Below are 1,088,810 nucleotides of genomic sequence, written 5' to 3' on the forward strand. Positions count from 1 at the left end.
TAAAGAATATTTAAATATACGACTATAAGGCTTAAATAAAGCTTCTTATTTATGCGATTAATTCAAATTACGTCATTCTCGTTTGCTGAAACAACTAAATATTTTTCAGACGACTGTTTATTTCGAATACAACATAACTTCCGTCTGCTTGATATTTAACGTCTTGACCTTAAGTCTGACCAAGTACGCATGTCTGATCACTGCAAGGTCGATCTAAATACAGCTTATATTACCAACATTAAATCACTGCTCGCAATTTTCTGTCAAGCAATCTTTTTTTTTTTTTAATGAAACCTATTTAAAACGATTAGCTTATTAAATACATCATTGTACGCTGACATCATCAGATGAAGGAGTGAGAAAGCTGTGACATCATATCAATACGACCTTGGCCTATGAAACATTTAATGCGCATGCCTGACTCGTCTCACACAGTTACGCACGTGTGGCTATTGTTTTGCGCATGACACTCGCTGCTACATCTGCGGGATAAAATACTGCCGTTGCCACTTGTTGATAACGTAGTATCGAGGTGATCTAGATTTGGATCGCGCTGTGCTGATAGAAAACAAAATGCCGAATTGTCCCAAATGTGAAAAGCCTGTCTACTTTGGTAAGTGTACAGATTTGAAATAACTTTACATGTTGCCATTGTTAATATTGATTTTTTTTGAAGCACATTGACCAATAGCGCCTTCTATACTTTATTTGCAAATACGCCAAACGATAACGTGTTTATAATACAAACAAACATAGTCAAGCTTTTGTAATTTGAGTTGCGCTTGAAGGGGCGTGTTATTAGTTTAATATATTTTCAAAAAGGAATAAATAATGCTACCATATTATTATAAAATCATTTAAAATATTACAATCATTTCTTGCAACTCGTTACTTCACTAAGTTATTAATAAATACGATAATAAAGATAACTAATTATGCTTTATGTCATTAAAATATACTATTGGGAAATCAAAAGAACAAAATGGGGCTCAAGTCACGGATAAAGAGGAAAGAAGTGAGTGGCCCAAAAAAGGAGGTGTCTACTTTGTCCCCTAAATTTGTATTGGCTGTCTTCAACTGTTGTATATTAGCTGTGAATGGGACATTTTTTTATTTTTAATCTGTAATATAATTAATAATTAAATATTTTTTTTTTGTGTGATCCAATCGAGTCCTTTATATCTGAATAAGGTTTATCATTGTTACTGTCGTTGTCTTGGTTTCCCATTTTTATGTTCAGATCTTTAAACGGCATTTCTCCCTTGAGATAACGTGCCCTTAAGGGCTTTCATTATCGAAACGCTTCAACGGAAATGGAAGACGAAGCCCAGTGAAGGAATAAAAAAGAGCAGGTGGAGCAAACGAACCAAAGAAACTACCTGAGGGCAAACCGTTGGTACATCGAGGATTAGATACAAAGATGGACCCAATTATAAACAAACTCAAGCTGCGATATTGTGTAGGTTGCACGCAAAATACGTATTTTAATCATCAATTATATAAAAATTGCACATATGCATATTCGACAGTGGGAAATTTATAATCGTGAATATAAAGCTTTATAATGATCTTATACGTACTCTCATGTAAATTGGGGGCTCATCCAATAATAATTTATGTGTACATTTTATAATAACTGCAGATTTCGCTCTTCGAGCCAGTTCGGGCTTCCAGCAGGGTGGTGATCTCCCCAGCCGAACGATGATCATTTGCCACTTAAAAACTTTCGCAAGTCCAGCGGGACTCAATTCCCAAGCTTTTTAAATTGGAAAACGGCAAACATTTGAACCAACCATGTCGAAAAGCAAGCTGAATCTCAACTGGAAGTTACCGAAAGACCAATTCTACAAATGCAGCAGCTCACTTACCAAAGCATGCGAAAATATGCGCATGTGTTGTGTGAATTTATTTTTAAAATATTTATAAATGTAGCCTGTGATAATTTACATACCGTAAAAAAAAAAGTATTAAGAGTCTAATGGATATAGGCACAAGTGAATATAGATACAATATCCATTTGTCCCAGAAAAGGGTTTCTTTGTTTTGCGAGAAATGTAAAAATGCATCTTTTACAGAATTCATATTTTTAAAGGCTAACATTTATCAAATGCTAACCTTTAAAAACTTACTATTTATTGTTTGTATTTTAAATTGTCCGAGTGGCTGTGCGTTTCGCAACCATATGCCTAGGAAAGAAATGTCCTTGGCTCGATTCCCGTCGCTGACATGAGGAGCTTAGGATCTTCCTCAGCCATAGCCAAGTTAGCCGGTCTTGGGCGTGGACAGCAGGGTTTTTCTCCCCAGTTTATCTGGGGGTTTTCCTCCCGCAAGCAGGCAAACCAGCCTCGTGAACATACGCCTCTACAGACATAGGATACCTCCAGGAATAAGGAGTAACCAACCTATTCCGTAGGATTTCGGTTCCGAATGCCTACACAGTAAAAAGTGATGGTCTATGCGTGAGCGTAAATCAGGATCAGGATTCTAATTTAGAGTTAAGTCTCTTTAGTGCTATGTGAATCTGTTTAAAATAGTTTAGCTTTTTCTGTATGAAGTATAACTTTGTTTCATTGGGTATACATATGTTTTTCTCTACACTTTATGATAAATAGAGATGTTAAGTGAACGTGGTCTCACATCTTCATAAAGAGATAGGTCAAAAATCATTGACCTATCTCTTTATGAAGTTATATCGAACCACTCTGTTTGTTATCAATCCATACTGCTGTGAATTTTTCTTAAAGGAGTATTCTGATATTGATTTAACGAACTTAAAGAAACCAAAATCACGAGAGCCGTCTGAGTTCTGTAGGCCCGAAGCACCTCGGAACCAAACCACGGCTCTTATTTATCCTTAGACAAGTCTATCTTTGAGCAACTAACCTTATTTTAAAGGTTACTTACCCCAGACTTAAGAGTTTATTACAAACGTCATTAAAGGCTTCAGGTTAGACACTTTACAGGATTAATTCCACACTTTAAGTAAACATCGCTGCTAGCAAAATATTACGTGAATATTCCCAGGTCTGTTTGCCAGAAATATTAATTACCAATCAACTGCTTTTGGTGGAGATACTATCGCCAGTCTGCAAAAGCTTGCGATTTAGTTTATAACACCCAAAACTTTCTTTGTTAATTCTCATTTATTCACTTTTTTTTTTTTTGTTAAAAAAGGTACGTACACCTTTTATAATTATCTAAAAATAAAAAGGTTATTTATCTGAATATAAGACTATCCTCTTGTATAATAATACCCCAAAATTCTCAATTGGTTAAGTTTCCTTGCAAACTTAAAGTCTGAAGGAAATCTTTAACGCCTGTTTAGTGGTGAGAGAGATAATGTCCTTTTGAGACCTATTAGAGGGGTAGAGAAAGCCTCCGTAGCTCATTCGGTATAGACGAAGCCCTTTGGTCGGAAAGAACTGGGTTCGATTCCCGTCCATGACGTGAGGAACTTTTATCTGGTCTCTTTCGATTAAAGGTGAGCTAACCGGTCTCATACGGAGGTGGAGGGTTTTTCTACCGGTAACTCGGATTTTTCATCTCCAAATCGGCCCCGTGAACACACACACACACACACACACGGCTACAGTCATAAATACTTACGGCAAGGAAGGCAACGGGAAATCACCTTGCTCATAATCATCTCCCTGGTTTGGAGTGGATGCTTTCCCCACCAGCTGTATGGCTGAGGGAATAGGCTAGGATAAACTGCTTTTCCTAATGATTATTATATGAGCCAAACTGCTACATTTGTTAAAATCCATGTGATAGCGATATTGACTGCAGAATTATACATTCGAAAAGGAAAAAAACAACAGCAACTTTATTTTGGTTTAAAGATGCTCTTTAATCTTTCTAGACATAGAGCAAACATAAGAGCAAACCAATAAAAGTATTTCTCACAACTAATGGGAATAAGTTCAGACCGATAAATAGGCTCAGATATTAATATTCATAGAGAAATAAATGAAATAAAAAATACGACGGTGACAATTTCTGTTTTGTTTTTGTCTTCTTGAAAGTGGATTTTTTTCCCTTCCGAAAACAGACAAATAGAAAACCCCGATTAATAGACAAAAATACATTCTCGAGGGAGATCTCGACGCAGTGGCCTTCTGCGATAAATTCTTCGACTCCATCAATACTAATTATTATATCGAAATATTGAGAAATTTAAAAAATATGTAAGCAAACGATTTAATATCTGACTAGCGCATGAAATACATTTTTAAGGAAAGAGTGAAATCAGTGACGCGTTTACGATTGTTGGGCGTGTTTCAATATAAAACTTTTAATTGTAAAAATCAAATAGAATTTCGCAATGAATTAAAACGAAATAAAAGCTGTTTACGCATGCGATTCTCTGTTTCCAATGTTGAATAGATCATAGCTCGAGCCAGCAATTACACGCAGCTGCTACCTTTTCTGCTCCATTTCGCCATAAGCAGGCTCTACGCTTGGGTTCACACCACAATGCAAACGTGGCCGTGCACTACGTGGCCACGTATTTGCATTCGTTAATACGACTGTGTTGGGAAATTTCTCCATGTGCACAGGCGGGTGTCGAAAAATAGAACTCGTGTGTCAGGACCTTTTGGATCATTCAGAAAGCCGTGATCTGCCGCTATAATTCGGAGTTTTGTACTAGTAGTGGCGTCGTTTAATATGACAAACACAAATAGAGTATTAAAAATGGTAACACGTATTTCCTTCGTAAATAACTTTTACAGCTAACCGATATATTTGCGTATTCTTCCATTCTTTGCGAAGAATTCAGCGATGTTCACGTTAGGATTTTATTTTATTTTTTCTTGTTTTTGGCACATCGTTTACAGCAGTTTGAATGCGGTGCAACACTTAAGTAGTCCTGGCGTCATCCTTAACATGTTTACTGTGTCAAGAACCCTCCAGAACTAATTCAAGGATTCGGGGTAGATGAACAGAAACTGACACACATTCTTCATCCCTTCTTCAATGGGTGGGGGGGGGAGGGGTAAAAGAACAAGGGACAGCAGCTGAAATACGTACTAAACGCAATGGAATTTGAAATACGTTCAAATTTGGTCCCAAATGAATCCCGCATGTCCATCTTTCCCATTCCCAAATGGTCGGCAAAACATAAAACGGACACTTCTTTGACCAGTGGAAGTAGGACTGCCAACAAATTAACACTTGTATAAACACGATATCAGCATCGGTGTTTGTACAATTATAGAAACAATGTTTACATAAAGTCTGCATACCCGCCCGACCTACATCTGACTTGGGTGTCGCGAATGCGTTCCCAAAGAGCGTGGCCTCGATCCAAGTGGCACAACAGCCCAGAGTAATGGAGCCGAAATATTCCATGTTCAGATCTGTGTCAACATAACTGCTATAAAGGCTATAACATGTCTAAAAGGCCTACGGTAACGCTATAAAGAATGCTCATAACGTACTAACGCTTAAAAAAAAAAAAGAAAAGAAAAAAAGGTTGTGCATGTTTTCTTCTCCTGTAGTAATTGCCACCAGGTGTCGTCTTAGTCGCTACTCACAAATCAGGGGATCTGGTGCCAAAGAGGAAAAAAAAAAGATATTTGATTCACCTTTATTGACAACATACTAGTAAATACTCAGGAACAATATTACTGAACAAATTCTGTTTTTTTTTTTTTAAAGGCCAGTTTTATTATGCCCCTGGAACTACCCACCTATAAACGTGTTCAATGCCTTTCAGCACACACACAAACCTGTAGCGAGAGGGGGAAGTCAGATCCTGCAAGCCGGATGTCGTCCCACGAAAACACATTTCCGTACTGAGAAACGTGGAGGTGAGCGATTGAATTCCGTCTGCCTTCATCACTCTCCTTTGAAGGCGCACGTAAAAAAAAAAAAAAAACCCTTTTCACTCGGAGGAAAGTATTTACGTGTAGATCGGGGATTACACGGATGAGCGAGCAGGCTATGATTTGTCCTGGAGGCAAGAAATTCCTTTGCGTGCTGTGTCCGCCTGCTTTTCATTACACGCACGGGAGTGTCTGTCATCGTAACAAGTGGGCAAGGGAGGCGGGGTTGTTGTAGACTATATAAAAATCTCCACTTGGTCCCTCTCACTTCGATGAAAGGGGAAAGGATCCAAGCCACACGTACAAGAGCATAAATGCGATTGATTGAAAGCCATATTTATAAGAAAGATTACGTGTTGTGGACTTCTCTATCAGCGCGCTTAAGTGTCGATGTGAATGCTTCACAGATACAGAAGAGTTGCCCAAACATGGCTTCTGGGTAGTCTTTAGTGTTGCCCATTTAGCTATGCAATAGTGGAATCTTGTAGATTCTTCTTCGTTTTAAGAACTACGCCTTCAACCGATATCTCCACCCTCAAACATCTGTTTTAATGCAGCAGGCTACCTCTAACCTCTGTCGTAATAACATCGATCAGGAATTTATCGTTGTGTCTGTTAGGGTGAAGTGACCTTGAGCCATACCTCGTATCCTCTAACTTTACCTGTCAGAGCGGTACGTAGGTTACCATAACTGTTTGCACCTGTGACTTCGACAGTAAATTGTGCTCGGGTGGGCTAGGAGGAGTAGGTGGGAGTTGAATACTTTACATCGGAATGCGTCGATTAGCCGTGTTTACACAGTTAACTGGTTTTACTAGCAATAATCGTAACCTTGGAATGCTTAGTAAGACCCTTCCAAACTGTGACAAGGCTGTTGTTGACCCATCTCTGATCCAATGCATTTCATGAGATCGTGGATTCAATTAACATCCCGAAAACTCTCCTGATAGCTGTATAGTAATTGGGAAATACCTAGAGGACTGGTGCTGCTCTACAGATTACATATGGTACGAAACGCACCATTTTTTAAAAATATATTTATGCACTTTCAAATATTTCAGTGTTATGGACTAACCTGAGTAAGTGTCGTGTAACATGAATATTTATAAGGAAGGTTCGCAAAGCTCTAAAACTACTGCTGATTACATTTTGATAATTTAGTAACAGGTGGAAACACCGGAGCGAGTTTGAAACGAATCAGGCGACGTGTGAAATATGGCAAAGTTGACATGAAAAGAATGATGAATTATAAAACTAAACTCGTATATAATTCACAAGGGTGTATTCATCGCGTCTTTTTTTTTTTTTTAAGCGCTTTTACTGGGAAATGAAATCAGGAATTAACAATAAAGCAATATGCAGTGGTAGGGGAACGTGACCAAATTTCGTTTTATTTTTATTACAGAGAGAATTTACTGAAATAAATCCCCGAAGATGGATGAAATTGGCGTTGTAAGCATTGGCAAAGGCGAAATTTTGGAGCCAGATTCACTATTAAACTGGGATAAAGTTTAACTCTTCGCCATTCTATCCAAGAACTGAGTTCGCTGTTCAGAGTGGAATTGGAGTCTGAGTTCAAGGCTACAAATAGATAATTTTGCAAGATTTTGTGCCCGAAAGCGAAATTTTGGTTATGCATCCCCTAAAACCGAAAACTTCTTCTTAGTTTTTAATTTTATTTAGAGATCGCTGGGAAAGGAACTGTTCGATGTTGGTCTCTAGCATTCAGGCTAAACGAAATTAGTGGGAAGATCTTTTACGAAACAACCTTAAAGGGCGGATCTGTGTATCTAGCGGGAGAACCACGTGCTAACTATTCTTCAAACCGGAACTCCATTACTCGCCGAAGACAGTTAACGTCAAGGCGAGATGTTATTTCATAAACGATTTCCATATGAATACACATTTCGGGTGATGTCACCCTTCCCTGGCAAATATGAAGTCGTCACAAGTTAACCTCAAAGTGACCTATCGCACCTGCGTTGTTAATCAGCAAACCCTTGAAAAGATACTGCGAGTTTAGCAATTCCTTTGTGCTTACTTGAGTATCAAGAAATAAATACGTTGGCGATATTTCATGAGATGGAGTTGCAAAATCGTGCCGTTGAATTAATATCGATGTCGAAAAGGCAACTGTTATCCATTGTCTGGTTCTTTTGTTTGTTTGTTTTTTTCTCCTTTGTTTCCTATCACAAGACTAACAAAGAATGTTAAAGGATTTTCGTACTATCGTGTGGTTAAAAGATTATGATTTCGTCTTTATCAGGGTCTGTTCGATAACCTTATAGTTCATGTCTCCTCATTTGTTGCTACATGTTGTTTTCTAGTTACAAGGAGATTTCAGATTGTTGTACACTGTATTTAAGGAAGATTTAATCAAGAAACACGCGCTCACACAAACACAGAGGCTCTCAAATATCCTTATTGAATCATCGCTGGAAAGGAATGTTTCCGATACTGTTGCAAAAGATGGCGAATGTTTTTTTTATTGTCTCCTTCATTAAGTTAAACTGTAGACGCACGCTTCGTTCTCTAGACAGGTTGATCGCATTTCGGTTGGTCTCACGTTCTGGACATGAAACACCGTTGTACACAACGGCTATTCTCTTTCATCGCGTGATAGTTTGAAAGACACGTCCCCGCTATCCCGTTCTCACAGGGCGTCTCGTAATGCTCATAATTTTTGCGCAGCGTTTCTTTGCATGACACACAAACACACACCAAACTGTTTATCGAGTGTCGCTTACAGGGTGGAAATACGGCGCGCGTTACTTCACTCCAAACACGTTTGTAGAAAAACCTGATGGGCCTGTTAACGAACATTAACTCAGCACCGATACATCCCAAGGTCTTCAGATAACTTAATACAAGGGCATAACGCATCGGTCACGTGGTGCCTGGTTGTGTGATGATGCTTGTATGTGTCAACCAGAAGGCAGGTTTTTGGTCTCCGGTAGCTTTTCCCGAGTAAATTTTTCTCTTAAAGTTAATCTGTCCTCAAAATATAAATTGGTCGCAGCTTTAGACATTCCTTTCCTCTGAGCTGCGGCAGTGACATAGCGGAAAATACGAGAAGGCTTTCTTGCAAGTACTGTGTTGTCTACGAATATTCCGAAGTAATCTTTAGGGACCTCTTCCTTAGGTTTTTATGTTATTGACATTTCAAACCGAACTTTTAATTTATATTTGGACAATATCAATGCGTTGCGCAAGGTGCAACTTATTACGCCTCTGCTTCCATAATGCTAGATCGCCAGGAGAAAATCCGTTGTAGATGCGGATTTCTAGTCACCCGACTAGATGACCTTTTTCTACGTCGGTTCCTAAGTTAGGTGATCTTTGGCGCAGGAAGTAGATTTTTTCCCCCCTTCCATAAACTGGGGATGGGTTGAATACCCGAAACTAGGAAAAATCTATCTTAGACGGATACCATTTGCGACAACAATACCAGTTAGTTTAGGAATACGAGGTGGCGATAAGTGTCTACAGTGCTCTCTTCCCAAATGGCTAGAAATAGTCGGTAGCCCTAAGCCTCAATGATCAGTGACAAGGGAGTGGAGACCGGCAGCGCTGTCGATTATCTGAAAATTTGTGTGTGGAACAGTGAGGGAGGGGGGGGGGGTGCTTAAGAAGCTCCGCCTGCTCTTTGAAGTTTAAAAATTAGAGGATCTATATTTTTATATAATGCATTATACTTATAAAAGCATTCCTACATCATTTATAAATAATATTCATTGTAGTTGTACAATTAATTATACCGAACAATTATAAACGAATTGTATGTAATGAAAAAAATAGTTAATCCAAATAAATCTTAATTTCAAATCGGCTTTATTTACAGAGATCCTTAACTTTAAACTTGGGAAGGGATTTTGCCTTAAATTATATTTCAATGTTAAAAAAATTGAAAAAAATATAATAGCTCGGATGTAGAAAGTATACGCAGCTTTACAGAAATCCTGCTCTTCCTTTATTTGTACATTGCGAAGATGTAAAATATGCAATCTATTAATGGAAACAGATTTATTATGATATTTATGTGATACCTTTTTTTTGCGCATACTCATCAAATTTCCGAATCTCCCCTTTTTCCTCGGGAGGAGGCTGCTCATTGAGGACCATCTGAATAGTTTTGCCCAGTGGGGAAGAAAAAAAAAAAAAAAAAAAAAAGCCTTTTCAGCTTTATTGCAACCGAGTAATCTGTAAAAACTTTGTAATATTGTAAATTTCAAAATAAGTCTTTATTTCAAGTTTTGTTTTGTTTTCTCTGCACGAAAAAAAAAATCTCCAACTAGTATCGGGATTATTTGACATTAATGGCCGAAGCATCTAAGGCTGTGAGGAAAGTGTATTATTTCAGCTGAAAATATAAGAAAATCCAACAGCATTTAACGCTGAATATTGTAGCTGGTCACTGATTATTACTATTATTACAAGGATCATTAGTCAAAATTTGACCTGCTGTTCCGGTTATCCATCTATCGTCTTTTGTTCATTGGAGGTGCACAACAGAATGCAGTTGAATAATTTGAAGTGTTAATTAAAACAACCAAGCACTTTGAACGTAGCGAAGAAGCTTCCAAAAAAAAAAAAAGTATCGTTTCGAAAAGTATAGTAGTTATACCTAAATGACAATAGAATACTAACACTGGGAAACCTTTCATATAAACGAACCATCCCATGTTTAATGCAATATGTTTCCAGCAAGCGTTCTCGATATCTTTTGTTCAAAGGCGCATTTATGCAACCATAAACATATATGGTTGCACAAAATGGTGTATGTGTATGATCCCTTTTTATCCAGCTATCTCCATGTATTATTGATATATTGATGGTTCTTGCAATGATTATTTTTATAAATAAATGAAAGTTTTATTTTTATAAACAAATGAAAGTTTTGATTTAAATATAAAAATGTGAGGAGACAGCAAATATCTCCTCACACTTTTATTTTAAAAGGTGCTGTTTATTTTTGAAAAGTATTTTAGATTAATATAGTAAAATAAAAGAATGCTGCACATTATTAATATCTTCTCAAAAATTTTATTAATCACATGTAGAACTGTAATAAACTCAAAAGGCAGTAACTGGGGCCTATAAAATAAAATTCAAAACTGTCGTTTCTTGCATTAAAGAAATCACTAACTCGTGTGGCTCCCTCTATTAATCGCTACTGATATTAATAAGTAATAATTTACAAATATTTTTAATTATATTTTACATAATTAATAGAATACGTTCTATATGTTAAAAATATTATATAAATATTCTTGAAGGTGTGCCTTCCTCTTGGACCATTTGCTAACAACAGAGTTATGATTAATTAAATTTGATTTTTGGTAATCTTTTAGTGCAAAACAAGGAGTTTGTATAACAGCTGGCTTTAAATGATGTAATCATCGTAACCCTTCGTTGATTAGATTCACAATAAAAAATAAAAATACTTTGGACAGATTTTGTTAATGTCACGTCAACCAGGCGTTCCTGATTAGTACCATTCGAATGTGAAGGGATTGAACTTAAGGATTCACAGGATTTTGTCTGCAAATAGTTCTCTTTCCTTCCTTTATAGTTTATATTCCGAAAACTCGTATAAACATTCTATTGTAGTCTTCAGTGATATAAAGTTTGCTGCCTTGAATTTAATGACAGAACTCATGTATCTGTGTGACGTTAATGTTTCACAAGAAAATTTAAGTTTCTGTCAATAAATGAGAACTGAGAAATAACCACAAGTGAACGATTTCATAGAAACTGCAAACGTGGTCCTTTCGGCTTGATCAGGAGGCAAGTAAACAGAACAGAAATATACACATAGTTGAAGAAAACAACAGCGGCGTGCAAAAACATCGAGCTAGGGAGCGAGACCTAAGAGAAGATCTTAGACTTTTACCATGAGGTTATTGGGAGCCAAGTCTCATCCAATAACAGACCATCTAACTTACTGTCTGTTATTAATGAGACAGAAATCTTCAGCACCAAAACATCTGAAAACATTGGCGCTATTCCAGCGGATGTGAACCAGTGTTTCCGTTGAATCTAGATAAGTATTTGAAAAGCTTCTCAGTAACAATTTTGTAAGTGAACCGGTATCATCAAAGGATAGAAATTCTTGATGAACAAGCAAAACACAGTTAATCTTAACTCGGTGGTTACTGAAGACCAGCAGTCTTCAGTAATCACCTATCTATCCCCCATTCCAGCTGATCTTAGATTGGTTAATTTGGCTGAAAATAGCCCATTTTTATTTCCTAATTTTGGCAAGTCTGAGTCTTCAGAATTTAACCCGCTCAGACCACAACTCAAGATAGTATACACTCCCTAGAGTAATTGGATATGTACTATATCGCGTCTTTCGTGTGATTTACATAAGACGTAATGGGGGGGGGGGGGCGATCTCCTAACAATATGTCATCAAGCAAAGTATAACTAGCATCCTCTGCCATTTGGAAGTCCATTGTAGAAATGTTCTTGAGAAATGAGGACTTCAGGTTTTGCTAATATGAAAATATTACAGGCAGACAATGGTTATTGAACAGATTTAGCCAGTAGAACCTTAACAGGGATGCAGGTCCCTTCACGTTTAACATTAACTCAGTCATCCAAGAAAAATCAGCGCATCCACAATCCATGTAATAACAGCATGATCATGTCTTTCATATTCGAACAACTCTTAGAAAGCTAGTTACGTAATTCCACTGAGTGAAAAAAAATCTCATCTGTTAGCACTCGTTCATTTATTGTTAGACTTAAAGTTAACTGTCGAATGAGATCTAGGAGAGTAACTACAGTTTTCTTCTCTGTAACTAGTTAGTCTCCTGGAGTTCCTCATTGATGTCCACTGTACGTAATTGAGCTCTCCTTCCTCCGTCTACTATGCATTTGTACAGAGTTTTGCGGTATGGAAGTTTATCCAGTAAGAAACATTACGTATGTTGCTCATTTATCATGGAAAATTGGCTGAGTCATGTACTGAATATACCTGTGAATATCAATTGTTGCACATTTTCCATACAAATGTACTATCTACTTACAATTCTGTGGTGCTCATCTGTATGTTGCCATACTGATACGATAATTGCCACTTGGTTACAAAGAACACAACATCGAAAACTTGCATTGTTATAACAGGCCTCCAATGATCAACAGATCTCACTCTATCTTTGAAAAAAAATGGTGTCGTATTATTATAACTGACATCTACCACAGTTTGATCCATAGTACGCAAACTTGGTTTATTTTTCCAAACTAAACCTTCTCTAATCAGTATAATTCTTCAAAACCGCAAACGAAAGATATTCATATCCAATGTTAATCACCTTTTACTTTCCTTTTACTTTCATTTTATTTGCTAATTAGTGTAATATAGGTGTCATTATTTCGGTGCTACTTTGGGATTGTTATACAAATGAAAACATCTCTTGAAACAAATTAGTCATCTAAAACCTAAATCAATAGCACATTTTTGCTACACACACACACACACACACAATTAAACCTGGTAACTCACTGTTGCCTCAAACAAATTTTAGGAAGTTTTTCTTTTCTTTTCCTAATATAGGAAAAATCAAAATTTCTAGAAATAGAATAACTCTGCCACATCCAACGCCGGATAGCGTTATCCTCTGGGACTGCAGTTGACTGAACTTTTTCCAAATCTATCAGAACAAATGAGAATTAATTTGATTGGATGAATGTCCTTCATGTTTTACCATGCAGGTTATCGAAACCAGATCCGACGGAATAGGGTAGTTAATCCTTATCCCCGTAGTGTTTTATGTCTTTATATTACGTGTGTCTTCTGTTTCGGGGGAAGAAAAGTCCGAGTTTCCGGGAAAAAAAAAAAAAATTCTTCCACCTCCTTATGAGACTGGCTAACTTACCCTTAGCTGAGAAGCCCTGATGCAGGTTGTATCTTTTGATTCGAGATTTGAACCCGGATATTTCCAACCATTGTCACAACCAATTGAGCCACGGAGGCTCTTCAGTGTCTAAAGATTTAACATTTAAACTTGATTTAAAAAAAAAAAAATTGTTATTGCATGAATATTCTGTTGCAATTTGCTACTTACGTTTCTCAATGTATTACTGATTTTTTTTTTTTCTTCATAGCTGAAAGATTAACCTCCTTGGGTAAGGACTGGCATCGAGGATGCCTCAGGTGCGAAAAATGTAACAAAACACTCACTCCGGGTTCTCATGCAGAGGTAAGAATACATATCGCGATTATTATGTTGAAATTATTTTGAATTATTTGTGAATGAATTTATGCTACTGTTAACTTTCTCTGCACTCTCTCAATTACAATTTTATTTATTTGTTTAGCATGAGGGAAAACCATATTGTAATACACCCTGTTATGGAGCTTTGTTTGGCCCTGGTGGTAAGCATTTTAAACAACCCTCTTTTGAATATTTTGTCTTTGACAAAAATATTGTTTAATCCTATCGCGGTAAATAAATTCTTGTGTTTGTGTAAATTACGTAATTTTCTTAATATTTCTGTTCGGCAAGAGGTGCACCTATTTAATTATGTTGTTTACACAGGTTACGGAAGAGGAGGAACAGAAAGTCATGTCTACAAAAAGTGAGCAGACTTCACTCCCTGGACACCGATTGGAGAGTGTGATCTCTAGACCCTGTTGCATGTTATATTTGTAATTGTTACAACTGTTAATAAATGTACGACACTGTTTTCGAAGTGATCACGGCTGCACTAAATTATACACGTGTATAATAAATGTAGACTTGTTGGATTCGTAATAAAATATATTTGATTTTAAGACCTACTTATTTGTTGCAATTTGTTTATTTACTTTTCAATATAAGACAGTCATTACTAACAAGAAATACTTTTTTGTTAGTCATTACTAACAAAAAAGACAATTGAGATGATCGATTCTGATGGTTTTTCTGTTTATATCTTCGAAACGTTTTAAGAATACTTCATTTGCCAATACTAGAATTAAAACCAATATTAATAATTACCAATATTAAAAATGGTGTAGACAATTATACACACATATTCCATAGTACAATTTAACTGTGATCACTGCTCATTTTTAATGTACAATAACACCATAATTTGTTTGCGATTAGTCATTTCTACATCTAGAAAGGGCTGAAGTGATTTAGAATTGTTCTGAAATACTGTATTTTGTGACAAATGCGTTTTTACTGTTGTTCAGAAACTAGTTCATCAAATCCGCATGTCTAAAGCGATCTGACTGAATTAATTTTTTTTTGCAGCATATCAACAGTGTCATTATTATTTCAATTTTTGATTTTCCCTCATACCTCGTGAAAATGCGAGAATGATACAGAACGACATTATAAGTTTATGAGATGTTATTTATTAATGAAAATTACAAAAAAGAACGCGATTTTCATGAAACAGAAAATGAAAATAATGGAACACATACAGGGGATATACACAGAACAAAACTCATCTACCAACTATACTATTCTGGATATAGATAAAAAAAATTGCAGTTTCAGGAATTATGTTTTAAATAATCAGTTAGTTTCAAGAATTCAAACAGCAGCTGATATTCTATAAGCAGATATACCTAAAACTTCTAGGACAGTGCTTTTGGCGTTAATTTTGAAGGTTAAAATTATGTAAATAACACTAGACTGGTGTAGATGCCATTCAAAATTATGGAAATATATATATATATATATATATATATATACAACCTTAACGAAGTAATCATACACAAAACAAAAAAAAAACACATCATTTTAATATATATATATATATATATATCTCTAAATTTTTTTAATATTTCATATTTATTTGCGAAGGTCGCTTTTCTCATTTAGATTTAACAGTATTACACACCAACATTTAGTAAACGTAACAAAGTTATAATAATACAGATATGAAACATAAGCATGAATTCTATTTGACCCGATGAAATTAGAATCAGTTGAATACTCTTTTGGTTCAGCTCATCACTAACAAGTTATAATTCATTACTGTCCACTGAATAAAATAAACACGGATCACCTAATGAAGAGAGCCAATGAATTCACACTGATATAATCACGTGAACATGATAATAGCATCCGCGAAGCTAATTGTTGCCAACGGATCTACATTTCTTGCAATATCTGCTATTTAAAGCAGCGCCCTCTAAGACAATTAGCCATTTATATATAAAAGGAAATATATATATAATATATATATATTTCCTTTTTTCTTTCTTTCTTTCTTTTTTTTTTTTTTTTACAAAGCATAAACATAAAAAAAAGGAAAATATTCACATCGGTACAGAGTTCGCTAAAGATTTTGTTGCACAAATATAAGTCTATTCACATCGTTATGGATTCTCTATAATATAATCTCTTATAAGCGACAATGGACGATTTCGCGTTCTGGTACCTTATGTCGAAGGTACGGCACCTGTCGGCATAATATCGTACACCATGCAGATTCCTTAATTTGATTTAACAGGCAGTAAACATTACTTCAAAGATGTGGGGAATGACATATAATGCTGTGCTTTCATAATTTTACTTCTAAGATATTATCCAGTCGATATTCTTTCCCATGATGCTTTTCGTGTATCACAAGATGACTATTTTCTTTGTAATAAAAAACAACAGGAGCTCTTTGTAAGCAATTATATACAACCAGACCTTATTGTCTATTGCTTATTACTTGGCCTTTTGGCTATACTCATTAATATCTACCAAAAAATAAATACAGAGTTAAAACTATAAATCTGACATATTGCTAAAGAGGAACACTGGGAAGTGGTTCAAAGGGCAAAATCTCTCTCACTCTTTCACCATATAATGTTTATTTAATCTACGAACTTCTAAACCAAACAAAAACAAAAGACCCACAAGTTTGTGCTTCTATTAGTGGAGGAGGGGTGGGATTTCTTTTCTTTTTTTTTTTTACACCTGAGACAGTGGGTACTAAGCTTCGGTGACATGCCACCTAGCGGATATAATGCAAACACAGTGATCTACCAGGACGACACTGATGATGATTTTACCCTCTACATCTTGCACATGCGCAGTGGTTTCTTCTAGGTTGTCTGGAGAAGATCCTGAAGCTGGTAAATGGCAGACTAAGGCAGTTTGACAGTTCGTTGATAAGATTGTGGAAGATAAGAATTTTTCCGGGTAAGAAACAAAGAATAAAAATCTATCCATTTATATATGAAATTAAAAGCAAAGCTGGTTACAACACCGAACTTTAGGTATTATAGACATCAATGTGTTTCTAACGACGAATATTTTATTTTCTTACTAATTAAACTTAGAGGGTGTGATTTTTTTTTTAATTTTTAAAAGCAATTTAAAACATATAAAATTATTTCTGAGTCATCTAATAAATCATTAGCCCCCCCTCCCCAAAATTATTATTAAGAATCTTTTATTTATAGTCGGAATCACATTAAACGTATTATGGCAAAAATTTGACATTTTTATTTCAATCTTAATATATCTTTTCACACACGTTTTACTTGATTTGTTTTCACCAGAAATCAAGTCCAAATTATGTGAAGATACGAGTAATTTGAAACACTTGTCATACGGAATAAGATTTTCACGCTTTCTATCTTTTATTAATAAATAAATAGAAGGAAGAAACGTTTATGAGAAAGGGCTAAAAAAAAAAAGGTAAATAAAAATAGATGTCTCTCTCTGTGTCTACAGGCCTCTGAGGATTTTCTGTGAATATCAGCGCCACCTAGCTACAAAAATAGAGGGGAATACCTACTCTACTCTTGAGCCAGTGCAAATTTCCTTCTGCTTTTAAGTACTCTGCTACTCCCTGGAAGAAATAAAGCATACCGCACCTGATAATTTCTAACATCTCTCCACAATAGCGCCCAAAAGAAAAAAAAAATTGCCGATGGGTGTAATTAAAACAAAATTAATGGCGTTATATTTTTTTTAAACCCCAACATTGTGTACTTTGATGACACAGCGATCTTTCACTCTCAGAGAATACGGTCGGGGATAGAGGCTACATCAGGAGAGCTAATCTATTACTTAACCGCCAATCCTTCCCGCAACAGCACTACTATACTAGCGATCATAGCGACACCTAGAGAGAAGCGGGTTGCACGCAGTTCCGAAGCTCCATTACAGCCATCTTCTGAGCAACTACAATATTGTATCAGAACGTTGAACGTGCCGGCTCGCTTGATGCAGTCACCGCCATCTCGGTCATCGCTCAACCAGCCGCATCCTCGAATAAATCGGTAGTCATCACGAACTGCAAAATAAAAAATAAATAAAATAAATAAATAAAAAGAGGGTTATTCAGAATATGCATTAAAAGACGTTTTATTTCCAATATGTACCTACAGAACGAGAGACAATCGATGCAAACCATCTTGTTTCGTTGGTTGTAGTAATCCATCTAGATGTTTTTTTTTTTCTACCCGCACTCTTGTTTTCTGTGGTTAAAAAAAAAAAAATGCAGTATGATTGTTCTCTTTACATCATACTTATAAAGATCGCCCCAATCGTATTATATTAAAATAGCTCTGGCAATGATAGTATGCGGTAGAGGGCATTGCATTGCATTTGATTTATAAGTGATAATTCTCATCATTATGCATATTGCAGGAGTAAAGATGTGGGGATTTTATGGTAATACAAATAATAAAATATAATTTAAAAAAAAATAATAATAATGGTTGGAAGAATATTGAAGAAAAAGAAGGGAAAAGACTTATGAAGTGGCGCCATCTATTGTCTAAATTATAAAGTTTGTTTGATTGCCTTTCTATTTTACTTAAAATACTACAACTTCGCCTGTATTATTTAATTACAGTTTTTTTCAAACGATAAGAAGTTACAAAATTGAAAAATATGCATTTATGCTTTTTGCTTGCTTAAAAGTATAACAAAATATCAAACCTATTAGAAATTATAGACGGTACTAACTTTTCTCGTATAGTATATTATAGTACATATTAAAAAAAAAAAAAGCTTATTTCGAACTAAGTGATCGAAGCCAAATTAAGTACTGTACTTTGAAAAGCGTAATAAGTGTAATGGCGCTTATTCTTTAAAAGTGGCAATGCAAAGGTATGTGAAGAATTGGGTCGCATTTTCTAAACATCTACACCTACCTTCCTTGCCAATCGATAGTAGGGCTTGTGTGCGACTCGCATATCTCTACTTCAGTTGGGAATATCTATGGACAATATATTTTTTCTTTCTTTCTATTCCATCTATTCGATCAATATTTTTTTTTCGTTGTCTCAGTTCCTGTTTCTTTATATCGATTTTTCCTTTTTTTCTTTTTTTGCTCTTCTAAATTGTTTCTTCGTTCATTTTATGGTGTTCCATTTTCGGTTACTTCCTTTCTCTCGGATAAAACAGGTCAAAATTCGGACCAATTATATGATATGTGCAAAACGGGGGGGGGTGAAATAAAACCAAATTATTTCTTCCATTACGCATCGCATATTGATGTGCGATGCGTAAAACATATCGAATGATATCTGAATCAAACGAACAGTTATAATCAAACTGGATTGCTTTCTATGCAATTGTAAACAAGTCACAATTTCCATTTTTTCGTCGACATTTGGAGGTGGGGAAGGGAGTGACACTGCATCACGATGCTTGTGTAAAATATGGAGAAATCTATTACAGTGTATATATATACTTACCCTTCTGGATTAGTTTCCGACACACGGTGGCTGGAGTGTTCGGATAGTGGCCCAGATTCTTCATTGCACAATCTGTGAGGGCGAACGTAAAATTCTGGAAAGGATCTGCACAGTGCCTATCATAGTGAGAATTGCACTCCCAACACCTGATGGCAGCACCTGCAAAACAAATTAAAATCCTAAATAAGAAATCTACTGTAAGTAACAGATCAGCAATAAATGTGAAACTAATGCAAGTATTGTTCGGTTACTTTAACAATATTAACTCAACAACGTTCGGTCAATCTCAAATGCGGGGGAAACGACTTTTACAGGTAATTACTGCATTCTTATTGATTATTATGCACGGAGACGTGTATCCTCTCTTTTTTTTTTCTTTCTTCATCTTTTCTGTTCATTATTTTTGTGTCAGAGGTATAGAAACAGATCGACAGAAAGAGAGAGAGAGAGAGAGAGTTCACATGGTATAACCTTTTACTAATTCGGCAATCCACTCCCAACATGAGGATTGTTTCTTAGCATTTATTAAACTGCAAAAGAGTGCTTTAATGTTTATCTGTTCGAAATGCGGTCTGCTGAGAGTAATCGATTTTTCATGTCCCCGACAAGGTCATCCGAGTAGCGGCTTGCAGTCAGCAACTTAGCAACAAACCATTATTCAAAAAACAAAAAGAGTTTTCGCTACTAGAGGGGTCCCGTTTTGTAGGTGTTAAAACATTTCTCCGAGTTCAACGAAGGAAGGATTATTGATGAAGTCGGCCGTGAACCAGTGTTGTACCTAATGCACGTTTGCGGGAAACGTGAAGCAAATTTCAATGGATATTTAAGAGCTGAGGATAAACAAAACGGAAGAGTTTTAGTAATTAGCGATGCTGAAATTTCATAAGAAAATAGATAAAGAGCATGAGATCTATTAATATTGTACTCGAGTGTCCACAAGATTTACCCTTAGACTGGAAAAATCTGGATAAAAAACAGCCTTTAAAGTCTTAGTTACCTCGGCTAATTCCAGTGAGGAAAAACAACAGTACTCTGTCGATAATACCAAATTACAAGTAATTATTTCCATTTCGGGAGTATAATTTTTTCATCTGGCTATCACATATGAAAATTCAAGACTTTCATCCCTAAACCAGATAAACACACACACACACACACACACACACACACACACACACACACACACACACACACACACACACACACACACACACACACACACACACACACACACACACACACACACACACACACACACACACACACACACACACACACACACACCAGACGTAATATGCTGGCCTCGTATCGAAAGAAATACATTGGTTACCTTTGGCTGCAATTCCATTCGACCCAACCCAACTCTTCTCAATGAGCCTAAATTAAAATATCAAAATCGTACCTTGTGCGCTCTTAAGACATTGAACAATGTGAAAGAACTTATCTGTGAATAGTGGCGAATTCCCCAAATGACATTCGGTTAAAAACAAGCAGGCTAGTGATTTCTGATGGAGAGAGAGAGAGAGAGAGAGAGAGAGAGTTGAAAACATGGCTGTATTAACGTAGAAAACCCATTTGTAGTATAGCTCCAATTTCCAGATAGACAAAACAATATATATTCTCATTTAAGAAGCTTCATTTGCACTAATGAGAAGAGAATGAGATCATATTATTTAATATGATGTATGACTAAATCATAGACCTTCCTATCCAGATTTCTTTATAAGCAATAGTTACAATGATTGTTACTTCCAGGGAACATGGTTTCTTAAGCTCAATTTTGGTAAGTACTGTGCGGTTATTCTCCTGTTTCTAGTTTGCTATATCTATTAATACTGTACTTCTTCTGTGGTCCGTTTGCTTTGATGGGCGAATCCGAATTTCGGGGGAAAAAATCCTGACACTTTCGTTTGAGACTGGAAAGCTAATCTTCAGTTGAAAAGGCGAACGTTTGTCGTCCTTCACAGGATTTGAACGAAGGTCTTTCTAACCCAATTGCACGGACTGCATTAGTAGACGTTAGTTGAAGGTTTAAATAATTCAATCGAAGCAACTTAACTTCACATAGACTTCGCAATATGTCCTGAAAAGTATTAAAACATTAAGTATAATTAAATCAAAAAGATTCTTGCGCGAAGAGATGATGAGGGAAATCAAATGACATACTTTACTAGACACCATAATGGCTAAAAGAAGAATAAATGAAAACCACGCGAAATCTCCTTAGGATGATTTCCCAGAATCCAACTTGCTCCTCCTCTTCTTACCCTTTCCCTAAGGGCTATACTCCGAAATGAATTGGAATCTGAACTAGTGGCCATCTTAGAATAGGCATTATTACTGCATTTTTCTCTCTCAGATCACAAAGGGAGGTGATCTGTCTCGTGTCATCCGTGAACAGCGAGTGCAACTTAGAGAAATATTCGATTACAAAGATCTCAAAAATAATTCTATGGAGGAAAGGGAAAATAATTATTCTGTACTCTATTTAATTAATAAATACAGGCCTATTTAGTTATTAGACGCTTCTAAATAATATTTTTTTCTAACTGATAGTAAAAAATACATTATTTTTGATTTCGACTTCTAATTCATCTTACCATTCTCCTTTTTTATAAGTGTTAATCTCATCTCACCATCAGAATCCTTTCTCATTCTTAACTTGGTGTCAACGAAGCCTGCTTGGTACATCTAGAAGCCATATTTGATGATATCGAAAATTGCAAATTGCATCCTTTAAAATCTCCACATGAAACACACATACACACACACACACACACACACACACACACACACACACACACACACACACACACACACACACACACACACACACACACACACACACACACACACACACACACACAAAGGTTAAAGTTTAATGCTTTCCCCCTCCCAACTCCTCGTCCTATTCAAACGATCTTCTTTCACCAAAAGGTTGAAAGTATTTTAGATTTTCTCTAAGAAAATCGATCACATCCGCAAGGAAATATTGATTAAACAGCTGTAACGATGCCAACACTTATTGCTCTTCGTTCAGCAAATCTTGTTGCCTTGGAAACAGTTCGTCACGTGATGTGTTGATTCACTGGAATTCACACATTAAGATTATAAATCGAAAGCAGAATGATTGAAGGACTATATAGGACAAAGGAAATTATAGAATTATTTCAAAAAACATTGTTTAAATTTAAATATAACAGAAACATGCGAACACGTATCCAAGACAACACGTGCGGTCACTTGAGAACGAGAGGAAACGGTTAGATACACAGTAACGTACAGTCGTCTGTTATACTGCAAATGTAGAAGTGTATCTGTCAAATTATAATTGTTTGTAATGGTGCAAATGCTATAAATTAAATATCGACATAGCTTTGTTTTGCTTCAATGTATACCAAATGAATTTATTACGTTAGCTATTTTTGGAACTTAAGATTGTCTTTCCAGTTCAAATCAAGAATTTACAAGAATTTACTTTGTTGTTCTTTCCATCTTATCTGATGTGATGAATGACAAACTGCGTTATCGATCGTAAATGTCGGCAACCTCTGTAGTTGTTAGCACATCTACAATTCTGTTTAGCAGAGAATGATTTAAGAGGTTTGTTATCGCACTTCCGTATTGAGATTAAAAAAAAAAAAAAAAGAAGGAAAATCTCTATTAGTGACACGTTTAACAGAGCAATTTACTGAAGCGCGTTGTCATGACAACGGGCAACTATCGCAAAAATTTAATTCTGCCATGGACATAAAACTACACGAATCTTACTCATATCGTGTTGTCTTTTGACTTATTTCTAACCAGATCTCTGAACAGTATATTGTCTGCTGATTGAATTCTGATGTGTCACCGTAAAGATAAGAGTGAAATTGAAGCTATGCCATTTGAGCGATCTAGAACAATATACTGTGTAATGTAATGATATACTTGGTTGGTACAGCCAACGAATCGGTTTTCATTATTTATTCCTCAGAACAAAGGTCATTTAACATTTGTAGCAGAATAAACATTAAACAAAATTATTTTCATTTACGATTAGTGCAATGGATGCAAGTGTAAAAATCTGTTTATCTGATCTCAGGTTTCATAAAAGTAATACTTCTGTATTTGCCTGAAACTAACTTAGCACAAAGAGGAAAACTCCTAAAGAATATTCCCCATCAAAAGAATGCGATAATGCTAGACGGAACCGAAAATGGGATTACTATTGGCAATAATAATGCAAGAGATAAAACAAAAGAGACAACATCACTTCAAGTTATTGTGACAAATCACGCAAAGGACATAAAAGCACTAAACAGGATTAAGAGATCATGGAAACATGACAGAAAGGATTTCTAAACATCGCTAGAGACAAAAAAAGTTAGGGAACAGGAACAATTTCTTGAGCGATTTTTTATTGAAAAATGTCAGATTAAAACAATCTGACATTTTTAATTGAAAATTGAAGTGAAGCACACATTCATTTATTATTACTTTCACAAAATTATCTAGTTGTGCATATGATGACAATACACAGGTTGACAGAGTTATGGCAAACAAGGACCGGTAAAGAGACCAACTTATTAAATGCACCATTTTATATGAGGATATGCTAATTTTTTTTTTTTTTTTTTTTTTTTTTGAGGGAGGATCTCTCTGTGCTTCCCATTTGTTCTAGTGAATTATCAAAGGAGTAGATTCCGTACGTTCAGCTCTGACCGTGTATCACACTCAAAACTGGGAAAAGTACCTGAAATGTAATTAAGTACTCGCTTTTGGAAGCACTTCCTGTTCCCGTCTGTTAAGCCCGACAAAACGACAAGAATATATCTCAAGTATCAATGACAAGTTTTCCAAAATATTTCCAAAAGTTTACATTTGCAATATAAAATTATAAAAAGTCACCTTTTGTGTTTGGGTGTTCATTATTTTTAAATTAACTTAATTGTTTTTATTTTTAACTTTTAAAATTAAATTAATGTTCATCAGAACTACATCAATGATCCCTCTCCCCTCTCTCTCTTCCAAATCCATCGAAACAACTGCTGTATCGTGGAAATCCCCCCCCCCCGCCCATATGTTTTTCAAGGAATACAATGTACAGGCCTTCAAATACAATGCGAACAAATTCTTCGTTTCCCATACACGCTACTAAGGTACTACAGGTTGGCCAACCAATCCCTCGTGTATGAGCTCAACATAAAAAAAAAAAAAACTATTATCCTAATAATAGTTAATTAAAAACAGGATACAAGGTGACTGATTAGAAAGACCCCGGTGTAATTTCTTTCTACAAGAGGAATATTTAATCCTACATAATAGGCAAACCAATCCCTAGACATAATATACTGACAGTTGATGACGTAATCTAACAAACACACACAGTAGACCGAATATATTAAGAACACTGTCACAAAAAAAAAAAAAAATAAAATAAAATAGTCGTTCGCACAAGCTGAAATGCATGAAAAAAACAAAACAAAAAAACTTGCTGCTGGAACTTTTATAAAAACTGTGCAAGTAACTGTGTCTGGTAGCGCTTCTCATCTCACCGGCAGTGCACAATAATGGCGCTGCAGCTATCGATTCTTAGCTGTTCCTCGAACGATTATAACTGTGACGGAGAAAGCTGCTACGGACGTATACAGGAGAACATTTGCGTGGGGAATCTTTCTCTATTCATCGGTGTTGTCACTCAGTCCCAACTGCACGTTACAAGCAAGCAGTGGTTTACCGTGATGTTGTCATGGAAACCATCGGTGTAATTAACGTCACTTTCCAGTTTCTGGCAAAACGTTTCCACTGGACCGCCATTTTTCACTCGTTTTTACTATGCATTGCAATCTTATCTTAATTGTCCTCTCCGAAAGTTCTCCACCCTTTCTGAGCTCATTTCCTTTATTCTGATTCTTCTCTTTCTTTCCTTTTTCTTCGTTTAACCATCCCTATTAGCGGAAGAAAATAATGAGAAAAACGGTGGAAGTGTCTTAGGATTCTATTATGACAATGGAAGAGAATATTTTCGTATCCGTTTGTGTCGTCTTCTTACGGTGCAGGTGACGCATTGTTATGAAAATAATATACAATCAACAGTAGTTTGTCAGTAGGGAAGTCAGAGTAATAGTGGGATGTATTACTGAAAAAAAAAAAAAAAAAAAAAAAAACACCATAATCTTCGTGTGTTTGGGATTTTGAAGGGTCGGGTGTTTTGCATCCTAAGGGTGGGTTTGCATAATAAAATACTTCATGTTTTAATTTGCCCTAATATTATATTTGTTTCAACCTAAAGCACACCACTTAAACAATGCGCGTATTTTTGGCAGTGTTTCTCAATTTTGATCTTTAAGTGTTGTTCTATTTAGTGAATATCCAGTGTTTCTCAAAGTGTGGTACGCGTACCCCCGGGGGTACGTGAAAGGTCTTTAGGGGGTGCGTGGCAATTTTCGGCTATGCATCATTAACGCATGCAATCGTTATATTTCTGAACAAATAGTGCAATTAGAGACAACTTAGATAAAAACGGCACTAATTAATGAATCACATCTCCCTTCCAACAGAAACTGCTGTATAGAGTCAAGCAAAACCATATGTTGCGGGTGCAACATATGGTTTTGCTTCACACTACCTCATCGTGAACGTGTTAAAACTAAGAAATATATAGTGAATGTGTTTCAGATATTATAGAATTCGGTTGAAGAGAATTAACATTTCAACTCAACTGTTGAAATGCTAATTTGTCTTTGGTTTCGCGCGATCTTTTGTTAATACGGAACCAATCATATGCACTTCTTCATAGCTGCTCTACGTATCTCAACGCTTGTAAATTACAAGCGTTGAGATACGTAGAGCATAATTTTTGTTTGAAATAATGGGAAAGAAGATGACGGTATTTGGGTAGATGACTTTGACGATGCACACAAGGAAACTGTTCTCGATGCCTAAAGTAGTGATAGCGAGTAGGAGCTTCTTGGTAAGTCACACCATTTGCAGTTTTTGTTTCTGTAAACTTTAGTTTCCGAAAATCCCCACATATATTTCGTACCACGATTTTTTAGCTTTAATTTTGGGGGGAAAAAGTGCGAGTTATATTCGAGTAAATACGGTAATTTTTTTTTAGCTTTCAAATTCTTATGTATGGATCATTGGATTCATAAAACCCACAAAAGAGAGCAATATAGCAAATACAAGTAGCTGTAAGCAATAAAAAAACGTTGATATTGTATCCGGATCAAATGAAATTGATAAGGGCGTGTCGTCTGACATCTCTAGAGAACCAACTAGGAAGAAGATGAAAAATCTTCGTAAGTATGATATGAATTACTTGAAATGTGGATTTTCATGGACGGGAAATGAAGAGGAACCTATTCCAAATTTTATTCTATTAAAAATAAATCATATTTTTTGTTTACATGAACATATAAATTCAAATAACATAGACATTTACAACGAAATATACTTTATTTATTATTTGATAAGGGGGTACTTGGTAATAATGAAAATTTAAGAAGGGGTACGCGGATATCTGAAGTTTGAGAAAGACTGTTCTAGACCATCGATCACCCATCCTCTATACCTTCACAGTAGCAAATGCCACTGTAAACTATAGCATTACTGCCACATCACACGCGCAGCCTCAGATCGCCAGTATTGGTAATCTACCTCGACTTTTCTTCTCAACATACACAATGAGATTTGTGAAGAGCTGATTACTCATAAACTCGTAACTTTCTGTTTTCCAGGCCAAAGGCATAATATTCACTTGATCTATTTAGTGATAATAACTGATCGACAGTTTCCCCTCTTGCGTTTTCACAATCAATACATAAATAAATAAATCCTGTTACACCTTTTGATTCCCGAAATGTTGGAAGAAGAGTTATTTTTTCTCATTTTTCAGGGGGAAGGAAATAGGAGGGTTACTGATTCTCCACAATTAACCGTCAAAGAAAGCATAACTCATGGTTATCGGTGATTTTAGAGACATCTGGGAAAGGATACAGATAACTGCTGCTATCGCGTGATCACAAACCATAACCTTGTACGGTCTTTTTTTTTTTTTTCTTTTCTTTCTGAGAAAGGTTAGAAAACCCAAGTTTTAGGCAGAAATTTTACTTTCCTATGTCAGAAATTAGATAAATCGGAACCAGCTGAAATAAAGAACTAAAAAAAAAATTCTTCAAGTCCGCGTTTTTTTTTTTTTTTTTTGAAAGGGCAACTTCTTAATCTTACAATAGTCTTTCATAGCACAAGAAACGCTGCCGCAAGGATACACGGGTACCTACTACTATCGTAACATAAATCCCAATATGTATCACAAATCACAATATAAACTGTGCAAAAAAATAAAAAAAAACATCAATGGACGGTAATCTGTAAGAAAGAGACACATTGTCTTGATATGCATTATAATATTTCATAATACCACAACAACAGCCATTCGCTAAAAGGAGATGGATAATCTTTATGCATCATATCACTTACATCATGTAATTAATCAGTTAATTTGCTTGCACACGAAACTATTACTATTTATATTACTGGAGAACTTCCAATAACAAACAAGTAAATATTGATACTGAACCCTAATGCTCAGTGCCAATATTGGTTGTTCGCTACTGATACATGCTTATACTGAAACAATGTGGCCGTCAGGGCCGCCCCTAGGAATTTTGCCGCCCCTTCTTCCTTATTTTTCGTATAGTCGCCCCGTGCAGTAGTGTATTTTGCCGCCCCTTCTCCCTTATTTTTCGTATAGTTTATGCCAACTTTGCCACCCCAAAAAAACTTGTCGCCCCGTGCAAATGCACGTGTTGTACCGTCGGTAGAGCCGGCCCTGGTAGCTGTACAAGGATGACATCGATAACCGTATCATCCAAATAGCATAAACAACTTAATTTGCTTGCATACAAACTTACTTTAATTAAAGTTTAGGGTAAAACTAAATAAAGAAGAGGAATAATTTAGTATAACATCCTTCGAACGAGAGCAAAAATATACATCGATAAAATGTACTGCTATTCTATGCTATCTATATCATTGATTATCAATAACTTCTAAAATAACTGTTATCTGACATTTTCCCCTTAACTCTTGATTATTTTAGCTTGAGCAAGATAATATTGCAATAAAAGAGAAATATTGCATCAAAAAAAAAAAATCAAGTATATCGTAACTATTATACACATGAAAAACTTTATACAAGAGTCCCCAAAAAAGTTAGATGGGTCCAGTGAGGAGCTGCAAGAGAAAACTCAATAAAAGATCTTGCGATCTCAAGAGGTAACACAAAAGCTTGCTGTTGTTGTTGCGAAGGACGTCGTTACTGAAGTTGCGGAATAACGAAAACTGTTCAGCATATCGCGATATTTCCGTATAGTAACGGAACAAGTTACTGGTGCTGTAGTGACGTCCTCAAAAAAGAATGGCCTTATTATAAAATCTGCTGTGAAGTCATACTAAACGGTAATTTTCGATGAATGTAATGGGAGTTTCTGGAACTCGTGGGGTGATTCGGAAGTCAACAAATTTGGGGATTTACAGTTCCGTTCAGATAAAAATGCGCCTCATCTCCCCACAGAATTTTCCAAGACCAAGCATCGTCGACTACCAATCTGACCAGAAAGTCAGAGCAAATGTCAGTCGCTTAATCGTCGTGTAGCACTGCTGTACGCGGCTGATCTTGTAGGGATAAAATGTAATAATTTTGCACGAGACTTTCCATATCGTAGAATAAGACATATAAAATTGTCGCGCTACTCCACGGGTGCTGCTACTACAACCAACATTTTCGCGTGATCTGCCGACAATCGCGGTGGCAACTTCTTCAATTACCCGTGGTGGCACTGATTTCCATCCTCTGCCAGGTCGAACTTCCAAAGATCCTGTTTCTTCAAATTTCGGAATCATCGATCCAACTGCGTTAGCTGAGAGAGGACCTTTCTGGCGGTTCTAAATATACTCAGAAGAGCAGCTGATGCATTGCAATCATTAAGGAAAAAATACTTTACACGACTATCAATAGGAATGCATTTGTGAAGTTTTCTCTTTACTTTATAGTTCTTATGATGCCAGCGAAATAGATACGGGATGAACACCTGTTCTACTGGTTTTATGTAAACACCGTTGAACACCGTTTTATTGCAAATTTTACCTCTCGTAAGCAGGGTGGTGGTCTTACACGAGCTATGAAAATCATCTACCACCTACAGTGATTGTTTCCATATATAAAATCTGTTCCTAATAATGTTAAATACAGTAATAATCTTGATGCCCAACACTATAATTAGTCAAACGTCACTTGCGTGTCGTTGTGGATTCAGAGAATAATGGACGTTGTATATGAGTCGGCCTCCGTAGCGCAGTCAGTATAGCCGAAGCCCTTTGGTTGGGAAGACCTGGGTTCGATTCCCGCCGGTGACGTGGGGAACCTTTATCTGGTCTCTTTCGACTAAAAGTGAGTTAACCGGTCTTATACGGAGACAGGTTTTTTTTTTTTTCACCCGGAAACTCAGATTTTTCGTCCCCCACAACAGGCAAACCGGCCCGTGAACACACGTATCTAAAGACATAGGACTCACCGGGAATGCATAGGGCTAACCACCTTATCCTCGATACGGTGGCGGTTAAATGTAGAAAAATCCTCGACTCCACAAGTAAAAGAGGAGGGAAGGAATAATAATAAGAAGTATATGACTAGAGATGCATTTTATTTGTGCACGGTATACAGGGAAATTCAAAATCAGACTGCTTAACTTTTGGTGAAACGTATATAAATTCTTAGTAAAAATAAAGAAAGTGGCAGTCGAACAAGAACGACAAATCCAGCACTTAAATTCTCCAGCTTCAACTGTTGGAGTTACCATAAGAAAAAGCGAACACGTTTCTGCTGGTATGAAGGAAAAGAAATCCTGGGCCAAAATAATCTCTGTGTAGCGACGCACAAATCTGTTTTCGGTACGCGTTCTGCTACTTTGAAATACGGTTCTTTAAGATAAGAACTAAACCCACGTCTTCCTGGTGCCGTGCGCAGGAAAGACTTTCGCTACCAAATGATTGTCTCCATCGACAGAATGACACATCGCAAATCACCCGAAGTTTAAGCCGAATCTAAATGCTATTACCTTTTGCAAAGTAGTGTATGTTCTTTTTATAGCGATGACCTTTTTCTTAAATGTCTATCTGTTGCTATGGAAACAGCACTACCCCGTAATATGTTCGGTAGACGAATTTCGCTCCACGCAGAGTTACCTATAATTTAATAACTGCAGATATACAGCAGTTGATTACTCGGTAATGATTAATCATTTTTTCTTTTGCAATGAACAATTCTAAGAGTTCTTTAATTGGCCATTTGTTCCTTAACTTTAATTTGCCTATGTTTCATTCGTTTTCTTTTGTTGAGGAAATTTGAATATTTTTTATGCATTTTCTATAAACTTATTTTACAAAGTATGCTGTATTTCCGAAGCATTTTAATTTTTTTTAAAATTTTATTTTCACGAATCTAATAATTTATCCAACTTTCTTGTGTTTATGCATGTTAAGCTAATGAAATCATCAGGTGTTTTTTCCCCCCCAATAGATTTACAATATTCCTATCCGTTTAGAAGAAAATTATAAACACACACACAAATTTAGTTATGAATCGCACTGATCAATTGGTATTCCTGTTCCCAAACCAATCAGCACAGGCAGTCTTTCAATGTTACTGAATCTTCAATAGCCTTTTAATCCATCAACGTCTGCTGTTGTCATTCAACAATGATGAAAACTTTCAAATAAATTCGTAGAATTTTCGTGGATGTGTAAAAGACAAAAATCATAGGCCAACTATAATTATGTCATGAAAACTATACATTATAAACCTTCATAGCAGCAGGACAACTACACGTCTTTTCAGCATAGGTCAAGAAGCCTGACATTTTCTTAGCTGTTTCCGCAACGGTCATCTGATGGATAAGTTTTTTTTTATTTTTTCCTCTTCGAGGATGATGCATGACGGGCTATTATTTTGTCTTTCGGCGATGCACCGCTTTCAAGAAGCCATCTTACGTATGCTCAATGAAAACGATGTGCACAGCATGGGAGAAAAAAAAAGGTGTGTGTGTGTGGGGGGAGTTCCTGCAATATGAAAAATGTGATATTTAGTATCAGTGAAAAGCAGTGTAATCTAATGTGTGCATTCACCGTTTTCAGAGGAAGATCTGTTGTGTTCTAAACGGAGAAAATCTTAGATTCAAACGATATCTTGTAAAACAAACAGTATAGAATGGCTTCGGATAAACAACATTAATAGGATTTTATTAGCCCATACTATATAGAAATCCAGTTGAGTATTCATAGTCGGAAGTGGTCTACAAAACGGATAAAAACAAACATCAATAATCAACAACAACAACAAAAGGATAAATCTGTATTTTCTAATGCACTCTAATTAAATTATAAAATTAAATTATAAATTATTATAATTTAAATTTCAGAACTGTAAGTACACGTTCGTTTGTAGTAGTAGTGTCTGAAATGACAGGAATACTATTTATATTCTGACTAATATTACGTTCACAGGATAATATATACCCTATCCACAGGATAATATGATGACAGAATCATAGTCTGAGTTGCTTTTGCAATAAATCCAAATCAACCAAACAACCAAATCTCGCATGGTAAAAAATGGCTTCAGTTACAGAGTCGTCTATAGTAGTGTATGGAAATGAAATTTTTGGAAATGAAAAAAATAAAAAAGATAGAGGATTTATTATATATATAGTTGGCTGACGCCTGAAAGGAACTATCGTAAAAAATGTATGCACGATAACTATCATGAAAACATAATTTAAAAAAAAACCCAATAATTCAGATAATTTTGTTGATGCTCAGTGGAAAAAAAACTCAAAGACATTTTGAAGTCATGAAGCAGACGAAAAAAAAAAACATAAAAATAATAAAAACAACGATGCAAATGCTACATTCTCCTGAGACCACATCGATTTTCATTGATCTTGGTGTCATAAGTCAGACATGGCCGTGGATCGATCGTTATTGACACTCCTTCCTCAGGCGCAAGTAGCCATCATATAGATGTACAGATCGTCTACCACTCGTTTAGATTTTTTTTTAATGATTTACTGGGAATAAATTGAACAAGAATACTATTTCTCTAGGTAGACTTATTATGTTTTTACGTTGCTTAAATGCTGTGAGCATGAATTTCTAGTGAATGATAAGAAAAATTTTAAAAAAGAAGAAGCATGAAGTTAAAATGTTCTTATTATAATGGAAGAAACTTTTTATTGGCACTAAAACCGGTTATGTTTTCCCATGAAACATGATTTTTTTGAATAAATCCTTTTATTCGTAATAACTCCGATACGTTTGGATTTTAATCTCCGCTAGTGTAACAGGACATTCGTAAAATTTAATAGCTCAGTCTGACTATACCGGATTACGTTATAAACGAAAAGCGATATGCGTGACCTTCATACAGCTACTAAAATGGCAATAAGATTCAGGATTAGACGGCAAACTTGTATGAACCAGACGGCTTTGATATATTGCCCTAACACGATTTAATTCGTTCATAGCATGGAACACGCAGAGTAATAAAATATTCTAAAATTGATAATATATAAGAAAAACTAAAAGCAGTACAATAGCTGTTTAATAATATGTAAATTTGATTTCAACATACCTTCATATCCAAACTTAAAACTAAATCGCAAAACAACAACACGAAGAAGCAGAATACGCTAAGTATAATGAATATTTACGAAATATTAACTGTATTACAGTAGCGCCCTCTTGAATTGTTTATTATGAATATTATTATTGCATATTTATAAAATCAACGTTCTGAAGCTGAATAATTTTGAATGACTGCATTCTTGTGACAGTACTGCGAAAGTGTGTTGTGATCACATAAATATGCAAACTTAGGATATTTTCGAAAAAATAAGGAAAAAATAATGTCTTTATAAACGTTATTGGAAGCATGCTCTTAAGAAATATGTAAATTTTATTTCAACATACCTTCATATCCCAACGTAAAACTAAATCGCAAAACAACAACACGAAGAAGCATAAGACACTAGTGCGTACTGAATATTTACGAAATATTAACTGTATTATATTAGCGCCCTCTTGAATTGTTTATTGTGAATATTATTATTTCATATTTATAAAATCAACTTTCAGAAGTTAAATAATTTTGTATGACTGTGATATCACGTAAATATGCAAACTTAGGATATTTTTGAAACAATAATATCTTTATTAACATTCGTGGAAGTATGTTCTCAAGAATAAGTAAGTATAAAAGTTCTATTAATGAATTATTTTATAAGCATTCAAGATTAATAATAGATTCGTTTTTCAATAATACGCTGCAGTAATTGAACAGCTTCAAGTTTTAGTGTTTTTTTCTCAAAAACACTAAATCTTTCCTGAATGTTAATTATAAACCGGGTATTGCAGCATGACTTATTCGCTCACATCAGCTTTCAATAGAGGATGTCTGGTTACGTTAATGATAATGTGAATTCCTATCCAAATAGCGCAATATTAATCATGAAAATCAATATTTAATCATATCTACTTGTGTGGTGTGTATTCACAGAATTCGTTTGTGAAACGATGGAACTAACTCTTTCATGTTATTATTATTATTTTTTTTAGCAATGTCAGCACTCGTATTAATCAAAAGATTCAACATTGTTGGGATTTTCTCGAACTAATGTTAGACTTAAAAATTTAAAGAAAAAAAAGAACAGCCTTAATGCGTTCTTAATGTTCTTCTTATGCATTTGTGACAAAAAGAAGAAAAAACTTAGACATGAAGCATTGGATATCGTCTTCGTTATCAATTCGTTTAGTTCAGTCTACCGATTTTAAGGAAATAATCTAATGGTCATTTCATACTCAAAAAACAACCCATTCTTTCCTGTATATATTAGCGAATATGTATCACGCAGATACTCTTTATGTATATATAAGGTAACTAGAAGTCCCGGATTTTTTAAATAGTTGATGTGAATTTTGCTCAAAAATTTTTAGACATCTCCACATAATTTAAGCGCACTTTGTGTTTGCAATTTCAACGTTTATTTCAGTAGTGCCATGATGTGGATTTATCGGTAAGTTTTTATGTTTACTTATTAAAGCCGGCCTTTACAATCATCGGATAAACAGCCTAATAAATATTTGACTATTGTAAAAGTGGGCCTTAACTCTTTCACTGCGGATGACGCCAGTTGATGGCTTCTTTGTATTCTCTTTTGTGTGGGTGCCATCAAATGGCGTATTTTTTTTATTTTGAAAATATGAATTTTTTATTCAGACAGCACTATTTAAAAGTGAAGTTTTTGGTATTCGCACAATGTTAAAGTTTCATACTCCACACACCACGACGCCATCTTATTTTAGTTACGCAGCGAAAGGGTCAATGATTTTATAGAACTTTCTATTTTATTATTGCAATTATGTTTTTCCTTTTATTTTCCCATTCCAATAATTTAAAATGATATTTTAAATAATTGATAAATAAATAATATTTTAAATAAATAAAATAAAAAATGATATTTTAAATAAATAAAATAAAAAATGATATTTTAAATAAATAAAATAAAAAAATGATATTTTAAATAAATAAAATAAAAAATGATATTTTAAATAAATAATCAAGTAAATGTTAATAATTTTAATTTTAATATTTTTTTCTAATTTTATTCATTCCAGAAATGGCTTCTAAGTAAAAAGCTTGTAAATTTAATGAACTTTCGAATGAATTTCCATTTATTAAAAAAGTCAAATTGGACTCAACTTCGTTCAGTGTACGATCTGTAATTCAGAAATTTCAATTTCTTCTGATGGAAGGAATGATATTACAAGACACTCAATCAGACAGACCTAAGTCAGCTAGATCAGCTGCAGGTTCAAATATTCTTAAATTTGTTCGCACAAAATCTTTGATGAAGAAAGAAAGCTTGCATTATCTGAAGCCGTCTTTTCTTTTCATTTTGTGTATCACACTCATTCGTTTAGATCAATGGACTGTACGTCTAAAATTATAAAATCGTTGTTCGAACAAAAATTTTCTCGGAATTCACAAAGATGTCAAATTGTTTTCTTATCTCATAAGATATTTTGACCAGCGACATGGAATTCAAATCCGAGTTATTGATTTAGTTTCCCTTCGCGCAGAAAAATCAGAAATGATTTCAAATTCTATTTTGAAAATATTATAAACGAACGTTTCACGAAAAAATCAATAGGATATTGCACAGACTAGCTCCAATTTTGGTGGTCTGGAATGCAAAGGGAAAAAAAATATTGTCATTTAATTGGTCCATTGAAACGACCGGTTATTGGAGTTGCGCTGCTCATGTTATCCACAACGCCCTTCAAACAGGTGCCGAAATGATTCCAATGGACATTGAAAGTATAACCCTGAAAATTTATTATTATTTCTACATTTACACAGTTTGAGTAGAAACACTGAACAATTTTGCATAAATGCTGAAATTGAAAATCATCGACTGTTGGGTGTTAAAAGAACAAGGTGGTTATCATTACTACCAGCAGTCGAAAGAATATTGAAATTATTTGTGCTACTGAAGACATTTTCTTTCTTGAGAAAAGAGTATCCCCTTTTTTAAAACATTCTTCCCAAACGAACATGCTGAACTTTGGCCGCTTCAAGCAATACGAAGGAGTAAAACGAATGTTATATTCATTTTTAATGGAAATTTCAGAAGAAATTGGCGATTTAGTTTTTAAGTACAAAGAAAGGACTGCCTGTGAATTCATTCCTCCCATTGTAAAATCTTTCATAAATAAACTTTCTTGTTATGGTGGTCTACAAGAAGAATGGCTTGTGAAATAATTTTTGGGTTTCTATTCCAACTGCGTTTTGTATTTGGTAAAATGGACAAACCAGTTCAATCGGCTATATAATTTTAAATGGATCACGTTGAAAAATATGGTAGAATGGAAGGACGTGGAGGAGAGCTTAATTTTTGCAAGAAAATATTTTGACGGAGAGTTATCTGATGACGATTTATTCGTCGAAATATCGTAGTTAAAAAGATTTGTAACAGCTAAAAAATTCAACAATGGTTGAGTAACAAAACTGAAGCTGACTCGAAATGGACTGAGATGTTTTCCCATTTTCAGAGTAATCGTGTTTTTTTCAAATCTTTAAAATTAATAATTGGATTATATCTGTGCTTGCCGGGGACAAATGCAGCAACAGAGCGTTTATTTTTCATAATAAACAATATGTGGACACCTGAAAAAAACCTAACTAAAGGTCGCCACTCTGAAGATCCGATTGGCTATATTGTCTGTAGAAGCGTTGAGACCTCAACGCTTCTACAGACATACGATACACTGGGAGACATAGGGCTAACTGGCTTATCCTTGTATACGGGTGCGGTTATGCACTTGGCAACCATATGCCTTGGAAAGGAGTATCCTGGTTCGATTTCCGTCGCCGACGTGAGGAGCTTAGAATCTTTCTCAGACATAGCCAAGTTAGCCGGTCTTGGGCGTGGACTTCAGGGTTTTTCTCCCCAGATTATCTGGAGGTTTTCATCCCGCAAGCAGGCAAACCGGCCTTGAGACCTCAACGCTTCTACAGACATACGATACACTGGGAGACATAGGGCTAACTGGCTTATCCTTGTGTACGGGTGCGGTTAAATGAATAGCAAACCCTCGACACCGCAAGATAAAAGAGAAAAAAGGAAGAAGAAGAAGTTAATTGTTTGAAATAAAATATATTATGCGTAAAAGTTTTTTTTTTTAGTTGTCAAAGTTGTCTTGTCGTGGATTGACTTCGTAAAAATCTGGTCACTCTATATATACACCCTCTACGAAACTCTTCTTTACTTCTGTACAAATGAAAAATAGCTAACAGAAATTAAGCACCATTTCAGTTTAACTTTATCGTCCGCAATGATCGGCTGAGCTACATAGTTCATTTTCAGTCTTAACTGTAAATCAATATTTCAGAGTCATCGTTAAGCCTAAATTCCTAAAGCTTAATAATGTCTAAACGAATTCGTTTTCACGAAGATGCCTAACAAATTACAGTTAAGATAATAGGCTTATCGATCACAACGTGCTTGAAAGAATAACTCATCGTGTAACGTATGCTGCAGTATTCCTTCGCAGCATTTCTGTTCTCTGTCAAGAAGTGAACAATATTGTCTGAACACCAAATTGCGAGAAAACAAGATGTTTCATATTGTTCAAACTTTATGAGAAACATCTGGCTTTCATTTATATAATTTCATATAAATATAATTGTAAAGTTCCCCTGACAGAATCAGAATATCTAGTTGTGTTAAAATTACAAGTAATTGGAAGGGTCTGGATAAGGAAAAATCTTATCTCCAAAATACAGGAAAACATTTTAAATTTCCGACAAAATCTTATTTCCTTCATTTAAAATGCTTATCGTAAAGAATTCACTTTTTACGCATGATTATTTTTGAATGATCATCTTGGAATTGCCTCTGATGACGACAGGAAGGTTTTTAAAAGCTTACTGGTGTTCATTTCCTCATCTCATCAGTACATTTCTTCAATCAATTTTAAAAGAACTATCTTTTTACATTTATTTCCATTTCTTACACAGCGTATGAATCAACAATTTTAAATAGAAAGCTGATACCAAATAACAGAAGATGTCTTCATTGTTACCATTTTTTTACTGATAGAATGGATAAATCACTTTTCCAATAATGACAAATTATTTTTTAAGAAAAATATGATGATCTTTTTTATTTAATAAACAACACAGTTAACATAAGGATTAAAATATTTAGCATTTGGTAGATCATATTTGCCAAAAAATAAAATATGCTAGTTTAATCCTTTATCCAAATGTAAGCAACCAATATTTGCTTACCTTTGGATAACATGGCACCTTAATGCAAGCATTAAGCACCTCTGAAAGGGGGTGTGTTTTGAATTATAAGATACTAAGGCAATTGATGTGAAACCTCAGTTTCTGTGGGCTAGTCGTGATGATACTTCAGCGCAATACTTGGATACAGAATTAAACAAGAATATCATTTCTTTGCAAGTATAATTTACTTTCTGACCAAGTGAATAAACGTTAAGCAACTATCTCTGCAGTTAGTGGGTAGTATTTGGGAATTACTGACGAAACAATGACGGCTACGGGTATATTGTATCTATTAATTATGTGTGTTCTGCTGGCTGGTTTCTTAGTCCTGTGGAGTGAAAAATTCGAATTTTCTGGAAGGAAGCTCTTCCACTTCTAACTTCAGTGAGATGGTCTCATAACATTTGAAGTCCTTATAAAGGTTCTTCCCAGACATTAGATACTAGGTTTTTCAAACTGATACTGACTGAGTTACGAAGGCTCTGCAGCTGGTAAGAACTAGAGTTTATATGATATCAAAACAAAAAAGCGATACATTTTTATTTTCAAGAAGATATGTATTTAATAGAAAAATCTTTCTTTTGTTATACAAGAGAAAATTTAAAATTATGGCGTATAGCATACTGCAGAAGCACATTGCAATATAACATGCAAATCAATCATACAAGGTCCTTCTTATTGCACTCAGTTGTGAAAAGATCTTTTGGTTGGTTGGTTGCCAAGACACACATTGGTTCGGAACTTAGTTCATCATGACAGGCAGTTAGATTTAACATGTTATTAGAAAAACGCCAATCTTTAAGAATAAGATTACATCGACTGTCGGATTTGATCTACTAGCCACAATTTAACCACTGCTGTTCAATAATAGATTTCAGTAATACATTTCAAATTGTATTACCGTTGAATTATGAAATAACAGATGGAGTGGACTGAAAAAAGTAAATACAGTATGGCTTGGAAAAAAAGTATTTCGAAATGTGACAGCCCTGTGAACAGCAGCAATTATTGTAGGACGGCGAAGCTGTGATGGTGTAGTTTAACCTTCAGGGAATCACCAATTCCAAAACAATAACTTTTATTGACTTTTATATATCAAGGAAAGGTTTTCGCTGTTGGGTATACCATTTCTACTCATACAAGAGGAGGCGAAGGTGGGGGAAAATAGTGTGTTTTCTAATGATAATCCGTCCACAGATGTTCTAAAACCTATAACAATAGCAAGATGGGTGGGTAGGTTAAGAATCTAATAATACAGAACCTTTATTCTTAAAAAAAAAGAAAATTGAAGATGGAACTTTTTCAAGCCTCCAAGAAGCAAATTGGTGGCAACAAATTCATGTTCTCTCTATCGACATAAACATCCATGTACAATGGAATTCAACATAGCCTAAGACGTGTAGTTTGGAGAACGAAGACTATTCTCTTAGCAAACCAGGCTCTTTCTAGTGCGCAACTACTTCGACGATAAGTTTCATAAAGAAGAATGAGAAAAGAAGAAAAAAAAAAAGATGGCATTTGCTAATGAAAAATGTAAAGTTCAGAGAGACCGGATTCGTTTGGTCTGAAATAAATACCCTTTCGAAAATAAATGATTCCCCACAGACAGAGCGCATGGAGGGAAGACAATATTTCGTTTGTCAGTTCTTTCAGGATTGTATAGCAAAAGAAATTAAGATAAAGAGGTCATCTCTTCAAAGAATGGAAAAAGAAGCGTGATTTTTTTTCTTCATTTATGTACTAAAGGAATATGATCTTAAAATACACCCTCTTTATTCTGGTATACATACATACATATATATGGATTGATAGCCTTATACCGGGAGACAAAATTCATCTTCCACCTAAAGACATTCACATACACATCCATGTCCATGGCGGATTCGAACCTGTGGTCTGTTTCATAAATGTAAATGTTATTAGAGCTTCCGTAGCTCCGTTGGTTTTGACTCAGCCGTCTGAAATTATGTTGATTCAAATCCCGTCTATGAAGCAAAGAACCATTATCAGAGGTTTTCAAAACGGACGAAAAACCCGGAAAGTCGTGTTTTTCCTCCTACAAAACCTGCCCCCGTGAACGCTCATATCTACACACATAGGATAATGTCGGACAAGGAAGTCAACGGGAAACCATCTTGTTCTATAATAATTCCCAAGAAATAATCCCCTCTCATTGTTTTACACCACCAACCATCGGAATACTTATCAAAGTACTTTTTAATTAATCTTTTAAAAGTCACAATTTTGGTAATTTCAACCGAACTTTTTCAAAACATCTATGCAGTCGTAAACGACTCCATAATATTGATAATCGAACTATTAACATTTCACTTTAAAATCAAACTATATAATAAAAAATATTCCCTTAATCCATTCTCATTAAAATACGTAATCAAATGGGGAATGGAATAATACTTTTACAAAAAGTCTTCCTTTTGAAAACAGTATTGAAGACATTCTTTTTCTCATCATATTCCCTGAAATAAATTCTAAAATATTCTCCTGTTTCCCTGATATGAAACAATAACGAAGATAAAATCCTCGCTGTATCCATTTGCTTCGTGGTCAATATTATCGTTGGAGTAAGCGAAGGTACTGAAAAATTGCTTGAGAATATTTTTCTTTTCAACTTTCGATTCCCGACTCATTTTCTAAGCAGCAGTCCCTTCTCACATTTTCATTTGCATTACCATGTCATCTGGTGTTGTGGAGGCTTGTTACTTGGCGTAGAATATGTCAGCGCAAACTGATGTCTTTCATTAATTCTGACGGAAACGCTACGTTGTATGGTCGAAAACACAAGAAACAGTTAGTAACACTGCTGATAAAGTAGAACGTATCTTAGAAATCCCAGCATCGCAATTTGGCATGGGAGGCCAATAGCTACAAAGTAAGTGCTTTATAAAGTGCATCTCAGACTTCTTTGCATAATAAGATGGAAACACGTGTCTATGAATAATAACAAGGTACTCTTTACTTCGTTGAAATGGTTGCCGTTTTATCTGACATTATACCTCTTAAAAGATTTAAATTAAGCTGCTTTGAAATGATGATTGTAGGCGGGAGGAGGGAGAATTATTAAATGTTTTAAATCTCGCAAACAGAGCCGAAATATTCACCAATACATACGACAAAAGATAATTTTTCCCACTTAGATTTTTAGCTTTTAAAATTTTCCAAATAAATTTCAGAAACCTTATTAGAAATTCTAAAATATTCACTAATGAAACGTCAGTCACTGTAGAACATTTTCATTATGCTCAATGTAAGTTTTCAATTTTGTAAAGCAATAAGTCCGGTTTTTAGAACAATTTTCCATGAGAAGGATTGAATAACTTTTCTAGTACAGTATTCAAAATATGGCTACAAATCCTATAGATAGATAATATAGATGACTAAGGTGACCCTCTCACTTCTATTTCGGACAGCCAGAAGTAAAACCGTAATAAGTTGTATTCTGGTCCAGATGAAAGGAACTTTTTCTAGACCTTTTTTGTAGTCGATTATGAGCATTAGTAGATCGTTGGCGCAAACAGCAGGTTTTATTTTTTCGAAATGCGCGTTTCTAATCCTCAAATAAAAAATATATAAAAAAATCGGGCATCTAACTCATTATTTCAGACAATAATATACCATTTAGTTTTTAGTTATAAGAAATGGTTTAATAATTTACCTTAATCTCCTCCCAATATTGTGAAATCCTCAACTAGCAGTGATTATTTTGGAATAAAGTTCAGTTGCCAACTCCTTTTCTCTGGGGAATAAAAAGGCTTTAAAGGATATACAATGTTAACAAAATTTTGTCTGGCACTGCATATAAAAACTAGACTTAGAAAAAAAAATATTTAGAATAAAAATTCTCAGAATTTTTCTGCATCTGAATTTAGTTTAAACTATTTTTTTTTAATTCGGTAAAATCTGTAGTTCTGTTATTAAACAGCCGTGAAAAATTAATCAAGTTAATCCCCATAAACAAAATACAGAAAATAGATGTCATGCCCTAGACCATCGCTTCCCAAATTGTGAGCCGCGGCCCTCTTGGGGGGGGGGCTGTTAGTTTTGTTGAGGAGGCCGTGAAATAATGAAAACAAATTTAAAATGTTTTAAGACTAAGTAGATATATATTTTTTATCTTAAAAGAAAAGTATTTAATTCTTATTATTTCTTTTTTGTTATTTTTTATATTTTAACGGAAAAAATCACAGATTGGTGTTGGTTCACAAATTTTGCTTCCTGCATATTTCGGAGCTTAATGAATATTAATAAATATATGCTTATTCATATAAGTTTCATTTGTTTGGGGTGCAGGGCGACTGCTCTGATAGCACAGATCACATGCATCAGAACTATAAATAAACGCCGGGGATTCACTTATTCACGTAATTCACTAATTTCTGTTAGTTTGTGGTGTGCCGGTATCGGTACATGGCGCTATTATTTGATCTATTCTACGTTAAAAATTTAACCTTGAGATGGATAAGTGGCTGATAAAAAAAAAAAAAAAACAATCCGGCGAACAATCAGCAGAAACAGACTCAAAAAAATTTACCAGCACAGTCCGCATCGTCTTCAGCACCAGACTGTAAGAGACAAAAAAAATGTCGTATATAAAAAAACTTGAAAATACGATCCTTCTTATTTGAAATATGGGCTTGTACCATCATATAATGATCCAAACAAACCTATGTGTGTAATCTGCTGGAAACAGTTATCAAATGATTGCATGCGACCTGGAAAATTTTGTCGCCATATAGATGCTGTTCATGGGAATATAATAGTAAGACAATTGAGTTTTTTTCAAAGAAAGGTTGAAGAATTAAAACGACAAACACTAAATGTTTTTCAAAACATACTAAATTGAATGACAAATTAGTAAAAGTATCTTTTGAAATCGCTTTGTTAATTGCAAAAACAAAGAAACATCATACAATTGGTGAAGACCTCGTCTTACCAGCAGCAATAAAAATTTGCGAAACGATCCATGGTTCCGAAATATCAGAACCTTTAAAAAACATTCCTGTGTCTAATAACACAATTAAAAGAAAAATAGATTGCATTGCCGATAATATCATGTCTATATTAATTTCAAGAATCAAAGAAATATATTTGCCATTCAACTTGATGAATCTACGGATAATACAAATGACGCTAATTTAAGAGTTTTTGTAAGATACCTTTTATTATTTAATATATGTTTTGTTATAATAATATATGCCTGTACTGCGAATTTTTATTTTTTTTTTTCGATGGAGGCCGTGCAATATTTTAGTTTCTCCAAAGGGGCCTTTACATCCATAAGTTCGGGAAGCACTGCGTCCTAGACTATCAAATGTTATCAGAGAGTTGATAGGAATGTCGCAAAATTCTTAAGAATTATATAAAATATTAAGATATGTAAGCAACTTCTGTACCTAAGTCAGTAGCCAGGATTCCTCTGTTTAGACCTAAGTTTGAATTCTATCCGCAATGTGAATTACTTATTTTTATTTTTTTTTATTATGAAAATAGGAAATTTTAATATGGGAATATTTACAATGGAAATAGGATAATCGCCTTACCATATCTTTAATTCTGTTTGTATGAGACCAGGAAGACGAAGATGAAATCGATGTCGCAGGGAATGTATATTTACAACTTTAAAAATAGATAAATAAAGAAAGAAATCTTATACTGCCTTTTATTCACCAAAGAGAATAAGCTGAACTCTTTTAGCCAGTAATGGAAAGCGATAAGAACCCAATTCTCCATCCTTAATCATTACTGATTTCAGAGCCACAGACCATTTCAAGATTTCGGGAAAGTGACCGGCAGCAGCCATATTTCTTCTTAATCCTGATGGTATTATTGTTTGCAGTAGTGTGAATTCCACTGATGTTAAAATTTCGAGTTTTCTACGAAACTTACCCTGGCATCAGTTGGAAAAAACAAAGCATAGGAAACGTTCCTCTATGCGAGGACTACAGTCAAACTTATAACGGTTTTTCTTCAGTTTTTATTTAGTTCCTTAACACCATAGTAACACATTAATGGGATGTAATAATATGTGCATCTTTTGCCGATATGTACAGTAACGATTGAAAAGAGACGTTTTTGTAAATTAAAGATACCAAGAAATTATATACTTGGTTTAATCCATTATCCAAGTATAAGCTAACAAAGTTTGCGTCTGAAGTATCTTTCAGGACTGGGGCAACTCGTGGCAAAGGTGATATGACTTCATATCACTTGTCTTGGTAATATAACCAAGTGAAAAACTTTCGGCAAGGCGTTTTTGTTTTAAAATTAAAATAATCTTTCTACTAAATGACATAAAAAAATTCCAGTTTTCTAAGAGTATTCTAAAAGCCATTAACTTGAACTTAATAAACTTCAATACTTAGATGAGGTTAACGACAGTCTGCGCCTTGTAAGTTACATAATAGCCGACTCTGCGTGTGGTCAGAATAAGATGGCTCGTTTTGTGAGCTAAAGAACAAGGGTGTGGCTAATAGCGAAACGTGGGCGACTGATAGACGATTAGTTGATCATCGTGGTCGCTAATGTGAAGAATAGGGAATTCAAAGTTACCAAGAGAATTGAGCAAAACAAATTGTTTCACAACGTTCAATAGATTTGGAATTTCGACAGGCTTATTGGTGATGTTTGGATTCAAGAAACATTTATAACTGATATTTTATCTTACTGCCTATTTTCTCTTTCTCTGCTTCTCCGATTTCATTTTTCAATCATGTATTTTTGGGACTATTTTATTATGTATTATATATCTAATGATAATAATGAATGTTGATCCACTGACATGATCTTTGAGAATCTTACGGCTTTTGGAGTTGTCGATATTTCATGCATTATTAAGTTCAACATATTTCTCCTGTTCCTACAGATCCGTCATCACTCTTGAATTACCAATACCAGATGTCCTCACTTGTCCAGCTATCAACATAAATCAAAATGAGTCTCTTTTGATCAATATAAAGTACCTTGCGTGACAGACAACCATTTGATTCTGTATGGTAGAACTGATAGGTTTTCCTTACTCGTTCGACTACGCTGTTAACTCCTTAATGATTGGCTTTGCAAAGTGATTAAGAACCACATCAAAAGGAGGTTTCCTGATCTATTTCCATAATCACCATGAATACAAACAGCAAATAAACAATAATGTCTCTTTTTAAAAAGAAAGAAAAAAAGATTGCGGTTGAATTTCAAGCACCTTAGTTAAAATATTTATTCATTGTCCAGTGAACAATGTAGACACAGTGACCAGATATAAATTATAGATTCGCACCATGTAATAAACATAATCTATAAAAGATAAAACACTAACTTAACTGACCACACTAAGATTCGAATTTATATAATGGATAAATAATATAGACACTTGTGTATGTATTGAGGTATTATCAAAAATAGATTGCAGACTTCATAATTCTTTGTGGTTTTTGGAGATTTTGTTACTATCAAATTCCACTGTTCCACTGTGCGTTGGTTCAGTATGCTTTCAGCTCTTTTAAATGTTATGAAGGCTTCGCTAGTAACAATATGGTGATGAATTTTAGTCCTATCACGTTCTAATGGTTAAATCGACTCAAAGGAGTAAGAAATAATGGATTTCTTTTATCCTATATTCCATATTTCTTTCATCGTATTTCTCAATATGTAGAATGGACATTTTCAATGAAAGAAATTATTCAAATTCAGGGAACAAATTCAAGAAACATCTGTCGTCATTAATTCTTTTCAGAATGAATAAACGATTAAGAAATTTTACCTCTCTCTGTCTCTCTCTCTCTCAATCAAAGAAACGCATTCAATATTATTCTTCGATTATAGAGAGAGAGAGAGAGAGAGAGAGAGAGAGAGAGAGAGAGAGAGAGAGAGAGAGAGAGAGAGAGAGAGAGAGAGAGCTTTTTATCAATCGAAAATACTTGAAAGTACACCAACTAGTAGTATTAGTCTCTTTCAAAGAAGGTTAATTTGCCGCACGCCAGGTTTTTTCAAACAAACAAACTTTTAAACAAGATAAACAGAACTTCTGAAGAATTAAAAAGTGTTTTGCACCAAATAAAAAACCTAGAGAAAGAAATAAAAAAGAATACACAAGTAAGAACTATTGAAGATCGAAATTCTGCCACGTCAGTAGAAGGATAACTTCAATAACTGTTATTATTTTATTCGGAAATCACAAACGAATTAAGACTTGCGATGTTGGTATGAATATTTTAATATATGAATATAAACTGTCGCGGAGTTTGCTTAAAATATTGCTTAAATTTTCTATAGTTTGGAAAAGTATAAAATCATTTCTGAAATATTTCTTATAACGAAATATCAGTTAAATTGAAATTAAAATAAATAAATTATATTTGCATAAAAATAGTTACATTTTTTAATATTGGGTACTATTATAAATCGGATAAAAATGGGATGTTTCCGACAAAATTCTTAAATGAAGAATTTCCTGTATTAAAAGTAGTAAAGTATTCAAACTATTAAATTTAAAATTAACTTGCAAAAACTGAATTCAGATATGTCTCACGGATAAAAATATTAATTTCAGAACTGGGCTCCAAAGAGCTCCAAAGAACTAGGTATTCCAAAGGTGTATCATTATCTCATCTATCAATTCTGCTGAGAAATCAACAAAATCGGATGAATATTTTTATCAAAAACCCGCATTTTCTCTATGATTTTCTGAAGTCTCCATAGATGGTTTTAATTTGTTCTTCAAATTAGTTTGGTTAATAAAGATGGTTTCAACTTTTCAGCTAATCATCTCCAAACCATGCTAGGAGCGAATGTCTCGCTCCACCTTCCACGTGTTTCTATTATTTATACTAAAACAGTTCCTGCAAGTTTCACTTGTTAACTTACAGTTTACAATTGCTAGCCTTCGATTTATATTTGTTTATACCCTAAAGAAGCCGCACGTTATTGGTAGTGAAATTAGCCAGTTAATTATATTTTGTTTTTATCATAACGCCATAACAAAAACCCACGTTTACAAAAATCAGTAGTACTCTATTTTAAGCAGTGTCCAACACTGTGGATCTTCTTGTTTATTCCTGTGGATCTATTTGTTATAATTCGCAGGGAATCTTTCGTCCTCCGAAGCAGTTGAAATTCATTCATTATGGAGATACTAAACGAGGCATTCTATTGTATTCTTAGCTTATATGGCAGTAAATAGCTTTGAAACGTCATTAATGTTCCATACCACTAGGATTTACATGAGATGCAAAGAAGTCAGTCTCGTAACTTTATGATTGGAGCATCAGAGCTTGCATTTCTAAACTATTTACTTTTATTTCGAAAGATGTTTGATCTATTTATTTTTCAGCAATTAGCATGATTGTTTCTTTCGATTTTTCCAAAAGTACATTTTGAAGGAATTTCCTATTATTAAATGTTTTTGCATTACTAATATTCGCGCAAGATAGTTTCCATATTAATTTTCTGATCTTCTTAACAAATTCGCTTAGATGCTATCGGTGTACCCTTTTTCTTATCTCATAATTTTTTCTTGAGATATTTCCAATCAGTTATCTTTCTTTCTTTCCATGCAATTACTGCATTGTCAAAAGTAATGTTCAATCCCTTGCTTCCTTTTCCTCGTGCTTTACAGAGGACAATAATTCGTGTTCTTTGCTTCATCGTTTTTACTGTACAACGAGAGCAGAACGCTTATCTCCCATTAATCAATTGCACAATCGAATATTTAATTTCCTGCCGTTGCTAGCAACCCTTTTTCTTAATCTGTCATCAACTATTTCCAACTCATTCTTCATAAAAGGCTAAATCGTGATCATAGATTAATTCTCAGTTGCATCCACTGCACGCGCCAGAGAAATAACAAATTACTCTTACGTTTAATTTTATAAAATATGTGAGATTTCATTTTCTACTTCTAAGTTAGATTATACTTAAAGATGATACGAACAAGTTGAGTGAATCTCTGCAAGTAATTTCTTTATTGACATTTTATCATAATAAAACGAAAACATGCAAAATTACTTCCTTTCTTTTGGTAAATAATTTTACGATATTTTAAACTGCAAAATACAAATACATTTCTAATCATGTTATTATTTTATTTGTTATATTGGTACTGCGTTTCACGAAGTAATTAATCCCATACTTAGTTTGGAACTTAAATGCAACTATAATCAAGTTAAAATTAAACTTACCTAAATTAAAGATAGAAGATTGGATAAATTAAATATTTATCCAATACCTTCGATGATAAATTGCAAAATGCAAAATGATTAGAAATAGCAAAACAATTTAACGCAGCTATCCAAAACCTATTCAGTATCAATTGACACTTTAAAAATGTATATTTAAACACTTAGGCCGAAAGCTGAAGAAGCCCAATAGGCGCTCCCCGAAAACTTATTCGGGGAGGGCCTATTGGGAGATGCAAATCAAATATTAAAGAATAATAATTTTCTAAAAATCAATAAATATCTTAAGAATGCGGTTGGTGAACTTGATTGAAAAATATTATCAGTACAGCAAAAGAAATATGCTGAAATTTACCGATAATTTTATTTTAAATATTATCAGTTTTGGTTTAATTTTAAATATTTGTGTGCTTTGCATGCTTTTGTATTTTATATGTATGTTTTAATGTTTTATTTGTATCTTAGAAAAAGTATATGAAATTATTCAATTTAATTGAATGAAATATATATTACGATATATATTTGCGTTGATTACTTTGTGATGAAGGATGGGGCATCCAGTTTTTTTTTTTTTTTTCATTACAAAAGGGACGCCGTTAAAAACCTATGCTTAAATAGCTAAAATGAGAAATGCAACTCTTGTATAATGTAAGGATAAGCCTCCCTAGCTCAAATTAGAAGAACAACGATACATTGTGCTCTTTGATTCGAAACGACCCAAGTTCGATTATCGTCGCGACCAGGAGGAATCTTTAAATCTTTTTTTTTTTTTTCAGTTCAAGGTGATTTAACTGATCTCATACGGAGAGATAGAAGTGAATTTTGCCGAAGTCATTGGTTGTAAAGATCAGTGTTCGAATGATGTTTAGAATGTGAACCTTCATTAGATGATAAAAGATATTAGATTTAAAAGATAAATTGCCTGTTCCCAGAGGGAGGTGGCAGGTTTTTCACTACCAGAAACTCAAGTTTTCCATCCAGCAAAAATACTGTAGGTAAAGTGGCAAAGAAAACCACCTTATCCTAAAACGATGATTAAAATCCAATTTGGCTAGGTCATGAGCTTAAGAGCCTGTATCCATCCCTGATTATCATCATCATCATCTTCCTGTATATCTCTAATTGCTGATTTATAATTTTCATCTTTTAACCACTAACTGTTGAATGGTAACTCACTTATTAAGATATACATTGCTCTGCACAACGCTATGCCTACACTATACAGATTTTAGTGTTTAATAGTACCTTATTATATTCCCATGATTTCTTCTTGCAAAGTAAAAATTTTGTCTTGACAACTTCTGTTTGGGAATTTTAAATATTTGGGAATTTTAAATACAGTTTACAGTTCACCAATTTTTCTAGGTCTACAGCAGTTTTTGCCTTTTCTCAAGCATTCTTGCTTAAATATTTTCTAGAACACTCCAACTTTGTGAAAACGTTCTCTGAATTATGCGATGTTTCGTAGCAAAACTATTTTCCTACCATATTCTGGCATTTCAGATCCAAGTACGTACACAAGTTGCCTCACCTCACACATTTCAGATTTCTAGTGACGTTTTTTACCTCAAGTATTGATATGTATTCTTGATGGCATTCTTCCTAATTATTTTTATCGCTATTCTGTCGACTGTTAACTGATTTAATCATTTTTAAAAGTAATTACTGCAGTCATTTAGAGCAGTGCTTCCCAAACTTCTGGATGTCAGGGCCCCCTTTGCAAAAATTAAAATATTTCACGGCCCCCCTCGAAACAAAATCGTAATAGAGAGATATATTATTATAATATTTATTGTATTTATATTCAATACAAAACATACACAGCGAATATTGCAAAAATCAAATGCATATATTACATTTTTTGCCTCTTACCGTTTGGTTCTGAAGACGATGCGGGCTCTTCTGTTAAAATATGAAATACTGTCCCTTTTTTGAATCTGTTTCTGCTTCTTCTGATTGTTCGCTGGAATTTGTTTTATTTTTTATCAGCCACTTATCCATCTCAGGGTTAACTTTTTTAACGTAGAATAGATCAAATAATATCACCACTTACCGATACTGGCACACCACAGACTGATAACATGAAATTAGTGAATATTACCTGAATAAGGGAATCCCGGGACCAGGAACATTTTTCTTTTTTGTGACTTTTCTCCCTTTACGGTAATTAAGCCTAACGCGAAACAGACAGCAAAGGCAGGTTATTAAAACGTGCATATGATTGGTGCGGTATTAACAAAATACCGCGCAACCGAAAGATAAAAGCATAGCTGACAATTGAGTTGAAATGCTAACTCTCTTCAACCGAATTCCATACGTGAAACTGCCATAACATTCGTTATATATATATATATATTACTTAGTTTTAACACTTTTACGAATTTTAACACGTTCGGTTGAATTTTATTGCTGCTTGCGAAATCGAACTCACACCCATCTAATTAATAACAATAGTTTTTAGTTAGATACTGTGTTTGCCCATGCAACATATGGTTTTGTTTCAGTCTATACAGCATAGTTTCTGTATGAGGGGACATGTGATTCATTAATTAGTGTGTTTTTATCCCAGTTGTCTCTAATTGCACTACTTCTTGAGAAATATATTACACAGACTGCTCATACCTTATTCACGGGCATAATAAAAGTACTTGTTTTTATTGCCTCTGCAGTATAGTGGCTTTTAGGGAGGGCGTGTTGTTTACCACTGCAAGCAAGTTACTATATCCCCACATGAACTTGTTTAAGCTTTTTTTCATGTGTGAAGTATATGCGAAACTTTTATTGGTAACAGAAAACTAGCTCGGATGACAGTGATAATATAAAACGAGTTTTGATATGTATACAAAGTCAATATCAACAGTCCCTGATTACGAACGCGTGACGAAAGGGACAGGAAGTTTGGAGCTTCCCTGGAGAGCATTCGAAGTAAATACAACTAACCACTGCTTTGAAATGAAACATATGAATAAGCAATATTTACTAATATTCATTAAGTGCCGAAATACGCAGGAAGCAAAGTTTGTGAACCAACACCAATGTGTGAATTTTTCCATTAAAATATAAAAAATAACAAAAAAGAAATAAATAATAAAAGTTAAAGACATTTCTTTTAAAATAAAAAAATCTACTTAGTCTTAAAACATTTTAAATTTGTTTTCATTATTTCACGGCCCCCAAGGGGACCGCGGCCCACAGTTTGGGAAGCGCTGATCTAGAGGATGCTAAAGTAATTACATTGTCTTTTTCTATTAATTATCGTTATCTTCAGTTTTATATCATCTTTACCATCTTTCATTCTTTTTAATATTTCTTCTTTTTAAAGACTACTTTTTTTTATCTTCCTGTGTTCATTACGAAATACTTATTCTATCCTTTGTACACAATTATTTCTTCACATTCTTTCTCTGGCTGACGTAATCAAGGCTTTTGGTTTCAGATTTTGAGACCTCAATTTCAATGGTTTGGTTTTTGTTTCCAACTTTGCTCTCTTTTTTTTCCATAATAATAGTTGCATAGTTGAACAACCATTCATATCATATTATAAATAATATGAGAGAATAATTCCTCTTAACTTTTGATTTCTCTTTAGAGAAACAGTTTCTTTTTTCATTCATATTTCATATCAAAATTATATCAAACTTAGAGAACATCCTTCTAAATGACTCATCTTTTAAGCTATGCCAGTTCAAAAATTGTTAATGACGAATTTATTCTAGGATATTAGGTAAGAATATGTTTGAACCTTCTGTTTGTCACTAACCACAGTTATCCTCGCAACAAGTTAGGTCTTACTTCCTGAACTGAACAGAAGTTATTAAAATTACTCAGGCTTAAAAACAAATTAAGAATGTTAAACAAACGTGACAAGGAATTAAAAGCAATAACAGACAATGCTTGTTGAATTATTTTACAAATTTCAACCCATAAGAAAGAAATCTGCAATTACCTCAAAATGAACTTATTTAAAAAAAAAAAAAAAAATTATACTGAATGCTAATTTAACACATTTTATTAAAATAATCAAGGAATTTCTTTCACTTTTCTTTTTTCATTGCCACTTAATTTTATTTTCTTTTTCATTGTCTAATTATTTAATGACCGCGCGGTTAGCCTAGTGGCTTTGCGCTTCGCAACCATATGCCTGGGGAAGGAGTGTCCCAGGTTCGATCCCCGTTGTAGACGTGAGGAATTTGAGGATCTTCCTCAGGCATAGCCAAGTTAGCCGGTCTTGGGCGCGGTCAGTAGGGTTTTTTCCGCCAGTTTATCTGGCGTTTTTCATCCCGCAAACAGGCAAACCGGCACCGTGAACATACACCTCTACAGTCAAAAATATATCCCCCCCCAGCGGCAGACCAGGCGACAGGTCGGTTGGGAGTAGTACTAACAAGTAGTCGCATCTAAGTAACACGCGGACCCTGCATAGGAAGCGGGAATAAAGCGAAATAGAAGAAGAATTGTGTAATTATTTAATAATAATAAATACCTCATCACAAATTAAAAAAGGTGGCGTTGTGATAAGCGGTTACACAAAAACCAAGATGGTATACGAAAAATAGAGTAGAATTAAATCGCATGTTTATTTCTCCTATTTTTGTTTTTATTATAAATTGTCTTTCCCTAGCGAATTTATGTTTTCCTGATCGAAAAGTGCCGTTTCTCATTTTGAATGCATTTATTCGTTTAGCAACTTCCTTCTAGGAGTATTTGTTTACTTTTATGATTCTTCATACAAAGTAAGAGATTATTATAGAAAACTTAACTTTCAAAATTTTATTTAAAAGAAACACTACGTACGATGGTAAGTCAATCAATATCAGCGATGTATTTATTATAATCGGCAGAACAACAATATAAAATGTATTTTATTTCTGAACATATTCTCCTTGATTTTGAATTCACTTGGTCTGACAGTAGAGGCATTTACATCGCTTACTTCGCTCATCGATCGCTGCCAAAATGAAGACATTTCGAAGAAAAATTCGTGAAGAAAATGTGCAGTTGGTTTGCAGCGTCATCGATAGCTTACTCTTCTTTTAAAGTATAAGTGATAGAAATGATAAAGTAGATAATAAATAAATAAATAATAATAATAATAATAAAATAAAAGAAATGATAAATTTCTGATAGTAATTTTTCCTCGTTTAAAAAGTCCATTGTTGAATTGAAAATTTGTTGCCCATAAGTCAATAATAAGCCAGTGGGTCAATAATGCTAAGCGTATTTTATTTTGTGGAATTTTCCAGATGTTTAAAAATATGGGTGTTTATATGAAATTTCATTTTAAAATTTCCAAAACAATTAGTGAAATATATGATTTACTAAAATTACGGCGATGCTGCCATGGGCGTGCATCTTTGAAAGCCTTTATCAATTTAAAGAAAGGAAATCTTAAAAAAGTCAAAAAATAAAGAAATGTGGAATGATCCATGATTAACTATATGCGAGATCGAATGAAGACGTTGAATACCACATAATGATGCGATCCAATTTTAACCATCTAGTCCAATTTTTTTGGCTCAGAAGGGAACACAGAAAACATAGCAACCTCCATATTCGCCGTATTTGACTTAAGTATAGCAGAGCAGAGGTTCGATCTGCTATACTTAAGTAAATTTTGAAAGACCATTGATTTCATGATGTTGAGTTCATTTAAAGAAATTCGCTGGATTCTTTTGGATATCGTAAAAAAAGAGATTCAAAATTGAAAACGTTTGAATAAATGTTTTCAATAGTGGCACAAACATTTGGAACGATGGTTTAAGATTTTATAAGTTACTTGAGAAAATTTTAAGAAAGCCATTTTTTAGATCACTTATTATTCTGAACTGCTTTCGCGGTGTCTTATAAGAAATTCAGTGCTTACTGGAGCTATTAGTGTCTCTCTAAGGATCAGCGTTAAAGATAATCTTAATTTTCCTCACTTGAGGAGCAATTTTTTTTTAATCAAAATTGCCACGCCACAATATACCCACATCTTTTATTTTATTTTATTTTTTGGCCGAATTTCTAGACTAATTTCAAAGGAATGATTTGGAAAGGAGCCAAAAAGTTCAAAGAACGAGTTTTTATAGAAAAATAATTTTACAAACAAGTTCTGTTGACTTCATTATGGATTATTACTCTTTCGATGAACTAAGTATTGATTCCCAGTACTGCTAATATTGATTATTCGGAAGAAAAGTATTCTAGTGTTATATTTGATAAATTATTATCGTTTTATTCCTTATTATTGTCTCGAAGTTTCAAAAACTGTAAAGAATTGAATAATTGTGGCAAGAAACGAAAAATAAATTGGAAAACGGGTTTAGATAATTCAAATCTGAGTCCTACAATTAAAAATCGGAATCGTTTCTGGATTTCATATTTAAGACATTCATTCCTTGTGGGTATCTGTTACATGTTTACGAACACATTTGCTAAGAAATAATGGCTATAATTCAGAAATTTTAATAGGAAATAAAGAAGTCACTGTTATTTGATGAAAGAAATTCCTCTTTTGGACAAGCTCCATTTTAGACTATTTAAAACATTCAATAAATTACAAACTACATGCAACTTGATCGAATAGTTTTTAATTCGGATAAATAGGAGATGAATAGACGAGAAGATTGAGTGAATTCATCATTATAAGTAGCTAAAAGATAATAAAATTCGCTTAAAAAAAACTCACATAAGATTTTAGCGCTGTCAAAGAATTTTATATAATAATGAATGTAACAGAAGGCTGTAGTCAGCGGCTATTATAATGGAACAATGGCTGTTTGAAATTACAGGCTATGTTCTATTGTAGTAGATGCATGTTGCATCGAATGAAAATGCTGAATTGCTCGTTTATGTTAATTTTTACCATGAAAAGAAAAGCAAAAGTTCACGTAGAATAATTTCTAGAAAGGCTAAAGGTAACCAATTATTAGCTACGTTTAGAAAAGTTACCATTAGCTTTCTCTATTATAATAAAAAAAAAAACCTGTCGGAACTCTGGTAACGAGATAATATTGTGTATTTAACAATGTTAACAAAAGCATTAAAATATGCATGGATAATGAATATTATTTTTATTTTTATGATGTTAACAACGTTGTTAGTCAACGTTGTTAACGAATTTTTATGTAGTAAAGCTCGGCGAAAAAAATTTAAGTTTACCAGGATAGTTCCATGCAAAAAAAAAAAAAAAAAAAAAAAAAAAAAAATCGTATTTTTAAATTTTGTATTTAAATAACTATTTAATTATTTATTTATTATTTTTTAGCTTAAAAATATCACAGGAAAATTAATACAGATGGATGAAATTTGCTTCTGAAAGAACAATTCTATATAACAAACTATTATTTGTTTATTAGTCTACATGTAAAAGGAGGGATCGATTCCTTGATCTACAAGCAATTAGCTGACTTTGCTTGATATTTTCTTAATGAATTAAAATTAATTTAAAAAAAAAAGAGGAGAAAATGGCAGTTCTTTTGATGCCTTTATGAATGGAATTCGAATGTGTTATAATATATCTTCGGATTCTTTTATTTTAGGACAGTTACTATAGAAACCTTAGCAATCATTGGTATGACTGTTTCTATAGTTTCCACAGTAACAGGATAGAATGTGTTTCAGGGATTATCTTAACGTGCAGTGGGTAAGCGACAGCAAAAAGTATAATGATAGTTTCAGATATCTGCTATGTGACCCGAATCGCTTTTAGCAAAATTTGGACGGTAAACTGCAGTAGCAAGTCTCTTTATCGAGAGACTGTTTAACGAGTGTTGGCGGCAGTCTGTAATGCTGTACTTTTTGACACATTAAAAAAAACTTAGCTTTTTCCGTGTAGTGCATCATTAGCTGGAGGATTTCCGTTGCAGACAAATTCGATGTTTTAACAGTTTTGAAACTGTTGTGAGTTATAAATATTAAGAGTAAATTAAGGTGAAATAAACTGACCTAAAGTAGATGTATTCGTCTCTGATTTTAATTTTTATGGATTTTAATGCATTCCTATCATTTTTGAAGAAAAACACGCAAACGAAAATTACGAAAACGAAAATATATAAAGTGAAAACAGACATTTCCCGAGGTAGTGCAGTATACAGCATTCAACTATTAAAAATGCAACTATAGTTGCCAGGTATTATATTCATCGTGCCATAGGGCATCTGAGGCAAACAAGCAATTTTAACGTAAATGTTATAAGACTTAGAAGGATGCACCAGGGCGAGTTCTCTTGTTACGTCCTCTTGTTCTACTTTTACCAAGAACTGTATGATTTGTAGGATCCATAAATACATGAACCATAGACGTATTAAAATATACAAAGTATATTAAATAAAATATACTTGCGAAGGTTCATTCTATATTTATACAATCAACTGCCTAAAAGTATTTTTTCCGTGTAACGCTCCTCGACAAACATAGCTGTTGTATTCCATCTGCACGTTCCAGCTCACTTGAGAACAAATCGTTAAGTCTCTGGGGGTTGCAAATAATTTGATTTCCTCTGCACGGGAGATCTTAAAAAAGAATCTACTTCCGTATCTCCTTTCTCCATGTAATCGTAAAGAGATGTGGAATTTTCCATGATTTTTCTTTCCCCACTGACTTTTCGAAAAACAACCACACTGCTTGTGTTTATAATGCCAAATATGAAGTTTTGTTGGGTTGGTTTTCATACTGCTTATTCAGTATATTTTATTTATTTCTTAGATATTGTGTTTCACGACATCTGCTAAGGAACTCTTCCATTGTTTTTTGTATTGTTGAAGTTAGTTGGTCTTCAATTTCTTTTTTTTTTTTTTTTTTCATATATATAAATTTCGGTTCAAAATTCATATCTCATTTGAAAGTTCGTTCAAGTTTTGTATTTCGCATGGAATTATCATACTCTGGGCTTATTTAATGATGGTTTTTGTGTTTCATTTCTTCATTTTATATTGTGATGAATTAAGTTTCTTTCATGGAATATCAAATTCCAACTTTTCCTGCTTAGCATTTGCTCAAAGCTTCTCCTCATGTTCTTGAAATATATACATGTATAAAAATTGTATTTCAGTATAAATATGCGCATATATTTTCAACAAAATCTTATAAGAAAAGATTCGATTGCAATACTTAGTACTGTATAAACTATTATAACTATTCAGAGAAAATTGGAGAGAAAGAATGTCGATTTCCTGTAGTAACTTCAGTCCATATGAGTGTGAGGTTTCCGTAATGATAATGTAATAGTGTATTTTACTTTTTAAATATATTTAAGTAAGTTTTAAATACGTTGCAATAATATCTATAATGAACCGTTTCAGAGAAATCACTGCTCCCTGCCAGACTATTTTCTTAATATAACAACAAAGTTTTATTATAGATTTCTATTCACCTGTTTTGAGCTCTCTTCTGTAACGTTGTGTCCTTCATAATCGAGTCGTGAATTAAAAATAAATAAATACAATAAAAAAAAAAGAATTTCTTCCTGTAAACTCAATGAATGAATAAATGCAGCGAAATAATAATCGGAAAAAATATTTTTGTAAAATCCTGAAACGTGGCATTATGAGGGCGCTGCAGTAGCAGCATAAGAAAAAGTGATTTTTTTGAGATAATTACGTCTGCTTTCAGAATGTGTATCAGAACAATTCGTTGCTTTTCCGATTGATTAAAAAAGCGGCCCACTTTTTAAAATTTTTGTAGTTGTGATGACTCTGCTGCGATTTATGGGTTTATCAAGAAAAGAAAGTCTTTGTCGCATTCTTTTTTATTGGCGCCGACTCGTATCACATCACAATTGCCTTTCTCTTCGTTTTCTAGTTGATGTCTAATTTTATTTATATCATCATTGACAAAACTACTTGTAACAAAAGAGAAATGTTTGTGATTTGATTTGAATAAATTTGATATGATTTCTGTATTCCAATGTTTAATGTTGTTGACATGATTTTTTTTCTCTCTCTCTCTCTCCTTCTCTCTCTTTTTTTTTTTTGAAGAAAAAAAATACTTGAAGCGAAATATACCAAAATTAAATAAAATCTGATACATTTTGAATAATAAGCAATATTTATTAATAATTAATTTTTTTTGAAAATGTGCATATATTTCAGGTATTTTAATATTCTATTTGTCTACTGGAACTGCATTGGCCAAATCTATACACTAAAACATTAAAAAAGTGAATCACAATATTAAAGTCGTATACAAGAAAGAATGCCAATTAATGAGACCTCATCAATAGCGATTAATTCAAAATTTCAAGTTATATTTTATTAAAAGCGCACGGTTATCTATTAATATCATTTAGTGTATTTATTAGCTTGAGAATACTGCAGTTACACGATATACACAAAAAGAATATCACCTCTTTCTGCAGAGGCCTAACAACTAAATGGATGACTCATGTTTCACCACATATCGATTTACAAACACTCATACATTGTTGGCTTTAGCTCAGGAAATTGAGAAAGGTTAGTCACTATAATTGTAATTAAACGATTAGATTTGTGGTCTAAACTTACATATCTTACACAATGTCTTCATCAGCGGGATAGTGATAATATTCATAATACTTTCTTCGCACTTATGCACTTTGTTGATTTTGAGCTTTGAAAATTATTTTGCTACTGGATATATACTGCAGCACGATATACAAAAAAAAAAAAAAAAAAAAAATATATATATATATATATATATATATATATATATATATATATATATATATATATATATATATATATATATATATATATATATATATATATATATATATATATATATATATATATATATAACTTATATATGCAGCAAACGTTGACGACTCTGAATGTTTTTAGTATAATATTTTTTGAAGTACATTTGTCTTTTGAATCTTTGCCTTTCTTTGTTCGTTTTTTTTTCTTTTTTTTTTATTAGGAATGTGCTTCCTTGTATTTAAAATTTCTTTTTCCGTTATGTACTTTGTAATAATTGTCTTTGCATTTTACCAGAAAGCGGAGAAAAAAGAAACAGATTAATGCTTACACGTATGTGTAGCGCCTTATATAATTTAATTAAGACAGACTGCTTCTAGCCAGTTTCATTCGAATCGATCGACAAGTATTTCAGTGAAGCTACAGCTTTTTTTCCGGCTTTTTTAACTAAAGACAGAATGGAAAGGATGGCTTTTGTTTCATAAACCAAACCTGTGTCGATTTAAAAGATTTATCAAATGTATAAGAAAGCATATAGATGAACTATTCTTAATGTTATATTTTCAAATTCTATGACAAAGGAAGAATCTGTTCCCTCATTCCAAAGTAAAACTACCGTAAATGCTACATTCGCTAAGCTCTCAGAAATATCGAGGTGAGTTATTAGAAAGGGTTTAGCTACACTGCAAACCAATCGAAATCTTGCGCTGCTGAGCTGTTGGTTTGATAGTATCTTAACATTGATGGGGAAAGGAGACAAGGATCATTGAAACCAAGAATTCTCAGCTGATTATTTAATGTGAGCAGACACGCATAAGTAATGTTTTCATCTAAATCTTTTAGATAAGTGCTACTGAACAAATTAGAATTATTTAAAAGCTCAGATTTATTTCACATTTGACTTTTAACATTGGATTTTGAGAATATTTATTAACACAGCATAAATTGTTCCAAAGTGTATACTTTGAGAAAATGTAGGCAATCAAAGGAGAGAACAGCATGATAACTGAATCAAAAAATTAGCGAGTACTGAATTTTTTCCTAGAAATATGTTTAGACAAATTCTAGTAGCTCCATAGCCCAGTCGATAGATGATGTCCTTTGGATTCAAAGACCTTGGTTCAAATCTCTTTTAAGACTCGATCCTTTGCAGGGCATTTCTTCTGAAGGTGACTTAGCCGGTAGATGGCAGAGTTTTTCTCCCCGAAAAGTCAGGTATTTCATCTCGCAAACCAAACTGACCCGAGAGTACACATAACTGACTAATATATCAGTAATTAATTAATCAGAGCATTATTCCTATGAAGTCAAGTCACTTGTCTTTAACAGACCATTGAGCCTAACGCGAACGAAGAAGATGAAGATAAATTATAGTGAAATTTAAGAGTTTAAATTATTTGTTTTAAATATTGAAATCCTATTCATGCCTCTCATGAATAGTATCACACAAAAGTGACAGAGTTTTCCTCCCGGAAATTCAGATTTTTCATCCCGCAAAATGTACAAACCTCTTTTGTACATTTTGCACTGACCTCATACGAGGGTGATCTGAAACGTTCTCGGCCTAACAATGAAAAAACGAATTTATAATTTCAAAATTATTTTTATTTTTTAACATAATCTGCTTTAAGACTAATACATTTCTTACAGCGCCATTATCCCGTCCCTGTAGTGGTTCTCAGTAAGATCTGTAAAATACCCCTCTACAGCCAATCACCTCTTGATTCGAAGAGAAACGCTGACCAGCGAGGAACAGTTTTAGTTTTGGGAAGAGATAGAAATCAGAGGGAGCCAAATCTTGGAAATAGGATGGATGTTCCAACAATTTATAGTGCATATCCCTTAATTTTCCCATTGCCAAAGCACCTTTTTGAGCATGTGCATTGTCCTGATGCAAGATGATTTTTTCTTCTGCAGACCGGGTCTTTTCTCATTAATTTTTTCGTCTAATCTGGTTAAAAGATCGGAATAATATTCCCCGGTTATTGTTTTACCCTTTTCAAGATAATTAATAAACAAAATGCCTCTAGCATCCCAAAACACCGATTCCATGATCTTTCTTGTTGATGGAACCGACTTTGTCTTCTTTGGCGCTGAACAACCGGCTTATGTCCACTGTTTTGACTGCTGTTTGGATTCTAGTGTGTAATGGTGAATCCAAGTCTCATCCATAGTAATAAATCGACGACGCACAAAATCAGTTTTATTCTTGTTAAAATGCATGAGAAAATTTCCCAAGCACTGTTGGGAGATTTTCATGAGAGTGAGTTTTTGATCTGCTGTGAGCAAGCGTGGTACCCATTTTGCGCAAAGCGTTTTCATTTGCAATTCTTCATGCAAAATATATCCTACACGCTCTTTTGAAATGCCTATAGTCTCAGCCATTTCACGCACTTTGACTCGCCGGTCATCCAATACCATATTGTGCACTTGATCAATAATTTCTGGTGTTGTACACTTTTTATACTTGCTTCACGTGGATCATCTTTAAGGCTGATACGGCCACGTTTAAACTGGCAGCCCATTTCTTAATTGTCGAAAACGATGGAGAAGAGTGCCCATAAACTTTTATGAACTTCGAATGAATTTCTTTTAGCACTAAACCTTCTTTTGGAAAGAATTTTATAACTGCATGATACTCAATTTTATCCATTTCAAGGGATACAGACAACACTTTTGCTTCAGACAGCTGTATAAAACAAACTACTTGATAGAATGACTTGCAATTGCACATGGATGCTCATGACAGATGTACCAACTTAAAAAAACTTGCAGATAGTATTGCCATCTATGGTTGAGGCCGAGAACTTTTCAGACCACCCTCATATTTCATCATATTCATCTTTTCCTCACCCAAGCATCATCAAATTCCTGATATATACCCTTTGGGTATAGGATATTATGATAGTACTACATGAAAAATTTACATCGTTATTAATTTTCCAATTAAGAATGAAGTAAAAAGAAATTTTTCTGTTGATATTTCTTTCATTTAGAGTAGGAAACACAGAAAAGATTACTAAGATTCAAAAGCAGTTTTCCTCTAAATTAATCTGTTATCTGACAGGACTCCAGGATTGTCAGATCTTATTTATTTCACATGGATGCTTATGACAGATGTACCAACTTAGAAAAAAATTCTTGTCGATAGTTTTGCTATCTATGGTCGAGGCCAAGAACCTTTCAAACCACCCTCGTACACTTAATTGTTTCGCGGGAAAGGCAAAACAATTAATTATCTTGTTCGAACGAAATTATCAGAATGATAAACAGCATGACATTTTTGTAAACAAGGTAAAGGTTTTAACAAATATCGCAAACTTCATCATGGTAAGTACTTTAAGTCAATGATATTGGAATGAAACCGATTCTCTAAAGATTCTTATAAAATTTGCTTATTTAATTTTTAAACAAATTAAATGCATTCAAAGAGTTATTGAAAGCTAATTAATGCAATACACAAACATCGTTAACTAATAATATGGTTGTAGACTACCAAGAAATTAAGAATGAAGTAAAAAGAAATTTTTCTGTTGATATTTCTTTCATTTAGAGTAGGAAACACAGAAAAGATTACTAAGATCCAAAGGATTACAATCTAATGTATTTAGGATCAGCAACACAAGACTTTGCCAAAAAGCTATTATCTATTTTTGGCACTATTTCTGTTACTTTTCTATTCTTCTTCTTCTGCCAGCTGTTGTACTTTATTGTATCTGAAATAATGTAGAAGAAAAATAGAGAACAATACATGTTGAATGCTAAACATTAACAACACCCCAATCTGGCAAACTATCAAAAAAGTTTTTTTTTATTCTCTTTTTACTTCATTCGTAGACAGACAGATATTCCAAATATAGCATATAAATGGCGACATGGAGAATTCTATTCTTAATGGTTAGAGGTAGGTAGATGTAGTTTAAAAATGATTCCTCAAAATAAACCTTTATGTGATATTTTACCTTATATGGAAAGTTTAACCAATTGCACCACATCAAAAGCTATTTTGCCATTGCTAGTTCAGTGACTCCAGCCTTTAAAAATAATATGAGATCAAACCAATAGACGTGGTCGTATAATGGTGAAAATAATCCATATGTGTACTGAAATACTCAGAGTACAGATTACGTGCTCTGTAAAGTTCTATAAATATGGTTTGGAGAGAGAGAGAGAGAGAGAGAGAGAGAGAGAGAGAGACCACAATAGAAGGAGAGAATGATCAATATTTTACACAATTATTCATGAAACATCGGTTGATTATTATCACTTCCTATTTTGTAATAGGAAGTGTAAGGTTTTCTGTTTTATTTCAAAATTTCATCGTATAAACTTGTAATTGCCTTAGGAAGAGGAAGCAAAAATATTTTCATTTAAAAATAAATAAGCTATAAAATACTTAATCTTCTCAATCAAATTAACTTTAAAACGTTTTAATATACATTTGGGACAGAATTGTTACAGCATTTTTATACACAAAACTGGGGATAGCTTCTTCCAAACATTAAAACATATTTCATGAAATAAAATATAAAACCTTCACGGATTACCAGTGAAAAATAAGTTTTATTTTGAGTAAAAACCGAAAACCTACTCAGATATTTTGAAATTAATTTATTATATTTGGTAACATGCATGCAATTCGTTTAGTGGAAAATAGCATAAAATACTACAAGAACAAATACATAAAATACTAATACTATTACATAAAATATCGATGCTAATAGCATAAAAAAATCTTTCTGCTGCATTGAGAAATTTTATTGCCCTTTTTGCGATTTTCCATATTTTTTTTTTGTAATAATAATAATTTTCTGTAACCAACTAACGATTGCAGGAGGCGCTTGCGAAATTACATTACGAAAGGTGAGGCGTTTGTTAATGAATTCAGTAAATTTTGACTGTTTTTATCGTTCACGTGTGGTTATTTTTGTTTATTAACTTCGCAAAATGAATAATTGTAGTAGATGATAAAGCATGTAGCATTCTCAAGATGAAACAAACAGTGTTTTCATTTTCTGAACATTTTGTGCTTGGATATTTAACGCCGAGCTAACTGATATTCCGTTAAGCCTATTTTCTGGTTACTCTTCTGTTTACTTTCGACAAGAGGAAAGGTAAGTGAATTAATGTTTGTTGAAATTATAAAAAAATTGCATTGCGTATATCGTATTTCAGTATAGTCATTCAAAAAATATAAACTGATGTCTTTTAGATAATCAGTGTTGAAGCATATCTAAAGTACACGCAGTTAAACATATAAATAATTTTATTTTATGATATAATTTATTTAAAGAGTTATTCCTCAAAATATGAAACAGTTTACGAAAATTTTCAGAATAAAAATTAATGAAGTTAAATTCAAGGATTTGTATGAAAATGAAATTTTCATTTTATTCTGAGTCATATTAATTTCTTCTAGTTCATTCCGAACAGTACTCTTATATAAAAAACTGCTCTGTGGAATCCGATTTTCCTTTAAATTGATCGATAATTTAAAGGAAAATGTTATTTGTATTTATTAGGAAATATGAATTACTACATATATAGTTTATAATGTGTCCTTCAGCTCTAGCGGTTGAAGGATTCTTTTCATAGTTCACAAAAAAAATCACATTTAAAAAATGAGAAAACTTTGACCATTTGAAGCATTAGAAACAGCAGTAAATTATAACAATAATGTATATAAGTTCTAAATGGGATTCAGATATCGGTTCCAAGAACTGATTTCAAGTGAAAAGTAAATGGTAATCCTTGGAAACATTTATAAGGGTCATGTGAGTAAAGGAGTGAAGTGTAGATTTTTCAGCTTGAGGAGTGGTGAGTGTGAAATATGTTACGGAGGAGATAGCTCCACAGACGGGAGGAATATCTTACATGAGGAGGTAGAAAGTCAGTCAACGCTGAATGCGTACAATCCGACGTATGACAGGTATTTGTTTGTGGAAAGTAAAGTTTTCTACGATAAATCTTGTCGCTCTATGGAAGCCTGAAACAATCCTATCAGTAATTTAGTATTAGGATGTGCTTCTAAAATCAGAGCAGTAGTGCGTGCTGTATTTGTTGGAAGTTTTTTCACTTGATTAGATTATAAATTATATATTTAGTTTAATCCTTTATCCAAGTGTAAGCAAACAAAGTTTGCATCTGAAGTATCTTCAGGACTGGGGCAACTCTTGGTAAAGGTGGTATAAGTTCTCCTCACTTGCCTTAGTATCTCCCATAATGCAAATAATTATGACCCTTTACTTAATGCATAGCATTATACATGTCCTTGCGAATTTATAATGCTATGCATTAAGGGAAGGGCCGTTACCCATACCGGTTTCGACCTTTATTGAGGTCTCATCAGTTGGAGCCAGATCCAGAGGTGGTGATACCAACTTGCATTTACAGTAAATATGCTATATTTACAGTAGACAAGATATGCAAATGCGAAGGTAAATATCTTTAGAATGTTTTTAAATAAGCAAAAGTAAAAACATTTAATGTAATGGTGCTATAGCACTAGGCCTTCCGAAGAAAGGCTGTTTTTTTTGTTCGATCCTAGTTACCCACTTGAGGAATTTTGTCACTGATTATCTTTGGCCCGTTCCCGAGTTAGTTTGAGTTTTTCTCCTAGAAACTTGGGGTTTAAACTCCGCATCTCAAAAGAATCAACTGTAAACCTCAAATGATGGCAGACAATAATATGAGTGTTAGGATTTAGGAGCACGAGGTTATTGATAACCTGGGCTCAATATCAGTAAACACTTGAAAAATGGAGTCGGGTTCATTTGTGTGAAAAAAGTTAGTTAAGGCCAGTGGAGCTCGCCTACGCCCTTTGTGGAAAGGATTTTTGTAGTTTTAAATTATTAATATATCACAAGTTCTAAAATGATAGATTTTATTGAATACCCTCCTATATGTATGAAAAACATAAATACGGAAGATATTATTTTCAGTGACTATATTAAATAAAGTCTCTTAAAAATTGTCTTTCAGCACGATGCACATCTCTGTTATATATATCAACAGGTCCAAATACTAGTGTATTTCAAAATTATGCCAACGGCAAATTATTATTATGACTGATTGCATGTAAAAGTGCATCTTTCGGTCTCGCGCGCGAGTTTAAATAGCTGAGTAGAACATTTGCATTGTCGAGATATCGTCACTACAGATGCCTTAGAGCACACCATCTTTTATGTATCCACCATTAATGACAATATTTATTGTGAAGATGCCTTCATTAGAATGAACAGATGATTCAAGCCATTACCAAAAGTTTAACAGCTTGTTGGAGAGAGTGCACAGCATCGTTTACGACCATCTCGAGTGCAGGAGAGTTTGAGCGCGCAGGTGCTAAAGTAGCACACGGTGTGTTCATGATTTTATCCTTCTGATAAATAAGTTATTTGCAGGTAAGGAAATTATCTAAGAACTCATAAAAAGTGCATTTTATAGCAGAATTCTTGTGTAGTGAATTATTATGTGATTCATTATCCGTTGAGCCCTGAACTGTTTAGGCATACGTAATATAAACATGTATTATTGTTTTTACTCATTTTCTTTAAAACATGGTCTGTTTGAAATAAAAATTGATTTAAAGTCGACATTTTTCTCTACATATTAAAATACCAAATTCCATTAACTTCTATCCAACCATAGTGGAATTATTACTGTCATTTAGAAGTGGTTTGCTAAGTTTTATCAGTATGTTACTGTTGTAATCAAAGTGAGAATTGGGTGTGCAAATTTCAGTGTATATCATAAATAAAAATTTCATCAAACTCCATATGATCGAGTCCCTATTGTTTGCACGCCGGGTTGACTAATTGAATAGCTCTTCTTCGATCCAACCAATGGTGATAAATTTGAATCCTGTTGCGGGTATGAATGTTTGTGAATGTTTAAATGCGATGAATTTCATACCCTTTATCATTGCCTCGCCTATTGCTAAATTAAAATGGCTCGAAAAAAAGATCCATGTTTGGTTTCTAGAGCAGAGTTCTCCCATTCTGTAGCGGAAGAGCGGAAAGTCTACGGGACAGTATACTCTTTGATTAGAAAAGAACTGCGTTCGAATCTCGTCATGATGGAAGAAATAGTTATGTGGGTATTTTTCAAATAAAGGTGAGTTCGCCGATTGTACATAGATATAATTTTTGTTTTCTACGGAAACTCGGTTTTTCATTCTGGATATACTCAAATCAGTTAGAGAATATGCGCAGTTAGCAGACAGAAAGTACTATTAGTAAGTTAGTGGATAGTGACATACTGTAGATGGAGGACTAAGTGATGTACAGAGTGTGGAGCCCCTTCCGCGATGAATCCTTAGACACATTGAAGATGTCACATAACAATAATAATTATCCAATCCTCAACCCATCCATGGTTTATCTGGTAGATTTATAATCATTCCTAGTTGAAATATTTGCATAAAAATACAACTAGAAACTAATATAAACGAAGCATAATAACTATAATAGAGTGTAGTTATTTTGTTTCGTAGTTTGAAGTATTCTTCAGATTTTATCCTTGCAAATGGTCCGATTAAAACGAAACTCGTGATTGGAAAATTTTTATTAGGTTTCTGAATAATGAATAATGAATTTCAATGAAATCATCTAGAGCAGCGTTTTCCATATTTTTCCTACAACGGGACAATTCACAAATCCTGAAAATTTCACGGAACACCTTGGTTATTTTGTAATGTATTAATAATTGATTATGGCATAATCATAAAGAGTATTAGTACACTTATACATACGGTGTGACACGTTGACAAATATAAAATTACATTTAAATCAGTTATCAATCACTGGACTAATGAAATCTTGTAGCATATTGTAGTTTCCTCAGGCCAACATCATTAAATTAATTTGTGCTGATTTTCATTGACATATACCACTGTGGTCACCAAAAATGTATAATATTATTATAAGTACTTACGAGTGAATGCAGACTTTTTCTCCTGTGTTGTTAGTTTTCCCCTCCTTTTGTACATCCTGGAGATCGCTTTGTAGGTTGGAGGAGGTGGATGAATCACTATCTGTTGCGTCACAAACACCTTCAGTAATAGATTTCTTAACACCAAAATTAAACAAAGTCCCTTGTCTCTTATTCATATTAAAATTTAAATCTGTAGGCCAATTACTTTAAAAAAAAATCACTGTACTACTGTTTCGAAACAAGCACTTTCACCCTACAATACGGACTTGCGAAGAAAGTATTCGGTATTACTAGATTTGAGAACCGGATACAGACTACCTTGATCTTCAATTTCAGCGAAAAAATTTTCTTTATACTTCCTTGCTGATTGGTCACTAACATTTGCAACACAGATGTTATTTCGTTCAGTTTTGAGAACAGAGGATACGCCACCCATTGTTGTAATCGGCTTGCAGGCAATTTTTATGACCGGTCATAAACAGCGGTGTTCCCTTTCCCGAATTACTTCCAGGTTTAAAAATACACGGCTTAGTCACTGATATCACGGAACACTTATTCACTTTCCGCGGAACACAATTTGGGAAACCCTGTTCTAGAGAGTTAAAAAAAGCACTTCTAGGAACTTCAAAAGTTTTATGATCAAATTAGAAAATTACATATTTAGTTCCCTTCTAAATTCTTCACATCAGGGAATCTGAAGAAATCAATTTTTAACCTTTGAAACCTAAAAACTGTAAAGTTGATAAGTTTTCAGTTTATTATGTTTACGTATGTCGGTATTTAGTCTAAACACCAAGCCAGGGATACTTTTTATTTCGAACTTAGCAAGAGCATACGTTAGAAAACCAAAGCATGTCTCCACATTCCTTCTCCTATTGTGTTCTGTTATCTATTGCTGGTATCATTGTTTATCATATCTATGATTTGCTTCTCTGCTATTATGGCATATCTTCTCTATTTTACCAGTGATATAAAGTCGAACATGTATGGAGTTTTCTCTGTTTGGCCTAGATTATTAAGTTCAGTCGGAATGCGTATCATATATGAATGAAGACGATATTTTTAAATTGGATTCTACCAATGTCATCAGGGGCCGTATATATCTCCATATGAAACTCGAGATACATCACATCGACATTGTACAAGCAACCAATTACCCGGGGGAAAATTCTTAGCCTTATTGTCATGTGAGAAACAGGCCACTAATGAAATGAAATGAATGTTTTCTTTATTTTATGAAAATCACACATTAGAAATGGGGTTTAGTCCTGTAAAAAAAAGTGCTGCGGTATAGCGAATCATTGTAAATTCCAGAGTACCCTATTTGCGTAAAAGTAAGAAAATAAAGCCATACTGTTTTATATGAATACCTGAAACTCATAATCAGGGATTTCTAAACTTTGTGTTAATATGATTTCTTCCCACCCACCCCATATGTGATACTCTAGATGTTTATCACATATGGGGGAGGAAAAATTTTTTTTATTTATTTCGTTTAAAGCAACAGATGGTAATAGCTCATTGCTAATTTAGCATGTGTCATAATTCTTGTGTAGTAGCTTTCTTGCGATTCCCAGGTTATTATGATCTAATAAATATCTTTGCATTATATAAAAGTATTTTAGTTCGTTGTTTTAGTGTTGTTTTGATAAATATCATAATGGCATTTTCATTTTAATCTTCGAGATGGTACAGCCATCTTGAAGTTCATAGTTCAGAGAGAGAGAGAGAGAGAGTTCGTGTGTGTGCGTGCGTGTGTTTTAATGCGTTATTTTTGCTGTGATCAGTAAAGCAAAAAATGTTAAATGAGTAATAATGCTTTTCATTTATATTAAAAATTCCAACAGATAATCAAAGAGAGAGAGAGAGAGAGATTAATTTGCTCCAACAAGAGAATCCATTAAGAGAATTTAATATCTAAATCCACTTACCCTCTTTCCTTTCTACATTGAAAAATTTTGAATCTATTTATTTGAACTTTTTTTTAATTAGTAGCATTATTGGCACTTAATTAGTTATTTCTTATTTTATTTTCTGGTAACCGAACAGTTTTCAGATTGGAATATTTTTTATTTGGACTAATTAACAGGAAAATCAATAAATTAATAAGTTCCATTAGTTAAATAATAATTTAAACGATATTTGGTTTAAACGATACAAAAAATATATAATACCGGTACTTGTTTCATATTTGCATTAGGCTATCAATAAAATTATAGATTCATTTTTAGAAAGTAAATTTTGTATATTTAGAAATGACTAGGGATGTTTGTTGATGTGTACATGGTGTCCACAAAAGAGATGCGCAAAACAGATCTATCTTACTTTATCATTTTGGAAGATGAAAAGATTAAATTTATACCAAAATTAGTCACATAACATCTTTTAACAGTATTTTACTAACAAAGTAGATAGCTCTAAAATACTTATGGAAATATCTGTTCATCGTCTTGGTTCCTCTCTTGAACTCTGTTATAGTTTTGTTTTTGTTTGTTTCTTTCATTATAACAATATCTTTTCCAAAATAAACCTCGTGTTTACTTCTGATTCAGATTAGAAAACTAATCAGTCATTTTATATTGGCTTATGTGTATAGGTTCATAGTGAATACTGGTCTTGTCTGGTTGGTCGAGTAGTTAGCGTATCTCCTGTGTGCCAAACAGTTGTGGGTTCGGATCCCACCGTATAATAAATCGATATTTTGTGAATACCTTTAGGTCGTAGATCAATTTCTTTTCCGCGTGTGAAACCAGCATCCTACTTATTGGACGCATAAATTGATTTCAATTAAAGCACAATGTTTGATTTATAGAATGAGATTTTCGGATTATGCAATCCTTTAGACCACCCACTGTATCAATACTAATACATTACAGGCTGTCAGTGGTTCTATGTCAGGATTCACAAAAAATATATTTACAGTGTATATAAAGCGCTCCTTAATTTTTAGTTGGATTTGTATGTTTCTTTTAACAAAGTGCTGCCTCATAGTTAATGCTTCTGGTTCCACTTTGAATCTATCAAGTATTGTTTATGTGTGTGTTTACTGCGAGTTTGGCTTTGGGAATTTATGCAAGCGAATATCGCTCTTTGTTATCGATTAACTTGTGGGAAAAAGGTAGCGGTTTACTTAATCCAGCTTAATCTAGCGTTTTTTTTTAATTAATGACGAGTTGAAATGATGTTATAGCGCGATATAGTTTTGCAGGTGAATTTAATTTTGAAATAATTAAAGTATTTTATTAATGATATATTTTTCATTGATTTTCAATATTATATTTTAATTAATTTCTATTTATATTTTCAGTGTTATATAAATGCTATAAAATTGCCTTATCGGTATTTTTTCCATGCTTTTATTCGTTTTCGCTTTTGAAATTTTACGTAACGACTGGTACTTTACAGGCTAAAATATTTCTTTTCTTTTTTTTTTTTTTTAAACTCAATTCGAAAGAATATTTATGGCGAAACTAGATTCAAATACAGAACCATAGTAACTCATATTGCCGTCATGAAAATATTTCTTTATGTCTGTCTATTTGTCTTATATGAAACACTTTTATCATGTAGAAATATCCAAATGAGGTCTCTTTTGCAAGCTTTAGTATCAGGTAACTTCTGTTATGCTTAGCCTGTAGAAGTTGAATTTCTGGAGTGTGTAAGTACCGTTTTTTCCCTTAAGAAATCGGGATTTTAATCCTGCAATTCAGCTGTATGGACCTTCCAACTCATATATGAGTACGACACACAAATACAAGATTGCTAATATAAGGTTCATTATCTCAGTTCATGATCGGTTGCTTGCGTATTAAAAAAAAAGGGGGCTAAAAAGTGCCGCTTACTCCCTTTATTGCGGACTGACAAGGTGCTAGTGGATTATGATCACTATACAAGCGGAAATCTATTTCTTTGGATACTGGCTATCAGTAGTTTTACCTCGGAATTAAATAAATTAGTGACCTTATAATAAGTCAAATAAAACGTGAACTAAAGAATGTCTCTGAAAATTCTGCGGAATACACTTTGCCATCCAGTTTAAAAAGTGATGGTGAAAACTCTATTTAGTATAAAGTAATGTGTCAGATATGACACATTTCTCTATACTACTAATAGAAAGCACGTAACTCTAATCTACACAGTATGCCCGTTAAGTAATGAGACAACGATTTTGCTATCAAAATAAAGAACTATATTTGGAATTGTCAATTACACAGATTCAAAATGATCTCTCTCTCTCTCTCTCTCTCTTCGACTCCACACAACGTTTACATCTATCGTACAGGTGTTCGAAGGCACGTTGGAAGTTCTGAACGGGAATATCCTTCAGTGTTGGATGTCCTCAATGTCACTGAAGCGCTATCCTTTCAAGACACATTTCATCTTTAGGAAGAGGAAAAAGTCTGCGGGAGCTAATTATGGCGAATGAGGGCCAGAAACTCATTAACAGGCAGCACATAGTGGGGGGGGGGTGCGTTGTCGTGCAACAGAAACCAATTGTTGAACAGTTCTTTCCTGAGATATTGCATGCAGGCGTACAGACGTCGCATTACTCCTAAATTATACCGATAATAATTCGTATGCTATGGGCAACAAAGTCCCTAGCTTTCATACATTTTCATTTGTCCGTGCAGAAACTGGCCATCCACAGCGTGGTTCGTCATCCAGGAACTCCCTCCTCCTCTTCTTTAACTGGATTGGATTTAATAAATAAATAAATAAAATAATATGCGCTTACTATGTATTACTTTGAATCACAAGTGCGCGCATACACCCCTCCCCTCCACACACACACAATATGTTCTCCATCTTTTGTTTTCCTTCATATAACGGATTATCTATGTAATGAAATAAAAATCAGTTGAGTGGTAGCTGGCACTGCTGATTGTCTAACATGCTATTTGGAACCAACACTTCAATCACACACACACACACACACACACAGTCGCAGTCCAAGAGGAAATAGAAAGAACATTCAGATATTTAATGTGTGATGGAGATTGACTTTTTCTTTCATGATGAAGTTTGGGGATCATTATCATCATTAAGAGAAACAGGAAAAAATGTATTTTGAAATGTTGTGGCAATTTGTGGTCTTTCCTTATCTACAGCAACACAATCTTCCAGAAGAGCCTGGACGGTTATGACATTTTTATTTATTATGAAGTAACTTTGAACCTACAGTTTTGCTTTCATCAGGTAGAATGCTTTCCTGAAATTTTAGAAACTTTCAGGATTTGGGATGAAATTTAAGTTGTGGAAAGTATCTAAACGCAAATTCAAGAAAGGACTGTTGGAGATAAATTACCTTCAAAACCTTGAGAGAGATTCTCCTGTGACATATATTGTTTTTTGTCGTAAATTAAATTAAATTAAACTAAATAAAAATATAATTTTTATTTTGTTGTTTTCTGATATGAAACCCGGGTTTTCGGGAAAAATAACTACGTTAATCTCCACCATAGTTGAAGGTAAGAGGGTTATTTCCGGTTAAGCGATAAACAGGATTGAATAAGCCTGGAAATGTTTTATATTTGATACTTGACAAGATATGAATCCAAAGGAAAGTGAGGTTGTATTGGCTATCCATCAAAATGTTTAGTTATTGGTGATACAACGCAGTAGCATGAAATTCTCGCTGCAGGAAGATCGTTTTACACGAATTTTGGTTTGCTGATTACCACCACATACTTATTTTAGTACTCTTATTTTTATTTTCAGTCCTCTATAATCTTTGAGACTTTAGTCTCGCCGTTTTAGTCTCTGTGATGTTGAGAAGAGGGAATAACTCAAATGTTGGAAATTAACGGGCCTTATTACAACCAACCTTGTATAATTTGAAAGATGCAGAATGATCAGCATGTATATAGAACGATTGATTTATTCTCTGCCAGATAATTTTGAATGAGCATTTTTGCGATATACTGGCGGTGCTTATGAAGTGTTGTTTATGAAAGCCAAATATCTTCCTGGAATTGACATTTTCTATTTAGGTTTATGATAAATTTGTGGAAAATTGCAGCCTGGTTGGCCGAGTGGTTAACGTATCTCATCTTCAACCAATATATATATATATATATATTCTTGGAAAGAAGTCAACGGACACCATGGACACCATAGTGTGAGGAAGAAGCAGCCATGATGCCCATCTTAATAAAATCTAGGACCGTCTTCCGCTGTGATGACTGCAGTAATCCTACCGGGCATACTTTCCACAATGATACGATAACGAACAGTGGGAATTTTGAACCATTCTTCCTGTAATGAGGTCCTGGACTGTTGTTGGGCGGAGGTATCTTGACTTCACTGGACGCTCCAGGTCATCCCACAGCTGTTCAGTGGTGTAGAGATTAGAGCTCTGTGCAGGCCAGTCAATTGGGGTGACGTTCATGTCCACAAAACACGCAGTTACAGCAGCAGCAGTCTTATAACATAGTGCATCGTTTTGCTGAAAGAAATAATGGTCAGTTCCGTAGAAACATCACACTGCATTCTCCAGAATGTTCAAGATACCTCTCGGAATTCAGTGTTCGTGGCGCCACAAACAGAGGTCCGAGGCCAAACACCAGTAAAAACATCCCTACACAAGCACACCGTTACCTCTGAATTTCATAGTTGGGGTTACGCACTCTGGTAAGAGATATTCACCGGGAATCCATCACACCCGTCTATCTGCTAGGTAGAGGATGTAGCGTGATTCTTCCAAGCTTCCACGTCCCACTGTACACGCTCTGTACACCACTGACGACAACGAACTGAGACTTGGACATTGCGGTCTTACCATGGATTTCCTACCATGGAAATCCATGTTGTGAACCTCGGTTCTGAATGTTTTTGTGCAGATTCGTGTTCCAGTCGATGCCCAGAAATCCGCATTCAACTTGGCCGACGAATGGTTGTTTTTATTGATGAGTATGGTGAGTTGTCCACTGTGGGTAGCACTTTTAGTTGACTCCATCCACTTCCATCTCAGTATGGTATCACTGATTGCTGACCTAGGATAGCCCAATTTGTCAACAATTTGCCAAACTGATAGACCCGCAACATGGCATCCTATCACAAAGCAAACTCCATGTTCCCTTCTAGCAGCCATTTCATCCGGACACAGTTGCACTGACTTGGGAGTATCATATTCCTCCAATTTATATTTCTTTCCAAGCATACAATCCTTTTTCTTATTGCTAATCTCATGCGGAGATCGCTTAGTTTTCCTCTCAGCAAATCATTGGTTTTCATCCTGGCAAACCAGTGAAATACATGAAATTAATTAACAGAACATACATTGGTCTTACAGTTTTGTTTTTGTAGTATTTTCAGCTTAACGAAACCAATCTTATCATATAATTTCTTATGATGAATAACGTTAATATATCTTAGTTTTCACTATAATGTTTTTGTTTCTTTCGGTATCGTAGAAATCATTGATTTGCAATTCAATATCACCTTTTATTTTTATTAAAGCATTACTGGAATGTGCATTTTTCTTTATAGTTTAATGGTCCAATTCGTAAATATGCCATAGCAACTGTATCACTAAGTGAAGAGTCAAAGGTTGAATTTCGCCAGTTAATGGAGAACCGTTTTCTTGAATAAAAAAAAATGCACTGATCAGATGGAAGGTAAGAGGTCACAGGGATTAAAATGGATATTATTCTGTAGGTGATATAAACTGGCTTGCAAAATTATTTCGGGATCTTTTGTCTGAAATGGAAGAAAATTGCAGAAAGGTGTTACTCGTCACGAGACTAATCTAAAGAAACCCTCCCCCCATCCTTCTTATAATAATCTATATAAATTGCATAGCACTATTCTGAATCAAAAATGTCATAACATTATATTTGGGGGAAATTATTTAAATGTAACTTAAAATAGATTGAAATTATCGCTACGAAGAAGTCACGAGAAATTTTGAAAATGTATTCTACCAATGAGTATTGATTAAAACTAAAATGAAACGGATCCTAGCGGTCTTACAGTATTGTTCCTTAGTGACTTAGAATAATGCTGATACAAACTAACAGCACTTTCTATAATGTAACCTCAGCCGTCTTTTATTAAATCTAGTTTTCCTTCTTTTACCAAGAAAGTAGGGTATTCTTCGTACCGTTCGCCTCTAGCTAATGCACATAAAAGGCTTTTGAATGGCGACACCGAATTGGGGCGCCATGGCGATCCGACAACGCTGACTAATGCTCTTTCATTCAGTAGAAAAATCGCATGTTCAAGTTTCTGAAACAACAGAGAAGCAGCAATAAGAAGAATTAGCAAGGCATTTTAAGGACGATTTGTGTCGCAACGAAAGCCTCTTGTTTTCTTAATTTAGGAGATTTCTCTTATCTCTTGGGAGCGGATGGAGAAATTATGCCTTCGTTAAGGCACGTCGGTTGTTGTTGTTGTTGCTCGTCGAGTTTTAGTGCTTTTATAGGTTTTTGCGTTGCTTTTGTAACCGTGAAAGATTAATTAGTTCCACGGTGTATATTAATTAATTTGCCTAGTGCGTGTTTTACGATTTTGTTAAAAAATCCTTAAAGAAGCACTTAAAGAAGCTATAACTTTATGTTTTGAGTAGGTAGAAGGATAGAGTAAAATCGCTTTGAAAGTCGCCATTTAGCCTCTTAATGTTGTTATTTCGGGGGACGTGCCACTGTTCACTGTGCCACCTGTGAACAGTGGCATATCAAGGCCATTGTTCACAGGTAATACTCAGTAGATTCGCAATTTCAGGAAAACGTTTTAAAAAAAAGTTTTTCGAAAAACAAAACTCAAACCTTTTCGGATGCTCTCTTTAATCGTTGATTACTTTTTGCGATTTTTTTCTCGAATTATTCGAATTTCAGGCTTAGAGAAGAAATGAAGAATCTTGTGAACAGGTTTGAAGGGATGAGCCAAGAGAATAGTATTAAATAAGTTTAAATCCCAAGAGAATAGTTCGTTTATCGATCCGTTCTTAACGCTGCTATCTTTAATGGCAAAGAAGACTATCACATCTTACAGATAAGTTATGACATTAAAGAAGTTTAAATCCCGGCATTCAGATATTAGAAATGCTAGATTATAACCGTACGTTATCGAAAAAAAAAGCGTTTACTAATTATACTAGCTTTTTTTAAAGTTCATAACAAACTGTAGCGTTTGGTTGAAGTTTTTTCCTGTGGTGTCGCACTTTCATTAGTTTTATTATTATTATCTCAATTAGGCAATTGCCCTTAATTTAGGTTTGTAAACCTGCTTTAATACAATGCTGAAACATTCGATACTATTTTAATCAAAAATACTTGAAATCCAAGTTCTTAAAATGTCCTTCATACCTTGTTTATTTAAAATCCCTCAAATAAATTTGTCTTTTTAACTACACAAATCTGCTGAACTATCCTAGGCGACAAGAACGTCTACCAAAAGCATATTTTTTAGCATGTAAACGTTGCCATTATTTCTATATAAGTTATATCCTGTGCAAGAAGAGATGAAAAAAGCGGATTAGTTCGATGTTTTTATTTCGTGCCGTTCTAAAAGGCTTGAAGCTGATGACTAATCTCATGCAAGCATTTTATGGATCGATAGAGTTTACTTCTACCCTTCATAGAATGGGTAGCATGTATATCTGCAGTAGTACTCAGTGATAGATGAAGACGCCACTTTGATATGGTGTTGTTTACAACCTGTATTTCTTATTTGCCCCTTTCACTATTACTAACAAAACTCACAAAAAGGTGATATTTTCGATACATTGATAAAATGTATATTATATTATTTTTTTGACTTCGGATTGAGTCTTGCACTTGGTAACCACATTAAACAAATGTTGCAAGATAATTTTCGAACAGTCGTTCTATATATATATAGAACTATTGTCCAAGTAACTCCTGTGACACCGGTATATTATTATCTGTTAATTACTACGCTCTCACCGGTTTTTCTTTTTTTGGTGGATGAGATCATGTACCTCATCTTCATTTGAAACGGTGTAATGAAGGTTCCTCGTGTCTAGATGGGGATTCAAATGGACAAAAAAAATTACCATTTCTGTCTACCATTTGCCCTTTTGACCCGAATGGTGGAATGGTAAACCGAAAGGCCAAAAGGTCAAATGGTAGACCGAATGGATAGCACTTTTTGGATAGCACAAACAGTATGAGTTCGAATCTCACTGTAGGGATGAAAAAAGTTTCATTTTTGGTTTTCAGAGTACAGTTTTTGGATTATACAATCCTCATCCCACCTCTGTTAAAAATGCACTGCGGGTTTACCATCTTTACAGGTGGGATTCACATGAAAATATGCATTCCGGACAAAATATCCAGTTTATATTTTAGATTTTGTAGGGCTTTTATACTCTCCCATCCCCCACAGCATAATCCGCAGCCTAGTGAAACGTTTCTTAGAGTGACTTTCTTAGATTGTTTCGCTTGCTTCACTTTTTTATGTTTACGATGGACCATCACAGAAAATAAATCATCTCGAATTATACTGATAACTTCACTGAACAGCCGTTACTGTCCAGTTAGCAAACCACAGGCTTGTTTTTTGTATCATCAATACAGTCTTTTGGAATCATATCTCATTATTCATACAGTAATCAGAGTGTACTTCGTACACCACTTTCCTTAAGCACATGCCCGACATTTTTGGCTGCATAATTACAGTTACACTATTTAAAATAAATGTAAAGAGTTCATTATTACCCAATACTATTTCTGGAACTTAAGAAAAAAATCAATTGTTGTTCATCTGATAAAAACCTCGGTTTCATTCAGTCTTTTGTTTAAATTAAGAGTGTTCTTTTAGATTCTGAGCCAATTTGAAGACATATTTTATGTAAAGCACACCCATAAGCAAAGGTAGGTATTCTTTAAAATCCTGATGATTCCAAAATGCAACTCTTTCTCTGTAATAAATTTACTAAACAAGTTATAAAAGAACACAAACGATTTGCTTCGATTTGCTTCTCGGCTTCTTTAAATGGTGAGCATGTTGATATTTTATGTCCTGCATAAATGTTAGACCACACTATTTGCTGAACAATTGAAGTTTCAATCTCTACTACTTTCGTTTGCGTTATAATACAATTCTTTTAGTCATCATAATAGTCATTATTATAACTATTGTGATGTGTAGAATGTCCAAGATCTGCTTGGGCCAGGCTTTTGATGAAAGACCATTAGACCCAATGTAGAATCATAACTTGTTTCTTGTTACCTTGATTAGATTTTTTCCTGCAATTTCTGATTATCCTTTGAATGCTCTTATGAAATTGTAATCATTGTAGATCATTTCTGTACACTACCATAGCACTTGATAATTTTTCTTTGTTGTGCCGCTAGCCCTGATTTACGCTTTGTTTTCCTCTCCGCATACAGAATTTTTTTCTGTCCATCTATTTTTGTATATCTCTTTTAGGATTCTATACCATTTTTATTACAACGGTTTTTGGAAGGATAAGTTGGTGTTTGAATTATTGGTTTCTTTTCTTCGCACTGCTGAAAATGTTATGTGCCCCGTCTCGTAGGGTTTTTATAGTACCTTTGTGATGGATCATAGACGGGAGGTGGAATGGAGATATCTTTCTGTGTACGTTGACTTTCTGTAGATTGAACAGCTAAGTTTATTCTGTCTTCGGAGGTCCTCAAGAGGGTGTCTTCTAAAAAAGGCAGTAATCTGTTGTTTCTAATTCGACAGTGAATATTATGCAGGGATAAAAAAGTTAAGATGAATGGAAAGTTCTATAATTGTTTTTGCTGAACCGACCATCTGATGAATATATCATTCACTAGAGAAAGTGGCGAGCCCATTGCTAGACTTTGTTTTTGCTCGGAGAATTTGTCTTGGAAATGGAAGAACGTGAAAATAATTTTTGTAGTAGTCCTATATGCAAGGTATATTGGCGAACAGGTTGTAATGTCCAGGCTTACTACTAGTTCAAAGGGAATTATTATCATCATCATCATCATCATCATCATCATCATCATCATCATACCCTCCATGGAGTCAGCAAACTCATCTTGGGAGGATCATTTACCTGACAACATATTTATCATATTTAACTAAAAAATACTTAACACTCCCATCATTCACAACATATACAGTAGTGTGCTACATTCATTCACAATTCTCCATGTAAAAAAAGTATATTCAATGAAGTACAGTGTTCTTTATACGTAAGTGTCCATCTTGTCTATAAGTACTACCAGTTATTAGTTGGTCTGCAATTGTGGGGAAGGTTGGGAGATAAGGGTACTCAAGCGATTTGGTCACAAGTACTACAACCCTACCTGACTGCACATCTTTGTTTAATCACATGATCTAGTCCTTACATTCATCCTCTAAGCGTGAGAAGCAGTTTTTGTTTGGAATTACGGCCAAAGCAACTAAGGCAATAGAGGCTCTAATAAATGTTCTTCGTCTCTAGACGGCATTCGAAATTAGGTCTTTCTTTTCAACCAGAGAGCGTCGTCGTTGCCGAGTGAGTCACTGCGTCTCTGTAAAACTGTGTTCTATTGTGTGTTATTATTCAGTGAGTGCTAAATCGAGTGCTTTACTGCTTTTCGTTTTTAGACGATGAGTGCACTTACATCCACTTCACTTATGGTTCTTGTAATGGCAACAAAAGTTGCTATTACAAGACGTACATCCGACATCTGCGGGAAACTAAATCATTGATACTGTTTCTGAATGCGATATTAATCACCAAGTTCAGATTATTTTGACTCGCGTTGTGCTTCGAATAGCTCTGGATGGCGAAAAGTCAAAATTCGCGTGCCATGGAATTCCAAAATGACTAAGTAAGTCGGAGGTGGACATTCTTTACTAAGTAAAGAATATCTACTTCCGTATATATCATTTGCAACAAGTACAACACTTTAAAGAGGGAGATTATGAGCAATTAGAGAACTTTTGTCGTTATGTTGCCCACATATTGTGATGTACGCAGGTGGCATGTTTTGCACTGGTGATGCAACTTTTATTCTAGTTGGAATGTATAGCTCTCCTAAAAGGCATTTATAGGACTGTGAAAAAATCCTCATGCAGCGGTTAGAATGATTTTGCAGTACCGATGTTTAGTAAATACAGTATGTAGTGTGCATTTGTTGAGAATTCATTGATTGAACGTTCAACATTTGCCTCAGTGGGGACATCATACATAAACTTTAAAACAAACTGCTGCGCGCCTGTTTAGAGACAGGTTCTTTATGGCACGACAATATTTGCATTATTTCCATTGCGATGAATCTCCGTTGTATTTCCGATAGAGTTTGGTATCTGAACTATCACTGCCCCAACTGTTAGATTTATCAAAGAGGTCCTTATCCTTCTTGTTCGGTTATATTTCCAACCTCTGCCTTTAGGCAATACGCCTTGGAGTACACACTAAAATTTAATGATTATGATGACCTGCATCCGCGAATTTTGAATACTGTAGATTATTAGATACAGCCATATGTTATTAGCCATATGTACCACATTTTTGGTAACTATTATGAGATTTTTATTTGATGATATTTTCTTAAAAGAATTTGTTTCCAACTTATGATTAAGTTTAACGTCTAATTATAAAATAAGCGTTTAACACATCTGGTTTGTTTTTACAATTTCCTTCATATGGCAGTTCTAAGACATTTAAAAGCGCTCTCCATGTTGATATAATATTTTTGTGTGTGTGTCTAGTTAAAATCACTAATGAATCCCTGAAGTTTTGGCACTTTCGTACTGGTCCATCCTCTGTATCTAACATACTTTAATATTGCTATTAATATCTAACATATTTAATGCTTCTTTGAGGGTCTGTTACTTAAATCATTCATTGCATTTATAGTTTTTATTATCGATAACTTGAAATTTATTTCGTATCCGAACGTGGAACTGAATTTCGGTGAAAATTATCTCTAGAAGGAAATTTAGAATTGTGAGGCTACATTTGCACTCTGATCAGCGCATTTAATTACTTGCAGTTTTCCACTAGCATTCATTGCTTATGTTTCTTCTTTTTTTTAAAAAAAATCACTGCTAATTATCCGAACAGATTATAATCTGATTTCGACCTTTCATTGAAAACTACTTCTCAATCAGCTGTCCATTGCATGTCATTAGGATTTCGAACGTGTAATTAATATTTTTCAGCTCTGCATCTCCAATTAAGATATGGCGACGAAGTTTTTTGCTACGAATGTAATCAATGAGTCGCATTCATGCCTGTATGCAACTCGTTGAATTCTGAAAAGTAATTCTTCATATTTTTTACGTAATCAGACAGAGGCAACTAAACAATGCTAATTCTGATGAAACAGAAGCAGTCATTGCTTTTCTGAAAATGTTTTAGTCATGAATTGATTTTCATCGAAAAATATAAGTATAAGTATTATACTTATATTAAAATATAAAAATATAAGTATAAGTATTATATAAATATAAGTATTTTTTTGCTACGAATGTAATCAATGAGTCGCATTCATGCCTGTATGCAACTCGTTGAATTCTGAAAAGTAATTCTTCATATTTTTTACGTAATCAGACAGAGGCAACTAAACAATGCTAATTCTGATGAAACAGAAGCAGTCATTGCTTTTCTGAAAATGTTTTAGTCATGAATTGATTTTCATCGAAAAATATAAAGATTCTCTAGCTTTAAATTAGTTCAAAACCGCATATTGCATTGACAGGTCATGCGCACAGTTTACTAGGATGTTAAATGTACTGCGTTCAGAATCCATACTCACTAGTATCGCTATTAACTCCAAACGCTACGTTAAAGCACTTCAAAAACTGAAGAGAGAGCGAGAAAGAGAGAGGAATCCACTGATGTTCTTTTTTTTCTTTTTTTTTTTTGAATAACTGGATATTACAATTTTTTGGGAACGCCTGGTTAGGAACTGTCTTCCGGACAATACAGACATATGAAACTTAGGAGAAGCTAGCTCTGCTGGTTTGCAGTTGGATTATGAATGGATATCGAATAGCTACTGCTAAGTTTACTCGAAGGTGGAGGAATGATGGATGCCAGATTGGTGGCCATTAAAATACCCGTCGAAAAGACATAAATTGGAAGCAGACCGTCTGTGAGACAGTGATAGGCGTGAGTCTGTGAGAAAGAGAAGTCTTCTAGAGACGAATTACTCCCATCTGGACATCAATACTTTTTTATTGGGGTGAGGGGGGATTGGTAAACACTTTTTTTTTTTGAAATGTGAGAAGTATTCTAAGATTAGATAGATTTTGGATTTGTACAAAGTTAGTAACTGGATACGTAAGAGTGACTTCAGCTGTCAGGAATACTCAAATCAACTTTTTGGATGCTGTACACATAATACGACTTTGGGACTAGAGATGAATGACAATCCAAGAAGAGAGACCTCGTATCTGAATATTACTAATAAATTGCAATATTTTTTTGGAAAGAATTGTTATTTTTCCCAGTGAAGAAATAGCATAGCTATGTTTACTGCATCGATTATAGATGAGTGTAATCAAGGAGTTGCATACAGGCATGTATGCGACTCATTGATTACATTTGTAGCAAACTTCGTCGCCATATCTTAATTGGAGATGCAGAGCTGAAGAATATCTCAAAGCTTGGAACGTTGGAACACTGCAAGGTTTGTCAAATGGATTAGAGTCAGATAAACATTGACAGAAGGGTTAGGAGAATGAATAAAGCTGGGATATGCTTATATTCATAGAAAAATCCAAAGACAGGAAGATGTTCATCAAGGTTCATCAAGATATGAACGAACACCTATTCCTAAACTCGCTTTCATAATCGAAGCCAGTTTAGTAATAGTATCTATAAAATAGTATAGAAATAGGCGGAAACAAAATGTATCAGAAAGTTATTGGATTGAGCTCGTGAAAGAAGAATTCTCGGTTAACTGCATTGCTTTCTGGACATCATTAAAGAATTTGGATGGGTATACTCATATTTGGATTGGTATGGACTTGTATACAAATCGAAATATGATACAGCTGATGAATTTTAATTTTGGATATGTATAGAGTTTGTAGGCTATTAGTAGGAGTAAATGACCTAGAAAATGCCAGCTTTAACAGCACTCCAAGAAAACGAATCTTGCTAGCAGATCTAGGTATTAGTAAAGGTGAATGGAGGTGATGTGAAATCTTTATTTCGATAATCTGTATTTTGGTAGCATCGAAACACCAAAGAAACACCATCTCTCACTGGACCTTTATTTAAACCATCTCTCATGAGAGATGGTTTAAATAAAGGAGAAAGAGTGTGGGAGAAATACGAAGCCCTTGAACATTCTGTCATTGTTAGGAAAATCTGAAGAAAGGAAACCGTCCATCATGGCACAGTAAACGACCGTTAAGTAAATTGGCTCCAGTTACAAGGGGTTGAAGGTAGCCCATAAGATAGTTTGTCAAGAATGACTCTAAGTGCCCCGACCAAATGTCTTTGATGAATATCGTATATTGTGGATCAGTTATACAAGTCTCTCCAAACCTTTTCACGGGATAGCTGATCTACTGTGAGTGATGAATCCATTGTGGTAGTCGCTTATGTAGTGGATCTTCAAGTAGTGGGCTGGTGATGATCTTTTATTTTTAAGAGAAGTGATGCAAGAGTGATGGGACAATAGTTTGATGGCTGCATTTTATCGTCATTTTTAGAATGAGCTGAATATCGGCATGATTACACGCTAAACGATACATACCAGCTGGTATTAAGACGGAATAAAATGTAAGTTGGCGAAACAAGTTTTGAGCACAATTGAGGGAATGCCATTAAAACTAGAAAACTTGCTGATATCTAAGATATTCAAGACTTTTGATGTCCTTTTGGTGAGAGACCAGTTCTTTCACTCTTGAACAAGTTATATAGTCTGTGTTACGAAGTGGAGAAATTATTTGCAATTTACTTGGAAGAAGACTGTTTAAGATGAAGTCAAGAGATTTAGGATTGCATTGATATCTCGATACAGTATAGACGTAATTGGGCGACGTGAGTTAAATCATTGCCCATATCAAATACTTCGGTATCGCTACTGGTTAGATTACTGGGATGGAAAATGGAAGCCATTTGTAACTATAAACTTCAAACTTTTAAAGGAAGATGTCTTCAGTCTTTGAGTAAGTAGAAGACAGAAGATTAAAATTCAGGCTAAAATTTCCGTCATTGTTAGGAAAATCTGAAGAATGGAAACTGTCCATCATGGCAAGTAAACGATCGTAAAGGACATTGGCTATCCGTTTACAAAAGGGTGAAGGTAGTCCATAAGATAGTTTGCCGGCATAAGATAGTTAGACCGCAGAAGTAATTTTCTCTGATTTTTCCAAGCACTGAAACGTATGACAGTCACAACCTCTTATAACCACTTGATTATAACAGCGTAGAAACAGCAAATTAATTGCCATATAATTGTTCCGTATAGTTCCTATACTTACATAAACCATAAGAAGTGGAACCACCATATACGGAACAATTACGGAACTTAAGGTTACGCAATCTCAATTCTTGACCTACCATTATTGTTCTAGTTTTGTGAGCATGTTTAGACTACAGAACAGTAATTTCTCTGATTTTTCCGAAACTCTGAAACGCACGACAGTCACAAATGTGGCCAGGCAACTCTGTGCTACACTCAGAATCTCAAATTGTTAGCATCAGTGATTTACTGAGCCACTATTTAATATTGAGCTCTCATATGTATCCAGAATCTCAAAATTGGAGCTGTTGAGAATCGTGTGCTAAGTGTGATTATTAGGAATATCGAAGTTAAACTTTGAGTCATGCATTTTATTTACCATTGCGTCCGTAGCTCTGTTGGAAGAACTACCATTTTCCAACTAAATTCGGATCCCATTAAGGATACGTTTTAAAGGTTTTTAGACCGGAGATCACGTCTTTCTTAGAAAGAGGGATGGTTTTTTTTTCCTTCTGCAAAACAGCAAAACCGGCGAGAGTAAATAACTGACTTAAATCACTCTCCTCGGATAAATAAAATATTTTTTGGTAATCCAAAGCAACAAACCATTGAGCTGAAAAATTCAGCTGAATAGTTTGTTGAAAAATTCCAATTCAATCAAATACAAACTCAGTTGAAAAATTCAGCTGCGTTTGTATTTGATTAAATAATAATTTTCTCTACCTGTCACATGTCAGCTGTTGATCTAAGCTGACGAAATGAAATGACTTTCAGTTACAGACTGAATATTTTCTTTTTAGTTTGGCATAAAGCAAAATATGTGATTTTTTTTTTTGATACACTCATAGTATTTGGGAAATATCCAAGAGTGAACAGTTTATATACAAAGTCATCGCTTAATTCCATTAAAGCAGAGCGAATCATAAATCGAAGTATTTACAACATTTTGTGAGTGCACGAAATTATGGAGTTATTATTTTGTAATATATTCAAATTGTTAATTTACTTATTTAATTTATATTGTCATAACTTCAGATTTTGAAATCACAGGACTAACGTGCTGCTGATTTATGATCTATTTCTACGAAAAAGTATAATAAAAAGACAATTATTTATTGCAATGTGAAAGAGATTTTTCATTCTAGCCCATTTTATTTCTTTACTAGTAGTATGGCACAACATAAGGTTATTATATTCTTTTCATTAGAATCTTTATAAACAGGAATAAAATAAATAAATAGAAAAAAAAACAATCTTAGAATTTACTCCAACCTTCTTTAAGACAACTTTTCGTATTTCCTGCATAGGGAATAACACAATAATATTCACTATATATTTGCGGCGCATAACGCATAAAAGAGTAGCATTTGTCATGATAATTCTTATAAACTTGAAAAGATAAAATCTTAAACTAACCTTAGACTCCAGTGACTGTCATTTACTGTGCCTTGAGTGCTTTTAATTTCGATACTAGTGTTTCCAAGTATCGAAACATCATTTTGAGTAGTTTAGCCATATTTCTGCTAATGTAGTTTTTCCAGTAAAAAGAGTAAAAATACTGTCGTAATACAAGTAACCACTTCATATCTTATTAAACGGATGAAATGGAATGCTATCGAATGATAAAGGTGTTTTCATATCGATCTTTTTAAATCTCCTTGAACTATTTTTGTTCTCTAAAACTCCGGCACCACGAGGGTCATATGTAAATGTCAAAGGGTAAGAGTTTTGCAGTATTCATATTTATTAACTTCTTTATTGGCTACGGTCTATTTTTAATGGTTATCCGCAAACGAAAAACTGTTAGTAGGCTAGTCGCAGTATTCTAATACCAGAAAGCGTCGGAAATTTAGCAACAAAAACGAAATTAATTAAAATATAATCAGATACACTGTATGTTGTTTATACATTTTAGGATCAACGAAGGGGAATCATTCTAATAAACAAAATATGAGGAAACGAGTGAAGAAAAAAACAATTATTAGTTAATTTAAGAGTTGAACTGTGGTCGAACGGTTGATGATTGCTGCATGTATCCTGAGATTCAGAAGAAAATGGTCGATTTATAATATCCGATGAATGAAACTATCTCAGATTTCGAAATAGTATTCTGTTGTGGGAACGATTTGGGATTTATACAAAAGTAATAGTTGTTCAACAGCAATTCAAATATGGAAATATCGGAGTGAAGACAAAATCTCATTGTCTGGCTTACAAGTTAACTCTAAATATGATAAGCTTATGTCATGAATTGTCAGGTTAAAGCTGTCGCAAGGAGAAATAATGATCTTATTTTGATAGCTTAGTATTATTGGTAAATACAGTGATAAAAATTCTTTCTGACTAGAAACATGATGGGATTCAGCTTTAGTAACACTGAAACAAAGAAAGCAATCTTCACTACATTGGAGAATTCTATTGATATCGATATTTTAGATGGTCCTGAAATTTTATCCATTGTTGGTGAAATGTAAAGAAAAGTGTGTTATTATGAACAGTCGCGATTAGCATTCTTGTATAAGGAAATCATTTATTATCACTACAATTAAATCTACAGCGTTTTTGCATATTTACTACAGATATAAGTTTGTTTTGAATACTTTTGCTATTCAAATGGGCCAAATGAACTCCGAACTTTAATGTTATCCAAAAATGACAATTTTATTAAATTCTAGAAACTGATATTATAGTAATCAGAGCTAAAATGAATACAAACAATCAACCAGTCCACACATTTCCTTGTTGATTCATACTTCACAGAACGGGTGCTTATAATTGTTTACATACAATACAGTTTAAAATTGTTTTCCAGTTAAAATTAGCACGTTTCTTTTCAAACTCACACACGAGTGTTTGCAAATCTAATATTATACCAATACTGTGTGTAAAGTAGGAGTGGGAACAGGAACAAAACTCGCTGACATTCATTTTTAAGATATGTCGATGATAATTTTTGTGAGAAAAAAAGCGAAGTTAGAAAGCTTTTTTCAAAGAATGAATCTAGTGAGGATGAAAGAAGAGAAGGAAAAGCCGGTTCGATGCTTTCGAAGCTGCGAAATGATGCAGCGTTCTGTATAGATATGAACAGAACCAAATTAAGAATTAAATGAGGAGAGTTACTAGGTACTGTTTTCTTTCATGTGCAACAAGATTGCTTATTACTACGTTATCTTTATCCCCAGGAAATTCATCAGTTTTCTTTAGTTTGCGATACGGAAGCAATGCTGCTCATATCTCTCCGGATAGTTCTACAGCTGCCCCAGAGGTCTGCAAATTCGAAAAACCATACAGGACATGCTTTCATTTTTGTGCTCCATTAATGGCCCTGTATACTTACAGTACTCAAGAATTATCATGTTAGTGGACAGACCTTTCAGTAGGATTGTCTGCCAAACAATAATGATTGCTCTTGTCGACATCAATTCGGCTTTCTAATGAGATAAATGAATTTAGACTATGCTTGAAAAAAATACCTCAATCACCATTATGAAACAGGTATATTTTCTTGTGGGATCAAGCATTAAGTATTGCTAAACTCACTGTGATGGCCAATACGCATACTCTCTTTCATTTGTAAATAACATAGCGCCCATATTTTCACATGTACGGTTCGTTTGCTGTTGTTGCTTTCCTGTTTTTGCTTTTCAGTGAAGAGTAATTTTCATGCATTCCGACGTTGAGTATTCACTTTCATTTAACTATCTTTGGATGATTAGGGATATGCTACTTTTTTCATCTACCTAATTACTGTCACATGGTCACAATTCCAATGCTTTTCTATCATTGAAGCATCTGCAAAACGCGCAGATGCTTCAAATCACCGAATGATATCGTTCAATTGAGCATCTTACGGCCATAATTACATCTTCACAAAGACTATCTTACATATCTTTTCCTGAAAAAAAAGTTTTAAAAAAGCTTATGAAATCCCTTCCATATAGGCCGTATACTTTGTAGATTTAGTTTTGTTACAACAGCGCTTGGTAAAGCTGTTCATCCGACACTCGAGAAATAGCCTACTTAGTGTACAATGAGAGTACTACCGCAGGATAGGGATTTGCATGTTTCTCACTCACGCGATTGCATAATACCGTAAGAGTCAGAGTAGAATGAGTATTGAATATAAAGGGTTCTCTTTTATGTGTTTTTAACGTATGGTCAATGTTATGATGTTAAATATTGCAATATTTAAAAAAAGATTGTAACTTTTGTTTCATTATATTTCCTTAATCATGTAAGATTTTGTCTGGCTAAATAGCTTAATCGTCCGGCACTATCGCTACATACGTTAATGAAGAAATTAAATATGAAGATTCTGGATGCAGCTTTTTTATAGCAACAAATTATGGATATGAAATTTGTAACCTAAAGACGTCTGATGGGAAAAGGATAGCTGCTTGAAATGTGATGTAAAAGGAAAATGTCATACACTGAAAGGCGGACAAAAATATAGCTCCTAGCGAGGATCAGTAGAACTTTATGACCCCTCAAGAGCAGTAACAGAAGAAAGCTAAAACGTTTTGGACATATACATGGAAAGGGATCTTCTCGAATCTGTAATAGAAGATAAACTAAACGTGGCAACGCTTAGTGAGATGAATGGTGTGTTAGTAAGGAGTGATAGGTCTTCAGGAAGTTGAAGCTTCAAGAAAAGCTCAGCATAGAGCCACTTTTGGCGAGAAATCGTTTAGCACATCGGTATGGAGCGACTATACAGCGTCTGCCTAGGTGTATTGAAATTGAGTATTATGCAAAATAGTTTAGTTATTACCGTTATTGTCAGTTATCCACGTTCCACTACAATGCAGTTCAATTGCCTGTGCGCACTACTGTGACTACCTCTGATTTATGTTACATTCAGTTTCTAATACGACTGAATAGCACAGTATATATACAAGAGAAGTAAATCCAAATGTTTGCACTTATTCGGTAACCAGCCCTGTAGTAGAGGTAATTAGGCAGCAATGTGTCTATTAGTTGAGGTGTTCTACATGAATTATACACGAATTACTGATAAACACTTAAAGTTAATATGAAGTAGTGTGCTGTAGCCCTTAATCACACTTTCGAAACATCAGTATGGTTAAATTACAGCATCGTTACTTTTGATTTTATTCTTAGCTTTAATTCGTCCTTCGATACGGAATTAATTTTCGATGGTCACTTTCCACAAGAAGTCGATTTTTCCTTCCCTTGGTCTTAAGACCTTTAAACTCGCCCTTAATGGGCATTTGTCAGAGGAAATTTTTCATTTTGAATATTTAGTAGCCTTTTTTCTCTTTCTGTCCAGGACCATTTAATCAGATTATCATTTAGTTTTTTTTTTTTGCAATATAAATCACATTATCAAAAATAATATGGTCTGTATATCATTTTGTGACACTCCTGGCTTTCATAAAATTTTAAAGTTTTAGGACAGTATATATATATTTCTTTTCTCGAGGCGAAAGATGCAATCGATTAGATATTCCGTTCGTTTTTATTTTCATTTTGAAACACTGTTGGGAATGTCGAATCCTCTTTACAGTATTATTATTGGAGAACTTTAAAAAATAGATTAACATCATGCTATCCATCGCTTCATTATCTGACGATTCGAATGCAACGACATTAGTAGCGATGTATGGTATAAGTTCACAGAACATCTTATGTGTAGCTACCCAACTTAGCTCAGCTCGATCCCACCTTTTTTTGTAGTATTGCCTGTTTTCACAAAAAAGAACTTCTGTATACACAGCGATAAAAAAAAATCTTCCTAGTTGGAGATGCCAACTAGACCCCATTGGGTAATATGTAACCTTCATCGTACCACTACCACTCAGCTTACTGGAAGATGAAGTGGTGAAAATGCCATAATTTGGTCTCCAGAATAAAGCTTTCGGTTTTTGTTTCCTCACTCTTCTCTATGTACTATGAATAATACCCTTCAAGGGCATGCCAACAGTGCCGTAACGAGGGCGTAGCGAAAGAGGCGCCCGTCACGGGCGCAAAACGTAAAAAATAAAAATAAATAAATGGATATAAAAGTCCGCTATTTTACATTGTATTTTTAAATTTCGGCAATACGCCCCTTTAGACTCACAAATTCTGCAACACACTGCAACTCATTTTGTAGGGGTTAATAGTAAGTATTTAACATATTGCATTTAGTAAAATTTAACTTGTTACATTTAAATTTTTCAAACTTTTTGTCATTTTTGGGTTAGGGGGCGCAAGTTAGACACTTGCCACAGTCGCTTCATACCCTCGTTACTATACTGCATGCTAGACAAAGTTAGACCCAAAACGTCCTGCATTTCGAAGGTACAGTGGTAAAACGATGTCACAGGCTGACCTTCACAATGGCTCGAACCTGTTAGTAATGAGTCAGTAGACTCTCCCGTAAGCTGGAGATAATCCCTCTGTTACATATTCTGTCAGGTCTTTCTCCTCTATCTTTAGTGCTGTAAGCATCTAAATATATAAGGAAGAATGTATCAAATGATGGGGGGGGGGGAACCTGATAATTAAGAAGAATAAGAAATAAAAGGAGAGATGACCTAAATTAGAATCGTCATATACTGAAGCGATAGAAGAGGAAAGCCCGAGTGGTATGTGTGAGGTACTGCTGAGGCCACAGCATAGCAAGACTGGGTCGCTGTCTATACGAGCATCATATCCAGGAGTCTCTCACCTCTCACTACATCCCTACTCTCTTTTCAGCTATTTCCTAATCAAAAATAAGACGTACAACACACAATGATAGTGTCACTGCGATTAAAAAACCTCCCTCAAACACTGACTTAAGCAAAAACGACAAATCAAACAAAATATACAAAACATGCTAAAATTCCGTACAAAAAATCACTTTCACATCCACTTGGCATAAAAATCAACATAAATGATATGCACTATGATTTATAGGCATTTAGACCAAACATCCTGTTTCTTGACAGAAACTAAAATTTTATCTACCAACCATCGTTCACCTTCACTGTTCAAATTACACTCTGCTGCATGATTTTTCCACAAGGGCCTGTGCCTTTATGAGATCCGACATTGCTTTCCAGAGAATGCTAAATTTACAATACTCTGCTTTGGACTCCCTCTAACTTGAAGTTTCCTTGTCCTATTCCGTAACATTCGTCTGCTGTATTTACCGCTCTTCGAAACCAGCTCTGATATTATTATTATTATTATTATTATTATTTCTCAATCATAGATTTCGTAGCTTCCCAACACAGCAAAAAAAAAAAAAAAAAACAATACATAATAACCAACTGGTGTCATCCTCAGATAAGCTTACATATAAGCTTCGAGGATGAAAGCAAAGAAATTAGTTCTCATCCAAGATGTATCATATGTAACCAAATGCATGTAATGTACGTATCACATGAAAACCAATGTATGTAATGTATGTATTATATGTAAACCAATGTACATAATGTAAATATCGTATGTAAACAAATGTATGTAACGTATATAATAACTGTAACAAATGTATGCAATGTAAAAAAAAATTCTTTTAAATGTAAATCATGAGTTTACACTGTATGTTTGTGAGAATAAGGAAACATAATATTTAGATTGCATATGTGTAAATACTGTTGTATAATCACACCTTTTCAAACTTGAAAAAAAAATAGTAAACTACAACATGTAATATTATACAACTTATGTAACTCTGAACAATATAAATGTAAATTATTATTACGATTGTTATATAAAAAAAACTGTTATCATCATTACTATTTAAATCTCATTATATATAGCACAAAGTGCTGAACCTTGTAAAATAATATACTGAATAGATGATCATTGTACATATGTAAATATTTGAAAGAACAATAAAAAAATATTATTATTACGTAACACCTCCAGGGAGTCCAAAGACTCATCGAGGGAGGGCACCTACTCTAAAACTCTCTGTCTCCGCCAACTGCAACGAACCGCAACTACAATCATCATCTACATCAACGCCATCTACCGCCCATCATCACCACTGGTATTTTCACAGACAATCACACCATGCCCACGGCGGAAATTCGAACCCGCAGCCTTTTGGCTGGATAGCAGATACGCTGACCACTTGGCCAACCAGGCCGGCAATCTCCATCTTGTTATTCCTGAAGTTTGCCTTTCTGCATTCCAGTTAACTGAACAGTTAAGTCGTCGTCCTACGTGACCTTACTATCCACAACTCCAATCGGTTTCTCTTTTCCAGTTTCATTTACCAAGATGAACGAGATGCGGAAGTATTTGCTATGAGCAATGACTTAACGCAAATCGTACATCTAACGAGCGGAATATCAAATAACTCTCTCCACTCATGCAACTCCTGCAACACTCTCGATCTTTTCTTAACCACTTCTCCATCTAGATATACTGTAGAGGTCAGTTCTCTTCTCGCTCGGTGACTCAGACTAAAATGTTATGCAAATTTTCTCTTTCACAGTGCGCCCTCCCTCCAGTCACTCCCAACTTTGTGAACTGTTGCACTCCAAGGTCACTAAAGTGGGACGACCTCCAGAACTTTTACGCTTCCTTTTCCTGTCAGACTACTTCTTCCACTCTTCTGATCTAAACACCTGTTCTCTGCGAGTCTATGAAATTATTCTCACCTGCATTAAGGTCTTCGTTCCCCCTTTTATAAAAAACCCCTGTCCACTTTCCTAGCCATGGTTTAACAAAAGGATTTTGTATCAAAGCATGCGCCAAAACATTTGAAGAAAAAAAATTATATACCGCAGGTAGCTTGCAACAAGGAATCATAATCACCTATGCTGAGGCACGCAATGAATGGAAACCACCATCAGGAAATCTAATTCCGACTTTATAAAGGTCAATAGAAGAAAACTTGCCCCCTGTCCAAATGAAAATCTTGTCTTCTTTTCCATTGCAAAGGACGTCGAGCACAACTTCTGCTCATCTACTCTTCCACCTCTCTCTCTCTCTCTCTCTCTCTCTCACACACACATTCAGATGCCCACAGTTACAGTACCTAAACATGAAACTGCCCTCCTGACGCCACTCTTCTCTCCCAACTTCTATGAGTAACATAGATAATGACGATAAATCACCTCCCACCATACTGCAAACAAAAAAGCATATGCCTCTTGTAGTTTTTTGGCAAAAACACATAAGAAAAATAGCGAATAACTTTGAGAGCAAAAAACGTCTTCCAGTCTGATGGCGCATCTTCATTTGCACTCAAATCTTGTGCTCCAAAATTAATATACTTCATATTCTAAATTATTTTATACTCAGCTGTCATTTATCCTAATGTGTGGAAGCAAGCATATATTTGGCCTCTTACGAAAAGGGAAACTCTGCGGTCAAAGTATCAATCAATCACCTTCATCTCAATTCTCGTCTCTCCAGAATAATAGAGAAAGTCTGCAAATTCAGCAGTCAAATATATGTCCACCAGTTAATCCCTGACTATAGGAAATCACTACTGGAAATTATCCACTACTAGACATGTACCAGAAATGTCTGTCATCGCTCTTAACACTGTCACCGCATGTAATTGTGTGTGGCATCGAGACCTTTTAAGTAAGTTGTCATCCTTCGGTCTACCTTTCTCACTCTGCAAATGGGAAGCCACCTTCCTCTCTTCACTGTATATCATGGTAATGGCTCCCTTTATTCGGGCTCTCCACCAACACGAGTAGGAGAAAGAAGATAGGCAGTAGAGCAGAGCCATGAACACTTCATACATCCTACTCATTCACCCAAGTGCCGTAAACATGGATGTTCATGGCACCTTTCAGTAGGGCCTAGATGAAAACTAGACACTCTTCAGTTCAAGATGGTCGTTTCCACCCATCCAATTACTAACTCTGTACAGATCCCAAATTCGGCTATCTTTAGAACATTGTTTACATGTTTGGAGTGGTGTAATTTAACACTTCCCTAAAATTACTTGATGTCTAGAGGAGAGCAGTTTGGTTAATAAATATCACTCCCTCACTTCAACCACTACCTTACAGATGTGCATTGTTTCAGCATTGTCTTTTCTACAGATGGTTCCATGGACACTGAACTTACATCCATCATTCTTCCATTTTCGTTGAGCCTATTAATCATAATAATAATTGACTTATTATGAATCATCATCATAATTATTCGTTTGGCTTCATAATGTTTTTTTGTGTGTGTTAAAACATGCTATAGTCCAGCTCGTTGTAAAATTAACGCTTCACTTTTTTTTTGAAGACAAAATAGTTGTATAAACCTTTGTAAAAGTTGTAAAATACACGTAAGAACAGATACCACAAGCCACTGTTATTGTCACGGGGAAGCATTCGCTTAACAACTTTGCAAGAATTCCATTATTATTGTGTTATAAACAGGCGCAAAAACATCGAATCTGTGCAATCTATTTACTATACTGAGGCGACAACTTCAAAGCTTTATAGACATCATAAAATAATAAATTTCCTCATAGATTTGTAAATATATATCCTTGCGGTGTACTACAGAGCAATGTTATATGGTAAGTTTTATTATTTATTTATTTATATTATGGAGAAATGTGAGAATAACTGCAAAACCAGATACCCTTTGACATTTGCATGTGGTCCTGTAGAGGACTGGATTTTTGAGGATAAAAATAGTTCAAGGTGATTTTCAAAGATCGATATGTGCATTATATCAGTGAATCTTATTTTGTGTGCTACGGTTATTAATTATATCTTAATTCTGAAGTGAAAATAAAGTTCTTCCTCTACCAAACTACTACTACAGAAATGTAGGTATGTAGATTAATATCATTGCAATGCATAATAATAATATCATTAGTAAAAGTCTAAGTGACCAACACCTGTTGAATGTTCGGTTCAAATAAATTTCAATGGAAAATTTTTGGTGTATTCTACAAGCCCACTTCATTGCATTATTCCTTGTACAATATAAGATGATTACAATTCACAAGATTATATATACACTGTATATATATTTGCAACAATAAAAAATCCTTAGATGCGTTGGAAGAATTCAGAACTAATTACGCTGTGCACAAAATATTTTGGAAAATTTTGTGTTCACGCTATTCATACCTGTCGCACTGCAGCATTTAACAGTGAAGTATTTCTTTCTACTTTTTACCATTGAAGGATGGTTGCAGTGAATTCTAAAACGTTTTTTGTTATCAGTTTAAGTACACTCAAAGGAGAGTCAACTAACGAGCTATTAGCTCCGCCAAGAAAACTGAAAAATCAGAATATGTACATATAAACCCGAAGGACCAGAGTTTAATTAGACTCCTCTATGTGTATAATACAGTTTAACGCTAAAGATGTTCTTATTTTTTCTTTATTATTTTTTTTTTTGAGAATTCAGTTCAGTATGTTGTTATGTGCTTAGGCGATGTGTGCTGAGCATACTATAGTTATTAACTTTTTTTTTGCGTCATCGAATCATCTTAAATTGCATTAATTATGGGGGAAATGCAATAATTCGCGTCTGATTCTTTCATTCCTTAATCTAACAGTTTAGTGAACTGGTAAATGCTCCAGATGTGTAAATTAACTCGGATATGTGCTTAGTTTCGTGATGAAATAGGTACATATTTTATCTTATGAATTTATCCCACCACTAATAATAGCAATGTTTCGTTTTCAGATATATAGATTGTATTTTCATGCTCTATTCAGTTTTCTGCTATGTTTATCTTATTCTTCATATAAAATCTGCTTGAGAAGAATCTTTCTTAAGAAATTTACTATAATATCATATTATTTGCAACTTAAATACTGTCTTTTTTTTTCTAAGATATTCTCCATATATTTTCTTACCTTTAATTATACCTGGATTCTCGCACAACAGATCTCTTTTAGGACAACAGTTAGCCTTAGTGGATTCACATTTAGACTATTCAGAATAATTTGAACACCTGAGAAATTCTTGCTTTTGGAGTGATATTCTAAAATCTCCATGAATTCTATATAGAATTTATGACGGAATTTGGATCCAGGAGACGACGGTAATGTTAATTGACGGTCTGCTTTTGCTCCTGTTGTTTCCACTGTTTAGTTAAACTGCTGTCCACATTCCTCGATTTTCTTCCAGATCTATAAAATCTCTGCGATGTAACCTACGTATGTACACTGCATCCACCTTCACTTCTATTTCATCTTCTCCCCCCCCTCCATCCCTTATGTTCTCTGGAATAGCATTCCTCCTCCTACTTTTCCAAAGCTGCTTTTTTTGAACATCAGTAAGCTCCTTATCTGTTCCATTCCCTAACTCACAACAGTACCTCTGCGGTTCTAAAAGTTTCTTAAATGGAAGATTGATAATAAATTCTTCTCCTTTTAATCCAGTATATCTGTAAATTATAATTCAATAACAACTAAAGTTTCTAAAGTTTTTTAAGTGTTAAGGGTGCTGGAAAGGGTACATGCTGGGTATATTAAATAAATCAAAATAAAAATGAATTATCTGAATTCAGTCGTCACTGATATTTGGCCGAAAAGCTTATTACGATTGCTAGAACAAGACATTAATCTTGTCTTCATAGTCTGCTTGTGCGTCAGTTGTCTGTTATTGAAGAGGAAAACTCTGATACCTTCGTATAAGAACGGGAGCTCTCGGGTTTAGTGTGAAAAAAATATAAATGTTCCTCGCGTCCTAGACGATATACAAATCAAGGTTTTTCTAAAAAAAAAAAGAAAGAAGCATGACACATGCCGTTAGGATTACATTGCGGAAGTTCTACGAAGGATGCAGGCTTTTTTTTTTCCATTCCATTTCTGTTTTTTTTTTTTACTTTAAATAAGTGTTTCAAATCATCATCAGCACTTGCACTTTATAGGCTCTTACAGCTAAGTATCCTTGGCTTCTGAAATCGTAATAGTATGTATAGTTTTAGACCTAAATGGGTGATAGCCTAGAAAATTCCTCTGCTTAGTTTTTGTTTATGTTTTTTGCCCCTTAAATTGATTCATGTAAAAGTGAAGTTTTATTAACATTACTGAAGAAGGTGTCTGCTAATCATAACCCAAAAGAATTTCCATGTTCCTGAAACAAGTTCAATTTGTAGAAATATAGAAGATGAATATTTTGAAGAATTGTATTACATATCTTATATAATAAGATATTATATAATATATAATAGTATTGGGTTATAATATATAATAATCTTGGGTTATAATAAGTCTAAGATTATAATATATAATAATCTTAGTCTTGGGGCATAATATAGTTGTGTTTGGTTTTGCTCTGTATTATAGAGATAAACTTGCATTTTGTCTTCGGTTGCATTTCATGAACAGGATGTCTCACAGGAGTAGTCTTTTATATATCACACACTGAATGATAGATCATACAATCATAAATTTAATACATTCAGTACAGTTTCACTCCTACTCTTTCGTCTTTTTTTTCGTTTTTTTCCTTTGATAGTATAGTTTCAATAGAACGTTAGTTCCGAAGTAATTTTCAAACGCATTGTTACATATTTCTATGATGTGTTCCCTACAGTGAATCCTCCTTAACTGATAAATTCTTTTTTTAAAAAAAATCGAAATTTTTAAATCAAAATAAAATTAAACATGCAGACAGGAAGGATCTCTTTCATAATGTGTTTATACACTGAAACGTATAGAACTTCAGTGCATTGTTAGGCAAGTCGAAAAAATTTTCTCTGCATTCATGTCGTTGGGATATTGTGTTCAAGAGATATCGCAGGTGTTACAGTTGCTGATCATGAATTATACTTGTCATATCCTAATGGTGATTAGAATAATGACTAGTATTAAGATGTTTAATTATTATTTTAGCCATTGATAAGACCGTTAGTTTAAATTCAGGGAGGGAAACAATCCTTGGATACTTACTCCTGAATAATTAATTTGATATAACTAAGACGCTTGCAATTGGGCATCTTACCGACTTCTTTAAAAAGAGAGAACTTCAAACTCCTAACGGAACTTTTCCATATTAACCTGAAAAGAATTTTTGAATAGCTGAAGAGTTTCATATTCATTAATTTTTCTACCTTTTCCCAGCAAATAACTGTTAAGTCGCCCGCTTGTTTTCAGCAGGGACCGAAAAGCAATAACGAGATGTGTATTTAATGGCGTTGTGCAATGTGGCCTCCGTATATAGCGTGGTCACTCTCAGGGCAATTTCCTGTCTATTAACAATTAGGTGTGCTGCCGAACAAAGTTGATTAAATATCCCTCGCATAGTGACGTGTGGGTGTTTCTACTATGGCGTTTGGATGAATAATCCAGCGATATATACGAGGATTTATAGTGCGTCCAAAGAGATTGCACTTCACTGATTCTGATTCGCAGTAGTCTTTACGGAATAATGAGGATTGGACGAGATTTCTAATTGGATTCCATAAAGGACTTCAGAAAGAAAGAAGTGAGAGATATCTTATTTCAATTTAAACAAGTAAAAATACCTAATTTAAATTAATTCCTGAATTTATTGTAGAATTCTTAACGACATTCATTCGTTGGTGAGCAACATTGCGCCAGATCCAATAAGAATAGTCGCAATGTCGTCTGTGATCATGTGGTTGACCTTGCTTTGACCTTCTCGTTTCTGTCCTTTGAGAATGCTACCAGAATAAAAATGGAAGTTCGGAACACTTCAACATTTCATCTGATTGTTATTATTTATCGAGTTTTCAGCAGCAATTAAGCTAAATGATAGTAGAGTATCGAAATTGCTTTTAGATAGGCTTTACATGAAGGAAGAGCTGAGTGGAAACTAAAGGGAAATTCATGTACAAATTAGTGCAGGTTAACGGTACTAAAATCTCACTAATTGCTATCCTAAAATCAGCAAATAACATAATCTATATTCGAAATATAATCTATATTCATACGTGTATGCAGACTAACTGATCACTAAAAGTTGTGATTGTTCATTTGCAAACGATTAATTGCGTTAATCGTCAGTTAAATATTATAGTAGTTGGTGAGTATAGAAAATGAGCGTGAGCTTACAAATTTCTAGGCTCACTTCGTATTTTAATATTTGTTTTTGTTTCAAGAACCAGCACTTTAAATGTAATCCTCTTACACCACTGTTCCCATCATTATATGAATGCATGTAGTGTTACCATCGAGAATAAATAATACAGCGGCAAGTTTCTGTCATGACGCCACATCGTACTTCCCACCCATCCCCCTCGAACATAGATGAAGTGAATGCGAAATCACTAAAAAGTTAAGTTAATGGATATATCATAATTGAAGCTAGAAGAGTAATTATACTTATTATCATACATTATTTTTCTGTACAAATATACATATTTGAATGTTTCAAATTTCTTGTGAATTAAAAATAATGAGCTCCATTTTGTAATTTCCTTTTTGGAGACGTTATTGGATCGAATAAAACGTAACAGAGAAACAATAAATTAAAAATTAATAGCTCTCTTTATGATTTACATATAAAATGTTCCTGCTTGCGCCATTTAGCATTATAACAGTATTGCTATAGGTAAGCGTAAAATATGCGGACAAATAAAATTTTACTAAAATTTTTATATAAATCACTTTGTGAAAGTATTATCAGAATTGTTCTGCTATCGAGAGTAAATGATATTTTTTTGTTTGCTTTTTTGGAAAATAATAAGTTGTTGCGCGATATGTTGACTGCAGTCGCAGTAAATGCAACTTGAAACAAGCTATAAATGAGTTATAAATAATCATTTGCAATGTTTATTCGTGCTGTTTTAGTGTAATTTCTTAAATGTAATCCTCATTGATAAAGAGTCAGTCAGCACGATACTCGTATACGTTCCCAAGCACCAAATGGGCGAATGAAAGATATCGAAAGGCAATAAAGGAAATAACTTTATAGAAATAATTAAATAAACTTAATTATCGTAATACTTACATCCTGTTATCATGGAAGAAAGCGCAACTGTAACCCCAAAGAGAAGGATCAAATCGTACTTGGCAGCCATGTTAGTTACCGGTCTATGAAGTCAGCCAGTCTGATGGTCCCACAAGAAACAGAATCACAACACCTGTCCCTTAATACGATCACTTGACCGATGCAACAGTGTGTCCACTGGGGTTCTTGAAGTTTAAGCTTTTTTATTTATTTATTTTTTCTTTTACTTCTGATCTTACTAGCTAGAGTGCCGTTCCTCAGTCTCAGCGCACCACCTCATACAGGATGCTGCTCCAGCAGAAACCAGCCGACATGGAGCATGCTCAAATCAACGTCGAGTGGTACTGACGCCTTGCGCTGCCGCTGCGTGCGTTTGATACTTTGGGTGCCCGGATGCGTATCGATCTTTCCGACCCAGAGTAGGATGGGTGAGGGGAAAGAAATGTTATGCGGATCACAAGATTTAGTCCATTTAGTCTTCTTGGAGGAAAATATTGTCATATTGCTGAAGTGGTAAGCAGACTGTATTTAGGACTCAAGGAAGCAATTCGTTTAGCTCTCCTGCGTCTGATTCGCAGCTGAATCATGCTCTTATCGTTTAGAAATAGATCATACGGGAATTAAAAACAATGAGCAAAAGCAAATTCTTCTGATGAATTCTAAACAAAAGGAGAGAAAAATTTTCGTTTAACAACAATTTTTTTTTTCTTTTCTTTTCTTTTCTTTTCCTCCCTTTTTTTTAACATAGGATATATAAGACGAATGCATAGATTTAGCCAACGAATTCTCATCTTATAATGAGAATTCATTGCCGAACTTTACATGCATTCGATTATGTCCGAAGCTTGCGTTTTAAATTTTTGGGAAATTTGGAAATTTCTCCAAACATTTAACTGAAAAAATAATAATTTTATGTTTCGCCGAGATTTTGAAAATATGGATATATAAAATAAACTGAAGTTTTTTTTTATATTTTATATTTTTTTTAAATGCCATATATGTTATGAAACCTTTTGTTAGATATACTACCCCATAATATTCAAAGGATGTGTACTCTTTCTCCCCTCTCCTTTCATTCCAAATTTGTCATGTACTTATCTCCTTTTTATGTTTTCTGTTTATCCTGCTGATTTTATATCGCTCCTTTTTTACACACTATCGGCAAGATTTTATCATATCGCATCGTGATTCCTGTCACAGAGCTTTGGTTGTTGAAGATAACTTTTTTTGTTGTTGTTGTATTGTTTGTTTTGTTCTCTTTCAGTTTTTTTGCATCTTATTTATCCTCTGCTTCTTTTGGTTTCCACCCTTTTTGTTGCTTCTTTTAAATTTCTCTCCGTATCTCAGCGTGTGAGGTAATTTGCCACGTGACACACACTCCATTTCGGATCTTCGAAGTTTGTGTTATATATTTGGAATTGGGACATACTGCGTCTCAGTGCTCATCTCTTTCTACCAGAGGTTGAATTGATTCACTCTGAAAGATTTACAGATCTAGAGAGTCAGTAGGGGACTGGGTTGAAAGCATAAAGCGGTCCAAAGGCTAACGAAAAATCTATGCAGCAAAATTGCTACTCTTTAGTAGTTATTCTAGCTGTATATTTAATTGGTTGCTGAGCGAAGTCTGGTCAGTTGGGATATACACTATTCTTTGACTTTGTTTGCTTCTGCAATTTTAATTCCCTCAGTTACTTTGAATCAGGTGGCAAACTGGCAGCATCCACTTGTAACGAAAAGAATTGGGAATACAGTCGTTTATCTAGAAATTTCTCGTACATCTGGCTTTGCTTGTGAAAAAAAAATTATATTCGATTTTATTCTCTGAAAGAAATCACAATTTCTTTCACACGACTCGAGTTGATGTGCCTGGAACTCGGATTAGAACTACTTTGGATTGAAATTGAATAATGATGGCTACTATCTATTTTGAATAGAGAAATTTATTTTCAAAACTTGCTTTATTATTATTCGCAGATTTTGTGTATGTGAGTGTGCGTGTGCGTGCGTCGTGCATCGTGAGTGACTATGTTTGCTATGGTTGTAAGCTATTTGGTGTGGTGTTGAGAAAGTGAAAGAGAGAGATTTAGAACGTGTTATTAATCTTAGACTTTGAAGTCCGCACTACATGATGTCTAAATTTTCAACACACATTGAAGTGTTCCTTTTTTATTTGAAGACCGCTCCTTTATGTATGCAATTTGAAACTTAGCCGTTATAGAAAAAAGCCAGTCGCATTTAAATTCCCAAACCATTTTTATTTTGAATAAGTTTTCAGCAACAATTTTCAAATACGTTAAAGGTTTAACAAGACTGTAGAAATATTGGTGTGTATACCAAAGTATTATAAATTATCCAATTATATAGTTGGGGATCTCCCGTATCCTGGTCACTCTTTATAGAGCCATCTAGAATGTGGGAGAGGCTTTTTTTTTTTTTTTTTGTCTCGCCATTAGCGTGCGGCCAGACAGATGTGTTTCCTCTGTACACCAAAGTCAGGACCGTTGATTTATTACCCTCGGCATAATGGACATCTCCAATGTCTCTCCCTCATCAGCCCACCCCTGAAGTGTTTAGCTCCGCAAACACCACAGTACAGGAAGTCTTGAAGAGCGAAGTATCAGCTGTTTTTGAGCTTCTGCGTCACCAAGCGAGGAGAGCGGATTATCCACCCTACGGGTTCTTAAATGCAACTTGTCAACCTATTCACACAGTAAGTGCAGGAATTGACAGCTTTACGTAGTTTTATCGAAACGAAACGCGCATTTAAAGACAATGATGGATTATGAAAATGGCGTTATGTTACAGGAAGTGAGGGTAGAAGGAAGTGCAATTAGTGATAAAAGCAACTTAATATTCTAATAAATTAAATTATTAGAGGTAATGAAAGAAAATTGAGAACACTTCCTTCGGGATGGACGGAAGAGAACACTTCCTTCGGAATGGGCGTTAAGCAAAAAAGCATCTGCTGTTTCAAGAAAGCACGACAGTAATTTTTTGAGAGTGAGTTTCGAAGTAAATCGATAGGGAAAGACAAGAACTCTTCCAGCGTTGGTTACTGAAATCACTGCCATCTTATTTTTGCTATGAGGGGTAGCTTAATGGAACAAGATATCATAGTTTCTGATAGTCCATAGCGTTCTTTTTTATTTAAAGAAATTCTTTCATATGATCTTGTAATAACTTAGGGTCTTTTATATTATCAAGAGTCCTAATCATATACTTGACTGCTTTCTGGATCAATCCTTCGTGAAGGGGAGTTTAGATAAACTCCACTTATTCTCCTACTTGAGGATTTCTAATAGCTTTTCATGAAACTCCATACTTATTTATTTAAAATGATAATTAAGAGTCATTTGAACGCAACAAAATATCTGTCATTTGCGTATTTCTTTGTACTTGATTAATTGTTGCGGATGTTTTGTTCAGGAGGGGAGAGTACGAATAATTGTTTTCTTGAAAGGTTCGGCTTTTGTCATTCTTAGTTAATAATAGATCAGATCAGTAAACGGAATATTGGACAAACAATGTTTTATAATTATTTAATTATTCTTTTTATTAATTTTATTTTTCAGTTTGTGTTGTCTGGTTTTGTGCTCAATGGCACACCCATTTGAGCAAACTTTGTGTTTTATTTACAAATATAGTTACATAAAATCGAATTGTAAAATTTATTTTGTTTTATTTTACTTAACACAAAAAAGAGTAAACAAGAAAGAAAACAAGAGAGGCGAGAAGCTTCCCGAAGAATGGATCATGTATAAGAGGTCACTGAATTTAAAAAAAAGTAATGATCTATTTCATCAGCATAGCGTTAAATGCTCTGAATTTAAATGAATTAATAATCCTACTAACCCTCACGGCATATCATGAAAAAAGCGCGCAAGAAGAGAGAGAGAGAGAGAGAGAGAGAGAGATTTGTTCCAACAGATTAATCTTAAATAATGTTTACAGAATCGCGAGAAATATACTATTAGTAACATAACATCTGATGGTAATAAACATTCTCTGAGTTATTTTATTTTTACATATCGACTCTATTTTTTGTTCCCCATTTTGAAATTAGAACTTCTTGTATTACAAATGAATTATGTCAACTGAACGGCGATATCCTTGTAGCATCTGACGTGTCGATCTTCCTTCGCGAGGTCAAAGTGAGCATTCACATATGGGGACCCGGAAGAGAGAGAGAGAGAGAGAGAGAGAAACACACACACACACACACACACACACACACACACACACACACACACACACACACACACACACACACACACACACACACACACACACACACACACACACACACACACACACACACACACACACACAATGGGTGGAATCGGTAGTAAATATCTTGGTATCTACGTAGCTCTAAGGTCACAGTTGCAAGTTTTTTTTTTTTGTTTTGTAAACATACTAAACAACTTAATCCTAATCCTATAGTCAGAGGCATAGCTATGGGGGGGGGTTCGCCCTGGGCACTTTGAAGCTTTTTGGACTATTGCAGTTAATTCTAAAATACAGTCTCGAGAAGTCATTTCCAAATATTGTAATACTACTGCGAATTTTCCTCACAATTGCTGTAAGTGTTGCTAGTTCTGAGAGGAGTTTTTCTAAATAAAATTGATTAAGAATTACTTACAGACATTCGCCAATGTCATCGACGATTTTGCTAATAGAAAAGCAAGAAAAATAACATTTCAAAATGTTGAAATTAAAGTTTTACTTCAAAAATAAACATAGTGTGTTAATTTATTTCCCTATACGTCGTTTTGACTTTTTGTAGTGTTTTTGGTGTGTATTGAGAGGGGCAGCAAACTCAGGGATCGCCCCGGGCGACTAAAGCTCTAGCTTACACCGCTGCCTATAGTAATAAAAAAGCAAAAAGACGATAAATGATCCTCACCTCCTCAAAAATGACTTTTTTGTGTCTTTTTATCAGCGTTTTTCGTATTTTGAACATGTAGTGAAGCTTTAACCTTGTATATGATAGGTTTCTCAAAATGATTTTCCTTTAATTTCGCATAATTTTTCTTTCTCCCCTTTCAAAACTGTTTTGAAGATGTGGGCAGTGGTTACACATCATATACTAACGCCAGCTGCCATTCCGCCATCTCTTCGAATGCTTGCGTCATTAATCAGTAGAGTCTGTCAACGAGAAGACATCTCTCATCGTTAGCGAAGGGCTCCTTTAGCCAACTGGGAGAAAAGCTACTGTCTCTTAGACAAGAAGCCGAAGAGGTAAAGAAGAATAAGAGCACGATTAACTGATAACTACGAGTTTAATCCATCATGTACTGAGGTTAACAACGTTGTGCATGCAGGCACAAAGTCGCACGAACTTCGTAAGCTTCTGCTAGAATGTTATACGGTTCAAAGGAAACGTTTTGTTAATAATTACTCTGAGCAACGTCTCCTTTAATAACTGTGCATGCGTAATGTGCTTTATTCTTGCTAACAATAGCAACATTTACAGGTAGCACGTTTAGATGACTTGATTAAGTTTCTTTCTTCGCCGATTCAAAATATGTCGCATGATGAGTTAACAGATGACTTAACAAAGTACTCGAAAGTTATGATTAGTGAATTCGCTGCATACCCTCCTTAAACTACAAAAATCCTTTAATTGAACTGTTTTGGAGGATCACAGAGGATATTCCAGGAAAATCAAAATGCATTTTCATGGATTCTCTTAATGGAAGATTTATCGACATTTATTGAAATTATTGGAGCTTGTTGCATTTTGAAAGCCCAGTGATAGGGCATATCGTCTTTTAGTAACGGTCCACGTATTAATTTACGAACAAAATTTGAATCAAATAAATTGCCTCTTGAGCAGAGTAAACGTGTTAAAATGATGCCATCAAATTCGAAGACTTAATGGAAATGCAGCGTAGTGAAAAGGAAGAAAAATCTCATGCACCGTCAGATATTTTCAAGACATTCGATGCGGAAATAGCAGTAGAAAATGTGTTAAAATGCTGCAGTGGAAGATACAGCGAGGAGTGAGGAGAATGTTGCAAGGGTGCTAGCAGAAAACATTTGAGCAATCACTAAAGAAGCTTGCGATGTGCCAGCGAATCTAAGAACGAAACAATGATATTAAGAAATTGTTTATTCTCGATTATTACAGATTGATCGAATTATCCAGATTAGCATGATCCAGACTAGCATGTAGAATTTGTTGCAAATGCATGCTGGACTAAGGTGGCCGATTTTTGTTCTCTGGTGAGATCAGGCCTGTCATTAAATTGAATCAAACATATAGTTTTATGTCGGATTATTGCTGATTCCGTCTTGTTTTGATTCATTTTTCTTCGATCAGACAACAGTGAAAACTATGTAACCTATCGGATATCGTGGTATACGATATCCGAATATCGATGATGTACGGAGAATTGTAGTGGTAATGAAAATTTTATTCAGCAAGTGGACGACCGTCTTGAATTACCGTTGCAGTACGTAGGCATTACTTATGAACCAAGAACACCTTAAGAGCGTTGGATTTTTTTATTGATATGTACATAATTCTCACAGATGCTTTACTTGTCAAGTTCTGGCATCAGTGACCATAAAACCAGTTCTTTCCTTCCTTACATGCCTCAAGTCGTTCCACAATAGCTGTCTTTGTAAAAATTGTCTTTCATGGAAACATGTTAAAGCATGATAAGTTTTTCTTGTTAAAATATTGTATTATGTTTATTTGATCACAAAGGTTTTCAACATCTCGAGGCATTTCAGTTAGTTTGATTAGTCATGAAGAGGAACAATGGTTTTTTGTCGCAAAAGGTCTTATTCATTTCGGAACAGAAGAATGCCACTGTACGATATGCCCGACTTGTAAAAACGTACAAGACATAAATATTAAGCGATGCACAAATTAGGTCATTAATCACGAAAAGTTAAGCAAGATCACTAGTATGTTTCTGAAGTCGATCATAAATTGAAAATTCGTTAATTAAAGTATAAATATTTTCTGAAAAGCTAGGTTTCATGTCGCTTCTGATATCATATAATAATAATAATAATAATAATAATAATAATAATAATAATAATAATAATAATAATAATAATAATAATAATAAATATCAAAGTTTATTACATAAGGGAACTACCTCATATCTCCAACCAGAGACCAAATTTAAAAGACATACCTGGTTATATATTTTTAGAAGATGGGAGTGATAAATTATTTGGAGCCAGATTTCATTGAGACAAGAACATGCGGTAAGAAAATAGTATTGATAATGAAGTATAAATAAAACTACTAAACAAGGAAATTGATGAATCAAATAGCTATAGATGATGAAAATTGTAAAAGAAAAATATGAAAACGAAAAAATTGTCTTTTAGTATAAACGAAAATTTAATGAGTCATTTAACAGTCTCTTGTTGGAGATGCGGGATAGTTTCATTACCTAATAAACTCTGCTTTTTTTGCTGTTAATTTAAAAGGTTTCTTAATGTCCGAATTATGTGTCATGTCAGAATTACATAAATCAAATAGAACTTTCAAACTACCACAAACATGCCTTGGATTCAGGATCACGGTATGCTAGAGATGCTTAATATATAAGCTTCAAGCATCAGAAATGTATGTGGGTACCAAATCTATATTTTTATGTCTGATTAAATCATTTTATCTATTCATTTATTTTGTTTCGAATAAAATCTCTCACCGTTTACAGAACGCCACAATGCTTTTGTAGTAATCTAGTTTTCTTATTTAACAGAATAAATTCTTAAAGTCTATCTAAAGTTTCTGCAATTGCTACCAGATATTACTTGTATTTTATTAGCTGATAGTTTAGAATATTTTGAGAAATTTCTACTATTATGATATGGTAAATGATTACAATATATCGAAACTGAAGCCCTGAACATTAATACTGAAGTTACTTGTATACAAAGTTTTTTCTTTTTTTTTAAATAATAATCTGATTCACAGTGATCTAGTTGAAAGATACTTCGAAATTTGTTAAAGAAAATATTGGTTAATAGGTTTTGACCTTGTGAAAGACTCATAATTCACTTGAATGCTTTCTGTGGTGTAATTTCACTGCGCTATCATCACATACTATTTGCATTCATTCATTTCCTTTTGCCGCTGTCTTACCGATTTTTACAAAACTTAATTTAAAGGTTTTTGTTTCGTTCTCAGAGAAAATGCATCTCAATAAGAACCCACAACCTTTCACTGCATGTCCACGTAAGCTGTTATTACAGTCAAACTGCGATATATTTACACATAGAAACTGCCTACGTTATTATCTCTGTTCTTAATAATAATAAACAAGTTATAAAGTTTCTTTACGATAAAAGTTCTGCACGGGATTCGAACCCAGGTCTTTTCAAACCACAGGGCATCGTCGATACCGTCTGAGCTACATAGGCTCTTCTTACTAACATCTGATTTAATTTTACGGCTTACAAACTCTGTAAGAATATAAAAATATTTACAGTAGTTTATCTTACTTTTATTATTGAAATAATGCCACGAAAAATATTTATAAAAATTTTTATCACTCGTGTGTGTTTGACAAAGGATCAAAGAGATTTTCTCTAATCAGTGAATGAAAGAATGAAATGTTAGCTGATGTTTCTATCACTAGCCTTTCGACTTTCTGGTTTCTTTCAACACAATAAAGGCAAATAATCGGTGATTTCTTTGGATGTCTCTCTCTAAATTTTCTGGCGGAAGAAGCTCAAATAAAGAACATATTGAACAAACACGTGATTTGATTCTAAAACAAAGATTAAGTAAATTTGAATAACCTGAAATCAGTTTCATTTAGCTAAGATGATGAATAAAATCGAAGCCTTATACGAATGGAGTCTTTTTTTTTTTCTTTTTTCTAACCATCGTCGATAGGATTTACGTTAACAAGTTATTTTTTTGTAATTATGATCAGATGATAGTGATATTTAAGAAAGTTTTAAAAATGAGCCCTAAAATGATATGAGATTGGTAAAACGATGTTGAAAGTGGAAACCAAATAGATAAGTAACAGTATATCAAAAGATAGATATAACACCACAAAAACATGAAACAAATTTTGTAAGGCTATGGAATTAAAATTTATAAAATTTAAAAATATGTGCTAAACAGAAACACAAAAAAGTTGTAACGAAAACTAGCCAGCATTATGACAGTGTGCTGGCGGTTTCCGTAAATCCATAAATGGTTTTACAGATGATACCTTTCGATATATCGTTAATTATTCATTTAATGTGGAGCCTCCGTAGCTCAGTCGGTAGGGACGATGCCTTTCGATTGGAAAGACCTGGGTTCAAATAGGATGCGAAGAACTTTTATCAGGTATTTTCAACAGAAGGTGAAGCCAGTTTCATACGGATATGGCATTGTCTTTTTTTCTAGGAAGCTCGGGTTTTTCATCCTTCATAACAGACAAACCGACCACAAGAGCACATGCACTATGCAGACATATTAGACTACGGGAATAAGGATTAACTAACTTATTCCGTCGGATTTGATTTCAAATACCAGCATAGTACTGCATGGGTATACGCACAAGCGTAAAATAGATCAGATGTATTTGGTTTTCACTTAACAACTTACATGGCCCAAAGAATTAAATGCATCTGAGTAAGAACAAGGATAGGTTTACGAAGACATTCCTTTCGGAATATTCATAAACACTCTATAAAAATTGAGTATAGTAGTGGAATATATAAGCGTTTGTCTGTTTTAAAGAAAATAAAATACGACACAGCGTTAACTTTGAGGAAACTGTTTTAAAATTAGCAATGGCCTCGCGATCCTGAAATGTTGCTTCTTTATATTAAGCCTGTTTGCTTGTTTTTATTATTTTAAATTTTATTATTACTTGTTTATTATTTTTTTAAATAAATTCCTTTAAAATGTTCCTGGTTCTTTAATTTGTATACTATAAAACTGTCAACGAAACGAAGATTTAGATGAAAAGAGGTGAATTGTTTCTAAATTAAAAGCCGCATTTCTTTAGTGTACAAAATCATTTTTATTTATATAGAGATACTTCTTGATGTAATGCAATGCTTAAGTGTTTAAATTTCAGTAAATTCTGATTTTTGTCATTTATGTAATTTATTAAAAGTAAATCAAAAAGCATTTTCCTCACATATATAACTTACTATTTATTGTCGAATTATCGCTATGTACATCACTATTTTTATGTACATAGTGAATCGACAGCAAAGATCTCAATGTTGCAAGGTTTCTTTATAATGGACGACCATCTATTTCTAAGACTATTTTGTTTATTCCACTCTAAAGATGATATTTTCAATAACTTGCTTTGCGTAGGGATAGGGAGAGAGAAGATAACAGCGTGTTGAAATCCAATTCAATTTCAGTTCTACTTCACTGCTTTACTTCATGCCCCAATGCACCTTTTACATTTTGCCTATTTTCAGAATTCGAGTGAGTATGCGTGCTGTGTGCTTCTTTTGTTGACGCAGGATAACATTCTTGCCTCCTGAATGATTGATAAAAGAAACAAACAGTTTGTGTTTGATTTTCCTGTTGTATGTAGATTTGTTTACCTTTTTCATCATTATATATCCTATTTCTAGATTTCATCATTTAGCATGTAGTATTTAGAAAAACCTTTTCGGATATTAAGTTCTGCATATTCCATCTAAAGTTATTCTACTCTGTTCATATCATCTATCCTATATAAAGAAATTATTTCAGCAGCCCTGAAGAGTATTGAAATGATTCGTGTCGATCACTACATTCCATAAAACATTCTTGTATTATGATGCATTTATTATCATAGCAATTGAAACATTTTTTGCCACTTTACTTTCGATTGAAACTAAATCTTGGATAACTGGACAAATTACAGTAGTCATCAATACCAGACTTCATTAAATTTCAAGTCGGATTGAAGTTATCACTTCAGATCCTTTTGAAGTCCAATGTAAACTAAAATCGATTCAGCTCGAGTAAAAATCCCTAAAACCAAATTTGAATAAAATCTGTCCAGCTAGAGTGGAATTATTATTGCATACGGAGAGACAGACCAAATCTAGGCGTCACATATTTTGCAAAATGCCCATTAAATGATATTCTCAGTATATGTTGCTTCAAGGTGTACTACCGACCTTATGTAAATTAACTACAGAGATCAACCAATGACTGATTCACAAAATCGGCGCATTACCCTACATCGTACATTACGAAAAGATGGAGATTAGAAAGATGGAGATTAAACATGAGAGATTAGAAATGTTACTGATATAATATGTTATTTAAGATTTTAATTCTTGGATATCATTAATCCTTATCCATTCGCCCATGTATGTATTAGTCAGAAGAGTATTCCTCTAAACCTCTCTGTAAACGTTTAATAACTTTTGCAATATGGTAAACAAAAACGTCAAATTTCCCAACAGTTAAGTCCCTGTTCCTCGATTTTGTCCGAAGATTCTAACCTTTAAACAAACGTGCACTGCATTATTTATTGTTTGAGGCCATGTAGTTGCATTCAAAAGAAACATTTCATCGTCGAATGCACAAGAAACGAGACTTGCCTTTATCAGGTAAATAAATGATCCCACTTCTCACTAACACACTACCTCCATTAAATAGGCTAATTACACTTTGTACTTAAGACTATTTTAAAGACATTTTAGTATCTCTGAAGAGATCGTGAGAGTTTGGCCGAAATCCAGAAGCATTAATGTCCTTGATCGATAATGAAATGCCACTGAAGGAAAAGAGGTGGTTTCATGACAAGGCATCATCAGCAACGGAAGAGCTAAGATTTATGCCTAAGACTTTATGGATATCATTGATTCTATTGTGGAAATGACTGCCCAAGTTCGTAGGCGCTTTCTCTTAATGGTTTAAACTTCCAGCGGACAGAATACAGATTTTATCCACTTTAATTTTCTAAATCTGTTTTTTAATGTGCTTATTATTTTAAATACATTATTAATTTTCTAGGCCAACGAACCTTTCTTCGTCCTCATCACCTTACTTTTTTCTCCACTGATCACTTTGGTTATATTTGTCATATTTTTAAATTTCGAAATCAAGATCACACCGTGATCACATATTTCTCTCTAATGTGACAAATAGAATACTTATCAAACCACATTTGATAAGTATTCTCTTTCTAAATTCTGGAACATACTTTGATGTGGGAGAAGAAGGGATTTGTTCGTTACACAGAAAAGAATTGAAATGATTGGGCATACTCTCTATTTTAACAGTTAAATAAGAAGTTTTCAGTATTTGATTGCCAAATATTATTAAGGCATTCCTGGAGCAGAAATCAGTTAAGATTGCATAGAAACTAACCTGGTTCGCCGAGTGAATAGCATCTACGTTCTGCGCACTGGATAAAGATTTCGAATACCACCGAGATGTGGATTGTGAATGTCTTTAGGTGGTTGATGAATTTAATCTCCTTGTGTCAGATCATAATCCTGCTTCTTGGAAGTCTGAAATGACTAGAAAAAAAAATATTGCATTTTATCTATAGAGCAAAGTTCCAGGACTATCTGACCACCGGCCTGCGGAGGATTCCAATGTGATATAATAAGTCTACATTTCATGAGTGGGACTATCATAAAAACATGAACAAAAAAATTACATCTACAATATCTACATTTTTGCAGAAATAAGTTTTGTTATTGTATTAAATAATTTCAATAATTTAAAATTTACGATGACAGCGGTGATACTGAAGAATTCAAATTATCATCTCATTAAATTCATAACGTTTTCAAGATATCTTGATAAAAAAAATTTTTTTCTGGTTTCTATATCTTATAGCACGGTTTTTATAATGGGTTTTGGGAATATAAATATGTAATTCTTGTTGTTATTATTATTTTCCATTGAACTTAACATCTGGAGGAAGATGGCTTACGCAGAAATAAAAACAACGATTTTACAGCGCACGCGCGCGTGTGTGTGTGTGTGCGTGCGTGCGTGCCTGTTAAATGCTTGTGTTTTTAAGACAGGAGGATTGTCTGTCTTACGAAATGAAAAAAAAAACCTAACATTCTATTAAAAAAAAAATTCTCTTGCCTTCTTATGAAACCAACTGCTATTCGGTTGGTTACCGAATAGCAGTTGGTTTCATAAGAAGGCAAGATCATCATTACCGGTTAAGTTATTGGTGCTTGTTATATCTTATCATCATTAATTGTGAAAACAGAAAATGTCTTCTCTTCTTGAGTATTCTGCAATTGAGCAGATTCTTCTCTTAGTAGCAAAAACTTTCCTTCCACTCTCTTCTGTTCTGAGCCTTCCCTTTCAAGATTTCAAGGTTTCACAGAAAACGTACGTCACATAAATTGAAGAGGAAAAAAGTCATTGTTTTGACATTTAAAATTATGTTACTGATTTTTCTATATATCTGAGGATCCAATCATGTTAATGTAACTGGAATTGAACTAGATAAAAAAGACAAGAATCATTACCTAAATATAATCAATTTAATTTCCATCTCGTATACCACACTAATCTACGTTGTTGATAATGGCCAAGAAGGTATTCATAATGAGGAGGACACAATGCGTGGACGAAGTTCTGATGTATGAGGCACCATTGCATTTATCTTCATCACAGTAGCATTCCTCCCAGTAGACCCCATTTTCTCTGTATCCCCAATTACAACCCCAAGATTTTCCATGCTCAGACATCGAGGCACACCTGCGTATTACAGTTCTCCATCGTCCATTCCCTAAAACGGAAAAAAGAAAGAAAAATAATGTCTATCTACTGTATATACATTATATGCACAGTATAGTCTCAAACGTATTCAGATACCAGTAGCAGCGAGCAATATACCTGCATTTTTTTATTTTTTTTTAAATAATTGGCTGAATTGAAGTTAATTATACATTTATAATATAACTCTTCATAAAGCTGTTAGCAATAGTTTTATGCAACTTTATTCTCTTACTATGATGGCCTGTCATATACAAAACACTCTCTCCCCGTACCAGGGCAGGCTAGCCATAATTTAATCATCATCATCTCTTTACAGTGCATGTGGGCCCACACTGTATCAAACGATCTTATAAATAAATAAAAATGAATAAATACTCGAATGCCCTTTTTTATTCACCAAAGGAAGAAGACTGATTTCTTTTTTATCCTAACTTTGTTGAAGACAGATGGGCAACCAATCTTTATGCTTAACGGTCGTTGATAGTGGGTCCAAGCTATCACTGAAAGGAGAGAGTACGATAGACAACTGTTGACATCTAGTGCTCCTAAACCATAACACTCGTTTTATTATTTGCAACAGTGTGAGTTTTGTTGTCGTTTTTTTAGGTGCATAGTACAAAAATCCTATGTGCCGAGCCAGTGATCGACTAACTTTGGAATCGAGTTGGAAATCCAGTTACAAACCATGATAATGTCAGACATGATAAATACTTGGGAAATATCAAGAGCGAACACATATGTTTCTCCAAATAGCCATGGCCTATGCTCTGATGAACTTCCAGGTAGTGAAGCAGTTAGTTGCTGTTGACCTTTTCATTAGTTTTAAAAGTAGTAAGGTGAGACGATAGTTTCATGGCTGATATTTATTTTCTTTTATGGGGACAGGCCGTTGAAAACTTGCTTCCTTACCTTTAGTTAGATGCCAGATGAATATGACAGCTTATACAGGCGATGCAGGAAGAATGGTGTTAATTCTGGAGCAGAACTGGAGGGATACCATTTGGACAAGGAGACTTATTAGTGCCAAGACTAATGAGGATTTTTCTGATGTCTTTCTGGTTACAGTGAGCAGTTCTTGGATTATTGCAGGAGGTATATGCCTTGGTTGTCTGTACAAGAGTTGGAAGAAAACACTGATGACAAGTGATTTGGATTATCTTTGGGTGATTCTACCATGTTACCAGTAGTATGTGAGAGAAGTAGAAATAAGGAAGGGCAGAAGTTACACCCAGTAGCCTTATTGAGCATGATAAGACTGAACTGCCAGTTGAGCAGGAGGAAGGCTTATTGCATTTGGCCCTACGAAGTCTACTTTGAATTTATTGATAATTTTCCTACACTTGTCAGAGACAGTAGTTTAGGCTGAGTGGCAAGCCGAACATTTTTTTTTATTTGAGCCATTGAATATCAAATTTTTATCATGTACTGATAGAGCACATTTTTTAGAGAATACTGCACTTTGCAGTAGAGTGAATCCTCATTCCACTAAGGATTATTTCAGTTATGCAATCAGAGCAGGTGTTCGGATCAGTAGAGCGAAAACAGCGATAAGATTATGGAAAATGGGCGAAGAAGTCTCGGAGGTTTCCCCCACTTGGCGTTGTTCTAGTAGCATAGGGTAAGAAGCTGAGATGAGACGGAAGGAAGATCTGTAGAAAAGGATACGTGGATAAGATTTTGATCGGAATGCCCAAAAGAGAGCAGACATATTTGGTGTATTTGGAGGGACAGCTGGTTAAGAAAAGGTCCAGTATGCGTTGGAAGTTTTCGAGATAAGTAGGCAAAGAGTGCAGCATCATTTTCTGAATTAGGAGAACGGGAAAGGCAACAAATGAAATACGGAAAGCTTATGCCGGAGCAGATCGAAAAGTGGAATTCCAGCTTTGATAACATTTGGCAAGGAATGCCGATTTCACAAAAGTGCATGTTTCTCCCTTTTTATAGAAGGCATCGTGCAAGATGCGGCTACTAGGATAGGTGAGATAAACAGTAATCATGGAGAAGGCCACTTAAGATTCGGCTAAAAGTAGAAGATCGAGTTTCTGTTCCTTCGAAGTACGGTGACTTAGCAAAGCGTTTCATATCTTGTGAACGCATTTCATGCCAGTGACAGTGTGGAAAATGGTTTGTGAAAAAAGGTTGTTCCTGTCAGTATTGTGGAGAAAGGGATGGAGGTTATAGTCAATTCGAAATTTGCTCTCAACTCAAACGCAATTCTTTTTTCATGATGATAATGATGTATTGAAGTGAATTAGTCTGGAATGGTGCTAGTGATTCGAGGAACATTTAGCAGACCATTGATCTCTACCAGACAGCTACTGGTAGAGATCAGTAGCTGTCTCTACCAGTAGAGACAGCTACTGATCATTGCAGCATCATTAGGCTCAATTCTATACCTAAATCTTATGGGCACTCCTCGAAAAGAATCCATTAGTAAGTATTGTAGTTATCTTGAGAATTTGTGGCGCTATATCGATGTATCTGAATTCCATGTTCCAGTTATGTGACAGTTTTAATCACGGTGAAAATTTTCCTTTCCTATACCAATCATTCTCTAATTTTTATTACGTGTGTGTGTATGATAAATATTAGTCAAGCTCTGACTGACTTTACTGACTTATTGCTCTTTACATCTATAAGGTATACATGAAGCCACGAGTTTAGTATGCCATCTTCTTCGATCCAGCGCTGCTTCTCTTGCTCTCTCCCAGCTCGACCATTCTAGTTTGTTTCGTTCTTTGATTACCATCCGGCGCCATGTCATTTTGGGTCTTCCCCTCTGCCTTTTACCATCAGGCGCCCATGTCAATGCTATTCCTGCGTGTTCTGATGTTGGCATTCTCAATACATGACCTATCCATGTCTATCTGCGTTTCTGTAACTCTATTGTAATGGGTTTGGTTTTTGATTTTGTTGTAAATTTCAATATTTGAGATTTTATTTGGCCAGTAAATTTTGAGAATTCTGCGAAGACATTTTATTTGGAAGGCATCGATTTTATTTTCTTGTTATTTGTTTAATTTCCATGATTCACTTCCATAAAGTAATGCAGATTTAACAGTTGAGTTAAAAATTTGCATCTTTAAGTTTGTTTTTATTTTGGATGATTTCCAAATTTTCTGTAAACTTTTAAATGCATAGCAAGATTTTTTATTCTTATTGCAATGTCTTCGTTGGTACCACCTTCCATGTTGACAGTTGCTCCGAGGTAATTGAAAGTGTTTGTCACTTCTACTTGATTTCCATTTATAAAGATTGGGTCATTCTTTTTACTGTTGATTTTTAATATTTTAGTTTTCTTCTCAATGATGTGTAAGCCTATTTGTTTAGCAGTTTCCTCTAACTTTGCTGTCTTAATTTTCATGTCTTCAAATATAGATGATAGTAATGTCGTCAGCATAGTCCAAATCTTCTAATGTGGTGTCAATGTTCCATCTTATTTCAGTTTTCAGGTTATGCCGCATTATCCAATCTATGACAATGATGAAAAGTGTTCCAGACATGACACAACCTTGCTTAACACCAGCTTTGATGTAAAAACTTTCGGAAGCTGTTCCATTTAATAGAATTTGTCCTTTGCTTCCATCACACAAAACTTTTATAATATTTATTATTTTGTCAGGAAATCCATAAAGTTTCAGGATTTCCATAGACATTCTCTGTCTATGCTGTCGAAAGCTTTGGCAAAATCAGTAAAATTGAGATACATAGTTGAATTTAGTTCAACACTCTGTTCAATTATATTTATAAGAATAAAAATTTGATTCATTGTGCTTCTTCCATTTCTAAAGCCTGCTTGTTCTGTTCTCGGAATTTTCTCAATGCTATTTTTTATTCTGTTTATTATGATTCTAGTGAAGATCTTTGATGGTACTGACAGTAGGCTGATTCTTCTCCAATTGGTGCATTCTGTAAGATCACCTTTTTTTTTTTTGGAATTTTGACGATTTGTGATTCTTTCCAGGTACTTGGAACCTTCTCAGACCCCATATGATATTAAACAGCTTATACAGTATAGTTGCTGATGTTTTTAGGTCAGCTTTGAGCAGTTCAGCACTAATGTTATCATTTCCACTTTTTTTTCTATTCTTTCGGATCTTGATTGCTTCCACGATTTCTTTCACTGTGATCTCTCTCATGTTTACATGAAATTCAAATTGATTTGGTATCTCTTCGAAAGGGGATTCGATATTTGGATTTATAGAGTCGTGTGAAGTCAAGCTCTAGACACGATTAAATATCTTTTACTGGAATAATTTTAAATATTTAGCTTTTCTTTGTAGAAATATGTCGCATCTATATTTTCACCATTAGCTACAATGTTCTACTTGTTCCCCATTTAAGGTGTAATTTTTAATTAGAAAAATTACATGACTTGTACGTATCCTAAATTTACTGTGCAGCAGATGGTTTCGATCAAAATTACACATACTTAATCCTATCTCAAGAGAATAACTGGAAAAAAAAGTGATCTCTTAAATGCTCCCGTCTACATTATTACATTTTGACAAATTAAACAAACTTTGTGTTTGAGATTATAACAAAAATTCATTAGAAATTGTAGTTTCTCAGGTGATTGAAGGTAAAGTTTCTACATGTTTTGTGTAAGCCATCGTACAGAAATCAGTTTATCTATCGCATCACCATTTAGAATATTCGGAAATTCAGCGAAACATATAGTTACTTTAAATAATGTTCACTAATATTATTTCAGTACAAAAAAAGATTTCAGGTTTGCACCAAATAACACATAACCTCTCATGTAGTTTTACTTACAGACAAATATACGAGGACTCTGCTGTATGCTTTTAAAACAAAAACTTCCTGGTGTAACTGCATCTTCTCCTGTACACTCTACTGGTGCATAGCGAACATCATCAAATTTCTGGTATGCTCCACAGATATCGCGACCTTTCGGATCTTCTTCGGAACTACACTGATAACAGCGAATGGCTACACCTGGATAAACAAAGATAATGCACATGAAAATTTTGATTCTCTGTAATTCATCAGTTTTATTATATTTTATAATAGAATTATGTATATACGCACTGCATGCATGAGAGCATAACTCAGAAGTACCGTGTTATTTATGTAGGTATCGATAATTTGTTAGCTTCAGTCAGCTTTATATGCTTAAAGACCACTTGCATTTTAAAAAAGTATATATTCCAGAGTTGCAGCATCTTAAATGTTTATGGATGAAAGAAGTTAATGCCTGTGTAACCTTGGGGTAACATTTCTGGTTCCATAATGCTAGACTCTTTAAAAGAAAAGACTTTTATAGGTTTGATTCGAGTGACTGACAAGAGAAATTTTTTTAGGCTTTTTCATAGCCGATTCCCGAGTTGCCTACCTTTGGCGCAGGCAAGTGGTTTTCTTTCATGGAAACTATATTTAACTCTGTAAACTCAGAAAATCAACTAAAAAAATAAAAAATGAGCTACCGATGATTGCGTATGTACTTCAACATGTTGTACATTTGAGAACTCCAGACATCGTAAAGAATACCTCTTTCGACTAGAGTGAGCAAGAGATACTATAGCACCTAAACCTTCGTGAATGGACAGTTTCCAGATCTACGGATTGGGAGACTTGCTCCTATTGAATGACTACTTAGATCATCAAATTTGCATCCCTCTAGATTTTACTGCATTTATTTTATTTTATTATTTATTTATTTATTTTTAAATACCAAAGACCAAGATGTAACTGAGCTCGGTGCCAGAGATGCAAAACATCGAACTGTCTGGATATTTTTCAGTCCACCATAGATGCAAAGATCCTGATTTCTTTCTACAGCTGTGTGGATTCCACCTATGCTACTAGTTTTTGAAATATATCATTTTAATATCGGCAGTCAATTCTGCCGAACTCGTTGTATTGGGAGGATCAAATAAGAATGAGTGTGCTTTACATGCTAGTAGTTTCCACTCAGTTCAGCACATGTGCATATAAGACTATCATGCAAATTTTCTGATTAGCTGCATTTCAGTTGACTTTTAACATTTTATGAAATCTGTTGGTCAATAAGATTTTAAATTGAGTTAAAAATGTTCCTTTTTTATTTTTGTTATTTTATTTCTTCAAAGCAGGCTAACCGGCCAGAAGAACACACGTAATATACAGACACAGGACGCTACAAGAATAAGGATTAACCACCCTATTCCGTCGGATTTAGTTTCGAACGCCTTCACGGCGAAGTGTGGGTCTACGCGTATGCACAAATCAGGAAGTTCAATTTTCATAACTTATTTAACGTTAAAATGAATTGCAATTTAAATATACTTTACTGCTGCTTAGATTCTTAAACTTAAAAATGTAAAAAATATATTTTACATGAATTCAAACCATTTGACCGTTTGGAATTCTAAATTAGGGCTGAGAGGGATGAAATCGATCTTACTACTCTGAAATCTCTTTTGCCAGCAAGCGAATAGCTGGACAAAAGAATATTTTTATTTAATAAGAAATAATTTTCTTAAAAAAATTTTCCCCCAACTAAATAACTAAAATACCGAAGAAAAATTAATGTAACAAAATTAACTAATGTAGCGAATGTAAACTATTCTAATATAATAAATTAATTAATGTAACAAACAAAAATTAATGTAACAGATTATATATATTTTAAAAAATCAGTGTTGTTTTTACTGTTCTTCCTATTCTTATTATTTATTGACCTTCTTAAAAATGATTCTCACACGAAAGAAATCTAAAAACAACGATACAGCACCACCAATCACTATGTAACTCATATCACTTATTGGGACATAATCATAAAATATAGGGAGGATCTTGGGAAGTGCATTTTTTTTTGCATGGCAAGTAGGAGTTTACAACATTTATCGTGCTCTGGCTATAAACCAATATAGGGTATTGTCAATGTGCAATAAACATACTATAATGTATATATAACTTCTTAGATGTTTAGACGTTTATAAGTTACATTATGCCTTAAAACAATAAATAATGAAATGATAACTAATAAATAAAATTCATATTTATGAATTTAGGGACACAAAACACACGTGTTGAAAAGATTATTTTACTGATTAATAATAAAATAATAACTTGAGGTTCGATTCCTGTATTGAGGTCATCATCAGAAGGATACATGTGTATAAGAACCAATCTACATGCCGTTGCACTCTATACAGGTAAATTACATCTACGTCGTTAACTAATCTTTTTTCATAGCCTGCCCTCTAGTGATTAAAAAAATAAATAAAAAAACTACAATAAACTCTGCTAAAGTCCTCACGTACCAGGATTCTTCTGGAATTATACAGTTCATATTGTTATATTACGATTATCTTCTGGATTTGTACAGTAAGGTTGCTATTGAATGTTCAGAAAAAAAAAAACAACAACATTGGAATGTGGAGGACCCATCTGCAACCTTCATAGCAACCACAAAGAAAAATCTCAATACACGAAGACTTGGTGAAGTTTTTTTTTTTTTCCTGAACATTCAATAGCAACCTTACTGTACAAATCCAGAAGATAATCGTAATATAACAATATGAACTGTATAATTCAAGAAGAATCCTAGTACGTGAGGATTTTAGCAGAGCTTATTGTAGTTTTTTTTTAATCACTAGAGGGCAGTCTAAGAAAAAAGATTAGTTAACAACGTAGATGTAATTTACGTTGTTAATATATAGAGTGCAACAGCATGTAGCTTGGTTCTTATACACATGTATCCTTCTGATGATGACCTCAATACAGGGGTCGAAACGTCAAGTTATTATTTTATTATTAATCAGTAAAATAATCTTTTCAGCACGTGTGTTTTGTGTCCCTAAATTCATAAATATGAATGCTGATCACCGTGTAACCTTAAAAGTAATAAATAAAATGTTTATTAATTATTATTGTCACAAATGATTGTTTTTTAAATATTGTACTTCTTTAGTTAGAAAATGTTCTGTAATTTACGCTTATCATTGAGAAATAAAATCAGATAAATATAAGAATTTGATCAAGATATTTATCCTGCTACAGAAATGAGAAAATATTAGTCAAAAATGCTGCTGCTGATGATATGTTTAATTGCAACTTTATGATTTTCTAAGCTGAGTGAAGCTGTTCTGGCGTTAAACATATCAGAAATTTTGAAACTTAATTTGAAACGTAAAATAAATAATAATTATAATAATGATAATGATAATAATAAAAGTGGCAGGGATTTCCTGAGACATTTAAGATGGACTCCGAAATCTCCGAGGGATAAACAAAACTATTTTGATATTCAGAAACTGTATATTATAATTTCGATTGTTGATTTTTTTTTTTTTTTGTTGAAATATCATTATCGAATTACTGGTAAGTTTCGATAACCCTCATGACTGCTGCAAAGGCTCGAAAAGTGGGCGATAGATGGTGTGTGAGTGGCACATCGTGTAGTGTGTAAAGTAGTGTAGAAGTAGGATTGTGTGGTGTGGAGTGCCCTGTAGCGACGAGACCTTCGACTCCATGGAGATGTCACATGATGTTGTTGATGATGATGATGATAATGCCGATTGCAAATAAATAACATGAAATACATCGTGTGCAATAAATAAATCTATCGTCTTTTATCTTTTTTTTAATTAATAGATCCTCGGAACACCAAATCCGGAACGGACCTTAAGAACGGACATGCAAGAAAAGCAGAATTTTGTCTTTTTTATATTTTATTTTATCTTTTTTTAATGATTTTGCATTCCTTTTAGACTGTGGTGCCATCTTTCTGCCATATGTGATACTATATGAACAGATAGCAAGCTCACGTACACTGTGGAATTTCGTATACCGTACATATATTACTTTATTTCAACATGATAACCGATTCAGTTTCGAAATTAATTTAGTAACGGAAGGAATTGATTAAGAAAAATAAAATTTAGACTGTAATTAATATATATTTCTTGATTGATTAAAAGTGTAATTAAAAATCTAAATTAAACATAATTCAAAATAAAATCAAAATGAAGTAGAGATATCTTGTTTTTGCTGCTAATCGTTTTTTAAATACCTCAGGGTATTGTTATTAGGGTTTCTATTCCATTCATTTGTGCGTCTATAAATATGTTGCCCAAGCTCGACGGATTTTGGTGAAATTATGTTTCGAAATCGTTTTAGAATTTTTTTTTTTATTCACGTCAAATTTGTTTACAGTTAGACATCGTTTAATATTTAAATCAGGATCAACAATGCGAAATTGAAAATTACAAATATTATATACAACCTGAAAACGCCGTTTTGCTGTTGATGCGTTGAATATCGCTGTACTGCAAGCTGCCCATATATAATAACTTGTGTAGTTTGCACAGAATCCTCAGATATTAGCTTGTCCAAGCACCAGATTAACTCCAAGTTTCGTAGTTATCGTAGCATATTCGAATATGCTACGAAATTCGTAGCTATTTGCTTTTTGGGGATTAATATTTAGATAATAGACACGTCTATGCATCTGTATGAACCGACCAGAAGCAGGATCGTTGTTACGTATGAAACGCTTTCTTGTGATTCCCACTAATTTTGCTTGTTTTTAATATTCCTTATTAGTTCTGAGAGTTGGACATTTATTCTAACTGCCATTTGAAATCTGCACCTTCAACATTATTTTAAATTAAAATGCCAGCAAAGGTTGGTCGATTGGTAGAGCCTCTGCTACTAATGGCTCACGCAAAAAGTTAAGCAAGTTTGAGCGGAGTTAGTAGTTGGAAGGGGTTCAATCGTTCGATGCTGTTGGCACACTCTCTCTCGATGAGTCTTTGGACTCCCTGGAGGTGTCACATAATAGTAATAATAATGATAATGTGGGGGAAACAGTTACTTGTAGCGGTTTGCTTAATTCCTCCTCTTTTTTCCCCTGCAACGGATCACAAAGGTGATTGTCATTGAAATGCGAAATATTCATCCATCTCGTCATTGTCATCACTATTATCATAATTTCCTGGTATGTAACTCAAAGGAATGGGTAGACGAAACTCTGAAGTCCAACAGTTGCTTCATTATTATTAGCCTTGTACCTATCTACAGTTTTCCAAATTGTTCTGTTGCTTTATGTTTTTATGTCTCCAGTATGGCCGACTATTACATTCATGATCAAATCTTACGCTGTAGTCTGCACTTGTGTCTTCCTGCCGATTTTGATGTCAACCTCTGTTTTTCCTGTTGTTTCATTACCCATTCTATTTAAGTTACCATACAATCTCAGGCCAATTCTTTACATATTCATGACTGCTATGAATGTCCAAGTTCTTTTCCAATGGCGCCATTTTTAATACAGTTTGTCTATATAGAATATGGAGAAATCGTTCCATTATTTTTCTCAGAACTTAACTGAATCCACTCTTCGATAAACCGATTTATTTCTGTCGAACTCTTGAATAAATATTATCATAAAGTTGATTAAAATGCTTTTTGTTTTTCAACGAGATAGCATCCTCTACAGACTACACTATATTGGAAAGTCTCTCTTATTGCATAAAATTTATTTAACTGTCTTCTTTATGACTTATTCCATAACTTATTTTCATATTTCATTTGGTTTGAATAAAAATTATACTTTAAATAGCTGAAACGTTTCACTTATTCTACTGATTCATCATTAATTCTGATTTCATACCAGATTTATTACAGCAGTTATTTTATTTAGTTGAAGTAACTCGAAGATTTATTGTGGGTTTATATCGCTTATCTAGAGTAATAAATATGTAAATAAATAACTGAGCATAAACGCTCATGTTCTGATACAGATGACAGTGGAAATGGCGTATAATATTCTTATATCGCATTTTAATACCTACATATGCAACTTACGTTTTCGCGTTAAGTTCTCCCGTTTTCGCGCTTAATATATCCCTTTTTACGATACACACAACTTAAATAACTGATCCTAATTAAAATCCAAAAATTTGTGAACTATATTTGTCCTGAATAAAAATCTGCACCTGACAAATTTCCCTTTTTTTTCCCTTTTTTTTTATCCTACACTTGCTTTGTTCTTTTTCAACAACTTTTCCTGGAATACTTGATATGGAAATTCCTCCATAATTTTCACATACGCTTTTTTTTTATTTCCTCTTTTAAACAGAGTATTTTGGTTCACCAAGTTCTTGGAAAGAAAAGATAGATCTCAATACCTTAAGCCAGAGGTTGGCAAACTACGATCCGCGGGCCTGATCTGTCGCCTAGTGTTGTGGCCTAGTGCTGCCACCGATGCTTCTCGCATTCACGGTGCTAGCCTAACAGTGTTTTCAGTGTCATGTGTTTATTAATCGCATGTATCACGAGTTTACGTCGGTGATGGTACATATTTGTGTTTATATTCAATTTTAGTTGCGCGGAAAAGATATCTTCTAACATAAATAGTAAAATCTTGTTAAGGATCAGCTTTTACGAGATTTTATGTATTTATCTTCGAAGATATCTTTTCCATACTACTGAATTTGAATATAAACACAAATATGCGCCATCACCGACGTAAACTCGTGACACATGCGATTAAGAAACACATAGCACTCAAAATTTTGATGATTGGAAACGCTAACTTTGAATCCTAATTAAGTGTAATTATGCCGCATAAAAATAATTCCATTCTTCTCACTATTTCCTAAAAATCTGTTGGTACACATTTATAGAATGCATTTTGTTGATAATAAAATTTTGTTTTCTATCTTATATATAAATACATGATATTCTCGTTTTACATGTTCGCCATTGATGTATAAAATGTTTCTGCCCTCAGAAAAAGTTTGCCGATCCCTGCCTTAAGCAACGTTTTTATTCCTTTTTACTGTTTTCTTTAATCTCGTTGTGAGATTCCTGATTCTCACACAGATGCAATTATATTTAAAACATTCCCATCAAGAAAACAGAAAAATATTTGTAGCATATTGAAAACTTATTTTAAAAACGAACGAAAATGGATGAGTTTCGTCGAAATTACAATAGAAACAACCAAGTCATAAGACTGGTAGATTTTTCTGTGTGTTCTCTAGCTAGTTAGTTTGTTTTACGGCTGTAAAAAAAGCCAAGCTTCTAGGAAGAAAAAGTCTGTCATCTCCGTACTCTATTCGCTAGCTGAGAAACCATTATAATGGTTCTTCGCATCATAATAGTACTGAACCTAAGTATTTTTCTTCGAAAGCAAATGTCGCATCGTCTCGTGAAGACGCGACATTGCGCTGTGAAGGCGCCAATGAAAATGAAAAGCTCTTTGAACCTTTCCAGTCTCTCTCTCTCTCTCCGCGGATTAGCAGAATAATGCACGAGTGCGTAAACATTGTTATACTTTCACAATGCCGAATTTCGCTTGTTATGCAACTCTGGCTCTTTCAGGAAAACAAGAACGTATTAAAGCGAAAAGGGCACATCTCCGCTTTCACTGACCTGCCATGTCTGTAGAAATCACAAAAGGGGAAAAATGATAGACCGGTTTTGAAATTGTGTAATATTTTGCATTCTTTCATCTTTTCTTGGGTAACTTCAGGGTTTTAAGTTCGATGCAAAAATATTATCAAAATATATAATTCAGAATTTTATCCAAAAGTTGACTAAACTTTATTACAAAATTGTGAGGTTTACACTGTGTTCTTCTTTCTCATCCGTCAGATGGCGGGTTGAATCCCTTATGAACACATTTTGTCATCTGGTTCTATCTCTGGCTATGTCTGTCATCTCTCTGAAGATCGATAAGTGTGACATTTCCTTCAAAGACTGTAGCCAAGTTCTTTTTGATCTGCATCTTGATCGTCTTCCTCCAATGATTTCATTCAAAACTATATTTGGTAATCTTTGAAAGGACATACTCTGGAAGTGTCCAAACTATCTTAATGTTTTGACCAACGAGTCTTATTTATTTTTCTTAAACATTTCATTTCGAATGCTCTGATTTTCTGTATTTCTTGCTAATTGAGTGTCCATGTCTCGGCTCCGTACGTTGCTGTAGGTATAATAATGGCTTTATAGAGTTTTAGTTTGAGGCTTTTTGAAAAGCTGTTATTTTTCCATACTTTAATTTATTCATATCATACCAACCTTTGTTAAGTCTGTATTTTACTGTTTCTGTGTTATCGAGGTTGTGAGTAATGAGATTGCTAAGATATGTAAATTGCTTTACATATCTTAGCAGTCTTGTTCCAGTATATGATTTTCTAAATTAACTGATAAATTTCCCTCATCTCTTATTTTCATTGTGTTAGGTTTGCTTAATTGATTTTCATTCAAAAATGTTTGCACTCTTTAGTTAAGATTTTTATTTTTATTTTTTCCTAATTGTTCTTTAGATTCTGCAATAATAATAATAGTGTCTATGCGTGCCATTTATTTGTAGACCTGGTTCTTCTGCTATGGATTTGCATATTTCTGTTGTAATTGAGGTGTGGGATTCTCCCAATTTTCCTCATCCATCCCTTAGGACCGGCTAAGCCCTCCAATGAGGGATTTTAAGTATGTATTTTTGACTGTAGATCCATGCGTGTGTTCACGGGCCGGTTTGCCTGTTCTGAGCGACCAAAAAAGCCGAGTTTCCAGATGAAAAAACCCTCTATCTCTGTATGAGGCCAGCTAAGAAAGAGACCAGATAAAAGGTCCCCCATGTCCTCTATACCGACTGAGCTACGTATGCTCTTTGCATATTTTTTTGGAAATAGATGATAAATAAATTTAACATGACTGGGCACCCCTACATGATGACTCCTTTTTCTACTTTGAATTTGTCTGTTTTTATTTTATTAAATTTGACAATTGCTTTGGTATCTTTATAATAATTCGTAATAAACGTTTTCAGTCTTGAATCTTAATGTCATAGATTTTAAGATGTTTATCATTTTGTTCTTATCAATGTAATCAAATGCTTGTTTCAAGCCAATAAAACTGTAATATATAATTTAGGCTATTAACTGTAAAAATATGGTCTATAGTAGACCTTCCATGTCTGAAGCATGCCTTGATCTTTTGCTATTGTATCATTCACTAAAGTCCGGATTCTATTTTGAATAATGCGTGTGAAAATTTTGTATCTATGACTTAGCAATGTTATGGGTCTATAATTTTCGCACCTCCGTTTATCCCCCTTTTTGAAAATTGGAATTTTTGTCTATCTTTCAGTCATCTGGAATTTAACCAGTATTAAAATAGTATTTTGTTAAAAGTTCAAGTAGGAAATTGATGGCTGCTATACCGCGATATTTCCGTAGTAACCAGGTGACTCATTTGGTTTATTGCATTAAAAATTTCTTCTTTTATTATGAATAGTGATTTTTCTCTTTCTGAGACAGAAAGAGAAAAAGCACTATTCGTTTGTGTTTTTCTAGTCTTCTTCCTTCCAGAAAAGTATCTGGTAATATTCTTTCCAATTTTTTAATCTCTTGAATTGTTCCGGTTTCAATATTGTTTTTATCTTTCATTTTAGTGGTCTATTTTGGGGTGTTTTTATTAATTCTTTTATAATTTTATATACAGTCTTACTATCATTCTTTTTATTGGCTTCACACATTTTTGCTTTTTCTTCGAACCAAGCGTTCTTTAGCAGATCTTTTGTTTTTCAGTCTTTTATAATGTTGGTTATTTTCCTTTGGGTTTTCACTGTTCAGATATTTTTGAACTTCTTTTTTCTTCTAGTTTCCTAAATTTCCGTGGTTAACCACTCGTTATTTGCTCTAATTGTTGTACCAAATGTTTTTTCTTCCAACATTTACCATAATTGCTCTGCCCATTTTTCATGTATTTTCTACGTTGTCAAAGGTTATTTTCTTTAACTCTGTTTCTATTATGTTTCTGTAATTGTTTTGTATAGTTATATCTTTCAGTTTTGTTATGCTAATAATGTTGTTTAGTGTCTTTGGTTTGCTATTTTTAAATTTCAACTTAATTTTTGCAGCTAGTAATTCATGATCAGAATCAAAATCTGCTTTCTTTAGTGCTCTCACATTTTGGATAGAGGATTTCCAGTTATTTTTGATCAGAATGTAATCAATACAATTTTTAATCATACCATTTGGAGATGTCTGTCGTGTATTTGCTGATGGTCTATAAAAAATTTCATTTTAATTTAATTGTTATAATTCTTGGACCATGTGGTTCAAGAATTATAACATGCTTATAATTCTTGAATTACTGATTAATATTGCGACTCCCTCTCTGTGGATATTATCTTATCTTCCTGAGTAAAATAGTTTTCCATTCTTCAAATTTACCACACCTTCTCCTGACTAGTGTGTTTCGGTAATACCTATTATATCCCACTTAATCTTCTCTGGCTCTTTCTCCATCAATTTGGTCTTTCCTGGTTTAAGAAGAGTAGTCCTTATATTCAATGTTAGGAGGTGGATTATTTTTTGAGCTGACCACATAGCATATTTCTCAACTGTTACCTGTGATCTAAAAAAAAGGGCTGCGTCTACTGCCCCGGACCCGTTAGCATTATCTTAGCTCTGTAATGATTCTCTATTCATAAGAGGTCTTGGCAATTTTAATACAGCCAGTGTGCCACTACTCTGGTGTATTTGTCTTCTCACTTTAGGTGGGAATGTTGGGAGAGAAGGCAGATTCCTACTGCACGAGAAGAACGAAGTAAGATAGGAAAAGTTCATCCCTAGCCCTCGAATACTCTAATAGCATTGGGGGAAAAGAGTAACAATAAAAGAAAGAAAGAAGGATAGAGAAATAACAGATGCATATTATGTGAAGTAAGGCATGATCCAGCTTCAGGTACCTATGGGTCGCCACTCCAGTACTCACTAAAGTGTACAGTTAGCACAGCGTACCTTTGAGGGTACGCTGTGTTAACTAATTGAAATCATTAAGTAGTTCCGTACTATAATGATTTTTTAAAAAATAGTATTTATTAGATAGACACACTAATTATTGTTTATAAAATGATCTGGGTCATTAAAATATTTAGTATTAATAAGTTAAGTTGGTCGACTTATTAACTTATGGATGTGAAACTTGGAACCTAAAGAAGTCTGACAGGAAAAGGATTCTCCAACCAACAGGCTACGGTATGAATCCTGCTGTGGGCATAGCTGTTCGTGATTGATTTCAGGTGAAAGATGAATTTAATCTCCCAATGTAAGACAATCTTGAATAAGTTCCATGTTTAGTTTCTAGAGCAGGATTGTAAAAAACGAATGAAAATCAAAAATAAAATTAAAATTAAAGCAAAAATAATAATAAAAAAAATCCTTAGCTGCCCACAATACTAATGTGTAGTCTTTCATGGATTTTTATGGGTTTCGTGTACATTCTTTCATGGATGGGAGACACATAAAAAAAGAATTATTACCTATATGAAATGAATGGAGAAAGAAAATTTAATTTCTATATTCGTATTTTAAATATGGACTTTTTTCCCTCTGTACATGTATTTAGTTTATATACTTAGTAGATAGTGATATTGAAATACTGTCATCATATTAGTCCGGAGCATTTGTCTTTTCTTTCTTTCTTTTATCTTTTCTTTTTCTTTCTTTCCTTTTTTTGTTGAATAAAAATGTACGTATACGTGTATCAGATCTGGACATTCATTAATTCACCCTCTATATGAAATCATTTCCATGTCTTCGTGATAATATATCGGTACATGAATTCATGTTAGTGCTTGCTCAATCCAACAAAGGTATGTTAACTCTTTTAACCGTTTGTGTTGTTTAGTTGGTTAGTGGCTTGGTAGTTTGCATTATCGATGAAGGAAATGAAGCTATACGTCAATGTTGTACATGTCCTGAGGATGATTTGTTTTTATGGCAAGACGACCAAAATTTCCATACTAAAACTTAAGTCAGATTGTTAACTCAATTTTACTTTACTGACGTCCGGAAAAGTATTTGATCGGTGATATGTCTGTCCAGTGACTAGCTATTGTCATAATGATGGAAAAGTTGGAATCTTTTGGCTTAGGTTTCTGAGCCACAAGATTCCAACTTTTGACTTTATTTGACTGTTTGATCCTTTTTATATTGCATAATAGTGCATCCACATGTAGTAACTAAACTGATCGTGTGGTCTGGGTTCAGCGTGAGTTGTAGTTGTCTTGCAAATAATAATTTTTTCTAGAACAATCGAAAGATGCCACGTATCGATCTATTTATCTTTTCTTCATGTTAGGCTGAATGATCTGTCAGAGCTAAGTAACATGATGACTTCCCCTCCCCCCCGAAACAACACAGAATCAGAACAGTATACAAACATTTAAACAAAGTTCCCACTTTCCTGAGACAAATCAAGGATTACCAGATCCTCTCTCTCTCTCTCTCCTTCCCAGGTGTCTACACCATCCCCTCTAGTGTGGAAATCAGTATTTCGCACACTATCTTGGTCAGAAAAAAAGAACATAAAATCACATCCAGACTGGACAACTAAAACTCGGACTAGCACTACATGTCTTGGAGGAAGACCATTTCATCAAATAGAAGAAAGCCACGCAAAGTCACAAATCCCAGTTTAAATCAGATAGACTGTTACTAGAAGGGGGCACAAGTTCTACAGAACCCAGTTAACGATAAGAGAACACTGATGGTGTCGGCATTACTAATAGAAATTACCACGAAGACAGTCACTGTCTCTCTCCAAGCATGTGACAGTTCTGGAGGTCACTTCATTCCCTGTCTTCACTGACTGCGTATTGGTTAAAATATTCTTATAATGCTATCTTGAACTAGTGAAACGTCGGCTCGTAAATAATTAAGCTTAGTCAGTAAATTATTATCCAATTAAGATTTCTTCATTGTGTCCCTCTCCCATTTCTGCGTAACCTATAGGAACACGAACAACAGCTGCTCAAAACCCTTTTATAGTTGAACTACCGATCCACCAAATCTGCTCCTTCCAGTAATTTTTGTTTCATCTACCTCAGTTCTGTAGAGTAGCCTTCCACATGAATTATTCCCTAAATTACAACCTCCAGCTGTTTAAGAAGAATATCAACAGATTACTTTGCTCTTGATCCCAGTTCACACTCGGTATTTATTTTCTACAGGTCTTGCGGCCTCTCGTGTGTGGTATGATATAAAAATATGATAAATTCATGCGCTATTTATTATTATGTTATCATTATTTAATTTATTAAAAATGATACGCATGTTTGCAATAAAGATTTTATTTTAGTAGAAAGCAACGAGCAAATTTTTTTCACGGGCGTACTTATTTTTCAAAACTACTAAATTTTGTAAAATATAAATCAAATAAAAATACTTCGCATATTTATTTATATACTAAATGTTGTATTACCTTAGATACTCAGGACGGATTTTTTTCTACTTTAACTAATTATATATATATATATATATATATATATATATATATAAATTAAGAAAAATACAATATATATATATATATATATATTGTATTTTTTTTTAGCTACTTAATTTTTTTAGCTACTACGTAATAACACGAATTAAACAGAACGTCTTTTTAATTTCGTAAACTTACCTTTCAGCAGAAGTAATGAAAACACACAGAAATGTAAATATCCATAGTCTTGCCACTTGGCCATGTCTAACATCCCAACAATAATAAACATTCTGCTATAACCCAAGCTTTTTCGCAGCTCTAACAGGTGGAAATTAGATGTCTAATCTACAGGTCGACCAATAAAATTCAAAAGCTACTAAATAGTTAAATACCAAGCGCCGTTGTTATGGTAACCGCTCCACAAGTCGTGAGTGATGCCACCTGTTAAAGTAGTGTCATGTGTTTGTCAGGATGATCCAATATTATAACATTGTGTCCTTATAACATAATGAAAAACGTACGTAAAAAGTTTTTTTACTGCATTCATATTTTTCTTCCTTCTTCCACATTAAGACTTTATGGATTATTATAGCCATGATTCTCTTTTAATTTGTCAGGTTTTTAAGGTGACATGCCAATACCCCCGAAATCTGTTACGTTTGCAAATCAAATACGTTTTGATTCATGGAACTCCTGTTGACCCTGTTAGCTTAAAATCGCGTGAAAACGGTTCACAAAATTCCTCTTGTCACAGATAAAATTTGAATACCTATCCCTGTTTTAACAGTAGCTCATGACGGAAACCACTGCACCAGGAAAATAATATCGCACATGTTTTCATGTATATGTAAGGTATATGCATCTTACCCATTCTGATAGTATTACGTATATACCTGCACTGTAGTTCATAAATTGAATAATTAAATAAATATATAATTCAAAATGCGAAAACAAATATACACTTTGAAATTTAGTTAAGAAATTTATTTGAATTTGTAACTTTTGTTAATTTATAAACTGTAATCTGTAGTACAAAACATATTTTTAATCTCCCCCCCCGCTTGAACCGTTTGTTAAATATATGTGGTGAAACGTTTCATTTTGATTTTGACATCAAATCGGTCTCCGGCACCCGTTCACAGATCAGAAAAGAATTTAATTTTCTTACTAGGATCTGACGTGGTAAAAATCATATTCAGATTTCACAGCTTTGTTCTCACTTTATGCAATTCTTAGTTAGCTCACGATATTAAGATAATTGAGGCCATAAGGAACAACTTAAGAGTTTGCCGACTGCAGGTTAATCAAGAATATGAGATGATTTATGAAGGGAGAAAACATCTTTAAAGTTATGTTGAGCTTACGACTTATTATGCTTACGAATTACATCTTATATATCTAAAATTAAATAAATAACTAGTATTTAACTAAAAGTTGTTTTCCTCCTTTAGGGTAATAATCGTAGAATCCTTATCTTTTGATATGCATGTTCTGTAAAAATATTACTACTTATGAATGTATTTAGCTACTATGTACTACTGTTTTCGAAAATTAATCTCGACATTTATTCATTTTGTTTGTTTGGTTTCACCACAAAATTAAGGTTTAAATAAATGTTTCAAAAATTAATATCATTAGCATGATATTATTTTTTTATTTAAACATTTTCATAACAATTCCATACAAGAGACGTCTCAATACCCATAATACAGCAGAGTCATATGCGAGCAGGTGGTTCGAAAGAGGTAAGGAACTTATTCATGGCTCGAAGAACTGGGGTTGTATTCATTTAGGAAGGGGGAGAATGTTCCAAAGAATAGAGGAAGACGGAATGAAGAAAGAAAACGAACGAGGAGCTGGTTCTATAAGTTTGGAGCTAAACTTTGTACTGGTGTTGACTAGCAGTTGTCCATTTTCGCACGCTTAGAGGATACTGGAAAAATGGTGGCAGCCGATTCGATGGAGTAGCACCATGGAAATACATATAGAAAATACATAATGCAGAAACACAGCATCTGTAGGGAAGCAACTGGATTCAGTGAGAGACTGTGTGTGTGTGGGGGGGGGGGTATCTATTAAGCGCATAGCTCTCTTTTGGATATGGTCAAGCATTCCGAGGAAAGTTTTTGGTGCGCCACCCTGAATACGAGAACAATATTCTAATGTCGGATGAATTTGATTTGGAATTTATAAAGTGCTAGGAGTTGAGCAAATGAGAAGTTGTGTTTAAATGTAAAAGTCAAGAAGAGAAACTGATCTTGATTGGCGAAGAATATTATCAAAGTGAGTAACAGTGAAGCATTGTCTTTCTACCAATAAATAAGACAGGATTGTGTTTTTGAAACCTTAAAATTCACTAGATTATGTTCACTCCCCTTGAGAATTGCAGCGAGATCTGTTTTACGGCATTGACCATAGACGATCTTGAAGTTTAAGCTATTTGACTAGTACGTGGCTTGGTGCGTGAAAAAGAGGAGTGAAATGTGTTATCGTCAGCAAAAATAAATAGGACTGGATGTTCGTGAGAAAATGTCATTGACGTATAGAAGGAAGAATGTAGGCGATATGTACGGAGCACTGTCGAAGTCATCCTAGGACTTATAATCTGCACTCTCCCTGTGTGGCAGTCATGTCTACGAGTCCTCATCCTGCTGCACCCCCCCCCTTCTCAATAAATTTTACCAATATTCCATTATCACGAAAGATAGCAAAACAAAATATAGTGTCATTACAGTTAAAAAAAAATCTCTCACAAAACCGATAAAAATTTGCAAAAATATCAAAAATGCAACAAAAATTTGAAAACACTGTCATATCAACACTAATCTAACACCGATGGTTCACAAATTTGCCATAATACGTGATAATCCTCCTCATTCTTCTAACACCATAGATGTATCATAATTAGCTCTCCCTCCAAACACAACGTAGATATTCGCCCCCCTCACTTCCTCCTCCTCCTCCTCTTGGCAACTCCGAGTCTCGCTGAGCATCACTACGTAACACGTGTCAAAATCATCTTGAAATCCAAAGCAGATTTCGTAAGGGCCAAATGCACTAAACTTGCCTCCCGCTCAAATGGCAGGCGAGCATTTTTGATTCCAAGGTTGGGCAACTCTGCCCTCTTCCCTACACGTTTCACCTTGGTCTTCCTGATGGCATAATCGTAGCATCTATTTAAACTAAAACAAACATCTTCCATCAGTCTTTTCACACAATTATTGTTTAGACTACTAAGGCAAATCTTCTCTCACTGTTCCATAAACTACTCGCAATATACACAGAGGTTGAAAGAGATGATAATCGTGGCAGGAACAAATGATTTGAAAGAGACAAAATGGAAATGATAGAGGTTGTGAGGGAATTACTTGAGGTAGCAAAAGAGAAGAGTGAGAGAGTTAGGACAGTGAGTATTTTACCGCGGTATGACAGCGAAGTGTTTAGAAGGAGAGCCATAATTGCTAATGACTTTATGCGTGGATTATGCATGGAGAGTGGTGTGGAATTTGTGGAATGAGTTCGATGGGCGAAAGGACTTATATAAGATGGATGGGTTACATTTGAATGGAGTTGGTGTACGGAGGCTTGAAAAAAGTGTTGATGAATGATGTGGAAGTGGATGTACAGACTCAGGGAAACTAGATTTATTAAGAGGCGGGGGGAGTGGATATGCAGACTTTAGGGAGGCACTTGAGTGTATGAATGAGTATAATATGTCCGAGAGAGTATGAAGGACGACAAATCAGAATGGGACAGTTAGTATAAGGCATCAAAGTAGGGATGGGACTAACGGGCTTCTGCAATTCATGTACACTAATGCCAGGAGTATTAGGAACAAGAAGGAAGAGTTTTTGGCCTTATTTCGCACTTCCAGACCACAGGTTGTTGGTATTAGTGAAACATGTCTGACAGAAGATGATAAAGCTAGTGGGATTGAATGCAACGAGTATAGCGTGTTCAGGAGTGACAGGGTGAATAAAAAGGGGGGACGAGTGTTATTGATGATAGCTGATGAGTTGCAGCCAAGGAGTATAGAAGTTGAACTGCAGGATAGAGAAAAGAGCACATTTGAGGCTGTTTGGTGTGAGATAGAATCTAGCAGAACAAAATATACAATTGGGTGCTGCTATAGACCAGGTGATGGAATCGATGGTGGGGGATAGTATGCATAGGCAAATAGAAGAAATGAGTGGAAGAAGGGTAATTATTATGGGTGATTTCAATTATGGTAACATTGACACATGGGATTCCTTCCATGTGTCAATGGAAGGAATTGGATTTTATGCAGTTATTAAGGGACAACTATTTGCGGCAGCATGTAGTGGAAAATACCAGGGGGCAGAGAGTGCTTGACCTAGTAATTGCAACTGAGAATGTGGCTGTAACGAACACGACCATGTTGCCACCAATTGGTGAGAGTGACCATAAGGTCATGACTTGGGAGGTGGCTAAAGGAGTGGAATTTACAATTAAGACAGGGTACATGTGGAATTACAAGGTTGGTAAGTATGACAAGCTTAGGTGTGTGCTTGATTCAGTGCCATGGCATGTAAAACTGCAAGGGCTGGATGTTGATAGTGCATGGGAGGTGGTTAAGAAGTGTTTGCAGGAGGCAATGGTTGACTGTATACCAAGAGTCCGAATAATAAATCAAGTAGGGGTTAAATGGATGAATAACACTATTAAGCTTGAGCTGCAAAAAAAGAAACAATTGTGGAGGGAATTTAAGGAGAAATGTGACTAGCAGGCGCAGATACAGTATAAAGCTCAGGCCAGGATGATAACAAGGGTGGTAAGAAAAGCAAAAGCGGATTACGAAAGGAAATTGGCCATGCAGGCTAAAGAGAATCCCAAACAGTTTTTTCAATATGTTGCAAGTAAAAGGAAAAATGTTCATGGTAGAATGATCTTAAAAAATGCTGAGGGTAGGGAGGTAACCGAATCAGTCGATATAGTGGAATTACTGAGCGAGCACTTTGCAAGAGTATATCATCCAGGTGGTGACATTGCAGGAATGGAAGAACCAACAGCTTATACTGGAATTGTGATGAATGAAGTAGAGGTAACTAGTCTATTACAGAACCTCAATGTCAATACATCTGTGGGATTGGATGGTATACCAGCTCGTGTCGTACGTGAAGCGGCTAAAGAATTGTTAGTGCCCTTGACCATTTTGTTTAATTTGAGCCTCGGGTCGGGGTCAGTCCCAAGGGGGAAAGAGGGGAAAATAGTTCCGCTGCATAAAGGTGGTTCCAAGGCTGCTGTTGAAAATTACCGGCCAATCAGCATAACAGGAATCATTATCAAGGTCCTGGAGAAAATAGTCAAGAGGAAAATACAAGATTGGATAGAAGAAAATGGGATACTGTATCGGGGACAGAATGGTTTTGTGAAGGGTAGGTCATGCCTCAGTAACTTGCTCACGTATTATAACACAGTGACGGCTGAACTTGATAAGGGTAATGGGTTTACAGTGATTCTACTGGACCTTGCTAAGGCCTTTGACAGGATACCACATGGAATTCTAATCAGCAAATTACAGCATATGGGGATGGATATAGGGTTGGTGAGATGGATAGGAGGGTGATTGACAGAGAGATATCAGAGAGTGGTTTATTCAGGAGTAGAATCCACAAGACGGCCTGTGACTAGTGGTGTGCCACAAGGATCTGTTCTTGGACCACTGCTGTTTAATTTGTTCATTAATGATATAGGAAAGGATCTGAGAGGAACAGTTCATTTGTTTGCGGGTGATGCAAAGTTGGGTAGGGCAATAGTGAATGCAGATGACGTCAAAATTTTGCAAGATGATTTGGATAGATTGGAGGTCTGGGCTAAGGTGAATGGATGTCAATTTAATGTGGCAAAATGTAAGGTTATACATTTTGGGGTGAAAAGATTAGCAACAGATTACTACATTGGTGGAACTGTACTCCAGGAAATTGATGAAGCACGAGATTTAGGAGTGTTGGTAGATAAGGAGTTGAAGTTTAGGGGGCACATTGCAAAAGTGGCCAAATCAGCTCATCAAATCACTTGGTTGCTGAAGAATATGTTGACAAGCAGAGACAAGCAGGTTATTGTTCCTCTGTATCGAGCCTTGATAAGACCCCATCTCGACTACTGTGCCCAGATTTGGTCACCTAGGTTTCTTCTTGATCGGGAGGAGGTGGAGAGGATCTAGAGGCGAGTGACCAAGATGATAGTAGGTCTCTGGAATGAATCTTATGAGAACAGGTTGAGGATTTGTGGGTTGCAAAAATTGGTTGATAGGCGGAGGAGGGGAGATATGATTGAAATATTCAAATTACTGAAGGGTTTCTATAAAATTAATTCAGAAGATATTTTTGAGAACAGGGCTGGTTGTGGGAGGACTAGGGGACATCCATGGAAACTGAGCAAAAGTGTGGTTAGTAAAGGTGTTAGAGCTGGGTTCTTTACCTGTAGAGTGGTGAATGAGTGGAATGTGCTCCCAGAGTCTGTGGTGGATGCTGTGACAGTGAATGAGTTTAAGGCGAGGTATGATAGATACTGTATGAATGTAGAATAGCTGTGATGAATATGATTTGGGGCCTCCCTCGATGAGTCTAATGATTCCCTGGAGTTGCCCGTAATAATAATAATAATCGTAGCATCTATTTAAACTAAAACAAACATCTTCCATCAGTCTTTTCACACAATTATTGTTTAGACTACTAAGGCAAATCTTCTCTCACTGTTCCATAAACTACTCGCGATATACACCTCTGATCTTTTGCCAGAAGAACATGAGAAAAATACTCAATAGCTTTGATACTAATAAGCCCCCCTACGTTCATATAATCTCTCTCCAGGTGTATACTAAGAACTTTTGCTCCAGGTCTAATCCTATTCTCTATTACCTTTACAAGCTTTCATATCAAGCTTCAATCCAGTCTATCTCTAAAAAATGGAGATAAAAGTCAACCATCAAACTATCGCCATATTGCTCTCCCTTCGGTATTCTCGAAAATAATGGAAAAGATCATTAATAGAGTCTTAACATTAATACAGTGATACCTCGGCTAACGAAGATAATTCCTTCCGGAATCACATTCGTTAGCCGAAATCTTCGTTAGCCGAAACGTGATTTCGGTAGGTTTCTATAGAAGATGGTTTAATTCGTTCTGGATGCTACCTACTATTTAAAGATAAGTTTTATAAAATAGTAAAAAGCATACTATAAAAGGGCAAAAACTCACCAAAGGCTGAGATGAACAGCTACCCAATTAGATGAAGGAAAATGGAAAGTAGAATGAAAACTGACGATCTTTACACTATTATATACACTTTATTAAACTGAAAATATGTACACTACGTTTTTACTATTCTTCTTCCAAATTTTCAAAGTTTATTCAAGGTAAGTCTCCTCTTCTTCAGTAGCTGGTCTCTGTCTCTTTGCTAAAGGAGAAGTCTAAAATCCGTCCAAAGTTGATTGAACTTCTCTTTTTTTCAGAATGTTTTTAAAGTGATTCAGATACTTGTCTTCAACCAAGACACAAAGTCTGTTCATTTCAGCTTTGTTGGAATGCCACTTTGTAGCCAAAGACTGAAACTCTTCCCAGTAGTGCAGCATTCTTCCCTTTTTATTGCTGTCTTCCTCCTCTGATGAGCACTCTTTTTCTTCCTTGTCTCTTTCTTGATTCAGTTGGTTTTTCAACTCTTCAGGATCTTCTGTTGTCAGATCTTTTGAGTGTTCTTCAACTAATTCTTCTACATATCTTCTTCATTTACCTCCAAATGTAATGCTTTGCCCAAGGAGACTATCTTATCTACAATGGCAGCATTTTCAGCAGCAAGTTCCCCAGCAGCATATTCAGCATCTTGAACACTGGAAACAGCACTTCTTATCTTGCAGCAGTCTGGCCATAACTTTTTCCAGGCAGCATTAAGTGTCCTAACTGATGGAAAAGATAAGCTCCTGGAATGGCCCGACCGTTCATGTTTGCTGCTTTATTTTAGTGCGCACATCCACTAAAACATTCGTTAGCCGAATCTATATTCGTTAGCCGAGTCCGAAAAACAGCAAAAAAAAAAAAAAAAAAAAAAAAAAAAAAATCTTCGTTAGCAGGGTCCCCGTTAGCCGAGGTATCACTGTATTAACATTAACCTCTTTATGAGACGAGCTAGCTCAACGTCAGATGAAAAGCCCCTATTAAGTTCTTTGCCTCCTAAATTGCGTCGAATTCAGGTCTTTCCAACCAAAGGACATCCTCGATAATGACTGAACTAAGAGGCTCCTGTGTTTAATGAATGTTTCATGTTATCGTTCCAAGCATACAAGAAGTATCGGAAAAAGTCGAAGTTATCTAAAAATTATGGTTCTTAAAAGTTTTTAGTCTGTAATGCGAGAGTCGCTCAGTTTATCGATTTGATTTTTTTTCTCCCCTTGTAGAAACTAAAAATAAGATTCTCCTTCATAGTATTAAGGTATTTTAATAGGTTCAAGGATATTTTAATTCGAAATTTGGTTTTGCACCATCGAAATTTTAGGTGCAGTTGTCTGTCTCTGATCTTCAAACAGAATATCCATTAAAGTAGTTCATGAAAGTGAATCAAACAGATTTTTATTTTATTCCCTCAGAACGATCTGATTTGTTTAGCTTGAGATGCTAAGTTATAAATATTGTTTATAAATGTTGTTGTGAATTAGAAATATTGCTAATGTTTCTAATCTGTATTAAAGATTTTCTAGAATTAATAATTGTACTACTTAATTTTAATAATAAACAGATTTTTTTTTCTATTTTATTTATCATTATATATTATAAATGACAATTTATCCGTGTATCACTAGCCTAGCGCCGAGCTAGTGATACAGGAATCTATTGTTGTACAGTAGCCCTCGGTTTTGTGACCACTAACTTTACAATCTCCCCTCCCCCCATCTTATGACGTATAAATTTTCTAATTCTTATTTTGAAATACCGAGCCATAGAAGCGAGGATATCAGGATGAATCAGAATTCTTCAACGGCAGTTTTGCGACTGATCTAGACAACCTCATACAGCTCAGAATAAAATATTTTAACTAGTATGGATGATTTCTAATAACTGAACTGAAAAAAAAAAAAAACTTGCTTTCAGTCGCTCTCTGCACAGATCATTTCAAAGCTGCAGCCTGGCATATCATCTTCGCTGGACATTAAAAATATATAAATAAATAAGATGCAGTTAATACGGAAGTTAGCCCAACGATCTAAGAGTTTTTGAGAAAATTCAGATTTTGGATGCTATAAAGACCACCGAATATTTTGTATCTGAAGGAACTTCTGCCCACAGCTAATTGAAGACACCTTGAAAGTTTTGAAGTTTCTTTGGAAAGGGCAACAACAATTATGGTTGAGATTGCAAATTGGTTGGCTCTAGAAGTCTCTACTGAAGATGTAAATAAATTGTTGAACTCGCATGAAAAGGAATCTGCCAGAGGAACTTATGAAAATGGCAAACTAAGAAAGTTTTGAGAAAAAAATTGAAGAATCTAATCTAATTCTACCTTATATGACAAAGAAATGCAGCTAATTTGAAATAAATGACTCTGGTATATAAAAAAAAAGAGTGTAAATTGATGATCAAAATATTAAACTGAACTCGAAGGTCTTATCCAGGGTCTGGAATGTCTCATGTTACAGGGAGTTTATCAAGAAAAGAAAGGCATCATAGTTTAGCTTTTTATTTTAAGAAGCTTTAGAGTAAAATTTTCTCTTTTGCGTAATTAAAAGAATGCGTTCATTTATCATTTCATTATTTAAGTGCCATATTTTTAGTTTGGTGGCCATTTCCACGAAATGGCCACCAAACTAAAGTATATTGACAATATACAGTTCGAACTGTTGTTGTTGTTAGCGTATGGGAGTATCCAGGATATCAGTATTCGTATTTGGATCTGAGATGAGTTATAGGTCAGAAGTTACCACTTATTAGCCTGGTGCCATTGAACACTTCTAGAAGTATTCAATGTCTGTAAATCTGCGTGTTCACGTGGACGGTTTGTCTGTTCTGAAGGATAAGAAACTCGAACTTCCGGGAGGAAAAGAAACTTTCACCTTCTTAAGAGATCGACTAACTCATCTTTAGTCGAAAAACACCTAATAAAGGTTCCTCACGTCATAGACAGCAATCGAACGCAGGTCTTTTCGACCAAAGGACTTCGTCTATACTTTCGACTGAGCCACAGTACGAACTTAATAAGAGCGTAACCGCAGTTCCTGACACTGAGCCTATAGGAAGTTTAGATAATATTTACGATATAACGACGGATTTTCAGAAATCAGTTAGGTCATAAAAAATTTACTGTATTCTTTACAAACATAAGCTGAGCGCCATTATTCAAAAAATATAATTTTTAAAAGTAAGCAAAATTTATATATTTATGGAAAATTATTTATTTATATAGCTATCGAAAGTTTGGAAAATTCGTATTCTTAACAACCATAATGACGCATAATTTCCTTTGCCGGCATAAGTTAAATTATACCATTAGCGGGCATAACGGAATTTTGCAAGCCGTCTTGAAAGAGTAGCATATGCTGTCAGGTAGCGTTATATATTCAGATGAGAATAAGGCATTGTCGTGTTTAAAATGTCTTGTTGTCTTGCTGTAGAATGACTCTTGCCAAGGCAATAATCAATTACTGAACGTCAGCTTAAAAAGAATAATCAGTCAAATTTCAGTTGTTATCAAAAATTTTAGATTTTTAGTCAAATTATTAGAATATACTAAAAAATGTATGTTGTTAAAATGGCTAACCAGCTTTCCTGCTTGTGGAATCCTGATTCCATTCAGAACTCCGAATGGAACCAGGATAAGAGATTTCTCTTCTTTTCTATTTTTAATACATAACTAGCTGTTCTGGTAGATGAAAACATCCTTCGATTTTTTTTTGTGATATTTATATAGTAACTGAATGAAGTCCATTAGAATTCTTTTGTTTGTTAAGATACTTTTATGTCTGCTCTTCTTTATACAGCTCCAGTAATATTTATTTCTTTCTGCATAGTGTTTTGTGCATAGTGTTAATTTGGACAAAGTGTTTTGTAACGATTCCTGAAAGTGCCCATCCATAAGTACATCTTTTCGAGCATTTCTTGTTTGCGAATACTAAAATTCTGTACTCTTTGCCGTTGACAGCAAGTAGAAAATGAAAACCTTATTCATTAGTAAAATATCTGCATAAATCAACGCTTCTTTGGGATGGAGTCCTGCATTATTACCCTTTCTCTTTGATTCGCTTGATATAATGAATTCTTAATTGATGAGTGCGTCGGAACTTATTATTTATTCAAATCCGTGATTCTGCAATTGACCTAACTTTTCTTCATAAATTTCTGTTATCGGCTATTCCTCTCTCTCTCTCTGTCCTTTCTAATTACTTCAGAGCAGCATCATGTGCAAATACATGGGTTAACATCCTCAAAATGATTTGTCTCAAGCGGCCATTACATTTTCTCTCTTCTCCTTAATAATTGTCAGCTTGATGACATTTTCCGGATTACGTTGATGCAATCTAGATTGTTAGTCATTATAATTTCTGTAATCACAATTCTGTCTTAATACTTGTTGTGACAGACAAAAAAAAAAAAAAAAAAAAAACCTCAATGCCACTGCAATCGGAATTACAAATAACTGGAATGATTCGCAGTGTGCTATGAAGATCAAGATAATTTGAACAATAAGGTTTAATCAGTTCCGTGACTACTATGAGACCAGTCACACACCTCTCAAGATGTACCTGTCTTCTTGACTTATTAACTCGGGTGAAAAAATTTCCTTATGACTACAAATGATGATTTTTTCATATCCGCAGACAAGATGTTTCAACAATACGATGTGACGCAATGCGGATAAGACATCGTGCAGAATACATAAAGCAGATAAAACTACTTTGCGCATGATGTACATAAATGAAATAGGTACCAGATTTCATTTTCGAAGTGCCGATCCAGTCTTTTTGAATAATAGTGTGTTATGGGCTAAATTTGTGGAATCAGTGTACACAGTAAGTTTTTTTCTCTATTACTATGACAGCTTTTAGAGATTCAGGTGAAGATAAGACGATTCTCTTGTGAAAATATACTGAAAAAGAAGTTGATGTTGAAACACAGTCCAAGAAAGTATTAGCAAAATTTTCAAAGAAACTACAACTATTGGTTTGTTGGTTTGATCAAAACAGATAGTTTATTATATTGTGTTGAGAAAGACATTCTGACAAAGTCTAATGCAAATAGCAAAGCGATTAATGAGGCGTATGGAGATAGGTAAGAGAGACCTTTTAAGAGTGTAATAAAACTCTACAAGTGTAATGTTAATTACACTATGCTGGGATTCGCAACTCTGCCAATTCTGTTGGGATCCTTCCTTCGCATGAATATTTGTAAAAGTCTTTGGGATTTTTAATGCTCGGTGTGAGACTATTATCCTGCTTATTGGAAGCGTGAGCTTACAAAAATACCATGTTTATCATTATTTATTCTTCTGTCAAAAACTGTAAAATGTCAAAAAATATAATATTTTTTGACAGTTTTGAATGCTTACAATGATTGAGAAAACACTGAGCAAGTTGAAACTGTTATGTGCGAATTGGTTTTCATGAATTTTTGTTGCTTCATCTAGTTTTAATATCGCATATTCAGTTGTGATTGTAAATGGATCTTCAAGTGCTTGTTCGGTGGCCAAAATAATTTTTGTTTATTGATCTCAAAAATATTTACATATATACAATAATCGTCTTGAGTGACATTCCACCATGTTATTTTACAAAGTACAGCAAGATTATGGTTAATTTTCCACATTAGATTTCTATAAAAAATAATTTTATTATTAAAATTATGATTATATTTACAACACGTATTGTTCTGATTTTTAACAAATTCATACAATTTTCCTTTTTTTTGCAGGGGGGGGGTATAATGTCTTAATAATAGTTACTGTAGTTGGTAATTTATAGTTACAGTTGAATAAGATTAATTTTAATAGTATTTACACAATAACAGTAAATTATATATATTTACAATTTTTGCTTTAATGTATTTAAGCACTGTAACTACAGCACTTAAATGTAATAAATGGACTTTTTTTTGTGTTGATCTCGGTTGAGATATAATGTCTCATCTTGCATTCTCTAAGATGAGACATTATATTAAGCTTATCTGAGGATGGCACCAGTTAGCTATTGTTTATTGGTTTGATTGCTGTGTTGGAAGTAGGCTGATGTTTGATAGGTCTGATATTCACTACAGCCGTAGGATGTGAAATTCATTCACATGCACACGCACTGACGCATGCCGTTTTTTTTAAATACGAATTCTGTTTATTCATAAAGAATTCGGAACACCATAGGGAATGCGTGTATAACACAGCTATCTTCATTTTTTTGTTTTACTTGATTTGTGTTAGACGTTATTCAGATTGTATAAGGCAAAGATCTAAATCTCCTATATTCATTTATATAATGTAATATAATCTTTAAACATATTCTCTTAATATGTTTTAATTGGTAAACCGATTATTGTATGTATATTGTATTCCTTTCCTTTGATTTACTTGCTGTTTCTACATATTGATGAAGTACTGTAAATTTCAGTACGAAATACCGTATGTACTTACATTCAAGTTTATTACTGTGGTTATCGTGTAATTTTGTCGTTTTAAATGTAATATATGTATCAATGCATCCATTGTTTCAATATTAGACGAAAAATACGATATAGAAATAAGCTGAAGATGTTTTCTCCTCTTTTTTTTTTAATAATTAATTTGGTAAATACGTGTCAGAATCAGTGTCAGAAAAGATCTCTAAATGATTTTTTATGTTTCGTAAAATTATTTTGTCGAGCAACACTTGTTATGCAGTAAGAGATGATCTCTCTGAATAATGGTTATGACATCAAGTTTGACACATAAAAAATCTGTTTCGGTAATAGGATCTTCTAACCGAATTATTACCTATTTAATATGTTCTTTAAATAAGTTAATATAAACAATTCTGTTCCAAAAAGTGTTTGTTATTTGTTTTGTCACTGTTCTACATTTATTAAATGAAAGAGGACAGTATATAAAATTATTTTATTTAACTCTAATCAGTACTTTACAGGCACTTGAAAAAACATTTTGGTTACTAAGGACCACTGAAACATTCACCTTAGTAATCAAACCACATTTCACCCAAACAGTCCGACTTGTTACACAATAAAAAATTGTTCATGTCAAGAAATATTAACATGCATGCTAAAAGAAATACTCTTTTCAAAAGAAGTAAACAATATTAGCGACAACTAGATACAGTTAACATTTGTGCTGTTTATTTGGTTTACAAAATTAGTAAATATTTCACATGATCAATAATTGCACACTACACAGAAAAAAAAAGTTAATAATTTGTCATATTTAATCATTTGAAAATAGTTTATTAAAGCTATCAGTGAGCTAGGTTCAGATTTGAGTGATGGCACTGAAAGCAGATTGGGATTTAAAATATAACGAGATCTTAATTCCTTTGTTGGAAACTTTAGAATGTTTTTAAAGGAGATATTAAGAGTGTTATGAACAGCTTAGACCTAACAGTATAACTATCGTACACTTATATGTGTAGGAATTGAAGCAATAAAATGTAAATATATGGCAAATAATATAACTAGAGTAAGTAGAAGTTTATGCTTGTAGCTACAGTAATTAATATTACACCTCTGTAATATTACTCTGGGAATTCTTGAAAGCTGTCATTGTTAAAAAAACGAAATTCCCTCATACAATTTTGGCATACTTTATTGGATTGCTTCAAATTAGCGTAGAATCGAGTAAGGCACAAGAAGTCAGTGTGTTCATTGTGCATTTCTAAGCCGATTTATTATCTCTTCAGCGGGAGAGTTGGCAATATCTGCGTTTCTCGTCAAGTAAGAGGCAGTGAAATTTGTCATCTGAAACCGGTTACAGCAGCCTCTTTTCTGTTTTCGTAAAAAATGTTTGAATTATTGTATTACTTTATATTTCAGTTTAATTAGGTCTGTGCAGGTTACAGCAGGTGTTGGATATTATTTGAGTATTGCTAACTCTGATGTTGCTTATTATTAATACTGTTTGAAAGAAACAATAATATAGCGCTACTTTCAAATGTCACCGGAATCTTACTAAGAAATAAAGCCAATATGAGTGGATTTCTACAGATGTCTCTCTTTTTTTATTAACTTTCAAAGAAAACGCTTATTACAATTCATTAGAAAACGAGTCAACAGAGGTTCAGACTGAAATCAGTGTTTATGGATGAAAGTCATCGTGTCTCGAACTAAAATCTAGGATTCATCTTATTTTATGTTGTATTGATCTGTTTTGACGGACTTTCATCACCCAGCATTATTATCCACCAGTCAATATAATACTGAAATACAAGTTTAGAGGTGAGTTGATTTTTTTTTTTTTTTTGAGAAATAGATACAAATAGGAAAGAAGTCACCCAGAGATCATAATATTCTTCAGCTGTGATTTCTGAAATATTATTATTATTATTATTATTGTTGTTATTATTATTATTATACGAGCACCTCCATGAAGTCCGAAGACTCATCGCGGGAGACCCAATCTATCCAAACAATCTATCATATCTCTCCTTGAACTCATTAACAGAAAAAGCACCCACAACAGACTCTGACAACTCATTCCACTCATTCACCACTCTCCAAGCAAAAAATCTAGTCCTCATACCCCTACTGACTACACCTTTATTCAACTTCTAGGGATGACCTCTTGTTCTAGTCCTTCTAGCCAAATGCTGAAACATTTCCTCTGCATCTATCCTATCCTTGAGTTTTCATTCTTGAAGAAGTCACAACCTTGAAAAGTATAGCTGAGGGCATTTCTTTAGAAACAGGTACTCATCTAAAGTATGGAATATTGACTAACGATGTTGTATTCACTTTGTCTAATATGAATCCGTAATGGTTAAATAGAAATGCTTCAAGGAATACTTAAAAAATACATATCAAAATATCACATTGCTAGTGAGATAGATTAAGAAGCTTCTTTATCACATGGACATTTTTTAAATATGAAAATTAATTCAAAATTCAAATATGTGACCATAGAAAAAGTTATGGCATTAGTCAGATCTTTCGACATTACAAACGAATTCACAGCACCAGCTAGTATCAGGTCAACTGATTCTAGAATTGTTCGTTGCTGTGTAGCCCAGAAGAGCAAGTTTGGAGATTCTAAGTTTCTGTTATTCGTAGCGATTATTTACATTGAACACAATAGCACAGCTGCCTGTAGTAGCGCAACTATCATACCGTAGAACATCGCAATACAAGTGGATCTGAGAGCTGAATAGGTCTCAAGCATTCAAAGGGCCTGAGAATTTCACTCAGAGAGCCTCTAAAAGTCTCAGGGGACTCATGATGAGACCACTTTATCCCTCATCTTTGATTACCTGTTCTATTTGTTGAGATTTAAAATAAAGATTAATTTTATTTTTACGAATATTCTCTATAACTGGGGAGTAAATATATATGACAAATCTTTGTTCATAATTTTCGTAATTCGTATTGTGTTAGTACGATAATCTACTTAATACTCCATTCCTTAGTATTACACATTCTATATACCAAACATATAAATACATTTACATTAAATTCGAGCATATATAAAAAAAACAATGACAATTCCCTTTTTTCTTTCTAATATAAAAAAGCAGAAAGTGCAGATGTGAGACTTGAAAGATAAAGATTCTGACTTGTAATAAGTATTCTACTATAAGAAATTACATAAAAGTTTAAATTTTATTTTAAAAAAAAGAATATTATTAAGACCGGGATTTAAGTCATTTTATAGAATATATCAAAATTGCATTTACTACTTCACAGAATGGTCAATAGGCGGTGATGATATACCCCCATAGTCACTACAAAATGGACGGAGCAAGTCTTTTTATAAGCTGCCTTTTATATATATACATAAATAAATATATATATAAAATGCCTCTTTGCAAATGGGACTTTATAAACACACTTGTTGCTGGCGCGTGACTATGTTTATAATTCCTGATAGTCACTGTGGACAAGGATTCCTGATATTCTGTTTTTCTCCAACGATTAGGCTTTGAAAAAAACAAGTAGGTACTTTATCTTCTGAAAAAACAGTACGTAACTCCAATCGAGAGGAACAATAGTAATGCGGATAAATGAAATTCACTGGTACCATTGCAGCCATCTTTACTATTGCATGTACAATATTCTATGAACACATTGAAGGTCCCAGTCCTCATTAAACAGTAGTTTTCATCTCCTGTGCCTTCTCCTGGAGAACCCAGAAATGCACACGAACGAATAAAACGCCATTTCCCGTAAACTGAAAATCAAAAGAGGAAAAAAAAAATTAGAACATTTTAAGTCGAAAATGTAATAATTAATTAAAGCCAGTGAAAATTTGATAACTATAAGATTCACATAATCCAGGTAATAAATGTCTGTATGTTTTAAGTATTAAAACAATACCACCTGAAATATATAATAATTTTAGTATATATGTTTGTGAGTTATATTTAAAAACTAGATTTACCTGTAGCAGTACAATCTTTGTCTGGGAAATGAGTTGTATCCGAGGCCATGAAGGGAGTATATTACATCTGCAAATTGAGTGTGTTCTCTGGTTGTTTTCATGTTTTGTAGAATGAAATACCTGATATTCTCGTTAGGAAAACATTCTGTTATCTGCGTATCGAATCAGCTAACTCGCCTTCATCTGAATGATAGCCGTTATAAAGATTCCTTATTCTAGATAGCATTCGAAAGCAGGCATTTCCAAATGATGGGCAAATGTCGCATAGTTATTAAGACTATGCTACAGAGGCATTACCTTTGCAATGAAATTTAATGTTAACTTCCATACTTATTAAAAGAAAATTCCAAAGAGCATTTTATAGTCAAAACTTCGAAAAAAATAGTTTTTTTTCCCAGTAAGTGATTATGAACGGTGTCATGCTCACGAGGCAGTAGGTATATGTGGGTGAAGTGGGATCAGAAACGTATGACACTCCGTTACCAGAGAGGTATATCTAGAATGATGTCACGTTGCCGAGTCAAAATAAATATTTTCTTATTTATTTTTGAAGTTTTCAGTTTTTAAAAGTTTCAAATTTTTCAAGGTTAAGATGTTAGTAATTTAACTTTTGAAATGTTATTTTCTAAAAATATTAAAACAAACATGTAAACAATTAAGAAGTTGCTAAATACAAATATTCTGATTACATTGTTTTCGGTAATAACTGAAGTTATGTATTTGTGTGTATTTGCATTTTTTTATTCTTGTTAAATTTGAGACGTGATATAAGAGAAGTGTTATGTATGTTTCACTGACTAGAAATCTAAAAGTTGCAAAAGCTAATATTACTTTTTTCTGGGAAAAAAGGATGATTTTTTAAGGATGATTTCGAACAGTACAAATTATCCGCATCTTCAAAGAAGGAGACACGTTTGATCATATGGATAACTTGCAATATTCAAGTTTTTCATAGCCAGCAAGGTTGCCGATATCATTTGCTAATTGTTCTCTTTATTTTTGACTTTAGGAAATTATTTTAGAAGCAGACAACAATTAGCAGTCGTGAATTCGATTCGTGTAGTTCAAATGGATGTTATTCGATTTGATGAATTCTCAGTCGAATTTTGTGACCTAAACCAAACTGATTGAAAATCTGATCTTTTCTTCGTAGTACTTTACCTTTTTGCCTGATTTTTCGACACATAGTGGGAATAACTCCTGGTAGATGATCTAGGTGATAGATGCTGCAATCCGTAATTGGGAGAGATGTATTGTCGAATGGGTCCGCACATTTGGGATCTGCATCGGATCTGCATACCCAACATTTGATAGCTACACCTGAAAAAAAAAGCAAAGTTTAAAATTTCATATTCAAGATGTTATTATTAAAGATTTCATTATTAAAAAGAGTATACTTAAGCATTCTCTATTCTAAAGATTTTTTAAGGATTTCGAAAATATTCCTTTCTTTATTCCGACATGTTATGGGCACATACAATGAAAAGTGCGGCATACAAAGCGCTTGCTTTGCTAGGATAATTTGACTGTCTGCATTCTTTCATCATCAGCAGAACTGAATTAAATGTATAAGTAGAACAAATAAGTGTCAGCATCGTAAGGTCATTCTAAAAGTGATGGTTCACGTATTCACCGTCTGCGGCGTGATATACAGCGATCTTTTCATGTGACTTCTCTCGAGTCGTAGTGCGTGCATTTCTGGAGGGTTACTGACCTATACTGTGCACTTCAACCACGAAAGGCAGCTGCAAACTACAAAACCAGTGTGCGAACTGTTTTGTGTTCAAGTTAAACCTTGCACGTTCTTTGAGATCTCTTCATTTATGGCAAAGCTGCTAAGATCTCATTTGGGTCACGCATTGGGCACTTGACGACGTACTTTGGTAGTACGTGACCCTCGCAAATGCATATAGTATAACACATACACACACATGAATAAATAAATATAAAAATAAATAAATAAAATGAAACCCGATGTTCAAACTGCAATATTAAATAATGGGATTTCATTGTTTAAAGCAGAGTAGTTGTCGAAATTTTATGCTAAATTATGGATTTTACATTGTGATTGTTATTAGTGTTACTCTCCCACTGAACAGCTATCTGAATGGCTTTAGATGCCCTTCAGAGATAAAGGAAGCATAAACAACTTAGTGTATTATAATGATTTTGCACAGCTTTTTTTTTTTTTTCAAGTGTTGTAAATTTCGTGTATAATACCGGAAGTGGACTAAGAATTTCATTTACGAAAAATTCATTAATGATGATAGGCATATGTGTACCTACCAATGCGCATAGTTCTGGAATCTAGATGCATTAGTTTTGTTTATAAATATCACACACACACACACACACACACACACACACACACACACACACACACACACACACACACACACACACACACACACACACACACACACACACACACACACACACACACACACACACACACACACACCTAACAGGGAGATTGTTATGAAGAACGGTGTAATGCTTCTATCCGAAAGGTGGGGTTAAGGATTTTTTTTAATTTATTTTATATATACTGTATATTTGTATTTTTGATTTATATTTTACCCGGTCAGGAAATCCTGCTCTCTAGAGACCAAACAGAACTTTTTCAAGCCACTTCAGGACTCCAATAAGCGGGACGGTGGTCTGGACATCTCCCACCCATTTAAAAATCTACATAAAAATTTATGTAACTGTTCAGTATATAAATCTTTAATAGCAGTATATAATAACATTGAATAGAAGCAAACAGCGGGTGAAGGTAAATTACTGTTGGTTGTAATAAATACCAAAATATACAGATTAAATGGATTCGGTAAGTAATACCGGCTTTATCGTATGAATTAATTGTCATATGATCATTTAGATTTCTAAACAACTCATTAAAATGGCTTATTGATTCATTTGATATAATCTGAAATATCAGATGCGTCTGATATTTTGTAGTTCCAACTGCTTCCTAATCTTAATTACAGTTTACGTCTTAATGGGATTCCAAACCTGTTTCAGCCTGAAGCTACACTTACAAATTATCGTTGACCTTACTGTCCGAATCTTGTTTTTATTTTTATATATTTTACATATGTCATTGTGTTTACGTAGGTATTTTTGTATCAAATGATACAAATTTATTATCATAATATTATTTATGACAAGAAAGGTGTGTTTATAATAATACAAGTTAGAACTAGAAAATGAAAATCATGCCAAAAGCGTTTCTTAGGGAAAAATAATAATGATACAGAAAAGAAAAAAAATATATCAAAATATTTTATTGCTAAAATCTCCACGAAAGAAAAAATAACAATAGTAATATGAACAGTAGCAAACAGTTAAAGGCTTTCTACACACACAAAGACTTTTGCAAAAAGTTTGTTATCTAGTTCAGTTTCTCTAAACTACTTATGAACAGAAGACAGTCTAGCAAAAGGCAGTAGTTTTTGTAGCAGGTTTCACTAAAATCTATGAAATTATTCGCTGATGCAAGTGTACTAACGAAATGGGTATCATTGATTACTTGGTCTTATCTGAGTGCCACTTTATGCTCCTTGAAAGGGCTGGACGATCAGATCGTAAACTCAATGGAGTCAGCAAGGTTGACTGTTGTGACATTTGGAGTTACCAAGTAAATTGGCTGATTTGCACAAACACATCTTCGTGGTACACTTTGAACAGTTGCATTTTTGGAATCCTTGTCAACCAACTAAAGAAAGTTTTTTTACCACTTCACGTGCACTTATTTCTTTCTTTCCGACTTTTTCGATGATTAAAAAATTTTCTTTGCACAAGGTAAATAAATTGATTAGGTTAGGTTCCTAACCTAACCTAACCTAGCCTTCCGATTCACTGTGCCTTCATTTTTATGAAAAAAAAAAAAAAACGTAAAATATATTAGCACAAAAACAAACTGATTCTAGATTGTAGCCGCTCACACCCGTCTGTACTCGGGCTTTTACCAATTGGTGTTGGTAAATGCTGGCATTTACATTTACCGAAATGGTTTGGTAAAAGCCCGAAATGGAAGCGTTTACAAGCATTTTTCGGACTTTTACCACCTCACTATGGGAAATGCTAGGATTTACCACTTTTACAGTAACACACACACACACACACACACACACACACACACACACACACACACACGCACACACATATATATATACTCACACCAGCCATGCGACATACGTGTTCTTTCTTCTTATGAACGTGGAATCAGTGACGTGTAGTAAAGTCACTACTTTCGCTATATTTCGTTGTGGTCTACATAGATCGCCATTACCCAGTCATATAGAGTTTTTTTTTTTCAGTTTCCTAGCAACCATTTATAAGTTTGTATCAATTATTATTCATTCTTTTCCGTATTCCCTCTTATACGAACTTCGTTATACCGCTCGCCGAACCCAAAATAAGTTTTGTTGTCTCGGAAACTACAGTATGTCATTCCTTTGACATTGGATCCTTAACAAAGTCCACGTTTTGTGCCATGAAATTGGAGATCTTATATGAGATGGATTCCAGAGAATAAAACACATGTAAAACGTGATGCGTTTATAGTACAACAGTCTAAATAATGATTTCATACTGCAGCCTTTTTTTTTTAACACACGGTATTTTAATATGCAAATTTTGTTAAAATTGCTAGTGCTAAATATTCCAAACTAAATATTCATTATATATAAAGAGAAACAATACAATAAAATAGTGCAATTTATTTCCTTTGTTTCCAATTTTATTTCTTTATATTATTCGCCAAATTTTAACATGGATTTTATAATAAATTTTTCTGCAAATTAAACAAATTTTACTTGACAATTTAATAAAAAAAAAATGCTAGAATAATTGAACAGCGAGATTTTTAATATAACTTCTTTTTTATTGCCAAAAATTCAAACGTAGTTGACTTCTGGGTTAAATTCCGAAAAGTCAAACTGCATTATTTCGTACTTAAAATAATAATAATAATAATAATAATAATAATAATAATAATAATAATAATAATAATAATAATAATAGTAATAATAATAAACGATTGTATTTGAAAGAATGCAACATTTTTGTTCATTTCTATAATATATGCACTATGGAGAAAATACAATTATATTTAAAAAATGCACAAGAATTTCCATGCTCCACGAAAGTCTGTCCTTATTTCTTTTCTATTGGACATAATTTAATCTAGATTTAGCTTTGTTTTATACTCCTATTATTTGAGTTCAACTCTCTATGAAAACGTTTTCTCTTTAGCTACTTAAAACGATACCGCAGGAGTATCAGATTATTTGAATTTTATGCAGTATATATTTAATACATTTTTCATTGACTCATACGCATTAATTATGTATATAATATTTCAACTATATTTGGCAAATGGGTGCAATGTTTTCCTGGAAGTTTAATCGCCCTCTGCTATTAATATTGCAGTATTTAATCTAGTTAAAGCAAGCACCGCCCATGACGACAGGCATAACAGCACGAGTCGTTATAATATTCATGTCCAGGAAATTATTGAAAGCAAAAAAAATGAACGCTTACTTCTCTCCCAGGTTAATCTAATTTCGTCTGATATGAACAAATCACACTAATCACAATTTATAACAATTCAGGAAATAATATTTTCAATGATTGGTTGCATTAGTAATTTCGAAGTAAACAAAGTGATTAAACAAAATATCAAATAAAAATCAGCATAACTTTTTGATTTGATTAATTTTGATGATTTAACTTTATTTAAAAAAAAAAAAAAAAAATCAGCTAACGCCTTTTTATTCCCGTATATACGGGAGTAGGCGAGGCCATTTAGCCCTATCTAACTTTTGGAGACTGAGTGGGCAGTTCAATCTCCACTGGTACCCAATCAGAGACAGATGGCCCAAGGCTATCACTAATTAAGCGGTACGCAGTGAAGAGAGACGGCTCAAATGTGCCGCCATCTCGTGGTCTCTAACCCTAACACAATATATTTAATGACTGAAATAATGTGGGTTCTACGGTCGATTTTCTTGAGTTTACAGGACGAAAAACCCGAGTTTCCGGGAGGAAAAACCTGCTTGCCCGTGCCAGAGATCGACTAACTCGGGAACCGGTCGAAAAAAGGCTTAGAAAAGTTTCCTCTAGTCGCCGACTAGACTCGAAACCAAGACTTCCTTCATGCGGCCTAGCGCGGTGGTGTGCAAACGCCACATCCACTGAGCTACACAGGCTCTACTTTATTTATTTATTTATTTATTTTTTTTTTTAAATACACGTTTTTGGATTTCGTAAGCGGAATAAAAAGTTAGCGGGTATAAATCTAATCACTTAGCATATATATATATATTCAAATTAAAATTGGCGCAACTTTTTTATAAGTTTTTCCAGTTTCACAAGTCTTGGTTATATTAACTTTGATTTTGAAAAAAATGCATATTATTATTATTATTACATTAACTCTCCAGGAGTCAAAAACTTATCGAGGGGAGAGAAAGGTTTATACCACTTGTTTTAATAATAAAGAATAAAAATCTAAAAGGTATAATGTATATATATATATATATATATATATATATAACTAATATAATAGAGATTAATAAAACCTAATGTGCCCCACACAATATGGCATGATGTCCCATACCTTTTCAGCCTTTTGTGGGTGGGTTTGAGTTTATATATATATATATATATATATATATATATATATATATATATATATATATATATATATATATATAATTGCTGAATATTAGATAAATACAGTATTACCATTTAGGTAATAAACAGCATAGTTCATTCAATATTTCAGGTAAACGAATGTCAATTAATTTATTCGTTTTAATATACACGCTACGCTGCATGGTAAATTTCCTCCCTACTTTTTCATTTTGGTATTGCCCAGCTAATACATCCATATCCTCTCACTGGTTCGCCGATGTTCGGTCTACGTGATAACTAGAACTTGTATAACCGTATTCAGTTTTTTTTTCCTTTTTTTTTTTTCCCTTCTTCAATCCCTCAGTCCCTTTTCCCACTGCGACTGATTCCTGCAACCTACGCCCTACAACAAAGCCATACCACCGGAAGTTAAACAGCTCGTCGGTTATGGAACAACACCTGCACTTCGGTAAATGCCCTTTCCGTTTCGTGGCACGTACGCCGAGCGTATTGTGAATCTAGAGATAAGGTGAGGACGTATGACGGGAGGCAATGTTACGATGATTCTACTGAGAAAATTTGAGACTTAAGACAGCTTTAAACTTTTTCCCGCATTGCTAAAATGGAAACAAGATTGCAGCTGCTGCTCTTTCTTTCTCTTCGTTCATCCTCTTTTTTTTTTTTTTCAGAAAAAAAACGGGGGGGGGAACCTTTTGTATACATCTAAGAATTACAAGATTTGGATATTCAAATCCAATGTTACGTTGGTTCTTTCTTTTCAATCTTCGGTTATTATGTAATAGGTCTGACATTTTTTTAAAATTCACATTAAGTAGAGGTCTGGGATTTTTTTTTAATAATACATTTATTAATTCATTAACATGCTTATGCATTGGCACAAATAAGATATCATATTTTAACAGTAAGTACAGCGTTTGGTCGTTTTGTTTTGTCATTTATTACTAGATAAAACCAGTGACAATGCCAATACAAAACAGTTTTTAAGACTGTATACGACCGAGGATAGAATTCTAATCGTCTTTCACCTCCTTTTGCGTCTATCAAATATTTTGTCTCTGCAGTGAATTATCAATTCTCCTTTTAAATACCATTGATTTCATCGGTATGGCGATTTGAATTTTTCTCTTCTTCTCTCTCTAGTTCATCTCTCATTTATTTTCTCGTTTAACTTTTTTTTTCTTCCAGTTTACGATATTGCTTCCACCTTTCGCTAATTCCAACCTGTCCCAGAATAAATACTCTTCGCAATCCTGAACATTTCTTTTTTGTTTTCTGTTTAAATCTATTTTCATCAGAAGATTCGGGAATTTTAATGTTCAAAAATTACTTGTTGAATCAAGAATTTCATGAAAAAAATATGTCAAATTAGCTATAATACATGCTTACTGTATGAAATCTGAATATCCCATAGTTATTATGAATAATGTTTTCCAACATATGCACTATGAAAATAACTCCTAAAAGATCGTTCACGGCTTGTTATGAAGCTCAGAGTCGGCGTCACTCTGTCTATACAGGTGTTCCAGATCAGAAGAAAGCAAGGAATGTGAATCAGCTAACTGCTGAAATGAACTTCTTTAGTGGATTCGAAAAACAAACCCGTTGTATGGTTCACTTTGCAAAGAGTAAAGACTTTAGGAGGACATGTCACCTTAAATAATCGCAGGTATATTGGACGATAGTGCTATTCTTTCCAAAACAAATTTGGTATAATGATGACAGACTACCTACAAGAGAAAGGAATTCATCTTTCTCATTCTTGCTTTTTTTTTTTTTTTACTGACATGATTACTTAACTTGAAGCTTGCAAAACAAGCATACGTTGAATGCATTAAGGAGGAAAGTGTTATTAGTCTGTTCATGTCAAGTGGGCACTAATAATATGTGACGATTCTGTGGAGGCAATGACTTACTAGTATGTGTTGTCCCACCTTATTTTACGCCTGGGTCAGAGCTCTGTATACTGGCCCTTGCAATGCACCGATATGATTCTCTTCACACTACATGTTTACAATTATTGCTCTCTAACATGGAATGTTTTCATGTTGATAAGTGTGAGGATCGGTACTATAAAGCTCTCATTATGTAGGGGATACAGTTGCCTAGAATGTGAGCGTAGGAATTGACAGAGTAGACCTAATCAATGCACAAGAAGTAACCTTTCATCGTTCCATTTTTATTTTTGCATTTTTATTACTCAATGAATTGTAACGATGGCGTTTTGCTCACATTTCGGTTAAAAGCGTTCTTCAGGCATCCTTCCAGATCAGATATCTTCATCAGACCGGAAGAGTGTGTAGCATACTTGTCATTTCTCAAGCCTGACAGTGGCTCCAGGTTCTGTATTTCTTGTAGACTGCAACTCTTCTGTTAAAATGCATAGTAATATGTAACTCTCTGTAGGTCATGGATTGTTTGGTTGTCCGTATTCAAAGACATGTCCTCTAAGATTTGAGGATAAAACGAGATAACAGCCTTCCTGAGGAGCAATGATTCCTGTCAGTTAGTATTTTAAACGTGTTTGTATCTTGAGATCAGCGCCATCTAGACTTCGATTTTTTCCAAACGTTCCCAGCTATAGGCCTGAGAATGCTTAATTGCATTTTCTACAATTAATGAATGATATCATTTCCTTCCCAAACACTGTTAATTTTTGTTAACAGCGTTTCAAATGAGGCTGAAATGATTTCTCAGAGAGCCATCAGTCTATTTTCTAGAGCACAAAATTTACATATTGTCTACTCAAACCCGTTTTGCTGAAGAGGCATCCTATGAGTTTTGGTAGGATAGCGTAAGCTAGTTATCCTGTTTCTTAAAATAAAATCTTGCCATTCATCCTAAATAAAAATGCCATTAAACTTCTGTAGTATTTACGTCAGATCAAATTATAAAGTTTAAGTTACTACTATTTGCTTAATGATAGTATTTTTAAAACTTATTTGAAGTGAAAACTTACTTGGAAATTATAACCATGTATGTCTACTTTGCGAGATTAAATACATTGCTATCTGCTTATGAGCCTGGCTAACTCAGCTTCAGTAGAAAAACGCTCATCTAGGACTTTAGAGAAACCTTGATAGAATTCTCCTTGTAGATGGAATTTAAACCCAAGTTTTTCTAGCCGATGAGTATATATATTTCGTGCGGTTCTTGCGACTGTACTACGGTAAGGCTTTTGAAAGGTAGAAAAAAATTACTGATTCCCAATTTCTAATAAATGACTTCTTTGTTCAATACTGGGAACTGTACTCTATCACTACGATTTTTTTCTACGTACATATTTATTCTACGCCATGTACTATATACTATATAGAGGGTACATATAGTATATATACTAAATGAACCACTATATAGAGGGTTCATTTATTTATACTCTTTAAAATACTCATTTTAGCAGAGATAAACCGTAAGCTAGAAAAAAGTTTTTATTTTATTCTACAGCTTCTAATTTGAAGTGTTATACAGTTACATACTGCCAGTCCAATACTGCAACGTTGTAGTATTGGACTGGTAGTATCCCAGTATTCTCCGGGGTATGGAGCATTGTAGTGTTGAAATATGTAAGCGTCACTGTCGAAGTACTTCTACAACATCAGGAGCATTGTAGTGTTGAAATATGTAAGCGTCACTGTCGAAGTACTTCTACAACATCAGAAGCATGAAGTTGTCCAGAATATCCAGGTAGCCATCAGACGCCATAGTTTTGGACACGTTCACCAATGGACCAAGCCCCATCCAACTGAAACACCCCATACCATTACCGAGCTTCCACCAAACTGGATAGTTGGAATGATGCAATCCTGCCGGAACCGTTTCCCGGTATTCTCCAGATACAAACTCGACCATCAGAGTGAAACATTTGGAAGTGTAATTCGTCGCTCCACAGAACCTTTTCCAATCATTTACTGTCCAGGAACGGTGTGAAAGACACCAGTCTAAACGTCATTTGGCGTTGAGGGGGGGGGGGGGGAAGGATGTGTGGCTTGTTTGCAGCAGCTCTGCCGTAGTAACCTAAGACATGCACCTCTCTGCGGACAGTTCTAGTACTGACAGATGTTCGTGCAACATTTTCAGGTTAACTGCCAGGTCCTCCGCTGATGTCGTGCGAGATGCTCGAACATTCCAAGACACAGCGTGTTGATCTCATTCAGCCAGTGTAGGTGGTCTCCAGGACGTTTTCCTGCTGTGGTAGCACCAACAACTTTCTATCTACGAATGATATAAGCAACGGCGGATTTATGTATACTTAGATGGGTAGCTATCTAAATGCAAAAATTGGAGATGTATAACATTGCTGAGTGTTATAAGTAAACTATTAGCAAGGATAATACTAGAAAGAATCAAAATAGAAATAGAAAAACAACTAAGACTAGAACAGGCAGGATTTAGAACCAATAGATCATGCACCGACCACATTGCCACTTGACGATTAATCGTGGAACAATCATTGGAATAGCAGGCAAGCTTATACTTAAATTTTATCGATTTTGAACAAGCTTTCGACAGTATAAACAGATCTTCCCTATGGAAATTACTTGGAAATTATGGACTCCCAGAAAAAATAATAAGAATAATTTAAAAAATGTATGAAGATTTTGAAATTAAAGTAATACATGGAAATGCCAATGCCCTCTCAGAACCGTTTAAAACAAAGACAGGAGTAAGGCAAGGTTGTATACTCTCCCCTACTATGTTTTTAATTGTCATAGACTGGATGATAAGAAAAGTATCTCACGGAAATACAGGATTACAATGGTTACTTCAAAACCAACTCCACGATCTAGATTTTGCATATTTTACTTTCACAGAAGCACCAACATATAGAACAAAAAACAACAACAACACTTGTAGAAACAGTCAAAAAAGTTGGTCTTAGGATAAATAAAAATAAAACAATGTTGATGAAAATAAATGCAAAGCAAAATAAACAACAATAGAAGAAATACCGCTTAAAGAAGTAGAACAATTTATATATCTTGGTTCAATAGTATCAATAAAAGGAGGAACTACTGAAGATATAAATAGAAGGAAAGAGCTGGCTTATTCAACTTTCAACCAACTTAGAAATATTTGGAAAAAAACAAGAATTTGTCTATAAAAACTAAAATGAGAATATTTAACTCAAATTTAAAGGCAATACTAATGTATGGATCAGAAACGTGGATGTTAAACAAAAAGATAGTTAACAATGTCCAGGTCTTCCTGAACAAGTGTTTAAGAATGATACTGGGAATATATTGGCCAAAACAAATATCAAACGAAGAACTATGGCTGAGAACAAACCAGAAACCCATATTGCAACAGATACGTGAAAGGAAATGGAGATGGTTGGGGCATGTGTTGAGGAAAGAAGATGAAATAATAGTAAAACAGACTCTAGATTGGAACCCACAGAGTAAACGAAGACGAGGAAGGCCAAGAGAAACATGGAAAAGAACAATACTGAAAGAAATAACAAATATTTAAAAACTGGAACCAAATAAAAGCAGAAGCAAAAAACAGAGTCGGGTGGAAAAATGGTGGTGGAAGACCTATGCTCCCAGGTGAAGTGAAGAGGATTAAGTAAGTAGTAAGTAGACGGGTACCAATGTCAAGGACAGAAAGATCACTAATGTGAACACTCAACTACCATCCCACGTTGGAAGTCTTTCAGTTCATCTTGACATCGAGCACAGTGCTAAATATGCAGGCACATCCCGCCTTTTACGAGGGTGGTCTGAAACGTTCTCGGCCTCGACCATAGATGGCAACACTTTCGGCAAGTTCTTGTACTCTAAGTTGGTACATCTGTCTTAAGCATCAATGTGAAATTGCGAGTCATTCTATCAAAAAATTGTTCACAATTTTAATTTTATCCTTGAAATGGATAAAGAAGCTTTAACACCAAAAGAAATTCAAGAAGTTCATAAAAGTTTATGGGCACTCTTCTCTTTCGTTTTCGACAATTAAGAAATGGGCTGCCGAGTTTAAATGTGGCCGTACCAGCCTTGAAGATGATCCACGTGAAGGACGTCCAAAAAGAAGTCATTGATCAACTGTACGATATGGTATTGGATGACCGGAGAGTCAAAGTGAATGAAATTGTTGAGGCTATTGGGATTTCAAAAGAGTGTAGGATATATTTTGCATGAAGAATTGCAAATGAAAAAGCTTTGCGCAAAATGGGTGCCACACTTATTCACAGATCAAAAACCCACTCTCATGAAAATCTCTGAGCAGTGTTTGGAGCGTTTTAACAAGAATAAAACATTTTGTGCGTCGATTTATTGCTATGGATGAGACTTGGATTCATCATTACACACCAGAATCCAAACAGCAGTCAAAACAGTGGACAGAAGCCGGTTGTTCAGCGCCAAAGAAGACAAAGTCGGTTCCATCAGCAGGAAAGGTCATGGCATCGGTGTTTTGGGATACTAAAGGCATTTTTTTATTAATTATCTTGAAAAGGGTAAAACAATAACCGGGGAATATTATTCCGATCTTTTAACCAGACTGGACGAAAAAATTCGTGAGAAAAGAACCGGTTTGTAGAAGAAAAAAATCATGTTTCATCAGGACAATGCACCTGCCCACAAAGGTGTTTGGCAATAGTAAAATTAAGAGATCTGCACTATGAATTGTTGGAACATCCACCCTATTCCCCATATTTGGCTCCCCCTGACTTCTATCTCTTCCTCACTGGTCAGCGTTTTTCTTCGAATCAAGGGGTGATCGCGGCTGTAGAGGGGTATTTTGCAGATCTTACTGAGAACCACTACAGGGAGGGGATAATGGCGCTGGAATAAATGTATTAGTCTTAAGGAAGATTATGCTGAGAAATAAAAATAATTTTGAAATTATAAATTATTTTTTTCATTGTTAGGCCGAGAACTTTTCAGACCACCCTCGTATTACCAGACTTACGCAGACACTCCTTGAATATTTTTGCATGTGGTATGATCCTAGATTTGCATGGCATGTAAGGTGTCCAAATACGTTTTTCGCTTCCATCATTCTTAAGCCAGTCCATTCCACGATGTCATTGAACCACTCTCTAGTTGGTCTTCCACGTCTTCTCTTCCCCTCAACTTTCCCTTGTAATATAGTTCTTGTCAAGTGTCCCGAAGAACCTCTCAGAAGATGTCCCGCAAATCTGGTCTTTCTTGGCATATTCTTTAGCAGTGTTCTTTCCATCCCAACTCGTCTTAAAACTTCTTGATTTGATATTCTTTCTGTATTGCTAATCTTTTCCATCTTTCTATAACACCACATTTCCAATGCATTAATTCTTTCCATATCTCTCTTTCTGAGTGTCCATGACTCACTTCCATAACTTGCAATACTCAAAACTGTTGCTTTCACCATTCCAACTCTAACACCTATTTTAATATTATTGTTTATTAAAATTCTCTTAATTTCCATAAATGCAGATTTAGCTTTGCCTATTATATTTCTGAGGTCCAACCCTGAAGTTCCTTTCTCTGACATCCACCTACCTAAATATTGAAATCTATCCACATCTTCTAAAATCTTTCCTCCACATCTTATCTTTACATTATCTCCTATTTTTCTGCCCATTATCCTTATCTTAGTCTTCTTTGTGTTAATCCTTAGTCCGTACTCTTTAGAAGAGTTTTCAATTCTTTGAACAATTTGTTGTAATCCATTTTCACTTTCTGCCATCACCACTACATCATCCGCATATCTTAAATTATTAATGATTCTTCCATTTATTTTTATTCCTTCTTCTACATCTTCAAGTGCCTCTCTAAGCATTTGTTCACTATAAAGGTTAAACAATAATGGTGATAACTTGCATCCTTTTCTTACTCCTCTCTCCACCGGGAATTCTCCTGTTTCCTCTCCATTTACACATACTGACTTTTTTTGACCAATATAATCTCTTCAAAATTTCCAAGTCATAAGAATCAATATCAATATTTTCTAGAATGTCAAAAAGCCTTTTATGTTTCACTGTATCAAATGCCCTTTCAAAATCCAGAAAGCCCCAAAACAACTTTCCACCATAGTTTAGTGTTTTCTCTCCAATAATTCTTAAACAAGTTATAGCCTCTCTAGTTCCTCTGTTGGTTCGGAATCCAAATTGTTCCTCATTCATTTCTTTTTTCTATTTTATTCTTAATTCTCTCTAAAATTATTTGTGCCAGAATTTTTGCTGTGTGAGTTATAAGACTTATTTTTCAGAATCACTTCTTTTCACGTAATATACAGGAATACCAGTTGATCACCTTAGATGTACAATATATGAAATGCTCATTGTAATCAGTTCGAAAAATCCTGACATTTTAACAGAATTAATTAGAACTAAATCTTTACTGTGAGCAAAATTAACAAAGAAAAAAAAGGTCAACATATGGCATGTGATATCAATTATACAGCACCTCACTCCTCTTGCAGTTGAATGAGAATGATCTACATCGGGATTGTGCAAAGGCAACTAAAACGATTCTCTCACTTGCTGCTTTCAATAAACTGTGCAAGTTAAAGCTAAGTGCTCTAGTAATATGATACATTTTGTTTTCTCTCATGGAACTGTTTCTTTTTTTTAGTATTTTAAGGTGAAAGGAAATAACAGGAAGTAACCTAAGTGTAAAAAAAAAAAAAAATGACTCATCTTCGTGAAAGAAAGATAATATTATGTTTAACAGCATTTAATTGTGAGCTTAAGGGAGTGGAATGAACGCTTAAATTATGTCCCACATTAGGGTGAGGTCTTGAACATATGGTGTTTTGCGATGGAGGAAGAGTATCTGTAGAAAGCGTTCTTGTTTTTGAATATTTCGGATTATAAACGCTCATTTTTAACATATTTTGTATTCCAAAAAATAATTAATCAAAATCTAGAAAATGTTGAATAATTTTGAATTTTTTAATCCTGAATTATGTGAAACGAATGAAAAGATGTGCCATTACTTAACGTTATTTTATTTAATCTTTTTTTTTTTTTAATATTTTGACATCAGGAGGGAGAGAATAGTTTTGAAACGCTATCACTTCAGGACAAAGGAAGAAATGCGGGGGGGGGGTGTCTGAAGAAAGTGATAACCTGTAAAATAAATTCCAGTCTTTTCTGCATTCACCCAATCGAAATATGAGAATTTTGGCGTATAAATAAGTTTAAATATTTAATATTGGATTAGTTTTCACATTTTCATAATTCTATAATATTCTAATATAGCCTATAACAACTTTATGTCCAGTTTTGACTTTCAGGTTCAAGAATGACTGTATGGTTCTAACACTCGAAATGGCAGGAAGCATACGGTTGAAATGGTTTCTGCTGCTGGGAAGTACAATTGATAGTTATACACGTCAGCGTCCCCAATCAAGGATGGCTTTCCTTTAAACTGGTTCTTTAGTCTTTTAACTTCTAACTCGTTTTAAAGTCAACCCCCCCCTTCTCCCCGCGAAAGATACTAAAATGTATGTTAGGTGTTTACAGCCGTTGGTGGACGGGATATACATAAAATGCGACTCCTATTTTGAACGAATATAATTTCTTTAATAATTTTGCTCAAAAAAAAAAAAAAAAAAGAATTGAATGTGTTGTCACGCCATGCTATTCAACAAATTTTCAGCACAAAGATGACTTATGCAAGGGATAATTTTCCTGTTCAGTTATATTAATCGCTGGTGGACCTTTTTTGTCTGCAAACTGATAATTTTTTCTTTCTTTTCGTTGTTCGAATGCTTAAATAAAGATTGGTTTGACGTTTCGTAGGCTAATTAGAAACAGAACAATGGCATACCACAGTATATTCTTAAAGATTAAGCTTCTTACCCAGTTGGGTCTACCAACATTCTAATAATTTACCCCTTCTATTTTTCACGTTTCAAATATGTTTCAAAAAAGGATTTTATCAAAAAAGATATTAGCTGTTTCACGATCTCACTGCCAGTCTTATGTTCAATGATCCGCGTGGTTAGCCTAGTGGCTTTGCACTTCGCAACCATATGCCTGGGGAAGGAGTGTCCTAGGTTCGATTCCCGTCGATGATGCGAGGAGCTTCAGGATCTTCCTCAGCCATAGCCAAGTTAGCCGATCTTGGGCGTGGACAGCAGGTTTTTTTCCGCCAGTTTATCTGGGGGTTTTTTCATCCCGCAAGCAGCAAACCGGCCCCGTGAACACACACACACACACGGATTAGTCAGGAATACTGACCCAGCCATAGACTTGATTCGTCAGCTATGCCGGTTCCGAGCCCGGATAAAATTTGGGGGAACTGAGATGGTGTGGTACATCCCCGTAAAAGGGACTCACGACCGTTCTATCATCATACGATAATTAATTAATTATGAAGGGTAAAAATGAATTACACAACTCAAAAGAAAATGAGGGGAGAATTTAAAATATTTAACGGAATTAAAAATATTTAAAGTATATATTTAATACGCATTTACTGATTAAATATAAAAAGCAAACGTGCCAGAATAATGCAATTATGAAAGTTATTATAAGAATAATGAGAAGAATAATGATAAAAATAATGAGATGGACGACAGCAAATGTGGAAATAATCGAGGCGTTGAGCAATAGCATATTTGTATGATGACGTTATTCATTATCAAATCAGCTGAACCTAGAGTCTTTTTTTAGATTTTTTTTTTTTTTTTCAGAATGTAAGCTATTAAAGTCGTTATTCTAGATACAAATTTTATTGAAATTTGTATCTAGAATCCTTACAAAAATTTATCGGATCATTTGAAGCAAAGTAGCAAAAGATGTAGAAATCATATGTTGCAATACCGCCGGTCTGGCTGGGCGACATTTAATAAAATTTGAGATTTAATATGTCAAATCTGATAGTAATAGCTCAGCACTGGCTGGATATAATTGAAAAATAACATTTGATATTTAGGACTAAATATCAAATATTATTGGATATTAGGACTAAATATCAAATAATATCAAATAACGCCACTAAAATGGGTTGAATCGTTTCGATTTTGGTTTTAATCAATTTGTAGTGATTGACAAAATTATTGTGATTGTCTCTGGAAATACCAGTGGTGGTGGTCGGCGGTAGATGGCGTTAGTGTAGTTGCGGTCAGTTGGTGGATTGAGTGGTGGAGACAGAGCTGTAGAGCAGGTGCCCTTCCTCGATGAGTATTTAGACTCCCTGGAGTTGTCAAAATAATAATAATAATAACAATAAAATTAGACAAATTTATATATCTAGACTACGCAAATCAACTCGGTTTCTGTTGTAATTATTATTCACATGGCCTGGGAAAATCATAACAGTTAATCATCCAATTATAGTTACGAAACCCAAGGATACTTGGAAGGTCATGGACGCTTAAGTTAGAACAACTAATAACGATGAATACACTTTAACGTGTAATCCACGTTAGTTCCAGGAGGATTCGAAATCACCGTCGACCTGTTAACAATCATATCTATTATTAACAATTATGTTGATGCTGTGGTCAAACGAAGACAGGCACAATTCTAGACTACCCAACAGTTTGAACTCAAGGAGAGGAGAAAAACTCAGGGAACTGGAGATGGAGCTTCTTTCTCACTCAGCATAATGTGCTTCATGTGTGTTGCCAATGTTAAGGTATCTCCAAGGGATGGAATTGCTTGTAGAGAAATGGATCAAGACCATAGAAGATGTCAAAATCCCTATTATTATTATTATTATTATTATTTTAGGAATTAAGACTGGGAAACGTTTTCAAGCACCTATATTAAAGAAACTATGTGCAAGTATTACTGTGATTGGTATAAACTTATCCAAATGATCCCAACTTATCTAAAAGCTCTTGAATTTAAAAGCACAAAAGTGGTACTATTCTCTGGAAATTTCGTACATTTAAAGAATATGCTGATCTTAATATTTCGTGAGATGTTTGTATTGCGAATGGACAAGTCTATTCGCAATACATGCTCTATTGTAAAAAATAACTAACTAAATTGATGAAATAATAATAAAAATACAATAAAATAAATAGGGATATGCACTGTTAGTTACTTGTAGTATTTGTGTATATAAAGTGTCTGTTATAAACTTTCGAATGTAAGTACAGCGGAAAACAGGTTTCGCGAGCAAAGACTACCCGACGAGTATATTTTAGTAAAGTTTGATAAGTTATCCATATTTTCAACTGAATAAATTAAAAATACGAATAAATTATTCGCATTTTTAGATAAATTATCTGCACTTTAAGAAACATTTGTACTTAAAAATTAACGTTTCTGATGCGATCGTGATAGCATACATTTCAGACTTTGCTATATATTAATAACATTTATCAAGTATGAAACCCTCTGGACCCCCACATATTCTCACATGCACACTTTCCGAATTTACAATTCCACCAACAGGGAACATAGATTACTAAACTTTGGGTACGCATTGTCCAAACGTATCTGTAATCATCCTACAGTCACTCATTTGGAAGGAACACCATTTTTCTTTAGTTAACAAGACTTGGATTCGAATCTCATGCAGGCATTATAGATTATTCCCGTCCGAAGGCCAGTTAACCAGTTTAATATAATGGTGGCGGAGTTTTAACATTCCTGAAAACTCAGGTTCTTCCCTTCCGAAAGGCACACTAACCAACCGGACATACAATATCCTCAAGTGCGGATACTGTTATGAGAATTCGCTGAACATTTTTAGAACTTCAAGCTGAGTTTCTTTGCTTCCTCAACATTAACGAACTTATTCCTAAAATTACTAAGTCTAAGAATTGAAGAAAAAAGTCATGTAATATTCATTTAGGTTACTGCGAATTATATTTATGAGTATTTAACTTCAAATCTACTGATGAAGCACTAGTACGGTAGTATACTAATTGTTCATCAAATTATTAAATTATGTCAAAGGCTACCCTTCTGGTTGTATTTGACCTTTGATGCTGTCAGTTATAATCAGTTATAATGAAGGGAGAAAAACATCATTTTAAAAATGAAAGGCAACATGATAATGCAACGGCGCAGTAAATTTCTGATAGTTGTCATATCTTTTGATTGCCAGACCAAGAAATTAGGAAATATTTCCGCCTACAGCAGCAATTTGTGCTTTTTTTGAATACGTGAATAGAAAGGAGTATTCCAGAAATTGTGGAAAGTGTGTTCCATCTGAACTCTGTAGACAATAATTAAAAAAAAGACAGAAAATTATTTAATTAAATAAAACTGAAAAGATAAAAATATAGCACTCTCCATTCATTCTACTCCTTTGACAAATCATGTAATTCCCAGCCATCCCTTACATCAAGATCACCCTTCAGTAGAACAAAGATAACCTGGTCACCTTCAGTGACGCGAAAATACAATCCTCCGCTAACTCTCCCTTATCCTCATTAATACACATCACCAGACAGGATGAACTCCTTGGACTGACATTTACCTCACCTCTCCTGGCACAAACACATCACATCAATACTCTCCTCAGTCTAAAATTAGCGTCTTTTCCACTCAAGAGGCTATTTTACACTGATCCAGCTACTAACCTCATATAAATCCCAAATCTGCCAATCCTTAGAATACTATTCACACATTTGGGATGGTTCACCGAAAACTTCCTTTAAAATTCTTGATACTGTCCAGATGATAGCAATTCGGCTCATACATGGCCCACCCTCACTGGCTCACTTCAACCGCTATCTCATGAACGCAAAGTTTCAGCTCTGTGTCTCTTCTACATGCACTTCAATGGTCACTGCTCCAGTGATTTGGCCAACATTATTCGGCCTGTTAAAACGAGACCATCAGCTGTCCAACATCCTTTTTTTTTTTTTTAGTAAACTGCAAACACATCGAACCTGCTTCTTCTCTTCGTCATTTATTCCATCTACCCTTGTCCTCTCGAAGAGCCTTTCTCATAATGTCTTTCCCAACAATTTCAACACCCAGTTCTTTAAGAAAAATGTCAATAGATTTATTCTTTTTCAATCCTTATCTGTACCCCTCATGCGTAGGATGAGTTATGTTATGAGTTATGTATATATAAGCTTCATTTACTTTTATTGCATCAGTGCATATATGAAATGAAGTATATACTTTCTGCATCAAATTTGTCTTCAGTCATCTTATTAGCAGTATGGTGAATGAGATCAATATGCTTATATTTCATTCTTTGGATTTTTTCTTACATTTGTTTGGAGTATAATAATGGAAGCCAAGTGAAAAACTGGAGTTATTGGCTTGAGCCATGGAACATATGTTGTATTTTTATCATGAACTGCAGAGGCACGATTTTTAGTGAACCAGGATTTTTGAACAGAGGTCAGCGGGGGGGGGGTTGCAGTGGAGTGGGTAATGAATGCCTTCTTTCCATTAGGGATTATTTCGGTAATTTGTTCAGAGTAGATGCCCTGATCAGGAAAGCAAAAACGGCAGTCCGACTACATAAAAGAGACAGAGAAATCTCAGAGGTTGTCGCAATTGGCAACGTTGTAATGCCATAAAGTACGAAGCTGAGGGAGGAGATGAGGAGATTGATCTTTAGAAAATGAGACAATAAGATTATGGTCAGAGTTTCCAAGAGGAAAGCAAACATCTACAGTGTATTTGGAGGGAGATCTGATTAAGAAAGGGTCCAGCGTATTGGAAGAATGATAACTAAGTTACAAAGTGGTATGAGGAAAATATTTTCAAATCTTCTTCGTCCATTCGGAGTTGATAGGTTTAGGCAAAGGTGTATAGTTTTCTTAAAAGAAGTTTCTTAGAGAAGAAATAACTGCTAGATTCCCTAGAAGCCACAGCTTCTTTCTGCAAAGGCTGTGAGTTCGAATACCGAGTAAGTCATCTTTGAAAGAGTTGTCTGGGCAAGTTTGTTTACAGTTTCTTGAGTTTACAAAACTCATCTTAAAAAAAGGAACTAGCTCTTCATTTTCATATATTGATGTAGAAGAAACAGATTTCCTGTAATGATATTGATGTAAGGTCTAATAATGCCTCTACTGAAATTAATTAAGAATATATTCATAGAATTGCACCTTTAGCGGTATTGGCAAGACAGCTGATTTTTAAAGTGGCACCCAAAAAAATGCTCCATCATAACATCGTAACTCGTGCATTTCGATATGTAGTTAAATGCTTTATTATTATTATAAACTAGTTCTTATGGATAGCTCTTATTCTTCAGTTCTTTGCCCCTCCTCATTATCTAATCACTGATCAGGCGACCATTATTAATAAAAAAAAGTTCCATTGAGCTTTCAAATATATTAAATCTCCAAGTGTACGTTATTCACCTTATATAAACGTTATTCACCACATACACTGATGCAATGCTGTGATGTGCAGTTTCCGTGAAAATCTTTATTCGTGGCTGAAATATGGAATTTGACTATATGTTATACAATATTGTCATCTTTGTAAGTTGAAAGAAGTTTTAATTAACAACCATTTAAAAACCACTTGCCTTCTTTGCGACGAAAAGACCTATGTTCAAATTCAGTTTAGGATAGATGGATTCTTTATATAAAAGGACTTTCAACTATCGATTAAAAACTCGGTTTTTTAATCTTGGGAAACAGACAAATCAATTTGAGAACACATGATATGTGTTCTCAAATTGTATTATGGGCGAGTAGTAATATAGGCGAGTGTATTATAAACATAATATACTCGCCTCATTGGCGACATCCATCAAAAAATCGCAAATAAAAAAAATATATTATTAAAATTAAAATTCATTCTCGAATGCTAGGATCATTTCAGACAGTTCTTTTTTCGCTGTTTATTTTTCTTTAAACAGACAAATTGATTTGTAAAGAGGCATAAAGAGATTCGATAAATGTTATGGAGGGATGAAATTTTAAATATGGTAATATATGTATTTTCAAAAGTGCATTAAAATATTACCTGCTATGCTGAACTTCGTAATCAAAATAACACAAAACTATATTAAATATCTATATTGTTATAAACTAATTCGGAACTAATAATTGAACTGAGATTATGCTTATATATTGTATACAGTTATACAGTTTATTTGTTGTCATATGTAACATACGATTCGGTATCATTTTGGCATAAAAAGAGCCCAGTTGAAAAAACTAAATTTGAGATATATTTTAGCAGAAGTCTCAAAATATCCAATTTCATTAAACTTGAATCAAGTCAGAATTGGGTTATTACTATCATTTCGAAACGTTTTGCTTAATTTTGACATAGAAAATCATCGTATTTAAACCAAAATTGAAATATTGGTTTTGATAAAAATTCCAAATATTAAATTTCAGTAGAATTTGTCCTGCCAGAATGGAGTTAGTATATGACTACTGACAGATGGTCAGAATGAACATAACTCGTACATTGTTTTTCTTTGTGTGTGTGTGTGTGTGTGTGTGTGTGTGTGTGTGTGTGTGTGTGTGTGTGTGTGTGTGTGTGTGTGTGTGTGTGTGTGTGTGTGTGTGTGTGTGTGTGTGTGTGTGTGTGTGTGTGTGTGTGTGTGTGTGTGTGTGTGTGTGTGTGAGAGAGAGAGAGAGAGAGAGAGAGAGAGAGAGAGAGAGAGAGAGAGAGAGAGAGAGAGAGAGAGAGAGAGGGGGAACGTGCATTCCATCGACCGGGTAAAAAAATGCAAATCCAGCTATTTTGGTTATTAATAATATTAATGTATGTTAAAACCTGTTTAACATACAATTTGTAATTATCATTTGAAGAAACAAATAGATCATTTTAGAGCAGAACATCTTCAAACTCTACAACATAATTAAGCTCAACCACAAATACGTTAATCTAAAAGAGAAATTTAATTTGTATCCCAATCGACTCTCACATTGTAATAACAAACTCATTCACTATAATAAATTGCTCAAAAATCTGCTAAAATAAATTCCACACTAATAAACTATTCTTGTGGCCTCAATGAGTTTGCTATATTGAGATTCCACTGTGTAATACAGCGAAATAGTAGTATACAAATTAAAAAGAAAAAAAAATATATATGGCCCTTCTGAAAAGAATTCACTTAATTCATTAATTATATGTGTTTTCTGGCTTCCACTATTGTAACAATGAATGTCGCCATTGATTTCTAGTATACTATCTGAATTTGGCATACTGCATACTGATCATGTGACAACCTTCTGAGACTAAAAGAATGCAAGTTTTTTTGTTTGTTCTTTTTGTTGTTGCTGCTGCTGCTTTGATTTACAACTAATCAGTTTTGTTTGTCGAGCTGCTGACTGTATATGGAGGGAGGCCTAAATATTATTCATAGCCTTCTATTCAATTGAAGTATAGTTCCAGTACGTAATGTAGCACAATGAATACATAGAATATGTTTTAGATTGAACAAATATTAATATTTGTTATTCACATTCCTTTAATGATGCTTTGGAATGAATACACTGAAAGCTACTGCCTGTTTTTCCAGAAACTCTCAGGTATTTCATAACCAGGCACACCGGACAGGAAAAAACATGCAGTTTACACATAAGAATATATACACGGGCATAAAACTAACCACCTTATCCTAAAATTTTACAAATAACAATTTGGGTAGATCGTGGGCCTTATGGGGTCTGTTAGTACCATGGATTATTATTAATAGCAGCCGCATTTCGCGCACACAAAAAAAGTTACCTTTAAAAGGTGTATTTTCCGGCCTTTAAAACTAAGCAGTATCTTCATTTTAAAATTTTAAAATGAAGTACTTCATTTTAAAAGTAAGCATTCGATAAGACACGTTTATTATAATTATATCATGTAGCGTTAAGTGGACACACGCGCCAGAGAAACAAGAACAAAAGATGAAAGGAGGTTAATATGAGCATCACTAGCACTAAGACCTAGATTATAATAAATGTCACTTTGATATCGATGCTAGACCATCAGGGATTAGGAACGAGTCCATTTTTACTCATTATCATGATTGATTCGCTTGCTGAAAAAAATTAAAAAAAAAAGAATGATAAAACACTCTGGGAATTGCTGTCTACAGCTGATCTCATCATCGCGACAGCAACAATAAAAGAACTGTTATGTAAGAGATTTTTAACACCTAGAAAAGCAAAAAGTAAGCTTAAGGATTAATATTTTGGGAACAAAGACTACCACGGAAGAGGAGATTAGAGGAAGGTATTTACGATGAAATAACGAAGGGAGATGGAGAGATAAAGCTAGTGAAGCAGTCCAGGAAGAGATAGGAAAGTTTGGAGTAACATGGGTTACGAAGTAAAATGAATAGTACACTAGCTGATTCTATGATTCATTACCACGGAAGAGGAGATTAGAGGAAGGTATTTACGATGAAATAACGAAGGGAGATGGAGAGATAAAGCTAGTGAAGCAGTCCAGGAAGAGATAGGAAAGTTTGGAGTAACATGGGTTACGAAGTAAAATGAACAGTACACTAGCTGATTCTATGATTCATACAATGGTAATAAACTTCATATTTCATTCTATTCAATGGAAACATTTTCAATATATTTTTCACTTAGTTCGGAGCTTTTTGTAATGGTGCAAATCTCTTTTGAGGATTCTCTAGCTTTCCCTCGCGAAAGAAGGAAGAAAATTTTCCTATAGCAAAATATATTGATATTTGTGTTCTTCGTTACGAAGGAATGCCAGGGAGCTCAAAAAAAGAAAAAAAAAAAAGAAATCATGAAAAACTAAAAAATGTGATTTAGTCACATTATACAGAAAAAAAAAAAAAAATTGCGAAAATGTTGTATCTTGATCTGGAGGAAACCGGACTCTATAGGAATAAGGATCATCATCCTTTCAGAAACTGACATTTTCCGGTCGCATTCGATATTTTCCTTTCTCGTCCTTCACTTATGTATCGGAGTATCTTTTCGGGTAATTTCGAAATGTCCATTCTTTCGATATGTCCAATCCATTTCTTTTCATATTTGTATATTTTATTGTTATTGAGTATATTTTTAGTTTTTATATATTTCTGTGATTATATATATATATATATATATATATATATATATATATATATATATATATATATATATATATATATATATATTTCTAACATTCCCAGAGTATACAGGGTGTTCGGGATAAATTTGACATATTTATAATTAATTATATTTTTCCGTAAGTTACATGTATTAACACACACACTTCTCTTCATTTAAAAGTTTGGACCCTTCTTCATTCATATACAAGATGTCAGAAAGGATGGATAGCTGGAACCCACCTGAATCATGGAAGAGAATAACTTGTATCATGATGATTCGTGCCCGCCATCAAAATAAGGATATTACGACTGCTGCCCAATGCTCCCTGAATACAGTAAAAACAATCAGGCATGAACTAGAGACTTGCAATGGTGACTACGAGGATGTAGCAAGAAGAAAGATCCCTAGCAGACGATCTGATTGCGTTCGTACAGCAGAATTCCTCGCAAATCTGCAGGAACAGGTGTTGAAGAACCCTGGCATTGGAATTCGGGCTTTGTTCGTGGAGTTGCTAACTGTAGTCAAGCCCTGGATAACAAGGGTAGCCAATGGTAGGCCGTATGTATGGCAGCAGGATTCGGCCCCTTGCCACACCTCTGGGAAAAGTCAAAAATGGTTGTCTGAAAATTTCTACGACTTCACCAGTCCAAATGTTTGGCCTCCAAACTCCCCAGACCTTAACCCCATGGATTATTTTGTATGGGGCGCAGTTGAAAAAGACACCAATCGCACTTCCAGTAATACAAAAGCCCAGTTAATGGATAAAATTAAAACAGTTTTTGCGGCCCTTCCCAGGGAGACAGCATCAGCTTGTTCGAGGTTCCGAAGCAGAATTGAAGCTGTGATCGATGCTAATGGTGGTTATTTTGAGTAAATTTTGTTGATAGTATTGTAATTAACTCTGCCTGTAATGTTTTTTTGTCAATTCATTAAATTTAATAGATACAAAGAAGATTTTCTTTTTCCTTACGAAACTGTCAAATTTATCCCGAACACCCTGTATAACATACTGTTTTGTGTAAGAATTTCATTTCTCTAGTTTCGTTTTGTGATTTCTGTGTTCCATATTGTACTTCCATACAGTAGAGAAGATCTTTCCAGAACTTCATTATACTCTTATTCTCCTATGCCTTTGAACTTTGTTAGGTTTGAAAGGATAATTGATCATATAATGTCAGCTTCTTTTATATATGTTATAGAGCAGGGTTTCTCAAACTCTGTTCCAAGGAACACTAGTGTTCCGCAAGAAGTTCTGGAATTTCTCATTATACTCTTATTCTCCTATGCCTTTGAACTTTGTTAGGTTTGAAAGGATAATTGATCATATAATGTCAACTTCTTTTATATATGTTATAGAGCAGGGTTTCTCAAACTCTGTTCCAAGGAACACTAGTGTTCCGCGGAAGGTGGATAGATGTTCCGCGAGAAGTTCTGGAATTTGTCATTTTAGTTTTCTAAGCATTTTTCATGAATAAATATTTTATAGTAGAAATATTCTGAGGAGAATAATATTCGTGAATATGTCGAAAGCTCAGAACCCAGAACGCCTAATAACATCTGTGTATCGGATTATAACAATTGATGGCATATCCTCTGTTCTCAAAACTGAAGAAAATGACATCTGTGTAGCAAATATCAGTGACTAAGCGGCATATTTTTAAATATAGAAATATTCATGAATTATCGTTAATTTTCACACATCGAAATCTTTCAACAATCGGGAAAGAGAACACCACCGTTTATGATCGATCATAAAAATTGCCTGCAAGCCGATTACAACAATGGGCGGCGTGTTCTCAAAACAACGAAATAACATCTGTGTTGCAAATGTCAGTGACCAATCAGCAAGGAAGTATAAAGAAAATTTTTCACTGAAATTGAAGATCAAGGTAGTCTGTATCCGGTTCTCAAATCTAGTAATACTGAATACTTTCTTCGCAAGTTCGTATTGCAGTGTGTAAGTGCTTGTTCTGAAACCAGAGTGCCGTGATTTTTTTAAAAGTACTAGGAATACAGATTTAAATTCTAATATGAATAAGAGACAAGGCACTTTGTTTAATTTTGGTATTAAGAAATCTCTTATTGAAGGTGTTTGTGACGGAATCGATAGTGAGTCATCCATCCACCTCAAGCCTACAAAGATCTCCAGGATGTACAAAGGAGGGGAAAACTACCAGTATACAGGAGAAAAAGTCTCCATTCACTCGTAAGTACTTATAATATTAAAAATGTTTAGTGATCAGAATGGGATATGTCAATGAAAATCAGCACAAATTAATTTAATGATGGTTTAATAGATGTTTAATTAATTATCAATTATTAATTAATGATAAAAACCAGTTAAATTACTAATTTAATTATTAATTACTACATTACAAAATAATCAAGGTGTTCCGTGAAAATTTCAGGATTTTGAAGTGTTCAGTCGTAGAAAAAGTTTGAGAAACTCTATTATAGAGCATCCGGGGTATTTGAAGCAGTTAAGAAAAAAGCAATCTGGAAAAGGGATTGGATGACATCTCACAAATGTCATGGGAATAAGCTATCGAACAATAAGATATCTGTAAATAAAAGAAATATTGATGTACCATTAAAATCAGATTCTTAACTGTTTAAATCAGATATATGTCAATGTCACAAGCTCCTTTCAGCTCAAGATATTAAACCAAATGTTAAAAGAGACTCACTGGATTGTAATTAATCGAAATACATAAATAATAATATAACGATCGATCACTAAAAATATTCAACCATAAACTGTATTTTTTATGTTAATGGAACGCAATCCGATACGTTCCATAAATATATAAAAAAAATCTACATTGAACTTGATACGAAACGTAATTTTTTAATTCAAGGTTTGCGTGTATTTTAAAGTACAAGAGTGAGTGGGGAATGACATTGTTATTTACTGAACTGCGACACCAAAATCCCTTCAGGCATGTTGAGGAAACGCCGTTGAACAATTACATATCCTTGGCATATAAGCAGTGACAGAACATTCAATTAGTAATATCTTTTATGTTTGTTTATTATTTATTTTAGCGTCAGCGCTATTAATATAAGAGTTATTTATTTTAATGTCACCCAAGTTCGCCTCGATAGACGCAAGTCATCATGAAGTGGCAGAATCGGAGACCGTTATCAAATTCCCTTCGTTTTTGCAGTCAATTGTAGTTAATTGTACACCTGAACAACCCCTAACGGCGACCTATCGTACCAGAAGAAGAAGCGGTACACGTTCGCCTTACCTGAATGTTTACGAAAAGTATGACGCCACGCCCCGAAGTGTTATTTGCTTTTTTATTATTATTATTTCGTCTTTACTTTCCTTTTAAAACACACATATATAATAATTTGCCTTACTTTTAACGTCAATTACAAAATAATTTAGTTTTCGTTTCACTACAGTCGATCATTAGGCTTAACCACAGCATGCTGGGCCACTTTGGTCGGTGACACACCTGAGTCACAAATCGAGTAACCTGCTCATATCGGAAAGCGATACATTTTGTAGCTTTGTTTGTGTGTTATCATCGTTTCACGTGAATCAGTCATCCCGTTTTAAACAACAATAAAAACAGTCGATAGTAAAACTTACCTGATTGAATAAGAAAAACTAGACAGAAACAAACCACCGTGAATGAAGACAATAAGCAAGGCGTCATTGTAACGTTCAAGTGGCTAACATCTCAACGAAGCCACACTCACAGTAAACAGGTAGCCATGGAGGTTGCTTGCGTTCTTGCGCCTGCACGTGACTTCTATTGTCAACCAATGAAATCGGTCTGGCGTCACGCGGCTATTTGAAGTTGAATCAAACAGGAAGTTTTGTTTTAGTGATGCATTCAAATAACGAAAAACCGGTTCTACGATGGCAGAAGCATCACGCGAATGATATTGTACGAACTACAATAGTTGTTGTCAAGGGCAACGAATTACATCGAACGGATGTATTAATATTTAATTGTACTAGTTTGAAAACAACTCTTAGCACTCTAAAATTTACTGAGAACTCTGTCAGTAGGAGAATATTTGTTTTCTAAGTTCCAGTCTAGGTTTGAATTCCTGTGGGAGTACACTAAGATTCTCAGTTGCAGATAAGTTGCGAGCCCTTAAGGGATACGAGGTTAACTTTGACGTTAAGCTGTAGAAATTCTCTACTTCTTCCCTCTCCTGAGTGGTCAAAACACCTATAGCCTTTTCTCCGGAAAACTTGATTTATTGAATGTTAGATAATTCTTTTAGAAAACTTAAAAGTATGCAGTTAAAGAACACAATGCCGATAAGCTAAACTTAGATTTAGCTTATCGGCATTGTGGAAGGGGGGGGGGGGAGAATGGGTTATTTCTCCTTAAACCAGATTTCTTGACCTGTGTTTACACAAAAATATGCACTCACCGAATCTCGAGGTAAGGGAGAAATAGTGCTCGCTTTGCATTCTGTCTTGGATTCGCGTAGACTTTAATTTTTTTCTCTTGGTTAGTTAGATCTGGATTCTACTCGATCATGAAGTAGACAAACAACTCTGATAACCCAATGATTCTGATTTAATGGGGGCGGGGGGGGGAGATTCTAACGGATAAATAGAAACGAATGTTGGATTCTGTTATTTTGAATTGTAGCTGAAGCAATCTACGAATATGACACCAGTGTGTTATATTTATTATGTCAGTTATTTGCCTGCGTTATTCTTACCGTGATGAAAAAAACTGAATTTCCAGAAGATAAAAATTTTCCATCTCCGTTTAAGACCAGCTAACTCACCTCCATTTTAAAACAACCATTATAAAACTTCTTCGTGTATATTTCCTCCTGGAAATTTCCAGACATTATCTGTGTAATTTTTTTCATGCGAGACTTGATTAAAAAAAAAAAAAAATAGATATTACAAAATCAGCTCTAATAACACTTATCATATTAACGTTCGAGAAAAAAATTTTTTTTTGAAAATTCCTTGATTATATTTAAAACAAAACAGAGATTTCACCATTTTCTTCTTGGTTGTACTGTGTAAATTGGACTTCTCACTGGCACTCGCCAAACCTAAAGAGATTGAAATATTTTATAATATACTGACTTGATCAAGGTAATAGTAATTAGACCAATTCATAGTGATTCATTCTCTTGCCATACGACAATGGCACATTATTATTATTATTGTGAAAATGATATAAATGATGAGGATTGCAAATATGCATTGCAGGTTTGTTTTCGTGCAAATCAGAATATTTTATTACATTTCAAACATGAACATTTCCTTAAGTGGCCTATATGGTTTTGTCCATTTTTTATTTATTTTTCTATATAAATTAAAATCTGTTTGTTTACCTACTCATCTGCTGCTTCATTTACCTGGAAAGGAACTTCATAATCTATAAGGATATATAAATAGATTTGTTTCAGCCGTATTTCCCACCCAAACAATACTATCCCGGATAAACGAAGATGGTATCAACCCTAGAATATACAGGGTGTTCGGGATAAATTTGACATATTTATAATTAATTATATTTTTCCGTAAGTTACATGTATTAACACACACTTCTCTTCATTTAAAAGTTTGGACCCTTCTTCATTCATATACAAGATGTCAGAAAGGATGGATAGCTGGAACCCACCTGAATCATGGAAGAGAATAACTTGTATCATGATGATTCGTGCCCGCCATCAAAATAAGGATATTACGACTGCTGCCCAATGCTCCCTGAATACAGTAAAAACAATCAGGCATGAACTAGAGACTTGCAATGGTGACTACGAGGATGTAGCAAGAAGAAAGATCCCTAGCAGACGATCTGATTGCGTTCGTACAGCAGAATTCCTCGCAAATCTGCAGGAACAGGTGTTGAAGAACCCTGGCATTGGAATTCGGGCTTTGTTCGTGGAGTTGCTAACTGTAGTCAAGCCCTGGATAACAAGGGTAGCCAATGGTAGGCCGTATGTATGGCAGCAGGATTCGGCCCCTTGCCACACCTCTGGGAAAAGTCAAAAATGGTTGTCTGAAAATTTCTACGACTTCACCAGTCCAAATGTTTGGCCTCCAAACTCCCCAGACCTTAACCCCATGGATTATTTTGTATGGGGCGCAGTTGAAAAAGACACCAATCGCACTTCCAGTAATACAAAAGCCCAGTTAATGGATAAAATTAAAACAGTTTTTGCGGCCCTTCCCAGGGAGACAGCATCAGCTTGTTCGAGGTTCCGAAGCAGAATTGAAGCTGTGATCGATGCTAATGGTGGTTATTTTGAGTAAATCTTGTTGATAGTATTGTAATTAACTCTGCCTGTAATGTTTTTTTGTCAATTCATTAAATTTAATAGATACAAAGAAGATTTTTTTTTTCCTTACGAAACTGTCAAATTTATCCCGAACACCCTGTACATAATTCATCATTATCGTCATCATCATCATCAGTGGCTTTAACAGGCACTTAAGCGCCATATCCTTCCAAGTATCTTTGGACTTCCCAACTGTAATATGAGGATAAGGTGGTTACCGCTATGACTCTAAGTGTGCTATGTCTGTAGATGCGTCTGTCCATGGAGCGGTTTGCCTGTTCTGGGGGAAGATAAACCCAAGTTTTCGGGCGAAAAACCTCCCTACCTCCGTATGAAGAGGTAGGGAGGTTTAACTAACTAATTAACTCACCTTTCGTTGAAAGAGGCCAGATAAAAGTTCCTCACGTCACTGAAGGGAATCGAACCCAGGTCTTTCCCACCAAAGGGCTTCGTCTATACCAGTATTGGCAAACTTTTTTACCCAGGGTCATCTTTTTTTTTTTTAAATATTGACGTTGTTGATGTGCCACTTGCCTTTTATATACATGCATTATAAATTTAACTACATAATCATACATGGTGACTTATACATATCATATTAAGCTATTTATTTAATAAGGCATTGATATAAAATCTATGAATTCATATTATACAATTAATTTAATAAACTGAAATTACAAACTTTCATTACATTTAATGACTTTTCTGTTGCTGAGTACTGGTAGAAAGTTGTTTTATAGAAGGGCTATAGTGTGTATATTTTAATGCTACACAGGCAACGCTCAAATCATTGCTCAACCTATTTCTCCCTTTCGATTTGATATTATTTAAGGAAGAAAATAGTTTCACAAGAGTATGTGGATGACAAAATATTTAGAATAGCTTTAGAAAAGATTTTCAGAGCATGAAAGTTTTCGGGAAGGCTATTCCATACGCTTAGAATTTCACAGTCTAAATTTTTACACGAGGTATCATGCAGATGTTCCCGCTCAAGTTCTTCTAATTCAGGGGTCGCCAAAGTCATTTGCTCGTCGACCCCTTCAAGCGTTTCTTGACTTTTTATCGACCCCCTATATTTTACTATTACGTAATTATAATAGGACAAGCAAAAAAAGACGCTTATGTGAGATTTTAGATTGTTTATTTTATAGTTACAGTGTTTATTGTATGTATAATATAGTATATATTATTATATTACTATTACTACTACTATTACTATCACTAGTAATATCACTGGTATTACTAGTGATATTAATAAACTACTGGTATTACTACCAGCGCTGCTCAACTCTTCAACATAGAGAAGTTTAGTTCGTGAATGAATAACGATTGAATTATAATATGTATGTTGATGAATTTTAGAATTTTCATTAACGCTCACTTGTATGTCGATGCGCAAAAATGAGACTGGGATCGAATACTTGTAAGTATCAGTAAATAAGAACCACGCACGTGTTGCAATCTCGCTCCCACTGCGCCGGCCGGCAGGAACCACCACCAACATCCGTTTATTGGTAAATATGTCATTTTGGCCTACTTGATTGGCCTCAGTAACTATTTTCATGACCTTATTCCATCTTACAGATCCTATTCATGGACCTGTAAGATGGAGGTACTGATCTCATGATTCACTCTTAATTGCGTTGTCATTACCTCCATGTCTTTTGTCATGGAGGTAATCCAAGTTAACCAAATTAAATATTATCCATACAATGATGTCTTATATTTTTCTGTCGACCCCCAATCGACCCCTTAGCCCGAATCGACCCCTAACAATGTCATATCTACTCCAGGGGGTAGATATCGACCCCTTTAGCGACCACTGTTCTAATTCATTTCTAAGAGCAATAAACTTTCTTTTCCAGATAGGATTGCACTGGAAGTCGGCTAGTTGCATTTCTAGATCTTTTAAATCCAACCACTCAAAGCCATCTAATTTAAGATCCATGAATTCTGTTTCATCAGGATACTTTATGAATCGGATGTTTGTTCCAACATTCGAAATTGCTCAAATCTAGAAGAAAACTGCTTAGTTACTGACTTAAAACTTTGATAGATTGGTGGATATGTTGTTCACGATTTTTGCGGCTGGTTTCATTAAAACAATTTTTCACTCTTGGAAAATACTTGAAATTATTACTTTCTAAATCACATTGAGATATTTTGAGTTTATTCTCAAAGGCCTTGATCGTGCCAAACATAACATCGACAGATTTTCCGAAACCTTGCAATTGTATATTAAGTTCATTCAGGTGCAATGAAAAATCTGTGAAAAACATCAGCTTACTGAGCCAAGCAGAATCGTTCAACTGAGAAAATTTGTGCTCCATGCCCTTCGTATTTAAATATAATTTCATTTCATTTAAACATTCAACAAACCGTTCAAGTACTTGGCCACGACACTCAAACCATCGAATATTATTGTAAATTAATAGATCATTGTACACTGATTCAACTTCGCTTAAAAGTGAATTAAATTCTCGTTTGTTTAAAGCCCTGGCAGCAATAAAATTAGTTACCTTTGTCACAATTCTCATCACATCATCCAAACCCTTTAAGCCTAATTCCGCACACAGTGTCTTCTGATGTATAATACAATGGAAGCAAACCGGGATGACCAACATATTCTGTAAATTGTTTGATAAAACCAACATTACGGCCAACCATATTAGGCACGCCATCAGTTGTAATCGAAAATATTTTCGATAAATATATCTGTTTCTCACGGAACACTTGAACAACACAGTTGCATGTCATGTTTTGATGTAAATTTTCTAACTTTATCAATTCCTCGTGCATAAAATCACCGTGAACATACCTTGCAATAATAGCCAAACGAACTGATGACGTAATATCTGTAGTTTCGTTGAGACAAATGGAAAAACAATGGCATGAGTTCATGTCTTGTTGTATTTGATTTTCTATACCATTCATTGATAGAACTCTGTCTTTAATAGTATTCCTACTTAATGGTAACTCTTTCATGCGCTTTACAATAGCTTCCTTATTATGAAAGTCCTCAAATAAAAATGGTGCACACTTTACGAAAGCTTCTTTAATATAATCACCATCACTAAGTGGTTTCTCATGTTCAACAATAGTATGTGAAATACTGTAACTTGCGGCTACTAAATTTGAAGGTCCTGAAATAAATTTAATTAAAGTTCCTGATTGTGATTCTGCCAGTTTTAGATGTTGCGATATGTATTCTTTGCGTTCTTCAAAAGTTTTTTCTAGGAGCCATTTGTGCTTAGTTTCAAAATGTCTTCTTGCATTCCAAGTTCTACTCCCAGATAGCTCACCACACAATTTACAGAGAACTTTATCGCCTCTATCAATAACACCATATTGTTCAGTCCAGGCATCTTGGAAATTTCTTCCACTTCCTTTCTGTGATAATTTTAGTTTTTTATTAGTGCTAGCTGTCATTGTAAAAGGGTTCACAAATTAAAAAGGAGCACAATTATATACAGCGGTAATCAAACAGTAATAATTAATAAGAAATAACAATTACTGGAAATGAATTATACACCAGCAACTCAAATTACTTAAGTGGCAGACCATGCAAGACTACCACTACTTCTTTCAGCAGGGTTGCCAGATTTATTACCGGTACGTTCGTAGCAACCTTGTTGCGTTTTACTCTCTATCATGCTGCTAAATAGCAGCTATTTAGTAGGTTTTGTTGCGACGTCATCGTAAGTTGTTAATATTTGCATTATTTAACAAAATTTACTGAATTTATTGCAACTATAAAAATGTTTTCATTATTTACTCAGATAAATTCAATATTTAATGCTGCGAATTATATTTTCTGTTAAAGTGGTTTTTAATATGTTTATATTTAAAACCACTTTAACAAAAACTTGTATTACTCAGTCAAGAGACTTGGAATGCATGCATGAACGAATTTCACACAGAAGTCAAATGAAAACTTTAAGTTTATAATATATAAAGCACGTATTCAATAAGTTTGTATCATATAATATTAATAATAAGTTTTTATAAGTTTTTATAATATCATATGACTATGCAGAAATTATAATGATTAAGAAAGAAAACAAACTTAAAACGCTCGTTGTTTATAGGCTAGTCAAAATAAAATAGAAATAAGCTAACTACAAAATAAAATAGGAATAGGCTAACTACAAAATATATTTCTTTCAATGAACCGAAACCTACTTTTGCCTTAACTGAGAGCGATCTTACACGATTTATCGCAGTTTTTTCATCAGAATACCAATATCTTTCAACATCCAAGGTGTGTCACCTGAAACCTTCAAGTGTGTCAGTGCTCACACGCGTGTCATAGGTTCGCCATCACTGGTCTATACTGACTGAGCCACGGAGGCTCTGAATATACATAACTAACAGACCTAATACGCTGGCCTCATGGCCTTGGTCGCTTCAGCAGGAATTTCAGTTGAACTGAACCAAAGCTGTCACTCTCCGCTTTCGCAGATGTCGAGAGAGAGAGAGAGAGAGAGAGAGAGAGAGAAATTTCTGAAAATTAATTTAAAATGGATTTAAAAAAAAGAAATTTCTGAAAATTAATTTCAAATGGATTTAAAAAAAAGAGAGAAACTTATAAGCAAAAGCAGAACTGTTGCTTTTATACTGTGGTTTAACTAATTCAGTTGGATTTATTATTATGTGACACCTCCAGGGAATCCAAAGCAAAGACTCATCGGGGGAGGGCATTTACTCTACAAGTCTCTGTCTCCACCACTCAATCCACCAACTACAACTAACCGTAACTACACCAATGCGATCTACCGACCACCATCACCACTAGTATTTCCACAAAGAATCACAAACATTCATGCCCACGGCGTGATTCGAACCCGCAGCCGTTTGGCTGGAGAGCGGATACGCTAACCACTCAGCCAACCAAGCTGGCATTTGCAGTGTAGTTTGGGAAAAAAAAAATGAATAAAATAAAATACAAAAGGGAATTATTCAGTTCCATGAGATGAAGTATTCCTGTGATTACAATTTCATAAAAAATATCTAAATAAGAATATCTTACAAAACATACTTGTAAAAAAAAAAAAAAAAAACTCCATTATCTGGCAATGAAGGATTTTGACATTATCTGAGTATCTTAGCTGATCTCAGTGATTCTGACTTCAGAGAAAAGCTGTTTAGTAACCAGTTCACTTCATATATGCAATGGAATCAGTAGAGCAAGTGAACAGCTTTTATGTCTATTTTTGGCTGAACATAACTAGTCCAGTGACTAGAGTAGCATCTTAATTAATACACACCCGTACTGATGGCATTTTCTATTCACTGTTGTGAAGTGAACTTGTTATTAAACACCTTTTCCCCGAAAAGGTCACTGAGACCGGCAATTATCCAAATGATATAAAAAACATAATTTGTACATTGTGCATATTACTGACTTTTTATGTCTGATTTTAGTGACTTTCGGCTTACTGACTTCGCCAACCTTACCAACTTGATCTTACAATTGTGCCGGTATTTAAGAATCATTGATTAGAAATTTCACTAACTTAGTGAAAGCCTGAAATGTCATTTCAAAGACCACTGTAGTGTCCATACTTGAACAAGAACTTGTTAAAGTATGGCAGCCTTATCGATTATCCAGTGGTACATTGTCTAGATAGGTATTGATACTAAATTATTAGAATAGCATTGGGTTATCGGCAGAACTGTACTAGAGTGAAGCTTTCTCGTAATGATAAGAAAAGATTTATCGGATTCAGATTATTGAAATTTTTCAGTTTGAGTTGTAAGAAAAAGAAAACAAACAAATGTGTGCTTTATACCAAACAACCAGATTATGCAATAATGACATAGCTCAAAAATAAATAAATAAATAATACATGCGTGACTTTTTCTAGAATTCCGCATACTTCCTTAATTAACATCTACTGTCCAAGTTTAATTAATCAGCTACTTATATTTAAGTGGGTCATATAAATAAGCCAATGGAAATTCAGTGAATCTAACGGTATAATGCGTATCTACTTACTTCACCTAGCTGCTACCAGAAAACAATATGCGGTAACAGCTCCGAGCCAACTTCGAATTCTGCACCACAATCTCAGACTACTTACATTTCCCTATACATTTGCTAAACACAAGCAAATTCAAATTCTTTCTCAAATTATTTTTTTCGAAAGGGATCTGTGACGAAATGCCGTGAAAACTCATTTGTTGAAACAGGTAGTGCGTGCAGTTTTTCACGTGCAGCAAGTTCAAACAATACAATCAGCTACTGATTTTCTAAATCTGGAAAGAAAGGAATGATTCTATGTACTCGATCGTCTTATCACTCACTAATCATAACCAGAGCATCTGTAGTTCAGTCGGTATTAACGATGGTCTTTGATTCCGTTTTGCAGAATGGAAAAGTCGGGTTTTTCATCCGTAAAAAGGCAAACCGGCCAGAAGAACACTCACACAATTGTCCCATATAACACCAACCTTGCAGCCTTAGTTTTGCCCGTAATTTCAGAACAACCACAACCTGATCATAAACGTGGTTATGATAAAAACACCATACTAACTTATACCTTATAGACTTTTTACTTTGGAAATTTCAATTGAATATTTATTCATGCTTTGTTTGCAACAGTAAATAATTCATTTTTATCAGTTCTATTATTAATTCCTTTTTTTTTTTCTCAAATTTACTTTTCCACCACTAGCTACGATGTCCATATTTCTGTTATCTATCTACTGTAGCACTGATTATAGGGCTCAGGTAGTTCTTGAACTACCTGAACAAATCAAATCTTAATGAAATATTAAATAAATCCGCAAACTTGTGAAATGCCAGGAGTTGCACGCGATGTAATCTTTATTGGTATAGAAATATGTAAAGAAACTAAATGTAGGTATACAGCTAAAAAGCGGATGCTAAATCTGAGCAGTACGATTCGTTTTTATTATTGTTCTTGTCTTCTTTTTCTTCTTATTATTATAAGAAACCTTCAGAAAGTCAGAGAATTCTCGAGGGAGGCTACATATCACTCACACCAACTGTTACACTACCTGCACTCACCACTTCCAAAAGAAGCCATTCCAATCACGCACCACTCTATGAGAGAAAAATCTAGCTCTCACTCCATTCTCAACTTCCACAAATGTCCTCTCGTTCTTTCCCCACCCTCTATAAAATTAAAATTTTCTCTACTAGTATCCTACATGACCCTTTCAGAAATGTGTAGAAAAAATGGTATCTATCGTATCATTACTCTTTTTCCTGTTTGCGAGTGTCTACAATCCACGAATCAATCTGTACTCATAATCTATATCCGTAGTCCCGATATCGTTCTTTACACTCTCCACTGTATATGCATCACCTCGAAAACCAGGAAACTAGATCTGTGCACAGATCTACTCTATGAGGTTGTATTAAACCTGGTAAAGAGTCAAAAATGATTTCCTTATCCTTATATGTCAATGTTTGTTTCAGCATTAATGTTATTCTCTGAGTTATATTCGTAATATTTGCAATATGTCTCCTGAACTTAAACTTCATATATACTAAAACTTCAAAATCCTCACTCTGCTCAGTTTCTTCTAGCATAACCCACCCAATATACAAGGGCTGTTCGATAAGTCCGTGAAAAGTGTAAGAGATGGCGCCACCAGTACGTATCGAGGTTATTTTTAGTCAGATAGATCTATTACTCTGTGTTTGGCGTTCATTTGAATCGATCAAGTAACGTGATTTGTGAAAAATGGATGAGAAAGAATTTCGTGTAGTGATTAAACATTACTTTTTGAAAGGCAAAACGGCTCAGGAAACCAAAGCTAAGCTTGATAAACTTAGCTTTGGTTTCTGCATCTTCGATGAGTCTGATCGAAGGTGAGTCTGCACCTTCAATTAGAACGGCTTGTAAGTGGTTTAGTAACTTTCGAAGTGGCCATATAAGCACAAGTGACGCTGAACGTTCTGGACGCCCTCTTGAAGTCACTACTCCTGAAATTATTGAAAAAATCCATGATATTGTTGATGGATGATAGAAAAGTGAAGGTGCGTGAAATTGCTAAGGCTGTGGGCATCTCAAATGACCGCATAGACAATATTTTACATGAACATTTACATATGAGAAAACTATCCTGCAAGATGCGTGCCGCGTTTGCTCACACTGGATCTAAACTCTTCTGCAATTGTGACCGCAAAATTGTTTGATTTACGCTACGAAGTCCTTTCGCACCCCCCCCCCCCCATTCTCCAGATTTGGTTCCTTAGGACCACTGTCTGTTTCCAAACATGGTAAAATGCCTGGCAGGAAAGAGATTTTCATCAAACGATGAGGTGATTGCGAAACAACTGCCTATTTTGAAGAATTGGACAAATCATACTATATGGAGGGGGGGGGGATGAAAAAACTCGAACATCGTTGGGCTAAGTGTATAGACCTCAAAGAAGACTATGTTGAAAAATAAAAAATGTTTGTCCCAAAAAAATTCTGTTTTCTTCATTTTTGCACGGACTTATCGAACAACTCTCGTAATACGCCATTGGATATCTGAACATACCAGAATGCACAGTTCCATCTTATGCAAATCACTCTACAGGTCACGCATTCTGGTTGCCGTGCCTATCTTTGCATCATCATCATCAGCAGCAAGTAAGTGTACGTTTCCTGTCAAATTCTTCCCAGTATCATTAAAGATTGAATAACAATGGACCAAGGACTGATCCCTAGGATACACCACTGATCACCTTAAATCTTGCAGACTCACATCTCTCATATATATCACTTTTGATATGTCAGTCAGCTATCCTTTTATCCAAGCTAATAGTTTATAATCCAATTCCATATCCTCCAACTCATTCAACAGCTTTCCATACTGTATCATGTCAACATTTAATGTGCTAAAGATAGTAATCGATAGAATTCGACAGTTGCAATTGGTATTAACTTCTTCCCTTCCTTAAAAATGACAAATGTTATTAAGAACGTCTTTGCGGTTCTTTCTTTCTTTCTTTTTTTTTCCCCGGATTTGCAGTGGTCATTTAATTTTCTTGATTTCTAAATTTCAATCATTAAAACACAATATATGTTAATTATCCATTTTTCACCAAGCACAGAAGGCACCGGAATTTCTTCAAATCCAAAGATTGCATATGACAATTTGATATGACCAGTTGCTGTTGAATGCACTATTTGGTGTAAAACTAAATGATGATTCCAGCAACAGAACAGAAAGATTTTCAGGCCTATCAGTACTTCCAGTCCAGGAGATCTACAGGTGTATAAATAACAGTTTATGCCTAAACTAGTAATATTTACATAAACTAAACACGAGCAGCCTGAATTCATTACTTCGAAATTCAGGCTATAAATTATAGTATAGAAAACAACCGGCTTGATGTACTGTTGTATACCGTAAATTAGCAAGACAGAAATCCACCAAAGAATAACAAAATGGAGCAACATCTCCCTATCACATTAAAAATTATAAATATAAATAACTTCAGCTCATTCAAATGTAATGTAAAATTCCACCCGCTGTCTGCAATCTCTTAATCAGCAAGCACTTATTATTATTATTATTATTATTATTATTATTGAGTACTAAATAATAAGCAAGACAAGCAAGACAAAAACAACGATCCTAACTGATAAGAAACTCGCAACACCAATCTATATAACGGAACACTGGACTCCATACTTCAAAAATCTTCTATACCAGGCAAGGAAGACAAAAACAGAGAAGAACTACAAGTTCCTGTGGACAAAGAATTCCCAGATATTTTTGAGAAAGAATGAAAACACTCGAGTATACATAATTACAAGTGAATCCGACTTACACAGCCTACCAATATAAAACACTAACTCTTTACATCCTTAAGAATAAGATTAGAACTCATTTAAAAACTATATAATGGAGATCTCAAACATAGGCGAACATATCCAGTCAGACAACATAAACTTCAAGGTCTTTGACTCTTTGAAGAAATGGTCAGACAACATTTCCACCAACACCAACTTCACTATCATACACACAAACATAAGAAGTATAAAAAAACACTGGCTTACATTTATAACACAGCTCAATTATACCATGATAAACATAGATGCGCTAATACTGACCGAAGTTGCAATAAACGACACAGAAATTTACGCATACAACATAAATAATTATCAAACCTACAACTTATGCAGACCAAAAAAAAGAGGAGGCGGCATTGTGGCATTTATCAAAGAAAAATACAATGTGACAGAAAAACAAACTCACTTCGAACATGCGGAAACACTAATTTTAGAACTCACAAATAGCCACAATAGTATCAAATGCACAATAAATACAATATACAGACCCCCAGATAATAATCCACTCAATTTTCTTCACCAGTTAGAAACATGGCTAAGCGGCATCGAACCGCGTACAACACACAGGCTCATCCTAATAGGAGACATTAACATAAATACTCTTGACCACGCTTCTTCAACCACTAACACATATTTTGATATACTAAGTCAGTACAACATAAACCCTACCATTAACTCCCCAACAAGAGAAGAAATACTCAATAATTCACTAACACAATCATGCATTGATCATATCAATATACGGGCTCCCATCCATACATCATCAGTAATTAACGTAAAAATTGCCGATCACTACTTTGTCTCAACTTTGTTTTATTACGTTTCCTACCCCTCCTCTCACCACCACAAAAGTTGACAAAACTCGATCATACTAAAGAGCATTGTCGATAACCAAGTAAAAAATACAGACTGGAATTCCCTACTTAAAATAAACGATCCTGTAACATTATACGAGAATTTTCAACTAAAGTTCACAGAAATATACAAAAAAGCGACAAAACCTAAACAAACGAGGCGACAAACAGACAATCCATGGATAAATGACGACATACTAAATACTATTACTGAAAAAGAAAATCTATGGAAAAAACTTAAAAAGTCACCCAGTAACACATATTTACAAACCTTATACAAAAATACAAGAAATAAACTAACAACAAAAATTCGTAGGGCAAAAAGACGCTACTATTTCCAAAAATTCATGGAATATAACGACAACATTAAGCAAACATGGGCTACACTCAACGAATTAGTAACCAGAAAAAAAAAAACTTCAGCACAAGATTTTATTGCAAAAAGCTTCGGTCAGGACACAAACCAAGAGGAACTAGCAGACTCATTCAACCATACTTTCACAAACAACATCACACAACTCAAAAAAGACAAACTACCAACGATCAACAAAAAACTACTAACACAAAGTCAACAACAAAAGATATATTTTCCACCCATAACAAAACAGGAGCTGAAAGAAGCACTCCTAAAACTAAAACCAAAGACCATTCCAGGAATAGACAAAATAAGACTCACAGACCTTATAACACACTTTGAACAAATAAATCCAATACTTTTGAAACTCGTGAACATAATATTCGACACAGCCATTATTCCACAAGAACTAAAAACTGCAGTAATTACTCCAATATACAAACACGGCAAAAGAAACGATACTCAGAACTACAGACCAATAGCTACACTACCAGTCATTTCACAAATTCTAGAAAAAATAACACACACCAGACTACAGAACTATTTACAGAAGTACAACATCATCTCACAAAACCAATACGGCTTTCAGAAAACAAAAAGCACCATTACTTTATTAGAAGACATCGCCGACACAATAAACAAAGCTCTCGACAAAAACAAGTACGCCGTCCTTATACTGCTGGACCTAACCAAAGCATTTGACACACTTGAACATGACATACTACTCACCAAACTATACTCAATAGGTACAAGAGGAACAACACTGCATACATGGTTCAAGAACTACCTCTCAAACAGAACACAAGTAACAAAAATAGGTACATGTCACAGTCGGAGTGTACAAGTAAAACACGGTGTACCTCAAGGTGCCATATTATCACCCACTCTATTCAACATATACATTAACGATGTTCATAACATATCCATAAGAAGTCAAATATTTCAATACGCAGATGACACTGTACTACTAGCAATCCACACAGACATTAACACAGCTCTCTGCAAAGCACAACAAGACCTAAACGAAATCACAACATACTTCCACCAAAACGCAATTCTAATCAACGGCACCAAAACACAGATGTTGATAATACACAACCCAAGAATCATACGCCCCGCATTACTATCGATACATTGTCACACATACCGCTGCATTAACAACAAAAATACCTGCCAATGTTCAGAAATCAAACCTGTAACACACGCAAAATACCTCGGTCTCTATATAGATTCCCACCTTAAATGGACAAAACATATAGACTACCTACACACCAAACTCCGGATCATCGCAGCAAAACTCTTCCAAGTTAAAGACATTATTCCACCCAACACAAAAAAACTTCTATATCACTGTATCTGCGAATCCCTACCCAGATACGGAATAACAGTCTATACAAATACATTAAACATCCACCTAACAAAATTAGAAACACTACACAGGAAAATCATGTCAACAGTAATCTGGACACCTTATACGCAACAACCAATATCCGACAAGCACATGGCGATACACAGAATTCTGAGCATTAAAAACCTGAAACACTACATGGCATTAACAAGGAATTATTTCAACATCATCTATCGAAACAACAGAGATACATATCGTATAACACGACCTACAACAACTCTCTACATCCCTACACCCTTCAACAACTCATACGGTTCTTTTGTGAGATCACATCAGATACCCACGGAACTCAACAACCTACCAAGAAAGTTAAAACACGTAGATAACTACAGAACATTAAAAAACGAACTCTGGAAAATATACCAACAAAGTTAAGAAACCATGAACACTAATATACACATCACAAATCACTAGCATCCAATGCCTACACCCCATACGTAAACTAGCAACAACACAAATAGTGAAGGCTAAATCCCACTCTCTTCATAAAAGCTAACCCAAGCTTCGAAGTAGGTGGGATTAACTTGCCTCACTCATCTACAAGTAATCTTTATAAGCAAATGCAGAAATTTGTATGTATAATCATTCTTTCTCAAACTTAAAAAAAAAAAACTTTAAAAAAAAATAATATAAAAATAAAAAAATAAAATAAAAATAAATCCATAGATTCAGAAAGCCTTGCTGTCTCCGTGCGTAAACACAATTATATTTAATTTTTTTTTTTTTTTAAACTGAACTAAGTTAATTGGACATATTTCCAGAATAATACTTAAGAGATATCAATGTACTGTTTGTATACATTTTATTTTAATCTAATTTGACTTTCGAGTACATGTTCTTAAATTAAATGTTTATATCCTCACAATGTCCACGCAACAGCAGTTCTTTACGTAATTAATCTTCATATTTATTTATTTATTTATTGCCATGCAAACAAAACTGGCATTTGCGCTATGAATTGTTTGAAAGCAAGCAATCATTATGATACATACGCTTGGATTCCCCTTTACTGTGTCATTTTCGCTTTAAGTTTTTTAATTTTTTTTTTTATGGGTGCTCATTTATTTAAACAGGACATTAAATGCAGTTCCTAGAAGAGAACGATCTAGTTAATACGCGATCTCTCTCTCTCTCTCTCTCTCTCTCTCTCTCTCTCTCTCACACACACACACACACACACACACACACACACACACACACACACACACACACACACACACACACACACACACACACACACACACACACACACACACACACACACACACACACACACACACACACACACACACACACACACACACACACACACACACACACACACACACACAGAGAGAGAGAGATTCGCTCCAATCAGTTTTTTTCATAGATAAGAAGAAATATTAACATTAATATTCGCTTTCTGACCTGTATGAAAAACAACGAACCTTAGTTATCACTGTTATTTTAAAATCACAATCGAAATAACATGTTGACCAGTGTAATATGTGTTGATCGCGTTATAGGAACTGATCTTTTAAAATCAAGACATGTTTAACAAAATGTGTGCTGATGAAATGACAACCGGATATTTGAGAATTCAGGATAATCTGATGTATTGATCCATCAGTTGGAAAATATTCTCTTAATTTTATGGTTTAAAAATTTTTACACTATAACTAGAAAAGTTAATATATTTCAATTCCTGAAAAACAACATTATTTTGGGGTCTCTTCTTAAAGAGAATAGTTAGCAAAAGGTTATAATTAGAAATAATAATGAGTGGTTCACGTTTAACCTCTCCTTTTAATTTAGTGTGACCTCTCGTAGCACAGTTGGTAGATCGATGATGCTCTTTAGTTGAAAAGACCTGAACTGGAATGTCTTCTAGGAATTGAAGAAGCTAAATAAGGGCTTTTCAATTAAAAAGATGATTTTCATACGGAGGTAAAACGGTTTTTCCTCCTGGAAGCACAGTTTTTTTTTTGTCTCACAAAACAGGCAAACCGGACACTGACTGGCCTGATAGTCATAGTTGTTTTGGCCATAATTGAAAACTGTGCCAAATATGTGATTCGTGTACATGTGCGACAATTTTCTTCTCTGTACCCTAGGTATAGAGAAGAAAATAATTTGAATGTCCTATAAGTTAAGACCAGATGATCTGAGATGTAAAACATTGTTTTATTTCTGTGATGAACATAGGATATTTGAAGTGCATCTACTTAGAGCTCCACCTAGTGTATTCTTTCTCTGGTCAGTTGTGACCAGAACAATGCCAAAAATTCAATGTCAGAATTTCTTCCAGCAAATGTTTCTGATTCTAGTTGTGATATGATTTCTGCGTCTCCTACAGAAACGCCTTTTTTAATTATCGTTATCCATTTGATTCTCACACGCTGCTTAATTCCACAATGAAGACGAGAATATATTTAAAAGAAAAAGGATTAGAAGAGGAAATATTTTTTCCTCAGTTCTGGATACCTGAAAGGAGCCCTCTGTCAGTAAAAGAAAAATAATAATAAAAGAGATAGTAAACAGATTTTCTCTCTCTCTCTCTCTCTCTCTCACACACACACACACACACACACATGCACACCTCCCCTTTCCAATAATCGAAAGGATTATCTTCCCCGTTTTGCATGAATAAAAACGGAAATGCGTAATCTTCTTATGAACCTGGTCAGTAACGTCTGCGAATGCATTGCGGATCAAGTATTTCTGTATGAATAATATCAGTTAAGTATATTCTGATTGCTAATAAGAATTATTGAACATTGCCGCAAAAGTGCGATTGATCATTATTATTATTCCAAGAACACTTATAGTTTGTAATTTACGTATTCGACAGCAGTATTTGTTTACAGGCGACACGTGTTCACACTATACTGAGATAAATTTCCAGTTTAGTTCAGTATAGTGTCAATTTCATCCTAATTTTCTTTCAAATTAGTGGTCATTTTCAGAGTCAAGATCATATTAGCTGTGTCTTGATTTGACATTCTAGAACTATGAAATTTTTGGTAACGGTAGAGCTAGTCCAGCATGAAGTAGCTCCATAATATGACATTTCTTTCAAAACGTGAATGTTAGAATTACACATGCAATTTGTAACATTGCTCGTATTCTCCAAACACGACCAGACAAGACGCGTAAAATGTGATTCATAACATCGCAAAACTCATCGTTCTGCTATCCAATAACGATTTGTTACGCACCACTTTGAGGTGTTTTAATTGTTGGTGCTGTGTGGTTTGTGTCCTCAAAACAGGTTTGCATGACTATTTCTTGAAGAGTCCCGCAAGACAGCGATTAAACACAAAATTTTTGGGAAAGGGAAGAGAAAAGTGCAGATTTTATAAGAACCGAAGAGCATTATTATTATTATTATTATTATTATTATTACGTGACACCTCCAAGGAGGCCAAGGACTCATCGAGGGGGGGACACTTACTTCTACAGTTCTCTGTCTCCACCACGATTACCAACCATACCGAACCGCCACTATCATCATCATCTACGCCAACGCCATCTACTACCCACCGCCACTACTAGTATTGTTTGTCTGTAAATTACCTGTGTGTGTGTGTGTGTTCTTAAAGCCGATTTGTCTGTATGCGGGATGAAAAACGTGAGTTTTCGGGAACGAAAAAACCCTGCTACCTTCGACGAGACTCGAACTCAGGTCTTTTCCAATCGAAAGGCACAACGTACTGTCGTTCTTCCAATTGCGCTACCCGTAAAAAATTTTTTTACCTTCCATTGAGGAATTGTTCTCCAGTTTTATTGGTCTGTAGCATTTCCGGTATTGTTGCTGAATAATTGCCATTAGTACGAAACTGTATAATTAACTAATATTTACAGAAACGCCATAATCTACTAACATGTTTTCACTTATTTAAATTGTCTGCGTAGACAAATAATTATACACAAATGGCACAATGGCAGCCCCGATAAAGAAAGTTAAAAAAAACAGGGAAAGTGTTTTCAGAAATTCCAATATAAAAACTGAAAAAATAAACAAACTTCGTGTTCTATTCACCTCCTAATTGTTTATTGTATTGCATTTATAATAATATTTATTTTTTTTATCACTTTACAAATTTGCTGTCGCATATTAATCAAATATTTCAGAATATATGAAGGATCGGAATCTTAATTTTACAGTGTATTTATTATTTTATCTAGGAATGGAATTAAAAATAAAATATGTCTGATTATCCATTATACATGCTATGGATGCTACAGTTAATTATATGCTGCATAGTATTATTTGTTATCGTGTATAATAATGATACAGAATTATGGGATAATATTTAGATGATAAAGTCCTTACTGTCCTGAATGTTTTGCTTAACCTATGGTTATGCGATGAATTTTGTTGAATTGTCAGGATGGCCAGCTACAAAAAAAAAAAAAAAAAAAAAACTCAATGAAACAGTAAACCTATTTATTGTCCTAATGGGTTGGTTTCCGTGATCAGAGGGCAGACACTTCACTTCACATTACCACCACTAGTCTTGGGGGGTAATGTGAAGTGAAATCTACTATAGTATGGATATTTGGAAAACTCTCTTGCCTGCTCTGGTGTATATCGGAGTATCAACTATAAAATGGCGACGGTTATAGCACTATCTTTTCATTCCATTAATTCATCGCTGAGTGAAAGCTGGAAAGAGAGCCCAAATAATTAACAAGAGCTCTGGAATGTTGACTGTGAGACAGATTGAGGTATTAATTAGTTAAAAGTACAGCGTAAGCAACGAAGTCAGTATATGGTTAATTGCATCTGTTTTCTCAGCCGGCTTACCTGTTTTGCGGGAGAAAAAAATTCTTCCGATCTCCATATGCAATTGGCCAGCTCACCTTCAATTGAAATCTCTTATAAGATCTCTCACATCCTAGATTAGGTTTTCGAACCAGGATCTTATAAAACGCGATGCAAATATCTCTTCATTTACGGCTCTGCACTACGGAGGCACGAGACTAAAGAGGAATGCCAACTGTATAGTGGCGGTCAAAAATGTACAAGGTTATAAAGAATTTACCAGAGTAATAATATTAATATTCAAGAGAATATTCCCAAGCTGAAAAGGGAATGGAAAGAACAAGAGGAGGTCTCTAAGGACAGAATAGTTAGGAATGGATTTTTTTTTTTTTTTTTTGCTTGCTTGAAGAGTGGAATCTACCATCAGAGAATGTGATGGACAAAGAAGAGACAATGGCCAAACTTAAGATTCACTAGGATAGGCCTATGACGCAATTTCGGACTTTAACAATAATAATGATGATTCCTGAATAAATGCCAATATACAAATAGTGGTGTGTCATGGAATTTTAGTAAAGGGGCAAAGGCGAAAAATAGCATTCCAGGCCAATTGTCACATTAATAAGGCAAATATGCGATATTTGTATTTGGTAGTCGCACGCAGGAGGGAGAGAGGTGTAGGTATGATAAGTAAAATAGTAAAATGGACTGGTTCAGATTATATTAAAGGAAGAAAAATCAGTTGACGATCATTGATGAAAATCACGTAAAATCAGTTCACTAAATGAAGCCACTCTTGAAAGAGACCATAACGATACCTGCGCGAATGTCCATGGTATAACGGGTTTATTTATTTTTAATGACATTACTACAATCAAAGTCAAAGGTTGAAAAACGTATACACACTAATAACATAGCTAGGCCAATGGTTGTATTTGAAACCCTAATCTGGAAACCAAACACGGTTTCATAATATTTCAGGCCTACAGCAAAACACACACACACCGGCCACTGGATTAGAAATTTCGTAGAAATCATTGGTTTCCGTATAGGCATGCTATATCAATACCGATTCTCTCCAACTCCCTGCGCATAGTGAGATATATGGATCTAGAACAGCCTTTATTAAATGCTTCGGTCAATTGCTGCACACAGGAAGTTCTGTTTGTCCGTACAAGCCTTCTCATACGATCTCGGTCCTGACAGACTGTATTAGAACCAGAGTTACGTCTCAAGCTATTTTTCCACTGATTAAATACCCAGGATATCGCACCTTTTGAGAAACCAGTCAACTCTATTGGTTTCAAAATCGTGGCTCCAGCCAGACGGGTACCCACACTAATCCCTTTATCGAACTCCGAAAGATCTTTTGTTTTTTCCATTGCGATCAACACTGTTGACGATTACTGACCAATAGTATTCTTAAATAGTTACCTAGAATGATGACGCTGTTGACCAAGTATTTTGCATATACCCTGCGTAAGTAATGTATACGTATATCTGCATAAAGGTTTCTAATTCTATGAAACAAACACCATGTACTGCTACCTGGTGATTGCTGGAATGTTCATTTCTAGAAGTGCTTGTCTTCAGTTTACACGTTAATAATATGTTTGGTTTTGCAAGGACGTTGTGGATTCGATGTAGCAAGATTTGATTTTTTGTGCGGTATTTTTGGATATTTGCAATTTTTTATTAAATTATGAAAATAAACACAATAACAAGAATCTGATATTTTCCATTTTCCATAATTATTATGTAGTGTTATGTATCAGTGGTACTCAGCTCACAATCGGTAATAGGGAAAAATCAACCCGTATTTTTTAACTGCGGGGAACTAAAATTTCAGAACGCATTCGACAGTATAGTTCAAAAAGCGGTGGACTATATTCGAATCTTATGGAGTGGACAGGAACCTGATATGCCTCTTGAAGAACATCAATGAAAATGCAGAGGCTACTGTGAAAAACTGTTGAGAAATAGGAAGATGGTTCCGGACAACAAGAGGCACAAGACAAGGAAACCTAATATCCCCGAGCATCTTTATTATGATTTTGAAAAGAACAATGGATGTCATACAAGACAATTTAAGGAGAATTTCAATTCGATGTATGAAAATAAACAGTTTACGATTTGTAGATGGCATATTCATTTATCGAAGAAGATGAAGAGGAACAAAAAAGAATAGTGCTGAAGCCGAAGAAGGAAAGGGATACGGGCTGATAATGAACATGAATAAAACAAAAACAATGATATTCGGAGATAAAAGGATGTAAAAGCAAATAGAATTCAACGGACAAGAACTGGAAGAGGTTCATATACCTAGGCAGTAATATGACCATGATCTAGACTCTGAAAAAAAAAAAAAAATCTCGGATAACGAAAGCTAAAATAAACCTACGGGCAATAGATAAGATATGGAAAAGAAAATGTGAGCCTTCCCATAAAACGGAGTCTTCTGGACATGGGTAATTGTCAAAAGACTTTGTGACACGGATATTGGCTTTCGAAAAAACATGTTATAGAACGATTCTACGAATTAGATGGGCACAAAAGGTAACAAATTAAGAGTATCGCAAAGTAAACTGCAAAAAGAATTTCATGCAGAAAATAATTCAAAGGAAAGTAAAGTTTTTTGAACATATCTACAGAATGGATAACAGTAGAAAGATCAAGCTTAATGATTCGTGCAATAGACGGTATAAATAAAAGAGGACGGCCGAGACGAGAGTGGGAGGATCATATAAAAGAGTGGTATGGAAAGAGTTTGCAAGATCTGTCACCTGGCAATGAATAGAGAGAAATAGCAAAGAATGATGAAACAAGCATTAGACACCAATAGGCATTGGACACATATGGACGATGATAATGATGATGAATCGAAGGCCGAAAAAAAAAATCATTCTACAGGACTTCCAGAAGTACGTCCTACAGAATGAGGGAGCGCGCCGAATGTAATATACAGTACTGTAAGTTCACTAAATTTAATATGATTACACTGATGTTACGAAATTCAGTAGCATATAAGATTCACAACATCTATCTTATCTAATGTGGATAACTTTAATTCTGAAAATAAAAAACAAACAAAAAACAACCTTATTTTATATTGCATATTTAGTTTTTTTGGGGGGAAAATATGCTAAACAAGTATATATTATTTTTGTTTAATTTTTAAAATGTATTCAATTTTTTTTAATGAAATCTTTAATAATTAGACTATCACCAGTTCTGTAAACTATAAAATAATTTATTGTCATCAGTATCCAAACCCTTAAGAAATGATAATAATGATGAAGATGATGATACGAACGATCCCCATTTCTGCAAAAATTACGACACACTTTTCTTGAGTTTCTAAGTGTGTCGTAATTTTTGCAGAAATGGGGATCGTTCGTATCATCATCTTCATCATTATTATCATTTGTTAAGGATTTGAATTTCAATTATTGTAATGGTAAGATGATAATAATAAAAGATGAATGATCCCATGAATCGAAAGAAATTGTGTCTTATCGTAAATTTGGTTTGGGAATTTATTTGATTACAGTAAAAGGCTACTGTAATAATAATAATAATAATAATAATAATAATAATAATAATAATAATAATAATAATAATAATAACAGAGAGAGAGTGGACAGTTTTTTATTCAGTCGTTAATTATACTTTAATTATACTTATAATTATACTTATATGCATTTAAGTTAATAGGTCACATTTATTTACCAGGTTGGATGTCATTTCGAATTTTACCTGTTAGTTCGGTAGTTTACATTTTGCTTGGGAATCCCAAAATGGGTGCCACTCAGAACGTTTTCGGATGTGTCGAAATCAAAAAAGAAAAGTTGAATATGCGACAAGGAATGTTACCGACAGTTTTCAATGCTGTGGGAAAGGGGTGGAGGTGGGGGGGTTGAGGTGTATAGGTGAGTGGGAATGACGTCAGCGAATGAAGTTTACACTCGCGTGCTTTTCTTTCTTGTCATTCGCGTTCATGTTTAAACGGCGAAAAATTAGAATGGATAAGTTAGACTAGAAAAACAGAAGGAATGTATGCATATTTATATGAATTTGTGGCTGCTTGTTTGTAAACAAAAGCATGTGTACTCTTTTCAAATTCCCGAAAAATCAGACAAATTTTATACATTTAAAACTTTAAGTGACACAGTAAATATTTTTTTCATCACATACGAATCATCTGAGATAAAATATTAACAAACTAGATAAAACAGACAGAGAAAAGAAAATATGAATGTGAATTTTTAAAACAAAATTGAAAAATATGCAGCTGGAAGAGAATGAAAATATTGAAAATATCTGCAATCATATCAAGGATAGCATAAAATAACAGCAGAAATTCAATCGGAATTCCAAGTAAAATACAGTTTTACTGTATTAAAAAAAAAAAAAAAAAGAGTTAAATGTTATTAAGTAATTGGCTTGATAACCCATCTGATATTCAAGCCATGGGCGTTCACAGAAAATTTTCCGGGGGGGGGGGGGAGACAAAGTAAAATTTTTCCGGGGAGGGCTTAATTATTATTTTTTTTTTCACAAGTAGATCCCAAAGAGGGAAAGTGTCCCGTTTGTCCCCCCCTCCCTCTGGCGACACCCATGATTCAAGCTGCTCAGAGATCAGAGATACAAAGAGAGAAGCACGAACCCCAATAAAGTAATTAGACAACATAGAAGAAAAATTTTACATGAACAAATTGAAGAAATGCAGAAATACTTGACGTTAAATACCCTAGAAAAAATTTTTATGAAATTAGAAATCAAAAAAAATAAAATAAAATAAAATAAATAAACAAAACACGTCAACATATGAAAAAAAGAATAATCAACAGTAGTAATGGACAAGCACTAGATGAACCAGCTATTTAGGGATGTCACCTAGAAGCATTTAAACATTCACTACCCGAAGTAGAGTAAAGTATAAAGCAGTTCAAAGACAACAGGACACTAGGTACAGAGGGAATAGCAGTCAAACTCATCTATGGTGGAAGTGAACTAACTACACATATACTAAAACTGCTAAATTTAATATGGGAAAATGAAGAGATATCTTCAGAGTGAAAAAAAATCACTAATCATTCTAATATATAAAAAAATACAAAAATGAATGTGAAAATTACAGAATATCGTTTCTGTCAGAAGACTATAAAATTTTATCGAATATTATACTAAAAAGAATATTATCTTACTCAAAAGGAAATACAGTATAGGTGAATACGAAACTATCTCATAAGATAATACGTTTAATCAAAATTTGCCCTACTGATAGCCGAAGCATGGTATGGACTAATGGAATTAGATCTGAACATTTGGCTATTAAGAGCAAGGAGATGCGCTTTCGTCCATCCTATTTACGGTAACTTAGCTTTAGGAAAATGTATTCGAGAAACTGTTAAAGACAGCACAAGTGGAACAGTAATATTAGGATATGCAGATGATACATGCCTAGTTGGAAAAAATGCTGAAGATATTAGAATAACATTCAGAAAACTCAAAACTTCTGCTGAAAAAATGGGATTATAATCCCAGGATAAAACTGAATCCCAAGATAATCTATCATTTAAAAGTATGTAGAAACTACATTCCTTGGGGAAATGACCAGTTTACCATTGATAACTCAAATTTTAAAAATGCCACATCGTTCAAATATCTCGTAACATTGATTACTCGAGATAATAAAATTAGTACAGAAATACAAACTATACATGTAAGATGGTACTTGCAGCAAAGAACCTTAGAGGCTAAGGAAGATGAAGAAGAGGAAAACTTCAGTGAAAAATGCAAATTCTTTAGGTTTTTCAAGATTCCACTGGCAGAGCGAACAAACAACACTAGTGTTGATTGCTCTCTCTGTGCCAGATGAAACAAAGCACAAGAAATATGCACAATTTATAGAAATCATATGTGGTTCTATAAATTATGTATTTCTTGGTTGGTTTGTCTGTCTCGCTAGAGGGGTCGCTAGCAGAGGTGTAGTCGGGCCAGAGTGCGCCTGGGTGAATAATAATAATAATAATAATAATAATAATAATAATAATAATAATAATAATAATAATAATAATAATAATAATAATAATAATAATGGCGCACTTCGTGCTCTGGATTTTTGTTTCCAAGGTAGAGCCTTGTCACTATTTCTTTTAGGACTACACCCCTGGTCGCTAGCGTAATTATGAGGCTGACGCGAATTTCTCCTTCGGTTGGAAAAGCTTCAGTTTAAATTCCTTGTAGGATTCTTTATAAGGGCTTTTCAGTTGAAGTAGTTTGATATGGTAGAGGGAAAAAAAAACACCAGATTCCTGAAGGAAAACCTTACTACCTTCGTAAAAGATCAAACCGGCCGGAGAGTACACTCAGGTACTCAGTACACTTCCCTCAAAACCTTTAGTTGTTTCATAATTCTGACGAATTCTATCTCGTTTTAAAAAAAAAAAAATTCTTGGTGTGAAAATCCTACTGCCTGCCAAATTCGTCTGAGTTGGGTTGGAATATCTCATTAAGACAGATGACGCCGTAAAGCAAATTTATTATGTTGATCATTTGTGTTTTTTTTATCAACTGATATGTTTGACGGTGGGGGAGAAATCTACTACTATCACATTCGTATTCATTTGAAAATGAATGTGTCACGTAATAATAATAATAATAATAATAATAATAACATATAGATAAGTACATAATTATATAGTTTTTATTCCGAAAGTTCAGTGTAAATAAGTTATTTTAAAGTACAATCAATAAGTATTACACTTTACAGCAAGAACTAATTTTACTGTAAAATTGAGTATACTTAATCGGATATGATAAGTAGACAAAGAAACACACACACACACACACACACACATGGTAATATTACTACCAGGGAAGCGTTTTCTCTGGTTACAAACTGATGCTTTTTTAGGGAAAAATTCTTTCCTATTGAAATTTCTGATTTCACTAAACCAGCTTAGTAAGGCTGGTATTTTAACGACAGAAATCTTGCAGAGTTTAATTTGAATGGTAAAGGTATTTTTACAACAATTAGTTTACTTCAATTCGCGAGACCACTATTTTCTTAGCTTCGAACTCGGAAATTAACTTCCAGTTAATGCTTAAAGAAATAAATGTGTGCACTCCTACAGATTTAACAAGGCGACGCTCGCCCTAATTCGAGACTTTCTTAACAATCATTCCCATCCCTATCAAAATATAATACTGTATGGATTTTTATTGTCGGTCATGACAAAGCTCAGTGAGATGCTTTCCACGAAAATTTACAAAAACTGTTATGGAATAGCAGTTCGTTCACAAAAGGGCAATTCTTGAATGATGATTTACCGAAAAAGCAATTCATCGAATGGAAATTATGGAAAAAAACAAATAAAATAACAAATCGTTGAATAACAGATCAACGTAAAAAAAAAATAAAAATAAAATAAATAAATAAATAAAAAATAATAATCGAAACATTCACATAAATTTATGGATTGCTTTTCATCATTCACCGTAACTCTAATTTTATTGCAAAATATTGTTATATTGTTTTCGTTAACATTATCTAATATTACCTAAGATGCAGGCCACATGATTATGTAATAATCTCTTTTTAAATTCTTATTTTTGAATTTGTAAGCATATGATAAAATCCCAACAGTGCTGTACCTAGGTGGTGACGATGTTTTTTTGCTATGTTTTTGCCCTGTGGAAAGCCCTTCTGTTTGGAACTACTTGTACTTTACTCTTATCCCCTAGTGATAGATTAAAGGAGTTCTCTCCCTTGACATTAGAAACGTGTCGTTCATATAAATATATTTATTATTATTATTATTATTTATTATATTTATTATACATCCTTCACCACTCGTGCTATACACTCACACATATCGCTACATTAACAACAACAACAACACACAACAGTTGCCAATGCTCCAAAATCATACACGCTTACATGCTATTAATGCCTTTCCATAGACTGTCAGCGTAAATGGGCGAAACATATAGAATATCTACATATGGCACTTAGCATCATTGCAGCAAAACTCTTCCAAGCAAAATGCATGATTCCAACTAATAATAATAATAATAAATCATATACCAAGAATACATGAATCAATACTCACATCCAGCATAACAGTCTGTGCAAACTCTGCAAAACAGCCATCTATCTAAAAAAAAAAAAAAACAATAATAATAATAATAATAATAATAATAAAATACATGGAACTTTTCGGTAGTGCTCTAGAATAATAACCGAGCCCTTTGACAGGCGATAAAAAAATCCTTAGCGTCAGAAATCTGAAACACTATTCTCTAATATTAAGAAATTTCTTCAGTAACACTCATCGTAACAACAGAAAAAAATATCGCATAACACGACTCTTTACATAACTTGGTGCTACAAAACTCACACGGTGCAGCTGTGATGGGGAGTCTCATAATTACACTGCTCAACAATCTACCGTAAAGTTCAAAACGTATAAATCAATGGTCGCCAAAGGGGTCGATATGACATTGTTAGGGGTCGATTGGGGGGTCGACAGAAAAATATAAGACATCATTGTATGGATAATATTTAATTCGGTTAACTTGGATTACCTCCATGACAAAAGACATGGAGGTAATGACAACGCAATTAAGAGTGAATCGTGAGATCAGTACCTCCATCTTACAGGTTCATGAATAGGACCTGTAAGATGGAGTAAGGTCATGAAAATAGTTACTGAGGCCAATCAAGTAGGCCAAAATGACGTATTTACCAATAAACGGATGTTGGTGGTTCCTGCCGGTCGGCGCAGTGGGAGCGAGATTGCAACACGTGCGTGGTTCTTATTTACTGATACTTACAAGTATTCGATCCCAGTCTCATTTTTGTGCATCGACATACAAGTGAGCGTTAATAAAAATTCTAAAATTCACCAACATACATATTATAATTCAATCGTTATTCATTCACGAACTGAACTTCTCTATGTTGAAGAGTTGAGCAGCGTTGGTAGTAATACCAGTGATATTAATACCAGTAGTTTATTAATATCACTAGTAATACCAGTGATATTACTAGTGATAGTAATAGTAGTAGTAATAGTAATATAATAATATATTCTATATTATACATACAATAAACACTGTAACTATAAAATAAACAATCTAAAAACTCACATAAGCGTCTTTTTTTGCTTGTCCTATTATAATTACGTAATAGTAAAATATAGGGGTCGATAAAAAGTCAAGAAACTCTTGGAGGGGTCGATGGGCAAATGACTTTGGCGACCCCTGGTATAAATGTTATAAAACACACGCACAAACTTTGGAAGCTGTATCAACACAGTCAGTGCACGCACATATGCATGAACACATAAAAATAATAGAAACTACAATACCCAACGCCTACACTCAATCCATAAACAAACATTAAACAAGACAAACAGTACTGTTCATGTTAATCCTAATCTCTCTCTTCATAAAAGCCTACACTAGCTTCGAAAACAGTAGGATTACACTGCCTGAACATCAACATCTCACCATCTGTCATAACGATTACTGTTTCTTTAATTATCATTTTTATAAGCTTACATTATAAATTTAGTTTTTCCTTCACTTACTTTACTTCATTACAAAATTTTGCATCGTTTACCTTATTTTCTTTTCTTCTCACTCCTCATTTCGTTTTATATGACTCTATTAATGAATGAATTAATTAATTCCATTAGGTATATGCCCACATAATTGGCTTTTTTTATATATGCAGCATAATGCTCACACCTTTGTAATTATTTTCTTGATTACTGGAGGTCTCATTAGGTGGTATTTAGTAGGATGTCATATACTTATTATACTTATTATTATTATTATTATTATTATTATTCACTTTCAAATCAAATCAGCTAACGCCTTTTATTCCATATAGGGAGTAAATAAGCGAGATAGTTTTAGCCGTAATTTCAATCTCCACCCGTAGCCCATCGGAGATGGCTGGTCCTAATTTTAAGCAGCATCCAATGAAGAGACTGCTAACAAGTGCCGTCATGTCGTGGTCTCTAACCTTAACATAATATTTTATTGTCTGAAAATGTTTGAGTTCTACGGTCGATTTTCTTGAGTTTATGGGAAGAAAACCCAGTTTCTGGGAGAAAAAACACCCACATGCCCGTGCCAGAGATCGACTAACTGGAACAGGTCAGCGAATTGAATCTGACTAAAGTTTTTCTTCAGGCGCCTTAGCGCTATGAATGCAAACGCCACATCCACCGAGTCACACACCCATATCTTAATGAGAATTTTTTAGGAATCCTTTTTCAGGAAACATTGTAATTTTGTTATCATTTCGAAAATCCTCCTTATGGTCGATGTAATAATAGCGAATGTAGAAAAAGAGCTGGAGATACTTTCTAAAAATGCATAGAGTCTGATAACAATTTTATTGAACTCTAAACTACATACAAACAATATCACCAAAGCAGAATCCCTAACTTTCAAAACCATTTGCTGCAATAAAGTATGGTACTGAAGGCTGATAATGGAAAAATAACTGGGCTTTTAAATCCAAATGATCATAGAACTAAGATGGAGACTTATTAAAGGACTTTACTAGCTACAGAAATCTACAAGAGGACCTTTGTAATCAGCAGCAATTGAATTAAAGACTTTGCAGCTCACCTAAGGAGATTAAAGATCGGTTAATCTCAACCGTACTTCTTTTTGATTTACAAAGGAAAACATGCCAAAAGTTAACAAATTGAACATTCCTTAAAATCATAGAATAGTAGACGCTCTATAAATTTTAACCTTGCTAGATTTATCTGAATGTTGACTTCACTTATGTGATAAAAGAAACTTATACATTAGGATTCAACAGATCACGAAAATCCAAAAGAGACCTCTGTTTAAGTAATCTATGCTCAGTATTAACTTAGAATCGTGAAACATGGTTGACAACAATTCTCTCTCTTCTCAAGAGAAGACTCAATCCGTCTAAGACGGGTTGAGTCTTCTCTCGAGCAGGATCTTCCAGTCTTCTCTATTCCAAGTTGACAACAAAGGAAAACATTATATGATAACTTATTAGTGAAAAGAAAAATGAAAAAGATTGTTGTACCATCTTTTAATCAAAATGCTAGACTGTATGAACGAAGGGATAGGGAAACGATAAAACCTGTTTCAAAGATCCAACATTCTAATTTTTATCAAGTAAGAGAACTAAATTTGGCTATGTTTGGAGGGCATATAGCAATTGATTAAAGAAGTGCTTAGGGAAAAAAATTAACAAGTAAAGACCTGCAAGAAGATCCTGAGTACTTTGGATTGCTGCGGTAATGAAAGACAATTGGAAAAACACTTTAACCACATGCATGCAGCCTAATATAGAGACAGATCGAGAAACAGAGTGATGGCAGCATTTGGCCTAAATGATTTATGAAGCTATTGAAGAAGTAGAAGGAGGATTCAAAAGATTTTGTTTTGTTGACAAAGGTATCATCATAAGAAACAATAACGAGCATAGACAGGAAGAACGTCCAGAACAGCTTGTGTAGCTCAGTGGATGTGGCATTTGCACACCACTGCGCTTGACCGCATGAAGGATGACTTGCTTTCGAATCTAGTTGGCGACTAGAGGAAATTTTTCTAAGCCTTTTTTCGACCGGTTCCCGAGTTAGTTGATCACGGGCAAGCAGATTTTTTTCTCCGGAAACTAGGGTTTTTCGTTCCGTAAACTCAAGAAAATCGACCAAAAAACCCACATTATTTCAGATACTAAATATATTGTGTTAGGGACCACGAGATGGCGGCACTTGTTGAGTCGTCTCTCTTCACTGCGCGCTGCTTAATTAATGATAGCCTTGGCCAGCTATCTCTGAGTGGGTACCAGTGGAGATTGAACTGCCCATTCACTGTCCAAAAGTTAGATAGGGCTAAACGGCCTCGCCTACTCCCTATATGGAAATAAAAGGCATTATCTGATTTATATATATATATATATATATATATATATATATATACATATATATCAGCGGTGTCAGTGCCCATTTAGGTTGGGCGTGCTGTCGGATGGCTTTTGCAACCTCTGCCACAAAAATCATCAATTTGACCGTATGAATGCATTTTTATCTATGTATAAAAGTTTTAACAGTGCATACGCATCAGCGCCCAGCAATTAATTGTAGGATAACTTTGAATACCTTGATTTATCAATTAATATAATTTTAAACATGGAAAGCATAAAGTTCGAATGAACAATAGCTATGCTTCACGCACGCCGTTTATGTGAGAAGCAAAAAGGGTTTATGCTTCGTGGAGATTTTAGATTATCATTGGCAAATACTAGATTGAGACACGGATAATTTGAATTTTGATACGATTTTTAAATACAGCCATATAATACACATAGAAATCCGAAAAAGTAATCACTTGGAAAATTATTATTTTGACGGAATGAACCAAAGAAAGGCTGAAATAGCTCGTTTTACTTATTTATACACAAGTTCCAACCTGATTCAACTATAATCAATCATACAACCTGCGAAAACTCTGCAGAAAACGGGGCCCAGGAGATCGTCAAGACTGTTTCCCATTGTAAATATGGGTAAAAAAAGAGTTAGAAATTATTTATAAAAAATTCTTCTCGATATCGATATCCTAAACGCGTTTGTTCACACTTCATGCACGTAAAACAGATGAAACCCAGAAAACTAAAACAGCAACTCATGACGAATGACAACGCTCAGTTAGATTGGTTGACACAATAACCAATCATAGCCACTGATTTCTAGGAGCTATTGTCTCACCACTCACCCTGCCTCACCTTGGCGGTTTAAAACAACTGGAATGCTAAGAATTTTAAACGCTGCACCATCTGTACGTCTGTTTTCAAATGGCTCAAAGGTGTATGTATTTATGACCGCACACCCTTGATATTAACATGAATGTCATGCAATGTTTACGAATTGAAAAGTGTCCTATTCATAGAGCCTTAGTATATTGTGTTTAATTTTAGGAATGACGCGAAGCCAAGAAACAATTAGGAGAGTCTTTAACAGGAATAAATGCAAAAATATAACAGTATTATTGCCATTCTGTGGATGCACTGCACCTAGCACACCCTGAATATTCGCTCCTGATTTTTATACAGGGGGTGTCTCATAAGTTCCTAGATATTTCAATAATTCATAAAAATTAAACAAATTGGTATATTAGAGTGCAGTTTGCACGAAAGTGAATCGCAAAAAAAAAAATCAGCTAACGCCTTTTTATTCCCGTATACGGGGAGTAGGCGAGGCCATTTAGCCCTATCTAACTTTTTTGGAGACTGAGTGGGCAGTTCAATCTCCACTGGTACCAATCAGAGATAGATGGCCCAAGGGTATCACTAATTAAGCGGTACTCAGTGAAGAGAGACGGCTCAAATGTGCCGCCATCTCGTGGTCCCTGATCCTAACACAATATATTTAATGTCTGAAATAATGTGGGTTCTACGGTCGATTTTCTTGAGTTTACAGGACGAATAACCCGAGTTTCCGGGAGGAAAAACCTGCTTGCCCGTGCCAGAGATCGACTAACTCGGGAACCGGTCGAAAAAAGGCTTAGAAAAATTTCCTCTAGTCGCCGACACTCGAAACCAAGTCTTCCTTCGTGCGGCCAAGCGCAGTGGTTGGCAAACGCCACATCCACTGAGCTACACAGGCTCACAAGGAGGGGAATTTTTTTTTTTTTTTTTGGCTGGGAGAAAAATTTATTTCTATTTTTCACCGATAGAGAGCTCTGTACCAATTGCATCATCTGCAAATATGTGCAAATTAAAGTTCTGTAAAACGCAGGGTGCACTGCTGACAGCTCATAATGAATGCGTGAAAATTCCAAAGTCATTGGGGGTGAATAGAATTGTTTTTGTGAAAAGAAAAATTTGTTGCTGTGATGCTTACTTTGGTGGTGTGATGATTATGCACTATGAAGGATGTGGAATAGTGACATTTTTGCTGTGCCTGTGATTCTTGCAGCTTTCTGTGCACTACTTATACCGCTTGCTGATTGTGCCGCTAGGGCATTCATTTGTGATTCCACAACGCTGGTATGGGCTTTGGATAACACTGGCATATTCGAGGGCGAGCTGACAAATTTAAAGTTTCCTCGAAACGTCGTATTAGAGACTGTATTCTGGCAGGAGTGATAGGACCTCGACCTTTCTTCATTCTTTTCTGCGTTCGAAACTTTCGTAAAACTTCTGTTTCCGATTCCCCACTTACGTAAGACATCACTAACAATATCTTATCCACCAAAGTAAGCATCACAGCAACAAATGTTTCTTTTCGAAGTCCAGGAATACTTGGAAAGGTCGTGGGCACTTAAGCGCCTGTTAGGACCACTAATAGAGTAGGTAGATAGATAGATAGATCAAGGATAACATTAAAGTAGCAGCAGAAAACTCAATTCGAATACAAAGTAAAATACAGCGTAAAAATTATTTAATGAACTGGCAGTAAAAAAGAAAAAAAATAGAAGAATTTGGCTTAATAATCCAACTGATATTCACGCTTCTCAGAGATACAAAGAAAGAAGCACAAAAACCAATAATCACCAACACAAAAAAAAATTTTACATGAAAAGATTAGAGAAATCCTGAAATACTTCACGTTAAGAAACCATAGGCAATTTTTCTATTAAATGTTTCTTCTTAGCTGTGGACTTTGCAACAACAACCGTCTGGAGGATAAGGTGGTTGGTCCCATGCTTCCCGGAGTGTTTTATGTCTGTAGATGCATGTTCACGGGGCATGTTTGCCTGTTCTCGGGGACGAAAAACCCGAGTTTCCGGGTGAATATTCCACTACCTCCTTATGAGACAGGATAACTTACCTTTCATCGAAAGAGACCAGATTAAGGTTCTTCGTGTCACAGACGAGAATCGAACCCAGATCTTTCCGACGAAAGGGCTTCGTCTATACTGCTGAGTTACGGTGGTTCAATGTTATCCTTGATATGATTCCAAATGTTTTCAACATTTTAGTTCTCTTCCATCTGCATGTTTTCCAAATTTTGTTTTAATTCGCACACATCTTTTATTTTTCGCATGTCCTGAAAAATATTTACTGTTTATTTGACTTTAAGAATAGCACCAATTAGAGAATGATCATAATCACACTTAGCTCCTCTGAAACTCCGTATGTTTAGTCTGTTTGACGAAACATACATGCATATGCATGAGGAGATTTCCATTCCTCATAAACATAATGTCGCTTATTAAATTTCTAGATGCGGCGACATTAATCAATCTTTCACCAGTAATAGTTGTCTAGTGAGAGTTTAGCTATCAACATTTTTATATATTTCCTTTTTTTTTTAATTTTTGCATTGAAATCTCCTAATAGGATGATTATATCTGGTAGTAGACCATCTTTGATTTCCCCCCTCTGAGCTTCTGTGGTTGCGTGTACATTAATTAACGTTATTTTGAACTATTTTGCTTGCACTATTAGCTTGCTTATTCTTTCATTAAAAGCTTCAAATTCAATAAGAGATTACCATACTTTTTTTTCTAATGTAACTTGTTCCAAGTTCGTGTTTTTTTTTATCAGAGTTGTATCCACCATAAAGTAGCAAAAAGGCTGTCTTCAAATTGCCCTCACTGTTCAAGGTGTCTCTTATCTTGCTACGATATCCATATCCATTTTATTTGTTTAATTCATGAGTATGTTCTTGAAATGCTCTGACGCTATACCAGATTCTCGCGTTCCAGGTGCCTATTTGAAACCATTATTCTAAGGCTTGGTTCGATATCCATTTAAATCTGTCCAATGAAGATTACTTGGTATGTTTCCCGACAACTCCATTTTTATGAGATAGAGTTGTCGCCCCATTCTCAATCCCCAACGTGAAGCCTGTGGGTGACTTTCTTTCTCTTACCTCTCCGATGTGGCCTGTCTGACTTCGGAAGTCCTGCTATTAGCATTGCAACTACCGGTAAGCACATAGGACTAGGAATGTGAAGCTCTCCCACCATTAACAAGGTGGAGACATCATCAAGGAGGAGGATAGGGAATCTATTTAACAATAATTCCTCGATGAGTCTAAGGACTCCTTGGAGCTGCCTAATAATAATAAAATATTTTAGCCATTTAGAACACAAATTTTTAGTGGAGATGGCAAAGTAAATATGGAAATAGGCAATAGAATGAGCAGAGCTGGTATGCAAGGAAGTAAAGTAATAAAGTTAAGAGAAAAGGAGCTGTAGAGAAGACAGTGTTCATACTAATTTTAGTTTATAGACCTAAGGGCTGGAATTGATATAAAATACGATCAAAAATTAGAAACTATAGGTTTGAGAATTCTGAGAATAATTAGGGGGAGTTAATTTATCAATGGCACTATCATATTAAAAATGAAGGTTTCTGGAAAGAACTTGACATTGTTTGCATTCTTGAATGTATGAACACAGCTAATCCCAGGTTGTGATTTCAATTAAAAAATGTGAAAGGAAAGGATACTAAAACAGGTGTTTGACCAGGATGACAACAAAAAGACAGAAAAGCGAGATCTGTGTGTGTGTTGATGTACTTTCTACAGAAGACCAAAATATAAAATATGGCAATATTGGATTCCAGATAACATACCAGTTGCGAGAAAGTTGTCAATAGGAGGCTAGTAATAATGTGAGCGTTTCATGTCTTACTTTAATAGCGTCCTGTATACGCGTTAAGGGATCATCGATGATGTTTCATGTAACCCCTCATTATTAGACAGTCCTGTTGAATAGCAAAGCGTATTGGAAATAGAGATACTCAACATTATTTTTAAATAATTAGTTTATCAATTAACTGGAAGGCTAATCAATATAATTATTTAAAAATTACAAATTAAATTTTATTTTTGTTATATATGCTAAGATAGCACAAGCGAAATAATGATAACAAAATTTGAATTGACTAGATATTAGAATATAATATCTAGTCACTTCATGAACTTGCGACAATCTCATGGTCCGCTTTGCTTTCTTCTGTAATAATCTGATGATGAATCATTCTAAACGGTCAGCACACCACCAGTAATATTGTTGGCTTTTCATATACTGCAGGTTTCTTCTTTTTAGTTTTTCATAGATTTTATATTCCATAAATTATTTATTTATGGAATATAAATTTTTATTCCATAAATTATTTTTACTCTTCCGTGTTTGTAATTAATTCGTCCTTTCTTGCATTTCTTAGTTTTTCCCTTTCCAGATTGGGTTTAATCTTATTGTTTTCAAGGCTGTCATACATTTTATACTGAAACAAAATCCTTCAAGTAATTAAATGTTTACGATTCTTCAAGGCTATATTTTTGTAATAACCAGGTATATTTTCTTGTTACTATCGTTCAAAAATAAATCTCAACTTGTAATTTTAAAATAATTAGATTTATTAGCGTTCTGGACTGGTCACCTTTGAGGAAGTTCCATTATTCAATAGTGGAATACAGTTGTGTTTCTTACTTTCTAAAGAAATATGATGTCGAAAAAATCAGTCTCTTGTTTATTATGTGTTTATGAAAAACTCGCGATATAATTTGCATCCATTCAACATTAAATAATGTTGCTAAGGGATTTCATAATTTTCTGACAGTTGTAATTAGCAATTAAAATGTTACATTATTATTATTATTATTATTATTACTTCGTACTTCGAAGTAGTTTATTGACTCATTGTGGGAGGGCACTCCACTCCACATAGTCTTCCATCTTTAATTTCTTAAACCTATCCACATACAACACACTATATTATTCTCTAATAGTGGTTTTTCTGTAGATTGCGTGTTTTCTCTTGGCTAATTTGCCTGTATGTTGGATGAAAAATCCGAGTTTCTGCGAGAAAAAATCCTGATTGTAGCTCAGTGGAAGTGGCGTTAGCATCTTCTGTACTAAACCCCCGCAGATAGACTTAAATTCAAGACTGTCTTCTTCCGCCAACTTGAGGAGGTTTCTCTAAGCCTCTCTTTTATCGCTTCCCAAATTAGTCGATCTCTGGTACGGGCAAGTGGGTTTTTCTTCCCTTTAACTCAAGAAAATCGACCGTATAATCCACACTATTTCAGACAATAACATATCTTGTTAGAATAACATATCGTTTTGGGTACGAAGAGATGGCAAATTTTTTTTGTGTCTCTTCATCGGTTGGTGCTTATAATTAATAATGGCCACAGGCTAGCTATCACTGATTGACTACTTGTAGAGATTGAGCTGCTCACTCAAATTCCAAAGCTAGATAGGAATAAAATGCCTCGCCTACTCCCCAGAAGAGAATAAAAGGCATCAGCTGATTTTTTGAACCTCTGTATGAGTTTGGCTGATTCACCTTCATTTGAAGATTTCCATATGAATGATTTCTCTTGTCACAACGCGAACAAGCTGAATCATTTTCGCTCGAAGGGCGCAATCAGGACCTTTCTTAGGGTGCCGTATCTAGCAAGCATTATTTTATCACCCATAATCGAACAAAATAAGTAAAATTAAATGCAAAAAGTGGTATTTTTTTTTATTGTTGAGATAGAATTTTGCCGTCCCCCCCTCCAAACTGGCTGCTCCTAGTAGTTTACCATCGCCGTGTGAGCGATGTCTGTTGATGAGTTCAATGATAGATTGCGTGGATAGTTTGGGACTTCCATGATTAATCGTCGGACTCCATGGAGGAGGTCCCAACGATGCTTCGTTATTCTGCCAGTTGATCTACGGAGGCGCTAACAACTACTTCCTCTCAGTTTTCAAAATGAAATAATGATAATAATCGATCACGTTTGTTTCTTATATAGTCTGACAAAATTCTGAATTAAAGAATCGATATAGTCTTCAATTAAATCTCTGCTTTTTGATATTGAATATGTGCTATATGAGAAATAAAGACTGCTTTATTTCTCATTGATTCGATTGGACTTGACAATCTCTAGTACTCTTATAACACGAATTTTGAAGTTTAGAGGGTTTGCATAGGTGGCGCACTAACACTGGTCGCAAATACAGCGTATATTTTGCCACGTTGAAATTGTAAGTGTTTCAGTTTTTAATAATGCCGGTTTTCTTATATAAAATATTTATGTTTGTATGATACGAAGTTTTATTTTACTTTTTATTTAATGTTTTCGGCGGTTTTGAAATCGTCATTGTGAAATTTTGTCGACAAAGAAAGTGATGTGTTTTGGACAGTCAAATTTCTGAAGTGGGTTGCATGTGACAGAAATCCGATATTTACCTCTTAAGTTAAATTTATCATCACATTGTACCAGTCGATTTTTTTTAAAATATAATATCGTTATTGCGTTTATCTCTTTATTTGGAACTGCAAAAAGTTTATAAATCTGTGCCACAAAAATAACCGACGTTATGATTTCATTTTGAAGACTGATAATAGACATACGTAATAAACAGAAGTTAAGTGTGTTCAGGAGTGACAGGGAGAATAAAATGGGGGGGGGGAAGAGTGTTATTGATGATAGCTGATGAGCTGCAGCCAAGGAGAATAGAGTTGAACTGTAGGATAGAGAAAAGAGCACATTTGAGGCTATTTGGTGTGAGATTGAGACTAGCAGAACAAAATATACAGTTTGGTGCTGCTGTAGACCAGGTGATGAAATAGATGGTGGAGATAGTATGCATAAGTAAATAGAAGAAATGAGTGGAAGGAGGGTAATTATTATGGGAGATTTCAACTATGGTAACATTCATTGCAAGGAGGAGAGGTTACATGGGAGGAAGGAATTGGATTTTATGCGGTTATTAGGGGATGACTATCTGTGACAGCATGTAATGGAAAATACTAGGGGTCAGAGTGCTTGACCTAGTAATTGCAACCGAGAATTTGGCTGTAACGAATATGACCACGTTGCCACCAGTTGGCGAGAGTGATCATAGGGTCTTGACTTTGGGGGTAGCTAAAGGTGTGGAATTTACAATTAAGACAGGGTACATGTGGAATTATCAGGCTGGTAAGTATGACAAGCTTAGGAGTTTGATTGGTTCAGTGCCATGGCATGTAAAACTGCAAGGGCTGGATGTCGATAGAGCATGGGAAGTGGTCAAAGAGCATTTACAGGAGGTTATGGCTGATTGTATACCGGGTCTGAATTGTAAAACAAGTAGGGGTTAAATGGATGAATAACACCATTAATCTAGCTGCAAAAAAAGAAACAACTGTGGAGGGAATTTAAGGAGAAAGTGACCCGCAGGCACATGAACGGTATAAAGCTCAGGCCAGGAGGGTAAGGAGTGGGGTAAGAAAAGCAAAAGAAGATTATGGAAGAACATCAGCCATGCAGGCTAAAGAGAATCCCAAACAGTTATTTTGATATGTTGCAAGTAGAAGAAAAAATGTATACAGCAGAATGATTTTAAAGAATGCCAATGGTAGGGAGGTAACCGAATCAGTTGCTATAGTGGAATTACTGAGTGAGCACTTTGAAAGACTTCATTCACCACAATTCCCATATAAGCTATTGGTTCATCCAGGTGTATACATTGCAGGAATGAATGAATGAACCAATAGCTTATATGGGAATTGTGGCGAATGAAGTGGAGGTGAATAGTCTATTATAAAACCTCAATGTCAATACATCTGTGGGATTGGATGGTATACCACCTTGTATCGTACGTGAAGCGGCTAAAGAATTGTCCATGCCCTTGACCATTTTGTTTAATTTGAGTCCCGGGTCTGGGTTAGTCCTGAGGGGTTGGAAAGAAGGGAAAATAGTATCCAGTTCAGCCATCACTGCATAAAGGAGGTTCCAAGACTGCTGTTGTAAATTGCCGACCGTTCAGCATATCAGGAATTTTGTCAAGGTCTTGGAGAAAATAGTCGAGGAAAATACAGGATTGGATAGATGAAAATGGAATACTGTATGGGGGAGAGCATGGTTTTGTGAAGGGTAGATCATGCCTCAGTGACTTGCTCACATTTTATAACACAGTGATGGCTGAACTGGATAAGGATAATGGATTTACAGTGATTCTACTGGACCTTGCTAAGGCCTTTGGCAGGATACCACATGGAATTCTAATCAGTAAACTGCAGCATATGGGGATGGATATAGGATTGGTGAGATGGATAGGAGGGTGGTTAATGGAGAGATATCAGAAAGTGGTTTATTCAGGAGTAGAGTCCAAAAGATGGCCTGTGACTAGTGGTGTGCCACAGGGTTCTGTTCTTGGACCACTACTGTTCAATTTGTTCATTAACGATATAGGAAAGGATCTGAGAGGAAGTGTACATTTGTTTGCTGATGATGCAAACTTGGGCAGAGCAATAGTGAGTGCACAGGGTCAAAATTTTGCAGGATGATTTGGATAGTTTGGAGGACTGGGCTAAGGAGAATGGATGTCAATTTAATGTGGGAAAATGTAAGGTTATGCATTTTGACGTGAAAAGATTAGCAGCAGTATATCATATTGGTGGAATTGTACTCCAGGAGATTGACGAGGCCAGGGATTTGGGAGTGTTGATGGATAGGGAGTTGAAATTTAGGGGGCTCATCGCAAAAGTGGCTAAATCAGCTCATCAAATCACTTGGTTGCTGAAAAATACTTTAACAAGCAGAGACAAACAGGTTATTGTTCCTCTGTATCGAGCCTTGATAAGATCCCATCTAGACTACTGTGCTCAGATTTGGGTGCCAGGGTTTCTTCTTGATGGGGAGGAGGTGGAGAGGATCCAGAGACGACTGACCAAGATGATAGCAGGTCTATGGAATGAACCTTATGAGAACAGGTTGAAGATTTGTGGGTTGCACAAATTGGTTGACAGGCAGAAAAGGGGTGATATGATTGAGACATTCAGATTACTGAAGGGTTTCTGTGAGATTAATTCAGAAGATATTTTTGAGAATAGGACTGGTGATGGGAGGACTAGGTGACATACATGGAAGCTGGGCAGGAGTGGTTAGCAAGGGTGTTATAGCTAGTTTTTTTTACTTGGAGAGTGGTGAATGAGTGGAATAAGCTGCCAGAGTCTGTTGTGGGTGCCATGACTGTGAATGAGTTCAAGGCGAGGTATGATACTGTGTGAATGTCGAATAGTTGTTCTTGACATGATTTTATGGACTCCTTGGAGTTGCCCGTAATAATAATAAGTTTCATTGTATTACTAACAAAAGTTGACGTTGCATTTTTTTTCCCGCTTTGGAAATGTCATATTTCCGGAGTCCATATATCATATGTACTTTACATGAGTCAGAATTATTATTGATAGTAGCATTCATGGATGTCTGTTCAATCTCATAGACATACCTTTCTGATGAGTATGTAGATTTTTCGACTAAGGCAACCCTTTCAACAGATATCCTGGAGTTAACAATATTCCATATTCTTGTGGCCTTGCTTTTGTATGTCAAACATCTAGAAGTTTGGAAATTAGACAAAAAGAGCATGTTGGAGATTTTAATAACAGAGAGGCTCAGGCCTTGCTTTTCACTTCTTTCACACTCACCATAATAATATTGAATTGGGGCAATCGCTCCATGTCTTGCATAGAAGACAACTTCAGAACCCGCAACATCGAAGTGCTTACGATGGTTATCCACTCACAAGGCACACCCATCGGAAACCAAGGAATGATTTTTCATATTTGGAAGTTATTTATTAGATCTTTCCACACATTAGATTTTAACTTTTCTGCCAACTATCATGCATACCTACTGAACAATGACTGATCCATGCCAGCTTCGCTGCACCATGTGTTTCTGTTTTTTATTTTTGTGTAATGGTTCCTACATGTTCAGTTTTAGTCATGTAATGGTTCATGTTTATCTCTTATTATATTTTTAGCACTCGTATTCAAATTCTTCCAAGAATGATTTCCTTTTCTCCTACTGTAGATAGAAAAATCTGTCCTGTAAAACCACCTGTCACCGTCATTCTTTTAACTCTGGTTCTTTAATATTATTATTATTATTACGGGCAACTCCAAGGAGTCCTTAGACTCATCGAGGGAGGCCCTAACATCATGTCAAGAACAACTATTCGACATTCACACAGTATCTATCATACCTCGCCTTGAACTCATTCACAGTCATGGCACCCACAACAGACTCTGGTAGCTTATTCCACTCATTCACTGCTCTCCAATTAAAAAAAATCTAGCTCTAACACTTTCTAACCACACTCTAGCTCAGCTTCCATGTATGGCCCCTAGTCCTCCCACCACCAGTCCTATTCTCAAAAATATCTTCTGAAATAATCTTATAGAAACCCTTCAGTAATTTGAATGTCTCAATCATATCGCCCCTTTTCCGCCTATCAACCAATTTGTGTAACCCACAAATCTTCAACCTGTTCTTATAAGGTTCATTTCATTGACCTGCTGTCATCTTGGTCACTCGTCTCTGGATCCTCTTCCCCGTCAAGAAGAAACCCTGGCACCCAAATCTGAGCACAGTAGTCTAGATGGGATCTTATCAAGGCTCGATACAGAGGAACAATAACCTGTTTGTCTCTGCTTGTTAAAGTATTTTTCAGCAACCAAGTGATTTGATGAGCTGATTTAGCCACTTTTGCGATGAGCCCCCTAAACTTCAACTCCCTATCCACCAACACTCCCAAATCCCTGGCCTCATCATTCTCCAGGAGTACGGTTCCACCAATGTGATATACTGCTGCTAATCTTTTTACCCCAAAATGCATAACCTTACACTTGGCCACATTAAATTGACATCCATTCTCCTTAGCTCGGTCCTCCAAACTATCCAAATCAGCTTGCAAAATTTTGACATCCTGTGCACTCACTATTGCCCTACCCAACTTTGCATCATCAGCAAACAAACGAACACTTCCTCTCAGCTCCTTTCCTATATATATCAATCATTTCCGATATCTATCAATCACGCTTTTATTTGTGCAGTCACTTATTATCCACTTCCATCTGCCTGAATTTATTAATAAGCTGCAAGCAGTATTTCACAGACACTCAGTTTGTGAGCGTCTGTGAAAATACTAGTGGTGGTTTTGATGAATGGTAGATGGCATTGGTGTAGGTGGTGGATTTGAGTGGTAATAATCTTCTTCCTTTCCAGGCTTATAGGCCAAGTGGCCTGTTCCGGACTCAATTCCATCTTTTTAAGGGTCTTCCTCTGCATCGAGTACCTTTTGGGTGGTAATTTAGAATTTTTTTAGGTATTCTGTTTCTATTCATTCTTAGTATGTGTTCTTTCCATTTTTCTCTATAGCAAATAACTGTTTCATTTAGGGAGGTTGTAATTCCAAGTTTTTTTCTGATTTCGCTGCTTTTCATTTTGTCCATTATTGTGACTCCTTCAGTTCTGCGTAGAAATTTCATTTTGGATGATTCAATTCTTCTTTCATCTGCTTTTTTTTATTCCATATCTCACTGCCATAAAGTAAGGTTAGTTTAGCTACTGTATCGTAGATTCTTATTCGTTTGTGTTTTTGTACATAATTGGGTTTAAAAATTTTATTTATAATGCCTGCTATTTTTAAAAAGTTTGATATCTTTGGTTCTATATCAGCTTCATTTTCATATGACATTGTGCAACCTAAATATTTTAATGTATTTACATGTTCCATTATTTTGTTGTTTATTACTATTTTGCCTCTTATTGGATTAGCACCTATGGAGGCCATGACTTTTGTTTTGTGTTGATATTTCCACACCATTTGTTTTTATCAGATTATTTAGACTCCATAATGATTTTTGTAGTTCATCTTCATTATTTCCAAGGATTATTTGGTCATCAGCAAAAAGAAGAGTAGCTAATCTGGTGTTATGGTTTATCTTGAATCTTCCTTCATTAGTTATCTTCCATTCTTTTATGATTTTATCTATGTATATATTAAATAAAATTGGTGAGAGAGGGCAACCCTGACGTACTCCTTGATTTATTGGTTTCCAGCTTGATGTTGAATTATTGTACTTCACAGATATTTTATTATCTTGGTATATATTATAAGGCTCTAAAGAGTTGGTTTGGTATTTCATATTCTTCTAGGATTTCCCATAGTTTTTCTCTGATAATTTTATCAAATGCTTTGGTGTAATCTATAAAAGCTATGTGTGTTTCTGTGTTCATTTCTCTGTGTTTTTCAATGAATAATTTTAATGTAAATGCAGAGTCTATGCAAGACCTGCCTTTTCTGAATCCATTTTGTTCTTCTATTAATTTTGGGTCTACTATACGTTTAAGTTTATATGCTAAGATTTTTGCATATACTTTATAACAGGTACTAAGTAAGCTGATTCCATGATAATTGTTACAATCAGATTTGTGTCATTTTTTGTAGATGGGAATAACTATTGCTTTGGTCCAATCTTGTGGACCTTTTCCTTCTTTCCAGATCATATTATAAAAGTTAAGTAACCTGAGTGAGAATTCAAGCCCTGCATATTTGATAAGTTCCAAGTTTATATTGTCTTCTCCTGGAGCCTTTCCTGTTTTGCTTTGGGTTAATGCTTCTGTTAATTCTTCTAGAGTGATGTTTTCCAAGTTATCAGAGATGTTTACAAAGGGTAGTTTTATGTTTTGAATGTTTTCATCATACCAAAGATCTTGGTAGTAATTTTGCCATGTTTCTATTTTAATGGTATTAATATCTGCTTTTTCTCTAGTTTCAATGCTTAGATCTTTGAGGATTTTAAATGCATTAGGTCTTTTGAGCGTACAGTCTCTCTCTAATTTTGTTACAAAATTGTTCCATCTGTTTCTATTTATTCTCCTGCATGCTGCTTTTGCTATTGCTTTTTTTCTGCTGTATTCGATTTTTGATTCTATTGTTTTTAGGTTGAGCCAGTTTTTATATGCTTTTTTCTTTTCTTCAATAATGCATTTAATTTCATCATCCCAGTCCCTAAGGCCTCTTTTTCTTTTCCACTTTTTCTTTGTTCCTAAACTTTCTTTTGTGGCTTTTGTCATTATGGTTTTTAGGTTTTGACCATTCTTCTATGTTCTGATTTTGTTTTATATTTGTCATCCAGTTCTTTATTCTTTTTTGGTGCAAGTCTTTAATACTACTGTCGTCCAGAAGTCTAACTTTGACAGTTTCAAAATTTCTGTTTTCCTTATGCTTTTTTGTTGTTTTCCATCTTGGTTCCCATTTTACTTTTCCAATTAAAAGGTAATGATCTGATTCTATTTCAGATCCTCTGTATACTCTTGTATCTATTATCATTTCTGACATTTTGATATTGCTGATTATGTAATCAATAATGTTTCTTGTGGTTCTTGCTTCCCAGGTGTATCTGTGGATGTCTTTATGTTTGAAGAAGGTGTTCATTATTTTAAGGTTATTGCTTATAGTAAAATCTTTTAATCTATTTCCATTTCTATTATAGTTCTCCGATAGGTCCTATGTTTGGTTTATATGGTTTATTGCCAATTCTTGCGTTGAGATATCCTATTACCAAAATGTGATCCTTAGGATTGGTCTTATTTAATATGTTCTGCAGTTGGATGTAAGTTTTCTGATCCTCCTCTTTTCCTTCTTCAGGTGCATAAGTTCCAATTACTGTTATATAGCCTCTATTTTAATTCTCATTTCTATTATTCTATTGCTCCAAAAGTTGTAATGGATTATATTGTTTCTAAGAGATTTATGTAGAAAGATCATTACACCAGATTTAGCTTTCTCTTCTGCTTTTACCCCGCTGTATATATATAGATATAATTTTCAGTTTTGTCTGTTCCTCTCTGCTTTTTTTTAGATTCTGTAATTACTGCTATTTTTACATTTCTTTCTTCTAGTGCTTGGTCCAGTTCTATGATTTTGTGCTGGATACTTCTCACATTCCAGGTGGCTATATTCCAATAGGTGTATTTCTGCTTTTTTTTTTTTTTTGTTTTTGGTAATTTTCTTCTCGAATCCTTATTCCAAGCCAGTTCGTTACCAAAAAAATTTGTCCGTTTACTATCTTCATGAATCTTTTTTAGTGGGTTACTGGCCATCTGCAGTCTAGCTTGGTGATGGGGCTGCCATCTTGAGGCCTTCAAGCTTGCCTTAAGTGGTAGGAGAGATTTTTAAAGAGAAGACATAGAGATAGAGTAGAGATAGAAACAGAATGACCCATTGCCCTCGATTACTCTAATAGCATTAGGATCGCAAGTTACAAGAGTTGGACGAGGAATGCCATATAGGAAAGATTAAAGAGCAAGGGGGCCTACCTCAAAGAAGAGGGAAGAGAGCGAATAGACCCAGCTAGGGGACCATGGGAAAGCCACTTCCCTTGCTATCAAGATGATAGCCCCCCCCCCCGTGGCCCTGTTGGTCCACGAGTCCTTATTCAACATATTCGGATCACCCTGCCATATCTGGTGGGCTCCCCCTATCCGTCACCCAGGGGACTCGCTCTCTAGAGGTTACAGGGTCTTCTGAGAGAGTGGTAATAATAATAATAATAATAATAATAATTACATAACATATATTGTGTGTGTAACATGTTCTGAGAAATGGATTGTAGAATTATTTCTCTCTGTGTATATATACTGTATATATACACACACACATGAATATGCAAATTGTAAGATATTTTGGAGAGAATCTCATTTTCCCCCACAAAGTGGATATACAAATATATATAAGATATGTGTTATATATAAGATAAGTGTGATATATATGATAACTATTTTTGAATACTTGATTTTATAAGGCCATAGGTTTTTCCTAACCAGAAAAATTACATACAGAGAATTCTTTATATAAATATGTATATAGGCCAATTGGAAAGAGAAATCAGGGGAGATCTCAAAAAAGGATATTGGATGAATAATGAGACTGGAACAGCCAATATGTCTATACCCGTAATTAGTGTTATGATGATGATTATTATATAACACCTCCAGGGAGTCCAAAGACACATCGACGGAGAGCACCTGCTCTACGGCTCTCCATCTCCAACACTCCACTAACCGCAACTACCTTCATCGTGTACACCAGTGCCATCTACAACCGACCACCACTATTTTTTACAGACAATCACAAACATCCATGCCCACACCTGGTTTCGAACTTGCAGCATTTTGGCTGGAGAGCGGATGCGCTAACCACTCGACCAACCAAGCCAGCTGGTTGAAATATGTATTCCATTACATATTTATATACAGACAAAAAAAAATTCTTGAGGACAATTCTGATTTTTCAGAATGAATTTTTGGATAACAGAAGCCAAATTTAAAGAACATGTATGGCTAATTATTTTTTTTGCTCTTTCAATTTGATGCTCTTTGCATTGAAATAGTGCTCTTTTCTGTATCCCCTTATTTGTTTCAGGCTTAATTGTAAATTTGATTTTATGTAAACACAAACCTTTATAAATTACATAACAGGAGACTTCAGGAAGACAAACTTCAAAAATCTTATCAGAGTATTGTTATTGTCAGTTTGATTAATTCAGATATTATGCATAATTCCCAGGATTATGAATAATCACCTAATATCATCATCATCAAATTCCTGCCATACACCCTCAAGGGGTATGCAGGATATGATAGTACTACATGAAAAATTTACATCATTACTAACTTCCTATCTACAATTTTTCTCCAAATTAGTCTGTTACTTGTCAAGACTCCAACATTATCAGGTCTTATATTTCTATCGTCTAAGGAACTTTGTACAGTATCAATCCACCTATATCTTGGTCTACCTCTGGGTCGTTTTCCTGCCAACCTGGCAGAGAACACTTGTTTTGCTAATCTTTCCTCACCCATTCTGTTTAAGTGACCATACCAGCTGAGATTAGCTCTGCTAATGCATTCCTGGATGCCGACAATGTCAAGTTCTTTCCTAATATCCTCGTTTTTAATATGATATTGCCATTGATGCCATCTATTCACGCCTCTAATCTTTCTCAGGACTCTCATATCTGTGGTCTCTAGTCTTTGGTCAAGTGTTTTACTTCTTACCCAGCTCTCAGATCCATAAGTTAAAACTGGTTTGAATACTGTCTTGTATACAGCTAATTTAGTGTTGCAACTAATTTCTCTCTTATTGCATATGAATTTATTCAATTGACTTCCTGCCATACCAGCTTTGTTGATTCTGTTGTCTATTTCCATTTTTAATTTACCATCTTCACTAAAAATCATGCCTAAGTAGCTGAAATGTTTTACTTATTTCACAGGTTCTCCATTCACAACAGTTGACATTTTCAATGAATCTGCCCATTTTCATTGTCTTTGTCTTTTTATTGTTGGCTTTCATACCATATCTATTACAACAGTTATTCAATTTAGTCAAAGAATCTTGCAGACTTGTAGCAGATTTATTTAGAAGTATAACATCGTCTGCATAAAGCAAAGATCTGACATTCACACCTCCAATTTTGATATCATGTTTAATACCACTTTCCTTCATAATGTGATCCATATAGATAATGAATACCATTGGGGATAATGTACATCCTTGTCTCACACCAGATTTAACATTAAACCATCTTCCTTTACTTCTAACTGCTGACTTACAACTCAAATAAACACTAGGTATTGCTTGATATATTGTCTCATTGACACTATATAACTAGCGTATTGAATAGCTTCTCTCTTGACACCTTGTCATATGCCATTTCCAGATCAACAAAACTTAAATACAGATCTTTGTTATATTCCCATGCTTTCTCAACTATTTGTCGTAAAGTGAAGATCTGATCCTGACAGCCGCTATTTGTCCTGAATCCAGCTTTTTCTTCACTAAGCTTTTCTTTCACAATTCTTCTCAACCGTTTCTCAAGTATACTTGCATAGATCTTACCAAGAACACTCAGTAGGGAAATACCTCTGTAATTCTCACATTCAGTTTTATTTCCCTTTTTATATATGAGTACTGTGAGAGCTCTACTCCAATCATCGGGAATTTGTCCCTCTGTCCAGGCTTTCTGAACTATGCAGTGCAGCCTCTGTAAGACTTTTATACCACCATACTTCGGTTTCTTTTTTGGACATATGATGTAAATTCCACATAAAGATTGTTGAACAGTTTTGTTGGGTTTGTTTACCTAGTTTCACATACAGTACACTTCATTATGAAGCAAAAAAATACAATTAGTTAAGCAACTAGCAAATCACAGTAACAGGCACTGTTACTATCTTGAAGTTATTATTATTATTATTTCGGCCGACTCCAGGGAGTCCTTAGGCTCATCGAGGGAGGCCCTAAACATCATGTCCACACAACTATACGACATTCTCACAGTATCTATCATACCTTGCCTTGAACTCGCTCACTGTCATAGCACCCACAACAGACTCTGGCAGCTTATTCCACTCATTTACCACTCTAAAAGTAAAGAACCCAGCTCTAACACCCCTGCTAACCACACTCTTGCCCAGCTTCCATAGGTGTCCCCTAGTTCTCCCACCACCAGTTTTGATCTCAAAAATATTCTCTGAATTAATCGTATAGAAACCCTTTAGCAATTTGAACGTCTCAATCATATCTCTCCTTTTCCCCCTAGCAACTAATTTCTGCAACCCACAAATCTTCAACCTGTTCTCATATGGTTCATTCCATAGATCCGCCATCATTTTTCACTCGCCTCTGGATCCTCTCCACCTTCTCCTCATCAAGAAGTAACCTAGGTGACCAAATCTGGGCTCAGTAGTCGAGATGAGGTCTTATCAAGGCTCAGTACAGGGGTAGAATAACTTGTTTGTCTCTGCTCGTCAAGGTATTTTTCAACAACCAAGTGAGTTGATGAGCTGATTTAGCTACTTTTGCAATGTGCTCCCTAAACTTCATCTCTCTATCCACCAACACTCCCAAGTCTCTGGCCGCATCAATCTCCTGGAGTATAGTTCCACCACTGTGGTATACTGCTGCTAATCTTTTCATCCCAAAATGCATTATCTGCATTTTGTCACATTAAATTGACATCCATTCTCCTTAGCCCAGAACTCCAATTTATCCAAGTCGTCCTGCAAGATTTTGACATCTTCTGCATTCGCTATCGCCCTAACCCAACTTTGCATCATCAGCGAACAAATGAATTGTTCCTCTTAGATCCTTCCCTATATTGTTAATGAACAAATTAAACAGCAGTGGTCCAAGAACAAAACCCTGCGGCACACCACTAGTCACACGCCGTCTTTTGGAAACTACTCTTTGATATCTCTCCATCAACCACCCACCTATCCATCTCACCAACTGTATATCCATTCCCATATGTTGCAATTTACGGATTAGAATTCCATGTGGTATCCTGTCAAACGCCTTTGCCAGGTCCAGCAGTATCACTGTAAACCCATTACCCTTATCCAGTTCAGCCGTCACCTTGTTATAAAACTTGAGCAAGTTTTATAACAAGGTGATTACATGACACCAAAGATTACTGAGGCATGATCTACCCTTCACTAAGCCATGCTGTCCCCTGTACAGTATCTCATTTTCATCAATCCATTCCTGTATTTTTCCCTTGACTACTTTCTCCAAAACCTTGACAACGACTCTTGGCATCTTTCTGGTGGAAAGATGGTAAGATAGTTCCATTATATAAAGATGTCTCCAAGACAGAAGTAGCTAATTAGAGACATATTAGTATCTGGAGTCGTGGTTGAAGGTAAAGTTCAGGAATGAGTTAATAGGAATATGATACTTTATAGGGGACAGCATGGTTTTGTAAAAGATAGGTGTCCTATATTAGTAATTTATTCACAGTTTATAGTAACGTAGCATCAAAACAGAAGACAAGATAAAAGAAATTATACCATGATATTGCTGGATTTTGCAAAGGCATTTGACAGAATACTTTGTGAAAAACTATTACATAAGTTGGAGAGAATGAGAATTGATATGAGGCTGGTAGCATGGATAGGGGTGGCAACAGATATGAGGGTCTATGGTAGAGTGGAATTAGGGTGAGTGAGGGTGACTAGTGAAATGCCCTAGCGCTTCTATTCTGCTGCTGCTACTCTTTAAATTTCTATATAAATGAGATAATGGAAGATCTAAGGGAAAGGATATTCAGTTGTTGATGATGCAAAACAACCTATCATGCTTAGTGAAAACTTGACATGCCGGTCCCAAGCCCGGATAAATGGGGAGGGTTGAACACAGGGCTAGCAAACCAGTCTCATAAAAAAATCTTTGCTATGCAAACTGAAGCCTTCCAAAATGTGATACCGGATGAAGAAAATAGAACACGAACTGCCACGAACACGAGACACCTCGGTGAAAGCCCTTCTGGGGAAGCAGAGGTGCAGAAGAAAGTGGGAAGACATTCCATGTCTCGAGAGTACTAGAAAAATACAGACTAGAAATAATCTGATTAAGCGAAACGAGATGGATAGGGACTGGAAAAAATCAAATTAAACTGGTCACTACTCAATCTACTCTGGGAACCGAAATACGAATGACCACACAAATGGAGTTGCACCAATGATGACAAAGAAAGCTCATGGTGCACTAATGGAGTGGAACCCAATATCCGAAAGAATACTAAATGCTAGATTTAAAGCCGGCAAGAAGAACATCACAATAACTGCTATATATGCACCAACAAATGATGCAATCCAGGAAGAAAAGGATAATTTTTATAACATGCTACAGAGAAGTATAGAAACAACAAAAACGATATGCAACTTATAATTGGAGACTTTAATGCTAAGGTTGGAAATGATAATACTAATAAAGAAACTGTTATGGGAAAGTATGCAGAAGGAGAAATAAATGAAAATGGAGAGTTACTTATAGACTTTTGTATGTTCAATCAGCTTGTAATAGGAGTTATTAAAAAAAAATACACAAGTTGACATGGATATCACCAGATAGAAAGACAAAGAACCAAATAGACCATGTACTTATATCAAGGAATTGGAGGAAATCGCTCCTGGATGTCAGAGTTAAAAAGAGGAGCCGAGGCATATTCAGATCACTTTCTCCTAACAGCTACCATGAAAGTAAAAATATTTAAAAATAAACAAAGTGCACAATAGGGAGAAGTTTAGAATTGAAAAACTCAAAAACAAAGAGATTAGAAGCAGAGGATGCTGCATATATCAATGATACTAGAAAGTTGTATGATATTACAAGGAAATTAAGTGTAAAAGAAACAAATGGATAGTTCCTATATATACAATAAAGAAGGAAAATTATTATTAAGGGGTGCTTAAGGGTCAAAGCTGTATAACTGAGAGGAGACCTCCACATAGCCTTTAAAGGAATGCGGAGAACCGACCAGGGCTTCTGACCTAATGTCCAATCCTCACCTCATGGCACACCCTGTTGGGTATCTACCTGGATACTGAATGAACGAGGATGGCTGGCAATTTGGGATTTAGCCAACCAAATTGTATTCCTATTGGTTAAACCAAAATACAAAATGATGGTACAACATGACAAAATTTCATGCTGGCTGGGGCGTAGCCCGGTTAAACAAGGCCCCCGTTGTTTTCGCCAGGGAACCAGGGCGAACAGTGAAAAGTCAGCTACTGGAACAAATCTGAAAACGCACCCCAACTCAACATCACCAGAGTTAAAGATCGGTACTATCAACATAAGAAGCCTGAATGGCAAAGAAATGGAGCTAGCGGAGGAATTAGATAAGTATCAGAACGACATAATAGGGGTGACTGAAACAAAAAAGACAAAAACCGGTGAGATCTTTCTGAGCAATAAATACAAAATGTTATATTCAAGGCAATGACAATCAAGGAAAAGGAGGAGTAGCCATAGTATTCAACACAAAATACGAGGCTAATCTTCTTGAATGGCAGGCAGTGTCAAGTAGAGTGATTTGGGCAAATATCAGAATGGGGAACTGGACAATGAGACTTATTTGTGCCTATGGTCCCACAGAAGGTTCTACTAAGGTAGAAGTGGAGGAATTTTTTGAGGCTTTAGAGAAAGCAACTGACACAATGAAAAAGAAAAAGTTGGTCGTTGTTGGAAATTTAAATAGCAAAGTAGGAAATGATTGTTAGACATACGAAAATGTTTTGGTAAAATTTGGAGAAAAGAGCAAAGCTAATAATAATGGCAAATACCTGTTGGATTTCTGCTCAGGACATGGACTGGTTATTACTAACACCATGTTCCAACATAAAAATGTGCACAAATTCACATGGAGAGAAGAGGCAAGGAATAAGAAAAGTCTCATTGACTATGTTATTGTTGATGGTGATGTTTTCTCCCTGGTGCAGGACACCAGAGTGTACAGTGGATTTGAAATTGGAAGTGATCACTATCTAGTCTTGAGCAGGATAAAATTGAATTTCATATTGAAAAGAATGACATGTAAATAAGTTTTAAAGTGAATAAAAGTTGTGCAGCTCTCAGATGTGAACTGTAGACTAAAATACACAAAGATTATTGAAGAAAAAATGAAAGAGTTTCAGAACAGGAACCAAACCTTGGAGATTCAGTGGCAAGCCTTGAAGAAAACCCTGATTGATTCAGCTAGAGAGGCATGTGGTGAAGTTGTTTGCAATGATAGAAAAATTAGAACTCCATGGTGGACACAGTAAGTTAAAGAGGCAGTGAAGGAAAAGAAGAAAGCACATCGAAAGTTCCTGTCAAATAAGTCAGCTTTTGCTCTTAGAGAATACAGAGACAAATGTAAGAAAGCTGAACAGTGTGTAAAACTAGCTAAACAAAAGTCATGGGAGGACTTTGGCAAGAACATAGAAAATAAATATCACGAAGATTGCAAAATATTCTGGAGGTTGTTAAAGAAACTTAGGAATGGAGGAAAGAGTGTTGTAAAAGGAGTTAGAGATGATAAAGGTGATAAGAAAATGGGAAAAAAAATATCCTTGAAGTATGGAGTAATTACTTCGAGAAATTGCTAAATGAAACAAGCAGTGATAGCACTGTGATAAAAAAAAAAAAAAAACAATGACCAGGCATGCAATCAGGAATACATATCCATACTTGAAGTAGAAAAAGCCATCAAAGGCTTGAAATGTGGATAGGCAGCAGGAGTAGATGATATTCGACCATAAATGCTGAAGTATGGTGGTATAAAAGACTTACAGTGGCTGTACTGCATAATTCAGAATGCCTGGACAGAGGGACAAATTCCCGATGATTGGAGTAGAGCTGTCATGGTACCCATATATAAAAAGGGAAATAAAACTGAATGTGAGAATTACAGAGGTATATCCCTATTGAATGTTCCTGGTAAGATATATGCAAGTATACTTGAGAAACGGTTGAGAAGAATTGTGGAAGAAAAGCTTGGTGAAGAACAAGCTGGATTCAATTCAAATAGAGGCTGTCAGGATCAGATCTTCACTTTACGACAAGTAGTGGAGAAATCAATCGAATATAACAAAGATATGTATTTAAGTTTTGTCGATTTGGAAAAGTATATGACAAGGTGCCAAGGGAGAAGCTATTCCATACGTTACAGTTATATGGTGTCAATGGGGCATTATGTGAAGCAATACTTAGTCTTTATTTGAGTTGTAAGTCAGCAGTTAGAATTGAAGGAAGTACAGGAAGATGGTTTAATGTTAAATCTGGTGTGAGACAAGGATGTACATTATCCCCTCTGTTATTCATTATCTACATGGATCACATTATGAAGGAAAATGGTATTAAACATGATATCAAACTTGGAGATGTTAATGTCAGCTCTTTGCTTTATGCGGAAGATGTTATACTTCTAAATAAATCCGCTACTAGTCTGCAAGATTCTCTGACTAAATTGAATAACTGTTGTAATAGATATGGTATGAAGGTCAGCAATAAAAAGACAAAGACAATGAAAATAGGCAGATTCATTGAAAATGTCAACTGTGTTGTGAATGGAGAACCTGTGGACCAAGTAAAACATTTCAGCTACTTGGCCACGATTTTTAGTGAAGATGGTAAATTAAATATGGAAATACACAACAGAATCAACAAAGCTGGTATGGTGGGAAGTCAATTGAATAAATTCATATGCAATAAGAAAGAAATTAGTCGGAACACTAAATTAGCTATATACACGACAGTGTTCGAACCAGTTTTACCTTATGGATCTGAGAGCTGGGTCAGAAGTAAAACACTTGACCAAAGACTAGAGACCGCAGATATGAGAGTCCTGAGAAAGATTAGAGGCATGAACAGATGGCATTAAAGGCAATATCATATTAAAAACGAGGATAGTAGGAAAGAACTTGACATTGCCAGCATCCAGGAATGCATGTGCAGAGCTAATCTCAGGTGGTATGGTCACTTAAACAGAATGGGCGAGGAAAGATTAGCAAAACGAGCGTTCTCTGGTAGGTTGGCAGGAAAATGACCCAGAGGAAGACCAAGATATAGGTGGATTGAAACGGTACAATGTGCCTTAGGTGATAGAAATATAAGATCTGATAATGATAATATTGGAGTCTTGACAAGTAACAGACTGATTTGGAGGAAAATTGTAGATAGGAAGTTAGTAATGATGTAAATTTTTCATGTGGTACTATCATATCCTGTACACCCCTTTGAGTTTACATGTCAGGAATTTGACGATGATGATGAACTATTATTAAATGAAAATAAATAGATGGGTGGAATTCTTCTCAGAGAAATTTCAAGAAATGACTGATGGTGACCAGAGCCTAGAATTAAATGAACAGAATGCATCATTAGATATAAATTTGAACGAAATAACAAAAATAGAAATTACAAAAGCAATAACTCAGATCAAAACAGGTAAAGCACCTGGAGCAGACAACATGCCAGGCGATATACTAAAAGCAAATCCAAATTTTATAGCAGAGATACTAAATGAGATATGGCAGAAAGAAGAGTGACCTAATGAATGGAATACTGGATTACGGGTTAAATTACCCAAAAAAGGGAACTTATCTGAATGCAAAAATTGGAGAGGTACAATATTGTTGAGTGTTATAAGTAAAATACTAACAAGGATAATTCTAGAAAGAATCAAAATAGAAAAACAACTAAGACCAGAACAGGCAGGATTTAGAGGCAATAGATCATGCACCGACCACATTGCTACTTTACGAATTATCATAGAACAATCATTGGAATGGCAGGCAAGCTTATATTTAAATTTTATCGATTTTGAACAAGCTTTCGACAGTATAAACATATCTTCCATATGGAAATTACTTAGAAATTATGGACTCCCAGAAAAAATAATAAGAATAATTTAAAAAATGTATGAAGATTTTGAAATTAAAGTAATACATGGAAATGCCCTCTCAGAACCGTTTAAAACAAAGACAGGAGTAAGGCAAGGTTGTATACTCTCCCCTACTATGTTTTTAAGTGTCATAGACTGGGTGATGAGAAAAGTCATCATCATCAAATTCCTGCCATGTACCCTCAAGGGGTGTATAGGATATGATTGTACTACATGAAAAAAATTACATCATCACTAACTTCCTATCTACAATTTTCCTCCAAATCAGTCTGTTACTTGTCAAGACTCCAACATTACCAGATCTTATATTTATATCGTCTAAGACACTTTGTACAGTATCACTCCACCTATATCTTGGTCTTCCTCTGGGTCATTTTCCTGCCAACCTGGCAGAGAACACTTGTTTTGCTAATCTTTCTTCACCCATTCTGTTTAAGTGACCATACCATCTGAGATTAGCTCTGCTAACGCATTCTTGGATGCTGACAATGTCAAGTTCTTTCCTAATATCCTCATTTTTAATATGATATTGCCATTGATGCCATCTTTTCATGCCTATAATCTTTTTCGGGACTCTCATATCTGCAGTCTCTAGTCTTTGGTAAAGTGTTTTACTTCTGACTCAGCTCTCAGATCCATAAGTTAAAACTGGTTTGAACACTGTGTTGTATACAGCTAATTTAGTGTTCCGACTAATTTCTCTCTTATTCTATATGAATTTATTCAATTGACTTCCCACCATACCAGCTTGGCTGATTCTGTTGTCTATATAGAGGGAATTCGTCCCTCTGTCCAAGCTTTCTGAATTATGCAGTGCAGCCACTGTAAGACTCTTATACCACCATACTTCAGTATTTCTGGTCGAATATCGTCTACTCCTGCTGCCTTTCCACATTTCTAGCCTTTGATGGTTTTTTCTACTTTAAGTATGGATATGTATTCCTGACTGCATGCCTGGTCAGTGTTTTTTATCACTTTGCTGTCATCACTGCTTGTTTCATTTAGCAAATTTTCAAAGTAATTACTCCATACCTCAAGGATATCTTTTTCTCCTGGTTTCATTTCACCTTTATCATCTCTAACTCATTTTACAGCACTCTTTCCTCCATTCCTAAGCTTCTTCAACAATCTCCAGAATATTTTGCCACCTTCTTGATATTTATTTTCTATGTTCTTGACAAAGTCCTCCTGTGGCTTTTGTTTAGCTAGTTTTACACAATGTTTAGCATTCTTGCATTTGTCTCTGTATTCTCTAAGAGCACAAGCTGACTTATTTGCCAGGGATGAGAAAAGTATCTTATGGAAATACAGGATTACAATGGTTACTTCAAAACCAACTCCATGGTCTAGATTTTGCAGATTTTACTTTCACAGAAGCACCAACATATAGAACAAAAAACAACAACACTTGTAGAAACAGTCAAAAAAGTTGATCTTAGGATAAATAAAAATAAAACAATGTTGATGAAAATAAATGCAAAGCAAAATAAACAAATAGAAGAAATACCGCTTAAAGAAGTAGAACAATTTATATATCTTGGTTCAATAGTATCAATAAAAGGAGGAACTACTGAAGATATAAATAGAAGGAAAGAGCTGGCTTATTCAACTTTCAACCAACTTAGAAATATTTGGAAAAACAAGAATTTGTCTATAAAAACTAAAATGAGAATATTTAACTCAAATTTAAAGGCAATACTAATGTATGGATCAGAAACGTGGATGTTAAACAAAAAGATAGTTAACAATGTCCAGGTCTTCCTGAACAAGTGTTTAAGAATGATACTGGGAATATATTGGCCAAAACGAATATCAAATGAAGAACTATGGCAGAGAACAAACCAGAAACCCATGTTGCAACAGATATGTGAAAGGAAGTGGAGATGGTTGGGGCATGTGTTGAAGAAAGAAGATAAAATAATAGTAAAAAAGGCTCTAGATTGGAACCCACAGGATAAAAGAAGACAAGGAAGGCCAAGAGAAACATGGAAAAGAACAATACTGAAAGAAATAACGAATATTAATAAAAACTGGAACCAAATAAAAGTGGCAAAAAACAGAGTCCGGTAAAAAATGGTGGTGGAAGACCTATGCTCCCAGGTGGAGTGAAAAGGATTAAGAGATGATGCAAAACTGGAGAGGGCAATAGTTGATAAAGAAAATGTAGGTATCACACAGGATGATTTAAATAAATTGGTAATGTGAGCAAAGGATAATGGTTGTCTATTTACATGTGTTAACGCTTAAGTGCTGGTAGAAACTATGGTCAGTCTGGCTTTGCAGACCATGCTTTGGATATAGCTCACCGAGTGAATTGGAAAAGACCATCATGTACATTGGAAAAAAGTTAAAAGAAAAAGACTGTTTTTAGAATCTGCTGCTGCTTAGCCTAATTTGAAAAAAAAAAAAAAAAGTTGTATAAAACTTCCCAGAATATGGAAATACTAATAATTTGAGATCCCAGTTTGCATCCTAGGCTGCTGACAGGTGTCCGTAGAGGGTGTCCAACCTAGTTAGGACTCTAGTCGGTAGTCCATGTGTTTCACTTAGTTTTGTGGTGATTGTGTGTTACAAGTCTCATATTGTACTTGATGATGTCTGTAACCGAGATAAAATATTGGAAGAATTAAATACTGTTTTTAATTCTTTCCTAGTGCTGTTTCATTCCATTAAATTTCTAACATGAAGTTGTCAATTTAATATTGAGGAATGCAAGGGAATGCACTTCAGGATGAAAAAATTAAATTACTTTATATTATATTGATGGTACTGGATTACAGGAAATTGATGAGGCTAGGAATATGGGGATGATAGTGGATATACATTTGAAGTTTGAAGGACATCATTGAAGAATAATACATTGACAAGTAAAAGTAGGGTTTATAAGACTGATTTGGCTGATTCTTGACTACTACCTGGTCTCCCCATAAATGTTGTTACAACTTGAACGGTGCATAAACCTTTAATCTATGAGTAAATGATTTACTGCTATCAGCACTCACTGTTTGAAATGTCCCCCCCCCTTTGCCTTCTCACACACAATTGAAATTGCAAGGCTGCATATCAATGCAGAACACACAACATTCAATGGAAATGCTGCCACTTCTCACTCCAAATCCATCTTCAGACTGGTGATACTGAGGTATTGTTTCATCCAGGCTACTCTCAAGCTCTGACCACAATTTGAAGTCCAACGGATTCAAATAGGAACTTCATATGACCAATCATATGTAGTCGGGCACATTTGCCTCTAACTACTGTTGTGTAGTCCTCGCCTTGTGTACAAGAGTGAGTCCTGTTGGAAATTCCACTGCCAACTGTGAAACAAGATGTTGTTCATGGGCCTTATCACAGGTACCAGCACGGTGTCTTGATACACTTTGATGGGGGGTTTTGACCCCTTTCTTGCAGAAATGCAACTTGGATTATCTCCCTCTCCCCAATCTGTCACCACCACCAAACCATCACTGATGCAGGGTGATGACCTCTTTGAAGGTCATCACCCTGCATCAGTGATGAGGTTATTACCTGGAAATGCTAACTCTGTGTCAGATAAACAACTCTTCAGTGGTGAAAATTTTCTCATTAGTAAAGATGATATCTGTGTTTGTTCGCATACTGCCAGAATAGTGCCTTTGATTTTATCACCCTCTGTTGCATAAGTTGTGGTGTTAGGTTCCAACCTCCTGAAGTGCTATTACGGCTGCACAGTTCTTATAATCTTCCCATGTTAAACTGTACAGCTAGACAATTGTACGGTTTAACTCTCTCTCTACTGATAAACAAGCGAATATTGGTTGCGCAGTGCCACTAATGGAACCAGGCTTATGCAATTCTGTGGGAAGCGTACAGGTGTGTGCAAAAGTTGTAACAGTATTTATGGTGAGACTGTGTATACACAGATTTGATCACCTAGGCTGATTCTGAGACAAGAACCAAGCTGATGGGTAAAGTTTGTTGTTAGGTGGAAAAATGGTGATATAACAGACATTCCACAGACCTGTGGAATGTCTGTTATGTCTGTCATTCTACTCCTCATGTACTCAAAGAAAATTTTGAGTACATGAGGAGTAGAAGGAGAACATAGGGTCACCTCTGGAAGTTGTGTAACAACTATGTTCTTTGCTTAGAGAGTGGTGAATGAATGGAATGGATTGGCAGAGGTGGTTGTGTGCACCTGAATGGTGAATAAATTTAAGGAGAATGTCCAGTTTGCAAATAATGTAAAATTATGGAACAATAATTAATAAAAGTGGTTATGGAGGACAGTTTGAGCACAAGATAAAGCTGCAAGTGGTGTAATGTGACAAAGTATAAGGTCATATTCTTTGGATGCTAAAATATTACCTACTGTGTACTCTATTGATGGAACTGGAATACAAAAAAAATGAATGAGACCACTGATGGAGGAGCAATAATGGACAGGGATTTGAATTTTAGAGGGTAATTTATTGCAAAATAGTTTCGAGGATCACTTGGATCCTCGAAACATCCTTCTTTCTACTTGAAGGTGTAGAAAGAAGGATGTTATCTTTGACACATCCACATCTGGACTGTTGTGCACAGATTTGGTCACTCAGGTTTCTCTGGGATGTGAAGGGATTGGAAAGTAGGTGACCAAAATGGTGATTGTGAAGTATTCCCTGTGAGTATAGATTGAAGATTTGTGAGCTACAAAGTTCATTGTTAGCTGGGAAAATGGTGATATGATAGACATAAGTTACTAAAAGGATTTTATAGAGTAGACGACAGGACAGAATAAGGGATAATTCCCACAAGTTGTGTAAGAATGTGGTTAATTTTTTTTATTTTTTTTCTCCTTGGAGAATGGAATGAGGTTTCTAAGATATCTGTAGGTTTCCGCTGGTATTGTAAATAATGGTTAGTCTGGGCTTCCTGCATTAAGTCTTTAGATTCCATGGATTCTAAATTCAAAATGCTACATTATATAGGTAAATGGCACATTGTACACACGTAAATCAGCAGTTAGAATTTAAGCATGTACATGAAAATGGTTTGATGTAAAATTAGGTGTAAGACAAGAATACATGTTATCCCTAATGTTATTCATCTATATGAATCACATTATGAAAGAAAATGGTATTAAACCTCAGTTTGGTTAAAAACAAAACAGTTGATCAAAGACTAGAGTTTACAGATATGAGCTGTGAGAAAAATTAGTGGAAATGAACAGTGGCAGAATCATGTTAAGATATTAGAGAGACCTTTACATGTTAGCATTCAATAATGTGAGAGAGCAAAGTAAATCTAAGGTAATATACGATCACTTAAACAGAATGAGAGATCAAAGGTTGGCAGGTGTTTGATGCCATGAAAAAAAAACAGAAGATGACCAAGATCTAGGTTGATTTTTGCAGTTAATAGTGCCTTTAAAAACTCGGATGTAAGATTGAAGACCTGACAGAGAATAGATTAATTGATAGGAAATTTGTTGATAGAAATCTAGTAAAAATGAAAACGTAATTATATAATATCTTAATTATGAACTTAATTAATCATTTGTGGTTAACCATATAATATATAATAATGTTTTTGATATATAAAAATATTCATATATAAACATAAAATCTTCATTCCTTTGTAACTAAATAATTTAAAAGTTCCAGTATAGTGTATAATTTTCATTGTCATTAAAATTAAATTAGTATATTTTACTATAGGAAAAAAGAGAGAGAATGAAAGTCAAAGAAATAGACCGCACTGCCAATATTGCTTGGTCTCCTGCGACACATCATCCCATCTATTTAGTTGCTGGTACTGCTGCTCAGCAGTTAGATGCTACATTCAGGTAATGTTTTTTTTTTCCCCAACATCTATTTGTGTGCGTGTGTGTGTGTGTGTGTGTTATGTGCCATCCAGTCGTTTTCGACTTTTGGTGATCCTGTGAACAAAGGCTTTCCATCCCACTCAGCCTCTTGTCCTTTCTTTCAGTAATTGTAAGTTTAAGTTGGTAAGTTCTTTTATGTTGTCTGTCCAATTTTTTTGTGGTCATCCTCTTCTCATTCCCTCAAACTTCCCCAACATAACTGCCTTTTCCAAATATGCTTTGGAACGAATAAGCTCCAGGGCCCTTAAAGTAAGGATCATAAATGTGAGGCTATTGCTAGATTGTCACAACATTTTTTAAAATTTTATTTATTTATCCTGGTGAAGTTAAAGCCATCAGGCCTTCTCTTCCACACCACAGAAACATTAAATACAGATAAAAGTAGAAAATTACAAATTAATATAATACTTCTAACATATTAAAAGATAATTCAATTTAAGATAACGTTAGGTTATATGAGTGATGAAAAAACAGTAGGTCTATTCAGCTTGTTACCTAAATGCAGAAAAGAAAAAAATGGAAATACAATAATCATCATCAAATTCCTGACATGTACCCTCAAGGGGTGTACAGGATATGATAGTACTACATGAAAAATTTACATCATTACTAACTTCCTATCTACAATTTTCCTCCAAATCAGTCTGTTACATGTCAAGACTCCAACATTACCAGATCTTATATTTATATCCTCTAAGGCACTTTGTACCCTATCCATCCTTGCAGACACCCTCACCACATGCCTCTCTGGCTGAGTCAATCAGGGTTTTCTTCAAGTCTTGCCACTGAATCTCAAAAAACAATTTCCTATATCATTAATGTACTCTGGTTTCCAAAAACTAAGGACGAACTACATTTTTACCTCTATATGAAAAAATTTTGAGACTACAGCAAATGTGGACATCAATTTATTACCAGCATGCTAAGAAATTGTATTACACCAAAAATGTGTTATAAATTTCATACAAATTAAATTGAAATACGTTTTTTTGGCAAAAGTTACAAATTTCCTAAGGACAAAGTTATGGAATTAATGTACAGTGCTGACAGAAAACTATGCAGAGAGACATTTCAGTATGAAATATGTCCACTCTGAACTACAATGCAGTCCTCATGAACTCCTGAGGCAACCTGGCCCACTTCTTCAGAGCAAGGATAATGGCTTGTTTATTTTCTGCAGGGAAATTTTGAGCAGCATTACATCCCAAACGTGTTCTATAGGGTTGAGATCTGGGATATCATGCTGGGCACTTGATTCAGTTTATATCCTCAGTCTCCAAAAGTATCTCCACTGCTTGTGTGATGTGGTGTGGCATTGTCATCCATAAAAATGAATTCTTTGCCTACAGCATTACGGAACAACCGAACATGACATTGAAGAACTTCGTTGCAATATTGTTCACCAGTCATAATTCTTTTTTCCAGCACTTGTAGCTCAGTGCATCCATTAAACATAATGTCTCCCCATACCATGACCTTGCACTGCTGCATTTATCCCTTTCAAGAACACTCATAATGGTAAGCAGTATCACTTTCATGCCAGATCAGATGTTGTCTAGAATCGGAGGAAAGACTAAAACAACTCATCTCTGAAGATTACATTAGCCCATTGGTGTCTTGTCCAATTTTTAGGATACAAAACCACTGAAAATGTACTCTATGATGAGCTGTGGATAAAGGGATGCACACTTCACAGGCCTTTGGGTGTATAGGCCTACTTGTTGCTGATGTCTTGCTACAGTTTGTCAAGATATCCACATACCTGTGCTTGAATGGAGCTGACATGCAAGCTGACCTGCTATGATGGTGTCAATTATGTTTTGCTGTTATAACCAGAAATCTGTCTTATTCTCCATGGTTGATTGAGGGCAACCTTTTAGCAAACTTCTGGAATGCATTCCATTAGATTGAAATGCTGTCCTGAGCATGGATACAATGCTATGTGAGATTCCAAACTCTGTGGCCTCCTTCAAGCTTTCCACTGATTCCTCCCTGCATAAAATCATCTAGTAATGTCTTTGAGACATTACAAGACATCCAAGTTTGCTACTTTATTCCTTCATGAAAAGAGCTTCTTTCAAACACAGTTCACTTAGCATAGTCTTTTGCCTTTATTCTGTTGAGTGCTACCATACGACTCCTTTGTATGTGATTCGAAAATTTGAATGTGTACCTTCCTTCCACTCAAAATCGTTAATTATACAAATTGCCACAAGGTGATTCATATGAATTTGCAGTTTTAATCTTCAGAAATAGTGTTCATCCTTAGGTTTTGGACATCAGCTTACAAATTAGCAACAGAGGATTATGTACTGATCCCCGTGGCACACCATTAGTCACCTGCCTTCTCCTGGACTCAGCTCTTTCATAAATCATTCTTTGCTATTTGCCCATCAGCAATCCTCTAACCCAAATCACCAGCTTCATATCTGTCCCCATTTACTCTAATTTATGCAACTGCACTCCATGTGGAATCCTGTCAAATGCCTTCAAACTCCTGTTGAGTAGCCATTTCCTTTATCCAACCCATTTGTCACTTTTATTATTTAAAAAAAAAAAAAAAAGTAAGCCAATTATTAAGGCAAAACCTCATTGTCCCTTATGAAGTATCATATACTTTTGCACTCATTCCTGAATTCTTTCTTTTCTCCAATATCTTAACCACCTAAGATACTGATTGGCTTGTGAATCAATGTGTCTGTTTTGCCCTCTTTCCATTCCAGTAGCATCTTCCTGGTACTGAAGCTTAAATTAAACAGTTTGGTCACTCAGTTTTGTTCTTTGGAGAACTCTACATAAGTGCTCTGTCTTTTTCATTACAATTTGACCATTCTCTTCATTTTCCATGGTTTTATGCTTAGTCACTCATGCTGCATGCAACATCAACCTTTTCATTTATTAAGGTTGCATTTTTGCATTTTCACTCATTTTGTCTTTTAACTAACTGCTATTATTCTTCTTACTCTCCTCACACTTTTGGCATTTGCTTTCGAAAGATTTAAGATAAACCCACTCACCAGTTCTTTTTTCTTAAGTCTGTCATTCTACAAGGTGCATACATTTCATACATGGTCACAGTTAAACTCTCATGGATATAATAATGCAGAAAGAATGAGTCAAGTATCATTAAATACTTAAGAACACTTCCCTGGAAGCTCATTTCAAGGTTCACAGAATTCCTTTACCCTTCATGTTTTTCTGATCTCACATTGCTTGATGCCTTTGTTTGGGAGTATGTTGAAGAAATGGGTATTCCACCATGACCTGCCTTCAAACCTTGATGAACTAAGGGATAAAATTACATGATATGTCCAGCAGATGTCCCAACCCTTGTTCTCCAAGATGACAGAGAACCTTCGTATGCACTATGAAACCAGACTTGAAATTCAAGATGTCCATTTCAAGCATGTTATCTACCATTGTTAATGCTTTATTCGACCAAGATTCCGCCGATAGTTGTGGATATCTTGAGGTATAAACATTTATTTCTTTAAGAACTTTTATTGCTAAAAGACCATAAGATATAATGATAAAATATACAAAGAGCCAACAAGTTTCACTAGCCACTGTCTAGCATTTTCAAGGCTGTACCGGTGTGAGAACAAATGCATCAAGTTACATGTAAAACATACACTTTAGTAACTGCTAGGCGTTGCATTTGATAATTCGTGTTTGATGGTGTGCATGTGTTCGAATGCTTAAGTCAGAATCCGGTACATGACCACGTGTTGTGTAGTTTTTTGCATATTGTAGTTCTGTTAAACTGAGAGAAATGATGAGATTTTTCCATATATCTTTAAGAATAGTACCTTGATTTCTATTTAAATTATTGCCTGTGCATAGCACCACAGCTGCTTCTTTGAAAGTTCTGTGTCTGTAGTCATTCTCGATGTAAGGCATAGAACTGTTTTTCCAATCTATAACGTGATTTGATGTTGAGAAATGAACTAAACCAGATGTGATGATTCTATTGTGATTGACATCCCCCACATGTTCCTTCTGTCTTATTTCAAACTTCTAGAAGTCTGACCAATGTAAGAAAGGCCACACATGCATGGAATTTCATATACTCCAGGAAATTTGAAGAAAGGTACCTCATCCTCCACATAATTTGGGTGATCTTAATCACCCAAATTATGTGGAGGATGTCAATCACAATAGAATCATCACATCTGGTTTAGCTCATAATTTATATTTACTCATAGTAAATAAACCCCATTTACTCCATAACATATATAATTATTCAGTACTTTTTTTTTGCGGCATACTGTATATTTGTATATAGGAATATGTATAAATAAATAGATATCAAATTAAAATTGTACAAATATTTATGCTCCAACTTCACTCAGATGACAAAAAATTTATGCAAAACTAGATGAATCTTTAAATTACAGTAAAGAATTTTATCTAATTATTGTGGGCAGCTTATATGAAAATAAGTGAAAACAATAACGTAAATTCAATAAAAAAAAGTTTAGATTGGGAAGAGAAAGATTTGTGGAATTCATTGAAGAGAACTGATCATTATTTATAAACTTATCATCATCAGACCTTCATGGATCCCAAAGACTCATTGTGGGTCTTTGCTGCTTCTTCCCTTCCCACTGTGCTTATTTCTGCATCATGTTACATTTGTGAGGAGGAAATACCTTTATGAATTTCTCATTTGATATCTCAACTATATCAAATGTCCTGAGTGGTTATTTTTGCCATTTTCACCAGTGAATATCATCCATAATCATTCTTTCTTCTACTAGCCATATATGAAAAGAACTTGTATTTCTTATGGCCTTGTTAGTTGACTGATGTTCACACTGCCTTTTTGCTGACCTAAACAAGTCACCTTTCTTGCCCTCTTTGTAATCCTTATGCAACTGATTGTCACTCATCTTTGTTACCTTTTGATTCCATATTGTATGCCTAACATCTTCAGTCATCAATTTTACACTTAGCTTATTTAGCCTCCTTACCTTCTGAATACATTCAGATCTGGGTGTTTGTCATAATTACTAGCCTTATAGTTCCATGTATATATATCCCTTTCTCACATGGCTGGCCACCACCCAAGTGATCACTTCATGGTTACTTTTACCAATTGGAGGAAGATTTAGCATCTCATTTATATCTTCTCATGAGATGATCAAAAAGATCCTTAGGAACTCACTGTTGCATACAGGTTAAGGTAACTGTTTCTCAAAAACTAGAAATTTATTCTCTTTGCCCCCTGATGTTTATATCACTATAATTAAAATTTATATCATCATCATCATCATCAAATTCCTGCCATGTACCCTCAATGGGTGTACAGGATATGATAGTACTGCATGAAACATTTACATCATTACTAACTTCCTATCTACAATTTTCCTCCAAATCAGTCTGTTACTTGTCAAGACTCCAACATTACCAGATCTTATATTTCTATCGTCTACGGCACTATGTACTATATCAATCCACCTATATCTTGGTCTTCCTCTGGGTCGTTTTCCTGCCAACCTGGCAGAGAACACTTGTTTTGCTAATCTTTCCTCGCCCATTCTGTTTAAGTGACCATACCACCTGAGATTAGCTCTGTTAACACATTCCTGGATACTGACAATGTCAAGTTCTTTCCTAATATCCTCATTTTTAATATGATATTGCCGTTGATGCAATCTGTTCACACCTCTAATCTTTCTCAGGACTCTCATATCTGCGGTCTCTAGTCTTTGGTCAAGTGTTTTACTTCTGACCCAGCTCTCAGATCCATAAGTTAAAACTGGTTTGAACACTGTCTTGTATACAGCTAGTTTAGTGTTCCGACTAATTTCTCTCTTATTCCATATGAATTTATTCAATTGACTTCCTACTATACCAGCTTTATTGATTCTGTTGTCTATTTCCATATTTAATTTACCATCTTTACTAAAAATCGTGCCTAAGTAGGTGAAATGTTTTACTTGTTCCACAGGTTCTCCGTTCACAATGCAGTTGACATTTTCAACGATTCTGCCTATTTTCATTGTCTTTGTCTTTTTATTGCTGACCTTCATACCATATCTATTACAACAGTTATTCAATTTAGTCAAGAAATCTTGCAGACTCATAGCGGATTTATTTAGAAGTATAACATCGTCCGCATAAAGCAAAGAACTTACATTCACACTTCCAATTTTGATATCATGTTTAATACCACTTTCCTTCATAATGTGATCCATATAGATAATGAATAATAGAGGGGATAATGTACATCCTTGTCTCACACGAGATTTAACATTAAACCATCTTCCTGTACTTCAATTCTAACTGCTGACTTACAACTCAAATAAAGACTAAGTATTGCTTGATATAATGCCCCATTGACACTATATAACTGTAGTGTATTGAATAGCTTCTCTCTTGGCACCCTGTCATATGCCTTTTCCAGATTGACATAACCTAAATACAGATCTTTGTTATATTCCCATGCTTTCTCAACTATTTGTCGTAAAGTGAAGATCTCATCCTGACAGCCTCTATTTGACCTGAATCCAGCTTGTTCTTCCCCAAGCTTTTCTTCCACAATTCTTCTCAACCATTTCTCAAGTATACTTGCATATTAAAACAATAAGGGATTTTTATCCCTTTAACTTATACTTGCATATATTTTACCAGGAACACTCAATAGGGATATACCTCTGTAATTCTCACATTCAGTTTTATTTCCCTTTATATATATAAGTACTATGAGAGCTCTACTCCAATCATCGGGAATTCTTCCCTCTGTCCAGGCTTTCTGAACTGTGCAGTGCAGCTACTGTAAGACTTTTATTCCTCCATACTTCAGCATTTCTGGTCGAATATCATCTACTCCTGCTGCCTTTCCACATTTTAAGCCTTAGATGGTTTTTCTACTTCAAGTATGGATATGTATTCCTGACTGCATGCCTGGTCAGTGTTTTTTTTTTATCACTGTGCTATCACCTCTTGTTTCATTTAGCAATTTCTCGAAGTAATTACTCTGAACTCCAAGGATATCTTTTTCTCCAGTTTCATGTCAGCTTTATCATCTCTAACTCCTTTTACAACACTCTTTCCTCCATTTCTAAGATTCTTCAACAACCTCCAAAATATTTTGCCATCTCATTGATATTTATTTTCTATGTTCTTGCCAAAGTCCTCCCATGACTTTTGTTTAGCTAGTTTTACACACTGTTTAGCTTTCTTACATTTGTCTCTGTATTCTCTAAGAGCACAAGCTGACTTATTTGCCAGGAACTTTAGATATGCTTTCTTCTTTTCCTTCACTGCCTCTTTAACTTCCTGTGTCCACCATGGAGTTCTAATTTTTCTATCCTTGCAGACAACTTCACCACATGCCTCTAGCTGAATCAATCAGGATTTTCTTCAAGGCTTGCCACTGAATCTCCAAGGTTTTGGTTCCTGTTCTCAAACTCTTTCATTTTTCCTTCAATAATTTTTGTGTATTTTAGTCTACAGTTCATATCTGAAAGCTGCTCAACTTTTATTCGCTTTAAAACTTTCTTACATGTCATTCTTTTCAATATGAAATTCAATTTTATCCTGCTCAAGACTAGATAGTGATCACTTCCAATTTCAAATCCTCTGTACACTCTGGTGTCCTGCACCAGGGAGAAAACATCACTATGAACAATAACATAGTCAATAAGACTTTTCTTATTCCTTGCCTCTTCTCTCCATGTGAATTTGTGCACATTTTTATGTTGGAACATGGTGTTAGTAATAACCAGTCCATGTCCTGAGCAGAAATCCAACAGGTATTTGCCATTATTATTAGCTTTGCTCTTTTCTCCAAATTTTCCTAAAACATTTTTGTATGGCTGACAATCACTTCCTACTCTGCTATTTAGAACCCCAACAAGGACCAACTTTTCCTTTTTCATTGTGTCAGTTGCTTTTTCTAAAGCCTCAAAAAATTCCTCCACTTCTACCTTAGTAGAACCTCTTGTTGGACCATAGGCACAAATAAGTCTCATTGTCCAATTCCCCATTCTGGTATTTGCCCAAATCACTCTGCTTGACACTGCCTGCCATTCAAGAAGATGAGCCTCGTATTTTGTGTTGAATACTATGGCTAATCCTTTTCCTTGATTGTCATTGCCTGAATATAACATTTTTTATTTATTGCTCAGAAAGATCTCACCAGTTTTTGTCTTTTTTGTTTCAGTCACCCCTATTATGTCATTCTGATACTTATCTAATTCCTCCGCTAGCTCCATTTCTTTGCCATTCAGGCTTCTTATGTTGATAGTTCTGATCTTTAACTCTGGTGATGTTGTTGGGGGTGTGTTTTCAGATTTGTTCTAGTAGCTGACTTTTCGCTGTTCACCCTGATTCCCTGGCCAAAAGAACAGGGGCCTAGTTTAACCGGGTGATGCCCCATCCAGCATGAAATTCTGTCATGTTCTAACATCATTTTATATTTTGGTTTAAGCCAATAAGAATACAATTTGGTTGGCTAAATCTGAAATTGCCATCCAATCCTCATTTGTTCAGTATCCAGGTAGATACCCAACAGGGCGCACCACTAGAAGGTGAGGATTGGACATTAGGTCAGAAGTCCTAGTTGGTTCTCTGCATTTCTTTAACGGCTATGTGGAAGTCTCCTCTCAGTTATACAGCTTTGACCCTTAAGCACCCCAATATTGATCTTATTAAGCTCAATATTTACTTGTTAATATTATCCTCTGACTATTGGTGGGGATCTTTGCTAATGGTTGTGGCAAGATATTCCCATCCCAGAGGAGAATATCCATCTTTTGTTCATATGAATTAGTCAAGAACTATAGTAAAGGTAGTATCAAGAATTGATACCCTGTCTGATCTTATTATGTTAAGATTATTATTCTTTAAAGTACAAAGGGCTTTTAATTCATAAATTGGAATATTAAATGTTGCCGATGACTTGAGAGTAGTGACTTAAAAACGTAATTTTATTTTTTCTGGAAAGATGTGAAATGTTACATTGCTGTGCAGAGTTCAATGAGGGAAGCACTTTGGAACGGTGGCAAATTTATAACCCTGGACTAAGATATTAAGGTCATCATTATCCTCTGTTAAAGCTTCAGGGTCTAGAATACTTGAAAGTTCAGTTCTAAAGTAGTAATTTCAAGAATTACATAAGGTTTTTTTTTTTTACTTTCTCAGTTGATTATTAACAAGGGAATGATTAGCTTTAATATAAATGTGCTTCTAAGGATTTAATAGTTTCTTTAATCATAGCAAAAATAGATCACATCGGTATTCCTGCACTTTAGAAAAAAAATTCAAGCCAGTAGTTTGATGCCATCTGTATGATATAACATAAATATAAGTGATAGGACGTAAATATAACTTTCCTAGTTTGGGCTTCTTGGCTGCAACTTCATCCAGTTATTTTAATATAATTAAACTGTCAACAAACATATTTGTGTATTGCAATACAATGAAAAATTCAAATACAGCACAATCAAAACTAATAGTGTAATAGTTTATAACCAGGCACCTCACAATAGATTTTACTGTAGTTATGTGTGTTTACATATCTCAGTGTATGTTTTATCTTCCACTGATGCCGCTTAGTCTTGATTAGCCATCCAATTGGATGAAAACTTATCAAATATTTTCTACTTGGTATCCATGTTTTGTTCAGTGTGTATGCATGTCATGGCTGCTTCATTGATTAATGTAAAGAAAGAGTCAAGTAATCTATTGATTTACTTTATTCAATTATATACTGTGTAAGAAGAAATTTATTATTATGGTGATTTGCAGAGCAAGCAGTGGTGCTCCCATTGAATGTAAATAAAACAGATATTAGTAGTTATAAGTTTCATCTAGGTAAGTCCAAAATAACACAAGATGAAAAAAAAATCGAATCTTGATTTGATATTGCATGCCATTTTCATTTTCTTAATTGTGTTATATACATAAGATAACTGCTGAATTTTTTTTTTTAGCAGTTTCAAATGCCTAATTTTCTTTTAAAAGTTGTGTTATTAAAGTAGATATATTTAAGTATTTTTCTTTTCTTTTTGCTAATGAACATAAAATTGTAATTGATTTCTAGAATTGCCAACCTGATTGACCAAGTAGTCACACTACTTATTTGCTCTGTGATGAACAAGCTGTTATTTCAATATCTGCCATAGGTATTATTGTTTGTTGATGTGCTTAGGCAGAAGATGAATATCACCACTAATCCACTTGTTGTTTATTGAAGGCCTGAAATGGCTTGTAAAAGTTCCATGTTTCTACAGTTCTCTAAAGCACAGTTTTCAATTATATAAAAAGTAAATTAAAAAAATGATAACAAAATAAAAATTAAATGTCTTAACCCACCCATGGTACTAATATCTATAAACTTACCAATCTTTCATGATTGGGAGTCACATTCAAAAAAAGTTAATTTACTTTTTTAACATATTTCAGTGGGTATTGTGGAGTTTTTTTTTTTTTTTAAGCATTGGTTCTTAAAATTACATTTTACCTAGTTCTTATATATACTGTATAAACTTATTTAGTTATCACAGATTACCAGCACATTACTTCATATGAGGATATGTTAATTTTCTAACGTCTTATGAAGATTTCATATTTATTTCTCACAGTACAACTGCAGCAGTTGAGATCTATGCTCTCAATCTTACTGAACCAGGATTGGATATGGGTCTTAAAGGAGTTGTGGTATCTGATTTCAGGTATTAATATTTATTCTACAATTTAGCTTTCTCTAATTGTTTAATTAAATACGAAAAATCATTTATATATATATACAGTAGCGAACAAATTGATCCGAAAAAGATAAATTTTTGTCAAGTTTTTGTTTCGGTTTTAGTTCACTATTTTGGCTGTGTGCTGCGTATTTTAACTCTCCACGATGTTTATTAACCGTTAACATACGAAGACGTCTGTGACAAGTCGTTTGTTTATTGCACCATAATTGATTTTGACCTATCGTAGCCGTTACGAAGTTCGCATCAATTTCAAACGATTTAGGGTGTTAGGCAGTGATTATATATGCATATAAACTCTATTCGCTAGTTAGTTTGTGTTGCAATTTATTATCATCCTTAATATGTCTGCAAATATTTATATATTAGCCGAAAGCGGAGAGGACAGTTTGGATAAAAACAGCGAGACAAATTTATGTCATCAAAGTGTTGGCATTTTTGACTTGTCAAGTGACAATAGCGACAGTAGCAGTGGAAGTTCGGTTCGAGGCAATCTTCATAAATGTTTGTTACTGATATCGTGTAGTAGCGATGATTCTGATGTAACAGAAAATGAATGGAATTGGCAAGAAAAGGAAAATATTCCTATTATAAAACCATTTACGGAAATTCCCGGTGTCAATGCAATTGCTTTGCTAAGATTTTAGTGCAATTCTGACACCTTTTTCTGTTTTGAAACAAATACTTTGTGGTGATTTCATTGACATGATAGTTACAGAAACTAATAGATATGCGGCTCAAACAATAAATGAGGAAATTACTAAAAAGATTGAAGAATGGTATCCAATAACAAGTGACAAATTGCAGGCATATTTTGCATTATGTATAATTATGTCACAGGTAAAAAAATGTAATATAGATATGTATTGGTCAAAGAGGGCTGTTGTCGAGACACCCATATATTCAAAAATTCATCATCATCATCAAATTCCTGCAATGTACCCTCAACGGGTGTACAGGATATGACAGCACTACATGAAAAAATTACATCATTACTAACTTCCTATCTACAATTTTCCTCCAAATCAGTCTGTTACTTGTCAAGACTCCAACATTATCAGATCTTATATTTCTATCGTCTAAGGCACTTTGTACCATATCAATCCACCTATATCTTGGTCTTCCTCTGGGTCGTTTTCCTGCCAACCTGGCAGAGAACACTTGTTTTGCTAATCTTTCCTCTCCCATTCTATTTAAGTGACCATACCACCTGAGATTAGCTCTGCTAACGCATTCCTGGATACTGACAATGTCAAGTTCTTTCCTAATATCCTCATTTTTAATATGATATTGCCATTGATGCCATCTGTTCACGCCTCTAATCTTTCTCAGGACTCTCATATCTGCGGTCTCTAGTCTTTGGTCAAGTGTTTTACTTCTGACCCAGCTCTCAGATCCATAAGTTAAAACTGGTTTGAACACTGTCTTGTATACAGCTAATTTAGTGTTCCGACTAATTTCTCTCTAATTCCATATGAATTTATTCAATTGACTTCCCACCATACCAGCTTTGCTGATTCTATTGTCTATTTCTATATTTAATTTACCATCTTCAGTAAAATTCGTGCCTAAGTAGCTGAAATGTTTTACTTGTTCCACAGGTTCTCCATTCACAACACAGTTGACATTTTCAATGATTCTGCCTATTTTCATTGTCTTTGCCTTTTTATTGCTGACCTTCATACCATATCTATTACAACAGCTATTCAATTTAGTCAGAGAATCTTGTAGACTTGTAGCGGATTTATTTAGAAGTATAACATCATCCACATAAAGCAAAGAGCAGACATTAACATCTCCAATTTTAATATCATGTTTAATACCACTTTCCTTCATGATGTGATCCATATAGATAATGAATAACAGAGGGGATAATGTACATCCTTGTCTCACACCAGATTTAACATTAAACCATCTTCCTGTACTTCAATTCTAACTGCTGACTTACAACTCAAATAAAGACTAAGTATTGCTTGATATAATGCCCCATTGACACTATATAACTGCAGCGTATTGAATAGCTTCTCTCTTGGCACCTTGTCATATGCCTTTTCCAAATCGACAAAACTTAAATACAGATCTTTGTTATATTCCTATGATTTCTCGACTATTTGTCGTAAAGTGAAGATCTGATCCTGACAGCCTCTATTTGGCCTGAATCCAGCTTGTTCTTCACCAAGCTTTTCTTCCACAATTCTTCTCAACCGTTTCTCAAGTATACTTGCATAGATCTTGCCAGGAACACTCAGTAGGGAAATACCTCTGTAATTCTCACATTCAGTTTTATTTCCCTTTTTATATATGGGTACTATGAGAGCTCTACTCCAATCATCGGGAATTCGTCCCTCTGTCCAGGCTTTCTGAACTATGCAGTGCAGCCACTGTAAGACTCTTATACTACCATACTTCAGCATTTCTGGTCGAATATCATCTACTCCTGCTGCCTTTCCACATTTCAAGCCTTTGACTTTTTCTACTTCAAGTATGGATATGTATTCCTGACTGCATGCCTGGTCAGTGTTTTTTATCACTGTGCTGTCATCACTGCTTGTTTCATTTAGCAGTTTTTCAAAGTAATTACTCCATACTTCAAGGATATCTTTTTCTCCTGTTTTCATGTCACCTTTATCATCTCTAACTCCTTTTACAGCACTCTTTCCTCCATTCCTAAGCTTCTTCAACAATCTCCAGAATATTTTGCCACCTTCTTGATATTTATTTTCTATATTCTTGCCAAAGTCCTCCCATGACTTTTGTTTAGCTAGTTTTATATACTGTTTAGCTTTCTTACATTTGTCTGTGTATTCTGTAAGAGTAAAAGCTGACTTATTTGCCAGGAACTTTTGATATGCTTTCTTCTTTTCCTTCACTGCCTCTTTAACTTCCTGTGTCCACCAGGGAGTTCTGATTTTTTTATCCTTGCACACAACCTCACCACATGCCTCTCTGGCAGAATCAATCAATGTTTTCTTCAGAGTATGCCACTGAATCTCCAAGGTTTGATTCCTGTTCTCAAACTCTTTCATTTTCCTTTCAATAATCTTTCTGTATTTTAGTCTACAGTTCACATCTGAGAGCTGCTCAACTTTTATTCGCTTTAAAACTTTCTTACATGTTATTCTTTTCAATATGAAATTCAATTTTATCCTGCTCAAGACTAAATAGTGATCACTTCCAATTTCAAATCCTCTGTACACTCTGGTGTCCTGCACCAGGGAGAAAACATCACCGTCAACAATAACATAGTCAATGAGACTTTTCTTATTCCTAGCCTCTTCTCTCCATGTGAATTTGTGCACATTTTTATGTTGGAACATGGTGTTAGTAATAACCAGTCCATGTCCTGAGCAGAAATTCAACAGATATTTGCATTATTATTAGCTTTGGTCTTTTCTCCAAATTTTCCCAAAATATTTTTGTATGTCTCACAATCATTTCCTACTCTGCTATTTAGATCCCCAACAAGGACCAACTTTTCCTTTTTCGTTGTGTCAGTTGCTTTTTCTAAAGCCTCAAAAAAATTCCTTCACTTCTACCTTAGTAGAACCTTCTGTGGGACCATAGGCACAAATAAGTCTCATTGTCCAGTTCCCCATTCTCATATTTGCCCACATTACTCTACTTGAGACTGACTGCCATTCAAGAAGATTAGCCTCGTATTTTGTGTTGAATACTATGGCTACTCCTTCTTTTCCTTGATTGTCATTGCCTGAATATAACATTTTGTATTTATTGCTCAGAAAGATCTCACCATTTTTGTTCTTTTTTGTTTCAGTCACCCCTATTATGTCGATCTGGTACTTATCTAATTCCTCAGCTAGCTCCATTTCTTTGCCATTCAGGCTTCTTATGTTGATAGTACCGATCTTTAACTCTGGTGATGTTGAGTTGGGGTTTGTTTTCAGATTTGTTCCAGTAGCTGACTTTTCGCTGTTCGCCCTGGTTCCCTGGCGAAAACAACGGGGGCCTTGTTTAACCGGGCTACGCCCCAGCCGGCATGAAATTTTGTCATGTTGTACCATCATTTTTTTATTTTGGTTTAACCAATAAGAATACAATTTGGTCGGCTAAATCCCAAATTGCCAGCCTATCCTCGTTCGTTCAGTATCAAAGTAGATACCCAACAGGGTGCACCACGAGAAGGTGATTTATTTACCTTTGTAAATGCTTCTCGGCTATATCTCATTTTCTCCATTTCGTGGATAATGAAACAATAAAGAAAGACGACAAAATATGTAAAGTGCGAAATATAGTCGACTACCTGAATAATAAGTTTCAGCAATTATATACACCAGAGAAAAATGTAGTAATTGACAAATCCCTTATGAAATATATAGGTTGACTAAATTGTGTACAGTTCATTGCTAGTAAATGAGTAGTAAATGAGTACAATTTGGGATAAAATTTTACAAGCTATATGAATCGGACTCTGGATATTGTTCAAAGTTCAAAATTTTTAAAGGAAAGGATAAAATTCCGGGAAGCGATAAACCTGCATCTCAAAATGTCGTCATGGAGTTGGCCGAACCTATTTTAGGAAAAGGATATACGTTATTCTTAGATAGTTGGTATTCATCACCAGAATTATTTTATTTCTTAAGAAAAAATAGTACAAATGTTGTGGGGGCAGTTAGAAAAAATCGCAAGAATATGCCTAAGAAATTGATGACACATAAAATAAAAAAAAGCGGAATCAAAAACTTCATCTTGTCGAGGGATTTTGTCATTACGTTGCCGCGATAAGAAGGATGTGTACATGATGATAAGCGCAAAGCATTCAAAAGAAGAAATGGTAGATACTGGAAAAGTAAGGAGAAGTAAGAGGGGGCGATGAAGAAAAAATAATAAAACCTAAATGTGTTCTCGAATACAATTGTGGAATGGGCGGTGTCGATAGACAAGACCAACTACTTGCTTGTTTTCCAATTATGCGAAAATGCATCAAAGGTTACAAGAAAATATTTTTCTATTTGATGGATATTGCTATTTACAATGCTTATGTTTTATATTCCATGTTTCCCAATACATCAAAACTAACAATAGTCAACTTCCGTTTGAACGTAGCAGAAGATATGTTGTCAAATATATTTTTACCTAATTATAGTACCCGTGGACGTTTATCGCAAAAGGACTGCCCAATTAGACTGTAGGCAAAAAATTGGGCATATTTCCCTGAACATATACCCCTTACTGATAAAAAGCAACATCCAGCAAAGAGATGCCATGTATGTGCTAAGCATAATGTAAGAAGTGAAACTATATGGCAATGTAAAAAATGTTTGATACCGTTACATTTAGCTAAGTGCTTTGAAAAGTATCTTACCTTGCAAAATTATTAATATTCTTTATAATATGGTAACAATTAACGAATTAAATAAATAGTAGTTTTATCTGTTCCAACTTTAAAAATAATTTATATGTCATAGGGTTAATAGTGTTGTGCATTTTAATAGTTTAAAACAAGTTGACATTTGTAGTGTTTTATTCATTTTGTGTAGCTATAAAATGGATACATCTCCAAGGAAGCATTCAAAAATCCGTACTCTTTCTCAGCATACATCTCTGACTCAAAGACAAATTACCATTGAGTGTTGTGTTGATTTGGGTACTCTTAATGCAATTTTAAGCAAGTTTAGAGAAACAAGTACCTTTTCTCCTGACAAAAGAAAATTATGGGCACAAAAGGAAAACTACACTTACTAGGGAAAAGCAAAATGAATCAACATTGTCTGCTGTTGACTTAAATACAGATTTGTCAGCTAGTGGGATTAATGTTTCCCACATGACAGATGAGAGCCATTTCATCTGAGAATATGAGGTCAGAGCCATTTCTTTGTCCAAGTATCCTATGTTCACAAATCAGCAGCTGAGAAGACTTCTCTCACCCACCTTCAACAAGCTCTGAACACCCAACTAAAAAGATGTTCTGGGGTTGTTTTACACATACAGACCAGGATCACTTGTCTATTGATGGTATGATGGAAAGTGACCAATACATAAAAATATTGGAGAAAAAAGTGGTTCCGCAGATCTAGAAAGACAAAGAACTCCTCTTCCGAAACAGTCTTGTTCCATGACACTTCAAAAAAGTGAAAAAGAGTTCCTCAAAAATTATATCCAATTGCTTTAGTGGCCAGGTAACTCTCCTGACATTAACTCAAAAGAAAATTTGTGAGATATAGTGAAAAAGAGAATTGGAAAATTAAATTGTGATACAAAGGATAACTTAATACAATCCATTATAAAGGTATGGTTTTGAGATGCAGAAATATGAAATATGTGTTCTATATTGGTAGAGTCCATGCCTAAGCAAATTAATGAACAGAGGAGCAGATGTAAATTATTAGGTAAAGTTGGAGTTTAATTTTTATATTTATTTTCTTGCAAAGTTAAAATTTTTCTTTAAAATGTGAGTGTTTGGATTAATTTCTTTGCTACTGTACAATATGCTAGCCACTATTTTTGTGTCCTTGGGACCTGCAGAAATTCAGATAATTTGATTGAATAAGAACTAGATAGAGTAGTGTCTGCTAATAATATTCTTTATTAGCCTAGGCAGTGCTTATGTAATTAATGAATGCTTTGGATCCTTTAATTTTCCATTACCATTGAGTAAAATATAATCATTTTCAATTAGTCAAAGTTGTATTTTTTTTTTTTTTTTTTTTTTTTTTTTAAAGGGAGGTGTGGGAATAGTTTCTGGGTAAGTAAACTGCACATTTCTTTGAATGATTATACATGATATTTGAATTCATAATATTCTGTGTTATGCTCTGTACACTCTGGTGTCCTGCACCAGGGAGAAAACATCACTATCAACAATAACATAGTCAATGAGACTTTTCTTATTCCTAGCCTCTTCTCTCCATGTGAATTTGTGCACATTTTTATGTTGGAACATGGTGTTAGTAATAACCAGTCCATGTCCTGAGCAGAAATCCAACAGATATTTGCCATTATTATTAGCTTTGCTCTTTTCTCCAAATTTTCCCAAAATATTTTTGTATGTCTCACAATCATTTCCTACTCTACTATTTAGATCCCCAACAAGGACCAACTTTTCCTTTTTCATTGTGTCAGTTGCTTTTTCTAAAGCCTCAAAAAATTCCTCCACTTCTACCTTAGTAGAACCTTCTGTGGGACCATAGGCACAAATAAGTCTCATTGTCCAGTTCCCCATTCTGATATTTGCCCACATCACTCTACTTCACACTGCCTGCCATTCAAGAAGATTAACCTCGTATTTTGTGTTGAATACTATGGCTACTCCTTCTTTTCCTTGATTGTCATTGCCTTGAATATAACATTTTACATTTATTGCTCAGAAAGATCTCACCTGTTTTTGTCTTTTTTGTTTCAGTCACCCCTATTATGTCGATCTGGTACTTATCTAATTCTTCAGCTAGCTCCGTTTCTTTGCCATTCAGACTTCTTATGTTGATAGCACTGATCTTTAACTCTGGTGATGTTGAGTTTGGGTGTGCTTTCAGATTTGTTCCAGTAGCTGACTTTTCGCTGTTCACCCTGGTTCCCTGATGAAAACAACAAGGGCCTTATTTAACTGGGCAATGCCCCAGCCGGCATGACATTTTGTCATGTTGTACCATTATTTTCTATATTGGTTTAACCAATTGAAATACAATTTGGTCGATTAAATCCCAAATTGCCAGCCCATCCTCGTTCGTTCAGTATCTTGGTAGATACCCAACAGGGTGCACAACGAGAAGGTGAGGATTGGACATTAGGTCAGAAGCCCTGGTCGGTTTTCCACATTCCTTTAAAGGCTATGTGGATGTCTCCTCTCAGTTATACAGCTTTGACCCTTAAGCACCCCCAGTAATAACTTGAATGAATTAAAGGTAAAATATTTCATACTGAAAGTAACAGTACATTATCAGTGTAGAACAAACAGTTAAAGGAATGCAATACAAAGTACAGAACAGTCAGTGGATTACCAATTAAATTGTTGCCACATGCCAGAAGATTCATATTAATAAAATATTATTAAATAATTCTTAAAAACTGTTTCATTGATGGTTGCATAAGATTAGAATCTCCCAAGCTTTTGGGAGAGAGAGACAATCATTTCGATTCAAATTCGTCTGATGTAAAAGGGCTTCGCAACTTTCTTTAAAAAGGTGTTCATATTTAAACATGCATCTGCCTGTCTTCTCTATGGAGAAGACAAGCTTTATCCCACTGGATATTATTCTTAGTGTCAATGCTATGTATCTTGTACAGAAGGGAGGTTACTTTTCTCTCATAGTCAGTCTTATCCATGATCACTACAGCTTTTCCTTTATCAGCTTTTGAAATAGATATTTCACTATTTTTTCTTAATGAAGTTAGCACATGGATTTCACCACTCGATAAATTATATAGCGGTGACTTGCTTTTAAAAAGTGAGGCAGCAACTTCAAATCGTAGTTTATTAGCATCTTTGCTAGAAAGTCTTGACAGATTACGTTTCATATTATGCAAAAAATCAAGATAAGGGATGCGTTTAGGTATTACGTCAAAATCAAGGCATTGGATAAGACTGACTGTGAAGAAAAATAACTAGCCTTCTACAAGATACCTACACCTATCAAGAAATCAATCATAATCCTACAAATTCGCAAATTAAACAATTTTGCTGGATGAAGTTATCAGTTGGGATCAAAACACCGTGGATAAACTGCACACTCATTTTGGAAGAACTCCTCACTTATATGACCTCCCAAAAATCCATAAAGAAAGTTATCCAGTAAGATCCATCATGAATTGTATTGACTCTCCCACTTTATTAAGTTGCTAAGCTTTTGTCACGTTCATTAACTGCCCTTACTGGACATTCTAGATCATTGATCAAAAATTCTACACATTTTCTTGAACAAATAAAGGATGTTCAAATCAAAAACTTGTTAGTCAGTTTTGGTATTGCTTCCCTTTTTACCAATATTCCATTAGTTGACACTATCAACTTACTATATGATGATTACCCTCCAGATATTGCAAAGATTTTTGAATTTGTTATACATTCAGGATATTTCAGCTGGAAAAAACAAGATCTACAAACAAGTTGAAGGTACTATCATGGGTAGCCCTCTGTCTCCACCTTTGGCAAACTATTTTTTGAAACATCTGGAAGACACCTTGTTTTCATCCATTCATCCCCAACCCTCTCTTTGGTTTCGTTATGTCGATGATGTCTTTGCTATTTGGACACATACTGAAGAGGAACTTACAGCATTCCTACAACAGATAAATAGCCTTCACCCACGCATTCATTTTACCATGGAAAAAGAAAAGTCTGGTAGTTTACCATTCTTGGACATTCTCTGGTACTTTTTCGATAAGCGTCTGTCGAAATCATACCTTTACTGGCAGATACATTCATCAAAAGTCTGCTCATCACACCTCTCAAAAAATTGGCATTATCAAATCTTTAATTAATAGAGCCCGTAAAGTGTGCTCCTCCTCATTAAGCCTACAACAAGAACTTTTCATTATAAAAAAGTTAATGGAATCTAATGGTTACAACCCTAATCAAATCCAGCAGATAATTGACTTCTAGGACACAGGAAGTTAAAAGGCAGTGAAGGAAAAGAAGAAAGCATATCAAAAGTTCCTGTCAAATAAGTCAGCTTGTGCTCTTAGAGAATATAGAGACAAATGCAAGAATGCTAAACACTGTGTAAAACTAGCTAAACAAAAGCCATGGGAGGACTTCGGCAAGAATATAGAAAATAAATATCAAGAAGGTGGCAACATATTCTGGAGGTTGTTAAAGAAGCTTAGGAATGGAGGAAAGAGTGCTGTAAAAGGAGTTAGAGATGATAAAGGTGACATGAAAGAGGTAGAAAAAGATATCCTTGCAGTATGGAGTAATTACTTTGAAAAACTGCTAAATGAAACAAGCAGTGATGACAGCACAGTGATAAAAAACACTGACCAGGCATGCAGTCAGGAATACATATCCAATACTTGAACTAGAAAAAGCTATCAAAGGCTTGAAATGTGGAAAGGCAGCAGGAGTAGATGATATTCGACCAGAAATGCTGAAGTATGGTGGTATAAGAGTCTTACAGTAGCTGCACTGCATAGTTCAGAATGCCTGGACAGAGGGACGAATTCCTGATGATTGGAGTAGAGCTCTCATAGTACCCATGTATAAAAAGGGAAATAAAACTGAATGTGAGAATTACAGAGGTATTTCCCTACTGAGTGTTCCTGGTAAGATATATGCAAGTATACTTGAGAAACAGTTGAGAAGAATTGTGGAAGAAAAGCTTGGTGAAGAACAAGCTGGATTCAGGCCAAATAGAAGCTGTCAGGATCAGATCTTCAGTTTGCGACAAATAGTCGAGAAAGCATGGGAATATAACAAAGATCTGTATTTAAGTTTTGTCGATTTGGAAAAGGCATATGACAAGATGCCAAGAGAGAAGCTATTCAATAAGCTGCAGTTATATGGTGTCAATGGGGCATTATATCAAGCAATACTTAGTCTTTATTTGAGTTGTAAGTCAGCAGTTAGACTTACAACTCAAATCCGCATAAAGCTCTCTGCTTTATGCGGATGATGTTATACTTCTAAATAAATCCGCTACAAGTCTGCAAGATTCTCTTACTAAATTGAATAGCTGTTGTAATAGATATGGTATGAAGGTCAGCAATAAAAAGACGAAGACAATGAAAATAGGCAGAATCATTGAAAATGTCAACTGTTGTGAACGGAGAACCTGTGGAACAAGTAAAACATTTCAGCTACTTAGGTACGATTTTTAGTGAAGATGGTAAATTAAATATGGAAATAAACAGAATCAATAAAGCTGGTATAGTAGGAAGTCAATTGAATAAATTCATATGGAATAAGAGAGAAATTAGTCGGAACACTAAATTAGCTGTATACAAGACAGTGTTCAAACCAGTTTTAACTTATGGATCTGAGAGCTGGGTCAGAAGTAAAACACTTGACCAAAGACTAGAGACTGCAGATATGAGAGTCCTGAGAAAGATTATAGGCATCAACAGATGGCATCAATGGCAATATCATATTAAAAACGAGGATATTAGGAAAGAACTTGACATTGTCAGCATCCAGGAATGCGAAATCTCAGGTGGTATGGTCACATAAACAGAATGGGCGAAGAAAGATTAACAAAACAAGTGTTCTCTGCCAGGTTGGCAGGAAAACGACCCAGAAGAAGACCAAGATATAGGTGGATTGATATCTATCATCTAAGGTACAAAGTGCCTTAGATGATAGAAATATAAGATCTGATAATGTTGGAGTCTTGACAAGTAACAGACTGATTTGGAGGAAAATTGTAGATAGGAAGTTAGTAATGATGTAATTTTTTTCATTTAGTACTATCATATCCAGTACATGGCAGGAATTTGATGATGATGATGTTCCAGCACCTCAAGATTCTTCAACAGACTGCAGAGTTCTAACTCCTTATGTTTCAGTCATCTCAGAACCTATTGGCAGAATTTTGAAGAAGTATCATCTTATTCCCACATATTTTCCTATTAACAACATTTGTCACTTGTTGCCATCTACAAAAGACAAACTGGCACCTCTATCATTAGCTGGTGTTTACCAGATACCATGTGAATGTAATTTATCATACTTTGGACAAATAGGTCATTCTGTGGAAAAAAGAATGAAGGAACATTAGTATTATATTGAATACATGAAACCTCATAAGTCTGGTCTAGCACAACATAGCATTGACACTAAACATAATATCCAGTGGGATAAAGCTTGTCTTCTCCACAGATGCATGTTTAAATATGAATGCCTTTTTAAAGAAAGTTGCGAAGAGCTTTAACATCGGACGAATTTGAATCGAAATGACTATCTTTCTCTCTCTCTCTCCCCCAAAAGTTTTGGAGATTCTCATCTTATGCAACCATTAATGAAATAATTTTTAAGAATTATTTAATAATATTTTATTAATATTAATCTGTCACGTGGCAACAATTTAATTGGTAATCCACTGACTGTTCTGTACTTTGTATTCCATTCTTTTAACTCTTTGTTCTACACTGATGATGTACTGTTACTTTCAGTACGAAATATTTGTACCTTTAATTCATTTAAATTATTACTGTTTGTTGTATACGTGTTAAGTTAATTTTAATTATACCTCTAAAGAATAGTATATGATAACCAAAGAAGTGTTTTGCAAAGTTAATTTTTTTGAAAGATTGTGTATTATCTCTTCATGCACATTATCTCTTCATGCACATTATGGAATTCTGATAGTTGGTCTAGCAAGCAAGGAGTGGGTTTAATGAAACCTCTTTACTCTTTACTTTGGGTACATAAACAACTAGCAAGATATTCATAACTTGCAGAGAAGATACACCAAATAAAAATATACAGTCCAGAAATTTTTGTGTCAGGTAACAAATCACTTTAGTGTGAACTCCATGGGGAATGACTGATATCAGTGATGATGAATTGAAGGCCACTATTGGATCAGATTCAAGCCAGGCATGCCTGGTTACTTGTAGAAATGATATGATGGTATGAATGATGCTACTAATATTCATTCGCATTGACTTGATGGGTGTACACATATAATCTTGTGGAATTGTGTAGAACCATCTGCATAAATTCACAATCAATCAATCATCAACTTCTATGCGGCATTCCCATGGCTGGACTATTTCGGCCTTCCAACCCAAACATGTGCACCAAGCTTATTACCAAAGTAATCCTCACCGGCATGAATACGTACATTCCACACAACACTCTGAACTGCCACTTCCCTAATGAAACCTTAGTTCTCCAAAAGATGTGCCAATGCTGTTGAGATGAAACACCAGACATACTACAACTGGCTGAAATCAAGAACCTCATCCTCCCTCAAAAGCTTACACCGAAGCCCTTAATAGATGCAAAAAAACAATCAATGCTTCCAAAACAGAGTTTGAAAGAACAAAAAGCAGGAAACTAGCAGCCTGTCCAAACGGCAGCCGAGCCTTTTGGTCTCTTGCCAAAGCAATTGGCTGCAACTTCTGTCCAACACTATTCCCACCCCTATCACTCCCTGATGGCTCTACTGTCTCATCACCCACAGAAAAAGCCAATCTTCTGGCCTCGTACTTTGCTTCAAATGCATGCATAACTGACGATGGTAAATGTCCTCCAACCATTCCAGACACCCAACATACAATGCCCCCTATATCCTTTTGCCAGGATGAAATCAGAAAAATACTGTCCCAGTTAGACACAAAAAAGTCTCCTGGCCCCAATGGCATTCCCCCAATTGTTCTGAAAAATTGTGCTCCAGAACTGACCCCTATCCTATGTCACCAAAATATACTCTCCTACTCCACTGGAAATTGGCCTATATTCAGCCCATTCCCAAGAAGGGTAACAAGTCACTGCCATCCAATTACTGCCCTGTCTCGCTTACCTCAGTCCTGTCAAAGGTAATGGAAAAAATCATCAATTCCCACCTCCTACACTATCTTGAAGACACTCGCCAAATAAATGACTGTCAGTATGGATTCCGCCACTGCCGATCAACAGGAGATCTACTCACATACTTCACCCATCTCTGGGCAAATGCTATGGAGAGGTTTGGCGAATCTCAAGTGGTTGCACTAGATATCTCCAAAGCCTTTGACCAGATCTGGCACAAAGACCTACTAGGCAAACTACCATCATTCAGTCTGACCCAGGACTTCTGTAGGTGGATTGCCAGTTTTCTGTCTGGATGCACACTGTGTGTGATGGTGGATGGCTCCCTGTCCTCGCACCACTCAATTAATGCTGGGATCCCACAGGGTTCTGTCCTCTCATCAACCCTGTTCCTGTTGTACATCAATGACCTACTGCAATTGACCTCTAACCCAATACACAGTTTTGCAGATGACAGCACACTACTACACTCCTCGCTTGCAGGAGTGTAGTGTGCTGTCAGAACATTAACCACCACCACCACCCTCAACTCCGATCTCCAAGCCATCCTACAGTGGGGGTTCGGATAACTTCATAAATTTCAACACCAACAAAACCCAGTTCTGTACTATTTCCCATAAAAAAAGAACAACTTTTTCCCAGTATCCTTTTTGACGAGACCCAAATTTCCAGACAGCCTGAGATCTCGCTCCTCGGAATCGCCCTCGCATCAAACCTCTCCTGGCACAAACATATCTCAAACATTGCATCCTCACCCTCAAAAAAACTAGGATTTCTCTTCCGCTCAAGACGTTACTTCACCCCTGAACAGCTACTAACATTATTCAAGTCACAAATCCGCCCAACTATTGAATACTGCTCCCACATATGGGGTGGGGCCCCCCTAAAAGCTCTCTCAAAATGCTCGACTCAATACAGAGGAGGACAATTAGACTTATCAATGATTCATCCCTTACCAACCCCCCCCCTCCACTTTCACTCAGACGTTTGGTCTCTGCAGTAAGTATATTCTACGAATATTTCCATGGGAAATGCTGATCCGAAATAACATCAATAATTCCCCTGCTTAGTACTAAGCTCATTTGAACATGTTCAGCTGCTGCACAACATTCCTTCACAGTACACCTAGAAACAAGCAGAATAAATTATTTTCCTCTTCCTTCATTCCTGCAACTGCTGCACTGTGGAACAGTCACCCACCTGCTGTGTTTCCCAATGAATACAATTTAAAGTCATTCAAATGAAATGTAAACAAATTCCTCCTTTCCCAACCCACCATCCATACACAGTACTAATGTACTATAGGTTGACCAATCAACCTCCTGTGTATGGGCCCAACATGTAAAAAAAAAAACTTCTGAGCATGTTTACTTGGTACTGCTTTTGCATCACAATAATAAACCGCTTTTGGAATAGTTATTGACATAATGAAAAATAATTAATGTACATTAAAATGAAATGATTGTATCATAGGTTATCATCTAGTGAGTCTACACAAGGCTCATAATTTATGCAAGATATCACTATGGATCTGACAGAGTATACTTCTAGTATTGTTCATCATTAGCTTCTGTTCTATGACCAACAACCACAGAGGATTTTTACTTGGTGCAGTTGCAGCAGATTTATAATCCACTGCTTCATAATGATCTGCTTAACTGCAGATCATTGCATTTTTCTAAGACATTACAAAGGCTCACATTTTGTGTAACCTGGGACAAACTCACATTGATGTTTGGGAAATGTTATCCCACTTACCGTATTTCCCAAATATCTTGCCATCTGTGAAATTTTGAAATTTGAGAAGCATTGAAAATGGAGTTGAATGTTTTTTTAGCTTATAAAAATTGGAATTTTTATGGAAGTGGTATTATTTATAAACTTATTAAAATATTCGTAGTGAAGTGTTTGGTTTTCTTCATTTTATATGAATTTCTTAATTTTATTTTAAACAATGCATAAACATTTTTGATCACTGGATGAAAAGTTCGACTTCATTCAATAATGATGTAGTCATTGAGGTTTTTCTTATTTCTCATGTCTACTGTACTTGTGATTTGAGCACATCTCTGTATTGGAACATTACATTTTTTTAGTATTCTGGTCTTTGTCCTGAACAGAAATCTAGCAGGTGCTTTCTTTCCAGATTTTCCCAAAAATATTTCTGTATGTTTGGGTTTCATTTTCCAACTTATCCTTAAGATATTTTCAGGTGCAAACTTTGTTTGCTCACACTTGGATAAAGGATTAAACCAAATTTATTATCAACTTTTTGTAACATAATGAAAAAAAAGCTTTGTTAGCTGTCCTCTTTAATCACTTGAAAACTTCCTCCAATTGTTCCTCTGTGGGCCAATAGTTACAAATAGTTTCATTGTCCAATTCATCATATCGAAATTTGCTCATATCATTGCGTGATATTGCCTGCCAATCACTGACTTTTTAACTATTTGACCTGGTTATTACTTAAAAAACAATTGGGCTTTGTTTAACTTGCAGTACCCCACATGGCATGACATTTCAAGATGCATTATTACTGTGTTTTTGGTATAAGCTGATTCAAATTAGTTTCATCTGCAAAATCTGAAATTTCCTTCCTATCGTCTTTTGTTCATTATCCTGTTTGATATCTATTAATGGAAACTTCATGATCATTGTTTATTCAAGTATGAATAGGGACACACACACACACACACACATATGCTTATAATAACACATGAAGATAGTTTATTAAATGATAATAAGCTAAGTTGCTCTGTTATGTGCCATCTCTGGTAAATGACAGATGGTTTATGAGTCATCTTCAAAATAATTTTACTTCTGTATTGCCCAAACTGTTTTCTTGACTTTTCTTTTTCCTTTCTGTTCATTAGTTGGTCTGTAGAAAGCATGAGCATTGGGCAAAGCCAAAGTGGATGTCTGAGTTGGTTTCCCAACCACCTCAGCAGACTTTTCTTGAATGGTTTCTATTAGATTTTTTGTTGGCTTTCTTCAAGCATGTTGTCCCAAATCTATTGATATTAACTGCTCATTGAATAGTGATGTTTCATGTCTGGGAACCATATGCAAAATGTGGCTAGACTGATGGGTTTGTATACAAATTCTGGTATTTGTTGATGAGTTTGGATTTCCAGATAATAGTTAGGCATTTATGAAATTGAAGATCTTTGTGCTTTCTTTTCACTAAATCAGAGTATCAGTGTAAGATCCAAAATCTTAATTTTTTTGAGTTTCCTCATTTATCTTGATATTCTGTTTTTTAGGACTTTAGTTTTATTGTTGTTGACTACCAACCCAGTAAATTCTGCATTTTTATAAATTATTTAAGTGGTTTTGGGTAGTCTGAATTTCATCAGTTAGCACATATTCTACAAAGCAACAACTGCCTATGTGGATTTTTCCTGCCGAATCCTCAAGAATTATTCCATACTCATTTTCTGTGAATCTGAGAACAGTCAAAGGTAATAATAAGAGATAGTGCTAAAGAACTCCAGTGGAAAAAAAGAAAGCTATAGGTCATCTCTATTAACCATTACTCTTGCATGGTAATTCTGGTACTGAGAATTTTGAACATCCTTTGTCTGTTGATGGAATTTAAGGCTTTTTTGAGGTTTTAACATTAAAGGCAGCTTTTTATCTTTTGCTCTTTTTGCAGCCTTCTAAGGTAGTGGATGTGTTTCACAGTGCTTTTGTTCTTCAAGAACTTTGATTTTTGAGCAAAATAGATGTTACATGGTCCTGTTCCATTTAGAAACATCGATATAATTTTTAATATTAAGAATTAGTGTTATTCCTCTGTAATTTTCTTGATTGTTCAGATTGCCTTTTTTGAGTATTGTTTATTAGGTTTTCTTCCCATTTTGATAGAATGTTATATGTAGCTACAGCTGTATTTTGCAGATATTTAGTAGTTGTTTCCAAAGCTGCTCTTTTCTGCCATGTTTAATAGTCTCTGCAATTATACCATCCAGTCTAGGTGCTTTCTCTTTTTTTCTTTAGGTTTTAGTGCAGTTTCAAATTCTTGCATTGTAAAATTGTCACACATAATGAGAAGTTCTGTTTGGATTATTATTTCTGAGAAAGCATTTGTAGTTAAGTTTACTGGTGAATTATTCAACAGTTTTTCAAAGTAGTTCTTCCACACTAAGAGTTCTTCATTTTTCATCATTTGTGGTTTTTACCTTTGACTCTTAGTCTTCAGTCTTTCTTTCTTTGGTGCATAAGGCATTAGTTATGAGGTATATTTCTCTGATTTTAAGCATATCCTGATATAGTTGTTATTTTCTGCATATACATGACCAGATTCTTAATACTGTCATTCTTGAAGAAAGCCAACAAAAACCTAGAAACCATTCGGAAAAGTCTGTTGAGATGGTTGGGACACCAACTCATACATCTACTTTGGCTATACCCAGTGCTCGTTGTCATTTTGAAAGGCCATATATACTTTATCATTTAGTTTATATAGCTGATTATGTAGACTGTGCATCCTCTTAAGCAATAAATTGCAATGTTGATATGCCTTGTTGTAATTTGCAGATTTCATAAAGTAGCTTGGGGTTGTCATGGAATGACAAATGGAGATATGACTAGTGGCATAATTGTAGGAGGAGCAGATGGTGGCAATCTTCTAGTCTATGACCCTAGCAAACTTCTTGAAGGAGGAGATAATGCATTACTCCACCATAAAACTAAACACAGTGGCCCTGTCCATTCTCTTGATTTTAACCAATTTCAGGTATTGTAGATGTCTTTTATATATGTAAGAGTTAATGTTTATGATCACTCTTGCTGACAGTTTACTTTTAAAATTTAAAAAAAAAAAATTCAAAACAAGCCTTATAAACTTAAGAAGCTATAATATAAGCTTGTCCAGAACAGGTTTTACAAATTGACATGCCCGCTGTGGGGTACACACCCACACCCTGTTTGTTAGAGAGTGGGTGTGCTATCTGCCTGATTAAACCAGGCTGGTTTGTTTTATCTTAAATAAAAAATATCTAGATTTCTTAAGCAGTTTTCTTTGAAAAGCGATCCCGGAAATGACAATATAACAATAAACATCTAAAGGGAGCTGTAATTTTGGAAGGTCCATTGTTAGGAGAACACTCAAAAAAAAGATAGAAAAAAAAAACTTTAAATAACTAAAAACCGAAGAATGCCACCTAGTTTCGTCTTCTTAGAAGACTTCATCAGATACATAACATGAAAAGAGAAATACAAAAAAATACATTACAAGACAACAACACCTATCAATTAAGTTGCAAATGAATTGCTGACATCTGAAGACATTCTAGATACAGTATTGTTGAGCAAGATTTCTTGTATGCCAAAGTTGAATAGTTAAGGAGTAACAATCAGAGAAGTTATAGCTTATTAAGGTGGACCAGATTAAGGACAATTTCTTTTGATTTAATAATTCTTCTCTCAAGCTCATCATAGCATCTAAAAATGTTTTCTGATTTGTTCCATATCACTGGGTGAGTGATAGAATCTTCATTGCCATGAATAACAGAATTAAGAATATGATTAGATAGTGGTAGCTCCAGTTTTACCATACGTCTCTCACATGCTTCTCTATGCATAGTTCAGTGGATTTTTTGGTCTGAACAAAATAGGGCACATTGCAGTTACACTATTTTTAGGTGCTATGATGTGCTTGAGAGAAGAATTATTGAATTGATAGAGATTGTCCTCAATGCAGTCCACCTTAATACTAACCTAAGCTGTAACCTCTGATTGTTATTACTCCTCAGCTGTCTGGCTTTGGCATACGTGAGATCATACCCATGTGAACATGCTCAACAATACTTTGATATCCAGAACACTTTAAAATGTCAGCAATTCATTTGCAACTCAATTTATAGCTATTATTCTCTTGTAATGTGTATTTTTTTTGTATTTCTCTTCTTTTCATGTTATGTATCTGATGAAGTTTTCTCAGATGAAACTGGTTATGTGTTCATATACTAAGTTTTTTTTTTTTTTTAATTCTTCACCTTTTTTAGTTGTTTGTTTCTCTCCTATAATGCCATATAACTAAGTAAATCCGTTGCATCATTATATCTATATATATTTGCAAGGTAAAGTTGTCAAATGAAGTGTTATGATATAGAGAAACTTATCAGTATACTGGAACATGGCTCCATATATGCATGTGTTAGTGTATAAATGCTTAAGATCATAATGACCAGCAGTTGAATGAATATGATAGTATTACAAATAACAAAGAAATTATAAAATTGTGCTTACAATAATGTTTGATTGACCACTTCATGGGGGGGGGGGGAATTGATATTTATGTTTTTCAACGAAGATGATATATGTTATTTGATAACATCAGTCTCCGTGACATATGTAACAGCATTAACTTCACTCTTGGATGATATAACCTTGCAAAGTTATAACTTGTACCTCTTTAACCCTCCTACCTTTTCCTACCTTGGGTATACAATTTAATATAGCTTCTTCTAGATGCCCCTTAACTCTCCCAAGCACACTACAAACATTCTTCTTCCCTTGCAGGGTTTTATGTCATGACCCAGCTTCGAGCTTCCTCCTAATCTTGTCATAATCACCTATCTTGTAATTCCACATACCCTTTCTTGACAGAATATTCCTCATTTTTTACAATCTTCCAAGTCAAGATTGTTACTTTCTGCAATCAGAGGCAATGTGGCCTCTTTAGTTAAGATAGCTCTTCTGATCCTATGATCAAGTCTAGTACTCTTGCACCCTGATCCCCCCCCCCCATCACATGTTGCCTCAAGTAATTATCTCTTAGTAGGTGTATGAATTTCATTTCTTGCCAGCCATGTGATCCCTTTTCTTTACACCCTAGATCTCCATAGTTGAAGTCCCCCATAATAATTACTTGACCTGCACTCATTGTACTAGTGTGCTGATGCATATCATCCCTGGAATCCCCCCCCCTTAGACTAATAGCAGCAACCAATCATATATTTCGAATTTTATTCCATGATGTTATTGGTATTGATCTCACACCAGATTGCTTCAAATGAACCTTCTTGCATATCTCCAATTCTTTTTGGCTTCAATCCATCTGGCATCATCAGCAGTATCCTCCCTATCAATCTTCCCTGAAAATACTAAACCCCTTCACATTCTTTCCCTGTAAGTACATCATCTGCTGTTAACCAAGTCTCACTAATGGCTATAACTTCTAGTGAGGTTGCACTAACCAATGCCAAAAACTCCTCCCTCTTATTCCTGATACTTTTGGTATTAGCATATAGAAACTGCAGCATCCCTTTAGGGCCCAACTGCCTTTACTGCCTGAATTGACTATCCTATTTGATATTTTGGGAAAACTAGATTCTGCACTTGTTGGTCATTCCACACTCACTCACCTCAAGGGGTACCTTCATACATTCACCTGCATCCACGCTAATTGCTTAAGTTTTGCTGAATTTGCACTTCAGCATACTCAGTGAACAATATTCTCTTGACTCTCAACACCAAAACAATTTAGATGCAGTCTGTCAGCTTTATACATATTATTCCATTGAACACAGGTGATAGGTCCATAAACTCTACATCATTCCTTCTGTACAAGTTGTGTATTGATTTGTTTGCTATCATTGGTCTCCTCCTCTGAAAGATTCATGTCTGTGGTCTCTTGCAGAAGATTCTGCTAATGAAGAAGTGGAGGCATTCTTTAAATAATTAGAGAAGGCAGCTGATATAAAGAAAAAATTTTGTCCTTGTTAGAGATTTAAACAGAATAGTAGGAATTGAATACCAGGCACATAGAAATGTGTTGGAAAATTGGAGAAAAGAGCAAAGGCAATCATAATAGTAAGTAGCTGCTTGATTTCTATGCAGGACATGGATTAATCATTACTATTGCCATGTTTCAACATAAAGATGTATGCAAATCCACACGGAGAGAAGACAAAAATAAGAAATCAATAACTATGCTAATGTTGATACCGATATCTTCATTCTGGTTGTTCAGGACACACATACTTACAGGAGATTTTAAATAGAAAATGATCATCTTATTTTGAGCAGAATTAAATTGAATATCATAGTGAAAAGAAAAAAATATGTGAGAAAGTTTTTTAAAGAATTAAAGTTGAGCTGCTTTCAAAGGTGAACTGTAGACTTCAGAATATAAATGTTATTGGGGCTAAAATTGAAGCTTAAAAACAATAATCAAACCTTGGACACTCACTGGCAAATTCTGAAGATTGATTCAGCTAGAGAGGCATATGGTGAAGTTCTAAAAGAATAGAAAAATTAGAACCCCATGATGGACTCCAGAAGTTTAACAGGCAGCCATTGGGAAAAGAAGAAATTGTATTGAAAGTTTTTGGCAAGTAAGTTGGCATGTGCTCTGGGAGAATACAGAGAAAAATATTAGAGAGCAAAAGTAACTAAACAAAAGTCTTGAGTAGATTTCAGTAAAAATATAGAAAATAAATACCAGGAGGGTGGCAAAATGTTTAGGTAGTTACTTAAAAATGGAGAAAAGAGCACTGTAAAAGGAATCTGAGATGATGAAGATGAAATGAAAACTGAATATAGATATCCTAGATGTTTGGGATAATTCTTTTGAAAGACTGTTAAATGAAACAGGAAGTCTAAACTCACATTAGAAAAATAAACATCATTGAATTTCCTTTCTGGCTGTTCGTATCCAATGGAACCCAGATATAATCGCTTTCTACTTTTGTCTACCAAAAAACTAGCCTTTACAGGATTCTATACAGGCAAAACCTCGCTTACCGAGAATTCAATATGCGTGATAATCAGTTAGCGCAAGTGAGCGGAATGACACTATTTCATGCTTTGAGTGATTAATCAGTTAACCTGATTTTTTTTGCGTTATGCAACATTTTTTGTCTGCAGTGAGTGGCAGCACTTTTCAATGTAGTGGGCATTGGCTGACGACACTCGGCAGTTGACTCAAAGCTATCATCGCAAGTGCTCGTGCAATCTCTATTCTCATACTCGATCACTTTTCCTTCATTTTGTTTTAATTTAGATACCTATATGGCTTTATTATATTCACTCCTGATATGGAAAACAGAAAGACTGATAAAAAAAAAAAAAGCTGCAGTAATAAAGGAGCTGTGTTTTTCAGAAAGTCTTGCCTCACTGTGCAAATGATTTCATTGGATTAATAGCCCAGCTGATAATATTATTAAAGAAATCACTATAATTGGAAAAGAACTTGGATTTAATGAACTGGATAATGAAGATGTGAGAAACTTGCTATGTTCCCATTCAGAACAGTTAAGTTGAGAATGATCTCCTTCAACTAGAACAGCATGCATATGAAGAAGATTAGGAGTGCAAACAAGAAGAGAATGTTACAACTAAGAAGCTAAGTGCAGAAGAACTTGAGCTAGTTTCATACTCTTTGAGCATGCTAAGGAAATTTTGTTTAATGCTGAACCTGATATGGAATGAAGCCTTGAAGTCTGCCAAAATCTTGATAAAGCATTCGCCAGCTATTGCAAATTTCATGACAAGATGAAAAAGTTGAGCACTATTCAAACATCATTACTTAATATTTTTTTGTAAAAAAGTAGCTTAATCAAATGTTTAGACATTAAATAAAAATTTAAGCAAGTGATTTTTTTTATCATCATCATCATCATAGGTATCAAGGATTTAGGCCTAGTATAGCCTGTTCCGGCCTTAGAAGTCATCGTTGAATCGTTTAAGAGGACGTCCTGGTTTTCTTTTTCCTAATGGCTTGTACTTTAAGGCTTGTTTTGGTAATCTTTCTGTTTTCATTCTTTGAATGTGTTCCATCCATCTATGTTTATATTTTTTAATTTTTTTCAATTACTGGTTCTTGGTTTAATACTTTCATAATATCTTCGTTTCTTTTGTGATCAAATAGGGTATACTTTGCAGTTTTTCTCATAAACTTCATTTCTGCTGTTGTTAATCTTTGTTTGTCTTTTTGTTTTATTATCCAGATTTCGCTTCCATACATTAAGACCGGTAGGGCTAATGTATTGTATACTTTTAGCCTGGTTTGTTTTTGAACTAGGTTTGGTTTAAATATAGAGTTAATTACTCCTGTTATTTTTAAATATTTTGTAATTTTTATGTTTATATCTTTTTCATTTTCATAAGTGATCATACATCCTAGGTAGTTAAATGAATTCACCTGTTCTAAGATCTTGTTATCTAATACTATTTTAGTTCTTGCTGGATCTTGTCCTTTAAAGGCCATAGTTTTTGATTTTTCCGTTGATATTATCATACCATAATCTTTGGATATCTCATTTAGATTTAAAATAGCTTTCTGTAAGTTATCTTCAGAATTTGTAATTATTATTTGGTCGTCTGCAAAGAGGAGAGTGTTTAAGTTAACTGTAGGTGAAAGTTTAATTCTTTGATGTAAATTTTTACTCCATTTTATTATTATTTCATTTAAGTAGATATTAAAAAGTTGCTGAGAGGGGACATCCCTGTCGGACCCCTTGGTTTATCTCTCTTGTATATGATAGCTCATGATTTAATCTTATTTGTATTTGATTATTTTCATATATACTTGTGACAGCTTTTAGGATATTATTTGGTATTTGTCTTTCTTTTAATATGTTAAATAATATGTTTCTTTTAACTTTGTCAAATGCTTTTTCAAAGTCAATAAATGCAATATGTGTTTCTAAATTATGTTCTCTTCTTTTCTCTATTATTAATTTTAGGCAAAAGGCTGGGTCTATACATGATCATCCTTTTCTAAATCCATTTTGTACCTCTAGAATAAAGTTTTCGGAATATTTCATTAGTTTGTTATTTAAGATTCTGCTGTATATTTTGTAACATGAATTTAGTATACTGATACCTCTATAGTCTTTAGGGTAATCTCTATTACCTTTCTTAAAGATAGGAATCACAATTGCTTTTTTCCATTCTATTGGGGGGATACCAGTTGAGTAAATTTTATTTAAAAATAATAAGAGTCGTCCTTTGAATCTTGTTCCTGCGTATTTATATAGTTCTGAACCTAGCTTATCTTCTCCAGGTGATTTTCCGTTTCTTGTTTCTTTCAGGCTGATTTCTAATTCTTCTTCAGTTATTTCCTTTTAATTTTCGTTCATTGTTTGCCAGTTGTCTTTTTTAAAATATTTGTCTGTCCACAGTTCTGTGTAGTAATTTAGAAATTCTTCTAATTTCAATTCAGTGTTTAATTTTATGTTTTCTTTGGTATCTGCATTTAGGTGTTTCAAAATCTTATATACATTGGGTCTTATTTTATATAAATCATGTTCTAAATTAGTAACACATTTATTCCATGATTCTCTGTCTTTTTCTGACTTCTCTTTTAGCTATGGCTCTTATTCTTTTATATTCTATTTCATCTTTTAATCTTTTACTGCTTAACCATTTGTGATAGGCTTCTTTTTTCTTTTATTGAATTTTTTGGTCTTTCCTAAGCTTTCATTTGCTGCTGCATTTAGTATCGTTTTTATATTAAGCCATTCTATTTCTTCATTTTGTTTTATTTTATCTAGATACTGGTTAATTCTTTGTTCATATAGCCATTGTACATTTGTGTCATTCAATAGTCTAGTTTTATAAACAAATGTTTCAATTTTTCTTTCTGTTCTTGTTACTTGTAGCCATTTAGGTGGTAATCTTAATTTTATTTTAACAAGGAAGTGGTCACTGCTTATTTCATATCCTCTGTGAACTCTAACATCTAGTGAAAATTTTGATGTCTTTTCATTTAATATGAAGTAATCTAATATTGATTTCCATCCTCTTGCTGCCCAAGTATATTTATGTATGTCTTTATGTTTATAGAAGGAATTCATTATTTTTAGGTTATTATAAACTACAAAGTCAATCAATTTTTTACCATTTCTGTTTAGAGTGTGTTCTCCATGTATTCCTATATTATTATTAATTTAGTGTTTCCAATTCTTGCATTTAAGTCTCCTGCTAAAATTATGTAATCATTTTTATTTATTTTATTATATATGTTTTGTAGCTGATTATAAAAATCAATATTATTCTGTTCTCTTCCTTCTTCTGAGGCATATAAACCAATTATTGTTAAATAGCCTCTATCTATTTTTATTCTAGCTTCTATTATTCTTTCATTCCATAATTTATAATGTTTTAACTGTTTAGAAAGGGAGTTATGAATCCAAATCATGACTCCTGCTTGTGCTCTTTGGTCTCTGTCAACTCCACTGTATATCACATTAAAATTTTCAGTTCTCATAGTTCCTTTTAATTTCTTTTTTGTTTCAGTGATTACTGCTATTTTAAAACTTCTTTCATTTAATAACTGGTCTAATTCTATTTCTTTATATGCTATTCCTCTTACATTCCAGTTTGCTATGTGTATTATATTTTGTCGTTTCCATTTTCGTTTTCCCTTTTCCATTCCAGGGTCGTTTCCCATAGATTCAATCCGATTGTCTTATTCTGTCAGCTTACAAGTATGGTTATGTTCTCCATGTCAGGGGACTAGCCTGACGATGGAATAGTTCAGTGGTAGGGCTGCTACCTTAAGGCTTCTGAACTCGCCTTCTTCCGAATTTAAACCCATAGGAGGAATAGGGTATATTGAAGGGGAAAGGGTAGATTATAGAAGAAATATAGTAAGGTTTATAGAGAGGACATAGTTGTAAGGCCAGAAATGAAAAGACCCCATGGCCCTCGAGTACTCTAATAGCACAAGGGTCATAAAGTAAGAAGAGTTGGCTGATAAGGCCTTATAGGAAAGATTAAAGTAAGTGGGTCTTCCTCAAAGTAGAAGAAGGAGAGGATAGATCCAGCTAGGGGTTCATGGGAGTGCCGCTTCCCTTACAATCAAGATGATTGCCCCTTATGGCCCTGTTGGTCCACGAGTCCTTATGCAGTATATTCGAACCACCCCACCATATATATATATATATATACACACACACACGCATGCGTATGTACACACACACACACATGGTGGGCTCCCCTATCCGCCACCCAGGGGACATGCTCTCTAGGGGTTACAGGGTCCCCTGAGAGGATTTTTTTTATTAACTGATAAAATAGATTATACATTTTTTTTTTTTTTTTTTCCCCAAATTTATGGTAACATAGAACAATGATAAGAAATTTGAATTATAAAACAGTACAGTTCATGTGCCAAATTAAATTCACAATAGAAAAATAAACATCGTGGAATTTCCTTTCTGGATGTTCGTATCCAATGGAACCCAGATCAATCGCTTTCTACTTCTGTCTACCCAAAAACCAGCCTTTACAGAATTCTATACAGGCAAAACCTCGCTTAATATGAATTATAATTATTCCTATTGTTTATTGTATTCACTTGACGTGATTTAGCTTAGCGTACATTAATTGATGGATTGATTAATCGTGTTAAGTGATGTTTTCCTGTATTTAGAATACATCAGCATGCCACCCATCTCAGAAATATGGCATCATAAAATCCTTAGTGACCATTTGTTCTTCTGAAAGGTTGCTCAAACAGAATTATGGCAACCATTAAACAAACAGCTTAACTAAATGGATTAACACAACACTCCAAGACAACATTCAAGAGAAGTGTAACTCCACAGAACTCCCATACCTTACATCAAAGGTATCTCTGAATGAGCAGCAAAGATTATAAAAAAAATACTAACTTGTTGTTACCTTCAAACTCATTAACTCCCTCTCCAAAAGCAAAACTCAACAGTAATACTACCTGGAGTGCAGATAGTATTACTGTTGGTAGGCAGTTATACTAAGTTATAACTGAGTATAACTGCCTTCCAATCCCAAAACTTTGGGAAATTGTTATACTCAGTTAAGTTAAATAGATTGTATTATAATAATTAATTATCATTTCACTCCAATAGTTTAGCTTAACAAACATGCAACTACTTATACAGGGGAATTCAAATTTATCACATGTGCTGTACTGTTTTATTGTTCAAATTCGCTATTGTTGTTTTTCGCTATCACTGATGATGTCTCTTACAATATGTGAGATGTAATATTTGTAAACTAAATATTATTTTCTACTGTGGCAGACATGTGAAAATGTTTAATTATATTCTTGTTTTGTCCTTTCTATATGCAGGAGCTAGACAAAATTTGTACATGAAGTATTCATGCCTAAGTTAATTTTCAATAATCCCCAAGTTTAAGTTTGTTTTTCTAGTTTAGTGCTTTAAGAAAATTAAAAAGAAAATTTCTTTGAAGTCCATCAAATCTACTTGTCATTGTCATCATCATAATCAAATTCCTGATATCTACCCTCAAGGGATGTACAGGATATAATAGTACTACATGAAAAACTTGCAACACCACTAACTTCCTATCCACAATTTTCCTAAAAATCAATCTGTTACCTGTCAAGACTCCAACATTACAAGATATGGTTTCTGTCTTCTAAGGCACTTTTTACTGTATCAATCCACCTATGTCTTGGTCTTCCTCTGGGTCTTTTTCCTGCCAATCTGGCAGAGAACACTTGTTTTGCTAATGTTTCCTTTCCCATTACGTTTAAGATTGGCTCTACTAACACATTCCTGGATACTCACAATGTCAAGTTCTTTCCTAATATCCTCATTTTTAATATGATATTGCCATACCATATCATAATATGATCTGGTACTTATCTAATTCCTCAGCTAGCTCCATTTCTTTGCCATTCAGGCTTCTTACGTTGATAGTACCGATCTTTAACTCTGGTGATGTTGAGTTGGGGTTTGTTTTCAGATTTGTTCCAGTAGCTGACTTTTCGCTGTTCGCCCTGGTTCCCTGGCGAAAACAACGGGGGCCTTGTTTAACCGGGCGACGCCCCAGCCGGCATGAAATTTTGTCATGTTGTACCATCATTTTTTATTTTGGTTTAACCAATAAGAATACAATTTGGTCGGCTAAATCCCAAATTGCCAGCCCATCCTCATTCGTTCAGTATCCAAGTAGATACCCAACAGGGTGCACCACGAGAAGGTGAGGATTGGACATTAGGTCAGAAGCCCTGGTCGGTTCTCCGCATTCCTTTAAAGGCTATGTGGAGGTCTCCTCTCAGTTATACAGCTTTGACCCTTAAGCACCCCTTTTAAATAGCAAACTAATGAAATATTCATTAGTTTGCAATTTAAAATAAAGTTTTAGAAGTACAAAATGGATTTAGAAAAGGACGATCATGTATAGACTCAGCCTTTTGCCTAAAATTAATAATAGTGAAAAGTTTAATACTTTCCATCAAAGTATTAAACTTTCTCCTGCTGTGAACTTAAACACTCTCCTTTTTGCCAACGACCAAATAATAATTACAAATTCAAAGACTAGAGACTTCAGATATGAGAGTCCTGAGAAAGATTATAGGCGTGAACAGATGGCATCAATGGCAGTATCATATTAAAAACGAGGATATTAGGAAAGAACTTGACATTGTCAGCATCCAGGAATGCATTAGCAGAGCTAATCTCAGGTGGTATGGTCACTTAAACAGAATGGATGAGGAAAGATTAGCAAAACAAGTGTTCTCTGCCAGGTTGGCAGGAAAATGACTGAGAGGAAGACCAAGATATAGGTGGATTGATATGGTAAAGTGCTTTAGACAATAGAAATATAAGATCTGATAATATTGGAGTGTTGACAAGTAACAGACTGATTTGGAGGAAAATTGTAGATAGGAAATTAATAATGATGTAATTTTTTTCATGTAGTACTATCATATCCTGTACACCCCTTGAGGGTACATGCAGGAATTTGATGATGATGATGATGAATTCTGAAGATAACTTACAGAAAGCTATTTTGGATCTAAATGAGCTACCCAAAGATTATGGTATGATATCGACAGAAAAATTCCCTTAATGCATAACATTATACATATCTGCAAGGAGATGTATTTTGCATTATGGGAGATACCGAGAGAGGAGTGATGTTAGCTTGCTCCACCTTTGCTACGAGTTGCCTGGTGTTATACCACCTTACCCCAGTCCTGAAGATACTTTCAGGCGCAAACTTTGTTTGCTCACACTTGGATAAAGGATTTAACTAAATTTATTATAGTCTTACCAAGTGAAATATAAATTTAAAAAAAAAACTATAGCCTTTAAAGGACAAGATCCAGTAAGAACTAAAATAGTATTTTTTTTTTAAGTTTATTTTTCACTTGGTTCGACTATAATAAATTTAGTTTAATCCTTTATCCAAGTGTGAGCAAACAAAGTTTGCACCTGAAAGTATCTTCAGGACTGGGGTAAGGTGGTACAACACCAGGCAACTCATTGCAAAGGTGGAGCAAGCTAGCATCACTCCTCTCTCAGTATCTCCCATAATGCAAAACACATCTCCTTGCAAATATGTATAATGTTATGCATTAAAGGAAGGGCCACTACCCAGACTAGTTTCGACCTTTATTGAGGTCTCTTCAGTGGGAGCCAGGCCCAAGTGGAGATACCAGGCAGAAGCATTAGCGTGGTCATCTCCAAATGGTGTGCCACCTTTTTATTAAATTACTCTGGATTTAGAGAAAGATGTTGAAAGTGTATTTTTCACTTGGTTAGACTATAATAAATTTGATGTAATCCTTTATCCAAGTGTGAGCAAACAAAGTTTATGCCTTAAAATATCTACAGGACTGGGGTAAGGTGGTACAACTCCTTATCCCAGTCCCCTGTGGCAACTCCTATAGGTAGAGATGACCTTACTAATGCTTCTTCCTGGTATCTCCACTTTGGCCTGGCTCCCACTGAAGAGACCTCAATAAAGGTCGAAACTAGTCTGGATAGTGGCCCTTCCCTTAATGCATAACATTATACATATCCACAAGGAGATGTGTTTTGCATTATGGGAGATACTGAGAGAGGAGCTATGTTAGCTTGCTCCACCTTTGCAACGAGTTGCCCGGTGTTGTGCCACCTTACCTCAGTCCTTAAGATACTTTCAGGCGCAAACTTTGTTTTCTTACACTTGGATAAAGGATTAAACTAAATTTATTATAAACTAAAATAGTAATAGATAACAAGATCTTAGAACAGGTGAATTCATTTAACTACCTAGGATGTATGATCACATATGAAAAAGATATAAACGTAAAAATTGCAAAATATTTAAAAATAACAGCTGTAATTAACTCTATATTTAAACCAGACCTAGTTCAAAAACAAACCAGACGAAAAGTATACAGTACATTAGCCCTACCAGTCTTATTGTATGGAAGTGAAATCTGGACAATAAAACAGAAAGACAAAGATTAATAACAGCAGAAATGAAGTTTATGAGAAAAACTGCAAAGTATACTCTATTTGATCACAAAAGAAACGTAGAAATATGAAAGAATTAAACCAAGAATCAGTAATAGAAAAAATTAAAAAATATAAACATAAATGGATGGAGCACGTTCAAAGAATGAAAATAGAAAGATTACCAAAACAAGCCTTAAAGTACAAGCCACTAGGTAAACGTAAACCAGGACGTCCTCTTAAACGATTCAACTTCTAAGGCCGGATAGGCTTAAATCCTTGATATGCATGATGATGATGATGATTTTTTGCTAATGAATTTGATATCATTGGAACATGGGATTTTAATGATACTTTCGTGAGTATCACTGTGGTGTCATATGTCAATTAATTTTCTATTCCAGTTTCTCGAGATTGGCAAATATCGTGTTATTTATTTTCTATTTTAAATACTTTTTAATTGCAAGCATCATAGTTCAAAGATTTCATATTTTCTTCTAGTCCAACTTACTGGCGTCTGGTGCAAGTGATTCTGAAATATTTATCTGGGATTTAAATAATCCTAATACTCCTATGACACCTGGTGTAAAATCACAGGTAATCATGTAGCAATTTACTTTGATATTTTCTTTTATTACATTTAAGTGATGATAATATTGTATACATTTTTATTTTATTATACTTATGTTGTTGAAGGATGACTGCAGTATTCATTTAAATTATGTGTTAAGTACAGTTAAATATTTAATTGACTAAGGTTATTTATAGTACAAATATTTCGGTACATGTATTGCGAACCATTTTCAGTGTTGTATGTTGCAGTGAAAATTTCAAAAATAGTGTGAATATACATGGAGACCAATTACTTTTCTGCATTTGCAAAATATCCAGATAAAAAACAAACAAACAGAGAATTATTAGGATCAAATGAGATGTGATGTCTGTGTGTTTTAAAAAAAAAACATATATATTAAGTATAATTCTTGATAATGATTTACCAGAGCTTTAACATGGAGATTCCACCCTAAGGTTGAGAATAGAGTTATGTAGAAGGACTTAGTTTCTTTAAAAAAAAGAGATTCATATTTACAGAAACATCTTTGTCTGTTTAGAACAATTGGGGGGGAAAAAATCTACTTTTGATCCAAAACTTTCCCTGTGGCTTTGCTATATGGATATTTTTTTCTTTGAAATAAATCATCAATCACTAGAAGTCCTCTTACAGAAATTTACTAACTCATCATAGAGACAAATCACTGGAACTCAAATCAAATGGGACTCTATCTTTCTTAGGTGTCTTATTTAAAAGAGAATTAGATGATTCCTTATCAACATTAACTCAGACCTACTTTTTCAGGTTGGTGTATCCATTACACTTCTGCACACCATTCCTCACAGAAGTATGTTATTATTAAATGCCTCCTTTTAAAAGCTCATATCATCTGTCCATCTGAATTGTTTCAGAAAGAAATTTCTACATTCAGAAAAACTGCTATTCTTAATGGGTGGCACTCCAAAACAGTAAAGATTATCGACCGTTTTTCTGACCTCTATTAGAAGAGATGATTCACATAGAATCTCCATCCCTTACTTTAAAGGTATATCAGAATGTATCTCTCGTATCTTAAAGAAGTTCAATATTGCTATCCTATTAATTCCATTCCACTCTGATACCCTTTCCGAAAGATAAAATTTAACTTCTGCTGCATCCTGGAGTGTATTCAGTCACATGCAACAGTTGGTTATTCTTTTATTCTGTTTTGGACAAACTGGCTGTTCTGTTTCTGAACACATCTCCGAACATCATTGTTACATTTCCTCCAAAGAAATATAACACATCTGGTCTAGCTGAACATAGTTTTTACCACCACAGGATCCTTTGGGATGATACTAAATTATGACATAGATGCCCCCCCCCTCCCCCCAAAAAAGTCACTGTGCCCAGATCAGAGTTCAAATAGAATTCAGTGTACAACCTTTACGTGAAGCAAACTGTAATTTGCCTTTCTTCTTTTATTATCAGCTTAATTTAAAATTTACAGTATCATCATCATTGTCTTAACAGCCCTTTGAGAGTCCTAGCCTTCCACAGAAGCTTCTGCCACTCTTCTCTATTTTTTTTTTTTTGCCTTAGTCATCCAGTTACATTCATCAGTAGTTTAGGCATGTTCTGTCACAATTTCCTCCCATCTAGTTCTTGGTTTTCCTCAAGATCTATTACCCCCTGGGTTAGAGAGAAAGACTTCCTTTACTGGTCTTAGGTCCTCCATTCTTATTAAATGTCCAGCCCATTGCAAGCGACCAATTTTTATGAATGTAATGATATCTGGTTCCCTAAACAAATTATGCAGTTTGTTATATCTTATTCTCCATTCCTTATTTACTTTAACTGGTCCATATATAGTTTGTAGTATTTTCCTTTCAAAAATACTTAATCTTCTTATATCCTGTTTGTTCATGTTTCTGTTGCATACACTAATACGGGCCGAATTTAAAAAAAATCAGCTAGCGGCTTTTTATTCCTATATAGGGAATAAAAATAGGCTAGGCCGTTTAGCCATATCTAACTTTTGGAGACTGATGGGCAGTTCAATCTCCACTGGCAGCCAATCGGAGATAGCTAGCCCAAGGCTATCACTAATTAAGTGGCACGCAGTGAAGAGAGACGCTCATCAAGTGCTGCCATCTTGTGGTCCATAACACAATATATTTTTTTTAATGTCTGAAATAACGTGGGTTCTACGGTCAATTTTCTTGAGTTTACGGGAGAAAAAACCCGCTTGCCTCTGCCAGAGATTGACTAACTCGGGAACCGGTCGAAAAAAGGCTTAGAAAAATTTCCTCTAGTCAACGACTAGATTCAAAACAAAGTCTTCCTTCGTGTGTTCAAGCGCCATGGTGTGCATATGCCAAATCCACTGAGCTACACAGGCTCTATAGGCCGAAATAAGGTTTTATAAATCCTAATTTTACTTTGGAGAGTTAATAGTCTTGATTTCATGTCTTAAAAGTCCATGATCTGTTATAGCATCTGTTTGCTACAGATATTCTTTTTCTAATCTCAAGGCTTGTATTATTATCATGACTGATCATGGAACTTAAATATATAAAGTTTTCCACATGTTCAAATTTAAAATTTCCAATTGTTATATCACCTAATAAATTCATGTTATTATTATTGGGACTTGAAACCATGTATTTAGTCTTTTTTTCATTAATCTTTAGGCCCATTCTTTTTCAGGGAGATGAGTGCCTCTACCAAGGCCTTCTGTGTTCTAGCAATAATATCAATGTCATCAGCGTATTCCAATACCTGGACTGATTTATAATAAATTGTATTTGATCTTTGTATTCTGAGTCCATTAAAGCCTTCTCTAACACTGTTAAACAACAGACAAGCTAACATCTCCTTGCCTTATACCATTTGTTATTTCAAATTCTTCTGAAAAATCAGATTGAATTTTAATATGACATATAGTTTATTTCATTGTCATTTGAACTAATCGAATTAGTTTAATTGGAATGTTCAATTCCATCATTGCCTTTTAAATGATAAGTAGTTAGGTTGTATTCATATTTTTTGCAATATTTGTGTGAATATTTGCTCTGTTATTGACCTGTTACATGTAGTAACTTATTTGCATATTCAGATGCAATTTTAGACTCCTTGAGTTTGTCACAGTCAAATTTTTGTACTTTAATGCCTTGAACTGTTCTAGCATTAGAAATCCTGGCTTATATTCGAGATAATACTAAATAATAATTAGAGTCAATGTTAGCACCTCTGTGTGTTCTTACGTTCATCAGGTCAGAGACTTGTCTCTTGTCAATTAGGACTTGGTCTATCTGGTGAACTTCAGGTAGCTAGATGTATATCTTTATGTTTGAACAAAGTGGATCCTATTATCATCTTTCTAGAGGCAGAAGTTAATGTCATCCGTTATCATTAGTTATAGCATGTAGTCCATTCATACCTATAATAGGATAGTATTCGTTTTCTTTTCCTATTTGTGCATTTGCATCTCCAACGATGATTTTTATATCATTTCTTGACATTTATCATATAACTTGTCCAGAGCATCATAAAAACTTTTTAATTTTCATCTTTTTCTTCAGTAGGTGCCTGTATATTAATGACACTATAGCTTAAAAATTAAGTTCATCCAGGAGCAACATCAAGACTTTTTGTCTATACAATGATAAAACATTCTAAGTTCCAATAGTCATATCCTTAATTCATTTAACAGGTCTTTGTCCTTTAATCAGTCAATCTTTTACTTCTTTGGATTTCTTAACAAGGTTTTATTTATGGGATGGAGTTGTCAGCACCAATTCCTAACCCCAATTACTTTCCATTTTCAGTAATTGAAATGTTTTACTAGCCATTTTTAAAATTTGAAAACAAAATTTGATCTAAATACATTATGCTAAAAATTTACATGAAATAAAATGGCAAGTGCTACCCACCACACTCACTGAACATGACCGTAGGGGTGCTATGGAAGATAAAAACTGTAAAAAAATAAAACTGTAAAAACTGCCATTCTTCTGCCAAATGCGAGTTCCTGGCATTGACTGGAACACGAATCTGCACAAAAACATCCAAAATTGAGGCTCACAACATGGGTTTCCATGGTAGAACTGCAAATGCAAGCCCCACATTATCCAAACCAACATGCAGCATTGTCTTCAATGGTGTGTAAAGAGCATGTACAGCAGGACATGGAAGCTCAAAAAACTGTGTTATGAAGTGATGAAATACACTGCACTCTCTACCAACCAGATGGTGGGTGACAGATGCCTGGTGGATGTCTCTTACCAGATTGCATCACCCTAACTATGAAATTCATAGGTGGCAGTTATGGTCCTGTTTTTTTTTTTTTTATTATTATTTATTTTTATGTTGGTCCCGTATACGAGAGGTTGGCTGGTCAACCTATAGTATTTTAGTACCGTATATGGGTAGTTTGGCCTCAGACCTCTGTGGTGCCACGAACACTGAACTCCGAGACATATCGGAACATTCTGGACAATGCAATGCTTTTATGGAACTGACCCTTGTCTCTTTCAGCAAGACACCCCCCACAATAGTCCAGGACCTCATTACATGTCTATAGGAAGAATGGTCCAAAATTCCCATTGATTGCTATTGTGCACTTGGGGAAAGTATGCCCCCCCCTCATAGGATTGCTGCAATCATCGCAGCGAAGGAAATCCTACATCTTATTAAGGTGTTCACACCACTGTTTGTTCCTCACACTATGGCATCCTTTCCAAGCAGTGTATATGCCTTTAAAAATATTTAGAAAAGGAAAAAGTGAAAAAGAGAATATTGAAATCCTTAATTAGTTAGAAGAGAACATGAAATTTTCAGCCTTTGCGAATCTGGAGTGAAAGTGATGGAACTTTCCTTCAATTCTATTGTCTCATTCCATGATAAAGACAAAATGAAAACTTCATATTATGTTATACATTCTAAACTATTTCCAGGAATGTAACCCCAATTCATGGCACTAAGTTTATGGGAAATTAATGCTTAATTTATGATATTTCACTTAATGTTTCCAGGAATCATTTAGGAATTATTAAACTGTTGCAGATTTTGCCTAAATGCAGTAGATAAAATCTGCAACAGTTTAGAGCTTCCAGGTAGTATGTAGTATGGCCTTTCTTAAGTTAACCAGAATCTTCTGTTGCTAAATGCTTATCAAATTTGGTAGCCTTAGTTTCACTGTTTATGTAAACTTGGACAGATTTGTTTGGAGTTGCCGATATGTATATATGAGGGCTAACCAGATGCTTATGTTTTTTTATTATGATAAGATGCAGCAATATAATAGATCTGGATAGTTCCTGTTCTTACCATCTTGTAAGGGCAAAGTGTTTGTTGCTTGGTTCTTAAATATACAAAGGGAACATCAGAAGGTTTTTATGCTTGGCAAACCAGATATGGAATTCCCCTTATCATCTAAGCAGACCCACAAATTTTGTATATCAAATTTCTTGGTCTTGTTAGAGAATAACTATGCTTTCCAAACTTTTCATGTTGGTGACACTTTTTAGACAAACATAATTTCGCGGCACAGTAATTCAGTCTGATGTGCCTCTCATGGGTCACGTGGCCAGATCAGATGTAGTTTAAGTATATGCTTTACAATTATATTTTGTATAACTTTTACAAGGTTTATTTAAAAATCTCTTCCTGTTCATCCGATACCGGGTTAATAAAAATTCACTATTTATAGTAAGTGATTAATCACTTACTCCTTTTAAAACTGATCCCATCATTACTATAACAAGCAGCTCCTTTTGATATTTGATAAGATCAAATATCATATAACTCCTTTAAAGGTTACATGATATATTTAGACTATACTCTTGTCTTGAGGGCACGACACAGTCTATTAGCAAACCAGAGATTAAACTTGTTTCACGACACAACCTATCTCATGAAAACCTTTCATTTTTATTAAAAATATATAATACAGTATGATCGAATAAAAAAACACATCAAGTGAGCTGAAATGATTCTCTCTTCTTAATTTTTCAATGTATTTAATATAGGGAAAACAGATTTCATAGCTTGCTTGTTGAGTTTTTTCGATCATACTGTATTTTTATATATAATATATTTATTTTCAAAATTAATATCATTGTTATAAGAAATAGAAAGAAAAGAAAGAAATATATAATAATAGCATTTTAATGAGATATATGAGCTTCATGGGATGAACACAGCTTTTCAATATTTGGTGGAATAGTAGATAAAGATACTTGCATTTCATCATCAAGCATTCTTAAGCTTCCACGTTTCAATGTCTTCAAGTTTGCCATCGTTGAAACGGATACTTTACACATGTATGTAGTGGAAAACTGCAAAAGAATTTTTAATGCTTCTTTACCTATGTTTGGATGCATTTTTGAAACACGAATCCAAAAGTTGTCTAAATCACCCTCTTCATACATCATTAACAGATTTCGATCATTTTTTATTTCAGCTAATTCTTCTTCTTCAATAAGTGACAAGTTAATCATTGCAGTTGAAAAAAAAATGGATTTCTGATCCAATCATAGTTTTGTATTTCAATATTTGAGAAGTAGTGATGAATTTTCTCTCTGAGCATTGTTAAATGGTCAACAGTTAGAGAGCTGATATCACATTTTAGTTCACAGTCTGCAGTTTTGGAAAACATTTCAAAATTTCCTTCTTTCACTTTCCTTTTCCAAATTTCTATCTTTTCTCTCATAGCACAAATTTTATCCACCACTGTTAAGATATTTTCTCCTTTTCCTTGCATACTGGTTTTTATTTTATTCAAGTGTTCATTTTTTTTTTGTTTTGTTTTGAATTAGATCGCAGAATTCGTTTTGTTGGTTTTCCTCAAAATGTTTAAGCATCATTTCCTTCAATTCATATACACGACAAAGCACTCGACCTCTTAACAGCCAACGAACTTCTGAGTGTACTATAAGTTTTTTAAAGTTTGTCCCCATATCTTCACAAATTTGAGCAAATAATCTTGATTTAAGGGGTCTACTTTTAATGTAGGAGTGCTTAAGGGTCAAAGCTGTATAACTGAGAGGAGACCTCCACATAGCCTTTAAAGGAATGCGGAGAACCGACCAGGGCTTCAGACCTAATGTCCAATCCTCACCTTCTCGTGGCGCACCCTGATGGGTATCTACTTTTTTTTGGATACTGAACGAACGAGGATGGGCTGACAATTTGGGATTTAGCCAACCAAATTGTATTCTTATTGGTTAAACCAAAATAAAAAATGATGGTACGACATGACAAAATTTCATGCCGGCTGGGGCGTCGCCCGGTTAAACAACGGCACTGTTCTTTTCACCAGGGAACCAGCAAAAAGTCAGCTACTGGAACATATCTGAAAACAAACCCCAACTCAACATCACCAGAGTTAAAGATCAATACTATCAACATAAGAAGCCTGAATGGCAAAGAAATGGAGCTAGCTGAGGAATTAGATAAGTACCAGATCGACATAATAGGGGTGACTGAAACAAAAAAGACAAAAACTAGTGAGATCTTTCTGAGCAATAAATACTTCTGGTTCCCATCTGCCATACGGCCGCTGGAGGGTAGCTATATGCTACCATTCTAGGGAGAGATGATTATGAGCAAGGTGGTTTCCCGTTGCCTTCCTTGCCGTAAGTATTTATGACTGTAACCTGTGTGTTCACGGGGCCGGTTTGCCTGCTTGCGGGATGAAAAACCCCAGATAAACTGGCAGAAAAAACCCTGCTGCCCACGCCCAAGACCGGCTAACTTGGCTATGGCTGAGGAAGATCCTTAAGCTCCTCACGTCGTGAACGGGAATCGAACCTAGGACACTCCTTCCCCAGGCATATGGTTGCAAAGCGCAAAGCCACCAGGCTAACCGCGCGGACTGCAATAAATACAAAATGTTATATTCAGGCAATGACAATCAAGGAAAAGAAGGAGTAGCCATAGTATTCAACACAAAATACGAGGATCATCTTCTTAAATGGCAGGCAGTCTCAAGTAGAGTAATGTGGGCAAATATGAGAATGGGGAACTGGACAATGAGACTTATTTGTGCCTGTGGTCCCACAGAAGGTTCTACTAAGGTAGAAGTGGAGGAATTTTTTGAGGCTTTAGAAAAAGCAACTGACACAATGAAAAAGCAAAAGTTGGTCCTTGTTGATGATCTAAATAGCAGAGTAGGAAGTGATTGCCAGCCATACAAAAATGTTTTGGGAAAATTTGGAGAAAAGAGCAAAGCTAATAATAATGGCAAATATCTGTTGGATTTCTGCTCAGGACATGGACTGGTTATTACTAACACCATGTTCCAACATAAAAATGTGCATAAAAATTCACAAGAAGAGAAGAGGCAAGGAATAAGAAAAGTCTCATTGACTATGTTATTGTTGATAGTGATGTTTTCTCCCTGGTGCAGGACACCAGAGTGTACAGAGGATTTGAAATTGGAAGTGATCACTATTTAGTCTTGAGCAGGATAAAATTGAATTTCATATTGAAAAGAATAACATGTAAGAAAGTTTTAAAGCGAATAAAAGTTGAGCAGCTTTCAGATATAAACTGTAGACTAAAATACACAAAGATTATTGAAGGAAAAATGAAAGAGTTTGAGAACAGGAACCAAACCTTGGAGATTCAGTGGCAAGCCTTGAAAAAAGCTCTGATTGATTCAGTTAGAGAGGCATGTGGTGAAGTTGTATGCAAGGATAGAAAAATTAGAACTCCATGGTGGACACAGGAAGTTAAAGAGGCAGTGAAGGAAAAGAGGAAAGCATATCAAAAGTTCCTGTCAAATAAGTCAGCTTGTGCTCTTAGAGAATACAGAGACAAATGCAAGAATGCTAAACACTGTGTAAAACTAGCTAAACAAAAGTCATGGGAGGACTTTGGCAAGAACATAGAAAATAAATATCAAGAAGATGGCAAAATATTCTGGAGGTAGTTGAAGAAGCTTAGGAATGGAGGAAAGAGTGCTATAAAAGAAGTTAGAGATGATAAAGGTGACATGAAAACAGGAGAAAAAGATATCCTTGAAGTATGGAGTAATTACTTTAGGATATCTGCTTTCCGACCGTAATGACTTGGATGGATTGTAAACTTAGTATGTGGTGTGGAAGCAGATTTGTCTCCTGAATTTTTAGTAAGAGGGTTTCTCTTATGTAGTAGCAATTAGTGAGGTGACGGTTCAGACTTAGAAATGACACCGTTGTTAACTGAACACATTGTAAGCATAAATTGCAAATTAATGCTCATAGTACATGCTTCAAACGACTAATAAATGGAAACAGATTAATGTTTATAGCATATGCTTTAAGCAACTTAAGCAATAAATCTAGCATTACAGGTACAAGTAGTGAGTTTATGCATAATTGATAACTCAGCTTGTTTGCTTAGCTCCTTTGACACTAAAATACTTTATCTTACATCATTTAATGTGGATGGTATTTCTGTTAAAACCAGATTAGTGTGTTTGAGGGAGAGAAATTATTCCTTTTACTGAACATACCTCTATTGATGAACAGTTTCTGGAAAGTCCTTGTACACAGCAGAGCGGATTCACTACTTTCCAGTATTAGAAAGTTTCTTCTCTCAAAACCTTATAAACTGTTAATAGCTCAAGAACCTCTTATGGATTCTTGAATCATGATTGGACTTAAATCTAAGGTATGCATAAAACTTCATGCTGGAGTTTTGCACCTTTTTTTTTTATTTTTCCCATTCACATGTGTTACATTTCAGCTAGGCTCTCATTTATAATGTTAGTCTTGCTACTAAGTTACTCTTCATACCAGGAGTCACACATGGTTTGCAATTTTCCTAGACTTTTAACTCATTCTAACCTATCACACTGCCAGTTCAGTTTACTCCACTCCATTTTCTCACTGACTATTCTTCCATTCCCTTTCTATTTATTCCCCTTTTCTCTTTCTGAGAAGCTTCTTGTATATCTTCTGGATCATATAATATATGTATTTTATGTACATACTATTACAACTAAGCTCATTTGTATGATGATACATATTTTTATTAGGTTAGTCACATTCTCTAGACCATGCTCATCCCCCTTCTTGTTTATTGTAAGAATTCTGGCATAGTATGACTTGCACACAACTGAATTCTTACAGCAATTAATAGATTGTGAAAAGTCCACCGCGGACATAGATATTTTGTAAATGTCTTTAGGTGGTAGGTGAATTTCATTGGCTGGTGTGAGACCACTATCCTGCTTGTTGGTTTCTAGCTGAGCTGAGGATTATACACATACAAGCCACTGAATTAGAAACTTATTTAATACCAAGTTGCACCTGCTAATACCAATCCTCTTCATTTCCCTCTGCATAGTTTGGTGAGATATGGGGTCAGGAACAGCTTTCATGAAATACTTCAATCAGTTGCTGCACACAGGAAGTTCTGTCATACAAATCTTCTCAGATGACAGTAATCTTATTCCTGGCAGAGATTTAGGCCCTTTAGTCACATTTTAGAGAAGAATGTGGGTTATTTTTCCACTGATTAAATACCCTGGATATCACAGATTTTGAGGAAACTCTCAGTTCTGCTGTTTTCAAAATTGGATCTCCAGCCAGATGGGCACCCACAATAAGCATTTATTGAATGCAGAAAGATCCTCTGCTTTTTCTTTTTGTGATCAACACTTTGAAGATTACTGACCAGTGTGGGATCAGTTTGCCTGTTTTGAGGCGGGGGGTGGGAGTCATTTTTTGGGGGATGCCAGCAGCTCTTCCTAGGTCCACAAAAAAGCATCTGTTTTCCAAGAGTGATTGGATCAGGAGGACAAGGCGGTAGTCTCTAGTTATTCTGTATATTTTATTTCTGAGTGTGAGATGGTTTATGGTATCATATGCTGCAGTTAGGTCTACAAAGACTGCTCCTGTGGCTAGTTTTTGCTCATAACCATTTTCTATTTATTGAGTGAGGTTGAGAATTTTTGATGTACAGGATTTGCCTAGTCTAAAACCAGCCTGCTCAGCAATAAGATGGGGTTTGTATAGGGGTTGTAGCCTATTCAAAATTAATTGTTCATAGAGTTCAAAGAGGTTGCTGAGTAGTGATATAGGTTGTAATTTTTTGCTTCAGTTGGAGTTTTCCCTGGTTTCAGAAAGGCCACCACTTTAGCATACCTCCAGATAGTTGGTATCCTTAGGGTTCTGAGGCAAGTGTTGTATAGGTTTAATAACCACTCTTTAGTCCTGGGTCCAAAATGCTTAATTTGTTCATTACAGATATCAAGGCCTGCAGATTTTCTAGGTTTTGATAGGTTTATGGTAGCATTGAGTTCAGTGATGGTGAAGTCTAAGTTAATCATGTTTTGTTCCTCACTTGGTGTTCTAAGTATCTTATTTTTTGGCCGCTTTTTAGGGAATTTTCATTCAGCAGCAGCTGGTGAGCAATTTGAGTAGCTGTTACCTGTGGATGCTCATGTGGCTTAGTGAAATCCTTCCTAATTCTGTTGATAAAGTTCCATGCCTTTCTATTACTATGGGTTATATCAAGGGCTTCTATTTCTTTTTTCCATGAGGAACTCTTTCTCTGCCATTTTGGAGCATAATTTTTCTCCTGCATGGATAGTCTCCTCTGAGAAGGGGTTGGTGTTGTAAAGTTTTAATTAGCATACTGGGCTTGTATGTCACTGGAAAAGCCTGGAATGTAGTTTGTAATTTGTAATGTAGTATATTTAAAAAGAGAAACTGGGAGAACAAGCTGGATTTAGGCCAAATAAAGATTTTCAGAATCAGATTTTCACTTTATGACAAATAGTTGAAAAATTATGGAAACATGACAAGAATCTCTACTTAAGTTTTGTAGATCTTGAAAAGGCATACAACAAGGTGGCTGGAGAAAAGCTTTTCAAAATGCTACAGTTATAAGACATAACTGGAACATTATACAAAACAATACATAGTCTACATTTAAATTGTAAGTTAGCAGCTAGAATTGAAGGAAAATGCAAGAAGATGGTTTGTAAAATCAGGGGTAAGGCAAAGGATACACATTATCTCCACTCTTATTCATCTATGTGGATCACGTTATGAATGAAAGTGGCATTAGTCATGATATTAGAATTGGAGATGTCGAACTTTGATCTTTGCTTTATGTAGATGATGTGGTACTTTTGCTGTACTCCTTGCACATCTAGTGCAAGCCTCCAGGATTCTCTGACTAAATTGAATAACAGCTGTAACAAATTTGGTGAATATCAGCAATAAAAATACCATCACTGTAAAAATAGACAGGAACATATAAAACTTCAGCTGTATTCTGAATGGAAATCCTATAGAACGAGTAAATTATTTCAGCTATTTAGACGCACTTAAATTAAATTTGTAAACAGACAACAGAATAAGCAAAGCTGGTATGGTGGGGGAGCCATTTAATGAATTTATATGGAATAGGAGAGAAATTAGCCAAACACTAAACTAGCAATGTACAAACGATGTTCAAACCAGTTTTAAATTATGGATATATGAGATTTGGGTTAGAAATAAAGCTCTTGATCAAAGATTAGACCACAGATATGAGAGTTCTTAGAAAAATTAGGTGCGTGAACAGGTGGCATGAATGGCAGAATCATTAAAAATGAAGACATTAGGAAGGAACTTGACATTATTTGCATTCAATAATATGTGAGCAGGGCTAATCTAAGTTGTATGGTCACTTAAATAGAATGGGAGAGGAAAGTTAGCAAAACAGGTGTCTGATGCCAAGATGGCATGAAAAAGAACCAGAGAATAACAAAGGTCTAGGTGGATTGATTCAGTCAGAAGTGCCTTAGAAGAATGAAATGTTAGGTATGACAGGATTGGAGTACTTGTCACCAGTCCTGTCATATCTAACATTTCATTAGTTTATTAATTATTATTACTAATGTAAACTTAATCATGTACAGTCATGGTCACTTGATCACCACTTTGAGGATAGATATCAGGATAGATTATGATGAGATTGAGAAGTGACATCAGTTTATCAGAGAATTTTTTTTAATCCTCATGTATGCAGATGTATGCTATTTCTGTCACATAATCAAAATTCTAATTTCTTCTTCTAATCATACATGTTACTTTCCTGTGTATATGAAATACTATTTACAGATGGTTTAATAATTATGTTTCTGCAATTTTTTTTTTTTTTTTTCATAAAGAATTTCATGATAGTTTTAATACACATCATAATTGTACTTTAAATTTCAGCCTGCAGAAGAAGTGTCGTGTGTGTCATGGAACTGTCAGGTACAACATATTTTAGCATCTACTTTTCCAGCAAGATGTGTTGTCTGGGACTTACGCAAAAATGAACCTATTATTAAGGTTTCAGATACAACTTCACGGGTAAAATTATTAATCCTTTAAGTTAATTTTTCTCTTTTGCAATTGTTTTAGTTGAATATTTAAATATTTATTAACTAAACAAATGCATAATCTTCATTTCTTTAGTTACTGGGGCAGGGGGGGGGGGTAATCTGAAAACCGACCAGCTTGGTGCTTGCTTGAGTGTTATTTACTGAATTCACGATGTGAAATATTTCATTTCTACTAGTGATACTTTATTCAAAAAACAGTCGAACATTGATTGCTTTTGTGGTTCTTTGCATTCAACTGAAGAATATGGTGTCATATGTTGATCAGATAAATTAGATGCTTTAGTGAAGTGACAGATATTTTTCAGTAATCTGTAGTTTTATATTAGCTGTTTGTGCATTCGGTTATTCAGCTGCCGCTGCATCACCAAATGCACAAAAAATATATTCAAATGCACAAAAAAGGCACCAATATATTTAAGCCAGTATTCTCAAAGCATTTGTTAGAAACAAGTGCTTTGTTAGTAGGCAACTGAAGTCCTAGCAAGCACTTTCTGGGAATAATGATATAGCTAACTTTTGGGTTGAAGGTGTTAACATTTATACAGTATTTTCTGAACAGTATTCAGAAAATACTGTTCGATGCTACAGAGATATTATGCAGAGAAAAGAAGAAATATGTATAAACAATGTATTTTTTTAAAATAGTACACATGTAAGATTTTATTTTAAATCAGTTGTCAACAGTAAAAATCTTTGAATTTTTTTGTGTTTTGTGGTCTTTGAAATGCATTTTGGTATTGAACTGGGAGGCTCATTTAATCATGTTAAATTATTGTTACATCAAATAATGCCTGTTAATTGATCTATTTAAACTCTCTTTTTCACCTGTACGGTAAGTGTCTGGAACACATTATGTTGAAACATGTTATATCAATGCTCTGCCCAGTGCACTTTCGAGTTAGTACTTAATGTTTTTGGTATGCATTAAATGCACTATTTGAAGTATTGCTGTATATAAAAACTTCATCAAGTTTCAATATTTGATGCTGTTCTTGTAAAAAATAACTCATCCATTTGAAGAAGTCAGTGTGGTGGTGGTGTTGGTCATGACTGTGTGCCTAGGTGGTGAAGAACTCCATTTCTAGTTATTTTTCTAGCAGCTAAACTACTGTGTGCAGTATGAGTTCTTGAAGAAGCACTCACTTTTTATTGACCACTGTCTTTCACAGTATTGGTATTGCAGAACACCACTAGTTGTGATATTGTATATTGATAGCAATTCCCATCCTATGTGCAAGCCATTTTTTTCCGAAAAAGCATGCCAAGAGTGGTTCAAGAAAATTGAACAGCTTATTGTAAGTGGCTCGAGGCAACAACTCCATCTTCATTCACAGTCTACACTGAAGCATGCAACACTTGAGAAGATCGAATGTAGGAAACTTGCCAGAAAGCATGACTAGTGGAAGTCATACTTTTTGGTTTCTTGCGAAAGCTACATGGAAGCAAGCCCATATATATGGGTACATGCTTGCTTCCATGCTGTAGTGTGGATGCAAGCTGAAATATAGCTTTTGCAAGAGACAAGAAAGCATGACTTCAACTAGTATGTGGCAAGTTTCCTACATTCAGCATTTTCAAATTCCCTCAGCCCTGTTAATGAGTTCCTATGTTAGAGTAAAGACATGGTTCTCAGAATGTCTCATCCTGAATTTTCACTGTCTTGACCTCCTTTGATGTAATATGTCTTCTTAAATGAATGATTTGGGCAAATAATTATTTTTAAAAATTTGTGAATTTAAAAGAAATTTATTCATACAGTGAATTCCATTATAATACCAAACACCATTATAATGAGCTCACTCTACAATAAATTAGTGAAAAATCCCAATCAGATGTAATATAAAGGCTTTTAAATGGATTACTCTTCCATCTTGCATAAGCATTTTGTCATTTTTCATTAGCCTCCGTCATTCTCGTATGCTGACCCCATAAAAAGTCTTTACTCTGACATAGAGCTCTTCATGAACTGCTTGTTTCAGCTCTTTCATTTGGAAAATGGCTTCTTCAGAGTACATGCTTCCAAAAACCAAAGGTTGGTAGTAACATTGTAAACTATTTGTATATTATGCTCTTGTGACTTGATCACAATGCTGCTCACTGTGGTGGAACTAGATACTGGCTGTCTGCTCAGAAAGGAGCTTTATGTGCCTTAAACCTTTTGCACCACCTCTATAACAAGCTGCTTCACCCACTCCCAAACACGTCCATTTCTTCAAATTTGCTCAACTGTTTGATATTTATGAAGAGGTAATGTGACTCTTTTACGTGAAATTCTGCATCCTTCATATAGTTTGCCATGTGGTTAGTCCACTCTCCAACCATCAGGTTATGGGTTTGAATCCCAACATGAGCATAGTTGCTTTCTGATGCATCTTTAGGTAGTAGGTCAGTTTTATTGTCTGGTGTGAGATCACCACCACCCTAGTTATTAAAAAATTAAAGCCAATAGAGGTCTCATTCAAGGAAGTGGATTATCATCAATACTCTTCAATATACACCCTCTGTCCAAAAAGAAACCGAACTTTTCGAAAATAGAAGAAACTAGTGACCCTACCTGTTGTATCTTTTTGTTGTCGAAAGCGGCAACTTTCATTAGTGTTGTGTCAACTGTTTATGACATTTGTTTCATTAGTGACAGTGTATTTTGACGAATTGGAAAATGAATTTCAAACAGAGAGCTGCGATTGACTTTTGTGTTAAACTTGATAAAAGTTTTACTGAAACGCATCAAATGCTTCAAAAAGCATATGGTGATGAATGCTTATCCCGTACTAAAGTTTACAAGTGGTTTAAGTGATTTCAAAGTGGTCTTGAGATGCTTGATGACAACGAAATGCTGGGCCTTCCAAAAACTGGACTGAATGAAGTTAACATCCAAAAAGTGCCTGATTTCATCAAAGAAAACCCGAAATCGTCCGTGAGATTGATTGAAGATGAATTCCAAAATCAACTGTGCACAACATTTTGACCGAGAGTTTGTGCCTTCTAAATTGAATTTGCTATTTGTTCTTCACAATTTGACCGATGACAAAAAATGTATCGAATTGAACACTGCAAGGACCTCATTAAAACTGCTCTTAAGGACTCAAACTTCCTTGAAATGATCATTACTGGTGACAAAACGTGGTGTTTTGAGTATGAGCCCGAAACAAAGCGCCAGAGTGCTGAGACCACCAGAAGAGGGGCATCCAAAAAAAGTCTTTTGGAGAAGTCAAAAGTAAAGACAATGCTGATTTGTTTCTACAATTCCAAAGGCATTATTCACCAAGAATTCGTTCCGCCTGGTCAAACGGTCATGGTGAGTTTTATCTCGAAGTTTTGAAGTGATTGATAGCGAATATTCGTCGCGTATGGCATGAATATTGTGACGACCGATCGTTTGTCAAACACACTGTCACTCTTGGCACTATAACTGGCTTCTAATGAAACAAATGTCATAAACAGTTGACACAACACTAATGAAGGTTGCTGCTTTCGACAACAAAAGATACAACAGGTAGTGCCACTAGTTTCTTCTATTTTCGAAAATTCGGTTTCTTTTTGGACAGAGGGTATTCTTCTTCCTTTTTCCCTCTCTTACCTTGTGGTATCAAGGGGTTTTTCTATTCATTTAACTGCAACCGTACACAAGGATAAGGTGATTAGCCCTATGCCTCTCAGTGTATCCATGTCCAAGACCGGCTAACTTGACTATGTCTGAGAAAGATTCTAAGCTCCTCACGTAAGCACCCAGGACATGCCTTTCCCAGGCATATGGTTGTGAAGGGCATAGTCACTCGGCTAACCATGTGGAATATGGAAAAAAATTTCAAGAGTGGAGACAAAATAATCATAGGAAATAAAAAACTAACCAGCCTTTTGTATGCTGATGAACAAGTTATTTTTGCTGAAGATGAATTACAGAAAAATCTACACGTATTGAACAAAACAATAGAACAGTGTGACATAAAAATCTCAATAAATAAAACGAAATCGATAGTATTTCAAGTTAAAGAAATTAAGATGCACTGTAGTCATCCACAACAAAGTAGTGGAACAAGTGAACTAATTCGGATTCTAGGAAATTACATAAGTCCCAATGGAGAAATTGGCATTGTATATAAAAAGAAAAATTCCTAGAGTATTGGAACTTTAAACAGACATTTCAGTAAACAGATGTCTAGAACAACCTAAATAAAACTATATGAAACAATAGCTGAACCAATTCTGAAATATGACAGTGAAACATGGACTTGGGAAGAGCAAGATAAAAGACAAGTGGAAGCTGCAGAAATGAAGTCCCTAAGATCACTTGCAGGATACAAAAGAATAGATAAGATAAAAAATGAAGAAATAAGAAAACAATTATTCATAATTAACATAACAGAAGACATAATAAACTATAGAAAGAACTAGAAAAAAATGTAGAAAGAATGAATAAGGACAGATGGCCAAATATTGCCTGGAAATATAAACCAAAGGGACACTAATCAAGAGGAGGACTCAGTAAGAGATGGGCAGAAGATTTTTTTAAACCCTTGAAATGTTACAGGCAAATAATTGCCTAATATTGGAAGCCAAGAAGATGACAAAACAGTTTGAACTGATAGTAATTGTGTACCAAATTGCTTTGAAGTTAATGATCTTATGTAATGAGCTAATTCCCATTTTGGTTTCATTTGGAACATTTATAATGAAAAAATTAAGCAAAACGAAATTATATCTACAATGCATCTGCCAAAAAAATCATTTCATCATCAATTAAGCTCTAATGCTTATTTTATTTTTATTTTTTTTCCAAAAGTACATACTATTTTTGACTACTTATAATTTATATCTCATATTCCTGTTGGAATACTTACTGGGGGTGGTTTGAAAAGTTCTTGGCCTAACAATGAAAAAAACGAATTTATAATTTCAAAATTATTTTTATTTTTCAATATAATCTCCCTTAAGACTAATACATTTATTTTAGTGCCATTATCTCATCCCTATAATGGTTTGGTTTGTCAGTAAGATCGATTTGCAAAATACCCCTGCAATCACCTCTTGATTCGAAGAAAAACACTGAACAGCGAGGAAGAGTTTTAGTTTTGGGAAGAGATAGAAATCAGCGGGAGACAAATCTGGGGAATAGGGTGGATCTTCCAACAATTCATAGTGCAGATCCTTTAATTTTCCCATTGCCAAAACACCTTTGTGGGCAGGCACATTGTCCTGATGAAAGATGATTTTTTCCTTCTGCAAGCTGGGTCTTTTCTCACTAATTTTTTCATCTAGTCTGATTAAAAGATCGGAATAATATTCCCCAGTTATTGTTTTACCCTTTTCAAGATAATTAATTAAAAAAATGCTTTCAGCATTTCAAAACACCGATACTATGACCTTTCCTGCTGATGGAACCGACTTTGTCTCTTTGGCCCTGAACAACTGGCTTCTATTCACTGTTTGGATTCTGGTGTGTAATGCTGAATGCAAGTCTCATCCATAGTAATAAATAGACGCACAAAATCAGTTTTATTCTTGTTAAAATGCTCCAAGCACTGTTCAGAGATTTTCATGCGAGTACGTTTTTGATCTGCTATGAGTAAGCACGACACCCATCTTGCACAAAGCTTTTTCATTTGCAATTCTTAATGCAAAATATATTTTACACGTTCTTTTGAAATGCCTATAGCCTCAGCAATTTCACTCACTTTGAATCTCCGGTCATCCAATACCATATTGTGCACTTGATCAATGATTTCTAGTGTTGTTACATTTTTTGGATGTCCTTCATGTGGATCATCTTCAAGGGTGCTACGGCCATGTTTAAACTTGGCAGCCCATTTCTTAATTGTCAGAAACAAAGGAGAAGAGTGCTCATAAACTTTTATGAACTTGAAATGAATTTCTTTTGCTGTTAAACCTTCTTTTACAAAAAAACTTCATAACTGCATGATACTCAATTTTATCCATTTCAAGGGATACAGACAACACTTTTGCTTCAGACAGCTATATAAAACAAACTACTTGATATGACTTGCAATTTCATATGGATGCTTATGACAGATGTACCAACTTAGAAAAAAAATCTCTTGCCGATAGTGTTGCCATCTATGGTCGAGGCCGAGAACTTTTCAGACCACCCTCGTACATATAAATAAACTTGCAGAGCTCTGTTTATCAATATATCCTCTATTTTTAAAGAACAATGATACCTCAGTTATTTGGTATTCAAACAGGACTGTCAAACAACAATAAAAAAATTCTCCAAAATTGCCTACCAAAAATCAGCTCTAGGTTGCAGGAATGAATGGCATCAAAATTGCCAATCCTGATGATTTCCTTATTTGTTTATAACAATCAGTTGTATATATTGAATATTAAAAATTCATTAATATTTCTTAAATTATATGCATATATATTATTAATATTTTTGGGAAAAAAATTGTTAAATAATTTGATTTTGATAGATTTTTCGAAATGTTAAATACTTTAACATTAATTAATCCTGTATTACTTTTGTTGGTTTGAAAACATGAAATTATAATGTTTGTAAATTACAATTTATTTAGCAATAAAGTTTTTCATTAAAGATTAGATGCAAAATGGTTGCCTGGCATCCTGAAGTAGCCACTCAGTTATGCCTTGCTTCTGAAGATGATCATAGTCCTGTTATCCAATTATGGGATCTAAGATTTGCAACTTCTCCTTTGAAAACATTAGAACATCATCAAAGGTACAGTATTGAATATTTTTTGCTTATAAGAATGTTTTGTGTAATAAAATTTCTTGCGTGATATTAACATTACTGCTTCACTATTGCATTCCATAAGGGAATGAAATTTATATACTGGAAACTTTATATTGGATGACTCATGATATTTTGTATATATGTATGTCAGTTTTTTTCAACTGGTTTAATGTGTTTAATACATAAATTTATAATAAAGTTATCACTACTTATATGTATTCTCAAGGGTTGTGAATAATGCACAATGAAGATGACATTATTACAGAAGTTTACACATTTAATGAATATTAAATCAAACAAGAAATTTTTTTCTGGTTTAATCCTTTATCCAAGTTTATGCAAACAAAGATAGCTCGTGAAGTATCTTCATGACTAGGTTGTATATAAAGTCTGATGAGCTCACAACATTTGCTTTAGTATCTTGTAATGCAAAGCACACTTCCTTCAACGTTGCACAATGCTGTGCATTAAGGTGGGTGGAGATGTAACTACACTGACCAGTTTTGACCCTTTATTGAAGTCTCATCACAGTTGTATTAATGCAGAAGTCATATATTTTCTGATTACAATTAACAAAAAGGTGTACCACCTTATTACTACTTGTGGATCTGGATAGTGGCCCTCCCATAATGCATTATGCATGTCCAAAAGGAAGTGTGCTTTGCATTTTGGGATACTAGAGCTAGAGCAGATGACAGAAGTCCATCCATCCACCTACTCATCCCTGATCCGTCCTTTTCAATGGATATATATTTTTATGTCTCTAGGTGTGTGTGTGTGTGTGTGTGTTCATAAGGACAATTTATTTGCTTTGAGGGATGAAAAACCCAAGTTTCTGGGGAGAAAACCTCCATGCCCATATGAGACTAGCTAATGATGTGAAGTCACCAGCCTCTATATAAAAGTGACCTTATACTTCACATGCAAACTTCGTTTACTTACACTTGGATTAAAGATTAAACAAGAATATAATTTCTGAGCATGTTTAATTTAATTTTTATAACAAAAGGAAAAGCTTTCTGCAACTTTATCTAGCCTTCCTATTTTGTTGAAGTGGACATTCCAATTTAGATAGCTTTGGTCACATATTCTAGAATGTTAAATCAGGTTCCTTTCAGTATCTTCATTTGTAATATGATTCTGCTATTGATGGCATCTATATACTGTATCTTGAACTAGTGGTGAGATATCACTATGAATGACAAACAGTGCCTTCTTGTGTGATCTCTCCATATGAATTGTATTCACATTTTTTTATTGTAATATGGTGTTACTAATGGGTAATCCATACTGAATAGATATCCAATCAGTACATAATAATGTTAACTATTATTATCTGTATCTTTTTTTTCTCGAAATTTCCTAGAACATTTCTGGCGTTTGTGATTCATTTATTAATATACTGTTTGGGTCTCCAAAAGTAACCATCTTTTCTTTTTTTCTTTGTCAGCATCCTTTCTATTTACTTAACACATTATGCCTGGGTTGAGATGAAACTACTTGGACTCTCGTTGACCTTGCAGGGAGACAAAGACAGAAGATGTGAGTTCTTCCTCATTCTTTGTTGCATGTTGGCTGGCATGCCACATATTGTGATGGGTTCTTCAATTGAAATCAAAAACTTCATGGGGTTGTGGGGGGAGGGAATGTATGGTTTCAGGATACATTCAAAACCAATAATAAGCCACCTGTATAATTCTGTAATAATTGAGAATCCTATATTTGTTTGGTATGTTTAAATTACTAAAAGGTGTAAATATGTGAACCTGCTGGAACCATATGAGAATGACTGGTTAATATAAGAGAGGGGAAAGAGCATGCGTGAATTTAAACTTTCATTAGAAGCAAATTAATAACTAATAATTTACTGTTGTGGCATTTGTGTGTCCAGTAAGTTACTGGAATGGAGCAAATTACATATGATACTATAATCTCTAGACACGCATGTTCTCATTTCTGAAAAGTTTTAAAAGAAATAAAAGAGAGAGAGAAAAGGATCTGTTTGCAAAATATACTTACAATTATTAAGTAATAATAAACCACCTGTATACATTAGTATACAGGTGGTTTATTATTAGTCGTATAGCTATAGGGAGTGGCTTATCCATTGACTTAATGTGATTCATTTGGGCGTGGCACGAGTACATGTATGTTGATAAAGCACTAAGTGAATAAAATTATCCTTTAAAAATTGTTATGCCTTGTTTTTTATTATTCTGTAATAATTATGATGAGCATATGCTTTTCTTTCCTTAGTAATATATACAGGGTTTGAAAATTTTTGTGTTGGATCACCAATCAAACAAATATCTCACTCATGTGTTAACCTACATGTACTCTATCATGGTCGCCTATTTTATCAGTCACATGAATTTATACCTAGATCTAGTCAACACATCTTTTGTTAATGCTGTGGCTGATTTTTATCCTGTATATCAAACTAACAGTATTGAAGAAAACATGTTAACTACTTATGTGCTAGTGTGTTTATCTGTATAAGTGATACAAGACGATTTATTATTATTAATAATATCATTTTTACTTCGTTTTTGCTTGCTTTTGTGGGAGATGGAAAGCAAACTGTTTCTTCTTTGCCTTTATTAGCATACATTGAAAACATTCAGCATCATAAAAACTCTGAATATAAAACACTTAGGTCTACACCGTATAACTATATTAGTGCATTTCTGAATAATTGGCTCCAAAACATTGTTACATTGACAGGACTAGTGATGTCATATGACACAACAACAACAACTCAGAAAACAATTGAAAAATATGTAGGTTAGAATCAATATTAATAATTATCATCATGAAACCTCCATGTAAGTCAGACTCGTCGCTAAAGGTCCCACTGTCGCATGCATGCACACACACAGTTTATCATGCAATGCCTAAAATACATTCACTGTTTCTGTACTCATCACCCTCTCGAGCAGTGGAATGGAATGGAATGCACTCACTTACTGCTCTTCAGTGGTGAGCAAGTTATTTTGAGAAAATAAATACTTCTTTTTCAAGTTTTAATGTCCACTGTTAATGGGCATTCTGCATATTCCATCACTAGGTAAGAAAGCCAATTACTTTTGTCCTCTGCATATCTATTTTAGGTTGCATTTCAGATTTTTCAAGCCCTGAATATATACATAAATTTGTTTTTATAAATACATTTTATTTTAAAAACTTACAATTATTACATCATTTTACAAGTTGTAAATGATGTTATGTCAGTAATATTTTGTTATAGTCCTTTTCTTATAAAGCATAAGATTCATTTTTATTCACAGGAATAAATGGATTTGTGCTCGCTACACCTATTCTTTTAGAATAATGGAATAAAAAGTCCTGTATAGTGAAAAACATCCCCTTCCCTAGCAGACACCATACTGCAGATGCCAGAAAAACAAGTAGCTTTATTGTATCACTAGAGTGATAGAGAAATATCAGTGTATTTAAGTTTCATTAAGGAAATACCGTGAGTAGACATATTACTAACTATTAACTATTATAATAACAGAATTAACTCACATAAATTATTCTTTATTCGTAGAATTTTCACCTGAGTATCACGGGCATCATCAGTACAGGTACAAGGCTAATTAAACAATAACTGTTATATTCACAAAGTGCCACCTAAGTAGCTAAGGTTAAATTTCCTAAATTTATTTAATTATTATTATTATTATTTATTTATTTAATTATTCAATTATAATAATTTAAATTTTTTTTTATTTTTATATGTGTGTGTGTATACAATTATATGTTAGTACTTTATAAAACAGCAAATCTTTCCTATCTCCCACAAGGGGGAAAGACGTAGGCCATTGGATCTGTTTAGGTTAGGGGAGTAAAGTAATGTTTCACATGTTTCTTTGTATAGCCGTTCCATTAGGAACCGACTTTTGTGAATGACTTTTGTCTTGTTCCACTTAACTCTATGTCTGGTGTTGATGGCATGTTCTGCAATTCCAGACTGTTCGGGTTCAAGGTACTAGATGTACAACTGGTTTTCTTTTAACCGGACCTGAGCAGATTTTCTTGTTTGTCCGAAATATGATAATCCACACGAGCTGGGAATCTGGTAGACACCTGGATAGCTGAGATGTGGGAGCTTGTCCTTTGGAGACATTAGGAATATGGAGCTTTTTCTGATGGGTCACAAAGCCACACAGATATTTAGTGGTTTTAGCACCTTAGCTATGCGTTCACTAACCCCGTGTACATAGGGGATAGGTATATGGGTAGGTTCTTCTGTACTTGAAGAGGATGCTGGAGCACAACTACTTAAAGTTCTTTTTATGAAGGACTTCTTATAGTCATTGGATATGAAGGAGGAATTAATATACTGTAATTCTTTTTGTAAAAGTTCCTCTGAAGAACAAAAGGAGTTGGCTCTATGAACTAGTGTTTTTATAATACCTGCCTTTTGACTGGGATGGTGATGTGATTCAGCCTGAATGTACTGGCCTGTATGAGTCTCTTTCCTATAGACTGTGAATTGTAGATAACCATCTGGTTGGCGAAGAATCAAGAGGTCTATAAAGGCTAACTGCTTATTTACTTCTACTTCTAGGGTTAACTGGATCCTTGGATGAAGTGCATTAATTTTTGAGAGAAACTGTTGTAGTTCTTCTGAGGTGCCCTTCCATATGGCAAAAATGTCCACATATCTGAACCAAATGTTAAGTCTGGGTGTAATGTCAAGGATACGCTGTTCGAAATGCTCCATGAAGTAGTTGGCAATAGCAGGAGATATTGGATTACCCTTTGCTGTAAGTCCACAGAATTATTTATATATGTAGCAGTTCTTCTAGTTGAAGAAGTGAGTAAATTTGAAAGAAATTTTGATATTTTGAAAGTGGGACAACCTATACAGTCTACAACCGGTCTTAATGGAATTCCTGGCTTATGCACTTTTGGAAGACCATATAATCTCAGCGGGCACCTGAAGGAGGTCTTTAGGGTTTTCTTTTTATCTTCATTCCATATCGATATTTTTTCTATAAGGGCATTTTTATTTGACTAATTTTATTAGTCAAATAAAAAAGCTTATTCTATAAGCTTTTTTATTTGACTACCGGTAGGATCTGAAGTGAGGGGACTATAAGTCGAAGAGTCGCGCAGTAACAGTGATATTTTTCTCTCGTATTCTCTTCTTTCCTTTTGTCAGCTTTCGTAATAATTAGGTTCTTGTTATTTTTTTAGCAATTTCAGTGCTTTTTGTCCAGCATACGATAGGTTTGGCCGCGGAGGCTTGACGTAACACTGTTAGCACACACTGTTAGCTGTTTTTGGTAAGGATCGAATACCTGTGTCTATACTATGGAAAAGAGTCTATTATGGGTACTTTATTCGGAGCAACGTTCTGTTTCGTTCTGTCAAAAGGGCATAATTTTGCAGTTGCTCCGAATAAAGTACCCATCCATATAAAAAAAAAAAAAAAAAAAAAATTATTATAATTGAATAATTATTATTTAATAATTAAAGAACTAAATAATTAAATTTATATAATTAAAAATAAATAAATAATAATTAAATAAATTTAGGAAATTTAACCTTAGCTACTTAGTTGGCGCTTTGTGAATATAACAGTTATTGTTTAATTAGCCTTGTACCTGTACTGATGATTCCTGTGATACTCAGGTGAAAATTCTACGAATAAAGAATAATTTACGTGAGTTAATTCCATTATTATAATAGTTAGTAATCAGTGTATTTAATGATATAGTATAGAGAAAACTGGGATGATAAACAACTTCTTTCCTACAGACACTCGACTACTAGATACAAACAAGCATAATGAAGTTTATCTAATAACCTACTTCAAAGTTGCAGAAAATACATGGTCACAAATGTATGTTTATAATGCAGTCAGTTGGGTACTGAAAACAACACATTTATGTAAAACAAGTTTTTGTTGCAAAGCAAATAAAGATTTATATAACTTGAAATTAGAATAGCATTTGAGATTTTCTATATCATTAAGACCAGTGCTTTTATTGTGAAACAGTAGGTGCCAGTGTACAAACTACTAACAGGAAAATTTAAAACTAAAACGATACCACATCTGTGTGTCACTGTTAATAAAGGTGCTGGTATGCTGTACCATTGTGTGCCATCACAAAAAAAAAAAAAAAAATTGTGACAATTCACAAATACTAATTTTATAAATAAAATTTAACCAAAAATGTTCCACGTACCATGCGCGCGCGCACACACACACACACATACTCCCTTGCCAAAACTCTGAGCATTCCCTATAGTATTTATATGAATTTGTTCCCAGATGATTATAAATGGGATATAGCTTTGATATAGTTTTCCACCAGATGTCAGGTCAGTGTAATAATGATTGATCAAATTATTGTCTCTTTGGCTTACTGGTTGAAATGTAATAGAGCCAGCTTGTCTTTGTATAATATATGTGTATGCTCCGGATGACCTTAATATGAAGGATCGAAACATCAGGAAATTAACCTCCATAGTTTACTTAAACAAATGAAGGAATTTACTGATGATGATGAATAAAACCTATCCGTTAACTAGCTCTGGAATGTGATGAAAAGCTGTGATTTCTCCAAACACACGTGCGCACACACACACACACACACACACAGCATTTTCACTCTTGAGATGTTGTAGGAGAACAATCAGATGAAAGAAGAATCAAGATTCGTCCGAAGTTAACTAATAGCTCTGGCAAAGAACCAGAATGCATACTAAATGGGAATGAGATAAGTCGTTTTTATTTCAATGTCTGATTTGGATTGATCAATCTTTTTAAGTCGTTTTTTGATTTAAAAAAAAAAACTTAAAAACAGAAGATATAGATGGAAATTAAATATTTCATTTTTGCCATGCTTAAATATAATAATCTTCTTCCTCTTTGAGTGCCATCTCCTATCGGAGATCACTGACTACTTCAGCAAATTTTGAGTGATCCTCAGCCACTCTGAACAGTCCCTCAGAGCTCATGCCAGTCCACTGTCTGATGTCTGCCAGCCAAGATTTTCTTCATTTTCCCTCTTCTTCCATTTATCTTCCCTTTTATAATCAATTGAAGTATCTTATATATGTCATTATGAAGTAAGTGACCAAAATATGCAGTTTTCTTTCTGTTTATGGTATCTAAAAGTACATGTGATTTTCCCATCTGTTCCAGTACTTCTTGATTGAACGTTTTTGCTGTCCATGAGATTTTTAACATTTGTCTGTATAACCACATCTCAAAGGCTTTTTTATTGACGTTGTCTTCAAGGTCCAAGTTTCCGCACTATACAGCAGTACAGACCATACATAGCATTTAACCATGAATACTCTAAGCTCTAAATTTAAACTGCAGTTACACAGTGTTGATTTCATCAGGAGAAAATTTTTTTCTCATCATCATCATCAATTTTTTTTAAATTTTTTTCTTGCCATTTCAATTCTAACTTTTGTTTCCATTTCTGGATTGCATTCTCCATTTAACAAGCATCCGAGATATTTCAACTTTGTCACTCTTTCTATTTGTTTCCTGTTTAAAGAAAGTGCTGAATTAAGAATTGGTAATTATAATTGGTAATAAAGCTTATGACCATGAATTTAATTTTGGTGATATTTATTCTTAATTCCATTTTTTCACTCTCTTCGTTCAGTAGTTCCAGAAGATTCTGAATATTGTCAGCCAGGAGAGCTGTGCCATCAGCATATAGGATGTTACTGATGATTTCACCATTTACATTAATCCCTTCCTCTCTTCCTTTCAAGATTTTTTTAAATATGGCTTCTAAGTATATATTAAAAAGAGGCGATAGCACACATGTAAATGTAAGAATAATTTTTGTAAATCATCCTGACAATGTGTCAAAGTCAGAGAAAGTAGTAGTATATTACAATGTTTATAATATAATCTAAATTGCATGCTATAAATTTAAATATTTATTACAAATTTAAGATTTATTCAAACAACAATTGATGTGAAAAAGAAAGGAGCTATAGTATATTCAACATGAAATTAAATTTACTGAACAGTAGGCGATTTCATGAAGCAAGACAAAGGGAAAAATTGGAAAATGCACTTTATTTCTATTAATGATCCCTGAGGATCTCGCGTGTTTTACTTCAAGTGGGAAATTAACTCTCTTGACTATAATCATGACCCTCCTGCTTCTACCAGGTGCATCTTTACAAAGTTTTTGATATACACACACACACACACACAGTGTCTTGCCAAAATTATCCAGACACCATTTGTCTGGCAGGCCATACATGATGGATGCAGTCAATAGCATGTTGCGCCACCCTTTGCAGCAATAACCGCTGCAACATGTCGCGGAAGGCTTTCTACAAATTGCTGACACTGTTCTGGTGGGATATCTCGCCATTCAGCCTTCAAACGCTCCAACAACTGATGGTGGTTGGCAACAAATGGCTTGCATAGGCATATGCAGCACTCCAGAGTGTTTCGCATCATTTCAATCAGGACTCTTGGTTGGCCAAGAAACAGGTTAATGCCAACCTTCGTTTTGTATGTGCAACATGTCATGGCACATTGACCTGCTGGAAGAAGCAATTGGTTACATTCCCATAGAGCTCCACCATTGCTCCAGGAAGATGGTTAGCCAGCATCTCCTGGTACCCAGAGACATTAAGTTTCGCACTCACATGCCACATATGGGCCTCAAACCTGCAGAACAGAACATTGCCCCTACCATGACTACACCACTACCATGTGTAGTCATGGTATGGGCAATCCTTCACTGTGGGCACAAGGCAGTCTTGGTCACATCTCTTATGAGGCACCTCAAGACCCACAAACCTCCATCCAATTTGTGGAGAGTAATGCGACTAATCACTCCACATTGTCCAAGATTCTCCACAATTGTCATAATCACTTTCACCCACTGGTCCAGTGCTTATGCTCTTGACACCAATGCAGATGCCACCGAGCATTTGTCTCCAAAGGCTTCCTCTTCGCAGCCTGCCCAAAAAACCCCCACTTTATGAAGACCATGCTGCACTGTTCCTTTTGATGGGTCACACTGGGAAGTTGAAGAATCCACTGATATAGCCTGAAGTCCTATGAGTCTTTGTGACCTCTTGGACAATGGCTCATTTGTTGTGGTACGAAAAGATCGTGGATGCTCGGCCTGACCACTGCTCATGAATGGATTTGCCACTTATGCAACATCCAGTGATCATGCCTCATTTAAAATCACATAACTGACATGCCTTGGGCATACTGGTCAGCTTTGTTCTGCAAAACTACTGCCTTGGGTGTCTGTTACCTTCCTTTCATAGCAGATTCCATGCAGTGCTTTATAGGAGGCCAGTACATTATAGATATAATGTACTGGCCTCCCATAATGATTGTGGTAAATCTGGTCTTTCTGATCATGCCCTGAATACTCTACATAGAATAGACTGGAAAAGCATCTGTTGTTTATATGACACCAAACATTGGTATGAGCATAAATTTAAAGAGGCATATGATATTCTTATCAGCCATTCTAATCTTGCAATAATGACGATGGTCTAAAAATCCCTAGAATATGAATAGCACATATTCTACCCACACAACCTTTTGGTCTGAGAGTTAATTATAATTATGACTGTAGTAATCTGGGATCTTAGCTTTAATATAACAAACACTTATGTTAAATTATTGATTAGGCCATTTTAATTTTTCTGTATTTAAAGTATTTATATGAATTTGTTCTCTGATGTACGGTTTTTCTCTCACTAGAGGTCAGGCCAGCAGAATAATGATTGATCAAATCATTGTCACTTTGGCATGCTTTTTGAAATGTAATATAGCTTGCCTTTGTGTGTGTGTGTGTGTGTGTATACACACTCCAGATAATGATCTTAATATGAAGATTGAAATGTTGGGAAATTAAAGCAATTATTCCTAACACATTGAAGTTGATGATGGTAGTGTCCTCTCACTTTTATTTTCTCCCCACACTGGTCTATTATTGCCATATTTGATATGGCTGGAAGTTCATGTTTAGTATTAAATATTATTGCAAATCTCACTGTTTTTGTTCCTGATTCTTATTGCTTTTAAAAATATTTTTTTATTTCTTATATATGATACCTCTGATAGCCTCACCTCTTTTCACATTGATTCTTGTCTTTAAGTGTTTTGAATTGGAGAATGTTCCACTGTCTTACTTTTTGCTATTTGCTGTGGTGTTCTGAAAACTGCAGAAGCCTTATATTATCTTGTTATAACATGGTTATATAAGACTTCTGCAGTTTTCAATAACTGTATCTATACTGTATCTACAGTTTTCAAGAACTGTATAGATACAGTATATGTAGCATGTTCTATACTAGAGCATACTACAGTTATCTCTGTAGTATGCTCTAGTATAGAATACAGTTCTGTTATCCTAATCTCAAATTGCCAGCCATGATTTATTCATGTAGTATTCATTTGTATACTTAATAAGTTGCATGAGTGGAAATTGAGAATTGTCTTTGGGTCAGAAGTTTGAGTTCTTCACGTTATGTATAGGCTATGTGGAGGTTTCTTACTATTAATTATCTAGCTTTGACCTCAAAGTGACTAGAGTGAGTGTGTGTATTGAGAGGATTGTGCATTTGTATGCCTTTATTTATTTACTTATTGTGTTTTATTTCTAAAGAGGCGTACTGTCTATTGCTTGGTGTCCACAAGATCCAGACCTCTTGCTTTCTTGTGGGAAGGACAACAGAATTCTTTGTTGGAATCCTAATTCAAATGTCCCTGGTGGAGAAGTGAGTATCTTTTCTTCATTGGGGGTAGGAATTTTTTTTTTTTTTTACATTGAATTTTTCAAGTTTTAAAATGACATGGTTTACTTTATGCTCTTACAGGGATATATGCCAGTTTAAACTCATACAGCTTTTAATTAAGTCAATATACGTGTGTACCATTGCAAAAATACGGGTGTGTAAAAGTAAAACATGAAACTTAAATTTTTTCATATACTGGTAGTTGCCTGTTATTATCACTTTCACATTATAAAATGAAATGCAGGTCTGAATCTGGTGGGTTCCTTCTGCTTTGAGAGCACAGTTTCTACTCTTTTAAACCATGGTATGTTTTAACTCGTATATATACACCCTTTTTTACCCAAGATTTTTATCATGCATTTCCTGCCTAGGATGTAGATCTAGTTTCAGATCCAGTCTTTTCAGAAAGAAATTTTCATAAAGGTTGTTTAAAACAGTATGAAGTTCGCTAGTCTTAAGTGAAATTCCACTTGGCATTTTTTTCAACCCTTTAAAACAGGATGTTGGGTTAGAAGATACCCACATTTGCACACACAAATATTTAGTAAATAGCACTGAGCAGTATAAATAACAGGTCACAAGATCATCTCCACAGCATAGTCAGTGGTGACAATACCATCTGGTTTGAAGGAGTAATTCTTTCTATCTGCTTATCCGCTAATGCCTTTTTATTCCCTTATGGGATGAGCGAGGTCATTTTAGTCCCATCTAACTTTTGGAGGCTGAGGTGCAGTGCAATATCCATTGGTAGCCAATCAAAGATAGCTGGCCCAAGACTATCAAATTCCTTTTATGATGTAAGGAATCTCATAAGGCTTTTTCATCTGAAGATAAATGAACTCTTATACAGAGGCTGTATGATATTTTTTTTTTTCTTCCTGCAAAATTTAACTGGACAAAGAATATGTACTTTGACAGAGATGAGAATTTACTGCCCTCTTATAACATTAACTTCCCAACTGGCTGAAGTGGGTGAAATATTCAGATACCTTAGGATATCTCATGGATCAAAACCTCATCAGCATTCTGCTTTTCATCATGTAATTGCACTGCCCTAGTGTTAATCCCTTAACATCAATTGTAGAACCATTAGTGGATTAACTCTAACGCGGCAATGTTTGTGTTAATCCACTTATAAATGGTACTTGGAATTTACTGTTCTTCGATATTCAAACTTTTTTGTGGCCCAATTTATTTATCCAGTTCCCGAAGATAAAAACGAATTTCACATGTGTGGAACTTAATCACTTCTGAAATGACCACAGATCAACCTTTGGAATCACTTTATTTCGTAATAGCAAATTTGCTGTCTTGTATTCTTGAAATCAGTGCAGTGGAACAAGACAATTTATGTTCTTTCATTTTACTGACAATATTGCAGAAATTATTTTTGCAAAATTATCAAAAGCTTGCATCAAAAATCATTAACTATTTTAATTTTTTTCTAATAAAAATTTATTAAAATAATATGAACTTTTGTTTTCTTTCCTTGCAAAATATCATTATATGGATCATGATGCTTAATTTTTTAGAAATGATTTTTATGTTTTTATGACCAAGAAATAATCTTAAATTACATTACTCACTTTCTGATTGTGAGACTTTTAATATAAAAAATTATATCCAATGATATTTCAGCTGCCTTCAACAAAAAACAATGTCTGTTGCAATAGCAACAGACTTTTTTCTTTCTTTAGTTTTTTGTCAGATGCACATTCCTATAATATCCAGTGCTTAACCAGTGTTGACATAATGAAAATAGCTGTAAGATATCCAATACTGACAGATTCAAAATTTATGCTCATTTCCAATTTAAAAAATAAAAACCTTCGTTAACTAATGACATGATTTCTCTAATGGGAAAAAAAGAAGAAAATGGAAAAATAAAGACACCCCAGAAGGGAAAATACAATATAGAACCCTGAATGACAAATTGAGAAGGGAAGCAGAAAGAAGTAGAGATGATTGGCTTAAAAAACAATGCAAAGAAATGGAAAATTATGAGAGAGTGGGAAGATATGATCTTTTGTATGAAAAAACAAGAAGCATAAATCCCAAGAGAAATGGAATTAGAACTAGACGCATAGAAAATAAGAATGGAGAAATCATAACTGAAGAAGATAAAATCCCAGTGAGATGGAAGGAATATATTGAAGATCTATATGACAAGAAAAATAGACCAAATGTGAGTTGCCATTAGAAGATAAATGAAGATGATCTAGGCCCAGAGATTTTGAAGACAGAAGTAGAAATGGTCATTAAAGAACTAAAATGTGGAAAGGCAGAAGGAATAGATGAAATACCTGCAGAATTCCTGAAACAACTTCAGAAGAAAGGAACTGAAGAAATTACCAAAATAATAAATTTAATTTATAACAAAGGAGAATTGCCAAAAGATTTTATGACCTCAATATTTATATATATACCAAAGAAAAGTAATGCAGTGAACTGGAAGAATTTTAGAACAATTAGCCTCATTTCTCATACATCAAAAATACTTATGAGAATCTTGACACGAAGAGTTGCATCTAAGGTGGAAGAATTTCTTGGAGAAGATCATTTTGGTTTCAGGAAGGGTAGGGGAACAAGAGATGCGATTGGACTGTTAAGAATAGTAAGCGAAAGAAGTCTGGAAGTGAATAAAGAAGTTAATATCTGTTATGTAGATTTTGAAAAAGCTTTTGACTTTGTAAAATGGGATAAGATGGTGGAAGTAATGGAAAAGATTGGTATAGATTGGAAAGACAGAAGGCTAATTATTTCACTATATATGTGACAAACTGCCATGGTGAGAGACATATATGATACAACAGAACCAGGTATCATTGGACGAGGAGTAAGACAAGGCTGTTTTCACCAATTTTGTTTAACATGTATTCCAAAGCAATGTTAAAAGAAGCACTGGAGAATTCGGAAGAAGGAATAAAGATTGGAGGTAGACAAATATTTGCAATAAGATAACGCAGATGACAAGGCATTATCAAATACTGAAACAGGACTATAACATCTGTTGAACAGATACTGGAATCCTGTATAAATTATGGAATAAAAATTAATAAGAAAAACAAAGGTAATGAAAATAGCAAGGAAAGAGGCAAATATGGATATCAGAATAAATGGGGAAAAATTGAATCAAGTAAAGACATTTAAATATCTAGGAAATGTGATTAGCAGTGATGGAATATGTAAAAGTGACATGAAAGCAAGAATAGCATTGGGAAGAGATGCCTTTAATAGAAAATAGAATTTATTCAGAATAAAATGGATAGAAATTTAAAGAAAAGACTAATAAAATGTTATGTGTGGAGTGTTGCCCTCTATGCAGCTGAAACATGGACATTAAAGAAAGAAGAAATTAAGATTTTGGAAAGCTTTGAGATGTGGATTTACTGAAGGATGGAAAAAATCAATTGGACAATAGACAGATAAAATAACTAATGAAGAGATCTTAAAAAGACTAGAAGAAGAAAGAAGTCTGTTAAGGAGGATAAAAAGAAGAAAAGGAAACTGGATCGGACATGTTGAGAGGGAATGGAATCATCAGCGATGCCATCGAAGAAAAAAAGACCCAGAGGAAGAGTAAGGAAAACAATGCTAGATGCATGCCAATATCATCAGTGACAGCTAGTAAAAAACATTCAAAAGGCATGCAATCAGGAATACATATCCACACTTGAAGTAGAAAAGGCCATCAAAAGACTAAAATGTGAAAAGGCAGCTGGAGTAGATGATATTCGACCAGAAATACTTGAGTATGGAGTTATAAAAGTCTTACAGTGGCTGCACTGTATAGTTCATAAGGCCTGGACAGAGGGATGAAATCCAGATGATTGGAATAGAGCTCTCATAGTACCCATATATAAAAAGGGAAATAAAACAATGTGAAAATTACAGAGGTGTCCCCCTACCAGGTATCCTGGTAAGATTTATGCAAGTATTTTTGACAAACAGTTGAAAAGATTTGTGGAAGAGAAGCTTGGTGAAGAACAAGCTGGATTCATGCCAAATAGTGGCTGTCAGGACCAGATTTTCACTTCTCAACATATAGTTGAGAAATCATGGGAATATAACAAAGATCTGCATTTAAGTTTTGTAAATCTGGAAAAGGCATATAACAAAATACCAAGAGAAAAGCTATTCAAAACACTACAGTTGTGTGGTATCACTGGGGCATTATTTGAGTTGTAAGTCAGCAGCTAGAATTGAAGGGAATTCAGGAAGATGGTTTTATGTTAAATGTAGTGTCAGACAAGGATGTAAGAGGGTGGTATAAAAAGTTCTTGGCCTCGACCATAGATGGTAACAGTATTGGCAAGATTTTTTTTCTAAGTTGGTACATCTGTCATAAGCATCCATGTGAAATTGCAAGTCATTATCAAGTAATTTGTTTTATACAGCTGTTTTATACTTGTCGGAAGCAAAAGTGTTGTCTATATCCCTTGAAATGGATAAAATTGAGTATCATGCAGTTATATAAAATTTTTTGTAAAAGAAGGTTTAACTGCAAAAGAAATTCATTTCAAGTTCATTTGGGCACTCTTCTCCTTTGTTTTCGACAATTAAGAAATGGGCTGCCTAGTTTAAACTTGGCTATACCAGCCTTGAAGATGATCCACGTGAATGATGTCCAAAACACTGTAACAACACCAGAAATCTTTGATCAAATGCACGATATGGTATTGGATGACTGGCGAGTCAAAGTGCATGAAATTGCTGAGACTATAGGCATTTCAAAAGAACATGTAAAATATATTTTGCGCGAAGCATTGCATATGAAAAAGCTTTACACAAGATGGGTGCTGTGCATGCTCATAGCAGATTAAAAAATGCACTTGCATGAAAATCTCTGAACAGTGCTTGGAGCATTTTAACAAGAAGAAAACTGATTTTGTGCATAGATTTATTACTATGGATGAGACTTGGATTCACCATTACACACCAGAATCGAAACAGCAGTCAAAACAGTGGACAGAAGCCAGTTGTTCAGCACCAAAGAAGACAAGGTCTGTTCCATCAACAGGAAGGGTCATGGCATCGGTGTTTTGGGATGCAAAGGCATTTTGTTTATTAATTATCTTGAAAAGAGTAAAACAATATACCAGGAATATTATTCCGATCTTTTAGACTAGAAAAAAAATTCATGAGAAAAGACCCGGTTTGCAGAAGGAAAAAAATCGTCTTTCATCAGGACAATGCACCTGTCCACAAAGGTGTTTTGGCTATGGGAAAATTAAAGGATCTGCACTATGAATTGTTGGAACATCCACCCTATTCCCCAGATTTGGCTCCTGCTGATTTCTATCTCTTCCCAAAACTAAAACTCTTCCTCGCTGTTCAGTGTTTTTCTTTGAATCAAGAGGTGATTGCAACTCTAGAGGGGTATTTTGCAGATTTTACTGAGAACTAAACCACTACACGGATGGGATAAATGCGCTGGAGCATTGCTGGAATAAATCTATTAGTCTTAAGGGAGATTATGTTGAAAAATAAATATAATTTTAAAATTATAAATTATTTTTTTTCGTTGTTAGGCTGAGAACTTTTCGGAACACCCTCGTACATTATTCCCTCTGTTATTCATGATCTATATGGATCACATTATGAAGGAAAGTGGTATTAAACCTGATATCAAAATTGGAGATGTTAGTCTCAGCTCTTTACTTTATGTGGATGATGTTATACTTCTAAATAAATCCAATACAAGTCTGCAAGATTTCCTTAATTGAATAACTGTTGTAATAGATATGGTATGAAGATCAGCAGTAACAAGACAATGACAATGAAAATAGGCAGAAGCATTGAAAATATCAACTGCATTTTGAATGGTGAAACTATAGGACAAGTAAAGCATTTCAGCTACTTATGAATGATTTTTAGTGAAGGTGATAAATTAAATATAGAAATAGCCAACAGAATCATCAAACCTAGTGTGATAAGAAGTCAACTGAATAAATTTTATGTGAAATAAGAGAGAAATTAGTCAAAATACTAAATTAGCCGTATACAAGACCGTATTCAAACCAATTTTGACTTATGGATCTGAGAGCATGGTTAGAGATGAAACACTTGACCAAAGATTAGAGACTACAGATATGAGAGTCCCGAGAAAGATTAGGAGCATGGACAGATGGTATCAATGGCAATATCATATTAAAAACAAGGATATTAGGAAAGAACTTGACATTGTCACCATCCAGGAATGGGTTAGAGAACTAATCTCAGGTGGTATGGCCACTTAAACAGAATGAGCATGGAAAGATTAGTGAAACAAGTGTTCTCTGCAAGGTTGGCAGGAAAATGACCCAGAGGAAGACCAAGATATAGGTGGATTGATACAGTACAAAGTGCCTTAGACGATAGAATTATAAGATCTGATAATGTTGGAGTCTTGACAAGTAACAGATTGATTTGGAGTATTTAGTTATCATGTAGATAGGAAGTTAGTAATGATGTAAATTTTTCATGTAGTACTATCATATCCTGTACATCCCTTGAGGGTACATAGCAGGAATTTGGTGATGATGAATATTTTGCAGAATCTGCAAAATGAAACTGAGTTTTATTTTGTATTCTGATATATTCTGTGTTAATACCCAAAATGAAATTTGGGTATTAGCAGATAATAGTTTACCTTACTTCTGGACTATGAAAGAATTACAAACATTTTTTGGCACTTGTTATTTTCTTAAAATTTTTTTTGTGATATTGAAAATTGCATTCTTTTGGTGTTGGTTGGCCATGGAATCATATAGATGGCAATAACTTTCTCTGCTTGGGTGTTGTTGCAGCACAGAATTGGTTTGCTGTCTTCACATAAAATGTGAAGTATGCAGTTACGTATTTTTTTTTTTACAAGGGAATGTGGATAGGCATTTAAGGTTAAATTCAGCTAGAAAGCATGTAGAATTATGAAAATGTGCTATAGAAAGTGCAAAATTTATTTCTGTATTTCTTACAAGGTGACATGGAAAGGTATTTAGGGGAAAATGCTAGATAGTATATGAAAAGCAAATTCATGCTTTTATTATAGATTTAATTTAATCCTTTATCCAAGTGTGAGCAAACAAAGTTTGTGCCTGAAAGTATCTTCAGGACTGGGGTAAGGTGGTACAACACCAGGCAACTTGTTGCAAAGGCAGAGCAAGCTCACAACACTCCTATCTCAGTATCTCCCATAATGCAAAACACATCTCCTTGCGGATATGTATAATGTTATGCATTAAGGGGGAGGGCCACTATCCAGACTAGTTTCGACCTTTATTGAGGTCTCTTTCGGTGGGAGCCAGGCCCAGATGTGGAGATACCAGGCAGAAGCATTAACAAGGTCATCTCTACTTATAGGAGTTGCCAAACGGTGTGCCACCTTTTTATTAAATTACTCTGGATTTAGAGAAAGATGTTGAAAGTTTATTTTTCACTTGGTTAGGTGTTGTGAGTTTGCTCACAACACCTAACCAAGACAACTTGGACAACTCATCACTGTTGTTTGGATAGCATGTAAAAGTTTTTCATTGTGTGATTAAAACAAAGGATGCAGTTACATTGAAAAGCATTACGACTTTCAAGAATGCTCTGTGGCATTCTTGAAAGCATGTGGGAATATTTTCCTTCTAAAAAAAATAAACTTAAGCATTATGATTCCAGCATTAGCATCATTGTGAGAATATGATGCCTACTTTGTAGTCATTGGAAAGTGTTAACTATTAAACTTAAAATTATTGCAAGTCATACACGTAGGTTATTGTGGTTAAGTAATTCTATAGGTAGTTTTCAGTATTGAGGTCACATTAATGTGGTCTTAATTATTGAAAGTCAAAATATTTATTATGATATGATGCTAAAATAATTGAATTATAGGAATTTTACTTTTAGGTAGTCTGTGAGTTATCCACTAGTAACCAGTGGAGTTTTGATGTGTCCTGGTGTCCTAGGAATCCTGCTGTTATTGCTAGTTCATCTTTTGATGGACATGTTAGTCTTTATTCACTAATGGGGGGACAGCAGCAAGTTCAGTGTAGTCCAAAGGTAAGAACATTTTGTTTGAAGTATTTTTTTGGTTATGAAGTTTGCATTTGGATGTTAGATAAGTTTGTATTTATTTTATTTAGTTAATTTTTATTTTTTTAAGATTGCAGAATCATTTCCTGGTGCAGATACCTTTACGCAACCTCCTGTATCTCAACAGACTCAAAGACATGTGTCTATATCTCTGCAGAAGCCTCCAAAATGGTTACGTAAGCCTGTTGGAACATCCTTTGGAGTAAGTGAATACATTCAGTTTTTAATTAAAAATACCATATATAAGTTAACAGCTGCTTCATTTCAAGGAAAATGAATCAGCTGACGAATCCCCACTGTCTAAGTATGTTGTGAGATCAGCCATTGAAACTTTTTTTTTATTTAATTTAATTTTTTTTTTATTTTTAAGGCTCTTTCCAGTTAATTTAAATGCTAATTGATAACTCTTATTTTTACACGCCATTGACTTCCCTGATTGCCAACATTTTATCTCAAAATTTGCTACGGTTAGTGGGGGGGAAAAAAGTTTGTATCCCATAGTGCAAAGCACGCTTTCTTCTGGCCATGTATTTTACTATGCATTAAGGGAAAGGCCATTGTCCAGACCAGTTTCGACCTTTGTTGAGGTCTCTTAAATGGAGCCAGACCCAGTATTTTGGATCATAATTGAATTTTACTCGCATTGTATTTTTTAAGAATACAATTAAACGAGGATAACCTACATTATTGAACTAAAGAAATGTGGAAAAAGTGTTAAATACAGTTAACTCATTATACCAAACTTGTAGGGATCACAGAAATAGTTGTATAGATTGCTTGCTAATAGTAATTTTTGAGCAAAGCATTGTTCCTTTTGGGCTTTGGTCAGAACTTTTCAGTTTGTTATAGTGTTTACTCTAGTGAAAGGCTATTAAAAACTATATGCAGTTATGATTGTTTATACAAAAAATTAGAAAGTATTGTTTATCATCTGTGTGAACCATTTCTACAGAACAATGCAAACAGAATGTCCTTTATGCTTGTTATGAAATAATCTTAATGTTCTGAATCCGTAGCATGTATCACGCGCCTGCTATGTGCGCGTTTGTTTTTGAAGTTTTACATGCTTTGGAAGTGATATGATAAAATGACATCTCCTAAGGAATACATGACATATCATCATTAGTGTCTGTCTCTTGACAGGTCCAATGGTATATCTCAGCAAATTCTCTTCCTCCAATTTCCTCTGTCTCTTTCTTCCTCCTTCGTTTTGGTCGCTTTCCTTTAATTTTCCCTTCTATCATTCTTTTCAGTAGGCTGTCTCCTCTTAATACATATCCTATCCAATTATACTTTCTTTATCTTATGGTCTTTAGTAAATTCCTTTCTTCAACTGTTTGTAATACTTCTTCATTGGTAATTTTTTCAGTCCACTTTATTTTCTCCATTCTGTTCCATAACCACATTTCAAATGCCTCCAACATTTTAGCTTCTTTCTTTCCAATTATCCATGTTTCTGACCCATATAAGATTATACTCCAAATATAACACTTAATAAGTCTTTTGTTTAAATTTTTATTCATTTTATTAATAAACAAATTTTTCTTGCTATAAAATACATATTTTCCTTCGTTAATTCTTTTTTTTATTTCCATGTCACATTTTCTTGTATTATACTACCAAGGTATTTGTATTGTCTCACTCGCTCTACACTTTCTCCATTCATCATCACCTTGATACTTCCTGATTTCCTGGAGACTCTCATCACTTTTGTTTTCTTTGTGTTAATTTTCATACCATATTTCTTGCATATACGTTCACATTTTTGCATTAGGTGCTGTAGTTCATCTTCAATATTAGCTAATATTGCTTGATCATCTGTGCATCTAATATTTTTATTGTTCTTCCTCCAATACTGATTCCTTTTTTCTCTTCATCAAATGCTTCTGTTATCATTTCTTCTGCAAATATATTGAAGGGCGTCGGTGACAGGTAGCATTCCTGTCTTACACCTCTGCCAATCACACAGTTTTTAGTTTTTCCTACTTTTGTCTTTATTATGGCAGTCTGGTTCATATATAATTCAGCTGTTAACCTTCAGTCTCTCCAATCTAAACCTGTTTTGCATAACACTTCTCAGATTTTCCCCATTTCACCATGTCAGATGATTTTTCAAGGTTCGACAAAACATATATAAACTGCTTTATATACTTCTATATTTCTTTTGCATATGGTCCTCATTACTCCAATTCCATCTCTAGTTCCTCTATCTTTTCTAAATCCAAACTGATCATCCCCCAGAAAATACTCCACTCTATAATCCAATCGTTGATTTAATGTTCTTAGCAGTACTTTAGAGGCATGCAAGAGTTTGCTTATAGTTCTGTAGTCGCTGCACTTAGTAGGATTGCTTTTCTTTTCAATTGGTATAAGAATACTCTCTGTGAAATCTTTAGGCCATTCTTCTGTTTTGTAAATGAGGTTGCATAATTTCCATGTTTCTAATAATAAATTAAGTTTAATCCTTTATCCAAGTGTGTGCAAACAAAGTTTGCGCCTGAAAGTATCTTCAGGACTGGGGTAAAGTGGTACAACACTGGGCGACTCCTTGAAAAGGTGGAGCAAGCTACCAACACTCCTATCTCAGTATCTCCCATAATGCATGATAACTAATAATTACACTAAGAATTGACAGCGTACACTATAAATATAAATTAAATAAACTTTAATATATACTTTCCGATATTTCGGCAAACGTCACGTTGCCATCTTCTTGGGAACTTATTACAAAGAAAAGTGCACACAAGTACTACATAACAGCAAATGAGAACCGAAGCTAGGAAGTTAACATTTTCCTAAAGTCCTGGTGGGCTATATTGGTAGTTCTTGGCCTTTGGGCTGAAGTTCTTCTGATAAATGTTTCCCAAATTTGGGGCGGTCTCATGCATCCAAATTTGTTGAGGTTTGGCATGTTCCTAAGGGCTGAGGCTGATTCCATGAATAGTCTTTCATATTTGAACTTTCTGCAGTGTATTACTGTGGCTTTCTTCCATCTTATTCTGTGGCGAGTATCCAGAGCGTGGTCTGCAAGCCCAGAGTGGGTGTACTTGTGAAATCGCATGTAATCCTTGTGTTCTGAGATTCTGATATTTGCTGTCCTGCCTGTTTGGTCAAACTAGGACAGTTTACAACTGCAAGGGACCTGGTATACACTAGGTAGGTCTAGGGGAAGTGGTTGGTCTTTAGTGGAGCAGATAAGGGATGCCAATTTTCTATGTGGCCTGTAACAGGTGGTCAAGTCATGTTTTTTTAAGATTTTGTTGATTTTTTTCAAGGTGCCTCGGATATAGGGAATGGTGATGGATCTAGAGTAATCTTTTTTGTGAAGGGGGGGTGGTGGGTTGTGGATAACTGGGTTAAGTATTTTTTGGATTCTTTTGGGGGGGGTAGCCATTGGCTGAGAAAGTGTCACGGATGTGATTTAGTTCAGTAGTTAGGGCTTGATCATTAGAACAGATTATTTTTGCCGTGTTGAATAGTGTCTTAATAACTCCATATTGTTGTGAGGGGGGGGGGTGATGGGATTGTTGGTGAATGTATCTGCCTGTATGAGTGGGTTTTCTATAAACTGAGAAAACCAAGGTTCCATCAGGTTGGCGGGTGACTAGTGTGTCTAGGAAGGGGAGGTTTTCTAAAACACTGCCAGGATAATCAAGTCATCCCTAACTGTGTTAAATTTAAACACCACTTCGTCTCACAGAAAGCTCTCCGTATCTACAACCGGGCGAGCCAGGCTTTACTTCAGGAGCAAATTACCGCTACACGCGGTTCCCTAGCCGACATAAACAGAGCTATATTAGCACTAGAAAATGAGCTTTCACATACGCTTAATCACGAGCTTTGGTCAGTCCTACATGACGTCTCATGTACGGCGGCTAATAAAGAACGAATACGGAGCCGACATATCAACAAGTTTGATAAATTAATAAAGAACTCGGCGTCCAAACCTAAACTACAAACCAACACTGTAGTTAACCTTTCTTCAGTTAACCTGAAGCCTGAAGCACTCAATGCTCTCTCTCACGTGGTCACAACTTCGCCATTGCTCCTAAGAAATTACCGGCTGAGGAATTAATGATACAAATTGAACGCAGGATTCGGCACCTCCCAAACCACATCGCCAATGATATCAGATTGGATGTAGCCTGTGTTCTCACAAAAGCAAAGCCTCTGAAATCCAACTTATCCATTAGTGAATACAAGTCACTACAAGAATTGAAGAGAAACAAAGAAATAGTGATCACCAAAGCGGATAAGGGGAAGGCCACTGTGGTACTCAATCTTAATGACTACACAGGTAAGCTCAAGGCTTTACTATTAGATCGATCCACTTACCTCCCTATTGAACATAATCCCACCAACTCTCAAATTAGAAAACTCCATAGGCTCCTTAAAAAGGTCACTTCTTGGCCTGTGGAGATTACCAACAGACTGAAACCCTATAACTCTAGACCCCCCCCCCCCCCCCCCCCCCCCCGCATATATGGGCTCCCAAAAATACATAAAGATAATGTGCCATTACGTCCATAGTGGATGGCATTGATTCCCCCACTTACAAACTAGCCAAGCATTTAGCCAAAGCGCTCTCACACTATACTGGCAACACACAATCACACATAAAAAAATCAAAGCCAGTATAGAAAACCTTACACTCCAACATAATGACATAATGGTCAGTTTTGACGTCTCCTCCTTATTCGCGAATGTCCCCCTCAAAGAAACCTTAGAGCTAATCCAAGCTAAATTTCCTCCCGATATATCAGCCCTATTTCAGTTTACAATGAACTCAGGCTATTTCGTTTGGCAGGAAAAATTCTACAAACAAATAGAGGGGACAGCCATGGGTTCACCACTTTCCCCACTCTTGGCTAACTTCTTTATGGAGACTTTTGAAGAGAAAGCCTTAAACTCAGCCCCACAAAAACCTACCATATGGCTTCGCTACATTGATGATGTGTTCGCTATTTGGCCACATGGCCCAGATTCACTCCTCTCCTTCCTAACACACTTAAACAACCAACACCCTAGAATCAAATTCACCCTGGAAAAAGAGGTAAACAATAACCTCCCCTTCCTAGACACACTAGTCACCTGCCAACCTGATGGAACCTTGGTTTTCTCAGTTTATAGAAAACCCACCCATACAGGCAGATACATTCACCAACAATCCCATCATTCCCCCCCCCCCCTCACAACAATATGGAGTTATTAAGACATTATTCAACAGGGCAGAAATAATCTGTTCTAATGATCAAGCCCTAACTACTGAACTAAATCACATCTGTGACACTTTCTCAGCCAATGGCTACCCCCCCCCCAAAAAAAAAAAAAGAATCCAAAAAATACTTAACCCAGTTATCCACAACCCACCACCCCCTCCCCTTCACAAAAAAGATTACTCTAGATCCATCACCATTCCTTACATCCGAGGCACCTTGGAAAAAATCAACAAAATCTTTAAAAAACATGACTTGACCTGTTACAGACCACATAGAAAATTGGCATCCCTTATCTGCTCCACTAAAGACCAACCACTTCCCCTAGACCTACCTGGTGTATACTAGGTCCCTTGCAGTTGTAAACTGTCATAGTTTGGCCAAACAGGCAGGACAGCAAATATCAGAATCTCAGAACACAAGGATTACATCCGATTTCACAATTACAGCCACTCTGGGCTTGCAGACCACGCTCTGGATACTCGCCACAGAATAAGATGGAAGAAAGCCACAGTAATACACCGCAGCAAGTTCAAATATGAAAGACTATTCATGGAATCAGCTTCAGCCCTTAGGAACATGCCAAATCTCAACAAATTTGGATGCATGAGACTGCCCCAAATTTGGGAAACATTTATCAGAAAAACTTCAGTCCAAAGGCCAAGAACTATCAATATAGCCCACCAGGGGGCACCATCAGGGCTTTAGGAAAACGTTAACTTCCTAGCTTCGGTTCTCATTTGCTGTTATGTAGTACTTGTGTGCACTTGTCTTTGTAATAAGTTCCCAAGAAGATGGCAACGTTACGTTTGCCGAAATATTGGAAAGTATATATTAAAGTTTATTTAATTTATATTTCTAGTGTACGCTGTCAATTCCTTAATTATTAGTTATCATGTATAACCAGCATATAAGCCTCTCAACAAGAATAACTCCCATAATGCAAAACACATCTCCTTGCGGATATGTATAATGTTATGCATTAAGGGAAGGGCCACTACCCAGACTAGTTTAGACCTTTATTGAGGTCTCTTCGGTGGGAGCCAGGCTCAAGTTGAGATACCAAGGCAGAAGCATTAGCAATGTTATCTCCTCCTATAGGAGCTGCCAAAGTGTGCCACCTTTTTATTAAATTACTCTGGATGTAGAGAAAGATGTTGAAAGTTTATTTTTCACTTGGTCAGACTATAATAAATTTAGTTTAATCCTTTATCCAAGTGTGTGCAAACAAAGTTTGTGCCTGAAAGTATCTTCACGACTGGGGTAAAGTTCAGGCACAAACTTTGTTTGCGCACACTTCCATGTTTCTGTTATACCTTTGTCCTCCAGTTGTTTTAGGATTTCACTAGGTATTCTATCCACTCCTTCCATCTTTCCACTTTTTAATTCCTTAATTGCTGTTTCTACTTCTCTCTTTAGTATTTCAGGACCTCTTTCTTCTGTTAAGATTTCATTTTGCTCTTCTAATTCTATTTTTGTTGGTCTTTCATTTTTTGCATGAAATTCTTCGATGTATTCCGTTCATCTTTCGCCTTGTATTTCAATATCATAAATTAATTTTCTTTGCTTATCTTCTAATTGGCAAATTTCTTATGCTTTTTTTAATATTTGTAAGTTCTTTTGCTTTTTCAAACATTTTATAATATTGCTCCCTTTTATCCATTTCTTCAATTACTTTACTTTGTGGTTTTAACCATTCCTCTCTTGCTTTATCAATTGCTCTTCTCAGTTCATTATTTAATACTTTGTATTTTCCTCTTCCCTGTTCAGTGTTTGCATTTTTCCATCTTCTTTTCTCTTCCACAAAATCTGTCTCTTCAACAGCTGTTTCATATATCAAGTTTTTCATAATAAAATTAGTTTAATCCTTTATCCAAGTGTGAGCAAACAAAGTTTGCACCTGAAAGTATCTTCAGGACTGGGGTAAGGTGGTACAACACCAGGGAAACTCGTTGCAAAGGTGGAGCAAGCTACCAACAGTCCTATCTCAGTATCTCCCATAATGCAAAACACATCTCCTTGCGGATATGTCTAATGTTATGCATTAAGGGAAGGGCCACTACCCAGACTAGTTTCGACCTTTATTGAGGTCTCTTCAGTGGGAGCCAGGCCCAAGTGGAGATACCAGGCAGAAGCATTAGCAAGGTCATCTCTACTTATAGGAGTTGCCAAACGGCGTGCCACCTTTTTATTAAATTACTCTGGATTTAGAGAAAGATGTTGAAAGTTTATTTTTCACTTGGTTAGAGTATAATAAAATTAGTTTAATTCTTTATCCAAGTGTGAGCAAACAATGTTTGCACCTGAAAGTATCTTCAGGACTGGGGTAAGGTGGTACAACACCAGGGCAACTCGTTGCAAAGGTGGAGCAAGCTACCAACACTCCTATCTCAGTATCTCCCATAATGCAAAACACATCTCCTTCGGATATGCCTAATGTTATGCATTAAGGGAAGGGCCACTACCCAGACTAGTTTCGACCTTTATTGAGGTCTCTTCAGTGGGAGCCAGGCCCAAGTGGAGATACCAGGCAGAAGCATTAGCAGGTCATCTCTACCTATAGGAATTGCCAAATGGTGTGCCACCCTTTTTTAATAAATTACTCTGGATTTAGAGAAAGATGTTGAAAGTTTATTTTTCACTTGGTCAGACTATAATAAATTTAGCTTAATCCTTTATCCAAGTGTGTGGTATCTCCACTTGGGCCTGGCTCCCACTGAAGAGACCTCAATAAAGGTCGAAACTAGTCTGGGTAGTGGCCCTTCCCTTAATGCAATACATTAGACATATCCGCAAGGAGATGTGATTTGCATTATGGGAGATACTGAGATAGGAGTGTTGGTAGCTTGCTCCACCTTTGCAACGAGTTGTCCTGGTGTTGTACTACCTTACCCCAGTTCTGAAGATACTTTCAGGCGCAAACTTTGTTTGCTCACACTTGGATAAAGGATTAAACTAATTTTATTATACTCTAACCAAGTGAAAAATAAACTTTCAACATCAATAGTCTCTTCGGATATATCTTCTTTGTTTCTTATTTTATTCTCCAGTTCTCTGAATTTCTTACCCCCATCACCATTGAGTTTTTCTGGGTTCCACCTTTTCTTGTTTTTGCCTTTTGTTTATTTTCTTAAATTGTATTCTTAATTCCATAACAAGTAAATTATGGTCTGAGTCAATATCAGCTCCTGGATACATTGATATCCTTTTTACACTGTTTCTATACCTGTTTTGGATTAACATATAATCAATCTAGTATCTTGCAATAACTTCTAGCATTTTCCATGTATATCTTCTTCTCTTTAGAAGTTTGAACCAAGTATTTCCAATAATTAGTTTGTGTCTTTTACAAAACTATAAGTCTTTCACCTTTCTCATTCCTTTTTCCAAGCCATATCTTCATTATTCCCTTCTCCACCTTTTCACCTACCACTGCATTCCAGTCTACCATCTAGATGGTACACATTTTAGTTCTTCTTCCATTATCTTTTCTGTTTGATTATATATCTCTTCTACTTCATTTTCATCATGGTCACTTGTGGGCATATATATCTGTATAATCATTATGTCCACAGGTTTTGCTTTAGGTTTAATCATAATCATCCTGTCACTTTTATGTATTGTTTTTTCTACTGGATTTTTAACCTTTTTATTCAACACAAATGCTACGACATTTTTTCCTCATGTTCTACAGGATTATAAAATTCTGTAACCATCACTTTCAAAATCTATTATATCTTCCCATCTAACTTCACTTATACCAGCCACATCCAATTTATTCATCTCGATTTCTTTCAAGTTCTCTAATTTACCAGCTCTCAACATTGTTCTTATGTTCCAAGTTGCCACTTGTATAGTTTCTATCTTATTCTGTCCTGGACGTCTTATTTTATTTGTATTTTCCTCAGTACTTGGGATCACATCCTCATTGTCCATATGGGGGTTTCATAGGTAAACGACCTGAGAAGCCTCCATTTCTTCTCCTGCCAGGCATGACATCGTTTGCTGATAGATCCTGTTTTTGTCAGTTGTGGAGGCTAAATTTGCTGAGTTCACCATATTTCTGAAATAATACTGAGGTGGTTTTCTGTTGCCTTACTCAAGAAACCATTATGGTATGGTCTCACCTCTGGGAGAGCAGCAGACTCCCACTGCTTAGAATAGGCTATTCCTCTCACTGCTAAAGGTAGAAAATAAAGTAAATAGAAAAGATTCATCCTAGCCTTCGAATTACTCTAATAACACTGGGGAAAAGGAGCAAGAAGAGAAAAAGTATAAAGAAAGAAGATATGGACGCGTCTACAGATAATATAAGACATATTACGTGAAGTAAGACATGGTCCAGCATCAGGTACCTCAGGTTCGCCACTCACGTACTTACTCACTAGAGTGAGCCCTTGAGGCTACATGACACATACAAGGACGTTTTTTTTGCCTTCCTTCTTAAACTAGATTAAATTTCTGGTCATTACACCAGATTTGGAAATGCTTTGATAGTAATGAAAATTAACGAGAAGCAATTATACAAGGGTGGTCTGAAAAGTTCTCAGCCTAACAATGAAAAAACGAATTTATAAATTCAAAATTATTTTTATTTTTCAACATAATTTCCCTTAAGACTAATACATTTATTCCAGCGATGCTCCAGTGCCATTATTCCGTCCCTGTAGTGGTTTGGTTCTCAGTAAAATCTGCAAAATACAACTCTAGAGTTGCAATCACCTCTTGATTCGAAGTAAAACACTGAACAGCGAGTAAGAGTTTTAGTTTTGGGAAGAGATAGAAATCTGAGGGAGACAAATCTGGGGAATAGGGTGGATGTTCCAACAATTCATAGTGCAGGTCCTTTAATTTTCCCATTGCCAAAACCTTTGTGGGCAGGTGCATTGTCCTGATAAAAGACGATTTTTTTCCTTCTGCAAACCGGATCTTTTCTCACGAATTTTTTTTTTCTAGTCTAAAAGATCGGAATAATATTCCTGGTATATTGTTTTACTCTTTTCAAGATAATTAATAAACAAAATGCCTTTGCATCCCAAAACACTGATGTCATGATCTTTCCTGCTGATGGAACCGACTTTGTCTTCTTTGGCACTGAACAACCGGCTTCTGTCCGCTGTTTTGATCTGCTGTTTGGATTCTGGTATGTAATGGTGAATCCAAGTCTCATCCATAGTAATAAATCGACACACAGAATCATATTAATCATATAGTTATATTAAAAACAGTTTTATTCTTGTTAAAACACTGCAAGCACTGTTCAGAGATTTTCATGCGAGTACGTTTTTGATCTGCTGTGAGCAAGCACAGCACCCATCTTGCACAAAGCCTTTTCATATGCAATACTTTATGCAAAATATATTCTACATGTTCTTTTGAGATGCCTATAGTCAGGGCAGTTTCATGCACTTTTGACTCGCCGGTCATCCAATATCATATCGTGCACTTGATCAATGTTTTCTAGTGTTGATACACTTTTTTGGACGTCCTTTTTTGGATCATCTTCAAGGCTGGTACAGCCATGTTTAAACTTGGAAGCCCATTTCTTAATTGTCGAAAATGAAGGAGAAGAGTGTCAATAAACTTTTTATGAACTTTCGAATGAATTTCTTTTGGCATTAAAGCTTCTTTAATAAAGAATTTTATCCATTTCAAGGGATACGGACAATACTTTTGCTTCAGACAGCTGTATATATTGGCACTGAACAACCGGCTTCTGTCTGCTGTTTGGATTCTGGTATGTATTTTTTGCACTTTTTTGGACGTCCTTTACGTGGATCATCTTCAAGGCTGGTACAGCCATGTTTAAACTAGGAAGCCCATTTCTTAATTGTCGAAAATGAAGGAGAAGAGTGTCAATAAACTTTTATGAACTTTCGAATGAATTTCTTTTGGCATTAAAGCTTCTTTAATAAAGAATTTTATCCATTTCAAGGGATACAGACAACACTTTTGCTTCAGACAGCTGTATAAAACAAACTACTTGATGGAATGACTTGCAATTTCACATGAATGCTTATGACAGATGTACCAACGTAGAAAAAAAAAAAAAAAATCTTGCCAATAGTGTTGCCATCAATGGTCGAAGCTGAGAACTTTTCAGACCACCCTCGTAGATATCTTATTTATCAAAGTATTTTATCCCAAAAAATTGCTACCTTTTTTTGAAAAATGATGTCTCATCCTGGTTATTGTGTTTCCTGTACTGACATGAAATGGACTAATCAGGTACTATTGCCCTTTCTATGTAATGTGGTACACTTGAATTCCTCTACCATCTGACATGAGAAAATAGATCTGATGGGATCATTCTAATGACCTACTTCTAGAAAGAAAAATCTTGAAAAGTTTTCAAGGTCACTTAGCTCTATTATGATATAATTACAGTTTATTTATTTTTGAATAAATATCTCATTTCCATGGCATTCAGAAGTTACTAATTGCCTTTTTACCATCTGCAACATTGGCAAAAAAGGCAATTAGTAACTTCTGAATGATTAATCAGGTTTGACTCCTAGGCTTTTAATTAATTAAAACTGATTGTTTCTCTGATATGTTTCATTGTCTGATAGCATCTCCAGGAAGATACTTAAATAATGCATTGTTAATGTTCTACCTAGTACTTACTTGTCTTCCTGCCACTGATTATGAAGACCTGTAATTTTCAGATTGAAATATTTATCAATTACAGTTTATTACTTTAATTGCTTCATTATCCTTGTGTGTACATGTAGTTAGTCTTATTGTTATGGTACAAGTATCTCTCAATCATTAGGTGAAAGAGTATTGTAAAAGGAGTAAGAAATGATAAAGTTGATATGAAAACTGAAAATAAGGATATTCTAGGGGTGCCTGGAATAATTGTTTTTCTTTGAAAGATTTCCAAAGGAAACAAATTACAACAGTGGTAAAAAATATTCAAGGGAAATGCAATCAGGAGTACCAGTACTTATAATAAAAGCCATCAGAAACCTGAAATGTGGAAAGGCAGCTTTGATTTGAATGAGTACATGATATTCAACCAGAAATGTTCAAATATAGAGGTTATAAAAGTTATACAATGGCCACACAGTAAAATTCAGAAGACTTGATCAGAGGATCGAATTCTGAATGATTGGAGTAGAGCCCATAATATCTATCTATATAAAAAAAAATAAAACTGAATGCGATAATTACAAGAAATTTCCTTACTGAGTGTTCCTTGTAAGATTTATGCATGCATACTTTAAAAAAAGGCTAGGGAAAATTGTGGAAGGGAAACTTGGAGGAGAACAAGATGATTTCAGGCCAAAGAGTAGTTGTCAGGATGAGATTTTGACTTTAAGACAAATGGTTGAGAAATCATGGGAATATCACAAGGATCTGCGCATTTAATTTTTTATATCTAGAGAAGGCATTTCACAAGGCGCCTTGGATAAGCTGTTTGAAATGCTGCAATTATATTATGGTGTGAATGTGAGATTATATTGAGTGATGCAGTTTCTGCTTGAGTTTTAAGTCATCAGTTAGGATTGAAGGAGGTAAGGAGGTACAGGAAAATGGTTTGATGTTAAATCAGGTGTGAGACAAGAGTACTCATTATTTCCGCTGTTATTCATAATCTATATGGATCACATTATAAAGGAAAGTGGCATTAAACCTAATATCAAAATTTAAGATGTTAATCTCAGTTCTACTTTGTGCTAATGATGTTATTCTCCTAAATAAATCTAGTACATGTCAGGATTCTCTGTCTAAATTAAATAACTGCTGTAATAAGTTTGGTATGAAAATCAACAATAAAAAGGCACATATAATAAGAATTGGCAAAAACATTGAGAACATCAACTCCATTCTCAATGGAGAACGTATAGAACGAATAAAATATTTCAGCTGTTTAGGCACAATTTTTAGTGAAGATGGCAAATTAAATATGGAAATAGACAATGAAATTAGCAATATTGGCATAGTAGGAAATCACCTGAATAATTTTATATTAAATGTAAGAAATCAGTGAAACACTAAATAGCCTGTTGTATATATTCAGCCAAATTTTAACTTATGGATCTGAGAGCAGGATTAGAAATAAAACACTTGATCAAAAACTGTATCCAAAGATATGAAAGTTTTGAGAGTGATTGCAGAATGAATGAGTGAACAGATTGCACAAATGGCACAGTTATATTAAAAACAAGGATATTATGAAGAAATCTGACATTATTTAGTACTCAGGAATGTATTATCTCTGATGGTATGGTTATGTAACAGAATGGGAGAGGAAAGATTAGAAAACCAAGTTTTGTCAGAAAGACAGGAAAAGACTCAGGGGAAAGTCAAGATCTATATAGTAAGAAATACCTAAGATAATTTCAAGTCTTGACCATATTGGATTCCTGACAGATAACAGATTAGTGTGGAGCATCATAATGTCCTGTATCTCTCCCTGAGGGTTCATATTAAGAATATAATAATAATAAATATTCTTCGTCCGCGCGGTTAGCCTAGTGGCTATGCGCTTCGCAACCATATGCCTGGGGAAGGAGTGTCCTAGGTTCGATTCCCGTCGGTGACGTGAGGAGCTGAAGGATCTTCCTCAGCCATAGCCGAGTTAGCCAGTCTTGGGCGTGGACAGCAGGGTTTTTTCCCCAGTTTATTTTGGAGTTTTTCATCCCGCAAAGCAGGCAAACTGGCCTTGAAAACTCAACACTACAGGCCATAGGATACACCGGGGCATAAGGCTGACCACCTTATCCTGTAAACGGAGTGAGGTCCGATGATCAATGGACCCTCGACACCGCAAGGTAAAAGAGGGTATAAGGAAGATGACATGATGATAAATATTCTTCTGTTGGTAGTACTTTATAGTGAGCGTCAGAATAGTCTTTGTACCTGGTAAACTCATGTGTCTACTTTTCTTTAGGAGAAAGCATAAGGGAAGTTAACTTGCTGCAGATGGAGTGAAAGAAGAATTACAAGCTCTCAGTGTAGCGCTACCAATCTTCTCAAGAACTTGGACTATAAGAAACAAACTATGGATTTTTCCAGGAGATAGTGGAGTGGTGTTAGTTTTTTTTTTTTTTTTTTTTTTTTTTCTCCTTTGAAGTGGATTCCATTGATATTAAAACAGAATTTGATTTGAATGATTTTAATAATTTGCAAAAGCAGCCCTGGAAAATTTAAAACTAAATGAATACAATAATAGTGGAAGCAGACAGGCAGTGCCATGGTGATCCTGAATGCAGGTGACTGTAATAATAAATGAAAAGAATTGTTGTCTTGTAAGGTTCTTTGCTATATGCCTAGTAAAGAACCCTGCACTAGCAGTAAAAAAATAATTCCTTAAATCTACTAGATAACATTACAAGTTGGCCAGCAGAAACTAGTTTCGAATTAAAGATTTTTTTATTGGTACACACCAAAACTATACAAGCTATCTAAGGGGTCACAAACTTGGTGCCTCATTTGTGTCCCATTTTGATGCCATAAATTGTCCCACCTATAAACTGTGACTAAAAACTTTGCACCAAAATTCACCAAACATATCAATAAGACACCTTATTGCATGCAAAACTCCACACACTTTAAAACAGCTATATAGAACCTTCATTTGGAGAAAAATTATCACTTAGTGTGCTTTGATGTGTTGTCCCTTTTCATGAATGTTCCAGTAGACAATATGCTAATTCTCCTTTCCAAAATTTAAGTACTGTCTTAAATTGGCATATTTTAAGTTGAACAACCAGCTCATTAAATACTGAAGGTGTAGCAAGTACTCCTGACTTTCACTCCCCATTGTTAACTTATATATGCAATTGTTTGAATCTTTGGCACTTAATTTAGTCCTTCTCCTCCCTCTCAAGCCGAAAGTTTGGTTGAGGTATATAGGTGATATCTTTGACTATAAGGCCCACAGGTCTTTCTAACTTTTCATGTAGCTCAAAAAATATACACTACTAAATTAATTTTACTGTGGAAGAGGAAATAGAAGAGACTAGCTTTCATGAATAATTTAGTTATATGGCAAGAAGATATAGCCCTCATGTTCAGTCTCCTGTAAGCTCTCTCTCTCTCACACACACGCGCGCACACACACACACACATGGGCAGATATGATATACAAACCTCTGAGAAGTTCTGATAAACACCTGGAACAAAAGTGATATTAAAGCAACTGATATAATCACAAGGAAGAACATATCTTAAAACTCTCATGTTTTATCAAATTGTAATAATTTGTTCTTTTTTTTTTTTTTTTAAGATACATAAGATGACATGTATCACAAATCCTTCATGGCGATTATCACAACTTTTCGGCACACCCTTGTACCTACATGTCGCCATTCTGCCCACTTGGAATTTTCAAAAGTAGCCTCCAGGGTAGGACAAATTTCACCCTCAGGACCAGTACTGCACCTGCAACAATCTCTACTTATTATTCCAGCAAAATAAATAGAACAGAAACCCACCAACCTCTTTAAAAAGACCCCCTTTTCCCCACAAGCTAAACTATACATTAATTATATCAATGGTACAACAGATGATAAACCTCCCTCCTAAACAACATAGAATCAGAACAGTATACAAACCTCTGAACAAAGTTTTTACTTTTTTCAGACAAATCAAGAATTGTCAGATCCCCTTTCTTTCCAAGTTGTCTACAGTATTCCCTGTCAACATGTAACTTAGTAGCAGCAGGACAGACTGATAACTTCAGAAAAAAATACATTAGTAAGGACAACCAAAAAGCTGACTAGCAAAACATGCATTGGAGGAAGACCATAGAAGTAGACAACAGAATCAGCAAAGCTGGTATGGTGGGAAGTCAGTTGAATAAATTCATATGGAATAAGAGAGAAATTAGTCAGAACACTAAATTAGCTGTATACAAGACAGTGTTCAAACCAGTTTTAACTTATGGATCTGAGAGCTGGATCAGAAGTAAAACACTTGACCAAAGACTACAGATATGAGAGTCCTAAGAAAGATTATAGGCGTGAACAAATGGCATCAATGGCAATATCATATTAAAAACAAGGATATTAGGAAAGAACTTGACATTGTCAGCATCCAGGAATGCCTTAGCAGAGGTAATCTCAGGTGGTATGGTCACTTAAACAGAATGGGCGAAGGAAGATTAGCAAAACAAGTGTTCTCTGCCAGGTTGGCAGCAAAACGACCCAGAGGAAGACCAAGATATAGGTGGATTGATATGGTACAATGTGCCTTAGACGATAGAAATATAAGATCTGATAATGTTGGAGTCTTGACAAGTAACATACTGATTTGGGGGAAAATTGTAGATAGGAAGTTAGTAATGGTGTAATTTTTTTCATGTAGTACTATCATATCCTGTACCCCCTTGAGGGTACATGGCAGGAATTTGATGATTATGATGATGATGATGAGATTTCTCTGCTTTGAAAAGTAGCATGTTTCCTTTTGACTTGTTTGCAATTTATCTAGCTTCCTGCATTCTCCTGGGCATGGTAGATCAATTGTCTTTTTCAGGTGTTGACCAGGTTGATATTTATTTACTTGCAAGAACACAATGATTACATCAGATATGAAAACGCATGTCTTGTTATTATTAAAGTGGCACCTCCATCATTTTCCTAAGCCTTGGGAGACCAGAACTATCAACACAATATCTATCGTACCTCTCCTTGAAACCATTAGCAAACAAAGTATTCACAATCAACTCGGGCAATTCGTTCCATTCATTCACCACTCCAATTGAAAAATCTCATCCCCATGCCCTTGGTAACCATACTCTTACCCAACTTCCAGGGATGACCACTTGTTCTGCCCCCCCCCCCCCCCCAGCCAAGTGTTGAAACATTTCCCCTGCATGAATCCTTTAAAATCCTTTAAGTAACTTAAATGATTCTATCATATACCCCTCCCCCTCCCTTTTTTACCATCATCCACTTTTTGCAATCCATAAGCTCTCAGTCTATCCTCATAGGAAGCATTGCACAGATTACTCACCTCTTGATCCTCTCCACCACTTCATAATCCCTAAGGAACCCACATGACCAGACCCTGGGGTTTCTTGGGGTAATCCAGATGTTGTTGTTGTATCAATACTTTATAAGAAGGTATAATAACTCCCTTATCTCTGCTTGTTAGTGTGTTCTTCAATAACCAAGTAATTCTGTGAGTTACCTGGGCTACTTCAGCAGTATGTCCTGTAAACTGTAACACTATATACTACTGCTTCACCCAAATCCCTGGCTTTATCAATTTCCAGGCGTATAATTCCATTCCTGAATTCTCTTTTTGACCAACTTTTCCGTTAATTTTACCACCACTCCTGAGATTCTGATTGGTATATAATTTGCTGCCTCAGACTTAGATCTTCCTTTATGCAAAAAAATTATCTTCCTTCTACTCTTTCGAGACTTTGACAGAGCTGAGACTTAGCGAGCTTCTCTAGATGTGAACTAACAGCATTGAGCTGTTAGTTAACAGTATGTTGAGTAAGTAGCTGTTTTAAAATTTTTGTCTTTCTTGTGTTTACCCATTTTGTGAAATGATTTCTTGCTAGGGGTGCTTAAGGGTCAAAGCTGTATAACTGAGAGGAGACCTCCACATAGCCTTTAAAGGAATGCGGAGAACTGACCAGGGCTTCTGACCTAATGTCCAATCCTCACCTTCTCGTGGTGCACCCTGGTGGGTATCTACTTGGATACTGAACGAACGAGGATGGGCTGGCAATTTGAGATTTAGCCGACCAAATTGTATTCTTACTGGTTATACCAAAATAAAAAAATGATGGTACAACATGACAAAATTTCATGCCGGCTGGGGCATTGCCCAGTTACATAAGGCCCTCGTTGTTTTCACCAGGGAACCAGGGTGAACAGCGAAAAGTCAGCTACTGGAACAAATCTGAAAGCACACCCAAACTCAACATCACCAGAGTTAAAGATCAGTACTATCAACATAAGAAGTCTGAATGGCAAAGAAACGGAGCTAGCTGAAGAATTAGATAAGTACCAGATCGACATAATAGGGGTGACTGAAACAAAAAAGACAAAAACAGGTGAGATCTTTCTGAGCAATAAATATAAAATGTTATATTCAAGGCAATGACAATCAAGGAAAAGCAGTAGCCATAGTATTCAACACAAAATACGAGGTTAATCTTCTTGAATGGCAGGCAGTGTGAAGTAGAGTGATGTGGGCAAATATCAGAATGGGGAATTGGACAATGAGATTTATTTGTGCCATGGTCCCACAGAAGCTTCTACTAAGGTAGAAATGGAGGAATTTTTTTATGCTTTAGAAAAAGCAACTGACACAATGAAAAAGGAAAAGTTGGTCCTTCTTGGGGATAAAATCTAAATAGCAGAGTAGGAAAAGATTGTCAGACATACAAGAATATTTTGGGAAAATTTGGAAAAAAGAGCAAAGCTAATAATAATGCAAATATATGTTGGATTTCTGCTCAGGACATGGACTGGTTATTACTAACACCATGTTCCAACATAAAAATGTGCACAAATTCACATGGAGAGAAGAGGCAAGAAAAGTCTCATTGACTATGTTATTGTTGATAGTGATGTTTTCTCCCTGGTGCAGGACACCAGAGTGTACAGAGGATTTGAAATTGTAAGTGATCACGATTTAGTCTTGAGCAGGATAAAATTGAATTTCGTATTGAAAAGAATAACACGTAAGAAAGTTTTAAAGCGAATAAAAGTTGAGCAGCTCTCAGATGTGAACTGTAGACTAAAATACACAAAGATTATTGAAGAAAAAATGAAACAGTTTGAGAACAGGAATCAAACCTTGGAGATTCAGTGGCATGAAGAAAACATTGATTGATTCTGCCAGAGAGGCATGTGGTGAGGTTGTCTGCAAGGATAAAAAAATCAGAACTCCCTGGTGGACACAGGAAGTTAAAGAGGCAGTGAAGGAAAAGAAGAAAGCATATCAAAAGTTCCTGTCAAATAAGTCAGTTGGTGCTCTTAGAGAATACAGAGACAAATGGAAGAATGCTAAACACTGTGTAAAACTAGCTAAACAAAAGTCATGGGAGAACTTTGGCAAGAATATAGAAAATAAATATCAAGAAGGTGGCAAAATATTCTCGAGGTTGTTGAAGAAGTTTAGGAGTGGAGGAATGAGTGCTGTAAAAGGAGTTAGAGATAATAAAGGTCACATGAAAACGGGAGAAAAAGATATCCTTGAAGTATGGAGTAATTACTTTGAAAAACTGCTAAATGAAACAAGCAGTGATGACAGCAGCGTGATAAAAAAACACTGACCAGGCATGCAGTCAGGAATACATATCCATACTTGAACTAGAAAAAGCCATCAAGGGCTTGAAATGTGGAAAGGCAGCAGGAGTAGATGATATTCGACCAGAAATGCTGAAGTATGGTGGTATAAGAATCTTACAGTGGCTGCACTGCATAGTTCAGAAAGCCTGGACAGAGCGACGAATTCCCGATGATTGGAGTAGAGCTCTCATAGTACCCATATATAAAAAAGGGAAATAAAACTGAATGTGAGAATTACAGAGGCATTTCCCTAGTGAATGTTCCTGGCAAGATCTATGCAAGTATACTTGAGAAACGGTTGAGAAGAATTGTGGAAGAAAAGCTGGGTGAAGAACAAGCTGGATTCAGGCCAAATAGAGGCTGTCAGGATCAGATCTTCACTTTACGACAAATAGTCGAGAAAGCATGGGAATATAACAAAGATCTGTATTTAAGTTTTGTCAATTTGGAAAAGGCATATGACAAGGTGCCAAGAGAGAAGCTATTCGATACGCTGCAGTTATATGGTGTCAATGGGGCATTATATCAAGCAATACTTAGTCTTTATTTGAGTTGTAAGTCAGCAGTTAGAATTGAAGGAAGTATAGGAAGATGGTTTAATGTTAAATCTGGTGTGAGACAAGGATGTACATTATCCCCTCTGTTATACATTATCTATATGGATCACATTATGAAGGAAAGTGGTATTAAACATGTTATCAAAATTGGAGATGTTAATGTCAGCTCTTTGCTTTATGTGGATGTTATACTTCTAAATAAATCCGCTGCAAGTCTGCAAGATTCTCTGAACTAAATTGAATAGCTGTTGTAATAAATATGGTATGAAAGTCAGCAATAAAAAGACAAAGACAATGAAAATAGGCAGAATCATTGAAAATGTCAACTGTGTTGTGAATGGAGAACCTGTGGAACAAGTAAAACATTTCAGCTACTTAGGCATGATTTTTAGTGAAGATGGTAAATTAAATATAGAAATAGACAACAGAATCAGCAAAGCTGGTATGGTGGGAAGTCAATTGAATAAATTCATATGGAATAAGAGAGAAATTAGTCAGAACACTAAATTAGCTGTATACAAGACAGTGTTCAAACCAGTTTTAACTTAAGGATCTGAGAGCTGGGTCAGAAGTAAAACACTTGACCAAAGACTAGAGACCGCAGATATGAGAGTCCCGAGAAAGATTATAGGCATGAACAGATGGCATCAATGGCAATATCATATTAAAAACGAGGATATTAGGAAAGAACTTGACATTGTCAGCATCCAGGAATGCATTAGCAGAGCTAATCTCAGGTGGTATGGTGACTTAAACAGAATGGGCAAGGAAAGATTAGCAAAAGAAGTGTTCTCTGCCAGGTTGGCAGGAAAACGACCCAGAGGAAGACCAAGATATAGGTGGATTGATACGGTACAAAGTGCCTTATACGATAGAAATATAAGATCTGATAATGTTAGAGTCTTGACAAGTAACAGACTGATTTAGAGGAAAATTGTAGATAGGAAGTTAGTAATGATGTAGTTTTTTTCATGTAGTACTATCATATCCTGTACACCCCTTGAGGGTACATGGCAGGAATTTGATGATGATGATTTCTTGCTAGGATTATAAATAAAGAGTAAATGAAAATTAATTTAGGACAAACATTGACTCTTCAAGACTCGAATATATGCAGTTAGTTTATAATGTAATTGTTCTCATGAAACTAATATTGAATAAACCTAATTAAAAAAAAATAATGTTTATTTCTTTTCTAAGCTGAGTGCAGTAAATGGTTTTCAATCGTTTTCCATTTTTTTGTCAGTTATAGCCACATTTTTTTATTATTGCTGATAATTAAAAAAATCCCATGTTTCAGTATGGAAGTTTCTCCTTCATTTTTTCCTCCAGTTAATGACAAAATTTTAACTGGTAGATGACTGGAAATAGAAAAATTATATTGCGTTCTTTAGTTTTATATGTATGTTTACAGTTAGAATTATCCAAAGAACACTGTTGTCTTGTACTCAGTAGCTTGTCAATCATAGTTTTGAGATATGCATATAGGAACATAGGGACTTAGTCAATGGATTGTACCTATTATGGCTGGTAAGGTGGATTAAGAAATATAAGAGTTTGGTTGGATATATCTGAGGGCTCTTAACACTGCAATAACCTTGAATTTCATTAATTTCAGCAAGTAATTAATGTTTTCTACATAACACTACACAAAAGATAAATCTAAATCTTTGTTAACCGTGTACACTAGCCTGACTGGTGAAAAAAACAAAATAAATAATAGTAATAAATAAATAAAAAATTATACACAAATATAAATTAACAACATAAAATATATATATTATCTTTAGCGGTACCTGTGGCATAATTAAAATTAATAACACGTATAAAACCAACAGTAATGACTTTAATGAATTAAAGGTACAAATATTTTGTACTGAAAATAACAGTACATCATCAGTGTAGAACAAACAGTTAGAGGAATGGAATACAAAGTACAGAACAGTCGGTGGATTACCAATGAAAATCATTGCTTCATGCCAGAAAATTAATATTAATAAATTATTATTAAATAATTCTTGAAAACTATTTCATTGATGGTTGCATAAGATAAGACTCTCCAAAACTTTTGGGAGAGACAGAGTCATTTCGATTCAAATTCAACCGATGTAAAAGGACTTCGCAACTTTCTTTGAAAAGGCATTCATATTTAAACTTGCATCTGTGGAGAAGACAAGCTTTATGCCACTGGATATTATGTTTTGTGTCAATGCTATGTTGTGCTAGACCAGACTTATGAGGTTTCATGTATTCAATGTAATACTGATGTTCCTTCATTCTTTTTTCCACAGAATGTCCTGTTTGTCCAAAGTATGATAAAATGCATTTAACAGTATCTGGTAAACACCAGCTAATGAAAGAGGTGCCAATTTGTCTTTTGTAGATGGCAACAAGTGAGAAATTTTTTTGATAGGAAAATATATGGGAATAAGATGATACTTCTTCAAAATTCTGTCAATAGGTTCTGAGGTGCCTGAAATATAAGGGATTGGAACACTGCAGTCTGTTGAGGAATCCTGAGGTGTTGGAACATAGGAATCAATTATTTGTTGGATTCGATTAGGATTGTAACCATTAGATTCTATTAACTTTTTTATAGTGAAAAGTTCTTGTTGTAAGCTTAAGGGGAAGGAGCACACTTTGTGTTCTATTAATTAAAGATTTGATAACACTGATTTTTTGAGAGGTGTGATGAGCAGACTTTTGATGAATATATCTGCCAGTAAAGGTAGGTTTTCGATAGACACTTGTTGACAAAGTACCAGAGGATGTCCAAGAATGGTAGACTTCCAGCCTTTTCTTTTTCCATAGTGAACTGAATGCGTGCGTGAAGGCTATTTATCTGTTGTAGGAATGTGCTAAGTTCATCTTCAGCATGTGGCCAAATAGCAAAGACATCATCGACATAACGAAACCAAAGAGAGGATTGGGAATGAATGGATGAAAACGTTTAAGGTGTCTTCCAGATGTTTCAAAAAATAGTTTGTCAAAGGTGGAGACAGAGAGCTACCCATGACAGTACCTTCAACTTGTTTGTAGATCTTATTTTTCCAGCTGAAATATCCTGAATGTATAACAAATTCAAAAATCTTTGCAATATCTGGAAGGTAATCATCATATAGTAAGTTGATAGTGTCAGCTAATTGAATATTATCTTTTGTAAACGCTTTTTATCCTTTTCCATTAAATATTATTTTTTACTTTACAGTTTGGAGGAAAGTTAGTTTCCTTTGTTCATCAGCCTCCTCTTGCAAGTCAGCCAGGGCAGCCAGTATCTCAATATGTATTTGTTAGTCAAGTTATCACAGAGCCTGATCTTCTGAATAGAACTTCAAAGTTAGAATCTGCCTTGAATACTGGAAATTTGTCAGAATTTTGCCAGAATAAAGTGGAGCACTGTACTGACAAACAGCAGAAGATGACCTGGAGTTTCCTTTATGTTAGTAATAATATATATATGTACCTATCTGTCACACACACATATATATATTCCTACCATTCTTTGGTTACTAAATTATAATAATAGCAAATAATGTGTTTTCCCTTTTACTTATTAATGACACTATTTCATGATTTTAATTGCTGTATACAGTAATCCCTCGATTAGTGCATCATTTTTTTTCAATACTCAAATTCGATTAGTGCACCTATATATATATATATATATATCTTAAAAATGTTACAGATTTTAAAAATTTTCTATCTATACATTTTTATGGCTAACTATTTTAAAAAATCACTCACCAGAATGAAATAATTTCGTTACCGATTTAAAACATTTTACAAGGTTATTTTTAATGGCATATTACACTATTTCCATATACACTATGTATACTATGTTCCAAATTTATGTCGTTTGCTGTAGTACGCTCACAGATTCGAGACCCCTTCGACACCTCTGTGCATGTCACAAAAAGGAGAATCCATTCTGATAATAGAGCAATCAATCAATCTTTTGGGATGAGTTGTTTATTATTACACATTGGAAAATTAACTTCTCTTTTATGATCATTGTAGTTTTTAAAGTGGTAACTATCTTGCTTGTATAACAGTTGGGAAATTTTATCTATAAAACACGTGTTGTGTTATCTATAAAACACGTTCACATGTTGGCGACCAATTCGTACGTCCTTCATTTCTTTCTCTCCTTCCGTGATAACGTCCGAGAGTTAATTAAATCTCATTCTGAAGAATTGAGTGATTCCGACCTGCTAAATTTAGATGCACAGTGGAAAGATCGCTAAGAATACGAAGAAAATGTAACCACTGATAGTCAGCCAAAAGAGATTTCACAGAAACAATTTGAAAATATTTTTCGTACAGTCGAAGTTTTAAGCAGCAATGTTTAGAGACTGACCCTGATGAAGAGAGAAGCAGTAAAATTGCAGAAGAGTAGAAGATGCAATAGGGCCATACCATCGGTTGTGTGAAAAAAAAAAAAAAGAAAGAAACAAAATGCCCGCCAAACTACGTTAGCTCAATTCTTTGTTAAGAAGTAGAATAATAAATTTATATTCTGAATATGTTTTATTGTCTTCAGCATCATGGTTTTCCTTTAACTAGACCCTGAAACGTACCCTAATTCTTTTATAAAAAAATTAAGATTCAAAAAAGAAATTTGAGGAACCAATTATACATTTTCCCGATTAATGTGCCCCTGTTTTAAAGAACACATTAAGCGCACTAATCGAGGGATTGCTATATATATATATATATATTAATGATTGCTCAAATTTAATTACTGCATTCATCTCAGTCAGTATCATTAATGCCTTTTGATTAGAAAGACCTGAGTTCAAATTCCATCTAGGATGCAAAGAACCTTTATGAACTCTTTTCATTTTAATGGCAAGTTAGCCAGTCTCATATGAAGGTGGTAAATTTTTTCTCTCAGAAACTAGGTTGTTCATCCTGTTGAACAGATTAACCTGCCTTAGTTGATTTGGTTATAACTCCAAATAGCCTGTAGCTACATAAATATATTTCTGTATTATATTTTTGTAGTGGTGTGATACCCAGCAAGATGATCGTAAATTGTGATAGGATTTGACAAACCTCGAACTGTTTGAGATTCTAGTAATTATATATTTTTGCTACCTCTACACATTGCGCTATTACTTATTGGACTACAAAAATGAATTTAAATTTGAATCAGTTTTGGTAATTTGCACTCTCGATATTCACATTAGTTTTAATTTCTTTCCTTTTAGAAACATTGTGTATGGTGCATACATGGGCTGCTAATTGTTGTACATGGATAATCTTTGTCTGTTGAGTATTTCTCTGTAAAGTGGGAGTGGGGAAATTTGACCCTCTTTGTTGATTTATTATCATGATATATATCAATTACTATTTTGCCAATAACTCTCCATAGTCTAAATAATATGGCATTTGGTTATTTGTTACCTGATAGTAGTTTTAGTTATTTATCTCATATTATATGTTTATGTATTCTCCCCACTCCCTCTTGTGGTTCTAAAGATTTGCTCTGTTTTCTGTCTACTATGACTTCTTGCAAAAATACAATTTATTGCTGCTTGGATGCTTTAGCAAGTTACTGCTGGGTTTTTGATCTAAGAAAACCTTTTTTTGATATGGCTCCAACCCACAAAAGGTTGTAAACCTATAGTGCATTTAGTGCTGTAGGTGAACTGAGGTTTTTTTTTAGACTTAACTCTGCTGGTTTGATCACAATGTGTGACTAGAACTGGACAGACTTCCTCACATGGTATTTGAGGGCACTATGGAGGGTACAAGACCCTGCAAAGACCAAGATTAACATGGCATAACACTCTTAGAACTGCATTGGACTTTCATGAAAATTTCACTATTATGAAAATTTATTTCATTAATTTTATATCATGTGTATTCTTATTTTTTACATAATCTAGAAACCCTACTCTATGGAACTTTTTCAAGCCATTTGAGACTTACAATAAGCAGGATGTGGTTTTCACACCAGGTCAATTGAAGGTTGTAAAATAAAACTAATGCACAAGTACTGCAAGATTTGAATGTCCCTGACTCAACTCCGCTGGTTTGATCACAATTTGTGAACTGGACAGACTTCCTCACATGGTATTTGAGGGCACTATGGAGAGTACAAGACCCAACAAAGACCAAGAGTAATATGGCATAACACTCTTAGAACTGCATTGGACTTTCAGAGCTGTTGGCATTTGAAAGAGCTTGCTTTTTCAAATTTCACAGAGAATGATGGAAGGCTCTTATCCATGTGGGACTCAACCCATCTTGAGGACAAAAGAGAAGAAGACGAAGAAATTCACTCCCAATTAAAGACATTCATGGACTTGAATGTTTGTGATGTAGGGATTTGAACCTACAGCCTGTTGGTTGGAGAGCAGATATGCTAACTACTCATTCTGGCTGTTAGTTGTTTGCAAATGAATTATATAATGCTTTAATATAATTTCCTTAGAAAGCCATTTTCATGGAAATGCTTATAAAGTTGTGTTTTATGTGAGAAATTTTAAAAAAGTACCTTTTAGGAGGCTATAAAATCTGTTATTCCTAAACTTTTGTTGATGTATATGTCTTTTTCTAAAATATCATATATAGGAATATTGAAAGTTCTAATCTATTTTTAATTTAGTTTTTTTTTTTTTTTTTTTTTTTTTTTTCATTTTGAAAACCAAAAGCATTTGTTTTATATATATGTTACTCCCACACACAAAAGGCAATAGGGGTTACGAGCAGAGTAATTTGTTGATATTATTCTTGAAGGTTATTCATGTGAAAATGAGTATGCAGTTATTATAAAATTCTTGATGCTGTTCAGAAAACAGCATCAAGATGATGAATGTTAATCAACCCAACCACCCTTTTCTGAACAGCATCAAGAATTTTTAGAAAGGTCTCAGGTGCATTGCCCCAAACATGAGAGCAGTATTTCAAGATTGGTTGAATTTGGAATTTATGCCAGAGTCATAACTAGTCTTGAGCAAAAAAAAAAAAAAAAAAAAAAAAAAAAAGGTTGCCTGGTTTTTTGGAATCTGAGAATACTATAGAAGTGATATGGCTATGTCAGGAAAGGTTTAGCAAAACAATGTTTTGAAACATTGAAGGTGACTATCAGATCCTTTACCTTAGACAGATCATAAAGAAATATAAGAATTTAGACTCTGTATGGTAAAGTGTTTCATAGACTACTCAAGTTTTTGACTGTGTTCAGCATGTGAAACTGGGAAGTAATGAAAAAAAAATGAGGGTTTTCCTCAGCACACTATCAGGTTGATTGCTAACTTGTACAGTGAGTAAGAAGCCATGGTAAGAACAGGTATTGGATTGACTGATTAGCTTCAGGTTGGAAAAGGAGTTAGGCAAGGATTTCTACTTTCTCTTTACTTGTTTAGTATATGCTGAGTACATCATGCATATAGCTTTGGATGAGCTTAAGACAGGAATTAGGATAGGAGGTAGATTGATCAGTAATCATCAGGTATGTTAATGATAAGGAAAAACTAGGACAAATTCTTGACAATTTTAACAAAATCAGTAAGAGCAGAGGACAGGAAAGTTCCTGATAAACAAGTTTACCTTAATGGAGAAAGAATTGAGTAAGTCAGCAAGTTCGAGTACCTGGACTTCATTGTTAACATGAATTGATGTCAGAAGAAGGTTAGTGTTAATAATTGGTGGATTTTTATATAGATAAGGATATTCATAGATATTATATCTTATTATTAATCCTACCATAGAGATGATCTCTGTTTCTAACAATTATTTTTTTTATTCTGAGTGTACCTATATGTTATTATATGCACAAAGGTTCACTCCAATTGGTGCAATGATCTTAACTCTTTCTTTCAGAATCCAAATAATCACTGACTCAAGACCAAAATACAAAATAAACACATTTAATATAACAAAAACAATATATATACACTGAAACAAATATTACATAACTAACTACAAATCAGTTGGATCCAAGGCCTTTTAAAAATAAACTTGCACTTAAGACTAAACTAAACACTTTGTTTGCACAATCACAAAATGTTCATAGCCAGTTTCTTTCTCTGTCAAGGCCCTTTTCAATAGATATATGATTCTATTCTTGATTTATACAGGATCCTTTCTCATCACTTATGTAACACACATTAATTCTTCCTGACTTAATTCTTTCTCTTTTCTTCAGTAGAAATAATAGTCAGATCCGGCATCCTTAATATAGATGAAACTTCCTAATCAGTTTTCTCGAACATTCCTTTAGAACGTAAATAGCAAATTCTTCTTTTATTTACTAAATGCTTATTGATAGTCTTAACTCTTCCAATAAAAAAAAACTTACAGTTCTACGATTCCCTTTTCGGAATCTACTATTAATCTTTCAATTAGTGTTTCCTCCAATATTCCGTTTAAAACGCATATAGCAATATTTTCCTTTTATTCGTCAATACTTATTCCACTTTGAAACTTAATAGTTCCACGATTCCTTTTTCGGAATATACTATTAATTTTCTTCCGACTGTCACTTAAAAAACTTTAGTTCCTTCCCAACCTAAATGTCTGCTGGCCTGTGTTCTAAATTCCTTCTGAACGCTATCTTGTTTACTCTCTCGTTGCTTCGATACCGAACTTGTCAGCTGTCAATCACACATCAAACTTCTCGGCGAGCATGTGTACTTCGTTGCAAGCGAGAAACTAAGTACTGTATAATGGCTGACACTTTGTCTCCGTTAGCGATAAGAGAATGTCCTCATAAAACACAACTTTTGATAATTTTAAATTACAATAAAATTTGTTTAAAGTAACACAATTATTTAAATCCAGTAAGTACATAAATTTTTAACTGCTTTACATATCACTTTTAACAAAACAATTTCCATAACACGCACATCGCAAGTGCCGACAATGTGTGTTATGAAAAGAAAACTAATAAACATTTTAACATAAATAATTCGTAAAAATATTCAGAATTTTAATTATGATTATTTTTACATTAGTATATTATATATATAATATAATATAATATATATATATATATTATATATTATTATATCGATGTTCGGAAGATGTCAGAAGAAGGTTAGGAATGGCTAAAACAACAGTCAGAGATTTGTCTAAAATCTGCAAGAATGGATCGATCTCCATGGGAACAAAGTTGGATTGTGGATGTAGCTGTTTTTCCAACAGAGACTTATGAATGTTAGACTTGGAACCTAAAGAAGTCAGATAGGAAAAGAATATCTGCTTTTGAGATGTGGTGTTACAGAAGGCTGTTCAGGATGTCATATACTGAAAGGCAGACAAATGGATGGGTGCTAGAAAGGATCAGTAGAACTTTAAGACTCCTTAAGGATATTGAAAGAAGAAAGTTAAAATATTTTGGATACATTGAAAGTGTAAAATAATGTTGATTATTTTATTTTTTGATTATTAATTTATTGTTAATAATTTTTCTTCAATTATATCTACATGCCTTTTTGTATTATTTAACTTTTTTTTTGTCTTTATCCTTCCTATGTCTACTTTACTTCTACTCTGTTAATTCTCTCTCTTAAGTACTCTTTACCTTGTTCTAATTTAAGCCAATTAATCAATTAATTCCCTGCTTGTAATCCTTTATACTTCCTACATGTGTTAGCGCTGTTAGTGAAGGGCCTCTGAAATAGGCAATTCGTCTTAACTGTCATTTGCAATGTCTTAACTACCCTGCTGGCCATGATGTGTATACACGTCAAGGTTACCATGGATGCGAAGTGCATCTTAAAATTGTAATAGCCTTGATATTACTTTGAAATATACGGTGGATATGAAGTGTATGAGGAGTGATATATTTTATCCATATTGACGGTGACGTGCATAATGACATTGAAAATTTTCAAATGCAATTGAACAAACACTTATCATGTAATTGGAAATTTGGACAAATGTTAGGACAATGTTTTTAATTAGATGCTGTGTTTGGCAGTACAACAAATAGTTTTGCTTGAGTCTATGCAGCATAGTTTGTGTGGGAGGTGACATGTTTTGTTAGGATTTTATCCCAGTTATCTTTAATTTGCACTACTTGTTGACATATATATGACACAGACTGCAAATGTCTGTACCTTATTCAGTGATATAATAAAACTCCTTTTTCTTGCCTCTGCAGTATAGTGGCTGTTAGTGATTTATATTTTGAAAACAAATCCCTTCTATCTATTCATATATATATATATTTTTTTTTAATTATGCCCATCAAAAATGCACATATGAAAGTCTAGAGTTTATAGGATCATGTGTTCTTCACTCTACCCCAGATACTTATAACACAAGTGCACATATAATGTCACAGGGGTAAACTATTCATATTCCATTTTACAATATAGAATACACTTTTATGCACACACACATTTTCTTTTTCTTCCTTATATTTGCTATTCTTTAGATTGTTTAGTAAATCAAGTATAATAACTAACAATCAAATATATCATTCTCTTTAATTACTGTTTTTAATATATTCTGAAAAGAACATTCTTTTCACCTATTTCCCTCTCCTCAATGCAGATTTAGTTATATTCTAAGAAACGGTTATGAAAAGTCTGACATGCAGGAATGAAATTGCTGGTAAATTCACTCGCTTTGACAGATGGTTGGGTTTGGTGCAAGTAAGCTATGATTGTCCCTACCTGAACGTATTAACTTCTGTTTTTGTTGCTTAGAGTTCTTCAGCTATCAATAATATCCCGCTTACCATCCTATTACCTCTCTCTTCTCGAAACATACAATATCCCTTACATAATGTCCCTGTAACTACATCAATCTCTGTCAACCAGGTCTCACTAATGCTGATAACCTTTAGTAAAATCAAGCTGACCACTTCCAAAACTTCTCTCTTTTATTTCTGATCCTTCTGGCATTTGTATACATGCATTTTAACATCCCTTGCATTACAAGCCCTCTCAGATTCGAAACTTTGAAAAGTTCACCCAGCTATTCACAGTGTCATTTCAGCACCCTCCCTTGTTTATTCCAGGGGTGGCTATTCTCACACTCATTTGTACTAGAGGTGGCCAGACACATGCTTAATTGCATTTCCCTTTAATTCTCGACGAGGGTGGTCTGAAAAGTTCTCGGCCTCAACCATAGATGGCAACACTATCGGCAAGATTTTTTTTTTTTTAAGTTGGTACATCTGTCATAGGCATCCATGTGAAATTGCAAGTCATTCTCCCAAGTAGTTTGTTTTATACGGCTGTCTGAAGCAAGAGTGTTGTCCATATCCCTTGAAATGGATAAAATTGAGTATCGTGTGGTTATAAAATTCTTCGTAAAAGAAGGTTTAGTGCCAAAAGAAATTCATTCGAAGTATATAAAAGTTTATGGGCACTCTTCTCCTTCATTTTCGACAATTAAGAAATGGGCTGCCTAGTTTAAACGTGGCCATACCAGCCTCGAAGATGATTCACGTAAAGAACGTCCATAAAGTGTAACACAACACCAGAAATCATTTGATGAAGTGCACGATAAATATTGGATGACCGGTGATTCAAAGTGCATGAAATTGCTGAGACTATAGGCATTTCAAAAGAACGTGTTGGATATATTTTGCATAAAGAATTGGAAATAAAAAACTTTGCTCAAGATGGGTGCCGCACTTGCTCACAGCAGATCAAAAATGCACTCGCATGAAAATCTCTAAACAGTACTTGGAGTGTTTTAACAAAAATAAAATTGATTTTGTGTATCGATTTGTTACTATGGATGAGACTTGGATTCACCATTACACACCAGAATCCAAACAGTAGAAGCCGCTTATAAGGTGTCAAAGAAGACAAAGTCAGTTCCATCAGCAGGAAAGGTCATGGGATCAGTGTTTTGAGATACTAAAGGCATTATGTTTATTAATTATCTTGAAAAAAGTAAAACAATAACCGGGGAATATTATTCCGATCTGTTAACCAGACTAGATGAAAATATTTGTGAGAAAAGACCCGGTTTGCAGAATTAAAAAATCATCTTTCATCAGGACAATGCACCTGCCTACAAAGGTGTTTTGGGAATGGGAAAATTAAGGGATCTGCACTATGAATTGTTGGACCATTCACCCTGTTCCCAGGATTTGGCTTCTTCTGACTTCTATCTCTTCGCACAACTAAAACTCTTCTTTGCTGGTCAGCACTTTTCTTCAAATCAAGAGGTGATTGCAGCTGTAGATGGGTATTTTGCAGATCTTACTGAGAACCAAACCGCTACAGGGATGGAATAATGGCATTGAAGATTCGCTGGAATAAATGTATTAGTTGAAGGGAGATTATGTTGAAAAATAAAACTAATTTAGAAATTATAAATTCATTTTTTCATTGATAGGCCAAGAACTTTTCAGACCACCCTTGTATTTTCCCTAATTTTGCAGATCCAGCATCTTTCTGAATAACACTTTCTCCAAATCTCCAACTCCATAATCATTCAAATGTTATCAAATTCAAATATTGTGAGATCTTTTTCAGTCTTCTAGTACAGCATCATCATCATCAAATTCCTGCCATGTAACCTCAAGGGGTGTACAGGATATGATAGTACTACATGAAAAATTTACATCATTACTAACTTCCTTTCTACAATTTCCTCCAAATCAGACTGTTACTTGTCAAGACTCCAACATTACCGGATCTTATATTTCTGTCGTCTAAGGCACTTTGTACCGTATCAATCCACCTATATCTTGGTCTTCCTCTGGGTCGTTTTGTTGCCAACCTGGCAGAGAACACTTGTTTTGCTAACCTTTCTTCATCCACTCTGTTTAAGTGACCATACCACCTGAGATTAGGTCTGCTAACGCATTCCTGGATGCTGACAATGTCAAGTTCTTTCCTAATATCCTCATTTTTAATATGATATTGCTGTTGATGCCATCTGTTCACGCCTCTAATCTTTCTCAGCACTCTCATATCTGCGGTCTCTAGTCTTTGGTCAAGTGTTTTACTTCTGACCCAGCTCTCAGATCCATAAGTTAAAACTGGTTTGAACACTGTCTTGTATACAGCTAATTTAGTGTTCCGACTAATTTCTCTCTAATTCCATATGAATTTATTCAATTGACTTCCCACCATACCAGCTTTGCTGATTCTATTGTCTATTTCTATATTTAATTTACCATCTTCAGTAAAAATCGTACCTAAGTAGCTGAAATGTTTTACTTGTTCCACAGGTTCTCCATTCACAACACAGTTGACATTTTCAATGATTCTGCCTATTTTCATTGTCTTTGCCTTTTTATTGCTGACCTTCATACCATATCTATTACAACAGCTATTCAATTTATTCAGAGAATCTTGTAGACTTGTAGCAGATTTATTGATAAGTATAACATCGTCCACATAAAGCAAAGAGCTGACATTAACATCTCCAATTTTAATATCATTTTTAATCTCGCTTTCCTTCATAATGTGATCCATATAGATAATGAATAACAGAGGCAATAATGTACATCCTTGTCTCACACCAGATTTAACATTAAACCATCTTCCTGTACTTCAATTCTAACTGCTGCCTTATAACTCAAAAATAAGACTAAGTATTGCTTGATATAATTCCCCATTGACACCATCTAACTGTAGCGTATTGAATAGCTTCTCTCTTGGCACCTTGTCATATGTCCTTTTCAAATCGACGAAACTTAAATACAGATCTTTGTTATATTCCCATGATTTCTCCACTACTTGTCGTAAAGTGAAGATCTGATCCTGACAGCCTCTATTTGACCTGAATCCAGATTGTTCTTCACCAAGCTTTTCTTCCACAATTCTTCTCAACCATTTCTCAAGTATACTTGCATATATCTTACCAGGAACACTCACTAGGGTTATACCTTTGTAATTCTCACATTCAGTTTTATTTCCCTTTTTATATATGGGTACAATGAGAGCTCTACTCCAATCATCAAGAATTCGTCTCTCTGTCCAGGCATTCTGAACTATGCAGTGCAGCCACTGTAAGACTTTTATACCACCATGCTTTCAGCATTTCTGGTCGAATATCATCTACTCCTGCTGCCTTTCCACATTTTATGCCTTTGGTGGCCTTTTCTACTTCAAGTATGGATATGTATTCCTGACTGCATGCCTGGTCAGTGTTTTTTATCACTGTGCTGTCATCACTGCTTGTTTCATTTAGCAGTTTTTCAAAGTAATTACTCCATACTTCAAGGATATCTTTTTCTCCTGTTTTCATGTCACCTTTATCATCTATAACTCCTTTTACAGCACTCTTTATTCCATTCTTAAGCTTCTTCAACAACCTCCAGAATATTTTGCCACCTTCTTGATATTTATTTTCTATGTTCTAGCCAAATTCTTCCCATGACTTTTGTTTAGCTAGTTTTACACAATGTTTAGCTTTCTTACATTTGTCTCTGTATTCTCTAAGAGCACAAGCTGACTTATTTGCCAAGAACTTTTGATGTGCTTTCTTCTTTTCCTTCACTCCTCTTTAACTTCCTGTGTCCACCATGGAGTTCTAAATTTTTTTTCCTTCCTTGCAGACAACTTCACCACATGCCTCTCTAGCTGAATCAATCAGGGTTTTCTTCCAGGCTTGCCACTGAATCTCCAAGGTTTAGTTCCTGTTCTCAAACTCTTTCATTTTTCCTTCAATAATCTTTGTGTATTTTAGTCTACAGTTCACATCTGAAAGCTGCCCAACTTTTATTCGCTTTAGAACTTTCTTACATGTCAATCTTTTCAATATGAAATTTAATTTTATCCTGCTCAAGACTAGATAGTGATCACTTCCAATTTCAAATCCTCTGTACACTCTGGTGTCCTGCACCAGGTAGAAAACATCACCATCAACAATAGCATGGTCAATGAGACCTTTCTTATTCCTTGTCTCTTCTCTCCATGTGAATTTTTGCACATATTTAAGTTGGAACATGGTGTTAGTAATAACCAGTCCATGTCCTGAGCAGAAATCCAACAGGTATTTGCCATTATTATTAGGTTTGCTCTTTTCTCCAAATTTTCCCAAAACATTTTTGTATGTCTGACAATCACTTCCTACTCTGCTATTTAGATCCCCAACAAGGACCAACTTTTCCTTTTTTATTGTCAGTAGCTTTCTCTAGAGCCTCAAAAAATTTATCCACTTCTACCTTTGTAGAGCCTTCTGTGGGACCATAGGCACAAATAAGTCTCATTGTCCAGTTCCCTATTCTGATATTTTCCCAAATCACTCTACTTGACACGCCTGCCATTCAAGAAGATGAGCCTCGTATTATGTGTCGAATGCTATGGCTACTCCTTCTTTTCCTTGATTGTCATTGCCTGAATATAACATTTTATATGTATTGCTCAGAAAGATCTCACCAGTTTTGGTATTGTTTGTTTCAGTCACCCCTATTATGTCGATCTGGTACCTATCTAATTCCTCAGCTAGCTCCATTTCTTTGCCATTCAGGCTTCTTACGTTGATAGTACTGATCTTTAACTCTGGTGATGTTGAGTTGGTGTGTATTTTCAGATTTGTTCCTGTAGCTGACTTTTCGCTGTTCACCCTGGTTCCCTGGCAAAAACAAAGGGACCTTGTTTTAACCAGGCGATGCCCCAGCTGGCATGAAATTTTGTCATGTTGTACCATCGTTTTGTATTTTGATTTAACCAATTGGAATACAATTTGGTAGATTAAATCCCAAATTGCCAGCCCATCCTCGTTCGTTCAGTATCCAAGTAGATACCCAACAGGGTGCACCACGAGAAGGTGAGGATTGGACATTAGGAATGGACAGCTTTAACTCTTAATCACCCCGTCTTCTAGTACAGGGTAGCCATAAATTAACTTTCCCTCCTTGGAGGTATCTGTAGCTAAAACTAATACACGGAATGAGACCATATTTTATATTGAGACTCTTGAAGGCATGGGGAGATGAATTCCACGAAAAAAGATTTAGTACCAAAAGTCAGTGATAGGGGAAATTTTTGGTGCTGGTGGAGCCGAAAGCAGTGAAATATTTGCTGTAAACACTGGTAAAAATGATTATGCAAATTTAACTGTGCATACATGACAGCAGGCCACCAATTCCACTTAAAAAGAGATTGGGAATGTGCAGGGAGTTATTTGAATGACTGGCGAATTGTGCTCAGTATGCGTCCTACCTTGCCTCAGCATACTTTACTTGTTAAGTGTTTTTACCTTAAACAGTGCAATGCCGTAGCGACCGTTCGGGAATTTAGAAGGCCTCATAACCTGCGTACAGGTCCTTTGTCAGCTGTAGCACTGAGAGCTATGATTAAGAAGTTTGAAGAAATTGGATCATTAGGAGTTAGATCTGGCAGATGATGGAATGCAGTGCAAGAAGAGACCATAACAGACATTGCTACTGCCGTGTTCGACACAGGGACCAGTCTAAATGTTGTTATTCCATTTTATCTGCCTTTAATGTAATTATCTACTTGTTTTCAGCTTCGCCAGTGCCAAAATTTCCCCTATTGGCGACTTTTGGTACTAAATCTTTTTTTTTGCATGGAAACCATCTCCCCATTCCTTCAAAAGTCTTAAAATAAAATTTGGTCTCATTCCATTTATTGGTTTTAGCTACGGATGCCTTCAAAGAAGGAAAGTTATTTTATGGCCACCCTGTATTAAGTGATGATTGAGAAGCATAATTTTACAGATGGGTAAATGATTGATTGAAAAGTGTAATTTTATGGCTAATTAAGTGATTCATAGATAGGTATACTGTTCTTGTGAAAAATTATTATACAGTAATTATTGAAACTCCATGCTTTTCTCTCAGAAAATACTTATTTTGTAATTAAAATACTTTTTTTCATCCTTTTGATAATGGCTGAAATATCATAAACTTGGAGAGTGATGACAAAAGGCCGAGTTTAAGTGACCTAGATCCTCATAGCGAGTTGATCAGGTATCACAATGCTTAAAACCAGGAAGCGAAATGTTGTCTGACTCCTTGGCATTTTTACTTTTGCATTTGTGATCTAGGTTAATTAATGATAAGCTGTCAGCAATTCTGATTTTACTTTTCTTTGATGTTTGACTTAAAAATAGAAGTTGAATTACTTTTGTTAAGAAGATATTAGTTCACATTATTATATGTGTTGTTCAGTATTATGTCACATTTATTGTAATTCTATTCTGTTATATATCCTCAAGGGAGAGAAGATACTATAAATAACAATTAACCTTACATTATTATTAGCTTTTTGTCAACAATTTTTTTCTGTTAACTAATATGTTATTTATCAGGACTCCTTATTATCAGATCTAATGCATAATTAAGTGCATTGAGCCACTTCAATCTTGATCTTCCTCCATCTTTTTTTCCAACCTGACATCAGACATCTATTTGCTAACTTTTACTCTCACATTTTGTTTAAGTGACCACTCCATCCTAGATTAGCATTGCTCATACATTCTTGAATGCTAAAAATGTCAGATTTCTTCCTAATATCTTTATTTTTCTTAATTAAAACTCTTATCTCTAGTCTCAAGTTTTATTTCTCATTTCTTAGAAATGAGTTAAAATTCTTTTTTTTTTTTGTTATTCCATATAAATTCATTTAGTTGGCTCCCCACCATACAAGCTTTGCTTATTCTGTTATTTCCAGATTTACTTTGCCATATTCACTAAAAATTGTGTCTAAATAGCTGAAGTATCTTATTATTTCTACAGATTCTTCCATTGAGAATGCAGTTGATGGTTTCTATATTCCTTCTCATTTTCATATTTTGTCTTTTTTTATTGCTGAATGTCACAAATTTGTCACAGCAGTTATTCAATTTCAATTTTGTTAAAAGAATTCTGAAGACTTCTGCTAGATTTGTTAAAGAATCGGCATCATTTTCTTAATAAACAGTCATGTTTAATATAATAATCTGTGGTATTTCAGGCCCTTAAAACTCACAACATGCCCAAATGGCTTTTACAACAGTAATTTTAAGGTAAGCTGGTTAGTCTTATGCCTACATATATATTCTTGTGTGCAGATTGTGTTTGTTCTCTTGGGCCACCTTGAATTGTTGTCTGTGGAACAAATCTGCTATCTCCATATGACTAACTCATCTTCAGGCCTGAAAGGCTCTCTGTCTGCCTCAAAAGCTTCTTTTTTTTTTAAATGGGATTTGAATCCAGGTCTTTTCAAACCAAATGGCTTTGTCAAAAAATGAACAATAGAAGCTCAAAATCAAAATCATTTTCTTGTACCTTTTTTTCAATTCTAACAGCTAATTTAATTATGGCTGTATAATCAGTCTATAAAACTTCCATATTTCATGAATTTCATTGCTCAGAGTGAGCAATGAAATTTCGCACTGAGACCACTGCCCTGATTATTGGAGACATCCGGTGGCTTGAAATAAGTGTCATGTTTGGTTTGATTTCTAAAGTAGGGTTTCAATGTTATATTAAAAAAATAAAAATAAAACATATATATATATATATATAATCAATAAAAATAGCAAAAAAATTCCGTACTCCCCATGGCAGTAAGATACTATAGGTTTACAACGTTTCTTGGGTATCATAAATATTTCAACATTTCTTGTTGAAAACATCTACTCTTGGAGAGTGATGACAAAAGGCCGAGTTTAAGTGACCTAGATCCTCTTAGTGAGTTGATCAGGTATCACAATGCTTAAAAACCAGGAAGCGAAATGTTGTCTGACTCCTTGGCATTTTTACTTTTGCATTTGTCATCCTTAGCCTTACACACTGCTGAGGGTTTTAATGGTATTTTTTCCAAGTATTGATATGTACTCTTCATTATTTACTTTCTTAAATATTACCTACTACTGCTTATCTCATTTAATAATCTTTCAAAGTAGTTACTCCAGACATCCAGAATGTTTTCAATTTTATGTCACTTGCCTTCATTTGCAGCATAGATATTCTTTGCCATCAGGATGAGTGGATGAAAAGAGTTGTTTCCAAATGTAGTATGATAATCAGATTCCACGAGTTAAATAATTTAGTCCGAGTGATTTCTGCCACATTGTACGTGCTCCAGTATACTGTCAGCAAGGTTATCGTGAAGTGGAAATATGATGGAACCACCAAATCCCTTCCCTGAACTGGTAGACTCAAGAAATTGACAAAATGGAACTCCAAGCATGTTGTCACAGTAAATCATCAATCAGCCTTAGCAATCATTGCAAATGATTTCCACATAAGTTGTGGAATGGATGTGTGTGAAAGAACTATTCACTGGGAAGTGTTTGCCCTTGGGTTTCATGGTCATTCTGCAGCTTACAAGCCCTTGATTATACTTGCCAATGCCTGCCATCATCTGGAATGGTGTAAACAACACCTCATTGGACTGTGAATCAGTGGAAGAGAGTCCTGTGGAGCAATGAGTTGCAGTACATGATCTTGCAGTCTGATGGACAACGGTGAAATTTGATGGTGGTAGCTTAATGATCTGGGGCTGTTTTGGACTGTGCCCAGACATTTTGGACAATTCTTTTCTTCCTACACTGTGGCAGCAGTCTGTAATAGGTCCTTTCCTATATCAGCACAATAATGTGCCTGCTCACAAAGCTAGAGCTCTAGCTCCATTGTTTAAAGACATGGAGATGGATGAACTAAATTGGACAGTCCAAAGCCCTGACGTCAACTCTGTTGAACATCTTTGGGATGAGCTGGAGTATGCCAGACCTACTCATCCAACTAACACATCAGCAGTTTACCAGAACTAAATGGAGCACCTACCCCGAAGGGTAATTGTTGTAACAGTAGTGAAAGGAGGCTTGACCTCTTATTGATTGCAATGCTGTACCGACAGAAAATATAAACAGTTGCTGTCCGGGCACTTTTAGCAACATAGTGTGTGTATACACACACATACATCTCTTAGCAAGCAATTAAAATATTTTTTTTTATTAACATGTATCTTTGTAAGTATTGAAAAATCTTTCATCCTAGTTTGTTACTGTCTCTGGAGTTGTTTCTTGGTTTCAGCCTTTTTTTTTTTACGATAATGCATATTTTTGTAGATATTTTCTTCCAAAGCCAAGAATCATTTTGATTCTGCTCAGAACTCAATGATGATCATTTATTTCAAGTTTCCTTTATTTATTATGTGCTCTCTACATGGGAATACATTATGATTCTGATTTTTCATTTCAATCATTTCCTTGTGGACTGTAGGTGACTTTGTAGGCATTGACCACAAAGTACTCCTGGTGAGATTTTTACAGGGTAGTTCACCATTGCTTTCCCCAGCCCCACAATTTTATCCTGGCTGGGACGTATTCATGACTGTAATCCATGTGTGTATGTCCACAGGGCTGGTTTGCCTGTTCTGGGGGATGAAAAACTCGAGTTTCCAGGTGAAAAAAAACCCCTACCTCCATAGACCAGCTAACTCACCTTTCATCGAAAGAGACCAGATAAAGGTTTCTTGCGTCACTGACTGGAATCGAATCCATGTCTTTCTGACCAAATGGCTTCGTCTATACTGACTAAGATATGGAGGCGCTTAGGAATACATGCTGTCTTTATATTTGAACATTGTTAGCAATGACTGGCCCATATGCTGAACAGGAATTCACTAAAAATCATTATTATTAGCTTTTCTTTCTTCAAGTATTTTAATCCTAACACTATAGGTTTGATATTCTTTTGTTACGCCTCTGTTCAGATTCCTAACATGAACCTAGCATTTTCTTTGTCTGTTGACCTCTTTCTAACTGACTCAGAAAATTCCTCCACTTCTTCCTTAGTAGGACCATTATCATTCATTTTTCCATTTTGAAATTGTCTGCTAATTATATCAGTGGTTCTCGCTGATATGATCTCATTAATTATATCAATGGTTCTTAACCTTTTCAAAGTCACGGAACACTTTTGATTATAAGAAAAATTTGGGGAACACCAAAAGCATTTGGATCATAAAACTAACAATAAAAAATGCATGGACTTGCCTTTTATAAAAATGGAATTTATTTTAATGTTCTGGAGATATACTTTGAGCTTGTCGGCTTTTGCAGATTTCAGTAATATCTGGTCTGTATGTGATATAGCTACCCTCATCTCTTTGTCTATATTAGTAAGTCTTTCATGCTTTTTAGTTTTTATATTGGTTAATATTGAGACACCGAGCTCACACAAAGATGATGAAAACTGTAACAAAATTTTCAGTGCCCTTGTGGAGAGAGCTGGTGTTCGGACAAACATCCAAAATTCCTCAAGAGTTATTTCAGAGAGTTTAATTTTTAGAGTATGATCCATTGACTAGGTAATTAGTAGTTCTTCTTCTTTGTGACGAAAATTCACAAGTTGATGTATTAACTGTGCCAAATGGATTTCGTATCCAGTCATAATTGTGTGTATTTAAGGAAGGAAAGTAACTTGAAATCTTTACTTCCAATATTATTAAATGTTCTGTTATAACAAATAATTCCCTCAACATTTTTATTATGGAGCGGATAAAACATATCTACTGTATTTTTATTTATTTATTTTATTTTATTTTATTTTTTTTTTTGATATGCGGTTTTTCCAAAGGAATGCTTTTTTTCTGAAAAGCAGACAATTTGTCAGTGGGTGATAAAATATTTTCATTTTTCCCTTGGATACTTGTAGTAATGCTATTTAAGTAATTAAAAATATTGGCTAAATATGCCATTTTAGCACACCAAATATCATTTTGAAGACATTTTACAAAAGCATCTGTACCTTCATTTTGAAAAAAGGCCAATAATTCATTCTTAAGTTCCAAAATTCAGAATAGCACTTTATTCCTGAATAACCTTCTTATTTCAGTGTGCAAAAACAAAGATCATTACTTGGCTTCCATAGAATATACAAAGTTTTTTTAAAAAGTCATGCTTTTAAAGGTCTTGACTTGATATAATTTACCATATTTACAACTTGGTCTAGTACAGCTTTTAATATTGCTGGTAATGTTTTTGAAACTAGGGATTGTATATGATGCAAGTTGCACCTTATTGAAAATTTTAAGTCTTTTCAAAATATTTTATTTGTTTAACTTGCATGTCCAACAATCTCTTGAAATAATCTTTAGTTTTTGAAGCAAGATTGGTGTGCTTCATAGTAAAATGGCGTTTCAACTTAGCATGAACCATTGCGCTATTGAATAATTTTTCCTGCATACAAGACACTGGGTAATAGGACATTCTTCCTTGACTGGTCTATATAAAACCGCTACCAAATATTGTCTGTTAATTTTTCTTATTTTACTATGTATAATGCTGTCTTCTGTATGAGACATATTTGCAGCAACATCATTAATACTACTTGTCCCATCATTAAAATTGCCTCAGAATCACGTTTTCATTTAATAATAAATTTATCCATTGTGTGCTACTATGATGTTAGACAACCCACAAACCAAATACACATTATAAATGGAGTGTGATATTACGATGTTGGACAACACACAAACCAAATATACATTAAAAATGGACTGTGCGCTATTACGATGTTAGACAACACCCAAACCAAATACACATTAAAAATGGACTGTGTGATATTATGATGTTACACAACACACAAACCGAACACACATCACTGAATGACTGTAAAAGAGACGATCCTTCCTGCAAACACATGACCTCTAAACGATATTCTAGTGGTTTAGAAGTCGACATGCATAGCAGTCTTCAGTTATTAGGATCAGAGTAGCCAATTACAATCAAAACTGTGTCACGTGACATCTTTCACCGGTGGAACACTTGTAACCAGTTCACAGAAAAAATGTTACAGAGAACACTTGTTAAGAACCACTGAATTATATCAATGTAATTGATATAATTCAGTGGTTCTTTTCTAGTTCTACTTTTCTTTTGATATTTCTTATGCTGATAATGTTCTTCAGTTCTTCTGGGGATAAAGTATTTTGCTTAATATTAAATGCCAACTCAAAAAAGCATTTATAAATGTCAAAATACCATTTAGTCTTAAGCAGGATAAAATTGAATTTCCTATCGAAAAGAAGAACATGTAAGAAAGTTTTAAAACAAATTAAAGTTGAGCAGCTCTCAAATGTGAACTGTAGACTAAAATACACAAAACATCATTGAAGAAGAAGAAAGAGTTTAAGAACAGGAACCAAACTTTGGAGATTCAGTGGCAAACCCTGAAGAAAACATTGATTGATTCAGTCAGACAGGCATGTGGTGAGGTTGTCTGCAAGGATAGAAAAATTAGACCTCCATGGTGGACACTAGAAGTTAAAAAGGTAGTCAAGGGGAAAGAAGAAGGTCTATGGAAAGTTCCTGACAAGTAAGTCAGATTGTGCTCTTAGAGAATACAGGGTCAAATGTAAGAAGGCTAAAGACTGTAAAACTAGCTAAACATTAGTCATGAGAAGAATTTGGTAAGAATATAGAAAATAAATATCAGGAAAGCTGCAAGATATTCTGGAGATAGTCAAAAAGCTCTGAAACGGAGGAAAGAGTGCTGTAAAAGGAATTAGAGATGATAAAAGCATGAAAACAGGAGAAAAAGATATCCTTGATATATGGAGTAATTACTTTGAAAAATTGCTAAATAAAACAATCAGAGACAGCACAGTGGTAATAAAACACTGACCAAGCATGCAATCAGGGATACACATCCATATGTATGTGTGAAAAAGCCATCGAAAGCCTGAAATGTGGAAAGACAGCTCGAGTAGATGATATTCGACCAGAAATGCTCAAGTATGGAGATATAAAAATCTTGCAGTGGCTGCACTGCATGGTTCAGAAGACCTGGACAGAGGGATGAATTTCAGGTGATTGGAATAGAGATCTCATAGTACTCATATATATATATATATATATATATATAAAGGGAAATAAACTGAATGTGAGAATTTATACAAGTATACTTGAGAAACGGTTGAGAAGGATTGTGGAAGAACAAGCTGGATTCAGGCCAGTTAGGCTGTCAGGATCAGATTTTCACTTTACGACAAATAGTTGAGAAATCATGGGAATATAACAAAGATCTGTATTTAAGTTTTATAGATGTGGAAAAGGCATATAGCAAGGTGCCGAGAGAAAAGCTATTCCAATCGCTACAGTTATATGGTGCCAATGGAGCATAATACTCAAGCAATACGTCTTTATTTGAGTTCTAAGTCAGCAGTTAGAATTGAAGGAAGTAATGGAAGATGCTTTAATGTTAAATATGGTGTCAGACAAGGATGTACATTATCTATATGGATCACATTATGAAGGAAAGGTGGGATTAAACTTGATATCAAAATTGGACAGCACTTTGCTTTATGTGAATGATGTTATACTTCTCAATAAATCCACTGCAAGATTCCCTGACTAAATTCAATAACTATTGTGATGGATATGGTATGAAGGTCAGCAACAACAACACAAAGACAATGAAAATACGCAGAAGATTAAAAATATCAACTGCATTGTGAATGGAGAACCTGTGTAACAAGTAAAACATTTTAGCTACTTAGGCACTATTTTTGTGATGATGGTAAATTAAATATGGAAATAGACAACAGAATCAACAAAGCTGGTATGATAAGAAGTCAACTGAATAAATTTTATATGGAATAAGAGAGAAATTAGTCAAAACACTACATTAGCTGTTTACAAGATGGTGTTCAAATAATTCTTAACTTATGGATCTGAGAGCTGGGTTAGAAGTAAAACAACTTCTAGTACCAGCCTTGAAGATGATACACATATAGGACATCCAAAAAGTGTAACACAACACCAGAAATCATTGATCAAGTGCACGATATGGTATTGGATGACCGGTGAGTCAAAGTGCATGAAATTGCTGAGACTATAGGCATTTCAAAAGAACATGTAAGATGTATTTTGCATGAAGCTTTTGCACAAGATGGGTACTGTGCATGTTCACAGCAGATTAAAAAATGCACTTGCATGAAAATCTCTGAACAGTGCTTGGAGCATTTTAACGAGAATAAAATTGATTTTGCGCGTTAATTTGTTACTATGGATGAGACTTGGATTCACCATTACACTCCAGAATCCAAATAGCAGTCAAAACAGTGGACAGAAGCCAGTTGTTCAGTGCCAAAGAAGACAAAGTCGGTTCCATCAGCAGGAAAGGTCATGGCATTGGTGTTTTGGGATGCTAAAGGCATTTTGTTTATTAATTATCTTGAAAAGGGTAAAACTGGGGAATATTATTCAGATCTTTTAATCAGACTAGATTGTGAGAAAAGACCCGGTTTTTAGAATAAAAAAAATCATCTTTCATCAGGATAATGCACCTGCCCTCAAAGTTGTTTTGGTAATGGGAAAATAAAGGAATCTGCACTATGAATTGTTGGACCATCCACCCTATTCCCAAGAAATTATAAATTCGTTTTTTTTCATTGTTAGGCCAAGAACCCACCCTTCTAGTTTCCCTGATTTTGCAGATCCAGCATCTTGCTGAATAACACTTTCTGCAAACATCCAACTCCGAAATTATTCAAATGTCATGAAATTCAAATATTGTGAGATTTTCTTTTTCAGTCTTCTAGTATTAAGTGATGATTGAGAATTATACTTTTACAGTTGGGTAAATGATTGATCGAAAAGTGTAATTTTATGCTATTTAAGTGATTCGTAGAAAGGTATACTGTTCTTGTGAAAAATTATTATGCAGTAATTATTGAAACTCCATGCTTTGCTCTCAGAAAATACTTATTTTGTAATTAAAGGACTTTTTTCATATGTTTGATAATGGTTGAAATATCATAAACTTGGAGAGTGATGACAAAAGGCCGAGTTTAAGTGATCTAGATCCTCATAGCGAGTTGATCAGGTATCACAATGCTTAAAACCAGGAAGCGAAATGTTGTCTGACTCCTTGGCATTTATACTTTCACATTTGTGATCCAGCTTAATTAATGATAAGCTGTCAGCAATGCTAATTTTACTTTTCTTTGCTGTTTGACTTAAAAATAGAAGTTGAGTTACTTTTGTTAAGAAGATATTAGTTCACATTAATATGTGTTGTTCTGTATTATGTCACATTTATTGTAATTCTATTCTGTTATGTATCCTCAAGGGAGAGAAGATACTATAAATAACAATTAACCTTACATTATTATTAGCTTTTTGTCAACAATTTTTTTCTGTTAACTAATATGTTATTTATCAGGACTCCTTATTATCAGATCTAATGCATAATTAAGTGCGTTGAGCCACTTCAGTCTTGGTCTTCCTCCATCTTTTTTTCCCACCTGACATCAGACATCTGTTTGCTAACTTTTATTCTCACATTTTGTTTAAGTGACCACTCTGTCTTAGATTAGCATTACTCATACATTCTTGAATACTAAAAATGTCAGAATTCTTCCTAATATCTTCATTTTTTCTTAAAACTCGTTTCTCTGTTCTCTAGTCATAAATTTTATTTCTCATTTCTTAGAAATGAGTTAAAATTCTTTTTTTCTGTTATTCCATATAAATTCCTTTAGTTGGTGCCCCATCATACAAGCTTTGCTTATTCTGTTATTTTCAGATTTACTTTGCCACCTTCACTAAAAATTGTCTAAATAGCTGAAGTATCTTATTATTTCTACAGATTCTTCCATTGAGAATGCAGTTGATAGTCTCTATATTCCTTCTCATTTTCAAATTTTGTCATTTTTTTTATTGCTGAATGTCACAAATTTGTCACAGCAGTTATTCGGTTTTGTTAAAAGAATTCTGTAGACTTCAGCTAGATTTGTTAAAGAATCTGCATCATTTTCTTAATAAGCAGTCATGTTTAATATAATAATCTGTGGTATTTCAAGCCCTTAAAACTCACATCATGCCCAAATGGCTTTCACAACAGTAATTTTAAGATAAGCCGGTTAGTCTTATGCCTACATATATATTCTTGTGTGTAAATTGTGTTTGTTCTCCTGGGCCACCTTGAATGGTTTCTGGTGGAACAAATCTGCTATCTCCATATGACTAACTCATCTTCTTCAGGTCTTAAAGGCTTTCTGGCTGCCTCAAATGTTTTTTTTTTTTTTTTTTTTTTCCATTTTAAATGGGATTTGAATCCAGGTCTTTTCAACCAATTGGCTTTGTCAGAAAATGAGCTATGGAAGCTCCCAATCATTTTCCTGTACCTTTTTCAATTCTAACAACTGATTTAATTATGGCTGTATAATCAAGCTATGAAACTTTTATACCTCCATATTTCATGAATTTCATTGCTCATAGTGAGCAATGAAATTATTTTCCATATTATATAAAAATAATAATAATATAACATATATGTATATATATAATCAATAAAAATAGCAAAAAAAATCCCTTACTCCACCCATGGCAGTAAGATACTATAGGTTTACAACGTTTCTTGGGTATCATAAATATTTCAACATTTCTTGTTGAAAACATCTACTCTTGGAGAGTGATGACAAAAGGCCGAGTTTAAGTGACCTAGATCCTCTTAGTGAGTTGATCAGGTATCACAATGCTTAAAAACCAGGAAGCGAAATGTTGTCTGACTCCTTGGCATTTTTACTTTTGCATTTGTCATCCTTAGCCTTACACACTGCTGAGGGTTTTAATGGTATTTTTTTCTAAGTATTGATATGTACTCTTCATTATTTACTTTCTTAAATATTATCTACTACTGCTTATCTCATTTAATAATCTTTCAAAGTAGTTACTCCAGACATCCAGAATGTCTTCAATTTTATGTCACTTGCCTTCATTTGCAGCGTAGATATTCTTTGCCATCAGGATGAGTGGATGAAAAGAGTTGTTTCCAAATGTAGTATGATAATCAGATTCCACGAGTTAAATAATTTAGTCCGAGTGATTTCTGTCACATTGTACATGCTCCAGTATACTGTCAGCAAGGTTATTGTGAAGTGGAAATATGATGGAACCACCAAATCCCTTCCCTGAACTGATAGACCCAAGAAATTGACAAATTGGAACTCCAAGCTGTCACAGTAAATCATCAGTCAGCCTTAGCAATCATTGCAAATGATTTCCACATAAGTTGTGGAATGGTTGTGTGTGAGAGAACTATTCACTGGGAAGTGTTTGCCCTTGGGTTTCATGGTCATTCTGCAGCTCACAAGCCCTTGATTATACCTGCCAGTGCCTGGAATGGTGTAAACAACACCTAATTGATTGTGAATCAGTGGAAGAGAGTCCTTGACCAAAGACTAGCGACTGCAAATATGAGAGTCCTGAGAAAGATTAGGAGTGAACAGATGGAATGAATGGCATTATATTAAAAATGAGGATATTAGGGAAGAATTTGACATTTTTGGGATCCAGGAATGTGTTTGCAGATCTAATTTGATGTAGTATGGTTAATCAGAATGGGAGAGGAAAGATTAGCAAAACAAGTGTTCTTTGTCAGGTTGGCAGAAAAAAGACCAAGATATAGATGGATTGATACCGTAAAAAATGCCTTAGAAGACAGAAATATAAGATCTGATCATGTTGGAGTCTTGACAGGTAACAGATTGATTTGGAGGAAAATTGTAGATACGAAGTTAGTAATGATGTAAGTTTTTCATGTAGTACTATCATATCCTGTACACCCCTTTAGAGTACATGAAAAATTGATTTTTTCATATCTGAGACCAAGTTAAAATCTGAAAAACTTAAATAAAAATTTTATCTCTAAGTTTTGGAGATTGAGGGGTAGTCAGTCTCCACCGTAGCCAGTGTGCGATAGCTGGCCCAAAGACTATTACTAATTTTCAATAGCTTTTGGTGAAGAGAACATGACAAATACCACAATTCCGTGGCTCATTGTGATATATTATTGTCTGAAATTGTTTATTATATACAGCCAGTTTTTTTTTTTTTTTTAGTTTGATAGAAAAACCCATGCTCTTTCTCTAGGAGAAATTGCTTGGAAAAGTTCCTCTAGAATCAAACCTAACCATTTTTTGGAGGTAGTCTAGCAAATGGATGCAAATACCATTTCCACAGACCTTGCTGAGAAACTTGGTATATTTAAATGTACTAGTTTGTTCAAGATTTGGAGGTAGCCTAATCATGTCATTATAATTTCTTGAAATCAAGTAGTGTTCAGAATAATTTGATAATCCGGTACAAGTATTGATTGTTAATAGCTTCTTGTTAAACATTTTGTTTCCAGTTGTTCTAGTATTTGCATATCTGATAATTTTCTGCTTTAAATGAGAGAGCACCTGGATTTTTCACGTTCTTCTCAATTTAGCACAAGTATTGCTTCTGATTTTCCAATTTTTTCATAAAGAAGACTGACATTAGACCCAAACTATTCAATTTACTTATTCCCAGTTTGATGTAAGCCAGAACTTGCCAAACTACTTGTATGGTACAGTAAAACAAGTAAGTCTTTGGAGGGGAGGGGGTATTATTTGGAAATTATTTTGACTCTTCACTCTCCTTTCAACATTTTCAAAAAAAAAAAAAAAAAAAACTTGTAGGCTCTTTCAATGGTGGTGGTAGTCAAGTTTGCAGAAGTGCAAACCCAACTTTAATATTCGAAATTTAACAAAATATGTGACCTGCAATTTATTACATTGGCGATAACAAAAGATTTACTAATTGTTAGTTGGGGAAGGAGATAATATAAGCATTATGTCACAGAGGTGGACATTATGACAGTTAACTAGCTGAGGTGGTGGAAGGTACTGGTTGTCCTTTCAAATACTTATTGTGAGAAAGACAAATTGGATGGTAATGGCTGTTTTTCTTCTTTTCATCTCTCTCTCTATATATATGCATACACACACACACAAGTCCGCGCGGTTGGCCTAGTGGCTTTGTGCTTCGCAACCATATACCTGGGGAAGGAGTGTCCTAGGTTTGATTCCCGTTGCTGACGTGAGGAGCTTAAGGATCTTCCTCAGCCATAGCCAAGTTAGCCGGTCTTGGGCGTTGACAGCAGGGTTTTTCCGGCAGTTTATCTGGGGTTTTTCATCCCACAAGCAGGGAAACCGGCCCCTTGAACACACAGGGATAGATACAGCCAAGAATACTTACAGGCATAGGGGTGACCACCCTATCCTCGTACTTCGGTTACGAAATCCAAGCATGCTTGGAAGGTTGTGGGCCTTAAAGGTCTGTTAAAGCCATTGGGATAGATAGACACACACACGCATATACTACTTTGGTGCACTTCTTAGTGTTGAGCGGAGGATGAAGATTCTCATTCTATGTCTATGAAGAATCTTTTCAGTTTTGTTGGAGCAGATCTGTAATCAGACCATTCCAAAGATGTATACATATCACAGTGGACATCTCATGTTGCATCTAGTATAGCCATAAATACTGTTACAACTTGAACAGTGCATCAACTTTTAATCCATCAGTAAATCATTTACAGCTTTCAGCACATATAAACCGCACATATATAATATGCGTACAGGAGCACTCAATGTTCAAAACGTCCCTTTTTTTGCCTTCACGCATGCTCGAAGTCTCTGCTGCCACATATTGATGGTAGCACACACAACATCCAAGACCGTGGGAATATGTGTGTAGGGTGTCATGCACGTTCGTCTTGAATTACTGTTGTGCAGGAGCTGAGTCCTGTTGGAGGGTCTACTGCCTACCGTGAAACAAGGTGTTGTTCAGGCATAGGTTCCAGCATGGTGTATTGATATGCTTAGGCAGAGGTTTTGATGCCATTTTCACAGAAATGCAACTTGGATACCCTTGATACGTCACCCCCACCTAAGCATCACTGATTCAGGGTGATGACCTCTCTTAATCCCAGGTACTATGGCATGTGCTGTGCAACCATCCAGGGCATATACCTAATTGTTTTGACGGTTAAGCAACTCTTCAATGGTGAAAATTTTCTCATCTGTGAAGAGGATAGCTCTGTGTCTGTTGTTCACATACTGCCAGAGAAGTGCTTTTTGATTTTATCACCCTCGCTGCATAAGTTATGGTGTTAGGAAGTATCCAGTAGAATGATGGTAGGCTCTTACTCACAGGTCATCAGCTAAAGTATGGATATAATTCTCTGTGAAATGTTCATCTCTCTCGTGGCACCACTTTCTGTGTTCTCACAGGATCACAGCAAGATACAGCCCTTACAAGCTGGTGTGTCCTAAGCATGGTCAACCAGTTCTTTAGTGTATAGCTAGACAACTCTCTCTCTCTCTCTCTACTGATAAGCACGCGAATGTTGGCTGTGTGCACAGCAACTCTAACAGAACCAGGCTCGTGCAAATCTGTGTGTAGTGCAGGATGTGTGGAAGTGAACAGCATTTATGACAAGACTGTGTTTTTGTGTTGAAGGGCAGGAGCCTGGGATTGGTTGGGTGAATGTCAGCTTTGGAAAACGTTTTGGTAAGATTTGCCAATTTCTCCTATGGTAGCCATGTGAGTGAATGACTGCAGTGGATTCCTTGATTAGACTTGCAAGGAAGATGTCCTCAAAATAGGGAATGGCAGCTTTGTCTCAGTTAATGCAGTGATTTGTCATAGATGCATGACATGCAATCCTAGATTTTTCCTCCTCTGTGTTCATGTCACTGACTTTTTTTTTTTTTCCAAAAATTCTATTTGTCTAATGTATATAAGGCAAACCCACAGAGACATGGAATACTCTTAACACTTGTATTTGTAGAAGGGATTGCTGTCTTTTGATGATCTAAGGAGACCATAGACTTTGGATATTATGACTCTTGAGTCATAATATCCAAGAAATGGTGAAAAGAAAAGGCATGAAGGTAGTGTTAAGATTAAAACTTCAAAAAAAAAAAAAAAAAAAAGGTAGTTTACCTGCAGTCTGTAATTTTAATATGAATTGGATTCTTGATCTCCAGGTTGTTTGTACTAGATATTTCATTTTTTCATACTATAAAGATGTCACCAAATTTCACGTTTTGTGATAGTGTAAGTGAGGAATTGGTTTTCAAAGTTTTCCATAAAAAGTCAACAGAATGGAAACAGAGGGGACATTTAAAGAATTGGGACAAAAGGCAGTGCTCAAGTAATGTAGTGACATCTGATGAGAATTCCTCAGTAAGGTTCTATACTTCATTGATAGGAGTATTGGTGTAAACAGGGGCTATATCCAAACCTGCAAGGATGTCAGATGATGAGATGGAAAATCTGATAGTTTCTGTACAACATGGTCATAATTCAGTACCCAGTGTCAGAGTGCCTAATGGGATTAATAATCCAAAAACCACTGAGTTATTCCCTAGCATGCTGAACTGATTAAATGACTTGAAACAGAAACCTAAGTCTCTCCTGTCTCTAAATCCAAGATTATATGATTTCCCTGAATTCACAAGACTGGCATTCCAATGCCATTCCTCTCTAATCCATCGTTGATGGAATAAGTTCACTTTTTTTTTATCCAACTGTCTCTGTATTATTAACAAACTGTATAATACACATCTCTAAAGAAAATGAGCAGTGTCTATATTAAGAGATAACAACTACAAGAAGAACTTTGGTCTTATCTCTACTAGTTCATCCTTAAAGGATATTTCAAAAACACTGCCCAAAAGATATTCTTTTCTGATATGCCATCTTGCCAAAATCCTAGACACTCAATTTCCATTCCATTCATCAGAAATCTCTCCATCAACAAACATCTGTGTCAAATTATCACCCCTTACAGACATCCAAACCAGGCTTCTCTTAACTGAAACCCAACTTAACTGAAATTGTAGCTACATCAACCACATTCACCTTCAGTGCCCAAATCATACTCTTCATGATTAATTTTATCATACAAGTGGTACCGATTAATTTTATCATACAAGTGGTACCTGTGGCTTTGTTCATTCTGACATTGCCTGTCAGAGAATGCCAAATTTAGAATTCCCTGATTTTGACCTCCTCTGGCTGAAGGTTTCCTTGACCTACTTAGTAACATTCATTTGCAGTATTTACCAGTCTCCAAACTTTGAATCCACTCAAATCTCTTCATGTTCCTCTCCATGAACTCGATCATCTTCATTCTGGCTAGCCAAACAGTGAAATCATCTTCCTAGATGACTTCACTGTTTGGCTAGCCAGAATGTCCACATTTCCACCTTACTCCCCTTCTCCAACAATACCAATCAAGCTGGATGTGATGCAGAAGTTTTTGCTATAAGCAGTGATCTAACCCAAATCATACACCTATCCACCCAAATTCTCGATAATTCTCTCCACTCCCCAATTCTGGGAGACTGGAAACTTGCAAGTTTACAGTCTCACAAAGCTCCCCTCTGACCATACCCAACCTCTTATCCTTTGGCACTATAGAGGTACCAAATGGGATGACTTCTGGAACTACTACTCTTCCTTTCTATGCCATGACTATTGCTTCTGCTGTTTTGATCCAAGTCACTTACACTGATCAAGTCACAGAAATTATCCACACTGGTATGAAGGCCTTCGTGCCTCATTCCACTAAAAATTTCCATCCACTTTGCAAGCCATGGCTCAACAGAAGATATATGACAGCAGTTGAAGGGAAAAATGGTTTACTGCAGATGACTTGCATCAAGAACCCAGTTTCATACTCTACTCAACCTATGCAGAAGCATGTAATAAATGTAAAACAACTATCAGCAAATTTAATTTCATAGGACTAATAGACTTTATAAGGACAAGAAGACTTGTCCAAATGGAAGCCATGCATTCTGGTCCTTTCCAAAAGCCATCAGTCACAACTTCTGTTCACCTGCACTTCTATCTCTCTTTCTCATCAGATTGCACCACTCTTACAGCACCCAAAGCTGACATCCTAACATTATTCTTTTCATCTAACTCCTACATAGATGATGATGGAAATTACCTCTTTCCATGCCAGCAACCAAACACCATATGCCTTGTGTGGTCTTTTTGGCAAAAAGACAAGAAGAATATTAGATGACTTGGACACTACAAAGTCTTGTGGAACCATCGGCATCTCTCCTATCACATTCAAACATTGTGCTCCAGAGCTAACACCTGTCCTCTTCAGTCTTCTATATTCAGCTGGCACCTATCCCATCACATGGAAGCAAGGAGAGAGAATGATTTTGACTTTGTGTTCGTCCGGTTCCAATACACTTTTGATGGATCTGGTATACTCATCTGCGGTTTACATGTATAAGGCACTAGAGAAGAATAGAGATCTGCAAGTTGTCCAACTGTGTCATGCAGACTGCTGATGTTATACAAAAGAACATGCAAGTAGATTATTATGTTTGTACACAAATGTTAAGAGTATCAGAAACAGAGGGGTAGAGTTTGTTGCCTTAGTCAGCGAGGATCGTTATGAGTCTCAGAACATGGAAGATTCTGCAGGAATGGAAAGAGTGTATGGTAATTCTGTTGCATAAGGGTGGTGAAAAGACCGGTGTATCCAACTAATGACTAATTAGTATATCAGGAGTGTGGTGGTGGTGATTTTGGAAAAATTGGTTAGGGCTTGCATTCAGAAATGGGTTGACAGTGAGTCTACTTTGCAATGAGCAACATGGGTTTACTAAGGGAGCTCACATTCTATAACAATGTTAACATTGTTACAAGGGGGAATGGATACACCATGATACTTTTGAATTTTGCTAAGGCTTTTAACAGAATACAGAATAACAGCATGATAGACTATTGCATAAATTGGAGAATATGGGTTTGGATTATAGAATATTAGCATTGATAAGAGGATGGCTAACTGACAGATATCAAAAAGGTGGTATATGGGGGATGTGAGTCTGCAAGATTTAAGGTAACCACATTGATCAGTGTTTGGTCCACTGTTATCCAATCTATACACATTAATGATACTGGGAAGGATACAGCTATTTGCTGATGATGCAAAAATAGGTAGGGTAATCAGAAATGCTGCTGATATGTAGTACTTGCAGAATGATTTGAATATGCTGGAATTGTGGGCATGGGAAAATGGATGTCAGTAAATGTAAAATCATGCACTTCAGCATGATTAGATATCCAGTGTTGTGTTATATTGGTGGGATTATGCTTGAAGAAACTGATGAGGCTAGGGATCTCAGAGTGTTAGTAGATAAGGAGTTGAAGTTCAGGGGCCAGATAGCAAAGATTGCAAATACAACTCAAAAGATAATTACAATGCTGATATGAACTTTGACATATAAATATAAGGATGTCATTTTGCCTCTTTACGAGGCGTTGATAAGACCTCACTTGGACTATTGTGCACAGGTCTGGTCTCCTGGTTTCTGTTATGATTCTGATATACCGGAGAGAGTGCAAAGGAGAGTGTTAAAGATGATATCAGAATTATGGAATACTGATTATGAAGACAGATTGATAATTTGTAGACTTCAGACACTAGCAAACAGGAGGAAGAGGGGTAATATGATCGAGACTTACAAACTTCTGAAAGCATCATACAGGATTTCAAATGATGGAATTTTTTAATTTATTGAGGGTGGGGAAAGGACAAGAGGACATCCTTGGAAGCTGAGAATGAATGTCTCTAAGAAGGAGATGAGGACTAGATTTTCTCTCATTGGTTGGTGCATGATTGGAATGGATTACCATTGGATGTTGTGAGTGCAAGCAGTTGTGAATGAATGAATGAATTCAAAAATAAGAGTGATAGTTGGTGCGTGTAGAATGTGGCCTCCCTCGATGAGTTCCTGACTACCTGGAGGTCTCTCTTAATAATAATATCCAGCCCATTCCATAAAAGGGAGACAAAAGCTTATTGTCAGACTATTACCAGTTGCAATCATCTCAGTCCTCTCCAAAATGATGGATAACAGTATCAATAATCAACTTCTTCACTATCTAAAAGTTCACCAGTTAATTAGCAACAACCAGCATGAATTCTTCTAATCAAGATCCACAGCTGATATCTCTTAGCCTACGTCAACCACAACTGGTCACATGCCATGGAAAGGTTTGGAGAAACATGAGCTGTTGCCCTTGACATTTTAGAGCTTTCAACATGTTTAGCACCGAGTTATGCTTTGCAAATTGCCTTCTTTCAGTCTACCTGTTGTCCTCTAACTATATAGTTAGAGGACGACAGGTAGACTGAAAGGAAACTGAAACTCCCTCTCTCTCTCTCTGCTCATTCATCTCCATTCATCCTACTCTTTTGACAAGCCACGTTGTTCTCAGACATCCCTAACATCAAGATCATCTCCAGTTACCACCTTAAACACTGATCACCTTTAATGCTGCCAAAACACACCACTACCTTTTCTCTCTTAGAAGGGATTTTAGCTCTCTCCTTGCACTGACATTTACTTCCCGTCTCTCCTGGTACAAATGCGTCACATCAATAGTTTATTCAGCTCCTAAAAAACTAGGCATTCTTTTCCGGTCAAGAAGCTGTTCTACATGCAGCTACTAATCCTAGATATAAATCCCAAATCCACTCATCAGTAGAATACTGTTTACACATTTGGAGTGGTGTACCTAAAATTCTTGGTGTCAAGAGGAGAGCTGTTTGGCTCATAGAATGTTTTAGTTGTGCATCTCTTCTCCAGGTATTTCTAGGGACTGCTGCTCCAGTGAATCTTCCCTTTACTGTTGGGCCTGTTAAAACACAATCAGCAGCTACCCAACATTGCTTACAACTGGAAACATATTGAACCTGCAAAGCTACTTCTCTTCTTCATTTATTTCATCTAGCTATGTCTTCTGGAACCCCCCCCCCCCCCCAGTGTGTTTTCCAACAACTTCAACCTCCAGCTCTTTAAGTAAAATGTCAACAGATTTTTTTTTTTCTCGATCTATATCTGCACCACACACATTCTACAGATGTGTTATAGGTTCTTGCACTTCTCATATGCAGGATAAATATTAATAAAAAATAAAAATAGAAGTTTTGAAATAAGAAAAAAAAGTAACTTGTCAGTGATGTATAATACAGAAAAAAATGAAAAATCTGGGATTACACATCATGTATCCATGAAAAATCACACCATTAATTGAGACACAGCCATAGTTCCCTATTTAGCCATAGTTAAAGAAAATGTTCTTATACATTTAATTGAGAAATCCATTGCAGCCTTTCACTCACATGCCTTCCTCAATATAAACTCAGATCTCTCAAAATACTGAACCTCTCCTTTTTCTCCAACATCAACCCTAAACTCTACAAAGAGACAGCCGATGTGCTCTGAAATTATTTGGTGCATTTTGTAGTTGTAAATTATTACAACTCTTATTATTACTCTTCTTTGACAAACTTTTTTCTGGCCAGACATATCATACCCTCCTCAGTTAAGTAATATCTGTTTTTCCTCAGCCTGATAGTTCTCAGAATGTGGCATTGTGCTTTATAGATGACCTCTCTCTCTCTACAACACACCCAATTCTCCATTTAAATGGTAGATTGGTTCCAGAAAAAAAACGTGTAAAAAAAAAAAAAAAAAAAATATAGTGCATATGAAAAAATAGAATGGTTCCAGATGTGAAAACCCAATATGAACAGTAAGTTATTTTCAAGCAAACTATGAAAATCATTGAATAAAACTCCATTTAATTTTAATGGAATGTTTTTTTTTATTATAAATACTTATTTAAAGTATATACATAAGTATCTTTCTTAAAGAAAATAGTGGGTCACTAATAAAACAGAAATTCGAAAAGGCTCAAATACATCACCCAAATGGTTATTAGTTAAATTTTATTCGCCGTCACTTTCTGACAGTAGCCGCATTCTTTTGTGTGAGATGAATTAAATCGCTTCCATTGCTTGAAACATTTTGGCCTTCCTATTCATGCTGCAATGGTGAAACATTTTCTTCAATAAAAGGAACTAAATTAGCACAGTAATACAGCTCTTAGGAGCTTGGTTTCACATTATGGGGAAATATCAAGAATAGTGATTGGAGCTTGCTCCACCCTTGCCATGAGTTGCCTCAGTGTTGCACTCCCTAAAGGGTCAGTTGTAACACTGCCCAGGTATTTGCTTACACTTGGACTCGCCGAACTTTATATATTTACTATATTCGGCATGAAACTCTTTGAGGTTCTTATTTGGCTATGAAACAATATGGGATGTAATGTCCCTTAACTTAAATAAGTTTATATGTCGCCGAATTGAATCCTTTGGCTCTTCATATAATTAATAATTTATTAGGACACCTTCTTGGAAATTCTCATAGTAGGGTATATGTAAGTTCTGTTTGCTAGAAACTTGGTAATTCTAGGTCTACCTACTCACTGATGAGACCTCAATAAAGGTTGAAACTGGTCTGGGTAGTGACCTCTCTCACTCATAATGTAGAACAGTAATACAGCTCCTAGGAGCTGGGTTTCACATTATGGGGAAATATCAAGAATAGTGATCAGATCTTGCTCCACCCTTGCCATGAGTTGCCTCAGTGTTGCACTCCCTAAAGGGTCAGTTGTAACACTATCTAGGTATTTGCTTACACTTGGACTCGCCGAACTTTATATATTTACTATATTCGTTATGAAACTCTTTGAGTTTCTTATTTGGCTATGAAACAATATGGGATGTAATGTCCCTTAACTTAAATAAGTTTATATGTCACTGAATTGAAGCCTTTGACTCTTCATATAATTAATAAATGAGCACTAATTTTTAATAATTCTGAAGGTTGAATTTTTTTTACTATGAACTCTGTAATTAATCATTGAGATCCTGTTTTAACTAGATCTTTGTATAATTCTTTATATCGCACCATACATGACTTCAGTTCATGTTTAAACTGTTCAGCTCGTTCAGTATTTGGATATAAGAAAATGACTTCGCAATTTAATAGCCCATTTGAATCCTTTAATTAATCCTGCTGTGAGTGGAATCTCATCATCACTTTTTTCTTTTTCATCAAGATTCTCAATGACAGCTTTTATTATTTCATCATCACTAACAGCCTTGTCAACCATCAACTCTTCAACATCTGCAGATGAAAAATCATCAAATCCTTCTCTGCCAACTTCATGTGCTAATCTGGTGATATTGGGATGTTCATTTGTATGCAAAGGCACGGAGTTTCTTTTTCACCCATTCTGGCCAAGTAGCTTTCCAGCATGCATTTAAAGTTAATGGTTTCAATTATGATAACACCAACTTAACAAGTTTGATGCAATCCAAAATAGAAAATTTCTTCCGCACATCAATAACTGTCAGTAAATTATCTTTATCTAATTTATTCAAAATGTATTGAAATGTTCTTATGTAGTAAGTTTTGAAAGTAGTGATCACACCATGGTCTAGTGGTTGTATTAAGGATGTTGTATTAGGTGGCAGAAAACAAAATTCCACATTTGGGTGTTCTAAAACAGGATGACCAGATGCTTGTCTGTCCAGATTGTTTTGCATCAAATAGCATTTAACTTCTGGAACAAAACAATGATGGACCCATTCATTAAAAACTTCTTTTGTAACCCAACCTTTTTTGTTTGCCTTCCAGTGCACTGGTAACATGTTAAAATCCACACCTTTCATTGCCTGTGGTCTTCTTAGGGATTGATTAATTATTAATGGTTTTAATATATGATCTCCTGAAGCATTGCTGCAAAATAATAGTCACACAAAATAAAAATCACAAATACGTGTTGGTGGCTTTAAAGCCACCAACACGTTTTTGTGATTTTGCTATATAAGTTCTACTTGGAATTTTTTAACAAAAAAGACCAGTCTCATCTGTGTTCTAAACTTGATCAGGAGTGTAGCCACTATTTTCAATAATTTTAGACAGAAAAAATTATTTTTCTGCAAGCCAACCTGTGCTTGCAGAAAAATCACAATTGTTGTTTGATGTTGTTGGCTCCTTTTCCTGAATCTGTTTGTACAACTGTAATGTTTTCTTTTTGATGACATTTCAGTCTGAAGGTATTCCTTTCTGTGAGCAATCTTTTATCCACTAGGGCTTTTTGCATCTTCACTTTTATAATGTCTCTTGTATATGATGACCACTTAGCACCTAATTTTGTTCCATAAAGAACAGATTTTCTAATGGCCTCTTCATTTTTCTTAATCGTTCTCATGGTAGCTTCATTCAGTCCAAAATATTTCCCTAAGATTGTTGAACCTTCTCCAGCTGCTAAATGATCTAAAATGTGGATCTTGGTTTCTAAATAAATAGCTTTTCTTTTCTTCTTCTGTCTAACTGAATTATCTTACATTGTGATTGAAAGGGTAATGTTACAAAAATATCTGAAAGTAATAATTGATTTTACTAATTTGATATGATGCGTACAAAACTTCAAAATTTAATATATACCTGCATAACTCTATTGCACGAACAAAACTTTTATGAACAAAACACAATACATATAAACATTTCAAATTGTAAACAAGAAATGATTGTTTAGCAAACAGTTTAACTCCTTCCAAACAGCTTTATATAGGCAGGTCTCCCATAATGGACCAAATTAACTTTGAGGAATCAGCATAGCACCCTTCTGCTCCCAAGAACTAGCAGCAGGTGAATATAATGGATCATCTGTCGGCTTAACTTCAGGGAATCGTAATTACAAAAATAGATTTTTTTTTGTTGTTGTCACAATTGGCTACATTCTGTAGCGTAGAGTGATATTTAAAAGATCAAGGAGGTTCCCCAAAATTCCAGTTTAAGTACCGTTCTAGGACGTACTGTTCTTGATAATGATAATTATAATGGAAATACCCTTTCCATTATAAGAAATGGAAAATAAGCGGCATTTGAACTGTGTAAAATCAAAATATGGCATGTAAAAATAGAATTGCTTCTTTTTTCTAAACTGTGTTATTTCAAAATCATGTAAAAAAAAAAGGCTGTGTAAAAAGAGAATTAGCTGTATTACACAGGTATTTTCATTAGTGCTGTTTCATGGGTACTAACTGGCAACCATAATTTCTCTAAGTATATGAAAACATGATCAGCTGCTGGTCACCATCAATCCATGTGCATTTCATCTTGAAACTTACCTAGTCAACTTCTCATCCTTCTCTTTTATTCCATTTACTCCCTGTTCTTAGGAATAGGTTCACTGTTTTTCTCTTATAGCTACAACCCCCAGTTGTTCAATAAATACATCAACAGGTGTTTTTCATCTTTAACTACTCCATACATTATATGGCATTGTGCTATGTTTTTTGGACGCAGATGCCTGGCATTGATATATAATATTTAACATCAAAAATTTAGCTTTTTAATACACATAAAATTATTTGTAAATCATTTTTTATATTAGATGAATTTTTTCTGATATATTTGATGTCTTTGTTTTCATCTGTAAGAGAATAACAGTAAGCAAGAAGTTTACAGTAAGGAATTAATTTTGTGTATGTGTGTTTATATCTCCACATGCGGTCTCAAGACCTATAACATGACAGTGCCATGTGGACAAGTGATTGGAAAGAGAAGAAAGAAATTTGTTAATGTTTCTTGAAGAGCTGGAGGTTATACTCATTAGGGAAAATGGTGTGTGTAAGACTGTTCCATAGGACAAAGGTAAATGGAATGTAAGAAGAGGATGAAAAGCTGGTTTGATGAGTTTTACAATGAATAGTACGTGGATGTTGAGTAGCAGCAGCATGTTTGTACATAAATAGAGGAAAGGAGAGGAATCGTGGTGTCCAGAAGATATCCAAGAGTATAAAGAAGGCATAATGCAGAGACAGAGCATCTATGAAAAAGTGATTAGAGAGAGAGTGAAAGAGACAGTAGAAGAGAGAGGGGGGGGGGTCATTTATTAAGCATATAGCTCTTTTAGATACAATCAAACACTGAGGGAGGATTTTGATGCACTGTTATAGATGTGAGAGCAGTATTCTAAGATTGGCTAGATTTGGGATTTATAAAGCGTAGGGAGTTGAGCATAAGAGAAGCCATATTTAGAATGAAAAAGAATACCAAGCTTTTTTAAAGAACATAGTGTACTGTCATAAATCCATTCCATCAATAGCTGAAGATGCAGTAGATGTGTACTGTCATAAATCCATTCCATCAATAGCTGAAAATGCAGTGGATGTGTACTGTCATAAATCCATTCCATCAATAGCTGAAGATGCAATGGATGTGGTAGGCTTATGCAATCATGGGAAGGGTGTCGCAGTCAACCTAAGAAGAGAAAACTACTCCACCTTTATTACGAGTCGCCCTAGCCTGAACCAGGTGTTGGCTTACACCTTGGATCTGCCAAAACTTTTATAGTTTCTATGTATTCACCATGAAACTCTTAGATTTCCTATCTTAGAGTTTCTATATTTGGCTTTGAAATAATGTTGGATTCAATATCCACTTAATTTTGTATAATTTTGCATCGCTGAAGTGAAGCCTTTTTGGCTCTTTATCTCAGTAAATGTTGGTGCTCCTTTTGGCAACTCGCATGGTAAAGAATAACTTCTTCATCACTTCAACCTCAATATTTACATCTGGGTCTACCTACTCACTGATGAGACCTCAACAAAGGTCGAAACTGGTCTGGGTAGTGACCCTCCCTCCATAATGTATAGCATCATACATGTCCATAAGGAGATTTACTTTGCATTATGGAAAATACTAAGGATAGTGATTAGAACTTACTCCACCTTTACTACGAGTCACCCTAGCCTGAATCAGGTGTTGGCTTACTCCTTGGATCTGCCAAAACTTTTATAGTTTCTGTATATTCGGCATGAAACTCTTAGATTTCTATCTTAGAATTTCTATATTTGGCTTTGAAATAATGTTGGATTCAATATCCACTTAATTTTGTATAATGAAGCATGATTTTCATAGTATTAAAATTTACTAAATTATCTTCATCCTTCTTGAGAATGACTAGTAGATGAGCATTTAAGACAGTGGCATAATAAGATCTTGAAGCTTGTGTTCATCTGATTATACTATGTTTTGTGATTGATTAAGAGGATTGATGTGTACTGTCATCAGTTAAGCTATGAATAGGATTAGTATCTCCATTGAAATACTCTAGCATAGGTGGAAAAATCAGATGAGGGGGAACTATCCACTGTGACAAGCAATGAATGTTCGTAGAGGAAGCTAATAATCCAATCACAAAGGATAGGATAGAGATTATAACAGCTTGGAAAGAAGGCCATGATGCTGGACTCTATCAATGCCTTTGAAATATCAAGAGTGGCCACATGAGATTCTCCACATTTTTCCATTGTCTTAGTTGGAAGGTTGTTAAAATTAGCAAGGAGATTGGCTGTAGAACAACAATTTCAGAGGCCATATTGATCATCACTGATTAACTAATGGATCTCTAGGTGGTGAAGAACTGATTACTGACAACCTTCTATCACTTTTGAGAGTATAAGCTGAAGGCAATGGAATGAAAGTTCAGTTACTTAGTGTCATCTTCCTTTTTAGGAACAGGTTGAATAAAAGATTGCTTCCTTGCTGTCAAAAAAGATGCCATATAGGTAGGATAATTTATAAAGGCAATACAAGATAGTGTTCATTCTGGAGTAAAAGTTTTTACTCCAGTTCTTACAACTGGAGAGAGCCATCTAAGCCAGATAACTTATTAGTATTGAGGCTACTCAGTATTTTTCTGATGTTCTGTCTAAAGATCAGAGGAGGAATAGTGAGGAATGATTTGTTGGAATAGTGAGGATTTGCTTTAATCATCATCTAAACTAGAGTCAGATTATGAGACTGATGCCAAGAGGTCTGTCTGCCTGATCTTTGAGATGTTCCATCAGGATGAATGAGAGGTGAAAACATGGGACAGAAGTTTCACCACAGTCAACTGCCTTTTGAGCCAGAGGAATCAAACTTAGTGTATTTAGCTCTTACTTTATTCTCCCTCCATTGAGTGCATTCTGCATTTTGATGCTTTGGAACATTTGTTTGAAAACCAGAAATGGAGGGAAAATAAAGGCATTCATTCCAGCAAGAATAATTTCAGTTATTAGATTAGATCAGAGCAGATCAGGTTGGGATTTGGCTGGGAGAACAACAATCTTTGGAAAAAAGGCACATGGACAAGGTTATGGTCAGAGTTGCTAAGAGGGGAGGTTACATCAAGGGGTGTGTTTGGAGGGAGAGTTAGGGAAAAATAGCCTAGGGAATTTGGGAGAATGATGAAGATTGCATTACTGGTATTCTTGTAGGTAGGTAAGTGAACAGTTGTATTAAATCATTACTGACAGCAAACAGTTCAGCTTCTCTTGCAGCTGAGTCAGTGAAGTTAGAGAAAGGGATTCTGTCAGAATTGAGGATTCTCTAAGAAATGAAGTAGCAGCAAATGAACAAAATGAGGCATGGAAATTTTGAATCAAAGTAAATCATATAAAGGAGATTCTGGGTATTGATATCTTCCTACCTTCCTTCCTTGTAGAAGGCAATGTGCATGATGTACTGTTGAAAATCAGGGAAGGCAGGTTAATTCTGGAAATGAATCAATGATTTATTTACAGTAAAACCAATCAGCAAATATACAATGATTGCATTATCCTTTAAATGGGTTGCATGACCATTTAGTATAACTGTAGTCTTAGAGATTGCCATTTGAGATTCTGTGATGAAAAACCCATGTTTTTCATCACAGAATGAATGTTTATACAATAACAAGATGCTGCTATGTGGAAGTGCCTTTTTTATGGAATTTTGCTGTTTTGCAGATTTTTTTTTGGTACATTTAATTGTTTTTTTGCATTTTTTTATTTAAATGTTTTGTTGGTTTTTTGTAGGAAATTTTTAACTGATCAATGCCAATGTTTATTTATCATTGCAAAAAGGAAATCAGGAAGATAAATGAGAATTTGTATGATAAAAAGGCATAATTCAAATATTACTTTATGTAGTGAACAAAAGTAGCATTTGAAAATAAATTGTTTATAAGTGTGATAAGAAAATTATAAATCAAATAAAAGTAAATGGCTAAATGGATTGCAAACAAAAAACAAAAAACATTTTTTATCTTTTTAAATTAATCTTCAAAGCATTCTTCATAATATTCTATAATTTTTTTAGGCTACTTTTGATTCTTCGCCCAGAAGTAAAATGCTATCTTTATTGGGCTATGATCCACAATCTGTTTTATCCAAGGTATGTTTTGTTTCTTCTGTAAAATTCATTAATTATTTATCCATTGTCTTAATAAGCAAATAATATGAATAAAATAAACAGTTTGTTTTTAGGAGTAGTTTCAAGATTAATGTTTTTATTTCTTTATTAATTTTATTTTTTGGTTTTTGGAGAAGAAAAATGGAGTTTTATTTTTATGTATTTATTTTTTTTTTCAATTTAAGCCAGTTAAGTAACATGTATTTTGTCCAACAATTTTTTTTTTCTATTATTGAAGTGCATTACATTAAGGCTGCTGACATTCCATCTTTATTAGTGCATTTTTTAAATGAAGCATGTTCTGAGATAAGAATGGTTAGTATTGTAGTTTAATACTCTTGTGGATCACATTAATTCTTTGAACCTACAGACTGGAAAACTGGATTGAGGGAGAGGTAAAACAGCACGTCTGAGGAAGTGAAGGGCTACTTGTTCTCATTCATATTAATCATATCTGTATGCAGCTAGTGTTAATCATTACTCACTTGGTGCACACCTCTAAGTCTACTGGATTTTATCTTACAAAAACACTGACATTGTTCTGATGTATACTATGTGAAAGTGAAAATAATTTAGCATCATTTCAATACTATTAACATGCTGATATAGCAAGTTCTAACCATGACTTAGGCAGAAAGAAAAAGTACAAAATATGAGACAATGACATGGAATTTCAAAAAAAAAAAAAAAAAAGGATTTATATCTGTATGGGCTAAGGAATTCTTGTAGGGTCTGATACAGAGGATATTGTAGACAATGCATGTACCGTTGAGTTTTTAAGACCAAATACAGTGATTTTGAGACTTCTGAGATGTTTGGTATACTGTGCTGGTGATTTAGAAGTCTCAAAATCACTGTATTTGGTCTTAAAAACTCAACGGTACATGCATTGTCTACAATATCCTCTGTATCAGACCCTACAAGAATTCCTTAGCCCATACAGATATAAATCCTTTTTTTTTTTTTTTCAATCAGCTCTGGTTTTTATTATTATTATTTTTCATTGTTTTGGGATTAATCCACATGGAATCTCAACATACAACAACCTACAAAACATGCATGAAGATAAAGCAGTACATCAGAGACAAACTGATTTAGTGTCCAAAAATTTATTTTACGCAAAAACAAAAAGTGGATATGGACATGTATACAGGAAAATCACTTGGAGGTGGAACAGGGTACTTCGTAGCTTGGTTGTGCAAACCATTTAAAGGAGACAGTGTAGTCATTGCATATTTACTGATTGGTTTTACTGTAAATGTGGCAGAGTACTTAGCCATAAATTCTGGAAATAAATCATTGATAATTAACCTGCCTTCCTTGAATAACTGTTCTCATTGCATGCTATCCCTCTAAGGATATATATCCTCTTCTGTCAACCATATCTTGCTAATGCCAGTAATTTTTGCTCTATTTGTGTTTACTAATGGTAAGAAATTCTTGATACTCTGGCATTAGTTAACATACATGATAGCCAGCCACCAACCTGATGAAAATTTACACAGCTCTTAGAACGTGGTCATTCAAATAAATAGCCGAGTTGATTCTTGAACTAAAGGAACACATCACAAAAAAATTTTATTTAAGGAAATTAATTGCATAAAGAATGAGCAGTGACTGTTTTAAGCTGGCCAGTTTATGCTGCCATCAAAGAGTGGTCAAGCACATTACATTAATAATGTTTTCATATGATATAATTTTTATGGTAATCCCATGCACGAGAGGTTTAACATATAGTGGAGAAAGAAGAAACTTGCTAACATTGGATTTGAATATGTGCATATTGTATTCCTTTAAAAATGCTGAGGAACAACTGTCCAGAAGACACCATCAGAATTAATAAATTAAGAAGTGGAAATGTTTGTTCTGTGAGTTTGGAGTTGAACCATGAAGAAATGTTGAATAGCTGCTGCACATGTTTCAACACATTTAGGAGTGACTTGGGAATTATCTATGCTGAATATCTGTACAAAAGAGAATGGAGTGGATGAATCAGTGAGCGATGGGTTATTAATACCTAATTGCTGTCTTCTGTACTGAAAAAAGCAATTATAGAGCTCTTAGGGCATATGGCAGGCATGAAAACAGTATTTGATGATTGACTAGATTTTTAATTTGTATAAAGTCGGAGTCAAATAATAACTTTAGCAAAAGAGATGCCCTGATTTTTTGGATGCTGACATGGCAATATTGTAATGTGTTTCGGTCAAGAGGAAGAGATAGGAGGTTAGAGTTAACATAAGAAGAGATAACTCATCTCATCTTGTCTTGAGATTTGGGTATTGTCAAATGTAAGACTGGAAGAAAAGAGTTGTACCAGAAATAAAACAGGATTGGGTTTTACTAACATTTAATTAACAAGGGTATTGTTACCCTTTTAAGGAATGGTTTGGAGATTAAAACTTAGGATTGTGAAAACTGATATAGTGGGCATTTTGGTGATATGTGTAAGTAAGGTTTGTTGAATGAGAAAAAAGAAATGCAGTATACTATTATCGACAGAACTGGATTTGCAGTCAACTTCATAAATAAACAAAGCAGATTAAACTCAGAATTTTGATAATTTAAACTGAATGTTACTTTAACATGATTCACTGTCTTTTTTTGTGTTTGTAGCATTTTTGCATGTTAATGAGAAAAGTTATAGTCAACTTGAGATGGTCAATATGTAATAGTTGCAAAGTTTGAGGATCAAGATTCATAACTCATTGTGTATCCATACAGAAAGCTGGCATGTGAGACTTGGAACCTAAAGAAGTCAGATAAGAAAAGGAAGATAGCTGCTTTTGTGTTAGAAGTAAGAAGACAAACCATATATCTATCTTACTTTTTTTTTTTTTTTTTTTTTTTTTTTGCAAAGCTCAATCAAATGCTTTCAAGACATCAATAGAAACCATTTCACATTCCCCAAATATTCCATAGCATTTGTTCAAAGGTGTCATAAGGAAAAAAGTAGGTCTCCTATTGATCACCAGTGGCATAATCTTTCTGTGATCATTTATTAGTTGAGTGGAAATCCCTGATTACTTAAGATTGAATTGGGTCAAATCAGACAGTTTTGATGGCAAAAAGTTGTTTCCACTTCTTAGAAGTGGGTTGAATATGGGTTAATTTCTAGGCTACAAGATATCACCACTGGAGTAGAAGGGGTATAAAAACTCTGGATCATGAATCTACAGAACAATTAGATAAATTCCATCTGGTTAGCCAGGAGAGTTTTTAGCAACCAGAAAGCAACTGCTATTTGCCAATTTGTGATGTAAGTTTAGAGGGATTGCTAGAAAAAGATTAAGAGCATTTGAAAAGTGAGTAGAATTATCTAATTACCTGACATCTGGTTGGTATGTAAAGTTCTAACCATGACTGAGGCAGAAAGAAAAGGTAAAATATGAGACAATGACATGGAATTTAAAAAAAAAAAAAAAAAAAAAGGTTTGTTGCTTCATGGGCTAAGGAATTTTGTGAGAGAACATTGGTGATAGCATTTGCCTGAGCATCATGAAATAATTTGGAATGGTGGGCAGCATTGGGAGTTCATAGAGAATGCAAATGAATTTGATAGAAAGTAGAGAGAGATTATTAGCCAAAGACTATCAAAAAGTAGGGATTTTAAGTTGCTAAGACTTGGACGTATGCACAACTAACCACCTTTGAAACAAAAGAGTCAGTGTATAACTGGTAAAACTGAGATGAGCGGTGTTTAAAAAAAACCAAAATTCTCATTTCTATTAAAAGATTGTGTTTTTGCATACTGCAGATGGATATGATCGTTGTGTCTAAGACTGCACATATTATATTTTGTCTTTGCTTGACTTTTCACAGTGGTTGTTTGAGTTGAAATTGAGGGGGGAAGGGACATATACAGTAATGGATTCTTTGCTAAGCTCATTCGTAAGATAATTTTCACTCAAATCAAATTGTGGCTTTAGCAGCATCCTCATATATCTCCAACCAGACTTCCTTGAGATTACTCCTAGCAAGTGGTAACAAGATTTTTTCCTTTGGCTGACTTTGAAAGTCTTCTAAAGCATTACCATTAGATTCAGTCAAGTATAATATCTAGTGGCTAATCTTCAGAATAACTTTTAAAGTTTGATCCTGAAAAAGGAGAAATATTTGATCTCTCTATGATGTCTGACATAATTCTGCAAACATCACTCAGATTATATACTGGAAAAAAGTAAACCATTAATCATGCCCTTAATTAATTGCCTTGATGCTAATCCAACCAGCTACACTGCATTATTATAAAAGTAAAGTGTGAACTTTTCAACTTGGAGTGGTAATTTGAGGTTCAAGACAATGAAAGAGTAAAATAAAACGCTGAATTGAAGTGAGCCAAAAGCAAATATTAATGTATTTTATTATTTTACAGATTCAAATAGAATGGGTAAATTTATTTTCCACACAAAGTTAATTTTTAATTAAAATTTAATGTAATCTTGGTTTTGGTATTTAAAGTATGCATCATCTGGTTAAGACTGATATAGATATAGGTTAAGATCATAGTTGCTGAACAAATTAATGATCAAATTGAGACTGTTTTATAGGTCTCCGCTGCATTAAAACAAGTAAAGAAATCGGAAGAGCCTGCAAATGATGTAGAAGATCTAGTTACAAAGGTATCTTCATTAAGCACTATGGTAAGTTCAAAAAGTTTCCCAAGAGAATGCTCAGGAAAATATTTTTAGAGACAATGTTGTTGTTTAGTTTGGACTACAAGGGTGTGCTGAAAAGTTGTGATAATCACTATGAAGGAATTGGGGGTAGAACCATATAAATTACACATTATTCTACATATTCCCCATGAAGTGTTATACACTTGTTACCACGCTGCTGCATGTCTGGAAAGATAAGTCCTTCCCTTCTTGCACAAACCAGTCCTCAGCTGCAGATATGACTTCATCATCTGTGGTAAATTTTGTTCCTTTCAGGTGTTTCTTTAAATTTGGGAATAGGAAATAGATGGGCCCGGGTCTGGCGAATAGGGTGGGTGAGGCAGATATTGAAGGCTGAAGTTGTGTATTGTCTGTTTCATTTCATGAGCAGTGTGAGCAGATGTGTTGTCAAAAGCAACATGCCTCTGCTCAGTTTCCTGTGGCATTTTTTCTTCAGTACCTCTTTCAATTCCTTCAGAACTGTTGAATAAACTGATGTAACAGTTTCACCTTTTTTGAGACACTGGGTAAGGATTACACCATTTCCCAAAAGACAATGGCAAGAACCTTCCCTACTGACTTTTGGGTTTGAAACTTCTTTGGCCATGAGAACCTTTGTGTCTCCACTGCATTGACTGTTGTTTGGTCTCTTTGTCATAGAAATGAAGCCATGTCACAATACAAGACGAAAATTTTGCACTTGATTTCTCAAAATGCGACTCAAATCCCTTGAGATGACAGCACACATTCTCTCTTTTGGTGGGCATTCAAACATTTGAGGATCCATTTCACTGAGAGCTTCTGCAGTCCAAATGTTGGTCGATAATGATCCCAGCTCATTCCCTGTATATCCCCAGAGTCTTTGCAATGCTTTTGGCTGGTGTTTGTCTATCATCAAGGATCATCGCATGCATTGCATCAATGTTTTCAGGTGTGAAGGCTGTGGAAGGTCTTCCTGACCTGGGGCATCTGTTGTTTCATGATTCCCAGTTTTAAATGCCCACCCATCTGGCAACTGTTGGATATGCTGGAGCAATCCCCTAAAGTCTCACACAAAGTTTGGTGAATCTCATGCAGACTTTTCTTGCAGCATGAAAAACTTGATGATGACCCACACCTCTGTGTCTTTAAATTTCTTCAGAACTGCTGACATGTCTTCTTATATATCCTAAAAGAAAAAAGAACAAATTATTACAATTTGATGAAACATGGGTGTTAAAGGGTTAAGATATATTCTTTCTTGTGGTTATATCAGTTGCTTTAATATAATTTTTGTTCTAGGTGTTTATCAGAACTTTTCAGCTTTCCCCCCTCATAAAGTGAAGTAAAAAAAATGAAAGTAGATTTAGTTAATAAATATTTGTGGTATGCTTTAAAAAAATATCAGGTGAAAAAAGATAGTAACATAGAGGTATTTATAATACTTGAAATTCACAATAAAATGTAAATGCTGTAAAGTCATAGTTGAAGTAGTTCTCTGTGGTTTCCAAAAGCAAGGTTAAACTTAAACATTTTTTTTCTTGAGGATGTTCAATAATAGGAAGTTGAAATTATACACCAAGCAATAAGGGAACTATTGCTTCCCTTACTTCATGCACTACTTCTCCATAAAGTCTCCAAATTTATTGATGCACTTGTCCCAACGATAGATCAGTATCAATACCAGTACTGAAGAAGTTGTAAAATCGTATATAGAAGGATTTTTATACAAAAATACCTTATATACCGATTTTATTGGAAAACGAAAATCCATACTAAATACTTGTGGTTAATTAGCAAATTTTTTAATGTTAGTAATATGGAAATAATTTTAAGTGAATTGTTAAATAATGTAACTGCCAAATTACTGTAAAGAACAAAGAAAGTTATGTGTAAATTAAATTGTGACTAAGGAAAGTTCCAGACAAAGAAATATTCCAGATGGATTAACTTATGACCCCATGCAATTACTATCGCGAAGGTCGAGTATGTGAGGGGTTTCTCACCTTAATGCAACGACGAAAAAAAGGTGGCTGGTGCAGACCCACGAAATACCCAAGGGACTAAAAATGTAGCAGAAACGTTAAATGAGCAAGAAAAAGGGGGGGAGGCATCGGCCGAAAAGAGTTACGAAGCTACGGCAATGTAAGTGACAAGGTTACGATGGATGTAGGTTATGCAGTTACGACAGGTTACGGCAACGGGAGCTCCTTTTTCCTGCAGGTAATTGAGAAGGCTCTTTCTCGTTGGTGGCTTAGGCATGCGCTTTTGATTTTGTCGTCGCCTTTACCCAGACGCTGTTCCGGCTCTCATTTCCAATCCTAGATGCAAGGAATTCCAGTGTGTCTTGCTGATTCAAGGTCGCAGATCCATGTCCTGCCAACAGACATCCGGAAGTGATAGAAAGCTCGATGATGCAGTAACGACGGTCAGTTCCGAAATTCCTTCCTCTAAGTTTTCTAAAGGTCTCCGTTGATGAAACATCTTCGATATCGTAGAAGGTGCCCAGTAATGAGCTATAACGGAAGGTAGAAGAAGATAACGATCTAAAGGATCTAACATTGCGGACTAGATGATTAAAAAGTAAGGCCTTGTATGGGAAATTTCTAGATTTGAGATTTGTGGAAGAAATTGCTATTGTATTGAAATTTTGTTAGAGTTAAGGACAGTAATAAGGACACTAGGTCGCGAGTTAAATTTTGTGAAATAGCCTGCTGAGTTATGTGTGTTAAGTTAGAGTTAGCATACGTGAAGATTTAGAGTGCGTGATATGAATTAATGTCTGAGTTAAAATATGATACAGCATGCACAAGTCTGTTTTAGTGTATGAATAATTTATAGGAATAATTAGTGCATTAGTCAAATTGTTCAAAGAAGAAATTGTTAAGCTAGGTTGATTAATTTGAATTCAAGCTATTATTACTGAAAAGTATAGAGCCTGATGGAGTTATTTTTTTTAATGTTTAGCGTTAACTTTTTTGTACTTTCAATTAGAATGAATAAATTGTTTTGTTTGTCAAACAATTTGCCTGATTCCTGCATACCAATGCACTACTCATAAAAATCGAACCTGTATGATCTAAGGGGATAGGGGATAGTTTACCACGACGGTAGAATTGAGTTTTACGTTACTTGATAGAGTATTGAGAGTTAGAAGTATTTCCGCACTAAGCGAAGTGTTTTTTTTTTCTTTAGGAAGGATATTTAAATCTTATCTGAGACACCTGATGGCGCAGTCGAAATAAAAAAATAAATTTTCAGAAGTCAAAATTGAAGAAATGCGCTTGCTGTTATAACAAAGGAATTTGGCTCTAACCCGAGGCAAGTTCCCAAGTTATAAAAATATGAGCACGTGAATAGCATAGATACAACCTTGAGAAAGGGGGAAGGGTCAAAAGGTTACAAGTAAGGATTAAGAATAAGTAACTAGATCAAGCAACGGATCATGTACTAGGAGTTGCGACTGTTAAGGTTGAAGAAAAGTTAATTTAAAGTTAAGATAAAAGAAATAAAAATTAGGAATGAAAAATTGTAATAAAATTTTACAATGGCGCAGACAACAAGGATTTAATAAAAGATTCAAATATAATCAAAAATTTTTACAAAATCCATGCTCACACCCAGTAACCAACATTGTACCACCTGTTGAACTTCCTTATCTATAGTGAAATGTCTTCCAGAAAGGTGGTTCTTGAATGGGCTGAACAAATGGAAGTCTGAAGGCACTAAGTCTGGACTATAGGGGAAATGTGGCAGAGTTTCCCAATGATTACAGCATAGCCACCCACAAATGGTGTGTGTTTGGGTAGCATTGTCATGCATCAAATCCACTGTGACCTGAATTTTCAGGCAGTGGGAACAGTTTTGAATTTTTTTGAGCACTTGCCTTTGTCGCTATATCGCAAGAGATTCTCTAGACATCTACCTGTGTGTGTTGCCTTGTGCTCAACTGACAATTGTCGGGGCACCCACCTGGGGGGGGGGGGGGCACACCTTTTGAAAGCCAAGGACATTGTGAACAATTTTGTAAACATTGGACTTACTCAAGTTCACCACTTGTGCAATTACATGCAGTTTCTCACCAGTCTTCAAGAACAAACCCTTACTGCGTGAATTGTTTTCTGTCTTGCTTGATGAAGTCCTGCCCACCCAATGTCAATCTTCAATGTCGCTGCGGCCTGCTTTAAATTTATTGTACAAAAATACACCTGCTTCTTTGACATCACCTTTTCACCATACACATAACTTCATGGACTGTTTTGGACCATACTCGCATGGTAGCTACAATTTTGCAACTGGAATTAAGTGAGGCGACAGCAGCACCACACTGCATTGGTGGTCTTTTTGAACATTATTAATGGGTTTGTCTGTCCATGTTTTATCTTATTCCCTTTCACCATTATTAAGAAAAAAAGTGTTATCTACTTTTTTTGGAAACCCCTCCTATTATACATACTTAATAATATTTCTCATTATTATGTGACATGTCCATGAAGTCTAAAGTCTCATTGCAGGAGACATTCTACACACAATCCACTCTCTACAGTAGTTAATCCTTCATCTATACATTACTCAATCCATCATCTGCCTAATTTATTTTTCTTCTATCAATTGCATGTGTCCTATGAGAAGAAAAAAAAACACTTCCACCTGTTTCACACATTGGCTAACTATCCTTCAACTGAAAAAGTGAATATAGAGATTTCTTCTTCGTATGATGAGAATTGAACTCTGGTCTTTTCCAATTGAAGGATGCATTGTGCCATCATTCTTCTCTAATATAAGTTGAAAAATAATGTCTCCTTATAATGAAACAAACCCATGTTGTAAAGTGCACTAAATAGCACTTGTTTATTGACTTTTTTTGTATTTGGTTTCAACCAGAGAGCAAGGAAGTCTCAAATGTTCTTCTGATTTCACTATTCTAACATTAGAGGTTTTTGAATTACAGCATTTGTAAATTTGAGCAAATGAATCATTGTGGGTGAAACTTGAATTTCTAATGGCAGAAAATGTTTTCTGCTAAATTGATATTTATTAACAAATGAAAATTGTTTATATAGATGAATTTAGACATTAGTACTGTGGAGTATTTGATGACTTTCGTTCAGCATACACATAACTTCATGCAAACATGCCTATGGTCCACCACATTTTTTTGTTTTGATAAATTTGATTACTTATTTTGAGTAATCTTAAGTTTGAAAATGTGCTGTTTAATGGTTAAAATCAGATAACTGCAAAGAGACCGTCATTTAGCCTTTTAACGAATGTGGAGAACTGAAACTCCGCTATTTATTCAGGAAACCAGGGCAAACAACAAAAAGTCAGCTAGTTGAACAAAGTATCAGCAGATTTCAAGATAGCCACCATAAATATAAGTATTGATGGAAAGAAAGTGGAACTGTCAGAAGAATGACCATGTTGACATAATTTATATTATATTGGTAGACAAAGAAGACAAAAACGGGTGAGGTCCTTCTGAATAACAATTACAAGATGTTATATTCAGCTATAGTCTTCAACACAAAATACAGAAATAATCTTCTTGAATGACAGGCTATATTGAATAGAATATTGTGAGCAGAAATTAGAATGGGGCATTGCACAGTGAGACTTATTTGTGCCTATTGTCCAAGAAATTTCTACTAAGGATGAAATGGAATAGTTTTTTGAGTCATTAGAGAAGGCAGTTGATTTTAAAAGGTGCAGGGGAGAGGAGTGGTCCTTGTTCAAGGTTTAAACAGCAAATTACAAAATGAATACTAGACATGAAAATGTGCTGGGAATTTGGACAAAAAAGGGAAAAGCTAATAATAATAGTAAGTTCCTGCTGGATTTCTGTTTAGGTCATGGATTGGTCATCATAAACACCATGTTCTAACATAAAGATGTGCACAAATTTACATGAAGAAAAAATACAAATAATAAGAAAAGTCTCATTGACTATGTTATTATAGGTAGCAGTATCTTCATGTTGGTTCAGGACACAAATGTACAGGGATAGTTGAGGATCTATATTTAAGTTTTGTAAATCTGGAAAAGTATATGACAAGGTTTCAAGAGAAAAAGCTTTTCTCTTGAAACCTTGTCATATACTTTTCCAGGTAGACGGCTATTAATTTCTGAAGTCATTGGCCTCTATATACAAGTTGCTTATTCATGAAAATACTTCATGTGCAAACTTTGTTTGCTTATACTTGGATAAACAATAAACCAAGAATATAATTTTTGACATCTTTAATTTAAGCACAACTATATGGTGTTAATGTAACATTCCATCGAATGGTTCTATATTGGGTTGTAAATCAGCAAATAGAATTGAAGAAGGTAAAGGCAAATAGTTTGTAAAATCATGTGTAAGACAAAGGTACACACTATTTTCACTGTTGTTCATCATCTGTATGGATCATATAAAGGAAAATGGCATTAGACCTGGTATCTAAATTAGAGATGTTAATCTCAGCTCTTTAGTTTATACAGACGATGTTATACTTCTAAATCCAGTAGAAAACTGCAAGTCCTTAAGTAAATTAAATAACTGTTGTAAGAAATATGGCATGAAAATTAGAAAATTGGAAATTAGAGAACTGAAAATTGGAAAGAACATAGAAAACTTCAACTGCATTCTGAATTGAGACACTATAAATGAAGTAGAATGTTTCAGCTATATAGGCACAACTTTTTAGTGAAGATGGCAGATTAAATATGAACAATGAAATTATTAACAGATAATAGAATTAACAAACCTGGAGTAGCGAGGAGTCAATTGAATTAATTTATATGAAATAAGAGCAAAATTAGTTAAAACACTAAAGTTGCAGTATTCAACTCAGTGTTGAAGAGTTTTAACTCATGGTTCTGAGCTTGATTAGAAGTAAAACAGTTGATCAAAGAGAGGAGACCTCAAATATGATAAGGACTCTGGGGGGTGGAAAAAAATAGAGGAGCAAACAGATGGTATCAGTGGCAGATCACGTGAAAAATGAAAATATTAGGAAGGAACCCAATGTTAACATTCAGGAATGCATGATTAGAGCTAATCTCAAGTGGTATGGATATTTAAATAGAATGGGAAAAGAAAGATTAGCAAAGCAAGTGTTTGATGCCAAGGTTGCAGGAAAAAGACTCAGAAGAAGACTAAGGTGCAGTTAGAAGTGCTTTTGAAGATTGAAATATAACAGTTAACAATATTGGAGTCCTTGCAGACTAATTCGGAGGAAAATTGTCGAAAATTAGTAATAATGCAAATTTTTCATGTAGTACCATTGCCATCATAATATCCTGTTCATCTTTTAGGATATATATCAGGAATTTGATATTTTAAAAACAAATTGCAGAGATTCCATTCCTCTGTTTATGGTAATATAATGCAGTTTTCTTTTAATATTCTGTTGTGAAATTTATTGTTATAATTAAATTCACTTGTCTTTGTCTCCCCAAAGAGAATAAAATTTATTTTCATAAATGATTTTATAAAATTTTGAAGTTATTAAAATGATTTATGTTATCAGATATAATTAAACTATGACGATGTTTCGTAATGGCAGAGATAATGCACATTTAGTTATAAATTAAATTAAAGATGCTAAGAAATTATATTCTTGGTTTATTCAAATGTAAGCACACAAAGTTTGATAACAAACAAAGCTTGATAGTGAAAATACTTCATATGCAAACTTTGTTTGCTTACACTTGGATAAAGGATAAACCAAAAATATAATTTCTTGACAGTTTAATTTAATTTATAACCAAGTGGAAAAACTTTCAACAACTAGCTCTGATCCCGAGTATTTAAATAATAAGGTGTGACACCTTTTCACTACTTTTATATGGGAAATATGACTTCTGCATTACTTCAACCTTAGTATCACTTCTGGGAAATAGCCCTTCCTATAATGCGTATCATTGTACACACCCAAAAGCATATGTGCTTTGCATTATGTGATACTAAGGCATTTAATGTGAAGTCATTAGCCTCTATATACAGATAGCTTAGTCGTGAAGATATTTCATGTGCAAACTTTGTTTTTTTACCCTAAATAAAGGATAAGCCAAGAATATAATTTCTTGGTATCTTTAATTTAATTGAAACTTTTTTTTTTTAACTTGAAAATTCATTTTACACTTGTTTCATCCTACCTGTACAAGGAGATCACAGTTTAACTGGCAGTTTGAACTTAGTGAACACTAACTTCACAGACATTTAGGAAGCAGTGTAACTTGTAACAACAGCGGTGTAGTTGTTTTTGTTTTGTTGTTCTGGTTGGAATTAGAATCTTGGTTTCTTTTATAATGATGAGAGTAAATATTAAAGAAACAAATCAGGCCTATAGATTTGTCTGAAAGAGTTTGGTTTCAAATGGTGAATGACCACCAAATGAAAATCTAAAAGAAGGCTTCTAATATTGTTTTAAATTAATGAACAGTAGTACAATTTGGAAAAAGTAAATTCCTGTAGTAATTGGGTCTGCTGTTATATTCTTCATCCTGAGTTTGTTTCAGTCATTAGATGAGATTGAAGACAGGAAATTACATATTCTTCTAGAAATTATGTATTATAGAATATTGTAGACAAGGACAGAAAAAATAACTGATGTCAGTACGAAAGAATTGTAAAAAATTGTCGAGCCGGAGAAAGGAAGTGTTTGCTCCTCATGGATAATATTATTATTATTATTCCTGATACCTCCAAGGAGTCCGAAGACTCATCGCTGGAGGACACCTACAACTGTCTCTACACCTAACAAGATGGGTTAATAAGATGGGTAATTCTGATAAAATGTTTACACTGAAGTCTAGTGAGATAGGACAAGAATATATATATATTATTTTATTTTTTTCACTTTAAGGAAGGTGAAGTGTTTCAGAAAACTTAATTTTTTTTTTTTATCAGTGAGATGATTCTTGTTTTGGAACTGATTGTATTGAATATAATGGAAAGCAAAGTTGTTAAAAAAAAAAGATTAGCAGAGATTTTCTTCTTTCATTAGAAGACCTTACCACATATATATTTTTTTTATATGTATGAGATTAAACTTAAATTTGTATGAATGTTGGAGAAAGTGTATCTGTTACGAAATCTTTTTTGAACAAATTTTATGTAAGGAATTAATGTTATAAATTTGTATATTAATTAAACAATGTGTTTTTATATTATAATTCTTGCCTTATTTATGAGACTAAGATAAGTGAATGTGGTAAATGAGATTTATTTTAACTTGAGGAAACTAATATTCTTTTAAAGTACATAAATGTGGAGACTGAAATTTAACTGAAAATGCTATCAACTTTTTTAGCTGCAGCAAAACACGCACATATATATTTTAAATGCTGCTCTTCATTTTACTATATTTAAGTATATAATATAGTTCATTTCACACAAGCAATGGTAAGTGATAATTACTAATCTCAGATACCAGAAGGGAATTGATATTAGCAGTGACCAATTGCCATTGAATTTGTGTATAGCATACAGTGGGTTTCCCAATTATCCACAGCATTTGCTGATGTTCCAGTATAAAGGAATGAGAACCAGATACATCATTTGAAGTCCAGAAAGTGACTGCTTTCTGGGCTTCAAATGATGTACCTGGCTGTAAAGATGTAATACATTTAAGCCTATTTATTTCAGTTATATTAGCATACTTTCAGGCTGTAAAGATGTAATGTATTCAGCATTCAATTTCATTTATTTCAATTATCTTAGCCTACCTACTTTTAAGGCGTAGATAATCAAAAATTATTTAAGCTTTGAAATCAAAACTCGACATTCAAGCCTATTTCATTCAATTATCTAATTAGTAGGCTCAGATTATTGAAATAAATAGGCTTGAATGCTAAATGAAGAAATAAAAAATTCAATTAACACTCCTCGAATGGGTTAAAAAATTGTCGAAAATTAATTTATCCAGCTGACTCCTGGACTCTGTGATCATACGTTTAGTTAACTGATCGAGTTGGTTTTCTAATGCAGCTGGATAATTGAGAGTTTACTGTATTTCTGAAGGAAATTTCTATTGTACAAGCAACATCAATCATTTTTGTGTCCTTTCCTTGAACTCTCACTACATACATGCTCTGATCAAAAATATCTGGACACCTCTTCGTAGTAGTGGATATGGTTATATACCACAGTCATGGTTAATACAGATATTAAAAGAAGCACATTGTCTTGTAATCTTCATAAACAGACATTAACATTAAAATGGGCCATACTGAAGAGCCTCAGCAACTTTCAACGTGGTGTAGACATTAGACATTGAATGCTACCTTTTTAACAACTCAAGAAATTTCTACTTGCAGCCGCTAATCAACTGTAAAGGATGCTATTGTGAAGTGAAAATGCCTAGGAGCAACAACACAATTGCAACCTGGTAAGCTATGTAAAATCAGAATGGAAGTGCTTGGCACAAAAAAATTGTCTATCTTCAGTTGAAACACTTGTTATTGAGTTCTGAAATGCTTCTGCAAGCAATGCTAGCATCACAACATTCATCAGGAGCTGAAGAACATAGGTTTCCTTGGCTACATACTGCACACATACTTACATCATCAAGGGCATTGCAGGTGGATTGGTGTTAAGTTCACTGTCATTGGACTCTGTAGCAGTGAACATATTCTGTGTAGTTGCAGAGTGATGAATCATGCTTCACCATCTGATCTGACAGTCCGTTGGATTAGTCCAGGTTTGGTGGATGTCAGGAGAATGCTACCTGCCCAAATTGTTGTGCCAAGTTTAATGGAGAATGCATCATGGTATGGATCTGTTTTTCATGGTTTGGACTGGGTCCCCTAGTTCTGGTGATAAGAGAATCTTAATGCTGCAGCCTATACTGATATTGTAGACAATTCTGTGCTTCCAACTTGATGGCAGTAGTTCAATGAGGGCCTTTTAGTGTATCAGCATGACAGTGGTCCCCTTCCACAAAGTGAAGTCGCTGCAGGAACATATTCCTGATTTTAATCCCATTGAATGCTGCAATGAATTGAACGCCAATTGCAAGCCAGGCCAAATCACCAACATCAGTGACTGATCTACTGATCACACTAATACTCTTCTAGAAGAATGGAAGGGAATTGCTGCAGCATTGTTCCAAAATCTAATGGAAAGTCTTCCCAGAAGATTGAAGGCTATTATAGTAGCAAAGGGTGGGCCAACTCCATATTAATCCCTTTTATATTAGAATGAGAGTTGAGATGAGCAAGTCTCTGTCAGGAAGTGAATTGCTGCAGTTGCTTTTCTGTCTCTGTCTGTGGGTTGGTGGGGTGGGTGTGGGGTATAAACTGGAATTGAATGTGGTATGTATTACCACAATGAGAAGTAAATTAGCTTAACTAAATTAAGCTAAATTAAATTAATAACACATTTAAAAGTAACCAGATAGATTGCTTGAATACAGTGACTGTTATCTAAATGTCAGTGCTTGTATACTAGAGACTTAGTTATATGTAATTCATTCCACTATGTATTATCCATCTTCTTCTTTCACTCTGCCTTATCCCATGTTAAACGGGGTTGGCGCACCAATCTTTAACCTTCCTCTTCCAAGCTCTCCGGTCCAGAGCATCCTTCGGACTCCATATCCTTTCTCCCTAAGATCCTCTGTCATCTTATCCCTCCACCTGAGCTTGGACCTGCCTCTTTTCCTCCTACTCCACTCGTTTACCAACATACTCCTCACCCTTCCTCTCAACATGTCCAAACCACCTCAGCCTACTTTCTTGTATCTTCTTGCCAATTGGTCCCACCTTAATCGTCCCTCTGATGTAGTCATTCCTTATCCTGTCCTTCTTTGTCACACCACTCATCCATCTCAACATCCGCATCTCCGCTATCTCCATCTTCCTCTCCTGTGCCTTGGTTATAGGCCACATCTCCGCACCATGGAGCATCGCTAGCCTCACCACCATCTCATAGAGCTTTCCTCTTACAACTCACTCTCTTGTCGCACAGGACCCCACTCATCTTCCTCCAATTCATCCAACCGCATGTTATTCGGTGCTGTATTTCCTCATCCAGGTCACCATTCCTCTCAACAACTGACCCAAGGTACTTGAATTTCTTCCCTGAAATTAGCCTTTCACCCTGGAGTTGTATGACGATATCCTCGTCACACCCCGTTGACATATATTCAGTCTTCACCCGGTTAATTCTCATGCCGCTCTTCTTCAATGCCTTTCTCCACTCTTCCAGGGTATTTTCAAGCTTCTCTCGGGATGATTCACATAGAACAATGTCATCGGCAAACAGCATGCTCCACGGTGCCTCCTTCTTGACATCCTCCACTAGTACATCCATGACCAGGTCAAAGAGGTAGGGGCTCAGAGCTGACCCTTGGTGTAGCCCTACGACAATAGGGAACTCTTCTGTCATGCCGACACTAGACCTGACCTGAGTTTCTGTTCCCTCATACATCTCCTTCACCAACCTCACGTACTTCTTCGACACCCCTTCTTCCTCATACACCTCCATACCTCCTGCCTGGCCACTCTGTCGTATGCCTTTTCCAGGTCTATAAACACCATGTGCAGATCCACTTGCATCTCTCTATATTTCTCCATCAATCGCCTTAGTGCAAATATTGCATCCATTGTCCCTCTTCCTGGCATAAATCCAAACTGCTCCTCACCAATTTTCATTTCCTGCTGTAACCTTGCTTCAATTACTCTTTCCCATATTTTTAATGTGTGTGACATCAGCTTGATTCCACTATAGTTGCCACAGTCTTGAACATCTCCTCTTCCTTTGTAGATTGGGACGAGAATACTTTTCCTCCATTCCTCTGGTATCTTTTCCTGTTGGGCTATTTTGCACATCAGATCCCATAACATATCCATGCCCTCACTGCCCAAACTTTTCCACACTTCCCCAGGTATCTGGTCTGCTCCCACAGCCTTTCCATTCTTCATTTTTATGTATTATCCATAAGTACTATTTTTTAGTTCGAACTTATGCCTAATTTTTCATCAGATGCATAAGCATCATAGTTTTGAACCCTCAGAGTTCTCTGTACTATAATAAGATATTTGATAGCAATAATATCTGTAGAACTTGGTAATTGTTGTGTGTCTCAGTAGAATCATAATCAACAAAAGCTAACTTTGGGAATAGAAATACAGTATTAAATTGCATGTTCCAAAGTTAAAGTCTGTAAAATCTTTTCAATCATACCCTTGTCATAGTGTATCATTAGCAAATCCATTGATATGTGATAGTTTTCTTGCTTTACCATGATCCACGTGCAATACGTAAGTGCATTGAATCAAGATTTCTAAATGCAAATCCAAATATCTTATGCACAGATTGTTTAGAATGATATAATAGAATTTTAGCACTGTATGGGATAACCCATTTGTACCAGTTAGATTTGAATGCATGTTTACGGGTACTAGCATTTCATTATTTATAGATACACAATGATCTCATTTACAAAAGGTTAGGAATACATAGTAGATTATGTAAACTGGGAACCTTGATCTAGAAACTCCAGATGTTACTTTTTTTAAAGCTACATCAGGCCTCTAAATAAGCAGTGTAATGGTCTCACTAATGGTGGTGTGATTCCTGCTCCAGTTTTTATCTTGTTTCCATATTGATTGCTATATTTATATAGCATCACTACATAATAAAAAATACAGATAAATCATGTTTATTGATAACCAGTTTTGAAATTTTACAAGTAAACCTTAACAGTTGTAAATTATGACTGTGAACCAAAGTTCGCATGTTAAGCTACATGTAAACATAGTCAACTTCACATCATGCTACACCAGTATTTTATAATGCAGAGTACACTCCATTTTGGGTGTGTTCAATCCCATGCATTATTGGAAGGATCACTATCCAGACTGGTTTAGACCTTTATTTGAGTTTCTTTATCAGAGAACTCCACCTGTTAAAGGTATTGAGAAGTAAATCAATAGCAAAGTCCATGTCTTGTACATTATTGGAGCTGATCGTCATTTCTGTTGAGTTCGAGCTTGCTTCAGTTAACTTTTTCCTCCTCTCCTCCCCTACCATTGATTTCCTGCAAAACCTGGAGAATAGAATGGAATAGAACACTATCGAACTCGGCATAATTGAAGATCAGACCATTTTCAGTATCAAAGCATCAGTAGGAACTAAATAAATTCAGGTGACTGTGCCTATTTGATTATTTATTTGTAAAAGTTAATCATATATAGTCTAAGTACCCAATCAGTGAGATAATTTTTCTTTTTAAGATTGGAATTTTTATGCCTGTTTTTCATGATTATTTTCACTCTTCTGATCTATTCACATGCGCTGATCAAACGACTAAAATTATTCTCACTAGGATTTGTGGTACTTTATTCACCACTCCTTTCAAACCTTCCTAATCTCTATCCAAGAAAACTCCAACTTCTCACTCAGAAGTTGTGTTATGAGCACAATGACTTGCATTGTGCTCATAACAATTGTAAAAACACATTAACAAAGTTCATATGAATCAAATGCAAAGAAAGCGTGCCTGTTGCCTAAATGGTGGTCAGGGCTGTTTGGTTGCTCGGTTGCTTTGGAATGTCTGTTCTTCCACGTTTCCATCTCCTTTACATCTTATGGCTCAGTGACGATATCAAGTAAGGCAAACCCATAATGTTAATCTTTTTTCCAACTCTTCTTCAGATGATCAAAGTGAATCTCCTTCCACTATATTTCAAATTGCTCAACACTATGATCCTCTGATCTTTTGCCAAAAAGAACATCAGAAGAATACTCAGTAGTTTTGATAATAATGAGTCCTCAGGTCCAGGTGGTTTCTTTTAGTTGTACTAAAAGCTTGTGCTCCTGGATTAACCCCCCACCTGTCACCTTTACAAGTTGTTATACTCGTGTGTCATCTTCCCAGCAGCAAGCTTTTACCCAGCCTGTTTGTAAAAAGGGAGCTAAAACTTAGCCATCAAAACTGTCTTCCTTTGCTCTTGCCTGAATACTCAAGAACATTAGCAACCAACTATTTCACCATCTGCAAACTAACCAATTAATTAGGGATTACCAATATGGATTCTGCCATTCTCACTGAATGGCAGATCTCTTAACTGACTTATGTACCAAGTTGTCTAAGAATGTGGTTAGTAAGGATGTGAGAACTTGACTTTTTGCTTGTAGATTGCTGGTTGAATGGAATGGATTGCCAGAGGTGGTTGTGAGTGCTCTGACAATGAGGTTAAGATTTTTTTTTATCGCACAAAGACATCAAAGGTCATACTGTGCCAGGACATATGGTAATTGGTTAGTAGGACAATCACAAACATCCATGCTCTTGGTGGGATTCGAACCCACAGCCTCTTGGCTGGAGAGCAGATACACTAACCACTTGGCCAATCAGGTTGGCAGAGGTTAAGAAGAGGTATGATAGGTAATGTGTGAATAATAGTTAATGGTTTCCCTCAGTGAGTATTTTGATTCCTTGGAGATGCCTGAGTAGTATAGTAATAATAATTTGACTTAGTAGAAACCTAATTATCTCATACAGAGGTAAGAGATTTTTTTCACCTGGAAACTCTGGTTTTTTGTCTCCCCAGAACAGGCAAACCAGCCCTGTGAATATATGCATCTACAAACATAGGACACACTCTGGAGGCATACAGCTTACCACCCTATCCTCAACATCGTAAAAGGCAAAAGAGGAGGATTAAGAAAGAAAGAAATCTAATTAAAGCCACATTGGTTAATCCTGTCTGCATGGCTTGCTACAACTTTCAATATGCATATGTATTCTTTGGTTGATTTTAAAACCAAAGTTTTTTTGGGAGGGAAGAATCCTACCTTCATATGAGATTAATTAACTCACTTTCATTTGAAATGTCTCATATCCTAGGATTGAAACCTTGGTCTTTTCAATCAAAGGTATGTATTATTGTTATTGATTGTGCTACATAGGCTCAAAATATATTAATCCTACACAGCATATAAGAAAGTTATAAATATTAATAAATGTTGCATTATTAATTCACATCTCTCTACAGTTGAAACATTTAAAAGCAGAATCTCAGCATAAAATGATCAGAATAGTGACTTTATGACTCACCTTTATGGCTGACAAAATATTCTCAGCAACATATTATAAATTACTCAACTGGATCGTGATTGCATTAAAACCAAAGCCTTCTTCCTTTGGGAAAGAAGATCAAAGCAACAAATCGGGCAACTCAGTATTCCTGCGATCAGAGTAAGCTGGTAATAACCATACAGCATTAAAGTTATGCTAATCTTGTTTGTTACTACAAGGTTTTTTTTATTATTATTATTTTAATGATCACACTACTTTGCCTATATCGTTTTGTGTTCAAGAATTTCAACTTTGATTATTTAAAGCTGATTTTAATGATCACACTACTTTGCCTATATCGTTTTGTGTTCAAGAATTTCAACTTTGATTATTTAAAGCTGATTTTTACTTCCTATATAAATATAAAGGGAGAACAAATGCATTCTTGTTCTAGGGTGATGAAGATATCATTACAGATGGCAGTGCAGTTTTTGATGTCATAGCTGTTAAAGGAAAAGAGCAAGAAAAAGAAGAAATACCATTTGTCATTCAAACTGATGAAAGTAAGTGCTTTTTTAAATAATTATAGTTAATATCTGGTTATTGCAATAAATAATTTATAAAATATATTATTCTCTATATCATTGAAACTGAAGGAAATGGATAATCATTCTGCTCAGCCTACTTAACCTAGTCATTATTGACTATGTCCTTTGGTTGGAAGGACCTCAAGTTGAATCCTTTCTATCCTGTGGAGAACCTTTTTTATAAGGAATTTTTTCAGCTGCACGATGAGTTGAAAAAAAAAATCCTGCAAAACATGTCACTATCCAGAATAGCATGCTGCAGTTTACAGTCATAATACACTGGCATTACAGCCTTATTTGCTTCTCAGCTTAACTAGATCTTGATAGGCATTAGAACAGTAATTCTTAACTTCTGTTGGTTTCTATAACACACTGTGGGAAAAAAAAGAAGAAAAAAAAAAGCCCAGTGGTTAGGATAACCTGGATTTGACTCATCCAGGATGTTAGGAATACTATAAAAAACTTTTCACCTAAAATGAGTTTACAGTTTTCTCAGAAATTCTGGTTTTTATCCCCACAAACAAGCCACAGAATATCTAATTTGATACACATGAAATATCACTGTTAAAACAGCATTTGATGCTCGTTTGAGATTGTCTGGGCAATGCTGCAATTTCATGGTTCATTCTCATCCTCATTTCCCTTTTTCCCTTTTTACCTTGCAGTGTTGAGGGTTTATTAATCATTATTAATCATCGGACCTCAACCGTTCACAGGATAAGGTGGTCAGTCCTATGCCCCGGTGTATCCTATGTCCTGTTGTGTTGGGTTCTCAGGGCCAGTTTGCCTGCTTTGCGGGATGAAAAAGCCCAGCTAAACTTCAGGGGGGGGGGGGCTACTGCCCGCACCCAAGACTGGCTAACTTGGCTATGGCTGAGGAAGATCCTTCAACTCCTCATGTCTCCAACGGGAATTGAACCTAGGATACTTCTTCCCCAGGCATATGGTTTTAAAGCGCACATCCACTAGGGCTAACTGTGTGGAATTTGATGGTTCAGCTGTGCTGTATTATTGTGTCATTTATTGAATTTTGTATAGTTATTTAAAAAAGTAGTAAAACATTAATTAATTGACAGCAAAAAAAATCACAAGAAGATCAGTTTAGAAAGTGGTGTTACAACAGAAGTTGGGGAATGGCTGCATATGGGCATGCTAGCTGCATCAACTAAATTAGGTCATATTGAATTAAGTTTTGATCATTAAGTATTTTATATGCTGGCAGTTCCTTTCTTTCTTTCATCTGTTATTCAGAGTATTCTCTTTGACTATCTTTTCAGAAAAGATAGCTAAATTACTAATGAAACATGGCCTTTGCTCCACATTCAAATTCATGTTAAATTAGCATGATCTCATCTGCTTGCCTAAGGATAAACTTCACCCTCTATCACACCCTGGATTTTGGAGTGTATGATATTCCTTGTGACTGTGACTTGACCTACTATGGGCCAACAGGAAAATCTGTTAACATCCACCTGGAAGAACATAAAAAATACATTCGCTACCATTATTATGGCAAGTCAGGACTGGCAGACCACACTTTGGACACCCTTTTACACAGGGTTAGATGGAAGCAAACTGTGCGATTTAGAAGTCGTTACAGATCCGAAAGATTATTGTTTGAGTCAGCCATGGCTATGAAGAATTCTCTGAACCTGAACAAATATGGTTACATTAATTTGGCAAAAATTTGGTATTCACTGTCGCATATACATGCTGTGTTATGCTCTCATGATGCTGATTTGAAATTCAGCGACGTATTCACTGTCGCATATACATGCTGTGGTATGCTTTCATGATGCTGATTTGAAATTCAGCGAAATATAAACAAGTTGACGAAACATCTTTTCTATAAAATAGTTTTTTTTTTTTTTTTTGTGTTGTTAATATTGTAAAATAAGTTATGAATAACCATCAACACCTAAGTTTATCTGTTAGATAGACTAATCTGGAAGAAAATTGTTGATAAGAAGATAGTAGTGTTGTGAACTTTTCGTGTAATACCATCATAACATCTTGTCCATCCCTTGAAATATATATATCAGGAATTTGATGATAATAGTGATTTAAAAAATTTTTGAAGGTTATTGTTTTATAAAGATTCATTAGAAGCATGCAGGTGGTGTACCTTAGCTATCTTTCCAAGGTGCATTCTTGACCCTCCCTCTCCCCCCCCCCCCCCTCCGAAAAAAAATACATGATGGATACAGAAAAAGAGATGTATGCATGGAGTAATTGGATCTATCCTATTTAAATGAACACTGATAGCTTATTGCAGCCTAAGTATTATTTATTTATACTGCCTTAACTGCTTTCACTATAGCAATGATTATTCCCAAAAATATGTAATAAACTACTTTATAGTCCTGAGATCAAAGTCCCATATGTGGAATTCTATAATAAAAGAAATTCACTAATGCAAACATCAACTATAGCAAACTGTTTGTGAAATCCCAACAAGTTTGCTATAGTGACAGATGATTTTTAAAGATACTTTATCAAATATGTCTATATATTTTGAAATTTAATATTGATGAATAAATATATTCCAATTTTATATAGAAATGTTTAGTCTGATTGACTGAGAGGATACCATTGCTGCTTTCCAACAAATAACTTGTTGAATGGAATCTCACTCCGGGCATGATGTTTGTGAATGTAAATTTTATGTGTAAGATGAATTTCATTGGCCAGCATGAAACTGCCACACTGTTTATTGGAGACTTGAAGCTGCTTGAAAAAGTTTAAGTTTGTCTTTGTAGTAGGGTTTCTGGATGATATAAAATACTTTTTATATCATCCAGATTAAATTTATTTTTAGATTATTATTATTATTAAGATCTCCAGGGAGTCAGGAACTCATTGGAGGAGGCCACATACTACCTGCCAACACACAACATCCTATGCCTATTCATTCCATTCATACACCATTCTATGAGAGAAAATTCTAGTTCTCACTTATTTCTTGACAGCATTCATTTTCAACTTCCAAGGATGCCCTTGTGTCCTTTCTTTATCCTCCATAAAATGAAAAATTCCATCTACTGAAATCCTGTATGACTTTTCAGAAATTTATAAGTCTCAATCATATCACTCCCTCTTTCTCCTGTTTGCTAGTGTCTGCAAACAGGAGAAATTCTACAAATTCTCAATCATGTTTCATAATCACTATTCTACAATAGTAATATGATTTTTCTCTCTCCACTGTATCAGAATCACCATGGAAACCTGGAGACCAGATTTGTGCACAACAGTCCAAGTGAGGTCTTATCAAGGCCTTGTGAAGAGGCAAAATTCTTTCTTTATCTTTACATGTCAAGGTTCATTTCAGCATTGCAATTATCCTCTGAGTTCTATTTGTTATATAATTTGAATTTCAACTTTTTACTAAAACTTTTTACTTTTTTTTTATTTACTAAAACTCCAACATCCCTAACCTGATCAGTTTCTTCTAGCATAATCCTTCCAATATAATACGACATTAGATATCTCATTACACTAAAGTGCATGACTTTCCATTTACTAACATTGATTTGACAAATATTTTTACATGCCCACAATTTCAGCCCGTTGAAATCATTCTGTAAGTACTGCATATCAGGTGCATTTCTGATAACCCTGCCTATCTTTGAATCATCAGCAAATAGGCTGATGGCATATCAAATCCATCCGAATGTCATTAATGTATAGATTGAATAACAATGAGCCAAGGGCTGATCCTTGTGGCACACAACTGGTTACCTTAAATTTTGCAGACTCGCATTTACCACTTTTTAATATTTCAGTCAGCCATCCTCTTATCCATGCTGATATTTTATAATGGAATCCCATTTTCTCCAATTTATGCAAAAGTTTTCCATGCTGTAACAAAATTTCAAAGTATCATGGTGTATCCATCCCCTTGTGTAACTCTATGGTATTACTAGTTTTAATTATTAAAAATAAGAGTTAAAACTAAGGAGATGAGGAAAATAATAATTAGAACCTCTTAAATCACTCACAGTATTAATGTACTATACCGTTACATCCTTTAATGGGAATATCATCTCATCTTCTCTTTAGTATATTAGATGAAATAGCCTATCATAGTCAGATAACTCAGCTTCATAGAAAGGATATTTAATACCATAATAGGAGAGGGTTAATCCTGTGAGCATTGTCTGCTGTGTTTGTCAACTACATATGTTCTCCAGCCCAGTTGAACCATATCAACAGATTCCTACATTCTTCTTAACCTTGTATCTACATACGTATTGTATTACTGTATATGTAAAAAATATACAGTCCCTCTCCCCAATTCGTAGATTTGCTTTCTGCGGTTTTAGTTACCTGCGGTCAATCCCGGTCTGAAAATATTAAATGGAAAATTCCAGCAATAAACAATGTTTTAAATTGTATGCTGTTCTGAGTAGTGTGGTGAAATCTCGCACCATCCTGCCTGGGACATGAATCATCCCTTTGTCCAGTGTATCCATTCTGTATCACATATACTACTCGCCCGTTAGTCACTTATTTGTCTCACTTATCAGATCAATTGGTGTGGTATCACAGTGCTTGTGTTCAAGTAACCCTGAGTTTACTTAAAAATGGCCCCAAGGTGCAAGAGTAGTGATGCTGGCAATTCAGATATGCCAAACAGAAGCTATAAAGTGTTACCTTTAAGTGAAAAGGTGAAAGTTCTCGACTTCATAAGGAAAGGAAAAAAAAAAAAGAATTGTATGCAGAGGTTGCTAAGATTCCATTCACATAACTTTTAGTATATTATTATAATTGTTCTATTTTATTATTAGTTATTGTTGTCAATCTCTTACTGTGCCTAATTTATAAATTAAACTTTATCAGAGGTATGTATATATGTGTAGGAAAAAACATAGGATTCCATACTATCCGCAGTTTCAGGTATCCAGTGAGGGGAGGTCTTGAAAAATATCCCCTGCTGATAAGGGGGGGGGACTACTGTATTTCATAAAATTTTCAAAAATAAGCTATTTTAGGTCAAATTATGGAAAAGTCAATAAATATATCCTTACTACTAGAATGTCTGCGCGGTTAGCCTAGTGGCTTTGCGTTTCGCAACCATATGCCTGGGGAAGGAGTGTCCTAGGTTCGATTCCCGTCCACGACGTGAGGAGCTTAAGGATCTTCCTTAGCCATAGCCAAGTTAGCCGGTCTTGGGCGTGGGCAGCAGGGTTTTTTCTGCCAGTTTATCTGGGGTTTTTCATCCCGCAAGCAGGCAAACCGGCCCCGTGAACACACAGGTTACAGTCATAAATACTTACGGCAAGGAAGGCAACGGGAAACCACCTTGCTCATAATCATCTCTCCCTAGAATGGTAGCATATAACTACCCTCCCGCAGCCGTATGGCAGATGGGAACCAGAAGAAGAATTACTAGAATTATGATTAATATCAAGGCACTGCTCAGAAAAGTAGAGAAGCATCAAATAAATACCTTGATCAACATAAAAATGCTAATGATAAGTGAAATGGAGCATGAAATGATTGGTGATGTAATTTTGAATTGATGGATAGCATGATATACCTGTATTTAAAAATTACTAAAATATGATTTTTTTATTTATTTTCTATTTATTTCTGTAATAACTATATAGAAATTTATTATGCTAAAACTATTTCAGTTGAGACAGATGGTTTGCTGAGTCAAGCTTTGCTTACTGGCAATGTGGAATCAGCTGTTGAACTTTGTCTGAGGGATAGTCGTTGGGCTGATGCCCTTGTTTTGGCTCAAGCTGGGGGCCAGACACTTTTACAAAAAACTCAGAAGAAGTATTTTCAAGCTGTTGCTACTAGCTCAGCTAAGGTAAGGTGTATGAAATATTTTCAACTGCTTTAATATAGTTACATAAGCTGACATACTTAGAAAAATTATGGAATAAATTTATTAGCTATAAAATTTTCACCTAAGTATCATAGGCATCTCAGCATAATAAAAATTATGTTCCATTGTTATTGTACTGAGGATGCGTATGATACTTAAGCACCCTCAGTACAATAGACATCCTCAGCAAAAAAATATTACAGCTAATCAATTTATTTTGCATAAGTTTAAGTTTCAGTCTTTAACTTTCTAATTATTTTCAAGTAATATAGAAAATACATTTTACTGTTTATTTTCATATGGCTTTCTATAACATAAGATATCTATAAAATACAGTTGTTAGGATGTATATTAAGAAGAGATGTGGAATGCAAGAAACAGTTAACAGCAAGCATAAATGTATGTTTCAGTAAGGAAATACCGTGAGTAGACATTACTTAAAACTTATTACTTTTGCTATCTGGAATGTCTCTTCTAATGAATTACAATAGTTTCTCTCAAAATTAAATGCACTTCATCCAAGGATGCCAGTTAATTCTTTGCTAACCAGATGGTAACCTACACTTCTCAGTCTATAGGAAGGATTTTCATATAGGCTATTATATCCATGCTGAATCTCATCACCATCCCAGTCAAAAGGCGGGAATTATTAAAACACTGGTTCATCTGGCCCATTCCTTTTTGTTCTTCAAAGGAACTATTACAGAAAGAATTGCAATATATTATTTCCTCTTTGCTATCTAATGGATATAAGAATTCTTCCATCAAAAGAGCTTTAAGTAGTTTTGATATATCTTCCTCTTCAAATACAGAAGAAATAACGTGTATTCCTATCACTTATGTGCAAGGCATTAGTGAATGCATAGTGAAAGTTTTAAAACCCCTAAATATTTTTGTTCCCTTTCGCCACATCAGAAAAATCACCTCCTTTCTCACTTCTCCAAAGGACAAGCTTCCACATCTAAGTCATCCAGATGGCTACCAAATTCCTTGCTCTTATGGGTTATCTTATTTTGGACAAACAGATTTGCTTTTATTTGGACAGAAGAACACAAGTTGTATATTCAATACCTTGAACCTGAACAGTCTGGACTTGCAGAGCATGCCATCAACACTAGACATAGATTGCACTGGAACAAGACAAGAGTCCTTTACAAAAGTCAGTTCCTCATGGAACGGCTTTATAAAGAAACATGTGAAACTTTGCTTCACTCTCCCGACTTAAACAGAGGAAAAGTACTAATTTCCCTTTGTGGGAATTAGTACTTTTTAAATCAGCTAATCTTTCCTAACTTTTTAATTATATATATATATATATACACGAGTGTGTGTGTTTGTCTTATTTATTTATTTTTAAATAAGTTAAGAAACTTAATGGCCTTTTTTAGTTATCTTACATGACTACTTAGGTGGTGCCCTTTGGAATTGTGAGTTATTGGTTAATTAGCTTTTTACATGTGCTGAAGATGCCTGTGATACTCAGACAAAAATTCTACTAATAAATAATATTTTACGTGAGTTAATTCTGTTATTATAATTTTTAAGTAACAGTAAATTAACTGTAGATAGCTTTCAATATCGAGACCACATGTTTTAAGATAAATAACGTGTTTAATAAAATACAACCATACAAGTTACATGAGTCATTAGGAATGTTATTAGATGTTCACAATTTGTATGTGTAAATAAATAAATGCAATAAAAGATAAGAATGGAACTACAATAAGGAACCAAGAACAAATCCTAACCAGGCTAGAAGAATTTTATAAAGAACTCTATAGTGATCCTTCAATAGATAAATCAAATATAAATAACTCTTTTCCATCACATATGGAATTCATCCCCCCATTCACTTCAGATGAAATAAAACAAGCTTTAAAACAATTGAAAAATGCAAAATGTCCTGGTTAAGACCTAATTCACATAGAATTAATTAAATGGGGAGAAAACAATATAATTCACCTTGTCACAAACTTATTAAATCTGTGCCTAGAAAAGGGGAAGATACCAGAAAATTGGGAAAATGCTACTCATCATCATCATCATCAAATTTCTGCCATGTACCCTCAAGGGGTGTACAGGATATGATAGTACAACATGAAAAAAATTACATCATTATTAATTTCCTATCTACAATTTTCCTCCAAATCAGTCTGCTACTTGTCAAGACTCCAACATTATCAGATCTTATATTTCTATCGTATAAGGCACTTTGTACCGTATCAATCCACCTATATCTTGGTCTTCCTCTGGGTCATTTTGCTGCCAACCTGGCAGAGAACACTTGTTTTGCTAATCTTTCTTCGTCCATTCTGTTTAAGTGACCATACCACCTGAGATTAGCTCTGCTAGCGCATTCCTGGATGTTGACAATGTCAAATTCTTTCCTAATATCCTCGTTTTTAATATGATATTGCCATTGATGCCATCTGTTCACGCCTATAATCTTTCTCAGGACTCTCATACCTGTGGTCTCTAGTCTTTGGTCAAGTGTTTTACTTGTGACCCAGCTCTCAGATCCATAAGTTAAAACTGGTTTGTACACTGTCTTGTATACAGCTAATTTAGTGTTCCGACTAATTTATCTCTTATTCCATATGAATTTATTCAATTGACTTCCCCCATACCAGCTTTGCTGATTATGTTGTCCATTTCTATATTTAATTTACCATCTTCAGTAAAAATCATGCCTAAATAGCTGAAATGTTTTACTTGTTCCACAGGTTCTCCATTCAAAACGCAGTTGACATTTTTAATGATTCTGCCTATTTTCACTGTCTGTCTTTTTATTGCTGACCTTCATACCATATCTATTACAACAGCTATTCAATTTAGTCAGAGAATCTTGCAGACTTGTAGCGGATTTATTTAGAAGTATAATATCATCCGCATAAAGCAAAGAGCTGACATTAACATCTCCAAGTTTGATATCATGTTTAATACCACTTTCCTTCATAATGTGATCCATATAGATAATGAATAACAGAGGGGATAATGTACATCCTTGTCTCACACCAGATTTAACATTAAACCATCTTCCTGTACTTCCTTCAATTCTAACTGCTGACTTATAACTCAAATAAAGACTAAGTATTGCTTGATATAATGCCCCATCAACACCATATAACTGTAGCGTATTGAATAGCTTCTCTCTTGGCACCTTGTCATATGCCTTTTACAAATTGACAAAACTTAAATACAGATCTTTGTTATATTCCCATGCTTTCTCGACTATTTGTCGTAAAGTGAAGATCTGATCCTGACAGCCTCTATTTGACCTGAATCCAGATTGTTCTTCACCAAGCTTTTCTTCCACAATTCTTCTCAACCGTTTCTCAAGTATACTTGCATATATCTTACCAGGAACACTCACTAGGGTTATACCTCTGTATAACCCTAGTGAGTGTTCAGTTTTATTTCCCTTTTTATATATGGGTACTATGAGAGCTCTACTCCAATCATCAAGAATTCGTCTCTCTGTCCAGGCTTTCTGAACTATGCAGTGCAGCCACTGTAAGACTCTGATACCACCATACTTCAGCATTTCTGGTCGAATATTATCTACTCCTGCTGCCTTTCCACATTTCAAGCCTTTGATGGCTTTTTCTACTTCAAGTATGGATATGTATTCCTGACTGCATACCTGGTCAGTTTTTTTTACCACTGTGCTATCATCACTGCTTGTTTCATTTTCAAAGTAATTACTCCATAATTCAAGGATATTTTTTCCTCCCGTTTTCATGTCACCTTTATCATCTCTAACTCCTTTTACAGCAATCTTTCCTCCATTCCTAAGCTTCTTCAACAACCTCCAGAATATTTTGCCACCTTCTTGATATTTATTTTCTATATTCTTGCCAAAGTACTCCCATGACTTTTGTTTAGCTAGTTTTACATACTGTTTGGCTTTCTTACATTTGTCTGTGTATTCTGTAAGAGTAAAAGCTGACTTATTTGACAGGAACTTTTGATATGCTTTCGTCTTTTCCTTCACTGCCTCTTTAACTTCCTGTGTCCACCAGGGAGTTCTGATTTTTTTATCCTTACAGACAACCTTACCACATGCCTCTCTGGCAGAATCAATCAACGTTTTCTTCAGAGTTTGCTACTGAATCTCCAAGGTTTGATTCCTGTTCTCAAACTCTTTCATTTTTTCTTCAATAATCTTTGTGTATTTTAGTCTACGGTTCACATCTTAGAGCTGCTCAACTTTTATTCGCTGTAAAACTTGCTTACATGTTATTCTTTTCAATATGAAATTCAATTTTATCCTGTTCAAGACTAAATAGTGATCACTTCCAATTTCAAATCCTCTGTACACTCTGGTGTCCTGCACCAGGGAGAAAATATCACTGTCAACAATAACATAGTCAATGAGACTTTTCTTATTCCTTGCCTCTTCTCTTCATGTGAATTTGTGCACATTTTTATGTTGGAACATGGTGTTAGTAATAACCAGTCCATGTCCTGAGCAGAAATCCAACAGATATTTGCCATTATTATTAACTTTGCTCTTTTCTCCAAATTTTCCACAAAATATTTTTGTATGTCTGACAATCATTTCCTACTCTGCTATTTAGATCCCCAACAAGGACCAACTTTTCCTTTTTCATTGTGTCAGTTGCTTTTTCTAAAGCCTCAAAAAATTCCTCCACTTCTACCTTAGTAGAACCTTCTGTGGGACCATAGGCACAAATAAGTCTTATTGTCCAGTTCCCCATTCTCATATTTGCCTATGTTACTCTACTTGAGACTGACTGCCATTCAAGAAGATTAGCCTCGTATTTTGTGTTGAATACTATGGCTACTCCTTCTTTTCCTTGATTGTCATTGCCTGAATATAACATTTTGTATTTATTGCTCAGAAAGATCTCGCCAGTTTTTGTCTTTTTTGTTTCAGTCACCCCTATTATGTCGATCTGGTACTTATCTAATTCCTCAGCTAGCTCCATTTCTTTGCCATTCAGGCTTCTTATGTTGATAGTACCGATCTTTAACTCTGGTGATGTTGAGTTGGGGTTTGTTTTCAGATTTGTTCCTGTAGCTGACTTTTCGCTGTTCGCCCTGGTTCCCTGGCAAAAACAATGGGGGGCCCTTGCTTAACCAGGCGACGCCCCAGCCGGCATGAAATTTTGTCATGTCATACCATCAATTTTTTTTTATTTTGGTGTAACCAATAAGAATAGGTCGGCTAAATCCCAAATTGCCAGCCCATCCTCGTTCGTTCAGTATCCAAGTAGATACCCAACAGGGTGCACCACGAGAAGGTGAGGATTGGACATTAGGTCAGAAGCCCTGGTCGGTTCTCTGCATTCCTTTAAAGACTATGTGGAGGTCTCCTCAGTTATACAGCTTTGACCCTTAACCCCCCCCCCCCCCCCGAAAATGCTACTCTGATACTGTTATTTAAAACAGGGGACAAAGAAGAAGTAAAGAACTATAGACCAATTAGTATTCTCTCTAATCTGTACAAAATTCTCACAAAAGTAATAACAAACAGGTTAACACCTCTTCTAGACTCAAATCAACCAGTAGAACAAGCAGGATTCTGTAAAGGCTTTAACCCAATTGATCATATTCATGCAGTAAAACAAATAATGGAAAAAGCAGAAGAAAACTAATTGCCTCTCTGTTTAGCCTTCATTGATTATGAAAGAGCATTTGATTCCATCAAAACTAATGCAATAATCAAAGCACTCCAGAATCAGAGAGTTCCTGGAGAATATATGGACCTCCTCCAGGCAATATACCTCACTGCAACAGCAACAATCCAACTTCACACGGGTAGCAATAAAATATCCATTGGAAAAAGGTGTCCTACAAGGAGATTCTCTATTACCCAAAATCTTTACAGCAGTCCTTCAAGAAATATTTAATAATATAAACTGGACAAACCTTGCTATAAAAATTAATAACAGAAACTTAACACACCTATGATATGCAGATGATATCATAATTTTTGCAAACACTCCAGAAGATCTTAATATAATGATAGAAGACTTATATCATGAAAGCAGAAAAGTCGGTCAAAGATAACAAAGAAAAAACTAAAATCATGTTTAATCATTTTGTAACACCAAAAAACATAATAATAGAACACAATTTCTTGGAAATAGTCTCTTCATACACATACTTAGGTCATCTCATTGATCTAAACTGTGGACTCCAAAAGGAAATAAATAAGAGAGTTCAAGTCTGGAATGCATTCAGAAAATTGAAAAGCATTTTTCAAAACAATGATGTCCCACTTGAAGTAGAAAAAGCCATCAAAGGCTTGAAATGTGGAAAGGCAGCAGGAGTAGATGATATTCGACCAGAAATGCTGAAGTATGGTGGTATAAGAGTCTTACAGTGGCTGCACTGCATAGTTCAGAAAGCCTGGACAGAGGGACGAATTCCTGATGATTGGAGTAGATCTCTCATAGTACCCATATATAAAAAGGGAAATAAAACTGAATGTGAGAATTACAGAGGTATTTCCCTACTGAGTGTTCCTGGCAAGATCTATGCAAGTATACTTGAGAAACGGTTGAGAAGAATTGTGGAAGAAAAGCTTGGTGAAGAACAAGCTGGATTCAGGCCAAATAGAGGCTGTCAGGATCAGATCTTCACTTTACGACAAATAGTCGAGAAAGCATGGGAATATAACAAAGATCTGTATTTAAGTTTTGTCGATTTGGAAAAGGCATATGACAAGGTGCCAAGAGAGAAGCTATTCAATACGCTGCAGTTATATGGTGTCAATGGGGCATTATATCAAGCAATACTTAGTCTTTATTTGAGTTGTGAGTCAGCAGTTAGAATTGAAGGAAGTACAGGAAGATGGTTTAATGTTAAATCTGGTGTGAGACAAGGATGTACATTATCCCCTCTGTTATTCATTATCTATATGGATCACATTATGAAGGAATGTGGTATTAAACCTGATATCAAAATTGGAGATGTTAATGTCAGCTCTTTGCTTTATGCGGATGATGTTATACTTCTAAATAAATCCGCTACAAGTCTGCAAGATTCTCTGACTAAATTGAATAGCTGTTGTAATAGATATGGTATGAAGGTCAGCAATAAAAAGACAAAGACAATGAAAATAGGCAGAATCATTGAAAATGTCAACTGTGTTGTGAATGGAGAACCTGTGGAACAAGTAAAACATTTCAGCTACTTAGGCACAATTTTTACTGAGATGGTAAACTAAATATAGAAATAGACAACAGAATCAGCAAAGCTGGTATCGTGGGAAGTAAATTGAATAAATTCATATGGAATAAGAAAGAAATTAGTCGGAACACTAAATTAGCTGTATACAAGACTGTGTTCAAACCAATTTTAACTTATGGATCTGAGAGCTGGGTCAGAAGTAAAACACTTGACCAAAGACTAGAGACCGCAGATATGAGAGTCCTGAGAAAGATTATAGGCGTGAACAGATGGCATCAATGGCAATATCATATTAAAAATGAGGATATTAGGAAAGAACTTGACATTGTTAGCATCCAGGAATGCGTTAGCAGAGCTAATCTCAGATGGTATGGTCACTTAAATAGAATGGGAGAGGAAAGATTAGCAAAACAAGTGTTCTCTGCCAGGTTGGCAGGAAAACGACCCAGAGGAAGACCAAGATATAGGTGGATTGATACGGTACAAAGTGCCTTAGACGATAGAAATATAAGATCTGATAATGTTGGAGTCTTGACAAGTAACAGACTGATTTGGAGGAAAATTGTAGATAGGAAGTTAGTAATGATGTAATTTTTTCATGTAGTACTGTCATATCCTGTACACCCCTTGAGGGTACATGGCAGGAATTTGATGATGATGATGACATTTAACCAGTGTATACTTCCAGTCATCTCATATGGTTGTGAAACTTGTCACTAACAAAAGCACTGGCAAATAAATTAACAACTCAGTGGAGAGGTTGATGCTAAGCATCACATTAAAAGATAAGAAGCGAAGCACCTGGATAAGAAGCCAGACTCGCATCACTGACATCATTCTTCACCACAAGCGACTAAAATGGAAATGGGCCGGTCATCTATCCAGAAGAGAAGGTGAGTGATGGACCACCTTACTAACGAACTGGATTCCTAAAGAAGGGAAAGGAGACAGAGGACGTCCTAAAAGAAGGTGGAGTGATGAATCATTAAATTTTGTTGGGGAAAAATTGGTCAACCATTGCCAAGAACAGAGAAAGGTGGAAAGAACTGGAGGAGGCCTTCATCCAGCAGTGGACAGAGAATGACTGTAAAGAAGAAATAAATAACCAGAATAAAAATGTTAATTACTGTATATGTGTTGGAACAATGCTAGTTGCTGCTGTCACATTCTGTAGCATCATATGTATCGTATACTAGGCTAGGTCCATGGCAGTTGGATTTTTAATGAAAGCAGATCAAACTTGGTGTAGGATTAAGCCTTGATTTTTGTTACGTTATGTGAGGATTTGCAGCACTTCGGAGTCCTCCTTGAACGTTCTTGTGAAACAATTATCAATATAATGCATTTTTGTTTGTTGTCACACTATTTTGCCTTCGGTAGTTGTATGGAATGCCAAACCTGATTTATGTCATTTTCTTTTTTTCAACATCTCTTACGTGTTCAGATGTGCGAATCTCTCCTGACCTTCCCGTTTGTCCTACATAGCAAATGCAATAAGAACAATGAATCTTATAAATGCCTGGTTTTTTCATGGAATGATGGGGAGGTTTTGTTGTATGTAAAAATCTGATTTTATGTAATAGTAAGGCACTTTAATGTTTTACTCACAGAGCAACTTTGCCACTTTGTAACATTCTTGATGTGAGGTAGGTGATTGCATTCTTAAAATATTGTTTAAGTACAGGAGTTGTAGGAAGTGTATCAAGAATTTTGTTGATCATTTTGGGTTCATAACCATTGAGGGTGAGATTATGCCTCAGGCAGTGTAGTTTTTCATTCTTCCTATTAATTGATGTACTGAACATCTTGTATGCTCTATCGTAATGTTTTAATCATGCCTTGCTTTTGTAATGGATTATGGTGTGAAGCAGCATGTAAAAATCTTCCAATTGCTGCAGATTTCTGTACACTGAAAAGGCTAATCTTTTTTTCATTGTTTATTTCAACAAGGATATCAAGGAATAGTAATTTTTTGTTATCTTTCCAGTGCGGGATTGAATTTTATATTGGGATGCAAGCTGTTCAGATAGTCTTTGAAATGAAATGAAACCGAGAAATGAAAACCATTTTAAGAAACCAAGTTTTTGGTTTCTTATAATGGTTTTAATGTCATTCATTTCAAAATTTTCCATAAAGAGGTTGGCCAAGGTTGGAGATAGTAGGGAACTCATGGCAAGTCTTGTTTTATATTTCTGATTTGTCCTAAAATATGAAAAAAATTGTTTTTCCATACAGTGTTTGAATAGTCTTATTGTGTCTGGTGGGAAAAGATTTACAAGAAGATCCACTGTGTCATCCCTAGGTACATTGGTGAAAAGATTGATGGATATCAGAAGGCTCTGTATTTAAGTCTTTTACCTTTTTAATAAAATGTAAGCTATTCTTGACAGGTACTTTGCCAAGTTTAAGGTCAGAGAATCTCTCTCTACAATTGGCTGTAACAGAATATCTTTTTTTTTTTTTGTGTGTATACTTTTGGTGCTCTATAAATTCTTGGGACTAGTGGATGTTTAGATTATAAATATTTTTTAAATTCTTCTGGCCAATTTGGTAACTGATCATTTCATCAGTTTTATTATGCATATGCCATGTGGGATCCCAGTCTAAGGATAAGTAGGTGTTAGAATTTCTGTTGCATATTATTTGTTTGTCTTCCCTATTACTATGTTTCTGGTGATAATAGTTTTGAGTGACAAAGCTAAAATTTGAATGCAGATGAGGTCTGCAGAGTCTCTTAGGAGATGTTTTTCTTGTTGAAGCAAGTTAAATTTTTTTAATCATCAAATTGAACATCCATTGTCAATTTTGCAACTGAGTAAATTGGTTAATTTTTTAACCAATTTACTGAAAATTTGAAATATATTATTAGGACATCATTAGATTATTTGCACCACAATAAAACTTTGCTAAATGAAACAAGTAGTGATGACAGCACAGTGGTAAAAAACACTGACCAGGCATGCAGTCAGGAATACATATCCATACTTGAAGTAGAAAAAGCCATCAAAGGCTTGAAATGTGGAAAGGCAGCAGGAGTAGATGATATTCGACCAGAAATGCTGAAGTATGGTGGTATATGTCTTACAGTGGCTGCACTGCATAGTTCAGAAGGCCTGGACAGAGGGACGAATTCCCGATGATTGGAGTAGAGCTCTCATAATATCCAATATATAAAAAGGGAAATAAAACTGAATGCGAGAATTACAGAAGTATTTCCCTACTGAGTGTTCCTGGCAAGATCTATGCAAGTATACTTGAGAAACGGTTGAGAAGAATTGTGGAAGAAAAGCTTGGTGAAGAACAAGCTGGATTCAGGCCAAATAGAGGCTGTCAGGATCAGATCTTCACTTTACGACAAATAGTCGAGAAAGCATGGGAATATAACAAAGATCTGTATTTAAGTTTTGTCGATTTGGAAAACGCATATGACAAGGTGCCAAGAGAGAGAAGTTATTCAATATGCTGCAGTTATATGGTAACAATGGGGCATTATATCAAGCAATACTTAGTCTTTATTTGAGTTGTAAGTCAGCAGTTAGAATTGAAGGAAGTACAGGAAGATGATTTAATGTTAAATCTGGTGTGAGACAAGGATGTACATTATCCCCTCTGTTATTCATTATCTATATGGATCACATTATGAAGGAAAATGGTATTAAACATGATATCAAAATTGGAGATGTTAATGTCAGCTCTTTGCTTTATGCGGATGATGTTATAGTTCTAAATAAATCCGCTACAAGTCTGCAAGATTCTCTGACTAAATTGAATAGCTGTTGTAATAGATGTGGTATGAAGGTCAGCAATAAAAAGACAAAGACAATGAAAATAGGCAGAATCATTGAATATGTCAACTGCGTTGTGAATGGAGAACCTGTGGAACAAGTAAAACATTTCGGCTATTTAGGCACGATTTTTACTGAAGATGGTAAATTAAATATGGAAATAGACAACAGAATCAGCTAAGCTGGTATGGTGGGAAGTCAATTGAATAAATTCATATGGAATAAGAGATAAATTAGTCGGAACACTAAATTAGCTGTATACAAGACAGTGTTCAAACCAGTTTTAACTTATGGATCTGAGAGCTGGGTCAGAAGTAAAACACTTTACCAAAGACTAGAGACCACAGGTATGAGAGTCCTGAGAAAGATTATAGACGTGAACAGATGGCATCAATGGCAATATCATATTTAAAATGAGGATATTAGGAAAGAACTTGACATTATCAGCATCCAGGAATGCGTTAGCAGAGCTAATCTCAGGTGGTATGGTCACTTAAACAAAATGGGCGAGGAAAGATTAGCAAAACAAGTGTTCTCTGCCAGGTTGGCAGCAAAACGACCCAGAGAAAGACCAAGATATAGGTGGATTGATACAGTACAAAGTGCCTTAGACGATAGAAATATAAGATCTGATAATGTTGGCGTCTTGACAAGTAGCAGACTGATTTGGAGGAAAATTGTAGATAGGAAATTAATAATGATGTAATTTTTTTTCATGTAGTACTATCATATCCTGTACACCCCTTGAGGGTACATAGCTGGAAATTGATGATGATGATGATAAAACTTTGCCTTGCTTGCACATGTATGCAGTATATAGTGTCCATGGGAGGGAAGTTGTTTTTCATTATGCATGGTCATTTTCATTCCATTTATCTCTAATTATGCTAATTGTTGCTAAATATACTCAACACTGTAATTATCTTTGTATTGTATGTACTGTACAGTGGTGTAATTAAGCTCCCTACTTCTTACATTTACAGTATGGTGTCTTCTGGGGAGGGGGATATTTTCATTCCATTCTTCTGAAAAAAGAGGCCCTAATGAGAAAAGTCTAGACATGACGTCATTTTCAACATTGTAAAATAATATTATAATCATGAGTTTTTAAAACTAAATGTCTGCATAAAAATTAAAATATTTATGTATATATTACTATGTAAAGAAAAGTGTATAACAATCATTAAATTTTCTTTTATTTACTAAATAAAAGAAAATTCTACTTAGAAAATGAAGTATAAGTGAAAATAGAAATAAATGTACAATTACGAGCACAACAATTTGTTCACGATGGTTTGCTCACTTAGTGCTCCAGCAAGGATCATGTGATTAATATTATGAGTTCATTGGATAAGTGCCCTCACTGTAGCTATTAACTAAGCTACCAATATAGGTGCTGTTTATTATTAGTTATTTATATTTTGCAAACACATCTCTTTACCTCTCATAAATTCACACATATCTAGAGATTATAAGATGTAATTCATTTCATCCCACAGTAACTTGTTGAGTATTCACATAATACCATAACTATAAATTATTAATAATTAATTAACTTGGAAGTGAAACTTGGATTCTGAAACAAAGACTGGAAGCAGCACAGATGAAGTTTCTGAGACCTCTCCTGGGACTCACTAGATAAAAAGAAAAACACAGAAATAAGAGAATGATTAGATACAAAAAAACATCATACAAGAAATAGAAGAATATCAGCAAAATTGGCTGCACCACATAGAAAGGATGAATAACAATAGGATTCCCAAACTAGCATATAAACTTACAGGAAGAAGAGACTGTGGACATCCAAGATTAAGATGGAAAGATCAACTTCATCTGCAGAGTAGGAACAGGACATAAAAAAACCTATACCTGAATTGCTCAGACAACGATGAATTTGCCTCTAATGGATAATTCTATTCATAACTGTTCTTTCCACATATTATATTTGCCAGTTATTTGTGCATCACTCATGTCTTATTGATGTCAGTTCATCTATTTACACCTTTTAGCAATTTAAATATACCAACCAAGTATATATAAAATTTTCCTTAATTAATGATATTGCTAATATATCCTGAAACATTCTTCCTTTCTAAAATGCAGTTTTTGTTTCATTTGAAGAAATTGGTATGATATATGGTGCATCTGCTGATATGCAAATAGGAGGAACGAGAAAACCCTCTTGTCTTGCTGCAAGGTTAAGGAGAGTCCAAGAAGTTTTGAACTGACATGAATGTGGGCAGTTACTACGATAAAAAGGCAAAGAAAGCATAATGAATTATAATAACTTTCTTTGTGGTAACTGAGGGTTTTTGAGATAATTTACAATGAAAAGCAAACAGACACAGAAATGTCATTACAATAGTAGACATTCATGAAAAAAAATAAAAAAAATTCAATAATTATTAATGAAATTTCTATTTTGATATATTTGATCTCTGTGGGTGGTTAAAGTATTTTTTGTCTAGTTTTAACTGCAACTGCCTTACAGAATTTTTTTTTTTTTTAAAAAAGGAGTTTCTGGAAATAAAAACCTGCAATCTATATGAGGCTTGCTAACTCACTTTCAGTTGAAATATCTTGTAAATTCTGCATGCTAGAGTTGTGTTTTATTTCTCACCAAAGATTCTTTCCTTGTAAAATAGGCAAACTGACCAAAGAATTAATGTAATTGACAAACCAAGCATGGTGAGGCAGCTGATCCTGCCTGCTTGCCATTATCAGATAAATCGCCATTAAGGAAACCTTAAATAGGATAGTATTATGAAATATAATTAATTACAGTAAAACCTCCTTATACAAATGCCTCCAATTATGAACAGATTGTTTTACTAATGCACCGACGCTCACATGAGCTGGTATCATCTCCACAGTTGTTGATCGGTTTGTGTCAGTGTATTTGGTCTATTCAAGTGCTGTGAATCCACTGTGTTTAGTGTGTATAGTAATTTTGATAAATTTACTCTCTAATTCAAAGTGGTTTTTTTTTTTTAGTTGTGTTATGGTGTTTATTTAATAATTAGTTAACTCTTAAAAGTGCAGTGCTGAAAATAAACAGAAAAAGAGAGCACCCAAACCAACTATTAAAATCTCTTTCTGTTTATTATATTATTTTCAATATAAACAGAAAAAAAGAGTTCTGTTTTTATTGAAAGAACTGTTTATATTATAAAGAACTTATAGCTAAATGAGAAAATGGAACTCCTATTTCTGAACTTTTGAAAGATTATAACATGGCAAAATTGACAAGCTGTACTATTATTATTAAAAAATGCAATTAAAAAGGTGGCAAAAAGAGCGAAACCTTTGTATCCTAAAAGAGCTCAGACTGTTGAGGAAATGGAGAAACCTTTGTTAGTGGGATTAACAATAAACAAGTGGCAGGTGACAGTATTTTGGAAGCAATAATTTGCAAAAAAGCTAAGCAACTACATAGTGACCTTAAGCAGACAATGATGATTTTAAAGCTAGTAGGGGATAGTTTGAGCATTTTAGAAAAGGAACTGAGATCCATAGTGTAATAAGGCAAGTAGATGCTGCTAATCAATTTGTGGATGAATTTAAAACTTATGTAGGGACTGAGGGATTTATTCCTCAGCAAGCATTTAATTATGATGAGACAGGACTTTTCTGGAAAAAAAAAAGATGCCTAAGCACACTTATATCACACACAAGAAGAGAGATTACTGCTAGGACACAAACCGATGAAGGAACAGTTAACTCTCATTCAGTTTTTTTATAGAGTGTTTGCCCCCACTGTAAAAAAAAACTACCTTGAAAAAAAAACAATCTACCTTTGAAAGCACTTCTTGTGCTGGATAATGCTCCTGCTCATCCCCAAACTTGGAGGATGATTTGGATGAGCACAACTTTATAAAAGTTAAATTTCTACCTCCTAATACCATTTCTCTTATCCAACCCATGGATCAGCAGGTCATTTCCAATTTCAAAAAACTTTATACAAATGCTTTGTTTCAAAGGTGCTTCAAAGTGACAACTGACCCTCAGAGACTTTTGGAAAAAGCACTTTAACATCTTGCATTGTTTGAGGCTTATAAATAAAGCATGGGAGGAAGTTTCTTTGAAAACTATGAACTCAGACCGGAAAAAATAGTGGCCCGAGTGTGTGACAGGCACAGATTTTGAAGGTTTTCCTGCAGAGCCAGCAGAATCTGTGGTTGATGAAATTGTGTCTGGGGCAGATCCATGGGATTAGAAGTGGACAATACTGATGTAGAAGAGTTGGTGGAAGATCATCAAAGAGAGCCTACCACTGAGGAGCTGAAAGAACTGCAAAGGGAGCAGCATGAGGAAGTTGTTAAGGAACTTTTTTTAGAGGAGGAGGGATCCAGTAAGGAAACCATTTCCACTGCTGAAATTAAAGAACTGTGCTTCTATCGGGAAAAAATCCAAACCACTGTAGAAAAGTGGCACCCTAATGTATCTATGGTTAATAACAGTGTTAACACGTTTAATGATAATATCATTGCACATTTTAGAAAAATTTTAAAAACAAGACAAATGTAGACAACTCTAGATAAGTTTGTAATCAAAGCTAAAGAATCACTATCTAGTCCACCCATAAAAAGACAGAAAAGAGCAGTGGTACCTGAGGGACAGTTATCCGACATTTTTAATGAGGGTGATTCACCTTCAAAACAATTTCCTCTCTCCTCCCTATATATCTTCAGTAAAGGCAAGGTTCATGTTATATTCTTATTTTATTTTAATTATGATAATAGGTGGGAATTTTTCATGTGGAACGGATTAATTTATTTTACATTAATTACTATGGTAAAAATAGTTTTGCATTACAAACTTTTCGTTATATGAACAACCTTCTGGAACGAATTAAGTTCGTAAAATGAGGTTTTACTGTATTGTATTTGCTAGTTGATTCTAGGGCAGTTGCTACATTTATGGATGTTTAATACATTATAAAAAAATTTTTCTGATTGCTGTGAATGCTTTCTTATATTGGATGTGTACTGTGTTTTGTCATCTTGTGGCAGATGATTATTTAAGTATTAGTATATATGTGGATCTTGACCTGAATTTACTTTTCTAATTTAAAATTATTTTCATTCATTTACATAAATATTGTACTTGATGTATGTGTATATAATATCATGTGTATATATATATATATATATATTATCACTGTTCTTTTTTTTAGCTCATCTCAGCTGTAGTAACATCTGACTGGGCCAGAGTGGTAAAATCTTGTGACATAAATTGCTGGAGAGGAGCTTTAGCAGCAGTATTAACCTATGCAAAGCCAGCAGAGTTTGCATCGCTCTGTGGTATGTATTCTAGTAATCATTTTTGCATTCATTATAAAGAATAGGTGATGATATCCAACCTTGCCATTATTTGACTTTACATCTGAAGAATTAAAATATTGTTCCAGCATCAGTTATTAAGATTTGTCTATTAACTGGACATAAATGCTGTTAATGTCAATTATTAAATGGACTTTTATCCATTATCTGAACATTAAATTTCTCATTCTAATAACTGATTATTTTAAACAACAAAAACCTTGCAGAACAGGTGTCAGATGTCATAACTCACTGTAGTCTTAAACATGACATATATGAGATGTTAGGTAAAATGTTGACTTATAAAATTATTCTGAAAATAGTTTCAAAATAATTTGTTTCATTTCTATGAAGAGGGTGTTAAAAATGAAAGAGAGAGGTAGAGAATTTTAATAAAAATCATATATATTTATTGTAATGCATACTGATTTTATATATATATATATATATATATATATATATATATATATTTAGGATTAAATGATTGCGAAACCGAGATAAGAAATAAAAACAAATTTTAATGGCACGACTAGTTTCGTCTTTAACAGACTTCTTCAGGTGCAAAAAATAAAAGAAATAACCAACAAGAACCATAAAGGAAATAACTCTAAACAGCACAAAAAGGTTAGCGTATACATTTCAACATTAATGTGTTGATATTTGTGTATTTAAAAACATTCTCTCTCTGACTTCATTGTTGGGCTTATGCGTGCACTCACAATCTCGTGAATGCCAATATTGGATACCAGCATAACGACAGTCAGATAAGTTATAACTTAGGTTGCTGTTGAGATGTATGGGATTATGCCATAATGAAGATACCACAAGTGTTAAAGGTAACGTTTCTCTTCCTTACATCAGCTCTGTCTCTCCCAAATTGGCTAAGGTTCTTAGGAAATACAATATACAGACTTTATTCAGACCTCTACTGAAACTCTGCTCCTTACTGAGACGACCTAAATCTAGACATAACTTCAAGTATCCCAGCATCTACCAGATTTGGTGTGCAATTGTGATAAACCATACTTTGACCAGACAGAGAAATCCATTGAGTTACGCATCGAAGAACATCAGAGAGACATAAGTTACAGGAGAACGCAAGCCAGTTCTCTGTCTAGCCATGTTCTGTTTTCTGCAAATTCTAATGAAGAGAACCACACCCTCCAGTACTATGGAACAAGTCTACTAATATTTTCCATTGTTATGATGAACTAGAAAGAAAGATAATAGTAGAATCTAAAGAAATCATCTTTAATCTTATACATCTCAACAGCAACCTAAGTTATAACCTATCTGACTGTCATTGTGCCTATTCAATATTGGCATACATGAGATTGTGAGCACACACGTACACCCAACAATGAAATCAGAGAGAGAATGTTTTTAAATACACAAATGGCAATGCGTTAATGTTGAAATGTATACGCTAACCTTTTTGTACTGTTTAGAGTTATTTTCTTTACAGTTCTTGTTGGTTATTTCTTTTATTTTTTGCACCTGAAGAAGTCTGTTTGTTAAAGATGAAACTAGTCGTGCCATTAAAATTTGTTTTTATTTCTTATCTTGGTTTCCCAGTCATCTAACATATACATATTATATATATGTGTGTGTTATGTAATAATAATAATAATATATCGAACAAATATTCAGTATGTGCTAGGTGTGCAGTACACCTAGCACATCCATGGAATACAATATCACTGATATTATATTTTTGCATTTATTCCCATTAAAGACACCCCTAATTGTTTCCTGGTTTAGCATGATTCCTAAAATTAAACACAATGTACTAATACTTCATGAAGAGGACACATTTCGGTATGTAAACATTGCATCACATTTGTGTTAATAGCCTGGTTGTGCAGTCACAAATATATATACACCTTTGAACAGACTTACAGAAGGCATGGCGGGTCAAATTCTTAGCGTTCCAGTGGGTTTAAACTGCCCAGAAGGTCAGGCAGGATGAGTGCAGAGAAATAGCACCTAGAAATCAGTGGCTGTGATTTGTTATTATGTCAACCAATTCAATTGAATGTTGTCATTTATCATGAGTTGTTGCTTTTGTTTTTTGAGTTTCATCTGTTTTACATGCATTAAGTCTGAACAAACATATTTAGGACACCGATATACAGAAGTCATTTTCCATAAATATTTTATAACATTTTTTGCCCATATTTACAATGAAAAACAGTGTTGACGATTTGCTGAATATCCTGTTTTCTGACAGAGCTTTGTATTGTATGCTTGATTATAGTTGAAGGAGGTTTGAACTTGAGTATAATAAGTTAAATGAGTTATCTCAGTTTTTCTTTGGTTCATTCCGGAAAAATAATAATTTCGAAGTGATTACTTTTTCCAAGATATCTGCGCATTATATGGCTGTATTTAAAAATCATATCAAAATTCAAATTATCCGTGTCTTGCTCAAGTATTTGCCAATGATAATCTAATCTCACCACAAAGCGTAAACCCTTTATGCTTTCCATATTTAAAATTATATTAATTGATAAATTAAAGTATTCAAAGTTAATCTACAATTAATTGCATCGTACCAATTAAGATGAGCACTGATGTGCTTAAAACTATCATACACCAATAACAGTGCAATCATACGGTCAAATTTACGTGAATTTTGTAGCACGGGTTGCATAAGTCACACAACAGCACACACCCAACCTAAATGGGCATGCGATGTCACTGATATATGTATAAATATTTATATATTTATTTTTGACAAGCATAATATTTCAGATGTCTTTCCCAGTTTTCTCATTTTGATACAAACAAAATGGCAGGGAAATCTGTATTATTTAACGAAGTATGCCATTTTATTATTTTTTCATCATCATCATCATCAAATTCCTGCCATGTACCCTCAAGGGGGTGTACAGGATATGATAGTACTACATGAAAAAAAAATTACATCATTATTAATTTCCTATCTACAATTTTCCTCCAAATCAGTCTGCTACTTGTCAAGACTCCAACATTATCAGATCTTATATTTCTATCGTCTAAGGCACTTTGTACTGTATCAATCCACCTATATCTTGGTCTTCCTCTGGGTCGTTTTGCTGCCAACCTGGCAGAGAACACTTGTTTTGCTAATCTTTCCTCGCCCATTCTGTTTAAGTGACCATACCACCTGAGATTATCTCTGCTAACGCATTCCTGGATGTTGACAATGTCAAGTTCTTTCCTAATATCCTCGTTTTTAATATGATATTGCCATTGATGCCATCTGTTCACGCCTATCATCTTTCCCAGGACTCTCATATCTGCGGTTTCTAGTCTTTGGACAAATGTTTTACTTGTGACCCAGCTCTCAGATCCATAAGTTAAAACTGGTTTGAACACTGTCTTGTATACAGCTAATTTAGTGTTCTGACTAATTTATCTCTTATTCCATATGAATTTATTCATTTGACTTCCCACCATACCAGCTTTGCTGATTCTGTTGTCTATTTCCATATTTAATTTACCATCTTCACTAAAAATCATGCCTAAGTAGCTGAAATGTTTTACTTGTTCCACATGTTCTCCATTCACAACACAGTTGACATTTTCAATGATTCTGCCTATTTTCATTGTCTTTGTCTTTTTATTGCTGACGTTCATACCATATCTATTACAACAGCTATTCAATTTAGTCAGAGAATCTTGCAGACTTGTAGCGGATTTATTTAGAAGTATAACATCATCCGCATAAAGCAAAGAGCTGACATTAACATCTCCAATTTTGATATCATATTTAATACCACTTCATAATGTGATCCATATAGATAATGAATAACAGAGGGGATAATATACATCCATGTCTCACGCCAGATTTAACATTAAACCATCTTCCTGTACTTCAATTTTGACTGCTGACTTACAACTCAAATAAAGACTAAGTATTGCTTGATATAATGCCCCATTGACACCATATAACTGCAGCGTATTGAATAGCTTCTCTCTTGGCACCTTGTCATATGCGTTTTCCAAATCGACAAAACTTAAATACAGATCTTTGTTATATTCCCATGCTATCTCGACTATTTGTCGTAAAGTGAAGATCTGATCCTGAGAGCCTCTATTTGGCCTGAATCCAGCTTGTTCTTCACCAAGCTTTTCTTCCACAATTTTTCTCAACTGCTTCTCGAGTATACTTGCCTAGATCTTGCCAGGAACACTCAGCAGGGAAATACCTCTGTAATTCTCACATGCAGTTTTATTTCCCTTTTTATATATGGGTAATATGAGAGCTCTACTCCAATCATCGGGAATTCGTCCCTCTGTCCAGGCTTTCTGAACTATGCAGTGCAGCCACTGTAAGACATACCACCATACTTCAGCATTTCTGGTTGAATATCATCTACTCCTGCTGCCTTTCCACATTTCAAGCCTTTGATGCTTTTTCTACCTCAAGTATGGATATGTTTCCTGACTGCATGCCTGGTCAGTGTTTTTTACCACTGTACTGTCGTCACTGCTTATTTCATTTAGCAGTTTTTCAGAGTAATTACTCCATACTTCAAGGATATCTTTTTTCTACCGTTTTCATGTCACCTTTATCATCTCTAACTCCTTTTACAGCACTCTTTCCTCCATTCCTAAGCTTCTTCAACAACCTCCACAATATTTTGCTACCTTTTTGATATTTATTTTCTATATTCTTGCCAAAGTCTTCACATGACTTTTGTTTAGCTAGTTTTACACAGTGTTTAGCATTCTTGCATTTATCTCTGTATTCTCTAAGAGCACAAGCTGAGTTATTTGCCAGGAACTTTTGATATGCTTTCGTCTTTTCCTTCACTGCCTCTTTAACTTCCTGTGTCCACCAGGGAGTTCTGATTTTTTTTACCCTTACAGACAACCTCACCACATGCCTCTCTGGCAGAATCAATCAATGTTTTCTTCAGAGTTTGCCATCTGAATCTGTATCTCCAAGGTTTGATTCCTGTTCTCAAACTCTTTCATTTTTTCTTCAATAATCTTTGTGTATTTTAGTCTACAGTTCACATCTTAGAGATGCTCAACTTTTATTCGCTTTAAAACTTTCTTACATGTCATTCTTTTCAATATTAAATTCAATTTTATCCTGCTCAAGACTAAATAGTGATCACTTCCAATTTCAAATCCTCTGTACATTCTGGTGTCCTGCACCAGGGAGAAAACATCACTATCAACAATAACATAGTCAATGATACTTTTCTTATTCCTTGCTTCTTCTCTCCTGTGAATTTGTGCACATTTTTATGTTGGAACATGGTGTTAGTAATAACCAGTCCATGTCCTGAGCAGAAATCCAACAGATATTTGCCATTATTATTAGCTTTGCTCTTTTCTCCAAATTTTCCCAAAATATTTTTGTATGTCTGACAATCATTTCCTACTCTGCTATTTAGATCATCAACAAGGACCAACTTTTCCTTTTTCATTGTGTGAGTTGCCTTTTCTAAAGCCTCAAAAAATTCCTCCACTTCTACCTTAGTAGAACCTTCTGTGGGACCATAGGCACAAATAAGTCTCATTGTCCAGTTCCCCATTCTCATATTTGCCTATGTTACTCTACTTGAGACTGACTGCCATTCAAGAAGATTAGCCTCGTATTTTGTGTTGAATACTATGGCTACTCCTTCTTTTCCTTGATTATCATTGCCTGAATATAACATTTTGTATTTATTATTTTTTTTAAATATTCATGTATTATAAATTCAAAATAATGTTCTCTACATTTATATATTTCTTCTTCTTTCTCATCCGTCAGATGATGGATTGAGTCCTCTATGAACAAATGGCTGCTATATGGTTCTATCTTTGGCTATTTCTGTTATTTCTCTGAAGCTCGATAATTGTGACCTATACTTCAAAGATTAGCCAAGTTCTTTTTTATCTGTCTCTTGATCGTCTTCCTCTATCGATTCTGTTCAAAATTATATTTGATAATCTTTGAAAGCACGTTCTCTGGAGGTGTCAAAACCATCTTAATTACTGTTTAAGGATTATATCTGTGATATCTTCTCTATAGTTTAATTCCTGTTTGACTTGCTGATTTGCTTTGTGTTCTGACCAGCAAGTCTTATTTATTTTTCTTAAGCATTTCATTTCAAATGCTTTAAATTTCTCTATTTCTTGCTGATTTGAGTATCAGAGTCTTGACTTCATATGTTGCTGTAGGTATAATGATGGCTTTATAGAGTTAGTTTGAGGCTTTTTGAGATGCTGTTATTTTTTTTTTATATTTTGTTTAATTTATTCATATTAGACCATTTCTTTATTAAGTCCGTATTGTACTGTTTCTATGTTATCAAGATTGTTAATAATGACAGTGCCAAGATATGTAAATTGCTTTACTTTATAAATTATACGAATTTCTAAATTCATTGAAAATTTTTCATGTCTTCCTATTTTCATTGTTTTATTTTTACTAAGATTGATTTTCATTCCAAAGGTTTTGCACTCTTCATTTAAATTTTTCATTGTTTTCCCAATTGTTCTTTAGATTCTGCAAAAATAATAATAATATCATCTGCATATTTAATGTGGTTGATATTTGTGGCATTTATTTGTAGAACTGGTTCTTCAGCTATGGATTTGGATATTTCTTCGAGATAAATAAATTTGGTGAGAGTGGGCAACCCTGAATGACTCCTTTTTCTACTGTGAATTTGTCTGTTTTTATTTCATTAAATTTGACAGTTGCTTTGGTATCTTTATAATAATTAGTAATAAAGATTTGCAGTTATGAATCTAATCTCATAGATTTTAAGATGTTTATCATCTTGTTTCAATGGAATTAAATGCTTGTTTGAAGTCACTAAAACTGCAGGTAAGTTGTATGCCCAGTACTTTTCAGCCAGGCTATAAAAAAAATAGTCTATAGCAGACTATATATGTAAAAAAAAAAAAAAAAGTGTAGCAGACTTTCCAGGTCTGAAGCATGCTTGATCTTCTATTATCTCATTCATTAAAGTCTGGATTCTATTTGAATAATGCATGTGAAGATTTTGTAGCTATGACTTAGCAATGTTATGAGTATAATTTTCACTTTATCTCCCTTTTTTGAAAATTGGTATTATGATGCCTGTTTTTTTCCAGTCACCTAGAATTTCACCAGTATATAATATTTGGTTAAAAGTTCAAGTAGGAAACTGATGGCTGCTATACCAGCATATTTCCATAGTTCAGTAGGAAGTTCTTTATAACCAAATGACTTAGAGTTCGTTTGGTTTATTTCATTCAAAATTTCTTCTTTTATTATGAATGGTGCTTTTTCCTCTTTGTCTCTTCATTTGCAATTTTCCATTCTTCTTCCCTCAGGAAAAGTATCTGGTAATATTCTTTCCAAATTTTTTTGATCTCTTCAATTCTTCCAATTTCAATGTTATTTTTATCTTTTATTTTTAGTGGTCTGTTTTGGGGCATTTTTGTTAATTATTTTATAATTTTATATACAGTCTTGCTGTCATTCTTTTTATTAGCTTCATCACACATTTTTGCTTTTTCTCCTAACCAAACATTTTTAGCAAATCTGCACATTCTGTTTTTCAGTCTTTTATAATGTTGCTTATTTTTCTCTGTATTTTCTCTGTTCAGAATATTTTTCAAGCTCTTTTTTCTTCTAAAGCTTCCAAAATTTCTATAGTTATCCACTCATTATTTGCTTTAATTGCAGTACCAAGTGTTATACTATAACTAGTATCTACTCATTTTCCATGTATTTTCTACATTGTTATAGGTTATTTTCTTTTCTCTGTTCCTGTAGTTGTTTTGTATTGTTGTGTCAGAAATAACCGGCCCACTATCAGTCAGCCATTTATTTCGGACCCAACATGAGAAGAAATTGACTTACGATAAAAACATGCTTATACTCTCAAGAGCAGGGGTAAAGAAATAATAAATGAATTGTAATCAAAGAGGGTATATCAATTTAATTAGTAAGATTCTTATAAAATAGTCCAAATTGTACTCTAAAATCATGCCCAGTGTGGGCAAATTATGTTAAAGAAATCAGAATCATATGTCAACCAATCAACAGAAGGTCAAATCACTACGTAAGAGTCCATAGTGACACAGCAGAAAAACCGTATAGCCATCCGGTAACCTCAACCGTAACAGTTTCATCAAGAGAGGCGTGGAGAAAAGAATGTGACATCATCAATACCTGACAAATCAGGGATAGTTAAGTAGGTGACGAAAGTAATGAGAGAGGGCACTTGCGGATGAAATATAAGGAACTGCGCGCACTTTAAACAGTCTCTTGTGTTCCTGTTCGAAGGCTGAGGAAGCTTTTCTCCGGTATCCAGCAACATTCCACGTTGCTGTGGGATCCGATATGCACAAGATATCCGACTGAACATCAGCAGACAAAGCCATTGGTAAATCTGCTACCAATGTGAGGACGGCGAAGGAGATCCTTTGAGGAGAAAAGAAAGCAACAGACAGCGGAGCAACAAGAGACTCTTGCCACATCCGAAGAAAACCCGGGACTAAAGTTAAGGAACCAACTTCACTAAGGAAATAGCCGGTAAGGTGCAGAACTTTTATTTTATATATAACAAGTCATGTAGAAAGAGAGGAGACAAAAGGAGAGAGAACTTTGAGCATAGCCCTGCTCGAGCCATCTAAGTGATCCGTTTGGACTAATCATCTGTGATAAGACTTTCCTATGTTAGTTTAATCTCTTGTGTAAGAGAGACATTATAGCAGAACAGTTATTAAATGATTCAGTATATGTGATAGTGTGTGAAGACCCTGTTCCTTACAGAGAGCCTACAACTTATATAAGTTTTACAGGAAGGAGTTTAGTCCTCTGACTAAAACAGTGACTGTTAATTGAGTGAATATATCATGTACATTTTGCTAAGGTGATAATATTTAAGAATTGCATAACCACAAGAGCATCACTTAATCTTAATGTGAGATACAAGAATAAGGACAATTAACTAATCTCTTGACCTAAAATTAGATGAGCCTGTGTGATAAGAGATATATAAGAGAGATTTTAACATTTAGGATATTTGAGTGATTTATTACAGTAGTATGAAAATCTATGCATGAGTTTATCCCTATAATAACTTATATAAGCCTACAACTTATATAAGTTTTACAGGAAGGAGTTTAGTCCTCTGACTAAAACAGTGACTGTTAATTGAGTGAATATATCATGTACATTTTGCTAAGGTGATAATATTTAAGAATTGTATAACCATGAGAGCATCACTTAATCTTAATGCGAGATACAAGAATAAGGACTATTAACTAATGCTCTTGACCTAGAATTAGATGAGCCTGTATGATAAGAGATATATAAGAGAGATTTTAACATTTAGGATATTTGAGTGATTTATTACAGTAGTATGAAAATCTATGCATGAGTTTATCCTTATATTATTGAGATATGATTTTAGTGTAAATACCTTCTGTTCAAATAAATGTATTCTTTTAAACTAAAACTTATGAGTTCTTGTGTCTGAGACTGAACTACCGCTTAGAAAAGTTTGGACCTGTGTAAGTAGGGGATATTGTATAAAGAACGGGAAAAGGGGGGGCACGACTGCGTACCACGTGATCTCTAACCTCAATTAAATTGTTGATATAATTAGTAGCTTAAGTCTTAGTATCAGAAACTGGTTTCTGGCTGGTGCAGTCGATCCTAAAATAATTTGTCAGGAACTAATTTCAGGTACATGTAACTTCTTAAGATATGAAACTAAATTAGGGTATTATAAGAAAACAAAAATAACCAAAAGAACAAAAGAAAAAACCAGAAAGGAGAACTTAGGGATGTAACAGTATAGTTATATCTTTCAGTTTTGTTATGTTAACCCTTTCTGACCTGAATTTTTTTTTTCCAAGTGAAAAAATTTTTCTTTTTATTTATTTTGTCTTTAGGTCTAAAAAAGCAAGGAATCATTATATTCTGGTAGCAAATATTCAACTTTTGAGCTTATACTCTATAATCCAATATATGCATATTATTCTACTAAGTCATAAAAACCGATATTGGTAAGATTCATAAATATAATACATACCTGTTATTATATTAAAGAAATGGAACTATGCGTACGATACCAATTGGAATCATTTGCCATGTAATATGGGCTACGAAAGCCAAGACAGTTAGTGATTCCAATTGGAATCACTAGGGCAGAATAATAATGTTTCTTAGGGTCTTGTTTGCTGTTTTTAAATTTGAACTTTTTCTTATTGCCATAGGTTTACTCTATAGCAATTATAGAATTTTTATATTTATTATTATTATTATTATTATTATTATTATTATTCATGACACCTCCAAGGAGTCTGAAGACTCATTGCTGGAGGACACCTACAACTGTCTCAACCACTACACCGAACCTCTACTACAAATCAACACCATCTACCACCCATCTTTTATATGAGTTAAAAAAAAAAATTCACCTAGAACTGTGTAAATGCACTCTTTCAGTTTTAGAAAATTTGGTGCATAATCATCCAACCAGCCATGATAATTATCAGGTGTGAGAATTAAATTCCTGGAATGGTCTTGTACTATCACATGTACAGTGAGTCAAGCAAAACTATGTAACTATACATTAGTCATATCAAAACAACCTGTGGTAGAATTTGCACATACTTTTTTGTTGTTTTCAGCAGAAAAATGAGTGAATAGATTTGAAACCAGAGAATAACTTGAAACTGATCTTTCTTCACAATTGGTTGTTTTTGATAAACTTATTATTGGTGATGATGAAAGTTTTTTTTTTTCAGTACAACCCTGAAACAAAATGCCAAAGTATGCAGTGGAAAAGATCACCACAAGAAAAGGAAAGGTATGGTCAAGAATATTTGGTTCACGAATGCCGTGAATGTTTTTTTAAATCGTAAGGACATAGAAGTGTAGCTAAATGTAAACAAGGTTATGTGAGAAGGACCATCCCTTGTTGTCCAAATGGACAACAGTGGATGGTTCAGTTGCACATGATGCAATAACTGTCCTCGAGTTTCTTTCTAAGAAATCAATCACAAAATTGGACCATCCTCTGTATTCACCAGACTTAGTCCTTTGTGACTTTCAGTTATTCTCAAAAAAAATCCTTAAAAAGATGCAGGCTTTCTGGCATTTCTGAGATATAGCATTTGTCTAAGTGCATTAATGCATTACTGCACAAAGATTGCTTTTGAAGGTGATAATAGCTATTACTCTACAGGTAAGCAAATAGTTCTTGCATTTTCATTCTGAGAATGTAATTGTCACATCTTGTATTTACATCAACCAAAACATGGGTGCAAAATGTCCATCACCATTGGAATGGACATTTTGCAGTAACCATTGTAATAACATGGATACGAAGTGTTCTATATGGCCATTTGGGTGATTTGGGAAAGGATCAGAAAAATGTTTCGCTCAAAGTAGGTAGCTGTTTTATTTAAACATGATTTGCTTTTATATACAACAGTTGTGTGCATACAAAATACTTCAATTTAACAAATTCAGTCTAAAAGACGTTGCAGCTGATGGATAACTTGAGTAGAGTTGTCTGCATTTCAGTAATTAGCAGCCAAATGCTCATGATCTTGAGTTTTTTCAAAATTTTTAATGTTTGTGTACTTTTTTTATTTTAATATTTACAAACTTTTGTGAGTGGGATTTTCTTATTGCCATAGGTTTACTCTATAGCAATTATAGAATTGTTATTTGTCAGATTAAATTAATTTCAGATTTAATATTTAGTCCTTTAAGGCACCACTGTCAGCAGCAGTGTCCACCTACATCTTCATCTTGATATCAAATAATTTGCTAACCTTTACTCTCCCATTCTGTTTAAGTAACCATACTACTTAGGTTAGCTCTGCTCATATATCTTGAATGCTAATGATGTTAGGTTTCTTTCTAATATCTCCATTTTAATATGGTTTTGTCACTAATGTCATGTTCACTCTCCAAATTTAAAATTTTTCTCCTGGACCCAAGTTTTTAATCCAGCAATTCAGAAAAATCAGCTATAGAACTTCCACTCTTTGAATGCAATACAAGTCAGATATGTGATAGTGAAATGATGTGTGTGCCATACATTTCTTATACTTTTAAAATCATTGGTAACCATGAGTTCAGCTGAAATTGACTGAGGATGGAGACCAGCTACACACCAATTTCCAGAAGTTTGTTAGGGATAAAGGCTCTCTCTCTCTCACTTCCTAGAATAAAATGCATTGATCACAGGATTACTGTCTTTGTTGCAGTTGATGTTTTCCATTTGCTTGACTTTTTTTTTTTTTTAACTGATGATTTTCATTTCAAATTTATTACTGTTATTATTCAGTTTTGTTAAAGAGCCCTGAAACATTTTACTGGATTTATTCCCTGTATACTCATCTGCATAAGTATAGAGCTGAGTATAATATCTCCAGGATTAACACCACTGTCTTTCGTAATGTGATTCATATGGATATGAAGAATATCAATGGAGATAGCATGCATGTCTTACATCTGATTTTATTTAAACTGTCTATCTGTATATTCAATTATAACTGCTAGCCTACAACTTAAATATAGGCTGTATATTGTTGTTGTGAAGAAATGTCTGATATTGTACCCTTGGGAGTGTGCAGGATATTATGATAGTTGTACACGAAAAATTTACATCATTACTAACTTCTGATTCACAATTTTCTTCCGGTCTAATCTGCTATCTGTCAAGACTACAGTATTATCAGATCTAAATCTCTGTCTTCTAAGGCAGTTTTTACTGCGTATTTTTTCCTTCCAACCTGGCAAAATAGACTTCTTTTGCTAATCTTTATCCTCTCCAATTCTGTTTAAGTGAGCTTACCACCTTAGATTAGTTCTGCTGATATATTCCTGAATGCTAACAAGTTCTTTTCTAATATCCTAATTTTTAATATGATACTGCCATTAATGCCATCTGTTCACTCCACTAATCTTTCTTAGAACTCTCATATCTGTGGTCTCCAGTCTTTAATCAAGTGTTTTATTTCTAAACCAGCTCTCAGATCCATAAATTAAAACTAGTTCGGTTTGAATACTGTCTTGTATACAGCTAGTTTGGCATTTTGATGTTTCTCTCTTATTCCATATAAATTCATTCAGTTGACTTCCTACTATACCAGCTTTGCTAATTCTGTTCTGTTTCCATATTTAACCATATTCACTAAAAATTATGTCCAAATAGCTGAAATGTTTTACATATTCTGTAGGTTCTCCATTTGTGATGCAGTTCATGTTTTCAGTGTTTCTGCCTATTTGCATTATCTTTGTATTTTTATTGCTTATTTTTATACCAGATCTATTATAATAATTATTCAGTTTGGTCAGGGAACCTTGCAGATGTAGTGGATTTATTTAGGAGTATAACACCATCTGCATAAAGTAAAGAGCTGAGGTTAACATTTCCAATTTTGATATCAGATTTAATACCACTATCTTTCATAATTTGATCCATATAGATAGTGGTGAAGATTTTGGAAAAGTTGGTTAGGGCTCACATTCAGAAATGGGTTGACAGAGAATCTATTTTGCAATGAACAGCATGGGTTTACTAAGGGAAGGTCAAGTTTTAGCAACTTTTTCGCATTCTCGAATAATGTTACCACTGAGTTAGACAAGGGGAATGGATACACTATAGTACTAATGGATTTTGCTAAGGCTTTTGACAGAATACAGCATGGAAAACTGTTGCATAAATTGTAGAATATGAGATTGGATTATGGACTATTGGCATAGGTAAGAGGATGATCGACTGACATATCAAAAAGTCGTGTATAGGTGGATGTGAATCTGCAAGATTCAGGGTAACCAGTGGTGTGCCTCAAGTATCAGTCCTTGTTGTTATTAGTGTACAGATTGCTATTCAATCTGTACATTAATGACATTTGAAATGATTTGACATGTGATATACAACTATTTGCTGATGATGCAAAGATAGGTAGGATAATGAGTAGTGCTACTGATATGCAGTACTCGTAGAATGATTTGAATAGGCTGGAATTGTGAGCTTGTGTAAATGGTGTTGGTTCAATGTTAATAAATGTAAGGTCATGCACTTTGGCGGGATTATGCTCGAAGAAACTGATGAGGCTAAGGATCTTGGAGTTTAGTAGATAGGAAGTTGAAGTCCAAGGGTCATATAGCAAAAAAATTGTAAATACGACTCCGAGAATAATATCAATGCTGAAATGAACCTTAACATATAAAGATAGTCATTTTGCCTGTTTACAAGGATCTTGATAAAGCCTCGCTTCCACTTTTGTGCACAGATGTGGTCTCCTGGTTTCTGTGGTAATTCTGATACAGTGGAGAGAGAGAAAGCGTGCAAAGGAGTGTGTCAAAAATGATATCAGGATTGTGGAATACAGATTATGAAAACAGATTGAGAATTTGTAGGCTGCAGACTCAAGCAAACAGGAGGAAGAGGGGTGATATGATTGAGATTTACAAACTTCTAAAAGGTTATACAGAATTTCAGTAAATGCAATTTTTCCTTTTTTTTTTTTTTTTTTTTTTATGGAGGGTGGGGAAAGGACGTGAGGGCATCTGTTAAAGTTGAAAATGAATACCTTCAAGAAAGGAGTTAGAACTAGATTTCCTTCTCATAGAGTAGTGCATGATTGGAATGGATTGCCAATAGATGTTGTGTGTTCAGATAGCTTAGATGAATATCAGTATTAAAAATGTGCACGCTTGTTGCACACCTGATTTAATATCAGACCTTCTTCCTGTATCTCCTTTAATTCTTACTGCTGTCTTACAGCTCAAATAGACACTATGTATTGCTTGATATAATGTCCCATTTACACCATATAATTGTAGCATTATGAACAACTTTCCTCTTGGCACCTTGTCATATGTCTTTTCCAGATCTATGAAACTTAAATACAGATATATATTCCCAAGATTTCTCAACTGTTTGTCTTAAAGTGAAAATCAGATCCTGACACCCCCTTTTTTTTTGCCTGGATCCAGTTTGTTCTTCACCAAGCTTTCCTTCCACAATTTTTCTTAGCTGTTTCTCCAGTATACTTGCATAAATCTGATCAGGGACCCTCAGTAGGAAAATACCACTGTAATTTTCGTATTCACTTTTATTTCCCTTTTTATAGATGGATACTATGAGATCTTTGCTTCAATCATCTGGAATTTGACCCTCTGACCAGGCCTCCAGAATTATGCAGTGCAGCCACTGTAAAACTTTTATACCTCCATATTTGAGCATTTCTAGTCAAATTTCATCTACTCCAGCTGCCTTTCCACATTTCAAGTTTTTGATGACTTTATTTACCAAGTATGGATATGTATTCCTGACTGCATTCCTGTTGGGAGTTTTCTACCAGTGTGCTGGCACTGCTTGTTTCAGTTAGCAATTTTTTTAAGTAATTACTCCAAACATCTAGAATATCTTTATCTACAGTTTTCATGTCATCTTTATGGTTTCTAATTCCTTTTAAAGTACTCTTTCCTCAATTTCTAAGTTTTTTTTTTCAGTAATCTCCAGAATCTGTTGCAACCTTCATGCTATTTATTTTCTGTTCATATTAAAGACTTCCCGTGACTTTTGTTTAGCTGGTTTTGCATGGTGCTTTGCACAGACAACCTCGCCACATGCCTCTCTGGCTCAATCAGTCAATGTTTTCTTTAGAGTTTGCCACTGAATCTCCAATGTTTTGTTCTTGTTTTCAAACTCATTAATTTTTCTTGAATGATGTTTTTGTTGAGTCTATAGTTTACCTCTGAAAACGAATCTTTTGATTTGTTTTAAATCTTCCTGATACACTTTTCTTTTCACTGTGAAATCAATATTATTCTGCTCAAAACTAAATAGTGATAACTTCCTATTTCAAATCTTCTGTATACTCTTGTGTACTGAACCAGTGGGGAAAACATTGCTCTCAACAATATCATACTCAATGAAACTTTTATTTCTTGCATATTTTCTCAATGTGAATTTGTGCACATCATGTCCTGAACAGAAATCCAGGAGGCACTTACTATTATTTTTAGCCTTGCCCTTTTCCCCTCAACATTTCTATATGTTTGGTAATCATTTCCTATGTTGCTATTTAGATCTGCATCAAGGACCAACTTTTCCTTTTTCATTGTCAGCTGTAATACCTCAATAATTCCTCTATTTCCTTCTTAGTAGAATCTTCTGTGGGATGATAGGTACATATAAGTATCATTGTCCAGTTCCCCATTCTGATATTCAAGTAGATTATCCTCATATTTAGTGTTGAATACTATAGCTATTCCTTCTTTTCCCTGATTGTTATTGCCTGTATTTGTTAGAAAGATCTTGCCTATTTTTGTCTTCTTTGTTTCAGTCATGCCTATTATGTCAATTTGGTACTTATGCAGTTCTTATGCTAGTTCCATTTCTTTTCCATTGATGCTTCTTACATTGATAGTACCAATCTTGAACTCTGCTGCTGTTGATTTGGGATATGGCAAGCTTTTGACTTTTCACTGTTCTCTTGCTTTACTACTGAAAACAGTGAGAAGTTGGGGCTCTTCTTTAACTTGATTCCCAACTGGCACAATGTCTCATGTTGTTGCACCTTTTGTGATTTAAGGTATAACAGAATATAATTTGTTTGTTATTCAGGTGGATATCTAATATTGAGATGCACCACAAAGATGGTGAGCATTAGACATTAAGTTGCAATCCTTGAGTGTTTCTCGAACAATAATTTACAGGCTATGTGGTGATCACTTCACTTTTTTTTTTTTAGCCCCTGACTTAAATGATCGTAAAGAACTGAATTGAATGATAGATGAATTACTTTCATTTTCTTTTATTTGCATACACTGAGTAGCCACTCAGCATAGATGATGAACAACAGTGAAGATAGCATGCACGGTTATCTTACACCTGATTTTACACCAAACTATCATCCTCTGTTTTTTTCAATTCTAACAAAAAAATTTGATATGAAAATATCAGATCTTAATCACTTTCTATTATAATTTGATCCATATAAACAGTGAATAAAGTGTGCCCCATTGTCTTGCACCTGATGTTATATCAAACTATGTTCAAGTACTTCATTCAGATGTAATTGCAAAAAAAAAAACTCATTACTACAATTTAAGTAAGAACTATATATTGCATTGTATAATGTCCCATTTACACCTTGTAGTGTTTGAGCAGCTGTTCCCTTAAGGATTTACCACTATTCTGTCAGCTTATCTCATTTAACAGATTTTCATAATTACTCCTAACATCCAGAATATTTTCATATTTATGCCACCTTTATCTCTTATTCTTTACAGTTCTAAGCAGTTTTTCAATGGCCTCTAGAACATTTTGCCACGTTTGATGTTTATCTTCCATGTTCTTACCAGTTTTCTCATAACTTGTATAATCATTATACTTATGCACAGTTTTTAGGTGCCATAAAAATATACGAACATACATTCTTCATTACATGCTGTGCTATAATAAACAAAGCAATATATATAATAGACCATGACATCATAGCTCAGTCTGAAAGTGAATAATCTTGTAATATAAATGTCTGCAGGTCACTCATTTTTTAGTGTTAAATATAAATAATGGGGGGGGGGGGGGAAGGTGCCAGTTTAAATCCATGCAGTAGGGATATAAACTTCAGGTATTAGATTAAATTTACCCCTTCAGGGTACATATCAGGAAATTGATGATGATCCAAATTCATCAAATCCAAATGATCGGAATTCAAAAACTGGTTGCTAGATTTTTTAGATTTTTACTTTATGACAAGTATTTGAGAAATCATGGAAATATTATAGAATCTCTGTTTAAGTATTGTTAATTTCAAAATGATGGAGAAGAACTTAATCCATACTAAATCTGTATGGGCTGAGACCATATTCACTGTGATGTGTACATAGGTTATAAACTGGCAGTCAGGATTAAAGGTTATAGAGGTGGATGGTTTGATGTTAAATCAAACCATATAAATGAATCTGCTAAAAATATCAACTTTAAATTTTTTTTTTAAATTTGATATTTTTATCTAAACATTTCTGCAATATTTTTTTCCTTGTATTTTTTTGTTAAGTTTATATATTAAAATTCAGTATAGCCATTATGACAAACTTCCAAAAAGCCTTGAAATAGTATCTCATACACAAATGCTGTTCTAAGGAAATTCGTGACAGCAGATTCACTGTAACAGGCTATTCATGAGTTTGCTATAGTAAAAATTTATTGCATGTATAAAATTTAATTCATATATTTGAGAATGTGTTGAAAATAATTACTCTCTTCTTATGATACCGTTTGTCAATCATTCTGTAGAAAGCTTGGGGGCTAGATTAGAAGTTGAAAAGAATGGTTCTCTTGTTCAGAATGCAGTACTTTGTTATATTTGTGCTGGTAATTTGGAGCGATTAGCCCAATGTTGGGTGAAGATGCAAGAAGCTTCTGATAAGACTACATCCCTTCAGGTATTTAAAAATAAAAATCCTAACAAGCTTTTAAATTTAACCTTAACCCTGATAATTTATGCTGATAAGATACCTTTAGTTTAAATATATATAGGACTCTATTGACACTTATGGAAATGTTACATGTATGCTAGTTTTCAAAAAAATAGTTGGACATCCCATCTGAAAGTTATAAATGTTTGCAAAGCACAAACAGGTATGAAGTGTGCAAGGTGCTGGACAGTTTTTTTTTTTACTGAAAAAACTTTTTATTGTTGATACCTTTTATTTTAAATAAACAGATTAATTTCTCTTCATTTAAAGAGAAATATACTTGAGAATAATTCATTTCATGAGTATCAATTATATATAAACCAGTTTAGCATAAATAGTAAATGAAGCAACATTGCGGATGACGTGTTATAATGAAGCATCACCAGTCCTAGCAGGAGTTAGTAATAAAGATACAAACAGTTTAGATTAATATTGATGCGAAATGTTAAGTAATGATAGTATTGCCTGTAGCACAAGGTCATTGACAGACCTTTCTGAGGCTGTAACCAAAATTAATGCCATTCATCCAAGGATAGTTTAATTTAAACTGCAAATAACAAAATGTCTCACACAGAAATCTTCCTTTTATTATGATAGGTTTATGATAATTTTATCAACAATCTCATAAATAAATAAAGTGAATTACTCAGTAAAAGCTTCTATAGAAGCTCTCTTAATTTAATTTTTGTGTTTATCAGATATTTAGCACTTGTGGTTTATCTCAAAACTTTTCTGAGACAAACTGGTTGCTGAGTTTCTGAATTCAGAAACTGGTTACTAGATTTTTTAGATTTTTACTTTATGGCAAGTATTTGAGAAATCATGGAAATATCATAGAATCTCTGTTTAAGTATTTTTAATTTCAAAATGATGGTCGTCGTTGTTGTCCGGTAGCATCCTCTAGCAAGAGGATTGCAGCAGATGAGCAGCTCTTCTCCATTTCTCTCTGTCTGTTGCCTCCATCATTCTTAAACCAGTCCATTCAACGATGTCATTGAACCACTCTCTAGTTGGTCTTCCACGTCTTCTTTTCCCCTCAACTTTCCCTTGTAATATAGTTCATGTCAGGTGTCCCGAAGAACCTCTCAGAAGATGTCCTGCAAATCTGGTCTTTCTTTGCATAATATTCTTGAGCAGTGTTCTTTCCATCCCAACTCTTCTTAAAACTTCTTGATTTGATATTCTCTCTGTATAGCTAATCTTTTCCATCTTTCTATTACACCACATTTCCAATGCATTAATTCTTTCCATATCTCTCTTTCTGAGTGTCCACGACTCGCATCCATAACTTGCAGTACTCTAAACTGTTGCTTTAACTATTTCAATTCTCTTCTAACACCTATTTTAATATTCTTGTTTATTAAAATTCTCTTCATTTCCATAAATGCCAATTTAACTTTGCCTATTCTATTTCTAATGTCCAACTCTGAAGTTCCTCTCTCTGTGATCCAGCTACCAAATATTGAAATCTTTCCACTTCTAAAATCTTTCCTCCACATCTTATCTTTACATTATCTCCTATTTTTCTGCCCATTATCATTATCTTGGTCTTCTTTGTGTTAATCCTTAGTCTGTACTCTTTACAAGAGTTTTCAATTCTTTGAACAATTTGTTGTAATCCATTTTCACTTTCTGCCATCACCACTACATCATCTGCATATCTTAAGTTATTAATGATTCTTCCATTTACTTTTATTCACGTTCAAAATGATGGAGAAAAACTTAATCCACACTAAATCTGTATGGGTTGAGACCATATTCACTGTGATATGTATATAGGTTATAAAATGGTAGTCGGAATTGAAAGTTATAGAGGTGGATGGTTTGATGTTAAATCCAACATATAAATAAACTGCTACTCTCAAGAATCTTTACCAAAATTTGGTGTCAATATCTTAAATTTAAAAATTAAAAAAAAAGGAAACAAAACATCAATTGAATCATGAGTATTGAACCTACAAACAAACAAAAAAACCTGCACAATTTTAGCTATTTGGGCACTGTTTTTTTTTTAGTGATATTGTCACATTTTGTGATTACCTTATAATCACTTCTCCCCACCCCAATTTCAGACATTATTATCATTTTTTTAGTTGTTTTTGTCTAATAAGTAAAAATAAGCATTTTTACTAAAAATGTAGATGTTTCATTTAGAACCTAGTAGGATACCTCAGTATTCTGAACACAGGCATACTCTTAGCTCTGATCCAAGGTTGCATTTCACTGCGTTGACTGTGTACTCATCGTGGAAATCATTTTCTTCATTTGGATTTCCATTAATAACTGTTACGTTTACTAGTATATAATATTGATAAAGAGAAAAATTGTTGCATAAATTATGCCAAAGTCCAGTTAGTTATTGTTTTTGAGATCTGAAACAAAGCTTGCTTCAAGCTCATATCTTGGCATTATTTCTTCATCTGGAAAATCAGACGGTTGAGTGAATTTTAAAACTGATTATAACTATATGTATGTTTATTTTATTTATTTATTTTTAACAGCACTTTTTCATGAAATGTTGTGTTAGTTGCAATGGGAAAGAAAGGGGGAGGAAAAGTTGGAGACCATTGAACTACACTTAAGGAAAACATTAATTAAATAATTTGGCATATTTTCCTTGTGTATTTTAAATTGGTTAGCTCTCACTCTGTCTATCTATCTACTTGTGTGTGTGTGTGTGAATTTTATGGCAATGAGGAAAAAAAAAATTCTGTGACTCAGTAACACTGTGTCTTTAGAATGTGTTGACTGATGAATGATCACTTAATCTTCTCACTGAGCCATTAATATTAAACAAAGTTATTTACATTACTGATTTGTTTCAATTGCATTTCAATTTGTTCATGACATAGATTATTTTGTAATGATAGCATGATGATATCTGAGGACTGAATGCTAAATAACCTTTCAAATAGCATAAATCTGAACTAGTATTTATATTATAGTTAGTAAAAAACCTTCTAATGTTAAATCTTCCATATTTTATCTAGTGTAACATTAAAAGTTTGCATCTGAAGTATCTTCATAGCTAGTTTCTTGCAAAGTGAGAATAGTTAACTTTACTACAAGTTACTTTAGAGATATCCTATAATGCAGAATGTACTATACATTAGATGTAAAGCAGTGCAACTCCTATTAGATTCATGGATCTCTCCAAGTAAATGATAAATTCAGAAGCCTTCTTGCATTCATCATGTAGGCCTGTGTTTTGGTTTAAAAGTGTCATTTACTGCTTTTATATAATATTGAAATATTGCTTTTCTTAAAGTGATGTCAGATTAGTTAGTTTTTTTTTTTTTTTATCTTCCCTATCTCAGAATCTCTTTATCCTATTCTGTCAAATCATTATTATTATCTTGATCACTGTTCACTCAACAACTTGGAATTTTTCAGCTTTTTTTTTTAATTATGAAACTCTTCCAGTCTGATGTTTCTGTGGAAAAAGTCATCTTCCTTTTAGATTATATAACTATAAAAACATATACCTTCTGTGTTTCACTTGAACTGATCCAACAAATGAGGCCCAAATCATTTACAATCACTGAGAAATGAACAAGAATCATCCAATTACTTACAAATACCACTTTTCTGTTTTATAGTTCAACAGAATGGCTGTATTTCTTTATTGGAAAGACTTAGATTCAGATCCTATCTATCATTTATCAGACTTTTCATCTGAAGACTGTTTTTTTTTTTTCTATCAGGAAATTCAGTCTCCCAATGAAGAAACAGTCGAATGGTTGAAAACATAACGCATTCATCCTGGTTTTCTGTGTGTGTGTGTGTGTGCAGTGCTGCAATGCTTCAATCAGTAGTGACGACTTCCTTTGGCTGAAAGGACCTATGTTTTGACTAAAGGTGACTTAGCCATCATAGTTTTAATCCTCCTGGAATATATATTTTTTTCATTCTGCATAGCATGCAGAGTATGAAAACCTCTTGTTATGCAGGAATACTCTGCATAGCAAGAGGTTTTATACAGTTTGCAGACATAATACACCTGCCTCATTCATAGTAAATGTAATACAGATACCATAGCTGGAAACTCAGCTCATCAACTCATTGGTTGCTAAATTTTTCCTTAGTCATATTGACTGAAAAGAGGATTCAGTAAATGGGTGACATCTTAATGTGCTGCTTTATGTTATATATGTTATAAGTACGAAAAAATAATTTAAAAAATTTGCTATAGTACTTAAGGTCTGTTGCTTCCTATCAAATATTCCTCCCAACATTTTATATTCACCGAGTAGTTTTTCACTTACATGGATCAGGTACCCTATTTGCTTTCTTCCTTCTCACTTTGGTATATTTATTTGCATGCTTGTGTCATATATATATATGTATTGAACATATGTCTTCATAGACTAATTTATCTATTGGCAGAAGGAAAAATCCTGTCATCATTTTGCAATAAGATCTAATTAAATTGTTTCCATTATGTGTAAATTATGAGAGAGAGAGAGAGAGATGTGTACCTTAATGGAGAAAGAATTAAGGAAGTAAGCAAGTTCAGATACCTGGGATCCATTATTAATGTGAAGAATTGATGTTCAGAAGACATCAGAAGAAGGCTAAAACAAAACAGTCAGAAAATCTGGAAGGATGGATCTATCTCCAAAAGAACAAAGTTGAGAATTTTAGATATAGCTATTTTTTCAATGCTGACTTATGATGTGAGGCTTAGAACTTAAAGAAGTCTGATAGGAAAAGGATAATTGCTTTTGAGATGGAATGTTACAGCTGTTGAGAATATCATATACTGAAAGGTTATTGAATGGATGGTGCTAGAAAAGATCTGCAGAACCTTATGGCTCCATAAAGATATTGACAGAAGAAAAATCTAAAATACTTCGAATACATTGAAAGGATGGAAGAGGACTTCTCAAAACAGTAATAGAAGGTAAAATTCCTGGAACAAGAGGAAGGGATTAGACCTTCAGTGAGATGAAAAATTCATCTTCTCATCCTCAATGAGATCAGAAAGAAAGGACGCCCAATGGCACCCTTTCTTTCTCAATTTACAGACAACCCATCCTCATAGGTAGATAGAGACAAACTTTCTCATCATTCTCCCTCTCAAGAATATGGTGTCATCTAACTTCTTGTCAACAGAGTCTCCAACTTCAGTGAGAAGTGGTCGTCACCTATACAGTATTTAGACGAAGGTTTGATTTCAGTTGATCATCTTTATTTTTGGGTGCTGCTGAAATTGTTGCCAAAATGGGAGAAAGGTTAGCTACATGGTAGAAGTTGTACTCAATGATCTTGCTAAGTATGCCATTGCTATTTGATTAGGGAGCAAGTTTTCACTAGTATTATGCTGAATTTTTTGCTGGGATCATCTTGGCACATTTTTATTGGAAAGCCCAATCGGCTAGCATATGAAGATTTGGGGAGAATGGGGATATAATTCTGGTTAGAATGAGAATATTGGTTCCAACCCGAATTGATTTAGTTCTTTAGTCAGAGCAGGTGTTTGTAGAAACAGTAACCATTCCTTGGAACAGAAGAAGTAAAAACCATGGAAGATATTCCATTTATCATAGAACTGATGAGGTCTGAATTACCAAGATAGGTAATTCATATCTGTGAGAATTGTCTTCAGTTGGTGGGCAGTTTTTGTTTGCCTACTGACTAGATAAGATCATGGTTAAAAGCAAACACCTGAGCATCTATTCTTAATTGAAATGGGCAACTAGTTTGCATTGTGATCATTAAAGTCTCGCAGAGGATGGCCTCAATGTTGGACCTCAGAAAAATCAAGCTCATCAGTAAATATTTAAAATAGTGCTTTTCAGAATTGGAATAGTGATAAAAACAGCAAATAAATGCAGCCTAATAGAGGAAATTTTGAGTCGGAAAAGATAAAAATAGGTAATTTCTGGGGTTGTCATATCAGATCTCATAAATGCAGAAAGACCACCATTGTGATGGAAATACCATCATTTGGATAGCTAAGATAGATTGTAGTTCCATAAAAAAATAGACCAGATCTGCTGTTTCTAAAGAGGTTTATTACAACAGATCTGTTAACTCTTTTAGGTCTCTTTAAAGTTATAATTATCAGTATCCTTTGGATATTGTTGCATACTTGACACTAAATTTTTGACCATAAACAGCTCCATGTCCTTTGATTTTAAGCAGGATTAACCATATTTTGTATGTGTTGTCCTTCAGTTGATTGATCAAACTACTTGTCACCAAAGGAGAAGTTTGATATGTTGTGGAATGCTTATTATCATAAATGTTCTTTAAAATGGCATTAATGACTTTTTAGTAACTCTAGTGAAAGTTAACTGTATAATGAAAAATTATTGTTTTTGCTTATTTTTATTATTTTTATACTATTTAGCTTATTTTTGTTTAGGAGTAGCCGAAAAAATAGACTAAATAGCCGTAAAAGTAATATTTACTTAGATGAGTAACATGGAAACTTTTCCAGAAATAATATCTACATTAATTAATGATATTATATTAATTGAAAATATGCATTTTGTGACTAAATGTGTAAACATTGCTTGGAATTTGTGCAAAGATTTTATTCTAAGCATTAATGTATTTTTTTCAGAGTCTGGTAGAACAAGTGATGATTTTACGGCGAGCAGTAGAACAACTAGCTGGTCAAACACCTGCAATACAAACAGGTACACTTTCAGCTCTTCTTGGACAGTATGCTGCCCTACTAGCTGCCCAGGGCAGCCTTTCCAGTGCTATTACTTATCTTGTTGATGCAGGAGAGGTAATGTTGATTATCATGGTGTTTTTAAATTCTTATTAGTTTTATGATATAAAATGGAATGCGTGTTATATATAGTCGATTTTTAACTAAGAATGTGTGTTTCTAACTAATGTGTGGAAATTAATTGCAGTATCTGTGCTGATATCTCCATTCAACTCTTTTATCAGTTTTGAATTTTTCATTTAAAATCATGGCTCTTTGCTGAAATGTTCTTTTGTCTGTGTACTATAAATCCATTACACATAAGCATTGTTTTCATTATGTAGTTTGTGTTATGCCTTGATGTTTCTTTTCATTTTTGTAAACTGTCAGCACATTGGATCTTTTATTTTATTTTTTAATATTATGTTGAATTTGAGTGTGTTAGTGCCTTATGTTGTCTATATTTTCATATATTAATTTTATTAACAGTTACACTTCTATTTGCATATAACTGGTGACATTGTGTTTTGCCATAATATTTATATAGTGATCTTTGAATTTTCTAGTTGCATTGGGAAATAAGTTTGCTGGTCAAGTTAACTTGAGAATACAGCTAATTGAATGTAAAATTCCATGAATGAACTGAGATTAATACCTTCAAGGATTAGTTAAGTGATTGGGGGGGGGGGGTGAAGGTAGTTGAATCTCATATATTTGAGTGATCACTGTACCCAGCATGACTTAATCCATTGCAAATTTTATAGGTTATTATATATATCCTGCTCACAAAAGGTTTAAAACTTATTCTAAGTGCCATTCTAGGTGAGTTAAGATTTAGTTAAACCACCGGAAATTATTTTCTAAAGACATTGTACTTTTTTTTTTTTTCAAGCCACTTTGGGCCTCCAATAAGCACAGATGTAGTCTTATACTCCTTGATGAAATTCATCTGCCATCTAAGCATATTTATAAATATTCATTCCTCAGTGGGATTCAAACCTGCTAATCTATTGGTTGCTGGCGAGAAGTACTACCAACTTAGCTAACCAGACTTGCATAGAGAATATTTCAATCTCTATTATTAGCTCTTTTTTTAATAAATACATGACTCCCACCATGAAAGATTGTAAACCCATAGTGCATTAGTATATCATGGGTGGTTTTTTTTTAAATGATATATGAACTCAAACAGTGAACTTTTTCATGCCACTTCACATCTTCAGTAAGTGGGGAATAGTGGTTTTACACTCATTCATGAAATTAATTCCATCACAAACATCCACGCTCTGCAATTCATAGCTGTAAGTTGGAAAATGGATACACTAGCTACGTAGTCATCCAGACAGCCATATACTCTAAATATTTACGCCTCTATGCTTGCTTGAAAACCTAAAGTTTATTAATCTGTTGCATGTAGATTATTGATAAAATCTCTCTCTCTCCCTTTGCTGTGCATGCGTCTTTTGACAGATTGTCATAGTGCTTCTTTGATTTCATTTTTTGGATGATATTAAAATGGTAAGCACCTCCTAGATTTCTGTTCAAAATATAGACTAATCATTACTAACACCATGTTCCAGCATAAAGAAGTGATCAAATTCATAGTCAGGGAAGACACAAGACATACGTCTCACTGACTATTTTACTGTTGAAAGCAGTATATTTGAAATAGGAAGTAATCACCATTTAGTTTTGAGCAGGATAAAATTAAATATCATATTGAAAAGTGTAAGAAAATTTTTAAAAGAATTGAAGTTGAGCCATCTTCAGGGGTGAATTGTAGACTCAAATACATGAATATTATGCAAGAAGAAATGAAAGTTTAAAAACAAGAACCAGACCATGGAGATTCAGTGGCAGATCCTCAGGGAAGCACTGATTGATTCAGCCAGAGAAATGTGATGCAGATCTTAAGTTTGTGGCAAGTAAGTAAACATTTCTGTGACACAATACAGAGAAAAAAAAATTAAAAAAAAAAGCAATGTGAAAAAGTGGCTAAAGAAAATTCAAGGTATGACTTGGAACAACTTAAAAAAATAAATATCAGCACATGGGAAAAATATTCTAGAGGCTATTCAACTACTGTAAAAGGAATCAAATGACATGCACACTTAAGATAACAATGTTTTAGATGGCTGGATTAATTATTACTTTCAAAGATTTATGAATGACACAAGCGGTGACAACACAATGGGAGAAAATCAATCAAGAGGAATGTACTTAGGAGTACATATCAGTACTTGATGCAGGAAAAAAAAAAAAACCTGAAATGTGGAATTGAGTAGATGGTATTTGACCAGAAATGCTCAAATATGGAGGTATGAAAAGTTTTATAGTTGCTACACTGCATAATTCAGAAGATCTGAATTATGGAAGAGAAATGTGGAGAACAAGCTGAATTTAGTGTTAAGTCAGAATCAGATTTTCACAAGGCAATTAATTCATAAATCATAGGAATATAACAAGGATCTATATTTAAGTTTTGTAGATCTGGAAGAGGCAGAAGGTGCCATGAGAAAGCTGTCCGTAGTGCTGCAGTTGTATAAATAAGACATTATATTAGTAATACATAGTCAGTATGTAAGTTGTAAGTCGGCAGTTAGAATTGGAAGGAAAATGGTTTGATGTTAAGTCAGGTGTAGACAAGGGTGCACACTATTTCCACTTTTATTCATCTATATGGATCACATTATGAAGGAAAGTGGCATTAAATCTGATATTAATCTCAGCTCTTTACTTTATGCAGATTATGCTATACTCCTAAACAAATCATTATACATCTGCAGGGTTGCCTAACTAAATTGATATGATTGATTATGCTATACTCCTAAACAAATCACTATACATCTGCAGGGTTCCCTAACTAAATTGATAGGATTGATATGAAAATAATTAGTAAAATGACAGACTATGAAAACAGGCAGGAAAATTGAAAACACCAAGTGCATCCTGAAATCGAGCACCTATAGAACAAGTAAAGCATTTCAGCTGTTTTTAATGAAATGAGAAATTAAATATGAGACAATAGACTTACAAGCTGTATGGTAGGAAGCAATTGAATAAATTTATATAGAATAAAAGAAAAATTAGTCAAAACACTAAAGGTGGCTGTGTACAAGACAGTGTTCAAATCAATTTTAATGTAGGAGACTGAGAGCTGGGTCAGAAATAAACACTTCATCAAAGACTGGAGACTATAGATGTGAGTGTTCTGAGAAAAACTAGTGGAATGAGCAGGTGACTCAGTGGTAGAATTAGATTTAAAATGAGGATATTATGGATGAACATGTTAGCTTTCAAAAATATGTAAGCAGAACTATGTGAGGTTGTATAATCACTTAAACAGAATGGGAGAGAAAAGGTTAGCAAAACAATCTTATTTTTTCCAGGATGGCAGTAAGCTGACTCAGAAGAAGACTAAGATCTAGGTGGATTGATATAGTATGAAATGACTTAGATCAAAATTAGATTAGAATAACATTCCTTAGAAGATATGGCAATATCAGAGTCTTGACAGATAACCAATTAATTTGGAGGAAAATTGTGGACAGGAAGTTGGCCATTATGTAAACTTTTTATATAGTGCTGTCATCAGGGCTCCAGAAATCCACTTTGTCCACTTTCCACAGGCAAGTTATCAATATTGACAAAAACTAGTAAGTATAATGTGAGGGCAAGCAGATTGAAGGGAAGAGAGAAAGTTAGAATGAAATATTGTAATAATACTTCATTCCCTTACTCCATATTAGACCTTGGTTTTGCAGACTGTATTATAGAGTTGATGCCAGTTGTGTGTTACAATATTAGGGTTTAATTTGTTTTTTATGTGTATGGAGAGTTGAAGCAAGATCACATTATCAGTCTTTTAGCAAGACCCCGAAACTATTATTTGTCATTTGGGAAATGAAGATAAAATTTGAGTTCTTGATGTATGCTGCATAATATGACATGAACCTGGTGGAATGAATGAAAGTGAAAAAAAGAATATGTGAACAACCAGTTTCCTCCCTCCCTCCCCCTCTCTACAGCAGTTTTCTAAGAAGGAAAAACAGAAGGGTGTTTCTCAGTGTTCCATCTGCATTGAAGCTCATTCTGCACTAAAAAAAATCCATGAACTTCAGATACAGGTTTTTCACTGATTAGCGAAAAATCACGAGAGCTAAATTAGTAAATGACAGTGTGATATATGTCTCTCAAAGCAACAGTTGAAACTTTTAGGATCTAGTTCATAGAATAAAATTTACTAGCCAAAGGTACGAGGATATCCATTTTTGAGACATGAAGAATGGAAGCAGGATTCTCTTTTTAATTGCCCTGAATCATTGTGCAGATTTGAAGGAACTTACAGATATGTTTCTCATAGAATGTAAATTTGCCAACAAAAATACAGCAAACCACATTCTTTGTTAGATGATTTGAAGGTCATCATACTGAGTGCACGAATCTTGGAATAGTTTTACAAAGAATTGTCATTTTCTTTTGTCAGCTGATGAAGCCAGAGAATGACTGAACAAAAAGAAGCAGCTTCATTCCTGAGAAGCAATGTTGGGTACATTCCTTTTACTACAGTGTATTTTTTCCTGCTGTTGATTTACTGTAATTTTCAGTGTGAAAATTAACATTGATTGTATTACATTATGAATGGATATTAATATATTAATATTTAAATATATTATTTATTCTGTATATTTAGATTATTCTTTGAATATATTAACAGAAGATATTCATGACAAATAACGGTTACCCATTCCACACAGCATGCATGTATCTTAAGAAGAACCTGAATCTCAGATGCTTCTTAACCACTCCTTCTACCTCCATAAGCTGCAAAATCTCACGTGTCTGTACTGTAAATTTTCCATATTGCAATTCATCTCTCACTATTGCAAACTCCGTTTCACCACAGGAATAGTCTACTATAGTGAATTTTTTTTTAGCAGAGCATTGTACCTATGGAACTTCAGTTGGGACTTTTTACTTGTTTGTTATGGTGTTTACTGTACGGAGAGATGACTGTGTCTTGTGTGTTTCTATTGTGTCTTGTCTATCTTAGTCATGAGGCTGACGATCATAGGCCAGCAATCACTTGGTTACCTGCCACTGAGTCTTCTCAAATCTTCAATCTCTTTGGAACCCAGGTGATGATCATATCTGCACATAAAGTTCAGATGTTGTCTTATCAAAGCTTTGGGAAGTGACAGAATAACTTTACTTTTCAAGTTAATGTTCTCTTCAATATTGCATTTAACTATGCAATGTCTTAACCATTATTAATGTGATCTGTAAACTTTAATTCTCTCTGTAGCTTTATTGACTGACTACTTGTCACTGATTCCCATTAATATAATAACTCAGTTTGCAATGTCCTCAAGTGAAAAAAAATGCTTACCTTGCACTTTGAGACATTAAAGTGATATTCATTAACATTTTCCTATAAAATTAGTCTGTTGAAGTCAGCCTGCAGGATACTCTATCAGCTGTGATCCTTATTACTCTTCCAAACTCATCATCATCCTCAGCAAGTAACTGAATATCACCTTCTAGACATCCCCAATATCATTAATCATCAATTTCCTAATATGTACTTTCAAAGTGCATTTAGACCACTGTGACAGCACTAATTAAGTTTACGTTATTATTAATCTCCTATCAACAATTTTTTTCCAAATTAGTCAGTTACTTGTAAGCACTCTAAGATTGTTGTATCTGACATTTTGATCTTCTAAGGCAGGGATTCTCAACCTATGGTACACATACCACTGGTAGTACGTGAGCCACTGCTGGGTGGTATGAAAACAGATTTGCTTACTGGTACATCTAATATCTTGAATTAAATATAGTGGTACGCCACTGGAAAAGGTTGAGAACCCCTGTTCTAAGGAATTTCTGACTGAATCAATTCATCTAGACCTTCATCCTCTAGATCTCTTTTCTACTATTTTGGCATGAACACCTGCTTTGCTAACCTTTTTTCTACCATTCTGTTTAAGTGACCTTACCACATAAGATTAGCCTTGCTCACACATTCTTGAATGCAAATACTGATTTGCTGTCTTGTATATTGCTAGTTTAGCGTTTTGGCTAATTTCTTTCTTATTCCATATATCAACTAACTCCCACCACGCCAACTTTGCTGTATACTTCCAAATTTAATTTGCCATATTCACTAAAAACTATAACTTAAATATTTTACTTGTTTTATAGGTTCACCATTGAGAATGCAGTTGAAGTTTTTTATGTTCCTGCTCATTTTCATAGTTTTGGTCTTTTTATTGCTGATTTTTATGCCAAATTTGTTGCAGTTATTATTCAATTTAGTTAGAGAATTTTGGAGACTTGCACTGGATGTGTTTAGGTGTACATCATCTGCATATAGCAAAGAGTTAAGTTTGATTTCTCAGATTCTAACATCAGGTTTAAATTAATGCCACTTTCTTTCATAATATGATCCATATAGATGATGAATAAGAGGAGAGGTAATGTGCATCCTTTGTCTTATACTGGATTTTCCATCAAACCATCTTCCTCTATTTCCTTAAATTCTAACTCCTGATTTAAAACTGAAATATTCACTATGCATTTGCTCTGTATAATGTTCCATTTATCCCATATGTATTTGTAGTGTTTTGAAAAGCTTTTCTCTGGGCAGCTAGTTGTATTCCTTTTCCAGAATCCTTCTTGTACCTTCATGGTTTCTCAGCTATTTGTCGTAAAATGAAAATCTGATCTTGACAACCTCTATTTGGTCTGAATCCAGCTTGTTTTTCTTCAAGTTTCTCTTCCACAATTTTTCTCAACCTCTTTTCAAGTATGCTTGCATTAATCTTATCTAGAAAATATCATTAATATACAATTTGCTGTTTTAAGGATACTTGTGACATAAGACTGAATGATAAATGCACGTAAACACAAGAAAGATATTTAATTAACCAGATATTTCGGTCTAGAAATAGCAGACCATCCTTGGTGATATTACAAGAACAGTTATAAAAAATACAAGCTAGAATATTAACAATAGATCGTTTAAAATAGAACAAGCCGTGTGATGTTATATCACTAAGTATGAAACGAATATTTTGAAGTAGAGACATGATTAAAAAAATAAAATAAAATAAATGAGTAATCTTGATTAGACTTTCCCAGATTTTTGATATAGATATACAGTCATTACGACTCGGTTTGGGACGATGAAGCAAGGCCTCCACGCTTTCCTTGAACAAACGTTCAAACCTATAACGGGATCTATGTAAGAGGCGAGTCCTGGACCAAAGGATGTTGTGGTCAGTTTCAATCCCATGCTGAGCCAATCCAGACTTTTCAAGTTTGTTGTGAAAAATGGAGGATTGATGTTCTTAGATTCTTTTTTCAAGAGAACGTCCAGGTTGTCCAAAATAGGATAGATCACAGTTGATAAACTCCAGGAAGAGATAAAGTTGAGCATTTGTCTTTAGGAGATGGAAAATGAGAAGATAATTTGTAAATAGGTGAATAAGTAGCTGTTAAATCATATTTCTTTAAAATTCTTGCGATAGGTTCTGAAATACCAGAGATATAAGGAATTGGCACTCGACGTATTGAAACTTTGTTGTTTTGTGGAGGATTATAAGAATTGAGAAGATGTTGAGTACTTTTTTCAAAAAAGCCATTGAGTTTCATGTGTTGTTGGATAGTAAAAAGTTCTTTCTGTAGATAATCAAAGGTAGAACAATTAGTTTTTGCTCTTCTGATGAGGCATTTTATAAAACCAGGGTGAACAGAAAGTCAGCTACTGGAACAAATCTGAAAACACACCCCAATTCAACATCACCAGAGTTAAAGATGGGTACTATCAACATAAGAAACCTGAATGGCAAAGAAATGGTGCTAGCTGAGGAATTAGATAAGTACCAGATCGACATAATAGGGGTGACTGAAACAAAAAAGACAAAAACTGGTGAGATCTTTCTGAGCAATAAATACAAAATGTTATATTCATTTACAGTGCATTGACAATCATGGAAAAGAAGTAGCCATAGTATTCAACACAAAATATGGGGCTAATCATCTTGAATGGCAGGCATTCTCGAGTAGAGTAATGTGGGCAAATATGAGAATGAGGAACTGAACAATGAGACTTATTTGTGCCTATGGTCCCACAGAAGGTTCTACTAAGGTAAAAGTGGGGGAATTTTTTGAGGCTATAGAAAAAGCAACTGACACAATGAAAAGGGAAAAGTTGGTCCTTGTTGATGATCTAAATAGCAGAGTAGGAAATGAATGTCAGACATACAAAAATATTTTGGGAAAATTTGGAGAAAAGAGCAAAGCTAATAATAATGGCAAATATCTGTTGGATTTATGCTCAACACATGGATTGGTTATTACTAACACCATGTTCCAATATAAAAAATGTGCACAAATTCACTTGGAGAGAAGAGGCAAGGAATAAGAAAGTCTGACTATGTTATTGTTGATTGTGTTATTTTCTCCCTTGTGTAGGAGACCAGAGTGTACAGAGGATTTGCAATTGGAAGTGATCACTAATTAGTCTTGAGCAGGATAAAATTGAATTTCATATTGAAAATGTAAGAAAGTTTTAAAGCAAATAAAAGTTGAGCATCTCTCAGATGTGAACTGTAGACTAAAATACACAAAGATTGTTGAAGAAAAAATGAAAGAGTTTGAGAACAGCAACCAAACCTTGTAAATTCAGCAGCAAGCCTTGAAGAATACCGTGATTGATTCAGCCAGAGAGGCATGTGGTGAAGTCGTCTGCAAGGATAGAAAAATTAGAACTCCACACAGGAAGTTAAAGAGGCAGGAAAAGAAGAAAGCATATCAAAAGTTCCTGGAAAATAAGTCAGCTTGTGCTCTTAGAGAATACAGAGACAAATGTAAGAAAGCTAAACAGTGTGTAAAACTAGCGAAACAAAAGTCATGGGAGGACTTTGGCAAGAGCATAGAAAATAAATATCAAGAAGGTGGCAAAATATTCTGGAGGTTGTTGAAGAAGCTTAGGAATGGAGGAAAAAATGCTGTAAAAGGAGTTAGAGATGATAAAGGTGACATGAAAACGGGAGAAAAAAGATATCCTTGAAGTATGGAGTAATTACTTTGAAAAACTGTGATGACAGCACGGTGATAAAAAAAACACTGACCAGGCATGCAGTCAGGAATACATATCCATGCTTGAAGTAGAAAAAGCCATCAAAGGCTTGAAATGTGGAAAGGCAGCAGGAGTAGATGATATTCGACCAGAAATGCCGAAGTATGGTGGTATAAAAGTCTTACACTGGCTGCACTGCATAGTTCAGAATGCCTGAACAGAAGGACGAATTCCCGATGATTGGAGTAGAGGTCTCATAGTACCCATATATAAAAAAGGGAAATAAAACAGAGTGTTCCTGGCAAAATCTATGCAAGTATACTTGAGAAACGGTTGAGAAGAATTGTAGAAGAAAATCTTGGTGAAGAACAAGCTGGATTCAGGCCAAATAGAGGCTGTCAGGATCGGATCTTCATTTTACGACAAATAGTCAAGAAAGCATGGGAATATAACAAAGATCTGTATTTAAGTTTTGTCGATCTGGAAAAGGCATATGACAAGGTACCAAGAGAGAAGCTATTCATTACGCTACAGTTATATGGTGTCAATGGGGCATTATATCAAGCAATACTTAGTCTTTATTTGAGTTGTAAGTCAGCAGTTAGTATTGAAGGAAGTACAGGAAGATGGTTTAATGTTAAATCTGGTGTGAAAGTGGTATTAAACATGTTATCGAAATTGGAGATGTTAATGTCAGCTCTTTGCTTTATGCAGATGATGTTATACTTCTAAATAAATCTGCTACAAGTCTGCAAGATTCTCTGACTAAATTGAATAACTGTTGTAATAGATATGGTATGAAGGTCAGCATTAAAAAGTCAAAAACAATGAAAATAGGCATAATCATTGAAAATGTCAACTGTGTGATTAGAGAACCTGTGGAACAAAACATTTCATCTACTTAGGCACGATTTTTAGTGAAGATGGTAAATTAAATATAGAAATAGACAACAGAATCAACAAAGCTGATATGGTAGGAAGTCAATTGAATAAATTCATATGGAATAAGAGAGAAATTAGTTGGAACACTAAACTGTATACAAAACAGTGTTCAAACCAGTTTTAACTTATGGATCTGAGAGCTGGGTCAGAAGTAAAACATTTGTCCAAAGACTAGAGACCGCAGATATGAGAGTCCTGAGAAAGATTATAGGTGTGAACAGATGGCATCAATGGCAATATCATATTTAAAATGAGGATATTAGGAAAGAACTTGACATTATCAGCATCCAGGAATGCGTTAGCAGAGCTAATCTCAGGTGGTATGGTCACTTAAACAGAATGGGCGAGGAAAGGTTAGCAAAACAAGTGTTCTCTGCCAGGTTGGCAGAAAAACGACTCAGAGGAAGACCAAGATATAGGTGGATGGATATGGTACATAGTGCCGTAGACGATAGAAATACAAAGATCCGATAATGTTGGAGGCTTGACAAGTAACATACTGATTTGGAGGAAAATTTTAGATAGCAAGTTAGTAATGATGTAAATTTTTCATGTAGTACTATCATATTCTGTACACCCCTTGACGGTAGGGTACATGGCAGGAAATTGATGATGATGATGACGACTTAAAAAAGTGTCTTACTGGCATCCCAAAAACACACACACACACACAAAAAAAAAAAGCTCGAACCCTTTGGTTCTCATCTCTCCTGCCCTCCGATATGCAGTTCCAAAAATCTATAAACCCAATTTCCCGCAAGGCCTATATAAGCTTTGACATAACCTCACTTTACCAATGTTCCCTTGAATGACACTTAACCCACTTAAAAAGGAAAAGGCGATCAACAATAGTTTACCCTTCCTAGATAGCTTGGTGACACACCTTCAGAATGGTAACCTTTCCTTCACTGAATACAAAAAACCCACTCGCACAGGCAAATACATTCATAAACTTTCCCACCACCACCACTGTTGACAGTATGGCATCATTAAAACTCCTACCAATAGAGTTCACAATATCTATTCCAATGAAACCTCTTTCAACAGAAATCAACCATATACACACCACCTGCTTATTCAATTGCTATAGTTCATATAGAATTTTTTTTTTAAATATTAATCCTCCTGGGTACATCCAAAAAAATAGAACCTCCCGAGTACTTCTAATCCACTGAAAACTTGCTACCCTTATCTGTTTCTCTAAAGATCAGCTCCCTCCTCTCTTAATGCTGGAATATATAAAGTACTATGTTCCTGCATTAAAATAGGCATACTCTGGACAGACAGGAAGATCAGCCACCATCTAGATGAACATAAAACATACATTTGCAATCGTGACTATGGTCAAGCTGGTCTGGATACCAACTCACAGGATCATCTGGAAAAATGTGCTTCATCACAATAAATTTAAAAAAGAAAGTCTGTTTTTGGAATATGCAGGAGCACTCAGAAATTAACCAGATTTAAATAATTATTGATGCAAGAAACTTTTCAAAATTTGGGAAACATTAATTCTCAGAGATCTCAATTTACAATCTAGGCTGCTTACAAATGCCCAGAGAGGGTACCTTACCTAGATAGAACGTTAGGGTCAGATCCATGTGTATCATTTAGTACACTGTTGCCTTTATGTGTATGTTACAAGGGTGCTTTTGTACTCCCTGAAAATATTGGAAGCATTAAAATAGTTTTTAATCCTTTCTTAGTGCTGTTAACACTCTATTAAACATCTAACATGATGTCCTCCCAGCACTTAAGCCCATACAGATTCTAATCTTTCATATCTTCTGGTTTACGTACAGTCTTCACTCCTGGAAGATTGCTTTTATTGTGTTTGTCTAGCATGCTCCTAATCATAGGATTATCAAAAATTACTGTTAACATTTTTTTGTGTTTCTGCTTTCTTGTACATTCCTCTTCTTAATGAGTTTCTTTATTATCTTTGCTGCTATTTACAAAGTGCTTTTCTAGCTCTCTCCTTTTGAGAGCTAGAAAAGCATCGAATACTTATTTTTATCTTTCATGTGACCTTTCCACAGATACTTTTAGCTCATTGCCATCTTGATTGTCATCACCTCTATTCATGTTGTATCTCAATGAAATACATCTCATTCCCCCCACCATCTGAAATTTAAGCTTTCATTTAAATTTGCCTCTCATTTATTTAAAATTTATATTTTTAAATTTAATTTTCAATTTTTTTCTCTACATATTGGATTGACCTAATTCTAAATATTTATTGTAATTTTTCCCTTATAATATTATTTAGCTTTCACTTGCTATCCTTAGAGATAGAATCTACAGAGCTTTAGGTCATCCTTCTCCAAACTTTCCATTTCCTTGCATAGATGTTAAAGGATCTTTGCCAGTTCAAGCATCCCAGCAGCAGCAGCAGCCAATTGTTCATCAATCAAAACCACATCTTATTTCTTCAGTTGCACCTCAGCAGCAGCAACAGCCATTATCACAGGTAAATATTTTAGGGAGCCTACACTGGCAAAATCAGTCTCCATATAAGCTGAAAAGAATTACTTCATAAACAAATGAAATTCAATTTTTTTTATTATTATAATTTTTTGTGACCAATTACATGTGCATCTTGTATATATATATATATAATTTGCTCAGTTAAATAAGTAGATTTGTAATTCCAGTAAAAAAATATTTTTTTCTATTGGTATCTTATGTCAGTTAGGTACAACTAAATGTGTATTTCCTACAGATGGAAACAACTTAGAGCAAAGAGAGAGAGAAAGAGAACAAAGCATTTGAAGTGTGTGTGTGTGTGTGTGTGTGTGTGTGTGTGTGTGTGTGTGTGTGTGTGTGTGTGTGTGTGTGTGTGAGGATTTAGATGATGAACCATTAAAAGTGTGTTTTAATGGTTCATCATCTACTCATTTACTCTTATCCTTAAATTCTACCTTCGGTATTTTCTTCTTATGCCAAAGATCTCTAGAAATTTATTATTTATTTTTGATTGCACCACTAAAGTTCTTCTAATGACATAAGAAGATATTCATATCCCCAGTAGATTCTAATTAATCAGTTGCTGCCATTGCTTACGTTTGGAATCGCCGAAATTTATATAGTTTCTATATTCGGCATGAAACTCTTTGAGTTTCTTATTCGGCTAAGAAACAATATTTGATGTAATATCCTTTTAACTTAAGTTATGTCGCCGAATTGAAGCCTTTGGCTCTTCATATAATTAGTAATAAACAGACATATTTAATGATTAATTGAATAATTGTTCACAATACATAAAATCAGGGAAGATCGCCCTCAAAAACCTCAGTTTCAATCATGCAATCAATTATATCATTCAAGGAATCCTCTCATAATAGCTCACTTAATTCTCAACAATCTAATTTTACGTCACAAACAACAAGTAATAACTTTTACATACAAATATTATGGATGCATACAATTAAAAATTCCAATTTCAATTATGCACCTAATATAACTTTCAAAGTAATCTCTCATAACCACTTAGTTAAATATTAATAATCACATCAGCAGAATTCTTAATTCCGAGCTTAATCAATCTTATGACATAAATAACAGGTAAACACATTAATATAGAATTATCGTGAATACATATAGTTATCAATTCAATCACTTAGCTCAAATTGCCTTTTGGGAAATTAACTGCGTTCAGTTTCACATCCATTTACAGTTACACACATCCACTAGCATTATTCACACATAAGTTATCATTGCCTTATTCTAAATATCTTATCAGTTCACTAGGAGATTCTCTTACATCACAAAAATTAAACGAATAGACAGACACACATGGGTTTCTTCTTGTCTTGTGTATACTTTCCTTTTTCTGCTTGATTCGGCATTTCAAGTTTCCCTCTCCATTCCGTGTTTTGGAATTCTTCCTTCAGAATCACAGAACACAGAGTCGTCTTGTCAACTGGCAGGATACAAGGAGAGATTTTCCGTGAAGAACTACGGAGGTCTGGGGCATGCGCAGACTTGATAGAGCGGCAGAGCTTTAGGACCAACTCAACTAGGTTTCTCCTTATTTTGATCACCTCCGGATATGTGAACTGGAGCGGCTCTCGGTGGACGGACCTCGTCTTCCTCCCTCTGACTAACGACCCCTCTCGATCTCGAACTCACGTGATCACGATTGCCCAAGATGAAAAAAAGAGTGTGCAGTCTCTTAGAAGCCATGCCTTATATCCACCTGTACCCCCTGAACCTTGGGTTAAGTTTTTGGAACCCCTTATGTTCCCACGCAAAGCTTGCATGTAGTTACAAGAACCCCGGACAACATTTCGTGATTCATGATTCTCGAACTTTCGTCGACTTCCTTATTTCCTTTTCATGTCCTTAATCCGATTTTGTGGCCCTCGGAACTTCCTTTTGATTTATGCTTCCCCTTTCTGTACTGACCTTGAAGGTCACCTGAGATTGAACTGGTAAACAACTATTAAAGAATCTACCGATTTCAAGGTGTTGCCTTTGGCTTCAACAATTCTACTTCTTTTGCTTAAACAATGAGCGAGTTAATTCAGTTTGGGCTTATCATACTCTTTATAATATTTTAACATAACGAAAATAGAAATATTTGTACATGGTTTTTATTTTTAGGATATGTTCCTTCTGTAAAAAATCGATGTATTAGAAAAAAATACAATTTGTGCAACATCGAATTTTTACAGTAGTCCATAAATTGGACGAGAATAAAATGTTCCAATCTATTGTAAACTATGTTTACTTTGTATAGCAGTATATAAGACATTTCAAAATATGTTTAATAGTAGCTGATCCTAAATAGAATTTACTGCTTGTAAACTGATAACAATTTAGCATATATATGTTGTTTAAATGTTATTCTTTGTATAGATGAACTTAATGAGGAATATACATAAAATGCAGTTTGGTTTTTAAAACTGTTATAGTTACCATCACAAGTTTCACCCTATGGCTGTGTTCCATCAGCACCAGTGTCTGGTTACAATTTTCCTGTTCCAAGCATTCCTCAGTATCAGACCCCAGTGGTACAACCGCCACCACCACCACCACCTACACCAGGTCAACCAGCAACTCCTGCTGCCATAGTTCCCCCTGTTGCTCCACCTCCAACTGACCATATTCCTATAGGTGGGCCTGGAAAAGGTAGCAAACAAATAATTAAATTTGATATATATAAAATATAAATTAAAAGGTAGCAAACAAATAATTAAATTTGATATATATAAAATATAAATTAAAAATCTTTCAAAAATATTTCTTTATTGAAATTTTTTTGATTTTTTTTCCCCCTTGAATTTTTATTAATTTTATTAAATACTAGAAAAGAAACATTTTTGTTATCACTGTAACTGGCATGTTGAACAAGCATGCAAATTTTGTAAAAATTGCCTATTGATGTGCTTATATCATTAATTTACTGCTTAATTAATAGCAGATATAGGTACAGTTGGATGAGACTACAAGTCATGATTTAGATTTGTTTGTTTTAAGCAATCCCAAGTCCTTCCTGTTACTGACTGTGCCCTAGAGGCATCTATAGTACATTCAAATAGTGTAGTGTTGGAAAAACCCAACTTCAAATCTCATCAAGGGCCTAGATCTTTTTAGCTGAAGATTAGTCAGTCACAGAAATTCCTTCTTCATTTATCAGAATTCTAATGTGAGCCAGCTAATACCTTATTCTTGATATTAATTCTAAGTAGTCACAAAGATGTTACAGCATTTGTTTTTCAGGTGCAAAGAACCAGGTTCACATTTCTTCTAGGATATGAAGAATGGCTTTTCAATTAAAGGTGAATTTCTAGTCTCATATGGAGGTTGCTTGGTTTTCCTGCTGGAAACTGGTTTTTAATTGTGCAAAACAGGCACACTAGCTGGCAAACCTGCAGTTAAGAGATATAATGCACTAGTTTCATACCTAAACAAACTAGTAATAGTTTTAATTAGGATGATGCTTAAAATGTAAATGTTGTTTGTGTTTTGATGTCCTTTAATTCTGTAATATAGGGATCAGCTTTAGTAAGCATAAATTTGTTTCTGACATACTCATATATTTTAATTTGGAAACATTATTTCCTTGATTCCAGTATTTTACAATTTTCGTTTTTCTTTGTAGATGAAAATTCACTTGGGTTGTAGAGCATCATTACAGCGTTTGTTCAAATGAAAGCCTCGTATGGAGTGGTAGATCGTTCTCCAAAACAGACAGATCGGCTGAAGAATGCATACAGTTGCCAGTAGCAGCAGACTATGCATCGGGATTAAAACTAAGTTTTTTGGCTGTGACAGGCCACTGAACTTAATATACTACAAGAAGGGGAAAGAATACTAACTCTGCAACCCTTAATTGGCAAGAACATTGAAACATTATGCACTAATAAATTTCAGCAAACAAAAAATGAATCATATGGTGTTGAATTTGAAAAATGATCATTGAAGATAATGCTTAATGGTGGATGATAGTGAACTGATTTCTGGATTGGTTATTATAAGAGATTGTTGGGGAACATGAACACAAATGGATAGTCTTATTGTGATCTACCCCTGCTAGATTTTTCATTTCACTAAAACAAAACATAGGGTGCTTAAGGATCAAAGCTGTATAACTGAGAGGAGACCTCCACATAGCCTTTAAAGGAATGCGAAGAACCGACCAGGGCTTCTGGCCTAATGTCCAATCCTCACCTTCTCATGGTGCACCCTGTTGGGTATCTACCTGGATACTGAACAAACGAGGATGGGCTGGCAATTTGGGATTTAGCTGACCAAATTGTATTCTTATTGGTTAAACCAAAATTTCAAATGATGGTACAACATAGCTTGGGCGTTGCCCAGTTAAACAAGGCCCCCATTGTTTTCTCCAGGGAACCAGGGCAAACAGCGAAAAGTCAGCTACTGGAACAATTCTGAAAACACATCCCATCTCAACATCACCAGAGTTAAGGATCAGTACTATCAAACTAAATGGCAAAGAAATGGAGCTAGCTGAGGAATTAGATAAGTACCAGATCGACATAATAGGGGTGACTGAAATAAAAAAGACAAAAACTAGTGATCTTGTTGAGCAATAAATACAAAATGTTATATTCAGGCAATGACAATCAAGGAAAAGAAGGGGTAGCCATAATCTCATTATGGACTGTAGCCATAATGAGACTTATTTGTGCCTATGGTCTCACAGAAGGCTTTACTAAGGTAGAAGTGGGGGGATTTTTTGAGGCTCTTGAGAAAGCTACTGACACAATGAAAAAGGAAAAGTTGGTCCTTGTTGAGGATCTAAATAGCAGAGTAGGAAGTGATTGTCAAACATACAAAAATATTTTGGGAAAATTTGGAGAAAAGAGCAAAGCTAATAATAATGGCAAATACCTGTTGGATTTCTGCTCAGGACATGGACTGGTTATTACTAACACCATTTTCCAACATAAAAATGTGCACAAATTCACATGGAGAGAAGAGGCAAGGAATAAGAAAAGTTTCATTGACTATGTTATTGTTGATTGTGTTATTTTCTCCCTTGTGCAGGACACCAGAGTGTACAGAGGATTTGAAATTGGAAGCGATCACTATTTAGTTTTGAGCAGGATAAAATTGAATTTCATATTGAAAATAATGACATGTAAGAAATTTTTAAAGTGAATAAAAGTTGGGCAGCTCTCAGATGTGAACTGTAGACTAAAATACACAAAGATTATTGAAGAAAAAATGAAAGACTTGGAGAACAAGAACCAAACCTTAGAGATTCACTGGCAAACCTTGAAGAAAACCCTGATTGATTCAGCCAGAGAGGCATGTGGTGAGGTTGTCTGCAAGGATAGAAAAATCAGAACTCCATGGTGGACACAAGAAGTTAAAGAGGCAGTGAAAGAAAAGAAGAAAGCATATCAAAAGTTCCTGGCAAATAAGTCAGCTTGTGCTCTTAGAGAATACAGAGACAAATGTAAGAAAGCTAAACACTGTGTAAAACTAGCCAAACAAAAGTCATGGAAGGACTTTGGCAAGAACATAGAAAATAAATATCAAGAAGGTGGTAAGATATTCTGGAGGTTGTTGAAGAAGCTTAAAAATGGAGGAAAGAGTGCTGTAAAAGGAGTTAGAGAGATAATAAAGGTGACATGAAAACTGGCGGAAAAGATATTCTTGAAGTATGGAGTAATTACTTCGAAAAAATGCTAAATGAAACAGGCAGTGATAGCACAGTGGTAAAAAACACTCAGCAGGCATACAGCCAGGAATACATATCCATAGTTGAAATAGGAAAAGCCATCAAAGATTTGAAATATGGAAAGGCAGCAGGAGTAGATGATATTCGACCAGAAATGCTGAAGTATGGTGGTATAAAAGTCTTACAGTGTCTGCACTGCATAGTTCAGAAGGCTTGGACAGAGGGACGAATTCCTGATGACTGGAATAGCGCTCTAATAGTACCAATATATAAAAAGGGAAATAAAACTGAATGTGAGAATTACACAGGTATTTCCCTACTCAGTGTTCCTGGCAAGATCTATGCAAGTATACTTGAGAAACGGTTGAGAAGAATTGTGGAAGAAAAGCTTGGTGAAGAACAAGCTGATTCAGGCCAAACAGTGGCTGTCAGGATCAGATCTTCACTTTACGACAAATAGTTGAGAAAGCATGGGAATATAACAAATATCTGTATTTAAGTTTTGTCGATCTGGAAAAGGCATACGACAAGGTGCCAAGAGAGAAGCTATTGAATACGCTACAGTTATATGGTGTCAGTGGGTCATCATATCAAGCAATACTTAGTCTTTATTTGAGTTTAAGTCAGCGGTTAGAATTGAAGGAAGTACAGGAAGATGGTTTAATGTTAAATCTGGTGTGAGACAAGAATGTACATTATCCCCTCTGTTATTCATTATCTATATGGATCACATTATGAAGGAAAGTAGTATTAAACATGATTATCAGAATTGGAGATTTTAATGTCAGCTCTTTGCTTTATGCGGAAGATGTTATACTTCTAAATAAATCTGCTACAAGTTTGCAAGGTTCCCTGACTAAATTGAATAACTGTTGTAATAGATATTGTATGAAGATCAGCAATAAAAAGACAAAGACAATGAAAATAGGTAGAATCGTTGAAAATGTCAATTGTGTTTTGAACAGAGAACCTGTGGAACAAGTAAAACATTTCACCTACTTAGGCACGAATTTTAGTGAAGATCGTAAATTAAATATAGAAATAGACAACAGAATCAACAAAGCTTGTATGGTAGGAAATCAATTGAATAAAATCATATGGAATAAGAGAGAAATTAGTTGGAACACTAAATTATCTGTATACAAGACAGTGTTCAAACCAATTTTAACTTATGAATCTGAGAGCTGGATCAGAAGTAAAACACTTGACCAAAGACTAGAGACTGCAGATATGAGAGTCCTGAGAAAGATTAGAGGCATGAACAGATGGCAGCTATGGCAATATCATATTAAAAACGAGGATATTAGGAAAGAACTTGACATTGTCAGCATCCAGGAATGTGTTAGCAGTGCTAATCTCAGGTAGTATGGTCATTTAAACAGAATGGGCGAGGAAAGATTAGCAAAACATGTGTTTTCTGCCAAGTTGACAGGAAAATGACCCGGTTGAAGATCAAGATATAGGTTGATTGATTCGGTACAAAGTGCTTTAGACAATAGAAATATAAGATCTGATAATTTTGGAGTCTTGACAAGTAACAGACTGATTTGGAGGAAAATTGGAGATAGGAAGTTAGTAGTGATGTAAATTGTTTTTGTAGTACTATCATATCCTGTACACCCTCTTGAGGGTACATGTAAGGAATTTGATGATAATATAAGCTCTTCTTTTCTTTCAAAAGGATTTGTACAGAGTTGAATGCAATTGCATCTATATATTGGTTTTGCAGGAATGTGTGTATTCATTGATGTATGGTTTAAAAAGGAAATTTTATTCTGAATAAAAGTTGTCATCTATTCGCATCATATCCACACATAGTCTATATGTCTGTGAATTGCATGTATTTCTTAGCCAGTTGTTTTACAGGACAAAAAAAAAAACAAAACAATAAACCCAAGTTGCTGGGAGTGTTGGTGGTGGGGGGGGGGACTACTACTTCAGTATAGTGATTGGCTAACCTGCCTTAATTTTGAAAAGCCTTATAAAGGTTCTTTATATTAGGTGGGATTTGAACTCAGGTCTATACTTTTCAACCAAAGCGCACTGTTTTTCGCTAGATTAGTATTTTTTGTTAAACCTTAAACTTCAAAACTGTTTCATGAGTTTCAAATACTGCGTTTTAAATTTAATGTTACAAGAGCTTGAAGGATGATGACTTCTGGCCGAGAATCTGAGTGGCCTGTCTCCTTACTGTTTATCTTCAGTTAAGTTGAGCATGGTCACAGTGGTTATATCTCATTTTGAAGCGAATTATTTTAGTACTGACTTCAAGCATCATACATTTTATCACTTAGAGATATACAGAAAAAAAGGGGGGGGGGAGCGTTTTAGCATTGAAGATTCGTCAATTGTCATGTATTGTGATAAGTAGGAAAATAATTTAGAAACAATGAGCTTTGGAATCTTGTTTTTATTTTAATATTTAGTATATAAAATTTTAAAAAGTATATGCTTCACATAAAATCTTTAAGCATTAAAAATGATTTGAGAATTACTAATAATATTAATATATCAAAAATAATTAATTTATAAGAATATAAAGTTTTATACAAACAGTAGTGCATTCCAAGACAGAAGATTCAACATGCTCTTGGTTTCTCTCTCACCACACCCATCCTTATATGGTGCTCCCTAGTTTATCATCAAGAGAATAGTTCTCTTTCTGCTATATGCATCAATAAATAACCATACCTAATTTCAAATGTTGAACATAAGGTATGAAGTGGTTTAAAATAAATTTTTAATGTAAAAACTTCATACATGTGACCTTTAATAAAAGACGATGAAAAAAAAAAAATTTTTGACATCAAATTAGAAATCAAATTCTTTCTTAGGAATATTTTCAGTGCTGTATTATTTGCTCGTAGGTAACTGCCTGTGCTACTCTGCTTTTCTTTCACTAGTGTGTAATTATAAACATTTTACATGTAATAATAAGTATTAAATTATCATAAATTTCTTGATATGTATCCTCGAGGAGCATACAGGCTACTATGACAGTACTGCGTGATTAGGTTTACATTATTACAAAATCTCCTATCAACAATATTCCTCCAAATTAGTCTGTTATTTGTCTTGGTCTTCCTCTTGTTCTTTTACCTGCCATCTTGTCATTAAGCATCTGTTGTGCTAACCTTTCCTCTCCCATTCTGTTTAAGTGAATATACCATCTTAGATTAGTCCTGCTCACACACTCCTAAATGCCGGCAACGTCAAGTTCTCCATTGATGCCATCAGACTGTTAATCTTTCTGAGAACTCTCATATATGTGGTCTCTAATCTTTGATCATGTGCTTTATTTCTAACCCAACTCTCAGATCCATAACTTAAAATTGGTCTGAGCACTGTCTTTTACTGCTAGTTCAGTGTTTGGGCTAATTTCTCTCTTATTCCATATAAATATGTTCATCTGGTCCCCATCACAATTCTGTTGTATTCTTCCAAATTTAATGTGCCATCTTCACTAAATCTGTTACTAAATAGCTGAAATGTTTTACTTTTATCAAACTTAGCTCTCTACTTTATGCAAAGAGCTAAGTTTGATCAGGGTTAATGCCACTCTCTTTCATAATGCATCTGTAGATGATGAATAAGAATGGAGATAGTGTGCACTGTTGCTTTATACCTGATTTTACATCAGACCCATTTTCCTCTATTTCCTTCATTTCTGACTGTTGACTTTCAATTAAATATTGACTATGTATTGCTCTGTATAATGTTCCATTCTCCCCATATAATTGTAGTGTTTTGAAAAGCTTTAATCTGGACACCTTGTCATGGGCTTTTTCCAGATTTACAAAACTTAAGTACAGATCCTCGTATATTCTCATGACTTCTTGACTGTTTGTCATAAAGTGAAAATCTCTATATGACCTGATCTCAGCTTGTTGTTCTCTAAGTTTCTCTTCCACAATATTTCTCAGCCTCTTGAAGTATGCTTACATAAATCTTACCCGGAATACTTAATAGAGAAATTCCTCAGTAATTTTCACATTCAGCTTTATTTCCTTTTTATAGATGGGAACTATGAAAGTTCTGCTGAATTCATCTGGAATTTTTGACCTTCTGACCATGCCATCTTAAATTATGTAATACATCGACTATAAAACTTTTTATATCTCTATATTTGATTATTTCTGGAAAAAAAAAAATAAAAAGTTTGAAGATAGAAAAATTGCCAGGAATAGATGGAATAACTTCTGAACTACTGAGTCAGTGTGTGTGTGTATGGGGGGAAACCTGCCATAGATGATCTGTTCAAAATATTTAGAGATATATCGCAGCCAAATGATTGACTCACCTCTATTATGATTCCTTTTCCTTAAAAAGGGAATAGTGCAAAATGTAGCAATTATAGAACTATCAGTCATCCGAGCAAAATTTTTATAAAATCTTACTCTCTAAGATTGAGAAGAAAATGGAAAGTATACTTTCAGAGCATGAAGCAGGATTCTGTTAAAACAAGAGTACAATAGATCATTTATTTACATCTCAATGGAGAAAAATATATCTGTCAGTTCAGATTGGGAGGATGTGAAAGTGTCTCCGGACTTTGAGTAATCTTTTCTAGTCACTGTGGACTGCATATGAGGTGTTCTCAAATAAGCTCTAATGTCTTGAAACATATAGTGACAAATGGTAATAACTAGTTTTGCAACATATGCTAGTGGCTTCGTCTGAGTTAGGAAGAACAGAAAAATACACTAGCGGTAAACATGAACCATTACATAACTAAAACCGAATATATAGGAACTGTTACACAGAAGTAAAAAAAATCAAACGCACGGAAGCTAGTACAGGTCATTCATTGTTCAGTAGGTATGTATGGTAGTTGGCAGAAAAATTAGTCTGATGTGTGGAAAGATCTAATAAGTGACTTCCAGATATCACATAAAATCATTCCTTGGTTTCTGTTGAGTGTACCTTGTAAGTGGATAACCATCGTAGCCTGTTCGATGTTGCAGACACTGAATTTGTATTCTATGTAAGGCATGGAGCTGTCCCATTCGGTATTGTGGAGAGTATGGGCCTGAGCTGTCTTCTCTGTTATTAACATCTTCAGTATGCTCTTTGTGTCTAATTTCCAAACTTCTAGATGTTTGCCATATATAATAAAGGCCACGGAAAACACAACATGGAATATTCTAAATTCCAGGATGTTTGTTGAAAGGGTTGTGGTCCTTAGGTGAATGTAACAGAGCTTTTATAATCATAATGGGCTTGAAAGCCACTCTTATATCAGGAGATTGGCAATTTTAAGAGAAAGTTTGAACAATATAAGGGATGGAAATTGAGACTGTGTAAGCAAATGTCAGGGATCCGTTGTGGAGGAGTAGAAAATAGTAATTCTTTGTACCATTTTCTTAGAATATCCATTGCTCACTAATAGTTGGAGATGGGAATGTAATTCTTCTTTGAGTATTTCTTCATCTCCTTAATAGAGATTGCTCTTTTTTTTCAGCATATGTATAATACCTCATTTTTGCTATATATGGTACAATGAAGAGGAACAAAGGTAACAACCTGTATGAGTAGTCCAGTGGTATACATTGAGAGAGGCCTCCTTCTGCTTCTTTCAAAATTAAAACATATAGGAAAGGTAATTTTTCTTCATTTTCAAGTTCTAAAGTGAAATTTTATTTCACTTTAGAACTTGAAAGTCATATAACTCAGCCATGCTGTTTCCAGATTATAAATATGTCATCTACCAAAGTGATGTTTTGGATTTGTAGATAGCAGGAAATTTTTTTCAAAGTTATCCATGAATGAATAAGTCAATACATGGAGAAGATAGAGGGCTTCCCACTGCAAAGCCAGATAGCTGTTTCGAGATTTCCCATTCCATTGGAAATAATTTCAGTCAAAGTAATTTCTAAATAGTTGGGAAATGTCTGGGGGGAACAGGTCATTTACAAGTGCCATAACTTTGTCTACAGGAACATTTGTGAACAAAGATACAATATCTAGACGAATGTCTAGATATTGTCTAGAGAATGTCTGTACACCCCTTGAAGAAATTTCTGTCCGTTGGTAAGACAGAAATTTCTCTTAGTTTTTCTACAAAGTGTTGCGAGTTTCTGATGGAATCTATGCATCTGATGTGCTTCTGTAGAAGATTACCCAATTGTTTTGATAACAAATAAGTAGATAAGCTAATACCATCTGTGATAGGCTAAAGAGGAACATTAGTCCTGTGTACTTTGGGCGTTCCATATAATCGTGGAGTTAAGGGGTGCATAAATTTTTCAATCTTTTTTTAAGATCCATAGGTCACATTGTCATGTGTAAAAGGTTATTGGTTTCTTCATGGTTTGTCCAAGTAGGGTCATAATCTAATGGATTGGAAATAGAGGTATCAGAGAGTAAAAATAAAATTCTAGACATTCCTGTACACCCCTTGAGGGTACATGTCAGGAATTTGATGATGATGACATATAATTAGTTGTATTTATGATAATAGTTGAATTGCCTTTATCAGCCTTAAGTACTATGATATCTTTGTTCTTCTTTAAATTTGAAAGACCTCTTTTTCTAAGGAATTGGTGTTCTTTTTAGGAGGATGAGAAGAGAGAGAGAGAAGGATTACAGTCTTCAATCTAATGTTATTTGCAACTGGTCGAGGTAGTTAGTAAAGGGCCCTTTCAATGTTGCAAATAATACGTGGGGGGGTTGAAAAGTTCTGATGAACACCTAGAACAAAACTGATATAACCACAAGAAAGAACATATCTTAAAACCCTTTAACCCCCCTATGTTTCATCGAATTGTAATAATATGCTCTTTTTCTTTTAGGATATATAAGAAGACATGTCAGAGGTTTTGAAGAAATTCGAAGACACGTGCAAGCTGTCATCAAGTTTTTTTGCTGCAGGAAAAGTCTGACTGATTTTTATTAAACTTTGTGTGTGAGTTTAGGGGACTGTGCCCAGCATATCCAACAGTTGCCAGATGGGTGGCCAAGTTTAAAACTGGGCATCGTGAGACAACAGATGCCCCAGGTCAGGAAGACCTTCCACAACCATCACACCTGAAAACATTTTTGCAGTGCATGCCATGATCCTTGATGATGGACAAATACCAGCCAAAAGCATTGCAAAGACTGGGGATATCCAGGGAATGAGGTCATTATCCACCTACATCTGGACGTGCAGAAGCTCTCAGCGAAGTGGGTCCAAAAATGTTTGAATGCCCACCAAAACAGACAATGTTCTGAACATTTTCAGGATGAAAATTTTCTCTTACATAGCATTAAATTATTTAATTTGTCTGTTTTTGGAACTTAGAAAAATGTTGTTATAAGTAGTATTGATCATATTATCTAAACAAGACCATAGGTCAGCATCTATGCAATTTTTTTATAATGTTGAGCCCATACATAAGAGGTTGGTTGATCAACCTATAGTACAATCCACTACCATATATGGTAGTGGATTGGGAAAGGAGGAACTTGTTTACATTTGATTTGAAAGACTGTATATTCCTTGGGAAACAAAACAGGGGAAGACTGTTCCACAATACAGCAGTTGCAGGGATGAAGGAAGAGAAAAAGAAACATATTCTGTTTGTTTCAAGGTGCACTGTGAAGGGATGTTAAGTAGCAGTGCATGTGTTCCAACGAGCTTAGTACTAAGTGGAGGAATTATTGATGCTATTTCAGATGAGAATTTCCCATGGAAATATTTGTAGAATATACAGATTGCAGAAACTAAATGTCTTGCGAAAGTGAGGGGAGTGAGCTGGTAAGAGATGGGTTATTATTAAGTCTATTGCTTTCCTCTGTATTGAGTCAAGTATTTTGAGAGAGCTTTTAGGGCTCCACCCGCATATGTGAGAGTAGTTAGTATATAATGCAAATGAAGACACTGCTAATCAACTTAGTTGAGTGCATACCTTGTGGATTGTATTCTCTCGCGTAACATGGAACAACACTTTTCAATAGATCTATTTAGCTCTTCTAGAATAGAAACGTTCTTTTAAAAGAAACTTCAGAATTATATTATTGTTCCTACATCTTTTTAGAAATATAAGTTGATTCTAAAGTCAGGCTTTCTTTCATTTTAGTTCTAGTTTATGCACCTTTCTTTTTACTTCCCCCATCAAGTCTGTTCACAATGAGTATGTAGATTTTTCCACCAAAATATGAAAGTGACAAATGATAACTAACACTGGATTTAATATAGAATGCTGTAGAATTGTATCAAAAGCCTACATCTCCAGTACTTCAGTGTTGCATCACTATTGGTGGTTCTCTTCTCCTCTGACTAAATGTTCTAGGAAATTCTTTGAAGTTTTTATATAAATGCCAATGTAGACGCACAGAGTCTACAGCGCTATTGCATGTGCTCTTGTGGAATAGAATAGCAAACCATGGCTTTAGGATTTAAATCTGTGATGCACCCTTTCTATTTAAAGTATGGATCATTTTGTTGCCAAAATAAAAGGATCTGGCTCTGATACACTCCTCTCCTTCTTAACACACTTAAACAACCAACACCCCAGAATCAAGTTCACTCTGGAAAAAGAGGAAAACAACAGCCTCCCTTTCCTAGACACACTAGTCACCTGCCAGCCTGATGCAACCTTGGTTTTCTCAGTTTATAGAAAACTCACCCATACAGGCAGGTACATTCACCAACAATCCCATCCCCTCACAACAATATGGAGTGGTGAAAACACTATACAACAGGGCTAAACTTATCTGTTCTAACCACATGGCCCTAAACACTGAACTAAATCACATCCTTAACACTTTCTCAGCCAATGGCTACCCCCCCCCCCCTCCACAACAAGGATTACTCTAAATCCATCACCATTCCCTACATTCGAGACACCTTGGAAAAAATTACCAAAATCTTAAAAAACATGACTTGACCTCCTGTTACAGACCATACAGAAAATTGGCATCCCTTATCTGCTCCACTAAAGACCAACCACTTTCCCTAGACCTACCTGGTGTATCCCTTGCAGCTATAAACTGTCTTACTTTGAGCAAACAGACAGGACAGCGAATATCAGGATTTCTGAACATGAGGACTACATCTGTTTTCACAGGTACAGCCATTCTGGTCTTGCAGACCATGCTCTGGATACACCAAAGAATACGGTGGAAGAAAGCTACAGTAATACACCGTAGCAAATACAAATTCGAAAGACTATTTATGGAGTCGACCTCAGCTCTACGAAACTCTTAAACCTCAACAAATTTGGTTGTATGAGACTGTCCCAAATTTGGAAGGCTTACATCAGCAGAACTTCAGCCCAATGGCCAAGAACACCTACTTAGCCTGCTAGAGGGCACCATCATGACTTATAGGAGAACAATAGCTTCATCACTTCATTCTCAGTTACTGTGTTGTAGTGCCTACGTGCAGTGCCTTTTTTTTTTTTTTTTGTAAATTCCTTTTGAAGATGGCAAATCAGAAAACTTCGAAAATATTTATTAAAGTGTAATTTAATTTATATTCATATCTGCATTGTCAATTCCTTAAGTGATTTAGTAATGCATAACCAACATATAAGCCTGTCTACTAGAATTAAAAGAAACATATTTTTTAACATATTAAAAGAAAGACAAATACCAAATAATATCCTGAAAGCTATCACAAGTATATATGAAAATAATCAAATGCAAATAAGATTAAATCACGAGCAATCATATACGAGAGATATAAACCAAGGGGCCCAACAGGGATGTCCCCTCTCAGTGACTCTTTTTAATATCTACTTAAATGAAATAAAAATTTACATCAAGGAATTAAACTTTCTCCTACAGTGAACTTAAACATTCTCCTTTTTGCCGACGACCAAATAATACTTACAAATTCTGAAGATAACTTACAGAAAGCTATTTTAGATCTAAATGAGATAGCCAAAGATTATGGTATAATATCAACAGAAAAATCAAAAACTATGGCCTTTAAAGGACAAGATCCAGCAAGATCTAAAATAGTAATAAATAACAAGATCTTAGAACAGGTGAATTCATTTAACTACCTAGGATGTATGATCACATATGAAAATGAAAAAATGTAATTCTGGAGAACTGCAGCTGAAAGTACCATTGATAAGTTATTATAAACGTTACATGTATAGAGATTTATTTTGTTGTCTGTAAGAAAAAACTGTAAGCATTCTGAAAAGTGATTTTTAACTACAATTATGAACAATTAACAGAACCTTAATTTATAACAGTAAGTGAACATTTGAAGACAGACATATATGATTAGTTTATAAAATAATTCTCATTAAAGTAATTATCTTGAATAAAGTTCTTTGAAAAGAAAAACAAAAAAGTCTGTCAGTTAAATGTTATCTGCTGTAAAATCTCATTTCTTTGGGTTGTGGTCTATTGTATTTAGCGAGGAAGAGATAAAAAGGAAATGGGGCATGCAGTGAGAGGTGACTGCCCACACAGAGAGAACTCAGTCTCCTGTCCATATGTGACCTCAACAGTTCCCTCTGTAGTCACAGTATTTGGTCTCCCTCCAGTCATGAACTATCAAACTATGTGGTTGCAGGAGTTGATGCTAGCTGATCGGGAATCTTCCAGATTTGTTACTAACTGGTTCGGTCCCATGTACTAACCAGCAGCCAGCTTGTGAAACCATTTTACTGTTGTGCATTTGCAGCAGTAAAATGGGGGGGTCTACACCCTCTAGGTGAGATTAGTATGTTATTGAGAATATCACTCTCACTGCATGTGGGAAGAGTGGGGAGGATAGAAACCAGAACCCTTGCACTAGTGTCTAATAAGCAAGGTGGCAGTATTTTATCGAATGATGAAAGATCTCTATCATCTAGAGGTCTAGTCCAACTAGGGAAGATATACTTTCATGGTAGCAATGCTTGCCAGGTTTGCTAGAACCCCATTTGTGGAAACAGGCTATACTGCGAGAAGGTGGAGATGAATAGGCAAAAGATAATTAGTTATCACTTCACTGTTAGTAAGTTCAAAGTTATGTACTTTGGCACTGCGAGATATCCAACAGCATATCATGTTGGTGGTATTATGCTTGAGGTAACTGACAAGGCCAGAAATCTTGGAGTTATTGTGGATAGAAAGTTAGTGCAACCTTAGTGCCACTCACTTCTAGTGAGCTGGATGTTTCTTTCCCACATAGGTCACATAGAAAAAAATTGCAAATACAGCACAAAGGTAATTGGTATGTTGAAACAAACATTGACATGTAAGGATAAGGAAGTCATTTTGCCACTTTACAAGACCTCGATACTACTGCACCTGTATTGTACGCTCACAGTTCATAGAGCCGGGTTTGGCAGATTGTCAAGAATAGTCATTTCATGATGAAGGAAAGAAAGAAATAAAGGATGCACGAATTAGTAGTCACCAACATGCGAAATCACGTGCTTTATACATAAAATTTTCCAACTGTTATATAAGCAAAATAGTTACCGCTTTAAAAACTACAATGTTCATAAAAGAAAAGTTAATTTTTCGATGTGTAATAATAAACAACTCGTCCCACAAGACGAATTGATTACCCTATTATCAGAATGGATTCTCCTTCTTCTGATATGCGCACAAGTGTCGAAAGGTCTCTCATCTGTGAGCGTACAGTACTCCTGGGTTCCAAAGGAATAAAGAAGCTGCAAAGAGGAGTTACAAAGATGTTAGGATTATGGAATGTAGATTATGAGGATAGATTTAGAGTATGTTAATTGTCAACATTGCTGGGTGGGGTGGGAGGGGGAAAGATGGGATGATACGATAGAGGTCTATAAATTTTTGAGAGTGCATTATAGAATATTAGTTGATAATATTTTTCATTATGTGGAAGGTGAGGAGAGGACAAAGGAGCATTCCTGGAAGTTTGTGTGGAGTTAAGATAGGGATAAGAACTAGATTTTTTCCTCACAGAACCATGAGCGTGTCGAACAATTTGCCTGCTGAAGTGGTGAGTATATCTAGTCTGAATGAGTTTTAAAAAAAGGTGTGACGTCTGGTGTGGATGATGTATGGCTTCCTTCAATGAGTCTGACTCCCTGGAGATCTTAATAATAATATTAGTTCTGCAGATTTAAATATATGTTATGCATTAATAGAAAGTACACCCTTATTCTTAGGTCATAATTTATCTCAGCGATATCCTAAACATCTTCATGATCCAAGTGTATATTCTGAGCCTGCATATCCCCCATCCTACTATCAATCTGCTGCATTTCCAACATCACAGAGTCAGCTGGGATATGGACAGCAGCAATTTTCTCAACCACAGAGTTATTTTACAACAGAACAAAGGTAAGTATTTAGGTTATTATTTATTAATTTGTGTGTATAAAAAACATTTTCCTTAATCATATTTTTTAAAAAAAAAACAGGGAAAAAACATCTATTCTGTAGATCTTTCATTCAACAAAAATGAAACTAGTCAGGAACTTTTTTTTTTAAAAGATGGAGAATGTGACCTCATAAAATGGTTAGTTTCTACTCTGTTGAATAGATTTCTGATGAAATTTATTATTTGGAATTTACTAAATTTTCAACAACATAATCAGTTTTAGTATAAATTGGGGAATAAAAAAAGTACATCAAAACGAATACCCTGTTTATAAGATATTACCAATAGTTATAATGGTTCTGTTTTCAATAGTGAGTTGAAATGTTGCACATGGGCTTTTAAAATCATTCATAGCAGATTTATAATAAGTAATACGTACTATAATAAGTAAGAAAAAAACAGTTTTGATTATTGGGACTTTTTTTCAGGCTAGCCTTATAAACTTAACACATCTCTAGATAGATTTAAATCCAAAGGCTGTAGCTGGTCTTTGGAGAAGCAGATGAGGGTTGCTAGCTTTTTGTGTGGTTTATAAGTAGTCACAAGATTGTGCTTTTTTAAGGTCATGGTCACTGTTTCTGAGACACCACAAATATAAGGGATGGTGGCCAAGATCTTAAAAAAACACAATCTTGTGACTACTTATAAACTACACAGCTAGCAATCCTTATTACCCCCCCCCCCCAAACCATCTACAATCTCTGGATTTACTTGGAATGTACCAGGTACCCTGCAACTTCAACCATTCATACTATTGCCAAACAATCAGGAAAGCCAATATCCGTATATCCGAGCACCAAGATTACATCTGTTTCCACCACCATGGCCACTCAGGATTAGCAGACCATGCCATGGATACCCGGCACAGGATCCATTGGAAAAAAAGCCACCTTACTTCACTGAAGCAAATTTAAATTTGAGAGGCTTTTCCTCGAATGTGCTGCAGTTCTTACTGACTAATCAACCTAAACAAATATGGTTGTATCAAACTGCTTCTTCTATGGGAAACCCTCATCGGCAGACAGCTCAACAGCCAAGAACACCCAACCAGAGCCATTAGGTAGCATAGTTATACGACTTTAGGTCAACTGTATCTTTCCTGTTCCATTTTGTTACTAAGTGTGCTCTTGCACATGTTTAATGCAAGTGTATTAACCCATGAAGTTGTCAATTTAACTTTGCCTAAACATAGGCAGTAATTAAATAATTTTAGTTACTTCTAGTGTATGTTGTTAATTTCCTTAAGCAACACGATGCCAAGGTTTGTTTTTAGATATAGGATGGCTGTAAGTCGTATTTTTCTGTCCTATTTTGCAGGATGAAAAACCCTGTCATCTGCATGAGACTGACTAACTCACCTTTAATTGAAGCCTTGATAAAGGTTCTTCTCAACCTAGATGGGATTCTAGCCCAAGTCTTTCCAGCCAAAGAGTGTCATTGAAAACTGAATGGGCTGCTGAGGCTCTGTTGTTAGTATTTTTGCTTCAGAATATATATAGCTGCTTTTGGATTGGTAATTGTTATGACAAAGATTTTTAGGAAATGTTTTCAGAGCTTGTGTGCTTATATTATTGGTTCAAACTCTCTAGCCCTCACAAGAAGATAGCTTTAAGCTCATTAGAAGCAAGTGGTACAAAAGTACACAGTTACCATGAGCTGCTCATCCAACTTCTGCCCGTGCCAAAATGTTAGTAGTATTTCCTTTAAAAAAATGTATGTCCTGTTATATTTTCACTTTATCACTGTAGATACAAACTACAAGATAATCCAGTAATAGTTCCTTTACTAAAAGTAGAGGAATCAATGAATTATCTTAAGTTGAGTATGGATAAATAATTTTAAATATGCCATCTATGTGATAACTTGACATGGGATATCTTGTATATGAAGAAAATTAGAAACTTTGAATCAGTAATGTAAACATCCCCGTTCTGAAAATGTGTTAGTACAACTGCAATGTTGCGAATTTAGTATTCATAAATCTGTCATGGTACTTCTCATTTAATCACTTATAAAAGAGTATTCAGTTCAGTTTCACTATATTTATTCTGTATACCATGCACCCCCATCCCTTCTCTCCCCCCCCTCCACTTGAAATACCTGCATTGACTATTTATTATCTTGTAGTCTGCATCAGAGTTCAGTACAACAAGATGAGATAATTTGCATTTGACAGTCAATGTGTTAAAAGGTTTGGTTATCCTCCCAGTAATATATGTTTAATTCCTAAGCAACCCTTAGGTCAGCCAAGATATATAAAAGGTTGAGAAGTGATACCCCAAGGAGACTAAGGTTATACAATACCAGGCTACTTGTTGCAAAGGTGGAGCAAGCCTTAAGCACTTTGTCCCCATCCAACAGTTAGTTTTATATCTTATTGCCTATATCAGATATTAAGCTGATAACATATACTCTACTCTTATCCTAGCAAAAAGGCTGAGAGGCAAAAAGATCTTGTCGGTCAAGATGTTAAACTGATTTTTAGAAGGTGGGAATGAGTTGCCCTGGTGTTGCACTACTTCTAGGATCAGCTCTGTCCATCACGGAAAAATGAAAAACATATATAAACTGAAACAAAAGTTCCAGGAAAAAATACATATCCTTATTACATATAATAAAGTAAAAACAAAAACATAAAGTTAATATCAAACATGAATTTGAATAATATTTAAATACAACGCTTGGGGGGGGGGGGGACCTCAAGCTATCAAAAGAGAAATTAGGAAATATTTTATTTAATGCCACAGGTGTGCTTGGCATAAAACATAAAAGAATTTATTTGGAAAGGTTTTAAATTTTTGTGTGTGAATCCCTCCTGCAAGACCTATAGTTCATTAGTACTATGAATTAGGCTAAGGGTTAGATAATCCACCTAAAGTCATCAGTTAGATGGATTGTCTCACACCAGGTAATCTCTTTTCTTTCTGTATCAACTTCACTGCTGTCACTGCTTATTTCATTTAGCAATCTTTCAGAGTAATTATTCCAGGCATCTAGGATATCTTTATGTTCGGTTTTCATGTTATCTTTATTAATTTTGATTTCTTTTTTTACAGAACTCTTCTCTATTTTTAAGCTTTTTCAGAATATTTTGCCATCTTCCTGATATTTATTTTCTGTGTTCTTACCAAAGTCTTAAGGAAGTTTTGTTTAGTTTTATTTAGCTAAGTTTTACCAAGTGCTTGCTTTATTACATTTTTCTCTGTATTCTCAGAGCACAGGCTCATTTACTTGCCAGGAATTTTTGATATGCTTTCATCTTTTCCTTAATTGTCTGTTTAACTTTAAGTCCACCATGGGATTCTGATTTTTTTTTTTGTCCTTATAGAGAATCTTACCACATGCCTCTCTTTGACTAAATCAATCAGTGTGTTCTTTGAGGTCTGCCACTGAATCTCCAAGATTTGGTTCTATTTTTCAAACTCTTTCACTCAGAAGAATTATTGATTGACCATATTAATTACTTGGAACTCCTCTGTGACATAATCACATAATGAATTTATATAATAGGGGATAGAGAGGATATTTAATTGAAGTTTATAACTTAGTTCAGAGTATACATAAGCAACAGAAGTTTGCTGTAGTTGACCGAATCATGTTGGAAATAATAAAGGTAGAACAAATATGTAAAGTTCCTTTTTTTTTTTTTTTTTTTTTTTTTTTTTTTTTTTTTTTTTTTTACTCTTAGGAATTATTAGAAAGCATCAAGAATGAAATTTCCAAAAAAAATTGACTTTGATATGTTCAGAGAATTAAACGGTAGTAAATGGAAGATATTTAATGGAAGGAAACCAATGCAAAATGGGGGTGACTTCTTATATACATAGGTTAATGTTTAAATTTATCTGTAGCAGTAAATTTCATAATAAACTTAGTGTCAAGTGGATAAATAAAAGAAAACATATAAAAAGAGTATTGATCTGATAAAACAATTATTGAGTATGATAGATTTTTGTTAATTATTTGCTGTTAATTGAAGATCACATAGCAAAAATAGTTTGGAACACCAAGATTAATCCAGAAAGCTTTTATAGATATATAAATAGGAGATAAGGAAAATAGAAATTGAATCATAACCATTTCATCTGGTTATTAAACATAACCAGATGAAGGGGAAAAAATAAAATAAAATACTACTTGAAGGACGAAATTTATGAAATAGCATAATACCGGAGGAGAGAAGTCTTAAACCACTTGGCATTGAAAATGTTGAAGGTAGGGATGACATCTTTCCCTTTGTAGTAAATAGATATATGTCAGAGTTAGTTAATCCTCTTTTGATCATTTTCACTGAGTCACTGAGATTGGCAATAGTTCCTGCTGATTGGTTTCACGGATCATTCCAAATCTTATGATGGGTGAGTCATGACATAATGTGGAAAATCATAGATAAGTGAAAATCTTTTTAGTGATATGAATGAAGTGATGGAAAACTTAATTAGGGGGAAATAAACCAAGGTAATGGCTGTAAAATGATTTATTTTGATTTTAATGAAGCCTTTGATAGTTTTCCACATCAACCCTGGGTGTGATGGATAAGAAATTGGTTGACTGATGAATGACAGAAAGTAGTGTTTAGAGGAGAGTCTTCAAATAGCACATGTTGTTAAGAGTGCAGTACTACAGGTTCAGTGTTGCAACCCTTGTTTAGCATATTCATAAATGATTCCAGTTTGAATATTAAGAATAAAATTTCTTTCTTTTCCAGTGATATAAAAAGTTGTTGGAGTAGTCAGTTCGAATGACTTAAGTTCTTTACAATGTGATCTTAAAATACTGGAAGAGTAAGTGGGAAATTAGGGTTTAAATTTTAATGTTAATAAATGCCAGCATATAAGTTGAATGGGCAGTCTTTAGAAATAATTGAACACAAAAACTGTGGACGATAAGGAATTTTAGTTCTGAAATTGTATTGGTAAGCTACAGTCTCAGCAGATTGGAGGATTAATTAAATGGTACTTCACTTGTTGGAGAAAGGAAGCAATAATACAATTATGTAAGTCTTTAGTCAGGCCAGTATTGGATTGTGTCTCCCAGCTTTACTCACCAAGGTTTTTAATAGATATTAAAAACTGATGCAACCCTTCTACATACTCAGAGAAGATTGAATATGATAGTTGTATCATGTTGTGAGACTTATTGGTCTAATGAATTTATCTAACTGGAGATAGTATATTTAATTGTTGATAAGTTAGTTCAGGGGTTTACATAACATAGCAGAAGTTTTGCTGCAGTTGATTGAATCATGTTGGAAATAATAAAAAGTGAGGAAGAGAAGAGATAGAACAAATATACAATGTTCCTTTTTCACTATTAGGATGTAAAATATTTGGAATGGCTTTCATCAGCAGTCATAGAAATGGTAATTGATGTAACTTTAAGACAGAATTAATTATTATGGCTGATTTGGTTATTGAACATTATGATATTGTTGTGTCTGTGTATAAATATGAATGAAAAAAAAAGTAAATGAAAAATAAAAGGTGAGAGAAGGAGAAGATGATAAGCTGAACAGATATACATAGCAATCCTATGTGCTGTGAAATTTATGGTACACAAATGTTTTATTAATTGGTATATAGTTCACCTATTTTTTTTTAAGCATTGAGTTAGTCTTTGACTGTGGTTGTAAGGTTGGTTTCTCTGAGTGCTCAGATTTTCCTCTCACAAACATAAAACCAACCTTGAATACATTTGTTTTAATTATGTGTCTATTGTAGTATAAATATGAATTTGGATAATTCATATTCATGAGTCTTTTGTTGGAAAGCCAATAATTATGTTCCATTTACACTCTTGACTATATTACATTTCCCAATAATGTATTGTTTGAATTTCTAGCAGACATGCACTCCTATCTAGATAATAGTCACTGTTTATATATAATTATATCCAGTTCCTTTTGGATTGTTTGCTTTCTTTGAATGTTTACTCTTTGTTTAAAACATTAAAACATATGATGCTATATGAGATGTCTAATGAAATATTTGTATGCTGTTATGAATAGTTTATATTCTCTTGTTTTGTTTAACATGTTCCAGTATGGAGAATCCAAAGAAATCAGTGTAACTTGTTAAGACTACAAAAATAGTTTGTTACAGTGGATAATTTGCTGTAGTAATGATATATATATATATATATATATATATTCTTTTAGAATATATTGTGCCTGTGGGACTTTGATTAGGACTCCTTTTTAGTAGTTTATGATTAAAGAACAACTCAGTAGTGGAAAATGAAAAGGAATAATAGTGCACACAGTAGTCCAATGTGCAATTTTTTAAACAGTGCAGTAAGCCGACAAGAACTGCATTATTTCCTTAATGTTCTAGAACTGCTAGTTGACACAAACTAGCAAACTATTTGTCATAAACTAATCTTAGGAGGAAAGACTTGACTTTGTAGGTTACAAATCTCCTTAGAGTAACCTACAAAGAGTGAGTTATATGGGACTTGATCAAAGAGTTTGTAAAGTTATTATTATAAGTTGAATTTTATGGATATTTTTGACATATTCCCAGGAATTGCATACTGGAGAACATTGTTTTAAAATGAAGGGTCAGTATGCATTAAACTTAAATATTCTTTAATGGAAGAGTAGTCAGTTGTTGGTATAAACTTTGATAAAGTATTACAAAAAATGATCCCTACTTTTTTCAAAAGGGTTCTCAGCTCACCTTCCCTCATCCTCAGTAATACACACATCACTAGACAGGATGAACTCTCTTCCCTTGGACTGATGTTTACCTCCAAGCTCTCTTGGCACAAACACATCACATCAATTGCTTTCTCAGCTTCTAAAAAACTAGGCATTCTAACAAACCACCCAAGCTACTTAACCTTATATAAATCCAAAATCTGCCCATCCTTAGAATACCATTTGAAATCAGATAATGGTGATAGTAGAATTCCTTGGGAAAAAGTTGATGTCTAGCTTAGAGTCCCTGCAGTTGGAAACATAAAGCTCACATTTGGGATGGTGCACCTAAAACCTTCTTAAAAATTCTTGATGCTGTACAGAGGGGAGCAATTCAGCTCATAGATGACCCCCTCCCTCACAAGCTCACTTCAAACTCTATCTTACAGACACAGTGTTTCAGCTCTGTTTCTTCTACAGGTACTTCCATAGTCACTGCGCCAGGTGAATTAGCAAACATCATTTCCCCACTTACTGTTAGACCTGTTAAAACAAGAGAAGCAGCTGTCCAACATCCCTTTATAGCACAACTACAAACTCATCAAACTTTCCTCATAATGCTTCTCCTCCTCTTCATTTATTTCTTTTGACCTCTGCACTTTGGAATAGCCTTCCCCAACTATTTCAACCTACAGTTCTTTAAGAAAAATGTCAATAGATTTCTTCTGTGTTTACCAACTATTTCAACCTACAGTTCTTTAAGAAAAATGTCAATAGATTTCTTCTTTCTCAATCATTATCTGCACATGACACTGATGTGCCCTGTGAATATCATTTATACTAAATTAATTTTATAAAAAAATTAGTATAAACAGTAAATTATATTTTAATTTGTGCATTAAATTGGATTTAATAATTAGGATCTGATCTGCTCTATAATTTAGTTTCCTGCACCCCATTAGATTTACATTGGCCAGTTGTAAAGATTTTTTTTTTTTTTCTGTTCAAATTTTATAATTTTTTTAGAGAACTGTTTCTGTATTGTGTTACAACTAGTAACATTGTATTAGGTATTAAATCTAATATAATGTTGGCTGTACCTAAACAAATAAATTTTTTTTTGTTGTTGTTTTTGTATTTATAGTGGACCCTCTCCCACTTATACTATTGCTAACACAGCATCATCAGGCTATTCTGCTGGCACATATAATAATAATCTAGGTAAGAATATAAATATAGCAATATTCAATTCATCTATTAATTGAATGCAAATTTGTTTAAAAAAAAAAGTGTAACACCAATGCACAAAAAGGTAGCAATAATATCAGACTATCAATAAATGCATCAGCCAGCTAAAATGATTAATTCTGTTGCATTGCCATATATTTATGTGTGAGAACTTTTGCCAACAAGCTAATCTAAAACCAGAAGTAATATATCCAACAGTTTTCTTCACTATTTACAAGTATTATGAATTGTGTATCATCCTTGGAACTCCAGTTTTATTTAGCATTGCAAATATACAACTTGAAATACACTGCTTGGAAAGAAGTCAACAGGTGCCATAGTGCTAGAAACAAACAGTCATGGTGTCCACCTTAATAACATATAGTGCCTCCTTTTGCTGCAGTGACCGAAGTAATGTTATGGGGCATACTTTCAACAAGCATATAATTGTGATCAATGGGAATTTTGGACCATTCTTCCTGTAGATGTTTAATAAAGTCCTGGATTGTTGTGGACGGATGTCCCTTGACCTCACCCGACGCTCCAGTTCATCCTAAAGATTTTCAATAGGGTTGAGATTAGGGCTCTGTGGAGGCCCAGTCAAGTGTGGTGACTTTCATGTCCACAAACCACACAGTTGCAGCAGCTTTCTGACTTGCTGAAAGAGATAATGGTCATTTCTGTAGAAACGCCACAAAGTAGGAAGCATTACATTGCATTATGAGGAACGTTCAGATACCTCTTGGAGTTCAGTGTTCATGGCACCACAAACAGAGGTCTGAGAAGAAACCAGGAAAAACAAGACATATCATCACACTTCCACCTCCAAATTTCATAGTTGGAGTTATCCACTCTGGTAAGAGATGTTCACCAAGCATCTGCCACACCCACACCTCCATCTGCTTGGTAGTGGATGTAGTATGATTCATCATTCCATAACACTGCTTTCCAAACTTCCACTTGGAGTTCAGTGTACATGCTCTTTGTACCACTGAAGACGATGCTGCATGTTGGTTCAGTAATGTGGGACTTGCATATTGCAATTCTGAATGCTTTGTGCAGATTCGTGTTCCAGTGATGCCTGGAACTCCGCATTCAAGTTGGCCAACAAATGGCGATTTTTACATATTATCCTTCATAACACAACACAACATGGAAAATAGGAGTTATTATACCAATTCATAAAAAAAGGAGACAAAAGAATATGTAAAAATTACAGACCCATAACACTCTTAAGTCATAGCTATAAACTATTCATCTGAATTATTCAAAAGAGAACACAGGTGCTTATAGAAAAAATCATAGAAGAAAATCGAGCAGGATTCAGGCCACATAGATCCGTTATAGACCACATCTTCACCATTAATAATATAGCAGAAAAATATTGTCTCCTTTTTTTATGAATTAGTATAATAACTCCTGTTTTCCAGTCAGTTGGGATTACTGACTGACTGATAGTCAGTCAATCAGTATAGAGTATAATTGGGAATACTCCAGTATAAAGAATTTGGTTAAATCTTCATAAAACTGCAGTGTTATGAAGGATAACATGTAAAAATCGCCATTTGTTGGCCAACTTGAATACGGAGTTCTGGGCATCACTGGAACACGAATCTGCACAAAGTATTCAGAATTGCAATGTGCAAGCCCCACATTACTGAACCAACATGCAGCATCGTCTTCAGTGGTGCAAAGATCATGTACACTGAACTCCAAGTGGAAGTTTGGAAAGCAGTGTTATGGAATGATGAATCATGCTACAATACAACCTGCCCATATACTGTTGTTTTATAGATTTCAAGCAAGCCTTTGATTCGGTTAATAGAAACAAATTGATCACCATTTTAAAGAATGTAAGAATGGATTCAGATATTTTAGCATTTATTACAAATTATTATGGAGAGACTAAAGCTTTTGTTAAAACGGACAATATTAAAACTAAGGATTTCAAAGTTGAGAAAGGTGTAATGCAGGGTTGCTTTCTTTCACCTCAACTCTTTATCATCTTCCTAGAAGAAGTCTGTAAAACCATAGCTGATGAACCCGGTGTAAAAATCAATGGCACTAACATTAATCACATCAAATATGCTGATGATATCATCCTTCTTCTTCTTTAGTATTCTGCAATTGAGCAGGTTCTTCTTTTAGTAGCAGAAACTTTCCTTCCACTCTCTTCTGTTCTGAGCCTTCTCTTTCAAGGTTGTGTACCTGTCTTCATTGAGCATATCATCTAGCATTGTTTTCCTTACTCTTCCTCTGGGTCTTTTTCCATCTATTTTTCCTTCGATGGCATCTCTGATGATTCCATTCCCTCTCAGAATATGTCCAATCCAGTTTCCCTTGCTTCTTTTTATCCTCCTTAACAAACTTCTTTCTTCTTCTACTCTTTTTAAGACCTCTTCATTAGTTATTTTATCTGTCCATTTGATTTTTTCCATCCTTCTCCAAATCCACATATCGAAGCTTTCCAAAATCTTAATTTCTTTTTTCTTCAATGTCCAACTTTCAGATGCATAGAGGGCAACACTCCACACAGCATTTTATTAGTTTTTTTCTTTAGGTTTCTATCCATTTTACTTCTGAATAAATTCCATTTTCTATTAAAAGCATTTCTTCCCATCGCTATTCTTGCTTTTATGTCACTTTTACATCTTCCATCGCTGCTAATAACACTTCCTAGATATTTAAATGTCTTTACTTGATTCAATTTTTCCCCATTTATTCTGATATCCATATTTGCCTCTTTCCTAGCTATTTTCATCTCCTTGGTTTTTCTGATGTTAATTTTCATTCCATAATTGATACATGATTCCAGTAATCTGTTCAACAAATGTTGTAGTCCTGTTTCAGTGTTTGATAGTAATGCCTTGTCATCTGCGTATCTTATTGCAAATATCTGTCTACCTCCAATCTTTATTCCTTCTTCCGAATTCTCTAGTGCTTCTTTTAGCATTGCTTCGGAATACATGTCGAACAAAATTGGTGACAGAGAACAGCCTTCATTTACTCCTTGTACAATAATACCTGGTTCTGTTGTACCATATATGTCTCTCACCATGGCAGTTTGCCCCATATATAGTGAGATAATTAGCCTTCTGTCTTTCCAATCTATACCAATCTTTTCCATTACTTCCACCATCTTATCCCATTTTACATAGTCAAAAGCTTTCTCAAAATCTATATAACAGATGTTGACTTCTTTATTCACTTCTAGACTTCTTTCACTTACTATTCTTAACAGTCCAATCGCATCTCTTGTTCCCTACCCTTCCTGAAACCAAACTGATCTTCTCTAAGAAATTCTTCCACTTTAGATGCAATTCTCCATGTTAAGATTCTCATAAGTATTTTTGATGTATGAGAAATGAGGCTTATTGTTCTAAAATCCTTGCAGTTCACTGCATTACTTTTCTTTGGTATAGGTATAAATATTAAGGTCATAAAATCTTTTGGTAGTTCTCGTTTGTTATAAATTAGATTTATTATTTTGGTTATTTCTTCAGTTCCTTTCTTCTGAAGTTGTTTCAGGAATTCTGCAGGTATTTCATCTATTCCTTCTGCCTTTCCACATTTTAGTTCTTTAATGGCCATTTCTACTTCTGTCTTCAAAATCTCTGGGCCTAGATCATCTTCATTTACCTTCTTTATATCTTCTAATGGCAATTCATTTGGTCTGTTTTCCTTGTGATATAGATCTTCAATGTATTCCTTCCATATCATTAGGATTTTACCTTCTTCAGTTATGATTTCTCCATTCTTATTTTCTATGCCTCTAGCTTGAATTCCATTTCTCTTGTGATTCATGCTTCTTGCTTTTTCATATAAAAGATCATACCTTCCCACTTTCTCATAATTTTCCATTTCTTCACATTGTTTTTTAAGCCAATCTACTGTACTTCTTTCTGCTTCCCTTCTCAAAGGGAAATTTCCAAGGTTTTTTTTTTTTTTAAATTCTTTTACCTCTTACATATCCAATTTCTTCTTCTGCAATCTTCTTTATTTTCTCTTTAACTGGTTCCCATTTCTTTTCTGGATCTTCAGTTTTGACAAAACTTGTTTCCTCTAATTCTTTCTCCAATCTATTTCCAAATTCCTTGGTATTTTTTAATTTCTCTAAGTTCCATTTTTTCCTTTTCATAGCTTCTTTTATTTTCTTTAGTTTTACATTTATTTCTATGAATAGTAGGTTGTGGTCAGAGTAAATATCAGCTCCAGGATATGTGCATGCATTTTTTACACTATTCTTGTATCTTTGCTTTACTATAATGTAATCAATTTGATATCATCCTAGCAGATTTTAAACCACAGTTAGAAAAAACTATTAATATCTTAAATTTATTTATTTATTTATGCATATGGCTTTGTGAAACTGGCATGAAATGTACAGTCACAATGTCCAGAAACAAATGATGAAAAACTTAACATGTAAAAGTTCATTACATAAAAGGCACAATTACAACTACAGGTCAATGTCCAGTCTGGAAAGCCAATCCAAGACCTCATCCGTCACCTTGTGGATGTCCTGTGGGCCACTACCATGAAATTGGTGCCTTGGGCAATCGTACACAATATGAGTAATCGCCTGAGTCACGGGGGGGGGGGACAATCACAATAAGGGTGGTCTAACAGCCCCCATTTATGTAGTAGGTAGCCAAATCTGCCCTGGTTAGTTCTGATCATGTTGATTGATGACCAAAATCTTCCTAGGAAGTGCAAAACCAGGCTGCAGAGCACAGGGATCTTCTACCAGGAAGCCATTTGTTGGGAGATTGTTGGACCTGAATTCTCTCCACATGTCAGGTGTTGATGGCAGGGTAGCTGAAGAGAGTTCGTCCATGGACCAGAGAGGCTTTCTAGATTTTAGGCGAAGTCCTGGTGGATTTATGAGAGTCTGGTGTAGGGGCAGGAGAGGGTTGCTCATTGCTTTATTAAATTCTTTAATCGAGGCTTGTCTTCTCCGTATATTTGGTGGAGCAATGTTAGATAGGACAGGCAGCCAGGAGGGAGGAGTGCTTCTCACTGTCCCGCTAATTGTGCACATGGTAGAGTTTAGCTGGGTGTCTATAATGTTAGTGTGTGCACTTCTTTACCAGACAGGGGCACAATATTCTGCTGCAGAGAATGCAAGGGCTAGTGCAGATGACCTTAGGACCCCTGCACCACAACCCCAGGCTGTTTCAGCAAGCCTCGAAATAATATTGTTTCTTGTTTTAATTTTATTGGATAGGTTGGTGATGTGCCTTTTATAGGTTAGGCTTCTGTCCAGGCTCACTCCAAGGTATTTCAGATGAGGCTCGTGTTGTACCATTTTTCCACAGAAAGGAAGGTTGAGGTGTCGATTCGACTCAGTATTGTTCAAGTGAAATACTGTAGACATAGTTTTTGTTGGATTTGGCTTCAAGTACCACTGCTTGAAGTACTCTTCCAGGATGTACAGGTTCTGTGTTCAAGGTTGATTCCAGGTTGGCAAAGGAGGTAGATTGATGTAGGATTGATAGGTCATTAGTGTACATATACTTGCTTGAGCTGGTATGTGGTAGATCATACACGTAGATGTTAAAAAGTAAAGGGGATAACACAGAGCCTTGTGTGGAGACTGTTGTGAAGGAATCTGAGCCTGCTCTTTTTTCCGCCAATATGAACCCAGATCTTTCTGTTAGAGAGAGAATGGATTCAAAAAGCTGGTAATTTTTTTTTGCACTTTATTATATTACCTAGCTTTAGGAGAAGGCTCCTGATCCAGACTGTGTCATAAGCTGATGTTAGGTCAATGAAAGTGGCTCTGGATTTCACTTTCTTCTGGAAGCCTGCTTCAATCTGTGTTGTCAGGGCCAGGACCTGGTCACAGCAACTTCTTCCTGGCCGGAACCCGGCTTGTTCAATCAGGAGTGCTCTTTCAATGAGTGGTGAAATTCTTTTAAAGAGAATTCTTTCAAAGAGCTTAAAGGTGGAACAAACAAAGGTCGTAGATTTTTCACAGAATTTGGATCTTTCCCTGGTTTGGGCACGGCAATTATTTTGGCTTCCCAGCACAGATTTGGTAGTTTACCAGACATGATAATTTCTGAGAAAAAGGCGGCCAGCCATGTTTGGCCTTGTTGACCAAGATGTTTTAGAAACTTAGGGAGGATACCATCTACTCCTGCAGCCTTACCATTCTTGGTGAGTTTTAAGGCTACCTGTACCTCTTCCCGAGATACTGAGTGTACAAGTTCAGGAAGCTTGGGTCCCGTCTTCAGGATTTGTCTGATGGAAGATTGCACAGCAATTTTCCTGATAGAGCTGGGACGTATCTTGGAGGTTTTCAATAAACGATTAGCCATTTGATCAGGAGTTATCTGTTGTTTTGTGTGTTGTTGGTTCTGCCCCACCTAATTTTCTTGGAAGTGACCAGCTTTTCAGGCTAGGTGTGGTGAAATCGAGTTCATGATCCATCTTTCCTTTCTGTTTTTATCCAGGGTTGCTATGAGCTCCTTAGCAACAGTTGGGTCTTCAGTTTCCTCATATGTGGCTAAACGTTCTTCAGTTTCTCTACTCCAGCATAGGATATGTTGTTTTCTATAGCCTCTAGGAATAGATGCTTTGGCTGCAGTTTTGATTAGTTTAATAAATCTAGGATAGCAATTAGGAGTGGGTGGAATTGTTCTGATGGTTTGCTCGATTTGTTTCTGAAATGCATTCCAGTTGGATGTGCGAAGGTTCCATCTAACAATTGGAGTTCCACTGATGACTAGGATTGGTGTGCTTGTCTCTATTAATGTAGGACAGTGCTGACTATTAGGGAATCTGTTGAGGATGGTTCTGGTTGTTGGCAGAGGGTGGTATTCAGGGTCTTTAGTGACTATGCATAGATTTGGGGTGTAGGTTCTGTTCTATCTGGCTGAGTGGAGAGTGCCCTCCTGCTTGGCATCGTAAATCAAATACAAGTTATAGGAAACTAAATAAACTACGGAAAAATAAAAAAACCCAACAAGTCTAAAACTAAAATTATATAAAACAATTATCATCCCCCTCGGTTACCTGTACTTTAGAAGCCTGGAGATTAACTCAACAACCAATCAAGAAACTTCAAGCATTTGAAATGAAATGCCTCAGAAAAATTGAACAACACCCACTGGATGCAACACAAGACCGATGATCAAGTCAGAATAGATTTAAACTTTCCAGATGATATAATAGATACAACCATTAAGCGTCAGTTGAGATGGTTTGGTCACATTCAGAGAATGGCCCCTCATTGATTGCCATATTTAGCTCTGAATGGATATGTAGGAGGTAAAAGACCTAGAGACAGACCAAGAAGTACTTGGATAAAGTTGCTGAAAGAACATTCCCATCTACCCAGCTATAGAGTCATGACTGAGGTGGCCAAAGATCATGATAAGTGGAGAACCTTTCTTCTTAGTGGACTCAACCCGTTACCAAGTGGATGAGATGATGAACACTGTCGTCATGTTCAGTGAGTGTGGTGGATCATCCACTGCAGATAGCACTAGCAGTTGACTCCCTACGCTTCCATCTCAGTAAAGTATTACTGATTGTTGAATTGGGCCATCCAGATCAACAGTTTGCCAAACAAATCTGCAGCATGGCATCCTATCACAATTCCTCCCTCTGTCAGTTCCCTTCTCGTAAGCATTTTACTAAGACACAGTTGCACTGACTCGGGAGCATCATGTTCCTCCAATTTACACCAGCTAAAAATACATTGTTGTGTTTTTCAATTTCAAAAACCTTATAATGTTTAGGTAAATCATAATCAAGGATCTTCTTTAACCCAAATGTCCTAACACTGATCTCCTTGATGCTGCAGTGTGGATAACCTGGTGAATTTTAATGACATCAAAACACAATCCCCTCTCACTTCCTCAGAAGGAAGACCATGTCTCACTTTTGACAATATTCTGAACTCCAAACTGGGATCCATTTTTTCTTCTTGGGCTTTAACTTTCACTGGCACAGGCCCATTAGGTGCATATAGCCTCTTCAGCTTCCAGTAAAAGAAAAAAACTTGGTATTCTTTTTTATTCCAAACAGTACTTCTCTCCTACTTAACTCCTGACATTGAAATCTGCTTGACCACATATGGGGGAACAGTGCACCTAAGACTTCTCTCAGAATGCTTGATGTATTCAGAAGAGAGCAGTTTACTCAGTTAATGACTCCTCTCTCACTAGCTCCCACCATTCACTTTCCCATAGATGCCCTATTGCTGCATTATCTTTTCTGTAGATATTTCCATGGGTGCTGCTTCACTGAACTTTGCCATCCTTCTGTTTTCCTTTGATCAGGTATAAACATGATATACATTTCAGCTCCAAATTTATTAAACTAACTTCTCCTCCATCCTATGTCTTTGCTCTTTAGAATCCTCCCAATGATTACAACACTCAGGTTTTAAAGAAACACACTAACAAATACCTTTCTTCTTTGTAACCATTTGCCTGCTCATGGTAATGCTATGCCATAGGTCTTGAAACCTCTTGTGTGTGAGGTGAATGTGAGTCAATTGTGTTCGTGCACGTGTGTTGATGCATCCATATTCAACCAATTAGACTGTTCTAAAAAATTAGTAGAAGAAACAGATGCCAATGACAAAACCATATTAAGGAACTTGGCATTGTTAATATTTAAGAATATTTATGTTGCTCTAATTGTTCACTCAGCACTGAATTAAATGTGCAGTAAGCTTCTCTAGTCATCGGACCTGGATCTTACCAGATAGCAAAATGTGATGTATTATTGATCCAAGAAGAGAGAGAGAGAATTTCCAGCATCATTTTACATTTATTCTTCCTCTAATTAATAAAGACTAATGGTAAATAAAATAACTAGGTGGGGAAAAAAAATTAAAATGCAATTCCTTGCAATATACTTATCAAAACATACATTAGAACATTTTCTAATGCTCTAATGCAAATCCTTCAGGGGAATAGGAAATATATGATAGATATTTGAGAATTATATTAATATTTGAATTTTATAATGAGAAATACTATTTGGAATAGATATGAAAAGAGTGAAGCAGGCTGAATGATCATAATAAATGCAATCCTGCCATATTGCTTGGTTATTTGCTGCTTTTAAAGAAAATTGGTTGTAGATTTTAGTTTCATTTACTTAGTGTTGGTAAAATACTACCAGATATGTTAGTGAAATGTGTTAATCAAATGTTCAGTATTTTGCAAAAAAAAAAAAAAAACATACATTTGAAATGGATTAAATGACTATAAACCGAGAGATAAAAAATAGAAACACTATTTTAATTTAAATAAACCACACAACTAGTTTTGTCTTCTTAGAAGACTTCTTTGGGTGCTACCTGTGAGAGAAAATCTTTACAATAATGTATTAAGGTTTGAAGCCATTCTGTGTATCTCTTCATTGTTGTGCATGCACACGCATTTAAGGTCTCGTGAACACCAAAGTTGGATTGCAGCGCAATGACAATCTAAGAGGTTATAGCTGAGGTTAGTGTTGAGATATACTGAATGGGGGATGATTTCTTTAGATGCTACAAGTCTTCTTTCCAATTCATCATAGCATTGAAAGATATTTTCAGATTTGTCTCATGTGACTGGAGAGTTTTCATCATTAGCATGAGCAGAATTCAGGATGCGGTTCAACAGAGCACTTGCGCTGGCTCTTCCATGTGATGTTGCTTTTATGTTCCTCTAGGCATAATTCTATGGATTTTTCAGTCTGGCCAAAATAAGGCATGTTGCAGTTACACCAAATACAGTAAATTACTAGATATTTCAGGTTATGTTTTTGCTTGAGTGTACTGAGCAAGAAAACGGAGTTTAAGTAGAGGAGTGAAAGAAGTTGATGTTATATTTTGAGAACTTTGGCTAATTTTGACAAAACAGAACATATATGGTAGGGATATGCAGCCATTTTCAATATTTCTATCTTCAATATGGCAAGGAGGTGGATTAAATAGTAGCTTATTAACTGTTTTTTTGAATAACCATTTTGATGAAAGGCTGTAAGAAGAAATTGAAGTTCTTTGTTAATATCTTCTTCTTCACAAAGGAGGAAGCAAGCATCTTTTCCTAGTGTAGAAATAATGCCAAGTTATTATGGGACTGTGCATGGAGATTGGTGCAGGTGGCTTTCCTGTAAATAGAGATTTTTAATTTCTCAGATATACACGAGTGACTTTGACATCTAGGAATGAAAGAGAGCCATCAATCTCTTAATTCTGCAGTAAATTGGATTTTTTGATGTTGACTGTTGAGATGGTCTAGGAAATTCTTTAAAGACTCAGGTTCATGACTCCAGATTAGGAAGATGTCATCTGTATATCTTTTCCACAATCTAGGTTTCAATGGGAATGAAGAGATAGCTTTTTCTTCAAAAGGTTCCAAATAGAAATTTGCCAATATGGGCGATAAAGGATTGCCCATGGTTAAACCAAAGTTCTATTTGTTAATATAACTTAATTTAGTAGTTAATAAGGTAAGAATGAAATAATTACTTAAATGCAGTGGTTTCCAAACTGTGCATCACTGGAGTATAAAATTTTCAAGCATTTTACTTAAATTTTAAGTGAGTACTTTCCATTTAACTAATTAATTGGAGTTCTTAAGTATTTCTTTTGGCATAGGGGGTGCTGTGAACCAAGAAAGTTTGGGAACCTCTGTATAAGTGAAAAGAAAATTGAATAAATAAAGAATAGTGAGTGATTACAGAGTTCTTACTATTCATTTGGAAAGCTTACCAATTATTAATTAATAACATGGTTCAAAAGCATTATAGGGTATTCATTTGCTATTATTTTATCTTGTTTGGAAAATGTTTTCAGTTGCTTTATAATCAGAATTTGTAAATTATTGAACAACTTTTCATTTAATAAGCTGCCTTAATTTATGATAGCAAGTAAAATAGTTTAAATAGTAATTAAAGATTATGTAATTTTGTAGACTAAGCTCATTGACTGCATATTTCTTTGTTCGGTATGCTTTTCTTATTTCAGTATCTTCAGCTGCTGGAACGATGCCATTGCCACCATCAGCTCCATTAATTCCACTACCTGTTGGCTATGAAGAACTGAAACCAGGATGGAATGATCCTCCTTTACTGAAAACATCTAAAGTGAGATATTGTTGATTCACTTTTCTTTTGGATTCATTTTATGAACCCAAAAGTTTATTTTGGGTTCATAAACAAAGATTTATTTGATTGCCTATTAAAATGTATTGATTTTTGCAGTGATAAGAGCATTTAGGCTCAGCCAGTTCCTTGTTTTTGAATCATATGCATCATTTTATCCCCCACCCTTTCTATTCTTCATTCTAATTAATCTTTGTGAAGACTTTCATATCTCACAATAGGACCCACGTATATTCTTTTATATTTTTGTATTCAATATCTTCAAAACTTCATTATTTCTCTCTTCTGTTTGTACACATCTCAAAAGCATTAATCCTTATAGTTTCTTGTTCATTGCTTGTATTCTGCTAGACCATGCATATCATTTAAGTTACTCTTAGCTAGTTTTTTTTTGGCTAATTTCTCTTCATGTTACTCTTCTTTTTTTCATTCTGTTAAAAGTTAATTTTGTAATTTCTTTTACTTTCCTAATCTCTTTCTCTTTTATCTTTCATTTTTTGTTATTAATGTCCTAAATAAGTATAGGATTTCACTTGTATAATTTAATTTCTCTTTTTATTTTTTTTGATTTTTAACTTTTGCCTAGGTTTACTATTATAAATGTTTGTAATTAAATTTTATAACTACAAATTTATTAATAAAATTTCTGGGTTTAATAGTTATTGGTATTTTAAGTAGATTATGCATCAATTAGTTTTACACAATTAGAGACCAATGGCATCTTCAGGGTAATAAAGTACTACATATTAAAAACAACTGGGATAAACTAAACAATCTAAATGAGCCATTGGTCAGCTCTCTCTTTGGATAGTTTTGAGATAAGTGTTTGAAAAGTTGAATTCCAGCAAGTTGAGAGATCTCATTAAGGACTTTCAGATGTCATTTAAGATGAGACCTTGGTTTCTGTTGAGGGAGCCATTTGAGTGAATGACCTTGATTTGATTGAAAAGGAAGTTGTCCTCTAGATAGTACATGGTGGCTGTATTCCAATCAGTGATGTGATTTGTGGTAGATGAATTATGTGCATGCTCTGAATTTTGGTATTTTCTGTTGCTGGCTGAAAGAACTTCTGCGTTTTTCCTTGATGAATATTGCATGAACATCATTCAGAAGATACAGTTTTCTAATATTCCTTTCTGCCAAGATGCATTAAGCATAGAAAGAGACTGTTTTCATTCCGTACATAAGAAACTTTTTCATCAAAATCACTGCTCTACTCAGGAATCATAATATCAGGGTAGCTTATGAACATTCAGTTGACCATATTTCCGTTGAAATAGGCTTAGTTTATATTTACTCCCAAGTATGATTTTATATTCATAACATTTTTTTTTTTTCTTTCCCCCTAATCATTATATAATTAATCTGGTTTCTGATTTTACCAGCTAGATTTTCCTGGGTATATAGTTTCTTCTTTTGGTTATTGAAAGAGGGTATCTGTTATTATTAAATCACTTTGCTGTCTTGGTTGGCCAACTGGTTAATATATCCACTCTCTAACAAACAGGTTGTAGTTTCAAATCCTCCTGAAATGAAAATGGACTTTTGTGAATGTCTTTAGGTGGAGGTTGAAGTGCTTGAAAAGTGTCATCCATGTTTGGCCTCTCGAGGAGGATTTTCAGATTATGAAAAAAAAAAAATATTAAAAAAATAATCCCACACATTGTTCAAAACCGAATAAGAAACTCAAAGATTGGAATCAAAGAGTTTCATGCCGAATATAGTAAACTGTAAAAGTATCGGCGACTACTAGCGTAAGCTAAAGCACGTAGTACAAACTAGGGCAACTCGTAGCAAAGGTAGATAAAGCTCTGATCTCTATTCTTAGTATTTCCCATAATGTAAAATCCATCTCCTAGGAGATGTATGATGTTATACATTATGGTGGGAGGTCACTGCCCACCCCGGTCGACCTTTATTGAGGTCTCATCAGTAAGTAGGTAGACCAAATTAATACCATGGGTATTGCGAAAAGAACATATACTTTGCTATGCAAGTTGTCAAAAAGGTGCACCCATTAAATTACTTAAATATAAAGAGCCAATAGGCTTCACTTCGGCGATGTAACATTATTTAAATTAAGGGGATATTAATTCCCAAATTGTTTCAAAATCGAATAAGAAACTCAAAGATCGGAATTAGAGTTTCATGCCGAATATAGTAAACTATAAAAGTATCGGAGACTACTAGCGTAAGCTAAAGCACATAGTACAAACTAGGGCAACTCGTAGCAAAGGTGGATAAAGCTCTGATCACTATTCTTAGTATTTCCCATAATGTAAAACTCATCTCCTAGGAGATGTATGATGTTATACATTATGGTGGGAGGTTACTACCCAGACCGGTTTCGACCTTTATTGAGGTCTCATTAGCGAGTAGATAGACCTAATTAATACCAAGGTTATAGCGAAAAGAACTTATATACTTTGCCATACGAGTTGTCAAAAAGGTGCACCCATTAAATTTGCATTCATTCCAGTGTGTGTACTTCCAATATTTTGATATTAGGATTTTATGAATAAGTTTTGATCTTTAGCATTTTGTTTTTTGTATTCCAAGGATAATGGAATACAAAAACATCGCTCAAAATATCCAGAATGGGAAATTTTTCCAGCATGTTTTGCTAAATAAATTGTTTTAAGGAGAGTACAAAAAATTTCAAAAAGCTTTATCTTTACAAATGATGGTGATCCCTTTTTTCTATTTTTTGCCTCAAAAATTACTATGGGTTGTGCCCAAGCTGAATAATTGAGAGGAAACCTCCATATAGCCTTTTAAGAAATGCAGAGAACTAACCATTGCTTCTGACCTAATCTCCAGTCCTCACCTTCTCATTGTGCATCCTATTGGCTATCTACCTGGATAGTGAATGAATGAGGATGGACTGGCAAGTTCAGATTTACTGGAACATATCCCAACTTCATCACCAGTCGAGTTCAAGATTGTCAGCATCAATGGAAATGAAGTGTAACCAGAAAAGAATTGGATAAGTACCAGATTGACATGATAGGTGTTACTGAAACAAACATGAAAAAACAGGTGAAATCTTTCTAAGAAACAAATACTTTCTTTCTTAATCTTTCTCTCTTTTACCTTTACGGTGTTAAGAGTCCCTTATAACTGCAACTGTTATATGAGGATAAGGTGGTTGGCCCTGTGCCTCTCGGCATATTCTTTGTCTATAAAAGCGTTGAGTTCTCAAGGTTGATTTGCTTGCTTGTGGGATGAAAAACCCTGCAGTCCATGCCCAAGACCATCTAACCTGACTGGTTGAGAAAGATCCTAAGCTCCTCACATCAGCGACAGGAATCAAACCCTGGACACTCCTTTCCCAGGCATATAGTTGTGAAGCGCATAGCCACTTGGCTAACCCATGCACACTTAAGAAACAAATACAACATGTAATATTCAGGCAGTCACTGTCAGGGAAAAGGAGTAACTATAGTATTCAACACTAAATACGAGGCTAATCTTCTTGAAGGGCAAGTCATGTCTATCATAGTGATGTGAGCAAATATTATTTGTGGTAATGGTCCCACACAGAAGGTTCTGCTAAAGGAAAAATTAGAGGAAATTTTTGAAGCACTATAGAATGCAGCTGACACAATGAAAAAGGAAAAGTTAGTCCTTGTTGGGGATCTAAACAGCAGAGAAGGAAATGATTACCAGACATATAGAAATGGTAAGAATGGTAAGTGCCTGATGTATTTCTGTTCAGGACATGGACTAGTTATTATTAACTTAATATTCCAGCGTGAAAATATGCACAAATTCACATGGAAAGAGGGGTAAGATATAAGAAAAGTCTCATGACTTTATTATTGTTGATAATGATGTTTTTCCACTTGTATACAGAGTATTTGGAATATTATTTGAACACCATTTAGTTTTGAACAGAATAAAATTGAATTTCATATTGAAAAAAATAGTGTGTATATGAAAGTTTTAAAATGAATCAGGTAAGCAGCTTCCAGGGGTGAACTGTAGACTAAAGTACAGAAGTAAAAATGAAAGAGTTTGAAAACAAGATCCAAATCTAGGAAATTCATTGGCAAATCTTGAAGAAATGATTGATGGTTGATTCAGCCAAAGAGGCATGTGAGGTTGTTTGCAAGGATCAAAAAATCTGAACTCCATGGTGGACTGAGGAGGTTAAAGAGACACTCAAGGAAAAGAGGAATGCATATCAAAAATTCCTGGCAAGTAAATCAGATAGTGCACTGAGAGAATACTGAGAAAAATGTAAGAATGCAAAGCACTGTAAAACTAGCTAAACAGAAGTCGTGGTAAGACTTTGGCAAGAATATAAAAAAATATCATGGAGGTGGCAAAATATTCTGGAGGTTATTGAAATAGCACAGAAATTGGAAAAAAGAGTACTGTAAAAGGAATCAAAGATAATAAAGATGACATGAAACTGAAGATAAAGATATTCTGGATGTCTGGAGTTTAAAAGACTGCTAAATGAAACATACAGTGGCAGCATGGTGGTAAAAACCTCCCAGTAGGAATGCAATCAGGAACATATATCACTACTTCAGAATCAAAATTCAGCTATCAGAAACCTGAAATGTGGAAAGGCAAGTACAGCAATCCCTCAGTTAGTGCACCTAATGCATTCCTTAAAACAAGTGCATTAATTGAAAACGCACTAATCGAATATAATAACCTATGGGAAAAAGTATAATTCGTTCTTCAGATTTCTTTTTTGAACCTTAATTTTTTTATAAAAGAATTAGTGTATGTCTCAGGGTCTAGTTAAAGGAAAAACATGAAGCTGAAGACAATAAAACATATTCAGAATATAAATTTATTCTACTTAACAAAGAATTGAGCTAACGTAGTTTGGCAGGCGTTTTGTTTCTTTTTTTCATACAACCGACGGTATGGCCCTATTGCCTCTTCTACTCTTCTGCAAATTTTACTGCTTCTCTCTTCATCAGGGTCAGTCTCTAAACATTGCTGCTTAAAAACTTCGATTGTACAAAAACTATTTTCAAATTGTTTCTGTGAAATCTCTTTGGCTGACTATCAGTGGTTAAATTTTCTTCATGTTCTTTGGGATCTTTCCGCTGTGCATCTAAATTTAGCAGGTTGGAATCACTCAATTCTTCAGAATGAGATTTAATTAACTCTTGGACGTTATCATTGAAGGGAAGAAAGAAATGAAGGATGTTCGAATTGGTCGCCAACATGCGAAATCACGTGCCTTATAGATAAAATTTTCCAAATGTTATACAAGCAAAATAGTTACCACTTTAAAAACTACAATGATCATAAAAGAGAAGTTAATTTTCTGACAAGTAATAATAAACAACTCATCCCAAAAGACAGATTGATTACCCTATTATCGGAATGGATCCTCCTTTTTGTGACATGCATAGAAGTGTCGAAGGGTCTCGAATCTGTGGGTGTGCTATAGCAGACGACATAAATTTTGGCGGTAAAAATTTGGAACATAGCGTACATGGAAGCAGTGTAGTATGCCATTAAAAATAACTTTGTAAAAGGTTTTAAATTGGTAGCTAAATTATTTCATTCTGGTAAGTGATTTTTTTAAATAGTTAGCCATAAAAATGTATAGATATTAAATTTTTAAAATCTGTAACATTTATTTTTAAGATGTATATGGGCGCACTAATCGAATTTTAGAGGCACACTTGAATTTGGGTATCGAAAAAAAAATTATGCACTAATTGGGGGTGCATTAAACGAAAGATTACTGTATAATAGGTGATATTCAACCAGAAATGCTCAAATATGGATGTATAAAAGTTTTACAGTGACTATGCTGCATGATTCAGAATGCCTGATCAAAGGATGGAATTCCAGATAATTGGAGTAGATCTCTCATAGCACCCTTCTATAAAAAGGGATATAAAACAATGTGAGAATTTCAGAGGAATTTCCCTAGTGTTGCTATTAAGATTTATGCAAGTATACATGAGAAGTGCCTAAGAAGAAAAATTGTGGAAAGGAATTTTGGATAGGAACAAGCTGGGTTCAGGCCAAATTGAGGGTCTCAGGATCAGAATTTCACTTTCAGACAAATTGTTGAGAAATTATGGGAATATAACAAGGATCTGTATTTAAGTTTTGTAGATCTGGAAAAGGTATATAGCAATGTACCAAAAAAAAAGCTGTTCAAAATGTTAGTGATATGGTGTAAATGGAAGACATTATGTCAATCAGTACTTAAGTTTTATTTCAGGAGTTAGAATTGAAAGAAGTATACAGGAAGGTGGTTTAATGTTAAATCAGGTGTAAGACAATGTATGTTATCTTCATTCACTCTATATGGATCACATTATGAAGGAAAGCTGGATTAAATCTAATATTAAATTTGGAGGTGTTGACCTCAGCTCTTTACTTTATGCAGATGATGTTATATTTCTAAGCAAATCCAGTACAAGTCTGCAGGAATCTTTGACTATGAAAATAGGCACTAACATTGAAACATCAACAGACAGCACCTGATGGGAGAACCTAAGGAATTAATAAAACATTTCATATATTCCAGTACAATTTTAATTGAAGATGGGAAGTCAATTATATACATAGACAACAGAATTAGCAAAACTGGTATTGTAGTAATTTTGTTGAATAAATTTCTGTGGAATAAGAGAGAAAAATGAGTCAAAACCCCAAACTGGAACTGGCTGTATACGAGACAGTATTCAAACTAGTTTTAACTTATGGATCTGATAGCTGGGTTAGAAATAACTCTCAAAGACTGGAGACTACAAATATGAGAGTTCTGAGAAAAATTAGGGGGATTTAGCAGGTGGCATCATTGGCTGAATCATATTTAGGAAGGAACTTGACATTAGTATTCATGAGTGTGTAAGCAGAGCTAACCTCAGATGATATGGTTATTTAAACAGTAAAAAGACTCAGAGGAAGACCAAGATCTAGATGGATTGACACAGTAACACATGCCTTAGAAGATAAAGACGTAAGATCTAGTAATATTGGATGCTTGACAGATAACAGATTAATTTTGAAGAAAATTGTTAATAGGAAATTAGTAATGGTGTAACTTTTTTTGTGTTGTACTGTCATAATATTCTGTACACACTCCTGAGGTTACGTGTCAGGAATTTCATGATGACAAAAAAATTCCTACTACTTTCTCTCTCCTTCCCCATCCCTAATTTATATTTTTTTTACTCTCTTCTATATTCTTTTTATTCCTGGGATGCCAGGAATCATCCCTGATTCCTGGCATCCCAACTTAGTAACTTGAAATTGAATTAATTCATGGGTTGTTGAAACTTCTTGACATCACTCAGATGCAAATATGAAAAGGCCCAAAGAATGACCAACTATATCTCTATTTATAGATTGTGAGGTAGTTAGAGCTTCATTAGAATTTAGACTAAAGATAGAGCAAATTAGAGACAGCAAATTAAACAACAGCTTGAAGAAATATTGCCAATATAAAACCAGCACTCCTGTTTCTTTTCTACTGGCATAGTTTCCTGTATTTCTGTCTATATGTAGGTAAATAGATAATAACTGTTGAACCACCTAAAAACCCAGAGACAAGACTTCAACAATGGCTTGTGCTTTGCCTTGAGAATAATGTTGGTATTCCCACAGCCAAAGTGGTGTCCGCTTGGAATACTTGGAAAAACCTCAACAGACTTCGAACTACAGGATGCTGCAAACAAATCCTCATCAAATGGGGTTACCTCACTGGACCAGATAATTGTGAGCGTGGGACAACCCAGTCCATGGAACACCTTCTTTCTTGTCCACTTCTTCAATCACCTTGCACAGAAAGAGCAGTTGATTGCGCAAGATACTGGAGAAACATCTGACCATATTTATTGTATATAACTTATGTATAATTTCTTTTTTCTTCATAAGTTACTTATTATTCTCTGTATAATTCATCTACCAAATATAAGCTGTTCTCATTTGTTGTAAATAATGCTGTACCGTTTACTTACTACTGTACCACTTGTGTTTGGATATGAAATAAATAAATAGATAATCATATTTGGAAGAATTTATTGACTATAAAAGCTGAGGGAGAATGAAAATAGAATACAATGTACTATTTATTCTTTAAATCATATGACTTATTTCATCATCAGTGAGTGCAAAATATGCATAGAAGGAAAAAAAATCAGAGAAATACACTAAACATTACAAGAATATAACTGTCATATTCTTGTATGTGATGAAGTCTTCTAGGAAGACAGAACTTATCATGCAATTTAAAGAATAAGTAGTATTATATTATTATACTATTATGCTTATTTTTTTTCCTCCTTTGGCTTTTATAGTCATAACAAATACTTCCAAATGTCCTATAGCTGGGAAAGTCTTCTTTATCAAGCATGTGTGTGCATGCAAAAATGCTTTCATGAATGACACATTTTATAAAATCTATTTTATAACAGTATTACATATTACTATAAAAATACCAAGCTCTCTTCAGTTAAATGTAAGTAATTGATTAATACATTGAATAAGTAATACAAATGAAAACGTAATACATGCAGTAAGTATTTAGAACACTTATATATCCATCCTACAATTATTTTCTAGGTGGTAATATAGAGATTGATAGTAAAATAAAATACTTAGTAGAAGAAAGAAAATGGAAATAGATTAGAAAGAACTGTACACTATGTGTAACCAAGAGCCGTAGCCATATAGATCTATGAAAATACAATGTAGGTGATACAGTCAATAAAAAAATAAATAACTGTATCTACGAAGGTACACGAATGAATACATACAGAAAAGAATTGAGAAATAATATATAACAATTAGAGCAATTTTCTATAATATACATTTAAAATAAAAGTCAACATTATTTAGTCCCAAATGTAGGTGCAATATTTTAAGAGGTTCATTTTAAAAGAACTGGAGACTTATGTTAAAAAATTTCCTTCTCTTAGGCTTCAGTTTCTTATGATTCTTCTGCTCCAATTACTACACCTATCCTTGGACCAGGAGTTCCTGAAGTAACTCAGCCAGTTCCACCAGCACCTGCTAGCACGGGCTATTTTGTTCCTAGTTATTCAACACCACTACAGCCTAGTTCTGTACAGACACCTTTGCCTCAACAACCGCTTCAGGTAATCATAATAATGGAGTATTTTGTTAAGAGGGTTTATAAAGTACTATTATAACTATAGAAACTTGTATGACTAAATTAATGGACTGCTGTGAGAGCATTTTTTAAGATTTATGGCAGAAAATGTGTCTGCAGCCAGTGTCCTATTTTTGATATTGAAATGGCTCACATCAGGATTGAATAAATAAGAAATATCTGTGCCACAAAACTATTTGCTTCTGACTGAATTTTATATGTTCGTTTTTCTTTCTTTTTTCTTCTTCTTCCATATTTTCATTTCTCACATTTCAATGATGACTTGGAATTATTATCCTCCTTATCAAATTTTTTTTTTTTTTCTGATATGATAAAAAGGAAACTGGTACCATGCTGAGAAGCTAAGAGATTATAATATTCTTTTTCTAATCCATATTGCATTCAGCTGCCCTCTCTGCCTATACTGCAGTTGTAAAAGAATCATCACCAAGTCCAAGTCAGACTTTGAAAGGGCCAAATGCTACAAACTCGTGTTCTGTGTAAATGGTAGTCACTCCTTCTGGTCCCTTGCCAAGATCATTGGGTGCAACTTCTGCCCACCCATGTTTCCACCTTTCTCACATCCAGATGGTACTGTAGTCACCAAAAGACAAGGCCAACTTACTTCACTTTTCTCTTCCAATTCCTGCATTGATGATCTGGGCAAAGTACCATCAACTTCACAAAGAACGGCTCCCTTCATGTCTCCCATAGTCTTCCGATGAAAAGAAATCCGAATGATCCTTAACGACCTGAATCCAAACAAGGTATCTTTGTATCCCACCTATTGTGTTAAAAAATTGTGCTCCAGAACTAATACCTATCTTGTCTCTTCAATCTATCCTATTCAACTGCATCTACCTGACAACATGGAAATAGGTCCACATCCAGCCCATCCCAAAGAAAGGTGATTAAAATTAAGCAACAAACTACCATCCAAATGCTCTCACAGTAGTGAGGGCATTTGGACAGTAGTTTTTCACTCCTAATCTAAAATTATGGAGAAGGTCATAAACAATGAACTCTTGAACCACCTAGAGACATGCCAATTAATTAGTGACTAGCAGTATGGATTCTGCAACTAGTGATCATTCACAGCTGATTTTCTTGCTTTCACCACCCATCTATGGACTCAAGCAATGGAGAAATTTGAAGAAACTCGTGGTTGTCCTCAGCATTTCAAAGGCATTTGATTGGGTTTAGCACAGGGCCTACTCACCAAACTGCCACCCTGTGGTCTGCCTTCCCCCACTCTGCAACTGGATTGCCAACTTTCTCACTGGTCACTCACTACATGTCATGGCAGAAGGCTTACTCTCCTCAACATCACTACTTTGTTCAATCATTGTTTAACTTTGAACTATTTCATTTGGCAAAAAACAGTATACAAACAACTTACCGGATTAGCCAGTAGCCCCCCTCTCTCCTTCTTGTGCTGACTTATTCATGGAAGACTTAGAAGATAAAATCTTATCCTAAATTATCCCAAAACCAAAAACTTGGTACAGATATGTTGATGACATCTTTATCATTTGGAATCATATGAAAGAAGAACTAATGGATTACCTCAGCCAAATCAATAGTTTCCACCATACCATCAAATTCACATTAGAAATAGAAAAATATGAAAAACTTCCATTCCTAGACATCCTAATAAAGAAACAATAACAGTATCAACCTGTCTATGTATAGAAAACCTACGAATACTGGACATACCTCCATTTCAACTCGTCACATCATATATTCCAGAAACTTAGCATTATCCACATGCTCAAGAAAAGAGCTATACATTGCACAACAGACCAAGATGACTTGCAAAAAGAATTAACTATCCCAGAAACTTAGCATTATCCATATGCTCAAGAAAAGAGCTATACATTGCACAACAGACCGAGATGACTTACAAAAAGAATTAACTACAATATCCAGAGAGCTATCCTTAAATGGTTATCCAAAAAAGACTCTGCAACAAGATTCTCTTTTCAAATGTACCACAAAGACAACGTGATGACACCCAATACATCTGTACTATAACTATTCCATTTGTCAGCAGCATTTCCAGAAAATTGGCTATCCTTCTAAAACCACATAATATTAGAGTAGCATTCAAGCCGGTCAATACTATTCGGAAATTTTTAAGATCACCGAAGGACCATCATCCTTTCCACAAGTACTCTGGAGTATATGATATACCTTGCTCCTGTGGTGTTAGTTACGGTGGTCAGATCTCTAGAAGCTTCGAAACGACAGAAGGAACACATAGGGTATGTCAGAAACAACAGACAAGACATTTCAGGCCTTTCTTGCCATTTTGCATCTACCAACCATATCATTGAGTGGGATACGAGTCGTATGCCCTATATAGAAGAGAACTACCATTCCAGAACCTTCAAGGAAGCTGCTGCGGTTGCCCGTTCAACAGGAAACCTAAATAAGAATCAAGGCCTAATCCTACCAGAAATTTGGAAAGCTTTAATTAGATTACTAAATGTCAAAGAAATGAACTTTCACGCCAATTACATCATGTCTCGTAACAAATAAATCTTGTTCCCGAGACACACGCATTGTCTCACACAATACTAATTTTGTATGAATTAGAACTGTCAGTTAAAAACCTAGTCTGTTACCTTCATATATGCTTACCAATTGTATTCCCTGAAGATGCTGATAGCAGAATCGGTGAAACATGTAGGACGATAAATTAAAAGTCACTTGACTAACATTCAAAAAAAGTGTAGTTATTATACATAGTAGTCAAGAAAGAAAATCACATCATGAATTTAGTACATGTCTGCAGAACTCCCTGACTAAATTGAATAACTGTTGTAATAAATTTGGTATAAAAAGACAGACAGTGAAAATGGATTGAAAACATCAACTGCATCCTGAATGGCAAACCTATAGAACAAGTAAAACATTTTAGCTGTTTTAGGAGCAATTTTGAGTGAGGATAGCAAATTAAATATAAAAATAGACAACAGAATTAGCAAAGCTGGTATGGTGGGAAGTCAACTGAATAAACTTTCACGGAATAAGTGAAAAATTAGTCAAAACACAAAACTTACTGTCTGAGACAGTGTTCAAATGAATTTTTTCTGAGAGCTGGGTTAGAAATAAAACACTTGATCAAAGACTAGAGACCACTGATTTAAGAATGTGGAGAAAGAGTAGGGGAGAACAGATAAAATCAATGGCAGTATCATATTAAAAATTAGGATATTAGGAAAGAATTTGAATTACCTGGCATTCAGGAATGTGTTAACAGAGCTAATCTTGGGTGGTATTGGCACTTAAACAGAATGGAAGAGGAAAGCAAATGAAGTGTTCTTCACTAGGATGGCAGGGAAAAAGACCCAAAGGAAGACCAAGATCTAGGTGGATTGATACAGTGATAAAATGCCTTAGAAGATAGAAATATAATCTGATAATATTGACGTCTTAACAAATTAATTTGGAGGAAAATTGTCAACAGGAAGTTAGTGGTGATGTAATTTTTTCATGTAGTATTTTCATATCCTGTACACCCCTGAGGACGTATTCAGGAATTTAACAATTATGATGAATTCACAAGGTACTAAGAAAATTATTAATATTTATTTATTTGCTGATATTTCACTGCTGTTCTACCCAGCATCTTCAGAGTACAAAACAGTTTCTCACAGTATGCGAACATTAACAATTAGCTTAAAGTGGGAACAGTTTAAAACTGTAAACTAATTAAAGAATTAAATTGACAAATTAGGACTAACAATTAAAGTCCTAATTTGCACTACCTATTGTTGGATAAAGAGAGTTAACGGTTCTAATTTGATCTTAATACAACTCTTTCAGATTTTGATAAATTGATACAGCCGTATGAGGTTTGGGAATGTTTTAAAGCTACTGCTTATTCCGAAAACAACTTTTCTCTGATTTATAATGATTTGTGTGTAACATTTTTGTTTGTTGCCATCTGATCCTGTGTGAAGAGGCATCCAAGGCATGGTCTGCTAGTCCCCATTTGCCACAGCAATGATGCTGAATATGTTTTTTATGTTCTCTGAGGCAGATGTCAACAGATCTTCCTGTTGTCCATAGTAAGCCAGGTCACAAGTACAGAGCACTTCATATACTCCTGGAAGTGATAAAGGAGAGAGTTTTTCTCCTTAGATGAACAGATGAGGGCTGCCAACTTGATATATGTTTTAAATGTGGTGAGGGATTGGTATTTGTCACAGTATGTGAATGTCAACAATAAGTTAAAAGTAGGAACAGTTTAAAACTGTAACAGACAACATAGAGAACTAAAATCCTAATTGGTGGTACCTCTTGTTGAATAAACAAAGAGTTAACAAATTCTATTTATTAATCACTCTGGATATCTTTTTCAGATGTGCCCTGAATATGTAAATATGTAGGATAGTAACAGTTTTAATGTGATCTAGTATATTGAGTGATGGAATGGATTTGAGTGAGGCATTTTTTTTTTTTTTTGAGATTATAGCCATTGGATAAAAATGTTTGGCAAAAGTAGGTAAATTCAGTATTAAGAGCGTTATAATCAGAAAAGATAGCACTGTGAGTTAGTGCTTTTAGGATACCATATTGTTGAGCTGGATGATATTGTGATTATTTGCAAATACCTTGCATTATATATAGTTTTTTTTCTATAAATTGGACGGGATGTGACTAATGCATCTGGGAAGGGCAGACAATTTTTAGATTTCCTTTTCCATTGTGATGTTGATTCGAGGTTGTTGGTTATTTAAATGTACTAATGTGTCTAGATCATGTGGTCAAATACCAAACACATCATCAGCATAGTGCAGCCAGCTTACTAGTTTGAGAGTGGCTCTATTGAGTACTTGGTTCTCTAAGCATTCTATGTGGAGATTGGTAAAAGGGAGAGCCCATGGCTGGTTCCATCTATATCTAGTTGTTTATATATTTTTCCTCTTTACAGCACATAGAGGTTATTTCATGTAGAAAGGGAAAATATATAAACAACTAGATGTAGCTGGAACAGCCAACTGGAGGTGGTGTTGGTGCATTAGCAAATCAAGAGTCTCTGTTAATGTTACATTAATATCGAAACTAATCATTATGCCTGAATTTTTAAAATATGGATTTTTAATGCACTTTTTAGGTGAACAATTTTTTACAGATTGAGGATGTATTACCTGTGAAGGAGGTTTGTAATTAAGCCAAATGTTTAGTAAATTTGTATTTGTATGTAGGATTGTTTATACTATCCTCTTTTGGACATCAGGGTATATGTAAAGTCATTCAGAATATATGAAGCATCTAAAATTCACAAACAAGATACACCCCTCCGTCCAGTTGTTGATAGTTATTATTTTCGGACGTAGGGGTGTATCTTGTGTTGTGATTCAGAAATCATGTGGAACTTTTTCAGGCCACCTTAAGTCTCTAATAAGTGGGCTGTGCTCTCACTCAGGCAATGAAATTCATCTCTCATCCAAAGGCAACCACAAACGTCCGTGCCTAGGGTGGAATTCGAACCTATAGCCTGTTAGTTGGAGAGCAGTTATGTTAACCATTTGGCCAAACCAGGTCGCCTCTGAGTTTTACTACTTTTATGCTGTGCATTGCTTTCTTACATTTTTCTCTGTATTTTCTCAGTGCACATGCTGATGTACCTGCCAGGAAATTTCGATATATTCTTTCTTTTCCATGATGCCTCTTTTACTTGAGTCTACCATGGAGCTCTGGCTTTTCTGTCATTGCATACAACTTCACCACATGTATCTCTGGTGAATCAATCCATGTCTTATACTATCCTGAGTCCTGAGTCTACAGTTCACCTCTGAAAGCTACTCTACTTTGATCCTTTTTAAAGCTTTCTTGCATTTTCTTTTCAGTGTGGTATTCAACTTCATCCCCTATTTCAGATCCTCTTTATACTGTTGTGTCCTGAACTGTTGTCAGCAGTAACATAATCAATGAGATTTCTTATTTCTTGTCATCTCTGCATATGAATTCTGCACATCTTTATGTTGGAGCATACTGTTAGTGATGGTTAGTCTTTGTTCTAAACAGCAACTCAGTAGGTACTTGCCATTATTATTAGTTCCCAATACATTTTTGTATGTCTGGTATCTATTTCCTACTTTGCGGTTTAGATCTCAAACAAGTACAAGCTTTTCCTTTTTCCTTATGCCAGTTTCCTTCTCTAGTGACTAAAAAAAGTCTTCCATTCTTTCTTTAGTAGAACCTTCTGTAGCCATGAGCACAAATGTCTCATTTTGAACATTTAAGTCCAGTATACACCCTCTGTCCAAAAAGAAACTGAACTTTTGATAGAAAATAAAACACAGGCCAATTATAATTATAAAAATCATTTATCTCAATCAATATACTCTCCCTCAGCTTTGATAGTATTTGGCATGGTCAATTAATTCGTTAAATGAGTTTTTAATATCAGTTTTTGGGATACTGTTGAGGGGTGTGGTTACTGCCACTCAAACGTTTTCATTGGTGTCGTATCGCTTTCCTTTTATCGGCAAATGAAATCGGGGGAAGAGAAAGAAGCCACGGGGTGTTAAATCAGGTGAATACGGTGAGTGATCCAACACACAAACTTGGTTTTTGTTCAAAAACTGTCTCACAATGTTCGAACGATGAGATGGTGTATTATTATGCAAAACTGACCAGCTGCATGCATCATGATATTCATGTCATATATGACGAATTCTCGCTATCAATTGCTTCAAAACTTCGGGATAAAACTCGCCATTGACCATTTGGCCAGGCGGAATGAATTCTTTGTGGATAATGCCCTTGGAATCATAGAAACAAATCACCAGTGTCTTTACTTTTGACTTCTCCAAGTGACTTTTTTTCAGATGCCCTTCTTCTGGTGGTTTCCACTCAGCACTCTGGTGCTTTGTTTCGGGCTCATACTCAAAATACTACGTTTTGCAGTAACGATCGTTTCAAGGAAGTTTGAGTCCCCCTTGAATGAGGTCCTTGCAGTTTTCAATTTTATACATTTTTTGGTTGTCGGTCAACTTGTGGGGAACAAATCGCGAATTCAATTTACAAAGGCCCAAACTCTCAGTCAAAATGTTGTGCACAGTTTATTTTGGAATCCCCAATTCGTCTTCAATCAATTTCACAGACAATTTTAGGTTTTCTTTGATGAAATCACGCACTTTTTGGATGTTAATTTCGCTCAGTTCAGTTTTTGGATGTTAATTTCGCTCAGTTCAGTTTTTGGACAGGCCGGCTTTTCGTCGTCCTCAAGTGTCTCACGACCACTTAAAAATCGCTTAAACCACTCATAAACTTGAGTACGTAATAAGCATTCGTCACCGTATGCTTTTTGAAGCATTTGATGCATTTCGGTAAAACTTTTACCAAGTTTAACACAAAAGTCAATCGCACCTCTCTGTTTGAAACTCATTTTCTGACCATTCGTCAAAACACACTGTCACTCTTGGCACTATAACTCGGCTTCTAATGAAACAAATGTCACAAATTGTTGACACGAAACTAATGCTGCTTTTGACAACAAAATGATACAACAGGTGACTCCACTAGTTTCTTCTATTTTCGAAAAGTTCGGTTTCTTTTTGGACAGATGGTGTAAATTCCACATAAAGATTGTTTGTTAAACAGTTTTGTTGAGTTTGTTTACTAGTTTCACATACAGTACACTTCATTATGAAGCAAAAAAATATGAGTTAAGCAACTAGCAAATCACAGTAACAGGCACTGTTACTATCTTGAAGTTATTATTATTATTATTTCGGGCAACTCCAGGGAGTCCTTAGACTCATCGAGGGAGGCCCTAAACATCATGTCCACACAACTATATGATATACTCACAGTATCTATCATACCTTGCCTTGAACTCACTCACCATCATAGCACCCACAACAGACTCTTGCAGCTTATTCCACTCATTTACCACTCTTAAAGTAAAGAACCCAGCTCTAACACCCCTGCTAACCACACTCTTGCCCAGCTTCCATAGGTGTCCCCTAGTTCTCCCACCACTAGTCCTGATCTCAAAAATATCCTCTGAATTAATCCTATAGAATCCCTTTAGCAATTTAAATGTCTCAATCATATCTCTCCTTTTCCGCCTATCAACTAGTTTCTGCAACCCACAAATCTTCAACCTGTTCTCATATGGTTCATTCCATAGACCTGCTATCATCTTAGTCACCCGCCTCTGGATCCTCTCCACCTCCTCCCCATCAAGAAGGAACTGAGGTGACCAAATCTGGGCACAGTAGTCGAGATGAGGTCTTATCAAGGCTCAGTACAGAGGTACAATAACTTGCTTGTCTCTGCTCGTCAAAGTATTTTTCAACAACCAAGTGAGTTGATGAGCTGATTTAGCTACTTTTGCAGTGTGCCCCCTAAACTTCATCTCCCTATCCACCAACACTCCCAAGTCCCTGGCCTCATCAATCTCCTGGAGTACAGTTCCACCAATGTGGTATACTGCTGCTAATCTTTTCACCCTAAAATGCATAACCTTACATTTTGTCACATTAAATTGACATCCATTCTCCTTAGTCCAGAACTCCAATCTATCCAAGTCATCCTGCAAGATTTTGACATCTTCTGCATTCACTATCGCCCTACCTAACTTTGCATCATCAGTGAACAAATGAACTGCTCCACTTAGATCCTTCCCTATATTGTTAATGAACAGATTAAACAGCAGTGGTCCAAGAACAGAACCCTGCAGCACACCACTAGTCACAGGCCGTCTTTTGGACTCTACTCCTGAATAAACTACTCTTTGATATCTCTCCATCAACCACCCACCTATCCATCTCACCAACCCTATATCCATTCCAATATGTTGTAGTTTACGGATTAGAATTCCATGTGGTATCCTGTCAAAAGCCTTTGCCAGGTCCAGCAGTATCACTGTAAACCCATTACCCTTATCCAGATCAGCTGTCACCTTGTTATAAAACTTGAACAAGTTACTGAGGCATGATCTACCCTTCACAAAGCCATGCTGTCCCCTGTACAGTATCTCATTTTCATCAATCCATTCCTGTATTTTTCCGTTGACTACTTTCTCCAAGACCTTGACAACGACTCCTAATATGCTGATCGGTCGGTAATTTGCTACCATAGTCTTGGATCCTCCTTTATGCAGTGAAACTATTTCCCCCTCTTTCCACACTTTTAGGACCAATCCAGACCTGAGACTCAGATTAAACAACATGGTCACGGGCACTGATAATTCCTTAGCCGCTTCACGCAAGATCCGTGCCGTTATACCATCCAATCCCACAGATGTATTCACATTAAGGTTCTGTAATAGACTATTCACCTCCAATTCATTCATCACAATTCCCGTATAAACTAATGGTTCCTTCATTTTTTCAATGTCACCACCTGGATGATATACTTTTGCAAAGTGCGCGCTCAGTAACTCCACTATATCGACTGATTCAGTGACCTCCTTACCATCGTCATTCCTTAAAATCATTCTGCAGTGTACTTTTTTGCTTGCAGGATATTGAAAGAACTGTTTAGGATTCTCTTTAGCTTGCATAGCTAGTTTCCTTTCATAATTCGCTTTTGGTTTTCTTACCACACTCGTTATCCTTCTGGCCTGTGCTTTATACCGTTCATGTGCCTGCAGGTCACCTTTCGCTTTAAATTCCCTCCACAGTTGTTTCTTTTTTTGCAGCTCAAGCTTAATGGTGTTATTCATCCATTTAACCCCTACTTGTTTTACTATTTGGACCCTAGGTATACAATCAGCCATAACCTCCTGTAAATGCTCCTTGACCACTTCCCATGCTCTATCGATGTCCAGCTCTTGCAGTTGTACATGCCATGGCACTGATCCAAGCAGTCTCCTAAGCTCGTCATACTCGCCAGCATGGTAATTCCACATATACCCTGTCTTAATTGAAAATTCCACACCTTTAGCCACCTCCCAGGTCAAGAGCTTATGATCACTCTCACCAATAGGTGGCAGTATGGTCATATTCATTACATTCATATTATAGTCAAATTCTGAGATGCTATTACCAGGTCAAGCACTCTCACACCCCCTAGTATTTTCAATTATATGCTGTCTCAGATAGTTATCCCTTAATAATTGAATAAAATCCATTTCCTTCCTCACATGTGTCCTCCCCTCGTTCCAATCAATGTTACCATAGTTGAAATTCCCCATAATAATTACCCTCCTTCCACTCATTTCATCAATTTGTTTATGCATACTATCTCCACCATCTATTCCATCACCTGGTCTATAGCAGCACCCAACTGTATATTTTATTCTGCCAGTCTTAATCTCACACCAAATAGCCTCAAATGAGCTTCTTTCACTATCCTGCGATACAACTTCATTTCTCCTTGGCTGCAGTTCATCAGCTATCATCAATAACACCCCCCCCCCCATGTCCCTCCTAAACACACTATAACCTACACATTCTATCCCACTAACTATATCATCTTCTGTCAGTCATGTTTCACTAATGCCAATAACCTGTGGCCAGGAAGAGCCAATGAAGGCCAAAAGTTCTTCCTTCTTGTTCCTAATACTCCTGGCATTAGTATACATGAAATGCAGTGATCTCTTTGTCCCACCCCTATCTTGATGCGTTATTCTAAATGTCCCATTCCCATTTTTTGTCCTTAGTGCTGGATCGGGTACATTATATACATTCTTACACTCAACTGTCTCACTGATGTCTGCATATCCACCCCCCCCCCCCCCTTCTAAGTTACCACAATTGATGTGAAACCAGTAGAAGTTTATACTTTCAAAAAAAAAAAATGTTCAACAACTATCTCCATGTGGAATTTATACCAGACGTAAATGTCAGAAGCAAAATAAGTCTCCTTTTCTAATTTCCCATTTTAATGTTTTATGCGATCACTTTAATTGTAACTTTCTCCTATATAGAAGGTTATCTTTGTGTTTAGTGTTGAATACATAGCTACTCCTTCCATTTCCTGATAATTATTGCCTAAATATAAATCTTGTCATTTAGATCTCAAACCATCTTATATCCTTCAGTTTTAACTTCCACCATCAACATAAGCGATTATATTGCTCTCTATGAGGTCATTTACACCATATAATTTTTGTGTTTTGAACAGTTTTTCACTTAGCGACCTATGCCTTGCCTTCTCAAGACCCACCAAATTTAAGGATTCCTATATTGTATTCCCCGTAATTTTCCAGCTGTTTTCTTAGGTGAAATCTGATATTCATCTACAGTAGTTTAGCCTAAATGCAGCCTTTTCATCTTCATCCATTTTGTCTTCAAAAATCTCTCTCTCTGTCACTTCCTCTATATGCTCAAAATTAATTTTTGGTTCATTTTATAGATGGTACAGTGAGAGCTCAACAGCAGGAGTATTTGGATTTGATCTTCTGACCAACTGTTTTGAATTATGCAACATACTCATTATAGATTTTGTTGCATAATTCAAAACAGTGGTCAGAAGATTGAATCTAAACATCTGCTGTTGAACTCTCACTGTACCATCTATAATATGAACCAAATTTTAATTTGGAACTTATAGAGGAAGACAGATTTTTGAAGACAAAATGGATGAAGATGACAAAGTTGCATTTAGGATAAAGAGAAGCAGTCAGTACTAGATGAATATCAGATTTCACCTAAGAAAACAGCTGGAAAATTATTGCAATATAATATAGGGATCCTTAAGTTTAGTAGATCTTGAAGGCATGGTGTAGGTTGCTAAGTGAAAAACTGTTCAAACACCAATTTATCAGGAAAAGGAAGAAGTAGCTACAAAAAATTTAGTTACTAATTTTCTCTAAAAGTCACAGCCAATCATCTTCGCTTCTGTCCTTTTATCTCCTTTAAGGTTCAGAACTGTATTTTCCTTTCTATATGAAAGGACTTAAAAAAAAAACAAAAATGAATAGTCATGATAAACTTAAGCTGTCATATCTCCCTTCCCCCCTCATTTCTCTCACACCAGTGGTTTTTTTTTTTTTTCTCGCCCATGCATACTCCACAATGTGTCACACTTCTAACCTTTATCCCTTAAGCAGGTGCAATTGTAATATAGTACTGTCCTTAGCTTATTTTCACAGCTCACAGCATGAATTTAGTGTAATTAAATGCTTGAAAAGTTTACATACATGTGAAAATGCTTTTTAATTATTATTTTTAAAAAAATACAAGTATCTTGTACTTATGTGGTTGAACAAGTAATGTCCAACCATATAAGTGAGAGCTGTTGTTGGAAGACTGCCAAGAAGAGTCAATTCATGTTGAAGGGGGAAAAGAAATTAGGCAATGTACGAATTTATTACCAACACGCGAAATCACGTGCTTTATATGTAACATTTTCCAACTGTTATACAAGCAAAATATTTACCACTTTAAAAACTACAATGATTATAAAAGAGAAGTTTTTCCACCCTGTAATAGTAAATACTCATCCCACAATACAGAATGATTACCCTATTATCAAAATGGATTCTCCTTCTTTTGACATGCACAGAAGTGTCGAAGGGTCTCTTATCTGTGGGCATACTATACTATGTACTTGCTTGTTTTTGTGAATTTGTGTTTACTATTAAATTATTGTTTATAGATAATTTGTATAAATTCACTCTTCATTATGAACAATAAACAGAAGAAAACCCAAACTGAGCTGTGTTGTGGCATACATTTTAAACCACATTAAAGGAAAGCCTATTTCTGTATAATTACATGTATAGTGAGAATTAACAATATTTAGATAAAGTAGACTTATACCTTGGATAAGTAACATTTTTGTGTTACTAGTAGATTTAAGCTGTTTTTCTGAAGCCCTGTTTATATCATATGTAGATTACTTCATGTTATTTTTCCCCATTTTAGCCACAGGTAAATATTCCTGAACCACCAAAAGAGAAAGGACCTATTCCTCCAGAACATCAAATTCTTCAAGATATCTTTGAGGATCTAAGACAGCAGTGTCAGCAAGTAGCAACAAATCCAGTAAGTTATTTGTTCATACTGTATATCTCATTCATATATATAGCAAGTATGGAGTTACATGTACACCACTGATTTTCCAGCAGCAGATGATCTGGCACCTCCTTTAACATTCCAACTGGCCATGACGTCTATAGATGTCCAGCTAAATATGGATATGATTCTGACACCCATCGAATAACATGAATGAGAAGTGCAATTTGGTCTCACTATTTCATCACCTCAGCCGGTTGGGAGATTAATCCAGATAAAATTTTGAGGGCACACTTATAATTCCTGCAGCCACCATAGATAGCATTGCTTGCATGCACACTCACTTAATTATTTACATCTGCACTTGATGGTGATTCTAAGTAAGTTTTAGCTTATTTTGATTACATTTAACCTTGGGTAGGTTTTCTAAGCAAGGGTCAGTTCACAGTGGTGGTGGTGTCAAGCATAAGCACAATTCCATATTCACTTGCACCATATCATTTATACTAGTGCATTTCATTTAATAAATTAATTTACATTTAATGGTCTGCCAAAATGGCTAATCCAGCAAGACTCGGGAACCAAAAGTGCCAGAAAATCAGTGCTGTACCTGTATTTAATATTGTAATTTCATTTCTGAAGTTGGAAGCGAATCAAAAAAGAGCATGGCATCTTTCTGTTCTTTAATTATTAATTAAATGTATGCTCTTTTATTAAATGCAGTGGTTATAACTAATTTCTTATAGAAATGACTTGTTATAATTTATTCCTTACTGTAAATTTTAACTTTGATATTCTGGTCCTATTTCTTTAGAACTTTTTTTTTTTAAAATAGAATACTATTCAGTAAAATGTTAGTGCAGGAGGATTTATAGTGAGCCATGAATAGATGACAAGAAATTGCCATTGTATTCTAGTTGAATGTGGTTTAAGAAACAAAGAATTAGTGATGTCACTTAGAGGATTTTTTTTATGCAACTCTCATTCATGAAGTTTTTGTTGTAAACCTATAGTTTAGTGATGAGCCTCAACTGGCAAGACATTTGTTGCGGCATCATTTTCTTTCTGTTTAAGCCAATACAGAATGCAGTTTGTTTGGCTAAATTTCAGAATGCATCTCTGTATTGTTCATTCAGTATCCAGATGGAGACCTACTAAATGGGACACATCATGTGAAGTTTATGATCAGACATTAGGTCAGTCAGAAGTCCTGAGCAATTCTTTATATTCCCTTATATGTAGCTTTGATCCTTGTGCAACCCACAGCTCTTTCTTTCTTAACCCGACGTTAGTAAGTTGGCGGTGTCGCAGTTATTTCTTTCTATATCTTTGAGGTCTGTGACACCCCATCTTACTAATGCCAAGTTAAAACAACAAAAAGTGTGTATATATATATTTTTTTGCTGGCATATGACTAGGCTTTTGTAAAATATGGCTCATAAATTATTTTTTCTAAATAAATTCTAATATTGCCTTTTTTGGAATAGCAACTATTATTTTTAAACATTCACAGATTTAATTAACTATACATAAGTGTCACTGTGGCGTTTGCACACCACGGCGCTTGACCGCACAAAAGAAGACTTTGTTTCAAATCTAGTCGTCGACTAGAGGAAATTTTTCTAAACCTTTTTTCGACTGGTTCCCGAGTTAGTCGATCTCTCGCACGGACAAGCGGGTTTTTTTCTCCCAGAAACTCGGGTTTTTCGTCCCATAAACTCAAGAAAATCGACTGTAGAACCCACATTATTTCAGACATTAAATATATTGTGTTAGGATTAGGGACCACGAGATGGCAGCAGTTGTTGAGCTGTCTCTCTTCACTGCGTGCTGCTTAATTAGTGATAGCCTTGGGCCAGCTATCTCTGATTGGCTGCCAGTGGAGATTGAACTGCCCACTCAGTCTCCAAAAGTTAGATAGGGCTAAACAGCCTTGCCTACTCCTTATATGGGAATAAAAAGGTGTTAGCTGATTTTTTTTTTTTTTTTTACATAAGTGTCTAGTATTTTCAAATGCTGATAATTTTGATAATTTTCTGTTCTTCACGTTTAGCAAGTGATATGCATTTTAATGTAAAAGGTGGAGCGGTAAAAACTAGTAATATGCATTGTGAGCAAATATTAGAAACTTCCCCATATTAAATGGAACCAGATAGTAGCAGGCACCATCATTAAATAAGCTCTACAGTGACTTTAAACATGGGATGTTAGTGGGAACTAAGAATATTGGAAATTGTCCTACTAGAAGGACCTGGCATTATTAGTATATTCACGATACCAACATATCTTGGTATCAAAGAATATGGTGCAGGAAATATTGAATCAGTGACTGGAAATGTTGATGCAAAAGGCAGATAAACAAGATCAAAAAGTTCAACAGAATGTTTCAGATGTTACAGCAAAGTAAAGGATTAATTGATGTTTCTTTACTCACTTTATCCTGATGAAGGATTGACAGGGATTGTAAAGTCATTCTAAGGGCTGTAAGGAAGTGTATCTGAGTGTACTATACATAAGCATCTAGTATTTTCAAATGCTGATGTTCCTTCTCTCACCTTTGCTGCTCCTTGAGATTAGCCTATGAACATGAATGTTGGACATCAGAGGACTGGAGAAAGGTGACACAAAGTGATAAATCCTGATTTCTGTTATCTCATATGGCCAGAAAGACCACTAAATAACAGAAATCAGTAGAATTCAGAGCTATTAACTAATTATGCACAATCACAACAATTTTGATAATTTCCTTTAATTTGGTTTGGTGGAATAAGATGTTTATGATGATCCAACAGTGTGATCAAATGGTGCTATGGAATTTGTCATATCTGCCCATCTTCCTTTTGAACCAGAATATCAGAAGTGTTTTCTGGAACACTGGAGTCAGTGTATCAAAGCTGTTTTGAAGTTCCATGATAATCTAACATGCTATTACATTGGTATACTCTAATACACTTGCAACTCAGTGTACACTGCCCACAGAATTGTGTGAGCTCAGTTCCATTAGCAGCACTGTGTGCAGCCAACATTTGCATGTTTATCACTAGAGTAGAGAGAGTTGTCTATATGGGTTAACATTCAGTGGGGGAGATTATGAGAACTATGTAGCTGTAATAGCACTTTACAAGGTTGGAATGCAGCCATCTGTTATTTTCAACATGCTAAAATTACTCAGGATCAGCAGGATATTTGTGTAATGAACTATTAGCCATTATAACAACATGGAAGATATATCTGACTGCCAAAGAATAGGTTGACACATTGCATTAGGATGCAACAGCTTGTGAGTGCTGTGAAATGCAGAAAGTGATCTCACAAGAGATGAATGTTTTGCAGAGAGCGATGTCATGTGTACTAACTGATGACCTGGTTATGAGAGCTTGTTGTCGTTCTACTGGACACTTCCTAACACCACAACTTATGTGGCAGAGGGTGATAAAATCAAAGGCACTTCTAAGCAGTATGCAAACAAGACACAAAACTAACCTCTTCACAGATGAGACAACTTTCACCACTGAAGAGTTGTTTAACCACCAAAACGATTGGGTATAACCCCCAGGATTTAGGGAGGTCATCATTCCACATCAGTGATGGTTTGTGTGGGTGGGTGGGGGGTAACCAAGTTGCATTTCTGCAAGAAAGGGGTCAAAAACTCTGCCAAAGTGTATCAAGACACCATGCTGGAACTTGCAGTACAGCCCAGAACAATTTGTTTCGTAGTAGGCAGTGGACCTTCCAACAGGACTCAGCCCCTGCACACAAGGCAAGGACCACACAACAGTGGTTGGAGGCGAATGTGCCTGACCGCGTCACCATCTGATTGGCAGTCTGGAAGTCCCGATCTGAATCCATTGGACTTCAAATTGTGGTCAGCTTGAGAGGGTAACCTGCAACAAATGACACTGAGCATCTCCAGCCAGAACGTAGATTTGAAGCGAGCAGTGGCAGCATTTCCATTGGAAGTTGTGCACTGCCATTGATGTGGCCTCACAGACTTTGGGCGTGTGGGGGAAAAAAGGGGGACATTTAAAACGTTGAGTGCTGCTATATGCCCACTATATATGTGATTTGTATGTTCTGAAAGCTGTAAATGATTTACTGATAGATCAGGGGTGGCCAACTACGCATCTTTTTGGAGCCAAAATAATTCTGGTAAGACTTAGAAGAGCCACAACCTTTGACCGATGCAATGGTATGGGAGCAAGTGAGTGTATGCATAGCGAGGCTGTAACGAGCTTGTAAGCTTGTTTCTTTTTTCCTGGTAGATTGTGAAGAGCTGCGTGCCACGTTGTGGCCACCCCTGTGATAGATTAAAGGTTTATATGCTATTCAAGTTGTAACGGATCATGAGCAGAATGAAACTGAATTTCTTGAGCTGTTGCAAGACCTCTTCCTCGAGCAGCACGTGGCAAAAGGAACTTAAGGTCAAAAAGTGTTAGATCTAATTATAGTGTCAGAGGGGATTTCAGTTAAAGATATGACTATTTTACCTCTGGTTGATGACTGATCATGCTGTACTGACCTGGGAAGTGGCTTAGTACATGAATGCTCCATTCAGAAAAGGTTACATGCTGAGCCACTTCCCAGGTCAGTACAGCATGATCAATCATGCAGTGTGAATGAATTCAAAAAATAGGTATGACATCTGTTGTAGGTGATATGGACCTGAACAAGTCAGTGACACCCTCAAGGTTTCTGGTGGTAATAATAATGATATAAGCACTGAATTCACAGTATCTCTGTTAGCCAATAGGAACAAGTATGTGATATATATACATTATATTGTTTCCTTCCTTCCTCCCCCCCCCCCCACACACACACGTGGTTGCAGAACCTATAACACACCAGTGCTATGTATGGACAGCAATTAGTGAAGTAGAAACTTTGGCCAAACAGGCAGGACAGCGAATATCAGGATTTCTGAACACGAGGACTATATCCGTTTTCACAAGTACAGCCATTCTGGTCTTGCAGACCATGCTCTGGATACACGCTGGAAGAAAGCTACAGTAATACACCGTAGCAAATACAAATCCGTAAGACTATTTATGGAATCAGTCTCAGGCTTAAGAAACTCTCCAAACCTCAACAAATTTGGTTGTATGCAACTGCCCCAAATTTGGGAAGCTTACATCAGCAGACCTTCAGCCCAACGGTCAAGAACACTTACTTAGCCCACTAGAGGGCACCATCAGGACTTTTAGAACAATAGCTTCATTACTTCATTCTCAGTTACTGTTTTGTAGTGCCTACGTGCACGTGACGTTGCCGAAATATCTGAAATATTTATTAAAGTATAATTTAATTTATATTCCTATCTGTGTTGTTCAATTCCTTAAGTGATTTAGTAATGAAGTAGAAACTTATTAATATTTTTCTTGAATGGCTGAAGGTTGTTCCAGAGAACAGATGAAATGAAAGAGGGGAAAGAGAGCAAGTTTGATAGTCTTTCATCTGGACAATGAGCAGCCACTGCTCACGTTTTTACTGACTTAGAAAAGAGCATAGTTAAGAATATCAGTTCAGCAGAAGTATCCACAGAAGTACCTGTAAAAAAAAAAAAAAAAAAAAAAAAAAAAAAAAAAACATAAGGTAAATAGGTGAAGGTGAGGTGGAACAGATCACTGATTGACTGAACTGTCCTCTTCTGGACTGCACCAAGAAGTTTAGGAAGATTTCTGATGTTCTGATCGATATGAAAAAAAGTATTTTAAGGTTGGGTGGATGTGGGATTTGTATTGGGCTAATAGTTGGGTGGGTGGATAATAAGATCTTGAACAGTAAAGGATACCAAAGAAGGCCTAAGGAAACTTGATATGATATGTTCATGTCAGGAAAGTTTAGGGAAAATGTTGATCCAAGAAGAGAGCGAGATCTTGTCTCGTGATGTGCCCATTATCAAATGTGAGAGAAGGGGAAGGAGAGTTGATTTCTTTTGCAAGGAAGAAGGCAAAATTTTAGTAACATACAAAAGTGATGGGGGTTATCCTTATCTTGTTGAAGAATGATATGAAGATCTTGAGGCATGGTGATTATGTGCTGTAAGTTTATCAAATAAGTGGGCAGAGTTAAGTGGACCATCACCAGCAGAACTCTGCATGGGTTTATTGGTCAGTGAGAGACAGTGATTTATGTATAGGGGAAAAGAGAGTGAGAAGTGGAACAGATCCTTAGGACACTGCTTTGGTAGAGAAGTCTGAAGAGACAAAGATGTGGTGATTGACCAGAAAGAAAACTGCTACCTTCTTTCAGAGAGCAGAAAGTAAGCCTGTTAATGGAGATGTCAAAAGTAACAACATAGGTTTCTCCAAACATCTTCAAAAGTGGGTATTTAGGCCAGAAGACTTTCATGGGTCTAAAGACATAAAATTCTTTAATAGTTGGTCTCCATGTAGTGAAGTTCACTGTTAATAAATTAGAGGTGTGGATAGTTTTTTTTTTTTTAGAATGGACTGAATATTGGCTTTGCTATGGAGTGTAGAGATATAACTTTTAGTTTCTGAAGCACAATTTTCAAGTACAGTTGGGCAGATACTATTCAGGACCAAAAGAGGTTTAGGTATCTGTTATTTATTCTTGTGACATCTTTTTTTGCTGAAAGTCCATAAAAGACAAATAGTGCATCATTTATGTTGAATTATATTGCATTGCACTTAGAAACTGTTTCTTTTGGAAAATTACTTCCATACCTTCAAAATGCAAAATTACAAATTTTGTGTTTTGAAGTTATGGAAGCAATTCATACGTTGAAATTTAAATAAGTCCTCCATGTTAATTTATTTTATTTTATTTAACAGTACTGATTCGCAACTTTATGAAAACAAAAGCTGCTGATGTTTCACTGGATTTCAAACCTCCATCCTTTGAACAAAAAATTGTGCAATGGAACACAGTGCATTAAAATCAATACTTGTTTAAACAGCTCACCCAGCTGTAATAACAGACAAAAAAAACTATCATCCTATCAGTATTTTACAGGGTTGGATTTAAAGCGGTCTACACCATTGGCCTGAGGGTTGTCTTAAAATAATTCTTTTTTTGATAAATTACCGTATTTGCCGGCATATAAGACGCACCCCCTTTTTTGTACACATTTTTTAGGAAAAAAAACTTGATCACTGAATATTATAATGAATTTGCAATATTTCAAATATAAAGTAATAAGTAGGTCTACTTTCAATAAACACCTAATCTAACTAGGAAAGAGTACCCACCTTTTAATCTTCTTCGTCAAAACCCAGAAATTCATGTCCAGAGCTAAATAAGAGACACTTGAAACTGCTTCTAAATCAGAATCTGAGTTCTCATACAATGGTACAGAGCACAATTTGTTGTATAAATTATCCTCGGTGTATCCAGTGCATTACTAATGCCACACTTCTTAAATGATTTAACCACTGTCTCAGTTTTCACAGCATCCCATGAAGCTTTGACCCACTCACAAACTTGTGAAATGCTAGGCTTCTTCCTGATGGTGTAACCTAATCTGAAGACTGTATCCAGCAGTCTTCTGGATTCCACTTCTCCTTCATAAATCCCTTAAATGGTTTATTAATACAGACATCTAAAGGTTGAAGCTGACTAGTTAGGCCTCCTGGGATTACAGCTAACTGAGTTTTCAATTCCATGGGTTTATTTTTAACATCTGTTCTGTGAGAACGAAACTGATCCCATACTAGCAGGGCGAGCCTCTTCAACAGTCCGCCAGAGCACCTAGACCAAATGTTATCCATCCATAACTGGAATACTATAATGTATTCCAGTAACTGGAATACTCTCACACACCGCAAGGAAGCAAGAAAGAAATGGCATAACTTGGAACAGAGAAAATTTCCAGAAATGAAAGTAATAAACTGAGTATCGGCGTATAAGATGCACCCTGTTTTTCAGACCTATTTTCAAAGAAAAAAGTGCATCTTATATGCCGGCAAATACGGTAATTACTTTTATGTATTATAATATTCATCCATTTAATCATGTTTTGAGAAGTGTCTGTGTGTTCTGCCAATTTTGACTTTCTATAATGCATGTTTCTTTTGTTTGGCCATGTTAAGAAGTTACAGACACAAGGCACTTCATATACTTGGTGATGTGTCAAAGGATGAAGTTGTCCTTTGTAGAATGGATAATCGTTAGTTTGTATGGTTTAAAAATATGTGAATGTTATATTTTATTAGTACTTTGGCTGTCTTTTGAGGTGTGTAAGAGATGGAATAATTTTGTAGAGCTGTTGTATATCAAAGAAGTGGGAATGAATATACTATGTTACCTTTTTTTTACTGAGGTTGGCTATTGGCTTAAAAAAATGCAACATTTTTAAGCACATCATTTGGAACAGATAGCTTTGGCTTTATGGTATATTAAGGGTTTGGTTTATGGTTTATTTGGCACAAAAAAACTACAAAGGTCATACTGTGCCATACTAAGGTTACAACTATACATAAACAATTAAAGAAAATTGTAAACAATATGCCTGTACAAAAATTAGGTTCCACAAAGCAGCATCTACATAGAAACAGAATTGCTGCAGAGGGTACAGCAACACACAAGGTTACAGGTTACAGCAGTACAAAATTGTCAACAATACAAGTTAAATAAACAAAATGCATGTACAAGACAACAAACCAAGGAATACAGTATCTACATATAGTTAAAATTATAACATGTTTTTACAGCCATGCATGTATAAAAATAAAATTTGGCAATGTGGTATCTACATATAAACAAAATTACAAGATGGTTACACAAATATACAAGGTGTCCTACAGCAATACATAATTAGTCAAAAAAAAATAGTAAATAATATGTATGCACAAAAGTTAAGTTGGGCAATGCAGTACCTATATATAAAAAAATTACTGCAGCATTTAAGGCAATAAATAATTAGACAACAATACAAGTTAATAAACAAAATGCAAGTACAACACCAAACCAACGAATGCAGTATCTACATAGAAGAATACTATTAATAAGATTACAACAAATGTTATTACACTAATACATAGTTAAAAAGGAATTATTATAATATGTATGCATAAAAATTAAGTTTAGCAGTGTGGTATTTACATATTAACAAAATTACGAGGTAACACAAGACTATAGAAATACATGATTGGTCAAAAATTAAACTAATGAATAATATATACATTAGTACTCAACTCCTGCACATATACATCACAAACATTACATATTTTGTAATATATACATACAAAGGTTAAGTGAAGCAATACAGTATTTACATATAAACAAAATTACAGTCAAATGTGTTTGTATAAATTAATTCTTGGTAAAAATTTAAAAACATCGTGCAATCTGTCCAAGTCTGTCAGAATTCTGCATGAGTGTATATGGTCGGGCCAGGTATGCAAAAATTTCATTCCTCTCTCGTGGAAAGTGCTGGCACTTTACCGGTATATAGTAAATAGTGAGATGTGTATTGCATTTTTCACACATGAGAGGATCATTAGCTCTCATTAAATAAGAATGTGTAAGATGACTGTGACCTATGCAGAGCCTAGTGAGAACAACTTCCTCTCTTCTCTTTATTCGTTGACTAGAATGCCAATGCTTAATTTCAGGTTTAATGTCATATAATTTGTTTGTTATGCTTCCTGCCATGATGACTGCCATTGAGCAATTAGCTTTGATCGTATAAACTGTCTGTAGTCTGTATATGGTACTGTCAAACAGTACATGGAGAAAGTTTGAACTGATTTAGCATCTGCAGCCTCATTTCCCTTAATTCCAATGTGGCTGAGAATCTAGCACAGCTGAACATCAAAATTAAGGATTTTCATTTTGTAAAAAGGTGTAACACCTCATAAAGTACTGGATGTGGATTATACATATTATTATTATTGTTCCGGGCAACTCCAATGAGTTGACAGACTCATCGAGGGAGGCCCTAACATCATGTCAAGAACAACTATTCGACATTGATACAGTATCTATCATACCTTGTCTTGAACTCATTCACAGTCGTAGCACCCACAACATACTCTGGAAGCTTATTCCACTCATTCACCACTCTCCAAGTAAGAAACCTAGCTCTAACACCCTTGTCAACCACGCTCTTGCCCGGCTTCCATTCATGGCCCCTAGTCCTCCCACCACCAGTCATATTTTCAAAAATATCTTCTGGATCAATCTTGTAGAAATCCTTCAGTAATTTGAATGTCTCAATCATATCACCCCTTTTCCACCTATCAACCAATTTCTGCAGCCCACAAATCTTCAACCTGTTCTCATAAGGTTTCATTCCATAGTCCTGCTATCATCTTGGTCACTTGTATCTGGATCCTCTCCACTTCCTCCCCATCACGAAGAAACCCTGGTGCCCATAACTGGGCACAGTAGTCCAGGTGGGGTCTTATCAAGGCTCGATACAGAGGAACAACAACTTGTTTGTCTCTGCATGTTAAAGTATTTTTCAGAAGCCAAGTGATTTGATGAGCTGATTTAGTCACTTTTGCAATGTGCCCCCTAAACTTCAATTCCCTATCCGCCAACACTCCCAAATCCCTGGCCTCATCAATCTCCTGGAGTACGGTTCCACCAATGCGATATACTGCTGCTATTCTTTTCACCCCAAAGTGCATAACCTTACACTTTGCCACATTAAATTGACATCTATTTTTCCTAGCCCAGTCCTCCAAACTATCCAAATCATCCTGTAACATTTTGACATCCTGTGCACTCACAATTGCTCTACCCAACTTTGCATCATCAGCAAACAAGTGAACACTTCCTCTCAAATCCTTTCCTATATCATTGATGAACAAATTGAAAAGGAGTGGTCCAAGAACAGAGCCCTGCTGCACACCACTAGTCACAAGCCGTCTTTTAGACTCCACTCCTGCATAAACCACTCTCTGGTATCTCTCCTTCAACCACCCTCCTATCCATCTCACCAACCCTATATCTATCCCCATGTGGTATCCTGTCAAAGGCCTTGGCAAGGTCCAGTAGTATCACTGTAAACCCATTACCCCTATCCAGTTCAGCCGTCACTGTGTTATAGAACGTGAGCAAGTTACTGAGGCATAATCTACCCTTCACAAAACCATGTTGTCCCCCATACAATATCCTATTTTCATCTATCCAATCCTATATTCTTTTCTTGACTAATTTCTCTAAGACCTTGACAATGATTCCTGATATGCTAATCAGTCGGTAATTTACAACAGCAGTCTTGGAACCACCTTTATGCAGTGGAACTATTTTCCCCTCTTTCCACCCCCTTGGGACTAACCCAGACCCGAGACTCAAATTAAACAAAATGGTCAAGGGTACTGACAATTCTTTAGCTGCTTCTCGTACGACATGAGCTGGTATACCATCCAATCCCACGGATGTATTGACATTGAGGTTATGCAATAGACTACTCACCTCCACTTTATTCACCACAATTCCTGTATAATCTACTGGTTTATTCGTTTCTGCAATGTCACTACCTGGATGATATATACTTGCAAAGTGCTCACTCAGTGACTCAACTATATCAACTGATTCAGTTACCTCCCTACCATCGGCATTCTTTAAAATCATTCTGCCATGTACATTTTTCCTTTTACTTGCTACATATCTAAAAAACTGTTTAGGATTCTCTTTAGCCTGCATGGCCAATGTTCTTTCGTAATCATTTTTTGCTTTTCTTACCACACTTGTTACCCTTCTGGCCTGGGCTTTATACCGTTCATGTGCCTGCCGGTCACCTTTCTCCTTAAATTCCCTCCATAGTTGTTTCTTTTTTTGCAGCTCAAGCTTAATGGTGTTATTCATCCATTTAACCGCTACTTGATTTATTATTCGGACTCTAGGTATACAGTCAGCCATTGCTTCATGCAAATACTTCTTAACTACATAGGAGAGGAGATAGCCTGTAAAGAGCTCAGTGAGTCTGTATAAATTATATACTTTTGGTAGCAGTTTTCTTTTGTATGAACAAGTGCAAGCTGAATGGCATATAACTCTGCTGTATAATTACTGCAATCAGGCAGGATCTGGTTGGAGATAATAATGTCAGGAAACACAGCAGCACAGCCAACAGAGGTATTAGATCTTGAAGCATCAGTATAGATAGGCAAGAAATCAGAGTGTGCTGCTCTGTGTGCATTAAACAATTGGAGGTAGACAGATTTCTGTAGGAAATCTGTCTACCTCCAATTGTTTAATGGAGTATGAGATTTTTGTAGCTGACAAAGTGAGAGATTGCAGGATGGTGTGCAAACCTGCCATGGAGGGATGCTGTTATGTTTAGCGTAGGCAATGTTGTCAATTATACCAAGAGCTTGCATAGTCTCTTTAACATGCATACCAAAAGGATGTATGGCAGTTTGAAGTGTGTGGTATGGAGCTTCCCAATGCAGAGAAAAGAGACTAGTCCATGTAGGATGATCTGGGAGAGACTTTATCTTTACGGCATAATTAAGAGACAACTGTTTCCGTCGAAGTGATAGAGCTGGTTCATTTGCTTCAACATAAAGACTCTGAGTAGGTGATGTGTGAAAGGCACCAGTAGCTATCCGTATACCTGATGATGGATGGAATCCAGCCATCGCAGATTACTCTGTGTTGCAGAACCATAGACTTGAGACCCATAATCCAGCTTTGAACGTATAAGTGCATAATAAAGATGAAGCAATGAAGCTCGATCAGCACCCCACTCAGTAATGGATAGAGTGCGAAAAAGGTTCAACGCACTCTTGCACTTTTCTCTTGGTTGACGAATGTGTGCTAGAAATGTAAGTTTACTGTCAAAGGTCAGTCCCAAGAACTTGGCTTCTGTAGTTACTGGAATAATAGTGCATCCCGTTCTTAATTTAGGATCTGGATGAAGAGTGCGTTTTCAACAGAGGTGTATGCAGACACTTTTCTGTTGAAAACCTAAACCCATTACTAAGAGCCCACAGAGAAACATGATCAATTGCTTGCTGAAGTTGTCTTTCAGTTACTCTCATGTTATGGGAGGGGCAGTAAATTGTGAAGTCATCAACATATGGAGCATTATCTACAGTGGGAGGAAGCTGTTGGTGATTGAGTTAATTTTAACAGCGAAAAGTGTCACACTTAAGACAGTGCCCTGGGGAACACCCTGTTCTTGATGATATGATCGAGATAGCATGTTTCCCACTCTGACTTGGAAAATTCGCCAGGAAAGAAAGTTTTTAATAAATACAGGAAGCTGTCCTTTAAGACTCAGTTTATACAAGTCTTTTAATATGCCATATCTCCAGGTTGTGTCATAAGCTTTTTCCATGTCAAAAAAAAACTGAAACAGGGTGTTCTTGCTTCAGAAATGCATCTTTTATACAAGTTTCTAAATGAACCAAATGGTCTAAAGTTGAGCGATGTCTACAGAACCCATTGTGTATTGGAGAGAAGATTGTTGCTTTCTAAATAGCAGAGAAATCTGGCATTAATCATTTTCTCTAGTATCTTACAAAGACAGCTGGTCAGAGCAATGGGTTGATAATTATTTACTCGTGTTGGATCTTTCCCTGGTTTTAGGATAGCAATGACAATTGACTTATGCCAAGAATTTGGAAACTCTTCCTCTGCAGGTATTCTGTTGTATAGTAAGAGAAGGAAACCCATAGAAGATGATGGTAGATGTTTTATCATTTTATAATGAATATCATCAGGCCCTACTGCACTAAGGTGAGATAGTAGGAGAGCTTTTTTTAGTTCCTCCTTAATAAATGGTTGATTGTATGGCTCAAGAACATTGGTAGAAAATTTTAGCCTTTGTTTTTCTTGCTGTTCTTTCAGAATTAAAAATTCAGGATGATATGAAGCTGTCGCTGAGATTCTGACAAAATTTTCTCCCAGTGTCTGCAGTGGCTTTGGGATCAGCAATAACACTTCCATTATAGTCTAAGGATCTTACAAAAAATGTGTTCTATATCTGCCTTTCATTTTCTGGATTTTATCCCATACAATTTTTGGACTGGTCATCTGATTAATTGATGTAGTATATTGGATCCATGATTGTTTTTGACTCTGATGCCTCACATAGCATGCTTTGGCTCGAGCGCGCTTGAAAGCTATAAGGTTTGATGTGGTGGGATATCTACAAAATATATTCCATGCTCTGTGTTGGTGTTTTTTGGCTGTCTGACATTCTGGATTCCACCAAGGCTTTGGATAGAGTGGAAACTGAAATGATGTTTTTGGGATGGAGGCTGTTGCTACCTGGACAATGCATTCTGTTATATATTTTACCACTTCATTGATAGGCGTTTGACTGATGGCATCAGCATTAAATTTTGCAAGATGAAAGTGTTCCAGTCAGCCTGGTCCATTTTCCATATAGGTATCCATGTGGGTGAACATGGTTCCTGTGAAGACATTATGCAGAGAACAGGAAAGTGATCACGTCTATATATTTGGAATATTAGATTTTTCTCTCAGAGGGTGGTGCTTGATTAGAATGGATTGCCATTGGATGTTGTGAGTGCAAGCAGTGTGAATGAATTCAAGAATAAGTATGATAGCTGGTGAGTCTCTGACTTCCTGGAGATCTCTCTTAATAATAATAATATATGTTCTCTTCAACGTCCCACGTGAGCAGTGGAAGAATGGAAGGGGAGCAGATTGTAAGATCGATTGCAGAATATGAACGGGTAGGCATATGGAAAAAAGTATTGAGTTTATTATTTAAAAGGGAGAGGTTATTATTATCAAGAATTCTTTCAATGATTCGACCTCGTCTATTAGTGTTGGCACTACCCCATATAGTATTGTGACCATTAAAGTCGCCCATCAAAAGTATGGGTTCAGGAAGTTGCGAGATAAGGTTATCAAGATCAATTTCATTTAACTCAGCACTTGGTGGTAAATAAATTGAACATACTATAATAAGAAATCCCACGGTGAAGCGAATCGCTACTGCTTCCAGAGAAGTATTAAGTTGGACTTGATGGACAGGAATATGACCGCCCAATAGGATAGCTACTCCTCCATGAGCAGGACCTCCTCCAGTTCTATCCTTGCATACAACAGTGAAATCCCTAAAGGTAGGGTCCTCATTGGGTCTTAAGTCAGAAACAGAAAGGTTTGTGTTTCTGCAACAAAATCTTGATATCATAGATATTCTGGTGAAATCCTTGACAGTTCATTGTACAAATTGTCCTGTTGTTTTGATTTTGTAGACTTGTCTGGTTTTCATGAGGTTGAGGACTTACCTTTGTTATATTTATCAATTGTTTTGGGGAAGTATGAATGGCCAGTGTTCATCTCTTCCTCTGGTAGAGCATTCAATATGTCTGATGTGTTAGTCAGTTGGTAAGTTTAGTTTACTTTCACTGGGTACTGAAATGTCCATTTTTTCTGTGGGTGTATCTGGTAGTTTATCTTTAAGTGATCTCTATTATATTATAACGGCTATTATAGCCTGTTTTTGTTTAGGAGTGTCCCTTATTTTAAATACATTGGTTATTATTACTCAAAAAAGGGGTATGTATATTTTAGGGCATTATGGGTGAGTATAGAAGGCAATTATAGCAGAATAAAAGAGGTGGAAAAATTTTGTATTCCAGGATGTCTTCCAATTTCATGATCCTGCTTAAGGTTGTTTATGGGGGGGGGGGGGGTTGATGTGGGAAAATAAATTTGGAAACCCTGGTTATGTATTAATAATACATATATAAATATATAGTGTTTAGGGGTGCATTTTGTGGGGGGGAAGGAGAGAAAGGAAAAAGTTTACTTATGTGGAGAGTGGGGCAGGGGAGGGGGTTAACGGAGTGCGGACCGTTTCGATCGACTGACCATCATTGGAACTTTTTTGGAATGAGTGTAGGGCTATGTCAAGACTGTAAGTTGAATCTGTCAAAATAAGGGCATTTGTTGTCGCTAAATGGCCGGAGGTATGGCTTAATTTGTAAGTTCTGGATCGTCCAACATTCGGAACGTCCACCGCCCCTACCTAATTTTCCGAATGTTGGACAATCCAGAACTTACAAATTAAGCCATACCTCCGGCCATTTAGCGACAACAAATGCCCTTATTTTGACAGATTCAACTTACAGTCTTGACATAGCCCTACACTCATTTCGAAAAAGTTCCGATGATGGTCAGTCCACTGAAACGGTCCGCACCCCGTTAACCCCCTCCCCTGCCCCAGTTTCCACATAAGTAAACCCTTCTCCTTCTCTCCTTCCCCCCCCCCCCACAAAATGCGCCCCTAAACACAATAATATATATATATATATATATATATATTATTAATACATAACCCGGGTTTTCAAATTTATTTTCCGTCAAAACACACCCCCACGCTCCCTTCCTCCTCCTCCCCCCCTCTTTATAAACAACCTTAAGCAGGATCATGAAATTGGAAGACATCCTGGAATCAAAACAAGGTATGTACAAAATTTTTCCACCTCTTTTATTCTGCTATAATTGCCTTCTATACTCACTCATAATGCCCTAAAATATATATACCCCTTTTTTGAGTAATAATAGCCAATGTATTTAAAATAAGGGACACTCCTAAACAAAAACAGGCTATAATAGCCGTTATTATAATAATATAAATTTTATTTTATTGTTAAATGAAATGTTTTATTTAAAAACTTGATTGAACTAATACTTTGTGTCATTAACTGCCATCATAGATATCCAATATATCTATGATGGTGGTTACCGACACAAAGGATTAGTACAATTGTCAACAGATTTAAATAGGCATTTAAAGGAATGATTGAATTCTTTATTTTCAGCAAACAAGAAGAAAGCTGGATGATATTGCTAGGAAACTTGAAAATTTATATGACAAATTAAGAGATAATGAGGTAAGTGATAAGTTGAAAATATAAGTTGAACAACTTATATTTTTGTTTCTGTTCATTTGATTCTTTAGCCAGATATATGTGGCATGTGTAGTGAAAAACAGTTTAACAACTAAGTTTACACTTAGTTGGGGTTACTGTTAGGTTACTGTATTCTTTCGTTTTTTTTGCATTTATATTTTTTAGTCTTGACAAAGCTAGACAGTATGCTGCGAGACTAGTCGGCGTTCTTGTACATATGTGTATTAAACCGATGGTCTTATAATCAGAATAAGTTTTTGCATTTATTAAAGTAGTTTAGTTTGACTTGTTCCTGATCTTTCATCTTAACAGTGAATGAGTGCATGCAGTTTTGCATGAACAGTGACACACTCATCAGTTGAAAGGCAATTCTAACATCTCCAAACAGGTTCAGACCAGGATAAAAAAAAATCAAGGGAATGGAAATATGGTTTATCTTCATTCAGTGCACATTCTAGACTTGGCACTAATTACAGGCACAAATTACTTTTCATTAACATCAGTCTTTCTTTTCCTAGTCCTACCTTAGATTTTTGTAATGCTATTGAACTTCTTGGGGTGGTATGGGAAAGGAAGATGGCCCAGACATTTCAAGTAGGTGTGTGTATATATATATATTATATATTGTGTTTAACAATGGTTGCTCATAAAAGTTTTTAAGTGTGTTTTACACAACACATAAACATCATGCACAAGTTATTCCAGGACTGGATGGACAGATGGAATATGATATTTGAAATCCTTACAAAAATTTGTCACTAATGCAAATGGTCAATTCGATTGTGTGAGTGTAAAAAGGACAAAACAGTGAAATTATATGTTGTAATAACTGTGCCCTGGCTGAATGTAATTTAATAAAATGGATGTCTGCAAGATTCTCTGTATATGGTTCAGTTTTAGTTGGATAATTTTTCTTGTCATAATCAAGTGACTTGATATACATATAGTTTGAAGGTTAAATAGTTTAACACAGTGGGAAGGATATATGTGTATTCCCCAGTATATATATGCACACACCAGCTTGTTTGGCCGAGTGATTATTGTATCTACCATCCAGGCAATAGGCTTCAGATCTCGCCACAGGCATGGATATTTGTGATTGTCTTATTAATTCAAGTATACATACCTCTAAATAATAAACTCTCCCAGGATGGAATGGGGAGAAGTTAACCCAACCTTCCCACATATTGGAGAGGCCTTCGCCTTACAGTGCAGCTTCTGTGGGTTGATCATCATATATATATATATATAACCAATATTTTGTCTGTTCAGTAAATGGAAGTGCTACAATAAGTCATTGAACCTTCAAAGTAATATTAATAAATCTATATACCAACCCAGCCTGGTTGGCCGAGTGGATAGCGTATCTGCTCTCCAGCCAAAGGGCTGCGGGTTTGAATCCCGTCGTGGGCCTGGATGTTTGTGATTGTCTGTGGAAATACCAGTGGTGGTAGATGGCGTTAGTGTAGTTGTGGTCAGTTGTGATTGAATGGTGGAGACGGAGTTGTAGACCTGGTGCCCTCCCTCGATGAGTCCTTGGACTCCCTGGAGGTGTCAAATAATAATAATAATATTGGTTAGATGCAATATAATGAAATTTGTATGTAGAATATCTATTAAAAGTTAGTTTTGATTAATTTTAGTGGCAAAATCAGGTAACACAAAATTATAAAATCTCATGTGACTCCTCATACAAACTGTTTAATTCAAAGGTTTGCATGCTTTTTCATTTTATTTCAGAATGAACTTTTTAATGAGGATACAGACTGCACCCTCATTACCATCAAGTTTTTTCAGCTAATCCAAAGTTTGCAATAGTGAAGCTACTCAAAAAAAGCAGTAAATCCTTTTCACTTGACTTATGATGATTTGATAAAGCCTTTAATCTAAAAGGGATCCATTTTCCTGCTAATTGCATATAGTTTTGAGTTCTTTTCAGTTTATTTCAAAAGTAATGTAATTTTTCATTTAAAGTTTATAATATATATTGACTGGGGTGGCTATACTATTTTCTATGCTATGCTAGATTTTTCATTTTTTTATTGGATTTGGACTTTTCAAAAGTTGATCTCAGATTTATGATTTACAAGTTGTCACTTAGAATAAGTACAGTTGATGCTGAACTGACTTTAAATAGGCCCATAGGCAGTATAGTGGTACTTTTTTTAAAAAAAACATTTCTCTGTATGCTTTTCATTTCATTTCTTTTACTTTTTATTAAGAGTTAATTTGATATCCTGCATCTTAACAGGCAAAAGTCTTATTCTGCATGAATGTATCTCTGCTGTAAATACTAGGCCAGTGCTATAGTAAATGTCAAGCATGTAGCCAACACCTTTTTGTAAAATAACTATTTCTAATGATAGCAAAGATTTATTACTATATCAGCATTTCTCTTTTCATTTTACAAACACTTCACACACACACACGCGCACACACACACACAAAAAGCCAAAAGTGTGTGTGTGTGTACGAGGGAAGCAATGAATATTGTCATTGTAAGTAATGATAAAAAGAATATCATTACTCCTTCATGTCATAAAATGCATTATTGTAATAAGTTTTATTTCTCAAGTAATTATTCATTTATAAATAGCAGGCTCAGAAAGAAATGAAAACAGTTAACTATTGAATTGATATCACATAAGTTGTGAAAATGCTGACAGCAATCATATTTGCACTTTCACGGTCATATTTGGTTAAATAACCAATTAAGCCATCAGCAAAGAACTTTATATACTGTACCCTCCCTGTTTCAAGAACATGATTATCATGTTAGCCACTGTTCTTCCCCCAGCATCATCCATATATTATTATCTGTATGTGTATCAATGTTTATGTTTTACAGTACATGAGATTTTTTCTGAGGTGTCCCAGGTGCATGATTTTTTTCTTTTTTTTTTTATGGGGGAGAAGGTTGGTTTGAGGGGGGGGGGGGGGGGTTCTGTTGATTTTACGCCGAGGGAAGCCATTGTCCATTGAAGCTCCCAATGATGGTACCGGCTCTATTCATTCTTCTTTTTTCTATACTTCCCACATTATTCACTCTTCTTCTCCTGAGTTTTTTTACTCTCCTCTCTTCCATACCACCATCACTGGGATGCCTTGCTGCAATGTGCGGGGGGGGGGGGGGGTCCTGGTAGTCATGAATTACTTTGATCCCCGCTTTGGCAAGATGAGCACTCCTGGGTGGCAGGCCACGATCAATCAAAGACATTCAATGACAAAGCGTCCACTGTAGAAAATTATTCCCATGGGTGCTAAAAAAGTGAAGTCATCTGCATTTATTTTCATGGTAAGAAAATGTTTAAAATATAATAAATTTATTTCACATGGAAAAAAAAAAGTTTTTTTACAAATTACACTGTTTCATATATCATTTAAGTGTTAAGTTTTAAGAATTGATATATGTTGCTCTCTTTTTCTCTCTCTCCCCTTAGTTGTCCAGTGGTATTATGTTGGGACTGCATCAGATTATTCAAGCAATTCAGCAGGGTGACTACCCAGGTGCACTGACAGTCCATAGTCAACTGGTTTCTAGTGCTAACTTTTCAGAGACTAGTAGTTTCATGCCAGGTATCAAAGTTCTCTTACAAACAGCTCTTCAACTTGGAGTTTACCTTCAGTGAAAAATTATGTACAATTATTTGTGCAAACACAACAGTTGTTGAGGTCCATAATTTTCAGGGTTTATGAGAGTCAAATCAGTAAGTCAGAAAACATTTTTCTTTTTTGGTTTAATGAGCATGATGTTCTTGATTAAAGTCTCATTTTTTGCTGAAATTAAAAAAAAAAGCTATATATATTTATAAAAGAGATACATAATAATATGCGTTTTCAGAAGTGTTTTAACAACTCTGAAAATATACTCCATTCTTTTTGACTGTCTGTCTTTAGAAAGGTGGGGGGCTATTCTCTGAACCTGCTAGCTGGATAGAGGATTCAACATTCCTTTTGTTTATTCTAATTTTTTTAAAAAAAGTGTATTACCTATTGACAGTTGTGAAGGATTCCCTGTGAAAAATAAACCTGAATGTAAATAAAATTGGTTTATGTGAAATGGGCAGTGTATAATATGTTCATTATCTTCTTTAAAATAAAAGTTTCTATTTATTTGTTATGTCAAACTATCCAGAAAATAAGTGTTTCAAAGACCAGGGCTACTCAGCTATTTGAAATGCTTCATCCATCTCAATTAATACTAGCTAGAAATTATAGATATTGCCTTATAAATGTCTTATATTAATATGCAATAATTTTCATTCAACATTTCCATAAACGATAAGTGTGAGATGTTTGGTTACTGATCTAGATTTTTGTGATTCAAGAGATGAAGAGATATAAGTTAAATTTGCATTTTATACCAGAATATAATAGTTCCTAGTTTGTTACAAAATTGAGGCTCAGCTTTACCATGCTGCTCTTATTTGCAAAGTTTGAAAATTATGAAAAATAATAATGGAACTTGTTTTTAACTTAGTAGAGAAACTGAAAGATAAGTAGTCTTCATTTAATTGCTTTATTTCAATGAACAACTGTTTATTGAAGTTCAGTTGTTTAAGCACTAATTCATGATCTCTGTCACTAACTTCAGACAATTCACGTTTTCACAGAATGTCCTTTCCATATTTTGTTCAGCACATCTTAATTTGTCACATGTTGTTTGCTCTGAGGGTAATCATAGAAAGCAGACCCATGAAAAGTTCACGGTACCTGTTTCTTTCTCTTATCCATGTAATTCTTTCTCCTTAGAGCTCACGTTAACTGCAGCATTCTCTTACTTACCATCTCTGAAACCAGCAGCATATTTTTATTGCATATATGATGATAAAAGTGTTCAGGAAGTATCTAAGAATTAAAAGCGAGGTTTCTAATTATTGTCTCTTGCTAGTCAGCACTGGATCACTTGTGCATACAATTTTAAATTTATTTTTTGTAACTAAATCCGATGAATATTTTCACCTACATGCACATACCAATACTGCGGTGTGTGGCATGTTTGTACTTTGAGTTTAAACATGTGGCTAAAAGTGGACTTCTCATTGTTTAACATTTATTTCTTTCAAACTTAAATTTCTTACAGTCCTAAACTTGCCACTAAGCTCAGTCTTTCCAATGCTGATTAGAGACCCTAACAAATAATTTTGCAGTAGTAGCATAGTATGACATATGGATTTATTATATGCCAGGTGTATCATCTGAGTAGCCCTGCTCTGGGTAATACAGTAATTATGTATTTTTAAGAAAAACTTTTTCCCAGCTTCTAGTATACTAAGAGTGCTGGTTTTATTTATTGTATTTTATTATTGTAAAATATAAAACTGTCTTCCATTGTTATGCTTTATTATATTTCCTCTAGAAATTAAAAGGCTGTTTGCATCTTTATCCTGAATGTCTTTTAGGAAACCTTGAAAGAATGTATTTTGCTAATGAACTTTTATTTTGGTGCTTTGTTACTGAAAATACAACAAATGCAGGATAATTTTATAGCACTGTATATACTAAATGTAAACTGAGTAAGATGTGATTGCACAAATAAAATTGTAAAGATTATTTGAAGGCCTTTCTTTCCTTTAAATTTTATTACAAAAAACATTGAATATAGAAAATCAATTTCAGTAATGATCTCTAACATATATAGACACTGCTTGGAAAGAAGTCAATGGACACCATAATGTGAGAAACAGACAGCCATGGCACCCACCTTAATAAGATGTAAGATCTCCTTTTGCTGTGATGACTGCATCTGTCCTATGGAGTATATTTTTCACAAGTGTATGATAGCGATCAGTGGGAATTTTTGGACCATCAAACATCATGCAGATGTTCAGTAGAGTTGAGCTCTGTGGAGGCCAGTGAAGTGTGTGGACATTTATGTCCACAAACCATGCAGTTACAGCAGCAGTCTTATAACACAGTGCATTGTCTTACTGAAAGAGACAATCATGATATCACAAACAGAGGCCCAAGGCCAGATCAGGACCATACCATCACACTGCCACCTCCAAATTTCATAGTTAGGGTTATGCATTCTGGTAAGAGATGTTCACCAGACATCTGCCACACCCATGTTTGCTCAGTAGAGGGTGTAGTGTGATTTGTCAGTCTGTATCACAAGCTTCCCACTGTACTTTGCCACTGAAGATGATAGTGCATGCTGGTTCGGGTAATGTGGGGGCTTGCATATTGCAGCCCTACCATGGAAACCCATGTTTTGAGCCTCGGTTCTGAATGTATGAATGTATTTGTGCAGATTCATGTTCAAGTTGATGCGTGAAACTCTGCATTCAATGTGTTGGCCAACGGATAGTGGTTTTTACATATTATCCTTCGTAGCATACCCTGTGGTCACATTTGGTAAGTATGGTGGGTTTTCTACTGTGGGTAGCACTTTGTAATATTATTTTTTATTATACTAAATTCTAAATATATTCGATATTATTTCTTAGTTATCTTATTAATTTTTTGTCTTATTTAACTTATTCAACAGTCGTAACTCCGAGTTGTAATTGTTGCTCGAGCTAGTCTTTTCACCTTTAATCCTTCAGTCTACAATTTCATTCCCCCCTTCTCAAGGTCGTAACTATGCTACTTTCACATGTGTGTAGTATAGATTTGGGAATTGCCTCTGACTGGAGCCAATTCCTTTGTCTAACTAACTGGCTTTCTCTCACACTGATCTTTAAAAATTTATTTGTATTAACGACTGTGCCATTAAACATCGCGCAAGGAATTGTTTGTCTTTCCTATATATGTAAGAGAAATGCTCAGCAGAAGAACACAGTTATCTCTAATATTCAGCTCTAAATCAAGCAACAACATATGAAACTTAAATTTAGTCAGTCGTGGCCACTTTTGCTTTAAGGACACACACAGGTTCTATCTTTTTATGAGAAGTGCATTGGTAAGTCGAAATCAGGCAAGTTATTTAACAAACAAAACAATTTATTCATACGGAGACATGGTAATTACAAAATGAAAGAGAAAAGATTTCACACATATCAAATTTATCAGGCTGTTATCAATTCTGCGAAGTAACAAAGCAATGCACATGTCTGGTTCTCAACTTACTTAAATCAGTACTTCTAGCCTTTAGCTTAGAGACAATGACAAATATTTATGTTCACATATACGTCAGACATGTGGTTAGTTTCATACACACTTTAAAACAATTTAACTTAGATCAATATCAGAATTATGCATTACTAAGCTTCACAGTTAATCTCCCTTCAAACATTAATTCTTAACTCTTAACAATAACCTTTTAACATTAACAAATGCTCGTCACTTTGCAAATAACTATTTCACAATAATTTAGAAGTGCGGTTTTCTGACTTCATAACCTTTACAATATGCTAACAACTATATAATCAGCAATCTCTGCTCTAAGGTTCACAATACATAGCAGTTCTACATTATTCTTGCTTGATACATTTATCAGCTAGTTCAGCAGTCACGATCCTAGAGATCACGAATACAACCTTCTTCTTTCCTGTTAGAATTGCAAACAGACCTTATCCCACGGCACTTGGAGATCGCTTAAGGAACTTCGCGACGGGACTTTCTGGAACAGGCCGATGCCGCTGTTACATATCTCCTATCATCGTCGATATACTGCTAGCGGGATATCCTTCCCCCATCCTTGGAATGGCTGGATATAGGAACCTTCTTCAAAGCGACACCAGAACAAGTCAGGAACAGAGAGACCAGAGCTAAGCCAAGCTAAAACAAGTCAAGAGCAGAGCGCCTGTCCTCTTTTATTCTCCCTTGAAGGACTAAGAACTTCTTTAGATCAAGTTCCCTGGATGTTCTACCAGGGGCACCTTCCCCCCCTTGCAAAATCAGAGTCATGGCAGGAAAACCCCATAATTCACTGACCTTCGTGCCTCCAAATAGCCTCAGGTCTACATTCTAATTCTGTCTGGGCTATCTCTTTGTTTGTACAATTTTGGCAGTCAAATAACTTAGCAATTTATTCTAATATTTTTATAGATTACATAAAACACTCATGAAAAATTGTTAATTTAACTACAAGTATTTTGCATTGACTTTCTTTCTCAAATAAATCGGTATATAAGACTTTTATAAAAAAAATTCTTTCTATACAAGATTTTACAACTTTCAGTTGACTCCCTGCACTTCCATATCAATACGGTATTACTGATTGTTGACCTGAGATTGCCGAATTTGTCAACAATTTGCCGAACAGAGGCCTGCGACATGGTATCCTATCACAATCCCTCTGTCAGTTCCCTTTTTGCAGCCATTTCACTCAGACACAGTTGCACTGATTCAGGAGCATCATGTTCCTCCAGTTTATACCAGCTACAAACATGTGACTCATTACATGGCACAATGCACCTAGCCCATGGGGGGGTATCCATTAACTTCTTTCCAAGCAGTGTGTGTATATAGATATATTTTGCACACACACATTGAAGAACTGGGAATGGTTTAATATTTGCTGTTTCATAGAAAAGGACAAAATTTATTGACTTAGCACTTCAAATTGAATGGAGAAAGTACGGTCAGGGTCTCAACTCATACAACGGAGTTGAGTTCTGATGATTCTGTTAAGTCAAAAATCACTATATAAATGATAAGAATGTGAATATGTTAACATGCCTGAATAAATGTGTAGGTTTTTTATATTTTTAAGTAATTTTGCTCTTGGTTTATAGTGAAATACAGTGTACAAATTATAATAATATGAGTATAGAGTGCTTCTATGTGTTACTAGAAGCATAATCAGGTGGAAACAGATGGAACAAGAGCAATTCTTCAAAGCTGCTGCTTTATTAATTGGGAGACTAGGTAACCAACAAATTCTTGAAATTCAGGAATTGCGACAAAGCATTCTAAGGATGGTGTGATGACAGCAGGAGTGTGAACTTTTTTAAAAATTTATACATCACATCAGATTTAGTCTGTATACAAGTTTTCTTTTCCACGTGAATTTCTGTGCCAATTTTTTTCACTGGAAACATTTTTTGGGGTACTCAACTTCCTCTCTCTTTTTTTTTTTTAATCTTCTTCTACAGCAGGGTGCTTAAGAGTCAAAGCTGTATAAATGGGAGGAGACCTTCATGTAGCCTTTTGAGGAATGGAACCAACAAGGAGCTTTTGACCTAATGTCCATTCTTCACCTTCTCATGGTGCACCTTGTTAGGTATCTACTTGGATACTGAATGAATGAGGATGGGCTGGCAATTGGAATTTAGCTAACCAAATTATAGTCTTATTGGCATAAACTATAATGTAAAATGGTGATACAACATGACAGAATTTCATGCTAGCTGGGGCACTGCCTGGTTAAACTAGGACTCCCATTGTTTTTATCAAGGAACCAGGGTAAACATTTCAAAGTCAGCTACTGAATCATATTCCAAAACACATCCCAGCTCAACATCAGCAGTTTAAGGTTGGTGTTATCAATGCAAAAGATATGGAACTAACAGAAGAATTGGATAAGCCAGATTATCATAGGTATTACTGAATCAAAGAAGACAAAAACAGATGATCTTTATCCATGTGTTAAGGCTCGAGTGCTGGGAAAAACTCATAAAAGTTTAATGCAATGAAACACCACTAGGAAACAATTAAAAATAGTATTTAATGCTTCCAATATTTGATCTCATTTACAAAGACATCATCAGGGAGAAAAAATGAGACTTGACACACACACACACACACACATGCACTACAAAACTAACTGAAACATGTGGATGAAAGACTAGAGCCCCTAGGTAGGTGTCCTTTATGGACAACTGTCAGTGGCCTGGGATCTCAAAGAATTAGTGTTTCCCATATTTGGGGAAGTTAATGCAACTATATTTATTTAAATTAGGCTGATTTTTTAAGAGCAGGAAATTCTAAAAACAGTCTTTCTCTTCTAAATTTACTGTGATGGAGCATGTCTTTTTTTCCAATTGATTCTGTGAGTTATCCAAAGCATAATCTTACAAGACCAGATTGACCATAGTCATGACTGCAGATGTGTGTTTTTCTATTCAGATGGTAGCTGATCTTCCTGTCTGTCAAATCTTGCAGGAACAAGGAACTCTATATATACCTAAAACTGAGGGGTGGGGGATGTCTTTAGTGGAGTGGATAAGGGCAGCTAGTTTTAAATGGGACTCGAAAGTGGTGCAAATATTGTATTTCTTTAAGATTCTGAATATTTTTTCTGATGGGCCTCCAGATGCATGGTGGGTAGACCATTAAAATCTTTCTGGAGAGGAAGTCATGGATTGGGGGAATGATTTTTTTTTTTTTTTTTTTTTTTTTTTTTTTTTTTTTTTTTTTTTTTTTTGGTATTGTGAGAACTGTAACCAATAGATTGAAAAGTGTGGTATATATGAAGTTCTGTAGCAAGAGAGGTCTCATTGGAACAAAGATTATAAGCTCTATGGGTTAGTGTTTTTAAGACATTGTTGAGGAAAGGGTAGGGGATGATGGGAAAGTTTGTGAATGTATCTGCCTCTGTGAGTGGGTTTCCTATATACTGAAAAGGACAGGTTACCATTAGGTAGGTGGGTGTTGTCTAGAAAAGCCAGACTATTATTAGTTTCCTTTTCCATTGTAAATTGAATTCTATGGTGACATAGAGGAGACCAAATAGAAAAGACATCTACATATCTCAAAAGATAGAAGGTTTGAGAGGGGCTTGTTTTTCAAAACCTTCCATTTAAAAAAAAAAAAAAAAAAAAAAGCAGGAGGGGGGGGTAAGATCCCACAGAAGCTCTATCTATTTATAAGTTTTGTCTTTGTTTTAGATTTTGAGGGGCTAAGTCAGAAGCTTGCTTTTCATTTCGATAAATGAAAAACAAGCTCCTGACTTAGCCTCTCTTAAACCTTCTGTTTGGTTGAGATATGTAGATGATATCATTTTCTATTTGGTCTCATGGCTCAAACACATTAGAAACTTGTTTGTCACCTCGATAGCCTTCACCCTAGAATCCAATTTACAATGGAAAAAGAAACTAATAATAGTCTGGCCTTCCTTAAATACCTTGGTCATCCACCTACCTTAATGATAACCTGTCATGTTCAGTATATAGGAAACCAACTCACACAGGCAGATGCATTCACAAAATTTCCACCCACTCCCTCTTATAAACCATATGCATTTATGTTGTTTGTTCAGGTGGTTAAGAAGGGGTATTTCAGGTTTGAGGACTGTGAAGCCAGCTAATGAACATATAATATTAAAACAGAATTAATAATGGGGGGTATTAAAGAACACTCTCCCCTGCCCCAGTTTTCCCATAAAAACCCTTCCCCAAAGAAGTGCCCTTAAGTATAATATATATATATATATATATATATATATATATATATATAATTTTAAAACAAAACCCGGGTTTTCAAATTATTCTTCCTGCCTTGCGTCAAACGTCCCCCCCCCCTTTTTTTTTTATTTTTATCTTAACAGCCTAACAGCAGAAGTATGGAGAATGAAGACATCCTAGCATCTAAGCAAGGTATGTGCAAAATTTTCTTCCTCAATTATTCTACATATATTTACCTTTAAAATACACTTATAATGCCCTAAAAATTTCTTGAGTAAAAAAGTCAATGTACTTAAAATAAGGGACACTCCTAAACAAAAACAGGCTATAATAGCCGTAAAAATAATAATTAATAACTATTACTAAAAACAAAGAAAGATAACACACACCAATTACCGTATTTGCCGGCATATAAGACGCACTTTTTTCTTTGAAAATAGGTCTGAAAAACAGGATGCGTCTTATACGTCGATACTCAGTTTTTTATTACTTTCATTTCTGGAAATTTTCTCTGTTCTGAGTTACGCGATTTCTTTCTCGCTTCCTTGCAGTGTGTGAGAGCATTCCAGTTACGTCGAGTTCAGTGGATGCGCATGCACTGTCATCAAAGATCACAGCTGTGTTCCTGTTCGTTTAAACTTTCCAATTGTTGTTGTGAACGGTGACAAATTTCTGCCGTTAAATTTTCTCTAAATTTCTTGTCAAATTATGGCTGAAAACTGTCCGCATTGCTACAATATTGCATACAAGCTACGTGTGATTGTGTATGCTAAAGAACATGGAAACAGGGCTGCAGAGAGGCATTTCAGGCCATCCCCAACTGAGAAAATGATAAGAACTTGGATAAAGTTTTTTTTCTCCAAAAAATGTGTACAATAAAGGGGGTTCGTCTCGTACGCTGCCAGATACGGTAGTTAAACATGATCCAGCTAAACACTGGAAAACTGCTTCCCTTTTTCCCTTGTTTGTTAAGCTCAATGGCCTATCACTGCCAGATAACTTGGCTTGTTCGAAACCTAATTAATGCTATATAATAGAGCAGTTAATCCTGAATGCATGGTGTATAATCTATCAATTGCCAATGTTCTCTGGATGAAAAACTCAATTTTTGGGGGGGGGGGGGACCTTCCATGTCTCTCTCAATTAGACACGCTAACTTGCCTTCAATTAAAATGCCCTGATAATGGTTCTTCGTGTCCTAGACAAGATTAGAATCCAGCTCTTTCCAACCAAAGACACAAAAAAATAAATTCTTGTTTAATCCTTTATCTAAGTGTAAACAAACAAAGTTCACCCATGAAGTATCTTCACAACTAGGCTACTTGTATATAGAGGCTAATGACTTCACATTAATTGCCTTAGTATCCCATAATGCAAAACATGCATTCTTTTGAATGTGTATAGTACTACTATGCATTTATGGGAGGAGTCACTACCCAGACCGACTTCGGCCTTTATTGAGCTCTCATCAGTGTGAGTCAGATCCAGAAGAGATGCCAAGACTGAAATAATGTAAACTGCAATAAAGGTCAAAAGCAGTCTGGGTAGTGGCCTTTCCCATAATGCATAGCATTGTACACATCCAAAAGGATGCATGCTTTGCATTATGGGATACTAAGGCAATTAATTCATAGTCATTAGCCTCTATATACAAGTAGCCTATTTGTGAAGATACACCATGTGCAAACTTTGTTAGCATACACTTGGATAAGGAATATAAACAAGAATATAATTTCTTGGCATCTTTAATTTAATTTTATCATGGCCCCCTTTGCTCATGTTCTACATTCTGACAAAATAACTGTTGCCTATAAAGAGAGAATACTATTTTGGGTTGGTCATTGCCCTGCCTTACTGTCAACTTTTTTAATATCACTCTCACACATGACAGGCCAAAAAGCCTATTGCAAATAAATGCCATGTGTGGGTTAAGAAGATTTATGAGCAACATGTTCTAGAAATTACTAGAACTATTACTATCTCTGCAGTAGCCAAATCTTAAATATCTTCTTCAAATAAACAATAGTACAACTACTTAACAGACAACACAAATATGATTTAGTAGCAAAACTGAAAATCAAGGTGTATTTTCATTTCTTGATAAAGTTATATCTTCCCTTTAACCATCTGTTCTTCACTGTCTCTACCACTTAATGCAAAAACTAGGTGTCGTTAGTACCCATTAAAAGAAGATAATCAGCAAGACATTCTTCCTATCGCTTATGTTTCTGGTATTTCTGAACCTATTGATAGAATTTTGAAGACGTATCACCTTAATCCCATAGTTTCCTATTCTGTTACCATCTATAAAAGACAAACTGTTGCCTCTATCTTTAATTGGTGTTTACTAGATCCCTTGTGAATATCTGCCAAAGTATGTCAAATACTTTGGGCAGATAGGCTGTTCTGTGTGTGTGGGGGGGGGGGGAATAAATGAACATCAGTACTACATTCAGTGCATGCATGAAACCTCAAAAGTCTGGTCTAGCACAACATAATATTGGCTCTAAATATAGTATCATGTGGGATGAAGCTTGCCTTCTCCATAGATTTTGGATATGAACACTTTTCAAAGACGGTTGTGGAGTTTTTTGTTTTTTTTTTAATATCGGCCTAACTTGAATCGGAATGACTGTTTCTCTCTGCAAAGTTTGTAAGATTCTCATTTTATGTATTTTATTTTTAACACAAAAATAGTTTTAATATTATTTATTAATATTCATTTCCAGCATGCAGCATTTTTAATTGATAAACTGGTTGTTGTATGTACCTTGTATTCCAGTTCTTTGATTTGATTGTTTCCACACATAGATGTACTGTTATTTTCAGTACAAAATATTTGGACTTTCATTAAAGTTTATTATTGTGGTTATTGTTTCGTTATTATAAAGCTCCAAATGATCTAATGGTGAAACTTTTAGTGAGGAGAAAAATTCCTACTTACATGTATGTCCTGAACTATACTCTTCAGGGAATTTCCAGATGAAGTTGGGAAGATACTAAAGATGGGGTGCTTAAGGGTCAAAAATGTATAACTGAAAGGAGACCTCCACATAGCCTTTAAAGGAATGCAGAGAACTGACCAGGGCTTCTGAACTAATGTCCAATCCTCACCTTCTTGTGGTGCACCACGAGAAGGTGAGGATTGGACATCTACCTTCTCGTGTTGGGTATCTACCTGGATACTGAACGAACAAGGATGGGCTGGCAATTTGGGATTTATTCTTGTGTAGAGGCTTAAGTGCTGTGAGGACATTATGTTGGAGGTTTAATGAATTTTTTACAACACTCAAAAAGAATTAAAATAGAATTTAATACTTCCTATATTTCGAAAAACGAGCCATAGACTCAGCCCCACTCAAACCTTCTATCTGGCTAAGATATGTAGATGATGTGGTCTCTATTTGGCCTCATGGCCCAGACACGTTAGACTCCTTCCTCGGTCATCTCAATAGCCTACATCCAAGAATCCAGTTTACTATGGAAAAGGAAAATAACAATTGTTTACCCTTCTTAGACACCTTAGTCACGCGCCTGCCTAATGATACACTTGCCTTCACTGTATACAGAAAACCCACACATGGCATCATTAAAACCCTTACCAACAGAGCCCACAATCTTTGTTCCAGTGGAACCGCCCTCACTACTGAGCTTAACCACATACACAGAACTTTCCTCTCCAATGGCTACAGCGAACACGGCATCAAAAAAATAATCAATTCCTCCCCCATTCCCCATCCCTCTCGTCAACAAGAATTTAAAAATGCCATCACCATACCCTACATCCGTGGCACTTCGGAAAAAATAGCCAAGATACTAAAAAAGTATAACCTACACACAGCATATAAGCCTTACCGCAAACTGGCTACCCTTATCCGTTCTACGAAAGATCAGCTCCCTCCTCTCTCTCTGCCTGGAGTTTACAAAGTACCCTGTTCCTGTAAGCTTGCGTACTTTGGACAGACAGGCAGATCAGCATCCATCCGCCTGGAGGAACACAAGTCGTACATCGTTAAACACAACTATGGCCATTCAGTCTTGGCTGACCATGTTTTGGACACCACCCACAGAGTATCATGGAAGAAAACCACCATGCTCCACCACAGCAAATTCAAGAAAGAGAGACTTTTCTTAGAAGCAGCAGCAGCTCTCAGAAACCAACCAAATCTTAACAAATACGGTTGCATTAAGCTTCCGAAGATTTGGGAAACAGTCATCACCAGAGGTCCCACCTTACATTCCAGGCCACCTACTACTGCCCTTAGAGGGCGCTCCACCTGGATAGGACTTTATTGTCACCCACGTGGTTGGGCTTAGTATTGTAAGTTTTTGTGTGCATGTTACATTAATTGTCTTTGTAATCCCCGTAGATGTCCTAGTGACGAGGACGAAATATAGGAAGTATTAAATTCTATTTTAATTCTTTTTGAGTGTTGTAAAAAATCCATTAAACCTCCAACATAATAATTTGGGATTTAGCTGACCAAATTGTATTCTTATTGGCTTAAACCAAAATACAAAATGATGGTACAACATGACAAAATTTCATGCCGGCTGGGATGTCGCCCGGTTAAACAAGGCCCCTGTTGTTTTCACCAGGGAACCAGGATGAACAGCGAAAAGTCAGCTACTGGAACAAATCTGAAAACACACCCCAACTCAACATCACCAGAGTTAAAGATCAGTACTATCAACATAAGAAGCCTGAATGGCAAACAAATGGAGATAGCTGAGGAATTAGATAAGTACCAGATCAACATAATAGGGGTGACTGAAACAAAAAAGACAAAAACTGCTGAGATCTTTCTGAGCAATAAATACAAAATGTTATATTCAGGCAATAACAATCAAGGAAATTAGGAGTAGCCATAGTATTCAACACTAAATACGAGACTAATCTTCTTGAATAACAGGTAGTCTCAAGCAGAGTGATGTGGGCAAATATCAGAATGGGGAACTGGACAATGAGAATTATTTATTTGTGCCTATGGCCCCACAGACGGTTCCAGTGGAAGTGGAGTAATTTTTTTGAGTCTTTAGAGAAAGCAACTGACACAATGAAAAAGGAAAAGTTGGTCCTTGTTGAGGATCTAAATAGCAGAGTAGGAATTGATTGTCACACATACAAAAATATTTCAGAAAATTTGGAGAAAAGAGCAAAGCTAATAACATTGGCAAATACCTGTTGGATTCCTGCTCAGGACATGGAATAGTTATTACTAACACAATATTCCAACACAAATGTGCACAAATTCACATGGAGAGAAGAGACAAGGAATAGGAAAAGTCTCATTGACCATGTTATTGTTGATAGTGATATTTTCTTCCTGGTGCAGGACACCAGAATGTACAGAGGATTTGACATTCGAAGTGATCACTATTTAGTCTTTAGCAGGATAAAATTGAATTTCATATTGAAAAGAATAACATCTAAGAAAGTTTTAAAGCAAATAAAAGTTGACCAGCTCTCAGATGTGAACTGTAGACAAAAATACACAAAGATTATTGAAGAAAAAATGAAAGAGTTTGAGAACAGGAACCAAACCTTGGATATTCAGTGGCAAGCCTTGAAGAAAACCCTGATTGATTCAGCCAGAGAGACTTGTGGTGAGGTAGTCTGCAAGGATAGAAAAATCAGAACTCCATGGTGGACACAAGAAGTTAAAGAGGCAGTGAAGGAAAAGAAGAAAGCATATCAAAAGTTCCTGGCAAATAAGTCAGCTTGTGCTCTTAGAGAATACAAAGACAAATGTAAGAAAACTAAACACTGTGTAAAACTAGCCAAACAAAAGTCATGGGAGGACTTTGGCAAGATATAGAATAAATATGCAAAATATTCTGGAGGTTATTCAAGAAGTTTAGAAATGGAGGAAAGAGTGCTGTAAAAGGAGTTAGAAATGATAAAGGTGACATGAAAATGGAAGAAAAATATATCCTTGAAATATGGAGTAATTACTTCGAAAAATTGTTAAATGAAACAAGTGGTGAAAAACACCCAACAGGCATACAGTCAGGAATACATATCCATACTTGAAGTAGAAGAGGCCATCATAGGCTTGAAATGTGGAAAGGCAGCAGGAGTAGATGATATTTGACTAGAAATGCTGACGAATGGTGGTATAAAAGTCTTACAGTGGCTGCACTGCATAGTTCAGAAGGCCTGGACAGAGGGACGAATTCCCGATGATTGGAGTAGAGCTCTTATGGTACCCATATATAAAAAGGGATATAAAACTGAATGTGAGAATTACAGAGGTATTTCCCTACTGAATGTTCCTGGTAAGATCTATGCAAGTATACTTGAGAAACGGTTGAGAAGAAAAGCTTGGTGAAGAACAAGCTGGATTCAGGCCAAATAGAGGCTGTTAGGATCAGATCTTCACTTTACGACAAATAGTTGAGAAATCATGGGAATATAACAAAGATCTCTATTTAAGTTTTGTAGATCTGGAAAAGGCAATGACAAGATGCCAAGAGAGAAGCTATTCAATAAGCTGCAGTTATATGGTGTCAATGGGGCATTATATCAAGCAATACTTAGTCTTTATTTGAGTTGTAAGTCAGCAGTTAGAACTGAAGGAAGTACAGGAAGATGGTTTAATGTTAAATCTGGTGTGAGACAAGGATGTACATTATCCCCTCTATTATTCATTATCTATATGGATCACATCATGAAGGAAAGTGGTATTAAACATGATATTAAAATTGGAGATGTTAATGTCTGCTCTTTGCTTTATGCGGACGATGTTATACTTCTAAATAAATCTGCTACAAATCTGCAAGATTCCTTGACTAAATTGAATAACTGTTGTAATAGATATGGTATGAAGGTCAGCAAGACAAAGACAATGAAAATAGGCAGAATCGTTGAAAATGTCAACTCTATTGTGAACGGAGAACCTGTGGAACAAGTAAAACATTTCAGCTACTTAGGCACGATTTTTACTGAAGATGGTAAATTAAATATAGAAATAGACAACAGAATCAGCAAAGCTGGTATGGTAGGAAGTCAATTGAATAAATTCATATGGAATAAGAGGGAAATTAGCTATATACAAGACAGTGTTCAAATCAGTTTTAACTTATGGATCTGAGAGCTGGGTCAGAAGTAAAACACTTGACCAAGGACTAGAGACTGCAGATATGAGAGTCCTGAGAAAGATTAGAGGTGTGAACAGATAGCATCAGTGGCAATATTATATTAAAAATGAGGATATTAGGAAAGAACTTAACATTGTCAGCATCCAGGAATGCATTAGCAGAGCTAATCTCAGATGGTATGGTCACTTAAACAGAATGGGTGAGGAAAGATTATCAAAACGAGTGTTATTTGCCAGGTTGGCAGGAAAATGACCCAAAGATAGACCAAGATATAGGTGGATTGATATGGTACAAAGTGCCTTAGACGATAGAAATATAAGATCTGATAATGTTGGAGTCTTGACAAGTAACAGACCGATTTAGAGGAAAATTGTAGATAGGAAGTTAGTAATGATGTAAATTTTTCATATAGTACTGTCATATCCTGTACACCCCTTGAGGGTACATGGCAGGAATTTGATGATGATGATGAAGAAACAGAATCTGGTCAAGGTTTGGCTGCATCTGAAGACTGCCACATGCAGGATCATTATTATTATACCAGTCATGTGAAATGCAACAAACAACATGGTGAAATTGCTAAATTAAAACAGATATTTGAGACTGTTATTTTTTTTTTATTAGGCACTTCGCAGAATGGTTTAGCAAAGCATAACAAAACCCCAGTCATCTGATATGTCCTGAGTAACAAATTTGCTGGACTGAACTAATTAGTGAGTTTTAACTATCATGGTATGATCAATTCTCTTGAAGGGAATCTTAATGGGCATGTCTGATACACTGTAACTTGAGAGCCAGTACTTGCTCCAATTGTGAGGATTCAGCAGACATGCCACTAGACAACACACAAGATAGTAATGAATTGTGGGGAAGGGGGATTTTGTGACCAGTTAACAAATAATCCTGCTGCATCTTACTCTGTAGAGGAAGTCAATAAGTACAGTTAAACACCTCTCCTGTTTGGTGGGAGACATGTTTATGAGTCTTTGACTTCCAAAACTTATATTTCTCTGTAATTAACTTTCTAATATTGCTAACCAAATGCACCCTAAATAAATGAATATTGTGAACCTCCTACTATGAATCAGAAAATCTTATAAATATAAAAGAAGACTAAATAAAATCCATACAAAAAAAAAAAAAAAAATCTTTCACATCCACTTCAATTTTGATAGTGAGACATTATATGACTACCATTTAACAAGCTGATTACATATCAGCCTTTTGCACTTGCTACTGGGCAAAAGCCTCTCCCAGTTTTCTCTACTCTTCTCTTTTGAAGACCATCCTGATCCAGTTTTTTCCCACTATTCATATCTCTTCCCCAAATAGCTTACTCTTTCTCTGGGAATTCAAAGTGCATAAGGGCTATCCATCTTTTGTTCTGGTTGCATGGCCAACACTGGTCCACATGGTTCAACTAACATCAGCAATTTTTGTGATTCATATGTTTTATATATGTTTTTTAATTTTCAAAATGCTTGCTTTTTTTTTTTGTCAATGACCAAGTTTGGTACCATTTACAATATCTAATATGGACTGGGCAATGAAATTCATCTACCTAGAGACATTGCCTACAGTTTGATTCAAACTGGTTGGAGAGCAGAAGTGCTATCCCACTTGGTCAGCCAGAATGAAAAACTAGGGCATATGTCACATCTAGCATCCCTCTGAGAAAGCCATACCCAGAATCATCTCTTTATGATCTCCAGAAGGTTGAATAATCCTCATCAGTCTCCCCATATCCAGGACTTTTTCTTAACCAGTTCAGCTTCCACATCTCTTCACTTTGTAACACAGACATTACCCTCTCTACATTTATTTATTATTTTTTTTAAATTACTGCTTCTGCTCTTCCAATCTAAACATAGCCCTGATGGAAATAACTTGAATGAAGGCTTCCCATTCCACTGAAAATCCCTGACCATTGAAATTTTTTTTCCTTTTCAATAATGTGTGCCAAGTCCAAGATAAAATTTTAATGTACAGTAGACTCTAGACTATCTGGAGCCTGGATTTTATCACAGAGAATTATAATAATACAGTAAGTCTCCATGATAAAATGAGGAATACGTACTGTAATTTACTTTGCCAAGGTGTTGCAAGCGGGCGTCTGCTACAATCCTCCTACGTGCCGTGTGCATAACACAAGTTGAAACATGCAAAATGCGGATTTCCCCACTTCGTCAGTTGTTTATCAGATGTCCACAGGTGCAGAATACGTTTGCCACTGTTCTGGTTACGTTAGTAAATTGTTAGTAAAGAGATTCGAAACATATCACTTGTAAAGGCTTGGAAAATTCTTTTGGACCATGAAGGTGGACATTTCAACCTTGAACCCGTGTGTATGAAACCGATAAACTTGTTTCGTTGCTCAAAAATGTACTGAGCTGTGACGATGTCATTGCAGAGGACATCACAGAATGAATGTCAAATGAAGAAGTTGATGAAATAACTGACAATGATATTACTATTATTACGGGCAACTCCAGGGAGTCATTAGACTCATCGAGGGAGGCCCCAAATCATATTCATCACAACTATTCGACATTCATACAGTATCTATCATACCTCGCCTTAAACTCATTCACTGTCACAGCATCCACCACAGACTCAGGGAGCGCATTCCACTCATTCACTACTCTAAAAGTAAAGAACCCAGCTCTAACACCTTTACTAACCACACTTTTGCCCAGTTTCCATGGATGCCCCCTAGTCCTCCCACAACCAGCCCTGTTCTCAAAAATATCTTCTGAATTAATTTTATAGAAACCCTTCAGTAATTTGAATGTCTCAATCATATCTCCCCTCCTCCACCTATCAACCAATTTTTGCAACCCACAAATCCTCAACCTGTTCTCATAAGGTTCATTCCACAGACCTGCTATCATCTTGGTCACTCGCCTCTGGATCCTCTCCACCTCCTCCCCATCAAGAAGAAACCTAGGTGACCAAATCTGGGCACAGTAGTCGAGATGGGGTCTTATCAACGCTCGATACAGAGGAACAATAACCTGCTTGTCAACGTATTCTTCAGCAACCAAGTGATTTCATGAGCTGATTTGGCCACTTTTGCAATGTGTCCCCTAAATTTCAATTCTTTATCCACCAACACTCCTAAATCTCGTGCCTCATCAATTGCCTGGAGCACAGTTCCATCAATGCAGTAGACTGCCGCCAATCTTTTCACCCCAAAATGCATAACCTTACATTTTGCCACATTAAATTGACATACATTCTCCTTAGCCCAGACCTCCAATCTATCCAAATCATCCTGCAAAATTTTGACGTCATCTGCATTCACTATTGCCCTACCCAACTTCGCATCATCCGCAAACAAATGAACTGTTGCTCTCAGATCCTTTCCTATATCATTAATGAACAAATTAAACAGCAGTGGTCCACACCACTAGTCACAGGCCGTCTTGTGGACTCTACTCCTGAGTAAACCACTCTCTAATATCTCTCCGTCAACCACCCTCCTATCCATCTCACCAACCCTATGTCCATCCCCATATGCTGCAATTTACTGATTAGAATTCCATGTGGTATCCTCTCAAAGGCCTTAGCAAGGTCCAGTAGAATCACTGTAAACCCATTACCCTTATCCAGTTCAGCCATCACTATGTTATAATACGTGAGCAAGTTACTGAGGCATGACCTACCCTTCACAAAACCATGCTGTCCCCGATACAGTATCCCATTTTCTTCTATCCAATCTTGTATTTTCCTCTTGACTATTTTCTCTAAGACCTTGATAACGATTCCTGTTATGCTGATTGGCCGGTAATTTTCAACAGCAGCCTTGGAACCACCTTTGTGCAGCGGAACTATTTTCCCCTCTTTTACTCCCTTGGGACTGACCCAGACCCGAGGCTCAAATTAAACAAAATGGTCAAGGGCACTGACAATTCTTTAGCTGCTTCACATACGACACGAGCTGGTATACTATCCAATCCCACAGATGTATTGACATTCAGGTTCTGTAATAGACTAGTTACCTCTACTTCATTCATCACAATTCCAGTATAAGCTGTTGGTTCTTCCATTCCTGTTCAAAGTCACCAGGTGGTGACTTTGCAGTCACCAGGTGGTGACTGCAAAGTCACCACCTGGATGATATACTCTTGCAAAGTGCTCGCTCAGTAATTCCACAATATCGACTGATTCGCTTACCTCCCTACCCTCAGCATTTTTTAAGATCATTCTACCATGAGCATTTTCCCTTTTACTTGCAACATATTGAAAAAAACTGTTTGGGATTCTCTTTAGCCTGCATGGCCAATTTTCTTTCGTAATCCGCTTTTGCTTTTCTTACCACCCTTGTTACCATCCTGGCCTGAGCTTTATACTGTTCCTGCGTCTGATGGTCACCTTTCTCCTTAAATTCCCTCCACAATTGTTTCTTTTTTTGCAGCTCAAGCTTAATAGTGTTATTCATCCATTTAATCCCTACTTGATTTATTATTCGGACTCTTGGTATACAGTCAACCATTGCCTCCTGCAAACAGTTCTTAACCACCTCCCATGCACTATCAACATCCAGCCCCTTGCAGTTTTACATGCCATGGCACTGAGCCAAGCACACACCTAAGCTTGTCATACTTTCCAGCCCGGTAATTCCACATGTACCCTGTCTTAATTGTAAATTCCACTCCTTTAGCCACCTCCCAAGTCATGACCTTATGGTCATGTTCGTTACAGTCACATTCTCAGTTGCAATTACTAGGTCCAGCACTCTCTTCCCCCTGGTATTTTCCACTACATTTTGCCGCAGATAGTTGTCCCTTAATAACCGCATAAAATCCAATTCCTTCCTCCCATGTGCCCTCTCCTCTTTCCAGTCAATGTTACCATAATTGAAATCACCCATAATAATTACCCTCCTTCCACTCGCCTATGCATACTATTCCATCACCTGGTCTATAGCTGCACCCAATTGTATATTTTGTTCTGCTAGATTCTATCTCACACCAAACAGCCTCAAATGTGCTCTTTTCTCTATCCTGCAGTTCAACTTCTATACTCCTTGGCTGCAGCTCATCAGCTATCATCAATAACACTCCTCCCCCCTTTTTATTTACCCTGTCACTCCTGAACACGCTATACCTGTCGCATTAGCTTTATCATCTTCTGTCAGCCATGTTTCACTAATACCAACAACCTGTGGCCTGGAAGTGCCAACCAAGGCCAAAAACTCTTCCTTCTTGTTCCTAATACTCCTGGCATTAGTGTACATGAATTGCAGAAGCCCATTTGTCCCATCCCTACTTTGATGCCTTATACTAACTATCCCATTCTGATTTGTTGTCCTTCGTACTCGCTCGGGCATAATATATGGAACAGTCCATAATATTATGGAAATGGTGACACAGGGGGAAGAAGAAGAGGAGGCATCCTTAGATACAGGAAAAATCTCATCACACATTCGGAAGGGTTCAAGACAATTGAGGCAGCGCTACAGTACATGTAGCGCTGCCTCAATTGTATGTAATACTACGCTAGATGATATCAGCTGGCGTGACGCCAGCTGATATCATCTGCTTGCATAAGTGGAGGGACATTGTGTCGCGGAAGAGGGCTAAAAGGGTGAAGCAGTCATCTATCAAGGACTTTTTCAAAAACTAAAAACTAAGTTTTCACTCTTTCATCTTAGGCCTACGTTTTCACATTTGTGTGAAAAGGTAGACCTAGAACTCCGGCCTGCCCTTCCGCCACATTAGGTCGGATAGTCGAGAGTGTACTGTATGTCAAGTAGCAAGTCCAATCTCCATTGCATTAAACCTACATTTCAGCTTACAGTCTGTGAAAAAAATAAATAAATCAAACTTGAAAGGGACCAAATGCAAAAAATTTGCCTCCTTGTTCAAATAACAGGAGGAAGCAATGGCATCTTTTTTTCACCCAAGACTTTTCTAAAGGTCTTTAGGTGTAACTTACATTTTCCCATGCTTTTACCTCTTACACCTAGATGATAGTACCAATGGAACAAAGCTAAAGCTGACTTTCAGGCATCAAGATTCTCGAATTCATTTAGAAGACTAAGGCAGATGACCATACCAAGAACAGCTCACTACACCTCTTCTGACCTTTTGCTTCTTGACCATTAAAATCACTTCCAGAAGAAGAATCCTTAATAGCTTGTTCTTCCATTTTTCTTACATACATATGAAAACATGGTCTGGTATTGGTCAACACTGATACACAGAAATGCTTCAAGTTTAATGAACTTGTCCTCCTCTTTTATTCCATATACTTCTCTTTGAAACACGATGGAAATCTTTATAATAATAAATATAAAATAATATTTTATAATGAATTCTTCCACTTACATCTCGATTTTCAGACAAATGAAGGAAATCTGTTGATGTATTACCTGGATAGCTGAATGGGATGACCTTCAGCTATCCAAGTAATAACACACCAAGGGATTCCTTTTTTTTCTCCTTGGCCACTTGTCCACACATAGTAGCACTTTGTGTTGGATACTGAAATCACTTGATGTAAGACTGATATGTATAAAAAAAAGTAAGTCTTGCAACTTCTTCTGACCAATGTTCACATTACACACTTTGAAAATATTTATTAAATTCTTTGCAAGATTTTGCTTTTTGATATTTAATTAATCAATTTTTTAAACAAATTAATACTGGTTGTTGCTTATATCTATTATTATTAACAGCTAATTTATCAGACTATTAATCTTTTCATAGCTTTTTTTTATTTATAGTATATTTCAATGATAGTCTAATACCCACTCAACCAACTCCAGTTTTATAATGCAATTTACTTTTCAAAATAAAAGTAACAATAATGCAAAGTATTACCTATGTGTTAAATTGATTTAAGTGTTTTCACGATACTTTTGAATGCTCTTATCATACCCTCAAGATTAGTTTTCTTTGAACTTCTACTCTTGAGACGTTAAATTATCACTTGTCTGAGGTCAAATGATTACTATTAAAAGGGACTCTAGGTAATTAATATGGTCAATTACTAATTCTAATGAAATCCAAGATCCTATCCCCTCTAGTAAATCCTTCCAGCATCCTTCCAGCAGCTTGTTTCATCCCAAAAAACAGCCAAGCCATTTAAATAAGGAACATATATGAGTAACACTGACCTCATAGCCTTAGCTGTTTTATAAGTATTATGATGTTGCTCCAAAAATTTACCAACTAGTATATTATCATAATTATTTTTTTTCCACAAATAACAATGTATACTGAAATATTAATTCTAAGACTAATTAATACTTTCCTACATTTTGGCAACGTTACATTGCCATCATCAGGGATCACAAAATGTATGTGCATGCAGGCACTAACACTGGGAAAATGGGACTGAAGCACAGCAACCGAAGTCAGGCCTAGAGTCCTAAACAGTGCCATGAGGCAATTTAGCCCCAAGTGGGCTAAATTGCCTCATGGGATCATCAGCCCATCTCATCTATCATACCAGAATTAGTATATTATCAACCATTCCACTCTCACAGTCACTATCTCCCATATTAAAACTTCCCATTAATAATACTTTAAGTCAGGGCTGTCCAACCTTAGGTAATCTGAGGGCCGCATTAAAAAAAAAAAAAAAAAATTTATCCGAGGGCTGCATCCAATGCATATCTAGTAATTTAGTGAGCAGCAGCGCATGCACGTTAGAACAAAATAGTGTAAGAACGCTTCTTTGGCACCTGTAATATTTGAAAAACACGTGGGTATATAGTGATGTAAAAATAACCAACATCAAGATTATCAATTAATGACAGAATTAAAATATCTAATATGCATTCGGTTCAAGTTATTTTATTTTTTCGCTTGTGAAAATCAAAATCCACAAGCAGGCCGCATGCAGCCCTCAGACTGTGTTTTGGACTGCCCTGCTTTAAGTAATAAATCCATAACATTAGCACTGCTTTCTCCACTATGGTGTAACATATTTCTGTCTTCAACTGTACAGGTTCCATACTTGTTATGCACTAGGCTATCTTCCTGCCCAAACAGAAATTGTATCAGTATAAAGAATTAATCCTGAAAATTTGAGGTTTAATGTCTACCGGTAATAATAAATTGTGAACTGATTGAGCTTCGTGCATTAGGATATAACAGCATGTTACCATTCATAATGCTGACAGTTAATGCCAACATTTTTTTTTTCATGTTCTAATCTTTTAGAATTTTAGAGATTTCATGGCTTTGCTCAGGTATATTTCTAGTTATTAACAGACTGATCTCATAAATTAATAAAGGTACAGTTATGTGTTACAGTGCATGAGTCTACTTGCTCATTCAATGTTGGCTGCATTGACCTAATCTGTCAGATCTTGGTATTAATGAAATTAACATTTTTAAACCTTGATTTACCACCATTTAATTTCAATGCCAAAAAGACTCCTGTAGCCATAAATTTTAAATAGTCCCAGTTTTAAATCACATTCCCACTAGCATAACTCTATTTGTCATTTTCCATATATATAAAGAGAGAGCTTTATTTAGATCACTTCTTGTTCCAAGCAAACATATGTAATTATGATCTAAACCAGTATTTCTCAACCTGTGGTCTGCAGGCAGACTTAAATTAATTAAATAAATATATATTTTTTAATTATCCAAACAAAACAAATTAAAATTGAATAAGTAAGTAAAAATTATTGAAAAAAAAAAAAAAAAAACTTAGTGGTCCGTAGAATTGTTTTAGGAATTTTACCTTGGGCTTAGAAAGGTTGAGAAACGCTGATCTAAACTATATAAAATATTCCCTACTTCTCTTACCAGATAATGGCCATAGATTTTAATACCAACACTTAGGCAGAATCTGTTAGGAAAACACCCAGTCAAGCAAGGTATCCTGTTTATTAAAATCTTCCTCCCATCAGTCTGATTCATTCATTAATAAAAGCCAGCTATTTCCACTCTCAAATGTTTTTTATGTGCTACCACAGTGATTTTGTCTATCTGATCATATTGAGAAAGCAGATTTTATTGGTCAGTTAACTGAGGTCTGTGGGTTATCTGGCAGGTCAAATAATCAAGAGAATGTTTTGTTCTTTTTACAGTTGGTAATCCTGCCTAGTATTTTTCACTCATTTAATTAGAAAATATTTACTAGAAATACTGAAAATGACAAATGATTATTCTTATAAAAACAGTAAGAATATAATAGCATGCCCAGTTTTTTTTTTTTTTTTAAATTACATAATGAAATATGGTAGCACTGAGAAAAGCAGTTAGTTGGTTGTCAGACCATGTTTGTGATACTCAAGCATTGACTTTTTTTTTGTATAGAGATCATGGAAGAGCTCAGCTACTGTCTGCTCAAGAATGGTTTAATATCAATCGGAAAGCTTGAGAATTATTTTTGTTCATACAAAGAGGGCAATGTCCCTCAAAGTATACAGTGTTTATTTTTGGGACATGAAAAAATATGCATTACCATAATCCAATGTTTTATGATTGTTCAGTTAAAGGACAACACTGGCCACATGTTGCACTCCTCTCTACTGCATATCTCTATCCTCACTTACTGTTGTTGCTGATTTGAAAATTGTCCTGTTCATGGTATGCTGCATCATATTGTAATTCTCGTTGCAAGCCACCTGCAGTGAGCTGACTATTTCTTCAGCTGCTTTCGTATACCTTTTGGTTAACCAAAACTTGTAAAGTTGAAGATTTGTTTGATTGAGTTGTGTGTGTGTGTGTGTATATATATATAGCAAGGGTACTGGGAGAGTAGAGAGGATTATCAATAATACAAGTAAATGTATGGTTTGTATTAATTCATTACTTCATTAGCAAAAACCACTATATCTTGTCCAGCTTGAGCAGTTTTGTTGAAAAGGGAAGCCAGTTGAAGTTGTGGACATTAAAGTCACCTAGGAAGATAATTGACTATTTGGATAGCAAGGTTGCAGAAAGCTGGGCTTTGTGGATAGGAATTTGAAGAGGTCAGTGCGGTTTTAGAATTTTGAGAGCACAGATGAATGTTACTGAATAGGGAAAGTAAACCTTAGCCAGAAGAGATCAAAGCAGGGGATTCTAAATTAAGCATTCATTCTCTAGCAGGCAATGTTACATTCCACAAAGGCACAGTTGCCAACTTTATGGCAAAAAGAATCATGAAGTGTGTAATTTGGATGTTTAAGATGTACTGTAGTTTTACAGTACATCTCAAGAGCAAAGGTCTCTGGGTGTCTAAGTGATGATGCATATCATATATGTTAATATTTATGAGACAAATATGGGTTAAACTGGAAGTGAAAGTGATTTATTTTTGTAGGGATTGTGGCTTTTTTATATATTCTTGGTTTTATTTTTTTATTGAGATTTTATTCTTTATTACTGTGTCAATGTCATTGTATGTTTCATTTTTGATTCAGAGTTAGATGAAAGGATAGAGTTAGGGGCATATGATGAGAGGAGATACTTTTCCATCCTTGCTGTAACTGCTTAACTGATGTACCCTTGAAATGGAGGTTTTGAGTCCTTAAGTAATGTTTGGTATGCCTTCAAAAGGACATCATGATGCATGAAGTTGGGAGAAACAGAAACATATCCACAAGGAGATGTGCTTTGCATTAAGAGAGATACTAAGATAAGGAGTGATGAGATCTTGGTCCACCTTTGCTACGAATTGCCTCAGTCCTGAAGTTACTTCAGGTGCAAACTTTCTTTGTTTACACTTGGCTAAAGGATTAAACTAAATTTATTATAGTCTAACCAAATGGGAAAAAACTTCCAAGACAAAGATTATAAATGGTTGTCAGAAGAAGCTATTCAAATAGCAGAGGAAAAATGAAATTTCAGAGAAACAAAGAAAGGGTGTTAGACAATTGAGTGCAGATTTCTAGAGACAGGCTAAGAAAGATAAGGAAAAACATCTAAACAAAAGGAAATTGAAGAAAGCAATATTGCAAGTAGAACAATAGATCTTTTTAGAAAATACATGATGTTACAGGGAAGTTCATCCCTAGTTTACAAGTTTAAAAATAATTCAGGAAAATGTCTGATGGAAGAAGAAGCAGTGAAAAAAAGATGGAAAGAGTGTGTAGAGGATTTATACAAGAAAGATAAAAGAAATAATATTGAAGGAGAATTTGTTGAGGAACCCATGATAATGAAAAGTGAAGTGATATCACCATGAAACATCTGCCAAAAGAAAAAGCTCCTGAAGCTGATGGTATGTCAGTGGAATTATGAAGAGCAGCTAGCAATAAAGCAGTGAATATACTGACTGAAATATGTCAACAGGTTTGGAAAAAAATATCAGTATTCATCCCAATTGCAAAAAAAAAAAAAAAAAAAATCAACTCCCAGAGATTGTGAGAATTATAGAACCATAACTTTAATTTCACATGCAAGTAAATTATTAAAACACTTAAGGAATTGAACAACGTAGTTAAGGATATAAATTAAATTATACTTAAATAAATATTTTCCGATATTTTGGCAATGTCACATTGCCATCTTCTAAAGGAACTTACAAAAAAAAAAAGCACGTGCACGTAGGCACTACAAAGACAGTAACTGGGAATGAAGAGATGAAGCTATTGTTCTCCTAAAAGATGGCAATGTGACATTGCCGAAATATCGGAAAATATTTATTAAAGTATAATTTAATTTATATCCTTAACTACGTTGTTCAATTCCTTAAGTGTTTTAATAATGCATAACCAACGTATAAGCCTCTCAACGAGAAACATGCAAGTAAAGTTATGTTGAAAGTGATCCAACAAAGGCTGGTAGGAGTCGAGCCACAGGTGAATAGAGAAATGCCACAAGAACAGGCGGGCTTCAGGAGAGGTAGAGGAACTAGAGATGGACTATGGAAAGAACAAGAGAATTTCAGAAGGAAGTATTCACATGTTTTATCAATTATAAGAAAGCTTTTGATTGCATGGATCACAGCAGACTGTGAGGGTGCAATTCTAGCTCGCCTCCTCGTGGTGCACCCTGAGTCATGCTAAAGAGCTAGAGCAACTGGCAACCACACCATTGTGCAATCTCCTGACCATCATACTTACACATGGATATTCAAAACCATCATGATGGTTCTTCCCAGAACCAAATGACAAGGAATATTGGACACAGTATCCGTATTTGCCAGTTAAATATTGAGGGTATTAGTGCACCAAAGTGTCAATGTCTTTCTAAACTCCTACGAGATGAAAACATCGATCTACTTCTTATTCAAGAATCACATGTTGAATCTGAAGACAAAGTTAAATCTAGAGAAACAATTCCTGGTTACAATATTCTTGGAATAACTTATCGTTATTGCTACAATAATGATAAGTTATAACATAACATATGTCCGAAATGATATTGAGAATGCTGTGCTGATGACCTCTTCTATTGATGATGAAATCCATAAAATCGCTGCTAGAATAGCAGACATTACAATCGGAAATGTGTATAAACCACCTAAAACTGCTTGGCCAAATGATGTTTTACAGATAAACCCCCATCCAATGGTGTAGAAAACTCTGGAGACTTCAACAGTCACAACACTTCTTGGAAATATGACTGGAATGATCAAAATGGGGAAACATTAACAAAATGGGCAGACCTACATCGTCTCCACTTTATTTTTGATTCCAAGAAAAAGGCACCTTTAGATCAAGAGTTTGGAATAAGGATATAACCCTGATTTGACATTTGTCTCCACTGATAAGTTAAAATCAACCTTTACAGGTTTCCAGACGTATTCTCGATGTTTTTCCAAATAGTCAACACCATCCCATCTTAATGGAATTAGGCACCCAATTCCAGTGATAACATTATTTCCTAGACCAAGATGGAATTTTCAAAAAGCTGACTGTGAAAATTTTACTGTGGACCTAGATGCACATCTTAGAAGAATTCCTCTAAACCCATAAAAATTATACACGGGTCACTGGAGTAGTCATAGCGCTGGCAAAAAGATACATCCCTCGAGGCTATCGAAAAGAATATGTGCCCAGATGGACTAACAAAGGCGAATCCCTGTATTGGGAATTCCTTTAGAATAAGGATCCTGAAATAGGAGAACTGCTTCATAGTCTCAATGCTGCTACACTCTAGCAGAAAAGCCTGGTCGCTACTCAAGAAGCTCTGCCCAAGCCCCTTTGTACCAAAGAAATCTTCATCTGTTGATCCAAATCAGATAACTGCTCACATTGTTTCGCTTTCTAGAACCCTGATAGATAAAGAACATACTAGAGAGGTAAAACATGAACTGAAAGCTATGAAGGCTGGAACTCAAAAGAACCCACAATTCTCCTTGCCTTTTTCTTGTGAGGAAATATCCTTGGCGCTTCAAAACAGGGAAGGCTCCAGGATTCGATAATATACATTGTGGACCTTATGCTAGATTGTGGTTGGCCAAATTCTTTAGCGACATACTTGAAAGTGGTATCATCCCCAGGGAATTTAAAAGGACAAAAATCGTAGCTGTGCTAAAGCCTGTTAGCCAGCAGACAGAAGTGAAAGCTATCACCCCATAGTCCTTTTAATTACAATCTACAAACTGCTGGAGAGACTGATTCTGAATAGGATCAGTGGGAAAATTGTGGAATGTGTTCCAGTAGAACAAGTAGGGGTCAGAAGAGATTGTAGCTGCACAGATCAGGTCCTTAGCTTAACAACTTACATTGAAGCAGGGTTTCAAAGATGCTTGAAGATTACTGCAGTCTTTGTTAACTTGACAGCAGCCTACAATACTGTCTGGAGGGAGGGACTCACATAAATTCCTTAAGGTCATCCCATGTGAAACACTGGAGCACCTCGTAAATAAATTATTGTGATCGACATTTCAGGCTAGTAAATAGGGGAAGTATCAGTAAACAGAGAGTGCTTAAAAATGGGCTACCACATGGCTCAGTGCTAGCACCACTGCTTTTTAGTCTTTACATCGGAGACAGTTAGTAGAAAGTTTGCTTATGCAGGTGATTTAGCTTTGGTGATCAGTGACAAATCCATAGAAAGAACTGAAGAAATATTAATGAATGATATGTTGACCTTATGGGAGTTCTATAAAAAAAATGGAGATTAACACCAAATCCTGATAAAACTGAATGTTCGTGTTTTCACCTTAATAATAAACTTGCAAATCAAAAACCCAGAGATATATGTTGATGGGACATTAATCTCGTTTAATCCGACACCTAAATACTTGGGATAACCTTGTCATATAAAAACATACGATTAATATCGCTGCTAAAGTATGTACTAGAAATAATATAGTCCAGAAGCTCTGCGGTACTACATGGGGGCTCAAGCACAACAACCCTATGGAGCACTGCTTTGGGAATGGTTTACAGTGCAGCAGAGTATGGTGCCCCTGTTTGGCTTAATAGCCACCATGTCAATAAATTAGATGTTCAACTTAATTTCCCAATGCGTTTAATAATGGGTTGTATCAGAAGCACACCCTTACAATAGCTCCCCATTCTGATCCATATTTCTCCTCCAGAATTGTGCTGACAGGAAGCTTTACTTCGTGAATATAAAAAAATCTTAAATAACCAAAACCTCCCAATACATGAATTGATTCCAGATGCTTTATCTGATAGATTCAAATCCAGAAGACCTGCCATTAGGACCACCTGTAATCTTCTCAGTCAGAATGATGAATAAGTGGGATGCACTGTGGACTCGAGCAGTATCACCTGAAGTCTGTAGCTACATAAATATTCTTCAGAAACCATCTGGATTTGACTTGCCCAGGAAAATATGGAAACCTGCTAATAGGATCCATACAGGTCACTGTGTATGCAGAGACTTACTATCAAAGTGGGGAAAGATACCAAATCCCCACTACCCTTGTGGAGCCGAGACCCAAACCATCCATCATATAATTCAGGAATTTGTGAGTTAACGGCATATCCAGGTGAACTAAAGGACATTTTTGACCTATCCCCAGAGGCAATCAATCAATTGGATTAAAAATCTAAATGTAAAAATATGACTAAATTTTTGTTTGATGCTTGTCATATATTTAATGCCTGTTTATGTTTTACTTTATATTTATAATTTTACATATTTGTATCTTATCCATATTCATATGTATTTCATGTTATTCCCTTTTAACCATGTGTATATGCCATACAATAAATAAGCAAACTGTGGATTGGAATGAGATCAATGGAAATACCTGAGCATCTAATCCACTTGATAAGAGAGCTATGTGACAACCAAGAAGCTTCAGTAAAAACAGTGCCTTATCCCTTCCACTCAAACACAGTGTTTGAGTGGAAGGGATAAGGCAGGGTTGTATACTGTCACCCTATCTTTATATATATAAAGATTGGTGAAATTATATTTTATATATGTTATAATATATACAAAAACATTGGAATTAAGATTGGTGACAGAAAAATAATTTAAGATATGCAGACTATACAACCGTCATAGCAGAAACTAAGGAAGATCTGGAGAATTATGGAGCCATTGATTCTCTTGGTTAAGACGGAAAGTAACAAAAGTGGGCTTACTTTAAACATCGACAAAACAAAATTGATGGCTTCTGACAACTGAAATGAATTTATATTAGAGGGAAATAAAATAAAAATTGTTGAAAGTTATCATTTACTGAGATCCAGAATCAGAAATTATGGTAAATATGAAGATGAAATTAAAATCACTAGTCATGGGGGGGGGGGAGAGCTGTGCTAAACCTCACAGAAATTATGAAAGAGGTGTGAATAAGGCCATAAAAGAATTGATAAAGCAATGGTATTTCCAGTATGGATGTGAAAGATACCATTAAGGATTTGTTTATTCTGGAATTCCTCCTATATCTAGATTTCAATCTCTTTTAAACACTTTTTATAATAAGCTGTTCCTTTGATCTTTTGAGTTCATTAGTGAGAACTGAATATATCGAATTAATGATGTTCATTTTGATAATCAACATTGTCTTGTCAGATGTCATCTCATTCCAGGAGGTTGACTACCATGAGCTTCCACCATTTACTCTCAATAATTAGTTTCCTTTCTAAACACTAATAGCGTTCACTTCTTCAGTAGCAACAGAAATTTAGGCAGAACATATATTACCAAACAGTCAGTGAAATATTAGACTCAAGTTTATTGAACTATTGGGTCATTTCAATTCATGACATTCTTGGATCTGAATTTAACACCAAAAATATATAAATGATAAAAATAATATTCATTAGTACTATATGTTAGCAATTAAAATTAACTGAGGAGGGATATTTGAAATAATTGCAAATGATATCTGATATACATATATTTTGAAGCTTAATAAAAAAAAAAACCTGCAGAAATGAAGTCTATCCTATTTCTGTGTAAAATTAGTTTATATAACATTCTGCATATATCAAATTTAACTTCCTACATCAATTTGGCCTTTAATAACAACTACTCCATTGCCAATTATTTTAGTTCTTCCATCTTCTGTTAACTTCACAATAAGCTCTCCACCCCGTCTGGAACACTGTCGAGCTAAAGAAAAGTAATTAAACATGTCATTATTTAGAAAGTCCAACATTCACTGTTGCTTTCAAAATTACTATATGTGCATATAATTATCCATGTGAAGTAAAATATACAATGAATCTGGATAAACAACAAATGAAAGATACTTTTCTGATGTCAAATTTTAGTGTTCTTTGAGGCAGAGTATTTAGATTAAGAAATCTGAATTTCACACGAGAGATCTGAAATGATATTACTTAACAAACACTATATAGGGTGGTTCAAAATTCCACGTACAAACTTTAATGTAGAGAACATCAAAATCAACCCTATTCACATAGGAAAGCATGACAGGAAATGCCACCCAAAAGTGAGAGGTGGTGCTATTAGCCAGCACTCCAGGTGAGCTTCCTCAAGCTTTTGACATCATACGAAGAACATCCGTCATTTTATGAATACTGAGATGGCAGACATGCACCTCGTTTACGGGTTAGCTGACGGTAATGGACAAGCCGCTGTATGAATGTATCGCGAAAGGTACCCAAACAGACGTGTACCTCATCACCAAATGTTTGTGCATTTGCATCAGAATTTGTGTGACTATGAATCATTCAGGGATTGCAGGCAATCACGATCGATGCGAAATCCCACCATGGAAGACGAGGTGTTGCATGCGATGGACAATAATCCAGAGACACGCACATGTGCTGTTGCCTCTGCTATAGGAGTTTCTTGATCCAATGTATTGTGCATTTTGCACTCTGAGTCATTGCATCCATTTCATCTGTAATGGGTCTAGTTACTGATGGCTGAAGATTATCCTCGATGTGTGGAATTCGTGCAGTGGTTTCTGCAGAAAAGTGCTGTAGACCTGGATTTTCCAACTTGTGTTTTGTTCACGGATGAAGCTTCATTTACCCATGAAGGGGGTCTTCAATCACCACAATGCCCATGAGAACCCACATGCTGCACAACACTTTGCCATTAATGTATGGGCAGGTATTGTTGCTGACTGTTTAGTTGGCACATACCTGTTACCACCCCGACTGGACTCCGAGAAGTATCGAACCTTTCTGGACGAAGTTCTGCTGGATTTACTGAACATTGTTCCAACACGACAGAGCTCCAGCCCATTTTGGCATTTCTGCGCGTTAGTATTTGGGCAGGTCCTTTGGGGCTCGATGGACTCGCATGGCCTCCACACTCCCCTGATTTATCAAGCATTGATTTCTTTCTGTGGGGGGCCCTTAAAGCTGTGGTGTATGAAACGACTGTTGCTTCTGACATGGACCACGTGGCAAGAATCGTCATCGCTGCTGCTAATATCCGGAAAACTCCAGGTATTTTCGAAAATGTACGGCAATCAATGCGTCGTCGGTGTCAGGCATGCAGCACTGCTAATGGTTGTAACTGTGAGCACCTAATGTGAAACCATCAGGTGCTCAAAGTTACTTATTATGTAACCAACTACAATTGAACTGTTCAGTTACACCCAATAAAGTGTTTTTACACTACTTACTACCTTCCAGTGGCATTTCCGGTCATGATGTGAATATGGTTGATTTTGATGTTCTCTACCCCCCCCCCCCCTAAAGTTTGTACATGGAATCAATGAGAATAATTTAATATTTCCAATATTAAAAGTTATTCTAATTCATTTATGGGCTAAAGTTTTAAGGATGAATACTTCCCAGATTTGCAGTAGTTTTCTACAACTAAATTTGTTCAGATGTGGATAGTTCCTTATGATTGAGGCAGATTATTCTAGGAAAATTCTTTCATATTTAAATTTGCACCTGTGGACTAAGGCCTTTTTCCATCCTATTTTGTGGTGGGTATCCAAGACATGGTGAGCAAGCTCTAAGTGGCCATAGTAGTACATCCAAGTGTAGTCTGTGTGTTTAGCAATTCTGATGTTAGCTGTCCTGCCTGTCTGGTCATAAGACAGTTTACAACTACATGGTACTTTGGCTGGTCTTTTGGAGAATGGATATCAATTTTTTTATATAGTCTGTAAGTGGTTACAAAGTTGTCTCGTTAAGGATTTTTGTTGATTTTTCAAGTGGTGAATGTGTTCAAATTCAGTGGTGAGGGTATTATTATTGGAGCTAATCAATTTTGCCCTGTTTTACAGGATTTTAATAATCCCGTACTATGGGGTGGGGGTCTGCAAACCAAGAAGGTAAGGATTGATCAAGTTGGCATGTAACTAAGGTGTCTATATTAATATGCTAGAGGCTCAGAGCAATGTGGGCAAATGGAGAATACATCATCCATGTGGTGAAGTCAAACTATAGGTCTGTGTGGGACAGAGGTTAAGGCTTTTTCTTCACAGGTTTCAATGAAGTAAGCTGCCATGGGAGGGAGAAGGAAATTGGAGACCTCTACAGCTGCACCCTCTATTTGTTTATAGAATTTTGCTTGCCAAATGAAACAGCCAGAATTCATAGTGAACTTGAAGGCTAAATTGTGCCTGAATAATGTCTAAGGTGAATTTATGAATTCACAATACCTCCTTAGTCAATGGCTACAATCCCACCAAATCCAAAAAATATTCAAACTCTGAAACCACATTCTTCCTCCCTTCCAGAGACTACACCAAATCTATTACCATCCCCTATATACAAGGAACATCTGAAAAAGTAACAAAAATCCAACCCACTTAGACCATATAACTAAAAAATTGACATCCCTTATTTGCTCTTGTAAGGATCAGCTGCAGTCCCTAGTAGAGATCTCAAAATGCAGTTGTAAACTGTCCCTATCGCCAAACAGGCAGCCCATACCCACAGTGTCTTTCCTCTTGTCTGCTTTTGTAATAATAAGATGACTGATTACATCTTGGTGATTGTAGAGCTTTAATTTCTGCTAAGGAAATGTTTGAAGGAGGAGCTTTGCTTTCAGTAATATACAAGAGCCTTCCAGGTTTGTTGGCTTCCTCACTGGAGAGAGTGAATATTATGTGCCATGTTATACAGGAAATTTAAGCAAGGTATTTTCTTTTGAACTATAGCAAATTCATGTTCTTTTGATTTTTGTATGGTTTCAACTCATGAATGGTTGTATAAGCCTATATTACATTAGTACTGTAAGTGGACTAAGGATTTTTTTATTCTATATCTGGAAACCCTGCTCTAGGAAAACATCCATGCCCATGGTGGGATTTGAACCTGAAGAGCAGATATGCAACCAGACTGGCATAAAATAAGAATTTCATTTTCAGTTAGAGGGTGTCCTGAACATGAACTTTATTTAGGTACCAGAACAGTGAATTTGTGAATTGCAATTTTGTATGTTTTCAAAATTTTGTGTGTTATCAAATACAAATAAGATTAAATCACGAGCTATCATATACAAGAGAGATAAACCAAGGGGTCCGACAGGGATGTCCCCTCTCAGTAACTCTTTTTAATATCTACTTAAATGAAATAATAATAAAATGGAGTAAAAATTTACACCAAGGAATTAAACTTTCACCTACAGTTAACTTAAACACTCTCCTCTTTGCAGATGACCAAATAATAATTACAAATTCTGAAGATAACTTGCAGAAAGCTATTTTAAATCTAAATGAGATATCCAAAGATTATGGTATGATAATATCAACAGAAAAATCAAAAACTATGGCCTTTAAAGGACAAGATCCAGCAAGAACTAAAATAGTAATAAATAACAAGATCTTAGAACAGATGAATTCATTTAACTATCTAGGATGTATGATCACATGTGAAAATGAAAAAGATATAAACGTAAAAATTGCAAAATATTTAAAAATAACAGGTGTAATTAACTCTATATTTAACATGTTCATTGCCGATCACGCATTATCGCATGGACGTCGCTAACTAAATAAAAAAAATTTGGCCACCACACGAAATTCCAATTTTCAGCTTGGTAATGAAAGTGTTAAACCAAACCTAGTTCAAAAACAAACCAGGCTAAAAGTATACAATGCATTAGCCTTATCGGTCTTAATGTATGGAAGCAAAATCTGGAGAATAAAACAAAAAGACAAAGATTAACAACAGCAGAAATGAAGTTTATGAGAAAAACTGCAAAGTATACCCTATTTGATCACAAAAGAAACGAAGATATTATGAAAGAATTAAACCAAGAACCAGTAATAGAAAAAATTAAAAAATATAAACATAAATGGATGGAACACGTTCAAAGAATGAAAACAGAAAGAATACCAAAACAAGCCTTAAAGTACAAGCCATTAGGAAAAAGAAAACCAGGACATCCTCTTAAACGATGACTTCTAAGGCTGGAACAGGCCATGCTCGGCCTAAATCCTTGATACGTATGATGAATTTTGTATGTTGCAAGTCATGCTTTGCAGCTTGAATTTGATTACAGACAAGTGATAGTTTTCCTGATGAGGTTTCCTTCAGTTTTATAAAGTTAGGAATAACATCTTTAATAGCCATATATTTCAACTTGAAAATTATTATTATTACATCACACCTCCAGGGAGTCCAAAGACTCATCGAATTACAGATCATCAGTGGCATCAAGCACTTGGAATACAAACTATGGATTATTTTAGTAAGGGCTGTGTGATGTTATACATCGAACAATGCAAATTGATAACAGATAATAGCATTTTTTTTTTTTTTTTAAAAAAAAAAAAAAGATGTTAACAATGTATGATTTAGAATAAGACTCATGTCTTTGATAGTGAGAGGCAATCATTCCAATTTTAGGTTTAGACAGTGGAGTAAACATGTTTCAGACCATAGGATATTGTAGTTGGTAGCAAGTCCATGTTGTATGAAGACAGATTTTTTATTAACAATATAAGAATTGGGGTTCTTATATTCTTCTCTCCACTGAATGTTAACTTCTCAATATTAACAATCATCTCTGGCTCTTCCTGATGTCTACCAAGTTGCATGTGTTTGTCTGACGTATGAAAGGCGAGTCGCATGCAAGACATCAGGAAGAGTCGGAGATGATTGTTAATATTGAGAAGATCTGAATTGCAAGGAATGAAAATAGCCAGTAGATTATACTGCCTGGCTTTGCTGAATATGCTATCTCTATTATGCACAGAGTTATCCAACATAAGAGCAGATTTTTGGACATGTGTCAAAGGCATCTTCAGTCCAAAAATGGAATAGTTGTATATAGTATATAATGCCATTCTGTTTCTGGACTGAAGATGCCTTTGACACATTGCAAAAATGTTTTATCATTAAAGATTGTTATTTAATATGAATTTTCGATTTGTTTTATTTTTTAATAATATGCCTACTTTAAAATAGAATCAGTAATGCTCTGGATTATTTTTCCATGGCAGTCTGTTTCTTTCCCCCCAGCATGAAAGAAAGAATTATTTGAATACCATTAAAACCTTTCTAATTGAATGCCAGGTTACAAGTACATACTGCTTCGAAAATCTTTTCATCTGTTTTTTATGGATGGTATGTCTCAGTAAGTTTTATAAAGCATTATCCCAATCAGAAAGTAAGGCCTCAGCACCTGCGAAACCTAATGAGACTTTGAAACAAGGCTTGTCTCATCTATAGTGAGGAGGATAAAAATGCTATGAATGTATCTACAACAATGCAACTGTTATATCATCTGCATGAGCTCCAATTTAAGTTGCTTCATCACTTAAATTGAAAAGCCTTAAGCTCTTGCTAACATGTTCTTGTAAATTGATTACTATGATTAAAACTCAGGAATCATAGAAGTAGTCTTACAGTGAATTTTCTTTGATAACATTTGGCCTATAGAGATTTGATTTGAGACTTCAGTAGTTTATTAAAATAACAATGAATAAAAGTTAACTGTACAAGTAATGTCAGTGGCTGGAAGGTGCAGGGTACTATATTTTCAAAACTACTGAAACAAGTCACTAGAATTGTGGTTTTCACAGAAACTTTAATCTTATTCTGTGATGATTCTGAAGAATAATTATGATTGTCACCAGGGCTTCAGAAATAACACTTAAACTAGCCACAAAAATTTTACTCACCATAGTATGTATTTTAGTAAAAAGTGTGTACATCCTACTGTCTCAATTTCAGCAACAAAGAACATCTTTGATAGAATTAAAAACAGCTATATTCAAATTATGTGCAATAATTTAAGATCTGGCATGTTTCTGTTTTCCTCCAGCATATCTTTGATAGAATTAAAAACAGCTATATTCAAATTATGTGCAATAATCTAAGATCTGGCATGTTTCTGTTTTCCTCCAGCATATTACAATATTACTTCTGTTCCAATTGCCTGCTAACCAATTACCAATCTTCTAACGAGAAACGTTTGTTCATTTCACTCAAATGCCTCACTAATAGAGAACCAAATTTTCCATTTAACTGACCCCAATTCTACATTTCATGTCATTTTGAGATTGGTCTACTATCCAAGTTTTTGAAGTGAGTAAATGATTTACTGAATTTAGCTTTATAATAGGCTGTATTAAAAAAAAGTGTTCAAGTATTTTAAAAGCCATCTTTCTTTGGAAAGCAGGTGTGTTATGTTACCCAGGTGATCTCTGACAAAGTCTATGCCACAGCATTTTTTGTGAAAATTGTGACGTCCCATGAAACCTAAATGTCTCAAAAGACTAGAAAATCTTGTAATGATCCAGAGTTTCTGTCAGTAGTTCCAAGATATTTTTTATACATGACTTCTCATCACTTGCCTTATTTTATTTATTTCGTGTGCCAACTACAGAAAATGTAAGATCATGCATATAAATGATTTAATAGCATACATTGAGACAAAAATGCAACTTGCATAAAATATCGAATTTCATTCATCCAGTGATTAATATAAGTTTTAAAAGAGGTAAACCGTGAGTAGACATAACTATACATAATAAATAACGGAAAAACTCACGTAGAAATATTATTTAATAGTATAATTTTCGCCTGTATGTCACAGGCATCTTCAGTACAATTGAGCACAAAATTAAACACTAACTGACAATTCCAAAAAGCACCACCTAAGATAACTAAAAAGGTCAATAACTTTCCTAAAAAAAAAAAAAAAATTTAATACAATAAAAAGTTAGGAAAGATTAGCTGATTTGTAAAGTACTATCTCCCATAAAGGGGATAGACGTAAGCCGTCGGATCTGTTTAAGTTAGGAGAATGAAGTAGAGTTTCACATGTTTCTTTATAAAGGCATTCCATGAGAAACTGACTTTTGTGAAGAACTCTTGTCTTTCTCCAATGAACTCTGTGTCTAGTGGAGATGGCATGTTCTGCAAGTCCAGACTTTTCAGGTTTAAAGTATTCAATATAAGATTGGTGTTCTTCTAGCCGAATGGAGGCAGATCTTCCCGTTTGTCCGAAATAACATAATCCACAAGAGCATGGAATCTGGTAGACACCTGGATGATTAAGATGTGGAAGCTTGTCCTTTGGAGAAGCGAGAAAGGTGGAGATTTTTCTAAACGGTCGAAAGGCAACAAAAATATTCAGTGGTTTTAAAATTTTTGCTATACGTTCACTGATGCCTTGTATATAAGGGATGGTAATGCGCGTTATTTCCTCTGTGTTTGAAGAGGGAGACATATTAAATCTACTCAAAGTTCTTTTAATGAAGCAATTCTTATAGCCATTAGATAGAAAGGAAGAAGTTATATATCGTATTTCTTTCTGTAGAACAAAAGGAGTGGGCCCGATGAACCAGTGTTTTAATAGTTCCTGCCTTTTGACTGGGATGGTGATGAGATTCCGCATGGATATAATGGCCTGTATGAGTCTTCTTTCTATAAACTGAGAAATGTAGGTTACCATCTGGTTGGCGAAGAATTAGAAGATCTAAAAAGGCTAACTGCTTATTTGATTCTACTTCTAGGGTAAAATGCGTTTAACTTATTGAGAAATTGTTGAAGTTCATCAGAAGAGCCATTCCATACAGCAAAAATGTCATCGACATATCTGAACCAATGAGTAGGTCTGGGAGAAATATTGTCAAAGATACGTTGTTCAAAATGTTCCATAAAGAAATTGGAGATAGCAGGAGAGAGAGGATTACCCATTGCTGTTCCTTCAATTTGTTGATACAACTTATTTTTAAAAGAAAAATAACCAGAATTTATTACAAAATCAAATAAGTTTACAATGTCTGAAGGAAATTCCTGTTGTAGTAATTCAATACTTTCCAAAAGAGGCACATTTGTAAATAAAGAAACAACATCTAAACTGATCATGATATCAGAAACGTCCAAATGAAGATCTGAAATTTTATTTTTGAAATCCAAAGTATTTTTTATGTAAGTATCAGTTCTTCTAGTTGAAGAGGAGAGTAAATTAGATAAAAATTTTGAGATTTTGTAAGTGGGGCAACCTATACAATCTACGACTGGTCTTAACGGAATGCCTGGTTTATGAACTTTTGGAAGAAGGTTTTAAGTTTTTTCTTTTGATCTTCATTCCATGTAGATACATTATCTATAAGAGAATTAAGTCTCTTCAATTGACTCCGGGTAGGATCCGATGTAAGAGGCCTATAAGTTGAATAGTCACGAAGTAAAAGAGACATTTTTCTCTCATATTCCTTCCTATCTTGAATCACTACAGCCTTCCCCTTATCAGCTTTCGTAATTATTAAATTATTGTTATTCTTCAGTGATTTCAATGCTTTAAATTCAGAATAAGAAAGATTAGGACGAGGAGGTTTGGCATGAAAAAGAATTTGTGCACATTCAAAACGTAATCTGTTGGCTGTTTTTTGGGATAAGGATCGAATACCCCTGTCTCTGTTATGAAAAAAATCCATAATAGGCACCTTATTCGGCGTAACAGCGAAATCATATCCTTTTGATAAAACAAAACGTTCACAGTCTGTTAGTGGACGTCCGGAAACATTTATGACTACTTTATCTATATCAATAGTATTATTACTGGATCTAGGTAAGCTGACTAGTGATTCAAATTTACGTTTTAGCTTGCCATCTTAAATAGAGAAATTATGGATATAAAAATTGCTCTGGAATCTATTTTAACTGTTGAAACTTTTACTACTGTAATGCGCATATCTTCGAGTTCTTACTTAAAGGTTTTCAATGATTCTCGTGACAAGCTAAAACGTAAATTTGAATCACTATGCTGCCTTCTCTATGTGTCACTTATAATTAAAGATCCTATCTAGTATGACACCTAGATAAGTTGGATTTCATTAATTATCACTTGCCTTAGTATCCCATAATGCAAAACATATCCTTACGGGTATGTATAAATACTGTGCATTATGAGAAGACCAAGTGATGAGAAGTCATTAGCTTCTATATATGAATTGCCCCAGTCCTGATTATATTTCAGGTACAAACTTTGTTTGCTTACACTTGGACAAAGGATTATATAATTTCTTGGTATCTTTAATTTAGAGTATAACCAAGTCTCTAATATAGTATAAACAACTCTCTCTAATCCAGAGTATTTTAATAATAAGGTGTGACACCTTTTGGTTACTCGTATATGAAAATATGACTTCGGTATTACTTCAACCTTAATATCAAATACCGAGCCCCACAAGACAAAACAGTATTAAACAACCCAAACAGACAGGTCCGGGAAGCTCTTGAAAAACACAGAAACCATCAATGGGAAACCAAATTGGCTAACATCAATACTGAAGAGCGATCTGCACCAAAAAGCAACTCATACCCCTATACAAGCCAAGAAAGGGACCGTTCACAAAGATGAAGAGAAAGCTGAAGCACTAGTAGATAACCTTGAATCTCAGTGCAATCCATCTTATACAAATCTAAATATCAACTTTATATACAAGATTCACCTTCATGTTAGGACAACCTTATGATAGAACACTGTTAACTCTGAACATATCACTCCTACAAATCTGGCAGAAATGATAAATATCGCCCATCTACACAGTAAAAAAGGACCAGATGGCATAAGTAACAGAATAGTAAAACTACTCCCAAGAAAGGCCATAGTCCATCTTGTCAACATTACAAATGCCATTTTTAGATTCCAGCATTTCTCTACTACATGGAAAACAGCCACCACCATCATGCCATTGAAGAAGCCAGGAAAAAATCCTCACCTTCCCGAAAGATACAGACCCATAAGCCTGTTGTCCAGCCTCGGAAAGGTGACAGAGAAAGTGATCCTCTCAAGATTTCAAGCAGAAACAGATAAGTTAGGAATTTTGCCTAATGAACAGTTTGGACTCCATAATTCCCATAGTACAGCTCAACAAGTATACTGGCTGGTAGAAATCATTACTAAAGGCTATAACTGGAAACTCAATACAGCTGCCATCTTCATCAACGCAGAGCATCAAGGCCTTCTCTACAAACTGATGAAATTTAACTTTCCAATCAAGTTAATAAAAATAATCCACTCTTACCTGAAAGATATATGCAGGTCAGGGTCAGCGAAACGGTTTCGACCAAACGCAGGGTCTCGGCAGGTGTACCTCAGGGATCTCTTCTGGCCTCTCTCGTTCTCAATCTACGTAGCAGACATCCCTCTGAACCCAAGAACAACATTCACTGCATTATATGCAGATGATACTGCTCTGATGGCAAGATCTCTGAGCCCAAGACTTCAAACCAGCATACACATTTTAGAAAAGTTGATGGCAGACTGGAGGATCCAAGTTAACCCCCAGAAAAGCTCAGCCATAAACTCCATTAACTTAAGAAAATTACAATAAAATCCACACTATTTCACACAATTACATATGTTAGAGGAAACAATTGCTGCCAAAAGATGGCAGCATTTGTTCAGTCTCCTCACTGGATGCTGCTTAAAATTAGTGATAGCCTTGGGTCAGCTATTTGTGGAGGCTGAACTACCCACTCTGTCTCCAAAAGTTATATATGGTTTAAAGAGCTTCGTCTACTCCTCATAAAAGAATAAAAGACATTAATGGATTTGATTTCAAAACCATGATACATTTTTGGATTATTTACGTGTTTGGTCTTCACAAGCTAATAAAGCTTTGCTTGCCAGAGACAATGTCACAATGAAACAACATATCGTGAATGAAATGTGCATGCACACAATTTTTTTTTTTCTCAGAAAATGGGCTTGATTTGATTGTGAACACAAATTACAGAAGCATCAAAGACATATTGAGGTTGAGTGCTGTCAATTACACATATCCTCTAGCCACTTTGCTTGTTTAGCAGGAGGTAAAAAAATAGCCTTGTCACCTCTGTAAGAGCAATTAACTCACCTTTAGTTGAAAATTCCTCACATTCTGGCTGGAATTCTAACTCGGGTCTTTTCCATCGAAAGGATAAATGGTGCATTGTCCTTGTAACTACAATCTCACTGGGATGAAAAAGTAAACTAACTTAGTGTATCTAGTGGTCAAGGTATTAAAGTGCCTAAGGAAGTTATAAATTAGAAAAGAAATTTAAAATAAAAATATGGAGAATAGCTTAGCTTCAGTATAACAGAAAATTAAATGAAGATAAAATATACTATTGATCAACTATGAAAATAGCTTTGTTTTTAAAATATGAATAATTCCTTTCTACTTACCAAACATTTCAGTTTTTCCAATTACGTCAGACCAATATGGACCTAAAACTGTGTGTGCTGAACCTAGAGGAATATTTTTTTTCAATATGAATCATCAAATAAACTTTTAATGTATTGTTTTATAGCATGACTGTGCAAGTAAAGAAAGGCATTGGTTGGGTAAGTGGATAATATCACCTCTCTCTCTCCAACTAATAGGCTGTAGGGTCGAATGGCTGTGAATTCTGTAGGTGGCAGATGAATTTATTATTATTACGTGACCCTGCCAGGGAGTCCAGACTCATCAAGGGAGGGCACCTACTCTACAAGTCTGTCTCCACCAACTACAATGAGCTGCAACTACCATCTACCACCAGTACTTTTCACAGACAATCACAAACATCCATGCCCATAGTGGGATTCAAACCCGCAGCCTTTTGGCTAGAGAGTGGATACGGTAATCACTTGACCAACCAGGCTGCCAAAAAATAAAAACTCTGCCTGAACAGGGACTCGAACCCTTAGATTTAACCATCTAATACGAGAATCCTGTTTATTGGAGGCCAGAAGTGGTTTAATGTTTCACATTTGGTTGCTGGAACAGAAGTCCGAGATTATCTAACTCTTAGTTCCTTCACAACATTAAATGTACTATAAGTTACCAAACTTTCACTGCTGCAATACACAAATGATAATAAATAAATAAAATATGGTATACAATGTTAACTTTTCAGTTTACAATATAAAAATTGACAAACCCACTGAATAAGTGTGATGTAACAAATTAGTAACTAAACTGCAATACATGGGTTTTGACAAGGGACTGGTGGGTTGGTAGGTGATTGGATACCAGCAGGCTGTGTATAGGGGAGTGGTATTTTAAAAGAGAAAGTATTACTAACAAAACTCACCTTCAGTTGAAAAGTTCTTATGAGCGTTCCTTGGGAATCATTATTATAAAGGGACCATAAAACTTATATGGTCCCTTTATTATATTATTTAATTTGTATGTCAATGATATTGGGAGATTTAGAGATGGTAAAATGCTAAAATTATAAGGAGTGGAATAGAGCAGAGTTGTACCTCACAGGAAGATCTGAATGTACCATGAATGGCCCAGTTTAATGTCTTGAAATTTGGTAGACAAGGATGGGGGGGGATGCACAGTATATAATTAATAGGGAAATTTTGAAGGTAGTGGAAGAGATTTCAGAATGGTGGTGCACAGACTTCAGGAATCACACCGAAGTCTGTGCTAAAATTGTAAGAACATCAGAACAGATTATGGCAATGATGAAGAGGACCTTGACTGCAGAAGAAATAGATCATAGTTCCTTGACAAAGCTGCATATAGACTACTGTGCACAGATTGCATTGTCTGATGAGATATGAGAACAAACTGCAGAGCCTGGTAGAGAAAGGGATGACTGAGACATAAGTTGATTAACGGTTGTTACCAGAAGGAAACAAGAATACAAAAATCCTATCATGGAAGCTCAATAGGGAGGGTATGAGCAAGTGAGTGAGGAGCAGTTTTTTTTGAATGGAGAATAGCTGCAGAGTGGAAATGCAATACTTTTAAACTATCTTCATAAACCTGATAATTTAACTGAGACAGTATATCCATAAAATATCTTAGACTTAAGAAGTGGAACCGAATGACTATAAAAGAATAAGAATAAGTTACAAATGAATTAAAAAAAAAAAAAACTGAAATGATTAAAATATATAGGTTAAGAATACATGGGAAAAGGATGAATAAATACTACTCATAATTACAATGTGGGAATTATTTCAACATTCAATCAATTTGATAGAATGGAGATATATGATAGCAGATATTTTTATTACCAGGGATTGATCTATTTCTATTCACTATAGCAATTTTCGACAACATAATTTAGACGTTTTTTGAAAAAATTATGTGATGTTTGTGCAAAATATTGTAAAAGAATTGGTATACTGTTGCTTTATAAACATTTTATATCCAATCCAAAATTAACAATTGTATCAAAGTGATTGAAGGTTATTATACTAAAATAATCAAAGGCCCTGACTAACCCCATAAAAGCTACAATACAATCTACAATGGGAAATTCAACTTTTATTTACTTTTTTATTAGCCCTAGTTCAGATGAAATTATCTTATTAAACAAAGGCCTAAATTTTGTGGTATTCCCAAGATACATCCTATGTAAATATATCATTATCGAATCCTGGGCAAAACTGAAAATGAACTTCAATAAACTAATGTTATTAGCAGTAAATTAAAAAATAACCTCTTCACCTACAAAATCTACAGAAAGCTCTAACATCCTTAAAAAGAAATCCAGATATTATGATCACTAAAGCTGATAATGGTAACATGGTGCTTATCATAAAGTTATTGTAATAAAATTGAAGAAATCTTGGAACCACAACATGTATCACAAAATATCCAATGATCCCAATTTCATGAGATAGATGGCAATTTGCCCTACACATATCTTTGGACAAGTGAAAATCATTAAAGGTTATACTATACATTCAGTAATTTCATACAACGATACCACCTCTATTAAAGTATATAGCAAAATTACTAAAACCCCTAATAAATACATCAAAATTTATGATCAAAAACACCAATCTTCTTCTTCATATATCAAACTTAATTCTATCTAGATACAACAGCACTGTACATCATTGTTGACATCTGCAGAACGCTGGACATCATTCACACACTACTTTGAGAAGATTCTTCTTTAAGCTCATACACTAAGTTAATTCCTAATGATCCAATTAGCCCACCCCCAATACCAAATGTATTAGCAGGTTTGCAAATAACTTTTCGTGGGTGGGAGCAACATAAAATATTATCTGTATATTCAAACCGTTGAACTCCCAATGGGCAAAATATCAGTAGCCAATTAGTCAAACTATTTTTGGCACATATGGAATCTAGCATAATAAACCCTTCCGTGCTCCCTGTATTACTTTTTATGGTCGACATATAAATGATCGATGTCTATGTATTGAAGACTCAATATGCATCTCCTTTCTACAAATCTTACTAACTAATTTCAGTAACAGACTTTAAGTCAGAGTTTAAATCAGAACGTAACAAATTGATAAAATTCCTTAAGCTCAGTATATCTTCACAAGTGCTAAGTGATACCTGGACAAAGTGTGTCGTGAGTTAACCCCAGTATTTATATATTTTAAAAGTGGCTTAGGACTAGGACTTTGAAAAGAAAACTATTAAAATACAAGAAACAAGCAGTTCAAAGCAAAAAATACAATAGGAAATATAACAGTTTTTTTTGGAATTCAGGTTTACTTGGTGTAGAGATGAAAGTAAACAGAAACCTCAATGTGTTATGAAGTGTTGTCGAATGAGTGCATGAGACCTGCGAAACTCCGATGACATTTAGATGTGAAAAATAACCCAATTGAATTTTTTCAGCAACACTTAGGGACATTAAATCATGGGAAAGAAATTAATAGCAAGGCACTGGAAGCATCCTATCTCTAAGTTTGCAATAGCGAAAACAGGGAAACCTTATTCTATCAGGGAAAATTTACTGCTTCCAGCTATAAAAGATGAGGTAAAAACTATCTTTGGCAACAATAGTAGAATTTCGGTTAATCGAAAGAGTTAAGAGCCTTTATTATGCGTTACAAATAGACGAGACTACTGATGTTGCAAATGATTCACAGTTAATATGCTATGTAAGATACGCGCATGATAACAACATTCATGACGATATTCTGTTTTGTAGAAGTTTGTCATCCCGAACTATTGGAGAAGAAATATTTCACACTCTCAATAATTACATGATACACAAAGGGATCCAGTGGGAAAAATGTATAGGCTTCTATTCGGATGGAGCTCACACCCTTACAGGCAGGCATGGTGGGGTTGTTTCTAAAGTCAAGGAAGTATTCCTGATATGAATTGGGTACATTGGGAAGCATTAGCCTCCAAAGGAATGCCACCAGAATTTCAAACTGTGCTATACAACACTGTAAAGCTAGTTAATTTTATTAAGACTCGACATTAAATAACAGGTTATTTTTAGTACTCTGTGATGAAATGGGTCGTGAATATATACAACTTGCTTCTTTCTGAAATTCACTGGCTTTCCAGGGGCAAAGTCTAACGAGGTTAGTTCAATTAAGGCACACGGTTTTATTGTTTGTAAATGAATGTAATTCTGATTTTGCATCACTCCTTGTTGACGAAGCATGGTTATCAACACTATCCTATCTTTCAGACATTTTTTCAAAATTAAATGAACTAAATCTCTTCTTTCAGGGAAATTCTTCAACTGTTCTTGATGCTTACGACAAAATAAAGGCATTCAAGAAAAAACTGGTGTTATGGATTAGTTATTTAAAAAGACAGACAATTTGCACCTTTTCCAACATTGAAATCCTTTTTAGTGGAAAATTATATTTTTGTTGATTCTGAGTTTCTGGAAAGTGTTTGTGACCGCCTCAAAACTCTGAACCAGAATTTTGAAACACATTTTCTGAATAACTTTTATAAGAAATTTCTGTAGGTTTGCGACCTATTTCAGGCTTACAGTCACGAGAACGACCTTTTGTTATATAAAAAAAGAACAGTTAATTGAGTTTTCAAGTGACAGTGGGCTTAAACTGCAATTCCTTGATCTTGGTTTGGCTCGATTCTGGATCTTGCCTTTACTGAGAAGTGAATTTTCCGAATTATCTGAAGAAGCATTGAAAATTCATGCAGTTTTCTACAACCTATTTTTGCATAAAATAGTTAAATTACTTTATATTCATAAACATAGACTAAATTACTTTTTACTACCAGTGGCAAAATGGCTACTCTTATGAAACCCACTAAAATGCACACATACATACATACATACTACAATATAGCCTACAGATTCCCTTTCCAAGTGGATTATAACATCATTTATTTAGATTTCTGTGATAACACCTGCAAGAACACTTTTGCAATTGAAATATCCCTATTTCTGATTACCTAACCTAAGCAACAGAAATAAAAACCAAAATAATAAAATATCAGTTAATGATAAAACAGAAATTGCAGCCCTGTTTTCAAATAAAACCACATCCCCAGATTAAGAAAGCCACCATCTGAGACTTTCAAAACAATGAAATTAAGTGACAGATTTCAGAAACCATAGCCATAAGAACTAATAGTAACTATATAAACATCCATCATCCCTATGTAAGTTCAGAAAATTGGAAGCTCCACAACATTAAAATTACTTCCAAGTTTCAGTCGATAAAAAATGACAAGCAATTCAATGCAGCCCATTTTAGTGAACTCTGCCACCTTCTTCACTTTTCATCTCTCATTTCCTTCCCTTAGAAGAGCACCCTTTGTAATTCCAAAGACAATGTCAAAATGGCTTATACACTGTAATTATGAGATGCTATTTTCATTTATTCAACCTGTTCTGGTATTTCAAATTATTAAACAATATATTTTTTACCCTTGACAGTTTATCATCATCATCATCATCAAATTCCTGCCATGTACCCTCAAGGGGTGTACAGGATATGACAGTACTACATGAAAAAATTACATCATTACTAACTTCCTATCTACAATTTTCCTCCAAATAAGTCTGTTACTTGTCAAGACTCCAACATTATCAGATCTTATATTTCTATCGTCTAAGGCACTTTGTACCGTATCAATCCACCTATATCTTGGTCTTCCTCTGGGTCGTTTTCCTGCCAACCTGGCAGAGAACACTTGTTTTGCTAATCTTTCCTCTCCCATTCTATTTAAGTGACCATACCATCTGAGATTAGCTCTGCTAACGCATTCCTGGATGTTGACAATGTCAAGTTCTTTCCTAATATCCTCATTTTTAATATGATATTGCCATTGATGCCATCTGTTCACGCCTCTAATCTTTCTTAGGACTCTCATATCTGCGGTCTCTAGTCTTTGGTCAAGTGTTTTACTTCTGACCCAGCTCTCAGATCCATAAGTTAAAATTGGTTTAAACACAGTCTTGTATACAGCTAATTTAGTGTTCCGACTAATTTCTTTCTTATTCCATATGAATTTATTCAATTGACTTCCCACGATACCAGCTTTGCTGATTCTGTTGTCTATTTCTATATTTAGTTTACCATCTTCAGTAAAAATTGTGCCTAAGTAGCTGAAATGTTTTACTTGTTCCACAGGTTCTCCATTCACAACACAGTTGACATTTTCAATGATTCTGCCTATTTTCATTGTCTTTTTATTGCTGACCTTCATACCATATCTATTACAACAGCTATTCAATTTAGTCAGAGAATCTTGCAGACTTGCAGCGGATTTATTTAGAAGTATAACATCATCCGCATAAAGCAAAGAGCTGACATTAACATCTCCAATTTTGATATCAGGTTTAATACCATATTCCTTCATAATGTGATCCATATAGATAATGAATAACAGAGGGGATAATGTACATCCTTGTCTCACACCAGATTTAACATTAAACCATCTTCCTGTACTTCCTTCAATTCTAACTGCTGACTCACAACTCAAATAAAGACTAAGTATTGCTTGATATAATGCCCCATTGACACCATATAACTGCAGCGTATTGAATAGCTTCTCTCTTGGCACCTTGTCATATGCCTTTTCCAAATCGACAAAACTTAAATACAGATCTTTGTTATATTCCCATGCTTTCTCGACTATTTGTCGTAAAGTGAAGATCTGATCCTGACAGCCTCTATTTGGCCTGAATCCAGTTTGTTCTTCACCAAGCTTTTCTTCCACAATTCTTCTCAACCGTTTCTCAAGTATACTTGCATAGATCTTGCCAGGAACACTCAGTAGGGAAATACCTCTGTAATTCTCACATTCAGTTTTATTTCCCTTTTTATATATGGGTACTATGAGAGCTCTACTCCAATCATCGGGAATTCGTCCCTCTGTCCAGGCTTTCTGAACTATGCAGTGCAGCCACTGTAAGACTCTTATACCACCATACTTCAGCATTTCTGGTCGAATATCATCTACTCCTGCTGCCTTTCCACATTTCAAGCATTTGATGGCTTTTTCTACTTCAAGTATGGATATGTATTCCTGACTGCATGCCTGGTCAGTGTTTTTTATCACTGTGCTGTCATCACTGCTTGTTTCATTTAGCAGTTTTTCAAAGTAATTACTCCATACTTCAAGGATATCTTTTTCTCCTGTTTTCATTTCACCTTTATCATCTCTAATTCCTTTTACAGCACTCTTTCCTCCATTCCTAAGCTTCTTCAACAACCTCCAGAATATTTTGCCACCTTCTTGATATTTATTTTCTATATTCTTGCCAAAGTCCTCCCATGACTTTTGTTTAGCTAGTTTTACACACTGTTTAGCTTTCTTACATTTGTCTCTATATTCTGTAAGAGTAAAAGCTGACTTATTTGCCAGGAACTTTTGATATGCTTTCTTCTTTTCCTTCACTGCCTCTTTAACTTCCTGTGTCCACCAGGGAGTTCTGATTTTTTTATCTTTGCACACAACCTCACCACATGCCTCTCTGGCAGAATCAATCAATGTTTCCTTCAGAGTTTGCCACTGAATCTCCAAGGTTTGATTCCTGTTCTCAAACTCTTTCATTTTCTTTTCAATAATATTTCTGTATTTTAGTCTACAGTTTACATTTGAGAGCTGCTCAACTTTTATTCGCTTTAAAACTTTCTTACATGTTATTCTTTTCAATATGAAATTCAATTTTATCCTGCTCAAGACTAAATAGTGATCACTTCCAATTTCAAATCCTCTGTACACTCTGGTGTCCTGCACCAGGGAGAAAACATCACTATCAACAATAACATAGTCAATGAGACTTTTCTTATTCCTAGCCTCTTCTCTCCATGTGAATTTGTGCACATTTTTATGTTGGAACATGGTGTTAGTAATAACCAGTCCATGTCCTGAGCAGAAATCCAACAGATATTTGCCATTATTATTAGCTTTGCTCTTTTCTCCAAATTTTCCCAAAATATTTTTGTATGTCTCACAATCATTTCCTACTCTACTATTTAGATCCCCAACAAGGACCAACTTTTCCTTTTTCATTGTGTCAGTTGCTTTTTCTAAAGCCTCAAAAAATTCCTCCACTTCTACCTTAGTAGAACCTTCTGTGGGACCATAGGCACAAATAAGTCTCATTGTCCAGTTCCCCATTCTCATATTTGCCCACATTACTCTACTTGAGACTGACTGCCATTCAAGAAGATTAGCCTCGTATTTTGTGTTGAATACTATGGCTACTCCTTCTTTTCCTTGATTGTTATTGCCTGAATATAACATTTTGTATTTATTGCTCAGAAAGATCTCACCAGTTTTGGTCTTTTTTGTTTCAGTCACCCCTATTATGTCGATCTGGTACTTATCTAATTCCTCAGCTAGCTCCATTTCTTTGCCATTCAGGCTTCTTACGTTGATAGTACCGATCTTTAACTCTGGTGATGTTGAGTTGGGGTTTGTTTTCAGATTTGTTCCAGTAGCTGACTTTTCGCTGTTCGCCCTGGTTCCCTGGCGAAAACAACGGGGGCCTTGTTTAACCGGGCGACGCCCCAGCCGGCATGAAATTTTGTCATATTGTACCATCATTTTTTATTTTGGACAGTTTATCATTTGTAATTAATTCTTTTATGGTCATTTGGTTCCCTTCTTAAGTCTTTCAAATATTTTATCAAAATTTTATTTATTTTTTTATGCTGAACCCATACACAAGAGATTGATTAATCTATCAATACTATGTTAATACAATGTATAGTGGATTGGGAAAGGAGAAACTTGTTTACATTTGATTTAAAAGCGTTTATACTGTATTCCTTAGAAAACACATCAGGGAGAAGACTGTTCTGCAATACAGCAATAGCAGGGATGAAGGAAGACAAAAAGAAATTTGTTCTGTGGGTTTCAAAGTGTACTTGGGCAGGGATGTTGGGTGGCAGCTGCACATGTTCCAGCTGTAGGGGAGTTATTGATGCTATTTCAGATGAATGTTTGCTATGGAAATATTCATAGAATACACAAATTGCAGAAGCTAAATGTCTGTGCAAAAGTGGAGGAGTGAGTTGGTAGGAGATGGATCATTAATCAATCTAATTGCTCTCTTTTTTTTTTTTTTTTTTTGAGTCAAGCATTTTGAGGAAGTTCTTAAAACCCCCACTCCAAATATGATATCAGCATTTGATTGCTGGGCAGATTTATGATTTGTATAAGATTAATAGCTGTTCAGAGGTGAAGTAACATCTTAAGAAAAAGAGAACTCCTAGTTTTTTAGAAGATTAGGATGCAATGGCTGTGATGGGTTTATGCCAGGAAAGGCTTCATGTCAATGTAAATCCAAGAAGAGAAAGATCTCATCTTGTCTGGAAATTTGTGTTATCAAAAATAATACTGGGAAAAAATGGTTCTTTTTTGTGAGAAATAAGACAGAAGTGGGTTTTACCAGCATTGAAATTGACAAGGTTATCTGAGTCCCATTGGAAGATGGATTGGAGATCAGAAATGAGGGCAGTGGTGGTTGATATGTGGGTTGAGGTGAGTTGTGTAGAGTAAAGTTTATCAAATGAAAGGAAGGAGTGCAATGTTACTCATTTGCAAAAATGTATTGGGTTGGTGGTGAACTGAAGTAGGTTATTGATATATAGAAGGAAGCAGGATGGTGAGAGAACAGAACCTTGTGGAACCGTAGCATTAGTTGAATGGTGAGAGGATAAGTAACCATCTACTATCACACATGGTGTGTGCGTGCATGTGTGTCCAGAGGCATATATTTACTGTTACCAAATGAAAATTACTAAAAACAGCTAAATCTTAAAAAAGATTTAAAAAGGAATTAAAAATAAAAATTTGAAGCTAAAATTTTAGAAGTACTAGCTGATACTTTTCATTTACTTACTTTATTCAAGATGAAATGATACTTGCATTTAAGTGGCTAAAGACATCTTCCAAGTGGTCTTCTGCACTTAATTCACCCATAGTTTCACTTAGATTTTCAGCTTTATTATATGTGGCCATCATTCCAATATTACTCAGTGTGCTGGTAAAGGATAGCCTGTACAGCACTCATTATGCCTGAGGCCATACTTGACTGACAAAATAGCTGTCAGCATTGGCAATTCCATCTTGTTTAATTTAGTTTTAACTATATTCATGGAACTAAAAATTCATTCAATTTCCACATTAGAATTTGGCAGTATTAATAAATTTATTGCGCACTGAGCAATTTCTTTAAATGGATTCATTCCAGATGCATCTTTGTATTCTTATACTTCAAGCCCAGAAGAACATTTCTCAGTCACACTCATGACTTCAAAAAGTGAGTTTTTAATTCCAACCACTAGCTGAGAATTCTGTCTACTGCAGCATTATTTCTAAGATGGGAGTAACAGGTTCTTTTATATGTTTTAGGGTATTGTCAACAGAAAAAAAAGAGATCATTCTTAAAATATTCAAGTTTTCAGGCAGCCTTTGCTTAAGCTGTTTGAAGAGACCAAGAAAAAACTGTCTTGCTTTATTTTTAAGATTGTGCTAATCATTTTGTGTTATTTTCTTGTGTATCATCAACTCAGAAATTTTTCTCTCAAATCTGTAACCAAGATTTGGTCTGGGATTTAAATAGTCATCAATCTCTGACTCTAGAAGGTCAATTGGATGATGGTAGCACTAATATATTAGCTACAGAGCGAATCAAACAAGAAAGGTCTTCAAATAATCTCATCTTATCCGTACTGTTAGATTCGAAAATTTTGTTAACTTGTTGAACTAGAATAGGATGCAAAAATAAAAGGTACAACAGATTCCTTTCATCTTTGTACATCTCCCACAAAATTTGAGCTTTGTAACATTTCTCAGTTACACTCACAACTTTCAAGCAAGTTTTTAATTCCAACCACTGGATTACAACAGAATTCTGTTGACAGTTTGATACAGCTCTTTGTATGCTGCTTTTCTTGAAGAAGAATGCGAAAACCACTTATAAGTTTCGGCAACTAAAAATTCTAATTTTCTTGGGAGAGATTCTGCAAAAGTGTGAGACATTGCCAGTTGCAATGAATGGCATACACATCTAATTAAAATTAAGGAGGGAATATATGCCTTCAGCTGTTCATAAACACCATTATTGACACTAACCATAACATTCACATTGTCTATACCAATTGCAATGAGATTTTTAATGTCCAGTTTCTTGGTCAAGAGCTCTTTTTTCAGTGTAGCCACAATACCACTAGCATCACACTTTTCTAGAACCATCATGCTCAGAAATATATGCATAATTTTGTTGAATTTCTTGCTTTAATAAATGATGGCAATTCCTAAAATCTTATTCACTGTGATATCATTCGATTCATCTATTAGCAAGCTGAAATTTCCATGTCTAATATCCAATACATGAGGAGTACAAAGAGCAAGCAAGGAAGGTGACTCACTTAGTAAGAGTAGCAAAAGTGCAGTATTAGCAGCAGTTAACAAATCACACTAAAAGAAATCCTAGGAAGGTTTTTTTCGATATGTGGCCAGAAGAAGGAAGAATAATTATGGGATGATGATGTTGGTTGGTGATAAACACTGAGGAGGATATAGTAGAGATGTTAAATGAGCAGTGAAAGTATTCCATCACTGCAACTGTAACATAATACAGAACTTGAAAGCAGTAGGAATAGGGGAGGAACCATTTATGGTGAGTAAGCATTAGGTTATGTGAGGAATTGAGTAACTTGATACCATCAAGGCCATGGGACTTGATGGTATATCACTGCATGTCTTGAGGAAATGTTCCAGGGAGTTATCAGCTTTAATGCACATTTTTAACATGAGTCTTGATTAGCCCAGATCCCAAAGATGGCAAAAATGTTCTGCTTCATAAAGCAAGTGATAAGACTAAGGCTTCGAATTATAGGCCAAGGTGTTGGAGAAGAATTCAGAACTGGGCAGACAGCAGCAGAATTTTCTTTAATGGACAGCATGAATTTGCTAAAGGAAGATCATGTTTTAGCAATCTACTTATTTATTATAAGGTGATGAATACATTGGACAAGGGAAATGCATATACAGTAATATATTTAGATTTTGCAAAGGCTTTTGATAGATTACCGCATGACAAATTAGTAGTTAAATTGGAACAGATGAGGATGGATAGTAGATTAGTACGTTGGATTGGAGATTGGCTGTCTGATAGGTAACAACAGGTTGTGTATGGGGGAGTGATATCCCAGAAGAGGATAGTCACTAGTGGTGTGTACAGTTTATAAATTCTTAGAAGTTTTCACACATACAAAGCCCACAAACACACTGACCTATGCTGGTGTTCACCACAAACCAAAAATTGGCAACACTTCTAAATTCTACAAAATATCACACACAAAGAAATACTAGAACACAAAATGTGGTTTATACAAATTTCCTTGTCAATAAGATTATGATGTCACCTACACAGGTTCTACTATCAGATCTTTATGGGCAAGACTACAAGAACACTTCCGCGACTGCAACATCCCAATTCCAGAACATTTAAACAATAAAAAAAGAAAAACAGAATGCAAAATACAGGAAAAACATAAATAGCAGTCCAACTCTTGAACAGAAACATACCCCACAAATTGACAAAGCCATAATAATAGATATAAGGAAATAAAATGATACCATAAAATGTGACAAAAATTCAATAAACGTCCACTGGCCCTATATAATCTCTGAGAGTTGGAAGCTCATAACATAAAAATTAGGTCACAACTCCAACCAATAGGAAATAATACAGATACACCAAGCCAGCATGATATAGCCTCCACTTTCCCCACAAGCTCCGAAAACAACTCGCTATCAAAACAGCTCACACTGAGTTACTCCCACCCCTGATCTTATCCCATCATATTCTTCTCCTTCCCCAAAAATTTTATTTTTTCACCCCCTCCCAAAGTATTCTCTGCCCTCTTTTAATAATAATAAAAAAAAAAAAAAAACGGATTTTCCAAAAAGTTCACATACCTCTTGCCTCACTAATAATTCTCCCACATTTCCAATCCCCTTTAACAGCAGATGAATGTATATCACCATACACCAGGACACCACTGAATAAAAAGACAGCCAGCAAAATGCTGCAAAGGTATGCCCGAATTATTCCTCCTATGTATTCTTCATATATCTGTCTATATAAAACATCAGTAATGCCCTAAAATTTGAGTAAAAAGCCAATGACATTATAAAAGGGACACTCCTAAACAAAAATAATAAATACTATCTGCTAAAGTGTAATCACTATTGCCAATTACTACACAAAATAGCAATTATCTTTTCTGAAGTGCTTTACCAATGACCATTGATAAAAAGCTCAATTTCCTATGTACTAAAATTCCAAGATCCCCACAGCCTGATTAGTTTTTTTCTAGCATAATCCCACCAATATCTCATAAAACCAAAGTGCATAACTTGACATTTACTGATATCCGTTTTCCCATGCCCATAATTCCAATCTATTCAAATCATTCTGAAGTACTGTATTACAAGTAAGCAAGTATTAGCTGCATTCCTGATTACCCTACCTATCTTTGCATCATGAGCAAATAGCTGTGTCACCTGTTAAATCCTTCCCAATGTCAGTAATGTACAGATTATATTATTATTAATATCTCCAGGGAGTCCAAAGACTCATCGAGGGAGGGCACCTACTCTACAGCTTTCTGTCTCCACCAACGAACCACAACTACACCAATGCCATCTACTGTCCATCACAGACAATCACAAACATCCATGCCCACAGCCTTTTGGCTGGAGAGTGCATACGCATGCACTAACTGCTCAGCCAACCAGGCCGGTGGACCAAGGACTGATCCTTATGGCACACCACTAGTCATCTTAAATCATGCAGACTCACATCCCCCAAATACCGCTTCTTGATATCTATCATTTGGTCATCCTCTTATCCACAATATCTTATTTTATAATCAAATCCTATATTTTCCTATTTATGCAACAGTTTTCTATGCTGTATCCTGTCAAAAGCCATATCAAAATACAAGTGTATCATGGTGTATCCATTTCCCTTGTCTCAACAGTAACATTATTATACAAATGTGATGTTCTTTTAGTAAACCCATGCTCTCTATTTCCACTTCTGTATGTGAGCACTTACCAACTTTTTCAGAATCTTCACCACCAGTCCAGAGATATAAGTCGATAGACATATTCAGTCTTTGCACTATCCTTGTGTAATGCGATTACCAAACATTTTTTCCACTCCTAAGGAATATTTATTGTGCTGAGACTCAAATTATTCTTCGAATATTAGGGAAAAATTTTAATAATGCATCATTTGAATACTTTAACTGCTTTCCATACACTGCTATCTTTAGTATCCCGCAACTGATACCATGGGACAGAACTCAGCATACTCCTCAGATGGTCATAATTTCCTGCTTTGTAGTTCAGCATGTAACTGCTTCTGAATGGAGCATCCATAAACTTAGCCATCTCCCAAGTCAGTACAGTATGATCACTGTCACCAACTGGAGACAGAACAGTCACATCCTTAAGAGAAATCCCCATTGACACTATAATCAGATCTAAAACTCTCTTGACCTTGAGTTCCTTTTTTTCACAAGCTGCTTCAGAAAATTGTCTTGTAACAACTCAATAAATTCAGCTTCATTCTTCCCATGAGATTTTACTGCTACCAAATCAACATTCAAATAATTAAATTCACCCAGAGTGATTATTTATTTCACACTCATCATGTGAACTCACTTTTTGGGTAATGCATTTTGTTGTCACTAGCAACCAATCCACTAGGTCTGTAACAGTACCCCACCATGTATTTGATCTTGTTAGACTCCACCTCACACCAGATACACTGCTCAAAACAATTAGGGGATATTTTAGTTTGTCAGATAATTATAAATTTCTGCAAATAATTTTAACTATTGGGTACTTTATACATGAATAAATATTTCTTACTTATGGATAGGGTGTAATTGATGAGATATTGTTTAATTAATCAATATTTATTATAAATTTAACGAATTATACATTGTAGAATGAAATAATTTTAACAAGAATAGCCAAAAATGCTTTTGTTAATTTTTAATAGGGCATATGGTCTTTATTAACAGCCAAAACAGTGATACATCTTGATTACATGGACCGAATAAGATGATCAAACAGTTCTTGTGGGATATTTCCCCACTCTCCTGTGAGAGCAATTTCAAGCTCTTGAAGCGATCATGGCACCAGTCGAGCAGAAATGTGCCTACCTAAAGCATCCCAGGCATGTTTGATTGGATTACAATCCGGTGAACAGGCAGGCCAGTCCATTCGTTGAATACCTTCTTCCTCAAATCACTCTTGTGCATTTGCACGGTGTGGATGAGAATTGTCATCCATAAAAATGAATTCTTGGCCAATTGCAGCAGCAGCAGCATATGGATGAACTATAGGTTCCAAAATCTCATCGCAATACTTTAGGCAGTTAAGGAACCGTTTCTGATAAAATAGAGATCAGTATGGCCACCTATACTTTTTCCAGCCCATACCATCAAACTCTGACCTTGATGTTGGGGTCTTTCACAAACAAACTGTGGATTATTTCTTGTTCCACTTTCATGCCATATCAAGATACATTAGTTATCTGGTTGGAGACTGAACCTGGACTCATCACTAAAAAGTACATGAGCCCAATCCACATTTGTCCAAGTGCAGTATTCCTGTGCCCAAATTCTTCGGGCTCTTTATGATTTGCAGTAAGTGGAATGCGAACCATTGATCTTTGAACATATTTGACTTCGAACATTTCCTGTCTCCAGAAAGTGATTCCAAAGTTGCGAAATTACGCTTTGAGATACATGACACGTTTGAATGACAATCTGCTGCATTTGTCCAGCTTCTAATCAACCGATGACTCTCCAAGCTATGGATTCTGGATTATCATGTTGCTCTGCCATCCCCCACATGGTAATACGGATAAGACACGTTTCGACAAGTCTTAACATGATTTTGTATGCAGTTGCATGTTCTAAACTGTTGTATATTAAGAATATTTTAAAATAAATGTGTTACATTTGTAAGTTAATTTTATAATTTTATAATTTACAAGAAAACCAAAGTATCCCCTAATTGTTTTCAGCAGTATAGTTTCAAATGTACTGAGAGATGAAAAATTGTTACTATTATTGCACTTATATCTTTCACCTTAATTCTGAAGGTGATTTTTAATTTTCACCTTCTAAAAGTGAGTTGTGCAGTTTTCTTTTTTTTATAAATGTAACATGGCATTTCCCTTGATATGGAAATATTAGCTGTTATTTGTTAAGAAATAAACTGAATGAATATACTAATAATGTAACATCTTGGGAGGAAAGCCCAGTAGAAACATTTTTGTTAATAGAGATGCCAGTCTACATACAAAAACTGACATGGTGGTTTCACAACCACAAAAATAAAGAAACATAACACTGCACAACTTACTTCATAAGACCAAACATACTTAATCTGGAAATGTACTGCTGTTTGGTTCTTAGTACCTGCATTTGTGGTAGTGATTTTTTTTTAAAGATTTGCCCTCAGACAGCTAACCTGACCATTAAAGTCAGTGAAATGGACAAATCATCACCTCAACATTAACAAAAAATACCCCCAAAAAGTCATGAAAAAATGAAAATCAGGCACCAAGAACCAAACACCTCTGGTCCTCAGTCCTCGGGAACTAATGTAACATAGACCAACCTCCCTCACCTGAAAAACACAACCTGCTACTTCAAAAATACACTGCCTACTGCCTTGCTAGCCAGCTCAAAAAAATACACTCACCCACATGCCTCATCCCACCTACTGTTAAAATGTGTTTTTCTCTACTCTACATTTATCTTATATCTTTGCTTTATTTTATTACTATCTTCTTTTACTTTCTTTATACTTTCGTTATATATATAATATACTAATATACTTCCCCAAGAATGCCTTACTTTAACTCCACCTAAGAATGCTTCCTTTTCAGACACTGGCAAATTTATTTTATATTGCTGCACCAGCCAGAGTCCTATAACATGAGCTTGTTCAAAATTCAGGGAATATTCCTAGGTTAATTGGCATTTATTCTAATACACACTAAATAGATACTAGTTCTAATTTCAGTCGTGGCCAATGATCTATTTTACTATAACACTCTCATTAAATTCCCTCCCGCTATGGTTCTAAATTTTTGCAAGTGGTAATTTGAATTCTCGAATCAAGCACATACAACAAAACATGTTTATTGGAACAAATTATACTTTACAGCTATAATTGGAATATGATACTAAGCTTTTCAAAATCTCTTGCTAAGTTAGTTACTCAATACTAATTTAACAGAACACTCGTAGATTAACTTGGTAATCTCACACAAACTATAAAACATTAAATCTAGCTAATTATGTTACTCAAAAATCAAACTCTTATTTCATGCTACATTAAAATACATTTCTCAACCCGTTATTATTCTGATATAAATCATCCACAAAATTTCAAATTCACATATAATCTCAGTCACATGCAGCTAAATTTTCACTCCTGACATTCCTTTGTTTAGCAGAATTGCTCTATCTCATAAAAGACAAAATCCTTATTATAGTCCACTATGAATTGTCCACTTAATATGATCTAACATTAAATTCTGTCTCATTCAAACATACAGTAAAGGTCTTTACGTTACCCAATCTTTTTCTTCCGAAGGTCTGTTAACGGCCACGTGCATTTCGGGTCCTCCTTCGATTGGTTGCTTCTGCAATAGGCTTACGACTACGCCGTCCGTTTTTCTTCCCGGACTCGAACTTCTCACTGCCTCGATGCAGCACATTCTCTGCTCCTACTTGAGTGGGACATCCCTCTCGCTTGTCCCTACTCCGCCTGCTAGTCAGGAATCCTCGAAGTCAAGTCGGGAACAACCAAAAAAAAGCCTCGCATTATCGCACGCATTCACTTATATTTCGTCCCTTCTTTCCCATACAACCCTTCGTCTTCATGCCCCTAAGGTGATTCTCCAAATCCTAGCTGCCGTTAGGTGCTGTATTCCAGGAATCCCGCTTGCATCATATTCCTCGTACGTTGTAGCTGGCGGCATTACGGCCGATACCTGCATATGTAACTCGACCTTTGCACTCGTACTTTTAACTTCTTATTAAGTTTAAGACAGCTTAATTGGGACAAGATTATGCTACTATTTCCTTATTAAAATTTCATTAATCCTATAATCCTTCAGTTTAACTTTCAACAAGATTTTTCTAGTGCGTTTTACATGTTATTACATAAATTCCTTTACAACAAAATTCAGAACTGTGTGCTGTCAACCAGGTATTATCTGAGTTAGCCAAATTCTTATGTTAGATTGTGGATGAATAATTTCTAAAAAAATCATCCATTCAGGATCTAACACTGCCCTGTCCCCCTCAATAATACCTACCCACTCTGACTGCCACGTCAATACAACACACACACACACACACACACCCTTCCCCACTTCAAAAAACACACACATTGTGCACACTACCTCAAAAAAAAAAAAAAACATTACCCTCCACAAAACAATGATATGCATTCTCCCTCATTCTATTCTTGTGTGTGGCAGAGTGTCAGTCACCTGAATGCCATCACTTCTTGTGATGCACCCAACATACTGCACACTGGATCACATGATTTTGCTTATGTCACAGCTATCATCATATAGTTATACCCTCTCTCATAGTGAACTTACTGCTAATTAAATCATTCATATCTACTAGAATTTTCATCTCTTTTACTTTTCAATTATGTTCATTATATTTTTGATTTTTGGTCCAGAAAAGCTTGAAGTAATAACCTGGTCATCAATAGCATATTTTATGATTGAATCACCATACCAAATAATATTCATCTTTTTATAATCAACTTTATCTACATTATTTATGTTACGCATATTGCACTTTATTCCGTGCGTTGTTGTTTTTCATTTTGCTGCTTAACTTTCTTGCCTTTCCCATGTTCCTTTAAATGCTTCTTAAAAGAAAAAAAAAAAAAAGACAGATAAAAATCATCAATTTCCTGATATGTAACCCCCCCCCCCATCAAGGAATGTTCGTAATATTATGACATCACTACATGATTATATTTACATTACAATGGTGCTTCGTAGTTCGTATTTAATTCGTTCCAGAATCCCATTCAAAGTTGGAATCGTTCGAAGTCCAAATCAAGATTTTACATAAGAAATAATGAAAAGTGAAATAATGTGTTCCCATATCCAAAAAATTTCAATTTTTTATTTTATCTATTTTAGTTTTTTTAATGTTAATAACTTAGAAAAAATTAAACAAAATAATCTTATATTTATTTTATTAATTTTAATTATGACAACATAAAAATAACAGTGAAGAATATTTTTTTAATTTAAAAATCACATAGATGAAAATAATGCTCACATTGTTAAGCATCTTCTTTCTGCTTCTTAGCTGGAGTTGAGAATGCTGATTCAAGTTCTCTTTTTTCTGCAGAGAAGAATCTATCTAATGTTGTTTGGTGCTGACGATTTTCTTTGATATTTTTAAAATAACCCATCACGTTGTCATCGAATAAGTTGATATTCCTGGTCATTACTGTCTTATAGGGTACCATTTTTCCACAATAGCACGTGTTCTAACCCAAACAGAGAACAATTCTTGAAGGTCAGCATTGGAAATGCATCCTTCTCTTCCATAAAAATTTATTTTTCCACTTTTTTTTGTTGTTGATCCTTCTGTGCTGAGCTCGGTTTTATGATCATCTATTAACTCCTCTACATCCTCATCACGCACCTCTAATCCCATAGCTTTACCCAAAGACACAATTTCATTTACAACAGACTCTTCTTCAAAGCTTACTGCTTCACTGACTGAAATACAATCTGGCCAGAGCTTTTTCTATGCAGAAATCATTGTTTTAATAGAAACTTCTTTCCATGCCTTAAGCAATGAAGAATATTGTAATGCTCTTTCCAAAATTCTTTAAGAGTCAGTTCTGTGGCATTGGTTATTTCAAAGCACTTTTGAAACTTAACCTTAATATACAGTTTTTTGAAGTTTGAAATCACTTGCTGGTCCATGGGGTGTATGATAGAAGTGGTACTGGGCAGCAAAAACTTTATCTTGTGAAACTGAATTCACCAACTAAATCCTCCTCTAAATTTGGGGGATGAGCAGGAGCACTGTCCGTCACTAGAAGAGCTTTTAATGGTAGATTTTTGTCAGTAAGATAAGCTTTTACAATGGGTGCAAATTCTTGATAAATCCACTCAGTGTAAAACTTTCTGTAAATGTAACCCATGCTTTTGTGTTGGCCCTCCACTATGACATTGTTCGTTTTAAAAACACGTGGATTTTCAGAATGGTAAACGAGCAAAGGCTTTACCTTACAGTCTCCACTAGCATTACCACAAAGCAGCAAAGTAATTCTATCTTTCATAGGTTTATATCCCAGTGCTGTCTTTTCTTCTTTTGTGATATAGGTCCTTTTGGACATTTTTTTCCAAAAAAGACCTGTTTGATTGCAATTAAAAACCTGTTGAGATACAAATCCCTCACTATCCACGTACTCCTTAAAGATTTTTACAAATTTGTCTGCTTCTTCTACATTGGCACTCACAGCCTCTCCGTGCATGACAACACTATAGATCCCAGTTCGTTTTTTGAATTCATTGAACCAGCCTCTAAACTCCCCATTTTCAGTACTGGTCTCAGGTGTGCGTTTCTTAAGTTCACTATGCAGATGTTTGGCTTTCTCAGAAATAATTCTCTCAGTAATAACGTCACCATATAATCGCTTCTCGTTTATCCACACTAAAAGGAGTTTTTCCATCTCTTCAATAACATGTGATTTCCTGGAGGTCAATGTTGTCACACCTTTAGCCACATTTTCTGCTTTTATTGCTTCCTTATTCTTAAGAATGCTACTTATCGTTGACTCTGACATTTTAACATCGTCGCCAGATCCGTCAAACATGGACCGCTTTCGTGTTTCATGATAATTTCTTTTTTCATCTCAATTGTCAATACTACAACTTTTCTTTTAGGTTTTGTTCTTTCTACATTCTTGGATGCCATGGGCAATAAAAAAAATGCCAAAAACAGTTAAAATTCTCTACACAAATGTATCGTGCAATGACTAAGCTGTGTAAAGAAAGGGACAATGCACAGCGGACTGAGACAGACACGGGGAAGTGAGTGAGGGAAATTAGTGGGGGAGAGGCATGCCCAATGGCGTGCCGAAACTGTCTAATGCTATATGACTCTGAGTTCCTGGACTATAGTTCGAATTGCGAATCAAATTTCTTGCTTTCTCAAGCATTTAAACTCTGGAACGTTCGAAGTTAGAAGTGTTTGAAGTATGAGGCACCAATTTCTCCTCCCAGTTATATGGCTTTGACTCTTAAGTGACCCCACCCAATTTTACAAGAGTACTAAATACAACAACCACTCACAATGTAACTACAAACCCAATATAATTATTATGAATGAGGATTCTGTTAAGTGCAGCTAGTAGAATTAAGGTTTATTTTTTTTCAATCTATACTGACAAAAAAATGCTACATGTATAAATAAATTTAAAGTGATTGAAAATCTACAGAAATTTTGTTTGGCTCATGTATTTTCTCCCATGTTATAAGTGGATGTAGAGAACTATTTATAAGCATGGTCATTTTTGACAACCTCTTAAATTTAAGAGGTTGTCATATAATAATAAATTTTCAAAAATAAAATAAAAAATTTTCCAAAAAGCAATTGGAGATACATTTCTTACCTGTTACAGGATCTTCAATAATTCCAACCCATGGAGCAAAATAGCGAGAGATGAAGTCATATTGTATCCCTTCATCACTGATACAGCCATTTTCTTTACATCCTCTCAGTGTGACAATTACTCCAAGAACACCAACATCCATCTTCTTTGAAGCTGATGTCAGCTCTTCAGCTGAAGGATTTAGGTTTTCCAAATCATCTCTGAAATTATTTAAATTCGACATTAACAACTTTCTTCTTTCTCTTCAACTTTCTGTCCATCCACTGTACTTATGTATTGTGGATACAGTACTTTAGGGTGAACACTTTCACACATGGAATTACCATAAAAATTAAATAACATGTGCATGAAAATTATCTGAAGATTGTTTCCATACTTAAAAAAAAGGCCTTTTTTGGTTGTATGCAAATCCCACCCACAAAAGATTGAGGACAATGACCACTAGCACAGTGAGAAGGCTATTTTTTAATTAATTTATTTTTTTAAAACTATGATCCCATGAGAGGCTGGTCAGCCTACAGTACTATGATGGAGAGAAAGTTCAGGAGATAGAAGAAACTTATGTATCTGATTTGAAGGCCAGTGGATCATATTCCCTTGAAAAAACAAAAGGAAAAACTGCTCTTGGGGTAGATAAAAGGAGGAAATGAGGAGGAAGGGAAATTTGTTCTGTGAGTTTAGAGATGAACTGTGAAGCATTGATGTTTCATGCATTTCAACAAATTTAGCAGCGAATAGAAGAATTGTTGATGGCAGTTTAGGTGAACAGTGGTCATAAACAATATTCCCTCTAATTTTTGCTGGACCATGTGCATATGAAAAACATTTTGTGAGCATGTTTCCATCAGATTCAATGTATGCAGTAGCCTGCGCATGTTGTTCTTTGTCTAGAGTTCTTTCCTACTTGAATTTCTACAGTGACATTTTGAGGGTTTAACACACTAAAACCGCTAATGTAATATTTCTCATATTAATGTTGGCCTCTTTTCATCCAGCTATAACCTGGAAAATTGCAAGTACTAAATTAATTTGCTTGAATCTGCTTAGCTACAAAAATCCATCACCATTTGCACGAGTTAAAATGACTGTGCTATGGCAGTAGACACTCTAAACAAATATGCTTCTGCAATGTGCTGATGTCAGCATCAGTTTGCCCACATGCCACAGGCTAAAAATAACTCATTAGAATGTATTAAGTTGGCATGGGTTAGAATAATATTGGAGTGGAGACATTGCAGAAATTACTAAATAAAATAAGTGCCAGGTATGGAATATAATGCCAGCTGGGTTGGCCGAGTGGTTAGCATATCTGCTCTCCAGTCAAGAGGCTGCGGGTTCGAATCCTGCATAGGTATGGATGTTTGTGATTGTCCTCCACCTTCAATACATTCCTTCACCCAAGTACAGATACACTCTCCCAATATGGACTGGGTCACCATGAGAGTAGTAGACCCAAACCTCTCTCAATGGGAGAGGCCTTCACCCTGCAACAGGTAGAAAAATAGGCTGTTCATCATCATCATGGCATATAATATAATATGGCATATATAATTTCATTCTTACAGTATGTTCAAAAATTATTGGCTGTAAATTAGAAATTCTGAAAGCAAAAATTTTGTGCATGCTCCCTTTTTTGACCATTGTGTGCATGTACACATGCAGCTTAGAGGAAACTTGGAATTTGTAGAAGATGAAAGGAATTTAAACTAAAACCTGTGTTAAAGTAAATGAATTTCATGAGAAATGAATCATTAACCCTTTTAATTGTTGTTTTCTATACTGAATCAAGCATTTTTAGTGGGCTCATATTGGCACCATCCCAAATGTAAGAATACCATTCTCACATTTGTATTTGTATTCTAGATTTGTATTAAGTTAATAAGTTAATGGTTGTTTGGAGATAAAGCAATGTCTTGAATGAATGAGAAATCCTTATTTTTTTTTTTTTTTTTTGGATGCTAGGAGAAAGAGGGGGAAAACAATAACTGTGACATGCTTACACCAAGAGACAGAGAGAGAAAGATTTGATGTTAGAGCAACCCCAAGAAGAGATGTCTATGTTGTCAAATTTAATACTGAGGGAAAAAGGTTCCTATCCTTCACTCCTAAAGAAAGTAGAAGCATATTTTGCTAGTTCGTAATATGCCAAACTTTTCCATATTTGTCTCAAGATGAGTGATATAAGTAATCCTCTGACACACACACACACACACACACACACACACACACACACACACACACACACACACACACACACACACAGAGATCAATGGTGGCAGAATCCATGCTGTAAATAGAGCTAATTTCCAGACTGTAGGATTCATAGCAGAAGAATAACAGAAAATAAAAGAACAACATAAGAACAGGATTCTATGTCTAATGGTTAGATAATCCAAAAAAACCTAGAGAACACATGCAGAAATTTTAGAAGCCACTTTAGGCTTCTATAAGTCATGTGATGAAATACATCGGCCATCCAACAACATTCACAAAACATCCATGTTTGTAGTGGAATTCAAATCCACAATTATTTGGTTGGAGCATGAGTGCTATCCACTCAGTTACTCAGAATAGCAAGACTGAAATGACAATCTCTAGGAGAAAAATTTCTGTTTTTATTGATGACATTATTTGTATAGTTATAAATCCATTCCCATTGCCTGCTGATAACAATACCTTTATGCTGGTTCAGGACAGAAATGTACAAAGGATAGGATTTGAAATTGGAAGTGATCGCCATTTAGTTTTGAGCAGGATAAAACTGAATATCATATTGAAAGGAGGAAGTGCATGTAAGAAAGTTTTAAAACAAATTAAAGTTGAGCAGCTTTCAGAGTTGAACTATACACTAAAGCACACAAACATTATTCAGGAAAAAATGAGAGTGAAAACAAGAACCAAACCTTGGAGATTCAGTGGCAAACTCTGAAGAAAACATTGATTCAGGTAGAGAGGCATGTGGTGAAGTTGTCTGCAAGGAGAGAAAAATCAGAACTTCATATGGTGAACACAAGAGGTTAAAGAAACAGTCAAGAAAAAGGAGAACACTTATCGAAAGTTCTAGCAAGTTAACATGTGGCCTGAGATAATACAGAGAAAAATGTAAGAAAGCAAAGAACTGTGAAAAACTAGCTAAACAGAAGTCATGGGAAGACTTTGGTAAGAACACAGAAAATAGATATTGGGAAGGTGGCAAAATATTCTGAAGTCTAAAGTTCAGAAATGAAAGAAAGATTACTGTAAAAGGAATCAAAGATAATACAGATGACATGAAAACTGAAGATAAAGATATTCTAGATATCTGGAATGATTACTTTGAAAGACTCCTAAATGAACAAACAGTGAAAGCATGGTCATAGAACACCCAATAGGAATGCAATCAGGAACATATCAATACTTGAAGTTCAGTCATCAAAAAACTGAAATGTGAAAAGGCAAGTAGAATTGTTAATTCTACTTGCCTTAGAGCAGAAATGCTCAAATGTGGAGGTATAAAAGTGTTGCAGTGCATAATTCAGAAGTCTACCCATAGTATCCAAATATAAAAAGGAAAATGAAACTCTACATAAGAATTACAGAGGAATTTCTCTACTGACTGTTCCTGATAAGATTTATGCAAGTATACTTGAGAAAAGACTAAGAAAAATTGTGGAAGGGAAGCACAGAGAAGAACAGGCTGGATTCAGGCCATATAGAGGTTGCCAGGATCAGATTTTCACTTTAAGGAGATACAAGAAAATAGTATTAAATCAAGTGAGAGTCAAGAGCGCATATTATCCAGTGTTATTAATCATCTAGATGGATCACAATTATGAGGTAAAGTGATATTAAACCCGATATCAAAATTGGAGGTGTTACTCTCAGCTTTCTTTACTTAATACAAAGTCTGCAGGATTCCCTGACTAAATTTAATAACTGCTGTAATATATTAGTATGAAAATCAGCAATAAAAAGAAAAAGAATGTAAGTAGGCAGAAATACCGAAAACAAACTACATACTGAATGGAGAACCTATAGACAAGTAAAACATTTTGACCAATTTGGACACAATTTTTAGTGCAGATAGCAAATTAAATAAGGAAATACACAACAGAATAAACAAGGATGGTATGGTGGGTAGCAAGCTGAATGAATTTATGTGGAATAAGAGAAAAATTAGTCAAAACACCAAACTAGCTGTAAACGAAACAGTATTCAAATTAATTTTAATTTATGGATCCAAGAGCTAGGTTAGAAATAAAACATTTTATGAAAGACCAGACACCACAGATATGAGTGTTAAAACTTGAATGAAAGAGAATTTATAATGATATTACTTTTCATTCAGATTTAACAAGTATCTAAATTCTCGATGTAATACTTGTATAGTAATAAAAAGAAATTGAATGTAAATGAAATGATAATAACATCATTGATTTGAAATTTGCTAAATACTGTATTGTCAAATGTCTTATGTGGGGAAAAAAAGGGGGGGAAGCAATTTAGGAAATGGGTGAAGTATGTGTTTGTATGTGAACATTAGGCTAAAATCCCAGACAAGATAAGAAGATTAAATCATGACCTGAGGCCATCACGACGGACGTAAAGGTCTACGTGGCGTGGAGGGCTCTCCCATGAATGAGAGCGAGAAGCGTCAGAATGTAGTGCAGAGGAATTGAGGTGCCGTATGAAGGTCATCGAGGAGGTATATAGTTTTTTGCAACACGAAAACGAGGCTTTTGCCCTTTATCTGTTCCAGTCGTTCCTGGAGAAAGAAAGTTCCAGTGAGGTCAGGGTGAGATGAATGGAAGGGGCTATGCAGCCAAGTAGAATGCCAATGTACGTATAGGTCTCGGCATAGCAGAAGGTCAGTGTAGGCTGAGAAGGAAATGCAGAACCTCGTGGACCAACATCGGCAGCAGTGCTTCATGAACATCGTAGGCAACGAATCATGATTGTATTCGCATATCTACCTTCCAGAAGCAAGAACTTAAGGAACGTATTAGCCAGGTAACCTCATCGAAAAAGGGACCAAATGAAGGAAATGCAAGCCATATAATTCCAATTGATGATCGTGAGTATAAGCCAGGGAGAGCCCGACACCTCGGTAAAGTAAGAACTTTTCAATTTTTGTATACAAGGAAAGTTAGATTGTGACAGAAAAAGGGACTAATTAGAATTGCAATTTATGAAGTGTTGTAGGACTTCAGGAGTTGAATCATGAATAGGGAATGATTGATCTGAGTCAGAAAACTTGGAAAAGTGCAGTGTGAAAATATTTTAGTTTGTCATTGTTGGTAGTTCTTGAACAAATAATTGTGTGAAAATAATCTAGGAGTGTTAAATAATTAGGACATCCCATTTTAATAGTATTTGATAATATTTCATGTTGTAAGGGAACTAAAATGTCCATGTTACGTCGGGTTATCTTATTTACCTTTCATACCAACATTAGTTAAGTTAGTGTTGTCTATACAAATAATTGTAACTTGCTTTATTAGTAATGAATAAATTTTTTTCTTGTCAACCAAATAACTTGCCTGATCACTAATCTCAATGCATCACTCATAAAGAGAACCTATGAATAAATATATTGGGGATAGTCACAAATGCAATGCGAGATAAGAATATATTAGATTATTGTGGTTAGAAAAAGAGAAGTCAAGGATACAGGATCGTGTGCCATACCAGGTGTTTGCTCTTAGATAAAGAAATTTCTCTTATCTATAGAATTTTGGTGGTGCAGCTTAAACAAATAAATTTTCTGAAATATGAAACAGGGTTAACACTGGTATTCTAACAAAGGAATTGGCTCTGGCCAGAGGCATTTCCGTTGTCTATAGAGTTTTGCACACGTGGGTAATAAAGCATAAGCCAAGATTTAAGGAAAGGATATAAGATCATAGAGGGGTAAACACAATCAAAAAAATAAATATATACTCGTTATATATCATAAAGATATGTAAATTTTATAATGGGGCAGCCGATAGGATTTGATTCACTCGTTAAATCAATCAGTGAGGTGAATTAAAGTGAGTAGGTTTTGAAATTGGGATCAGGCAGTTAAAGTATAATTTTGTAAAATCTTGGAAGGGAATTTTGTAGTGTAAGCTAATATACAAGTATGACTCAACCATCTAGTTATGGAATAGATCAGCTCTTCCCAAGCTGTGGGCCGCTGCCCCCTTGGGGGCTGTAGGTTTTGTTGAGGGGGGGGCGTGAAATAATGAAAACAAATTTAAAATGTTTTAAGACCAAGTAGATTTTTTTTATTTTAAAAGAAACGTATTTAACTTTTATTATTTATTATTTCTTTTTTGTTATTTTTTATATTTTAATGGAAAAATTCACACATTGGTGTTGGTTCACAAACCTTGCTTCCTGCGTATTTCGGCGCTTAATGAATATTAGTAAATATTGCTTATTCATATGTTTCATTTCAAAGCAGTGGTTAATTGTATTTACTTCAAATGCTCTCTAGGGAAGCTCCAAATCTTCCTGTCCCTTTCATCACGCGTTCGTAATCAGGGACTGTTGATATTGACTTTATATACATATCAAAACTCGTTTTATATTATCACTGTCATCCGAGCTAGTTTTCTGTTACCAATAAAAGTTTCGCATATACTTCACACATGAAAAAAAGCTTAAACAAGTTCATGTGGGGAGATAGTAACTTGCTTGCAGCGGTAAACAACACCCTCCCTAACAGCCACTATAATGCAGAGGCAATAAAAACAAGTAATTTTATTATGCCAGTGAATAAGGTATGAGGAGTCTGTGTAATATATTTCTCAACAAATAGTGCAATTAGAGACAACTGGGATAAAAACACACTAATTAATGAATCACATATCCCCTCATACAGAAACTATGCTGTATAGACTGAAACAAAACCATATGTTGCATGGGCAAACACAGTATCTAACTAAAAACTATTGTTATTAATTAGATGTGTGCGAGTTCGATTTCCCAAGGCAGCAATAAAATTCAACCGAACGTGTTAAAATTCGTAAAAGTGTTAAAACTAAGTAATATATATATATATATAATGAATGTTATGGCAGTTTCACATATGGAATTTGGTTGAAGAGAGTTAGCATTTCAACTCAATTGTCAGCTATGCTTTTATCTTTCGGTTGCACGATCTTTTGTTAATACCGCACCAATCATATGCACGTTTTAATAACCTGCCTTTGTTGTCTGTTTTGCATTACGCTTAATTACCGTAAAGGGAGAAAAGTCACAAAAGAGAAAAATGTTCCTGGTCCGGGGATCCCTTATTCAGGTAATATTCACTAATTTCATGTTATCAGTCTGTGGTGTGCCAGTATCGGTAAGTGGTGATATTATTTGATCTATTCTACGTTAAAAAAATTAATCCTGAGATGGATAAGTGGCTGATAAAAAATAAAAAAAAAATCCCGCGAACAATCAGAAGAAGCACTGAAAAAAAAAAAAGGACAATATTTCATATTTTACCAGAACAGCCCGCATCGTCTTCAGAACCAAACGGTAAGAGGCAAAAAATGTAATACATGCATTTGATTTTTGCAATATTCGCTGTGTATGTTTTCTATTGAATATAAATACAATAAATATTATTATAATATATCTCTCTATTACAATTTTTTTTCGAGGGGGGAGCCGTGAAATATTTTAATTTCTGCAAAGGGGGCCCTGACATTCAGAAGTTTGGGAAGCACTGGAATAGATGATAGTGAATTCTTCCGGACTATTAATCCACAGCAAGTTTTCCCTCAATTTTCTGGAGAGGAGACAGATGATGTTTTGGCTTTCTTTGGCTACGTCAAAGGGTTAAGGACAGGTGGACTGATTTCCCACTCCTCATCTTGCTGCAAAGCAAGCTTATAGGAAAGGCAAAAAACTTCCTATATTCCTCTCCTATTTTGAAGGAAACTTTGAAGTATTCAAAATTTAAGGAAGTGCTAATCTCCCAGTTTTCTAGATTAAGAAATTTAGGGCCCAACTTATGGAAACTACAGAGAAGCACTCGGAAAGATAAAGAAAGCGTTAATGGAATTTTATGATTGATTACTAACCACTGCTAACAGTCTGAGTGTCTCGAACGAGGACAAACCTCACCTCGACTGGGCAGTATTCCATCAGTTCAGACTAGGAGTAAAGCAAGAATTAAAGGAGACCATTTTCAAGAAAAGGATATCTAACATCAAGGAATGTTACATCGCTGTGAGAGAGAAAGAACAGATGCTCGGAGATTCGTCCCACATCTGCGGCCAGCTATATCAACATGATTAAGGAGGCAAATAATTCCGTTAGTGATACTAAGACAGAAAAGGAGCCTAACACTTGTAAGGGAAAAACTAAGGATCAAGGGAATAGTGAGGGGGATAGAATAGGATCAGTCAGCATCAATTGGTTGACTGAAAGCAAAGCTGACATGAATGAGATTTGAACAATGGTCAAGCAAGAAGTAGAGTGTCTGCAGTAGCCCTTCACGGAATGCCTTGATGCTGTTCTGAGGCAACTGGCAGCAGTATCCATGAGAACTTTGGAATTATCATTCCCTCAGACTGAGAGGACTGTTGAAATGATATGTCTAGAAGTTGAAAGACTACAACCGATGTTAGACCATTTAGATGCTGTGATGCAGAAACTGGCAGCAGTAACAGCACAAAATCCCGAAGTGTCTCTACTGCAATCAAAAAGTCAGTGAATGAGAGGAAAGTAGGGAACCACCTTGGTGTTTCAATTGCAACAAGATTGGGCATTTTGCCTGCAATTGCTTTAGCAGTAAGAGACGTCCCAACAGAGGGAATAGTAAGGATTCAGGGTTCAATCAGCCTTCTCATATGTATGCTAACAAAGCATGGAGGAAAGGACAACGAAAGCATGAGCAACACTCAATAATGATAGTTAAGGGTCAGATACGTGGAACGCATTGTGACCCGTTGCTAGACACAGATTCCCAGACCTCTGTCATATCGGGAGATTACTTTCGAAGGATAGAATCCCATGTATGGAGAGGAATTTTGTATTTTAGGAGACATTAGATTATCTGGGATATCAACATCCATGGTTTATGCGAACAAGTCAGTTCGTTTAAAAATATACTTACCTGAATTTAACATGTGTTTGGCATGAGTTGTTGGTCCTACCCAAGATTTCTCTTCCACACGTTCAAATAATCTTTGGAAACGATTTTCTAGTGAAGCACAAGTTTTCATGTGACTACTTGCGAAATGAAATAGTCCTCTTGGGAAGAAAAAGAGTAACAAGAAGGAATCAAGAATTACAGTGTAATGACAGAGATGAGAACTCTCACGATGAAGGAAAGCAGTGTGGAGATGATGTCGTGCAGATTGATGGAGTTAGTGAAGGTTCAATGAGCAATCAAATTAGTTCAGAGAAGGCCTCCTCCCCCAAAATGAACAATTACTCTGAAATTCATCACATATCTAACATCAGATTATCAAATGAACAAAATGATATAGAAGGGAGCCTAGAGGAGAATCGTCCGAGAGCAATTGGGTTAATTTCACTGAGCAGTTGGTTTAAAATCACTGAAGTGCCTAGAAAATTCTATAGCCAACCAAGGTGGAATAGCCACAGAAAATATGAAGTACAACACTGCCTCGACAGCAGTAAATTCAAGTGTGGTCGGATAGACATACAAAGTGATGTAAAATTTGTGATAAGTAAGAAAAAAGGGATGGGAGAATTCACACAGAACAAACAATCATAGGAAGAATTTAAGGCAGAAAACTGACGGGGTGAAGTATGCCCACAAGCGGAAGAAATGTAGCAATCAAGAAAAGGAAGGCCATCTGGACCTGGATGAACAGATTACAAGTTACAACAGATATAAAATTCATGCTGACCCAGATCATAGTGATAAGTGACCCTTGGAAGGTGAAAAAGGGGAAGGTTGCGAGACTAGTGATGGAACAAGAAGCTTCATTCAAACTAGATACAATTTGAGGCCCTGACAAAGATTGGTCAAGTCCCCTTCAAAAGGTATGCAGGAATGATAAAAAGATAAAAAAATCTTTTGTTATAAAAAAATTTTTTTTTTTTTTGAAACGGGAAACCTTTGTTAAATCTTCAATGAAAGAGAATTTATAATGATATTACCTTTCATTCAGATTAAACAAGTATCTAAATTCTCAATGTAATACTTGTATATTAATAAAAAGAAATTGGATGTAAATGAAATGATAATAACATCATTGATTTGAAATTTGCTGAATATTATATTGTCAAATGTCTTATGTGAAAAAAAAAAAAAAAAAAAAAAGAGGGGGAAAGCAATTTAGGAATGGGTGAAGTATGTATTAGTATGCGAATATTAGGCTAAAATCCCAGACAAGATAAGAAGATTAAATCATGACCTGAGGCCATCACGGACGCAAAGGTCTACGTTGTGAGGGGGGCACTCCCGTGGACGAGAGCAAGAAGGGTCGGAACAGAGTGCAGAGGAATCGAGGTGTCGTGTGAAGGTCATCGAGGGGTATATAGTTTTTTGTGACACGAAAACGAGGCTTTTGCTTTTTGCCCTTTATCTGTTCCAGTCGTTCCTGGAGAAAAGAAGTTCCAGTGAGGTCGGGGTGAGATGAATGGAAGCGGCTATGCAGCCAAGTAGAATGCCAACATACTGTTGTGTCTTGAATAAACTAAGAAATGCTTTAACACGTATTATTCAGGACACAACTTTAATTTAACTTAGGCAGAGAATGTGGAATGTTGGCAATAGAATAAAAAGATAATATTATGAATACAAATCAATTTAAGAACAAGGAATTGTATAAAATTGTATAAAATGTTTGTAAGATATAATCTGTAACGCGTGTGGGCAAGATATGGACATCAAAGACACTAGCTGTTAAATCTACTTAAGAGCCCCATTTCATGTACTAAAGTAGCAAAGCTAGTGAGCCAGAGTTCAAGGGTCACTGTTAACCGTCCTGTGCTATGCATACAAAAAGGGGAGAAGAAAGTTACTGGAAAGAGAAACTAAAGCGCTTTCCAAGAAGAGCAAAACAAGTGCACATGCAATGAAATAGAGGGAGCTGAATCGAATGACGAAATCCACGTGACCGCGTTAGCGGGCATCGTGATGGACGAGAAATACCGAGAAGAGAGAGAAAACAAAAAGGCCATGCAAATCCCATTCAAGGCATTTTTTGGGTTCCTGGTTCCTGACCTCTCTCGGATATGGGTCCAGTCCATTCCGTCGGAGAAGTTCCTGGCTGGCCATGGAAGGCATTGGTTCATCTGTCGCAGTGTTTGGAATGGGCCAAGCTATTTCCTTGGACCAGGATAGCTGTGCATTGTCGTGCGACAGAGGACCCAAGCAGATGCCGTCCGTTTCAGGCAATGTTCCCGTGCCATATCCTTTCTTTCCCATTGAGATTCCATTTGTATGGCTGATCAAAGGTAATCAAATAGTAAGCAGAGCGAGGAGGCCTTGATGACCAGACAAGGCAAGAAGGAAGACATCGCATTCAATCAGGGACAGTAAAGTAGACTTTTGTTTTTATGAATTCCAGTCATAAAAGAATGTGATCCCCTAAGAGAACTTGTAAAATGGACTAAAATTATGGAACTTTAAGAATTATCTAAGATTTGGCTCAGGCCCATTTAATTAAGAATTGTCTGCCCAACAAGGCCAGGTTTATCTCTGTATGAGCTAATAGTAATGTGTAAAGTAATATAACTAATGACCACGTGTGTGTAGAAGGAGTAGCAGTTGCATAAGAAATAATGTTAAATTGCTCATAGTAGTGGTCTAAGCAAGTTAATTTGTGTGTTTAGTAGAATTAGTACTGAACCTATGACTTTAGTTGAGAATATTTCAGATATTATGTTAGTAATGCTTACTTGTATAATTTCTCAAGTTTATTAAAATGTTTAATAAATTTAGTTTAATCCTTTATCCAAGTGTGAGCAAACAAAGTTTGCGCCTGAAAGTATCTTCAGGACTGGGTTAAGGTGGTACACACCAGGGCAACTCGTTGCAAAGGTGGAGCAAGCTACCAACACTCCTATCCTAGTATCTCCTATAATGCAAAACACATCTCCTTGCGGATATGTCTATTGTTATGCATTAAGGGAAGGGCCACTACCCAGACCGGTTTCGACCTTTATTGAGGTCTCTTCAGTGGGAGCCAGGCCCAAGTCGAGATATCAGGCAGAAGCATTAGCAGGTCATCTCCACCTATAGGAATTGCCAATTGGTGTGCCACCCTTTTTTAATAAGTTACTCTGGATTTAGAGAAAGATGTTGAAAGTTTATTTTCCACTTGGTTAGAGTATAATAAATTTAGTTTAATCCTTTATCCAAGTGTGAGCAAACAAAGTTTGCACCTGAAAGTATCTTCAGGACTGGGTTAAGGTGGTACACACCAGGGCAACTCGTTGCAAAGGTGGAGCAAGCTACCAACACTCCTATCCTAGTATCTCCCTGGTGTGTACCACCTTAACCCAGTCCTGAAGATACTTTCAGGCGCAAACTTTGTTTGCTCACACTTGGATAAAGGATTAAACTAAATTTATTATACTCTAACCAAGTGGAAAATAAACTTTCAATATTAAAATGTTTCTTTTAAGTACCTGCCTGACCTGTTTTTTATCTTATGAATTCAAACAACCGCTCATAAAACATTGACAAACTTAGCGGGATGAACCCACGTGTATGCATGAATAAAGCGAGCCACGAATGTATGAAAGAGATTAGTGAACAGAGGTATAAAGTTTAATTTAGTCTAATCATCATTTATCATTCTGAGAGAGCCATCCCGGGTAAGAGTCCCATCTATACTAGGTATAAGCTGGCGCAGTTATAATATAAATTTTGTTAATGCTTATCGGGTGAACTCTATCAAAATGTTGTGTGATTAAACTATAGGGAGGCCAACAGGACTGCTTATTAATAAGGGGAAAATAATTTAGTAGAGAATAAACGGCATACAGAGCATATAAGGAAAGAAAGTAAATGAAATAAACCTAAAATAAAATAAGAATAAATAATAAAAGAGAGAAAGAGAAGGAAATATAACAATACGTATAGGTCTCAGCATAGCAGAAGGTCAGTGTAGGCTGAGAAGGAAATGCAGAACCTTGTGGACCAACATCGGCAGCAGTGCTTCATGAACATCGTATCAATAGGCAACGAATCATGATCGTATTTGCATATCTACCTTCCAGAAGCAAGAACTTAAGGAACGTATTAGCCAGGTAACCTCGTCGAAAAAGGGACCAAATGAAAAAAATGCGAGCCATATAATTCCAATTGATGATCGTGAGTATAAGCCAGGGAGAGCCCGACACCTCGGTAAAGTAAGAACTTTTCAATTTTTGTATACAAGGAAAGTTAGATTGTGACAGAAAAAGGAACTAATTAGAATTGCGATTTATGAAGTGTTGTAGGACTTCAGGAGTTGAATCATGAATAGGGAATGATTGATCTGAGTCAGAAAACTTGGAAAAGTGCAGTGTGAAAATATTTTAGTTTGTTATTGCTGGTAGTTCTTGAACAAATAATTGTGTGAAAATAATCTAGGAGTGTTAAATAATTAGGACATCCCATTTTAATAGTATTTGATAATATTTCATGTTGTAAGGGAACTAAAATGTCCATGTTACGTCGGGTTATCTTATTTACCTTTCATACCAACATTAGTTAAGTTAGTGTTGTCTATACAAATAATTGTAACTTGCTTTATTAGTAATGAATAAATTTTTTTCTTGTCAACCAAATAACTTGCCTGATCACTAATCTCAATGCATCACTCATAAAGAGAACCTATGAATAAATATATTGGGGATAGTCACAACTGCAATGCGAGATAAGAATATATTAGATTATTGTGGTTAGAAAAAGAGAAGTCAAGGATACAGGATCGTGTGCCATACCAGGTGTTTGCTCTTAGATAAAGAAATTTCTCTTATCTATAGTTTGGTGACGCAGCTTAAACAAATAAATTTTCTGAAATTTGAAACAGGGATAACACTGGTATTCTAACAAAGGAAGTGGCTCTAGTCAGAGGCATTTCCTTTGTCTATAGAGTTTTGCACACGTGGGTAATAAAGCATAAGCCAAGATTTAAGGAAAGGATATAAGATCATAGAGGAGTAAACATAATCAAAAAAATAAATATATACTCGTTATATATCATAAAGATATATAAATTTTACATGAGCCCTGAGAAAGATTAGGAAACTCAACAAATGGAATTAATGGCAGTATCATATTAAAAATGAATATATTAGGAAGAAACTTAAAATTGTTAGTATTCAGAAATGTGTTACCCAAACTAATTTCAGGTAGTATGGCCACTTAACAGAATGGAAGATGAAGAAAGGTTAGCAAAACATGTTTTTGTTATAGCTAGAATGGCAAGAAACCGGAGGAAGAAAAAGGTCTGGGTGGATCAATACAATAATGAGTGCGTTATAAGACAAAAATATATGATCTGATAATATTGGAGTCTTGACAAATAAGAGATTAATTTAGAGGAAAATTTCCGATAGGAAGTTACTAACCAGTGGTGGCTCATACATAAGCACAACGACACTGCAGCATCCCCAAAGAAAAAATGGAAAAATTAAATTCTCTGTGTTTATAAATAATAACAATGCTTACAACATCATATAAATGCAATACAACATGTTAAAAGGTTACAGCTTATGTTTTGACATTGATTGAATAGTTAATAATTGGAATTATTCAATTAACGCTTTAGATTATGAAACAAATGCACTGTGATCTAATGCCGATATTTGTTTGTGCTTGTCATTGCACGTTACAAGTGATTCCGGTTTGGGCAGTGTATCATATGCTTGCGTGCGTTATTTCTGTGAGATATGAAACGTTTATTATTGGTGCGTGTTTGTGGTGAACTACTTTTTGTAAATCTTATTTTATTTTGTTAAAATAATATAATTATTTATTTATTATAGATACAAGGCTAAATTATGACGAGTGTGACTGTTGAAAATATGAAAAGAATTGCATTTTTTCAATTATCATTACACGAAACAAATGCACTGCAATCAAACGCCGATATTCGTTTCTGTTTGTCATTGCTATTGATACAAAACTTTTTTTACTGGTGTTTGTTTGTGGTGAGGATGAAATATTTTTAATATGTAAATTTATTTATGGGGTGCTTAAGGGTCAAAGCTGTATAACTGAGAGGAGACCTCCACATAGCCTTTAAAGGAATGTGCAGAACCGACCAGGGCTTCTGACCCAATGTCCAATCCTCACCTTCTCGTGGTGCACCCTGTTGGGTATTTACTTGGATACTAAACGAATGAGGATGGGCTGGCAATTTGGGATTTAGCTGACCAAATTGTATTCTTATTGGTTAAACCAAAATAAAAAATGATGGTACAACATGACAAAATTGCATGCCGGCTGGGGTGTCACCCGGTTAAACAAGGCCCCTGTTGTTTTCGCCAGGGAACCAGGGCGAACAGCAAAAAGTCAGTTACTGGAACAAATCTGAAAACAAATCCCCAACTCAACATCACCAGAGTTAAAGATCGGTACTATCAACGTAAGAAGTCTGAATGGCAAAGAAATGGAGTTAGCTGAGGAATTAGATAAGAACCAGATCGACATAATAGGGGTGACTGAAACAAAAAAGACCAAAACTGGTGAGATCTTTCTGAGCAATAAATACAAAATGTTATATTCAGGCAATGAATCAAGGAAAAGAAGGAGTAGCCATAGTATTCAACACAAAATACGAGGCTAATCTTCTTCAATGGCAGTCAGTCTCAAGTAGAGTAATGTGGGCAAATATGAGAATGGGGAACTGGACAATGAGACTTATTTATGCCTATAGTCCCACAGAAGGTTCTACTAAGGTAGAAGTGGAGGAATTTTTCGAGGCTTTAGAAAAAGCAACTGACACAATGAAAAAGGAAAAGTTGGACCTTGTTGAGGATCTAAATAGCAGAGTAGGAAATGATTGTGAGACATACAAAAATATTTTGGGAAAGTTTGGAGAAAAGAGCAAAGATAATAATAATGGCAAATATCTGTTGGATTTCTGCTCAGGACATGGACTGGTTATTACTAACACCATGTTCCGACATAAAAATGTGCACAAATTCACATGGAGAGAAGAGGCTAGGAATAAGAAAAGTCTCATTGACTATGTTATTGTTGATAGTGATGTTTTCTCCCTGGTGCAGGACACCAGAGTGTACAGAGGATTTGAAATTGGAAGTGATCACTAATTAGTCTTGAGCAGGATAAAATTGAATTTCATATTGAAAAGAATAACATGTAAGAAAGTTTTAAAGTGAATAAAAGTTGAGCAGCTCTCAGATGTGAACCGTAGACTAAAATACACAAAGATTATTGAAGAAAAAATTAAAGAGTTTGAGAACAGGAATCAAACCTTGGAGATTCAGTGGCAAACTCTGATTGATTCTGCCAGAGAGGCATGTGGTGAGGTTGTCTGCAAGGATAAAAAAATCAGAACTCCCTGGTAGACACAGGAAGTTAAAGAGGCAGTGAAGGAAAAGAAGAAAGCATATCAAAAGTTTCTGTCAAATAAGTCAGCTTGTGCTCTTAGAGAATATACAGTCAAATGCAAGAATGCTAAGCACTGTGTAAAACTAGCTAAACAAAAGTCATGGGAGGACTTTGGCAAGAATATAGAAAATAAATATCAGGAAGGTGGTAAAATATTCTGGAGGTTGTTGAAGAAGCTTAGGAATGGAGGAAAGAGTGCTGTAAAAGGAGTTAGAGATGATAAAGGTGAAATGAAAATGGGAGAAAAAGATATCCTTGAAGTATGGAGTAATTACTTTGAAAAACTGCTAAATGAAACAAGCAGTGATGACAGCATGGTGAAAAAAGAACACTGACCAGGCATGCAGTCAGGAATACATATTTCTACTTCAAGTATGGATATGTATTCCATCAAAGGCTTGAAATGTCGAAAGGCAGCAGGAGTAGATGATATTCAACCAGAAATGCTGAAGTAGGTTGGTATAAGAGTCTTACAGTGGCTGCACTGCATAGTTCAGAAAGCCTGGACAAAGGGACGAATTCCCGATGATTGGAGTAGAGCTCTCATAATATACCAATATATAAAAAGTGAAATAAAACTGAATGCGAGAATTACAGAAGTATTTCCCTACTGAGTGTTCCTGGCAAGATCTATGCAAGTATACTTGAGAAACGGTTGAAAAGAATTGTGGAAGAAAAGCTTGGTGAAGAACAAGTTGGATTCAGGCCAAATAGAGGCTGTCAGGATCAGATCTTCACTTTACGACAAATAGTCGAGAAAGCATGGGAATATAACAAAGATCTGTATTTAAGTTTTGTCGATTTGGAAAACGCATATGACAAGGTGCCAAGAGAGAAGCTATTCAATATGCTGCAGTTATATGGTAACAATGGGGCATTATATCAAGCAATACTTAGTCTTTATTTGAGTTGTAAGTCAGCAGTTAGAATTGAAGGAAGTACAGGAAGATGATTTAATGTTAAATCTGGTGCGAGACAGGGATGTACATTATCCCCTCTGTTATTCATTATCTATATGAATCACATTATGAAAGAAAGTGGTATTAAACATATCAAAATTAGAGATGTTAATGTCAGCTCTTTGCTTTATGTGGATGATGTTATACTTCTAAATAAATCCGCTACAAGTCTGCAAGATTCTCTGACTAAATTGAATAGCTGTTGTAATAGATATGGTATGAAGGTCAGCAATAAAAAGACAAAGACAATGAAAATAGGCAGAATCATTGAAAATGTCAACTGTATTGTGAATGGAGCACCTGTGGAACAAGTAAAACATTTCAGCTACTTAGGCACGATTTTTAGTGAAGATGGTAAATTAAATATAGAAATAGACAACAGAATCAGCAAAGCTGGTATGGTGGGAAGTCAATTGAATAAATTCATATGGAATAAGAGAGAAATTAGTCGGAACACTAAATTAGCTGTATACAAGACAGTGTTCAAACCAGGTTTAACTTATGGATCTGAGAGCTGGGTCAGAAGTAAAACACTTGACCAAAGACTAGACACCACAAATATGAGAGTCCTGAGAAAGATTATAGTCATGAACAGATGGCATCAATGGCGGTATCATATTAAAAACGAGGATATTAGGAAAGAACTTGACATTGTCAGCATCCAGGAATGCGTTAGCAATGCTAATCTCAGGTGGTATGTTCGCTTGAACAGAATGGGCGATGAAATATTAGAAAAACAAGTGTTCTCCGCCAGGTTGGCAGGAAAACGATGCAGAGGAAGACCAAGATATAAGTGGATTGATTCAGTACAAAGTGCCTTAGACGATAGAAATATAACATCTGATAATGTTGGAGTCTTGACAAGTAGCAGACTGATTTGGAGGAAAATTGTAGATAGGAAATTAATAATGATATAATTTTTTTCATGTAGTACTATCATATCCTGTACATGGCAGGAATTTGATGATGATGATGAGATAAAAAAAATTATAAATTAAAAGTGGAAATACATGAATTGCTATTTTTTAACTTCTTTACATTCCTGTTATCTTTAGGTTCTGTACACTGCAGTGTATTGAATAGCTTCTCTCTTGGCACCTTGTCATATGCCTTTTCCAGATCAACAAAACTTAAATACAGATCTTTGTTATATTCCCATGCTTTCTCGACTATTTGTCGTAAAGTGAAGATCTGATCCTGACAGCCTCTATTTGGCCTGAATCCAGCTTGTTCTTCACCAAGCTTTTCTTCCACAATTCTTCTCAACCGTTTCTGAAGTACACTTGCATAGATCTTGCCAGGAACACTCAGTAGGGAAATACCTCTGTAATTCTCACATGCAGTTTTATTTCCCTTTTTATATATGGATACTATGAGAGCTGTACTCCAATCATTGGGAATTCGTCCCTCTGTCCAGGCTTTCTGAACTATGCAGTGCAGCCACTATAAGACTCTTATACCACCATACTTCAGCATTTCTGGTCGAATATCATCTACTCCTGCTACCTTTCCACATTTCAAGCCTTTGATGGCTTTGTCTACTTCAAGTATGGATATTTATTCCTGACTGCATGTGTGGTCAGTGTTTTTTACCACTGTGCTGTCATCACTACTTGTTTCATTTAGCAGTTTTTCAAAGTAATTACTCCATACTTCGAGGATATCTTTTTCTCCCGTTTTCATGTCACCTTTATCATCTCTAATTCCTTTTACAGCACTCTTTCCTCCATTCTAAGCTTCTTCAACAACCTCCAGAATATTTTGCCACCTTCTTGATATTTATTTTCTATATTTTTGCCAAAGTCCTCCCATGACTTTTGTTTAGCTAGTTTTACACAGTGTTTAGCATTCTTGCATTTGTCTCTCTATTCTCTAAGAGCACAAGCAGACTTATTTGACAGGAACTTTTGGTATGCTTTCTTCTTTTCCTTCACTGCCTCTTTAACTTCCTGTGTCCACCAGGGAGTTCTGATTTTTTTATCTTTACAGACAACCTCACCACATGCCTCTCTGGCAGAATCAATCAATGTTTTCTTCAGAGTTTGCCACTAAATCTCCAAGGTTTGATTCCTGTTCTCAAACTCTTTCATTTTTTCTTCAGTAATCTTTGTGTATTTTAGTCTACGGTTCACATCTTAGAGCTGCTCAACTTTTATTCGCTGTAAAACTTGCTTACATGTTATTCTTTTCAATATGAAATTCAATTTTATCCTGCTCAAGACTAGATAGTGATCACTTCCAATTTCAAATCCTCTGTACTCTCTGGTGTCCTGCACCAGGGAGAAAACATCACTATCAACAATAACATAGTCAATGAGACTTTTCTTATTCCTTCCCTCTTCTCTCCATGTGAATTTGTGCACATTTTTATGTTGGAACATGGTGTTAGTAATAACCAGTCCATGTCCTGAGCAGAAATCCAACAGATATTTGCCATTATTATTATCTTTGCTCTTTTCTCCAAACTTTCCCAAAATATTTTTGTATGTCTCACAATCATTTCCTACTCTGCTATTTAGATCCCCAACAAGGACCAACTTTTCATTTTTCATTGTGTCAGTTGCTTTTTCTAAAGCCTCAAAAAATTCCTCCATTTCTACCTTAGTAGAACCTTCTGTGGGACCATAGGCACAAATAAGTCTCATTGTCCAGTTCCCCATTCTCATATTTGCCCACATTACTCTACTTGAGACTGCCTGCCATTCAAGAAGATTAGCCTCGTATTTTGTGTTGAATACTATGGCTACTCCTTCTTTTCCTTGATTGTCATTGCCTGAATATAACATTTTGTATTTACTGCTCAGAAAGATCTCACCAGTTTTGGTCTTTTTTGTTTCAGTCACCGCTATTATGTCGATCTGGTACTTATCTAATTTCTCAGCTAGCTCCATTTCTTTGCCATTCAGGCTTCTTACGTTGATAGTACTGATCTTTAACTCTGGTGATGTTGAGTTGGGGTTTATTTTCAGATTTGTTCCAGTAGCTGACTTTTCGCTGTTCGCCCTGGTTCCCTGACGAAAACAACGGGGGCCTTGTTTAACTGGGCGACGCCCCAGCCGGCATTTAATTTTGTCATGTTGTACCATCATTTTTTATTTTGGTTTAACCAATAAGAATACAATTTGGTCGGCTAAATCCCAAATTGCCAGCCCATCCTCATCCGTTCAGTATCCAAGTAGATACCCAACAGGGTATCTACTTGGATACCCTGTTGGGTATCTTGTTGGGTGCACCACGAGAAGGTGAGGATTGGACATGAGATCAGAAACCCTGGTCGGTTCTCCGCATTCCTTTAAAGGCTATGTGGAGGTCTCCTCTCAGTTATACAGCTTTGACCCTTAAGCACCCCTTTTTTTATCTTTATTTTTTTTTATCTTTATTTTAAAAATTGTAATTTTTATATAACTTTTAAATTTAAATATTATTCTTTCTTTCCCTCAACCGGGGTCAATCTAATGTAACTGGTTAACCAAGCAATTATGTTGTAGCTTAGTGACGTAAGCAACAGCAGTGAATGTGATATAGCTTGTATTTTAGTTCATATACACGGGGGGTGCTTAAGGGGCAAAGCTGTATAACTGAGAGGAGACCTCCACATAGCCTTTAAAGGAATGCGGAGAACCGACCAGGGCTTCTGACCTAATGTCCAATCCTCACCTTCTCGTGGTGCACCCTGTTGGGTATCTAATTTGATACTGAACGAACGAGGATGGGCTGGCAATTTGGGATTTAGCCGACCAAATTGTATTCTTATTGGTTACACCAAAATAAAAAATGATGGTACAATATGACAAATACACGTATTCCTGATGGCCTTGAAGCGTAGAGGTCAAAACATCAAGGGACTTATTTTAAGTAAAGTAATTGCTCTAATGTGTCTTTTTCTCTCATTACTTCTGCACAATGAACACCTAGCATTCAAGGCAATCATGCTATTTTTATGAAGATCATGGCATGGAATGAAAAAAAAAAAAAGATTAATAATGATTTGTGTTTTTATACATGTAGTCGAAATGAAAATAATAAATTCAGAATTTTTAAAAAGAAAAATTATACATTTTTAGTAAATAGACAGATCAAAGGTTTGTAAATTTACAAAATTTTTTTGGTAGGCAGAAAAGAGGAGGTAAGATAGAAATTTAAGTTGCTCAGGCAGTTTTATCTAGTAAAAAATTTCTTCTCTGAGTAACTGTGGTTATCAAGACAGTGAAACAAGGCAAGAGATGATTGTGAATGTTAGTGAATGAGTTTAATAGTATGATGTGCAAAGTGTTAGAAAAAACCAAACAAAGGGCTTTTCTAAACCACTTAAGACCTTCACTAAGCAAGGTGATGAAATTCATCTATCCCTAAAGACATCCACAAACATCCATGTCACAGTAGTCCAAACAATGCTATCCATTCAAAACCATAAGACTGGCAACTTGGTCATTACATTTATTTTATATACATATATTAATTTAAAGGCAAACAGTGCAGGAAGATAACATAATGGAGGGATAAAAAAATAATAATAATAAAGACAAACATTATTCTTACCTAGTGCATGAATCCTGAAGTCGTATCAGTAGCTTTCTCGAGGCATAGCAGATATCTTGAAATGGTAGATTACCTATTGTAGCCTTAAAATAAAATAACATAACATTAATAATTCATTTAGCCTATTCATGTAAGTTCAAAATCAACATAAAAAATAAAAAAAATTTGTGTGCCTAAGTACATAGTGTTATATGAAAGTCCAAAAATTGACTATTCTTTCTATGCCCGTGATTTGTGCTTTACTGGTTATTTCAACATTAAACCTCCATCTAACATCAGAAAGGTTTAAAAATTGATATTTCTTTATTTCAACATTGAATCACCCCACAAGAAAATCTATTTCTGCAATGTCAGATATTTGCAGTTTTACCAATTATCTGAACAGCAAACACATCCCAACATCTGATTATTCCAAAGGATCAAAAGCCATGTTACATAACATATCACCCTATATACTATCTTATGTCTCATAGCATATGACAATACCTTAGCTGATAATAATGCAGATCAGAGTATAAATAATGGCTTCACAGATATATAATAGAAGACTAAATAGAATTTATTACTTTTATATATTTTGCTCAATATATCATGAGCTCCATTCAGAAAGAAGGCAGAAGAATTGGCTTCAACATTTAAATTATGAATGCATCAGGCAACATGTATACACTTCCATGTGTCTCAGTTGCAGCTGTATAAGTAGGAACAAACATTATTAGAGTTCAAGAGAAGTATAGTTGTATAAAAAAAATATAAATAATTTTTTTACAAACAATTAATAGCAATCACTTCCCAAAACTTAGAAATAGACTACGCTCTGTTTTTTAAGGTTAGGATGGTGGCATAGGGTGTCATATGATCCACAAATAGACAACGAAATTTGAACCTGCTGCAGCGGAGCATCTTGATTCAGTTCCAGTGAACTCTGCATCTAATGTTGATGGTATGAGAAGCAAGACCTTCTGATTCCAGAAATCTTATATAATCTTGATATTCTTGGATTCTAATCATAGCAGGCCAGTCTGCCCAAAGTGGCAAAGATGACAAAAACAGGATATTTGACAAAAGGTATTTTGAAAGGATACAGGCGAAAATAATTTCTTATCTTACCACCTATCAAATAAGTGGTAAGAAAGAAGACAGCTTCCAGGCTGGGTTGAAGGTGGTATATATATTGAAATAGATTATATTTGAGAAAAGTCCTTGCTATTTGTTCAGAAATTCCCTTAAAGTAGGGAATGTAGATCCTTTTAACAGCAGATTGCAATCTGAGAGAAGGATGATAATTATCAATTATTTGCTGTATCGAAGTTTTGCTGTATCCATTAAGTAATAGAGTAAATTTTATTTTATTTACTTCTTCTAATAGAAGAGACTCAGAAGAACAAATTGTGCATGCTCAGTACTAATCATACTCAGTACTTGATAATAGGTATTATCAAAGGCTTTTGATAATAACCATTTTTTATGAAGGATGATGTTAAGATGCATGGATATATTTGCCAGTAAAGGATGGCTTCCTGTAAACTGAAAATTCAATATTACCAGCAGAGTTATGATGCATTAGAGTATCCAGAAAGGAAAGACCGTTGTTAGATTCACATTCAATACTGAACTTAATGCAAGCATATAAGGAGTTCATTTTGTCCATAAATTGAAGCAGTTCTGTTTCAGATTGCAAAGATATCATCCATAAAATGTAGCCAGGTGGGAAGTTGAGAAGAAATGGTGTTAGAAATCCTATCGTCTAAATGCTCAATACAAGTAATCAGCTAAAGTAGGTGATATAGGACTGTCCATCACAGTATTCTTGATTTGTTGAAACAATTTATTATGCCAAGTAAAATAACCAGCATTGATAGTAAACTTAAAAAGTTTAAAAGTCAAAAATAGTTTGATTTCAAAGAAAAAAATTAACCACGCTACCGGCCAAGACATCTATAGACGTCAAGGTTATCACGGATGTGAAGTGTATATTAAAATTGTAATACCATTGATATTACACTGAAATATATGATGGATACAAAGCATATGAGGATGCATATTTGATCCATAATGGCCGGTAAGGTGGTTAAAGATCATCTTCAAGTGTGAAGTGATAATTTCTTTTGATGTAGTTTCTCTGTTTTCAAGAAACTCTACAGCTGTTACAAGAAGATTTCCCTGATGACACTGTCAGGATATTTAATTTGTCACAAATGCTGGTTATTTTACTTGGTGCAATAAATTGTTTCAACAAATCGAGGGTAGTGTGATGAGCAATCCTATATCACCTGCTTTAGCTGATTACTTTGTGGGGCATTTAAAGAATCAGATTTCTAACACTATTTCTTGACCTCATATTTGGTTACATTTTGCAGATGAAATCTTTGCAATCTGGTCTCACTCTGAAACAGAACTAGCAATAACATAATGGAGCATGTTATTTCTTGAATTGTGTGAAGCCCTATGCAACTGTTCTAACATTAATCGAACAGATTGTACGTCTATCTCTAAATTTTGGAAAGTGATTGCTATTGTTTGTATTTTTTTTTAATACAACTACACTGACATCTCTAAAACTAATAATGTTTGCTCCTATGTGTACAGCTGCAACAGACATGTGGAATTATATGTACGTTGTATGACTCATTCTTGTGTTCATAATTTAAATGTTGTATCCAATTCTTTGGCCTTCTCCCTGAATAAAGCTCATGATATACTGAGTGAAATACATAGGGATAATGAATTATGTTTAGTTTTCTCTTACACGTGTGAAACCATTACTTAAATATTATACTATGTCTAGCAATGCATATCTGAAGGATGGGATCTTTAAATATGCAATAACAGTTGCAAACAAGTTATTGATAAATATATATGAACAATATATATGCACAATAAAGTTTATTAATAAAGCATATAAAGAAATACTTTTATCTGAATCTTACAGATAATCTTCAGTGCCATTTCAAAAAAAGTAGAATAACAACAATGAATTTTAAAATAAATATGAACCATATGTAATAAACAATAAGGCTGATAAAAATATACAATTAAAAAATTTTACCATTTATAATTAATAAGAATCAAGCTTTCCCAAATTTTTGGAAACTTTTCATTCTGATTCAATTTAGGGCTATAAGTAGCCCTGTGTAAAAGATAGGTTTCAACAGAAGATTGTGTGATCAGTGTTCACTCCATTCTAAGCTAGACCAGACATTTGGGGGGGGGGAGTTACAGATAATGTAGGATTGATTGTTCTTGTAGTCCTCCCCCCCTTTCAACATAAAATCAAATTATGAAAGAAAACTCACAAAGATCCTAGCAAAAACCTTTGAGATGAAAAGAGGAGACTGTTTATCCATTGTGGAAGGTTCCAACCAATAACAGAATAATAAAGAGGCACTTATTTAACCTTGGTACCAGTCTTTTTTCCTTCTCTTACTAACTCTGTGTGAAACAGTAGAGGCCAAAATTTGTTATCTTGTGCCATTCTGAAATGGTAATAATTTTGATGCAAGTATTAAACAAACTCATTGGATCAAAATATCACTGGATATTCAGAAATGCCATTCACAGATATTTAAAACTACATAATACAAAAAAATATATATTGTTTTATATAGGGTTAAATGAGTTCAAATTATCTTTTAAAGCCACTTTAGAGATAGTAGAAAAACACTGCTTAGCAATGACAAGTATCAGTTTTTAAATGTATAAGCATTGCAAGTTACGAAGATTCCATATGTCCGTACCTCTAGCACCAAGGCAAATATATCCAGCTTGTGTATCAGCTCTGCAAAATCCTACACTATATCCACATTCACTGATGCAATGTTCTTGATAGCATAAACATTTCTTAACATTCTGCAACACAAAGAGGTATAGTATGGTCAAAGAGTTTGTCCCATTCTTGTAATCCAGCATTCTGGATAGATGCTCAATGAGGAAGCATTGCTTCCTAGTTGTGGTAAGAAAGGGATTTCATCCTGTTCAAATCTTAATGACTGCAGGATATCTTGTAGCAGCTGTAAACCACAATCACTTCAGCATATTCAGATGGGCCCCTGTAATTACTATTATGACACAGACACCTCCATGGAGTCTGAAGACTCATCATAAGAGACTGAAACTATACACCCAACATCTATTCTACCCTACCTGAACTGAATGACAAACAAAGCACTCACAATTGACTCTGGTAACTCATTTTGACTCATTCACCACTCTTCAAAACATCGTCTTCTTCACACCTTGCTATTACTCAATATCTAGGGACGACTCTTGATGTGCATCCCCCCCCCCCTTGCCAAAGTACTGAAATATATCCTCTGCATCAATCATATTAAACACTTTTAGTAACTTAAATGTTTTTATCACATCTCTTTTCTGCCTATCAACTAGCTTTTGCAACCCACAATGCCTCAATCCATTGTCATAGGAAATATTCCACAGACCATTCACCATCTTGATTACCTGCCTCTGGATCTTCTGCATCACTTTCTCATCCTCAAGAAACCTGGGTGACCAGATTTCAGCACAATAATCCAGATTATCAAAGCCTTATAAAAAGAAACGATAATATCTTTATTTCTGCTTGTTAGTGTGGTCTTCATACTTCGGGTACATTAGTAATATACCCTCTCAACTTCAGAGGGTATATTACTGGTCCATCAATGTGGTACACAGCTCGTAATATTTTTATTCCAAAATGCATAACTTGACACTTTTCCACATTAATCTGGCATCCATTATCTTTTGTCCATACTATCAGCCTATTTAAATAATCCAGCAAGTTCTCTGCATTACCTTAACTATTCAAGAGGATTCTGCTCTTCCATACCTCCCAACCTTAATTGTTCCAATTTGTGAAACAGAGTTCCACATAGCATCCAATCAAATGCCTTAGCCAAAAATCCAGAAGCATCATCGTGTAAGAGGGTGCTTCCATAAGTTACCAGTCTAACTTTTAGAGGTGACAGAAAGAAAACTGTCACTTTTCAACATAATCTTCCTTTACTTCAACACACTTTTCACATCTTTGAATATTTCTATGCCCTTGAAAAAATAATCTGTACTTTTCTGTAAAATGGCCTAAAACAGCATCTTTCACCTTGTTGTCGTCTACAAATCTGCTTCCTCGAAGGTCTTTCTTCACTTTTGAGAAGGGGTAATAGTCACTGGGTGATAGATCTGGGTTGTCGGGTGGGTGTTCATTCCTTGCCCCCCCTCCCTCCTTTATGGCATCATGAAGTTTGTGCAGGAGTGAAGCATACTATCCTGAATCCACAGTGATATTCTTTTCCTTGAAGTCAATCAAGAGAATTCTAGGCGAAGCATGCTGAGAAAAGGCATGCTTCGCCTGGTTGGCACCACTCCGTGAATTTCCTTTTGGAAAGAGGATCACAACATGGTTTCATTCCTGGTGATAATGGATTCCAGAACTTCTGATTCCCTTGGCAAAGCTCTAAAAACTTGTGAGAACAGATCACATGATGCTCCTTCTGAATTGAAGAGAGAAGTCTGAGCATTCACCTTGCACTGACCTTTGTCATGTGAAGCTTCTTGTGAATGATGTGAAAGACAGTTGTTATAGAAAGCCCCAACCTTCCGAGATTTCTTTGAGCTTCGGCCGCCTGTCATTGAATGGAAAATGGTGGAATAAGAGTATCATATTCTTATTCCATCATTCCTGAATTCTGTCCTTGATCTCCAACCAACTTTTTCAATACTTTATAATGATCCTACCAAAAGTCATCTAAACAAGTTACTAGATGAAACAACTTCCATAGATGAAGAAACCATCAAAAGGCTCAAAACATACCATGAAAGACCTCCCAGAATATATGGTTCACCAAAATTACATAAAAGTAACTGTCAGACCTATCATGGATTCTATAGGTAGTCCCACAAGTAAAATATCGAGATTCCTGTCTAATCTTCTCCTTCCCCTCACTGGCCACTCAACCTCTTTGATAAAAAATTCCATATAAGGATAAAAGACATTAAACTGGTAGATACAGACATGTTAATAAGCTTTGACATTATTTCTCTCTTCACTAATATACTTCATAAAGAAACAATGGAATTGTTAACTCAAAAATTTCCAGCTGACATAGCAGAATTATTCAAGTTCGCAATCACATCAGTTACTTCACATGGAAAGATAAAATATATATAAACAACAGGAAAGAACAGCAATGGGCTAACCCTTATCACCCAACTTTTTTCTTGGACACCTAGAAGATAGAATTTTCACTCTTGATCCAAAAACAACAATGCCGTTAAGCTATGTAGATGACATCTGTGCAATTTGGAGTCAGATCACATGTAACCTGAACTCTACTCATTTTTACAAAAAATCAACATCCTACATCCTCATATCAAGTTCATGCTAGAAAAGGAAACGTTAACAGGTATTTCCTTTACTGATGTACACAAACAAGATGGATCTATTTCTACTTCTGTCTTCTGAAACCAACTTTTTCAGGTAGTTACATTCATAATATATCAGCTCACATCCATCTCAAAAATGTGGCATAATAAAATGTTTAGTATCCAGAGCACAAAAGATTTGTGCGCTCTGGATACTAAACATTTTATTATGCCACATTTTTGAGATGGATATGAGCTGATATATTATGGATGTAATGACCTGAAAAATTGAGGATAACAATTTCCCACACTTTTGGAATAGTGAGAGTTATTTCAATTAAGATCTATAAATAATGCATCTCTGAACATGATAGACCTAATCTTAATTGAAATGACTGTCTCACCATTCCAAAAGTGTGGGAAATTGTTATCCTCAGTTGTATTCAATAATTTATCTGCTACATTTTAATTTAAGTAATTATAATTTCAGTCCATTAGTTTTTAATTCATGAACATGCGACTGCATACATAAAGGGATTCTAATTTAAGCATGTGGACTACTGTTTTTTGAATTATTATTATTATTATTATTGTTCCGGGAAACTCCAAGGAGTCGACAGACTCATCGAGGGAGGCCCTAACATCATGTCAAGAACAACTATTCAACATTCACACAGTATCTATCATACCTTGCCTTGAACTCATTCACGGTCGTAGCACCCACAACAGACTCTGGAAGCTTATTCCACTCATTTACCACTCTCCAAGTAAAGAACCTAGCTCTAACACCCTTGTCAACCACGCTCTTGCCCAGCTTCCATGCATGGCCCCTATTCCTCCCACCACCAGTCATATTTTCAAAAATATCTTCTGGATCAATCTTATAAAAACCCTTCAGTAATTTGAATGTCTCAATCATATCACCCCTCCTTCGCCTATCGTCCAATTTCTGCAACCCACAAATCTTCAACCTGCTATCATCTTGGTCACTCGTCTCTGGACCCTCTCCACTTCTTCCCCATCACGAAGAAACCCTGGTGCCCATAACTGGGCACAGAAGTCCAGATGGAGTCTTATCAAGGCTCGATACAGAGGAACAACAACTTGTTCGTCTCTGCATGTTAAAGTATTTTTCAGAAGCCAAGTGATTTGGTGAGCTGTTTTAGTTACTTTTGCAATGTGCCCCCTAAACTTCAACTCCCTATCCACCAACACTCCCAAATCCCTGGCCTCATCAATCTCCTGGAGTATGGTTCCACCAATGCGATATACTGCTGCTATTCTTTTCACCCCAAAGTGCATAACCTTACACTTTGCCACATTAAATTGACATCCATTTTTCCTAGCCCAGTCCTCCAAACTATCCAAATCATCCTGTAAAATTTTGACATCATGTGCACTCAACAATTGCTCTACCCAACTTTGCATCATCAGCAAACAAGTGAACACTTCCTCTCAGATCCTTTCCAATATCATTGATGAACAAATTGAAAAGCAGTGGTCCAAGAACAGAGCCCTGTGGCACTCCACTAGTCACAAGACGTCTTTTAGACTCCACTCCTGAATAAACCACTCTTTGATATCTCTCCTTCAACCACCCTCCTATCCATCTCACCAACCCTATATCTATACCCATCTGCTCCAGTTTACTGATTAGGGTTCCATGTGGTATCCTATCAAAGGCCTTGGCAAGGTCCAGTAGTATCACTGTAAACCCATTACCCCTATCCAGTTCAGCCGTCACTGTGTTATAAAACGTAAGCAAGTTACTGAGGCATGATCTACCCTTCACAAAACCATGTTGTCCTCCATACAATATCCCATTTTCATCTATCCAATCCTGTATTCTTTTCTTGACTAATTTCTCTAAGACCTTGACAACGATTCCTGATATGCTAATCGGTCAGTAATTTACAACAGCAGTCATGGAACCTCCTTTATGCAGTGGAACTATTTTATTTCAAATTAAACAGAATGGTCAAGGGTACTGACAATTCTTTAGCTGCTTCTCATACAACACGAGCTGGTATACCATCCAATCCCACAGATGTATTGGCATTGAGGTTATGCAATAGACTACTCACCTCCACTTCATTAACCACAATTCCCGTATAATCTACTGGTTTATTCATTTCTGCAATGTCACCACCTGGATAATATACTCTTGCAAAGTGCTCACTCAGTAACTCAACTATCTCAACTGATTCAGTTACCTCCCTACCATCGGCATTCTTTAAAATCAATCTGCCATGTACATTTTTCCTTTTACTTGCTACATATCTAAAAAACTGTTTAGGATTCTCTTTAGCCTGCATGGCCAATGTTCTTTCGTAATCCTTTTTTGCTTTTCTTACCACACTCGTCACCTTTCTGGCCTGCGCTTTATACCGTTCATGTGCCTGCCAGTCACACTTCTCCTTAAATTCCCTTCATAGTTGTTTCTTTTTTTGCAACTCAAGCTTAATGATGTTATTCATCCATTTAACCCCTACTTGATTTATTATTCGGACTCTAGGTATACAGTCAGCCATTGCTTCATGCAAGCACTTCTTAACTACCTCCCATGCACTATCAACTTCTAGTCCTTGCAGTTGTACATGCCATGGCACTGAACCAATCAAACTCCTAAGCTTGTCACACTTTCCAGCCCGATAATTCCACATCTAAAGGTGAAAATTCTACACCTTTAGCCACCTCCCAAGTTAAGACCCTATGATCCCTCTCACCGATTGGTGGCAATGTGGTCATATTTGTTACAGCCAAATCCTCAGATGTAATTACTAGGTCAAGCACTCTCTGACCCCTAGTATTTTCCATTACATGCTGTCACAGATAGTTATCCCTTAATAACCGCATAAAATCCAGTTCCTTCCTTCCGTGTGTCCTCTTCTCACTCCAATCAATGCGACCATAGTTGAAATCTCCCATAATAATCACCCTCCTTCCACCCATTTCTTCTATTTGCTTGTGCATACTGTCACCACCATCTTTTCCATCACCTGGTCTATAGCAGCACCCAATTGTATATTTAGTTCTGCTAGCCACAATCTCACACCAAATGGCCTCAAATGTGCTCTTTTCTCTATCCTGCAATTCAACTTCTATTCTCCTTGGCTGGAGCTCATCAGCTATCATCAACAATACTCCTCCCCCCCATTTTATTCTCTCTGTCATTCCTGAACACACTATACCCATCACATTCAATCCCACTAGTTATATCATCTATAGTCAGCCATGTTTCACTAATACCTATAACCTGTGGTCTGGAAGTGCCAACCATGGCCAAAAACTCTTCCTTCTTGTTCCTAATACTCCTAGTATTAGTGTACATGAATTTAAGACCCCCATTAGCCCCAACCCTACCTTGATGGCTTATATTAACTATCCCACTCAGATTTGTTGTCCTTATTTGCTCTGGCATATTATATTCATTCTTACATTCGACTGCCTCCATAAGGACTGTATATCTACTCCCCCCCCCCCTTAACAAATCTAGTTTCCCTGAATTTGCACATCCACTACATTCAGCAACACTTTCTCAAGTCTTCTTACACCGTAACCATTCAAATGCAAGCCATCCATCTTATATAGATCCTTTCGCCCATCAAACTCACTCCACAAATTCCACACCACTCGTCATACATGACCCACGCATAAATTCATTCGCAATTATGGCCCTCCTTTTAAACATTTCACTGTCATACCGTGGCAAAAGACTAATCATTCTAACTCTCTCACTCTTTTCTTTTGCTACCTCAAACAATTCATTCAGGTCTTCTATCATTTCCATTTTATCTCCTTTCAAATCATTTGTACCTGCCACAACAATCATTTCTTTCACCCTTTCCTTTTGCTCTCTAATAGACTCAGTTATGTCCTTTATGGTAGCACCAGGTTGGTACGATTTTGTCAAATCCTCTACTAACACACCTCGTACTAACGAGTCTCCATACAGCACTCTATCCTTCATTTTGTTCATGTTCACATTCGTACGTCTATTTTTCCTGTCATACCTTTTATTGTTGGTTGGTTCATTCAGTCTACTTTTGTTCATGCACTCTAGCTGCTGTTTTGCTCTTTCTATCGCACTATTCAACAACGCGATCTCACTCAATGCATCTATCTCATCTTTTTTATTCTCTGAGAAACCATTTATACTATCATTCACACTCTCACAATTTTCATGTACAACCTTGCCGTTTCTTGTCATATCCCTATTTCCTTCATTCTGAAGGTTGACAAAAATATCACACTCACGATCCGAAATACACTTCAATTCCTCATTCTCCCTACATTTTCTACACACATTCAATCCTTTATTATCATCTAACCACACTCCGACCGCACTCCGCAAAGCGTACATTTCACAGCTAGTACACTGACTCATTTCTTTTATACTACCGTTCTTTGATAAGGATGGCGAACCTTCATTACTGGCCGCCATTTTCCTTCGCACAGGTGCCATACTTATTTGCAACGTGTTTTGTCAAATTATACGTTATAACACACCAAAAACAGACGCACTAAAATACGCAAGGCAAACAAAACAAAACTACACAATATTAAGTAATTTGTATCGATAACTGAAAATGATACTTATCTTATCTGGAGCTTGCACGAACACTACACATTACGAATTCATCTAGCAGCGACTTCCCGACATAGATTACATTATAAAACACTTTAGTACACTAACCACGCTAATAAAGCTCCAATAATATACCAAAATTACACACTTAAATCCATTACATTGAATCCAAAACATCAATAAATCAACAAAAATCACAAATCTCTCAGGAGCTCTCTGATAGCACGTCCGTTCACCAGCTAGCCTCGACACCCTAATCCCTTACTATTGAATTCATTACTATTGTTGTTCATTAGTTGTACTACTGATGACATCTTATGATACATAAGATGAAATATTTATATAAGAAAAAAGTTATTTACTGTAGCATACGTATTATTCTATAGTTAACTTTCCTTTTACTTGCCACAAAGTGAAAGAACTCAGAGATTTTCTTAGGTCTGCTTAGCTAATTTCTTCTCATAATCTCCTATCTTAACATGCTGGTCACATTTCTTATGTAACCATCAAAGAAATAGTTTTTAAGAATTAATAATTATTTTATTAATATTAATTTCTAGCATGCGGCAACAGTTTTTAATTGGTAATCCACCGACTTATGTACTTTGTATTCCATTCCTTTGAACTGCTTGTTATCTACACTGATGATGTACTGTTAATTTCAGTACAAAATATTTGTACCTTTATTTCATTCAAGTTAATTACTATGATTATCATGTAATTTATTATTTATAGTTATGCCATAGGTACCTTTAAAGATTAGTCTTTCTCCTGTCGTTACTTCAATATCACAGTTCTCCAGGGCTTCATTTACAATATATTCGAGAAAGAAGTTAAATAACACTGGAGATAATTTGCATCACTGTCTCACTTCATGCTCCATTGGAAAGGGGAGGCTATAATTCCCCTTGATTTCAACCATCATTTCAAAACCGTCATATACAGGTAACCCTCATATAATGTGGTACTTATACAATGCAGTTTCGAATTGTAGTAACCCTTTATCTTTTCATATATTTTTCACGACCGCATGACTTAAAAATCAAATTTTATCTTCATTATATTTGTGTCTGTCCGTATCACGCATGTAGTTATAAGTAGGGACTTTATATTAGGGGAAATATCCTTTAGCACATATGTACGTCAATTGTTTACCATATAAAGTGTTTATGGTTGAAAATTGTCTGTTTTTTGGCTGGGAGAGCGCATTAAAAATCATAAGTATGTTAATCTCAAGCTGAGCATTTTATTTTCTGGTGAGTTATATACATAATTAATATGCAATGCTTTTTTATAGTAATGGCCACTTAGAGGGCTTTTGCAGTATGGTTGAAAACAAAATTAGTGAATTAATTGATGGAGAAATAGATTTAAATTAGGAGGAACTGGTACAATTAATAGATGACATCGAACCAAATGGTGGGAAAAGTTCTGCCGAAGATTCTGATTGTGATAAATCCATTACAGATTTCAGTTTAAAGAAATTAGCAAAACGATTGGACTTGGCAAGAAAGTTATTTACGGATAATGATATCTGAATGGAACGCTCCAGAAAATTCACTAGACAATTAGATATTTGTTTAGCTCCATATTATGAACTGAATAAAAAAAATTGCAGCATAGTGGTAAGCAAGATCTTATTACTGACTTCTTGATAACTAAACCAGCTGAAGTATGCAATGAGAATTACAGTAATCCCTAGATTAATGCGCCCCCGATTAGTGCGTCATTTTTTTTCGATACCCAAATTCAATTAGTGCGCCTATATACATCTTAAAAAATTTTTATCTATACATTTTTATGGCTAACTATTTTAAAAAATCACTCACCAGAATGAAATAATTTAGTAACCGATTAAAAACATTTTTTACTGAGTTATTTTACATAGTATACTATGTTCCAAATTTTTACCGACCAAATTTATGTCGTCTGCTATAGTATACCCACAGATTCGAGACCTTTCGACACTTCTATGCATGTCACAAAAAGGAGAATCCAATTCCGATAATAGGGTAATCAATCCGTTTTCTGGGATGAGTTGTTTATTATTTCACGTCAGAAAATTAACTTATTTTTTATGATCATTGTAGTTTTTAACGTGGTAACTATTTTGCTTGTATAACAGTTGGGAAATTTTATCTATAAAGCACATGATTTTGCGTGTTGGTGACCAATTCGTACGTCCTTCATTTCTTTCTCCCCTTCAATGATAATGTCCAAGAGTTAATTAAATCTCATTCTGAAGAATTGAGTGATTCCGCACTGCTAAATTTAGATGCACAGCGGGAAGATCCCGAAGAATATGAAGAAAATTTAACCACTGATAGTCAGCCAAAAGAGATTTCACAGAAACAATTTGAAAATATTTTTCATACAATCGAAGTTTTTAAGCAGCAATGCTTGGATGTTGACCCTGCTGAAGAGAGAAGCAGTAAAATTTGCAGAAGAGAAGAGAAGAGGCAATGGGGCCATACCGTCGGTTGTATGAAAAAAAAGAAACAAAATGCCCGCCAAACTGCGTTAGCTCAATTCTTTGTTAAGAAGTAGAATAATAAAATTTATATTCTGAATATGTTTTATTGTCTTGCAGCTTCATGGCTTTCCTTTAACTAAGCCCTGAGACATACCTTAATTCTTTTATAAAAAAAATTAAGGTTCAAAAAAGAAATTTGAGGAACGAATTATGCTTTTTCCCATAGGTTATCATATTCGATTAGTGCGTTTTCGATTAATGCGCTTGTTTTAAAGAATTGGCACTAATCGAGGGATTGCTGTACACAAATGTTGTCCAAGAGATTTCAAGTGATGACGATGTCCGGCCACTCGTAAATAAAGAACATCTACGAAATGTTAGTTTTGAAGACAATGACGACAATTAAAATATGCACTTTATTTTATTTTGCCTAAAACATTTATGCATTATGTGCAATGAAGTTTATGTACAATTTGTAATTTTTATAATTTTATACTATGTATTTGTTTCCTAGTTTATGTTTTCTTAACTTTATGAATTATCTGAATTAAATAAAAATATTTTTTTGTTTATATATATAAACAACAATATGTCATTGTTGTTTATATATAAAAAAAAAAAAAAAACGATTTCAGAATATAATTCTGCTCTTTTTATGTGATCTGAGTCTCGCATAACGTGATTTATATATCGCGGCATTTCTGTAGAACCTAACATCCTCATTATAAGAGGGTTACCTGTATTTAGTCATCTTATTTTCCTGTCTATTCTGTAATGTTGCAGAATTTTCCAAAGAGAATCATGCCAAATAGAATCAAAGACTTTCTGTAGGTCAATAAAATTATGGCACATTATGTTTTATATATTTTTCTCCAATAATATGGAGCATAAATATATGATCAATTGTACTCCTGTACTTTCTAAATCCAGCTTGAAGTCTGAAAAATTGTATTCCATTTTTGCTTCAATAGGTGAGAGTAAGATGTTCAAAAATTCTTTTGCTTGATGAAGCTAACTGTCCCAAATATTATTGCACTTTTTGCTGTTTCCTTTTTTTGGAATAAGGATAACTGTGTACCAGTCTTTTGGCCAGATCTCAGTGCTCTACACCTGCTAGCAAATTTTGTGGAGGGCACTAACAATAGGTTCTCTCCCCTTCTTTAAGTAGTTCTGTTGGAATATAGCCAATTCTTGCTATTTTTCCTGATTTTGATCTTAAGATGGCTCTTTCTACTTCTTCTCTAAGGATAGGATAATTAGTGTTCTCTGTTATCACTGGGACAATACCCTCTAAATTTTGTTGGTCAAAGCTATCATTACTCTTGAATAATCTTATCATCTTTTCAATATTTTTTCATGATCAGTAATATTTGTTCAATCCTAATCCCCAATTATCCAGTTTTTACACACACACAAAGCTGTAACATTTCTTCATCATCATCAAATTCCTGACATGTACCCTCAAGGGAAGTACAGGATATGATAGTACTACATGAAAAATTTACATCATTACTAACTTCCTATCTACAATTTTCCTCCAAATCAGTCTGTTACTTGTCAAGACTCCAACATTATCAGATCTTATATTTCTATCGTCTAAGGCACTTTGTACCATATCAATCCACTTATGTCTTGGTCTTCCTCTAGGTCATTTTCCAGCCAACCTGGCAGAGAACACTTGTATTGCTAATCTTTCATCGCCCATTCTGTTCAAGTGACCATACCACCTGAGATTAGCTCTGCTAACGCATTCCAGGATGCTGACAATGTCAAGTTCTTTCCTAATATCCTCGCTTTTAATATGATATTGCCATTGATGCCATTTGCTCACGCCTCTAATCTTTCTCAGGACTCTCATATCTGCAGTCTCTAATCTTTGATCAAGTGTTTCACTTCTGACCCAGCTGTCAGATCCATAAGTTAAAACTGTCTTGTATACAGCTAATTTAGTGTTCCGACTAATTTCTCTCTTATTCCATATGAATTTATTCAATTGACTTCCTACCATACCAGCTTTGTTGATTCTGTTGTCTATTTCCATATTTAATTTACCATCTTCACTAAAAATCGTGCCTAAGTAGCTAAAATGTTTTACTTGTTACAACAATGGTTCCCCTTTCAAAATACAGTTGACTTGACATGTTCAACGATTCTACCTATTTTCATTGTCTTTGTCTTTTTATTGCTGACCTTCATACCATATCTATTACAACAGTTATTGAATTTAGTAAGGGAATCTTGCAAACTTGTAGCAGATTTATTTAGAAGTATAACATTGTCCGCACAAAGCAAAGAGCTGACATTAACCTCTCCAATTCTGATATCATGTTTAATACCACTTTCCTTCATAATGTGATCCATATAGATAATGAATAACAGAGGGGATAATGAACATCCTTGTCTCACACCAGATTTAACATTAAACCATCTTCCTATACTTCCTTCAATTCTAACTTCTGACTTACAACTCAAATAAAGACTAAGTATTGCTTGACATAATGCTCCATTGACACCATATAACTGTAGTGTATTCAATAGCTTCTCTCTCAGCACCTTGTCATATGCCTTTTCCAGATCGAAAAAACTTAAATACAGATCTTTGTTATATTCCCATGCTTTCTCAACTATTTGTCGTAAAGTGAAAATCTGATCCTGACAGCCTGTATTTGGACTGAATCCAGCTTCTTCTTCACCAAGCTTTTCTTCCACAATTCTTCTCAACCGTTTTTCAAGTATACTTGCATAGATCCCGGCAAGATCTATGTAATCATTAGGGAAATACCTCTGTAATTCTCACATTCAGTTTTATTTCCCTTTTTATATATGGGTACTATTAGAGCTCTACTCCAATCATTGGGAATTCATCCCTCTGTCCAGGCTTTCTGAACTATGCAGTGCAGCCACTGTAAGACTTTTATACCACCATATTTCAGCATTTCTGGTCGAATATCATCTACTCCTGCTGCCTTTCCACATTTTAACCTTTGATGACTTTTTCTACTTCAAGTATGGATATATATATTACTGACTGTATGCCTGTTTAGTGTTTTTTACCACTGTGCTATCACTGCTTGTTTCATTTAGCAATTTTTCGATGTAATCACTCCATACTTCAAAGATATCTTTTTGTCCCGTTTTCATGTCACCTTTATCATCTCTAACTCCTTTTACAGCACTCTTTCCTGCATTTCTAAGCTTCTTCAACAACCTCTAGAATATCTCTTCTTGATATTTATTTTCTATGTTCTTGCCAAAGTCCTTCCATGACTTTTGTTTAGCTAGTTTTACACAGCATTTCACTTTCTTACATTTGTCTCTGTATTCTCTAAGAGGAAAAGCTGACTTATTTGCCAGGAACTTTTGATATGCTTTCTTCTTTTCCTTCACTACCTCTTTAACTTCCTGTGTCCACCATGGAGTTCTAATTTTTCTATCCTTGCAGACAACCTCACCACATGCCTCTCGGGCTGAATCAATCAGTGTTTTCTTCAAGGCTTGCCACTGAATCTCCAAGGTTTGTTTCCTATTCTCAAACTCTTTCATTTTTTTCTTCAATAATATTTGTGTATTTTAGTCTACAGTTCACATCTGAGAGCTGCTCAACTTTTCGCTTTAAAACTTTCTTACCACATTATTCTTTTCAATATGAAATTCAATTTTATCCTGCTCAAGGATAAAGTGATCACTTCCAATTTCATATCCTCTGTACACTCTGGTGTCCTGCACTAGGGAGAAAACATCACTATCATCAATAACATAGTCAATGAGACTTTTCTTATTCCTTGCCTCTTCTCTCCATGTGAATTTGTGCACATTTTTATGTTGGAACATGGTATTAGTAATAATCAGTTCATGTCCTGAGCAGAAATCCAACAGGTATTTGCCATTATTATTAGCTTTGCTCTTTTCTCCAAATTTTCCCAAAATATTTTTGTACGTCTGACAATCATTTCTTACTCTGCTATTTAGATCCCCATCAAGGACCAACTTTTCCTTTTTCATTGTGTCAGTTGCTTTTTCTAAAGCATCACAAAATTCCTCCACTTCTACCTTAGTAGAACCTTCTGTGGGACCATAGGCACAAAAAAGTCTCACTGTCCAATTTTCCATTCTGATATTAGCCTACATCACTCTACTTGAGACTGCCTGCCATTCAAGAAGATTAGCCTCGTATTTTGTGTTGAATACTATGGCTTCTTCTTCTTTTCCTTGATTGTTATTTCCTGAATATAACATTTTGCATTTATTACTCAGAAAGATCTCACCAGTTTTTGTCTTTTTTGTTTCAGTCACCCCTATTATGTCGATCTGGTACTTATCTAATTCCTCAGCTAGCTCCATTTCTTTGCAATTCAGGCTTCTTATGTTGGTAGTACCGATCATTAACTCTGGTGATGTTGAGTTGAGGTGTGCTTTCAGATTTGATCCAGTAGCTAACTTTTCACTGTTCGCTCAGGCGAAAACAACAGGGGCCTTGTTTAACTGGGCGACGTCCCAGCCAGCATGAAATTTTGTCATGTTGTACCATCATTTTGTATATTGGTTTAAGCCAATAAGAATACAATTTGGTCGGCTAAATCCCAAATTGCCAGCCCATCCTCGTTCGTTCAGTATCAAAGAAGATACCCAACATGGTGCACCACGAGAAGGTGAGGATTGGACATTAGGTCAGAAGCCCTGGTTGTTCTCCGCATTCCTTTAAAGGCTATGTGAAGTCTCCTCTCAGTTATACAGTTTTGACCCTTAAGCTCCCCGTAATATTTCTTGGGTAAGGTAAGCCAAGGGTTATTAATATTGAATTTTCTTCCTAGGATATGTTCCGCTGGTTGAATGACTGTCCTTGAAAACTGCTGGTAAGAGATATCAGGATCAAGAGAGTCACAGCCGAGATAAAGAGCAGAAGCGAGTTCATTTTAAATAAATTCTTTAGTGGTATTTGATTTGTGTAAGGTTAAAATTATTTTTTTTTTCTCGTGGTTCTAAATCCAAATTTTAACGTAAATTATGGTTGTTTCTAATGTCAACACCTAGAAAATATCTTGAATTTTTAATGGAACTTGTGCCATTATCACAATTATTATACACACATATTCACAAGAATATAGTAATTTATTGCTGAAAACATTTCAATAAGAAACTAACTAGTCATCATCAGCTGAGCTACATGCCAGATATCACTTTGATAACTAATATTTAAGGAATTGACAGCGTATACTAGAAATATAGATTAAATAAACTTTAATTTATAATTTCCGATATTTCAGCGAACGTCACGTTGCCATCTTCTTGGGAACTTATTACTAAGACACGTGCACACAAGTACTAATAACAGCAAATGAGACTAAAGCTAGGAAGCTAGCGTTTTCCTAAAGTCCTGATGGTGCCCCTTGGCAGGCTATATTGGTAGTTCTTGGCCTTTGGGCTGAAGTTCTTCTGATAAACGTTTCCCAAATTTGGGGCAGTCTCATGCATCCAAATTTGTTGAGGTTTGGCATGTTCCTAAGGGCTGATTCCATGAATAGTCTTTCATACTTGAACTTGCTGCAGTGTATTACTGTGGCTTTCTTCCATCTTATTCTGTGGCAAGTATCCAGAGCGTGGTCTGCAAGCCCAGAGTGGCTGTACTGGTGAAATCGGATGTAATCCTTGTGTTCTGAGATTCTGATATTTGCTGTCCTGCCTGTTTGGCCAAAGTAGGACAGTTTACAGCTGCAAGGGACCTGGTATACACCATGTAGGTCTAGGGGAAGTGGTTGGTCTTTGGTGGATAAGGGATGCCAGTTTTCTATGTGGTCTGTAACAAGTGGTGAAGTCATGTTTTTTTAAGATTTTATTGATTTTTTCCGAGGTGCCTCGGATGTAGGGAATGGTGATGGATTTAGAGTAATCTTTATTGTGAAGGGGAGGGGGGTGGTGGGTTGTGGATAACTGGGTTAAGTATTTTTTGGAGGGGGTAGCCTTTGGCTGAGAAAGTGTCACAGATGTGATTTAGTTCAGTGGTTAGGGCTTGATCATTAGAACAGATTATTTTTGCCCTGTTGAATAATGTTTTAATAACTCCATATTGTTGTGAGGGGGGGGGGATTGTTGGTGAATGTATCTGCCTGTATGGGTGGGTTTTCTATAAACTGAGAAAACCAAGGTTCCATCAGGTTGGCAGGTGACTAGTGTGTCTAGGAAGGGGAGGTTATTGTTTTCCTCTTTTTCCAGGGTGAATCTGATTCTAGGGTGTTGGTTGTTTAAGTGTGTTAGGAAGGAGAGGAGTGAATCCGGGCCATGTGGCCAAATAGCGAAGACATCATCAATGTAGTGAAGCCATATGGTAGGTTTTTGTGGGGCTGAGTTTAAGGCTTTCTCTTCAAACGTCTCCATGAAGAAGTTGGCCAAGGGTGGGGAAAGTGGTGAACCCATGGCTGTCCCCTCTATCTGTTTGTAGAATTTTTCCTGCCAAATGAAATAGCCTGAGTTCATTGTAAACTGAAATAGGGCTGAGATATTGGGAGGAAATTTAGCTTGGATTAGCTCTAAGGTTTCTTTGAGGGGGACATTCGTGAATAGGGAGGAGACATCAAAACTGACCATTATGTCATTTTGTTGGAGTGTAAGGTTTTCTATACTGGCTTTGAAGTGGGCTGAGTTTTTTATGTGTGATGGTGTATTGCCAGTATAGTGTGAGAGCACTTTGGCTAAATGCTTGGCTAGTTTGTAAGTGGGGGAATCAATGCCATCCACTATGGGACGTAATGGCACATTTTCTTTGTGTATTTTTGGGAGCCCATATATGCTGCGGGGGGGGGGGGTCTAGAGTTATAGGGTTTTAGTCTGTTGGTAATGACATAATGGTCAGTTTTGATGTCTCCTCCCTATCCACGAATGTCCCCCTCAAAGAAACCTTAGAGCTAATCCAAGCTAAATTTCCTCCCAATATCTCAGCCCTATTTCAGTTTACAATGAACTCAGGCTATTTCGTTTGGCAGGAAAAATTCTACAAACAGATAGAGGGGACAGCCATGGGTTCACCACTTTCCCCACCCTTGGCCAACTTCTTCATGGAGACGTTTGAAGAGAAAGCCTTAAACTCAGCCCCACAAAAACCTACCATATGGCTTCGCTACATTGATGATGTCTTCGCTATTTGGCCACATGGCCCGGATTCACTCCTCTCCTTCCTAACACACTTAAACAACCAACACCCTAGAATCAAATTCACCCTGGAAAAAGAGGAAAACAATAACCTCCCCTTCCTAGACACACTAGTCACCCGCCAACCTGATGGAACCTTGGTTTTCTCAGTTTATAGAAAACCCACCCATACAGGCAGATACATTCACCAACAATCCCCCCCTCACAACAATATGGAGTTATTAAAACATTATTCAACAGGGCAAAAATAATCTGTTCTAATGATCAAGCCCTAACCACTGAACTAAATCACATCTGTGACACTTTCTCAGCCAACGGCTACCCCCTCCAAAAAATACTTAACCCAGTTATCCACAACCCACCACCCCCCTCCCCTTCACAATAAAGATTACTCTAAATCCATCACCATTCCCTACATCCGAGGCACCTTGGAAAAAATCAATAAAATCTTAAAAAAACATGACTTCACCACTTGTTACAGACCACATAGAAAACTGGCATCCCTTATCCGCTCCACCAAAGACCAACCACTTCCCCTAGACCTACCTGGTATATACCAGGTCCCTTGCAGCTGTAAACTGTCCTACTTTGGCCAAATAGGCAGGACAGCAAATATCAGAATCTCAGAACACAAGGATTACATCCGATTTCACCAGTACAGCCACTCTGGGCTTGCAGACCACGCTCTGGATACTCGCCACAGAATAAGATGGAAGAAAGCCACAGTAATACACCGCAGCAAGTTCAAGTATGAAAGACTATTCATGGAATCAGCCTCGGCCCTTAGGAACATGCCAAACCTCAACAAATTTGGATGCATGAGACTGCCCCAAATTTGGGAAACGTTTATCAGAAGAACTTCAGCCCAAAGGCCAAGAACTACCAATATAGCCTGCCAGGGGGCACCATCAGGACTTTAGGAAAACGCTAGCTTCCTAGCTTTAGTCTCATTTGCTGTTATTAGTACTTGTGTGCACGTGTCTTAGTAGTAAGTTCCCAAGAAGATGGCAACGTGACGTTCGCTGAAATATCGGAAAGTATAAATTAAAGTTTATTTAATCTATATTTCTAGTATACGCTGTCAATTCCTTAAATATTAGTTATCATGTTTAACCAGCGTATAAGCCTCTCAACAAGAATACAGATATCACTTTGTGGGTAGTTACAATAAATAAGATTACAATTAAAGTCTAAATTTAAAATTAAGTGATTTGAAATAAAATTTAATTATATAATAATGAAATAACACAGCATTGTATTAAATTAACCCGAAAAATCTAGCCTTGCTCAGCATGGAGTAGACACTGACTACAATATCCTATGGTCCAATACTTGTCTTTTACATCGGTGCAGCTTTGGGTTTGAGTGGCAATTTAAAGAGAATGCTGAAGCACTTCTACACCACTCAAATTTAAATCAGAATGACTGTCTCTAGTGCCAAGATTTGGGAGTGTCTCATCCTCATAAATGGCAAGCAATAATGTTCCCCCCCCCATTTTAATTATTAAAACAAAATGTAATGCAATGCTGTGTCATTTCATTATATATTTAAGTTAAATTTTATTTCAAATCACTTAATTTTAAATTTAGGGTTTAATTGTAATCTTACTTATTGTAGCCATCCACTAAGTAGTATCTGGCAAGTGGCTCAGCTCTATAAATAGAATTAACATTCTTTGTGTATAGATTCACCTTATGATCGTGCTGATGCACTGATGACGACCAGTTAGTTTCTGGTTGAAATATCTGCAGTAATAAAATTATTATATTCTTGTGAATACATGTGTATGATGAGTTTATACAGGTTTTATTATTAGTTTTTATAAGCATATAATAAATTAGATTCTGAGTTCTTCCATCTGGGGAAATCCAGGTCCATTTTCGTGACTTTTTATGTGAAAAAAGTTTATTAGTTATGGTGAGATCATTCTGCAAAGCAAATTCTATCAGTTTCATACTCCTGTCATCTGTTTCTCCTAATCCAAAAGGGCCAACAAAGGAGAGAAAATTCCTTCCTATATCTATTCTAATTTTTGCATTCCAATCTCCTTGTACTATTAGAAAGTTTTTGTTAGATGTTTCACAGATCAGGTTATTGATTTGGTCATAAAAGTGATCCATATCATCATCATGAGGTTGTTGGTGCATATACTTGTATGATAGATATATTTAATGGTTTACCCTTAATCTTACTATTGCAAATCTACTGTTAACAGTTTTAAAGTCTATGACACAGTGCTTAATATTCTTTTGGATAAACAAAGCAACTCCTTCTTGCCCAACTTCTGGCAAGTTGAGTAAAGAAAGAGATTTCCTTCCTCTGTTGTTAATTCTCCAGATTCTGGCCATCTTGTCTCACATAGCATGCTAATTCTTGTTGCAGAATCTTGAGATGACCATGTTGATGATCTAACATTCCATGTTCTGATCATAAATCTATTTCTCAGATGAAATTCACATTTAAATGTTTTTATATTCATGGAAAGGTCATTTTCACCAGTAGCACATTTTTAGTGTCTCCAGAAGATAACATGGTCCTTATTCATCTGAGCCAGCATGACATCTGGGAGAGAAGGCAGATTCCTGCTGCATATGACAAAAAGAAATAGTAAAATAGGAAAGATTCACCTCTAGCCTTCAGATACTCTAATAGCACTGGGGGAAAGGAGCAAGAAGAAAGAAAGAAAGAGTAGGGACCAGTCTACAGATAATTTAACAGATGTATATTACATGAAGTAGGGCATGGTCCAGCATCAGGTACCTTGGGTTTGCCACTCTCGTATTCACTAAAGTGAGCCCGGGGGGGGAGCCTTCTCTAGATACCTCAAATTCCACTGGTCTGCAATCCATAGGTCTACATTGTACATTATTCCTTCTAAACAACTTATGCATCAATTCATTTGCAATCACTGCCCTCTTGCTCAACTTGCCTCAGTTATAGCATAGCACAATCTTCACCTCCAGTTCTTCTCTTTTGCTTCTTTCAATAACTCATTCATGTCTCCTCCCTTACAATATTTTCAACCTTTTAAGTCATCATTAGTGCCAGCCAAAACAATCAGTTCTTTCACCTTACCTTTTTTTTCCATCCTGACAGCTTCACTAATATCATTAATTTTCACACCAGGGAAACAAGATTTAGTCATGCTTTCATTAAGCACTCCTCTTATCATAGAATTACCATAAATATTTTCCCCCTTACCTGCTTTTTCTCTTCCTTAGTGATACATTGCTTCTTACCTTGCACATTGTGCTTTTTTTCTCTTCTACAAATCTCTTGATGTTTCTACAATCTTTCAACTTTGTACTGTGAAGAATTCCAAGTAAGTGTTTCCTTTCTTTCATGAAGTCCTCTTTGTTTTCCTGATTGACCTTCCGCCACTACACTTTCAACATCATCACCAACAATAACATTTCCCAGGCTTCTGCCAGTATTCTTTACTCCTCTATCATGAGTTTTACTCTCTCTACACAACTGGCAAAAAAGGCACTGGGTACTAAGAAAAATCCTCACCAATCATATGAAATTTGACTTTCTGATTGGGCCTTCCGAATTTATGCTGCATATAAAACTTTTATACCACCATATTTGAGCACTTATGGTTGAGTACTGCCAACTCAGAATTCTCAAAAGCATTTCTCTTGAATATTTTTTTAGTACTGTTTTGCACTGCTTATCTCATTTAACAATCTTTCAAAGTAATTATTCCAAACAGCCAGTATTATCTTCATCAGTTTTTATGTCACCATTATCATTTCAGATTCTTTTACAGTACTCTTTCCTCCATTACTAAACATAGCATCATCAGTAGCATCTGTAACATTTGGAAACCTTATAATATTTATCATCTGTATTTGTACTGAAATCTGCCATGGTTTTTGTTTAGCTACGTTTACACAAAGTTTAGCTTTCTTGCTTTCATTTGTTTTCCTAACAATATTTGTAAATTTCAGTCTATGAGAATGTCTGAAAATAAGATCAAACCTCAGAAACTCAGTGGCAAATTCTGTAGAAAATTGACTGGTTCAACCAGATAGACATGAGGTGAAGTTGCTTGCATAGAAAAATCAGCATGGTTGAGTCAGAATTAAAGATGAAGTCCTGGAAAAAAAGAAAGAATATTGAATGTTCCCAGTAAATAAGCAACATGTGCTCTGGAGAATGTAAAAAAAAAAAAAAAAAAAATCATGGGAAGACTGGTAAGAACATAGAAGATAAATATCAGGAAGGTGGCAGAATTTCTGGAGGCTGCAAAAAGCTAAGAAATTAAGAAAAAATACTGTAAAAGGAATCAGAAACGATAAAGGTAGCATAAAAACTGAGGATATTCCAGAAGTCTGGAGTAATTACTTTGAAAGATTGCTAAATGAAACATGATATGGCCAACTGGTCGTAGAAAATATTCAAGAGGAATGCAGTTAACATTAAGATATCAATATCAAGGTAGAAAAAGCTATCAAAACTTGAAATGTGAAAGACAGCTAGAGTAGATATTTAACTAAGCTTAGCACCATCGAACTAGAGGTCCAATGGAGCCAAGTCTGTGTGATGAGGGAGAATGTTCCATAACATCTAATCTCTTTGACATCCATCAAAGTGAATGAACTCTTGTGCAGCCTTGTGTTGTCATATTGCAAAAGCAATGGCTATTTTCCTTGGTTTTAATAAAAATTTGTTGCTTCAACTTTTTCAAGGTCTTCATATAACTATAACTATGTGAATTAACTGCCTTCCTTTTCGCCATATGAATGACACCTATGATGTTCCAAAAGAGAGAATGCAGTTTCAAAGGGAAAGGTCAGTTTTGAATCTGAATTTTCATTCTGGAGTCATACTAATGGATCTAACTTTCTTTCTCAGTCATGTTTTTGTGATGAAATACATTGCTTCTCTTTGGTAATATTGAATGTATCAGTGACAAACTACCAGTCTTCTCTGTCATTTTTAGCAATTAATGAAGGATCAATGTGCACACAATTTTTTGTAGCCCAATTCTGTAACAATCTGGTTTATGCATGCTCATCTAATGTTCAGTTTCAGTGCTAGTGATTTCTGACTTATTTCCCCATTTTCTCAGTTTTTCTGCTTATGGAAATCATAAGTTGCAGTTTCTTTCTGCCTCCCTTCTCTCCCATCATTCATGAGGTAGGGAGAACTCTGCCACTGCTTTTTTTCTATTTCTTTATGTCTAACAATGCACAGTATTCACAACTACACTATAAAGCCTTGTTAAGTGATGATGAATTTCAATAACACTCACATTTTCATGGATCAAAAATTTAATTACTCTGCACTATACATGCTTTGTCAAACATCTAAAAGCTTGTCCATTACATGTGATAACACAAGAAATACTACTTCAGTCATATACCACTTTATACTAAACTAGGGGTTCCACCCCCTGGCACCCAACCCCATGTTCCGGACTGGTAGGCCAGTTCTCCTTGAAGTCTGATGACTCAAAAGGGGGGTTCCACCCCGGCACCTATTGCGCCTACCCCCCCCCGGAGTTCCAGATAGGCACGCCGGTTCTCCTTGAATTCTGATGACTCGAAAGCCCCCCCCCCGAGTTCCGGACCGGTAGGCCAGTTCTCCTTGAATTCTGACTCGAATTTCGAAGACTCAAAGGGAGGGGGAGTTCCCCCCCAACACATATGGTGCCCCCCGGGATATAGTTCCGGACTGGTAGGCCGGCTCTCCCTGAGTTTCAAAACATTTCAAATAACTTGAAAAAAATGTGACACAAAAAGGCTTATCATTTTATATATATATAGGGTAGATTGTAGTGGAAAGATGAAGGAAAACAAGATTAGCACACTTCAGGACCTTATCCTTACTCCAAGCACTGTGCATGTGCAGGCATTACTTTTGGAATGCTCCTTTATGCATAAATTCAAAGTGCTAAATAATACACTATATATAACATTATTTTTAAATCTCACACTTTTACAACTGGAATATTTTTTTTTATTATGACTATATGAAATACCAGACCACAGAAATGAGCTGACTAGGATGTGTATACTTCAACAGTGTTAATAGACTATAGCATTCAACCAAGAATAAAATATTTTAACTAGTATGCATGATATTTAATAACCGAATCAGCATAGTTTATTTCTTATCCAATAACTAAGCTTTATGTACAAAATAGCGTATCTTATATTTGCATTTTAAAAAACTGTCACTAGGTCAAGATTGCTTCAGAGATACAGAGAGAATTTGTGCATGGTCTATGGCTGGAGTAAACTGTTGTAGTTTACATTGCTCTTCATTTATTTTTAGTTTAATTTAAAATGATTTAGAGTAGTACAGTAAATATCCTCAAAAATGTCCAGAAGCAGGAAAAGTATCAGAATACAAAATCCTTAAAGAAGCAGGAAACAACTTTTGAAGAGAAACATGAAATTAAGCCTTCATGAATCAGAAATGAAAGTGATGGAACTTACCTCCATATGTTTCAGTTGTCTCATTTTAAGACAAGCACCATCTTCAAAGAATAAACAAAAAGTTTATATTATGTTATTATAATTCAAACTGTACTTCCATAAATGTAACACCAACTTCATGACAAAGCTATGGAAAGTTAGGGTTTGATGTATGATGAGTTACTTAACAATAGTCTCCAGAAACCAAATAAGTCATAAAAGCAGGGATCTGTACTAGACCCATTCCTGGGTTCTAAGAAGTGGTGATTGCATAATAGTATCAAGTCCTTGACTTCATGATATATAACATATAGACTCTTCCACTCAAATACCACCCTTGCCTTCTTGTGATAAAACCCATTATCACAAACTGGTTCTGGTGACCGAGCATTGGCAGTATAACTGAAACATCTGCACAAGAGGAAATGCTTATGTATATAATGCAAGTCTGGATATACTGAGGTAGCAGCCCTACCACCAGAATAGGAACTGTGTAGGCTAACAATCCATAAGTCTCCAAAAATTTAAATATTGTTTTCAAGTTGGATAAATGCAGAAATAGGATGGAATCCTTGGTATCGACTGAAGCTTGGAAAATTAGTACACGAATTGGCCAGTGGAATATTAAAACACTCAATCAAACAGGAAAACTAGCACAACTAAGAAAGGAGATGGGAAAATATAAGACTGAATTAGAGGTTAGCAAACAAAAAAAAAAAAAAAAAAAAAAATGGAGAGAGTACTGGTAGAATAAATTTTCCCAATGAGAATGTGTTTATTTATTCAAGGATGCTTAATATAAGTGACATACATCAACATGGAGCCTGAATCCTCATGAGCAAAAGATTTAGTCAAGCAATAATTGGATGGGAATCAATTTCAGAATGAATAACAACAGTAAATCTTAAAACTAAATTCAGAAGGCTAAGAATTGTTCAGTGCTATGTCCAAACTGAGAATGCATCCTTTGAAGAAAAACAAAAGTTTTACAGTCTACTTCATAAGACCTTGATGATGACACATAGTAACGAGAGCATACTTCTCATGGGTGACTTCAATGCTAAAGCTGATACAAATAATGAGGAGCTGGAGAATGTAATGGGTAAGCATGGTTTGGGAAAGAGAAATGGTGAACTGTTAGTGGAACTGTCTGGCAAATATAACTTAGTAATAGGTGGCACAATTTTCCAGCATAAGAGAATACATTTGGTGACACCCAGTAACCTGGGTGTCATCAGATGGCAAAACAGAGAATCAAATAAATCATACTGTCGTCAGTCAAAGATGCAGGAAAATGTTATTAGATGTCCGAAATAAAAGAAGTGCTTATAGGAACTCAGATCACCACATAATTCAATCTATACAATTATATATTCAAAAAAATCACTAGGGGAGAAAACAATTAATAGACAAAAATTTGATATTTCTAAACAAAATACTGAAATCTGTAATGAGTTTAAAATAAAGTTAAGAGAAAATATAGATAGTAATTTTGATGGAGGAGGGCACATGAGGAATAATGATAGAGAAGCTAAATGGAAAAAAGTAAAAAAAAAAAAAAAAAAGTCCTTAATGATAAAGTGGATCATCTGTTAGAATATGCTAAAAGAAAATAAAGAAAGAAGAATTGTTATCAGGGAAACTTGGAAACTAGTGGATAAAAGGAAAAAAATACAGCTGAAATTATGTACAAGAAATACTCACCAAAACGAAAATAACCTTAAAGATAAATATAATATTTTAAATAAAAAGTTAAGAGAAGTGCTAGAAAAGATAAATGGCAATGGCTTGAAGAACTGGCATTGAGGACACAAACTGAAGACAATAGAGAGTTACACATTATTATAAGACTTTCTGGAGAAGCCATGAAAAAGAATGTCGCAGCGAAGATCTCAATGGAAAAATTCTAGCATCAACAGAAGAACAACTGAAAACACAGAGATAACATTTTAGTTGAATCTTAAACAGGCAGTGATAGACTACAAACAGAAATTCAAAAAAAAAAAAAAAAGAGTAGGTGAAAAATTGATACAGTCCACCATCTAAATTAGAGATAAAAAGCTATTAAAGAAATGAAAATGGGCAAGTGGCAAGACATGACGACTATATCACTGAAGAGGTTCTAAAAACTGACATTACAGCTATCACAGATATGCTCTACTCACTATCCCAAGTTATTTGGGAAAAGAGACATTCCCTAGTGATTGAAATCCAGGAATAAGAGTAAAAATAAAAAAAGAAAGGCAATTTAGGAAATTGTAATAATTGGAGGGACCTGCTATGTGTTATTAGCAAAATTTTCTGCAAAATTGTTCTTAAAAAAATCTTTAATATTTTAGGATGAGGGCATGAGAAGAGAGCAGTCTGGTTTTAGGCCAAATAGATCATGTATAGACCACATTAACACCTTAAAAATAATAATAATCGAACAGTCGAGTGAATTTAACTCTCGTTTATATTTGCTGTTTATAGACTATGAAAAACCTTTGATTCCATTGCTAGAATTTTATGTGGAATGCACTTCAAAACAGGAATGCCACAGAAGATAATAAACCTCATAAAGAAAGGATATAATAAATTCCAATGGCAGGTGAGGCATGATGGATATTTGTCACAGCCTTTTCAAACTTTATCTGGAGTATGACAAGGATATCTACTATCTCCCTTATTATTAATACTGAATCAACAAAGCTAGTACGGTATGGTATAAGAGAGAAATTAGTCAAAACAATAAATTAGCTGCATGCAAGACAGTGTTCAAACCAATTTTAACTTATGGATCTGAGAGCTGGGGGTAGAAGTAAAACACTTGACCAAAGACTGGAGACCACAGATTTGAGAGTCCTGAGAAAGATTAGGGGTGCAAACAGATGGCATCACTGGTAATATCATATTAAAAACAAGGAAATCAGGAAAGAACTTGATATTGTTAGCATCCAGGAATGCATTAGCTGAGATAATCTTAGGTGGTATGGCCACTTAAATAGAATGGGAGAGGAAAGATTAGGTGGATTGATATGGTAAAAAAGTGCCTTAAAAGATAGAAATATAAGATCCTACAATGCTGGAGTCTTGACAGGTAACAGATTGATTTGGAGGAAAATAGATAGGAAGTTAGTAATGATGTAAATTTTTCACGTAGTACTATCATATCCTGTACACTCCTTGAGGGTACATATCACGAATTGGATGATGATGATATCATAGATCATGTTCTACAACAGACAGCAATGAAACATACCAAAGGAATATCAAGGAAAATAAACAAATAAAACTTTGGGTGATTTAGATTATGCAGATAATGTATGTCTAATTGCTCACAGACATGCTGATATCCATAATAAACTAAAGAAGAATCACTGAAAGTTGGTTTGAAAATAAATGCAAACAAAACAAAAGAAATGAGATTCAATGTGAACAATATAGTACCAATTCTTGTAGATAAGATTATAAATTGGTTAGACATAGCTTCTAATATTTTATGAAATAACACCATAAACTAGATTATTAATTATAAAAACTTTAATTAAAAACTACCTATATATCAGCAATGTTACATTGCCATCTTTAGGGATCACAAAACAATGATAAGTGCCTGCCACATATCATTGTTTTGTTGCCTTTCTTCTGTTGCCTTTCTTCAGTCCTATTCGCTTAGTGTGAGTGCCTGAGTGCACATATCACTGTTTTGTGATCCCTGAAGATGGCAATGCAACACTGCCAAAATATAAGTAATTATTAATTAGAGTTTTTATAATTAATAATCTAGTTTACATTATCATTTCCTAAAAAATTAGAACAAGGTACCAAGTACAACTGAAAATGGAAAAATTGAAACTGTTTCAAATTTTACATATCTCAGCCTTGTTTTATTTGCAGATGAAGGAGTAACTAGAGACGATATAAGGATTCACAAGGCAAGAATTGCATATACAAAACATGGCTGGTTTCAAAGAAAATACAAAGAGAGAGAGAGAAATGAACATTCACAAACCAATGTCTGCAGAGCATATTTTGAATTTGGTGGCCAGAAATAATTACTAATGATAAGAAAAGAACACATTAGCAAAAAAAAAAAATCAACCTTGAAATCAAAAAATCCGTCATGCAATCCTAGAATGAAATCCGAAAGGGGGGAAAATTCCTGGTGGTCCTAAAAATATGTAAGATTAACTTTAATGGAATGTGAGAAGAAGATGACCCATTACTAACATATTGTTTCTTGCATCTGGAGAAGGTGCTTTTTAAAAATTTTACCTCCTTTCAAAAGAAAGTAATTGAGTACCTTTTTTTCATATGACTTTACTGCCTTCTGTGATATATATATATATATATATATACTGCTTGTAAAGAAGTAAATGCCCACTCCCATGGGTAAGATGCATCATGCCATGTAATGAGTTAAGTGTTTGTAGCTGGTACAAACTGGACGAATATAATGCTCCCAAGTCAGTGCAACTGTGTCCGAATGAAATGGCTGTGAGAAGAAAACTAACAGAGTTTGAAAGAGGGATTGTGATAGGATGCCATGTTGCAGGCATATTTGTTCAGCAAACTGTTGACAAACTGGACCATCCCAGGTAACTAATCAGTAATACCATACTGAGATAGAAGTGCGAGGTCAACTTCAAGTACTACCTGCAGTGGATGACCCATCTTACTCACCAAATGCGACTGTAGGGTCCTACAAAGGATAATATGTAAAAAGCCACCATTCATCAGCCAAAACATTGAATGCAGCATTCCAGATATTGATTGGAACAGGAATCAACACAAAAACATTCAGAGCTGAGGCTCACAACATGAGTTTTTATGCATATGACTCCAATATGCAAACCACACATTACCTGAACCAACATGCAGCATTATCTCCAGTGGGCAAAGAGCGTGTACAGTAGGATGTGGAAACTAGGAAAGCTGTGTTATGGAGTAACAGATCCCACTACACACCTCTACCAAGCAGATACAGGTGTGGGTATGGTGGATGCCTGGTGAACGTCTCTTACCAGACTGTGTAACCCCAAATTCAGAGATGCCGGTGTGATTGTATCATATTATTTTTCCTGGATTGGCCTGGACCTCTGTTTGTGGTGCCACAAACATTGAACTCTGAGAGGTATCTGGACAATGTAATGCATCCTACTTTGTGGTGTTTCTACAGAACTGACTATTGTCTCTTTCAGCAAGGCAATGCACCATATCATAAGACTGCTGCTGTAACTGCATGGCTTGTGGACATAAATGTTGCCACTCTTGACTTCCACAGAGTCCTGACCTTAACCCTATTAAACATCTGTAAGATGAACTGGAGCATTGGGTGAGATCAAGGGACAACGGCCCCACAACAGTCTAGGACCTATTCTGTGGTGGGTGTCCAATGCACGGTCAGCAAGTCCCGAGTGGCTGTATTTGTTGAACTTGATGTAGTCCTTGTATCTGGATATCCTAATATAAGCTGTCCTGCCTGTTTGGCTGTAGTAGGACAGTTTGCAACTGCAAGGGACCTGGTATACTCCAAGTAGGTCTAAGGGAAGTAGGTAAGAGATGCCATTCTCCTTAAACCCATTAACAAACAAAGCGCTCACAACTGACTCTGACAACAACCCATTCACAACTCTCCAAGCAAAAAATCCAGTCCTCGTATCCCTACTAACCACATCTTTATTCAACCTCCAGGGATGACCCCTTGTTCTCATCCCTCTAACCAAGTGTTCCAACACTTCCCCTACATCAATCCTATAAAACTTTAAGCAACTTAAATGTTTCTATCATACCCACCTCTTTTTCTCCTATCAACCAACTTCTGCAATCCATATACCCTCACTCTATCCTCATAGGGAACATTCCACAGACCACTCACCATCTCAGTCACTCGACTCTGAATCTTCTCCACTACTTCCTCATCCCCAAGAAACTCAGGAGACTAGATCTGAGCACAGTTATCCAGGTGTGGATGTATCAAGGTCTTATAAGGAGGAATAACAACTTCTTATCTCTGCTTGTTAATGTGTTCTTCAATAGCCAACTAATCTTATGGGATACCTTAGCAAAATGTCCTCTAAACTTTAACTCTCTGTTTACTACCACTCCTAAATTTCTAGCTTCATTTATTTCCTGGAGTACAATTCTATCAATGTGGTACACATCTTGGAATCTGTTTATCCCAAAACGCATAACTTTATTTAATCACCAGATTAAACTGATATCCATTATCTACTGCCTACAGTAACAGCCAATTTAAATCATCCTGCAAACTCTCCATCACTTGATTAACTATTACTCTACCTAATTTTGCATCATCAGCAAACAACTAAATATTTCCTTTCAGGTTATTTCCTACATCATTTATATACAAAATAAACAGTAGTGGTCCCGGCACTGAATCTTGCAGCACATCACTAGTCACTCACTGTTTTCACCTTGATTCTGCTCCTTCATGTGCCACTTTTTGATATCTGTCCAACAGCCACTCTCTTATCCACATAACCACCATGGTCATATCATCTTCATTTGTTCTAATTTGTAACAGAGTTCCACATGGCATTATTCTGTCAAATGCATTTGCAAAATCCAGCAGAATTATCGTGTAGCCATTTCCTTTATCCAGCTCAGCTCTATTATAACTCTATAATGACTGAATAATATATGCACGTAAACACAAGAAAGATATTTAAATAACCAAATATTTCGGTCTGGAAATAGCAGACCATCTTCAGTGGCACTACAAGAACAGTTTTTTAAAAAAAAATACAAGGTGGAATACTAACAATAGATCATTTAAAAATAGAACAAGCCACGTGATGTTATATCACTAAGTATTAAAGGGAATATTTTTAAGCAGAGACATGATTGAAATAAAGATATTAATTAATAATATTAAATAACATAAAATTAATATGAATTAATGAGTTATCCTGATTAGACTTTCCCAGATTTTTGATATAGATATACAGTCATTCCGATTCAGGTTAGGACGATGGAGTAAAGCCTCTACACTTTCTTTGAATAAATGTTCAAATTTATAATGGGATCTATGTAAGGGGTGAGTTTTTGACCAAAGGATGTTGTGGTTAGTTTCGATCCCATGCTGAGCCAATCCAGATTTTTCAGGTTTGTTGTGATGAATGGAGGATTGATGTTCTTGGATTCTTTTTTTCAAGAGAACGTCCAGTTTGTCCAAAATAGGAGAGATCACAGTTACAGGGAATTTGATAAACTCCAGGAAGAGATATAGTTGAGCGTTTGTCTTTAGGAGAAGGAAAATGGGAAGATAATTTGTTAATAGGTGAATAAGTAGCTGTTAACTCATATTTCTTCAGAATTATTGAGATAGGTTCTGAAATCCTGGAGATGTAAGGAATTGGAACTCGACATATTGAATCTTCGTTGTTTTGTGGTGGATTATAAGAATCAAAGATGTTGGGTACTCTTTTCGGAAAAGCCATCGAGTTTCATGTGTTGTTGGATAGTAGAAAGTTCTTTCTGTAGAAAATTAGAAGTAGAACAATTAGTTTTGGCTCTTCTGATAAGACATTTTTTGATTCCTGTTTTTTGACAAGGATGATGGGCTGATTCTTTAAGAATATAACGACCTGTGAACATTGGTTTCCTGTAAACTGTAGTTGTAAGAGTATTTGAAGGTGACCGGATGAGGAGAACGTCTAAAAAAGATAACTGGTTGTTTTCTTCCATTTCCATAGTAAACTTTATACGATGATGTAAGGAATTGATGCTGTTTAAAAAAGAAGGTAAGGAGTCTTTGTTGTGCGGCCATACAGTAAAGATGTCATCTATATATCTTACCCAAAAGGATTGTTGAGGGAAAATAGATGAGAAGAGGACTTTTTCTAGATGTTCTAAATAAAAGTTGGCTAAAGCAGGAGAGAGAGGACTACCTATGGCCGTTCCTTCTACTTGGCTGTAAAATTGGATAGTCAATATATCTGGACGTCCTCTAGCTGATAGTGAAACCCTCATCCTGTCAAAAGGACATGATTTTTCTATTGTTCCTAATAAGATACCATATCTAGATTTCCTAGTTAACATTGAACGGAATCTCAGTCATCTAACTAGTGATAAAGCTAATGCTCTTCGCCTAGAAGTCGCTTCTTCTCTACTTAAGGCCAATCTTCCTCCTTCCAACATATCTCTTTTTGAAATGAAATCTTTACAGTCCTTGAGAAAAAACAATCACCTCATTATCACCAAAGCTGACAAGGGGAAAGCAACAGTAGATATGGACTCAGCAAATTACAGAAGAAAACTTTCTCTTTTGCTTTGAGATCGCTCCACATATCAAGAACGTGATTATAATCCAACCAACAGACAACTAAAGAAATTAAATTCTTTCTTAGATGAAGTCATCAGTTTAGATAGAGACAATTGAAAGACTTAAAACTCATTTTGCAAGACCTCCTAGATTTTATGGTCTTCCTAAAATACATAAGATTGACTTTCCTCTTCATCCAATAGTAGATTGTATTGATTCTCCTACTTACCGTATAGCCAAATATCTAGCTAAATTATTGAAATCTCACATAGGCAACTCTAATTCCTTTCGAAAAAACTCCTCAGATTTCTTAGAAAAATTAAAAAATGTCTCATTGCAACCTACAGATCTTATGGTGAGCAGATCTTATATAGAATCTGTATATACAAATGTACCTCTCAAGGAGACTTTAAAATTACTTGCTGACATCTTTCCAGAAGACATTATAAAACTATTTAATTTCGTAATACACTCTGAATATTTCTTATGTCAAAACAAATTTTACAGCCAAGTAGAAGGAACGGCCATGGGTAGTCCTCTCTCTCCTGCTTTAGCCAACTTTTATTTAGAACATCTAGAAAAAGTCCTCTTCTCATCTATTTTCCCTCAACCATCCTTTTGGGTAAGATATATAGATGACATCTTTACTGTATGGCTGCACAACAAAGACTCCTTACCTTCTTTTTTTAAACAGTATCAATTCCTTACATCATCGTATAAAGTTTACTATGGAAATGGAAGAAAACAACCAGTTATCTTTTTTAGACGTTCTCCTCATCCGGTCACCTTCAAATACTCTTACAACTACAGTTTACAGGAAACCAACTTTCACAGGTCGTTATATTCTTAAAGAATCAGCCCATCATCCTTGTGAAAAAAAAAGGAATCATAAAATGTCTTATCAGAAGAGCCAAAACTAATTGTTCTACTTCTAATTTTCTACAGAAAGAACTTTCTACTATCCAACAACACATGAAACTCAATGGCTTTTCCAAAAAGAGTACACAACATCTTCTCGATTCTTATAATCCACCACAAAACAAGAAGATTCAATACGTCGAGTTCCAATTCCTTACATCTCCCGGATTTCAGAACCTATCTCAAGAATTCTGAAGAAATATGAGTTAACAGCTACTTATTCACCTATTAACAAATTATCTTCCCATTTTCCTTCTCCTAAAGACAAACGCTCAACTATATCTCTTCCTGGAGTTTATCAAATTCCCTGTAACTGTGATCTCTCCTATTTTGGACAAACTGGACGTTCTCTTGAAAAAAAGAATCCAAGAACATCAATCCTCCATTCATCACAACAAACCTGAAAAATTTGGATTCGCTCAGCACAGGATTGAAACTAACCACAACATCCTTTGGTCAAAAACTCACCTCTTACATAGATCCCATTATAAATTTAAACGTTTATTCAAAGAAAGTGTAGAAGCTTTACTCCATCATCCTAACCTGAATCAGAATGACTGTATATCTATATCAAAAATCTGGGAAAGTCTAATCAGGATAACTCATTAATTCATATTAATTTTATGTTATTTAATATTATTAATTAATATCTTTATTTCAATCATGTCTCTGCTTAAAAATATTCCCTTTAATACTTAGTGATATAACATCACACGGCTTGTTCTATTTTTAAATGATTTATTGTTAGTATTCCACCTTGTATTTTTTTTTAAAAACTGTTCTTGTAGTGCCACTGAAGATGGTCTGCTATTTCCAGACCAAAATATTTGGTTAATTAAATATCTTTGTTGTGTTTACGTGCATATATTATTCAGTCTTTATGTCACAAGTATCCTTAAAACATCATAACTCTATTATAAAAATTTAATAAATTACTAAATCATATCATTCACAGAACCATGTTGCCACTCTCATACAGTATCATATCTTTATCCACCCATTCTTGAATTCTCTTTTGCCCAATTTTTCCAGTACTTTTACTACAATGTTCCTGAGATACTGATTGGTCTATAGTTTTGCTACTATAGTCTTAGAATCTCCCTTATGCAAGGGAATTATTTTGTCCTCTTTCCACTCCCTTGGATTCTACCAGAGCTGAGACTTAAATTAAAGAGCCTAGTCAGAGGCACTTCAAGTTCTCTTGCACATTCTTGCAAAACCCATGTTAATATACCATCTAATCCCACACTGCATTTACACTGAGATTCTGCAATATCCTAAGAATCTCCAATTCATCCACTTCTGTTCCCACATTAGTGTCACATAGGTTAAAGTAACCTCATTAGGATGATATACCCTTGCAAAGTAACTCTTTTATCCACTTCTTCTCCTTGTGACCATCATTACTCATTAAGGTTAATCTTCCATGGTCATTTTTCCTCTTACTTACTATATAAAAAAAGAACTCTTTGGGATTTCCTTTGGATTGTTCAGCTAGATTCTTTTTGTAATCTGATTTTGTCTTTCTTGCCATGTTGGTCACCTTTCAAGCCTTGTATTGTATTAACCTCCACAGCATTTTCTTCTTCTTCTAGCTCACACTTAATGATATTACTCATCCATCTAACACCTACCTGATTAACCCTCCTTACCTTAGGTATACAATTTAATATTGCTTACTCTAGATGACCCTTGACTATCTCCCACGTACTACTAACATCCTTACCCTGCAATGTTTTATGCAGTGATGCAGATTTAAGTTTCCTCTTAAGATTACCATAAACACCTGGCTTGTAGTTCCACATATACCCCTTCTTGACAGAATATTCCTCATGTTTTACAATCTCCCAATTCAAGAATGCATGGTCACTTTTGCCAATTGGAGGCAATCTTGGTTATGGAAAAAAGTAAGCCAACTACACCCAATATTTCCAGGTGGTCATCCTCCCAACTATGGACCAGGCCAAATGCTACTTAACTTTGGTCATCTGATGAGAACTGGTGCATTCAGCATTGTATGATAGTTGTCTATACAGTCCTATAAATCTGTCTAAATGCATAGAACTATGATAATTGTTTGAAGTTCAGTTTCCAACATTCCTCTTAATGTTTTTTTTTATACTTAATGATTAATAAAAGGTTTAAAACTGATCAATCTATTATATATAATTTAATCCAGTTACAAAATTAAAAACAAACAATATAACATACTCATACCTTGATTAAAATGTCTACATGGTCTGACTTCTGAAAATAAAGAAACAGGAATAATTAACTGAAGAAATGAAATGAAAGATAAATTCTAAAAAAGAAGGTATTCTTTATATCAATGAAGCCACTGAATCATAAATTATCTAAAATAAAATTAAATGAATGAAAGTCTCTTGCTTTTATCATCATCTTCATGAATTTTCTGATATGTACCCTTAATGGGTGTTCAGGCTGTTATGACAGCACTATATGATTAGGAAAAACATTTACTTTATACATGAAAGAGAAAACTAAATAGAATTATTATTTCTATATATTTCACTCAATATACCATGAGCTTCATTCAGGGAGAAAGCATAAAAAGTGGTTACAACATTTAAATAATGAACACAAGAATGAGTCATACAACATACGTATAGTTCCATGTGTCCAACAGTCACAGCTGTACAAGTAGGAGCAAACACTATTTGAGTTCCAGAGAAGTGAGTATAGTTGTAGTAAAAAAATAAATAAATTACAAACAATTAATAGCAATCACTTATCAAAACATGAAAGCAGAAAAGTCTGTCTAAAAATAAACAAAGAATAAACTAAAATCATGTTTAATCATTTTGTAACACCAAAAAACATAACAAAACAATTTCTTGAAAAGAGTCTCTTCATATACATACTGAGGTCATCTCATTGATCTAAACTGTGGACTACAAAAGAAAATAAATAGGAGTATTCAACTTGCCTGGAGTGCATTCAGAAAATTGAAAAGCATTTTTCAAAACAATAATGTCCCACGCTGTTTAAAAAGGAAGACATTTAACCAGTGTATACTTCTAGTCATCACATGTGGTTGTGAAACTTGGTCTCTAACAAATATACTAGCAACAACTCAAAGAAAAATGGAGAGGTTGATGCTAGGCATCACATTAAAAGATAAAAAGCAAAACACCTGGATAAAAAGCCAGACTCATATCACTGACATCATTCTTCACCTAAGTGACTAAAATGGAATTGGTTCAGACATCTATCCAGAAGAGAAGATGAGCGATGGACCATCATACTAACGAACTGAGTTCCAAATGAAGGGAAACAAGGCCGAGGATGTCCTAAAAGAAGGGAGAGTGATGAATTGTCAAATTTTGTTGGGGAAAATTGGTTAACCGTTGCCAAGAACAGAGAAAGGTGGAAAGAACTGGAGGAGGCCTTTGTCCAGCAGTGGACAGAAAATGGCTGAAAAGAAAAACAAATTGTGCATGCTCAGTGCACAAAGGCTTTTGATAATATCTGTTTTTTGTAAAGTATGATGATAATGATGGGAAGATACATGGATATATCTGCCTGTAAAGGATGGTTCCCTGTAGTATCCAAAAAAAAGAGAAACTGTTGTTGGATTCATATTTAATAGTGAACTTAATGCAAATGTATAAGGAGTTAATTTAGTCCAGAAAGTGAAGCAGTTCTGTTTCAGGGTGAGACCAGATTGCAAAGATATCCATCTACAAAATGCAGCCTAATCTCACTCTGAAACAGAACTATTTCACTTTCTAGACAAAGTCAAGATCTTATATATTTGCATTAAGTTCACTATTGAATGCAAATCTAACAACAGCCTTTCCTTTTTTTGGATACTCTAATACAAAAAGTAATATCAAATTTTCAGTTTACAGGAAACCATCCTTTACAGGCAGATATATTCATGCATCTTCCCATCATTATCATTGTACTTCACAAAAAATATGAGTCTCTTCTATTAGAAGAATTAAATACAACAAAACTCACTCTATTACTTAATGGTACAGCAGAACCTTGATACAGAAATAACTGATACTTATCATCCCTTTTCCAGTTTATCCTACCCTACCCTAAAAGGATTTATGAACAAATAGCAAGGACTCTTCGTAGATATAATTTGTACCACCTTCAAACCAGCCTAAAAATTTGTCTTCTTTCTAACCACCTATCAAAGATCTATTATCACCTTTTTCCTTTCCAAATACCCTGTTCTTGTCATCTATTCTACTTTGGACAGATGGGCCATTTTGTTATGATGAGAATCCACGAATATCAATATTATATAAGACTGCTGTTCCATAGATTCCCCCAGGTTTCAAGTTTCAGCATGATTGCGCTCCACCACACTTTAATCAAGATGTTACTGCATTTTTAAATGAGACATTTCCTGGACACTAGATCAGAAGAGGAGGTCCAAATGCCTGGCCACCTAGATCTCCAGATATGACTCCATTGGACTTTTTTGCATGGGGATTTATTAAAGATTGTGTGTACCAGAGAAAAGTTTGAGATGTGGACGACTTGAAACAGCATATCATTGCAACAGCTGCTCTGATAACACTTCAGATGCTGAAAAACACTTGGCAAGAGCTCGAGTATCATTTTGACACTGTCAAGCTACAAAAGGTGTCCACATAGAACTTTACTAACCTTCATAAAAATTTGGTGAATTACTCTGTATAATAACAAAATATTATTTTAATAAACCTTGTAGATGCTGAGATATATGTGTGTATTTTTGGATGCCTCTAGCCTAAACACCCCATATTTATGAAATTTATAATAGTGACACTGGATGGATCAGCGCATTTATAACTACATGAAATATACTGTGTGTAATATATTGCTAAGTAGGTTTTTTAATCCTAAAAATCTAGATTTTGACCATGCAGCTCAAAAAACTGAGCATAGAACTTACATAATAATTTCATTATCTTTAGCATCATCATCAAATTCCAGACTACTAATCACTTCAATCCACCTAGATGTTGGTCTTCCTCTAGGTCTTTGTTTTTTTCTATCATGCTAGCATCAAATACATTTTGCTTTCCCATTCTGTTAAAGTGAAAATACCACCTGAGATTAACTCTGTTCAGACATCATTCCTGAACGTTAACAATGTCAAATGAAGTGTGCCTTGCTTTATGGAACAACTGATGTGAAGTCATCAGTTTCTATATACAGGTAACTAGTTGCGAAGAACTTCATATGCAAAACTTTACTTACACTTGGATAAAGGAGATTAAAGAATATAATCTCTTTTAGGAACATATAAATTCAAAAACTTTCTACATCTATCTCTAATTTGGAGTATTTTAACCCTCTCATGCATAAGGGCTTCATATGAGGACACATAAAAATGATGTCCTCAGATGAGGACATCATTTTTAAGATATATAGGGCACAAATGTAGCAAAATTAATGAATTCATGGTAATACTATAAGATTAAATGGTACTGTATCATCATTATATTTTTTTATAAATGAATATAAAAATTCATGCATGAGAGGGTTAATAACAAGGTGATACTTTTTACTATTTGTATATGGGAAATATGATTTCTGCATTAATTCAACCTTGTTATCTTCCTCAGTCTGGCTCGTTCCATTGATGAGACTTCAATAAAGGTCAAAATTGGCCTAGGTAGTGACTTTTCCATAAGGAATTAGCATTATGCACATCCAAAAGGAAGAGTGCTTTGTATTAGGGAATATTAAGGCAATTAAGGTGAAATCATCAGCCTCTACATACAAGTAGCCTAGTTGGGAGCATGAAAACTGTTTGCTTACATTTGGATAAAGGATTAAACAAGAATATAATTTCTTGTTAAGTCTACTTTCTCATATTCCATATAAATGTATTCATTTGACTTTCTACCATAGCTTTGCTACTTCTGCTGCCTATTTCCATATTTAACTTCCTATTGTCTTTAAAAAATCGTGCCTACATTTTTTTTATATGTTGCTCCCACCCACAAAACGTTATTTGCAAACCTATAGTACATTTTGTACCATGGGTGGGCTAGGAATTTTTATTTTCTATAGTCCGGAAACTTACTCTAGAGACCAAAACATGGAATTTTCAAGCCAATCAGGCCTCCAATAAGCAGGCAGAGGTCTCACACTGGGCAATGACATTCACCTCCCCTCCACCTAAAGACAATCAAACATCCATGCCCACAGCAGGATTTGAACCCACAGCCTGTTGGTTAGAGAGTAAGTATGCTAACCACTCAGACAATCAGGCCAGCAAATTGCTAAAATGTTAATTTGTTCTGTAGATTCTCCATTCTGGATGCTATTGATGTTTTGCATGTTAGTGACAGTTTTTATAGTCATTGTCATTTTACTACTGATTTTCATACCATTCTTATTACAGCAGTTATTCAATTTAGTTAGGAAATCCTGCACTGTATTTGTTTAGAGGTAGTGGCCTTTCGCTGCTTAGAGGACCACTAGGTGCTTGCTACTGGTAAAGAGCACCAGAAAAGATGTGCTATTTTGTGTAATAATTGGTGATATTGCTTGCATTTTAGTTTACTATTGTTTATTTTTGATAGCTTAGTGAGTCTCTGCATGATTGTTGGCCTTGTGGATTTGTTACTGAATTTTTTTTCTATTGAATTTTTTTTTTATCTTCTCTTGAACAGAACACAATGGAAGTACTCACAAGGTCTATGTGATCAAATGCTGATCTTTGCAGCACAAAGATTAAATGCTGTTAACAATGTAGATTTTTTTGAAAATGGTTTGATGTCATATGAGTGCAACAGGTATGCATGGCGAAATATGTGTTTATGGAGAGACTGTATAGGAGACTAGAGAAGATGAGGATTTGTAGAAAGTGCTATATTTTGTTAGACTACGAGTTAGCAAATGGAAAACGGACTGAAGGAAGTTAAGTGAAAATACAAGAAATGGCAATGGAACAAAAGCTGGTGAGACTGAGAGAGTGAAAGAACACAAGAATGAAGAAACAAAAGTGGATATGGAAGGAAAGGAAGTAGAAATGAGGAAATAGAAGAAATGCACAGCAGAATGAGATATAATGGGACTACATTAGCAATAGAGAGAGTGAAATTGCCAGAATCTAGTGTGCTATGCAAATGTGCAAGTGAAATGGCAGTGCCTCTGATAAGTTGTTTAATGTGAGACTCAATTCTGGCAAAGGTTCCAAGGGAGTGTGGAAAGAAGATAAGATAGTTCCATTACATAAAGGTGGCTCCAAGAACAGAAGCAGCAAATTACAGACCAATTAGTATCTCTGGAGTGGTGATTAAAGTATTGGAAAAGTTGGTTAAAAGTAAAAGTCAGGAATGGATAGATAAGAATTCTTGTAGAAAGGCTTATATATTGGTTGCACATTATTACTAAATAACTTAAGGAATTCACAACATAAACTGGAATATAAATTAAAATAAACTTTAATATATACTTCCTATATTTCGGCAATGTGTCACATTGCCATCTTCATGGGAACATAAGATTAAGACATACACGCAAACACTAAAAACAGTAAATGAGGTCAAAGCGAGGAACTATTGGTTTTCCTAAAGTCCTGATGGTGCCCCCTAGTGGGCTATATTAAATATTCTTGGCTGTTGGGCTGAATTTTTCTCATGATGTATGTCTCCCAAATTTGGGGCAGTCTCATGCATCCAAATATGTTGAGATTTGGCATGTTTCTTAGGGCTGAGGCTGATTCTATGAATAGTCTTTCAAATTTATACTTGCTGCGGTGTATTACTGTGGCATGTATCCAGAGCATGGTCTGCAAGCCCAGAGCGGGTGTACTGGTGAAACCGGATGTAGTCTTTGTGTTCCGAAATTCTGATATTCGCTGTCCTGCCTGTTTGGCCAAAATAGGACAGCTTACAGCTGCAAGGGACTTGGTATACACCAGGTAGGTCTAGAGGAAGTGGTTGGTCTTTAGTGGAGGTCTTTAGCAGATAAGGGATGCCAATTTTCTATATGGTCTGTAACAAGAGGTCAAGTCATGTTTTTTCAAGATTTTGGTAATTTTTTCCGAAGTGCCCCGGATGTAGGGAATGGTGATGGATTTAGACTAATTTTTTTTTGTGAAGAGAAAAAGGGGAGTTGTGGTTTACTGGTTTTAGTATTTTTGGGGGGTTGTAGCCATTGGATGAGAAAGTATTAAGGATGTGATTTAGTTCAGTAGTTAGAGCATTGTCATTTGAACAGATTAGTTTAACCCTGTTGCATAGTGTCTTAATAACTCCATATTGTTGGAGTTATAAAGATCCTGAAAAAACATGACTTAACCTCTTGTTACAGACCATATAGAAAATTGGCATCCCTTATCCACTCCACTAAAGACCAACCACTTCCCCTAGACCTACCTGGTGTATACCAAGTCCCTTGCAGCTGTAAGCTGTCCTACTTTGCTCAAACACGCAGGACAGCGAATATAAGAATTTCGGAACACAAAGACGACATTCAGTTTCACCAGTACACCTGCTCTGGGCTTGCAGATCATGCTCTGGATACATGCCACAGTAATACACTGCAGCAAGTATAAATTTGAAAGACTATTCATAGAATCAGCCTCAGCCCTAAGAAACATGCCAAACCTCAACAAATTGGGGAGATGTACATCATGAGAACCTCAGCCCAACGGCCAAGAATACCTAATACACTCCACTAGGGGCACCATCAGGACTTTAGGAAAAACCAGTAGTTTCCTCGCTTCGACTTCATTTGCTGTTTTTAGTGCCTGCGTGCACGTCTTAATCTTATGTTCCCATGAGGATAGATAGGAATATGATGCTCTATAGGGGGGCAGCATGGCTTTGTAAAACATATGTCCTGCCACAGTAATTTATTCACATGTCATAATAAGGTGACAGTAGAACTGGATAAAGGAAATGGCTACACCATGATTCTGCTTAAGACTTTGCAAAGGCATTTGACAGAATACCACTTGGAAAACTATTACATAAGTTTGAGCAATGGGAATGGATATGAGGCTGGAGGCTGATAGACAGACATCAGAGCATGGGGTATGGTGGAGTAGAAATCACAATGAACGAGGGTGACTAGTAGAGTGTCCCAGGGCGCTATACTAGGACCACTATTCTTTAATTTGTACTTTAATGATACAGCAGAAGATTTGAAAGGGGGATATTCAGTTGTTTGTAGATGATGCAAAACTACAGAGGACAATAGTTGATAAAGGTGATGTAGTCATCTTACAGGACGACTTAAATAAATTGGCAGTGTGGGCAAAGGACAATGGTTATCAATTCAATGTTGTAAAATCTAAGGTAATGCATTTCAGGATGAAAAGATTACACACTTCATATCATATTGATGATACTAGTTTACAGGAAATTAATGAAGCTAGGGATCTGGAGGTGATAGTAGATAGAGATTTGAAATTCAAAAGACATATTGTCAAGAATTAGCAAAACAGCTCAGAGGATTATTGGATGCTGAAGAACACATTGAAAAGTATTGACAGGGAGATTATTATTCCTCTTCATAAGGCTATGATGTGGCCATAATGTTGAGTACTGTGCACAGATTTGGTAACCTGGGTTTCTTGGGGATCGGGAGGTGGTGAAGAGGACTCAGAGATGAATGACCAATCTAGCAAAAGGTCTGTGGAATGTTCCCTATAAGGATAGATTGAGAGTGTTTGGGTTTCAGAGTTTAGCTGACAGGCAGAGGAAATGGGAATTGTGGAATGTTCCTTATAAGGATAGATTGAGAGTGTTTAGGTTTCAGAGTTTAGCTGACAGGCAGAGGAGAGGGGAATATGATAAAACTTATAAGTTACTAAAGGAATTCTATAAGAATGAAACAGAAGAAATTTTTCAATACATGGGAAGCAGGGGAAAAACAAGGGGCTACACTTGGAAATTGTAAGTAAGGGTTAGCAAGGGTGTGCTGACTAGGTTCTTTACTTGGAGTAAATGAATCAATTGGATTGTCAGAGGTGGTTATGAGTACCCCATCCCAACAGTGAATTGGTTTAAGGAGATGTATGATATTTATTGTGTTAATGGATAGAGTGGGTCTCCTGCTATGAGCTTTTGACTCCATGGCATAATCATATAAATAATAATAATAATAACAATGCAAGATTTGAAGAAAGAATTATTCAAAATGAAAAATGAAATGAAAAATATGTGGAGTAATATTAAATTTATTGGAAACAAATGAAAGAGTGCAAAAGAAAAGAATGAAAGAAAAAAGAGGCCATGATTAATTTGAGAACAGCAGTGTATGAAGATTATATTGTTAAAGGATTAATTAATGAAGATTCAATAATGTCTGCTATCAGAGAGGGAGAATGAGCAAGATAATTCATGCTTTGGATATGAGGAGGAAGGAAGGAAGAAAGAGAATTCATGGTGGTTGTGGGAGCAAATGATTTAAGCGAACATAAGGAGAATGTAAGAGTGGATATCAGGAGGTTATTGAGCAAGGTGAAAGATAACATTATAGTAGGAAAGGTTGTCAGTATGTTGCCGAGGTATGATAACAATCAGTTGAGATGAAGAGCCAGAATCATGAATGGTATGCTGGAGTGGATGTGTGGCATGTATTTGAGGGAAGAATAGAATTATACAGATGTGATGGATTGCATTTGAATGGCCTTGGAGTGAGTGAATTGGAGAAACTGCTGCTAAATTTAAGTGCAGTGTGTAATGCAAGCAAGAGATCAAGTAAGAGGAGAAGCAAAAGATCAGGAGAGCGGAACTGAAGAGACTAAAGTGCTTGGCAATGGAAACAATAGCAGTATACAAGATGAAAAGAGAATGGGAATGCAAGAGGAACAGAGAAATGTGGGGGAGCCTGGGTGGATAGGAAGACATGGCATAGAAAGAGAGTGGATGTTGGTAGTAGTTGTGAATGATATAGGGATGATCAGCATAGGAATGAAATAAATTGAGATGCGAGTATGGTTGTTGAGACTGAGCAGATATACGGGTAAGTGGTAATACAGGTGATTGGGCAAAGGCAGGTGAGGAGGGGAAATCACAACCAACAAGTGGCTTGGGTAGAACTGATTATAGACCTAAAAAGTGAACCACTATGTCTATTTACAAATGCCATGAACATCAGAAATAAGGAAGATGAAATTTTTTCACTGATTGAGTTTATTCACCTCCCCCTCAAATCATTGGAATAAGTGAAACATGGTTGAATGAAGATGATACTCGGACAGAAATAGAAATGGAAGGGTACAGGGTTTTTCACATCCCTCCACATTCACTGGCCTATAGCAACATCCAACAATATCTCTTTCTGTCACCCTCCACTTCACACCACACTGCCTCAAAACCAGTGCCACTATTTCCTTCTTTCATGTCTACCTTTTATGTAGACATGATTTCCCTGCTATCATCAGGCACCTCTCACCAACTTATGCATATCAGTCATACTACCCTTCTTCTCATACTACCAAGCTCTGCAGACCACATTCCCTTAATCTGTTTTCATCTTCAACATTCAAAAGTCCCAAGATAGTCTTAGTCACTCTCTTCTACACTCTTACTCCTTACTGTCCCAGATACCTAGGTGATGAGATCTGTGCATAAAAATCCAAACACGGTCTGATTACTGCCTTCAACTGTGAAACTGTCACCTTCTCATTCCTACTTATCAAGGTCCTTCACATTATAGCAGGAATTTTCTGGGTAACCTTTAAATCTTTTGTAATGTGTCTTTAGCTCTTGATCCACCAAGATCTCCAGAAATCCTGCCTGCTCCAATCCCTAGAGGAAAGTCCCTCCAATATAATAAAACTTGTTCTACTTTCTGTGTCCAAACATTACGAAGTGATATCTGCATTTCATGTCCAATGTATTGACCTATTCAAATCTTCCTGTGCAATATCACATTAGAGCTTTACTCTTCATGGTTGAGTGTCATCAGCAAAAAACTGAATATCTCCAATCAAATCTTGAATTACATTGGCGCTATTTAAATTTACCAACATTCCAAAACCATGTGATATCCTACTTGCTACCTTTTTCTTTGGTAACAATGTGCCCAATACACAACTTGTAGAAAGTTTTTTCACTTAGTTACAAAGTAAATTAGCTTAACAAGAAATTATATTCTAGTGTAATCCTTTATCCGAGTGTAAGCCAACAAAGTTTGCATGTAAGTTTCTTCATGACGAGGCTACTTGTATATAGACTATTGATTTCACATCGGTTGCCTTAGCATCCAATAATGGATGCTAAGTACACTTCCTTTTAGATATGTATGTTGCTCAACATTATGAGAAGGGTCACACCTAAAGCAATTTCAACGTTTATTGAGGTATTGAAAGTGCATGGGTACCTCTCTCCAAAAACAATGAGTGATCTACAAATCACTCTAAATATCACTCAGTGACTCAAAAGGATCACTACTAAACTAATCAATTTCATCACTCCTGACCTGATACACTCCATGGCAGGATACTCAGTGGCTCCACTCAGTGACTGGCAAAAACCTACAGCTGAGTGGAACCACTCTATTCCCAAGAAGCAGTTCCAAAGACAAACATTATTAAACACCATGAAGGTTATTTTCTTGATCATAAATTAGTAAATAATAATATTTTTTGGTTTACCGATCAAGTGTTGATCGGTAAACTAAAATCGGTTGCAATTCCGTTTGTAAGTGGCATCTCCAACAAGCTCGCCAATCTCCTCAAACAACACAAAATAAGAGTAACATTCAAACCAATAGAATCTATTAGTAAACTACTAAGATCTCCAAAAGACAACCATCCTTTCTATAAATATGCTGGAGTTTATAATATTCCATGCTCATGTGGCTCTAGTTACATCGGACAGACTTCGAGAAACCTCGAAATCAGGCAAAAGGAGCACACTGGCTATGTCAAAAACAACAGACAGGACATTTCTGGCCTATCGTCTCATTTCTCTACAACTAACCATGTCATCGAGTGGGACAAAAGCTGTTCCCCTTACATAGAGGAAGATTACCATTCAAGAATTTTCAAAGAGGCAGCCACAGTCGCCCGTTCTACTGTCAACCTTAACAGAAATCAAGGCCTAATACTCCCAGAGATATGGAAAACCCTAATCAGAACAACCTTAAAAACGGAAGAAATGAACTTTAATACAAACTACAGAAAGTTCCTCAGCAACAGCTAGCTGATCTTGTACACACGATATGTGTTTCACTCACGTTCGATACTATTTTATTTGTAATTATTCTAGTCAGTTTTTTACAGTTATTCTTGTCACTTTGCAGTTACGCATAATTGTGAGATTGTTTAAACCTCTATGTAAGCCCTGAAGATGCCAACAGATAAGTGTGGCAAAACTAGTTGGTTCAGTTAATAAAATTGATCAACACTTGATCGGTAAACCAAAAAATATTATTATTTTATTTATTTATTATTAAAAACCATCAGCAGGAGCCAGATCCAGGAAGACCAAGACTGAAATTAATTCATTAGTCATATTTTCCATATATAAATAGTAAAAGAACATATTACCTTTTACAATTTGTATACGGAAAATATGCAAAAATTAAATTAAATTTAAAAAAATTATCTCTGATCTAGAGTATCATTAATACATTCAGATCAGGGATATCATCATTCTCTCACTGTCATCCTAACTATATGATGGGACAAGAGAAAACACTGTACACCTCGGAAATTTTGTGCTTGTATTTTAGCAGGCGCACTATGCATTGTGACAGTTGTTTACTGTCCAAATCTGAGTAGAGGTTGGGGATGGAACAATGTGTTTGCTTTTGGATTTATTAGAAAACAATAATGAAGGAGAATGCTATATTTGGTTGGTAAATTTGAATTACTCAAAGGTGTAAATATATGAACCGTCGTTAATAAGCCATGTAAGAATGGGAAATGTAAAGGAAAGAATAGATGTAAGTAGATATACTTTCATTACTGGCAAATAAATTATTCATAATTAACATTTATGATATTATATGTGTGTTTTATAAGTTACTGGTAGAGAAAATAGATGTGATCCCATAAATTCTAGCAAGCATGAGTGAATTTATGATGGCATAAATAAAAAAATAAATTTATGAGGAGAGGGAAAGAGAACAGGGAGACTCAAGGTGGACAAGAGAACAAAGCATGAGAAAGGTCAATGCTCAAAGCAAAGATAAGGAATGGGATAGCCTGGGATGTATGAGTAAACAGCTAAATTTGAAGAAAGTTCGGGGATGGGGTAAGAAGAAAAAGAAATGGCTTGCGGAAGGCAGGGAGATGTCACATCCAATAAGTGATATCAGTGAAGCTTGTTATAGAACCAGAAATGAGCTGTTATGTTTGTATATGAGTGCCAGAAGTGCCAGAAACGAAGGAAATGAAATTTTATATCGATTAAGTTTGTTCATCCAAAAATTGTTGAAATAAGTGAGACATGGTTGGATGAGGATGGCATCCTAAAAAGGAATAGAGATGGAAGGGTATTATGTTTTTCGTGAAGACAGAAAGGGTAAAAAGGAAAGTGGTATGCTATTGATGATAAAAAAGGGAGTTATATGACCATATAAGGTAAAGATGCAAGGAGAAAATAGTGGCAGCACTTTTGAGGCAGTACAGTATAAGAAAGAGACGAATAGAATAAAATTCTTAGTCAAATGTTACTATAGACCTGGTAATGCGGAGGACAGTGATCATGAAATGTGTAAGCAAATTAGCCAAGCAAACAGGAAAAGGGTGATCATTACGGGATTTTAATTATGGCAATATAGACTGAGATGATGAGATAGCAAATCCAAATAAAGAAAATGAATTGAGTTTTTGAGGGATAACTAACTCAGGCAGTATGTACAAAAGGATTGGGAATCTTGGATTTGATCGTCTCATCAGAGGATGTCATTATAATTGAGGTGTCAAATCTCCCTCTAGTTGTTAGAGTGACCATGAAGTGATTATCTAGGTGGTTGCAAGTCATGTGAAGACTTGACTTGTAAATAACTGTCGAGTTGCCTTTGTCTGCCTTTAGGATGATTATATCTTTGTTCTTCTTTAGGTTTGAGAGGGCTCGTTTCTCAAGGGGAGTTATATTGAGTTTTAGTGGTTTTGACATCAACTTCTATTTAGCGATCATTGCCTACAAAGAGCATTCTGTCTTTATTATTATTATTATTATTGTTCTGGGCAATCTCTCGATGAGTCGACAGACTCATCGAGAGAGGCCCTAACATCATGTCAAGAACAACTATTCAACATTCACACAGTATCTATCATACCTTGCCTTGAACTCATTCACAGTCGTAGCACACACAACAGACTCTGGAAGCTTATTCCACTCATTCACTACTCTCCAAGTAAAAAACCTAGCTCTAACACCCTTGTCAACTACGCTCTTGCCCAGCTTCCATTCATGGCCCCTAGTCCTCCCACCGTCAGTCATATTTTCAAAAATATCTTCTGGATCAATCTTATAGAAACCCTTCAGTAATTTGAATGTCTCAATCATATCACCCCTCCTTCGCCTATCGACCAATTTCTGCAACCCACAAATCTTCAACCTATTCTCATAAGGTTCATTCCACAGACCTGCTATCATCTTGGTCACTCGTCTCTGGATCCTCTCCACTTCTTCCCCATCATGAAGAAACCCTGGTGCCCATAACTGGGCACAGTAGTCCAGATAGGGTCTTATCAAAGCTCGATACAGAGGAACAACAACTTGTTTGTCTCTGCATGTTAAAGTATTTTTCAGAAGCCAAGTGATTTGGTGAGCTGTTTTAGTCACTTTTGCAATGTGCCCCCAAAACTTCAATTCCCTATCCACCAACACTCCCAAATCCCTGGCCTCATCAATCTCCTGGAGTACGGTTCCACCAATGCAATATACTGCTGCTATTCTTTTCACCCCAAAGTGCATAACCTTACACTTTGGCACATTAAATTGACATCCATTTTTCCTAGCCCAGTCCTCCAAACTATCCAAATCATCCTGTAAAATTTTGACATCCTGTGCACTCATAATTGCTCTACCCAACTTTGCATCATCAGCAAACAAGTGAACACTTCCTCTCAAATCCTTTCCTATATCATTGATGAAGAAATTGAAAAGCAGTGGTCCAAGAACAGAGCCCTGTGGCACTCCACTCTTACTCTCTAAAATATTCTTATTGGTCATTTTTGCAATCGATGGTATTTTTCTCCACACACATAATTCAAAGGAATCAATTTGCTTTCTTTCTTCTTAATAATTCAGGCTTTCACATCCATATATCACCACTGGAAATACCATTGCTTTGATAAATCTAACTTGTGTGGCCTTACTCGCATCTCTATATTTCATAATTTTTGTTTATCATAGCTTTCTTTCTCATGACTATCCTTTTAATTTCATCTTCACATTTACCATCATTTCTGATTCTGGACCTCAGTAAATCATAACTTTCAATGATTTCTATTTTATTTCCCTCTCTTATAAATTCATTTCGATTGCCAGAAGCCATCACTTTTGTTTTGTTGATGTTTAAATTAAACTCACTTTTGTTACTTTCCCTCTTAACTAATAAAATCAACCTCTCCAGATCTTCCTTAGTTTCTGCTATGAGGGTTGTACCATCTGCATATCTTAAAGTATTTATTTTTCTGCCACCAATCTTAATTCCAGCTGGATCTTTGTCTAAGTTAGCCATTCACTATAAATATTAAAAAGATAGGGCGACGGTATACGACCCTGCCTCACCCCTTTTTTCACTTGAAGAATGCTGTCTATTTCTCCAAAGACTGTTTTTTTTTTACTGAAGCTTCACAGAAAAAGAATGAGAAAGAAGGACAATGGAGGCAATGTAAGATGAGCAGTAATAATCAATTCCATGAGGAGTACAAAGAACAAGAAAGGGGGATGACTCAGTTGGTAAGGATAGCAAAAGTGCAGTTAACTAATGAAGCAAAAAATAATAATAATAATAATAATACAATCCTATGAAGTTCTTTCGATATGTAGCCAGGAAAAAAAAAGATAATGGCAGGATGACAATGGTTGAAGAGAATGGTATAAGGATAACTGCTGCAGATGATATAGTTGAGATATTTCATCTTTGTGAATGTGACATCATGGAGAGTCTGAGAGTGGTGGATGAGGAGAAAGAGAGACTGACTGTAAGTGAGCAAGAGGTATATGTGGAGTTAAGTAAACTAGATGTTAATAAGACTGTGGGACTTGATATATCACCACATATTTTGAGGGAATGTGCCAGGGAGTTGACATCTGCTTTGGCATATTTTCTTAATATGAGTCTCACATTGGGTGAAGTTCCAAAGGAGTGGAAGGAAGGCAAGATTGCTTTAAGGGAGGTGACAGAATTCAGGCATCAAATTATAGACTAATCTGTGCACCAGGTGTTGTGGTTAAGGTGTTGCCTAGTTCAGTGAGAACCAGGATCCAGAATTGGGTTGACAACAGTGGTATCGTTGATGGTTAACACAGATTTTCTAATGGGAGGTCATGCTTTAGTAATCTACTTACTTATTACAATAAGTACAAGGATGCATTGGATGGGGGGGGGAGATGGATACACAGTAGCATACTTAAGATGCTACAAAGGCTTTTGACAGATCACTACATAAGATGATAGCCAAACTAGAACAGATAGGGTTGGATATTTGATTAGTGCATTGGATTGAAAATTGGCTACCTGATAGATATCAGCAAGTTGTAGGAGGGGGGGGGGGGTACAATATCTCAGAAGAGGAAAGTTACTAGTGATGTGCCTAAGGGGTCTGTTTTAGGGCCACTGCTGTTTAACCTGTATGTTAATGATACTGGGGAAAATTTGAATGAGAATATTCTGTTGTTTGTAGATGATGCAAAGTTGGGGAGAAGAGCAGATGTGGCCTTACGAGAAGACGAACAAACTGAGTGAATACATTCAATAAAAGGCATTGGGGGGGATAACCAGTTCAATGTTGTAAAATGTGGTTTTAAAATTTGGAAAACAGAGATGTGATGTAGAGTTTACGCTGGGTGGGGGATCTATTGTTGGAAGTGGAGGAAATAAGAGATTTTGGGGTGATGGTGGATAAGGATCTAAAATTTAGAGGACACACACTGCCAAAATTGTGAGAACAACCCAATGAATTCTGACACTAACTTGTAGAAGTAAGGAGATTATGGTTTCATTGTATAAGACCTTGATTAGTCCACATATGAACTAATGCACATAACCTGTTTATAAAAAAGGATGAATGGATATTGGAAAGGGTCCAGAGGCAATAGCCTAAGGTAGTTTCTGATGTCTGGAATGCTAAAAGGTTGATAAGATATGATAAAAGGTTGATAAGATATAATTTACAGAATTTAATGGATAAGTGGAAGAGGAGTGATAAGTTAGCAAGGGGTAATAATAAGACTAACATTAAAGAAATTTTTCACAAAATGGTGAGAGAGGTCATCCCTGGAAACTCTATAAGGAGGATATGAGCAAAGGAGGAAAAAGTAGGTTTTTTGCATGGATAATTGTAAATGATTGGAATGCACCGCCTGCAGAGAATTTGAATATATTTAAAGTAAAGTATGATGAGCTGTGTGACAAAGACTTCACACAATGAGTCTTTGACTCCATGTGAAGCTTGGGATAAAAATAATAAAATATTAAGAACATTGACCAGCAGAGATAAAAGGATGGTGGTTCTGTTGCAGAAAGTTCTGATCAGACCACATCTGGATTATTGTGTATTCAGATCTGGTCAATGGGGCTTGAAGGAGATGAAATAACTTGGAAGAGGGTGCAGAAGCAGATAATGAAAATGATATCAGAACAGTAGATTGTTGTTAATTAGGACAGACTGAAGGCTTGCAAACTACAGTATTTGGTGGATAAAAGGTGAAGGGAAGGTGATATGTTTGAAACATTGAAGCTGTTGAAAAGTATTTACCAGATTGCTATTGAAGAGATTTTTTGTACAATAAAAACAGGGACAATGGCCATCCTGAAAGTTGCAAAAGTTACATAAGAAGAAAAGTTTTTTTTGCACGTAGAGTATAGACTGCATCGCCTACAGGGATAGTGAAAGTGCAAACAATGGATGAGTTTAAGGAGTGTATGACAAGCTTTGTGTTGTCTAAGGTGGACCTCCTATTATGACACCATGGAGAAATACAAGAGTATACAGGAGATGTGATATGAGAAATGGTCATCATTAAATTTTGATACTATCAGACCAGAAAAATGCAATCCTGAAAAAAGTATTCATACTGAAAGGTCTTAGCAAGTTCGTTATCATTTGTCTCAGAGAATAGAAAGAAACAAGAATGCTGAGGTATAGGTACATGTGTAAATGCAGATAAACGTAGGAATAAAAGGTAGGATTAAAGGTACATATCAAGAAGGTGGAAATCCTTAGAAATGGAGGAAAGAATACTATGAAAAAGTAGTAGTGGCAAACCTTTTTATGTGTGCATGCCAAAAATTTGGCATACATACATAAACAGCGTGGTTAGCCTAGTGGCTTATTTGTGCTTCGCAACCATATGCTTGGGGAAGAAGTGTCCTAGGTTCAATTCCCGTCACCGACGTGAGGAGCTAAAGGATCTTCCTCAGCCATAACCAAGTTAGCCGGTCTTGGACACGGGCAGCAGGGTTTTTCCCCCCAGTTTATCTGGAGGTTTTCATCCCACAAGCAGGCAAACCGGCCCCGTGAACACACAGGGATACAGCCAGGAATACTTAGAGGCATAGGGGGTGACCATCCTATCCTCGTACTTCGGTTACGAAATCCAAGCATGCTTGGAAGGTTGTGGGCCTTAAAGGCCTGTTAAAGCCGTAGGGATAGTATAGATGCCAAAAATGTACAAATAATATTTATTGAGTTGCTGACATGCTGGGTAGTTTTTAATAGGGGGAATATTAATTGCAGAATTTTATTAAAACAAGTTTAAAAATTAACATAAAACTTCATAAAAATGAACTCATAATTTGAAATACACATTGTCATATACAAATCAATATCAATCTATCAATTTATTAATGAGATTTTTGCTGTTGTACATTAGATGCCAAATACTTTATATCAGGTTCATATTTTGTCACTTTTAGTAATACACACATGCCGAACTAGATTCATCAGTTAATCTATTTCTTAAACTGTCTTTTATAAAATTCATTTCGGAAAATAAAGACTCACAAGCATATGTAGACAAAAAAATTTATAATATAGCTGTCACTGGTGTTTTTAAACCACCAAAGGTTTCAGGAATGGCATTCGAAGTTCTCATTATTACCTCTTCTGCATTCTTTTTAATTCAGCCCAATAATCGATCATTTCCAATTATTTCCAAGTAATTTTTCAAATCGACAAACTTTTGTTTCCATATAGAACTGGATTGAAAATCAATTAATTGCATTTCTATATCTTCCAAATTCAGCCACTCGAAAATCTCCAAATTGAGTTAATCTGCTGATGTTGTGTCTGGATGCAAAATAAATTTTGATGTCTCTACAAATTGCCTGAACTGCGTAAATCTTGAAGAAAATTCGTTGATTATCGCCTGAATAACTGTAGAAAACTCTTTTGTCAATTTAACTTGATCGGTTTTTTCATGAGATTCTAGATCTGCAAAGAATTTTTTGTATTTGGAAAATATTGGAAATAACATCATGATTGAAAATTTGTAATTTAGCTTCAAATGCTTTGATTAAATCAAAGATGGCAATAACTGACTTGTTAACACCTTGCAGCTTAACATTTAATTCATTTAAATGTAAACACAAATCAGTAAAAAAACATTAATTTCGAAAGCCATTCAACGTCCATTAATTGATTGTATTTTTCAATGATTTTCTTATTATGTAAAAAAGTCTGACTTCATCTAAACACTCAACAAATGTTTGAACAACTTTCCCACAACTTAACCATTGGATGTTGTTGTACATAAGTAAACCACTGTACACTGAGTTTACCTCACTTAATAATTCTACAAAATATATTTCGTTTATTTAAAGCACATGCTTTAAATAAACGTCCAATACATTTGGTAAATAAATTGACAAAACCATTTTCCTCTCCAGTCATACTGCAAGTACCATCAGTAGTTACTGATACAATTTTGGAGAGATCTATATCTCTTTCAGCAAGTGCAATTACAACTACATTGCAAATATTTCTTCCTTTTGTTGTTGATCCTAATGATGTTAAACTGATCAATTCTTCTTTGATATTATTCCCAACACAATGACGAATAAAAATTACTAAACAAGCTGATCCAGTTATGTCAGTACTCTCATCAAGACAAAGAAAAATTAAACCAGAAGATTTTTATAATCATTTTTTGCTGATGAGTTATATTTTTAGCCATTTCCAAGATTCTATCTTTCACCATGTTTCTATCCAAAGGCATATATCTTTTGAATAATTTTTTCCCTTGTTTTCAAAATCTTCAAAGAAAACTAGTACGCATTTTTACCATGCTTCTTTTATATATTCCCCATCACTAAAAGGTTTCTCGTGTTTGACAATTACATTTGAGGCAAAAAAACTAGCGGCAGTTATATTTGAATGACTGCCGATAAATTTCATTAGGGTTGTTGACTGAATATTTCTATTTTTAATGCCCGAGCAATAAATTCTTTTTGTTCATACCTGCTTTTCTCAAGGAGTGATTTATGGTTTGTCTCATAATGCTATTTTACTGATGATGGAAGGGGGGGGTCAGAAAATCTGATCTTATCCCACAATATCCTTCTCCTTCCCTAAAAATTTCTATGTTCACCCCCATCCCAAAGTATTCTCTTCCCACCCTTAATTTTTTAAAAAATATAAGAAAACCCAGGTTTTTCAAAAAAAAATTCACATACCTCTTTCCTCACCAATAATTCTCCCACTTCTCTCAAACCCCATTTTTCTAACCCCCCCCTCTTCCGTTCAGTCATACTTCCTTCCTTCAACAATAAATGTATATCGCCATACGCCAGGATGCCACTGAAAAAGAAGACAGCCAGCAACATCCCACAAAGGTATATGCTGTTTTTCTTCCTATATATTCTTCATATATCTGTCCATATAAAACACCAGTAATGCCCTAAAATTTGAGTAAAAAGTCTATGACATCATAAAAAAGGGGTACTCCTAAACAAAAATAGGCTAAAATAACCATAAAAATAATATTTATTTAGAGGAGTAACATGATAATTTCCCGAAATAATACCTGTGTAATATATTTCTCAACAAATAGTGCAATTAGAGAATACTGGAATAAAAACAGCTAACTAATGAATCGTATGTCCTCTCTTACAGAAACTATGCTGTATAGACTCAAGAAAAACCGTATGTTGCACAGGAAACACAGTTTCTAACTAAAAACTATTGTCCAATTTTTCAATCACATGAAATAAGTGTTTATTTTATTGCATTTGAAATTCTTGATGTCATTATGACAGATTACAAAGGCTAACTTCAAATAAAATTCTACCATGAATTGAAACATGCCATATAATATGTGTGAATTTTCCTACCAGTTGAAAAGCAAACAAGCAGCAATAAAATTCAACCAAGGGTTGAAACTTTGTGAGAGTTGAGCCCGCCGGTAATGAGAAGTTCCGTTGGAACGATAAATGACACCCCCATCATGAACGTGTTAAAACTAAGAAATATATAGTGAATATTCTTATGACAGTTTCAGACGTTATGGAATTCAGTTGAAGAGAATTAGCATTTCAACTCAACAACTGTCAGTTGTCTTTGGGTCGCGTGATCATTTGTTAATACTGCACCAATCATATGCACAGCTTCATAGCTGATCTATCTCTACTGGCATACCACTGTTGTCTGTTTTCACTTCTCATTAGTCATTCATAAAGGATTGTTCATTATGTATCTCAAGGCTTGTAAATTACTGGTAATTTCTGCTTGGAATAATAGGAAAGAAGATGATGCCGTTTGGGTTTCCGAAAATCCCCGCATATATCTCGCACCACAGATTTTTAGCTTTAATTATGGAAAAAAAGTGAGAATTATATTTGAATAAATATGGTATTATCACATAGACATGCCAAATATTTATATATGCAAAGTATGTAATTTAATAAATAAATGCATGAATCTCTCAATTCTAAACACTAGTTCCAACACTAATTAATATTTTGAATTTAAAAATGCAACACTTTAACACAGCAATTATAAGTTATTGAAAAAGTTAAACTTAGTTTCTTTTACTACAATTGAGTTTTTGAAAGTTTTAGTTAGGCTAGTAAGACTTTTGTTGCTGTTTTCTGTCCATTAGCTTATTAATTCTGGGATGAATTGAAGTGATAGCCAAATGGAGATGGTCAGATGGCAGTTCCTCCGTTTCTTTATAAGCACAGTCATGACAGAAAATGCAGCTTCACAAAGATATGTGGTGGAAAAACAAAGAAGAAATCTCACTGATATTTCATGTAAATTTGGATATTCATTTTTCATTCTTATCCAGAATTTCGAATTACTCATAAAATTAAAAGTACTTTCCAGTCCTTTGTCCAATGATAATTCAATAAGTTGAAGGGTTTCTTAATGGGAAAGGGCTGTCTGTTTGTGTTCAACAAAAGGATTCATATATTTTGCCTCCAGGGATCTTCATGTTCGGGGTAAAACTTTTCAAATGACAACAACATCTTCAAGTGGCTGTAATAATATCTGAAACTGAATTCTGTGAATAGAAATCATCTGCTTCCATAATATAATCTGAGTATGACTGAAACATTTTTATTTCTTTCTGTAATCGTATTAAATCAAAGTTCGAGTTTATTTTTGAATGATTCAATCTTGTTCCAAGCATTAAATTTTGTTGTATCTAGACCTTGAAGTTTTAAATTTAATTTGTTTATGTAAGAAAATATATTTCTGAGATATGCCAGCCTGGCTACCCATTTCTCATCCTGGAAATAATGGGGCAGGTCACTTTTCTTGTCAATTAGAAACAGCTCAACTTCCTTTCGGAGTTATATAACCTCCCAAGAACTTCACTGCAGGACAGCCAACAAACTTCCGAATGTTGAAAGATTTCGATGTCTGAAAATTCCCCGATCACTCATGAATACTTCTATGTTTAAAAATACGTGGCTTCATCACCGACATTTCCTACATAGATGTTATTTAGGCATTCTGGGTGTGAGCTTTTTGATACAGTCACAAATATTATTCTCCTCAGAATATTTCCACTATAAAATATTTATTCACGAAAAATGCTTAGAAAACTGAAATGACAAATTTCAGGAGAACCTCTTGTGGCCTGATATAATCAATTCCAGGACCCGGTGGTTGAGAAACCCTGATCTACAATGAGTCAACTGACACAAAGAAAAATTGAGTTTGTTCAAGCCCACCGTAGGAAGAAGGCCTGGCAGATATGACAGATACAACCACCACGTTACTCTTAATATCATATGTTTAGAAGCCACGTGTTTTGACAAAGTTGCAGCTGGTGACTTTTCATATGCCAAAAATATTAAAGATAATAAAGTTAATTAATAAGCTTTTAAATAATGAAAAGTTTTGGCGACTAAACACAGTTGTTTTCTATCAGGTGAGTCATGTCATTTGTCCCTAAGCCATTGGCTAGAGGTTCTTAACATCAGCTGTAGTTTTCAGCTGCTGGGCCTTGTTCCTACAATAGGCTTTGTGTTTGTTGGTTAGTTTCTTTTGTCTAAAACAAAATTTAACTTGTACGTACTGTAACAATTTTTTTTAAAAAAATTGAATAATTTATGAGTATAAAAGGATATCACCTGTAAATCGTGGACATTCCAGCAAAATTCTTGGATGTGCCACCTCTGGCATATTTTATAGGTTTGCCATCTAGACTATAAAAGGTCTCAGAAAGTGCAGCTGGATAATTATTTTTAAAACTGTTAAAAGAGATAAGCAGTGACTGAAGAGTAAGAGAAAATATCTAGAGAAACATAGTCATTAGTATATTTCAATAATGGAGATAGAAATGCTGTCAAAAATCTAAAAAGTGGAAAGGCAGCTAGCATACATGATATTCTATTAGAATTGTTCAAATATAGTGGTTATACACTGGCTACAGTAGGCCTAGTCAGAAATTGAATTCCAGATAACTGAGTAGAGCTCATTTTAATATTCATCTTTATAGATAGATAGATATGAGGAAATAAAAAAAGGAAAGAAAAGTCTCATTTATTATGTAATTGTTGACAGTGATAGCTAAAACTAAATGCGAGAATTACAGAGGACTATATTCCAGGTAAAATGTATGTAAGCATACTTCACAAGATGCTAAGAAAAATAAAAATCATGGACAAGAGAAACTTGTGCAAGGATAAGCTGCACACAGGACAAAGGATTCTAACCATCAGATTTTAAGACAGTCAATCATAGAAATACAGAAACGATAGATCTGAATTTAATGTTAGTAAATCTCAAAAAGACATAAGAAAAGGTACCAAGAAAGTAGCTCTTCAAAATTCTACAATTATATGGCATAAATGGGGCACTGAGCCTCCATAGCTCAGTCGGTACAGACAAAGTCCTTTGGTCAGAAAGACCTGGATTCAATTCCCATCCATGACATGAACCTTTATCTAGTCTTTCTGACTAAAGGTGAGTTAGCCAGTCTCATACGGAGATAGGGTTTTTTCACTCGGAAACTTGGGTTTTTCATTCCTAAGAAAAGGTAAATCGGTCCTGTGAATACACACAAATCTACAGTCATGAATACTTGCCCTTAGAGGATGCATGACCAGCTGGCTGCATTAATTCATCATAAACCCCACATTACGAGACTCGACCCATCCTAAAGGACAGATCAGAAGGGAAGGGAAATGAGGCATCATAGTATATATAATACTTAAAAGGTATAAGACAAGAGCACCTGATGCTAAAAATTTAATGGATTGAAAACAGCAGAAAGAAACTAATGTTTAATACTTCCAATATTTTCTCTCTCACAGAGACACTGTCAGGGAGTACAAACTAAATTGTAACATACACAAACACACACAAGCAACACAAAATAAAATAAAACTAAGTAGACGCTATCTAGAGTCCCAACTAGGAAGTATACAATCTATAAGAGCTTAGAAGCCTACATTGCAACTTAGGAATTAATATTTCCCATATTTTGGGGAATTTAACGCATTCATATTTATTTAAACTTGGTCTTTTTTTTAAGGGCTGCTGCAGATTCTGATATACCCTAGACATAGGGAATGGTAATGCATTACTATAATCTTTCTGAAGAAGGAAAAGAATTAGATAAAGGATTAAGTATTTTGTTGATTATGTTGGTTAAGTTAAGTAGTAAGAGAAGCTGCATTGGAACAACAATGGCTCTACTGGTTAGAGTATCTGGAGCTAAGTTACAGACATGATGGACCTGCCTCCTGTAATAAGACTTGGTGGAGATGCTGAATAGTAATAATAATAATTATTAATGCTGAAGCAACTAAAGCTATAAGGAAAATATCTTATATCTGTAAATTGTAAACTGAATTTTCCAGGAAAAAAGCCTTATAAAAAGACTTTCTTCACATCCTACTTGGGACTCAAACCCATCTCTTTCCAGCCAAAAGGGCATCATCACTGATACCAAATGAGCTATGAAGGCTCCATTACACTAGCAGTATAACAGACATTCTTCAAACCAATTTTAACTTATAAATCTGACAGTCAGATTAGAAATAAAGCAGTTGCTCAAAGACTAGAATAAAATAACTGAAAATATGAGAATTTGGAGAGGAGTAAACAAACTTCATTGATGCCAGAATGATATTTCAAAAAAAAATTAGCTCTATTTACACATTCTTAATGTGTAAATAGAGCTAATCTATAGTGGTAATGTGAGAGGAAGGGTTAGCAAATAGGTGTTTGATGCAAAGATGGCAAAACACCTCAAAAAATCTATCTAGATCTACCAAGATCTATGTAGACACTGGCATTAGAACATTGAAATATATTCTAATGGCCTTAAAACACTGAAATATAACATCCGACAACACAGAAGACCTGAAATATAACAGTTTAATTTGGAAGAAAACTGTTAAATAAGAGGATACTAAAGTATTAATGTAAAATCAGCTATGGAGTACATAATAATATCCTGCACATCCCTTGTGGGTACATATTAAGAAATGCTGATGAAGAAATTTATTTAATAAAATTAATTTACTTTTTATTTAGAAAAAAAAAAATACATTTTTATTCAATTGTGAAGGGTCAGTCATGCCTTACTAATTTACTAACTTTTTATAATAGAGTGACAGCTGAGTTGGATAAAGGAAATGGTTACACAATAATTCTGCTGGATTTTGCAAAAGCATTTGACAGAATACCATGGAACTTGTTATGCAAATTAGAACAAATGGGGATGGGTATGACACTGGTTATATGCTGGACAGGTATTCAAAAGTGATATATGGATGTGCAGAATCAAGGCAAAAACAGGTGACTAGTGGTGTGCCACAAGGTTCAGTGCTGGGACTACTGCTGTTTAATTTGTACATAAATGATGCAGGAAATAATCTGAAAGGAAATATTCATTTGTTTGCTGATGATGCGAAATTAGGTAGAGTAATAGTTAATCAAGTGATGTGGAGAGCTTGCAGGATAATTTAAATAAGCTGTCAGTATGGGTAAAAGATAATGGGTTATCAGTTTAATGTGGAGAAATGTAATGTTATCCATTTTGGGATAAATAGATTACAAGCTATGTACCACACTGATGGAATTGCACTCCAGGAAATAGATGAAGCTAGAGATTTAGGAGTGATGGTAAACAGAGAGTTAAAATTTAGAGGACATATTGCTAAGGTTGCTCATAAGATTACTTGGATACTGAAACACACACCAACAAGTAGATATAAGAAAGTTGCTATTCTTTTTTATAAAGGCCTTCATACGACCACATCTGGATTACTGTGCTCAGGTCTGATGTCCTGGGCTTCTTGGGGATTTTGGAAGTGGTGAAGAGTATTCAGAGGTGAGTGATCTATGGAATGTTGCCTGTGAAGACAGTGAATTGCTGGGGGATAGGAGATAGGGAAAATGTTTCAAAACCTGGCTAGATGATGCAGAACAAGAAGTCATCCCTGGAAGTTGAGTGAAGGTATGGTTAATAGGGATGTGAGGACTAGATTTTTCACTTGAAAAGAGGTCAATGAATGAAATGTGTTGCCAGTGTCAGCAGTGAGGACTTTGTTTAATGGGTTCAAGCCAAGGCATGATATTGTGTGGATAGTTTGGGTCTCCCATGATGAGGCTTCGCACTCCATGGAGGTGCTCGTACAATAATAATAATAATATTCATCGTTTTTCACAGAATTGGCAAATTGCCCTGACTGAACTGCATTGTATCATATCGGTAAACATAGTCTTGATATATATTTTTATTTATTATTTTTTTTTTTATTAATGAAAGATAACATACCAATTTTTCTGGATTATTCTGAGGAAAATCCAACAAAATTCTTCCATTTTCATCTCTTGAAGCATACAAAGTTCCACTCAGTGTTTCAAATGACACAGTATGTGACTTGTTTCCTAGATGAACAATTATATACCAAAAAAATTTTAAAGAGCTAAAATTCTCTTTGGAACTTCTTATATGAAGTATGGCTATTAAATAATGAGACAAGGTGCGCTGTGAATCGTGTACTCATAGCAGTGGGATATGCTTGCACCATGAATGATCTTGAAGGTTCTAGAAGCAGTTGAGATAAGCATTGTTGGCTGTTGCTTGTAGTTAGTCTGTAGGCAGTTATAAAAGAAACACATGTGAAGTCGCTTTGCCGGAATAATGTCTAACATTAAACTCGAGCAGCACATTTGAATGGGTACCAGAGGGTCAGACAGTTAACCAACATTATTACCTTTGAGATTCTGCCCAAGCTGAGAGAATGAGTGAAGAAGAAGAGACCTGATTTGTGTAAGAACAATGTTTGGATTCTCCATCAGGACAATGCTCCAGCCCACAGTGAATTATCTGTAAAGCAGTACTTAGCTCCATGCGACTTTTACCTTTTTCCAAAGTTGAAATCCGCATTGAAGGGCACCCATTTTCAGTCAGTGGATGAGGTAAAGGAGAAAACGGCAGCACTACTGAAGCAGATAACACCTGATGACTTGCAGCACTGCTTCCAACAATGAAAAATTCGTATGTAACGGTGTATAGATAGAGGAGGGGAGTATGTTAAAGCAGATAACAATTAAGTTGTACAATTCTAACAATAAACCATTTTTCCAACCAGTCTTATTATTTAATAGCCACACCTCATATTCTTAAGTAGACCACATACATAATTCTATACTGAATATTTTTTTTTACTTCTTTAACTACCATTAATTACTGAAACTAGAGTACTTAGTAAGTATTGTGATACTAACACTGAATAAAATAATTTGTAACCTTAATCAAAATATTTTTCACATCAATAAATGTTTTTTTAAATCATATTCTCTGTAATCAGACATAAACAAAATTTCTGTATGTCATATAGTGAGAGCAATATAAAAGAATATGAAAATTAAATAAACAGTAATATTTATAAAAATGTTTACTCATCATCAAATTCCTGATATGAACTCTCAGGAGATATATAGAATATCATAACAGTACTACATGAAAAGTTTGCATCGTTACTAACTTATTGACAATTTCCCTCCAAATTAATCTATTACTGGCCAGGATTCCAATACTATTAGATCTTATATTTTCATCTTCTAAGACACTTCTTACTATATCAATCCTAGATCCTCCTTTGGGTATAACTTACACCATATAATTGTAGCATTTTGAACAGCTTTTCTCTTGGTGTGCTTCATCATATGCCATTTCCAGATCTATGAACCTTAAAATAGATTCTTGTTATATTCCTTTGATTTCTCTGCTGTTTGTCTTAAAGTGAAAATCTGATCCTGACAATCTCTTTGGCCAGAAACAGATTTATTTTGCATATTTGTGGTAAAAATATCACTTACTCCATCTACCTCTCCATGTTTCAGGTTTATGAGGACTTTGTTCAAGAACAGATATATACTCCTTACTACATTCCTCTTGAATGTTTTCTACCAATATGCTATCACTACTTGTTTCATTTAATAATCTTTCCAAGTAATTACTCCAGGCATCTAGAATATCTTTATCTTCAGTTTTCATGTCACCTTTGTTGTCTCTGATTCCTCCTTCCCTTATTTCTAAGTTTTTTTTTATTAGTTTCTAGAATATTTTGCTACTTTCCTGATATTTATTTTCTATATTCTTATCAGAGTCTTCCCATGACTATTTAGCTAGTTTACATACTGCTTCACTTTCATTTTTCTATGTATTCTCACAGAGCTCATGCTGACTTACTTGCAATGAACTTTCGACACTTCTTTTACTTGACTGTCTCTTTAACTTGAGTAGTCCATGAAATCCTGATTCTCTATCCCTGCAGATAATTTCATCACATGCTTCTCTGAATGAATTAATCATTTTTTTTTTCAGCATCTATCACAGAATTTCCAAAGTTTAGTTCTTGTTTTCAAACTCTTACCAACTGCATTATGAATAGAAAACCTATAGAACAAGTAGAACATTTCATAACAAGTAGAACTACTTGGGCACAATTTTTAGTGAAGATGATAAATTAAATATGGCAATAGATAACAGAATCAACAAAGCTGATATGGTAGGAAGTCAACTAAATAAATTTATATGGAATAAGAGAGAAATTAGTGTCAAATAATTTAGTGTCAAAACACTAAATTAGCTGTATACAAGACAGTGTTCAAACCAATTTTACTTATGGATCTGAGAGCTGGGTTAGAAGTAAAACACTTCACCAAACTAGAGACTGCAGATATGAGAGTCCTGAGAAAGATTAGGATTGTGAACAGATGCCATCAATGGCAATATCATATTAAAAACTAGGATATTAGGAAAGAACCTGACATTGTTAGCATCCAGGAATATGTTAGCAGAGCTAATCTCAGGTGGTATAGTCACTTAAACCGAATGGAAGAGGAAAGATTAGAAAACAAGTGTTCTCTGCCAGGTTGGCAAGGAAAAGACCCACAGGAAGACCAAGATATAGGTGAACTTTTTTAAATAATGAAACCTGTGGTGCGATCATAATTAAAAGAAACACACGTATTAACCACAGTGAAAATTATTTAATTGTAAATATTTCATCTAGTATCTTAGGACATCATCAGTGCAGTAGTTTAAAACAATAATAGGAATCACATACAGTTAGGGTGCATGATTACAATAGAATCTCATTAAATGCGTAACGTGTTACAAAAAAAAAAAAAAAAATTAATTATTTAACACAATTTTGTATGACAATTTCCCATATTTTAGGAATAGTAAGAACGTCGTTGCAGTTTAAGTTTGGTCTGTGTAGTAGGGCTTCAGAACTTTCTTTGTATAAACATTCATGTTTATATAAAGATCTATGTAAAAGTTTAGACTTTTCCCAATGGATCCTATGGTTTGGATTTTCAAATCTGTGTTGAGAGAGGTCAGATTTTTGCAGTTTAAAAAGACGAATGTTGTCTTGATGTTTCGAGATGCGTTTCTGAACAGACCTACCTGTCTGTCCAAAGTAAGACAATTTGCATGAGTATGGAATTTCATAAATGCCAGGCAACATCAAAGGTGAGAGTTTGTCCTTAGGAGAAGGTAACAAGTTGTAAATTTGGTTGATAGGTTTGTAAGAAGTGGCACAATTATATTTCTTCATAATTTTAGAAAGACGTTCGGAGATGCCTTTGACATAAGGTATGGGAATCCTATGGACTTCTTCCTGTCTGGTTTGATGTGTGGAGAAGTGACTGATGATTTTTTTGAGTTGTTTTCGGATTATATCCATTTAGGATGGCTGTATTTTTGATTACTTCTAATTCCTGGTTTAAAGATTCTTCAGATGAGCAGAATTTGTGTGCTCTGGAAACTAGCGATTTAATAATGCCAGATTTCTGAGATGGATGAGGAGCAGAAGAATTGTGAATGTAGGCTTGCTAAAGACAGATGTGGCGATGGAACCGTCTTCTTTTGTTTGGATGTGTAAATCCAAAACAGAGATACCCTGTGGAGATTCTTTTTCTAACGTAAAGTTGATGCGATGATGAAGAAGGTTAATTTTATCTAGAAACAGTTGTAATTCATGTTCGAGATGATCCCAGACTGCAAATTCTACTGAGTTTCACACAAAAATTAAAGACATTCAACTATCAAAAACTAACTTGTGAATCAGCTTTGGCATTGTCTCCCTCTTCACAAACATTCCCCATATAGAAACAATAGAATTACTAACTCAAAAATTTCCATCTGATATAGTTGAATTGTTCAAGTTTGTTATTGCATCAGGTTACTTCACCTGGAAAGATCAAATTTACAAGCAAGAAGAAGGAACAGCAATGGGATCTCCTTTATCACCAAACCTAGCAAACTTGTTTCTAGAACACCTTGAAGAAAAAAATTCACTTTTGAACCCAAACCAAAAATTTGGTTAAGATATGTCGACGACGTATTTGCAGTCTGGGATTATAAAATGTCTAGATAAAATTAACCTTCTTCATCATCGCATCAACTTTGCGTTAGAAAAAGAATCTCCACAGGGTATCTCCTTTTTGGATTTACACATCCAAAGAAAAGAAGACGGTTCCATCGCCACGTCTGTCTTTCGCAAGCCTACATTCTTAGGTTGCTACATTCACAATTCTTCTGCTCATCATCCATCTCAGAAATCTGGCATTATTAAATCACTAGTTTTCAGAGCATACAAATTCTGCTCCTGTGAAGAATCTTTAAACCAGGAATTAGAAGTAATCAAATATACAGCCATCCTAAATGGATATAATCCAAAAACAACTCAAAAAATCATCTGTCACTTCTCCACACATCAAACCAGACAGGAAGAAGTCCATAGGATTCCCATACCTTACGTCAAAGGCATCTCTGAACGTCTTTCTAAAATTATGAAGAAATACAATTTTGCCAGTTCTTACAAACCTATCAACCAAATTTACAACTTGTTACCATCTCCTAAGGACAAACTCTCACCTTTCATGTTGCCTGGTGTTTATGAAATTCCATGCTCATGCAAATTGTCTTACTTTGGACAGACAGGTAGGTCTGTTCAGAAACGCATCTTGGAATATCAAGACCACATTTGTCTTTTTAAACCGCAAAAATCTGGCCTCTCTCAACACGGAATTGAAAATCCAAATCATAGGGCCCATTGGGAAAAGTCTCAACTTTTACATAGATCTTTATATAAACATGAACATTTATACGAAGAAAGTTCTGAAGCCCTACTACACAGACCAAACTTAAACCGCAACGACATTCTTACTATTCCTAAAGTATGGGAAATTGTCATACAAAATTGTGCTAAATAATTTTTTTTTTTTGTAACACATTACGCACGTTTAATGAGATTCTATTGTAATCATGCACTCTAACTGTATTTTATTCCTATTATTGTTTTAAACTAACTGTACTGATGATGCCCTAAGATACTTAGGATGAAATATTTACAATTAAATAATTTTCACTGTAGTTAATGTGTGTTTCTTTTAATTACAGGTGAACTGATATGGTAAAAAGTGCCTTAGAAGACAGAAATATAAGATCTGATAATGTAGGAGTCTTGACAAATAACAGATTGATTTGGCGGAAAATTGTAGATAGGAATTGGAAGTTTTTTTCACTTGGCTATGCTGCCAATTATATATCTGGTTTAATCCTTTATCCAAGTGTAAGCAAACAAAGTTTGCACACACTTGGATAAAGGATATAGGAAGTTTGATACAAATTTTTCAATTAGTAGTATCATATCCTGTACACCCCTTGAGGGTACATCTCAAGAATTTGATGATGATAATATTTGTGTATATGAGTCTACAATTCTAAAATATTTATTAGCAATAGAATCTTAATTTTCAGTCATGTCTTAAAACCACCATGAATGTAATTCAAAAAACAAAAATGCACATTACAAATATGATGTAATGTGCATTTTTGTTTTTACAAACATGTGCACTCACAATCTGTATACGATTAAAGTTCAAAGTAAAAAACAATTTATATTAATTTGTTTTATCTGTGGAAACACATCAACACCCATCCATCCACACACAATTAAAAAAAATAAAATTATTAACTACAATGGTTGGGTATTCAGTAAAATAGCTTCCCAAAGTGTGAAAATTGAAGGCAGCTATTCTTATTTAAATAAGACTGATGAATCAAAAATTCTAAACTAGCTTTTTACAATCTTTTCATTAAAAACTGGCATTTGTGTAGAACTCTAATCTTTATACAACAGATGTTGTAACTGAAAGTTATCAGAATGATTTCCATGAGCCAATTGATCTGGCTCAAAAAAAAGAAAAGAAAAAAAAAAAGCAATTCTACAATTCTAGTGCTCTTCTAAATTCAGAACTACAGATCTAACAGTCTGCCATTAACATGAAAGATTGCAAGAGCAACAAACCCAATATACTGTTGGAGGGGATGGATAAAGAGAAAATATGATCTTTTGAGTATAGAAACTGCTAATTTGCAAACTGGATGGATCTAGACCTGCAGTTTAGTGTATATAAGAAGATTGAATAGCTTTCAGATAAACAGTTTAAAGAAACAGAAAAGAAAAATCTAACAATGTCCTCATGAGAGAATGAGGATGGAGGTTGTGGGAAAGAAAGGAGGTTGAAATCATGCAGCTGCAGCACTGCCCAATTAACACAAGGCCTCTACTATTTTCATCGGTGAACCAAGATGAAGAGTGAAAAAGGCAGCTTTTTTTATTATTTAGTTAAACAAATAATTTCTGCTTTAATTGATTTTCTTGGATGCAAGCATATTTTCTGTCTTTAAATATCTTGTATTAGCTACTTACATCATCATAATCATTAACATGACCAATTTTTTTACAATGAAGAGGAGGACGAAAAAATTTTGCCAATGAAAAGGAGGACAAAAAGATGAAAAACAGCTAACTGTTTTTCATCTTCAGAATAATTAGAAGTTTTAAAAAAATAGGTTACTTTACTACTGGAAGCTGATGCATCTAATGATTGCTTATGTTTGTTGGTGTTCAAGTGTTTCGTTATAGCTGCTCTGCCTCCAACTGCAATACAAAATTCTCCTCTGCAAATATTGCAGAAAACAATGTTGTCTCTCTTTGATATGTGGAAATTCCTTTTTCAATTGATCATTGAAATGGCATTTCCTCTTTCTTGATTTTTCCATCCCTTAAATGAAATTAAAAATAAAATATAGAGCCACACGAACAATGCAAGCACATTATGAATAAATAAAATTAATAATTAAAACTAAAACTTTAATAACAAAAGCGATAAAGCTTTACTAAATATATATTTAAATTAATTTACACTTGTGTTGAAAACAGGGTTGTATAAAATTGAATTAATGAATTAATAAAACGTGATTTGTACTTACCTGAGTATAATATTCACTGAGAAAGAAATAAGTTCGTATTTCCGTTAGAAATAAATACGAAGTATAATATAGGGATAAAGTAAACAAAGTGAAGTGCGCAATGGTGCGACACAAGGGCGAGACACGTGAAGTTCTCCTATGCCCTGCGCATGCGTTTCATAATCGCGTCTTTCCGAACTGTACCGTCACATGACGCATAACAGTTCGGCGCGGCATCTCTGAATACAGAGATTAACAGATTAGTTTTAAAATATCGAAAAGGAGGATAGGTAGGAGGACACTTTTCGAGAAAGGACAGAACCTACAAAAGGAGGACGACTGGACACCTTATCATCATCAAATTCCTAGCCATGTACCCTCAAGGGGTGTACAGGATATGATAGTACTACATGAAAAAAATTACATCATTATTAATTTCCTATCTACAATTTTCCTCCAAATCAGTCTGCTACTTGTCAAGACTCCAACATTATCAGATCTTATATTTCTATCGTCTAAGGCACTTTGTACTGTATCAATCCACCTATATCTTGGTCTTCCTCTGGGTCGTTTTGCTGCCAACCTGGCAGAGAACACTTGTTTTGCTAATCTTTCCTCGCCCATTCTGTTTAAGTGACCATACCACCTGAGATTATCTCTGCTAACGCATTCCTGGATGTTGACAATGTCAAGTTCTTTCCTAATATCCTTGTTTTTAATATGATATTGCCATTGATGCCATCTGTTCACGCCTATAATCTTTCTCAGGATTCTCATATCTGTGGTGTCTAGTCTTTGGTCAAGTATTTTACTTCTGACCCAGCTCTCAGATCCATAAGTTAAAACTGGTTTGAACACTGTCTTGTATATAGCTAATTTAGTGTTGCAACTAATTTCTCTCTTATTCCATATGAATTTATTCAATTGACTTCCTACCATGCCAGCTTTGTTGATTCATTTGTGCATTTCCATATTTAAATTACCACCTTCAGTAAAAACGTGCCTAAGTAGCTGAAATGTTTTACTTCTTCCACAGGTTCTCTGTTCAAAACACAGTTGACATTTTCAATGATTCTACCTATTTTCAATATCTTTGTTTTTTTATTGCTGACCTTCAAACCATACCTATTACAACAGTTATTCAATTTAGTCACGGAATCTTACAAACTTGTAGCGAATTTATTTAGAAGTATAATATTGTCCGCAAAAACCAAAGAGCTGACATTAACATCTACAATTTTGATATCATGCTTAATACACCTTTTCCTTCATAATGTGATCCATATAGATAATAAATAACAGAGGGGATAATGTACATCCTTGTCTCACACCAGATTTAACATTAAACCATCTTCCTGTACTTCCTTCAATTCTAAATGCTGACTTACAATTCAAATAAAGACTAAGATATTGCTTGATATAATGTCCCACTGACACCATATAACTGTAGCATATTGAATAGCTTCTCTCTTGGCACTTTGTTATATGCCTTTTCCAGGTCGACAAAACTTAAATACAGATCTTTGTTATATTACCATGCTTTCTCAACTATTTGTCGTAAAGTGAAGATCTGATCCTGACAGCCTCTATTTGGCCTGAATCCAGCTTGTTCTTCACCAAGCTTCTTTCACAATTCTTCTCAACCGTTTCTCAAGTATACTTGCATAGATCTTGCCAGGAATACTCAGTAGGGAAATACCCCTGTAATTCTCACATTCAGTTTTATTTCCCTTTTTATATATGGGTACTATTAGAGCTCTACTTCAATCATCGGGAATTCGTCCCTCTGTCCAGGCCTTCTGAACTAATGCAGTGCAGCCACTGTAAGACTTTTATACCACCATACTTCAGCATTTCTGGTCGAATATTCTGTTAGCCCCGAGGGGGTGGAAAGAGGCGAAAATAGTTCCACTGCATAAAGGAGGTTCCAAGACTACTGTTGTAAATTACTGACCGATTAGCATATCGGGAATCGTTGTCAAGGTCTTTGAGAAATTAGTTAAGAGAAAAATACAGGATTGGATAGATGAAAATGGGATACTGTATGGGGGACAACATGGTTTTGTGAAGGGTAGATCATGCCTCAGTAACTTCCTCATGTTTTATAATACAGTGACGGCTGAACTGGATAAGGGTAATGGGTTTACAGTGATTCTACTGGACCTTGCCAAGGTCTTTGACAGGATACCACATGGAATTCTAATCAGTAAACTGCAGCATATGGGGATGGATATAGGGTTGGTGAGATGGATAGGAGTGTGGTTGATGGAGAGATATCAAAGAGTGGTTTATTCAGGAGTAGAGTCCAAAAGACGGCTTGTGACTAGTGGTGTGCCGCAAGGTTCTGTTCTTGGACCACTACTTTTCAATTGGTTCATTAACGATATAGGAAAGGATCTGAGAGGAAGTGTTCACTTGTTTGCTGATGATGCAAAGTTGGGTAGGGCAATAGTGAGTGCAGAGGATGTCAAAATTTTGCAAGATGATCTGGATAGTTTGGAGGACTGAGCTAAGGAAAATGGATGTCGATTTAATGTGAGCAAAGTGTAAGGTTATGCATTTTGGGGTGAAAAGATTAGCAGCAGTATATCACATTGGTGCAATCGTACTCCAGGAGATTGATGAGACCAGGGATTTAGGAGTGTTGGTGGACAGGAGGTTGAAGTTTAGGGGGCACATCGCAAAAGTGGCTAAATCAGCTCATCAAATCACTTGGTTGCTGAAAAATACTTGAACAAGCAGAGACAAACAAGTTATTGTTCCTTTGTATCAAGCCTTGATAAGACCCCATCTAGACTACTGTGCCTAGATATGGGTGCAGGGTTTCTTCTTGATGGGGAGGTGGAGAGGATCCAGAGACAAGTGACCAAGATGATAGCAGGTCTATGGAATGAACCTTATGAGAACAGGTTGAAGATTTGTGGGTTGCAAAAATTGGTTGATAGGCAGAAAAGGAGTGATATGATTGAGACATTCAAATTACTGAAGGGTTTCTATAAGATTAATTCAGAAGATATTTTTGAGAATAGGACTGGTGATGGGAGGACTAGGGGCCATACATGGAAGCTAGGCAAGAATGTGGTCAGCAAGGGTGTTAGAGCTAGGTTTTTTTCTTGGAGAGTGGTGAATGGGTGGAATAAGCTGCCAAAGTCTGTTGTGGGTGCTATGACTGTGAATGAGTTCAAAGCAAGGTATGATAGATACTGTGTGAATGTCGAATAGTTATTTTTGACATGATGTTAGGGCCTCCCTCGATGAATCTGTCGACTCCTTGAAGTTGCCCGAAATAATAATAATAATAATAATATAATAATATCATCTACTCCTGCTGCCTTTCCACATTTAAAGCCTTCAATGGTTTTTTCTACTTCAAGTATGGATATGTATTCCTGACTGTATGCCTGTTGAGTGTTTTTTACTGCTGTGCTATCACTGCTTGTTTCATTTAGCAATTTTTAAGGTAATTATACTTCAAGGATATCTTTTTCTCCCATTTTCATGTCACCTTTATCATCTCTAACTCCTTTTACAGCACTCTTTCCTCCATTTCTAAGCTTCTTCAACAAACTCCGGAATATCTTACCACCTTCTTGATATTTATTTTCTATGTTCTTGCAGTCCTCCCATGACTTTTGTTTAGCTAGTTTTTACACAGTGTTTAGCTTTCTTACATTTGTCTCTGTATTCTCTAAGAGCACAAGCTGGCTTATTTGTCAGGTTCGTTTGATATGCTTTCTTCTTTTCCTTCACTGCCTATTTAACTTCCTGTGTCTACCATGGAGTTCTGATTTTTCTATCCTTGCATACAACCTCACCACATGCCTCTCTGGCTGAATCAATCAGGGTTTTCTTCAAGGCTTGCCACTGAATCTCCAAGGTTTGGTGCCTGTTCTCAAACTCTTTCATTTTTTCTTCAATAATCTTTGTGTATTTTAGCCTACAGCTCACATCTGAGAGCTGCTCAACTTTTATTCGCTTTAAAACTTTCTTACATGTTATTCTTTTTCAATATGAAATTCAATTTTATCCTGCTGAAGACTAAATAGTGATCACTTCCAATTTCAAATCCTCTGTACACTCTAGTGTCCTGCACCAGGGAGAAAATATTACTATCAACAATAACATCATCAGTGTATATAGTCAGTCAATAACAAAGTGTATGGATCAGATAGCTGGATTAGAAATGAACTGTTCATTGAAGAGTGTAAACCACAGATATGCGAGTTCTGGGAGAAATTACTGTTATTCTTTTAGTTTTATATATATATATATATATATATATACACACAGATTTTTTTCTTTTTTGTGAATCCAGTTCAACAAAAGCCTCTGTAGTGCAGCTGAAGAAAAGACTAGAAAAGACCCAGATTAATTCTTGTCATGACGAGAGTAATCTTTATTAAGGTGTTTTCAACACTGAAGGTGAATTAGCCAATTTGATATGGAGGCAACAAAAATGTCTTAATCCATATAAATTCTGTTTGTTTGTTTTTCTCTCAGCAAAACAGATAAATTGACCAAAGAACAATCACAGTTAGCACAAAAAATTCTATGTAGTGGAGAGTGGAGATATAGTGCAGATGGTAGACTGTGTCATGTAAATGATACATCACATAGTGTGAACAATGAACTGCAGGGTGACTTTATAATGAGTGCTCAAACTTCTTAGAGGTGTTTTGTGATACTAATGATGATAATAATAATGAAAGGTTCTCAACGTATAGCACATTCAGTAATCCTTAGGATTAGGTAATCCAGGAGCACCACTCTAGAGGCAAAACATGAAACCTTTTCAGCCACTCTGAGGCCTACAATAAACAGTGTAGTGGTCTCACAAGTTGGCATTTACAAACACACTATACCCATGGTGAAATCTAAACAAACAACCCATTGGTCAGACAGTAAAGACACTATCCACTAGCTCAACCAGCATGACTAAATACTAGGCCACCTAACAGAATAGAAGATGAAAGATTATTAAAACAATTAGTTGAAACAAACATGCAAAGAAAAAAGACTCAAAAGATGATAAAATACGGGTGCAGGAGTACTTGAGAAGATCGAAATGTAACAGCAGTATTTAAAAGTCAAAGCTGGACAAACTGAGAGGAAGCTTCTACGTGTTTTTTTAAGGAATACAGAGAACTGACCAGGACTTCTGACCTAAAGTCCAATCCTCACCTTCTCATGGTGCACCTGGATACTGAATGAACGAGATTGGAATGGCAATTTGGGATTTTGCCAACCAAACCGTAACCTTACTGGCTTAAAACATAATGCAAAATGATGGTAAAACATGGAGAATTTCATGCTGACTGTTGCACTGCCCAGTTAAACAAAGCAAGATCCCTCTGTTTTCATCAGGGAATGAAACAGTAAAAAGTTAGCTACTGAAACAAAACCCACAGTATATCCCAACCTAACATCAGAGTTCAAGATTGGCACCATCAATATAAAAAGCATCAATTGAAAAGAAACTGGACTAACAGAAGAACTGTATGAGTACCAGATCAACATAATAGGTATTACTAAAAAAAAAAAAAACAGACAAAAATAGGTGAAATATTTCAAAGCAACAAATGCAAGATGCTATATTCGGGCAATAATGATCAGGGATAGGAAGGAGTAGCTATAGCATTCAACACTAAATACAAGGATAATCTTCCTGAAGGCAGACAATATCAAGTAGAATGATGTGAACAAATATCAGAATGAGGGAACTGGATAACCTCTGGTCTCACAGAGAGTTCTACCAAAGAAGAAGTGGAGGAATTTTTTGAGGCACTAGAAAAGGCAACTGACACAATGAAAAGAAAAAGTTGGTCCTTGTTGGAGATCTAAACAGCAGAGTAGGAAATGATTACAAGACATACACAAACATTTTGGGAAATTTTGGAGAAAACAGCAAGCGAATAATGTTAAATACCTGCTGAATTTCTGTTCAGGATACAGACTTATTACTAACACCATATTCTATTTTAAAATTTGCACAAATTCACACGGAGAGAAGATGAAAGAAATAAGAAGTCTCATTGACTATGCTGTTGTTGAGAGCAATGTTTTCCCCACTAGTTCTGGACATAAGAGTATACAGAGACGATTGGAAACTATTACTATTTAGTTTTGAGTAGGATGCCAGCCTGGTTGGCCAAGTGGTTAGCATATCTGCTCTCCAGCCAAAAGGCTGCAGGTTGAAATCCTGCTGCGGGCATGGATGTTTGTAATTGTGAAAATACTAATGATGGTGGTGGTGGTAGGCAGTACATGACGTTGGTGTAGATGATGCAGTTTGCTTTAGTTGATGGAGACTGAGAGTGTAAAGTAGTTGCTCTCCATTGATGAGTCTTTGGACTCCTTGAAAGTGTCACATAATTATTATTACGTGCCACCTACAGGAAGTCCCAAGACTCATCAAGAGAGGGCACCTTCTCTATGCTGTCTCCACCACTCAATCCACCAACTACAATGAATTGCAACTACACCAATGCCATCTACCACCCTCCACCAGCACAAGTGTTTTCACAGACAATCACAAACATCCATGCCCACAGAAGGATTCGAACCTGCAGCCTTTTGTCTAGAGAGCAGATATACTAACCACTTGGCCAACCAGGCCAGCAAAAATATTAGCAGAGCGTGGTTTCGATTCAACGGACCTCTGGGTTATGGGCCCAGCACGCTTCTACTGTGCCACTCTGCTACAAAAATTGAATAAATTTACCCGTCATGAAAGCTGCCTTGAATTATCAGTCAGGCTTTCCAAGAGGAGGTACTCCACTGTGAACCCATGAGTTAGACCAGTATCCAAACTTTTTATCACTAATAATAATAAAACTGAATTTAAGTAATAATAATTATTAATACTTAATATTAATTATTAATTACTTAATAATAATTAAACTGAATTTCTTATTTTTGATGAGTTTGTAAGTCAGTTATAAAACTAATCTAAGCTGAGCAGATTTCAGATGTAAACTGTAGACTCAAATAAATAAAAAAATTATATAGCAAAAAATGAAAGAGTTTGAAAACAAGAACCAAACCTTGGAGATTTGGTGGCAAACCCTGAAAAAAAAAAAAAAATTGACCGATTCAGCCAGATAGAAATCTGGTGAGGTTATCAGCAAGGATAGAAAAATCAAAATTCCATAGTGGAATCAGGAAATTAAAGAGGCAGTCAAAGAAAAGAAGAAAGCTTATCAAAAGTTCCTAGCAAGTCAGGTGGTGCTCTGAGAGAATACAGAGAAAAATGTAACAAAGCAAAACACTATGCTTTGCTAAACCAACTAAACAAAAGTAATGGAAAGACTTTGGTAAGAACCTAGAAAATAATTGGCTAACTGATAGATGTCAGCAAGTTATGTATGGGGGCGATATCCTAGAAGATGAAAGTTACTAGTGGTGTGCCTCAGGACTCTGTTTTAGGGCCATTGCTGTTTAACCTGTTGGGAAAGATAATACTGGGGAAGACTTGAATGAGGATATTCAGTTGTTTGCAAATGATGCAAAGCTAGGATGAACTATAAGGAGTAGAGCAGATGTTTTGTCCTTACAAGAAGACTTGAATAGGCTGAGTGAATGGGCACAGTTGTGAGGATACCAGTTCAATTGTATGAAATGTAACATTTTAAAATTTGGAAAACGAAGATAGGATGTAGAATTTACTCTTTGTGGGGATATATTGCTGGAGGTGGAGGAAATAAGATGTCTTGGGATGATGGTGGATAAGGATCTAAAATTTAGAGGACACACTGCCAAAATTGTGAGGACAATACAGTAATCCCTCGGTTAATGCATCATTTTTTTTGATACCCAAATTCGATTAGTGCACCTATATACATCTTAAAAATAAATGTTACAGATTTTAAAAATTTTCTATTTATACATTTTTATGGTTAACTATTTTCAAAAATCACTCACTAGAATGAAATAATTTAGTTACCAATTTAAAACATTTTACAAAGTTATTTTTAATGGCCTACTACACTACTTCCATGTATACTATGTTCCAAATTTTTACTGCCAAAATTTATGTCGTCTCCAATAGTACGCCCACAGATTCAAGAACCTTCGACACTTCTGTGCATATCACAAAAAGGAGAATCCATTCTGATAATAGGGTAATCAATCCTAAATAAACAACTCATCCCGTTTTCTGGGATGAGTTCTTTATTATTACATGTCGGAAAATTAACTTCTCTTTTATGATCATTGTAGTTTATAAAGTGGTAACTATTTTCTTGTATAACAGTTGGGAAATTTTATCTATAAAGCACGTGATTTTGCGTGTTGGCAACCAATTTGTATGTCCTTCATTTCTTTCTCCCCTTCAATGACCACATCCAAGAGTTAATTAAATCTCATTCTGAAGAATTGAGTGATTCTGACCTGCTAAATTTACATGCAGAGCGGGAAGATCCCAAAGAATATGAAGAAAATTTAACCACTGATAGTCAGTCAAAAGAGATTTCACAGAAACAATTTGAAAATATTTTTCGTACAATCGAAGTTTTAAGCAGCAATGCTTAAGGCTGACTCTGATAAAGAGGGAAGCAATAAAATTTGCAGAAGAATAGAAGAGGCAATAGGGCCATACCGTCGGTTGTATGAAAAAAAAGAAACAAAACGCCTGCCAAACTACGTTAGCTCAATTCTTTGTTAAGAAGTAGAATAATAAAATTTATATTCTGAATATGTTTTATTGTCTTGCAGCTTCATGGTTTTCCTTTTACTAGACCCTGAGACATACCTTAATTCTTTTATAAAAAAATTAAGGTTCAAAAAAGAAATTTGAGGAATAAATTATGCTTTTTCCCCATAGGTTATTATATTTGATTAGTGCGTTTTCGATTAATGCGCCTGTTTTAAAGAACTCATTAGGCGCACTAATCGAGGGATTGCTGTACAGTTAATTCTGCAGTTACAGTTAATGATGCAGAAAACACTGACTTGTAGAATTAAGGAGATTCTGTTTCCATTGTATAAGGCCTTGATTAGGCCACATATGAAGTACTATGCACATACACTGCTCAAAACAATTAGGGGATATTTTAGTTTCTGTCAGATAATTATAAATTTCTGCAAATAATTATAACAATTGGGTACTTAATACATGAATGAATACTTCTTACTTATGGAGAGGGTGTAATTGATGAGATATTGTTTAAATAATCAATATTTATTGCAAATTTAACAAATTATACATTTTAGCATGAAATAATTTTAACAAAAATAACAAGGATAGCCAAAAAATGCTTTTGTTAATTTTAATAGGGCGTATGGTCTCCATTAACAGCGGTACATCTTGATTGCATGGACCGAATAAGATGATCAAACAGTTCTTGCTAGATATTTCCCCACTCAGCTCTTGAAGCAATCATGGTGGCACCAGTCGAGCAGAAACATGCCTACCTAAAGCATCCCAGGCATGTTCGATTGGATTACAATCCAGTGAACATGCAGGCCAGTCCATTCATTCAATACTTTCTTCCTCAAACCACTCTTGTACCAAATTTGCACGGTGTGGATGAGCATTGTCATCAATAAAAATTAATTCTTGGCCAATTGCAGCAGCATGCAGATGAACTAAGATTCCAAAATCTCATCACGATACCTTTGGGCTGTTAAGGAACCGTTTCCGATAAAATAGAGATCAGTATGCCCCCCTATACTTATTCCAGCCCAAAGGATTATTTCTTGTTCCACTTTCGCGCAATATCAAGATACATCGGCTATCTGGTTGCAGACTGAACCTGGACTCCTCACTAAAAAATATATGAGCCTAATCTCCTCATTTGTCCAATTGCGGTGTTCCTGTGTCAAAATTCTTCAGGCTCTTTTGTGATTTGCAGTAAGTGGAATGCAAACAATTGGTCTTTGAGCATATACGTTTATATCATAAAGATGATTTTGTACTGTCTGTGTTGATACCAGCCTCCCTGTTGCTGCGGAAAATTCGCTTCAAAGTTGTGTTGCGTTAAATGTTCGATTTCTTCTGGCAAGTAATGACAAATACTAATCTGTTGGAGTTGTTGATGATGGGTGACCTTGACTTCGGCAAACATTTCCTGTCTCCAGAAAGCGATTCCAAAGTCATGAAATTATGCTTTGAGATACACGACATGCCTGAGCAACAACTTGCTGTGTTTCTCCATCTTCTAATTGAAGATGGAGAAACACATGGATTCCAACCCATGGATTCCAGGATATCATGTTGCTCTGCCATTTTTAACAAACTAATGGGTGGTAGGTGACACAAGTTTACAATTGAAATGATAATTATGTGCTATCGCAGTGAGCGCAACAAGCCACGCTTTTAAGACCATATGATAATATAGCTAAGACACGTTTCAACAAGTCTTAACATGATTTTGTATGCAGCTGCATGTTTTACACTGTTGTATATTAAGAATATTTTAAAATAAATGTGTTACATTTGTAAATTATTTTCATAACTTTATAATTTAGAAGAAAACCAAAATATCCCCTAATTGTTTGAGCAGTATATTTGGTCATCTGGTTTACAAAAGATGACAGGATGTTGGTAAAGGTCCAGAAGCAATTGACTAAAGTAGTTTAATCTCTGAAAGGTTGAGAAGATGCAATTTACAGTTTAGTGGATAGGAGGAAGAAGGGTGATATGATAGAGACATACAAATTGATATGGCATTATTATATGATTAATGTTAAAAAGGCTTTTCATCAAATGGTGGGAGATGGGGGAAGGTCATCCCTCGAAACTGTACAAGGAGAATGTGAGAAGCAGATTTTTTGCATGGAGAGTTGTGAATGATTGGAATGCACTGTCTGAGAGTGTGGTGTATGCAGAGAATTTGAATATGTTTAAGTATGGTATGATCAGTTGTGTGGATGTCAAAGGACCTCCTAGATGAGACTTTGACTCCATGGGATCATAGGATAATAATAATATCAGGAAAGTGACAAAATATTCTGGAAGCTACTGAAAAAGTTTAGAAACAGAAGAAAGAGTACTAAAAGGAATCAAAGATAATAGAGATGATATGAAATCTGAAGATAAAGATAGTCTCAATGACTGAAGCAATCACTCTGAAATGTTACTAAACAAAACAAGCAGTGAAAGCACAGTGGTAGAAAACACATAACAGGATCAGCAATATATATCAATACTTAAAGTAGGAAAAAAAACACATCAAAAACTTGAAATGTCGAAAGGCAGCTGGAGTAGATGATATTCAGTCAGAAATGCTCAAATATGGGGGGTATAAAAGATTTACAGTGGCTACAATGCATAATTCAGAAGGCCTGGTCAGAGGATCTAATTCCAGATGAATTGAGTAGAGCTCAGAGTACTCATCTATAAAAAGGGAAATTAAACTGTATGTGAGAATTACAGAGTAATTTTCCTACTTAGTGTTCCTGGTAAGATTTATAAGTATACCGGCCCAGTAGTCCAAGTGGTTAGCATACCCGCTCTTCAAAGAACAGGCTGCAGGTTCAAATCCTGCAGTGAGCATGGATGTTTGCAATTGTCTTTAGGTCTCACATGAATTTCATCACCTGATGTGAGACCACCACTCCTCTCATTGAAGACCTGAAGTGGCTTGAAAAAGCCTTTAGAGCTGGGGATCTGGACTGTAAAAAATAAATTAAAAAATATATATATAAAAATTGATAAATAGAGAAAAAATCCTTAGCCTATCTATGGTACCAAATGTACTATAGGTTTGTAAATAACCTTTCCTAGGTGAGAGCAACATTTTATATATATATATATATATATATATATATATATATTATATTGCTAGAGCAGTGTTTCTCAGATGGTGAGCCACAAGAGAACCAATGGTGTGCTGCCAAATTTTGATAGTAAAAACTATTTTCAATCATATTACAGACACTTTTACCTATGTACATATTTGTATTAACACTTTTGCCAGTCAAATATTTATGTCAAACTGATTTTTTTTTTTTGCCGCAAATGCTGAACTAAAGTGCTACCAATCAACCACCAGTAATATGAGAATGATTACATCATCAAATTTATGGTTAATTACATGAGAATTAAGTATTAAGAACACAGGTGTGATGCAAGAGAAATTTGCAAAGTGTGCTACAGCATGAAAAGGTTTGAGAACCCCATGTACAGAGAAAACACTAAGAAAAATTGTGGAAGAGAAGCACGGAGAAGAACAGGCTGGGTTCGTCCTGTTCTTCCTGATATTTATTATTATTATTATCCTATGACTGTGTAGCTCAGTGGCACTTGCGTCCTCTGCACTTGGTCGCTTGAAGTCAGACTTAAGTTCAAGTCTAGTCACCGACTGGAGGAACTTTTTCTAAGACTTTCTTCGACCGATTCCCAAGTTAGTCGATCTCTGGCACGGGCAAGCGGGTTTTTCCTCTTGGAAACTCGGGTTTTTTATCCCGTAAACTCAAGAAAATCGGCTGTAGTACCCACATTATTTCAGAGAGTAACATATCTTGTTAGGGTTAGATACCAAGAGATGGCAGCTTGTTTGCCTACCTCTTCATTGGTAGCTGCTATAATTAGTGATAGACATGGCCAAGCTATCTCTGATTGGCTACCGATGGAGATTGAACTACCCACTCAGTCTCCAAAAAGGTATAAAGGCCTTGCCTACTCCCTATAAGGGAATAAAAGGTGTTAGCTAATATCTGATTTTATCCTATGACCCCAAGGAATCAAACACTCATCTAGTCAGGATCATATTTTCATTTTAAGACAAATAGTTGAAAATCATAGGAATATAACAAGGATCAGTATTTAAGTTTAGTAGATAAAGCAATAAAATTTTGTAAATGAAGTTTTGTTAAAGCATATGACAAGGCATATGAAAAAAAAAGCTATTGAAAAACAACAATTATATGGTGTAAATGGGACATATCAAGCAATCCAAAGTCTATATTTGAGTTGTAAGTCAGCAGTTAGAAATGAAGGAGGTACAGGAAGATGGTTTGATGTTAAATCAGGTGTGAGACAAGTGTGCACATTATCTTCACTGTTATTCATCATCTATATGGATCACATTATGAAGGAAAGTGGAATTAAACCTGATATTAAAATTGGAAATCTCAGCTCTACTTTATGCAGATGATTTTAAACTTTTTGTACAACACTAATTTTATAGTTTTAAATAAATCTAGAGAGGTGATTAAGGGTCAAAGCCGAAAACTGGAGTGAGACCTCCACTTAGCCTTTAAGCAATGTGGAGAACTGACTGGGGCTTCCAACCTAATGTCCAATCCTCACCTTTTCAAGATGAACTCTGTTAGATATCTACCTGGATACTGAACAAAAAAAGATGGGTTGGCAATTTGGGAATTAGCCAACCAAACGGTATTCTTATTGGCTTTAGCCACAATGTAAAATAATGATAAACATGACAGAATTTCATGCTGGCTAGGGAGTCACCTAGATAAACAAGGTCCCTATTGTTTTCATCAGGGAACCAGGGCAAAGAGCAAAAAGTCAGCTGCTGGAACAGATCATGGAAAACACATTCCAACTCAACATTAATTAACAGAGCTCAAGATTGGTACTATCAACATAAGAAAGATCAATGGAAAGGAAATAGAACTAGCAGAAGAATTGGATAAGTACTACCAGATCGACATAATAGGCATGACAGAAACAAGGAAGACAAAAAATAGGTGAGAAGCAAGATCTTTTTAAGCAAAAATACAAAATGTTATATTCAGGCAATGACAATCAGGGAAAATAAGGAGTAGCAATAGTATTCAACACTAATTAATAATTAGTGTTGAAACTTGGATAAAGGATAAATTAATCCTTTATCCAAGCGTAAGCAAACAAAGTTTGCGCCTGAAGTATCTTCACGACTGAGGCAACTTGTGGTAAAGCTGGACCAAGCTCTCATCACTCCTTGTCTTAGTATCTCCCAAAGGTGTCTCACCTTATTATTAAATTACTCTGGATTTCGAGAAAGTTGTTGGAAGTTTTTTTTTTTTTTTTTTTGCCACAGAAGGTTCTACCAAAGAAGAAATAGAAGAATTTTTTGAAGCATTAGAGAGGGCAACTGGCTCAATGAAAACAGAAAACTTGGTCCTTGTTGGAGATCTAAACAGCAGAGTAGGAAATGATTACCAGAGATATAGAAATGTTTTGGAAAAATTTGGAGGAAAGTGCAAAGCTAATAACAATGGCAAAAGCCTGCTAGAGTTCTGTTCAGGACATGGATTAGTTATTACTGACACCATGTTCTTACATAATGCACACAAATTCACATGGAGACAAGATGCAAGAAATAAGAAATGTCTTATTGACTATGTTATCGTTGATAGTGATGTTTTCCCACTGGTTCAGGAACAAGAGTATACAGAGGATTTGATATAGAAGATGATCACTATTTAGTTTTGAGCAGGATAAAATTGAATTTCATATTGAAAAGAAGGGTGTGTAAAAAGTGTTGAAAGAATCAAGATTGAGCAGCTTTCAGAGGTGCACTGTGGACTCAAATACACAAACATCATCACTGAAGAAAAAATAAAAGAATTTGCAAACAAGAACCAAACCTTGGAGAGTCAGTGGCAAATCCTGAAGAAAATATTGATTGATTCAGCCAGAGAAGCATCTGCTGAGTTTGTCTGTAATGATGGAAAAATCTGAACTCAATAGTGGACCTTGGGAGGCAGTCAAGGAAAGAAACTTTTTTTTTTTTTTAACTTTCTGAGTCCACCATTGAGTTTTCATTTTTCTATCCTTACAGACAACTCAGCACATGCCTCTCTGGCTGAATCAATCAATGTTTTCTTTAGGATCTGCCAATGACTCTCCAGGGTTTGGTTCTTATTTGCAAATTCCTTCATTTTTTCTTCAATGATGTTTGTGTATTTGAATCTACAGTTCACCTCCGAAAGCTGCTCACACTTGATTCGTTTTAACACTTTTTATACACCCTTCTTTTCAATATGAAATTCAATTTTATTCTACTCAAAACTAAATAGATTTTTTTCTGTATTCTCTAAGAGCACAAGCTCTTATTGGAATACAGATAAAAATGTAAGAAAGCAAAGCACTGTATAAAATTAGTTACACAAAAGTTAAGGGAAGATTTTGGTAACAACATAGAAAATAAATATCAATAAGATATGAAAATATTCTGAAGGCTATTGAAAAAGCTTAGAAATGGAAGAAAGAGTACTGTAAAAAGAATCAAAGATGATAAAGGTGGCATGAAACTGAAAATAAAGATATTCAGTATGTCTGCAGTAAATACTCTGAAAGACTTCTAAATGAAACAAGCAGTGTCAGCACAATGGTAGAACTCCCAACAGGAATGCAGTCAGGAATACATATTTATACTTGAAGTAGAAAAGGATCTACCAAAAAACTTCATTTGCGCTACTTTGGGAAAGGATCCAGCACATCAGGTACGAATTGAACGTTATTGACCTTAAATGCCAAAACAATTTTGATGATATTTCAAACAGTTTAGATTACTTAACCTGGAACATTATAGACCACATGATACAAAATAGTTATGAAAAAACTTTTCAGTCTAGCAAAGTTACTCAAATAAAAAAATTTGAAGAACTTTATAAGAAGAAATACAATTGTAATAACTGTCTCCCAGATGATAGAGTGATTTTTAACATGTCAGATTACTGCCTTTCTAAACAAGAATCTGAAATTCTAAAGAAAGGTTTCAACTTTTCAATTGCTCCCAGACACATAACAAAAATGGACTTCATTTGTGGTATTGAAAAAGGTCTTTATCCTCTCCTAGTGCAATAGCTAATGTTATTAGATTCCAAAGCACTATCATCATTGCCTCAGCAAAACCACCTAAACTAAATACAACTCCCTACGATAGAAAGGCCATTCGCAACTTGCAAAGGAACAAAGATATAATAATTAATAAGGCAGACAAAGGGAACTCCACAGGCATTTTAAACTCCAGAGATTATATTAGTAAGATCAATAATTTACTATCGGACTGTTCCACGTACAAAATACTTAACAAAGATCCAACTATGACTAACCATAATGAGACAAGCCTTCTAATTCGGAATATGAATAGTTGGCCTGAAGAGTTAAAAAGAAAACTGAAATCTTCACATCCGATAACACCTCGCCTCTATGGTGCTCCCAAAGTGCATAAAGAAGTTCCACTACATCCGATCGTTGATGGCAGATTCTCCCCACATGTCTATTAGCAAAACACCTTGCCAACCTACTTAAAGGAAAAATCAGACAAACAGAGTCTTATTTGAAGAACTCTCAACACTTTGTTGAGAAACTCAAGAACATTAGGCTTTCAAAAACAGACATAATGGCCAGTTTGGATGTGGTCTCCTTATTCACGAACATTCCAGTTGAGGAGGTCATTAACATTATAAAGGATCTCTTTCCTAGAGATATCACACAACTCTTCAATCACTTCCTGAAGGCCAATTTCCTTAAAGTCAACAACATCATTTATCAACAATTGAAGGGTCTGACCATGGGCAGTTCCCTGTCACCACCATGTGCGGATTTGTTCATGAAAAAACTAGAGAATGAAATTCTAGCCAACATTGTTCCAAAACCATCAATCAGGTGGAGATACATTGATGATGTTTTTATCATTTGAAAAGAAAAAATAGAAAGCTGACATGTGTTTTTAAATAAAATCAACTCGCTTCATAACAAAATCAAATTTACTTTGGAATTGGAAAACAATCAACAACTACCTTTTTTAGACATTCTAGTCAAAAGACAAGAGAATGATAATTTTAAACTTACTATATATAAAAAGCCAACAGATATTGGACGGTATCTGCATTTACTTCCAATCATCATCATACACAAAAATACAGTATCATCCATATGTTATGGAATAGAGCTCAAAACATAGTCACAGATGAAGAAGATGCACATACAGAACTTTCTCAAATATCGCAAATGCTTTCTCAAAATGGTTATCCTTTGAACATAATCAACAAATTGCTTTATAAAAATAACCTACAACAACATAGAATAGCTACTCAGTATGTTTCATCCGTTCTCATCCCCTATGTCAGTTCAGTCTCCACCAAAATAGCTAGAATTTTAAAGCCTTACAACATCAGAGTTGTGTTCAAACTACTACAACCATTAGACAATTTTTAAGATTACCTAAAGATAGCATTCCATTTTTCAAATATGCAGTTGTTTATAGAATACCATGCACTTGTGGACTTTCCTACATTGGCCAAACTTCAAAAAGCCTGGAAATTAGACAGAAGGAACATGTTGGAGATGTTAATCACAACAGAGCAGATACCTCAGGCTTGGCACATCACTTCTCAACTTCTAACCACATGATAGATTGGGAAAACAGCTCAATGTCATATATACAGGATGATTACAGATCCAGAATATTCAAAGAAGCTGCAGTGGTCCTACAAACAGGAAACAACCTCAACCGAAATCAAGGAGCAGTTTTAAAAGATATATGGAAAAATCTGATTAATTCATTAAGTTTAGCGGAACTACAGTACGCTAAAAACTATGTAACGCGTGTTCACAATAATAACTGAAGCATCTCGCTACATGCACACATTGTCACGCAAGCTGTTAAATTTGCTGTATTAACTGTTGTAAACGGTTCTGTATTAGTTCGTTTTTTGCATTTATTATTTTTTTGTTCACCTTTTTAGTCTTGACAAAGCTAGACAGTAGGCTAGCGAAACTAGTATGCGTTCTTGTACATAGTTGTATTAAACAGATGGTCTTATATAAGAATAAGTTTTGTGTTTATGAAATAGTATAAAAAGTTATCAAAAACCTGAAATATGGAAAGGCAGTTGGAGTAGATGAAATTTGGCCAGAAATGCTCAAATATGGAGGTATAAATGTTTTACAGTGGCTGCACTGCATAATTCAGAAGGCCTGGTCAGAAGGTCAAATTCTAGAGAATCGAAGCAAGACTCTCACAGTACCCATCTATAAAAAGGAAATAAAACTGAATGTGAAAATTACGGAGGTGTTTCCCTACCAAGTGTTCCTGGAGATTTATTTGACATTCCGACACATGACATTCTGAACAATTAGAAATATTTTAAAATAACATCAGTTTATTCTATAACTATTTAAGAAATATTGTGAATTCTACATTCAATTTTCTTAAGCATAAGGAAAGATACACTTCAGTTTCTGTGAAAAAGAATTTGTTGCCAGCTGCATAACAGTTGTCACCTTTGTTAGTCCTTACTGTTTTGTCTAGTAGTTTACTAGTTTTTGGAAGATTTTTCACTTGGTTACACTATAAATTAAAGATACAAAGAAATTATATTCTTTGTTTAATCCTTTATCCAAGTGTAAGCAAACAAAGTTTGCACTTGAAGTAATTTCAGGCCTGGACAACTCATATATAGAAGTTAGTGACTTCACATTACTTGCCTCAGTATCCCATAATGCAAAGCACATATCCTTATGAACATGTATAATGCTATGCATTATGGGAAGGGTCACTACCCAGACTGGTTTCGACTTTGTCACACCTTATTAAAACACTCTGGATTAGAGATAGATATTGAAAGTTTTTTCACTTGGTTATACTATAAATTAAAGATTCTAAGAAATTATATTCTTGGTTTAATCCTTTATCCAAGTGTAAGTAAATAAAGTTTGTGCCTAAAATTATTCAATTATTAAATTAAATATTAAAAATATTATGAAATTATGCACCATTTTTACACTTTATCCAAGTGTAAACAAACAAAGTTTGCACCTTTCCCATAATGCATAGCATTATACATGTCCATAAGGATATGTGCTTTGCATTATGGGATATTAAGGCAAGTGATGTGAAGTCACTAGCTCCTATATATATCAGTTGCCCAGTCCTGAAATTACTTCAGATGCAAACTTTGTTTGCTTACACTTGGATAAAGGATTAAACAAGAATATAATTTCTTGGTATCATTAATTTACAGTTTACTAGTTTAAGTTTTAAAAGAGGTAAACCGTGAGTAGACATATCGGTACACAATAAATAATGGAAAAAACTCACGTAGAAAGATTATTTATTAGTATAATTTTCGCCTGTGTGTCACAGGCATCCTCAGTACATTAAGCTCAAAATTAAACACTAACTGACAATTCCAAAAAGCGCCACCTAAGTAGCTGGTGTAAGATAACTAAAAGGTCAATAACTTTCCTAAAAAAAAAAAAAAAAAAAAAAAAAAAAAAAAAATTAATATAATAAAAAGTTAGGAAAGATTAGCTGATTTGTAAAGTACTATCTCCCATAAAGGGGACAGACGTAAGCCGTCGGATCTGTTTAAGTTAGGAGAATGAAGTAGAGTTTCACATGTTTCTTTATAAAGGTGTTCCATGAGAAACTGACTTTTGTGAAGAACTCTTGTCTTTCTCCAATGAACTCTGTGTCTAGTGAAGATGGCATGTTCAGAAAGTCAAGACTTTTCAGGTTTAAAGTATTCGATATAAGATTGGTGTTCTTCTAGCCGAATAGAGGCAGATCTTCCCGTTTGTCCGAAATAAGATAATCCACAAGAGCACGGAATCTGGTAGACACCTGGATGATTAAGATGTGGAAGCTTGTCCTTAGGAGAAGTGAGAAAGGTGGAGATTTCTCTAAATGGTCGAAAGGCAACAAAAATATTCAGTGGTTTTAAAACTTTTGCTATACGTTCACTGATGCCTTGTACATAAGGGATAGTAATGCGTGTTATTTCCTCTGTGTTTGAAGAGGAAGACATATTAAAACTATTCAAAGTTCTTTCAATGAAGCAATTCTTATGACCATTAGATAGAAAGGAAGAAGTTATGTATTGTAGTTCTTTCTGTAAAAGATCGTCTGTAGAACAAAAGGAGTGGGCCCGATGAACCAGTGTTTTAATAGTTCCTGCCTTTTGACTGGGATGGTGATGAGATTCCGCATGGATATAATGGCCTGTATGAGTCTTCTTTCTATAAACTGAGAAATATAGGTTACCATCTGGTTGGCGAAGAATTAGAAGATCTAAAAAGGCTAACTGCTTATTTGATTCTATTTCTAGGATAAACTTGATCCTAGGATGAAATGTGTTTAACTTAGTGAGAAATTGTGAGGCATTCCGTTGAGACCAGTCGTAGATTGTATAGGGTGCCCCACTTACAAAATCTCAAAATTTTTATCTAATTTACTCTCCTCTTCAACTAGAAGAACTGATACTTATATAAAAAATACTTTGGATTTCAAAAATAAAATTTCAGATCTTCATTTGGACGTCTCTGATATCATGATCAGTTTAGATGTTGTTTCTTTATTTACAAATGTGCCTTTTTCGGAAAGTATTGAATTACTACAACAGGAATTTCCTTCGGACATTGTAAACGTATTTGATTTTGTAATAAATTCTGGTTATTTTTCCTTTAAAAATAAGTTGTATCAACAAATTGAAGGAACAGCAATGGGTAATCCTCTTTCTCCTGCTATCTCCAATTTCTTTATGGAACATTTTGAACAACGTATCTTTGACAATATTTCTCCCAGACCTACGCATTGGTTCAGATATGTCGATGATATTTTTGCTGTATGGAATGGCTCTTCTGATGAACTTCAACAATTTCTCACTAAGTTAAACGCATTTCATCCTAGGATCAAGTTTACCCTAGAAATAGAATCAAATAAGCAGTTAGCCTTTTTAGATCTTCTAATTCTTCACCAACCAGATGGTAACCTACATTTCTCAGTTTATAGAAAGAAGACTCATACAGGCCATTATATCCATGCGGAATCTCATCACCATCCCAGTCAAAAGGCAGGAACTATTAAAACACTGGTTCATCAGGCCCACTCCTTTTGTTCTACAGACGATCTTTTACAGAAAGAACTACAATACATAACTTCTTCCTTTCTATCTAATGGTTATAAGAATTGCTTCATTGAAAGAACTTTGAATAGTTTTAATATGTCTTCCTCTTCAAACACAGAGGAAATAACGCGCATTACTATCCCTTATGTACAAGGCATCAGTGAACGTATAGCAAAAGTTTTAAAACCACTGAATATTTTTGTTGCCTTTCGACAGTTTAGAAAAATCTCCACCTTTCTCACTTCTCTTAAGGACAAGCTTCCACATCTTAATCATCCAGATGTCTACCAGATTCCGTGCTCTTGTGGATTATCTTATTTCGGACAAACGGGAAGATCTGCCTCTATTCGGCTAGAAGAACACCAATCTTATATTGAATACTTTAAACCTGAAAAGTCTGGACTTTCTGAACATGCCATCTTCACTAGACACAGAGTTCATTGGAGAAAGACAAGAGTTCTTCACAAAAGTCAGTTTCCCATGGAACGCCTTTATAAAGAAACATGTGAAACTCTACTTCATTCTCCTAACTTAAACAGATCCGACGGCTTACGTCTGTCCCCTTTATGGGAGATAGTACTTTACAAATCAGCTAATCTTTCCTAACTTTTTATTATATTAATTTTTTTTTTTTTTTTTTTTTTTAGGAAAGTTATTGACCTTTTAGTTATCCTACACCAGCTACTTAGGTGGCGCTTTTTTGGAATTGTCAGTTAGTGTTTAATTTTGAGCTTAATGTACTGAGGATGCCTGTGACACACAGGCGAAAATTATACTAATAAATAATCTTTCTACGTGAGTTTTTTCCGTTATTTATTGTGTACCAGTTTACTAGTTTGTATGTTTACACTTGAAGAAATCCTGTGCAATTAGAATGAAATGTCATGTCAATTAAAATAAATGTTATCATCTTATTGTGGTGTTCTGATTTATAAACTCTTAGTCATATATCATGAACCAGCAAAGTCCACACACACCCTCTGTCCAAAAAAGAAACCCGAACTTTTGATAGAATATGAAACACAGGCCAATTATAAGGTCAATTAATTCGTTAAATGAGTTTTTTATATCAGTTTTTGGGATACTGTTGAGGGTTGTGGTTACTGTCGCTTGAACGTTTTCAATGGTGTCGTATCGCCTTCCTTTCATTGGCAAATGAAGTAGGGGGGAAGAGAAAGAAGTCACGGTGCTAAATCAGGTGAATACGGCGAGTGATCCAACACAAACTTGGTTTTTGTTCAAAAACTGTCTCACAATGTTCGAATGATGAGATGGTGCATTATCGTGCAAAAGTGACCAGCTGCCTGCATCACAATAATCATGTCATACGTGACGAATTCTCGCTATCAATCACTTCAAAACTTCGAGATAAAACTCACCATTGACCGTTTGGCCAGGCAGAACGAATTCTTTGTGGATAATGCCCTTGGAATCGTAGAAACAAATCAACATTGTCTTTACTTTTGACTTCTCCAAGCGACCTTTTTTTTGGATGCCCCTCTTCTGGTGGTCTCCACTCAACACTCTTTCAGGCTCTTACTCAAAACACCATGTTTCATCACCAGTAACAATCGTTTCAAGGAAGTTTGAGTCCTTGCAGTGTTCAATTCAATACATTTTTTGGTCATCGGTCAACTTGTGGGGAACAAATCGCGAATTCAATTTACGAAGACCCAAACTCTCGGTCAAAATGTTGTGCACAGTTGATTTTGAAATCCCCAATTCATCTTCAATCAATCCCATGGACGATTTCGAGTTTTCTTTGATGAAATCACGCACTTTTTGGATGTTAACTTTGCTCAGTCCAGTTTTTGGAAGGCGCGGCTTTTCGTTATCCTCAAGCCTCTCATGACCACTTTGAAATCACTTAAACCACTCGTAAACTTGAGTATGGGATAAGCATTCATCACTGTATGCTTTTTGAAGCATTTGATGCATTTCGGTAAAACCTTTACCAAGTTTAACACAAAAGTCAATTGCAGCTCTCTGTTTGAAACTCGTTTTTGTTCGTCAAAACACACTGTCACTCTTGGCACTATAACTTGTCTTCTAATGAAACAAATGTCATAAACAGTTCACACAACACTAATGAAGGCTGCTGCTTTCGACAACAAAAAGATACAACAGGTGATGCTACTAGTTTCTTCTATTTTCGAAAAGTTCGGTTTCTTTTTGGACAGAGGATGTATATATTAAAAGCATTCAACACTCGTGAATTTTTACCCATTAAAGGTTGTAAACCTACAATACATTAATACTACCGTTGGTAATCTAAGGATCAAATACTTCAGAAAACACTTGCTAGAGACCCAATATAGAATTTTTTCAAGACACTTCACATCTTCAAAAAAACAATGTGAATATCTGAAACTGGAAGAAATTCATCACCCAATGAAAGACATCCATGTCAGTAGTGAGATTTGAATCCTACATTCTACTGGTTGGAGAGCAGAAACACTAACCACTTGGCCAGCAAGCAGATACTGGTAATAATAATGAAAAAAAATATGAAACATTTTCATTTTTAATAAATAAAACAATTCCTTAAAAAATACTCACCACAGCATTTGAAAAGAACTAAAGCAGTTGCTAATGTAGCATGGCCACATAAGGAAACTTCTTTAACTGGAGTAAACCAGCGTAAGAGAAACCTAGAGGCTGCAAATATAACTAGAATTTTTTTAATAAATTAAAACTAATAAATTAATAAACTAAAACACATTGCTGTGTTATTCCCTAAGTGGGCATTCAGAAAAATGAGGAAAAGATGCATTAAGGAAATGAGTTTACAGAAAGGAGACATGTGCAAGTATATTAATTAAGTGAGGTTTTTAATTTTGTATTCTAAGGAATTTGAGAGATAAGCAAGAGTGAATGAATGAACAAACACAAAATAACTGATACAAAGAAAGTTTCCATATGGTCAAGTGAGACTACGGAGCGTTTAGCTCAATGCTATTTTCAGTTTGTTTTGTAAAATATTTCATGTATTTCTCTCAGAATTAAATTAACTGTGAAAGTTAAGTATGAAACTTACTGAGCTTATTTATGCTATTCTTGGTTTGTATTATCTATTGTATATAATTATATGTTTAAAGTAAATATTTAAATTTTTTATAATTAAGCTTCATTCTTTAGAAGACAACACATTGATCCAGTGTCAATGCACCATCCGGAACATTTAAACAACAAAAATAAAATTAAATAGATTGTTATCTTACTCCATGACTGTCTTTAATATAACAAATTTGGATACAGGTGGGGAATAACCATACATGAAGCAAAACAAGCTCACACATAAAAATATAACAAATTGGCACAGTCGACAGGATGTGAGAATGAAGAGAAAAATATAATAGTGGAATATGAGAAACTGAGATAAGTGAAATTCTTTTCTTTCTGTTGGCCTCTGGATTATTGGTGTACTGTATTTCATTCCATCCATTACTAACCTACCATTCAAATGTGGAAAATTTATTTGCTTAATTATATCCTGAAACCAATAGATTCCTTTCTATGTGGAGGGAAAATAATTTATTGGTTTCAGGATATATATAATTAAACAATAATTAAGAAAATTAATTGTCCATATTTGTATGGTATGTTAGCAATTGATGGAATGAGGTACATGTGCACCAATAATCCAGAGACAAGATTCATGCATGCATGAGTGGCAAATTTAATGCTGAAAAGAAAAATGATTGAGCATTAATACAAAAAAATAATTTCCTCAGTGATTTAAAGTATTTCTATAAGTGTGTGCTACAATAATAAAATTAGTTTAATCCTTTATCCAAGTGTGAGCAAACAAAGTTTGCGCCTGAAAGTATCTTCAGGACTGGGGTAAGGTGGTACAACACCAGGACAACTCTTTGCAAAGGTGGAGCAAGCTACCAACACTCCTATCTCAGTATCTCCCATAATGCAAAACACATCTCCTTGCGGATATGTCTAATGTTATGCATTAAGGGAAGGGCCACTACCCAGACTAGTTTCGGGCCTTTATTGAGGTCTCTTCAGTGGGAGCCAGGCCCAAGGCACTTGAGCCTGGTTCAAGAGTTCTGAATTCGGTCCTGGCATCGGTATAATTGAAACGTTGTTACACCCTGATAACCAAGAATGTAAAAATTTCAGTTATCATGGTGTAACAAGAAAATAAAAATATAAAATCCTATGTAAGTAGCTAATACAAGATATTTAAAGACAGAAAATATGCTTGCATCCAAGAAAATTAATTATAGCAGAAATTGTTTGTTTAACGAAATAATAAAAAAAGGATTCTTATTAAAAAAAAAAGGATATGGAAAAAATAGGTTAAGTAAGACAAAGAAGATTAGAGATAAGAATTTGTATGTGAGAAGCTAGTTTAACACTTGAAAAAAGGAGATTAAAATATTCAAGTAAATTCTAAAAAGGGGATTAATTTAGTATAGAGGCTAGCTTAAAACAAATGACGATCGCTCAAGGTCAACTCCCGAAGTGAGACCTCATCACGTGAGAGTAGCGTGCAATGAACCGTAGCATGTTTTGAGCAGAAAAACACGACTTTAATTGGTGAGTGAGATCGACTCCAGTAGGGGGAAGAAAAGAAATTGGTGCTGATAGGGGCCATGCAGATAAAAGGGTTAGGAACCACCCCCCCACACACACACAAGGTTTTTTTTTCTCGGTTTCTTCACGAAATTTTCGTATAGGTAACACGGGTTTTCCTGAGTGACAGCGTAGAAGTTATCTCCCTCCGACGCAACAAGGAAACAAAGTGTGCGGGAATTCGATCCCGTATTCCAATTGCAAGAGATGAGGAACGCCGTATAGTTACAAGAAGGAAGGAATTGTCTATGTGTCTCATCATCCAGTGCGCATATCGAGGGAAAGAAAATCCATACAGAAGTCCGTGCCCACGTGATGAGTTCCATAGCGATAGAAGATCCTGTGTGTGTCCTTAATTCAAGCACGAAAGGTATAGATCGTGAAAACCAGGGTTCGTCCTAGAAAGGTACTGTAAAATCTTGTATAAATTGAAATCGCATATAGTTGCAATCATTGCTAATTACTGGACAGTCGAAGATATACTAGGACTTTAGTACAAATCAGAGTAGAGTGAGAGTAAACTAGTTTATATTATTTGATAAGCATTCATGTGCTAGAGATTTATGTATGCGAAATTTATGTATGGGTATAGCGAAATGATAGTTTAACCTACTCTATATTGCTATAATACCATGGACATTAAGTCCATGGTATTATAGCAATATAGAGCATTCTGACTCGTATAAGGTTAAGTAAAGTGTTAATTTGTTCCAGGATTATGTGTGTATATTTATATGTGTAAAGTCTGTTATGATGCCATGATCGCAAATACCCATATAGGATTTCACCCTAATACTTGTATTTTGCTTGTGTAATTTTGTAAATTTTACTCTTAGTATTGAATTGTGTTTTATATAATAGAAATTGAATTGTACTATGTTTGAGATTTTAAATAAACTTTTGTTCACTAATAATACAGTTGTCTGAAATTGCTGCCTAATACATCACTTGAAAAATGTACGAACCTAATCACGCAGGAAATTAATGTGTCAAGTCACAAGATAGAGGATCATAGAAAAATAGAAAAATATTATACTGAGCTGAAAGGCGCAGTATAATATAAATATTAAGGACACTAAGGGGAGAAAAAGCTTAAATATTTGAATTTTGTAATATCTCGTGCATAGTTAAGTTTTGATTAAGGAAAATATAGAGATTCGCTTGAAAGGAGAAAAGGAAAGTTTAATAATCGTAAATAGGGACACAACATAAATGGTGCAGATGACAGGATCTAGTTTAGCTAATTAAAATCTTAATTATAAGCTATTCACAACGAGTTGGTTTTGGGTGCAGGTCAGACAACTGAGAGGCAAAAGTTTAGTTAACTTTTGTTGAAAATTTTAAAGAGTAAATTAGTGTAAATTGGTTTACAAGTAGTTTAGGCATGGATAACAGCGAATTTTTTTGTTATATTAACCCACAGCAGGTGTTCCCACAATTTTCGGGTGAGGAGACTGATGACGTCCTAAATTTTTTTAGTTACATAGAAGAGCTTAGGAGAATTGGAGGATGGACTGACTTTCAGTTGCTAGTCTTGCTCCGGAGTAAAGTGGTGGGGAAAAGCTAAAGCTTTCCTGTATTCCTCTCCCATTCTGAAGGAAACCCTGGATTACTCCCGATTTAAGACAGTCCTAATTTCCGAGTTCTCAAAACTGGGAACTTTGGGACCTAACTTATGGAAGCTCCAGAGGTGCTCTCAGAAGGAAAAGGAAAGTGTGGCTGAGTTCCATAACAGGTTACTGATGATAGCTAGTACCCTGAGTGTCCTTAGTGAAGAAAAGCCTCACTTGGACTGGGCCATTTTTCAACAATTCAAACAGGGAGCCAGACCTGAGTTAAAGGAGACGGCATTCAATAAAAGATTGTCCAGTTTAAGTGAATGTTACGATGCTGTAAAGGATCGTGAACAATTGCTTGGAGACCTCCGTCCTGCACATGTTCCAGGGTTAATAAACATAATTGAAGAAAAGGGCAATTCTGAAAAGGGGCAAGGAAATAATAAAGAGAGTAGGGAAAGAAGAGAAAGACCTAAGGCAAGAGAGAGACCAGAGGAAGACAATAGGCAGGTAATAAACAAGTTGACAGAATCGTGTACTGATTCAGATAATATCAGGGTTATTGTGAAACAAGAAATAGAAATACTCCAAAAACCCACTATAGATCGGTTAAACGAGGTGATGAGACAACTAGAAACGTTATCTGTAAAGACCCCAGAGCCTAATTATAGCAGAGCTGAGGAAACCACTAAGTTAGTTAAAGAGGAAGTTGAGCATCTGCAAAGACCCCTTCTCGATCGATTGGATTCAGTTATGCAGAGGTTGTCCAAAATCACCCCACAACAAGCAACAGCTAATCCTCAAAATAATGGGAGAGCTAATGACCAAAGAGGCGGTAGAGAGCCCCCAAGATGTTTCAGTTGTAACAAACTGGGACATTTTGCTCAGAACTGTTACAGTAGCAAGAAGTGCTTTAGTAGAGGTTATGATAGAGATTTAGATTCACATACTTATACAAATAGAGTATGGAAAAAGGGACAAGGAAGAAAGGAGCATCTATACAAGATGGAGGTGAAGGCCAGTGCATATGGAAGACACTGCAATGCTTTGCTGGACACTGGGGCTCAATCATCCATCATATCTGAGGATTACTTTAAGATAATAGAGCCTTATGCCAAAGATAATATCACTCATCTTCAAAAACGAGTGAGAGCATCAGGTGTCACAACTTCCACGATTTGTGCTTCTAGGTCTGTAAATCTTAAGTTATACCTGCCTGAGTTCAAATTATATGCTTTGCAGGAGTTTCTGATCCTACCAGGATCCTCTCTTCCACACATCAAGCTGATCCTGGGTAGGGATTTTTCTGTCTAGGTATGACTTTAAATGTGATTATGTGAGGAAGGAATTATACCTATTGGGAAGGAGACATATTACAAGAAAAGGGGGCAAACTCATGAGTTGTGTAAAGAAAGGAGAAATGAGCCTCAAGAAAGGAACCATGAATCCCACGTGAATAAAGTGAAGAAATCATCAAATGAGGAGTCAATAACTGAAAAGAAATCAGAGGTAGTTAAGGTTAAATCAGAGGTAAATAACTGCAAGGCTAGAAGAGAAAGGAGAAACAAAAGAAAAAAACAGAGAAGTCAAATACATCAGTTATAAGTAAATGGATAATGCAAAAAAAAAGAGGGGGGGGGGGAAACAAGGATATGAGAAGACGAACAATTTGTAGAAAAATTTCTTTTAAGAAAAAAAATTTATTTAAAAGGACCTTTGTTACACCCTGATAACCAAGAATGTAAAAATTTCAGTTATCATAGTGTAACAAGAAAATAAAAATATAAAATCCTATGTAAGTAGCGGGGTGCTTAAGGGTCAAAGCTGTATAACTGAGAGGAGACCTCCACATAGCCTTTAAAAGAATGCGGAGAACCGACCAGAGCTTCTGACCTAATGTCCAATCCTCACGTTCTCGTGGTGCACCCTGTTGGGTATCTACTTGGATACTGAACGAATGAGGATGAGCTGGCAATTTGGGATTTAGCCGACCAAATTGTATTCTTATTGGTTAAACCAAAATAAAAAATGATGGTACAACATGACAAAATTTCATGCCGGCTGGGGCGTCGCCGGGTTAAACAAGGCCCCCATTGTTTTCGCCAGGGAACCAGGGCGAACAGCGAAAAGTCAGCTACTGGAACAAATCTGAAAACAAACCCCAACTCAACATCACCAGAGTTAAAGATGGGTACTACAACATAAGAAGCCTGAATGGCAAAGAAATGAGGCTAGCTGAGGAATTAGATAAGTACCAGATCGACATAATAGGGGTGACTGAAACAAAAAAGACCAAAACTGGTGAGATCTTTCTGAGCAATAAATACAAAATGTTATATTCAGGCAATGACAATCAAGGAAAAGAAGGCGTAGCCATAGTATTCAACACAAAATACGAGGCTAATCTTCTTGAATGGCAGTCAGTCTCAAGTAGAGTAATGTGAGCAAATATGAGAATGGGGAACTGGACAATGAGACTTATTTATGCCTATGGTCCCACAGAAGGTTCTACTAAGGTAGAAGTGGAGGAATTTTTTGAGGCTTTAGAAAAAGCAACTGACACAATGAAAAATGAAAAGTTGGTCCTTGTTGGGGATCTAAATAGCAGAGTAAGAAATGATTGCGAGACATACAAAAATATTTTAGGAAAATTTGAAGAAAAGAGCAAAGCTAATACTAATGGCAAATACCTGTTGGATTTCTGCTCAGGACATGGACTGGTTATTACTAACACCATGTTCCAACATAAAAATGTGCACAAATTCACATGGAGAGCAGAGGCTAGGAATAAGAAAAGTCTCATTGACTATGTTATTGTTGATAGTGATGTTTTCTCCCTGGTGCAGGACACCAGAGTGTACAGAGGATTTGAAATTGGAAGTGATCACTATTTAGTCTTGAGCAGGATAAAATTGAATTTCATATTGAAAAGAATAGCATGTAAGAAAGGTTTAAAGCAAATAAAAGTTGAGCAGCTCTCAGATGTGAACTGTAGACTAAAATACACAAAGATTATTGAAGAAAAAATGAGTTTGAGAACAGGAATCAAACCTTGGAGATTCAGTGGCAAACTCTGAAGAAAACATTGATTGATTCTGCCAGAGGCATGTGGTGAGGTTGTCTGTAAGGATAAAAAATAGGATTTTTCCCTAATACTTGTATTTTGCTTGTGTAATTTCGTAAATTTTATTTTTAGTATTGAATTGTGTTTTATATAATAGAAATTGAATTGTACCATGTTTGAGATTTTAAATAAACTTCCATTCACTAATAATACGGTTGTCTGAAATTGCTGCCTAATGCACCACTTGAAAAACGTACGAACCTAATCACGCTGGAAATTAATGTGTTAAGTTATGAGATAGAGGGTCACGACCACTTAATAGTTTCACACTCAGACATATTTTTGTATTTTGCTCCTTGTTTTCGAATTATATATATTAAACTAAATGTCCTGAAAGGCGCAGTATAATATAAATATTAAGGACACTAAGGGGAGAAAAAACTTAAATATTTGAATTTTGTAATATCTCATGCATAGTTAAGTTTTGATTAAAGAAAATATAGAGATTCACTTGAAAGGAGAAAAGGAAAGTTTAATAATCGTAAATAAGGACACAACAATGTCATTCCTGACTTCTAGTTGGAGAGAGAGAGTGACTACATCGTCTCGACTTGGTGAATGAGTAGATGTGCAAAAGCATTGAGAGGAAAGGAATTTATGTGGAATTATAAGGCAGATGATTATAATAATCTTAGAAATCAGCTTGTGGGAGTTCCATGAGTGGAAGAATTGGAAGGGTGGGATATCAAAAATGCATAGGAACTAGTGAAGAAATATTTATTTAACAGCAATGGCAAGTTCTATACCTTGAGTAAAAAATAGAACACAAATGGATGTAAAAGGATAACTAATGATATCAAATGGGAACTGTATATGAAAAGGAAGTTATTATGGGAAAAGTATAAGAGCGATGGAGATCAGTTGCATGGGGGATATAAGACTCGGTCTAAGAAAGTGACATGGGAAGGAAGGCAAAACTTGAATATGAGAAGAGATTTGCCCTGAAATCCAAGGGAAACCCGAAGGAATTCTTTCATTTTGTGGCCAGTAGGAGGAGAAATAATTGTTGAAGAATGACACTGTTAGATGAAAATGGGAATACAGTAACTGATTCAGAAGAAATGGTGGAGTTGTTTAATGATCACTTTATTGAGGTTATTTCATCCAGTGAAAGAGAGTTTAATTACTAGAGGGGTGGAGAGGGTTCCAGGAATAGAGGTATTACATTATTTAAATTAAGGGGATATTAAATCCCACATTGTTTTAAAACCGAATAAGAAACTCAAAGATTGGAATCAGAGAGTTTCTTGCCGAATATAGTAAACTATAAAGTATCGGCGACCACTAGCGTCCGCTAAATGCAAGTGACCCTAATACGTAGTGCAATACCGGAAAGCTCGCAGCAAAGTCGGTAAAGTTCTGATCGCTATTCTTAGGTATTTTCCATAATGTAAAAACACATTTCCTAGGAAATGTATGCTGTTATTACATTATGGTGGGGAGGTCACTAACCAGACCGGTTTCAGCCTTTTTTGAAGCTTCATCAGTGAGTAGCTAGACCAAGTTAATACCAAAGTGTATAGCGAAAAGAACTTATACTCTGCTATACGAGTTTCCAAACAGGTGCAACCATTAAGTTACTTAAATATAAAGAGCTAATAAGCTTCATTTCGGCAACAAAAATTGAATAAGAAACTCAAACTTTGAGTTTCTTATTCGGTTTTAAAACAATGTGGTATTTAATATCCCCTTAATTTAAATAATGTTTTTGTTGCCGAAATGAAGCTTATTAGCTCTTTATATTTAAGTAAGAGGTATTACAAATACTAAGTTCTCTGAATGTCAATAAGACAATGTGACCAGATGGGATATCACCATATGTTTTAAGAGAAAGTGGTAAGGAAATGACAGCTCTGTTGACTTGGGTTTTCATTGAGAGTCAGGCTATGGGAAAGGTTCTTAAGGAGGGTAAGATAGTCTCATTGCATAAAGGTGGTGGTAGAACGGAAGTGTATTTCTCTTAAATTTTGGACAACTTAACATTACCTTCATCTGTCCAATACACAGCATTGGGCTGATGAGGGGATGTTATATGTGAGGGTAAACATGGATTTGTTTAAGTAGTACTTTTAGTAATCTAATTGCCTTTTATAATAAAGTAACAAGAGCGGTTAATGAGGGAAAAGTATATTATTATTATTATTATTATTACGGGCAACTCCAAGGAGCCCTTAGACTTATCAAGGGAAGCCCTAAACATCATGTCAAGAACTATTCAGCATTCGCACAGTATCTATCATACTTTGCTTTGAACTCATTCACAGTCCTGGCACCCACAACTCTGGCAGCTTATTCCTCATTCACCACTCTCTAAGTAAAAAAAACTTGTTCTAACACCCTTGCTCGGTTTCCATGGATGGCACTAATTCTCCCACCACCAGACATGTTCTGAAAAATTTCCTCTGAATTAATCTTGTAAAAACCCCTCAGTAATTTGAATATCTCAATCATATCACCCCTTTTCTGTCTAGCAACCAATTTCTGTAATCCACAGATCTTCAACCTGTTCTCATAAGGTTCATTCCATAGACCTACCATCTTGGTCACTCACCTCTGGATCCTCTCTACCTCCTCCTCATCAAGAAGAAACCCTGGCACCCAGATCTGGGCACAGTAGTCAAGATGGGGGTCTTATCAAAGCTTAATAAAGAGTTGAACAATAACCTGCTTGTTTCTGCTTGATTACTGAATAAAGTATTATTCAGTAATCAAGTGATCTGATGAACTGATTTAGCTGCTTTTGCTATGTCCCCCCCCCCACAAACTTAAACTCCCTATTCACCAACACACCCAAATCTCTGGCTTCATCAATTTCCTGGAGTACAGTTCCACCAATGTGGTATACTGCTGCTAATTTTTTCACCCCAAAATGCATAATCTTACACTTTTGCCACATTAAACTGACATCCATTCTCCTTAACCACCCTACCGACCAAGACGTCTATAGACGTCAAATTTATCATGGATGCGAAGTGCATATTAAAATTTTAATACCATTGATATTACATTGAAATATGTGATGGATACGAAGCATATGCGTATCCGTATTTGATCCATAATGGCTGGTGAGGTGGTTAACCCAGTCTGCCAATCTATCCAAATCATCCTGCAAAATTTTGACATCATGTGTATTTACTATTGCTCTACCCAACTTTGCATCATCAACAAATAAATGAACAGTTCCTCTCAGATTTTTTCCTATATCATTAATGAACAAATTAAATAGCAGTGGTCCAAGAACAGGAAACCTGTAGCATACCACTAGTCACAGGCTTTCTTTTGGACTCTACTCCTGAATAAACTACTCTCTGATATCTCTCCATCAACCACCCTCCTATTCATCTCATCCCAACCCTATATCCATCCCCATGTGCTGCAGTTTACTGATTAGAATTCCATGTGGTATCCTGTCAAAGGCCTTATCAAAGTCCAGCAGTATCACTGTAAACCCATTACCCTTATCCAGTTCAACCATCACTGTATTATAAAACATGAGCAAATTACTGAGGCATGATCTACCCTTCACAAAACCATAATGTCCCCCCATACAGTATCCCATTTCCATCTATCCATTCCTGTATTTTGCTCTTGACTAATTTCTCCAATACCTTGACAACGACTCCTGATATGCTGATTGGTCGGTAATTTGCAACAGCGGTATCGGAGCCTCCTTTATGCAATTGGAACTATTTTCCCCTCTTTCCACCCCTTCGGGACTAACCCAGATCTGAGACTTAAATTAAACAATATGGTCAAAGGCACTGACAATTCCTTTGTCGCTTCACATAAGACTCGAGCTGGTATACCATCCAATCCCACAGATTATTCACATTAAAGTTCTGTAATATATTATTCACATCCATTTCTTGTTGTACCATCATTTTTAATCTAAGCTTGTCATACTTATCAGCTCAGTAATTCCACATATACCCAGTATTAATTGAAAATTCCACACATTTAGCCACCTGGGAGGTGGCTAAATGTGTGGATCAAGACCTTATGATCACCCTCACCAGTTGGTGGCAATGTGGTCATATACGTTATAGTCAAATTCTCAGATGCAATTACTAGATCGAGCACTCTCGAAACCCTAGTATATTCCATTACAAGTTGTCTCAGGTAGTTATCCCTTAGTGACTTATGTTGGGTTCCCATCTGGTTGGGGGCCAAGATTTTGAAAATAGCAGAGCTGAATGGTTTCTCAAAAGGTAAGATTTCCTGGGTATTTAATCAGCGGAAAAATAACTGACATGGCTTGCCTAAGAGGTGTAATTGTGGTCTTAAGATAGAATGAGATCGCCATCATCTGAGAAGGCTTGTATGAACAAACAAAACTTGTTTGAACTTCCTCTGTGCAGCTGTTCCCAACCCATATCTCACCAAAACTATGTGCAGGGAATCGAAGACGATCACAACTGGTAGTAGCATGCCTATACAAAAACCAATGATTTCTGTAAAGATCTGGAAATTTGTCTACAGTGGTGTCAGGAACACTGTGACTGGACACTGAAAAAAAGTTGTGGTCTGATGAGTCATGGTACACCTTGTTATGTTCCGATGATAGGCAGAGTTTGGCAGGAGCCCTATGAAGAAATGAACACAGGTTGCTTTAAACACAACTCAAGGTTCCTGAGATGGTGTCATGCATGTTCTGTGGATACAGAATGGGTTCCCTGATATTGCTGGAAGATCAAGTGTCCTCCAAGCAATATCTGAACATTGTTGTTGTTGATCAAGTCCATCCTGCAATGTTGACTTTTTATCCAGCAGGTGATGGTTGTTTCATGGATGACAATGCTACTGTCCATCGCACAAGAATCATTCGGCAGTGGTTCAGTGAGCATGACCACAACTTCCACGATCTTCTCTGGCCACCACAAAGCCCAGATCTGAACGCCATTGAGAATGTATAGGACATTTTAAAAATCACATCCCAGGAGCAAAGTCCTCTTCCATCAAATTTGAGCCAGTCTGGTGAATGCCTAGTAAGTTGTTGATGTAGATGCAATCCAAAACCTTGTGGAATCTATGCCAAACCACACAGGTGCTGTAATTCAGGCTAAAGAAAGTTCAACCTGGCATTAAATAAAAGTTTCTAATTCAGTAGCTGGTATGAGTAGTTACAAAGTTGACAATAGGGAGTTCTTTCATATGGTAGATCAAGAGGAACAAGTAAGGAAAAGGAAAAATTCCTGGAAGTTATGAATGGAAGGAGTAAGAGGGTGAGGAGTGGTTGTTTTGGATGGAGGGTGGTTGGAATGCACTGCCTGATAGGGTTGCGAGAGCACAAAGTGGATGAAATTAAGATATGATAGACCTGATGTTAAGATGTGCCTCTCACAAAGTCCATAATAATAATAATCTTTAAGGTACCTCTAAACGTGCTGCTCATATCCTAAAGAAATTTCATCTTGCAGTCATGTACAAAATCTATCAACCACATCAGGTGTCTTTCCAAAAGATTCTGGATGAACTGACCACTTCTTACAAAACATATTTCTGAACAATAATCCTATATCAAGTTAAATAAATATCTTAAGTCCAGCCTTGCAAAACATGGAATTAATAATGCCAGCCACAGAATTCTTTGAGATGATGCTTACTTCTACATAGAAGCACCTACAGATTTGAATGCTTTTCATAGTAAGTGTGGAAATTATTATTCATTATCCAAATCTCAAGAACAATTTCAATCTTAGAAGGAGCCATGTGTTGGAGTGCTGTACAGTTTCAATGAAATTGAAAAAGTAAAAATAAATGAAATGAAATTAAATTAAATTATAATAAAACAATAGTGTTAAAAATTACATAAATAAAGTTCCAATTACATGAAGAAAAAAAAAAAAAAAACTGGAAGCATTTCTTCTCACCATCATTTTGCTTTATACTGATTCATTCACCACATAAATTTTATGACTGTTAAAAGAAAGTTAACTACTTCTGAGAATTCCTGTCATGAAAAATTAAAAAACTTAATATCTTCTCACACATCCAAGTTATTTAGTATTGATGCACAAAAATTACCTGAAAAAACAAAAATCTTAAAACATTTTGATATGTTATGACAAGGAATGTAGGTTTAATTTTTTAATAGTATATATCACTTACACTGCTCAAATGTATCTTCTGGCTTGATACAAGTTAAAAATGCTGTTTCAGAGAGGTTCATTTCATGAGCAATTTTTTGTTGCAGCTCATCTGTTAAGGAACTCTAAAAATAAATAAATAAAATTTTTTAAAAATTTAAAAATAAAAAAAAAATATATATATATATACACACTGTATAATATATAATATACACTGTGCTATATTGTACTATAATATATACTGTATATACTGTGTGTATATATATATATATATATATATATATATATATATATATATATATATATATATATATATATATATACAGGGTGTTCGGGATAAATTTGACATATTTATAATTAATTATATTTTTCCGTAAGTTACATGTATTAACACACACTTCTCTTCATTTAAAAGTTTGGACCCTTCTTCATTCATATACAAGATGTCAGAAAGGATGGATAGCTGGAACCCACCTGAATCATGGAAGAGAATAACTTGTATCATGATGATTCGTGCCCGCCATCAAAATAAGGATATTACGACTGCTGCCCAATGCTCCCTGAATACAGTAAAAACAATCAGGCATGAACTAGAGACTTGCAATGGTGACTACGAGGATGTAGCAAGAAGAAAGATCCCTAGCAGACGATCTGATTGCGTTCGTACAGCAGAATTCCTCGCAAATCTGCAGGAACAGGTGTTGAAGAACCCTGGCATTGGAATTCGGGCTTTGTTCGTGGAGTTGCTAACTGTAGTCAAGCCCTGGATAACAAGGGTAGCCAATGGTAGGCCGTATGTATGGCAGCAGGATTCGGCCCCTTGCCACACCTCTGGGAAAAGTCAAAAATGGTTGTCTGAAAATTTCTACAACTTCACCAGTCCAAATGTTTGGCCTCCAAACTCCCCAGACCTTAACCCCATGGATTATTTTGTATGGGGCGCAGTTGAAAAAGACACCAATCGCACTTCCAGTAATACAAAAGCCCAGTTAATGGATAAAATTAAAACAGTTTTTGCGGCCCTTCCCAGGGAGACTGTAGCATCAGCTTGTTCGAGGTTCCGAAGCAGAATTGAAGCTGTGATCGATGCTAATGGTGGTTATTTTGAGTAAATCTTGTTGATAGTATAATTAACTCTGCCTGTAATGTTTTTTTGTCAATTCATTAAATTTAATAGATACAAAGAAGATTTTCTTTTTCCTTACGAAACTGTCAAATTTATCCCGAACACCCTGTATATATATATATTAGCCATTATTAGTATTAATACCAGACCTCCATGGAGTCAAAAGGCTCATCACAGGAGGTACACACAAGCTTATCAAATTGTGCTTTAAACTCATTCAATGTGTCTACATTCACCACATTGTCAGGCAATGCATTCCACTCACCAACCACTCTACATACAAAAAACCTGCTCTTTACACCTTTGCTCACACCCTTCTTATACAGTTTCCAGGGATAGCTCTTGTTCTACCCTCTTTCTTCCATACCATGAAGAATTACTTCCACATTAACCCAGTAACAATCCCTTACCAAATTAGATGTCTCAATCATATCCCTTCTCCTCCTCCAATTCATGAAAATTTGCAAATTGCATTTCCTCAGTCTGTCTTCAGTCTGTCATATCCCATACTCCAGAGACCAGTTAGCACATTTGTGAATCTTCACTGGACTCTTTCTAATATATCCTCATCACCATGAAAACCAGGCGACCACATCTGTGCATAATAATCCATATGAGGCCCAATCAGAATATTATACAATAGAATCAGAACCTAAACATTTTTCAACATCCAAGAACCATAACCTCTTTGTTTCTGTACATTAAGGTCCTCTGCATTATTACCATAATATGATGTAGTAACTTTTCTAATGCAATGTAACCTCTGAACTTGTTCATCACCACTCCCAAATCTCTTTCAAAATTTCTCCATCAAGTGTATAATTTGTCTCATTGTTGCCTACCAAATTTCAGAACCTTATACTTTGCAACACTGAACTGAGAGTTCCATGGCCACAACATCTGCTTAATTGCTCATTATTCTCTCCAGTTTTGTATATCAGCAAACAGTTTTATCTCCAGTACAATACCATCATCATGCATATAAAGGATTTAGGCCTAGCATGGCCTGTTCCGGCCTTTATGGCTTGTTTTGGTAATCTTTCTGTTTTCATTCTTTGAATGTGTTCCATCCATTTATGTTTATATTTTTTAATTTTTTCTATTACTGGTTCTTGGTTTAATTCTTTCATAATTTCTTTATTTCTTTTGTGATCAAATAAGGTATACTTTGCAGTTTTTCTCATAAACTTAATTTCTGCTGTTGTTAATCTTTGTTTGTCTTTTTGTTTTATTGTCCAGATTTCGCTTCCATACATTAAGACTGGTAGAGCTAATGTATGGTTTGTTTTTGAACTAGGTTTGGTTTAAATATAGAGTTAATTACACCTGTTATTTTTAAATATTTTGCAATTTTTACGTTTATATCTTTTTCATTTTCATATGTGATTGTACATCCTAGGTAATTAAATGAATTCACCTGTTCTAAGATCTTGCTATCTATTACTATTTTAGGGATCTTGTCCTTTAAAGGCCATAATTTTTGATTTTTCTGTTGATATTATCATACCATAATCTTTGGATATCTCATTTATATCTAAAATAGTTTTCTGTAGTTTATCTTCAGAATTTGTAATTATTATTTGGTCGTCGGCAAAGAGGAGAGTGTTTAAGTTTACTGTAGAAGAAAGTTTAATTCCTTGATGTAAATTTTTATTCCATTTTATTATTATTTCATTTAAGTAGATATTAAAAAGAGTTGCTGAGAGGGGACATCCCTGTCGGATCCCTTGGTTTATCTCTCTCGTATAGCTATATACAATACCAATATCATTAATATAAGTGAAACAACACTGGTCCAAAACAGACCTCTGTAGCATGTCACTAGAGATGTTCCTCTTTTGGGATATAGGTTTCTTGGAGTATAGTTCCATCAATGTGATGGAACTATACTCCAAGAAATCGATGAAGCCAGGGATTTGGGGGTGTGAGTGGATATGGAGTTAAAGTTAAGAGGGCATATTGCAAAACTGGCTAAAGCAGCTCATGAGATTACTTGATTACTGAGAATACCCTGATGATCAGAGATAAGCAGGTTATCATACCCCTTTATAGAACCTTGGTAAAACCACACCTTGAACTAATGTGTGCAGATTTGGTCACCTGGGTTTCTTAGGGATGAGGAGAAGGTGGAGAGGATCCAGAGGAAAGGAGTTACCAAGATGGTATCAAGTCTATGGAATGAACCTTACGAGGACAAGTTAAAAATTTGTGGCTTCCAGAAATTTGTTGAGAGGTAGAAAAAAGATGACATGATTGAGACAGAAATTACTGAACAGTTGTTACAAGATTAATACAGAAGATTTTTCAGAACAGGTTTTGTAGTGGGAGAACTAGGAGCCATCCTTGGGAACTGAGCAAGAGTGTAGTTAATAGGGGTGTCAGGACCAGATTTTTGGCTTGGAGAGTGATGAACAAGTGGAATAGGCTGCCAGTGTCTGCTGCAGATGCCATGACTGTGAATGAGTTCAAAGCGAAGTATGAGAGATATTGCACAAATGTTGAATAGTGACTGGCATGATAATTAGGGCCTCCCTCGATGCAGCTAAGGACTCCATGGAGTAGCCCGTAATAATAACAACACACACAACTTGGTGATACTTCCTGACAGCCAGTCACCAATATCATCTGCTCCAATTTAGTTATGAACTGTGGCAGTTTATGAAAAGCCTTTGCAAAATCTACGTATACCACTATATATGCATCTCCCTTGACCAATACATTCATAACCTTGTTATAGTACATAAGCTGATAAAACATGATCTCCCTTTAACAAACCCATAACAATCACATTGAATACTGTATTATCAACCTGTTTCTGTATCCTAGCTCTCACTAATCTCTCGAATACCTTAACCACAACTCCAGATGTGCATATCGGCCTATAACTTGTAGCCTTAGCCTTATCACCATATTTGTGAAATGGAATAATTTTACCTTCCTTCCACTCCTTTGAGACTGCCATCAAGTGCTATTGCTTTACTGACATCAAGCCTACTTAACTCCTCAACATAACTCTTACTCACTCACTCACCAGTAAGTCTCCCATTTCCTCTTTTCCCACTTCTACTACACCTGAGCTTCTCATGATTTCACACTGATGAGGATGAAACACCCTGATGAACTGCTCACTGAATACCTCAACTATGTCTTTGCAGTAGTTACCTATCTCCCAGTTTCATCTATTGTCTTGCCATAATCATTCTTCTTTGTACTTGACACATGTCAAAAATCTCCCCAGAATTTATCTTAGCTTGATTTGGTAATTTCTGCTCATGTTACAATTTTGCTATTCATACTAACTTAGTCAGCTCACACTTTATACTCTTTGTGCAACTCATTATTACCATTCATTATTCATCTTGTGTCGCATCCATGTGGTGTCTTACTCTAGATTTCATAGATTTCTTCATTCATCCATTTGGCATCTACCTTATTAATCCTTCTGACCTTCAGAACACATCTGACCAAGTAGAATGCATTTATCTCCTTCTTGCTTAATTCCTCAATCAATGATTTAGTAGCAAGCTGTCTGCTTAACTTTTCATAATCAGTGGCCTTGCAGTTCCACATATACTCTTTCTTCACCAAAGTTTTCATATGGCTAGCCACAGTCCAGGTGACCACCTCATGATGTCTCCAATCAACTGGCAGGTTGTTGAACACCCTCCACACAATCACAATCTATGATGAAATGATCAAATCTATAACTCTCAATCTTCAAATATCACCTAAGATAGTTGTCTCTCAAGAAATTCATTTTCTTTATTCTCAAATGTTATCTCTTCATTCCAATCTATATTATCGCAATTAAAATCACCCATAAATGATCACCTTTCCCTTTTCATTAGCCTAAGTTGCTTATACATTTCTTTATCACCACCCTCCACATTCCTTGGTATTTATTTATTCATTCATGTGGGGTTTCCCTCCCTGCATTCCTCAACTGCCCCTTAGGACTGGATGAGCTCTCCAAATGAGGGATTAAGTACCATATCCTATGACTGTAGCCTGTGTTCACGGGGCCAGTTTGCCTGCTTGAGGGATGAAAAAACCCTCAAGTGCGTGGATCGCAGGGAGAAAAACCCTGCAGTCCACGCCTAAGGCCGGCTAACGGGAATTGAACCTAGGACACTCCTTCCCCAGGCATATAGCCACTAGGCTAACCACGAGGACCCTGGCCCATAGCAACATCTAAATATGTTTTCCTGGCAACTTCCACCTCACACTAGAGTGTCTCAAAACTGCTTTAACAAGTTACAGCAGAAACACTTCCCGTGTTACAGCAGAAACACTGTTATCAGTGACTGATCAATGACAAGTCTGTTTTATGACTAAGGTTTCACACGATACCACGAGATGAGCTCTGCTAACAAATTCCTGGATGCTAACAATTTTTAATAATGATATTGCCACTGATGCCATCTGTTCATGCCTCTAATCATTCTCAGGACTCTTAAATCTGCAATCTCTAGTCTTTGGTCAAGTGTTTTACTTCTGATCCAGCTCTCAGATCCATGAGTTAAAATTGGTTTGAACACTGTCTTGTATACAGCTAATTTAGTGATTTGATTAATACTCTCTTATTCCATATAAATTTATTCAATTGACTTCCTACCATACCAGCTTAGTTGATTCTGTTGTCTATTTCCATATTTAATTTACCATCTTCACTAAAAACCATAGATAAGTAGCTGAAATGTTTTACTTGTTCTATGGGTTCTCCATTCACATTGCAGTTGATATTTTCAACTTCTGCCTATTTTTATTGTCTTTGTCTTGTCATTGCTGATTTTCATACCAAATTTATTACAACAGTTATTCAGTTTAGTAAGGGAGTCTTGCAGTCATGTATTTTATTTATTTAAAAGTATAACATCATCTGCATAAAGTAAAGAGTTGACATTAACATCTCCAATTTTGATATCAGGTTTAATACCAGTTTCCTTCATAATGTGATCCATATAGATAATGAATAACAGAGAGGATAATGTACATCCTTCTCTGACAATAGATTTAACATCAAACTATTTTCCTTCTGACTTACAACACAAAAAAGACTACGTACTGCTTGATATAATTCCACATTGACACCATATAACTGTAGCATTTTGAATAGCTTCTCTCGGCACATTGTCATATGCCTTTTCCAGATCTACAAAACTTAAATACAGATCTTTGTTATATTCCCATGATTTCTCAACTATTTGTTGTAAAGTGAAAATCTGATTCTGACAGCCTCTATTTGGCCTGAATCCATCTTGTTCTTCACCAAGCTTTTCTTCCACAATCCTTCTCTGTTTCTCAAGTATACTTGCATAAATCTTACTAGGAACACTCAGTAGAGAAATATCTCTGTAATTCTCAGATTCAATTTTATTTCCCTTTTTATATATGGATACTATGAGAGCTCTACTCCAGTTGCGTTTCCATATTTCACACCTTTGACGGCTTTTTCTACTTCAAGTATGGATATGTATTCCTGATTGCATCCCTGTTGAGTGTTTTTTACCACTGCTATCACTGCTTGATACATTTAGCAATTTTTTTAAGTGATTACTCCATACTTCAAGGATATCTTTTTCTCCAGTTTTCAAATCATCACCTTTATCATCTCTAATTGCTTTTACAGCACTCTTTCCTCCATTTCTGAGCTTCTTCAACAACCTCCAGAATATCTTGCCACCTTCTTGATATTTATTTTCTATGTTCTTACCTCCCAAAGTCTTCCCATGAGTTTTGTTTAGCTTTCTTAAATTTGTCTCTGTATTCTCTAAGAGCACAAGCTGATTTATTTGCCAGGAACTTTTGACATGCTTTCTTCTTTTCCTTCACTGTCTCTAACTTCCTGTGTACACCATGGAGTTCTGATTTTTCTCTCTTTGCAGTCAACCTCACCACATGCCTCTCTGGCTGAATCAATCAGTGTTTTCTTCAGGGCTTGTCAATGAATATCCAAGGTTTGGTTCCTGTTCTCAAACTTTTTCATTTTTTTCTTGAATAATGTTTGTGTATTTTAGTCTACAGTTCACATCTCAGAGCTGCTCAACTTTTATTCGCTTTAAAACTTTCTTACATGTTCTTCTTTTCAATATGGAATTCAATTTTATTTTGCTCAAGACTAAATGGTGATCACTTCCAATTTCAAATCCTCAGTGCACTCTGGTGTCCTGCACCAGGGAGAAAACATCATTATTGACAATAACATAGTCAATGAGACTTTTCTTATTTCTTGCCTCTTCTCTCCATGTAATTTGTGCACATTTTTATGTTGGAACATGGTGTGTTAATAATAATCAGTCCATGTCCTGAGCAGAAATCCAACAGGTATTTGCCATTAGTATTAGCTTTGTTCTTTTCTCAAAATTTTCCCAAAATATTTTTGTATATCTGATAATCATTTCCTACTCTGCTATTTAGATCCCCAACAAGGACCAACTTTTCCTTTTTTATTGTGTCAGCTGCTTTCTCTAAAGCCTCAAAAAATTCCTCCACTTCTCCACTCCTATAGTCCCACAGAAGGTTCTACTAAGGGACTATAGGCACAAATAAGGCTCATTGTCCAGTTCTGATATTTGCCCACATCACTCTACTTGAGACTGCCTGCCATTCAAGAAGATTAGCCTCTCATTTAGTGTTGAATACTATGGCTACTCCTTCTTTTCCTTGATTGTCATTGCTTGAATACAATATTTTGTATTTATTGCTCAGAAAGAAAAGATCTCACCAGTTTTTGTCTTTTTTTGTTTATGTTGATCTGGTACTTATCCAATTCCTCAGCTAGCTCCATTTCTTTGCCATTCAGGCTTCTTATGTTGATAGTACCGATCTTGAACTCTGGTGATGCTGAGTTAGGGTGTGTTTTAGGATTTGTTTCAGTAGCTGACTTTTTGCTGTTCACCCTGGTTCACTGGCGAAAACAACGGTGGACTTGTTTAACCGTGGGGAGATGCCCCATTCAGCATGAAATTCTGTCATGTTGTAACATCATTTTATATTTTGGTTTAAGCCAATAAGAATACAATTTGGTTGGCTAAATCTGAAATTGCCATCCAATCCTCATTTGTTCAGTATCCAGGTAGATACCTAACAGAGTGTACCATGAGAAGGTGAGGATTGTACATTAGGTCAGAAGCCCTGGTTGGTTCTCCACATTTAAAGGCTATATGGTCTCCTCTCAGTTGTGACCCTTAAGCCACCAATAATATAATATCACAATTTAATGCAATGAATGCATTCAGCAAATCAGTCCTAGCCACTTCAACAGACCACTCATTTCCAGCACTGCTGTCACTTAAAAATAACACATTTCGGTACATTACATTCTTAAAAACAACAAATTTTCATATATTATTCTAGTTTTCAATGATATTTTATTCCAAAATAAACAAACAAAAATCTGCAAATCATGTATTGATCATAAATTGTCAAATCATAAATTGTGACTTATAAGATACATGAGAGGTATACAGAGGCATAGAAATGTAGAAGGAATCAATGCACGTTTTTGGATATATGGAATGCGTCTGAGGAAAGAATGGATTTGTATAAGAAGTAGAGCTTATACTTAAATCTGTTTGGTGTCAGGATTCTGAAGAAATTAATCGGTATGAGACTAACCCAGAAAGTCAGGGAAACTAGATTATAATGGGAAGAATGCCGATACAACTGTGAGTTCATTCGGTTTGGACTTATTAAGCATGTGCAAAATGTCTGCATTAGTAAGACATTAGATAACAGAAATCTGCAACTTGTCCAACCAGCTCATGTAGACTATGTGTCCACTTATGATAGCAGGGTATGACGGCAATACTAGTAACAATTTTTCATGTGATAGTAAGTTTGAAGCTATCTGGTGTGAGGTGGAATCTAACAAGATCAGTGTGAGAGTGTCATCAGAGACTCAGTAGACTGGTTGCTAGTAATCACAAAATGCATTACCAAATAAACATGATGGGTGTGAAATGAGAAATCATCATGGTTATTTATCTGAGAATGGATTATTAGTAGTGAAAATCTCATGAGAAGAATGAAGCTAAATTTATTGAGCCTGATGTGAGATATGACTTCCTCAAACAGCACATGTGACAGAACAAACCCGAGGTCAAAGATTGATAGACCTGATTATATTGTCTTGGGGGGGGGGTTCAGTTAAAGATGTGACTGTTCTGCCTGAAGTTAATGACAGTGATTGTCGTACTGACTTGGGAAGCAGCTAAATTTATGGATATCTCATGAGAAAAGGCTACATGCTGAACTACAAAGCAGGAAATTATGAACAGCTAAAGAGTATGCTTGGTTCTGTCTTATAATACTAGTTGCTAGATGGGAAGGATATCATCAGTGCATGGGAAGCATTTAAACCAGTGATTCCCAAACATTTTTGGTTCACAGTACCGCCAGTATATTCCACAGCACCCAAAGTCAGAACATAGCCTACCTAATAGTTGCAGTGTGCAGCTGCTGCAGTTATTTCAGTGAAAATATTGGAGTATTTTGCAGTGTTCCAGGGCACTACAGTGCACAGTTTGGGAACCACTGATTTAAACAATGCTTAAATTATGCAATACTGGAATGTGTTCCCTGAAGTGAAATAGATGTGCAATCTTATTAGCAGAGGTTCTTAAAAAAAAAAAAAAAAAAAATATGTGGAAGGAATATCATGTGCATAAGGATGATATCAGTTATGAAAATTATAAGGAGCAAGCCAGACTTCACTGAGACTTAGAACTATTGTACAGAAAGCTAAGCATGAGTATAGTATGAAAAGAAAGTTTTAATTTTAATTGCAGCAAAGCAATTTCTATTGCTTTGCTGCAATTAAAATTTGCTGCTTCTTAAAATAGAGTATGAAAGAATAACTCGGCTGAATGCAGATGGTATTTGAGTGAGAGATGCAGAAAAGATTATTCAACTACTGGGTGCTCATTTTGATAAAAGCTATCAACCTGGATTGTGTCCAACATTAAGCTCGCTGCTATCTCTTCACTGACTGAAGAAACTCTTGTGTATCAGGAGGAAGTACAAATTAATTCAATAGGAATTTAAAGAATGTATGATAATCCGATTGCACAAGGATAGTTCAAATTCTGGTGTGTCTAACTTCACCATCAATCCAGAGATATCAGCATCTTTGAATTGATGGTTAGATTCTTGAAAAGTTGGTAAGAGGTTGCATATAGAAACCGACTGACAGAGAATATATACTTTACAATGAACAGCATGGGTTTACTCAGGGAAGATATGTCTTAAGTTAGACAAGGGGAATGGATACACCAAGATACTTTTCGATTTTGCTAAAGCTTTTGACAGGCTTCTAAGGCTGTTGGATAAGATGAAGGATATCAGATTAAATTATAAACCATTAGCTTGGATAAGAGGGTGGATGACTGACATATAACGCCACAGTAGCACAATTGGAAGAATAGCAGAACATTGCACCCTTCAATTGGAAAAGACCTGAGTTCGATTCTCGTCATGACAAGGGGAATCCTTATATGGGCTTTTTCAGTTGAAGGCGAGTTAGCCGATCTCATACGGTGGTGGTAGCAGGGTTTTTTCTCCCGGAAACTCGGATTTTTCATCCTGCATACAGACAAATCGGCCTCCAGAACACACGCAATTTACAGACAAAAAATATTGCTGTTGGTGATGATGGGTGATAGATGGTGTTGATAGTAGTAATATCATAGTTGGAGAATTAAGTAGTAGTGGAGAGGATGAGATGTATTTGGTGAAGAGGAGTGGTGTGCCCTCCTGCAATGAGTCCTTGAACTCCCTGGAGGTGTCACATAACAATAATAATAATATTGAAAAGTGGTACATAGGGAATGCGAGTCTTTAAGATTCAAGACTGAGGAGAGATCCTCAGAGTAGGATGAAGGAAATTGAGCCTTCTGTCTCGTCAATGGAGCGAGCCAACAACAGAGACCACACGCACGGCTGAGATTCAGGACCTCCAAAGAAGACTGATTGCAGGAAGCCCATCTTAGACAACAGAAAGTCTCTCATATTTAGACCTGTTCAGTCTGCACATTCACCTCCCTATGAAGCAATCCATTCCATGGTCCAATTCCATTTAAAAAAAAAAAAAAAAGCTACTTCTCACTCTCCAACTCATCATCTCCTTTCACAACCTCCAGGAAGGGGGCCCCTTATCTTTGTTCATTCCCTTCTATAGTGCACCCACAGATACGAGACCCTTTGACACCTCTGCGCATGTCAAAAGAAGGAGAATCCATTCTGATAATAGGGTAATCAAATCGTATTGTGGGATGAGTTTATTATTACATGTCGGAAAATTAACTTCTCTTTTATGATCATTATAGTTTTTAAAGTGGTAACTATTTTGCTTGTTTAACAGTTGGAAAATTTTATGTATAAAGCAAGTGATTTCGTAGTTGGTGAATAATTCGTACATCGCCTTATTTCTTTCTCCCCCTTCAACATGAATTGACTCTTCTTAGCAGTCTGCCAACGACAGCTCTCGCTTATGTGGTCGGACTATACCATACAAAAAACTCCCCAAGTGTTAATCCTGTAAATACTTATCCCCAGTTTAATGTCACCCTTTTGTCTTCTATCCACCAATCTCGGCAAGTGCACATGTCCTTAGTCTATCCTCATAAACAGGGGCTGAAATAGTTTTGAACCAAAATAAAATGTTCTTCTCAGAACAGTTCAAAAGGAACTTCTTTTTTTTTCTAATGGCACAAATTAATAATCCCAGATTTAATTGTTCCTCTGAAGATACACGCCTGGATCAGAGCAAAAAATTTAACTCTCAGAAAATAATTCTCCATCTGAAAACGTGTGCATGTGTGCACACACACATACACTGTGTATATATATATGTGTGTGTGTGTGTGTGTGTGTGTGTGTGCGCGCGCGCACGTGTGTGTGTGTGAGAGTGTACGTGTGAGAGAGAGAAAGAGCTTGTAGTAATGAAAGCAAGTTATTCAGAGATTTCTAGACAATATGTCACAATATTTTGGATAGCTCTTATTTTACAAGAATGTTTTCCTATTTTTTTTATTAATAAGTGTGTTAAAACACGAGCACATGTGTGCGAGCGCACGTATGTGCACGTGTTTTTCAGATGGAGCATTATTTATTATTTATTCCTGGTAATGAGAGTTGGGCCAAAATGACTTTTGAAACTTGTGTGCATAAAAATGGTTCACAATAGGAAAATGATTAAATCCACAGTATCCAACCATCTGGTAGGAGAAAGAACATGAAGTATGTGAATACAAGAGGAAGATTTTTAATATTATAATAACAATGGTAAGAAAATTAACTCGAAAAATTTCTAAGATACCCACAGGAAATCCCACACAGGGTTATCTGGAAAGGAATAGATGACTGAGAATGAATATTTAGGCTTAGATGATGCTGTAAACTTATACCAAAATTTAATTGAATAAATACAGCACAAAATAAAAATAATTAAACATCATGTGTAATCATTCTGATATTTCATCTATGTCACAGAACATTAATATAATATTAAAATTGCAACAACACATACATACAAAAGTACAATAAATGGAAAGAATTAGACTATTTTAAGCCTAAAGACCTTTGATAGGTCCCCCCATGGGTGCTGTTGGCTAGCCTTAGCTGTCAGGTAGGAGGCCTAAGAATTAAAGTTTCCCAAATTTTGGAAGTTTAACACAGTCATATTTATTTAGATTAGGCTGATTTAGAAATCAGAAGATTTCTTTCAAATTTGCATCTGCCATGATGAAGCATAGTAGGTTTGTTCAACTGATCCTGTAGGTATCCAAGACATGGTCAGCTAGACTTGACTGACCATAGTTGGAGCAGGAGATGTATTTCTTGTGTTCACCAAGGCTGATGTTGGCATATCACAGTTTGACCATAGTATAATAAATTGGAAGAACAATAACCTTGTAAACACCTGGAGCAGAGAGGGGAGAAAGTGAATCCTTAGGAGAATGGAAGTACCAGCTTCAAATAAGGCTTGAAATCAGTGCAGAGATTGTATTTCTTTAAAATCCTGGCTGTTTTTTCTGAAGTGCCTTGGATACATAGGGAATAGTAATAGCATTGCTGTTGATAGCTGATTCACATCAGGCAATTGATGTGAAGTCATCAGCCTCTATATACAAATAGTCCAATCATGCAGATACTTCATGTGTAAACTTTGCTTGCTCGCCTGGATAAAGGATTAAAGAAGGATATAGATTCTTGGCAAGTATAATTTAATTTGTAACCAAGTTAAAAAAAACTTGGTTTTTTTGAAAAAAAATTTCTGTGTGTGTTTTATGTTTATGCATAAAATTTAATTTAGATGTTACTGAAAAATACAATTTCAATAAATAGACTGCATATTAATAAATAATGGTATGTGCATACACCAGTCTGTCATTTATCTGGTTGCGCTGGGAAATCCATTTGATGGTCATTAACCCAGACAGGTTAACTGAGGATTCTATCATTGAGAGATCACTGCAAATACATACAGATAAGAAACATACATAGACATTTTTAATGGCATTTCTAAACAAGAGAAACTATTCAATCTACAATACATACACTAGTACACTCAATGCACAGAATCTCAAAAAGAAAGAAGCAGGAGGGGGGGGAAAACAGCAGATTGTACTTTTTAAAATCTATGAATGGAGACTGTTTTCCAAAGGACAGTAACAGACTTCATGGATCAAATTTCTCCTAGTTCTATGTGGAGAAATTATCAATGCAACTCTGATAAGTCGACCATAGAAATTGAAATAGTAAATGCATGCAACAAAAAATCTCTAGAAGTAATAGGGCAATTACCAGAATAACAGTCATTACATTTTCATTATTATTTTATAATTTATTATTGTAATTATTAATTGATTTTTATTTGATGTTTTATAAATGATAATTATTTTGATTTTAGAATCCTCAATGAAAGATCTGAACCATGTAATTCTGATTATTTTGCTTAATTTTGGATTCTCTGACTGCCCTATTACTTCTGGATTCTGTAAATGAATGAAGTGAAATGATTAGCAATGGGCCATTAATTAATCAAGCTTGCTGCTTTGTTCTGTCCTAAATAATATGTGTACATAATAATATATAATTATTATATATATAATAATTATTATATAATTATAATATATATTATATAAAATAACAGCATTTAAGGGATTCAATATCTTAATTAATGTAGTCCTAAGTAACAGCCACCTGCTAATAAAGCATAAAATAAAATTACAAAATTTACTTTATTTCCAAAATAAAACCAATCATGATTATTTATTATCATCATCCTGACATCTCCATAGAATCCTAGGACTCATCACACCAACCAATTACTCACACAATGCCTATCATACCTGTCCTTAGTCATTCATTAGCAGTGCACTCACAACTACATCTGGCAATCCATTCTACTGATTTACCACCCTCCAAGTAGAAATCCTAATCCTCACGTCCTTGTTAACCATATTCTTAGTAAACTTCCAGTGGGTGCCCTTTGTTCTCTCCTCTCCTATCATGTACTGGAAAGTTTCTTCTGCATCTAACTTAAAAAAACATTAAGTTATATGTTTCTACCATATTTCAACTTTTTCAATTTAATTTTGTTAAACAAACCTATCTGGTCACCCATCTCTGAATCTTCTGCACCCAATTCCTTAACTCTAAGAAACCCATTAAACAAATTCTGGACAGGTCTATCCAAAAGCCTCATATAATCAAAATATTTTTGTCTGTTTTTTTTTAACTTGTTTTATTTTAATGTGAAAAGAATACTAAAGTATTGATAAAACTATTAACATTTAATAAAATTGTAATTTATATAAAAGTATTTGAATTAATTTAAAATTCTTATTAAATAGCAGTTAATTATTTTTAATAAATGGAATTGTTAAAATATGTAGCTACCGTGCTTCCCATCGTGGTTTTAATATCGTTTGATCAGCCAACTTCAAAAGCCTATAATAAAGGAAATGTATATATACCTGGTATATATATACTTCTGAATGTAAAAATTCGTTTGGTAACGGATTTCTAATACGCATATTTAATATAATTTTAATTAATTAAATTAAAACTAATTAAATTATTAATTAAATCTTTAACTTAAATTAACAGGTTATTGAAATAGGTAATTATCATGCTTCACATTTCGTTTTTTCAGCTCAACGGCATACATCTTTCAAGAAATGAAATGTAATCTTCAACAATATAATATACCCGGTATACAAAATTCAACTGATAACATATTTCCACTGAAGTCAGTTGTAATTACACGAAACAATTTTATTTCCTACAAACACCTGAAATACAAGAACCTGCTTTACATGGAGTTGAAGTATTCATCTTTCTTTCTTTTTTTTAACCATTCAAATTAAACAGTACAAGGTAACAGTTTTCACAATTATAGTCAAACTTCTATCTTAAAAAATTAAACATTGCATAACGTACGTTGTTTGCTGCCACAAGACAAACAGCTGCTCCATTTCCAGCAAATGGCACCTTAGAAAACGCATCGACGGTGAACAGGGGAAGAATCATTGTCTAAAAAGTTTGCGGGACCCTACAACCATACGCTTTCAGCCTCAACTAGAGTGCGAAGATTACGTAATTGCTAAAGTAGTAGTTAGCATCGAAAGTCTATCACTAAACGTAACCAATCATTCCAGTTAAGCACGTGACATATCGGAAACTTAACCTTGAACTTTGCTGTGTTTTTTTTTTCTTTCTGTACTATCTCCCTAATATGATTTAATAATAGCTAATAGAAAAAGAAGCACAGATCATCAGGTTTCAACAGTCCATTTCTTACGCCAGTTTTCTTGATGAACTCTGTTAATAAACTATAATTAAAAAATAATAAAATAAAGTGCAGTCCTATGGAAATAGCGTTCACTTTCCATAGTGACAGGCCATCCAAAGAATGACCTTTACGAGAGTTCAAGTTTAGACGCCTAATACAGTTAAGACTTTTACTAAGCCTATCTTCGGCCAGTTTTCGAGTTAGTCGATCTTTGGCAAGCAAACGTACAGTGTGTGTGTGTGTCTCCCTCCCTGGAGACTCAGATTTTAATCACACATATCGAAAACTCGACCACAACCTTTCACTATTAGACAATAATACAAGTGTTAGGGCAACCAACTCTTTCCATGGTGTGGGCTAGAGGTTCGGAGGAAATTCATTTATTTTTTTCTTTCTAAGTTTGATTTCGACAAAAGCCATCAGAGGATTTTTTAAACAAAACACTTAAAAACCAACATATACTTTGTATTACAAAGTAAAAGTTATTTAGATAAACACTAAATTATTTTTATTTCAATAAATAAAATTAAGGACCTGTGTAGCTCACTGGAAGTGACGCTTGCAACTTCTGCGCTAGGCCGCCAGAAGATAGACTTAAGTTCAAGTGTAGTCACCGACTGTAGGAACTTTTTCTAAGCCTATTTTCGACCGGTTTCCGAGTTAGTCGATCTCTGGCACGGGCATGCAGGTTTTTTTCTCCTGGAAACTCGGGTTTTTTCCGTAAAGTCAAGAAAATCGACCATAAAACCAACATTAATTCAGACAGTAACATATTCTGTTAGGGTTAGGTACCAAGGGATGGCAGCACTTGCTGCCAGTCTCTGCATAGGTGAAAGCTTATACTTAGTGATAGTCATGGACCAGCTATCTCTGATAATCTACCAGTGGAGATTGAGCTGCCTACTCAGTCTCCAAAAGCTAGACAGGGTTAAAAGGCCTCGCATACTCCCTATAAGGGAATAAAAAGACATTAGCTTATTATTATTGTTGTTATTATTATTAAATAAAATTTAAAAATATTAATTTTGATTAAAATGGGCATGCATCTCAGTGGAAGTGACATTTGCATCTACAGCGCTAGGACACCAGAAGAAGCACTTAAGCTCCATTTTAGTTGCCGACTAGAGGAAAGTTTTCTAAACCTTCCTTTAGCTGGTTTCTAAGTTAGTCGACCTCTAACACAAGCAAGCAGTTTTTTTTTTTTTTTTTTTTTTCTGGAAACTGGGGATTTTTCGTTCCATGAACTCAAGATAATTGACCACGAGCCCACACTATTTCAAGCAATAAAATATTGTGATAGGGTTAGTGACCACGAGATGTCATCATTTGTTAGCCGTCTCTTCACAGAATACTGCTTAAAATAAGTAATAGTCTTGGGCTAGCTATCTCTGATTACCTATTGGTGAAGTTGAACTTCCTCCTCAGTCTCCAAAATTTAGGTAGGTCTAATACGATCTTGCCTACTCCCTATAAGGGAAGAGAAGGCATTAGCTCATTTTTTTAAAATGAAATATTAAAAATTATTTTTAAAACTGAATTTATTCACGTCAACCATTCATTCAACCTTTAAAAATGCGATTTCCTTTGGTCGATTAAAATTAAAAAAAAAAAAAAAAAACGCTAATGCCTTTGATTTCCTTACAGGGAATAGGAAAGGCCATTTTAGCCCTATCTTACTTTATGGAGGCTGAGGGGGAAGTTCAATTAGAGATGATGTGCTTCCACCAGGACCACCTGGTGAGGACTGGTGGAAGTATCATTTCATTTGGGACCAAAGTATTTCAGTTTTCTTCTGTCAATATCTTTAAGGAGCCCTGAAGTTCGGCCGATCTTTCCTAGCACCCATTCATTTGACCACCTTTCAGTATATAATATCCTCTGTAGCACCTTCTGTAAGAATCGGAAGTTGATCCTTACGAATCATAGACAGGCATCTGACTGTTTATTGTTTTAGCCGTTCATAATCGCAGTGGCATAGCTAGGGGGTACGGAGGGGGAGGCACTTTGAACCTTTTTGAACTTTTGTAGTCAATTCTAAAATACAGTCTCGAGACCTCAGTTCCAAATATTGTAATACTACTGCGAATTTTCCTCACAATTGTTGTGAGTGTTGCTGGTTGTGAGAGGAGTTTTTCTAAATAAAATACATTAAGAATTACCTAGGTTACTATGATATAGACTTCGCCATTGTCATCGACGATTTCGCTAACAGAAAAGCAAGATAAATAGCATTTTAGAATGTTGAAATTTAAAGTTTTACTTCAAAAATAAACATAGTGTTTTAATTTGAGTTAAGGGATATTACATCCCATATTGTTTCTTAGCCGAATAAGAAACTCAAAGAGTTTCATGCCGAATATAGAAACTATATAAAGTTTGGCGATTCGCAGCATAATCAAATACCGTGAGAGTGCAACACCTGACCCATTTGGTAGTGCAATCTGAGGCAACTCATAGTAAGGGTGGATCAAGCTCCGATCACTATTCTTGGTATTTACCCATAATGTGAACTTAGCTCCTAGGAGCTGTATTACTGTTGTACATTATGAGAGAAGGTCACTACCCACACCGGTTTCAACCTTTATTGAGGTCTCATCAGTGAGTAGGTAGACCTGGTTAATACAAAGTTTGTAGCGAACAGAACTTACATCCCTTCTATGAGAATTGCCAAGAAGGCGTCCTAATAAATTACTAATTATATGAAGAGCCAAAGGCTTCAATTAACTTAAATAAGTTCATGTCGCCGAATTGATTGTTAGAGGGATTAATCACATAGAGGGGATTAATCCAATCGAACAGATTGGATTAATCCCGCTATGTGAACACAGAGGGATTAATCCATGTAATTCGGCTTCCAAATAGCCAAGTTACATGAGTGTGACAGGCAATGAAGCATAACAAGCAACGAAAAATGGGAATGAAGTATTCAGCTGAATACTTCATTCCCATTTTTATTTTAATAATTTAACGAAAATATTTTCCACAGAGCACTCCCATTACACTACGACTCTTTATCGAATAAGTAGGAGTGGAGGGTCTACGAAGCTGGATCATTCAGAGAAAGTTTCAGCCTCCCCATTGCGTTACCCTGAGTTGGGTCCAATGTACTATAAATTATCCAGTCTCAAGAACTGCTTTACACTTCAGTGCGGATGATTTTGGGTCAAGACAACTGCCAGTAGAAGAAGAGTGTATAAGACGAAAGGAAAGAACAAAACTGGGAGACCAAATGTGCCATCAGCCACTTCATCTTTCACCATAAATAAAGCAATGGTTTCAGAGTCTACAGTTAACTTTAAATGCACTCACTGTGTCCTTTTCCTGATTACGGATATTTACAACAATGTTTGGGAGTTTGAAACCAAACCTGATGCCAACTCTGATCTTTCTCGCTTTCATTTCCCACAGCAGAATCCAATAAGTAACTGTATTTTAAATTGCATATATATGAAACCTTACAAGTTTATATGGCAACACCCAACAAACTTAAAATGAAGCAATGCAATAATTCCTATTGGAAGTAAATTGCGCTGCTAGTCGTTCGCGTCCTTTGCAGCTAAAAACATTTGGGAAGCAAAACGAAAATATATTATGTCACCACGAACTCAGCTTGTTTCACAAACGTCCCAGCAAATTCAGTCATCGCAAATTATTTGTGTTTGTGTTTCAGTTGCTTTACATTTAGATTTTTTTTACCTCAAATTTTCTTCAACTTGTTTTAAACATCTTATATGAAATATTACCAGCGAAGTGAGAATAAAATAAAACTCCATTAGGTTAGAACGATATTATGTCCATGGATGTTCCTTGTGGCAGGCTGGAAGAAAGGCGGTTATGGGTTTGCTTACTGTTGTGGACTAGCGGCACTGTTTCTAGGGCTTTTTTCAGTCGATTTCTGAATTAGTTGATCGTTGGTTAGGTAAGTAGCTATGAACTCGACTGTCAGTGTTGACTAAATGACAGATCGACTGCCTGCCAGTCTCCAAAAGTTGGTAATAAGAGCTACTCCCCTAGTCCCTGTGGAGAATTAAAAAACAACAACAACAAAAAAAGCAAGTGGTCATTATTGATAATATTAAGAATGCTAAATTATTTAAAGGCCGCGAACCTGCACCATGCCCGAGCTCGATCTACTTTGATATAATAATGAGCAATTTAAATTTAATAGTCATAATTAATGTTTTTAAAAACAATGTGGATGTTCTCAAATAACTGGTAAATCATCTAGGAAATTTGGTTTCCAAACAACTAAGATACATTATCCACTTTAAACTTGTCTATAACTAGCTGAAAAAAATAATTATAAAATAAAAAAGATATTAGTTACATGGCTCTCTACCTTATTTTCAAATTAAAAAAAAAAAACATTCGACTCTTTTAACTTTTCTATTTTCTAACCCGTTTTATGTTTATTTTTATTTTTGTTCACTGTAAATAAATCGTTTGTGGTCAATCGTAGGCTTATTATGTTAGCCGCAAATAGTGAGTAGTGGTAGACTGTGCCGTACATCTTATAATTCTCCAAGATTTGGAGAATCATAGAGAATTTGGAGAAAACTAGAAAATCCCTCCAGAACTCATCCAAGATAATCCGGAAGAAAAATTCTTTCCATAACTGACTGAATTAGGAATTTAAATTATAGTTAAATTGCTGACTGGAACATGAAAGCGACCACTTTTGCATTTTACGTGGCTATATTCTATTCAAAAAACTGTTCTGCTTTTGACATTTCATTTTTCATATCATCCCACAGCAAGCTTTTTTTTTTATTGCTAGTAATATTTTTAGCCTATATTTTATAATTTAATAATTAAAATTATTAATAATTTAAAATTATTATTAATAATTTTAATAATAATTTTAAATATTTTATAATTTAAAATCAATCATTAGTTAAAAAATAATAATTTTCAGCATTCATATTACCACTAATTTTTTAATTAGTGGTAATATGAATAATACGAATAAATTTTTTTAGCCTTAAATATCTTACATACAAGGCCTCATTAGCCCTGAAATGACCTTTATGTTCATAGCTCTAGGCCATCCCCAGAAAAGCGTTCCTATTTCGATTGTATCGCCAACTAGAGGAACTTTTTCTGTCCTTTTCTACGATCATTTCCAGAGTTAGTCGATCTCTGTCATCAGAAAGTCTTTTTCTCCCGGAAACTCTTTTTTTTTTTTTTTTTTTTTATGTACGGTAAACCCATGAAAATGCACTATAGAATCCACACACTATTGCAGACAATAATACGCTGCGTTTGGGATAGGGATCACAAGATGGAACAACTTGCCTGCCATATTCCCTTCACCGAATGCTATTTAAAATAAATGGTAATCTTGGACTCTCTCTCTCTCTCTCTCTCTCTCTGATTGGGTGACGGTAGAGATTGACTTCCCCTTCCCCAGTCTCCAGAAGTTAGATAAGCCTAAAACGGCCTCGTCTACTTCTTATGGGGAATAAAGGGCGTTAGCGGATGTTTTTTTATGTCACGTACACATTAATTCATCTATAAAAACCTTAATGTTTATACACGGGGGAAAAAAAAAAAGTTATTGATCTGTGAAGAAACAATGAAGGTGGAAGGTTTGCTTGTGTATTATAATAAATACGTGATACATAATCATTTATTCAGATGCAGAATGCCGAGCTCATTCGTCTAATACTTTCTACTTATATCCAAGAATAAGCAAAGGCAAAATAATAGATTGGATTCTCCTCTCTCTCGCTACAAGAAACGTGTACAATATCCTAACAAATAGCTTTGCTAAGCATCTCAATCAAAATCATATCACAGGAAAAAGTCCGCTGATTAGACTGCAAATGAAGACAGTTATAATCTGCGTTTGTATCAGATAAACGTGTACGACAGTTAAACTAGCAATTAACGGCTGACAAGACTTGTTGAAAACCCTTTAACATCTCTCAACAGTAAATAAGTAGCAAGTTCATTATACATCTAACAAAATTATTCTATGTGCTGTAAACTGATTATCAAAAGATCATAATATGTGATTTTATTTTTATTTTTACCAGATGTTATCAAATAGGTGTTTATCGATTGAATCTTTTCTTTTCAATTATTATTATTATTATTATTAAAGTTTTATTACGCGATATCTTCAAGGAGTCTAAGAACACATCACGGAAAGACCCTCCACACCACACAACCTGTTTACATCACAGGAATTTTCATATAGTCTTTTCAGCTGATGGTGAACTAGCAGATATCATATATGGTGGTAGAAGGGTTTTTCCTACCAGATGAGGTTCATCGCGCGCGCGCGCGCACACACACACACACACACACAATGTGTGTGTGTGTGTAGTGCGTTGATCCTGTCTATAAACTTACGCTATCCGTCATTTACGCTTCTCAAAGCAATGACTCATATCTAAGAAGTGGTGTGAAAAGTTAAAAATGGAATGCACAAATTATTGTTGCTATTATTATTATTATTATTGTTATTATATGATACTTCCATGGAAACATCGAAACAACAAATCCATACCACACCATTTCATCGTGTGCAGTTGTATATATATATTAAAGATACTAAGAAATTTTATACTTGGTTATTAATCCTTTTTCCAAGGAAGCAAAACAAAGTTTTGCGCGTGAAATATATTCATGTCATGTCTTAGCTACTTGTATATAGAGGCTAATGACTTCATATCACTTGCCTTAGTATCCCATAAAGCAAAGCAAACCCCCTTTCGGACTTGTATAATGGGAAGGGCCACTACCCAGACCAGTTTCGACCTTATGATTTCTGCATCACTTCAAACTTGGTATCTTTCCCGTATATGGCTCCCACTGATGAGACCTCAATAAAGATCGAAACCGGTCTGGGTAGTGGCCCTTTCCATTATGCATCGCATTATACACGTCCGAAAGGGGGGGGGGTGCATTATGGGATACTAAGGCAAGTGATATGAAGTCATTAGCCTCTATAAACAAGTAGCTCAGACGTGAATATATTTCACGCGCAAAACTTTATTTTGGGAACAGGATTAAAAACCAAGTATAAAATTTCTTGGTATCTTTAACGTATAATAAATCCAAGGTAAAAAACTTCCTATATATATATATATAGATATATATATATATATATATATATAAACCAGGTTTAAAATAGCTTGGTATCTTTAACACACACACACACACACACACACACACACACACATAGTTTTATGAAGAATTAAATGACTAGAACCGAGATTTAAGTAAAAAGGTTTTAATATAAACACACTACTAGTTCGGCCTGTAACAGCCTTCTTCAGGTGACATTATAAAAGAAAAAACACTAAACATTGAGGGTTAAAAGACTATGAACAACACAGACAGTCTTTATACATAATTAGCATGAAAACGTTGTAGTTGTATTTGAAGCTGTTCTTTCGTTTGTTGCATTATTGGGAGAGTGAGTGTTTGCTGCATCACGTGAACGCCAGTACATGATTACAGCTGAATGACCATCTGGGAGGTTGTAGCTTATGTGACTGCGATATTCCTTATTTCGGGCAGACAGACAAATCTGTCGAAATGCGTATGGAAGAACACATGAGAGACATTACTTACAAGAGACAGCGAGCGAGTGCATTATCAAGTCATATCCTCTTCTCGGCTAATCCTAATGATGATAACCAAAGTCACAAAGTCTGCTGGGAAAAATCTACTAACATCTTCCGTTGCAGTGACGAAATAGAGAGAAAAATTGTGGAATCTAGAGAAATCATCTTCAATCCTGTTCATCTAAATAACAACTTAAGCTACAACCTCCCAGATAGTCATTCAGCTGTTATCATGTACTGGCGTTCACGTGATGCAGCAAACACGCACTCTCCCAACAATGCAACAAACGAAAGAACAGCTTCAAATACAACTACAACGTTTTCATGCTAATTATGTATAAAGATTGTCTGTGTTGTTCATAGTCTTTTAACCCTCAATGTTTAGTGTTTTTTCTTTTATAATGTCACCTGAAGAAGGCTGTTACAGGCCGAAACTACTAGTGTGTTTATATTAAAACCTTTTTACTTAAATCTCGGTTCTAGTCATTTAATACTTCATAAAACTATGTATGTTAACCGAGTCAATGGTCATTCTGTCATATATATATATATATAAGACAAAAATCGCATATTTTATTCATGAACCATGTTATTATTATGTGTAATAATTCTCGCATAAACATTTCTCTTGAATTGATAAATTCTGATTATGTGTTCAGTCTGCATACAGTACTTCAACTATTTTTTTTTTTTTTTTTGCAGAAAATAAAACGTGTATTTGTGTTGTTCGTTCCTTCTTATATGCAATTCATAAGTTCTATGAACAGCTCCCCCCCTCTCCCCCCTCTCTCTCTCTCGTGTGTCATGAAATGTTACAGAACTGCAAATTTTGCTTTACTAGACAACAGATAGTACAAAAAAAAAAAAAAAAAAAAAAAACGTGTTTTTAAGTGCTTGTGTGTGTTAGCAAGCATGATAAGCGATTGTTGGTATTCGTGTGTGAGTGCGCACGCAGAGTTACAGATAAAAATGGTTCGGATGCAAATAAAATACAACTTCCATCTGCAGTACTCCCATAGAATAATTTATAGCTGCAGACAACTATAAATTATTCTATGCCAGCAAATACACACATAACAGTAACATAGCAATGTTTCCTTTATAGCGACACCATGAATAATGTTTGCAAGTTAAAAACTTTTGCCAGCACTAGCTAGAATGGGAGGCAAGGAACTAATGACGAAAAATAATGCGATGTTATGCATACATCATACTTGGTTTCGCAGAATGGGAGAAGAATGCCACATGAAGTTTATTTGATTTATATTACTTTCGTATAGTATTCACAAGCGGTTTGTTTAAGTTTTATAGGCCTTTGGGTCTTGACCCAATTTGGGTTGTGAAATGAAAGCTATCGTTAAGCGAGGTAGAGAAGGACTGTCATGAATTGAATCCTCCCCCCTCCCGTTTTAAGGATCGATACTAGAAAAGTCTGTCCCCCTTTCTCTGTTTGATAGTATTTTTTTAATATACATTCCGCCTACGAAGATTGAAAATCTATCGTACATTAATACTGTTGATTGGCTAAGAATTAGACAATCAAGAAGCCTTCTCTAGAGAGTAAACATGTAATCTTCAAGCCATTTCCGGCCTCCAATAAGCAGGTGGGATTTCACAGGACGGTGAAAGACATATATCACCTAGACATTCACATATATCTATACCACAGTGAGAATCGAAATCACAGCCTGTTGGTTGGAGAGTGAAAATATTGTCCACTCGGATAACCAGGACAGAAGTTTGATCAATCAATCTATATTACTGAAAACTTCGAAATTAGCTGGTGGGCATAAGCTTAATAACTGGTAATTATAAATTACCAACGGACTCGCTGTTAGCAGCAGCAGCATGGAATGGAATGTATATGCGTTGCTAATAACATTGAATCGCTGGACACGTAAAGATTTAACAATGAACTAACCCAACTGTACTCCCGCGACCATTAACTGTCCCAGTAAATTGCACTTGCTTCTACACAAAAATCAATGTTGGCTCTATTCTTTTAATGTGTTAACTTAAATTTAGAGATATATCAGTATTCTTTTAATGTGTTAACTTAAATTTAGAGATATATCAGTATTCCGAATAAAATAATTTATCATTTTTATTATTTATTTATTTATTTTGCTTTTGACATTCGCACACTTTGAACATCTAGATTCCATGATAATCTCAATCTTATCCCACCCAGGGTACTAAATATAAATTTTCAACTTTTAGCTATAGAAATCACGTTAAAAAAATTACAACGGTCATAAAGTAATGAGTCAGCTTAATTTAAGACTATAGACGGCGCTGGCCTTATAAAAACATTCACCGTTAGGCACTTGTGTGTACTGCTGACACGAAATGTAAACGTAAACTATCTTTCTTTATCTTTTCTGGGATAGACTATTTTAAGTAAATGTTATTTTATCAGTTTTTTTTTACTTTTCTAGTTATTATGGCTTCTAAATTTACTAGAATTTGGTTTAATTTTAACTACTACTACTACTACTACTACTACTAATAATAATAATAGAACCACGTGCAAAATAAATGTTTAAAAGTATCTAAACACAATGGTTATTAGAGGGTTAAAAAAACATTAAGGATCATAACAGTGACAGTCTCATGATCTTTAAAGCCATTTTTTTTAGCGTAAACATTTCCCGACTATAATGGTTTGCGTAATATTCTCTTCACAAAATACCAAACAATAACATTTTTAGTGAAATTACGTTTTATTTTTGTAATATATTTAACATACAGTATATCGTCTCGGTACATTTTAATTAAAAACCTGCATTTCCATTTGTGCGATGCCACTACAAATAAAAAAAAAAAAACTAATGATAAAATAATGGGGAAAATTTTTCATCAAGCTACATATTATAGCTATGTTAAACATCTGTAAGAAAGTTGATTGTGAAATAAACGCTGTTAAGTTTTTAAATCGTCATTTACATCAAACAGCGTTTGCTCATTTTAGGGTTTGTGATTGATTAGAAATGAACATTTTGGAGAAAAAGCCTATTAATGATTAATTAATATACATCATTTTTGCTTGCTTGCTTTAGTAAAATAACTCAAAGAAAAACTGAATTAAGAAAGTCGTTATGTTTCTCTTTTTTTAATTATATGATATAGATTCGATGCATCTCAGCGTTCCGTCCGATGCGGGGAAAAAATTGCTGTGCACTTCACATCAATTAAAAAAAAAGTCTGATAACAAATATTAAATTTAAGTGCACCAATTTATTAAAAAAAAAAGGTTTGCCGCTTCAAAATGATTATAAAATAAGTTGAATTAGATTTATGTTATAATCGCTTAAGTCCTTTATAAATAAACTGGATTACAAAATGCTAGGAAAATTTACGAGAATTGTATGTAGAACAGTTGCTATGAAGAATATGATATTATCATCTGCTCATTGAGTCTCTCGTTGTTCAGCGTTTTCAACATAAAACAACAAAACAACTGTAGGACGTTTTGTTGTTTTATGTTGTCAAAAGTACGTTTCTATGCACATAATATCTACACCAAACTTTTATGCAGATGTGAACATCAGTGTGAGTGTTTTACATTGTGCAATAGTTTGAATCGTCCGAGACTTTTCTGATTTTATAACAGTATAAAAAGTTTATAATCATGCTCTATTCTAACGATGATGAACCTACAGCATGTATGTTTGCACCAGTATATCTATTGCCATGCATCGATATATGTAAATAACTTAAATTGTTTCTGAATTTAATTTATGTTTTCAAAGAGCAATAATACAACAAGAATATTGTTGTTGTGATGGTTACGTGAGACCTCCAAGGAGTTCAAAACTCATCACGGAAGCGTACTCTACTCTATACATACTATCGTTTACACTACTTAATCCTCCATCTACCCACTACGCCAATTACTGCCTTCTAATAGTATTTTTGTCTGTTAATTGGGTGTATTCTCTGACCGATTTTCCCCATATGAAATTTCCCCATACCCTTCCTGGACTATTCTAGAATTAGGTCCGCCTGAAACCATTTTGGTTCTTCCATTGCACTAAACACAGAAGAAAACCATTACAGATTCTATATAGATTTTTTTCTAGGCTTTTTCCAGCCGGTTTCAGAGGTCAGTCTTTGGTTTAAGCCAGTGTTTCTCAACGTGGGACGTACGCCCCACAGGGGGGAAATTTGAATAATTTGGAGGGCAATTAGAAAAATGTTGCATTCGTCACCTCATCACCGATATATTCAAAAAACTCACATTGTCGGCGATAAATTGTCGATGTTGCAACCCAGACTTTCCGAGAAAAAAAGCTGACATCACTAGTACAGTAGTCAACATAAATACAGTATCAAGAAATCTCAGAAAAGCAAAATGATGAGTCTATTAGAAATTTATTTAACATAAAAGGAACAATGGCATGGCTTTCTGATGAGACATAAAACGAAATACCGAAATTCAGCTAGTTTTACAAAAAAATACTGTTGCCTTTCCCATCATCATATTTAGCTGAATGTGGCTTTAGTGTTGTAAATGACTTGCTACTGAAAAAAAGAAATCATCTGCATATCACAAACCATGGGGGTTTGAGATTGAAAATGACTAAATTACTACCTCAAATAAAAACTCTGCAGCAGACATCAAGCTCAAGGATCGCATTAACTTGGATTTTATTTTCCCGAGTTCAGTTCGATTCATGTTTTATCATATACAAAGTGTAATATAAAATTCATATTCATTGAAAAAAGTCAAATTAAAAACAATTTTACCTATGTTCCTTTTTGATTTAAAGTACATATTTATGTTATACTTTTTCAGAACTTGGCTGACTATTAAGCTAGAGGGGGGAGGAGATCGGTCCGTTGAGGTGGGGCATCAAAATCTTTGAGGTGTTGAGGTGGGGCATGATCCAAAAAAACGTTGAGAAACACTGGTTTAGGCAAATGGGTTTTTAGTTCCCAGAAACTCGTACTTCTACATTTCGAAGCTCAGAAAATCGACCTTAACACTCACACAGTTTCAGACAAATATGTGTTTGGGTTTTGGATCACAAGGTAGAAGCAGCTGTCGGCTGTACTCGGACCGAATGCTTAAATCATTGGCATAGTCAGATTACAGCAAGGGATAAAATGCGTTAAATGAATATACTAACAGTGACTGTCATCGGTTTCAAGAAAGTCCTTTGTTCCTTTTGGTCAATAGTAATATTTTATGAACATGCAAACAACCTGTAGCCATCTTCTTCTTCTTTTTGAACCCTTTTTATAGTCACTTCTGGATATAGGGGGTCTCCCAATTCTCTCCATCAGTTTCTATCCTGAACTTGTTGGTGCCAAAGTGTTCTAATTGTTTTTCTTATATCGTCTGACCATCTTCTTTCAAGTCTTCCAGCTGATCTTTAACCTTCATATGGCCGCCACTCCAGTAAAACGTTTGTCCATCTGTTGTCCTTTAGTCTTGCGATGTGTCCTATCCATTTCCATTTCTTTCAAAGTATGCGTTCTCCAATATATAAAAATTTTGTTTTAACTCTTATTTCTTCATTTTTGATTTTATCTCGGTTCTTATGTTTAACAGACATCTTTCCATTCTTCTTTGTGTTTTAAACTACTTTTTTTAATTACTTCTATTATAGAAGTAATTAAAATCAATAGTCTTCTAACAGTGACTATCACCTGTTTGAAAAAAGTCCTTTGTTCCTTTTGGTCAATAGTAATATTTTATGAATATGCCTGTAGCCATAATTGTGATATATAGCCATCCTTTACTTTTATTAATTCTTTTTACATAATTTAATTCTTATTACTTTTATCATCGTTCTTTTTATTTTTCAATAACACTTATTCGTATAATATAGTTGGAAAAAATTATGGTACACACCTTTTCGATTGCTGGAATATGGATTCAACTATGACCGCTGAACTCCACTGTAAGCCGCACAATTTGCAACTCCAGAGATTATCAAGATTAAATCGCTTTATCAAGATCAGTTCACTGCGTGCCTCTCTAGTCCTTCCCCATAAAGTCAAAAGAATCCTTAAGAGTTTGAATATCAACAAGCCCGGAAAGTATCCTCCCTTACTGTACCTTACACAGCTTTATCGCCTTTAAAAGCTTTAATTTCACAGTCGTCTGACAATCGTCTTGTAATATACACATACCGGCCACTGAATTAGAAACTTTTATTTAATACCCTGTTGAACGTATAGGCATGCGATTGTCAATATCGATCCGTTTCAGTTCTCTGCGTATAGTTAGGTGAGATATGGGTCTGGAACAGCCTTCATTAAATGCATTGGTCAATTGCCGCATACAAAATGTTCTGTTAGTACATGCCTTCTGAGACGACGGCGATCTCATTCCTGACAGAATGTCTTAGGACCGCAGTAACACCTCTTAGACAGCGATGTGGATTATTTTTCCACTGATATTTCCACCTGGGATATTTCAATTTTTGAGAAACCAGTCAGTTGTGCTGTTTTGAAAAGCGTTAGTCCAGCCAGATGGGCACCCATCATAAACCTTTTATCGAACTCCGAAAGATCCTTTGTTTTTCCCATTGCGATCAATACCATTGACAATTGCTGACCAGCAGCATTCTTAAATAGTTATCTAGAGCACGTGGTGACGTAAGTAACCAAATATCTGCATAAGTAACGTTTACGTATATCTGCAAAAGGGTTTCTAATTTAGTGGCCGGTATGTGTAGAAGGAAACAATTTATTCAACTGATCTCCAAAAAGAAAAATAAAAGCAGCTAATCAAATATCATCCCATTGCATTCATCTTAATCCACGTTTCTTGATATTCTTTCTTTTGATTAGGTCTGGCACAGAGGCCTACTCACAAAGTTACCATGCTGTGGTAACTTTGTGAGTAGGCCTCTGTGTGTGTTTCACCTTCGCAATTGCTTTTCTACTTTGCTCTTTCGTAATTCAACTACGCATTGGGGTGAATAATTTCCTCTTTTCAGATTTTTTCAGGGTTCTTATGATAAGATTTTGTATCTAGTTAGCGAATATCGTTAATACATTAATGCATAAGATGAAAGTGTATGAAAAAATTTATTAACGATATTCGCTAACTAGATACAAAATCTTATCGATAATTTTAATGATAACACTCCATTTGTCTTTTTCATTGAACAAACCTTTTAGTGCTGAAACGATCTAGGCTTCAAGATATTTATAAGAAAGGTAACTCTTCACTCTCCCTTATCGCCAATGATATTCGGATCTCTCTACAGAAGACAATATTTCTCTTCTTGAACAGACTTACATTTTAAGCCTTTCTGGACATGACCACACCACATTGATAACTTTCCTATCTTGTGCAAAACAGTATCCTCTTCTGTTCATTCCACTACAAATAAAATCGCACAAATTCCACATTCTCCCATTCTTAGAATATTGTTCTCCTATTTGAAGTTATGCTTCAACCTCCCCAAAATGTTTCATGGTAATCCAGAAGAATCTCTCTCTCTCTCTCTCTCTCTCTCTCTCTCTCACACACACACACACACACACACACACACACACACACACACACACACACACACACACACACACACACACACACACACACACACACACATTCAAGAGCCAAAATTTTATGACGCGACTCCCTTGCAACCAACCAGACTGTATGGTTAGTCGGAAACAGGTGGATGGTGGCGGTATCCTAGTATGGGGGCTGTTTCATGTTGACACACTGGGTCCACTCATTCCTACTGGATACACAAACCATGATCGCTAATTCTTACTTGGGAATCGTTTCTAATCAAATATTGCCCTGCAGGCTACAATGTGGCCCGATATCTTGACTCTTCAAGTAAGACAATGCCAGTAAGACAAATAAGAAATCAAAATTAATGTAACTGAACATTTATAATTTTTCTTCTTCTTCTTTCACTACGCATTATTCCCGCTTCCTATGCAGGGTTCGCGTGTTACTTAGATGCGACTACTTGTTAGTACCACTCCCAACCGACCTGTCGCCTAGTCTGCCGCTGGGAGGATATATTCTTCACTGTAGAGGCGTATGTTCACTGGGCCGGTTTGCCTATTTGCAGGATGAAAAACGCCAGATAAACTGGCGGAAAAAACCCTACTGCCCGCGCCCAAGACCGGTTAACTTGGCTATGCCTGAGGATGATCCTCAAGTTCCTCACGTCTTCGACGGGAATCGAACCTGGGACACTCCTTCCCCAGGCATATGGTTGCGAAGCGCAAAGCCACTAGGCTAACTGCGCGGACTAACATTTATAAATTTTATTATATTAAAATACTCATTCATTACATATTTATTAAAACTAATTACATATCTTTAGTCTGTCCTTTTGGTCGACAGTGACAAAAATTTGTTAATTACGATGTGTAACAAAAATGAATGCCGTTACAACCAAAAAAAAAAAAAAGTGAAAGGTACAATACTTTTTTTAAAAAAATTAATTCAAAATCAGTTAAAAAAATTACGAGTTGCAATAGTTGATAACGCAACGAGTGATTTAGGCGGATTTTAGTTCTATATCAATCGATCAATAAATGTGTTAATGAAATTGCCTTTCAAAAAATTGACCATAGAACCCACACTATTTCAGACAATAACATCGTGTTAGGATTAGGGACCACGAGATGGTAGCGCTTGTTTACTAATCCGCTTGAAATTAGTAATAGTCCTTCGACCAGCTATCTGCGATTCGCTATCAGTGGATATTGATTTGTCCACTCGGTGTCCAAAAGTTAGATAGGGCTAAAATGGCCTCGCCTACTCCTTATAAGGGAATAAAAGGTGTTAGCTGATTTTTTGGTGAATTCAAGTAAAAGGCTATTAGGAGAAAAATGTCATAGAAAGTTTTATTTACGTACTGTATTTTTGAAGAATTTTAGGTGCTTACAAAAAAATAATAAAAATCATATAGTGGTCAATACTAAGATATCTTTAATGATATCTGTGTATTGTTATTCAGTTCTTATAGTCAACTAATAGTGTCAAACGAACTGGGTCACCCCAGGTTTCATATTTAATTATATGTTTGCATTCATAAAAAAATAGTAAATCATCAATAAGATTTTTAAACTATGAAATTGAATTTCATGAACTGAAATCATTGTCAAATTTATATTATTATTATTATTATATCTCTCATAAGACCCAGTAACCTCTAGAGAGCATGGCCCTTGGGGGGTGGATAGGGGAGCCTACCAGATATGGCGGGGTGATCCGAATATGTTGAATAAGAACTCGTGAACCAGCAGGGCCACAGGGGGCTATCATCTTGATAGCAAGGGAAATGGCTTTCCCATGGTCTCCTAGCTGGGTCTATTCTCTCTCTTCCCTCTTCTTTGAGGTAGGTCCCCTTGCTCTTTAATCTTTCCTATATGGCATTCCTCGCCCAATTCTTGTAACTCACGACCCTAATGCTTTTAGAGTAATCGAGGGCTATGGGTCATTCTATTTCTATTTCTACTCTGTCTTCTCTTTAAAATTCTCTCCTACCACTTGAAGGCAAGCTTGAAGGCCTCAAAATGGCAGCCCCATCACCAAGCCAGACTGCAGATGGCCAGTAACCTTCTCAGTCAAAATTTTAACCCACTAAAAAGACTCATGAAGATATTAAATGGACAGACTTTTTTGGTAACGAACCAGCTTGGAATAAGGATTTGAAAGAAAATTATCGAAAACAAAAAAAAAGCAGAAATACACCTAATGGAATATAGCCACCTGGAATATGAGAAGTATCCACCAGAAAATCATAGAACTAGACCAAGCACTAGAAGAAATAAATGTAAAAATAGCAGTAATTACATAATCTAAAAAAAAGCAGAGAGGAACAGACGAAACTGAAAATTACATCTATGTATAGAGCGGGATAAAAGCAGAAGAGAGTACAATCTGGTGTAATGATCTTTCTACATAAATCTCTTAGAAACAATATAATACATTACAACTTTATAGCGATAGAGTAATAGAGATGAGAATTAAAATAGACAGGCTATATGACAGTAATTGGAACTTATGCACCTGAAGAAGGAAAAGAAGAGGACTCAGAAACTTTCTACACCCAACTGCAGAACATATTAAATAAGACCAATCCTAAGGATCACATTTTGGTAATAGGAGATCTCAACGCAAGAATTGGCAATAAACCATATAAACCAAACATAGGACCTATCGGAAAACTTAACTGTAATAGAAATGGAAATAGATTAAGAGATTTTACTATAAGCAATAACCTTAAAATAATGAACACCTTCTTCAAACATAAAGACATCCACAGATACACCTGGGAAGCAAGAGACACAAGAAGCATTATTGATTACATAATCAGCAATATCAAAATTTCAGAAATGATAATAGATAGAAGAGTATACAGAGGATCTGAAATAGAATCAGATCATTACATTTTAATTGGAAAAATAAAATGGGAACCAAGATGGAAAACAACAAAAAAGCAGAAGGAAAATAGAAATTTCGAATCCTTCAAAGTTAGACTTTTGGACGACAGTAGTATTAAAGACTTGTACCAAAAAAGAATAAAGAACTGGATGACAAGTATAAAACAAAATCAGAACATAGAAGAATGGTCAAACCTAAAAACCAAAAGCTGCAAAAGAAAGTTTAGGAATAAAGAAAAAGTGGAAAAGAAAAAGAGGCCTTAGGGACTGGAATGATGAAATTAAATGCATTATTGAAGAAAATAAAAAAGCATAAAAAAACTGGCTCAACCTAAAACAATATAATCAAAAATCGAATACAGCAGAAAAAAAGCAATAGCAAAAGCAGCATGCAGGAGAATAAACAGAAACAGATGGAACAATTTTGTAACAAAATTAGAGAGAGACTGTATGCTCAAAAGACCTAATGCATATAAAATCCTCAAAATCCAAGCAATGAAACTAGAGAAAAAGCAGATATTAATACCATTAAAATAGAAACATGGCAAAATTACTACCAAGATCTATGATATGATGAAAACATTCAACACAGAAAACTACCCATTGCAAACATCTCGGATAACTTGGAAAGCATCACTCTAGAAGAATTAACAGAAGCATTAACCCAAAGCAAAACAGGAAAGGCTCCAGGAGAAGACAATATAAACTTGGAACTTATCAAATATGCAGGACTTGAATTCTCACTCAGGTTACTTAACTTTTATATGATCTGGAAAGAAGGAAAATGCCCACAAGATTGGACCAAAGCAATCTGATTGTAACAATTACCGTGGAATCAGCTTACTTAGTACCTGTTATAAAGTATATGCAAAAATCTTAGCATATAAACTTAAACGTATAGTAGACCCAAAATTAATAGAAGAACAAAATGTTTCAGAAAAGACAGGTCTTGCATTGACTCTGCATTTACGTTAAAATTATTAATTGAGAAACATAGAGAAATGAGCATAGAAACACGCATAGCTTTTATAGATTGCACCAAAGCATTTGATAAAATTATTAGAGGAAAAACTATGGGAAATCCTAGAAGAATATGAAATACCAAACCAACTCTTTAGAGCCTTATATAATATATATCAAGATAATAAAATATCTGTGAAGTACAATAATTCAACATCAAGCTGGAAACCAATAAATCGAGGAGCACGTTAGGGTTGCCCTCTCTCACCAGTTTTATTTAATAGATACATAGATAAAAATCATAAAAGAATGGAAGATAACTAATGAAAGAGGATTCAAGATAAACCGTAAGATACACCAGATTAGCTACTCTTCTTTTTGCTGATGACCAAATAATCCTTGGAAACAATGAAGATGAACTACAAAAATCATTATGCAGTCTCAATAATCTGATAAAGACATATGGTATGGAAATATCAACAGACAAAACAAAAGTCATGGCTTTCAAAGGTACTAATCCAATAAGAAGCAAAATAGTAATAAACAACAAAATAATAGAGCAAGTAAATGCATTCAAATATTTAGGTTGCACAATGTCATATGAAATTGAAGCTGATATAGAACCAAAGATATCAAACTTTTTAAAAGTAATAGGCATTATAAATAAAATTTTTAAACCCAATTATGTACAAAAACACACACGAATAAGAAGCTACAATACAGTAGCCAAACCAACCTTACTTTATGGCAGTGAGATATGGACAATAAAAAAGCAGTTGAAAGAAGAATTAAATCATCCGAAATGAAATTTCTGCGCAGAACTGAAGAAGTCACAATAATGGACAAAATGAAAAGCAGCGAAATCAGAAAAAAAACTTGGAATTACAACCTCCCTAAATGAAACAGCTATTTGCTATAGAAAAAAAAATGGAAAGAACACATACTGAGAATGAATAGAAGCAGAATATCTAAACTAATTCTAAATTACTACCCAAAAGGTACTCGATCCAGAGGAAGACCCTTAAAAAGATGGAATTGAATCTGGAACAGGCCACTTGACCTATAAGGCTGGAAAAGAAGAAGAAGATTATTATTACATAACACCTCCAAGGAGTCCAAAGACTCATCGAGGGAGGGCACTTACTCTACAACTCTCTATCCCCACCACTCCACTAGCTGCAACTACCTTCATCATCTACACCAACGCCATCTACCGCCGACCACCACCACTATTTTCACAGATAAACACAAACATCCATGCCCGCGGCGGGATTCGAACCCGCAGCCTTTGGGGGGGGGGGGAGAGTGGATACACTATCCACTCGGCAAACCAGACCGGTTTGTTCAATAACTTTCGTTTAGAATTTGTAGTGGGTGTATATTACTTACTTATTCCTCTTCACTCCATTGGGAGCATTGCGCCTCGACCACGGATCTCCATTTGACCCTGTTTTGTGCTTCTCTCTTTATCTGTGTCCAGGTCTTTCCAGTCTTTCTGGGGTATTCTACTCCTCTCCGCTAGCTCATCTTTAGTCTACTTCTGTTCCTCTTTCCTTGCAGATTCCACTCTAATGCTTGTTTGACTTTGTCATTTTCCAGCTTTCTTAGTACATGTCCTGGTAAAGGACAAAATCAAACAAGCATTAGAGTGGAATCTTTTAGAGTGGAAGATTTTAAAATCAATTTAACATCGAATTATTGACAATTTTTTTAAATTCTCATTCAGTTTTGAAATATATGCTATAGTTTTCTTTCAATGGCAAGTTTATATTCGAATAATATAAACTTGCAATCCATAAACATTTTATGGATTGCAGTGTAAAAGTTGTCAATAAAAAAGTGTAACCCTAGACATAAACAGTATCTAATAACTAAACTGCTTCCAATATAAATCATATACACTTTATGATGCCAACTTATCGCCATTCATAAATTGATTACAGACTCCTTAAGGTGTTTTATTATTTCCTTACGAAAATCCAGTTCTCCATAATAACAGCTTATCAGTATCTATTAGCGTTTATTACATAGCAACACTTATCTGCCGCAATCGCTCCCCTGAGAGCCTTGATTCATTGATAGCTCGAGCTCACTATCAATGATAGCTGAAGGACGGACAGCAGCTGCCCACTGATCTTCAAAAGCCAGTCACAGCTAAAGAAGCTCTGCCTACTCACTAATTAAAATAAATAAAATTTAAAATTTAATGTTATAGGATTTATTTATGAAACATTATTTACTCTTGTAAACCAGAGGGCGCTCTGTTTCAATGAATTTATATTTTTCTATGTTGAATGTTTCAATGATATGTTCAATAAAGAAAAACAGCAAAACAATTAAATGTTTTCTTCATAACAAACATTTTTTACTGACACATTCTGTCTACATAGAATATTTGGCACATTATTCTCTCCATATATTGAAATACATTACATACAAACATGTATACATTGTTCGTTCAGAGCCTTATATTAAGGCAAGCGAAATTTTAGCACATTTTAAGATAGATTACAATTATACGGTCATAATACGTACACAAACATGACAAAATATTGCCACTTACTTCTATTCACTTGTTGAGTCATTGTAAGCATGGACGTCGAAGGGCATTTTGGAACATTCATCTCATGCTTTGAACAATATAGTAGTTCAGAACATCTTTCTGTTTATATTTTTATTAAAAACAGAGATTAAAGATTTCCAGTGAAATATCAGCAGTCAACAGTTCAACAAATTCATTGAAAAAGTACACATATGAGGCAGTTGAAATTTTCCAGAGAAATAGAAAACTACATGATTACAGTAATTATTATATTTTTCCTTAATTAAAGAATTACAATATAGTTTAGATACTCTATAAGAAAAAAATTCTTGTTATCACATTAATCAACACATCGTCAGTTTTTATGAAATAGGCCTAAGAGAATACTCACAGCGACTAACTTAAGTGATTAATATTGCCTTTAAAGTTTTTTTTTTTCGAAACCTTATCATATTACGAATATGACATTCATACACTTATATATATATATATATATATATATATTTATAACAGCTTTATAATAACCTAAACGCTTTGATAAACGAAAGTACCCTTCAATTTACCAAGAACACTTTTGTTATTAAAACATAAAAACTTTTATGAATAAGAGATGCAATACCACACGAATAGCATGTAATTTTTAAGGGAAATTATTCTACTATACAAAATGAAGTTCTAGAAATATTTTGTTTCATTTACTGAATAGTTAAAGTCGATTTTGAGAATTTAGATGAAATATCAGTATAAACAGTTTTTACACAATATGCATATATTGTATGATCTAAATATTTTTAATAACTAATATAGTCAGATTTTAAAATCAATTTAACATCGAATTATTGACAATTTTTTTTTAATTCTCAGTTTCAGTTTTCAAATATATGCTATAGTTTTCTTTCAATGGCAAGTTTATATTCGAATAATATCAGTCTTAAGAGTAAATCTTTTTCTTTTCATAGATATAAATTTATTCTTTCAAATTACGTATATATTCCTTTCAAATACAGTACATGTATATGCTCTATTCAGATATACCTTCCATTTCTAATTTGATATATTTAAGAATGAAATATGTCTCATCCACCTAATCCCCATCTATTCTGCTCACAAAAAACATACTTTTTTTTTATTCCATTAATATATAGTTGGATTAAGTTGGTTAGAATCACGACCTCATCAACTAAGGATATGTGGCCATTGTATCAGTTATTTGTGTTACCTTTGCCCGACATCTCATATGGCGGCTGTAGAGTTTTCCTCCTGGAAACTTTGGCATTTCATCCCACATTACAATCAAGTTGAAACAGAATAACACATAAAATTTAGACACATACTATTAGCCTCATGGCCTTAGCAGTTTCGGTCGTAAATCCGAACAATCGCAACTACAATAAGACTGTTATAGGTTCGATTCTTGTCGCAACTAGAGGAACTTTTTTAAAGCCAGTTCCCAAATATTAATTGATCACTAGAACTGGAGGCAGGCTACCTACAGATTTCCAAGCGTTTGGGTTCAAAGAGCTCTGTCTATTACCACTAGGAGAATAAAAAGGGATTAGAGGGTTTTTTCGTTTTATACTATGTCAGAGATACTGAGATTTTGTAGCTGTGCTTAACTATTGTGTAGAAAATTTCCTGTCGACACACCCTATTGTTTATACTGTCCAGTTAATGAATAACAAAAAATACATTAAAAATTAAATCAAATGAAACGATGCATCATGAAAAAATCAGATAGTATTTTAACGAACTGCAAAGGAGAAAATATAAAATTGGATTAATTAATTTTTTTAAAATTTATTTCTTATTTCTTATTTCTAAAATTTCTTTATTAATTCAAATTTATTTTATTAATTGTTTATTAATTAATTAAAACCTAGGCCTTTTTTTTATCTGTACGTAGTATTCTGAATAGAATAAAAATATAATCACTTCAATAAAATTATTGAGAATTTTTAAACAAAACAATTTGCACTGGTTCATGAAATACATAGTGAATTTTACAAAGAGTCGATAAGTATTTCACCAGTTTTAAATTCTGTTGGAGAGCTAATGAAATTATTTTACTTTTACTGTCAATATATTCGATTTTCTATGAAAAACAAATAATTTATGCTGAGTAGCATTTCCAAACATCACGAGACAATATGCAATTTAAAATAGGAATATACAACTTTGATTTTTATAAAAATTGATCTAAAAACACAACTATAATGAATTGTTTGCAAACATAATATTAATGAATCATTAAATTTACAACTAATTATAGAAACCATAAAAATATCATTTTTATAAAGGAAATAAACTTTGATAATGATTATTTTCAACAAGAGAATACATCTCAATGATATGCACAAAATCATATGAAAAGAATTAGCCTATAATACAAACGTTAATATATACTTGCACAACAAATACGAAATTATAATTGAAATAACAACACCGAAGACTCACAAATGATGACTCTAATCAAAAACGTTTGCCATAGCACAAAGAATATAACATTATGAAATATTTATTTTTATCGCGAAGTAAAAGATTACCAGCAGAGGGCTATACTGCATTCGCTAAACCTAATTATGGCAGTTAGTGAAGTTATTAATGTTTTGCTAATTAGAAATTTTCAATAAAAGTAATATCGTCGATAGTTGTATTTTGAACAATACATAATGATTTAGCCAAAACATGGAATCAAGCAGGGGAATGTTAGAATTTATGGCCAAGGAATTTGTAAGTAACTTTGGAAAATATCATAATATTCTTTTTATATTAACGTTTATCGTTTGGTAAGAACTAAACATTGAATATATTGAATACTGAACTATTATATATACAGTGTAAACTCGTATTTCTTTTTCTTCCGTAAGAAAATATAACATAAATATCAATATTTATTATGTCTGCACCAGTATATATTATTCTGCCATGCCGAAAAAATTTAGTTATAATGTGCAATTGTCAGAATTTTTAAATCGTAAAGTAAATATTATATATCTCTAGATCATGCTTACGTGAATGTGAAGGTTAACACCTCAAACTTCAGTTTCAATTAAGATCTTTCACGAGGAGGGGAATAAACGTGTGGGCTGGGGAGAAAAAGTCACCCCCCCCCCAAAAAAAAAACTGCATTTTATGTGAACTGATTAACTGTGCGTAACAGAGTAGCTCTGATAAAGAAAGTTTGCCCCCCCCCCCATGCAGAAAGTTTCAACACTTTTTTACTTCTTTCCTGTGGTAGTAGCGGTAGTGAATAAATGCATGTTTTGTATGGACAGGAGTTACAGCCTTATATTTTATCCTTTCAGGATGAAAATGCAACTGCTATTTAGCACACACTACATATTTTCGCATGGAATTCGCGAGAGTATCTCCATACTCTCCCATATACGGTACTAACGTACTATAGGTTGACCAACCAACCTCTCGTATATAGGCCCAGCCCAACATATATATATATATATATATATTCCATATCCCATACTGAGTGTTATGACTGTATCGTGAATTGCTGTGTATAATATAAATTAAAAACAGTATAATCACAGCCAATCTTAGACCGAATGACACCCATTCCAGAAGATTCTCTTGATTTCCCTCTCTCCTCAAGTTTTTTTTTTTTTTTTTTTTTTTTTGTCATCCGTAGCCAACTTTATTTTTCAGATCAGTAATGTGCATCAGTCGATTGAAGATACTTTTAAAACGCGGTTTCTATCAAAGTTATGTGAACGGGTCCCAAAGAATGCTTCTACTTATAGTAAACACCAAAAGTTCATGTTGAAATCTTCGTTCTAACAAAGGCAGTCTTGATCATTAATTTCACTTACATGACTGTAGTTTGTTAAATGGTAGGCTTGTTTTGTTTACGTGTGAAATAAATACGACTGCTTCTCTGTCTTGTGTTTTTTACCAAGCAAATTTTTTGCAATATTTTATTCTCTTGCCAACATCTGTCTAATTTGATTTCGATATAGCTCTTTGTAGTCAGCATGTTATGTATCCTGGCATAATACTAGACATGCGAAGATTGATTTAATGGTAATTCACTGTTTTAATAATAAACTGTAAATAGTTTTTGCGATAACTGAAAACCTTCATTCTTTGATTAACTAAGAAAATTATTCAAATAAATATGAAAGTTTTAAGTTTCAATTTTTAGCCTATTTTTGCAAGCAAGACAGTCTTATCAGATCGGATCGCCATTGTTTTTCCTACGCTCAACCTGAAAATAACAATAATAATAATAAAAAAGAACGATCTGTAGAATCATAGCATGTCTAATATCTTAACCCAAAAATTTCATGCCCCGAATTGTGGCAGGGCAATTCCTATCATAATAATATCGGATCCATACCAGTTATTTTTATATTTTTAATGGAATTGAGAATTGAAAATGCGATGCAAGTACAGTATAGTGATAGCATCCAATAAAATTTAATCCCCCCCCCCCAATAAAAAAGTGATATAGGGGTTAGGAAGCACGAAAAATAGACCTCGCGCGATTGTGAGCTTTGTGGATTCCGCTAATAAAAAAATTACCGCATATTTCTAAAAGACAAGTACTGTATTATATAAGTAAGAGTATGTTGATATAAAATTTATGAATTTTTTAAATTTTAAATAAAAATAGTATTAATAAACAAATTGCATCTAATGTGATTAAAGAAGCAATTCTTTTAATAAATTATCAAGGCATATGAAAGCAATTTAAAGTAGAAAGTTGTTCATCGTATTAATACGTGCACGTGCACACACACACACACACACACACACACACACACACACACACACACACACACACACACACACACACACACACACACACACACACACACACACACACACACACACACACACACACACACACACACACACACACACACACACACACACACACACAAAATAAAAAATAAATTAAAGCATTATTGCCGATGTAAGAGATGAATAACATTTGGTAATGAAGCGTAGCGGCCATAACTCCAGAAATTTTAGTCCTATCATTATTATTATTTTTTATCCGTTCTTTTTATCCGGAAAATATGTAATCAGAACCAAAGGAACACTGAAAATGGCGAAAGAACATCCGTGACATTCGTTTCAATGAGATTGATTGTGAAACTGAAATTAAAAAGTTCTTGATCAATAGCGAAGAAAGAGGAACTCCAAAACTCATTTAAGAAGAGCGAAGAATTGTGGCAATTTTATTGGAAAATAAGCTTACTTTTTATTGTAGTTGTTGTTTCTCGTGTACGGATATTAATGTAGCCCGCTTGTACATCCAGGGGAAGGGCATCTAGGAATACGGTGTTTTCTCCGATACTTCCCTAGGTACTAGTTTAAATTATTGCAAAAAAAAAGTTATAATAAACTCTCCATATATGTATGCTGTTCAATTTCAGCTAAGAATTTAAAAAAAAAAAAAAAAATCTTTGCATTGAGTAAGAAAAAAAGACTGCAATACACTCACTTACATGCAAAAATTTTTTCTTCCTCCCCTTCTTCCTTTTTTGTTACTGCTATTGAAGAGAAAAGAGAAATTATCTGGTATCGTTACATATGCAGGAAAAGACAGAATGTGTTGTTATTTGAAATACTTTTTTTTTTCTCTTCAAAGCACAAATTTATATGAAATACTGCATCTGCTTTAATTTATTTTCTTGAAATTTTTTCTAGAATATTCGGTGGACTACAGAAATATATCCTACAAATAAAATAAAATAAAAATTAGCAATATATAGCTTAAAAATATCATCAACGTAATTTCGTATGTATAATTTTTGTTTATATAATTTTCGTATGTATAATTTTTGTTTATATAATTTTCGTATGTATAATTTTCATAATATTAAAAGTAAGAAGACAGTTTTGTCACTGATAAGTTTATCACCAGAATAAGGACGATTTTGTACGAAGGATGTTTTTTTAAAAAAATAATAAATAAATAAAAAAAGAAAGAAAATTAAAAAAAAAAAAAACATTTCTACGTTACTATTGTTACTATGAAACTCATCAAAGGGTTTCAGTTCACAGAAATATTTCCAGGTTGTGAATAGTTATGAAGCCACAAAGGACACATTTTTCTGGTGTTATCTTTCTTTGCTCCAATGATTATCGAGTGATTGGAGAAGAATGCCAATTTCATTAATCATCAAAGGTGTGTAAACAATGATAGCGGACTTTTTATGAGCGTGATCAATCAAGCGCTTTGAAAATGCTTTTAAACTCTTTCAAAAATGGCGTTTTCGCTTAATCACCGGACGACGGTAGCTAATAGACGTCATTCAAGACTTTATAGTATGTAATGGAATACCAGATAAAATATCGCGTGTGATTTTGGGGTTCCATTCAGTGCACGCCGGCTTTAATAGAAGAGCCTAAATTTCCAGTGAGCTCAGATTTTTAATAGCTCTAATAGATAACGTTTGCACTTTTCGAAATAGAATTTTTTTCCCCAAAGGTCACGTGACTCTCGTGTAAAGAATTGATCTAATAAATCTTGTATATAATGATCGCTAATGCACAGTGACAGTCTTTTGAGAATTTTAATAAAAACCACAACTTATTAATGAGGTCAGGACTCTGTATAGGTGCCTTATGAAAGATTTAGCTCTGAATATTTTGGAAAAATAGTTACTAATATAAATATAATAATCGTCTTACGTTTTCTAAGAACTTGCACAGCAGATGACTGTTGATGAAAGAAAATATATTATTATTGCTCCAGTCACTGAGAGAGCAGCAACTGTCTATAAAGTGGCAGTGATTGACGTTGACTTACATAATTACCTACTATTTGCTTTTCTTACCTCGATTATCTATGTATATTGGATTATCTTCTGTAATAGAACCACTAGGAGATAATCGTTAACGTAAGAAGCTCGAGAGTAACTTAATTCGTATTGAATTAACTAACTAAATAAAATATAGACACAAATTCTCTGACAATCGCTTCTTTCAGAAGGATAGGCAACATTTCTCTTTTTCTTTGATTGACACTTTCCATTTCCTTGACATGAATCCAGGTTTTCGAATTATTTCAACTTTTTATTCTTATTTAATTATTTTTCTGCTTTCCTTTAATAAATTTCATCTAAGATATATATACTATGTTCAAATAGTGCTTCCTAATTACACACTAGTGTTTAAGTTGTGTTTATTGGCCATATTAGTCTAAAAAGTCTTTATGGTTGACACTCCAATTTTACTTTACTGCAAAAGATTATCCAAATGAGGATGAGGAAAAACTATTAAAAAATGCATATTTTTTTAAGAATGTGAGAGATAACTTTCTGTGACGTTCATTAAGTACAATCTCATAATTTGATGCATAATTTTACCTATACGTTATGGTCGAATACATTATACTGTATGCATTTTAAGTTTATTAAAAATGCATTAACACATGAATGGAAAGTGCTGAAAAAATCGAGAGTCACACGAAACATCACAGAAATATTTGTTCTTTTTAGCGAATAGTAAGGAATCTTACTATTCGCTAAAAAGTAAGATTCCTCTCTCTCTTGCTTCTCTTGTCAATCTCTCTCTCCCCCTGCTGCGTCACTGTTCTTTGTGATCAAAGGATTTGTTTTCTAAAATCAAAATCACTCTATAATTGATTTCGTGAATGGCAAACTGGAATAATTGCCTTTAAACGGTGGCAGACGCTAATAGATCAATAACAACATTAGACATCGAAAAATACCGGTAACACTTTTTTTCCTTTTTTTTTTTTTTTTTTTTTTTTTTTAAAGAAAGAATAGAAGAAAGTCACTTAAATGTTCGTGAACATATAACTTCGCAGAATAAAAGTAAAGAAAATATAATTAAAAAAATCACATAGAAAGAATTATGAATATCTGGCTTACTAAAAGGGGCTTGCACACTTTTTGCTTGCACAGTTCCCGTAAGAAAATAAACCACAATTTTAGCATGTCAGCATTTGTTTTCTATTTATGAACACATAATTTCTAAGAAATACATGAAATCAGGCATTCAGCGCCATCCACTTTTGCGGACATATTTAATTGGACAATAGCTTAAAGTAAAATATAAGTAATACGTGGAAATTCATATTGCCTTTGAAATAAAATTCTGGAGGTAAGCATGCTAAGAAAAAATAATAATAATAAAATTGTATGTCCCTACAAATATTTTCAGTGTATTTTACTCTGTACAAATAACATTTCTTATTTTTAATGGATACAAGTCAATAACATACACACACTCACACACAAAGTTCTCTAAAAAATGACAGTCCTATGATGATTGCACATTGCACGATGATGCTGTATCCAGCTGCTATTTGCGAAGCGGAGTTTCACACAGCACTAGATCCCACGTGACTGGCCACCTACTGTGAAAACGGGAAAAAAATAATAACTGCCAAGTTTCCTTCATCGGAACAGATGGTCAATCCGCACACTAGCATCGATGAACACATAGAGCCATGGATGTGCCCAAATGATGTTGTAGTTATGGTTACGGCTCGGATGTGGGCTTTTTTTGTTGCCTGTGGGAAAATAAGGATCGCCGCTTTCGGTAGCTTTCGTTAATCCTAAATTTAAAAACAGAAAAGCATGATTAGCATCTTAATCAAATCAATAATTTCTCAATCGCATTATTTAATTAATAATAATGGTGTTACAGTTTTGGCTTAATGAACTGGAAAGAAACTGATGAGGTATTGCATGAAACTGTAGTCTTTAAGACTCAAACAAATTAAAACTAATAAAGATTTAAGTTACTTCAAAAATTCATGTATTATAAACGGGAATTTCCATATTCCATTATTAAAATTGATAATAAAGAATGTATCTAAGCTTTAGACGAGATAAAAATAAAGAATGAAGTTAAAGAAACAAAAACGATGGACATAAGGGAAGAAATGTTAAAATTAAAATGGAAATGGGCAAGGCATATTTCAAGGATGAAAAATGATGAGCTGACAAAAAAAAAAAAAAAAAATCACCCAATAGCAGCTATATATTGAAGAAAGGAAGAATGCCTACACTATCAGTGAGATGATGAAAGGTCTAGTAGTGATGGTTGGAGAATACCGACATAGGAAAGTCTCAGGAAACAAAATAGACCTATAACCAAAAATAGTCATGAAAAGGGCTTAAAACAAAGAAGAAGAAGAAACAGTATATGGGAAAAAATAATATATATATATATATATATATATATATATATATATATATTACTATCATAATTATTGAGCATATATATTGATTAACGCAGAAACTGTCGAAACATTAAGTGTATATTCATTCTCAGATTTTCGTTCCAATAGTACAATATCGTGAAAGCGGTTATTTTTTCGGCTTACTTTTGAAAATATTCCACGAATTACAAGCGAAGTGAATTCTCTTTCATACAGGGTTCAGTCGATTGGATCGATTGAGCTCAATCGGGCCACATGGCGTGAGATCAAGTAAGAAATTTAGAATTTCATAAAATCATAAAATTTTGGAATATTTTGCTGAACAAAAGCAAGAAAAAATTTTATAATAAGTGTCTTTTTTTTTTGTAACAGTATAATCAATAAATATATTGTTTAATAGCATTCGCGACACCTAATTAAATTAGGGTCCTACCAAAAATGATCCCAAATGGACTCGTATTTTGCTACTGCCGGAACTATTTTTTATCGTCAGTTGAGTAGTCCATGTCTGTATGCAGAAAGTAGTATGATATAAATCACGCTATCTAAATGGCAAAGTTCTAATTATTTTTAATAATCGGATTCGTTTTCATAAATGCTATATGGATATTTATATGGTTAAGAATAAACTAAAAATACCAATCTTGTGCATCAGCGATACCTTGTTTTTATATTAATCTTTTTATTATTTTGCACCAACTTTTCAATATTAGTGTGTTTTTTTTCCCTAAATGCTAAGTAACATACACTTTTTAAGAAACAAATTTAGTAGTTGTTAATATTGTTGGCATTTGAACAGTAAACCCACTGCACACCACAATTAGCGAGGTGCTATTTGAATAACTTTGGATAAGAGAGAGCATGGAAACCAGAGGTAGCATGATAGTTGTCCAGGAGATGTCGCCACTTATCAACAGCAGTAGGCAAAACGCATGCGTGGTGATGCAGTCGTATTAATATAGTACGCAGTAATAGTATTCGTAATAAATTAGTGCTTATTGTGATTATCTCAACCTAAAAACTGAGTTCTTTAATAAAAGGAACACAATCATTATTGTCAATGATTTATTTAAAACCCAGTAACATCAGTTACCTAGAAGTTGGTGAAAAAGTTTTAGGGAGACAGAATGTCATTTAGAGTAGTGTTGAACTTTTCAGTATCTGAGGCAAAAAAAAAATGTATTTCATTTTTACGCAATTTTTTTTAATATATCTGTTCATCGTAAAATGGCACATTTTAATTTGACACCTGGGAAACGTTTTACTTATTCGTGCAGCACTAGACTTGTTTTCATTGCTTAAAGCGTATTCGCTGTTCGACTAATCACAATTGATGATATTTTGGCAAAGATTAGCTCGAAATTGGAAGCAAGTCCATGCAAAGTTGCAAAATACATTGAAATGTGTCAAAATGCTATGAAGAAATATATTTTCTTGCAAGATGTCATGCATCGTCTGTTTTTCCAGACTATGCAAAAGAACCAGGACCGATCCGAGAGTATCTGACGCCCCTAGGCAAAGAAAATGTAGGCGCCCCCTATACATTGTCTCTCTCTATATATATATTGTCATACTCACACAAGCACACGTACACCTACCCATGTGGATATTTATAAAAATAATATCATTATGAACATTAAACAAAATTATTAATCAAAACCAATACATTTGTATACATATATGATTACTCCTAATATCTGTATAGCAAGAAAATTATTACATCTGAAATACAAAAATTATGAAAAATTAATCTTTCGGACTTTTGCTTTGGCAGATTTTTGAATTAATTCATCTATATTGATTGTAGATGCAATTTCATGCTCTATAGATATTATTGCTAGACCAGTGAGTCGTTCCTGAGCCATCGTAGTGCTTAGCATCCCTAGGTGATTGCCTAGGGTCGCCTAATGATAAAACTGGCCATGAAAAGAACTCAGCGTGCCTGTCAACTTCTTTTTATGGGCCAATATCGAAAACAGTGTCTGTTATTAGTGTGTGTGTGTGTTGGGGGGGGGGGAGTGGAGTGTAAGGAGATCTTCAGATGTTGAATATCTTGATTCTTTGATGGGAAATTTTTCTATCTTGTAAAACTTGTTATCTTGTAAAAATTGTTCTATCTTGTTCTAAGTATGTAAAACTCGCAGAATACTCCCGCACATAGTCAATCGAAAATCCTTCTTTGAAACTTCCCTACATCTTATGAAGACTGGAGCATTAACTCTTTATTCCTCTTTTCACAAGCACGATAAACTCTGAGTGTTCATTCACATATTATATCAGTTCCTTGTACAACCATTGAAGTGAAATGTCCTTGCAAGATGATGCAAGTAACACTTCGAGGGAGGGTTCATCTTATTAGGTGAACGCAAACGTTCGAAAAGTTTATGGCTTCTTCGCGACATCAGCGGTTTGTAGACTTCTTACTCTGAGACAGTATCTAAAACAGTGTCTATATCAATAATTTGCACACCCTGGATCCATTGAAAAATATTATTTCCCTACTCTTTTCCCACTTCTCATCCACTAAGTTGCAACGTGGTGTCCTCTAGCATGCTCAGTTGTGTTCTGATTAAATCTTCAAAATGTTCTCTTTAACGAGCATTGGCAGAGCAGAGGCGGTGTCCTCGAAGAGGATTGTTCAGTCTTTTGCTCAAATGAGATTCGAGCTATGAGAAGAAGAACCATGGAGTCCGTTGATGGCACCGAAATGAAGATATCACGGGAGTAGTATGTGTCAGTGGTGTTGCATCCTAGATTTCTGCAACTACGGCTGATTTTTCAGAGGTTGCGGTCTTCATTTAGCAGAGGTTGGATTTCGTAGTCTTGATGTTTCTTAGAATGGTAACCAGCCTTTTCAAGGTAACTAGAATAGCAGAGGTAATTGCAATCCAGTACTGTCCTGCTCTCTTTCAGACCACTGACATTGAATCCCTGCCGGTGGGATTTGAATCTCAGCTTCATTTTAAGTGAAATCTTAATGGCCTTGGTAAAGCGGATATCAATTTGATATTGAGGAGATCTAGGTCCAAAAATTGTCAGTGCTTGTCGTAGATCTTGTGAGAAGGATATAATTAAGAAACAAGCGGCATAATGATATAATATAATAAGTAAAGTCCAGTATCTGAGCAGAGCTATTTTCTACAATGGCTTGAATTTGCTTTTTCGACGAGAGAAAAAAAAAAAAAAAAAAAGAGAAAAAAAAGAAAAGAAAAAAGCGTCTTGGTGACGATGAGATCATGTTCAACACAAGTGGGAAACAGAAAATTTTCAGAAAAAACAGAAAAGTTGAATGTGATTTCTCAACTTGCTTATGAATAGTTCTCTTCCAGTACTGGGGTCAGGTCACACTCATCTCTGTCGCCAAGAACAGTCATTTTGTATCATCACCCAAAATAGGGCTCAATTTGAGCATAAAAATTTCTTTTAAGTCATCATTAGCATCCAAGGTTAGGGCACATACGCTGATAACTATAGCTTGTTGATTCTTAGTCAGCTTCAGGCGTAAAATCAGCGATGATTCCGGCTATACTTCAGATAGATAGCTGATGAGTTTATTTTTAAACAGTAAAGTCTAACACGTGAATCCATTTTTCTATTTCTACTATCCTTTTCCAAAAAGTATGCCTTCTCCGTACTACTCTATCGGCTGCCCCTTTTCAAGGTATCGAGTTTCTAAGAGCAGCTCAAAAACTTGATGTTAATTCTCTTCTGTTCATGGGAGAAGAACAAAGCTATCGGTCTCTCAGGTCAGTCAGTAATATGGTTATTCATCCATACGAGTCCGAATATTCCAATTTGCCATGTAAATGTTGTTTTCAACTTTTGAACTATAATCTCGCCGATTAGTGGCAGATTATTTTTTACAGTATCTTTTCTACCCTTCTCCCTATCTATGATAAGCATAGTGGATCCTGAAAAAGAACTACTCAGTCACGGATGCAGCTACCAAAATGCTTAATGGCTCAGTCCTAAAGCCTGACAACTGAATAAAAGAAATCCGCTGCCTGGTGCTGATTCGTGATAAATTTCCAAATTGGTGCACTACAACAGGCACACACACAGCCCTTGACAACTCGAAAATTTAATTCCAGTAGAAGGCAGACCAATAAGATTGGAGATACTTGTTCTGTTGTACTCTCTTCCACCCTTCGGGCTAGTGAAATGTATTTTTTTTCTTCTTCTTCTTCTTTACTGGCCGGTTAGCTATTATGAGTGGTGTGATTTTTCTTCCCAGAAACGCACGTTTTTGCACCTCACAAAACAGTCAAACTGGTAACACACTTTACAGATATAACAACTGGCCTCACAATTATTCCTAATTATTTCGGCCATCGACAACAACATCTATCTTTAGCAGTTGTGGTTTCCTTGGATTGCACTTATCTTGGATTCACCTCTTTTACTCATACTTATATATATATATATATATATATATATATATATATATTGTCATATTGCGAGAGGTTAGTGACCGAACATGGTTCTTTTTCAAGCCATCTTTAGGCCTCTTAATACTAGATACTAAAAATCATCTACAACTTACAGACTCGCAAACATTCATGCCATGTAGAATTCTAAGACATAGTCTGTTAGTTGCAATAACGGAGAAACAATCAGATCGTAAGCCAAACAAGACAGTCGATGACAGAAACAACGTTTCTTTCTTTCTTTTTTTTTTTTTTTTTTTAGATAATTATCTTAATTTTTCTTATTTGTCTTTTTCTTTTTCTAGAATTGACTAATGTGTCCTAGCCTTTTTTATAGTCGTGATAGCTTTACACAACTTTTTATCCTATTTGTTATTAATATTTCTTAAATATCGAATAGTTAATTGTAATTAACAATTAATAATTAATTAATTAATATATGCAATTTTACATAATTCAGTAAAAGGATGTAGTCGGTTGATACAAGCAAGATATCAACTTAAGCAAAATAATAAAAATGTAAATATAAAGTAAAAAATAACTAATTTATTAAAATGTAACTACAAATAAACTCTCTTTCTTTCTTTCTCTTTCTCCTGTATATATATATATATATAGTCGTTCAGTGGGAGAATTTATGTTTTATGATTTTATGATTTATGTTTTGTCATTCTACATATTAACTGACCTTCTTCTTCTTCCTCTTGGGAACTTAATTTCCCACGAGGAAGAATACTGCGATTCGTGATTTCAGCTAAACAACTCCCTGATCCAGTCATAGTGCTCAGCACACCTAAATGGGAAAAACAATATCCCCAATTGTACTTAATGCAAGTGGACGTATTGTAGAGCTGTAAGTCGAAATATTTCTAGTTGACCATTGCCTAACTAGAGTCACCCGATGTAATTTTTTTTATCCAGAAGAACAAATAGTTTATGGCACGTGATTTTATGGCAAACGTGAACGTGATTTAGATTCAATTAATTTCGTCCATGAATATCAATTTCATGCTCTCTATGCTATTATTCGATAAATCGCAAAAGTTAGACATGTTTTCAACTGAGGAAGTTGTCATTTGTGACACCGCTTAATTCCTTTCTTTCTTAATTTCTTTCGTAACCGCATGACAGACTTTCTTGTATATAGCATAGTATAAAAAAGGACTGAATTTGAATGGGCGCTTTTCATGTAACAGACCATTTTAAAGACTTCGTCAAGAACATTTTTCAGCTGTAAGTTTTGAAATGAATAACAAAAATAAGAAGTTGAATCATTCTTGTTGTGATTTTGTTAAGAGAAGGGAAAAAAAAAAAAAAAAAACCTCTTACAGATTCAATGAGACTACCATTTATGCATATTCCCAAAACCAGTAATTCCTAAGATTAATTCAGATTTCTTTGAGTCCTATAACTAATCTATTATGTTATCATTGTGTTTGTATTGTATCTCTTGTATTTGCAGACTTATCTACTTGAACACTAAATGCTGACTCTTTTTTTACGCAATTTTTAACCATGTTTATTTACTTCCGTTTTTATCATCTCTATTGATGATGATTTTTATCATTTCTGAGCAAATTGGAAGTTTCAGTGTCTCGCCTATTGTGTTAGGGTTTTGTTTGTTTAGCATTCAATTTCGAATGTACGTAATTAGCCCCAAGCCTTCTTCTAGGTATTTCAAGAACGTTTTTTTTTTTTATAACCAGTGAAAATTTGAGACTGTTCTACTAGCGTGTCTAATCGTCATTTAAAGCAGACATTGCTTTTGTCATTAAGTAAATCGTAATGCCATATCATCACTACACTGATTAATTTAACCTCAGTTACTTTGAGCTTTAACACTGCTAGAACTTGTTACTTGCTTTGACTTGTAATGACAATGCTGACTTCTAGAGGAACGGTTGGTATGTGTTTCGCCATTGTCCCGCTACATTGTTCATCGAATCCTTTCTTTTTAATAATCTATTCATTCATGTTAATGATGAATGATTAGATTCATTAAGTTGAGCATAGAACAGACAGGAAATAAAATTAAATAATACCTTTTAGTAGTTCAGCGAATTACTAAAAACAAAATAGCACACACACATACATAAAATACATAAAATACAAATACACCCGACCACTCGCTTGTGGAGAGTAATTTTGCTAGCTGGCGAGTAGCTGCAGAGTGGACAAAATAGATTTTTTTTTTTAATTTAATAATTAAAAAAAAATTACTTCTCCAACCAAGTATATATATATATATGCCGCATGTTCGTATGCATTATCCACTAGTGGTTTTAACTATGTTAACAATTTTTTTCTTATTAAATTTAGAAAGAAGACAAATAGCAAAATTTTCGTGTCAGTGCAAAATCCTGAAGAACTTGTTGGCTTTCTATAGTGCTTTACAGTCCTTTACAGTGCATTATGGTGTTTTACACCCTTTCTCCAGCTTTGTCACATTTTTTTATAAAGTGTACATACTACTGTTTTATTTCCCCTCTTGTGACAGATATACCCTTCTCCGCTACTATAATGATGAAGCACTCGGTCGTCAGTAAATCATCCCATATGTCGGGGAGCGGGGGGGGGGGTTACGTAATTTATTATCTACAATCAGGTGTACCCTGTTTTATTTGGTATTATTCAGAATTTTTTTTTAATCTTAAAATTAGAAATAATTACTGCTTTAGTTTTTATTTGTGCCCAATTATGAAATAGATGCACCAGTTTCAAGACTGAAAAAAGACTTTTATTAAGAAAATTAACTATAGTCTAAGATGGTCCGCATTTCAGAGTGTTAGGGCAACATTTCGTGGGTTGCATGCGTGATCGGTTTGTCAACATGAGTTGACAAGTTTACGTATTTCATAATTTTTAGCATTGACAATGAATGGCCAAACTCGACTTGAGGTATGAAATGATGGTTCTGCTTAAAACTCATTCAGTAAATATTATAATATTAAAACACCAGAACATTTAATACCTAAGTGAAAATGTTAGAGGAACTATGCATTCATTAATTCTATTTAACTTTTCTTGCTCTCATTTTCTGCATAACGATAGGCGTTATGCAGAAAATGAGCCACTTTAAAATAGTTGACTCCGAACAAGATTTTTTAAATGTTTATTTTTATTCACACTAGATGGCAACACTAGTGCAAAGTAAAGTGGCATTAGAAAAGAACTAAAAATTTATATTCCTATTTTTTTTTTTTTAACTTTTCTCCTTCAATTTTTATAACACTGAACTGAAAAACAAAGCTAGAATGTAAGTACAAAATTTTTGGTTTTCTCATTTTATTGGGTTTTTTTTAGGATGGTGGGGGGGATTTGATTTTTCAGCACCTTTATTACCGTACTATGTATATACATTTATGCTATCCTATACAGAACAATTTGTTGAGTCTGTAGTAAAATCTACTATTACTTTAAATAATAGCTAACTACTTATATTTATCCAATGCACGATATATAAAATATAAACTACTGTTTCACAATGCCTATTGTAAAATAGTACGGAGTGCATGAGGATATCTTGAGCTGTTATTAAAAATATTCGCATGATATTTATCTAGTTCTGTTTAGTTGTTGCTGAAAATAAATTTTAAATGGTGGACGAGTTTCGTTGCAGTGTGCGTGACTACCATCTCCCTTTTTAGAGGCTGAAATAGTGTGAAAAAGTTTCATGTTTGGTCTGTAGAGTTAGGGAACCGAATTATCTAATCCTTAGCCCACCTACTTCGCGTTCATCTTATGCTTATTTTAAAAATAGAACGAATCACGTGATGGTATAAAATGTTCTACCTTATACTACTATGATTATTTTATTTTATTTTTTATACCTTCTCGTTGAAATCAGTGCTACACAGGGCTACGAGTGCTTCGTCAGTGAATGAATTTAAGGAGACGTATTGCGTGAATAATGGTTAGCGTGTCATTGGAAGGTATCCCGCGATAAGTCTTATGACTTCATGAAGACACCGTTATAATATCAGTAGTATCCACTATTACTACCGATAATCGTAATAATAATAATAGTGTGGCCCACATGTAAGGCCCAGAAAAGGCTTACGTCCAAAAAAATCTTTGCTATCCAACTCCAGACCTGGATTATAGAGAAGTCATTCTCAGGTAAGTTCGCCACTCCTCCAGTGTGACCAGCAAGCACACCAAAAATGTAGCTTGAAATCAGCCTGAGAAAGTCAAGAGCTTAGTAAATCCATATAACGTTGCTGACACCATACATCTCTAAAGGATACAGTTCCGGATGTATCATATGGTATTCTTCTTCTTCTTCTTGAAGTTGACGCGCCTAGTCTTGTGTTTCAGCATAGAATGCAGCTTTCTTATGATGCAGGGCAGTGAGTAGTCCCCCAGAACTCACTACCTGTACGTCAGTAAGGATTGACTCATCTCCCCCTCTTTACAGGTTAGGCTTCATCAGTGCTGCGTTAGTCCAATGGTGAGGTCAACTGCTGTTATCCAACCTTTGGTTTTTAACCTGTTCTTATCCCTCACTATTGCATTGTGCCTCCTGATACATACTCCATGTATGCCATAACAACACTGCGCAACATGAGCCAAAGCTTCTATACTTTGACTGCTTGTTTTACAGTTCTTATCATCACTTCTTCTCTGAACTGTATGAGGTCGGGTCGGCAAATCAATGATTCTTATCTTGATTAAATTTGTATATTCAAATCCAGGTAGGGGGAAGTTCCATCCCTGATTCATTGATGTTGGGAGGAAACATGTTTAAATTCTTATAATGCAGGTCCATCGACAGAATGCTGCAACATTAAAGCCTATCGTAATCGGTATCAAGTACCCACCCAGTGGTACGCTGATAGCCATACGTGAAGTCCTAGAGGCAGCAAGGCCTAATTCTGAAGTGGGGAAGGAAAATTTCTTTAATAAAGATAGCGCAGGGCCTCTGTGGTTTACAGTGGCATGGAAAACTGTCTTCCTCGTGGCACATCATGAAGAAGACATTCGTACTAGTACCGTGGATAGGTTAAGGGTCAGATAATCTGGAAACCTTACTCTAGAAACTAAACATGGAACTTTCCATGTTTTTTTCCTTTTTTTTTAAGGAATCACTGTTAAAATTATATCTTAAATTGTCCGAATTAATAAAGAATGATTTCGTTATGTTAAAGCGGCCTTTTCTTGAAGAAATGCTTTAAATTCACGGAACAATCATTGCTCTATATGTTACATTGAAGGACTAAAGAGACATGAAAATCATATTACCATTACCAGAATTACTAACTTCTGCTATATTTATCACATATATCTGTAGTTTAAATTGTAGATATTATTATCTAAACTTTTAATAATTATCGATTATAATATCCATGTTAAACATATTTCGAAATAGTAAGCGAAATCAATTATTAGGTTCTGTCCAGAAAATTTTGGAATTCTTTTGAATAATGTTCAAATATTTAAGTATGCTTAAGTTTTCGGTTGTGTTTCTAATCAGAGAAATTCAAAATTTTAAATTTTTTCTAAGCGCTGCTCTGATTTCTTTGTGATATGACACAACATCATTCTTGATATGTCTCCCTTCAAAAGTGTCGTGTTTTCAAGTGCTCAAGTTCGACATTATTCAAGATGCTCCTTATCACTTATTTAACGTGGATATCTGTTTTCCTTTCTCTAGACAGACCTCCCCCCCCTCCCTCAAGCTGAGGATGCTTCTTTGCAAAATTAAAAAAAAAAGCAGCTTTTTGTTTAGAATGCTTTATGATCAGAGAATTTTCCTTTCCTAATTATAATAAAGAAATTCCTTTTTATGATTCAAATTGCACACTGATCCAGATCCCTTCTCCCCAGTCTTATACTTTACATCTGGCTATCATATATTTCCTCCAGGTGTTTATATTCGCTTTCTGGTGATGAATAACAGAACGGTCGCGGGGGATTATCCCACTAGATCTAGGCGATCCTTTCCTAAACAGTAGAAACTCAGGCCACAATGTACTATGTTCTGTCAATAAAGTGTGTTTGCTCTTGCTCTAAGGTAAGATTTTTTTGGGGGAGATGGGGATTGAAAATCTTACCAACTGCCCAAGAAATTTAGACCAAGAGGAAATACATATAATTATGAATAGGGGGGAAAAAAGAAGGTATATCATAAAAATTTTCGAAGATGCTGAGAGTTTATGATATTGAGCTCTCCTGGGCATATTTATATACACTTGACATTGCTTTATGGCACGGAGGAACAGTGCTAGAGATTTTTTTTATTCATATCTATTGTCGTTCTCCAGAATTCAGAGAACGACAATATCCTTGATTTGGAAAGATCTGTGTTTGAATTCTGTCCGCGACCAGCTACCTCACTTTCAGGTGAAAGTCCTTTAAAAAGTGTTTTGCACCTAAAGGCGAGTTAGCTGATCTCATAAAAGTAGCCCGGTTTTATCCTCCTCTTTCCACCCCGGAAATCCGGTTTTTCATCATGTAAGACAGGCAGACAGCCTTGCCAGAGAGGGAGATGAGATGATGGTCTGTTATTTAAGAAATAAAGGAAATTTAATCAAATTTAACTCTTCATAGTTTGGTGATAAACTCTTCTTCTCTTCTTCCTCGCGTTATCCCGCTTGGTACAGGGTCCGCTATTTACATGGTGCGACTTGCTTAAAGTCGCAAAAGTCGACTCCAACTTTAAAAGCTTAAAGTTGGAATCGCTTAGACGACCTGTCTTTGGGAGAAAATGTCTGTATATGTATGTGTGTTCACGAGGCCGATTTAACTGTAGTAGTCGTAGTTTCTCACCAAACTGGTGAGAAACTACGACTACTATTTGAGATCAAACTTAGTACCATCCTCAATTTCCAGTCAGTGGAGGGGTAGATAGCATCTCCGTTTCGTAACCAGTAGTCTGTAATGATGTTTGTGAAAGTCTTTCTGTGGTACATAATTTTTATAAGTTATCTCTTTATAATGAAAAGTGAATGCATTATGATGAAGTAGTTAGTTAAAAAAATCTAAATGAATTCCTACTCAGATATTTAAGTAAATAATTATCTAAGCAATTCTCATTCGGTAAATTTCAATGCGGTGATGTGTTTAGCGACATCTTTTCTTGTAGGCTTTCTTATTTTTCGTTCTCCTAACAAGAGCTAGGCATAGTTTTTTTTTTAATCCTCGCTAATTCAAATTAAAGGTTTCTCATTGTATTATGATGAGTCGCGTACTTATAATTCTCATAATATCCATTCGAAATATGTTACTACTAGATCTGTTTGGATGGCTTAGCAATTCATCATGCTGTTTTTTTTCTTGATTCATTTTCATCATGATTGTGCAAGTCTACTTGTTGTAGATATTTCATTCACTGCTAGGATACCTGAAGAACTTTAATTCACTCTCTACATTAGTAATTACGCTACAGTTCTGAAATATTTCTTACCTACGCATGGTCGGCAGTTCTTCGAAATAGATTGGTCGCGCGCAGACAAAATTCCAATTTCCACTTTAGATTAAAGGAATAGGTTAGGTGAAACGACAGAAGTTGTGTACACAGTGGGAAGATCAAAGGCACATTTGGCAAGTAAAAATCTTGGCAGATCAATATGAAGCTACGGATCGATATTTAATATTTTGCCGACTACTGTTTAAATTTTCACTGCATTATTTCAAAAAAAGATACAAAGACATGCATGCAGGTACTAGTCGAGACTGTCAACAACAGAAATCCAATTGATTTTGCAGAAGATATCTACATGTGACGAAATAACTGAAGTTATCAAAAATATCCACCTGTAATTATATAAGGTGGAATAGTTCTCAAGATGAAAATAAAACTAAAATAAAAAAATCGTGTCACATTGCTACGCTATATGAAAGGATAATTGTTATAGATAGATAACTGCCTAAACAGTGAATATTATCAAGTCTTTGCTATATAATTTTCGAAAAAAAACTGAGTAGTCGGTTACTCTACTTGGTTTTTCATTTAAAAAAAAAAATAATTTAAATGTGAAGTTTAAAATTTAAAATACCAGATTTTTATTTCTTTAGCTTTAATAATAATTTATATTGCTAAAAAAGACAACAAAATTAAATTTAATAAAGATGAAAAATCATAAGTTTCGAGATTAATGCATATGTTAAAACATCAAGAGAGTTCTGCAATTAATGATTAAAAGGGAGATGGGAGGAAATATTAAAATCTATGTTGTAGCATATTTTGAGGAGAATAAAACGCTAGCGATCAAAACCATCTACGTGCATGATTGACCGAACAAAACGAAATTCAGAAGTAGTCGCATATCGCTAGTATTGTTGCGAAATCAGACCATCTGTTTCTCTGATTGCTAGATGAAACAGTTTTCCCTTACTGCTAGATGAAACAGTTTTCCCTTGTTATTGTGTAAAGTACTATTCATCTTTACCAGTTTCTTAAATCTGAAGCGATCTAGGCAATATCTATTCTCTGCGATTAAATACTTCTGAAATTACGAAGTACCTTTCACACTACCTAATATTGCGTTGTTTTTGCGGTCCTGCAGATTATTCTTGTTTTTATTTATTTATTTTAATCTGTGGAACATATTCCACTGTTTGCCACTACATATCGCGTGGAATCCCATTATGTCATTATGCAAAAGCAAAAACAAAAACAAAATTGTTTGTTCCTCTAATCTATAATTCAGAAAACAAAAATGGCTTACAGTTGATAGATGATGATGAGGCTAATTCGTGAAGGAATAGAAATTATTTTGATGTCTTACCTCAGTACTCGGATGGTTTGAAGTATCAAAATTTATTCTGAACCTTCTTAGCTAAGTCGTAAGAACATGTAACATTCGATTGGAACGATCTAAGTTCCACTTTTATATAAGAAGAAGAAACTTTGTAAGAGTTTTTCATTTGAAGATCGGTTAGCTGTCTCTTATGGAGATGTTAGGGTTTCCCCCCCTCCCCACAGTAACTCGGGTTTTTAATCCTATAAAACAGACAAATCGACCTGAGAATATTCGCAGTTAAGTGACCTAATAATTGCTTTATAGCCTTAGCTGCTTTAACGTAATCGAAACAAAATTTATTTGAAATTTTTCTGAGAAAAATTATGACATTCTTTCTTACTGACGGAACTGCATGGTGAAATAATCAATGTTGATTAATGCAGAGACACATACTGTAAATTGAGAATACAGTTCCCTATTTGTGATTGCATCATTCGTTGTTTTTTCGGAACAGGGGACATTTGAGGTCTATGGTCTACGCTTTATAAGTCGCTGTCAATATATTCTGGTATATTGAATAACGAAAAGTATCCAGGAGCTATTTTTACGTAGGAACTTGGATGGTCTGCACATTTTTGAAGAATGATATTAATCTCTTGACAATGGTGTTCCAGGATTGTAGTCTTTCTTTTACATGTATTTTTTGTAGTTGATTTGAGCAGAAATGAAATATCATCTTTAAGGTTGATTTATGTTTTTGCTACGGACTGTCCATTTTGCACTGAAGAAGCTTCCTAATTAGCAGTTGCATATACTGCCTTACTTTGTGCTATTATCTTGATGTAGTCGGGGAAGATGTTTCATCGTTGGCTAATTTTTTCAACTTTCATTATGATATTTAATATAATAAAAGATTATAAGTGCCTGTAACATACCGGTGAAAGGTTGAATTATAAAAATATAAAAAAATAAAAAAAAAGAAGAAGAGAAGAAGGATGTCTGCTCTTATCGTTATAAGGATATCTGGGAAAAAGCGGAAGGACTTTATGCCTGGTATAATTAATAGTTCTATTATCCCCCTAGCAGGAGGCTTTTACTAGTCCTAAACTTCTCGTAATTTGTTTATATGTGTGCGCATGCGCACTCATGCAGTTTGGTAGCCAACTTAGCAATTGACTTTCGCGTCATCTGTTTATTGTTGCCTCTAAAATTGGCGAACAGCTCCGGGGGCTATTCTGTATGGCCAATAGTGTCTACGTCGTCTTATCCACGCAGCTAATAAAACTTGACGGGGAATTAGGCAGCAGTCAGCCGGCGGTTACCAATCAACACATGTAGTTCTGTGTCTCCCCACCTTTAGTAACTTCTATTTTCTGTCGCAGCTCCAGGCAAGCGTGTTGTACCAGTTCTATTTACTTAACATCCCTGGGAAGTTGCACGTGGGCGGGGATGGTCTAAAGAGAAAGGGAGATGAAGAATATCTGCTCCTGCTGGGCGCCGGAACTCGCGACATACGGCCCGGAAACAGAGCGCACCTGTGCATGTCCTTAGGTAAACAAATAGTCGAGTGGTTTGTACTGACATTTTTGCCGCATGGCCCTTTTCGACTTCCTATTTATGTCTTTCTTACTTAAAAGTTCATATCGAGTGCACCGTTAACTACAGGATGGGTGGTTCGCTGAAGCGGGAGACAGATGTTAAAATGAAAAAGTGGTTAGCAAGTTCCATGCATTCCATGTGCTTCGAAGTTCTATTCTTGTTCTTTTTTATGATTACTCTCAGAATTTTGGTGTCCCTCTTAGTTTCTAGGAAGTACGTGATGGGCATAGTCAGAAATTCTGAACAGTGTGGGAATGAGCGAAGAATATAGCACATCGAGCATCGTTTCTCCTGGAACTCTGCTTACAGTTTTTATTTCGATTCTTTGCATTAGTTTAAGAAGGCCCCAAATACAATTCATTTTCATAGTTGTCTTGAATGTATGAAATAAATATTAGCCATGCACAGATTTTGCATCTTTCACATTTTTTGACGCCTCTATAACATTGACAATGGAACAGTAAGCTTTTATGGTTTTATTTACTCATTCTTTTAAGTACTTAAGGAGCCATGGACATATCCAAAGAATTGTTTACAACTGATACGCATAACTCAGCTGATTGATCTTAAAAGATCAATCTTATCTCATCTTCTGTTCAGATTAATCGATATTTTTCTCTAGATTAGCTTTCCCCGAAATATATGGTCCACGGCTCGGTACCGTTTATTGGAAAAAATTAACACGTCATCAGAAAATATACAAATTCAAATCTCATGTGAGATGCCGATAAGAAAAAAATCGAAACTATAAAAAAGAAATAAAATTAAAGGACAGAAATATGTAACTGTTGTTTAGTTATTTTAATAGCATGCACACAAAAATACACAATAACATGTGTCCATTCCCTAACCGATATCAGATGCCAGTAAAAATATAACGTTTTTACGTATTATTAGTATATTTATACTAATTTAAATAATCAAACTTCATACGTACATGTACTCATATGTATACGTGATGGGCCGCAAAAATATTATACGGAAAAAATCGAGCAGCACCAATGTAAAATTTTGGAGACACTGACGCTAATAATTAATATATATGGACAGACACATTTTAATTTGTCCTCTCCTTAAGGAGGAGGGGGGGGGAATATTTTTATTTAATCAAGTTATCATGCTTTTTTCCCTATATATTATTTATTCATTTTTTATGTAACTCCCATCCACGCAATGTTGTAAACCTATACTTTAGTACCGTGGTTAGACTGAGGATGTTTACTATGTTTATTAATTTTTATTTATATATTTAATTAATTTTTATTTATTTTTAACATTAGCAAGACGATTCAAAATGATAATAAAAATTACATCCAGGATGCAGTTTAATGAAATTTGGTATTTGGGAGCTTTATGTGAAATATTATGAAATTTTAATAATAAAATTTATCGAAATCAATTTAATTTTGTTCCGATAGGGCCATTTTAATGGAAAAATTATACATGCAATACGATGTTTATGGCTGTCTACGAGCTTGGCTTGTATTGTATTGCGAACAATTTTATTTTACAGAATTTTTACGTTACAAATGATCCACTTAAAACCAAAAATAAATATGTGGATATATTCTAGTTTACATCCCATATGTCAACTTTTATTAAATTCTATCCAAATAGAAACAAATTATTGCGATATTTCATTTTATTATGTTTTGTTTCTTTGTTTGAGATGGGTCAACATATTTTTGTACTTGTTCCAAATTTTTGAATTTCAATAAAATCCATTCACCCAGAGTTCAGGAATATAAACCTTAGTTCGTTGTCACGTAGATGAACTAGTTAATTCTCCATGTATTAATCATCTTCTTATTACATTTTTAAATTATATAATATACAAGGGCTGATTCCAAACTAAAGTCATACTCGTATTGCTCACTTGTCATTTATCTTCTTGCTGTGATCTAATCAGGTTTTGACATTGTTGTTATCCTCTTTCTCCCACATTTCTACACATGAACTTTAAAGGAGCAACACGTATGCATTAAATTTTGTGTGTAAGTTGATAAAAACAGATGTACAGACATCCATAATAGTCGAGCAGGCATTGGAAAATTATTCTTGATCCAGTCGATATCGAGTACAAACGACGTGACAGTTAAAAATTGAGAATTTGAAGTCTCCACGCGGTATTAAAATTCATTCCGCTATTTCAGGACAGAAGATGATCCCCAAATAAGTTCATTCGAAGACCAGGAGCGTGTTGATTATATTTTTCGATCAAGAAAGAGTTATTTGGTACCCACCAAGTTTTGTTTCCAGATGAAGAGTCTTCTGAAAGGAACGAGATTGGAAGTCATCGATTCAGTTGAAGAATATGCGACTCGAGAACTGAATACCATTCCAAGGAACAGCGTATATATGCTGAGAATCACGTTGAAGATAGCAGAAAACAAACAGATAATTTCACTCCTGTTCCATTTTATCGTCATAGTTCGAGGCGTGTTGGATCTTTCCTTATATATATAAATGAAGCCAATTCTCCTAATATATCTGGGTGTTTTTTTCCGGATCAGAATGGTAAGAACTTTTGATAATTAACATAATAAGGTGAGATTGTCATTCCTTTGTCTTCTGGTCCATGTAACAAAGATAGTTACGGAAGTTGTTGATTTTATATAGAGGATTCCTCTTTTATCTAGACGGGTATTGATCCATCATGCACTCAGATACTTATATATGGAACGTTCATACTCATGGTCTTCTATATCTGTCTTCTTTCGTTTTTTTTATTTCGGCTCATTCCAGATTCATCAGTGGTCTGCTTTCACCTGCTGTGGAATGTTAAAACAGAACACACACACGACAGATGAGTCGTCTTAAATGTATTTATAAGTCACGATGTACTTAAACTTTTTTATCATTAAGGAATGCGACTGTCTTTCATTTTTAGTTTAATATTTTTTGTATTTATTGACGATAATGATCTTTTTTTTTACGATCTCTGCAAAAAAAAAAGCAAGAAACACACAAGAGAAAATGACAGCAGGAGACAACAAAATATAGTCAAAGAGAGTTTCACAAGCGCTACTTCTAATCTCACGTCAGACCACTGTCGGCAATAACTGTCAAACTAAGGTGTAAGGTGTGAAGGGAATACTTAACAAGGCCTTTAAGTTCGGCCTGGAGTTTTAAAAAAGAAAAAAAAACGTGACTTTGAAACTCAGTAATAGTGTCACTTTCCGGATAAAACCTTAGAATACGGCGAAAGAGTTAATCATAGGGTGATGTAACACACACACACACACACACACACACACACACACACACACACACACACACACACACAACGGGGAGAACGAGAGAGAGCATTAGTCACTGTTCAAAGGCGGAATCTAGAGACAAAAGTTTAAAAGGTTAGATCCCATTTTTTCTACAGTAGCTTTTATACTATTACTGCACATACGTTTTGTAGTGAAATAAAAACAAGTCTATATATATATAGGCTCTAGATATATACAGCAGAACCTACCTACCTATCTACCGCTCCTATAAGATTACAAACGTGATTTGAATCCTTCCAAGGAAATGTCACCTTGAGACGCTGATGCTACGTGAGCATTTAGTTTGAATTTTTATGTACTGTACTAGAGACGAACACTGTGAACAATACGTCTATCTGCCCTCCCTCACTGGTGGCCAATTCCTGCGCATTGGCCCTGTTTACATAGTCATTTTTTTCTATTCGATATTCTAGTCATGGCAGGAAGAGATAGGAGGTTTTTGAAACCTGTCCGGAGTCTAATTACATGATGCGTAGGTGAAAGTACGAAGCCAAGACTATAACATAGTATCACTAACGCTCCTGAGATCATAGAAAATGTTTACTTTTTTTTTTTAGCGATCTTTTATATTTCGCATTACTAGCATACACACGTCACTTGTACATGTGTTTAGGTTGGAGATGGATTTTATTGCCCTGTGTGCGACCACTGCTTATTGGAGGCCTGAAATGGCCTGAAAAGAATTCCATATTCGACCAGAGAAGGGTTTCCAGATCTGATAAAAACAAATAAAAACACAAATATAAGGTGAAATAATCACTGTTTTTAAATGGGTTTTCCGCATTAGTAGTTGATTACATTACTTCCCTGATTTGGGGGGAAGACCTAATAATTTTTTTTTTCTTTTATCCACACACGAAAGGTTACAAGACCTATAGCATATCAGTGCCGTGTATGAGCAAATAGTCATATGGTAATATGGTCATAATCAAATAATATCAATAAGAATGATTAATAATTGATTAAAAGTAGTCGAATGAATAATTCCATTAATAATAATTAATGGAAAATTAAAATATTGGTCCCGAAAGACCTGTCGTTACTAAGTAACCTGGCTTCTTATCTTATAATATAAATTAAATAAGATAGTTGTTCTTCCTCTATCGGTTCTAGGATATGGACGATATATTTTCATCCAAACCCCCACGGTAATGATCACTGGGTCATTGAACTAGCGAATAACGCCATTGCAACCACATTTGGTGTTACATACTGATTGTTATGATGATTGATAGCAAGAATTCTAAACAGAATTTGTAACCCTACATTTTACATCTGCACTGTTGCTGATGGTCTCCTGCTTCCTAATTTAAAGGAGACTGTCGCCATCATCGTTCGTCCATTAGATTTTCACCTTGGATTAGGCTTGATTAATCTCTACCGCAGGCTGAGTTCATCGTATATACTGGTTTAAAGCAGGCTGTCGTTCTCAGAACATGTTCTAAAGCTACATGAATCCAAATAATTTCCCCAACATATTCCAGCATAGAATCGAGTCCAAAATAGAAATTTTGAGCTTAATTTTGAAACACGGTATTTGGTGAGGAATAACCGGAAGTCGAGCAGTCTATGAACTAGTCCATCATGGTGATTACAGAGTTAGTTTGTTGATTTTTTAGAATTAGAGAATTAGTTTCATTATTAACATTATTATTATGATATATACGTGTGTAATAATGTGTAAACTCCCAACATCCGAATTAAATTTTGAAGGTTGATGAGCGGCATTTCCTTTAAAATTTATTGAATGATAATGAAATAATTGTAAAATAGTGTTAATCTCTCTCCATTGTCTGCTGAATCGGTCCATGCTTGTGGCTCTCTGATTAGCTTAAATGATAAAGATACTGAATTTCTGGTATCAGATATTCAATATCTTTATCAAACCTTAATGTAATCGGTTCAGAACCAAGTTTGGCTTGTTTGTTTTTAAGTCCAATATTCATTTATAGTCTTTGGCATCAGGAACGTTTACAATTTGATATTAATTAATTATGCTACGGCGCACAAAATTAATTCATTACCTTAATTAATCTGTTGTATTAATTATGCCACGCTAACGTCAAAAGTTTTAAAATCGAAAATTTACGTTTATTGAAAACAAGTTTTTAACTTAATAGCGATATTTACAGAGTAAAGTTCAGGACACAGTTCTGCTTTCCCATACACAGATATTTTAGCTTGTTTTCATGTTTTTGTCACTACTATCATCATCACCATAATTCCTCAGTATCATTGCATTCATTGTGCTGAGTGTTGTATGTAAGCCTTAGTAAGTGTCTTCCTATCGCCTACTTTCATACGGATTTTCGCACGAAAAACGTTTTGAAAACAGCTGCAGGAGAATTTCGAATCTGATTCCCAACTCGTAAGCACATTTACCATCCTCAGGACAAATTTGAAGAGTACTGTTTTAGTCTCCCGAAGAGGCACTAGACTAATATTCAGTGAGAAATATTATTGCTGTAGCGCAACCAGTGGTACATTTGGAAAAATCTATGTGGAAGACGTTTCCTTGAAATGTATTCTTAAAGAATGAAAATTTAAATGCAACTTCCCACGTTTACTTTGCATGAAATTTGAAGGAGATTACGACAGAAATCCGGTTTTAAAACTCTGCACCAATTTCAAGAGAATTTTCCAGAAGATGAGTGACGAAGCAACATTCACAAGTTGTCAGCTCGTGTAAATCTATAGGCATAGTGTGTACTAGGACACTGAGAATATACACTACTTGATGAAAATCGTATAATTGCGATTCTGAATCAACCTGGTGTTTGTGGAACTTTTGTTTTGTTCGGCATAGTTAACCCTTATCTCTTTGAAGGTACCGTTACTCGTCATCACATCAATAACAACTATTTCAAAAGATAATCTGTCAGGTAAGAAGGATCATCGCTCTTTGTATCTTTCTGTCCTTCCATATCCTTTATTCATAAATCCTGTTCCAATTCGTTTCTTTTTTTCTAAATTTTATCGATTTTCTCTCTCTCTCTCTCTCTCTCTCCATTTCTTTCAGTGTGAGACCTGATCTTGGTCTTTTCTTCTCAATCTTCGTTTTATACAATCTTGTTGATATTCCTCTTTTTCTTGATACTTTTTGCATGTTAAAACACTTTAAGTGGGAATTTAGAAGCAGCAGCACTAGAAGTTTCAGCCATTCCTAATTTCCATATTTATTTACTCTGTAAACAAAATAAATAAAACTGGTTTTAAACCTAAAACAAAAATAGAAACATCTGAATCGAATGGACAATAGCAGAGTGTCAAAAATACTATACAGGTATAAAATAAATGCAAAAAGAAGAATTGGGAGATCAAGAAAGCGATGGCATGAGATCGGAACAGGCGACCTGGCTTAAAATCCATGATAGGAAGAAGCAGATTTCTAGTTCTGTCTTTTCATGTTTTTGCCAGCATTGTTCTTAAAACTAACCTGTATTTCATCAATCTCTGTTTCTTAGTGTCAGTCTCTATTTCATAAGACAAAGGAGGTAAAACTAAACTTTTGTTGATCAAAATTTACTTCGGTGAGACTTCATTGTTCCAAAATAAACCACTTATACTAGTAAAGAAGTCTTGGCCCAAAATCCCTGTCCTCATGTAAAGTTCCATCGCTAGAAAGCTCGAATAGACTCGTAGGTCCCCAAGCTCAATAGTAGATGTCTTCTTCCTTTTGAGAGTAGTTTTAAAACGTCTTGTTAAAGCAATTGCAGCTATTCTGGCCAGGCTACAAAAGTGTTTCATGATGGAAGGTAATCGATTACAATACTTATACGTGTAAAATAATTTTATTTATGCCAATGTAAAGATATATCTACGGAAAAGATTAAAGTAACTGTTAAATAGGTAAATAAAATGAAAATAATGAAAACGTTTTAATTTTAATTTTTTGTCTTACCCTGAAATTATTTCTATGATTTACACTTACCGTAATTAAAAACTAAGTTTTCAATTCGATAATATCAAAAATGTATCGAAATTGGTTATTCAAGAATTTTCTCATCATCTTTAACTAGTTGGTTTCAGGTCATTTTATTTTGAATTTTATTTTTGCAGCTGCTCGTTCTTTCCCCTGACACATAAGAAATTCATGTTTTGTCCATTGCGTGTCGATAGCTGATGCAAAATATTTTCACTATTAGCGAATAGATAAAGACGATTGTTATATTTTAATATGAAGTCTTCTCCCTCCCTCTTAATCCACTACTGTTACAGACACGATATTTACCCAAGAACATACATTGGCTAATAGAAAATTTATGGAAAATGGAGTTCCTCTCTGGAGCTCTGCAGATGATATTATGCTGCTTGTCAATATCAACACTTGGACACACACACACACACACACACACACACACACACACACACACACACACACACACACACACACACACACACACACACACACACACACACACACACACACACACACACACACACACACACACACACACACACACACACACACACACACACAGAGAGAGAGAGAGAGAGAGAGAGAGAGAGAGAGAGAGCATGAATATCAATCGCCGAGAGGAGATGAAAGATAAATAGATGAACTGAATGGTTTGTTTCACTGTCCATTCTCCAGACTGTTTTCTTCCATTGCTTGCTTTCATATTCCTGTCTGACAACTAGTCGAGGGCATTCTTCGCTTTTTTCTTCCGTAAGAGAAGGGAAGAAGGTCCACTCGATGATTTGTTGAGGGGATAGATTTTTTTGTATCTTTTTTTTTTTTTTTTTTTTTTTACATACCTGTTCAGTTACAATTCCTTTGAGTATATTTTATAAACAACTGTATTTGTTTCTTATGTAATATATGATATATGCACGTATATATATTTTTTCATTCTGAACTCTATTGACTTTTCACAAAAGGAAAGTTTTTAACAATTATGTTTTTCCATCCTGATTTGTGTGAGAAATTCGGACTGTAGATTTGCATGGGTAAAGCCAATCTATATGAAAATGAAAAGTATCCTCTTTTTTTTTTTCCCCTTTGGAGTAACTATCAAAAAAAAAAAAAAAGAAGAGAGAAATGAAAATGTTGCAAGAAACAGTTGAAAAAAAAATGAAAATAAGAAGTGAGATAAGACGTCCAAAAGACTAGTATAAAAATAAGTACAATCCTTTCTTGGGATGTTGCATCAAGACAAGTACAGAATTCAGTAAAGATGCAGAATACATTGGATACTCCGAAGACTTATTGGAGAGCCCATTGTTCATGAAAAGATAAATAATGGGTAATGACGATGACAAACACTTTTAGAACAGAGTATGATATTAAGTGGGAAGGAGAAGAAACTTCATCGAAGGTAATCTTTGATTATTAAATGTTAAAATGAACAACAGATTTGGTTTACATACAAGATTTGGTGACACTGGTCCTACCATAGGCATTTGCAGAGTGGGAAATGTATGATGAACATGCCTGAGATCACTGCGAACATAAATTTGCAAGAAACGAAAAGTAGATGATAGTGATGCTATCACTGGATCCCAAAGGAAAGATTTTGTCACATACAAATTGATTTATACATGTTCTGTTTCAAGTATATATGGATTTCACGGTTTCTATTGACTTACATTAATAACATGCCGAAATAAAGATCTAATGCATTTGATAACATGCTATACACTCCGTAATATCAGAAAAGAATGAATGTGAATGATTTCTCCTGAGTTAAAATATTTACTATACGTACATCAGTAGAGCCTCCCGACACTTCTCTTGGGAAAATGTTATGTGCGGGAAAGTACACGACAAGGCACCCAATAGCTGCATCATCTACTTGGCGGAAGAAATGAGAGAGAGAGAGAGGGTCATTTCTAGCACGCAAATCCTCTTTCTATAATACAGCGTTATTCGTTGTACTCCTGAAAGTACACGCAGGCACCTGCACTTGAATACACGTGGAGCGCGCAATTCTGAAGGAGGCACGCGAGGAATCAAACACTTGTTCGGAAACTTGCAGCGGGGAAGGAAGAGTTATGTTTGGTCATCTGTAAAAGAGTTTTAAGTGCAGCAGCAAGCCACGGCGTTAGCTTGGTGGCGGGAAAAGATGAATTATGTTCGAACAAACCTTTCTCACTAACGTGTGCGTTTCCAACATCAGGGTCCACCTTTGCTTTGTAGGCTTTTAACACCGAACAGTTCGTGACTCTCTCTTTATTTATTTAGCGAGCTGGAGAAATGGTGCCATCAGACCTACAAGTGCTTTATGATAACCAGTAATAGGCATACGGGAAGTACTTGGAAACGACTGAAATATAGTCTTAAAAATATTTACTTCCGTCTATGAGTAAAGAGAAATCTTTGGTTATGTCCTTTCAGAGAACTTCTTAGTATCGAGCTTCGTCTTCATACTAGTTTATTCCTAACGTTTTTCATTCTATACTTTTTAGTTTTTTGTTTTAGTAAGCATGTTTCTCCTATTGACACACATAAATCGTTATCTTTTCAATCTTCCTCTTGGCGCAGTTGGAAAAGTGACGCAAAATGTGCTCTTTCGTTGGTAAGACTTGAATTCTAATAAATACTGGTTTATGAAATATTTTCAAATAAAGGTGAATTAGCTGGTCGCATTCAGAGATAGCAAAGTTTCTTCCTCTAGTGAAAACCCGGTTTGAGATAACAGGGTTTTTTTTCTCCCTCAAAACCAGAAGAAAAACTGACCGGTATTTCTGTTTGCTTTGAGGAAGGAACAAAAGAAAATAAAGATTACATTTTTGATTATTCTTGTGTGTGATCTTCTACGAGAGATACACCAAAATAATAATAATGATAATTAATGATAATAAAAATAAATAAAACTAAAATAAAATAAGTGACGAACAAGAAAATGAATGATCCATGGAACCTTTTCATTCAGGAGCGGTGATGGTCAAATCTTATTTGAAACTAAAGAAATAAAAAAAAAGAATTTGAGAAATGAAAATATTAAGAAAATTAAAGAAAGAAATCAATGTGGATTGTATACATTTCGAATCTTTTCAGAGATGAGGAGAAAGAGATATAATCCATCCATCAGTGGCTTTAACAGGCACTTAAGCGCCCATACCCTTCCAAGTATCCTTTGACTTCCCAACCGTAATACGAGGATAAGGCGGTTACCCCTATGCCTCTAACTATTCTTGTCTGTAAATTGCGTGTGTTCTACTGGCCAGTTTGTCTGTTTTGAGGGTCGGAAAACTCGGGTTTCCAGGAGAGAAATCCCCCCCCCCTCTGTTTATGAGACTGGCTAACTCATCTTTCGTCGAAAGAACCAGATAAAGGTTCCTAACGTCACTGACGGGAATTGAACCCAGGTCTTTCTAACCAAAGAGCTTCGTCTATACTGACTGAGCTACAGTGGCTCACAGAGAGATGTAATAGCAGAGTTTAATAATCGTGAAGACGGTATTGTATTTCATTTGCTCTGTAGCTCTTAGAATTTTTTCTAAAAGAACAAATACTAAGAGTTATAGAGCAAATGAAGACATGAAAGGCACCATGTCAAGAAGATATTCATAGTGGATATGTTCCTGATGAACTCAGGAATTATAAACATTCTGAAAAAAGGCTCGGGTAGTTGATTACTACTACGATGGAATAAAATCGAAAACATCAAATGAAATAAGAGACGTACAAAGTACCTTTATGAAAAAATAGAGGTTTATGAATGTACTTTATATCCGAATGATCCTAGAAAGAAACTTGGAAATGGGAAGCTCTTTGCTTTATTTCATAGATTATAAGAAAACATTTAATAGTGTTCATCGCAAAAAGTATATATATATATATATATATATATTGAAACCAAGCTACAAACATCAACAATGATCTATCAAAAACTTTTCCAATGCGAAAAGGAGTTAGGCAAGATTGTGCCCTTTCTCCTCTTCTGTTCAGTCTCTATAGTCAAGAAATTTTTGAAAGAATGAAAGAACTGGTGGGAGTATAAATAGGAGGAAGAAAATATAAATATTAGCCGTATGCAAATAATGCTTTTTTTTTCTGAGTGGAAGACTTACAAAAAATAATACAGCAGAAAAATACACAAAGTTAAAAAAATACTGCTTTACATTAAATTAAAAAAAAAAAACTAAACGTATTATAGCATGCAGAGAAAATATATCTGAAATTTAAAAATCAAAGTAGAAACCCAAATTATAGAACAAGTAGAATACTATACTTATTTAGAACATTTAATTACAGCGAATGGAAATGCAAAAGAGAGATTGGGAAAAAGAATAGAAATTATAAAATAGGCTTTAACAGAATAATAATAATATAAAAAAAAACATTATAACACCAAGAGAAATAATTAAGTACATTAAGAGTGATGTGATTAAAAAATTTATTTGATCTACTTTTCTTTATGAAGCAGAAATATGCAAGGAAAAGACAGTGGAAGAATTGCCGCTTTCGAAATGTGGACGTAAGAAGAACTCATTGGTCAAAAAGAAGAGAAATGAAGAGAGTTTGGAGATGAGTACTAAAACGGACTGATAATGAATATACAAAAAAATAAAAATTATCTTATATGGATCATATAAGGAGGCATAAGTCTTCAAAAGAAAGATTTAGTAGAGGAAAAAATTGAATGAAAACAAAGGAAAGGATGATAGCGATACACCGTTCAAAAACATAAAGGACCGTCTGGGCCTGATGTAGAGACCAAAAGAGCAGTTCGCGATCTCCTTCATAGCCAACATCCTGGATGGAGATGATACTTGATAAGATAGGACAATTTACACCACAACTTCGTTAATGCTAGTTTAACTGTTCAGTTGTGTTGTAAACATGATTTACAGGGTGTTCGGGATAAATTTGACAGTTTCGTAAGGAAAAAGAAAATCTTCTTTGTATCTATTAAATTTAATGAATTGACAAAAAAACATTACAGGCAGAGTTAACTACAATACTATCAACAAGATTTACTCAAAATAACCACCATTAGCATCGATCACAGCTTCAATTCTGCTTCGGAACCTCGAACAAGCTGATGGTACAGTCTCCCTGGGAAGGGCCGCAAAAACTGTTTTAATTTTATCCATTAACTGGGCTTTTGTATTACTGGAAGTGCGATTGGTGTCTTTTTCAACTGCGCCCCATACAAAATAATCCATGGGGTTAAGGTCTGGGGAGTTTGGAGGCCAAACATTTGGACTGGTGAAGTCGTAGAAATTTTCAGACAACCATTTTTGACTTTTCCCAGAGGTGTGGCAAGGGGCCGAATCCTGCTGCCATACATACGGCCTACCATTGGCTACCCTTGTTATCCAGGGCTTGACTACAGTTAGCAACTCCACGAACAAAGCCCGAATTCCAATGCCAGGGTTCTTCAACACCTGTTCCTGCAGATTTGCGAGGAATTCTGCTGTACGAACGCAATCAGATCGTCTGCTAGGGATCTTTCTTCTTGCTACATCCGCGTAGTCACCATTGCAAGTCTCTAGTTGATGCCTGATTGTTTTTACTGTATTCAGGGAGCATTGGGCAGCAGTCGTAATATCCTTATTTTGATGGCGGGCACGAATCATCATGATACAAGTTATTCTCTTCCATGATTCAGGTGGGTTCCAGCTATCCATCCTTTCTGACATCTTGTATATGAATGAAGAAGGGTCCAAACTTTTAAATGAAGAGAAGTGTGTGTTAATACATGTAACTTACGGAAAAATATAATTAATTATAAATATGTCAAATTTATCCCGAACACCCTGTATCTATCTCCGCTGCTTCGTCTTCTCTGTGTAGACTAATATACAAGTAACAATGCAGTCCGGTTCTTTTTTTTTTTTTTTCAGATCTTTTTTACATTGAGAAAAAATCAGATGTTTCAGTGAAGTGCTTTAGCAGAGAAGGCTATCAGTTCAGAACAATGAATTGATTATTAAGCTCCAATTTTTCGACTGGAATAAATTAATAAAGACTCAATTTTGAATTGCGTTTATTCCCTTCAGTGGTTAAAATATTTCACAAGAGAAAGAGAGAGGAATGTAGCACTTGAAAATCTTCCTCGGGAGTAGATACAGAAAGGATCATAGTCTTATACGTAGAATAGATCAATCCAACATCAGAGAACAAAATTCTAAGCTTTTGTAGGAAAAAAAAAAACTACTCATTTCGATTGCGAATGTGAATCAAATTACTGATACCAGCTGAATAAAAACCGGAGATTTATACACAAAACTATAAGTGCACTCCATTCCAGAACTTCACTTTTGATGTCCACCACTAAGATATTTTCCTTAAAAGGTATTCGAATCCTGTATGATCAGGATGTATAGGGGAAGTGAAGTTGAAAATTTTAAACTTAACAAAAACGTTTTTTTTTGACAGGCGAGAACCATGGCGCACTAAGACTAAGGATTAAAAAAATTAAATGGATCAAAAGATGTTGATATTATAATATTATATGTAAAAATGAAAACCAAGGAAAAGGAAAACGAAACGATAAAAAAAAAAAAAACACTGTAATATATTTTAAAGTTACTCGATGTTGCAAGCCCCACCCCCAAACACAAAGCACATTAATATGTGACGGTCATTTGTTAACTGTTGTTCAAGCTTCAGAATGCACATACTACTAATTAAGTGTATTCATCAGATTAATTGACAATTAATCTGATAAATACAATTAATACACCCTTCTTGTAGCAGAACACTCCAAGTCAATGAAAGAGTCAAATAGTTCCAAACTGCTTTCCAAGAGAATCTGACGTGTTCATTGGGATAGAGGTTAAAAACTTTTTTTTTTTTTTTTTTTTTTTTGTAGAATGCATAAGTGCAAAAGCTACAATGCCAGATTTCGTAAACCATATATCGAAATTAAAGGAAAAACTACAAAGCGAATATACTTACAAATTGGCAGCAAACTTATCTTCAAAAAACATTCATCAAAATAATACAGAATAGAGTATACTCTATATAATTATACACAGTACAGCGCTCCGTTGCTTTTGTATAGCGTTATTCTATTAGAGATCTGGTGTTTTAATATTTTCCAACATGTTATGTCCGCACTAAGAATATAAGCGGCATATAATTCGCAATTTGAAGTAGAACCTTATAACATTGTTGTGCTTAGGTTTTGCCACCTCTCATGATTGACTGATAAAAAAAAATAATCACATTTGATTGTTCTCGCAAGCTTTATGCGAGACAAAAAATTTTCTTTAGAAAAGTACAACACAAATCGCTTTGCAAGAGGAGGGAATGTAAAGAGTACGAAATAAAAAAAAAAATCGAATAGGGTCGGTAAGTTTGAATGATTTTTTCAGTAAATTTTATGTGGAAGACACGTGTATCCTGTAACTCAGCATCAGAACAACAACAACAATAAAAAAAAAAAACATTAAAATTTATTGCGAAAATATATTAGTTAAAAGCTAATAATTAGCTGCTGTCAGTTTTGTATTCATAAATAATACCACGCGAAGTTGCGTAGCTCTCAATTTTGCTTGCATCTGGAATCATCAGAAATGTCTTCAATATCAGTTTCGTATGGATTGGACTTAAGATGTTTTTATTATTATTATTTATTTTTTAATGATTGTGAAGGTCACTTAAAACCCTGTGATAATTTAAAAGCACGTCATTTATTTTTAGAATCCCCTTGTTAATTTTACATACGGGACTTTCTTATTTCGGACAGAATTCTGTTGTAAAGATCAGATGATGGATGAGAACGGCTACATTTGCTAGTTTCTACCGAACTCTAATGTAAGGAGGTTAAAATCAAATACCGATAAAATTTTGAGGACGTTTCTCAGGCTTTTTCTTATACATAATTCTGTTTAAGAATATTCATTTCCGTATGAAGATGAATATTTTTAAACAGAACGGTAAGTTTTACAAAGAAAGTTTCTCCATTAGCATATTGTTGCTGTATCGTAAACTACTTAGAATTCATTGTTCCAGTAATTATTAATATGTTTCTTCAGAGAAATTCCTGTCCACATGGTAATAATCACAAGCGTTTCTCAACAGAGAAATATATGGAGACTTTAGAAACTTTCCAGCCAATACTGCTGACTTCCAGAGATGCTAGATCACGAGACATGATTTCTATTCAAAAGTAAAGAGGAAGTCTTGAGAAGGAGAAGATTAAGAGAACACAAATCATGAATTGTGTTCTCTTTTTATAAAGAGCGCTTACATAAAATCTTCTATGACTACAATAAGGCCAAGTCTTCGCTGACAGTACTGTTTTGCTATGGTGCAGAAGTATTAATACCAGAAAAAAATTACAGTTTAGTTTCTGTCTTCATTATTCTTCTGCTTTATAGAATGCAGACTGTTCTAGAATATCAAAGCTGCACACGTTTTTTTTTTTTTTTTTTCTTTTTACTCGGCATCAAATATCACTATATGCAATCCAATACGACCAGGGTTGTTTTTCCATATCAAATTGTGGTATTTTTATGATAATCCCATCCAAGAAAAGGTGTAAACTTAGAGGAAGTGCATTTGGTAGGGCGGGTAAGGGTTAGTAACTTGGAAAGTCTACTCTTAGAGATCAAACATGGAACTTTTCGAGCCACTTCAGCCCTCCAATAAGCCGAGTGATGGACTCTAACTGGGCAGATGAAAATAATTACCTTCTAAAACTTTCACAAACATCCATTCCTTAGTGGATTTTGAACCTAAAGTTCATTGGTAGGAGAAAGAAGATACTATCTACTCATTCAACAAAGTCACCAAAACTTCTTTTTTTTATATATATATAACGATAGAAACCTGGAGAAATATCTGTTGTAGTATTTATTCAGATTTATTACACACGAAAAATAATCGCAAAAAATAATTGCGGAAAGCAGCGTGTATTAATAATTAGAAATATTCAATAACTTTATTTAATTTACTTTAATGTTAGATATTCTATATATTTACACGTCGCTACAGCAAAACTGTCAATGGCAAGTTACATACACAGGTAATATTAGATTCTGTTACCTACAATAAAATGTGTGTGTGTGCGCGCGCCGCACGCACGCACGCACGCACACACACACACACACACACACACACACACACACACACACACACACACACACACACACACACACACACACACACACACACACAGAGCTTCTTTTTTTTTTTTTAAAGAAAGATAATAGAAGGAATCTATCTTGATCGACTCTCAGTGATTAAGCAGGGCTGCATTATGGTGCAGCTCGTGAGTTTACAAGATCCATAATTAACTGACGATATTCAACGACAACTGTCACAAAGGGGAGGTGGAGAGGTTGCGAAAGTTTATGAGAACTTTGAGAATGTCAGGTGTCTTTTGCAGGAAGCGAAAAAAGAAAGAAACGGTTCCTAACAAGGAGAAGGAGGTGTTCTTAATTAAAACAGTACTGGCGCGTGCCCACACAGCGGGAACATCTCGTAACTTGTGTACCGATCCAGACGCTCGCTCTTTCGTCACTGTTGGAAGATATAAAACGCCGTTGTTGATTCACGTCTCTAATGAAAGCCACCGAGAACAGCAGCTGAGCACACACGAAGAGCGCGAGCTTCTATATCCGAACGCCTGGTCAAAAGCGATAATTACACGAGAGCGGTAAACTGCGGCCGTTGCTGTCGTTGCACATCACACGGGGCCCGTGCGCTTTGTCTACGCTCTCTGCTGCACCTGTTCCCTCTATAATAGATGCCGCTCGGCAAAGTGCTAATTTGCGAGACTCCGCTGCTTCAGTGACGGCTAGGCGCACGTTACGCGGCGCGTGGCGCAAGCGCCCACTCAAAGATGAACACACGCCAAGGCACAGAGCAGTTCTCCAGCTGTTGGAAATCAGTCGATAGCGTCCCCGGCTACAAGCCATCTGGTTTCTGCAAGAGGGGGTTTTATACATTATGCTGATTGTCCCCAATAGCAGGTGGTGCATGCATTTGTGTGGGCGACATCCCCCCCCCCCCAGCGTTTCCCTTAAAATATAGCATAAAGATCCTACAACTACGGTTCGAGTCCGCTCTTGGTTCGATAACTAACAACACTCAGGTCAACTTACTTGTATTCTTGCAGCTCCAAACGCACGCATTATTTCACTTAGCGCTTCTACACAAAAAAACTGTTTATCATATATTCATGAACAGTAGGTGGTGCCTGCCAGTATGCTTATGCCTCGCTTTACATTCGTCTGCAATGGAAATAAGCAGAAATCAAGTATTTTTCAGCAGAAATTTCCAAGTCTACAAATGATATCGCCAATATCATAACATTTGGCAACGCATCACTCGTATGAAATTCAACGGAATTCAGAAGAGCAGTTGTTTGAAATGCAAATCCGTTATGAACAACACGAAATCTAAGAGATAAGAAATCAGTTTTAAAGGACTACTGGTCTGATTGATAATTACCAAATCTAAGCGAAACAGAGACTTTACAAAATCAAAGAGAGAGAACTTTTTGATGTATACTAAGACTTTTTTTAAAAAATAAATCAAGTTTTATAAACTAAAATTAACAAATTTAATTTATCCTTCAAAATAATTTTTCTAATTAACTCTAACCATATTCGAGATATAAAATAATTTACTTATTTAGTCTTGGAGAATTAACGGACTAGATTTTTTCCATCTCCCAAAGTCCAACTTATGCAACACATACAGTAGTAACATTTATGATTAGCAGCAAATCCGTACACACACACACACACACACACACACACACACACACACACACACACACACAGTATTTACACTAGAAATGTGTATGAATGGACTTGCGGCTTTCATGTTGCATATGTTCTGTATACTCAGCCCACAGCAATCATAAAATAACAAAAAAATACAAACATTATTAACTTAGAAAGGAAATATATTAAACATTAGTCTTTAAAACTTACATTGGCCTGTGAGCGCGCGCGCGCTGGACCGATGAAACATTACGGTTCGAATCCCACTATGAATGTTTGTGATTGTCTTCCACACATGAATATATATTCATGTGTGAAAGACAAAGAGATGCGGGGAGAGAACATGGGGGGGGGGGCATTCATGGAAGTTAAGGTTGTTATCGGTCAAAAAAGGGTTAAGAGCTAGGTTTTTTCTCCCAGAGAGCAGTGAGTGAGTGAGTGGAATACTTGGCCCTTACGGATAGTGAGTGCATCTAGTGTAAATGCATTTAAGGGAACGTATGATAGCTGGGTTGGGTAATTTTACAGCCTCCCTCGATGAGTCTTTGACTCCCTCGAGGTCTCAGATAATAATAATAATAATAATAATAATATACACTCTCCCAAGATATTCAATTTTTGAAATATGTTCCAAGTTTATTCCTTTTTAATATATCTTAATTTCATTTTTATTTGATAAACAAGACTGCGATACTTTCTGTATTTTTATATTCTGTCTGCTTATATATATAATATGCTAATATAATGCAGTTTTTTTAAACACTGAATGTGTACTTTTTCACTGTATGCAATACTCTGTAGCTTAGGAGTGACTTTTGGTCATATAAAGATATCTAGATATTCAATGTCCATTGATCTATTCATTTTTCATATATTCCGCTCTTCGTGTCAGTACCGACAAAAGAAAATCCGAGGAATATTCTGGATTGTTCCTCGGATGTTTTTTTTTTCCCCAAAAAATTTGTGACTGGCACAGATATCTTGATATTTTACGATGTGTAGGTGCCTACAAAACACACATTATATAAAAACATGCGCTTTAATCATCAAATATATAATATTCGTCAATGACTACCTGTTTCCTTCTATATTATTAATCAATTCACGAAGGAAGTTATTTATAATTAATTATAATAAATGCATCTTAAAGTACAGCATACGCGCGCGCGCAATAACCTGTAGTCATGAAACTGACCTTTCAGTTTACGCTCTCTTACCAATGTTTTTTTTATTTTTATTTTTTTAATTAAGGTTGAGTTATAATTCAATTGTTCAACCCTATCAAGTCTTCTCAGTACGCCTACGTGCAAAAATGCTTGCGACGTAGTTAAAGGTGGGAGGAGGATATGTTGATTATAGAAAGAAAAAGGAATACGTATTAACGTTAATATTGTAAACAGCTTGAAACAAAATATGTTTTTGAAACATATTTTGTTCGCAAGCAAAATATGTTTGCTTGCAAACAATTTGAAGAGAGTTTCAAACATATTTTGAAACTCTCTTCCAATTTATAGCATATTTCTTGAAGAAAAAAATAGGTTATTGCATTTATCGTACGTATCTCTGATAAAAACTTAACTATACAGAGAACACAAAGTCATCAATTCCTAAATCGTCCTATTGAAGTGTCAAAATGGAAATAGCAGACTGTGGTTTCTGATTCCAGATGCTATTAAAATCTGACCAATCTTAGCGATCTAGTATATGCTTACTAGCATACAGCACAGACAGACTAAATTATTTATTTTATCTAGCCTGGCAATATTAAAAGGTTTGATTCACAACATGATGTGCTTGTAAATGTTCATGTAGAGATATGTAAAAAAGTAATGGTTCAAATAAGCAGCCAACTTAGAAACGTGGTCTTGAAGGAAATCTTGAAGTTTTATCGACAAAACACATGTCCACAACAAAGATTATCGACATTTCGCTAAAGCAGAACGGAGAAAGTGAAATTAATCCGTCAGAATGTTGCAAAACATTGTGTACCGCTACGTATGAGGATCCGATTGTCGTGCATCGCTCTTCACTCGTATTATCCATTCCTTATGCGTTGCATTCAGTCTGAAATTCTCGGTTGGTAACTTCAAATGCCACCATAAACCTCCCAGCACTATCAGCATAATAACGTAATCCGAGCAATCTTTGATCGAAGATCACGATGTTCAACACTTGATTACATGCCTTTCAAAGTTATGCTTGGAAATGGAGTGAAGTGTGAATTGTATGATGAGAGCAGGCATGGACAACCTTTCCTAGTTCGGGAGCTAAATTATCATTCTATCTCCGAGTCAAGGGCCGCACCAAATTATTAAATAAAATAAATTAATATTAAATGAATTAAAACAAATTGCTACTTCATATTTCATTTATTTATAATATAATGCTTTGGTATAAAGCTCTATAAATTTTATAATATAATGAACGATAACAATTTAATGGGAAGATTGGCCTTGTACTTCAACTACGAGACTATCAATATTGACGTTAATATTACGTAAGGATAATCGCATAGAATTTTCGAGGTTTTCATCCGTTATTCTTGCCCGAATTTTTGATTTATTGTATTTCATCCTCGAAAAAAACACACAGATTTTGTTGGTGGATAATGCAGTGAAAATTTGTTAAATTTTTCGGATGGATCTGTAGTTCTATTGCTCTTTCATGTACTATTCCAATAAATCCCTTCTGTGCACCAACCATTGCAGGGACTCCATCAGTGCATATGCCAGATAGTGAACTCCATTTAAGCCCAAATCTCTCGAAGACTGTGTTGACTGTTTCAAATATATCTTCACTGGTAGTTTCCTTTTAACGGCTGAAGCGCCAATAATTCTTTTGTGATGTTGAAATCCGCATCAATTCCTCGAATAAATATTACTAGTTGTGCTGTATCGGAGGCATTGGTGCTGTCATCCAAAGCAATTGAAAATGCTTCCAATCTAGCAATCTTCTCTTTTAAACTTTTTTTGATATCATCAGCCATAATTTCTATCCGTCGGACAACAGTACGTCTTGACAAACGAATATTCTCGAAGTCTTTTTTCTTTTCAGGACATATTATACTTGCAACATCCAGCAGACATTCTTTGATAAATTCTCCTTCACCAAATGACTTAGAATGCTTAGCGATTTTTTCGCCTTACCACAAAGCTGGCTTTGACAATGCTGTGGTGCTACGTTCTTGGCTTGTTGAACATTTGCTACTAGATATCCAAGTTCTTCTTCAACTTCTGTATTTCATCTTTTCGTAGTTGTCCATCAATTTTTGGGTGATCCGCATGTCTCGAAGTAAAGTGTCTCTTCAAGTTGTATTCTTTGTTGACGGATACGGATTCGTTGCACGGCAAACATACAGGCAAACCTTTATTCAGAATAAAATAATAATCCTCCGTCCAGTGTCTTGAAATTGACGATTCTCTGCATCTACTTTTCTTTTTTTGCAATAACCCCTGACATTGTCCCAAATTTATAAACGATATTCAGAACTGTCAAACAAACCTGTCTTCTACACCGCAGGCACTGAACAGAACACGACATCAACGTAGGCACCGAACAGAACATAACATCAATGCAGGCACTGAAGAAAGCACAACACCAACGCAAGTACCGAGATGACACGTTGTAACACGTTCGCACACGCCGCTAGTCAAAGTGATAAAGAGACCTTGGTTGGAGAAAACATGGTATATTTTGCGCAAGTCATATGACATCAGCTTAATGTGAGTTAGTAGAACACACCATGAATCAGACAAACTTCACTGAAATAGATTATGGCCGGATCAAAAGAAGTAGAGGACCGGGGGTTGCCCATATGTGGATTAGAGGAAGCAAACCATGTTCTCACTTCACTTCTCAAACGAAGCAAGCAGTGATAGAATTAGGAACATCTGATGCTCCTTTTCAATCATGTAAATAAAAAAAAAGAGTCGAAAGTTGCACGCTCTGTTAGGAAACGAATGCCAGTTCCTTTTTGGAGTGGTGAATTTATGAAGTGGTGAGAACAACGAGCTCTGAAGTTATTTGTTGCTGTTTAGGATTACGCCGAAACAACTATGCTATCCTGCAAGATACTGCGTTGCAAACCTTTTTTTTTTTTTTTAGTGAGTGGGGGGAGGAAAAAAAATCAGTTTCTTAGGGGGGGGGGGGGAACTCTTCGCTCTCTCATATGATTAGTAAACACACTGTTACTGAAACACTTTTATAAAGGGTCCTCGCTTTCTAAGGAAAAGGGAAAAAAATTTTCCTTTTTCTTAGTTTTCATTTTTTTACATATAATATTATAATATCAACATCTTTTGATCCGTTTAATTTTCTTTAGTCCTTAGTTAAGTATATTTTTGTTTCCTTTTTCTAGACTTATTAATACGTTGCTTATCTTATTTATATCAGTCAATGTACGTACATTAACTGACAAAAAAAAAAAAAATGAAATGAGGGACATATATTTTGGGATATTTCTGATAATTTCGTAAACGATGATATGTTAAATCTGTCTAAAATTAGCATTATACATCAGTGAGATTTAAATTTACATGGAATTATTTAATTGTATGATATTATTAATATAGTACATCATTTGAACATTCAAAGGGGCCTTTTGACAGAGAGCTGGTGGGTAGAATAGCAGTTGTAGAAACAGATCCGATTTCGTGAAAAATATCTTTAAAAATATACATACAGAAGGAAGAAAGCGTAAAAGCTAGAATAAAAACTTTTCACGCAAACCAATTTCGTTCTTTCCGTTTGAAAATATGTGCTATCGACAAACAGCTTAAAGATTTATCATTAAAAATGGGGCTGCTCGAATACCACGTTTTTCTTTCCTTTCTTCCTTCCTACCTTCCTTTTCCACCCCACCCCCTTTTGGTCCAAAATTATTTTAATCCAATCAAAGTTATTCATGTCTAAAATGTTTTTGTTCATGGATTATAACTGAATCTGGTTTTATTGCTTTCAATGCATGCATTCTATTAGCCAGCCTGCTTTACAAATTAACGTTCGGTTTGAAATAGCCGTTACAGATGGGACATCGTTTAAGTTTTGGCACATCTGGCTTTCCTCCCATCTCGTATCCTGGAGAGTTTACCTTCAGTAAGCTCGAAATAAAATAGGAGCTAAGAAACGGTGTGGCGTATGAAAAATTACGGCATAATAGAAATAATGAACGTTCTGTTGTGAGTTTGTACCTCGGTGAGCCGCTTTTCAATCACCTTTTCATTTCTCGCTGCATCGTTAACTTCGTACGGAGAACGGGGGATAATTAAATTAAAAAAATAGCGATGCGTTCGTCTAACGTCATCACTTTACCCTTTTCGTGTATGCGGCAATACAGTCGCGTTCTCTCACTCCTTCATTCAGTTCTCTTAGTCCTCCCCCCCCTTCACCTTCCCTCCCTTATTCTTTCTATCACTTCACCAGCGTTCCTTGTTGTTTTCGTTTCCTTGTTTTTATTCCATCTTGTCTGTCTGTCTGTTTGCTTTGTTTCTTCTTTACTTAGTTGTCTTTTCTGTCTGCAACGTATTTTTTTTTAAATCCGTTTTTTAACGAGTCTGATTTTCATGCACTTTTTATTCTTCTCTTTTCTTTCTCTATTCATGTACTGTTGATCTCCATAATTTTTTTGGTATTTGGCTTTTAAGAAAAACTGAACGAAAAATAATAATAAGTTACATTAAGAGCAGAACAACGTGCAATTCAACACATTGGAATTGGTTTTCCGGCATCATTCTTAACAATGCTTTCTTACTGTTAATTGTGATAATATAAAGGGACTGTACATAATAAATATATTTCAAAATAGTATACTATACTTGTATATGTTTTTGTATTGTATAATAAATCAATCACGGAATTTTTTTATTTATCCACTACAGCAACTGTCATGATCATTGCTTAACTGGTGATTGTACTTCTTTTCGAACACAGACGTCGTGCGGGTAAGCTAACCATTTTTGAGTATTTATACTATATTCTTTTATTATCTTCCGGAAGATTTAACTGATTAAACATTGACAATTTTATCAGAATTTATTTCGAGAAACACTTTTAAAATATATTTAAGCCAGATGAAAACATATTATGCTAAGTATTCTTAAATGTATATTATCAAAATTTTCAATATTCGCGATTTAAATTATTTAAATCAAAAATTACGATTCTCAGATCAACTATGAAAATAGTTCGTTTTTGACAAATTCAGTACTGTTGGTTGACCTCGCATATTATTTCTCTTGGATTATACAATTAGAAAAAATGGAAATTCATGAATAATGCACGAATGCTTTCTGAATAGTGAAACAGCTTTTATTTTTCGTCCTGCATTTTAAACCTCCAGAGTAAATTATAGAATACATTTGTCTTTTAATTTTATAATAAAACTGTTGCGGCATCTGTAAATCTTCACATCCGACAAAGTAATGCAGTTGTACTTCAGAATTAAAGTAGAATACTTCACACAAATTTAAAACAAACAGCACGTGCTCCTCCGTGCCCTGTGTGTTTTACTAAATAAACGTTAAAAACTATGGTTTTCACGTTTCTTCTACAAGACCCCAACCAACCTTTGTTGCTAATAACAACCAGACGTTCTTCGCGCGCATTTTGGTGCGTTCGCCATATTGTGGCGATCAGAGCGACAGCTGGACAAAGTATTGTTGTGGGATATTACTGAGCTGTGCGCGCGATTCTAAAGAGACCAGTTGGGGAGAGGAGGAGGAGGAGGAGGAGGGAGACGCAGAGAAAGAGCGAGAGCTTCCACGTGTGTGTGTGTGTGTGGTGAATGCGGAAGTGAAACCTTCTATATCGGAGACGGCGGCGATCGATGGGGTTGTGCTCTACTGAATAATCACCCCTCTTCCCCTTTTCCCAACCGTTGATCTTCCTGCGAGTTATCCCGTGTCATCATGCTTGAAAAGAAGGGGAGGAGATCGTAATACGCAGTTCGAAATGTTAAGTCTGTCTGTACTCGTCTAGATCATCCAAGTGGGTTTAAGGTTGTTTTGATGAGTTGAGAAGGTCGGATTTAGTCTTTACACTAAATCTACGGGTGTGACAGGCATTGCAAATAGCACCTGCAAGATGCAGCCGACAAGTGATATTGGAGGCTGATTAGAAATATAGGTTGAGGTCAAATATCCAAATTTGCAGGTCCTTTGATTCGTAAAGAGCAGAGTTCAGATAAAGAGGCGAGAAAAAGAACAAAATTTGGAAAGTACAATAAAAGTTTTTGATAGATATTGTTTTGCTGATTTTTCCTTTTTTTTCAGATATTCCATAGAGTCTGCTAATATCTAAAAAAAAACTTTATACGTTAAGAAATATGGCCAGTAGAACTTCGATAATCTCTAAAGACACGTAATTATTAATCACTGCAAGAGATATCTGAATTATGTATTGTTAATTGATTGATTCTTTTTTTTTTTTTTTTACTTTGAGGAGTAAATGCTGATTGAAAGATATATTTTAAGAAATATCGTTTCCAGAGACACTTTTCTGACAGTATATTTTCTTCTACCTCCTGCTGAACTTGTGCATCTTAATGTCCTATTTTAACAGAAATGTTACAAACACATTTAATTAAAACTTTAATATATTTTAATATTCATGAACATTCATTTATTTAATCTGTTTAATATTCATTAATAAAGTTTTACAAGATTATTAAGAACACACTTCGATTTAGAGCGTATAATTTCCTAAATTGTACATAGGAAGCAGAATACATACCTTCTTGTTCTTGAATCAGAATGATAACAACGCATTCTGAGCTACAATCGAATTCGCTCCCAAACGAACAAATAGTCTTGAAAATTGCACATTATAGTCATTATACTCCTCCCCCACCTCTGAACCTTAAAATATTTAGCAGTAATTATGTTAGTAAAAAGAATTTTACTGAAAATAACTTTGAAATTTCTCTTGGACGAACAGGTTAGACCATTAAACATGCGAGCCATAGCGCTTGTTATGTATTTGAAAATTACGTATATTGATGCATTTTTAACAATGTGTAAGCTCCTGATTAGCGTTCTATCTGGCTGTTCTATTTTAAATCCATTCTAGCTATATTATGTGAGTACTTATATACTCTGGCTGGACGGATTTTTATGAAATTTAGGATTTGAAATATCCCCTAACGCAGTTGGTAGCACGACATCCTTTATTTGGAGAGACATTGGTTCGAATCCTGTCCAGGACCTGAGAACATTTCTAGGGACTTTTCAGCTGAAGGTGAATTAGCTTGTCTGACGCGAAGGTGGAAGAGCTTTTCCCTTCCAAAAGTTCGGGTTTTTCCTCCTGAGAAATGCGTAAAAGAAGATGGAATGGTATGAGAAATCTTTATAAATTTGTCATCATTTTAATTTTTGGTGTAAAGTGAACTTTTTTTTTCACTCTAAATTATACAAGAACGATACAAAATTAAATGCTGTAGTATTGAACCGACTTTTGAAACGTTTATTGTTTGTCTAAAAAATTAATGCTTGAAATTGTTCACATAACGAACGTTTCACTCTGTAAAAGTTACGATATAATAAGTGGTGTTGTGACTATCTCCAGACAGTAAGGCATCCGTATTCGAAGACTAGAAAGAGAATCATAGGTACCTAGCATGTCTTTCTTTTGATCCTTATGGATCTTGTGATACTTTAATTTTATAGATTCATTTTCACTCCTGTTAAAGTATGACTATTTATTTTGTAAGTTTATAAAATGTATAAAATAAATTGATGCAAGTTTACAAAATAATATTTTGTAAACTTGCAAGATTACCTAGATTGGCAATTTTGCAAGTACACCAGTCAGGAAATAAAGGGGGGGGGGGAATTGAATTTTATGGAATAATAGCTTACAGAGAAGCCGGACCTTAGCCGCGAATTGTCTCAATATGGCGCTACTTAAAAGGCTATTCCAAAGATTACTGTATTTTTCACTTTTTTCTTGAAATACATTTGAAAGAAGTTAATTCATAATAATAACGCATTCTGAGCTACAATCGAATTCGCTTTTTATTATAAACGACTTCGATGTCCAATCAGTAATCAACTTATCAGCTACCTATATTAGGACACGAATACAGCGGATATTTTGAGTTTTGTTCTAACTTCATAGGACGTTCAAGAGCTTACAACATTGGGATTAGGTAGTGAAATTCAAAAATAGCATTAACAAAAGGCAGAATTTGTCTTCGACAAAATAATTTTTAAAAATTTTTAGATTAATTTTTTTTTTTTTTTTTGTGGTGGCAGCGGCACGAACTGTTGTTAGATAATGATTAATATGATATACTTCGATTTTCTCACTAATAATATTTATTTACATTTTTAATTTGTATTGAAATTTAAGAACTCTGTAGATAGGTTTCGGTTTTGTTATTTAACAGAAAATTCAGAGTATATTTCTTGGGAAAGGGGGGACAACTGCCCAACATTGAATCATCTGCTACTTTTAGGAGAAACTCATTAAAAATGTATGCAAGATTCATATACCATGATAATAATACCATTTCCAGAAATATTTAAATAACAACATTAATTTCCGTTATTTTTTTTTTCAACTACATTTGGTTAAGAAATACAACTGATTGTTTTATTCATCTTAGCTAAATATATCATAATGAAACAATAAATAATAAGGTAATAGAAAAATGAGTCATTTTTTACATTTTTTTACTATAAAAGAATTCGCGGTAATCCTAGTTTGAAAGGTCAGATTACAAGACTGTTCTACTGTTAGGCAAATTTAAATGTATTGCGCCATTCATATGTTATAGTGGAAATTGCGAAACTTGGATGGGCGCAAAGTTTTCACTCAAACTTGCAAGTTTCACTGTTGTTTAGAAACAACTCAGGCTATAAGGCTAATGTATTAAGTCTGTTAATTGCATGTGTTCTGGCCCATTGGTATGTTTTGCCGGATGAAAGCTTCAGGGATACATATATAAAAGTTCCACCTGTGTGTGAGACAGCTAACTCACCTACAAATTGAAAAGTCCTTTTAGATGTTCTTTGTACCCAAGACAGAATTCGAACCTAGGTCTTTCCATTGACAGACATCATAATTTATGTAGTAAGTAGGTATTTCTTTTAATCACGGAAACGAAAGTATTGATTCAGTATGATCAAAAAAAAAACTAATGCTACCTCTTCCTGACAGGCGAAATTGAATTTATCTGAATTAATAAAATATAACGGTTATATAATATAATACTAATGTATAGATCAATATTGTTTTCTTGTTTTAAACCACAAGGTATTTCACCTACCATTTAGATTAAATGAAATTAAAATTTTGGAGATGTTGAGAAATATGGTAGTGTGAATCGGGTGGCTAAGATGAATGCGTTCTCTGTTGTATAATTTTTACCATATTCAAGCAATACGTGCTAAGATGAAGTCAAAAGTCAACAGGACGATGACCATTAATAGATGCTACAACTTTATGCGTAGATATCTTCTGTATTATATTACCCAACGTCATCCCAGTGAATGACACTCCTTCAGATGATCTAAGAAAATATGCTTTTCATTCGAATTCCACCAAATTTTGAATTTTTGTCCATTAATTGCATTATCTGATTGGCTTTTAAGTCCACAGATTTTTATTTCAGGAAGTAATATGCTGTGTTAATAATGTGAATAAAGTAACTGCGGAAATTTAGACATGTCTGTAGAGTTTTAAGATACAAAATTCAGAATATAAATATGTATATAATACACTTCTTGCCAAAATATTACGTTTTACTTATTACAAATTTTTTTTTTTTATAAATATAATAAAATAAAACTACTCCGTTGGTAAAACCTTGCCAATCGTCGGTAGTTTGGACATCACTTGCTGGCTTTGAAACTGTTGTGCGTCTTAAAATCTCTAATGTTTAGTTATATTTGAAGACGAATCCATTGTTTAATACCAGGCTAACGGGCACCCATCTTTCCTCCTCGTTATTTACATTGCTCAGCACAGTAAGCTACATATTTGTTATTTCAATTTCTACACTAAACTTTTCTCTGCTAATAAACATAATCTTTTGCCATGCTTTTCTACTTTATTTATTTTTTCTTCTTCTTCTAGAAGATGCCTTCTTAAAGCATAATCTTAAAATTTAAGAATAGTCAAAAAAAAAAAAAAAAAGGTAGAAAGAAGAGCTTGAATTTTATGCTTAATGACCTTTCTTGCGGAATTCAAGATGCTGCAAAAGGTACACATCTAATGGAGTGTAGCGAAAAATCTGATATGTTCGGATTCCATTAGGAAATTAAGGCTTGATATCAGAGATATGCATACGCGGATAATGGCTAGAAAGGGCGTGTGTGTGTGTGTGTGTGTGTGTGTGTGTGTGTGTGTGTGTGTGTGTGTGTGTGTGTGTGTGTGTGTGTGTGTGTGTGTGTGTGTGTGTGTGTGTGTGTGTGTGTGTGTGTGTGTGTGTGTGTGTGGAGGAGTAGCTGCGTCAAGAAAGAATTGCGTGGGTGAGGTAAATAAAGGGGGGAGATGTAGCCACAGATAGTTTTTCCAAACAAGGAAAACGACTCTGTGCTACACGGATCGCATTACCAGACAGTGTTGTTTGGTGAGGGGGGTGACCCTAATAGAATATGAGATTGTGCTTTTTTATTCATAAAACTTATAGTGAGTATTGAAACAGAAACTAAGAAACTACAACTAATTATTGCCATGTAATTTAATATGAGTGTGATTATTCTATTTCATAAAGGATAGACGCATTTCAGTAATATTCTTTCATTGTTTCTTCCAGAAACATGCTTTTTTTTAAAAAAAAAAAGAAAGAAAAAGAAATAATAATAATTACCTTTGGGCATGATTATTGAATATAAAAATAATAGTTTCACTAAATTAATTGTTATAACAGCACACATGTTGAATGTCGTGCGTTATGGAACCAGAGCATAGATGCTGCCATCTAGAGTGTCACAACATAATAAATAAAGTAATAGGAAACATTACGTTTCAATATACTGTATGAAATTAATATAGACATCCTTTGGTTAAGTAGGCATTGCACCTACCCTAGTGGTATTTTTGATTTCAGGAAACCGATAAGTATTATTGACAGTGCCGACCCTTATTTCTAACCTCGGATTATGGATAGGTTTACGTTCTTGTTAACGTCATGTAATCACTGACATCTGAACGCTTGCCACTCCTCGTGGCCTGTTTCTATGGCGACTAACTCTAATCACCCTTTCTGTTGTTAACCTCGATTTTCGTGTCTGCGTTGCGTATCGCTGTAGACCCGCCTCGTTTATTTCGCACCCACCCACACAAAGACTTAGCACGGACAGCAAATACGTAATTACCCCACTGTTTATACCCGTTAGGTTATTGTACGAAAACTGTAGCTATTCAAACTACTGCAGTATCCTTTGTACACAGAGGCGATACTGACATTCACCAGATTGGTGATAAAATGGTGCATTGTTTGCGCAGACGATAATAATCACACGAAAATCTGCTATTGAATAAGTCACTTTGACAATTAGCTGACTGATTGCACCGAAACCCGTGTATGAACTACATATACTCTATTAGCGAACAGTTTCTCACTAGCAAATTTACATACAATGATTACTATACATAGATTTAAGAAATTGCAGTGACTTCGGGAATTGATTTCACAGTGAAGAAAAAAAAAGTTTAAACAATTGGTAAAAGTAAGATGCTTGCAACGAATGAATCGGATTGTTAATAATATGCTAACTAGCTGGCATTTCACTCACTGCTGAAAGTATATTCTGCAAACCCATTTTATTATTGGAATGCGGAGCCTTCCTAATGACAAAAAAAAGTTGGACCTTCTGCTGTTTCAATTAGAGCTGGAGCCTGTTATTAACACCAACGACGAGTTGTTTGTGGCAGCTTGATTACTAGCCATTCCTCAGATGTGTGTCACCTAGTTGTTTACATTTCGACCTTCACTTCTAGCTTATTCCTCCTGAGCACATTCCTCAGCGGTCCCAATTTACAGTCAGAGTTCTGGGCCAAGTTCAACTAAGAACGTTTCTTAGGAAGAATTCATTTCACAGATTCTTCGTTAACAAACGATTGCGTTATCAGTTCAATAGCCGATTAATATAGTAACAAACACAATTACTTTGACGAAATTAGCGACAACATAAATAAATCGACCTTAAGAGTTCTGCTGCCTAAGGTGATATCTGATTCAGTGTTATCCGTTGGATTTTTTCCATTGCAAACGGAAACACTATACGAGTTCTACGATAAATTAGTAAGATATCTAATGATTTTATTATGGAGGCCTTTGCAACAGATCTGTATCAACAGTTGGATGCTTCTACACACTCTTGAATTCTGAAGTAAATTACATTAATAAAAATATTAATCTTAAAAAAGCGAATAAATGTTTGTCACCGCCTGCCCTCAAAATGCAAAATTCTGAATATTTCTCCCTCTCCCTTGTATCATGTTGCGGTGTTTGATATGAAACGAAGTAAATAATAAACAAATGTAGTAAAAAAAAAAAAAAAACGTCAGCCAAACTTTGAGAAAGCAGAAGGTTAACTGCGGTTTTAGAAGTGACTACTTTCTGACATTATTTTTTAAATTATATGAGAGATTTTTTTTGTTGCTGTTAAGGTTCTTCTCGAATTCAGAAGAATTTTCATTCTCAACGGTAAAAACAGCCATAATGTCAGCCAAGTAGCCATTTCTGAATTTACCATATCTCCTGCTTTCTCAGTACCCGGCGTACGTTTTCTTTTTTCTTTTAAGAAGGAATAATGTCGATATCTTTAGAATTATTAATAGGTAGAAAAGGGAGCGGGGGGAAATCTAAGCATCATGAGAAGCACGTTCTAAATTTAGCAATAGAGGTGTTTGGAAAGAAATTTCTCTCTCTCTCTCTCTCTCTCTCTCTCCAACCTTCAACTTTCCTTCATAGGTGGGGATAAAGGGATAAAGCAACATCGTAGCTATTATATTGCGGTAAAGGAAGAAGAACGTTTTTTTTTAAAAAACGATGTTTTTTTTAAGGCGTTTTTGTTGTTCATTAATTGTATTTAACTCTTCAGATTTGGCAGACTATCATTTGAGTAAAATACTGCATGACTTTCCATGGAGTAGTTATGTAGTAGAATACTTCATTACTATAAGAAGCACTGTTGACGTATGAAGCTTGTACTACATAAAGTATGGCAGTAGCAACAGTATAAATTCTCTCTCTCTCTCTCTCTCCATTTAGTATTTTTCAGTGCATTTTAACATCATGCTGCTGACTAATACACTGGCCTTGCCGCATCTTTACGTCCCAAGTATTGAAAACTGAAAGTAAGCGAATGTATGCCGTTATGACAACGATATACACCGTGAATTGAGCACAAGAGAATGTGTGCCAATAAGTAGGGCGTAGGCACCTGTCAGTCGAGGGCAGAAAAAGGTGTGTGACCTGCTTGCGGAACACGGCAGGGGGCAGCGTCGTTCTGTCGACTGAGTATGACTGTTGGCAAAGATTAAAGACTTACAGCGTGTCCACGCACTTGCAGACAGTTCAAGTTGAAGGACAAAGTACAGTGTAAACTCGCACAATTCGAGCGAGACGTACACGTGATTGTGCCTTGCACCTGGATCCAGTCAATCAATATTCAAGCAACGACTTTTCTAGCTTCATACACAACGCCAAAGTTTTATCATCACTCTCAATGGTTTTACTCAGTGAATGAGTCATTCTTATTCCAAGAATGGGTTTTCTTTTCTTCAGAATAATAAGATAACAAGGTCCCAGTGCTCTCTCTCATTAAATAACAGAGAACGTGGATGTTATATCAATGCTACCAGAAGGCGATGCTATCTCCAACTCTAATATGAACTTCAAGTGTATTGCTGAATCTGCAGAGCGAGGATCATCGGTTCCTTCGGAACAAAGAAACAATATTTGGATGCTGTTAACTAATACTAAACTAAAATATGAACACAAACGCTCACTATCAAAAACCACACCTGCGCCATAATGAAAACACAGCACTATATATATATATATCGGAACATAAAAACTCCAAAGGAGAAATATTTTCTTTGAGACTTTTTTTTTTGCGCCCCTTCTTTATAATTCTTCCCTTTTATTCCTTAAGATATACGGGTAAACAATACAGAAAGAACGTGAGTGAATAGATGGTTGGCCACCAGTGTCTTGATCAAGCTTCTCGTCCCCATTCACTTAGCAACTGCAGGCCTACAACTAACAATTCCTGCTGTTAATGGCTGTCTTGCTGCCTTAATGATTGATTACTCCATCATCGATGACTCGGCCGTTCTCCGTAGCGCATGAGGGAAGAGATTTGATCGGAAAGCTTTTAATATGGGGAACTTAACGGCTTTGTTCTTTACTCTTGCCATCGGCTGCCGCTGCTGTTGTGTAACTTTGTTCGACTTTTAGTAAATCTTGCTAGTCCCGGATGCTTGGGAACAAAGTAGCGATCCTGATGAGAGTAAGGAGATAGCTATTACTTAGTTTCGGAGCACGCTCTGTTTAGTATCATCCCCGAAGAATGAAAGTTTGGCGATTCCTAAACGATAATAATGAGTTGATTGGTGGTATTGTTAATAACTAATGTTATCAGTTTATCACTTCAGCGAAAATAAAAGTTTCACTGTGCTTATTGGTTGCCCTGAATGTTTTAAATTTGGGGCGTCTTTACTGCCAAAAATTAAAAATTTCTAGTCATGCCCTTGTAATTAAATCGCAATGCCTTATATTGTGCGCAATTGGATAATGACGTTCACGAATATATCTAAATCATATAAATTCCTTCCAGCTTCCCCATTCACATGCTGTTGTTGCAAGTGTGAGATTATCAATAAGTATTCGAAGTTTCTCCATTTGATTAATTATTCTCACCAGGTTTTTCAATGAGGTAGCAAAATTCAGGTTCGTGTCTCGAGACCAAGAATATAATTCCGTAAATCCATTTATTTAGAGAAACTACTGCAGTAGTCAAGGATAAGCGGTTGTCTGCTGGATTCCATCAGTATTTCTCCTATAATCATTTAGCATTTGGAAATATGTCAGTGCACAAGTGCTGCAGCTCTTGAACTACATTTCATTTCGTTCTGATGAGGAAATGAGGTCACATTTTCGTTGTTCTGATACGGAAATGACCCACTATAAATTAAGTGTATTCAGTGTCATTTGATTGAGGTTCCCTCAGCAAAGCTACTAATAATTGTTATTCTGCTACTAAACTACGGAATGTATTCGGTTCTTCTAATGCATCTTTGGTGATACAGAACGTATTCCAATTAACTTCTATGCCGTTAGAATAAATTACACCAAAAACTTCCACATGTTTAATAAATATATTATTATTTTCAACTCTAAAACTCAGTGAGTTATGGTCCTCTGTATATTCATATCATATTCTTGGTGTGATAGTTAAGATCTTTTATAACACGACGATAACTTTCCGAGTTCGGTTAGTATTTGATGGAATAGAGAATTCTACAGGCTGCTCTGAGATAATGTCATGTGTTATGCTATTATCTCAGGGATGCATAATAGTTTTGAGATTTCGCTGATTTGCAGTTATTAAAAACTGAAAGAAATTCGTAAAAAAGATTCTGAAAAAAATATGGCAACCCTTTTCATAACATATAATCAATTTATTATACGAATGTTTGTAATATCTCTTCAGATATGTTTAGCATGGATTCGGAATTTTATAGGAGGAGAAATCCGACTGTGATTTAATCCAGTTTCTTAACGATATACATTTGGAAATTCAAACCATAAATATAATTTACATGTTGATACACCACTTGGCTTAATGGAGCTGCAGTGCTTTTTTTTTTTTTTTTTATGCTGTTCAACTAGACGGCGCCGAAAGCCACCGATAGAGCTGAGCAGTGACAGTCCGCTCAGCCGTCAAATGTCCACGCTCACATCCCAAGACCATTCTAGTCGCCAGACAAACACAGCAGGCGTAAAAGCAGCTTGGATCGAAGAAGCAGACAGAGTGGTTGGTTGCTCTGAAAATAGAAGCAAAAGTTGTTTCCACGTATAGCAGGTGCAAGAAATTTGAACTTATAGGTTTCGAGAGTAAGCTCGTGGTGAGGCGAACATCCATGAAATGGGTGATAGCAATCATCTTTCAAATTAGTTTAGTTCTCATTTTCAAGTGTGTAATTAATGAATAGAAGAACCTAGAAAAGTAAATATTTAATAGACCTGTGGACATTAATAATCATTAAAGATTATAAGCAATTGGTTTTATTTAACTTTTTTTTTTTTTTTGTAAAATGATCATTTAGCTCTTATTTGCATTTATGCAAAGCCAGTAATGTAAAGAAACGTTGGCTGTTAAAACATGAGGTCAGATGTTTTAATTAAGCTGTTTAAGCGATTATGTTCCTGTTTTTCTTATTTTATATAGGTATTTAACGATGTGTCTGCAGTTATTAACTCCTGTTATTTAGTTTTCCATTGAAAAACTGGAAATAAACACGCTTGCATAAAAACTTGGTCTTATAAAAGTTTCCGTAATGTTAAAATATAGTCACATTCTATCACTTTGATTACACGTGCACGCTACTACAAAATACGCTAATTTTTTTTTTTATTATTATTAAAAAATATGTTAACTGTTGCATACTTGTGCATTCGTTGCAATTCACTCTTGGCTTTATATACTTTTTATGAGTCACGTGACCGTACATTAATCGATTGTTGTGACGTTAGCTGTGGAGTTTATACTTAAGCAGCGCCATAAAGTTTTCGGGTTCTGTGCACTACGCCTAATTGCCCTTTGTCTTACAAACGCTCTTGTTCTTGAGGGAAAAAAAAATGCTGTTGTACGAAGAACGCCTTTCTACTCTTTCTTCATTTTTATTAACTGCGTGTAAATTTTAATCATCTGTGAACTCTTTTGCTGGGAACAAAAGCCATTAATAACAGCCACTGCGGGAGCTGTTGTTCTTTGAAGAAAGAAAATTAACGGATTAAGAAGAGGAAGATGAAGAAAAAACGAAAAAAAAAGTAAAAAAAGAAAAACGAAAGACTCATGGAAGCAAAATGACAAGAAATATTATGAAAGAAGAATAAATTACAAAAAATACCCCATTTTGTCCATGTACCTCATAATGCTCTCCTTGATGCCAGAAAATTTAATATCCCACTTAGAGTCGCCTTTTGATGAAAAATGTATTGCAATCATATCTTTGCGACATTAATTATACAATTTGTCTTGCTAGGCAAATCTGTCAAGGAGTTAAAAAAATGAAGCAGAAAAATAACGTAACAAATGGTGTATAGTTTGAAATCCATTTGTTGACAAACTGAAATAAACAAAATTTTTCTCAAAATTATTCTTTATGTTAATGTTTTTGTCAACGGTGAAAAAATAATAATAGGTTTAAAAATAATAATAATTAAAAACAAATTCTTTAGGACGAATCGAACCTATCAGTTTGCAATATAAAATTTTATCACTGTGTCATATTGGTCGTTCGATTAATTATACACCTACAGTTATACAACCAGTTCCAGTATATCATGTAAGTTTGGAAAATATAGTGGAATGATTTTAAATTATCACGGTCGCACAATTCAGAATTAATTTCTACTGTTAATGGACTATCAAACAGTGTTTTCTCAAGTATATCCGATAAATAGCAATATGTACATCTATTTCCTGATTCCTATTTCGATTTAGACCCGTTTTCTGCCTATCACTAAATATCCAGCTTGTAGAGTTACATAACGTGTGTTGGAAATGATATTCTATGAATTAATGAAGTGAGTATTATGTTTATTCACAGTTAAATAACCAGAATTTGCTTCCACTACGATGTCTAAAACTAACATCCACAGTCTATTAAAGATAGAAGATAACGCATTCTTAAATGCCTTTCACTCGTGAGGTTTAAAAATTGGTGTCTAGCTTTAGGGGATTTTATTAATCTCTGTTTATAATCTTTAAATCCGAGACATACAGGACAGGAGAAAAAAATTGTATTAGTCTTTAAATAAATAGCTTGCTTTTTTTCTTCTTTTTTTCTTTTTTTTTTTTTTGTCTCTGTGGGTGTGTTTCTAGCCATTTTTAATTACATTTCTTGCTGAATGCACTGCATCTTTCTTGCTATTGTACTTAGATATGAAAGCCTTGTTTCCACAAATCACATTCCATTCTACTAATAGAGCACTTAAAGTAATTAACCTAATTACTTTTAGCTAATTTGGATAATTATTATTGTTCATTCACTAGCATATTCCGACAGCTCAAACCTTAAACAAATGTCGGAACAAATATTGCATTAAGTACAGAAAGAGAGAGTTAGCTTATACTACATGATCAAATTATTAGGAATACTTATTTTATTTGTCATGTCCTATTTATTTACTGTAGTAACAAAGTATTAAGCATCCTTGGGATTCAAGTATGTGTGTGTGTGTGTGTGTGTGTATGTGTGTGTGTAGCTTCCTTTTTTTTTATTTTAATTGTATGCATCATAGAAAATATTGAGAATGTTATTGTATCTCCGTATTAAACATTGCAATTTGGAGTCAAGTATTTACATTCATAAATATTTGAAACCAAGATTACAATTAGTAAAATGGTTTCTTTTTTAAAATAAAAGTGGCTTCTCTAAATTTACTTTAAATTCAGAATCAGCTGAGTCTTTTCAGACACTCATAGTTTGAATTTAATTTTTATTAGATGATGGTTGATTCCACCATCTTCATCACTTGTATAGTGCTTCTTGTTTTTTGCGGTTATGTTAACGAATAAAGCAAGTAAGAAATAATTGTAGCATGGATCTCTACATATTCTAATACAAACTTACCTACTCATAAATGCATTTAGACAGGAATTAAAGGATTTTTAAAATAAAAAGACAAGCCTTATAAACTCAAAGACGAGCTGTGCAAACTCGTTCAGAGCAGGCTTTTACAAACGTCCATACCCACGGTGGGATTTGAACACACGACCTATTGGTTAAAGAGCGAGTATAGTATCCACTTGGCCAACCAGGTCAATGGTTTTGATTAATTATTTTGATGAACTGATGTGATTTAACATGACATATGCACATACAGCAAGAAATAGTGTGCAGAACTATTGCGTCGTCAGAAGGATAAATGAGGCGACGTTTACGTTTTCGATACGTTTGTGGCTAATATATTCCTAAATAGGACTGCTTTTCCTCAGGTCCCTAAATGATTATAATCGGGGTGACTGTTTTGATGCATTTTGGTGTAATAGAGGGTTTAAGTGTCAAATCAGAGCTATATTCTGGGTATGAAACAGGTGACAAAACTTGTCACCTGTTTCATTCCCAGATTGGTTGGATTTATTGTCTTTTTAAGGTTTAGTTAATGCTATTCGCAATTACCAAATCAATAATTTTCTACTTTTGTTGCAAAATATCCACTCGGCAAATATATCAGTGTGTTTTATCAGAAAGTAGGTAGCACCCTGTTTACTTATCCTTATTTCAGATAGTGTATATCCGTTTCCAACCGAAACCTCCACGGCCATCCTCTCCAAATGGAACAAAAGTTGTCGCCTCATTTATGGTCACATCTTTTCATTTGACCTGTGCTATCACCAGATCTAACTCGTAAACTGTCACTTTTCATTCCTCAAGCTCCCCTTCCTTCCTTCTTTTTAAATGTGATGTTTATCCCTTTTCATTCATGTTTAAAATCTCTCACAATAAATATTCGACTTGTACTCATGTTCATTTACCTCTGCTGAATAACCATTTTCATTTTAAATCTTTGCTCTTGCCCTGATCACCACCATCTTTGTCGGACTGAGTTATGCTATCATTTCCAGTCTCCTAAAGCTCTCATATATTACTCTGAGAAATACTGTCCCCGAATATATCCTTATTAGTCACAAAGTCCTCTTCCTTTAGTCAAGAACAAGCATAACAATCTATCTTCAAGCTTGCAGGTCCCCACAAACACCATTGCAGTCTATCCAACTTCAGTTAGCAAACTGGGCAAAGAAGTATATGAAGTACTAGTGTTTAATAATTGAAGTATATTTTCGTGTTTTTCCCAAGTTAAAAGATGAAATTGGTAATGTTTGAAATTAATCAGAGAAACTAAGCCATGACATATGTTCCACTACCGGTTTGTTTGTTTTGCGAGGGTAATACCGCCGGAGAGATTCCGAGAGAAAAAGGGCAAATCTGCCACTTCCGAATGAAACACACACACACACACACACATGTATAATGCCAAATGTAAAATACCTTTACCTTATATAACTCTTTGTTTTTTTTCTTCCTGTCAGACTCCTTCCTAGGATTCACAAATCTCCATTATACTCATTATAACCACAGTTCTCTTTCTCAAAATTATTCACGGTTATCATATCTTGGAAGTACACCACAGTTCTCCCACGCTTACTCTCCCCCCCCCCCATCTACTAGCGAAACTTTCCTTCATATGGCTAATAGAAAAATTAGCCATATGAAGGAAACTTCATATGGCTAATTTTCAGCCTTTAGATGGCTGAAATTTTTCATCATCTAAAGCATTCACACCAATACTACGTCACCCCCCCTCTAGCTTCTTATACATTCTCGGTTATGTCCTTAATCTCTCTCTCTCTCTCTCTCTCTGAACTATAATAGGCTTTAATCATTCTTTATCCTTTGCATTTCCGTAATATCGAATATCCATATATTATTTCCCCCATTCTTCATATACCAACCTTCTCTTTACTGTGAGCTTCTTCACTCAAAATTAACCATTTCTCTATTTCTCTTTGTCATTTCGTGATATTCCACTCTTCTATTCCAGAACTCGGACCTCTGATTAATCTGCAGGCATGATTGGTCGAGTGGTTAGCGTATCCGCTCTCCAGCAAAGAGGCTGCGGATTCGAATCTCACCAAGTGTATGGATGTTTGTGATTGTCCTACTAACCAATTACCATATGTACTGCTGTGAGCTGTGTCCTGGCGCAGTATGACCTTTGATGTCTTTGCGCCATAAAAGTCAAATTTAAAAAAATCTGTATAATCTAGTTCACTCATTTCCGCAGCACAATCGGAAGAATAACAATGTCCTGCATTTGGGATGAGAGAAAAGCTATTTGATTAATATTTAATATTAAGCAAATTAATTTAAATTAATATTTAATTAATGCGCCTCATTCTCTCCTCCCTGAAAAATAGACAAGCGGTTTCGGAATACACTAAATTTAAAGACATAAAGCAATCGCCGATTATAATAATATGCCTACTGACATCCTCGAGAGTTAAACCATCTTTCTCTCGACAACTGCTAGGCCGTAATTGTATTTAATCGCAGTTTTAGATTAGATGCCCCACGTCTAACCTAAAAGATATACCTTAAGCTCCTCCCACCTATCTTTGTCATCAGGATTAGGATGCATAGAAAACGCATTCATTATTAAAATACTCTACCTGCGATCCTGTTCGCGAAATCTTACATACAAAGACGTTAATTAGTTTTTCATAATTGCGATGGAGTTAGGATGTTCGAGTACAACTAGTAAGAAAATGCATTTAAAAATAAAATTGGCATTTTCCCCATTTTTAAATTAAATTACAAATGAATTTTTACTTTCGTTCACTTTTGAATATTATATTCTTTTACATTTTTGCACATGTTTAAAAAATTATCAGGATCTAATTTTATCTAAAATGTATAAATCACCATAATGCGAAATAGGAGGCACTAAAAATAAATAGAAAAAACGTAAAGCATTGCTACATACCCATTAAAACAAAACTAATGAAGCTATAATCCTTACTAGGTTTGAAAGAATTCAAATGATTACTGTCTTCACTTTCCAGCCTGGTCTGACACTGAAAGGTATCTTTAGAAGTTACGATCCATGTCTTCTTTCTGTATTGTGTAACTGAGATTCAGTTTTCTATCTGATCGCTCGCTGCATAGATTGTGGCATGATTTTAAAGATTATAATTTTGAAACTTGCCTGTCTTTATAATAAATAAAGATATCAAGTTTTTGATACTCTTTTCTATGTTCTGATCTTAATTATTATTATTATTATTTAACACCTCCAGGGAGTCCAAGACTCATAGAGGCAGGGCACCTACTCTACAACTCTCTGTCTCCACCACTCAACTTTCCACCCGTCATCCACCAACGCCATTTACTGTTCACCACATTTTCAGAGACAATCACAAAGATCCATGCCCATGGCGGGATTCGAACCCGCAGTCTTTTGGCTGGAGAGCGGATACGCTAATGTTCGCTATGGTATATATTATATTAACCATATTAACTAGAAACGTATTAATGCTGAAATGGGCAATCTAAAATACTAATACATTTATAGCAAGTTTATAATTCGAAGTTTCAAAAGTTAGGAGAAAAAGTGGAAAAGAAATTGCGGGTAACTCGAAATCTCAAGATTTAATTGTTGGGAGATTAAATCTTTTTATTTTATCACACACAATTTTGCAAATGCTGCTGTCTGAGATATGTATAACCCAATCGCTGCATACTGGGAAATGCAGAGGGCAAATCTTTTCCTATTTCTCCAGACCATTCTATTTTTTATTTTTATTTTTTAAGATGTAAAAATATTCTCATAGAATCCTATGATTAGTGGTTTCTACACTTCTGTAAAATAGACACATATAAGCTGTTTCTGATTTGCTGGGACCTAAAGATGTTATCTTCAATATAAACTAAAGTTTTCACGTTAATACTTTGAGTCTGAGAGGAGTACATGATATCGTTAATAGGTGAAATAGGTAACAAAGAGGTGCATTGTTATTCATTAGTGTTAACTTGCCCGGAACCATTTCTGAATAATTTGCACAACAGGTCTTCTGCGCTTAAAGTAACATTTTTAATGAAGGTTATCGATTCAAAACGACGTTTGGTAATTGTTCAAATCCCAGCGCGTTGAGATTCAAATAATAAAGAGTTCTTGATTAAAGATAGACCGTTCTTGATTAAAACATTTCACCATATACTATATTTAACGCCATGAACAGAGCAAAATGCATTTCCTTTAAACAGCTACGGCAAACAAATGTTTACTGTTCTCCGACACAAACGGGTGTCAAGTGCGAAGATCGAATCCAGGTTTAATTCATTCCTTTCCTAAGAACACAAGCATTATGGGCTGCCGCTCTAAATCGGAGAACAGTACACGAATAACAGCATGAGTGCACGTGACTCAGCGTCGATTCATCCTGGCGTCAGCTGCTTTCGAACGTGCCGAGTGGAGTGGGCGATCGAAACTCGAGCTGCGGCGGATGGAAGCATACTTGCTCGGAGAGAGAGAGAAAGAGAGAGAGTATGGAAAGCTTCCAGATGTCTTCAGAATTAGCGTCGGAACCCACCGCCGAAGCGGTGCGTTGTACGTGTGGATGACAGCAACTGCAGATGGGATGTGTCTTCTAAACGCTCTAGATTCGGAGAGAGCGACGAATAGAGCAGAATGAGAGATGACGGAGGGGATGGGGCTAGTAAAAGGAGGGTGGGGAAAGAGCGTGCCCCGGGGATGGAAAATAGTGTACGCGTCATATACCAGCTGGGTTTGGCAGTGCCTTCAGAGAAGCCGCGAGTTTAGAGAAAGCACTCAGCACCTTCACACATCTGGTCTCTGCTTTAATCAAAGCACCTCACAAGCCTCACCGAGAGCTCCCTTGTTTCACCAGAAAGGCCGGTTCGGGCCTGCTGGCAATGCACGTGCATGAGACGGTCCTCCTCCTTCTATATCTGCTCCTCCTGCTGGGTTGATTAACGCCAGTTGTAGAAAGCCGGAAGGCAATGGGGGAGGGGATATACTTAAAAGATGTGCAAGAGTAAGAAACCAAGCACATCACAATAGTCGATTCTTTGCCTGTATATTCTTCTTTTTTTTTTATGTGTGTGTGTGTGTGTGTGTGTGTGTGTGTGTGTGTGTGTGTGTGTGTGTGTGTGTGTGTGTGTGTGTGTGTGTGTGTTTAATTGGTATCGCGGCTGGGAATTAAGCCCACACATGGATCGCATGCCTCCTTCCTTTCCATTTCTAGTGTGGCTTAAGAAGGAAGAATAACGAACTGGGAATATTTGCCACCAGGAGGATCAAACATCTCTAAATCCCCGCGGTACCTGCAATTTTTATTCGCAGTCAAGAATGAAAGATCACCACTGCATCCGACTTTTGATGGAAGAATTCGAGGTTACATAACCTGATAAAAGTCTCTTTGAACAGATTCTTTGTCGTGTAGAAATCAGTAATCAGCCATTTTTATCAATTAAAGGAAAGGAGAGAGAGAGAGAGAGACGAAATAACAAGTGCTTCTTTTTTTTCTAACTGAATAAAGAATCCAGTCATTGCAGATAGCTCTGTTAGTTTTCTAACTCTCAGTTTTTGGTGCCCGAATTATCACGTAATATAAGCACCGTCTCCTATTCCTGAACAGAATTCAAATGTTAATACGCTCGAGAGTATTGACAAGGATTATTAAGGCACAGTGTAAGATGCTCTTAAGAGCATCTTGCACTGTGATATTTATTTACATTTATTTATTTTTCCTTTGTTTCTTAGGGTTGTTTACTAGCTTTCGTGCAGGAATTGAACCTGGAGTGCATGCGTACACGCAAACCCATAACTGTAGGATCATTTGCTGAAGGGGATAAAAATGATAGCCGAAGCGTAAACCCTTCTCACATCTGTCAACTGTTTAGTAGCGAAAAATAGGTCGATATTTTCTCAGTCGTTTGTTTTTATCATACACAAATGCCGATACGGTTTCGCTCTTTTGTATTGCGTATCGGCAAATAATCCAAGAGTGGTTTAGGAAGCAGCTGATAAATGACCTTGTATACTTCAAAAGGTTATTTATAGATACAAAGAAATATTCAGACCCGATAGTGATGTCAGTTTATAGCTCCTGAAATTTACGTAGCTTCTTGTAGAGCACCTATCACACAATTGCTCTAAAGACACACAGTCAAATGATCTGAAATACTTCCCATGCTTGTAAGAGTGACCATGTAGCACATCATATCAGCTAGTTATTTAGGGAAATAATGGATGTAGATTTTTAAGCTGTTTACACCAGCGCTATTTTCATGAGCTTTTCAAAGTAGTGAGAACTCGAATTAACGTGGCCATCTGTTGGTGTGGCAGTGACCAAGAGTATTGATATTGTCCATGTCTCAAAGTCGTTAACTTTTTCTCTGTGGCTTCTTCCTCAATTTCGTTAGAGTCATTATTTTTGTAATTTTCTTTCGTAGGAAACGCTTTATTTCCCCAATTACAAGTTCGCCTCCCTTACAGTAAAGTATCACTTAGAAAAACCACATGGACCGCACTTAAGAAAAAAAATAATAATAAATAAAAAGGAACGACCTCCTTCTTCGAAAACAACATCGAAATCCCACGCCTCTCTTGCTTCGGTATCTCCAGATGTCCCCAGCACACACCGCGTCCTGGTACAGTGTTTTCTCTATGCCTATAGCCATGACTGAACTGCCAGATTCTTACCAGTTACCCCCTCTTCCGTTCTTTCTTCGTCCATAGAATAAACCCTCTAATTTGTCTTTCTTTCCCAACTTTATTAACAGTTGGGTTGGTTACATTTATAGCCTTACAATTACTGGGATTTGGCAAGTACCTCGTCACGACTTCAGTTTCGCGTCCACCTCCGAATAGCTCTGACTCAAGCATAATCTTGAACCCAGCCACCTGTGATTAAGTGGGGGGGGGGAGAAAAGCATCTTGAATGCATATAAATGTTGGTTATTTTTGTCCCTGCTGGTGATAAAACTCTGGAGAGGGCACCTACCTACTTACTCGGCATTTGCACCACAAAGAGACAGAAGGCTAAAAAAAAAACTGGATAATTTGTTAATAAAGACGAGGTTACGAAAGATATTCAAGACAGATTTCAAGCTTTTGAAGTTAATAAATAGCTTATTAAGATTAGTGGAGGTAATTATCGGACGTAACGGCTCAATTTGTGTGTTAATTATATTTTTATTCTAACAGTCACCTAACATTATTAACTCATCATTTTATATCTGTAAATAAATGCATCCGAAGTTCCAAATAAAAATACCCCATGTAATGATAGTTTACGACTAGCTGCAGAAATCGTTTCGTGCAAGTTTTTTATTGAAAGAACTTGCATAATACTTATTGCTAAGATTGGAGAATATAATATTGTGTTAACAGATAAAAATTCGTTTATGTTGTGCAAGTCATGTAAAACTCATCCTGTCATGACAAGTGGGTTATTCACAAGCTGTGAACACCATGTTTCATTGTGCCGCAGATTTCAAAACAGGACATAAGAACAGAGGCCCAAGCAGTTATATTAGACAATGTTAATTTTTATGTCTGTCTCGTTCATGTAAGGTTGGAAACCTATAGCTCTATAGAAGGGTTAGATAATTGCAAACGCTTACTATTTGCTGTTTTACGAGACAACAAGAATAAATGCGTTTTTCAAATGAAACATGGTACTTTTTCAAGCCACTTCAAAAAGCAGCGTCAGTATCAAATCGGACGATAAAAATCAAAATGGAACTCACAGGTTTGAGAAAACGAAAATGATATCCACTCAGTTAACCAGCTACTTATAACATATAATCAGTCGGCATGGTCTCTCTCTCTCTCTCTCTCTCTTTCACACATACTGTAAAAGTTGTATTAATAAAGAAAATTTGTAGTGGAAAAATTTCATTGGACGATTTACAATTTTTTTATTTGATAGCATTACGATATGGGCCTTACATTCGTATCGAATTGCATTTGGTATTTCGCTACTTTAAAAAAATATATCATCTGAAGCACTGACTTTTTGCCTGCTATTAGTACGGTTTTTTAAGGTTTTGATTTCTGTAAGTATTAAATCATGTTTCGACCTCTTTTGTTCTCCCTAAAAACATACTCATTATTAAACTACACTTTATCCTTTTGATGAGCTTCAGAACGGCGAGTCAGTGGGTGGAGTGAGTCACTGGAGGTCGACAGTTGATAATCGAAGCGAATAGAGGCTCAACTTCCTGGACTATTTCTTCTTTTAAACTAGTTCGATAGAATATTAATTAAATAACAACAGATCTGCGCATCTGGTTTATTTAAAAACTATTTTTAGTATTTAATTATCATGTTCGATGCAATTAATTTCATAGTTTGTTTTTTATACTTCGTGTTTAAGAGTTTTATGAAAATTTTATAAGCTGCTACGAAATATCTTATTCACAGGCATCGTTCTGAGCGAAGGTGTCACTCAAAGTATCAGGAAGCTCGTTTCAATAATCCTTAGTATCCCTTTCCCCACCCCTAAATTTACATAGTTGAATGTTTGAAATAACCAAGCGGTAGAGATGATTTAAAATTAGGGAAAGCTACCAAACCTACCAAGCAAAAGCTGCTACTACGCATTCTACGCGATAATCAATAGACAACACCTATAGGCCGTTATAGAAAGATAATTATCGGTGAATGACGGCAGCACGTGGAAGGAGAGTTTAAATCATCGTCCCTTTACTCCCTGCTCATTATTTACGTCTATTCAAACACGTTCATTTACAATCCTGACAGGGAAGTCATTAAACAACGAGCACCTTCAACACGACTGAGAACCTGGAATTGGTAACGTAAAAAGGAGGGGAAGATGGCTGGATGGGTATCGGCCAGAGAAGTATAAATTATTTTTAATGACATAGATCGCGGAAATGTGTATTAAAAACCAGAAACAACCACACAGTTATTTCGCTGAAAAGTGTTAATGTGAAGGACTATTTTATGCATATAAAAGTGTTAAAAGGGGTGCTTCTCATATATCGTAAGGACTCCTTACTGGTATGCATCCATCATGAATTCCTCGTTGACACATGCACGTACACACCTACATGCTATGCTTATTTAATTATGCACAAAGAGATAAGTTTCAAGGTCGCGCTACAGTTGTATGTTTGGAGTAGTACAAATATATATATATATATTTGTACTACTCCAATTGTACTAGATCCTCATATATATATATATATGAGGATCTTATTAACAATTTTTCAAAAGTTAAAAGCCTTCCCAACTAGAAAATAAATATTTTGTCTTCCCCCTTGCTCTAAATTACAAACTATAACCTACCTTTGTCGCTAATAGCAAAGCCCCGATTGTTGTGCTAGTGAAATCCCTTGCCATTTCTCACATTTGACGTTGTAATAGATCCCATAAACAGTTCAGTTGACTAACCTTGGACTGTTGGCTACCTGTTCAATTACTGGTTCAAAAAGTTGTTGTTCTTTTCTTGCAGCAATAGAAAGGTGTTTAGGTTAAATCTCTACAATAAAATAAGAAACCTTTCTGGTACAAGCAGAACCACGTTTTTATTTATTTATTTATTTATTTATTTAAGACAATTACAGTCAAATTAACTGCCGGAGAGATTTTCCCATATTCAGACATAGAGCTCTTTCCCTTTGAACAGCGAAGTCAGTTGTATCTAATTTTGTCAAGTGGAATTTGGTACAAATTTCTCGATCTTTACTTCATATACACTAACTAGCAGGATTCAGTTTGCTCATTAGTCATGTCAGTTTTTATGGAATATAAGTATCGAATGTTTGGATTATCTGTCGTTTTTCAGTTTTCGTTTCCATTAAGCCATTTTTGATTCATCTTATTTTTGCTACCTTTTGATATTTAACAAACGTGTTTAAGTGACCAACAGATTTTTGATTTTTCGAAATCCAGTTGGGTAATTGTAAACCTGCATAATCGAGATTTAAATATATTATTTTTTACCTCTGAATAAATTTTTATATCAGATTATGATTACAATAAATATAATTCTGTGTAAATAGTTAAATTTACACAGAAATTGAATTTCAAACTATATCATCTGATGAGTTTTTTCTGGGTTATTACTGGCGGTTATTTTATTATTTACATGCATTGTAAATCCTGTAGAATATCTAGCGAACGTGAAATTAAAGGCTAAGATACATTATTCGTGTTATTTATTTATTATTTATTTTTTTACTAAAGTTATAATTCGACGATTAGTGAAATTCGTTACAAATCCATCTTTTAGTACTCAGCTTCACTGCCTTTCCTCCTCACCAATATACGATTAGTGACATCCTCTTTACTGACCGCTCAGTGTTTTATATCGCATATTAAAATCACTCATATATCGTAATACATTAGCTGCATATTTTTCTTTATCTGAGCCAAAATCGTGAAGATAGTTCATTTAAATGATGAACGGATGTTATAATACTCCTATGATAACAATAGGCTCTGTTTTTAGTAGTTCATTGGTCAGATTGTTGTCGCTACTTTCAAACGTATAAAATAATTTTCTTTATAGTTTGAAACGAATGTGATGTTGCTTTTATTACGCTACATCGGCCAAATGTAACGGTTGTTATCATCTGTTGTTACCAAATCGCCTGCCGCCTTGTAACACGATAAGCGCCGAAGTTGGAGAAACCATTCATTGGAATAATAAGGCTGCAGGGACTATTCGTTATCCAACATCAGCTTAAAAAAAAAAAAAATTGCTTCATTTGCATGCTTAATGGATAAATGACATAATCGAGAACGAAATATGCGATATCAGCGATGACAGTGGATAAAAGCCTCTTTTTGCGAAATTGTCTGATGCTTTTTGTTAGTTGTGTATTAGCACGTTACACGCATTGAAGGTCTAGGAAAGTTCTCAAACTTCTGAAGCCACAGGCATCTTTTGAAATTAAGCACTTTTGGATATCACGACACCTAGTTTGAGAAACATTACTATAAATCGATGCATGTGTATTTTATTTATTAAATGAAAATGTTTAAATTAGGATCTCAAAAAACTATATAGAGGCAAAAAAGGGATATAAGGAATACTGAATTTTTTTATGAACTTTCGGCTTGTTAAATGTAATATATCCATAAAAATACGACATTACTATATGATTACGTTATTATTGCTTTATATTATACTGAATATTACATTATGTGTCATTATTGTAACACAAATCATAGATATAGGCCCTCAGATCTGTTACATTCTATTTGTAAACATCAAACACAATAAGTATGATGTTTTTTTTCTTCCTAAGTCACTAGAAGATCTTATTTACTATATCTTAATTTTGAATTCCTTGTTCGTGCATTCACACAGAGTTGTGAAAGTAGTTAATTTAAATAAAATGAGCATTCAGTTGCAAATGCTGACCTTCGTGTGTTGTTATTATTATTATATATATATTTTTTATCTCCCTGTAGTCTCACTGGGAAACAAGCGCAGAGGAATATTGGAAAAGAACGAGAGGGATAGCGTTGCAGGTGTACAGGTGGGAATTGTTAAGGAAGGTGGTAGGGGGAGGGGAAAGAAAAGTGAAGCGTCTTCTCTTGTTCAACCACGTGTGACGTCATTCCTATGCAGTTCATGCAGCCACCTGGCCACTAACTAGCGATTAGCGCGTGCCTCGCTCACAGATTCACCCACAGTGACCCGGAAAAGGGGAGGGGGGGATGAAAGAGGGAGACAGGAATGTTTCATCAGGCAAGGCTCTGAAGGACAACTACCTGTATTGTCACGTGTAGCCCTCACTTTGAAGGACGCTTTACCCCTACTTTTTTTTCCTCCTTGGAAATTACAACGTCCACTGTTTTTAATCCTTTTCTTTCGACCCCCCCCCCCTTTTCCCAATCTCTTTTGCTTCAGGAAGAGGCGTAAATGGCAGATTGGATAAGACGTCTGAAATGATGACGGTGTTTTGATCTTTAATTTTCGATGCTGTTGTTTAGTGAAAGTCCTTTGGCGCCTGTCTGTTTATGCTTATGGCCAAAGGTTGGACAAGTGGAAAATTCCAGAGTTCACCCACCTACAATTCGAAATATTTTTACAAGTTCATCAACTTGTGTGTTTTCCTGTCAATACACGTGAAACACAGATGCATAAACAGATAAGTTTCTCTTCGGATTTCAGGGCTTAGCCGCATAATTCCAACCCTCCCTCAAACTTCAGATCAATGTATCAGTTAATTTTTTTTAATGAAGGTTTGGCCAATAAAATACCTAATATTAGTCAAGTAGGAACCGATATTTAGGCTCACTTTTAATCTTAAACTTCAAAAATATCGTGTATTTCTTTCGCTAGTTTTAATTTAGGTACCCGCTTAAACTGTTTTTAAACTTAGATAACTACTCCGAAAATTAAAGAGTTTAATGCTGGCGATATTGTTGTTGTTTTTATTTACTGGCGAAGTAACTAAGGTTGTGAGGTTAGTGTACCGGTTTATGTTTGTTAATTGCTTGCATCCCCAAACAAATATAATACTGGGAGAGTCGATAGAATATATACATTAATTCTGCTATTGACGGATTGCACTTGCTAGCCAAGTGACGAAGTATCAGTGTCAAAGTTTATGCTGTTAAATAATAAAAACAGATTCTAGTGTAAAGCTTTTCATTTGGAGTAATTTCTGCAAAAATTGATAATTTTGAAAAAAGAATAAATGAAATATTACTTGCTTGAGTGACAGAAGAAATTTCTTTCGCACATGTTTCCTGATATATCATGGTTTTAGCAAAATCCACATTAAGAATAATATTCAGTAGCTCTCTGACGGTTATTTTTAAATATAAATTCCTGTTCTCTCTCTCTCTCTCTCTCTCTCTCTCTCTCTCTCTCTCTCACACACACACACACACACACACACACACACGAAAATACAAAACCAATAACAAGAGTGCCACGTGTGAGCAAATAATTAAGGAGGAAGAAGGAACGTGTTGAAATATCTCTTGAATTTCTGAACGTTTTAATACTTGAGAGAGGGGGGTGGGAACTCTGTGCAGAAGAATTTTGAAGAACAAAAGTAGATGCAATGAAAGAGGAGGAGGAGCTGTATTCAGAACAAAAGTAGATGGAATGAAAGAGGAGGAGGAGCTGTATTCAGAACAAAAGTAGATGGAATGAAAGAGGAGGAGCTGTATTCGTTCAGCATGTGTGAAGTTGAACTGTAGATGTTGACCAGCACTGATCGTGTTTTTACAAGCTTAGAAGGAAGAATGATGGTCCCAGTTGAGTAGAGTTCTGCTTTGGAAATGCCTATAGAAAAGCATGAGGCAGAGACATATCTATGAGAAAGTGGTTGGAAGGAGTCTGTAAAACAGGAATCATCTGTTAAACAGACCGTTTGTTCGAAAAGACTTGGGTTCGAATCTCACCCAAGATGCCAAGAACCTTTATAAAGCTTTTCAACTGGAGATGAATTAGTATTAGTTTAGTTTCTTCACCCGTAATTCCATACAACAATACTCTTTTTCTGGATAGAATCGGGCATTTTAGAGAGGTTTTTAATGTTGGGCGAATTTGGAATTTATATAGTATTAGACGCTGCACAAGTGAGAAGTGATGTCTTGAACCGAAGTGGATAGAAGTTTTTTTAAGGCTGAAGAGGTTATAGAGATATGATATTGTTAGGATAATTTAGTCAGCCCAAGAGGAGAAGTCTGGTCTTGACTGGAGATCTGAATATGATGTGGAGTGCTCCTAACATAACGAAAGCTTCGAGCGTTGCTAAAATATGTGAAATTTCGCAGGTTCTCTGTGTTTCAAATTTCTATTCCATCTGGTTATTCTTAAAAACTTCCCACTGATTGAAAGTACGCTGTGCATACTTATATGTAGAAGTGGCCAATACCTTACTATCTTACTATGTTACAGTGATGTAACATCTGGTACTAATGCACTGGCTGCTCTACAGTTATCACCTGGTGGACATAAGCAGAACCTATTGCTGCCATGGGCTCATTACATTGCATCAATCAAACAAAGGAAGCTATTTTATTAGAAAGAGAGACAGCTTAAAAAAGTTAAGGGAAAACGTTGAGTTTAATCGTATTTAGTTTAGCAGTGTGACGAAATTAGACTAAGTTGGTAATCGAGCGTCAACCTCGACAGTGGCTTAAAATTTAATTTAAATTATATGCTGTAGTTTAATTTGATATAAAATTCATTCTATACTAAATGAAGCCAAGCGTATAGTTGAGCTAAAGCATTGGATAAATAATTACTTTTGTCATGTTGCAAGGAGGAATTGCGTATTTTATGAAGATCCCGTTGTGCGATAGTTCAATCACAAAAGAGAAACTTCAGACAGACAGACAGTGAAGAAAAAAATTCGAATTAATAGTGAAGAGATACCAGACGTCTGCTTTATCAGTCTCTCTATCTCTTTCTCTCTTTATAGCCATTCTCGTTTTAAGCTCCATTTCATCTAGCGATATAAACATGATCAACCAATAAATGCCTTTCGATCAAGACTCAAAATCTATTCTGTATTGTCATAAACATTTTTTTTTTAATAATTGCATCTTAATTCATCGTTTTATCACGAAAGCTTTGAGTAGTGCAAATAGCCTTTCCATACCTAAATTATTCTATGGGACAGATACCTCTAAACATTTTTTTTTTTTTTTTTGGTTTCAACGATAAGCCAATTTAAGTCATTGCCAGAGATTCCTCTAGTATTCATTTGGAAACAGTCTTAGCTGAAGTCATTATTAGTTTTTCATTTAAAAAACTCATTAAAACAAACCGATTTAATGCTGTTTGAATAATACTGGTGTCATGTAAAAAAAAAAATTAATATTCGTTTTCACGCAATGGCCTGCCAGGTAATGAAAGCTTTCGTTAGCGAGATTGTTTACAATAAACGTTCTTAAAGTTTAATTACAAATGGGAATTAGAAAAGTTAACAAACAGGAAAAGGGTATTGGTTTTGTTTGGTAATAGTCCTGTGTCGATAACCGAGAAATGTAATGAATTAGCACATAGAAGCTTCAACTGCAGCACTAAATTGTTTTGTGGTAACTCTTAAAATGGAACAGCATAAATTAGTAAAATTCTAACTTTTAGACACCTTTTGTTATTAACAAGACATCGATTAAGATAAAGAAAGCCTTATTACCACCAGGCATCGTTGCCTTAATCAGAAGTTTGGTTCCTTCAAAGCAACCGTAAGAGACTTCGTCCATTGAACATCGCACGGCATTCAACTGGAATTTGAACTATGCTATTTGGCAAGGCGTCTCAATTTTGCAGAAAGGTCAGGTTACTCAAGATCAAAACGTTCCCTCTCTACAGATATCCTGACCACACAGTTAAGAACACCAGAAACAACCGTCATTCAATTAAGCTTTGGGGTGAAATGACAGCTTGGTGTACAAGTGGATTCCCTTCCTCAGTGGCATTTACCACATGACCCCATTTAATCTTCTTCATTGGCGATGCGAAGATGCACTCACGGCGGTAAACTTCGTCACTTCCTGTTTTCATTTTACCGGTATTGCTACTTGGGAAGTTTAGGGATTACCAGAGAATTAGAAGCGAATATGAAATGAAATACGATCTGGTTTACGTTCTATGATTGAATAACAGAGAAAAAAAAATGCTTCAAGTAGAAGTGAATATATGTTAGTCTGGGAAACAATGGCTACTTTGTTAAAACACTGGACAATACGTGTCTACAAAAATTAACAGGAATGCCGCGGTAGACATTTGTATTTGCTTTCTCTCATTATATTTCTCTTAACTTCTCTTTCAACTGAGCACTTTGTAATTGAGTGTGCAGCTGTTGACAAATTAGCTTATCTCTTGAAATACAACGTTGCTTTGAAATAAATTATAGCTTCCAACGACTGGTTGCACTTAGTACATCTTCTGACCTCTCCTGTCTCCCAGTGCTAGCTGAACATCTACAAAACCCCAGCTGTCATCACAGTTATCAGCAACGCCAGCCTTTACTGTACATGTACGACTGTAACGCCAGACTGTGTCGTTATTTCTGAAACTATCAAACAGTTTACCTAAACTAAATTGTTAAGTATAAAAGATATCATTCGCCGCTTAGAAGAGAAAATTTGGAGAAGGGTAGGAGGAGGTTAAACACCTTCCTAATATCTCTAAAAGTTCCCTGTGGTTTTGGTTACAGGGATTAAAACGTAATATAAAAAATCGTTTATAATAAACTATACTAAATATTTAGTCTTTCTCGTCCCAGTGTTGGGATACTTAGATGGGACAAGAAGGGAAAGAGAGTGACCCTCGGCGACGCAGCCCTCTCGACTGACCTAAGGTCAGTTCTATCACCTCCGACAAGGCACGCCCAAACATGGATATAAAAAAAAAATGTGGGTGGGCGTCCCGACACCTGTGACGACTTCATCGGGAGTTCTCACGCTTTGGCATCAGTACAACGAACACGTGCAAACCCAAGACAAGCCATCTGCACCCTCTTCCTTCCCTCCCTGCTTGGCTCACGAGTCAAATCTGCTCCCCCACCCACCCGCGGAACTGGCTTCTCTAGCCGTCGGGGTTCACGGCCGAGCTCCGGGACAGGCATTGCTGGCGCCGGCAAGACATCGACCGAACAAGCCGGGGTTCGCTGTTGACCTCGCTTCGCGAGTGGCCACACACTGCTCCCCGCCGAGTAAGGCGCCGACGAGGACGTGCCCGGGGGGGTGTCGGGTTACGCCCAGTCGTCAGCGCGCCCAGAGCGCCTCCCGCCGGCAGCCCTTTGCATCGTTACGGGCTGCCAAGGAGCCGGTGCTTCCTTTCTTTCCCCTCTAGTTTTCGACTACATGCCATTGCATTCTCTCCCCCCCCCCTCTTGTTTCTTACTCACGTGCAGCGAGAAATGGCTCGAAACAAGTGGTTGATGTTGTCTGTGCTCCCAGTCAACAGATGTTAGTGGTGCAAGCTGAGAAATCCGTTCCTAGCACAGCGCTCGGACTGTTTAGCCGGGAATAAAACGGGTTGGGGAAGAACTGGGATATTAATGGTAATTCACTCCAGATAGTTCGCTGGCAGTCATGTGTAGAAAAGGAGTTGTATGTGACGCCATGCAGTGTCATATATCCGTACTCCGACAGACGCCAGTCCCACCCAGTATTACTTGTTTTGTTTGTTTCTGGTACTTTCCCCCCTATATGCCTTTTTTACTTTATTTTGGTAACTCTGGCGAGAACATATGTACGACCTCAGTAAGCGCTGGTAAAACACATTCATTTGATTTCTCGTATGCAATAACATAAATAAATAATAACATAAGACAATTCCTTCGCATCCAGTATAGTTCAAGTAATTATTTTTAAGCCAATGAATTAATGACAGAATTTGTCATAGTTGTCGACTATAGAACAACAACAACAAAAGAGTTTACTTAATTTTTTCCAGAGGAAGATTCTTCTATTATAACAATAATCTAAATTAAATTTTTAAACTTTCATACTTCTTCGAACCAATCAGTTACACCGTACACCGCATTAACAGTGGATTATAAAAAGAAGAAAAAAAAAAAGGAAAGAAAGAAACAGAATAGCGACCATCGATATTCATATGGAGAGAGAGAGAGAGAGAGAGAGAGAGAGAGATGTTATGAAGACGCGGCCTAAATTCCTTCCTTTTATGAAATGTGAATGTAGTCATTTTGAAATTATTTGTTTGTTCATACAGAATACGATTATGCACTTCTGCGATTTGGAGTTCTGTACGTAATAGAAAACTCTCTCTCTCTCTCTCTCTCTCTTTCTATAGTTGTGCTACTACTGTTGCCTGAGGACTAGTTGGTAAGAGCTAATAATCATTTCTCGTTCGATGTCCGGCATTTATTACGCGGATTTAGACGTCTCCACATATTAATAGAGAGAAAATCGTCGTTTGGGGGACCATTTGTTCATCTTTTTTTTTTTTTTTTCTGCGAACTGATAACACTGGAGCTTCGGGGGAAGGCAAAAAAAAAAAAAGAGAAAAATGAAACTGGCACCAGATAAAATATTCAGGACATCGAAGTAGGAAGAAGGATTCTTGTTCACATTTTTTCACTACCTGTTCATTAGATCACTTAAGTTCTCAAATGACATACAAAGGATTATGTTTTAAGCTGTTATAATAAATGCTCTACCCCACCTCCGGGCTCCATGCGATGACCCACAGAGTCCCAAGGTCCTGCAGGCGGAGATAAGAACCCAAGGATCACTAATGGCATACAGATGACGTGGTCTGAGTGCTTGTGTCAAGGTGCTCTACCAATCTTTTCCATAGATCCAGTTATTGTGCAGAAGCATCTCTTTCTCGAGGAGGCAAGGAAGTAAGTATTAACGTACACAGATATATATGAAGCCAAGGAGAGGTCATAATAAATCTCTGTCTGGTTGATAGGTATATCAATGGAAAAAAGTGAATAAAGTTGTGTGTTAAACAGATGTTCAGTGAAACCATGTTTCACTTAGTGAAACCATGTTTCACTAAACATATTAGCATAAACATATATAAGCACAAAATGACTTTCTTCTTGTGCTGTAATTAGATACTCTTTCCCCTGAGTGGTGATCCAAAGAATATCCTTGATTACTCTTTTATCATCCCATATTGACTGCCGCTAATTTTGTAATTGCCTTTGTTTATTAATTTTCACCTACCGGCACTTATTTTCTCAGAAAGAAAAATTTTAAAGAAAAATTTCCAATGAAGGTACAAGAACCATGAAATATTGTCCTTCTCCTTCCTCCATACACACACTTTTTTCCCTGTTTTTCTTCTTTAAATAAAACCCTATTAGAAAAACTAGAAGCTGTAAAGTATTATTTTACAGGTTTAAAAAAAGAAAAAAAAAGTGAAGATCAGAAGACTATTTTCACTCTCGCCCTTTAATCTTATCCAATTATCGTTCAAGCCTCCAGATAAACTTGCACGCACCAGTGCATTGCCCTCAGGTGTAATATTATTACTAGAGATACACATGGCGAAAACGTCTGTTTAAACGAACACTTTGAGATCTTTTGGTTTAAGGTATTTGGCTTCATGAATGGAATATGACGTCACAATACAACTGTGCAATTTAAAACTGAGGTGTGGAAAATAATATTTTCATTGCCCAACATAATGATAATAATATAATAATAATAACAGTAAAAGAATTGACTAAATGTCTGTTATATTACGTTAATCTTAATTATATTTAATGCTTAATATTTTTCAGAACTGGAGAGTTTCGTGCCTTTTTTTTTTATTGCAAACACATCACTGTGTTTGCGATGAATATTAGTAAGATAACGTAAAACGTAATATTACGTAAGGGAAGACGCTTTTTCCCTTCCTTCCTCTTGGCTTCCACCATACCCTATTAAACATGGAGAGTAGTGTTGAAAACTACTTTAAGAGGAAAATAGTGTTCCTCTTTTTACTCGTAAAGCAGAGATTAGCAGCAGTAAAACTGCACTGAGTTATGCCAAAAGAATAATGAAGTGATACAAAATCACTGCAGGCTTCCCGTGGCGTCCGTGCACACACACACACACACACACACACACACACACACTTGCCATCACTGAATCCTGAACCTTAGAGGCAAGCGAAATTTGTGTTTCATACTTTTACTTTAACGATCATGTTAAAAAAGCTGCCACAAGGAGGTTCGTGAGATGGACACATCCTAAAACGTATATTTTAATTAGTAATTGACACCGTAATTTTTTGTTTATTGTTGTTCAGGCTCATTATAGCAATGCTGGGAACCACAATAATGCGCGCGATAACTAGTTTAGATATTCTGAAACGCTGTTGATGGTTTTAAGTACAGAAAAATTTGGCATGCATCCATTTCGTGTGTAGTTTCAGATATGTGCAGATATTGATGTGTATATGAGGGCGGTTGTGTCTCCACAATAGAATGAATTTTCAGACTATACTGTTGCAGTATAATTTATATTGCTTCAACATTGGGGAATTTATTTGAGTAATAACCTAATAAATAAATAAAAAATCCAAACGCTTGAAGGCTTCTGTTGTTCATTTTCTCTCTCTCTCTCTTTCCTGGTTTCACTCATAAAAACACAACGATAAATGTAGCTTCTTAAACACCCTCCGGGTATCGAGATTTTTTTCCTTTTTTTTTTTTTTCCCTTCTCCAAACTCTGGAGAACTGGGTGTTTGGTGGTTGCATTCCCTGTGAGGCTTCATTCATCTGCATGTCATTGTTCGGAAGATATTTGAACCTGCCCTCACGCAGAGTCGCTCGCCTGTTCGTTTCACACGGTAGGGTGGCATTAAGCTCACCACTGTCGTGCCTTGCTAATGCACACCTCTAACGCATGCTAGAGCTTACAATTATTTCAGAAGGGGGGGAGTATTATGAAAGGGAAGGTTTTGCTTTTAATCATACTCCGAAATGCTCTACTTTTTTTTTATTTTTTTGACAATGAACAGGGAGGCAGTTTGTGCGCAAAAAAAAGGAAAAAAATGAATTTTTTTTTAAATATATTTCTTCATCGAAACATGAATTTTTTTTTTTTAAAAAAAGGTTCAGATTTCTGATTTCTTTATATACTAGCTAAACCTGCCAGTTTTAGCTGGAATAGAAACCAGCATCCTTCTCCACTAAATTTACTTTTTTTTCCTTTTTTTATACTAGTATTTTTCAATAGAATTTCGAAAATCAGTTTAATCCGTACTTCTTATAATCGTTTCTGCTAAAATTAAAAAAAATTCATGTTCTTCAAAGTCTAAAATGCGAAAATGATTTCATCACACAAAACAAATTACAGGCACTCACAAATGAAAAAAAAAAAAACATGTTAAGATGAATAAATAACATGCTTTTTTCATTTAATATAATATGCTTCATTTAAAAATATTTGTCTACGGTCGGAAGTTTGTCTACAGAATAGACAGAAACTTACACTCTTAGCCGTGAAGAAACTTATTTCATCTATTAACCGCTTGTAGCTAATAGATGAAATCATTTTACACCATATGCAGGATCATTCACAAAGTAAATTAATTTCTTATGATAAGAATATCTAATCATATTGATAAACTTCTTCCTTGTATTAGAATTTTGTTCTTGACTGAACAATACTATTCCAGACTGTTCTACACATATATAGCAAAAACTGGTTTCCTCAATCAAACTTGTTGATATGTGAGGAGTGAGCGCCATCTGCTAGCAATTTACAGATTTTCGGAAATAGATTTTTTTAATAAAATTCTAAGACTATAAATCTTCATACTAATTAAATTTTACTTTAATAAAAATTATATCTAATTTCCAAATTATTATATGAAGGGGTATTAAAAAATCTCTCTACCTAATTTGATGTCAATTTTATTGATCTTTTCTATTTTCCTTCAAAAAAATACCTTAACTGTAACGAATATACGTATTTGAGGAGCCTAACCTCTTCACCTACTTTTTGGAATATTCTACAACATAATCCTTCAAATTGTTGCTCAATCAAATAGTTGTTCTTCTTTCCTTGACCTTCTGATATCGTAAAATTATTCCATAAATCCATGAACTAACAATCATGTACTTTATTAGCCAAATAAATACATTCGAAAGCTTTAGTGTCCTAGTTATTTTTATTATTTTTTCTGTTGTCATATTTTTAAGATTACATTTTGTAAGGTGACACAAATATTAGCCCGGTTACGTAATCGGGTCATTACCAATTATGCTGAAAAAAAAAAAGCTACCGAGTTAAAGTTTATTAAGATGTTATGACATGAACTATTGTAAGTTTTTTAAATTACAGTAGCAATTGAGTATAATTCCATAAAAGTAAAGATTGAATGAACTGTATTTATACTTTACTAATATTCATAAACAGCTATGTCAGTTTGCACATTATTTATCCTCAATACTCGTAAATACGAATTTGTTATGAGGAAATTATTTTTTCCGTTTTAGTTTTTTTCTTTTCTTTGAAATTATTAATGCTGTGCTTAAAAAAGTTGGTCACATTAGAAAAGTTAGTTCGGTTTTGAATCCAAGTTAAATCATAATTGACTCTGATATTAAATCCATATTTTTTAGGTGCAGGTTAGAGTTTACGCATCACAAATTTTGTGCCGTGTATGTTTAATAAGAATCTTCATTCCACTTTCTCTCCCCATCGCATTCCCCCTCCATTCCGGATCTTTGCAAACACAGGTGTTGGTGACGCTATGAGTCATGTGATCATGACATTCGGAGAACTTCACCTCTTCACCTACTTTTCTTCATGCTACGTCATCCGTTCACTAGAAAAGCGAAAATATTTTAATCTTATTGAGTCATTAACTTAATTAATGCGTTGGGTAATGTTTCATTTCTTAATTGATGTGACTGGCTATCTGTCAATAATATTCACAAGTCTCTCTCTTTCCGTTTTCACACTCCGCTTTTCTATAAATAAGTTCTTTATCAACCAGTAGAAGCGTACATGATTCGATGAATTGCTACTTTGTGTTCATTTCAGATTAAATGTCATCCTGTGTTGCTCTTGTATTAATGCTAAATCCTGTGACTGTTCATTTTTAAACTGATTAAAAAATTGGACACTAGAGAAATCTAGCTTAATAATATTCGTATTTTGATTTTGACTACCAAGTTATTATACATTTAATTCCCGGTCAAACTAGAATCAATAATGATATTTTATTTTAATATACTTAATATTTATTATAATAATATTATTATTATTAATATTTAGTATAATAATATTATTATTATTAATATTTAGTATAATAAAATTTATTTTTTTAAGCATGTACGATTAATTTTACTTATTTTTAATTTCTAGTTTTAACCGACTTTTCGTATTTCGATTACTATTTTGTTAGGGACTTTTACAGAAGATGTTTTAATTACAATTGTCATAAATCAGTTTATTCTAATTACAATAACTTCAATACGATTCTGTTCTGACTCATTTCAGTAGTTTTTAATATCGTTAACACAATTGTTTAGTTCATAGCTTTTATGGTTATTTTCAGTAGTATGTTTATACGAAAATTGTTTTTTTTTTTTGATATTTATATAATGCTGTAATGTGTGGATGACATTGTTTTTGGAGAGAGAGAGAGAGAGTAACAAAGAGCTTCTGAATACGACTTCAGTTTCATTGTTGTTTTGGAAAGCGTTGATTCGGGTATTCATTAGAAACACACTAATCAAGGAATTATTCCAATACTGAATAAGGTTGGGAATGAACCGAAGCTTACCTTAAGCCTCCTTCGTGTTCGACCTTCCGACTGGATGGTGCGCGTACATAACTCCACACATTCTGCAAAAGACGGTCTCCGTTGCTCAGGGCTATAGTCCAGGTTATTGAGTCGAGCCAGAGCTTGGATATAGGCGCTGGCAATCTTCAGTATTCCGAGCTTTGACAGTTTCTGGTTGTGAGCGTACGCTGGTACGGCCCGCCGTAGGTTTTCAAATGCGGCACTGATCGTGTGAACGCGAGTTCTCTCGCGAGCGTTCGCCTCGATACGTCGTTGTCGGCTCATGCTCTTGTAGTTGCGGGGGCGACCACCTGTCCTTGATCTTTGAACTGCCATGGCCGCCGATGTGTGTCCACCTTCGTCAACCGCAATCTCTCTCACAACGATAGGAGGGGAGACCTGCACGACTCCTGTGGAGGTGTTTGCCCGGAGCCGTTGCTGCACGAGACTGTTGACAAGCTGAGATTCCACAGAATTAGGCCTAAATGGTTCCAAGTCCCTAACCACTGTCCTTGGGGACGGAGGTCTGTCCAATTTCTGAATGACGGTGTGTCGGAGAGGGGACACAGACACACACCCCCTTTCCTCTTGGTCACTTGCGTCGGCAGATCGCCAGGTTGCGTCCTTGCCTGACTCACTCCCTGTGCTTGGACTCGGGCCAAGATGACAGCCACTGTCTCCACTACTAGGTCGTTCGCCGTCGTGGTCATCGAACAGGCCGTCGCTGTCGCTGCACTCACTGTCCCACCGAAACCGTTTCATTTGTAATACCTCCTTTCTGCGACGCGGTTCCGAAGACTTCCGTTTATTCCTTCGTGAGGCTGTTTCGGCAGCGGACATCACGGGCAAAGGTTGAGCGGCAGGTTGTTGGGGTCGAACGTCAACACCACTGTCGTCACTAAGTCCCTCGGTCTCAGGAGAACATGCAGTCCGCGTTACATTATTTGACCTCTCCACGGTAATCCCGTGCCTTAGAAAGGTGGGAGAGGTGGTCATGTCTTCACGAAGAGTCCTGTTGTTTGATCGTTGGCGACCACAAATTAATAAACAGCAACGAAAAAAAAAAAAAACTTTTCTCCTCGTTCACTTCACCGTAACTTCTGGCACGAACATGTTTACCGAATCGCAGCGCCCCAAGACCCGTCTGACGACTGCGGTACCAGAGAGAAGACTACACACTCACTGAACGCCGTGTGCTCCCACTTGCCTCGCCCTCTCCGCATGGTGCACCACCGCGGATGCGGAGTGTTGCCGGATGTCGCCATGGCAACGGCAGCGCGTGACCAGATGTGCAGCACATTACGCCAGCTGACAACGTGCAGTGAAGGCCAAGCTACGGCAACGCTGTCAGCATCAAGAACCACCCCCGAGTGCCTCGCGCTACTACTACTCCCCACGGCCGCTATCGACCGATTTCCCACCAGAGAGCTCCGCCAAACAACAAAGTTGCCGTAATCAGACTTGTTTGTTTCCCTGCACGCTATCTTGCCCGCTGATTTCTGGCGGATCAACGACGTCGACTACTCTAGACAGTGTACTGTCCTTGTGCAAAGGCTGCTCACTGCATAATTTGCCATGCTGTTGTTTTGTTTTTGGATAGCGAAATACATATCTTACGGATCCTAATGTGTTGACTGGACTCTCTCTCTCTCTCTCTCACTCAGCAAGTACTCAGCTGTAGAAACCAGCGTTTTTTTTTTATCCTCTTATACATATAAACTCCCCCCCCCGCAAATTAGAGAAATTTCCTTAACCGTCAACATTTCATATTTAATATTCTGATTTTAACCAATGCTTCGTTTTTCATGAGGACAGCGATTGAACAGCATTTTGAAAGTAGTACTGCGAATGGAAAAAATATACGTTACTTTATTTGCAGTTGCTTTCATGACGTAACAAAAACTATAATAAAACAAAGATAGATCAGTGTTTTTTTTTTTTTTTAATTTTATTCGAAATATATCACGAATATCGAGAAAACAAGATATTTGATCAACAGCAGAGCTACAAATGCACTGGAGTTCTCTAATTGTTGTTGGAAATGATCGATATTTTTCTTTCTTTTTTTTTTTTCTTTTGCAAAAACAAGATGCGGAAACACCTGCGAAATGCTTTTCTGTAGACGGATGACGATCGCAGGTTTTTATCTATTTATCGGTAGTGCAAATATATTTTCTTGGGAAAAAATCATTTGAAAGTTTTTTTCCGTGTTTTAATTTACGTATACAGAATGGAGGTTCAAATTCTAACCCATTCCTTCTAATCATTATATTTCTGTATAATAGCTGTTATTCTAGAAACCAGGAAGTTGAAAAGTGCACAAGAAGATGCACACATTCTGACTACTTTTTACTGTTCACGTTAGCGCTTAGAAGATGCAATTTGTAAAATAGTTTCTCACTCCTTAGTTCATTCGATGAAACAGAGAGAGACCACCTTTCCCTTCTCGTTTAAAAGTGTTTGACCCAATATTAAAACAGCGCTTTTAGAGCGACAAGTTCACCAATTAAAATATTTAATAAAATTTGCCTGCACCTTATTCTCAACACAGAATTGCCGACCTATTCACAAAACTGTTATGTGTGTGTGTGAAACAGTTTCATGGTGTGTTTTGCTATTTTTTTTTATTAATTTTCATTAAAAGAAGAGAAAGATGTTCAGAGATACAGTTGTTGTTATCTACTATAATTTAGAAAGTTAATTTCTTAAAATCGTATAAACTCGAACATTTTTAGATAAGTATGAAATTCCATATTGAAATCTCGTCTTCTTCTTAGCTACTCGAAAGTAATGCTGATCGAGTCCTCACAGATCCTCTGTTGGATCCTCCTAAGTTCTCCCTCCTGCACTGCAGGGCTTCAATGCGTGGTAACGATGCCTCTGATTTTTTTCTATATGATAATAGCGGATGAACAACCAATGGCCTTGAAAGTACTACCTTAAAGATATTTTTAAATTAACATTATGTACGTTATTTCTTTAAAAAAAAAAGAATACATATGTCTAATAGAATTGCTGATAATTCTTTCTTTTAAGGTTACACGGTGATCAGCACTCATATTTGTAAATTTAGGGACACAAAAACACACGTGTTGAACAGATTATTTTATTAATTACTAATAAAATAAAACTTGACGTTTCGACCCCTGTATCGAGGTCATCATCGGAAGAATACAAGTGTATAAATTACGTTTCACCCATTAATGAGAAGATTTTGACTTTCGTTGTCATTCAAAAGTGTTTATTGTCATGTAATAATGTTATTCTAATTAAATGAGTTGACTAATGTAGAAATTTGAAAAGGCATAAATGTACGTAATTAACATAGTTTCCAACGTAAGTGCTAGTAGTCCATTATTGGTTACCCATGTTGGGAAATTTTTGGTCTCTTTTTCATACACATACTGATTTTACTACAATTTCGAATACTCTCTCTCTTTCTCTCTCTCTCTCTCTCTCCTTTTTAATACACAAACTTTGAACATGTACATTAATTTTTAGAACAATTAGTGATTTTACTACAATTTCGAATACTCTCTCTCTCTCTCTCTCTCTCTCTCTCCTTTTTAATACACAAACTTTGAACATGTACATTAATTTTTAGAACAATTAGTGATTTTTAATTTATTAATTAATAATCTTTTTTCTTTTTCTTTTTTTGCCCAGGCACATTACTTTTTTTTTGAAACAGTGATGTCTAATAGACAATTGTTTCGTTGCTTCTAAGAGTAATTTCCTCGGGATCTGTTAGGATGGAATTAAATGACAACTGCGCATATAAATAAGCATGAAAAATATAAATTTGGTAAATACAAGAATGATTTTTTTAAGTTCATGTCTGAAAACATGCGACTCTTGCATCATATCTTTAGCTCATTATGAGTAATTCAACATATTATCGTGCAGCCTCATTTCATTCATGTTAAATTGCCTGATTAATGTTGACTGTCATGATTGCTTTTTTCTGCGAACTATCTGTATTGCTTGATCATTGTAAATAGTCTACAATGATCAACCATCTTAATAGAGATAAAATAGGCGTATATTTTATATCTGTTAAATTGGTAAATGTTTCATTTCTAGTGGACTTTTGCTCATTGTAAATGTGAATTAAATATGTGATATGCAAGAAGCGTATTGTTTTCAGACCTAAACAGAAAAAAAAAAAAAAGAAAGAAAAGAAAAAGAAAAGAAAGAAAGACAACTCATTTCCTAACAAATTTATATTTTTACTCGTATATAGTTTCCTACAAATAGTATCTTATTCATAGAAACAGCGAAATTGTTGATTTTATAAATACAACTTTTTATGTGGAATAAATTGTGAAAATATTTTAATATATTTTTATAAATAATATTCCTTAATTTTTTTTCTATTGTCATTCCGCGCATATCATTTTTTCTTAGTTATATTAATGCGAGGGCTCTTCCATTAAGTAAGATAAATTAGTGATATTGATTATCTAATGTTGGTAGTTATTGCAACAAGTAGAAGAATGCGCCGAACCTGTACATGCATGTATGACAATAAAACGAAGTTGCGCAAATGGAGAGTCAGACAAACAGATGAGGTGTGATGATTCGCTTTCTACCTGCAAGAGGCCAAAAATTGACCTAAATTCATCCTGACCTTTAACCGTGTATGCTGAACACGATGAGTAGAAAACAAGTTTCTGTATGGTACAGTGTATTCCAAAATAGACGTGTTCGCTTGAATGACGAACCTGTAATTCTCATTAGACGACATCTGTCGCGTTGAATAAACAGAAACTTATTTCCTGCTCATCACATGGTTGCCATACACGCCAAAACTCACTTTTGAATTTGGATTACTGTTGTGTCGTTCACATACAGAGAACGAACCCGTTCCCCTCACATCCATATTTCACAGATTCTAATTGTGCAGCCAGTTTGATTTGACTATCACATGCTCACGTACCGACCTGCTCATTGCAACTGTCATATCTATCAATATGAGATATTCCTTCTAATAATTATACTGTTTTGTATTCCTATGTATCTTACTTTTGGATTAGCCCTCGTTATATTTTTTCTGTTACTGATAACGACTGCAAATTTACCGAGTTTTCAATTAGCGGTAATTCTCTAAAAATGATAAATACAGGTAATTTTTTACATTTTCCAAAAAAAAAAAAAAAAGCCATATTAAAAAATAGTCTGTTAATATTAATAAACAAAAATTTTATCGAAACATGAAATGGGTGACATAAAATACAGAAAAAAATAAGAATTATTCTAATGAAAAATATAATATTCATATTATTAATATAAATTATAAATATAAAAATTTTATTTGAAAACATGAACAGCAATTTTAACACAAGCATACATAACTCGACATAAACTATTTTTTATTTAATATTTTTTTTATTAAAACCTAGAAAACAACTGATCGAGAATGTGGTTCCTAAACGTGACTTTTTTTTTTTTTTTTTTACAAATTAATCCAGCAGTGAAAAAATCTGTCACTGATTCGACACTTGCTGGTCGATTGGTCATTAGAAAATCAAAAGCCATTTTAAAATATTTTCCTCTTATTTTTTCTTCTTAAAAATACGTCACTTCTTTCTAATAACTTGTGTTAGGTCTTTCGTACTCTTCTTTTCTTTCTTTCTTTTTTTTTTTTTAGTTAGATCTTCATTGGACTTGTGTGTGATTTTTTTTTTTTCCCCCTTATCGCCAACTGAAGTTTTTCCTTCAATAGTAGCAGAGCTGATGTCGCGCAGCTTTCTCGGACTCGGAAAAACTAACATCAGTTTCTTCAGTTGAATTTTCGTTATTGTACATTTACCCATTTTATTAAAAATTCCATAATCTTTATCATTTGATTTCTTGCGATCATGAAGATATTGCAGAATATCAGAATAAGATGTTCGTCATTCCTTTCTGTGAGCTATCAGTACATCTTTAAGTTCATTGTTTAAGAATGTGTATTGATATGTTAGTTCATCGAGCATAAATGTTAATGTAAATTTTACGTTTGCAATATACAATTTTTTGTGACATAATGCTTCTAAAGAAACTTTTATCTGTTGCAATGCTAATGTTGTATGAGAGAGGAATTCAGGTTTATTATGTGTAAATATTAATTTACAAATATTACATCTACAAGACTCTTTTTCTCATACTTTTTTAAACATTGAGATTCTTCCAGTATAGTCAGCAAACTATGGAACAATGAGTTTTGGAATCCAATATTAATGAAACTTCGCTATTATGTTAAATATGCTCTGCATGTTTTTGGAGTATATGATCAGTATTTGTTGGCGATCTATGGAATATTTTGACTATCATTCGTGTCTTTGCTATCAGAGATTTCATTGTAGTTTTGTAATTGCAGTTTAATTGAGAATCAACGGATATGGCATTTGCAACATCATTAAATCAGCAAGTTCGTGAATTTTCATTGGTTTTTGCGAGTTGTTGCAGTCATTTGTATCAGATAATTCAACGACAAGGAACTATATTTTACAATGAAATTATTTCAACATGTATTAAAAATGTTTTTCATTTACCGAAATACTTGTAGAAAACACCGATTTAAAAGGTAAACTTTTAAAGGATTTCTGTAAGTCGGTTTACATCGTATTGAAATACGCTCCTGAGCAGGATTTTGTTTTTAACCAATCTGAATATAAATCTTTATTTATTACCTGCTTGATTAATAAAGAATATATCAGAGAATACTTGGTTACTGACTCATGTGGTTAAATCATGATCAATACTAATGGCTACTGCGGCAAGCCCATATTGGACAAATTGACTGTTGAGTTTAGCGCCTCTGATGTCAGTTTTCATGAAAAAAAGGTTATGCTATATAACATAACGTTATATAATATATAATAGTTATAATACAGACCTGCATTATTTAAGATACCTATGTTTAATGGCGATGTACGCATATAATATATGGTTCTACATCTATAAATTCTAGATACAACTTTACATCTAGACGAATACTGCATTTTATTCCTGTATAGTTAACATTCATTGATATCAGGTTAGTGTATTCCTTCTCCAACCAGCAAGCTGTTGGTTCGACTCCCACATGGACACGGATGTTAGTGGATGTCTTTATGGCTGGTAAATGAATTTCATCACCCGGTGTGAAACTGCCGTCATGTTTATTGAAAAAAATTCCACATCTGATCCATATCTAACGTAGGATTTCTTTATTATGTAACCTTTAGCTCACCACCTACGATACTAATACGAGTGTACAGTAGGGATTAACATAAAGTAGCCATAGTTTTGATCACCCTGAGAGTAGATAGGGTGACATTAAGAATGATTGAATCCCAGGTGTGAGATAATTTTTCTGTCCTCCACCTAAATGGCAATAAATTAAAATTGTTGTCTCTAAGAAGCTGTCGCTATGTTGCTGTGCTTTCTCCTACATCTTTGATTGGTGCACTAAATTAGAATGAATATTTTTCTGTATTTAGACTCGTTGCACTACCCGAAGATGTTCATGTGAATTATTCAAGTATTGTTTAGACAAATCTAAACTGAATCGTGAGCTTTTTCGTTTTCGTATTATCAATAGCCTTTTAGTCTTGTAATTTTCCAGTTGGAGAATAATGCTTCTTGATAAACTTATCATGCTGTAACCAACTTTGTAAACGACATTTTCTTGTTATATTTCATTATTACCGAGATCTCAGACATTTTACTTAATTGAGGTTAAGGGAATTACTTCATTTGCGCTTTAAAGCTTTTTAAGATTTGTTTGATAATTATGTAATAATAATAACTGAATATGAAATGCGAGTCTGAAAATTTGTGCTTTTCTAAATTTTATGATTTCTTGTCAACTAACGTCTCCCAACTTTCATTCCCCCTCATTTTTCTAAGGTTACGGTAATGTACAGATTTCTATTGAAGTTTTTAATCATTTCACATCTTCAATTCTAGTTGCGAATGCTTGTTCGGAACCCTTGCGAAACGAAGTTTTTTAGTAATAAACAATTAAATTCTAGTAATAAACAAGAAAACTGCTGAAAAAAAAAGCATTAACTAATATTTAAGGAGAAGATTTATTCACTTTTGATACGTATATAAACTTTAATAACAATGTAATAATCGTGTTATTTTTGCTGGCGGTAACATCAGCTCAATAATGGAAATGGATTCCGTTTCATATAAATATATTCCATAACATTTGAGTGTGATGAAATCAATGGATGTTGTTTTGGTACGCGCAAAGAAAAAATAGAAAGGAAATAAGTAAGTCAAGAAGATTAATGAAACAGTGACTTGTGGTTGAAGCCACGGAGGTAAAGTAGTTTTATTTACAAAAATAACAAAAATATTTTAATACCTGTAATAATCAATGTCACTAACGCAAATCAGACGCTAACGTGAATGAGTGCGGACTTTTATAGAAAAGCGGCAGAAAATGGAACCAAATGTTTCCTACTTTCCATTTACACCGTACCGGATTAAATCCTGTTAGAAGGGCCTATTCTGGGTTCTACAAATGTGTTCCAGAGTCCATTCTGCCTTTTACTATTTGTAAAAGGCAATGTGATAGTAAAAATGTAAATGATCATTACCACGTTCAATTCCCAAGTGGATCTCAAACTGAACGTTCCCATTTATTTTGTAATGCTACGACCCTGAATCGTTCCATTTTGTGCTCTGCTATCTATTCTGCTTCCATTGGATTTCAGGAGACACGCGTCTCTGGAGTAACGGCCTTTCAGAAATCCCTGATGTAGTCCTCCATCGGAAATAGTTTCTCTTATAATCAGCCACTCCAGTAGTCATCCCTTCCCCACTTTTTTTTTTGCTACATATATTCATATACGAATTAATGAAGTATTGATAATGTGATAAGTAATAGACTGGTGTAAGACTAGGTTATTCTGTCTTAATTGTATGTGTGTTCTTCTGGACAGTTTGTTGAAAAACCCCGAATTTCCAGAAGATAAACCTTACTGCCTTAGTATGAGACCTAGTTAACTGACATTTTGAAAAAAAAATCCTTTATAAAGGTTCCTGGCGTCCTAGGCGGGTTCGAACCCAGATCTTTCCTAAGAAAGGGCATTGCCATTACAGACAGTTATGAATGCTCAACCACCTCTCCCCGTTCTCTGGCTGACTTCTGGTATTTCGGTTCATGGGAATTTTCAAATAAAGTTTTACTGAAAGACAGATTTTATTTAATTTTTATTTTTTTAAATAAAATGTTTTGAAAATCTAGATCAGCCTCTTTCTTTCCACAGCTGATCACCCAAAGTTGGGTACCCATTATGTCAGTTAACTGATGAAAGGTTTTTATTTATTATCTTTTTAATCATTTGAAGGTAAATGGAAGATATTTATTACGGAATAGCCCAATGAGACTAAAAATTCTGTACGAGAAGCATGTTTGCTTAAGGCTGTTTCTCAAAACATTTACTTTTTTCCTCATTTAAAAAAAAAAAAACATCGCTTTTGCTTATTTTGTATTTGTGTAATACTGTATTACAAAATAACCAAATAAAGATATCACTTATTATTATTTTATTAAATGCATTTCTGTTTCTTTACTGTTACTGTTTCTATATAAAGGAAAGCCAACTTCAGGTTTTGATGGATTTGGGATCCAGAACAGTAGTGTTTCTGGCAGACATTGTAATTTATAAAAAAATAGATCCAAAAACATTTTTATTTAATTTTAAATATATAATCAAAATATTTATTCCTATTTGTAAACACAAATTAATATAGTTAACAATGCTCTGGGAACCTTTTATAAGACATCAATGGCTAATTATTGGAACATTTCCATTATGTTATCAGACGCAAGATGACAAAATTATCTTGCGACCAGGCAAGAGCCTTTGGCGTCTTCCTAGCATCATGTATTTTGATTGGAGATACTTGAGAGAGCACGCTTGGGATTGTTTCAAGTCTGGTGTTTTCTTTAATGTGCTCAACACAATTATTACTAGACGTCCGCTGATATTTGGTCTTCTGCATTTTAAAAGGATCAGAACTAGAAGTTAAAATTTCAATCCCATACATAGATTCTTTCTTTGTCTTACGAACCATCTGAACAAACTTTGTGTGGTGATTTTTTTTATTTTTTTAATTACTGAAAGTTTTATCTTAAAAAAAAAGTCAACTGAACGTTGTTCGTTTTCATTTTCTATGAGCTAGAATAGTTTGTTTAAAAATTAAAAGCAAAAGACTCTTTACTCAGCTATTACAAGACGCATTACAGTAGCTGTCTCAATTCTCTTCAGTCTGAACTACCTATTTAAAGGGAAAAAATGGAATAATCTCAGGGGCCGTCTCACGTCGAACGGATAACTACAAAACGAAAAATACAAATAGCCTGTTTTCTCGCCATTCGGTGATGCAGCATAAATGAAATACACTTGGACGGAAAAATCCTAAGCAAATCCTCTTCTAATTACGTTAATTAAATATGCTAATTAGTCGGTTAATTAAGTTATTTTGAAAGGACTTACATTTTTTCTTGAAAAAACTTCACTTAAGCGTACCAAACTCTGACGTAGTCCGCATGCGGAATTTCACTTAAATATTCCTAATTAATATCGATGCAGTGACCTCTACATTTGGATGCGAAACATGTGACTTCTATATTACGCTAAATAAGGAGAAATAAAAACAAACAAACAAACGTAATGTGGTTTTCTCAGATTTCTCTTTTTAGAATGCTCAGGCAAGAAACCTGCACCACAAATGTAATATTATAATTCCACACTCGTATATTCCATTTTCTCACAGCAGAAACTAATATAATGCGTGTATTACTAAACGTTTTATTGCTATCTTAAGTATAATATTCTAACAGTGTAATTCTTGTTTCGTCGTCAGAGGGCATTATGATTGATTTTACAACTGAGAAAAGTTAAACAAATTAAGTCACTGCAGTGTTATGTATTACAATTGTATATCATATAGAAAATATTAATGTAAGTAAATTTTATATTTAATATAATTGCTTGCAAAGTGTATGTGAAGTCATAATAATATAAATCAGCTAACGACATATACAAATACACTTTATATTAGCATGAGAAACCACTTATTATTAAAAAATAAGTAGCAGTCAAGGATATGAGTTTTTTTTTTAATAATAAATGTGCACTTTTTTAACCGATTATAAACTAGCGTTGATTTAATCTAATACACTAGTATAAGAGGATGTACACTATTGTACAAAAACGTGCTAGCAAGGCAGAAGGTTTCGTAATGCTGGAAATGTCACATTTGACGCTAGCAATTATATTACGCTCTATAATTCGTCCAGTTGTTACCTATTGAAATCTGGATATTTACGCAAGAGTGGAGAATTTGATTTCAGCGTTTGAGAGAAATTTGAGAGAAAAATCCTTAGAAAAATATGTGGACTAGTGAATGATAATGGTCTCTGGAGAATCAGATATAAATCATGAATTATATCAACTTTATAAAGAATTCACAATATCCAGTATAATCAAGTTCAAAAAAGTTGCAGTGAGCAGGACATGTTTTTCGTATGGAAAATGGCAGTATTCTTATGAGGACAATCAATAATAAAATTATTGGTAAAAGACCAAAAGGGAAACCAAGAATAAGATGGATATACACCATTAATCAAGATTGCAACAAAGTTGTTTGGAGTTTTAAACAGACAGGGTTGGAGGCAACAAATCCAGGATCCCAAGGCTCGATTTGGGCTGTACAACCATAAAAGAAGACAGTGAGAGGTTTATGAACTTCACTTTCCTCAGAAACTAAAGTGAATGGGTGCGGTCAAAGTTACTTAGATCGCATTGTTATCCATTATCTTGTATCTATCTACAGTATATAGCCTAGAACTTACATATGACACTGCCTCTGAAGAATCGATAATTCCATGGATAATGAGAACTTATCTAATAAAATACCATAATTTATTGCGAATAGATGAAGAAATTAAAAAAAAAATTGTTTTCGTTGTTTAAAGACTAAAGTAGATATATTAAAATCAGAGTTTTTCATTCAATAAAACTATTGCATCTGTGCACTAAAAAAATGGCACAAGAGGAAAACCTAGTTAGACTTTTCAATTGTTCATTGTTCCTTTCAATAGGTTCCTTTTATGATCCTTCCAAGAAATTTCTCGATTTTAGCAACAAGAAAGTATTGAATAAAGATCAAGTGCGCAAGAAATTGTAAATCGATATATTATATTAATTCATTTACAGAATTTCACACTTACGAAAAACGATATCTTATTGTTTTTCGTAAGTTAGTTGCTTTGCCTTTGAATAGATGAAATAAGAAAATAATTCAACTGTTAAATATAAATGACACGTCCCAAGTGTGAATATGATAAGAAAAAGCTTCATGCAGATATCTAAAAGAACAGACTTAGATCAGGTCTGTTATCTTTAAAAATGGATTTCTGTGTGCGTGTGTGTGTGTGTGTGTGAGAGAGAGAGAGAGAGAGAGGTGTTGAACACCGCCTCTAAAGTTGTTTGGCATCTTTAGCCCGAAGAACATTACGTATACACATGCAATGAATTGCGAATATGCTGTGTTAAAATAACGAAACGCAACTGTATATTTTTTACACCGACAAATATGTAATATTCATTGCCGTGAACAGTAGCACGGATTCTGACGTCATTGTGTCACAATATACTGTAATTAAATTATAGGTGCTGTCACAAACACTGCTTTCAAGGCCTTTCTAACATTTGCGTAATCACTGCCCTGTGGATTACGGTTGTATTAATTATCGTATTAATCAATGCGGCGTTTGATTTCATTTTAAACCTTAAAATAAAGAATTTCAAAACATGCTTTGCTTCTTTTCCTAGATTTACGTGCTGAATAAAGAAATAAATGAAAACTCTTTTGTCTTCTTTAAACAATTCTTAAAAAAGAAAAATAAATATTTTTATATAACAATGGTAAGACATTTATGGATATTTTCTGGAATTCAGCAACGGAAAAATTAAACAGATCCACTCATATCGTTTTTGTTATTGGTTATTCTCTACATTTACGACGCTTCAGTCCTGTTGCCATTTAGCTCTTTTGCGTTTAATGGTTCGATTTATTCTTCTAGTTTAATGATTTTACATTCCAAGATATTTAGATGTCCATTCATGTTTTTGTGATGCTGTTTATGTGTATTGTATGTAATGTGTATAAAAGAGCCAATCTTGCACATCATAGAACAAGTGAACTTTTTAAAAATTGGCAACCAACAAACAGCATAAAGAAAAAATCAACAGTGCATAAAATCATGGAAAATAAAATTCCCTTGGATTGTCTAAATAAAATAGCCAACTACCCAGCAATTTCTCCAAATCAAGACAGAAAAAATATTGTTATCAACTTTGAAATAGGGGAACATGAGAAAAAACGCCTAGAAAACCCTGAAATCTTGAGATCATTAGCTCTTTCAAAAATAATTGAATATGGACCTGACTCAGTAAACATCTGCATAGATGGCTCCAAAAATCCAAATGGCTCTGGGAGTGGCGTACTCATCTATGGCTCTCAAAATATAGAACTAAAAACAACTAACACTGTTGGATGCAACTCATACCATGCAGAATTAATAGCCATTAACACAGAACTGCAACATTTGGATAAACAAAACCCAAAGGAGTTTATATTTTTCGCAGATTCCTTAGTAGCCCTTAAATCCAAAAATCCAAATGGCTCTGGGAGCGGCGTACTCATCTATGGCTCTCAAAATATAGAACTAAAAACAACTAACACTGTTGGATGCAACTCATACCATGCAGAATTAATAGCCATTAACACAGAACTGCAACATTTGGATAAACAAAACCCAAAGGAGTTTATATTTTTCGCAGATTCCTTAGCAGCCCTTAAAGCTATTAAGAACTGCTACGCTAGCCATCAAGAATTACTTAGAGACATAGCAAAAAACATAAACAAACTACATAAGGATTTCGAAATAATTTTCCAATGGATCCCATCCCATGTGGGATTAAAGGGAAATGAAACTGCAGATGAAGTAGCAAAATGGCTGCAACATCCAGTGATACCATAGATTTCAATCTTTTTAAAACCACTCAAAAAGAAAACATAAAAAGAACGATTCTCCAGAACATGACTCATCACTGGTATTCAGCAGAAAAACCAAGAGCTACCATCAACTCTAAGTTTAATCATTGTGCTACTACCATCATCTCTCGCCTCAAGACTGGCCACACGACCAATCGAGTTTAGCAATGGCATAAAAGTCTTCCCCATCTGCAAAATTTGTAACATCGAGGAAGCATCGCCAATGCATTTATTAAATCGTATGAATATTTCCAAATGTGAACTTTATAACAACCCAGAAAAGGTGCTGTATAAAATACATGAATTCGAACTCTATGATCTAGTGTAATAATAATAATAATAATAATAATAATAATAATAATAATAATAATAATAATAATAATAATAATAAATTCATGCAAAATACTCTCGTAGCATTTGAACCTTAGTTTGCGACACATCTCGTGAGATTAAGTTTTTCCTGACTTAAAGTACACTAAATCTCATAAGGTGTGTCATCAGCGAAAGCTAATCTGTATGTTTGGTCCACTTTAGTATTAGCATTAATTGGAGAAAAAAATGCACAACAGAAATATCGAACTGTAAGGGACGCTCCTCTCGTGGCTGTTAATGCCAGCTCTCTTAATTAATCAAAAACTAATTAAAACGAGCGACATTTTTATTCTAAGTGCGCTGTGGACGTACGGACAAAATACCAGAGGAATAGCTGCATATTTATTTCTCCAACTGCGCTCGGCGTTCTTTCATTGGCATCCTCTAGTGGGCGTGGATGGCAAACCCTTCCGCTTCATTAAGGTAAGCAAAAAGTTGAAGTTGAGTGCCACCTGTAAAGGACAGTAAGTACAATTTATGTGCTTTGCTGAGACGATTAATTCATCAGAGTCTGATTATAAAGAATAAAAAAAAACCGGCGTCCCTATAGCTGCGGCCTCCCTTCTATTAGGCTTACAGGTTGTAACCCTGCAGTCTCGTGAAATGTATTCAAGACATTACTAAGAGTTTTCATCCATAAAGTCCATTGGCTTTCTTGACTAACCGGACGTATTACGTTACAACTCAAACGCTCCAGCAATGTAATTATTCTACGATCTGCTGATTGTTTATTCAGAAGAATATACTAAGCGAGGAGGTGAAGCAAGATTCCACCTTTATCCAGTTATATCGTAAAGACCATTAAATCTCATGCTAGTTAATTTTCCTCTCTGATTTCCGATTAGGTTTAATGTTTCAGCCCGCTAACGAAAAACATGGAAGGACATAAATGATTTCATTAAAAATCAACGCAACGAATCGGAATCATTAAGATCCGGTTTAAAAAATCGTAATAATGTTCGTGATAAAATGAAGGCCCACCTGTGGAAAAACAGGTGCAGTTTTATATACAGTGTTAGGAAGAATTCCATCGAATAGAAACAAGTATTTTCTTCCCATCCACTTATTTAAGCAGATGTGAGAAAGAACATTTGGTATCCCTTGAGCATTTTATGCATTTGTTAGTATTAGGAAACAACTGTTGTCTATAAAGGTATCTCGAAGCAATCAAAACTCCTCATGCATTTTGCTAATTTTTTGAATTAAACACACTACAGACATGGACGGGAACAATTACCATGTAGTTCTTATTATTTTATTGTTTATTATTCATTCTTGCTACATTCATCTGATGTCCGCGGAAGGTAGATACAGCGCGTGACGTGTAAACTTCTTCGGTATATGAGATTATGAATAAATGAACAGTCACTTAGGCTTGAACTGGAAGCTCTTATTGGTAAAATATGTGCGTAAAACAAAATCTCCAGAGTTTTTTTTTAATCGTGTATTCACACAACACTAACTGTTCTAAAAGCAGATTTAAATAAATAAATTGGCACTTTATTTTTAACTCCTTCGTGGCATAATCGGTATCCAAAAGAGCGGTGTTGCTCTGGATAGAGAGACCAAATCTAAATATCGTCTAGTATGGGAGGAAAAATTATAAGGACTGAAAATCAGTCAATTCATACGGTGGTGGTGGTGGTGGTGGCGGTGGCAAAGTTTCTCCTTCTTTCTCCTTCTGCGCAACAGATGAATCGAAAAAGAGAACACATTGATATATATATATATACAGGGTGTTCGGGATAAATTTGACAGTTTCGTAAGGAAAAAGAAAATTTTCTTTGTATCTATTAAATTTAATGAATTGACAAAAAAACATTACAGGCAGAGTTAATTACAATACTATCAACAAGATTTACTCAAAATAACCACCATTAGCATCGATCACAGCTTCAATTCTGCTTCGGAACCTCGAACAAGCTGATGCTACAGTCTCCCTGGGAAGGGCCGCAAAAACTGTTTTAATTTTATCCATTAACTGGGCTTTTGTATTACTGGAAGTGCGATTGGTGTCTTTTTCAACTGCGCCCCATACAAAATAATCCATGGGGTTAAGGTCTGGGGAGTTTGGAGGCCAAACATTTGGACTGGTGAAGTCGTAGAAATTTTCAGACAACCATTTTTGACTTTTCCCAGAGGTGTGGCAAGGGGCCGAATCCTGCTGCCATACATACGGCCTACCATTGGCTACCCTTGTTATCCAGGGCTTGACTACAGTTAGCAACTCCACGAACAAAGCCCGAATTCCAATGCCAGGGTTCTTCAACACCTGTTCCTGCAGATTTGCGAGGAATTCTGCTGTACGAACGCAATCAGATCGTCTGCTAGGGATCTTTCTTCTTGCTACATCCTCGTAGTCACCATTGCAAGTCTCTAGTTCATGCCTGATTGTTTTTACTGTATTCAGGGAGCATTGGGCAGCAGTCGTAATATCCTTATTTTGATGGCGGGCACGAATCATCATGATACAAGTTATTCTCTTCCATGATTCAGGTGGGTTCCAGCTATCCATCCTTTCTGACATCTTGTATATGAATGAAGAAGGGTCCAAACTTTTAAATGAAGAGAAGTGTGTGTTAATACATGTAACTTACGGAAAAATATAATTAATTATAAATATGTCAAATTTATCCCGAACACCCTGTATATATATATATATATATATATATATATATATATATATATATATATATATATATATATATATATATGTTTGGAGTATCTTTCAGAAGGAAAACTCCTACACATACATACACAGATAATACTTTTTTTTAAAAAAAGAATTTCACATAGAAATCGTAAAGTCCTGTTGTAAAGGTATATAGAGAAGAAGAATTTCATCCGTGACCATCAGGATTGTTATATGAATCGACACGTGAGAATCCAAATTCTCAGTTTCGCCATGAAGCTCTGGTTAATGGCGCGAAATAGTAGGAAGCGATTTCTTTAGATCAACATACAGAATAACGATGTCAACTAATTAAGTTTGCATTTAAGTGATGATTCAAGAGAAATAACAATGTGGATGCCATTAGCTGAAATTACAGCAGAAGCATCCAAGATTATGAAGCCAACAAACATATTGCATCTTTATGCGTGCGTGCGTTCGTTCGTGCGTGCGTGTGTGTGTGTGAGAGAGAGAGAGTTTCCCTGTTTTGGTTTTCAATTTAGTATTTGGATTATTTGGATTTATTATTTATTTATTTATTTATTTATTTTTGATGTTGTAGTATAGGTGGGGAGGAGCGAGAGGCAACTTTTGTTTCTGTTTCATGCCTGTTGCGATCTTTATTTTTAAGTCTACCTCTCATGGAATTCACATTTGAGAACCAAAGTTTGGATAATGGGTAGGGATTTTAAGTGAATTTTTTTTTTTCTTTTTCGAAGTTTTTTCTTTCCAGCCATAGAAGAGATGAATAGAAATTTCTGAAATCATCCACGTTATCTGATTAGTCCACAGTAGTAAATGTATTGTAGCTTTTCAATCTTTTCAACGTAATCAAGATTGACATTACAAATAAAAAACAAAGTCCAAGAACGGCATTGGAAAAGGCATTCCAGACGAGAGCAAATTTGCGCCGAGTTATGATGTTGTAGTATTCTGAATTCTTCTTGTGGAGAGTTTTCATTTGCAAGCCACTCAGAAAGTTCTCGGTTAGGATATTCTGGTGAGTAAATTTCCCATCCAGTTTGTTCTATGGAATTGGAAAAGATAAACCATTTGTTATTATGATCCTACGTTACCAAGGAAAATTATTTTAGTAAGTAGTTCAGTTGCAGAAAATCAGATTTAAGAAGCAAAAGGTGAGAGAGTTGGGAACGATTTGGAGAACGGATACAATAAAAAATCTAACAGAATAAGACAAAGAAACTTTGAGCCAAAGCAGATGGAAAATTGAAAAAAAAAAAAAAAAAGAAAGATTCAGGAACTTAAGTGGGCGCGGATATTACTGGTGTGCAAGAATGTGCAAGTACCTTCTTCTGTACCAGAAGGAATTGCAAAGCGAATAATTCGGGAAGTTGAGAGGGACGGAAGGTTGTGATGATTTTAAATAGATTTTTAAGTTTAATCAATTGATATGACTAATTATTTTTGCTTAATTTGCTTTGACTAATTGGCTAAATGAAACATAAGTTAAATATTGTATTCAGTTCGAGAATATTACAATCAATTTGCCCTTGCTCAATGTGAAAATAATATGTTTTTCTTAAAATTAAGAATAAACAATAAGAATTAATAATAAATAATAACAAACTTAATATTGTAATTTAGTAAAAATTTAGTAAAAAAAAAACCATGGAACTTTTCCTAAGTTCAAATAATTGTAAATACGCATATAGATAATTTAAAACGAAATCGAAACGAAATTTTCATAGCTGCAGAACTAATTAGGGTAAATAGAAGACTGTTTCATAAGCAAAGATATTCGTTACTAACTGGAAAAGAAGCCTAAAATCATTTTAAGAACGTAATATTTTCTATTAATTGCTTTCTGATACAACTGCTCGAGAAGGAAGAATGATTTTGAACTTATTTGTCCGTTTTTTATTATTATTATTATTATTGATTTTATCCTTTGGCTGAACTGAAAGGTAGACATATGTGAAAGAATTTATCTTTTGATCTGATCCAGGATAGGGACCGTTACATCCAGGACAACTCTCAGTCTTGGTTGCTGACAAGGCTGCGGTTCAAATCCCGCTATGGGGATGAATATTTGATTGTAGGACGGTGCGAGAATACACTCGTACTTATTGAGATTTATTTGTATAACTTCGCACTGAAAACAGTGCTACATCCTATTGTTCCACAGAGTTTGATTTTCATATAAAAATGATCTACTGTATATGTAATTAAAAATCGAATAGATTTTATGATTTTAACTTTTAGGATTGACTTCAGAGAAATTCGGAATAAAAATCCAATTGGTTCACTAGAAACCAGGAAAGTCAACGATCCCACATACTCGTCATTTCACTCACTAGTAATTCTTTCATCCACTAATTTATTCTTCATGATTGTGTCGGGCAGCATTTAGCGTCTAATTTAAATAAGCTTCATCCTTAGTGTCTGTATGATGATGATGATGATGATGCATATACCACAAAACAGCAGATCAGCTTAATTTTGTTTTGTCTTTTAGGACCAAGTGCAGTCATTGCCTCTACGGTGCACTGTTTACAAGTTCAAATCATGTAATGATCTGAGAGGTACTTCTGTACTTTTTTCCCCAAGTAGGATTAAATCATTCTACTAAGTCTCTCTCTCTCTCTCTCCCCCCCTCTCTTTCTTGAGTGGAAAACGGATGGATGCTATCCGATTACTAGATAACACTGAAAAAAAAAAAAAAACGTAGAGGAAAGATCTTTAGGTGCGAGATTACTTTCACCGCCCAGTATGAGATCACCGTCACGCTTTTTGGAGACCTGAAGTGACTTGGAAAAGTTCCATGTTTTGTCTTTTTGTCTACTTTTAAAGACTCCTGATCATAAAGTATTAGTGAATCAATAAACAAATAAACAAGAGTAAGACGAGAGCGAGAGAGAGTAACGAACATGCTGAAAGGAACTGCTTAGAAATAACAAAATTGTAAGAAAAGCAATTGTGTATGGCAGATTGAGTGATATGCGCCTGTGAAGTGAGCTTATTTACATTTTCTCGTACGCCAGCTTTGTTGGCCAAGTGGGTAGTGCACCCTCTCTCTAACTAACAGGCTTTGGGTTCGAATTCTACCGTAGGTTTAGATGTTTGTCTTTAGGTGGCCGTTGAATGTCATCGCCCAGTGTGAGATCATCACCCGCTTATTGGAAGACTGAAGTGACTTTGGTCTCTGGGTCAGGGTTTCCAGATTATCTAACCCTTAATACACTTACAGTATTAATATTGATATACTACAGGTTTACAACGTTTTGTGGGATGGTGTTCATGTAAAACACGCATGGACACACACACACACACACACACACACACGCGCGCGCGAAAACGCAAAACGGTCTTCTAAGACGCGGTTACCAAAAAGAAAAAAAAAAAGTGTTATCATTATAAAGAACATTATCTGGCTGGCTGGGATGGGATGGGGTAGTGGTTAACCTCCCTGCCTCTAACTTGCAGGCTGCTGGTTCAGCCCTTGAGCATGGATGTTTGGGATTGTCTTTAGGTGCGAGATGAATTGCACTGCCCGGTGTGAGATCACCGTTACGCTTATTGGAGACCTGAAGTGACTTGGAAAAGTTCTATGTTTTGTCTTTTAAAGTGGGGCTTCGGGCTTGTGTAAAAATAATTAAAAAATACAAAAAATAAAATAAAATAAATTCTTAGTTCTCCCACGGTATTAATATACTATAGATTTACAACTTTTCAAGATTGAAAGTCATATAAAAAAAATAAAATTAAAAAAAAAACGTGGTTAACCCTTCAGCTTCAAAATTAATTCCTTCTCTATTACTGTCCGAACTGGATGAGAAATTAAATAAAAGATGTTAAAGGAATATGCTTATTGTTATTGTTACGTGTTTGTCTCTTTGTTACAAATGATGCTATATGTTGAGAGGTTTGAGTTCGGAATTTCTAAAAGGCACAGATATTTCATTCGCTATAAATGAGATCGTAAAGTTTCCGACTGTGTTCTATTTGCTACACTTTGATGACTGTGCAGTATATCAGCTATAACAACACCATGCAGATGTCCTCAACTGATTGCTGCTAAAGTTTCGTAGCGTTCTATTCATTATCCTTTATCCTTCTTTGTTTACATCCCCCTTCTATCGCCTGTTTCAGAAGATAAATTCCCCAATTCCAAAGGCACACAACAATAAAGGAAAAAACAACAACATAAAAAGTACAGCTACAGTCCTCCTACTAGCCGCCTTAGAAGTCAGGTGAAGTCGGGACACCTGCGAGTACGTGCTTGAAGCCTGAGGTTTCAAGACTAGCGGGCGAGTCACAGGTGGGGAGCCAAACTGATAAATGTCGGTTTGAGCACCTGAAGCCGACCGGTCGAGACAACAGCGGCATCATAGCGGGGCTGTGAAAGTCTACCCAGGTGCGACCAGCTGCCCTGCGGCCAGTATTTGGTCCTCCCTGACAAGGCACCTGACCGCGGGTGCGCCCCGTCTCGCGTGGAACCTGCTCTCTCGCGCGCATGCGGAGATAACGCAGGCGTCACACCTGTGCTTTTGTTGCGAGCAAAGAGAATGCGGTCTGGCATGCAATGAGCCCCGTTTGGGTGGCCTTCGGATGTACTCATACCATCTTCTCCCCCCCACCCCCCACACTTCACTCTTCTCCATGCTGACTTCCCTTGTGAGGTGCTATTGCCCGTGGCGGCTGAAGCTACACTGCTAGTTGTTTCCTTGGGAATGAAGCCGGGCAAACAAAAGGTGAGATTCCAGGAAACTGCTGGCTGCAACGCTGGCACGAGAGGAAGTGTATCTCACAGAAGCACACAGCTGGTTTAAGATGGCCTTCATTAGAGACACATGAAACTTGAGACACTTGTCTGTAGTCGCATGACTCCAAACACGAAAACCTTTTTTTTTCTCCTGGCTTTTAATTTTAAGAAGTTTCGTGTTTGCCTTCCGATATTGAACGCTAACGGGCATCGATAATTAGTTTCAAAGGAACTGCTTGTCTGTCTTGGCTATGCTATGAAAAAAAAAAAAAAAAAGAAAAAAGTGAATATAAGTTTGAAGTTATGTACTGCATACTGATATTTGAATAATAAACGAAGAAGCAATAACGAAATTTGCAGGAGAAGGTAACCATGACAACTGATGTCATTCGAAACTTGCTATGTTATCGTGGTATTTAAAGTACGTCAAATTAAATGAGTGTTTGTAGATTTAGTTTGTAATAAATACTGCAATTCAAAAGACAAGTATGCACTATAAATGTTTCTATTTTATATGTGAGCAGTGGCTTTCCTGTTTCGTTTGCTTACACGGATGTTTCTATTATCGATAATCTGTTTCTAAACATGTATTTAATGAATAACTTATATTAACTGTACAATCGCACTATATAATTGTAATAGGTCTTATATTAATAAATCATTTGCACCTGCTTGCTAATAATTTATTTGTTCTAAATGAAAAGCGAACTACTTCAATGACAAAGTTGCTTTTTTGTGTTTCCTTCGAAAGGTCAATTAACAACACTTCTTTCAATGTCACATCCTAAAGCCACAAGAAAATTTTCTGATATCCATCTAAAAATTTCCGCTTTCAAAACATCATCTATTTATTGATGTGCGTCAGTAAAACAAAAATACTTTTCACCTATCTCTCTCTCTCTCTCAACATATCGATATATGCGCAACAGACTGCCACAGCCAAGTAAATTTGGCTTAATAAATTTGGTCTAATAGAGCGGTTAGCCCTGTCTACTCTGCCTGTCAATTGCATGATGAAAATCCCGAGTTTCCGGGAGGAAAACTCTAACCACTTTCGTATGAGAGAGTGGTTAGATTTTCTTAACTCATATTCAATTGAAAAAGAACTTATAAAGGTTCTCATGTCCTAGATGTGTTTAAAACTCGCATCTTTCCAACGTGAGGGATAACGTCCGAGTGAGCTATGGCGGCTCTAAATAATAAAATGAATCAAAGTCTTCACATTAAAAATAATAAAAAAAAATCACTGTCCGGTAAAATTTGAAGAAAAACATATAAACCGATCTGTTTAATTTCTTATATTGAAGATGTCTATTATATTTAACTATTTTTCTTGACCTTTTCCGGAAGTATCTGAAATGTCCTCCGAGTCTATAAATGGATTGGAACCCATGGGTTGAGAAATTCATCCAGTTAATATTTTTTACAACAGTGTGTGTGTGTGGGGGGGAATAAACAAATTGCCTTGATGGACCTGTGTTTCACTCAGGATTTCTCCATGAGTGCAGGTCACAAAGATGCCTCCAACGATCTCCATCTTGAGTCTCTCTCTTCCATGTTATACCCATAGATTTCACTAGTGGATCTTCCCATCTTGTAGGTGGTCTTTCTGCTTTTCTCTTTATTCTTGGTTGCCAGTTGAGTATTCTATATGTCCATCTGTTATCCCTGAGTCTGGCTATGTGACCTGCCCATCTCATCCTGCTTTCATATACTGCAGTTACCACATCTTTTATGCCTGATCTCTTTCTTAGTTCCGTGTTTCTAACATGTTCCATTTTGCTGATGTTACAAATCCTGCGTTCTATTGCACGCTGAGTTATTCTGAGAGTTTCTTTTTCTTTTCTTGTCGTGTTCCATGTTTCTGATCCAAATAAACAAATAAAAAAGAAAAATAGAAAACACCAAATGCGAACATCACTAGTTACTTAGAAGATAAGGTGGGATGAACAGAGAATTGAGTGGATAGCGAATATACAATATCTGTACAGGACTTTTCAAAACGTTCTTTTTATTTCGTATGACTTTCGTGTGAGTGCATTAAAAGCGCTGCCTACGGGCAGTAGTTAACGAAGTTAATGTAACTGTCATCTGTTCCTGTGTAACCTACAAGTCTCCTAAGCAGTGCAGTGACGGTATTTTCCCTATCAGGATCTACTTATTTAACCAGTATGTAGGCGTGTCTCTAAGCTAGACTTTTTTTTGGCCTAACTTTTTAGGGGTGTGGGCAAAAATAGAGGACCAGTTTGGGCGGAGGTCATAAGCTCCCTTCATTCTCCCTCACAGCTCTTGTTTTCTTTCCTATAGCACGCAAACCAGTTCCAAGTATGGGGGTAGCTGTTTGCTTACAGCTGTTTTAATACTTTTTTTTTTATTAACACACTCCGTTTTATGTATAAAAACTAGTATCAAAGGGCGTCAAATTGCAATTACCGATCACTATGTATCTGAAAAGCAATCATAGTCCCCACATATCAGTCACGTGAATGATATTATAATGAAAAACAATAACCCTTTGATTCATTAAAATATTGTTGGCCGTTGCGAATCTTGATTGAGTGTCAAATACTTAAATATCTTATTTTGTTGAAGATGAAGTTCCATTATCATCCTGCTTCGATACAGATATGATTGATCGTTTTCGATCATCTGTTATCCTATAGCAGAGTTATTCATGAATTTCATGTGAAGAGATTTTTCATACTGTAAAGGTCCACCAGTACAGTTATTTCCAAGTCGGATAATCTCAAACAGAAAAGGTCTACATTGGCTGTCCAGGATGCTGATCGCGAAGCATTTTCAACATGGTTCTGTGTCAAGAGGCAGCGCCTTCATATAGCTTCATAAAGTACAAGAAAAATGTAAGTGATGTTGCTGCCGCCGGTTACATTAATGGAATGCATCGGAAATCTAGTGAAATGTACGCTCTTAAAATAGTAATCAGTTGTTGACGTGATTGTAAGACCATCAGAATATTTAAAAGAATAGCCGAATGATAGTATATTGGAACAATTGATCTGTGTATTCTTGATTTCTCCTCCCAATTGCCCGAAGCAAGAGATAGAGTGTGGGTGGAGTTACCTGCTCGCCTTCACGAAATACTGTCCCTCTATAAAATTATGTTTGCACTTTTATTCTGATCTGAAGGTTGTTAATAGTTGGGATACAACTATCGAGATGAAATACGCAATGTTTCCTCCGGTTCATCCACTCCACCCTAAACGAGTGGTCCTTCTTGCTGTTAAAGCTGAAGGTCTTGCAGTTTAATAAGTAGATCGATTAGGAAAACATCACGCGCACGTTTCTCTATACAAGGTTATGAAAACTTTCCCCAGCTTCTTAATTGTATCCACTGAATGCATTTGAATAGATTGATGCTTTCCATATACGCAAATAAATGTAATTATCAGACTCATACCAAGGGCGCAGGCATGCTACATGTCGCATTTCGTACAGAACAGAAATAACTACTGATTGCAGATTCTTGCAAGCACCACTAGATCTACAGGCACGTTTAAACGATGTTGCATCATTTAAGCTACATGGATTAGCTAGGTGTAATGCATTCCTAATCCACATAGATTAGTTTTGTGTAACGTAATCATGTTTACTAATTCCGTTCACTTTTGCACAAATACAGAAAATCAGAAAATACAGAAAATCACGTTGCTTCACAGAGCGCAGGGGAATACTCTTGATGTCGTTATTTTAAACAAACAGTTTAGTGATCGCAAGTTAATCACGTTCACCATGACAACCCCGAGTTCTCTACCAGTCGTACTGCTGCATTGCGAATGTGCAGGAATATGCTGCGATAACTTTTGTAGTGACAGGAGAAAGCTATCTTCCTGCAGCTACCAGAAGACGAGAACCGACACGCTAATTTTCCAAAAGCAATCCATGATGAAAGAAAGAATGAGAGAGAGAAAGAGAGATAATCCTAGTATTGAGCACATAGAAGAAAAAAAAAGAACAAAGAAACAAAAGAAACACAGAAAGGCGGAGGAGTGAGCAAGAGTTCCGAACTAGGCAGATACAAACGAATGGACACACTTACATCGCTCCTTCCCCATTACTAGACTCCCGCTTCAGGAAACAGAAGAACGTCATTCGTTACCCTGACACGTGGTCATAAATAAACATGCACGACCGTCACGGACATGTGCCCTTAAGTCCTCGGAAAGGCATTTTTAAAAGTAACGGAACATCTTCACAGTGTGTTTTACGCATTCGGATGCGCGTGCTTTTCAACCATTCCCTCCTCTCTTGTGATGATTTGCATTGAAATGCAAGTACTTGTCAAGGAAAACCGACACCTTTTAGCAAATAATAATGCCAAAAAAACCGATGACGTCATAGGCGACTAACAACACAACTCGTATTTATGGATTACTTTCTATTCAGCAAAAAATAAAGCTTTCATTTGTATTGAAAGTCTCTGTAGAAAAGAAAAAAAAAGTTTGGGATCTTCTGCATGTCGCTTTTTTGTTGTTGTTATTATCGTTTTATTTTGAAAGGTTTCTGCGATCACGTTCAAATGTTTGCCTGTCAAATAGCAGCAGCAATATCATGCAGAGGACATCAAAATTCAACCACTCTTGACTTCAAGTTCCTAAATAAGCGAATCCAACATCCATTTGAAGTTTTCATGTCGTCTCTTGTGTAAAGCTTTAGCATACTATCCAAAGCAGGTTTCCCCATCTTGGTTCGTACACCATATCGGTGCTGTTCTCATGTCCTGCTTAGGCGGGCGTGATACTCGAAAGCATTACATGTTATCAGACACCTGTCAATACGCACGAGATGTCACTCTGGAAATATGTGACCCCCAGGCAGTCGTGACCTTTGACGCTATAGCAAGCATCACACCAATAGTTCTTAAGCCAAAGTGTACACTTTCTGTAAGCTCCGAATATATTTTGTCTTTAGTACAGCTGGTATCCAGTAACAACAAAGGAAGAAAACCAGACTACTGAATACTATAGCTTGTTAAAATACAGATTTTAACCATCTTTTTTTCATTTGTTTACTTGTATATTTCTTTATTAGATTTCCGTACAATTTTAGTATTCAACTAAATGTCCCTATTTATTTCACGTCATTAATAGACAGTCATCTGTGCGGAACAATAGTTCCATATTATCACTAATTTTGGTCCTCGCTAATACTTACTCTTATTCTATTCGCTTTGTAATTCGCCTTCAATATATGGAATATTAATTTTGATAAAATCAATGTTCAAAGCAATATTTTATTTACAAATCTTTATCGTTTGACGATCATAAAAATCTGCAGAATTATAATTAAAAACTTTTTGAGCTATTTGTAATAACTAAAAAATACGCAATATTAATATGCTTTAACTTGTGAAATTATTATTATTATGATGTGACACCTCCAGGGAGTCCAAAGACTCATCGAGAGAGAATGTGCCAACAGCATCGAACGATTTATCTCCTTTCAACTACTAACCGCTCTCAAACTTGCTTAACTTTTTTAGCAAGTTTGAGAGCGGTTTTGGACTCCTGTGACCATGTTTTCCATAGAACTTGGAATATGGCAGGGTGTATTATCATGTTGATACGTATTTAGTCTGTCGGCGTGACAATACAGAATTGCCCAGACTGCCAATATAATTGGGATTGAATTGGAATATATGATTGAGACTTACAAACTTCTGAAATGGTCATGCAGGATACCATAGATGGAATTTTTCATTTTATGGACGGCATCCATGGAGGTTGAGAATGAATGCAGTCAAGCAGGATGGGGCGAGTGCTAGATTTTTCTCTCATAAAGTGGTATGTTATTTGAATGGATTTTGTTTGGAGGTGTTGAGTTCAGGTTGTGTGAATGAATTTAAAAAAAAAGTATGACAGTTTGTGTAGGTGATATGTGCCCCCCCCCCGCTCGGTGGAACCCTAACTCCCTGGAGGTCTCTCTTAATAATAATAATAACTTTCTTTGTTAATTTTTCCAAGAACTATAACAAGGGGGTTCTTGTTTTACTAGAAAAATTTTGAACACCTTAATATATGGGCGATATACTAATTAATGTTTTCCTGGCGTTTGTCATACATCTATTCGATTTGTAAGTGTTTCGTCATTTGATAACACAGCTGTCCAAAGTCTACTCTTTAATCACAGCCCGCTACCCTTCACTAAAGTCAAATTCGAACATTGTTTTAGGTGAAGTTTGGCTTGTACCAATCCACACGCTCTTCTATAGTAAATTTGGACTGTGGATTTTCAATGCATAATGTTCTGTCACAAACTTTTACAGTTAAGGAGACCTAAAATCTTGGTTGACAGAATTCTCTGACGCCCGACAAACTCTTTCAGGCAGTTTCCTATCCTTTTGGCCAGTTTATGTAGTCTGCTGTCAGCATGGTTTCTTTTTACCATTCGATCTTTTAATGATATCAGCCACAGTTCATCAATAATATAGCAGTTATATGATAAGGATTCGTTGGAAGTTGACTAACTATCAACTGTATCCCTTTGTAGCGTGCATCCCTTAGCTTTATACTTTGCATGCAACATGATTTTTTATTGGTGTACATTATTCGAGGAAAATGGGGGATTGCCTTAAACTTATGTGCTTTGCTAAGAAGTTCTTGACACTCCGGACACTGCCACATGTTGTATTGGCATGTTGTATTGTCGCGAGGCTAGAAACCACGTACCGAAATACGATTTGAGAGAGTTTTCGAAGAACTGCATTTCGAAGGGGTACTAGGGTATGAGTTTATGATCTGGCCTTGGGGAAAAAATCCTTGATCCCCGAGTTTCCTTGTGAAAGGAAACGCTCGACATTGCCTTAACATTTGACCGGACTTACCTCGCTTTCTTCGTTATGAATGTTTACAACAAGCATTTAATACCTTTCTGCGGTCTCACAAGCAAGAGCATTTGATGCACAACACGTCTCTTCTTTAACACATTCATTTACAATACACCGAGAGAAAAATATACCTGCACTGTAGAGCAGCTCACTCACGAAGTGAAGCGAATCAAGCTGCTGTTTTTACCGGCAGTGGAGATGTTTTCAAATATCCTACATGGTTGCCATTTCTATACTGTTAGTACTGTTGTCCCCCCCCCCCCCGCCGCAGAAAATTCTTTGCTGGATTTTTGATCAGCTTTCATACAGTAGCGGATCCAAGAGAGAGACGACAGTGGTAATCAACCACCCCATGAAATCAGAAAACGAACATAATATGCCGAAATATCAAATACATAACAAAAAAACACCGCATGTTTTTGGAATTATAATGCAAATTAAAAATTTGAAATAGCATTACGAGTGAAAATAAGTTGTGAATATTAAATACAACATACAAAAATACAAAAACAATATGCATTTGTCAATCACCTAACTCCATTTCTTCTGTTTTCTTATCCATTTCACTGAATGATCATCAATACTCATTTGGCACATTTTTATCAGCAGGTTTCTTATGGGGAACAATACAAAAAGACTGATGAAACCTAAATAAATGACGTCATATTGCCATATTCGATTTCTCTTGTGATCATCTCTTAAAAATCTAACCCCCTTATGAAATAATGCTAGTCTCTGGATCTAAGTTTTAATTAATTTTTCCATCAAAGGATCGACTGGGTTATAATTCTTTATTTTATACAAAAAACATCGCTTATGAATTGGGAAAACCTTTGTAAATTCCTGCAAGTTCCCTATTTCAAACGTTCACGCGACTTAATACATCGCATTCTGTCATTTCTCTTCTTCCGTTTTTATCATAGTGTACATAAAATACGCACAAAGTAAATAAATTTTTCCCTGTAACAGTAGAATCTTTCGAAGTGATTCCTGCTGTTCTGGTTATGTTTCGATCTCATTTATATTATCCCTTTTCAATATCTTAAAAAAAAAAAATTGGGTAAATCTTAGCTGTCTTAGTTAATTGTAGCTCAGATTTAGCTCCAAAATATATATCATAACTTGATCCTAACTGTTGGTTATAATTTATCATACTTATGAGTTGATATTTCATATCTACCTTCTCCTCAAAATTGAATTTCGAGTTGTTGGAGAACGATTATGCTTCAAGGAAAAACGAAGCTCTAGCGGACATAAGAATAGTATTAAAAATTGTAGTTGGTATATCAGAAAATTTTATAAAATAAAATAGGATTTTATAATAATGAAAGCTTTCTTATAATAACATGTTTTACAATAACAATTTACTATAAAAAGTCATTAAGAAATATTTAAAAATATTAATTTAGTTGATTTTAAGGCATAATTCTATAATCCATGGATTGGAGAAACTTGATTTTTCCCCCTCTACGAACTTGATCTTGCAGCTATGCGGTTTATACTTGAAATCTGAATGCATCCTGAAATAAGATCTCGCACTACATCACTGTTATGAAACAAACATCACTAATGCAAATCTTGAAATCCACCAGTTTTTTATTAATACTAAGTGCAAATCATTACACTTACCATTATTAAAATAACTAAATGCAACGTCCATAAAAAGCAGAACACAAAACGTGGTTTCTGTTTATAGCATCACATCGCTCTATTTGTAATGATACAATTTTTTTTTTATTTGTTATGCATATATGTATATATTTGTTTTGTAAGCTTAACATATTTTTCCAGGTCTTCAAAGAATTTTGAATATGTAATTTTATAACAATACGATTTAAAATTTCTGTTTTTTTTTTTTTTAATTACGTACAGAATTATTAAGTAAATTAAAATATCACGGTCTGCATTCTTTAAGTAACTTATCGAATCTGGGAATTGAAGCGTTAAACTTGTTTGAACATGCTTTTTAAACCGTCGTCTACATCTTGTTGATTTCAAGCTTTTATTAATGTTTTTATTAAAGTTATTTCTTCACCGAATAGTTCTTCGTGCTTTTTAAACATTAAGGTTGTGAATTTGGGTGCATGGCAACAAAAGTACGAATAATGGCGTTATTTACGGTCCAAAGAGCGTACTGCTGATGCTTTGTGCTTAAGTGATGGGGGGAAAAGGGGAATATAGGAAGACTTATGATTCAGAATATAAGTAAACATTACTCACAAGGCAGATCTTCGGTAAAACTTCGAAACAGCCACTCAGAAATAGACGAGATATTTCTTTGTCGTATATGTTATTTTTTTTTATATGTTCTATTTCTTTTATCTCTTTTATTTTTCTTTTATATGCGAAAGAGAAAAGATTATTTGGATAACATTTATAATATCCAAATAATAAATAAATACAGCTTTTCTCGGAAAAATTTGTTATGAATCCTGTTTAAAAGTACTAGGTTGTTAAATTTTTCTCTGATTCTTCTAAGAAAGTGATTTTTCAACCTTTTCAATTCTTGTTCTATTCAAATTAAAAAAAAAATGCAAAGTGTTAGGCGGAGGGGACGTTTTACTCTCTTTTGAAGTATGATCAGAAAATGTTTATATTTAATTTATATTTATTCCTGATTATACAGTATTCTAAATTCAATATCTTCAGTATTCTTATTGCTAATACACTATTATGCAGACACTGCATAGTTTCACTTGAACGGGAAGGTTCAGCTTAACAGCCTCCGTAGCTCAGTTGGTATAGACGAAGCCTTTTGGTCGGAAAGATCTGGGTTCGATCGTGAGGAACCTTTATCTGCTCTCTTTCGACTAAAGGTGAGTTAGCCGGTCTCATACGGATGTAGAGGTTTTTTTCTCCCGGAAACTCCGGTTTTTCGTCCCTCAGAACAGGAAAACCGGCCCGTGAACACATACTTCTACAGACAAAAATACCCCCCCCCCCATCAACGTCAGGCTCTGCGACAAGTCGGTTGTGATCGCGCGCATCGCATCATAAAGGCACCAAAATAGATGGGATAAGGCACAAGAGGAAGAAGGGAAGGTTCAGCTTTCTTGTTTTATAATCTGAAATAAAATTTCTAATTTTGGTATTTTCACGTACCACTCTGTAACATCTATCATCGATGATAGGCGCACCATACATAAAGAATCTGTAAGGACTAAATGACCTTCGCAGATGATGTGAGACTTAAAAATATCAGTCCATTTAGAAATTTGGCTTTTATTCTTTATTCACGCGTTGACAATGTGGTTTTAATAAATACAAATAGTGTACACTGCTTATATTTCATTATAAATACAGTTTCATTTTATTAAATGTCATTAATATATAAACAACATACGCCGTTTATATTTTTGTCAGCAATACATATAGCGGATGTTTTTATTAAACAAAAATACTGCAAGCACTGTTTCGATTATTTCAGTTTATTACTATTGTGAATCGGAATGTGATAGTAAGGGGTGTACTTCATTATGATTTTGTTATTGAATTGTTCGTTCGAAACGATGAGACATCTTTATACATTTTCTCAATGGTTCTTGTATATTTAGTACTTTTTTTGAAGAACAATATCCATTTTGTATTGCTTAGCTAATTATTTTTGCAAAAAAAGAAGAAAAAAAAAAGACAGGAATGTGATAAAAGTCTGCCATTCTCATATAGGGTAATCAAGGCAATATTTGATTTTTTTTTTTTTTAAGACACGGATTGGTAAACCGATTTTAAGATGACACATGGATTGGGAAACCCGAATTAAGTGATTGGCGCTTGTATTGCATACGATACGACGTCCTGATCAAGAGAATGGCCGAAGTAAAACGACCGATGACGGAAATCGGATTTTCAGATTAATTTAACCTGGAACGTATGTATCGACCATTTCGTCCTGCAAATGCTGGAATCTCCGTTGGAAATGAAAACTGAAAAGCAAAAAAATGTGTGCGAAAGAGGAAGGGAATAACGAGAGCGACAGTCGATAAGAAACGCATTCATCCATGATTCAACGGGAAGATTAAATTACACCGTAGAACCGCCACATTTCGATGGGAATGTTCGGCAAATCGGACACAAACAGCATTTCGCACGTCATCTTTGTACGGAAAATATGATCACGTTTAAACAGACTTGTCTTGTATTTCAGCTACACTTTCATTTTCGAATCTGCAGTTGCAGCAACTTTCGGTTTGATGTTATAACCATCCGAAAGAGTGTTGGCGGAAGAAAGTTGAGTTTCTACAATGGGCCCCCCCCCACCCCACCCCAAAGGAAATCAAAAGTTTTGCCTTTCGTCTTCTCCACTTTCATAATATCGCATTCTGATAGCAAAGGCAACATGACAGTCCATCAAATCTACATGCGAAATGAAAAAATTGCATTTCGCACTCTTTCTACACCCGTTTTAAGCCTTTTCACACGTATTAATAGGCGAAATAACAAACCGTTTTTCTGTTTACTGGATGCGAGTTTTGCATTGATTCGTGTAGTTTTTAATTTACATTAACTTTTATTCGATAATGCCTTTTATTTCTTCAGTTAACGTTTTGGGAGACTTAAACATCAAGAAATAACCAAATACGTGTGTGGTGACGAATTCTGGGACGACATTTAACAAGTACTAATCACTACATAATTTTGCACTCAAGATGGCGAAAAATGTAAATGCATGTTAAGTGTCTTCACCGCGCTACATTTTCATTAGTTTATGAAATGTCACTTACCCATAATGAATGCCTTGAAAGTTTTACTGCTAACAATGCCATTGAATTGTTTTCTGTAGGTTATGAGTTAATTAAATAGCCGATGTGGCGTAAAACTATAGACTAATGCACTTATATTTGTGACTGCAATATGGTAAGTAAGCAAATGCACGTATGGATGAGGAAAAATATTAGACCTTAGAAAATAATCTGGGATCGAATGTTCGGACTACTCTTGTCTACTTCTTCATGTATTCTGAGGAATACATGAAGAATACGCAAAATAAGGAATTCCTCATGGAATTCCTTATTTTGCGTTTTATCTTCATTTCAGTTTATATTCAACTTAGTGTAAAGACATCGATAAGCACTGTTGGTATTGGAAAAGGCATTGGATCGAACTTGATCAATTGTTTAATTTCATCTGATACACACCGATATAATTTCCGAATTATGAAAAGGATTATTTTAAGTGCAGCGTTATAGTTTCCGAGGAGAAACAGGAATCAGTTAATTTTCAATCCCGAATAATATCATTAAACAGAATTTAATCAGAAGTACAGAGCCCGTGTGTGTGGTGCGTTGGGAACCGGGGGGGGTGAATTACAACCGAAACAATAAGGCTACAAGATGAATGGATTATATCTGTTAATTGCGTGTATTCTTCTGACCGGTTTACCAGTTTTGTAGGATTAATGTGTGTGTGTGTGTGTGTGTGTGTGTGTGTGTGTGTGTGTGTGTGTGTGTGTGTGTGTGTGTGTGCGTGTGCGTGTGCGTGTGTGCGTGCGTGCGCGCGTCCGTGCGTGCGCGAGCGCGCGCGGGCCCGAGGAGAAAGCCACTGCATAATTTCACTTGGATGTAGATTTTAATTATTTGACAAATTAACAAGCTAGAATGACTACAGTAATTTTCTCAAAGTTGAAACCAAGTATTCACACGCTGAGTTTTTCAAAAAAGACAGACGACCTGTACAAGTATATGTGTCATATAAGCTTTCAGATAATTCGCCTTTATATATAACGACATTTTCCATTACAGTTTCATTAATAAAACATTTGTATAATTGTTTTTTCTATTAAGCTCGTCAGACACATTCGTGGTGGAATTTATCGGGACTTGCTACCTTTTAAAATTTCATCCTGTCTGAGGCGAAAAAAAAAAAAGCCTTCTAAGCCTTTTTTTCAAACAACGTTAGGCGGCCTTAGAAGTGGAAGGATTGGTTTCTCTCTGTAAGCCAAGTTTCTCCACCTGCAAAGAAATAAAACGATCGGAGAACACATGTTGACGGAGGTATAAGTTTTATGAAGACACCTGGAAAGCAACAGGAAACTACAGCCTACGTTTCTAGTCGCTGAACGTTTCTTGCTTACTCTCAGAGGACGACACTTACGCAGAGAGAGACAGATCTCGCATGTTGGTTTGCTTTGATTTTTTTTCCCTCTGCATTGATGACACAAGCTAAAAGTATATCTGAAGCATGAAATAGAAAAATTTGAGCGAACACAAAATTTTGTACGGAAAACCGCATGAAGCAAAACTGGCCAGTTTAAAACTCACATGGCATTCTTTGTGTAGATCATTACGATATGTAATTACTATTTATAAACTTCTTCAGAGTTCACTTAGCAGGTTTTAGCATGGTCTCTGATGAGCAGTAATAGTTCGAAACAGCTGTCATTCAGTGAAACCTGTAATCAAAGCACTAATAAAAGGATAGATAGCGGCTTTTATTAGTACTTTTAGCTCGTGTCACTTAACTACTCAAATATCAAGGCGTGCCTGTTGCAATGGCACGGATTCCGTGGCTTAGAAAGTTTTTGAATCATTTTGGAAGGCTGATGAATTTTTTTTCCTTGTCCTTGTAGCATTGGGTATTTTTTTCCCTTTTATTGGCGAATATCTAAATATTTGAGAGCTTAAGATATATACATAAGGGGCAGTTACTTTAAGTGTTATTCCACCCACGGTGTATATTTCCACGTTATTGTTGTTTGGTTTGGTTTGCCCTAATAATGAATGAAAGCATCTATTATAGAAATACGCTTAGTTCGTTGATTGGTCTGCTTGTCCTAGAAATGCGCGCGTATCCTCTGACGTCAACACTATTATCGAGCGGGCGCAGGCGTTATAACAATAACAGTGTGACACGTATTTAAATATCATTTTAGTCTGCAATTATGTTCAGTCATCTGTAGATCAGGTTGCGCATTGTGGGTAATGCTTACATGAAATTTATCGCAACCGCACACATATTTGGAACCCTTCCCACCTCCTTTTTTTTTGTGGTATTGAATTTATTTATGGTGCACGAGTTAGCAATTAGTATAAGGGGGTTGATAACAACACTACTTATATAGCACTGAAAGAGCATGAAAAGTAACAGTAATGAGACGCACAAGACAGAGGACTCCTTTTACACTCGCTAAAGGCTATCATGGTATTAACTTCAGTATAAAAAGAGAAGACTGACTCGGTGAGGAGCTTAAGCTTATAATTTAGTCTGAAATGTTGTCTGGGTTTAGCTTGATAAAAAAAAAAAAAATAGAACTTTAATATTTAAGTATTTACTTACTGGATTCGGAGTGGCCGAGTGGGTGGGCTTCATATTTACCACCCACAGACTGTTTGGAATCACACATAAAGACACGTAGGCGTTAAGTTGTAAATAATTTCAATAATCCAGTCATCATAATTTCAAATATAGGAGATCATGAGTAGCGTATGTATAAAATATATCTTTAGTGTCTAGAACTGTTTTCAGCTTATCTGACCCCCCCCTCCTTTTTTTTTTTTTTTGCAAAGGTTTATCAACGAAATGTATTGAAAGCAAGGCGTACCTGCAATCATTAGTTTTTCAAAGATTTGCTACACATACACAGGTGTGTGTGTGTGTGTGTGTGTGTGTGTGTGTGTGTGTGTGTGTGTGTGTGTGTGTGTGTGTGTGTGTGTGATATGACGTCATGTTTCCACAGCAACAGTAGAATCCGATTGTTTTTGCCAGATGATACAGAAATCCATGCATATTTCAAATATCTTCCCGAAATATATCGTCTGACTTTCCTTATTTATTAGTTGTTTGCTACTGAGAGTTTGCTGATTGCGAATAAATTAAGTAGTTTATATAACCATAGTTATTTACGTTGGTTGTGCTATTTGAATATGTTTTTCTCGAGTTTCAGCGTTGTAAAGTTTCGTATAAATAAATCGAGTTTCTAGAAGAAGAAAACCGTATGCGATCAACTATAAGTATTTCTTTTTTTTTTTTAGAAGCAACACTAAAATCAAAAAACTACACAAAAATATGTCCAAATTAAATTAAAAAGCACGAAAGACTTGGATTTTAGCCGCTTTGCCAACACGGTACGGAAGTGTGATTTTTTATATATTTTTTATTTCATTTATTTATTTATAATACTCCAACCAGCGAAAAATTGGAAACCTATAGTATATTAGTCCCGTGAGGATAAGGATTTGCTAATCTGGGAATTCTGCTTTATAGACCAAATAAAGCAGAATTCCTAACCTAACCTAAACTTTATATAGCTAGGGACCTTTTTTTTTTTTTTTTGAGGGACCCATGGATACTCCACATAGTTTGCTGAATCATATGTAATATCAATTAAAACATCTGATATGTTTTATTTGATACCGATTAGGTAACAACGAGCCAGGACTAAGTGTGTACATGCGCATGTATTAAACATGAATACGCAATAACCAACTGAACCTTCGTATCTCAATTGGTTACAATGACACCTTTTGGTTACTTATGGTGTTGTTTAGGAATCTCTAGGATAAGGTACGTTTATGAAGGATTCCACTGAAGACGATTTAGCCGACTCATGCAGAACTGACAGGGTTTTATCCTGAAAACTCTGATTTTTCACTTTGCAAAATAGGCAAACTGGTCTGAGATAGGTACAGCAAACTTATTATACTGTCTCATAACTTTAGATGCTTCAGCCTCAATTTCAAACCAAGCTTCGGTAAATAGTGCGCATCGTGCTATGCGGTAAGTCTACTTAGGTTCAAAAAATCTTTCGGCAAGCATATTGCTCAGTTTCATCTGAACAGTTTATTTGTATCCATAGTTACGAGAAACTGACGGTGTTTGAAAGGACATTCACTACCATATTTGAGAAGAGTCCGGCATAACATTGGTTATGCCGGACTCTGTTCTAAAATATGATGTTGACTGTATTTGCTAATTATTTCGGGGAATCTTAAAACTTTCTGTTCGATAAGTTAGTGACTAGTTGCAACTTTCAGAAAATACAGTTCTCGAGGGTTTTGCACAAAACAATGAGATTTCATGCGCATATAAATGGCAATTTCTGCACAACATCCAGCCACATGATAACATACAAATGTGACTTTTGTCCCGCTTATGCTAAAGCACATCGATATCTAGAATGACTACTAACGATGCTATATTTCACAAAGACAAAATTTGAGACATTGAAAACCTACATGTCGTGATGCCAATGTTTGAAACAGCCTTAAGGGAAACATCATACGCTAGTTTTCCTTTATGGAATACAAACAGTTTATGTAGATTCTGTACATAATCTTGAATGTTCTGCATTGTGTCGGCTAACCATACCGACTGTTATACTTATTGAAGGCCTGGTTACTTTTCAAGTAACCAGACCTTCAATATCGTTTACATGTTATCGGCGTGCTATCGGTTTACAACCGTTTACGTGTGGGGTTTTCATATGTTGCTCTGTGTAACATAGTAGATTATCCAATGTAGATAAAATCCAAATTTGATTGATGATGAAAGGCATTCGATTTCTTATCGTTTGCAGATAGAAAACATGTCCAAAACTAAAATTATAAATATCCTTGAATAATTTTATTAAATCCGTTGAAATTGAACTTCTAAAATAATTAAACGAACGATTAATAATACACGTCCTGAAACATGCGCACACAAAATGTACCCGTGCTAATTTAATGATGCTATTTGGGTAAGACGCACTCAGAACTATACAGAAATTGAAAAGTCAGTGAGGAAAAGGGAAAAAAATGGAAATTTTAAAGGATGAGCATTCCTATTTTCCATACTTTTTTTTAGACATCGTGAATGATTGCGGCCATGATTCAAGTCTTATTCTTCTGCGCATTTTCATTAATTTTCGCATTTAGTCACCTGATAATAGCATTTTATTGTTGTAAGAACATTATTAGTGACGAATTTCACCAAGTAAAATTTGAGACATTCGAACTTGATACCGCCGTCGTAGTTCGGAAGTAGACTACTAACTGGAAAGATAAGAAAATGAGGGAGGGAAAGCATTAACGATATAAAGAGGGAGGGAAGAAAGAATTAAGGTTTATTTGACATTTGGGTAAGATGAGCAGTGTACGTAAGATGGAGGGTGCGCGAGATGAATAAATAACCCGCATAATTTCTCTGTTTTCTTCCTCTTTCATAAAAGTCGTTAAATGCGTTATGGAATAACCGAGTAGCAAGCAACATACATACGACGCAGTGAGCATCCTTGAAACCATCCACTTCTCATTACAATGGCCCGTTTTCGATCGTTTTAATACGAGTCATTGGAAAATAGAAAAAAAAAAAAAAAAACATTAAGGCGAAGCTCACATAAAACACGAAGCATTTTCCTAATCCATTGCCAAATAATTTATACCGATCCAGATTAAAAAGGCATTTTAATCAACTTTTGCATCTAACATGCTGCAGATAAGCTTTTCTGATTTCATGAAAAGTGATGTTTTTAAAGTTTTGTAAATCGTGGCTGACTGAATGCGAAATCGATTCGCAGGCTATTATGCAAATTAAGAATTTTTGGCTTGTCGTTCATCATCCGTCATTTCCTCTCTCTCCCTCTCTCTCTCTCTCCCACATGTTATGGACGTACGTATGGCTATCTCAACTCATATGGTTAAGATAAACATTCAGGAGGACGTTTGTATTAAAAAAAAAAAAAAAAAAAAAGAAAAAAAAAAAGAAAGAAAGAAAAAAGTGCTCATCTAAATGTTTTCAGACCATCTGATAAAAATTTAATTCCGAAAATGCCATTTTCACTTTGAGCATATCGTCCATCATTTCAACTGCATTTTGTTCTTTGCTAAAAATTAGTGGGTTCGTTAATAACTGCTTTAAAAAATAATCATTGTGAGTCTTTCTATCGAACAACATTTTAAAGGAAGTGAATGGCGATGACAATTCGATATATTGCGTACCCAAACTTGGAAATAATGAAACAGTAAAGGGAATATTGAGAATAAGAAAAGTAGAAAGATTCACAAAAGGATAGAAATGAATGAAAAAGTGAAATAGCTAATGAATGACCTTGACTGCTTTCTTTGCCATTTCAAGATATAGTATAATTACGCGTTTTGATTAAAATCTTACAAAGACCTACTTTATATGAATATCGCATTCCTGTAATGCACGAATGCCTTTATATGACGTATTGTATGTATGTATGCTATACTTCTTTTATCTTTCAAATGATCTTGCTCTGACTTCAAAACTTTTTTAAGCAAACGACACTCTCATTGATTCGCTTACGATTTTTTTTTTTTTTTTTTTTGGTTCCATGATCAGCATTAATTTCTCATAGCAGTAATTTGTATGCTGTCTTAGCTTCAACCCTCATTAGAAATGTTGCAATCGCTAGATATTGCTAGCAATTGAACATCTAATAATCATGACAACTAGTGACATCTACTGACAACCACTGGAATCAACTCACTAATATTCAAATTCTATTTCGTTTTTATTCCTATACAATAGTGATACCAATTTATGTATAGTAAAGAAACATTGTTCCTCTGTTCGAATGGAGGGAACCGGATATAGGATTATAGGATTTCGAACTAGAAAAGTGGAACATAGCGATTAGTAAGTTAATAACAAAAATTATAGGGATGCGGCCATCAAATCTCGGGCTGCCATTCGGTAGCCATTACTACAATTATAGAAGTGGACGCGTGTGTGTGTGTGTGTGTGTGTGTGTGTGTGTGTGTGTGTGTGTGTGTGTGTGTGTGTGTGTGTGTGTGTGTGTGTGTGTGTGTGTGTGTGTGTGTGTGTGTGTGTGTGTGTGTGTGAGAGAGAGAGAGAGAGAGAGAGAGAGAGAGCTGCTGTTTACAAACAGTCCGCTTGGGAAGAGCATCATATATTTGTTCTGGGAGAGAGAAATCTCGAATCTGTGGGAGAAAATCTAAAAGTGAGTTTCGAGATATCGATGTACTGTTTAGAGCTACGGGTTTGTTTTGATTCGGTTCAGAAGAGAACCTTGCTCAAGTCTTGTTCGTTTGTAGTGAAACGCCAGTGTTATTACAGCAGTTTAAAACGATAGGCAGTTTACCAGCTACCTCTTGTATTTCATACATCAGGTAAAGCGGGGTGTTTTACAGCCGACTGAACTGATAACCTGAACAGTTAGCTACCCGATCGCTATTTTCTATTTATGTGTGGACAGCTGTCGTACAGTATCTTCAGAGATCAATGCAGCAGTTGAGCAGAAAGGGTGTTACTGGGTACAGATGGCTACACGTTATTAAGCAGCAGTACACGAACTTCGTCTTTGTTATGTTTAAGGGAAGTTTGAGTTGAAACAGGTGCCAGTTGAATACTGCAAACATGTATTAAGAATCATCAGCAAAGGCTCACTGTTAACAAGCTGTTTGTGGAGCCTGCAGGCCTCATTGAGTGGCGAAAAGAAAGTTGTTTAGGAATGTATCTGAAGAATCCCTTAAAGTTTCCATCTAATTTGCATATAAGTTATGGATGCGAATCTCACAATGAAGAGAAATTCTTTTCCAGAATAGAATATAGAGTTTTTATCAGCTGAAGTTTCTTACCAGCAATTATTAGTGCTGCTAAAGCGTGTTGGAATGGTGGGAGAAGGCAAGGGAGTCATTAAAATCTTATTTGAGGGTATGGAATAAAGTTGGTTATTTGGAAGGGGTTTCATCAACCCTTAGTCTTTATTTATTTATTTTGTAATAGTTATCTTTTCAACGCTTCCTATACCGGATAATTGTAACCACTCTCACCATTGATGCTTATTAGTATACTGTAGTATACGAAATCCAAGGATGCTTGGAAGGATGTGAGCACTTAAGTGACTTTCACAGCCGCTGATGATGGCTCTGGTTCTATCCCAACATTACTTAAATTCGAAAGCTAAAGCCTATTGCTTTTATTTAGTCTTTGTTTTTTTTTCATGCATTAATGACCGTGTTGGATCTCCTCCTTCCATGATAGACACAACGCATTCAACTTCTTTGATTTTTTTTATTTCTTCCTATCTTCTGAGTTTTATCTTGTGTTCTGTCACTTTTTCACTAGTATAAAAGCTTATTTCTTAGAAGGAAAACAACAAATCTTTGCCACTGAATTGAAATTTTGTCCCACTAAATGGTCCCTAATGGATTCTGTCGCAAATCAATACGGGATCTTGTGGCTTATTTCACTCATTTTAACAAACGCTTTAGAGAAATTTAAGTGAAAGAAAATAAAACACATTGGAAGAGTGTGAAACAGATTTTCCTAGAAATGTAACCAGGATCAGGTTTGGCATGAAGATCTCCGAAATTAATTCCTGTTTTGCGGTCTGTCATCAATATTTTGTAATTCTCTCTGTAGTTACACATTGTTCTCTCTTTCATCAAACTTCGCAACTAATATCAAGATATTTTAGCCTTCCAATTTGTCTGTGGAGATCAGATAAAGTTCTCAACTTTAATCGAATAAATCGACTGCGTCTTTTTTCGCGCAAAGAAAAAAAAACATTTTTCACATTGTTACTTTCAATAATACCCAAATTACGTCACTAATTCTTTTATTAGAATAATTTTAACTTCCGGTAATCTTAATATACAGCATGTTGTCTCCTCATCATTCAGCAAATTCGGTTTTACTCTTTCGCTTACTCTGTTTCTAGCAGTTATTAACTCCGTCCGGTAGAACACTACACATCAGAGATGGTCAATATCTCAGATCTTGCAAATTAGTGGCGCATTTTGAAAAAATCAGACCTATTGAAAGTGCTCTTTCTCATATAACCGTGGTAATAAATACGAAGAAACTAAGCAAACCTTTATATGCTTAAACTATTTCAAATTTATATTCTGCACCGTGATAGTCAGTTAAGAAATCGAGATATAAATTAGACACAAAATGCAATAACGTATCCGTTGTCCTACTGCTAGCTTTAGGTTTCTGCTGATGAGGATCCAAATACAATAGAACGCCTTGTTAATGCTGAGGAGGGTCTATTTAGTCGTGCCTGAAATGCCTAATTAACACTGATGAGAGTCGTTCAAATATACTGGTGCTTGTAAAGTCTACTTAATACTAATGAAGTCCAAATATACACATATCTGACTAAAACGTCTAAGTTAAAGTACCGCATTATATTAAGACATTATAATCGTATCTGAAAAAGGAGAGGTCGAATCTCTTTATCATTTATTCCTTTTTTATTTTATCCTTTCACTACTAGTTCTCTTGTGACAATTTACAGATTCACTTAATAGCTGCTGATGAAATCTACCAACTTTCTGTTCACACGATGTACAAGAATGTCTTTGAGAAAACAAAGGCTGTTACAAAATGAAAACTACTTTATGTGGAATAAATGCGAAATTCGACATTAAGATAAAAAATCCCAAGGATAAACAATACATAAAGGTCTCTAGATATGGAAGTTAATAGCAAGATCACACCAAGTATTCTGTAGATATCTGAAATAGACCAGTTTTCGATTATAGCGATGCCCTGAGCAGGGCATGAATGGATCGTAAATCACTCTTCCCTTTGAGTTACTAGATTAGCGCAAAGGTTAGCCACAAATGTTTCCCTGTTTGCTGTCTTTTCACACAGTTTTTCTGTTTGTTTCCTCTCTGTGAACATAGTGTTCTGATGTGTTTTAAATTGTAGTTATTACAGTTAACTTCCTCTGTTTTTGGTAATGAAAAACTGGAGCGTTTCCAATGGAAATTCCTTCAGTGCACATGACCATCTAATTCAGCAGCTGGTAAAACCCTCAGAAAAAGATCTTTCCGTCATCGAATAGATTGGCAAATCAATGAAAGTGTGTGACTCATAAACCACGTTTTGGCGCTTTAAAGAGCCTGACTGTCTTCTCATTGCTCACGTAAATCTCTCATGTTGCAATTTCGATATTTTGTTCGAAAGCCGTCTGCTAATGCTAGTTCTATAACACAAAGCTGCTATTTGCTCCTTTTTTTTTTTTCAGAACAAGAACTGTACTTCCACCCAAAGAGTAAAAATAATGGCAAAGCTAGTTCGGCAAACAACACACACACACACACACACACACACACGCACACGCACACGCACACGCACACGCACACGCACACGCACACGCACACGCACACGCACAGAGTAAAGTTACTTTAACCTAACACTTTCTAACTTCCACAAACGTTAGAAGAAAACACTGTCGTCGATAACAAGGAAATGGATGCAAGTACGCAAATATGCAAAGGTTGTGGCCTTTAAAAAAGATCGGTGTTTACCCGGAAATAATTTCGATTACCACACAGAAAGATGGCGAATGATGGCTACATGAAAAGAGTTAACAAACTGTGAAAAGGATAATAATAATCAGATTATTTGGAATTTTTAATCGTTTGGGAAAAGTGTCTATACGTTCTAATGTTCATCAATAAAGCGTCCTTCCCAAGTACACGGACAACGTGCTAGAACTTCACTAAGATAAGACCAGGTAGGTCTCATTACTTACTGGTGAGTTCAATACTTCTTGAGTAGCTTAGTTGCATCATCTTACTATCAGCCCCTAGAAAAACTAGAGGCGCAAATAGCCACAAACAATTCCATAAGTGTTTTCATGAAACGTAATCATTCCAAGAATTTTCATGGAAGAGCAATCCGTTGAATTTTCTGAACAAAGCCCACAAAGCTTTGCTAAGGATTGCAGATACACTTTTCGATTGGAATGGACCAAAGCGTACCGAACCTATACCGTGGACTCCATGGTATAGAACAGATTTCCATGGTTCCATTGTATGGAACAATGGGAATCTGTCCTGTGGAACCACGAATTATACCACGAGAATCTTCATGAGCACCTTTGTGACAGCCAGAAGATTAATGTGTAGATTAATGCACGATCAGATTACTGGTGTCTTCTTTAAACCCGGAGAAAAGTAACTGTCCTCATCTGTCTGGACATGATGTATTAATTTTTTGTTTTACTTCTTATACCACAAGGGGAAGTAGAACCTTTAATTATCTTACCTAATAAGATGGTGCTGACCATATTGAAGTTTAGCTGTATGGGGATTTGTAGACCATAGCTCTCCCGACGTGAACTGGATGGAATCGACCTTTTTTCATGGACTTCACGATCACGAGATTTATCCTCTTGGACTTTACATGAAAGAATAAGTGTCAGTCACTTGTCCTGAACATTGACACCGCAAAATACTCGCATCACACATTATAAATAATGTGACATCAGACATGTCGGCGAATAACTTGGAAGAATTTGAATGATTAATATCGAATATTCATTATTCAAATAATGAAAAACGAATAATAATAAATGAATGAATAACTAGCTGTTCTATGCGTCCAAAGCGCAAACACATCAACATGTACTTGTCTTCAAATCTTATTTAATTTGCTTTTTGTTTATATTCCTTAATTTTTCTTTTGGATAAACTCAAGAGGTGGTCAAGAAGCACTGATGTTGCTTCATAGACGTCAGTCATATGCTGTCACATAGCTCTTCCAATATCAGCTTGTCCAGTATTTAATTTGAAACCACCGACTATAAGAAAACAGTCAGCCAGTCGGTCAGGGTCAGTCATTCACTGCCTAACAAATGGGCCACTCTTTGCAGTCCTGATCATAATTTGCTTAATGGCTGCTTTTTTTTTTTTTTTTTTTTGTAATGATCTGGTCAAAATGTTAGAAGAGAATTTAAAATTTGAATAAATCGAAACTAATCTCCATCATAACAGTTTATTACTTAGATTTAATTTACGTTTGGAAGCCTTTCTTAAATGCTATCAAATATTTAAGTAAATATCAGAATTTTCAAACTTCCAGTTACGAAAGATGCTATTAAAGAGCTGATTGTATCTCATTAGAGAGCGTCTCACTAGGATGCCATCACGATAATCAGAAATCTAAAAAAAAAAAAAACAAGTCAGAGCTACTCTTGCGTGTGCTTGACCTCTGCCGAAACAACCAGCATGGATTCGTCTAAAAATAACAGCAGTGTTTAACAGGGGTAGGAAAGAAGAAGGGGAATAAAAAAAAAACTTTTCTAACTTTATTGCCGCGTTTACGAGCATTGCGAACATACACCGGTTAGCGTTCGATGCTCAACTCTTTGCTTGTCTCTATTGTACGGCAGAGAGCGGGCACTGTTTAATCGATCATCACGGTTTTTCTAACGGGAAATTCTATAGAGTGCTAGAACACATCCTATCTTCGTATTAAAATTGTTGTTCAGTACCTTTTCATGTCTTTTTCCCACTCTTTCGTCTAGTGCTTATAGTTTTTAACGCCTGACTAGTAAAAGTCTTCTTTGCCACGCATGAAGAACTGTTACAATACTTAAAAAAAAAGAAAGGAAAAAGAAAAAAAAAATTACAGCTTTCGTATGTGTTTACCTCGTATTTTTTTCCCCTTCTTTCTCTCTCTCTCTTTCTCCTCCACACTTCTAACTTCTCTCTCAACTTTTACTTACCGTTACAAAATTCGTTTATGTCATTTTTTGACACTTTTCCCCTCGCACCGTTTCCCACTTGTTTCAGCAAGGCCAGTCATGAGAACTCCCTCGATGGTGGGTTTTTTGTTTAGCGAGAAGCGATGGAGACAGAAATCGTTATCATCCAGATGTTTTATGTCCTTGTCGACAGGCTGCAGAAACCTGGAATGTTGCCAAGTTCTCTAGCTACCAGTATTGTTTGCGACGATGGCTGTAGATTTTTTTTTTTTTTTTTTTTTTTTTTTTTGCACCCACCTTCACAATGAAGCACTTTGCAACGAACTCCGGGTGACCAGTTTTCTTTCCCCCCCACGTTTATTAATATTCCTAATTTACTAACGCCAAGTTTACATGCTTTCTATGTAAATTTTCTTCATCTCCCTCTTCTCATTTCCCTTTATCCTTACCAGGCTCACATCACTCACATAGTTACCGCACGTATTATAAAATGCATGTATCCTTATATAGATAACCCTATGTATATGTATGAATGAAATAATTCACTAATTTTATAGCTTTCTGAACAGCACTCAAAATGGCATATGAAATAAGTAGAGTAAGCCGTGATTTGATTATTTTACAGCAGTAATAACAAAACATCACGTGTCCCTTTTTTCATTTTTTTTTTTCAGTTAATCCCTGGATCAATTTTGAGAATGCTGTCAGAGGATTACCACTGAACCTGTGAAAAACTCAAGATTATAATTCTGTATACAAAACAAACACGCAGTTGCATACTAATAATAACGGTATATTTTTTGTATGGATGATAAGCTAGCCAAAATAGAGAAATTGAAACCCCCAACGGTCAGCTCTACACCATTCTGGTAGTACGTCAGGTAGTCTTATAACATTTCTTTAAATAATTGGGAGTTCATATTCATCGTTATTTATTTCTATAAAAGTAATACATTCTTTAAAACGTGAAAAAAAAACTAAATTCAAATTAGCTTTTAAAAAACAATTCAGAGAATGAGAAGATAAACATTAGCGAACTTCAAATAACAACAAATGTATATTATTTTATTTTTATTATGTGGTTTCCGCCCACTAAAGGCTTATTTGTAAACCTATAAAGCATTCTTTACGTGAGTGGACTAAAGAATTTTTTTCCTTTTTTATTGGTTTTATATAATTTTTTATTTTTATTCGTTTTTTTCCCCCTAGTCCAGAAATCCTGTTTTAGAGGTCAAACTTGGTACTTTTTCAATCCATTTCAGGCCTTCAATAATCAGGGCGGTGGTCCGCACCGGGCGATGAAATTCATTTCCCACCTAAAGACAATCACAAATATCCGTGCTCACGGCGGGTTCGAATCCCGCCGTCGACCGTGGATATCTTGGGTACATGAAAACGTCCAAGAGTTGTCTTTCATAAAACTGAAAAAAATAGCTAACCAATTTTAATATATATTTTAAAACAGTTCATTTTTACATGAATACTAACTAAACCTCAAAGCTTTGTTTGCTACAGCTGTCAATAAGGAAGAAAACCATGATGATCATGATAGATGGAATTTGAAGAAAAAATAATGAAACTGAAGTTAATAATACTCAATACGCGATTTAGAACAACAAAACCGAAGGTTGAATGCCAGTAAAAGAAAAATAGATCTTCAATTCTTTTTCTTTGACTAGTTTTACAGAATTGATAAGTGATTTCATTTATAAAATACAGAAAGCAGTGGCTGGTAGAATGATTTCCAAAACTCCTACAAGTGAGCCAGATAAAGAAACAAAAAAAGATATAATCTTTTCTAAGTTTATGGACGATAATAAACGGACGACAAAAACAATAATAAAAGTTCGAATAATGTAAATAGCAATGTTTTAAAACACTTGACTGTGTGATTATTATCAGGACTATTCTTATGTAGATGTAAACAGATGTTCAAGTGTCATGCATTAGTATTATCTTTTCATGCTAGATCAATATTTGGGAGCTGTATTAAATGGAACGTGTACATGAACTATAATGGTGTGGTGTCCAAAATATGTATTTTTTTTTTTTACTTCACGCCTCTAATGCAGACATTTTACTTTGGGTTTTGCTAACATTCGTGCTAATGGAAAAACAGACTGATTGAATATCCACGGTTAGTCAGAAGCGATGAGGCTTTCTCCTAATTACTTCACTCATGCAACTTTGTTTTGGAACCTTGAATAATGCATTATTGGCATTAAACTAACTAAATTATTGTTTCTTTCTATGCAGGTTAGGATGTTTTCTCTATGCCAGTTATTACCAATTATTACTAATGTATGGACATACGCACAGACAGACAGACGTAATATATTTGTATCGTAAACATCTGTGTCGTCATGATGAATTTCAGCAGGTGTTTTTTATGGTAAGTTTCAGATTACGTTCAATTTTATCTCCCTATTTAAGTAAGTCACTGAAGAATGATCAGATGTATCTTAAACTTCATGTGGAGGTTAATAGCCGTTATCATACCAAACTTCTATCAAAATTGGTCCAGCAGTTTAATCCTGTAGGGACGGACATGGTTGCTACATCACGTGATCTTTCTAATTTATAAATTAAGAAGGAAAAACAACTGTAGTGGTGTGTGTGTGTGTGTGTGTGTGTGTGTGTGTGTGTGTGTGTGTGTGTGTGTGTGTGTGTGTGTGTGTGTGTGTGTGTGTGTGTGTGTGTGTGTGTGCGTGCGTGCGCGCGTGCGTGCAGAATGCTAAAAGGTTTCCTCAAATTCTAAAAAAAGCGAAGAATAGAAGGAAAGATACAGCCGGGAAGACCTAGAAGGAAATGGATAGAAAACATCAAGTGATTAAAAAACTTGGCTGCAAATAGATTGGACTGGAGAACCATTGTTCATGGTAGCCTAAACCAGCCTTATGTGGATGGGAAGGATGATGATGAAATTAACCGCCCGGTAAGCAAAAATTTACAAATTTGTAAAACAATATGATAACACTCAATTCACCGATCCATCGAGACCGAAAAGCACTCGAGGAGCAGTATCGTTTTAGATATAACTACCGTGTTTCTAATGAATTTCGATCAAAGTTCTATAATGAAGCCAAAAAATTTCGACGTTTCCATCCTTTCTAAACTACACAAATGTAAACTTGCTGGTCAGAATAATCGATGGAACAGTTTTGAGTTTATTAAGCTGCACTTAAATCCACTCCACTCTCTTCGATGCCGTTCGTGCATTCTCTGCAATGAACACGCGATCGTATGCGGTATGCTTCTTGTCTCCCTCCACACATTTTAAAATATTATTGTCGTGTGTTGCTTACTTCTCCTGTTGATTTTTTTCCATCTCATCAACAGTAGCAGCATGAGTTATTCCTTCGTGGTAGAAGAAATGAATCTAAAATAAATAGCTCCACTTTTTCCCATTACAGTAAGTTAATACGAAAATATTACCACAGTTAACAGCATAAAACTTTACGAACAATTCTGAAGAACTAGAAATAATGATTTTTCCGTTGTTTTCAATATTCACAATCTGACAATTATTTCTTTTTGATATTCTTCAGCTAAGCATGCGAAACCTGTACGATGCAATGTCAATTCGTTTCACCGTGTTCTAAATCAATCGACTGTAACTTGAAATTTATAATACCATTTAATGGTCTTTCCATCAGGCAGTAATAGGACAAAAAAGAGGAAAACCATGCTTTTCTTGATCTCGTCTGGGTAAATATCTTGATCATATTTGCTATGGCAAAAAGGAGCATGAGCATCGACAGTGTTGAAAGTAGGTAATTTTTCTGTGAGTAAATATTTTTCTTTTACTGCGATTGATGTGTTCTTTTTGCATATTAGAAGCACTATTTTCTTCTCAGTAGTTAGCAAGTCGTCGTCCCCCCCTCTTCATCTGCGAAGCGCCTTCGCATTAAATACATTTACTGTGAAGACTCTCTGTCCCAGATTGCAGCCTTTTTACATATTGGTTCAGGGAGCGTCCATATGAGTAATAGTACACCGCGAGATAAAGAGAGAGAGAGAGGAGACGATTTTCCACTGGTTGATTTTTCTTTCATTCATTTTCTGCTGTCAGATTGAGTTGTACAAGTGCCTTAAACTATCCTTTGCCCACTGTTTTTCAATCGCATACTCGTATCCTAACAAGAACAATACAATCGTAGTTTTACAAACTAGAAATAGTGGCGACATCTAGGAGGAAACACTGAAAGTGACTATGTGGAAAGAAAGTCTTGAATATTTAAAATATTTGCAAAGGATAAAAATAAAAAAATAAATAAAAATATTGGTGTAGTAAAGATTTTTCATGCCCATTCCTAAAGTAAATAATACAAACAAGTGTGAAAATCATCGAACAATAAGCTTAATATCACATGCTTCGAAAATACTACTAAAAATTATACAAAAAAGACTAACAAAGAAGGCTGAAGAGTATATTGGAAATGACCAGCTTGGATTCAGTAAACAGCAGGGGACAAGAGAAGCAATCCTTGCTCTAAGAACAGTTATCGAAATGAATCGAAAGATATGAGAAGAATCAAAATACTCTGATAGTCTTCCTTGACTTGGAGAAAGACTTCGACAGTATTGACTGGAACGAAATCTTTCACCTCCTAAAAACAATAAAGATAGATTGGAGAAATAGAAGACTCATATTTAATCTTTACAAGCACCAAGAAGCCCTAATAGAAACAGCCAGCAATAAAACAAAAACCGCAATAGCAAGAATACTTAGAGGTGTAAGACAGGGGTGCTCTCTTTCACTCGTACTATTTAATCTCTACATTGAAGATGCTATAAATAAATTGAAAGAACTAATAGAAAGAGGAATTAAGATAAATGGAATTGATATTAACTAGCTACGGTTTGCGGATGATATAGCAATTATAGCTAATAACGAAGACAAACTGAAATCCACCCCGATAAAGATGGAAGAAATTTTCACACAGTACAGCCTATAAATTAATTATAAGAAAACAAAATTATTAATAACAAGTATAGCAAATCCAATGAAAATAAACCTGGAAATAAATAATAACCTAATACAACAGATATCCTATTTTAAATATCTTGGAAGACTTATCACAGAAAATGGAAGAAACCAATCAGATATTAAAGCACGAATAATCTTGGCCAAACAAGCATTCTACAACAGAAGAAACATTTTTACTAGTAAAGGACTTAGCACCCAGTTCAAAAAAAAAAAAAAAGCTAGTGAAAATATTATTATTATTATTATTACTGGCAACTCCAAGGAGTCCTTAGACTCATCGAGGGAGGCCCTAAACATCATGTCAAGAACAACTATTTAACATTCACACAGTATCTATCATATCTTGCCTTGAACTCATTCGCAGTCATGGCACCCACAACAGACTCTGGCAGCTTATTCCACTCGTTTACCACTCTCCATAAAAAACCTAGCTCTAACACCCTTGCTAACCACACTCTTTCCTAGTTTCCATGGATGGCCCCTGGTCCTCCCACCACCAGGCCTGTTCTCAAAAATATCCTCTGAATTAATCTTATAGAAACTCTTCAGTAATTTGAATGTCTCAATCATATCCCCTCCCCTCTTCCGCCTATCAACCAATTTCTGCAACCCACAAATCTTCAACCGGTTCTCATAAGGTTCATTCCATAGACCTGCTATCATCTTGGTCACTCGCCTCTGGATGATCCTCTCCACCTCCTCCCCATCAAGAAGAAATCTTGGCGCCCAAATCTGAGCACAGTAATCAAGATGGGGTCTTATCAAGGCTCGATACAGAAGAACAATAACTTGCTTGTCTTTGCTCGTCAAAATATTCTTCAGTAACCAAATGATTTGATGAGCTGATTTAGCCACTTTTGCAATGTGCCCCCTGAACTTCAACTCCCCATCCACCAACACTCCCAAATCCCTGGTCTCGTCAATCTCCTGGAGTTCAGTTCCACCAATGTGGCATTCTTTAGTAACCATGAGCTGATTTAGCCACTTTTGCAATGTTCCCCCCCCCCTAAACTTCAACTCCCTATCCACCAACACTCCCAAATCCCTGGCCTCGTCAATCTCCTGGAGTACAGTTCCACCAATCTGGTATACTGCTGCTGATCTTTCCACCCTAAAATGCATAACCTTACACTTTGCCACATTAAATTGACATCCATTCTCCTTTGCCCAGTCCTCCAATCTTCAAATCATCCTGCAAAATTTTGACATCATGTGCATTCACTATTGCTCTACCCAACTTTGCATCATCAGCAAACAAATGAACAGTTCCTCTCAGATGCTTTCCTATATCGTTAATGAACAAATTAAATAGCAGTGGTCCAAGAACAGAACCCTGCGGCCCACCACTAGTCACAGGTCGTCTTTTGGACTCTACTCCTGAATAAACTACTCTCTGATATCTCTTCATCAACCACCCTCCTATCCATCTCACCAACCCTATATCCATCCCAATATGCTGCAATTTACTGATTAGAATTCCATGTGGTATCCTGTCAAAGGCCTTACCAAGGTACAGTAGTATCACTGTAAACCCATTACCCTTATCCAGTTCAGCCGTCACTGTGTTATAAAGCGTGAGCAAGTTGCTGAGGCATAATCTACCCTTCACAAAACCATGCTGTCCCCCATACAGTATCCAATTTTTATCTATCCATTCCTGTATTTTTCTCTTTACTACTTTCTCGAAGACCTTAACAACGACTCCTGATATGCTGATCAGTCGGTAATTTGCAACAGCTGTCTTGGAACCTCCTTTATGCAGTGGAACTATTTTCCCCTCTTTCCACCCCTTTGGGACTAACCCAGACCGGAAACTCGAATTAAACAAAATGGTCAAGGGCACTGACAATTCTTTATTCGCTTAACGTAAGACCCGAGCTGGTATACCATTCAATCCCACGGATGTATTCACATTAAAGTTTTGTAATAGACTATTCACCTCCACTTCATTCACCACAATTCCCGTATAAGCTACTGGTTCTTTCATTCCTGAAATATCACCACCTGGATGATATACTCTTGCAAAGTGCTCGCTGAGTAATTCCACTATATCAACTGATTCTGTTACCTCCCTACCATCAGCATTCCTTAAAATCATTCTGCGGTATGCATTTTTTCTTTTACTTGCAGCATATCGAAAAAACTATTTGGGATTCTCTTTAGCTTGCATGGCTAATTCCCTTTCATAATCCGCTTTTGTTTTTCTTACCACACTCGTTACCATTCTGGAAGGGGCGCGCCAGTCATATGTGCAATGTGTGCGACGCACATAGGCTCCAGGATAGTAAAGGCGCCGAAGAAGAGGAAATACTTAAAAAAAAATGTTTTTTGAAAGTGATTTTTTTATTGGGGGGGGCGCCAACTAAAGTTTTGCACACAGGCGCCGGACACTACTTGCGCGCCCCTGCATTCTGGCCTGCTCTTTATACCGTTCGTGTGCCTGCAGGTCACCTTCCTCCTTAAATTCCTCCCACAGTTGTTTATTTTTTTGCAGCTCAAGCTTAATGGTATTATTCATCCATTTAACCCCTACTTGATTTACTCTTCGGACTCTAGGTATACAGTCAGCCATTACCTCCTGCAAACGCTCTCCTTAACCACCTCCAATGCACTATCAACCTGCAGCCCTTGCAGTTTTACATGCCATGGCACTGAACCAAGAAATCACTTAAGCTTGTCATACTTACCAGCCCGGTAATTCCACATGTACCCTGTCTTAATTGAAAATTCTACACATTTAGCTACCTCCCAGATCAAGACCTTATGATCACTCTCACCAATAGGTGGCAACATGGTCATATTCATTATAGTCAAATTCTCAGATGCAGTTACTAGGTCAAGTACTCTCGAACCCCTAATGTTTTCTATTACATGCTGTCTCAGATAGTTATCCCTTAATAATTGAATAAAATCCATTTCCTTCCTCCCATGTGTCCTCTCCCCCTTCCAATCAATGTTACCATAGTTGAAATCCCCCATTATGATTACTCTCCTTCCACTCGTTGCATCTGAGAATATGACTATAATGCCAATAACCCGTGGCCAGGAAGAGCCAACCAAGGCCAAAAATTCTTCTTATTATTCCTAATACTCCTGGCATTAGTATACATGGAATGCAGAATACCGTTAGTCACACTCTTATCATGATGCCTTATACTAACTATCCCATTCTGATTTGTTGTCCTTTGTACTATGTGTATAATATGCTTTGGCATATTATACACATTCTTATACTCATATACATGTGGAGCATTGCATTATATGGTTGTGAGGCATGGACTCTAACAAAACAAGACATCAAAAAGTTGGAGGCATTTGAACTTTGGTGCAAATTAATTTTCATCATCTCTGGAGAAAGATGATGAAAATTAGTTGGACATAAAGAAAAAAAACTAACGAAGTTCTAAATATAGTTCATGAAGAGAGGTCACTAATGAACCACATCAATAAGAGAATAAAAAGCCTAATTGGACACCATCTGAGGCATGGGGGACTGATTATAGAAATGGAGGGGGACTGTAGAAAGAAAGAAAGAGGCCACGAAGCAGACCAAGCTTTTTATCTCTTCATAACTCTTAACGCCGGTTAGCATCATTATGTTATTTATATTTATATATGAAATTATTGGAAATTCATGAAATGTGGTCACAAGACAGGATGTTATGATGTGCTGCCATAACTAACCAGTCTTCGGATTGATGCATCAGAGAAGAAGTAAAGATACAAATTATTGTTTTTCTATTCATTTCAAAGTGGACATAGATCGAGTCGTTTAGGCAGGATTGTTGTTTAATAATAAATAATAAATTGTCAAAATATAAGGGTAAGCTAGAAAGTATATACATTGTTTTATTTTATTTATTTATTTTTATTAGTCCCATTTGCTGAATGAGCACTCGCAACAGTCACTATTGACGTGTCTGCTATTTAAGTGAAACAAGTATTTGATTTGGACTAACAGTTGTCAGCAGAAAAATGAAAAATAATGGCTTTTGAAGGTCAAGTTCTAACTAGAGGTAGAATAATAACAAATTTTAGAATTCTTTTACATATTTAGGATCGTGATTTCATATGAATGTGTACTCAATTCTGTGCTTAAACCTAACCTTATGCAAAAAAAGACTGGATTAAAAGTTGATAATACACTAGCTTTACCCACTTTACTATATGAAAGTGACATTTAGGCAATAAAACGAACAGATACGCAGAGATTAATAACAGCTGAAATAAAATTTATGAGGAAAACAGCAAAATATACCTATCTGATCATAAAATAGATGAAAAAATAATAAAAGAACTAAATACAACTGGAGAGCACGTTGAAAGAATGCAAATGAAAAAATTACCAAAACAAGTTATTCAATATAAACTATCAAGGAAAAAAAACACCAGATTGTCTATTGAAGAGACTTACCGACGGTTCTGAAACCGGAACCGACCCTATTATGCCTAAATATACCGTATGATCATAAGTACACGATCATGATGATTGACTAACAGCTGTCTTGCTGAATCGCTCTTTTGAAAACACGTAACAAAGAAAAAACAGCATGGAGTTGGTTTCTTGATGTACTAGGGAAGATCTGAAGATGTGACAAATGCAGATATCAAAGACAGCACAGTGTGGCCACAACGTTTTGCTGCAACAAAGAATGTGTGATTGAATTCGCATGTTCAGAAAGGTTGTTTCGTTCTTCAATAAGCATTACTGACGAAGAACAATCACGGCGAATATTCTCATCAGCAACTGACGAAGACATTGACAAGAAAGAAATGACCAGAAGTGAAACCACATCGTACTCTGCTCATGGTTTTGCCTGTGAAGACATGTACATTTTCCTGATAGTATAGACAGTTGTAAATGTTCAAACATTTACAACTGTCTGTACTATCAGGAAAATGGTAATAGTAAACATTGCGCATTACATTGAGATAATGTATGAAATTTTGAAGCCAGTGATTCAAAGTAAACAGCCGAAGATTGTTCGTAAGGAATCATACTGTCGCATAATACCGTCAATTCCCATACTCCAATCAAAACCGTGAAAATATTCTAGACATTGGAGTTTGGAGTATTTCGCCATCTCCATACTCTCCAGACTTTGTCTTCGACTATCATCGTTTTTTAGACCATTCAAAAGTGCGTTGAAACATCATTTTTAAAGCGGTCCAGAGACGAAAGAGAAACATGCATAGCTTTCCAAGCAGCCGACCCCTCCCCCGTCCCCCATCCACTTCTTTTTGTTTTCTATAGACTTAGATAGAAAAGTGGGTGCTACTGGACCAAGTATAATTTTAAACCAGCGAACTCTTTTGAGAAATGAACTTGCATGTTTTGTATTGTTACATTGTTAATTTTAATAAATACATTGTAATGTTTTTTGAATTACCGGTAGACTATTAGCGTTGATTTCAATTCAACTAAATATCTAAAAATATTAATTCAAAACAAAATTTGAAGTTAGGTTATTGACTAATAAAATTACAAATCCACAAGCATCGCTTGCTCTTATTCGCTTTAAACCTGCCTCACTTTAGTTCCTTAATTGACTAACGATTAGGTAATGCGGAAACCGTGCTCTAGACGAAAGATGGTAGTTTTGAAGCCACTTCAGACCTTCTTTAAGCAGATGTCGGTGATGTGCCTGTGTAGCTCAGTAGCTCAGTTCTATTCTCTTTCTTTTCACATGTACAACAACAAAACAAACAAACAAAAATTTGGAAGAAAAAAAGGAAGGCCAGAAGAATTCAACAATTGAGAAACAATAGGAAAGGTCTACATTTGCTGCAGTTTGAAGTTCTGCTTCTGCTTTACGACAATGCCCATGACAATTCTTATCACCAACGCTGGTATCATCATTAGTAGAGATAATAATATCTGCATCACCTATGTTGACTCTCTTTTTTTCATGCTGACGGCCACTTTCGATGATTTCATGACTTCTTATTATCAACGCTGGGCAGCAGTTGATCACTAATACTAAGCAAGAGGGTAGAGAGCTTACTCCACAAACTAGGTGTAGATCTAGTATATGACTTGATCTTATCTGACTTCATCGCATGATCTCATGCCGGTTTATCTGTTTTGCGAGAGAAAAAAAAAAAAAAAAAAACCGCTGTTACGTCTATGAGACCAGCTAATCCATCTTTAGTTGGAAAAGTTCTTTTATTATGAAGAAATGTTCCTCGCGTTCATGACTCAGGTCTTTCACAACCATCCAAAGAGCTCCTACCATGACAACCATACGACTGTGAATTTTGAAGATGCTGCAGAGAGAGAGTTTGTAAGACTAAACTCACTTCCCTATGGCCTGTCTGAAGAAACATTTCAGAGGTCGAGGTGTTTCCATTCATTCGGAAAGACTACAGATTCAAATTCTGACAAAGGCAAAGAACGTTTTGTATGCCTTTTAACTGAACTGCGCTAACAGGTTTCAGACATCGGTGCCGAAGTATTTTCTCCAGGAACGTTTCTTTTCCAGATTTCTACAAAGAAAAATCGAATAGCAAACACACAAGCTGACGGACATAATATATTGTATTCTACTCATTGCCTTAATTAGGGTAACTCAATAACCAAACAACACTCTTCCAATTCTCTATTATATCAGCATTAAAAACATAAACGGATGTTAAGTATTCTTCTCTTGATAGCTAACAGGCTGCATGATTACAGGATCTGAGGATGAACTTCAAAACTTTAATGATAATAATGAATACTGATGGAACTGATGTTTCCAGTGGCGCACTCAGGATTTAATGTTGGAGGGGGGGGACCGAGTAATCAAGATTTAATCTTGGGGGGGAGCGCACTCATGCTTTAATCTTGGGGGGGGGGAGGAGAGTTGGGTAGACAATTTGAGAATACACACTGCGCATTGCATACGACCTACGACTGAGCATCTGCAGTGATCGCCAAAACACGATACCCGTGATCTCAGGCCCGGCTCGGGCAAACAAAGTATCGCCCGAGCACTACTTCGTTCGCCTTGCGTTCACAACGGCCGTGATTCCCGAGACCCAGAGGGTATTCCCACCTTATGTGACCGCCAATTCATAAGTAGTATAGAAATAGAAGACACGACACAACATAAATAAATAAAACAAAATAATTTTAATTAGGAAAAGATTTTTGGAAATTTTTTTAGTCTTTTTTCCTTTTTCTTTTGGGGGACCGGGGCCCCTTGTCCCTCCTCCCTGGGTGCGCCAATGGATGTTTTGGTCATCATAATGCTGACTACGTCGAATTTCGATGAGTGGTAGATCTGCAGAGGAACCGTTACTGCTCATGTATATATCTCCCAGTCAAGGGATTCACAGACTGGAAGGAACTATCTAGAAATGAGCAACATGGGTGCAGTTGAGGTATGCAATCCACATTACTTACAGCAAAGGCCAAACCTCGCAGAGTTTCATCGCTGATGTCATTCTAACACTTTGCTTTTTGGATGGGCACCATGTTTGGACTCCATAGCAAAGATCCGGTTTATTTTCCCCCCATTTCTTTCGGCATGCAACATTGAATGGCATTTTCCGAGTTACGTCAGAGATCATGGAATATTTGTACTTTTCAAGGGTGCTAGTGCTTTAAACGGTTATTCCGCAGACCGGTCGATAGATAATATGCTGGACTGAACCTAATTATCGCTTTAGGAGGTTTTCAAATCTGCTAGCCTATAATCTTGCTACTACTACTACTACTGCTCAGCCAATTGTGCTTTGAGAAGTACGAATAGTGGTATGTGCTTAGAAAAACGCTACCCGGGTCACGATTTACAGAGAAGATATTGGGTGAAATTCTCCATTTGTATGGTTTAGTGAAGAATCCATAACTGCATATTCCTTTGCCCAACCAATGTTAATTCAACACCAGCATGCAAAGTCAAGTAAAGAGAAATATACGACATCCGGAAAAAGACAAACCTCCTAAAACCTTCCGGTTCACTTCACAAATATACTTGCTCTTAGTTTCGACTCCACTAATGTTCATTTTCGTCTCCAGTCTCAAAACGAAGCCTTCGTTTCATAACAGTTTTCTGAAACTAAAATTTCAACGTCTCAAGAAGTACTTATCTCAAATATATACTGTTTGATTCTTTGAATCTTAAAAGTAACATTGGTACATACGGTCGCTGTAGTGCAATGTTAGAGAGTTTCCAACTTGGAATATCCTCTTTGGCTAAAAATTTCGTTTAGTCCTAATCTATGGACTTTATTTGTAGCTCTCTTAATAATACCAAACATTCTGAACTGTTTGATTTAATTTCTTTAAATATTGATTTTCTGTATTTCAACTTCCTTAAGTGTTATTGCCTCCCTAAAGATTTTAATATTCACAACTCCAACTGGCTTTCATTTTCCGACTGCAGTGATCCAGCAGGTAGAATATCAAATAACCCTGACCACTCACTAAACACTCTAGATCTCTTCCTCACCAATATGCAATTTATACCCCAATTAGACCTTTCATGGAGTAACACACAACTATTCTAATCCACGTGTTGTCTATCGTTATAAGAATGCCAAGTAGGATGATCTTCTTGACTTCTGTTCTCCAATTTCTTGGTTTTATTTTCGTTTTAATCTTGTGATGCAAACATTTTCACTGAATCCATTGCTAATGCAATCTTATTGGTATGGAAACATTCTCCATTCCACTTTTAATTCTTGTCCATTAGCTAGACCTTGGTTCTCCAAGAAGCGTAAAGAGAATAATCGAACATATCGTAATTGACTATCATCCAAATATCCATCTTCTTTTTCTGTTTTTATCAAAGCCCAAAGTAGATGCACAGAAACTAACAATACATCCGAAACTGATTTTGAAAGAATAAAATAACAGGAAACTTGTCTCATGTGCAAATGATAGTCATGCTTTCTGGTCTCTTCACAATGCTGTTGGCCGTAACGTTTGTCTAACGATACTTCTACCTCGTCTGCATGGATGGTTTTATTGTCTTCTAATTAGTTTTGTTTACAACAAAATTAGTTGACATCCCACAAACATTTTCCTAAACATTACCTAAACTAACTCTTCCTCTAATTCTTAAACGCCTGCAACGATCTACACAGTGGGCCTGCTAAATAACGAGACATTTCATAGGAATTTTCCTATAACAATAAAGAGCAACTACAGGAAAATGAATAATCTATTTTCGAAAAGCTCACAAATTTTCGAAACACCGCTAGTGGGCGTCTAAAGGTTGAGCTCATCCATCACGCTCCTCTGGATGACCTCTAATGAATCAAACCAGCTTGAATTCGTTTTCAACTTCGGAAATGAAAAAAAGTCCGACGAATATGGTGGGTGTTTGAACATTTGTGGTTTGGAAGCAAGAAACTTATGTTTAACGCACAATGGGCAGGCACATTCTCATGCGCCTGCTGTTTGTTCGCTACTGCTCTCTCTGTGTGTGTGTGTGTGTGTGTGTGTGTGTGTGTGTGTGTGTGTGTGTGTGTGTGTGTGTGTGTGTGTGTGTGTGTGTGTGTGTGTGTGTGTGTGTGTGTGTGTGCGTGCGTGCGCGCGCGTGTGCGTGTGTGTGTGTGTGTGCGCGCGCGTGTGCGTGTGTGTGTGTGTGTGTTGATTCAAACAACGCATGACAACGAGATAATACTGAACGTTATCCTTTGGTCCTCCAGAACAAATTCCTCATGAACAAAAAATGTCGAAGAAAATAGTCAGCATTGTTTTGATTCGATACTTCTGAAGTTGAAACTTTTGTTGTCTTGGAGACGGCAGCCGCTATTCCATGTTTTGCAGTTTTGTTTTCTGGTCATATTGGAAGCACCACAATTCACCACTAGTCACGATTCTATCTAAAATCGTGATATTCACCCATTTCGAAAATGGATCGTTGTTTCATTTTCGAATTTTTGACACGATGTCTCATTGTCTAATTTCAATAGCGTATACCCCAGAACTAATGACGTTATTACAAAGCGTGTATGTTCGTTGACAAAGCACACTCTAACGGTTAAAAGTGGTATACTATTTCGTCGAATTCTATTTACAGTAGATCTGTAAAAAATATTGTCTCGTTATATCACAGGCACACTGTCCTCTTACCCATTTCGAGCCATACAAATCTCTCCCTTATTTTTTACCAAAACTAGTTCATAAATCTTGTCTGAATGAAATACCATAAAAAAAGTCATGTTCTTAATTACATTTCTCTTCTTCTGAAAGTTTGTGCTCTGCGATTGACTCCTGTGCTGTGTCGTCTTTTTATTCTCTCTTATTCCAGTGGTATCTCTCTTTCAGCTTGGAAATTAGCTCATTGAATACGGGCTAATTTCCTGATCTTGAGATTTCTCTACACTGCACTTCTTTCTAACGTAATGGAGAAAACTATTAATACTCTCAACTCCTACGCTAATTAGAAATCTGTCATTTAATAAAGGATCTCCAGTATGGTTTCCGCCATTGTCAGTCAACAGGGTTTATCTTCTTTTATATCACCCTACTTTGGACAAATGTCATCAAAATGTTTGGGGAACCTCAAGTATTTGCTCCTAATATCTCTAAGGCATATCGTGTTTGACCTGTTGCTTCTATCATATAATCTGATTTTTGTAACCTAGTTGCCCGTTTTCTTTTTGGAGACATTAAATGATAGTGGATGTATCTTGATCCGCAAGCTTTACAGATCAAGATAAACCTCTGTACTTTCATCTATTTTTCTTCCTTCCATCTATCCCCGATATTCTTCAGATGAATGCCGATTCAGTCCGCAGAATATTGATTTTTCAACTCTAAATTCTGATATCCAAACTATTCTTCAATGGACCGATCACATTTTTTAAATTTCATTGCTGGTAAAACCTAAAATCAAGTCTCTTATTTCTCGAAAAACAAGAACCTTTTCTCTTTCCGTCTTGTTTTTAACAACATTATGTGAACAAGAAGATATTTCTCCTGTTGGAATAACTAATCTTTGATCTTTCTTGGCATGAAATATTAATGTCGACTCCTCAGCATCCAAGGAATTAGGTTTATCTTTTGATTACCTTACCTCTAGTTCTTACCTTATTTCTGAACATATTAACTCTGTAGAAATCACAAATCCATTCAACTTTGAATACTGTTCTCACATTTCAGATGAAACTCATGAGTTCTCTAAAAATACTAGTAAGACCTCACAATTTTGCTATTCGTTTATACACTCTCTCGGCTTCATATTTTATTGCATCCCCCCATCCTATTCATATTTGGACATTTTAAATACTATAGCTAAGTCAGATTTCAAGTTAGCGAATTATTTAATGTTCTCTCGCATTTCAAGCGCCAACTAAACATAACACCATCATAGTCACTGCTATAACATGACTACTCCTTCATATTGCCTTCATAATGAGTGTTATGTACTCATTGCTGGAGTTAGCTGAATTTACTATCACACGAAAAAATTGCGAAAATGCACCACATTAATATTATACATGAGCTGAAAAGTGAGAACAGGAAAGAACTTATTTTCTTTTTTATGAATATTTCTCTTAGATAATCTTTGAAGAAAACTGTAGAAGCCTAAAAGAGGAAGAGGAGAAACTCTTCAATGTGCTTGAAGTCGGACATATTCTTTTTCCTATAATTCTAAAGTCCACTATCTCTGTTCTCCACAATTGGTATCTGAAAATCTTTCTGTTAAATACTGAATTATTAATAGAATGAAAATCCGAACAGATTTCCGCGCATATGTCTTGATGTCTTCGAATAGAGTGATTCTGGTAATATCAAAATTGACCCGATCTTTCCTTCATCGTATACCACGGGGCAAGCAACATACATTTTATCTTAATGAACAAAGTTTTCGCGTTCAAGGTTAATTATAAGACTAATTATACAGATGGTTGCTGATTTAATATGATCTCGAATTTAACTTTGTTAATAAATATAGAAATTAATATGCATCGTTTCAATTCTTATTTAGATTCTTGTCAAGATTAAAAAGCACACATAACTGCAGTCCGCATTGAATATGCGTTGGACGTTGCTTGTCATACGAAATTTTGACACACACCTAAGGATATTGCAATTATCTCATTACTGTTTTCTTGATGGGATGGGAAAGGTTTGATATCTTAGATAAGGAATTGCTGTATTTTCAAAATAGTTTCTTAGAAATGAATAGGTTAGATGATAAATACAGGGTGGACCATCCCATGCACAGGAATGGTTTTGTCAAAAATATCACGTTCTTGTACTGCGAAGATGACCTTCGAGTACACGAGTTCCTGGTAATACTCAGTTAATTATGCGAGTGCCGAAAAGTCGTGTTCAGCAAAAAAAAAACCCAAAACTTTAGCACATTTTAAAGTAACAATGGGGAATTCAATTTAGCAATGGAAGGAAATAGATAAGGCTCCGTGTCTTATCTCTTTACTTACTTATATCACTTAAAATTCATTACTATGCACACAGCATGTCTATTTTAAATTAAGGTCAGTCTCATCGTTATTATGTTGTACTTGCTAAGAGGAATTACTGGCAAAAAAGAGCTTCACTTAATACTTTTCAAAGAACTGACTAAATATATCTTATCCAGTCGTTGTTGCGTCTTGTAATGTTAATGTCACATTGATTCTTTATAACTTTCTGATATGTAATTACCTAACGCAATAAAATACGCTAAGGATTACTCTTATCAGACCATCTGTATACATTTCAGTGAGTTTATTTGGTATTATAAGATATTTTATGAATTTTCCAACTTTTACTTTCAACACAGAAGCGTAATGCATAATATTAGCTACGCAACCTTGCGGCTGCCATTGCAACTGGAAATGTAATGATTGCAATGACAAACTAATACAAGATATGATCTCCAAACATTCTAATGCCATTTTAACTAGTTTAATATATATATATATATATATATATATATATATAGAGAGAGAGAGAGAGAGAGAGAGAGAGAGAATGACAAACAAGTGCCGCCATCTTGTGACCTGAACTCTAACACTCATTATTATTTGCTGTAATAACGACTCTTATCAAACCCATAAATTTCTTTGAGCGGCAATAGCGATGTGATGCGAACATCATTTCCATAAGGCAACACTAAATACTTTTAAATAGTTTAAAATTTAATATTTTATGTAAATATGAAAATACATGTAACAAATTCTATTATGACCATATGATATTTACATACATAATATGTAAATATTTTAGAGAAAATAAATACGTAATAAACAACAAAATAATAAAGTCTATTGTATAAACTTTATTATTGAAATTTATTGACTGGTATGCTTATACAATGCATAATTATAATTGTCAATAAGAAAAATACGCGTTGAAAAAAATATAAGTTATGATAAAATCAAGTTTATTAGGTCTAGCTACTCACTGATGAAGCCTCAAAAAAGGCTGAAACCGGTCTGGGTAGTGACCTCCCTCCATAATGTAATAACAGCATACATTTCCTAGGAAATGTGTTTTTACATTATGGAAAATACCTAAGAATAGCGATCTGAACTTCTCCATCTTTGCAACGAGCTGCCCAGTATTGTACTACGTACTAGGATCACTTGCATTTGCTAACGCTAGTGTCGCCGATACTTTATAGTTTACTATATTCGGCGAGAAACTCTCTGATTCCAATCTCTGAGTTTCTTATTCGGTTTTAAAACTATGTGGGATTTAATATCCCCTTATTTTGAATAAAGTCAGCTCTTATCGAGTACAGTTTATCAGGATGCCGGCCTACCCAAAATTATTAGTGCAATTCAGATTCTTATGTTTTTATAATGCGATGGGGAAAAAAATTCCATTATGGAATAAGGAATATTTGTGTAATTCGAACTGTGATTATTGTGTGTTTGTAATGTTTTTATGTATGTATTTATGACGAAAGTACTGAAAGTAGTAATAGTGCCTTTAAAAATAAATTAGTTATTTTTTAATTACTAAAATAAAGAGCCAAAAGGCTTCAGTTAGCCGATACAAAATTATATAAGCAAAGTGGATTTTATATCCACTTTGCTTATAGGCACCTATGTATTTTAAGTAGTTTGCACTTAGGCAACTCGTGAATGCCAGGGAGTGCAGTTCCGTAAGCTCTCTGGTCAAGTTACCTTACGAAACTTGCATAGTTTCTACATTCGGCTTTGAAATAATGCTAGATATAATCCACTTTGCTTATATAATTAGTTATTTTCTATTTTATCATTCGGCTATATAGCCGAATGATAAAATATCGTCATTCATGATTCAAAAATATAGTCATTCATGAAACATGTCCAATAGCCGTTAAAACATAATCTATGAAATATATTGTGATACATTTTTAAAAATAGACTTAATGACTTAAAAACCGAGATTACTTATAAAGTATTTAATAAGAATAATACAACTAGTTTCGGCTTATAATAGCCTTCATCAGGTATTCTTAAAGGAAGAGAATAGTAATAAACGTTGAAGTATCTAAAAACTGGAAAATACAGATAAAAAATCGCCACACATAATTGATACATAAAAAACGTTGTATTTTTTCAAATTGTTCTAACAGGCGTGCCATTGTTTATTGCAAGTATGCGTGCAGACTCACGTGAACGCCAATATTGAATAACTGCAGCATGGCTGTCTGGGATGTTATAACTCAAATTGTTGTTTAAGTGGACAGGATTCAGAAGGATTTCCCTTGATTCTATAATTTTTCTCTCAAACTCATCATCACAGCGAAAAATATTTTCTGATATATCCCAGCAAACGGAGTGGCTTTGTTGATCATCATTAGGATTATTTGAAAAAAGAACATGACTCGATAACGCAGTTGCATGTGATCTTTTGGAAGAGATGTCTCTTTTATGCTCTTCTATACGTTGCTCAACAGATTTGTTGAGCAACGTATTGCAATCGCACCTTAATTTATATACACCTGGATATTTTAGGTTGTGATGAGGAGGCTTTGGATGGCTGATTAGAGAACGGATTTTAGGAAGTGTGGTGAAGAACGTCTTGATGTTATATTTTTTAAGAACTTTTGCTAATTTGTTAGAGACTGTGCTAATGTATGGGATGGGGATGCTGCCTTTAAAATTAATAGTTACTGTGGTGCACTGTCTAGGAGGATCCAGAAGAAATTTCTTAATCATTTTTTCAGAGTAACCATTTTGTTTAAATATAAGAGAGAGTTGATTTATTTCTTTTTGTAGTTCATCTTGTTCATTCAAGAGAGCTCTGTGTCCTAAGGTAGATATAGTTCCAAGTTTTTGTGGTGAAAAATGATGAGAAAGATTATGCAGATATCTATTAGTATGAGTAGGTTTTCTGTATATAGAGATTTTTAATCTTTCAGAGCAACGTGTAAGCATAACATCCAGGAAAGGCAAGGAGTTATTATTTTCTAGATCAGCAGTAAATTTTATATTAGGATGTTGGATGTTAAGATGATTAAGAAAATCTATGAGAGATGTGTGCCTGTGATTCCAAACAATGAAAAGATGTTAGCTAGAACTGGAGACAAAGGATTGCCCATTGCCAGGCCTTGTTTTTGTTGATAAATGGAGTCCTGATATTTGAAGTAACCAGAATGAATGCAATGTTTTAATAAAGCAAACATTTTTTTGGATAATTTGTCCTTTAGTAATGTAAGTACCTCGTCTGTAGGGACGTTAGTAAACAAATATATAATGTCAAAACTTGCTAGAATGTCATTTTCATCGATGGGAATATCTTTAATATGAGAAACAAAATCTGTGGTGTTTTTGATGAAAGATGAAGATTTATTGGAGAAACACTTGAGGTACTTTGCTAGATATTTTGAAAGTTTATATGTAGGTGAATCAATTCCTTCCACAATTTGGCGAAGAGGGATGTTTTCTTTTGGAATTTTGGGAACTCCATAGATGCGTGGGATAAGAGGATGTAGAGAGCGTAAAGAGAGGCGAACATTATGAGGAAGTTCACTCGCAGTCTTTAACAAGTTGTTTGTACGGTTTTGTAATTCTCTTGTAGGATCTTCCTGAAGAATTGAATATGTCGAACTATCTCCAAGTAATTCAAGCATTTTGTTGTGGTAATCTTTGAAGTAAACAAAATGGTCACTCTGAAAAAACGATTAAGAAATTTCACCACAGTAACTATTAATTTTAAAGGCAGCATCTCCATCCCATACATTAGCACAGTCTCTAACAAATTAGCAAAAGTCCTTAAAAAATATAACATCAAGACGTTCTTCACCACACTTCCTAAAATCCGTTCTCTAATCAGCCATCCAAAGCCTCCTCATCACAACCTAAACTATCCAGGTGTATATAAATTATGGTGCGATTGCAATATCCCTTATTTTGGACAAACTAACAAATCTGTTGACCAACGTATAGAAGAGCATAAAAGAGACATCTCTTACAAAAGATCACATGCAACTGCGTTATCGAGTCATGTTCTTTTTTCAAATAATCCTAATGATGATCAACAAAGCCACTCCGTTTGCTGGGATATATCAGAAAATATTTTTCGCTGTGACGATGAGTTTGAGAGAAAAATTATAGAATCAAGGGAAATCCTTCTGAATCCTGTCCACTTAAACAACAATTTGAGTTATAACATCCCAGACAGCCATGCTGCAGTTATTCAATATTGGCGTTCACGTGAGTCTGCACGCATACTTGCAATAAACAATGGCACGCCTGTTAGAACAACTTGAAAAAATACAACGTTTTTTATGTATCAATTATGTGTGGCGATTTTTTATCTGTATTTTCCAGTTTTTAGATACTTCAATGTTTATTACTATTCTCTTCCTTTAAGAATACCTGATGAAGGCTATTATAAGACGAAACTAGTTGTATTATTCTTATTAAATCTTTATAAGTAATCTCGGTTTTTAAGTCATTAACTCTATTTAAAAAAAAAAAAATATATATATATATATATATTCAGATGTAGATTTAATTCTATTTTCTTTTACGCATGGATATATGAATATTTTTTGATAAAATAAAAGCTATTTTATTTAACTAGTTTGCATAATTTTGTTGTCAAGAATTTGGCATGTTCTACTGTTTTCTAAATAATTAGTTTTATCATTAGAATAGTTTACCTTAATTAATGAAGACGTTTTTTTATTTATAATTTCTAGTGTCAGACTTTCGCTACGATGTTAATTAGCGCTGTAATTAGACCGGTGTCAATCAAATAGAAGCAATTTTTCAAAATCTGTAATTAAATACAATCTGTATTTTTATTAAGCGAATTATGTTCAATCACCTTTTTTGCTTAATTACGAAGTTAATTAACCACTGTCTAAAACAAATACGAGTTGACCCTTCTAAAACGATTTTAGTTACAAAATAGATGTATAATACTTATTAGGTACTGTTATTCATAATTATTTTATAGGAATAGTGACTATGATGATTGCGATAATTATCTCTACCGGTGAAACAGCAAATTCCTATTTACGCTAGACATCAGCAGATAATTGTTGGCTAAAATGATTCGTCAATTTAAATAATTCATTCTAAACTTGACATTATCTTCATATCTTCTGAAATGCTTGTCTGATGCGATCATTTTTGATCTGATCTCAGAATAAAGTTTCGAGAGGAAATGAACAATATTTAGTTCTTTATTATTTTATGAATAGATCATTCCCGATGGTTTTCTCCAATTAAATGCATTCTTTCCTACGCATTCCCCGCCCCCCTTTTTTTTTAATTGTTTTCCATCTAAATGTTTGCAGTCACAACTAACTGTAGCCGATTTCTAAAACGCGTTATTTTAACTAGCAATATCATGGAGTTAATTTTCTTGATATTCATGCAGATAATATGCATATACTGTACTGTAATTTTCTGCATATTTGATTAATAACAAAAAGACTTTGGGAATTGATTATTAGGCGCGAGACATTAGCAAAAGTGCAATTGTAAAAATTAGTTTTTGTATGCCTCTTTACTGGCCGTAAAAATTTTCCTTAATAAAAAGGTCAATAGAAAACTTAATCCTAATTTAATCCCTATTTAAATTAATTCCTATTTAATTTCTGTTATGATTATTAGTTGCAATCGTCGCTCTTAATCCCAACGTATTATTAAAACCATAAGCTATCTGACATTAAAAATTCCTCTTTTTCAAATCCAACTTATTTATTTATTATTATTTTTAAACATGGAATCTTGCTGCCAATCCTTATAATTCTGGATATGCTACGTTGGCATCATTTGGTAGTAGTGATGGCAAATGTGGGAGATGATCCCAAATTTTGTTAATTATCTCTTTTTTTTCCTTTTTTTTTTTGAAGAAAAAATAAGAATTTCGGATTTTTTTTAAAGTAAAACGTGTAAATTTGGGGATTTATTTTTTATAAATCCTTGCCAGTAGATACTTGTTTGACCCTACAGCCTTGGTATTCCTTGACCCTCAGAAGAATGACCGTTTTATGTTTGATTCTAGTCGCTAAGTACAGGAATTCTTTTTAAGCTTTTTTCAGTCGGTTCCTGAGTCAGTCGATCTTTGGTACGGATAAATACAATTTTATTCAGTTGTTAAGTTAAAAATTCAGGTTTTTAAACTATCAACTCAAGAAAATCTATCGTAGGAAACTCTGCTTTAGGTAGTAATATAAAGTATTAGGGTTACAATGAGCAAACAAGCCTGCTGTAGTCTTCTTCTTCTTCCCGGATGCTTTCCAAATCATTGATAGCCTTAGACCAACTATCAGTGACTGCAGAGATTGGCTTTTCCAGCAATCATGAAAACGTTAGCTCTGGCAGAGTAACAGTAGAGGATTTTAAACTGTTACTCTGTTCGAGTATATTGCTGACTCTTTTAAGTTCCAGTTGTGGTTGTGGGATATTCTACAGATATCTGATTGAATCTGGGCGATTTTATTTTAATAAATATTATAAATTCTAAATATTTATAAATTTCAATTTTTTTTCTCTCTTTATTTTTTACCTTGGGTATACTATACGTTAGAGATACCAAGCAATTTTATAAACTTGGCAAAGTAAGCAAACAAGCAAGTAAGTCAAGTTTGGGCCTGAAGTATTTTCAGGTCTGAGGCAACTCGTGGTAAAGGTGGAGTAAGCTCTGATCACTTTCCTTAGTATCACCCATAATGCAAAGCGCATCCCCTTGCGGACATGTATGACACTATGCATTAAGGGAAGGGCCACTACCCAGACCGGTTTCCCTGTTTAAGTGTAGGGTTACCTCCAAAAAAACTCGTGAGATCCCTCGGATCACCCAGCAATGAGCGACCCGCAGGATCAAAAACAGCGTTGTTCCCCTCAATAACAGGCTCACCCTGCCACTGAGAAGAACTCTCAGCGTTGATTCTACCCCGTGGCAGGCTCACCCCCACCACCGAGCAGAGCCACTCATTTGCTCATGTTTCATCGGGGGGGGGGGGGGGGAACAGCCGTGCCTCAGTTAACTTCATGGGCTATAGCATTGCCATTCATCACCCAAGTTTCCAACCTGTTTCGACCTTTATTGCGGTCTCGTCAGTGGAAGCCAGACTCTGAGATGCTAAGGTTGAAGTAATGCAGAACTTATAAATTTTACCTATGCAAGTAAAAATCTCAGGATGAAAGAAAGATGTAGAAAGTTTTTTACCTTGGGTATACTATACGTTAGAGATATCAAGCAATTTTATAAACTTGATTTTGATCCTTTTTTCCCAAGTAAGCAAACAAGCCAGCAAGTAAGTCACGTTTGCGCCTGAAGTATTTTCAGGTCTGAGGCGACTCGTGGTAAAGGTGGAGTAAGAACTGATCACTTTCTCTCCCATAATGCAAAACACATCTCCTTGCGGACGTGCATGACGCTATGCATTAAGAATTGCTATGCATTACTTCAACCTTAGATCTCAGAATCTGGCTCCCACTGACGAGACCTCAATAAAGGTCGAAATCGATCTGGGTAGTGATGACCCTTTCCTTAATGCATAGCGTCATACATGTCTTTCTTTGTATAATCGTTCTAAAAGAGAACAGCATTTGTATAGGTCCAGGCTTCATAGGAATAATTGTAGATTAATTAGTACGGATTATTGCTAAAACTAAGCATGATGCTTTATTCACTCATTTCTATTGGATAAATTTACATCGATACAAACATATTTGGCATTTGTTGTTCAATATTTTAATGAAGAATAGGACAGAGCGAAAAGAGCCAGTTGTTAGCATTTTGGAGCTGGATTACAATGCTAGTGACATCTCGTCAGAATTTTAAAAAAGTAAATTATTGAGAAATCCATCATTAATGCCACACGTGTTGGATTAGCACGTTATGCAGCAACTGTAATGATTTTGAAAAAAAAAATTTTCCCAGACTGAGAGAAGGTTCGCCAAATTAATTTTATCAAATTTGCCATAGCTCCATGTTTGAAGTCTACACAATTACCGCATCTACACAATTACCACAAAACATTGAAGATTTTATCCATTAACGTACAAAGTATACTTCTCACATTGTGAAAAAAAAAAAGAAACAAAATAGAAAAGATGGTGAAATATTTTCTAAACCCGAGATTTAACTGAACCCTCTCAGACCACATGGATAATAGTGCATCACTGCATTTAAATCCTTAAGTTATGTACTGTTCTTCTACACAGTTTTTCGCATGGATTTTGTAGAAAACACAAAAGTACAAAGGCAAAAATATTTACCAACAAATTTTAGATACATCTATCAAAACTGACCTTTTGTTTCGAAAACATGTTTAGCATATTTTGTAGAAAGTTTAGTGTTTGTTTCAAAGCGAGAGCGCTTTTATTCATTGCCTAAGAAATGAATCGCAAAAGGTTTTTAAACAAGTTGCTGGTAACTTGCAAGAAACATTTTGAATGGACTGCTTTTAAAGGAAAACATCAACAACCCATCTCTCCTTTTCTTGCCTTTGAAAAAAACATGCATACTGACCCAGAACGTCAAGAATCTCTTTTGTACTTAAATCACCATCTATGAATTAAGATAAAAAAAAAAAAAGAAAGAAGAAAACCCATTACTACATAACAGTTTGTATGGAGATGTAGTAATGGGGATGAAATTTTTGCAACTTCCATTTAGACTCGGTGGTTCCCGCCTCCCCCCCCGTTATCTGGCTAAGTTGGTTCTTTGTCTCTCATTCTGCAAGCGTAATGGTTTTGAGATTTACTTTTGCAGAATTACACTCGAATGCAGAGTGGGAAAGGATTTCAGTAATTAATGACATAAAAACAAACAAAAAAAGACAGCGATAAAATGTTCCTTTTAAAAAAATGTACCTTAAGCTCATCATTCATTAACAAATCTTCCTTAAGAGCAAGGGGAAAATGCTATGTGTTCCCTTTATATCTATAAAAAGCAGGTTTCATTACATAACCAAAATGTGTTTAATAATCTGAAGAATAAATAAGTTAAAGGGGATGGTTGCTCTTCTTCCTCATCTGAATAGCTAAGCATCTTTTTTATTTCAGTGATTCATCCATGTATTTTATCAGTCCCTATTATCTCTGTGTTGTTTTTTTACTTATGGAGTACTATTTTCATTTATGATTTTTTGATGTCAGCATGAGGTAAATATTATTTGAATTCTTCACGTTTATTTCGTGTTCGTCAACTGTTCCACATGTGCCTTATTATGCATTCGTTCCTGTAGTTGTAAGGATCAAAATAATCGATTTGATATTTAATTAACAGCGTTTGTTTTTGGCAATACTAATTTTTGGCTTATTTTCAATCACTTGCATTGTGCATTGTTTAGCCATAATGATAAGTAAAATTTATTATTTATTGTATATTTGTTTATTTATCATCATCATCGTCGTCGTCATCATCAAATTCCTGCCGTGTACCCTAACTTTCTATCTACAATTTTCCTTCAATCAACCTGTCAAGACTCCAACATTATAAGATCTTATATTTCTACCTTCTTAGGCTTTTTTTACCGTATCAATCCGCCTATACCTTGATCTTCCTCTGGGTCTTTTTCCTGCCAGCTTGACAGAGAACACTTGTTTTGCTAATCTTACTTCTCCCATTCTGTTTAAGTGATCATACCACCTGAGATTAGCTCTGTTAACGCATTCCTGGATGCTGAAAATTTCAAGTTCTTTCCTAATATCTTCGCTTTTAATATGATATTGCCATTGATATCATCTGTTTACGTCCCTAATCTTCCTCAGGACTCTCATATCTACGGTCTCTAATCTTTGGTCAAGTGTTTTACTTCTGACCCAGCTCTCAGATCCATAAGTTAAAATTGGTTTGAACACTGTCTTGTATACAGTTAATTTAGTTTTGACTAATTGCTCTCGTATTTCATATAAATTTATTCAGTTGACTTCTTACCATATCAGCTTTGCTGATTCTGTTGTCTATTTCCATATTTAATTTACCATCTTCACTAAAAATTGTGCCCAAGGAACTGAAATGTTTTACTTGTTTATAGCTTCTCCATTCACAACGCAGTTGATATTTTCAATGTATTTGCCAGTTTTCATTGTCTTTATCTTGTTATTGCTGACCTTCATGCCATTTGTATTACAACAGTTATTCAATTTAGTCAGGGAATCTTGCAGACTTGTAACGGATTTATTTAGATGTATAACATCGTCTGCATAAAGCAAAGATCTGAGATTAACTTCTCCAATTCTTTCCTTCATTATAAGAATATAAATAATGTTGGCGTCATTGGTATGCAGTCGTCTATGCTACACTGATTGAATCATGTAACCCAAGTTTTTCTCATCACCAAGGTAAGCCACAGTAGCTGTAGATTGTTATATGATTACTCCTGCCCATAGAAATGCTTAAAAATCTATAACACGTTAGTAGCGTGGGTGAGCCAGTTTAAATACATCTAGAATTCTATTCTTATAGACCAAACATAGTCATCTTCACCACAGAGGATAGTGGTATTCCGTCGGGAGATGAAAATCATCTACTAACTATAATTTCCGATTAGGATGTTCAAATTTGGCACTTGGTGGGTTTCGTTAGCAAACTAATTGCACATTAGTTCTTCATGTCATTATTTTCATTCAATTCATGTTATTATGACAGATAGAGTTTGACTGATTCAAAGCTTATTAAAAAAAGAATACAAAAGATTGAATAAAATGATTACTATTTGACTGATGTAGTAATATAACAGTGTTTTTTATATAAATACAAAGAATTATATCTTTAATATCCCTCAATGGACAAGTCATTGAAATTGTGATCAAATGAAAAACACAAAACATCATCTTAAATTAATATTTCGATCCAACGTACATTCTAATTTTCTTTTTACTTTATTAAAATAATTCAAAGGCATATTTAAATTCGCGCTGTATAATAATCATTTAGTGAAGAAGTATGAAGATGGATTAAATGCTGCATTGAGTACGTCACGATTTTATTTATTTATTTATTTTTTTTTTTCAAGCTAGTTAAATTTTCATAAGATAGCTAATTCTGTCCTCTACCCTTGTTCTTGTTTAACCAACTTCTATGCTGTAGTAGATTTATTCTGACCGCAGGTCAGGGCCCCGACTTTCACGACTGTTCCTGAGGGATATTTTGCAATTCTTATCACGGATTCAAACTACGCATTGTTCACCACTCATAAAAGGAAGCACTAATATGACTACGTCGTTTGAAACACGACCTGTTAAATTATTTGCTTCTTTTTTTTTTTTTCATTGATTATTGGCTTTAATCTAAAATCAAGACTTTTTATTTGGAGGTATTATCCCAAAGAACTACAACAAATATGATTACGTTTAACACAAAACACTATTGTTGGGAATAGAAATGTTTCTTCCACGTTTAAAATATTCGATAACAAAAAAGTAATTTCACTTGCAAACCTTACACATTTTTTTTGTGTAAGACTTTTTTTTTTTTGAAAATTTTCTTCTCATATAATATTTATTAAATTTTTCTCTTTTGTTTAGCGTTGTTATTGCGTTTCTGCAGTACAACTTGGCCTTTTATTTTGCTTTGTTTCTTTTTCTTTTCTTTTAAATATATATTGATTTTGTTATAAAATTTCTGTTTAAAATACATGTGGATAAATTAGATCGTCGCCTCCCTTTTGATCACGTTTTGCAAACGTTTAAAACCAGATGTTATTAAGGCGATAGAAAAATCACGGCTTAAATGAATTTATTTTGAACTGCATTGTATTTACTGCTTTATTTTTATGAAGTATACCGGGTGCAGTGGCATGATTAGGATGCGGAATTATTACGATGTATAATTTCGGAATGTTTTGCTAACTTTTACTCTTGAGCAATTTGAAAAAAAAAAAAAAAAACGCATCTGAAAAGTGTCTTTTTTCATTTCTGTTCCTCTTTCTGCAGCCCCCCCCCCTTCTGCAGGCACCTGCACAGTCGCATCGTTCAACCGATTTCAATCACATTTGCATATATAGCTTTTTTTCCTTATTTGTTTAATCTCCCTTGGGAATTTCTGCTCAAAATGAAAGGGGATGAATGTAGGGGAGGTTGCTTTTTTTTTTCTGTACAAATCGCATGTTTTAATGATCTCGACGAAATTTGAAATATAGTCGTTACATGTGCTGCTTAAGGTTCCCCTTCCCCGATAATTTCAACACAATCGGACTAAAATGGGGAAAGGAATTGTAAGGAAGAAGCTCCCTCTGCGGTTACTTTTACAGTTCGTATTATTCGATCGATTTTCAACTAAATTTGAAATATTGTTGATTATCGCGTTGCTTGAAATATCTTGAGAATGTCAGCAAAACAAGGCGCCAATAGGGAAGCGGATGTAAGCGAGGAAAATGCCACAAAATCCACTTCTACAAGTGGCATTTCCTAACCGATTTCGACCATTTTTTTGTCAAAATCGCTAATTACTCATATTCTACTTTTCTGTATGATTTAAATCATGGTTAGAAAGGTTGATAACAACTATCTCCTTAGTACAGACAATTATTACTCTTTTACTCTTTAGATCTTTCTGTATATGAATTGACATTCACAGTTATTTATTGTGCATGTTCATCCTTATGATATAGGCAGACAAATGACAGCAAAACACGTCAGTTTTCTTGTTTAAAATGGAATAATACTAAAAGAGTATTCCTTGTATTTTATTGGTGTATATTTCAAAGAGATTACGCTGCTTATGTCAACAGTGAATGGTTTATTATAATTTATAGTTTTAAACTGCGATCAGTGTATATTTATTATTTATTTTTTATCTGACTTCCACTCACGAAAGGTTATAAGCCTATACTCTCTCTCTCTCTCCCTCTCTCTCTGAATATAAAATTCTCGTCCTATATTGTATTTTATTGTTATATGATATAATAATCATTTCTCTTTGAATATTTTTCTCTCTCTTCGTAGTATAAAAGGCACATCCGCTAGATAAGTAGAAATTATTTCATTTCATATTGTGCACACATGTACTTAAAGTTAAATCTCAGAGCTACTGATATCTCTAAAATTAAAACTACTTTACGAGTGTATGTGACTGTTAACAGCATATGCTCTCCAACTTGTTTGCCTGTTTGCGGGAGTAAAAGCCCGAATTATTTTTACTCCTAGCCTCCGTCATTGTCGTAGTTGAAATGTCCTTATAAATTTATAAAAATTAAGTGGATATTAAATCCATCATTATTTCAGAGCCGAATACAGAAACTATATAAATTTCGTATGAAATTTGACCAGAGAGCTTACGGGAATACATTCTCTGGCGTTTAAACACCAGCGAATGTATTCCCGTATATTGTTTCTGTATTCGGCTCCGAAATAATGCTGGATTTAATATACACTTAATTTTTATAAATTTTGCATCGCCGAATTGAAGCCTTTGGCTCTTTATTTTAGTAAATGTCCTTATGAAGTTCTTTACGGTGCAACTCAAGGAAGTCACCTTCAAGTGCATTACGGAACTGGTGGACTGCTGGCAAATTCATAGCAGTGCAATGGCGATCTGTTTTCCTTTTAACACGGTACGTAGATCCCTTTTGCGGATATAGATTTTACTTCAGATATAATCTATTCCACCAGAAAAGTTGATTATATAATTTATTCTGAAGAATCGTTCTTTTTCAAGAAATCCATTCATTAATATCCATCTCTTGTAGTTGAATTAAGAACTTTATATTATTAAAATCATCCGGTGTTACCTCTGCCAAAATATTATTGTTATTATGATTATTATTTTATATATATATATATATAATAAGGAATCTTGATTCTTCCTGGGACAAATTTGAAACAACACATTTTCATCTGTTTATTGTGTCAGTTCTGTGTCGGTTTGCCTATACGCAGATGAAAAACTAGAGTTTCTAAAAGAAAAAAATCTTCTCCCACCTTTGTATGAATTCGGTTAACTTACCTTCAATGGAAAACGTCCATCTAAAGATTTCCCTCATCATGATGAAAATGAAATTTAGGTAATGCATTGCTCCTTCAGTTCATTCTCCCAGCTGCACTGCGATGCACTTTTTAAAATGACATTTTTGTTGTGAAGAAAATGAGAAGTAAAAAGAAATAAGTCATGAAGAAATGCATTTTCTCTATCGGTATAACTATATAAGTATATACAGATGTGTTTAAACACACATACATACACACATATTACTTGTTTATTACATATTTCATTTACTTGTTTTATATACAAAACAAATAAATGAAAATGGTGTCATTTTAATTACCAAATACAATAAAAATAGTCCGATATATGCTGTTGAAGTCTTCGAGATTGTAAAATAAGCAGTACAATAATTAATGTTCTGCAAGTTCTCAGTGAGTGTATACATATAATACACTATTATATTGTGCAACATTCACAGACGACTTAACTGTAATCTAATTAAGCACGTATAGTATTCACGAATAAATGACTCATTATATGAATATAATCAAAAATAAAAGGTACAGTAAAGTGATCATCACAATGAAAAGCTTGTTATGTGAGCTTTGATGTCTGAATTTTCACTTAATAATGATTGCGCCCATGAATTTTAGTATTTTAATCTCTTTATGTTTGTAATTTTGGTACACAATCGAACACTGTGTATCTGCCAAGGTAGGGGAATTTTTTTTTTTTTTTTTTTTTTTTTTCCAAAGCATTTTGAGGTCACGTTTTTATTTACTGGAGAAAATATTTATTTTTATGGTAACTGAAAATCAGCATCCCTTGCGTGGTAAGTGATGCTACTCTTTAAAAAAATAATAAAAAAATAAAATTAAAAAAAAAAAACGATAGAAAAAGTGGAATGTTAAGCGTTTGCATGCTAAAAAAGAAGTTGGTCAATTTTTAACTTTGATTACGTGCATAGTTCAAGTAAAGCAATCGGATGGAATGCAAACTCAGTTAATAATTTCAAAATAAATAAATAAAATAAAATAAAATAAAAAAGAACAGAAAATACTGGTATTTATTGGTCTTCGAACAATAACGATTGGGCCCATACCTCCCGATCGTAAAAATCTCTAGATAGCAACGAGATTTTAATGTTTACTGCAACAAAGCATACATTAACTGAAAGAGTTGCGTGTGGCGGTGGATGTAAAAAAATATCGGGGTTGATTTTTTATGCTGGTGCTATATATTTTTGTGCTCTAGTTTGTTAAAGTACTAGTAACAAAAGAAAAGAATCTATTTGTATAGTGTTTGAATATTTCCATAGGAATATTAAAGAAAGTTTTAAATAAAATCTGGAGTTCGCCAAGGAGATGCTCTATCACCAACCCCATTAAACCTAGCATTAGAAAGAACAAAAGAAATAAAGATCTAAATGAACAAATGAAAATGGAAATGGATGGAAATAACATTCTATTAGCTTCTGCTGATGAGATCATTATCCTTAGAGACCCTGGTCAAGGTGTTATACAAACTACATCTAATTTAATTAAGGCAAGTAAGTCTTTTCATGACTCAAGAAAATACTAAATATATGTGCATTTCAAGGACCTATCAGGAACGCAAATTGATTTTTGATAATTATATCTTTGAGCGAGTAGATAATTTTAAATATCTAGAAGTTAAAATTAGCAACTACAATGAAATAAATCAAGAGGCAGAAGAGAGAATTGAGAAGACCAGTTGTGAATATTTTGCAATACCCCAACTCTTTAAATCCAAAATATTATCAAGCAGTCCAATGAAAACATCTGTTTAAGTCAAATTCCAGTGATAACATCATTTCCTAGACCAAGATGGAATTTCCAAAAAGCTGACTGAGAAAATTTTTCTGTGGGCTTAGATGCACGTCTTAGAAGAATTCCTCCAACCCATAAAAATACACGGTTCACTGGAGTAGTCATAGCTGTGGCAAAAAAATCCATCCCTCAAGGCTACCGAAAAGAATATGTGCCCGGATGGACTAAAGAAAGCGAATCCCTTTATCGGGAATTCCTTGAGAGTAAGCATCCTGAGTTAGGAGAAGTACTCCTTCATAGTCTATCTTAATGCTCGAAGAGAAAAGTGGATCCAATTAACTGAGAACATAGACTTTAAACACTCTAGCAGGAAGGCCTGGTCGCTACTCAAGAAGCTCGGCCCAAGTCCCTTTATACCAAAGAAATCTTCACCTGTCGACTCAAATCAGATAACTGCTCGTATTGTTTCGCTTTCTAGAACCCCTATAGACAAAGAATATACTAGAGAGGTAAAACGTGAATAAAAGGCTATGAAGTAGTTCATTGTAATTCAAAAGAACCTACAATTCTCCTTGCCTTTTTTTTATGAGGAAATATCTTTGGCGCTTCAAAACATCAAAACAAGGAAGGCTCCTGTATTCGATAATATTCATAATGAATTCCTGATACATTGTAGACCTTATGCTATATTGTGTTTGGCCAAATTCTTTAGCAACATACTTGAAAGTGGTTGCCTCCCCAGGGAATTTAAAAGGACAAAAATCATCACTGTGCTAAAACCTGGTAAGCCAGCAGACAGAAGTGAAAGCTTTCGCCCCATAGCCCTTTTAAGTGCAACCTACAAACTGCTGGAGAGACTGATTCTGAATAGGATCAGTGGAAAAATTCTGGAATGTGTTCCAATAGAACAAGCGGGTTTACAAGAGATCATAGCTGCACAGATCAAGTCCTTATCTTAACAACTTACATTGTAGCAGGGTTTCAAAGATGCTTGGAGACTACTGCAGTCTTTGTTGACTTGACAGCGGCCTACGATACTGTCTGGAGGGAGGACTTATATATAAATTCCTTAAGATCATCCCATGTAAAACTGGGGCACCTCATAAACAAATTATTATGTGATAAATGGGGAAGTATCAGTAAACAGAGAGTGCTTAAAAATGGGCTACCACAGGGCTCGGTGCTAGCACCACTGTTTTTTTGTCTTTACATCGCAGACATCCCTGAAACAGTTAGTAGAAAGTTTGCTTATGCAGATGATTTAGCTTTGATAATCAGTGATAAATCTATAGAAAGAACTGAAGAAATATTGATAAATGATATGTAGGCCTTATGGCAGTTCTATAAAAAAATGGAGATTAACACGATTTCCTGATAAAACTGAATGTTCTTGTTTTCACCTTAATAACAGACTTGCAAATCAAAAACCAGGGACATTAATCTCGTTTAATCCGACACCTAAATACTTAGGGATAACCTTGGATAGAACTCTGTCATATAAACAACATATGATTATTATCGCTGCTAAAGTACGTACTAGAAATAATATAGTTCAGAAGCTCTGCGGTACTGCATGGGGCTCAAGTGCCACAACTCTATGGTGCACCGCTTTGGGACTTGTCTACAGCGCAGCTGAGTAGGTGCCACTGTCTGGCTTAATAGCCACTACGTCAACAAATTAGATGTTCGACTTAATCTCACTATGCTTAATAACGGGCTGTATCAGAAGCACACCCTTACAATGGCTCCCAATTCTGAGCCATATTTCTCCTCCAGAATTGCGACGACAGGAAGCTATGCTTCGTGAATATAAAAGAATCTCAAATAACCAAAATCTCCCAATACATGAGTTTATTCCAAATGCTTTATCTGATAGATTAAAATCCAGAAGACCTACCATTAAAACCGCCTGTAATCTTCTCAGTCAGAATGCCAGCTTGATGAATAAGTGGGATGCACTGTGGACTCAATAGTATTACCTGTAGTCCGTAGCTACATAAATATTCTTCAAAAACCATCTGGATTTGACCTGCCCAGGAATATATCGAAGACTGCTAAAGGTCATGGTGTATGCGGAGACTTACTATCAAAATGAAGAAAGATACCGAATCCCCACTGCCCTTGTGGAGCCGAGATCCATTCGTCATATAGTTCAGGAATGTGAGTTAACGGCATATCCAGGTAAACTAAAGGACATTTTTGACCTATCCCCAGAGGTGATCAATTGGATTAAAAATCTAAACGTAAAAATATAGCTAAATTTTTTTCTTGGTGCTTGTCATATATTTAATACCTGTATTTTATCTGGTTGATAATGTTTTACTTCTTATTTATAATTTTACATATATTGTATCTTATCTATATTCATATGTATTTTATTTTATTTCCTTTTAACTATGTGTATATACCATACGATAAATAAATCTGTTTAAGTTATCTACGCCAGATGTTAACGTACAGATGGAACATAGTAAACAAAGTGAGATAATAGAACGTTTGAAAGAAAAGTACCGATAAATATTTTTTGGGTCATTTTTACAATCAAAACACTGGACTGTATGAACGAAGAGATAATGATGAACTGTGAGACCCAACTTAAATTCTATTTTTTGTCATGTGTCACCTGTTATTAAAAATAGAGTATGTCTACTACACGCATTCCCTTAAAATCTATCTAGTTCTTTTTTTTCTTTTCTAATGCTCATCTTATGGATAACTATTGCCCAAAATGCTAATATTCTGCATACATGTTTATAACGCATAATTTTATGGATCACATACTCAGGAAATTTTTTAAAAAATGCACCAATAATCCGAAAACCAAATAATCTCCACCGAATAATTGAGAATTACACTGTACATGTAATATCTTTAATATAGATGCGTTGCACAACACACAATACAAATATTCGAAGTAAATAATAATGGTTAGTTAATTGTTTGATAACGCCTGCACAGTCTTGTGGCCAACATCTTGGAGGTAGTGCTAAGATTACCATGAGACCAGTTGGTTATAGATTCGATTTTAGTTCCCCCCCAAAAAAAAAACAGTATTGAATAACTACAACGATATATGATATGCATTAAACGGGTTTATTAACAAAGAAATATATGTTTACAAATGATGACATGTGTATCCACATCTGTCGGTTGAATCTTGGTCACCAAAATGGGCACCTTGTCTTTCAAGACAGGTTTCGTAGTACATGCGAAGGTTCTCTGTCATCTTGTGAACAAGGGTTGGGAAATCTGCTGGACAGATCGTGTAATTCTATCCCTTAGTTCATCAAGGTTTGAAGATTGGTTATGGTAGAATATCCATTCCTTCAACACCCCCCCCCCCCAAACGAAGGCATCAAACGATGTCAGATCAGGAGAACGTGAAGGATATGGGAATTCTGTGAACCTCTATATTAGCCTCTCGGGAAAGGATTCTGATAAATAGGCTCTAGAACCACATGATGTGTGACAGGTTGCTCCATCCTGTTAGAATGCCTTTACACGATTTGGAATGCTTTTTGCACGAAACATCCTATGCAATTCCTGGGTGAATGGAACCAACACATTCTCGATGTGATGTTCGTTATTCATGGGCATGATTACCCTACCCTCTTCAATTAAGTAAGGCCCAGTTATTCCATGGCGGTAAACCGCACAACATATGGTAACGTCGCTGCGAAGAGGTTTCTCTTTAACAAATTCAGGTCATGTAGGTTCGTCTGTTTACATGACCGCTTAGATGGAAATGAGCTTCGTCCAAGAACCAGACATTATGGAGGAAGAACGGATCTTCACAGACATTGTGAAGCATGCGTGCACAGTATTCCCACCGTGCAACGTAATCCGTTGCTGTTAAACACTGATCCATCTGAATGACGTACGTTTCGAAGACTGTAACACTTGCTCCAGCACACGCCCGTGATTCTCATTTGTGCTAACAGTTCGTGATCTCCCCGAATGCCCTTTGCGGCTGAGCACTTCTAGTACGTCGGAACCTCTCGGTTAGGGCAATGATTACACTATTGCCAGCACGCTTATGGAAACGACGAACAAACTGCTCACAAACACGTGGTAGGCTTGGACCATTTGCTCTACCAACTCCGTCTGAACGAAAATAATGCTTAATCTTTTCTTCCAACGTCAACAGCATTGCTACAGCTAAATGTAATGGCATAAACTTTACCGTGCTCTTCTATTAATGTGCACGCAGTCGAACGGTATATCTCATAGCGTGTGTACTGAAGTGGGTGTGGAAGTTCAGTACTGTTTATTTATTTATTTTATTTTATTTTTTGTTGTTGTTTTGCGCCATCCATACCGTACTATTACAGACAACAAAACGAGCGTTAAAGTTTAGGATCAAAGATCACGGTTGTGATCAGCCGTACTCTCTTCCCGATTACTCCGAAATCATCAGTAGACATGGGTTCAGTTTTCAGCGATGGCTAAGCGTAGTAGCCATTCGCAATAAATAACTAAATAATAATAAGGTAACGCATTTTATTCCCGTATAGGGAGTAGGCGAGGCTGTTTTAGCTCTATCTAGCTTTTGGAGACGGAGGTGGGCAGTTCAATATCCGACGGTAGCTAAATCAGTGATAGCTACCCCAAGACTATCACTAATTTTACATGGCGTCCAGTGAAGAGAGATAATTGACACGTGCCGCCATCTCGTGGTCCTTATCTTAACACTATGTTTACTGACTGAAAATAGTCTGGGTTCTACGGTCGATTTTCTTGAGTTTACGGGACGAAAACCCGAGTTTCTGGGAGAAAAAACCGGTTGCCCGTGCCAGAGATTGAATAACTCAGAAACCGATCGAAAAAAGCTTAGTAAAAGTTCTTGTTGCGACTAGAAGGAAACTTGACGCTGTCTCTTCGGGCGATTTAGTGCCTTGGACTGCACATGCCACTTCTCCTACTAAGCTGCACGCAGCGAAGGCTCTCTCGGGAATGATTATTGTTTTATTTCAGAGAACACTATGTCGAGAGCAATAGCATGTTCAACAATTCCGATCGATTATTCAGGCTCATTGTACTTGATATAAGACATGTTCTTCGCTACGAATATTAAATACCTTTCTTCAGTTCTATTGTTTTCTCTGTCTAGTGTATATTATCATAATTGACGGGAGGTCCAAAGTTGTGACAGTTGCGTCGAATTTGCCAAGCCAATTTCAATAAACTAATTTCTCATTCCCGTCATTCCCCAGCTTATGCAGCTTTCACTACATGTTCTCCTCATTTCCTCTTCACGTTTCCTCATTTCCCCCCATATATTCGCGAAGCCACCAGTGAAATTTCTTTCTTATTTCTGAACTCTGAGTTGGCACTACTCGCCTACTATCATAAGTCACACTCCACCATCTTTATTATCATTATTATTGCATGGGCACCATCATGGAGTCCTAAAATTCATCGTGGGAGACCCCAGCTATCAATTTAATCTCTATCATAACTCGCATTGAAACCATTAACAGACAAAGCCCTCACAACTCACTCAGGCTACCCATTCCATTCATTTCATTCACCACTCTTCAAGTGAAAAATCTAGTAATTGCTTACCCAACTTCCAGACATGACCTCTTGTACTTCCCCCCTTTTGCCAAGTGCCAAAATATTTCCTTTCCATTAATCTTTTAATGCAATCCTTTAATTTAAATGTTTCTATTGTCCCCTTCCCCCCTTTTTTTGCCTATTCAACTTTTGCAACCAACAAACTATCAATCTAACCTCATAAGGAGCATTTCACAGACACCTCTCACCATCTTGGCTCACCTCAGGATCCTCTCCACTATTACCTCATCTCCAAGAAACCCAGTTGACCAGACCTGTGCACAGTAATCCAGATGTGGTCGTATCAAGGCATTATAAAGAGGAATGATAACTCCTTAACTCTGCTTGTTAGCAATATACTCTCTAAACTTAAGTTATATATCTTCAGTAATAGATAGAACTTTCTAACTATAATAGTAGATAGGGAGTCGGATATTGTGGGGTTTTCATATTGCAGTCCTACCATGGAAACCCATGTTGTGAGCCTCGGCTCTGAATGTTTTTGTGCAGATTCGTGTTTCATTCTTTGCCAGTAACTTCGCTTCAGCGTGTCGGCCGATGAGTGGCGATTTCCCATGTTATCTTCGTAGCATCCTGCAGTGACGTTCTGTGAGTCTGGTGGGTCGTCTACTACAGGTAGCATGTAGTTGACTTAGTGCACTTCCATCTCAATATAGTATCATGGATTGTTGACCTTGGATGACTAAATTTGTCAACAATTTGACAAACAGATAGGCATGCAGCATGGCATTCTATAGAACGCCTCTTTGAAACTCCATCTGTGCCCTTCTCACAACCATTTCATTCGGACACAGTTACATTGACTTGAGAGAATAATATTGTTCCAATTTATACATGCTACAAACACGTGACTCGTTACATGGCACTATTCAACTTGCCCATGGTGGTAACCGTTGACTTGTTTCCAAACAGTGTATATCAGTAATATCTCTGAATAATTTGTCTAGCTGTCTAGCTTTGAACAATCAGCGAACAACTGAAGATTTCCTGCAGGCCTTTTCAAATATCAATAACGAATAGATTAAGTACAGTGATTTAAGGGTTGATTCCTTGGACACACCACTGGTCATCTTGAATCTGACAGATTTACATCACCCATATACCACGTTTTGATACCTGTCCATCAGATTCCCACTTATACAAACCAATAATTTATATTCTAATCACATTTTCAAGTTTATGCAAAAACCTTTCATGTGGTATCCTATCAAATGTCTTAATAAAGTCCAACAGTATGAAAATTCCCTTTATCCAACTCTGCCGTAACATTATTATAAAAAATATGAGGAAATTGCTCTGATATAACCTTCCATTTGTAAACCTATGCTGTTCCTTATAAAGTATATCTTGTTTGTCCACCTTCTAAGGTGGTCTCAAAGGTTCTCGGCATCGACCATAGATGGCAACACTATCGGCAAGAGATTTTTTTTCTGAATTGGTACATCTGTCATAAGCATCCATGAGAAATTATAAGTCATTCTATCAAGTAGTTTGTTTTATACAGCTGTCTGAAGCAAAAGCGTTGTCTGTATCCCTTGAAATGGATAAAATTGAATATCGTTTGGTTATAAAATTCTTTCTAAAAGAAGGTTTACGCCAAAAGAAATAAATTCAAAATTCCTAAAAGTTTATGGGCGCTCTTCTCCTTCGTTTTCGATAATTTAGAAATGGGGTTCCGAGTTTGAACGTGGCCGTACCAGCCTTGAAGATGATCCATGTGAAGGACGTCCAAAAAGTGTAACAACACCAGAAATCATTGATCAAGTGCACGATATGGTATTGGATTACCGGTGAGTCAAAGTGTGTGAAATTGTTGAGACTAGGCATTTCAAAAGAGCATGTAGGATATATTTTGCATGAAGAATTGCAAATGAAAAATTTTGCACAAGATGGATGCCATGCTTGCTCACAGCAGATCAAAAGCGCACTTACATGAAAATCTCTGAACAGTGCTTGGAGTGTTTTTACAATAATAAAACTGATTTTGTGCGTCGATTACTATGGATGAGACTTGGATTAACCATTACACCCCAGAACCTAAACAGCAGTCAAAACAGTGGGCAGAAGCTGGTTGTTCAGCCGCCAAAGAAGGCAAAGTCGGTTCCCTCAGCAGGAAAGGTCATGGCATCGGTGTTTTGGAATACTAAAGGCATTTTGTTTATTAATTATCTAGAAGAGAGTAAAACAATAACCGGAGAATATTATTCCGATCCTTTAACCAGACGAAAAATTCTGAGAAAAGACCTGGTCTGCAGAAGGAAAAAAATCATCTTTCATCAAGACAATGCACCTGCCCTCAAAGGTGTTTTGACAATGGGAAAATTAAGGGATCTACACTATGAATTGTTGAAATATCCACTCTATTACCCAGATTTGGCTCCCTCTGACTTCTATCTGTTCCCAAAACTAAAACTCTTCCTCTCTGGTCAGCGTTTTTCTTCGAATCAAGAGGTGATTTCATCTGAAGAGAGGTATTTTGCAGATCTTACTGAGAACCACTAGGGACGGGATAATGGCACTGGAGCATCGAAATAAATTACTAGTCTTAAGGGAGATTATGTTGAAAAATAAAAATAATTTTGAAATTATAAATTCGTTTTTTTATTTTTAGGCCTAAAACCTTTCAGACCATCCTCGTATTTCTCTACGCGAGTTCTTGCGAACTGCTTTAAAATCTTTACAGTTATTCCAGAGATTCTGATTGGCCAATGGCTAAACACTTCACTCTTTGCACCGCTCTTGTGCAATGGGATAATGATACATTCTTTCCCTTGTGGTATCTTTCCTGAGCTGACACTCAAATGATACAACCATGTCAAGGGCCTAGCCAGGTTGGCTGAAGATTCCTTTACACACGTGCTGATGTGCACGTGCCATCTGTCCATTTGACGAATTCTTATCCAGGTTATGCAACAGTACTAGAATCTGCTTGTCGTACACGTCTGTCTCTTCACCCATTTTGCATTACGTTTGATACACCAGCCTGATAGATCTGAAGTGAGCACTCACTATTTGAAATATCTCGTCTGCTTCTGATACTAACATACAGTCTGTATCCAGTAAAGTTATTCTCCGCATTTATTCTTTCTTTGACTTGCAGCATAACGATAAAATTCTTTTGGATTGCCTTTAGTCTGTGCAGCCAGTTTCTTTTCATAGTTTGCCTTATCTTTTCGTACATAACTCGTAACCTTCTTGGTCTGAGCTTTGTATAGTTCATAACTTATTCTCACGATATGTCTTCATCGGAGCCTCGTAGCTCAGTCTGTATAGACGAAGCCCTTTGGTCGGAAAGACCTTAGTTCGATTCCTGTCTATGACCTTAGGAATCTTTATCTCGTCTCTTTCGACTAAAGGTGAGTTAAGCGGTCTCATACGGAGTTAGAGGTTTTGTATCCTGGTAACTCAAGTTTTTCATCCCTCAAAACAGGCAAACTGGTCCCGTGAACACACACACACGGCTCCAGTCATAAATACTTTATTATTATTATTATTACTTGACACCTCCAGGGAGTCCAAAGACTCATCGAGGGAGGGACCATTTACTCTGCGGCTCTCTATCTCCACCGCCCACAACTGTGAACCACAACTACACCAACGTCATCTACCGCCCACCACTACCACTAGTATTTTCACAGACAATCACAAACATCCAAGCACACGGCGGGATTCGAACCTGCAGCCTTTTGGCTAGAGAGCAGATACACTAACCACTCGGCCAACCAGGCCGGCCGCAAGGAACGCGACGGGAAACCACCTTGCGTCATCTCCCTAGTAATCAGCTGCAACCCTCTCAATCAGAGGAAGTCACAGCATTAGGATTAGGATTCTTTCCACATCATCTTCATATAGATCTTTTTAATGAGATTCTACATCAATTTGACTTCTGTTCTATTTGTTCTTGGAACTCTACTGACATATGCAGATACTGCAGTACTTAAGTATCCTTTCAAACATTCTTATGTACTGCTATCCCTCCCATTCAATAACTGATACCATGAAACCAAAGATAGTATTCTCCCTAGTTTGTCATAATTTCCACTTCTGTAGTTCAGTATATAACTTTATTAGCGCCATATTAGCGCCTCCGTAGCGCAATTAAAAGAACAACGGTACTTTGCGCCCTTCAATTGGAAAAGGCCTAAGTTCGAGTCTCGTCATGATGGGAGGAATCTTTATATGGACTTTTTCAATCGAAGGTGAGTTAGCTGATCTCATACGGAGGTAGCAGGTTTTTTTTCCCCCGGAAACTCTGGTTTTTCATCCCGCATACAGACAAATCGGCCCTTCAGAACACGTAATTTACAGACAAAAAATACTAACTGTGGTGGTTGTGGTGGGCAGCAGATGGCGCTGATAGATGACTGGTAGTGGAGGTTTGGTGTAGTGGTGGAGACAGAGAGTGGTACAATGGGTGTCCTCCCGAGATGAGTCTTCGGGCTCCTTGGCAGTGTTACGAATAATAAGAATATAACTTGTCCTGATTGGAACATCCAAATCATTGTCTACTTCCCAGATCTATACCGCATGATCACTGTCACCAACTTGTGGTAAAACAGTCGCATTCTTACCTGAGACACTCTCTGATCTTGTGATCAAATCCAACACTCTTTGTTCTCGAGTTGCTTTTTTTCACATGCTGCTTCAGAAAGTTATTACGTAAGAGCTCAATAAATTTTCCTTCTGCCTTATCATCAATTTCGCTATTACCCAATTAATATTCGGATAATTTAAGTTAGTCATAATAATTACTCGATTATTTGTGGTTTAAATATGTTCGTTGAAACAGATTTTAATGCAAATATATATATTGAAATATTAGCTTTCAAAAATGTTCCTAGAATCCAATAACAACACAGTGAAATCGCATACGAACACAAATGTGTGTAATATAAAAATGGATGGAGTATTTGTTATTTTTTTGAAGGAAAATATTTCAAACACTGTAATCTTTACGAAGAATTTCCATATTTGGATCTCAAGAACTTTATGTATTCAAAATCGTTTCCATGATAATGCCTTTTAAAACTAAGCGACTTATTTAAAAAAATAAAACCGATATCACAAAAGAAATATTACAAGTGTATGACTGATGTAATTTGCAAGAAGGTGGAACAAACTTAGGAGGTACTACATGGAAATATTGACACTGACAATCATGATGATAATTACGATGAAACTGTGCTACAGCTGTTGGAAGTTGTAAATCTAAATCCTGCAAAATTGCATGTCATGCTGTTGTAAGGTTTAACTTAATTTAATTTACACACACTGGGTATTTTCTTACCCTATTCCCACACCATCACATACTGAATCGTTCATGTGAATGGCATCAATAAAAGAATAAAATAAATAAAAATATTAATGTATCAGCATCAAAAAGCATGTTTTCAAAAAATATTTAAAATTAATAAATCCGCTAACTCTCTTTATTACCCAATGAAATTGAGCACTTTTGAAGACCCTTGTGGGCAACTAGACTTTACCCTTAGTAAAGCAGATAATAGCTGGCCCAAGACTGATTTCAATTGGCATTTGGGAGGAGAGTATGGCAGACAACTGCTGCCATCTTGTGGTCCCTGATTGTAACACTACTTTATAGTATAATAACAGTGGGTTCTTGGGCCGTTCTCCAGTATTTCCCTGGTCTATTTTGATCGCCAGTCTACTGACCTCAGATTCCAAAAGCTAGATAGGTTTAAAATCTACACTTTGTGGGAATAAAAGCGTTAGGGGATTTTTTTTTCTGGAACTTAAGAAATCAACCATTATTATTATTATTACGTGACACCATGGAGTCCAAGGACTCATCGAGGGAGGGCATCTAATCTATAACCACCAACTGCCAACAATCCACCAACTACAGCGAACTGCATCATCTACACCAAAGCTATCTACTGCCCACCACCACCACCACTAGTATTTTCACAGACAATCACAAACATTTATGCCCATGGTGGGATTCGAACCCGCAGCCTTTTGTGGAGAGTGGATACGCTAACCACTCGGTCAACCAGGCCAGCACCATAGAACTCACATTATTTCAGGAAATAATATATAGTGTTAGTGTTCATGAGGTGTAATGGTTAGCACTCTGGACTCGGAATCCAGTGATCCGAGTTCATGTCTCGGTGGGACCTGCGTGTTTGATAGCAAAGGTTGGGCGATTGGTAGAGCCTCTGCTACTAATGGCTCAGCAAAAAGTTAAGCAAGTTTGAGCGCTGTTAGTGGTTGGATGGGAATCAATCGTTCGATGCTGTTGGCACACTCTCCCTCGATGAGTCTTTGGACTCCCTGGAGGTGTCACATAATAATAATAATAATGACAGCAGTTATTTTTCGCTCTCTTCGCCCTTAATAATCATGGGCCAGACATCTTTGACTGGCTGGGAAATAAAACTGTTAGTTCATTTATTTTTATTTTCTTTTATAGCTTGAAACATAATTAAGCCTGATAAGAAAAGGATAGTTATTGTTGAAATGTGCTACAGGAAATCCGCAAGCAGTCTCCTATAAAGGCAGAGAAACGAATGGGTCCTAGAAAGGATTGTTAAAAATTTAAAACTCCGAAGACGTGACAGAAGAATGCTGAAATACTTTGCACACATACTATGTGTCTAAAACAGTAATCGCAGTTTCTAGAAAACGGGTAGTAATCCCTCAATACGATGGATGTATGGTGTGTCAGGAGTGGAAAGTCATCAGTAAATTTTAAGAAAAGCTCACAATAGGACGACTTAGAGAGAATTCATGCTCCACATCAATGAGGTATTACTCAGTGACCATACAGCGTCTGCTGACTAATGAAAGTATAGTATGGTCACAGCTCTAGTTAATAAATAAATAAGTTTAAAGGATAAACACATGTAAAAACATATGCATTTAGAAGCATTTAAAAAGCAGAAGTACTTTACCAAATAAATTTAAATAATTTTCCACTTCTCTATCTAGAGACACTTTTCATTTTTAGCGAATTTTGAAAGTTTTTTTATGATACGCAATTTGCATTCCGAGTTGGCAACTACGGATCGTAATGTTGTTATTACTTAGCGAAAGATGGCTGTGTTGAGTAATTTGTTTGGGGAAGGTATTGCTATTTTCAGGTCTGTGTGTAATTGTTATTACGTGTTATTATTATTTTTTTTCATTTCGAATTAAATATCCCACTATTATTCGTTGTGTGAGAATTGTAAACGAAGGAAATTTAGCGTATGAAAATAGTTTCGTTACAATAGCATATGACTGAAATTTTGATTTCATAGCATTGGACTCAACGTGTTACAACAGCCGTCAACGCTTGCGATGGACATAGGAAAATTAACATACAGGAAATATTTGATTAATGATAATATTAAGTGATGACAATTCTTTTGAAATATCTCATTATTTCAAATTTTCCCGATCTTTACGAAACGTTCAGAAGAATTTATGGAATAATTTCAAAATAAACAATTCGAATGAAAGCTTATCCTGATTTGTTTTCTCGCAAGTTTACATTCCAGCCCTCGTATAAATCCATTTTTGATTTGCATGTCTCATTTTTATACGAAATATGCAGCTTCTTCTTCTGTTGAAATAATTTAAATATAATTTATTATATCAATCTCAAAGTTTTCACTGTCTTGCTTTGATGATCTTATGAAGGCGCATTAAAATCAAATTTGGTCTTAAGACCAAAATGTAAAGTGTTTTAGGCATTGTGTTTTGAAAAATGTTTTTATAAAATCTTACGAATTTAATAATGTAAATTTATGTTTCATATTACTGTTTAAAAAATGTTTTAGTTAACAAGGGCATAAAGACTAGACTTTTGTGCTTTGAGAGTGGTAAATCAGTGGAATAGGTTGTCAAAGGAGTTATGAGTGCTTTGTTAATGAATGAGTTTAAGAAGACATATGATGAGCATTGTGTGAATAATGGTAGTGTGAAGATCCTCCCTACAGTGTGCCTATTCTTAAGATTCTATACCAGATCCTGTATAATAATAAGTGATCAAAGATTGTTAATTATTTTTGAGTTTTGGAAAAAAAAAAAATTGTAATCGATTGATTGCATTCTGATGATATAATTTAATTATAGATTAATTGTACTGAAACAACATTTTAAGTAGTGCCCTACCACAAAAGAAGCACTAGTGCATGGATGTAATGATTGTTTTTACTTTTCGATTTATTTTCAAATGTTTCCATAGCAGACGCATGTTGATCCAGTAAGTACTGTTCTAAAACTTTGGTCATAATTGCTCCAAAGAGAAATTTTTTCCTTTGTTGCCAAAATTTAGTCTGCTTTTGTTGGCTGTTGCGCAGGTCTCGTCTATCAACTGCTCTCACTTATGCCTATATTTGCAGTCTACCGGATTCAATGCCACAAATTCTTTTTCCTTATTTCTGTTATTTTGGTATTCATAGATAAATTTAACCTCTTCCTTTAGACCTATATGCTAATGTCTTTAGTCAGTCCATCATTTGCCTTGAATGTGCCATCCAAACCTTGCCTCCCTTATATTTTTGCCTTTTCAGTGATCCCAGTCACTTAATTTTTTTTTTAAGGTTATCTGTAGGCCTTTTGCTTTGAAATTCAGACTACTCGTGCCATATAGACACGAAAGCTAGCACAAAAATTTTAAACACAGGTTTAAAAATTTTGTGCTAGCTCATCCAGTCAGGCAGATATATCACATGTCAAGTCAACTCACAGTTTCACATTAAGTTGTGGACTAGTCAGTTCATAAGCTTCTATTAATGTTATTGCTAACTTTTATCCTATATAACTACCAATGTTGATGTGATTGAATCAATTTTAGGCTGAAGATAAATATCATTTGCCAGGGGTACTCACACCGCCCACTTATTGAAGGACAACTTGCTTGAAAAAATTAAGTTTGAACTCTACAACAGGTTTATGAATTATATAAAAAAATATAAAAAATATAAAAACAAATCAAATTTAATAAAAAAAAAAAAAAAACTTAGCTTACCAAATGGACTATAGTTGTTACATGCACACTACTTTGGTGCATTTATCAGTCTGCGACATGAAGAAGAAATAAACTCAAACAGTTTAGCAATGTTACATAAACATTTATTTACTTATTACTGATCATGATAATTTGCATATTTTCAATCTGTCATTTATAGTCTTCATTTACTCACTTTTTTTTTTAATAAAAAAAGTTAATTTCTTCAATGCCATTATAAATAAATGCTAAAAGTAAGAAATTTTGAAAATCAACATAAAAAATCTGTTAGGACTACACATGCATTTGCAGACAGACAGATAGCCAGTGATGTATAATATGGTGGCAACTGCAAAAGCAGTCAAAAAACATTTAGTCATGTTTTTGAAACTTTGAATTTTATATAACTTTGAAGTTTTTATAACTTTGAATAGATATAAAGATAGTATATATTTTGGGAAAATGAAGAAAAATTGCAAAATTGCAATAATTCTTTATTAACTTCCTTCACATTTCATCATTGGATTACAAAATAAGTTAATTACTTCTGTCCATAGAACATCTGCTTGTTACCATATCATGATTACTTCACAGTAAGTCTGATCTCTTTCTAGATATAAAATAATGCATCTTGTCCTTTGCTATCCAATCCTATTTTATTTGCTTATTGGTTGTATTCCTTGTGAAATCAAGGATAATTGATGAAACAGTGCTTGTAAAGACCAGCATATCCCTGTTGGGGCAGCAAGTAAGGTAAAAAAATAAATAATAAAATAACTATTTACATTTATGTTGCATTTTTTTTTAACCACATATCGTAGAATCGGAATTGCATAAATAAAATTTGTGATTAGACTGAAATGCCTATTCTGATTTTAGTTACTCAGCAAAAAATTCCCACTTGCTATCCTTGATATGGTATATGTACTTACTTTCTCTCCCAACTTCAATCTCTTCAACATCTCACAGCCATTTTTTATCATTTGATGCACTCCTCCTAAAGGAGTGCATCAAATAGAGTTCATTTAGCCACAATTCCAAACAGTAGTCATCTATTCTTATGCATTCTGGTCATCAGTCATTATACATAGGAATTGCTCATCTCTTGCACTTTCTACTGTTGTACCTATAATAAATTTAGTTTAATCCTTTATCCAAGTGTAAGCAAAGAAAGTTTGCACCTGAAGTATCTTCAGGACTGAGGCAACTCATGGTAAAGGTGGACTAAGCTCTCATCACTTTCCTTAGTATCTCCCAAAATGCAAAACACATCTCCTTGCGGACATGTATAACGTTATGCATTAAGGGAAGGGCCACTACCCAGACCAGTTTTGACCTTTATTGAATGTTCAAGTACAGGTCAAACTCCAAAAACTCAGTGTTGTTCCTCTCAGTAACAGGCTCACCCTGCCACTGAGAAGAACTCTCAGCTCTGGCTCTACCCCGTGGCAGGCTCACCCCGCCACCAAGTAGAGTTGCTCATTTGCTCATATGTCATCTGAAGGGTAACAGCAACAGCCATGCCTCAGTTAACTTCATGGGCATTTATCACTTAAGTGATGAATGCCCTAAGGTCTTGTCAGTGGGAGTCCCAGAGGTGGTGATACTAAGGTGGAAGTAATGGAGAAGTCATATTTACCTATATGAGTTGCCAAATGGTGTCTCACCTTATTATTAAATTACCCTAGATTAAGAGAAAGATGTTGGAAGTTTTCCCCCACTTGGTTTGACTACAATAAGTTTAGTTTAATCCTTTATCCAAGTGTAAGCAAACAAAGTTTGCCCCTGAAGTATCTTCAGGACTGAGGCAACTCGTGGTAAAGGTGGACTAAGCTCTCATCACTTTCCTTAGTATCTCCCATAATGCAAAGCACATCTTGCAGACATGTATAATGCTATGCATTAAGGGAAGGGCCACTACTCAGACCACTTTCGACCTTTATTGAGGTCTCATCAGTGGGAGCCAGACCCAGAGGTGGTGATACTAAGGTGGAAGTAATGGAGAAGTCATATTTACCTATACAAGTTGCCAAAAGGTGTCTCACCTTGTACACTTGGATAAAGGATTAAACTAAATTTATTATAGTCTAACCAAATGGGAAAAAACTTCCAGCATCTTTCTCTGAATCCGGAGTAATTTAATAATAACTGTCACTGTGCTAACCTCCTCCTATTCTCTGTCAACTGTAAAACCAGCATAAAATCTTTGCCAGATAGTATTAAGTTAAAATTTTTTAAAATTAGTATTTTGGATATTAACATTGGATTTCTAATCATATTATAAATTATTTATTTTAATTGTTCTCTTAATGATTATTATTTTTTATGTATAGGTCTGTTGGGTATCATTTTCATTGGAATCTATGCTCCCGAAATTCTCTTGCGCTTCTCTCTACTAATATTGATAATTTTCCTCCTCCACCAAAAAAGCCATTATGTTCTTATCTACTTTACTTGAATGATACCCGCCCAAAATTTCAACAAAACAATCCAAGTAAGTACAGCGTATCTATTTGGTAAAAAAAAAGTGATAGATGGTTTTTTTTGGATTTATTTTTGGTTTGCATTTGTTATTTAAAGTACCAGATGCAAAATAATTTCTTTTACAAAAGTGTTTGCAGTGATATTGCAATATATATAATTTTGTCATTCATATTGAGAAAAATTAACACACTGGTGAAATCTTAACACACAGATGTCAGCCAGACATGAAGTGTTAAAAATAATTATTTGAATAATATACTTAACATGAACCCTTCATACACACTGTTATTGCTGGGAATGAAGTAAAAAAAAAAGAAGCAGAACTAAGCTCATAACAAACAAATGCAATGGCACTTAGATCATAGATTATCTGTACAGTACAGATTATCTGTCTAAGCTGCATGACTACTGTAATAAATTTAATATTAAAATCAGTAGTAAAAAGACAAAGGAAATGAAAATAGGTAGAAAAATTGAAAACCACAACTACATCTGGTAAATTTAAATCTGGAAATAGATAACAGAATTAGCAAAGCTGGTATGGTATTGTAGGGGTGCTTAAGGGTCAAAGCTGTATAACTGAGAGGAGACCTCCACATAGCCTTTAAAGGAATGCGGAGAACCGACCAGAGCTTCTGACCCAATGTCCAATCCTCACCTTCTCATGGTGCATCCTTTGGGTATCTACTTGGATACTGAACGAACGAGGATGGGCTGGCAATTTGGGATTTAGCCAACCAAATTATATTCTTATTTGTTAAACTAAAATAAAAAAAATTAAAAAAATGATGGTACAACATGACAAAATTTTATGCCAGCTGGGACGTCGCCCGGTTAAACAAGGCCCCTGTTATTTTCGCCAGGGAACCAGGGCGACCAGCGAAAAGTGAGCTACTGGAACAAATCTGAAAACAAACCTCAACTCAACATCACCAGAGTTAAAGATCGGTACTATCAACATAAGAAGCCTGAATGGCAAAGAAATGGAGCTAGCTGAGGAATTAGATAAGTACCAGATCGACATAATAGGGGTGACTGAAACAAAAAAAAGAAAAAACTGGTAAGATCTTTCTGGGCAATAAATACAAAATGTTATATTCAGGCAATGACAATCAAGGAAAAGAAGGAGTAGCAATAGTATTCAACACAAAATATAAGGCTAATCTTCTTGTATGGCAGTCAGTCTCAAATAGAGTAATGTGGGCAAATATGAGAATGGGGGAACTGGACAATGAGACTTATTTGTACTTATGGTCCCACAGAAGGTTCTACTAAGGTAGAAGTGGAGGAATTTTTTGAGGCTTTAGAAAAAGCAACTGACACAATGAAAAAGGAAAAGTTGGTCCTTGTTGAGGATCTAAATAGCAGAGTAGGAAATGATTGTGAGACATACAAAAATATTTTGTGGAAAATTTGGAGAAAAGAGCAAAGCTAATAGTAATGGCAAATATTTGTTGGATTTCTGCTCAGGACATGGTTATTATTAACACCATGTTCCAACATAAAAATGTGCACAAATTCACATGGAGAGAAGAGGCAAGGAATAAGAAAAGTCTCATTGACTATGTTATTGTTGATAGCAATGTTTTCTCTCTGGTGCAGGACATCAGAGTGTACAGAGCATATGAAATTGGAAGTGATCAATATTTAGTCTTGAGCAGGATAAAATTGAATTTCATATTGAAAAGAATAACATGCAAGAAAGTTTTAAAGTGAATAAAAGTTGAGCAGCTCTCAGATGTGAACTGTAGACTAAAATACACAAACTTTATTGAAAAAAAAAATGAAAGAGTTTGAGAACAGGAATCAAACCTTGGAAATTCAGTGGCAAGCCTTGAAGAAAGCCCTGATTGATTCAGCTAGAGAGGCATGTGGTGAAGTTGTCTGCAAGGATAGAAAAATTAGAACTCCATGGTGGACACAGGAAGTTAAAGTGGCAGTGAAGGAAAAGAAGAAAGCATATCAAAAGTTCCTCGCAAATTAGTCAGCTTGTGCTCTTAGAGAATACAGAGACAAATGCAAGAATGCTAAACACTGTGTAAAACTAGCTAAACGAAAGTCATGGGAGGACTTTGGTAAGAATATAGAAAATGCATATCAAGAAGGTGACAAAATATTCTGGGGGGGTTGTTGAAGAAGCTTAGGAATGGAGGACAGAGTGCTGCAAAAGGAGTTAGAGATGATAAAGGTGATATGAAAACGGGAGAAAAAGATATCCTTGAAGTATGGAGTAATTACTTTGAAAAACTGCTAAATGAAACAAGCAGCAATGACAGCACAGTGCTAAAAAAACACTGACCAGGCATGCAGTCTGGAATACATATCCATACTTGAAGTAGAAAAAGCCATCAGAGGCTTGAAATGTGGAAAGGAAGCAGGAGTAGATGATATTCGACCAGAAATGCTGAAGTATGATGGTATAAAAGTCTTACGGTGGCTGCACTGCATAGTTCAGAAAGCCTTAACAGAGGGACGAATTCCCGATGATTGGAGTAGTGCTCTCATAGTACCCATATATAAAAAGGGAAATAAAACTGAATGTGAGAATTACAGAGGTATTTCCCTACTGAGTGTTCCTGGCAAGATCTATGCAAGTATACTCGAGAAACGGTTGAGAAGAATTGTGGAAGAAAAGCTTGGTGAAGAACAAGGTGGATTCGGGCCAAATAGAGGCTGTCAGGATCAGATCTTCACTTTACGACAAATAGTTGAGAAAGCACGGGAATATAACAAAGATCTGTATTTAAGTTTTGTTGATTTGGAAAAGGCATGTGACAAGGTGCCAAGAGAGAAGCTATTCAATATGCTACAGTTATATGGTGTGAATGGGGCATTATATCAAGCAATATTTAGCCTTTTTTGAGTTGTTAGTTAGCAATTAGAATTGAAGAAAGTACAAGAAGATGGTTTAATGTTAAATCTGGTGTGAGACAAGGATGTACATTATCCCCTCTGTTATTCATTATCTATATGGATCACATTATGAAGGAAAGTGGTATTAAACCTGATATCAAAATTGGAGATGTTAATGTCAGCTCTTTGCTTTATGCCGACAATGTTGTACTTCTAAATAAATCTGCTAGAAGTCTGCAAGATTCTATGACTAATTTGAATAACTGTTGTAATAGATATGGTATGAAGGTCAGCAATAAAAAGACAAAGACAATGAAAATAGGCAGAATCATTGAAAATGTTAACTGTGTTGTGAATGGAGAACCTGTGGAACAAGTAAAACATTTCAGCTACTTAGGCACGATTTTTAGTGAAGATGATAAATTAAATATAGAAATAGGCAATAGAATCAGCAAAGCTGGTATGGTGGTAAGTCAATTGAATAAATTCATATGGAATAAGAGAGAAATTAGTCAGAATACTAAATTAGCTGTATACAAGACAGTGTTCAAACCAGTTTTAACTTGTGGATCTGAGAGGTGGGTCAGAAGTAAAACACTTGACCAAAGACTAGAGACCGCAGATATGAGAGTCGTGAACAGATGGCATCAATGGCAATATCATATTAAAAATGAGGATATTAGGAAAGAACTTGACATTGTCAGCATCCAGGAATGCGTTAGCAGAGCTAATCTCAGGTGGTTTGGTCACTTAAACAGAAGGAGCGAAGAAAGATTAGCAAAAGAAGTGTTCTCTGCCAGGTTGGCAGCAAAACAACCCAGAGGAAGACCAAGATATAGGTGGAGTGATACGGTACAAAGTGCCTTAGACGATAGAAATATAAGATCTGATAATGTTGGAGTCTTGACAAGTAACTGACTGGATTGGAGGAAAATTGTAGATAAGAAGTTAGTAATGATGTAAATTTTTCATGTAGTACTATCATATCCTGTACACCCCTTGAGGGTACATGGCAGGAATTTGATGAAGATGGTATGGTATTAAGTCAACTGAATAATTTTGGAATAAGAGGAATTAGGCAAAACATTAAACATGCAGTATACAACTTTGAGAGCAATTAGGGGAGTAAACAGAGATATTGTTAACAGTATCTTATATTATGGATGATATTTGGAAATGACTTAACATTCTTAGCAGAGCTAATATCATGTTGTATAGTTACTTAAAGATAATGAGAAAGGTTAGCATAAACAGTTGTTGTTGTTTTTCCTCATTATGAGAGGAACCATAGGACGATCAAAATTTAGGTGGACAGAAGATCTGATAATATTAAACTCCTGACAGATAATATATTAATTTGAGGAAAATTGTTAATAGGAAATTAGTGATGTAACATTTTCATATAGTAAGGAAATTACACATACTGGCCACTGAATTAGAAACTTTTATTTAATACTGTTTGAATTTCATATTGAAAAGAAGAACATGTAAGAAAATTTTTAAGTGAATAAAAGTTGAGCTGCTCTCAGATGTGAACAGTAGACTAAAACACACACATTATTGAAGAAAAATGAAAGAGTTTGAGAACAGGAACCAAACCTTGGAGATTCAGTGCAAGCCCTGAAGAAAACACTGATTCAGCCAGAGAGAAATGTGGTGAGGTTGTCTGCAAGAATAGAAAAATCAGAATTCCATGGTGGACACAGGAAGTTAAAGAGGCAGTGTAGAAAAGAAGAAAGCATATCAAAATTCCTGGCAGCTAAGTCAGCTTTTGCTCTTAGAGAATACAGAGATGTTAAACTGTGAATGAAATTATTATGTATATTTTGTTCTTCATTCACATTTAACATAACCTATCATATATTAAGCATGACTTGTTTAAAAATTATTTGTTAATCCCTTGCCTAAGAATTATTATTCGTGCATTATTCCTGAATTTTATCAGCTATTATTTGATTAAATAATTTTAATGTATATTTTGCTATTGGAAGGACTCAGTGATAAATATCATTTATCTTATTCACTTTATTCCTTCAATAATATTATGAGAAATTATATGTATATAATTTAATGTACCTTATACTGTATATATACTGTAACATATATTTTATTATTATTAATTGTAAATGAAATGGAAGAGAAAATTAAGTAACTGTAATATTTTATTTATGTGTTTCATTACTCAATGTAGAAGTATAGCCTTATGTAACCTTAACGCGAATGTTTACGCTTTGTTCGTTGCCATGGAGAGAGAAATAAAATGGAACGCGCGTGGATAGACCGTGAGCTTCGATAACGAGGAGAGAAGAAAAATATATAAGTGGTAATATAAGAGTAAAGAAAGAGAGTTTTTGAAGCGGGAAGAAGGAAGGATATAAGCAAGGGGGTGAAAGTAAATAAAAAGGACTGAAGGGCAGGAATTCAAGACAGTAGTATTTAAAAGTGTGCTAAGACGAAGTAAAAACTTATAGATAGCTGAAAGTAAAGTCAGCAGTGGCATTAATAGGAATTAGGTGCCGTAATTGGATAATTAAAGGACTGGAAGGTTAATGAAGGATTCAGAATAGATCCAGTTAGCTTAGAATTACTACTTATTTCTATATTACCTTTAGGAAGAATTGTACGGAGCTTAGTTTGTTGTGAAGTAGTAAACAAGGATATCAATCTGCCCTATAGTTGCCATCGAGAATTGTGAAGCGCGACAAATAATAATCTAGTTATGACCTTGAAGAATTCTTTTAAATGTGTTCCATGGGTGTAATAAATATAATTTGAAGATGTGCTCACATTAAATCTGACGTGCTGAAGATAAATTCTGGTAAGGACAATCATATTTTAATTGTTTCTGTGTATGAAGATTTGAGTGATAGTTCCATTTCGCTTATTCTAACATTTACTGTGGCATATCGCCGAAGTCAGAAGTTAAAAATAATTTGCCTTGAAATAATATCTGCCGTATTTAATGATATGATAAGTGCCTGCTGAAAGTTAAGTGTGGAGTATAACTGTAAAATATGAGCAAACTTATTAAACAAGAAATTCTGTTGTATTAATCTGAGTAAGGAATCTTGTAATTGAAAAAACTGTGAAACTTGTATGTGAAGATTTTGAACACTGAATTAGCATGAATGATTTGACCTAATGTACTAACTTGGTTGTAATGTCTTATTTTAGAAGTGGAATTCATGTATTTGTCATATAACCTTATATTTAATGTTTTGTTTTGTTAATTTCAATATTGTGTTTGCCTGATTCTTTTTTATTGCACCATTCATAAATAATTCGAATCTAGCGGGAGCCTCAAATGAAAAATATTGAATTCGGCCTGAATGAGTAAGGAGACTGCTAATTTAATTGAAAATTGATTCTACTATTTTATATAGACTAATCTAAATATAGGGTGGCGCAGTATAAATATAAATTTCTCTATATTTGTATTCGTGATCAATTGGCAATTAATAGATTTATTAATAAGAATACGTTACTACAAAATGGCGGATTCGAACATCAAGAGAACAACGTCACAACAGAGACAAATGTAAGAAAGCTAAACACTATGTAAGACTAGCTAAACAAAAGTCATGGGAAGACTTGGTAAGAACATAGAAAGTAAATATCAAGAAGGTGGCAAGATATTCTGGAGGTTGTTGAAAAATCTCAGAAATGGAGGAAAGAGTGCTGTAAAAGGAATTAGAGATGACAAAGGTGATATGAAAACAGGAGAAAAAGATATCCTTGAAGTATGGAGTAATTACTTTGAAAAATTGCTAAATGAAACAAAGAGTGATAGCACAGTGGTAAAAAAACACTCAACAGGCATGCAGTCAGGAATACATATCTATACTTGAAGTAGGAAAAAAAGTATCAAAGGCCTGAAATGTGGAAAGGCAGCAGGAGTAGATGAAATCCAAACAGAAATGCTGAAGTATGGTGGTATAAGAGTGTTACAGTGGCTGCACTGCATAGTTCAGAAGGCCTGGACAGAGGGATGACTTCTAGATGATTGGAGTACAGCTGCAATAGTACTCATATATAAAAAAGGGAAATAAAACTGAATGTGTGAATTATAGAGGTATTTCTCTACTGAGTGTTTCTGGTAAGATTTACGCAAGTATACTTGAGAAACAGTTGAGAAGAATTGTGGAAGAAAAGCTTGAAGAACAAGCTGGATTCAGGCCAAATAGAGGCTGTCAGGATCAGATCTTCACATTACGACAAATAGTCGAGAAAGCATGGGAATATAACAAAGATCTGTATTTAAGTTTTGTTGATTTGGAGAAGGCATATGACAAGGTGCCAAGAAAAAAGCTATTCAATGCGCTACAGTTATATGGTGTCAATGGGGCATTATATCAAGCGATACTTAGTCTTTATTTGAGTTGTAAGTCAGCAGTTAGAATTGAAGGAAGTACAGGAAGATGGTTTAATGTTAAATCTGGTGTGAGACAAGGATGTACATTATCTATATGGATCACATTATGATGGAAAGTGGTATTACATATGATATCAGAATTGGAGATCTTAATAACAACTTTTTATCGTGTCAATCCACCTATGGATTGACACGATAAAAAGTGCCATAGAAGATAGAAATATAAGATCTAATAATGTTGTAGTCATTATAGGTAACACTGATTTGGAGGAAAATTGGAAATAGGAAGTTAGTAGTAATGTAAATTTTTCATGTAGTGCTATCATATCCTGTACACCCCTTGAGGGTACATGGCAGGAATTTGATGATGATGATTTAATACCGTGTTGGACATATAGGCATGTGACTGCCAATACTGAACTATGTACAATTCGGTGCACATAATTCAGTTAGATATGGGTCGAGAACTCCCTCATTAAATGCTTTGGTTAATTGCTCGCAGGAAGTTCTGTTTGTCTGTACAAGCCTTATCAGATGACAATGATCTCGTTCCTGATAAACTGTCTTAGGACTGCAGTTATGACTCTTAGACAAGCAATGTGGGTTATTTTTCTGCTGATTAAACACCTGAGATATCTCATCTTTTGAGAAACCAGTCAGTTCTGTGGTTTTCAGAATGCTGGTTGCAGTCAGATGGGTACACATAATAAGCCCTTTATCGAACCCTGAATGCTCTTTCAACGCTCTGTTGAGCAGCATTCTTAAATAGTTGCTTAAAACACGTGGTGCTGCGCGTGACCAAGTATTTTGCATTTGCACTGTGTTATTGATGCTTATATACATCTGCACAAAGATTTCTAATTCAATAGCTAGTATGTGTATCATAATATCCTGTACATGCTCTAAAAGTAAATATCAGGAATTTGGTAATGATGCTGTATTTGCAATGTGTCACTTGTTATTTTACTGTTTTGCAGAAATTACTGTATATACAGTAATTTCTGCAAAATATCTTTTTTTTTTACTCATACTCTTTTATTGACAAGAAATCACACTGAAAAATCCAGGTGTTAATTATTTTTTTTATTTAAAAAAAAAAAAAAAAGATTTTTTTCAAAACTATTCCCAGAGAATGAGTATCATGACATTACCCACACCAGCAGATATAAGGATGGTGCTGAAAGTTAATGTTGGGAATTGGATAATTTCAGTGCATGGAGTTCCTCTGGTTACTAATAAGGAAGTATTTATAACAATTTGATGAATGCCACCTTTCCTTTCATGGCCAGAGGGTTCCAATTGCTGCTTGTGCAGTAATATAACTACAGATATCCTTTGTATAGAATCACAATAGTGGAAGACTTGTCCTTCTGCAACAATTAAAAATTTATATTTTTATAAAAATTTGTAATTTTTAATCATTGTGGAAATTAAATTCAAAGAAAACAATTTCAAACAATATTATATATTTAAAAAAAAAAGATGAGGCTGCTAAACCTAATTTGTATTAGGTTATGTAGGTATAGTGCAATGATTATCATTGTTAAATAGTCCTACATTCTAGACTCAGTGAGAAACAATTTCTTTTTATATTTGTATAACCATTTTTATTGAAAAAATGAAGATGGTAATTCTTCTCTGGATTGTTATTTAGGATTGTTACAAAAATTTGTTGGGTTATGTAACTGGCAAAACAAAGTTATGTTTATAGTGCTTATGCCAAAAATAACTTTAGATTTATTTATAATAATGAATGTGGTCACTCTTCAGTAATGCTATGGTGAAACATTTTGTAATGATTGTATGCATAATATCCTTCACTTGTTTTGTTTCAGTTCCCATCTAAACTAATAGGCAAGAGAAGCATTTTGATGTTCCTGCCGAAAAAATTCTGAAATGTGAATCCAACATCTTGTCTGGATCTTAGATACATTTTTTGCAGAATGGCTAAGCAGCTGCTAAACTATAGCAGAAAAATAATTGTAGCACAGTCCACAGAAATCTACATCCACTCTAATTATGCCGATTTCTGTAATATTTGGTATGTTAATTATTATTATCATCTGATACCTCTAAGGAGTCAAGGACTCACCTAGGGAGGCCATACATTACCCATATCAGCTATCATATGCTCTCTTAAACTCATTCACACTAGATGCACTCACCATATCAACAGGCAAACTTTTCCACTCACTTCCTACTCTGTGAGAGAAAAATCTAGCTCTTATCTCTTTCTTAATGGTGCACATATTCTCTCCCCACCTTCCATATAATGAAAAATTTCATCAGATAATATCCTATAACACCCATTCAGAAGTTTATAGACCTCTGCAATATCACTCCTCTTTCTCCTGTTTACCAGGGTTTGCAGTCCACAGACTTTCAATCTGTCATCATAATTTGCATTCCATAATACTGATGTAATCTTTGTTTTTTGCACCCTTCCATAGTTTCTTTATCCTCTCTGAACCCAGGAGACAAGTCTGCATGCAGTTAGACCACACATGGATAAGTCCATGTGTGGTCTTATCAAGACCTTGTTAACAGTCAAAAAAAGACTTCCTTTCTTATCCTTACATGTCGGTATTTGTTTCAAAATCACAATTATCTTCTGAGTCGTATTTGCAACTTTTGCCATGTGACCTTTGAACTTCAAATTCCTATATCACTTCGAATTCCACCATTAATCATTATCATTTGTCCACTGTTCCAACTTATTTAAATCATTCTGTAAGTGCTAGATATCAGTAGTATTTCTAATTGTCCTTCATATCTTTGCATTATCAGAAAACAATCTGTCTGATCTTTTCCAATATCAGTAATGGGCATAGAATAGAATGAGCAACAATGGTCTGAGGACTGATCCCTAGGATAAATCACTGGTCACCTTGAATCTGGCAGATTCACACTTACCATACACCACTTTCTGATACCTGTTCATCAATCATCCACTTATCCAAGTCAAGACTTCATATTCCAGTTCCATATTTCCCTATTTATGCAACAGCCTTTCATGTGGTATTCTATTAAATGCCTTGGCAGAGTCCAGTAGTATATCCATTCCCTTTATCCATCTCAGTCATGACATTGTTATGAAATATGAGCAAATTGCTGAATGTGACTTTTAGTAAACCCCTGTAGAATATAGCTTCTCTCTCAATCCATTTCTGTATGCAAGTTCTTACCAACTTCTCTAAAAAAAAATCTCTTTACTGCCACTCCAGAGATACTGATAGTTCAGTATCTCTGGAGTGATCTGATCTATCATACATTCTTTCCATTCCTTTGGTGTCTTTCCTGAGCTGAAACTCAAATTATCCATGCATGTCAAAGATATAACCAATTTATCCCAACATTCCTTTGCATATGTGCTGATATTCCTTCTGTCTGTGTTGACAAATGCTTATCTAGGTTATACAATAGCTCTAAAAAAACCTCTCTCTCTTTATCCAAATAATTTTAGCACTGTGCACAGTGTTACATACATCTGGCTGATATATCTTAGCAAAGTGAGTACTCATTAACTGAGCAATCTCATCAGCTTCTGACACACGGGTGCCATCTGCATTCAGTAAAGTTATTCTTCCACATTCTTTTTCTTGCAGCATAACAATAAAATTTTTTTGGATTGACTGTAGCCTGCACAGCCAATTTCTTTTTGTACTCCAATTTATTCAATATTGTGTTGCTTATCCATTATCTGAACTTCCTTTTTTTTTGTGTTGCAAGTCATGCCAAGTAAATTGGCTTCTTAGAAACCTGCTTATGTTTGATAAGGCTGTTAATGCTATCTGCATTGCTGTAAATCATACGTGTTCTGGTTTGTTTGCCTCTTTTGTGGAGTGAAAACCTGAATCTGGGAAAAACTGCCATCCCTGTTTGAGACCAGCTAACTTTCCTTTACATGAAAAGCTTTCATAAAAGGTCTTCATGTCCTCGACAGGATTCAAACCCAGGTCTTTCCAACTGAAAGGAACCAATGATTGAGCTAGTTCTTATGTTGCTTCTCTGTACTCTAGAATTTTTGACAGCCTTTTCAGTGCTGCATTAAATGATAAACATGCTAGTGCATCTTCCTTTCTCACTCCGTTATATGATTGAAATGATCTAAAAAATCAGAATGGATCTTTATGGAGCACTAAGCATCTTCTATGGTCATTTTCACAAAGAAAACTAATTTTGTCAGAAATTTTAAATCTATCATAGCCGTGTAAAGTGCATTCCTATTATCTCTATCATAGAGATAATAGAGCATCTATTATCTCTATCATAGATGCTCTGAAAATCTAAAAATAAATTGAGTAATTATCTTAAACTTCTTTTTTTTTTTTTTTTCTCAAGGATATGTATGCCTAGTGCTTTTTATGAGATGGTATGCAATGGTAAAGCATACTGGCACCTTTATTAATAGTGACACGTGGCATACTGATGCGAAATCAGCTTAATTTTCAACTTTTCTTACTAGCAGTGGATGCTTACCGGCACCTATTCTTTTATAAAACAAGCATTGTTTATACTTAATAGTGAATGTTTGATCAATGATGGTGGTTTTTAAGGCCACATTGATATGGGACAATTTCTATTTTCAGCAAAGGAAAAGTCTCTGGTATATATATTAGAGAATAATTTGCAGTTATCTGCAAATTATTCATCAATTAATCTGCAGTTAGTTAATATACAAATCAGTTAATCTGCAGTTAGCAAGGTAATTAGAGCACATTAACTGATACCTTTTTTTTATATAGAAGGAAAGATTATTAGTTTTGGTTTAGATTGGATAATTTTCTGATCTCTAAGTATATGATGGAAGTACTTATGACAGAATCAGTCTTGGAAGATGTTTGATGAAATTTTTGATTTAGAAACATTATTAAAAATATATGATTACATTTTACTTTGAATTGGGCATTTTAAATCGGAAATGCACCTTTACATATGAAAATGTGGATTTCCTGAATTTTTCAGTTGAGTAATTTTTGATATTAAGCATATATTAAATCTAAAAGTCATATTTTTAGGTATAATGATTACTAAATAACTTAAGGAATTCACAACGTATAAGAGAATATAAATTAAATTAAACTTTAATATATATTTCCAATATTTCGGTAACGTCATACTGCCATCTTCATAGGAACTTAAGATAAAGAGACGTGCATGCAGGCACTAAAAACAGCAAATGAGGAAGAAGTGAGGAAGCTACTGATTTTCCTAAAGGCCTGATGCTTCTTCCCAGCAGGCTATATTAGGTATACTTGGCCATTGGGCTGAAGTTCTCCTGATGTAAGTCTCCCAAATTTGGGGCAGTCTCGCGCATCCAAATTTGTTGAGGTTTGGCATGTTTCTTAGGGCTGAGACTGATTCCATGAATAGTCTTTCAAATTTGAACTTGCTGCAGTGTATTATTGTTGCTTTCTTCCACCATATTCTATGGTGTGTATCCAGAGCATGGTCTGCAGCCCACAGTGGCTGTACTGGTGAAACTGGATTTGTCCTTGTGTTCTGAAATTCTGATATTCGCTGTCCTGCCTGTTTGGCCAAAGTAGGACAGCTTACAACTGCAAGGGACTTGGTATACGCCAGGTAGGTCTAGGAGAAGTGGTTGGTCATTAGTGGAGCAGATAAGGGATGCTAATTTTCTATATGGTCTGTAACAAGAGGTCAAGTCATGTTTTTTTAGGATTTTGGTAATTTTTTCTGAGGTGCCCCGGATGAAGGGAATGATGATGGATTTAGAGTAATCTTTGTTGTGAAGGTGGGGGGGGGGTTGTGGTTTACTGGTTTTAGTATTGTTTGGATTTTCTGGGGGGGGGGGTGGTAGCCACTGGCTGAGAAAGTGTTAAGGATGTATTTTAGTTCAGTGGTTAGGGCATTGTCATTTGAACAGATTAGTTTAGCCCTGTTGTATAGTATCTTAATAATTCCATGTTGTTGTGAGGGGGGTGGGGAATTGTTGGTGAATGTATCTACCTGTATGGGTGGGTTTTCTATAAACTGAGAAAACCAAGGGAGGCTATTGTTTTCCTCTTTTCCAGGGTGAACTTGATTCTGGGGCATTGGGTGTTTAAGTGTGTTAAGAAGGAGAGGAGAGTATCAGAGCCATGTGGCGACATAGCGAACACATCATCAACGTAGTGAAGCCATATGGTAGTTTTTTGTGGGGCAGAGTTTGAGGCTTTCTCTTCAAAAGTCTCCATAAAGAAGTTGGCCAAGGGTGGGGAAAGTGGTGACAACCCATGGCTGTCCCCCTCTATCTGTTTGTAGAATTTTCCCTGCCAAATGAAATAGCCTGAGTTCATTGTGAACTGAAATAGTGCTGAGATATCGGGAGGAAATTTAGCTTGGATTAGCTCTAAGGTTTCCTTGAGTGGAACATTTGTGAATAAGAAGGAGATGTAAAAGCTGACCATTATGTCAGTATGTTGGAGTGTAAGGTTTTCTGTGCTGGCTTTGAAGTGGGCTGAGTTTTTTTTTTGTGTGATGGTGTGTTGCCAGTATAGTGTGTGAGTGCTTTGGCTAAATGTTTAGCTAATTTGTATGTGGGGGGAATCAATGCCATCCACTATGGGACGTAATGGCATTTTTTGTTTATGTATTTTTGGGAGCCCATTTATACGGGGGGGGAGGGGGTCTAGAGTTAAACAGTTTTAGTTTGTTAGTAACTTCCACAGTCCAAGAAGTGACCTTCTTAAGGAGCCTATGGAGTTTTCTAATTTGCAAGTTGGTGGGGTGGTATTCAATAGGGAGGTGAGTAGCCCAATTTAATAATAAAGCCTTAAACTTACCTGTGTAGTCATTTTGGTTGAGTACCATGGTGGTGTTCTCCTTATCCGCTTTGGTGATTACTATTTCTTTGTTTTTCTTCATTTCCTGTAGAGCCTTATATTCACTATTGGATATGTTGGTTTTTGGTGGTCTTGCTTTGGTGAAAACACAGGCTACATCCAGTCTAATATTGTTAGCGATGTGGTTTGGAAGGTGGCAGATCTCGCTTAAGAAGGTCTCACTTCTTGGCCTGTGGAAGTTACTAACAAACCAAAACCGTTTAACTCTAGACCCCCCCCCTATATATATGGGCTTCCAAAAATACATTATTAAGACACTATACAACAGGGTTAAACTAATCTGTTCAAATGACAATGCCCTAACCACTGAACTAAATGACATCCTTGACACTTTCTTAGCCAATGGCTATCCCCCCCCCCAAAAAAAATTCAGAACAGTAAACCACAACCCCCTCTCCCCCCCCTTCATAACAAAGATTACTCTAAATCCATCACCATTCCCTACATCCGGGGCACCTCAGAAAAAATTACCAAAATCCAAAAAAAAAACATGACTTGACCTCTTGTTACAGACCATATAGAAAATTAGCATCCCTTATCTGCTCCACTAAAGACCAACCACTCCCCTAGACCTGGTGTATACCAGGTCCCTTGCAGCTGTAAGCTGTCCTACTTTGGCCAAACAGGCAGGACAGCCAATATCAGAATTTCAGAACACAAGGACTACATCCAGTTTCACTAGTACAGCCACTGTGGGCTGGCAGACCATGCTCTGGATACACGCCATAGAATACGGTGGAAGAAAGCCACAATAATACACCGCAGCAAGTTCAAATTTGAAAGACTACTCATGGAATCAGTCTCAGCCCTAAGAAACATTCCAAACCTCAACAAATTTGGATGCGTGAGACTGCCCCAAATTTGGGAGACGTACATCAGGAGAACTTCAGCCCAATGGCCAAGTATACCTAATATAGCCTGCTAGGAAGAAGCATCAGGCCTTGAGGAAAAACAGTAGCTTCTTTGCTTCTTCCTCATTTGCTGTTTTTAGTGCCTGCGTGCACATCTCTTTATCTTAAGTTCCCATGAAGATGGCAGTATGACGTTGCCGAAATATTGAAAATATATATTAAAGTTTAATTTAATTTATATTCTCTTATACGTTGTGAATTCCTTAAGTTATTTAGTAATCATGTATAACCAACCTATAAGCCTTTCTACAAGAATTTAGGTATAATATTATTGAAAATTATGATACCAGAAAAACCCATCTAATTTGTATGTATTTTATGATATCTTAAGTATCGTTCTTATTAATGCTATTAAAAATGTGCAGACCTGACATCATTGGAATTAGTGAAACTAATAGCTGAAAAATGGAGAAATTTGGATCCAGCATTAAAACAAGTAAGTATAAAACAAGTCAGTATTGTATTTTCATAGTTATATAAATGTCTGTAAAGTAGTCACTTGTATTTTTTTTTACTAACATAATTGAGTCAAATGCAAATTGGCTCAATTATGGCCAGTGGTGGACCAAGCTAATTTCGCACCACGGGATGCTCCTAAGTTTTTTTTTTATACTTAAGTTCTTTCTAATTGTAAGTATAAATATTTTTTAAAATTATTAATAATTCCATAACTTTAGTATTTCTACTTATCATACTACATAGAAAATAAACAAATAAAAATGATTACAAACAAAAATTATTGATTGTACACTGTAATTTTAATTTAATCAATTATAATTGAGATATTTTTTTCTTGATTTTAAATCTACGAAATCTTTTATTCTTTCACTAATATGTATTTTCTGAGCAAGAGCATTTTCAATAGATAACAAGGCTAAAGAATTTAATCTCTCACTCCCCATTGTCGATTGCAAATATATTTTGATAATTTTTAATTTGCTAAACCTTTCATCTGTTGCTACTGTTATAGGAATTGTCAGCGTTCTCAATGTGACCCACGTATTCAGAACTATATTCTGCGAATTGCTTATTTTAAAAATTGTAAAGTTTCTAACAGCGAATTGATGTTTTCCAGAAGTTAAACTGTTTAAAGATTTAATTTCCTCAATGAGTTTGTTCCCATCCATGTCACTACTATTTTCATCATTAAGAATTTAATGCAAATCCATACAATGGTTTCTTAATTTGTTTAAATCGACTATTTTATTTAGAGCGAAAACCCCAGTTTTATTCATAAGTTTTTATTTGCTGAAATCTTTCTTCAAAAGATGTTAATATTGTGTCTAAAATGATATTGAATATCATTATTCTGAACTTTGTTTTCTCATCAACAGCAACAATGGTGTCTTCAGTTTTGTAATTAATTAAATAAATAAATTAAATAATTTCTTTTTACAAACTATTCTTTGTTCTGCAAATATTGGCTCTGTTTCTAAAAGTTTTGTTAATTCTTCAGCTTGAGTCAAAGCATTTTCCAATCCTTGTACAGTATTGACTAATGTATTCTGTAAACGATTTTAATAAATTTTTAAATCCATATTTTTTGCTTGCATAGATTTGCTTACTATGTTTATCCGATGAAGTATGTCATACCATGTCACTAACATAACTAATGCCAGCCTTAGTTTTGGCACCTTGGGCAGGTGTCTGGTCAACCCGCCCCTTAATCCGGCACTGATTATGGTAAAAGGCTGCAACCCTTTACAGTTAAGAAGTTATCCAACAAATTATGAATTGATATCTAATACCTGTTTTTTTGTAAAGATAAGTAAAAGATAATTTCGTATTTTTGCAATAAGGTAAGTTTCTTTTTTATATAAACTAAAGGAAAATTACGTTGCATAATTCTGTCAAAAAAAAATAATATTTTTTATATCTTCAGATGTGATAATTTTTATAATAAATTTATCTTATGACTTCTCTCTCTCTCTCTCTCTCTCCTTTTCCTGTTGCCTTTACACAGTTATTTGAGGTAAACTTTTTGTGTTGGATTCATGTTATAGCTGATTTAGTTAATAATGCTCTTGTTCTTCACTTAATTTGATTGATTCATCAACTCAGGTGATTTACTTATGTAGTATTATGTTATATTTTTGCATTTCATGCTTTGAATATCATAAACTAATGAAATTGCACAATTTAATAGTTTACAATGAATTAATACATTGTATTCCATGTGTCACTTTCTTGAGAAAGAGAATTAGGTTTATATATCATCATTTTCTTGTTACGAGGGTGGTCTGAAAAGTTCTCTGCCTAACAATGAAAAACGAATTTATAATTTCAAAATTATTTTTATTTTTCAACATAATCTTTCTTACGACTAATACATTTATTCCAGCGATGCTCCAGTGTCATTATCCCATCCCTGTAGTGGTTCTCAGTAAGATCTGCAAAATACTACCCCTCTATAGCTGCAATCACCTCTTGATTCGAAGAAAAACACTGAAGAAGTGAGGAAGAGTTTTTAGTTTTGGGAAGAGATAGAAGTCAGAGGAAGCCAAATCTGGGGAATAGGGTGGATGTTCCAACAATTCATAGTGCAGATCTCTTAATTTTCCCCATTGCTAAAACACCTTTGTGAGCAGGTGCATTTTCCTGATGAAAGATGATTTTTTTCTTCTGCAAACCAGGTCTTTTCTCACGAATTTTTTCGTTTAGTCTGGTTAAAAGATTGGAATAATATTCCCTGGTTATTGTTTTACCCTTTTCAAGATAATTAATAAACAAAATGCCTTTAGCATCCCAAAACACCGATGCCATGACCTTTTCTGCTGATGGAACTAACTTTGCCTTCTTTGGCACTGAACAATCGGATTCCGTCCACTGTTTAGACTACTGTTTTGGGATTCTGGCTTGTAATGGTGAATCCAAGTCTCATCTATAGTAATTAATCTATGCACAAAATCAGTTTTATTCTTGTTAAAACGCTTCAAGTACTGTTCAGAGATTTTCATGAGAGTGCATTTTTGATCTGCTGTGAGCAAGCGCGCACCCATCTTGTGCAAAACTTTCTCATTTGCAATTCTTCATGCGAAATATATCCTACATGTTCTTTTGAAATGCCTGTAGTCTCAGCAATTTCATGCACTTTGACTCACCGGTCGTCCAATACCATATCATTCACTTGATCAATGATTTCTGGTGATATTACACTTTTTGGACATTCTTCATGTGAATCATCTTCAAGGCTGGTACAGCCACGTTTAAACTCGGCAGCCCATTTCTTAATTGTCGAAAACGAAGGAGAAGAGTGCCCATAAATTTTTTTGTACTTCAAATGAATTTCTTTTGGCATTAAGCCTTCTTTTACAAAAAATTTTATAACTGCACGATACTCAATTTTATCCTTTTCAAGGGATACCGACAACACTTTTGCTTCAGACAGCTATATAAAACAAACTATTTGATAGAATGACTTGCAATTTCACATGGATGCTTATGACAGATGTACCAACTTAGAAAAAAAAATCTTGTCGATGGTGTTGCCATCTATGGTCGAGGCCGAAAACCTTTCAGACCACCTTTGTAGGTGGATAAACAAGATATACTTTACAAGGAACAGCATAGGTTTACAAATGGAAGGTTATATCAGAGCAATTTCCTCTGATACTGGTGGACTTTATTAAGGCATTTTATAGGATACCACATAAAAGGCTTTTGCATAAATTGAAAATATGTAATTGGAATATAAATTATTGGCTTCGATAATTTATATACCCATGTATCACTTTTTGATACAGATATCAAAAAGGGGTATATGGGTGATGTGAATCTGCTAGATTCAAGATGACCAGCAGTGTGTCCAAGGGATCAATCCTTAAACCACTGTACTTAATCTATATATTATTGATATTTGAAAAGGGCTAGCAGGAGATCTTCAGTTGTTTGCTGATTGTTCAAAGCTAGACAGCTAGACAAATTATTCAGAGATACTACTGATATACACTGTTTGGAAACAAATCAACGGTTACCACCATGGGCAAGTTGAATAGTGCCATGTAACGAGTCACGTGTTTGTAGCATGTATAAATTGGAAGAATATATGATGATCCCATGTAACTGTGTCCGAATGAAATGGTTGTGAGAAGGGCACAGATGGAGTTTCAAAGAGGCGTTCTATAGAATGCCATGCTGCATGCCTATCTGTTTGTCAAATTGTTGACAAATTTAGTCATCCGAGGTCAACAATCCATGATACTATATTGAGATGGAAGTGCACTAAGTCAACTACATGCTACCTGTAGTAGACGACCCACCAGACTCGCAGAACGTCACTGCAGGATGCTACGAAGATAACATGGGAAATCGCCACTCATCGGCCGACACGCTGAAGCGAAGTTACTGGTAAAGAATGAAACACGAATCTGCACAAAAACATTCAGAGCCGAGGCTCACAACATGGGTTTCCACGGTAGGACTGCAATATGGAAACCCCACATTATCCGACTCCCTATCTACTATTATAGTTAGAAAGTTCTATCTATTACTGAAGATATAGAACTTAAGTTTAGAGAGTATATTGCTAAAGTGACCAGGGTAGTTTACAGGATCACTTGGTTTTGGAATAACACACTAACAAGCAGAGTTAAGGAGTTATCATTCCTCTTTATAATGCCTTGATACGACCACATCTGGATTACTGTGCACAGGTCTGGTCAACTGGGTTTCTTGGAGATGAGGCAGTGGTGCAGACGATCCTGAGGTGAGTGACCAAGATGGTGAGAGGTGTCTGTGAAATGCTCCTTATGAGGTTAGATTGATAGTTTGTTGGTTGCAAAAGTTGAATAGGCAAAAAAAGGGGGGAAGGGGACAATAGAAACATTTAAATTAAAGGATTGCATTAAAAGATTAATGGAAAGGAAATATTTTGGCACTTGGCTAAAGGGGGAAGTACAAGAGGTCATGTCTGGAAGTTGGGTAAGAGTGTAGTTAGCAAGGGTGTTATTACTAGATTTTTCACTTGGAGAGTGGTGAATGAAATGAATGGAATTGGTTGCCTGAGCGAGTCATGACTACTTTGTCTGTTAATGGTTTCAATGAGAAGTACAATAGACATTGTGTCGATAGCTGGGGTCTCCCACGATGAGTTTTAGGACTCCATGAAGGTGCCCATGCAATAATAATGATAATGAGTGTGACTTATGATAGTAGGCGAGTAGTGCCACCTCAGAGTTGATAAACAAGAAAGAAATTTCACTGTCGACTTTGAGAATATATGGGGAAAAGTGAGGGGGAAATGGGAAAACGTAGTGAAAGCTGGGAAATAAAGGGCGTGAGAAATGGGTTTATTAAAATTGCCTTGGCAAATCCAATGCAACTATGTCACAACTTTGGACCTCCTGTCAATTATGATAATATACACTAAGACAAAACAACAAAATTCAAGAAAAGCATTTATTATTCATTGCGAAGAATGTCTTATATCAAATACCATGAACCTGAATATATAATACTCAATTTTATCCATTTCAAGGGATACAGACAACTGTATAAAACAAACTACTTGATAGAATGACTTGCAATTTCACATGGATACTTATGACAGATCTACCAACTTAGAAAAAAAAATCTCTTGCCGATAATGTTGCCATCTATGATTGAGGCCGAGAACTTTTCAGACCACCTTCGTACTGGTGTTCGTAGGGGGGGGGGGGGATGGCATCTAAGAATGGCATGCCTCTTGTTTTCTACACTGAATTGGATTCCTAGATGTTTATTGAAATAATTGAAGAATATATGTATCATGTCTGAGACTTGAGCCTCCATAGCTCAGTCAGTATAGACGAAACCCTTTGTTCAGAAAGACTGGGTTTGATTCCTATCAGTGATGTGAGTAACCTTTTATCTGGTCTCTTTCAATGAAAGGTGAGTTAGCTGGTCTCATATGGAGGTCGAGGGAGTTTTTCATTCTGAAACTTGAGTTTTTCGTCCCCCAGAACAGGAAAACCAGCCCTGTGAACACATGCTTCTACAGACTTAGGACACCTCCAGCAATAAGGAATAACCAACCTATTCTGTAGGATTTCGGTTCCGAATGCCCACACAGTAAAAAGTGTAGGTCTACACTGAGTGTAAATTAGGATAGGGCTGAAACTTATGGCCAAATAGATAATTGATTATATATTCTATGTTTTTCCATGAAGATGAGCAGCCTTCCGAGGGGATGGTGCAGAACATCAGTAGAGTGGAAGTGAAGGAGGCCATGAAGAGGATATCTATCTATCTATTCCCTTCTGCCATACGGCCGACCAGGGGGGGGGGGGGTAGCTATATGCTACCATACTAGGGAGATGATTATGAGCAAGGTGGTTTCCCGTTGCCTTCCTTGCTGTATTTATGACTGTAACCTGTGTGTTCACGGGGCCGGTTTACCTGCTTGCGGGATGAAAAACCCCAGATAAACTGGCGGGGAAAACCCTACTGTCCACACCCAAGACCGGCTAACTTGGCTATGGCTGAGGAAGATCCTTAAGCTCTTCACGTCGTGGACAGGAATCGAACCTAGGACACTCCTTCCCCAGGCATATGGTTGCGAAGCAGAAAGCCACTAGGCCACCCGCGCGGACTATGAAGAGGATGAAGAATGAAAAATTGGTGGGCCCAGACAGGATTCCAGTGGAGGCATGGGAGGCTCTGGGGGAAGAGGGAATTGACCTGCTGTGGGATCTGTTCATGAAAGTTTGCCAACAGGAAAATATACCTGAGGAATGGAGGAAAAGTACTCTTGTCCCTATCTACAAGGGTAAAGGGGATGTACAAGACTATAAGAATTACAGAGGAATAAAGGTGATGTCCCACACAATGAAAATCCTAGAAAGGGTTCTTGATGGAAGACTGAGGAAGGAGGTGGAGATTGCAAAGGAGCAATTTGGCTTCATGCCTGGTCGATCGGCCACAGATGCTATCTTTGGGGTACGACAGATGATGGAAAAGTTTTGAGAGAAGCAACGGGAGCTACATCTGGTATTTATTGATCTGGAGAAAGCGTATGATAGAGTGCCAAGGCAAGAAGTCTGGAGGTGTCTGAGGGAGAAGAAGGTACAGGAGAAATATGTCAAGTTGGTGCAGGAGATGTACAGAAATGTGAAGATAAGTGTTCGCACCTGCCTGGGAGTGACAGTTGGCTTGCATCAAGGGTCTGCATTAAGTCCGTTCCTGTTTAACATTGTAATAGAGGTGGTGATGGAGGAAGTGAGAGAAGATGCGCCTTGGACTACGTTGTATGCAGATGACATCGTGCTGTGTGCAGAATCAAGAGAAGAAGTGGCAGCCAAACTGGAAAGTTGGAGGAAAGTACTAGAAGAGAAAGGTATGAGACTGAGCAGAAGTAAGACCGAGTATATGTGTTGCAAAGTGGATGGCAGCCAGGAGACAGATCTGGAGCTGGAAGGAAATGTCATCAGGTAGGTCAGTGACTTTAGATACTTAGGTTCAATAATGAAAGAGGATGGTGAGGCTGAGAAGGAAGTGGGATGCAGGATGGAGGAACTGGAGAGAGAGAGAGATGGCTGGAGTGCTATGTGATAAGAGGATGCTGATCAATCTAAAAGGCAAAATTTACAGGACAGTAGTGAGATCAACTATGACATGCTTTGGAAATTGTGGCCCTGAGGAAAAATAACATCAGCAGGATGGAGGTAGCAGAGATGAGAATGCTTAGGTAGATGTGCGATGTGACCAGAAAGGATCATCTGAGAAATGACTATGTAAGGGAAAGGGTGAAAGTTACGAATTTAGGAGCAAAGATACAGGAAGCAAGGGTGAGATGGTTTGGTCATGTGATGAGGAGGGAGGAAGAGTATGTGGAAAGAAAGGTCATGCAGATGGATGTGCAGGGGAAGAGGAAGCAGGGACGGCCAAAGAAGAGATGAAGGGAGATGGTGGAGGAGGACTTGAGGATGAAGAACTTGGATGTGACTACGGCCCATGACAGGAAGTTGTGGAGGAGACTCACACAAACAGCAACTCTACTTAAGTGGGGAAAAGCTGCAGAAGAAGAAGAAGATTCTGTTTTTCCAAATGACACGCATTCAAATCTTTCTCAGCTATTTCACTAGCTAACACCTATGAATTAGATTCGTCATAAAAAAATAACAATGCTCTGCCTCCCCTTTTTTTTTTTTTTTTTTTTTTAAATCTGAACATAAACACGCAGATAGATACATCCACAAACAATCATCCTCCCCTTCTCTCTCCATACAGTAGTATGGCATTATCAAACAACTGGCTATAAACTTTTGTTTAGACTTAACAGCCTTAATTGCTGAAGTTTTCAGCCAACAGCTACATTCTGAACCAAATTAACAGAACACCAACCCCACCTTCTATGCATCTCAGATCTGTTACCTTTCCTTATACTGGGATATATCTAAATTGTCAGGATTCTAAAAAAAAAAATATGACCTTATCTTTGAAGCCTTAAAACAAGCAGCTAGTATCTCTTATTTATTCTCCTGAAGATTGCACTTACCTGTCAAGAATACACTGAAAAATACCCAGTCTCTGCTTTTTAAAAAAAACAAAAAATATTATATTAATTATCACAACTGCTAAGTCAGGCCTACAGATCATGCTCTCTGGATGATATTTCGAATCAGATTAAAAAAAAAATATCACTACATCATTGCAAACACTACTGTATTATTTGTCCACACATAACCCAGATATGCTATAGATTTTGCAGTGCAGCCTATATGTAGGGGTTAAGACATAATATATTAAAAAAGAAAAATACAAATGAGAGATTATTCCTGAAGTCTTCAGCTGCACTGAAAAATCATCCCAAATTTAATAAATGTAGATGTATGAAGCTCCATAAGATGTTGAGAACAGTAATAATAAGGCTTCTCCCTCAGCCATAAAAGGTGCCTACTTTAGAACCTCAGGAGTCAAGTCAGCACCACTTCATGCTGCTACTGTACGTTACAATCCTGTTGTACTTCGATAATGTGTGTGTCTGACTGAGATGAAATATTGGAATGTTAAACTGTTGTTCCAGAGTATATTATGTGGGGAGAGAAAACAAAACAAAACCAAAATAAGAAGCTTTTCTTTCTTTTTGAGATATTCATTGGGCTGTTTAAGAACACTTAAAAAGTGGGAAATGAAATGGGATTAAAGAGATGAGAAAATATGAAACTTTCTGTTGCTAGTGCTCTGAAATCAATTCCTTACTGTTCTCAAAGAATTTACTCAGTGCATATTGACCCATTAGGAAGCGTTTTTAATATACCTTTTTAAAAATAAAAAATGAGGCAATTCTTATAATCCCAGAGTTGTACAGGCTCATCGAGTATGATTTTACAGACATCCATGCCCGTTATGGGCACCAGGGTTTCTTCGTGATGGGGAGGAAGTGGAGAGGATCCAGAGACGAGTGACCAAGATGATAGAAGGTCTGTGGAATGAACCTTATGAGAATAGGTTGAAGATTTGTGAGGTGCAGAGATTGGACGATAGACGAAGGAGGGGTGATATGATTGAGACATTCAAATTACTGAAGGGTTTCTATAAGATTGATCCAGAAGATATTTTTGAAAATATGACTGGTGGTGGGAGGACTAGGGGCCATGCATGGAAGCTAGGCAAGAGCATGGTTGACAAGGGAGTTAGAGCTAGGTTTTTTACTTGGAGAGTGGTGAATGAGTGAAATAAGCTTCCAGAGCCTGTTGTGGGTGCTACGACCGTGAATGAGTTCAAGGCAAGGTATGATAGATACTGTGTCAATGTCGAATAGTTGTTCTTGACATGATGTTAGGGCCTCCCTTGATGATTCTGTCGACTCCTTGAAGTTGCCCGGAACAATAATAACAATAATAATAATAATGCTGTCTTACATCAGATTTCAACATGGTAAATAAGCAGTAAACAATCAACTGAAGTTTGAGGCAGATTTTTATACATCATTGCTATTCATATCATTAAAAATACATGATGGGTAAGTATGCAATGTTTTGTATCCTTTTAGCTTTGGTGATATCCTAAATTATATCAATTATCCTTTAATGTGAATGAATTGTTCAATTTTAAGGGATATGAAGAACTCTACAAACAAAAGGTAAAAGAATATGATAAAGAACAGCAGGAATATCTAAATATTTTGACTGAGGAACAGAAAGCAGCACTTCAGCAAACCAAAAAAGAACATAGAACCAAGATTCGTGAAAGACGTTTGCGACATGTTAGTTCTTTTTTAATTTCCTTCTTAAATTTATATTTTCTCTTTAGGAAACTTGAATGCTTTAAGAATCAGATCACTTTTAATTTGAATTATTTACAGCATATGTATCCAGCTATGCTTTCTTCCCACAGGATAAGTTAAACAGTAAAGTCTATATGTATAGTACTGGACACAAAAATGAGAACTGTTGCTGATACTCTATTTCATGAGGAAGATAGCTGGATATGTTAGCTTCTAAACCGTTGAGATTCTGTAATAATGCTAAAAAGTTGCAATTCTTAATACATAGAATTATACAAATTTATTAATCATAATGCTGATTTCAAAATTATTTGCTATAATATTATGTTTACTCTTTTTTAGTTTGCTTATAAGAAAAAAAAATTTTCTCTAAACATATTGATTGACCTTTTTATAGGAAGATATACTGTTATGAAATTAGATTCCGTTGGAGAATTCTCTTTTATATATAAAAGATTTATATCACCATCATCATCAAATTCCTGCCATGTACCCTCAAGGGGTGTACAGGATATAATAATATTCCATGAAAAATTTACATCATTACTAACTTCCTATCTCTACAATTTTCCTCCAAATCAGTCTGGTACTTCTCAACACTCCAACGTTATCAGATCTTATATTTCTATCGTCTAACGCACTTTGTACAGAATCAATCCACCTATATCTTGGTCTTCCTCTCGGTCGTTTTCCTGCCAACCTGGCAGAGAACACTTGTTTTGCTAATCTTTCCTCGCTCATTCTGTTTAAGTGACCATACCACTTTAGATTAGTTCTGCTAATGCATTCCTGGATGTTGACAATGTCAAGTTCTTTCCTAATATCCTCATTTTTAATATGATATTGCCATTGATGCCATCTGTTCATGCCTATAATCTTTCTCAGGACATATCTGTGGTCTCTAGTCTTTGGTCAAGTGTTTTACTTCTGACCCAGCTCTCAGATCCATAAGTTAAAATTGGTTTGAACACTGTCTTGTATACCTTGTATACAGCTAATTTAGTGTTCCGACTAATTTCTCTCTTATTCCATATGAATTTATTCAATTGACTTCCTACCATACCTGCTTTGTTGATTCTGTTGTCTATTTCCATATTTAATTTACCATCTTCACTAAAAATCGTGCCTAAGTAGCTGAAATGTTTTACTTGTTCCACAGGTTCTCTGTTCACAATGCATTTGACATTTTCAATGATTCTGCCTATTTTCATTGCCTTTGTCTTTTTATTGCTCACCTTCATACCATATCTATTACAACAGTTATTCAATTTAGTCAAGGAATCTTGCAGACGTGTAGCAGATTTATTTAGAAGTATAACATCGTCCGCATAAAGCAAAGAGCTGACATCAACATCTCCAATTTTGATATCATGTTTAATACCACTTTCCTTCATAATGTGATCCATATAGATAATGAATAACAGTGGGGATAATGTACATCCTTGTCTCACATCAGATTTAACATTAAACCATCTTCCTGTACTTCCTTCAATTCTAACTGCTGACTTACAACTCGAATAAAGAATAAGTATTGCTTGATATAATGCCCCATTGACACCATATAACTGTAGCGTATTGAATAGCTTCTCTCTTGGCACCTTGTCATATGCCTTTTCCAGATCAACAAAACTTAAATACAGATCTTTGTTATATTCCCATGCTTTCTCAACTATTTGTCGTAAAGTGAAGATCTGATCCTGATAGCCTCTATTTGGCCTGAATCCAGCTTGTTTTTTACCAAGCTTTTCTTCCACAATTCTTCTCAACTGTTTCTCAAGTATACTTGTATAAATCTTGCCAGGAACACTCAGTAGGGAAATACCTCTGTAATTCTCACATTCAGTTTTATTTCCCTTTTTATATGTGGGTACTATGAGAGCTCTACTCCATCTGGAATTCGTCCCTCTGTCGAGGCTTTCTGAACTATGCAGTGCAGCCACTGTTAGACTTTTATACCACTATAATTCAGCATTTCTGGTCAAATATCATCTACTACTGCTGCCTTTCCACATTTCAAGCCTTCCTTTGATGGATTTTTCTACTTCAAGTATAGTTATGTATTCCTGACTGCATGCCTAGTCAGTGTTTTTTATCACCGTGCTGTCATCACTGCTTGTTTCATTTAGCAGTTTTTCATAGTAATTACTCTATACTTCAAGGATATCTTTTCCTCCCATTTTCATGTCACCTTTATCATCTCTAACTCCTTTTACAGCACTCTTTCCTCCATTTCTGAGCTTCTTCAACAACCTCCACCTTCTTGATATTTATTTTCTATGTTCTTGCCAAAGTCCTCCCGTGACTTTTGTTTAGCTAGTTTTACACAGTGTTTAGCTTTCTTACATTTGTCTCTGTGTTCACTCATAGCACAAGCTGATTTATTTTGCCAGGAACTTTTGATATGCTTTCTTCTTTTCCTTCACTGCCTCTCTAACTTCCTGTGTCACCATGGAGTTCTGATTTTTCTATCCTTGCAGCACTCGAGGCTTGCCACTGAATCTCCAAGATTTGGTTGCTGTTCTCAAACTCTTTCATTTTTTCTTCAATAATCTTTGTGCATTCTAGTCTACAGTTCACATCTGTAAGCTGCTCAACTTTTATTCTCTTTAAAACTTTCTTACATTCTTACAATATGAAATTTAATTTTATCCTACTCAAGATTGAATAGTGATCATTTCCAATTTCAAAATACTCTGTACCCTGTGGTGTCCTGCACCAGGAAGAAAACATCACTATCAACAGTAACTTAGTCAATGAGACTTTTCTTATTCCTTGCCTCTTCAGTACATGTGAATTTGTGCACATTTTTATGTTGGAACATGGTGTTAGTAATAACCAGTCCATGTCCTGAGCAGAAATCCAACAGGTATTTCCTATTATTATTAGCTTTGCACTTTTCTCCAAATTTTTCCAAAATATTTTTGTATGTCTGACAATCATTTCCTACTCTGCTATTTACATCCCCAACACGGACAAACTTTTCCTTTTTCATTATGTCAGTTGCTTTTCTAAAGCATCAAAAAATTCCTCCCCTTCTACCTTAGTAGAACCTTCTGTGGGACCATAGGCACAAATAAGTCTCATTGTCCAGTTCCCCATTCTCATATTTGTCCACATCACTCTACTTGACACTGCCTGCCATTCAAGAAGATTAGCCTCATATTTAGTGTTGAATACTATGGCTACTCTTTCTTTTCCTTGATTGTCATTGCCTGAATATAACATTTTGTATTTATTTCTCAGATCTCACCAGTTTTTGTCTTTTTATGTTTCAGTCACCCCTGATATGTCGATCTGGTACTTATCTGATTCCTCATCTAGCTCCATTTCTTTGCCATTCAGGCTGCTTATGTTGATAGTACCAATCTTTAACTCTGGTAATGTTGAGTTGGGGGGTGGGGGGGTTCAGATTTGTTCCAGTAGCTGACTTTTTGCTGTTCGTCGAGGTTCTCTGGCAAAAACAATGGGGGCCTTGTTTAACTGGGCGACGCCCCAGCTGGCATGAAATTTAGTCATGTTGTACCATCAGTTTGTATTTTAGTTTAAGTCAATAAGAATACAATTTGGTCAGCTAAATCCCAAATTGGCAGCCCATTCTCGTTTGTTCAGTACCCATGTAGATACCCAACAGGATGCACCACGAGAAGGTGAGAATGGGACATTAGGTCAGAAGCCCTGGTCGGTTCTCTGCATTCCTTTAAAGGCTATGTGGAGGTCTCCTCTCAGTTATATAGCTTTGACCCTTAAGCACCCCCAAAAAAATGATTTATATTATATATCAGTCCAATACATGAAAGGTAGAACGTGTAAATATTACACACATTCTACCTTTGTGTAAATATTACACCATGTACAGAATGGTGCAAATGTTACATCATTACATCACTTTATGCTCTAAAATTGTTATTGTTACACAGACATCTTCTTGAAACCTTGAAGGGGCATTATACGTTGCCTACACTAACCATCATTTACATGATATCTTTCATACTTTCATAATTTATTTACTGACTAAGCACTTGTGACTGGCTCCATCGATTCACTATTCCTCAAGCAAAAAAAAATCTGTTCATCACAACATTGCCAAGCACACAACTTCTAGGGATTGATCCCTTGTTTTCTGTTGTCTTCTGTCATGTATTATTATTATTTTATTTTATTTATTTATTTTTTTTTTTGGCATTTAATTTATAAAACTTCTTTAGTAACTTATATCATATAACCTGTTTCTTGCCTATCTTTCAGACTTCGTAATAACCTACAAAAACTTCAATCTGCCTTCATAGGAAGCACTAAACAGGCCAATCACTATTTTAGTTACTTGCCTCTGGATGAACACCACCACTTCCTCATCTCCAAGAAGCCTCAAGCAAATTTGTTCATAGTAGTCCAAATGTGGTCATATCAAAGCCTTATAAAGAGGGATAATAAATTCTTTATCCCTTTGATGTTTTGCGATGACCATGTGATTCTTCTAGCTATTTGTTCACCTTTCTTGTCCACCCATTATCACTTCCAAATCCCTCACCTCATCTATTTCTTGATGAAGTGAACGATTTTCATCCATGTAACATATTGACAAAGTTCATAACTTTACATTTTGCCACATTGAGCTGGCAACCTTTATACTTTGTTCACACTGCAAATCTATCTAAATCATCCTGCAGGATCACTACATCACCTTTACTTATCATCTCCCTTCAGTTTAATGTCATCACCATATAATGGGATATTCTGCATTCAAATTATTTCTGATATCAGTACTGTACAAATTAAACAACACTGGGCCAAGTACAGAGTTCTGGGTCTTACCACTGATTACATTTCTTTCTTTTTGATTTCACTGTATTGTATTCTGTTTTCTAATGTTCTATCAGCCATTATCTGTTCACTACTTTCATGTCTGTCTTCACTTGCTCCAGTTTACTTAATAGGGTTCTGTGCAACATACTGTCAAATGTTTGCAACTCAACTAATACTTTGTTAGAGAAAGTGAGTAAATTAAGACAAGGCTGGCATCTTCATAAAGCTATGCTATTCTCCCATACTGTTATATCCTACCATTAATTAACTTTTCCAATACTGTAACCACCATTACCACCACTAGCTTTATCTTGGAGCCTCCTTTATGTAATTGGAACCATCTTGCCCAATCTCTATGCCCTTGAGATGTAAATTAAACAGCCTTGTTAGGGGCACTGCCATTTCTCTTGTACTTTTTCATTACATATAGGCCAATATTACATCTAGTCCAATGGCTGTATTCAGTTGGAGATTTCTTAAAATCCCCAACACCTTCAGTTCATCTATCTCTATTCTTATATCGTATAACTGATATGATAAGGACATCAGTTACTGTATTATCTTCAACTGTTTCTTCTGCTTCTGTTTAACCTCTACCATCTTTAAGTTGTCATTCCTTATTCATGTTTCCTCACTTCTATGAAAACATCTGTGATTTTCTTTGATCTTCTTGGCTTCTTTCCTCTCATAATCTGATTTTTTGCTTTTCACTCTTCCTGCATGTGCTCTGTACTGCTCATAAATTACTAAAGACATTTTTTTAAAATCTACATATCCTTCAACTACATTTTCTTTTTGGCATCATCCTGCTTGATGCACTACTCATCCATTTGACTATATAATTTGTCCTCCTGCTCCTAAGTATGCAGTCTGATAATGTTTTCCTCAAACACTGCTTGACCATTTTCCATGCTTTGCTAGCATATTTCCTGTATTATTCTTGTAACTGCTTGTGTCATGGCACTGCTCTTTAGTTTCCATGTGTATCGCTTCTTATCTAAAATTTTACATAATTAGTGTTATCCTACGTCAAGACTGTATAATCACTTCCCTCAGAGGCACGGTGTTTATGAACAAATCTTCTAATGTTATAATTAGAAACCTAAGTAAAGTTATTGCTTTTAAGTAATCTGTTTATTTGAAGTTGAAATTGCATTATTTTTGTTGTTTATGTGAAATGAGTGAGAGTGTATAATGTATTAACATTTTTTATGTGTCATTTCAGTTCTTTGTGTGCACTATACACTTGTCCTTAAATAGATTCTGTCTTATACAAAATAGACTCCCTAAAATATAAGCATTAAATTTAACACCGTATAATTTTGTTTCTGTTTATCATTTGTCATAAAGTGATATTTTATTCTTGATGTAAGTGAATTATCTTATTTAATTTTATTATTATTATTATTATTATTATTACGGTCACCTCCAAGGAGTCCTTAGACTCATAGAGGAGTTCTTAGACTCATAGCCCAACATCATGTCAAGAACAACTATTCAACATTCACACAGTATCTATCATACTTCACCTTGAACTCATTTACAGTCATGGCACCCACAACAGACTCTGGCAGCTTATTCCACTCAGTCGCCATTCTCCAAGTAAAAAACCTAGCTCTAACACCCTTGCTAACCACACTCTTACCAAGCTTCCATGGATGGCCCCTAGTCCTCCCACTACCAGTCCTATTCTCAAAAATATCTTCTGAATTAATCTTATAGAAACCATTCAGTAATTTGAATGTCTCAATCATATCACCCCTTTTCCACCTATCAACCAATTTCTGCAGCCCACAAATCTTCAACCTGTTCTCATAAGGTTCATTCCATAGTCCTGCTATCATCTTGGTCACTCGTCTCTGGATCCCCCTCCTCCCCATCAAGAAGAAACCCTGGCACCCATATCTGGGCACAGTAGTCTAGAGGGGGGGTCTTATCAAGGTTCGATACAGAGGAACAATAACCTGTTTGTCTCTGCTCGTTAAAGTGTGTTTCAGCAACCAAGTGATTTGATGAGCTGATTTTGCCACTTTTGCAATGTGTCCCCTAAACTTCAACTCCCTATCCACCAACACTCCCAAATCCCTGGCCTCGTCAATCTCCTGGAGTACAGTTTCACCAATGTGATATACTGCTGCTAATCTTTTCACCCCAAAATGCAAAACCTTACATTTTTCCGCATTAAATTGACATCCATTCTCCTTAGCCCAGTCCTACAAACTACCCAATCATCCTGCAAAATTTTGACTTCCTGAGCATTCACTATTGCTCTACCCACTTTGCATCATTCGCAAACAAATGAACAGTTCCTCTCAGATCCTTCCCTATATTGCTAAAGAACAAATTAAACAGTAGTGGTCCAAGAACAGAGCCCTGTGGCACACCACTAGTCACAGGCCGTCTTTTGGATTCTATTCCTGAATAGACCACTCTCTGATATCTCTCCATCAACCCCCCCCCCCATCTATCTCACCAACCCTATATCCATTCTCATATGCTGCAGTTTACTGATTAGAATTCCATGTGGTGTCCTATCAAAGGCTTTAGCAAGGTCCAGTAGTATCACTGTAAGCCTGTTACCCTTATCCAGTTCAGCTGTCACTGTGTTATAGAACGTGAGCAAATTACTGAGGCATGATCTACCTTTCACAAAACCATGCTGTTCCCCCCCCCCACCATACAGTATCCCATTTTCATCTATCCAATCTTGTATTTTCTTCTTGACTATTTTCTCCAAGACCTTGACAACAATTCCTGATATGCTGATCAGCCAGTAATTTTCAACAGCAGTCTTGGAACCTCCTTTATGCAGTGGAACTATTTTCCCCTCTTTCCACCCTCTCGGGACTAACCCAGACCGGAGACTCGAATTAAACGAAATGGTCAAGGGCACTGACAATTCTTTAGTCACTTCTGTACGACATGAGCTGGTATACCATCCAATCCTGCAGATGAATTGACATTGTGGTTTTGTAATAGACTATTCACCTCTCCTTCATTCACCACAATTCCTGTATAAGCTGTTGGTTCTTCCATTTCTGTAATGTCACCACCTGGATGATATACTCTTGTAAAGTGCTCGCTCAGTAATTCTACTATATCAACTGATTCGGTTACCTCCCTACCATCGGCATTCTTTAAAATCAATCTGTTGTATACATTTTTTCTTTTACTTGCAACATATCAAAAAAACTGTTTGGGATTCTCTTTAGCCTGCATGGCTAATGTTCTTTCATAATCCGCTTTTGCTTTTCTTACCACACTTGTTACCCTTCTGGCCTGGGCTTTATACCGTTCATGTGCCTGCAGGTCACCTTTCTTTTTAAATTCCCTCCACGGTTGTTCCTTTTTTTGCAGCTCAAACTTAATGGTGTTATTCATCCATTTGATCCCTACTTGATTTATTATTCGAACTCTAGGTATACAGTCAGCCATTGCCTCCTGCAAACACTTCTTAACTGCCTCCCATGCACTATCAACATCCAGCCCTTGCAGTTTTACATACCATGGCACTGAACCAATCAAACTCTCAAGCTTGTCATACTTACCACTTACCAGCCCGATAATTCCACATTTGATAATTCCCCTGTCTTAATTGTAAATTCCACACCTTTAGCCACCTCCCAAGTCAAGACCCTATGATTACTCTCACTAATTGGTGGCAACGTGGTCATATTCGTTACAGCCAAATTCTCAGATGCAATTACTAGGTCAAGCCTCTAGTATTTTCCATTACATGCTTTCGCAGATAGTTATCCTTTAATAACCGCATAAAATCCAATTCCTTCCTCCTGTGTGTCCTCTCCTCCTTCCAATCAGTGTTACCATAGTTGAAATCTCCTGTAATTATTACCCTCCTTCCACTCATTTCTTCTATTTGCTTATGCATACTATCTCCACCATCTATTCCATCACCTGGTCTATGGATTGCTTAATACTTCAAAAATTTTCAAGGATATCCGTGACCATTCAGTAAGGCTCTTGTGGTGATTTGATTGATGATCCTGTTTTAGAGCATAGAGATATATAACATTCTGACAGTTTGTTGTGTGTGTGTGTGTGTGTGTGTATTTGCTAAATTTCTTGTGTGCATGTGTTTAATACTTATTATTATTTATAGTCACTTCGAGAGCTCAATATGCCCACTTGTAACCACAATCCATTTGCCATATTTTTGAAGGATGAAATGCAGTTCAGAGGTGATAAAGCATTTTCTGTAAGTGGTATAAGTATTTATTAAGAGAAAGAGTTTATTTTTTTAACATATAATTTTATATAAATTCATAGTACTAGATGAAAATTTTGGTTTCCAGCATTATCATTTTCTGTTAATTACATTCAAGTAGCAATGGCCATCTCATTTAAGAGTTCATTATTCCTACTTTGATAACAATGTTTTTTTCCTATGATCTGTTACTTGTCAAATTTCCTTTATCAGCTCTTGTCTGCTCGGTTAGCCTAGTTTCTGTGCGCAGATTATCAGTTATGGAAGCTTATGTGGTAAATTGTGTAGGCCTGCGCGAAACCTTAACATAGATGATCAGCTCTTACATTTATCTTCTAACTACATGAAATATTTTTCTTTTGCTTTGAACATCATACTAATCTTTCTTCTTTTATTTTTCCTCATTTCTTTTTTAGAATTATGTCAGGCATCTTTGAAATAACCAGCATTTTTATACAGCTTTATTCTGCATACTGTCTGCTAGACCAAACTCATTCTTTAGGAAGCCTCCTAAAGCATTAAATTGGTTAAACTACTGAAAAGTCCTGGCCAAAGCCCCATAGGCACAAGAGTAAATGCATTTTACTGTTGTTGTTGATGGGATAAATGCAGCACAGAGTGCTGCATTTATCCCATCAACAACAACAGTTAAACAAGTTTTAAACAACAGTTAAACAAGTTAAACATTTATCCCATCAAAAACAGTTAAACAAGTTTAAATGTTCCAATATTTTGTCATCACAGGAATACAATATTAAAATTGTAATAACACACAATAATAAGCAGAAGAAATTAAACTATTTTCAGCCTAAAGTCCTATGCAGGTCACCTTTATGGGTTCTGTTGGCTAGCCTTAGCTGGTGTACAGGAGAACCAAGAATTACCATATATGTCTGTATAAGACTCCCAAATACTACAGAAAACCCCTCGAAATCATGGGTCATCTTATATGGCGAGTATAAAAAGGGAAGCTTAATTTCTTGGATGAACATTTAGGTATTTACGATACATCGTTATATAAGAAAATAGGCAGTGTTTATAAACAAATCAGATTAATTTTTTGTTACATAAATTTATTTAAAATATTACAATAGATGTAAGTCTTAAAAAACAAATAATAATTATTAACCTCAAATTTTCATGTTAATTTTTTTCATCATCTGTTGAAAATAGTTCTTCAGATTCATTGTTTTTAAACGATCGTCATATGGATCCCAGTTCTAATCCAGTGAATTGATTTCGTTTTCGTCATACGGAAGATGATCTGTTGTGGGACACTGATGACGATGAAAACAAAATCAATTCACCGGATTCGAACTGGGATCCATATGACGATCGTTTAAACAATGAATCTGAAGAACTATTTTCAACAGATGATAAAGAAAATTAACATGAAAATTGAGGTTAATAATTATTATTTGTTTTTTAAGACTTACATCTATTGTAATATTTTAAATAAATTTATGTAACAAAAAATTAATCTGATTTGTTTATAAACACTGCCTATTTTCTTATATAATGATGTATCGTAAATACCTAAGATTAGAGATACCACACTTTTTAAATGATTTTATTACAGTCTCTGCTTTTACTTTATTCCATGCTCTGATCACAAAATTGCACAACATATCAAGTGATGCAGCGTGCATAGATCCACCAATTATAAATGATTTTTCACTAGTCAACATCCAATTATTCCACTCTTCTCGTATGTGATCTTTAAATGGTTTAAAGTCTGCTTGAACAAACATCACTAGATGTTTGTTCAAGCAGGCATCTAGTGATTATAGAAGTTAAACCATCTGGTATAACAGCAATTTTTGTGTTATTTTTTTCTAGAAGACTTTTAGTATTCTCAGTTAAATGACTATGAAACATATCCCATACTAATAATCTGCATTTCTTCGTTATGCCGCCTGGTTGCGTGTTCCACACATTATTTATCCATAATTTCACACTATTTTCATCCATCCATCCTTTTTCGTGAAAATGTACAAAAAAAAACATCTGAAGGAAATTTTATCTTAGGTTTAGTTTTACGTTTGAAGATGATCATTGGTTTTTACTTGGTTCCATCAGCCAAACATGACAACACAACCATAAACCTTGTTTTTCATGACCTGTACTTCGAACTAACACACTTACTACCTTTAGATGCCACTGTTTTTGCTTATCATATCAAAGCTCATAAAGAGTTTCATCCCTATTTCCAATATTTGACAATAGAAATTTATGCTCTTTTCTCAGCTGAATAATAAATTTATGGAAACTGGTAAGTTTGTGGTCAAGATTTGCTGGTAGTTTATGAGCAATTTTCGTTTTTTGTCGTATTACCAGATTTTGTCTGTTCATAAAATGATTACACCATCCTGAAGTAGCTTGAAATTCTATACTTTCATCTGGATTCAGTCTTGACCATTTTAGTGCATATGTTCTAATCATATTTCTTGTAACAAGATAACCATTCTGCCTTTGTTCATATACCCATTCTGCAATGTGATTTTTCAGTTGCAGCCATCCGGTGATCCCCGTTCTCATCGCACATTTTTTCTTTGGCAATTTTTTTAAAATATCTTCTTTCTTCCTCCATTCTCTTACCATCTTCTCAGTTATGTCAAACTTTCTTGCAGCAGCACAGTTATTAGTTTGCTTTACTATTTCAATTACCCTTATTTTAAATCACACTTCATACTTTCTTTGTTTTGTTGCTGGTTCCATGATTTTAAATGATAACAATTTTAATAATCCTAAAATTTAAAAAAAATTCAAAATGAATAAATAATTAAAATTGGGGCTAATCACTTTTAATTAGGGTAATTCGCGTAAATGCTAAATCTATGCTATGCAAAAAAAAATGGATATGCATAGATATAAAAAAAAATAATAATAATAATAAATCCCTTGTCACCCATAACTATATGTTGAGAAGGGAGGAGGAGAGAGAAACTGGTAAGCCATGATCTTGAAACCAGACATGCAGTAGACCACTTCAGGCTTACAATAAGCAAGGTGGGAGTGGTGTGTCACTGGATGATGAATGATGGTCATCTGCCATCTAGAAGTGTGGTTAGCATTTCCTCCAGCTAGGGACAATATATGCAGTAGATATTCTTTGTGAGATTTGCCCAAATCCTGGACAAAGCTTTATGGAAGCAGGCCACATTGCAAAAATGATGTAGTTGGTTTGGCTGTATGAGGCTATATATTGTGAATCATCAGTCCTTTAGTAGTCTCAGTGTCATTTCCTTACTTGTTAATATTGTAGTGTAGCTGTAAAGTCTATGAAAATTTTTTTTTCATAATTCTTTGAGACACATGTAGAAATTTTGTGCATGTTTTATATACAACTTATTAATATGTGGATTGGTATAGTTGTAGAAAGTTTCTATATATAGAGAGGCTGGTGACTTCATGTTAAATTATCAGCCTCTATATACAAGTAGCTTAGTTGTGAAAATATCCCATATGCAAACTTTGTTTGCACTTGGATAAATGATTAACTAAGAATATAATTTCTTAGTAAGCATAATTTAATGGACTGGTATTTCTTTGTTATTTTATATAAATTTATTTAATCTCTCTCTCTCTCTAGCATAACAGTGTTATATTTTTTTTTTCTTTTACCCCTTCCTAATTTAATATAAAATATTAACATTAAAATATACCATTGATGATATAGCATATTAAAATGGATATGAAATGTTATATTTACACATGAAATAAGCATGCTGTGTCATGCTTACTTATTTCATATGCACTTTCTAGTTTTGTTTGCTATACAGTTGCCTCTCATTAAGGACTAAAGGAATAGTAAAATGGAAGTGTGTTATAGTGGGATGAACTTTGCTGTACTGAATGAGTTCGATTTAGTTATATTGTATATTTTCTGTAGTGTTTAAATTTGTTTGCTACTATCTCAAAAGAAGTCAGTACAGTAAATTATTATTTTTGCTTGTATGCTTAGGAATACATGAAAATCATAGGCAAAAAATGGAGAGAACTACCAGAAAACCAAAAAGAAGTAAGTAATTTCTAAAGACTGCTGTTATACTGTAGTATCACTGAATATTATGAAAACAATTCTAACCTCATTTGCAGGGCTTGATAAATTATGCAAAATCCCACTTACTGTTGCAAAAAAAATTACTAGTTGCTGAAGAACTTTTTTTTTTTTTTTAAATAAAATGCATCAGTAATTCAGTAGGAATTCTATGAACTGATCATTTGTGTTTTTCAAAGTTAAAAAATATTTTGTTTAGGAAGTTATTTTTTTATTTAATAAAAAATATTCTATTTTGTTCAGTCTGTAACTACCAGTCAGCTGGCAAAATCTACTCACTACATACAAGTGGATAAGCATATTTTTCAGACCCTGCTCATTTGTGAATATACTGAATTTTATTAATGACTTAGAAAGCAGAGTTTGCAGATATACATTAGTATTCTTATATTTGAACAGACTAATAACTATTAATAATAATATTTTTATACTTTGTGAATTATCTGATACTTTGTTTTGCAAATGGCATTAATTGTCATTAAAGAGGAAAATTCTATATTTTTCTACAATTTTTTTTTTTTTTGCTGGTTTATTTTAATAATATTCTTGACTTGAATTACTATTATAGAACATTGCTGTGAATTATTTTTCTCTCTCTTTTTTTTTTTTTTTTTTCTGTAATGGTTATATAATCTGAAACCCACTCCAGACCTGCTTCTTTCAAGCCAGTCAAATTCATATACTACCTAACGACATCCTTGCTCACAGTGGAATTCAAATCCACAGCTTTTGGTTGGGGAGTGGGCTGAAAAGTTCTAATAAACACTTAGAACAAACCTTATATTAAAGCAACTGATATAACCGCAAGAAAGAACATAACTTAAAACTCTTTACCTACCCCCCCATGTTTCATCAAATTGTAATAATTTGTACTTTTTCTTTTAGGATATATAAAAAAGACATGCCAGAGGTTTTGAAGACACAGAGGTGCATGCCATAATGAAATATGGCATGCACCTCTGTGAACATGGGAAAGACTTTTCTCTGAGGATTGCAATTGATGCAGAAGCATTGTAACAGGTGTATAACACTTCTTGCGGAATATGTAGAATAATGTGCAAGTTACATTTTTCGTGCTGCAAGAAAAGTCCGCAACCGATATTCACCAAACTTTGTCTGAGACTTCAAGGGACTGCCCCAACATATCCAACAGATGCCCCCAGGTCAGGAATACCTTCCACAGTAATCACCCCTGAAAACATTGATGCAGGGATCTTTGATGATAGATGAATACCAGCCAAAAACATTGCAAAGACTCTGGGGATATCCAGGAAATGAATTGGTGTCATTATCCCCGAACATCCAGACATTGAGAAGCTCTCAATAAAGTGGGTCCCCCAAACATTTGAATGCCGCTCGAAAGAGAGAACGTTTGCTGCCATCTTGAGGTATTTTGGATTATTTTGAGAAATCAGGTGCAAATTTTTTGGCTTGTGTTGTGACTGTTGATGAAACATCACTGTTTCATCACTATGACCATAGACCAAACAATAGTCAGTGGAGTGGAGACACAAAGGTTCTCCATAGCCAAAGAAGTTTCAAAACCAAAGATCAGCAGGGAAGGTTCTTGCCATTGTCTTTTTGGATATGGATGCTGTAATCCTTATTAAGTACCTCAAAAACAACAGTTCTGAAGGTACTGAAGGAAAAACGCTGTGGGAAACTGAACAGAGGCACGTTGCTTTTGCAGGACAATGCACCTGCTCAGGAAACCCAACAGACAATACACAACTTGGGCTTTCAGTGTCTGCCTCACCCATCCTATTCACCAGATCTAGTCCCATCTAACTATTTCCTATTCCCAAATTTAAAGAAACACTTGAAAGGAACAAAATTTATCACAGATGAAGTCACATCTGCAGCTTGAGCATTGGTTTGTGCAACAAGGGAAAGACTTTTCTCTGAGGATTGCAATTGATGCAGAAGCGTTGTAACAGGTGTATAACACTTCTTGCAGAATATGTAGAATAATGTGTAAGTTACATTTTTCTACCTCAATTCCTTCATGGTGATTATCACAACTTTTCAGCACACCTAAAGATGTAGTTTGGACAATTGAGGTGAGTCAGCAACAACACCGGAGGCACTGTTAAGAATAACAACTCTGGTTTTTGTGGATGGTGGTTCATGACATTTATATTGCTGTTTTAGTCCACAGATGTTGTTAAAGTAGATATGGAAATTTTTTGCAAGTGTTACTGAGTATTTTGTCAGAAGTTGTGATTTTGGTTTGGTTTTTATTACTTTTTTTTTGGTTGGATTTTTGTCTTTTTATTGCTTTTTTTAATTATTTTTTATGCAAGGTGTTTTCATCTGCAACAAAACTGTATTTGATTAAGTTATCTTTTAAGATAACAGAAAAATTGGATTTTAATTGTTCAGAAATTTGATACAACTATTAACCTACTAGTTTTGCCACATTAACTGGTGGCTTCTTCTGGGTTAGATAAATATACATATAACAGTTTAAAACAAACTGAGCTTGGGTTACGAATCAATACATAACCGAAAGATGAAAAAATAACAAATTCATAGGAACCGTTACACAAATGCGTGGAGTGTCGATGCTAGCACTTGGTCAGTCATTGTTAAGCAGGTGTAACCTCTAATTGGCTGTAAAGTTAAACTCTGATGTGTTCAGAGATCTTATGAGTGATTTCCAGATATCACAAAGGATCATCCCTTCGTTTCTATGGTGCTCGAAAATAACATTCATCATAAGTTATCTTTAATTTTTGGCTAAGAATTAAGTAAAGAGTAGAGGTACATGTGGAAGTGATGAGACTTGTGAACATACTACCACCTGGGAGAGAATCCATTCTCATCTATGCATAATGGCCTTGACTGTTCCCCCTGAAATTGGGAGAAATGGTCTACTTCACTAAGATTTGGAGACTAAATAGCAACATAAATGACATGCACCATGCATGGATGAGACTAGGTGGTATGTTCATGAGTCTTGACATGATCCAGCAGAGTAAGTAGCATAAGTTTCATTCACCAGCTGCTTAGGAAGCCCCTCCCCTCCACCACACACACCATTCATTACTCTCAAATTCAGTCCTGTACCTAGCAGTTGGCCTGCAGAACTGCTTTACTGCTATATCTTCATATTCGTGGGTGGGGGAAGGTTTCCTGCAGTGTACTTGCCATTGAAGAGTATATCAAAATAACATTCATTATGTTCATGAGTCTTGACATGATCCAGCAGAGTAAGTAGCATAAGTTTCATTCACCAGCTGCTTAGGAAGCCCCTCCCCTCCACCACACACACACCATTCATTACTCTAAAATTCAGTCCTGTACCTAGCAGTTGGCCTGCAGAACTGCTTTACTGCTATATCTTCATATTCGTGGGTGGGGGAAGGTTTCCTGCAGTGTACTTGCCATTGAAGAGTAAATCAAAATACACTGTCACTCATAACTATATTTTGAGATGGGAGGGAGAAGTGGACAGAAACAGGTAAGACATGATCTTGAGACTCAGATATCCAGCATTTCTGTTATATGTAGCATGTACCACCATCAATATGTGGCTTCACAGACTTCAGGTGTGCATGAAGGCAAAAGGGGGATATTTCAAACATTGAGTGCTGCTATATGCACATTATATTGGTACATTCACATTATGACAAACTTATCCTGTTAACTATAAATAGGAAAGATAGTAAATAAAAGAGAACAGTAAATTCTGATTAGAAATAAATGTACATTTCTTTAAAACAAATCGGTTTTATTTTGTGTTTGGATTGCATTAGTATGGCCATCAAAACAGGATTTTAAAATGAAGTTAATAGAATATTTTTACATATTTTAACTACTAAAATTCCTGTAGAATACTCAGATATATATCATAATTTAAATAAATCTTTTAATATTTTCTCACTTCTAATTTAATATAGAAACTGCTTATATGTTGGTATTCTGGTAACTATCATTTTTGAGAATGATGCAACAATCGTTAGATGTAAAAGTAATATAAAGGAAATTTTCGTTTTTTTTTTTTTTTTATTTAAAAAATTTTTTTTTTTTTATAAAGACAGTATAGTAGGTTAAGAAAAGCTTTTGTGATAACAAAAGTTAGTCAAAAGCCATATCTTTACAAATACAGATTCCTTAATTTTTTCTACTTAATTTCATAAATGGAGTGCTATTCCAGGTCTCATTATATCTCATGGCTTTAGTTATTGAGTTGGATCCATTTTTGGCTTGGCTGACTAGGTGGTGGTAACGAAGGTGCCAGCCAAAAAAAAAAAAAAAGATGGCATGTCTCCCTAACAGAAGTAGCCCTTCTTATGAGTTAGATTGAGTACCAATATACCCAACCTTGAGTAACGTGGGCATAATTATTAAGTTATTAATAATTATGCCCATGTTACTCAAGGACAGGCAGTGTTAATCTAATGCTTATTCCTTTGATTATGAAGTTAGTTTTTTTTTTTAGCTTTTAACCTATACAGATTAACAGTGTACATTAATTAATATATTGCTATATTTCTATATATAATAAATTAATATGATACTGTGAACATTATGCAGTAAGCAGGATTGTCATTAGGGTATAATCTGCCTGCAAGCACTGTTTTGTCATCCCTTAATTAGATATGTAAAATTAAAAAGAAAGAAAAATGGTGTTTTTATGGTTAAGATACAGTTTTTTTGGTTTTTGCTGCTTCTATACATTGCCTTAGTGGGTTATGACTGTCCAGGCAGTAAGACCCACCAGTGATTACATGAGAGAAGAATCGATGCTATAATGTTTTCAGTTGTATGTCATCATCAAATTCCTGACATGTACCCTCAAGGGTTGTACAGGATATGATAGTACTATATGAAAAATTTACATCATTACTAACTAGGGTCAAAGCTGTATAACTGAGAGGAGACCTCCACATAGCCTTTAAAGGAATGCGGAGAACCGACCAGGGCTTCTGACCTAATGTCCAATCCTCACCTTCTTGTGGTGCACCCTGTTGGGTATCTACGTGGATACTGAACGAACGAGTATGGGCTGGCAATTTGGGATTTAGCCGACCAAATTGTATTCTTATTGGCTTAAACCAATATAGAAAATGATGGTACAGCATGCCAAAATTTCATGCCGGCTGGGGTGTCGCCCGGTTAAACAAGGCCCCCGTTTTTTTCGTCAGGGAAACAGGGTGAACAGCGAAAAGTCAGCTACTGGAACAAATCTGAAAGCACACCCCAACTCAACATCACCAGAGTTAAAGATCGGTACTATCAACATAAGAAGCCTGAATGGCAAAGAAATGTAGCTAGCTGAAGAATTAGATAAGTACCAGATCGACATAATAGGGGGGTGACTGAAACAAAAAAGACAAAAACTGGTGAGATCTTTCTGAGCAATAAATACAAAATGTTATACTCAGGAAATGACAATCAAGGAAAAGGAGTAGCCATAGTATTCAACACTAAATACAAGGCTAATCTTCTTGAATGGCATGCAGTCTCAAGTAGAGTGATGTGGGCAAATATGAGAATGGGGGACAATGAGACTTATTTGTGCCTATAGTTTCACAGAAGGTTCTACTAAGTTAGAAGTGGAGGAATTTTTTGATGCCTCAGAAAAAGAAACTGACACAATGAAAAAGGAAAAGTTGGTCCTTGTTGGGGATCTAAATAGCAGAGTAGGAAATGATTGTCAGACATACAAAAATATTTTGGGAAAATTTGGAGAAAAGAGCAAAGCTAATAATAATGGCAAATACCTGTTGGATTTCTACTCAGGACATGGACTGGTTATTATTAACACCATGTTCCAACATAAAAATGTGCACAAATTCACATGGAGAAAAGAGGCATGGAATAAGAAAAGTCTCATTGACTATGTTATTGTTGATAGTGATGTTTTCTCCCTGGTGCAGGACACCAGAGTGTACAGAGGCAATTGCTTCCAATTTGAAATTGGAAGCAATTTTATCCTTGAGGAGGATAAGATTAAATTTCATATTGAAAAGAATAATATGTAAGAAAGTTTTAAAGCGAATAAAAGTTGAGCAGCTCTCAGATGTGAACTGTAGACCAAAATACACAAAGTTTATTGGAAAAATGAAAGAGTTTTAGAACAGGAATCAAACCTTGGAGATTCAGTGGCAAGCCTTGAAGAAAGCCCTGATTGATTCAGCTAGAGAGGCATGTGGTGAAGTTGTCTGCAAGGATAGAAAAATTAGAACTCCATGGTGGACACAGGAAGTTAAAGAGGCAGTGAAGGAAAAGAAGAAAGCATATCAAAAGTTCCTGGCAAATAAGTCAGCTTGTGCTCTTAGAGAATACAGAGACAAATGTAAGAAAGCTAAACACTGTGTAAAACTAGCTAAACAAAAGTCATGGGAGGACTTTGGCAAGAATATAGAAAATAAATATCAAGAAGGTGGCAAAATATTCTGGGGGGGTTGTTGAAGAAACTTAGGAATGGAGGAAAGAGTGCTGTAAAAGGAGTTAGAGATGATAAAGGTGACATGAAAACAGGAGAAAAAGATATCCTTGAAGTATGGAGTAATTACTTCGAAAAATTGCTAAATGAAACAAGCAGTGATCGCACAGTGATAAAAAAAACACTCAATAGGCAAACAGTCAGGAATACATATCCATACTTGATGTAGAAAAATCCATCAAAGGAAGGCTTGAAATGTGGAAAGGCAGCAGGAGTAGATGATATTCGACCAGAAATGCTGAAGTATGGTGGTATAAAAGTCTTACAGTGGCTGCACTGCATAGTTCAGAAAGCCGGACAGAGGGATGAATTGCCGATGATTGGAGTGGAGCTCTAATAGGACCCATATATAAAAAAGGGAAATAAAACTGAATGTGAGAATTACAGAGGTATTTCCCTACTGAGTGTTCCTGGCAAGATCTATGCAAGTATACTTGAGAAACGGTTGAGAAGAATTGTGGAAGAAAAGCTTGGTGAAGAACAAGCTGGATTCAGGCCAAATAGAGGCTGTCAGGATCAGATCTTCACTTTACGACAAATAGTTGAGAAAGCATGGGAATATAACAAAGATCTGTATTTAAGTTTTGTTGATCTGGAAACGGCATATGACAAGGTGCCAAGAGAGAAGCTATTCAATACGCTACATTTATATGGTGTCAATGGGGCATTATATCAAGCAATACTTATTCTTTATTTGAGTTGTAAGTCAGTTGTTAGAATTGAAGGAAGTACAGGAAGATGGTTTAATATTAAATGTGGTGTGAGACAAGGATGTACATTATCCCCTCTGTTATTCATTATCTATATGGATCACATTATGAAGGAAAGTGGTATTACACATGATATCAGAATTGGAGATGTCAATGTCAGCTCTTTGCTTTATGCGGACAATGTTATACTTCAAAATAAATCTGCTACAAGTTTGCAAGATTCCCTGACTAAATTGAATAACTGTTGTAATAGATATGGTATGAAGGTCAGCATTAAAAAGACAAAGACAACGAAAATAGGTAGAATTGTTTAAAATGTTAACTGTGTTTTGAACGGAAAACCGGTGGAACAAGTAAAACATTTCAGCTACTTAGGCAGGATTTTTAGTGAAGATGGTAAATTAAATATGGAAATAGACAACAGAATCAACAAAGCTGTTATGGTAGGAAGTCAATTGAATAAATGCATGTGGAATAAGAGAGAAATTAGTCGGAACACTTTGTTAACTGTATACAAGACAGTGTTCAAACTAGTTTTAACTTATGGATCTGAGAGCTTGGTCAGAAGTAAAACACTTGACCAAAGACTAGAGATCGCAGATATGAGAGTCCTGAGAAAGATTAGAGTCATAAATAGATGGCATCAATGGCAGTATCATATTAAAAACGAGGATATTAGCAAAGAACTTGATGTTGTCAGCATCCAGGAATGTGTTAGCAGAACTAATCTCAGGTGGTATGGTCACTTAAACAGAATGGGCGAGGAAAGATTAGCAAAACAAGTGTTCTCTGCTAGGTTGGCAGAAAAATACACCCAGAGGAAGACCAAGATATAGGTGGATTGATATGGTAAAAAGTTCCTTAGACGATAGAAAAAGAAGATCTGATAATGTTGGAGTCCTGACAAGTAACAGACTGATTTGGAAGAAAATTGTGGATAGGAAGTTAGTAATGATGTAAATTTTTCATGTAGTACTATCATATCCTGTACACATCTTTGAGGATACATTTCAGTAATTTAATGATGATGACAAACTTCCTATCTACAATTTTCCTCCAAATCAATCTGTTACCTGTCAAGACTAAAACATTATCAGATCTTATATTTCTATTTTCTAAGTCACTTTTTACCATATCAATCCACCTATATCTTGGTCTTCCTCTGGGTCTTTTTCCTGCCAACCTGACAGAGAACACTTGTTTTGCTAATCTCTTCCTCTTCCATTCTGTTATATGTGCTGCTATTTAGCAACAGGCCATATTCCCATAATAAACTGTTCAAATGAAATCTCATGTACCAAAAGGAATTTTTTTCCTTTTTTTTAAATATGTATCAGGTCATCCCAAAAGTAATGTCACTTGTTCAAATGTGTCTCATCTTGTCTAAATATGAATTTTTTAAAGCTTTATAAGTACTAGGCTGAGACGGCCTCATTCTAAGGAATTCCATCTTGCAAGACAATCATACATAAGTTATTGTTTAAATAACCCTTTATTACTATGAAGGTCACTGAAGACGCATCATGCGTTATGAGTTCAAAAAAGGCAAATGCTGTTAACACTGTAAAAAGTATGCAAGAAGTGTAGTATGGCAATAATGTTTTGAAGGTGCAAAACTGCCAGCAGTGGTTCTAAAAATTTCAACAAGGGGACTTTAGCTTGAAAGACTCCCCTTGCTCTGGGCTCCATGTCTCTTTCAAAATAATATGCTGGAAACTGCTATTGCAAGAAATGCCATACAAATGTTGATGATTTAGCAAAAATCTTAATTCATCATCATCGACCATCAATCACCATTTGCAAGAACTTGGAATACTGTCTAAACTCAGCAAGCAGGTTTCTCACAAATTGACGAATAACAATCGAAAGCGTGTCAACATCTACACTGCTCTTCATTCTCGAGAGGTGTTCGATCTCCGGTTTTGAGTTGTGTAGTCACCAGTGATGAAAAGTGGATACTTGACAAGAGTGTTAAGTGCTGAAGGCATTGGGTTCATTCAGGGGAACAAGCTAAACCTCAGCCAAAACAAGATCTTCACCATCAGAAAGTTTTGTAAAGTGTTTGGTAGGATATGGTTGTTATTATACACTTTGAACTCTTGCCACAAAACCAAACAATTGCAGCTAAAGGACGTCATGTGGTTATTAAATAATGAGACTGGTTCCAAAAATGCAGTTTATTATTACCATTGTATAACTTAATTGTTATCCCCTTCAACATACTCCCCTCCTCTATCTATACACCATTGCATACGAATTTTCCATTGTTGGATGCACTGCTGGAAGTCATCAGGTGTTATCTGCTTCAGTAGTGCTGCCGTTTTCTTCTTTACTTCATCCACTGACTGAAAATGGGTGCCCTTCGATGCAGATTTCAACTTTGGAAAAAGGTAAAAGTCCCATGGAGCTACTTCCAGCAAGTAAGGTGGATGGTCCAACACTTGGATCTTCTTATTAGCCAGATACTGCTTTACAGACAGTGCACTGTGCTGGAGCATTGTCTTGATGGAGAATCCAAGCGTTGTTCTTCCACAAATCGGGTCTCTTCTTGTTCCTCACTTGTTCTCTCAGTTTGGCCAGAACCTCAAGGTAATAATGTTGGTTAACTGTCTGACCCTCTGGTACCCATTCAACCATTACCATGCCATTGATATAAAAAGAAATGCCGCATTGCCTTCAGTTCTGGCTTGCTCATCTTGCTTTTTTCATTCTTGGTGACGTGTGAATTTTCCACGACACCAAGTATGACTGTACGACAAATTTTGCTCATGCAAAATTTGTTGTATAGTCTCCTTATCAATATGCACCATGTCTACTGTCATCCGAATGCTTAATCGGCAATCGTTGCAGACAATTTCATTAATTTTTTCAACGTTCCTGCCATGACAGCGACCCCTTGTCGCCTGTCATGGCACGTGACATTGCATTATCACTGTACACCTCTTGCAACAGTTTTAAACACTCAGTTGGCGATTTCTTCAATTTCACAAGGAATTTGAGATTAATGTGCTGCTCGAGTTTAACATTAGACATTATTCTGGCAAAGCGACTTCACACGTGTTTCTTTTATAACTGCCTACAGACTAACTATGAGCGACAGCGAACCATGCTTATCTCAACTGCTTCTAGAACCTTCAAGGTCATTGACGGTACAAGTGCATCTAACTGCTACGAGTACGCGATTTACAGCGTACCTTGTCTTATTATTTAATAGCCACATCTTGTATACTGTGAACAAGTCGATCAATTGAATGGAAATCTGAAAGAATAGAGATGCTCTCTGGTCAATCAAAAGGTTTTTCACCGTGATAATACATGACAACATAGTGCAAGAATCACATGTATTAAGATTGAGGAACTCAGGTTAGAGTTCCTCAATCTTAGCTTGTAATTAGAGGAATTCCTCTAACTACGAGCGAGTTATTTAGTTCACTTATTTTGAAGTTTGCAACATTTCATTAATGAAAAACAATACATTAAAGCACTGAAATTCAGCCTATGTAACTTCCTTGCCTCCAAACCTCCCGAATTCTATAGAAATGGCATTATGAAGCTTTTACAACATTGGAAGAGTGTTATTAATTCAAATGGAGAATATATACTTAATTAAATTAGCAAGTGATTTATCTTTTATATCCTTTCAAAACTTAATGCTAAAAAACGACATTATTTTTGGGATGACCTTATACTTTACATACTGTTAATAACTCATTTATTTAACTGTTACTTTTAATTGTTAATTTTAATTGTAACAATAGCAAACCTGTCAACATTATATCGCTGGCTTTGCCAGCGATATAATGTTGACAGGTTTGCTATTGTACCAGTTTTTGTTTTAAGAGGGCATTCATTTGGAATGAAATTAAAAACATTAGCAGAAATATGCTAATGTGGTAAATTCTTTAAATTGTCATGTCTGTCAGTAAAGATAAATATTTGAAGATAGCATATAAAAAAATGGTCATTATTAAGTTGGAATTGAGACTCTGCATATATGTAAATTGGGTTTGGAAAAGTTGCTGTGTGTCTATGAGAGAGTGAGAAAGATATTCCTTAATTTGACTTTTATGGTTGTTTGCAATAAATTGAAATTGAGGGAGGGCTGGGAGCACCTAGAATGTGTAACGCATTATTTTCTAAGCCACAGATGGCGAGAAAATTCACTCTTCAACAGCTCATGGTCTCAGCCTGTTTCTCCCCTTTATCTTTTAGGCATATTTGATAAGATAGCAGCATTGAAATTATTCATTAGCTGTTATGAAAATAAATTATAAGTTCAGTCCATTATAATACCTGTTGAACAGTGTGCAGAACAACAGTTTTAATGCTGGACTTTAAAAAGATGAAATATTGGCAACTGCTACAATTTCAGCACATTATAATAAGAAAAAAACAAAACAAAAAGTCACCTGTTCTTTATTCCATCCCAGTTCTACATTCCTTGTACTCCCATTCCATTTCCACTAACATGAAATATGTAACAGACTGTTCACTGGGAGTAACTATGCAATAACACAAGTCTGTTAAAAGTGCATAATATTCTCAGAGAGAGAGAGAGAGCAAACTACTGCTTTCTTAGCTGTTTCAGCCATCAGAGAATGTGGAATTTGTGTGTCTACATCACTGTACAGTTGTAATGTGTTGAAAAAAATTAACATACAGTTGAATTCTTGAGTAAAACATCAAGAGGCTGGAATCATAAAATAAATATTATAAAAATAAAGGTTGCCATTGTTGTTGAAACTTAGTTTTCAGTGTTATTTCTCTTGCTTGCTTGTAGCTGCTTGCATATAATAGGATGGAACTGATTGAGGCATCTAGAGCTCTAAATTATTCACTACAAAGTTGATATCAGACAACTTAGAAAAAATAAATTCTTTCAGCAGCACATCTGTAAAGACCTCAATAAGGAACTAGAATATTCTGTAGAATTAAGTGCTTTCACAGGGAATGAACACAATTCATCTTTGTTTGGAATATTCACTGTAATAGGATTCATAATTATAATCCTTAGAAAGCTATTTGGTGTCAGTACAGTGATTATGTTATTGTAATCGGTCGCACTGATTTGATCGTCGGCTGTCGAGAGCTCCTGAAAAGATTAGTAGTATTTTGTGTTAACATTGGCAATTTTACTAGAATTTTAAGTAGTATTGTTTGCTTTTGTTTCTTGGTGTGTCTGTGCAATTTTTGTGTGTTTTCTGTTATTTTAAGTATTATTTTTAAGATAAGATAGCGTACATATGGCACCGATAAAGGAAAAAATGGCGGTCAGGTTGCCATGTTTGTTTAAGAGTTTTGATGTAAACGAATTTGTGCAATGTGCTGTCTGTGAGATGTATGCTTTGCGAAGAGTGGTGGGAGTCTGGTTAGAGGGCGATAGTGGAGTTAATATGTGCAGAAAGTGTAAGGAGAATGAGGATCTCAAGTGTGTTTCGGGTGGCAAGAGTGATATCGTTAATGATAGTCAGAATGTAGAAAATGGCGGTGTGATAGAGAATTGCGTGGTAGTGCCAGATAGGTGTGAGAGCGTCGTTGAAAGTGTAAATGAAGGTAGAAATACAGAACAAATGGATGATTTGATTGATAATGAAAATGGTGAGATAAATGCTAGTAGTGAAATTGCACGTTTGAACGGAGCAACACACCGAGCAAAAAGGCAACTGGAGTGTATGGAAAAATGTGTGCTGAACATACCAACTAATAACCGGCAAAAGTCTGTGACGACAAATAATAGAATGTTCGTAAATGTTAATGAAATGAAGGAGCGAGTGCTGTATGGGGATTCGCTATTAAGAAGTGTGATAGTTGAGAGTTTGACAAAGTCGTACCAGCCGGGTGCGAACATAAAGGACGTCAGCGAATCTATTCAAGTGCAAAAACAGAGGGTGAAAGAGATAATTGTGGCAGGAACAAATGATTTAAAAGAGGACAAAATGGAAATGATAGAGGATGTGAGGGAATTTCTTGAGGTAGCAAAAGAAGAGAGTGAGAGAGTTAGGATGGTGAGTATTTTACCGTGGTATGACAGTGAAGTGTTTAGAAGGAGGGCCATAATTGCCAATGACTTTATGCATGGAGAGTGGTGCGGAATTTGTGGATGTGTGGAATGAGTTTGATGGGCGAAAGGACTTATATAAGATGGATGGGTTACATTTGAATGGAGTTGGTGTACGGAGGCTTGAAAAAGTGTTGATGAATGATGTGGAAGTGGATGTACAGACTCAGGGAAACTAGATTTATTAAGGGGGTGGGGGGGTTAAATATGCAGACTGTAGGGAGGCAGTTGAGTGTATGAATGAGTATATTATGCCCGAGCGAGTACGAAAGACAACAAATCAGAATGGGATAGTTAGTATAAGGCATCAAAGTAGAGATGGGACAAATGGGCTTCTGCAATTCATGTACACTAATGCCAGCAGTATTAGGAACAAGAAGGAAGAGTTTTTGGCCTTGGTTGGCACTTCCAGGCCACAGGTTGTTGGTATTAGTGAAACATGGCTGACAGAAGATGATAAAGCTAGTGGGATTGAATGTGACGGGTATAGCGTGTTCAGGAGTGACAGGTTGAATAAAAAGGGGGGTGAAGTGTTATTGATGATATCTGATGAGTTGCAGCCAAGGAGTATAGAAGTTGAACTGCAGGATAGAGAAAAGAGCACATTTGAGACTGTTTGGTGTGAGATAGAATCTAGCAGAACAAAATATACAATTGGGTGCTGCTATAGACCAGGTGATGGAATAGATGGTGGGGATAGTATGCATAAGCAAATAGAAGAAATGAGTGGAAGGAGGGTAATTATTGTGGGTGATTTCAATTATGGTAACATTGACTGGAAAGAGGAGAGGGCACATGGGAGGAAGGAATTGGATCTTATGCGGTTATTAAGGGACAACTATCTGCAGCAGCATGTAGTGGAAAATACCAGGGGGCAGAGAGTGCTTGACCTAGTAATTGCAACTGAGAATGTGGCTGTAACGAACATGATCATGTTGCCACCAATTGGTGAGAGTGACCATAAGGTCATGACTTGGGAGGTGTCTAAAGGAGTGGGATTTACAATTAAGACAGGGTACATGTGGAATTATCGGGCTGGTAAGTATGACAAGCTTAGGTGTGTGCTTGGCTCAGTGCCATGGCATGTAAAACTGCAAGGGCTGGATGTTGATAGTGCATGGGAGGTGGTTAAGAAGTGTTTGCAGGAGGCAATGGTTGACTGTATACCAAGAGTCCGAATAATAAATCAAGTAGGGGTTAAATGGATGAATAATGCTATTAAGCTTGAGCTGCAAAAAAAAGAAACAATTGTGGAGGGAATTTAAGGAGAAAGGTGACCAGCAGGCGCAGGAACAATATAAAGCTCAGGCGAGGATGGTAACAAGGGTGGTAAGAAAAGCAAAAGCGGATTACAAAAGAAAATTGGCCATGCAAGCTAAAGAGAATCCCAAACAGTTTTTTCAATATGTTGCAAGTAAAAGGAAAAATGTTCATGGTAGAATGATCTTAAAAAATGCTGCGGGTAGGGAGGTAACCAAATCAGTCGATATAGTGGAATTACTGAGCGAGCACTTTGCAAGAGTATATCATCCAGGCGGTGACATTGCAGGAATGGAAGAACCAACAGCTTATACTGGAATTATGATGAATGAAGTAGAGGTAACCAGTCTATTACAGAACCTCAATGGCAATACATCTGTGGGATTGGATGGTATACCAGCTCGTGTCGTACGTGAAGCGGCTAAAGAATTGTCAGTGCCCTTGACCATTTTGTTTAATTTGAGCCTCGGGTCTGGGTCAGTCCCAAGGGGGTGGAAAGAGGGGAAAATAGTTCTGCTGCATAAAGGTGGTTCCAAGGCTGCTGTTGAAAATTACTGGCCAATCAGCATAACAGGAATCATTATCTAGGTCTTGGAGAAAATAGTCTAGAGGAAAATACAAGATTGGATAGAAGAAAATGGGATACTGTATCGTGGGCAGCATGGTTTTGTGAAGGGTAGGTCATGCCTCAGTAACTTGCTCACGTATTATAACACAGTGACAGCTGACAGTGATTCTACTGGCATATTTGACAAAATGTGGTATCCTGTCAAAGGCCTTAGCAAGGTCTTTGACAGGATACCACATGGAATTCTAATCAGTAAATTGCAGCATATGGGAATGGATATAGGGTTGGTGAGATGGATTAGGAGGGTGGTTGACGGAGAGATATCAGAGAGTGGTTTATTCAGGGGTAGAGTCCACAAGATGGCCTGTGACTAGTGGTGTGCCACAAGGATCTGTTCTTGGACCACTGCTGTTTAATTTGTTCATTAATGATATAGGAAAGGATCTGAGAGGAACAGTTCATTTGTTTGTGGATGAAGCAAAGTTGGGTAGGGCAATAGTGAATGCAGATGACGTTAAAATTTTGCAAGGTGATTTGGATAGATTGGAGGCCTGGGCTAAGGAGAATGGATGTCAATTTAATGTGGCAAAATGAAAAGTTATACATTTTGGTGTGAAAAGATTAGTAGCAGTTTACTACATTGGTGGAACTGTACTCCAGGAAATTGATGAGGCATGAGATTTAGGAGTGTTGGTGGATAAGGAGTTGAAGTTTAGGGGGCACATTGCAAAAGTGGCCAATCAGCTCATCAAATCACTTGGTTGCTGAAGAATACGTTGACAAGCAGGTTATTGTTCCTTTGTATCGAGCCTTGATAAGACCCCATCTCTACTACTGTGTGAAAATCTAGGTGACCCAGATTTGGTCACCTAGATTTCTTCTTGATGGGAAGGAGGTGGAGAGGATCCAGAGACGAGTGACCAAGATGATAGCAGGTCTGTGGAATGAACCTTATGAGAACAGGTTGAGGATTTGTGGATGTTGCAAAAATTGGTTGATAGGCCGAGGAGGGGGAGATATGATTGAGACATTCAAATTACTGAAGGGTTTCTATAAAATTAATTCAGAAGATATTTTTGAGAACAGGGCTGGTTGTGGGAGGACTAGGGGACATCCATGGAAACTGGGCAAAAGTGTGGTTAGTAAAGGTGTTAGAGCTGGATTCTTTACTTTTAGAGTGGTGGTGAATGAGTGGAATGGGCTGCCAGAGTCTGTGGTGGATGCTGTGACAGTGAATGAGTTTAAGGCAAGGTATGGTAGATACTGTATGAATGTTGAATATGATTTGGGGCCCCTCCTTCGATGAGTCTAATGACTCCCTGGAGTTGCCCGTAATAATAATAATCATTATCTTGGCTGAATTGCTACTGATGAAAAAAAAATTTTTTTTAAATTTTAAATCATTGTTTAAAAATTAAAAAAATCTCGGTCTGTTAAAACAGATATTCATAGGACACATGCACACCCCCCATATGGGAAGTTGTAAGACCAATAGCACATCAGTGCATTTGTTGTGGATTAAAGAGAGAGGAGAGAGCCTTTTGGTATGTTTCTGGTGGTGGTTTAAGTCAGTATAACAATGTCAGTGCTTCCATCCTTCTCCTCAAGAGAAGGATAGAAGCACTTCTGGAAATTTTTGTGCTTTTACCTCTAAGGTATTCATTGGAGGGATCTTCATTCACAGCTTCCACATATCATCCTTCTTTTAGATTAAGACTCATTGAAGAAAGACTAAAGAGCTACATAAAAGCTGTTTTTATTAGACTGGTTGATGAAACTGCAATTCATCAGCTTGATTTTGAATAAGAATGATCTCAGGCTTTATCAGTTTTGGGAAGTAATCCAAGCATCCATCACTGCTGTAATTATTATTATTACAGTAATTCCTCAGTTACCCAACCATAGCAGGAGAGTTTGCTGTTGGGATAATTGAATAGTTGATAAGTAAAATTACATGGTGCTGTACCAGAATTCACTTGACATACTAAACCATTCAAGAGTTGGTTAAATGAGGGTTCATTCATTTTGAAGGTTGAATAATTGAAAGATTATTGTATTAAAATACAGTAATCTCTATGCATATACAGAAGGGGAATTTTTTTTTTTTTTTTTTCAATTATAATTTGTAATGCATAACTTATAGAAAATGTAGGTTCGTGTTCATGGGGTAAGATGACAGCAGGGGGGGGGGGCTCTTTAAATATTTGTACATTACATCCAATTTAGTCTACACAGTTGAGTTTCCTTTTCTGCATGAATTTATAATACAAGCACCCTTATCCGTGGGCTATCCATTGCAAGTATGAGTGGTCATAAGTTTCATATGTTGTAAATCTACGATACTATATTTTGAATTAGTATTTGAATTTTGCATAATTATCTTTATGTAATATCTGTCAGTATGACACACAGTTTATTTCCATTTAATAAACATACTGCAAAGTAACAAACAATACATTATAGCATTTCTGCATGCAAAACTTTTGAAAGTTTTGCACTGCAGAATGTTATATAATGTCAGATAGTTGCATTTTTCTCTCTGTAAAATCTTAATTCACAAAATTTTTTTTTTCCAGCATTATGTAAAAAAAGCTGAGGAATCCAAAAAACATTATGCTGAGGAACTTACCAAATGGCATGCAAAAATGATAAAAGAAGGACATGGAAATTTATTAGAAAAGTTAAGTTTATTAAAAGAAAGCAGTAAAGCAAGTAAAGAACGAGCAGCTTCAAAGGAAACAAAGTTTGGAAAATAGTTGCAAATATACAAAATTCAGAGAACAGTATATGTCCTGATAAAATGAAAGAAATCCAGAATATCAGTATTCAAATTTTTCTTAACCAGTATGGTTGCTAAATATTTAAACTAACCAATATTAAAGATATTTTCTACCTGAAAATATCTTTAATATTAGTAGTTATCACAAACCTGATACTTTATTTCCATTAATAAAGAATGAAAAAAAAAAAAAAAAAAAACTTAACGTATTCACTGAAATAGCTAAACTAATGTATGCACTAAGAAAGAGTTTCTGAAATTGATAATTTTATAATATCATATAAAACTTGCTTCTTCTTCTTTTATCATGTTGTCTCAAGAAGTGATGTGCTGCTTGAAAGACATGATCCCTTCAGTTTTTCAATACTGAAATGTCACTCTTAAAAACTTCATTTTTCTTAAGGCAAAGATAAATGAAGGCTTGTTATTCAGATTAACTTTTTTTTTGTCTGCGTGTGTATTATGGGAGCAATTTTTGCATTTCATGATCTTTATAATTTTTGTGCAGTTGCTCCAACTTAAGTCTTTGTAATGTATTGGTTTCTTTCTGTCTTTTAGTTGAGGAAAATAAGTTGCATTTATTTTGAAGTAATGCTAAAATAGTAGCTGATGTTTTTTGCAAATATATCTTGGTGTGTAAGCTATATTTCTTAAGCAGGTTTTTGTACAGAATTTATTTTTAAAAAAAGTAATAAATTTCATGTTTTTGTTAATTTTATTGTTCTTTTAAAACAGTTTAACAGAGTATGAAATAAACCTATTTATATGTATTGTTAACAAGAAAAAGTCCTTTAGAAGCTAGGAAAATTTCAAACATCTAGAAAGTGGTTAAAACTTGAATACTAATAACAGTGATGATATTTCTAGTTTAGAAAATAAGCCTATTAGCCTTATTAGCAGATATGTGATAATGATGTCTCAATGTCACATTTGTTTCTACAGTGTGGTTGCAAGAAAGATGCAACATTGTTTCTCTTTAAGTTGGAAAGACTTCAGTTTAAATCTCATTTTGGATATAAGTAACCTTTAAAAAAATGTCATGTTATAATGTGCAGTGTGGCTGTTTTTTATGATGACTGGTGCAAAAGTAATGCCTTCTCTCTTTTTATGATTTTAGCATGAAAGGAAAGCTTTTTATATGTTACAAAATGGACTGGATTAGTTTCTAGTTCTATCACAGTGAGTGGTGCTACAATCGGTCACATGAATGCAGCAGACAAGTAGTTAAAAATGGCAGCTGTTATGGATGCATGTATGTAACAGAGAGGGAATGATTGAATTCCTTACTGCAGAAAATGTAAATATGATAGAAATACATACCCATCTGAAATGTGTGTGGGGATGATGTTGTTGATATGAACTCAGATGTTCTATCATCATCATCAAATTCCTGACATGTACCCTCAAGGGGTGTACAGGATATGATAGTACTACATGAAAAATTTACATCATTACTAACTTCCTATCTACAATTTTTCTCCAAATCAGTATTACTTGTCAAGACGCCAATGAACATTTTCTAAGCTTTTTCAAAGTTGACTTATTCATATAAAGATAGCACATTTTATTTTCTGTAAAACAAAAAAAAATAACCTGCAAGTCTTTGAAATGCAAACTTGTGAGTAGGATTAGGTTTTGTATACTATATTTTGTATTCTCAAATTCACTTTTTCTTTTTTCTGGACATATAAGGACTCAAATACATGCTGTACTGGAATGATCTTAAATTAAAATCATTTCCAGTATAGTATATAGCAGAGACAAATTACAACAGTATGCTTAGCTGCAGGCTGTAGTCTAATTTCCTTTTGCATCTACAAAGTGATCTGTCCATAATGACTCATGACATTTTTTTTAATGCGTATATATATAGGTATCCCTTGCTTAATGCAGTTTTGATTATCGCGCCGAAATTAATTGCGGCAAGAGTTTTGATTAACGTGCCTTTAACCCTGAGGAGCTCGCAGCTGATCTGACAGATACAAGCAAAATGCTTAATATAAATATTCTCACACAATTCAGTGTATAGCTTGGAAGTCATTAGTAGCTGTGCATTCATATGTTATGAGTGATATTATTCTGCACTGTTTTTTGCTGTCAGTTTGGTTTAACACATGTTATGTAATGGTTTGTGATATTTGACAGTAAACTGTATCTGAGAGATACCGCGACCTCTGATGTCAGTATAGTATGGTTTAGTTTTTTTTTTTTTATTCTTTGTTCAGTAATTTTTAGATTGTAACTGAAAATAAACCATCATGTATTACAATAGAGAGCCAAAGACTTATTTATCATACATGTCCTCTAGGAGATGTGCTTTACATTTATGGAAAATACTAAGCAAAAGTGATCTGGAGCTTACCCCACCTTTACTATGGTTGCCCAGGTTATGTTGGTTTTGCTTGCATCTGCTGAAACTTTTAGTTTCTAAATATTCGGCACGAAACTTTTGTAGTTTCTATATTCGGCTATGAAATAATGTTGGATTCAATATCCACTTCATTTGTACCATCATGTATTATATTTGCAATGTTTTTTTTCCTTATGTTTTATTGCTTTTTTGCTGGGTCTGGAGAGTCGTTTTGCTTGTTATCATAGAATTTATGCCAATAAGAAAAAAACTAAAACTGTTCAAATGACTCTTGATAACTTCTTTTGATAAAAAAATGCAGTAAAAAATGTAGGTACAAGCACTTATTAAACATTTACTTTACATTCATTTTTTATCTTTCCTAAAAGAGTACCATATAAAACGAACTATTATTACAGTAATCGATCAGGGACGAATTGTACTTTTTACCATTGATTATTAGATTTGATTAACACGATTTTGATATAAGTGGTAACATCGAGGGATTAATTAACTGCGTTAATCTATGGATACCTGTTCGATATTTTGTTATGTAGAACTTAGTTATTAAATAAAAAATAAACCATGTTGGTTCAGTTATTAGAGATCATTCATGCTAGTTAAAAGTCTGATTATCTATTGTATGGTTTGAGCAACCTACTGTAGAATGATATGCATTCTGATTGCCTGGCTTTAGTGTCGTAATAGTAATAAATTAGGGTGTCCTGTGTATAGCAGAATCTTTGGCATAAAGTGTGTAATGAAGTAGTTTATGCCAAAAGGTTATAATCTGCTATATGATGATACGTAGAACTCTTAATGTTTTATTTTATTTTTTTATTCAAGCGTTTAGTTTCCTTTTTTGTGCATATCTCAATAGATAACTTATTTTACCCCCCCCCCCCCCAATTATTTTTTTTTTAAACCTTGTACGTTTAGTACATTATAACCTTTTACACAATTTCATACAGTATGGTGCAGAAAAAAAAAATAGTACTGAACTTCGGCACCCATTTACTCCATATTTGCACCATACTGTATATCAGGAGAGAATGCTGGTCTTGAAATTCACGCTTGCTCTTGTTATCATTCAGGGAATGAGAGGTGTGATTGAAGTCTGATTAGCAGATGAGGAAGATCCTAAAGCTCCTCATGTAATCGACGGGAATCGAACCTAGGACACTCCTTCCCCAGGCATATGGTTGCGAAGCGCATAGCCACTAGGCTAACCATGTGGGCATTTCATAATAAGAATAGCCTTTATTGTCTCAAGTTTTAACTGTGTTTTTCTCTGCAGTCCATAGAATTACTGGCCATTTAAAACTATATACAGGTAACCCTCGTATAACGTGGATGTTAGGTTCCGCAGAAATGCCGCGTTATATAAATCGCGTTATGCGAGTCTCAGATCACATAGAAAAAGTAGGGTTATGTTCTGAAATCGTTTTTTTTTTTTTAATTATATAAACAACAAATGACATATCCAACAAAAAAATATATTTTTATTTACTCATATTTGTAAATTTAGGGACACAAAAACACACGTGTTGAACAGATTATTTTATTAATTACTAATAAAATAAAACTTGATGTTTCAACCCCTGTATCGAGGTCATCATCGGAAGAATACAAGTGTATAAGGAACCAAGCTACATGCTCATGCCCTGTATACCGGTAAACTAAATCTACATAGTTAATTAATCCTTTTCCCTAGCCTGACCTCTAGTGATAAAAAAATAAATAAATAAAATTAAAAATAAATAAATAAAATAAAATAAAAAAATTTTTAATTAAAAAAAAAATAATAATAAATAAATACAACTACAATAAACTGCAAAAGTCCTCATGTATTAATATTCTTCTGGATAGTTCTGATTGTTATAATATGATTTCGTTCAGTTGCTGTTGAATGTTACAAACACTTCACCAGGTTGTCTTCTTGTAGTGGGATTTTTCTATGGCTAGTTTAGGTTGTTATACAGGTTGTAGATGGGTCCTCTACATTCTTGAAATGGTTAGGCCATCATTTTTGTTGAGATTTGGGTTGTGTTGAGCATTTCACATGACTCTTTAAATTTTCTCTCAAACCATGTTTTGGTGTGGCATAGAAGTTAAAAAGATGGTTAAAAAGAAAGAATATTTTTATTTAATTCAGGTAATTCATGTAAGTTAAGAAAACATAAACTCTGAAACAAATACATAGTATAAAAATTACAAATTGTACTTAAACTTCATTGCACATAATGCATAAATGTTTTAGGCAAAATTAAATAGTGCATATTTTAATCTTTCATAGCATGAGGATTGGTTAATAAACACTGGTTTTGTCATGTAATCACCTGATACATTACTACAAAACAGTAGAGTAATTCTATCTTTGGAAACTTTGAATCCAGGAGCTGATCTTTCATTTTTCAAAATATAGGTGCATTTTTGCACATTTTTCCAATACAATCAGCATTGAACACCTGGTCTGCACTATAAATGTTTATAAACTTTGAGAGTTTTTTGTTTAATAAGATTTCCATCCATAGGAATTTTCTTTTGAGGTGCAATCTTCTATCAAAATCATTAGAAATTTCTTCATTTTTCCATTAGAATATCGCATACATGAGCAACACACTTTGCACTTATTGTTGACTCAGCAATAAACATTTTCTCGGTTTTATGTTCATTTTGTTTGATTGTTCGAATTGTTGATTCATTTAAATTCAAAGTCCCTGCAAAAACTCCTGGTTTTTCTCCATTTTTCAGCCGATCCAAGATTTTGAATTTTTTTCTTCGAGAGAAATTAATTTTGTTTTCAATGTTGGTTTTTCCCTTTCATTGCAGTTTGTAGCCATTACTATAAAAATAATTTTTTACACAAAAAAGCAAGCATTACATATTGTATGTAACTCACCAGAAAATAAAGTGCTCAGCTTGAGACGAACACACTTATGATTTTTAATGCACTTTCCTGGCAGAAACAAGGACAATTTTCAACAATAAACATTTTATATGGTAAACAATTGAGGTACATGTGTGCTAAAGAGTATTTCCCCTAATATAAATTCGCTACTTATAATTACATGTGGAATACGGGCAGACACAAATTTAACAAAGATAAAATTTGATTTTTAAGTCGCACTTTGAAAAACATGAAAAGATAAAGGGTTACTACAATTTGTGGACCGTGTTTTTATCGGAACCGTGTTCAACAAGGGTTACTACAATTTTAGACTGTGTTATACGAGTGTTACCTGTATTTAGAAATTTATGTACATTTAATCATACAAATACAACGTTTATTTTACAAATGATATTCTATCTTTTTCAATTTAGCTACTTGAATACAAATTCTACCCTACAGTTCTTCTTTATGAACTGGTCAATAACATCATAAAAAGTTGGTTGTAACTTAATTTTCCCAAGCAACGCACACACTTGTAAAGGCTGGCTGAAGCTCACTGGCTAGAGCTACTTTGACTGCGTATGGCCCGTGTTTAAGCAACAGGGTGAGATGACATGGAGGGAGCGGAAATGGCTATGTGCATGCATGAAATCGCATCGCAGTGCTGAAGCGAGGACCTGGATTCTCCCACAACTGAGCAAGCAAGGTAGCTTGACTAGCGTCGGCCTTCAATACACAATGCAAAGCTCAATTATTGCCGCACAAGCTTAAAACATCTTCTGTCTACAAAAATAAAAACTTAAATGCTTATAAATGCATGCATTTATTAACAAACAAATATTACTTCTTTCTCAATTAATGAGCTTGCGCAGCAAGCATGGAGAATTCGCCACTGCTGTATATGGAGACCTATCTCTCTGTATATTAGAAGTTTCTGCAACCTTCATATAAAAAAAAAAAAGACGTATGCACTTATGTTCCTGTATTTATTAAAAAAAACGTTTACAGACATCAGGAGAGGATTCATGTCTTTTAACTGATGTAATATTAAGATAGTTGATGATTAAGATCGGCAATTTATTAATTAAAACTAGTAATTTCTTATGCAAATTTGTGTATTTTTGGAGTTAGATATAATGATAGTATAAATTGTAAATATTTTTTAAAGTAAATTATTAATAGTTATTACTCACTTATGAAGGAAAATGGTATTAAACATGATATCAAAATTGGAGATGTTAATGTCAGCTCTTTGCTTTATGCGGACGATGTTATACTTCTAAAGACATCCACTACAAGTCTGCAAGATTCCCTGACTAAATTGAATAACTGTTGTAATAGATATGGTATGAAGGTGAGCAATAAAAAGACAAAGACAATGAAAATAGGCAGAATCGTTGTGAATGGAGAACCTGTGGAACAAGTAAAACATTTCAGCTACTTAGGCACGATTTTTAGTGAAGATGGTAAATTAAATATGGAAATAGACAACAGAATCAACAAAGAATGGTATGGTAGGAAGTCAATTGAATAAATTCATATGGAATAAGAGAGAAATTAGTCGGAACACTAAATTAGCTGTATACAAGGTATACAAGACAGTGTTCAAACCAATTTTAACTTATGGATCTGAGAGCTAGGTCAGAAGTAAAACACTTGACCAAGGACTAGAGACTGAAGATATGTTCTGAAGATACCTTCAGAACATACGCAATTTACAGACAAAAAATACTAGTGGTGGTGGTGGTTGTGGGCAGTAGATGGCATTGATGGAGATGATTCGTAGTAGAGATTCGGTGTAATGGTTGTGACAGCTGTAGGTGTCCTCCCGCAATGAGTTTTCGGACTCCTTGTAGGCATCAGGAATAATAATATGAGAGTCCTGAGAAAGATTAGAGGCATGAAAAGATGGCATCAATGGCAATATCATATTAAAAACAAGGATATTAGGAAAGAACTTGACATTGTCAGCATCCAGGAATGTGTTAGAAGAGCTAATCTCATGTGGTATGGTCACTTAAACAGAATGGGAGAAGTAAGATTAGCAAAACAAGTGTTCTCTGCCAGGTTGGCAGGAAAAAGACCCAGAGGAAGACCAAGATATAGGTAGATTGATATGGTACAAAGTGCCTTAGACGATAGAAATATAAGTTCTGATAATGTTGGAGTCTTGACAAGTCACAGGCTGATTTGGTGGAAAATTGTAGATAGGAAGTTAGTAAAGATGTAGATTTTTCATGTAGTGCTATGATATTCTCTACACCCCTTGAGGGTACATGGCAGGAATTAGATGATGATTACCTTATTTATAAATGTTTCTACATAGTTTTTATTAGTTCTTGCAGATCTGTTCCATCTATTCTAATTCTTGTTTGTCAAGATGCCAGCAGTTCAATAAAAAAACAAGCTCAGTCTGTTTTATGTTAACAGAATTGGAAATAATGATTTGTGCAATAAGCATTGAAGTAAATCTTGTTGTTCTGCTGTTTTGTGCATCAAAAAAAAAAAAAGAAAGTTGGATAAGCCTTAGTAGTTGCAAGCCATTCTGCATATCATGGAAAATAATAAACAATAATTCTTAGTTGTGTGAAAAGATAGCACAGTTTCCTCAACAGAGGTGTATTTTTTCAGATTAACTAGTGCTTGCTTCTCATATGGAAGTGCTAGGCCTTTTGTTGTGGATAAAACAAACTTTACTGATTTTTTATGTTAAAAACTATGCTGTTCCACATTTTCAGTTTCAGAGATAGTGATGTTGTTTTTCATCTAGACAGGACACTCATATAACTATTTTTTTTTTTTACCATTTTACTAATGAGTATCTCGAGTTTGTACATCAAAGTGTCTTGAGTAGAAAAGGATTTTTTCTTGGTCATAATCCATGGATGTGATGTGTTTGTTGGCAAGAATGGCTAAAGGTCATGTGTCAGCTCAAAAAGAGAAATCTGAGCTTGTCTGAAGAGTCAGACGTTATTAAAGGTATGCGAAGGCAAAATGTGAGATTTCCTTCTAGAAAGAAGATGACTGTGTTTTAGTAGCAGTTCTTACCTTTCTACTGAATGATAAGGAGGTCAGTAATTAAAACACTGTGAAATATATAAGCTTGGAATATTTGGCATTGTCATGATTTATCAAATGTTTATAAGGAGGTGTGAAGGGTACTGTCATCAGCAGAACTGTGGATACAATTTGAAGTCAGTGGAAAAGGTGATGCATGTGCACTTTCATAGATCTTTGTTGATATATACAGGGTTTAAATCATTTATATGTTATAGTCAGTAGTCAGGTATAGTTGTTAGCCTGGAAAGACCTAGTTCAAATCCCATCTGGGACAAACTTTATATGGAATTTACATGTGAAGCTTTGACAGTTTCATACAGAGATGGTTTTTCCCTCTCAAATGCCAATATTTTATCCTTCAAAAACAAGCAATATTTACAGGCATTACACTAAAGACAAACTTTTATTGCTATTGAATTAGATGCCAAGTTATAAAGTCGACTCCTTTGTTATTGTCACTTCTTGCAATGTTAAATTTGTTCGTTGAGTCGGAAAACTTTTGGGGTGTAATTAATTTGAAGAGGACCAAAAGATAATATAGCAGATTTTCTATTGGGTAATTTGCATCTGGATTTTCTGTGGAATACAAATATTTGATCAAATCTGAACTGAGAAGCCTTTCATGCTTCTTGCATGGTCCATGTTGTTGGAAATAAGGTCCAAGTACTACTTTGTAGCATAGCAATTAAAAAAAAAAAAGTAATTGCATTAGTGATAGTATTTGCAAAACTTTGTGTACTTGAAAGAGGGATGAGGACAAAAGAGTGAAATATTGTCAAGAAAACATCTTTCCCCAAAAATATTTGCACCAGGAAGAACACGAGCTCCTTGTTGATCCCAAGAAAATATTTCGGCTACTATTGCAATCTGCTAACACCTTTTATTTTTCCTTTATTTATGAGGGAAGGTTGGGTTATTTTAGCCCTGTCTAGCTTTTAGAGGCTGAGTTGATCTCATGAAATTTGTTAAATCATTGGACCAGAAATGGCATCTATATTTCAGTATTTAACTGCAAAGTTGTTAAAAATTTCATGTACAAAACTTGGAGAATTTATATATTTTTTTAACCACAAATTAGGGAAAGCATTAAAAGACGAAGAAATCAAAAATTTTTATTAAAATAGAACTAAAAACCTTAAAATAATCTGTATTGATAGTTTTTGTAAGAGTTCGGGAGATAGTAATGTTAGAATATTTATGAAAACAACAACTAGGTAATCATCTTACATCAGGGCTTTTTATAAGATTGTAATGACATTGCTGAAATCATGCTTTTTCACCTGGACTTTACTCAAAATTTTGATGCAGTGAGTGATTAGCAGAGTAAACAATTACCCACTGGTAAAGAAGCAGTGATATTAGGGAAATGGAGTGCTTATATGATGGATGACTACTATTGGCATCACCAAAGAGATAACTGTTGGAGAGACCAAGTACATTGCTAAATTTATAATTTTTTTTTTAATTTGTTTTCTTGCTTATTATAAAAATCAAATATATAAGGAGTTGTTGTCTAGGTCTTGGAGAAAGTAGTCACGAGAAAAATACAGGAATGGATTGATGAAAATGAGATACTGTACGGGGGACAGCATGGATTTGTAAAGGGTAGATCATGCCTGAGTAACTTGCTCAAGTTTTATAACACAGTGACGGCTGAACTGGATAAGGGAAATGGGTTTACAGTGATACTGCTGGACCTGGCAAAGGCATTTGACAGGATACCACATGGAATTCTAATCTGTAAACTACAACATATGGGAATGGATATAGGGTTGGTGAGATGGATAGGTGGGTGGTTGATGGAGAGATATCAAACAGTGGTTTATTCAGGAGTGGAGTCCAAAAGACGGCCTGTGACTAGTGGGGTGCCGCAGGGTTCTCTTCTTGGACCACTGCTGTTTAATCTGTTCATTAACGATATAGGGAAGGATCTAAGTGGAACAGTTCATTTGTTTGCTGATGATGCAAAGTTGGGGAGGGCGATAGTGAATGCAGAAGATGTCAAAGTCTTGCAGGATGACTTAGATAGATTGGAGGTCTGGGCTAAGGAGAATGGATGTCAATTTAATGTGACAAAATGTAAGGTTATGCATTTTGGGATGAAAAGATTAGCAGCAGTATACCACATGGGTGGAACTGTACTCCAAGAGATTGATGAGGCCAGGGACTTGGGAGTGTTGGTGGATAGGGAGATGAAGTTTAGGGGGCACATTGCGAAAGTAGCTAAATCAGCTCATCAACTCACTTGGTTGTTGAAAAATACCTTGACGAGCAGAGAGGAGGTGGAGAGGATCCAGAGGCGAGTGACTAAGATGATAGCAGGTCTATGGAATGAACCATATGAGAACAGGTTGAAGATTTGTGGGTTGCAGAAACTGGTTGATAGGCGGAAAAGGGGTGATATGATTGAGACATTCAAATTGCTAAAAGGATTCTATAAGATTAATTCAGAGGATATTTTTGAGATCAGGACTGGTGTTGGGAGAACTAGGGGGCACCTATGGAAGCTGGGCAAGAGTATGGTTAGCAGTGGTGTTAGAGCTGGGTTCTTTACTTTTAGAGTGGTAAATGAGTGGAATAAGCTGCCAGAGTCTGTTGTGGGTGCTATGACAGTGAGCGAGTTCAAGGCAAGGTATGATAGATACCGTGAGAATGTCGTATAGTTGTGTGGACATGATGTTTAGGGCCTCCCTCGATGAGTCTAAGGACTCCCTGGAGTAGCCCGAAAATAATAATAAGTGGTTGATTTTTTTTGTGTATTTTACAAAATACAGATATTAGAAATACAGAAATCAGACATGCCAATGCAAATTTTTGTTAGGAAACTAGTCCTGAAATTTTATATACTGTGCACATCCATACCCTTCGTACAGCACTTTGAAAAATGACGATACATGCTGATTTTTGTAATATGTATTAGCCATTTACTTTCTTCGTTACTTAAGTCACCACTGTGCCTATGCCGTTATCGATGTAATAGCTGTGACATAATTTTTGGGGAGGAAGAAAATATATTTTGCTCTTTTGCTGTCCTTTGTTTACAATTCTTTACTGATATTACTGTGCTTTTTTAAATAAATCATTGTCCTTCTTTTGTTGGTTTATTTTAGATGATTCTTATTATATTTAATAAGAATATAATTTTTAAACTAAAAAACATTGGTAATAGACTAATTTTTCAAACCTGTAATCTGATAGCTTGTTCAGAGCTTTGTAATGGGAGAAATGAAAGTTGCTGATGCTAAAACAAATCATTATTAGACAAGAAACAATTCAACACGAAAATATGACTACAATAATGCGTAGAACGTGTCAGCAGTCTTTGTACGGTCTGTAGGTAGCTGCTGGAGAAGTTAAATTATGATATATCAACAGATCTGATTATTTCCCTACAGTATTTAGGATCAAACCTTTCGTTTCAGCAGTTGAGAGAGAGTTATTTGAGTCAGTTACTGCCGTTTCTCTCCCCCCCCCCCCTCACATCTGGAAGATTAAAAATCTATGGTTCACTTACATGGTTCCCTTAACAGAAACCAAGGGTTGATAATAAATGATGTCTGGAAATCACCAATCAGATCTCTTGAGACATATCAGAATTTAACTTCTTTATTTACCTGCAAACTCTACAAAGAGATTACTAGCACATGCGTACTACTGTAGTCATATTAGTGTTGGGTTGTTTCTCTTCTAATGAATGTTTTAACATCATCTGCTTTGTTATTTAAAAAGCCCTGAAGAAACCAGATTGTAATATAGATGTTGCAAAACTAGTATTTTTTTTTCTAGTGTACTGTCAACATTTAATAAAAATTTCCCTAGTATTACCAATAACTCTTATTGCATTTCATCAAACTACCATCAATTTAAAATGAGATTATCATTACCTGCCATCTCCAAGGACTCCTTGTGTGAGGGCATGATACCCCCCACACTGCTCTGTACACTACCTAATTATCCTTTTGCACACTACCACCAAGCTTTTTTTATTTATTAATTTTTTTGGCTGTAAACTTTGTCTTCTTTGTGGCTGAAAAACTGGAGTTTCCAGGAGAAGAACCTTACTGCTACTCTCTGAGTGACAAGAATTGAACTCAGGTCTGTTCCAATTGACGGATGCAATATCCTATCATTCTTCTAGCAGAGTTCTCTTATTTACCAAAAGGTAGGCTATGTGGTCATGGGTTATTGCACAATATAAATTATACAGTTGAAATGAAATCTTTTTAATTTGAATTTTGTATATTCAAAAAAGTAAAGCGCACCTAAATTTTTTGGGGTATGGATGATGCTACATCTAATAATGTATTTAAAAATAGGGCCCCAAAATAGTATTAATGGAAATAATGTAATAAAGATATAGAACTGATAAATGGCATGATTAAAACATAAATAAATGAAAAGAATAAAGAACAATAAATAAAAAATTATACATTCAAAATTTAAGAATTAAAATATGAAAAATCAGTAATAATCAATGACTAGATGTATTACCATTAAGTTTTGAAGTGAGTGATGTGAAATTCTTTTCAGAATCTTACAATATTGAAATAACCATTTTTCCTTGTAATGTTGTTTTTAAATTATTTTGTGGTATAACTATCACTTTCATTTTAATATTATGTATCAAATTCATTATTATTATTTTTTTTTTTTTTGTATGGGTATTATCTTTACGTTTTTCTAAATTCATAATCATTGTGATTTAATTGCATAATAAACTTGTGGGGGAAAAAAATAACACTCGAATATCTGCATGTTTGCTATGAAAATAGAAATCATTGATAGCTTTCTATTTTCTGTCTGTAGAATGAAAATCAGCAGTGAAAGATACATTGATATCCTACATCCTCAAAAGTCAGGCACTATTCAAAGTGACTATTTTATTCATTGAAGCTCTTACAACAAGAGCATGTTATTAAATCCAGATTTCTCTCCAAGTGCTATAATTTCCAATTCAAAGATAAGGTATTAAACTGTTGTATCCTTCGATCTCCAATATTCTTGGAATTTTATTTAGTAAGTGAAAACATTTATCATATACACCTGAAAATTACAGGAAGGAATGCTCTGCGCTATTGAGGATCATAAAATATATATTGCAGATTTGATTTAGAGAATTCTTATAAAATTGGAGATATGTATAATATTAGACCTCTAGAAAAACCATTTCACGATCGAATTCTAGTCGGCTGTTAAAGGAAAAAAGCTTTTTCCAGAGTAAGTCTCTGACGCAGGCAAGTACGTTTATTTTTCTTCCTGGGAACTCAGTTTTTTTCTAATACTGCATTTCAAAAATTCATCCATGTAACTCATACTATTTCACACAGCTGTACGAGTGTCAGTTTAGGATCACGAGATGGGCGCAAATATCTGCCATTTTGTTTCTCTCACGCATCTAAAATCATCGATAGCCAGGGTGATCGCTAAAGCCTATTAAGTTCGTTTAGACTAACAGGATTCTGTCTACTACATTTGGGGAAATAAAAAGTCGTTAGACGATTCGTTATTATAATTTGACATCTCCAGGGAGTCCAAAGACTCATCGAGGGCCAACTACTAACCGCGCTCAAACTTACTTAACTGACATCACACACACACATATATATATATGTGTGTGCATACACACACATCCTAGTTCTCTTCCAGCTTGAAACATGTCTATCGTTATATTTCGATTGTTATTCTCCTCTTCTTGACTAACATTACAGTTTTAGCTCTCACTGAGAATAATAAATGAACGGTTAGAAGTTTTGCATTTTATTTTTAATGCAAATTATTTCATACCCAAGAATTAATTATTGCCAGCTGTCTTTGGAGTGTAGCCATCTTCAGTTATTATTCTGCTATGCTCATTTTGTGAATAGAGAAAGACGGTAATTGGCTCAGTGATGCGACGGAGTCAGATAAGTTCAAGTGACAAGTACGTAAAGGGAGGAGCTTCTTGGTTTACGTATATTTAGGTCAGTGCCATTTCCTAATTTAGAACCGGTATATAGCTCCCACTTGTTTTGTAGATAAATATAGTTTAGTAGCACAAACATGGTGGCACAGATGAAGAAAAAAAAGTTTATATTGAGGACATACATTGTATTAGTAAATATGTAGTATTTATAGAAATATATATATTGAAGTTGGTCAACTGTTGGGAGCGGTTATTGAACCACGGGAAGCTAACGATGTGTTCATTCTCATTATTCTAGAAAATAATAGAATTACATTTTTCCAGTTCGAAAATGAAATTTAATTTAATTTCCAATTCTGACTTAATTTCATTAAATACATTTACCAGTGTATGCGCGTTAATTACATTATAACTTAAAATGCTACACCGAGATATCTACACAGAATTTTTATGTTTTTGCAAAGTGGATACTCGTACTTCCAGTGCGAGGCAGCTAATTATTATTATTATTTGACACCTCCAGGAAGTCCAAAGACTTATCGAGGGAGAGTGTGCAAACAGCATCGAACAATTTATGCAGCTTAACCTGTAACTGCGCGATTTGGTAGCCTGGCGACGAGCATTTGCTATTATCTAAAACAGCGAACCTATTAACCTAGTACATGTAATTAAAATTACGATAGATTTGTTAAAAAAAAAAAAAAAAAAAAAAAAAAAACACGCTTCATAGCAGATTAATAATAATAAAGAATCGAAAGCACAAAACAGATATAAACAGAACTACACGCCAGATAATTGTCACATTTACAAACACGATGCAACTTTTTTTTTTTTTCTCGTCAGTTTGGAAAGACCTGGGTTCCTGTTTAGGTTAGAAACCTTTTAAGAGCTTCCCAGGGAGATTTAGCAGAAGGAGGATGGGTTTTCACTTATGAAACTGGTTTTTCAATCCCCAAAACCGACAAGCTGCCAAAATAATGCGCCCGCTTAATAGACATAATACAAATACCTCAGTTGTTCGGCCGTAATCAGTGATATTGTAATTGAACTACAAATGAAAGAATTGCTACTTTCAAGATCATAACTGTTTATCAGAATGGCTGAGTGCAATTTGAATTAAATTTTAGAAACTATTACGAACACCTCAGTACAGCAGATTTCTTCCGTTCTGTTTATTTACTAGGATTTGTATTTTTATTTGTATTTGTATTTTTTTTCATTAAAAAAATACAAAATGAAAATGATAGCCCGAGTTTCGAATTGCAGACAAAAAAAAACAAAAAAACTTAAAATCGTATCGCATACTTCGTGTATAGATTTCAACAAAATATTATATGCATAGTTATTTATAGGAGTCTTATGAACCAGTGCAAAATTTTCATGAAATTAAGAATAACGAGTTAGCTGCTACACACACATTCCCACGGTCTCAAAGGATAATGCTGTACTTCGCCTCATGTTAATATTACTGCCGGGCTATAGAGAGAATGATGTTACCCGAACACTTGAAGAGGGAGATAAAGTACATAGGATTTTATGAATAATAGATGGGGAACTGTGTGAAAGATTTTTTTTTTTTTCATTAAAAAAATTCTGTTGTCAGTAAAACATAAAACACCGATGTCTTTATCAACTAGGATTTTTTTAAAAAATTCTGGAAGCAACTTTTTAATCTCTCATTAAAAAAAAATATAAAAGATGCAAATGACTGTCACAGACAATAATACAAGTGTTACGGTTTAGGGCCACGAGATGGCGGAAGTTGTTTGTCTTAATTTGAAAAGCTTTGATTCATTGAATTGATAGCTTGGGCTCAGTAAAGGCACTGAAGGATGGAAACTGCCGCCCATCTGCCTTCAAAAAGTTAGTTATGGCTAAATGAGCTCTGCCTCCTCTCTCTCTCTCTCTCTCTCTCTCTCTCTCTCTCTCTCTCTCTCCCTCCCTCCCTCCCTTTAGGGAATGTTTAGAGGATTTATTTTTATTATCATCATTAATTATTATTATTTTTTGCTTAGTGCTATGCCTATTTGAGTCCCTTAATATGTGCAATACCCCCATTATTACACACTTTTTCTTAATTTTATTTATTTTAATATCGCCGAATTTTTATGCAATTGTATGCGTCTCCATTTGAAAATGTAAATTGGTTTTCTGCATACGCCACTAGATAGTCTTAATGACGGAACCCGATGTTACAAGCTTCATAAAAGATGTCAACCAGCTAGCCCATAATCTTGCTGCTACCTGTTGAGGAAAGAGAGGAGTGATCTATGCTACGTTCAACAGGTTAGGTTATAAGAAGTAACATAACCAAGAATCGAAGAGAGGTCCAGCAATCTGTCAGTTACAAAATTTTAAAATAATCGAAAAATGCATGGCCCTAATTTGATACCATTTCCTCAGTCATATTGAATTCTTATTCCTTAATCCAACTATAGCTTGCAGCTACCCACTACCTATCTCAAATGTCCAGACCATGTCCCATGATTTCTTCTGTTGCGGTGGTGTAATTTTCAGGACTAGTTATTGTCTTCACCTCCAATATGCTGTGGGTTTGAATCTTACAGTGGCATGCATGTTTGTGAATGATTTCATTGCTTAGCGGAGGCTTGAAGTGGCTTGTAAATGTTCAATGCTTGGTCTCGAAAGCAAGGCCTCAGATTATCTGACCTTTCGCCCACCCATTGCATTAATATGTTCTATAGATTTTTCAACCGATCTTGGTGGAATTCTCACCGAAAAAAATTCACCTGTGCAATGTAATATTACATGCCACAATAATTCTAGGTCAAAATTTCTTTGCGCCTATTCCATTACATTCATTTGCTATTTCTACATCTGTCTAAATGAGGCTGATCACTCTAGCCTCTTCGATTTTCCATCTCCGACGCTTGATTTCCTGCAGCGTAACTACCCAAGCAATTATGTCATCTTCCTTGATAATTTAATGTTTTTTCACTTCCTTGATTTAATGTCTGCTACTCTAGTTAGCTTCCGTTTTTTAAACGCTCGGAGAAAGATAATATGCCATAATATTTACAGTAACTAAGTACAAACATCTATTTACTCATTAAAATACTGATAATTCTTGACAGTCCACTGTTCTTCCTTCACATGTACTGTCAATTTTCTCTTTATGAAAATTTGGACCATAACCGTGTGTATGTTTTCTCCTAAGCAAATCCTTCAGCTATGTGAACATAGCTAATCCCAGTCTTTTATCCTTTGCATAATGCTAGTGCCAGGTAAGGTGACTTTCGTAGTTTCTGCTTATCTTTTCCATGGTCATTCTTCTGATTCAAACACTTACTCTCTTTGATCAAGTTATCAAAATAGTTATTTTTAGAATGAAGATCTTCATCCTCAGGGTCATAACTTTAAGATTGGTGGTGCCTTTCACAACCGATTTCGTTCCACTCAAATCTTAATTCCTGTTACTCAAACATTAACTTGTCAATAAGTATACTAAAGCTATAATATAAGCTACAAATCGTCAGTAGGCATGAAATAAAGTATCGGTGACGACTAAGTGTGATGGTGGTGGCCGTCTACCTGCCGATTCAGAAAAAAATGGAAGTAATTCAGCTTACTTGCTTTGGGGAATGAGAAGCGTTATAGGATTAATTTGTTTTGTTTTTTAAATAAAAAATAAATTTAGTTTATATAAAATCTTTAAAAAAAAATTATTCTCTCTCACATGGTATTAACAAATCGTGAGAAAACAAGATATTTTTCCCTTGGTACTTAAAATAATTTGCATAGTGAGCTGATAATCTAGTTCCAAATGCCAAGCAACTTTACCACACATTAATCTGACGACAATCTGACATTCCCATTTAAATTTGTCTTGATTTTCAAAATTGGTTTATGAAACACAAAGTAAACACCTCACGTGTTTACTCTGAATTGGCATAGGCCTGTTGCATTTTCTCCTTTCTTTTAACTGCCATGCAAGAAAGTCCTTTTAAGGGGGCGGGGAGGACATCGTATATTTTGCCAGGCCTTTCTGAAAAGGTACTTAAATACTTAATCATAGCTGTCATTAAAGTAATTTTAGGTTTGTTATCCTATATACAGTAAGATTTTCCTTGAATATTTGTCTAAATAATGTATTTCTTTTTTTCTTCCTTATTTCAATTTTCAGGTTATAATAACTCATCGTAGTCCGTTGCTTGCTTTCCACTTTATGGTTGCAAATAGCTTTTGCTACATCCCTGAATTTTTAATTTAATCATATTACAATCACTTCGTGTCAAGAGCTGTAAAATTTAATCATCTAAACGGCAGCAGTCATTAGTGAATATGAAGTCAAATATATTTTCAAAAACTGAAATATTTTCACACAAAGAATTTAAGAACAGGAAAAGAAAAAAAAAAAACTAAAGAAGCAGTATGTTGTTTTAATCTCTCCACTTATCTTTTCTTAAAAAATGTTTCCTTATTCTTGATATTTGGTTTCTTCCTTTGTTTAGTCAAGTGAATTCTCATTCTTTCTTGTATAGTTTTCCATTTTCCTTCTCACTGATCTTCTAAAGAGTTCTGTTTTTATTCATTATGCTTAACTATGACGTTTCATCGCTTTCCTCATCTTCCATTGTTGCTGAAGTTTCAATTTTCAGTTATCACATTTTAGGAATAGGCGGGAGATGTTTCTGGACCCCCCCACCTCAAGAAAATCGTACGAAAGACTAGATTTTAACATTTTAATTGCTAGTACTTGGAAGTTTGTGATGATAATAATGCAGTAATGGTTACATTAGCGCAATTTTGTCATGAGCTGTAAAGCAGTTTTTCCTTCTGACGAACTATCCATACAGCGTCACGTTTATTCACAGTAACTTTTTCCAAGCCTTTTTTTCATTTTTTTCACCGAATGCATAATTAGTCAATTTTATCACGGATGTATGAGATTTTTCTCCTGGGGAAAAAACCCATAAATTAGTAAAAGTGAATGTCGAATACATACAAGTACGTACAAATGCGAAATTTTATGAGAATAATTAAACAAATGGAATAAAAACTTTAAAATACAGAATACCATTTAGCAACAAATGAGTGTTTTAAAGGGATAATTTGTTATGAATAACGGGATAATGATGAGTCCTAGGACTACATGGAGGTGCCCGTGAAATAATAAAGATTTTTTTTTTTTTTTTGTCAATAGAATATTCTTCTTTAACTTCTTTAAAGTTCTTTTCTGTTTGTTTGCATGAAAAGATTATAAATAATAAATCTGCTAAATTCCTTTTACTCCCTAAAATGGCGTTTAGGCATAACTACTTTTTGAAAACTGATGAGCAGCAGGTCTTTCGAAGACAGGAATCTGCCACAATCTGGTGATCCCTAACCATTATTATTATTATTACAGATTTTTTAAATAAATTCCTTCAGTTATCTCATTCTTCTGGAAATGCAAAATGATAATTTGAGAAAGGATAATTTCTCATGACATCATGCTTTTACCGTGACATAAAATAGTCTTTATGCGAGCCCCATTTCGAAATTTGAAAATAGTAGCCCTAAGGACAGATTATAGATTATATTTAGCGCTGAAGGCTTTCTTGGTTGAAGTTCTTCTTGTAAGAGTTGACACAGAAGACGCCAAAATTAAGAATGGATAACCATTCACAAAAACAGTCAACAAAAAACCACAGCTATGAAGGCGCAGTTATTACCTTCCCGTAAAAGAAAGGAAGAAATACAATGGGACATATTAAAACAATCAATTTGTGTTCGCTGTATTTACATGCGATCACATCCATTCTCAGATTGCCAAAACTGCTATACTTACCTCTCAAAAACCAAGAGTGGCCAAGTCATTAGGAACAGCATTTAATAACGAGTGAAACCCTCCTTTGCCTTAAGAATGGCTTGTATTCTCTGTAGCATTGATTCATTCAACTGTCTAAAATTTCTTCTGAATGTTTGTCCATCTACAGTGGCATCATTGTCGCCCAATTGTAGCTGATTGGACAGTGGCACGCTGCTGCGAATTGTTCTTTCCACTTCATTTCAGAGCTGCTCTATTGTGTTGAGGTCTGGGGAAAGCTGGCTGCTGTCATGTTCCTCAAACCACTTCAACAGGCTTTTTGGCAAGGTGCACTGTCTTGCTGGAAGTACCATTTGACAATGGGTAAACTGCAGCCATGATCGGGTGAACAAGATCAGCTACGATGTTAAGATAGGCTGTGGCATTCAGGCGGTGTTCAACTGGTATTAGGAGTACTAACGTGTATCAAGAAAACAATACATTCCTCACACCATTACACCTCAGCCACCATCCTTAGCTGTTGCTTGGCAGGAAGGAATATAAACTGGACTTGTGAGACCAAGCGAAATTTCCCCATCATTAGCTGCCTAGTGTTGATCACGTACCCACCGATACCACATCTTCCTATTCTTAGTTGACAGCATTGGGATCTCAGATGAGCGTCCGTTCCTTTACCCCATCCGTGATAGCGTGCGACGAACTCGAACTGCGAACTCCGAGATGATGTTCTGCACACCACTGTTGTGACGAGCTGTAATTTGGTCGTGGTCCTCCTGTCAGGTTTCGCAATCCATGACGTTCTTCTCTGACACCTCATGTATCAATGACTTGTTTCAGTCCACAGTAATGCCGGTGGCTTCAAGTTGTCTGGTTATTACATCGCTCTTGGTATACCTGTTGTGCGTGAAAAGCCCAGAAGAATAGACGTTTCCGAGATATTGGCACCAACAATCATACCACGCTCAAAGTCGCTAAGTCATGTCTTTTGCCCATCTGATGAATCGAACACAAAAAAAAAGAGTGGGGGGGGGGCTGCAGAACCGTCGGATGCCTGTCTGTCCTGATTCATTTAACAGACTACAGCCACTTAATTCAACGTCTTCGGGAATGGTCTATTTTTTTAAGTGGGGAGGTGTTCCTAATAAAGTGGTCACTTGGTATCTAAAATATATTGTGTATATGGCATTAGTTAGATAAACATTGGCCACAGTGGCGTAGCTAGGGGAAGTTTTCCCCTCGGGCGGCACTTTGAGCCTCTTTGAACTTTTGCAGTTAATTCTAAAATACGGTCTCGAGAACTCAGTTCAAAATACTGTACTATAATACTACTGCGAATTTTTCTCACAATTGCTGTAAGTGTTGCTAGTTGTGAGAGGAGTTTTTCTAAATAAAATAGATTAAGAATTACGTACATTACTATGAAATAGACTTCTCCAATGTCATCGACGATTTTGTTAACAAAAAAGCAAGAAAAATAACATTTTAGAATGTTGAAATTAAAGTTTTATTTCAAAAATAAACAGTATTTTAATTTATTTCCCTATACATTGTTTTGACTTTTTATAGTATTTTTGGTGTGTATTGAGAGGGGCGACAAACTCAGGGATCGTCCCGGGCGGCAAATGCTCTAGCTACGCCACTGATTGGCCGTAATAAGACGACATGAAGATTTAAAATATATGGCGCTAAGATGAGTTCCAATTTCCACACTACAAAACACACACACACACACACACACACACACACACAAAAAAAACCGTTGTTTGGAATGAGACAAAAATGCTCCATGTTTCGTACAACTATATTTAGACTGCTTTAATTGAAAGTTACAACAGAAAATTTTAATTTGGAATCTGAAACACATTATATTCAGCCTATCTGCAGTAGAACGCAAGCATGACTGGTGTTGTTTCATTACTAAGGACTGGCTTTTGGCTCTATATACTCTAGCATAATTTATGGGTACACCTTGCTGGCAATTCACACAGTAAAGTATATATATATATATATATATATATATATATATATATATATATATATATATATATATATATATATTAAGCTCTGTTCGCTAAAATCTTGGTATTTCCAGGTCTACCTGCTCACTGATGAGACCTCAATGGAGGTTTTATTCTTAGTTTTTATAATTGCTTCCTCCACATTTTTACCACTATATTGGTAAGAACTTAATCTAAGGAAGAAGCCAGCTATAGTATCAGCGAAACTAGGAGAATAATAATAAATAATATTTATGTAATAATATACCATACCGACTTTTATAACACTGATTATATTGAATCTGTGACCCTGATGTACATCATATGACAAAGTCAAATAACATACCCAGATTTGTTTATGTAGATAAATCTCAAATCTAAATAAATGTGTTTCTAATTAGAACAGTCTGTGTAAACCAAAATGTTTAAAATCTAGATCTTAAATTGTTATCTGCACATTGTTATCTTTTATAGAATTTATTGACGTGTATCACACCTAATAATGTTTGTGGAAAGTGATGTCGGAATAATACTGATACTGCAACAAGAGGAATGCTGGCAACGAAACTTTGAACCATGAAGTGAAAATACAACAAAAATTCCGATTATTGCCATTCAAATACAGTCTTTGGCCTACTTTTACAAGAAATACGGACCAAGTGCCGACAATGTATATATTTTTCCATGAACAGCTAAACAAATTACTTCAAGTGTTGCCATATTTTATATTAAGTACGACCTATCACTTCATGTGCACAAGCAAAATCAGACTACACAGACAAATCGAAGTAAAAATCTTCACCTCAACGGTGCAAATACATTTTGCACTTTACAGTGCAAATACAATACGATGTTTCACATCATATTGTATTTGCATGGTAAAGTTTCTGAAATTTTGATGACGCTTTTGACCGGTACAATGCAATGTTAGATAACATCATGCTTTTGCCACGAGGCATTTACTGAAATTACAGTATATATAAATTGTACTATTGAATATTCTATATTTATCTCAGATGCATTCTGTGCAACAGTATTACAAATGAATTTCCAACGTTTTATCGTTTATATAGTGCGTTTATACAATTAATATACGGAATATCAAAGTTATTTTCAAAAGTATAACTTAATATTAATTTAAACATTAAAGTAAGTTTTCGCTAGGTGTCAGGTAGAGTTTCCGCTTGTATTGTACGTTTGGCTGTGGTGGTGATTAATTTGTAATGATATTTAAGTTGCTCATCTTACTACCATTTTCTTTCGTTAAGATATGAGTTAGATCATTTAAAAGGGTACTGTTTCCAACATTCTTAAAAAAGTTTTTCATTTAGTGTTTCCAAGTAGGATGTTGCAAGTTTTACATATAAATCAGAACACAAAGTGATGATTTCAAAACGTACGAAATGCTTTAGATATAAAAGATTATAAATCTGGAGGAATAGGTAAGAAATACTCTTATGCACTATTAAACATTTTAATTTTGATAAAATAAGTAGCAAGTTTTCATCTTTCGCAGAGTGAAAAAACAAAGTTTTCCAAACAGATAGACGTTTGGAAAATATAATAACAACAATTTAGAGTCGCTTGCTGCTACTGTTTATGCTATCATGTAATTCTGTCAGTAAACAAATAAAAATAGACAAAGCAGATTATTACAGAGACGACGTGGGAATGACCGAGAATCGAATGACGTTTAAATGAACGTAAGGAGGAAAAGAAAATTAAGCAGCAAAATAAGAAACAACAAAGCATGGAATCAGGTAAATTAGTAAGGAAAATCAGGTAAGTAACGTTGATTGTAAAAAGAAGGATATTATTTGGTATGGTGATCTATCATAAATCATGCTGTTGATGAGTGGGTTAACTTCATTTTTTTTCTCGGAGCAAAAATTAAAAAATAGCATATGCAATTGAAAAACTGAAAAGAAAGGTGAATGTGATCGTAATTGTAAGTGCTAATGACTTAACTAACAATAAGTTTACTATGAGAGAGATATGAAAGGTTGTTGGAAGAAGTGGGAGAAGAGTGAGAAAGTGAAAATAGTAAATATATTACCTCGATATGATAAAAATGAATTAAGAAGAAGGGCTATGATGGCAAATGATTCAATGCGTAGGCTGTTGAGAAGGAATGGGTGTGTGGAGTGTGAGTTTGAGGGAAGATTGGATTTGTATAAGAGGGACGATCTACACTTGAGTGCGTTTGGTATCAGGAATCTCGAAAAACAAGTAACTGGTATGAGACCTAACACAGAGAGTCAAGGAAACTAAATTATAATTGGAGGAATGGTGAGAATGTGTATGTAAGAGCTACATGTTATGTAACTGTGTTAATGACAGGGATGGGTATTATCATGGAAATGAAGAACGATTTCGATATTGTTTGTCAAGTTCAGACCCATCAGACATGCAAAGATGTCTTCATATATAAGGAACTAGTGTAGAACATCTGCAAGTTGACCAACTGTGTCATGCAGACTACAGAAAAGAGTATATGTAAGAACATGCAGGTAGCTTATCATATATGTAAACGAATGCTAGGAGTATGAGAAACAAAGGGAGGGTAGTTTGTTGCCTTGGTCAATATGTCGGGATATCAGATTGCAGGCATTAGTGAGACTTGGCTCTCAGAATCAGACATCTTAACTGGTTTCCAGTGTAAAGGGTACAATATCTTTAGGAAGGATAGACAGGAGGGGGCATGCTACTAATGATATCGGATGACTTGAATCCAGTTAGTGTTAAGATCTATGATTGTAATACTAGTTTAGTATTACAATCATAGATTGTAATACTAAACTAGTGTTACAATGGCAGTGATTAGTATTAAATGGCAGTGAGTTTGAAGCCATCTGGTTGAATCTAACAAGATTAAATACATATCGGGATGTTGTTATAGACCTTGTGGATCGATTGTTAGTGATCATCACCAAATAAAGACGATGGGCGACAAAAAGTAATTATAATGGGGAATTTTAATTATCCAAATATTGATTGGGTAGCAGTAAAATCTCATGAGAAGAATGAAACTGAATTTATTGAGATGTTGCAAGATAACTTCCTCAAGCAGCATGTGACAGAAGGAACTCAAGGTCAAAGAGTGTTAGAAGGTGAAAAGCCAAACGGCTATTTTTCTGGCGACCTTAATTAAAATTAAGGGGATAAAAATCCCTAGTTGTTTTGCAGCCAGTGTTTGTACTACCAAGTGATCACTTACGCTTGGATTCGCCGATAGTTCTGCATGAAACTCATAGATCGTAATTCTCGATCTTAAAGTTTCGCTTACTGGCTGTAAACAACAAGGGATTTTTATCCCCTTAATTTTAAGTGTTAGAAGGTGTTTCAGTTAAGGACGTAACTATTCTGCCTCCTGTTGGTAACAGTGATTATACTCACCTGGGAAAGTTTATGAATGCTCCATTCAGGAAAGGTTAAATGTTGAACTAGAAAGCAGTAAATTATGTCCAACTGAGGAGTATACTGAGTTCAGTATACTCCTCAAAATATGCTCCTTAAAAAATATTTAAATGATGCAATATCAGAATGTGTCCCGAGAGTTCGAAGAATAGATAAGGTAGTCAAATGGATGTGTAATCTTATTAAGCAAGAGATGTGTAAGAAAAGGATGATGTGGAAGGAATAACGTCTGCATAAGGATGATATCCGTTACGAAAATTATAAACAGCAGGCTAGACGAGCCACAACTGTTGTACAGAAAGATAAATCTGAGTATGAAAATAAACTGGCTCTGCAAGATAAAGAGAATCCGAAGAATTCTATTGATATGATGCAAGTAAAAGAATATAAAACAATAACTTTACTGAATGCAGGTGGTGTGAGGATGACAGATGCAGAAGAGGTTCAACTAATGAGTACCCATTTTGCTAAAAGCTGTCAACCAGGTATATGCAATATTGAGTTCACTGCTACCTCTTCACTGGATGAAGAAACTCAGGTGTATGAGGAGGACGTTTTAGAGCTGTTGCACAAACTAAGTAAGAATTCGGCATTGGGGACTGATCATATCAGTACGGGTTCTAAAAGAGTGTTTGGCTGAAATGGCTATTACTTTAACCAGGCTATATAATCTGAGTCTCAGAACAGGGAAGATTCCGCAGGAGTGGAAAGAGCGTGTGGTAATACCATTGCACAAGATGGTGAAGAGACCTGTTTATCCAACTATCGACCAATCAGTATCTCTCCTGAGATACTGATTGGTTTCAGCTCGCATTCAGAAATGGATTGATAGAGAATATCTACTTTGCAATGAACATCATAAGTTTATTAAGGGAATTCCATGTTTTAGAAACTTGCTCACATTCTATAATAATGTTACTACCGAGTTAGACAAGGGGAATGGATATACCATATTACTTTTGAATTTTGTTAAGGCTTTTGACATAGTACAACATGGAAGACTTGCATGAATTGGAGAATATGGGATTGGATTATAAAATATTAGCGTGGATAAGAGGATGACTGACAGATCTCAAAAAGTGGTATACGGGAGAAATGAGTCCGCAAGATTTAAGGTAACCAGTGGTGTACAACAAGGATCTGTCCTTGGTCCACTGTTATTCAATCTTTACATGAATGGCATTGGGAAGGATTTGACAGGCGACATAAGCTAAGCTTATGTCGTCTGTCAAAATAGGAGGGTAATCAAGAATGCCGCTGATATGCAGCACTTGCAGATTGATTTGAATAGGCTGGAATAGTGAGCATGAGAAAATGGTTGTCAGTGGAATGTAAGTGAATATAAAATCATGCACTTTTAGCATGATTAGGTATCCAATATTGTATTATATTGGCGGGATGAGGCTAGAACAAACTGATCAGACTAGGGATCTTGGAGTGTTAGTAGATGGGAAGTTAAAGTTCAGGGGGACATGCAGCAAAGATTGCAAATACAACTCAAAAGATAATTGCAATGCTGAAACGAACTTTGACATGCAAAGATAAGGATGTCGTTTTGCCTTGATAAGACTTCACTTGAACTATTGTGCGCAGGTATGGTCTACTGGTTTCCATTGTGATTCTGATACAGTAGAGAGAGAGTGCTGAGGAGAGTGTCAGGATTGTGGAATACTGATTATGAAGACAGATTGAGAATTTGCCGACCGCAGACACTAGCAAACAGGAGAAAGAGAGGTGGGATGATTGAGACTTACAAACTTCTGAAAGGGTCATACAGGATTTCAGTTGATTGAATTTTTTTATTTTATGGAGGGACCATGGTAAACGACAAGAGGGCATCCGTGGAAGCTGAGAATGAATGCTGCTAAGAAGGGATGAGGACTCGATTTTTCTCTCATAGAGTGGTGCGTTATTGGAATGGATTGCCATTGGATGTGGTACAAGCAGTGTGAATGAATTCAAGAATAAGTATGATAGCTGGTGCGTGTAGTATGTGGCCTCCCTCGATAAGTCCCTGGAGGTCTCTCTCTTAATAATTTATTGTACTTTTGTTCATAGTGTCTGGCGAGAGTGCTTACAATTAATATCTTACATAAATCCTTCTGACCTAAACTACACGAATTTGTTAGTAAACGCGGAATCATAATGGTTCAGATGCCGATCGGCGATAACTATCGGCAACGATCAATGTGCAAAGTTATTATTCCAGTGTTGCTACTCTTGAAACAAATCTTAGCTCCTCCTTAACGCAGTTGGAGAAATAATGGGACAATTGTGCCTATCGACTGGAAAAGGAGTTCGATTCTCGTCGTTACCAGATGCGTCTTTATATGGGTTTTATCAAGCGAAGGTGAGTTAGCCTATCTCATATGTGAGCGGCAGGTTTTAGATTTTTTCATCCACATACAGGCAAATCGGCCAAGAAAACATACCAATTTAGGTGCAGGTCGTGGTGGTGGTTAGCACCTTTTGTGTGTAAATGGAGGATTAAATAATGGAAACAGTGAGTTATTTGGAGCGGGGTCCTGTCACGATGAGTGGACTCCTTGGGGGTATTACGCAATAATAGTTATTATTATGAATAAGAAATCCTTCCTTCTCTTCTTATCCGTCCCTTAGAACGGGTAGAGTTCTCTAATTAGAGGTTTACGACGAATTAATGCAGCGGCTCATCACTCCTCTGCTGCATCCCCCCCTCTAAGGGCAAGTATTCATGTAGAACCGTGTGTGTTCACGGGGCCGGATTGCCTGTTATGAGAGACGAAAATCCCTGAGTTTCCGGGTGAAAAACCTTCTACCTCCGTGAGACCGGCTCTCATCTTTAGTCGGAAGAGACCAATAAGAAATCAGTACGATGAAATATGACTGGTTTATTTTTCTCAACTGTTGTACCCGATTTCATTTTGTGTTTTGTTTTTGTTAACTTTTTAATTGAAATGTAATAATTAAATATTAACTTAAATATTTATTATAATTCACGGACCTGCATACGCGTGGTAATTTCCAAGCCAGAATGTCTGCGGAGTAAAAGCTTCAAAAGACCTCATTGGTTCGATTTTAGTCACTGACAGTACATTTCATCTCATTACGTCTCTGAAACATCAAAAATTCTATTATCAAATTTTCTTAGAAATTTGAAACTGTGAGGCCCATCTGAGCGCGAGGCCTTTGTCTGAGGCTCGACAAACCGACGTCTGAGCCGGCCCTGCTCCTATACTTCAGATGATTACAGAATTAGTCGATCTTTGGATATTGTTGCTATAAGAATTATTATTATTATTATGTGACGCTTCCAAGGAGTCCAAGGACTTATCGTTAGAGGGCACTTCGTTGCACATAACCTACCACTCCCCACTTAATCCTCCATTTACACCATACAGCAGCACTTATCAACATGTACCACACAATGTCATTCACCGTCAATAAATTGCTTGCGTTCTCTAGTCGATTTATCTATATGCGGGATGAAAAACCCGAATTTCCGAGAGGGAAAATTCTCTACCTCTGTATGAAACCGGTTAATTCAAACAATGTTGTTATGTTATTTTATTCTTAAACAATCAGTTTCTTTTAAAAAAAAATGTACGATGTGATTTTTGTATGCTTCACAGTCCGTAACACTTATAATGAGAGGAGACAGCATGAGAAAGGGGAGTGAGGAAAATTCTGTGCCACAAAATGACTATCTTCAGAGAACCACTTCTCTAGATTACTTTTCTAGGAAGTGGAGTACTTTCTCTTTCTCTCTCTTTCTCTTTCTCTGTGTGGAGGGGGGGGGGGATGACTATATGTTAGGAGGTTTAAAAAGGCAAGTACATTTGCAAATGCTAATTGCCTTTGTAAACCTCCGCCAGAAGAACACATGCAATTCACAGGCATTGTGCACAATGGAGACAGGATTAACTATCCTACCAGAGCATCGATTTGGTCTCTAAGAAGCCAAGTTACCGTCATCAGAGGTCATTCAGCTTAACACGTAAGAAGAAGATGAAGACGAGTATACATATTTATACTCTTAAAATCTGAATTAATTACTGTTTCCCAATTTTATTTATCTATTTATTTAAAAAATAACTTTAGCCTCAGACAGCACTCATTTTAACGTGTGTTCGAAAACATTTTACGGACTCATAAAATGAACTGAATCGCTTCAAGTTGTCGACTGCTGACTAGTGCTGCAGAGTTTTGATTTTGTTTTACCGGATGCTTACCCAGCTCTCATTGAGAGCATGTCTGACGATTTTTTTTTTTCAACTATTCAAGTTCCTTATGCCCTCAGAGATAAGTTGCTAAGAGGAGATCACTGGCATGGAATGCCCTCGTTTCTTTCCTTTCTTGGCGTTAGTTATATCAGTGTATGCGTCCTCATGCTGTCGCGGATTCTGTATTCGAGCTTGAAGTACTTTCAAAGAAACCTGTGCTGAATAGATTTTGTTTTTGTTGATGTTTCTGCTTCTCGATCTGTCTTGTGCCTTATTGTGTTTAATATTTTTCTTTCGTAGTGATTCTGTTTGATGGAATTTATAGAGTGAAGTGGAGCCGTAAATAGCGAGTCCATAATGGAGTAAGGATTCGCATTAGTTTTGTAATATGCCGATGCACTCAAGTTGGAACAATTTTAAATTTGGTTTAGGTTTCGATTTCAGAACTCGCACCGTCTAGTGAATGTTGTTCAATGTGATTTTTCCTCTTCACATTTTCATCTCTATAAAGGACTTAGGTATTTGGCAATTGCTAATTTTTTTCAAGTTCATTTTTATTTCATTTTGTTTAATCTAATTTGTTTCTTTATTTTTTGAAGGGCATACTGCATAAACATAGAGCCACATAATAGGTCGTCAACTGTGCTTCTGAGATTGCTCGTTATCATCAGTTGTGTGTCTTGTTTATACCGCTGTGGGAAATACTTTCAAATAGCCATTTTACTATTAGTAACAAATGGAGCAGCTTAATCGAAAACATACAGCAGTATTGAATGAGAAAACTTCATTGTCATTAATGGATAAGATGAGTGAGCACAGAGGCAGAATACTCTTCGTCACATTCCGTGTTTAGACTTTCATGCGTGGCAATGTTTCGTACTCGAGCTACTTGCTTCCTGTGCAACTAGTTTGAAAACTGGTTGGACAGTCTTCCTTCTGTGATACAGAGGCAAGTCTGTGATAAAGGCTTTTTTATTTATTATTATTTTTTTAAACATGACTGTTCTGTCTAGGGTAGTGGCTGCTTTTCTAAAGTTCTTAATATTAGTGATGATTTTTATAACAATTAGCACATAATTCAGCCTTGTTATTAGCATTCTGTTTATTTATTTATTTTCTCCAGTACTGCTAAGCTAAAAATTGAGCGATAGTTTGCAGTGCTGTTCCATTTTCCAGCTTTTTAAATAGAACCCGTATTGTTGGATATTTTTAAGATGTCAGGTATGATTTCTATAGTTTGTGATGTAGTAAATATCAGATTATAAGGTTTAGTATTGCTTTTCATTTGATTCAAGTGGTGTGTGATGCTTTTGGTAGAGTGTTATTAATTTTTTCCATTGAATTTTGTAATTCCTTCGGTGATTATTACATGGCATACATTTAATTTTGGAACATTACATTTGAAACATTATCAGCCGTTTCTCCATATATATCCCATCTTGTCTTCCTTTAAATGTTAAGCTCCGCTATTGCGTTACGACCAAGTACGAGGCTTCATATAGACCTTAGGTGATAGATGATTTTATCGTCATGTATCTAGACCACATTTTACTTATTGGAGACTGAAGTAGTTCGAAAAAGTACTGCGTAGTCGAGAGAGAGAGAGAGAGAGAGAGAGAGAGAGAGAGAGAGAAAAAAATAAAAGGATGGAATACTATAATGCCAGTGTACTATAGGTGTACACTCACAGATGCATGTGTTCTCTGACTGGTTCGTACGATTTTAACAGGAGGGAGAAAAATTCCAACTTCTAAGAGGAGGAGGAGGAATCCTGCTATCCTCATATGAGATCAACTGCCACACCTTCAATAGCAAAGGACTTTTTTTTGAGAATGGAGGGGGGGGGGGCTAAATAATTAAAAGTATATAATCTTTTGCAGGATTTATTTATTTATTGACCAACATGTCGGTTTGTTATATGGTGGACCTATAAAATAAATCTGCTAAAACTATTTTCAAAATTAAATTCTTTCAAAAGAAAATAAAAACAATATCCGTGTATACTAGAGCAAAATAAAAAATTTCATTATAAGCAGAATAATTGTTCTTGGTAAATATTTATGTACTTTCATCAGTTTATTGGGCGTATCTATCTCTAAAACCGCGTCACTAATATTTTTGTAAAGAAATTTTTTTTTATATGATCTTATTTTAAATTTTTCATAAAATTATCAGCGATTAGTCTTCTGTTAATTTTCATTTTATGGTCAATAAATTTGAAATTCTACACTTTCGGCACTTTCGGTTGACTCTTCACTGTAGACCATAATATTTTTATTTGAGAAAATACTCTTTCAACAGGTTCTAAGGTACTTGGTAAGCTCAGAACAAATTCTACTAAATGCAGAATATTCTAAAATTGTTATTTTTTTTTTGTATTGAAATGTATAAATATTTTTAAAAAACACAATAAAAAAAAAGAGATAAATGCTAAACCTAACGGGACGCCAGAACAACAGGCTTAAACTGGAACAGTCCCGGCCAAGTGGGGACGTATGGTCACTCTGCTTGTTCCTCGCGTACTGGAGATTCGAACCCATGTATTTCCAACCAAAGGGTGTCATCGCGACTGATTGCGCTATGGAGTCTCTCGTTTTTCTATATTAACTCTATCAGGAAATTAACGATAGAGTTAATGATGGGAAATTGCATAAAATATATACTCCACTTGTATTCGGCAACCTAATAGAGCCTGACTGGAGAGAAAAGAACTAAATTAATTAAATATGAATTATTATGGATTTAGTTATTAGTATTAATTGTTTTACTGTGTCATTGTTGTTATTATTATTATTATTGATCCATTTAGGGTACTAACGGATATGGACGAGTATAAGAATTGTAAACCTAACAAGAAAAAATGCACTTTTTGAAATGCCAATGCTGGATCAATATGTTATTGGTTATATCACATGACAAATTATTTTCTTTTTCAGTTGGTTTACAATGAAAGCAAGTATGTAAAAAATACTTATTTCAGATATTTGACTCCAGTTCAAAACTTTGTCATTCTGGATTTGAAAAATTATTCTTAGCCTGCTTCAACAGTTACTTGTTATTAATTAATTGATAACAAGTAACTGTTTGGAGCGAGAATAAGTTTTTAACAAATGGTATCTATTCATGACATTAAGTAGATGAGCGAATATATAATTAGGTTCAGCTACCGATGTCGCAGGCAGAGTTTTGAGATTAGCCAGGGACATATGATTTTTCATTATACAGTATACTATTAAAAAATACAGTCAATAACGTTTTGTTTACATTTTTATTTCGTTCATCTACGAAATAAAATAAATTTCATTCAGATTTTTACTTCGTTCATTTACGTATAGTTTTTAACTTGTGACTTTAACATCCTGTTTTCTCATATGTTCTGATCTGTTTGCTGCAATGAGTAATGCAGCTGGTCCAGTTGAATTAAGTGCAAAATAGCAAATAATAGAAATAGTTAAACATTCTGCTTAATATACCAAGTCATAAAGGATCTGAGTCGAGTTCCCACCGCTATATTAAAAATATGCCAGCCAAAAATGGATTTTTTTTTTTTACCCCTGAAATAACTCACTTCTGTCAATCTTATTGTAACATTTAGTATGAGTAAAGAAAGATTCTTGTTAGACAATATACAGGGTGGTCATAAAATAACTTTCCCTCTTCGGAGGCATCTGCAGCTAAAACCAATAAACGGAATGGGACCAAATTTTATATTGAGAGTTTTGAAGGCATGGGGAGATGATTTCCGCGAAAAAAAAAAAGATTTAGTACCAAAAATCGCCGATAGGTGAAATTTTGGCGCTGGCGAGCCGAAAACAAGCAGATAATTACATTAAAGGCAGATAAAATGGAATAATAACATTTCGACAGTGTAAGGGACAGCCGCGTCACTCATTCCAGCTGGATATGTGGCATGTTACAATGAAAAAAAAAAAAAATCAGCTAACGCCTTTTTTATTCCCGTATACGGGAGTAGGCGAGGCCATTTAGCCCTGTCTAACTTTTAGAGACTGAGTGGGCAGTTCAATCTCCACTGGTACCAATCAGAGATAGATGGCCCAAGGCTATCACTAATTAAGCGGTACACAGTGAAGAGAGACGGCTCAAATGTGCCGCCATCTCGTGGTCCCTAACCCTAACACAATATATTTAATGTCTGAAATAATGTGGGTTCTACGGTCGATTTTCTTGAGTTTACCGGACGAAAAACCCGAGTTTCCGGGAGGAAAAACCCGCTTGCCCGTGCCAGAGATCGACTACCTCGGGAACCGGTCGAAAAAAGGCTTAGAAAAATTTCTTCTAGTCGCCGACTAGACTCGAAACCAAGTCTTCCTTCGTGCGGCTAAGCGCCGTGGTGTGCAAACGCTACATCTACTGAGCTACAACAGGCTCCTCTGTGGGTGATGAAACCCCCCAAATTATTTTGGGGTTTTTCATCACCCAACCAGGCGAACACATGCAGTTTACAAACAAAAATACATTACAATCATTAACATTATATTGGTATCATAATATGATGCCGTATACCTGCCAGTGTGAGTCTCACGGTCGTTGCATCATCATTATACGTCAAATATTAAATTTAGTTACCTAGTGCATATGTAATATAGGAACTGTGTAAACGGAGCTATATGCAGCTGAAACGTATTTGATCTTTGGAGAATATTCCTCGGTTTTGTGATGATGACTTCACTTCCTCGAAGTGCTGCTGTTTTTTATCCTTTTTTAAAATAGGTTTGACACATTTTTCTTAAATAACATGCAAAAATATTATCATGTTATTTTGAAAAATTACTTCATAACCGCCATTTGTTTCAATGCACACTAGCGCTCAATTTACAAGAATTGTAGGTATGTTAATTATGAGATTCTAGTCTATGCAACTCTACAGCTTTCGACAGTTTTTTTTCGCTTTTTTTATTAGATACATACTTTACATAGGAATTACGAAAGTAAAATTTTAATTATTGTTTCATTCTAAAAGAAAGGCTAAAAGAAATAATCTTGTGCGCTTAAAAATCAGCAACAAGTTTTTTAAAAATCAAACTACAGTATACAGGAAAGTAATGCGAAATTTTAGGAAAAGAGAGAAAGAGTTTTTTTATTTCTTCTTCCCGTTCTGATTACTTCTAAACTATAGTTTATGTTTGAATTAATTTTAGATTATTGTCAGCATTTTTAAATGTAGTACTTTGATTTATGAAATGCATATAATTTAAAATAAAAATATAAATTAATCTTTTAACACTTTTTCGTTCTCCAAAAGGAAATAGCAGGCGTTTAGTCCTGATTGTTTAGAAATAGATTTTCACCTTTCACTATCTCAGACTGAGTCCACTTCTGCTTCATAACGTTTCTGAGATGTTTTATATGAAGGAGACGAGAACACAGTAAACAACTGCCGCCATCTTATGTTCTTACTCCTAACTCTGTGTACTCCGACAAATTTCAAAAATAGCTTTAAAATCAGCTGAATGATACCTATCAGGAAAAACTACTTATCCCATTATCCTTTGCATAGTAAGTGTAATGAACTATTACGGCTGAGTAACTTCGCTTCTTCCCGCAGTCGATCTTATCTACATAATCTTTTATGTTTGTCAATTGCCTATAGTACATTTTGGCCGCTTTTCCATGTTTTGCAGTAGGAAAAACATGAATATTTCAGGACGAAAATCTTTCCCAACGTTTCTGTACGCATAATCTTATACAGTGGTATCTCGCTAATCCTAATTAATAAAAACCGTGCTCGTTCGGATTAGCGAATTTTCCCCCAAGAGAGAACAATAACTAACGTTTAAGACAAAAATAATCAGATTCTAATGGTACTTAATTAGGATTTAATTCTGTAAATGAACGAAGTAACTGATAGGGAAAAAAAGCTACTGTACTGTAATGTGAAACTTAAAAAATAATACAGTACACAAATTTATTTTGGTAAAAAATTTAGTTTGTATGTAGTTGTATTGTTGAGGATTCTGATTTAATAAACTGCATCGTTCTGTACATAACATAACTTAATTTCCCCTCAGCGGCAGGCCGACTGTGGGTTGTACTAACAAACGTCGTATCTATGTAACACGCGGACCCTGCAATGGAAGCAGGAAAAATGCGCAGAGGAAGAAGTACATAACTTATTTGCGTAAAAAATATCACTTTCTTGTACACAACACACAAAAAAAGTTTCACAAAATAACACACAAAAAAGTTTTTTTATTTCTTTGTAAAAAAGTCACTGATTTTCTTTTGCTTCTTGGAGGCTACACTTTTTTTGATTGCTTCTCAGAGCTGCATTAGCAATAAAATTTTATGGAATGGCTTATAATTCTGCTTAGCCCATTCTATACACATATTAAAACTGACAACTGTCTCTTCATGTTTTACTTTTTTATCTTCGAGTTTTTTATCGTCATCATCGTCTTCTAATGCATTCTGTTGCGTCATATTTATAATTTCAGCATCTGATTTGATTTCGAATTCACTTTCGGTTCTACCTGTAACCCATTCCGTAATATCTGTTTGTGAAATTTCAACATCTGGATTTATATTTTTAACCAAATTGTGCACATTTTGAATTTCCTCTTTTGGTGTATCGTAGTTATCTTTGTAAATTCTAGAAGGCCACAGTTTTTTCATGACGCTCGAATTGCTTCAGGTTCGACGGCTTCCCAAGCAAACGTGAACACACGATAAATCAAAATTGGCCTACAGTATAACCGTTCAATTGACAGTATGAAAAAAAATACTGTACTGTAATAATAATAAAATAAATAATAATAGTTAAAATAATAATTATTAAATGAAAATAATAGTACACAAAAAATAATACGTAATAAATAAAACTTTTTTTCCTTTCAAACCGCAGTTCGGATTACTGCAGAGTTCGGACTAAAGAGGTTCGGATTAGCGAGATACCACAGTATAATCATAATTATATTAGTATTATTATGAAATACGTTGCAAGGACGCAAAGGTTATGAAGCATCAGCGTCAGAACACAAATGTCCTTGATGTCTTCTACAACCAATAATAATAATAATAATATACCAAATTAATAAACACAATGCTCTTCACTGTAAAAGCAATAAGATAACCTTCTTATTCATAACAAAAATATTGTGCCTAAGTAAATAAACAGCTACGTCCAATGAATTGTATTTAGGTACTACTATGAAACAACTATACCAATAAAGTGTTGTATTTAATTACAAACGAAACAGTTTTTTTTTTTTTTTTTCTTTGTTGGCTATGACTTTTGTAACAATTCAAAATAATTGTTAACAAAGAAATGCTACGAAACAAGGTGGCTGTTCTTGAAGATGACTACATCCCTTTCATATCCTTGAGAGGAATGCTGTCTGTCTACTGTAATCCCATAACCCTTGTTTTCCTAGTTAACATATCCTTGTCCTGCTCCAACGTTTTTTTTTTTTTATGGAATCACTCTTACGAAAGTCTGTATAACCTATCGTACTTTTACCGTGGATGGGTTAAAGGTTAGATAAGCCGGGATACCCGACTCTAGAGACCAATATGGAACTTTTTAAAGCCATTTCTGGTCACATTAAGCAGGATGGTGGTCTTATACCGTACATCCCACGAACCTCCCACCTAAATATATTCACAAATATTGACTCCGCAGTGAAATTCGAACCCATGGTCTATTGATCGAAGAGCATATGCATTATCCATTCGGTCACAGATCACTCAGGTCTTTGGATAAAATATTTCAGCTTCTCTTATTAGTGAGTCTCCAATTAATATTAGTTTGTCATATACTTCATTATTTGATTTATTGTCAATGGGTTAGTGATCAGTAACCGATCGCCCTCCTTAAGCAAAACTGTATATGCTGTTATACCTTCTTCAAGAACAGCCACCTTGCTTTGTAGCATTTCTCCGTTTACAATTATTTTGAATTGTTTCCACTTTTTTTTTCTTTATCCTCTGATTTCTTTATACACACACATACACACATTTTTTTAAAATTTACACCAGTTTATCCCTGGCCTACAAAAGTTGCACTTTCTTTATGACGTCATCAAAATTTAGTAATTTTGGATAATAAGTTTTTAATCAATTTCAATTGTAGTTTCGATCCACTAACAATTTCAATATGATAAAAATTATGGATACTACTACTGTGTTGGAATAATAACTTTATTTTCATAAAAAAACAAATTACCCGACCTTTCGACTATCATCTGGAGCATTCACACACACACACACACACACACACACACACACACACACACACACACACACACACGCACACACAAAGAAATAAGCTACATAACAGTTCCCACATATATCCACGTATCACTGATTTGGTGAACCGTTTTAACCATACTGACATGACCTGACCTTTGGTGAAAAAAAAAATAATAAAAAAAATAAATAAATAAAGTTATTACTCTCAACATTCTAGTAGTCTCCATAATTTTACCATAACGAATACTGATAACTGTGTAACTATGAAAAAAAAAAGTCCCAACATTTATTTTGCTGGAGATTTCGCATGCCTCTAATAAATGTTCTGATTCCTGTTAAGTCCGGTCGTGTGCAGAATACTGTTTAAATAAATCTTAAATGTTCTTTGTTCATAGAAAGGAATTCGAACAGCCAAGGAAGTTGTCGTTACTGGCTGCTATGGACGCTATAAAAATAAAATAAAATAAATAAATAAAACATGAAACTAAATGAACGTCATAACTAACCTTGTGACGTAAATATAGTGTATAATGTGATGTCAACAGAGGTTCTACTATTTTCAGAAAGTTAAGGAAAATAATTCGAAATCTGTCCCATATAATTTTTTGAGTCAAACGTTATTATGGTTGATTAGTATGAATTAATGCGGAAGTTAAGAACAGTTTCATAAGGCTTATTCTGAAGTACCTATCATTAGGGTTACTTTCCTGTTTAATCAAAGTGACCGAGTTGCGCCACATTGAGAAATACATTGTTCGCTTGCAATATCAACGTCTCAAAAATAATAATAAGAATAAGAATAAATAATCTTCCAGCCTTGTAATTAAATTACGAAGCGAATGATGTTATGATTTAGACAGGAGGAGAAAATGGTATTATTTAGCAAGGTACGAAGCCACGTGTAAGTGAAGCCAAGAGGAAGTGGGAAATGTCTCTGCAGTCGTATAGCGTGCAGATAATACCATTTTCTACTCCTGTCTAAAACATAACATCATCCGTTTCGTAATTTAATTACAAGGTTGGAAGATTATTTATTATTATTATTTTATTTTATTTATTTATTATTATTATTATTTTTTTTAGACGTTGATATTGGAAGCGAACAATGTATTTCTCAATGTGGCCCAACTTGATCACTTTGATTAAGACAAGAATAGCACAATTCTTGAATACGACTAAAATGGATAGCACAATTCTTGTCCGAGAGCATTGGAATTACTATTATTTCAACAGATAAATATTATATTTACAGCTATTTTGCCTGCTTCCGTTTAGGAGTGCCCCTGTTTAAATGGCAGGGGCACTCCTAAACAGAAGTAGGCAAAATAGCCGTAAATATAATAGTTTGTTAAGAGGAGTAACATGGGAGTTTTCTCAGAAATAATATCCATAACAGATAAATAATTATATTTTCTTTCACATCGATTCTAGGAATGGTTATTAATTAAAAAAAAAGTAGTAATTTTTCTTATATAAGTTAAGTGGATATTAAATCCAACATCATTTCAAAGCCGAATACAGAAATCACGTTCCGATGCTTTGAGTTCCTTAGTACTGAGAGTTTTTGCTACCTTAGGTTTCTGCCTAGTCTCTGACGTTAAACCAATAAGTTTGAAACAGCTGTCAGACTAGTGAAACCTGTCAAAATGGACCAATAGAAGGCAGCATACGGGCGCTTTTAGCGTTCGTGCTTTTCCTATTAGGTTCGGCTAGAGCTGCTCGTAGTATGGCGGCGGTGTATTCCCGCAAGCTTTCTGGTCACTTTTCGCACGAAACTTTTATAGTTTCCGTATTCGGCTTTGAAATGATGTTGGATTTAATATCCACTTAATTTATATAATTTTGCATCGCCGAAATGAAGCCTTTGGCTCTTTATTTTAGTAAATACTTTACGCACCGACCAAGAGTTCGCTTACGGAAAATACACCTCTCCGACGCTTCAAGTTCCCTAGTACTGAGAGTTTTTGTTCTCTTGGGTTTCTTCCGAATCTGGTTCTCGGTGAGGGGAACCCTTCATAGTTAGTGATAATTTTTCACCTTTTACTAAAGATCCGTGAGCTTGGGTGATGAATGGCAATGCTGTAGCCCATGAAGTTTTAACTGAGGCTTGGCTGTTGCTGTCACCCAGGGCCTCAGTATGAGTATATATGAGTATATATATGGGGGTAATGAATGGCAATGCCTGTGAAGTTAACTGAGGCATGGCTGTTGCTGTTACCCCTTATATGAGCAAATGAGCGGCTCTGCTCGGTGGTGGGGGAGCCTGTTATTGTGGAGAAGAACGCTAAGTTTCTGAATTTTGATCCTGTGGATCGCTCATCTGAGGGATCTCACCCCACACTTAAACATAGATACCATGGAGGCGTTTGCCTTTTTTGAGAGACCATTTTGAGTCTCTGGGGAGAGTGCTTTCCGGCGGGGTCGTGTCGGTGGATGCTTTTCCCTGGAATATGAGCGGTTCTTCTCAGTGGTAGGGAGAGCCTGTCACTGAGTGGAACCAACGCTGAGTTGGATGATCTTTCGGTCTCGCAGGGAGTGGTCCGGTTGATCGCCTAATTTTTAGTGAGACCTTTACTTAAACAGTGTCTGACGAAAACCAATAAGTTTGAAACAGCTGTCAGACTAGTGAAACCTATCAAAATGGACCAATAGAAGATAATATACGGGTGCTTTTAGCTCAATAAAGCGGAATCTATAAATACATTCGTGCTTTATTGAGCACGAATGTATTTATAGATTCGGCTAGGTCAGGGGTCTTCAACGCATAGCCCGCGGGCCACTAAGCTATACTGAGGTATTTGTAAGAAGCTTTCCGGATTCACAAGGAACGCTGTGCATTTGACACTTTACATAAAATCCTATAAAAATAAATATTAGATAGACATGCTTCTTCAGCATCTACCAGCGCCAAGCGGTACTTAAGTACTAGTACTAACGTCTCAGGTAGATGGCTGAAGCAGTAGTTCGTTCGAGTGCGCTGTCTAGTGCCTTCCAGATACATCTCGAAGGTTCTCGATACTTCGTTATTTTCATATAAATACAAGAGGATCTCAGTCACAGTCTTAATAGTGTGATATTCGTGTATAAGCGCACGCTGGTTCGTCGTGTCAGCCACAGCCTATTGTGGTTTTATATTACCAGACTTTTTTCATTAGTGTGAGACATATTCAGTAAATAATAACCGTTACATTTTGGATCATTTTTTGGGTTCACCTTCCATCACTATGGCGTCTACGAGTAAAAAGCGTAAATGAAGTGATTCATGTCGGGTTTTTAATGAAAAGTGGACCAATTTGTACTTTTTGTGCCGATCGACGATAAGCCAGTGTGTTTAATTTGTCGTGAGTCAGTGTCAGTATCAAAAGAATACAATATAAATCGACACTATGAGACAAAGCATGTGTCCGATTTCGATCACAGGCAGGGGAAGCTGCCCTTTGTCCACACGAAGGGCGGCTTCGTGTGGACAAAGTAAACTGTCTCCAAATTGATTTAAAATGCCAGCAGGGTACGTTTAAACGGCAGAGGGAAGAGAGCGAAGCTTGCGTCAAAGTAAGTCATGTAATAGCTGAAAAAATTGCTAAAAAATCAAAAGCCTTCTTAGACGGCGAGTTTTCGAAAGAGTGTCTCATCGGTGTGCTGGGGAAATTCAGTGCCCAAATAATAAGGAAGTGTTTAAAAAACCGAGTTTGTCTGGAGTAACTGTAGCACGGCGTGTCGAAGAACTTGCCAATGACATTGAAGGTCATTGGCAAGACAACAATTTACTGTGACAGAAGAACTGCTAGCACTCGTATCTATGAAGAGAACGACGAAAGGCACTGATATTCTTGAAGCCGCCAAGAAAACGCTCCAGCGTTTCGACCTCAGCTTAACCAAACCCGAGGGTATGGTAACTGATGGTGCCCCTGCTATGGTGGGAAAGAACGTAGGGTTTGTTGCGCTGCTATGCAAAGAACCGGAACTAGAAGGAAAAGATTTCGTCCATTACCACTGTTTAATCCACCAGGAGAATTTGTGAGCGAAAACTGTTGGATTTGATAATGTCGTGAAAGTTATTGTGACTGTCGTCAACATTATTACGGCAAGTGGATTGAATCATCGTCAATTCCAAGAGTTTTTGACCCAAGAGTGCGAAGCGAATCACGGCGATGTGGTTTATTATAGTGATGTGCGTTGGTTGAGCAGAGGGAAGGTTCTTAAAAGAGTCTTTGACTTAAGGAGCGAAATACGGCAGTTCATGCAAACCAAGGGGAAGCCGATTGCGGAATTCAACGATCCGAAGTGGATGACAGACTTTGCCTTTGTGACCGACATTTCGTTGCATATGAATGACCTGAATACGCGACTACAATCCTAAGATCAACTGGTGCACACTCTGTTTGATCACATCAAAGCTTTTGTGGCCAAGCTCAAACTTTGGGAGGCACAACTTGCAGAAAAAGACAACTCATTTTCAGCTTCTCGCTGAGTCCAACTGTTCGTCTCTTGATGAATAAGCTACAATCTTTGCCGTGTTGCGAAGTGAGTTCGAAGAGAGATTTGGTGATTTTCGTAACCAACAGTCTTCTTTAGATTTATTTTCAATGCCATTCAGTGTCAATGCTGCCGAAATGCCAGGCTCAGTACAAATGGAAATGCTTGAACTCCAAAACAACTCTTCTTTGAGAGAAAAATTATTCAATATGCCCTTGCTTACATTTTTACAAAGACTACATTTCTGAGGATGTATTCCCTAACCTTCGCCGGCATGCTTTGAAGATGTGCGCTATGTTAGGAAGCACATATTTATGTGAGCAGCTCTTCTCCAAAATGAAGCATGTGAATTCCAAGACAAGAACTCAGATTATGGACCAACATCTCGAGAATACTATGCGCATAGCGACTTCCAACATTGATACCAACATCGACAAGCTGGTCAAGGAAAAGCATTGCCAAGTTTCCCATTGACATTGTAAAAAAATGAATGTTTTCTTCGTTAAATTATCTTTTTTCAAGTATTAATTGTATTTACTTATCACGAACCCGACTGCTACCTACGCTCTTAAAGCTGAGTTTGTTTATATTTGTAGGATTTTTATGTAAAGTATCAAATGCACAGCGTTCCTTGTGAATCTGGAAAGCATCTTACAATTCTAAATACCACAGTATAGCTTAGTGGCCCGCCGGCTTCATCGAAATTTTTAATGCGTCCCGCACTCTCCGAAAGGTTGAAAACCCTTGGCTAGGGCAACTCATAGTATGGCGGCGGTGTATTACCGCAAGCTCTCTGGTCCATTTTCGCACGAAACTTTTATCATTTCTGCACGAAAATTTTATAGTTTCGGTATTCGGCTTTGAAATGATGTTGGATTTAATATCCACATAATTTATATAATTTTGCATAGCCGAAATGAAGCCTTTGGCTCTTTATTTTAGTAAATAAGTAATTTTTCTTTTCACTTGCCTTTACTCCATTCCTTTAATTGCTCTTACTTTATCCATCTTTGTCTTTTTTTATTTTCTTGGCAATGCTGGTCCTGATTAGCTGTTACATCTTGATCTCTTAGTTTTCTTACCCTTTCGTTTAATGTTTCCATTATTTTTATTATTAAGATGAGCAAAACGAACTATGAACTATTTTTAGAAGTTCTTTTCACACATTTAAGACATCAATCAGTGATCATACTCACGAGTATGATCAATGATTGATGCATACCAGAGCGCACAATGCTAGTTTCGTCATGATGGCAGCATAATTCTCAGCTCTTTACGTCAGCCAGATATTATGAAGAGTTTCCAAAAAAGGAAGTTTTTTTTTTAAATTTATATTTTTTAAAATGCAAATATTTGTCAATGTTGATACAAAACTAAATGTTGATAGTTACCTAATATAAGACGTTCGCAGAGTGTTGTTACCATTTTCTGTTATAAGCAGTAATTGTCAAGATAGCGGCATTACACACACACACACACACACACACACACACACACACACACACACACACACACACACACACACACACACACACACACACACACACACACACACACACACACACACACACACACACACACACACACACACACACACACACACACACAAAGAGCGTTATGATATGCAAAATGTGATTGAGTGATTCGTGTGAAACGAGAAATATCACTGCATTCTTGGACTAAACTGCTTGATAATCAAATGTAATAAGAGGTCATATATTTATTATAATGCCTATAGGACAATTGAAAACTTTTTTAAGAAATGGTTTAGTGCGTTCATGAATCATTTGTACAGAGTTGAAAGAAATCACCTACTTATCCGTGAAAGTTTGCAGCACATGGTCCTTCAAAAAAAAAAGTTACATATTATTCCTACAAGGTTGCACGTCCTTCAGCATATCATTGAAGGCAATCAGTCACTCCGTTTCTCTACAGTTATGCATGAAAAAGATGAAGAGGACAATTTCTTTCTTTCTTTCTTTTTTTTTTTGTATCAACTTTTCAAATAATTCAAACAGACGCAGTTTCTGAATTTGGGTTTTTTTATTAACCCGCTGAATATACAGACTCTGAAAGTAATTATCTTCTCCAGAGTGAAAGATTGATGTGCACATTCTAACGCAGAAGTGCTAGGCTCGTTTTTTTTTTTCCCCTTTCTTCAGAAGGCTCCTTAGTTTTGGCAGTTTTATAGCCGAAGCAACTAAAGCTATGAGGCAACAGATATAAATTTATTATTCGCGTGTGTTCTGCTACTTTTTTTCCATTTCCGGACTAGACCGGATGTGAAAGGAAAATGCCTAATATATACAGTTTATGTCTGATTACCTAAAGGATAAAATGTGTACATCAAAAGCGACTTCACTGCAGAAATTAAAAGACAAAATTTGATACAGTTTTAGCTAAGTATATTTGAGTGCACCTGGCAAGAGTTCACAGTGAATTTGTTCACCTCAAATAAAAAAAAATGTTTTATTTTAATCTGCACTGAAAAAGTGCTTGTTTTAAGTTATTTCGCCATCTTTGCCACGAGATGTCTCGACATGCACTATTCCTCAAGAAATGCATGTCTAGAATATTCCCTCTCTCTCTCTCTCATGTCCTCAAGCTTTCACAGTGTACTTCAAAATTACCGGTAAAGGGTTGCATAAACTTATATTTCGTGTCTTCAGATTTTCCTCATTGGTCGCAAAAAGATAAGCACTTCCTTGCAAATTCCAACTTCCTGGTTGCACGGGAAGTGGATATAATCATTTTGATATCAGTCATTCAGTCACTTAGCAGTACATATAGAATTTATTTTTCTTCTGATTTATCGAATAGTCGTATAGTCCTTTGCGCCATCATTATTGAATACGCTTGTAAACTTCGATAAATGAAAAATTGAACTGAAAATGATACTGAATGAGATGCTTTAGAGAGAAATATTCCAAAATATAGTTTCATATTTCTTACTGTTACAAATATATTTCAGTTTATGAAGAATAACTTTGCCACATGCAAAAACAACAAGTAATATCACTTGGGAACTACATGAACTACATGCTTTATTTAAAAATGATATGCATATTTTTTTACTTTGAAAATAAGTATATACAATTCTGTATTTTAATTAATCATACAGGTAACGTAAAAATAAATTGCATAATGTATTATTTATTTTTTTCTCGGCCTGTTTGGCCGAGTTGTCAGCATATTGGCCTTCCATCTAATAGGCTGCAGGTGTGAGTCTCGCTGGGGGTTGGGGAATGGATGTGTTTGATTGTTTTTAGGTGAGAGTGAATTTTAATGCTGGTTATGAGACATACGCTTACTGGAGGCCTGAAGTGGCTTGAAAAAGTTCTATGTTTGGTCTGTAGAGCAGGGTTTCTGGATTATGTAAAAAAATGAATCACAACTATAAAAATGCTAAAGCATCCCCCCCTTCCTACCGTCGTGCTAACGTATTATAGATTTACAACTTTCTATGGGTGGAAATTATCTTGTTTCACCAACATATAGAACTAGAAAGGCTCGTTTTTGGAAATTAAGTAACAGATAATGAGAATATTAAAATGATATCAAAAAAGATATTAAAGAATAAACTTTCTGGTAAAATTTCGAAACTGTTCAGGTTTAATTTTATTTAGCTATATACAGAAATAAAATGATTGATCTTTAATTATCCTCATTATGTATTATCTTGTTTCATTAATTATCCAGGCAGATGTGTAAAGAATTGCAAGACATTGTTTTCTTTAAATAAACATATACTGTAGGTACATAATTAATATTAAAAAATAGCCCATAAAAACAAAGATTTATTTAAATGGATGTCTGAGTATCCAGCATTATGGATCCCCCCCCACACACACTTTTTTTGCATGGTTGAATTTCGAAGGAATTTGAGATGTGACAATATTAATAAAATCTCCCTAAATGCATAGAAAAGATAAAGAAACGAGTTTAAGGAGAGAGATAGAGAAATATTACAATCAAGGGGAAACAGAAGAAGCTGCAAACTTTAGTACAGGTTTCCAAGTTAGATTTTCGCCACTTATCTGAATGATACTTAAAAAAAAAAAAAAAAAAAAGATATGAGTATTGATCGCTCTGTAGAGCATAGAAAATAACATCATTGCTTTAGAGAAAAATATTCCAAAATACTGTTTTATATTTCGTACTGTTACAAATATATTTCAGTTTATCAAGAATAACTTTGCCACATGCAAAAACAATAAGTAATATCACTTGGTTATTATATGAATTATAAATCCTCCTTGATTTGTTTACCATAGCTAATAAATGCTGAAAGGATCCAAATTTTGAAAGCTTTAGATCTCAAAACAAGAGCACTGGTGTCACTGGCCATGTATACTGCATTACAGAATGTGTGTGGGGGGGGGGGGGGGGTATGGAAAAGATATATATCTTTGATACTAGTCACCAACTGAAGGAACATTATCTAGGCTTTTTTTTTTTTTTTTGTTGATACCCAGTTTAGTCGAGCTTTGGGAGGTGGGACTTGTTTTTTTATGCCTTCTCGGAAGAAACTCGATGGTTAACTTTACAGCTTTGAAAAATGTCTCACAGACTTACACGATTGATACCTACACTAGTCGGATTATGAATGAGATGGCTGCAGATCTCTTTCGTATTATTCTTTGCTTTCGTTTCACACACCACAAATAATGCACTTAAAGATTTGTTGTGTATGCAGGATGAAAGAGCGTTAGGAGAGTTATTTTTTTATGTAAATTTATGTAATACATTTATTTTTCATTTTTTCCTTTTCATATTGTGTTAATATCATCTATATTTCATCTATATTATTTAACTTTTTAACAGTGGCGGACAGTAAAATGTTTAAGTGAGGGTGCTGTATATACTAAAAAAAAAAAAAAAAACTTTTTTCCTAATCAGTAACGAATTTATTAATAAATAAATTTACATATTAAAATTGCTTTATTAAAAATATTTCATCCTCACCACGAACAAACACCAATAATAAAAGTTTCGTATCAATAGCAATGACAAGCGCAAACGAATATCCGCGTTAGATCGCAGTGCATTTGCTTCGTGTAACGATAATTGAAACAATATAATTATTTTCATATTATCAACAGTGACACTCGTCATAATTCAGCCCTGTATCTATAATAAATAAATAATTATATGTTATTTTAACAAAATAAAATAAGATTTACAAAAATAGTTCACCACGCACACACACACACACACACACACACACACACACACACACACACACACCAATAATAAACGTTTCGTATCTCACAGAAATAACGCGCGTAAGCATACTAAAGATACACTGCCGTTTGAGCAGTGTGGGAATGACGTAACGTGCAATGACAAGCGCAAACGAATATCGGCGTTAGAGCGAAGCGCATTTGTTTCGTAATCTAAAGCGTTAATCGAACAATTCCAATTATTAACTATTCAGTCAATGTCGAAACATAAGCTGTAACCTTTAACATGTTGTACTGCATTTATATAATGTTGTAAGCATTGTTATTATTTATAAACACAAACAAAATTTAATTTTTTCAATTTTTCCTTGGGGGTGCTGCAGTGTCGCAGTGCTTATGTACGGACCGCCACTGCTTTTTAAGCACTTTAAAATGCCACGTTCATTTTGATAAGTGTGTATAAATCTTCTTCCTCAGCGCGCAATTCGTAAATAAGATGATGACTGGAATGTTATTGGGGTGGGGGTATTCTGACGTGGTTGATGCACGTGGGAAGCTGACCCCCTGACTTAGTGCTGTATTATGCTCGCTGAAGCAGCTGCAACTAGTTTGTTTATATGATTGCTGCTTTCCTCTCTCTCTCTCTCTCGTAGGATTTTTTCTAACGAGTTAACTTGTAACATCTGACATCTGTAAATTTCTGCTTATTATTAGTAGTAATTCAATTTGCTATTCCAAATCAATACTCCGTGGACAGATATTTTCTTTTCAACTTGTCTTTTTTTTATTAGGGATGGAGATTTATTTAAACCTTTTCTATGCTCTCTTTTCGTAAATTGATGTACGGCTGATTTGACGCTGTCTATGTCCATTCAGTCATCAGCTTTCAGGCGATGTGTTTTGAGAATTTTCTTTCCACGAAGTAGACTTTTCTCACAGCTTTGAGGCGTCTATCGTAGTAATGTTAAATGATTTGGTTGGGTCGAAGCAAGTATGGAAACTGGGTATGAAAATCCCTAATTTCCTGAAGAAAAATGTTAAATAGGATAATTCCTCATTTTTACTCTCCCTTTTCCTTGATAGTATCATTGTTCTCAGGCAAAGTATGTAGTTCAAAGCAAGTGTTGGATCGGATCCCAACACTTGCTTTGAAATCAATGTACATACATACGTCTTAAATTCCTGCATCAATAAGCAAGGAAAATTTCTTCTACTCTACCATATCTCGTTCTCAATTCCTCTCATGGTCATCATTTGCTAGGCACGCGTGCGCACATACATACGCAGAGAGAGAGAGAGAGAGAGAGAGAGAGAGAGGAATGTAACTTAAATATACGAAATAGTTTTTTAGTTTCAGTGGTACCCCCACATATGAAGTATGATTATACATAAAAGTTAATGAAGCAATGGCAGCACAACTTTTGTTTGTTTACTGTATGTTTCATGCACGTTCACCTCGCATATTTTTTGTGTAATCACTCACCTAGGTAACCTTTTTATGACGGTAATGGGGAAATTACATCTATACAGCTGTATTTCTGAGTATGCACAAGTAATTGTGCAACATAAATATACTACCTAGTTTTTAATTACAATAGTACGCTCACATCTGAAAGACGATGAAAGCTTCCTCTGTGTTGTAAACACATGAGCAGTACATAAACCACTGTTGTTGTTTTTTTCCTTTGTTCCAAAGACGTGTGAAAACATCCATTGTTTGGCTTCGTGGAATATCAGAAATATACCCGTTTAAAAAGCAGTTTAAGTTGCAGTTCATATTGTTGGTGCTGCTCTATTTTGCAAGAATGCAACAGTATTCCTTTTACTACACTACACTCAGAAAAGTAAAGATTTCAAGTAAAGTGCTTTGTGCTAGTTGTTGACCAAATGGGAATTCAAAATAATGGAGGTAACTTGATTACTTGACTTTCTTTGATATGAAGTATGAAAATTCCTATATCGAGTTAGGCCCGATGCTACTGCTAAGAGATTAGCTGAAATGTTAAATTTTGATTCCCAAAATCATATGATTAGCTAGACATGTCCTCAAGTGTCAAATTTAAGAATACTTCCCTATCACCCCCTCCCTGCAAAAACAAACGAAAAAGAAGAGATCAGCTTTCAAGTTTTCAGAGTCTGTTTTAATGTTGTTAAGCTTCGTGCAATACTGTTGTAAACCGAAATTAACATAATAATTTCTGAGATATTGCGATGCACAGTTTCCATGCATAAAATAAAAACAAGAAGGAAGATTAAAAACAAGATTCCATGCAAACATCTTGAGAGAGTACCTGAATTTTTGCATTAATTAAAGTTCATGACCAGGGGCGGCGCGTGCACAGGCACTGCGGAACTGCAGCACCCCCAATTTTTCTCGATATATAAATATATTTATTAATTTATTTATATTTGCTGTAATATTTAATTTTATCATCAACAATCCTCTACAATTCTCTTATTTTGTATAAAAAATAATAAACATCCATCTTGTAGCACTTAGGAGGGCGAAGGACGTTAGCAGCACTGTGTTTACCACTGTCATATTGTTACGCGCGCAAGCATATGCACGTCATAGTGAGATACGAGCTATTAGCGTAATGCGGCACTATCCGTCGCGCAGTCTGTCTATTTATATACAGTTTGCGCCAGTAGTAGAGTGTTCGTAGTGCTTATCGTGTTTACTCCGTCTCTTTAATATTTGGACATTACAATTAAAGACAACATTCTTATAGTTTTTATTTTAGAACATTATTGGGGTTTTGATAATGGATTTTATTTTTAAGTAATTTCAAATTATACCAAACTGTATAATTTTATCGATAATAAACAATATTTTTTCATGTTTAATTATTACCATAATTTTGATATTTTATCCAAACACGTATACGCTGTACTTACAGTGTGTATGTATATTTTGAAAGTTGCAGCACCCCCCCATGATTTCAAGCCACGAGCCGCCACTGTTCATGACACTCACATCTAAATTTTACTGTCCCGTATTCCCCCCCCCTCTCTCACTATAGTTTTGTGAGGAGAAAGTGTGTGTGTGTGTGAGAGAGAGAGAGAGAGAGAGAGAGAGGAGTATTTCCCCGCTGCACATCACAGGTTCAGTTCTGGTAGAATGAATGAAATGGAGCTTGCACAAGAATCATTCCAAACACTCAGTGTTTTCAGTGGACTGTGTTTCTCTTTTTATGCATATATTTGGCCTTATCCTTCAATTTGAAATTCAAAAAATAAAAATTAAATAATTAAATAAATTACATAAATAAATATTTCATCCAAAAAAGTTTTTTTTAAATCAATATTTCTATCTTAGACAGACAGATATTTATTATTAAGTAGATCATAGAAGTTCGTGGAATAGTGCTGAAAGTGGGTTAATTCGAAAACATGATAAGGAAGTAACGTAAGAGCTGTAATTGAAGTTTAAAAAATAACTCTTTTTTATTATTATTACAAGGGAGAACAGTACAAAAGTAAAAGCGATTAGTTTCGTTTGGAATTCGTGCAGAATAAGGTTAATGGACCTTTCGCCTAAGTCTAAGAAAGAAACAAAGATAAGGAGAACATTTGAAACATATTTCGAGCATGCTAGATATAATCCCCCCCCCCTCCTTCCGAAAAACATATTTTAGTTTAAATACTGAAAACATCATTGCATTAAAATTAAGGTTTCTGGCTGGGAAGAAATTCCGGAAATTTTTCTAATCTTTCTTGTTTTGAGTCCCCGGAAAAACAGCTCGACAACTGAGACCTTTATAAATTTAAATTTACAAATAAAAAAAATTAAAAAAAAGCGTTTCATTTATTATAATTTTTGTTTTAAATGATTGTTGTAAATTTTTATTACAAAATAAGCATCGCTGCAATAAATATAATGTTATTCATTATTTTATACGTTTACTTGTGTTTCTCTTAAATACCCAATAACATTATTATATGCCTATAAATGAAGTATAACATCAGTAAAGGTCAACTCCGGATTAGAAACATATAGACAGCTCACTAGCCATGCAAGAAACCGAGACTCCTGGAGGCTGTTGTGGAAACACAGAAGACTCAACCCGTCCCCGACGGAAGAGGACAGTAAGTAAATAAGTATAAATGAAGTGCATCGATATAACCACAAGTAATAGATATTTTTATTATACTTAGCTTCGAGTCGGCTGGGTTTTGGAATGACCGTTATTAGGTGGTTCGTTAGATTAACGGGGAAGGAGGGAAATCACTTCCAATAGAAAACGGACTTCCATGCTGTAATTTCTAATTTTTATTTTTAAATTTGGATGGTATTTGATAACGTGTTGATAATTTAAAAAATACAGACGATTATTTCATTTTAATATTTCTTACGTTTTTTTTTCATTTTTTTTTTCTTTTTAGCTTCAAAATGAAAATAAGTCGATTTGAAGCTTAGAAACACTTTAAGAATGTAAAAATGAGTAGCTCGGGTGCAGTTATTGTGCAAATCAGATTTCATATAAGACAGAACACCATTGGAATGATGAGGCCTTTAGCACGTATGCATGAATCACATTTTAAAAGAAGTAGGTGGGAAAATACGGCACATTTAAGTTTTTATTTATTTATTTATTTAGTAAAACAAGAAAATTAAGAGAGATTATGTCTGGATTGGCCGCCGAAGATATCTCAATTCGAACAACTACCAATAATAGTTCCTTTATACGCGAATCAATTTCAAAAAAAAAAAAAAATATATATATATATATATATATATATTACTAAAGAACCAGTCAGATATCTAATTTGTATATGAACAAAAAAGAAGAGCAAATATTAAAACTCAGAGAATTGATGGAATCGAATTATCGTTTAATTGTAATATTGTATTGGAAATAAAAAATATTACAATATTGTTGTTCATTCAGATAACGCAAAAATGTTTAATATAGGATTAGTTGTTGTTATAAATGACAACATACTTAAAATGAATCATTCAGTTAACCTCATGGTAGACTTGTTATGAGGTTAATTAATTTGTTGTTTACATTTATTGCAAACACAGCTAAAAGCATAAATTACATAACGCTATTGGATTCCTCTCCCCTCAACCTTACAAAATCCCATACAAATGTATGATGGAATTTTGGGTTACTCTCACAAAATTTGAATCCTCTGCCAAGGTGTTATTTCATTTATAGACAAGACTTAAACCACTTGGGGTCAATATATATCTTTGTCGACTGCGTATGTTCATAGGCTAGTTTGTATTTTTTGGATGGGATGAAAAACCAAAAGTGCTTGTCTTAGAAACAGACTAGATTTAAGACCAGGTCTCTCTCCCAGGGACCCAAATAGGCAAAATGTGTCAAGATTATATATTACAATAATTCCGCTCTAGTATGATAGAATGAATTTAATCATATTTAAGACTTAGGAATGTACACTACAAGACGCCCATGCCGAGAGATGGAAGAGCACCGGGTTAATGGAGCTGCGTAGTGAAAAATGGAGAAAACGACAAAATGGAGTCTTATAGGTTCTTACGTATTTTGCGAAAACACCGTAAAAACTATCGGACTAACACAAAAAAAAAAAAAAAAAAAAATTGAACCGTACTCATAATTACAGTTGATTGTGATGAATCCCAAATTTTATGAAATTCCGTCCTGCCAGTGCAGAGTTATTGTATAATACACTATAACTTCGAAATGTTTCCCTTTTGTGCTCCTACAAAATAGTCTAATGGAAACAGAAATTTTGATGAAATTTCGACAACATTTTGTAATCTTCTAACGCTTTTATATTTCCAAATGGAGTAGGCAGAATTCCTTTAGTCCTGACTTTTTTGGAAATCGAAGAGCAACTAGTTTCCACCCTTAATTGTCAATAAGAACTGAACCCACGGCTGTCGATCAATTTTGGAGGATTTAGGGGAAAGAGTGCGGCAGACATCTGCCACCATTTCTTAGTCCTGAATTCTAACAGATACATATTCTGTGAAGTAAGTGTGAGTTTTGCGGTTCATTTTCTTGAGTTCACAAACTTTTGTATGGATTTCAAATTCCAAACTTAGTAAAATCTGTCTAGCCATATTCCAAGAATAACATTTGGGTACATACGAACAAAACGAATATAATAGCTACGTATGTTTCGAAAATGCAAACGCGGCTGAAATGTAGCCTGTTGTTAGCTAGAAAAAAAAAAAAAAAAACAGTAGGAAAATTTGTGCCGCCTGAAAAACTTTCTGAAAGAAAGGAGCAGAGTAATCGTGTGAAATGAGTAGCTACATTAAAAAAAAAAAAAAAAGAATGTTATTCCTATGCTATTCTTTTTGTTGCATGCAGTTCCTTTATCTGTAATATAAATAAAAATGATCACGCTGACATTAAATAGCAATAAATTTATATTTTTTATTATATTATATATTTATTTCATTTTATTGTATTCTCTTCTTGGTATTATTCGTTTGCCTTATATAACATGGTGCAACAATAAAGCAATCTCTTAATAGTATTATCTCTTTTTTAATACCCTCTGTTTAGCGACATTAATCGCTAAAGGGAGGATCTTAAATTTTTTGCAGTTTGAAAACGGATAACTGTTTTTAAAGGTTAGAAAAACGCACGAATGCTAAAAATTGTTCGAGATAAAAAAAAAAACTTTTAAAAAACTTGCCAGCTGGCTGTTTGCCTTGGTTACCAAACGCTAAAGCACTGTTTGCAAACAGAGCCTTGAAATACAACAGACTCTGCCAACCGTTTCTACCTTTTCCAGTTCTCTTCCTTGTTGACTCACCTCTACAGACCAAGAGATCGAGAGAGAGGAAACCTCTCTTTCTTACTCTCACACATACACATTATGCAGGCGCACGCAAACTACTTCCTGTCAAATCGGTAACAAGCTGTACTTGCTACACCAAGTGTGTGTGTGGGGGGGGGGGTATTTTTTTTGGGGGGGGGCATGCTTTAGTACAGATTAGCAGTACTAGTCAGTAAAATATGGATATTATTTCTGGGAAGATTCCCATGTTACTCCTCTAAATAAATATTATTTTTATGGCTATTTAGCCTATTTTTGTTTAGCAGTGCCCCTTTTATAATGTCATTGACTTTTTACTCAGATTTTAGGACATTACTGATGTTTTATATAGACAGATTGAAGCAAATAGTTGAAGTATTGAAGCAAAATAGTAAAATATGGAATTTATAAGGCTCTTGCTATGCCTCCATGCTTATATATATGTACTTGAGCATTTTTGGATGATGAATCATCTTTTACATGATGTCGATTTTTTTTTCAGGACTTTTAGACTACTTTTATCACAAAGTGTCACTGACAAAACAATCATACTAGCCAGAACATTCGTGATTAACTGACTTCATCAGTAATTCAAAACAAACGATTTCAATCCTGTCTGATATAAGTTTAGTTTAAACCCTTCAATATTGAAGCAAATTGATATAAAAACAAAAATAGTTTGGTGTGTGTGTGTGTGTGTGTGTGTGTTGATAATACACATAGTTCTTCAGTGGTACAAAACTTCGTAATGACAAACTTAATTCATTTAATTAGCCAATAAGGACACTTCGGCGCAGAACTCAAGTTGTTTGTGTGTGTGTGTGTGTGTGTGTGTGTGTGTGTGTGCGTGCGTGCGTGTTGATAATACACATAGTTCTTCAGTGGTACAAAACTTCGTAATGACAAACTTAATTCATTTAATTAGCCAATACGGACACTTCGGCGCAGAACTCAAGTTGTTTAGCAGAAATACTTGTTTTCTGCGCATATATTTGTTTAACCATCTCGGCCATATTAGCTACAGCTGAGCTCAAGTTCAATAAACTTAATCCAAAATTATTTAAGAGAATCAACAAGGAGTCAGCTACTCCTGACCTACTTTATAACTTATTTGTTTTATCCTTGCATGTCTAGTTACAAGTACGTTGATTATAGAGTAATGCCTCCTTTGTAACACGTGCATTTGTCAAAGTCCGAAATGATCAAATTACCTAAACGAAGCTACTATTATTCTATTTTTATTATTATAATCTTTGTAGTTTGAGATGCTTCCTATTTAAAATATTTTCAGGATTATAAAAGGAGCACTTTATTTCGAGAAATGAAAAGCGTCCACTGACGAAAAGTAAGTTTATTTTCAAATGTGTGTATTGGATATTTAACACATGACACTGGTGCCGATGACTCTCAGTTAAATGACACTGCATTGAAGTTGTGGTTGGTTCCTTTCAACTGATATCAGGTCAAAGTGCTCTCTGTGCAAGGCCGTTTGAACGTCTCTGTAAGTGTGTCACTGTTTTATTCTTCTTTGTAGTTGGTTATTTCTCGGAAACTCATTATAGAGAAATCAGTTGTTACGGATTTTTATCTCTCTCTCTCTCTTTTTTTTTATCGGAAGTTTCCGGAAGAGGTGTGTGTGTGGGGGGTTAAATATCGGGCCACTTGTACAGTTTTTACTCTTCATCTTTCAATAGGAAACTGTATTCACTGTTTCATTAATGAAACGGAAACTACTTCTGAAAAAATAAATAAATAAAAGAAATGAAATGAGGCGGTTTTGATCTCTTAAAGTTGTTTTTACTTAGTCAACGGTCTATTTGAAATATTTTTATTTTTAAAGTGTGCATCTATTTTTAAATCAAGTTTTTGAAAATCATCACCTTTCATAGTTACATTTTTGTAAATTGACTCCTTTTTTTTTTAATTTGATGCTTGAGGCAAATGCTCTACTTTACCATTCTTAGCGCGATTCCATTTTCTAGGATGCCTTAGAACGTTGTTTTTCACTGTGATCAGTTGTTCGGTACTGGTCCTTGGAAAAAAAAAAAAAATTACCGGTCCTCAGGAAAGATGAAAATCCAAATACAGCACATGAGCTCTCGATGCAGAAAATCAGGCTTTAAATCATAAAAAAATATCTTCTCCTTCTTCTTAAGCTTCACGAACCCTTAAGTCGCTTAGCTGCAAGCACTGTGGTAATATAATGAAATTAAAAGACAGACTTGTTTTGTAACTGTTGTTTATTGAAGAGTAATAACACGATAACACGAATGCAGACATAGAAAATATAAACTTGTCCGAACCTTTGCCAAACCGGCTAATCATGGGCCAATTTCGATTTCAGACTACTATTGCTATAGGTAATGTGTTGTGTCACAAGCTGGTCTCATACGGTGTATGGTAGCGCTTTTTTTACTCCCGAGAACTCATGTTTTTCATCCTGAAGAACACACACACACACACACACACACACACACACACACACACACACACACACACACACACACACACACACACACACACACACACACACACACACACACACACACACACACACACACGCAAATTAACATACCAAATACAAATACACTGGCTTCCATAGCCTCAGTTTCTTCGGTCGTAAATCTAAGACAATAACAACAAGACTGTGAGTATTCACAAGTAACCGAGAAAGCAGCCAGATTATTTACGTTATGACAGCAAGCAAATACATGAATAAATTGGATGTCGAACTACGTTTGAGGATTAAATCGACTTCTTTTCCTTCTAATACAAAGTTGTTATGCGATGCTAAAGATTCCATAATTCAAATTAGTTTTCTTACTTAATTCAATTTCACTGTCCAGTAGACAGTCAAATTGAATTTATATCATTGATTTTTAAGGATATTAAAAACCTACTTATTTAATTCAGTAAATTACAGTGTATATGTGAGACCACAAAAAATATACGACAAAAAAAAAAAAAACTGTTCTCCAGCTGTGTAAAATTTGGAAAACACTGTCGTGGGACATTCAGGTCTTAAAGTATTCCAAAAAATTTTATATTCTCTTTTAAGATAATAATGTCACTGAAATTTTGTAAGGGCTTATCGAAAATTGAAACAAAAAACAAACACCATTTACTGTTAATATTTTCATACCAAGTCTACACTGACTACTCTGCATTCTGCTCGCAAGTAGAACCTGTTGCTATGGAAACGTGAAAGCATTTCTCCGTAGTCTCATATCTTTCCTAAACAAAACTGTTTTATTATATATAGTATATATATTGTCAGGAGTGAAATTATGCTAAACTTTAATCAATGAACAATAAAACAGTGTTCATCTAACAATGTTCACTATTAAAAAATAACAAATAATATAATCAAATTAAAGCTCCATTCGTAGACTATACAGTTTATTGATACCATGCAGATTCATGCGTTCAAACATTGTATGAAACAAAAAAAAAAAAAAAAAGATTTGCGGAGGGAGAACATAAGAAAAAATATTTCAGTTATATTTTTAGACCTCTTCTTATTGCCACAAAACTATAATCCCCGACTTCAACCTCGCATTACTTAATTTATGGACAGTTTTTTGTTGCCTATCACCATATAATTGGTAATAAACAGTGGCGAGATGATTGAAACAATACATTTTGACACCTATTTTTGTTTCCTTCCCCGCCCCTGTTTCACTTAGGCATTGTATTGTTTTATGTGCAGTACGATTTAGACGTCAATCCGTTGTAGACGATGATATTGTCATTTTTTTTTTTTTTTTGTATGCAGTGGTGGTTATTTAAATTTGCAATATGTGGGAAGCGTCTCTTCTGTGATTTTGTGTTTTATATATGTTAACTGTCATACTGTCACATTATGATGTCATTTAGTAGCAAGTAGTGCATCAATTGAAAGTAATCATACCCATATTATTATTAGTACTTGCCATATGTTTGAAACAGCAATCTCGAAGTATGTCATAGTTTTCATGCTTGTGGTAGACAGTTTTTTGTTATTTGTGTTATCCTGATAGTCGCGTGTGAGAGATTTTTTTTTCAGTTAAAAAAAATCTCATAATAAGAGCTGTATTACAACTTCTATAGTTAATAATATAAAAGCGGTAATATAGATTTTATTATTAATTTACAACTACATCTTTTCCTTACTGAAAATAAAACATTGAAAGAAAATATGTGTTAAAATATTTATTTATTGAAAGACATTATGTATCTTGATCATTAAGACTTATTAGATCTGCTCGCATAAAACTGTAAAGTGGTTCTGTTCAAGATATCACTTATTTTCAAATATATGAATTTCATTGCCCAGTGTGAGACTAAAAACGTTCCTTATTTGGTAGTCTCTAGAGCAGGATTTATCGATTATGTGAAAAATTAATAATTAAAAGTAAATTAAAAAACCTTAATCTACCCACAGTACTAATGTATAGTTAACCTATAGGTAATATAGGTTAACTTTCGTGGGTGGAAATACACACACACACACACACACACACACACACACACACACACACACACACACACACACACACGCGCGCGCGCGCACACTATATATATATATATATATATATATATATATATATAGCGTAATTATCAAATACGCGCGCACCCGCACCCACACTTGCACATTTGGTAAACATTAGGAATATATGATGGCATAAAGACTGTTGTGCGAACATATATTTAAGGATATTAAAAAAATTGAAGTTTTTAGAAAGACGACAACCTTTGCACTAAAAAGTCCAGTAGTTAAAGAACATTTGAAAATGACAAATAAATAGTCTTCAGTCGACGCTTGTGAGAATGCTAAACTGGTGTTATGGTGCACCTTTCGAATCCTAAAAGCATAAAATCTCTGCGAAGTATCGATAATATGATTAATATAATAAGGAAATGCAGATAAAATGTAATTCACGCAGTACACAACATTGAAATTAATTCTGAAGACAACAGTGATCGCACCGGCAGATAATTTCCGTTAACTAGTTACAATATTGTTCAAAAAAATAGTGTACAATAGTTCAATTGTTCAAAAGTTTAATTTGGCTTGGAAAAAAAATATAATTATCATATTTAAACGTATTTTATTTTTATTATTTATGGACTGTGTGTGGCTCAACTGCACCCTACTTCGAACTGTATGATGGTATAACTTATAAAATAAATCTTGCGAATATTGTCGAATAGTGGAATAAAGACGCTCTGAGAGGAAGTGTTGAAGCAAAACAGATGGCCGAGTTGTGCTATTTTTATGTCGGAAAGATTTAAAACGAGATACTATCATTATCACGAACCATAAGCCAATCTATTTTTGCTACATTAATGGAGTCTGAACTTCGACATAATTTGATTCTGTTTAAAATTAAAAATGCCATGCTAATTAACATACATGCATACATACTATACTATACTGGGTAGAGCTATTAAACTACTTTTATTGATGATGATCAAATTGGGGACCGCTGCAGTTGCGCACATTCCTGAGAACTATCCTGTATACGTCATGCAATTTATTCTTTCTTTCTTTTTTCTCTTTCAAAAATGCATTTGTGTTCTACAAAGCACAAGAAAAGAAGGAAATGTCTGTTAGCTTACAGTTCATAATAATCATTGCTATAATGTTACAGTCTGATGATGATGATGATGAGGCATGTATACTTATAAGTAGGATTACCATATTTTTAAATACTAAACATACATATATAACTCTTCGGAAACATAATTATTGAAACATGTTTTATACATACAAGAATATTACTTTCCTCAGATGTTAGTATTTGCATACGTTTTTTAATATATCCTAAACAGCTCTACACTCCGACCAGCTTAAATTATTTTGAAATTCCATCCATCGAAATATTTCGAATCTTTTAAAGGATTTAACCAAATGTTGAGGTATTCATATGCATTTGTATAACTTACTTGCATTTGCTTGAAACAAACTACTTCTTTTTGAAAACCATTCTATCTCTTGTTTTCCGCAGTAGTTCACGAACTTTTAGCGGCATGAAATTATTTAAAATTTTTCATGTAACTTAACATACACAGTTTTTTTTTTTTTTTTTTAATGAGAGTACTATATTTCAATTACTGAATTGTTACTTCTTTCTAGTTCTTGAATTTTTGTGTAAAATATTGACATCAGAGGAAAATGAACCGGAAATAAATGTGATCTTTGATTTTTTTTTTTTGTGTGTGAATTTTTATTCGCAAGAAATAAGCTTGTAGTAATTCAAACATCTATAGCAATCCATAAGTTGCTGTAAACAGGGATAACCATCTGGTTTTAGAATGATACAGAAGTTGCTTATATTCAGTCTCTATAAAGTCATAATAACCTTTTAGCTCTTCACATTTTAAAAATCACCACATTTATATTTATTGCTAACAATGAATCACAGCCACAATTCCCAGCATTGCTCTGATCAAATAATCATTGATTTTATTCTTTAATTTTGAAAATACATTCCTTAGTCCTTGTCATTTGTATCCGCCGAAAAGTGAATTTGTCACCACAAAATGCCATGTAACTTAATGAAAGTTCTTTTTTTTTTTTTTCCCAACGTATTCACATCCAGATCCGAAATAGTTGTGTGGAATCTTTGTGTGACTTGAATTCAAGGTCTAATAGTTTCCATTTAGTACCACCATTTTTAAAATATTGGATTATTACTGGGAACATCTCTTTTACTATGTGGTAATAGCATCCGTGGAAATAACATATAAAATAGTTTGCTTATCATTCAAACATTGCTTAATAGAAAATGACCGAATTAATATTATTCATCATCTGCTTTGTTCTGGTGCAACTCATCTTGTTGCAAATGTTGGAGTCTGGGTGTATATTTTTTTATCCATAGTAACTGTACCCTCCTTAGCTCAGTCAGTATAGACGAAGCCCTTTGGTCAGAAACACCTGGGTTCGACTCCCATCAGTGACATGAGGAATCTTTATCTAGTCTCTTTCGACTAAAAGGAGTTAGCCAGTCTCATACGCAGGTAGGGTTTTTTCACCAGGAAACTCGGGTTTTTCGTCCCTCAGAACAAGCAACCGGCCCCGTGAACACACATGGATTACAGTCATGAATACGGGGGGGGGGGGAGGAAGCAATGGCGAACTACCATGTAAAAATCTCACCAGGAATACTCTCTGGGCAATTTCTACAAAGTCACCTACGGTCGGAAACGACTGAAAGGGAAAATCAGATCAGATAGTAACTGTACAATCTATTGAATTAAAAGAATGATGATACTATACCATGTGATATGCCACTGTTGGCTTCACAATAAAAGAATTCGAGCATTTGGATGTGGCAGATATATTTTTGAGATTAAATTGATATTTTTTACTTGAAATATGATAATCCATGTCATATTTTCCTTTATGCGCAATTGAAATAGTACAGTTGTAAATGATGCAAGTTATTTGCATACGTATTTTCCTTCTTTAAAGGAAGGATTTTCTTTTCAAAGTATCGTACTTTCGCTTTGGCATTTTTATAGATATCCGATATTGCTGTATATTAGAAGAAATAAATTAATAATTTAAAATTAAGAACTAGAATTTAATGTATTTTATCAAACATCTGTAATTCAAGATGTGATTTGTAAATAATTGTCATAAACTTACACACACACACACACACACACACACACACACCGGTTTCAGCCTTTTTTGAGGCTTCATCAGTGAGTAGCTAGACTACCAAAGTGTAATTCATTTCGGCAATGAAAACATTAATGTTTTCATTGCCGAAATGAAGCTTATTAGCTCTTTATACTTAAGTAACTTAATGGTTGCACCTGTTTGGAAAACTCGTTCGCAGAGTACATAAGTTCTTTTCGCTATACACTTTGGTATTAGGTCTAGCTACTCACTGATGAAGCCTCAAAAAAGGCTGAAACCGGTCTGGGTAGTGACCTCCCTCCATAATGTAATAACAGCATACATTTCCTAGGAAATGTGTTTTTACATTATGGAAAATACCTAAGAATAGCGATCTGAACTTCCTCCACCTTTGCAACGAGTTGCCCGGTATTGTACTACGTACTAGGATCACTTGCATTGGCTAACGCTAGTGTCGCCGATACTTTATAGTTTACTATATTCCGCAAGAAACTCTCTGATTCCGATCTTTGAGTTTCTTATGCGGTTTTAAAACTATGCGGGATTTAATATCCCCTTAATTTAAGTAATGTTTTCATTGCCGAAATGAAGCTTATTAGCTCTTTATACTTAAGTTTTTTTTTTAGTTTTTTTTTCGTTTACCTACTACCTACTTTCACTTAATCAAGTAGAAAACTGTATGATGTTGATTCACTGCCAGACTCAGATAATATGTGACATTTTGTATTCATATATAAAGTGGGCGATGCTTAATACTTTATCAAAAAAAGTAACTCATATCATTTTTTTTCTCTCCCATCCATAAAGTCCCATAAATTTTAAAGATAACATTATTATAATATTCAGGGCTCGACAAATTATCAGCAGTAATTGAGTTCATGGTTACGGATGATTTTGAAAATATCTTGATTCAGAGGACAACAAACAACTGCTGCAATCTCATCAGCATAAACCCTAGCTCGTATTGTTGTCTGAAACAGTGTGAGTAGCTCGTATTGTTGTCTGAAACAGTGTGAGTACGAGTACTGTGACCGATGTTTCTGAGTCACGGAGTGATAACCAAGAGTTTCTAGGCGGGAAAAAAAAAAAAAAACTACTAACCAAAGATCGACTAACTCGAGAAACTTCTGAAATAAAGACTTTCGTATGATCTGCAACCAGAATCGAACATTGCCACAATGCTACACAACGTCTTTGATAACCACCTAAAATATCGCCTGTTTTTTTTTTCTTCTTTTTTATTTCTATTCGAAAGAATTGAAATTTCATAGGGATTCCTTATGTTTTTAGTTTCTATTTCCTGCCCTCTTACTCTTTAAAACCTACCTGCAGGTTGAATGTTTGTCTATCAGCATATTCGTCCTTGGGATAACATGTGGTCCAAGCTTCAGTTCCTCCATTTCTTGAATACACGACCAATGCAAATCGTCTCTCACTATACCTAGAAAGTCTCACCGCTTGCCCTCTAATCTTTTGTCAAGGAAGATAGAAGAATCTGTAATAGCTCAGATAACAGTACGATGGATCACCTCAGAGGACGTACACCCCCAATATGCTCAAAATTTCCACTCCTGAATTTGCCCTAATTCTAACTCCCAGTCCTGAGCAAATGAAAAGATTGTTTGTGTGTGAAGTATATTCATGACTAGTCAACTTGTATATATATAGGGTTGTTGGCTTCACATCATATTGCCTAGGGATTTGATAAAGTTGACAGCCTTTGTGTTTTTCGTCTTCAAGTATTCTTGAAGACGAAAAACTTAAACTTACTACAACCATCCCTCATCCGGAGTATTTCAATAATCGGAGATACTCCATTTTGCTACTCATGTAGGGAAAATCTGAATTTTTGTTCTCAATATCTCAATTCCTGTCTATTGTTAATACGTCAATGAAATATGCAATTTCCTAACGTTCCGTCAGTCATTTCATGATTTTTCACAAGTGAACGAATTGTACTAATAAAAATGTCAAATACTGTTAGAAAAATCATGCACGTATTCATTATAAATGAAAATATATATGCATGATGCGAGTAAAAAGTAGTTACAGTTCTCAAATTAAAATTTTATTACTTGCAATTTGTCCTCCTTTGTGCGTGGTATGAACTGATCAAGAAGTTGTATGTTTTTAATTTTTGTATGTAAAATTAATTTGATATGCAGTCGTGTTTTTAATAATTCCGAATTCTGAAACTGAATGTATAGTTCTAGACAGCGGTTGTCATCATAGGGAAAAGAACTTTGTATTTTTCCAATGATGAGTATTCTGCAATGGAAAAAAAAAAAAAAAATACAGGAAAGATTTTATAACTGATTTGAAGTGTAAGGATACAATAGGAAAACTTTTGAAAATGTCATTTTCCTTAACATAATAGCCACAGGAAAATATTTTCTAAAGATTTTCCTTAGGCTACTCTAATGGATTTTTCAAAGGGAGTATCACAGTTACTTCAGATGCCTTCCAGAATTCAAAATTAAGAATATTAGTAAATGAACCCATTTTGAAATAAGATTGGTTAAGGGCTAAACATTTTTCATTGCATACAGTTCGAGCCCGAATACAGAGAATCGCAATCAATCTATTGTAGTCAAATTTACTAAATGAAGTTCCCCCATTCACGCAAAGCTCTTAAAATTTAGATGGAATGTTTATTACAAAATTTGCGATTAAAGGGAACATAATTTTATTGCTTTACTCATCTTCACATTTTCTCTTTAGTAGTAGCTATCAGTTAACACAATACATGAATTCCAAAAAAAAAAAAAAGTTTCTCTGCAACCCCCGTATGAGACCACTTAACTCACCTTCCACTGAAAAGCCCTTATAAAAGTTTTATGCATCATACATGGAATTCGAACTCGGGTCTTTCCAACAAAAAAGCGATGTTTTATCTGCACCCTTAGACTGACTATTATGAGAAACAAAAACTGCATGCTAATTAACTTGCGAAGATATTGGTTCTTTTTACTCGCTGTTGAATTTTGAACTAAGTTTCCTCTTTTTTTTTATCTTCAAGTAAATGAGGATTTAATGTCTTATTTAACTACGAGTTTCACCAGAATAGGACATGCATGAGGGACTGAAGAGGAAAAAGGTTTCTTTTGCAGTTTTTCCTTCCAACAAATGATAACCAAAAGCTTTATATTTTTAACACGTTCATTGCCAATCACGCGATATTGCGTGATGCGAGTTCTCACCAAACGGCCGATTACGCGTTATCGCGTGGACGTCGCTATCAAGTTTCTAATAGTGGCCACAGCCAGGAATAGTATAGTTGCCACAGCGAAACGGCGCGTAATATTTATATTGGACAGTAGGGAAGGGATCGACTTTCGTGGAATGGGGTTGGTCGCCAGCCATTGTCTATTGTTTATGTTAGCCAGTGCGCACAGTGGCGGCGTTCGGACAAGGCGACGACGCGACGATTTTGTTTAGTTATTCATTGATTTAGCGTGCTTGAAGTTTGGTTTTTATTTATTTTGAGTATTGTTTTTTTTTTTTTTTTTTTAGTAAGTTCCCTATAAATGTTGATTTTTGATAATTATTTTTTTGTATTTGTACGTTATTTTTAAAAATTCTATGTGATTATAAAAGACTGATAATTAAAGTTATAATTATTATATTTAAATGTTTTTTATTTGTAAAATATATAACTTATTTGACCGAATTACATATCACGCGATATCGCGTAATAGATATTTAGAGTACATAAATCCTATGTACATAATAATAAAAGCATATAAATAATATATTTAACTTATTTTGAGCACAATAAAAACTAAATAAAAAAATAAAAAAAAATTTGGCCACCACACGAAATTCCAATTTTCAGCTTGGCAATGAACGTGTTAAAACTGCACATAGTCAATCGTTTGTTATCTCGTTGTTTGATTTTTTTCCTCATAAAATAGTAATTGAAGAAACATCAGATAACATATCAAGATATAACTATAAATGCCATTGAATGACTGAGACTGTTACCTCATCCATATCACTCGCTCTTATACACGACATTATTATTATTATTATTATTTTATTCACATAATTGATGCACAGTCAAAATAAGCTATCATATAAACAACAATTTGACTGGTGATACAGAACAATTCAGATTCTACCCAAAAATCTAAGAATAGTCCGTCAGCTAACATCATAAAATATGGACTGTTCCAAGTAATGCTGTTTTTTGTAGGTCATATAGGGTCATTCGTTGATGTTTAATTGCTGTAAATAGTTGGATAGCTTCTTTGAAATTGCGCCAAGTGCACCGATAACTATTGAGATGACTTCGGTGGGTTTAAGCCACAATCGGCCAACTTCGATTGCCAGATCTTGATATTTAGTAATTTTTTCCAGTTCTTTGTTGTTAATGTTGTTATCACTGGCTACTGCGATATCAATAATCCAAACTTGTCGATGTTCGATAATTGTTATGTCAGGTTTATTGTGTTCCAAATGCCGACGATCAGTTTGTATTCTTAAGTCCCAGAGAATTTTTGCTGTTTCGTTTTCCAATACAGTCTCTATTTTATGCTGTCACCAGTTATCAGAAGTAGGAAAGGCATATTTTTGGCATACACACCAATGAATTATTTTGGCCACTTGATGATGGCGGTATTTATAGTCAGTTTGAGCTATTTTTCTGCAGGCACTAATTAGATGTTCTACAGTCTCATCTTTCTGATCGCATAATCTGCATTTGCTGTTATTATTGATGTTCAAAATTTTTGCTTTGATTGCATTAGTTTGTAATACCTGTTCTTGAGCTGCTAGAATAAATTCTTCTGTTTCTTTTTTAATGTATCCGTATTGTAGCCATTGTCACGTCTTGTTCACGTCAATTTTGTCCTCAGTATCTCGAAGAAATTAGCCATGCAGGAGTTTATTTTTCCAGCGCACATATCGGTTATTTTGTTGTTCCTTTTTGTAATCGGATTTGTTTCCTGTTGCTTTTAGAAGGCCGTTTTGTGTAATTGCTTGAAACATTGGCTCAGAGATATTGCCGATGTAACCTTCTTAAACTAATTTCTTCTTCTTCCACAGTCTGTCTTACTTGCAGAAGACCCCGTCCACCTATTCTCGTCGGTAGGCAACCGTCAACATCACTTCGTGGATGTAATGCATGATGCATAGTCATTAGTTTTCTAGTTTTGCGGTCCAGTTTGTCCATTTTTTATATTTTTAAAACTTCACATATATTTTTAAAACTGCACATAGTCAATCGTTTGTTATCTCGTTGGATTTTTTTCTCATAAAATAGTAATTGAAGAAACATAAGATAACATATCAAGATATAACTATAAATGCCATCGAATGATTGAGACTGTTACCTCATCCATATCACTCGCTCTTGTACACGACATTATTTATTATTATTATTATTCCACTTGGAAACCTAACTCTATCTGAGAGCGGGGGAATCGCATCAGATGCTAGATCTGGAATGAATCCGCAGTATTCATGACTAAAGAGCTACTTTGAATTGGTTGAATTAAACAAATGGTTTCGAAAATTTGTAAAGTATCGGTTTTATTATTTAGGATATGAATTTTACAATGACATATTTTTCAGTTGCCTTTCTAGCTGGATATAGAAATTTTAAATGAGTCGATTTGGTCCTCAGATACAGTTTGTGTATCCATGATTTAAACAATAAACTTTTTTATTTTAATTTTTGCAGCTCATTATTTTTATTATTATTATTAGTTGTAGTAATTGTAGTAGTAGTAGTATTTAAAACGCTTTTGTGTTCGTTATATTTATTGTGCTGTGTACAGACAATATGCATTAAATGCACTTTGTATTAGATACTCACTGTGTACCCATTTGTATTGGTTTTCTTTTTCTGTATTAAACTTTTCTGTCATCACCATCCTGTTCCTCTTTAGGATGAGTAATTGTGACTCACCTGTACAGAGTTAATAGTTCCTGACTCTCAATGCAAGACTAATCCTGGCGCGCTGACGCGGTTGCACAAGGGACTTTGTTCTTGAGAGGTCCCGAAATTAGGAAACTGAACAAAAAACTAAACATCCTCCCTCCCCATTAAGAACAGTTTGCGCCAGGGCCTCCGTATACCCTTAATTCTACATTTACTCATTACTATTTATGGCCTAAACAACTAGTCCTTTGTTCTTCTGATCAAAAATCCAAGTTTCTCTGCCACCTCCGTATGAGACCACTTAACTCACCTTTCACTGAAAAGCCTTTATAAAAGTTTTATGCATCATACATGGAATTCGAACTCGGGTCTTTCCAACAAAAAGGCATCGTCTATGCCGGCTGAACTACCGAGGTTCATGTTATTCATTCCATTGATATATTGGTCTAGTAGTTTTGGATGCAGTCGTTTTGAAAATTTGTAACAGAAGGCTATTAGTTGTAATGTTTTATCGTGCAAAAATTTCGGTACTGTAGATTGCCAAGATAATGCTTGTAGATATTAGTTTATACAATCTCGAATTGGAGGTTTTATCGTTGTTTGAGAAAATGATTTTGCTCTAAAAATCCCGACGGACAAATCACGATGAACGCTTGTTACCCAGTATTATACTGTTTGGTTTTTGGTCATCAGTTTAAGAAACTAGCACTGATACCTGTTGATAAGAATCAGTCAGTTAGCTGTAATCCGTTATGAACAGTGCTGAACATCATTCAAAACGATTTTGATCACGAAGTTTCCAGAATTAGTTATAATTTGAGAGAATGAAATGTGTGACTCAAGATGAACTTTTTGGTAATAATTTTCTGCAAATCTATGCAAACTTCAACATGACATGAGAAAGAAAGATATTCCAGCCGTTTATGACTTTTATTCCAACTAGAAGTAGGAGCGCCTTCTCCCGCAACCCACACTCAGGCATATATGTACAGCCACATATACAGCAAACTGTCGAGAAAGAGAGTAGTAGTAGTAGAGTACTTTCAAAGGCGACTGAGTTCACTAGCGAAATTATAAATGCGCCCTCTCTTTAGAAACAATGGTCTCTGAGGGCCGATGGCGTCACTTACCCTCTTGGAATCATCCTCTCTGCTATCTAGTCCAACCGAATAAATTACGTTACTGCGGTCGAAAGAGTAGTACTTAAATACAGTATGTTTACTAAATTACTGTTATTTCTCTTCTTCGAAAATAATCAAATCTGTTATTTGCCCCCCACCCTGCAAACTTTTGTTTAATAGTTAGCGTGAATAGAGTAAAAGTATCCTAAACAATAATTTGCCTAATATAGATACCCGAGGCAGTTTATAAAAAAGTTGTAGTTGGCATTGTTGAAGAAATTAAAAGGAAGGATTGAAAGAAAGGGATTGTAGAAGGAAGTGAGTTGTTGAAGATAATAGTGGCATAATAACTGTGATGTGACAACTTTTTAATGAAAAATAACAATAAAAGGAAAAACTATGAAAACAAGCAGGAAAACATTAAGTACGTTCTCGAGTATATACAAGCTGCACATTTTCTCCTTACCCTGTTCCTGCGTTCATACCTTCAATCATTCCCTTTTGTATTCTGCCAGTCCTTCGATTTATTTTCGCTCTGTAGAGTGCCAATTACCTTGATTACCAATTACCAACTACGAGTGCATGTAATTTATATGCTAAATTACATGCCTTTAGACAAGGGGAAATTCACGTTTAGTTTGATTATCACATTAAATTTTATTAAATATAAGGTAGTGAGGAACATCACATTTGAGCCTTACCAACAGGAATACGCTTCTATTAGTTCGTTATCTTCGCTAGTTGTATGTTTAGCTTAGTCGGTTTTTCAGTTCAAATAAATTTATTCCAAATCTCCAACATTATCTTTAAGTCAAATGAATAATTTATGGGACAAGTTTTTAATGAAAAATAACAATAAAAGAAAAAACTATGAAAACAAGCAGGAAAACATTAAGTATGTTTCTCGAAAGTGAGTATATATAAGCTGCACATTTTAGCTATTCAGGCACAATTTTTAGTAAAGAGGACAAAATAAATTGTGAAGTAAATAATAGAATAAAGGGATGCAGGGAGACTGGCTGAATAAATTTATATAACATAAGAGAGGAATAAATCAAAAGACAGTGCTCAAACCACTTTTAACTTAAAGAAATGAGAGTTGTGTTAGAAATAAAATAGTTATCCAACGATAGGAGACCATAGATACGAGAGTTCTGAGGGAAGTAGATGCATTTTAAAACAAGATATCAGATAAGATTGGTGTTTGTTGCTTGGAATTACAGGCTTAAATAACTATTCTTACGAGGACAGTGTATATTCTGTTGATTTGTGTGTTTATTAATATTAATTGTGTATTTTCTTTTGGCCAGTTTGCCTGTTTTGTAAGATGAAAAACCTGAATTTCTGGGAGGAAAGCCCTAACAACTGAAAATCCCTTATAAAGGTTCTTCGCGTTCTAGACGGAATTCTAACCCACTTATAAAAAAAAAGAACTTGACATTATTAATATTCAAGAATGGGTTAACTCTTCTTACACAGATGAAATATTAACAAAACAAGTGTTTTAAATAGAAAGGGCACGGGAGAAAAAAACAACAAAACAGGATATGATTCAGATATGAATGTTTTAGATCAAAATATAAAGCTGATCAGCAGGTACTTACATATATTCGACCAATGTGGAAGAAAGTTGTTGCTCGAAAACAGTGGTATTAATTATATTAAATAATCATCAATCGATTAAAATATTTGATCATGAATCACTTTTAGTTGCTTCTTATTGTCAAAATTACGCTATTTTTGTACAGGTAATGAAAGAAATAAACTTTGTATCCATATACAGTTTGTTTCAATTATTCAAAAATGACATAAGAGTATACAGCTGCGTCTCCTTTAACATAATTTTGTATAAAAGTAAATAAATAAATAAACACATATATGAAAAGACAGTCATGATTATATGTAACTATAGCAATTGTACTCTCTCTTATTAGATTTATTGAGAATTTAGTAAAAACGTTTGTAATAAAAAAAGGGGTAACTTTCTAGAAGTACATCAGTAGCATGACTTTTACTTTCTCTGACGTTAAAAAAAAAGTAAGGTTAGTAAGCTGAATGGGATGCTCGAAAAGGAGCTATCCATAAGAAATCTGTTTTAAAAAAAGTAAAAACAAGTAAAAGTAAGGTCGGTAGCCAAGACTCAATTCACTAAATCATCCTGCATAAAACACCCATAGAAAATCAATCATGTAGCCTATATACTCTAGACTTAGCTTTTATTTTTTCAGATCAATTTTTTGCTATAATGCATTTTTTGGGGAGTGGGAGAGGGTAAATAATCTGGAGGAACAGTAATTTCTGTTATTTTAACAGTTGGGCGGGGGGGGGGGGAGTAGGCGCCAAGGGTGCGTACAAAAGCAGTTAAGTGGCTAACTCTTCGAAGCTGAACCTGAACCTTTAGTGTTTAAACTAAGTTCATGCCCTACAACATATAAATCCTGGTTAAGCAGAAATTTTCTGTGTGTGTGATAGCAGTATTTGAACTTACTCCTTCTCCTTTAAAAATATTATGATGCAGCAAAAAATAAAAATATTCTCCGGTTGGGTAGCCAAAGCGTTCCTTGTTGGGGGGGGGGGCAGAAGAAAGTAACAAAATTTGAAAATTATATGATAAAATTCTTGAACATATGTTACTGTGATAAATTTGTTTACATTACTTTTGTGCATGCTCCAT

General features: G+C 35.1%; 7 protein-coding genes and 1 pseudogene across 11 annotated transcripts; 3 read left to right on the plus strand and 5 right to left on the minus strand.

Moving 5' to 3' along the window:
- Positions 1-477: 477 nt before the first annotated feature.
- On the plus strand, positions 478-14,616 carry LOC150099535 (cysteine-rich protein 1-like). The gene is made up of 4 exons (XM_090404354.1): positions 478-613; positions 13,941-14,035; positions 14,154-14,211; positions 14,375-14,616. The coding sequence occupies exons 1-4, from the start codon at positions 574-576 to the stop codon at positions 14,416-14,418; spliced, it is 237 nt and encodes a 78-aa protein (XP_090260480.1). The 5' UTR covers positions 478-573; the 3' UTR covers positions 14,419-14,616.
- Positions 14,617-15,556: 940 nt separating this feature from the next.
- LOC150099536 (UPAR/Ly6 domain-containing protein crok-like) lies at positions 15,557-101,603 on the minus strand. The gene is made up of 3 exons (XM_090403346.1): positions 101,357-101,603; positions 19,480-19,638; positions 15,557-18,068 (listed from the first exon to the last, which is right to left on the minus strand). Exons 1-3 carry the CDS (start codon positions 101,424-101,426, stop codon positions 17,839-17,841), a joined length of 459 nt encoding a protein of 152 aa, XP_090259472.1. The 5' UTR covers positions 101,427-101,603; the 3' UTR covers positions 15,557-17,838.
- On the plus strand, positions 64,127-550,681 carry Sec31 (COPII coat complex component secretory 31). Of its 3 annotated transcripts, none has more exons than XM_090403344.1 (27): positions 64,127-64,324; positions 242,563-242,690; positions 253,322-253,411; positions 271,407-271,605; positions 284,561-284,656; positions 297,797-297,934; positions 304,524-304,666; positions 315,316-315,427; positions 323,318-323,470; positions 323,574-323,705; positions 346,752-346,982; positions 388,276-388,350; positions 392,919-393,011; positions 409,473-409,581; positions 415,242-415,423; positions 431,564-431,690; positions 449,975-450,123; positions 456,728-456,898; positions 469,117-469,317; positions 471,764-471,980; positions 487,086-487,260; positions 495,082-495,158; positions 506,143-506,261; positions 515,195-515,374; positions 528,228-528,347; positions 545,039-545,110; positions 548,569-550,681. In XM_090403344.1, exons 2-27 carry the CDS (start codon positions 242,578-242,580, stop codon positions 548,755-548,757), a joined length of 3,663 nt encoding a protein of 1,220 aa, XP_090259470.1. In that variant the 5' UTR covers positions 64,127-64,324; positions 242,563-242,577; the 3' UTR covers positions 548,758-550,681. The 3 variants fall into 3 exon arrangements, with proteins under 3 accessions (XP_090259470.1, XP_090259469.1, XP_090259471.1); XM_090403343.1 differs by lacking the exon at positions 64,127-64,324 and adding an exon at positions 218,823-218,856; XM_090403345.1 differs by lacking the exon at positions 64,127-64,324 and adding an exon at positions 218,937-219,028.
- On the minus strand, positions 114,836-133,539 carry LOC150099538 (uncharacterized). Its single transcript, XM_090403453.1, has 3 exons — positions 133,476-133,539; positions 119,826-120,008; positions 114,836-115,059 (listed from the first exon to the last, which is right to left on the minus strand). Exons 1-3 carry the CDS (start codon positions 133,537-133,539, stop codon positions 114,836-114,838), a joined length of 471 nt encoding a protein of 156 aa, XP_090259579.1.
- On the minus strand, positions 147,345-180,112 carry LOC150099539 (UPAR/Ly6 domain-containing protein crok-like). 2 transcript variants are annotated; one of them, XM_090403577.1, is made up of 3 exons: positions 179,989-180,112; positions 152,004-152,162; positions 147,345-150,632 (listed from the first exon to the last, which is right to left on the minus strand). In XM_090403577.1, exons 1-3 carry the CDS (start codon positions 180,053-180,055, stop codon positions 150,406-150,408), a joined length of 453 nt encoding a protein of 150 aa, XP_090259703.1. In that variant the 5' UTR covers positions 180,056-180,112; the 3' UTR covers positions 147,345-150,405. The 2 variants fall into 2 exon arrangements, with proteins under 2 accessions (XP_090259703.1, XP_090259704.1); XM_090403578.1 differs by lacking the exon at positions 179,989-180,112 and adding an exon at positions 155,025-155,239.
- On the minus strand, positions 489,573-489,748 carry LOC150099540 (U2 spliceosomal RNA; annotated as a pseudogene).
- A 28,884-nt stretch (positions 550,682-579,565) lies between the features above and the next one.
- LOC150099541 (phenazine biosynthesis-like domain-containing protein 1) lies at positions 579,566-758,959 on the minus strand. 2 transcript variants are annotated; one of them, XM_090404060.1, is made up of 9 exons: positions 758,460-758,959; positions 742,911-743,013; positions 730,092-730,190; positions 699,726-699,838; positions 673,582-673,611; positions 635,188-635,270; positions 613,177-613,376; positions 591,423-591,485; positions 579,566-579,965 (listed from the first exon to the last, which is right to left on the minus strand). In XM_090404060.1, exons 1-9 carry the CDS (start codon positions 758,547-758,549, stop codon positions 579,847-579,849), a joined length of 900 nt encoding a protein of 299 aa, XP_090260186.1. In that variant the 5' UTR covers positions 758,550-758,959; the 3' UTR covers positions 579,566-579,846. The 2 variants fall into 2 exon arrangements, with proteins under 2 accessions (XP_090260186.1, XP_090260187.1); XM_090404061.1 differs by lacking the exon at positions 758,460-758,959 and adding an exon at positions 757,917-757,943.
- A 39,651-nt stretch (positions 758,960-798,610) lies between these two features.
- Positions 798,611-1,017,988, plus strand: LOC150099542 (uncharacterized). The gene is made up of 9 exons (XM_090403454.1): positions 798,611-798,855; positions 804,015-804,089; positions 827,929-827,991; positions 961,023-961,183; positions 976,520-976,590; positions 986,188-986,337; positions 995,282-995,377; positions 999,351-999,407; positions 1,017,073-1,017,988. Exons 1-9 carry the CDS (start codon positions 798,611-798,613, stop codon positions 1,017,250-1,017,252), a joined length of 1,098 nt encoding a protein of 365 aa, XP_090259580.1. The 3' UTR covers positions 1,017,253-1,017,988.
- Positions 1,017,989-1,088,810: the final 70,822 nt, after the last annotated feature.

The sequence above is a fragment of the Typopeltis vanoorti genome, chromosome 14 (assembly GCF_054136105.1).
Source record: "Typopeltis vanoorti isolate ZY-2024b chromosome 14, IOZ_Tvanoo_1.0, whole genome shotgun sequence".
Classification (NCBI taxonomy): Eukaryota; Metazoa; Arthropoda; class Arachnida; order Uropygi; family Thelyphonidae; genus Typopeltis; species Typopeltis vanoorti.

Bases quoted from the DNA above. Each gene is read 5' to 3' on its own strand.
- LOC150099535 (XM_090404354.1), top strand. From the start codon at position 574: ATGCCGAATTGTCCCAAATGTGAAAAGCCTGTCTACTTTG. The intron at 14,036-14,153 runs GTAAGAATACAT...TTATTTGTTTAG, and splicing joins CTCCGGGTTCTCATGCAGAG to CATGAGGGAAAACCATATTG. The intron at 14,212-14,374 runs GTAAGCATTTTA...TTGTTTACACAG, and splicing joins AGCTTTGTTTGGCCCTGGTG to GTTACGGAAGAGGAGGAACA.
- LOC150099536 (XM_090403346.1), bottom strand. From the start codon at position 101,426: ATGGCTGCCAAGTACGATTTGATCCTTCTCTTTGGGGTTACAGTTGCG. The intron at 19,639-101,356 runs GTAAGTATTACG...TTTGTTTTGCAG, and splicing joins TTCTTCCATGATAACAGGAT to GTGCTGCCATCAGGTGTTGG. The intron at 18,069-19,479 runs GTAAGTATATAT...TTTATTTTGCAG, and splicing joins TCGGAAACTAATCCAGAAGG to TTCGTGATGACTACCGATTT.
- LOC150099538 (XM_090403453.1), bottom strand. From the start codon at position 133,539: ATGGCCAAGTGGCAAGACTATGGATATTTACATTTCTGTGTGTTTTCA. The intron at 120,009-133,475 runs GTAAGTTTACGA...TTGTTTATCCAG, and splicing joins TTCATTACTTCTGCTGAAAG to GTGTAGCCATTCGCTGTTAT. The intron at 115,060-119,825 runs GTAAGTAAAACT...TTTCCGTTTTAG, and splicing joins GAGTCCTCGTATATTTGTCT to GGAATGGACGATGGAGAACT.
- LOC150099539 (XM_090403577.1), bottom strand. From the start codon at position 180,055: ATGACGCCTTGCTTATTGTCTTCATTCACGGTGGTTTGTTTCTGTCTA. The intron at 152,163-179,988 runs GTAAGTTTTACT...TTTTTTTTTCAG, and splicing joins AGTTTTTCTTATTCAATCAG to GTGTAGCTATCAAATGTTGG. The intron at 150,633-152,003 runs GTAAAGTACTAC...TTTGATTTTCAG, and splicing joins TCGAAAAATCAGGCAAAAAG to TTTACGGGAAATGGCGTTTT.
- Sec31 (XM_090403344.1), top strand. From the start codon at position 242,578: ATGAAAGTCAAAGAAATAGACCGCACTGCCAATATTGCTTGGTCTCCT. The intron at 450,124-456,727 runs GTATTTAAAAAT...TATTTTTTTCAG, and splicing joins ATAAGACTACATCCCTTCAG to AGTCTGGTAGAACAAGTGAT. The intron at 456,899-469,116 runs GTAATGTTGATT...AATATTATTTAG, and splicing joins ATCTTGTTGATGCAGGAGAG to CTTTCACTTGCTATCCTTAG.
- LOC150099541 (XM_090404060.1), bottom strand. From the start codon at position 758,549: ATGATTCTTCCCCTGTTCACCGTCGATGCGTTTTCTAAGGTGCCATTT. The intron at 673,612-699,725 runs GTATGTTATCTT...CTTTATTTTCAG, and splicing joins AGAATAATCCAGAAAAATTG to AAGTCAGACCATGTAGACAT. The intron at 635,271-673,581 runs GTATGAGTATGT...TTTTATTTTAAG, and splicing joins ATGTAGACATTTTAATCAAG to GCTACAATAGGTAATCTACC.
- LOC150099542 (XM_090403454.1), top strand. From the start codon at position 798,611: ATGCAGGTCCATCGACAGAATGCTGCAACATTAAAGCCTATCGTAATC. The intron at 986,338-995,281 runs GTTAGTTCTTTT...TATTATTTATAG, and splicing joins GTGAAAGACGTTTGCGACAT to TCACTTCGAGAGCTCAATAT. The intron at 999,408-1,017,072 runs GTAAGTAATTTC...TTTTTTTTCCAG, and splicing joins TACCAGAAAACCAAAAAGAA to CATTATGTAAAAAAAGCTGA.